Source organism: Phacochoerus africanus, chromosome 10 (genome assembly GCF_016906955.1).
Source record: "Phacochoerus africanus isolate WHEZ1 chromosome 10, ROS_Pafr_v1, whole genome shotgun sequence".
Classification (NCBI taxonomy): Eukaryota; Metazoa; Chordata; class Mammalia; order Artiodactyla; family Suidae; genus Phacochoerus; species Phacochoerus africanus.
This window is the reverse complement of record NC_062553.1, coordinates 32,973,418-34,077,653: the sequence shown is the minus strand read 5'-3', so window position 1 is coordinate 34,077,653 and position 1,104,236 is coordinate 32,973,418. Positions and strand designations below refer to the sequence as shown.

General features: G+C 40.7%; 5 protein-coding genes, 1 long non-coding RNA gene, 1 other non-coding gene and 1 pseudogene across 15 annotated transcripts; 5 read left to right on the top strand and 3 right to left on the bottom strand.

Moving 5' to 3' along the window:
• Positions 1-188,101: 188,101 nt before the first annotated feature.
• GRXCR1 (glutaredoxin and cysteine rich domain containing 1) lies at positions 188,102-505,208 on the bottom strand. Of its 2 annotated transcripts, none has more exons than XM_047798806.1 (4): positions 306,308-306,709; positions 240,295-240,537; positions 196,391-196,456; positions 188,102-188,399 (listed from the first exon to the last, which is right to left on the bottom strand). In XM_047798806.1, the coding sequence occupies exons 1-4, from the start codon at positions 306,707-306,709 to the stop codon at positions 188,220-188,222; spliced, it is 891 nt and encodes a 296-aa protein (XP_047654762.1). In that variant the 3' UTR covers positions 188,102-188,219. The 2 variants fall into 2 exon arrangements, 1 of the variants encoding a protein (XP_047654762.1); XR_007137502.1 differs by lacking the exons at positions 188,102-188,399; positions 196,391-196,456; positions 306,308-306,709 and adding exons at positions 400,938-401,092; positions 503,790-503,860; positions 504,656-505,208 and having other exon boundaries at positions 240,491-240,537.
• A 173-nt stretch (positions 505,209-505,381) lies between these two features.
• Positions 505,382-757,822, top strand: ATP8A1 (ATPase phospholipid transporting 8A1). Of its 8 annotated transcripts, none has more exons than XM_047798800.1 (36): positions 505,385-505,689; positions 538,487-538,601; positions 539,878-539,977; positions 541,069-541,167; positions 547,330-547,375; positions 564,049-564,089; positions 573,153-573,226; positions 575,816-575,885; positions 578,622-578,749; positions 583,496-583,607; positions 584,941-585,106; positions 586,301-586,428; positions 589,289-589,366; positions 590,291-590,379; positions 608,061-608,133; positions 610,264-610,369; positions 613,663-613,745; positions 617,079-617,128; positions 622,387-622,456; positions 629,705-629,789; positions 633,205-633,344; positions 650,375-650,513; positions 653,994-654,058; positions 675,287-675,459; positions 697,188-697,371; positions 697,466-697,576; positions 705,100-705,174; positions 705,279-705,401; positions 709,230-709,308; positions 715,607-715,668; positions 718,421-718,477; positions 719,376-719,483; positions 742,008-742,096; positions 742,911-743,003; positions 751,752-751,843; positions 753,043-757,822. In XM_047798800.1, the coding sequence occupies exons 1-36, from the start codon at positions 505,641-505,643 to the stop codon at positions 753,138-753,140; spliced, it is 3,450 nt and encodes a 1,149-aa protein (XP_047654756.1). In that variant the 5' UTR covers positions 505,385-505,640; the 3' UTR covers positions 753,141-757,822. The 8 variants fall into 8 exon arrangements, 7 of the variants coding, with proteins under 7 accessions (XP_047654761.1, XP_047654756.1, XP_047654755.1 ...); XM_047798799.1 differs by lacking the exon at positions 573,153-573,226 and adding an exon at positions 569,585-569,658; XM_047798802.1 differs by lacking the exon at positions 573,153-573,226 and adding an exon at positions 569,585-569,658 and having other exon boundaries at positions 505,387-505,689; positions 538,464-538,601.
• A 6,227-nt stretch (positions 757,823-764,049) lies between these two features.
• On the bottom strand, positions 764,050-768,821 carry SHISA3 (shisa family member 3). The gene is made up of 2 exons (XM_047799341.1): positions 767,865-768,821; positions 764,050-765,120 (listed from the first exon to the last, which is right to left on the bottom strand). Exons 1-2 carry the CDS (start codon positions 768,139-768,141, stop codon positions 764,681-764,683), a joined length of 717 nt encoding a protein of 238 aa, XP_047655297.1. The 5' UTR covers positions 768,142-768,821; the 3' UTR covers positions 764,050-764,680.
• A 106,936-nt stretch (positions 768,822-875,757) lies between these two features.
• On the top strand, positions 875,758-875,861 carry LOC125110471 (U6 spliceosomal RNA). Its single transcript, XR_007130644.1, has one exon. It is a non-coding gene; the product is annotated as a U6 spliceosomal RNA (small nuclear RNA).
• Positions 875,862-965,097: 89,236 nt separating this feature from the next.
• BEND4 (BEN domain containing 4) lies at positions 965,098-999,905 on the top strand. The gene is made up of 5 exons (XM_047799512.1): positions 965,098-965,584; positions 973,465-974,031; positions 988,621-988,712; positions 995,363-995,603; positions 999,055-999,905. Exons 1-5 carry the CDS (start codon positions 965,098-965,100, stop codon positions 999,270-999,272), a joined length of 1,605 nt encoding a protein of 534 aa, XP_047655468.1. The 3' UTR covers positions 999,273-999,905.
• A 30,343-nt stretch (positions 999,906-1,030,248) lies between these two features.
• Positions 1,030,249-1,084,440, bottom strand: SLC30A9 (solute carrier family 30 member 9). Its single transcript, XM_047798703.1, is given in 19 exon segments — positions 1,030,249-1,031,706; positions 1,032,875-1,032,988; positions 1,035,651-1,035,780; positions 1,040,821-1,040,986; positions 1,043,961-1,044,068; positions 1,044,535-1,044,606; positions 1,047,190-1,047,229; positions 1,048,859-1,048,994; positions 1,050,304-1,050,359; positions 1,053,902-1,054,004; positions 1,057,089-1,057,156; positions 1,060,462-1,060,520; positions 1,067,198-1,067,264; positions 1,067,266-1,067,281; positions 1,067,638-1,067,730; positions 1,070,613-1,070,712; positions 1,071,869-1,071,931; positions 1,080,624-1,080,776; positions 1,084,178-1,084,440. Coding segments are annotated over 19 exon segments (1,701 nt in total). The 5' UTR covers positions 1,084,290-1,084,440; the 3' UTR covers positions 1,030,249-1,031,661.
• Positions 1,084,348-1,093,357, top strand: LOC125137715 (uncharacterized). The gene is made up of 2 exons (XR_007137490.1): positions 1,084,348-1,084,607; positions 1,093,098-1,093,357. It is a non-coding gene; the product is annotated as an uncharacterized LOC125137715 (long non-coding RNA).
• Positions 1,093,358-1,098,485: 5,128 nt separating this feature from the next.
• Positions 1,098,486-1,099,014, top strand: LOC125138062 (60S ribosomal protein L35a-like; annotated as a pseudogene).
• The last annotated feature ends 5,222 nt before the right edge of the window (positions 1,099,015-1,104,236 follow it).

Genomic DNA, 1,104,236 nt, shown 5'->3' with positions numbered 1-1,104,236 from the left:
AAAGATAAAAAAAAAATTGAATCACTCAACTGGAGTTAAAATTTTGGTCCAGCTACTCATTAACTGCTTCAGCACTGGCCACCAACTTCGCCTCTCTTAGAATGTCAAGCATGTAGAATAGGAGTTTGTAATCTTTCTCTAAAAGGCTAGTCCCAAGGACATTTTGTAAACTATTTATTTATTTATTTGTTTGTTTGTTTATTTATTTATTTATGTAGGGCCACACCTGAGGCATATGGAAGTTCCCAGGCTATGAGTCTTAGGGGTTGCATCAGAGTGGCAGCTGCCAGCCACAGCCACAGCAACACAGGATCCAAGCCACAGCTGCAAACCTACACTACAGCTCATGACAATGCAGGATCATTAATCCCCTGAACAAGGGCAAGGATCAAACCCACATCCTCATGGACACCAGCCGGGTTCATTACCACTGAACCACATTGGGAATTCCTTCTTTAAACACTTATTTTTAATAACTCAATGTATTTTATTATATTTATAGTTCTACAACCATCATCACAACCTAATTCTAGAACATTTCCATCCCAAACCCAAACATTCATTTTAAAAAAGAAAGGGGGAAAAAAAATCACAAGTATTTTATTAATACTATTTAGGGACTCCAAAATCCAAATATTTGCCACAAAATATTATTCTCCTTTAGATTTTTTTTTCAGCAATTTAAAAATCATTCAATTTTTTTTCTTCTTTTTATAGCCACACGTGTGGCATATGGAAGTTCCAGGCTACAGGTGGGTTCAGAGCTGCAGCTGTAGGCCTACACCACAGCCACAACAATGCCGGATCCAAGCCCAAACTGTGACCTGTGCCATGGTTTACAGCAATGCCAGATCCATAACCCACTGAGTGAGGCCAGGGATTGAACCCAAATCCCCATAGAAACAATGTCGGGTCCTTAATTGTGTCCCTAAGCCACAATGGGAACTTCAAAAATCATTCTTATCTCATGGGCTGTAAAAAACAGCTGGTGCACTGGATTTGGCACATGTATTATAGTTGGCCAATCTCTCACTTAGAGCATATCCCAACTCATGAAAAAGTATAAGCAAATGCTACTAATTACTGTTATTATTATTTGTTATTAAAATTGAGTAGTAAAAGATTACTATTATACAGATGTTCCCCTGATCTGTCAAGTCATGGGGAGCAGCACACATATTCGTTTGGATACTACCACCAAAACTCTGAACCAAACACACAAATATATAAGGAGTGATGCATTTTAGTATATTTAAAACAACTTGGAATTTATTTCTTTCACAATCACTCCTTAAATCCAAGTGTGCATCAAATGTCATATACACAGATACAACCATTAATAAGTCCATGTCCTTGGTTTGGGGATTAATTACAGATCAGTAATAGCAGATGGGTATATAAAGATACAGGATAATTGAATGTGACAGTAGCACTTGCCCAAATCGAGGTTTAAAAACAAGCATTGTGGGAGTTCCTCCTGTGGTGCAGTGGGTTCAGAATCCAACTGCAGCAGATTGGGTCTCTGTGGAGACACAGAGTTTAACCCCTGGTGTTGCCAAAAGTCACAGCTGTGATACACAGATTCAGTCCCTGACCCAGGATATGTCATGGGTGTGGCCATAGAAAGAGAGAAAGAGAGAAAGAGAGAGAGCACTGCAGATACATGAGTCACAAAGAATTTAGAATTTCTTCTCCTAGATGAATATATGATTTTTTTTTTCAGACCGAAACTTGAAGTTAAGACCAATCAAGTTCCATTAATGGAATTTTAGATTTGAGACAGATAATTTGAAAAATGGGATTTAATAAACCTCTTCTAATCCTTCTAATCCTCAAAGCTTATTAAAGCAATAAGAGAATTCAGGCAGAGGATTAGCCATGGAGGATAGAGAGTCTTCCTCAGTCACAGAAAGGAAAGGGAAGATAGGTAAAGAAAGAACCCGTTGTAAGGCTACAAATTGGGAAGTCAAGGTTATTGGGGTTGGACTGTTCTCTGGAGACAGTAATAGGTGAGATTAAAAAAGGTTAGGTTAGACACGTCTGGTGTATGCACTAGCCAAGAAAAGAAAGACACATCTCACTGTTGATAGCAATGCATGGGCTGGAGAGCCGCAGAGTCATTGAAACCATGTGTAGAGATGAATAACTTTACCCATATCAGATGATAGAGACTGGGGTACGGGAAAGCAGAGAGGAAACCAGGAAAAAAGCAAAGAATGAAGGGGCTCCAGGTTTGGAGGACTGCTGATGTCAACATGGCTAATCAGGTTTCCTGTCTTCAGAGGGAGGCAAGTGAAAGCAAGACATGGCCAATGAACTTGAACAGGGACCCAGTGGAAATGCCTTCTGGGTCAAGGACATGAAATAAATGAGCATTAGGAATGAATATGAAGCAGTAACAGACTCACCGACTTTGAAAACAAACATATAGTTACCAAAGGGGACAGGTGGTGGGGAGGAATGGACTGAGGGCTTGGGATTGACAAATGCACACTGAGGTACATGAAATGACAGGCCAATGGGGACCTGCTGTATAGCGCAGGGAACTCTACCCAATATTCTGTGATAATCTATGTGGGGAAAGAATCTGAAAAAGAAGGGATGCGTGTTCATGAATAACTGAATCACTTTGCTGTACAGCAGAAATTATCACCATCTGGTAAATCAACGATGCTGCAATAAAACTTTAAAAAAAATGAAAAAGAAAAGAAACAGTGGCAGACAGGGACAGTGGCAACTAGAGGAAGTAGGCTCTGGCTAAATGAGAAGGGAAAGAAAGGAGGGAGAAAGAAATAATGAAGGGAGGGAGAGAGGGAAGGAGGGAGGGAAGGAAGAGAAGGAGAAAAGGAAGGAAGGAGCTAGGGAAGGAAGGAGAGAGACAAGGGTGGAGGGAAGATAAATAGACCCTTCTACTAAATAAAACACACAGATTTTGTCCTGACAGAGTTTTTGATCCATGGACTGGAAAATTAGGCAAAAGTTAAGGGACTGGAGTTTATCCAGAAAGTAAGCAGTATGTTTATTAAAAGGACATGGACTGAAAGTCTGGAAGGACAAGATGTATTCAGAAAATAAATAAATAAACACGCACACACACACACACATAAATATATAGTTGTTTATCTGAAAGGACAAGATGTATTCAGAAAATAAATCAACAATATATACATATATATATACACACACACATATATACAGACACATAAATATATAGTTTTTATCTGAAATTTAACTGAGCATTCAATACTTTTTCTGGCAACCTAGTTATATAACAAAGCTAAAAGGATTTTGAAAATACAATTAGGGCTTCTAATCAGTTGACTTTGAGCACTCAAAGAGACTTTACCCTGAGTGGGCCTCACCTAATCAGGTGAGAACTAGAAAGAAGGTGAAGTAGGAGATTCTCCAGAGAGAAGCAAACAACCACATGCTCAGCTTCTTATGGGCAGCCTCTAGGATCCGAGGAGGTCAGTTATAGTTCGATGAGGAACTGATTTCTACCAACAACACATGAACTTGAAAGAGAACTCGAGCTTCGTTCGCTTCGGATGAAACTGCAGGCCTGACCAACACCTTAATTTTATCCTTGTGAGACCTGGAGGAGAGGAATCAACTAAGTGAGACCCAGACTCCTGACCCCTGGAAATTGTGAGATATTAAATAGATAGTGTTTTAAGCCACGAATCTTGTAGTGATTCACTACATGACAATAGAAAAGTAACATAGAGTGTTATCTCAGATTTCTTCGTGAATTGAAAAATCAAGAACTTGGGTTTTGAGTCTGCGATTGACCTTGCCATTCTTCTAGGTTAATTGGGCTAAAAGGATGCTACTAGTTTACAAGATTGGGACCTAACATCAATCCAAGTTCCTCTCTTTCTGGAGGATGGGGACTACATGCCACAAATTCTAAAGACAGTGAAAACGAAAGCAAATACCACCATTCTTTAGCTATTCTTATAACCTGCTCATCAGTATTTCCATAATTTGCAGGAGAAATTCCTCCTTGTTCCCTACCTTCCCTGTTTTCTTTAGAGAAGGAAGATTGTAGCTGTCAACAAAACTTGATTACACAGGAAATAATAGCACTTGCTAAATTCTTAGAGTCCCCACAGTGACTCTGCCAGCCTGAGATTATCATCCACATTTTACTAGTGAGAAAATGGGGCTCAGAAGAATTAAATGACTTGCCTAAAGTCACATAATAGTGAGTCATAGAGGTGGGATTAGAAACCAGTACCATCTCTCATTAAAATCTATGTTCTCATATGATATCACTTGTATGTAGAATCTAAAATAGGACACAGATGAACCTATCTACAAAACAAAAACAGACTCACAGACAAAAAGAACAGACTTGTGGTTGCCAAGGGGAAGTGGGAGGGAGTGGGATGGACTTGGAGTTTCGAACTGGTTAATGCAAACTATTATATTTAGAATGGACAGTCAGCAAGGTCGTACTATTTAGGAACAGTATCCAATCTCCTGGGATAGACCATGATGGAAAAATTTTATTAAAAAAGAATGTGTATATATGTATGACTGAGGCACTTTGCTGTACAGCAGAAACTGGCACAATGCCGTAAATCAACTATAATTTTTAAAAATGAAAAAAGATAGAACAACAAAAATCTATACTCTCCCTATTGTGAAATAAGGTTTCTCCGTAAAACATAGACCTCTCTCCATCTCAAGCTCCCATCCATGAGCCACCCACATACCATTCAGTGATTCAGAGCTGGACCCACCATCAACATTAATCCTGTAATCCAGGTCACCAATGAATTTTACCTCTGAGGTAGTTTTCTCACAAGGAGCCGAGGTATCCCCCACAGGTACTCTGCATAATAAACAAGTGGAGGCCCAGTGGTGGCAAATTTCATGACCTAGAAATAGGTTTCTGCTGAATGTCTCCTGCTAACCTAATTCCATAAAGCTTTGGCTTTCTGGATATAAAGAGAAATTATACAAGCTTTGCAGAGAAAAATTACAAAAGGCTTCTGCAGCCAAGGATAACGGCTAACACATGCCCAGGGCATAATTATCCTCAGTGTATCATGACTATATTCATAATTCTAAAAAAAAAAGATTCTGTTTCAATATTCTATATTTTCTATTTATAGATTTATAATTCTCTAGGAAAAATGAATAGTGTTTCACAACATTTGCTCTGGTAGGCAAAGAGCTTACGGCAATTTATGAGAAAACAGGATTTGAATGCATGAGTCATTCAGAAAGACTGCATCACATCTAATCAGATGCCAGAAGCAAGGGTGCTATTGATTTTTTCAGATAATCTTTCACTAAGTATAATCTTTTAAATAAATATTAACTAGCAGTAGAAACACGTTTAAAAGTGTATAAATATCTTGATAATACTTTTTATTCTGCACAGTATTTTTATTAATGTAAAATATGTATTCTTTTTAAGGGTTTATATAATGATTAAAAGGCTGCTGTAGCCTTAAAATAAATATATAGCCATACATATATAAAATAATAAATGCACACATTCATATATCTTTATCTATACACATCTGTATGTATTGTGTGTGAGTGTGTGTGTGTGTGTGTGTGTGTGTGATGTTAAACTCCCATGATTTCCCCCAGTATGGTCTGATATGACTGTCAAGTGCCCTTCTGTTCGTCTGAAAGGCATTTGATCAAGGGTACAAATTTACCTTGTCTTATTCTCCATCTTGGTCCAGTTTAAGGCAAAGTGAAAGTTCCATTGGGCAAAGATTTTTGACTGTTTTATCTGACCACAAGTATTGAAGAAATGCCTGGGACACAGTAAATATATGCAGAATAAATGTAATAAATAATTGCCTACATTTTGACTATTTCTCCATACATGCAAACTGAGAACAGGAAGAAAATATGTTAGGAGTTAGCAACACATCTAGACTTAATATTAAAAAGCATTTAAATTTGTGGGCTTTTTCCTCCTAGGAAAGGGTTTAGCCCACTTATTTTATTTCAATTAGAAAGATTATGAGGTAGGAAGATAGCAGAGTCCATCTTTCTTAGTGGTGAAATGGAATCTTTTTCAGTATCATAAGTATCTTTTAAATATCAGCAGCTTGATAGATAATTGATATCCTTTTTCATTTTTCTCATTTTGCTTTAAATTTTAAAATTGAGTCTACCATTAATCTATTTGAGTTCTTCTGCATATCTTAGAGCTTCATATAGTAAAATTGTACATTTTTTAGTGAAGACAATTGCATCCTTGTAAGCATTTGTTTCTCTCTTAATGTAGAAGCTGCACTGATATAATTAAGCAATTGCAAGCATAGTGCTTAAGTAAAAAGGATTGAAAAATAAGAATATATTCATCTTCCCTTAAGGCATACACTTTCTTTTATCTCCAGAAAAATATTGACAACATTCCATTACGAATCTTTTATTAGTATGTCAGATATGATGCTAAAACCATCGTAGTACCTATGTGCAATGGCAGAAACAATAGTATTTAATTATATCTTTAAACTGAAAATCATAAATATTAAATAGAAAGTTTCCATAATGCCTTAATATTCAATGTGGCAAATTATTTTGTAGAATTCCTTTCAAATACATTTGTGGTGAATGCAGTAAGGCAGAGTAGTTCATTGGTGGGAACACAAGAGAGTCATTTCAAAAATCAGAAATTTCATCTAGCACTAATTGGAAAGTTAACCTCATAAAATTGTTTTAACGGTCAATATCCTGCCATTCTGCCTAATTTACCCAAAGGGAACAGTATGGGGCTGATGAGTCAGAGGAGTGAGTCAGAAACCGCAGGACCAAATGTGGTGGTGGAATCCTGCAAACAATTATTTCATTTCTAGACACCACTTAGATAAATAATGCATAGCATTATAACCCAGCATGAGACTCAATATTTTGACTTAGGAACAGCTTTGTTCTTTCTTGTAGGACAATTAATACCTGGTTAGATGTCACTGTGAATGATAAATTGTTTCTTAAAATGTTGTTTGATTTCTTTTTACCTCTTCACTTTGGTGCTAGGTTGCACATAATTTTTTTATGAGCCCTTGAGTGCCTGGATAGCAGTATAAGTGCATTCAAGTACCATGGAAATGGCCTTGAGGCATAAGCCTAAGACCAGACTTTCTGCATCACAGAATCAAATCATATCTCTTGCAAGAAAGGAGACGCCAAAAAACAAAACAAAACAAAACAAAAAAACAGCTTCCAGTGTTAACACTAAGATTCATGTGGAGGTATTTTTGACTATGGTGAAGTTTTCCTTACCCAGTTCCCTCTGACTTTTCTACAGCTTGTGTGGCACTTTTACATACACCCTTGCTTATTGCTTAGGCTTCAAGTTCATGTGTCTGCAGACCCATGTGAAAAATGCATTATCTGCCTTTGCATGAGCTGGGGAAAAATCTGTGCAGGCAAATCTATCTTATGCTATAAAAAGAAATACAGTGGCTTGAGTTCCAGGGCAGCTCCCAATAAATCATAGACACTTAGCTCATATGTCCACAAACTTCTTTCTACTGATAAGGCATGTTGCATCCTTTCTCTGTTGTCGCTCCCCAGTTGCTGAGATGAAGGCCACACAGAGAACTCCAAGAAGTGGTGTTTGCCTTGAACAGCTCAAAATAAGGGGCCAGAAATATCCACAGGTCTAACTATCTCAGGATCAGCAGCAAATATCCACAGAATTGGTTCATTAAAGGGAAGAGGTTACAGATTTTATCAAGATCTCTTTAACAGTGGCTACTTAAACAAACAAAAAGGTATTCAGAATTTATGCTTCTGAATAATGTGTTATAAATTACAGACCTTTCATATGAACCCCAAATCTGACTTCTGCTGTTTGGCTTTTTCCGAAAGTATTCGTTCAGTTACCAACAGTAAAATAAGATAGTTTGATCTCTTTGGATAACTTCCTTAGCATTGGCCCCAGTGTTGAAATACTGAAACCAAAAGGCAAATTCAGGGAAATAGAAAATAAGCTGTTTCCAGTTGACTGGAAGTGAATCAAAAGGAATCATGGGTCCCAGAGCAATACCACACACTTCACAAACAAAGCCTTGGGTGTGGGATTGGGGTTCAAAGTAAAAGGAATCATATTTCTTATATTTTCCTTTGTTTCCATATGTCTTCCTGTTTCATCTACTCTAACAGAATGCCATAGACTGGGTGGCTTATAAATAACAAACATTTATTTCTCATGCTTCTAGTCTGGGAAAGTCCAAGATCAAGGAGCAGGCAGATTCAGTATCTCCTGAAGACCCTTCTTCCTGGTTCTTGCTGTGTCCTCACAAGGCAGAAGACCCAGGGGAGCTTTCTGGAGTCTCTTTCATAAAGGGCACTAATCTCATTCATGAGGTTCCACCCTCATGATCTAACCAAGAGCCCCCACCTCATAATAACATCACATAAAGGGCTAACATTTCAATATATGAATTTGGGGGTGGGGGCATGTACACATTTAATCCATTGCACCATTGAAAAGCAGAGAGCAATTAGAAGGAAAAGGAAGAAAGACATTTTAAAAAGTATCTAGAGAAATCAAGGGAGAGTCCAAGCAGAGCTGTCAGTGAAACCATAATTTCTCAACTTTCAGCCCATGATTTTTTTCACTGTTTTATTATTTCAGGTCTAAATACTCTGTCAGGGATGAACTATTCTTCATTCATCTGTAGGCTCTTTCTTGCTCTACCTCTTCATATTGAATTTGAAGGTATTTTAGATTTGAAAAGAATTCTTCAAAATGTTTTTAGAGAGACATGAGTTTTTCCATAGAGATTAGTAAATAGATAAAGCATGCACACACTTATATTGCTTATTTTCCTGAAGAAGAACTGGTTTTGTGATTTCCCATCCCAGAACAGACAGATATCACTATATACATCTATCTGCTAAAGCATGGCCACATTAATTCCAGAAAGAATTCTTACTGAAAATGGAATTGCTAGTGGACAAAAAGAGAAGCTACAGCCTCTTCCACTAACCTTCTTATAGGTGGGAGAAATAACTGCTGAATCACTGATGGCATGTTTGCCTTCAAGCGATCTTTCAGGGGAAAAAAAAAAAAAAGACTACTCAAGAAAAAATGTATTCTGAAAGTTGCTGAATCTTTCCTGTTGGCATAACTTATTACTGCATGTAATGGCTTTCCTACAGTTGCTGTTTTATCCTTTCTATGAAACTGTAATGAACCAGAGCTCACCAGGGTTTATTATTGTTGGAGGCTATTACTGGTTTGAATGAAGTACAGGTACTTCAAACCCTCCAGCAATGAAGAAGCCAGTTTTAAATGGGGTCATGCCCTACATACTAAGGAGTGTGTGACAAGTTCCACCCTTAGCAAATATGCATTTAAAAGAACATGGGAAAGTGAGAGGGGATCTTCTAACACCTGTTTACTGCTCACTGCATGTCAAACTTAACCTTATATAAACCAGCTGGGGTTTTTTGGTTTACTTGACCTGACAATTTCCAGTTAAGTATTGAGTCCCAGTTCTGGAGTCAAACTGCTTGTAAGAAATTAAGTTTTACATATTTTTACCTGCATAACTCTAGGCCAACTCTTCTACCTTAGTATATCTTGATTCAATTACAGTATCCATAACATGAGGATTATCACAGTCCTTAATCTTTAGGATTTTTATGTATAGTCATCCAAAGAAAGGGATGAAAATCAAAGGCAATAACTTAAAGGAATCTGAAACCCAATAGAAAATTTTTGAAGCTGTTGAAAATAATAGCACATGTACAAAATTCGGTTTATGCATTTCTCAGTTCTGAAATAGATTAACATCCTCATTAATCTCTGGAGTTCAGAAGAAAACGTACTGTTTCCTGTCCATGAATTTTGCACTGCTGGCTCAAGTGTCCTCTAGTTTGAATAAGATTTTCGCTACAGTTGTGGTTATTCACTGAGCTGTATACAACTTTTATTGTGGTAACTAATGGCATATAATTTTCCAAACAGTGACCAAGTATAGGATAGGTCTTAACAGGTGCATGGCAGACATAAGAGTAAACTGCTCAATAAAATCATGACACCGTAGCTTCTTTCTAATATACGTTTTTGCATGTTTTTTCTTAGAGATGGAGCCGGTACATCTTTGTATGTTAATATCATCATAAAATGTTAACTATTCAAAGCACTTTCAAAGCAAGGGTATGTAACTTTTTGCTGTCTGAATGTTTATATTCTTTATTTTCAAAAAAAAAAAATAGTCTTGCTAAAGAACTAGACCATACACCTTTGTGTGATTTGCTTCAATTTCTAAGGAATCCCGCCATTTCTTGGTCCTTCTTCCTGTGGAGCTCAAGCCAGCAGCTTAAAATACCAGATAAGGAGATTTGCCATGGAGAACAGACAACATCAGTTGGCCATAAATAGGCCAATGATAGTTCTTGTCCTGGACATAACATTTGTTTTGCTTAATGCCAGTCATTAGATGAAAACCCCAAATTTATTTGCTTGTGATGGAAGGACTCTCTTCATTTGCCACATCCCTACCTCAATCCTTACTAAGATAAGGTAAAGAGACTTGGAGAAATGCAAGGAAAAATAAGGGACAAAGGGATACAAACTTTTACTTGATTTGCAGGGGAGGATATTAAAGCTAGTGGGCAGTTCCCATCATGGCTCAGTGGAAAATGAATCTGACTAGCATCCATGAGGATGCAGGTTCAATCCCTGGCCTCGCTCAGTAGTAGGTTAAGGATCTGGCATTGCCATGAGCTGTGGTGTAGGTTGTAGATGCGGCTTGGATCCTGCATTGTTGTGGCTGTGGTGTAGGCCAATGGCTACAGCTCCCATTCAAGCCCTAGCCTGGGAACTTCCATATGCTGTGGGTGCAACCCTAAAAAGACCAAAAAAAAATTGTCAAATACAAAACTCTACTTAAAAGAGACACGTGCACCCGCATGGTCATTGCAGCACTATTCACAATAGCCAGGACATGGAAACAACCCAAATGTCCATCAACAGATGATTGGATTTGGAAGATGTGGTACATATACACAGTGGAATACTACTCAGCCATAAAAAGAATGACATAATGCCATTTGCAGCAACATGGATGGAGCTAGAGAATCTCATACTGAGTGAAATGAGCCAGAAAGACAAAGACAAATACCATATGATATCACTTATAACTGGAATCTAATATCCAGCACAAACGAACATCTCCTCAGAAAAGAAAATCATGGACTTGGAGAAGAGACTTGTGGCTGCCTGATGGGAGGGGGAGGGAGTGGGAGGGATCGGGAGCTTGGGCTTATCAGACACAACTTAGAATAGATTTACAAGGAGATCCTGCTGAATAGCATTGAGAACTTTGTCTAGATACTCACGTTGCAACAGAAGAAAGGCTGGGGGAAAAATGTAATTGTAATGTATACATGTAAGGATAACTTGACCCCCTTGCTGTACAGTGGGAAAATTAAAAAAAAAAAAATTAAAAAAAAATTGTCAAATAAAGATAAAGGGTCCACTAATAGGCTTTGGAGAACAGATTTCCCCCTTCTCTCTTTCCCTTGCAGATTGAAAGCTTATCATCTCCTCTCCTTCCACATCTCCAAGCAAGGCTTTCGAAAAGTTAAGACTAGGTGGAAATGAACGGTAGACCATTGTATGTGGCCCAAGAGGGGAAGGTGAGGCAGCTCCTTGCTGGGAGGAGCAGGGGGAAATGTGATGAGGGAAAGGGGAGGAGATGGCAAAGGGTAGCGAATTGCCAATGTGGAGAGGAAAGATGAAAAGCTAGAATGTGGAGTTCCCATCGTGGCGCAGTGGAAACAAATCCGATTAGGAACTACGAGGTTGCCGGTTCGATCCCTGGCCTCCATCAGTGGGTTAATGCTGTGGCATTGCTATAAGCTGTGGTGTACGTAGTTCGCGGATGTGGCTCGGATCTTGTGTTGCTGTGGCTTTGGCATAAGCTGGCAGTGGTAGTTCCGAATCAACCCTTAGCCTGGGAACCTCCATATGCTACGGGTGCAGCCCTAAAAAAAAAAAAAAGACAAAAGACAAAAAAAAAAAGAAAGAAAGAAAGAAAAGAAAAGCTAGAATGTGGGGAACACTTGAAGAAAGTGCCAGTATGGGGTAGTCTGGGATGGAACAAACCGCTCACAGCCAAGGATGAGCTGAACAGAGAGAGAACAGTACACTAAAATGCTATCACTTCCACTCTATTCAACTTAGAATTAAGACTCAATCCAAAGTCAAAGATCATTTTCTACATTCCTGTGTCCCTTCCAAATTTATATGTTGAAGTGCTGGCCTCCAGTACTTCTGAATGTAACTATATGTGGAGATAAGATATTTAAATAAGTAATAAAAGAGTTCCTGTTGTGGCTCAGTGGAAACAAACCTGACTAGTATCCATGAGGATGTGAGTTTGATCCCTGGCCTCACTCAGTGGGTTAAGAATCCGGGGTTGCCATGATCTGTGGTATAGGTTGCAGACAAGGCTCAGATCTGGCATTGCTGTAGCTGTGGGGTAGGCTAGCAGCTGCAGCTTCAATTCAAGCCCTAGCTTGAAAACCTCCATGGGCCGCACCTGCACCACTAAAAAGCAAAAAAGTAAAATTAAATTAAGTCAAATGAAAATGAGGTCTTTAGGGTAGACCCTAATCCAATATGACTAGAAATTTGGACTCAGACACAGGTATATACAGAGGAGGGGCTAAATGAAGAGAGGAAGAGGGGATGGACAGCCATTTACAAGCCAAGGGAAGGGCCTTCAGAACAAAAGAACCCTGCCAACACCTTGATCTTGGATTTCTAGCCTCCAGAACTCTAAGGAACTCAATTGTCGCGAGACATGTTTCTACAATATTTTCTTAGCCTCTTTGCTAAAAACTCCATCTTGTCCTGCTTTACTTTACCCCATCTTCCTGCTTAAAAAACGGTCGCAGTGCTGGCAAATGACTTCAGCTTAAGAACAAAGACCTAAAGGCCTAAGTTATTCATAGGGTCAGCTGAATGTGGACTTAAGGCGTTGGTCTAGGCACCAAGACCTGTGCAGATTGGCATGCTGTTTGCACAGCATGAAATGTCCTCTTAAGAATAAGAGAAAGAGGAGCCTCATGGCCCCAAGGGGTTTATGAGGGGTCATTAGCAGGATATGCATTAGCAAGGAGAACCAAGGTGCAAACCTAGGCATGCCAGGTTGCTGCAGATAGGCAAACCATCTGCAGAAGCACAATGGTGAGTCTCTAGATGCTATGCATAGATAGCTGATGCCAAGATTCCTCAAATGCTAATGATTGTTAAATGCCTAAAGGTCAGAGTAAAAGCTTGATCAGCAACCGGCTATGTGACTTTTAAAATAACTTAAAAACAAAACCTATATCCTGCACCTATAACCCCCTCCTCACTTGATGTAATCCTCGAGAGCACAATAAAAGCAGTGTGGTTTCTTGAGGCGTCGATCTTGGTCCCCGAGACCTTGAGTCCCCTGGTTCCCACCTTTACTTAAGATAAATGTCTCTCTGTCTTGTTTTATGTTAACTTTTTTTCCTTAAGTTTCACAGCACCCGTTCTTCAGCCCCAACCCGCTGAGCTGGTCTGGGCACTCAATCACTCTTTAAGCCATCCCCACTGTGGCACTTTGTTATGGAAAACCTAGGAACAAATGCTTCTGGTCTCTCTGTAAGCTTTTTACTAAATGACAGTAATATCATTTATTGATGAACATTCCACTTCATTGTCCAGCTTTTAATGCCTGATCCTAGAATTCAACAGATATAAAGCGTTGCTGGAGTTCCCATCATGGCGCAGTAGAGACAACCCGACTAGGAACCATGAGGTTGCGGATTCTATTCCTGACCTCATTCAGTGGGTTAAGGATCTGGCGTTGCTGTGAGCTATGGTGTAGATTGCAGTCGCAGCTCGGATCTGGCCTCTCTGTAGCTGTGGTGCAGGCCGGCAGCAATAGCTCCGAGCTCCGATTAGACCCCTAGCCTGGGAACCTCCATATGCCACAGGTGTGGCCCTAAAAGGACAAAAGACCAAAAAAAAAAAAAAACAGCATTTCTAAGTTTCAGGCTTTATGACAGGTGCAAAGTTTGCAAGGATGAACGTGACATTTCCTGTGCTCTCATGCTGCCTACATTCTCACTGGGGAGACCTAAGTGTGGAAACATAAATGTGGGTGGAGCCTGGTCAGGACCTTGTGTGTAGAGAGTGTAGGAGGGCCAAGGAGGGAACGACAGTCCAGCTTTGAAGTTGGGGAGGACCCTGTGACACAGCCTGGTAGAGAAACCCTCTGGTTAAAGTGCCATCAAAGGGTAGACTGAAAGATCATTTTTCTGGCATCCTATGTAAAGATTTCATATATAATAAAATCTCTAAAGCCTAGAGATTTTAAGGCCCATTGCCCCTTGATGAAGCAATTCTTTAATGTTTAGTACATCAATAGCATGCTATTTTTCTCATCTCTTAGGGCAATTATTAACTCCTGTGTATTAGGAAAGACTCTAATTGGCAAAGGGAAGACACTGGATTCACAATTCTTTAAGAAATATGGACCATATTGACGCATGCCTGTTAAAATCCCAGATACATGTTTGCTCAAAGCACAGCCACATCTGGAACCTCAACTGATGCCATAAGGACTATCATTCTCTCTCATTCTCTCCTCCATCTCCTCACACTATTTTGCAGTTGGCTTCCTTTTCATTTAAACCATATATCTATTGTCCTTCCTGGCACCTCTATATTTACATCATAATTAAAACTGGGGATACCTGCAGACCTAGAACTTCTCCAGTAAAATAGACCAGCAATATTGTTAGTATATTTTCTCATTAGAAACACACTGTTGGGAGTTCCCATTGTGGTGCAGCAGAAATGGAACTTTCTAGTATCCATGCGGATGCGGGTTTGATCCCTGGCCTCACTCAGTGGGTTAAGGATCCATGTTGCCGTAAGCTGTGATGTAGGTTGCTGACACAGCTCAGGTCATGTGTTGCTGTGGCCATGGTGTGGGCCCACAGCTGTAACTCTGATTCAACCCCTAGCCTGGGAACTTCCACATGCTGCAATTGCAGCCCTAAAAACCAAAAAAAAAAATTCCATCAGAAAACTAAATATAGAATTGTCATATGATCCAGCAATCCCATTCCTGGGCATATATCCAGACAAAATTTATTCAAAAAGATACATGCACTCCTATGTTCATAGCAGCACTATTCACAGTAGCTGAGACGTGGAAACAACTTAATATCCATCCACAGATAAATGGATAAAGAAAATATGGTACATATACACAATGGAATACTACTCAGCCATAAAAAGAACAAAACAATGCCATTAGCAGCAACATAAATGCAACTAGAGATTCTCATACTAAGTGAAGTTAAATCAGAAAGAGAAAGACAAATACCATATGATATCATCTGTGGACTCTAAAATGTGGCACTTATAAACCTATAAACAAAATAGAAAGGACTCACAGACATAGGGAAGAGGCCTATGGTGGCCAAGGGAGAGGCAGGAGAGAGTGGGATGGACTGGGAGTTTGGGGTTGATAATGCAAACTATTACATTTAGAATTGATAAACAATGAGGTCCTGCTATATAGCACAGGGAACCATATCCATTCTCTTGGGATAGACCATGATGCAAGACTGTATGAGAAAAATAATGTCTATATATATATATGACTGGGTCACTATGCTGTACAGCAGAAATACTGTATATCAACTGTACTCTAAAAAAAAAGAAACACATTATTTCATATGTTCATCCTGAGTGAAGTGCAATGGCTAGTGGAATAGAATATGCTTTCTGGTCAGACCTAGAGAAGTGCCCACCTTAGACATCGAGGGCATAGACTGGATAAAAGGCTAAATCCTACTTGGGCCACATGCACTGCGGTAAAATTGAAATTATGTTCAGATAAAGTGTAATGGATGAAGCACAGACACAAAACAGTGGTTATATACATCCTACTTAAGACAGAATTATTTCTATTTCACATGTGTACATATGTCCTCTCTCCTACTTTGACCCCTAAATAAGCATTTCTTCCATTTGTTCTGTATTAAAAAGAGCAAAGATGCATATAGTACATAATGTGTGTCAAGCACTGTTCTTTACATGTATTAACTCATTAAAAAAATAAAGTAAATGTTTAAGGTATCACTATTGTCCCCACTTTAGAGCTAAGGAACCTAAGCCACCTTATGTTCTCAAGGTCACATAACACTTGGGGTTAGGGCCAGAATCCAAACACAGAGGGTCTCCGGATGCATCATCTTTTCTACTGTGTTATTTTACTGCTTCCAGTAGGTAGTGTTCGGTTAGTGTGCACTGAAAGTGTACTGATGAGAATGTTCAATTAGAGTGACTAGAGGCATGAGAGATACAGCTTCAGCCTCATAGCAATGAATTGAATCCAGAATTCCTGATTACCACCATAAGATTTTATTCATAAGACCACATTGCCTCTGGAATGATTCACTTCGGTGTTCCTCTGATTTAATTTTTAAAATGCTCTGAATTAGAGTATCGTTTCATTGGTATGCCTTCCATTCCTACTTCTGAATGAGAAGAGATTTTCTTTTAACCAGTGTTCTATGTATTTATTTTATCTCATTTAGCTCAAAATACTCTCCTAAAAGCTCCCAGAGTCTAGGGAGTTGTAAATCAGGATGCTAATCTGTAAGATTCATCTTATCAAATGTTAACAATCCTGTCAAAATATTAAAGATGTGATTTAATACCCCCCTTAGAAGCATGTTTACAAGTGGGAAATGTTCACGATACTAAGGTTTCTGTCTGTAAGACGATGGTAAATGTGGGCATGTGTGCATCCTGCTTTCTGAATAAATATAGTCATGGTTTCCGTACCAGTTCAAAAGGACAATTTTCCATATTGAATCAACTTTATTTTCCTCTACAGAGTAATGCATTATAAACTGAACCTGATTAACTTTAGTCTTAGAACTAGGCATTAATGGATATTTATTCTGCGCACACACACACACACACACACTCCCTATCTTCTACCTTATGAACACCCCCGCTGGTTCAGTGGTCACACCAAATCCTTGCTTAATTGGCTCAGACATATGAAAAGCTCAGAAGAGATGGCACTTAAAGTTCTTGTGAGTTAAAAATGAAGTCTGGGAGTTCCCGTTGTGGCTCAGCAGTAACGAACCTAACTAGTATCTGTGAAGATGCAGGTTCAATCTCTAACCTCGTTCAGTGGGTTAAGGATCTGGCATTGCTGTGAGTGGTACAGAGTGCAGATGCAGCTCAGATCTGGCATTGCTGTGGCTGTAGCTCCAATTCGACCCCTAACTGGGAACTTCTATGTGTGGCAAGTGTGGCCCTGAATAGCAAAAAAAAAAAAAAAAAACCAGAGAGAGAGAGGGTCTGGCCTAAAATCATTAATCTGGATACTAGATAGAAGTTTGGCCTAAATAGAAGTAAGTTAAAGTCTCCCTTCAAACCAAGAGAGTCTCCATGGAGGAAGACCAAGCTTAGGGTTCCCTGGAGCTGCCTGTGCTCTCCAGCACCCAAATGGCAGAAAAGTTGGTCTTCCCTTAGCCACAATGGGGTAACAACGGTCCCAGGCTCTGTTCAATAATTTAACCCCTATCATCAGAGAATTATTGGCTATGGATTTCTTTGTTTCTATTTTTAACAAATTTACTAATTTACCAGGAAACAGCCAATGTGTACCTAAAAGATGAATGGTAATGGATGCATTTAACAAATTTATCCTGAGTTTTATTTTGTAAGGAAAAGTAGTAAAGTTTCAATTTGCTAAAAGTCTTTAAGGTAGATCCAAACTCAATGCATTTTACTAAATTTCAATAATCATAAAAACAACAATATCAATATGGGAAAGAAAACACTGTGATTCTATTTGAAATCAAGGAAAAAATATAATCTGTAGGGAGAGCATATCCCAAGGGGGGGAAAAAAAGAAAGAATTATAAATTAGTAAAATTAAAAATGTAGTCAGACTTTCGTAATATAGTAAATGTTATAGATGTTCAATTAAGTTCAATTAAGCTTTTGAATTAAGTTCATGTAAATTTTATAAATATGCATAAAACATATACATAATATAATATATACATGCATAAATGCTATATTAGATAGATAATATATATACATGTATTAGATATAGTTTATATTATTTTATATTTCAAAATCATGAGTCAAGACTACCTAAAATTCAAGTCTAGAGATAAATCATAGAAAATTAACTCCATAGGACAGTGAAAACAGCTAAATGACATCACAAATTTCATTTTTTTTTTAACTTTTAAAAAACCATCAAGGACTTCCCACTATGGTCCAATGGATTGACAGCATTTCTTTTTTTTTTTTTAAGAGTGAATACAGTTTTTTTTGAATTAGTGTTTTTATATTCTTTTTTTTTATTTTATTATTTATTTATTTATTGTCTTTTTGCTATTTCTTGGGCCGCTCCCGCGGCATATGGAGGTTCCCAGGCTAGGGGTCAAATCGGAGCTGTAGCCACTGGCCCACGCCAGAGCCACAGCAACGTGGGATCCGAGCCGTGTCTGCAACCTACACCACAGCTCACCGCAACGCCGGATCGTTAACCCACTGAGCAAGGGCAGGGACCAAACCCGCAACCTCATGGTTCCTAGTCAGATTCGTTAACCACTGCGCCACGATGGGAACTCCATGGATTGACAGCATTTCTGTAGCACCAGGACACAGGTTTGATCCCAGACTGTCACAGTGGGTTAAAGGATCCAGTGTTGGAGTTCCCATTGAGGCTCAGTGGTTAACGAATCCGACTAGGAACCATGAGGTTGCGGGTTCGATCCCTGGCCTTGCTCAGTGGGTTAAGGATCCAGCATTGCCGTGAGGTGTGGTGTAGGTGGCAGACACGGCTTGGATCCCGCATTGCTGTGGCTCTGGTGTAGGCCGGTGGCTACAGCTCCAATTACACCCCTAGCCTGGGAACCTCCATATGCCGCGGGAGTGGCCCAAGAAATGGCAAAAAAAAGACCAAAAAAAAAAAAAAAAAAGGATCCAGTGTTGCCACTGCTGTGGCATAGGTCATAACTGCAGATGAATATTCTACCATAAATATTCTCTTAATAATTCCTGTCAGTTCTGACCCCATTTTACTCCTTTTTCTTTTATAGCCACAAGTCAAGAAGCTATTTATATAGTTTTCTCAGATGTTAAAAGTTCCCTCAATTGACATTAATGTGCCAAGAGGAACATTTAGAATCCAGTTATCAGCTTTTTCGTCATTTAGATTGACAGTTCCATTCATCTTCCCATGAGCAAGTCAGTACGAAATAATATAGAGTGATCAAAGAAAAAGGAACCTCTGGAGCTTCTCACTATTTTCAAGTCCATCCACAGTAATTATTAGTTCATTCTGTACACAGACTTTTGGCATACAGAATTTGGAAACATTAAGTATGATTATTACTAAGAAAAATGTTGACTTTTCAGAGGATATGATCATTTGGAAAATTGGATGAGTATCAGTGAATATTAAAAAATGGTGATAAGTTCTAATTTTAGACGCGGAAAAAATGGGCAATTATTATCCTTAGGACTTTTGTTTGAAAAAAATAAAATAAAATTAATATGCATTTAACATGATTGGCAAAGTCCCATCAAAAGATAATGCCCAGGAAATCTGTGGCATTGAAAATCCTTAACAAAGTCCCTAAATAAAGGTCTGAAATAAATCACCACAATGAATATACTGAAACACGTATAATGAAATCACATAACACACAATCTTTTAAAATTAAATGGACAACTGTATATTGGCTGAAGGGAAAACAAACATATACAGTCCTTGAAAGGCACATAAGGAAAGAAGCTGGCTGTGCTCTCAGTACTAAGCTTAAATCCCTGATTAAAATGCACAGGCTTCCAGCTAACTTGCAGTGCAACCTGAAAACGTGACTTGTCTTCCCTGGAAGCCATGGTCCACATGCAACCTTGAGCCCGGTCACGTCACCCAGAACCCTTGAACTCTAGTGAGAAGCACAACAGTTAAGCAAAAGTTCCCATTGAATGGAAACACATAGAGAAAACAGCAGCAGCATATCTAGAAATATCTAGAGTCAGGTGGGTGATTAGAAATACTCTCAAACCATGAAAAAAGACAGAGAAGACCCAGAGAAAGATAAATCAAATCTTAAAAGAAAATCACCAAATACTTGAAAGAATAACACTTTTAGCAGTGTTGATATGTCAGTTATTGTGCTAAATGCTTCCACTTGTTGTATAATTTAGTCCTAGACACAATTTGTGTGACACATTCAGTATGATTTCTGCTACATGGTAGGGCTCTGTTAGGAAGCAGCATCTATTATTATCATTATTATTATTATTATTAATCGTGCTCATTGCTATTAAATTTTCATTGAGATGTAATGATATACAATAAAGTAGAAAAGTGTGTGTCTGGGGTAACACTTACATTTACTTATCTTTTATTTTTTAATTTTTTTTGTCTTTTGTCTTTTTAGGGCCACACCCGCGGCAACACTTACATTTACTTATCTTTTATTTTTTAATTTTTTTTGTCTTTTGTCTTTTTAGGGCCACACCCGCGGCACATGGAGGTTCCCAGGCTAGGGGTCAAATTGGAGCTGTTGCTGCCAGCCTACACCACAGCCACAGCAACACAGGACCCAAGCCTCGTCTGTGACCTACACCACAGCTCATAGCAATGCTAGATCCTTAACCCACTGAGCAAGTTCAGGGATCGAACCTGCATCCTCATGATTACTAGTTGGGTTCGATAACCACTTCACCACAACAGAAACTCCGAGACTTATATTTATTAAGTGCTCACAATGTGCAAGATTTTTACTTGATAAGTATGCAGCAATTTAACTCTGGGAAGTAATGTTATTATCCTCAATTTATAGATGAAAATGCTGAAATTTTCTCTTTCCTCTTAAGCATTTCTTTTCTTTCCCTACTCTCCTCCTTATTTTTGCTCTTTTCTTCCCTCCTGCTTTCCTTCCTCCATTTACTTATTTATCTGCTTTCTCTCAGGGAGCCAGAGAAGAGTTGGTTAGGTTTGTTATAGAAACATACAATTCCAACTAAAATAACTGTGTGTGTATATATATAAGCACATTTGTGTCTGTGCACCTTAATGAAGGGAAATTGATAGTGTAGCATACTGAAAATAAGATTTCGATTAATAGACCCAGGCATGAAATATTCAACTCCAGGAGAATCGCCATAAGAAAGCTCTGGACTATAAGAAATAGGAACAGTCTTATGGGAGGCATCGTGTAAGTAGAATAAAAACAACGATCATTAAAATACTTTTATTTTTTCCTGATACTTAACCAAAGAGAGGACAGAGTAAAATGATTCTACTCCCTTCCTCTCTCCAAACCACCCCACCAGAGAAGAATCAGAGAAAGGTAAAAACCGTCTTCAAGGAAACGAGGTACATTTGTAACCCCAAAACACAATATGGTAGAGGAAGGGTAAATAGCTTAGCAGAGATCAAGTCAAAGCTAAGCAGAAAGAAAAAGGAACAAGTCCGTTGTCATGGCCAAACGCCAGAAAGACTTGGGAATCGCAGGCACAAGTTACATTTAAAGGCAGAGCAATAGAGGATGAAATAGGAGAATTGTTCAAAAATCTGCTTCACAGCAATCAGATATGAACATAGCCCTCATGTCCCTGCCATTTACGGAATCAGGTGACTATTCTTCCCTGCCCTTGAAGGAGAAGGAAGTATAGCCTATGGGGAAATTGAGACAGAGAGAACCCTTGCCTTGGGAACAGAGGATGATGCGGTTGTGGGAGAAACAGGAGACGAGGGTGCCTTAGTGAGTGCAGGGCTACAAGGTAGAGTCTCCCTCGCCTGAACTGGCTCAAAACCCCACAAATCAGGCATTTGTTCACAGGCACAAGAAAGAAGGACCCTGTTTTGGAAAACTGAACCAATCCAGAAAAGAGTTCCATAGACACTGACAGGGGAAAAATATTCAGTTCATGACATCACACTGTTCTACAAGCTACCTCCATGCAAGCAAGTTTTTGGTGCCTCCACACGTAAACATGATTACTGCCCTTTTGAGTATGAAAGCTAAAGTTTGATAAATAAAAACTAAAACATTTAACTCAGAACAGAGACAATATAGCTTAAAATAGGAATATTTTCCAGAGTTCCCGTCGTGGCTCAGTGGTTAACAAATCCGACTAGGAACCATGAGATTGCAGGTTCAATCCCTGGCCTTGCTCAGTGGGTTAAGGATCTGGCATTGCCGTGAGCTGTGGTGTAGGTGTAGGTGTAGGTCGAAGACTTGGCTCGGATCCCGCATTGCTGTGGCTCTGGTATGGGCCAGCGGCCCTAGAAAAGGCAAAAAGACAAAAAAATGGGAATATTTTCCATCTATACATGTGTGTATATATATATATGTATAATTTACATATAATACATGATATATACAGTATTTGAAAAAGAATTAAAAAGGATAATTTATCCTTAAAAAGAGTAAAATCTGAGTTACCTCATGGCTCAGTAGGTCAAGGAGCCAGTCTTGTCACTGCTGTACTGCTGTGTCTCTGGTTACAGCTATGGTGAGTTTTTTTGTTTGTTTTTTTTAGGGCCACACACTCAGCATATGGAGGTTCCCAGGCTAGGGGTTAAATCAGAGCTGTGGGATCTGAGCTTCCTCTGTGACCTACACTACAGCTCACAGCAACACCAGATCCTTAACCCACTGAGTCAGGCCAGGGATGGAACCTGCATCCTCATGGATGCTAGTCAGGTTCGTTTCCGCTGAGCCACCATGGGAACTCCTATGGTGAGGTTTTGATCCCTGGCCCTAGGAACTTCCACATGCCTTGGACTCAGCCAAAAAGAAAAAAGAATAAAAAGAACCAAAAAATATCCTCTAGATATTAAAAAATTTCAAAAATAGCAGTCTCAATAAAATGAACAAAAGAGTTTGGGAAAAGCTAACAATTTATTGTTTTAATATTTATAGATAAAATAGAAGAGGAAATATAATTTGAAGAGAAATCCATGAGGTGCGACAGCCCAGTTTCAGAAAGGAAAAAACAGAAAATACTTGCAAGAAAGAAAAACCGTTTCTCCAATCTCGATGGACATGACTTCCTAGAATGTAACCCACTGAATCAAAATTTCCACACTGCGGCAAGGACAAAGAAAACATTATAAAAACTCAAAACAGCAAGGACAAAGAAAACATTATAAAAACTTTCGGAGCAAATAAATGTCACATACAAGGATGGGGTACCAAAATTGCAAGATGCTTTTCAAAGCCAACTCTTGAAGCAAGAAAACAAAAAAAGAAATTATTTCAGGAAACCAACTTTCTTCTAAAGTTTTATATATACACACACACATCATTAATCAAAGGTGTGGGTAAAATTATGATGTATTCAAATTTTCAGTTTCTTAAAAGGCCCTTCCCCCATATGTATGTTTTTTTAGGCAGTTGCTAGAGGATACTTTCCTGCAAAAATGAGCTAAGTAAACTAAAATAGGAGAGATTCTTTAAAGCAGAGGGTTAGTGGGAATTCCTGAGCAAAGTGTTCCATAGAGTAAAACACCAGAGTGAACAGGAAGTTGGAGAGTTCCCAGAAAGGTTTTTTTTAGAAATAAGAAATAATTAGGAGACAGGTTTGACCATATGGGAAATGATAAGGACTGATATTTTATAGACTCACTGGTGAGCATGCTATGTCTTTGAAGCAAACATCCTAATATGACTTTACTCAATCGCACCCTGAACACTTAATTTACACTTTAAAAATTATCAGTTGCATATTGAAAATCAAGTTCTTCCTCTCCTTTCTTAAACGTCTCATCAGCACAGAATGTGAGGTGGAAAACATCACTTCTCCCCATTTATTTTCATGATGAAAGACAGCTTCTTTCTACAGAAAGCAAAATTTACAAAGTTGTACAATGGGATGGGTGGAAAAGTTTTATTTAACTATTTTATATAACGAAAGATTTTTTTTTTTCCTAACTGAACAGCGTGTATTCAGACACTTCTCCATTTAAGACTTGCATTTGTCACTTTCCATAAATGCTAACAGAAAGCAAACTGCTTAGGGCTCTTTCAGGAAACAGCTTGTGACTTTTTTCAAAGTGTTTTTAAACCGTTTCCATGAGCCCGGTATCTCGTGATAGATTTGTTTTGAGCTCTCAGCAGCCTGTAGCTATCTGGGTCACTGCTGCACTCTGGACACTGTACCTCTTAGCCATATGCTTTGAGAATATCTCACACAAGGTCTGCACAGGAGGAAACACTTTTGAGTTGGCTGATGCTGTTGAATTGATGGTGCAGATCAAGAGAGAAATCATACAGGGGCCCCTAACATTTTGCAATTGCACTAGAACCTATTGCCATTAAGGTAGTGAAATGTGGTCTTAACTACAATCCAAAGAAAAATTTGAATTCATCTTAGTAATTGCTTTTCAGTGTCTAGGTCCGGTTTATACCCTACATCTTCATGTTCTTTTAAATAATTGAATGTATCATTGGGGATTTTTAAATGAGATTGATTTTAAACATATGGAAATCAAAGATATGAAAGAAAAAGTAAGTTAAGATATCACAGTTTTAAACACTTTTTGGAGACATTCCCAAATGAATTATTGTATCACCTCCAAGAAGGCCTCTGGGATCATCTGACTTTATACCAAATGGTCCACAGGCCTTGCGTGAATGACATTTAAGCTGTATTTAAGTCACTTTGTAGGCTGGGCTGAAATTTGACTTCAAAAATGCAAAATTCTTATGGTTCATATTTGGGTCTCACAAAAATAGTATAAGAAAAAAATTGAGATTTTTTACTTCTAATTTAAGAAATGTCTCAAGAAATCTCTGCAGAAAGAAACAAAGAAAATTAGAACTTGCTACATCTATGCAACTTGGTATTTGTTAAGCATATCCTGATATTGAACTCTTTTCTGCACCTTCCTATTTTCGGGAGAATCAGTCAGTAGGTAGGAAGAATCTCTAAGCAGCCCAACAAAAGACAGCAGAGTCTAATGTAACCTACTTGCCATTGGTGAGATGCTCAAGCTTGTGATACGTATACTCTGAAGCACACTTTGGAGAATTTAAGAAACTCAACAGTTGCGCAATTTCCCTGGTTCAAATGAAATGCTGAAATCAATGTCAACTTTAGGCAACATCAGTCAATGTCTACATTTATTTTGAAACATGCGTGAAAACCTACAATATTTCCCCTGAAGGCAGACAAAAATTTTCATGGTTATTAAAACCTTTCGAACATTTTTAAGGTACATTTTCTCTTACGATGAATTTTTCCACCTCATGGAATCAGATGACTTAATCTTTATTTATTTTATTTATTCTTTAAGACTCTTTATAATTTTTTTGACCTTAGCATAGGCTAACATTTAGCAAACCCCCCCCAAAGAAAAATAAGATTTCATTATTTTCCTAAGGATCATTCTTTTCAAAACACATTACCACCAAAAGAAAAAAGAAAGAAAGAAAAAAAAGGCCATAAAGAAATTCTGTTGTATAGGAAGACATGTCATTTTATTTTGTGGAAATGTAGAGTTTCCGATCATATTTCAGATGGCAGGTGGGCAAAGCAATATTGCTGGACAGTCAAAATTCATTTTTGTCTCTTTTGGTCCATGTTCACTAAGAGTTAAGACGACTTTTGTACTCTGGGATTATCTTTAAAATATTTGTCTGTGACAAAGGCTTTACGGCGGACAGACTACATTATTCACTAAAGGTCTAGTTTTGACATATGGTTCTCTGCATGAGTTCAACTGCTGGCTGACTCCCAATCTGTGAGCTTTACTGCCAGCTAGAATCAATATCATTTTGTAATAGGGGCACAGCCATTATTCTTTTGTAGAAACAGACATTTGTCTCCTGCTTCCGAAGTCATCCGTGGCCAGTGCCACACATTTAGATCCTTAATCAAGATATGGCATCTTCTCTTCTGTTTCCTGTTTGTGTATTTGGTCTCTCAAAGGAATTCACTAGGGTAGGAACTATGTTTTACATATTTTTGAATTTATCTTAGTTTACAATACCTAGATGCATTGGTAGGTGCTTATGAACTAGTGAATTGAAACTTTATATAGATGCTAACCACTAAATGCATTTTACATTTTATTTCTGTAATTTAATTGGAAAGCCCATTATAGACTATGAATATTTATGGGTTGCACAACCTTACTTTCTTCAAGGTGTTAAGTCTTTGAGAAGCCTAAGCAGAAAGTCATAAGAGCTTAGCCATGTCACAAGTTAGAGTATGTATATCCCAGAGAAAAGTGCATGCAAAACATTGTCAATGTTTTTACCATCGGAGGTAGGAGGTGGGAGATAAACATAGAAACCCAGGCCATCTCTCTCTCTCTTTTTTGTAATTTAATAGGAGAGTCATTGTGAATGGAAGTTTCCTATAAGGAAATTGAACTTGACAGCTAAGAGTGCAGAATGTAAATAACTCACCGCCCTGATGAAGCAGAGAAAACCATGGCAGAATTGATTATCTAAATGTCGTCTATGCAGTTCTCAGAAAAGAAAAAAAAAAAAAACGAAAAACAAGGTAGGGCAAGAGAGAAAGTTATTGTTTTGTTTTGTTTTGTTTTGTTTTGTTTTGTTTTAGGGCCGCACCTGTGGCATATGGAAGTTCCCAGTCTAGGGGCTGAATCCGAGCTGCAGCTGCCAGCCTACATCACACCTATGGCAACAACTCGTGGCAATGCCAGATCCTTAACTCACTGAGCAAAGACAGGGATTGAACCCGCATCCTCACAGAGACAACGTTAGGTCCTTAGCCTGCAGAGCCACAGCAGGAACTCCCAGAAAACTTATTCTTGACTAAGAATAAATTGTATTTTCACAATTGTATATGTCTACATTTAACTATATAGTAAACAGTAAAGTCTCACTTTGTAGAGTAAAATCTATGATTTGGGAGAATTTTTATGGAATTCCAATGAAAATGTACCCTCTAGATATTTGTAGATAGAGCACAGGACTGAGGGGACACTTTCAACTACCATAGTCAAGATTCCATTGCCAGGGTAGGGAAAAGATGGGCCATGCACTGTGGGTGACTTCTGGGCACTCTGTTCACCACCAGCCTGGGAATTCCTTTCACCTCTGTTCTATGCCTACTGCTGTTTTAATGTTCTCCTCAATTTTACTGGAGAGTACACTCCTGTGGCTTCCTAAGGAAAAAAATATATATATATATTTTTATGTATTTGTTTTTTCTTTTGAGATTTAAAATTTTTCTCCTTAACCATCTTCTCTGACATTTCACAACGATATTACTTCTGGTGTGTGTTGAGCCCCCATCATGAAATCAAAGATCAGTGAATCTTTTCAACCTGAATTTTCATAGCTTCCTTCAGTCTTGAGGAATCTTTTGAACTATTTCTTTGATGGTTTTTTTCCCTTTCATTGTATCTCATCCTTCTTTCTCAAACCTCTCTTAATTTCCTCTTAGAGCTCCTCTCTCTCTTCGTTTCCTTTTCCTTTTTGTTTTTCTTCCTGAATGGTTTTCTCAACATTATTTTCTAAGCCCTCTATTAAATTCTCATTTCTGAAATCATAATTACTTTTACCCTTCCAACATCTTTTTCTTTCTCCCTAATTCTTTATTATAATCTCCTTTTCTGGTTTCATTTTTTAAAAATATCTTCTTTTGTTTTTCTAAGGGTATTTCTGTTTCTTTTTTGCCTTCCATGGTCTCTGTTTTTCCCCTGTTATCTCTATTTCACTCTGGTCTTTGTATTTCATGGTAAAGATTTTCTTGGATGATCCATGGATTTGTGTTCCTATTTCAGAGTAAAGCAGGAAAAAGCTCTCTGGTAGTTTTGTATGCATGGAGAAGGACGTCAGAGCACTGATTATTAGGCTCCATTAAAAACCATACGTCAGAGTTCTCACTGTGGCCCAGCAGGTTAAGGACCCAACATAGTCTCCAGAGGATGCAGGTTTCATTCCCTGGCCTCACTCAGTGGGTTAAGGATCTGGCATTACCAAAAGCTTAGGTCACAGATGCCGTTCAGATCTAGCATTGCTGTGGCTGTAGTGTAGACCAGTGGCTGCAGCTTCAACTCCACCCCTAGCCTGGGAACTTCCATATGCTGCAGGTGCAGCTGTAAAAAGAAAAGAAAAAAACAAAACAAAACAAAAAAAAACTCAGTGCTCAGTGCTATTATCTGTATGCAGTCTTTCCTCCCATTTCTCCAGAACAGAATCTCCTCTCGGAACTGATGCCGGAATTCTCTGAACCATAAGAGCAAAGGGGCAGACCCCTTGTTATTCAGAATTCAGAATTTTACATAACCCTGCAGTCTTCACTGTGGCACCTCAGCCCTGCTTTCACCTCTGCTTGGGACTTGGAACCCAGAGATGATCAGATTTTACTCTTCAGAGAGTAACATTCCCCTCTGCATCAGAGTGAGGAGGGGAGCTCTGCAGACAGATTTCTGAGCATCTTACTGCTCTGGTACAATTGATGTCACACAAGCAAGACCCAAGAGAGAATCAAAGCAAAGTCCATTTATTTGTTTCTTTGTTTAGTCGCTTCCCTTTTCACTTATTTAGTTAGTTATTTGATCTGTCACTGCCACTTTTAATTTTATTCCATGATTCTTCTCCTGCCCTGAGATGAAAATTTCCAGCTGACCTGCATACACATTAGGATTGCTTTCTGGCTTGCAGTCCCCTTTAACTCCTGAACACAGACTCAGTCTGTAATTAGTATGCTCAATCCTAAGCGGTCTTCAAGACCTGTATTTAATTGAGCCAACAATCTCTCCTCCAACCTGAGATCTTCAGCAAACAGACACTTCTAGTCCAGTCAGTTCTCCTTTTATCCATGGCTACCTTTTCTTCTCTCTCCAGCTTGCTTAAATATCTGTCTTCTGAGACTAAATATTGAAGAAAAGGCACATTTTCATAAAGGATACCATTACTGTCTGAATTGGGGTGCTCTAGATTACAAAGATTTAAGATTCACCTTCTTCTGGACACCTTTGTGGAATTCTGGGAAATTCCCATATATTAGAAATTCTTTGACATTGGTAATGTGTGTTTTCCTTTAAATGCATAGGCATCACCTCTCAAACTCTGGATTCCCAGAGTTTCTACCCCTCAGGGACATTACTCTTGAGATCCTCTTGCCCATAAACAGAAGACCTCTTGGGATAGAATTAAACATCCCCCAGGGAGCTCTCTCCTTCTGCCCTGACAAAATCATGAAGTGCACAGTAATTTCTATTCTGCTGCCTTGGGTCATCTTATCTTCCTCAAGAAAGTTTGTTCCCCAGATAGAGGGAACACACTTCAGTATCTCTAAGTGGTCCAGGGAACCTCTCTTGCTTAAGCTTGGAGGAAAGGAAGAGAATAATAACATGCAAAAACTCCTTCTGAAGAAACTGATTGATAAAACTTTTATTCCCCAATCTCTGAATAATTGTATATCCTACAAATAAGCGATGAGATCAGGAGACAAATTCCTCCCCATTTATTTTATAAATAATGCCCTTTGTAATCCTGGGCCTCACCATGGAGTTTCACATTTGCCATACCATTGTGTCTTATTAGAAGTTTAGATGTTATACAAATTCATCAAACCCCACCATCAAGGGACTTGATGCTTCTCCTGCTAGAGCACATCTGTATTCTGATGCATTTATCACCTTCTTTTTTGAGTCCTCGCTTAGCCTGGTAGACAATTAGATAAGGAATGGAAAAAAATAATAAGTGAATTGATGAATGGATGGTTGAATAGACTAGAGTGGATAATATTGATCAAAGTCATTACTGGAAATCGGCTGACACCCTTCAACCTAGTCCTTTGTCATATCACAGCGACTGAGCTGTATCTGCCAGTTCAGTGCCCTAAAAAATCCTGAGGGACCAATTTCCCTTCTCTCCCTTCAAACTTTATCTCTCTCAGCCCATAAAAGTTCAAATAACAGAACAAAACCCTCAGTCACTTGCTTACTGATATAATATTTTTTTTTGTCTTTTTGCCATTTTTTGGGCCACTCCCACATATGGAGGGTCCCAGGCTAGGGGCCTAATGGGAGCTGTAGCCACTGGCCTACGCCAGAGCCACAGCAACACCATATCCAAGCCACGTCTGTGACCTACACCGCAGCTCACTGCAATGCCAGATCCTTAATCCACTGAGCAAGGTCAGGGATCGAACCCGCAACCTCATGGTTCCTAGCCGGATTCGTTAACCACTGAGCCACGACGAGAACTCCATGATATAATATTTTTAAGGCCATTAAGAAAAAAAAATATTGAATGCTGAAATTTTTTCAGGCTCTCGATAATAGGAAAAAATGAAGATATTTGGCCAGAGGCTTTGGGGCACCCCAAGGTGCCTCCCTTCTTCTTTCTCTCTGGTTCCACTGGAGCCAAGATTAATGAGGAGGCTTTATATCTTGAGAACTCAAGTTACCTAAGTTTTCCTAGCATCATTCACAGTTCTGGAAAAAAAGTACATTTTATAGATTGATCTTGAAGGATCTTTTATTAAATATTTATCACATGAGAGATACTGTTCTAGACTTTGGGATACAAAGATGAGAGACACAACATAATTCAGGAAATGCCTTAATACTGGCATGGAAAGAGTGAGGTGGGACCCCCAAAGCAAACAAACAAATAAATAACTCTCTCTCTCTTCCTAAAAGAAACAGGACAGACTTCAGAGAAGAGGTGACATTTTAACTAAAATTTAGAAGAACAGGCATTCAAACAGGGGTTTGGAGAAAGGAAAAAAAAAAAAGGAGGATGAGTGTTACAGGCAAGAAGATAGCATGAGCAAAACCATGGACATGTGAAATAAAATTTAGGAACTTGAGAAGAATGGTACAGCTAACGAAGAGAGTTTATTGGGGGACAGCTGTTTGCAGTTACGTTACAAGGTAGTTTGGGGTAAGCTTGTAAATGTCCTTTTATGCTGTGTGAAGGCATTTATCTGTCTCCTTGAAGTGGTCCAGAGACAATAGAGGTTCTAAGGGAGAAAAAAACACAATGAAAAATGTCATTCTGAAAATTAACTCTGAAAACAATGGGTATATGGAAGGCCAGGAGTAAAAAAATGCCTAGAACAATTTATTCGACCCTCAAATGCTTATTCATAACTTCATTTATGAAATCCTTATGGAGTACCATTATAAGCCAGGCCCCAGGCCAGGAGCTAGAGATAAAGGGAGAAAGCAGACCTGAAGAATGCTCTGCGGGAGATAAACAAAGTGCTATAATAAAGGTAACTTCAGCAGGAGTGGGTGGGAGGAAGTGGACCTTAGATGAGTTAATCAAGGAAAATGTTTCTCAGGATATGATCCCTGAACAGCCAGCAGCAGAATCACAGGCAAACCTCCTTACAATGCAAACTCCCAGATCCCTGGCCCATATATTCAATGAATTAGAATTTCTAGAGGTGATATCTTGCATTCTACGTATTTCAGCATGTACTTCAAGATAATCTTTTTTTTTTTTTTTGTCTTTTTTGTCTTTTCTAGGGTCACACCCACGGCATACAGAGGTTCCCAGGCTAGGGGTCGAATCGGAGCTACTGCCGCCAGCCTACACCACAGCCACAGCAACGCAGGATCCGAGCCACATCTGCGACCTACACCAGAGCTCATGGAAACACTGGATCCTTAACCCGCTGAGCAAGGCCAGGGATCAAACCCACAATCCCATGATTCCTAGTCGAATTTGTTAAGCACTGATCCACGACGGGAACTCCCAAGATAATTCTTAACTCTGCTAAAGTTTGAAAACATTGGACTTCAGACTAGGAGCCTTGTTAGGAGGATTTTGCACAGGAGAAAGAATATATGCTCATAAAGCTGGAAATATTCAGAGAAATCTGAAAGATCTTTAGGGTATAGGATCTAAAAGATGGCAAAATGATCCAGCTATTGCCCCTAGGATAATAGTCGATGGCAAATAATTTAATGCGCATAATGAATCAATTCACACCAAGGTTTTAATGATTTTTAGGGTCTTGATATATTTCTCTCCTTCATTTGCAAAAAAAATAAATAAATAAATTGCATGCTAACTTAAGATTCCTGAGGAATAAATCTGCAAATGTAGAAATGTAGGCTCCCTGACAGGTGGAGAAAAAGATATTTTAGGTTGGCACAAATGATTATGATGAGAGTGAAGCATAATGCAGAAGTACCCAGATGACAGAGCAGGCAGACAATTTAATTCTGGGGGGAAAAAATTGCAACTGCCATACTTCAGTTTGAATTCTGCTCTAACAGCATGGGTAATTTTTTTACACTAAATATTTGAGTTCTTCTAGGAATTGGTATAATTTCAAATGTTGAAGAAAAATTTATGGTCAACACAGGCCCCTAGCAGAGCCTTCATTCATTCCAATATTCAGTTTTCAAATTCTAAGCCACAGAGTCTGAATATACGAACTTATGGTGATCATATCCAATTTTTTTGCTGTGGTTATGGAAGATGTCCTTTGAAAGACAATACCTAAAATGTTTGCTGTTTACATACCCAGAAAGTGGTACATCAGCATCTGCTAACAAAAAGCAGTTTCTGGAGTTTCCATCATGGCTCAGTGGTTAACGAATCCGACTAGGAACCATGAAGTTGTGGGTTCAATCCCTAGCCTCGCTCAGTGGGGTAAGGATCTGGCGTTGCCATGAGCTGTGGTGTAGGTCACAGACGCGGCTCGGATCCCGCGTTACTATGGCTCTGGTGTAGGCCGTTGGCTACAGCTCCGATTAGACCCCTAGCCTGGGAACCTCCATATGCTGCGGGAGCGGCCCTAGAAAAAAGGCAAAAAGACAAAAAAAAAAAAAAAGGCAGTTTCTTCTCAGAGTTCCTGTTGTGGATCAGTGGGTTCAGAACCCCACAGAGTCTCCATAAGGATGTGGGTTCAATCCCTGGCCTCGCTCAGTGGGTTAAGGATCTGGTATTGCTGTGGTAGCTGTAGCTCCGATCCAATCCCTAGCCCTGGAACTTCCCTATGCTACAGGGGCCGCTGTAAAAAGGGGAAAAAAAAAAGCAGTTTCTTTTCTCTGCCTGAGTGGCTTATGAGCCTGGTCTCCCAGACTATCTATGCGAAGAAGATGCTCAGGTTGATTGTGATGATACCGCATTCTTTTATGGCATTTTAGGGTTTATAGCTGTTTCACACACATGATCTTAATGAATTTTAATGTAAGTCCATGTGTCGTTTACTATGCCATTTTAGGCACAGGAAAACTGAGGCTCTGAGATTTTCATGACTAGCCCAAGAACACAGACTTAGGAAGTAACATGGCCAGACACCAGCCCAGTCATTTTGATAAAATGTCTAGTGAACTTTCTGTACTAAGTCCCTTATTTTAGATTACATGAAGGACAGGATGGAGTTCCCGTGGTGGCATAGCAGAAACGAATCTGACTAGGAACCATGAGGTTGCGGGTTTGATTCCTGGCCTCGCTCAGTGGGTTAAGGATGTGGTGTTATCATGAGCTGTGGTGTGGGTTTCAGATGGGGCTCAGATCCCGTGTTGCTGTGACTGTGGTGTAGGCCAGAGGCTATAGCTCCAATTCAACCGCTAGCCTGGGAACCTCCATATGCCATGGGAGTGCAGCCTTAAAAAGCGAAAAATAAAAAAATGAAATAAATAAAGAGAGGAGTTTTGCCTTGGGGTCCCTTTCCCCTTTGTTATAGCTTAGTCTGTCTCTCCCCTCCCCTACCTGCCTCCATCTCCTTCCTGAGAAGTGCACCTTCCCAGGTGCCCACTAAACCAATGCTAGGGTTATCCTGAATGCTGTCAGTGAGAAACTGCTCAGGTTTCCCTTCTTTGGTAGTATTCTGGCCTCTGAATTTCTTCCTTGGCTTTCATAGTTTAATGGTACCATCGACTCACTCCTGGAAGGCTCAGTTCTCAGCAGGCTGAAGTAGCACTGTCAGCGACCTGAAAGATTCACACCCATCAAGATGCCATGGCCTGATGTTAGCTCAGGTCTTTTCCATAGTTTCTAGATGTTAAGTTCAGATAAGGCTACAGAGAGACTCAGCCTTGGCCGTGAATGGACCATAAATGTCCTGGCATCCTGTCTGACACCTTCTCTTACTCCCACCTTTTCCCTCTCCATTCATTCTCCTCTTAATCAAAGATTCCAAATAGAACATCAAGGGTTAAGCTCTGCATCAGCCTCCTCCTCCTCCTCCTCCTCTTCCTCCTCCTCTTCCTCCTCCTCTTCCCCCTCCTCTTCCCCTCTCCCTCCCCCTCCCCTCCCCTCCCTCCCCTCCCTCCCCCTCCTCCCTCCCACTCCTCCCTTTCCCTCCCCTCCCTCCCCCTCCTCCCTCCCTCTCCTCCCTCCTCCCTTTCCCCTCCCCTCCCTCCCCCTCCTCCCTCCTCCCTTTCCCCTCCCTCCTCTACCTCCTCCCTCCCCTCCCTCCTCCTCTTTCCTCTACCCTTCCCCTTCCCACTCCCCCTCCTCTTCCTTCTTCCCCTTGTTCTCCTCTTACCCCTCTCCCTCCCCTTCCCCCATCCTCCTCCCCCATCACCCTCCCCCTCCTCCTGGGGGCCTTGTAGTCTGCAGTTTGCCCTCTCTCTCACCCCACTCCATCCACTTAGCTTAGCCCAACTTCACTTACCTATTTGAACTTTCTGGCTTCGGACAACGTTTGGGTTCCTGACTCCCAGTCTAGCTCATTAGTATTCACTTCACTTCCTGTAGTCATTCCCCCTCTCTTCTTTACCTCACGTTGACGTTTGGTCTCCCTAGAAATGTCATCATCCAACTTAATTTGCTCAACTTTACCTCTTTGATCCTTCGCTTGCTGCACTTTCTTAGCTATAAATCCATATTCAACTTCGATTTTGTAATATATAATTTGTTTCATTTTGAAAAGCTCAAATATGACAACCTATTGATGATTATCAATTCCAACAGTAGTAGGGGACATTCGTTTTAATAGTTTATGCATTTAATGTGTCTGAAAACATTTCCCAAATAAAAACAAACCAAAAATTTTGATAATTCTTACTTCACCAAATCACATATAATTTAGTCCTTGAATGCAACCACTTATGGAGAGCCCTCTCAGCTATGCCTTCTTTTTCAACCCATGCGTGTGCAGTTTTAGATATAATTTTCTCTCCCCAGTGGAGTAAATTATAGCCTAAGATATTTCTGTCTGAAACACAGTATTTTAATATCGTTTCGGTGAACATTGCCTTGATGCAAAGGAATAAAGTTTAGGGCTGGCATTTCAGACATCTACTCTAGTTCAGCGTTTCCAAACTGGTCATGTGCAGAAAATTCATATCTGAGTGATCACATCTTTTCAGGATCAAGGATAAGAAGCACAGGTGGCTCTTTGCTGTTCTATGGCTCTATGATTTTCTTTCTCTCCTCTGGATTTTAACATTTGAGAGCTGCCTTTCTGAGCCTCTTGCATGGCCAGAATGGTTTTCTCCTTACATCCTACTCACTTACCTCTGGCTCAGTCATCACGAACCTGCTTAAAACTCACTGTCTCAGGCAGACCTGACACGAAATCCCTGATCAAGTTGGGTTCCTTCCGTTTTATGTGCCTTTTGTAACTATAATTACTGGTTAAGTGTCTGTCTTCCCATCAGGCAGGATGCTACATGGAAACAGGGCCAGATCCACTTTAGCCATTGCTCCATTATGGCGCCTTGCCCATTGCCAAGCATGTGATATGTGTTAAACAAGTATTTGTTTAATGAAGATGGGAAGGAGGCAATAAGGGGATGGGAAGCCAAAATCATCACTGTTTTCCAGAATGTCTATGGACCAGCCAACAGCTTTGAGCTTTTGGCTTCCTCTTTCCTACCACTCTGCACATTGAATTTCCTCACCTTTTGCCTGTGCTGAGATTGTAAATGACAGTGTCAGGGGAAATATTCACAAGTGGATGATTGTGTCTTTTGCAATAATTAATAAACTGAGGACTTTTGTGGCAGAAGTCTCTGTGCCCCTCCTGTAGGTGAAGCCGGAGAAGAAAACACTTAATTCTCAGTAATGTCTGCCTAATAAACCAGGCTTTGACAAAGTTAATTAACCAGAAACACATGACTTAGAAAATGCTATTGAACCTCCTTGATGAAATGCTGATGAGAGCCTGCACCAATACCCATGCTGAATCTCTGACTTTGCTGTCAATCTTGTGGAACAGGAAACGGTGGCTGCTGGTAGAAGCATCTGGTTATAGTGATAAAGAACATGTTAAAGCCGCTTCTCAGACAAATGGGTTATGCACACAAGCAGAGTTTTATTTCAAACATGCCTTAAGGGAAAAAGCTCTTAGGAAGACTGTCTCAGAGACTTCTCTTCAGTAGCAATATTTTACAGAAGAATGTATATAAAAAAGACTAGGAGAATTTCTGATTAAGAGTAATTAGGAAAAGAGATTAAAAGTTGTCTTAGTTTGAGTTGCCATGACAAAGTACCATAAGACTGGGTAACTTATGAACAACAGAAATTTGTTTCTCACTCTTTGGAGGTTGAGAAGTCGAATACAAATGCACCAGCAAATTTCATGCCTCATGAAGACCTGCTTCTGGGTTCATAAATAGCCATCTTCTCCCTGTGTCCTCACATGGATGGAAGCGAGAGAGAGGAAATCCTCATTCTATCTCTTGCAAGGGCACTAATCCCATCCATGAAGGAGACCTCCATGACCTATAATTACCTCCTAAAGGCCTCACCTCCTAATGCTTGTCACACTGAGGGTCAGGATGTCAATATACGAATTGGGGAGACAAAGACATTCAGTCTCTATCACCCTACCCCTGACCCCTCAAAGTCTATGTCTTTATCATTGGTAAAACATTATTCTATCCCCATAATTCCACATGCCTTTCCTCATTCCATCATCAACTCTGAAGTCTAAAATCCAAAGTCCCATCCAAATATCATTTAAATCAGGCATGGCTGAAACTTGAGAGTCTATTCACCTGGAGGTAAGACTTCTTACCAGCTGTGAATCAGTGAAACCAAACAATTGTATTTCTTCAAAATACACTGGTGAGACAGGCATTGGATAGATATTCCCATTCAAAAATAACAATGCCATTTGCAGCAACATAAATGCAACTAGAGATTCTCATGCTAAGTGAAGTAAGTCAGAAAGAGAAAGACAAATACTGTATGATATCACTTATATGTGGAATCTCAAATATGACGCACATGAACCTATCTACAAAACAGAAGCAAATTCACACAATAGGGAACAGACTTGTGGTTGCTGGGGGAGTGGGATGGATGGGGAGTTTGGGGTTGGTAGATGCAAACTATTACATGTTGAATGGATAAGCAATGATGGTCTATTGTACAGTACAAGGAACCATACCCAATCCTTTGGGATAGAACATGATGGGAGATAGTATGAGAAAAAAAGGCGTATATATGTATGAATGGGTTAATATGCTGTACAGCAGAAATTGGCACAACACTGTAAATCAACCATAATCTGATAAAAACAAAATAAAATGAAATATAAAAAGAGGGATGTTTCTGTTGTGGCTCAGTGGTAATGAACCTGACTAGCATCCATGAGGTTTGGGGTTTGATCCCTGGCCTTGCTCAGTGGGTTAAGGATTCGACATTGCCGTGAGCTGTAGAGTAGTTCACAGACATGGCTCGGATCCCACGTTGCTGTGACTGTGGTGTAGACCAGCTGACGCAGCTCCGATTCAACCCCTAGCCTGTGAACTTCCATAGGCTGCGGGGGCCAGCAATCAAAAGCAAAAAACCAAAAAGCAATATATATAAAGAAGGGAAGATGGTGGTCTCAAGCAAGTCCAAAATCTAATAAAGTAAAAGGCATGAGTTCGTATAGGAACAACGCTTTGTGCCTTCTTGATCGTCACTCAAGGCTCACTGGGTCCAATAGTCCCACATTCCCCACCAGGCAGCAGTCTAGCCCCACAGCTCTGCTTGGCAGGGGTCATGCCCCAGGGCTCTGGGAAGACTTGTTTATTTTTCTTTGGATAGAGACCACCTGAACTGCTGAAAGCAAGGTGATGGCCCCCTCCCTTCTGAAACCCTAGAGGCAGCCCCAAAATCTTTCAGTCACCTTTGGAGTCATTCTCTCATGCCATGATAAATAGCTCCTAGCTTCTGTTGGGATGGCTGATTAAATCAGTGGCTCCTATCCATACTAATCTTATGGAGTGGTAGCTTGGCCACACACTAAGTATTCTCCTCCAAACAAAATTTCTCTTCCCCCCCCCCCTCCCCATATGGATAGGCTGAACATTTTCCAAATCTTGAGGTTCTTATTCCTTTTTGCTTAGCAATTCCTTCAATTTATTTCTCTCTTCTCGCATTGTGCTATCAGCAGCCAGGAGGCACCTAGACACTCTTTCCAATGTTGCTTCGCCATCTCCTCAGCTAAGTATCCAATTTCATTGCTTACCAGTTCTACCTTCCACAGAACACTCGTGCATGAATGCAGTGCAGCCAGTGTCTTTGCCATTTTATAACAGCAATCACCTTTCCTCCAGTTTCCAAATGCATGTTTCTTTTTTTCCATCTCAGACCTCAGCAGAATGTCCTTTACTGTCCCTGCATATTTCTATCAACACTCTGGTCATGATTAGGTATTCTAAGAAGACAGAGGCTTTCTTACATTTTCCCTCTTTCCTTTCTGAGCTCTCAGCAGAATTGCTTTTAAAAGGTCCTACACATCAATTTTGGTTCCTAGCCCACACCTCAAAAACTCATCTAACCTTTACCCATGACCCGGTTCTAAAGCTCCTCCCATGTTTTTAGGTATTTGTAATAGCAGCAACTCCTTTCTCAGTACCAATTTCTGTCTTAGCTTGGGTTGCTACAACAAAAGCACTTTTTCCTATCTTCTCCCAATCTTCCCTCCAGAGAACAACAGCAATTATTGTTGGGAAAGACCAAGAGGGGCACTGGGTCTTGGATTTATTTCTCCATTCTTCCTAAGACTGGTGATGCCTTTCTTTCCTTTCCAGGATAAAAGTATCCTGTGAGCTAGATTCTATGGGGAATGCAGAGAAAACTGGCACAGACAGACTTAAAACTTGGCCCAATATTACAAGGCCATTTTTTAGATTGATTTTGAAACCCAGATGTTCATCCTTTTCCCACACACGACAATTTTATTAAACAGGAAAACTATGGCAGATGATCCAGGGCATAGAGAGTATAAAATACAAGAGAGAACTGGAACAGGAAACAATTTTCTGAAAAGCACAGATGTGTTGATCAATTTCACTGTCAGAGTCGTTTTATAGAACAAGACTGAAAACACTATATCGGGTATTTAATAGGTACCAGGCACTGTGATAATGCTTCACTGGGATTCTTTCTTTCAATTCTCTAACTCCATTGAGAGATAGAAACTATAAATTTCCCCATTGTACAGGTGAGGAACAGAAGCTAAACCTGGCTGCACGCTAGAATAGCCTGGGGAAAGAAGGGTTAAAAATACTGACATATGAGTCTTACAGAGAATTTTTTATTTAAAGGATATGGGGTAGGGCTTACGCAGCAGGGATTTTTTACTCTTCCCAGGCGATTCTAATATACAGCACAATTTGACAGCCACCAGGTTAAATTATGAGCCCACATAGAGCCAATACTACAACCTACGCAGCAGGACACCTGCTTCTTAACGCTATACGATTCTACCTCTACTTTGTCTGCATCTTATGGCATTTGTAAATGCTAGTAAAGTAAGCAGAGTTATCTCATAGTTATTTTACAGATAAAGCCCCTGATGTATAAAGTTGACTAACTTATCAAGAGACATGGCAAATCCGTTGCAGAGGCTGGATTTGCACCAGAGATTTCTAGTGTCAAGACAATGGACAGTTGCTCATTGTCACTTCTCTGTGAACATCTGGAGTATAATGTCCCTAGAGTAGCTTCTTCACTGTCACCGTGTACAGCAGAGAGGTAGAAACAGCAGAAGAATAAGAACTTGCTCATGCTGAGAAGCTGGTACTTTTATCCCACTCTGCTGTGACACAGGAAGAAAGAAGCTCCTGCTGTTGCAATGAATTTTCACAGACACACCCAGAGTGGTGCATAATATTGAGGCAGAATTAAAAGAATACTCTTATAAAACTTCATGAACGTGATGCTTAAATGAATTTCCTCAGACTGACCTGATGATCTGGGTACCATTTACAACAATATTTCTATGGGAAAATAATAAACTCACAAATGAACTTCTGGGTGACAACTGCAAGACGGGGGATTATCTGCACTATATAAACACCAGATGTTAGTATTATAACTGTTAATTTGTGTATAGAGAGATGTTAAATGTAAATAAAAGCAGAATTCACCTATTTAGACATATCAGATGATTATATCCATTTTTTATCTTCAGAGACTAAGATGGCTTTTAAATTTATATTAGTGTTAAATTTGAATCCATAGAGCACCTTAAATCTCTATAGCATTAAAAAAAATATTTCTTTGAGTTACATCTCCCTCCTCCAAGCAGCTGGCATCTGTCAAAGAAGCCACATATGGTGGCTTGGTTAGTGAAGTGCTAAAGAATTATGGTGGGAAGTAACCCCCTGATTCAATTAGCCATCAATCATTGAAAACACATCAAGCTTTGTTTTGACTGCCAGGGACTTTGTTCTAACTAGATAAACAACTAGTGTTCCTTGCTCAGCCTCATACAATGAAGAGCATTCTTGATCTTTTCTCTTAACTGCATAATCTCTCCCCGTCTAGCAAGCCTGCCCTGTCACCTCAGTCTAATCAGATTTCCCAGAAGCCATTTTTCCCTCTTGTGCCTATAAAGTCCTCTTGCCCTATCCCATATCCTATGATATCCTTTCTTTCTTTGGGTGGAGCACCAGCTTAAACATCAGGTCTTCCAGGAAGGCTTTCCAAAGGCTGCCATGTGGGATTTCATTTTCAAGTCCCCTGCATCCCTCTGGCAGAACAGGTTATGTTGGTGTCATCCTGCTCACCAGGGGCCACCTTGCATTCCCTCCACAATTGCAGAAATGCTACAGTGTTAGCAGGCACTGGGCATATAGAGGCGTAATCCCAGATAGTCCTGGTCTGGCAAGGGAGATATAAATTCATAGGGAAATTTATTATAATAGAGTTGGATCCAAATTTTTGTAAGCATTTATTTTAAAATAGATAATATATATAATATATTATATATTATATATTATATATATAAAGTTATATAAAGTTATAAAAATACAAAAGAGTGAAAATTTTGCATTCCCTCTTTTTTCCTAGTTATTCAACTGTCCTCTCCAGAAGTAATCAGTGCTAACAGTTGTTACAAACCCTTCCATGGATAGTCAATGAGTATGTAAATAAGCATATATTCATCCTTATATATGCATACATATATACATAGGCACTCATACACACGTAAATTTTTTAAAAAATTTACACCAGTATTATAAAAACACAGTTTTGAAGCTTGTTTTTTCACTTAATTCTGATACACAGTGGTTGATCAGCACATAAAGAATTTTCTCATTCACTTTAAAATTTGGATATGTACTATTCTATCATACAGATACAGCATAATTTATCTATCCAAAGCTCAATTGAAGAGTATTTTGGTGGTTCTGGATTTTTTGCCTTTATATACAACTTTAGAGCAAGTAATAACCTTGCGCTCAATGTGTGTGTGTGTGTGTGTGTATGTGTGTGTGTGTTTGTGTGATTGTTCTCATCTGAACTGCCTTGGAAACTATAAGGATGCCTCTTTTCTCACACCCTACCCACATGTCACTGAGATTTTGATCTTTTCCAATTTTACATCTTAAGTGGGAAAAAATATCCCAGTATCTCAGTTGAGTTTTCATTTCTTTATGAGTAAGACTAAGTCTATTTTCATGTTTAAAAAACATTTTAATTTTCTTTTCCCAGAGTTTTCTGTATATATCCATTCCCAACACTGCTATCAGGTTGTTGGTTCTTCGTGATTTGAAGCAGGAAGCATTATAAAATCAAGGGCATTAACCTTATGTGAAGTGAGTTGCCTATGTTTTACCCTCTGTTAATAATTTGTCTTTTGAATTTGTTTTGTAGAAAAGGAGGGCTTTATAAAAGTAAATGCATCAATTTAAGAATGGATGAGAACTTTCAGATTGTGACACAAAACACAGAAGTCTTTGCTTTTTAGGGCCATACTCATGGCATGTGGAAGTTCCCAGGCCAGGAGTTAAATCCGAGCTGTAGCTGCCAGCCTACACTACAACCACAGCAATACCAGATCCAAGCTGTGACTGTGACCTACACCACAGCTCACGGCAACACCGGAACCTTAACCCACCAAGGAAGGCCAGGGATTAAACATACATCCTCATGGATCCTAGTCGGGTTCATTACCGCTGAGCCACAAAGGAAACTCTGAAACACAGAAATCTTAACTCAACATTTCAACATATACCTGGCTTTCCAGTAAGAGAGGAGAAGAGAAATTATGGCTTGTTTTTTGTTTGTTTCATTTCTATATTTGCATTACATATAACACAGGAATGTATGCTGAGACTAACTTTGCTACTTTTATTATTTTTTATTATTTTTAAATTTTTTTTTATCTTTTATTTATGTGCATATTTTTTTCTAGGCTACTTTACGAAGCAGCCAACTAAAACTTGCTGTTCTAGTTCCTAAGGTTGCAAAACAAATTATCCCCAAACACTCTGCATAAAACAACCATTTATTATGCTCATGGGTTCTGTGAGTCAGGAATTCAGACACAACGTAGCGGAAGGGATTATCTCTGCTCAAGGATGTCTGAGGTCCACTGCAGCCTCAGAACTGGAGGCCGGAATAATATTACAAAGGCTCAAACACATTAGCTGGGGTTGCTGCCAGCAAATCTCTCTATTTGACACCCTCATGTTGCTTAGCTTCCTCACTATTTGAGGTCTGGGTCCCAAGAGTAAATGTCATGGAAAGAGAGAGCCAGACCAAAGCTGTCTCCTAAGACAGGAAGCATCACTTCTGCTGTACTCTGTGGATCAGGGCAGTCACCTGCCTGACCAGGTAGAATGGGAGAGAAAATAAACTCTACCTCTTGATGGATGGCGGTTCTGGAAGGCATGGAATACTGCTTTGACCTTTTCTGAAAAACACAGTCTGTCCTACCTGTTCAGGAATCTGTCCTGCAGATCTTCAGACCAAAGGGGACAAGAGTTGCAATCAATAGGCCAGACTCACCTCTGGAACCCACTGGATCAGAGGATCACATCTGGACTTCCTGTTTCAAAAGCTAAAGAACTAGCTCTGCAAGGGCAGGTTCCTGTGCCGCTTCTAGTGAGTGAGGCTAGGTAATGAGGTTTCTATCTCCTTCATCAATTACCTCGGGTAACACTTGTAGAAAGACAAGCATTCAATTCTTACTTCTCTATGCATGATTCTTTTCTTTCCCCCACCTTCTGTTGGTGAATTTTGTACAATGCTTTTTTACCAAATAATGAGGAAGACAAAATGAGAAAAATTCCATCAACTCATTTGATTATGCACTAGTCACTCTGGCATGGTTGGTGCTCAGGAAAAAATATAAATAAATAAATAAAGATGCTATTTACCAAAGGCAGAGTGTGTGGCTTATCTCTGGGTTTTAATTATCCATACTTGATTGTTCTCTCTCTCTCTCTCTTCTTTGTTTTTTTGGAACTAATTAGGCATCATCGACTAATCCCATTTTAAAAAAATAATGTTATATAAAGACTCAATTATTTCATTTGGTATATATCCTGCTCAATTAAACCAGTCAATAAATGCAACATTTTCTTTGGCTGAATTCAACCGGGGTAGTTTCATTAGAAAACAAACAAAAACAAGGCTGTTGATTTATCACTAAAGCTTTGCACTCAACAATTCTAAAATGCACCTTGAATATGAAAACAGAAATCACATGTCCTAAATTGAGTAGCTAAGACATAAGGTCTATTTGGTATTTGAGTGGACCAAATGGGGATGTTGGCTTGAAGACAAAGAATGACCAAAGGCAATTGTCTTGATTCCAAAAGGGGGCATCTAGATAGAGTAAAAGAAGTACTCAGGGGACACCAAGGGTCTATAAATTTGTTTTTAGAAATTGACAGAGATGTTCATTTGTGCTGGATATTAGATTCCAGTTATAAGTTTAGATACACATATTGCAACAGAACAAAGGGTGGGGGAAAAATGTATACATGTAAGGATAACTTGATCCCCTTGCTGTACAGTGGGAAAAAAAATAAATTAATAAAAAAAAAGAAATTGACAGAGGTAGTCAGTGGATGGGATCAGGAAGCCGTGAGTTTGGATTATAGAATTGTGAGGATTGTTATCGACAGAATCTGTAATGCAGCAAGCACCAAAACACTAAGCCACAATGGCAAGACCTCATGTCTTAAAGGGTGACCAGCAGCTGTCAGCCATGTGCACACAGGTCTCGGTAAAAAATACTGGGTGCATTTTATCACTTAGTGAAGCTGGTACATTTATATTAGGAGAAGCAGCAAGCCTAAAATAACAAGTCTAGAAGAAAGTCAGATTACACTAAGTGAGGAAGTGAGTCCTTGAGGTCAGACATTGAATTTAGGAAGTCCGGGTTAGACACATAAAGTAGGAGATTTAGCACATAAACCCAGTAACCCAAGAGCAGGTACTGGACCATAAGCATCTAGATATGAGCATATATTTAATTCCAAGTCCTCATCCTTTTTTTTTTTTTTTTTTTTGCCACGACCATGGCATGCAGAAGTTCCCCAGCTGGGGATCGAACTGGAGCCACAGTAGTAGCTTGAGTCACAGCAATGACAATGCCAAGTCCTTAACCATTAGGCCATCAGGGAACTTTCTCTTCCATTACTTACAAAAGATTATTTTTATAATGATTTCCGCTCCGCTCTTTTGAAGACTGGCTGAAAAACTTGGAAAGATTTGTATTTGTGTAGACTAGAGAAAGGATTCAAGAGAAGCAATGAAAAGACAGATTCCAAGAAAATGAGGTTGAGGCAGATAGCAAGATTTGAAAGACCTCGTATCACAAAGAATGGTCCTGACATCTAATGCACCCATTGTTTCCTTTCCAATATATTCTCGCATCAAGTCTTCCCAAAAGATTCAACTCTTCTTGATGTTCACTATTTCAGTGTCCGCTGGAAGAGTAAGTAGGATATGACTCTGACAGGTCTGTCACTTTAGACTTTGCCGCAGCCTCCTTGTAATGGGTGAGGATAAGTGGATGCCATCGTCCCAACCACCAGGACATCTGACTTTACATTGTGTGCCCTTTACATAACAAAAGAGATCATTACAAAATTTTCATGCTGCCCTGGGCATGTTTTAAATCTGTTGGAAAATTTAACTGAATTACAGCTTTTTATATGGATTCTGTGCCCCATATAATCCAAATCAATCCATGTTTCAGTTTTATTTTAAGATTCATACTTAGCTCTGATCTTCAGAATCATTTCATTCTCCCTCTCGCACAGCATTTCCCCCCAGTTGCAAAACTGTCCCAACAGTTAAAATGTTTTCTTATATAAATGAGCACGTAGGAAAAGTACGTATATATATTTGATACATTATTTGAACAGTATATAGTATATATATTTGATACATTATTTGAACAGTATATGGTACTTTGCTGGACCCAACATCATCCTAGCCTTCATATTATATTTTACAGAGCAGAGACATATGTAAATTAACCATGATAGTGTACATCTATTGAGGATTTATTACACACCATTGTTTAAGATTTTTCATATATAATATATTTAAATACCTCATTTTATATGTATATCTCACATAGGTGTCTAAACTATTACTGACTTATGTATAATATCTCATTTAAGTCTTACAACCACCTCACAACACTTAAAGCTCACAATAGGTACCATTAAAAAAAAAATCCCATTTTACAGATGAAGATATAGAGCTTCAAAGAGATGACATCACAGCTGGCAACTTACGCAGCTTTTATCTTTTTTTTTTTTTGTCTTTTTGCCATTTCTTGGGCCGCTTCTGTGGCATATGGAGGTTCCCGGGCTAGGGGTCAAATCGGAGCTGTAGCCACCAGCCTACACCACAGCCACAGCAACACGGGATGCAAGCCGCGTCTGCAACCTACACCACAGCTCACGGCAGTGCCGGATCCTTAACCCACTGAACAAGGCCAGGGATCGAACCTGCAACCTCATGGTTCTTAGTCGGATTCGCTAACCACTGAGCCACGACGGGAACTCCAGGCAGCTTTTAATCTTACCACTGAGACGAACTGCTTACAATGGAAAGAAAGCCATCTTGAGGGTCATGAAGGACCACTCCCCAGGGACAGACAGAATTTAATCAAGGGCCGGGCAGTACGTGCTGGCTGGACTTCAGAACCACTCTAGGTGCTAACTGCTAGCTGTGGTGGACCAAGGGGAGGGCAGAAAGATCTGCTTCAATTGCCAGGTGTGTTAATTCCTGACACTGTATCCAGCCACCTGAGCGCAGTGACATAGAGTGCTGAGAATTAAGCAGCTGTATTTCTGTTTTTAAATTCTTACCCCCACCCCAAAAAACCAACTCTCCTTCAATAAAATTTTGAAAATAAATAAATAAATTCTTACAGGCAACATACTCCCCCACCAGATAGACAGCCCCATCTCCCCACCTGTCTGCACTGCTCCTTGCTCCCCTCCTCACTCCCAAATGATGGAGCTACTGCGTTTCGTGGCTTCCATCACGGTATATTGGGTGAGTGTGAGGGGATAGCGGTCCCATGGTTTGCCTGGTGTTCACCTTCAGAAGACCTGGCCTGGAGAAGCTGTGCCCCAGCAGACATTTTCCAGGAGCCTTGTCCATGACGTGACCTGATTGAGACCCAGGTATGGGACTGGAGCTGAGTCCGGTACCATAAAGGAATTGGGCCCTTAGGAGGTCTGCAAGGGGTGAGTGTATCTTTTATGAGGGAGATATGTGCCTTTTTAATAGCAAAAAATCATGGTTTGTGGAGGGATGCTCTGTTAGAGGCTCTGATGTTCTGTTTCTTCCTTACTCCCTTCTGCTTGCATCTCGTCAGAGCCTCTCTTTATTCATTCAAGTGGGCAGGAAGCCACTATGCCAGTTCCATTCCTTTGTTTTGAGAAGGCCAGGTCGATTGTTTTGTATTCTTGGGATCCCCTGAGTTACTAGATAAGAAGTCCATCTATCACAAGAAAGAAATTAATGCAGAGGTGAGAGAAAGCAATCCTAAGATCATAGAGAGAGGGAAAGAGAAAGAGGGACAGAAGGAGAGGGAGAAAAAGAGGGAGAGAGAAAGAGAGGCTACCCCTCCAAAACTTTTCAGTTCCAGGGTCAGTTTGTTCCCATATTCTTGAGGTCAGGTCTCAGAATTGTGGCTGCTTATATCATGTCTACAGTCTGGTAATCATAGAGTCAACTTCTTCCACTCGATGGGGGTTTCAGTATCTATAAGACAGCCCATAGGGTATGGCTCAGAATATTATCCATAGCCCTTGAGAAGGAGCTAAAGGTCCTTGGCTTTGCTTAATGACTAAATTATTATTACTTGGTCTCATTTGACTGTTTTCCTTTCCTTCTGTATCTTCTCCCTTCTCCAAATAAGTTTATTCCTTGACTAATTTTTTTCTGTAGATAAAAGGCATGCAGAGGACATGGGGGGGGGAAGGACCATAGGGTCTTGCTCCATTTCACTATCAGTTCCTTATGATAGTGAAATGGAGTGAACTGAGTTCCTAAGAACCACTCAGTTCTTGAACACTGAGTATCTGATCAAAAAAAGAAAAAAAAGTGACAATATAATCTGAAGTTATAGTAGACTAGTAATCTTATCCATCCTGAGATTTTTGGTTTCAAGCCTGGAACATTATCATAAAACAACACAATAGATCCTAATGTCAGCAATTTTTAACAACCTTCCATTACACAATGTTCACTTGATCATCTAAAAGGAGGAGAATCAATTTTTCCCCAACCATGGGAGTTGAATCAGCAAAATCATCCAAAAGGAGTGGCATTATTGATATAAGAAGGTTTTCTTTTGTTGTTGGAAATATGCTTTTTGAATGTTTCAACCTGAAATACCTCAAGGTACAGTTAGTTCTTCTAGTGCAGTGGTTTACTGTAGTTAGTGTTTGGCTTTGTTTTTCTCCTTGTTTTACTAAGAGATTTTAAAGTGTCCCAAAAAATCATCCTACAGTTGATTTTTTTGGCAAAATTAATACTTCAGTAAACCTGGGATCTGAGATAAAATAGATAAAACTTTATGTAGATGAAATTAAAAGTCTAAGTATTTGTGATTAATTTTAGGAGATTGGCAGACCCTTTTCTTTAACTTTGTAATGTTTTGAAAGATACTTCAGATTTTCAGTCTTTATTTTACGCATAAATGGAAGTGTCTTGAATTACAGTAAGTCGTAAATTTTATACAAAACTTTTTTCGAAGTGGTCAAACATTTAATGGATCACTTATTTTTGCATAAGAATTTATTATACAAATTTACCAAATAAAATATCGACAAATCAAAAATAGATGGCTAAATACAATATAAACCCACTTTTTATTGTGTGTGGCACAAAAGAGCTACAGAAGAGGAAGTTGACAATGATAGTATTATTATAGATTTTTTATTTTCCTATTGATATTTTCTCTTCCTAGTAGGATCATCTTGTCTACTTCATTTACTTAATCAGATTGTTCTAAAAACAACGATTATCTAAAAAAAAAATAGGCATATAGGCTTATACTTCAAACCTTTAATATACTATACTAATTATATACTAATTAAATTGAATATGAGAATTGTCTCACAGTAATTCCTTTCTAATATGGCATTTGCACATTGAGGACATATACTTTCTGACAAAATGACTTTTTTTAAGTCAACTACAAGGTAATTTCTCAAAAACGTTAATAAGGAGCCCTACATCACTTTACAATTCAGAAATTTCTAACAGCACTGCATTTTCCACTTTACAACAAAATTAAATCTATAGGAAAGCAAATCTTTTATTTATTCAAGTATTTATTGATGAATTTCTATATGGTGATTAACTATCAGATTTATAGGTGTCCTTTGTGTTTGCGTTTTTAAAGATAAAATATAGAATCAAAATAATTATTCAGAAGAAAAAGAAGAGGTGAGATGATTGTGAAATAATCTTGAAGTAAGAGGATTAGACATGAATTATTTAAGTAGACTAGAAAAATGGGTTAAAATAATCCATTAACTCATCTGAGAGTTTTACTCCACCCATTTAAATACTCATCACAAGTCACTGTAGTAGAGACAGAGAAGTGCCACTCAGTTTCCCTTTTAATGAAGGACTCATTGTCCAGCTGCAGGAAATGTGGTCCGCAGATAGCCTCCAGCTCTCAGCTCCCTCAGGGTCTACCTCAGGTGAGGAAACCCACCTCGCTACAAAACACACCATGCTGGGGCAGCCCACACCCAGCCCACTTCACAAAAGGGGGAGTCAAAGCTTGAGCCATTTGGAAAAGGACAACTGATGAACACTGCATATGCCAGAGGTCCCTGATGGGTTAGTGGAAGCTCCATCCCGCTAGACCTGTGTCCCAGCTCAACCTCTTCCCATTCAATCTGCTTCTTCACCTGTTTCAGAGGCATTGATCACTACAAAATCCCTTGTATCCCAAACACCATCTCAGCATCTGCTCCCAGACAGCCCAAGGTGTGACATCTCCTTTAAAGCATAAGGAAAAAGAGACAGACTTAGTCAAATCTAGTATATCTCAGATGGTATTAGAAAACGTGGAGTTCCCGTCGTGGCGCAGTGGTTAACGAATCCGACTAGGAACCATGAGGTTGCGGGTTCAGTCCCTGCCCTTGCTCAGTGGGTTAACGATCCGGCGTTGCCGTGAGCTGTGGTGTAGGTTGCAGACGCGGCTCGGATCCCGCGTTGCTGTGGCTCTGGCCTGGGCCGTTGGCTACAGCTCCGATTGGACCCCTAGCCTGGGAACCTCCATATGCCGTGGGAGCAGCCCAAGAAATAGCAAAAAGACAAAAAAAAAAAAAAAGAAAAACTTGGCCAAAAGAACACCGGATTGGAAATGGAAATTGAGAGGCCTGGGCATAAGGTAGGTCCTTATTACTACCTTAGATTGCAGGGTCTCCCAAATCCTGGGGGACTGGCTTTTTCAATTGACATGTTATAAATTGGCTGATGATTTCACCTCCCTTTCCAGAACCCATGGCACTACAAGCTAACCTAGTAGTTGGCAAGTGCTTTTCCGTGGGCTCAGACCATTCATTATAATGTTTTCAGCAAGCTGCATAAAAAAAAATGAGAAAGAGAGGGTAAAGCAGTGAATTTTTCAGAGTTAAAAAGACTCAATTTGTTTCATTTTTTAATCAATTCCTTTCTCCTCTAAATGTTTTGGCTTTAAAATGTCTTTTCTTTTGGAAATTGTAAAGGCAGTAGGTAATAGTTCCTTCTCTCTCTTTTTGTTTGTTTTTGTGTTGTTTGCAATGTTTTACAGACAAACTCAGAGTTGGTAGCAGTTACCCAGGCCATCTTGACACTATTATTTCAAAATGCTACTGAATGGCAATACTCATTGTGAACCACTGATCTCAGCCCTCCACCACAAATATATGTATTTATTGATACTGACAGAGATTGATTTAATTGATTGATACACAGAAATGAATTAGGGAGAATAATTCATGGATTCATGTTCTATGAGTTATGTTTTGTGTAAATTTATGTAGCGTTCTGGTCAGCTCTTGAATCCTAGAGAGGGTGGTACTTGGACATGTATTCCCATTACTGAAACTCTACTCTCAATAATTGCCATCATTTTTTTTTCAAAAGTCTAGGTTTATTCACTTAAGGAAAAAAAAAAATCTTGGGATAAGTAGTCCAAAGATTTCCATGTCTCATCTTTCTTGAGTCGACCTCTTCAAAATTACTAAAAGCACACAGAAAGGATCCTTTTCCCAGACTTCCTTCATTTGTCTCAAAAATTGCCTTGTTAGCAGCAACAATTCATCTACCCAAATCTAATGCCTTCCTCCTTCTTAATAGGCAATTTAACATAGTGTACAAAAACATTAGTAGGCTGAGAGTCAAGATTTATGAGAGTGCCAAGTGATATTGTGACTACTGTTGAGATAATGCTTTAATAAACCAGCCCATTCATAGTGTAAATCAATCCTCAGATGATGTGTTCTCCTGCTTTGGTGACCAGTGTTATTCCTACTTCCTTTCTCTTCCAACTGGTGACCTCCTCCTGCCCACTCATTTTCTTTTCCACAGAAGCAAGTCTTCCTTCCCTACCCTTCTCCAGCTTTCTGTGGCTTCCTGCAGTGGGCCTCCTCTACTCTCCAGTTCAGAGCTCCCTTCTGTCCTGGGTTCGGTTGTTAGGCTTCGTTCTTCCTTAGGAAAAGCATCATAACCGCTCCTAATTCTTTACATCCCTCTGCCTTTCTGCTGTGTTCCCTTCAGCTGCAATTTCCCCTGCATTCACATCCTACAGTTTTGTAAGCGTATTACTAAACGAAACTTTACTCTCCTTTTCCTGCTTGTGTTGCTTCTCGTTGAAAAAGTTTAGCTTCTGGCTTTCACCAAGGAACTAAGAAGGACCAAACCTATTGTTTCATGTCCTCCATTCCAACGGTGGCAAAAATGGACAAGACCTTTAGCACTGCACCATTCCTAATGATTTCACTGAAAAGACGGTAATTTTGTTGTTGTTGTTTTGTTTTGTTTTTTTTCCTTTGAAAGAGTCAGTGACTGTGTATGTCATTCATTGTAAACATCAATATCTGGAGCTTCAACCTGATGAAGGCTCATGTAAATTTCTCTTTTCTCCAGAAAGACTCATTCTGGCAATTTTCTTCATCTAAAGTGATCGGAACAAATTTTTTTTTTTGCATTTATCTCAAGAAAATGCATAAGTAAATACAGTAGTCTGTTTACTTCTGACCTCCTTAAGTATGTCTTCTCTTCATTGATGAGCTATAGACCAATAATTTTACTTATCCCAACCCTACGTCAGAGCTGGGAACCAGAGGCTTACCTAGAGGTTTTTGAGGTTTTGGAAGAGTGATACCAAAGTATGTCATGACCCAAACACTGAATTCAGGCTTCTTTCCAAGCTACAATTTTATAGGTGAGAGGACCATACCAATTATACACACACATTTTTGTGTGATGCTATTTGTGCTGCAGGAGCTGGGAGAAAGGTAGGTATGATATTGTCTTCTTGACATTCTAAAAGATTAAATATTTTAGTTCCTAAAAAACAATCTAAGATGATACAAAATGCCCTTCTTTTAAAGTGCAACATTAGAAGCCTAGACAAGCACACAATTGTTCTAAAGACCGTATACTAAATAAATAAGCATAATTTGTAACTTTTAAACACTAAAAACAATAAAAGGCAATGATGGTAGAATTGAATTTAAATCTAAACGTAAATCTAATAAAAGCGTGCCTTACTAAAAACAGTAGTAATTATTCTGGTTTTTTTTATTTCACAAAATGTAAACCAATAAGGTTTCTGATGTCTCAATATTTACTAATAACTTACTTTATTAGTGTTTATATCAAACTGACTTCCAGGCGTTCCTGTCATGGCACAGTGGAAACAAATCCAACGAGGGACCATGAAGTTGCGGGTTCGATCTCTGGCCTCACTCAAAGGGTTTAGGATCTGGCATTGCCGTGAGCTGTGGTGTGGATCTCAGATGTGGCTTGGATCTAGCTTTGCTATGGCTGTGGCTGTGGTCGGCAGCTGAAGCTCCAATTCAGGAACCTCCATATGCCGCAAGTGAGGCCCTAAAAAGCAAAAAAAAAAAAAAAAAAACTCCAAAAAGATTTAAAGAGCTATTAAAAAAAAGGTGAGAAAAAAAATTAAATGATTATAAAACCAAAAAGATTTAAGAGAGACATGCAATCCTAGGATTAGAGCATTACTGCATGGAATTTGACTCTATCTTAAAATCTGGGATTGGCACATAAGATGAAGAGACAGGTGCTGAGGAAGTATAAATGGCATAAAAATAGTATTCTCATCTTCCAGGAGTTTAAACCAATGAGGGAAAAATATACAAAGAAACAGTAAAATGATTCCATAAAACCAAGCGCAGAGGTAAGAGCTTGCTTCTGGAGAAAGGAGGCATCTTCCTGTAAACTTGAAGGGAAGATGACTGGTAAATCTCCAGACACATTGTAAGAGTGTGCAAAGAGTTTGGAGATAATGCATTTCTGAAGACTTTTGTCTTCTTACAGATGTTGTAAGTGAAGTCATCTGCTGCTTCAGAAGTGGGCTTATTGTTTCAGGGTCAGTAGAAAAAGTGTGCAATGGCCACTGGGGAGAACACAACGCAAACAGATTTTGATTATACCTGTCACTGACAGTAGCCTGTCAATATATAAAAAATATGGACAGCTGATTTTTCTCTCAAAATATTACCAGACACTCTCCAGCGATTTCCTTTTAGGTCAGAGAATATTTGGTAGGCCAAGCAATTTCTATTAGCAATTCTATGTAGACGGTTTTATTTATTAAATATACATTAGAGGAAATGATACTTCTCCCTTTGGGTCTAGACTTAAGGCACCGTAGGCTGATTCCTGTAAATATATGGAAACTAGCTATGTTTATTTTATGACTAAGAAAATCTCATAAATCTCAAGAGCTATGATCCAATTCACATTTCTAAAATTTAATTTTATAAATTAGAATAAACAGGTACTCTCTATTTCTTTGCAAACCATAGGCTATTTATCCAGACCAAAGAAAGATATTTGAAGAGGTTAATTTCAGTGGAGTTTTAAAATACTGGACTGGGCTACACACATAGGGTCTGATCAGGACACTGTTCTCCATTTTAACCTTTCCAGTTCACTCTCTTTTTCAATACCTGCTTTTGAGGAATATGATTCGCAATTAGACTTAAAATCTATAGATACACCATTTTCCCCCTACGGATCCAAAAGCAGAGTCTGAAGGGTTATCTGGGGCTTGGAGAGAAGTACTGTGGTTAAAGGACTCCGGGCTCCCTTGGGTTTGATCTCTGTAGAAAGTGAAGTTGTGATGAGTGGGAGAGATACGCACATTGCTGGCAGATCATTTTTACTGGGTTATCATTATTTGGGTACACCATTTTTCTTAAGGGTATATAATATTTAATTAAAGACAAAAATTGGAATGATACCAAATGTGTGTCAATTTTTTTTTTTTTTAATTCTTAATGGCTGCACCTGTGACTTATGGAAGTTTCCCAGCTAGGGGTTGAATCAGAGCTGCAGCTGCCGGCCTACACCCAGCCACAGCAAGACCAGATCCGAGCTGCCTTGGTGGCTGTAGCTTGTGAGTTTGTGGCAGCAATGGATCCTTAACCCACTGTGCAAGGGCAGGGATTGAACCCGCATCCTCACAGAGACAATGTCAGGTTCTTAAATCACTGAGCCACAAAGGGAACTCCTCCTGTCAATTTTTAAAGGTAGTTCAATACTACAGAACAGTATATCCATGCAGACACTACAACTATGAAAGCTTTGTATACACTAACATGGAAATGATCACAAAATATTAAGTTAAAAAACAAGCTTCAGTAAAGGACATAGAGTAAAATCTTGTTTTTATAAACAAGTGAAAATTGAGTATATGCATACATGTTTAAAGAGGGAACAAAAAATATTTTGGAGGGTACACTAAAAACAACAGTGGTTACTTTTGGAAATAGAATGGGGACCAAAAAAACTCACTTTTTATTATATAGATATTATAATTATTATATATATTATACAAGTATTTTGCACAGATATCTACATTGTTTGAATTTTTGCATAAATATTTGTTATTAAGTAAAAACATTATAAAATTTTAATAAGAAGAACGTTTATTGAAGATAAGAATATTCTATTTTCATACTTTGGTGATTTCCGTATAAAAATAGTAAATATTTATTTGGTTATAATTATTGACTAAAGTATAATTCTCCTCTCTACTCTTGTCATTTAGGTGTGTCCAATATAGAATGTACAATTCCTTGCAGTTCTGCTTTTGTTTTTTGTTGCAATTTCAAACACACTACTTGGAAAGACTTAAGAGTAGACAACCTGGGAGTTCCCGTCGTGGCTCAGTGGTTAACGAATCTGACTAGGAACCATGAGGTTGTGGGTTCCATCCCTGGTCTTGCTCAATGGGTTAAGGATCCAGCATTACGGTGAGCTGTGGTGTAGGTCGCAGACACGGCTTGGATCTGGCGTTGCTGTGGCTGTGGTGTAGGCCGGCAGCTACAGCTCCGATTAGACCCCTAGCCTGGGAACCTCCATGTGCTGCAGAAGCGGCCCTAGAAAAGGCAAAAAAGACAAAAAAAAAAAAAAGAGTAGATAACCTGATTGTATCTAGGTCTTGCAGCTCCAAGTTCTTGTTCATAAGAGCAGCAGAGCAGTAGAATCTGTGAGTTTGATACAAACGTAATATCTCATGCCCACCCCAGATCTCCTAAATCAAAATCTGCATTTTAAAAAGATTCCTGAGGTTCACGGTCACATTAAAAATTAAAAAGCGGTGCTCCAGAGGACTCATCTTTAGCTTCTGATTTTGTAACACGTGTCTTGTTTTTTTTTTCCCAGTCATAGGTTTATGGAGAGTCTTGGCAGAGAAGACTTCATAGAAATGAGAAGGGCTAGAGCATTTGATTCCTTGCCATATTACCTTTCTAGAGTTCATAACTTCAGTCATTTCTTTTATCTGAAATCACCTCAACACAAGTAAGACCATAGAAGATCACAGATCTGAGTATATAAATCTACTCAGAGTCAGACAGAAAAGAGCATGATCCTTTATGGGTTTTGACCCCTGAATTGAAAGTGGTTTATTAAAAGATATGCCACACAAGAAATATGCTTTTTGTATAAACATTTATTTATTTACATTTAAAAGGTCAGAAAATAAAAGGCAGGGTGAAATGAAATGTGGTCAGAGTGAAATAAGGATTATCAGGCTACGAATTGGAAGAAGGAAAAAAAAAAAGGCACATACCAGGAGTGCTATTTTCTGAGTGTATTCCAAGTACAAAATACATTGGAATAAAATAAAAAACAAGAACGCCTTTGCAATAGCGACTGGCACTGCCATTTCATTCATTTATTCTTTTTCTATTGATTTATGCTTCTCTGTATTTAAAAAATGTAAAATAACATTTGCTGTCAAATTGAAGACAGTAAAGCTTTTGAAATAAATGCAAACCTCTTTTGTATATGGAAACTTCCATTTCCTGTAATATTACAGATCAAATATTCTGAAAACCCATCTCCGAAAAGCAAATAGAAATGCTGAGTAAAATATAACATATGTATTTTGAAATTCAAAGCTGTATCAGCAAAATTTAAATGAAATCCCCAGGATCCTAAAGCAAAGAGGTCATTGAAAACCAGAATGGTCAACACAAGAACGACACTCTGCAGCCTTGTTGATATGAATAACCTAGAGTGCTGGGTTTTAACTCCCCTGGGATAGTGACACCTTTGCAAAATGAAGCCTTGGAACTGATATCTCACCCAAAGTCAGGACATGCAAAAGACTGCATCCTCAGTGAAAGGATCAGCTTTAAAAAACAGGAGCATGAGCACAAGGAGGAAATGATGAAGCTCCTAGGCACCTGGGTTCTGAGTAGAAAATGGCTCTCCTTTGAGAATTTTCAAGTCACATGTTACCAGAGTTCAGTTTCAATTACTTACATTGTCTGAGAGACTAGAAATTAAAGTGTTCTTAGGGTAATGATTTCTGGCCAAAGCAAGCTAAAATCCTCTCTTGATGAATTCTCTCTCGACACAGGTCATATAACACTCTCATGAGAGTCAGCAAACAAAAAAAGCAGAAATACCCAATAATACAACTCCTGGGTATAAAGGATAAAATAAGTATGTTTAAAATAATGAGAGAGAAATTTAAAAAAAAGGAAATAAGTCACAATGAAAAAGAATAAGTAGGTAAGAAAAATAATTAAATAGAATGTCTAAAAATGAAAAATATAGTTTGTAATATATAAAACAGAAGCTTCATTGGATGAATTAAATATTGGATTAACCACATCCAACAAGAGAATTAATAATTAATTAATTGATACTTTAGTTTTTTACATCAGTTTTAGGTCCACAGTAAAATTAAGAAGGAAGTACCAAGTTCCCCTATATCCTCCTCCCACCATCCTTCTCTACCATGAACATCCCCCACCAAAGTGGTACATTTGCTAAAACTGATGAACCTGCATTGATACATCACTATCATCCAAAATCCATGGTTCCCATTAGGTTTCAGTCTTGCTAATGGACGTTCTACAGGTTTGGACAAACACCTAAAGACACATGCCACCAATGTAGTATCAGATAGAATAGTTTCACTGCCCTAAAAATCCTATGCTCTGCCTATGCACCTCTCCTCTCCCCCAACACCTGGCAAGTATGCATAGTCTTACCATCACAGTTTAGCCTTTACCAGAATTTCGTGCTGTTGGAATCCAAAGGCATCTAGCCTTCTTTAGATTGGCTTTTTTTTTTAATTTTAGTAATATGCATTTTATTCTACTCCATGTCTTTCAGCAATTTCTTTTTAGCACTGAGTAATATTTCATTGTCTGGATATACTATATTTATCCTTTCACTTGCTAAAGGACATCTTAGTTGCTTTCAAGTTCTGGCAGTTATGAATAAAGCTGCTATAAAAATCCATGTACGAGATTTGGTGTAAACATAAAAGTTCAACTCTTTGGGTAAATACCAAAGAGCAGGATTGCTGGACTGAATTGGTAAGACTGTTTTCATTTTGTAACAAACTGTCAATCTCTATTCCCAAGTGGCTATCCCATTTTGTATTCCCATCAACAAGGAATAAGAGTTCCTTTATCTGCACATCTTGAATTTGATGTTGTCTGTGTTTCAGATTTTGGCTGTTCTAATAAGAATGTAGTGGTATATAATTGATGTTTTAATTTGCAGTTTCCTAATGACATGTAATGTTGTGCCTCTTTTCATATGCTTATTTGCCATCTGTATATCTTCTTTGATAAGGTATATGTTCGGTCTCTTGCCCAATTTTTAACTGAGTTGTTTGTTTTCTTGTTGAGTTTTAAGAACTACTTATTTTGGATAAGATTTCTTTATCAAAGATGTCTTTTAAAAATATTTTTGTCCCCATCTTGGCTTGTCTTCTGATTCTCTTGATCCTTATTTCTCTTTGAAGATCTATGTTTCTCTCTGCTGATTAATATGACCAGATATTTAATCATCACTTCAAAATTTGACATTCTCATCTATTTATCAGATGTTAAAGTCTGTGTTATTTCCTTGTACCATCAAAATATTTGCCATAATTCTTATTACTTGATTGGTTACTATAGAACCCATCATAATTTTTTTAAATAATGATAGCTAATCTGGTTATCAGTCTTAAACATGTTTTAAGCAAATATTAAAATTACTCTTAAAAGTCTCCAAACTATAAGATAAACAGTTATTCCTGGCCTGAGTTTTAACTTATAATTTCCAATGCATACAAAGCCAATAGCTACCTGAGGAAAATGTCTTCAAAATCAACTAAAACCAAAGGGGAAAAAGAGGAAAGTAAGGATGTTCCAGAGCCATTTTCCTCCCTTGACTCAAAAACAAAAATCATGCATGAAGAGCATGTCAAGACTAAAAAGAATTAGAACTCATTGTCACATTGTTAAACCAAAAGATTCAATAGTTCTTTAGAAATTCTCTACAGAAGTGGTTATTCCACTCCAGGGGAGCATTGGGAAGCTTCAAGCTTCATTATCTTTTGTGAAAGTACAAATATGTGTATGAAGACCCCTCCACTGACTTTGATGACAGGAGTACACTTGATGAAAATTTCTAGGTTTTTTTTTTTCATCCTTATTATTTTATCTTGTACCATTTATTATGGTTTTGCTTTTCTCACATTATAAATAAATATTTGCCCACTCCTCTGGGTAGATTTTTATTCTAAGGCAATAACCATTCAAAATTTCCTTTTAAATCGGGGTAAAAAATGCTTAGGACTTAACACAACCCTCACTTAAATTTTGGTGCTAGTAAACTGGCCCTAATTATTAACATTTTTGTAGAGAAAAATGTCTTTCAAATATATAACAGAAACAGGTAGTTATTATAACTTTTCAGCCATATTTGTTTCTTCTTAGACATTGGCCTTCCTTTGGACCTATCTTATTCGGACATGACATAGTGTCATTTGAAGAACTTTATGCAATGGTTGAATTTTTTTCCAAACCAGCTTCATTTCCTTTATTAATGGTTATTTTATACATATATGTATCCATTCACTTGTCAACCTTTATCCGAATAACCATTATGAGACAGATGCTATGCTAACAGGTCCACGATGGTTGAATTTTAATGAACAAATGAAATTTCAAGCAAGGGAAAATAATTTTAACCCAATTTATTTACCTTAAAAGTAATTGGAAATGGAATTACCCTTGAAACAAGTGAGAACCCTCACACTTACATGCAGAAATAGAAATCCATCATGTAACTGTTGCACAAAGAAATATTAGAGTAACACGCAACCCAGTTTCATGCCGTGCAATTTGAAGGCACTGTAAGTAGTTAAAATTAGTGCAATTGAAACTGTCTCTGCACCGTGGTTCAATTAGGTCAGTTGAATGTTACACTAGAAACATATAAAATAATGTGTAAGAAAAACAGAGGCGGTAATGACTACATTTCATCTAATTCAGGTACCACCTGAGATCCTGCAGAGAGTTTGTGACGCACACTAACCTCTGCTTCGGGCTGTTCCTGCTTCAGAAAGTAACATGAGCTTTCCTTCTGAGAGAAACTTTCCTAACCACCATCCCCTCCCATCCAAGACATGTTTAGGTGCCTTGATACAGGTTTCTTGGGTCTGATGTACAGTGTGAATAAATGCTTGCAGCTCTTAGACTTTTATTCTTTTTTTTTTTTTGATCAATGAAGCACTTTATCATTTTTTTTTATCAGTGAAGCACATTATCAGTGTATGAAAACATATCATATGGGAGTTCCCGTTGTGGCGCAGTGGAAACAAATCCTACTGGGAACCATGAGATTTCGGTTTCGATCCCTGGCCTCACTCAGTGGGTTAAGGATCTGGTGTTGCCATGAACTGTGGTGTAGGTTCAGACTGTGGCTCGGATCCCACGTTGCTGTGGCTGTGCTGTAGGCTGGCAGCTGTAGCTCCAATTAGACCCCTAGCCTGGGAACCTCCATATGCCACAGGTGCAGCCCTCAAAGGACAAAAGACAAAAAAAAAAAAATCATATATTTTCTTTTTATGTAAAGGAGAAACCGTAACTCTATGTAACTGTACATGTAAACTTTTCTCCTTAAGAGGACTCAGTGTTCCCATAATTTTCATTTTTTTGGTCAAAGCAAAAAGTAAATACTTTAGAACTATTAAATATATAAACTGTTAATAAAGTTGAAAAAAATGTGCTTTTAATGTGATCTGTGCTGTTCCTTTGTAGTATTTTTATGATGCAACTCTTTGTGTAAGTACTTATGATTACATACATAATCTCACTTTAGGGAATGAACCACTACTGTCATTTCAGTACCCAATGCCAAAAATTACACTTGGCATAGACTAGATATTAAGAAAATACTAAACATAGGTTAGTATGGTGAATAGATAGGAGGTTAGATAGGAGATAGGTAGATGAAAAAAGTAGGTGGGTAGCTAAATAGATAAATAGATTCTTCACATTAAAGGAAAATAAAGGTAATTGTGGTCTAGTATCACACTGATATAAAGTGAAATGAAATAAAATAAAATGAATGAAATGACATGAAACACAGTCACCAAGCACTGGGCATACAGTGCTCCAAAAGGAGCATATGCTCCTTTGTGCTCCTACAGAAGCAGACCTTGAGACAGGGACTTGCTTCTGGATAATTTATTTGGAAACAAATGAAGAAGTTGGGCAAGTGAGACAGGAGAGCGAAGCCAATGAAACGTTCCTTAGGGAAGGGTCGATTGCTTTGGGAAGCCTGTATCCAGTCCCACTAAGGACTTTCCGAAAAGCCTTGCAAAATATGGCTCAGCACTGCCCCACACCAGGATGTGAAGTCTGGACATTTATTTACCATCTTCAACCCTCTACTGGTTGAGACTTGAAGGGCGTTAACTCCTATTCCCACACCTACTTCTGAGTAGCAAATGCATGGGGTAGCACAAGCTCTCTTATTTTCCATGGAAAAGGCAGAGTGATGACTGAACACCAAGCCTGAGTTGTGTGGCTCCTTTGATACCAGAAATTGTAGGCAACTATTTTTCCTGGAAGCTAAGCCTAAAAGTATTAGAATGTCACTTAAGAGAAGATTCCTTGGAATTAGAGTCAGCATTTGCAGGGGCTAACAACACTAATAACTGGAAGACAATAGTGGGAAGTCCAACATGAGCTCAAGCTGTGTTTACCCTCAGACTGAGAAATGTCTAGGAAAGCCTGAAGGAATTGGGTCACCTGGGCTCTATTTGTATAAATAGCTCACTCTTCCTCTAGGGTGGTATTCAAGGGGTCAAGATACCTAATAATGGGAGTTCCCATTGTGGCTCAGCGGAAACGAATCTGACTAGCATCCATGAGGATGCAAGTTCAATCCCTGGCCTTGCTCAGTGAGTTAAGGATCCTGCCTTGCCATGAGCTGTGGTGTAGGTCCCAGATGAGGCTCGGATCTGGCATTGCTGTGGCTCTGGCATAGGCTGCCAGCTGTAGCTTCCATTAGACCCCTTGCCTGGGAACCTCCGTATGCATCAGGAGCGGCCCTAAAAAGCAAAAAAATAAAAAAATAATGTTTAATTCTTAGTGCAATCAAATGTCTGTCAATCAGATTATCTGCTGGTTCAGCTTCCATAGGCGTTCTTCTGAACCCTAGTAAAAGGAATCTACAGAAAAGGAAAGGGTAAAACTGAAAAGAACAAATAGCCTAAACTCCTGAACAGACTTTGACTACAGAAAAAGGTTGAAATGTCTAGTTTGGTTCCAGTGGTACGCGTTACTTCAGACAACAGCAACTTTGGCAGTGACAGGAGTCAGTAAGGGTGAATGTGTGATGGACTAACACATAAACTTGGGTGTCCAGAGCTGCTTTGCTAGAGCCATTGGAAGCATGCCCTACTTCACATCAGAACTGCTTCCAGAAATGAGAAAAGCAGAGGAAGAAGATGTGAACTATCACTGGATAAAACAGAGCCTTACTATGGAGGAGACTCAAGGCAAGCCATTCGCAAATTATAAAACAGTGTGGAGGTCTATCTGAGAGTAATTTCAGTGCCATTCATGCAATTTGAGGAAAGGGAAAGACAAATAATTTTTTTCTTCAACTGTTGTGTGACCCTCAGTTGGTGTGGCCTGGAGAAATCCGCTTTGCAATTAGAATTTAGAAGAGCCTTGCTGGTATTTGCAGACATTTTAAAGTACAGCAATATTAGAGTTAGGAATCACTAACATAATTGGACTTGAAAAGAAACAACCAGCCCACGTATTTTTTAAAGTGCCTACAAAAAGTAATGGGAGTTACATATAATGCCATGGTCATTTTAAACCGCAAACTACGTTAGAATCATTAGCACCCTAGGAATATAAATTATTTCATGAATAATGCATCTAGAAACAGGTGAGCTTAGTTTTGTTGGCCCTGCTGTCTTCTTTTGTTCCACATCAACTCTGAGCATTTTGTTGTTATGCTTTTTATTAATGCTGCACAATTTTGTTATAACATATAATCATGGAAGGAGTTTGGGTGAAGATCCCTATGTAGGAAATAATTCCAACAATCAGAAGTTGGTTTTTCTGTTTTTTTGGTTTTTTTTTTTTTTTTTGGTCTTTTTAGGGCCGCACTCACAGCATATGGAGGTTCCCAGGCTAAGGGACGAATTGGAGCTACAGCCGCTGGCCTATACCACAGCCACAGCAACGCCAGATCTGAGCTGCGTCTGCAAACTACACCACAGCTCATGGCAACACCAGATCCTTAACCCACTGAGTAAGGCCAGGGATTGAACCTAATCCTCATAGATGCTAGTCAGATTCGTTTCTGCTGAGCCATGACGGGAACTCCCTCAGAAGTTTTTAGCGAGTGGGATATTCATAGTATTAATCTGTAGAAAATACAAAACAAACTAAGCTTCATTTGTTTGTTTGTTTGTTTGTTTTTGGCTGTGCTGACAGCATGTGGAAGTTCCACGACCAGGGATTGAACCCAAGCTACAGCAGAAACCCAAGCAACAGCAGTGACAATGCTGAATCCTTAAGCCAGTGAGCCACCAGGGAGCTCTGTAACAAACTATCCTTGATGGCTATAAAGAAGAAAATATTTCTTCGTGTGTGGAGTTTTCCTTAAAAAATACCAATGTCTTCGGTGGGCGCTATATCAATCCACTTCTTTTTTTTTCTTTTTACAGCCACACCTATGGCATATGGAAGTTCCAAGGCTATGGGTCAAACTGGAGCTGCAGTGAAGACCTACATCAGAGCCACAGCAACACCAGATCCCTATCGCACAGCTTACGGGAATGCTGGATCCTTAACCCACTGATAGAGGCCAGGGATCAAACTCTCAAACTCACGGTGACTATGTCTAGTCCTTAACCGACCAAGCCACAATGGGAACTCCTCAATCCACTTCTTTAAAAGCACAATAAATACTATGGAGAGGGTTTGGAAGGATGCAAAAGATGCTTAAAGAATTGAAAAAGAGTAACAATGTAGAAAGGCTTACAGAACTGGAATTTCAATTTGGACGTGAGACAAATATAAAAGGATTTTTTTTTTTTTCAAAACAAGAAGGGATGTGATGAGCTGAATGATAACCAGTTGTTTCCCGTCTCCACTTAGAACAAGATAAAAGAAGCTGCTGACAGGAGACAGTAGGGAAGTTAGGCTACCTGTTAGCAAGGATTTACTGTTAGCAAGCGATGGTAACCCTGGACCACATTGTTGACAGACGTTGTCTAACAGATGATGGTGTGTATTTCATGTAAATAATGGACTGCAACTTTTAAAATTCAAAAAGTCACCTAGAGATTTCTCAAGGTCCCTATGTTTGTCTTCAAACAGGGAATATGAAAAATGGTATTTCTACCTCATGGTTCCTTTGGTTTTATAGCACGTCATTATTACCAAGTTGTTACTAACTGATGCTTCTTCATAGGAATTTGTTTCATTGAATTCAACTTAGGCATGATTTTATAGTTTCTCAGTGTGCTTGTTAGACGTAGGAAGGAAATGCCTGATGGATATAGAAAGTGGGAGATAAATAAATACGGCTAGTGATTTTAAAAATATTTTGTGTGGCAGATTCCTCGCTTCTGATGTATTTTGTGATGGGCCGATATAGATACTCTGGTTACCTGGGGGTGAGAGAAGATGAAGGGGCAGAGGAGAAGGCAGAATCCTGTGGACCCCCGTGACCCCGACTGCCTTTCCAACAACCCACCCCCTCCCACCCAGACACCCTGAAGGAACCCCTATGGCTTTTTGAGCGTAGTTTAAAAATTACCGACCCAGATAAGAATGACATATTTTACTCTTGGGAGGCTTTATAGCTCACAAAATGATTTAAAGCATATCATCTGTGTCCTTCCTGTCTAAATGTTCAGCTTATACTTAAGAAAATCATTTAAAAGCATCTGGGAATGACTTTTGCAGAGTAATCATAAGTCTAGTTAAATTAAGTATAACAAGGAAAGAAAAAAATAATTTAGAATAGATTTTTTTCTTTATAAAAATTACAGCGAGCATTTCTGATTCCATCATTTTGGAATAACATGTGAGATAAAAAGGGCTCTACTGAATAAAAGGACAATAGAAAATGCTACTGTAACAGAGATTGCTATTGAACAAGGGCTGATTTCTCCATTAGGCAAAGAAGACACAGGGCCCACAGTACTTTTCTGGGCTCATGAAAATGTTTTATTCATTTTAAAATCAGAATTGAGAAAACGAACTAGGTCCAAGAAAATGGTTTAATCCATGAGAGTAACATGTTGTTTTGATTGTCCTCCTATTCATCACATTGGCAAAGGAGGGATTCCTGACCTGGGATTGTGGCAACGGCCAAAGAGACCCTGACACAGGACAGACGAGAGAGATAGTGGTCCCTCAGTCACTTCCACTCCAAGCCTAAAGGAGGCGTTCTCTGCCCCCCACACACAAGGCCACACAGAGGTTCTGCTCAGAACAGACTGAACAATGAGGGGCTGTGAGGGCCAGTCCTATAGAAACAAAAGGATGAAGCGTCCCCTGATTGGCTGGTTTATTTAATTTCACAGCCTGGCTGGGAACTGAAATCCACAAGCAGGACTTGTGTCTGGTCCCTTCGATATTTAAAAAAGGATTGTTTGGCTAACAGAACTCAACATGGGAGCAGAGTGGAGGAAGCACTTAGGGTAGGTAAGCCACTCAAGGCTCTGTGGGATCTACCAGAAATCAAGGCAACACACACTGTTAAACTTTTTATGTCTTAATACCACATATATTCACTTCCATACCAGCACAGTCAGGAAATACATTTTAAAAATATTTTTAATGGAGGAAGGGACTTAAGAAGGCAAAAGTACCCAGAATCCATGAAAGTCATATGTACTCCTTTGGAAAACCAATAAGTTTGCTCCCTGTCGGTCTCAGAGGAAAACAAGTCCTTGAATTAACTTCAAGATCCTTCACAATCTTGCTCTGTTCTTAATCTCCAAATTTGAAAACGATGGGGTTCCGACATCAAAAGTTACGGCATGAAAGACACGAAGGAGAACTGTTTAGAGTCAGAAGATGTTATTGATGTGGTTTTCTTTCCTGAAGACACTGTATGTAATCTTATGCAAATTCCTCCATCGAGATGAACTATAAATTTCTTATATTTGAAGATGATGAGGATTTAATCAATGAAATAGAGGACAGCACCTCTCACAGTAACCAAGCTGGTGTTCGCTGGATGTAACAAGTTTGCAATCAAGTTTGTCTGGGCGCGATTTTTTCTGAATATGCTTTATAGATTCACCCGGCATTAGTAGACACAAAATTTATTAAATAAATGGATGGGTAGAGAAAAATAAATGCACTTCTACACAAAATGTCAGTTTTCATTCATACCTTAGAATGTCCTCCCTAAGCTCCTTTTCTTAGCTAAGTTCTGCCCTTCTATAGATCACTTTCATTTCAGTATTTTTGTTTATTTGTTTGTTTGTTTTTCTTTTTATAGCCACACCTGAGGCACGTGGAAGTTCCCAGGCTAGGAGTCAAATCAGAGCTGGAGCTGGAGCTGCCAGTCTACACCACAGCCACAGCAACACGGGATCTAAGCCACATCGGCAACCTATGCCTACTCAAAGCTACACTGGATCCTTAAACCACCGAACGAGGCTAGGGATCAAACCCATATCCTCATGGACACTATGTTGGGTTCTTAATTTGCTGAACCGCAACAGGAACTCCCTCTTTAAGTGTTGTAACAATCTAGTTCTCTTGGATATCCTCTCTGAACTTCTGGGGAATTTATTTTCTAAGGCACGCATTTTGAACTGGACCTACAATGCCTTGCCAATTAGTTAATTCTTTAGATTAGCTAAAGAATGCTCGCTGGGAGTTCCAGTTGTGGCTCAGTGGGTTACAAACCCAACTAGTATCCATGAAGATGCGGGTTCAATCCCTGGCCTCATTCACTAGGTTAAGGATCCGGCATTGCTGTGGCTGTGGTGCAGGCTGGCAGCTACAGCTTTACCTCGACCCCTAGCCTGGGAACTTCCATATGCCACAAGTGCAGCTCTAAAAAGCAAGAAAAAAAAAAAAAAGAATGCACCCTAGACTATAGCATGTTAAATGTTAAGGGATAAGTCTTATACTTTTTTTAAGCCCCTGTATTATTTCCTGCTCACAGTAGGAACTTCGTCAAAGATAAATCCTTTCCACTCAAGAAGAGAAGAAGAAGCACTCAAGAGAAGCAAGAGTAAACTTGAATATGAACCAGTGGCACATAATTTTCTGCTTTCATACTGGATACTCCTGACATCTAATAGTTTCAGGTGTACAACATTCAACATGTATATATGTCACAAGTTGATCCTCATGATAAGTCCAGTAATCATCTGTCACTATACAAAGTTATTACAATATTATGCATTGTCGGGAGTTCCCCTCTTGGCTCAGAGGAAGTGAATCTGACGAGCGTCCATGAGGAATGCAGGTTCGGTCCCTGGTCTCGCTCAGTGGGTTAAGGATCCGGCATTGCTGTGGCTGTGGCATAGGCTGGCATCTGTAGCTCCAATTGGACCCCTAGCCTGGGAACCTCCATATGCCTCAGGTGCGGCCCTAAACAGACAAAAACAACAACAAAAACAATATTATGCATTGTCATCCCTCTAGCCATTTCGACTCAATGCTTCAGGGTTTCCACAGATAAATACCAATTCTTGGGGACCCTGGAGTGAGTATGATCCTTATCTAGCCGAAGGATTGATTGTCTGAGAGCACAGACTTAGACGTGGGGGGAGAAGGTTCACCAGCCTAGGACACCAAATCCAGGGCATGCTCCCTGCTGAGCCAGGGTTTCACATCCACCTTCATGTTTCCTCAGACCCTTTCGCCCTCCCACTGCCCCTCAATCACTGTTCTGCCTCTGAAATGTTTCCTGTATGGGCCCCAGTCCTGTGTTCTCTTGCATGGCCAAGTCAGGCCCTCATCAATTCTCTTCCAAATTATGGAAATAGCCTCCAAATGGGTCTCTCTGCCTCCAGGTCATATCTTCTTTAATTTGTCCTATCTTTTACCACCTGAATCACCTTTATAAATAGTTATTTTTTTAACCCCAAAAGATAATCTCTTGATCTAAATATCCAGTTGCTTCTTCAATATCCAGTTGCTTCCAGCAGGAAGCCTATGCCCAAATCTTTTGCCTGGAATTGCAGATCCCCTACAGTTGTTCAACAACTTTTTTGTCCCTGTCTTAATCATGTATCATAACACATCATTAAACATTATGCCAGCTGGATTCATAACACTCTGAAAGACAAACACTATTCCCTGTCTCTCTGATCATACTCAAGCTCTTTTTATTCAAAGTGTCTGTCCATGAACCAGCCTCTTAAGTTATATCGCCATCATTCCAAATTCAGCTCAAATCTCAAATCTCTTAAGCTTTCCTGTAGCCCCTTCCAGGAAGTCTGTATTTCCTGTTCCTTATGCGTTCCAAAATTCTAAACATTTTTCGATTCCTCATTTCTTGCATCATCAGTATTTATGTTAGAGTAATAAATGTGTATGTGATTTTCTGAAGGATGGTGAAATTCTGTTTGACAAAAATTAATGTCATTATTTTTCCATCCTTAATAGCACTTAGAACTATGCCTTGCCCAAAGTGATTAATCAATAAATGCTACTGAATTGAATGTTTCCTGAACTGAAAGAGGAAAAACCTCTAGGACCTTAGTGTCAGAAAAAAAAAAAAAATTCCAATTAGTTATGTCCACCTGAAATGGAACTAAAAGTCAATAAATGTTGTTCTATGCATTACCTCATTAGTCACCTTAATTTCCTCCTTCAAACTTGAGTGTAGACATTGCCTAGCTTCATACAAGGAATTTTGTGATTAATAGAAGAAGCAACAAGTAGCAAACTAATTTTCCTTAGAGCTACATTTTTCAAATATTTTCTTAAAAAAATTTTCACAAATAAAGAGTTCCATGGATATAGGAGTTTTTGAAATAGCAAGTTAAACAAGGTTGAACCAATCTCTTCACCACAGGATTCCAATACATATTTAATGCACTGTGAATATCAGACAGAGATATAGTAAAAAGAATTCCCTAAGTACGTTGTTGTACAAAAACACTTATCCCAAAGCGTATTGCCTACCTGATGGCGGTGCTTAGTGGAGTATTTGGGAAACACTATTTACGAGAATAGATCTATTTTAAACTGAGAGTAAATCTACTATAAAGATTATATCATTTTTGCAAGAGGTAGAATCCATGAGGACCTGGGTTAGATCCCTGGCTTTTCTCAGTGGGTTGAGGATCTGGTGTTGCCATGAGCTATGGTGTAGGTTGCAGATGGAGCATGGATCTGGTGTTGCTGTGGTGGTGGTGTAGGCCAGCAGCTGCAGCTCTGATTTGATCCCTAGCCTGGGAACCTCCATATGCCTCGGATGTGGCCCTAAAAAGACAAAAGACAAAAAAAGAACAAAGAAAAGGTAAGGATCCAATCAAAATAGTATTTATAATGTAAGCCATGTTAACCAGTCATTACCATATTAATGAAACTATAACTATATGGGTCGAAATCATTAAATACTTGATTAAAATAGTACACATGCATTTTTTCAAAACAAAACAACTAAACAATTTCTATAAACCTATGAGTTTTGTGCATGCTGTTTAATTAATTAATTAATCCTTTTTTTTTTTTTAGGGCCTCTCCTGAGGCATATAGAAGTTTCCAGGCTAGGGGGATAGAATCGGAGCTCCAACTGCTAGCCTATACCGCAGCCACAGCAATGCCAGGTTTGAGCTACATCTCAGACCTACACTGCAGCTGGGATCCTTAACCTACTGAACAAGGCCAGGGATCAAACTCATGTCCTTAGAGACACTGTGTTGGGTTCTTAACCTGATGAGCCACAAGGGGAACTCCCTGAGCATGCTACTTTGACTTCAGGTACCTAGCATTTAGGGACTGAGAAAGTTGTTGAGAAATGTGGAGTCACTTAACTTTTTTTTTTCTTTTTATGAATGCATGAAGCATATGGAAGCTCCCAGGCTAGAGATTGAATCGGACCTGTAGCTGAGGCCACAGCCACGGCCACAGAGGCCACACCAGATCCAAGCTGTATCTTTGATCTACGCCACCCCTTGCAGCAACACCTGGATGCCTAGCCCACATCCTCTTGGAGACTACATTGGGTCATTAGCCTGCTGAACTACAATGGGAACTCCAGAATTCATTTAATTTTTAAGATTTTAATTTTTATCCGATAATAAATTCCCTTGCTTTACATAGATATCAAGTATGTTTATTTATATATGTATTGATGGAGTTTGTGAATCAGCTAGACCCTAAAGAGTCACGTGACAAAACTTGAGATTCCTGAGCAAGGATTAGAGATTAAAGAGATAGCTGATCATCACTAGTCCAAATATTTATTAAAAAAAAAAAACCTAAAATTGTTTGATGTCATCATAATAGTGATTTAAACATTGTCTTTGTATTGTTCTACTGTAAACTGATGTGCTCTTATGAATATGCAATGCATAGTACACACTGGGGAAAAGTTATATTAGTCTGGAGTACTTTAAAAGGTTTTACTCATTGGAGACACAAGAACATGTGTCTCTTATGATTATTCAAATTAATCTCTAAAAGTATGCCTTTAGTTTGGTTATTGCTTAGGCATCATAAAGACAAAAAAGTAATTAATTGAGACTAAAAGCAGCTTATGGAATAAAAATAACATGTAATGAACATTTTTACTGTGTTTTCCTATCCCAGGAGCCATCATTTGTGGGAGTCAGAGTTGAGTACCATTTGTAAGCTGATTCAACCTTAAGATATGTCATCCAAGCTGAGCTAGTCCTACTCTTTTTTTTATAATTATTTTAATTTTTTTCATTATAGTTGATTACAGTGTTTTGTAAAATTCTACTGTACAGCAAAGAGACCCAGTCATACATACATATATATATATATATATATATATATATATATATATATATACACACACACACACATTATTTTTCTCATATTATCCTCCATCATGTTCCAACATAAGTGAGTGATTGGGTATAGTTCCCTGTGCTATAGAGCAGGATCTCATTGCTTATCCACTCCAAATGCAATAGCTTGCATCCACTAACCCCAGACTCCCAGTCCATCCTACTCCCTCATCCTTGGCAACCACAAGTCTGTTCTCCAAGGCCATGAGTTTCTTTTCTGTTGCAAGGTTCATTTGTGCTGTATATTAGATTCCAGATATAAGTGATATCATATGGTATTCATTAAGTCACTGTGTAGCATGCAAAACCTGGAATCAGACTTGTGTGTAACCAACGCGTAATATGTACTTTTTTTAACAGCTAAAGGAGGTCATACTACTTCAGAGAAAGCTATTCTGCAGAGAAAAGGAAATAGTGAAGTGAGGGAAAATACTCAAAGAGAAATATGAAAGAGATGAAAAATAGAGTGAATACTTCCTAAGTTTCTGATGACTTCAAAGCTCTCTTTGCAGGTGTTTCTTCAGTCCCATCTACATTTTGGTTTTTGCATATTTTGAGCCACTCATGTATGGCATTTTTTTTTGTCTTTTTGCCTTTTCTAGGGCCGCACCCGCGGCATATGGAGGTTCCCAGGCTAGGGGTCTAATCTGAGTTGTAGCCACCGGCCTACGCCAGAGCCAGAGCAACGCGGGATCCAAGCCACCTCTGCGACCTACACCACAGCTCACGGCAATGCCGGATTCTCAACCCACTGAACAAGGCCAGGGATGGAACCCACAACCTCGTGGTTCCTAGTCAGCTTTGTTAACCACTGAGCCACGACAGGAACTCCTATTCCAATTTTTTTTTAATTTTTCATTTCACTTAAGCTGGTTCAAGTAAGTTTATATGATTTGCCATAGCAAATTTTTGCATAGTGTATTCCTAAAAATTAACTTCAGCAAAATCATCTCTACAGCAAGCTACTGCCAATTCCTTCTAGTCAAAGATTGACTAGGAATACACCTGTGGTTGAGTAAGTTGGATTTAATTGTATATAGCAGCAAAAGAGAACACTCACAGGAGACTGTGGAGCATAGAGGATGCTAGAACAGACTCATTATAGGGTTTGGACATATGATTTGGAAGGAGGCTTTAAGGAAGTTGGGTGTTGCTCTGGGTTTGGCTGCTGTCAGGAAATATGGGTAATTCTGTGATTGGATATCTTCTTAAATCTTACCTAGAAGGCAGGAAGACTAGATGAAGACTAAAGATGAGACTAAAGATGTAACTGGTAGAGAAGCAGCTTCCTCATCTTAGCCAGTTTCAGTTGCACCATTGTGGTGTGGACAATGCTTATGATCTTAACAGGTTCACACATGATCACTTAGCGGTTTTCATTCTGATCCATCACAATCATAGAGTAGCCTTATCTGATATCGATATTCTATAAATCATGTTCAACAGGAGAATACCAAAACCTGGCTCATGATGTCAAGTGATGTTTTCTCTTTCTCATGATAAGGAATAAAAAGGATCTGACATCCTCAATCCCTCCTCCTTACTAGATTGGTGACACTGTATCTGCCCTAGTTCACCTAGTTTATCTTCTGCTGTCATCGGGACTCTGTGTTTGCAGCTGATCTTCTCTGTAACCCATTCTTACTTTGTCCCATGCCGTCAGTGCAACAGTGGGCATTTTTCTGTGCTGAAGAATGTAATTCTAGTAACAAAAGTGTCAGTCTCTAAACTGTGCTTAAACTCAAACATCATGTGCAGCATGTTCATCCACTGTATTTCTAAATTTCTAAAGCGTGTTCTTATTTGCACAGCTCTTTGCAATGTTGAAATACCTCGCATTTGCTCTACCGTAATTGCCAGCTGGAGTCTATCTACCCACTCATTTCTCTCTCCTTCTCTCCGTGTTAAGCGTAACATCTGGCAGAGCTTCTCCGTGGTGGGGAAAAAAATGGGCTTCATATCCCCTGATTTTTGTTAGGAAAAAAATGTGCCTTCTGGTTAGAAAACAACTTCCAGGTTTCAGAAACTACCAGGGATAGCTACCCTAATGGAATTGCAATGATTAAGTTTCCATGATATTCTCTAGGTATCTCTGTCAAATACCATCCTTGGCTGTAGGAACTTAAGGCTTTCTTGTTTAATTGCTTAATAAATTTTTATTTTACTTTCTTTTATTTTTTATTCTCATGAAGATGCTTTAAGCACAGTTTGAATGTCAAAGAGAAAACTAAAGAGCAGTGCTCACTTACCTAAGTCAACTAGGCATACTACCCAAGGACCCAAACTAGCTCTGCTACAGATGACATATTTCTGTAAATTCTAGTATCAGTATTACAAATAGGCATTTTCGAGTTAAGCAAACTGAATTTAAACTTTGTCTTCCACTTTACAAGCTGTGTGACTGGTTGGGTTAATTAATCTCTCTGTGCCATAGTTGCTTTATCTATGAAATGGAGAAAAGAATAGCATTTTCTCATAGGGTTACTGTGTATAAAGAACTTATCAGAGCTCCTGGGACATAATACATCATCAGTGATATGCATACAAAACAAGATATACACACTACACACACTCACTGTTCTAACATAAAACAAACTGCATAACAGAGAATTGTATAACTTTTACTGAAAATATATATAAAGACACTAAATAAAATATTCGCTTTTATACTCAGCTTATGATTAATTCTCAGAGGAAGACAGTAAGGAATTGTTATATAATTGCAATTGTTGTACAATTGTTATACAATTACTCTTTAGAGTGACTAAGGGTTGAGATTCTATCTCACAAACTGAAACTGAGAAAGTAAAGGAGGGTAGCTAACCTAGATGACATCATGTGGCTTCTCCAATGTCATTTTAATTAGAATGGTTCAATCATTTACAGTGAGTTTAACATCATTTATTGTGCTTAATTCATAGGTGTGTAAAAATGAAACAAAAACACAAATAATGAAAAAGTGCTATTTTATTAAAGATCAGATTAATGAGGGTTTTAAAAAATAAAATAATTCGCTTATCTTATATGATAACCAAGAAGAGTCACAAATTTCCCCCGATTTACAAACACAGACATTCTCTTATCTATTCATTTCCTAAACTCATAATCCATGTTAGAACTCTGGAATACAAAGATAAAAGCACCTATCTTAATATTAAGAAGTCACTTCACCCAAGAGCAAGAATTCACAGACTTAGTTTTACTACACAGGTTTACACTCCTGCTTAAAATTAAGCATTTAAAACGGCAGATGGTAAAGAAAAGTAATATCACAACCTGCCTGGAGTCATTTGAGAAGTAGACATATTTTTTATAAACTCCATTTTTTCTGCCCTAGTCTGAAAACAGGTCTTTCATGATTAAGAATGAATATATGCTACTCTAGATCCCAAGAGCCATGAAAAAGTAGACTTGTCTAAAAATAGCGGCTACAATCACTCAATCGGTATTTTTTCTTCCAGAAAGTTGCTTCCACAAACTGGGGGGTGGGGGGAGGGAACTACCAAAATCCATCATCCAGGTAAAATATTGAAATACATGAAATTCTAAAAAAGAGCAATACTAGATGTTGCACTTTCCAAAATATATTACCACTTCTATCTTTATTTTGATTTTTTAAAAAGATTTCTCTTTTATCATTCAAAGTACCATGAGTATTGGTTTGCCTTCAGCAGAAATAATAAACACCAGGTAGATACATGAAAAATGAGATAAAAATTAAAAAGGAAGACTACTCTTCACTATGACTATGCATGCAGTTTTAAATAATTCATTAAAAATTCTACAAATTTTTTGTGCTTTTCTTTTAAAAAGTAGTTCTCAAAAACTTATCTTACAATGTCTACATGTAAATAGTCCAATGGAAAAAAAAATGCAAAGTCCTGTAGATACTATTACCTAACAGATCAGTTATTAAAATTTTTAAATAAAGGGACTATTTTTAAAGGTCTCTGTTATCATTTATATCTGATGACATACATTGAAAATGCCTCTTGGTTACATTTAGATTGCACAACTGAATTATAAGATCTGAGCAGTACCCTAATAAATTTTTCAAGAACTCTCAATATAACCAGGGACAACTTTCCTGATGAAGTTAAATCTCTTATAGCAAGCATTTATTAAGTACTTGTCATGTGTCAAGTACCTTTCTAAGTACTTTATATAGATCATGTGATTTTACTCAAGAAAAAACCCTATGAAATATATATATCATAATTCACAATTGAGGAACCAAGTCTCAGAAAGCCAATTTACTTGTGCAAGATCACTGCTTAGTAGGTGGTAGATTTATTGCTCCTGACCTCTAGGCTATATTGCCTCCCGGGAGCTTTGTGTTGAGGATTTAGGATATGCCCTCCATTATCTTATTTACCTATACAACTACTATGCAGGGGTAGATACCTACCCATTCTAAAGATGAGAAAACAGAGCTCAAGATCACAGTGTTAGTAAATTCACGGTGTTCATTGCAAAACCAGGATCTAAATTTAGGTTTGTCTAAATCTAGCACCAGGTTTGTAATCTGCAAGTCATCCTGTTAAATTATCATACCTGCTGGAAAAAAAAATCATTGTTTTATTCTATGTATATCCTCATTCAGACTAGCATTGTGCTAATTATTGGTAATATATTTTGGAAGCTGTAGGTATAAGTACTACTACCATTATTATATATCTTTCCATTCCACCTGAGAAGGAATCTTTTGCAAGCATTTGGAGAGTTCTTTGAAAAAGCGTTAAGGATGTTGAATGATATCTTGGGAAACAGATTTGAATATTTGAATTCAGCCTTAACAAATACAGTTAGAAAGTGAAGTGGGAAATTTTAAAACTGGAAAAATTAAGATTACATATTTCTGACCCCAGTGTGGATACTTTATCACATTCCTAGATCAAGTGAGAAAGTAACACAGAAAAAAATACTGCCATCTCTAACAGTTTACATTGTCTCTGAATTTAGCTGTCAATAATGGGAATGCATTAAAAATTGTTGAAAAGGGAGTTCCCGTCGTGGCACAGTGGTTAACGAATCCGACTAGGAACCATGAGGTTGTGGGTTCGGTCCCTGCCCTTGCTCAGTGGGTTAACGATCCAGCGTTGCCTTGAGCTGTGGTGAAGGTTGCAGACGTGGCTCGGATCCTGCGTTGCTGTGGCTCTGGCGTAGGCCGGTGGCTACAGCTCCGATTCGACCCCTAGCCTGGGAACCTCCATATGCCGCGGGAGCGGCCCAAGAAATAGCAAAAAGACAAAAAAAAATTGTTGAAAAAAAAAACTGAACGTTTACTAACTTAATGGAAAGCTTGTATGTTGATTGTTGCTTATACTTTAATTGTGAACTTACATAATCACAAGGCTTCCGTTAATTAAGCTGCCTGTGATTTTTTTTAGACTTAGAGGACAAAAATATCTTTATCCACACACATTGTAATTTATAAGCACAATTTAAGGTGAATTTTGTGACAAGAAGAAAACCCATGAATTAATAAAAACATCACCCCTGCATCTTTTTCCCAGATGGCCCTGCCTTATACACCATCTTGCTTCCTTGCCCACAGGGGGTGGGCATATGCAGTCAAATATCAGCAGTAGTGTGTACCAGAAAGGAGAGGCAAGGCATTGGGTCAGGCTTATCTCAGGTCAGCATATATGTAGTGTTCAAAGTATGAAAGATGCTGAAATGAGGAGCATTTAGAAGGAAAGAAACCCTAAAGATATGAGCTAGGAGGCCATACTGAAGAGGGTATGAAAGTCATTTAAGCTCTGAAGACTTAGGTCTCCCTGGGGGAAGAAATATGTAAGAATATTAACTTAATGTAATGCCAATATGTTTATTGTTGCTCTTACTGTGTTTGCTTCCTATTTATATAGTCACAGGTGCTCCCACGAAGCTGTTGTTTTAACTTTGCAGAACTAAATGCCCCTGCAGAGAGTTTTATTTAATAGGCATACTTTATTTGTGAGCTTTTCTTTAAATGTTACAGATGTTGCATTTAGGAATAGACTGAATTCTCTCTCCTCTATTCTCAATTCCAAATCACCAAAATGAGACTCTAATTAACCCCAGACTGAAAGTTCCAAAATAACCAGAAGTGGCCAGGGGTCTGGGTCTACAGTACAGATTGTCAGAAGTCTTTTCTATGGCCATTTGAATGGAGAGTTAATTCTCACCAAAAAAAAAAAAAAAAAAATCCAAGAAAACATACTGGATGTCCTTCACACATGCTCAGAGCAAGATTTCAATTCAACTCTTTTTCCAAGGCACAGTTTGAGAAATAAAATCTGTTAGATGCCTCTTAAGGAATCTTCCAAGATTTTATCTTTTCCTCATTTTGTAATAGGGAAGAACAAATCTGACTCTATATTAAATCTGTTTCTTTTACCTTAAGGGTTGTGTTGCTTTCACTTCAATTTAAGAATGTTGCCTATAGCCTGAATATACAGGATAGCCCATTCTCAAAGCTCTGACCTTTTCCACTGGTAAAGAGATGAGAAAAAAGTTGCAGAACAGGGAATAACATTTGCCTTTTTGGAGGTTTACAAGAACATTGTGACCTGACCTACTTACAGTTGCAAGAACAAAGGATTCCAATACCAAGAGGTTTGCAACAACCAACAATGTCTCCCTTCTCTTTTAGTATTCTGACTAGGGTAACCTGGTTCTCTAGGATATTGGTCTGCTGTCTTCTTGGTCTGCTGGCTTTCCAAATAAAGTCCTTATTCCTTATCCCCCAATACCTGTCTCCCAATTTATTGGCCTGCATGTGGTGAGCAGAAAAGTTTTGGACTTGTTACTACAGTCAAGAACTCTGTGTGAGCCACTGTTCCCTTTAAGCAGGTATAACCTGACCATATCTTTCTTTGTGCTAGTGCTGTATGCTCCTGTGTCCTATCTTGGCACTGCCTTGTTGAGAGTTTAGCATGCTCTGGACACCTATAAATGAAAAAAAGGAAGGGGAATGTAAATTTCACAAAGTGTACCTTTGGTGAAGGGAAACTAAGAGTTTGTGGATAAATTCTTGTCCCTTTCACCTTCTCAGGGGACTGTCCTGAGACACGAGTATATGGCTTCTTATTAAATAATCCAGTAATACAGTCAGGCTCTCACAGTGGCAGTGAATTCAATAGCACATCCTCACATTCTCAAATTGACTCTCTCCAAATCTCCTTAACTCCCCTTGCCCCTTGCTTCTGCTTCTTGGGATTGGACTCTCTGATGAGGTGAAAATCATAAACCTTGCCTCGGGCTCACTTAGTCTGGGGAAATTGGGCTAAATCAGAAGTTTCTTTAATTCATTGATTTATTCATCAAGCAAATTATAGAGGCTGAGAACAATGAAAGCTTGCAAATGCTTCATATACTGCTTCAAAAGCACTTATTGGGTGATTATTAAATGTCAAAAACTATACATGCTGCTGTGGATACAGTAGCACATAAGAAGACACTACTTCTGCCCTCCAGAAGCTAACAGTCCTTTTGGAGATACATATAACATAAGCCAACAAAGTTTTTCGATGTTGTTTTAAGTCCCAAGAAAGAAACAAACCAGCATCTTGAAAGAAATAGCTAAAGCCCTTAGATAGGACTGCATTTGGGGATGTTTAACAGAATTGTTTGTAAGCAACAGAAACAGACTCTAGCTGGTTATCAGAAAATATTATATCAGGTAGCTTACAACATTGCTGGGAGGGATGGAGAACCAGGCTCTGAGACAAAGCATTCCAGGACAAAATGCAAAATCACACAATAGAACTGGCCTGATGAAGAAATAGCTGTTTCTGCATGATTGCTATAAATCATTTCTGCTGCTCACCAGTGTCACTTTAGCATGAAGAACTTGACTTTCTAGCTACTGGAAAACCACCACAATGTCCACCATGGAAGACAACTCCATTGCCTTCAGTGACAACAACAACAACAAAAAAAAAGAAGCACTATTCCAAGCTTTGGTGAGTTTATTAAGAATGTGTCACCTTGGTTGGTCTTGATCATCTATCTGCTTCCTAATGCAAAGGAGCCAGGATTTTGAGTTATAATGTTTATGCTGGGCAGGTGAAATTCATGATATAGGGTTTCCCATAAAAGCATAGAGGCAGCCATAAAAGGACAGAGGCCATTAGGAGTATACAAAGGCTTTGGGGAAGTTACTTCAGCAAGTTGTTGCATAAAGAACTAGAAAAGGTTGTACTCGGATCTCAACAGGGATATAATAGGACTATGTCAAAGAGATGCTATATCTGGCTCATAGAGGGTAGAAGTGACACAGGACGATATTGGAAAGGACCACATCATATAGGACATCACCACATGTTGTCCTTTAAACATCAATCCTGTCTAGTTAGCCTCTATTCTGTCAGTGCAGAGATAATTTGGAATGTATATAAAGCACAACTGTGAAATTAAAAACTCATTTTCTCTGCATTTCAAAGAGTTCAGGCACCCAATAAACACTCATGTGTAATGAATGGATGGTAAAAAGGATGAATTTTCATATAAAAGCTTCAGTCTTAAAATTGAATTTTTAATAAGAACTGAATATGTTCATTTGGATGCTAATATTTTGAAAATTGTGAGTATATAACTAATAATCATGTTTTTCCAGGTACATGTGATATTTTGAAAAACACAACTATAAAATATTTTATTGCATTCTCTTTCTAGGTAAACCATAACCATATGCATATTTTCCTAAATCACAATATAAATCCACAAATAATTATTTACAGAACTGATAAATCTGTTACCGAGTTTCTATATGCAGTCATTTTTCCATCACTAGAAATTAGATTTTAAAGACTCCCTTTAAAGGTACAACCTTAGGCAATATTTAAAGACAAATAGTATGTCACCTTAAGGTTTTGAAGGTATTAATAAATATAGTTTGAAAAAGCTTTATGATGTCACCTCATAGAGCTATTTCACACAACATGTACTTACACCCCCAATCTTTTATTCTCTGTCTCAAATGATACATGATACAGAAGCATGTAAATATTTTACATTGGAGAGAAACCTGGGGGTGGTGAAATTGTAACAAAGAATAAACTTAGTGGGAGATACATGGCTTCCTGCTACACATATTCTGAGTTTGTAGCCAGAGATTATAATAATTATTTGTAACTATTTGCTGAGAAATACCATATACCAGTATGGTCACATGACATATCACATTTACTCCTCACCTGAAGAAAGCAATTATTATTCCTATTTTACAAATAGAATGATGGTTTATGGACCTTTCAAATATTGTCGAGCTAACGTAACAAAGATAATCACATAGCTGCATGGAATACATGAAGTTGGGGATTCTGCCCCCCTCCCTTGATCAGTGAGTCTGATAGTTTTAATCTTCCACACCATCGTCAGATTCCAAACATTCTTCAATACACATCTCTGCTAGTTTAAACATATATGTATAGTTTAAATAAATATGTGTGTAGTATATATATAGTATATATATGGCTACTTTATACTCTAACTATTCATAACAACAGGGTGACTTTGAAAACAGTTGCAACAAATCTAAATGGAGATCTTTGTTCCATTTCCCTTCACATCTGATGGGGAAATAGCCACACAGAGGAAAAGAAATGATTTTTTTCTCTCTTTTAGGGCCTTACATGCGGCATATCGAAGTTTCCAAGCTAGGGGTCGAATCTGAGCTACAGCTGCTGGCCTACACCACAGCCACAGCAATGCCAGATCCTTAACCTACTGAGCGAGTCCAGGGATCAAACCCACATCCTCGTGGATATGAGTCAGATCCATTTCCACTGTACCACAAAGGTAACTCTAGAAAATGATTTCTATTCTTGTCCTTTCCCAGGTGAAAAGAGCAGTCAAGAGTCAAGACATCTCTAAAACAGAGTTTCTTCATAACTCCTCTTGGGAAATTGCCAGAAGACAGAGCATTTGCCCAAAAAGGCATCTCAGATATTGAACATGCCACTCAGTGTCCTACATTGTCAGACATCACACACTGTCATTTGATATGCTTTATTATGCTGCTGATTCTAATATATTTCACAGTGTTTCTTTTCCAAAGTAATGAGAAAAGCACAACTCCAAAGCATAATCCTCACTGAATACAGATTCTTCAGGTAGAAGCCAGGACAATGACTTCCAAGAGAAAAGACTAGTATTGATGGAGCAATACCATATGCCAGTACGGTTATGAGACCTCACATTTATCACTCACCTTGGATGATGTGGCAAGATCTCCTTTTCCAGAGTAAGATACAAGGGGAGAAATGTTCAGAGAAGCTGTACATATGAGAGCTGTATGGGGAAATCTACTCAATATTCTGTAGTACCCCAAATGGGAAAAAAGAATGGATACAGTTATAGGTATAACTGATTCATTTGATATACACTGGAAATGAATACAACATTGTAAGTCGACTATATTCCAAAGAAATTTTTTTTTCCTGCTTTTTAGGGCCATACCTGAGGCATTTGGAGGTTCCCAGGCTAGGGGTCTGATCAGAGTTGTAGCCTCCAGCCTACGCCACAGCCACAGCCACATCAACACCAGATCCAAGCCACAACTGCGCCCTGTACCACAGCTCAGGGCAACGCCAGATCCTTAACCCACTGAGCAAGGCCAGGGATCGAACTTGCAACCTCATGGTTCCTAGTCGGATTCTTTTCCACTGCACCACCGTGGCAACTCCGAAAACAAACAAATGTATTTTTAAAGAAGAGAGCAGTGTGATTTTCTGAATGGAGACAGTAAGGCCAGCCTAATATTAGCTAACAATAACCTGATTCCGATGGCTTTGTACATTTTTCTGGTATCTAAACCTCAATTGTCTACATCAGGACTTAGTTCTGGAAGCCCCCAAAAGGTATCTCATGTGCATTCACAGATATATTTTTCAGCAGCTGTTAAAATAGCAATGAGGTTTTTTTGTAGCTCTTAATGTGCTAAAACCACAAATGTGCTAAAACCATAAATAGCACTTGAGACAATCTGTTTTTATCAAAGAGTAACCTCTTGAGAATTTCTCAAGAATACATTGCCACAATTGAGAAGCATCTGGATTCACATCTGAATTAGGAGTTATATTTTCTCATTGTCTTTTAGTTCTCTTTCATTTTCTGAATACCCTAGCTTCCTGATACTTTAAATTTCTATTAGCTTTTCTTGAGCATTATGTAAAGGCATTACTCACACCTTTCTTCCAGATGTCACCAAGGGAAGCTATTCCGGGCCAATTCTCAATTTCGCAGATCTGCAAATCTGATTTAGTTAGTTCACTCAGAGGACAGATTCATGCCAACAAAATTTTAAAATACTCATTTCTAAATCAGATGCCAACTTATTAATTTATACGAAGAATATTTATTAGCTAGGGACATAAATATTCATGTTTGTAAGTGGACTATGATTGGAAATTTTCAGTCATTTTGATTTATGATTACGCATTTATCAATATGTCTCTTTTCCCAGTAATAGGAGTGTTCAGAAAAGTTGGCTCTCCCTGCTTTATTAGAAAGAAGACTTAAACGCAAATATGCCTACCAACAACATTTAAGTCGTGAACAAAAGAAAACTGCCAACAACTATTTGATGCTTGGTCTACAGATGCCAATTTTTCAGATGTTTCCATCTCATTGAAATGATAGACATGGACTAGAAAAATTGGGTAGAGAGACATAAATCATTCTTCTCATTTGTGATCTTCCAGCAATTATACTACAGAATCAATTTAGATGTTTAGGCAACTGTACTACATCTGTCACTCAAAAGTCCTCCAATGAAAAGTTGATGTAGCTTCTTCCTTGACTAGTATTCAAAGTGAATTATTAATAATATTATTTTTAATAAACTCAGGTCATACTTTAAATAAGGGAGGGAAAAAAGGAAAAAAATAAAAATAAAAAATAAAAATTTAAAGAAGTGGATTTTTTTGTGATTTTTGAAATTGCACCCTATCTTTTAGCCCCTACACAATTTTCTACTTCCAAAATAATTATCTCCTCTTTCACCCAATCATGTAATTATTGCTGATGTACCAGCTCACATTTGATGCCAATTTTAATGTCCTTATGATGGTAAAATGTTATAAAAGCAAGCATAATGGCATGCCTTAAACTTAACTCACAATATTATGGCTAAGGTCTCCATACAAAGGCATTAATAATCAAAGGCAAAGATAAGAGTTATTCAAAACAAAAAAGGCCTATTTAATCAACTTTAGATATAACTTCCACAGTTTTTCTCGTTGTTGTTTTTTTTTTCTTGGCCACTTGGAGGCACATGGAGCTCCCAGGCCAGGGATCAGATCCAAGCTGCAGCCATGAACTAAGCCGCAGCAATACAGATCCACTGTGCTGGGCTGGGGAGTGAACCCACATCCCAGCGCTCGCAAGCCGCTGCAGATCCCATTGCACTGCAGCGGGAGTTCCTGTCCTATTCTTTTTAAGGTGCTTTTTATCTGCCATTCGTTAGCTGAATAATAAGATAGATGTTGAGACAAAATGGTAGATAGGAGATAAGTCAGTTTTTTATAACATACACATAAGTGATAGAGACTTGAATGTGACAACAACTTGGATATAACTGATGGAAAAAAACATTCAAATAAAAATGTGATCTAAGAGAAACTCCAATGAGGTGTATCATTATCTCATAATAACTCACTATGTATATAAGCAGTCCTTTTATCACTTAAATATTGTTTTCAGTGGCAAATCTTGTCCTCTTCTGAAAGTGGTTTCAACTACAGCTATAATTACTTCTTTTTCTATTTTAAGAAATATACCTGCTAGTGTTGATTTAGTTGAATGTCTGTAAGATCTGAAGCAGCATATTGAGCACACAGAGAGTTATAGCTGTGTCTTAAAGTAAGATTGATATGTCATTAACCGAACAAATTCTCTCATAAAGTGGACCTGAAAACTAAAGAATCAGCTCTTTTGTGTAGGAGACTGGAGACTTCACATTAACATTTTTCCTTAATCACCTTAAGTCTACGCAACCCTTGTGCCAAGCATAGGAGGTGAGCTTATAGCATCTAAAGAAGGCTGGACAAAGCTACATGCTCCATGACACCCCTTCCGGACTCTTTTGCTATATTCCCTCCAAATGAATCCTATCTTAAAATAGGTAAGGAAACCCCTTTCCATAGGGGGAAAAAAATCACCAAAATAATCATGCAAGCCATCTTATTTTAGAAGATAACTAGTTCAGTTTAACTATCATGTTGTGTTTTAATTCTCCCCTGACTCACATGTTTGTTGAAAAATAATTGATGTGTACATTTATGACTGTGTTGTCTATATCTATCTATATCTGCTACATCCTGAAGCTCCATGGCCCAGTTTTCCTCCTGCTCTTGCCACCACATATTCAACAATTTTCTCCAACTCCCTATCTTCCTAAAGGCTTAACTGCATATTAAGTCCCAGAGAGAAGGTGCAGTATCATAGGGGTCTTCTACTGCATTCTAAGGATGATATTTAAATTGTTCCAATGCTGCAAAGTCCAATCCAATAGTAGGGCCAACAGTCACTCCCTGAACCCCACAACCCTCAACCCTGAGTTCAGAGTGTTGGGTTTTTGGGGAACAGACTCCTTTAGTTCTCCAGCTGTGTAATATTTTGCAACTAATTCCCAGACTTGACACTCCCAGGAGAAGACAGAGCCTATGGTCTGAGCAGAGATTTCCTGGCGGGGTTAATTTATGTGGAAATAGTGATGAGGAATCTCTCTAGATAAATAGATATTTGCATTTGGGGCTTTGAGCTTTAGGAATAAGTTACTCTCACAGGTCTTCTGTCTGGCTCCCCATCTCAACATTCCTGCCTGAATTGAATTGAATTTTTTTTTTTTTTGTCTTTTTAGGGCTGCACCAAGGACTAGGGGTTCCCAGGCTAGGGGTCAGATTAGAGCTGTAGCTGTAGCCTCCAGCCTACACCACAGCCAAAGCAATGTGGGATTTGAGCAGTGTCTGCAACGTACACCACAGCTCACAGCAACGCTAGATCCTTAACTCACTGAGTTAGGCCAGGGATTGAACCTGTGTCCTCATGGATACTAGTCAAATTCGTTTCCACTGAGTCACGATGGGAATTCCTGAATTGAACTGAATTTTAACTATCCTGTATTATAGGCATTTATTTTATATGTTCTTTATAAAATGTGTTTGGCTTTCTTAAGAGTTTAGCTTTTTCTGTAACTGATCTTGGATGGTTTGCTCAATAAGACTGACTCCTATATTTACATCAGCATATGACTGGTGTGGGAATTTATTTATTTATTTATTTTATTTTTTTATTTTTTGGTCTTTTTGCCATTTCTTGGGCTGCTCCCACGGCATATGGAGGTTCCCAGGCTGGGGGTCTAATCAGAGCTATAGCCACCGGCCTACACCAGAGCCACAGCAACGCGGGATCCGAGCTGCGTCTGCAACCTACACCACAGCTCATGGCAACGCCGGATCATTAACCCACTGAGCAAGGGCAGGGACCGAACCCGCAACCTCATGGTTCCTAGTCGGATTCGTTAATCACTGCGCCACGATGGGAACTCCTGGTGTGGGAATTTAAATTTATCTTATAATAAAATATCCTTTTGAGGATGGATATATTAGAAATTCTTTGGCCCTACACTTGGGATTAATGGCATTAAGTGACAAGGACAGCAAAAGAAAAAGATATTTCTGGACAATCTTGTGGTGCTAGGAGGTAAGAAAATAATTGTATATATATATATATATATCCAAAGGATATAGGAGTCAGTTTGAATGGGCTTTCAATGGCCAAATCTGGGACAATTTTAGGAACAAAATAAAATAATGATAGCAATAAATTTTAAGCCAGGAGTTCCTGATGTGTCTCAGCGGTAATGAACCCGACTAGTATCCATAAGGATGCGTGTTTGATCCCTGGCCTCGCTCGGTGGGTTAGGGATCCCACATTGCCATGACCTGTGGTGTAGGTTGCAGACATAGCTCAGTTCTGGCGTTGCTGTGACTGTGGCGTGGACCAGCAGCTGCCGCTCGGATTCAACCCCTAGCCTGAGAACTTCCATATGCTGAGGGTGTGGCCCTAAAAAAAAGCAAAAAAAAAAAAAAAACCAAAATTAATCCATAGAATAAACCAAGCATCCATAAATTTTTACTGGTATAAATAGATAATTGAGTAAAAAATAAATGAAGGAAAAAAGAGAAAGCTGTTCTTCACCATTCAATTCAATTAGTACTCTTAAGAGAAGTGATGAAAAAAGAAATTTCACCATTAACAAATACCACATTAATAATTGCTTAGGCAAGATTTACCAACATATGCTAGAATTACTGGGCAAAACTATGATGAGACACAGTACTTACATAGTCTCCAATTATATCCCCTTCAGATAATTATTAATTACAAAAAGAGCACCAGTAACTCTACAGTGGAGAAGCCCAGCAGACCTCATCTTACTCAAGCGATCAGAGTTAACGTTACCAGTAATGGGAAGATTGACTCCATGCACCTCCTGAAATATTGCTCCAGCAAGGGCACAAGAGCACTTCTGTGTCTTTTTGCCAAAACTATACAAAATGAATTTAATCAAGAGGAAGTATGAGACAATCTCGAATTGAGGGACTTTCTATGAAATAACTAGCCATGACTCTTCAAAATTGTCAAGGTCATGAGAGACAAAGAAAGCTAAGAAACTATTCCAGATTAAAAGAATTGAAGATGACAATGCATGACCCTAGGCCTGACAGAGGACATTCATGAGACAGATGACCGGATTTGGATAAGATACTCAGATTAGTATTGTACCAAATAATATCAACATACTTTGCTGTGATTGGGATTCCCATTTGGCTTAGAGCATCATGGCTGAAGAGTCACAGGGGGAAATCTACTCATACAAAGAAGGAATCATACAATTTAATTTACAAGTGCCTATTTCCTTATTCTTGGCAGTATGGAGTTAGCTTCTAGATGGAAGAATGGCAAAGCAACAATGGCTCCAGTTCTCTTACAAGTTTCCCTCCAGCTTGGTGTCCAGCAAAACTGGTTTTAAATCCTGTATTTGGAGTTCCCGTCGTGGCTCAGTGGAAATGAATCTGACTAGTATCCATTAGGATGCAGGTTCAATCCCTGGCCTCCCTCATTGGGTTAAGGATCTGGCATTGCCCTGAGGAGTGGTGTAGGTTGCAGACACAGCTAGGGTCTGGCTTTGCTCTGTCTGTGGTGTAGGCTGGCAGCTACAGCTCCAATTCGACCCCTAGCCTGGGAACATCCCTATATGCCTTGGGTGCAGTCCTAAAAAGAAAAAAAAAAAAAAATCCTGTATTTGTTGACCTACAAAGTTCATAGATTTGAAAACAAATCACTTTTGTATGAACCCTAGTTTTTTCAGCTGCAGTAGAGTGGCTAAAATTACTTAGCCTGGAAGATTTCCTAAAGATCCCAAGTGATCCTGTGTGCACAGTTAGTGCTTGGAGGTCCATATATATCCTATGTACACCTCTCTGTGCCCGTTTCCTTCCCTTAAAAGTTTTACATTTCTAAAAAATCTGCTTCAAGAGATACTCTCTATGGCAGAGAAAAGGATTTTTTAAAAGTTACTCTGACAAGGGGCATTTATACTTAAGATTACCTTTTGTTTCAAGCATCACATGCAGCCTTTAATATTCTCTGGCCAGAGGAAGAAGCACTTTCAGTTTATAAACCACACTTTCAGTTTATAAGCCATTGCTCAGGGTTTCCCTGTATTATCAGATAAGATGTGTTTACTGGGATTATGATGGTTCTACTTCCTGGAATAGGAAGAGCCAAAATAAGACATATGTAAAAAGGAGTACAGGGCAGAAAGCTGTGATAGCTGGGCCAGAAGGAAAGAAGCCGTGCATCTCCACCCCTAAAATTTCACCTTTTGTGCTGACAAGAGGCAAGAATATTCAACTTCAAAGTCTCCATTGGCCTCAAAGTATCTACTTAAAATGAGATAAAAATAAAAATCATTATAAAATAAAAAAATAACAAAGGGAAAGAAATCACACAAAAAATAATGAGTGAGAGGGAATAGAAGTCTTAAATGAGTTGAGAATTAGGCGGAATGAATTGTGCACCTTACCCACCTCCCTGCTTATAATTCATATGTTGAAGCGTCAACCCCCAAATGTGACTATATTTGGAGATAGGGCCTTTAAGAGGTAATTAAGAGTAAATGAGGTTTTAAGGGTGGGGCCCTGATCCTATAGAATGAGCATTCTTATAAGAAGAGACACCAGAGAGCTTGCTCACTCTCTCACTGCCCTACAACAAGGACACAGAAAGAAGGTGCAAGCCAGGAAGAGTCCTCGCCAGAAACTGACCCTACCAAACTTTTATCTAGAACTTCTAGCCTCCACAACTGTGAGAAAATAAATTTCTGTTGTTGAAGCCATCAGTCTGTGACATTTTGATATGTCAGCCCTAACTAATACAATGAGGGAAGTATTTGACTTGATTTTCATCCCCAAAAGTTCAACAGGAGCACTTTAGGGGAAAAAAAAATTGATGAAGTTTAAAACAAATAATTGAATATTCTATCTTAATAACAAGATAAGTAATTTAGTGAACACACAGTCAAGTACCCATGCATTAATAAGTTTATTATCAAAAGGCCTAACCCCTGAACCGCTGGCTATGGAATATTCCAAGCCCCTTGCATCTTGGTTCCAGAGAGTGTGCTTTTTGCTTTGGCTAGATGTGAGACAATGAAAGTAAATCCCCCCTGGTCTAATTAAAGGTATAGTTAATTTATCCCCTGTTTCTGCCACACAAATAATGAAGTTCTGATTAATCAGCTCTAGAGCAAAAGTAAACACCCTGCTTCACTTAATTAAAAAAATTAAATTTCTCCAGAGAGTGGATTACAGCAGGGAGTCAGGACATGCCTCCATTGTGCTTGCAGGACAATGCCAGAGACAGACCCTGGGGACATGTGCATCAGTATAAACAAGAATATGCTCAGACATTCAATTAGGTATCTCCACATTTTCATTCTCAACAAGGAATGGGTGGAGGGGGAGAGGCCAAGGGGACTTTCAAGAATTTTAAAATTATTGGGGCCTAAGGTTCCAGTTCCAATCATTATCCAGAAGACAGATATTCAGGTAATCCCCACTAAAAGAAAACCTAGCTAAGTTACTATGTACATAAAAATAGCATGTCCACCATACATTTCCAATTTAACTGATAGGTAAAGGTAACATCCTAATTTCCTAAAAGTATAATAATCCAGACATTGCAAAATTACCTTAATATCACTGTGTCTAACTAAATATAACTGTTCCATCAAGAGAACACTTCAGGAGTTCCCATTGTGGCTCAGCAGAAATGAACCTGACTAGTGTCCATGAGGATGCAAGTTTGATCCCTGGCCGCACTCAGTGGGTTAAGGATCTGGCATTGCCCATGAGCTGTGGTGTAGATTGCAGACATGGCTCAGATCCCGTGTTGCTGTGGCTGTGGTGTAGGATGGCATCTACGGCTCCAATTAGAACACTAGCCTGGGAACCTCCATATGTTGCACCTGGAGCCCGAAAAAAAAGTTTTTTAAAAAAAGAGAACATTTCATTTTCCAGTCGCATGCCCTTGTATAACTCTTGGCTACTTATTTCCAAAGAAGAGACATGATCTCAGGTTGGGAACTGCTGAAGATTGAATCCTGAAGGTAGAAGATAAAATGGGTGTAGGGTCCAGGCAGATGCTATAAAGGAAAAAACATTTTTGATATAAACAATTGAAGAGGATGGAGATGCATATACTAGAGAAGATTGATCCTCTGGTTTATGACAAGTGGAGGTATTGGAGAATTTCTCAGTGTCATGCTGTCACCACCACACACGTGGGAAGGAACACCGGTCCAGTGTAGCCTGATTTTCAAGGGAAAATGGATATCTTCATTTTAATCTAAAATATCCTTTTAAGTGTTTAATGATTGTAAAACTATGTTTAAACAAAGCACCTTTGCATATCTTATTCCACCAGCGTACCACTGCTTGTGATTTCTACTTGAAAATAAAAAAATGAACATATATAAACATGTTTATTTATAGTATATATTTTATAAATACTATATTTTTTATATAGTAGAAAGAACTCTAGAGACCCCAATTTCCTTGTTGGCATTGCCATTGACTAGCAAACCACCTGTTAGTTCCTAGACATAGGACCATGAACCTTAGGGTTTCTGTCTAAACACTTGGTAGATTAGAGGATGTGTACTCTCATTTGCCTTTCAAAAGCTTCAATATGTAAAGCATTGCAGCAAGATCAGGAAAAAAAAAAAGTTAAAGATCACATTATCCAACTCCTCCCCTAAATAATACTTTAAATATGTCCATACGTCTCCAGGGAAAGCCTTACGATCACACAACCTGTGTAGTCCACAGGGCCCTACTCTTGCAAGGGTCCCATGTGTGTCTGAATGTTCTGCTGTTATTGATTTGGAATTTTTTTTTTTTTGTCTTTTTGCTATTTCTTTGGGCCGCTCCCGCGGCATATGGAGGTTCCCAGGCTAGGGGTCGAATCGGAGCTGTAGCTGCCAAGCCTACGCCAGAGCCACAGCAATGCAGGATCCGAGCCGCGTCTGCAACCTCCACCACAGCTCACGGCAACGCCGGATCGTTAACCCACTGAGCAAGGGCAGGGACCGAACCTGCAACCTCATGGTTCCTAGTCGGATTCGTTAACCACTGCGCCACGACGGGAACTCCTTTTTTTTTTTTTTTTTTTTGATTTGTAATTTTTAATCATTTACCAAGAGGCTCCACATGTTCACTTTATACTGGGCCCCACACATTATGCACATTATGCATTCAGTTTCTATTCTGTGATCTTTATTCTATTCCACCCCATCTTTATTTTATAATTGGAGCATTGTTTTATTGTTCTTTACTCCTTTTTAAATTTTTTTATTAAAGTATAGTTGATTTACACTAGTCCTTCAATTTCTGTTGTACAGCAAAGTGACCCAGTCATACATATATGTACATTCTTTTTTTTTATACCATCTTCCATCGAGTTCTAACCCAAGAGACTGGACATGGTTCCCTGTGCTGTACAGTAGGACCCCATTGTTCTTTACTCCTATCACCAGCTGTTCTACTCATTCACACCAAGAAATTTATTTTTTCAGCTTTAGTATGAATATAATAATAAGATCAAGCAAAACATTTTGTAAGACAATACTGAGCTAGTACATATCTTGGCATATAGTAGGAATTAAAGAAATTTTCTTCTAACTCTCCTTCTGCTAAATTAACAATGTTTTAATAAAACATCCAGAAGCATGATCCTGAGTTAAATTATTATTTGAAATTTGAAGGAAATGTTGCTTGTAGTTTTTGCTATATTTACCAAAATGGCACAAGTAGCTGAATTTATGAAAATGTCAAGGAATAAGATATCTAATAATTGGAGCTTAGGAGTTTACTTACTTATATATAGTTAAGATAAAATTTATACCTATATCTCACCTAAATAATGAATAGACTTTATAGAAATATGCATATTGTTGGAACCACAATTTGTTATTTTTTTCTGAAGCAGTTTTTGTCCTGCAAAATTATTAACTATCATGTATAACTTCAATAAACATCACTGTGTCCCAGCATCAATATATAAAATCTCTCATTCCTCAGACCCACTAGAATGCACTAAAATAGCAATAATCTGTATTCTCATTTATGGAAAATTTACCTTTTAATGTTTTCATGCTATGATAGTTTGCTTCCTAACAGAGCATAACTAAGTCCATTGAATATCTCAATGAAGCCAGTTCTTGTAGAAATTGTGACATAAGGCTCTCTCTGGAGAGTCAAAGACATAATGGGCATTCCACTAAACAATGATGTTTTATACTTAACAAAGCCTTCTTCAGTTTGCAAAGTGATTTCATGCATTAAATTGTATCCTCAGTACTATATTAAGAGATATTTATGGTGCAAATTATTATGTCCATAATGCAGATTAACAAACACAAGCTCAGAAAGTCTTTGGTCATCTAGACAGGGATGTCCACTATTTAGAGGAACTTTCTGCAGTGATCGAAATGTTTCATCATCAGAACTATCCAATACGGTAGCCTCTGAGAACCTATGGCTGTTGAAATGTGGCTAGAGAGACTGAGGAGCTAATTTTTATATTATTTAATTTTAATTAATTAAAATTTAAGTTGCAACAGCCTCCAAGATGATCTTCATCACTCATGTTCATTTCCAACTCATCAATTTTTTAAAGAAAGAAATAATACCTCTAAATGTTATCTATGGTCACAATAATGTTGCATAACCAATATGATAAAATATTCACAGATTTAAAAGTCAAGCATTCAATTATTTAGTGTACAAGTTTGCAAATGATCTGAAGAGTTGGGTGACCTAAATCAAGTTGAGATGCGTGGTTTACTGGTCTCAAATGGACTCATACATGAGTTTTTGGGCAGCTAGGAGATGCTGATCTGAGCTTGGCTCAGCTGGGGGTGGCTCTGTTCCACTTGTATTTCATCTTCCTCTTGGAACCAGGGAGTTTGCAAAGGCATGTTCTTCCAATGGTGACAGCCAAAGTGAAATAGAGCAAATAGAAATAGAAAGATCTTTCGGTGCCGAGGCTTAGAACTGGAACACTATCATGCTACCTCATTCTATTGGGCAAAAGAAATCATAAAAAAAGACAAAATCAGGAAGCAGAGAGAAAAACACTGCCCCACAGTGTCTGGCATTACGACCATCCATAACAAAGGGGTAGTTTCAAGGTGGTGTGAAAAATGGGACCAATAACGCCATATCCACAATACTTGTTTATATTTTTCCCTGGACACCTTATTGTGTAAAAATAGTATCATAATAAAAACATTTCAAAATAAAAATATCACCTGGAGACAGCAAGTCAGTATACACAGTCATAACAGTACTATTTAGGTCCTTTATTTTTGCATGAGTAACATATTGTAAAGAGCTATAAAAAAATTCTCAAGAATTCAGAGTTCATTCATCCATTTTCACAGTGTATAGTAATATCTATGTAATTCTGCCACCCCCAAAATTGATCCCTTTATAAAACTTGTTCTACAAGTTCCACTGCCACACAATGGGGTTGGCAGTTTCTCTGGAGCCCTGGAATGCAGATTCAATTCCCAGCCTGGCACAGTGTGTTAAGGATCTGGCAATGCCACAGCTGCTATATAGGTCAGGTCACAGCTGTGTCTCAGATCTGATCCCTAGCCTGGGAACTGCATATCTCCGTTCCCCATGAGGTGGCAAAACCCAATACCAATAGCAAAACTTATTCTAACACCACCACCAACAAAACTTATTCTAATACAACCTACATTTATTTTTTAGGAATATGAACTCACATATTCTTTGAATGTAAAGAGGGTTCAAATTAATCTCATCCTCTTAGTAAAACTGATTTCCTCTTTCTTGAAAATATTAAACAGCTATATCATGTATTACTTAGAAATAAATTTATTTGGAGTTCCCATCGTGGTGCAGCTGAAATGAATCCGACTAGGAGCCATGAGGTTGCAGGTACGATCCCTGGCCTCATTCAGTGGGTTAAGGATCCAGCATTGCCGTGAGCTGTGGTGTAGGTCGCAGATGTGGCTCGGATCCTGCATTGCTGTGGCTGTGGCATAGGCCCACAGCTACAGGTCCAATTAGACCCCTAGCCTGGAATCCTCCATATGCCATGGGTGCAGCTCTAAAAAGACAAAAGACAAAAGACAAAAAAAAATTACTTGAGGACAATTTTAAACTCTTGAAAATATAAATTAGAAAAATAAAATGTATGAACAAGTCTATCAATAAATTTAAAATCTGTTTTTATTCCTTTTTCTCTTAAGATTATTCATACCTATAGCTAGAATTTCCAAATGAAAATTCTTTTGCCTATTTTTTCTTTTGAGTAGTGTTTTTAGGTGTCTTATTGAATATGTGTTTATATATCATCCTTCCTATTTGGGCATATTCTCTGATTGTGAAGGAAAAACTTATGTAGCTATTATCAATAAGCAACTCAAATTTGAAGAATGTTTTAAAATTAGTTTCCTTCTTAATCATGAATGAACCATATTTTGTACATGTTAAAAATAATTAACATCCTTAAAGAGAATTTTAATGTGTCTTTAGGAAAGTTTCATGAAAACTCAAAGGTTTGATTGATAGATAGCTGTCACCACATAAACCTAAGGAAAAAGGATAGATGAGAAAAATTCCCCAAAGACTTATTCAGTAACAGGTCTTGGAAATAGGGTGTTTTATGAAAAGTATTTACTGGCTAATTATATTTTCAGTAGAAAACTTGTTTAACCCTTGATGAAAATGTTGGAAAATGGTATTTGCCTGAGTTCTCCAAAGTAAGTGCAGAAAAATTATTCTTTGGCTTAGTAACCAGGGCCCTCTTTTGTACATTCATTATTGTTGTAGAGTAGAATGCAATAGAAAATAAAATTATGCTGAAAGAATATTGACATCAGGAAATCTTTGGAGAAATGCTTCCTTTAAAAATAAACCATTGAAAAAAGATGGGTTCGTGGTCATCATCTTCTCAAAAGGAAAGGGAAAATAATTTAATTTATTAACAAACTGGGTTCTCTTCATTGAAATTTTACACTGATGTGATTGAACATAAACCAGTAACTTCAATCAGAATCAATAGGGAAAAAAAATGACAATATTATTTTCTTTTACAACATTTCAGAAGACTCCCGCAGAGCGTCGTCATTAGCTCCCAGTTTCAAAGACATATGAAGTATATTAGACCTTCTAGCCTGAGAGTTTATACTGTGTTCCGTATGTGATTCAGACAGAATTGGATATATCTGGAAAAACCATGAGAAGGGTATAGCCCAACTGTGTTTTTGTGTATGAGTCTTTAAGGAAAAAAAAGAAGATTGGGTGAAGTGGGAGTAGTAGAATGGATGGAATCCTGAATTAAAGTTGAACTCCCATGGGAATCGGTGTCTATTTGACGGAATAATGTTTTTCTTTTTATTCTTCTTTTGTTTTTTATAAATGATATTTAATTCATATGGTTTAATTAGTGAAGAAACACTATAGTGTTATAGAAATAAAAGAGCAGGAAATTCATCAGCACCAACCCCACCACTGGTTGTAGAACTGTGTTTACGTTTTCTAACCTCTTTGAAGTTCAACATCCTTATCCATAACCTATTTTGAAAGGATTACATGTAACATATATTAATTACCTCAGACCATACCTAACAGATACTAGATGCTAAGTAAATACTGATTTTCTTTTTTCACTATATTTTCCAAAGGTCAAATTCATTCTGTATTATTATTTCTGACGTAAGAAATTGCTCAAATCTTAGCCTCTGAAATAAGGAATTTCTGAGTTTGACTTTCTGAATATTTAGCCAGTGATACCATTGCAATATGGCAGAGTCACTAAGGCAGGAAGTGATTTATGATAAAACTGAGCACAAAAGTATCATAAGATCTTACACAGTAAGAAGTTGAAAAAGTATCAACAGCATGAAATTGTTTTAAATCAAACTAGACAAAACCCTAGATAGATTTCTGCTGTGTCATATAACAAGGAAAGTAGACATTCAAAAAGCTATACCCTGTATATAAAACCAGTATGTTTCTTACAAATGGTAGTAGCAACTTGACTTTCATGAGACGCCTTCTTTGAGTGACCATATTTTGCCCTGTTCAAAACTACAATAGCAATAAACTCTGTTTAAAACATGCATCCAACATAGGAAGCCGAGAAAATATATCAAAATGACATTTTTAATAAAAGTTCTCCAAGTTAAGAGTAAAAACAGTGTAATTGTGGACAATACCCCCAAAAAATACAAAAAACATTAAGAAGAAAAAAAACAAATGCCAATTGTCATATCAGGCAAAAACAATCACTAAATCTGGTAGACATTTCTAACCAGTCCTTATTATAATATAATTACTAAAATATAATTATTCTATGTATTTTCTTTTTTCCTTCCTTTGCTCTTTACCTTTTGCCTTACTTATTTCTTTCTCTTCTTCTCCTCCACTTCTTCCTTCTCCTCTTTTAATTTCCTTTTCTTCCACTACATGGTAATTGAGAATTTTTCCAATTAAAATATATTGTTGAGGAGTTCCTGTTGTGGCTCAGCGGGTTATGAATCTGACTACTATCCATAAGGATGCAGGTCCGAACCCTGGCCTAACTCAGTGGGTTAAGGATCCAGCGTTGCTGTGAGCTGTGGGGTATGTCAAAGATGCTGCTTGGATCTGGTGTTGCTGTGGCTGTGGTGTAGACCTGCACCTATAGCTCCGATTTGACCCCTAGCACGGGAACTTCCATACGCTGCAGGTACAGCCCTAAAAAGCAAAAATAAATAAGTAAATAAATAAATAAAATATATTGTACCTATGTTTTTTTTTTATTATTATTATTTTTGACTGCACCCATGGCATATGGAAGTTCCTGGGCCAAGAATCAAATCCAAGCCACAGCTGCAACCTATGCCAAAGCTGCAGCAAAGCTGGATCCTTTTACCCATTGAGTTAGGCTGGAGATCGAACCTGAAACTCAGCCGCAACTCAAGCTGCTGCAGAGGCAATTCCAGATCCTTAACCCACTGAGCCACAGTAGGAACTCCTTGTTGTACCTATATTTTAAAATCAGAGACCCTATCTCTCTAAGGCGTACTTGAAATCATGTTAGCAAGTCCAAGCTCACTTAATGAAATGCAAATAAATTGAGAAAGGGGGCAGGGAATAGTAACTTTATTTGGAAAAGCAGCAAACCAAGAAGATGGTGGCATAATGTCCCAGAGAACTATCTTTTTGCTGGCTTCTTTTATCCTAAAGGGGAGGGGGCAGCTAGTTATTACAAATTTCCTAGTGCCAGTCAGAACCAAGAGGGAATGTAAAAATCCTTTGTTCTTGCAGAATCCATGTAGGTCTGGTCAGGATGTTCCTGTAAACCTCCAGCAAGACAAATATTATTCTCCCTGTTTTGCAATGTTTAATCTCTATATAAAAGAAAAGTGTTACACTTTTATAGGTCAAGCCTAGAAGGCAGAGCCTTGAGAATGGGCATCTTGTATATTTCAAGCTATAAGCAACTGTTAATTTACAAAGTTGCAGAGCCAGCATGACTAAGAACAAGCAACAGAGCACAAAGGTTTGGGCTAAAGGAATAGATCCAGTATGGATTCAGGTGTGTTTTTCTTCGCAGTCACAATTAGAGAAGCTCATTCCAGCCAAATGGTAATTTAAAAGGAAGGCAATTATTTCTTTCATGTCTTGAAGAATGTTCCAACCAAGTTTCTTGGAAGACCTGCCACTTCTAAGTCTGTTGCTGTTGGGCCTGTCTCACATTAATTAAACCTAAAATTCTTGCAAAACTCCAGCCCCCATTGCTTTCTCTCATCCTACAACCTGTCACTTGTTTATCTGTTTCAAATTAGTCACCCCACTTAAGTTGTGACCTTTCCCTCTGAAACTCAGATAGTATCATATTGTGATTCTGAATCATATATACACAAAACTGAAGGAAAGATAAGAAAGGAAGGAGGGAAGGAGGGAAGGAAAGAAGGAACAAACGAACCAGCTTGGGAAGTCTCTCCTTTCCCGAGAAGAAGTGGGAGCTAAGCTGGACTACCCTGTTGTGTTAGTAAACCTTTCCTTGTCATAATTATAATAAGCATGTTTCTATTGTATGAAAAACTATTCGTGAACATGTTTGAGTGGACAGGAAACATGAATGTAGCATAATTTCCTGAATCTGTTTCCTACTATTGGACATTAAAGGTGTTGCCAGTCTTATTATTATAAATAATAGTACAATCATATTTTGCTTTAAAAGCAAATCATTCTAAAGCAAGTCTGGTCAATCGACTTCTCTGTTGAAAATAGTCATTGGTTTCCTGCTACCTGTATCTTATGACATAAATTTAGCAAAAAAAAAAAAAGCATTTATGAGAAAGTGTTTGGCTATCTCTCTACTTTTGTGACCTGTATGTTCCATACTCCAAGATACCAATTCACATGTGATTACATGTGCCTGTAAACTTTCTGCCCATTTTGCTTAGGCTGCCTTTCAAAATTGCATCTATATAGGAAACATCGAATACTAAATACCCACTTCTCTGAGAGTAATCCACTTCTATTTAGTATTTCTGTGCAGGGCATTATGAAATTAAAACTCTACTGACCGTGTCTAGTGACTGTGTCTATTAGTTTATATTTCTACTCCTTTTATTTATTTCATAAAACAGTAGAACATAGACCACAGAGTAATGTTCAACAAATGTTTTTCGAACTGCGCTGAAATCTCATCAATTCCTACAAATCTGAAGCAGAAGATGTTTCTTTATGATGCTATAAAGTCTAGTTGTCAAGTCAAATCAATGAAAGTTATAATTCAAGTTGATTAAAGGGCAACCAAAGCCATCGGTTCACACTGAGTATCTTCAACTATTCAGCTGATGTCATGATAAAAACATGATTTCATATTAGTTGAAAAAAGGGGATGATTTCAGAGGAGAAATTCACATCCTCTTGATTGTTTGACATTTTCTGGTTATCTTGGTGTAGTTATACCTTAAATGTCATGGTTTACCTTACTTTCTTTTCCCTGCAACAAAGAAACACTGAATAACTGGCATACCTTATCATTTAATGTTTCAAGGTAATTACTTAAGACCTGTAACTGTCATTGTAATACTGAACATCCTGTGTTTACCCAGAAACAGCACAATGACATTCATCACCATGTTGCTAGGTAATGTTAGCGTAAATGTGTCATGTTTAAACTTTTAAATGTGTAATGTTTAAATTACCTTAGTTTGCTTTAGAAATATTTTATACTTAATCCTTTATCTTCAATTTAGACAACTAATTGCATTTGAAAAATTACACTAATCAATTTCATATTTCACTATATGGTAAATGCTGATGAGTAATCCTCATTTATCAAAGGGATTCTGCTCTACATGAATTATTTTGAAGACATAATGCTTTGGGTAACAGTTGTCTTTGGCGATGCTCAAATTAGGCATAGACTAAACTGTACAATGAAGTGGAGTAAAAGTACAAAAACAGAATTCAATGAGAATAAAAAAATAATATATCTAGTATATCACATAAAAATTGCCATTGGAAGTTCCCGTCGTGGCGCAGTGGTTAACGAATCCGACTAGAAACCATGAGGTTACGGGTTCGATCCCTGCCCTTGCTCAGTGGGTTAAGGTTCCAGCATTGCCGTGAGCTGTGGTGTAGGTCGCAGGCGCGGCTCGGATTCCACGTTGCTGTGGCTCTGGTGTGGGCCGGCGGCTGCAGCTCCGATTCAACCCCTAGCCTGGGAACCTCCATATGCCGCGAGAGCGGCCCAAGAAATGGCAAAAAGACAACAACAACAAAAAAAAAATTGCCATTGGAGGAGTTCTGGTCATGGCTTGGCGGTAATGAACTTGATTAGTATCCATGAGGATGCAGGATAACCTCAGTAGTGTCCATGAGGATCCTTGGCTTTGCTCAGTGGGTTAAAGGATCCATCGTTGCCATGAGCTATGGTGTAGGTCATAAGCTTGGATCCCACATAGCTGAGGCTGTGGCAGAGGCCAGCAGCTGCAGCTCAGATTCAAACCCTAGTCTGGTAATGGCCGTATGCCGTGGATGTAGCCCTAAAAAGCCAAAAAAATATAAAAATAATGCCATTGGAATTCCCTAGTGTTTAAAGATTTAGGATTTTCTCTGCTGAGGCTCAGGCTACAGCTGTGGCATGGGTTTGATCCCTGGGCTGGGAATTTCGATATGCTTCAGGTTTAGCCAAAAAAAAAAAAAAAAAAAGCCATTAATCTTTATAAGGAAATGAGTGTTTCACAGGTAAATAATACGAGTAATCCTTACTTGAATCACTAAAATGTATCAGTCTTTTTCTTAAATGATTATATTGATATTTTACTTCTTTTTCAAGCTAATACTCCACTTTCAATATTTATTATTTTTAAATGCAGTCTAACTCTCTGAACCAATTTTTGGCCTGTATGAAAAATGAAAGAGGAACGATGCTGGGCCAAAGAAAACATTTGTAAAGAGATTGGAAGCCTTACCTGATGGTGTGTTAAGTGACTTTGCTTTTTTTTTTTTTAAGGCTTAGCTTATTTTATGCCTGAACCATTACAGTCTGCTTCTCTAATTTCTTAGCACTAGACTTCCAAAGCCAGTGCAGAACTGGGTATCCCTATAGTAGAGATCTAAAACCCAAACGTTATTACATCCTTCTTGTTGAAAAATCTTTGACGATTTTCTGTTGCCGAGAGAACAAAATTGAAATCCCTTACCATGGATCTAAGGATCTTCAAATACATCTCCAATTTACCTTTCAAACCTAATCCCTATTCCTTTTCATTCCCTAATAATAATGCTAATTCTCCCACTCATTGAATTTTCTTAGTCTTTTTCAATGATAGTACATACTTATAAAGGTTATTTCTTTAGCCTCATCTCCTTCTCCATAGGGAAAATTCCTCTTCTTTCCTCTAGACGCATCTCTAATAGTGGCTTCTTTGTGACGCTTTTAGCAACATTTCCAGGCAGATCAGTAGCACCTTCCTATATTCCCGCATGACATGCATCAACTACTAAGGCATTATCTTCTTCTGTTCAAATTATGAGTTGTTTTATCTTTAGATTGTGGGCCTCTCGAAGGCAGAAATCATACCTCTTTCTGCACTCATAATGTCAAACAGATGGAAGACATGCAGAAAGCATTTTGTTTGTGTAAATACATGAATGAATGAACGAACAAATGGTTTATTCCCTGTGTGAGTGTGTATGTGTATTTTCCAGGAGGAAATGCAGCTCATGCAAAATATAATAATCCAACAGGAGTTTATTAACAAAGGGAACATTGACTGACCAGGATGTTGTTGGGGAACAACCACGGGACACACTAAATAATCCTAGATAGCAACCAAGTTCTTACCAAAACCTAGACCGAACAGACCAGGAGAGAGAACAGTTACAGGAAACAAGGTTAAATGCCTTGAGAGGAGCAGAAACTTTTCAATCAAAGAACACATCAAGGAGTTAAGTATGGAATACCTACTTTAATATATTCTCTCTCTTCCCTTTAGACTCAGCCAGGACCCCTTCCTGGCAGACTTCAACTGGAAGCCTAGAGCCCTTGGAGCCTTTGATGTAACCATGTATATGAGTGCTCCAGTGATGCTCCACATGGGAAAGGACGGGGAGCAGGTCCAAAGGGAAGAGGGAGACATCCAACATTACATATATATTAACCTTCTGTGCTATGCATATTACCTTGAGGGACAGCCCAATAAGTAACTATATTATCCTCTTCCTTGCCCAGGTTCTGAGTAAACTGAAAACTAAAACTATTGTAGTTAAGAAAATTGGGAACTCAGACGATCCCTTTTCTTGCTGAGAGAGGCTAGGTTGAGGCATGTTTCTTTAAGTCTGTTTTCCAAGTAGCCTTTCAAATACTGAGTCTTAAATCTGGAAGATTTTTTTTTTTTTTTTTTTTACTCATCTCTTCATGACAGTTTAAATTGGGATGATCTTATACAGGGCACGTAGCAGGAGCCATGCTCTCTTCAGGCAAATTGGCCCTGCAAGAAAAACGGACAGCTCTGAGGAAGAACATCCAGTTATTCTTCTCAAATTTACAAATCAGGGATAGCAAAATTGCTGCAATATACACTTTACAGTAATGTGTATTCGTGCACAACATGTACCGTGACTGCCTTTTCTCCTGATTCCTGATTCCCAATTATCAAAACTCTTGAATCTCAGAATGCCAAAGGAAGTTGTAGAGGGAAAGGTGAGGCAAAGCAATGAAATAAATGGTAGCTAACCTCTCTCAGGAAGCTGGGAGGTGGGTGGTGCCCTCTCTGTCATCAGCATTGATTCTCCTGACCAAATCTGCCTGTTTCCATGCTGAAATGTGCACCAACAAACGAGAGTGTTTGGAATTTTTGACTCTATTTTAGTCGCCGCCAATCTTAGGATTCAGAATGATCCCTATCAATATTTAGCTTTGATCAATAGCAATCTAGAGGTGGTGTCAACATAGTCAGAGTTTGGATTGATTTGGGTTTATTTATTTATTTTTTGTCTTTTAGGGCTGCACCCACAGCATATGGAGCTTCCTAGGCTAGGGGTCAAATCAGAGCTGTACCCACGGGCTTGTGCCACAGCCATAGAAACGCCAGATCCGAGCGATTCTGCGACCTACACCACAGCTCACAGCAACACCAGATCCTTAACCAACTGAGTGAGGCCAGGGATCGAACCTGCATCCTCATGGATGCTAGTCGGCTTTGTTACCCACTGCGCCACAACGGGAACTCCTTTTAATTTATTTTTGTTTTTGTTTTTTTGGTTTGGATTGGATTGATTTGAAATGTGAAATCAGACCTTCAGCCGGCCGTCCTGATCATCACTAACTTCACGACACACCTCATATTTAACATAACTAAAATTTTAGACCTTGTTTATGATATTATAGAGATGTAGGAAATAAAGGATAAAAGGCAGGTACTTAGATAAAAGCCCTCTTCATTGAATCAAGAGAAGGGGGAAAAATGTGCATTGCCTCTAATAATATGCTTATCTAGATAATAATAAAGTATTATTTTATTTAGTTATATTACATATTTAGAGGGATATAATCTAATTTATAAACACTGAATGTGTTGTATCACCGATATTTTAAAATTAGTTTTTGCTTACCTGTTTTTTGATTCAATTTACATTGAAAATATATTATGTGTGTTTGGGGGGGTTCAGGTTCCAATTCCAATGGGTGAAGGTAAAACAGGGAAGAACAAATCTGACTACATATTAGATCTGTTCCTTTTCCTTTAGCCTTTGTATTCTGTTGCTTTTGCTCTGGCTTAAGAATGATGCCTTTAGACTGAAATATACAGAATACTCTGATGTTTTGGTAGAATACTCTGATGTATTGGTATTGTTTGGCCTCACTACATGTTGAACACATGAACTTGCATCCAGTAACAGGGGGAGAAGGGTTTTCCCCAACACCACCAACCAAGCAATGCTCCAGACAATAGCGGGGTGTCCTACAATTCAACCCAATTCTGTCACTCTGGACCTGGAGCTAGCATCAGATCCCACAGGCTGAAAAAATTTTTTTAAAGTGTTGATTTGGGGGTTTGGAGAAATAGATGCAGGTAACCCTGAAAGAAAGAGTGTTAGAACAAAGAGAGATAGCTGGGGGCTTATAAAGACAAAGGGCCACCAGACTGTTAAAAGTTACCTGATGAGAATTGTGATTGACTCTGAGGCAAGTCAGAAAATATTTGTCCTTAGGGATTCACAAGTTGTTTCAGCATAGGGGTCTGTAAACATCTAGATTGTCATGAGTTATTTTAGGGAGAGAGTCCTATAAGTATCTTTAGTTACTGGCAGGAGTTCTAGATCACTTCATCAAGTCAAAAGGTCAGATTCCATCCCAGCTGAAACATGCATAAGTCATATTCCCTTAACGGCCTCATGGCTCCATTTTAAAGGGCTTTCTGGGCAAGCTCAACTCCATTTTGATTTCCCTTTCACGATCCTCAGAAAATTATTTTTTTCCTGGGAAAACCTTTTAATTGGTCAGTTTGGTTAAACACCAAGCAAAGGTTCTTGCCAGAAATGGAATTACTTGAGATAATTTCATTCTAACACTGTGTCATGTTCTTTAATGAGAAGCAAGATCTGACTATTCATTGATCATTTCCCTTTTGTAATGCATGCTTCTTTATTGCAGATGGTTTGAATTCTCTATACCTACTGAATAGCACATGTTCTTGCAGAATTAGATATTATCTGTTTAAAGAGTTGCTTGAGATAGATGGAGCAAAGTGATGGAGAGGGTGCCATGGGGAAGTGTGTGTCATTCCTTCCCTTTCACTGCAGGAGACTGTGCTAACCATGGTGGGCCTGTTGGCACAGCATGACGGAGTCTGGACTTTGAATAACTCACTCCCATCCCATACTGTATTGAGAAAGAGTGCATCAACCAGGCATTAAGAGCATACTATGGGAGTTCCCATCCTGGCGCAGTGGTTAACAAAGCCGACTAGGAACCACGAGGTTGCGGGTTCGTTCCCTGGCCTTGCTCAGTGGGTTAATGATCCGGTGTTGCCATGAGCTGTGGTGTAGGTTGCAGACGCAGCTCGGATCCCACGTTGCTGTGGCTCTGGCGTAGGCTGGTGGCTACGGCTCCGATTCAACCCCTAGCCTGGGAACCTCCATATGCCACGGAGCGGCTCAAGAAAAGGAAAAAGACAAAATAAATAAATAAAATAAAAGAGCATACTATGTTCAGGAGTTCCTGTTGTGGTACAGCAGAAACAAATCCGACTAGTTTCCATAAGGACCTGGGTTTGATCCCTGGCCTCACTCAGTGGTTCCAGGATCCAGCATTGCCATGGGCTGTGGTGTAGGTTGCAGATGCAGCTCAGATCCCATGTTGCTGTGGCTGTGGTGTAGGCCAGCCGCTGTAGCTCCAATTCAACACCTAGTCTGGGAATTTCCATATACCGTGAGTGTGGTCCTAGAAAGCAAAAATAAAATAAAAAATTTTAAAAAAGAGCATACTATGTTTAATCTAAAAATTATGGGAGCCCCAGAGAACAAAACCAAATATTAGCAGTTGGAGCGAGGTTCCCTTGAGAAAGGAGTGTGCTGATAATCTCTCAGTGTAGCAACATATAGTGGTAGAGATTGTAAAGTTTATATCATATCTATGATTCTGAACATTCAGTGAGGTCAAATTAAAAGTTAGTGCTTGGACTTCATGTTTCTGGTAGAATTCCAAATCCATTTCTCTGTGCTTTCTGAATAGTTGCCAAAAAAGGAGAGCTGGGTCCCTTTCTTAAGGTGGTAATGGTTGTGATTCGGAAAGGACCTCCAAGCCCAGAGTGGTGATACACAGCAGCCATCATGGGTGGAGCCAGCATCGTGGCAGCATGTCTGGGGGCTGAAGCAGAACAATGTGGGAGACTTATTTCTGAGCATCCATGTGACAGCTATCTGTGGAACTCTTCGAAATAGCTAGAGGACATGTTCAGAGATTCTAAATTCTATCACTCAAGCACACAGGAATGATGCCTTGGAAACTTGGATATTTAGAGTTATGATGATGTGAGATAGTCAAAAGTTGGTCAAGCCAGAGAACATTTCATTTACATAAGCCTCATTTATTATGCAACACAAGCTACAAGATCTTCTCTGTCATTTTTATAACCCAATATAAAGAGACAAAAATTCTATTCTAGCCATTTTTTCCCCCCAAGGGGGTCTCTCTGTTTTGGAAGAGATTTTTGAAACTGCCATTTAACAAGAAGATCTTCTTTCTCAAAGTTCCTTTGTTCCCTAAATAAATTAGTTTAATATGTATAGAGCCAATTCTTATTTTACAAACAGAATCTCAGCTGGTGGGTGAGCCAGTCAATTCAATAAAATGAATCAATTCAACACTGAATAAAAGAAGAAATTGTCAGTCAGAAAGTAAATTGATGTTTCTTCTTGAAAGTCTACAGCTGGATTATATCTGCTGATGCTGCAAACAGAAAAATAAGATACCCTGGTTCCATATATTCTATTATTTAATCTGTTGGTGTAATCACCCAAAGATGACAAAGCCCTTTGGGGAGAGTGGAATAGAGAGGAGGAATCAGAGTGAAAAATAGAATAAATTGAAAATATATTCATTAGAGAGTTTATGCTAGAAACGAAGGTTAAATAAATTCAAGGCACATGCTATAGCTGAGACCAAGTCACCAAGATGTCCTGGTAGCTGCTGTCATGAGTTTTCCTGTTAGTAGCCTCTCGATTAAAATAAGGTGGGTTTTTTAATTCAATAAAAAAAAAAAGTCACAGTGGCTGTGCATATGCACAATATTCACAAGCTCAAATATGCACTCTTTTTTTTTTCAATCTCTGCATAGAAATGTGGCCTGAGTCAAATTCATCATTTAAAAGAAACATCAAAACAACATAGAATTTAAAGCCATGTTCTCCTTTATCCTGGTGTGAGAGGAAATTCATATTTTATGGCAAGACAAGAAAAATTTAGACAGAAATTCTTCTCTGCTCTTTGACCTCCCTTCTTCCCCCACTATGCACTGTGTATCTGTACTATGCATCCACCAGACCGCCCCATAAGCAGGAAGACCTGCTCAACCATAAAGAGCAATATTCTCCTAGCACAATAGGACAACTCCTTAAAGATAACATTTCTTCTTGATCTTGTAAGAGTTGTCATGCACCACCAGAATGACGCTCAAATCTGAATTATGTAAACTGTCAATAATACATCACTTGATGTCCAACAACTCAAGAAACCTTGTAGAAACTGTGTCTCAACTTCTAAGACTTGGAACAGTGCTCAGAGCTTTCTGAGATGCTCTCCCTGGTTGATAATCCTTAAATTTAGCTCAAATAAAATTTCCTAATTCTTTCTTAGATCTACTGATCAATTTTTCTTCCACACTGGAGAAAATATATTCAACATAATTTCAGTACTGTTAAAAAGACATAACAAGTCCTGTTTGGCACCATTTGCCCCCAGAACAGCAAACCAAGAATTAATTTGTTTCAACCCCTCCCAGGAATGTGACCTTTCAAAGAACCAATCTGAAGTTTTCTGATCAAGTCTATGAGGCAATTTGCATGATAAAGACCCATGCTGCTCCCCTTTTCCCAAAGAAGATAACCTGGCTTGCAATGGTATTTTCCTTTTTCTTGTTAGTAACCCTTGCTCCAAGCTCCTTCCTGTAAAAATGTTCCATTTTCTGCAGTCCCTTCCAAGAGCCTTTCTAGTTGCTGGATGGGATGCTCCCTGAATCATGAAGTATTGAATAACGCCATTTAGATCTTCAGACTTACTTGGTTGAAGACTTACTTACTTTGCTTTTAACAGACAACATTGTCCAACATATTGTTCAAATAAAGATGGAGGAAGGTTTTTAAGGATGCCAAGCATCTAAAAAATATTCATTAATATTCTAAGTTAGAAATAAAGGAAAAATGGGAAAGAAAGGAAAAGGGAGCAAGGGAGGGAGGGAAGGAAAAAATGAAGGGAAGGAAGGAGGAAGGAAGGGTGAGCTGAAGTTTGGCACTTGCCATCAGCATCTACATGGAGTAAAACATGAGCCAAAGCAGCTGTGCACCTGCAGCACCCCCCAGCGGAACTCAGGGTGGAGACCAGGAGTGAGACACTCTGAGCTCTGGGAAAACTAGAGAAATAAGTCTTCAGATAGTTAGATATGTTTAGGAGAAGATTTTATGATCCCAAGTCTTGCATCTCCTCATATCTAGAAAAACACTAAAATCCATTAATGATGATGGCTGTCTGTGACTAGTAGCAACCTTCAGGAGGCCAGCAGCAAGCTTCTGTAAAATGCATGATGCTGCATGTACCTCCCCCTTCATGTTAGTGACATATCTTGATATTCCCCCTTTCCTCTGGAGGAAATACTGCTACCTTGAAATACTGCCTCCCAGGCTGTAGATAAGTGGACAAAATAAAAGATGTCAAGGTCATCTGTGCCAGTGAGCCCTGAGGGAACTCAGAAAAGAAACAAAGCAGACTGGCCTGCAGCTAAGGTGCATAACAAAGGAGAGATTCCAGTAAGCTGAGACCTTTACAACTTCCCACAGAAACTGGTTTTCTGTAAATCTTTTTCTGCACATCTGACTATCTGTAAATCCTTTGTTCCTACTTTCTTCCCTTTGTTGCAAAAACTCACTTATTCTAGCTCCCCCCCTCACTTCTTCAGTGGTTTTTCAGGGCTACCTGAGAAGCTGTCCCCCCAGGCTTAACTCTGAATTCGCCCCAAATAAAACTTAACTATCAACTTTCAGGTTGTGTATTTTTTTTTTAAGTCGACAGAAGGCAAGAAGAAATAAAGGAAAGTAGGGAGGGTAAGAGAGAAGGAAAACAGAAAAGTAGGAGGGAAAGGAGGACAACAGTGTGAGAGTGAGAAAAATCAAGCCTGGCTGGAGCTCTCCTCCCAAGGCTGCAGTTACCCTGTCTGTGCTGGGGAAGACTGGGGCCAGATGGTCCCTTGGTCCACATTATCTCAGAACACCACAAATTCGTTGAAAGGTGGGATTCCAGCTGTTACTTCCACACACTGACTTGGTTCTATAAGGTGCAGCACTGCACAGCTATTACCATCTTCTTGTACATTCTCCACCCCATTGTCCCGCCAACTGTGCCTTCTGGAACAACAGCTCCTTAGGAAACTCACGCCCTCCAGTCACAGGCTTAGGTCTTCACAGATATTCCAGCCACCTTCTTTCCCCAACGAAATTTTCCTTCCTGAAGGCTCCACTTCCTCAAAACTCTTTCCAAAACAAATCTTTTATGGCACAATTTTGGGGGGCAGTGTCAGAATGTTCGAGATTCCCAATTCCATTTCAAAGTCAAAACATTTTCATCCTCTGGCCAAATTCCATCTTTTGAGGTTAGATCACTGGCCTCTTCACAGCAAATCCGTAAGATCTTCTCCCTTCTTCCCTCCGCTCCAACATTTCTTCACCCTTTGCCAATTTCTTCCCCCCACTGGGTCCCGCCCCACACACTGTAAGCAGGCTCAATCCTCCCCCTACTCAGAAAATTCTCCCTTGATCTTATTACCCCATTGGCTCTTTCCATTCTCATTTTCTCAACCGAACGTTTCTTGAACAAGTTGAGTATAGTGTCTTTTTACTTTCATCCACTCCTTATTCCTACAACCTGTCTGCCCCCGCCCCCACCAGGTTGGCAGAGTCTCCACCCACCCGCCAACTGGCAAATGCAAACAGCCCCTGTAGTTGTTTATGTTACTTAGCTTCACTGTAATGTTTGACACTATTATTTCTCTAAGCTCTCTCCTTCTTTGCTTCCACAACACCTGCTTTCATGCTTCCCCCTCTCAGTCATCACTAGATCTCAGTCTCCTGCTAGACCCTAGATCTTTAGTGTTTGCCAGGGTTATTTATGTATTTCTTTTCCTTTCACCATTTCCATCTCTGTAGTCAGGCATATCCACTTTTAACCATTTAAATTTTATCTGTAACTATAGCAGGGAATTTTGCTTAAGTGTGGAATACCTACTACATAAAATTATTACGAAGACTACATGTAAATAGGCACATAAAATGCTTAATTATGATGCTCAGCATAGGAAAGACTCAACAAATTGTGGTCATGATTTCATCTCAGAGAATTTTCAATTCTCTGTGTTGGGTTATTTGGTAACTGCCAAATATGACTCCATCATAGAACTCCTTAATGAATGTTAGCTTAAATGTACGACTATGCACCGCACCTATATATCTAATGAAGACCTCCAAGATATATTCAAAATTAAACTCTCATTCCCTTTCTGAGTTTCTTGCCTCTCTTCCCCACTCGCTTCCACAAAAGGTCTATTGCTCTCGTTCGATATTACCAATTTGGGGTTGAAGGCAACTTGTCTCGAAAATCTGAAACATAAGTCATTTGAATTCCTTCCTCTTCTGGATCACACCCACTCTGCATTGACTCCACTTTTCCCCATGTGGTGGAGTCTACTTACTCAGCTGTCATCTATTCCTGAACTACAACGGCCTGCTGTTAGCCTCTTAGTCTTCATCTAACTAACCTAGAGTCTACACTGCCCAAAAAAAAAAAAAAAGCAAGGCACATTTAGGCAAAATACACTATGTCTTTGCCACTGCAGGAAATAAATGCTTTATCAGCCTCCAAGTTCCCACAGTAAAATAATGAGCACAGCATATAGGGCTTTTTAATTTCCTGCCCCCTGACTACCTTCACAGACTCACCTAATGCCAGTCTCCCTTCTGAACTCAGACCCGGCAATGCTAACTTCCTATCTCAGAAAAACACTATGCTATCTCATGTCCTTATGAACATCCATCTCCTTCCCTGGATCATGTTTATACTTCTTCTCCACCTGTAAACCATCTATTTGTCTTTTAAATTCCAAGTTATTAGTTGTCCCTGCTATGGGGTCTAATTTCCATCACTCCAGAAAAAATAATCCCTGTTAGAGTCAAACACCATGAAAATATAAGATTCAAATCTGGGCTTAGTGTCTTTGTAACCATATTTCTTGAGTAAGTCACTTAGCTTCTCTGCCTCATTTTGTCCGCCTGCAAAACGGGGACAGTAGCTATGTGGCTTAGCAGATATGAATGTCTGAGGAAATAATAAATGCTCAATAAAATTTACTTAGTTTATACCTGTGCAGAATTATGTAGATCTTATTAGGCAGTAAATTAGCATTTTTGATGTACTAGGCTGTTTTCATCACTGGATTATGTGAACTTTTAAGAAAGGTTTTACTGCTATGATTAACTTCTATTTCTCCAAAACTTAATGTGTATCATTTAGTAGCTCTTCAATAAATATTTGTTGAATAAATGCATAACATGATGAATATTTGCTATTGTTATAGAGATATTAATGAGTGGGAAATAATGAGAATTCAGCAGCTCCCTCACAACCAAGAATCCTGTACTAAAAGCCTTTGGCTGGTCTCCAGTTGCAAAAACAGCACATTTGTAAGTCAATATTCTTGGATGCCACAAAATAACTTTCTGAAGGTTAGGGAGTGGGAATTAGTGTAGACGAGAATATTTATAAGTCTGTGATCTAACATTCGAAGGTCCCGAAGTTTCCAGGTTTGCACCTCCTGACTCTTCTCACATCAGAACACCTCTCTCTACCCACACATAGCAGGCTTGCCTCCAGGACAAATGACTGGTTCTAGTGTTTTATGATTAGATACATCAGCACAGACTTTCTTTCTTTCTTTCTTTCTTCTTTCTTTCTTCTTGCTCTGGGCATTAACATCTTCTGGTTCCCTGCTTCTATTACCAGTCTAAGATGAGCTACTGCTGACTATATTCTTGTTTCAAGCTCTTACAGATTATTATTCTTGAAGGTGTATTACATAGACTTGCATTAAAGTACTGTTTTTAGATTACAGAGCTATTGGCTATTACCTTAGGTGAAAAAAAGGGAAAAAAGAAATAACAGGAACTAACAGAAGTTAGGAACCCATGATGTACCAGTCACTATGCTGGGCAATTTAGACACACCGCCATGGTTAATTCTCACAAAACAGGTAATTAGTGTATCCCCCATTTGCCTATGAGGCCGCTGATGCCCCTGGAGATTAATTAGCTTGTTACGGAAGTAGTAATGAATAAAGCAAATTTAAATAATTAAAGGTGATCATTTTGCCTCTTAAAAAATTTTGCTTCTTTTTAACCTTGAAATCTAACCATGGACCCAAAAAAGTGTTAAATAATTATGCATGATTATAATATACTTTGGGTTAGAATCGAGTGGGGTGGTTGGTAAAACTGAATTCATCACCAAACATAAAGATAGTAAAAGTAATTTCCCATTTCAGTAAAGAGAGAGCCCAGTTAAGAATCCAACAGTGCTAGATTCAAACAATGAACTCATGAAGTTCTTGTCTTTACATATTTTTATGAAAAATACATGGAGAACACCTGAAGATTTCTTTTAAAGTATATTTTAACAAAGAAGCCATTTGCATCCTTGAGTCTTTTTTGCTAAGTCCTTCTCCTTATCAGACCCTCAGTAGCCCTTACTTCGCTTAGCTTCTCACTTTGACCTTGAGATGAAAACAAAGAATTGATTCATTCCATGATAACTTCAGAGAAAAAAAAATGTTTGCCCTTAAACCCAATAACGATCAAGTTCAGACTTGGCTCCTTAGTGGAATAATGAGAGCACCGTGTTATTTTTCATTGTCTAGGTGTTTCTAAAATTGAATGTAGTCAAGCTAATTTAAGGAGCAAATGGAAATAACACCCATTTAATGTGGACTGACAAAAGTTGATCACAAAATATCATTATACCCTCTAATAATGAATAAATATCCATTCATTTCTTGGGTTATTGCCTAATGAGTGAAACATGTATCAGACACTAAGGAACGTTGATTAGACAGAAATGAAACTGGTCATTTTGCTGAGGATCATTGCAATCGTCTCTCTCTCATTTCCTGCAGAGCACACTGGACAGATTCTAGAATGTAAATGCCCTCTGATTACTTACATGTGATTGCATTATCCATATTTCCAGGGAAGAAGAAGACAAGTCTAGAGTCGATACCCTCTGTGGAAATATTTTCAGGAATCACTCTCCTGTTTTCCTCTAAAACAAAAGTAATATAATAAATCTTACTGCTCTAGGAAACAATATTTGATGTGATTCAAGTGAAACTGCTAATGTGGGAAAACATATCTTTACTGATTATAATGGCAACACCAAAGGCACATTCATCATTGTACAGCCCTCAGAATCGAGTTGACTTCTTTCTTTACCCACAATCTACTTATTTATTTATTTATTTATTTATTTATTTATTGGTTTTTGGGGGACCACACCTGTGGCATATGGAAGTTCCCAGGCTAGGGGTCAAAACAGAGCTGCAGCTGCCAGCCTACACCACAGCCAGAGCAACAGAGGATCAGAACCACATCTGTGACCTACACCACAGCTCATGGCAATACTGGGTCCTTAACCCATTGAGCAAGGCCAGGGGTCAAACCCATATCCTCATGGATACTAGTTGGGTTCATTACCGCTGAGCCACAACAGGAGCTCCTTATTTTTTATATAGTTTAGTAATATTTCACCATGCCATCTTTATATGCTAAATTAAATTAGAAATTTAATTTTAATCCTAAATAAGATTTTTGCAGAATTCTACAATCTTTACGTTAGGGTATAATATACCCACTGAAATAAGTGTAATTGGACAACTGGAGGAAAGAGAAAACAGGAATATTTTCTTCACAACTTCTCTGCTTAGAAACCACATTTCTTTCCTTCATTCCCCCCCACCTTTTTTAAAGGACACACCTGCAGCTTATGGAAGTACCCAGTGTAGGAGTCAAATCAGACCTGCAGCTGCGAACTTATGCCACAGCCACAGAAATACCAAAGCTGCATCCGCAAACTTTGCCATGGCTTGCCGCAACACCAGATCCTTAACCCATTGAGTGAGGCCAGGAATCAAACTCACACCCTCACAGATACTATGTCAGGTTCCTAACCCACTGAACCACAATGGGAACTCCTAGACCCCACACTTCTAGAAGTATTAGTATCCCTCTAGGATTAAAGTTCCTGCCAAGAAGCCCTCCTCTAAGGTTCCAAGTTTTACCGAGCTCGATTTTACTGTTTCTTTCTCTTCTACCTTCATGCTTAAAAGCCATAACGGTTTCCCACTATTGTTAATCTGAGTGCCTAACCCCCCCTTACTGATTCCATTAATCTTGCCTATAACTCTATAAGATGTCTCTCTGCTAAAATTTCTTTGCCAGACCAATCTGAGTGGAATTCTCTTTTCTGCTGGGTCTTTGCTACAGTGTGGTAACATGCAAAGTACATGAAGGAAATAGGAGGGACCCCATTAAGGTCCTGTGTCTAATGTGAATATCTAGAAGAGAAAGAAGAAAGAAGAAAAGAAAGAAGGAATGAAAGAAAGAAAGGGAGAGAGAGAAAAGAGAGAGAGAGAGAGAAGGAAGGAAGGAAGAAGGAAATAAAGACCCATAAAATTTAACCCAGTGATTTCCATTGAGACATTCCAATCAACGAGTTGCTCAATTCAACATTTCAAAAAAAAAAAAAAAATACTGAAGCCAGTCTGAGGCTAAAATGATGACAATTCAGGAGACACTACTCATTATCTTAGGGTAATCAGAAAATCTAATTAACGATTTTATGCATTTGAATAATAACTATGTGACAGCTAATTATTTACACCTAACAAGTACAATGAGGTAAAAATAAAAATAGAAATTTTCATTCTACTGAAGAAAAGCAGTAAAAAGGGGTTTAGGGGTTTGAAAGCTTGAATAAATAGCTTTTTTTTTTTTTTTTTTAAGGGCCTCACCTGTGGCATATGGAGATTCCCAGGCTGGGAGTTGAAAGATGAATTGAAGTGACAACCACCAGCTTACACCACAGCCACAGCAATTCTGTGTCTGTGACCTACACCACAGCTCCCGGCAATGCAGGATCCTTAACCCATTGAGTGAGGCCACGGAACCACGAAACGAACCTGCATCCTTCTGGCTCCGAGTCAGATTCGTTACCGCTGAGCCACATCGGGAACGCGGAATGACCAGCTTAATAGTGTGACATCAGTAAAGGAGGCTCTCCTTAACTTGGGGACCTCTCCCTGCTGACCCCGCCTCACCCCAAGGAAACTTTGCCCTGCAGAGAAGCCCCCACCCATGAATATTTAGTCTTCAGAGGCCCTAAGAAATCAGCCATGATCGTCTTCCATTCTGAACATAAACCATTGTTAGCTTCAATTCCATTAATTAAAGACATCTATCGGAAGACAAATTTGGAAAAAACGTGCTATTTGTCAGCTATAAATTTGAGAATCAAGTTCAGAGACCAGGCCTAAGCTCCACTGCCTGGTAACCTCAATTATCTAAATATAATTCTCTGTTTTTCTCACCTCACATCAGCATCCCACCACCCACAACTGAATGTAACTATTCTGTGAAGGTACTCCGCTTCATGCTGAGGTTGTGGAATTGGGTTCGGCCCCTTAAAAATCCTCATTTTATGTAACCAGTCTTTATGGGTGACCCCTGTGCTTCATTTAGTTGTGTCCAGAGTGTTGGAACAGACCCATATGGGGGCCAAAACATGCCATTGTCTGTGTCAGTAAAGGATAATTTTCTGCAAAGTTCTATTTTATTCTTATCACCCTTTTTCCAAGGCTATTTTCTCTGAGGGTCATATCTTGGGTGTTTTGGGTACAACTAGCAACGTCTACCTTATCTTGATGCCAGGCATAAGTTTAATTTTAGGCCTTGGGTAAGTATCTGCAATTTTATATGGTTAACAGCTATTTCTTTTTCTATCTCTATGTTCATCCCTATCTCTATATGTAGAGGTAAAAACGCATGCACTAATAGATAACAAAAATTCATTTTGATAGAGCATTCTTAAATATTGTACATATTCTTATTTTTCCCCCTTTTTCTTTTTCATCTGTACTTGCAGTATGTGGAATTTCCTGGGTCAGGGATCAAATCCAAGCTGCACCTGCAAACTATGCCACAGCTATAGCAACACCAGATCCTTAACCCCCTGTGCCACAGTGGGAACTCCACGTGGTACATATTCTTCATGCCTTTTCCTCAGAGAAAAGGACTTCCTTTTCTTTTGTTTATAGTGCTGCATCAGAAAATAATTGCCGAATTTTAAAAACCCACTAGGCTCTCTGAAAATACTAATTTGCAAAAAGACACCAAGTGAAAAAGTCTGGGTCTTAGGGGGGCAGATATAGGTTCTGATGGTGGCCTATCACATGCCCTGTGACCTCAGCCAGTCCTTCCATCCATCAGGACCCCAGTTTTCTCATCTTTAAAGTGAAGAGACAGCATCCTTCTCTGACCACTCTGTCTCTACCTCCAGTTCACCATCTGTGCCAACAGGCTGCTCCTCCCAGGGATGGCACGTCTCCTTTTTATAATTTTCACAACTTGTAATTACTCCATTGAGCAGATGAATACACCTACTCAGAGCTGAACTCAACATCCCTGTATAGCACTTACACAGACCTCATTGTTTGGTTTAAAGACTCTCCCTGGTGTTGAAAAGAGTCCTTGATGAATCATAATGAGGGCCTGGGCTTGAAATCCTTCTCTGCTGCTTATAAATTGTGTGGCTTGGAAAAAGAACTGAACTAACGTTGGAAATCTAATTCTTCATTGTGGGAATCTAATGACATTTACCTACTTTATGGAATTGCTATGAATTTTACTGAAGTTAGCTCCACCAAAGCCTACAGCGCATGTGAAATCCAATAACTGTGTTTAAACCTGAATATTTCAAGTCACCTTTAGGAAAATTTAACTTGTCATGTTCCTTAAGGTCAAGGTGAAAAATGCCAAAAATGGGTACTGCTTTTGTAAGAAAAATTGCAGAAGTTATTTGTAATGACAATTATCCAAAATATTAAAAATATTTACAGAAATGACCTGAGTGTTAGAGTAATTAATCAGTTAATATGACTTCATGTTAAGAGAGGATAAAATTTTTGCCAAAGTTTAAAAGGGTACCCATAAGAAAAATATGATTTTTAAAAAAGGCTGAAATAATAAAGCTGTAGTAAATAGCTCATTTGTTGAAAGTTAAATTCTGACTATGGATGTGGTCCAGAGTAACTACGGTCTCAAAATTCAGAAATAAACTAGAACACATTCCTCCAATTCAGCAATGATAACTGCTAATTAACAATCATGTCATATACTTTAATGTGCATATGCCAATCCCCAACCCCTAGATCATCCTCTCCCACCTGTCCCCTTTGATATCCATAAGTTTGTTTTCAATGTCTGTGAGTCTGTTTCTGTTCTGCAAATAAATTCATTTGTATCCATTTTTTTAGATTCCACATATAGGTGAAATCATATGATGTTTGTCTTTTACTGTCTAACTTCATTTTGTATGATAATTTCTAGGTCCATCCATGTTGCTGCAAATAACATTATTTCATTATTTGTTGTGGCTGTATAATATTCCATTTTATATATGTATCATATCTGCTATATCCATTCTGATGTTGATGGACATTTTGACTGGCCAATGAGGACCTGCAATATCGCAAAGAGAACTCTACCAGATATTCTGTGATAATCTATGTGAGAAAAGAATCAGAGAGAGAATGGGTGTGTGTATATGTATAACTGAATCACTGTTGTACATCAGAAATTATCACAACATTGCAAACCAACTACACTCTAATAAAACTTTAAAAAATGAAAAAAAAATAGTGGCAAAATGCAATAATAGCAGCCAACATGCACTGATGACTTCTCGTATCTTAACTGTGTTCCCATGTAGTATGGCGCATTGAATTTCCTCTAAAACTCTACATTTTATAGATGAGGAAACTGAGGCTTAGAGAAGTTGAGTAACTTGTCCAAACACCAGTAACTAAAAATTGGAGCTGGAAAAAGACCTCAGGCAATGAGATTCCAAAATTACCACTAAGAAAAGAGAAAATAAGACTTGACTGACTGAATGGTTAGATACATACTTCTGGATAAGCCTGCTTCATCTTACCTGCCAATCTGATAAGCCTTTTATTGCAACTACTCAGCTGCTGAATATTCAAGCATTAATTACAAAGGTAACAAATGCCCGAACACATAAAACTGCTGTTAGTAGGTGTCCTCCTGCTGAGACACATATGGACAAGCAGTATACATCAGGGAAATTTTCCTCAGGTAAACAGGAAACCAGGTATCAAACTAGTAGGAAGACTTGATTTAAGGAGCAGGACTTGTGTGAGCCCAGGCTGGCTCCACCTCCCTGACACCACAGGCACCAACTAAACTGTCTTTAGGATCTCAATATTCCTATGGCGATTAATTTATTACCATAATCACAGTTTTAAATGAGTAACAGTTGTTGTCTCATTTCTTCTTTGGGTATCATTTAAAAACACAATTATGTAATTAAATTACCTGGAGCTATTTTTTTTCCTTCTTTTTTCCTGTGAACTATTTCAACCAGTTTTTAGATTTGCTGTCAATGCTTTCGTTGTAGATGCCTTTCATTACAGATGCCTTTCATTGCACTCATTCTGTATTTTAATGCTCTCTTTGGTTACATATCAATCCAGACAATGAAAATCTGAATTAAATGAACTTTTCACATTTACCCAATGATTTCATTTGCATGTGTCAAGCATTATCTGAAACTTTCAAGTCAGTGTGCTCAACTTATTGTCCGAATACATGCAAACTATAAGTGAACAATATCTGAATAAGATAATCAGGATGTTATAGGATTTTGAGATAGTTGCTACAAACAAACCAAGACAGAAGAGGTATTACTTTACTTTTCTGTTTGTTTTGTTATTAGAGAATCAAAGTGGTGAAATGACCTTACCAAGGTCATGTATCTGGTTAAAGATGACCAGGACTAGATATAAGTCTCATATGTGGTTCCCTCGACAGCCTTGCTAGTCAATCGTAGTATGATGACCCACAGTATCGGAGAGCTTGCTAGGAATGCAGGAGCTCAGGCCCCACACATATACACTGAATCAATATCCACATTTTTTTAAATCCTCAAGGAATGTGCATCATATTAAAGTTTAAGGATCTCTCTCTGTGGCACACTGCCAATTTCCCTAATTTCCTACCTACAAAATATGGTCACCCTTGGCAGACAAATTAGTCTAAAACTTAAAAGAAATTTAGAAAAATGGGGTCTAGAAAATTTTTTTTAATTTATGTGGAGTAATTTCAAATGCATGTTTCAAATGCATATTAGACACTTTTTAAAAGAAATAACTCACAATCATGTCTGTAATTACAAGCACAAATTGCTACCTGTATGTATATGTGTATTTAATATATATACACTAAAAGAATTATGTATCCCAGGTTTTTATTGGACTTCACATTTCTTCATCCCTAGCCATCCTACACAGGAGAGCCCTATGTCTGCATAGCCCATCAAACCATCTTCGCAACAGCACGTAGCTTACCTATTAGAAGCACACTATCGCCACCTGCTGACAGCTCCGTAGAAAAGCCTGCGAAGTGTTCAACACTTTCTTCTAAGATAATGTCATTATAATTTTACTGTTTAGCATTCACATTTTTTTCTTAATCTGATTTTTCTCCAACTCTATAACCGCTTCTCCAGCATCTTTTCCCTACGAAGCCCTAAGAACTTAGATAAACTTCAGGTCACTACAATCATACAATAAGATTTTAAGTCCAACTTCAGCATATACAGACAGCAATTCACCTTCCTGTTCCCTTTGCACAGATTTATGATTCCAGAACAAGTGCCTCAGTTTATGATTCAAAAAGTAAAATCAATGTACCGGCTGCAGCCTAGTGACTAATGAAGTGGGTGTCACACCTTGTTGATGAACAAGTATTTAAGACCCATTAGATATGGAGTTCCTGACGTGGTTCAGTGGTAAATGAGCCTGACTAGTATCCATGAGGATGCGAGTTCAATCCTTGGCCTTGCTCGATGGGTTAAGAATGCAGTGTTGCTGTGAGCTGTGGTGTAGGTCAAAGACGTGGCTCAGATCCTGAGTTGCTGTGGCTGTGACTTAGGCCAGCCTGTGCAACTCTGATTTGACCCCTAGCCTGGGAACTTCCATATGCTGCAGGTGCAGCCCTGAAAAGAAAAAGAGAGAGAGAGAGCTCAGAGAGGTAATAAGTATGAGAAATTCCTCTCTTCAGGCTCCCTTATTCTTTGTCAGTATATGTTTCTATAAAAGGGGTATTTTTTTTCTCAGTATTTAGTCTAAAATAAGTTAATATTGCCATACTTGGATGTCTTTCTATCTTGTAAAGTCACATTTTCTTTAACCTCTATTTTATTTCTCTCCTCAGCTCTGATTAATTGACACCCAGAAAAATCTCTGTTCTCCTCCCCACATTATAAAAAACCTGACCTCAAAAAGGCACCTATTTACTCCATTCTAGTAACATTTTAAAGCCAGCTCCAAATGACTAATCATAATTAATATAATCAACACCTTAAACTAATATAACTTGCTAAGTTCAACTTCAATAAAATGTATTTTTTAGTTAATAAAATCAGTATAAAGAACCTCGAGAAACTCAAAATTTTCTCTAAGAAGCCTCATAAAGTTCCATTGGTTAACAAAAATAATTCTTATCACTGTTGTTTTGTTGTTATTAATGAAATGATAGATTACAGCATCTTTAAAAGAGATTTCATTAAGGGAACAATAACTGCCTACCCCAAATATTTCATCCCTGAATAGCATGTGGTATCCCATTAAAAAGAACACAAAATATTCTTCATGTCAGAGTTACTGAAAGAAAATACCTGCATTTCTCTTTTAAACATTATAAGCCTCTGTGGAGAGAAAAATGTTATTTCAATGTTGGTAAAATTTAAGGGGATGAATCAAAGGAGAAAAAAGTTAATCTTCAAGTCTTAAATCCTAATTCAGTGTGTTAAGACTAAACATAAAACTCTCAGAAGGAATAAAAGCAAAAGGAAATTGACTTTTAAGAGCTTTTCAGCTTAGAATTTATGTGAACTCACTTCCATTTTTCCTCTCTGTATTGGGTTTGGTTGCAATAGTAATTTTTCAAAGGTATACATGCTGAGTTTGATTTGTTTGAGAAAATCAGTTCAGGTTGTTTTGCATCACCAAAGAAAATTTGCATCAGGCAGAGTTAAACAAGCAAGGAAGATTTTACTCAAGACTATTGCAACAGGAGAGAGAATTTGAACTCACCTCCCCTGGAACACCTGGCAGGAGGGTTTTTAAGTGAGGAGTGAGCTAGTGGGAAAATAGTGGAGGACTTCAGGATGGAGACTGGTCAAGGGGATTAGGCCATCTGTATTTACTAACTGGTGCTTATCTAAGTTAGGCTCCTACTCTCCCATGGAGACTGAACCATGGGGGTGCCATCTTTCTTGATAATTACATTCAAAAGGATGGTTCTCAGGTCTTTAAGAAAGACATTCCTGGGTCGTGAAACTGACAAGAGGCTGAAAAATTTACATGCTAAGGGGCAAAGAAAGCATTTGCAATTGCAAATTTTCTGAAGTAAATGTTCTAAGAACAGGGAGGTTGGGGGTTTACAGCAAGGAAGAAATCTGCCTAAAGTTTAATCAAGCTGAAGGGGTTAAAGCTGTCCGGGTGAGCATCCAATTGTATCTGAAGTGTATTCATGAGCTTGAAAAAATAAAATTGTTTTCTGCATTCCCAAGACATGAGTATGAAGTAAATAACCTATATTTTCTTTTCTGATTCATGAACTGGCTCTGAAAGTAATTTAGAGAAATTCTTAACCTATAGCAAAGTTATTAAAATAATTGAATAATCTCACAATAAAAAGGCTCTGAGGGCCACATTCATTTTAACATGTTAGTTTTTGCAAGCTTGTTTAAAAAGTCTGTTCACACAACATTATAGGTGACTCTATCCATTGTCATTGGGTAATTCTCTCTTTTTTTTTTCTTAAATTGCAGAGACAATTTTCTCCCTTTATTAAAAAAATCTGCCTTGAAATTGTGTTATTACCATAAAAATCATTGCCATGAAATCATTGCAAACAATGACACTTCAATGACATACAATAAATGTTTATATTTCTCATGCTTTTGCAGGTTCAACCATTCTATGCACGGCCAGCTGGAGTGATTTAAAATTTGTCCACATTCTTTTCCTGGGATTAGCATGTAACCCCAGGCATATCCTTTTCAGGAGGATGGTAGAAACACCAGAGCATTTCTCTCCTTGGTTGGCCCAATTTCAGCAATCGCACTTAAGCAAATGACTCCCAAAGCTGAACTTCCAATCATAACCAATCTCCATATATTGAATCTCTGTTTGCAACTGGTTTCTGAATATCTGCAATGGAAATCCTGGAAATATTTCAAAGATGGTATTTCTAACTGAGTCCCCCCCCCAACTCCAACATGTTTTGTCTTTTGTATTCCTCATCTCAGTGATCAGCACCTCCAGGTCCCCTGGGTGACTTCCTAACTTCATCTTTCTGCCTCACTTGGCCACGTCTAACCTTTCAAGTCACACCAACGCTGCCTCATTAACATGATGTTACTCTTCCTCCTTCTTTCCATTTCCACACTGATGAGTTTTACCTGCAGTATTACAGTGTCCTCCGAACTCGCTTCACATCTCCTATTCCTTCAATGCCAGAATGACCTATCGAAACTGAATTACTTGATGGAGCTCCCATTGTGGCTTAGCAAGTTAAAAACCCAACCTAGTCTCCATGAGGATGCAGGTTCAACCCCTGGTCTCACTCCGTGGGTTCAGGATCTGGCATTTCCCTAAGCTCCAGTGTAGGTCACAGATGTGGCTTGGATCTGGTATTGCTGTGGCTGTGGCCTAGGCCTCAGCTGCAGCTCCAATTTGACCCCTAGCCTGGGCACTTCCATATGCGACAGGTGCAGCCATAAAAAAGAAAAAAAAAAAACCCCAAATGAATTATTTGATCCTATGCTGCCTCTGTTCAAAAAATTTAAAGTCCTCTTCGATGGTCAGAATTCTCATATTTAATCCTGTATTTGTTTCTTAAGTTGAGCTGAGTCCCCAGTTTGCATCAGGCCTTGTTCAGGCAGTAGAGATACAGCAGCGAACATTGCTGGCAAGACTTCTGCTCTCACAGAACTGACATTCGGGATTGGGGGGGGTGCAAAAATAAGAAAACATGCAGAGAAAAAGTACATATCATGATATATTTTAATAAGAGAATGACAGGTACTACAAAGGATGCCATGAAGGAGAGCGGGTAATGGACAAGGTGTGACGTGTCTATTTTGGAGTCCAGTTAGGAAAATCATGCTGATAGGGAAAATGGTGACTTAGATTTAGGCTGGGAGCAGTGAAGTGGCGATGAATGATATACCGAGATCCAAGGTTCATTGTGAAAATTTGAGGTAAAGCTGACAGGTCTAAATTATGGGTTGGGTGTGAGAGATGAAGGAAAGAAGAGTCAAGGATAGTTTCTGTTTGGACAGAACAACAGGGTGAATGGTGGTGCCACTGGCTGAGATGGAGAAATCCCAGGGACATAGCCGTTGAGCGTGGAGGAGTCATGGTTTCTAGTTTTGCCATGTTTCATTTGAGATGCCCATCATAAACATGAAATAACGGCTTTATACTGGAGAAATTAAATAAATTAACTGATTAATGAACTATGAACATTTTAAAAGTACATATTTTAAGGAATTCCCATCGTGGCTCTGTGGTAACAAACCGACGAGTATCCATGAGGATGTGGGTTGAATCCCTGGCCTCGATCAGTGGGTTAAGGATCCAGCGTTGCCGTGAGCTGTGGTGTGGCTCAGATCAGGCTTGGCTGAGGCTGTGGTGTAGGCCAGCAGCTACAGCAGTGATGCAACCCCTAGGCTGGAACTTCCATATGCCATGCGTGCAGCCCTAAAAATACAAAACAAAAGCACATATTTTAAAAGTGTTTTCCTCTTTACCTTTCCATATGTGTAGCCTATTTGCTAGTCAGCAAAATCTCTCTTTCCTGATGAGGTAGATGGTGGAGTGGATGAAGGGTCACTGTTAGAGCCCATTGTTATTGAAATGTCCTTCAAATTTTGACTAACAATGTAGGATTGTTTAATTAAACACTAGTCTTGAGAGCTGTTTTTTTAATTAACTTATTTTTTGGCCACCCCCAACACATGTGAAAGTTTCCTGGCCAGGGATGGAACTCACGCCACAGCAGCAACCCAAGCCACATCGGTGACAACTACACCGCAAGAGAACTCCTTGAGAGCTATTGTAATAGTGTATCTGTAATTAGCATGAAGAATCAGATTCTGCCAATCACTTCAACATGTAGGTGAGAGCACCTTTTCACGGATTCAATCATTCAACAAATATGTAATTTGCCCCCTTTAGCCCAGCTCTGTTTAATTAGGTAACAGCTAGGCTGTGAGTCTTCCTGCCCAAAGATGAAAGAAGAGAGGAGGTCATGCAGTGGAAGGAACACTAGACCAACTTCCTTGATCCCAGATATTGTGGAAAAGGAGGGATAGAAATGCTCAGATCCCCAGGCGCCCTTCTTGTTCTACCCCTTCACCCCTCACTTCAGGCTGTCTCTTTTTGTATTTTTTTATTGCAGTTGATTTACAATGTTCTGTCCATTTCTTCCATATAGCAAAGTGACCCAGTTTTATACACACACACACACACACACACACATATACAATTCCTTTTCTCACATTATCCTCCATCATGTTCCACCACAAGTGACTAGATAGAGTTGCCTGTGCTATACAGCAGGATCCCATTGCTTATCCACTCCAAATGCAATCATTTGAATCTACTAACCCCAAGCTCCCAGTCCATCCCACTTCCTCCCCCTTGGCAGCCAAAGCCTGTTCTCCACCTCCATGAGTTTGTTTCTTTTCTGTAGATGGGTTCATTTGTACGCAGGCTCTCTTGAGAAGGCTATTTTAACATCCAGATATATCTGAGGCTGCCAAGAAAGTCAGGGCTAGAGCCCTGTTTGCTAGGATGCAGTGAAAGGAGAAAAGTGCAGGCCATTAGCAGAGACCCAGCCTGGGCTCAGCACCACATCCGATGGGGGCATGAGAGTGAATGGAGGACATAGCAGCAGGAGGCAGATGGAGAGGTGAGTCTGTGCTGCAGGCCAGGTTCTTCACCATCTGCACTTGGAGTGCCTGGCGAGAGTACGCTTGGACCAGGAGAGTCTTGGTTCAGAGCAGGGACTGCCTCAGGACTCCAAACTCGGGGCCAAATGCCAAGACTACAGAGCCCAGTGGTGAGTCTTGTACATCATGGCTCTTCAGATTAAGATATGTGTAACTTTCCAAGGGTTAGGTAGGCATAGAGAGTTTTAAGGAGATTATTTCCCAGATCCTCAGCTTTCATAATGTTTTCCTAAAAACTGATCTTACTGGGAATGCGCTTGCATTTTCCAGTTTTACAAGAAAGGAACATCCCTCAATCTTCCCAAATCTTGGTAAGGTATACTGCCCTGCAGGGTAAAATGTCAAACAAATGTATAGTTTAAATCATTCATTTCAGGGGTCCTTTTTTTCATAATAAATCATAACACCTTAAACACAGAGAACTCCTCATTTTGTCTTATTTGTACATATTTCTCTTAAAGTGGGTTCACGATGTTGGTAATGGAGCATTTTGGCTAGAGTTTCAACTTTCTGAAGCCAAATACTGTGTATGGATAGGCAAAGTGGGTAATGATATTCTTCTGTTTGACAAATTTGCCTCTTCCATTCCAGACTGATAACAAAGAAGGCTTAGACTTTGCAGCAGAGTCCCATAGAGCAAAGAGAGCACTGAAAATAAACGTGAACACTAAAGATGGCTTTTTTCAACAATTTGCTTTATGTATTCTCAAAGGTCATTTGTAGAATTCGTCATTGACTAGTTTAAAGAAGAAAAACACCTTGACTAGTTCAAAGCAGCCGAAGCAGTAAAAGCTTGTGACATTGTTTCTTTAAATGTAACAAGTGTTTTCAAGGACTACCTTTCCGGTGACTTTCCTGATAACATTGGCTAAAACCCACAAGTAAAACTTTCATGTAATTACTGGCAGAGTTAATATTTTGAACTCAATATGCTAGTTAAAACCTGTTGTATCAAGTGAAATCACGAAATAGTTGCTCATTTTATTTTGTCTTACAGAATATTTATCAGTTTCCTATTACTATAAAAAAGTAACATATGCTAGCTTCAAGCATGTTAATTTTAGTAACATTATCTTTTGTAGAAATCATATGGAAAATTAGATTCTATTATCTAACAAATTTGATAGGATTCCTTGGATTTTAATCCTTCTCATTTTGTTATTTTCAAGCTCAAACAACAGAATTAGGTGATGTGCTTATTTATTAAAGGAGAACCATGCCTGCTATAAGCTGAATTTTGTCTCCCTAAAAAGATGTGAAATGCTAATGCCCAGTAACTGTGACTATGACCTTAGTTGGAAATAGAGTTTGACCATATGATCACGTTAAGGTGAGGTCATTAGGACAGGTCTAATCTAACATGATGGCTGTTCTTATAAAAAGGAGAAATTCAGACACAAAGACACATACAGAGGGAAGATGATATAAAGACACAGGAAGTATGTATGTACAAGCCACGAGAAACTAGGACAGAGGCATAGAGTCAATTCTTCCTCAAAACCCCTCGAAAGAATCAACCCTACTGAAACCTTGACATCAGGCTTCTAGCCTCCAGAACGGGAGGAAAAACTTCTCCTGTTAAAGCCACCCAGTTTGTGGTCCCTTGTCATGACAGTTCCCAGAAATGAATATAATGCTTTTATCAAATGACATTGCATAAATAATATAATTTCCAGAACATAGTACATTTAAACATTACTTGTAATATGAAAAAGCATATTGATTTATCTTGCATTATATTATAAAATAAATGAGTTAATTATATTTACTGCACTTCAATCTTATTTAGATAGCTTTTAATATTTTATTATGAGTTATGTCCAGTAATCTATTTCTCAGGGTTTTAAATAATATTCCCTCAAGCACATATTGATAAGTTTATTTTAATTGAAAATGAAATCAGACTTCCCCTGACGAAACTGTTTTGAAATGACTGGTATGATAGTGAGGCTAGCTTTGCCTAATAGCTTTATAATAAATATTCCCCATACCTTGGATAAGTAAGTTCTGTAGTTCCAAGAGTTTGGTGAAACACATTGTAAGATAAAAGTATCTTGCCAAAAAAATATTGTATTGGAAAATGCATAATAAAGTTAACTATGTATTAATTTTCTCAGCCCTCTCTGATTATATTTGGTCAGAGGTGCCTCTAAGTGAAAGAATAACAGGAATTGTTATTTTATAGTTTGGTAAGCCTTCTTAATATATTAATCAGAAATTGAGAATGTGAAAGACTAATGACCACGTAACTAATATTTTTGTAAGTCAGTAAGTTTCTAAATGTTTACTCTTAACAATATTGAAGCAACACCTACTTGAATAAATTATTTGGTTTTTAATAATAGATGACTATATGGTTTTTGCTATATTACTCAAAAAGAAGGCAAAGTAATATGTAGCACTGTTATAACAAAACTCCTTTCAAGCCCATTATACATTTCCAAATGACAATAATGTCATTTCTTCCCCAGGTCCATGCCCCAACCATCTAACTTTGGGACTCTGCTATTTCTGACTCTGGGCTTGGGATTTGCTTAGGACAATGGGACATTAGCAAATGTAACTGCAGCAAAGACTTCAAAATTGCTTGTGCATTGCAATTTTCTTCCCCACTGCTCTTAAAATGCCAGTGTTAACTGAACAAGCCAGAGTTAGCTTACTAGAGGATATGTGGCCTCCATCACTCTAGCTCATAGTTAGCCAGTCACTAGACATGTAAGTGAGGCCATCTGAAATCAGGCAACAGCCAGCTAACCTGCCAATTTCTTGGAGATTCATAAATGAGTCCAGGCCAGCTAATATCAGAAAAGCCCAGCTCAGACCAGAACAACTGCCCACCTGAGTCCAGTCCAATCACTGACCTGAAGAATCACAAGCTATATAATTTTGTTTTTCATTTTTATTTTTTTCTGGATGCAATACATGCATATCTTTAAAATTTGCTCATGTTCTCTTTATATCTCAAATCCTTTTAATACTAGAATTAAGTTCCATGTGGTCAGAAGACACCACCAGTGTCATTCAGAGCTACATCTGGATCACCCACCATAGGTCCGGGGACATAAGAGAGACTCAATAAATACATTTGAAAGAATAAATGTTTTCATATTATTTTAATCTTATCTATCCTTGAGTTCCAATGCATGTCCTAGCTGTTCCATGAAGACCAGCACCCTCCTGCCTTTTTTTATAGCAATGATCAGAACTTCTGGCTGGAAGAAAGAGAATGAAAATTAAGTGTACAGATTTTGGAGCCAGACTACCGGGTTCAAGTCCTAAATCTACCACCTACCTGATATGGGTGACTATGTTTCCTCATACTTAAAAAGGTATAATAATCATTGCTAACTCTAGGCTTGTTTTGGAACTTACATTAGAATTTATGTGTAGGAGTTCCCATCATGGTGCAATGGAAACAAATCCGACTAGGAACCATGAAGTTGCGGGCTCAATCCCTGGCCTTGCTCAGTGGGTTAAGGATCCGGTGTTGCAGTGAGCTGTGGTATAGGTTGCAGACGCAGCTTGGATCTGGCATTGCTGTGGCTTAGGTGTAGGCCGGCAGCAATAGCTCTGATTAGATCCCCAGCCTGGGAACCTCCATATACCGCAGGTGCAGCTCTAAAAAGACAAAAAAAAAGAATTTTGTGTAAAACACTAAAAATAGAAATTCTGTTGTGGCACAGCAGGTTAAGGATCCAGTGTTGTCACTGAAGCAACTTGGGTCACTGCTGTGGTGCAGTTTTGATCCCTGGCCTGGGAAGTTCCACATGCCATGGGCACAGCCAAAAAAAAAAAAAAAAAAAATTAGAAACGGTACCTGGTATATTTTAAACACCATGTATGCATTACCAAATATTGAGCAATAGTGTTATTACCTATAGTATTAGTTTGGTACCTATTAATAGATATCTTTCATACATTCTGCCTTGTTTCTCTAATATGTGAGCTCTGCTACCTTTGTGAGAACAGAGGCGTTTCTTCACTGTCTCTGTGACTAAAGACTGTATTTGGCACATTCAGATTTCTAAATTAAAAGATGTCAGTTTATTCAGTAGGATATGTTTAGTATTGCATGAAATACTATTATAATTCATTAAAGATAATTTCTATTATATACAATTGATTTTAACAAGTGGAGTATTTTATTAAATCTGAGCCTAAATTGAATAATCTTTTTATAGCAAATGCCAACACAGTATATTTGTTTATCTATAATTAAAAATTCAATAATCTATGGCTGTGCAACTGCAATTAATTTTGTAATCCATCTTATTGTTGCAGGAATTCTTCACAGATCCTGTTTAAAGTATTTCACCACTAACCCTACTTCATAATAGCCACAGAGTTCTGCGCACATCCAACTTCCTTAGGAAAAAGAGCAGGACCCTATGTCCTCCACCTGACTTTTGTCTGTAGAAAATTTTAGTCCAAAGATAAATTTAATCAGAAAAATGAGAAAATTCAAAGCAAGGAAATCAGTCAAACATAATCGAATAATAATAGTTTAGTCATCAAGCAAAGTCAAGGACTTTTAATTCCTTCTCGAGGGCTATAGCTTATATCCTGGGCCATATCCTGCGAGGTGTCTTATAAGTACAAAACCCCCACCATGGGGAAGAAGTTAACTACATGATGACCAGACTGTACCCATGACATAAGCTGCCACAATTCTGAGAGCTGACTGCAAAGGAATTGGAACAAGCCCACCCTGAAGATTAACTGTGCTTCATCAAGATGATGCTGATTAGACCTTTGCATGACCAATTTCAAGATGAGTATCAGAGCTGTCTGTGCTGGGTTTGCTTGTAGCCCCCTCCTTCCACCTATCAAAGCTCTTGCCCACTGATCACCAGTTGGGGGATTTGGCCTTTGGACAGGAGTCTGCCTTTCCTTCCCACTGTCCCCCTCCTACACCCAGCAGCTGGCATCTGACATAAAGCAAACTTGCCTTTCCACCAACCTTGACTTTTTATTGGCTTTAGAGCATCAGGCAGCCAGACCACTCTTTCAGTATCACTTATGCATGCTGGCAAGGAAGGATGGCTAAAACATGCAAACAATGAAAAAAAAAGTTATGGAGACTTTCTTCTGTGGCTCATAGTCCAATGACTTATGAATAAATCAGTTCATCTGCAATTACATAATTTCCAGGAAAAATTGATGAGGCATCATGAAGAAACAGCTGCTTCAAGAAGTACAAATTCTTCTATGGCTATCTGAGGTTTGGAGGGAAGTGAAGGCAAATGGATTTGTGGTCATGGTTCTTGAGCCAAATGAAGTTAAAGAAGCACTAAGATCCATTGAGATGAAATATGAATCAAGAGTAGACCATGGAAAAACAAGATTTGAGGGATTCCATCAAACAGGTGATAGAAATATTACTCAAGGACACCAGGAGTGAAATCTGCTTCTTTCTTCTCCTTGAAAAGGAGTGGCCTCTCCAGTGCAAACTTTGATGCAAAAATCAAAGGAGCCTAAAATTGGCAGCTATTTTTTCTAAAAAGCATTAAAGATTAATATGTTTTATATTAATAACATATAATAGCCTAAACAATATAGCATACACAAATAGTATATGCAGCTGATATATATAGTATGTTTTATATTAATAGTATATATAAATATAGTTAATATAAAATTAACATGTTTATATTAATAGTGAATATGATATCATAAATAATAGAACATATGATATATATGTATGCATATCAATTATCTGGATTGGTTAGGTATGCCAACTGATGGTGTGCTGGTAAATGGTCAACAACCATCTTTCCAACAGAGGAGATATGCACAAGTGGGTGTGGTATGTATGTGTATGGGTGTGTTCATTTGTCTGTTTATAAATATATGTATATTTGTTTTTATAAATGCCACTGATGTAAAAGTTGTGTAGCTCACTATTTACAAAAATTATAATAAAATATACATTTCTTTTATTATAAATTCTTTATAACACATAGACAGTCACAGATTTTTTTTAATTAATTTTTGTCAAACTCTTGTATCTATAGTTAATTTATGGTTGCAGCTGATGAACGGGTACAGTTCTAACATGAATGTTAGTTAACATTTTTGTTTTTTGTAATAAGATAAATGTAAACAATGGGGATCAATATTGGAATTTTATTCATCCATCAATAATGTGACACCTTTCCTAAATCAGACAATAGTTTTGAATAATGGAAGGATGCTCCCTCGATTTTTGTGTATATATGCTATTCGTAATATAACAAGTAACAAGTGACACAATTTTAAATTTAATGTACTTTATTAACATTTTATTTATCACTTCTGAAGACAAGATAATGAACAAACCAATAAACCAAATCTTAAATCATAGTTTGCCAATTTCTGCAGCATAAAATATCCCACCATGGGTGCTTTCATATTAAAATCACAGCAGCACATTATCATAGAGTATTTCTGCCACATAGATACAATCTAAATAATTTACTTACGAGCATAGATAATAGAAATATAAAGTAGTATAATTAGCAAGTGATGAGTTTTGAGTACAATTTTTTCCGTTTATGTTTTTTTTTTAATTTAATTTAATTGGAGTATTAAGCAGACAAAAATATTCTTAAAATATGTGGTGATGTTTTAATGAAAGATGTTCAAGAGATAGCAACCATGGGGGAACCTAAATGTTCTCAAGAGAAGACCCAATGTGTGGCGAAAGATGAAACAGATGCCATGAAAATGGAAACTGATATTAAGAGAAACAAAAAGACTCTTTTAGACCAGCATGGACAGTACCCCATATGGATGAAACGGAGGCAAAGAAAAAGGCTAAAGGCAAAGCGAGAGAAAAAGAAGGGGAAAAGCAAAGCAAAAGCCTTGAAGGCAGCGAAGGGTTTGGCCTGGTAGACTTAAAAACATGTATTAGTTGTATTAGTTTTAGGTGTACAGCAAAGTGAAACATTCATACATATAAATGTAATCATTCTTTTTTCCCAAAGAAGTTTTCACAAACTATTGAGTAGATTTTCCTGTGCTATACAATAGGTTCTCATTAATAATTTATTTTATAGCATAGTATATATCCTTTCTTCTTTTTAAATATATCTTGCCACTCCCTTCTGGCCTGCAAAAAAGTTTCTGCCAAAAAGTCAGCTTATAGTCCAATGGGAGCATCCTTACATGGAACTCTTTGCTTTTCTCTTGCTGCTTTTAAGATTCTCTCTAAATCTTTAATTTTTGTCTTTATTTATAATGTGTCCTGGTATAGATTTATTTTCTTTGATCTTATCTCATTTGGGACTCTTTGTGCTTCCTGGACCTGGACATCTTTGTCCTTCTCCAGGTTAAAGAATTTTTTCAGGGAGTTCCTGTCATGGCTCAGGTGTTAACTAGTATCCATGAGGATGCAGGTTTGATCTCTGGCCTTGCTCAGTGGGTTAAGGATCCCGCGTTGCCATGAGCAGTGGGTGTAGTTCGCAGACGTGGCTGGGATCCTGTGTTGCTGTGGCTGTAGAGTAGGCAGGCAGCTGCAGCTCTGATTCAACTTCTAGCCTGGGAACCTCCTTATGCCATGGGTTTGGTGCTAAAAAAAAAAAAAAAAGGGGGGGGGGAGAATTTTTCAGTTATAATTTCTTCAAATAATTCCTCTGCCCCTTTCTCTCTCTCTTCTCTTTCTGTGACCACTCTAGTGTGAATGTTAGTATACTTGATGCTGTCCCAGAAGTCTTTAAATCTATTCTTATTTTTTAACCTTTTTTCCTTTTTTATGTTCAGAGCGGATGATTTCCACTACTCTTTCAGATCTCTTGTCTGTTTCTCTGTATCATCTAATCAATGGGTTTCTTCTAGTGTATTTTTATTTTGGTTATCGTATTTTTAAACTATATTTGGTTCTTCTTTATATTTCATAATCCTTTGTTAAATTTCTCACTGTCTTTATTCATTCTTCTCCTGAGTTCTGTGAATGTATTTTGATCATTACCTTGGAATCTTTAATGGGTAGATAGCTTATCTCAATTTTGTTTGGTTCTTTTTCTGAGGTATTGTCTTATTCTTTCCTTTGGAACATATTCCTCAGTCTCCTCATTTTGCCCAATTCTCTTATGTGTTAGGCAGGTCAGTTATGTTTCCTGATCTTGGAGAAATGGTCTTATATAGGAGAGTCCTAAGGAGCCCAGCAGCATGCTTCCCTCTGTTTATCAAAGCTATATGCTCTAGATGTGCCCTTACTTGGGCTGAGTCCATCCTGCTATTGTAGTGAGGCTGACTATTATGGGTGTACTGGTAGGGAAGACTGGCCTCCAGAAGAGTTAGCTGCAAGAACATGCCTTGTGCAGTGGCTGTAGGTCTTCTGGAGAGTAGGGCCAGTTCCCTGCTTGGGTTTGGGGGTTTTTTTGTTTGTTTGTTTTTGATGCATTGTAGTGTTGTTTCTGAAAGTAAATATACTTACTGATGAATGCTCAAAGAAGCATTGCCTTTAAAAATAGGCATGGAATATTGGTCTTCTAGGACTGTTATAACAAAATAACACAGATAGTTTGGCTTAAACAATAAAAATTAATTTTCTCAAAATTTTGGAGCCTAAATCTCCATGAACAGAGGTTGGCAAATTGGTTTCGGATGAAAGCTCTCTTTCTAGCTTGTAGACAGCATCTTTCTCACAGTGGCCTCTCGTGGTCTTTGCTCTGTGCTCACAAGGATTGAGAGACAGAGAGAGGAAGAGCTATCTAGTGTCTTTTCCTTCATATAAAGATAACAGTGCTGCTGGATTAGGGCCCCACTCTCATAACCTCATTTAATCTTAACCTTCCTATCTCCAAGTACAGCTATGATGAGGATTATGGCTTCGACATATGAATTTGAGAGTGGCACAGGTCAGTCCATTGCATATGACAGTTTAAGAACACATACAAACAACTACAGGCGTTAAGGCTACGGCAAAGCAGATTAAGGATCTGGCATCATCTCTGCCATGGTGCGGGTTTGATCCCCGGCCCAGTACAGTGGATTAAGGATATAGTGTTTCTGCAGCTGTGGCTCCTTGGAATCCATCCCTGGCCCAGGAAGTACCATATGCCATGGGTGTGGCAAAAAAAAAAAAAAAGCCTACAAACACTTATGCAACATTTATGATGTGCCAAATACTATTTGAAGAGCTTAGTGTTTACTTATGTATTTATGCCTCACTACAACTCTTTGGGCTAGGTACTATCACTATTTAACTGTTAAAATAACATAGTCACTAAAAAGTTAACTTGCCCCATGATAACTTAGTCACTAAAAGGTTAATGTGCCCCATGCCTGTCCTGCTTCTGAGACAGAATCCAGGTAACAGAGCCAAGATTCAAATATATTCAGGTTCCAGAGACCACACTGAACGAATCTACTAAAATCATCAGTCACGTTAAGGATGGGGCACTGAATGCCCAACTTGCTTCTCATCTTTATGAAGAAAAGGACCTCAGTATAAACTATTTCATATGGAGGCTCATTGGCTTTTATGCAGCAGCACTTTCATTCATCTGTTTGAATTGTAAGAAGAATATTAAGTCTTTCTGGGGAAAACTGTCAGCTACAAGGTGCTTTGCTTGTGTATATGCAGTGCAGATATATTTGCCCATTTGATCAACTTACAGTTATTCTCACAAGAGAGGCTAACATCAGCAGTTCATGAGCAAGAACAAGTAAGTGGAATAATTGAGAAACTGAGCTATAGAGTACACCGCTTTATTGAGCTGGCTCAGCTCTTGATGTCTAAATGGCTTATTAATGAACTCATCTGAATAATTCACTAAATATATTATGAACACTATGCAGAGGCATTTGGGAGATGTTTTAAATGGTCTGTATTAGTATTTTCCAAACCAGATGACAGTAATTCATGAATAAGGAAAAATTTGCCATTGCACTCATGTATTTTCCAAAACTGGACCTACTCAGAAATTAAACAGACAAGAGTTACTTCAGTTCTCGTCATGGCTCAGTGGTTAACGAATCCAACTAGGAACCATGAGGTTGTGGGTTCGATCCCTGGCCTTGCTCAGTGGGTTAAGGATCCAGCATTGCTGTGAACTGTGGTGTAGGTTGCAGACGCAACTCAGATCCTGCGTTGCTGTGGCTCTGGCGTAGTCTGGCGGCTACAGTTCCAATTAGACTCCTAGCCTGGGAACATCCATATGCCATGGGAGTGGCCCTAGACAAGACAAAAAGACACACACACACACACACACACACACAAAAGAGAGAGAGAGAGTTACTTCAGATGACTTCATCAACAAAATTTACTTTGGGAAGTCATTCGCATCATTGCCTTTGGAAACTAATTTCAAGCATTAAACCTTAACAGAGAAGACAGTTAGATATTTTCAATTCTTTCCAATTATCGGTACCATTAGGTTACAATTTCATCAAAACCAACACAAATTGTTTTTTGGTTTAAAATATTATCTTCATCTCAAACTCATCAACTTGACCATCCATTCATTATAAACCTAACATAAAAAGCACTTGCTGCACAATATTTTCAAGGGAAAATTTTGGTAAAATTTATCAAGCCCAGTATTAATTGTACATCATAGCTATTTTAATTTTAAAAAGATTATTTTTGTTTATATTTTAACCACTATATTCTACTTTTAATAATTAGTTTCACTCAACATTGGTATAATAAAATCTCGTTCTCAAACATGTATTTTTGAATGAAAAATAATTTGATTTTAAAAATCAGTGTTTAATAAATAAGAATAGGTACACAAGCCTACAGCAGAAACCATGGCATTGGTTTCAAATAACCCAGAACTATGAAATAGCACTTCACAACATGCTTTAAAAATCTAATATTATTTTTATTGCTCAACCAAATCAAAAAGTTATTTGCAGTATTTGAAAATGAAAGCCACACCCAGTAAAGACGAAAATTGTATCAGCAAGGTTAAAAGTTAAGAGCATACATATTTACAACTTATTACAATTGGTAGGAAAAGAGATCCAAATCCAGTGTCATATTTTTTGTGCTTTTTACACCACGGTCCACCAAAGGGCAACAAGATACCACCCTTAAAAGGTTAAACACCAGTTAAGAATGTGTTCAGTAGTACCTAACAGAAAAATCTGACACACAGTGGACTTAAATAATGAGGACATTTTTTTTTCTCAAATCACAATTATTCATTTATTTATTAAGCCAAGCTATGTAGAACAGTGTCCTTATGATTCATTAGGTTTTGCCCCCATGGTCAAAGATGGCACGATAGCCTCAGGTGTAGCACTTGTAACTCAAGAACAAAAGTAAAGAAGGCATGATGTATATTATTCAACACTGCCTGTACTCACCCCCCAGGAGAATTATGCTTGGGTTTCAGTCTCACATAGGTCACCCCAAGCTATAAAGCAAACTGAGAAAACTGAGGGAAGTGATTTTCATGGTTGGTTTACAGAAATAAACACCTAGGACTTAGGGCCTGCTGTAGTGCCCACCCCCACCAAGCAAATCAGAGGACTTTTAGCCAAGAAGTGGTAGAAGATAAACATTTGGTGGGTAACTCCCAGTGAGTTACAGTCACTGATTTTTCATTAGTCTGGACTTACAATCTATACGAGGAAGAAATATACTGCTCATAAATTCTGAAGAAACTATGATGCTGAATATGATTTCAGTCCTTATTCAGAGTCCTCTGCACCAAATCCTTGACTAATACTAGACCCCAAATGGCAGGATGATCAGATTTCCCTAATTCATCCACAGGCAAATCAATAAGTATCCACATGCTTCATATTTGTTTAGAAAATCCTCAGGTCTTCACTTTTTAAAACTCATAATGACACAGGACAGCACTAAAACTCAGTGACAGTGGAAAAAAAATCAAGAATTCTGATATAAGAGCAGCACACCTCAGCATGAATATGGTGCAGAAAGTTCTAATTTTTCCTCTATAACCTGAAGGGTATTTCACAATGGAAAAAAAAAATAGTTTAAAAGCTGGAAGTTGGGGCAGGGAGGACTCAAAAAGAGAGTTGATACACTCCTGCTATTAAAATAAAATTTACCGTGGACTTTTGAAAGTGTGAGATAAGATGGTTGGACTATTTTCTGATCCACAGGGCACTGTTTTATAATTTTGTAAGAAAAATTAAAATGGAAAAGAACTTACAATGAAGTTTCATCCCACCAGAAATACCAGAGTGTGTTAATGGAGAACAGTGGTATATGCTTTTCTACCCTGCCCTGGTCCCCTTTTGAGTGTTGGCTGCTAATAGTTCATTAGTGCACCCTTCTCTAGAGCTTTTTGCTCTGCCAGTAGAAGCAATTTGCCAAAGAGACTGAGCATCCTTCCTCACTGCTCCCTCCTACACCACCAGCAGCCTGCAGCCAGTGATCCCGCAAAGTAAAAGACAACCCCTTCTTCAAAGGAGCTGGATCAGCTCTGTCATTGTACTCCAGAGCTCCCCATGGGATCAGGCAGGAGCCAGCTTGCTGCAAACACCACATCTTTCCTAGGCTATGTGCCCTGCTCCATCCTGTGGCCTCATTCCTTCCTCAGTAAGATATCCACTTGGAAACTGACTCTGTCTCTGTGGCTTGGGAACTCTATGGTGCATGAAAGTGGGACACCCCATTCTATCTGTGGAAATATTACAAACTTGTTGGCTAGAGAGGACCAGGGAGGCCACTTTCCGTAGAAAAACGTCCTATCTGAATTTCCTCACAGTCTCTCTCTTTTTTAGGGCTGCACCCAAGGCATATAGAGGTTCCCAGGCTAAGTGTCCAATTGGAGCTGAAGCCACCAGCCTACTCCAAAGCCAGAGCAATGCAGGATCCGAGCCGCATCGGTGACCTGCACCACAGCTCATGGCAATGCTGGATCCCCGACCCACTGAGCAAGACCAGGGATCTAACCCACATCCTCATGGATATTAGTCTGGTTCGTTGACTGCTGAGGGATGATGGAAACTCCCAGTCTCTCTCTTTTTTTTTAATCTTATTATTTTTTCAAAATTAAAATATAGTTGATTGACAATGTTGTGCCAATTTCTGCTGCACAGCAAAGTGACCCAGTCATACATATGTATACATTCCCTTTCTTATAGTATCTTCCATCATGGTCTATACCAAGAGACTGGATAGAGTCCCCTGTGCTGTGCGGTAGAATCTCATTGCTTATCCAGTCTAAGTATAATAGTTTGCATCTATTAACCCCAAACTCCCCATCCATCCCTCTTCCTTCCCCCTCCCCCTTGGCAACCACAAGTCTGTTCTCCATGTCTGTGAGTCTGTTTCTGTTTTGCAGACAGGTTCATTTGCTTTACAGTCTCTTGATTGTAGCATAAACTGGTAGTGGCAGCTTCTGATGCTCTGGTTGTGTCTTTTCTCCCTTGGGTCTCAGTGGGTCACAGCTATTCATACAAGCAATCATTCTCTCTCTCAACATCTGTTCTTCAACTGCTCTCTGCTTTCTTTTAGTCCACATAGTGCTTTGACCCCCCTTAGGTTCCTCTAATGCAGGCCTTGAGCTTCCTAGATATAACTCTTCAGAGAGGAAATAGTTTGAAGATTCTGAAACTGGAAGCAAGAAACATAAGTGGTAGGGAAACCTGTTTGGTTTTTGATTTTTTTGTTTGTTTGCTTGTTTGTTTTGTTTTGTTTCATTTGCTTTTTAGGGCTGAACCTGCAGCATATGGAAGTTCCCAGGCTAGGGTCAAATTGGAGCTGCAGCTGCCAGCCTACACCACAGCCATAGCAGCACAGGATCCAAGTCATGTCTGTGACCTACACCACAGCTCATGGCAACACTGGATCCTTAACCCACTGAGTGAGGTCAGGAACCAAACCCACAGCCTCATGGATACCAGTCAGGTCTGTTACCGCTGAGCCACAATGGGAACCCTGGGAAACCTGTTATTTACCTCACTCCTACATTTTCATCTCTGAGTAAGAGAGTCATGGCATATTCCAGCTTGACTAGTTTTTCCTCTCACCCAGTCCTGATACAGGTAACTGAATGTTGGCATAAGTTCTAGATCCTTCTTGCTATGTCCCAGCAGCAGTTCTGGCAGCTTCCCCTCTCAGATAAACATACAAACCATGTTTGTGTGTGTGTGTGTGTGGTTTATATACACATGTACATACACACATATGGGTGTGTGTATACATATATTATATATATGTATGTATACACACATGCAAATATACATATTCATTCTGTAAAATTTTTTATATAAATGTCATAGTCCCCATTAAAATGTTAATTTACTTACTCTCTGGGGAAGTAGGAGGATGTATTACTTTTAATTTTATAGTAGACCACATGTAAAACATAACTTCAATATTTCTTGAATCATTTTAAAAGGCTAAAAACAATAAATCTAGTCCCTTTTATTCTCTTCTTATATCCACAATTTCATCACTTTGTTAACTTTGAAAATCTGCTAGACTTTTATTATTAAATTCAACTCCTTAATGCTACAATGCAATCCAAGAAAAGCACTTTAGAAGAATTACTACAATTTCTGGTGGTTAAAATCACTCAGTTTGTGCTGCCCTTTTCATCCCTAAGGTTCCTTAAGAAGCTGAAATGTTTATTGTGACACAAGAACCACGTTCTATAATGTCTTCCTTCACAGCAGAGTTGACTAAAAGCTTTCATTTTCCCACATGGAGGTTTCAAGGCAATAACTTTGCATAGGAAAGAAAGTTGCCATAATGTCATTTTAAGGAAAGTCAAACACACACACTGATAAAGCTGTTGACAGAAATATAAGTGAATTATGGCTTGGCAAAGCATGAAGCCATTAAAGGAAAAATGTCCTCCAAGTCATCCCCAAGGATCAGCAGATTTTATACTTGACAGCTTTTCTTTGCTTAATGGAGTTTCGATGGGAATTATAGTAGCACAGTTTGCATTAGATGATTCTTTATTTAATGTGGTGAAATATGGCTCCTAGTTAGAGAAAGCTCCAGAGAGAGACAGAGAATACGAACCACAGAGAGTCTTGCCTAGAAATGGGAATGAAATTTCACTCAAACCCCAAGAATAACACTTGCAAGTGATATTTTAGGAAGAAATACTTCCCTAAATGAAAGATTGGGTAGTTCGATGAGTTCCTACCAGTTCTAAGTTGGCGGAGTTTGGTTTTTGATTTTGCAGTTTTTCAGTAAACTATTAAGTCTATTGACTTGACACAATTTGTTGTCATAATTGGGATGTTATTTTGCTTTGTATCCAAGACACTTACATAATATCACTGACTTTAAAAGAATGAGAATTTCAAAAGACTAAATCAAAAAAGGCAACAAAATAATAACATTTACTGTATGCCTTGTTTGGCCATATGTTGTATTAAAGATTTTATTGCACAATTAATCTATTAAATAGCCCTAAGTGGCAACTGGTGCTTTTTTTTTTCCTTGGCATGAGAAACAAGCTATCTTTTAAAAAAATTATGGGAAGTCTGTAAAAGCCATTATTTTGTGTCCTAGAATGAATATGGTGGGTACTTACAGTATTCTAGTTTTATTCAGAAATGCATACCTGAGCTTATTTCAACACCTTTCCTTCCAGTAAAGTAGTTCAGAAAATCTCTGTGGTCCTGGCTTAATTTATTCAATCAAACAAAGAACAGAAAATGCTGTTTGAGTGGGACCATTGATTGAGCATACATAAAACTTTCCCATGTGCTGGGTTCAATTATACATGGTTTCATTTAAGAATGTGTCAGTGTGTGTACTTTGGGTTATAAGCACCTCGTTAAAGGTCAGCTAGTTGATGATTTTGCCACGAGCTCCAAGTTCATTGTAATGCTTTAGGCCTGAGCATCATGTGCAATACACAGACCTGCAGTCTAAAGCATCTTTGTCTTTCTGAGGCTATAAGCCATCAAGGAGGAAGCATGGATTCCTGGGTAAAAGATATCAACCAGTTTGGCTAAATTCACATGGATGGAATCCCTATGTGAGGTATGAGAAAAAAATAAAATCAACGTATCTGGAAAATGAAAATTGAACATTTGAGAGAGCCTAGAGAGATTCAGTACCGGCAGGAACGTATGCTTAACTGTAAATTAGGGCATCTGAGTGTTAGAGGATTAGAAGTCCAATCTTGGCTCTGCCACTACCTGGCTTTGTGTCTTTCAGCATTTGCTGGGTCTCAGCCTTACCTCTATAATGGCCTTGTGGAACTAGAAATTTTTATATCTTCAATTACCCCTTTTTTCCTCCCATTTTTAATTTCTTTCAAAGTTAAAAAAATGTGCTAAATTGAACACTTGGCAACATGTATGTTTCTGTGACCCAGTTTTTCAACTGAAGCTGATCATGGCACAATTTATTCCATGGCAGAGATCACTGGGGAGGTAAAAATTACAGCTGGGGTCAATTTCACTTATTAGCATAGTTAATACATGGACATGCTTGCCATTTGTGAGCTGCTTTATTCTTTCTTCTGAGCACCTGCCACACAACGTATGTACCAGTTGTATGTAATTTAGCAAGTACAATTGACCTTGAACAATGCAGGGGTTTTCGAGCCCTAATGCCCCATGCAGTCAAAAATCTATGTATAACTTTTGAATCCCCCCCAAATTAACTGATAGCTTACCTTACCTGTAACATAAGCAGTAACACATAACTTGCATATTCTGTATGGTATATGTATTATATATTGTATTCTTAGGATAAAGCCAGCTAGAGAAAAGAAAATCTTAAGAAAATCATAGGAAGAGAAAATACATTGACAGTACTGTGCTGTATTTATTGTTTCCTTAGTTGACATCATCTGTTAGTACCGACATCAATATTGTCTTATATGATTAAAAAAAATACTGTAGCTGTTATACATATTAATACCACACATTAAAAATGAAAAGATAGGAATTCCTGTTGTGGCTTCTATGCAAGCATATGATACATTCTATATATGGTATTATGTGTATAGTATAACATATGATTGCCTGGTATGGTCTATAAGCATTTGTGTGTGTAAGTTTTGGTAAATGTTAACTTTTTATAATAGATTTATGATTTTTTTTTGTCTTTTTGCCATTTATTGGGCTGCTCTCGTGGCATATGGAGTTCCCAGGCTAGGGGTCTAATCAGAGCTGTAGCCGCCGGCCTACGCCAGAGCCACAGCAACGCAGGATCCGAGCCGCATCTGCAACCTACACCACAGCTCACGGCAATGCTGGATCTTTAACCCACTGAGCAAGGCCAGGGATTGAACCCGCAACCTCATGGTTCCTAGTTGGATTCGTTAACCACTGTGCCACGACGGGAACTCCTATGAATATTTTTATAGTAGTAAATGATGAAATAGATTACTATCTACATATATTTTATGCAGTCATTACACACCTAAGTTTTTCTTCAAAAAAAAAAAAGATATATTTGCTATGAGGTTTGTCTGCAAGTTTTTCCAAATGCCTAAAAATTTCCAAAAATTTTTCCAGTGTAGTTGTTGAAAAAATTCTGCTTGTAGGTGGACATAAGCAGTTCAAGCTCTTATTGCTCAAGAGTCAACTGCACATTGTATTGTCCTGTTTTATGCTCACAGAGACTTTAATTCTCACTGCCTGGATCAACTCTCTAGTGTCCTGGATTATAATTTGGCTGTACGTTTTATTCATAACTTTGTAAATAATAAGTACTGAAATAAAGGTTTGCAACTGCTTTATGGGTAGTAAGTGCTAGGATAAATGTCAAGTATTGCCTCATTTTTTAGTGATGAATGTGCATATTAAGTCAAGTACATCCACTCCTAAGAAATTAAATATCTATGAAATTCATAAATGCTGGAATTGATAAGATCAGTTCTTCCCTGTGCCCCGCATCATCTTGAGTGCTTTACAGGTGTAATCTCATCATTCCCACAACAACCTGGTGAGGTCAGTGCCATCCCGACCCTCATTTCTCAGGGAGCTTCAGTAACTTGCCAAAATCCATACCGCTGGAAAATGGCAGAGCTGGCAATCAAACCAAAGCGATCTAAAACCAGAGCTCACTGTATAATCCTGAGAATGAGAACTATTTGGCTGACTCTAAGTTAACCAGTGAAAAACAGAAGAAACGATGTTTTGATAGACATTTTTCCAGAGCAAGGTCCACTACAGCGTGTGGTCCAATTCCATCCCCCCATCATTTTTGAAATAAAGCCATACTCATCGGTGTTTACCTTGTATTGGATGATTCTGCACCACAGTGTCACAGGGGGGCAGAAGAGTCTATGGTCCCTAAAGGCCCGAAAGAGTCACTATCTGACCCTTTACAGAAAAATTTGCAGATCTTGGTCAAGAGAAATCTTAGGCTCTTCTGGAATAATCAACCCTCTTTTTTCCCCTCTTCCTGTGATTTCATAATAAAAAGATGTCACAAATAATATGTATCCAAACCCATTCTGTGCATCTTGGGAATCAAGGCACATGACATCATTTTTGCCTTTTTTTTTTAATCTTCCAAGCCATTTTATTACCTATTTCCTTTTTCCTCAATCATTTTTTAAAAATTAACTTTGTTCACATTTATTCTATTTTTATCTCTATGATTAATATTACAGCCTCTATTTTACTTTATTATTAAAACCGTTTTCATATTTTATTGTTAACATATATCGGTAAGTAAGTGGCCTTCCTTTTTTTCTGTTTCTTTTTTTTTTTTTTTTTAGGGCCGCACCCATGGCATATGGAGGTTCCCAGGCTGGGGTTGAATCGGAGCTGTAGCTGCTGGCCTATACCATAGCCACAGCATCTTTTTAACTCTCTCTCTTTTTTTAAATTTGTTTTTCTTTTTCCTCTTTTTTTTTTTTTAGGGCCAGCGGCCCTTGTGGCATATGGAGATTCCCTGGGTTAGGGGTCAAATCGGAGCTGCAGCTGCCCGCTTACACCACAGCCACAGCAACATCAAATCTGAGCTACGTTTGTGACCTACACTGCAGCTCACAGCAACAACGGATCCTTTAACCCACTGAGTGAGGCCAGGGATCAAATCCACATCCTCATGGATACTAGTCAGATTCTTAACCCACTGAGCCACAATGGGAACTCCTAAGCAGCCCTGTGTTTATCTTCTTGTGCTGATCCTGAATCAGCATGCTCTCAGATCCATTCCTCCTCCTTTTGCCTTTGCTCCTGTCGCAGAGGATCTGATCTCTGTAGGATGTATTTCACAGGCTCCTCCAACCCTGGCATCCAGAAGGTTTAGCTGATGGGTAGCCTCTGGGAGAAGGGGAGATACAGAAAAGCCAGGGTGTTTCTCCCACTCCTTGTATCTCCTTCATGGTCTCTTGTGGTTCCAGCTTCCTGGTTGGTAGGGAGGGTGGAGAGAATGGGTCTACAGCACTAGGGTTCAAATAACACCCTTTCCCCCTCTTAAGAAGTTCCAGGCCTCCTTCATGGCTAATTTCTGGTCTGCCTCATCACTCCATTTGGCCTTGTCACCCTTCCATCTCTTGTGCAACCATCTCCCTGCATTTGATTCATTACACCTTTACTCATAAGGCTTTTTTTTGGGGGGGGGGGCTTGACATTAATCTATATCATTCTGCTTTGTATAATCTTAAGACATAGACTAAACTCAACATTTTGTTAATACTATCATGATTGTCAAACATGACCTTACTGAAGAAAGCCTGTAAGAATGAATTATTCAAATCCTTTACATGTGACATATGTTCCAAAAAAGATACTGCCAGAGCAGTCCTGCAAAGTGAGCTTTCATGGAACAATAACAAAAAAATGACAAATCTTTACTAACTTTGAACTCTGTTTATATGCAGTGGATTGCCAAATGACACAGCAAGATATGAACTCAATCTCACATTAGGTACGGTACATTTCAAGTTAGCAGAAAATATTTCAAAATTTTTGTCTTGCAATGTAAATTATTACTGGAAAGTTCACAATGAAATGTGGTGCATGGGATTAAAGAAAAAAATTTCTCTGCCATTTCCTCATGCTTAAGCTAAAGGCTTAGTAAGCACTCAGCACAAAGACAGTAAGAAGATCTCTCTTAAGCCCCTGCTCTCCCACGGCTGGAAATCAGACATGGCTTGAAATGTGATACAACGTGAAAACAAATGATGGCCACTAGACCTTTCCAGGTTTAGAGGCAGAATCCATTCTTCTGTCTAAACTTATATCACATTTAGTAGGTGACACAGTTTTTTACATGCTTGATAAAAGGTGGTGTTTTTTCATTTTTTTTTTAATTTCAAAAATGTTGAGATATACATCATAGGACATGGAAACCTCCCTGAAAGAATGCTTATATGAATTTATGGCACCTTTTTATATTAGAAAGAGCGACTAGTGTTAGAAAAAAAATTTTAGGGAGTTCCCGTTGTGGCTCAGTGGAAACAAATCTGACTAGTAACCATGAAGATGCAGGTTTGATCCCTGGCCTCGCTCATTGGGTTGCACCAGTGAGCTGTGGTATAGGTTGCAGACGTGGCTTGGATCTGGCATTGATGTGGCTGTGGTGTAGGCTGGTGGCTACAGCTCTGATTTGACTCCTAGCCTGGAAATCTCTTTCTGAAAAAAGAAAGAAAGAAAAAAAGTTTTGATTTCTCTCCATGCCCAAATTAGCAGAATGGCAATAATGTTTTGGGTGGGCTGAAGAGTCTCTAAATTTCTTTTCTTCTCTCTTTTTTTTTTCTTTTCGTCTTTTTAGGGACACACCCTCGGCATGTGGAGCTTCCCAGGCCAGGGGTTGAATCAGAGCTACAGCTACAGGCCTACACCACAGCCACAGCAATGCCAGATCTGAGTCGAGTCTGCAACATACGCCACAGCTCACGGCAACATGGGATCCTTAACCCACTGAGCGAGACCAGGAGATTGAGCCCATGTCCTCATGGATATCAGTCGGGTTCATTATTGCTAAGCCACAATGCAAACTCCTAAATTTCTTATTCTTTTCTTCCTCTACTCTGAATTGTGCAAATTCTCTTTAATCTCATTCCAAGTATGTTTTGGAATACCATGGCAAAGGTATGGGTTTTGGAATCAGGGACCTCCAGAGCCAGGTCCCAGATTTCCCACCTCCGACCTAGGAACATTGCTTTCTTCTGAGTCTCCATTTGCTCACATGTGAAGTCTGGAATACTCTCTCTTCCACATGATTTTGTTAGGACAAAACAACTTTAATAAAAATATGTGAAGTTCCTCCAAATTATGGGATCTCATCATATCTTAGCTCCCTCCACTTTCCTCCTAACTGTTTCCTCCTGGCCAACTGCAGTACTTTACATAAGAGCCAAGAAATATCATAGATACGATTATCTTCATTCACTTTCCCTCATTTAGGCTTGGATTGCCTCTTTCTAAATTCATCCACCTGAAGAATGAGAGAAAAATACAAAGCAATAGGCAAATTTGCATTTCTGTCTGATGTAAGTTTATTCTAGGAGTAACTCAGTGTCTCTCTCCAGCTGATGCGACCTTATTTACTGTAATTCAGAAGGGCTATGGAACTCTCCCTCATTTCTTTTTCTCTCCTCCAGTCCATGGGAGCCTCTCTTTACCCCTGTGACCCCAAGACCACACAGCACAGGAGGGAAGGCATGACCAGATGTGGAGAGAAAAAGAAAGAGATGTTGGCAGGAAATGTGTAAACATGGCTTCTGAGCATCCTGATAGTTTCTGCTCCTGAAGACCTCTAGGATGGTCCCTTGTCCAGGAAGGCCATTTAACCAGAGCAAGTAACTAGGTCGTCACAGGTGCTGCTCCCGTGATTCCATCAGAATAAGACACATATTGTCAATGATAAGACAGCTCCCTCTTGGAGATACCAAAGCCTCAAATCAAAAGGCAAATCGAGAACTTTCAGCTGTCAAGAGAAGGTATAGCTTTCCTCAGGAGGAAGAGTCGATATTTAGAAGACATATTCATTTCCCTGCATTTTTTCAGTTGTGACAGTAATATCCTACTCCAGATTGGTTATTCATGGAAGTCCCTAAACTTCAGGGAAGCACAGGCAGGACCCTTTCCAACACGCTTGTGCTGCCCCAGGGTTGTAAGTTTACAAGTCAGCTCTGGGGAGGAAGGGTGAGGGTTTTCTCCTGGTACACTTGCCACACATCTCTTATTTTTGTGGGCAGAGGTGTCATGGAGAGTCCCACTTTTCTACCACTTAGATGTAGTAGTGTCTTTTTCAACCAACATGTTAAATTTTCTACTGTATTCTTTAATGGGCTGTCGAATCAAGCACTTTTTAAACTCTATGTTTTTAATGTTAAGGCAAGAAAGAGCAGGACCAGAGAAAAGGGGAAGGGGTTGGGGGGAAGTGTTAGGGAAAGTGTTCTGTGTTCTTACTTCCAGGGAGGGTAACAGGCCTTGAGGTTTTTATAACAGAGACTTTCCCTGGTAGGACATTCAACTTTGTGGCTTAAAGAAAAAATAAAGTTGGTAACAGTACTAGAAAATATAGAATACATCAGAAGGATTCAGGAAATTGAAAACAAATTTTCTAACCCCCTGGCATAAAACTGACCCACTTCCTACACCCCTAGGACTGGGAAGGTCTTAACATCTGCTAGTTTCACTATAGGTGAGTACCTGAATCTACTCCAAAATCAATGCCTCTGAGGGGTGAGGATTAGAGGAAAAGAGGGATGGAGCTTCCTGCCAGGACACACTTCAGAACTGCAGCCCCTGGGCCAAGGCCAGAAAATCCAGAGGGAACACTGATTTATGACCTCTCTCTCTTTGGACATGGAATCCAGGAAGGAGTCTTTGCTACATCCTGGAGCCCTGGTGATGGACAGACTGGGAATGTCTGATTAGCTGGTCTTGGGGCACCTAATCAAGGATAGCAATGGCAGAGAGGGATGGAAGAACATCAAGGCTTTTTCCTGCCGGAGAGAGAAATCACACGAAACTTCCTTTTGGGTTATATAGGCCCCTCGAGTTCCTCAGCATTCCAGAATGGGAAAACAAGTAAAGTGTATTATAGTTTAATGTGAAAATATACAGGGCCATAACTCGTACCCTGGCCATTGTGGAATATTGACTAAGTATATTAATCAATCTCATTGGCCATTAGTAAGTTTTGTCCAGCTTTCACCAGAAAAGTAAATTAAAAGCTCTTTTCATCCATAACATCACTCACTCGTGCTGTCAGACTACATAGTTACTTGGAAGGGATGGTGAACTTGAATTACTCCCCAAAAGACTCTTTCCAAATTATGCCACTTTTTCTCTGTATTGGATAGCTCAACTCTCTTTCCACCCCATTTACGAAACTCTGCATAACTGTTTCAGGTTTGCAACCAAACTGCCACATCATATCACAGAAATATCATTTGTTTTAATTGTGGCTATACAATTTGCAATTATGTTTTAATTTGACTTGATGCGTTCCCATTTGATTGTTGTATGGCCGTGTCATGCATGTGGCTCAGTAGTTTTTCTTGGCAGACCCATCAGAGGTAAAGGCCAAATGAGTATTTTTTTTTTCTGCTGAGTCTTATGTAGATTTCCATTTTTTAAATTATGTAAGCAATGCAGTGAAAAAGCAAGATACTCAGAATCCATTCAGAGAACAATGACATTCTTTTTATTTTGTTTTATTTTATTTTATTTTTTGCTTTTTAGGGCCGTACCTACAGCATATGGAAGCTCCGAGGCTAGGGGTTGAATTGGAGCTGCAGCTGCCCACCACAGCCACAGCCATAGCAACCCATGATCCAAGCCGTGTCTGCAACCTATGCTGCAGCTTGCAGCAACACCAGATCCTTAACCCACTGAGCAAGGCCAGGGATTGAACCTACAACCTCATAGATACTAGTCAGGTTCATTACCACTGAGCCACAATAGGAACTCCTCAAAAAGCAATGATATTCTGGAGTTCCCGTTGTGGCGCAGTGGTTAACGAATCCGACTAGGAACCATGAGGTTGTGGGTTCGATCCCTGGCCTTGCTCAGTGGGTTAAGGATCTGGCGTTGCCGTGAGCTGTGGTGTAGGTTGCAGATGCAGCTTGGATCCCACGTTGCTGTGGCTCTGGCGTAGGCCAGCCGCTGCAGCTCTGATTAGACCCCTAGGCTGGGAACCTCCATGTGCTGTGGGAGCGGCCCCAGAGCAGGCAAAAAGACAAAAACAAAAAACAAAAAAAAAGAAACAAAAAAAACCAATGATATTCTTTTTCTGTAGTAGTCCATTCAAACTTGACAGGTTCTTCTGAATCTGGAAGAAATCTCAGTCAGATTCCACACAATCGTTCAAACAGCTTTACTGAAGAATGATTGACATAGAATAAACTGCATACATTTAAAGTAATCAATTTTATTAGTTACAGTGCAGAAGATACAAGAAGGCACTCTCAAACTCATTCTCACAAGCAAGTTTAGTGAATCACTTCCAAAAGTTGCATCATGCCCTATTTTATTCCTTCCTAATTCTTCGTTCTACCCTTAACTCTTTATCTACAAGCAACTACAGATCTGCTTATGTTTTTAAATTAGTTTTAATTTTATATAGTATTCTATAAATGGACTCATGTAGCATGTAATCTTTCAAGTCTTGTGTCTTTCACTCAGCATAATTATTTTGAGATTCATTCATGTTGTAACATGTTTCAATAATTCATTCTTTTTTATGGCTGAGTAGTATTTAATTGTATGGATAAAGCACGTTTGCAAATCCAGTCACATGTTGAGGGGCATTAGTGCTGTTTTTAGTTTTTCACTATTACCAATAAAGCTATTATGAACATTCATGTACAAGACTTTGAACGCATGTATCTTTTGTTGCTTTGTGTTAAGCAAAGATTTCTTTTTTCTTTTTTTTTGTCTTTTTTTTTTTGCTATTTCTTTGGGCCGCTCCCGCGGCATATGGAGGTTCCCAGGCTAGGGGTTGAATCGGAGCCGTAGCCACCGGCCTATGCCAGAGCCACAGCAACGCGGGATCCAAGCCGCGTTTGCAACCTACACCACAGCTCACGGTAACGCCAGATCGTTAACCCACTGAGCAAGGGCAGGGACCGAACCCGCAACCTCATGGTTCCTAGTCGGATTCGTTAACCACTGCGCCATGATGGGAACTCCAAAGATTTCTTATATACAAAATTAAATGCATAATCCATAAAAGAATGATTCTTAAACATCTACTCTTGCAAATTACCGTAAAGAGAATGTAAAAACAAGCCAACAATGAGAAGAAAATATTTGTAATTCATACATAGGATGAAGGACCAATACAAAGAATATATATTTTTTAGATATCAAAACTCAATAATAAGAAAACAATCAAAATAAAAATTGGACAAATATGTAAACAGATACTTCACCAAGGTTGACATATGGATAACAAATAAGCATATGAAAAGATGCTTAACATTATTTGTTATTAAGGATGCTTAAATTAAAACCACAAAAAGATACTAGTACACACATATTTCAATAACTAAAATTAAAAAGGCTGACCATACCAAGTATTTCAGAGATTGTAGAAGAATGGAAACTTTCACACACCACTGGAAAAAATTTAACATGGTTATAACTACTTTGGAAAATAGGTTAGCACTTTCTTAAAATGTTGAACATATACTTCCCATATGGTTACCATAATTCCACTCTTGGTATTTGCTTGTGAGCAATGAAAGTATACCCATAATATTTTTCATCACTCTCAGGTAATAAAAGTTCCTCTAGCCATATATAGTCACCAAAAATAGTAATTTTAATAAGTGATATTTCCACTTTCAGGTAGTAATCAGAACTCCAAACTATAGTTGAAGTTCAAGTTTCCTCTTTCCCTGAGCTCAGGCTTATCTGATGTTGGTGCTTGAAGAGACAAAGGGTTAAGAGACTGAATTCTAATTCTTCTAATCAAACCTTTCATCCCAGCACTACTAACTGAGATTTCTGTCTCATCCAGGGTCTTGGCTGGCCAGGGAGAAGAAAAACAGATTAGGATCTTAATGTGATAGTGTCAAGGTAATCTGATTTTTCTGGATGTTTTAAGGGTTCAGAATTGACATTTTCCCTTTTAAGAGTCTTTGTGGGTATTCTGAAGAAATCACTTACCTATTGCCTCCATCTGCTGAAATGTCTTCTGGCAGATTCTTGACAAGGGTGTTGCCCTTTCTTCCTGGACACCTGTGATCCCAACAGTTTTGGGAACACAGCTATCAGGCCCCTATAGACAAGTCTCCTGGGCAGGATGTTAAATGGCTGTAAAGCAGCTTTCTCTACACATTGCTCATAGTTTAACCGTGAAATATGCTTATATGTGGTTTACTTTAAGTGACTCTGTAAGTCCTAGTTATCATGAAATGGCCATCTTTGCTCAGAACTAGTTGTCGTCTCACCAAAGAATGGATCAAACATAAATTTTCTGTGAGTTCCTGTTGTGACTCAGCAGCTTAAGAACCCAACTAGTATCCGTGGGGATGCAGTTTCCATTCCTGGCCTCACTCAGTAGGTTAAGGATCCAGCATTGCAATGAGCTGTGGCATTGAGATGCAGCTCAGATCCCACATTGCTGTAGCTGTGGTGTAGGCTCATAGCTATAGCTCCGATTCAACTCCTGGACTGGGAAATTCCAAATGCTGTGGGTGGGACCTTAAAAAGACAAAAAAAAAAAAAAAGTTTTCTGTAGCCCTTGAACTCCCTAGACACAATTCAAGTTCTCCAAGGGCTTCAGGTGAAAGGAATGTGCCATTAATCTTTCCTCTATAGCGACTGAGACCAGGACTCTTCATACCTTTTTTAAATATACAGACATTGGAGTATGAAGAAACACTCTTTCAGATTTCCAAACAACCAGAACCTCAGCAACTTCAAGTCTTTTACACATAGAAAATGCATGAAGAGCTAGACGTCACAAGACTAATTTGGAAGACATGTCTTTACAACCCTGCTTCACTAAGTTCATGTCATGCCTTGGGAGGCAAGTGCATCCTAGAGAAAAGAAACCCTCTCCAGACCAGAAACAGAGATGAAGTTCCAGAATAAGGAAGCCAACTGATGGCACAGCTCTCAAAAGAAGTGATTTCCATGAATCTGGAGCTGACCCTGCACTAAACCAGTGTGAAATCTTTTTTTTAAAAAAGAAAAATCCCAAGCAATTGAGAACCTCAAAATGTCTGAGAAAATCCAACACCATGGGTCATTAATGAAAAATATAATGTACAATGTCTAATGTACAAATAAGAAACAGAGATTTTAGAATGATCTGAAAAGGACTTTCAAATAAATAATCTATATCTTCAGAGAAAGACAGGAGCAAATTCATCTACCACAAGTAACAAGAATGCACACTGACAAAGGAGGAATTAAATAGAAAAGGAAGATGTAACTATTAAAACATTTCATTAAATACGCAGATAAATATTAGTTGAACATGACTAAAGAACAAATTAATAACTCATAAAGAGTAATTTTCTCACATTATATTTTAAAAGGATGAGTAGGAAAAGTGAATAGATAAGAGGCAAATAGAAGAGACTAAGAATATTTGATACCCATACAAGAAGGAAATAAGGAGTATTAGAAATAATGGATAAGATAAATGTGTGAAAAGTAAATGGGTGTAAAATAAGATCAGATCACTTTAACCTGAGTGAGTACTCTGAGTAGTAAAGTATGTTTGCAACATGTGAACTTCAGAGCTATTTTAGGTGCAAAAGCTGAATAGACAGAAAGAAGAAATGCAGTGGCTACACTATGGGGGAAAATGTTCTTAAGCAAAATGCCTACTGCTCTGCCACAGAGATGCTGGGTCTCACTAATTAGAATGAATTAGTATTGGTAGGGCTCCCATGAAATGGATTGAAGACTGGCTGACATGTAATCAACAAAGAGAAATGATAAATGGTGGTGTGCTGAGTTGAATTGAGGTGATTAATAGAATCTATGGAAGTCTAGGCGGGCTTTTGTTTGGGTTAATATTTTCCTGAATGGATTCAAGAAGGAGATTTTTTTAAAGCACATCAATCTAAATAACTAGGAAATAGTGGAGGTGACAGATGTTTTAAACCCCTGAGAAGTCAAGCAGAAGATAATATTGCTTCCTTAAGCCCTTACAGGGCTAATTGTTTACAGAGGGCTCTCCCATTCTTTCATTTAACCCTCTTATTGACATAATGAATTAAGCAAAACTGGCATTAACCCCCATTATATAGTTGAAGAACCAAAATTCAGGAAGTTTAGATCTTTTGTCCAAGGACATATGGCTTGTATATTTCAGAGTTGGGTCTCTAGTGAGCATCTACTATATTTTTGTCTGTCCAGCATCTCTCTCTCTCTCTCTCTTTTTTTTTTTGGCTTTTTTTTTTTTTTTCTTTTTAGGGCTGCACCAGTGGCATGTGGAGGTTCCCAGGCCAGGGGTCTAATGAGAGCTACAGCTGCCGGCCTACACCACAGCCACAGCAATGCCAGATCTGAGCCACATCTGCAACCTACACTATAGTTCACGGCAGTGCTGGATCCTTAACCCACTGAGCAAGGCCAGTGATTGAACCTGCAACCTCATGGTTCCTAGTCGGATTTGTTTTCGCTGCGCCACAATAGGAACTCCTGTTCGGAATCTCTTAACTACTCTAAAAATAATACCTTTTTTTTTTTTGCTTGGGGGAAATCACCACTTTCCCTCTCTTCCCTCATGTAGACTCAGCATAACTAACACCCCACACAGGTTAAGAGTGTGTTTCTTTGTTTTGTTTTTGTTTTCGTTTTTTGTCTTTTTTCCATTTCTTGGGCCACTCCCGTGGCATATGGAGGTTCCCAGGCTAGGGGTCCAGTCGGAGCTGTAGCTGCCAGCCTACGCCAGAGCCACAGCAACACGGGATCCGAGCCTCGTCTGCAACCTACACCACAGCTCACGGCAACACCGGATCCTTAACCCCCTGAGCGAGGCCAGGAATCGAACCTGCAACCTCATGGTTCCTAGTCGGATTCGCTAACCACTGAGCTACGACAGGAACTCCAAGAGTGTGTTTTTAAACTCCTATTAGATTTGTCAAGGAAAGCGTGATCTCTTTTTATCCTGGGTCTATATAAGTTGCTTAGCTGGAAACACGGATCTACCAAAGGTCACCACATGCCAAATGGAAAATGTTTGCCTAATAATTAACCCCCAGTTAAAGGAGAGCAATGGCCAGAAAAGGAGAGACAGAGAATAAGATTGAGAGGAGGAGACTTCTGGGGTCATCATTTGAACTCCTGGATGTAGCATCTAGCTGCACCCAAAACCAGACTTACTCTTGAAATTTAAAAATTATATGTCGATAAATCCCTTCTTTATCCTGCTTAGTATAGTCTGATTTTTGTTTTCTGTCACTTTTCCCTGACTAATATAGACAGGAATTCAGGTCTTTGGATCCATATTCCAGTGTTCTTCACTGCACCAGAATTCCTCCCTCGTTAATAATAAATAACTATAAAATTATGATAGCTCATATTCATTACATGCTTTGTATATGCCACCCTCTTCTAGATGCTTGACATATATTAACTCTCTTACTCCTTACAACATCCCTGAGAATTTAAATGTGAAACAATCCACCTTTTATTGATGAATAAACGGAGGCACAGAGCAATTAAATAACCTCACCTGTCATACATACCTAGTAAATGGAAGGGCTAGGATTTGGACCCACTCTGTTTGACCACCGAGTCAGTGCCTTTTATTGTGAGGCTATACTTACTTTTTAATGAATTATTCCCTGAGCCATATGAGGCCAGTGGTTGGGTAAATGCTAGTTTCCAGTAAGCAGGGACTAGGACACATGGAAGGAGAAAGAGCAGCCTCAGTCCCCTATCAATGGGTGGCCCAACTTCAGTTAGGACAAAATCTCAGTTGGAATAAAAACGTATCTCCTTACCTGCTTTGCTTTTTCACTAATCTTCTAACTCCCCACTGACAGATGAGCCATGGAAGCTTGGATAAACTGGGAATCCAATTGCACCAAGTCCATTGTATTGCAAATCTTTTAAACTGCCTATTTTCTTGATATCTCAACATCCCCACCAACAGGCTGTGGACACCCTGTCCAGGTGGCCAGGTGCACCAGTCTTATAAGGCTGGTCCTTGTCTTAAGTTCTCTTTCTTGCCCTCCCATGATGGTGATCTTCTGCTGTTCAAACACACAAACAAAGCCCCCTCACACTTTTTGCTTGCCTTCTCTACCATGATCCCCAATAAAGACACTTGCCCTTAGGCCTCCTTCTCCTTCAGCCCCCCCCCCCCTTGTGTAGTGAGCCCTCTCCCTCAGAGCTTCTCCCATATGGCCCCTCTTCTAGGACACGTTAAGTGTAATAAACCTACTCTACTTTCACGTGCGTTGCTGTGGTGTTGTTCCTTGTCTGCACCAGACTGATCATCAGAAAACCCTTTGTAGGAGTCCCTGGTGAAGCAGCAGGGTAAGGACCGGATGTTGTCACTGCAGTGGCTCTGATTCGATCCCTGGCCCTGGAACATCTGCATGCCATTAAGTGTGGCAAAAAAAAAAAAAAAAAAAAAAACTCTTTTAAAATAATGTAATTATTCTTTACAACACAAGTATACATCTCAACGTTTATTTTCTGTGCTCCACGCCCTGAATTCTGTCCCACTGACTGCCAAGTTGTGCCTGGCTTTACCGAGCTGATTTGGAGTCAGAAGAGTTATAGCGTCAAATAACCCCTTTGAAATAAATTTACATATTGCCGAATGTAGTTCCATACATATTTTCACTTGCTCCCCCCAACAGAGCTTTGTGGCAAGCCAGGTAATAAAACCCCCCTCTGTGAAGGTAAAAAATCTGACACTCCGATAAGGCATGGCTTTGTCTAGGATCACCCCCCTGTGGAGTAAGGAGATGAACCAGGTTCCCCAACCCTATACCATTCTGCTTTTTACTGTTTTCTTGGGCGGTTTCTATATGCTTCTTCAATCTAATCTATAAAATATGATCGATTTCCACCTCCTAAGATATGTCCCAATCCAAGTTCACAATCTTCATCTCTAATCCATTACCTGGTATCCTCACTGACATTTTTATTATTTCCACTCAAGTGCAATGGCCTTTGGTGCCATTGACCTTCATCTCTACTTTTCATTGACTACTCTGTGGATGGACTAGAGCATCTCAGAGCCATGGTGCACTTTGGCCATCATTTACTGAGTAACCACCCCCAGTCTTCTTCCTACACCCAGTCATTGGAGACACACTCCACCTCCCCTAAAAGCTTCAGTCTCTCACTGCCACCCTCCCCAAACCTCCCACCTTGTACCTGCAGCACAGTAACCTGGTCACAGACAGACAGTAAGGACTCCCATCCTGCCATTTTTAGTAATCAATCTTCTTTCCAACCCACCATAAAAAACAGGGCTTGCATGTGCTTCTATGTGTTCAGGATATGGAATAAAGGAGACGCTTATACATCCATCTTCCTCATATTCTACCTTGGTGCTAGACTCAACATCAAACAATTTTTACTCCCCAGCAGAGTATCCTCATGAGGTATTCCAAAGTTGAAAAGCATCATAGATCTAAAAGGAGTCTGATCGATGAAGTAACTGAGAAATAAGGAAGACCTCTCCTAGTCAAAGTAGGCTACTTATGTCACCTACAGCACCACAATTACAGCGGCTTAGGTACTCTTATATTACACCGCTGCTCTAGTTCTCACTCAAATTATAGTCCAATTTAGGATGGCAGATGCATCCATCAGAGGCCAAAGTCTTTCCATCTGGGTCCTTGGATTTCTCTTTTTGTAGCTGGTAGATGGAGACAGAACAGCACACAGAGAGCTCAGTGGGAGGTTTTAAAGGGCTAGCACTGGACCAGGTGTACATCGGGTCAGTTCACATTTCATTGACCAACACTCAGTCACACGGACACAAGCAACAGCCAGGGAAGCTGAGAAACATGTTGAAGCTTTAAAAAACAAAACACTGGAGTTCCCGTCGTGGCGCAGTGGTTAACGAATCCAACTAGGAACCATGAGGTTGCGGGTTCGGTCCCTGCCCTTGCTCAGTGGGTTAACGATCCGGCGTTGCCGTGAGCTGTGGTGTAGGTTGCAGACGCGGCTCGGATCTCGCGTTGCTGTGGCTGAGGCGTAGGCTGGTGGCTACAGCTCTGATTCAACCCCTAGCCTGGGAACCTCCATATGCCGCGGGAGAAATAGCAACAACAACAACAACAAAAGACAAAAGACAAAAAAAAAAAAAACACTGAAGAGAGAACACCTACATTTATCAAGGTGATCATTCTGAAATGTAAAGAAATATGGACTATGTTGAATACCAGGAATTAACACAGCATTGTAGGTCAATCATACTACAAAAGCAAAAAAGTAAACTCATAGAAAAAGGACTGGATCTACAGTTACCCAAGGTGGGGGTGGGGGTGAAGGGATTAGATGAAGACAGTCAAAAAGTACAGATTCCAGGAGTTCCTGTCATGGCTCAGTGGAAATGAATCCGACTAGGAACCATGAGGTTTCAGGTTCCATCCCTGGCCTACGCTCAGTGGGTTAAGATCTGGCATTGCCATGAGCTGTGGTGTAGGTCACAGATGCAGCTGAAATGTAGCGTTGTTGTGGCTGTGGTGTAGGCTGGCAGCTACAGCTCTAATTTGACCCCTAGCCTGGGAACCTCCATATGCCAAGGGTGTGGCCCTAAAAAAAAGAAAAAAGACAAAAAAGTTGTTAAGAGACTAAATCCTGGGTTCTCATCACAAGGAAAAATATTTTTCTTTTACTTCTTTAATGTTGTAGTTATGTGAGATGATGTTGGATGTCCATTAAACTTACTGTGATTATCATTTCATGACGCAGATAAGTCAAGTCAGTATGCTGTCTGTACATCTTAAACTTACAGTGTCATATGTCAATTTTGTCTCAATAAAACCAGAAGAAAAAAACATATTGTGAGTACTATCTGATACACCAGTTGCCTTAAATATTTACTTTAAAAAGCTATTTATGGGGAGTTCCCGTTGTGGCGCAGTGGTTAACGAATCCAACTAGGAACCATGAGGTCGCGGGTTCGGTCCCTGCCCTTGCTCAATGGGTTAACGATCCAGCATTGCCGTGAGCTGTGGTGTAGGTTGCAGACGTGGCTCGGAACCCATGTTGCTGTGGCTCTGGCGTAGGCCGGCGGCTACAGCTCCGATTCGACCCCTAGCCTGGGAACCTCCATATGCCGCGGGAGCGGCCCAAGAAATAGCAACAACAACAACAACAACAACAAAAGACAAAAAAAAAAAAAAAGCTATTTATAAACATAAAGTAAATAAACCAAGTCATACAGTATTCGAATAAAAATATCTATTGCTTTACAACCCAATGATTCCCCCCTTCTATTCAACCATCACTTTAAACAATATCCACTACCTCTCTGAAAAGATCCATGTCACTTCATGTAAGCTTCTTCATCTCTCATTGTTCTTATTTTATTGAATTTGGCTCTTAAAACTGTCCTCTTATATAAAGTCTATTGCAATATTCCATCTCTTCCCACTTCCTCTGGGACTTTATTGCAATATCAATCCTGTTTTTCTCTGTATTCATGGGCCCCAGCTAAGAGCAGACCCTAAGGTATTTTAAACATTAACTAAAATCAAAGCCATAGTATGAAAGTTGTCTTTTTCTAGTTGCCAAAGTAAAACATTTTAACTCCTCTTTTATGTGGCCAATTTTTCCCCAAGGAAAACTACTCTAAGCAGGGTATTCAATTACACAGTTATTAAGCCAGAAGTTAAATTGTGATGTAAACATTAATTTAAATACACATGGTTTACACTGATGACTTTATATATCACTAAACAATTATATTTCAGACTTTTTTGGTTTGCTATTTGTATGTTTGGTTATCATATTAGCTGTATTTTTTTTCTCTTGAACAACTTATTACAAACATAGTGACAACATAATTTTATCATTATTCAGTTCGACAGTTTAAAAGTCTGACACTGGTCCCTCCAGGCCAAAATCAAGGTGCTGATAAGGCTGCATTTCTTTCTGGAGGCTCCAGGGGTGGATTTATTTCCTTGTCTTTTCCACCCACATTCCTTGGTTGCAGCTTTTTTCAACCATCCTCAAACGCAAAAACATCGCATCTCCAAGCATTCTTTTTTTTTTTTTTAATGTGTGTGGGTTTTTATTATTATTATTATTATTGGTTTTTTCCTTTTTAGGGCTGCTCCCTCGGCATATGGAGGTTCCCAGGCTAGGGGTCCAATCGGAGCTGTAGCCACCGGCCTATGCCAGAGCCACAGCAACACCAGATTCGAGCCACGTCTGCCACCTACACTACAGCTCATGGCAACGCCAGATCCTTAACCCACTGATCGAGGCCTGGGATCGAACCCGCAACCTCATGGTTCCTAGTCAGATTCATTTCCACTGTGCCACGACGGGAACTTCTCTCCAAGCATTCTTACACTGTCACATCTCCCTCTGACCCTCTTCTTCCACATCCTTCTTCCAGTTGTAAGGATCTTTATGATTATATTGGGTCCAATGGGTAAAGCAGGATAATAGCTCTATTTTCAGATCATCTGATGAGTAACTTTAATTTCCCTTTATTGTATAAGGAAACATATTTCCAGGTCCCAGGGATTAAAACATGGACATTTCAGAGACCATTATTCTGCCTTCAACAAGTACTGTTTTAGGAGAGGTTTTAAAATGGGGAAATGTATTTTGGCTGTGTATGAATTAAGACTTGTAGGCACTGGCCCATTTTACTTGTGTTCTTGGAAAGGCGGGATGGAGAAGGATGGAGTTGGCAGTAAAATGCTAGCATTTGTGGACAAGAAGGGTCAGAAGGGATAAGCCAAAAAGCTGTCTTTATAAAAGGCTTTGTAAATCTCCAGGCACAAGGAGTGTTGCTCAGGCACAACTTTGGAGATTTGAAAGACACTTCTCTTTGGTTGGGTTCTGGTGATAAACCACAACCTCTATAAGATGATAACTTTGAGCTTTAAACAGAAGTGGTGCAGAGGCTCCTGTCCACCCACCCCAGTGAAGGAACCATGGTGTCCTGAGGCTGCAGATGGCAGCAAGAAGGGGTAAAATGACTGAGGAAATGCACTTATCTCTACAGGCCTGGCGATGGAAGAACCTCTTGCTCCGAGGTGGGTAAGTTGCCTATTTATTGTTCTATCATTAAAGTGTTCATAACAGTAAGGTTGGCTGATTCTGAGAAATAACAGCAAGGAAGAGAAAGAACTATCTAGAGTATTTTTGGACTTAAATTATTCAGAAATAAGGGGTCTAATGCTTTCTTTCTTGTCATCATTGAAGCTGAATGCTGCTCACTGAAAAGAGAGACTCTGGGTCCAGGTCCATTATATTTCAGGGTCACTCTGACCATTTGTTTATTTATTTATTCATTTATTTATTGATTTATTTTTGTCTTTTTAGGGCTGCACCTGCAGCATATGGAGGTTCCCAGGCTAGGGGTTGAATTGGAGCTGCAGCTGCCATCCTACACCACAGCCACAGCAACACCAGATCCAAGCCGTGTCTGTGACCCACACCACAGCTCACAGAAACACCAGATCCTTAACTTACTGAGTGGGGCCAGGGATCAAACCCACATCTTCATGAATATTAGTTGGGTTCATTTCCACTGAGCCACGACGGGAACTCCCAATCCAACTTTACGATTGAGAATAAATAAAAAGTTTTCTTCTTTTCAGAGGCTGTTGAGGTTCTTGTAGGTAAAAAGGAGGAAAGTTTTGGAGAGAAACATAGAGAAGATGTGTGACAAAGCAGTAATAATAACAAAAAAAAAATGCTACTATATGCTAAGTCGTCTTATGAGTCTTTTACATGAATTATCTCATTTAACTGATGACGATGTTACCAAGAAATTACAAATTAAAAACAAGAAGACTTTAAGTTCATCCCTTTATGAGTAACATCAAATTATTGTTACTATGCCAACCTTATTATTTTATAAACATTGACATTGTAAATTAGTAAATATTTCAATAATACTCCACAGCAATGAAATAAGTATGAATTTTATTGCACATAAGTATGAATTTATTGCACATAAGACTGTTAACACATTGATATCCTTGGATTTTTATTTAAATATTTAGAAACATTAAATAAAGGAACAAGGGCATGAATAGATAATGCTCAAAATCCAAAAGAATAAGACCCATTTTTAAAAAAATTTATTCTGGTAGAAAATATTTAAATACAATACTCTTTCTTTTCTGGTTAATTATTCTCAGTGACATTTTGAGATCAGAATCAGCATATAATTATTCTTTTTCTAAAACTCCTGAAATTAAAGTTGAGCTGACAGAAGAATATTTAAATCTTTAAGAACTTTTGAAAAATTACCTCTAAGTGAGTCAGCTCGAACTAACTTCATTTTATTAAGATTTAATTTTTTTTAAATCTTAGATTCCTCAAGGTGAACTTATTCTGAGCCCTCTTAAGGGCTCTGAGAGTCAAAAAAAAAAAACCTTACAAGATGTACAGGGAAAACCTGTTGCTGAAAAAATGAAATTAAGGTTTTTCTGGAATGTTGAGAATTAAAGGAAACTGGTCTCCACTGGCCTTCTCGCAGTTCCTTAAATGCGCAAAGATTTTTGCTATTTTGGTCAATCCATAAACTCCTACTTCTCCCTAGAATTCGTTCCCCACCCCCCAGGCTGCCCCCCAGTTCTTTAACTGCATATATTCTACTTATTCTTCAAGTCACTTCCTCAGACAAGCCTTCTAGACCTCTCAAGAAATCTTACGCCTCTTTGGTAAATGTTGATGTAACTACACAGTTCAACTGTTTATGAGTATATCTTTAATTACACAAATTTTTGATTGTCATCCTTACAGAATTCTAAAATCTATTCCATGAAGAAAAGAACTGTATTTCCCCTGTTCCCTGCTGTATTCCCAACATTAAGACGTCTGGAATCTATTGTATGTATTTGATGGAAAAAGGATGAGATAACCGAAATCTTGTGAGAAAAAATAAAAGAAAATATTATCATCAGTAATATAATCATACAAAACTATTTCTATATCCCATAATTAACCAAACTTGATCCACTTGCCCTCACATGGTAAAGCCAATCTACTGACATCAGATTGTAGTGAAGGAAAATGCAGGATTTATTGCAGGGCACCAAGCAAAGAGGAAAGGCAGCTAATGCTCAAAAGACCTAAACTCCCCAGTGGATTTCAGGAATGTCTTTTGTTTGTTTATTTGTTTAATTTTATGGCCACACACACAGCATATGGAAGTTCCCAGACGAAGGACTGAATCTGAGACACAGCCATGACCTACACCACAACTGCAGCAATGCCTGTTCTTTTGACCAATTGCTCTGGGCTGAGTATCAAACCTGTACCTTCACAGTGATCAGACTGCTGCAGTCAGATACTTAACCCACTGTACCACAGTAATAACTCCACAGGAAGGGTTTTTAAAGACAAGATGAGGGGGTGTTCCCGTTGTGACACAGCAGAAACAAATCCAACTAGTATCCATGAAGATGGGGTTCAATCCCTGGCCTCGCTCAATGGATTAAGGATCCGACATTGCCGTGAGCTGTGGTGTAGGTTGAAGACACAGCTCAGATCTGGCAAGGCTGTGGCTGTGGCAGAGGCCGGCAGCTGTAGTTCCAATTCCACCCTGACCCTGGGAACTTCCATATGCTGCATTTGCAGCCCTAAAAAGCAGAAGGAAAGAAATACAGAAAGACAAGGAATGGAGGGAAGGAAGGAAGGGAAACAGGATAAGGAAAAGGGTCACAGGGTGCTTGATCAGCTCATGGTCATTCTTCTGGTTGCTCAGTGGTGAGGTAATCAGGAGTCAACATCATCAACCTTCTGGTTTCAATTGGTCTGGAGCCTACATGCTTGGGGTCAGCATGCACTTAACTCTCAGCATCTGAAAAACAGCTCAAGGATATGACTCAGGGTATTAATTTCAGACATTCATTGCAATGCTATAAATGATCCCAAAACATAGTGGCTAAAACAATTCAGTGTTTTTATATGCCATAATTCAAAACATGTTGTTATTTGTATATCTTGTAATTCTGTGGATCAGCAATTTGAACAGAGCACAGATAGAATGGCTCATCCCTACTCCATGATGCCTCAGACCTCTGATGGAATAATTAAAATTGCTGGGGACTATATGGCGAGAGGCTGGCCAAACACTTCTGTTTCTCTCTCTGTCTTTCTCCACCCCGTGGAGGGAGCTTGGGCTTCCTCACAATATGGCAACAGCAATAAGATTTCTCATGTGGAAGTCAGTGCTTTAAGAGGGAGTGTTCCAAGACACAAGCATTAGACACTACAAGTCTCTGAGGACCCCGTTCTTTGGTCCAAGTGGGACTGGATGAGATGAATATGTTAAATTCTATCACATATCCTGAAAGGTATTGGTGTCAAACATTATGTGACCATCTTCAAGCCAACAGTAGCATCTAACTCAGGTTTGTGGAGGGCAGGAAAGCTCTGCTAAAACCTAAAAGGAGTTCCTGCTATGGCGCAGTAGGTGAAGAATATAGCTGCAACAGCTTGTATCACTATGGAGGTGCAGGTTTGATCCTCTGTGCAGGTTTCATCCCCAGCCTGGCACAATGGGTTAAAGGATCCAGCATGGCTGCAGTTGTGGCATAGTTTGCAGCTATGGCTCATGTTCGATCTCTGGCCTGGGAGTTCCATATGCTGCGGATGCAGCCATAATAAATTAAAACCTAAAAGAAGTATAATTTGGGATAAAGAAGTGGAGGGTTGAGTAGGGGAGAAATTTCAAATTTCAGAGGTCAGCATAAGAAAAGTCTTCAGAGCCACGCTGCTTATAATTTGGGCAGAAGGTAGACAGAGATGACATTGGGAAGGAAAGGATAGGGCAGTGGTACTGACTACAGAAAGAGTGATTCAGGAGTTCCCGTTGTGGCTCAGCAGAAATGAATCTGACTAGCATCCATGAGGACACAGGTCTGATCCCTGGCCTCACTCAAGGGGTTAAGGATCCAGCATCGCCATGAGCTGTGGTATAGATTGCAGCTCAGATCTGACATTGCTGTGGATGTGGCGTAGGCCAGCAGCTACAGCTCCAATTCAACCCCTGGTCTGGGAACATCCATTTGCCATAGGCACAGCCCTAAAAAGATAAATGGAAAAAAAAAAAGGTAGGGGATATTTAGAAGGACAAGATGTCATATCCAGACGGACACTCTCTGTACATCCAATTTTGGGCAATTTTCTTGACTCCCTGACTTAACTTAGGACAATTTCTATAAGATGAATCATTTCTCTGCATAATGGTACATCACATTAGCTATTTTCATAGCTAATGTTTATTGAATATGCAAGGCATTTACTAAAGGCATTATGTGCATCATCTTACCAACCTATGAGATAGGTAATTTCATCCCATTTCCTAAGAGAGGAAACCAGCACAGATAGGAAAATTATTTTCCTGGGGTTTCCAGAGTTGCAGTAGATCATGAAACCAGGCAGTCAGATCCTAGAGAAAATGTCCTTCTTAACAGATTCTCGATGCTTCTGTGAAGACAAAATAAGATGTACCTTCTAGATGTCTGCTTCAGAATCTAGCAACCACTATAGGTGTTCAAAACATGATGAGTATGATGAGTATTATCATTTGAGTATGGTACCTAACTCTTAATAGCTAACATATCTGGAAGTTTCTTGGGAACCATCTAATACAAACCAATCTGTGTTGATAGCAAATGTATTACTATGCAAACTCAGAAACTCATTCAAATATCATTGAATGCCAGTTCTGTGCAAGTCTGCCAAGCTACAATGTGAAATGAATGGATAGAGCAGTCAGAATCTCTGTTCTCAGTTCACTGCAGCATGAATGGGCCAGGAGTTCCCTGGGAAGGATGCCCTGAGACTAGGGTTTAAACAGAAGAGTTCATTCAGGAAGCAATCCCAGGAAACCCCCAGGAGGAGTGAGAAGCAAACTGGGGAAGTGAAGGAAGCCAAAAAAGTTCATTATTGAGCAATTTACTTTGGGGCAAGAAGTCCTTACCCCTCTTGTTAAGCAGACACATAAGAACTTCAGAGGTATCTGCATCAATGGGCACTGGAGTATCCATTCCTCAACTTCCCATCCATCATTTGTTTAGGTTGCTTCTGGGGGCATTAAATATATAGCACTGAGCTCACCTTGCTCTGCAGCCCAAGGCACAGGATCAGCCCAAGAGCCCTCAGATCAAGAGTCAGGGATGTTCAGTCACGCTGCCCTGACTTCTTCCTCTTCCTCTGCCGCCAGCTCAGCCCGCTGCTCAAGGCCTTTGCGCAGGCTGCCACCTTCCTCCGCCAGGGACAGCTGCCGGACACTGAGTCTGGCTATGTGGAGCAGTTGTTCCAGTTCTTACAGGCCACTGCCCAGGAGGAAGGGTTCTTTGAGTGTGCAGACCCTAATCTCGCCATCAATGCTGTCTGGACCTTCAGAGACTTGGGGGTGCTGCAACAGATGCCCAGCCCTGCCGGCCCCATGCCGTGACTCTAAGCGTGGAGATCAGACTGGGCCCAGAGAGGGCTATAGTAGGAGCACTGGCCGCATCTGCAATGATATGTTAAAAAGGAAAACCATATGAATTAGAAAGCGATACAGGCTCAGATACTGTAAGGACAAATGAAACACTAAATTTTTCCCCGATGAAAATAAGGGACAAAATTTCCTTCTCCTTTTTCTTAGGGCATTTAATTTAGAAAACTGGTTGTCATACCTCCCCATCATTACAGATTTGAAAGTATGTTATACATTTAAAGACTTTTATTTTGATGATCACCTCTGTCCGCTACATATAATTCTGCAGATGGAAAAGCTCAACAGTATGTAATATAGAAACTAAGCCCTGTCTCTCCCACATCTGTGCCCAGAGTACATGTCATCACAGGCCATGGTACATCACGAGCCTACCTTGAAGCACTGGGAATCTTCAAGGATCAGGAAAACATTTGTGGTTGCCAATAAGGAGCAATACACAGATGAGCAAATCTGTGCCGCATCAGCTCCAACACTGTCAAAGACCAAAAGAGACGATTTATAGGTGAAGGATGAAAACCTGAGACCATTTATTCACACTTAGGAAACTATGAAGGACAGCTAACATGCTCGAGAGAGATCTTGTGATGAGAACTAAAATCTCAAAAGGACAGTTAGATCAAGTAAGGGAAAACGATAAGGATGCAAATTGTGAGACAGACATTATCTTGCCACTGCAATCTCTTTCAAATATTTTCTATTGTATTGTGATATATTGTGGGGATGGGAGGTTGGGTTGTGTACCCTCAGAGTGGAAAACAGTCTAGTGCAATCAGCAGTGGAAGCAAATAATTTATTGTTCAGCAATAGCTACTGGTGAAGGGTTAAGCATTTCTGATTTTAAAATGACAGTCATACTAGGTTTAGGTGTAGGGTTCATAAGTCATGCTAATAAGAAGCCAAATACCTGAATGGGAGTCTCCTATAATTTGTTGCCTGTCTCTGGGAAAATGCACCATAGACCCTTGGTTTCAATTACTTCATCTCTCACATTTGGGGTATTTCTCACATAGTACTTTTCAAAGGCATCATTATTAATTCAACTTTTATATGTCTGTGGAACAAATATTTACTGAACTCATGATCAGAGCTATGCCTGATGCTTAACTGTGAGGATTCAATATCAAAAAGGCAGGGACCTATCCTCAATGCGGCAAATAATGAAAAAGAATAATTAAAATAGACAAGCCATCACAATGTCGTGCAATAAGAACTTCAATACAGAGTGATTACTGATCCAACTCAGCAAACATTTAGTAAGCACCTCTGTGTGCTAAGCACTATAGTTAGATGCTGATAAGGAAACAAAACACACCAGCATAAAATCTAGTGCCAATAGGCGGCCCTCTTTATTCGTAATTCAAAGTGTCTCTGTGTCACATTTTGGTCATGCTTGCAATAGTTCACACTTTTTCATTATTATTATATGTGTTACGCTGAGCTGTGATCTTGATCTTTGATATTGCCATGATAACTGGGGGCACCATGAACCACATCCATATGCAGTGAATTTCATTGGTAAATGCACGCATTCTGATTGCTCAGTAGACCACCCAGTCCCTGTCTCTCTCCCTCTCCTTTGGTCTCCCTATCCTCTGAGACACAACACTATTGAAATTAGGCCCATTTGCGACCCTACAGTGGCCCCTAAGTGTCCAGATGAAAGGAAGAACCGCATGTCTCTCCCTTTAAGTCACAAGCTAGAATGATTGAGCCAAGACAGGCCAAAAGCTAGGCTTCTTGCACCAAACAGCTAGATTGCAAATGCAAAGGAAAAGTCCTTAAAGGAAATTAAAAGCACTACTCCAGTGAACACACGAATGACAAGAAAGCAAAACAACTTTATTGCTGATAGAGAAAGTTTAGTGGTCTGGACCAAAGACAAACCAGCAGTAACATTCCCTTAAGCCAAAGCCTCATCCAGAGCAAGGCCCTTTCTTCAATTCTATGAGGGCTGAGAAATGAGGAAGTTGCAGAAGCAAAATCTGAAGCTAGTAGATGTTTGTTCGTGAGGTTTAAGGCGAGAAGCCATCTCCATAATGTAAAAGTAGAAGAGACAGTAGCAGTGCTGACATAGGAGCTGTAACAAATTATCCAGAAGGGCTAGCTAAGAAAATGAAGGTGGCTACTACACTAACCAAATGAATTTTTTTTGTTTTTTTTTTTTTGCTTTTTGTCTTTTTAGGGCCACACCCCTGGCATATGGAGGTTCCCAGGTTAGGGGTCAAATAGGACTGCAGCTGCCTTCCTATACCACAGCCACAGCAACAGAGGATCTGAGCCACGTCTTCGACCTACACCACAGCTCACGGCAACGATGGATCCTTAACCCACTGAGCAAAGCTAGGGGCCACACCCGCATCCTCATGGATCCTACCTAGTCAGGTTCGTTAACTGCTAAGCCACGAAGGGAACTCCAAAAGATTTTCAATATAGACCAAACATCTTCCTATTGGAAGACAGCACCATTTGGGGTTTGCATAGCTAGAGATAAGTCAATGCCTGGCTTCAAAGCTTCAAAAGAAAGACTGACTCTCTTGTTAGGGGCTAATGCAGCTGGTGACTTTAAGTGGAACCCAGTGCTCGCTTATAAGTCCAAAAATTCTACAGCCCTTAAAAATTATGCTAAATCTACTCTACCTGTACTCTATCGATAAGACAGCAAAGCCTGGAGGACAGCACATCTGTTTACAACATGGTTTTTCTGAAATCTTAGGCCCAATGTTAAGAGCTACTGCTCCCTCAAAAAGATTTCTTTCAAAATATTACCTGCTCGCTGACAATGCGCCTGGTCCTCCAAGAGCTCTGATGGAGATGTACATAGGATTACTGTTATTTTCATACCTGCTAATACAACTTCCATTCTACAGCTCCTGGGTCAAAGTGTAATTTCAATTTCCAGGTTTTATTATTTAAGAAATACGTTTTGTGAGGCTACAGCTGCCAGAGGTAGTGATTCCTTTGATGAATCTTGGCAAGTAAATTGAAGTTTTTCTGGAAAGGATTTTCCATTCTCTATACCATTAAGAACATTCGTGATTCATGAGACTAGGTCAAAATATCAACATTAACATGAGTTTGAAAGAAATCAATTCCACCCTTCATGAATGACTTCCAGGGATTTAAGACTTCAGTGGAGGAAGTAACTGCCGATGTGGTAGAAATAGCAAGAGAACCAGTATTCAAAGTGGAGCCTGAAGTTGTGACTCAATGTCTGCAATCTCATGATAAAACTTTAGAGGATGAAGAGTTGCTTCCTATGGATGAGCAAAGAAAGTGGTTTCTTGAGATGGAAACTATTCCTGGTGAAGATGCTGTGAAGATTGTTGAAATGACAACAAAGGATTGAGAGCATTATATAAACTTAGTTGATAAAGTAGCAGCAGGGTTTGAGAGCATGGACTCCAATTTTGAAAGTTCTACTGTGGGTAAAATGCTCTCAAACAACATTCGTGTTACAGAGGAAACTGTTCGTGAAAGGAAGAGTCAGTGGACTATCTGGTCACATTTAAAACAATTTGAATAACAAAATAAATGATGCCTGTAATAGATTAAGAGCCATTTAAAAAAAATAGGAATCCAGGAGTTGTGGTGCAGCAGAAACAAATCCAATTAGGTAGGAACCATGAGGACTGGGGTTCCATCCCTGGCCTCGCTCAGTGGGTTAAGGATCTAGCATTGTCGTGAGCTGTGGTGTAGGCTGGCAGCTGCAGCTCCGATTTGACCCTTAGCTTGGGAAATTCCATATCCCATGGGTACAACCTTAAAAAGCCAAAAAAAAGGAATCCATGAACCCATACTGATACAATAAGTGAGTAAATAGGCACTGATAAAGCAATTTCTTTTGGCATAATTTCAACAAGTAAATTTAAAGTGACTGATGGAATTAGGAAATTACAATTTGGCATAGTAATATTAATTTACCCAAGATACAAAAGTGGATGCTAAAATGTGTAGATTAAAGTTTGATGAGCAATGAATATTTACACAGTCTCAAAATACCTCTCTACAAAATACTCATTAAACACAAAGGGGCACATGAGTAATTTTATGTGGAGAAACATAGCAGATGTCACCTTAATCAAATGATCGAAGGTAACATCACCAATAAGCAGACAAATTAAAATTGTTTGCCACCTAATCAGATACAATGATAAGAACACAGCAACTTTTCTCTGATATTCTTGCCCAAACATGCATAACTTGAATCGAGTCATAAGAAAATATCAGGTAAAATCCAAACTGAGGAATATTTTATAAGGTAACTGACCTTCATCTTTAAAATTTTTTAAGTTCAGAAAAGGCAAGGACAGACTGAGGAACTACTTTTGACTGAAAAGCATTAAAGAGATTATAACTTGCAGTTTGGGTTGAAACTCTTGGGAAAACTGGTGAAATTTAAGCAGGGTCTATAAATTCCCTGGTGATAATATGAATATTAATTTTGACAGTTGTATTGTGATGATGCAGGGTAATGTCCTTGTTTGTAGGAATCATAAACCAAAGTATGGGGTGACGGAACATTAGATCACTAACTAATTTTCAAGTGACAAGAGGAAAACTAAATTCTTTGTGTTATTCTTGTACACTATAAGTTTGAAATTATTTCAGGATTTAAATTACTTTAGTAAATCACTTAAAATTTAACATTACAAAAGCCAAAAGCTGGAGACAACCGAAATGTCCGTCAAAACGTGAATAGTTAAAAATCTATCCCATCAGAAACTCAAGTGATTTTCCATTTTATTTTATGAAGTCTGGAAATACCTCTTCAATATTTATTGGGATGAGATAAAACATGCATTTATTATTTAAAAGAAAAAGGTAAATGGATAAACACTTAGTGGATACATACTGTATAATACTGCTAGGTAAGTAGATACAATGAACAGGGATGCAAGAGCAGGGCTGAGTCTCACAGCATTTTTTTAATGATCAACACCCTACAGTTTATTTTTAATTTTTTTTAGTTTTTTGCTTTTTAGGGCTACACCTGTGGCATATGTAGTTTCCCAGGCTAGGGGTCCATTTGGTGCTGCATCTGCTGGCCTACACCACAGCCACAGCAACACCAGATCCTTAACCCACTGAGCAAGTCCAGGGATCGAATCTGCATCCTCTTGGATACTAGTCAGGTTTGTCACTGCTGAGCCACAACAGAAACTCTTTAAAGTTTTTTTTTTTTTTAAAGGAAACAAATATTTTATTTAAAAAAATTTTAAACATAATATATATCAATTTTGTTGAATCTCGCAGCATTATGCTAAGTGAGGTTAGGGAGACACAAAAGAATAGAGTATGATTTTATGAATAAGAAATTCTAGAACATAAAAATTATCTATAGTGATGAAATTCAAGTCTTCCTGATTGTGGATGATGGATAATCAGAAGGAAATGGTAGCATATGTGCACACAAGAACTTTCTGAAAGGATGGAAATGTGCTATGTTCATTGGAATGGTAGACACATGGTTGTTTTCAAAATCATAGACCGGAATTTTATTGTATGCAATTACACCCAATTAAAGTTGATTTTAAAATAAAATATTGCCAATAATAAAATAATATAGCGACAAAAGAAAAACAAGTAAAATGTCAATGAAAATACTCCATTTTAAAAATCCATTTGCAACTGTTCCCTTTGGAAGCTTTTTTTGGCTGCATCCACCGCATGCAGAAGCTCCCCGGCCAGGGAGAGAACTGCACTATAGTAGCAAGCAGAGCTGCTGGGGAGACAATGCTGGATCCTTAAACTGTTGGGCCACCAGGGAATTCCTTTGGAATCATTTTTAATAAACAGTTATGAAAAAGTAAAGTACATGTTTATTTACTTAAATTTAATCAGCTAGCAAATATAAGCTTGCAAGTATTTAATTTGCTTATCTCTCTTACTTTTAATGTTACGTATTTAAGAAAATCCTATTATAAAAACACACTTCCTAAACCAAACCACTTCCTTATGTAAGTTTATTGAAAGTTTTCCTTATCCTAATAGTTTAACTTTATTTTAATTATGCTTTGTTTAAACAATGTTGTGTCTTAACAAAAGCAAATGGTTTGGTTGGCTTGGTCCAGGAAGGGAACACTGTAACTTCATTATCTACATCTCCTATAAAGTATTTGAAATGTTTTGTACCAAAACGTTTATCATGCCTCTCAACACACCTTATTCTTTTCTAAAACTGAAAGCATTTTTAATTGCTACAGGACTAATGTTCTTTATTTTATTTTATTCTTTTACGATTTTTATTCTTTTATTATAGTTGGTTTACAGTGTTCTGTCAATTTCTACTGTACAGCAAAGTGACCCAGTCACACACATATATACATTCTTTTTCTCACATTATCCTCCATCATGTTTCATCACAAGTGACTAAATATAGTTCCCAGTGCTATACAGCAGGATCTCATTGCTTATCCACCCCAAATGCAATAGTTTGCCTCTATTAACCCCAGACTCCCAGTCCATCCCTCTGCCTCCCCCTCCCCCTTGGCAACCACAAGTCTGTTCTCTAAGTCCATGAGTTTCTTTTTCTTTTCTATGGAAAGGTTCATTTGTGCCATATATTTGATTCCATATATGAGTGATATCTCATGCTATTTGTCTTTCTCTTTCTGACTTACTCCACTTAGTATGAGTCTGTAGTTCCATCCATTTTGCAGCAAATGGCATTATTTTGTTCTTTTTTATGGCTGAGTAGTATTCCATTGTGTATATATACCATAGCTTCTTAATCCAGTCATCTGTCAATGGGTATTTAAGTTTTTTCCCTGTCTTGGCTGTTGCGAATAGTGCTGCAATGAACATACAGATGCAGGTATCTTTTTCAAGGAAATACTCATTCGGATATATCAATATCCAAGAGTGGGATTGCTGGGTCACATAGTAGTTCTATATTTAGTTTGCTGAGGAGCAATATACTAAACATTCAAGGGGACTGTGATTCTTCTTTATAAAAGAAACATGTAGTGTGAAATATAGAGAAAAGAGGAAATGATTTGTGTGAAATGAGTCTTGCAGGAGATACATAACCAGGCTTTATACTAGCTGGGTCTTATATTGGGCTATAATCTTCCAGCTCTTTGCAAAATATTCAAAAGAGTGCTAACAAGTTGCCAAGAGCTGGTATTTTGAGAGTCTACTCATAACCTGTTCCTTTTAAAACAATTATTTTCAGATTGATTATGTTGGAATAAAAGATTTAAATATCAAAAATTATGTGCCATAATTTTTCTCCCCAATTCATGGACAAATTATTCAATGCCTTTAAGTACAACCCCTAAATTATTTAAAGGAAACTAAGTAATCTAAATTCTTCTTTCTGCTGCTTGAATTATTTAGGGCATAAATGTTTCCTGTTGAATGCTTTTGTGGTCACATCTTGTGTCTTGGACTAAGTGAATAAAATGAGCTTTAGTGCAATAATACAAAAGCAATGGTTAGAAATAATACATGAAGTAATTGTTATTGTTTTTTCTTATGAAAATGATAAAGTAGATATTGGAAATAATATGCATTTCTTACTTCATTTTTAGTAAAGCCTTGTGCCAACAAGAAATTGCTTCTTCTCTTTCTCTCTTTTACCTTATATGAAAGCCAATTGCAATAAATCTTCCTCTGCCAAATTTTTAACTCACTTCTAAATCTGCCATTGCCAGTTCAGGTTTCCTATTACCTATTACAAAATTTTATATTAGCAATAATATGTTTTCCAACACGGCCAATTACCTTGCTGAAGAGAAGTTGCCGATCTGTCATTTGATGTGAAAACTAGTGTATTCTCTCTGGGGCTAGAGTTTAACTTTGATTATATTGCTAAGAGATAAAATTGTGTCCCACAGGCTAAGGAACAGACTACCTTGAAGCCTAACTAGAGCATCGTTTTTGTTATTAAATTTAACTGTCTCTCATTTTCTGACACTTTTAGCAAGTCTAAAAGCACATGGTTTGAGCTGCAGATTTGATTTCTCTTCTCACCTTCTTATCACTTAGGGGGATGTGAGGAAGGAGGGGAAAGGTCAGTTAAAAGTTCCAGAATCACGGGACCGTAGGAAAAATAAGACTGTGGAAGTGACTAAATGAATCAAAAAGGGAATATGAAGGCAATAATGGCATTATTATGCTCATTAGAGACTCTCTTGAATTAAATTGATATATTCCTAAATTGAATAGTATTTTAAATGTAATAAACTTCCTTTTTTGGTGGCTTATTGTGACAAGTAATAGAAGCCAACTCAAGACACTTTAAGGAAAAAGAACAATATAACTTAGACAGATTGAGGAGATAGGATTTCCTAGTTGTACCCAGGGATATTTCATAGAATCCAAGGGAGCAACTCCAGGTCTCTAAGAGCCTGCAACAGGGATTGGAAAGTTGTAGAGCCTTCACTATACCCCTTGACTTGCTCCACTCTGAACTTGCCCTTTGTTTATTTCTCATTGTAGATCGGTTTCCAAGTTCACATGGCATGCAGATCATGGCTAAGCCAGAGTTCCAAGGTTAGATCAGGTATGCTCAGGAAAAGCCCAGGTCCCCTAAGATTCCTCAGAGGAAGAATCTTATCAGCCTTGTTGAGCCTTCCCATGATCAAAGCAAATTGTGATCAAGGATTTCATTAAGTGGCTTTGGGGACTAGGGTTGCCACAAAGTTTCTTAGCAAAGGAGAGTTTATTAGTCCATAAACTGGTTAGATACTCAATATATGTCCACCATAGGAGGCTTAGATAAATCATTTTAAAGCAAATTGTCCTTTTAGGTCATGTCTTTTAAGAACTGGCATCCTTATTTATTTATTTATTTATTTATTTATTTATTTATTTATTGTGTTTGGGGGCCACACCTGCAGTATATGGCAGTTCCCAGGCCAGGGGCCAAATCAGAGCTGCAGCTGCCAGCCACTGCCACAGCAACACAGGATCCAAGTGGCATCCATGACCTATACCACAGCTCACAACAACGCCAGATCCTTAACCCACTGAGCAAGTCCAGGGGTCAAAACCTCATCCTCATAGATACTAGTAGGGTTTGTAAGCCACTGAGCCACAACAGGAACTCCCAAGAACTGGCATCTTTAAAGTAATATAACAAACACTAAGAAGTTAGATTTTCAGAATTCTGTATTTTGCCCACTATTCTATATCTTAGCTATTTCAAGATATTTTGCAAGTTGGGTCTTTAATTTTCTCCCTCCAGTGTCTATTGCCAGTATTTTTCATATTTTTATATCTGAAATACCATTTCCTGTACTTCCCTGAAACTGCCTTCAAAAAGTGGGCTGGAGAGTTCACCATCAATTAATCATGACCTCTAGTCCTTTCTTAGGCCAACTCCAGGTAAGGGCTATAAAAGTAAGGATTATTTTCTATAATTCCCACAATCCTCTTTTATGCATGGTTCTGGTTTAGGACTTGCTTATAAGAAGCATTTGCATGAGATTTCTGTGAAGCCATTATTTTCCAGAAGCAGTTGCCGTCAGATCTGTGGAAAAACATGTGACCCAGAGTCTTCCTAGGGAACCCCAGCCTCACCACAGAAAACTGAGCATGTGGTCAGGAGCTTCCTGGAGATGCTTAAGAATTGCATGGGCTTCCAGATGAGGACTTGACGACCATGTATTTGAGGTTTCAGGCTAAGATCTTCAATGGCATCTGCCTTGACCCCAACTCTTTCATCAGTGTGTATCTCCTTTATTCCTCTTTTTTTTTTTTTTTTTTTTTTGCTGTTTATGGCTGCATCCATGGCAGATGGAGATTCCCAGGCTAGGGGTCCAACTGGAGCTACAACTGCCAGCCTACACCACAGCCACAGCAACACAGGATACAAGCTGCTTCTGCCACCTACACCACAGCTCACAGAAATGCCAGATCCTTCACCCACTGAGCGAGGCCAGAGATAGAACCCGAAACCTCATGGTTCCTAGTCGGTTTCGTTTCCACTGTGCCATGATGGGACCTCTCCTCCTTTATTTCTATACTATGTATTTTATACCTAGAATACAGGAGTGGTCTCTGTGTTCTGAATCGCACCTGATCTAATAAAAAGACTGTTGAAATCTGTCGCCAGCTCTAACAGTTTTCCACAAGCCACAAAATGCACAGTTCTCCGGAGCCCATGCTCTTAGCCACTCTAAGATTAAATTCAAGGCCCCCATTTACAGCAAGTTCATCTTAAATAATACTTCTGCTGGTGTGACCCCCAAGCCTACTCACTTTCACTCAGGGTGACCAAACTTTCCAAAAGTTTTCAAACTCAGAAGTCCCACAGAACATTAGTTGTACTTCCTTTTAAAACAGCGCAATATCATTATTTTAAAAAATAGCATTTCCCCTTAACATATCCAAAGGCCTGTGGGAATGAAGCTTGGAAACAGTTATGTCAGTCCTAGAGACTGACAGTTTGTCATCATCAAAAAGTTGCCTTCAAAACGTCTACCTTTCTCTTTTATGTACTACTTTGGATGTGACTGCCAAGCCAATGGTGTCCCCTAAAAGTTTTCAGAGGCAAAGGATCTTTATTTTTGAAACACATTTGCTCCTTCTTTGGACCCCTTCTTGCTCCCTACTATCGGATCCCTAGCATATACCATATGACTCATCTTTCCATACATTCCCGGTATTTGCTTTTATTAAATCTAGTTGTGGCTCCTGGATTTGCCTTGGATATAGAATTTGTATTAAGTTCACACCAGAGCACTGGGAGAAATAAGCACTGTATAAATAAATCAAATGCAATGAATAAAGCATTAGGTGGGCTGTGCAACGGGGCAGAAGTGTCTGTATGTTTGCAGGAAATTCAATACAAGATGAATGGTTTTGGAAAACATGTGCACAGCTAGAAAAGGGCTCCAAATGAGCAAGCCAAAGGCAATAAGTCTTTCATTCACACCTCAGTGGCCCATCCAACTCGAATTTGCATGGTCTTTGAAACTCAGCTGTTGAAACCCCTCTTTTTTCACTTTGCAACCAAAGGCACTGAATTCTACTATGAATTTCACAAAATAAAATAAACGTGTCTGTGGATAGTTGATTATTCTCTTGGCTAGAATTTGTGAAAGTAATGAGATAAAGTTTAGAGTTAATTAAAAGGTGTTGGTAGGGATAGATTCATAATGATCAAGCCTTTCTGAAAGTTTTTCAGTAGGATTTGACACCCAGCAGTTGGCTGTGTTCTTCTGTCACAGCCCTACTTACAGCTGTAAGAGCAAATTTGTTTTTCAGAAAGCAGTAATTTCCTTAATTTGTTTTCTTATTATAGAGCAATGTCTACATTAAAACAAAACAGGCTTCTAGGATGAGGTATGTCAAACAGTGAAAAGTAGCACGTATTTCATCAGCATCCATAGCCCTCTTTCAGACCATAAAAAGGTGTCACTGCATTTCACCCAGATCTGCAGTTGTGGCAGAGTTTGAAAAATGTCTGTAAAACTAAAAAATGAAAACTGACCGTTTTATTTTACCTTTAATGTTCATGTGTTGATTAACTTCTCTGTTCACCATGAAGAAAAAAAAATATGAACTTGATTACATGCTTTAATTTTGAGTCAAATTTTCCTCTTTGTTGAGCAGCTATACCTCAAATCCTAAAGCATCTTCACCTAGGGAAAACCCAGATTTTGACTTTTTAGAGGCTTTGCTTTTCAAACTACGAGGGCAATGTTTAATGCATTTCCTAAATATCATTTAGCAACACATTTTTAGTGAAAACTCTAGTTCATCACTTGGCATTTCTCAAGACAGCTCTGTGAGGAGAGAGAAAACATGAAAGAAAATGAAAGGTTTCTATGCCCACGCGCTGAACTAATCTTCAAAGGAGAGGAAAGAGCTGAAAAAAAGAGCAATGGAAGGTGATGGCAGGAAGTTGTCATCTGCTCAGAGAAAGTTAAATAAAACTTCCTTTAGAGAAGAGTTAGAGCATCAGCCCCTTCAAGCTATACCCAAGCTCTAAACATAAGAGGCAACAAGAATGTCAAAAGAAAGCCCATGTCTACAATAGATCTCAGAAGACATTGTGTTAAAACTTAACCATCAGTTTCCTTGTCCAAATCATTTAATCATGTGAGTTCTTTTCAGATCTCAGAATGCCAAATCGTCCATTCTATGTTTGAGCTCATGATCTATGCTGCCCACCGCCCCACCACCAAACACACACAATCTAGAAATACTAGTAGCCTTTGTGTTAAGACTCCCTGTGCAAGGAAGAATTGATAGAATTTTTTTTTTTTTTTTTGAGCAATACAGTACAAATGCAGTAAGGGAAATTATATTTGGGAAATCACATTTATACATGTCAGGAATTTTTGGTTCATATTTGTTTACTGGATCATTATCTTAGCCCATAAAAATCACTGAATAATTCAATTTAAAACCTCTTTTAAAGTTGTCGGATGGAATGTCAGCACAACTAATATCTAAATCATGTGTTACTTTTCTTTAATAAGTACAACTAGATGTGAGAAGAAGCACAAAGTAATGCCATCCCAGTTCTTTATTTTTAGGATTTGTGTATTTTATGTGAAAAAATGATGAATATATTTCATAGTGTCTCTCTGGGTTTCAGATTAAATGATAACTGTATAAGACAAGCATCAAAGCACACTTTAAACCAGGGAGAAAAATATTAGCATACTTATGTAACAGTAAACTCCAAAGATAGTCAGACAGTCCAGGATTCAGCTTAACATTTGTTATATTTATGGCATACCAATTTTGAGCAAGTCAGCAGGTAAGACTTCTACTGAAAAGTGCCAAAATTTCTAGCACCCAGAGAGAAAACTGGAGGAGCTAGGAGATTGGAGAATATGCTTTAGCATGAAGAAATTAACTTAGAGCATCTAAAAATGCAAACTACACTGGTCACATTTGTACTTCTGGAGCCACTTAAAACATATACACCAAGATTTGGGAGGTAGTTTGTTTCCTTTGCTTTGTCATCTAAAGGTCTCTAATTCTGTCCTAATATTTTTTCAATCATCTTCCAAAATGAGTATTCCAACAAGTTTCGTTATTTGCTACATTTTAGCATCTCCTTAGCACTTAGAATGCACATTGCATTTTTTCCACACAAGATATCAGGGGTGAGTTGACCAAAAACAGGGAGAATTAACTCTCTCTGAGGAACAAAAGAAAAGTTTACATGTAGACTGATACTCATGTGTGGGAAATTCTAACTAGTGTCAGAAAAACTTTAGCTTATAATCTGAATTGTGGTTGTCTACCTCTCCATCTAGAAAAGTAATACTTTTTGCAATCATAAAGGAAGATTTAAAAGTGATTCACTATATTTATATGTATACTTACACACACACACAAACACACACACACATGAAATTGAACCACAGTATATATATACACACACAAAAACACTCAAAACTTACAAAGTTCTTACAAACATAGGTAAAAAGTTCTGAAGGAAACAACATCAAAGTTTGTGCTGGATTTTTTTCCTCTATTTTTTCTTTATTTTACAAAACCTGCAATGATCATGTATAAATGTAATATTCAGAAATAGGTAATTCGTATTAGAAGTAAGTAATTCAGGATTCGGAAGATGTGGTATATATACACAATGGAATACTACTCAGCCACAAAAAAGAACAAAATAATGCCATTTGCAGCAACATGGATGGAACTAGAGAATCTCATACTGAGTGAAGTGAGCCAGAAAGACAAAGACAAATAGCATATGATATCTCTTATAACTGGCATCTAATATCCAGCACAAATGAACATCTCCACAGAAAAGAAAATCATGGACTTGGAAAAGAGACTTGTGGCTGCCTGATGGGAGAGGGAGGGAGTGGGAGGGATCGGGAACTTGGGCTTATCAGACACAATTTAGAATAGATTTACAAGGAGATCCTGCTGAGTAGCATTGAGAACTTTGTCTAGATACTCATGTTACAACAGAACAAAGGGTGGGGGAAAAACATGTAATTGTAATGTATACATGTAAGGATAACCTGACCCCCTTGCTGTACAGTGGGAAAATAAAAACAAAAACAAAAATACAAACAAACAAAAACAAAACTTTTATGACCAAAAAAAAAAAAAAAAGTAAGTAATTCAAAAGAAGTAAGTAACTCAGCGGCTAATGAACCTGACTAGGATCCATGAGGAGGCTGGGCTCGATCCCTAGCCTTGCTCAGTAGGTTAAGGATCTGGCATTGCCCTGAGCTGTGATGTAGGCTGAAGACGCAGCTAGGATCCCAGGTTGCTGTGGCTGTGGTGTAGGCTGGCAGCTGTGGCTCCAGTTCAACCCCTAGCCTGGGAACCTCCATATGCTGTGGGTATGGTTCTAAAAAGCAAAAAAAAAAAAAAAAAAAAGGTAAGTAATTGTATACGTCAAAAATCACTCCTACTACTCAGATATGCAAAAGAAAATGTGCTGGCATAAACTACTGTAATATTACTTTTATTTTTCCAAAAATTACCCAGATCAACCTCTTCCTTATTGTCAGAGAGTTAGGGAGCAAATATCTCTCATGTGAGAGTTTTCTAAGCTCTTGGATTTGCCAAGACTCTTGGAGGAGCCTGCTTCATTATGTATTAGCCGATCCCTTAAGTCTTTAATTCGTTTTGATTATCTGATTATTCCACCAGTGGCATGATTTTCATAGTCATAGGTCACTGTCAAAGACACATCCTACGGAGTTTGATGACCTGTGCTCACCACTTCTTACTGGGATATATTGACTATTCCAGATTTCCATCCAAGCCACACTTTTAGTTCACACTCTCATTCCCAGGCACTGTTCTCCAAAGCGCCACGATAAACTAGCCTAATGCTAAACAAACAAACAAACAAAAACATCCTTTCTCATCAGCTCCAGGATATGCTGAAAATCTCCCCAATCCCCCATCAAGAACCTGTAACTCTTTGGTTCTAACCAGGTTATCTGTAGCCATCTTACTGAAGTGGAGAAACCAGGGCTGAGGACTGACCCAGTTGATAAAGTTAATCACCAACTTCATACTCCAAAAAATAGTGAGGGAAGGTAAGAGGGAAAAAGTACAGGGCTTAACTGACCCATGTGAAGAAAGCGTGTGGAGGGAATGGAGACATTTATAAATGTGGATCACTATTCTCATCCATGTTTTTACCACTGGTCATGAAACTTGGTTTGTATTTACAAATTTCTACCTCATCTTCTTTCATGTTAAGTCTCCCTCAGCCAAAACCTCAGCGGACTAGGTTCTTTTCCTAGTAGGGTAATCCAAATTTTTTTTTTCTTTTTACAGTCACACCTGGGGCATATGGAAATTCCCAGGCCAGGGGTGGAATCAGAGCTGCAGCTGCAGGCCTATGGCGCAGCCATGGCAACACTGGATCTGAGCCATATCTGCTGCAACTTGTGGCAATGCCAGATCCTTCACCCACTGAGCAAGGCCAGGGTTTGAACCCACATCCACACAGAGACCTTAACCTCTGGGTCCTTAACCTGCTGAGCCACAATGGAAATGGCTGATCTAAATCTTTTTTCTCCAGGTTTCCTCACCTTATGATAGCCCTGCTTTTATTGGGAGACTCTAACCCTCCATTAACCTCTCTCACTGGCTGCAGCAGTAGTAGGGGTCAGAGAAACTGCCTGGGGTTCAGATGGCTCCCCAGTATAGCACCAATACTATTTTCCATTGACAAACAGGATCAATCAGCCAAACAGTAACCTTTATTTTCTGTAGGTCTGGTGTCATCAGAAGCTAAAAATGACCTATGATGTCTCAACTTTCATTTCAATCCATTGTTGTTTTGGCTCCTGATGGAAGCATTGCTTTGAGTACTAAGATACCAATACCCTAACACCGTGGGAATAAGAAACAAAAATATTTTGAGCCAAAATACAAGAATAATATTTAGAGGATTCATTCTTGGTTCCCAGATTCATATTCTGATTATGCCAAAAAAAAAAAAAAAGAAGAATCAGGACTTCCTATTGTGGCTCAGCGGAAACGAATCCGACTAGGATCCATGAGGAAGCAGGTTTGATCCATGGCCTCCCTCAGTGGGTTAAGGATCTGGCATTGCCAGGAGCTGCGGTGTAGGCCACAGTCATGGCTTGGATCTGGTGTTGCTGTAGCTGTGGTGTAGGCCAGTGGCTTCAACCCCTAGTGTGGGAACCTCCATGTGCCTCGGGTGTGGCCCTAAAAAAAAAGAATCATATATTGTCATTGGTAAAGAGTATATACTGTACTGTAAACTCTTAAGTTTTTATTTCCCAACTCCCTCACTTCTTTTAACATGTAAGTACTTTCTTTTATCAAACTAATCTTTCATGGAAAAGATAACTTGAACAAAAAGTCATTAATTGCTTACAGGATGAATACAAAGTCCCATTCTTTCAATGATTTTACAATCTATTCCTGAACTCTCTCTAATAGAGTCCAGCAAGTACTGAAATACACAGGTACTTTATGTGTATTTGTTTTTTATTTTTAATTAAAGTATAGTTGATTTACAGTGTTGTGTCAATTTCTGCTATACAGCAAAGTGAACCAGTCAAACATACACATATGTCATATATACGTGTATGTGTGTGCGTGTATGTGTGTGTGTGTGTGTGTGTATCTTCTTTTTCTCATGCTATCTTCCATCATGTTCTATCCCAAGAGACTGGATTTAGTTCCCTGTGCTATACAGTAGGACTTCATTGCTTATCCAGTCTAAATGTAATAGTTTGCATCTACCAACCTCAAACTCACACGCCCTCCTCCATCCCCCTTGGCAGCCACAAGTCTGTTCTCTATGTCTGTAAGTCTGTTTCTGTCTTGTAGGTAGGTTCATTTGTGCCATATTTTAGAATTCCACATGTAAGTGAGATCATATGGTATTTATCTTTCTCTTTCTGACTTACTTCATGTAGTATGAAACTCTCTAGTTGCAACCACGTGTATTAATTTAATACTCAACAAGTTAGGTGTTTCAGGTATTACTCTTACTTCCACTTTACAAATAAGAAAATTGAGGCGCATAAAGTGTAAGAAACTTGTCTATAGACGCACAACTGGTAAATGGCAGAACTGGGATTCAAAACCAAATAGTCTGAATCCGCAGCCTGTGCCCCCAACCATAGCAACACATTGCCTATCATCATCAACTCTGGGATCATTTGGAACATGTAGTGGTTGTTTGACATCTGCCAGGCATTGTGCTAAGCACCTTGTTTCCCACCTGCTTGAATTCAGGACTGAGCCATGACTTTCAACCATATCCTTGCCTACAGAAAAACCTAGGTATTTTCAAAGGCACTGCTTCAAGCTAAGTGCCAAAAGAAGGCTCCCATATTCATATATTCTGCCCTTTTGAGCATCCCATACCATTTAATGTCTTTACAGATATCTGATAACCAGTAATCTACATGACAGTGCTTGTGTTCTGTTCAACCCGCGTGACCTGTTCTATCTCGTCCATCATGGTAGGACAACGTCACATTACATTCATTGTAGCCCTTGCAACGCCTGATACAGTTCTTGATTCAGGGTCCCATGCTTAGTTTTGATTAGGGAAACTCAGGGAGTTTTCTGCAATTACTTATGACAATAACATTATTCACAAGCTTAAATATCTTAGGTATTTCTTTATAAACAGGCTCAAAGGTCTTCCCCAATTCCTATTTATGCAAACACAGAAGGAGAACTTTGGACCATGACATGTTTAGTGAGAGCAACACACTACTGTAGCTTTTCACATATTTAAAACAGCAAAGGATTCATAGCAACTACTGAAAAAAAAATAGAGTACAGTACCTTAGGGAAGAATGTTCTAAAAAAAAAGATATATTTCTCTTTCCTAAGAATAAAGCATGCTATAATATTTCCTAGCCAGAAAACAAAATGTGACAGAAAATATATTGACAATTCCATCTTCAGGCAAAAGCTACATCAGACAGGAAACCACTCAAAACAGACCTCTAAAGGTCAAGTAAATATGTAAACTTCAGAGCAAAGAGTGGCAGCTGGTCTTCCAGGAAACAGCTCCTTAGATTTGGTACCTGTTCTTCTCCTGCGGGATTTTGGGCTTCACAATGTCTTCATTTGTCAAATGCAAGGCAATACACAAAAATAGGCAATAAGCAAAACATGGACTATAGCAACTAGCAATTTATAAGGAAAAAAACATTTAAAAGATCACAATTTTCCATCAGTCTCAACATTTTTCTTTTATTGTCTAAAATCAGAGTTGCATCTAGCACCATATTCTAGACAATGAATACTCTTTTAGGGGCCCAGATAACATTTATATTGATATTCCTCTAACAAGAGGTTGGGGAGAAGCGGTTAAGATCACAGAAAACAGAGAGGAAAAAAGTAACTACTTAAGAGCACAGAGTGCCAAATGAGGCATGTACAGTACAGATAATCAATATGGATTTTCTAGATATTGATTAATATAAGAGTAGGCTTCAGTTTTCCTATAAATAAGCAAAGCTTTTAGGATATCTTATATTCTCAGGTAATCTATATTCCCTTTAAAGTCACCTTGCTACTGAATCATGCAATTTGAGTTTTCCAGTGTGTTCTGGGATAAATATAACGAAAAAATACAAAAGGTTCAGAATTGGGCCAGAACAAAAAGTTTCCATCAGAATGAGTGTTCTTTCTTTTCTTAGAGAAATTATGCTTTCAAATGTGGATACTCCCCCACGGTTGAAAAAAATTTTTTTCCAATCAAAGAATTCCCAATTTTTCTCTAAAGAAGAGTGCTTCTTCATAGGAATCCCTGCAATGGGCTCCAGTAAAGCAAAAAAGTATCAGTATGTTAAGTGAGACTTTTTTAAAAAAATACTTAAATTTAATTTTTAATATAAATTAAATGTTTTTGAGGTATATGATTTATAGACATGTACCTGGTGAAACAGTTACTATAGTCAAGCTAATTAACATTATATTATTACTGTGTGTGCACGTGAGAGCACCAACGTGTGTGTGTGTGTGTGTGTGTGTGTGTGTGTGGTGACAGTACCTGAAATCTACTCTTAGCAAATCTCCAGTATTTTTTTTTTGGTCTTTTTTGCCATTTCTTGGGCCGCTCCTGCGGCACATGGAGCTTCCCAGGCTAGGGGCTGAATCGGAGCTGTAGCCACCGGCCTACGCCAGAGCCACAGCAACGCAGGATCCGAGCCGCGTCTGCAACCGTGTACACCACAGCGCATGGCAATGCCGGATCGTTAACCCTCTGAGCAAGGCCATGGATCGAACCCGCAACCTCATGGTTCCTAGTCAGATTTGCTAACCATTGAGCCATGATGGGAACTCCAAATCTCCAGTATTTAATACAAGAGTATTAGCTATAGTCATCATGCTGTACATTAGAGCTGTAAAATTTACTGATCTAATAGAACTACAACTTTGCACCCACTGTCAAACATCACCCTATTTTCCCTAACCCCTCACCTTTGGTAACCACTATTCTACTCTCTGCAATTGTTTAGATTCCACATATAAGTGAGATCGTGCAGTGGACACTGTGCTAAGTGAAAGAAGCCAGACACAGAGAGAAGCTGCCTCCTTCTAAGGAAGGCAGGTGTGGAAGTGTTTCACCCTTGCAGAGAAAAACAGAACTTTCAAAGTCCTTGACCCTCCAGTCAAACACTGCAAGTCAACAGGCTGCATTTAGAAATGCTGGTAGTTAAGCAGCACCAGCTGCTGATGAACTTGGAGGGTGTGGAGGGAGGTGAGCACGACTTTGAGCATGTTATCAAATGCCCCATTACTGTTGCGGACACATCAGCAAGCTGAGGCTTTCTTAGTCCACTTCCACTTTGCAGACTTTCACGGTCGGCAGATGCTCCCCATTCCCTCTGGAACAGATTCCTTCCCCTGGATGCCTCCTGCCTGCTGAATGCTTGTAACCAGGAGAAATAGTCTTTTCTGCCTGCATATTTCAGCTATCAGCAAGTAAATCTATCTCCAAGGATCAGTTTCGTTTCTTCCCAAATCTGTTAGCCTTATAATTGTGTTTACGTGTATAATAATTATATAGTTAAATAACATATTGATTTTAATTAAGTGTGACCATTTATTATAACAAAATCTCACACAGACTGGCTTAATAGGAGAGCAAAGAGAAATAGGTTTCTTCTATGGAAATCTATTTCAGTGTCTTAGAAATAACTGCATGAGGTCAAGTACAAACAAAAAAATTACTATCAAATTGTTAGAGGTGAGGGAACTACAAAAGATCAGGAGAAAAATTTCCCAAATCTAAAAGGATATTATATTCAGACTGCTTGCCGAAAGAGTCTTTAAATTTTTCGCTCTGCTTTGAAGAAACAGAGACTAGCTTCTCTACCATGTCTGAGGTTTGTTCGTGAAAGACCAGACAAAACTCTAATCAATATACCAATAATTCATCTTTAAGAAAAATCCTGGGGATGACAAGAAGATTAAAAACTAACTCTGTATTTATCTTATTAGGTATGTTATCATCTTTGATGTCCCCCTCTTTTAAAAAAATTTATTCACAGCCTGATTGCATTACTCTGTGTGCTTTGCCAACAACTAGCATTTCCTGGCTTTTGAAATAAAGGAAGAGTTGCAGAGGGGATGCTGGAAGAGCACAGAAGCACAGACCAGACTTTCTCTTTTACTTGTTTCTCTTTGGGCAACTTTGTCGTTTGCTCAATTGGTTTCCCACTTTATACCAGAAATAAAGGCAGCTCACATGGACCACTTAAGATACAACCAATTACGGTACATGTCAAGACTTTAGAAAAATTAATTAACATTCTGAATCAGTTTCTTCAGTATTGTAAAGAATAAATGAGATACTTTCTAAAAACCCAAGCATCAGAAGGTATCCAATAAATGTTAGTTCATTTCCTTCTTTCTTTTTTTGTCTTTTTGCCTTTTCCAGGGCTGCACCCTCCGCATATGCAGGTTCCCAGGCTAGGGTTCTAATTGGAGCTGTAGCAGCCAGCTTATGCCAGAGCCACAGCAACGCCAGATCTGAGCCACGTCTGCGACCTACATCACAGCTCACGGCAACCCCAGATCCTTAACCCACTGAGCAAGGCCAGGGATCGAACACGTAACCTCATCGTTTCTCGTCAGATTCGTTAACCACTGAGCCAAGACAGGAACGCCAAGTTCATTTCTTCTCTGGTCAATAAAAGGGTATATTGCTGATGCATAATTTTCATGGTAATTAGGAAATTATTCTATGCCTCTGTATAGTGCTCTTTTTAAAGTACTTTCCTATATATTCTAATTAATCCCACACGACATTGCGAATACATGTAGCAGGTTTAATTACCTCCCATTTACATTTTATAAAACTGAAACAGATAGATGTGAAGTGTCTAAGCCTGGTTCTCTCAGAACGTTAACACAAATTTATGTTTAAGTAAGCCTATTATGAGATTATTATCTGAGCCTGTTACTCTCATTAACTTCCACAGTTCTATAAGTCTGAGATTTGTTTAAAAATTTTCCTTACTCTTCCATAATGTACTTCTTTAAAGCCTTACACATAAACAGCAGAAAAATTCCAAATTCCAATTTTAATTATTTTATTCACACTGGTAAATTTGTACTTTGTTTTGTTTTGTTGTTTTTTAGGGCCGAAGCTGCAGCATATGGAGGTTCCCAGGCTAGGAATCCAATTGGAGCTGCAGCTGCTGGTCTACACCACAGCCACAGCCACAGCAACGTGGGATCCAAGCCGCATGTGTGACCTACACCAGAGCTCACGGCAATCCTTAACCCACTGAGTGAGGCCAGGGATTGAACCCTCATCCTCATGGATACTAGCTGGGTTTGTTACCACTGAGTCACGACGGGAACTCCAATTTGTACTTTCTTTATGAGCTATATTCTGTGCAAACTGGAAGTGTTCTGAGAGGGTGTGCTGGATAAATATAGGATTTATTTTGTTTGTTCCCCTTCCTCAGGTGATTGAATTTCTTCCAGTTCCTTTCTGGTTTTAGTTGCTTTCCAGTGTCTTCAATGGTTGTTTATTTTTCCTTATTTGATTTTGAGTAAATGTATTAATAGCAAAAGGCTTAATCTGCCAAAAGCTGCTCCACTATTGCCAGACCATAACTACCCACATTGGATGTCTTACAGTTTCTCAAACAACTTTTCTCTGATCGCAAATGGGCTACCTATGCCCAAATATGCTATTCCTCTACCTAAAGTATTATGTCCCTTGCTCTTTGAATAACTGGTTTCCAACTACCTTCACCTCTCTGATTAAATATCAGCTACTAAGGATTTCCCACTGTGGCTCAGCAGGTTACAAACCAAACTAGTATCCATGAGGTTGCAGACTGGATCCCTGACCTCGCTCAATGGGTTAAAGATACAGCACTGCTGTGAGCTGTGGTGTAGGTCACAGCTGTGGCTCAGACCCTGCATTGCTGTGGCTATAGTGTGGGGCCTCAGCTAAGCTGTGATTCAACCCCTAGCCTGGGAACTTCCACATACTGCATGTGCGCCACCGCCCCAAAAAAATCAGCTGCTCAGCAAAGTCTCTTCTTACCATTTGTTAACTCATCTAGTTGGTCCTCCTGCTACACATTCCCAGAACATGCCATACCATTTGCGCAGTGTTTATAAGACCCATCCTGCTTATGGTTACTGCTTCCTTCTTCCTTAGAAGATAAACTCCATGAAAACAGAAATCATGCCTTGTACCATGTCTGGCTGGTTAAAAAGTATTTGGTGGAGTTCCCGTCATGGCTCACTGGTTAACGAATCCGACTAGGAACTGTGAGGTTGCGGGTTTGATCCCTCGCCTTGCTCAGTGAGTTAAGGATCCAGCATTGCTGTGAGCTGTGGTGTAGATTGCAGATGTGGCTTGGACCCCAAATTGCTTTGGCTGTGGTGTAGGCCAGTGGCTATAGCTCCAATTCGCCCCCTAGCCTGGGAACCTCCATATGCCATGGGAGAGACCCAAGAAATGGCAAAAAGACGAAAAGAAAAAAAAGAAAAAAAAAAGAAAGTAATTGGTAAATATTTATAGCTTTTTGTAAAACTAAGATGTAAAATATTTTTATTACCTTACCACACATAGTGTAAAGGAGATTTATTAAAATCATTTGTAAGGGAACCCATCAGAGTACAAACATATGTACAGGTAGGCATCAGCTAATATTTATAGCAAAATTTCCTTTTGTCCTCTTTGTTAATATCGTCTACTATGTGTTCAAACTATGTATTATTTTGCATCCAGCTCCAGAGAACCATATCAGCACCTTGTTGGAGGATTTACAGTGACAACTGCACAAAGCAGATGTTTAAATAAATAAATCTGGAAATGTCTTCCAGCAGTTTTTGCATCATCACCAAGAAATTCATCAGATAACATTAATGATTTACCATTAATATCATCAGCTCCAAGACTTTTTACAGCTTTAAAAATAATTTATTGCCTAAGTATAAGATCACGTTATTTTCCACCTTCCAGAGCTCTCTTCTTCCCTACAGCTGAGGCTCACATAGAAATGTATTATGCGTCTAGAATTGAGTTAACTCATTCTAGACACTAGGGCGTCATTGCATAGACACCACTGGATGAACTTTATATTTTCCTTTGAAACCCCAAGACATTTAGGGACTCAGATTTGGAGACCTTGGAATGGTATCAGATCCTCCATTAACTCCAATTAGAAACCAGGGTTTAGCGTAGGGCTTGGCACATAGTAGCTGTTGAGTAAACATCAATTTAAAACATCCCTGAAAGTGGTCACAGCAAAAATTCCAAACAAAGGAAATTATAATAAACAAAGTTTATTGATTAATCCAGAAACATAGCCAGCCATTAAAAAAAAAAAGTATAAACCCAATGATTGCCTTCAGTGAAGGAAAGCAGGTGTTCTGGGGGTGGAAGTGCTAACCAGCGCAGCTCTGACAGCGCTGAAGACCATTCTCGTTGCAAGCTGTGCACTTCAGGGCCTTGAAAGAGTCTGTAAAGCAGTTTCGAAACACTGACATCTTGCTCCCATGGCAGACGGAGCAGGGAAGAAAGCCGAAGCCTCCGCAGGAGGGGCACTCGTGTGGATGCTGCACTCTCTAGGCAGGTGGCCAGGGGACAAGAGAGGACAGAAAACGTGTTAGCATGACAACTCCATCGGCCCTCCTGTCTTTCTGTACTGTGGTCATAAACAATAAAGTATAATACACTGAGGACCTGAAACCACCTACCGTTAATATACTATAGATGCAAGAGAAATGCTCTCGGAAGCTTCCTCCATTATGTCATTGACGGCCATCAATAGCACAAGCCTGGTATGTCAAGGCTGGTACATTTTAGGTTAAAGGGCACATATGTCAAGAAATCCAGGGAGGGGAAGGATAAATTCAGCGGTTTGGGATTAACATCTACATACTACTATATATAAAACAGATAACCAACTAGCACCTCCTGTATAGCACAGGGACCTATAACCAATATTTTGTAATCATAGATATGTATATAGAGAAATAGATACATATAACTGAAGCCCTTTGCTATACTGCAGAAATTAACACAACAGTGTAAATCAACTGCACTTCAATAAAAAAAGAAATCCATATGAAAATATACATTTACAAATCCAACAATTTAGTCGACGGTAATTTGCATTAAAGGCAAATAGCCTAACTTTCCCTTTGGTATCACTTCACAGTCTTATATCTTTGTTTATAGAATAGCAGCACTAATAGTGAGTCTGGGAAATCAGAAAACTAAAAGCTCGAGTGTGGAGGAGCCGCTGTCAACTAAAGATTCATCATCACACAGTACCTGTGAATAACGCCTTGTTTTTAAAAAGCACTTTCAAATGCATTGCTATAAGGAATCTTCCCTTCCCCACCCTCCACCTACACCAACACCTTCCATGAGGCAATGATTCAAGCATCATTATTCTCTATTTAAATTTAAAGAAACAGGCATAGGACATCTATCCAAGTCTGTGAAACTTCCCACAGTTGCTATCGGTCTTTCTACCTTCAGTAAAATAAAGTACCCTTCTAGAAGAATGACAATAACTCAGCAGTACATTAAGGATAATATTTTGAAAATTATTCATATGCATTTCTATTTGCTTTTTTGAGCGTGTAACCTTGGCTGGAGTCCAACTCATCCATCCACTGGGGAGAAAGATAGGAGCCATTACAGAATAAATACAAAGAGAACAGAGAAAGTGAATTAACACCAAGGCTTTGACTTAGAAAATAATAATTTGCAGCAATGGTTGAAACCCCACCTTTGCGACAAGAATAATTGCTAAAATGAGTTTGGGAAATGTGCACACACACACACACACATACCCAGGCATCCACAAGCACATTCAAACAAACATACCTTACATACTTACACATATATACAGCTTTTCTCTGAAGGTTCACAATTGTACTTGTTAACATTGGAGACCCAACTGAAAAGGACACTGATTAACTGGGTTTAACTGACCATGTTCCCAGCAAGAAATCTTTCCCCAGCAAATAATTATAATTTTCTATAATCAGTACCCTGTGGAAATACACTTTGGGAAACAAACATGATTGTTCGCAACATGACTGCCTTCATATACCACTTTTCAGATATGCATATTCTGTATGTAGCAAGATTCACTTGCAATTACAATTTGACTTAGCTATTACATCAAGATAACAAAACCCATGTCATATCTCATTTTCAGTGACACAAAATTACTTTGATGGAAAGTTGCAGTTGCTAGTCTGAATCACAAACAATGAGATTCAAAGCTCTTCCAAAAAAGTTAAATCATATGGAGCAATTTAGTTTCTTTTGTAGGTGGGTTTTATCATGTCTTTATGCAAGAATTGACCAAAAAATAATGTACTAGGCTTATAATTTTTCATGATATTAAAATATCTTTAAAAAAACTGAGTAAAAACAAAAACACTGATGAAAAAATAGTGCAGTCTGAAATATAAGGGAATTTGGAGTTCCCATCATGGCTCAGTGGTTAACAAACCTGACTAACATCCATGAGGACGTGGGTTCGATTTCTGGCCTCGCTCAGTGGGTTAAGGATCCAGCATTGAGGTGAGCTGTGCTGTAGGTCACAGATGCAGCTCAGATTCCGTGTTGTTTTGGCTGTGGTGGAAGCCAGCAGCTACAGCTCCAATTTGACCCCCTAGCCTGGGAAGCTCCATATGCTATGGGTACAGCCCTAAAAAGACAAAAGACAAAAAAAAAATTATTCATCATTTACCTGAGGTTTCAATATAAATGGGCATCCTTTATTTTATCTGTCAACCATATAGGGGAATTACTGACAGAGAAGAGGAGAGATGCTTGGGGATCAAATCACAGGGCAAAGCTATTTACCAACCAGTATAAATTATTTCCATATCTTAACAACCAGTATGAACACACTGCAATATTTTCAAGTTCTTGAATAACATATGGTTTTCCCATAAAATATACTTGGGATGGTGAGCAAAGAACAATGAAGCCAGAATGCATGCGAATGCTAGGAAGCTTCCTCAGTTCATTTTCCAGCTTTGTCACTCACTGGGATCTTAACACTGAGAATTTAAAATGATAATGCAATGAAAATAGAAATTATTGAAAATGAGCAGGACCCTGCAGGACTTTCCTGGGGACAGACATACCCTCCTTACCCTCTGTCCCCCCACCTCTTGTCTGCAGAAAAGCTTTAGCCTCCTAGGCCTTCCCTGAGTTCCAAAGAGCAAATTTAATCAGAGAAGTGAGAAAATGCAGAAACAAAGGAAAATAGGCAAGACAAAATAATTATAGTTCTCAAGGGCTAAAGATAATTTCCTGGGTAATGTTCTTGAGTTGTTCTGCAGATGCTAAGACCCACCCCTCCCCCAAGTGGAAGAAGTTAACTGTATGCTGACCACAAGTACTGCCACCCCAGACTGGGGGTTGGAACAGAAGGTTGATGATATTGATGAAATATCACCAAACAGAGGATGTCCATGAGCTGATTAGGCACCCTGTGACACTCTCTCTCACCTTGTCTCTAAAATACCTTCTCTGAAAGCTACTGGGGACTCCAGATCTTTTGAGCATGGGCTGCTCCTACTCCTTGCTTGGCCCCACGTTGGTCATCTTACAAAAAACACTGTACTTTCCTTCACCACAACCCAGTGTCAGAAGATTGGCTTTTCTGCCTAAGCAAGTGGACCCAGGTTGGGCTTGGTAACATTACCTATATCGTGGGCCTGGAAATGACTTAGAAATATTAATTTCGAAGAGCCAAAATATCAATGGTTAAATGTATAAGTCTGCTGTTTCATAGTAGTTTCTCCACGAGTCAGAACAAGTCAATTGCCTAAAAGGAAGTGAATATATAAATACTAAAAGCCACATTACCCTTTATAAAGGGAATCACGACTAGACCAAGATCATCCTAAAATACTGTCTTCAGAATCTATGCAATATTATGGTGAGATCTGTCTTTACTGGAAGGGTTGCTGAGACAATTTAATGAGTGAATTCATGGAAAGTGAGTAGCATATTGCCTGGCACGTAGTAGCTTATAAATAAGGTCAGTAATTATTAGTTTCACTGATAAATCCTTATTTGAAGAGATTTTTATTAACTGCTGCCTCAGGCTAAATTGCTTGTGGTCACATGATGCAACCAATTTCTATTATTCATAATAGTCATTTTATTTAAATACCTCTTCTTTTTTGCTTTTTAGGGCCACACCCATAGCATATGGAGGTTCGCAGGCTAGGGGTCTAATCGGAGCTACAGTTGCTGGCATATGCCACTGCCACAGCAACACCAGATCCTAGCCACATCTGTGACCTATACCATAGCTCATGACAATGCCAGATCCTTAACCCACTGATCAAGCCCAGAGATCGAACCCACATCCTTAGGAGTATCTAGTCGGATTCTTAACCTGATGAGCTACAACAGGAACTCCTCTAGTCTGTTCCCTGGATGAAAATACTCCACCTACTTCCCAGTAATCTTCTCACCTGGGTCTATGATCAGCTTTCCCAGATACCTACATGCCACTTAATTTGAGAGTAATGGCAGCATAGATTCATAGGTAAGAGCATGGAGTCAGGCTAATTAGAATCATGAATCAAACACTATCTGTAAGGTCCTGAGCAAGTGATTTAAGCCTCTGTGCCTCCATTCCCTTATCTGCAAAACAGAGATAATAATAGAATCTGCCTTGTAGAATTACTGTGATTTTTCAATAACTTCAACCACATAATGCTAAGCAGGTTATTTGTTATTTAGTAAGGACTCCAGTGTTTTCTATTTCAGGAATATTTAACTCCTGTTTCATTGCCAAAAGCCATCCAGAAGAATGGAAATGGTTTGGGTATGAATTTTGTCTTTTATCCACTCTTCTTGGTTCTTCCAACTGCTTCTCTCAGGCCAATCTCTTTGCCTAAGTTAGTTTGTCTTAAACACCAGCTCCCTCACAGGCAGAGTTTAGGGCTTTCTTGGATGGCTACAAATTCTTTACAGTTTTGCTACAAGGGCAAAGCAGCCCAACAGAGTTATAGCACCTTACAACTCCTATTAATGGTCGAAGTCAGTACCATACCATTGTATTTCAACATTAAGAAGAGTCTTAAATGTTTGTGGCTTATTTATGTCAGCTGTAGAAGTGAGACAGACTTAATGAAAAGAATAAAATCTTTCCAAAATTCTTTGAGCTGAAAGAGAGATTAATATATAGCATGGTGGTATTTATCAAGCTCCAGAATTAAGAAATTATGGACGCAAAGGAGTGAAGTCCATGAATAGCTAAGTTAATCGTCAATCGTTAAAGAGTAATGAGGGACATTGACTCTCTAAGACTCTAAAAGGTGCTATTAGGAGTTCCTGTGTGGCTCAGTGGGTTAAGGATCTGGCATCACTATAGCAGCTTGGGTTACTGCTATGGCGTGAGTTCAATCCATGGCCCAGGACCTTCTGCATGCTATGGGTACAGCAAAAGTAAAGTAAAATAAAATAAATAAAATAAAATAAATACAGTATGATATTGGTACAACAGGAACAAGTAGATCAATGGAACTAATTAGAAAGTTCAGATAAAGACCCGAGACTAGTGGGATTTATTATAAGGTAAAATTGGCACAACAAAGCAAAAAAGACATAATAGATTAAATAGAGTATGTTGGGAAGCTAATTTACCACATGTAAGAAAGTAGAAGTGGATTCCATATAAACAGAAGACATAGATGAAAAAAATTATTATAAAGTTAATAGAAGAAAACGGAGGACAATATCTTTGTGAGCTTAAGATAGAAGGACACTTCATGAATAAAGGTTCAAAGTCACAAACAAAATGATGGATTTGATTATATCAGAGGATTTCTTTAGGATGAAGGACACCATGAAAAAGCTTAAAATATTGAAAATGACTAAAACCAACAAAAAGTTCATATCATATCATTTCTAATTCATATCTGGAATTTGAAGCACTTTTGAAAATCAACAACCACCACCACAAAGACAATTCCAAGACTTTTAATGGGCAAGGATAGGAATACACAACTTAGAGAAGAAATGTTAAAATTTTACAAACATACAATGAAATGCCCAAGCTCAATGGTTCTCAGAAAAACACTAACTAAAACTATAGGGCACTAAATCTCTCTATCTACAACCCTGGCAAAAACTAGAAAAGAGAGAATTAGAAAACAATGTAAAACCTTTCTGGGAAGGTGGGAACATAGGAAAATTTTCTCAACCAGTGGGGAGGTTGAATGGCCCACCCATAATGGACAGCCACCTGGCAGTACCCGAAAACCTCAGGCTATGTCTAAGCTGTTATCCAGCAATTCCTGCTCGCAGAGAAGCTCACAAGGGAACATGTTCAGAATTGCCCCTTGCAGCATGGTTTGTTTGAGGGAGGAGCTGGAGGAACCCTGGGTGTTCATCAATGGAAAAGTGAGTAGATTAAGAATAATGGGTGAGGAGTTCCCATCATGGCTCAGTGGTTAATGAACCCAACTAGGATCCATGAGGATGTGGGTTCAGTCCCTGGTCTCGTTCAGTGGGTTAAGGATCCAGCATTGCCCTGAGCTGTGGTGTAGGTGGCAGACATGGCTCGGATCCCGAGTTGCCATGGCTGTGGTGTAGGCCAGTAGCTACAGCTCCAATTCGACCCCTAACCTGGGAAACTCCATATGCTGCGGGTGCAGCCCTCGAAAGACAAAAGACTAAAAAAAGAAAAAGAAAAGAAAAGAATAGTGGGGCTCCATACAGCTGCACTGTCCAAAATGGGAGTCATCAGCCAGACATGATTGCTTGAACTTTAATTTAAAAGTAAAATTAAATAAAATTAAAAATTCAGTTTTTAGTCACACTAGCTACATTCTAAGTGCTCAACAGCCACACGCAGCCAGTGACTACTACTTTGGGTAGTAAAGATAAAAAACATTTCCATCATCCAATAAAGTTTTATTCTACAGTACTACCAGGGAGAAGCATGCAGAAGTTGGAAGAAATGAATTAAATGCTCATATAGGTGGTTCTTAAAAGCATTGTGCCTGGAGAAAATAGTTTGAAATATAATTAGGTGTATTACATAACATCATTTGTATAAATAAAAGATGTGCAGAGAAAAAAATAACACCCATTATTATTAACCAAGTTAAGTCACTTAAAAGATACACATTGGAGTTCATTGTGGCTCAGTGGTAACAAACCCGACTAGTATCCATGAGGTTGTGGGTTCGATCCCTGGCCTCACTCAGTGGGTTAAGGATCTGGCATTGCGGTGAGCTGTGGTGTAGGTCACAGATGCCACATGGCTGTGTAGTGTAGGCTGGCACCTGCACCTCCAACTCAGCCCCTAGCCTGGGAACTTCCACATGCCTTGGTTGTGGCCCTAAAAAAAAAAAAAAAAAAAGATACACAGTAACCCCAATTGATGATTTCATGGAATTGGAGTAGATTAAAGGGACAGAAGGAAAGAAATGAATCCATGCACACAGATTTTATTGCTGAGAGGAGTTTGGGATTATCAAGTACGCATCCTCATCCTTTGAGGCAAGATTTCAATGTGAATAAATCAGGATACCTAAAACCAAGGAGCATATGGGTCACTGGGGACAGGAATCAAATACCCAAAGAAAAGGAATACAAATCAAGAGACATAGATAAGTACCCAACAAGAAGAGGGATACAGGCACGTGCAGGTGGCAGAGATCAGGAATGATGCGAGGAAGAAGTGATACTTCAGAGTGGCCATGAGATGGTGGAAGGAAATGAGAAATCAGAATGATAGCAGGCTGGGCAGACAGAGCAGTGAGCACAAAGGAATGGCAGTCACAAACCATGACGTGAGAATCAGAAACGAGGTCGGCAAAGGAGACTGGACCAAATAGAGCTGGTTGTGGCACATGGATATTCATAACCATGTTTGCAAAGTTCACCTGGGAAAGTCTTAGTTCATATTCACTGTCCCAGAATACTTATTAATGCACTCTTTTCACTCTCAAGCTGTCCCCATTTGGACAATTACAGATATATATTTTTATCGATTTTATATATTTACGTATATATCAGAAATACGCTGATAAAATAGTTGAGCAGAGAAGTATTAAGAGCTTTCTCTTTGCATATTGATGTGATACATCCTACATCTGAATAAATATTTCTCAGATGTTGTAATTATCAGCACAGGAACCAAATTAAACGGGGCACTGTTGAAGAAATACCTTTTTTCTGTAATCTTAGAATTGATGAGCTAGCCCGTGGGAAACATTAACTAATTTCAATAAAAAAATGTTATATGTGCTTCAAGACAATGGCCTGTCTTGAAACACCTCATCAACATCGCTATTACGGAGAATTAGGCTCTAAATAAAGCCGACTGGCATTTTCACCTCATACCTCCAGGTTGTTAGACACTTAACACTGAAGTCACTCTAGCTGGAGCAAACCTAACGGCAGGTGGTAGCCAATTAAAACTGCCATATGTATCCTGTTGCATATTTGTAAGAAGATGTGTGGGGGGGGATTCAATTAGGGAAACTCAATTACAATCAGAATGTGTTGAACATTTTCATTACTAAAAATAAGTTGCTAAAAGCACAATTACCTCAATTTTGGTTAAGAGGTCTTGCAGTTCTCCTGATTCATTCATTGACAAAATTTTCTCAGCACCCTATTAACAAGAGAGGGTAGGAGAGAAAGAAAATCCATGTGGTTAGTATTTGAGAAAATGAAGTTCTAGCCAGGAAAGTTTAACCCACAAAATATGGAAGAGGATTTTTCCTTTCAGTTCTTTTTTTAAATATACATATATAAAATGATTTCTATTTTTTGCTGTTATAGCTGGTTTACCGTGTTCTGTCAATTTTCCACTGTACAACATGGTGACCCAGTTACACATACATGTATACATTCTTTTTTCTCACATTATTATGCTCCATCATAAGTGACCAGACATAGTTCCCAGTGCTACACAGCACGATCTCATTGCTAATCCGTTCCAAAGGCAATAGTCTGCATCTATTAACCCCAAGCACCCTATCCATCCCTCTCCCTCCCCCTCCCCCTTGGATATCACAAGTCTATATACACAATGGAATACTACTCAGCCATTAAAAAGAACAAAATAATGCCATTTGCAGCAACATGGATGAAACTAGAGATTCTCATACTGAGCAAAATAAGTCAGAAAGAGAAAGGCAAATACCATATGATATCACTTATATCTGGAATCTAATATATGGCACAAATGAACCCTACCACAGAAAAGAAAATCATGGATTTGGAGAACAGACATGTGGTTCCTTTCAGTTCTAAGTAAGCTTAGAACAAAGAAGCTAAAGAGAAGCAACTTCTCTTTCCTTTCACATATTCCGCCATCTAGTAAGGCTAATTGTGGGTGAAAAGAGGGCTGCCAGCAGAGGTGGGTGCTAGGAAGCCTACCTCTGTGAGATCGAGGTGGAAGGCTCTGCCACACCCCTCGAAGTTGTTCGGGGGGCTTAAGCCAGCTACCTGGGAAAGGAATCCCTGAGCAAATTCCGAGCCTGGGCTGCCTATGCACTAATCCAAACAGTCCTGGACATGGCCTCTTTAGAGTCATGCATGAATAATAATAATAAAATTGATAACTGCCTGTAGTAATCAAGCACATATTGTGAGCTAGGCACCCAACATCATCCAATTTGATGCGGTGGGTTCTCTTCATGGTAGAAATTGAGCCTCAGTGAGATTAAAATAATAATCCCAAGGTCACCCAGAGAGAAAGCAGAGTGGGAATGTGAACACAGGCAGGGACTTACTGCAGAGCCAGTGTTTTTAACTTTTAAAACTTTACTGTGAAAGCAAGAACAGGGGCAATGTATGTACTTTGCAACACTCATCTTGTTTCTTCAAACGACCCCATTTTTCCTTCCTAGCCTCTTCTTACATTCGCCCTTTCTACTTCCCAACATGCACCCACAGAAGAGGAAGAAGGAAAAAATCATTTCTAATCAAAGGCAGAGACTATCTCTGCCTTTCACATCATATGCCTGGCACATCCCTTTGAGGGCTGGTGTATGGGTTTAATCCATTTTTGATTAATCAATAAGAAAACAAACATCATTACACACACACACACACACACACACACACAAAATCCTTCATGGATTTCTCTCTGTGCTGAGGCAGGTGGAAAACACAAGGACTCATTTAAAAAAAGAAAGGCACTAGTGTTAGGAGGTTATGATATACTCTTATGTAAACACACGACCTAGTAACCCACAACGTAGAATGGGAAATGACAATGGGAGTGAGCGATGCAGAAAGAGGAAGAGCCAGGACATCACAGCAGGGAGGAGAAAAGATCAGCTTAGGACAGAGAAGACTTTCTATGATTAGTGGCATTTGATCTGGACCTTGAAGATGAGGTGACGTTTCTAAGACAGGGTAGGCAATTCTGGCAGGGAGCCTTTAGTTCTGGGTTTCATTTACTTCAGTTTATTGTATCTAAATCATATTATCTTAATCACCATCAGGCAAGTCAACTTGATCTAGCAAAAAGCACAATGAGGGAGTTCCCATTGTGACTCAGCAGCAACACACCCGACTAGGATCCATGAGGATGTGGGTTCGATCCCTGGCCCCGCTCAGTGGGTTAAGGATCCAGAGTTGATGTGAGCTGTGGTGTAGGTCGCAGACATGGCTTGGAACCCACATTGCTGTGACTGTGGTGTAGGCCGGCAGCTGCAGCTCTGATTCGACCCTTAGCTTGGGAACCTCCATATGCCACACCTGCAGCCCTAGGACAAAGCAAAACAAAACATAAAAAGCACAGAGAATGAATGTGCAGGGCTGCAGAGGACACATGTAGTCCTGTAAGGTAGGTTCTAGTCTTCTGTTTGTCCGAGGTTTGGCCAGGAATACAGACGTGACACACTCAAAGTGAGGACAAAATAAGGAAAGCACCAAAAGAAAACATTAAAGCCTAAAAGGTGGTAGTAACTGGTGATATTTTACTTTTGCTACATTCTATTTCTTTTATGAGTTAGGGAAGCTAAAATGGGAAAAGCCTCTGGGGAATTTCATATGTGAACTAAGCCATAAGGCGAATATGGGACACATTTTTCTTCAGTGAAAGAAAATGTACCCCAGTGACTGCACAGAATACGAACATACCAAAGCAGCTATGGCACATCTGCTTCCCCGCCCCGTTCCTATCTCAGCAAGGTGGCTTAGTCTGCTTTTACAGTACCATGTACAGCCAGAAAAGGGCTGTCTCGATGCCCTTAGAAATTTGCTCTGGAGTTCCTGTCATGGCGCAGTGGTTAACAAATCCGACTAGGAACCATGAGGTTGTGGGTTCAATCCCTGGCCTTGCTCAGTGGGTTAAGGATCCGGTGTTCCCATGAGCTGTGGTGTAGGTTGCAGACGCGGCTCAGATCCCATGTTGCTGTGGCTGTGGTGTAGGCCAGCGGCTACAGCTCCAATTCGACCCCTAGCCTGGGAACCTCCATATGCCACAGGAGTGGCCCTAGAAAAGGCAAAAAGACCAAAAAAAAAAAAAAAAAGAAAAAAGAAAAGAAATTTGCTCTGTCACAGCCGATCATTCCAGCCCTTTCCCTACCACAGGAGCAGATTCCAAGTTGCAAGAGAACCTCAGGTTCTGCTCACATCCAGCAATGGACCTAAAGGCGTGAGAGATGCTGCTCTTAGAGACAGCCGGGTGTCTGGCACACAGTGGGTGTACCAAGTGCTTAGGGTGGGGAACACTCAGTTCTGTAACAGGGACCTGGGCACCGAGTACCTTTATCCCTCTCCCTGTGCCTACTCAGTGTGGCCTCTGCTCACAGCTTTACCTGGCCAGCCCCCAGCTGGTTTCCTGCGGAGGAGTCCTCTGGTCCCTGTGGCACATGCTGGGACCACAGGGATTCACATCTCCTTGACATTGGCCTTGCTGAACCTAAGTGCAGGGAGGACAAGGAAATCTGATGGTATCCTCTCTGCTCTTCAGCACCAGCAGCAGGATGGGCATTTCAGCCTAGTTTTAGGGAAAAATTGGATTCCTCCCATCCTAAGACTTGGGACATTTTCCAGGGTAACTCTCAATGGGACCAGTCTGCACGGCATCTACATATTCTAAAGCTCTCATGCCCTACAGTTTTCTATCAAGAGCTTTCCAATTATTACTTGGCCTATAATGAAACCCTTGTGTCTACAAAAGAGAGGGTATTTCCTTAATTAGCAATGTTCTTAGGAAATAATCCTTTCCTGACTGATATCTGGCTAAGAATGTCCTGGGTGAGTTTGTTACTTTTTATACATAACTCCATATTCTATCCCATACAAGTAGAAATTAATTTATCATTCTCTGATTTGCATAGTTTATCAAGACTGCCAAGATACCTATGGAAATATTTCTAGCATATTTTTTTCAATGAATTTAGAATCATTTTGTTCTGAAAATTAATACCTTCTTGAAAATAATGACAATAATGATGTGTGAAGGAATTTACAGACATTGGTGGTTTTAATCATCAGTGCAATGTAAGCATTTTTATTGCAAGTTTCTAAATGAAGAAACCAAAGTTTGAAGAGAGTAAAGGAAGATACCACCCCAGGGCTTTCAGTTACTCAATACAAGGCCTGGACTGGTCTTGAATTCAGGTCACACTGACTCCATAACCTACATTCTTTCCATTGCACCAGCATGCTGCCTTCTCACTGATAAATATAACTGCATTAATGGGAAAATAGTACAGATAACTCCTAGACTGGGGAACATGACAGTCTGCGGGTAGGGCTCTCTGTTGACTTGGTGCCCAATAGGGTCAAGGGATGGAGAGCTTTCACTGCAATGATTCCAAACAGAGATAAGCTACAGAACAGCCCAGTCCTTTATTTTATATTTATTTTTTTTAATTTCTTTATCTCAGCACCATGCCTTATTCAGTTATTTCAATATGCCAAGAAAGGACCTCATTCATTAACCTTCACTGTACGAAATTAGCTCTATTCTCAGCCAACATGTCCCACCTTAACATTCTGAGCAGTGAGCTATGACATGTGAACCAGCCACTTTATTTTACATGTGACAAGCTTCTCAAAGATAAGACAGTCTACATAACCTTTCCTCATATACGTATTACCAAAGAAGAGACTCAAACCTTTGGAGGAGACAGATGTTGAGCAAAAGATCACACAAATAAATGTCAACTCCTCTGCCATAAATACTTCAAAAGAGACATTGGTACATGATGCTATGGAAGCAAATAATAAGGTAAATGTAACCTATTTGAGAAGGTAAGGGAAATTTCTTCCCATAAAGTAATGATGACGCTGTCTTTAATGGCTGTTAACTGAGCACAGAGATAGAACGAGGGAAGATTAATGAGTACAATAAGGTTACCAAATATTACATGTACATGTCCCGTTGGGGGTCCCCATTTTTTTGAGAAAAGCTATGCTCAATGACACTTTCTATGAGATTCTGCATCAGATTTTGATTTGGTGCCCTGGAGGGAATAGAGGTAAAGATACCAGGCCTCAGAACAAAGCAAACTATCTTAACAAGTTGCATAAAACAATGGGGTTGGAATAAACACGCTTGGGTTTATCACACTTTTCTAGATCCCCGGAAAAAGAGTTGCTAGGTTAAGAGTTTCCAAACATCATCATCAAAAATCAAAATAAATATAAATATTTAAGTATTTTTCAAATACAAAATTATTTAAAATCACACACACAGATATTAACTATCTCCATGCTGGTATTCAGGCTCTGGAATTTTACATGGAAACTAATGTGTGAAAGCAGAGCTCCACTGTTGAGGAGCCTAGAAGAACTAAAAAAAAAAAAAACAAGTCCTTAACCAAAACCAAACACACATGTGTATATACATTATATATATGGAGTGTGTGTATATACAGATACATTATCTATATTATTATGTTTTCTTTTTATTTAAATTCAGCCATGGACCACTTTGCCTTACTAAAAAATCAGTTTGCAATAAAAGGTCCATACTATGACATAATACAATAAACACTGACTAGGAAGAAATGTCCTAGGTAAATCTCAAAATGATAGCTATGATTGAGCCTCATATTTGATTCTAAGCCAACTCCTCTGTTAAAACAATTTTTTTCTTAGCACAGTAGACTAAATAATGCAAAGCCTTACATAAGATTTTAGATGAACTGGCTGATATAATCAACAATCCTTGCTTTTTCATTAACTGTAAAAATATAGTCTCCAGGTAAGCATCATCAAGAAAAGGCTCTTGAATCAAGCAGTACAAGTTTTCTTCTCTCCTGCTGGCTTGAACCAAGTTCCTCTTCCCTGCCACTTAGAGGCCTCCCTGCATTTATTTATCTCCATATTTTATTGTATCTTTGAGTGTCTGGGATGAAACCTTAGCACAGTTTACAAAGGCTTTCACTATCTTTTTGCACCAAGCTTTCCAGCCCTGTCCTGTAATACCAAAACTCCCAATGCTCTGAATTTCTCCCCTTCTCTTGGATATAGTAGGTCCTTGCATGAGGTAGTATGCCTTTCCAAATGCTTTATTCTTTTACCCAAAGCTTCTTCATCTTCCCCACCCTCTCCTGGAAAACTCCTATACATCCTTCCAAACCCTATTGAAATGCTACATTCTGAATGAAATCTCTCCAATGTTCCAAGACAAAAGTCAGTCGTTCCCACCTCTGTGCTCTTGGACCACACTTTGCCCCACTGCACAGCGAGCCCATTAGTGATTATAGGGGCTGTGACTTCTTTAAGGGCCAGCACTTCGTGAGGTGCACTATACACACTCAGTAGTATTTGCCGTATGTATGCCTTTCACCTTTTTATAGTAAATACATTATTAAATTCCAGATGACAATTTCGTGTAATGACTGTCAATTTGGAAAGGAAAACAAGTAAGGTCATGAGTCAAAATGACCTTAGCGGAGGTAATCCTGCAAGGGACCAAGCTGCTGTGCTTTGATGATAGAATGCCAGGTACCTAAAGGAGCAAGCAGGATGAAGAGTGTGTAAATGACAGCCCCTAACCATCACTTCTCTCAGCCGAGCACTTGATGGGAAATGAAGAGCAAACCACTGGAAGCTGAATTCTGATGAGGACTGAGAGGCTAGGACTGCCTAGTGCTGGCTGCTAAAGGATCCTTCTGCTGTGTAATCAGGAGAGCAGATGGTAGAGCTGGCATTTAAGGAGTAGAACCAGCACCTAGCAGGATGCCTGCCAAAGGGTGTGCTCAGGAAATGTACATTGCTGTGTTTGCCACGCAACCCAGAAATGGAAGGTGACATGAACTCTGGAGGTGGGTCACCACCTGAGCCCAGCTGACAAAGTCAGGATTGACCTCAGGAATCAACTCTGGATCTTCCACACATAAACAAACCCCACTGAAGGCCCAGAATTCTACACCAAACACTGAGGCCTGGAAAATGTTCAAAGCAGCTGCAGCAATGTCCCACCAGTGTCTTAAACAGCACAATAAAGCCTCCCATGGATAATCTCATTCTAAAGAACACAGTTTTCCTGTGTCCCTGGCAGGAAGAATTAAGTGTAAAATTAACTAAACCAGTTGATTTGTTTTGTGCAGTTATATAATACAGGCTTTGGGTGCTAGAAATGCCTGCCAAAGACAAGGATTTTAGTTTTACGTAGTTAATTTTTTTAGTGTAGTTGTAAAGAACAACCTCCTGTGGAGGCCAATCTTGATTTTTTTTTAATTATAGAGCCTTATCATCAAAATAGATGATCATGGGAATATATACCCTTTTCTTCCTGTGCCAGAAGGCCATCTCTCCTAATCATTTAAAATTACTGTCAAATCATCTAAAAGTGCTCTCAAGTCACCAGGCTAAAAAAATGATAGTATTGAGGGTTGACATAGAATAAACCAGATTACTATAGTATTTAATAGATTTAAGATTGTTGTCTACTGGGTCACAAAGCTTTCTCAGCATAAATTGATTCCTAGAATGCAGTAATTAAGCTCACTGAGGTTTTTTTCATTGAGATGTAATTGACATATATAACACTTTACTAGTTTCAGATGTACAACAATGTATATTGTGAAATGATCACAAGAAGTCTAGTTAACATCCATCACCATACACAGACACAATTTTTTTGTGCGATGAAGACTTTTAAGATCTACCCTCTTGGCAACTTTCAAATACACAGTACAGTATTATTAACTATAGTCCCAGTGCCTTATATTATATCCTGTGACTATTTATTTTATAACTGGAAATTTACACCTTTGGACCCTCTTCATCCATTTTGCTCCCTCCTACCACCTCTGGCAACATCAGTCTATTTAAGTTTGGGGGGATTTTTTTGGTTACATATCATGGTTTGCATTTCTTTTTGTTTTTTAGATACAACATGTAGGTGAGATCATACTGTATTTGTCTTCCTCTGTTTGACTTATTTCACTTAGCATAAGGCCATAAAGGACCATCTGTGTTGTCACAAATGGCAAGATTTCCTTTTTGATGGCTATACACACACACACACACACACACACACACACACACATACATACAGCTATAAATATATCACATTTTCTCTATCCATTCATCCATCAATGGACACTGAGATTGTTCTATATCTTGGCTATTGTAAACAATGCTGAAATAAACAATAGGAGTGCATATATCTTTTTGGGTTAGTGTTTTTGGTTTCTTCAGATAAATACCCAGAAGTAGAACTGATGAATTGTATTATAGTTCTATTTTTAGTTTTTGAGGAACGTCCATACTATTTTCCATAGTGGTAGCACCAATGTACATGCCCACCAACAGTACACCAGGGTTCCTTTTTCTCCACATGCCCTGGCCCTCCTACACAGGGCAAAAGCATCTGTGTGGCACAGTCTGTAAAGTTTCCCATTCTGTGGCCCAGAGCAGGCCAGAGAAGGGGCAAGAACAAAGGAAAACAGAAAATAAGGAGCCCAACCAGCAGGGAATCAGATGACCCCTTTCATTCCATTAGGGTTGAATCCTGTTTGAGTGCATTTACTCTAAGTCTTTAGAACAAGACAACAAGGATGTTGATAATCTTCCTTTAATCCTAAGGGGAAGGAAATCATATGAGTAACAAGATATGTTGGGAAGGCCGTGCACTGGGGTTTAAATTGTGGGCTCAGCCACACAATGAGTCCTGTCTATGCTACTTATTTGGCGGGTGAGCTTGGGCAGTTAACCCCTCAAAACCTCAGTTTTCTTGGCTATAAAATTAAGAGAAAAATATCTCTGTTATATAGGGTTGTAAGAAATAAATGAGATAATGTCTGTTACATGCTCAGCATTAGGCCAGGCACATATAGGACCTTGCAAAAGAGAATATTTGTTTATTCTTGTTTTAGCAGACTAGTAGAAGTAATAGATTTTCCATTTAGCTTAATTCCAAAGACCCACTTGGAAAGACTCATTGCCAATCGCTTTCTTTTTTTAAATTAACTGCAGAAACCTTCTCATAGTGGGTCTCCTGTCCTTCTATTTGTAGTGTGGAAAGAGAATTTCTTGTCGTGGCTCAGCGGAAATGAATCTGACTGGCATCCATGACGACGCAGGTTTGATCCCTTGCCTCGATTAGTGGGTTAAGGATCTGGCATTGCCATAAGCTGTGGTGTAGGTTACAGATGCGGCTTGGATCTGGCATTGCTATGGCTGTGGTGTAGGCCAGTGGCTATAGCTCTGATTCGACCCCTAGCCTGGGAACCTCCATATATCGCAGGTATGGCCTTAAAAAGACAAAAAAAAAACAAAAAACAAAAAACACAAAATTCTGTGGAGATAACACGGATTACCTCTGCTCCGCTGTCACTGCCCGTGCTCCTCTTCTTTTTAGTTCAGAATTCCTCTGAGATTTCCTTGGGCAGAGTATATAGTGAAAAAGTCTATTGTTCTCAGCCTCTGTGTGGTTAAATATATGACTTGCCATATGACTACATCCTTACCAATGAATGTGATTGGAAGTAACACATCCAGCTTCCAAGCCATACTCTTAAAAGCAAGTAGATCATCCTATATTTACGCTTTTTACCTTTTAATAAGCTGGGAAAAAATGTAAAGGAGTTGAGCTTATTTAACCATGAAGTGGGGACTCACCCCGAGGGGAGGTGCAATAACTTAGAAGAATCACTCATGGTGAAAAGACAATCTGTACCCCTGCACCACCTCCAACTCAGGTTTATCTGAGAGACAAATAAATATCTTGCTTGTTTAAACCAATAAGGTATGCACGAAGAGTTCCTGCCATGGCTCAGTGGGTTAAGAATCCAACTCAGCGGCTCAAGTTGGTGCAGAGGTATGGGTTCAATCCCTGGCCTGGTAGAGGAGTAAAAGGATCTGGCAATGCCACAGCTGAGGTGTAGGTTGAAACAGTGGCTTGGATTCAGTTCCTGCCAGGGAAACTCCACATGCTGCATGTGTGGCCATAAAATCAAATAAAACAATAATAATAAAATAATTATGCACGATTCATAGAAATGATAGAAAAACACACATAGACTGATATAAATGTATAGATATATGTATGTATAGATATATATGTGCATAGATATATATAGAGAGAGAGGTAGATTTATGTAGAGATGAGAGAGAGAAAGAGATGGAGAGAGAGATAGGATGATGAAATTAAAGAGAGGGAGTAGGAAGCTAGCACAACTTCTTGGGTACCACCCAAAATTTAAGATTTCTTTTTTTAGCTACAAGACTTAGGGGGAGAAAATAAACAGAGTGACAACAAAAACCTTGTCCAGAGAGATGTCTTGTAGATATTTTTAGACTCTTTCCTTCATTTGGTCAGGGACTCTTCTTGCCAGAACTATCTCCTGTTCCAGAAAAAAGTAAATTAAAGAACTAATTTCATAGGCAGGATTTTGTAGGAAGGATGAATAAACGCAGGTCTCTAAATCTGGATTGAGAACAAAGCTTGGTACTCCTTTGCCATCTTTTTTTTTTTTTTCCTGTCCTCTTTTTGCCTCCAAAGAAAGCAAGCTTGGGATTTTCTCAGAGTACAAGATTTCCATGATTCATCTCTCAAGGACCTTGGCTGTTTCAGTGGGTAGGACAATGCCAGGGGCCCGTTCTCAAGGAGTATGGGAGGAAGGCACTGGAGCAATGACACCATAGCAGACCCTAGGATAAGCCTCTTCTCTAAGGAGAAGTTTAATGAGGACCTACAGTTAACCATGGGCTCTGTAACCATCATTCATTTAATCTTCACTACTTACCTAGTAGTGGTCTTTTAACACCCTTAGTTTTTAAAAAAGGCAAAATAGAACTCAAAGAAATTGTGAAACTATTATAAGAGTACGAGCTCAAGATCATCACACAGCTTACAGTTGGCAAGGTCATGATTCTAACCTAAGTTTACCTGGCTCCAAAGTCTGGGCTTTTCTTCATTGAACTTCACTTTTTCCTTCACTTACGAATATGTATATATCTATTTTTAAATAATAATCTACCTTTAAGAGATACTATAAGAATAAAGCATGATTCTAAAACATATTAAGCCACAATTTATATAGAACATAGTAAGTGCTTAATAATGTATGTTAATACTAATAATATACTTACAATTACTATTATCATTATAATAAAACATTATGGTAGTAATATATTACACATTTTGTCTATGCTAAATGATAGGAAATAAAGAACATAGATTTTAAACCTTGGCATTTCTTTTTTTTTTGTCTTTTTGCCGTTTCTTGGGCCGCTCCCACGGCATATGGAAGTTCCCAGGCTAGGGGTCTAATCGGAGCTGAAGCCACTGGCCTACACCAGGGCCACAGCAACGCTGGATCCGAGCCGCGTCTGCAACCTACACCACAGCTCACAGCAACGCTGGATCGTTAACCTGCTGAGCAAGGGCAGGGATCGAACCCGCAACCTCATGGTTCCTAGTCGGATTCGTTAACCACTGCGCCACGACAGGAACTCCAAACCTTGGCATTTCTTATGCCTCACAGACTGCTCCAACATTACAGCATTTCATTTATGCCTTCAGTGTAGGCAAACTTATGCTGTAAAGTTCTGACCTGTGTATCTCTACTTTCCTTCTCATGAAGCATAGAAGCAAATAGATGGAAATTGATGACATTTATTAAAGGACATAGGCAGGTCTGTTCAGGGACACCAGAGAGTAAATATATAGTCCCTTGTTTAAAGGATGGGCTAATCCATGAAATGACCATTTATCTTGTATCCATCTAATAAGGCAAAGTACAATCACAGATAGAAGATAACATACTAAATACTAAAAAGATGAAATAAACTGAGAGAAACGAAAGCATACATAAAGCAGTAAAAAGAAAATATAAAGGTAGATTCCAAGAATGAAAAGAAGTTTAAGATAATCAATGAAAACTAGATAAAACTAAGCAAATAGAAACTAGGAAAAAATACCAGTGAAATGAACTATTATAACCTGGAGTTCCCATCATGGCTCAACAGAAATGAATCTGACTAGCATTCGTGAGGACTCAGGTTCGATCCCTGGCCTTGCTCAGTGGGTTAAGGATCCGGCATTGCCATGAGCTATGGTATAGCTGGCAGACGCAGCTTGGATCCCTCATTGCTGTGGCTGTGGTGTAGGCCAGCAGCTACAGTTCCGATTTGACCCCTAGCCTAGGAACCTCCATATCCCATGGGTGTGGCCCTAAAAAGACAAATAATAATAATGAAATAAAATAAGATATTATAACCAAAGCCACAGCAGACTAAAAAAATTAAGACAGAGTCCCAGAAATATTTTAGAAATAAAACAAAAAAAATTTGAAAATATAAAATAAACCAGTTAAGACATTATAAATTGTGAAGATAAAAGCCAATAAATTGTATTAGAATATATAAATGAGGCTGCCCTTAAGACCCAAAGCATAAACCTCATATGGAAACTATACAATCTTTTAAGACCAAACTGCTTAGTCAGTAAACTATAAATAACACCATTAAGTAGCCAGTCACTCAAATCAACATTCTACCAGTTGACCTTGACTCCTCATTCATCACACCACATCCAGTCAGTAAGTCCTGTTGATTCACCTGCAATGTTTATTTTGAATCCATCCATTTCTCAACACTTCTTTTACTAATACCCTGTTTCAAGCATCTACTATTTCCCAGGTTTTATTCTTGCTCGCTGCCAATCTCTAGTCAGTGGTGAGACCAGAATAATTTTTTTACAAAGTCAAAATGGTCACCTCCTTTGCCATTCCCCTGATTAAAAAACATTGAACCCCTTTGCCTTTCATTTATACCAGAAGCCCGACCTCTTGCCATGATCTATAGGATTCTACGCAGCATGACCCAGTCTAACTCTCCAACCGACTTCACAGCCTCACATCTCTCTCAAGCTCATGAACTTCCCATTGGGCTTTCTTTCCATTTTCTTAGAGTACCTAAAATGTGCCAGCTCTTTCTAGCCTTAGAGCATCAGCCCATGCTTGAATATACAAAAGCTCTACAATCAGAAGGCACAGCTCCCAGGATCTCTTTATGGTAGCCTCATGGTAATGTTCCAAGTCTTAGCTTCAAGTCTCAGATGCTAAAACAGGCCTTCTCTGATGACCCAAATTAACCTATTTTCCTAAATATTCTCCATCTCAGATCCTGTTAACTTCGTAGCAAATTTTTGATCAATAATTTAGTATGTGTTTATCTGTGCATCTCCCTCAGCAGAATGTAAGCTCCATGAGAGCAGAGACAACGGCTATTTAACATAACGTTGTATGTATTTGGCACCTAGCATGGAGCCAGACTCATGAGTTTCTCTTAAATATGTGCTGAATGAAAGCCCACGCTGTGGGCTTCTTTTTCAAAGCTTTGGCCTCCTTAATGGGCAAAACCCCTCAAGATCAGAAGCAAGGAACTGAGAGCAATATGATTGGTCTCCATGACCTTCACCCATGTCTGGCATCTCACACCCCATGTGTACGGCCTCCCTAAGATATTACTGTTAGGATAACTCCATAAAGCAAAAGGAAATGCTATGACCTGATCTCATAATGCCTATACTTTGCAATCTGCTCACAGTCTCCCTTCTTACAGTGGCTCTTTGTTCTTGAATAAAGTAAGGTCAAGCGAGGTGGCATTGCCATCAGTGTCACTTATTATGGTTCAATGTAACAAATACACGTGTCCATAAAAAATGGAGTGTAGAATTAAAGCTTAAGAATGTGCTATAGGAGTTCTGCCATGGCTCAATGGTTAACAAATCCAACAAGATCCCGTGTTGCTGTGGCTCTGGCGCAGGCCGGTGGCTACAGATCCGATTAGACCCCTAGCCTGGGAACCTCCATATGCTGCGGGTGCGGCCCTAGAAAAGACAAAGACAAAAAAAAAGAATGTGCTACGAATAATAAAATGCACCCAACGAGTCTCTCAAAGGTTACTGCAGCAGATGAGTATATATTAAAGATTTGAATTAAGATTAAATTTTAAAATTTAATTTAATTAAAGAAAACACCTCAGAAACTAAACTCTCATTCAATACAGATCTTGTCAGAGTTCCCATCATGGCTCGGCAGAAACGAATCTGACTAGTATCCATGAAGACACAGGTTCAATCCCTGGCCTTGCTCAAGTGGGATAAGGATCCTGTGTTGCCATGAGCTGTGGCAAATATATACACTACATTCTAAAGAAAACAAATAAATAGATTTCTCCTACAGAAAAACTCCACATAAATCCAGATGCCTTTCCTCACAGCGCAGAATAAATTACCACTGATTCTTGACTGCAATATTTTAAACTGGATACTTTCCAAGAGTCAAAAACTTAATTAAGAGAGCAAGCTGGTCACTTTGCAAAGTCTAGCATCAATCCCCAAGTCCTATTACTCACTAGTCGTGATAGGCCTTAGCCCTTGCTCGAGGTGAATTCAAAGTCTAAATAAAGACAACGGTATTTGGGACAAGCAAAAGAAACCAAGTAGAGACTCACTGCAAATGTAGTTGGTTGATGACCAAGGAAGGAAACATTTTTTTTTTTATATTTAAGTTTTACTGAAGTATAGCTCACTTACAATGTTGTGATATTATCTGCTGTGTAACAAAGTGATTCAGTTATCCATAAATACACATCCATTCTTTTTCACATTCTTTTCCCATACAGATTGTCACAAAATATTGAGTAGAGTTCCCTGTGCTATACAGCAGCTCCCTGCTGGCCAGTCATTTCATATACCACAGTGTGAATATGCTAATTCTAAACCCCAGTCCATCCCTCCCCACCATCTGCCCCCTTTGGTAACCATAAGTTTATTTTCAAAGTCTGTGAATCTGTTCCTGTTCTGCAGATAAGTTCATTTGTATCATTTTCCTAAGATTCTACATATAAGTGATATTATATGATATTTGTCTTTCATTGTCTAACTTCACTTATATGATAATCTCTAGGTCTATTCATTTTGCTGAAATTAATACAACATTGTAAATCAACTATACTTCAATGCAATACATTTTTATAAAAGAATGCAAGCCACTCTTCATCCCCTCTTGACTTCAAGCTTTCATGAAAATCTTGGTGAAGATTTTGGACATGCACCAGAAATACAGTCTTGCAGCCCAGTTTTATGTCCCATGTGATTAGGGACCCTGGGTGTCAACTGCACTGTGCTTCTGCTAAGCTCATTCTAAATTGTATGCTGATTTTTAAATACTCTCTGACAGCCAGAAGCACCTAATGTAGTACAGATATAAAGTCAACAGCACATGTTATATTTCATTGCTGGGAAAGCCAAATCCACTAATCAGCATTAAGGCAGTTCTCAAAATTTGTGACATAATTGAACCAATGACTACAGCCGAGAATGATCAAAAAGGTGAAAAATATTTCTTCTGTTTAAATTTCCATTTTCAAAGGTGATTATTCCTTGAAACAAGACCCTCAGCCTTAATGAAAAACTCAGGACACATGATTGTTTAGAACAAATGATTTCCTGTTGCACAATGCCATAGATAGAAGATTCAGGTTTGCCTGCCCTAACATAGATCCTGTTGTATTTTCCTTGTTTCTTTTTAAAAGTATAAACAGATTCTTTTTTTTCCCTATAAAACCTGGCTACTCTGATGATTTTTTTATTCAGTCATTTAGATTTGTACAGCTTTATCAGCTTATAGTTCTGTGATATCATCGTCATAATTGTAACATTCATATTTTCCATTTTCAGGACATGTTGAAGCAGTCTTTGTGCTCTATTTTGTTACATGTACTTGGAGCATATTGATTATTTATGTATTATGATTTTTATTTTTTTCATTATAGTTGGTTTACAGTGTTCTGTCAATTTCTACTGTACAGCAAAGTGACCCAGTCACACACACATATATACATTCTTTTTCTCACATTATCCTCCATCATGTTTCATCACAAGTGACTAGATACAGTTCTCTATGCTATACAGTAGGATCTCATTGCTTATTCACTCCAAATGCAATCGTTTGCACCCAATAATCCCACACTCCCAGTCCATCCCACTTCCTCCCCCTCCCCCTTGGCAACCACAAGTCTGTTCTCCAAGTCCATGAGTTTCTTTTCTGTGGAAAGGTTCATTTGTGCCTTATATTAGATTCTAGATATAAGTGATATCATACGGTATTTGTCTTTCTCTTTCTAACTTACTTCACTTAGTATGAGAGGCTCTACTTCCATTCATGTTGCTGCAAATGGCATTAGTTTGTTCTTTTTATGGCTGAGTTGTATTCCATTCTGTATGTATTCCACATCTTAATCCAGTCATCTGTCAATGGACATTTAGGTTGTTTCCATGTCTTGGCTATTGTGAATAGTGCTGCAATGAACATATAGGTGCATGTATCTTTTTCAAGGAAAGATTTTTCTGGATATATGCACAAGAGTGGGATTGTTGGGTCATATGGTAGTTCTATATTTAGTTTACTGAGGTACCTCCATACTGTTTTCCAGAGTGTTTGTACTAACTTACATTCCCACCAACAGTGTAGGAAGGTTCCCTCTTCTCCACACCCTCTCCAGTATTTGTTATCTGTTGACTTGTTAATGGTGGCCATTGTGACAGGAGTGAATGGTACCTCATAGTAGTTTTGATTTGCATTTGCATTTCTCTAGTAATTAGTGATTTTGAGCATTTTTTCATGTGCATGTTGGCCATCTGTATATCTTCTTTGGAGAAATGTCTATTCAGGTCTTTTGCCCACTTTTCAATTGAGTTGTTGGTTATTTTTTGCTGTTGAGTTGGATAAGTTGTTTGTATATTTTAGAGATCAAGCCCTTGTCAATTAAAATGTGGAACTCCCTATTTATGGGGGTGAAGTTTCAGTATATATTCCTTTCAAGTTGACTTCTATATTAATAAAAGAAAGGAATCCTCCACTCAATTAAAGTGTGAATGGAAACAAAGGGAAGGAATTTGGTAATTTTTTAGACAAAAAGACAGGAAGCAAAGACTTTGCTCCACCACTTCTACTGTGGAACTTAGGGTAAATTTCTTAATCTCTCACAATCTCAGTCCTTTTATTTTTAAAAGAGAGGGTAATAATGTCATCTACCTCATAAAGCTAGGAGGATTTAGTGAGATCCTGTCACAAAGCACTCAATAAATGTAAGTTTTTTTTAAGTATTAAATTATTTGGTAAAGTGTGTGGGTTTTGTTTTGTTTGCTTTTTTGTTTTTTATGGCCACAACCATGGCAAATGGAACTTCCTGGGCCAGAGACTGAAACCAAGCCACAGCTGTGACCTATAGCACAGCTGCAGCAATGCCAGATACTTTAACCCACTGTGCCAGGCCAGGGATTGAACCCACACCCCCATGTTGACAGCAGCTGCTACAGTTGGATTTTTAACCCACCATGCCATAAGAAGGACTCTGCTTGTGGGTTTTATATTCAGTTATGGTGAAGCCAAAAGAGGAGAAGGCACTGCCATTGAAAATTAGCTGTTAATTATAGCTGTTGCAAAGTGCATGCTCCAGGCCATACACAGGCCAAACAGGGAAGACCAGTTTTGGCCAAAGAACATAGGCAAGAGTCTTACTTGTAGTTTCCAAGGCAAGAAAAGGCAAGGCAGAGTGAGCAAGTTTTGAGTTGGCTAATTTGAATACTTTTAGTGGGCTCTAGAGAAATGGGGCTGTCTCTAGTGGCCTGATACCTAGCCCTTGGATGACTGGGGCAGAGGGACAGTAACCCAGAGTGTGATAGAGGAGATGGCTGGGGTGTGGCCTCTGATCCCTTGGTTTGCTCCAAGGCAAATCAGTTTGCTCTCTCTAGGAATTAGCTATCGCTGGGAATGGCACTCCCTCCAGTGTCAGCAAATCCTCAGTTGTCAAAGCTTTAGAAAATATAGAAAATAAAAGACAGTTTTCATACATCTTCAGCTACACATGCATATGATACTCTTCGGCCATACATTTTAGTCGAAGTTTGAATATTTGCCAAGACACAGCCTATATAAATAGAAACACGATGTTTCTGCTCATTAAAATTGCAATCTACTCTGTGATCAATAATAACCATCACCATAAATGTATCAAGATAACATCTTAAATTTACAAAATGTTACATGTCAAATATATTTCAACTTTTTATTTTAAAAAATGAATAAGTATGATATATTTAATGATAACAATAAAATAAAATAAAATAAATGAAAAGGAAAAAATAGCAAATAGGTAATCCAAATTCCAAATTTCAGTGATCGATGTTAAGATACAATATGCCGGAGTTCCTGTCGTGGCGCAGTGGTTAACGAATCCGACTAGGAACCATGAGGTTGCGGGTTCGGTCCCTGCCCTTGCTCAGTGGGTTAATGATCCGGTGTTGCCGTGAGCTGTGGTGTAGGTTGCAGACACTGCTCGGATCCCACGTTGCTGTGGCTCTGGCGTAGGCCAGTAGCTACAGCTCCGATTCGACCCCTAGCCTGGGAACCTCCATATGCCGCGGGAGCAGCCCAAAGAAATAGCAAGAAGACAAAAAAAAAAAAAAAGATGCAATATGCCCCCAACGTACCATACCTATGGCTGATAATACCCTACTAATACAGAATATTTGTCTAAGTGTATCTATTAAAATATCCATAAATGGCATAGGGAGACGTTTGTATGTCATTCTTTCACTTAACAAATTGTCAAAATGGCTCTAGACCAAGTAGCATAAGAGACTGAGGGATGTAGTCAGATTTAAGAGAAAGGAACAGAAGTAAACAACGTTCAGGAAGCAGAATCCAGCCTACTTGGTGGCCAAAGGGCTATAACTAGGGGTGGCCACCCCATCATTAGGAAAGAGAGAGAGGAACATACATGCATATTTTAAGATACTCATATTTTATTGATATCTGTTTTGTGCATATAAGATATTAACTGACAAAATTTATATTATTTACTAGAACTTATTTTTTATAGAGTCAGTATGTTATTTTACCATCTTTTATCGCTGCAATTTTGAGGATACATTACAGAGTCATCTTCAAACACTAATCAAGGTGACAGCACTCCACAGTAGATCTAAATGTGTAGGATTTATGGCCTTGCTATATAAATTCTCCACAAAGTGAATACTTAAAAATTTTTAAAGAGAAAAAAAAAAACTTGGCCACAGGCAAATCTTTTATTTTACTAGAATTACAAAACTATACCTTCCAAATACATAGATTACTAGTTAAGATTTCTTCATGGTGCAAACCTACAGGTTCACATATCAAAAAGCACAAGTTGGAAAAACTAAGACAATTTATTCTCCAAGTAACTTTAGGTCAAAGTTAAAGATGACTTATTAGGGTTATAAAAGAGCACTGGATGTAGTAAATTTATGTCTTTGCTTTGTTCCCTGTCATTGTGTAACCAAGCTATTTCTACTCTGCCATGATGTGTATTTTTAATCAGACAGTATTAGCCACAGCAGAGCAAACCACAAGTCACAAGGACAGATGACTCTAACTCTGTTTATGTTAGAGAGAGATTTCTGTGACATTGCATATAAAGTAGGATTTATAAATCGAATTAAATTTCTACTTCATTTTCATAATAATTTAGCTTCAAATGAAATCATTTTGATCCTAAACTTCATCTTTAAAAACATACTTTAAAAAATACACAAATTTTTCTGCAGGTTTTTAAAGTAACATCAATAGTCTGAAAAAATACCATCTACTTTTTATTGATTAAATGCTGCCTATGATAAAGTAGCATAATGAAGAAATCTGAAAGCTTCAGGATGTTTATATTTGAGTTCTCCAGTAAGATTAAATATTGCTAATATTTAATATTTACCTTCTAGGTAAAGCCTAGCATTGTCTGACGATCAGTTCTGAGCAAATATACCATAGTTTTGCTTTTAACAACTTCTAAGCTCTCAGACTCAAGGACACCTTATCCTGTGCTGGTTTAGTGGACTCTCCAATTTTTCAAAGATAAAATTGTTTACTTTGCATATCACCTTAGAAGAGAAGACTCACTAAAAATTTAAAATATCATTCCCTAATTAACCAATTCATTTTATTTTGACCTAAAGTGTGGCATGTATATGCTTCAAGTTGTTGCTTTTTGTTTGTTTGTTTGATTGTTCTGCAGGTTTTTAAAGTAACACCAGGAGTCTGAAAATTACCATCCACTTTTTATTTTTATTTTTTCAAGGCAGTATGCGTTGACATTTTAGTAAGATTTGCACCATATGTGGCTTTCCTCAATACCATTCAATTCAGTTATGTACAGAAGATTGTATCTAGACTCTTTACAATGACGATGTGATAAACTACTGACTCCTAGTGGTTGGTACTTAATTGTGCAAAATGTATTTCCAGCAAAGTCAAAAAGAAGGGGAAGAGTAATATATATTGCTTCACTCCCTGCCAAAAAAATATTATTACCATCAGAAATAGTTTTAAATGGATCATTTCTACACATATTAATAAAGTACATGTGTAAATAAAAACTCTAAAACTCTTTATAATAAAAAGCATGTTGTAAAGTATCCAAAGAAGGACAGCTAGAATTATTGATGAATACTGCTAAACTACAGCTCAGTACTCCTGCCTTTGAGATTTTGTTTTAAAAATATAATTCAGGAGTTCCTGTCATGGCACAGTGGAAACGAATCCGATTAGGGACCATGAGGTTGCAGGTTCCATCCCTGGCCTCGCTCAGTGGGTTAAGGATCTGGCGTTGCTGTGGCTGTGGTGTAGGCTGGCGGCTGTAGCTCCGATTAGACCCCTAGCCTGGGAACCTCCATATGCCGCAGGTTCGGCCCTAAAGATATATATATTTTAAAATTTTAATATATATTTAATATACATATAACGCAACAAGAACAAAAGTCTATATCCAGCATTATCTAAAAAGAAAACCTCAAAACTAGAAACCTTCATTTCCAAGAGAGAAATGTTTTAACAAATTCAAATATGCCACCATTATGATTTATAATGAACTCATTCTCAAGTTTAATAATAAGTATTAAGGAAAAATTTTTTAAAATGTTCTTAAAAGATTATGCTTAGGAGCACTGCAAAAATGGTCCATTTATTATGAATGTCTCCATAAAAATACATGTGTGCATGTATATACAAACTGGAAGGCAATATGGAAACATGAACATCATTGTATTAAGGTAGCAATATTATATTTTTCTTTTGTTAAAGATAGTTTTTTCTAGAGCAGTTTTACATTTATAGCAAACTTGAAGGGAAAGTACGGACATTTCCCATATATTCTCTACCACTTCACAGGCATAGCCTACCCTGTTATCAACATCCTGCACCAGAGTGATACATTTGTTGCAACTGATGAACCTATATTGATGGGCCATCATCATGCCAAGTCCATAGTTTACATGAAGGTTTACTTTTGATGTTGCACATTGTCTGAGTTTAGGTAACTGTATAATGATTTGTATCCATTATGGTATCAGACAGAATATTTTCCCTAAAAATCTTTGTTGTTCTTAAGTATTTTAAAGCTTAAAAATAGTTCACCTTCCCAATAAAAATGTTAAAGAACCTATCTATATTGTAAATTTACTTCAGAGTAACATGAGCTACAATTAACTTTCCAAACTCAAAGGTTTTTCCATCTTCTACTCATCTCCTCCTTCTCAAGAAAGTCTTCCCTAACCCCCTAGGTTGGGTAAAAACACCTTTCTAGGGGCTCTCAAAAAATCTATTCCTTTCCTTCAGAACATCTCTCTCACTTTGTGACTATACACTCATTAGGGTGATAGCTAGTTTGTGTCTTCTACTAGATTATGCAAGAAAGACTGTATATGTAGGAAGCACTCAATAAAATTTATGGAATATCTGGAACAGCAGCACATCCTCACTGAGATATTTAACTTGCACAACCTCCCATCCCCACTCCAGTAGGAGCTGGACCAGGATAAGGCATGGTGTGGTCCTCCATTCCTTTGACAATTTTCACCAATCCACATAAGACTTTTACTGACCTTAGAATGACCTAATACTCCCTGATAAAGTTAATAGGATGCTCCATATGTTCATTTCCTCTTGTTTACCAACCCCTCATATTATCTGGAATAAGACATGAGCATTTCTCCCTTGCCCCTCCCCCGACCCCGTCCGTGTCTCCTGTCCATATTCTCATACACAGAACTTCAGCCCCTAACTAGTTCTCTCTGTCTTTTTTTGATACAATCAAAATTGACCAACAGTTGTTGCTAATCTACAAGAACAATACACCCCTTTTAAGAACCATCTTTCGCCAATTATTCCTTAGACTTGGTGAATTTACACTGACCTACTCTTGCTAGTGCCTTATAAAACCTTTTGCCCTCCTTTTCCAAGTAAGAGAGCTCCTTTAAGCCTTCTTGTGGTCAGCATTACCAAATAAAGCCTTGTGCTCACAGAGCTCTAGTTGATTTCCTTCCACACTTGCTTATTTATAAAAGAGGTAGACAAGCATCAACATGTCTGTTCTATTCCTCAGAATATACACAACATCCATCCCAATCATTGACACCTGCTTGGAGCCTAGAAGTGTTTCTCAGTTGAAAATAAGTAATTGAAAACTAGAGCTTATGGTTCAGAAGTTGATACAATAAGCTAAGGTGAAAGTCTATACCCTCACTCTATGCTCCCAGTTTTTCAGCTCAAGCAGAGAGGTATCAAATAATTAATAACCCAGAATCTAGGAAAAGCAAGAAGGAAGCAGATATCAAAGGAGATGAACAGAGTGCTTTTGAGATGGTACAGAAGAAAATTGCTCCTATCTGGCCAGGAGCACATTTTTAGCTGTTCCTTTAATTTCATATACATTTTGCCTACAAAAGAGAAAACACTCTAGGAGGGAAGGAAGGAAAGAAGGAAGGGGGGAGAAAATGAAGGAGGGAAGGTGGGAGATAGGGAGGGAGAAAAAGAGGGAGGAAATCTCACCATTGATTAAAGCAGAATTTGCCATTTTCAACTCTGAAATAAAGTACAGTATAGGTGAAGTTTGCTAAGGAAATAAAGGAGAAAGAAAGAACTTTTAAGAAAAAAATACATTTTTCTCTCCAAATTGAGAGTGTAACAAAGAAGTGTAAGAAACTTTAAAAATAGATAAGCCAAAAGAAATTCAAAAATTTAAACATCTTTATAAAATATTTTAAAATCTTTTTAAGAAACTCATTTTAATTATGTTTTATACTCAAGTAATTATACTAAAACGTGAATTTTACCACCACCCACAATCACCTTACTTTAATATTCTTTTTTTTTTGGGGGGGGGCCTATTTTTTTAAGGGCTGCACCCAAGGCATATGGAGGTTCCCAGGCTAGTGGTCTAATTGGAGCTACAGCTTCTGGCCTACACCACAGTCACAGCAACTCGGGATCCGAGCCGTGTCTGCGACCTACACTACAGCTCGTGGCAATGCTGGATCCTTAACCCACTGAGCGAGGCCAGGGATCGAACCTGCAACCTCATGGCTCCTAGTCGGATTCATTTCCACTGCACCACGATGGAAACGACACACACTTTAACATCCTTGAACGTACTGATAGTGCTATATGATACAATCATTTTCTCAGCACGTCATCTGCCCAGTTCAAGATACTAAACATTATCATCTTCTGACTCCCAATATAAAAACAAAAACAAAGGTTTTGAGGTTACTGAAGCATGATGTGCTATGAATGGACTGAATGTAATGTAAACAAACCTGGCTTTCAACTCTTTTCCATACTAACAGTGGAATTCTAAGCAGGGAAATTGCGACAAGAGAAAAAAACTGAAAATTATGAACTTGGATAACAAAGAGCAGGAAATTCTCAAAGGTAGAAGAAATAGGAGGCAGCATAACATAACTTACATTATAACGTAAAGTACAAAATCGCCTTTAGTTAGTCATCTGTGTTGTAATTAATTTGAAGAGTGACTTCCGGTATACAGAGAAATTGACATTCCAATAAAATGATCATCCTAGCCTTGGCATGTAGCACTCCCCTTTCTCCTGACTATTAATTATCAGTGGCAGTAAATTATTTAGCTCTCTGAAGAACATTTTGTTCAGTTTCATTTTAATGCCAAGCATACAGTTGTATCCCAGAACTTTCTTAGGAAACAGCCATATTGGTTTCTGGGTAAGATGGCGACGTAGTCCCATGAGCCTAACTCCTCTATTTCCCACTAACAAATTCACCCTGAAAAGAAAAAGGAAGTTGGGGAAGTGATTTGATTTCTTTTTCCCCCCCACAATCACAGCATATGGAAGTTCTCAGACCAGGGACAGAATCCAAGCCACACCAACAACCTATACCACAGCTACGGCAACACCAGATGCTTAACCCACTGCACAGGGCCAGGGATCAAAACCATGCATCAGCAGTGACCCAAGGTGCCACAGAGACAAAGCCAAACAACCCACTGTGCCACAGACAAAACTGAACAACCCATTGTGCCACAGCAGGGATTCCCAGGAATTTGACTTAGTGATAAAACCTAGGACAGGGTAATATCCACATGTCAGGTGCTTAAAGGAAATGGTGCAAAAGGAAGGGAAGGCAGGATGACAGGACTGAATGTTTCACAGGCGCTGGCATAAAAATGAGTTGCATGCCTGACGGAAAAGCGGGAAACGCCTTCAAATACATGACCAGCCCTTTCCCATTTAGAGGTGAGTGGCAGTCATGGGAACTTCCTGTACCACTTTTTTTCTCAATAATACTGTCTCCAAGGGGGTGAAAATGGATTCTCAGGAGTGAGAAAGATTAAAGTCTTACTCTTTTTATACATAAACCACAGATGTACATATAGTACCTAAGCAGATGAGGGCAGTGATGAAAAAGTCAAAAAGCGAGAAACATTTGTAGAGCATTAGTGACACAGAGAAGGGCCTCTGACACAAGAACACTGAGCAGTGATGGTGGCATATACACTAGGCTCACACTGCTCTAAGTGTGAGCTGACACAGAATTAAGGCATCTAGCTCCCTCACTGAACAAGGCAATGTATTGTTGCAGATTCTCTTGTGCAATCTCCCTCCTTGTTTTCCTAAAACTGAAAAGAAAGCATAATACATTTTTAAAGGACAGAGATTTTTTTTTAAGAAAATAGAAAAAAAGTACACAAAATATAAAATAAAATGACAAAACTAAGAGGGAAAAAAATTATAGTGAGCACAATAAATGTAAATGGGTTAAATTCCCTTACTGAAACATAAAGATTCACTGATTATGTTAAATAAATCCAATTATGTTTTTGTTTACAAAAAAAAAGATACCTAAAACAAAATTACTAAGCAAAGACATATAGGCAAACTAAAACAAAGCACATAAATAAAACACAGGAGATGCAGAAGTGAATTACATAAATAGTAATGTAAAATGAGGAACAGTTCAAGCTAAAAAGCATTAATTTTTCAAAGATGATTACTATAAAAGTCATGAATATGTATCTACATATTGGAATATAGCAAGCCAATAATAAAAAACTAAAATACAATAGTTCACCATAAATATTTGATGAAAAAAGGAGACTAAGAATGAGAGTATTTGAATGAATTATAATGATATAATTAAAACATGGTGTGATATTTATATAGACATATGTGCATATACACATGTATATATTAAAATAAAGATTACATAATTTCAAAAAATACATACTTACTTATAAAAGTTTATTTTATATTAGACTACAAATAGAACATCAATAAACTCCAAATAGTGAATATATATCATAGGTCATATCATATGACTATAATGCAATAAAATTAGAAATGAAAAGTTTCATGTAAAACCAAAAAGAAAAAATTTCTTGGAGTGAATAAATTCTCTAAAAGACAATTAGGTCAAAGTGAAAAATTCTGAAATTACCAACTACTTTAACTATAAAAAAAATCAAAATGTTACAAATTAAATGTACATATACAATAAAAATAGTTTCAAAAGCTAAATTCACATGCATGAGTTTTTAATTCCTTAAAAAAATAAAAATAAACATAATGGAGTTCCCGTCGTGGCACAGTGGAAACGAATCCAACTAGGAACCATGAGGCTGCAGGTTCGATCCTTGGCCTCACTCAGTGGGTTAAGGATCCAGCACTGCCATGAGCTGTGGTGTAGGTCGCAGATGAAGCTCAGATCTGGTGTTGCTGTGGCTGTGGTGTAGGCCGGCAGCAAAATAGCTATGTTTAGACCCCCAGCATGGGAACCTCCATATATTGCAGGTGAAGCCCTAAAAAAGGACAAAAGACAAAAGACAAAGAAATAAAAAATTGATTTTTTATCAACAGAAATTGATTCATTCAAAGGCAGAAGTATCCAAAACCTCATGGTTCCTAGTCAGATTCATTTCCAAGCCACACGTAGGCTGGCAGCTATTGCTCTGATTAGACCCCTGGCCTGGGAACCTCCATATGCCATGGGTGTGGCCCTAAAAAGACAACAACAACAAAAAAGGGCAGAAGTATCTTAGAACTGCTATATGTTATGCTCAACTTGAAGTCAGTGAAGTTTTTCAAGCAATATTTTCTCCAATTATTAAATAAAATCTTTGCAGCATCTTAAAAACAAAAACTTACATACATAAACAGATGGCAAACCTGGCACTAGGGCTTCTTTTAGGAAATAAACTTAAAAAAAATTAAACTTTTTTTGAAAGTGCTTTTCCCGTTTTTTGTTTTTTTTTTTTTTTTAACTAACTCAGAGGCTAAAAATGCAAGACCCAGAGTCTAAGCATGTAGCACCGAGAATCCTGTTGCAGTAGGTAGTTTAGTAAGAAAAATAATTGACGATACTTGCAGATAGAAGATAAAACCCACAGACCTAGGTATATGATGAACTCTTCTAAAAGACAAGAGGAAAAACTTGCTTATTGCTCTAGAAAGGGTGGGGAGAAGATAAAGGCAGAGTTACATCTTCAAGAAGAAATAAAGTTATGTTGCATAGAAACTTTTCTGTTTTAATACAATCCTGAAATGACTAGATATAATGGACTTAGAGTGGAAGGCACTCTAGTTCTCTATCTAGAATATCATAAGATGAAACAGTGATAACCCACGTAAGCCTAACAGAATAGAGGCAAAAGTCAATTCATGAAAATAATATGGAGGAGTTTGCCTTATTATAAGACATATAAAGTTGTACATTTAGAATCAAGTTTACCCAGATAACCAAGATGGTAGCCCAAGAACAGCAATAGCTTAAGTCCTGATTATACTAGTCATGCTCTTTACTCTAAATCTGAGTCTTATTAAAATCTTCATGGCCTTGGCTTTAATCATCTGATTTCTGAAAACTTCCCTAGGAAGATAATCTAACCATATAAAAATTACATTCACAAAGATGTTTATTTCAGCATTTTCCACAACCGTGAGCCTAAATTCTCAATGGCAGGGGGAAGACTAGGGGGAAAAAAATGTGGCATGTAACAAAATATATAAAAATGAATTTAAAAATTACTATTATGGGGACTCTAAAACCTGTTTAGGGCAACTCACAATATGAGTGGAAAATATTGGGCATCTTTGCTGATATCTTCTACCACCATAATCCAATTCTGGAAGCCCAGAAGTGATGCCAATTAGCTCCATATAACAGAGCCCAACTGATGAATTACTCCATTAACTGGTTCCAACAACCTCTCCAACCTCATTCCCCCCAGCTCCTTTCACACACCTGTGATAGATTTTTTCAATGACGGCCACCATCACTTTGAGACTATGTCACTCCACCCTTCAAGAAGTGGAGGCTATCCCCTCAACCTTAAATCTGGGCTTGCCTGTGACTTGTTTTGACCAATGGAAAGTGGGGGAAGTGTTGTTCAGGAACTTCTGAGCACAGATGTTAAGAAGTCTAGCATTTTCTGATTCTTCCCTTTGGGAAGACAGATGTCATAGAAAAAGTCTGACTACATGTAGATCATTATGTTGTGAAGAAACCCAAGATAGCTACGTAAAGGGGCCACGCAGAGCAGCACCAAGGTACCAGACATTTAAGTGAAGGGTTCCTGTACCTTCCAGCCCAGCCCAGCTGGCATCTCAATGCAGCTGAATGAGTGCCACATGGAACAGAAGAATCACCTAGCTGAGGGTAGTCAACCCATGAAACTGTGAGAAGTGACAAATTATTGTTTTAAATTACTAAATACAGGGATGACTAATTGCAAAGGATTTGATAACTATAACATAGTTGATACTGTACTTATGCTAAACTACTCAGAGGTGTCTATCCCTGCAAGTTTGCACACTCTACTTGTTGTCCTTGTTACTGCCCTCACCCACTTTATAAACTTCTAGTCAACTTGCAAGATGCAGCAAAGTATTTCTTCTTCTGTGAAACCTTCCCTGAGTAACTCAGGCAAAGGGATTCTTGAGGACCTCTGATGCCATAATACACTGACTTGGTACATACTTCTCTTACTGTGCTTTCACCCTGGGGGACACTTACTCATTTCCATGTCTGCCTTCACACTGACTGTGAGTTCCTTGTGGACACAGATTGTAATGTTATCATTTATCTATTTCCACTGCTGAAAACAATACCTAAAATACAATCTTACGAAGCAGATACAACTGTTCCTCTTTTATACCCATGAAAACTGACATACAGAGTGCTAAATTAATGTCTTCAAGGTCACTCTGTCAGAAAGTTGAGTTCAATGTATAGAGAAATGGGTTATGAAAGAATAGAATTCTATGAGCTCAAAAAGTCTTTCCTGATATCTCTACCTTACATTAATTATTTTCTCCTCTGATATTCTATAGTACTCATAATCTGAAAAAAACTATATATAAACATATATATATAAACACACACATATAAATCCCATATATATTCTTGTCTTCACAGTCTTAGTACAAATTTCTGGCATGCAAACATCACAGCTTATATTGCTATTAAATCCTCCAAAAGGCCCAGCACAGCACATAATAGATTTTCATTCAATTATTAATTGGTCATTTCAAAAGTATTAACTAGTCAATGACGAGGAGAAATTCAGGAAAAGATATCAAGTCTTTTCTACAAAATAAAAATAACTTAACATTCAATTTTCTATTTTCAACCCCAATATTCTAATAATTGATTATATGCTATGAATTGTAATGCATTTTTAAACATACTTTTTTTGAAACTAGAAGAAAAATGACATTGAAAGAATATTTATTGTGAATAATCTCCCTTTAACCTGAGTTTTACATTACCCAAAGTGAAAGGGTAGACTGAATTTAGCAGTCTTCAAAGAAGAAACATATTATTATTTTTTCTGTTCCCTTTGCCTGAGAAAGGACTGAGATTTGGTGTCATTCTGCATCAGTGCTCTCAGTCAACAACAGAACGGGACTGATTTATTTCTCATTTTGACTTGTTAAAACCTAAAAATGTAGATCTTCCCCCTTTTTCCCCAGGGACAAAACCCAGTAGATAGAGTGGAACCAGCATTCTCAGCGAGCATCCCCACTGCTGAGGCGGCATCCAGTCCTTCAAAAGCCCTTCTACCACACTTTACTGCATATTTAAACTCTCCTGAATCACTCAAGAGAAAAACCAAAAGACTGAAGCTAGACAAAGGTCATTTCAAGCTCCAGAGCACAGCACACTCTGAAAAATGTGTGACATCTGAGGACCCCAATGAGAAGAACAAGGAGGAACTTGCCTGCCCTTGGTGGACCCCAGTGCCTTTGAGGCTTTCTATCTGGTAGCCATAATGAAAGGCAGATCACAAGGAAACTGGATACAATTGGTATGGAACAAAGCCGTATGTCAGAGAAGGCTCATAACTTTTTCTTTAGGTAAGAGAGATCTAAGGCGATTGGTTATTTCTTCAAGGAAAACCCAATGAGTCCCTAGTGTTCTTTTGCTCTGCATTTCATGCACCTACATCTTCCCCAGATGAATCACTTCATTAGAAGGAATCAAAGATGTTCACAAGTTAGGCGTAGAATTAGATTTCCCTCTAGAAATCTCTTATGCTAAGAACACGTGTTGCATGGAATTAGGGGTATATTGCCCTGCTTTGCGTTGAAATCCTACTCATTTTGCAATGCATAGCTCATACGCTGCCTTCTTAGAAGCTTCCCTCATTAGCCCTGACGGAAATGTGTCTCTCTTCTCCTCCTTCTAAATAAATGCTGTTCACCATTAACTTAGCACTTGGCACAACTAGCTTAGAGTGATATGTTATGTGTCTATACTTACCCCCAATACATACCCCTTAAATTGTGAGCCTAGAAGGAAAGGACTGTGTTTAAAATCTCTGATCCCTAAATAATGCACCATGCTCTGTACACAAGGGGTGCTCAAATTTGCTTAATATCTGTTCCATTATTCCTTCTAGGCTTTTCAGGGTAATGCCTTTGACTGTAACCTGGATGCTGTTCAGAGACATATCCAAACTTGTCCTGTCTGATTATAGGTCACCATCCCTGCCCTTTGTTTAGCGACATAGCCCCAAGTTTCAGAAAAATTCAAATGGTATAAAACTGCTGAAAAAATTGTTAGACACTGGTTTCTTCATTTTCCCCCAAGTCCTTCAACTGAACTTTGTATTTCAAATCTTTCAAGGGAAACCACTGGAGGAACACAATACTGTGCGTGGATCTGAGGGTTCAGTTTGGCATTCGGAGGTGAGGTTAAAATCCCTCCCACTCATACCACCCACCAAGTGCCCCCTAAAGTAAGGTCAAAGGAATGTCTAGGACATCACAGGGAACAATCTGATAACCATCAATTCTGATGCAGCCCGCTCAGTCCCTCAGACAGGCTATATGTGTCTAAGAAGGGGTGCTGAAATTCACAACAAATGGATGAGCCCTGCCCCTTGGGCCTATCAAACCCTATTGATTTTCTGCAAAGTTGACCTTGATTACAACCCAGAGAGGAAGCCCAGGATGAGCCCCTGGCTTCCATATTTTAGGATTCATTGCTGGATGGGTGGCTGGCTTCATTATTCATTCTACTTATTCTTTGACTCTAATCCAGAGAATAAACACCATCAGGACCAAGCATATGATCAGGTATTTAGCTTAAGTTTTGTTTTTGGAGACAGAGGCATCTCTGGCAGAGCTCAGCCAAACTGAGAGTGATTAAAAACAAAACAAAACCACAACACAATGTATCATAATCCCACCTGAGCAAAGGGAAGCCTTCCACTTGGCACAGGAGCTATTTACTTTGTCGAATCCCTATGTGAGATGTTTGTTCAGTGGAAGTCATGTATAATATCAAAGTAACAAAGTAGATGTTTATAGAAAAATAGGTCCTAAGGGTAGAAACTCTTAGAGAAAACATGCACACTTTCCTTTATTTTTTCCAGTGAAAATATAAATGAATACTATAAATGTTTGATTCAGGATTAAACCTGCAAATACTATCTTTTTATTATATTTTTAGGTTTTTGAATTGTCAATTTAAAACTGTTCCTCTTAATTTTTCCTTTTCCTAAAAGGAAATCTGGATTAGAAGTTTTGTTTCTAACCCTTACTTTTAAGACATTTAAGTTTAATTGAACACTTTAAAAAAAAAGGTACATCACAAATAATTTCTTCTATCTTTGCTTATTTTCTTAGATATTTAATATACTTTCTTATATTGTGAGAGCCCTCTGGTGGTTGAAAAGCTACGAAATCTCTAGTGCATAAGGAACAGTTCATTACCAACTAAAATGTTCCTTACCGAGACATGGATTTCAAATTCCATTAGAAATGGATGCTTACTAAAATTTCTATTAATTTTCACCTACTCATAAAATGGAACATTAATTTATTTTTATTTCCTAGAATCTAAAAAATCTTACATTCTTACATTATGTCTTTAAATCCCAATAAAAAACCATTGATTAGGCACAAATACACTTCATTTTCAATCCACTTCAGAATCATTAGCAATTCAGATCTAAATTGAGATGTAAGTAAATTGGCTCCTGGAGCCCTTTATTAGGTGGCATGTTCTATGTCCTCTTTTAATTTGTGGCCAAGTCACACAGAGACACAACTATTTCATGCTTTTACAGTGCCATGGTCCAAAGGACCAAATTTAGGACTCAGGTTCAGACATATGCAAATAATTAAATAATGGACTACCAGACAATTTATAGGTATCCTACCACACAAAGAATTACAGCAGGAAAAACTAAAAGTGGCAAGTCTTAGGCAAATGTGACAATGGATTTAAAAGCTATAACTGAGCAGAATGCTATGGGGCTTTCGCAGGACAGACCTCCTGTGTCTTCCGCCTGCCTCTTGTTTGTAGAAAAACTTCCTCATTAGGCCTTCCCTTCATTCCAAAGGGCAAATTTAACCAGAGAAATAAGAAAATAAAGAAACAGAGGAAAACAGTCAAGCAAGACAAAATAATAATAGTTTAGCCATAATACAAGTCAGGGACATTTAGTTCCTCCTCGAGGAGTACAGAAAATATTCTGAGATACGTCCTTGAGCTGTTTTGCAAATATTGAAACCTCTAACCTTCTAGGCAGAAGAGGTTAACTACCTCTGGACTACAAGCACATACAAGACCAGTTGGAACCAGAAGATCAATGATGTTTATTCCAGAAATACAACCCAGTTATCTCACCACCAACCAATAGAAGAACGCCTACAAGCTCATCAGGCACCCTGTGACCCTCTTCCTCACTGTGTCTTGAAAAACCCTTCCTTGAAAGCATAGGGGAGAGCAGGTCTTCTCAGAACTAGCCACCCACACTCCTGGTTTGACATTGCTATAAATGCTGCACTTTATTTCACCATAACCTGCTGTCAATAGATTGCCTTTACTGCACATAGGCTAGAGGACCCAAGTTTGGTTCAGTGACAAAGCCAGGATACATATCAACGGAAGACTGTGTGGATGAAAGTGTTCCATGGGCCTGTAATGTAGGAATACTTAGTGCTAGCATGCCTCAAAAGTTCCCTCTCTTTAATTGACTCTAAGTGTGGAAGTGAAAGTTGAATTGTGTATAAACAGGTTTCAAGGTACGTACTACTACGTGACTTTATGGTATGGGATTAACCTCGGCACCCAAAAATGTGAGATGAAGAAATTGTAATCATAGCACTTCTGTACTTTTTTTCGGTGAGAACAAGTGACAGACAAATTTGTGAGGTGAAAGGCAAAGATTTGGTCAATGGCAAGGACATCACAAGATGTTACTGATGAGGCTGCAGGAGTACTAAAGGAACAAGATGATGGTGTGTAACTCTGGAAATTTGAGGAAAATGTGTTATCTTGATTCAGTTCCATATAGCTGTGTGAGTGCCAAACTGTTCTACAAATATTTTGTGGGCACACAGAGTACTAAAGGTTAATTAACTGGCTTTAGTAAGTCAAAAGTATGCAACCCTCGAACACAAAAACATCAATGAGCACACATGACTCAGGCAAAAAGCCAGGTTTAGATAATGTCAAAGTTTTGAACTGGTTTGTTCATGCCTCATTCTGTGCACATCCTTTACAACATGATGTGGGTGGTCTTCCCATCAACAGGTGCTGTCTATTCTCTCCATCTTGAATCTGGACCTCACCATGTCACCTGCTCTAGTCAACAGGACAAAAATAAACATGACTTAAGCTGAGGCTTGAAATGTGCTTGAGAATAAGGGCTTGCCTTCTTTCATTGCTAGACATCCCATTGCCACCATTTAACTTGCCACAGCTTGTCTAATTGGGAAGAGGAAATCTGAGAAGCCAATTTCCAGATGTGTAACTGAAGTCATCCTAGACCACCCAGCTCTAGCCAAGCCATCAATAAATCCACCAAGGGCAGCCAAGCCCAGCCAACAGTGCAACTTGCAAAATAATTGCTTTAAAGCCACTAAATTTTGGAGTTGTTATATAGCAAAAGCTAACTGATATATATAGCTACTTCTATCCTAGAGCCCAAACTTGGACTATGGTTTGTTCCAGTTCATATTTCTCTGGAGAGTGAAGTTTGAGACATTTGTTACCTTCTTTGTTTCCTCATCTAAGGAATGACACCAGTACCAGAATGAACTGCTTACGGAAAGAGAGTGACAGTCATCAAAAATCATGGGCTATATTTCCCAAAAAAAGTTTCCTTTTTGTGGTCTTAATTATTACCTAGTAACCACATGTCCATGGAAAAGGGGTCTTTGGATCTAGTAAAATGTCTCAAAAACATAAGAGTATTAGGAGTTAATCTTGAGAAATAGTTCACATGAAATTTACATGAGTCGTTTAACTGGTCTCAGACTCCATATGATCAATTTTATAGTGTAGATGCTTAAAGTAAATCTAGGCTCCATTATTAGAGGGTAGAGATCCTATTCAGGGAAGTAATTATAAGATTGGCTCTAGTTTGGGGTGCTGCACTTAAAGACTGGACTATATCCTAAGGAGAATAATTATGATGTTGAAGCACAGAAGATCATGAGATAAGAGTAAATGTTAAAGAAACCATGGAGCAAACTTGCCAACCATTTTTGTACAGGAAGACTTAGTTTTGAGGATAAGAGAACAGTTTTAATTTGCATTACTCTAGGTAGAAGAACTAAGACTAATGGGTAAAGGATGTTAGAGGCAGGTTTGTTTTCAACATGGGGAGGAACTTTTTAGTATTTACAGGATTACAACAAGAAAATCGGTTGGCTTGAACAGTAATGAGGTTGTTGTTGCTGGATGTGTCCAAAGGTGGTTCATCTTTTCACGGGGGTATGGTAGAAAGGATTTTGCACTGAGAGGAACATTAGAAAAGATGACATTTCTGGTTCCTTCCACATGCAGGATTTTATGTTTCTGTTTGAAACAGCTATACGCACCTATACACCACATTCGTCTTTAAGAAACCAAATAATTAAGCAGATCTTCTGCAACCTCATCTTAATATTTGTCCCACCAGTCTCCCAACTTGGTCTTGATCCAAGAGGACATGGGAGAGGGGAGATGCTAACAGAGGAATGTAAAAAACTAACTCCTTCACCCTCTGCACTTCCTACTTGGGCACACATGTTAAATGTATTAGCTTTGTTCTAGAAGTAAAGAGAAAGTAAGATGTCACCAATTCACATTTTAATATAATGAAATTCATTCCGAGTTGAACAGAGGTAAAATAAGATTTATTATAAAAAAGAGAGAGGGGGAAAAAATCAAAGTTTCACATTGTAAGGAAAAAATGATAATGATAAAATGTCATATGTAAGTCTTCTGTTTCATTTTAAGAGGAAATAGGTATATTGTTAATAATTTTAAATATCACATATTATAAACACATTACTATGTTTAAAATAGCATTGTTAATTAAAATATTGGTTATTTACCAAAAATATAACACTATTTAAAAAATAATGTTTAATACTCTTGGAAAAGTATCATGCATGGTGATGGACCATCTTTTAGCCCATGTATCAGCTCACATGGAAATGGTATGTGAAACATGGCCTTGACACTTGCTTCATATTAAAAACACTACCCCATCCAGAAGTTCAAATGCTGTGCAGCATCCTCTCCCCACAGATCAAACTACTGGACAATAATGTGTGAGGGTAGACTTAAAATAATACTCTGTAATTTTTCTCCTCTTGTGACTTACTAACCCAACCCTATCTTAATTCTCTTTATTCTCATCATCTCTTTCCACTTATAGACATTAAATGTAAGATTTCTCTAAAGCTCTTGCCTTAATGATATTAGCAAAGAATTACTTAGTGTGTACCACGTTCCGGGCATTGTGAATGTTTATACTTCATCTCATTTAATTCTCAAAATACCCAGTTATCAGTATTTTATTATCTTCATCTTGGAGAGATTAAATAACTTGACAAACATTCATACCAGTAAGACAAAAACCTTACTCTTGCATCCAGATGTCTGCTTCCACTTTGCTTTGCTATTGCTTTCCAGGAGGAACTCCCAAAAGGTGAAAATTGAAATCCCATAGGGTACAACATAAATCTTGGCAAGTGACTAGATATGAGGAAGGGAAAGATGGTGGATCAAAGAAAACTAAGATTTGGAGACTGAGTGACTGGGAGAATTGTGGGGTCATTTATCAAAACAAGAGAATTGGAATAAGAAAATAATAATGAAGAATTTTTTGGTGGTATCCTTCAATGCTGAAGTAAAATGTCTGTAAAATAATTAATATATGCTACAAGATTATAGCTATAAATAGACTTGAAGACTGGAAAAAGTAAAAGATAATGATAGATGTGAAAAAAAAAACAAAACGGTTTTTATGTGGACCACAAGAGAAAACCAACAAGATATTAGGAATATTAGATAATGGACCTAAATAAGTCTGATAATACAACTTTGTTGTAGACTTCTTTGCTATTATTTTGAGATTTCTGTGCTAGAATAAGAGAAGAAAAACAGAGGAAGTTGCACAGGACGGGGAACTGACAAACATGGAAAGAGAGCTTGTCCAGCAAGTGACAACAGACTGGATATTATGATATTCTTGAATACAGTAAGATAGGGAAACAAGTGAAACCAAAATTATGCCCATAAACTGAGAGAAATGGAAAGGGAGAAATGATAAACAATACCAACTATGACAGAGCAAGTTCAACAGCAAGACAAATGGAAGAGATGGAAGGACAGGAAATTATGGTCACAGCAGGACATCTCTAAATTCAAGATCTTGAATGTGGAGTGTTTTGAAGTGGTGAAGTAATTCAGGATGTAAATATGCCACTAAAGAGTGGAGTTGAAAGCTATTGGAGATAAGGGTTAAGGAACTTTATGGTTTAATTTTAAAGAGTTTGCCCTCTAGAGTCAGACACTCTTAAACTTGAATCCTGGCTTGTAATCTGAAGATATTTAATGTCTTTTAACTTCTCTAAGTGTCTTAACTTCTCTAACAAACTTTAAGGTGAGAAAGATGAAAGGGATACTATTTAAATTTTTATTTTAAAGAAATAATGCATGTAAAAAGCTTAGCAGAGAATATCCCTCAAGTTAGCTTTTGCTATCATTGTCATTGTTGCTATTAAAAACTATTCTTGGTTATTCAGGAAAAAAAAAAAAACAAGGAAGCAATCACATGACAGATTATTGCTTAATTTAAATACCAAGCTTAAATTTCAAACTTCCCCATCCTGTACTTTCTGAAGTAGAGTGAACAGGCCAGGAACAAATACTTCATGTCTTTGAATAAGGAGGCTTGAAGATTGAACATTTACTGTGTCTGTTACCAAATAAGATCTAACAAAAAGGGGTAGACTTGAATACTCAGGGAATTCTTCTCTCATCCAGACCTCTGAGGAAATTGTTCATGACCAAGGAAATGACTAAAAAGAGGACTTCCAAAGAAAAAGGAAGAGAAGATAAAGATCTAAAATTTATCTATTCTGCAATTCAGTGCTAAAAAATCAAAATTAGACATGATGGTAATTATTTGTAATGAAGCGGGTCCCTTAGTAGATAAAATACTCAAAGACAACTAAGAAGTCGGGGACACTTCAGTGGGCACCAGCTCCAAAGCACAATTTCTTTTCTTTTCTTTTTGTCTTTTTTAGGCATATGGAAGTTCCCAGGCTAGGGTCCCAATCAGAGCTGAGGCTGCTGGCCTTCACCACAGCCACAGCAACTTGGTATCCAAGCCACGTCTTTGACCTACACCACAGCTCACGGCAACACGATATCCTTAACCCACTGAGCAAGGCCAGGGATCGAATCCATGTCCTCATGGATGCTAGTCAGACTGCTGAGCCATGACGGGAACTCCCAAAAAACTATCCTCAGTTATTCAGGAAAAAAGGACAATGAAAAGTTAATTATCTAGGGATAAGTTTCTAGAAAGCTCTGATATTAGAAAGACGATTGTGTACATGCACAGTGAGGACATCTATAGTTTCCAACAGCTTTTCAAGAAAGCATATGTTTCCCACATTTAATAACCAATTCTCAGAAGAATACGATAAATGTTTTTAGGAGGTTTAGAGCAGAACAATTTCAAGAACCAACAAAGCACTTAACTTTACATTGACGGTTTATGACAATGTTATTCTTGTCTATAACACATTCCCATAAACACCAAAGAGTCCCTCCCACTGGTTCTCCCATCCTCTGCAGATCTCATTAACAGAGTGAGTGTCAGGGAGCAGCCTGGTTCAAAGAAACAATTAGTTTAAGACACATAGCTTGAAAGAACTGATTCGAGTCAACTACTCAAAAAGAGCTTTACTTAGTGTGGCAACTAACTTCCTACCCAATATCCATGATTCCTCTTCTATCCTAAGAAACCCCTGTGTGGGTGAGTTTTTTCCCTCTCGATTTATCAATGTGTCCTTCTGGAAGATCTCAATTTACAATCTACTTTGCAACAAAAAGTGAACAATAAAATGCAAAGTTGGGTGAGATTTCTCGAAGAAGTCTTTAAAAGGATGCACTGTTCTTTTTTCTTTTCTTTCTCATTCCCATCCTGCCTAGGAAGCAGCCATGGTGTCAAGACTTTCTGCAACTACCGTGAACCATTAGGAGACCTTAAAGATAGGAGACATGTACTAAGAACTATGAAATAGAAAGCGGCCCTAGGTGACATCATGGAACTTTACACACTCCCAGGAGCATCTTCCTGTACATTTTTTATATGAGAAACAAAATAAAACTGCTAATTTTTAAGGCTTCAGGGGTTTCTCTTGCTTATTTAGGGATTTTTTTGTAGAAAAGAATCATGTTACTCAGAAGAAAATGTAATGCATAAATTCCATAGACATCTAGCCTGAAAATTTCACTTTACTTTGTTATATTGCCTAAAAGTGGACCCATTGATGATTCATTTTTATAAACAGTCATGATTTTTAGTGGATTGTCTGCATGTTATTGAACATTAGGCAACAAAGAACTATGATTTCTCAGAGGCAGGAAGGAAACGAGGTGAGTTCTATGGTTCCCTGGGGCTTACTATCATGATAGCTTTTTCCAAGCTTGAAAAGGGGAATTGAAGCAGCATGTGTTAGACTGAATTGAGGAAACAGACCTGGGAGCCCAGGAAACCAGAATGGCTAGAGCTCACAGGACAGAGAGTAAAGTGCTTTATAGAGAACTCTAGAGATGGGCAGAGGGCCCAAATTGTGTTCAGCAGAGCAGTGATCAGTACATGTTTGTGAGGAAACTCCTTAAGGGAGCAAAAGAACCTCCTGAATAAAAGGGACAGTACCTGGGGACGGGGCTGGTAACCCCAGTCTACCTGTTCGCACTAGGTAGACTGGAAAAACCTTATAATTCTTGGGGCATTGGGTAAAATTATCACAAGATCATGTCTTCATACTGGGGAATAATTAGCTTTGGATGCAACAGTAATCTGGTCCTGCCTAGAAAATCTTACAACAAACCTAATATAGCAAATTATTTCTAAGTGATTGAACTGCATTCCAGCAAAAAGCTCAAGAATGTTTGTAGGAATGTAAAAATGTCCCAACAAGGAATACTTTTTTTCCAACCAGGTAGATGGAATCCAATCAAAAATTACCAGAAAGGCAAAGAAGTGGAAAATCCCACTCACCATGAGGAGGAAAATCAATTAATTGAAATCAACTCAAAACTGACACAGATAATGAAATTGTCAGACAGGAGATTCAAACAGTTATTATATGATGAAAAAGCTAGACAAAATATTGAACATATTAAATAGAGACATGAAAAATATATTTTTAAAGAAATCAAAGGTCTAAAAATAAAAATTATAGTATCTGAGATAAAAAAATACACTGGATGGGACTGACAGAAGATTAGACATTATACAAGAAAAGATTAGGGATCCAGGAGCCTTAGCAATAAAACCTATCCAAAATGAAATGAAGTGAGAGATGGAACTACTCCAGGCAGCCTGATATGCACGGGATACTCTACACCAAGGATTAAACAGAACTAGAAATTAAAATCACAGAGTAGAGGACTTCCAAACCCACTTGATGGGGTCATCCCTCCCCTGGCAAAAATCAGACAAAGATATTAGAAGAATAGAAAATTATACTGATAGAAAGATCAGAGTTTGCCAGGGCACTGAGGTTGGAGGAAGGGACTGACAACTAAGTGGCATAAGGAATATTTGGGGGCTCAGGGAAACACTCGATATTTTGGATGTATTGGGAGACCCATGGATGTACACATCTGCCCAAACGCATCAAATAGTATAATTTAAATGTGTAGAGTTTATTATGTAAATTATAGTTCAATAAAGCTGGTTAAAACAAAACCAAACAAAAGTGAAAAGACCACATCAGGCAGACACTATGGTTTGTCTCCCTCGGTAACCAATCCAGTCTGTTTTTAGAATGCGTTCCTGCTCGCATGTAGCTCAGTCCATAAAGGCTACATACCTAAAAAGCACATTTTCCCATCTTCTGTCCCTGCTTTCATAGATGAGTCATTTAGTAACCACAAATAGATACACTCCCTCAAGATTCTACTTCGGAAAAGAATTTTGTAGCAAGAAGGACAGAAAACAAATGATCCATTTTTCTGAGGTGGACAGCAGGAGTTACTGGAGCTGACCACTTCCAGACTGGGGCAGAGGCTTCCTTGATGGTCCATTTCTGCAGAGAAGTTTGGCGACTAGTCTCTAGAAATATGCCTAGGGTCTGTATTTCTAGTGTGTATGCTAACTTTGCTTAATGATAATCCCCTCGATCTTAAATTGAATAAAACTGTACTTTAAACAGAGAATCATCAATCTGTCACAACTCAATATCAGCTAGTTTAACAGACCCCTTTAGGTCAACAGCCATCATTCTTCTTCCTGGTAAGGGAGTCACTGTTTAGATTCATTCTGTATGTTTTCTAGCTCAGTACCAATGTGGATTTTTGTGGACTCCTACTGCAGAGTTTTGTGGCTGATCCAGAATCAAGACACTATTCATCTAACTCATTTCCTTTTGGAATATCTAAGATTATTTATGTCCAATCGGTTGACATACACATCTTTTTGTGTAAAGAAGATTTCCTGATGCTGAACGTGCACCTACTCCTGCCTCCTCGCCCCCACCACTGAGCATCCCAGGGCAATGCAGATTTGTTTTCTAAAGTAATTTCTTTCCCTTAGCTGTTTCATTGCTTCTATCCCCAGTTTTTAGTTTGGGGAATTCAGCGTTGGAGTTCCCACTGTGGCACAGGGAGTTAAGAATCCAACTGGAGTGGCTCAGGTTGCTGCAGAGGCACTGGTTCGTTTCCTGGCCTGGGAATTTCCATATGCTAGAGGTGCAGCCATGGGAAGGGGACAGAGAAAAAGAGAGAGAGATAGAGTTCAGCATCCTTGTCAAATTTTTTGTTCTTGCCCATGGATGGAGTCCTGTTAGCATCCCTTCAGTGAAAAGAACAGAATTCCTTTGGTACCAGCCTCCCTGGGTCTGATGGCAGGTAAAATAAAGGAGCTGTGAAATGCCCTCATCCTCTCCCCATCCCATCTCCCAGCCTCTACCTGCCCATGCCTTTGTTTGTGTCTCTTGTCTACCCCATTCTCCGGCCCTCTCTGTCTATTTCTCTCTCTCCAGCCTTAGAGACGGCTGTATGTGTGCAGATGATTCACGCGATGTGATTTTTCTCACTCATTTAAATTTAAACTAAATCAAATGGCTTCATGAGGCTGTTTAAAGCATCACAGATGTTAAGGAAACTACCAACATCAGCTTCTTTTCCTCCCCCAGAATGATGCTTCGCCACGTGCCAAAACCCAGCAGAGGGCACCCTTCCATTTCAGATGCGCAAATACTGCAGGGACAAGGCTCTATAATCCCAGCTGTGCTCTGGAATCTAAACAAACAGGCTCCTGTAGTAGGAGGGGAATTTGTTATCTAAGTTGTTAGGGAGTGCTTATCTCCATCTTGAAATATAGATTTAGAAGTAATTCTCCTTTCATAAGAATAAAAACAAAATCTCTGACTCTGGCCTCTCTCCAGCTTTGGGGCATTTGCTTCAAATTTCAGAAGCAACAAGGTAGCACATGTGTGATCCTTCTGCCGGGTAGGCTACTGTGTGTATAAATAAAGTGAGCACAGAGATAAAACAATTGTGAAGACCTCTGCTCCCTACCTCCTTTGTCTGTTGTCCTTTGTCTATCCCTGAAACTGAAAGATAAGTAGCAGAAGGGGCACTGTGGCCTGTTAGATGATCTGAAGAGGAAGAAGAAGATGAGCTCGATCAAGAGCAGAGTAGCAGGTGCGACCAACCTTATACCTGTGTAAGGAGTTGCTAACTAAGATTAACGGTGCAGTTTCACAGAATTTAAAATTCCACAGTGAGAATTGTTAGAAGAATTTTCCTCAGATTAAAATCCAAATACCCACCACCCTTATCAGTGATTTTCTCTCTGGGGTGGATGAGATTAAGAATTGTTTTTTGTTTTTTTCTTCCAGAAGAATGTCTTAGAGAGATGGAAAGAATATGAGGCAACAATACAGCCTCATTCCTGTATCCATTCAATATATGTTTTTGAGCACTTTGTGCCAAACTCTGTTCTAGGTGCTAAGAACATATCAGCTAATAAACTAGCAAAGACAACTTTCCTTGAGGTGATGTGTCAAAAGGCAAGGGTTGGAGGAGCAGACAGACCAAACTTTGAGTCCTGGCCCCACCAATTATCCAGCTATGTAATTGGAGCAAAGAAGTTAATGTTCTCTTTTTTAAAATAGGGATAGCAATTGCTACTATTTATTGGAAACATATTTTGTTCCAAGAAGAGGAACTGATACATACACTATACAGATCATAAGATCCTCATGAACAGCCTAAGAAAAGTTTTATTATCATTCTTATTTTACAAATGAGAAAACAAATGAGGCACCAAAAGATTGCTAAATTGCCCAGAATCACAAGCATCAGAGCAGGAATTTGAAAAAAAGCTGCCTGGCTCTTGTCTTGCCTCTTGATCAGTGTGCCAGAGAGCTGATTTCTAAGGCTAGCCTGAGGATTAGGTAGGATCACCCACATACTGTTTTATACTCAGCTAAGAGTATAGAATAGTATTTTTTAAATTTGTTTATTAATTTATTCATTTGTCATTATTATCACTGCCATTGTTGTGGGTTCCTGGGGCCTCAGAGTATATGTTGAAATATAAGACCCTCAATACTTCAATCCAAATTCTTCTAGGTCAGAATCAGTCTGTGTCCAGCTCTGGTTAAAAGTAAGATTACGTAACGTCATAGCTACTGAACCACGCTTTCCTGCATTCCTCTTTCCCTAAGATGACAGGCTGCCTCTAACTAGCCCTGGCTCTACATAGGATGTCAAAACACCAGCTCCCTGTAACAAACATGGGCAGTTCCTGCTCTGGATTTGTCTAACCTCCCCTGAAAGCCGAAAGTTAAGACCAGATGCAAAACAAAACCAAGATCCAAATATTCATCTGTGGGTGACAGTGACAGCTATGTTTTATTCTCTGATAAAGGGTCTTGTAGTCAATCCCACCCCCTCCACTGCTGGTATCCCTTGGCTCATTGTTCTTATTCTTTGCCAAGTGCATTCTCCAGAGCCCCCTTCTCAGGCTTCTTACCTACCCATTAAGCTTGTTCATGGATCTATGGGGTTAATTATGCTAACAGAGTTATTCAAAGAGAAAGGAAGCAGTCTTGTTTTCTTGCTGTTCTGGGAGTTCTCTGCTCACCTTAAGCCTGAATTTTTGTCTCACACTCCCACATTACCAAAATTAAGAATCATTTTAAACAACAAGCAGATAAAATTCTGGCTCCAGGTCCCATTTCTTATTGATTTCCTTTCAGGACTGTCATCTTAGTTTCGTGAGGTAGGAAACTGAGTGCTCCATAATGAGGTATAAGAGAATTCACAAATGCAAATCTCATGTATTCCAATTTTCCTGCCTGCACCAAAATAATAATAATAATAATTTTTATCCCACCTGTCAAGCTTGACAATGCAAAATTCAAGTCAACTAAACATTTTTAAAATGCATTCCTATTCAAAAGGCAATTTCGTGCTGATTGTATCTCACCATGCCTCTGCAGGGATGAATACTAGAGCACCACATCATTTGGAAGAGAACTAAGGGCTTGAAACACTTTGGATTGAACTCCAAAAAATAGCAAGTGTGCTGGCAGTTAGGAGGCAAGTTACCTTGTCATAGGCTTACAGGTTTCTATCCACACTGGTTGGGTTCAGTAAAAAAGAAGATGTTCCTTAGCGGAATCCTTACCCCAAGATAATGGCCATCAATGAACACGACAGGGAGGGAAGGTGCTTCGGAAACCCGACGGCATCGTTCGTCCAACTCTTTTCCATAGTCACCATTCAGAGCTATGTTTTTCTCTTCAAATTTTACTCGGTGGTTTTGGAAGATTTTCCTAACCAGTTCACACCTTTCAAAGGTTGTCCGTACCACACGCAGGCAAGTGGTATATATCACGACGCGGTCAAACTCTAGGTCAGTGGATGGTTGCTGAAAGAAAACACTGCAGTGTAAATATGGTGGCATTTACTTTCTTACATCTTATTAAGGCAATTAACATTTCAGCAAACATCTTACACATTAGAGGCATGCAATAAAAGTTGAATAAGCCCCATATTTGTCAATTCTAAGACACATATTTATACTTTAGAACATCTGTAATTGCAATTAGGATGACAATCAACATAATTCAAACGACATAACTTAATTGACAGTCTTTTTTCTGTTCTCAGTGGCAGATCAGATAATGGCACATCTTAAAATTGATGATGTCTCACACAGCCCGCCATGTGGTGAAATAAGAAACGGTTGAATTATTTTCCTTGTATTTTGTAGACATCGTTCAATGACCATAGCTGCCTCTCATACCCAAAGGAAAACATGGGAAAGCATAGTCAAGGTTTTTAGCAGTTAGCCATTTGACAATTCTTCCACTTTTCAATTTTACCACATTTTAAAATCTTTTGAGCCACACTTTCCTGGGAATAACAAGACCTACATCACAGGAGTGTTCTGAGGTTTTCCTAGCATGACGTGTGTCCATGAGCTCGGTTGAGTGACAGGATCCCATACGCAGTGAGAAGGCTCTACCACGAGGAAGAGAAGATTGAATGGCTCAGGGGGCACAGAGAAAGCAACACCAAGGAGGGAAGTGGGTCCAAGTCAGGAGTGAAAAGGAAACAAGCAAACAGTACACTACAATGGAGGCAAGCAACTCTCCAAACCAAGATGAAGACTCCTAAGGAGAGAATCCTTTTTTCTTTTTTTTTTTTTTTTGTTCCTATGTTTCCTGCTATATTAGAAATCAGTGACTGCACTTCTGGGAAACCCTGCCAACACTGCTAGGGCCACCTCAGCTAGGTCCTGACAACACTAGGATGACATCATCCTTCTCCTCCTTATCATAATCCTATTGAAGGAAAATGAACAGAATAAACCACCTACAATGAGATCAAGAGAGAAGGGAGGGAGTTCCCGTCGTGGCCCAGTGGTTAACGAATCCGACTAGGAACCATGAGGTTGCGGGTTCGATCCCTGCCCTTGCTCAGTGGGTTAACGATCTGGCGTTGCCGTGAGCTGTGGTGTAGGTTGCAGACGCGGCTCGGATCCCGCGTTGCTGTGGCTCTGGCGTAGGCTGGTGGCTACAGCTCCGATTCAACCCCTAGCCTGGGAACCTCCGTAGGCCATGGGAGCAGCCCAAGAAATAGCAACAACAACAACAACAAAAGACAAAAAAAAAAAAAAAAGAGAGAGAAGGGAGTCTTCACGGGGCTACAGGTGTTGAAACACAACCACCCAACTTGGAAGCCCCTGTGAAGTAAAACCTTTGATTGGAAACAACATTTGGTAGCTAAATACTAGAACCAGAAGGTAGGATTCTAGGGTCCCTCACCTTGTATCTAGAGAAATTGGACTACTTTGCCAGATAAAAACACACAGATAGTCCTAGGAAGGTCTGAAGTCATGAAGATGGCAACGCAGTGGTCTCCACTTCTAAGAGAGAGAGGACATTTTTTTTTCTGATGATAAAATGTATTAAAGGTATAAGAATCACTTCTTTCCTCAAGAGAGTTTAGAGGCTAAGTTGCAACCAGGAGACCAGGAAGGACCCAAGCAGATGTCACAAATGCTGGAGCAGGCCAGGAGCAAATGAGATGTTAGTGAAAGGCAGGAAGAGTGTCACTTGAAAGAGAAAAACCTAGCTCAGCTGCAGGCAAGCTTTAGGCATGTAGGCATGTCACTCAGTGCTGTCAGATAAGATTACTGTAAGAATAAGCTTGAAATCTGTATTTTTACAGGAAATTTTCTGCCTTCTAAATGGTGGCACCTCATTAAAAATATATTTAGACCATTGAACCAATATATCTGGAGGTTGAATTTGACTTATTAATGAGGGGACAGAGAGAGCCCCAGTGAGGGACAGCATATATACCTGGACTATACCACTGGCTATCTCTGTGTCTTTGGGAAGCTAATGAACAATTAAGCCTGTTTTCCCATCTGTACGTTGTGATAACAGTAACCTAATGGGTTTGCTGAGAAGACTGAGAATAAGAAAACAACTAGTGTAGGGCTTGAAATGTAGTACTGTGCCGGGTTATTCAGTGCAAAAATATTACACACCACATTGCTGAATTCTTAAGATTAAAAACACAAGCAAAAATAAATCAATGGAAAAAATCAGTGTAATTAATGACAAAAAAAGGGGATTATTACTATGTTTTAGATTAAGAAGTATTAGTCTTCAAATGCCCAAGAATCTCTGGTTCCTCTTCATGTTCACAACTACAGACAATCTGGGCCTTAAAACAAACAAACAAAAAAGCCACCATAAATTTTGCAGCTTCTGGAAAAGCAACAAAGTTCCAAAGTTCTCCTTTTCCTGATGATATTATTGAGTAATTCCTCACTGTTCCTCTGCCTGTAAAGTCTGCTACAACTGCATTTGTTCCTCTTTTTTCAACAGCATACTTTCTTTTGAAATATTTGATAAGAAATACATTGGCCCCCAGGTGAAGACGTAGAAAAGTTTAAGACTGGACCATTCTGCTGCCATGGAGGATTCTCTCTGCTCATACAACAAATATTTGGTACCACTTTCGGTGTGTCTCTTAAGAAACATTCGCTTTTAAAAAAAAATAATATGATGAACCCTTATCAGGTGGCCACGTTAGATGCTGTCCAATGCAAAGGGTGACAAAAATATCCCTACACCTACTGTTGAGGATGAGCTTTGCCCAGAATCAGTGGATGTCCAAGAGTATGGGGTCTTAAAATAAATTAGGGAACTTTAAAATTTTCCCAAAGTCCAGGTCAAGCACAAACCAATTAAATCAGAATCTTCAGGGTGGAACCTGATGGTGATTCCCATGTTCAACCAAGCTCTAGAACTTGGAAGTTCTAGAATTATAAGCTTGCAGTTGGAAGTGCAGAATCATGCACCTCACCCCAGATCTACCAAGTCAGAATCTGCACTTTTAGAAGTTCTCCAGGAAATCCACACACACATTATATTTTGAGGGGCCTTGGTGAAGTCACATAGGCAGCTTGACTTGACAGAGAAACTGGATTTATGTCCCTTTAAAATAACTGTTAGTCATTCATAGTCATTAGAAAAATGTGTCTGCCAAACATAATACCAGGCACTAGGTGTATAACGTTGAGCAAACAATGCAATTCCCTAACAACATGGAGCTCATAGATTAAAGTAGTAAACCCCCAAATGTTACATAAATAAATACAGAATTACAAACTGTTAGGTGATGCAAAGGAAATGCACAAGTTGCTAGAATAGGCTATTGCAGAGGGCCTTTTTTTTGTTATAGAGGTTGAGAAAGCATTTTCTGACACTTGAGTTCTGAAAGGATAAGAAGGGGTTACAGAAATTAACTAGGTAGAGAGCATGGGAGAAAATATGTAGGGTCGATATCATGTTGTATTTAATAGTCACTTTAAAGATCTATAGACTTTAACTTCAGGAAATTCCTGAAGGATTTTAAAGAGGATGGGAGGAGTTCCCATATTTTCAAAATCAATGAAGTGAAGCAGGGCCAGTGCATATAGTTGCACAGGATGTGCACTGTACAAATCTAGGGAGTGTCATTAATAGCATGGTCTAGAGGAATGATGCCCCCCAGGCTTGTGTAGTCCACAACTTGAGCAGTCGTATTTAATTTCATTCCCAACTCCCTTGGTCTGGGAACTGAGATTCATTATGGTGTAAATTCAACGTAGGATATATGGTTATCTAGTAGAATAGGCTATTAAATAAAATTTTCTAAAAAGGATCTTCTTTTTGGTAAGATTTGAAAGTAGATATTTCTAGGTATAGAAATAGATCAAAACATTTCTCAAGGTTGTTTCCAGTTTTAAAATATGAATATTAAATGATATTGTCTTTGATGAAAAAAAAAAAAGAAAGAATGAAAAGAAATTCTCTTCTATATTTGCCTCATTTTCTTTCCCTCAACAGATTTATCAAAGCATCTGGCCAGAAATCTAAAATAGCCTCTCAGGGGTTAGCTGTACCTCTTCCCGCCTCCTAAGGGTTACCATGGGGATGGCATAATGAAGGATGGACCCATCTGAGACAGCACTGAGAAGCCCTTGGGATTTGTAGCTTGCTTGTACCGAGAGAGCCAACCTAGATGTTAATAAAGGCAAGTCATGTCTTCCTTTCCATTGATTAAAACAGTGAATCTTAGGGGGGCCCCAAAGCCTCACAACAACCTGCAGCAAACGTAGATGTGTTGGCAAGGGATAAAAATTGCTAAGAACAAGACTAAGGAGTTACTATACAGCTGTGTGTCCTCAGCAGGCACCTTGTCCGGCAAAGGCCACTATGAAACAGTAAGTACTGTAGTCACCTAGTCATCTGGGCACAATTCTAGAGCCTCCACATCCACTGGTACTGCGACTGGAATTCAGGCGAACAATTCGACCCAGGTCTCCAGACTGGAGGAGATCTGGTGAGTTATTTCCTTTTGCTTTTTTTTAGGTCCACACCCATGGCATATGGAGGTTCCCAGGCTAGGGGTGGAATCAGAGCTACAGCTGCCGGCCTATACCACAGCCACAGCAACAAGGGATCCAAGCCACATCTGCAACCTCCACCATAGCTCATGGCAACATCAGATCCTTAACCCACTGAGCGAGGCCAGGGATGGAACCTGCATCCTCATGGATAGTAGTAAGTTTCGAAACTCTGAGCCAAAACGGAAACTCCTTTTGCTTTTGTTTTCTCTTTCTTTTTTTTCTTTCTTCTTTTTTTTTTTTTTTTTTTTTTAGGGTATTTCCTCTTGACCCTTGGACAGTCCATCCTGGCACTGGTTTGACAAGATCTCCTGAAATCAGATTGGTTTGAATCTGCCTCTTAGTAACTGAATAATCTTGGACCAGTGATGCCATCTCTTTAAGCTACAGTTTTCTTATCTGTAAAACAGACATCAGTGCTTATTTCATGGGAATTTGTGAGGATTAAATGATTTAATGAACAGAAAAACTATTGACATGAAGCCTAATGCATAATAAACATTCAACAAGTGTATTTATTATTAACATCATTATTATAAAATGCTTTGGACACACACCAGCACCAGCCTTATCACTGCTATTATTATAACCAACAAGTGTACATTCAACATTTGTCATCCACCTCGTAAGTGTGAACAGCAAAGTTTAATTTCATAATTACACGAGGATCAAAAATCATCTCTTTTTCAGAGTTCCCGTCATGGCACAGCGGAAACGAATCCAACTAGGAGCCTAGAGGTTTTGGGTTCGATCCCTGGCCTTGCTCAGTGGGTTAAGGATCTGGTGTTGCTGTGGCTGTGGTGTAAGGCCGGCAGCTGTAGCTCTGATTGAACCCCTCCCTTGCCTGGGAACCTCCATATGCCATTGGTACGGCGCTAAAAAACAAACAAACAAATCATATCTCTTTAATGAGTTAAATTACCCTGTACATGCGTTTGAATGTGCCATCAATTCCAAGAGTGAAAACGATAGAGCATACATAGGAGATGTCATAAAAATCCCTCTTGCTCTGAGTTCAGGTGCCCTTTTGGGGGCATGAGAGAAACACAACAGCATAATCTCTGCACTCAAAAATTTCTGTAGAAAGTATTCTGGTCTCACGATGTTCCAAGATCACATAAATAAATGAATTTCATTTCATTCCATTCTTTAGGAATTATCTATTTGTCCAAATCAATCACTGAGTTGGCCTCGACATTAATTGAAAAGTCAATAAACCTAATGAATCCTCCAGACCAAAGAAATATATTTTTCCAGAAAGTTAAACTGAAACCATATTGATTTTACAGCACATCAGAGTTAATGGAAATGAAGGCGCCGCCCCCCCACCCCCCCCCCACCCGCCTTTACCCCCATGAAGACCTTAGAAAGGGGTTAGAGTTCTGTCAGTTCAGCATTAATCAAGCACAGGGAGGTTTCGCTTGAACATCTAGGTTATCTGTCTTCTCTTTAACAAGCAGGAAAGTTAACAGCTCTGGTTTGGGCACATTCCTCTGCAAAAACAATATGTGGAGCTTGACAGCAACCCCTCCCTTTAAGTGGCACATGTCTTCGTTGTCACACTTAATACCATTCTTTTATACCTAGACAATTTCTTTCATTAGCACTGTCTGCATCACCCCTTTATTTTATTTTTTTTTAATTTTTTGTCTTTTGTCTCTCTTTATTTTAGGGCCGCACCTGCGGCATATGGAGGTTTCCAGGCTAGGGGTAGAATTGGAGTTGCACATGCCCACCTACACCGCTGCCACAGTAACTTGGAATCTGAGCCATATCACATGATACCACAGCTCATGGCAATGCCAGATCCTTAACCCACTGAGCGAGGCCAGGGATCAAACCTGTGTCCTCATGGATGCTAGTCAGGTTCCTTTCCATTGAGTCACAACAGGAACTCACCCATTTAGATCTGAGTTTATAATGTCATATCTAGTCCACATGCACACTTTATATGGGAGAAAATTGAGATTATAGCTTAATTATTTGAATCAAACTTTTTTAGGAAGCAACATGTTATAGTGGAAAGAAAACCCATCTGGAGATTTTGCTTTAGCACTGAGGAGCTGCATGACCTTGGGGAAACCAGTTTACTTTTCTGGCAATACATTTTCTCTTCTTTAATATGGGTGTAGTTATAATCTGCCCATAGGGAGTTGTGGGATCATAGGTAAAATGAACCTGAAAACACTGTAAGTCATAAAACTTTACACACCTGCCAGCCACCATCATCACCCAAAGTCCCAGAGCTGGGAGAAGAGACCCTAGGATCTCATGGAAACCACCTTTCTACCAAACAAAAATCTCTCTTCCAATATGAATACATTGGTTTCTATAGAAACTGTCAAAATATAATTTATTGGCATTTGCAATTCTATTCCTCGCTGCAGATACAACCAATATTGAGGTGAATGCCAAAATCATTATTTCCAGAGCACCTAATCCCATAGTGATGTGCTTACCACAGTGAAAAGCCAGGCAGCAAATGAATCAGAAACATGCTACAAATGGAGATATTCAAAACATATATTTTCACTCTCTTCTTGTGAAAGATTCAATTTGCAGAACCAGAAGAAACGGGACTAAAATGTTGAACAATAGCATCATCAGAGTAGTAAGAGCTTCGCCCTGCCTTGACCATTTTCACAACACTTTCCATCTTTACTTTCTAAAAACTCTGGTGCTTTCTTAAAAAGAAATGTGCCCTTTTTCTTCCACTCCCCCAAAATATACATATCATGAATAAAAATCAAACCATAAAAAATTAAAACCTTCTTGGATTTTCTACATCAAAGAAAATGCCTGAATAATCAACTAAATGCAGTCAATCCCTTTTCATGGTGACAAGAGGTTGAAAAACCTGCATCTCATTTCAGCCTGATGCTTTCACAAATTCCAGTGTTACAGAGAGGCGATCGCAATCTCTGTGGAATTCCCAGAATAGACCGTGAGTGTTTCAAAGCCGGTGGAAAGTCAGAACTTGAAAAAATTGAACCCAGCCTCAAGCAAACCCCTTCCCCTCAGACTTCCAGATTTAACTCTTCTGTCCCTCTGCCTATGCTGAATGAATATCATGGTCCCAGCCTCACCTAAATAAGCTCTTCTCCAGATGGGAAACGCTGTATTCAGGGGAAGAAATGCTGGAGAGTCTTGATGGGAAGCTTCGCAATTGACACGTGAAGCTGATACGTGCACTTTATGAACACTGAGTCCTTTAATTCTGTCAGGAAAGTAGGTACGACCATTATCTTAACTTTTCAGATAAGGAAATGGAGAGGTGTGTGACAAGCCGAGAGTCAGACAACTAGCAAATGATGGAACCCGAGTAAATCATAGAACATGAATCTTTATACAACCCTACCGGTCATGTCCTGACTCGGTCTATACCCCATCTCATTTGGCAGAGTAAGTCATCAGAGGGATTTATGAATCCTAAAGTTTCATAGACATGTACATATTTTAGATAAATAATGTATTAGTTTTCTAGGGTTGCTAAAACAAATCACCACAAACATAGGGGCTTAAAACAACAGAAATGTATTATCTTGCAATTCTGGAGGCCAGAAGTTGCAACAGAATCTCACCAGGTGGAAATCAAGATGTTGGCAGGGCTACACTCCCTTCAGAGGCTCTAAGGGAGAATCCATCATCTTGCCTGCATTCTAAGGGTCACCTGCATTCTTGGACCTTGATGCCTTCCTCCATTATCAAAGTACAGTTGATACTTGAACAGCAAGGGTTTAAACTGCACTTAGACCGTTTAAAGGTCCACTTAGACACAGATTTCTTTCAACAGTAAGCACTACAATACTACACAATCTGATTAGGGGTTGGTCGAATTTCCAGATGCCGAACCACAGGTACAGGGGAAACATGGGTAGGGAGGTCCGAGTAGAAATTACACATGATCTTTGACTGTGCAGAAAGCTGGTCTCCCTTACCCCCATAGTGTTCTAGGGTCAACTGTAGACTGTCACAAACTCTGCTTCCACAGTCGCAGCTCCTCTCTAACTGACCTTCATGCCTCCTTTTTACAGGGACCCTTGTGATTGCACTGGTCCCATCCAAAAATTTAAGAAAAATCTTTCCATCTCAAGATACCTAGCTAATTACAAATATAAAGTCCTTTCTGCCCTATGGTAACATATTCACAGGTCGCAGGAATTCAAATAAGAACAGCTTTGGCGGTGGGGGAGCCTCCATTTTTGAGTCTACTATAGACATATGATAGATAGGTAGACAGAGAGAGAGAGAGATGATAGAGAGATGATACCTAGATGTTAGAGACAGGCTGATTAATTTTAAGGTCATGGATCATAGGTTTAGGAATAAAAGGACTTCAAGTTACACAATCTCAAAACGGGGAGCAAACTTGGAGATCATCCAACTTGAGTGAATGTATGATAGTGTCAAGGATACCCTCAAACCTCTGGTAACTGGAATAAATCTTCCTCCCTGCGCTTACGGGTTTGCTTTATAAACACAACATGAGAGTAATTCTAGTAAGACAGGCATGAAATACATTGTTCTTTCAAGACCTTGATACAATCACTTGTGCATAGGACTGTTCAGCTATTGAAGAAATTTCTATTGAAGAAATGGAAAGAAGCAAGGGCATTAAAGAAAGATGTGCCTGATATTTATCAATCTAGTGTGTCTCATCTCTCTTTTATACTCTTTCCTACCTCTTTCCTTGCAATGTGCTTTGCCTACAATTGTCAAAGAAGCCTTAGAAATTGTTCTGAAAACCAGATGCTAAGTGTGACCAAATGAGGGAGGTACTCTGTGTTACATGAAAAGGAAAACATAAATGAAAATGTTTGAAATTTCTGCACAAAGCCAGTGGTTGAATTTGTCTGAGTGCTCCACAAAGAAATCTAGCTAAGTTTTTCAGTTCAACTTCAAAGCGAACAAATAACCATAATATTTCAAAAGGAAGAAAATATTGCCTTCCCATCTCTCCTTAGATTTCCCCAAACTAGGTTGCTTTAATAAAAGGAACCAAATTGTTTGGTACATAAAGCCTACAGAAGCAGATGTGAAGAATAACGCTCACAACCTTAAAAGTCATAGTTTTTCAAGTATATATTGTACTGTTTGGGAAGTTTAACCCTTGATATTGACTCTATATTCACATTAGAAATAAACACAGGGTTTTATAATTTTATTGAAGTAGAGTTGATTTACAATGTTATGTTAATTTCTTCCACACATCAAAGTGATTCAGATATATATATATATATATATGTGTGTATATATACTTACATGTATCTACATTCTTATTCATATTATTTTCCATTTTGGTTTGGCACAGGGTACTGAGTACAGTTCCCTGTGGTATATAGGAGGATCTTGTTGATAATGCAGGCGTTTTTAAGTAAGATCGATCACAGTATTATCAGAAGGAAGAAAATTAAAATATTTCTGGAAATGTTTGTCACCAGATACTGCTTGATTTGATACCAGAACTCCTTACTGATGATGATTATTACATTTAGGAAATTCAGCCATTAGGAGAGAGATCTGGCAAAATTACTGAAGGAAATAATAAGTCTCATGAGGTGGAAGATTTTATTATCAACAATTTAATTCATGATCCAATCAACACTGGAAGCAGAAAACGTATTCATTGATGATTATGCTACAGGCATTACATCAGATAAATGGATTTATTGTTACTATAATCCTCACAACATACAAGGCAATAGATATTATCATCATTCCATTTTCACTGACAAAGAAAACAAGTCACAGGGAGATTGTAAACTTGCTCAAAGCATGAGATCATAAAAATCTTTTCCCATTGGCATATATGACATTCTTCTTGTCTAGATTTCCTCTTACACATGTGGCTAATCCTTTTGTTGTTGTTGTTCTTTTAAGAGTCACATCTGTGGGATATGGAAGTTCCCAGGCTAGGGGTGGAGTCAGAGCTACAGCTCTTGCCTACACCACAGTCACAGCAACCCTAGATCTAATGCTGGATCCTTAACCCACTGAGGGGGGCCAGGGATCGAACCCACATCCTCATAGATACTGGTTGGGTTCATTACTGCTGAGCCACGATGCAGGAACTCCATATGTGGCTAGTCGTTCTGGATGTTCAGCTGGAGTCAGTCTTACTCTTAAGTATTTAGTGCCCAGGGGCTCTCAGCTCCGTCTACCTCCTTTTCCCTGGATGACCTCATCTAAAATTTTAATAGCTAATTGAAGGCTGATGAAATCCCAAGGGCACATCCTCAGCTCAGACTGAGGTCCAGCATTTCAGGTTGGATGCCCAGCTATGTCTGTAACATCTCCACCCACAGAGGGACATATCTTGCATTCAGGATGCCTGAAAGCTAACCTCATCACTTGCCGCTAAACTTATTCAACCAGCTGCTTAAAATCTGAGAATGGTCCTGACTCCTCCAAAGCTTTCCCCTCACCACCCCCATGTTCTCTAAACCAAGTTTCAATTCTTTCTTTATCTGCTTTAAGCTCATCTCCTTCCTTCTAACTCCAACAATTTTACCTTAGGTTGCCGCTATTCCTCACCTGGATTACAACAGCCTCCTAACTGGTCTCCATGCCTCTAAAGTAAATCCTTTCCATCCATTCTGTGGAGTGCTGTACAAGTCTGGCCATGTCATCTGCTGACATAATACTAAACAATTGTTTCCCATAGCTTTTATAGTGAAGGTCAAAATAGTCATGTATAAAGCCCTCTACGATGTGGCTCTTACTTTCCCCCAGCCATGCACTGCTTATTTTAACTAATATTATAAGTTCCAATTATGTGCCAAATTCTCCATCGCACCATATCCCTTAGTACTCGATGTTCTCTTATGCAGTTCTTGTGCCCAGAACACACTTTCTTCCATTGTTTACTTTTCCTTCTCAATCGACAAAGTCAGGTCAAGCATCATCACTCTAGGGAGCCTCTCCCACTCCTCCCTATAAGGGGGTGGATGCAGCCCCCCTTCTGCACCCCTAGCACGCAATCTGTACCACTCTCTGCTCCTTTGCCATGAGACGATGAACTTACCGAGATCAAAGTGTCTGTATTATTTAATTTTGCATTCTTTACACATAACAGAATGTCTGGAGCATGACATCAGAGGCACCAACTACACGTTTGTTGAATGAAGAACAAACCAAAATGTGAAACCAAGGCCATCAGATCCTAAAGTTTATGCACTTCCCATTATAATATAATAACACAATAAAGCATAATACAGGGGAAAATCAAGAAAATAGGAAAACTGGAAAGTAGCCTTTTTTTATCCAAAATAGGCAAACCAACAAAGCCTCACCAGGATATCATCAAACTGATAGAAACTTAAGGAAACATTTACAGTATATAATTTTTTCCATTTTGTTAGAAAATTTTTGACATAATGCTACCAATTTTCTCATAGCAAAATGCCCAAGGTGAAAGTGCAGGTTGTTGTCATTGTTGTCGTTGCTGGACCATTCAGTAAGTGTAGTAAGTCTGGGTAGAATGACTTAATAATGTTGTCTCTGATTAAATTGAAACCACCTCACCAGGCCAAAATCTCCAACCTGAGAGCCACACGGCACCCAATAGGATGCATTCAAACAAATCACCAAAGGACTCTTTCACTTGTCCTCATTTTATTGTTTTGTTTTTTTTTTTGTCTTTTTGTTGTTGTTGTTGTTGTTGTTGCTATTTCTTGGGCCGCTCCCGCGGCATATGGAGGTTCCCAGGCTAGGGGTTGAATCGGAGCTGTAGCCACCCGCCTATGCCAGAGCCACAGTCAACATTTGTTGACTTGTAATAAATCATGGCCATTTCAGGGATGGAGATGGAAAGAAGAGTGGAAATACTGTCAAGAACCTTTCTTTGATTCCTGCTTCTTTCTTCCTTTCTTTTGGTTGCAGGATCCAAGCCGCGTCTGCAACCTACACCACAGCTCAGGGCAACGCCGGATCGTTAACCCACTGAGCAAGCGCAGGGACCGAACCCGCAACCTCATGGTTCCTAGTCAGATTCCTTAACCACTGCGCCACGACGGGAACTCCTCATTTTATTGTTTTTAATAACATATGGAGAAGAAAAATACCAAAAGGCTAGTATTTACAATTAAAGTGAAATAATGTCGTTTTAGTCAAGCTGGTGATCCTGTGAAGCAGGAGGTAGAAGGTGGGATGAAAACCAACTAACCACCTTGAAAATATAATAGAGAGCATCCTTCTTCTCCATTATTCTCCAGTAAGATGTGGTTAAATGCCTGTGCAGATGTTAGTCGTGTCTAACTAACTGGCCATTGGCCTTTTCACCATCATCTACTATTGGTTTGGTAGCATCTACTGAAATACTAGTTCAAGAAACAACCATCCTCTGAAGAGGTCAGTTCACAATCCCAAACCTACATGCCACAGTCACATTCTCAGCCATCCCTGAAAGAGAAAAAGCATCTTTCTCTCTTGCTCCCAAGTCATGAGAATCTAATAGTGGATGCCAGTCATGGTTCCCATTGCCCCCAAATGTGGTGGAAAAAAGAAAGGAAGAAAGAAGCAGGAATCAAAGAAAGGTTCTTGACTCTTCTTTCCATCTCCATCCCTGAAATGGCCATGATTTATTACAAGTCAACAAATAAATTCCTCTTTCTGTGTGTTGTTTTTTTTTTTTTCATTTGCTTGCTTGAGTTGGAAATATTTCTGTTGTGATCAATCAAAGATATGGTTACAGTATCCAGGAGTTCAGCAGATTCCGTAAAACTTAGTGATCACATTCTTGCTCTCTATAAATACAAACCTTTCCAGAAACAACCTTTTTTTTTTTTTTTTTAGAGGACATCAGCCTTCTTAGCAGTTTTCACAGGCATGAGACATAGCCCATTTCTATGCTCATGTATCATCTTGGTTTGAACAGAGTTAGGGACTGAAGACCTTAGGAATACCTGGCTGGTCCCCTTCCTCTTGACTTCATGGTTTCCAGGAATCCTGCATTGGGAGGTAAGAAACTACATTGTGACTCCCATCTCTGCTGGTCCGTAGTAAACGACCTATAACAAATTGAGTCCTGCATTCATAAAATAGGTAAAAGCCTCCTGCATTGACATCATCCAGCTCTTAGGAGGAGCAAATAAAATACATGGTATTACTGTACTTTGTACAACCATACTGTACTTTGTACCTGCTATTAATTACTGATATTTCCTAGAGCCAAGTCTTCAAACCTTTGATATCTTTCCTATAAACCCCTTCCCTTGAAGGACTAATCTATTTAATTGCCTTCACTACCACCTTTCTGCTCCTAGCTCCCAAGTCAATACTTTTTTTTCCTTTCAACTCATCTGAGCTAGACTAATAAACATTTCCTTTTAAAACTCCTAATATGAACTGGAGTGTGGCACTTGCCATCTGCTTATCCATGGATTAAATCATGAGCCACTGCAGCTGCTGACCCTCAACACTCCCTGAAAGGAGCTTGGGGTGGAGATCAGGAGAGAGGTGCTCTGTGCTCTGGGAAAACTTGCAGAACAGGTCTTCAGATAGCTCAGTATTTTCAGGAGATTTTATGAGCCCAATTCTTGCATCTCCTCATATCTAAAGAAGCACTCAAATCCTTCATGGTGATGTCTGCTCCTCATGACTAGCGGCAAACTTCATGAGACCAATAGCAAACTTCTGTAAGATGTGTGCACGGCTGCATGTACCTCCCCCTTCACCCAAGTCATATATACTGACATTTCCCTCTGCCTCTTTGGAGAGGTATTTCAGAGCTATCTGAAATGCTGCCTCCCAGGCTGCAGTCCTCATTTTGCCCCCAAATAAAACTTAACTCTCAACTTTTAGGGTTGCGCTTTTTTTTTTTTTTAATTGACACTGATGTAAACTCAAACTCAGCAAGGCTAAAAATCAGACTTTTCCCCCAATTCATGATCTCTCTGATCTTCATTTTCCAGCTTTTGTCTGTCTGTCTTCTACTGAAGTCTCCATCCATCCCTCTCTATAGATCAGATCCAAACACAAACCAGCTTCAGTGTCCTCCTGAGTCTCCTCTCATTATCTGTACTGCTCGCTTCTTGCTACCCCGAGGCGACACTAAACTCTCATCACCTTTTGCCTAGATTACAAGAGCTGAATTCACCTAATTCTGTTTCCTCCCCACAGCGACATCTCCTCTCTACTAATGTCAGAATAATCTTCAAAACTTCCACCCTCCTAGTAATTTACAGATTAAGTGTATATAATTACATACATGCACACACACACATTGCAACTCTGCAATGTAAATGTTTTTACTTTTTAGAAAGATGTGGAAGCTTAGACTCAAACATATAAAATGGCTTGCCCTAGACGCTAGAGTTATGATGTGGAAAAGGAGAATTGAACCCTCATATCTCTATCTCCCAAACTGATACAGCAATGCATTCCACTAATTGGTCACATCTCTTCCATCATAGGCTGTGTGGCCTCCTCTTGCTCTTTAAGCATCTTCCTATTCTCTCCTTATGCTTAATCTACGCTTTCTTATGCCGTTTATTAGAGGTATTATGTCTACCAAGTAGATTGTGTCTCAGAGGCAAGGTTGAGATCCTTACGTCCTCCACAATTGTCTGCTACTAAACTAGAGCTGAGAATTAAGAAAGAGTAAAAAGGGGGAGAGAGAAAGAGAAAGAAGGAGAAAATGATGGAAAGAGAGGAAAAAAGAGAAAGCAAGGGAGAGATAGAAGGAAAGAAGGAGACTTTGAAAACAAACTTATGGTTACCATAGGGAACAGGCGAGGGGTGGGAGGGATGGACTGGGGGCTTGGGATAAGCATGTACACACTGAGGTCTATGGAATGAGTGGCCAACAGGAACCTGCTGTATAGCACAGAGAACTCTACCCAATATTCTGTGATAATCTATGTGAGAAAAGAATCTGAAAGATAATGAATGAGTACACATATATTAAGTGAATCGCTTTGTTGTACAGCAGAAATTATGACTACATTGTAAATCAATTATGCTTCAATAAAACTTTTAAAAAATGAAAAACATAAAACTATCTTGAACAAGGAAAAAAGAAGACACTAATATAGCCACTAGTAAAGCACTAAAGCACTAAAAGAAAAAAAAAGGGGGAAGAAAAGAGAGAGGACGGTGAAATCTTTTAAAAAATTTTATAGGAGGAATTCCCTTTGTGGCTCAGTGGTTAATGAACCCAACTAGGGTCCATGAGGATGCAGATTCGATCCCTTGCCTCAATCAGTGAGTTAAGGATCTGGTGTTGCCGAGAGCTGAGGTGTAGGTCGCAGACATGGCTTGGATCCCACATTGCTGTGGCTGTGGTAGGCCAGTGGCTGCAGCTCGGATTCAACCTCTAGCCTGGAAACCTCCATATGCCACAGGTATGGCCCTAAAAAGCAAAAAAAAAAAAAAAAAAATTAAAGGATACAAGATGCATTACCACCATTTCTAAAAGTATAGTCCAGAGATTACCTGTATCAATCCTCCTAGGATGCAGCTACAGTCCCCACCCACCACAGATTCCAGTGCCACAGCTCTGTCACTGCAAAGGTAACCCAGATTTATACACAGACTGCAGATTGCAAACCACTGAAACCTGAAATCTCTCCATGCTCTCGCCATAAGACAGATTTTTAAACAGCATATTCTATTTGTGCCCATTGAGAGTAAACAAACATTCTACAGGAAATTGGCTTAATTCTTATGACTGTCAACTGATGAGATGTGTCCCTTTTTCTCATTTTCTCATTCCTATTGAAAGACGCTTCAGGTACTTACACTGTCTTAAATCCTTTTTTGCTTTTGTGAAGGAAACATGACAGGAAATAGAATGAATTCGTACACACACACACAAAAATGCAATTTATTGTCAAAGCACTTATCTCCTTTTAAATAAACCTCAACTTTCCTAATTTTTCTGTTTGTATATGCTGCACATTGCATCCAATTTACCAGATTTAGAGTGTTCAAAATTAATGATATCATTTTTTTCCTCCTCTTATATTTTATAGAAATGATTTCATTGTTGTTACCATGCCCACAGTCAGAAGAGCTTCCTATTATGATGCTCTCCTCCCACACAAATAATTTTAGCTTGACTCCCTCTTTTTACAGACAGCACAAGAACAGGCTGTGAATTGAAAACCTCGTGAGCAGATTTTGAAATGATGCCCTCAAGCTGCTGTTTTAGTTTAGGAGCTATGCCAAGTTCCTAAGGACAAAAAGAAAAGTCTCTTGATATTTTCCTAACTTGACCCATTTATATCATTTTAGAAAGGAGAGAGGGGTATTGCTACACACCTTAGGTATGTTTGTTTTGTTTTTGTTTTGTTATTCAACTATGAGTGTAACTTTGTTCTTAAGAATTTACACATTCTGAACAACTATACGGCAACAAGTTTGATAATCTGGAAGAAATGGACAATTTTCTAGAATCTTACAGCCTGCCAAAACTGAATCAAGAAGAAACAGACCAACTGAACAGACCCATCACTAGAAATGAAATTGAAGAGGTCATAAAATCACTCCCTACAAATAAAAGTCCAGGACCAGATAGCTTCACAGGTGAATTCTATCAAACATATAAAGAGGAATTGGTGCCCATCCTCCTTAAACTCTTTCAAAAGGTTGAAGAAGAAGGAATACTCCCAAAGACTTTCTATGATGCCACCATCACCTTCATTCCAAAACCAGACAAAGATACCACCAAAAAAGAAAACTATCAGTCAATATCATTGATGAATATAGATGCAAAAATTCTCAACAAAATCTTAGCCAACTGAATCCAACAACATATCAAAAAAAATATACACCATGACCAGGTTGGGTTCATCCCAGGTTCACAAGGATGGTTCAAATCAATCAGCATCATACACCACATTAACAAAAGAAAAATCAGGGGAGTTCCCGTCGTGGCGCAGTGGTTAACGAATCCGACTAGGAACCATGAGGTTGCAGGTTCGGTCCCTGCCCTTGCTCAGTGGGTTAAGGAGCCGGCATTGCCGTGAGCTGTGGTGTAGGTTGCAGATGTGGCTCGGATCTGGCGTTGCTGCGGCTCTGGCGTAGGCCGGTGGCTACAGCTCCGATTCAACCCCTAGCCTGGGAACCTCCATATGCCGCAGGAGCAGCCCAAAGAAATAGCAAAAAGACAAAAAAAAAAAAAAAAGTCAAAAATCATATGAACATCTCAATAGACGCAGAAAAAGCATTTGACAAAGTCCAACATCCATTCATGATCAAGACCCTCACCAAAGTGGGTATAGAGGGAACATTCCTGAATATAATCAAAGCCATTTATGAGAAACCCACAGCAAATACAATACTCTATGGGGAAAAACTGAAAGCCTTCTCACTCAAATCGGGAACAAGACAGGGATGCCCACTCTCACCACTGCTCTTCAACATACTTTTGCAATTAGGCAAACAAAAGAAATAAAAGGCATCCATATAGGAAGAGAAGAGATCAAACTGTCACTGTATGCAGATGACATGATACTATACATAGAAAACCCGAAGGACTCAACCCAAAAACTACTGGAACTGATTCATAAATTCAGCAAAGTAGCAGGATATAAGATGAACATTCAGAAGTCAGTTGCATTTCTGTATACCAGCAATGAAATATTAGAAAAGGAATACAAAAATACGACACCTTTTAAAATTGCACCTCACAAAATCAAATACCTCGGAATACACCTGACCAAGGAGGTAAAGGACCTATATGCCGAGAACTATAAAAATTTAATCAAGGAAATCAAAGAAGATGTAAAGAAATGGAAAGATATTCCATGCTCCTGGATTGGGAAAATCAATATTGTAAAAAATGGCCATACTACCCAAAGCAATCTACAGATTCAATGCAATCCCTATCCAATTACCCATGACATTTTTCACAGAACTAGAACAAACAATCCAAACTTTTATATGGAACCACAAAAGACCCAGAATCGCCAAAGCAATCCTGAGAAACAAAAACCAAGCAGGAGGCATAACTCTCCCAGACTTCAAGAAATACTACAAAGCCACAGTCATCAAAACAGTCTGGTACTGGTATCAACACAGACAGACACACCAATGGAACAGAAGAGAGAACCTGGAAATAATCCCTGACACCTATGGTCAATTAATCTTTGACAAGGGAGGCAAGAACATCAAATGGGAAAAAGAAAGTCTATCCAGCAAGCAGTGCTGGGAAACCTGGACAGCTGCATGCAAAGCAATGAAACTAGAACACACCCTCACACCATGCACAAAAATACACTCCAAATGGCTGAAAGACTTAAATATACGACAGGACACCATCAAACTCCTAGAAGAAAACATAGGCAAAACATTCTATGACACCAACATCATGAATATTTCCTCAGGGCAGTCTCCCAAAGCAATAGAAATTAGAGCAAAAATAAACCCATGGGACCTCATAAACTGAAAAGCTTTTGCACAGCAAAGGAAACCCAAAAGAAAACAAAAAGACAACTTGTAGAATGGGAGAAAATAGTTTCAAATGATGCAACCAACAAGGGCTTAATCTCTAGAATATAGAAACAACTTATACAACCCAACAGCAAAAAAGCCAATCAACCAATGGAAAAATGGGCAAAAGACCTGAATAGGCATTTCTCCAAGGAAGATATACAGATGGCCAGCAAACACATGAAAAAATGCTCAACATCGCTGGTTATAAGAGAAATGCAAATCAAAACTACCATGAGATACCACCTCACATCAGTCAGAATGGCCATCATTAATAAATCCACAAATAACAAGTGCTGGAGGGGGTGTGGAGAAAAGGGAACCCTCCTGCACTGTTGGTGGGAATGTCAACTGGTACAGCCACTATGGAGAACACTTTGCAGATACCTTAGAAATCTATCCATAGAACTTCCATATGACCCCGCAATCCCACTCTTGGGCATCTATCCGGACAAAACTCTACTTAAAAGAGACACATGCACCCGCATGTTCATTGCAGCACTATTCACAAGAGCCAGGACATGGAAACAACCCAAATGTCCATCGACAGATGATTGGATTCGGAAGAGGTGGTATATATACACAATGGAATACTACTCAGCCATAAAAAAGAACAAAATAATGCCATTTGCAGCAACATGGATGGAGCTAGAGAATCTCATACTGAGTGAAATGAGCCAGAAAGACAAAGACAAATACCATATGATATCACTTATAACTGGAATCTAATATCCAGCACAAATGAACATCTCCTCAGAAAAGAAAATCATGGACTTGGAGAAAAGACTTGTGGCTGCCTGATGGGAGGGGGAGGGAGTGGGAGGGATCAGGAGCTTGGGCTTATCAGACACAACTTAGAATAGATTTACAAGGAGGTCCTGCTGAATAGCATTGAGAACTTTGTCTAGATACTCATGTTGCAATGGAACCAAGGGTGGGGGAAAAAATGTAATTATAATGTATACATGTACGGATAACCTGACCCCCTTGCTATACAGTGGGAAAATAAAAAAAATTTAAAAATAAATAAATAAAAGAATTTACGCATTCTCTCCACAGACATGTGTTAAAAGATGATAGGTCAACTTTAGGCCCTTGAGTCTATTGTCATTCAAGAGAGAGTGGATCTAAAGCAGTTCAAACTAAAACACGCAGCTTGGTGTAATGGGGATAACACATGCTTAGGAATCAGAAGTCCTAGGTGTTGGAATTCCCGTTGTGGCTCAGCGGTTAATTAACCTGACTGGTCTCCATGAGGACATGAGTTTGATCCCTGGCCTCCCCCAGTAGGTTAATGATCTGGTATTGCCATAAGCTGTGGTGTAGGTCGCAGATGCGGGTCGGATCTGGCCTTGCTGTGGCTGTGGTGTAGGCCTGAAGCTACAGCTCCCATTTGACCCCTAGCCTGGGAACCTCCATATGCCACAGGTGTGGCCCTAAAGAAGCTATAGATCTTATTTCCAATATGATCACAACTGGGGGGCTTTTATATATCCCTCTGAAATTCATTTGCTTCTCTATTAAATGAGAGGAATGAACTAGACCAAGGGCTACATATTCAAAGGTATTTCAGGAGCCAAGCAGCTAAAGCAAAGATGGGAAGCAGAATGATAACAGAAGACAATGGGGAGTAGTAGGGATTATGAAAAACTGGATTTTTATGCTCTCTCAAAAAGTACTTAAGGAGTTCCTGTCATGGCACAGCGGAAACAAATCTGACTAGGAACCATGAGGTTTCGGGTTCAATCCCTGGCCTCACTCAGTGGGTTGAGGATCCAGCATTGCTGTGAGCTGTGGTGTAGGCAGGCAGCGGTAGCTCCAATTAGACCCCTAGCCTGGGAACCTCCATATGCCATGGATGGGGTCCTAAAAAAAAACAAGACCAAAGACAAAAAAAAAAAGGATTTAAATTCAAAATAATTTTAAAACACTGTTTTAACCAAACCTCAGAAAATCAAATCCAGCTCATAGCCTACTTATGATCCCTGAACTAGACAGTTTTGCAAGTATCTTCCAGTTTTAATCATATGTGATTCTAAAATAGCAATTAACGATCATTGAAACCACCCTAAAACTAAGATAATGATAATTTTTAACCTTTATCTGGTGCTTACTTTATTTATAGTAATGCACTTTAATCCTAATTCCTCAATAAGGTAGGTATATTGTTGTAATCCCTCTTGTCCAGAGGGAAAAATTGAGGTTTAGGAAGTTCAAATAACTTGCCTAAGTGAATCTACTGAAATTTGTGGATATGTAAGAATTATGATAGCACCAAACCAAGTTTAATCAATTTCCTAATTAACTAAATGTTTAAGTTATAAACCTAATCAAGATACCCAATGAAGGATAAAAGTAATATCTGAAAGTTAGGAAATATTTTATATGCAACATTATTTAATGTTCTACTCCATTAAAAGTATTAAATAATAAAAATTATGTTAATGTCTCAATATTACTGGAATAGCTTTGTGTACTTAGAGAACTAATTGTTATTAAAAGCAAAAGAGTAAGAATGGGGATAATTTTTTATAAAAAGTCAATTGTCTAAAATGTTGATAATTTTTATAATTGAAGAAAAAGTGTTTTATCAATGTCATTTAAAAGTTAAACAGTCATGAAATCAGAATAATAAAATTAGAAAAGCTTTCTAGAAGTCAGAGAGTACTATTCCTAGATTCACTTATTAGACTATATTGCAGTTGCAATATGATCATAGGAATTAATCATTTATTTTAATCCAAAACACCAAATGAGATTGATAATGCTTACAACTTAATAATTTGGATTTCTGGTTTTCTGCTCCAACATGTAAAGAGTTTGAAAGTTGTTATAACAAGAAAAAGTTGAACAAAACTAAAATCAGTGACTTTTCTTGGATTCATCATAGAACTAAAGTAAAAGAGCAAACTGCCACCCTAAAACCTGGAGAGACAGATGCATTCAGAGACAGAGCTGAGCTGGGCTTACCTGGAGCCAAAGTCCTTGGACACTTACCTTGTAATTTTGATAAACTGCTAGAGTTTGAATGTGGACTAGCATGACAATGTGACAATCCAAAAGGACTGCTATTTTAGGGGAGCCTCCTGACTTTTATGACTTTTATCTCTAGGAACTCCAACAGATTCTTACCATGAAGAACCAAGAGCGATACCCCAGGCAGAAGGAAAGGGAAAAGTAACCCCTGTGAAATGCCCTCAGAGCTAATTCCCCTCCTGGCTCCTTAAGTGTGGGTTGCACACAGTGACCTCCTCCCAAACATTATGATATGTAAAGTAGAGGGAAAGGGTGACTGTACAGTGGGGAATCCTGATAGCACCGTCTCAGCCAGGTGATCAAGTTTAACTTCAGCTGCGATAAGCCAGGTTGACAGCATGGACCCTGAAGACCACGTGATGAAAACGGCGCTCTACCTCTGTGATCTCCCACCCTCAAATACCTAGGTCCCATCTAAACACGAGAAAAACCTCAAATTCCAACTGGAGGATAGTCTTCAAAAAACCGAGCAATACTTCCTAAAACTACCAAGGTCATTAAAACCAAGGAAAGTCTGAGAAACTAAGTGTAATATGTTGGCTTACATGGGTTCCCAGAGTAGAAAAAAGGACATGAGGTTGACACTGAGGAAATCTGAATAAACTATGAATCCTAATCATCAGAAGTCTACAAGTAACAAATGTTGGAGAGGATGTGGAGGAAAGGGAACTCCTGTACACTGTTGGTGGGAATGTAAATTGGTACAGCCATTGGGTAAAAAAGTATGGAGTTTCCTCAAAAAACTAAAATTAGAGCTACCATATAACCCAGTAATTCCACTTCTGGGTATAGATTCAGAAAAAAACAAAAACTCTAAGAAAGGTATATGCAGAGTTCCTGTTGTGGCTCAGCAGTAACAAATCTGACTAATATCCATGAGGATGTGTGTTCCATCCCTGGCTCTGCTCAGTGGGTTAAGGATCCTGCGTTGCCATGAGCTGTGGTAAAGGTTGCAGACACAGCTTGGATCTGACGTTGCTATGGCTGTGGTGTAGGATGGTAGCTGCAGCTCTGATTCCACCCCTAGCCTGGGAACTTCTATATGCCCCAGGTGCAGCCCTAAAAAGCAAAAAAAAAAAAAAAAAAAAAAAAGAAGAAGAAAGAAAGGAAGGAAGGTATGCATGCTCCAATATTCACAGCAACACTATTTATAATTATCAAGAAATGGAAGCAACCCAAGTACCCATAAAGAAGATGTGGTTACTTATATATGAATATGTAATGGAATATTAGCCATAAAAAGAGCGAAATCCTGCCATTTGCAGCAACATGGATGGACCTAGAGAATATTATTCTTAGTGAAATGAGTCAGAGTAAGACAAATAGTGTATATCACTTCTACATGGAATGTACAAAATAAGACAAATGAATGCAAACACAAAGCAGAAACTGACGCAGAGATATGGAAAGCAGACCTATGGTTACCAAGGAGGAGAGAGAAGGGGAAAGGGACGGGCTATGGGATTAGGAGATAGAAACTGCTCCATATAAAACAGGCAACAAGGGAATTATAGCCATTATCTTGTAATAACCTTTCGTGGAGCATAATCTGTAAAAATACTGAATAACTATGCTGCACATCTGAAATTAATATAATATTGTAAATCAACTATACCTCAATAAACATATAATAATGCATCTACATTGGCTTATTAATTGTAACAAATACAGCTGCTAATTCTAAGATGTTACTAATAAGGGAAATTGAGTGTCGGGTATTTGGGAACTCTCTGTTATCCTCACTATGTTTCCATAAATCAAAACCATTCTAAAATAAAACATTTAATTTTTAACAAAGGCTGATAAACATGAAAAAATCTAACACTAGTAATGAAAAGCTTACACATGAATGTAAAAATATTACTTGTTACCCTAACTTAGATCATTATTAGTGAAAATTGGAGAACTGGATGTTGTTCCCTTATTAAAGACCAATTTTCAGCTTAGCAGGTGGTCTCAAATATCAGCAAATTCTGGTCTACTGCAATTTTTATTGAAAAGATATTAGAAACTAAAATGGCAATCCTATTTTCTGAAATGTTTATCATGTGGCAAAGTACAGTCACTCCCAAGAAGGCTACTTCTCACCCTGCCCCTCCCCCTCACCCAGATTAACATAGACCAGAACTGCAAATCCCAAGAGAAGAGCAGGTAAGCACCTGGTAGAAGGTTTTCCAAATTGAATTTCATAAAATGACAAATTTTTCTTATAGAAAAAAAAAACAAACCTAGGATGGGAGGTCTTTCATGAAATATGACATACATGAAATATACATGAATATGAAAGACATGATCTCCTATTGAGAAACCATAGTATATTTTAACATGAACGACCAGGAAGTCTTGGAGTTCCCACTGTAGCACAGTGGGTTAAGAATCTGACGGCAGGAGTTCCTATTGTGGCGCAGCAGAAATCCGACTAGGAACCATGAGGTTGTGGGTTCAATCCCTGGCCTCGCTCAGTGGGTTAAGGATCCGGCATTGCTGTGAGCTGAGGGGTAGGTTGCAGATGTGGCTCAGATCTGGCATTGCTGTGGCTCTGGTGTAGGCCAGCTGCAATAGCTCTGATTAGACCCCTAGCCTGGGAACCTACATATGCTGCCAGTGTGGCCCTAAAAAGACAAAAGACAAAAAAAAAAGGAATCTGACTCCAGTGGCTCAGGCCACTGTGGAGGTGCAAGTTCGATCCCTGACCTAGTGCAGTGATTTAAAGGGTCTGGCGTTGCCACAGCTGTGGCGTATGTTGCAGCTGCAGCTCGGATTCAATCTCAGGCCCGGGAATGTTCATATGCCTTGAGTATGGCCATTAAAAAAAAAGTCTTAAGAGTAAAGAAACATAAAAGAAACATGTTATCCCACTTAGTATGACTATTGTATAATTTTTCACAGAGCACATATTAACATCTAAAAGGAACATACAAATCAGACAGTGTATTCAGTTCATCCAGGAAGAGGAAATTTCATTTAAATAATTTTGAATGCCCTCCTTTTTTTCTGTGACAATATAGTATTTTATTAGAAAATATATTTTGATGAATATGACCATTTCATGAGAATGAGCAAAAGTAAATTAGATTAGCATGTCCTCTGACAAGCGCGATGCATCTATTCACCACTTGATTTAACTTCGCTGCTTAGAACACAACAAAATATAAACTCTTTGCCATCAGCCGGATGATAACGTAGACTTTCCTTTCTTCAAATAAGGCTCTTAAGATGCTTGATTCTGAACTGGTACCCAGCTCACCTAATGTACCAAGCACAAAAAATTTATTTTATACAAGGGAGCCAACAAACTGCCCTTTGAGACACTTGAATAGAATGACATAAATCATAGGGAAAATAGCATGGAAGAAAATTCTGTAATAGGTTGCATTTGGAAAGGCCACATAAAATAGCTTTTTAAATCATGCCAGATGCTTTTGCCTGGGACTCATGCCCCTCTACCATACAGTCTATTCATCCTTGACTGCACATCCAGCCGGCAGCTCAGACGCCTTCACCATGAACCTCTGCTTTCACAAAGCTCTTCTCTCTTCACCTAGAGATGAGTTTCATTTCCGAGACGTGCTTAAGACCGTGCCTATCTGACTATCCAAAACGCCTTCTTCCTTCTCGCCGCTCCAAATGCTACCCCTCCTTCAAAAGCTGGCTTGAGTCTCACTATTGCACAAAGTGCTCCCTGATCTCCCCTGGCCCTAACCATCCCTTTCTTCTTTCTTCCTCAAGCTGCTACGATTTAGGATGCTGACTTTGCCAATTACTGCACGATATCCTATTAGGTCTCTCAGCTCCTCTCCAAATGTGTTCCATGGACCACCTAGTGCTTACTGGGCTTTGTTTCCCTACCATCTCTTAGTACTAGAAATCCATCTACCGCAGCGGAGAAAATGCTAACTTTGCCATGGTTGGTGTGTCTCTGAGTGCATGTGTGTCTTTTTTTCTCTACGTAATTCTTTGACAGCAGAAGAGAAGTCCGTCATTTGATGGTGATCCATCATTTGATGGCAATGTTTAACGAATGGAGTATAATAAATACTTATCATTTTGATGTGTCCCTGAGCAGTCAGGGTTTCCAAAATAATCTGTATCTCCAAGGAACTTGTTTAAGAAGTTTCCTCTCCTCCCCAGAAACTGAGAGTATGGAATGCCCATTGCAATCTCCAACCAGAATCCTAATCCAGGACTCAGATCCTGGGGAAGAAACAGTTTAGGGAAATGCATTCAATCTCAGAGAAGAGTGTCATGAGCCATGAGAATATCTTTTCCCAGGCTCCTGAGCTTTCTCTGAACTCATTCACGGGGCTTTGCCGTCAACAATCAGCTCTTATGCAAGTCTCTGTACAAGGCACTAGCTTTAGCTGTTATATATGTGACTCTTATTCTTGCAAAGTTCATTCACACAAAGGGTCTAATACAAACAGACAAGTGAAGACAGTTTTTTGAAAAACAAAATAGAAGTAAAAAAAAACAAACACTTCTTGAGTGATAGAGCTAGCGACTAGGAAAATGTGTAGAATCTGTTAGCTAAGATAGAGAATGTGTTCCTTTTCAGGCAAACTCAAAATCCTTGCTACAGGAGATTAGCATTCTGAAGAAATTACATGAATTTTTATGAAACGAATTGCTAAACCATGTGTTCAGACATTAAAAAACAGACTCTAGATATGTGTAGGAGGGGATGTGAATGTGTGTGTGTGTGCGCGCGCTCACGCGCATGTAGGGGTGTGGGTGTAGGGGGTGTGCTTGGGTGGGTGTGGGTGCGTGGTACAGAGGCAAAGTGTTAAATCAAATTACCATCTGTCTCATTACAAAATTGTTCAATGCATCTCTTCTGCTGTTTTTCATCGCTTGTTTTCTCCCACATTAAAATATCACTTAGGATATGCTAAAGCGTGTGGATCATTTTGTATATCTATGATGTCATACTGTACACACATAACAGGTATATTTCTGAGCATCAGTTCAGCCTAAAACTGCTTTAGTTTTTCAGTTAACTGCCCCTACCTGTGCTTTAGCAAATCCCACTAAGAAGAAGCCTCCCTAAAGATTCCATAACTTATCTGCTCCTCTCTGATTTAGAACTGCTTCCTTTGGATATTTAAAATAATGCTATTAATTTTTTTTTATTTTATTGGAGTAGAGTTGACTTACAATGCTGGGTTGGCTTCAGGTGTACAGCAAAGCGATTTGGTTATTAATTTTTATTTTAAATTTTTTTTTTTTGTCTTTTTGCCATTTCTTGGGCCGCTCCCGCTGCATATGGAGGTTCCCAGGCTAGGGGTCAAATCAGAGCTGTAGCCGCCAGCCTGCGCCAGAGCCACAGCAACACGGGATCCGAGCTGCATCTGCAACCTACACCACAGCTCACAGCAACACCAGATCCTTAACCCACTGAGCAAGGGCAGGGATTGAACCCGCAACCTCATGGTTCCTAGTCGGATGCGTTAACCACTGAGCCATGACGGGAACTCCCACCTGTTATTAATTTTTAAACTTCACTCTCAAACCTGAAGCAGAGCTCTCCTCTCCACATCTCTCCTTGCTCCTGGCTCCCTTGGGAAAAGGAGGTGGGGCCCTGTGGTCTACTCTTTATTTCCCCAATTTGCTCTTTAGACCACTGGCTCCTCGTTCTTGAAGGTGAGGAGAAGGAGGCAGGAAAACAGCAACATGTCCCTTCACTGAGCTTGCAAGCTGTCTTCCCCATGATGGGCCATGGCAGCTCATCCAAGCTTTGTGACTGTGGATGGATGGGCATGGTGCTGACTCTAACAGGCTGTGCAGCATCCCTGGGACTTTGGAAGTCCCTTAGAAGATGTGACGATCCTTCCAGCTGATCCCCAGCTCAAGGATTAGGCAACATCCCTGTGACTCAGGTGTCTCTTGCCCCCTCATAAAGCACTGGTTTCAAAAAGACCATAGTCCAATATCATGACTCTCAATAGCCAGGCATCGGGGGGGAGGGTTGATCTTCCAAACCTATTTAAACTGAGAAGTAGACATGGGATGTGTTCTGACGTCCTCTCTGCTTAGTAATTTCTCACCATGCCATCTCTCACTGATTCTCTTTCCCTTGCTCTCCTGTGCACTTTGGCAGGTTATAAGGCTCTCATGAAGCCCACTCCCATGGTTGAGTAAAGTGGTTGTCACTCCCTCTTTGAGGCTCGCTAGATGCATAGACGATTCTTGCATCACTGGCCCACCGACCTTCCTTAGCTTAATAAAGAGGAAACACAGCCCTCCTTTTCTCTCTCTGCCTTAAGGGGTGGGATGGTGTTCAATGGAGAAGTAAGTTCCCCTAGCAAAACTTCAGGAAGGTAGGCATCCCCAAATACTGTCAACTCTCTAAAACTTAGTAATGCTTAACTCCTTTTTATTTATTTATTTATTTATTTATTTATTTTTGTCTTTTTGCCTTTTCTTGAGCAGCTCCCACGGCATATGGAGGTTCCCAGACTAAGGGTCCAATCGGAGCTGTAGCCATCGGCCTACACCAGAGCCACAGCAACGCGGGACCCGAGCCGCGTCTGCAACCTACACCACAGTTCATGGCAACGCTGGATCCTTAACCCACTGAGCAAGGCCAGGGACCGAACCCGCAACCTCATGGTTCCTAGTCGGATTCGTTAACCACTGCACCACGACGGGAACTCCAATGTTCGGCCTTGGTCTTGGTGGTAACTCCAGGGCAAAAGGAATTGCAACAAATACACTGTACACAGCTATAAGAATAGAGATGCTTCACTTTTTTCAAGGCTCTGTACACAGCACAGTTCTCTGTACTGCTACTCAGAAAAAAAAAAAAGTATGTATTTATTCTAGAGCCACTTGTGGTTGGTCCTTAACAATATGACACAGTCCTTGTATCCTGAGGAGGTTCACCTGGTGGCAATGATGCTTTATGATCCTGAGACACATCTTGAGCCATATTTAAATTTGCCTTTGTGAATTCTGAGATGTTCTTAGCTACACTTGAAGCTTCTTTAGGTGATACTGAGTCAGGAAGGACATTGGTCACCACCTCTTTGGTGCTGCCCTTCCAAAAAGGAGGGGAAAGTTAAAGGAATGAATTATAAATCCTGTCTGGTTATCACAACAGAGCTGTGTCTCTGTCTTCTAGACTTTCTACCTCAGAGCAGGGACTAGGTCAATTTTAGCTGATAGGCTGATAGAGTAGATGGATAAGAAACTATTCATTCAATGCAATAATACACGTAAAAGGTTTCCTGACCTGTACCTTTGGGTACCCAAGATGGCTCTTCTCTTGCTCTCTGTCCATCCCGTGCTCAACCAGTATCTGCCTCACCTATACTCTCTTGACTGACCTTCCCTTTTAACCACAGATCCTAACCAGTAAATGCCTACAATCTTGCCCCCAGCCCCAGCTAGTCTTTAGATCAAAACTATCTCCACTACGATAGTTTATCAAAGGGGTGGAGAGGTGAGGGCTTCTCTGCTGGTTTCCCTGGGAACCGATAAGCCAACATGACATCACTTCCCTTGTAACTGGTAACCTCCCTCTTGCCCTGGTAGTGAGAGCTGCCGCTCTGTCCTGCCCCATCTGCCACACATGGTGGGGTACCACTGCAGGACTTTATTTAAGACATTTAAGCTCCTCCATCCATTAAACAACTAATGTCTTTGTCACCCACTCTGACTCTTTCTTTGGTCTTGAGCCTGGGCAAGCACAGGGTTTGGGGGAGGGGGGGCGGTGCAGCCCCACATGACTGCTGTCTCGTCATTTGACATGTGACAGAACACGGAGATGGGACTCTTCCTGTCATGGTGTTGACGGTTGACTGTGATCTAAAAGACAAAATAAATACATAGATGCCAGAGATGCCAGAGAACCCCCGAATCCTAAAAGGATACTGTTCAGAATGAATAGTGTGATGCATGAACCAGTCATGACAGTTCTCATGGCAGCTTGGTGGAAATACAGAATCTCAGGCTGCAACACAGACCCACTGAGCCAATCAGATCCTAAGTGTGAACAGCATCCCAGGGTGATCCACGTGTGCCACGAGGGCAAAAGGGATAAGGTCAGCTTATCACGTTCCTCATTAACCTGAAGTGTATGAAAAGGTTGAAGCCGAAAAGGAAGAGAAAGGGTGTTTCCTCCAAATGTGTTGGAGGGTTGGTGCAATTCTTGGTCCTTTAGCTAGCTGGAGGTAGGGGGGAGCTTTAAAAAAATACTCAGAGGGGCTTTAGACTGACCCATCTCTTGGAATTTATGAAAAAGTCTGCAAGCAAGAACATGGCTGCAGAGTTCCCATCATGGCGCAGTGGTTAAGGAATCCGACTAGGAACCATGAGGTTGCGGGTTTGATCCCTGGCCTTGCTCAGTGGGTTAAGGATCTGGTGTCGTGAGCTGTGGTGTAGGTTGCAGACGCGGCTCGGATCCCTCATTGCTGTGGCTCTGGCATAGGCCGGTGGCTACATCTCTGACTAGACCCCTAGCCTGGGAATCTCCATATGCCGTGGGAGCAGCTCTAGAAAAGGCAAAAAGACAAAAAAAAAAAAAAAAGAATATGGCTGAGAGGCTGTGGCTGCATAATAAGGAAGTGACACTGGAGAGAAGACTGCACTTAAACCAGATCTGAAGGGTTGGTGTGTTTTCTCCTGGGGATTAAAGGTGGGCTGCAAGAGGAGAAGCCACTGAAGCTATTACGGACCCTGCCCAAGAACACTGCCATGGAGAGACCCATTCTAAGAGAGGAAACATAAAGAGCTGTATGCCAGAAGCTGAGGAAGGAATCGGTACCCAGCCTGGCAGAACTGGGATCTCATGCATCAAGAGGACAGCAGCTGAAAGGACGAACCAGCAAAAGTGTCCCATGAGAGGCAGAGTCAGCCTTGGAAAGGTGAAATTTCAGAAGGGACCATCGCAAAGTTACATTTTAGGAGTTCCTATTGTGTCTCTGCAGGTTAATAACCTGACGTAGTCTCTGTGAGGATGCCAGTTCGATCCCTGGCCTCGCTCAGTGGGTTAAGGATCCAGTGTTGCTCCAAGCGCGGCATGGTCACAAACATGGCTTGGCTCCACGTTGGTGCAGCTCCAATTTGACCCCGAGCCCAGGAACTTCCATAAGCTGCAGGTGCAGCCGCTGAAAAAAAATTAAATTTATATCAGCCACTTGAGAGTTGTTATCCCCACAACAAAAACAAAACAACCCTAAATAAGTCATTAGTCCAGTGAGGGGGTGGGGACAGCAAGGTGAGGACATAGAGAAGAAGTGTTCCCACCCCAACCCCACAGTAGACCTACCAGGTGGGAGAGACCCCAACTGAAAGAGTGAAGAAATTAACACTGAAGTTCAAAGTTTTGATTGTTGGACTAGACTGGACATTTTACCCATTGAAATGCCCTGAAATTGGTCCAGAAGATCCTTTCCTTTTAAGAAAGATACAACTATGCCACTTGCCTGAAAATGTTCCAAAGTTTCAGGAAGAAATAATCCATAAGTTTGAAAGGATCAGGTACAAGGATTAAAAGGAGTATAGAAGTTTGGGGCTCATATTATAACAAATGCTGCCCATTTGATGCACTTGTTACACACAGGAGGAAAGATCTAGAAAGAGGAAATCAGAAATCATCTTATTTTAAGCTTTGCTGAGCTATTATCTGCAGGACAACTTTGCCTAGAGCCTGCAGAGCAGGATAAATTAGTAGACTGAGGCCCTCCTGTTGTCTACTCTGCCTCTAGAGTAGCCCAGGTCGTTGTGGACAGAGTAACCTAAACATGGAGTACACTTCCAAGCTACCTGAAACATGCCTGCTCATTGGCGGCAGTGTTAAATACAGCCACCAAAAGCACAGTGACATATCTTCCTTAAGACCTCTATTTATACCCCTTTTTCACTTGTGTTCTAACGTCTCTTTAATTGATTCTGAAAGAGCTGGCAATGCTGGGAGAAAATCAGGTCAGGAAGTTTCCCAACCTAGAAAACCAACCTCACACAGTCTCTTTTGAGTACTTTCACATAATTCAAAAAGGATTAGTAAGAGCACTGAGATTCAGGTCCTATTTGTGAGGAAAAAAAAAAAAAAGCTTCTGTTGGTTTTTCAGGAAGCTTGGGTTAAGCCTGTGATACTATCCTCATATATACTCCTGGTCATCACTCAGATATAACACTTGTCACTGCTCCTGCTGGCTGTTTGCTCTAGCATTTACACCTGTTGGAAATCATGACTTAGACTATATTAGGTCATAGATACAGCGCAGATCTGGCGTTGCTGTGGCTGTGGCATAGGCCGATGGTAAGGCTCTGATTGGACCCCTAGCCTGGGAACCTCCATATGCCATGAGTGTGGCCCTAAAAAGATGGAAAAAAAAATAAAAAGAAAAGAAAGGGAAGGATGGAGGGAAGAAATGAACATTACTGAGTGCTTTTCTATGAGCTAGGCTCTTCCATATACATCATCTGATTACTATGCCCATTGTAGCCCTGGGGAATCTCAGGCTCAGAGAGGAGAACAGCAAATAAACAGAGGAGATAAAATTCTCACCCAGACCTCAATAATTCCACAATACTCCAGTCTGAAAAAAAATATACTGTAAAAAACATGAATCTCTATTTCAGCCACCAGTCTCAATATTTAATCAGTGAGACAATATCAGCACTATGATCTGGATGCCAGAGGCTAAGGAACTACAGAGAGGGATGAAAGAAGAGGAGAAGCAGAACACGAATAACCTAAGGAATATCTCAAAATGCACACATACAGAACAAACTTCAGGATATGCAAAGACAGACCCACTGCTTGGTTTAGAAAAGACATTAGAAGCTAATCTGCACCCCCCCCCCTACAGAGCCAACCTCCAATTTTCCCTCCAAACAAGGGTTTTTTTGTTTGTTTTTTGGGGGTTTTGTTTGTTTGTTTGTTTTTAGGGCCCCATTCATGGCATATGGACGTTCTCAGGCTAGGGGTCGAATAGGAGCCACATCTGCCAGCCTACACCTCAGTCATAAGCAATGCCAGATCTGAGCTGTCTGTGACCTATACCACAGCTCACAGCAATGACAGATCCCCAACCCACTGAGGGAGGACAGGGATTGAATCTAAATCCTCATGGATACTAGTCGGATTCATTTCCATTGAGCCACAACAGAAACTCCTCCCTCTAAAGAAGTTTATAAGAGTTTATAAGGGAACTCCCATATGCTAATGAGTATGACTCCCCCAGTACCCACACTGAACCTGCCACAATTCTTCTCTCCTGCTCCATCTGTCTCTCTCATCCACTGACAAGGTTTCTGGTGAAAAGGCTCCATGAAATCACTGTTGCTCAGACTCCCTACTGTCCACTGACAATGCTTGCCTGCTGGAGTGAATCCTTCCAAGGCCTTGCCATTAAGACATAAAGGTTGGCTCTTGCTCCCAGACAGGTCACCATTTTCAAAGTAACTGCATGCACATGATAGGTGGCTGCTATTATGCAACCTATGGACAATATGGTCTAAGATGGTGCTGATGGCACATTAAGATATTATACCCAGAACCCAGGTGTTAAATCTAAGTGAGCAATTTCTGCAACCAGATAAGGTAGCGTCTGGAGTTCTAGAGTGTAATTTTTTCTTTTCCGTAAATTATAATGTTCGGGCATCTTAAAAACAAACCTTCTGGCTAGGGAGAGACAGCCCCTTCTGTTGTACGCCAGTGTTTAGAGATAGCAAAGGATCCAGCCAGAAGCAGGTCTTTGATATGCAAATTAACCAATCAAGAGCCCTACCTACCTCTTCTATCTGGTCCATGCACCCCAAGAAGCAATATTCTTCTGCCTTAATCATCCCAAAGCCCGACACCAAACAAGTAGGAACCAGTCCCCTAGTTTACAGCCTGCCAAAATTATTCAAACTAGCCAGATCTAAACCGTTCAACCTGCCCTGCTTTATCTTTCCCATGAAAACCCTAATAAAGTTTGTGGCCCAAGCTCTCCCTCATTCCTGTCTTCTGTCTTAAGTCCCTCTTGGTGATTTTCCCTTGTGGCTCTAAAGGGCTCATCATGCCTCCTGTCTCTGGGATCTGTGATTATAATAAATGTGGGTTGTTTTTTTTTCTGATCCTTTATCTTCTCTTGTGGCCACACCTCGGTGACCACCTCATGAGAATCTGAAATATGGTAATGCAGTTATTGGTACAGAAGCTGTGGTAAGCCTCTACCCCACAAGAACTCACTCTAGGAGGCAGAAGAACACTGTGGCTATTATAAACACATGTCTTAGGAGAAAATGGAGAGACTTAAGAAATCCAGCTTCTCCAATATCCCAGGCCCAATATCTTCTGGTGCCATTTGCCAAATATGTATCTTCCATATTTATTGCAGCAAATTCAAACCTCTGATAGACTTAAGCACTAGAATGCTTTTAACGCCCAGTCTGAAAGCCTCTTTAGGACTACTTCTGTTTACATGCACCAAGAGTAGGAGCCCCACCTATATCCCCAGGATGCATAGGTCCACTGGTCCTATGATACACACTTGTGCCTCTCTGTTGGCTTTCGATTTGGAGGGAAGTCCCAAGGCATTCACCATCCTCCTTGGTACAGCCCTCAACCAGTGATTAATGGGAGTTAGAAGATGGATATCCCAGATTTCTTGCCCCTCTGAAGTGTGTTCAATATTGTCAGAATGAGCTCTAGTTGTCTACAGCGATAACTCCTCAATGACACCCTGTGTTCGCTTCTTTCCTTTTCTGTCTCAATTTCTACTCTTACTGGGGTTTCCTGATATCACTTCCCAAATACATTACATATACTCAAATCTTTGCCTGGGGAACCCAATCTCAAACAAATATTTACCCTTGATGGGAAAATTCCCTTGCCCCCTAAACACATTTCTACTCTATTTTTATCTCTTGGATTTCAAAGTGAGGTTATCTTAGGTCTCCAAGCTTTCCAAAGAGCCTAGTAAAATGGTTCTTTTTCTGTTTACCCCTAGTTCTTTCTACCTTGAATTCAGGCACTTAAACCATCATTTGTTATGACTATTGTTTCACTTATATTTATCTGTCACTTTCAAGTAAAGGTAAAGAACTTGACAAAAGAAATTGAATATTGAATATCTTCCTATTTCCCACAAATGCCTACAGGGATCAGTTTTGCACACAGCAAATTAGCTGTACTGAGATAAGCATGAGTTGAATTAATGAATAGAGAAGAAGTAACTCCAGGAGAAATGGAGAGAAGAAAATCATTGGAAATATATATGTTATTTGGAGATTGGTTTATGTTATTTGGAGATTGGGTTTTCTGATGGATAACTACAAATGTATCTCAAAATAGGAAAGATCATATATGACAAAAACCACAACCTACACCATACTCAATCATGCAAAACTGAAACCTTTTCCTCTTACATCAGGAAAAAGACAAGGATGCCCACTCTTACCACTTCTATTCAAGATAGCACCAGAAGCCCCAGCCAGAGTAACTTGGTAAGAGAAAAAGAAATACAGGACATTTGAATCCAAAAGGACATAGCAAAATTGTCTCTGTTTGCAGATGACACAGTCTTATATATAGAAAACCCAAAGACCCCCCCAAAATTGTTAGAACTGATTAACAAATTCAGTAAAGCTGCAGGATACAAAATAAACATACTAAAGTCTGTTCTACACATTGACAACTAACTATCCACAAAAGAAATTAAGAAAAATCCCATTGATAATAGCATCAAAAAGAATAAAATACTTAAGAATAAATTTAATCAAGGCAAAGATCAGTACACAGAAAATTATAAAAAATAGATGAATGAAATGTAAAAATACACAAAAAATGGAATGATGTCCCATGTTCACAGATTGGAAGAATTAATATTGTTAAAATATTCATACTACCCAAAGTGATCTACAGAGTCAGTATAATCCTTATCAAAATTTCAATACCATTTTTCATAGACATAGAAAAAACAATCCAAAAGTTTGTAGAGAACCAGAGAAGATCTCAAATAGTTAAAGTAATCTTGAGCAAGGAGAGCAAACCCGGAGGCATCACACATGTGCAATTCAAACCATATCACAAAGCTATGGTAATCTAAACAGTATGGTATTGGCAATAAAAACAGACACATAGATCAACAGAACAGAAGAGAGAGCCCCAGATAAACCCATGCATGTATGGTCAACTAATTTTCAACAGATCTACAAAAACACAAAGGGAAAAGGACAGCCATTTCAATAAATGGTGCTGGGAAAACACCATATTCAGACCATATGTCTGAATATATACATGCAAAAGAATGAAACTGGACTCATCTTACAGAATACACAAAAATCAACTCAAAATGGATTAAAGATTTAATCCTAAAGCCGGAAATCATAAAATTTCTAGAGGAAAACATAAAAGTTCCTTAACATTGGTCTTGGCAGTAAATTTTTGGATCTGACACCAAAAGCATAGGCAACAAAAGCAAAAATAAGGGAGTTCCTGTTGTGGCACAGTGGTTAACAAATCCAACTAGGAACCATGAGGTTTCGGGTTCAATCCCTGCCCTTGCTCAGTGGGTTAAGGATCTGGTGTTGCCGTGAGATGTGGTGTAGATTGCAGACGTGGCTCAGATCTCCATGTTGCTGTGGCTCCCGCGTAGGCCAGTGGCTACAGCTCTGATTTGACCCCTAGCCTGGGAACCTCCATATGCAGCAGGAGCAGCCCAAGAAATGGCAAAAAGACAAAAAAAAAAGCAAAAATAAGTACATGGGACTACATCACACCAAAAAGTTTCTGCACAGCAAAGGAAATATTCATCAAACTGAAAGGCAACCTATAGAATGGGGGAAAATATTTGCAAACCATATGTCTGATAAGAGGTTAATGTGCAAAATATTTAAAGAATTCTTACAACTCAATAACAGAAAATAAATAATCCAACATTAAAATGGGCAGAGAATCTGAAGAGACATTTTTCCTAACATTGGCCAGTTAATACACAAAAAGATGCTCAACATCACTAATCATCAATAAATACAAATCAAAACCACTATGAGATATTACCACATGTCTGTTAGGATGTCAATGACTGAAGAGACAAATGATAACAAGTGTTGGCAAGCAAGTGGAGAAAAGGGAACCCTCGTATAATGTTTCCAACCATACTTGTTAGTGAGAATGTAATTGATGCAGCGACTCTGGAAAACAGTACGGAGTTTCCTCAAAAAAAAAAAGACAAAAGATAAAATTAGCACTACCATATGATCCAGCAATCCTACTTCTAGGTACACATTCGAAAGAAGTAAAATCACTATCTCAAAGAGATATACGTGGATATACACAGTCCCATGTTCATTGTAGCATTATTCACAATAGCTGAATTATGGAAACAATGTACATATCATTGACAGATGCAGAAAGATAATGTGAGATATACATATATATAATTTATATATATATATAATTATATATATATAATATATATATTATATATATTATATATAATATAATATATATAATTATATATATATATAATTCAATTTATATATATATAATATATATATATTATATATATATAATTCACCCATAAAAAAAGAAGGAAACTATGCTAATTGTGATAACATGGGTGAAACTGAAAGGCATTAAGCTAAGTGAAATAAGTCAAATGGAGAAAGACAAATACTGTATGAAATCACTTATACATGGAATCTTAAAAAAAAAAAAACTAATAGAAACAGAAAGTCAAATGATAGTTGTGAGGTGCTGGGAGATGAGGGAAATGGGGTGATATTGGTCAAAGAGTACAGATTTTCAGTTACAAGATGAATAAGTTCTGAGGCTCTAATGTACAACCTGGTGACTATGGCTAATAATACTGCATGGTATACTTGAAATTTGCTAAGAGAGTAGGTCTTAGGCATTCTCAACAACAACAAAAGTAACTATGTGAGGTGCTAGGTGTGTTAATAAACGGGATTGTGGTAATGTCTTCCAAATGTATATAAATATCAAATCATCACATTTTACACTTTAAATATATACAGCTTCATTTCTTAATTATAGTTCAATAAAGTTGGGGAAAAAAATCTTCAAGCTTAGCTATAAACCCCAATTAAAGAACAACTGGCTCGAGGTTTCAATGTCAAAAATGAAATTCAGCTCACAAAGCATAAGGAAATATTTGTAATTTTATAAAACAACCCAAATCAAGTATGTGTAACACTGATTCTGAATATTAAAATTGCACAGCACAATACACTGAGGCATTAGGATCTCACAAAAAAAAAATTGTATTATCTCTTAGTCAAGGGATTTTTTTCCCCCCAAAGCTAAATAAAAACAAAAACAAACAAACATAACAGAATCACAAAATCTGGGACTGGTGACTTTCAAAAGCATAAATTAGGTGATACTAGCTCAATTGCTCACTTACTTAAAGATATTTACTGGGTATCTGCTATATTCCAGGCACTGTTCTATGAACTAGTGATACAGCAGTGAATAAGACAGACTGAAAAATAATTTCTGCCCCTGTGGCGATGTCAACTGAAAAAATGCACAACTTAGAAACTGAGAATTATGTTTTATCTGAGAGACAAACTGAGGACTTAAGCTCAGGATGCAGCCTTTCAGATAGCTCTGAGAGATCACTCAGAAGAAGCAAGGGAGGAGCCAAAATCTAGACGAGTTTTTGCAACAAAGACCAGGTAGTTGGAACTTCAAAAGTTAATTAAAGAAAAGCAGATATCTCCATTTAATGAATTTAGCAATTTTCTATGCATGGGAAGATGCAAGATTCTAGGAGCGATGAAATCATTCCTTTGATATGCACCTCAGCTATCTGGGGCCAGCATCCTGTGCTTTCTCATCCTGCAGCCCCAGGATGCATCCTAGAGGGTGGCTGCAGTGACTGAGGGCTCAATGGCTGGCATCCTTTTTCCATCCTGAGTTACCTCAGGATTCACCATGGGAGCGGCCATAATGTGATGGCTTGATGGCTACAACAGCCTTTGTTGACTGACTCGGCAGGCACCATTTTTTTCACTCACAGAGCTAATATTCTCATGGATACTTGGAGCATTTTTACCCACATGCACCCAAAGCTGGCCTCAAAGAAACACAGAACGAGGGGGACATCAAAATTAGCTTAACTCTCTTCTAGAACCACTTGCACTTTTTCAGAACTTGGGAATACCTAGAATAGAGTGCTGCCATACTGAATCACTCTTCCTTCATGAACAACAGTGTGGCAGCTAGAATGAAGGCATATCAAGAATGCATCTGGAACGACACAGTTAGAAATAGATACAGTTAGAAAGAGAGTTAGAAGTTAGAACCCATTTGAAAGAAACCTTTTCTCTCCAGATTTGAAATGTTAGAGGAAAGTAGTTTATCCCATGGCAGCATTTAATGAAGCAGTTAATGGGTCAGAGCTATCTGAACTTCTCCCAGTCAGAAGCATTCTTGGAGTTCTCGTTGTGGCGCAGTGGTTAACGAATCCAACTAGGAACCATGAGGTTGCGGGTTCGGTCCCTGGCCTCGCTCAGTGGGTTAAGGATCCGGCATTGCCCTGAGCCGTGGTGTAGGTTGCAGACGCGGCTCGGATCCCGTGTTGCTGTGGCTCTGGTGTAGGCCGGTGGCTACATCTCCGATTCGCCCCCTAGCCTGGGAACCTCCATATGCCACGGGAGCGGCCCAAAGAAATAGCAAAAAGACAAAAAAATAAAAAATAAAAAAAGAAGCATTCTTTACTGAAGTTTTTGTTCATTTACTTTCAGAAGTGCCTAACTCAGCTTCAGCATCTGATCTTTGGAGGTGATGAAAATGTTTGAGGGGATCAAATGAATAGGCTGTCTTTCAGTACAGCTCCTCCTCCTCCACTTTTTGCCTCTATCAAAGCAAACACTTTCTCTTCTCTCATCTCGCCCTTCTTCTCCACCTCATTAAATCCCCTACAAAGATGGTGGAAGGGCACCAGTCCAAATGACGCCATTTCATATATAAATGTGAAGAAGGAAATTGACTGTAAATGTTTTATATGCACGGATTCAGCATATTTTTTGAAGACAGTTGTATTTGAGTATGCCATTCTGAGAAGGTTATTAAGGAAATTGCTGAAATAAATTACAATGATAAGCAAACAGCTGGAAAAAAAAATCGGTGACTGGAATTAGCCAAATTTGGTTAATTGTTCTTTCGAGATTTATTCTTCAAATGAACCTCTAATCAGAGCCCTGATGCACTTTGTAAAATGACTCACTTTCTATTTGCTTCGAGAATTGAATTATTCCAAGGTTTATATCTTTTGAGTGAAAAAGGTGAGGCTTCATTTATGGATCTACGGTTTTTACATTCTGCTTCCACTAGCAATTTGCCCTTCCTAAAACCCTCCCAAATTCCTCACTGACCCTCCCACTTCCATCTATCTTTCTCCTTCCAAAACATGTAATATCGGTCCTAGTTAAAGGGGCATCCAGCAACACAGGTTCTATACATGGTTGCCATATAAAAACTTACAAGTGTTTTTAAATACAGCATCTCCCCATGCTTTTAGAAAGAGCTCACAAACTTTTCTCTTTTACTGGGGACCCTCAGAGCAGATGCAGATAATACTACATAACAAACCGTGGCCTGCAAACAGATTGCAGAACACACCTAAGGGTTTCTGCTAACAAACGCATATTGTTCACAGGGCCACAGGGAACTTAGGTCATTCAATAAAGTAGCCAGTGCCCTGTGAAGCCTGTCAATTGTTAGACTTCTCTGACCTCCACATCTGGAAAAGCCTCCTACATCCTACCCCTGCCCTCATCTGTTACCCCACTCCTCATTCTCAACATTCTCAATCTCTACCTCCTGGAGATTTCTTTCACAGCATTTATCACGACCTGAAGGTGCATTGTGTACCTATTTAGTTATCTATTTGCTTGATTATAACCTGCCTTTCCAAATAGATTGTAAGTTCTAGAAAAGCAGGAACTTTGGATTGTCCCTGCTGTATACTCAGCATCTAGAAATGTACCTGGCACATAATAGATGCTCCATTTATTTCTGGGAAGTAAAGGAAAGAATTAAAGAAGAAAGGGACTGAAGGAAATAGTGGCTGGGAAGATTGGGTCTGGAATCAGAAGGTCCTGAATTTCAATCCAGCTTCATTGCTTCTTTTGTGGCTGTTGTTTTTGTTGTCTTTTTATTCCAGCCTTATGGAGGTATAATTGACAAAAACAAAACTAAGATATTTAAAGTGTAACATGTGAAGGTTCGATCTATGTATACATTGTGAACGAATTCTCCTTATCGAGTTAATTAACACACCCCGTGACCTCACAGAGTTACCTTTTTTTTGGTGAGAATATTTAAGATTTTGCATTATCGATCCATCCTTTGGTAGATGCTTAGGGTGTTTCCATATCGTGGGTATTGAGAATAATGCTGCAATGAACATGGGGGTACAGATATCTCTTTGAGATAATAATGTTGTTTCCATTGGGTAAGTACTCAAAAGTGGAATTGCTGGATCATATGGTAGCTCTGTTTTTTTTTTTTTTTTTTTGTCGTTGTTGTTGTTGCTATTTCTTGGGCTGCACCCGCGGCATACGGAGGTTCCCAGGCCAGGGGTCGAATTGGAGCTGTAGCCACCGGCCTACGCCAGAGCCACAGCAACGTGGGCATCCGAGCCACATCTGCAACCTACACCACAGCTCACGGCAACGCCGGATCGTTAACCCACTGAGCAAGGGCAGGGACCGAACCCGCAACCTCATGGTTCCTAGTCGGATTCGTTAACCACTGCGCCACAACGGGAACTCCTAGCTCTGTTTTTAAATTTGTACTTTTCCATAGTGCCTGTGCCAGTTCATTGATCCCTACATGTATGAACTTGAACAGATTATGTATGTTCTCTGAGCATCTGTTTCCTTACATATAAAAACAGAATTAAAACTGACCCTATCTCTCCCACAGAGTTGTTTTAAGAATGAAATGTGATAATACCGGTAAAATCATCAATCCATCATTATTATTCCTGGTCCATTACATGCATGCACACACACATATACACATTTAATATATAATTTTTACCTTGTTTCACATAAATACTTCTAACGGCATGACAACTATGTAGAAGCACGTCAGTGGCTAATGAGTGCTTGATGAATGTGAAAGTGAATTGTGGGACCTGGCCCATGTATCTAGGACCTTGCATAACTTCCTCTCAGGAATCAGATCCTCTCTCTTTGTTTCAATATCCTACACTTGACTGCTTTTGTATTTTAGATCATCTAAGGAATTGCTTGTCAACTTCATTTTTTTAATTTGCTTATTATAGTTGACTCAACAATGTTCTTTCAATTTCTGCCATACAGAAAAGTGAGCCAGTTATAGAAATGCATACATCCTTTTTCTCACATTATCCTCCATCGTGTTCTCTCACAAGTGACTGGATATAGTTCCCTGTGCCATACAGCAGGATCTCACGGCTTATCCACTCCAAATGCAATAGTTTGCATCTACTAACCCCAAACTCCCAGTTCATCTCACTGCTTTCCCCTCCCCCTTGGCAGCCACAAGTCTGTTCTCCATGTCCATGAGTTTGTTTCTTTTCGGTAGACACATTCATTTGTGCCATATGTTAGTATTACAATCAGTTGGGCAACTTGTGGCAGGTAATTTATTCCTGATAATAGCAGTGTTATTTATAAGTAACTTACCTCTTAATATAGAATAGAGTTATCCCCATAGTAGCTTCGTGCTCACATACTAGCTTTCTGAACACTCCCCTGAGTCCCGAGAGAATGGAGTGAAGGTGCCATAGCAGAGGCTGTACATCACCTTCCACGTTGCACATGGAACAATGTTTGGTAAGTAAATGAAATCTATTATTTATGCCTCAAAAGAAAAAAAAAAGTATTGAAGCGTCTTTGGATATGTTTAAGGAATCGGTGCTTGTGAGAATCCTGTGTGTGTGCATCGCCTAGCCTGGTGACAGACGGAGGTGTAGAAGCATGGGGCGAAGCTAAGACAGAGACAGGATTAAATTGGTAATTTGCATGTTGCCCAGACACATTTTTGTAAGCCAAACTACAATTATGCTATTTGTAAAACTGTGAAGTAAAAGAAAATTTCCATATACAAAAAGCAAAGATCAAGGTAAATATTTCACCAAAGAGTCCTCTTTCTTTTTAATTGGCAAAGTTACCTACCCTAATGCGAAAGATATTTTGTTTGCATGCATATTGGGATATTGAGAGATTTTCTTATTGGCTCTGGAATGGGCAATACAGACTGTAAGCTGAGAACACAAGAGCATAAATTACCTAATAATGGGAGACCAACAGTCCCTCCAGTGCTTATTAAGAGACAAGATTTGCTATCCTGCAACAACCTCCCCCTCCACTTCCACAGCCCCATCTTACATCAGCAGAAGGCAAAAGGGAGCAGCAGCTCATTAGAGGAGGTGGTTGTTAGCTTGCTCTCCAGAGGACCCCATTCTTGCCCTCCTACAGCCATGTGCATCCCTACAAGGTAAGGGACAAAGGAACCTGCCTGTCTGAAGCCTGTACCCTCTTCTAGATGGTGCTTTGAGTACTCCAGAGGTCTCTCTCCAAAATGGTCCTATGCCGGCTTCCGGGACCTACCCAGACTTCTTCCCAGACCCATTCTCCTGAGAAGCACAAGCCCTTTGCAAGAAGTAGCTGTAGGGTGAGGGTGGCTGTTTGCGGCAGATGATGGAGGTAAAACAGAGCTTGAACTTGTCGGCTGCAGTGCCTACACGCAGGCCACTATTAGTACGAGATCCAGGAAAGACAGTGATAAGTCTTAAGCCATGGATGGTGGGAGGAGGGCAGGGACAGTTCATCCTATGCTGTGATGGTAATTTACAAAATTACAAGGACTCTAAATTCCAAGCTGGGTTTAAAGGTCATTATGAATATACAACTCTCAAGATAAGTGCATGGAATATATTTATCCAATATATTTTTAGCTTGATATATATAGCTTCTTATTATTTTGAAATAGGATATCCGGGCTTCTATTAATACTCATGCCCCAAGCCCCAAAGATGTTAGGGACACCGGGCAACAAAGAGTCACCTGGGGCAGCCCAACCAATGTCAGCCAAGAGATAAGTGAGAAACACGTGTGACCTTCAAGGATTTTCTCCATCATGCAACAGAGGCATGAGGACCTGGGAAAGAAAGGAAGACAGGGAGAGGAAGGCAGGGGGTACCTTCTAGGAGCAGACCACACCCCTCATCTCTCCAGGTCCTCCCCAGCCCTAAGTCGTCTCAGTGATAGTGGAAAGAAAACCCTAGAACAGATAAGAGAGGGGATGTTTTAGGACTAGAAAACTTTGGAATCATTACAAGATTTCTCTGAGATGGTGACAAAATTTTAAAAACGAGACTGGATGAAACACGTTTAGGATGGTGATTTGGAAAGAACGTAAAAGCCTATGTTGTTTGAATTTCATCAAATGCAGACCATTCAACGAAATGTCTGAAGAGGAACTGAGCATGCCTCTGTGTGTGCACCTCCAGGATTCTCTGGGTACCATCTTGACCCTGTCCCAAATTCTCAGGGGAAAATGACCCACCGCCCTACACTACAGCATTTCCGGTGTGGGTCTTCAGAAACCAGAAGCACCATGCAGTTCTGCATTTCCAAATTTAGAAGATCCTTAGAAACAATTCAGGGAAAATGTGGAAATGAGTAAAAATAGGGATGTGGATACAAATGAGTCTTGTGTTGAAAGCATTCATTTTCTGGGCTAAAGACATAAAAAGAAATTCTTGCAAGCCTGAATAATAACCCCCATAGTGAAATGAAAGAGGCATAATTTATCGGTCTCTGCTTACTAAGGAAGATTGATGGAGAAAAAGCAGAGAGGAGAACTATCAGGGCCACTGTAATAAGGATTTCATCAGGATGAGTGTAAGAGCTTAGTGTGGGAAATGAGAGAAGAGTGATGGGTGTTTGATTTTCTGAAAATTATTTTCAAGAATTTTTCTAAGAAATAAAGGGTAAAAAAGAAGGAAAAAAGAGACAGAGGGAGGGAGCAAGGAAGCGAGGGAAGCTTAAGCTCTGCAGGATTTATCCAGTTTGACAGAGAGGATCCCCTCCCATGCACAGCCCATGGCTGGGAGCTGAAACAGAACCTCTGTGCCCTTTTAATGGGGGCTCTGCGCACACCGTGAAACGTGCTCTAGGCTTCCAGCTCCTCGCAGCATGTTCACCACACATTAACTGCTAGTTGCTATTTCTGTGTGACACCCTGTCCCAACATATATTTCATAATTTCATAATGGGCTTTGAAAGCCATTGTTCCTGATGTGTGCATTAAGTGCAGACGGCAAGGGGAGGCGAATTAGCTCTCACAGTAATTCATCAAAAGCTGTGATGAATAGAAGCCACCTTAGCCGAATGAGCAAGCACAGGATTAGACATACCAAAGAGTTCTCTTTCATGGAAGTAATTGCCAATGAATACACTCACCGTCTGTGCTCCGAGATTTTTTTTTTTTTTTTGGTCTTTTTGCCTTTTCTAGGGCCACACCCACGGCACATGGAGGCTCCCAGGCTAGGGGTCCAATCGGAGCTGAAGCCACAGGCTACAACCTACACCACATCTCTCGGCAATGCTGGATCCCCAACCTACTGGGCAAGGTCAGGGATCGAACCCGCAACCTCATGGTTCCTAGTCGGATTCGTTAACCACTGAGCCACGATGGGAACTCCCTGTGCTCTGTCTTTTTGCCTCAACCTCTCTCTTCGTCTTTTCAACATTGCTGACTCCACATAAGGCAGCCGGTTCCTGAAGGAGTTTGTCAGTGTGTCCGTTGAGTTGAGTTACAATAAACTCTCTCTGGCAGCGACGCAGAAGCAGCACACTGTGAAAAAGCTCTGCTAAAGGATGCTCAGCCAGGCAAACTCCCTGTCTGCTCCTCAGACATGGACCAGAATTGTTATTCACCTTGCTGAGGTCTAGGGTCCTCCCCCTTGTGCCATGAAGGCCATAGCACTTTGCAGAGGGCTGGCATGCCACAGGCATGCTGGGGACATACATAATTCTACACAGTCCATATTTCCCAATGCAAACTTCATAGTAGGATGTATCATACTCCTTGACAGATGCAGAAGTCAGCTGATAGATTTCAAATCAGTGATGTAAATGAAGAAGAACCCGTCTAAAAATTTACATCTTTAGAAATTAAAATTTTAAGCTCCAGATAGAAAATAAATAAATGAGTTTGGGGTGGTTTTTTTGTTTTTTGTTTTTTTTTTCTTTACCCTGCAGGTGACATATTCTTGAAAATGGCCTTGTACCCACTGGTACCATGTATTCTCAATGGTCTAGTGAGAACAATCAAGAAACCATGGCTTAGTGAGCTTCTTGAATATCCAAATGTATTCCTTCCACATTCTGTTGAGCTCTTAATTCTGAAGGCACTGATCCGCGAGGTCCAAAGCTTTCTATAATTGGAATCACAGATTTATGTTCTATGTTTGGAATGAAGATTTACCCTGGGAAGGAATTAAAATTGTATAGTGCACCTTTATAAAATGGAAAAGAAAAGCAAATGGCACCCTTTAAAAATACCATGTCCAGAGTTCCTGTTGTGGCTCAGCAGTAATGAATCCCACTCATATCTATGAGGATTCAGGTTCGATCCCTGGCCTTGCTCAGTGAGTTAAGGATCCAGCGTTGCTGTGAGCTGTGGTGTAAGTTGGAGACATGACTCAAATCTGGCATTGCTGTGGCTGTGCTGTAGGCCAGCAGCTGCAGCTCTGATTTGACTACTAGCCTGGGAACCTCCATATGCTTCAGGTATGCCCCCCCTCCACCAAAAAAAAGGCAAAAAAAATTTACCATGTCTGGAGTTCCTGTTGTGGCTCAGTGGTAACACATCTGACTAGTATCTATGAGGATATGAATTTGATCCCTGGCCTCGCTCGATGGGTAAGGATCCGGCATTGCTGTGAGCTGTGGTATAGGGCGCAGACGCAGCTCAGATGCTGGGGCTGTGGCATAGGCCAGCAGCTGCAGCTCTGAATCAACCCTTAGCCTGGGAACTTCCATATGCTGTGGGTATGTCACTAAAAACCAAAAAAAAAAAAAATTAAATTAAAATAAAAAAACAATAGTGTGTCCAAGAAGGTAGACGAAGAAGCTGGCCCATGGCCTCAAATGCAAATGCCCACAGGAGATAAGCAGGCAATGTAAACATGAGGGACTTGGGCCAGGCATGAGAAAACAACAGAGCAAAGAATCTGAAAAAGAATGGATGTGTCTACATATATAACTGAATCATTTGGTTGTACAGCAGAAATTATCACAACATTGTAAATCAGCTATAATTCAATAAAACTTTTAAAAATGCAAAAAAGAGAAAACAACAGAGCAGATATGAGAATAAATACCAAGGGGCCCTGGAGTTGGGGTTACAGATGTAATAAAAAGGATTAAGGGCAGTGGCATATTGGAAGATGTAACCCTATTTGACAGGGCAGCTGCTACACAGCTCTAGCCGATATCACAGGGGTGATGCAGGCCTAAGAGATGCTACCAATACAGATTTATGTAAAATCTCCTGATTTTAAAATAATAGAAGCTAATATAGGTTTTTTTTTTTAATCCAGAGTATTGTTAAATCAGCATGAGAGATCATATTAAAATGAGAGCCAGTGGAGTTCCAAGCTTGAGCCTGAGAGATTCACTGTAGAATTTGGTATGTAGACCAAAGGGGAGCATCATCTAGCACTTTATTCAGGTGAGTAAACTGAGGCACCTGTTGGAAAAGAACTCATGTATCAGAAGAGAGATGGTCAAAGCACAAGAACTAGTAACAGACCCAATGGAGGCAGCAGAGATGGGCACAAGCAGCCTTTGGGTTGTCATCCAGCCCCTCAACACAAACCACGTGGGTACCAATCCCATGGGCACCTGCAGGGGCAGAAGCAGGGGGTGTTCAGGAGCCTCAGCAACAGCAGGAGGCAGAAATGGAACTGGAAGGTGGAGGAGAGAATGGAGGGACATCATAAAGTCAATGGCAAGGTCTCGTCCTGGACATCTTGCTAAAATGCAATTCTGATTCAGTAGGTCATGGATGGGGGGTGGTTCCTCTGTTTCTAACAAACTTCCAGGTGATGCTGATGCTGCTGGTTCTTAGGTGACATGCTGGGAAGCAAGGAGGCCCTTGACTTTCTGGGAATTTTAGTGCCCTGGGGGAAAAATAAACCTTTGGGAGAACCAGAGTTGCTCAAGAAATAGGATTGTGATTCTACTTTCACTCCTTCATGAAGGTGAGGCTGGTGTGGCCAGGGAGACCCCCACCAGAGGAGTTTTGAGATATATTTTATGCTTATAAAACTGGTTCCAGGGAATTCCTGTTATGGCTCAGTAGTTACAAACCCAACTAGGACCCATGAGGTTTCGTGTTTGATCCCTGGCCTCACTCAGTGGGTTAAGGATCCAGCATTGCCCTGAGCTGGGTGTAGGTTACACACACAGCTTGGATCTGGTGTGGCTGTGGCTGTGATGTAGGCCAGCAGCTGCAGGTCCAATTCAACCCCGAGCCTGGGAACTTCCATGTACCTTGGGTCTGGCCCTTAAAAAAAAGAGACCAAAAAAAAAAATCTGATTCCAGGAGTCCCCTGGTGTTTCAGTGGGTTAAGAGTTCTGCATTGTCCCTGCTGTGGCTTGGATTTAATCCCTGGCCTGGGAACTTCCCCATGCTATGAATGGGGGCAAAAAGAGAAAAACTGATTCCAAGCCAAGAGTCTACTCAGATATAAATGTTGGCTGTGTTGGAATCTTCATTTACCAGTTAGGTTCTGTGTTGTCTCATAATATTGAAAAACTAAAGATTAAGATGACTAATTCGTGGATTTCCTTTCTTCTTATCATTTTGTCTAATTCTTATCTTGTTTCCCTATTAGAGGACTAGGGTTTGTACTTCATAAGCCCAGTGGATCCTGTACTACCCAGAAATGCTAAGGTAGCTTTTCTGCTCAGGACAGCTTCTTTCACAGTGAAATTCACTTGGCCTAAGAAGCTCTTATCTAAAAAGCCCCCTTGACCTCCTTCTTCCTAACTGGCCACCTGTTTCAGAGACTATTTAATTAAAGTGAGTGTCAGTGGCTCCATTTGTCACTCCCTATGTAAGTGAGAGGAATCATAAAGCCAGGAGGTGCTGCCAGCGAAACCTGCGCTGGTGAGTCCCAGCTGAGCTGCAGACACACGGCCCTTTCATTGGCAGTGGCTCCAACCTTTCATTTGGGATTAATTACTCTGTAGGAGCAGTCTGCCTAGGACAACAAAACAATTTTCATTCATCAGCTGTGAGTGTGAGATTAACAAAAGCCACAGGTTCACTGGAATGAAACACTAAACTCTCATTTGCTATCAGCACTGGAGGAAAGGGGGCACTTTTTTTCCTTCTCCGTATAGTTCTGCTTTCAGCAGTAAAATCAGATTAAACTTTTACACATGCCAGAGATTACATGTCTAGCAAACTTATCTATTCAGTACAAGTTACATGGCTATGTATATTATATATAATACATAAGAAAACTTGGCAAATGTACCAACAGCCTCTGAAAGCAAATGCATAAAAGCAAATTACAAAAGCCACCTTTCCATCAGCATTCATTTTAAGAACAGAATTCTTGGCTTCGTTTCCTCCCAAGTGCCTTCTTTGACCCTAAAGCAACCATACACTATTAAAGTGAAAGACTGTTGGGACACAGAGCAGAAATTTCTATTCTCAAAGTTTTCACCAGCACATACATCAATTCATTGAAAATCTTTAATTAAATTTTAATTACCCTGGAGACTGAGAGTGCCCTAGATATGGGAAACACCAAAAGACCTTGAATCTCAGAGGTTCTGGTCAACGCTCAGATTTCAGTGGTTTCCTGCATACAAACCACTCCACACATCCTCCCCACCAAAAATAAGATCAAAGGAGCAAAAGTAAAACCACACAGGTCCCGTGCCTACAACATCAGTAGGAGGGAGAGACCAGCACAAGCTTCAAATAAATGCCAAATGACAACAGTGCTCTCTCCCTCTATCATTGACATTAGCTCTGAAAGGACAGATGGAGACACACCAGTAGCAGTGAGCAAACCTGCCACCCAGATTTGGTTTCCTAATACCATCCCGCACCAAAAGGTACCAAAGCTCTTTGGAGGAATGGTGGATTCCTGGGATACGCAGAAAAAAAAATCTATGGGAAGCCTGGGACAGCTTGTGCCAACAAAGTAAGGAAATGCTCAAAAAATTGATGGAAGCATGACAAAAGGACACCTGCACCAGTTGTAAGCGGCTCCCACCAGCCAAACCTGGAATATTTAAATTATTAAAATAAAACAAAAATAGTGATGGATTATAACTTAGTGGAGTTATACTAAGTAATAACATAAGTAAATAGTATCAGTAATCTTAGCAGTTCCCGTCGTGGCTCAGGGGGTAATGAATCTGATTAGGAACCGTGAGGTTGTGGGTTCGATCCCTGGCCTTGCTCAGTGGGTTAAGGATCCGGCATTGCCATGAGTTGTGGTGTAGATCACAGACCCAGCTCGATCCCATAATGCTGTGGGTCTGGTGTAGGCCAGCGGCTACAGCTCTGATTGGACCCCTAGCCTGGGAACCTCCATATGCCACAGGTGCGGCCCTAGAAAAGGCAAAAAAAATAAATAAATGAAACAAATAATAGTATAAGTTAATCTTTCTTTACTGTTCTCCCAAGTTGGATCCAGTGTTTCCTAAATTCCAAATCCTCTCATCTCTTGGTTTGTATCTTTCTTTTCTCTTTTTCTTTTTCTTTCTTTCCCTTTTCACAAAATTACATGCTTAACTTACTGTATTTTTTTTTTCAATGATGTGAGCAAGGCAAACTCTCTAGAACCTTTGCACATAAGGAAACACTTCTTCCAAGAGATGTCTACTTAAGATGGGATTGTGAGTTTAGGTTTAGATGTGCCCCAATTTGATGTTCCAAATAGTATAAGGATTAAAACCAAAAAAGCAGATTTAAAAAACATAAAAAGATATTCAGGTAAAGGATCAGAAATTGAGCAGAAACAATGTAGTAGGCAGGGATGAAGTTACAGACCTCCGACAGCAGTAGACTGAAGCCAACTCGCTACCTGAAATGAGGCTAGGCTAGGACTCCCATCTCACAACAAGTACATGGGAAAAAAATAGTAACTTCTTTGACTGCCTGGACATATAGCTTATATGAAACATGGCAAGAAACAAACAGAGGCTTGCAAACAAAACCTGAGCCCAGTGTCCCCCTTAGTTTTGAAACTGGATCCAAGACATACCCAGTATCCCCAGAGAACAGACTGTAAGGACGCGTCTGTCAAAACACATCCATGTTTCAACCACTTTGGAATGGCTTTAGATTAGATTTTCTTTTTTGGTAAAAGCAATCCATTACAAAGTCAAAATGCTCTCCTTCTTTTAGTCCACAAGGATTTACAGAACCTATGCAGAAGGCTGGGTGGTAAACAGATTGCTGTGTGAGAGTTCGTATGTGTGGTAGTAAGGGTTATACTAAGGATGTCTCAGGAGCTACAGTGACACTTAACACTAACTGGAGGGGGAAGCCCTGGAAGCTTCCAGGAAAGTGTCACATCTGAGGCGAGTTCAGAAGATTACATTAACTGAGAGGAGAAAGGAGTAGCCTTTCAAGAAGAGAAACCCAAGAAAATCAGCCTCTATAAAATGGCCAAGGGCAGCTAGGGTACATGCATTGGTATGCGCAGGCTCTAAGGAGAGTGTGCCCAGGGAGAAGAAAACGGAAAAATCACGGAGAGCTTTATATGCTATGTGTGTCAGCTGCTTTTTTTGTTCCGCCCCACAACCAGGGCTTCAAGAAATGGTTCCACGTGAATTTCAAGTCATTTGTGTACGGATAGAACCTCGCTGTAAGTTTGTGCCAAGCATCTTTTGCCTTCTGCCCTGGGCTCTCTCCAAAGCCTCGGGGTTGGGTGCTAGAGGAAGATCGCCCAGCTCTTAGGCGTGAGAGCCCAGAAGCATGTGTGTGGATGGGGGTGAGAGAAATACAGATCTCTTGGGGCAACCCTTACCAAGAGGAAAGTGTTCATAAATGCTTATCCTTGTCACTGGGGCGGGCTCTGAAAGGCATCCTAGACAACACTAAAGAGGCTCCAGCAGGAATCCAGGATGGAGAGACCCTAAGTCGCCCATGACAGGGATGAATGCATGTCTGTATTGGCTTTATCCCCTTCTCTCCTCATTCCTCCATCTCTCCCCTTCCTGCCCTGAGATTAGCTTACCAATAAACCACCTGCATACAAAGCCTTATTTTACACTCAGATTTTGAGAGGAACCCAGGCTCACATGCCAGAATAAGAAGTTTGATTTTGCTATGTAAATGCTACAGAGATCAATCAGTTGGCTTTTCGCAGGGGAGTAACATGATTCAATCTCAGTTGTCTGAGGAAAGCATCAGCCAAAGGCAAGCCTAGAGGCTGGAGACAGGAGCGCTTCTTCATGTCTACAGCAACATAAGCTTACTGAGCAATCCCCAGAAGTAAATGGGTTTTTTTAATGAGAAAATAACAGTAATGACCTTAAAAAAAAAAAAGACTAACCAGATGGCACTTTCTGATTGCATTTTAGGAAAAGGCAAACGTGCAGGGACTAGCTCTGGCTTCAGGAAAAATTATTAATTAGTTAAAGTTGGGTTTTTGGCTCTCTTGCTCTTCACTTTCTCCTGTTTTGCTGTTCATTTCAGAAACTTTTCAGTGGTGATGGTCTGCTGGTAAACCACTTCCAGGGGAGGAAAAAAGCCTGAATTTGTAGTATTTGCTGATCTCCATGCTAGGAATACTCCCACCGCAGCCAATTTCAGACTGCCAAGGGTTTAACAACTGGCTTGCCGAGTTGATGAATATTTAGCAGTCTCTCCTCACCGCGCCACTGCCACTTCCCACAGGAAAGGTCCCTGGCCACTCAGAACTCTCATAGCTAATTTCCTTTCTCTCTGTCCAAATGGAATTGCCTTTCAATGCTTTTCAATGCAACGCTTCAGTGAGAGATCCCAGTATCCTGAATTTTGATCCCTTCCCGACTCAGCACCACTCCTCCCCTGTCTCTACATAACATCATTTTATGTTATAGGATGTAGCGGATGCTGTGATGTAGCCCCTTCCCATTCCCTTCCCTTTGCCAAGCTGGTACCCTCTCTCAGCTGACATGAGTGGCAGCTGCTAACTGTTCTCTACTGCCTCTTTCTCTAGACAGAGAATCACTCGCTCAGATGAAGCAGAACCACTTCATCCAGGAGACTGGATGGGGGGAGGGCAACTACTGACACTACAAAAACCCACATACCAGTCCACCCATATGAATACCTCATCTTAATAAGACCTGATGAGCAAGGAATACTAAGTACCTGGCTGTAAGACATGTCCGCTCTAGAATGTGGGAGGAAGAACCCCACAAAGATCCAAGAATGTGTAAGTCCTAGTAAATTATTTGGGAGTCCAGTGGTCTGGGGCATGCTGCAATGTCCCCTCAAAAGGAAAAGACAAGTTATTGTATTTTGCACCTTTTATCTTTAAATAAGAAGCATGGTGCTGGACTGACCTCTTCAGGTGTTAGAGGACATGCATCCCTTCATTAAGTGGCACAGAAGGATGCCACTCTTAGAGCAGGGCTCACAAAAAGAAGGGCTTTGCAATGGCTGAAGGCCAAGGTACAAGTAGCCCTAAAGTGTGATTCATACAACCCAGTAGATCCCCTGTTACTGGGATTATCTGTAGTGGAGAAGGATCCTACACTGAATCTGTGGCCAGCCTCAACTGGAAAGACATAGCAGCAACCCCTAAGGTTCTAGATCAAGACCATGCCTATGCAGGACAGACTACACCAGCATTTGAAAAGCAGTTTCTGGCACGGCCTGGGCACTAGTAGAAACTGAGCACTTACCCTTCCAGGCCATCAGAACTACTCTGGATATATACTGTCACATTCATGAGGTCGTAAGGTCAAGGAGGTCTAGCAGCAAGTCGTCAGAAAATGAAAGTAGTTCACCTAAGATCAGGTACAAGGGAGTTCTCTTCATGGTTCAGCAGTAATGAACCCGACTAGGATCCAAGAGGATGCAGGTTCGATTCCTGGCCTCACTCAGTGTGTTGGGAATCCGGTGTTGCTGTGAGCTGTGGTGTAGGTCACAGACATGGCTTGGATCCTGCATTGCTATGGCTGTTGTGTAAGCCAGCGGCTATAGCTCTGATTCAACCCCTAGCCTGGGAACTTCCATATGCTGCAAGTGCGGCCCTAAAAAGCAAAAAAAAAAAAAAAGATAACATTCAAGCAGGCTCAGAGGGCTCACAGAAGCCACTTGAATAAGGAGGCTTGGCCCTACCTACCACATCCTCTGGAATCTGTCACCTGACAAAGCTTCAGAGAGGCACTTTGAAGGCATAGGTGGTGCATCAGCTTGAAGATGACACCTTATGGGAAAGGGTGTCATTCTTCAAGATGCCAATCATACCTTAAACCTACGGTCATTACAAGGTGCCCTAATGCCAATATCTGTAACTCTTGGGTCCAGGAACCAGTGGGAAGATGTAAGAATGATCCCATTCACCATCACTCACAGTGAGCCACCTGGGGAATTAAGTTTTCCATTCCTGCAACTTAGGTATCATTAGTCTAATTCCTTGGCTCAAGAAGGGAATATTTTTCACTAAGCAACACACGTCGATGCCCATCAAACTTCAAGCTACAGTTGACAGGTGGTCGCCTTGGGCTCATCATGGTAATAATCTAGCTGGCATAAAAAGGAGTTGCCACACTGGCAGGGGAAATTGATCCTGGTTCTGTCAAGGAGGTATTAGGGGCAAATAAAAATGCCTCTCTCGGTACTGACTTGGTTTTATTTATTATTTATTTATTTATTTATTTATTTATTTGTCTTTTTGCCGTTTCTTGGGCCACTCCCGTGGCATATGGAGGTTCCCAGGCTAGGGGTCAAATCGGAGCTGTAGCTGCCGGCCTGCACCACAGCCACAGCAACACCAGATCCGAGCCATGTCTGAGACCTACACCACAGCTCAGGACAATGCCGGCTCCTTAACCCACTGAGCAAGGGCAGGGATTGAACCCCAAACCTCATGGTTCTTAGTTGGATTCGTTAACCACTGCGCCACAACAGGAATTCCCTGACTTGGTTTTAAATGTAAATGGGCAAGTACAGCCTCATAAGAGCCTAGTGCCCAGAGGCTCCAAATCCACAGGGACGGACAATATAGGTCACTTAATCATGCAAGCCTCCTTGACAAGCAGAAGTGCCAGCTAGGAAGAAGGGGTCTAAAATGGAAAGTAAGAGAGGGCTAAAACAAGTATCAGTTCTCACTCTGATTCCGACCACAGGGTGGGGGCTATAATTTATCTCCTTAACTGGGGCATGGCTGTGCCTGGTTAGAGTAACTTTATGGGAGAAGCAAGTAAATCAAAACAGAGCAGAAGGTGAACAGCAGTGGATGTTCCAGACCCCGTCTGTAATGCTGGTTGATCTACCCTGCCCCCACCCCAACAATGGGGATACTGCTGCTAAAAACTCATAGCTTCCTCCTTCTCTGGATAATATGAATGTCTCAGCAGGATGGATGATGCCTTGTTACACACACACACACACACACACACACACACACACACACACAGCCAATGGCCAATCACAGACTACCCCAGGCATGAAAAATGCCAGTCCCTTCCTGCAAGAAGGGAACAGAGCCATGGTACAATCCGTATTCTGAGCATCCAGGCAGAAGCTGGTCTCTACCAAGATCACCGCTCTGCTTTAGCTTTCTTTCCACCCTTCCACTCCCTTTCCTCTGAGAGTGCTTCCTCCCCAAATCACTTGTCACAAGGATTCAGTCTCAGGTTCTGCTTCTAGGGAACTCGACGTAAGATAAAGGAGATCTTTGGAGTAGGAAAGTAGGAAAAATAAAGGAAAAAACAATTCAAACGGCAGAAAAAAAAAAACCGAGACCAATTTATTGGGGAACAAATGTGCTTTCACTGTCCTCTAATCGTCTCGGGATGTTGTCAGCTTGTATTATGTAAAATAAATTCCTATCTGCCTTGCAAGTTTCCTGCGAGGACTGAAGAAAGGTACCTAAGATCATTTCATTCAAACGGGATGCTCTTATTACTACCACTAAAAATATTCCTTGAACTATTTCTTTAAAGCTTGTTTATGACTAGAGGCATCAGGAAAACTGGGCAGCATTGCTGAGAGGCTTGTTGAGCTAGTCCGCCCTGCTCTGCACACAGAGAGCTGTCCTGTCATTGTTTCCTCACATGGGAAATGAGTTCCACGTCACTGACCACAGGGCCCCGAGGTGACTGTCTTCTGAGGCAGGCATGGAGGAAGGAGCTGTGGAAATGATTATGATGACCATTGTGACTCTGTGGTCATCGTGTTTCGTATTTTATTCTGTTTTTGATGTAATGTAGGCAAGCAGGAGGGAAAAAAATAAAGCAATATTGCACTGTTTGGGGAGAAGCTCTTTTCTGCTTTAGATTGCTCAGGGTTAGGTCAAGTGCGGCACACTTTTTTTTTTTGCTTCATTTATTTATTTTATATATATCATGTTTTTTATTTTTTCTCATTATAGCTAGTTTACAGGGTTCTATCAATTTTCTACTGTACAGCATGGTGACCCTGCTACACACACGTATAGACTCTTTTTTCTCGTCCCTTAATGAGATAATGTGAGCATACGTTTTTTTTAATTACACAGTTAGACCCTCCTCGAGGTATACTAGATAACTGATATACTTACACATTTACTGTTATTAGTTCATAATAAATTGTCTTCCACCCAATGTCATCTGAGGCTTCTGAAATTCTGGTATTAGAATAATGAAAGCTCTCAGGTAAAAAGTTCTAGACTTCAGAAAATATGGACAGCAGTCAGAAATCAAGAAGAATGAATAGTAAAAAAAAAAAAAATTAAGAAGAAATGAACCTGGAAAGACAGGAAAGAACAAAGACAGACAAAATCAATGTACACGCTTAATGCAATAAGCTCCCTGATACAGTACTTTTGTACAGTACAATGTGAGTCAAATTGCATAAACTAAAAATTAAGTGGGTATCAAAGTTCTTGGGTAATGGCCTGGCAGGCACAGCTCCTCCCTTACCCAACAGCTGTTTACAAACCCATGCTCCACGCCCTCCTCTGCCACAAAATCAACACCATATACTCACGTTCCCAGCCTCCAATTAGAGCAAGCAGTGGCCATAAGACCCAATTCAGGCCATTACACACAAGCAATGGGAAGTTTCTGGACTTTTCTTTTCCTTTCTGATAGGAGAGGCACACCTAAGGAGAAGGTCCTCTCTTGCGGCCCTCCTGCCCCTTTCTGTTTTTGACTCTGGCCTCGCAGCCTTCTTGCATCCATGAGGGACCTTCCCAAACACACCAAGGATGATAGAGCAGAGCAGCGAGAACTGGGTTATTTATCACGGAACACCACCAACTGTTCCATGGCAGTCCATCACAGCCTCACGCCCCCTAACAACCTCAGCAACAGCCTTTTCGGAACGTCTTCGGAGGGGGTAATAATACATGTCTGTATTTTCAGCCAGGTCTACTAGTTTGCTCTGGTTTACAGCAGATCGCATCCCACAGAGATACAGATAATTGCCTGGATTCCTGCTGAAAGGCATAACAAATCAATCTTGGCTATGACTAAATTCGAGGAGTCCACCTCCACACGGAGGAAGGAGCGGGCCCGGCGTTCAGGATGACAGGTGCGGCCGAGGAATGCTCAGACACAAGGCAAGTGGGCGGCTGGCAGAGCTCACAGGTATGGAGCCAAGTGCAGCCGAGCCAGGCGGGTAGACACAGAGCCTCGCAGCCACAGGAGGTTAAAACTGGAAAATCTAAGACAAAGGCCCGTGGAGGCGCCAGAGCCAAGACAGGATCTGAAACTGAGGAACTGGCCTCAGGAAAACAGGTTTTTGCAGCAGAGGCCAAGCCAAGTATAGAGGCAGCAGCTGAGATTTTTCGAAGGGAATTGAGGGCAGCCACGCTTGCTGTACCACCCGCCGCTGCCTTTTAGGGAGTGGCCTACGAAGTTCCAAGCAGCCCCAGTTTTTGTTCTTTCTAGGGCCGCTTCCCGCGCCATATGGAGATTCCCAGGCTAGGGGTCGAATCAGAGCTGTAGCCGCCGGCCTACGCCAGAGCCACAGCAACGTGGGATCCGAGCGCTGCGTCTGCAACCTACACTACAGCTCACAGCAAGGCCAGATCCCTAACCCACCGAGCAAGGCCAGGGATCGAACCCTCAACCTCATGGTTCCTAGTCGGATTCGTTAACCACTGCGCCATGACGGGAACTCCGAGCAGCCCCCGTTTTAAAGACATTATATGAGGGAAACAGGATGTTTCTAAGATGTGCAGAATTGGATCAGATGACCTGCTTCTGTCCCCTCCTAAGCTCCTGAGTACTCACCATGTTTTAAGGTAACTCTGAGTTTGTTTCATCAGGAGAAGGAATTTAGTTCTTCTGAGGATAGAAATTATGTTTTAGTCATCTCTGTGCCCTCCCTGCCTAGCGGAGTATGTAGTAATGACTGACTCCCAGTTTGCAGGATGGATAACAAAAATTATACAAGTTTTATTGAACTCCTCCAATGCGCCAGGCATTGTATACAATGCTTTATACACCATCGTTCCCGTATTTCACAGGAAATGGTCACTATCGTTATTCCCACTTTACTGCTGAGGAAACAAGTTTACAAAAATTCAGTAAGGTTCCCTAGAATACCCACCTAGGATATTCAGATGCTGCATCAGAGCCAGGCCATCTCCCTCCAGAGTGTTCTTACCCATTAATGGAGGGAAAGAGAACACAAATATCATTTAAGACAATACTAGGGTTTATGACATGTTCTTTCTCTTACAAAGAAAATGGGGGCTTTGTTTCTTAGAAACCTGCCTCTTGTCTTGCCCCTGGGAATAACTGATGGAGTCCTATTTTTAAGAGCCTGGACATAAAAACGATAGACTGGGGGAGTTCCCTTTTTGGCTCAGTAGTTAACAAACCTGACTAGGATCCCTGAGGATGCGGGTTCAATTCCTGGCCTCACTCAGTGGGTTAAGGATCCGGTGTTGCCGTGAGCTGTGGTGTAGGTGGCAGACTGGGCTTGGATCCCTTGTTGCTGTGGCTGTGGCATAGGCTGGCAGCTGTAGCTCCAATTCGACCCCTAGCCTGGGAACATCCGTAGGCCACGGGTCTATTAACCATGTGGGAGAGTTACATGGACAAAATGTACATCGATTTCTTTGCTCCTAATGAAAGGTTCTAAGATGTAAATAATTTGCCAGCAATTAAGTGAGATAGTGAATTATGAGAAAAATTAAATTAAGCAAAGAGATCCAAAATCTTAGTTAAATGGATGTGTGCACATAAATAAAATTCCCTTAACCAAAAACTTCTGCATGATATTTTATTCTGTGTATAATTTTAAAAAGCCTTTCCAGGAAATAATGATTGAGGGAGGGACATATTTATATAGTGTGTCAATATATAGACTATTTGATGTTTATATTGCTTTTGTACAAAATTCAAAATACTGGGTTTCAGAGAAAATATCAGAAATTTTGCAAGCATGAGTAGGCCACTCGGAGGATGTTTGCCTAGTCCTACTGTTATACTGCTTTTATAAAGTTTGGAAACATTAGGTGCTAATTCCCTAATTATGTGGTAACCATGGGCTGCCAGAAAGAGTTCATTAAGCAGTTTCAAGTCATCTTGTGGAATCTGTGGGTTTGCTCAGCATGTTGTTCTAAAGTCAGGATTCAGACAGATGCATGGGATTAATCGTCAAGCAATTATAACCAAGTTTCCACAAATTAAAATGCCATGATGATACAAGGATTCTGATAAATAGAGGAGAATGAGAGATATTCCAATTTAGACAGTCATTGAACTAAAGAGAGAAAATTTTAATAGGCTTCACAGGACTTAGAGAAGTCAGTGCTCATGGTCAGAGTCACCATTTCTGACTTCTGAAGAATTCCAGGATCAAGATAAGAGTCATTAATTATACAGACCACCTTCAGATCTTGAGTCTAGATCAAAACGAAATTAGAAAGAAAATCAGAGGCGCTGAAGAACGGAATCTAATAAAATGATGTTCTAACATGAGAAAGACTAAAACTGAGAAATATATAAGCATTTGAGAAATGAAGAATGGGTGGCAGAGGCTAACAAGAAAACAGAGGGTGGGAATCCTCCGGAGATGGGAGCAAAATCAAGGGTTGTATTTGAATTCTTCCAGCAATCACTTTACCCAGCCATTCACAATACACTACTGGACACTCCATGAAGGGAGGAATTGGGTTTTATTCCTCATCTTCTCTAGCAGCATGCCTGCCCCATAATAGATATGCACTAAACAGTTATTAAATAAATGACCGAATGAATTTTAAAGGGAACTCACAGCAGAAGGAATTGGTTACAGCAAGCTACCAACATTTCACCATGCTACTTCTATTCTCTACCCAATGTAAGAAATCTTCAAATGCAAAAGAGATGGAAAAGATGAAAATAACTACTAAAAGAATGTCACTTAATTCATTAACTCCAAGTGAGACTTTATTGCGGTCCTAATTAGTATCGGTGTCAAATGCTGTGATAAAAAGTAGTAAAGAGGTGGCACGTGGAAGGTAGTCTCTGTACTCTACAGTTTACAACAACTCTTTAATTGTACACAAATAATATATCAGTAGCACCAATTCATTTGTGGTGCTTCATTTTTCTGCTTCTTGGTTGACATCAACTAATTTCTTAAGGTAGTTTCCTGCATCACTTGAAATTGTATTAAAAAATCCTAGAGTTTATTGCCTACTGATATCTGAAAAGGCAATATTTCCATTAGAAGATGCTTATTTGATAGAATATTATGTAAGAATTTTCCAGGATAAATGAGATTTTAAATCCTACAATTTAAAGTTTCATATATAGAAAAGAAGCTCAAATGGTAATTAATTGATTAATAATGATACTATGTTATAGAGCTGCAATGATGAATAAATACGTCAAAGCACATAAATATTAAGAAGTGTCTGACATTCCATAAGCATTTAATATTTACTATTATTATTGTTGTTTTTCTAGGGTGGTCCAAATAAACCACTGGGACTAAAGAGTCATCAAGAGTATCTCTTTTTTTCTGGAATGTTACTCTATTATCAAAGCTAGATTCAATGAACTAGGGATGGATAACAATTATGGCCAGAAATTTCTATTAATACAGTTTAATGGTTAAGGTCAGTGAGCAAAGCTGAGCAGCTGTCTTCCTTGACGGAACCAAGTCATCCCCCTGTAAGTCTCAACTCCTCCAATCTCATGACACTTCAATCAAATGATGTTACAGCAATGTGTTTTGAGAAATTTTAAAAGTACAATTTAAAACTGAGAAGCTATTTAACGCTGTGGAAAACCCTTCCCAAGGTAAAGCTCGAACAATCAATAGGTGATAAATTTTAAAATTTGCTGATCAAATGTTGAGGTTTCAGAAGACCAGATGATATCATAACATGATATATTTAGTCTTATAAATCTTCATATTTGTCATTACAACATTTCAAAAGGTAAAGTTGAAAATTTTTCTGTAAAGCATTACACTTTTAAAAACTAACAAAACCAAAGAGGCAAAAGATAAAATTTTGAGACAGACAATTGATTTCTCTGACATTCAGTTACTTTAAAACAGGCATCATTATCATAACAATGTCCTGTTTATTTCACAAACTTTTGAAAACATGAAGCAAAATAATGTCTGTAAAACCCTTTGCATAGTGTAAATTGTTCTGCAAGTGCATTATTATTTTTACTTTATTTTGTCTTGACTGAATGTTAGAATGCCCATAAATACATACGCATTAACCAGAGATATGCATACATACATAGAGGGAGGTTATACATTTAATATGAGTTCTTAGAACGAAACCACCAAATTATAGTACATTTGTAACTTCTTTCTCTCTTTTCATCTATATTTCACTAATTCAGTAATTTTAAACTTGCAGAAAGAGAGGGAACTAAAAGGATGGAAATAACAGTCAACGATTCTAACAGAGTATGCTTGCAAACTTTGACGATAAGGTCAAGAAAAGATTACTATCTGTGGTTTAATCACATAAGAATAAATTAGAAAAAATTAATGATCTTAATTATCTGCATCATTGGCCCACCCTAAGAAACTTTGGAAATAATGTTGCTGCTAAGAGCAATGGATCTCAAATTCAATCATGCACATTTGATGCAGAGCTATGAGCTGAACAGTTGTTTTGTAATTTGTCTTGCTTGAGATAACAATGAGTAATTTAAAAATAAAAATAAAAACAAATTTTTCTAAAATTTTCAAAGAATGAGTAAAGTTATTTATCTAGATAGAAATATCCCCACAGCAGAATGTTTTAAAGAGAACTTAAGCAGAACACTTATATCAGAATGTACTAGTTACGATTTCTGGGCCTGTTTCTAAATCCACTGGTAATTGACAAATTAGGTCTATCAGTATATTTTTACTTATCTTTGGCTCAGGAAAGACTCTGCTGGTGATTTAATCTGATCAGAATAAAAAAACACAGATCAATACACATCATCTTCATTTTCCTCATTAAACACTGAAGCCATAAAAAACACTAAGCAACAGTTTTATTAGAATTTCCATTTACACCTAGGTCAATAATTCTCAAATTTCACTGTATGTAAGAACAACATAAACAGCTTCTAATACATGCCTATTTCCAGGCCATGACTAGATTCTAGGTTTTCAGACTTCCAAATTGGCCTCTCTTAAGGATTACATACTTGTCATCTGTGGGAGAGATGAAAAAGTCAGGCACTTGCATCTGAAGAGCCATAATTTAGACCAGCTCCAGGCTGTTGAATGATTCACCAACAAACTATCAGCTACAAGGCCCAGCTGATCATCCAGGTGACCTTGTCTCTCCTGGTCTACCAATACCCCTGACAACCTTGACTAAGGTTGATTAATGTGATACCGCACATCCCCAATTACCCAGAGTTCTATAGGGTGAATTAATTGACAAATGAAATGAAAACTTGCTCTAATATTCCTTTTGTAGACAATTTTCTAAATGAGTGCTGCTAAGAAGTACAAACATTTGAAGCAAATAATTTCACTGATTGTTCTGTGCACAGTTGAAATTTTTGCAAGGCACATGCCAATGTTTGAGGAGACATTAAAAAAATAATGGAAAACTAATGGAGAGGAAGCACAGTGATTTACAGGGTCTTTGAAAGATTTTATTTATATTTAGGATTTCCTCTCAAGTTTCAGATTATGTGCTTTAAGATGTTATAACCTAAAACAGGAATAAAAATCTGACTGTTTCTTCAGTCACACTTCTTCTCTTCTATAAGATTGGTCGTGCATTGGAACCGTCATCAAATATCCAAGATATGACTCCTCACTTTTTCCTCCCTGAAAGAAAAGGCTACGTCACAGTTACATCTTACCAAGTGTGCTGCTTACTTTCCAGGGATTTGTAAAATCTACAAAGATCCAGGGAAAATCACATCAGGCCCCATACTCTTGTATAGGAGTAACTGAATGGTTATTTCTGCTCTTCCTTATACCCCGGGGCTTCTCTGCATTGGGGCTGCCTCTGGGCATGACCTACTCGGTCATCCTCAGACATATGCCTGGGACATTTTTCACCTCTTATGACATACAAATCTCTTAGCAAGCAGCAAGCATCCATATCAGCTGTCATCATAATGCTGTGTAGATTGAACTGCACAACTCCAAGGGGACAGACAGTGATGTGAATGACGCCCCATGGACAGTGCAGCTGGCAGGGCTGCTCCAAGGTAGGAGCTCCTTAAACTTATGTTTGTCCTGGAGAGATCAGACAATATCCCATGATGATGATAGCAATGATGACGAAACGAATGATGGTCAAAATTTGTGAATACCTAACTGTGCTTTTTACTTTACAATGATTTTTTAAAAAGGAGGAAAAAAAAAAAAGAGGGACCAGCTGGGGGAAAAAAAAAAAAAAACGATTAAATATCAGACTTTGAAGGACCTCTGTGAGTAAGCATTCCTGTCTCCTTAAAGAATGGGGTACATGGCTTAAATTACCCCATATATATAAACTTAAATTATAAGAAAGTGACCATTTTATTGGATTTTTCTCCAAAAAAGAGTGACCAAATTAAGCATTAAAAATATATGTAAATATTGTAACTTAATCCAGTACTAAAATTTTGACTTTGGAATTTCCTCTATTTCCTATTTGTGAATTGATAGCACTATCAGGATAAAGCCCTAGGGAGGAAAAGCTTTTCTCTTGTAGGTCTTGAAGATTTAAGGTATTTACCCATAAATTATAGGTTTGGGGGGGAAGATTTGAACAAACCAATTCAAATCGAAGTACTAAGATTGGTACAGCGGTTTTGTAAATAACCCTCTAAATCATAGAGCAATTCAAATCATGACAAGGTAAATTAATCACAAGAAGGCAAACATTTAAAAACTTAACTGTAACAGAGTCGTGGTTTACACTTTGGCAATAACAATCTCTGCATTGGGTGAAAACCAGCAGCCACGCTTATAAACCCAACCTAATGAGTAGAAATCTACACAGGATTGTTTCCAACCTAGTAAAACACAGCCATAAGCTTCTGATTTTTGGTTCAGGACCCCTACTGCTAATCTGTGAAATCTTTCACAGGTAAATTGTATCTATGAAAACTAACCTTCAATTTTAACTGTTTTTACCTTTTAATTTCTTTTCTAAATCCTCATGGGGTGACCTTTCCAAATACTTTCTTTACATGAAAAATAAGTGTCTTTGGTTAAAATCCTTTCTCCCTACCACTCCTGTGGCCTTCCATAATTTTGAGGCATTGAATAATTCATCACAAGAGATCATTTCACTTAAACATTGAGAATAATAGAAAACAGTATTACAATGAGAAATATTGTCTTGGTACCTTAATGGTAGTGATTAGGAATTCCATTCCTGAAATAATGATGCCTGTTTTTCACAGAAAATCATTTCACCAATGCTTCCAGGCAATTTCAGAAACTTGTCTTGACATAAGATTATTGCCAAAGGCCCCAGGACCTGAATAATGCATTCCTACATTACTGTGAAGAATGTATGTATTTTAAGGGTGAATTTTTTACCATAAAATATGAATCTCAGTCTGTACATTTATAGAAGAATAACTTTTTTCCAGCACTGCTCTACAGTTCTTAAGAGCAAATAAATGGAGAAATGCGTCTTCAGATGAAATCTGCATCCTCTCCAGGAATGGGAGGAAGTCAAATTAGCCTTTATGGCATTCCAACGGAAACCAACTCCACTGAGGGCAAAACTCAATCTTTTATGGTTTAAATATCTATACAAGTGATGATAAAAGTTTACTGGTGTCTTAAGAATGATTACCTGGAAATTCACTTCTAAACTTTGCTCAAATGCTTTGAACACTATGATCTTTCTTTGTCCCCACCCCCTTGGCAAAAAAAATAGATGTAGTCATTACACACTGGGAAGAAGACTACCTAAAAGAGTCTTACATACACTGGCTTTAAGAAGTCAATCTAGTTGGCTAAGCATAATGACCTTATTTTCAATCCATGGCTGCTGAGACAATATCTTAGATGTGAGCGTGACTCATGAAGTATGCAGCAGTCATGAAGGAGAGACACTTGCTTTAAACTGGAGAACAGAGAGGGTTGAGATGGAGTTAGAAACGCAGATCAGGAAGGAAATGTACAAGGACTTACCTGTAATACTTTGGTCAAGTTGTTAAACAGAGCTTGTCCGGCACTGACTTTATACTTAACACCTCTGACTGTGCCATTTTTGCTTACAATGTTGACTCTTCTTGTACTAAACCCCTTCTCGCTGGCAGCCCGTGCTAAGACCAGCAAGTTATCCTGGTCATTCTCCTGCTCGTCACCTTCCGATCCTATGTGGCCATTTTGCTGTCCATCAGACTCACTGAGTCCATCTATGCCACAGATACTGGCACATTCAGAATCCAGAGAGCCTGCTGGTCGCCCATCGTCATATACCTCCTTCAGAACTCGCCCGCTGTGAGATGACGCGATCCGAAACCGGACTTTGCGTGGTCTGTCAGTTTCTGGCTTTATATCCCTTTTTAGCATGGTTCCATCGACCCACATAATAAGCAGTTCATATAATTCTTGGCCCCTTGTTACTGCATGAGCCCACGTGCCACATGGCAATATCAGAGCTTAATTCTGGTGACAGCAGCATTCATATGACACTAACACTGAAAGGAAAGAAGATTCCCAAGAACTTACAGTGCATCTCTGCTATTAATAATGAATGTGTGTGTGTGTCCTATGGTTACCTTTAAACTAAAACCTGCAAAGTGATCCCAGCCTTTAAATATTAAATAGCAATGGTGGACTTTTTAACAAGTGCAAGAAAGACGCATACAATGAAACAGAAAATAAGTAGGGGACAAGGAAATGAAAGATTTGAACTTTGAAGCCAGTGCTGAGTGTTGAAAAGAATCCACAGAAATACTCCTATAGTTCAGAGCAGAGACTAGAGATAAAATATGCAATCAGATGTGTAGGATGGAAGGGTCATAGTCTCCTCACAGTGCTTATTCCTTCTTTCAGACTCTTTTAAAAAAAAAATGAACCTGCATGCCTGCATAGAGCGTTTGATATTAGTTCTTATTAAATCATCAACTAGACTTTATCCACACTCTATATGATGAATTTCCAATCTACACCTTCATCTTCATGTGCAAGTAGTTTTGCTAAAGAATAGCTTTTCAACAGTCTATAACAAGAGAGAACTTTTCTTTTTTGGCTTTTCCTCTTCTGCTAACAGAAAATGCTCGTCTCTTTGACAGAGGGAAAGGTTTTAGAAAGGAAACCTATGGAAGAGAGAAGGAAGAATGGAAAATCCTCTAAGCCAGCCAGATCAGCCAAAGCAATCCAGGTGATCAGCACTGATAAATATTGTATCCAAATCACCCATGCATAGAGAAGGGTCCTCCTTTACACTGTGCTCAGTGGATTTGCTGTCACTTGGCGAGCTCTGAAGAACCTCCTAAGATATGAGAACATATTGAAACTTATACCATAGTGGATGCCCCAACGTGTCAGAACCTGCAGCGGGAGTATACTTAGCTGGCTTCATACCATGTTCCAAGGTTTGTTTTGTTTTGTTTTATTTGCTTTTGTGTGTGTGTGTGTCTTTTTAGAGCCATACCTGAGGCATATGGAAGTTCCCAGGCTAGGGGTCAAATCAGAGCTGCAGCTGCCAGCCTACACCACAGCCACAGCAATGCCAGATCCGAGCCACGTCTGCAACGTATACCACAGCTCATGGCAATGCTGGATCCTTAACCCACTGAGTGAGGCAGGGATTGAACCCACATCCTTATGGATAATAGTTGGGTTCATTACTGCGGAGCTACAACAGGAATGCCCCAAGGTTTTTGTTTGTTTGTTTGTTGTTTTTTGTGTGTGTTGATGGGTTTTTACCTGATTATAAATTTAATTTATACTTATCTTAGAAAATTTAGAAAATAAATGCTTTGAATACTGTCACAGAGATGTTAATAATTTTGTGAATTTTCTTCCAACATGTATGAAGATGAGATGCTCTGATGTACACATAACTACATTGTCCAACCTCTTGGCATTTAAAGAGAAAAAATGCCAAGTTTATGTCACAGGGATGTGAGCAAGAGTGACATGTCATTTGTGGACCAAAGCAGTTGATAGACAGCATCCCATCCACACTATTTCTCTTCCTCCCCCATCTGCTAGCTGGACAACCGAGCAGTCTTGAAGCCATATACTGAGTTGTCAGAGTCACCAAGAAACTCACAACCGAAGCCACCGCACTGGACTATAAGTATAAGAAAGGATCTGGTATTATAAGAACATAGGTGCTCTATTGTGTAATATGCCTAAAATGATTATAATTCACACACTTGTCTTAAGCTAAAATAAAAACTAAGTTGTTCTTTTCAATGGATAAACCTTTGTAATTCTTTTTTTCTTTCAGGCAATGAAGATTCCATAAGCACCTATTAAGTGCCACCCAAGGATAAGACCTAGCAAGAGACTTCAGTAAATATAAAGATACATAAAAATTATGGCTCATACCTTCTATTGGTAACATCATGCTTAAACAAAATAGCAATAGTTCAACATGGTATATTTTAAGCACAAATAGAATTCCTCTTTTTTTTTTTTTTTCCCCACTGTACAGCAAGGGGGTCAGGTTATCCTTACATGTATACATTACAATTACATTTTTCCCCCAGAATTCCTCTTTTTTGAAATGGTCAAATTTCTAGTCATCTCTAGTAAAAGACAACAATGCTATTCTCAACACTCTTCGTCCTCATGCTGTTTATAATCTGTTCCCAGGTGCTCCATATGAATATCGCACTTTCTAACTACTCCATCTGCCACCTTTTCCCCATATCAGTTTATTATTCCCTACATTCTAATCACTTTGCCAGCTCAGCATCCACCCTTCAACAAGGATTTCCTTCTTTCCTTCAGAGGAATTCTTTCAATCATCATTTCTTTAACAGTAGTTATTGAGCACCTACTAAGTGTCAAAGAGTTGCTGGATCTGTACAGGTGAACATAATAGGCACAATCCCTGCCTTGAGAAGTAGACATAACATTCAATAAACAAAGATAGAAGGAAAACGTGACAAGCTTTACTAAGGAAAAAAAAAAGTAGATATAACCAAAAATTATAAAAGAAGAGTGCCAGGGTTCCCATCATGGTAGCAAAGAAGTGAATCTGAGTATGATCCATGAGAACACAGGTTCAATTCCTGGCCTCACCTCGTGGGTTAAGGATCCAGCATTGCCCTGAGCTGTGGTGTAGGTCACAGATGCGGCTCAGATCTGTTGTTGCTGTGTCTGAGGTGTAGGCCGGTGGCCACAGCCTCTCTGAAGAGAAGACATTAGACTAGGGTCTACAAAAATTAGAAGAGATTGACGTAGGTGGGCAGGAGTAGTCAGAGCTAGTTTCTCAGCTGCAGTGGAAAGTGAAAAGGCCCTGAGGCAGAAAACTGTAAGTTTGTTCAAAGAACTAAAAAAAAGGCAGGCTGGCCTGAAGACAAGTATAACTCCCATTCTACAAAGCTCTTCTCAAAAAAAGAGTAAGACAAGCAAGATCTTTGATTCCTAACCTAATCCTTCATTCATGGAACACCTCAAAATATGAATGAAAGCCTTATTAACATGATAAACCATATTATCAATACAGAAATATTCCAAGCCTGACACCAATGGGCATCTATTTATTTAAAATAGTAAGTTATAGATAGGGACTCCCTTCATGGCTCAGTGGTTAACGAACCCAACTAGCATCCACAAGGATGCAGGTTTGATCCCTGGCCTCGCTCAGTGGGTCAAGGATCCAGCATTGCTGTGAGCTATGGTGTAGGCCAGCGGGTATAGCTCCAATTCAACTCCTAGTCTGGGAATTTCCATATGCCATGGGTGCAGCCCTAAAAAAAAAAAAAAAAAATGTAAAATAGTAAGTTACGGAGTTCCCACGGGGGCTCAGCAGGTTAGGGACACAACATAGTTTCCATGAGGATGCAGGTTCCATCCATGGCCTTGCTCAGTGGGTAAAGTATCCAGCATTGCCACAAGCTTTTTCATAGGTCGCAGATGAGTCTCGAATCTGACGTTGCTGTGGTTGTGGGGTAGGCTCAGCTGAAGCTGCAATTTGACCCCTAGCCTGGAAACTTCCATATGCCACAGGTATAGCCTTAAAAAGAAAAAAAGAAAAAAAAGAGAAATTCCAGAAGGTATGCAGAGGGTTGAATGTTGCATTAACACAACTAGAACTACTTTGGAAATAACCATTAACAAGAAATCAAAGGAAAAAAAATACCCTTTGTTCAGTTCCCTGTAGAAACAGTAACACAGCAGCTAAGATAGGCCTAGATATTTCTTGCCAGTGTTAGTTTTTTAATCCAAATATCTAATTATTTCCTTATTTGCACAGAAAGTATGACGTAAATATATAATTATTCTTTGACTCATCCTGTCTCCAAATATTGTCCCCCATACTACTTTGTGTGTGATTATCATTACATGGTGAGAAGTAATTTTAACCATATTCCTGGTATTTGGAGCATGTTTTTTTAATCCCTTGGATCACAGTAAATACATGCAAAAAGCCTCTATTTGCTGCTACTTTACAGCTATCATATTCACTATTTTATTTTTCGGTCTTGCAAAAATTTTTCCAGTCATTGGCAAGGTAATCATCTTTTCTCCAGTAACATTTGTCCCTAGAGATGCAATAAATCATGGCTCACTGCTCAAGTCCTGTTCTTAGAACTTCTGTTCGGATGGAAAGAACCTATCAATTTTTATTTTCTGACTACATTTCTGATTGGGGGAGGGGGGAAGATTTACCAGCCATCAGCAGGACAGGGAAAATAAACTGTCCCTTTTCAGCTTACAGAATATTGAAATTTTCATAATTTGCAAGTCAAAACTCAGAGCTCAATTATTAATTTGAAGTGCAGAGAACCTCTAATCAGAAAATAAACCGCATTAAAGACAACATTCTTTGAAAACAGGGGTATTGTTTTATTGCATAATAAGAAAAATGGGTGATCTTAGTTTACAGATTAGTGGTTAAGAATGGGGGGGTGTGTGAGCATACACAATGTTGGGTTTAAACCTTGGATATTCCATCCCCTAAGTAACCCTGAGCCTCAATTTCCCCCATCTGACAAATAGTAATTTTTATTGCCTGGAATGTTTAGAAAGATGGAATAGAATGATGTATATGAAGTGCTTAGAATGCTGCTCAACAGATGATAGTCAAAAATTCTTATCAGTTACTTGAAATAGCTAACTATCATGTAGTCATCCCTAGGAATCCTGGGGGATTGGTTCCAGGAAACCGCACCCCCCCACACACACACTAAAGTCCATGGAGGCTCAGGTCCTTTATCTAAAATAGAAGAGCATTTGCATATAACTTACGCATATCCTCCCATAAACTTTAAACCATCTCCAGATTACTTATACTACCTGATACACTGTAAATGCTACTTAAAGAGTTGCCAGCATGTGCCAAGTTTAAGCTTTTATTTTTTTGGAACTTCCTGGAAGTTTTTCCATCCATGGTTGTTTGAAACCATAGATGTGGATCCCCATGGATACAGACAACTGACTGTATTATTTGGAGGACAGGGAGAAGAATGGAGCCTGGTGAGCATAATTAACTGTCAGGGACTCAAGGCAATCTGTTTCAAGTCTGATTCTAGGGCATCGAGGCTGAAACAGCCTGTTATCGCTTAGATCCTAGGAAAAGGGCTCCAGTTTGCAGGAGCTTGTTCACTCTATACAACTCTGGACTGTTAACTATATATTAAGTGCTTTGCTAAGAGCAGTGGGTTTCAGCGCTGAGTAATACCTGTTACTATGTATTCTGTGTGGGCATGGTTGTCTCAGACTTCAAGGACTGCTCATCTGTGGATTCAACATACACCCAGCATTTCCATTACATAATTATCTAAAGTCTCTAAAATTAATACAGCCACAGTGAAAGGAGGATCCGCAAAGAGCCCCCAGAGCAACTACTTCCCAGAATAGACTTTTACAGTTCAATTTTCATTTTTGATTTCCCCACTGTATCTTGTAGTGTTTTACATATAAATAGTGCTAAATTAGCTAAATTAGATTTTAATGTCAGAACAAACTGATCTCACATTTAGAAGAGAGGCAAATAACTACTAACATGATTATTTCCATCTCTTTCTATCCTGCTTCTGGTTTATACACAAGATGGGAAATAATGTCTATTAACTTTCCAGGCAAAATATCTGAGTCACAGAGTGCTATTGGTGTCACTAAAGGTACCATCTATACTACATTAGAAAGTGTCAAATGCTAGAGGTAAATAGCATAAGAGCATACGCTGCCTATAGAATAAGAGTCCCAGAAGAAATCAAAGAGCAATAAATCAAGTTTACCTATTTAGGTACTGAAACCTTGACCTGGCTGCCTTCAACTTACATAAGCCAAGTGGATTCAAATATCCAGTCCAATTAGCACCATGTAGCTATAAGCTCAAGCTTCATTCTCAAGCATGAAACACAGATTTTGCTATTTTCTCTTAAAGAAAGAGTTTTTTATTACTTGTGTGGTGAAAATCCTTTAAAATAGAAGAAAAAGGAAAGATGACTTTTATGTCCTTCATTCAGATTGTCACAATGTAGAATACTGATAAATATGTCTTATGGTAAAAAGATTTTTTAACTGCTTCCATTATTACTTCAGGATATTGGTGTATGGATCTGACATCTCTCAATTTCTAATAAAGAGAAAATCAATGAGCGAAACCAAGCACACGTTTATCCTATATACAGAATATTTGCCTCTCAAAATTCTGCTTGGAACCATAACGAAAACAAATCCAACTGCCACAGGATGGAGGCAGATAGGATGAATGAATATGGCACTCAAGAATAAACACTTGCAAATAAAGTACCAAAAATCAGATGAAACAGGGCAAGATGGCAGAGCTGAAAGATCCTGAGCTCACCTCCTGTCATGAGCACATAAAAATCACAATGACCTGTATAACATCAATGAAAAAGACTGGAACATATCATAAAAGGTCTTATACAGCTAAAGACATAAAGAAGGAACCACAACAATATGGTGGAAGGGTGGACTCATGAAATAATCAAATCCCATACCCCACGGGTGGGCAACCCACAAACTGGAGAATAATTACATTGCAGAGGCTCTCCCACAGAGGCGAGAGTTCTGAGCCCCATGTCAGGTTCCCAGATCTGGGGGTCAAGCACTAGGAAGATGAGCCTAGAGAGCATTTGGCTTTGAGAGCCAGCAAGATTTGAGTGCAGGAGCCCTACAGGACTGGTAGAAATAAGAGACTTTGATCTTAAAGGGCACATACAAAATTCCATGTCCACTAGGACCCAGGGCAAAACAGTAATTTGATAGGAGCCAGGGCAACACCTCCTTCCTGAAGAGATAGGCAGAAGCTCAGGCTCACCCTGGGGACACAGACACTAGAGGCAGAAATCCTGGAAAACATTCAAGCACATGAATGCAATCTTAGCTCATTAGCATCAAGACTTAGCCCCACCAAACAGCTTGTAGATGACAGTGCTGGGGTGCCTCAGGCCAAACAACTAACTGTGTGGGGACACAGCCCTACCCACAAGCAGAGAGACTGCCTAAAGGCTTCATGAACCCATAAACTCCCACAGACACACTGCTAGGCATAGTCTTACCCACCGGAGGGCCAATAACCAGAACCACCCACCACTGATCAGGTACTGGCCCCTCCCACCAGGAAGTCTACAATAGCCATTAGACTAGCTTCATTCACCAGGAGATAGACACCAGAAGCAAGAAAACTATGATCCCACAGCCTGCAGTCCAAGCCTACCAACAGCAAGCCAGACCCTACTCTGGAGCCAGCTGGGTCCTGGTCCTGCCTACTATAAGGTCAACACAAACTTCAGGACCTCCTGGACTCCATACCCAACCATGTCAGGAACCACACCCAATAGCCACACTTACACTAATGATCTAAAATGAGCTCTGGGAGCCCCTGGGCCCTATAGCCAGACTCCAGAAATAAGCACTGCCTGCCAGTACTCTGATACTAACCCTATGATCTGGCTTCATCTGCCAGTGGGTGGGCAACAACCCTAGAGTCTTTGGGGCCCTGACCACACCCACCAGAGAGCCAGCACTAGCCCTGGGTTCCACTAGGGTTCTTCAGTCAGCTATCTCATGAAGAGGGTCTATTAAAAAGCAGCCTGTAGCATCCACACAAGGCAGAGCCTGGCAACCAACCAAACCAGAGGTCAACCAAGCCTATCAGACTATCTATGTAGTCAGTCCACCAAAACAGAAGGATCCATGCAGCCTTCTTTGAGAGAACCTCTAGAGCATACAGCTTGGGTGACAGGAGAAAAGTGCACTGATAGAATGCATAGACTATTTCCTACAGAAGGCCACTTCTCCAAGATGGAGAAATGCAATTAACCCACTACATACGTAAAAATACAAATAGCAACTTAGACAAAAAGATCCAACAGAGGAATATTTTTCAGATGAAGGAATAAGATAAAACCCCAGAAGAACTAAGTTAAGTAGAGATAAGAAATCTACCCAGAAAAGAGTTCACAGTAATAATCATAAAGATAGTCAAATAACTCAGGAGAAGAATGGATGCACAGAGCGAGAAGTTAGAAGTTTTTAACAGGGGATTAGAAAATAAAAAGAACAAACTGATATGAATAATACTATAACCAAAATAAAAAATACACTTGTAGGACTCAACAATAGACTAAATGATATGGAATAATGGATCAGTGAGCTGGAAGACAGAGTAGTGAAAATCACTGCCACTGAACAGAAAAAAAAAAATGAAAAGAAATAAGGACAGTTTACGTGCCCTCTGGGACAACATCAAGGGCACTAATGTTCACCTTATAGGAGTTCTAGAAGGAGAAGAGATTGAGAAAGGGCCAGAGAAAATATTTGAAGAGACAATAGCTAAAATCTCCCCTAACCTTAGAAATAAAACAGTCAGCCAAGTCCAGGAAGCACATAGAGTCCCATACAGGGTTAACCCAAATAAGTACACACCAAAACACACTGTAATCAAAATGACAAAATTAAATATAGAGAATATTAAAAACAGCAAGAGAAAAGCAACAAATAACATAAGAGAACATCTATAATGCTATCAGCTGATTTTCCAGCAGAAACTCCGCAGGCCAGAAGGAAGTATTGCAATATATTTAAAGTCATGAAAGGTAAAAGCTTACAATCAAGAATACTCTACTCAGCAAGGCACTCATTCAGACTTGATGGATAAATCAAAAGCTTTACAAATAAGCAAATCCTAAAAAAATTAAGTACCCCAAACAGCTTTACAACAAATACTAAAGGAACTCCTCTAGACAAAAAAAGAAGAGGCCACAGCTGGAAACAAGAAAATTAGGAAATGAAAAACTTCACCAGTAAAGGCAAACATACAATAAAAGTAGGAAATTATCCACACACAAAGCTAGTAGACAAAAGTGGAGGAGTTCCCATCGTGGCGCAATGGAAATGAATCCAAATAGAAACCATGAGGTTGTGGGTTCGATCTCTGGCCTCACTCAGTGGGTTAAGGATCTGGCATTGCCATAAGCTGTGGTGTAGGGTACAGATGAGGCTTGGATCCTGCATTGCTATGGCTGTGGCAGAGGCCAGCAGCTGCAGCTCTGATTCAGCCCCTAGCCTGGGAATCTCCATATGCTTCGAGTGCAGCCCTAAAAAAAAAGAAAAACAAAACGACAAAAGTGGTAAAATCACCTATATCCACAATAAGGAGTTAAGGGATACACAAAACAATTAGATATAAAATATAATGTCAAAAACAGCAATCATGAGGGAAGGAGAGTACAAATGCAGAATTTTTTAAATGCATTTGAAATTTAGACATCACTATGAACAACTATATGGCAACAAGTTTGATAATCTGGAAGAAATGGACAATTTTCTAGAATCTTACAGCCTGCCAAAACTGAATCAAGAAGAAACAGACCAACTGAACAGACCCATCACTAAAAATGAAATTGAAGATGTCATAAAAACACTCCCTACAAATAAAAGTCCAGGACCAGATGGCTTCACAGGTGAATTCTATCAAACATATAAAGAGGAATCGGTGCCCATCCTCCTTAAACTCTTTCAAAAGGTTGAAGAAGAAGGAATACTCCCAAAGACATTCTAGGATGCCACCATCACCCTCATTCCAAAACCAGACAAAGATACCACCAAAAAAGAAAACTATCACCCAATATCATTGATGAATACAGATGCAAAAATTCTCAACAAAATCTTAGCCAACCAAATCCAACAACATATCAAAAAAATTATACACCATGACCAGGTAGGGTTCATCCCAGGTTCACAAGGATGGTTCAACATACGCAAATCAATCAACATCATACACCACATTAACAAAAGAAAAATCAAAAATCATATGAACATCTCAATAGACGCAGAAAAAGCATTTAACAAAGTCCAACATCCATTCATGATCAAGACCCTCACCAAAGTGGGTATAGAGGGAACATTCCTGAATATAATCAAAGCCATTTATGAGAAACCCACAGCAAATACAATACTCTATGGGGAAAAACTGAAAGCCTTCTCACTCAAATCGGGAACAAGACAGGGATGGCCACTCTCACCACTGCTCTTCAACATACTTTTGCAATTAGGCAAACAAAAGAAATAAAAGGCATCCATATAGGAAGAGAAGAGATCAAACTGTCACTGTATGCAGATGACATGATACTATACATAGAAAACCCTAAGGACTCAACCCCAAAGCTACTTGAACTGATTAATAAATTCAGCAAAGTAGCAGGATATAAGATGAACATTCAGAAGTCAGTTGCATTTCTGTATACCAGCAATGAAATATTAGAAAAGGAATACAAAAATACGACACCTTTTAAAATTGCACCTCACAAAATCAAATACCTCGGAATACACCTGACCAAGGAGGTAAAGGACCTATATGCCGAGAACTATAAAAATTTAATCAAGGAAATCAAAGAAGATGTAAAGAAATGGAAAGATATTCCATGCCCCTGGATTGGGAAAATCAATATTGTAAAAATGGCCATACTACCCAAAGCAATCTACAGATTCAATGCAATCCCTAGAACTAGAACAAACAATCCAAACATTTATATGGAACCACAAAAGACCCAGAATCGCCAAAGCAATCCTGAGAAACAAAAACCAAGCAGGAGGCATCACTCTCCCAGACTTCAAGAAATACTACAAAGCCACAGTCATCAAAACAGTCTGGTACTGGTATCAACACAGACAGACACACCAATGGAACAGAAGAGAGAACCTGGAAATAATCCCTGACACCTATGGTCAATTAATCTTTGACAAGGGTGGCAAGAACATCAAATGGGAAAAAGAAAGTCTATTCAGCAAGCATTGCTGGGAAACCTGAACAGCTGCATGCAAAGCAATGAAACTAGAACACACCCTCACACCATGCACAAAAATACACTCCAAATGGCTGAAAGACTTAAATATACGACAGGACACCATCAAACTCCTAGAAGAAAACATAGGCAAAACACTCTCGGACATCAACATCATGAATATTTTCTCAGGTCAGGCTCCCAAAGCAATCGAAATTAGAGCAAAAATAAACCCATGGGACCTCATCAAACTGAAAAGCTTTTGCACAGCAAAGGAAACCCAAAAGAAAACAAAAAGACAACTTACAGAATGGGAGAAAATAGTTTCAAATGATGCAACCGACAAGGGCTTAATCTCTAGAATATAGAAACAACTTATACAACCCAACAGCAAAAAAGCCAATCAATCAATGGAAAAATGGGCAAAAGACCTGAATAGACTGTTCTCCAAAGAAGATATACAGATGGCCAGCAAACACATGAAAAAATGCTCAACATCGCTGGTTATAAGAGACATGCAAATCAAAACTACCATGAGATACCACCTCACACCAGTCAGAATGGCCATCATTCATAAATCCACAAATAGCAAGTGCTGGAGGGGCTGTGGAGAAAAGGGAACCCTCCTGCACTGCTGGTGGGAATGTCAACTGGTACAGCCACTATGGAGAACAGTTTGGAGATACCTTAGAAATCTATACATAGAACTTCCATATGACCCCACAATCCCACTCTTGGGCATCTATCCGGACAAAACTCTACTTAAAAGAGACACATGCACCTGCATGTTCATTGCAGCACTATTCACAAGAGCCAGGACATGGAAACAACCCAAATGTCCATCGACAGATGATTGGATTCGGAAGAGGTGGTATATATACACAATGGAATACTACTCAGCCATAAAAAAGAACAAAATAATGCCATTTGCAGCAACATGGATGGAACTAGAGAATCTCATACTGAGTGAAAATGAGCCAGAAAGACAAAGACAAATACCATATGATATCACTTATAACTGGAATCTAATATCCAGCACAAATGAACATCTCCTCAGAAAAGAAAATCATGGACTTGGAGAAAAGACTTGTGGCTGCCTGATGGGAGGGGGAGGGAGTGGGAGGGATCGGGAGCTTGGGCTTATCAGACACAACTTAGAATAGATTTAAAAGGAGGTCCTGCTGAATAGCATTGAGAACTTTGTCTAGATACTCATGTTGTAACAGAACAAAGGGTGGGGAAAAAAATGTAATTGTAATGTATACATGTAAGGATAACTTGATCCCCTTGCTGTACAGTGGGAAAAAAAATTTAGACATCAGCAACTTGAAACAATCACATGTATATATTTATAAACTGGTATATAAAAACCTTATGGTAATAGAAAACCAAAAATCTACAATAGATACACACAGTGAAAATCCAAACATAAAACTAAAGTAGTTATCACATGACAATGGCAGAGAACAAAAGAAGGGGGGGAAAGACCTACCAAAAAAAAAAATCCCAAACAATGAACAAAATGGCAGTGAGAACTTATATATTAATAATTACCTTAAATGTAAATGAATTAAATGCTACAACCAAAAGACATAAAGTAACTGAACAGATACAGAGGCAAGACCCATATACATACTGCCCACAAGAGACTCCTACTTCAGAGGCAGAGAACATAAAGACTGAAAGTAAGGGGATAGAAAAAAGTGTTCTATGTAAATGGAAATCAAAAGAAAGCTAGAGTAATATTACTCATATCAGATTAAATAGACTTTAAAATAAAGAAAGTTACTAGAGACAAAGGACACTATTATAATGATCAAGGGATCAATCCAAGAAGATATAACTATTGTTAACTTATATGCACCCAATATAGGAGTACTTCAATAATATAGGCAAATATTAACACACATAAAAGGAGAAATTAACAGTAACAGAATAATAGTGGGGAACTTTAACACTTCACTTTATCAATGGACAGGTTATCCACACAGAAAATCAAAGAGGAAACACAGGCCTTAAATAACACATTGGACCAAATGGACATAATTGATACATACAGAATATCCCATCTGAAAGCAACATAATACACATTCAAGTGCACAAGAAACATTCTATAGAATGGATCATATGCTGGGCTACAAAACAAGCCTTGGTAGATTTTTGAAAATTGAAATCATATCAAGCATCTTTTCTGGCCACAACACTATGAAATTAGAAATAAACTGCAAGAAAAAAACTGCAAAAACATAAACACGTGGAAGCTAAACAATATGCTACTAAGCAACCAATGGATCACTGAAGAAATAAAATAGGAAATAAAAAAATACCTAGAGATAAATGAAAGTGAAAACACAACAATCCAAATCCTATAGGACATAGCAAGAACAGTTCTATGGGGGAAGTTTATAGCAATACAAGCTTACCTAAGGAAACAAGAAATATCTCAAATTGAAAACCTAATCTTATACCTAAAGCAACTAGAAAAAGAAGAAAAAAGCAAAACCCAAAGTAAGCAGAAGGGAAGAAATCATAAAGATCATAGGAAAAATAAATGAAATAGAGATGAAGAAAACAATAGAAAAGATCAATGAAACTAAAGTCCGGTTCTTTGAAAAGATCAACAAAACTGAAAAACCTTAGACAGACTCATCAAGGGAAAAAAAAAAAAAGAGAGATGGCCCAAATCCATATAATCAGAAGTAAAAACAGAAAAGTTACAATCAACAGAAATACAAAGGATAATAAGGGACTACGCAAGCAACTGTACACAAAATGGACAAACCAGAAGAAATGGACAAATTTTTAGAAAGGTACAACCTGCCAAGCCAAACCAGGAAGAAAGAGAAAATATAAACAGACCAATTACCAGTAATGAGATTGAATCAGTAAATTAAAAACTCTCAACAAGCAAAATTCCAGGACCAAGGAAACTATATACAATCACTTGTGATGGAACATGATGGAAGATAATGTGAGAAAAAGAATGTATATATATAACTGGGTCACTTTGGTGTACAGCAGAAATTGACAATACGATAAATCAACTATAACCAAAAAAAAAAAAAAAAAATTCCAGGACCAGATGGCTTCCCAGTTGAATTCTACAAAACATTTAGAGAAGAGTTAACATCTATCCTTCAGAAACTATTCCAAAAAATTGTAAAGGAAGGAACATTTCTAAACTCATTCTACAAGACCACCATCACCCTGATATCAAAACCAAAGATATCACACACAAAAAAGAAAATTACAGGCCAATATCATTGATGAACATAAACTAAAAAATCATCAAGAAAATACTGGTAAACCAAACACAACAGTTTGGTACACCATAATCAAGTGGGATTTATCACAGGGATGCAAGGATTTTTCAATATCCATGAATCAATCAGTGTTATACACCACATTAACAAACTGAAGAATGAAAACCATATGACCATCTTAAAAGATGCAGAAAAAGCTTTTGATAAATTCAACATCCAGGGAGTTTCCATTGTGGCACAATGGAAATGAATCCAACAAGTATCCATAAGGATGTGGGTTTGATCCCTGGCCTCGCTCAGTGGGTTGGGGACCTGGCGTTGCCATGAGCTGTGGTGTGGGTCACAGACATGGCTTGGATTCCTCATTGCTGTGGCTGGGTGTAGGCCAGCAGCTGTAGCTCTGATTCTACCCCTAGCCCAGGAACTTCTGCATGCTGCATCTGTGGCCCCCCCCCAAAAAAAAATTAAATATCCATTTATGATAAATACTCTCTACTAAGTGGGCATAGAGGGAACCTATCCCAACATAATAAAGCTATATGTGACAAATGTACAACTAACATCATTCTCAATTGTGAAAAGCTGAAAATTCCAGCTAAGATCAGGAACAATACAAGGATTCCTCTCTTGACACTTTTATTCAACATAGTTTTGGAAGTCCTAGCCATGAAATCAGACAAGCAAAAGAAATGAAAAGAATTCAAATTGGAAAGGAAGAAGTAACACTGTCACTCTTTTCAGAGGACATACAGTACATAGCAAATCCTAAAGATGCTACCAGGAAACTGTTACACCTTATCAATGAATTCATTAAAATTGCTGGATACAAAATTCACATACAGAAATATGCTGCATTCCTATACACTAACAATGAAATATCAGAAAGAAAAATTAAGGAAACAATTGCATTTACCATTGCATCAAAAAGAATAAAATACCAAAGAATAAACCTACTTATGGAAGAAAAAGGCTTATATTCTGAAAACTATAAGATGCTGATAAAAGAAATTGAAGACAACACAAACAGATGGAAATATATAACATGTTCTTGAACTGAAAGAGCCAATATTGTTAAAATGACCATACTACCCCAGGCAATCTACAGATTCAATGCAATCCCTATCAAATTTCTGATGGCATTTTTCACAAAACTAGAACAAATTCTTTTTAATTTGGATAAAAACTTAAAAGACCCTGAATAGCCAAAACGATCTTGAGAAAGAAGAATGGAGCTACAGGAATCATGCTCCTGACTTCAGACTATATTTCAAAAGCCACACAAATCAAAACAGTATGGTACTGGCACAAAAAAAAAAAAAAACCCAACATATAGATCAATGGAACAAGATAGAAAGCCAAGAAATAAAACCATAATCTTTTGGTCAATTAATCTACAACAAAGGAAGCAAGGATATACAATAGAGAAAAGACAGTCTTTTCAATAAGTAGTGCTAGGAAAACTAGACATCTACATGTAATAGGATGAAATTAGAATATTCTCTAACACAATATACAAAGAAATAAACTCAATGGATTAAAGATCTAAATGTAAGACCATATACTATAAAATTCCTAGAGGAAAACACTGATAGAATACTGATTAAAAACTATAGCAGTATTTTTTTTAATCTGTCTCCTAAGTAATGGAAATAAAAGCAAAAATAAACAAATGGAGCCTAATTAAACGTAAGAGCTAAGAAACCATCAAAAAAAATGAAAAGACAACCTAAGGAATGGGAGAAATTATTTAAAAATAATGTAACCAACAAGGGATTAATTTCCAAAATATTCAAATAGCTCATACAGCCCAATGTCAAAAAACCAAACAATCCAATCAAAAAAAGGGGCAGAAGACCTAAATAGACATTTCCTCAAAGAAAATACACAGATGGCCAGCAGGCACAGGAAAGGATGCTCAACATCACTAATTATTAGAGAAATGCAAATCAAAACTGCAATGAGGTGTCACTTCCTATCAATCAGAATGACCATCCACAAAAAGTCTACAAATTATATAGATAGATAGATAGATAGATAGATAGATAGATAGATAGATAGATAGATAGATATACACACACACATATATATATGAATCACTTTGCTATATACCTGAAACTAACACAACATTGTAAATCAACTATGTGTTAGTAAATAAAAAATACTGGTTCAGACCCAGAGATACCCAAGGTATTCCTGATATCATAAAGACCAAGGCTTATGCATGATGTTTTCCAGAATCAGGACAAAAACAAGAGAACAGGGAAGCAGAGTCTCAGCATTAGAAACATCAGCTTAGGAAACTGATGTGGAAAAGCAGTTGTCCAAATCAGCTGCAAATTTCAAAAGAATGTCAGTGTTGAATGTGGTACTTGGAAGTGTAAATCCCTAGAGTGTTAATTTATTTTTCTATAGTAAGAATGTGCTTGTAGAAAGTATAAAGAGCCTCAAGAATTTTCAAATTTATTCACATAATGTGGCAACACTCAAAGATTTTTCATATAATGTGGCAACACTCAAAGACTACCCTGCTGATAAATTTTTTCTTAGTCATTATTTTTAAATATCGCAAAAAGTAAAATGTCAAAAGAAACATGCAAAGGTGACTGGAAAAAAATATACATTAAAGAAATCCTTATCCTGAGACAAACTCCTGTCTTATTCTTGTGGTTGAATTATTTTGAAATCATTGGAAGTTCAACATGCATTGTCTTTCATCAACAAATGGCATGTACTTAAAATGAATGGATACTGCCACTTTAAAGCACCATAAATTATATTTCGTAATTGTATTGTCTTTTTCTTCCAAGAGCATGATGCTAGAATGAAGCACTTGGACATTCTAATTCTATTATCCTATCACTGTTGCCAAGGTAACCGGGGACTGTTGATTCTACTGTCTGAGATGAAGGTTAAAACTGGCAAGGAGAGGAAAAACAGTGAGCCAGCCAGCAAGACAGAAAAAAAAAAAATCTGTGTTCATGTAGAGATGTGTAGATGTTTTTGCATTTCTGGTTAAACTGTAATTTTGAGTCCAAAAGTAAACTAGAAAGTTTTAAAGAGCATATAATTGGTGCCCAGAAAAGGCCAAGAAAGTTTCCCTGAAGAGAAGGCACAATGGGATATGGCTGAAAAATCACATCACTTAGAAAGCACAGTTCAGACAACTCTCCCGAAGTCCCATTTATGCATTCAATGTGTTTACAGACATATATTTGCTGCATCTTTTGCAAAATGAGTAAATGCAGTTTCCAAAGCTTTCGAGCTCTTGAATATATAACCTTGAAACTCTAAGATAATCCAACTAACTTGGCTTTGATCTGCTTAGTTTCCAAATAGAATCTTTTTCCAGTATGAATATATGTCCTATTAGAAATTAAATAAAAAGAATCATTTATATTGACTGCCCACCATTAGAAGATATTTACAAAGGATATTTGAGATAACCCTTGTTCTCAAGGAGTTTATCATCTTCTTGAGTGGAACAAACTATGATTAAAGTTAAATTCATCAAAAGGGAGTTCCCTTGTGCTACGGCAGGTTATGGATCCTGCATTGTCAGAGTATCGAACTTGGGTCACTGGTGCAGCACAGGTTTGATCCTTGGCCCGGGAACTTCCACATGCCACAGGCGTGGCCAAAACAATTAAATTCATTTCAAAGAGGAGGATATGTGTGTAAAAACTGAGTAAAAATATCATTCCTACTGAGCTAAAACTAGCTTCGTGGAATAAGGATCATCATACCTCTTCTGCCTCTTCATTTTGCACAAATTGCAATGCACAAGTATCACTTCTGATTTGTGGCTAAAAGAAGTATGGGCAGGTGATAATACTTGCTGTATTTTCTCAGGGGAAAGGAAGCCAAGAAGAGTACAGATGAGGGATGCAAGGGAATAATGGAAATGATATCTTGGTACCTGTCTCCCATTTTGGAACCTTAGAATCGTTTGAAGCTCTAATATTGCATGAATGACAGCCAGAAACTGGGAGTCTCTTGAAACATTCAATGAATCTAGGGATAAGTCTTGCTCCTTTGGGACCCAAGGACTAAAATGAGATGAGGAGTTAAGGAAAAGACCATTTTCCCACCATGCATAAAAACTCCTTCATCTCTGACATTCTGGAGATTAAAATCACCAGGAGCATTAGAAGACAGCACATTTAAGCATGGATGCTGCGGCTTTACAAGGGGCAGGAGCAGAAGCTGACATCATAAGATATATTTGGGCAGCTTCAGGTGTGGTGGGTATTGATCAGCATGAGCAAAAGGGAGAAAATATGCCACCTAGCATAGTTTTTCATGTGAGAACCTCCCTTTTCTGAAATAATTCTGGAGGCTTTGGAGTTGGGGACCTTGAGGTCCCGCCATCCATCCACTGACAGCTAGAACCACTGTGTCTTAGGAATCATTTGCTCCCTCAGGCTGTGGAAGCTACAACACATATTCGCCAGTGCATTAAATGTGAAAGAGGGAATCTGAGGGTCCTAGGACATTTGAGTATTTCATCCATTCTAAGACATGCATTTTTTTATGTGTTAACATCTCTGAAATTTCTGTGCACCTAACCGTGGGACCACTCCGCAATAGTCATAACACAGCCATCACTGCCTGCGCGTTAATCTCACAGACTAGTGTCTAGAAGAAAACCTGAGACAATAGCAAAACACACTATTGAGAAACACTGCATCATCAATGCTCTTGATTGCAGGAAGGACCAACTGCCCTGGGTGAAAAAGCACACACATCCATGACTGAGTGCAAAAATTATTCTGTAGTATCGAAAAATGCATATGAATGCATTTAGGAATATCCTAATAAATCTACGTTAAATTTACTTGCCTTCATATGTATGCTCAAGAGTGACATATATATGCAATCTATGCATAAATACATCTTGAAAAGCTTTGTTCATATGTTGAAATTAAAAATTTCAAGTGACAAATATTGTTCCATGGTTAAATTAGCAGGTCTTTTTTCCCTTTCCTAGTGGCTCATAAAATAGGGATGCATCTTCCAGCTGATGGCATCTTAGATTCAGTGAAATGTGAGCATATGCCACAACATTCATATACATATAACTTTTATTTAACATCCAGAGGAACAGGCAACAAAGAACTTCATTACCAGCAAATATGTATTTCCCCTAGAGGTGTGTCAGGAACAAACTGGGATGCAGAAATGCATCATACATTCATTTCTTGGAATGGATCTATTCATTTATTTGCTACCTCCATAGGGTCACCTTTCTACCCAGTAAAGTCAGCATCAGAGGGGCATCTAAACTTTCTTTCTCCCCATTGCCACCTCCTCCCTACCTTCTTCCTCCTCTGCCTCTCTGCATTCCTTCCAGGACCCCAGCTCCATTTGATTGTCACTCTGTGTGGTCTAAGCCACTGACTCTGGCTCCTTTCACCCCTCTAAGGGGACATGCTTGGCACTTTCAGATATTTCAGAATGGAGCCTCTCTCAAACCACCGAGATTTCTCTTGCCCATACTGATCACATCTTATGGAATAAATACAATGTGTTATTGCTGGTGGGGAAGTTCCCAACAGCAGGATGAGGATGGGAAGGACTGAACCAAGTTAAACAGACAGAGAGCACTGCCTGTTACTTTGTTTCATCCCATAACATTCCTGAGAGCAGCAGATTATGAAACACCCATTTTACAGACGGAACTAAGGAGTAAGTCAGGCATTAATTCAAACATGGACCAACAGAACCTGAAATAAAAACAGCCCATTAGAGGTAAGTGACATAGAGGAAAAAATAATCTTCTATTTTACTTTAAATAGTAATAAGCAGCGTGTTCCCTTAATAATGACCCATCACATATGTTTGCAAATGCTTGCTTATGAAGAATTTTTGAAGGCCTACTTATCAGGGATCTAATCTGATTTTAAGCAAAACAGCTATCATTATTTCAATTTACATTTACCCAATTCTTATAGAGAAAGAAGGCTACAGAAAGGCATAAAATATAGCAACATAAAATAAATTTAAAACAATTCAGGGGAGTTCCTGTCGTGGCGCAGTGGTTAGCGAATCCAACTAGGAACCATGGAGTTGTGGGTTCGATCCCTGGCCTCGCTCAGTGGGTTAGGGATCTGGCCGTGAGCTGTGGTGTAGGTTGCAGACGCAGCTTGGATCCCAAGTTGCTGTGGCTCTGGCGTAGGCCGGTGGCCACAGTTCCCATTGGACCCCTAGCCTGAGAACTTCCATGTGCTGCAGGTGCTGCCCTAGAAAAGGCAAAAAAAAAAAAAAAAATTCAGGATAGGGAAGTGTAGGAAAAATAAAGATAGGATGTAAATATTAATATCTACTTTCCTGACTGAAGGAAGTAAGTCACAAGGAGACAAAATTATTCCTAGTTCACTCTTTATCCCACAATTTATGTCCTAGGTAAATGAAACACTTGAATTGAAGCTGAATGCCAGTAACCTTTCAGAAAGTCAACCCCCACATTTATATTTTCTTTTTTCCCTTATACACCCAATTAATTAATTTCCCAACCCATTAATTTAGTTTTCAAATACTTTTTGGCATGTTTCATGTACCTGGCATTGGCTTTGGCCCTGCCCATGCAAATATGAACAAGGCTAATCCTCACCCACCCAGAAAGTGACCTGCTCTACGTCTTCCACTTCAAGTCATCATCCACTTTAAATACCAACGCAGAACAATTTGAATATGAGTACGTTAACCTCCAAAAGTTCCCAAGGTATCTGCAATTATTTGTGTTTAAAATCACAGTACTCTAAAAATAGTGTTCTTCACAGAAAATAATTCTCTTTCTTCCAAGAAAAAAGTCCACAAGAAAAAAAGTGAGACATTTCCTAGTATATGGTCTGCTTTGAGCGCTCTCAAGGGATATATTTGTCCTTCATAAATAAAACATGCTGTCCTGATATTAAGCACAGTGCATAGTGAATAATATCCTATCATCAGAAAAGAATATTTTCATGCAAGGTTATTTCACTTTTTTCAGAAGTTTTCCTCACCCCCTACATAAAAAGCCTAACTAAATCTCAAGACAGATGCAGAATGTTACATTTTAGAAAAGAGTCACAATCAGCACTCATCTTTCTTTTTCCTATACTAGGGTTTCTGAAATTCCTTTTACCCATATCAGAATAACTGGTGGGTGAATGCACTGATGCAAATGTCTGAGATCTAGGAAACCTACTCACAGGTGTATAACCCTCATGGCCTTACACCTCCATAAGAGGACTGGATAAAGAGTTTTATTTAATATTGAGTGGGGTTGTGGGACACTGGAAACAATAGCCTTGTAAATAAATGCCATGCAGAAATTGGGATCAATGGGGAGTTCCCTGGTGGCCCAGCAGGTTAAGGACCCAGCATTGTCACTGCTGTGGCTCTGGTTACAGCTGTGGTGCAGGTTCAATCCCTGGCCCAGAAACTTCCCATGCCTCAGGCACAGCCAAAATAGAAATAAAAAATAATTTTTTAAAAAGAAATTGAGATCAATAAGCTAAGGTTATACATAATCTTGATATATCTTTAATATGTAGTATTGAGTAAAATAATTCAGACATAGAAAGCATTCTACAGACCATAACATACCATGTACAGGGAATAAAAATAAATGCATGCACAAACAACACTACGTATTTTATAAAGGTGATATAAATTGAAGTATATTCCATAAGCACACAGAAGATAGAGGAGGGAAATGGATGTGGGAGTAGGGGCTGAAGGGGGAATGCGAGGCATTGTGTGGACAGTGGTGGTGGAGCACTTTGAATAGCAAGATATTATTCATTCCTCTGTCACCAGAAAATAGATATGTGATTACTTCATAGTTGAAATATTACCATTAGTATTTGTGTTGTGTGTGTATTTGCTTTTTGGTATTTTCAGATGAGCATACTTCATACTTAATAAAAAAAAGCATAGTTATTACACAGATTTTTTAAGTTATATTTATATAGACTTAATTTACATACAAAAAATTTCACCCCTTTAATGTTACAGATTGAGGAGTCTTCACAACATATCAGGGCTCCTTGTATTTTTTTATTTTTATTTTTTATTTTTGTCTTTTCGTCTTTTGAGGGCTGCACCTGCAAGGTTAGGGGTCTAATCGGAGCTACAGCTGCCAGCCTACCCCACAGCCACAGCATCGCAGGATCCTTAACCCACTGAGCGAGGCCAGGGATCAAACCTGCAACCTCATGGTTACTAGCTGGGTTCGTTAACCACTGAGCCACAACGGGAACTCCCTTGTATTTAAAATTTTTATTTTTTTATTTTTTTGCTTTTTAGAGCCAAACCCACAGCATATGGAAGTTCCCAGGCTAGGGGTCTAATGGGAGCTGCACCTGCTGGCCTACCCCATAGCTCTCGGCAATGCCGGATCCTTAACTCACTGAGTGGGGCCAAGGATTGAACCCACATCTTCATGGATCCCAGTCAGGTTCCTTAACTGCTGAGCCATGAAGGAAACTCCCAGGGTTCCTTGTATTTTTAAGTGACTTGCTTGAACAAGATCTTCTGTACCCAAATCCAGCACTCTCTCCACTATATCAAAATACTTTCAAAAATTGACCAGAGGTTCTATTGTGGTTCAGCAGTAACAAATCTGACTAGTATCCATGAGGATGTGGGTTCAATCCCAGGCCCTGCTCAGTGGGTTAAGGATCTGGCATTGCTGCAAGCTGCAGTATATGTCGCAGATGCGGCTTGGATCCCATGTTGCTGTGGCTGTGGCATAGGCTGGCAGCTGTATCTCAGAGTCAACCCCAACCCCTGGGAATTTCCATATGCTATGAGTGAAGCCCTAAAAAAAAAATTACCCAAAAACGTTTACTCATTTCCATTTGCACTTCATAATGCATCATACCAATTTTTTTTGCCTTGAAAAATTAATTACTATAATCAACGCCTCCACAGAACTGCCCGTGGGAGGACAAGATCAGACAGTCCCTTTGTTTTGTGAAACAATGGGATTGAAAGAAAATAATTTGGGGTAGTGAGAAAGCAGAGACCAGACATAAAGTCAGGACACCATAAGCCTGAATTTTGCTTTAGTGAATTTTAATGACGAGCCTTTTGGTCTGTATGACACTTGAGCCATTTTAAAAGTACAGGAAGCTAAAATTTCATATATTTAAAATCATGCTATTACAGAAGGAGTGATGATTTCCCAGTCACTCCTGGTTTCCTCTTGTCCACCTGCCACGGATCATTTTGGGGCTCCACCAGAGTGCTGGGAGAAATAAGAGGCAAAGACAAGCAGCCAGATAGGCATGTTTAACAAGAATAACACTGAAGAGGAAGAAAAACAAGCTGCTGGCCTCCAACTGACACAGCATGGTGAGTCTGGACACAGGACATATATGGTATGCAGTCAGCCACCCAGACCACAGATGATACTCCTAGGCTGTCCCCAACCAGACTGGCAACAGCTGGTAGTCTGGCTCAGAAATCAGAGCTCCCTCACCCCAAATAAATTAATCAGCAGCCACCCCTCTGAACTAAATAGCCCTGTCTGTCTGCCCAGCTTCTGTCAGTGTTCTTTCTTGCCTGTGCCTTCCCTGAGCTTTCCAACTGTCCCCAGAGCTGCCAAGCAGGCAGTTCCTGCGCTTCAGTTCAGTTTTATCATGTTGGAAAATTGCAATCAAGCCTTCATAACACTCTCCAGACTGGGAGACATCAGCCATCCCTAAAGCCCTGCTAACTTTTTGGTACAGACATCTGTTCAAGAGAGATCAAAGTCTGCCCAGGCTCAGCCTGCACTGCACACAGACTCCGAAGGACTACTAGCAATGAGGGGGCAAAGAAAATGGCCTGGGACTTCTTGGTTTATTCCTTCTCAGGTTTCTTATTCCCATCAGAAATACACAAAGATCATCAAGCGGTGATCTATAATCTAAAAGATGACCAAAGACAAAATACAAAAATAAATAAATAAAAGATGAACAAAGACCTCTTGAAAGGTATTTTCTTCTAAGCTGTCCAGGTGGCACTCAACCCATCATAAAGCTATGAGAAAAGAATTTTGCCTTCCTTTCTTTGGTGCTTTAGTTTCCAAAGCCTCTCACATGCTCTGTCTTATATATCAGGTCAAAGAAATGGGATCCAAGAAGTTGATTTTGCAAAATGATCACCCAAATAGCTTCTTAGGGAAATTTTTAATTTTCAATTAGGTGACGGCATTGGCAACCACGGTGATGTTGGTGAAATATTCCATCAGTAATTCTTTGCAAACTCAGACATCTATTGCCTGAAGCACAGTGTGTTCTATATGCATAGCAGAGCAAATGAGAGCTTTAAAAATTAACGCAAGCACCCAAGTTTAAAATGTGATACTTAAAAGACAGGTCTGTGTTTCAGGAAAATATATAAAGACACCAGTTTCTCTTTTGTTCTCAGTGCTTTGGGAAACTGTAAGCAAAGCCTACCTGTACATTTTCCAATCACCAAATGAGACCTCAAAACTCTTCTGTAATTCTAGAGGGGCATACTCCCAAATAAGACTCCAATTGAAGATTTGTCTACCCAAGAGGTGGGTTCTTGTCGGGAGCCATAAGGCTGCTCCAGTAAAGAGAGCAAAGCCATAGTTGGCACCTGCGTGAGGCTTGTCTGGTTAGCAGAGCTACAGACAAGCTGAAGAAAAAAGAAGAATTGCGGATGCGTGAGGCTTGTCTGGTTAGCAGAGCTACAGACAAGCTGAAGAAAGAAGAAGGATTGCAGAGCAATCCCTTGAAAGACATCGGCTCCAGAAAAATAAAAATGATATCCCCTAAAAAATATGTTAATCTATTTTTCTGTGTTTATTCTTCCTTTTCTATTTCTATTCACAGCTTTCTTACTGCTAAAGATTTGCCCTGGGTACATAAAATACTTGAACCAAAACAGAGTGAAGTTATTTAAACAATGTAATGGAAAAAGCCTTTGTTTTGGAGTAATAATTTATGGCACCTATTTTGTGAGATTATACAGGGGGAACGTGATTTCAGTCCCTTTACTTAAAAAGAAGTTTGGGGCTGGGAAAATGTTTTTTGGCCTATAAATTACTATTTTCTATAATAGATATATTTTTTATCAAATAGCAGTGTCACCTGTAACTTTTATCCTTTATGGAGGCATTTGTTAATTTTTGGGCATAATACTTCTTTCTATTGAAATTGGTGGTTTGGAATTTACGTAAATCAGCACAATGGGTTATACGCTTAGCTTGCTGGCGCCAAATAAATCGTGGTTTTAAGAATGCCATGAGCCCAAGGCTTTCATGCGTTCTGTTAACCACATACAACTTTAGTTAAAGAATGTTAGGTGTTATAGTTTGTTACTTATTAAAGCTTTGTTTTCTTTATATAGAATAGAATAAGATATTGTTGTTGACCTTTTAAGAAAAGTACAGTATGAAACTTTAAGTTTGTAATCTTGTAGGAAAATCTGAAGTTGAAAGGAATATGTTTTAATTAACTTTTCTTTTTTGTATCTTGGGTGGAGGGAACAAAAGGGCTTTAAATCAAATGTTAATGTCAAATCTTACACGAAACCTGATTGTGATAGGGTATAAAAACTGATGCTTTTCATTTAATAAATTGGGTCATCTGCAGCATGCAGCTGAGGAGTTGGCTCCAATTCTTTCCGCGCCGATTGTAGCCCCTCCTCTCCTTCGGCACTCCCTGGCTGCTGGGGCTGGACCTCGGCAGGTTCTGAGCAATAGGTTTTATGATTTATAATCTTTCTAGTCCACGTGTGGTCCTTGGAGCATTATAATCAAGTGGCTTGAGAGCTTGTAAGAAATGTAGACCCTCAGCCCCCACCCAGAGCTATTCAATCAAAATCTGCCTCTTAACAAGATCCCTAAGGGATTGCTATGTACCTCCAAGATCCAAGTTTGAGAAATGCTGGTTTAGAACAAGTAAAACAGAAGAGTTTTTATATTTACATGGACTATCTCTTACACCTACACATTATGGAGTCAATCCACACCTGCCAAACTTGGATGCTGATTGAACCTCAGTTCAAAGAAAGATGCAAGTGTTTAGCTAATGCAGATTTACAGGGATAAAAGGTGCAGATTAACCCAATCGCTTCATGAGGCGGAGAAGGAAAGTAGGCTCCTTGACCCTAACAACCACTCTAGAGAGGTAAACAGAAATTCGTTGGACTTTCAGGGTGACAAGTAGTCCCCGTGTGCCTGAAAGAAAGAGGGGTTTCCTGGGCCAGGAACTTTCATTCTAAAACAGGGACAGTCCTAGACTAAAAGAGATGGCCAACTTGACGGTCTTGCTACAAATGTTTATTTTCTTACAAATCTTAAGGAATTATTCTTTATATGTTCATAACCTTTAAAAATTTTTTTTACAGATTATAGCCACTCCTTCTCACATTACCTAAGAGCAGAAGAGATCTTGTTCTAGAACCGACACCCTTATTTATTGGACTTTTTTTTTTTTACAGCATATTTTCAAAGGAACCCCAGCACGGAAACAGGTCATCACAGCCTCCTTAGCAAGGGAGAGCTTGGGACCAGGGAAGGCAGATTGCAATACTGGGGTGAGCTGTGAAGATCCCTGAATGAGCACAGACACAACAGAAAAGGAAAAAAGCATAAAACAGACTTAGCTAGCGTCTCAATTTGGCTTAATGCCAACTATGACACACCTGTCAATTTGCATATTGTACCTTGTCCCCTCCTTAGAGAGTGTACATGAAACGTGCCTCTGGCTTCGGGGGAACTCTGACCCAAGCCTGATCAACAGGCTTCTCTCTCTGCAGAACATCTAACTAGATATAGTGTTTTTCACCAGTGTTTGTGGCCACCGGAATCTAGGGGCATTCTTGGGGTGCTCATTCTGCACCCCATGCATGGAGAAACGAGAAAGCTCTTTGTAAAGATAGGGAAAGAGGAGATACAGACAGCCAGAGGAAAACAAAAGCAGAGTTCTGGGGTCAGGGGTGGCAGCAGGACCGAAAGACAGAGAAATAGTCTTTGGTTCCTGGTCTCATTCCTATTTCTGCTTCTGGTTGCACTGCAGGAGAACGCAGTTCCCCAGCCTGTTTGCCTCCAGACATCTCGCAAAGCACTTGGTATTTGAGGAACCCCCATTGGGAAACGGCGCTGGCGTCTGCCTTCTGGCTTCCCGCAGCTCCTCTTTCACATCCGGACCACAGCAATAGTCTTAGCTGGTCCATTCATCCAGACCCCCCTCTGAGCTGATGCTCTGGCCTACTTCCCCTTTCAGTTTCTAGCCTCACAATGCCTTCTCAGTGTTCAAGAGCCCAGGTCCTAGGATCTCACCTCATACCACATGTCCCGGCACCAGGTCAGGGCTCTGCAGGATGAGGGGACTTTGCAAGCTCTGCAAGTCCCTCTGCAGCTTGGCTGGCCCAGTCACATTACTTGGAATTAGAACACAGCAGTTCTAGGAGCTTCTAGCAAAGACGAAGATGGAGAAAGGAGCCCCCTTGACTCCAGGGGATTTCCAGCTCTTGCCTCCTGATGAGACCTAATGTCCTGCTCTGTATAACTTTAGTTAAGTCACCTGTGCACTTAACCTGGTTTGATTAGGTTTATGTTGCTTACAATCAACAAGCACAAGTCACTGAGGAAACTCACCAGAATCATGCCTTTTTTTTTTTTTTTGTCTTTTTGCTATTTCTTTGGGCCGCTTCCACGGCATATGGAGGTTCCCAGGCTAGGGGTCGAATCAGAGCTGTAGCCGAACAGCAACGTGGGATCCGAGCCGCATCTGCAACCTACACCACAGCTCACGGCAACGCCAGATCGTTAACCCACTGAGCAAGGGCAGGGATCGAACCCGCAACCTCATGGTTCCTAGTCGGATTCGTTAACCACTGCGCCATGACAGGAACTCCCAATGCCTTCTTATTACTACATAGCACCATCCAGGCAAAACCTCCCAGGGGGTCACTTCCCTGGAACTCAAAATTCCAAATGCAAAAACCTTTAACTCTCTGGAGCTGAGGTGTATACAGACTGGCTTTAGGAACATGGAGCATTTGAATGAAAATATATTGATGGTTCAAAGCTACTCAATGACTTTGTTTCTACATGCCCCCCAGGCATTTTCAACAAGATGTGATTCTGTTACTTCAGTGGGAACTATCTAAAACAGAACTTCATTATTCCTCATCTTCCTCTTTCTAATCATCTCCACTTCTACCAGTAGAACTCCTTTTTAAAAATAGATTTCTACTCTTCTCAATCCATCCCTCTTCCCTTTGGCTCTCTCTGTATAGGCTCCAAACCCTCAGGCCCTGCCCATCTCCCTTCCAAACACCCTTTCTCCTCATTTTCAAGAGTCTTCGCTTAAACCCAAGTTCGAGTGTGAAAAGAAAACTGTACTCAGAATTGACAGGTCTGAGTTTCTTCCCAACTTTTCTACTAACTGGATTTGGACCCTGTGTTTTTAAAAATAAGAGCCAAATAATGCAAATGGATGAATCCTTGCCCCCAACCTAGCCAAAACAATTACGTGGATTAAGGATCATTTCTTATCCAATAAATTCGCTCTGTTTAATAAAATCTGCACTTTACCCCATCAAAGTGTTTCCCTGCAGCTATTTTTTTCTTTCCTTTCTACCTTTCCATTTATTTTCATTTACCGCTTTCCCTCTTCTCATTTCCTATTTCTATTTTTGAAATACCTTATTTCAGCTCTCTCCACGTTTGATTTTTATGCCCTGGCACCTGGTGAGCACATGAATAAGTTCCAATTTGAGAAGGCACAGCTGTGCTTTTATGGGAAATGGAAAAGGACAAAACCTCTTTTTAACAACCTGAAGAGATCATCTGGCCTTTTTGACGGTTGCTTTATGTTTCACTTTTCAGAGGAGTAAATGACATTCTCATATCAACAAAGCGCCAGTGGCCTGGGTATAATCCCTTGTTGTAAAAGCAGATAAAGATAAATAACCTAGCTTGTACATTTCAATATTTTATGAATGGACTCTAGCCTCAGGGAACTATTTCAGAATCGAGTCTAGGTCATAACTCAGTCAACAATTCACTGCATATGGTTATTTAGAAGTCTGGGTTTCTTCAACTCCATCAATGATACCTAACTACATCACACCTCAACTCTTCTGTTGTACCAAATATGTCAATACCCCTTTTAGTATCCTGGAATGAAATGCACAGGCACTGTAATCCATCTACACAGAAATAACACAGTCACTCCACAGTTTCATCTACAAATTCTAAAACCCAACAGGGAGTTCCCATTGTGGCTCAATGGTTAACGAACCCTACTAGCATCCATGAGGATGCAGGTTCGATTCCCTAACCTTGCTCAGTGGTTTAAGGATCTGGCATTGCTGTGAGCTGTGGTGTGGGTCACAGATGAGCTCGGATCCTGATTTGCTGTGGCTCTGGCGTAGCTCCGATTGGACTCCTAGCCTGGGAACCTCCATAGGCCATGGGTGGGGCCCTAAAAAGACAAAAATAAATAAATAATAAATAAATAAATAAATAAAAAATAAAACCCAACAAGCTCTGAAATGTGAAACCGTTGACCAAATTTTGGCACCTAACGTCACCTGGCTATGTCCCCTGACCTGAACTGATGAGCGTAATTTATCTTATTTATCCTAGATATTATAAGTACTTGCTAGAACAAAATCAATGCGTTTGGTTACAGGGGCTTTCTCATAGTCTACCAAGTGTTATATGACATCAGGTGGTTGTACTTCACTGGTTTCATAAAACACGAAAAAACCTGAAAACACCTCCGGCTAAGAGATTCAGAAAATGGCTTTTGGAACTAGGTAACCTACCTTAACCCCAAAACTCAATATAACACTTAGGTCTAGCATGAAGAAGAAATAAAAGGATATTAACTGATAAGAAACCACACACACTTCATTACGTAAGCCCTTGGACCTCACACGGTAGAAGATGAATTGAAGTTGTCTGACCCCGGCAGCAGGACATAGGAGCATCCATCACTAGCATGACAGACACACATGCAAATGGGAGGGGGTCTTGTCAACCACTCATATGCACAGCCAACACAGTGACATAATTTTCTGAAATGATGAATAACCTTTGAGAAATTTCCAAACAAAGCAAAATACCGTAACCCTCTCAATTGATATACACGCGTTGCATTTCCTGGAAATTACACTGTATATTAAAACTGCATAAAAAGCACCTGTATTCACATGGAGTTCATTTCTAGGCTAAGATAACATGAAATGTGTCCAGGAAATGTATACATTTGTGGCGCGGAGCTTTCCCACACATGGCAACTAGAATCCCTGGATCCAACTTTATTAAATGACAGTGGAGACCCCCTCCCCCAATATTTCACAACCCCAAAACACTCCCATACAATGTCAAGAATGCCCCCCAGAGGGTAGTACTTCCTTTCCTAACAGCTGAACTAATTTATCTTCAGTTCCTCCCAAGCGACACTAGCATTAAGGGGATTTGGAAAATCCATGAAATAGGGACTGGATCCTCACCCAGGCCCTTCCAATACTCTAGAGTGCCCAGACACCACCCTTTCCAGCAAGTTCTCTCTAAATAGAAACCCTAATCTAGTGGATGTTAAGAACATTCTGTCTATTGGCCTGCATATCGCCCTTGCTCCTTCCCAAGACACCTGTGCCATTTATGTTTCAACTGTTTCTTTCAGCCCATGTGATTGAGCACGTGGCATGTCAAACCACAGAGATTCAAAACTCGTTAAATTCCTTTCCCCCCAGAACTTCCAGTACAGTCTGACAAGAAGTATGAGAAGAAAAACATGAAGTTCAAAGGAATATGGAAGTAAAAGGAGGGATGCTGAGGCTCCAATATAGAAGGTCAGAGAGAGCTTCTGCAAAAGTTAATAATGAGACTATTGTTCCAATTCCCAAGAATGTTGAAGAAAAGCCCTTATGCCGTAAAGTCAAATAGAAATAGAAATATTGCTTGTACATGTAAAGAAAAAAAAATTCACTCATTTGTTGGTTTCATCCTCAGCGGAAAGAAAACTGGAGAGCAGTCCATTCATTCAAAAATGTGTTTTTTAGGAGTTTCTGTTGTGGCTCAGCAGTAATGAACCTCACTAGTAGCCATGAGGACACAGGTTTGATCCCTGGCCTCGTTCAGTGGGTTAAGGATCTGGAGTTGCTGTGAGCTCCAGCGTAGTTCGCAGATCTGGCTCAGATCCAGTGTTGCTGTGGCTGTGGTGCAGGGCAGCAGCCTTAGCTCCAGTTAGACCCCTAGCCTGGGAACCTCATATGCCTCGGGTGCAACCTCAAAAAGCGAAAAGGAAAAAAAAATAGTTTTTAGAACACCTGAAAATACAGTTTTATTGGGTACCTATAAAAATCATATAATTCTGTCATTATTTTTATTATTTTTTCCCAAATTAGGCTTTAGATTAGAAAATCTACCCAAATATTTCCTTTCCAAGAGTTCTTAATGATCCACAGATGCTAGCTGGGTTTTCCATATTTTCTCTATAAAAAGGATATAGATTCATTCTAGCTACAGATATATCTATCTCTGTTTTCCCCAACCCTAGTGCTATCCATCCCTGGTTTCTTCTCTTTTCACTCCTCTCTCTCTCCTCCTCTCAACTGGAAATGTAGATACCATTAGCTACAGGTCAGAGCTTGGGTACTCAAAAGCACTATTTATCCAAGGCATGTTTTTACCACTTCTTTTGACTATCTGCTTAATTCACAAATAAAACAAAGTGAGAGAGCAAACAAAAAGATCAGTGGTAATTCACTGTTCAAAAAATAGAATTAGTTCTTTAAATAGAAATGTTCCTGCAAATTTTTTTTTTTTGCTGTTTTGCAAATAATATCATAACTGGAACATGAAACTGAGAAATTTCTTGTTATACTTGAAAGATAAAAAGATAGTCCATTTTCATGGCCTATTTAGTTGTTTTGGAATGTTTACTGCTTTGAATGTCAAAATATTCTTTTTTCATTTGTGAACTATGTTTTCCTTAATTTCTCAAAAACCAAATTTTGTCATTTTAAATTGTGAAGTCTACCTGAAGATAAGAACTCAGATACTTAGAAATGTAATTTGGTTTTTTGTTTTTGGGGTTTTTTTTTTTTTGTCTTTTTGCCTTTTCTAGGGCCGTTCCCACAGCATATGGAGGTTTCCAGGCTAGGGGTCTAATCGGAGCTGTAGCCACCAGCCTACACCACAGCCACAGCAACGCCAGATCTGAGCTGCATATGCAACCTACACCACAGCTCAGGGCAACGACGGATCCTCAACCCACTGAGCGAGGCCAGGCATTGAACCCACAACCTCATGGTTCTTAGTCAAATTCATTAACCACTGAGCCATGACAGGAACTCCTAGAAAGTGTAATTTGAAGTGAGAAACTCATCTTAGCCTATAATGGTGTACTTCCTACTGGTTATTCTGCATTTGGGATGCTTCATAAACAATAAATAACAATGATAAAAGTAGCATTTATAAAGTATTTCCTAGTATCTCCTAAGTGCCTCAAAACATTCCATATGTCTTTGTCCTTAAATAAGCCTATGAATTATGTAATATTGTGCCCATTTTACTGAGAAAACTGAGGTTCTGAGACCCTAAATATCTTACTGATTAAGGCAGTTGTATTCAAATGTAAATCTGGTTGAATCTTGCATTCCAGACTGTAGATGTCCCAACATCACAACTGAAAGACCAATTCACTAATGTTCCTTTCTCTCACACTTCTGGCTGAAATTGGGTTCCTGATTCCACGTCCAGAAAATGCCAAAGGCTTCTGATCCTTAAAGTCTCGTTATTCTATGACCTGTACTCTCCACAGCCTCTGCAAAGTGGAAAGGTTTTGCTCAAATATCTCTTAAGAACCTTTTAGAAGCATCAGGTGGGGACAAAAGGGCCCACAGAGGGTAGCTGGCAGTACAACCTCACTTAAACAGTGGTAGAGGTTTCTTTCATAAGCTGGATGTCTTATGTGATTTTTCATAAAACCGAAAATTAAATATTGCACAACAACGACACATGTCTTACAACTGATGTAGATGGTTTCATAGGCCGTCACCTCCCAACCATTGCAATTTTCCTTCTGTTTCTGGGATGTGGGTACCCCTTTAAAGAACCTGAAAACAGCGGTTGGCGGAAACCATCATGTACGGTTGTGAAAATGGGCCGTGGGCAAGGCTCACGGAATGTCTGAACTGGAAAGAAACTTAGAGATAAAATTTAATGTCATCACATTCGTCCATCCTCAAAGGCAAGCATCAGGGTGGTCACATCATTCAAATTAAGACTGGCGTCCAGTGGAGACAGTGATCCATTACCACCGTTTCATGCTACCAGGTCTTAATAATGCCCACAAGATCATATTCCCACTCTTGGGTTGCGTTTTAAGTTCACTTTCTTCATTGCTGTGAGCTGTACATTGTTAAATCTTCAGCCACCCGAGGCTGTAAGTATTGTTTGGGATCCTCCTTCCTATTAGTTTCTCCTGATAAGAGCTGATCACCTGCTTCTTCAGTATTTTCCCTGCTATTTCGCACCTGTTGGGCACCACAGCCTGTGGCTTTACACATTTTCCTTGGTGTTGATCTTCTGCCCCTCTCAAATGTCAATGCCACGCTTTTTCTGTGCTTTTCTTTGGGACAAGCAGAATGAAAGTGAAGCTTGATAGAGGCCAAGAAAAAGGCTAAAGCCAAAGAAGAGTGTCATAACTCAAGCAGGCTCGAACAAGGGATCGGTTGAAGAGAGGACAGATAGAGAGGGGAGTGAAAAGAGAAGAAAGCTTGGAGTTCCCATTGTGGATCAGCAGGTTATGAACACAACGAGTATCCATGAGGACGCGGGATTGATCCCTGGCCTCACTCAGTGGGTTAAGGATCCGGCATTGCGGTGAGCTGTGGTGTAGGTCGCAGACACAGCTCGGATCTGGCATTGCTACGACTGTGGCATAGGCTGGCAGCTGCAGCTCCAATTTGACCCCTATGGAGCTTCCATATGCCAGGGGTGTGACCCTAAAAATAAATAAATAAATAAATAAAAGAGAGAAGAAACCAGGAACAGACACACTTCAGTTGGGGGAAAAACAACAACAACAACAACAAAAAAAAAAAAACAAGTGGATCAAGAGGAGTTGTATGCAGAAGAGTGTGGCAACCTCATCTTCCACTCTGATGAGTGCCCGCATTTCATGAGGGGCAGGGGAGCTGGGGCACAGCCACAGATGAGTCCAGGTAGGGGTCATGTTCAATGCGAGGCTAAGGTGAGGTGGGAGGGGGGACTGGATCAGGGCTCTCAGTCATCCTTCTCTGGGAAGAGATCACTTGCCCAAGTAATTGCGAGACAGTTTTCAGCTGTGGATGGGAAAGGTGGCGCTAGCAAAGGAGCCAGGCCAGAGCTGGGCAGGTGGTCAGACTGGAGAATGTAAGGACTCAGGACCAAGAGCCAGAACCCGCAGAACCTGATTCAATGACACAGAGATCGGTAGAAACCTGGCTGTGTGGGAGGAATCGACAATGCAAATACTAAGGTAAGGCTGCAACTCAGTTGCTAGTGGGGGCCAGCACAGGTTTCCTGGCTTTCAGCAGCGAAACGTGTCTTCTCCTGCTTGACAGACTCTCCAACTTAAGCCTCTGCTGTGTTAGGAAATGGGTGAGACCTCAGTTCCCAAGGATGAGCTGGAGAAAACTGAGGCTGACCTAGGCCATGCAGAAAGACATCAGAGGAGACAAAGAAATTGATGGTAAAGGGAAGCATGAGAGCTGAACCAATATTGCAGTACTAACTGCGGAAGCAGACTTGCTCTCTACAAAAAAGGGGGGGGGGATGGGAAAAAAAAAGAAAAGAAAAAAGCTTTGAACCTGTGGCAAAGCCTGAGCCAGGCAGCATCCTGCTCCACGGAACAGGCACCTAAGTCTAGCTTCCTGGACTCTGACCAGGTCAGGACCCCCACACTCCAAGGCTATAAAATGCAACTCCCTGTGGTTCACTTTAGAATTATTCCCTACAGGACCCAGCAGAGCCTGACTTCCTGAGAGGAATATTCCCATGCAGTTCACTTTGTAATTACTTTTTCTGCCTCTATAAATCTAAGTCCTTAATCTTAAACACCCTACAATGCATGGCTACCTTGGGGAGCAGCGGGCATCTTCGTACATATGCTGCAATTCACAGGCAAAGCCAACTTTTAAGTAGTAAAAGCCACTTTCTGCCAGGATCATCTTCACTACACTTTCTCATATTAAAAAGATTATAACTTTCCTAAGGAAAAGACATTCAATTAAAAATAAAGTGTATTTTTAAACCTCTCTCCCTTTTCATCGAATGGCACAAAGACAAAAGGCAGTTTGCTGTAGGGATGGAAAAAAGATACCACTAAGGAACCACATGCATTTTTTAAGAACTTGAAATAACAAATTCTGCAATGCTGTACTTATTCAAATGTAGCACAGTTTTCTACACATGCACAAAGGTTATATTTATAGTTTCTTAGCGAAGAGAAACATTTTAGGATGCTGGTTTTACAAACAGTTGATAATAAACATCATAAGCCATGCAACTAAAAAAAGATCAACATGCAATCTGTTTTTTTTTTTTTTTAATCTTTCCTGGCCATTTTTGTGTGGGCCTTGCCTGGGAGAGTTATCAGTAAGATTCTGGTCAGGAAAACAGAAACTATTCTAGGTTTTTCAAAGAGAGGCAACTTAATTGAGGGGATTGGTTACCCAGATGTTAGATGAGGTAAGAGAGAAAACCACACAGGGGTGATGAGGCAACTCAGAAGTGAGTAGTTTTGGAGTTTCCGCCGTGGCGCAACAGGGTCAGCAGCATTTTGGGAGGGCTGGGATGCAGGTTCGATTCCTGGCCCAGCCCAGTGGGTTAAGGATCCAGCATTGCCAAAGTCACAGCCTACGTGGCAACTGAGGCTTAGATCTGATCCCTGGCACAGGAACTCCATAAGCCACGGGGCCACCCCCCCCCAAAAAAAAATGAGTAATTGAGTGTTCCATTTCTCTATTTTTGCATATCAAAGAACCTCAAATTTCAATGGCTCAAAACATTCATTTTCTTATCCTTATCTTTTGCAGTTCTGGGTCCTGGTTAGGTGGCATAATAACCAAATGCAATGTGTGGTCTTGACTTAGGCAAATCAACTATAAAGGACATTTTTTAGCCAACTGGGGAAATGTGAATATGATCTGGGTATTAGATGAGATAAAAATTTACTGAGCCGGAAAGATGAGGATCATTTTCTATGAAAAGCAGCTTACAAAACAGGATGTACAATATTAATATGTACTAAGGTATTAGTGGTGATGAGCCTTAAGGGAGTAGCTATGCAGTGTTTTGTTTTTTAATTTTGCTTGTTTTGTGTTCTAATTTTCTATTATGCATGTGCATTATTTCTGTAACTACAAAAAGTGATTCTCCTAAAAACCCTTTTAAAATATTATACAGGTGGACTCACAATCACATAGAGCCTCTCGGATTTACAATTTCAGAAATGCAATGTCAGGCTGAGAAACAAATTTATTTTCATGAACCCTGACTCCAGACAGAAGCCAGAGACAAAGATAAGACCTCCTTTGGGGACCAGCATACTTTCTCATGGATTTAAATAGATATTAGTAATTCTGAACAAAGCACCAAAGAAAAGGAAATTACAGAGTCTCCCTCTAAACTGATTTCCTCTCTCATCTCAGCACATGAAAATACCCAAGTCTATCCATCTTAAACTAAACATGAAGCTCCCCATAGTTCCATTCCTGATATTTTCTCTTCATTGTTCTTTTTTCACTTATTCTTTTTAAACATTACTTTTTTTTTTCCCCTGTGCCCACAGCATGCAGAAATTCCCAGGCTGGGGATCAAACCTGCGCCACAGCAGTGACTCAAGCTACTGCAGTGACAATGCTGGATCCTTAACCCACCAGACCACCAGGGAACTCCCTGCTTTTATTCTATGTATTCCTACAAAACAGACCATCAACTACACTGATGAGTCCTAAATACATGTCTTCACTCCTAATAATGCCCTAAGAGTAGAAATGATTGCCTACTAAACATTTACTTTGGAACTCTCATGGGACCCTAGAATTCAACATATCCAACATTAAACTTAATCATATTTCTTCTTGCAAGACATAATATTAATTCTACATTTCTAATCCTTATTAATGATAATGATACCAAGTCAGAAACATGATGACCACCCCAAATTCCTTCTATAATCCCACCACTCATACACAGACCTAGTCATTCACAGAAGTCCTGACAACCTATCTGTGCAGCAAATCTGTGTAGCTACTAAGACTAATAAGTGAGTTTACAAGGTTTCGGGATAAAAGATCAGTATTCAAAAATCAACTTTATTCCTACTAGCAACCATTGGAAATTGTAATTAAAATATATTTTTATGATAACATAAAAATATGAACGACAAGATAAATCTGCTAAAATATGGACACTGAAAGCTACAAAATACCGAGGAGAAATTTAAGAAGAATGAACTAAATGGAGAAATATGTCATGTCTGTGGATCAGAAACTCAATTTAGTTAGGGTGGTATTCTTGCAAAATGAATGTATAGATTCAAATCAATTGCAAAAACATTCTAGCAGCTTTTTTGCAGAAGTTGACACAATTCTAAAACTCTTTTGGAAATGCAAAGGAACTAAAATAGCCAAAACAACTTTGGAAAAGAAGGACAAATTTCTGCCACCTTAAAAATTTAACATAAAATTATAGTAATCTAGATACAAGTATTAGCTCCAAGATATTCAGATTGATCTCTGGAATAGAACAGAGAGTATAGAAATAGATCAACACGTATGTAGTTAACTGATTTTCCACAAAGCTGCAAACACAATTCCATCTTTTAAATAAACAGATATTCATATAAGAATAGACATTCTGTATAAAGTAAACTTCAATCAATACTTTGCACCATATACAAATATTAACTCGGAAATGGATTTCAGATACAGATGTAAAAGAAAACACTCCACATTTCCAAAGAAAACCATAAGAGAAAGTCTCCATGCCTGATGTTAGGCCAAGATTTCTTAGATATCAAAAGCACAATTTGTAAGACAAAATATTAATAAATTGGACTTCATCAAAAGAACTTCTGCTCTCCAAAAGATACCCATTAAAAGAATAAGAAAGAGCAAACCACAGCCTGAAAGAAAATATGTGAAAAATCTGATACCTAATCAAGTACTTTTACCCAAATACAAAGAGAGCCATTAGTCCATAATAAGAAAAAAAAATTCATTCTAGACACTCTTCTAAAGTTAATTTATCTTCTTTATTATGATACCACAGGGGACATTTTAGGTCAGAAATCAAGCAACATGCCCACATACAGTTTTGGAAATGCACTAACCTTCCACCTCTGATGCATTTTTCTTTACTGCTTCATGTTCTTTGGTAAAGATGGCTTCCAAATGTTTCATTTCTAATCAAAATGTTTCCTACAACTCCTAAGGGCCTAAATATCTTTTTTAAATTCACTCATTTCTAACAGCATAGAATTTTCTTTCAGCTGGTTTAGTCATATTGAAATTTGTGGCCCAAATTTCCACCCTCTGGAAAGGTGCTAATTGGTCCCTGAGTGTCTGCACAGTATTCATATCATTATGCCCGTTTTTCTCAACTTTTTTTTTTTTTTTTTTTTTTGCCATTTCTTGGGCTGCTCCTGCAGCATATGGAGGTTCCCAGGCTAGGGGTCGAATTGGAGCTGTAGCCACCGGCCTACGCCAGAGCCACAGCAACGCAGGATCCAAGCCACGTCTGCAACCTACACCACAGCCCATGGCGATGCCAGATCCTTGACCCACTGAGCAAGGCCAGGGATTGAACCCGCAACCTCATGGTTCCTAGTCAGATTCATTAAACCACTGCGCCACGATGGGAACTCCCCATTTTTCTCAACTTTTACTTTAGCAATTCAATATCCTTTATATGTTTTTTAAGATGCTTATAATTTGTATTTGTTTGCTAAGGCTGCCATAACAAAGCACTACATACCAGGTGGCACAAACAACAGAAATATTTTGTCTCCTAGTTCTGGAGTCTAGAAGTCTGAGATCAAGGCATCAGCAGAGTTGATTCTTTCCAGGGGCTGTGAAGGAGCATCTGTTCCATGCTTCTCCTCTAGCTTCCGGTGGTCTGCAGCAATCTTTGGCATTCCTTGACTTGTAGAAGCACCACTCTGATCTCTGCCTTCATTGCCCATGGCATCCTCCATGTGTGTACCTGTGCCCATACTTCCCCTTTGTGTCAGGACACCAGTCATGTCAGGTTAGGGCCCACCCCAATGACCTCGGCTCAACTAATTACATCTGCAATCACCCCATTTCCAAATAAGGTCATGTTCTCAGCTACTGGGGGTTAGGACCCAGGAAATTTGGATATGAATTTGGTGGACACACAATTCAACGCCTAGCAGACATATGTATATACCTAGGCTATATAGGAAAGCTTTTGTGGGGTTTTGCTGTGGTGGTGGCTGTTTTAATGGCTGCACCCGTGACATATGGAAGTTCCCCAGCCAGGGATAGAATTTGAGCCAGAACTGTGCCCTATGCTGCAGCTGCAGCAACGCTGGATCCTTGACCCACTGGGCTGGGCCAGGGATGGACCCAGTGACTCTGCAGAGACCTGAGTCACTGCAGTTCTATTCTTAACCCACTGCACCACAGCAGGAACTCCTATATGGGAAAGTTTTTAGCATTTCATTAGTAAACTTACATTTGCTTTCTCCATGCCTTTTTTTGTAAGAGGAAAAAAAGTTTCTTAAGATCATCAACAATATGGAACAATATAATAGAACAAAGGTTAAATCACTTCAACTAATGGTTCCACCGTAGACCCTCCGGTTTATGCTCAACCTCCCTTACCTAACATCTTTGTCTTTTGCTTGCTGTTTCCTAACTATAGACATACATAGATAGCTACAGCCTCCTGATATATTTTATGAATATGAAATAACATGTATGTCTTCTAGCTTTGTGTGCAGTCCACTGGTTTTATTTTTATTTTATTTTATTTTATTGCTTTTCTTGGGCCACACCCATGGCATATGGAGGTTTCCAGGCTAGGGGTCCAATCGGAGCTACAGCTGCTGGCCTACACCACAGCCACAGCAATGCAGGATCCAAGCCACATCTGAGACCTACACCACAGCTCACCGCAATTCTGGATCCTTAACCCACTAAGCAAGGCCAGGGATCGAACCTGCAACCTTATGGTTCCTAGTTGGATTCTTTTCTGCTGCACGACAGGAACTCCAGTCCACTGGTTTTAAACAATGACATCTCTGTGACACTGCAGCAAGTAGGACTATTTAAGCTTGTTTCACAGGTATTGAAAGGCAGAGTAGAAAATAGGTTTCATTTCTTTATACCAACACTAGTCAGTGGATAAACTGAATTACTAATGAGCTTAACTGAAGATTTAATGCCCAAGAAATAGCAGGTCATGGTAGATTCTTAATAATTGCTATTAGTTGGGATATAGGAGGGGGGTTAGTCATTACAAGATCCATCAATCTGGCTCGAAGTCACCCTAAATTAATCCAAGTCCCCAAAGACAACTGTAACCTAGATTGAGGCATCCTGATTATTCTGTTCCTCAGATCCTGCTTCCCCCGATTTCTTGTTTATGAGTTATCTTCCTACCACCATAGTATCTAATGTATTCCTAATCCTAACCAGCTCTCTACTCCCACTTCATTGGCCCTTGAAAATCAGCCCTGTGCTTCATTCTCTGGTTTGCCTCTCTTGACTTTTGCACCAGGTAGTTTCTAGGTGCTATAGTCTGGAAGCGAATTACGTTCTGTAAGTCAGAGAGGCCTCTTCCTAAGCCTCCAATGGCAGAAAAACAGTGAGCACATATTCCTGAGGCCTTTTTTTTAATTTAATGATTTTTATTTTTTTCCATTATAGCTGGTTCACAGTGCTCTGTCGATTGTCTACTGTACAGCAAGGTGACCCAGTCACACATACATGTACACATTCCTTTTTCTCATATTATCACGCTCCATCATAAATGACTAGACATAGTTCCCAGTGCTATACAGCAGGATCTCATGGCTTATCCATTCCAAAGGCAATAGTTTGCATCTGTTCACCCCAAATTCCCAGTCCATCCCCCTCCCCCTTGGCCTCTTCACTGTGGCTGTTGTCAAGAAAGTCATGGAAATATAACAGCTTCCTATACTAGCATTTCAGGGACCATTCTCCAGTGCCATGGAATGAGAGGCAGATTTGGTGAGAGTGGAGGCTTCCTGCTTGCAGCACAGCTGCATTAGAGGCCTCAGACACAATGGCTCACCAATGGGAGAATGAGGCAGTCTTCCTAAAAACATTCTGCAGACCCAACCTGGATCCTGCCTTTAGCCTCTCCAATTATTTTCGAAGCACCTATTTTGAGGGCAGTAAGCCTCTTTCTGCTTCAAATACATAGTGGTATTCATAATGACAGTAAATTAAATGAATATGAGGGAGGGCAGAGCCATGAAGATTATGGCACAGAAACACAATGTCAACTAGAAAACTAGACATTAGACATTCGACATCTTTCTTATTCTCTTTGGATCAATTCCTTGCGGGGAGGGTTTCATTGGATAACTTATACCACATCAAATCCCAACTACATGCAATCTCACCCCTCCCTTCTAGATTGTTTCTGACTTGCCAAATTCTCCCTAATGGAAGAGAAGTTCATTCTCCTCATTTCCCAACCCAAACCTACTTCTCAGACCCATTTTGTATATCCCAACCCACTAGCATGCAGAACAGTTCAAAATTATTCACACAGCAGAAGCCACTCTCTTGTATATGGCAGTAGTGCTTATTACACACAACAAGTTTTTCATTCATTAGATAATAATTGTTGATGTGGAAGCCCATGGAACAAGGCCTGGCATGTCACATGAAAAGTTGAAGGTATGAGCATAATGGTGCCATCAGAAATATCAAGGTTCCTCTATCACACGACAAAAGCATTAAGTACTTCCAAAGGGTACCACTGGGTGCAGAAGGAAAAACCAAGCCGGTATCCACCAGCCTGTTGCTCCGCCTCCCTCTCATCTCCAACCCTCAACTATGAAAATCCGAGTCTTTTTTGTCAATCCAGTGTTGTATTTCTCAATTGTTGTTTTGATTGTTATGTTTCCTTCTAGCTGCTTATTTTTCCCTCTTCTTAGAATTTTTTTTTTTTTTTGGTCTTTTCAGGGCCGCACCTGCAGCATATGGAGGTTCCCAGCCACAGCAATGCCAGATCCAAGCCGCTTCTGAGACCTACATCACAGCTCACGGCAACACCGGATCCCCAACCCACTGAGTGAGGCCAGAGATCAAACCTGTGTCCTCATGGTTGCCAGTCAGATTCATTTCTGCTGAGCCACAGTGGGAACTCCCCTTTTTAGAATTTCTATTCTCCACATTTTAGAACTCCCAGTGCTGCCTCCAAATCTCATAGTTTTTTCTCATGTTTTCACACTCTTTGCATTTTTGCTGTGTTTTAAAACATGTCTTCTATTCGCCCCTCCAGGATGATCTCTGGAGTGGCTAACCTCTCCTCCATTCATCTGCTCAGTTTTCTTTTTTAGTTCCTTGTTAGTTTAGTTCCTTTAGTTCCATGTTAGTTCCTTGGCCAGGGATCAAAGAGGCACCACAGCGGTGACAATATCAGATCCTTAACTGCTAGGCCATCAGGGAACCCCAATCTGCTTAGATTTTAAATTTAAAAATTATTAAAATTTTAGGTTTCAGAAAGTCTTTGTAAAGCTATAATAGAATCTCCTTGAGTCTTCTTTTAAAATATTTTGTTGTGGTTATTCTCATAGTCATTTGTCTCCACTAGTAGTTTTATTTGATGATTACTACAGTAGAATCTTTCCTAGTTTTTTAATCCATTCCTCCTCCTTTCCCTTTTTCTCTCTCTCTCTCTCCCTCTCTCTCCCCCTCCTCCCACCCTCCCTCTCTCCACCTCTTCCTTTCTCTCTCCTTGTTTTATCTCAAAGACACTGCTGCTGAGTCTTCTTAGGTTATGCTAATTTCCTGTGCATACCTGTGGTATGTATTTATTTACATACCAAGCTAATATGGTACCTGGGAGTGACAGACACCCACAGTAGTTTGAGAACTACTAATCACATACTGACATAAAAAAAAGTGTACCTATTAATATGCAGGTGGTACAAAGTACTACTCCTTACAGTCTGGGATACGATACGAGAAACACTTCAGTTCTTCTACAAACACAGGAAGGAGTTTGATTGCTGATCTCCAATAGAAGGAGGATCACAACACTTTGTGAGCCTTGACAACCAGCAGGTCCTCCTGGAAGGACACGAATGGAATGACAAGGCTCTTCCTCTGGGATCCACAGACCTCAGAGGTACGATTTCTCTTCAGGAACTGAAAGGTTCAGATTTTCCTGCCAGGACAACCACTGGGTCCAGAATTGAGAATCATCCCAAAACTCCAGCCCCTGGAAAGGTCAGCGTATTCACGCACACCCTGCATTCTCAGCACCTTTTTCTCTAGGGAGACAGTCGGTGGTTGGGCTGGCACTGAGAGTGGATGTGTCAGGCCACCATCCCATCAGAATTTCTGATCACTCTGAGGCAGGTGCAAGAGATAAAAACAAAGGAGCCAGGCAAGATGGATTGAAACAGCCGATATTACCTGGTTTATGCCTTATCACTTTCCATGAAGATTTAATATGACTTACAGCAGAGTACATGCAATAAAACAGCAAAATGTAAACAGAGATTAAAAATAAGAACTAAGCAAAATATAATTTAAAAGAGGAGAGCTAGACAAGGAAAAATGAAATAAGTAACTTTCCCCTTGAGCTGGATTAATGGGCAGCGGACCAGGAGGCTGCCTGAGACCCTGATGTCCAAAGGATAATAAAACATCACTGGGACAAGTTCACGCTCGCACTCCCATTAAAGTGGACAGAATAAAGTCAAAATTCAACATACCCCTTACTGTACTACTTTATGCCCTTTTTCTTCCAGTGTTACTGAGATATAATGGACATACAGCACTGTATAAGTTTAAAGTGTACAGCATAATAATTTGATTTACATACATCATGGAATGATTTCCACAATAAGTTTAGTGAACATCCATCATCTCATATAGACACAAAATAAAAGGAAAATTCTTTTTCTTGTGAAGAGAACTCCTGGGATTTACTCTCCTAACTTTTGTATGTAACATACAGCAAAGTTAATTATACCCATCATCCGTATGTTGCATCCGTAGCACTTATATATCTTAAAACCGGAAGTCTGTACCTTCTGACTGCCGGCCTCCAATCCCCCGTCTCTTGCCTCTCACCCCTGGTAAGCACAAATATGACCTCTTTACAACTTTATCTTTTAAAAAATTTTCCCCTACCCATATATAATTTTAGTGAGTGAAAGGTCAGCAAAGTGCACTGAGATTCTAAAAACAAAGTCAGACAAAGGTCCACTTATGGGGATGAGTAATGCAGCTTACTAAATCTAGAACCTGTACTTCTAAGAAGGTGTCTTTTTTTTTTTTTTTTTTTGTCTTTTTGCCATTTCTTGGGCCGCTCCCGCAGCATATGGAGATTCCCAGGCTAGGGGTCCAACGGAGCTGTAGCCATTGGCCTATGCCAGAGCCACAGCAATGCAGGATCCGAGCCATGACTGCAACCCACACCACAGCTCACGGCAATGCCAGATCCTTAACCCAATGAGCAAGGCCAGGGATCGAACCCGCAACCTCATGATTCCTAATCGGATTCGTTAACCCCTGCGCCACGACGGGAACTCCCTAAGAAGTTGTCTTTGAACTCGACAACTCTGTCACATCTACAAGTTTAAAAAATGATAACAGAAAAATGTAAAGATAAGAACTAGATAGAGAAGAGCTGGACAAATATTTTGGATAGTATTAATGCCCACCTCCTTTCATTGTGCTTTGCAGATAGTGCAGTTTTTGCAAATTGAAGGTTTGTGTCAACCCAGCATTTTCAGATGATGGTAAGCATCTTTTAGGAATAAGGTATTTTTTTAATTAAGGTATATATGTTGGGTTTTTAAAAATATAATGCTATTATACATGTAGGCTATAGTATAGCATAAACATAACTTTTATATGTACTGGGAAGCAAGGAAAAATAATCTCATGTGACTGGCTTTATTGCAATACTGACTTTATTGCAGTGGTCTTGAACCCAACAAGCAATATCTCTAAGGTGTGCCTTCATGTGATTCTGTCTGACATAACTTAGAAAAAAAAGTTTCTCCTTACTTCCACTATGTAAAAGTTTAAAATGTTTAAAAATTTCTGTCTGAAAAAGTTCAAGTTATTTAACTTGCCTATCAAGTTGTACATTTCATGGGCTCTCACATGTGGCCCATGCACAAATAAACCTTGTTAAAACAGTTCTTCTAACACGGTTCTGCCTTTTCCAGAAACCAGAATCTTGACTACAATAGTCCCATTTGATCTACGTATGTCAAGTATCTATCTATGAAAATATCCTGAATTATTATTATTATTATTATTTGTCTTTTCTAGGGCCGCTTCCTGCAGCATATGGAGGTTCCCAGGCTAGGGGTCTAATCAGAGCTGCAGCTGCCAGCCTACGCCAGAGCCACCGCAACGCGGGATCCCAGCCGCGTCTGCAACCTACACCAAAGCTCATGGCAACACCGGATCCTTAACCCACTGAGCGAGGCCAGGGATCGAACCTGCAACCTCATGGTTCCAAGTCGGATTCGTTAACCACTGAGCCACGATGGGAACTCCTCCTGAATTATTTTTAACTTGTATCATTTGAAAGAAAAATGGTTTGAGAACTACTAGTCACATACTTTGAAATGCAAAACTGTACATATCAATATAATATACAATTACCTCAAACATTAACACATACACAACTTTCTCTAAATGATTCTACAATTTTATTCTGATATTAACCAAAAGTTCCTTCTCAATAAGGAACTAATTTTCGTTACCCAGCCTGGGCAAGAGAATAGACTCTGTGTTGGTCCTATCTGGATTTCTCATCTTCCAAATTTTGCTAGTAACCTAGAAATCTGAGCTTATAATACGTTTAACATATTTTTCTGAGACCCTGCAAAAGTACAAGGTTCATGGAAATGACCCTTTAATAATTGCTTTTGGTGGATGATGACTTTTTCCAATATGCTGTATATTAAAGGTCATTTCTTTGCACAAACTCAGCTGGAAGCTCTTTGTTTCTTTTTACCGTCATGATTATTCTTCTACACCTCTGTTCTCTGTTCTGGGTGGAGTCAAGGACTCTTATGGTAAAAAGAAACATATCCCTACTGCGGTCCCAGCAGAAAACAACTATCTCCATGGGCACAGAAAACCCTCAAAGTCACTCCTTTGCCAACATATCTAAGGAGCTCCATTTACTACAATATCTCAGAGCTGTTACTGTTAAATGATTTAATACCCCAAATCACAAGGGCTGCAGACAGAGCTGCAGACCATAAACACTATTTCATATTTATTAATATTAAAGTTCTTTCTCACAGCCTCCCTAATTTGATGGCTGACACAATTCTGGGAAGCAGGTAAATAAGACATAATTTCCCCACTTTATAGCTGAGGAAACTGTGAGTCTTTTTTTGTTTTGTTTTGTTTGTTTGTTTGTCTTTTGTCTTTTTAGGACTGCACCCACAGCATACGGAGGTTCCCAGGCTAGGGGTCGAATCGGAGCTATAGTCGCCAGCCTACGCCACAGCCACAGCAATGCCAGATCTGAGCCACATCTGTGACCTCACAGCAACACCGGATCCTTAACCCACTGAGCAAGGCCAGGGATCGAACCCACAACCTCATGGTTCCTAGTCGGATTCATTTCTTCTGCGCCACAACGGGAACTCTGGAATCTGTGAGTCTTAAATCTGTAAGTCATGGCAAAATCACAGCCCATGAAGTCAGATAGGTAGGTAGAGGTTCTAATTCCAGTGCATTCACTTGATGTGGGTTCTTCATGCATCCATCTTAGCTTCTTCCAATCTCTTAAACCAGTGGTGAGGATTAAATGAGATTGTGGAGGAAAAGCACTGGTATGCTTCTAGCATGTTACTACTGGATGTCCAATAAATAGCATGTCTCTTCTTTTTCCTGCCCTCAGGGATCTGCGTCCGGCCACTCAGCCAATAAATGGCAGAGTTCAGAAAAGAACTCAGATTTCTGACTCCTAAGTAAGTAGAAAAATATCAGCTCAAAGCCCACAATTCCCTCTTACACGTACGTATACTTTGACTGGCCCATAGTGTAAAAATTTCTCCCCTCAGAGATAGAGAGAGAGGCAAATCGGTGTTTTGTGCAGGCTGACGCTTAATTTGGAAGCTCTTTAACAAGAGAATACAAAGTTGAGAATATCAGATTAGGCATAAAAGTGATATTTACTAAGAAGAAAAAAAGAAGTCACAACAGATTATAAGTTTTCAAAAGCCTGCTAAGAATGAAAACTTTGGAGATCCCATGTGGCTCAGTGGGTTAAGGATCTGGCATTGTCACTGCAGTGGTTAAGGTCACCACTGTGCCTTGGGTTCAAGCTCCAGCCCTGGAATTTCCGCATGCCACCAGTGTGGCCAAAAAAAAAGAAAAAAAAATTAAAACATTATAAAAAACAAAAAATAATGTAACATATTAATCAACCATCAGAAACACCTCTATCATACCTTTTTCCTCCATTTTTTGGCTGCATGCTCTTCGACCACCTTGTCCTAGAATCATTTTGAAACATTTTCCAATACAGAGACTAGCAGAATAAGTCACTGTTTTCCTGTAGCACAGTTGATTATATCACTTTACTGCAGACAATTTTCCCTGCCATTTGGTCTGGAACTGCTAACTTCATTAAGTTAAGATAGATCAGATATCCTATGGTGCCATCGGATGCTCTAGGATGCATAAAATATGTAACTTCACCACTTGGTCTTACTGCTATAGATTTGTGTCCTACAAACACAGGAATTCTAATAAATTTCATTTCATATATAGCCCCCCCCCAAAAAAGATGAAGTGTTTCTGACTAGAAAGAACTTCTGATTTAATTGAGTATCAACTGAATCCTCCACTTAAAATTGTACATGCCCGACAGTTGAGAGACTTTCCCATGGACTAGTTTCTGGCTCCATACATTCCAAGCTTCATTTCACCCCTTTTCCTACCAACATACTTTTGGACCTAGGTGATATCATGCTGCTCTTGCTTTAGGTGAAGATGCCAGAGGAGCATATAGAGAACAGAAGAGGTTCCCTGTAAGGTATATGAACACTAGTATACCAAGCAGTAACTTGGGTCTATACTGAAGTGACTGCAGACCACACAAATTAGCTCATAATTCCCTCAGCCAGGTCCACAAACACATACATCCCTCCAAGATCACCCATTACGAAAGGAAGAATGTCAGAGGAAAATGTGGAGCGGAGAAAGTCGTCTTAACTGATCGCTATTAAAATACTGCATACTTTTTTCAAGTTTTACAAAACCTATGACCATTTGAACTCTTGCCAGGGGCCCTCCTTGCATGGCCTGAGACGGGGCCAGTGCCAGCAAGGAGCCCCCTGGCTTCAGGTTCATGGGAAATCCACATCTCCCAAGGTGATGCCGGAGAGCCCACTTAATCAATGCCTCCATACTTGTTTATAAAAGGGAAAATATGGAGTTCCCGTCATGGCGCAGTGGTTAACGAATCCGACTAGGAACCATGAGGTTGCGGGTTCGGTCCCTGGCCTTGCTCAGTGGGTTAACGATCCGGCGTTGCCATGAGCTGTGGTGTAGGTTGCAGACGCTGCTCGGATCCCGCGTTGCTGTGGCTCTGGTGTAGGCTGGTGGCTACAGCTCCAATTAGACCCCTAGCCTGGGAACCTCCATATGCTGCGAGAGCGGCCCTAGAAAAAGCTAAAAGACCAAAAAAAAAATGGGGGGGGGAATACTTCCAGGATTCTTGAGCCATTCAAAAGGATAAATTAACTCCTTACAAAGACTACCTTTATGTCCCCTTTAATTTACTGATTTTCTTGGACCTGTCTCATTGCCTTGAAAAACTTCAGGAGCATCTAGGCAAAGAAAAGCGAAAAGATTTATAGCCGGGAAGAAAACACATCTAAGTGTTGGCAGTTCCCCCATGACATTTTGACACCCGAGAACATTTTAGCACATTTTAGGTCTCAGCCCAGCTTTGATTTGCCCATGTTGTAATTACCATTTTGGATTCACGTTAACCCTGAAAACACCAAGCTGAAAAGATTCTGTAGCACCCAGGCAGAGGCGGTTTCTATTCTGACTTGTTTTCATTTCACCTGGGACCTCTAAGGCATCACTGAGATAATTCAATTTTCAAGCCCATTAATCTGGAAATTCAAATCAAAGGCGAGGTGATGCAGCGCCCTGATGGGTTGGCCGGGCAGAAGCAACTGTGGCAGCAACATCTTAAAACTCCTGATGCCGTCTACAGGTGAGTGTGCGTGCCATTTCTCTGAGCCCCTAACCTACGTGCAGATGGCTCTTTAAATGCCAGGGGAAAGGCAGGGAGGCAGGAGGCTACTGCTTGTCTCTTTCTTCTTATTTGGCCTTAATCCTAACAAGTCTAGATCTCAAGCCTTGTAAAATGGACTGTGCTTGTTTGAGGAATCCCCATGTCTTCCACTCCCGGCTCTCCCGTTTGGCCATCAATTTCCCTTAGAATCCACAGTTCTCTTTTCAGTCCTTCTCCCTTCTAGAAACCTGTTTTGCAGGAAGATATCTGATCAAAAAGAAAAGAAGAACAAAGTGCTCACACTCAGCTCTCTCAGGTGCAAATGAATACATTTTAGTGTTTCACTAACAGTGTTTACAGACGCCGGTGGTGCATTAAAATAACCCAGGGACTTTTTAAGCAATTCCAATATCTGGGCCCTCATCCAGACTAATGCAAGCAGGTGCTCTGAGGGTCGGGCCCAAGCATGGGGACTGTTCTAATATCTCCCTAGGTGAATCTATTTTGTCATTTTATTTTCATGGGGAAAGGAAACTGAAAGGAAAATCTGGAGCTCCATTTGCAATGTCAGGCACCAGAAAGCAAGGAAGGTATTTTAGGAAACAGATGGCAGAGGGCTTTTCTGGCAGCTTTAAAATCCCTTAATTCGTCGATTTACTTCTCCCATTCATAGATAGAGCCTGCTATAAAAATGCTTCGCCTATAGCAACCACCTTAGAATGAAAGAGACCCATCGAAGTGCTATTAAGCTGCTTTGATAGTTCACTTATGGATTTTGTCGACTGTATTTTGTGCATGTCATGAATAATGACAGCAGATGTCATTATAGGACAGAAATTTTTATTCTCTGTTGATGCTGTCTATCAACAAGCACCAGGTAAGCACCCCCTGTGGAGGCCTGCACTGGGAGCTATTAGGAGATTAGGAAATAATGGCCGCCATAATCCCTCTTTAGCTATAAAATCCTATAATTTTGTAGCAAATCCCTTCTATGAATGTTGAATACTTTAGAAAGACCTCCTATGAGATGGAATTCTGAAGGCATCAAAGATAAAATTATTCCTCCAAATTGTCTTCCTTCTGATCTGCCTGAAGTTCTTATTTCTTCTAGATGCATCAATGTAAGTTTCATGGACTTAACTTGGAAGACGCAACCTTACCCTGTGGTACCTATTGATCCTTTGGCATATGTTGGTCACCAGATCACCTAGAACAAATTCCTCAAGGTTTCAGAACTCTAAGCAGGAAAGTTCTGTACATGAAGAATGGACCAGAACAGTGTAAGCCTCAGTAAGGCAGTGTGAACACTGTAGGCCTGGAAAGGACATAGATGCCCCAAAGAAAAGAGCTTAAAGAGGATGGTCCAGAGAGGAGAGAAGACCAGGCCAGAAGAGTATGGATATCACTGTCTTTGCCTTCTTCCCAAGTGTCATCTTGGCAGGTCCAGGCTCTGTTTTCAGGACAACCTGTTGCTGGTTTGAACCCTTTTTGGCTCTATGGCCTTTGTGTTACTTGACCATTCTCCATCAATTTTCACCTGGCCTCTTGCAACTAGGCTCTCCCTGATGCCTGCTCCTAGTTTCTCTTGACTCTACCTTTGACCAGCTGCCCCCACCACCGACTGACCCCAGATAGAAGGTAGAGTGATGTCCTTTTAAAATAAAGTTGAAAAATGAATGGTGGGTCATTGGGAAGCAGAGGAAACGTAAGATACATGGTGGTCATAGTAACAGAAATGGTATTACCAAGACACTGCATGGTTTTTAATGAACAGTAATGTCAGCAATGATCAGGTAATGCTCCCATTTCTGGGAATGTGTTCCTCCCTTTCCCTCTTCTTCACAATGAGATATTCTTCTACTATTCTCTGTAGAAAGAGAGTGTTCTGAGCACATGTGAAGAACTCACATAACCTCCAGTCTAAATGGAAAAGATTTGGGTATGAGCTTCCTGCTATACACCGAGTGAGACCTGAATCTAAAAGAATGCTATTGGTATTTTTATGTAGAAGCTCCAAGCTTAATGTAATTTGTAGAATTTTGGGATACACACATATAGAAGATATTTTTATGAGGTTGTTTTTACATGCTACCTCCTTTAAGAAAAATTAGCATTTGTTAAACCAACTGTCTTTATATCTTAAGACATCATTAGAATCACACATTAAGAAAACGAATTTATGTTCTGAAATATTCTCTAACCCAAAAGCATTAAATCGTGCTTGCTTTTCATTCACTACATGTAGCTTATATCAAATAAAGTTACTTTGAATGCATTGCAGAGTAGGCCAGGATTAGCGAAACAAGTCAAATTCAGAAGCTCCCGGTCCATGGTAAATGACAGTGAGAGACGTTTTAAGTGAAGAACTGAACAATATGCCGCAGATATTATGAAGACTTTGTCAATGAAAAAAGAAAATAAGTTCGTAGTCAATCTAAGAAAGAAATAGAAAATTTTATCCAAGCTAAACTGAGGATTATAACCCAGGAGACAGTCTTTCAGGAAGCACTGAGGACTATTTCCCCATTAGAGGAATGGCTCATTTCCCCATTAGAAGTCACAGCCAGTACTTTTTTTGAGACAGAGGGTTATACATCAAAATAACATATTGACAGTTTCCATAGTTCAACAAGGTGAGTAGTAGGTCATCATAACCCCTTACAGAATTGAGAAGGAATGTTACCTCCTAAGGAGTTACCTTGCAGGTGCCAGGAGGAAACTGGTGTTTGTTTGTTTGTTTGTTTGTTTGTTTGTTTGTTTTTTGGTGAGCAGGCATTCTTGCACCTTCTATGGGGATCAGTTAATGTATGATGCAGATGCACAAAGCACCCTAAAGGGGAGGAGGAGTGGCTCAAACAGCAGAGAAAATTGTATGCTAATTTTTTCTTGTCCTTCCTTAAATATAATTTTATTGTGTCAGCTTAAATAAATAGATCTCAAATCAATCAGACTCAAAATATTGGTTCTAAATATTCAAATTTAATTATAAATACAAATGATTTTGTAACAATCTAATTAAGATGCAAGGTTGCTCTAGCTTTAAAAAGTTGCACCAGGAGTTCCCGTCGTGGCACAGTGGTTAAGGAATCCGACTAGGAACCATGAGGTTGCGGGTTCGGTCCCTGCCCTTGCTCAGCGGGTTAACGACCCAGCGTTGCCGTGAGCTGTGGTGTAGGTTGCAGACGCGGCTCGGATCCCACGTTGCTGTGGCTCTGGCGTAGGCCGGTGGCTACAGCTCCGATTCAACCCCTAGCCTGGGAACCTCCATATGCCGCGGGAGCGGCCCAAGAAATAGCAACAACAACAACAACAACAAAAAAGACCAAAAAAAAAAAAAAAGTTGCACCATATAAAATCTTAGCTTTGTTTCCACCAACAGCTTGCTAAAATACAACAATAGTAATTAAATGAAAAGGGGTAAGATTTCAAGGGGAAGAGCGGTGTGAAATTTCTTTTCAATGGTTATTTGAATTAGTCATGGAAGACATTGAAACAATATGAATTTACAGGCAGGCAGTAAGGATAATGCAAACATATTGAAAAATAATTCTTGGAGTGTCATCCTAATAAATATAGAACAACAAACACCAATACTGAATATTTTAGTGGGTGGTCTACTTACATTGACTTTCCATAAGTATATTAATTTAAGACCAAAGTTATTCTATCATTTTTGTTTAAATATGAGGAAACTCAATAAAATTGTAAGCCCATAAGGAGTCCCTATGGTGCCCTGTATGATGGGATTTGGAAAAAAGGAAGGAATGAAAGAAAAAGAAGGAGAAAGAAGGAAAGAAAGAAAGAAAGAAAGAGAGAGAGAGAGAGAGAGAAAGGAAGGAAGGAGGGAGGGAGGAAGGAAGGAAGGAAGGAAGGAAGGGGAAAAGAAAAGAGAAAAGAAAAGAAAAGAAAGGATTTGTAGTACAGCTCAAAGTCAGAGAGGTTGATTCTTCCATCTCTATTCCTCTTTCTCAGGATTGTTTTGGTAATCTGGAGTCTTTTGTGTTTCAACACAAATTTTAAAATTATTTTTTCTAGTTCAGTACCAAAATGTCATTGGTATTTCGATAGAGATTGCATTGAGTCTGTAAATTGCCTTGAATCTGTAAATTGCCTTAGGTAAGATGATCACTTTACCAACAATAATTCTTCCAATCCACGAACACAGTACAACATTCCGTCTGTTTGTGTAAACTTAAATTTCTTTCATCAGCATCTTATAGTTTTTTAAGTACAGGGCTTTTACCTCCTTAGGGAGGTTTATTCCTAGGTATTTTATTCTTTTTGATATCATGGTAAATGGGATTATTCCCTTCTTTTCTCATTCTGATATTTTGTTGTTAGAGTATAGAAATTCAACAGAATTTGGTATATTAATTTTGTACTTTGCAAGTTTACCAAATTCATTGATGAGCTCTAGTAGTTTCCTAGTGGAATCTTCGGGATTCTCTATGTAGAGTATCATACATCTGCAAACAGGCACAGTGTTATTCCTCCCTTTCCAATTTGAATTGCTTTTATTTCTTTTTCTTGTCTAATTTCTTTGGCTAGAACTTCCATTACTGTGTTGAATTAAAGTGGTAAGAGTGGGCATCTTTGCCAAAAGTAACTCACCCTACCCACAGTAGTTCTATTGCACTTTCTCAGAAAAATGTATAATCAGTGAAGTGACATATATACTCTGAACAAATAAATAAAAGTCTTCATAATGTAATTTTTTTAAATGATCTTAGGGGAAATGCTTTCAGCTTTTCACCATTAAGTATGATGTTAGCTCTGGGTTTGACATGTTTGGCCTTTATTATATTGAGGTATGCTCCCTCCATCCCACTTTCTGAAGAGTTCTTATCTTAAATGGATGTTGAATTGTATCAAGAGCTTTTTCTCCATCTATTGAGATGATCATATGATTTTATTCTTCATTTTGTTAATATGGTGTATCACATTGATTGATTTGTGGATATTGAAAAATCCTTGCATCCCTAGGATAAATCCCACTTGATTATGGTGTATGATCCTTTTAGTATATTGTTGGATTCTGTTAGATAATATTTTTGAGGATTTTTGCATCTATGTTCATTAGTGATATTGGCCTGTAATGTTCTTTTTTTGTGATATGTTTGTCTGGTTTTGGTATAAAAGTGATGCTGGCTTCATAGAATATTCTCCAATATCATATACAAAAATAAACTCAAAATGAATTAAAGACTTAAATATAAGACCAGAAACCATAAATGTAGAAAAAATGTAGGCAGAACACCCTTTGACATAAATCACAGCAGTATTTTCTTTGGATCTGTCTCTTACAGCAAAGGACATAAAAGCAAAAGTAAGCAAATGGGAACTAATCAAACATAAAAGCTTTTGCACAACAAAGGAAACCATCAATAAAACAAAAAGACAACTTGCTGAATGGGAGAAGATATTTGCAAATGATATGACTGATAAGGGATTAATGTTCAAAACATATAAACAGCTCATATGACTCAACATCAAAAAAATAAACAACCCAATTAAAAAATGGGCAAAAGGTCTGAATAGACATTTTTCCAAAGAGGAAATGCAGATGGCCAGCAGGCACACGAAAAGATGCTTGACATTGCTAACCATCAGGGAAATGCAAATCAAAATCAAAACCACAATGAGGTATCACCTTACACCTGCCAGAATGGCCACCATCAAAAAAACACAAATAACAAATGTTGGCAAGGACATGGAGAAAAGGAAAACTTCATACACTGTACGAATGTAAATTGGTACAGTCACTGTAGAAAACACTATGGAAATTTCTCAAAAAACTAAAACCGGAATTACCACATGACTCAGCAATTCCACTCCTGGCTATATATCCAGAAAAAGTAAAAACATTAACTCAAAAAGATACATGCACCCCTATGTTCACAGCAGCATTATTTACAATTGCCAAGAAATGGAAGCAATCTAAGTATCTATCAACAGATAAATCAATAAAGAAGATGTGGTATGTATATACAATAAAATATTATTAAGCCATAAAAATAATGACATTTTGCCATTTGCAACAACATGAGTGGAATTGGAGGGCAGCATGCTAAGTGAAATAAGTCAGACAGAGAAAGACAAATACTATATATTATTTGCACGTGAAATCTAAAAAATACAAACAAACTTGTCAATATAATAAAAAAAAACAGACTCACAGATATAAAGAACAAACTAATGGTTACCAATGGAGATGGGGAGGGGGAGGGGCCATATAGGAACAGGGGTTAAGAGGTATAGGCTATTATGTATAAAATAAACTAAAGGATATATTGTACAACATAGAGAATATAGTCAATATTTTATAATAACTTTAAGTGGATTATAACCTTTCAAAATTGTGAATCACTATAATATACACCTGTAACTTACAAAACATTGTACATCAAGTATAACACAATAAAAAATTTTTAAGTTAAAAATAATGCTATATATACAATGAAATACTATTCAACCTTCAAAAAAGAAGAAAATTCTGCAATATGCAACATGTTAAATGATTAAAGATAATATAGGTGATACAAACAAGTTTTAACATTTTTTTTCTTTTTATGGCCACACCTAGGGCATGTGGAAGTTCCCAGGCTATGGGCAGAATTGGAGCTACAGCTGAGGCCACAGCAATCCTGGATTCAAGAGGCAACACTGGATCCTTAACCCACTATAGTGAATCCAGGGATTGAACCCACCTCCTCATGGAGACAACACTGGGTCCTTAACCTACTGAGCCACAAGGGGAACTCCTATTTAAGACTTCTTGAAGTAGGCAGTCTCCATCCTCAAGAGTTCCCAGAGCAGAAGTCACATGCACCTGTAGGGTCATGTGACTGTAGGGTGAGCTGTAGGTTCACCTCACTGTATTCTATTGGTCAAACAGTCACAAGCCCACCCATTTCAAGGAAAGGGGACACAAATGCAACCTGTTGATGATAGGTAAGTCATAGAATTGGGGGCCCAGCTTTAAAGCCACTGCAGGTAGTATCCCAACTCTAAAAAGGAGGTAAGCTTGGGTTTACAGAAGGATTGAAAACTGGCCATATCATGCAGCAAGGCAACCATATTGACACTTGAACGGGGTGTCTGCCAATCACAGTCCAAAGTAGGGGGCCCTTAAGGTACCTGCATTACTTATTTAACTAAGACACTGTATGTTGAAATCTTTAATGTTCTTTGAAGAACTCCCAGTGTTTAAGGAGAGGGCTGCTTCCTATAGCCCACGTACTCCTTAGACAGATACTCCCACAAGTCAGAGCACAGAGTTTACAGTAGAGGGAAGACTTAGCACTTTGCCAGAGCTAGCATATGGTCATGACACATTTATAGGAGGAATTGAAATGATTTGGGAGGATGTATCTAAGTCGTGTCACATCACCAGAGCTCATGAGGCATTCTGAAAGAAGACTGATTTAGAGGCAATATGGCTAATGTGGTTGTGGTTGAAACTTGCTTTGTATTTGTGTATGTGTGCCTTGAAAAGCAAAATGCTACTAGTCTGACTTTTCCATAAACTGGTTAATTAACAAGTCAAATATTAGCTCATTTAATATATGCCTCTATGGCTAAAGTGTGTGTGTGTGTCTGTATGTCTGTATGTATGTGAGTCTGTTTCATGGGAGGTAAGAGGCTGTTAGAGGCAGTTACTTTGAAGACATTACTTTGCACAAAAATGATCCTATCAGCGCAAGATTCTGATGTGGGAAGTGACTTCGAGGGAGAGTAACAACATGGTAGCAGCACAACAATGCAAAAGATGGGGGCACAGGGACTTATGTTCTTGATGAGAAATCCATGGAAGAATCGAGGGGCATCACGGTGAGGCTGGGTGATGTAGTAATGAGGCAACAGAACATCCAACAGGCCAAGGCTGGAGTCCAAGATCAGACGCTTCACAGCTGCCTGAAATGTGAACCAATCGCCAAATGTACCTGAGCCCCGGTTTCCTTATATGCAAAGTGGAGGTGATAATAACAGCAAAGTAAAGCACTGCTGCAGAAATGACAGAGACTGCACTTTCTAGGTACTCAATAAATGCTGTTTGACGCTGATTAGGAAGCTGTAATTCTCAGTCTCCTCTGATCAACTGTAAGTTCCATGAATGGGAGAAACAAGCATCGCATTCTCTGCTATACTAAGGGCACCTAGCACAGGGCAGCGCACATGATGAGACCCTCAGAGCTGTCTGACACAGAATGCATGACCGAAACAATAATTGGGACAGAAGGAGACAACAGCAGAAACTAATGGGGTGACGCTGTGGCAGATCCCCAGGTGGACAAGAACATGGGCTCTGAAGAGGGACCTGGCTTTGCAAGCCAGCGGTGCCTCTTAGGAGTTGCGGGCAGCTGTGAGGCTCATAACCCCCCACTAACGGGTTGTGAGGATGAAATGAAAAGCTGTGTGTAAAGGATCCTGCACTGGGCACACTCAGAGGACACACTCCATCACTGACTGCTGTTGTCAGTGTTGTTAACACACCCCTTCCCATTCCTTGGCTTTCCTCCTCACTGTGAATCTGCTGTACCTGTTCACATGCCCAGTGAGAACAGCAGTTTGGTGAGTCTGTTAGCTTTCGTGAGCATTCTACAGACTCCAAATCTGTGCTTTTTTTTTTTTTTTCTCTTGTGTTAAGTATTCTGGCTCTTAGGTTCCTGCTAATTCTATTGATGGCTTTAATGTCACAGCTGATGTTTTTTAACTTACTGAGGATGCTTCGTACCACGGGGGAATGGGTATAAAGCCCCACACTACAATCATCAAAGCATGCTCTTTTAATCTGAAATATAAGGATTCGTATTTTATTCTACCTGCCCCCCACAGTTGACATGTACACTTATTTGATTTAATTTATTTATTTATTTTTTTTGTTCTCTGTAAGGGTTTGCCTCCATTAATTACACACGAAGCTCATTTTTCCCCAAACTAGCTGCAACATTTTGATGTTCTCATCAGAAAATGTCAAACTCACAATTGATTCTGTAATTCAAAGATATGGTTGCATAGTCCTCTGAGCTCTGTAATGAAACATGTTTGTTGTCTTTCTTATTACACCAAAACTTGGCTTTTTCCATTATCTTTCTTTTCAAATTACAAAAGCAGTACTTGCTCTGGTCTACACATCGATTGCTAAAGCGAAAGAAGGTGCCCTCTCTCAGTATTGTATTTCTTAAATGCACTCTATAGATTTTAAGAGTTTCATCCAAATGCTATGTCTGATGCAATCAATATCCAGTCCCTCTCCTTCCTGAATAAAGAAAAACTACTGCAACACTATCTTTTTTTTTTTTTTCCTTTTTAGGGCCACAGTCGCGGCATATGGAAGTTCCCAGGCTAGGGTTCGAATAGGAGCCTATGCCACAGCCACAGCAACTGAGGATCAGAGCTGTGTCTGGGACCTATACCACAGTTCACCGCAACACCGGATTCCCCACCCACTGAGTGAGGCCAAGGATCGAACCCACATCCTCATGGATACTAGTCAGATTCGTTTCCGCTGAGCCAAAACAACAAGTCCCTGCAATACTGTCTTAAAGGAATATTGTAGGGAGTCTTTTGCCTATGAATTTTCTGAAAATAAGGGCATGAATAGGATATTTGCAAGAGAAAAACTCCAGTGGCCAAAAAACACAAAAAATGTTCACCTTGACTATGGTAGGGAAGGAGGGATTCCTTTTCCTACTAGCCTACTAGGTTCTCCAGCTGAGGCTCTGTACTTAGGCAGACAAAAGAGAGGTTAATAGGAGAAAAGCATACAGATTTATTTAATATAGATTTTACATGACATGGAAGCCTCCATAAGGAAATGAAGATCCAAGGATATGGTTAAACCTGAGCCATTTTAATACCAGGTCTGATAAGCAAGTCGTGGAAAAATATGATAGGACAAAGGCGCGTGAGCCAAAGTAATAAACTGAGAGAAATTCAGCGAGGCTGCTTGTTCAGATTCCTATCAGGGTCGGTGTCTATCATCTTTGGAGCTCCGGGTAGTTCATTTCCTCCAGCACAGGGAGGGCACCTCTCACAAGAGAATTTTATGACCTGCTCAAGGGAGAAGGGGGAGGTCTGAGAGTTCTTCCGGCATCTGCAGTTTTCTCATATTTTTTCTGGTTAAAATACTCAGTATACCATATTTTGGGGTAGTGTGTTCTAAACCCCATCACTACCAAATAAATACTAACATACCAGCATCCATCTAGCACTGTTCTAGAAGCCTTCCATATAGTGATCCATTTAATTCTCACAACCATCCTATAAATAGATACTTCTGGGATTCAAGCCCAGATAAGCCATAGCCCTTGCTACTATGCACAGAAAACATGCAAATATGCAATATGAAATATTAAATTTCACTTATCAGATAGACCAAAGATTTTTGCTTATACTACTCAATGATGATAAAGGCATAGTAAAACAAGCTTCCCCTAACGTGAGGTGAAAATACAGAATGATAACCCTTTCTATAAACTAATTAAGAGTTTGAGTAAGTTCATTGCCCTTTGGTTTATTCATTATATTTCTAGAAAATCTATCCCTAAGAAAATATTAAGGAGTTCCCGTTGTGGCTCAGTGAAAACAAATCCAACTAGTATCAATGCAGATGCAGGTTCGATCCCTGGCCTTGCTCAGTGGGTTAAAGATCCGTCGTTGCCGTGAGCTGTGGTTAGGTCGCAGAGAGAGCTCAGGTTTAGTCTTGCTGAAAAAAAAAAAAAAAAGGAAGAAAAAGAAAAAAAAAAGGAAGTATTAAGAGATGACATGGCAATCTCATGGTGATTCCGGAGATCTTGGGATCAAGATTGCTTAGACTGGATTCAGGCTCTACCAGTTGCCCGGGTATGGTCTTAGAAACTTAGCTAGCTTCTCTGTGCCTTGGTTTCCCCAACTTTAAAATGAACATCATAATATACCCACATCTAAGTCCTGCTGGAAGGAGTCATATCCTTAATACATAGAAAGTCGTGAGAAAGGTACCTAGCACACAGCATAAATGTGCCAGAACATGAGCCAAGGTGTATACTGTAGAATTGTTTATAACCAAAAAAAAAAGACTGTGGATATTTAAATGCCCTAAAATTTATAAATAGTTAAATATGCTGACCACTTAAAAATATTTCCAAATATCTATTGATAAAATAAAGAAAATGTTTATACAATAATATTACATAGAGCGAAAAGAAAACAAAATTTTATAGAGAAATAATTCCCAATTACATACACAGACATATTTGTGTGCTTACATGCATAAAAATCTTTGAAAGAAAATGTACCCCAAATTTTAAATATTGGAAATTTTGTTGTTGGTACAACATAGACATATGCCTTTTTCTCTTTTCTTCTATAGATTCATCAGTATTTCTGATACTATAGAACTTGTGTATATAATCAAGAATTCATTTCTCTACCTACAAGCTGTAAAGTGAATTTACATAACTATTTGACCCTTTCCCCTACACATACTATCATACTACCAGCTTTGTAGGATAATATGCAAGCATCTCCCTTCTTCCTTAAAGGGACAAAGAACCAGGTCATTACCTTGCAGGGAGGCAGGCTTATCAGGCACTTCAGACAGAGCCATCTTTCTGATTTTTCTGTTTACCATGTCACCTTGAGAATGGTTTAGACATAAAATCGGAGCAAGAAAGAGAAAGGATAGCTTTCTTCCTCAGGTGGTTCAGAGAGCCATTGTCGTTTGTACTACAAACTGAAAGAGGCGGGGAAAGCAGTTGCAATGACCCGAACTGGCAATGCATTGATACAGGAAAATACGGGACAGTAGTGCTTGAATTTAACTTTTTAAAAATGTATGTTTGTCAACTTGAAACATATGCACAACCTAAAAGTTGAGAGGTAAGTTTTATTTGGGGCAAAATGAGGACTGCAGCCTGCGAGACAGCATTTCATATAGCTCTGAAATACCTCTCCAAAAGGGTAGGGGGAAATGTCAGTATATATGTGATTTTGGTGAAGGGGGAAGTCCATGCAACCAAGCACGCATTTTGCAGAAGGTTGATGCTAGTCTTCTGAAGGTTACTACTAGTCACGAGGAGCACACATCACCATGAAGGATTTTAGTGCTTTTCTAGATATGAGGCAATACAAGAATTGGGCTCATAAAGTCTTCTGAAAATATCTAACTATCTGAAGACCTGTTCTGCCAGTTTTCCCAGAGCACAGAGTGCCTCGCTCCTGGTCTCCACCCTGAGCTCCTTTCAGGGGGTGTTGAGGGTCAGCAGCTGCGGTGGCTCATGGTTCAATATGTAGAGGCAGATGGTAAGTGCCTATCTCCCGTTCACACATGCTTAAAGATGTAACAAAGCAGAGTCAATTTGAAGGACAGATGGCAGTGATGGACCGTGTCGTTCATTAAATAGCCACGTTATAACTCAGATTTCAGGACATATCATGAAACTTTAATGTCTTCTTATAACACAATCACTTGAATTTGACAGTATTTCAGTGCTCATCATAAGAAGGGTTGTCATTTCCTGGCTGAAATACTTATTAAGTTATAAAATTTTCTCCTCATTCTTTGGCAGAGTAATTTTAATTCCAACCTGGCCACCTGTATTTTACAATATTACTCACAATATTATTATTCTGTAAATATCACTCAAAGTTTTATATGAAGGTGGCAGAATGCAAATTATAAATAGTACATAAACCTGCAAAATATAACTAGGCTGTCATGGAAAAAAATTAGTTGGCAACCTATACAGGAAATTCCTTTCGCAATCAACCTGGGTCTTATCAAGGTTCTGTTTGCTATCCAATATTGATGGAGTAGAAACCTAAGAGGTGATTGGGATTATTTACTAAGTAATCACCTACTGTTCTGTGGTTGAGTATGTGGCATTAGCTAGAGTTAATAGGAAACAAACTCCAACAACTCAATAAGTAAGCATCTTTTATCTACGGATGATAAAAAATGAAAATACTGCTTTCACTTATTTAACGTACCAATCAATTCAACACAAAATAAATAGTTGGGCAATCGGTTTCTGTTTGTCTTTAGAAATTCTTTAAGAGCAAAGAGTCAAGGACATGAAAAATCTGATTACTCAGTCTTCCCCAGATGGAAAGAAGACATCCGTGCTTTACAGGAAGACGTCTGAAAGAGTTTGATGAACAGAAAGAAGAGTGGAGTGAATGTCTCTTCATTTTCTGCCGTGGAAGTTTGAATAGAAAACAAAACCAATTGGCCAGGTGGTTGGTGACAATGCAGTCCCCCATTACCATGGTAAATCCACCTCTGTCCAGCATCTAGTTACCAGATCCGTAAACTAAAAATCCTGATTTTTTTTTTTTTTTTTTTGGTCTTTTTGCCATTTCTTGGGCCACTCCCGCGGCATATGGAGGTTCCCAGGCCAGGGGTCCAATCGGAACTGTAGCCACTGGCCTACGCCAGAGCCACAGCAATGCGGGATCCGAGCCGCGTCTGCAACCTACACCACAGCTCACGGCAATGCCAGATCCTTAACCCACTGAGCAAGGCCAGGGATCGAACCCGCACCTCATGGTTCCTAGTCGGATTCGTTAACCACTAAGCCATGACGGGAACTCTGTAAAAATCCTGATTTTTTTTTTTTAAATCTCTTATAAGGTTTTCTTTTAACAACAGTGATCTACCAAAGAGGATAAAAATTAACTGTAATTCCCAATACAGAGAAAAACTACTGTTGATCTTATCTGCTTCCTCCCAGGCTTTTTCTTCTCACAGATCTTTTAGAGACAATCTGCTACCTCAGTGTACTAAGGAGCCTCCAGATTTATGTCATAATTTTAGTTAAAATTTAATGAATGGATTTGATTGTTAAGAACATGGCCTTTGGAATGAGACAACCCTGGGTTAAAATCCAGTAATTTGGAACAATATACTTTAAAACTTTCCATGGTTTACTTCTCTCAAACATAAGATGCAGAATTTTCTTACAGCTCAAGACTCATAGAAGATCTGGTGGAATGACGTACATAGAACACTTCATACAAGACAGATCATATTTTATGCCCTAAATTAGGAGTAGTTGTTTTTATCTTATATATGTTTTAAAATTAGAAATGTAAACAACTTGGCTGCGAATTTTTGCCAAGTTACTCTTTGAAAATTTGGATTTCAGTACCTCCAGGCGAGAAAAGTCACTCAATGTACACACTGGCCAAGGACTGTAGATACACACTTCCCCAGCATTTCCAGGTCCATTGGCTGACAAAAGGAGAAATTTAATCCCAAAGCAGTTGTCACTCTTGGAAAATAATCTAAAAACGAATCATTATTTTTAAATAGAGAAGCCAAATAAACATGTCTCGCTTTGCAGATGTTCTATTTACTGTGACCTACAGAGATGCAGAATTCCCACGGCAGCTAGAGGACCCAGGTTTGAATCCCCACTCTGTATCCTACTAGCTATATGCCTCTTGGCCAATCACTTCATTTGGTCTCAATTTACTCCTCTGTAAAATGGTAAGTAAAGCTTAGAACAATGTCTGGCACTAGGTTATTTATGATAAAATCAGCATCAGACAGAGCTTTGTGGAAGTCCCATCCTGAGAAGCACTGATTTAAAGACTGAGTATCTCCATGAGAACAAGATCTAGGTCTACAAAGATGGCTTTCCTTATTTCGACGCTGCCCTCCACAGCCTGCCTTGTCTCAGTTGCTATGCAGATGGCAGCAGCAACTCCAGATAACCCGAAAAGTTGTAATTCAGAAGAGCAGAGGCATTTCTTCCCATGAATAAATATCCTTTTATAGCAAAGAAAACCTTTGCCAGAGCCTTCTTCAATGTGCCCCCAGATCTCACTGGCCAGGATTGAGGTGCATACTCAACTAGAGGACTGAGACCACCAAGAGTGACCTAGACGAATGACGGCTCATCCCTAGGTATAGGGGAGAGTGGAAAACTTGAACAAATTAAAGTAGGGGATATCTGCCAGAAAAATGAAGTAAGGGATCAGGGAAGGGGGAGGAGAATGGCTTCCATGGGCAACCCACGGGATCTTCCACCAACTTATAATTTCTCAATAACATCTATCATATGTTAAGCACACACTGTATGCCAGATGCTTACTTTGTGTGGATTATAATTTGCATCACAATCCACTCCAGTTTGGCTTTTGTCCCTAACACTCCTATGCAAGTACACTTGTACTGAGACACTGTGAACAAATCTAAAATCTGGGTCTGTATCCTCATTTACCTCTCAGCAGCGACAGATGCAATTAACCCCTTCCTAGGCATATAACATTTTCTTGTGTTTTTCCATCTGCAAGACTACTCCTTTTCAAACTCTTCAGCTGATTCCTTCTTTTGAACTTGGCATCTAAATGTCGAAGTGCCCCCAGCCTCCTGATTTCTGTTCATTCTTTCTCCCTGAGTCATCTCTTCCAGGCCTGTAGCTTTAAATATCAGCCGGGGTAACGATTCCCAATTTCTATCTCCAGCCCAGAGCTCTGCCCTGAGCTCTAGTTTGCATAATCTCCTTTTTATTCTTAGAGACCTATTTGATATATCTACTTGGATCCTAAAATACAATGTAAACTTAACACATCCAAAAAGGAACTCTTAGCTTCTTTGGCCAAACCAATTTCTTCCCAAGTCTTGCTCCATTTGATTAGTTCTTCCCATCAAATCCAAACCCCGAGATTTATCCCAGACTTCTCCCTTTCTTAAACCCCTCACATTCAATCCATCAGCAAGTTCCGTCATTTCTACCTCTAAAATGCGTCCCAAATCCATCTATTTATCTCTATGTCCATTATAACTACACCAGTCCTGGCCACCATCATCTCTTGCCCACATTACAAGAATGGCTTCCTCACTCTTCTTCCTCTTATCATTCTTAACATCTACCCTACAGCCCTTTTTCTACACAGCAGTCAACTTTGTAAAATACAAATCAAACCATGTCATTACATTTCTTAAAAGTCTCTAATAATTTCCATTGCACTTAGAGAAGATCCAAATCCTTACTATGGCTGAAACATACTACATGATCTGGCCCCTGCCTTCTGCTAAGCCAGTCTTCTATCTGTTTTTGAAACATTACACATTCTGGAGTTCCCGTCGTGGCGCAGTGGTTAACGAATCCGACTAGGAACCATGAGGTTGCGGGTTCGGTCCCTGCCCTTGCTCAGTGGGTTAAGGATCCGGCGTTGCCGTGAGCTGTGGTGTAGGTTGCAGACGCGGCTCAGATCCCGCGTTGCTGTGGCTCTGGCATAGGCCGGTGGCTACAGCTCCGATTCGACCCCTAGCCTGGGAACCTCCATGTGCCGTGGGAGCGGCCCAAGAAGTAGCAACAACAACAACAACAAAAAAGACAAAAGACAAAAAATAAATAAATAAATAAAACATTACACATTCTGTCCTACTTTAAAGCCAATTACTAGTATTGAAGTGGAATCAGTATATAAAAAACTCCCAACAATCAAAAGTCCAGGACAAGATGGCTTCACAGGTGAATTCTACCAAACATTTAGAGAAGAGTTAACGCCTGCCCTTCTGAAACTCTTCCAGAAAATTGCAGAGGACTGAACACTTCCAAACTCGTTCTACGAGGCCACCACCACCCTGATACCAAAGCCAGACAAGGAGATGAAGAAAAGGGAAATATCACTGATGAACATAGATGCAAAAATCCTCAACAAAACACTAGCAAACCAACTCCAACAAAACTGTAAGAGGATCATACACCACGAGCAAGAGGGATTTATCCCAGGAATGCACAGATTCTTCAAGAGCCGCAAATCAATCAGTGTGATACTTCACATTAGCGGGTTGAAGAAAAAAAAAAAAACATGATCATCTCAACAGATGCAGAAAACACTTTAGATAAAATTCAACAGCCATTTGTGACAAAAACTCTTCAGAAAGGAGCTGAGGGGACACACCTCAGCATAACAAAGGCCTTTGCCTTTCTACTCCCTGTGCATAGAATGCACTTGCCCTGACCCCTCACAAGGCTAGTGTCACTTTGTCATACAGGTCACCTTCAATGTCACATCCTCAGAGGAGATTTCCCTAATCACTGTGCATGACATGGGGCTGCCCCTCTCAGCCAGGGTATTCTTACCACAAGATCCTGATGTATGTCCTGCATAACACTTGGGGCTCTCTGAACTATGTCCTTATCTACTGGTTGTCTTCCCCAGCTAGAAGGCAAGCTTCATGAGGAGAGGGACTTTGGGAATCTTCTTCAACATCATATCTCAACACTTACAACAGGGCCAAAGTCACTACGCAAGGATTCTAGTGAATAAATATACTACAAGGCTAATATGTTGATCCCCAATGCACAGATGTTGAAATTGAGAATCGAAGAGGTTTAAAAATTTTTGTCCGAGCTCCCCTCGCTTGCTGCAGGCAAATCCACGTCTTAACATTTAAGTGCCACCAAAACTTAGCCAATGTTCCTTCTGGTTCTCCACTGAGACTTTACCTAACTTGTTTAGAACCAACATTAACATTCTTTTATGACTGACGACTCTGTCGTCTTCTTCGTGTGATCAAAGTCTGTGGCTAAATGCGTAGTAGCAAAAGTTACATACAGGAGCCACTGCGAGTTAGGACCTGGGATGCTGAGGTTAATAAACCTGCTGAAACAAGAATTCCAGGAATTCAGTCAAATGTTATCACCAAGTAAATAGAGATTAAGTGGGAATATATTGTATGTTGAGGATCCTGTGAAACTTTACAAAAACATTACCAAAGCACTAGGAAATTTAAGATGTTTTTAACCAGAAGTCCCAGCTTGAGCCCAAATGATTGGAATGTTTTCTTTTTCCGTAAATCATATTTTGATTTTATAAAACATATTCTTTATCTCCTTGTGTCTGGAAGGCTTCCTTATATTCCTTCCAAAACTGGGGGAGGGGAGGTAGTTTACAAAAGTCTAGTCCACCAAAATGTACATGTACTGAGCACATGTGTCGCAGCTGAGGGCTATGACTGCTCTGAGACCAAAAAGCCTGTTGTAATTTATAACCCCTTAAAGTCTTAAAAAGAAATATTGGTTGAACTCAGTGCAAATCTAAGAGTCTGGAAGCTCATCCAGTGCTGCCTCCAAGATCAGAAAGAACCTTGGGGAAAACTAAAATTCACTAGCAGCGCTAACATATCAGAAGGAAGCTATTAATGTAGGGGCGCCCTGCTAGTCAACAATCCTCTGGGTTTCCTGAAGTCATTCCCCAAAATATTGCTGTCGGTCACTTGGCTGGGCTTTAGAGAACCCCATGAATGAACTGGCTCTGCTCCCAGTGACTGATTTAAACGTGGATCTCATGGATGGCAAAATGCTTAGCATGGTGTGATGCTCTCCTTCCCAAAGAAAAGAAGGTCAGCATTTGATCTGCCACAACGCCTCACTCATTGTCCCTTGGGTGTCTCCAAACATCTGACGGGGCAGCGCTGAGTTTTCGAAACATCCTGTTTGATAAACATTGTAGACCTCCTTTTGTGTGTCATCAGGTTTTAATACTCAAACGAGAAATGCTTTCTCCTGGGACGTGAAGGCGTGCCCTGAGTGGCTGGTGTGCAGTTTGCAGGGTTGTAGCTGCAGTACGCAGAAACTGCCACGTGGGGGACAAGTAGCTCGGTCACCTGGGCCCTGCGACAGCTTCTGAAAGCAAAGCCCTCTAATCAGATCAGTCCCTTTTAGCGTTAAAAACCAAATGTAGAAATGGAACCACAGAGACTCAGGGGTGTGTGTATACAACATATATACACATGTATACGGAGAAGCCTATCAGCAAACAAGACTCGAGAAACTCCCAATTCCACCTAAGCTATGCTCATTCTTTCTTCTGATCTAGTAACCCTAGTTTCTTCCAGGGAGCTCAGATCAAAGGAAAGGACTCTTCCCGCTGGAAGAAGGCAGCTATATTTACACATGAACACAGTCTGCGTTAGGTCAAAAGCTCAGTTCCTTAAGGAGATTGGGTCAGAAAAGGAGTTAGTGCAAAGCACTTCTGCACACCTAATATTTGAGTCTCACGATTATTGTTTTTTCACATTCACATTAAAGCAATGGTGGTGTTGTTTTATTTTTCTCAGTCTTTCTGTTTTGTTGTTGTTAACATTAAAGGGGAAGTGTCAAGGAGGTCCAGATAAACTGCACAGAGCAGCTCCCACTTCTCCACGCCTCTCTGGGCCCCTGCCTCCCTCTTCATCCACCTTGACACAAGAACCTTCATTCTTGCCCAAAGAGGCAGCTGTGGGGGAAACGCTGATCTGTGTGTCATCAATCTGAAAATTCAAAAAGAAACCAAATTGTCGGAGGACCACTGTCAGATACAAAGGAACCACTATAAATGTACCTGTCCAGATAAAACTCTGAGGTACTGTTTTTCACTCTGAGCTACTTCTCTTCACTCCTTGTCAAAAAAATGGCCAAAGGTTATGGCTTGTGATAATAGGTATCAGATGACTGAAAGGCACTCAAGTTATGATCACTGCCACCCAACACACACACACACACACACACACACACACACACACACACGTCATTCATTCAATCTTAAGAAGAAAACCAGGAGTTCCCGTTGTGGCGCAGTGGTTAACAAATCCGACTAGGAACCACGAGGTTACGGGTTCGATCCCTGACCTTGCTCAGTGGGTTAAGGATCCGGCGTTTCCGTGAGCTGTGGTGTAGGTTGCAGACGCGGCTCGGATCCCGCGTTGCTGTGGCTCTGGCGTAGGCTGGCAGCTACAGCTCCGATTAGACCCCTAGCCTGGGAACCTCCATATGCTGCGGGAGTGGCCCAAGCAATGGCAAAAAGACAAAAAAAAAGAAGAAAACCAAATAAGCAACAAGGATTTACTGCATAATACAGGGAACAATATTCAATATCTTGTAATAACCTAGAATGGAAAATAATCTGAAATATATATATATATTACAAGATCTCTCTCTATATATATGTGTGTGTATATATATATGTATATATATATATTTATATATACAGATGAATCGCTTTACTGCACAGCTGAAACTAATGCAATTTACTATTGTAAATCAACTATAGCTCAGGCCCTGATGGGTACCATGGTCAAATATCAGTGTTGTAGTTAGAACAGAATCGTCAAAACAAAAAGAGTGAGGTCCAGCAAGGCAATGGCAGTTTCTTCTAACACAATCACCAACCAATCACGGGGATGCTGTGACCAACCTCCATGCGGCTGTAACAAGCGTGCACAGCTGGTCTGGCAAGCAGAGCTGAGAGCCTAGAGCAGAAAACACAACTGTTCTTGATCCAAAAAAAGAGAAGGAGAGAAGGCAGCTCAAGAACCTAACAGCTCTTTCCACACCAAGGTCATTCTAAGCCAAGACAGCTCCCATATTAGTCTACGGAGATTTCCCTAAAATATACCAATTTAATAAATAAATAAGAAAAGATGAGACAAAAGCAATCACTGCTTCAGGATGGGGTCAAGTTTAGGGAACCCTGGACTATTTTCTTCCTGAGAGGTAACCTTCATTCAAGTCAAGTTGGGCCTAAAACTTTACAGTCATAGCCAAGAGCTCACTGATTTAAACAATTCTTAGGGCATCCCACACATGACCCCCTCTGGCTTTCTTCCTCCCATGATCTCCTAAGTAGTTTCTCTCCTCCTTCACTCCGGCCCCCACCTCCTCATTCTCTTCTCCACACAGAGTAATCTTAACAAAACGTACTTCTGCTCCTATTGAAGCCCTACAACCACCATAACAGCCTCCAGTGATTTCTCCACTGCACCTAGAATAACAGCCCAACTTCTCATCAAGTCCTGGGTCCCTGCCCACCTTTCCAACCAAGCACATCATTCACCCGCCACTCAATCTATCTGAAGAAAACCATGCTTCTTTCTCTACCTAACACACCAGGCCCTCTGCTTCCTCAGGGCCTTTGCCTAGACTTATCTCTCTCCCACTCTTTGGCTGTCCAAGCCCTACTCAATGTTCCCTGCTCATTTAAACATCACTTTACATTTAGCCTCTCCTCTAAAGCTCCATGGTTCTCTGAGATCACCCTTTCATTCCCTTCATGATGCTTGGGACAATTTATAATTATGTTTTTGTGTATTTATTATTTAGTGTCTGTCTCTCCAAACAGACTACAAGTGATTTAAGGTCAATGAGCAAGAGACTGAGACGAAATGTAAAAACTCTGGGATCCTGGGAGATGTGGTCTGAACAGTTAGCAATTCAAGGATGGAGAAATGAAAGCAATCTTATTTCCTTCACTGTTTTGTTTGGTCTCATGCTATTTTCTTTTCTTTTTTCTTTTTAGAGCTGCACCTGTGGTATATGGAAGTTTCCAGGCTAGGGGTCCAACTGGAACTGTAGCTGCCGACCCACACCACAGCCACAGCAACCCAGGATCCAAGCCGCATCTGTGAGCTACACCACAGCTCAAGGCAATGCCAGATCCTTAACCCACTGAGTGAGTCCTGGGATCGAACCCACATCCTCATGGATGCTAGTCGAGCTCATTACTGCTGAGCCACGACAGGAACTCCCAGTCTCTATTTTCAATGATGCTATTTTCCTAAGTGTCATCATGGGAGAATAGCACATTTCCCAGTGACTTCTGATGGTGGAAGTTCATATGGAGTATATCTAACCTTATCCATATCTTTCCACCTTTAATTGAAGTATCCTCAGCTCCACTCTCTCACCACAATGACAGGCACCTTTAAAGCAGTAGCATGATGGCTTGCACAAACACACAAAAACAGTTCTATTGCTTTCCCTTTGCAATAATTTATCATGAAATATTAATTTTTATACTTTTAAGAAAGTACATTGGAGTTTTTGCCTTTTTTATGTATTAAAGTTTTATCGAAGTACAGTTGATTTACGATGTCATAATTTCTGCTGTACAACAAAGTGATCCAGTTATACATGGACACACATCCATTCTCTTTCAGATTCTTTTCCCATGTAAATTAGTACAGAATACTGGATAGAGTTCTCTGTGCCATATAGCAGGGCCCCATTAGCCAATCATTCCACATACCTTAGTGTGCATATACCAATCCCAAACCCCCAGTCCTTCCCTCCCACCACCTGTCCCCTTTGGAAAGCATAAGTTTTCCAAAGTCTGTGAGCCTGTTTCCATTCTGCAAATAAGTTCATTATATATAAGAAAGTATACTGTTTGTGAATCTTTGTGGAGATGGTGAGAGGAATTCTTACAACCTTGAGAAGAGTTAGAACTGTTAAAACAGGAAGGCAAAGTGAAAGAAATAGTGTTTAGGGGTTTAGGTTTTTGTTTTTGGAGTTTTTTAATATTCAAAAAATAGACTCTTGAAGTCCTCATCTGAAGCAGTAGTTTTAAAAGGCAAAGTTACTGATTTGAAAGAGTTTTATTTTGTTAAGACAAAAAAGTCTCTTGCACTTCAAAAGGGAAGGTCCTGGGGGAAAAGTATGTGGTTGATGCCATAATGATACACCAGAATAGAACAGGACTGGAAATCACCCAGCCTCTAGGAAGATAGAAGAGGTTCATCCAAACTAAGAAAGGACTGTGAAATGGAACAGAACAAGGTGTTAGGCTGGCAGAGGCCAGTAGGTCCTTAAACCTGACCAGATCTGTAGAACCATGTAGAGGAAAACTGTCCCTTTTGAGAGCGTTCTGGACCCAACCTGTCTCCCACACCAGAAAGCTGTGCGGCAACAGAAACACGTCATCCAAAATGGCGGCCTCCAAGCACATGTGGCTATTTAAACTCAAGTCAATTAAAATAAAATAGAATGAAGAGTTCCTTTCCTCGTCTCACTAATTACATTTCAAGTGCTCAACAGCCACATGCACCTAGGGGCTCCTGTACTGTACGGCACAGAGGCTCCTCCACGATGGCACAAAGTTGTACTGGACGACATTCTCACTGAGTTGTGGTCATGTTCACATCTCCCACAAACAGTAGAGACTGTGGCAAAAGGAGGTACCTACCACTTGTCTAAATGTTTATTATAGGTCAAGGTAACAAGTTGTTAAATAAAGTTATGTTCTACCCCCCTACTCTGACAAATGTACTCATAAGGACCTGGGAGTCCAAGTGCTAGAATTCTCAGGCACCTCTGAGTCCAACTCCGACAGAAACATGACAGCACAAAGAAAGCCAGGCCCTGGCCTTCAGCCCACATCCCAGATCCTTCTCATCTCACTCACTGCTGCACTGGACACTATGGGGAGGCTTCCACACACACATGGACATCCCAGCCTATACCTTCAAGTTCCATCACACCCTGCACATGGGGGCCTAGGAGTGTAAGCACAATTGTTGCACAGCCCACCCTAGGGGTGAAGAACTCAGAAAAGAGTTCCCATGTGGGTGCCTGGGAATAGGATCGGGGTCTTGTAAATCCCAGGATCCCAAATATACAGAACATAATCTACACAGGGGAAAGGAAAGTACAGGCTCCTGGTGGCCATGTCCCCTCAAGTTTATAGACTCTTTATTCCATAAAGGGTAAGAGCCAGAAAGCTTCAGAACTGGGTCCTCTAAAGGCTGGAACCGAAGTCAGGTGGCCCATCCAGTTCTAGGCATGCTGGTTGGTTCCACTTGAGTCAATACCACAGATCTTAAATGGTCATTCAACACTGCCTGATAAACCTATTGCATTCTCTTACTTCATTCACTGCATCACTTTCCAAAATGGTTATCTCACACCTCTCCTCTCCTCCAATCTCTAACACATTCTCCCCCTCCTTATTCTCAGCTGGCTTCCTATTTCACTGAGAATGAAGAGACCACCAGAAGGAAATTCCATTCACTTTCCACCAAATCTTCTTGCTACCCACCTACCCTGCCTTCTTTTTATTACAGTGAACAAACTCTTCCTGCCAGTGGCAGGCCAACTCTTCTTCATTGCTGGATTGCTGTTTGCCTCCCCAAAGATTCTGTTCCTTTAGCCACAACCTCTTTCTGGATAATTCTCAAATATGCCCTGCTATTCCCTTCCTTTAAAAGGAACACACACACACACACACACACACACACACATGAAACCCTCACCTAAACATATGTTCCATTTACAGCAAACTCCTCATGAGCTTTCACTATGGTTCCTAACTCTATTTCTCACCTTTCATTCCCTCCTCCACTTACTCTTATCAAAGTCAATAATGTTTTCTATCTTACCAAACCCAATGGTCACTTCTGGGTCATCACTTGTATGAATTCTCAGGAGTATTTGGCATGGTCAACTATTCTCTAATTCTTAAAGCAACTTTCTCTATTAGAGTCTGGATCATAACACTCTTCTGGTTTTCTTTTACTTCTCTGAATGTGCCTTGTCAGTCTTCTGCAAGAAGCTCCTCTTCCGCTCAACTCTTGAATACTGGAGTTCCCCAGGGCTTGGTCCCCAGGCTGTCTTCTCTAGCCCATCTACAGTCTCTCCCTAAGTTATACCATAATTCAGACAGCTTTAAATACCACATATATGCTCTTAACTTAATGGGGTCCAGACTTGGAGATCCAACTGCTTTCTTGCCATCACCATCAGAATATTTATTGTATCTCAGAACAAAACTCTTGCTCTCCCCACCCCAAGTCTGTTCCTCCTCCAGTCTTCCCAACCCAGCAAATTGTTTCACCATTCACCTAACCAATAATTTCAAAACCTAGAAGCTACCTTTTATTCCTTTCTTTCACTCATGTCCCATATCCAATTCAAGAGCACCTTTGTCAAACTACCTCTTCAAAATATACCCCAGATGTGTTCATTTTTTACCACCTGTATCACCGACACCTTAGTCCAAGCCAATGCTATTTTCCCACCTGGATCATAACATCATCTCCTAACAATTCTATACTTGCCTCTCTACAATCCATTCTGCACATGGCAGAGTTCTGATTTTTTTTTTTTTTAGTTGAATTTAATCCTGCATTCTGCCGCTTAAAAGAAGTGAAAAAGTTGGTGTCATGGTGAGCAGTGGTCATATTTAGAGTATATTTTAAAGGCACAGGTGAAAGGACTTCTATTGGATTGTTGAAGTGCTTCCCATTACCCTTAGGATACCATCCAAGCTCTTGATTAGGATCCATGAGCCCTGAATGAACCAGCTCCTATTCACCTCTTCAGTTTTATTGCATACTGCTCTCTCCCTCCATCACCCGGTTCAGTCCACACTGACCTTGTTCTCTTTAAGAAAACACAAGTTCTGAGCCTCTGTACATGCTCCTCTTTTGACCTGGAATGCTCTGTCTCCAAATCTTTGCATATCACTCTGGTGTCAGCTCAGATGTCCTTTCACACAAGCCTTTTTACTCACTATCCCAAGCTAAAGCAGCTCCCCATCCTGTCAGTAGGTTTATACAACGTATTGCTCCTTCCTACTTTGTTCATTCTTGTCTACTTATTAATAATGGTCAAATAACTTGATTTAACTTGTTCCCTGTGGTATCTTCCTTGCACATAGAAAAGTGCCTGGTACACAGAAGATGCTCATACACATTCGTTGTGCTCTTAAGTTAGTAAGTTTAAGAAATTTTAATGCCACCTTCATTGAGCATCTAAGTTAGCTGTTCTTGTCTTCCGCTGTGAGTGTTCACTGGTGAGACTAAGCCACTTGATGGCTGAATTTCACATTTAACAACTGCAGGCAGATGAGGTCCGTTTGCAGCTGAGACTTTGCTAAACCTAATCTCAACTGCCTCAGATGGACACATTCCCCTTTGCAATGATGAAGAGAACCAAATAGCACCCAGAAGAGGGGATGGAGTCCTTGACATCAAAATAATGGAGAATATATGAAAGAAAAACTCTAATATCTGTACTTGAGAGAGGTAAGGTCAATGTGAAAGGCAACCGCATTATACCACTTGCTTTTCACATCCATATACACCACAACACAAGGTCTAAATACCCTCCGAGAAACAATGTATTTGTTTCTTTGATAACTGCTGGTGCCTATGATGACCAATATTTTATACACACCTATCATAAAGTACAACATAACGAGAGACATTTGCAAGGATGTTTTAATTTAATTTCATGACTAATTAGAGTCTACTTCTGTAGCTAATATAATTAACGGTAGCTTCGTGGCTCCATTTGAGCCGAGTGAAGACTTTAGAAAGCTGTTCTCTAGGATTGGCAATAAATGTAAAATGTCAGCTTTTCTTTTGCTGAAATACAAAGAGGGAGCCATGAACAATCCAAAGTACTTTGTGTTCTCTGTCAAGAGAAAGGACAAGTATATGCAGTTTCCTGTAGCACAATTTCTCAAATGCCAGCGTGAAAAATATCCTTTTCTTTTAAAATTTCATTTGAGGGTGGTTAATAACAAGGCCTGCAGTCAAAGCTCAGCAGAGCACTCAGCTGTGACTGTGTCCTTTATCACAGCTGTGAGACCATGCCAAAGGTGGAAAGCTCTTCTCTGAGTCTAAAGGCTCCCAGGACATGTCAGGACTACTAAGTCAGATGGGCACATGACGAAAGTGAAAACACAGTCATGGTCTCCTAGTTCTGGAAGAGACGGCAAAATAGCACAGGCTACTGGGTTCCTCTACCCAATCTGAGAGCAATAGAGAAGCAAGGGGTGACAGGCACTAAGGCACACACAAAACACAGAGGTGCATGAAACTCTGGAGACCAAATGCCTTTCTATCTGGAGGGGATGTGAGAGGTAGGACCCTGAAGCCAACGAGAGCCAAACTGAGTTCTAAGAGAAGAAAACCTTACAGGTCAGCTCTTGCTTCTCTCCACATTAATTTAGGATGAGCACGGCCTGGCCTTACTACAGAAATCAGCAACGTGAGTTCAGTTCAAGCCACCCTGGTGAAGGCATTGCAAGATCTCTGCTAGGGTGAAAAGTAGATGAAATTACATGAGCTACCTAGGTAAACTGGGAAACTTACTCCTTCAACCCCTCTTCCTTCAAAACCCTAAACTGCTAGCTTCCAACCTGAAAAGATACCATGTTCTTCCAAAGCTACTTCTCTTTGTTATTATTTTATAATTTTTATTGCAGTTATTTTATTTTTTGAGATCTAATATTTTTACTGAAATATAGTTGACATATAACATTGTATAAATTTAAGGTGTATGGCACGATAATTTGACACACTACATACTGTAATGTGATTGCCATTAAAGTGGTACTTAGCACTTCTATCACAGGACATAATTATCATTTCTTTTTAGTGGTTGGAATAATTAAGATCTAGTCTGTTAATAAGTTTGATGATGATAATACATCATTGGTTATATTCACTATACTGTGAATTAGATCTCTGGGACTTTTTACTTGTAAGTTTGTACCCTTAAACCACATCTGTCCTTACCTCTTATCCTCATCTCCTGGTAACCACCACCTTACTTATCTCATTTAGCATAATGTCTATTTATTAATTTAGGGATGACACTCTTGAGTTGCTTGGTGAAGTGACAGCTAACGGGAGTGACATCAGCAGTCATTTTTCGGACCTGAAGATTACATCCTCCCCTCCTTAAGCTCACCAAGATGATCATGGATCATGGCCTAGTCTTTGACCCTTCCCTGTACACATTACAAAACCCAAAGTTAGAAAATTCCCATTGTGTCTCAGCAGTAACGAGCCCAAATAGTATCCATGAGGATGCATGTTCGATATGCCACATGTTCGATATGCCACAGGTGACCCAAGAAAGAGAGGGAGGGAGGGAGGAAGGAAGGAAGAAAGCAAAAAAAAAAAAAATACAATGTTAGTAGAAGGAAAGAAATCCTAAAGATCAGAACAGAAATAAATCAAATAAAGACTAAGAAAATATCAATGAAACTAAAAGTTGATTCTTTGAAAAGATAAATAAAATTGGTAAACTTTTAGCCAGACACACTGAGTGAAAAAGGGAGAGGGCCCAAACCAATAAAATCAGAAAGGAAAAAGGAGAAGTTACAATTGACACCATCAAAATACAAAGGGTCATAAGAGTTTACCATAAGCAATTGTACGTAAAAAAAAGGGACAACTTGGAAGAAATGAACAAATTCCTAGAAAGGTACAACCTCCCAAGACTGAATCACAAAGAAACAAAATATTAACAGACCAATAAATCAATACTGAAATGGAATCAGTAATTTAAAAACTCCCAACAAGCAAAAGTCCAGGACAAGATCGCTTCACGGGTGAATTCTACCAAACATTTAGAGAAGAGTTAACACCAGCCCTTCTGAAACTCTTCCAAAAAATTGCCAAGGAAAGAATACTTCCAATCTCATTCTATAAGGCCACCATCACCCTGATACCAAAACCAGACAAAAACATCACGCACACAAAAGAAAGTTACAGGCCAATATCACTGATGAATATAGATGCAAAAACCCTCAACAAAATACTAGCAAACTGACTCCAACAATGCAGTAAGAGGATCATACAATATGATCAGATAGGATTTATCCCAGGAATGCAAGGATTTTTCAGTATCTGCTAATCAATCAGTGTGATACACCACATTAACAAACTGAAGAATAAAAACCACATGATTATCCCTGAAGATGCAGAAAAAAGCTTTTGATAAAATTCAACATCTATTGATGATTAAAAACTTTTCAGAAAGTAGCACTGAGGGAACATACCTCAATATAATAAAGGTCATATGTGACAAACCCACAGCTAACATCATACTCAATGGTTATTACTGTCTTTTATAAAAAGAGGAGGAAAAACCCTTTAGTACCAAAAAGGTTAAGTAAGCACTCTGTTTACTTAAATGTGCAAAGGTGCCCAACTCATGTGGGGAGTTAGAACCACTTTGCTATCAAAATCAGAGAGTACAAAAGAAAAGAAAATTAGAAGCACATTTAACTTATGGCAAAAAAAAGTACACTATTCTTGTAAACCTTTACATAGGTTTTATCTAAGGCCTAAACATATGTAAGTCAAGACAATTCTGACTATTATCTCCATTTTACTGATAAGGAATTTAGGCACAGAAGAACCCCGTGGCTTACCCTGGGTTATACAGCTGGCTAACTAAAAGTAAATGTTCATTTGAAAACAAAAAGTTCACATCATGCTCAAGTGAGGTTAATCTCAGAAGTGCAAGATTAGTGATGCTTCATGAAACTTATCAATGCAATTTATTCTATTAATAGAGGGGGAAAAAATCATATCATTATTTAAATGATGCAAAGAGACTTTAATAAAGTTCAGAACCTATTTATTTTTTCAAAAATCTTAGCAAACTACGACTAGAAGAGAACTTTCTCTCACTGGTAAACATTATATTCCAAAAGCTGATAGCAAACACTGCAGTAAGTGGGGAACATAGTTAGCATACCCTCCAAATTATGGAACAATATCCAAGAAACCACAACTGATTGATACAGTATTAGCTGTCCTACCAATATAAAAGGAAAGAAAATAATTACAAAAGAGAGAAAAATGATCACTCTTTGCACTTGGTGTTATCAGTGCCTAATAAAACCACAGAATTATCACCAAAAAAAGCAATTAGAAATAAGAAAATTCAGGAGTTCCCGTCGTGGCGCAGTGGTTAACGAATCCGACTAGGAACCATGAGGTTGTGGGTTCGGTCCCTGCCCTTGCTCAGTGGGTTAAGGATCCGGCATTGCTGTGAGCTGTGGTGTAGGTTGCAGACGCAGCTCGGATCCCGCGTTGCTGTGGCTCTGGCGTAGGCCGGTGGCTACAGCTCCGATTCAACCCCTAGCCTGGGAACCTCCATATGCCACGGGAGCGGCCCAAGAAATAGCAACAACAACAAAAAAGACAAAAAGACAAAAAAAAAAAGAAATAAGAAAATTCAGAAATTCAGCGGATATAACAACTAAAAAGTCAATAACACATTAACTTACCCAATAATACACACTCTATGGAGAAAACATTAACAAAGGTCATATAGATGATTTACAAAATTAAACACACACTCCATTCTTTAGATAAGATGACTTATCATTACAGAGATATTCACTCTTCCTAAGTATTCTATAAATATTCAATGTAACGTCAATCACATTTCCAGCTGGATTTTTAAAGAATTAAATAAATTTATCCTATTATTCAACAGGAAGCCAAACTTTAAGAAGATGAAAAAGAGAGGCATGTTGCCACATATGAATACATACTTTTAAATCATAATAATAACAAGATATTGTAACAAGAATAATCATATTTACAAATGAAACACAATATACAGCACAAGGATAAACCAGACCTCTTTATACAAGATAAGGATAGCATCACAAATTCATGTGAAAACAATGAATTATTTAGTAAAATAATTTGGGAAGAGTGAATCCCTATTTAACCTTACACAGCAAAATAGACTACAAAGGAATACATATCTAAAGGTAAAGGATCAAACTAGGAAGTTGGTAGAATAGGAGTTCCAGATGTGGCTTAGCGGAAATAAATCTGACTAGTATCCATGAGGACTCAGGTTCGATCGCTGGCTTCACTCAGTGGGTGAAGGATCTGGCATTGCTGTGGCTGTGGTGTAGGCTGGCAGCTACAGCTCCAATTCAACCCCTAGCCTGAGAACTCCATGTGCCACGAGTGCGGCCCTGAAAAGAAAGAAAGCAAGCTGGTAGAATAAAAGGTGGAGTAGCTATAGATCTAAGGCGGAGGAGGGAGAAGATTGTTTAAATAAAACTCCGAAAGCACAGAGAAAAAAAAAGTGATTGTTTACATCAAAATGAAGACTTCTTGGTCAGTAAAAGATAATATGGATCAAGTGAATACGGAGCTGACAAAATGGAAGAAATTATTTGCAAAGTATAAAACCAGTGAGGGATTAATATTTTAGAATATACAAGAAACACTTACAAATCTATAAGTAAAAACAACCCAAATAGAAATACAAGTCAGAAATATGGATATTCAATATGTAGAGGAAATCCAAGATGCTGACAAATAGATGACAAATCAAGACAACTGGTAATTACAGAAATCAGATTAAGTTATTATAGGCTGGTGAATTTGGAAAGATAATAATGGTACCTATTGGCAGAGATATTAGTAGATATAGACGTACAAACTCTCTGAAGAGCAATTTGGCACTTGTTAAAATAAATATATGTCTCATATGACACAAAAATACTGCACCTGGGTGTATATCCCAAAGAAATTCTCACAAGGTCCCTGCAGACATGACAGAGTTGTTCATCACAGCCTGGCAATGACACCAATTTCCCATAGGTTGCGTGACCAGCAGAGAAGGCAGTGGGCTTGAGCCATCTCAGCAGGACCCCCACTCAAGAGCTCAGTTCATCTGTGACAGAACTCCACCACTAAGAGTCTAAAAGTTGGCTTATTTTGGCCAGAGTCAAGGGGGATTGGAAAAAGAAGGGCCAGACTGGACCTCACACAGCTATGAAAAGTGCAGTAGCATGTCCCCCAAAACCTGCCCCCAGACCTATACAAGAGTCTCATAAGGAACTGGTATTTGGTCCCCCACCATGGAAAAAGCATTGACTGTAAATTACCATTAGAAAAGCAGCAGAAGAAGGGCATCACTGCTGACCAATTAAAGTAAGGGATTAATTCTCTCTTTTTCCTCTTCTTCCTCCTACTGTAATGAAATAGAGAAACTGGATGTTAAAGAGACTTTGAAGAGGAGGTATCTCAGAGTAACATGAAACCCATCATCCTCGTGTAGCATCACTATGTAGAGGGTATCAACCAGAGTTGACCTGTCCAATAATGTGTCCCATTGTAGCTGCTTCCAAAAGATGGGAATGAAAGCGTTTTATCAGACCACAACACACTAGTTGGCCTCCTATCACAGCTGGACCACAGAGCTCCAAAAGGACTAGGAGGAAGAGGAGAATGACAAGCCAGGCTATACGGTCCCCAAATATCTTCCACTTGCAGGTCCTGGAGGAGACAGTTATTGATCTCCAGAGCTTGAAATGGAAACTGACTGACAGTTTTTTAATTTTATAAGGAAGTTAAAATAAGAGAAAAACCTTATAAAAAGAAGCAATTAAATAATGGGATATGGTTGTTTTCATCATCTACATCTGTGTGCTCAAAGACAACATGAGTTGTGACCAAAGAGGGGGGGTCTTATTTCTTCAGAATAGCCTTCACATTTCACAAAGGTAATGAGCTAGTGTTTTCAAGTCTCAAAAAATCCTTTTAACAACTAGATTGCAACAAAATTGAGCATCACATATATGTTTTAACCCAAATTTCTCCTTGGTTATATAAACCAGCTATGGGTTGCCAAACTGCTTGGTTTGAGGAACAATATCAAAATATCACTCCCTATTACCTTGATTGTGTGCCAGAAATCCAAGCATTAGGTGGCCTTGGGAGTTGGTTATTAGTGTAGCTATTATTAGTGAATGAAAAAGAATATCCTAATATCTTCAAATACTAAGTTGTCCCCTAAAATGAGCATATGCAAATATGATGATCTGCATCTGAGAAATTAAACAAGTAAATAAAGTAAGGGAAAGATGTCCACAGATATGAGCAGTTAATAGTTAATGAAGGTACCACCTCACACTGGTCAGAATGGCCATCATAAACAAATCAACACATAACAAATGTTAGAGGGTGTGGAGAAAAGGAACCCCCTTCACTGTTGGTAGGAATGTAAATTGGTACCATCAATATGGAATACAGTATGGAGGTTCCTCAGAAAACTCCTGGGCATATATCTAGTTAAAACTACAGTTCAAAAATATAGATGCACCCTTATGTTCATAGCAGCACTATTCTCAATAGTTAAGACATGGAAACATTCATCGACAGATAAATGGATTAAGAAGCTGTGGTACATACACACAATGGAATATTATTCAGCCATAAAAAAGAACAAAACAATGCCATCTGCAGCAACATGGATGCAACTAGAGATTCTCATACTAAGTACAGTAACTCAGAAATAGAAAGACAAGTACCGTATGATGTCACTTATTTGTGGAATCTAAAATATGGGATAGATGAATCTGTCTACAAAACAGAAATAGACTCACAGACATGGAGAACAGACCTGTGGTTGCCAGTGGGGAGGAAGTGGGATGGATGGGGAGTTTGGGGTTAGTAGATGCAAACTATTACATTTAGAATGGATAAGCAATGAGGTTCTACTGTAGAGCAAAAGGAACTATATCAAATCTCTTGGAGCAGAACATGATGGGAGATAGAATGAGAAAAAAAAATGTATATATGTGTATGCTACTCAGCAGAAATTGACAGAAAATTCTATATCAACTATACTTTAATAAAAAATTTTAATGGGAGTTCCCATCATGGCGCAGTGGTTAACGAATCCGACTAGGAACCATGAGGTTGCGGGTTCAGTCCCTGCCCTTGCTCAGTGGGTTAACGATCCGGCGTTGCCGTGAGCTGTGGTGTAGGTTGCAGACGCGGCTCGGATCCTGCGTTGCTGTGGCTCTGGCGTAGGCCGGTGGCTACAGCTCCGATTCGACCCCTAGCCTGGGAACCTCCATATGCCGCGGGAGCAGCCCAAGAAATAGCAAAAAGACAAAAAAAAAAAAATTTAATGAGTCCTTGTTGTGGTTCAGTGGGTTAAGAACCCAATTAGTGTCCGTGAGGACACAGGTTCAATCCCTGGCCTTGCTCAGTGGGTTAAGGAGCCAGTGTTGCTGCAAGCTGTGGCATAGGTCACAAATGCGGATTGGATCTGGTGTTGCTGTGGCTGAGCATAGGCTAGCAACTGTATCTCTGCTTCGACCCCTAGCCTAGGAACTTCTATATGCCACAGGTGCAGCCCTGAAAAGAGAAAAAATATTTCAAAAAAGAATATATATAAAACTGGGTCACTATGCTGTACAGCAGAAACTGACACAACACTGTAATTCAACATATTATACTCTAACATTAAATAAATAAACAAATAAATAAATAAGTATACAAAATAAAATAGTTAATGAACTTGGCATATAGCTGCTTCTCCTATAAATAATTAAGATTTGACAATATAACAATAAATACCAGGTCAGTTCATTCCTTTTGCCCTCAGTAGAATCCCCACATCATGAAAGAACATTTTCTTGTTTAAGCTAAAGTTCTCAAAAGCAGGTCTAGGTATAAAGTATCTTCCACGTCTTAGTATTGCTAATGAAGTTGCTTGTCATTTTATTTATTATACATGCTCAGTTTTATATTAGGAAAAGAAAATGACATTTAAGAAATTAATTGAGTTCAGGGCAAAAGATATCTTACATTTGATGTTTTTGAAGGTCTACATATAAATAAAAATATCTGACAAGCATGTTTCTGAATTTTTATAAGGCTATAATCATACACATATTTAATAACCCCATTAGGCAAGATGCTTTAGAAAACTTTGAAGACTTAGATTATTATGATTAGCATAATAATTAGGTTGTTCATCAGGAAAAACTATGAATAATTCATTCTAATTAAGTAACTGATGTAACAGTAAATCCACCATCAGTGCCAAAGCCTAGCAAGTTATGGACTGCAGTAAATTACCACTAAAACTAACTTCTGCATATAAGATAATAGATCAAAATGTTACTAAATATGTGTTCCATTACTAAAAAGAATCACCAAAAATTTTTTCTTGAACTTTGCATGTCAGTCAGTGAGTAGATTTTCCCTAGGTGTGTGAAACACTTTGCAGCTACGTAATTTGAAAAACAGAAAGAAGTATTAGATTTTAGAGATACGAGAGAAAAATGTGCCTCTTTTGTGTGGAATTAATATGGCCATTGTTTTGCTTTCCTTCTGGCTATGCTAGGTGACTAACTTTTAGAATTAAGTTCAGGAATATGTATTATACAGGAAAGATGCAGCTCATGGAGAAGACAGGTAGTTGCAACCAACTACTCCAGTCCATAAGTGCTGGTGTAAATGATTCTGAAAAAGAACAAGGATTCTTTCCCCACATCTGTTTCCCTCACAGGGAAAGTAGAGCCAGTTTATAAAGCCTGCTGAGATCCTAAGACTCAGAACAATTATTAAATATTCTGCTGCTGCTTCTGGTTTAGCCAAAAGGAAAACAGCCCAAAAGTTTTAATCATTTTTTCACAAGAGCGATAAAGATCAAATTTAAGATTTTAATAAATTATGAATATTAATTTTAATTTTAGGATGAATTACCTTTTAATTCTAAGTGCGTTCTATTTTTTTTTTCTGATCATCTGTAAGATTATATAGATGGTCAAGTGGGATCTAGAATTTGGAAAGACCAAATAAAGCCTTATTTTAATGTCAGAATAACTAAAAACAAAGCATTAGGGAATATGAAGAAGTGCAATTGAACATAGGAGCTCAGGAATTTTTTCTGTGCTAAGCAGAGGACATGCTGGATGAAGAAGCATTCGGCTCCAATATAAACTACCTGACCCACCCTTCAATTAGCTCTGGCCATAGCGCTGACCTCAGAAATGCCACTGCTGCAATACTGAATGGGTTTCAGAGTGGCAATGATCTGACAAGTGATCCAGTAGTTTGCACATCAGGCAAGAAAAACTGCAGTCGGGCATGTGCAAAACCACCATTCTTTAAGAACCATGGTTCCATTTGCAAAGATATTTCCACACTGTCCAAGGCCACGGTTGTCATTGGCCCGGCTCTCATTCATGCACTAATCATCTCTTAGCTGCTTAATAAAATAGTTTCCTCTTGGCTTTTGTACCCTCCTAAATGCCTCGCTCCAACACAAACCTGAACCCAGCAACCTATGACTTAAAACACTTCATTATTCCTAATTTCTTTCCTTACATTTGGTGACCGCTACCTTTTCCATACCTGCCTTTCAGAACCTCTAGCTGACTATGATTCCTGCAGATCTTAGAACATGTCCTACTCTCATCTCAGAGTCTACACACGTATATTCTGGGTTCACCCAAAATGAAGCTTTCTTCCCTATAGCTACTACTTCAAGGCTGGATAGCATTTGATTGTAAATTCATACTTAAACAGAAATCCTGAGATACCACGGTACCAGATCTGGTCCTGTTTACCCTTTCTCCTAGTTTCCCATTAGCTACAGTGCTAGCTGTGAACAACACTGAATTGTGCACCTCTGCATAAAGGTGGGGGTGGGGTCTTCATCCATCCAGACAGTCTAGAACCCAAGCCAGCATAGGATGAGATGACTGAACACTGAGAACAGACCAGAAAAGGGGGAGCTCCCATCGTGGCTCAGTGGAAACAAATCTGACTAGCATCCATGAGGATGGAGGTTCAATCCCTGGCCTCGCTCAGTGGGTTAAAGGATCCGGCATTGCCATGAGCTATGGTGTAGCCTCTGATTCGACCCCTAGCCTGGGAACCTCTATGTGCTGCAGGTGTGGCCCAAAAAAGACAAAAAAAAAAAAAAAAAAGACCAGAAAAAATTTTCTGAAATCAGCAGCTGGCCTCTCTAAAATTAACTAGACCATTGTGCCAAAGAAAATGTCAATACTTTCTATTACTTCACTCAGGAACAAAATTAAGTTCCCATAGTGACTTCCATTCCTTACATTTTCATAATTTCTTGAGGCAACGGAGACAGATTTTTCCCTATCCCATTACCCACAAATACACATGAAGAGGAAGCTAGCAGAATTTTCCTTAAGAAATGGAACATTCAACAACTGACCTCAAATACCAAGAAACTCATTTTCTGTGCTAGAGCGACTTGTGATCAGTTTCCCAGAAGGAATCTAGCAACACTGGCCCGGCTGGTTCAAAAGGAAGCATCGCTATTAAGAATTCACCTTAATTTGTGTGTGTGATAAAAGTATGATAGTATTAATCAAAGAGTCTTTATGCATTAAAGATAACAAATGTTTACAGATGAAACTATATATGCCTGGGGTTTGCTTAAAATAAGGCAGGGAGGGAAGGGGTGAACATAAATGAAACAAGATTGGCCATGAGCTTGATGATGTTTAAGCTCAGTGATTAATACATGGGAGTTAATTAAAAAGTTCTCTCTTCTTCTGCATAAGTTTTTAAAATTCTATAACGAAATCTTTTTTGAAAACAAAGAAAAAATCTTGAAAGCCTGTTGAGCCCATTTGTTCCTATAAAACAAGGAAACCACTATAATGAATGCCCAGGTTCAGGGCTCTTCTGGGAGATTTTTAGGATTTCCTTTCACTATTTGAAATCCTCACGCCTCCCACCTCCCACCCTCCCTAATTCCTATTTATTCTTCAAGACTTAGTTTAGTCATGCCCCTCTAGGGAATCCTTATCTTAATGTTTTCCTCCTTCTCAAATTGGGATAAAGTGTCCCTATTGTATGATAATAGCACCTCAGGATTCTTTTATTGGGGCTCTTACTACACTAAATTGTAATATTTGCTTACTTGTCTGTCTCTGCCACTAGAACCTACAAAAGAATCCCGGCTTTTTGAAGATAGGAAACACATTTTATCTTAAGGAGAGATCTTAAAACACACACTATTTGCTTTATCATTACACCATTATTTTCTCACTGTGCCTGGATTTAATCTCTTGCTTAAGGATCTTTCTTACTTTGAGAATCTTTCATCACATGGAGAGGCCAGGAATGAAAAATTTTATTTCAAATGCAGCAGGTCCTTAATCTTTTATGTGTCCTCTAAATTATGCCTGAAAACTAAACTGTTTCTTTTTTAACACATCTCTCTCTCTACTTGTATTATACAACAGGCAATGAGAATGAAAGGTAGCATCGTCAATGTTCTGCCTGGAAATCTAAGCTAGATCATTGGGTTCATCAATTATAGTTGCTATTTTCCATATTACTGCAGGGCACAGTACTGATAAACTTTCTTCCATTATACAACCAGGGTCTCTTTTCTTCCAGCTTCCAATAACATCTTCTCTCTCCTCTAATCTCTGAACAATAGGCTGACACTCTTTCAGCAACGGCTAACACGGTCCTCATGGCCCTTAAGATTTTATTAACATTTCCCTGAGTCTACCCCTACCATCAAGTCCATCCGTTTCAGTTTTTTATGGCAGTGCCCCATCTCCAAATACCAAAATCTGTTCTTCTTATCTATCACTTCGTAACAACTCACCTTAAGGGTGGCTTAAGCGACAATCATTTTCTAGCACCTCATGGTTTCTTTGAATTAGGAGTTTGAAAAAGGCTTCGCTGAGCAGTTCTGGTTCAGTATCTCTTGAGTGGTTGTAGTCAGATGATGGCTGGAGCTAAAATAGCAAGAGGATAGAGCATCTGGGAATGGTCCAGACATCTCTCTCCATTCATGCAGTCTCGGAGCCCCTCCATGGGGTCTCCACGCGTGGATACGTTGGCCTTCCTTGCATCCTGATGGTTTCAGAGCAATCAGACTGTTCACGTGGTGGCTCAGGGCTCTTAAGAGCAAGTATTCCAGTAGAAAAGGTGAAGGTTGTGTGACCTCTTCTGACCTACCTCAGAGGTCATATGAGTTGTGTTCCTTTCTTGTATTCCATTGATTAAAACAGCCACAAAAGGCCACCCAGTTTAAAGGAGAGGAGAGCCCTTAAAAGTCCATCTTTTAAGGCAAAGAGTATCATGGTCATATTGTAAAAAAACAACATGGGATAGGAAATAGGCGCTGACCATCTTTGGAAAATACAACTGCCATACTTGGTTCTTTATATGCAAATGTACTCCATGGAGTTGCTGTGATGATTAAATAAACGAACATAATAAGCTTCATTTGCTTCACAGTGAATCCACCATAGGTCCCTTGTATCCATGGTCCAATCTGAGACCTCCCTTGGGTTCCATTGATCTATTGGTCCCTTTTTCTTTCTTTCTTTTTTTTCTTTTTGTCTTTTTGTCCTTTTAGGGCTGCACCCATGGCATATGGAGGTTCCCAGGCTAGGGGTCGAATCGGAGCTATAGCTGCCAGCCTACATCAGAGCTACAGCAACGCAGGATCTCAGCCGCATCTGCAACCTACACTACACCTCATGGCAACTCTGGATCCTTAACCCACTGAGCAAGGCCAGGGAAAGACCCGCAACCTCATGGTTCCTAGTCGGATTCATTAACCACTGAGCAGGACAGGAACTCAGATTGGTCCGTTTTTCCACCAAACTAGGACAACACTAGGTTTACTACCATGTCTTTATAATTGCTTGAGTTTTATCAATACACATGCATTTATATGTCTTTAAATATCACTGATAATTAGTTTAATTCTTACCATAAATCATTTCTTTTATCAAGAATCGAGAGTACATGGAAGATGCTTAGGTACTTTCTTAGTTTATCTTACGATGTAAAGTTAATGATAATATGCCTTTTTCTGATATTCATTGCCGTAAATTTCTTGCCACTGCAATGCATCAGTGGTGGCCTCTGTAAAAACAAAGACTTTATGTCTGTCCCCATTTCCATAGGTCCGCTCACCACTCTACACAGTTACAGCCACGTACATCTAAGTTACAAAGGTCCATGCAACATGTTCAGTACTCTTTTTAATGCCCTCAATAAATGCATTGCTGACTTATATACTATCTTATTGGACTATAATTCTTTCCCACTGTGTTCATGCCTCTTTTCCTCACTACATTATGAAGAAACATAACTTCACAAACCATTCTCCTGTTGAGGAAGATCAACATAGTCTAATGCAAAAGAGCAAATACTTTCTCAATAAGGTTGAAAGTGAGTGCATTTTTCTTTTAAACCATTGGTGGTGGTGCTGATGGTGGGGGGGGGGGTGTTGGGAGGGATGGTGATTGCGGTGGTTCTCCTAATGTAGAATTCATGACATCACTTATTTATAGATAAATATAAGCATGTCAAGCTTGGCAGATTCTTTCCAGAGACTAGCTTATCTCTCCAGCCTTATCGTCTGCCTCTCCTGATGCCTTAATTTGCATCTTGGCAAAGTTCCCAAAACAGAACATGCTGTTTCATGCATCAGCATTTTCAGTTTCTCAGTGACTTCTAACTAGAACGTGTTTGCAGCATTCATTTCTCACTTACCTCCAACTGCTAAATGAAAACACGGTCCCAGGGGAAATGACTCTTCTCCAATCACATAACACCCCTCCCCAGAGATCCACAGCGCCCCGAGTATCCTGGTATCATAACACTTAAATTAGTCCTTTTTGGGGGGCTGCGCCCATGGCATGCAGAAGTTCCTGGGCCAGGGATCGAATCCATGCCACAGAAGTGATGATGCCAGATCCTGAATCCACTGAGTCACCAGGAAACTTCTAAATCGGTCTTTTCAGGGGGGTGGGGGGATTTATTTCAGGAATGCAAAGTTTGTTTTAACATTTCATTTTATTGGAGTATAGTAGACTTACAATGTTGTTAGTTTCAGGTGTACAGAAAAGTGAACCAGTCGTACATATATATAGCATATATACCTACACACACACACATCCATTATTTTTTCTCATATAGGTTATTACAAACTATTAGGTAGATTTCCCTGTGCTATACAGTAGGTTCTTGTTAATTATCTATTTTATATCATAGTATATTTACTTATGTAATTCCCATCCTCCTAATTCCCCCCTCCCCTGCATGATTTCCCCAATGGTAACCATAGGATTGGTTTTTGAAATCTGTGAGTTTGTTTCTGTTTTATAAATAACTACTATTGTTTTTTCTTTTCTTTTCTTTTCTTTTCTTTTTTTTTTTTTTTTTTTGTCTTTCTGTCTTCTAGGGCCGCACCCATGGCATATGGAGGTTCCCAGGCTAGGGGTCTAATCGGAGCTGTAGCCACCGGCCTACGCCACAGCCACAGAAATGCGGGATCCGAGCCTCGTCTGCCACCTACACCACAGATCGCGGCAATGCCGGATTGTTAACCCACTGAGCGAGGCCAGGGATAGAACCCACAACCTCATGGTTCCTAATCAGATTTATTAACCACTGAGCCATTACGGGCATGCCTAATTTTTTATTATATTCCACATATAAGTGCTATCAATGATATTTGTCTTTGTCTGAATTATTTCACTTAATATGATAATCTCTAGGTCAGTCCATGTTGCTGCAAATGGCATTGTTTCATTCTTTTTATGGCTGAGTAAAATTCCATTATATCTATGTACCACACCTTCTTTATCCATTCTTCTGTCTTGGACATTTAGGTTGTTTCCATGTCTTGCCTATTGTAAACAGTGCTGCAAGGAACACTGGAGTACATGTATCTTTTCAAATTATGGTTTTTTCTGGTTAGATGCCCAGGAGTAGGATTGCTAGATCATAGGGTAGTTCTATTTTTGGCTTTTTAAGAACCCCCATTGAAATGATCTATTTCCATGCCTGTCCAGCCCACCAGTTCCTCGAGAGCCCAAACTGTATCATTCTCCCCTTTAGATACCCAGCCAACCACTGCAGTCCTTGCCACAGAGCATGCAATCAATAAATATCGAACAAAGCTCAACTCAACTAAAATAACTTCTGGGAACAGAACTTTGAGCTTATGCAATCATAATTACCCCCAGAATGAACCCCATAGGTAAATAAGATAGCCAACTTTTGACATGAGAAACTTGAAGAGCATAGAGCGGACTACGTCAAACTTCAGTTTAAGTGCCTCCTTATACTGCAATTAAATATCGCTAAATGTCAATCAGTACACTGAGCATGGAGCACAGTAATAATCATTAATGCATTCCTTGATTATACAGTACTATAATGCATGGCTTTAGCAACGTGGTTTTTAAACTTTGCTTTTTGAGTGGGGTGGGATCATTTCATGTTTATTTTTTGGTGCATATTTTAATTTTTTAAAACTTTTTATTATTCTTTTTTTCTGCTTTTCAGGGCCAAGAGTGTGGCATATGGAAATTCCCAGGCTAGGGGTCCAATTAGCAACACCAGATCCTTAACCCACTGAGGGAGGCCAGGGATCAAACTCATATCCTCGTGGATACTAGGCTGGTTTCTAACCCACTAAGCCACAGTGGGTACTCCTTTGGTGCATAAGTTTAAGCTGTGATTTTTTTTTTTTCTCTAAGAAAAGCATGGGCAGAAAAATGGATAAATGAAACACAAACCTGAATGAGCTAGGCGAGGATGGATGGAGTGATGAGGGAAAGTGAGACACCTTATGACACCTCCTCCCTCCCTGAAGTTCATGGGACAATCATCTGTCGGCACCACTCTGGGTCCTTGGGTGGAGCACAAAGAACTAAGTTTGATGAGCAGTGCCTCTCTTCCTTCATCCCTCCTCCCTGCATAATGACTCAATTTTTTTTTTGTCTTTTTGCCATTTTTTGGGCCACTGCTGTGGCACATGGAGGTTCCCAGGCTAGGGGTCTAATCAGAGCCATATCCACTGGCCTATGCCAGAGCCACAGCGACGTGGGATCCAAGCCGCGTCTGCAACCTACACCACAGCTCAAGGCAACGCCAGATCCTCAACCCAATGAGCAAGGCCAGGGATCAAACCCACAACCTCATGGTTCCTAGTCAGATTCGTTAACCACTGAGCCACGACAGAAACTCCATAATAACTCATTTTAATTCTCTTTTTCTTTTCTTTTTATTTTCTGAGTTGGGCAAGTAATTATGAAACTACCAACTTCATCTGTATTTAGAAGGATCAAATTTCCATCACTTCTAGGATTCTGAGATGACTGAAGAATGTTGAAGAGATGGCAAGACAAAACTGGGTAGACGGCATTCTATCAGTGACATACAATTACCTGCCTCACATGCTTTATTAGGCTTTATTATCTTTATTACTACTTAACATGTATTGCATGAAAAGTGCTACTGAGCAGAGCACCATTGCTCAGCTTTTCATGTGCATAGCAAGCACCTGGGATCTTGTTAAGATGAAGGTTCTGACTCAGTCAGGACCAAGATTAAATATTCTAAAAAGTTCCCAGGTGATGCTGATGCTGCTGGCCCACAGGTGGGAGAGGCACTAAAAGATGCCAGAAAAAAAAAAAAAAAAAAAGGATGAGAAATAGTCTCTAAATGTCATGGAATTCAGTCTCACAGGGGTACAGACCTTAACTCTAAGAACTCAGAGAGGAGGCAGCAGAGGGTGGGTGTGGAACCTCAAGGCTTCTCCAAGGAGATAAAACTCCAAAAGCCTCCAGCCTTGCCAGACTCTTATCATCCCACCTGTTTCACTGTAATTGTTACAAAGTTCCTAAGGACCTCCTCACCCCAGCAATTTGGCCTATTCCTTCCTGCCCCCCACTAGAAAAGGTCTGTGGACAACTCCTTACCACACCCCTCGAGGGGCAACATATGCCCCCAACCAATCAGCAAGTGTATCCAAAGACCCCATTCTTCCCCAACCAATCAGCAGTTCAACAGGTGTAAGGCAAGACCACACCTCACACTCCTTTGTCTTTGGGCTGTATTTATTTATTTATTTATTTTGTCTTTTTGTTATTTCTTTGGGCCGCTCCCTCGGCATATGGAGGTTCCCAGGCTAGGGGTCGAATCGAAGCTGTAGCCACCAGCCTATGCCAGAGCCACAGCAACGCAGGATCCGATCCGCGTCTGCAACCTACACCACAGCTCACAGCAATGCCGGATCGTTGATCCGCTGAGCAAGGGCAGGGACCGAACCCGCAACCTCATGGTTCCTAGTCAGATTCGTTAACCACTGCGCCACGACGGGAACTCCTGTCTCTGGGCTATAAAAACAGACATGATGGTGCACCCAGAGTCAAGTGTCCCTGATTATAAGGAAGTCGGCCCACTGGGTCAACAGTGTCTCAATAAACTTGTCTTTTCTACACCTTGCTTTAAATCCGGAAAATTCTTTTTCCACCCACGTGGGGAGATCACAACTGTGAGGACTGAGAGGATGCTGAATACAAGGCAGCCCTGAGATCTAAGCAGAAAAGGGGCACATGGGCTGTTCTCAGAACTCAGATCAAGTGCTTTGAGAAAGTCGCATAAAAGAAATCAGGAGGACTCACAAGAAATCAGTCTACGGGTCACAAAAAAGTAAATATGTTTTCTATTTTCTGGTCCCTCTCATGCTCATTTTCTTAGCATAGGGGGAGGATGCTGGCTTTGTTTACTACCAACTACTTCTGCTTTCTTGTAGCAGAGAGAGCAGGAAAGATGGACCCCACGCGTTCCCGTCGTGGCCCAGAGGTTAACGAACCCGACTAAGATCCATGAGGACACTGGTTTGATCCCTGGCCTCACTCAGTGGGTAAAGGATCCGGCGTTGACCTGAGCTGTGGTGTAGGTCGCAGACACGACTGGGATCCCACGTTGCTGTGGTTCTGGGGTAGGCCGGCAGCTGCAGCTCCGACTGGATCCCTAGCCTGGGAACCTCCGTATGCTGTGGGTTCGACACTAAAAAGACCAAAAAAATTAAAAAATAAAAAAGATGGACCCCAGAGAATGCCAGCATCCTTGAGGTTTCTAAAAACCAACTCCTAGACTAAGTAAGCATTCATCCTATCTGAGGGGTCAGCTTGCAGAGACAAAAACTGCATTTGTTATCAAACAGCTTGGCCCATTCTTGGTGTGGGTGTCCAGATGTCAAGCTGAAAGGGAAGACAAATGCAGATCTGCCCCCTGCACTCAGCCGAGAACTGCTTTGGAAAATTCCATGCTGTATGACAGGTTGCTTTCTATACTCCCCACATTTTCACAGGTTAACAGTATCAAAGCCATCCTTTCAAAACACAGTTTTACAAACTCGAGTATCTCTACAATGAGATCACAAGATCACAGGGCTGAACTGCAACACAGATCCCGTTCTGCGAGTGTGCCATCCGGCTTTCACTCTCAGACATCGCCTTCTAGGAAACAGACACAATACCCGACTCACCTGCAGGCAAGCGGTGAACACACAGTCCTCCTGCTGAAGGAGTCTGCTGAATTTTGCCGAGCTCTATTTCTCAGGAAGGACATTCTGTCTCAGCATTTTTCTCTCATCTTTTTTTCCCAAACTGATAATACTGCAAGGACCGGCTGCTGTGCTCTCTAGAAAGAAACACACGGGATTTGGAAGAACATCAGGCTTTAAGCTTTAGGCAATGCTCCTAAGCCTAGGTTTCTCATCCATCAAACAATGATAATAAAATCTATTACAATTACCTAACAACAGAGTGTGAGAATTTCAAGAAACAAAGGTATGTGAAAGAACCGCAGAAACTACAAAATAATAAAGGTAATGGCTTATAATATTTATTGAGTGGATACTATGTACCTGGAATTTTCCATAGTGAAATAAGAGTTTTAACTAAGGAACAACCCCCCTTGGCTAAAAAGGTAGCTACAAGCCTTTCCAGCTATACCACCCTTCTTGTAATAATGTAGCAACTGTGTGCCCTATGTCCAAGCCAGAAGCCCTGCTACTCATGTACCCAGCATTGCTTATCAGTTCCACTTCTGTAACCTTGCTTGCTCAGTTTCTTAGGGAAGAACACTGTCTGCCTGGGGAAGGGGGGAGGTCTGAGATGTTTACATGGGAAAATCAAGACCTCATAATGCATAAAAGTTGCTGAGAACAAAGACCTGGTGCTCACTCTTGAGAATGACTCTTCTGAGCCCACGCCAGTGCTGAATAAACCTTGCTTTTTCCACATCTCTGAGTGCTGTTTGTCTCCTGCTGCTGCCACAGTTTTTGTGGTTTCCGCAGCAATAGATTACCTCATTTAATCCTCACAGTAATTCAAAAGGTAAGAATCATTGCCATGATTTTACAGATTAAAAAACAAACAAAAAAACTGAGTTTAGAGAGGTTAAGTAACTTGTCAATGCCACATTGTTAATAAGTAGCCAATGCACTTTTGTTATCTCTTGGCCTCCAGCATCCATTGTCTCCTGTGCACAGGACTCCAATTTCCTTTGGGGAATCAGATCTCATTAACAATTGTCTTAAAAGGTAGTAAAATAGTTCCTTACTGTTATAAAAGTTGAACGACCAGATCTTTCTTTCTAGACTGGAATTAGAATGAGACTAGAGACTGGAACTGGAAGGGGGACCGAAGTTAGCCAAACACTTTTTTCTGGGACTTCTACCCTTGAAGAATTGGTGCAAGGCTTTAAAAAATGGTGAGGTCCCCATTCGTTTAGAAGCAGCATTCTGCTCTGTCAGTATCGATCCTGAGAAATTTCTCTTGGTTCTTGCTTCTTTGCCACCCCCCATAATACTGGTTTCTTCCTATTTCAAGATGTGGTTCTCCAGTCTTTCAGTCTGCCAATAAATTTCCATTTGTGTCTTTTTTTTTTTTTTTTTTTTTTGCTTTTGCTTAGGCTGGCAAAGATTTGTTTCTTTGCAATCAAAAAAAAAAAAAAAAAAAAGCTAACTGATATACCAAGCCAGGATCTCAACCCAGGGCAGCCCAGAAATCCAAAGCCCACACACTAACTAAACCAATGAATTACACTGTGTCTTTTAGGTCACTTTAAGTATTAAAATGTACAGTGCTTGTCTTCTCCAACCTGCAGCTGTATTAATCTATGAAACACTTTTAGTTTATATAGCAATTTATGCCTTCTAAAACAGATGTGAAAATTATTTCTTAAGTGATAATTCAGAAATTCTCTTAAGTGCCATGGATTTAAGGTGAATCCCTGGGTCATTTGGGAAATTAAATTGTAGAGCGGATAGGAACCTCTGAGATCATTTTCACCTCACTTTGTATTGGAGACAAGTCTCACCAAAAACAGATTAAACATGGGCTACAAAGACAAAATTTATCTCTCTCAGCTTTATCTGTTTCAAATTTAAGAAATATCCAGGCTCTGCTAAGTATGCAAGCATATTATGCCAGTGGCCCTGATAGGGATGGAGCAGGCACAGGTAGCTGTAGAAGCCCCAGGAAGGGACCACAGATAGAGAGGGAAACCTAGGGGACGCTGGGAGATCACTGTAAGTTAATTGTTGAAGAAAGCTATCAAAACAAGGTGGGCTTGCTTGACTAGTGGAGGAGAGAGATAGGCCTCAGATCACTGGGTGGGGAGTGAGCTAAGGCCTGCATTCAGATTCAGACCAATGGCAGGAGTTTGAAGACGACCCTTCTGCTGATTTGAATACACACCTTACTAGATACTAAGGAGGAGCTACTGCTCAAAGAAAGAGGAAGGGGCTGTCTTTTCTGACCCCCATTCCCCTTGGATAATAAAACTGTAGCTCACCAGATCCTGGGGGCAGAGCCTCCTTGCCTGCCTGCTTGCATCTCTCCCAAGCATCCTACCTTAGTAAACCTATTTCTTGCCTATCACTTGGTCTCTTGCTGAATTCCTTCTGCACGGAGACATGAAAAACATGAACCTCAATGAGTCCAGACACTGGGTGAATAATTCTAATTTAAAACCATGGGTTTAAGTCCCAATCTAGGTCTAGGTTAGGTTTGAGTCCCAGCACATGGGTTCAAATCCCAGTCTGGGTTTAGGCTGGGTTCGAGTCCTGGCACATGGGTTCAAGACCCATTCTGGGTTCTGGCTGGGTTCAGATCATTAGTCCTGTCAGTTTCAGCCCGTGAAGCAGTCTAAACACTCATTACAGACATCAAACAACAGGAGGGTTTTTTTTTTTTTTTTTTTTGATCACTTTGAAGGGACGATGTTAAGCATGCACTGAGTTCAAATTAATACCTCACTCACTGTGAAGTTCTGAGCTAGAGGACCATCTTACATATAAAACAAAATGGGTGCTTCTAACAATGCTGCAAACCCAGTCCTGCTGAATGTGCCCAAGTGGAAACCAGAACACTGAATTCCATTAAACAGAAGATGCTATCAGAAAGTAGGCTTTAGAAGTTCCCATAGTGGCTCAGTGGTGAACGAATCTGATTAGGAACCACGAGGTTTTGGGTTCAATCCCTGGCCTTGCTCAGTGGGTTAAGGATCCAACATTGCCGTTAGCTGTGATGTAGGTTGCAGACACAGCTCAGCTCAGATCCAGCGTTGCTGTGGCCCTGGTGTAGGCCGGCGGCTACAGCTCCGATTGGAACCCCTAGCCTGGAAACCTCCATATGCCGCAGGTGCGGCCCTAAAAGGCAAATAAGAAGAAGAAGAAGATAATGAATTCTGTCCAATTAGAAGTTTTGGAAAACCATATCCTAAAAAAATTAGAAGAATGAAAAATACGAGTTAGAATCTCTTCAGTAATCTCCAATGGAATTTGTGATAGATCTGTAACGCCAATGGAGAAATTTCCATTCACTTCTTTAAAGATCTTGAGAGAGAAGGTTAGAAATCGTGGGGTAATGGAAAAGGAGACGTCAATGAAGACACTGCAAAAAGGAGTATCTGTAATGGCATGGCCCAAAAATGTCACCTTTATCCTAAGAGTCGCTGCTTTTAATATTTTCATTTGCAATTCACTCCAAAAGTTGGTCTAATACATTTACTGCATGAACGAATCTTCATTAAAATGGCCTTTCTGCAGAATAAATGTCTCTTCAGTTTGCAAAGACTATATTTTATTCTTAAGCAAGTAGTTCGGGTTCCATATTTGTAGGACCATTAAATAGAATTGAAGAGGTAAATTTTTCTTTTTACATTTTTTTTGTTGTAATCTTACTATTTCAAAACTTTTGTGGTTGCCAAAGGGAAAAAAATAAGAAACAAAATCAGTGTTTGTATTTAAACTTGGAAAATATGATGAGAAGGTATGGTATGTGAGGATCTGTTCCTGTGCTTTTGTTTGTTTTGCCTACTTTCTCGGATGTAAGCTTATGATAACACATTTACAGATAGCTCCTTCTCCTCCTATTACAGAGATTAACAATCCTTTTCTCTCAATAAACATAGACGCTATAATTTATTGAGCAGTTATTATGTGCCCAGTACCCAGTCTAAGTTCTTTAGAATCATACAAGAATTCTATGATGAAAGTCAGGTTAAAACTGTGAAAAACTTTACATTATTCATTCAAGAAGCATTTATTGAGCTACTACTATAAAACATTATTCTGGGCTTCTAAGATATGAGTAAACAAAAACCACACATAAACCACCCATAAAAATAACAAAAATAGAGAGAAATTAAAGCATCTATAGATGAAAGAATATCTTATATAAAGTATGATAATCTGATTGAAAACAAATCAGCAGTTACAATGGAAGTCAGAAAATGCTGCAAAAATATTTTTAAAAAATACTTTCAAAAATTAATCTAGAATTGTATGTCCAACAAAAATTATCATCTGAGAATGAGGGCAAAACATGTAGATCATTAGATGAAAACTAACTTTTCCATTACGAGAGTCTAAATAAGCACACTTAAAATATACTTCTGGAAGAGAAAAAATTATCCCTGAAAAGAGGTCAGAAAAGCATACAAGAAGGGTGAAGAGGCGTTCCCGTCGTGGCTCAGTGGTTAGTGAATCCGACTTGGAACCATGAGGTTGCGGGTTCAATCCCTGGCCTTGCTCAGTGGGTTAAGGATCCAGCGTCACCGTGAGCTGTGGTATAGGTCGCAGACTCAGGCTCGGATCCCAAGTTGCTGTGGCTGTGGTGTAGGCTGCTGGCTACAGCTCTGATTAGACCTCTAGCCTGGGAACCTCCATATGCTGCAGGACTGGCCCTAGAAAAGGCAAAAAAAAAAAAAAAGGTGAACAAATAGATTCCACAAAATACTAACAACAATGGGGATGCCACCTTATTGTTTGTGTATGGATACGATTATATGCACCCTAAAAACAATACATATAAACGTCAACATTGTGTACATTACTGCCGGAGGCCAGCTCTGGCGGCCAGGGAGTTTACATCCCAATGGGAGACGGACAGCGTCGGCAAAAGAACGGAGACAGCTGCTTTGGCCCTTCTTTCAGGGCGCTGGACTGCTCAAATTTTATTGGCATAAGTGGTTAATTATATAGTTTTACACTACAGATTACATCACAGTGTTAAAAGTACATTGGTTAACTATTAGGCTTTGTTTTTTCATCACATGGTACAGTAGCAATACGTCATGTTTTAAAATCTTTAGTCTAACTAAATTTAGTGAGTACAACTCAAGGACAAACAGACACAGCATATCATGTGGGAAAGAGGAGATCCAGCACAAACCATCTCATGGCCAGCCAGTTCCCACAAGCTGAAGAAGTTACAAACACAAAAAATCCTGTCTTCAGACTAGTGTCTATCTTCAAAGCATCCTTGGCAGGGAGACAGTGTGAGAACACACAAATCAACTTAGCTAGCTATCGCTAAAAGTTTCTAAACTCAAGGACAAAACTCACAGCTGGGTTTCTTTTGATCAAGAATAATATATGTCTAACTTCTATAGACCTCATTAAAACCCTAACTCTAAAGTTTACTGTATAACTGGTTAGAAGATAAACACTATGTTTTTAATTAAGTTGGATTTAAATAGGGGAAAGTCCCTTCGAATGAAATTCTTATTATATTATTGTAATTTTGTTAAATCACAAAACACCACAGGAAAATAAGAATGGAAAATAAGAATAATAAGTAAATAATCAGGACAGACTGAGGAAACCTGAATAACAAATAAAACAACAGGAAAGACTAGGTCACCCGAGAAACAATCCATGTTCTCTGGCACAAACATGGAAATTGTTTTCCCAGGTAAAGCCCCAATTCTTCCCCATCAACATCAACATGAGAGCAGTGTAACCTTAGGCCTGCCCTTGGCTTGTACCATGCAGGCAGGCTTTCATCCTGACCAGAGGCCCACCTTCGACATGCACCGTTCAGGCAGGCTTTTTATCCTGACCAGAAGCCCACCTTCAGCATGTACTGCTCAGGTGAGCTCCCTTCCTTGGTTAGGAACCTGCCTTCAGGTGTTTTCTGCCATCAGGCAAGGTCCTTTTTTTGAGTCCTAGCATCGCCTTGGCTCCTCGCATATTACTACTATGTTATATATTATTATATATTATGTACCTATTATTAGAGGAAATTTCCTCTAAAAACTAATCTGATAATAGAACCCTTTATATGAAAATAAAGTCCCATTCGATTTTAAGCATAATTATGAATAATGGCTTCTTCTAGGCTCTGCTGTTTTAATCAATTGCAACGTTTATTACCTTTTTTATGCTCAGATTGTCACGGTTTAGCCAACGGGAGCTCTTTTTAAGTTGGCTTCTGAGTCCTGTCAACACTGTATCAGAACATTTCAAAGTGTGCTTGCTTGCTGGCAACAAAAATTTCTAGCCTAATCTTGAAATAACTCTTCCCCAAGGCACAGAATTAGCTCCTTCTAAAAGCATTGATATTTTTAGTTGAGTTTTACCATTTTTCTATGATATTCCTAGTTGAAATTTTAACTCCTCACAAAATTATAATAAACCTCTTTTATAATATGATAAATACTTTTTGCTATTTTTATTAATATTTACACGATCAACAGATTTTTTAAAAAATCTGATGACAAAAATTTTCTAAAAGTGCTAATATTTTGAGTGATTTGTAATATTTGTATTCTGCTCTGATTTTATGCATCCAAATCCCATTTCAGCCCAATGTTTCTAATTATTTGCAGGAAGTTTCGTAATTTTTCTAATTTTTATAGCACTGTATTTCTAAAGCTATCATTGTCTTAACTTTTGTAATTACTTTTCATTTAATTAGGAGAGAAAAATTTTAAATTAACTACTTGACAAAAGCTAAGAAATACACTTTATCCATCTATACACAGATACAAAAAAATAAGAAAAACCTTGGTAGTTTATTTTTTTAATTCAAATAAGAAAAGCCTTATATCTATAAACAGTAAGGCAAATTAAAACTGGAAAACACCTTTCAGTTTTTTCTTGGAGAGAAAGTGAGATTCTGACACATGCAGAAAGACATAATTCATCATGGAAGTTCAACTCTAAGCCCTCACAGAAAAAGCATCTTCGGATCTCTTCGATGATACTTATATGGGTAAATGGTTGCTCTGGAGCAAGAGTGATTGAAACTGACAGTTTCAACTTTATGCTGAAATTGGGAAAATGTCCCTTAAGGATAGAGTAGCAATAGTCAATTAAAGATGCCTGATTGTTAGAGAAAATGATACTGATTACCTTGTCTCTAAACCTCAAATTAATTATGCAAGGTAATTCTCTACGGTTTAAGACTGATTCTATTATGTGATTTATTAGAACTATTTTGAACCTCCTGGCCACTTAATATATGGCTTTTCAAAAGTAATTGAGAAGTGTGTTTCTTTTTCTACCTGGAATTTATTGAAAGGTTTTAAGGACAATAACCTGAAATATAGCATCTAGACACATTAATGCTTATAATCAAGGTTTATCTTTGCCAAAAAAAAAACTGCAATTAAAATCCAAGTTTTCGCTTAATCATTCAGTTTTTTTACAGTTTAGAAATCAAAAGCAATTTTGGCTGAATCTGAAATGATAAATAATTTGTCCAAAATTATTGTCTTAAGGTCCTATATTCATTACCATGGAAAAGGAAAGGAAAGAGATTGAATCTATATTAAAAGACAGGCTTTTCCAAGGTTATTTCTATGCTAGTATCATCAGTCAATACATAATTAAATATTGTGAGAGTACAAAATGTGATTTTTATTTCCTGAGACAAGACAGAAATACCAATTAAGTTGTGTTGCATGCGCCAATTCCAATTATCTGATACTGAGTAACTCCAGGACTCTGTTGAGAAGGATTCTGAGGAAAGATCTATGGCTTCATGAAAAAGGGTCAGAGTCCAATATTAGCTGGGAGTGGAAGATTGGATATATGTTTTTGGCCATCCTGACTCCAAAAGAACTAACTGGAAAGAATTCCTTAGGGCATTACCTCCACCCTTTCAAAAGATTAAAGAATATTCTTTTTCACTTTTGAATTAACGTAAAACATCTAACACATTTTGATTTCTATGAATATGTTTGAAACTAAATTTTTATTATATCCAACCACATGCAATGTAATTTAATTTTTCACTGAGAGTCTACCAAAAGCCCATATGCCTGGAACTGAGGCTAAAAAGAGTGAAAAAAAGAGATACTTTTTGTCCTTATTGGGCTCTCAAATTAGCAAGAAGTTAATAATTTTGATAATAATGATCTAAGTGTGCAAAAATCCTCAACAAGATATTAGCAAACCAAATCAAACAACATATAATGTGGATCACACATCATGATCAATTTGGATTCATTCCAGGGTCATAAGGATGATTCAAAATACACAAATAAATCAATGTGACACACCACATGAATAAAAGAAAAGATAAAAACCACATGATCATCTCAATAGATGCAGAAAAAGTATTTGACAAAATCCAACATTCATTCATGATAAAAATCTCATCAGAGTAGGTATAGAGGGAGTATATCTCAACATAATAAAGCCATTTATGACAAACCCACGGTAAACATAATACTCAAAGGTGAAAAAGCTGAAAAACTTCCTCCTAAATTCAGGAACAAACAGATGTCCATTATCAACATGTCTATTTAACATAGTATTAGAAGTCCTAGCTACAGGAATCAGACAAAAGGAAGGAAGGAAGGAAGGAAGGAAGGAAGGAAGGAAGGAAGGAAGGAAGGAAGGAAGAAATAAAGAAAGAAAAGGGCATCCAAATTTCACTATTTGCTGATAACATGCTACTCTAGATAGAGAACCCTAAATTCTCCACACAAAAACTATTAGAATTAATAAATGATTTCAGCAAAGTAGCAGGATACAAGATTAACATATAGAAATCTATTTCACTTCTACACACTAATAAGGAAACATCAGAAAGAGACAGTAAGAAAAACACTGTGTAAAATTGTATCCAAAAAAAAAAAATACCTAGGTAAGTTCCCATCATGGCACAATGGAACACGAATCTGACTATGAACCATGAGATTGTGGGTTCGATCCTTGGCTTTGCTCAGTGGGTTAAGGATCCATCCTTGTTGTGAGCTGTGGTGTGGGTCGCAGACACGGTTTGGATCTAGCATTGCTGTGGCTGTGGTATAGGCCGGTGGCAAGAGCTCCAATTAGACCCCTGGCCTGGGAATCTCCATATGCCATGGGTGTGGTCCTGAAAAGACAAAAAAAGAAAAAAAAAAACAAAACCTAGGAATAAACTTAACCAAGTAGGTGAAAGACCTATATGCTGAAAACAATACAACGTTGATAAAGGAAACTGAAGATGCTTCAAAGAAATCGAAAGATACCCCAAGCTCTTGGATTGGAAGAATTAAAAGTTAAAATGGCCATAATACCCAAAGCAAACTACAGATTTAATGCAATCCCTATCAAATTGCCCATGACAAGTATAGAATGCCCATGACAAGTATCCAAAATTTACATAGAAACACAAAAGACTCTACTGTCAAAGAAATCCTGAGAAAAAAAAGAGAAAAGATGTAATTATAACCCTTCTAGACCTCCAACCATACTAAAAACTTCAATAATAAAAACTGCATAGTCTTGGCAAAAAAAAAACAGACACATAGATCAATGGAATAGGATAGAAAGCCCAGAAATAAAACCATGCACCTAAGGTCAATTAACCTATGACAGAGGTGGTAAAAATATAATGAAGAAAATACAGTCTCTTCAGTAATTGGTGCTGGGAAGGCTAGATATAAAACAATGAAATTAGAACACCCCTAACACTATGTACAAAATGAACTAAAAATGGTTTAAAGACCTAAGGGCAAGACAAGACACCATAAAGTTCCTGGAACACAAACAAAACATTCTTTGACATTAAATCATAGTAAAGTTTCCTTAGATCAGCCACCCAGGGAAAAAGAAATAAAAGTGAAAATAAACAAATGGGACCTAGCCAATCTTACAAGATTTTGAACAGCAAAGGAAACCATCAACAAAACAAAAAGACAACCTATGGAAAGGAAAAAAATATTTGCAAATGATGCAACTGACAAGGGGTTAATATCCCAAATATACATACAACTCAATATCAAAAAAAAAAAAAAAAAACAACCCAATCAAAACATCCGCAGAAAACCTAAATAGACATTTTTCCAAAGAAGACATACACATGGCCAACTGGCACATGAAAACGTGCTGAGCATCACTAATTATTAGAGAAATGAAAATCAAAACTATAATGACACCTCACATCAGTCAGAATGGCTATCATCAAAAAGTATACAAATAATAAACAATGGACAGAATGTGGAGAAAAGAGGACACTTGTACCCTATTGTTGGGAATGTAAATTGGTACAGCCACTATGGAAAATAGTATGGAATTTCCTTTAAAAACTGAAAGTATGATTCAGCAATTCCACTCTTGGGCATATATCTGGAAAAAAAGAAAACCTTAATTTGAAAAGATACATGCAACCCAATGTTCATAGCAGAACAGTTTATAATACCCAAGACATGGAAGCAACATAAGTGCCCATCGACAGATGATTGGATAAGATGTTGTTTATATACACAATGGAATATTACTCAGCCATAAAAAATAATGAAATACAGACCCCAGTAGCAACATGGATGGACCTAGAGAATATTATGCTTAGTGAAATAAGTCAGAGAAACTACTATACATAAAACAGATAAGAAACAGGGATTTACTATATAACAGGGAATTATACCCAATATTTTGTAATAATCTGAAATGGAATATAATCTCCAAAAGAAGGAATCACTATGCTGTATACCTGAAACTAACAAACATTCCAATTCAACTGAACTTCAATAAAAAACAATAATCTGAATGAAAGAATATATCATGTTCAGCAATGTTTTTTGTTTTGGTTTGGGTTTTTTGTCTTTTTAGGGCCAAACCCACAGCAGATGGAAGCCCCAGCCTAGGGGTCAAATTGGAGCTGCAGCTGCCGGCCTACCCCATAGCCACAGCAATGCGGGATCTGAGCCACTTCTGTGACCTACACCACAGCTCACAGCAACACAGGGTCCTTAACCCACTGAGAAAGGCCAGAGGTCAAACCCACATCATCATCATGGCTACTAGTTGGGTTTGTTACCACTGAACCACAACAGAAACTCCTGGTAATGTATTTTTAAACCTTAACCTTCCTTGAATTCCTTGGAAAAGCCCAATTGTCCATGATTTGTTTGTTTGTTTGTTTGTTTGTTTGTTATGGTTTTTTTGTTTGTTTTTTAGGGCTGCACCCACAGCATATGGAAGTTCCCAGGCTAGGGATCCAACTGGAGCTGTAGCCGCTGGTTTATACCATAGCCACAGAAACACCAGATCCAAGCCACATCTGCGACCTACACCACAGCTCAGGGCAAAGCTGGATCCTTAAACTACTGAGCAAGGCCAGGGATGGAACCTGCATTTCCACTGAGACATGATGGGAACTCCCATAATGTAATTTTTCAACACATCGTGAGATTTGTTTTGGTAATATTTTGTGGAATTTTGCACCTATTTTCACAAAGGAGAATAACTTTTAATCACCAACCATTTAAAAAAATTCTTATTTTATATTGGCATCATAATAATTTGGCCTCATTAAATTATTTGTAAGATGTCACTTGTTTTATTTTGTTCTACTTTCTGGAAGGATTATTCAGTTTTGGAATTATTTGTTTCTTAATAATGTGTTATAACTTGCCTTTTAATTGGTCTAAATCTGTTTTATTTCTTCTGTTTTGATATTCATTCTGGCTCTTTTTGTACAGAAAGGAATATTTTCAAATACTGATCCAATTTCATTACAGGTTACAGGTCTGTTAAGATTTTCTGTTTTTATGTATACCTAATTCAGTATTGCTAAGTAATTTTCTGTGTGAAATTGTCCCTTACAAGTAAGATTTCTACATAAGATTGTTCATTATTCATGTATGCGTAATTTTATTCTGTATCTATAGATGTCTTTTTCTCTCCCTTTTCCTTGATAAATGTAACCAGAATGTGTATCAATTGTCACTTGATTACCTTTTTCTTTAAACAACTTAAATCAATTTGGCCAATTATTTTGGCGTCATACAAAAAGGCATAAAATTGCCAATAAATGGCAAGTCTTTTCCTAGTCATCCATTCTTTTTAATATTAAGCTTCTTAGCTATTAAAGTATACTTGTAATTATTCTGTGTTCAGGACCTATGAAAACTAATCATTCTTTTGTTTTTATGCAATAAATTTTCATCTCTTCTTTATGGCCAATAATAGATGTTTCCTTTTTAGAGCCTTTCTTCTTAAATCTTTATTCACAGATCCTACATTTCTCTTTGAATTGCTCCTTTGAATTCTTTCTAAGCTCTCTCCATAGCTGTTAAATTGCAAAACACAGAACTTAATATTAAAGATCTATCTGACCAGTGGCATATAAAATAAAAGAATGATCTTGGGAACCCGAATACTTAATACATTGTCTTTTCGTTTTTTTCTAAGGCCACAGCTACAACATATGAAGTTTCCAGGGCAGGGATTAAATCCAAGCCACAGCTGCCACCTATCCCTCAGCTGTGGCAACCCTAGATCTTTTAATCCACCGCGCAAGGCCAGGGATCAAACCCACATGGGCCTCCACAGTGACCTGAGCTGCTGTAGTCAGGTTCTTAACCCACTGCACCACAGTGGGAACGCCTACATTGTCTTTCTGTAATATTACTTTAGAAACCTTGAATGAGGAGACTCTGCAAAGCAGGTGAGTGGAGCCACGGCTTCCTGCACAGAGGATCTCTTGGCCCAAATGAGCTTCCTCATTTTCTCTTTTCTTATTAAGACCTCAGTTTTCTTGTCTGCTACCACATACTCCTTCCAATCAGAGTTTTCCACAATCCTAAACAACTCAGAGCTGTCTCACAGTTTTTGCAGATTTTCGATGGGTTTGTATTGCAAAAACAAGGAAACTTACTAAGAACTTTAATCATAGGGATTTTATACTTATAATGTCACTGAGTGAGATGATGCAACATCCCTAAGGCCTGGGAAGAAAACTATGCCTTCAGCCCTTTGGCTCCCTCTCTTTATTCTCTCTTTGCTTCTGGTGATTCTGCACCACAGAGGGCATGAGATGAATACAATGGGTTCCTAGGCTTGGCGATTCTGAAAAGGATGACAAACATTAACAATCTCTTAATTACCTACATCTCTCTTTTGGGGAGGGGGTGGGATAAAGGAACACATAGTTCTTTGAACATGGCGGTTTCTGAATTAACATCTATTGAATGAATGAACTCATAACGAACAAGTTAACGATGGCATTGGATCCTTGGAATCACAAGGTCTGAGGTAAATTTCCTCTACATTGTATGAATTATGCACAGACTTTTATGTTTCTTGGTTTTTCCTTCAATGTCATGCAAGTAAATTAAAATGACCTTAGTCATAATTCCCAGGCAGGGGATGAAAGTATGCTCATCTTCTCTTATAAAGACTCAGGAAGGAGTTCCCGTCGTGGCTCAGTGGTTAACGCATCTGACTAGGAACCATGAGGTTGCGGGTTCGATCCCTGGCCTTGCTCAGTGGGTTAAGGATCCGGCGTTGCCGTGGGCTGTGGTGTGGATTGCAGACGCAGCTCCGATCCCGCATTGCTGCGGCTCTGGCGTAGGCCAGTGGCTACAGCTCCGATTAGACCCTGGCCTGGGAACCTCCATATGCCGCGAGTGCAGCCCCAGAAAGGCAAAAAAAGAGACAAAAAAAAAAAAGACTCTGGAAAACACAGGTTTGTAAAGCAAATTATATATTCTTTTTCCATATTCTCTGGACAAATAAAATTCAAATTTAATATCCCTGGTGATATGATATATAATGCATATAAACTAGTACATATATGATCAGTATATATATTGGTATATATAAACTAGATATACATAAATATTTATACTAATGCATATGATGGTTAGTGTATATATAGATATAAACTAGTATATATACTTATATAACCTAATACACATTATGACATATGTAATATGTATTAGCTTAAATATATTAATCTACATATATAGACTAGTATATATGATGATTAATACATATAAACTAGTATATATAAAACTATATATAAATATTTATATATAAACTATTTAGGTGTATATATAGATGTGAACTAGTATATACATATAAGCACATATTAATATATATAGTTATATATATACACTATGTTTTTATCAAATTTCTTATTACATTAGGAATGTTGGAGTTCCCATCATGGTGCAGTGGAAGCGAATCCAACTAGGAGCCATGAGGTTGAGGGTCGATCCCTGGCTCCCTCTCAGTGGATTGAGGATCCAGCATTGCCTGAGCTGTGGTTTAGGTCACAGACACGGCTTGGATCTGGTGTTGCTGTGGCTGTGGTGTTGGCTGGCAGCTACAGCACCAATTAGATCCCTAGCCTGGGAACCTCCATATGCTGCGGGTACGGCCTTAAAAAAAACAAAAAGACAAAAGAAAAAAATGTGTTGCACAAGTTCCCGTTGTGGCTCACTGGATTAAGAACCTGACATTGCATCCGTGAGGATGTGGGTTCAATCTCTGGCCTCACTCAGTGGGCTAAGGATCCATCGTTGCCTCGAGCTGTGGTGTAGATTGCAGATGCAGCTCAGATCACAATACTGACCTAGACAACTCATTATTTTAATTTCCTATTCAGAAAAAAAGGAGCATTTTTATCAGCATTTCTCACCATTTCTTGGGAGCAAAAAAACTACTTTAAAATATAAAACAATCAGGTCTAAGATTTAACCTGATTTATAAACTAATAAATTAATCTGTTGTTCTTTCCTGGATGCTGGCAGAAGAGACAAAACTCCTGAGTCAGAGACAAAGGCTTTTACTACTCATGGCACAGCAAGCAGCTGGAGCATCAGCATATTCACAATGGTTCTTTTTCCCCCAGATCTCATGAGGAGATGGGAAGGGGCCCAGGTGGATGCTACATATGCAGAGCGTTTACATCCCAGCCGAGAAACACTGAGCCTAGGGAATCTACTACTTTTATAGAGAGGAATAAACAAGCATGCTCTTTGTCTGGGGGGGGGGGGTAGAAAAAGATGTTACCGCATCTCTCAAGATTACCAACTGCATAAACAGCCCTGAAAAATGGCCCCAGTAAACAGCAATTAGGGCTTTACAATCTCAGCACACTCAGCAAGACATAAAGGGCAGCAAGTGGCCTACAAATGACTATCTCTCCCAATAAAGCAGAAATAAACCATCAACCAAAACTCGCAAATCTCTACTTATTCTACAGAGAATACTTTTATGCATTTCAATGCTGGGATTCCACCTGGCTTTTACAACCCCACCTACTATGACAGGAACAAAGAGATGGTGAACGAAATTACAAGAAATGAGGCTGCAGGAGAAGGCAAGGGCAGAACATTAAGGGTTTTGTACACCATAAAAACACTGGACTTATCCAAAGAAAACAAGAGTTATTTGAAAGTTCAAAGTGAGTGAGATTCAATTTCCATTTTGAATAAATGGCATGGAAGAGGCAAAAACAGAGGCAGAGGCAGGAGGGCTACTCTGGAGGCAGTTGAATGATTGTAGCCTGACCCAAAAAGTAGACTTTAGGGTGCAGATAAGAATACACTTGAGAAATATTTAAAAGGTAGAATTGTCCCAATTTAGAGTTTACCTGTATACAAGAGGTGAAGGAGAAGAAGCAAAAAAAAAAAAATGGTCGCAGTTTCCACCACATCATGGTTCTAGTTCCGGCACAAGTCGCTAATGTGGGGAGCCTAGAGCATACAGCAAAAAGGAAAGTAAAAGCATTTAGTTCTTTTGAAACTATAGGGAGTCTGCGATATACCAGGAGATACAAGATGTCAAGTAGGAGCTGGACATGGAGATTTGGTGCTTTGGAGATAAAAGCAGGAGTGTGCCATGGAACTAAGTGATAACTGAAGTCATGAAAGAGAATGGGATCATGTGGACATGTATGAAGAACAAGAAGAAAAGAAGGCTCAGGCAAAAACCCTGACGTACCACCACTCAAAAGATACAGAATTACAACCAGAAAGAAGGAAGAAAATCAAGTATGCAGGATATCATGGAAGCTAAAAGAACAGTTCAAGAAAATAGACATAAGAGTCAAAGCTATGACCTTCAAGTGCCTATTAGCTTGAATAAAGAGGTCTTTATCTACACTGATATGAGCAGTTTCACTGAAATCATGGAGAAAGAAATCATGTAATAGAGAAGTAGAAGTGAAATGAAGAAATGACAAATGTGTGTGTGTGTAGGCTACTCTTCCAAGAGATGAAAAGAATACATGGAAACAGAGGAGACTTTATGAATGTGTTTTGTTTGTTTTATAATGATAGGTCAGGTTTGAAAATGCTTAAAATGAACAAAGGAAGGAAGCAATAAATAAGGACATATGGAAGATGTGGGGGGTAAGACGGGAGAAATAGTCAAAAGAGAAGCCAAAGTAGAATTTTCAAAAAGATAAAATCATGACTCTCATGCAAATACAAATTGAACACATATAAAAAAATGTCCTTCAAGGAACTCGCTTGTTTCTCAGTGGGTTAAGAATCTGGTGTTGTCATTTGGGGTTTGGGTCGTTGCTGTGGCTTGGGTTCAGTCCCTGGCCTGGGAACTTCTGCATGCCCTGATTAAAAAAAAAAAAAAAAAAATGTCCTTCAATTCGAGGTAACTGGTAAGATATTAAGACCAGCTCAAAGTGATTTGAATAGCTGATATATTTATAAGTAATTAAATAAATAAATATAAGAATAAGTTCACTCGGTACAAACTGATGAATATCCTGGAAAGCAAAAAACTGAATCCTTTGGAGTTATCATCTTTTTATGGAAGAGGAAATTCAGACGGATCTTATTTACCTCACTATACAGCAAAATACACAAATTAACTGTGCATGTCACTTCAATAAACCTGGGACTTCCAATCCATAATATACTGTGAGCTGAACAAAGTACCTTCCTCTAGATAGATAACCCTTAGGTAAACCTGTAAAACAATGACCCCCTAAGACAATAAAAGGACATACTGTTTACTTTTTGGCCTTATTTCCAAGTTGTGAATAATTTTTCCTGACAGGTATTTGCTAAAGAAGAAGGAAAGGAATTGTATCCTCGAGGTCTTGGCAAGTAGTAGAGACACTCAAAAAAGAAGTGAGTGAAGAGAGTTACGGAACACTCCATTTATGAAATCAGGACCAGGACTAAGAAACCAAAGACAGTGAGGCGGCCCTTGGATCAGCAACAGGGAGCTCCACTGGGTCTGGAGCCAATGGTTACTATCACCCTTTGAGACCTACAGCTGTAGAAGCCAACTTCCCAAGGTAAGTGCTGTGGACCTTAACAGAGGAACACAACCACTGCCAGTCCCTCATAGAATAAAAAGGAAAGAATATCCTAGCTGCATCATTCTCCTGGCTCTCTGGTCTTTAGCGACTTCCATTGGCTAAATCCAACCAATGCCAGGGGACAAAGGAGCCTTTCTGTAGGTCCTATAGATTCACTCTCCTGGAATATAAGTGGGGTAGAAAATGGTGGTAAGTGGACACTGAAGAGCAGATGAAAAAAATCCTGCACAGGGAGAGATCTAGAGCTTAGAGGGAAGAGATGCCTTTCAAACATAGCTAGAGGATAGAAGGGTGATGGGTGTAGTAATAAGGTTGTTTATATGTTGAAGATATTTAAGGGTCTTCTCACTTAAGGAATTGATTTTCTTTATTATATTTAAAGTCCCTATAAGTCATGTGTGAGGGTGGAGTTGATAGCAACAAGGTTGACGGGGCTAGAGTTTTGAGAAAAGAGGACAAGTTTGGAATAACAAACCTGTAGGGAAGTATAGAGGGAACTGACCACATAAATCACAGTAAGACTTTGGGACAGGGAGTTGGAGGGAGGGATAGAAGGGGGAGTCAAGTGTCCAGAGCATGAATTCATAGGAATATATATCTTCAGATTTGTTTGATTTTTCTCCAAAATTCAGCTACAGGCTTATTTCCTTGGTGACAACTATGATCTCTTCAGTACAAGTATAAAGGGAACAATGACTGATTAATTGCTACTATACCAAAAGGATCCTCTTGATAGATTCTAACATTCATGGATGTAGTGTCTCATCACATTCTGATTACAAATTAGCATATTCTTTTATTGCTTCTCAGGAAAGGAAGCAGATGGCCAATGGTTAAGACTAGAATGAATACATTTTGTAGGCTGTGATGGCCAAGATTATTTCAGGCCAATGTGAAGTCAATAAACTTTGTATTACTAACTGTATTATTTGTAATGTTTTTCATAAATTAACCAAATTTGCAAAACATGCTCAGTGTATCAAAATGTTGTCATTAGTTCTAAAAAAGGAAATATGGCACCCAACAATATTGCATGACACAAACTACTGGGAGTAGTCATAAAATATTGACTGGATTATAACATAATGAGCTAACAAAATGAATTTCCTTTATTATGTTACAACTGTAGCTGTTACATCCTTTATAAGGCTTTTATTTTTTTTAACAGAAATCCAGAATGATGTAAAAGGAAAGGCAACAGTTATTTCAAAAGAAAGATGTTGAAATGCAGGGTATATTCAAACAAACTGGATAGCAATGTCGGTTGATTTGTTCTGTGCCAAAGCATAATTACACAGCTCCATGAGGCACAAGTTTTGAGCCTCTGTAACTAGCTGCTTCCACCACTTCCAGATCTCTTTGGCAATTATTGTACACTGCTGTAACATCTGCAATGACAGCATCTTTCAACAGCAAGTAGCTCCTACTTGAATCCTTTCTACTTTCTATATTTAAGTAAGTCTTTTCCTAGATCATTTCAACAAAGAATTTCACTCCAACAACAAAGAAGTTGTTGAAATACCAGGGTAGGCAAAGAATTGTACTCTGAGCTCACTGACACTCTGTCTGAGTCTCAATAAATGACATTTTCACTTTGTACCATTACTTTATGGATTTGTACACACCCTCTCTTCTCTATCAGAATATAAATTCCTTATGCACAAGTTCTCTGTTATTTACCACTATGTACCTTGCAGACGTAGCGCCTATGGGCACCCATAAGTACTGGGTAAATATTTGATGAAGAAAAGTATGGGTGACTAAATGAATACAAAAGAAAATTAAATGGTCTGTTAATTAACAAATAGTTAAAGTGTTCTCAACTATTTATCAACTCAAAGAGGAAGCAGTATATGCTATTGATAATTTACAAGGAATATCAGCTGAAAATGCATCTAGATTTGTATCCTTCAGTGTTTATGTCTAAAACGAAGATTTCTTCAAATGTGGAATCATAAAGCATAAACTCTTAGTTTTGTTTTACAAATGAGGTCATGGAAAGATTAAGTGGTTTACAAAAGCTTTTACATAAATGCTAATAGCAGAATTACCCATAATAGCTAAAAAGAAGGAAAAGCTCAAATATCCATCCACTGCCAAATGGATAAACACTATTTGGCATATCCATAGAATGGAATATTACTTGGCAATGAAAAGGAATGAAGTACTGATACACATTAGAGCATGGATGAAACTCAAAAAACATTAAGCGAAATTATATGAAATGCCCAGAAGAGACAAATATAGAGACAGAAAGTAGTTTAGTGGTTGACAGGTTTGGGAGCAGAGTGAATTACAGAATGATTGTTAATCGGTATTAGGTTTCTTTCAGGGTAAGGAGATTGTCACAACTGTATGATTCTGTGAATATACTATAAAGCTTTGAATTGTATACTTTAAATGGGTAAACGGTACAGGATGTAAATAATATTTTAATAAAGCTACTTTTAAAAAGTAAAGATTAGTTGGCTTGCTCTAAATTACATGAATAATTAGTGAAGTCAGAACTGTGATCAACATTTCCCCAACCAGTATGATTCTTTTTTATTTATTTTGCTGTTGCCTTGTGTGTAAAACAGTTGGTTTTTTTTACTCCCTTATTTTCAGAATATCTTTATTTCTTTTTACCATTTTGGACTTGGCTCTCTTTCTTTCCTCCCATTTTTTCCTCAAGAGCTCTCACACTGTCCTTTCCAGCTGTTCAATGACTTCCATTTTAATGATCAGGACTCAGCTTTATTTCTTATTTGGCTGCACATCAGGGTGACTTCTAATATTATTAATCTATTTCTTCCATTAAAGTCACATTTGGGACCAAGCATATGAAACTGAATGGGCAAGACTTTGGAGAAGAAGATGAGTTTGACAGGATGTGAGCAGCAGGTGGGAAACCACTGAACAAAAGAATGATTCTGTGGCTGGAATCCTATTACATTCATGGAAATGAGAGACCTGCAAGGGTTGTTTAACTTGATACTCTTACCCCGGAGATTGACTTACAGCTGGTGTGTGCGAAATGCCATTTTCCAGATGACTTCCTCTCCTGTTACAAAGTCTGGCCCCTGCAAAGTGCTGGATCTTTTCCATGTTTGGGTGTTTGAGACACTTATCTTGTCTTTCCCCATGTGCTGGCTTTTTCCACTCATCTTTTTTTAATTTTAAGTGTTCTCCTGTAGGAAGATTAATTCTTCTCCATTGAGTTCCATGTCTTTTTGAATATACGTGTAGCCACATGATAATCCCAAACTGATTCCGAGAGAAGCCACAAGGTAAATGGTGGCTCACACTACTAAAGAAAGCCACAAGGTAATACATTTTCTCTCTCTGCAGGACATGACTGGGTAGCTTCCTCAAATTTAAGACACGAAAATGGATTTCTCTTCATCCATTACTTTCGATCTCTAAGAACGTGATTAAACATGATTAGCAGGTGACTTGTTTTCTTTTTTCCCAAATGAAAATGTTCCATATAAATCTTCCACTGGTTTAAGCTGTGAGTTAGATTTTTTCCCACTTTTTAAAACATTCTCTGGTGGCCTCAACTAGATTTTATTCACTTACTGTCATAGTTATTATTCATTTTCTACTAATCCCAAATTATTTGGGGTATTGTGAAACTTTTGTGGGAAAATGTTAGTATTGTTAAGTTCATATCATTCAGCCTAACATATAGCAGTACATATATATAGTAAATTTGTCATAAACTGTGGAATGAAGAGGAGAGAAAGACAAAGAATGTTGCTCTGGATACAGATACAGTAGAAGTAACACCCCAAAGTGGGAACTTCATGTGACACTGTCATATTTTACAAAGTTAAACAGGAAGGATTGCAGGAAGCAGACAATGTCAGTTTCCTGCCAAGAGCCATTTTCGCTCTTCTTTCTTGCTAACATAAGCTCACCTGAGTTTGGCTTGACGATGTGCAAGCCCCAAGGCCTGCATCAGGGTTAGTCTTACCAATCATGACTTTAATGTCGCCTTTTGATTTCTTCCTATTTGGGATGATGGCGCATCATAATGATGCTTAGAACTTCAGCAGCCATCATGCCACCAGGATTCAATAAAGGAGGACAAAACGCAAATGTGCTTAATAAGAGAAAGGTGCAAAAAAATTGGGTCTTTGATGAGATCACAGCGCTAATGAACTGGATGGACTGCCTCCCCAGACTCTGTGTAACATTAAAGAATAAAATGTCTCATCTACTCAGTGGGCTGTTTATTCATTGCAGACTGACAAATCCTAATTGAAACCGTGTCAGAGCATTTTGATGCCATCGAGAACATATATGATGCTCCAGATTATTTTATTTTATTATTATTTTTTGTCTTTTTGCCTTTTTCTAGGGCCGCTCCCGCAGCATATGGAGGTTCCCAGGCTAGGGGTCGAATCGGAGCTGTAGCTGCCAGCCTACACCAGAGTCGCAGCAACGCGGGATCTGAGCCAAGTCTGCGAGCTACACCACAGCTCATGGCAACGCCAGATCCTTAACCCACTGAGCAAGGCCAGGGATCGAACCCTCAACCTCATGGTTCCTAGTTGGATTCGTTAACCACTGCGCCACTATGGGAACTCCTCCAAATTATTTAAAAAAAAAAAAAAAATTGAAGCTTCTGATCCAGCTCAGATACTATATGTCTCTCATCAAGCTCAAATGCCCTCTCTGGGTGGGCAAGGGAGTTTCTTTTCCCTGATACGCCCCTCTGGGCAGCATAACTGAAGTAAAAGGCATGTTATGGATAAACAATGGACACCGTTCTGGGTCCTCTCCGAATCTTGAGGTGTAATTCATAACAAGGACCATCATTTAAGAAAATAATGGGTGACAATCCAGATTTTAGGAATTTTCCTCAAGAAGACAAGCTGTTTGATCAGATGATCTTACTTGATAATCTTTTTTTAAAATTTATATTCCTGGTTATTACTACATAGCATAAAAGACAAACCTAAGTACCTAAAAAGAGAGAGCACATTTCATATTTACAAAAAAAAATCCTGGTTGCAGAGCAGAGCTGGAGCCTAGGAATGTGTAGCCATGTTACTTACCCCCTTTGTCCATCCCCCAGTCATACCCTCAGCTACAAACTTTAATAATAAAAAATAGTATAAAAAGTGTTAAGACAGATGTTCCCGTCAGGGCACAGTGATTAACGAATCCAACTTGGAACCATGAGGTTGTGGGTTCGATCCCTGCCCTTGCTCAGTGGGTTAACGATCCGGCGTTGCCATGAGCTGTGGTGTAGGTCTCAGACAAGGCTCAGATCCCGCGTTGCTGTGGCTCTGGTGTAGGCCGGCGGCTACAGCTCCGATTCAACCCCTAGCCTGGGAACCTCCATATGCCGCGGGAGCGGCACAAGAAAAGGCAAAAAGACCAAAAAAAAAAGGTGTTGAGACATTAAACATAGTTTTTATACAGCTGTCTTTATTTCCTGAGTAGGGAGTTTTTATAAAAGAAAATAATGACTATGGCCACATTATGGCCAAAGTGTTTTTCTATTAACACTTTGATTTGCAGGGTTCTTAGGAACAGAAGATGGTCCATCAGAATCATTAACTGGATAGTGTTAAGGTTATAGTCATGCTTTTAGTAGTTTCTGAGCATCTATAATGTATCAAGGGTTGTATTAAGTACTGAAACAGTGAGGTGGAAGGTGTGATTACCACCATCAGTTTTCTCCCAAATGAGAATAAAATCTAGTTATGTATCCTCCCCCCCCCCCAAATTGCATCACATTGTGGTAGAATGCTATAAGAAAGCTTTGGAGATGAAGAAAAATTCAAGACTCAGATGGGTGTGTCTGGGAAGGCTTGGGGTGAACTTCAACTTAATCTTGAAAGACTAAGTGGAACTTCCTAGACAAGGAGAGAAGGATATTTACCAGTAGGTGGAACTGCATTGCAGAAGATTGCAGGACAATAGAGATGCAAGCAGTCAGTTACAGCAGGCGCAGTGAGGGGTTCATGGGAGGGTGAAGCAGCAGATGGAAAGGGAGGGGCTTTGGGACTATATGGAAAGTTTAACTCCAAAGGAGTCAGGAAGATCACGGGAGACTTTAGGCAAGGAAGTAAAAGATCATTCTGGCAGCTTAGGATAGAATGAATTAAAATGAAGAGAGTCAGGAGGTAGAAAGAAAATAATTCCAGCCAAAAAAATTACAACAGTGGCACTGGGTATGCATCAAGAAATTTCAGGAGATCGTCTGAAGGATTTGGTGATCAATTGAGTGTAAGGTAACAGCCCCTCAGAGGGTTTGAGGATAACCTGCATATTCCTGACAAACTACTGGGATGGATAGTTATGACATCTTTTATGATATATAATAAAACTGAGTTGGCTTTGTGTCTTAGAGGGAGAAGGAGGAAACAAATATGCTTTTCACGGTGTCGAGTTTGAGATGCTCGTGGTTTATTCAAGTAAAACTGCCCAATAGATCAGAGGTTCCTAAGCTTTCAGATTTCATATACCAGCGAAATTTCCAAATAAACATGAGGAACCAGTTTAAAACTGTTATTTTTCATTTTGTTAACTCAAGATATGTTTTAAAAACTATCATCCGCTAATATCCATATTTCATATTTATAAAATGATATTTCAACACCAAAAAATTAGGAAGTGAATCTTAATATAAAAGGCAGTTTACTACATGAAGTAAACTTGACTTCATTTTAAAACACCATAAATTATCCTTATTTTTAAACAGCTCCTCCTGTACCAATGTAATTCTCATCACTGACTTACAACAGGGCACCACTGAAATCTATTGTACATATAGAAGTTTGGGGATCAATAGAGAAGGGTGAGCTGAAGAGCTAGAATCATAAGCATATCATCTGAAATTGACAAAATGGATAATTATAAGCATTAGTTATTCACCACCTTCTATGTGCCAAGCACTGTGGTAAGAGCTTCACATAATTTCCCGTTTCAAAATCTCAACAATTCTGAAAGGTAAGAGAGGGAAGGTCATTTTTATGGATGAGGAAATTGAGACAGAAGAGAGTAAGTTGCCCCAGATCATAAAGCAGAAAGTGGCAGAGCTAATATCCAAGGTTTCTCTAACCGGAAGATCTATTTTTTTAAGTGTGATGTTATGCAGCCACCCTGGAAAAAAGATATAAATAAATAAGACAAGGAAACAAGGATGAAACTCTAAGGAGTACTGACACTTAAGACGATGTTCCAGAAAAAAAGAACCTAGAAAATATATATATGTGGTCCTATAAAATAAAGGAAAGGAGAATTTCCAAAGGAAATGTATTATCAAAAATTCCACACATTATGGAGAAGGGAAATATGAATTAAACATGCATAAAAATCTACATTTATACAAACTAAAGCCAAAAAAAGTATAGCTTGCACTTTTTTCTTCTAAATAAAATCTATTAGTAACACTCATTAGTCTTGCTGACCCTTCTACACGCTCAGCGGTCATTCTTGGGTCATGCTCATATTTGGGACAGGAGCTTATGCTAGAACCCATGTCTCTAAACCCTTTTGCAAGTCTGGAAGCAACCTGGGTCACCTTTTGGTTACTGGCTCATTGTAAGCAGCTTAAGCTGGATCACCTGAGCAGTTGGATGAACTGGTACATGAACTCCTGACCCTGGTACTTAAGTCTTTCAGGATTAAATCAAACCACATTCAAATGTATACAATATCTGTTGTGCAGGATAAGTACCTCTAACTAGAAATAGCTTTTTAAAATATAACTTGCAATTTAGGAACTCTGGATGTAGAGTAATGGTTGCTATAATCTTATAGCCTGTTATAAAATTCTATTATCAAAACTGCTTCTAACAGGCACAAGGATTTGAAACGCTCTATCACCAGGAGGCACTAATACAATGATATCAGGGTTTGAATAATTCAGCCAATGCTTTGTGTAGGTTTAAGACAATTACTTTTATCATGTCCTGCTATAGATTTCCAATCATGAATTCCTTAGCCCTCACATGCCAGTCATAAATTATTGCCTCTCGGGTCCAAATTCTTTTTGCCTGCTCTGTGAAGATGGGTCTGGGCCCTTTAAATATTTTCCACTGTCAGCTGTACAATGTCAAACTTGGTCAGTAGGGATTGCTGAAGGGACACTCAGAGGAAAGGGTTTTGCCCCCTTACTTGGCAGACTTCAGCAGTACATGCCCAGTGTCCAGTTCCTACAGCTCAGGCAGCTTCCAGCACCAGGCTCCTGCCCTGTGCCCAGCTTCCCCAGAGCTGGGCTCCTGCCGAGTGGCCAGCGGCACAAATGTCTGTCACCACTTTCGGGCAGTTTTGTAGCATCACTTACTTCAGCCTGAACTATCTCCTTGTGAACAGTTTTTGCTGGAGCCTTAGAGAAAGGCAAGTTGCTGACAGCAGCTTTCTGGCAAACTCCCCAAGGTAGCACCATGGTGACTTGTCTGACATCCAGAGAGAGTTGTGCCTTCTGCAATCACTTCCAGATCTCAATCCCAGAGTGTGGAGACCTTGGGGGTGTGGGGGAAGGGACAGGGGAGCTTCCTAGGGTACTCTTCTCAGCCCTATGGGTTATGATACTATATTCTCTAGAGTTCTCTTTACTTCTTACCAGTGAAAGAAGTATTGCTGCAATCTCCTATTATAGGTAGTGATTCTTGATATTAAACCTTCCCTGTTCAAGTTACCATGTAATTTTTCTATCCTGATAGCAACTCATAGTGATAATCTCCATTTACATTTACCTTTATTAAAATAATGAAAGTAATTAAAATAATAGTAACTCTATAAATTTCAAAGATGATTAGGGTAACATCACAACTTTGAATGAAAGAAATAATTCAGAAGTTCCTGTCGTGGTGCAGCAGAAACAAATCCGACTAGGAACCATGAGGTTGCCGGTTTGATCCCTGGCATCGCTCAGTGGGTGAAGGATCCGGCATTGCTGTGGCTGTGGTGCAGGCCGGCAGCTGTAACTCCGATTCACCCCTGGCCTGGGAACCTCCATATGCCGTGGGTGTAGCCCTAAAAAGACAAAAAGACAAAAAAAAAAGAAAGAAAGAAAGAAAAAAGAAATAATTCAAGTATACTTTTCCCACTAAATACTAACTTGGCCAGTTCACCATGTTTCCCAAGGGGAAGGAAAACACCCTTTCTGGTAAGTTTTCTTTAACCCTTAAATTTTCCCAGCATTAAAAAAGGATCTTTCCTCTTGGAAGACAACTGAAAGAATCTTACTGAGAACCCATCACAGGCTAGAAGTCTATATATCTCATCCATCTTAATCCCACAGTGATCCAAAGAGGTAAGTATAATTATTCCAATTTATCTATGAAAGAACCAAGACAAAGAGAGGTTAAATAACTGACCAAAGATCATGCACCTAGTAAGTGGCAGAGATAGGAGTCAAAGCCAGCTATGGCTGACTCCAAACTCCTTACACTTCACCACAGATGACTGTGTAGCTGGCTTTCTTCTCTCTGACTCAGACCCAGGAGGCTGCTCCCTGGGACTGAACTGTTAGTTCATGTTTTTATGCTCCTTGCCCTCAGTACAGGTGCTTCTTTTCTCTGTATGCTGCAGAAGAAAAAGAAAGCAAGAAGCAACTTCCTAGAAAGCAAGCAAAAAAAAAAAAAAAAAACAACTTTCGTGTATATTCCCCTGCATCATCAGAAAGAGGTATTTCTTACAATACAAGAGTGAAATGGTACCCCGCCTTTTTTTTTAATCAAATAGGCTATTTAGGTGGCAATCGTATAATTAAACTTTAGCTACTTTAGCCCTAGAAGCATTGGTTTATATTACATTATATTATATTATTATATTTAGCACATTTTTCAAGTGTTGAAAGGAAAAAAAATAATAGCCCTAAATTCTATACTTCACAAAAAATATTCTTCAGGCATGAGGGGAAAAAATATTCTCAAATGAAGGAAAACTAAGAGAACCTGTTCCCAGCAGACCTACTCGTAAAGAATGCCTTAAAGAAATTCTTCAAACAGACAGGAAGTTCCTTTGGAAAGGAAGAAACTTCATTGCAATAGGGTTTTTTAAAATTAAAAAAAAAGCAGGAAGGGGATATATATAATAAATTATTCTTCTTCTCATGGGTTTTTAATCATGTTTGATGGTTGGAGCAACAACTACACCACTTGATGCTCAATGTGTGCAGAGGAAATAAATTTTCAATGGGAAGAGTTAAGGGACTTACACAGAAATAAGATTCCTATATTCCCACTGAAGTGGTAAAATGTTTCCAATCGATTGTTATTACAGTTACACATGTTCATTTTCTTTTTACCTGTGGCATATGGAAGTTGCCAGGGTAGGGGTCAAATCGGAGCTGCAGCTGCCAGCCCACACCACAGCCACAGCAACCCTGGATCTGAACTGTATCTGCCACTATGCCACAGCATGTGATAATGCTGGATCCTTAATTCACTGAGTAAGGCCAGGGATCGAACCCCCATCCTCAGGGACACTATGTTAGGTTCTTAACCCATTGAGCCACAATGGGAACTCCGTCGTATGTATTTTCATATTACTTGAGTTAGGAAATCAGAGTTTATGGTAAATGTAATAGAATTATTCAAAAGAGGCAACAAGCTTTCTATTTCTGCTTTGATGACGTCTTTACAAAATCAACACTCTAAAGACAAGAAACATGCAATCACAGAGAGCCTATCTTTCACATTAGTTGTTTTGTACAAGCCAATAAAACTGAAACAGAGGGCACTCACAACTGGAAGAAATGACTTTTGACATAATTTTCACTCTGCTATAAAATCTACTCTGCTTGGAGTTCCCATCATGGCTCAGTGGTTAACGAATCTGACTAGGAGCCATGAGGTTGCAGGTTCAATCCCTGGCCTTGCTCAGCGGGTTAAAGATCCGGTGTTGCCGTGAGCTGTGGTGTAGGTTGCAGAGCGGCTCAGATCCCTCATTGCTGTGGCTGTGGTGTAGGCCGGCGGCCACAGCTCCGATTCAACCCCTAGCCTGGGAATCTCCATATGCCACGGGAGCAGCCCAAGAAATGACAAAAAAGACAAAAAAAAAATTTTTATTCCGCTTGTAATTATCATTCAGGCGATTTTCCAGAAAAGTCCAATTTAAATATATATGTTGCAAAGCAAAGTCACAAATCAGCATTTTACTGTAAAGTATTTCTAGAAATGACATGTAATGTCATAGACTAAAAAAAATATTAAATTGAGAAAAAATAAAAATAAAAACATCACAGAGAATTTAAACCTTTTGTTTGTTTGCTTTGTTTTGTTTTTGTTTTGCTTTATAGGGCCGCACCCGCAGCACACGGAGGTTCCCAGGCTATGAGTGGAATCGGAGCTTCAGCTGCCGGCCTGCACCACAGCCGCAGCAACATGGGACCAAGCTTTGTCTGCGGCCTCGGCCACAGCTCACCGCAAAGCTGGGTCCTTAACCCACAGAGCGAGGCCAGGGATCAAACCCGCGTCGTCATGGATCCTAGTCAGGTTCGTTAACCACTGAGCCACAGAGGGAACACCAGAATTTAAATCTTAATTGGTATTCATAACACTAGGAAGCCTGGTGGGTTCAACCTTTCTCTAGAGGACATAGAGCAAGTGTAGTATCTTCTAACCCTGGTTCTCCTGGGGCTTTAAGATTAGAAACTTATAGTCTAGGTGACCAAAATTAGAGTATTTTAAAAAGTACTTCTATCACCATTAAGAAAAGAATGTCATCAAAATTCATTGTTCAACTTCTATAGATCTAATTAATGTTTTTTGGCCACACCCACATGGCATGTGAAAGTACAAGGATCAAATCTGTGCCACGGCAGCAATCTGAGCTGCTACTGCGGTGACAACACTGGATCCTTGACCTGCTGTGCCACGAGGGAATTCCAAAACTCATCTTCCATCAAAGGGAGCTTCTAATATTTTGACAAGCCATGGTGGTTAGCACTTAAATTACACTAAATATTATCACACACTGCATTTGACTGTGTTTCTTAAATCCCTTAAGATTTTTCCATCACTACCTTTCTCCTTTTGAAATTTTTTTTTTTAAATCATGTCATTTGTCCAATAAAGTTTTTCACACTCTGGATTTTAATGACTGCTTCCCCATGGTATCACTTAGCATGTTCACCTGTCCCATGTAGTTCTAAAAGCTGCTAGTTAAATCTAGAGGCTTGATCTTTTTCAAGGTAAAAATTTAGCAAGAATACTTTAGAGGTGGTGGTATATATTTCTATTGAGAAGAATACAGGAGTTCCTGTTGTGGCTCACAGGTTAGCAAATCTGACTAGCATCCATGAGGATGCAGGTTTGATCCCTGGTCTTGATCAGTGGGTTAAGGATCCGGTGTTGCTGTGAGCTGTGGTGTAGATTGCAGACAAGACTTGGATCTGGCATCATTGTGGCTGTGGTGTAGGCCAGCAGCTATAGCTCTGGTTGGAATCTTAGCCTGGGAACTTCCATATGCTGTGAGTGTGCCCTAAAAACAGTAGTTTCTCTTTTTGAGGTAGTAACAACTATAAAAGATAATTTCCTAGATCAACTACATCATTAAGGGTTCACAAAAAGGTGAGAGTCACATCCTATCCTTCCTTCTTTCTTGATTGACTATTATAATTTTATATAGAGAAACGTGCCTTCATGAACTATTTAACTACTCTGAGCTATAGTTCATATAGGAAAAGGTGATTAAATGCTTGATTCTTTCAATGCAAAAAAATGTTTTTGACGATGATTTCTCAGGTGAGAGCTCTGTTAATAAATTGCCACTAATGGAAAGGTTTGGTATGCCCATTCTCACCTGGAAGCTAGTTAGAAGAGCTTCACTGGTCCTATAGTACTAATACGCACATGGTATGGGAAACCCAACAGACTGAAATCTGACTCCCACGAATATAAACAGCAGAGGCTAGAGTTCTTGAATAAACCCAAGGACTGTGAGGTCTACCTCCATTCCACGGCTTATCAGGTCAAAGGGTACATCAAGGATTCCAGTGCATCAGCTATGGGTCATGTACAAAAGAAAGACCCTGTGAAAGTTTACATTACATCCTTTCCAACAGAGCCCACTGGGAAGGGCCATCTGGTCTGTTGGATTCCTAGCAACTGAAGAGAGACTGAGAGGAGAGTGCATCACTTACCCTAAGAGAACTACAGGTGGGAAGTTCTTGAACGTGTGATGGGGGGTGGATTCTGAAAATCTCATGGGAGAAAAACTCATCATTAAACATCTGCTGAACCCAGAAAGTTCAAAACCATACTAAGTCATTTTAAGTCTTTGGTTAACAAAACAGATTGGTAATACATTATGGTTACAGATTTTTTTTTTCCTCTTCCACAGAATATATATTTGGCTATATTCCAAAGTGTTAACTGTAATTGTGGCTGAGAACTAGGATCTTTTTCCTACTGAAACAGTATTATCTTTTTCCCAGAAGTTCTACTTTTTTTATATAACAGCAAAAATTAAGTTATAGGGATTTATTGTTTAGGAAATGAATGAGTAAACTTGTCCAGGCAACTAATGATCTATGTCTTGGCTTATAGACATTTTTGTATTGATTTTCCTAGTTTTCAACCCACTCTGCCCTAAGCTATTTGAAAAGCTGCAGCTAAAACTCATCCTCTCCTTTGACTATTTTCTGCTCAGTCATTTTATGCTTCAGCAAAATTCTTGCTGCTTCCTTAATGGCCTTCTGGGGATGGAAGAATAACTTCAATAAAAGTACAGTGAATTAAGTGATGGGACCAAGCCATAAGCCAAACTCTAAGCTTGTCCTGGATCCTAGAACGTATTACATTAGTACAGCCCCTTGGCTTTTAACATATTTCTATGTGCATTATTTAATTTATCTAACAAACAGGTGTTTACATTTATCAAATGCTTTTCTAGCAGCAATTTAAATAGTCATATTTTTTTTCTTTTCTGTCTGTTAATATGGTAAATTCTCTAGATACACTTTCTTAGGTTGAGACAGGGGATTACTGGGATAAACTTGATCTGAATAATGTATTATTGTTTAATAACCAAATGTTTGATTAGCTAATATTTAATTTAGAATGTTGAAAGGTGCATTAACAAGGAAACTGGCTTATGATTTTCCTTTATTGCCTTTATCTGATATTGGGATCAAGACTGCACTAATCTCATTAAATAAATGGATAGTATTTCATTTCTAGAATAAAATTTCTAAGTTTTTCCTTGAAAATTTAGTAGAAATTCCCTCTGAAACAGACTGGGGTCTACAAAGTTTCGGTGGGTTTGCCACCATTTAATGTCTCTACTGCTTACTGACCTATTGATTTTTTCTAATTTGGGAACTTCATATTTTTTCCAAATAGTTAATGACTTCTTATAAGTTACCAAGTAAATTCATATGTAGTTGTTCATATGGCTTTTTATTTATAAGATATCATATCTGTTTTTTCCAAATAGTTAATGACTTCGTATAAGCTACCAAGTAAATTCATATGTAGTTGTTCATATGGCTTTTTATTTATAAGATATCATATCTGTAGTTATTTTTCTTTTTCATTGCATCTTTCTGTTCTCATTTTTTTTCTTTTTCTTGCTCAGACTTAACCTTTGTTGGTATTTTATTGTTTTGAATTCTTTATGAATTTCTCTTTTATTGTTATCAATTCCTCCCTCCTTGTTTCTTTCAGTTTATTTCTTTGGATTTTCTCTGTTACATATTCAACTTCTTGAATGTTTAGCTCATTCATTTTCAAACAATCTGTGTCCTGGTAAATTTATGTGACACTACACATTTCCATCAAAGAACTGTGTTAGCCATGCCTTACAAATATGACATATGAGGCTTTATTGTTGTTTGAGTCCTAAAATGTCATAATTCCCTTCATGACATCCTTTTTAGCCCAAGGATTATTTATTACTATAAAACCTGACATTTAAGATTATGGAAACTATACTTCTTTTCTTTGTTAAAATTTCTAGCATTAATAAATTATGGTCAGAGAACGTAGCCCACATGATATTGATTCCTGGGAATTTGTTGAGGCTTCCTTTATGGTCCAGTAAATTTTCCACGCAGGAGACCGTTTTGTAAATCATCTGTGTGATCATTTGTATTCTCAGTTGCCTCAGTGCTCAGTTGTGTTTTGTGCATGTGTCTGTCTGTGTATGTGTATATCTTTTGGAAGACACAATTCAACTCAGCACACATGGCAAAAGACACAATTCAACTCAGCACACATGGCAAATGTGATTAACTTAAAAATCTTGACATGATTGTCCTAGATTATTCAGGTGCTCAATGTAATCGCAAACGTATAGACAACCACACACATAAAAACATACATATATCCACATATATAATGTAGTTCAAACTTTTTATTACATTACTCAGTTCTCCCTTATCTCTATTTAGTGTTTTTTTTTTTCTGATTTGTCAATTTATGATGAGAGCATGTTAGAATCTCTCTATATACCCATTTCTCCCTACAATTATGCTACTTTTACTCTGTATATTTTGAGGCTATATTGTTAAAGCAGCTATATAAATGCTGACTATACTTCCTTGCTCTGTTATTTTCTATAACATGCTCCCTTTATATGACCCTAAGCAGCATCTGAGCAGGGAGGGAAAAGCCATTACTTGTGATTGTACAGGCAATCAGAGACAGTCTGGCTCTCTAATGGTCACAGTCCACACCCTGACCTTTACCAAATAACCAGATAGTCCCTCTTGCTCCAGCACTGATCCCCTCCAGGATGAGGGTCCCATTGTCGGGAAGGGAAACAGCACATACTTCAAAGGGCCCCGAGCCAGCTCAGGCCAACCCTCAGAACGTCTACTCCAGCAACATGGGAGTTGACCCTGTCACTGACAGAGCAGTGACAGCCACTGACCAAGGGGAAGACCCACCTTGTACTGGTTCTGGTCTTGGCAACTCCTTCTCCAGCCCCACCTCCTACCAAGGTGATGGCTGCCAGCACACCCGGAGGAAAGAAGATGCTTCTGTTCACATCAAATCCAGCTCTACCACCCAAGCCACTGGGCACATACAGATTATATAAGGATGCTCCCACATAAGGACACTTCTTTAAGACTGCTATAGGTGACTGATTCACCTAATTTCATTGAGACAGAGAAAGGTAAGCAAAATGAGAAGACAGAGGAATGTGTCTCCATTGAAAAATCAAGAGAAAACCCCTGGAAAAAAAAAACAACTAATGAATAATCAGAAGTGAACAATTTATCAGATAAAGAATTCAAGTCATTGGTGATAAGAATGCTAACTGAATTAGGGAAAAGAACAGATGAACACAAGTAAGAATTTTAACTAGGCACTAGAGATATAAAAAAGAACCGATCAGAACTGAAGACTACAAAAAGGGAAATGAAAAAAGCACTACAGAAAAATAAATAGTAGACTAAGTGATACAGAAGAACAGGTAAATGATCTGAAAGATAGGATAATGGAAACCACCCAATCAGAGAGCAAAAAGGAAGACAAATTTTTTAAAATGAAAATAGTTTAAGGGACCTTTAGGATAACATCAAGTGTACCAACATTCACATTACAGGCGTCCCAAGAGGAGAGGAGAGAAAGGGAGTTGAAAATGTACTTCCTGAAACTGAGCTACATGTCACACTTGTTACTTAAAAGCGCCTTTTCCTTTGACTCTCCTGTTTGTATTCTGTGCGTACTAGTCTATCCAAATCACTTTAGGGATTCAACTTACCCATAGGAGCAGCAAACATGAAAAACTCCTTCTGAAAGAAGAGTTCTGAGAAGAAAAGCAATTTGAATTGATGTCTACCAAGCTTTTCTTCAGACAATTTAAAGTAGTGCATGATTCCTATATAATTAAAGAGGAATGGTGAAGAATCATTTTTCTTTTCCTTTAAATGTATTACTTACAGGAGTTCCCATCTTGGTGCAGTGGTTAACGAATCCGACTAGGAACCATGAGGTTGCAGGTTCAGTGCCTGGCCTTGCTCAGTGGGTTAAGGGTCCGGCGTTGCCGTGAGCTGTGGTGCAGGTTGCAGACGCAGCTCAGCTCAGATCCTGCATTGCTGTGGCTCTGGCATAGGCCGGTGGCTATAGTTCCAATTTGACCCCTAGCCTGGGAACCTCCATATGCCTTGGGAGCGGCTCAAGAAAAGGCAAAAAGACCAAAAAAAAAAAATGTATTACTTACAGTTTGGTAGCATATTTATTACTCCAGCTCTACAAAATTAACAGGCATAGTTATACACACACTCATTCAGAAGCCTAAATGATGAGACCTATAAGAGTTACTAAAGAAAGTCAATGAGGAGTTCCTGTTGTGGTTCAGTGGGTTAAAAACACAGCACAGTGTCTGTGAGGCCGCGGGTTTGATCCCTGGCCTCGCTCAGTGGGTTAAGGATCCAGCGTTGCTGCAAGCTGCAGTGTAGGTCAGATGAAGCTCACATCTGGCCTTGCCATGGCTGTGGCACAGGCCAGCAGCTACAGCTCTAATTTGACCCCTAGCCTGGGAACTTCCATATGCTGCAGGTATGGCCATAAAAATAAAAATTAACAATTAAAAATAAAATATAAAAAATAAAAGAAAGACAGTGAGCCAGAGTTCCCTATATGGCATGGGATACAGCACTGTCTCTGTGGTGGCTTGGGTTGCTGCTGAGGTGCAGGTTTGATCCCTGGCCTGGTACAATGGGTCAAGGATCTAATACGGCCACAACTGTGGAGTAGGTCATGGCTACAACTCATATTCCATCCCTGGCCAGGGAACTTCTGTATGCAGCAGGTGAGGCTGGAAAGGGAAGGAAGGAAGAAGGAAGGGAAGACAATGAGCCAAACAATACATACACATGAATTAGAACATATATAAGAGCTAGAACTATTGGAACAATTGGGTCCTGAATATAAAAGAAGCATAATATCCTCAATAAGATAAAGGAGAAAAAATATTATCTATATAAATAATCTAAGACTTCTCTCATGTATTCCCACTTCTATCTCTTACCACCAAACATAATTTCTGTTATAAGTATTTGCCATACACATACTGGCTCAATACTCTTGTTTAAAAACCACTTTCTTGAAATATTATTGACCTACAAAAAGCTGAATATAATTAATGTATAGAATTTGATGAGTTTGGAGATACGTAAATACCCATGAAACCATCACCATAATCAATGCCATAAATATATCCATCACCTTCAAAAGTTTCCTCCGTCTTTCTTTCACTCTTTCTAAGATTATAACATAAGATCTGCCTTCTTAGAAAAATTTTAAGTATGCCATATATCATTTTACAAAGCTACAGTAACTAAAACAGTGTGGTACTGGCATAAAAACAGATATAGACTAAAGGAACAGAATAGAGAGCCCAGAAATAAACCCATACATATAAAGTAAACCAATCTTCAACAAAAGTGTCAAGAATATTCAATGGGAAAAGGATAGTCTCTTTAGTAAATATTGCTGAGAAAACTGGATAGCCACATGCAGAAGAATAAAACTGGACATTTTCTTACACTATACACAAAAAGCAACTGAAAATGGATTAAAGACTTAAATGTAAGACCTGAATTCACAAACTTCCTCAAAAAAAATATAGGGAATAAGCCTCCTGACATTGACCTTGGCAATGATTTCTTGGGTCTGACACCAAAAGCACAGACAACAAAAGAAAAAACAGACAAATGGGATTACATCAAACTAAAAAGCTTCTGCACAGCAAAGAAAACAATCAACAAGGCCAAAAAGGCAACTTACGGAATGGGAGAAAATATGTGCAAACCATATGTCTGATAAAGGATTAATATCCAAAACAGACATTAGAACTCCTTCTTAAAACTCAATAGCAAAAAAACATATAACCTGATTAAAAAATAGGCAAAGGACCTTAGCAAAAATTTTCCTACAGAAGACACACAAATGGCCAACAGGTATAGGAAAAATGCTCAGCATCGCTAATCATCAGGGAAATATAAATTAAAACTACAATGAGAAATCAAGGTAATATTCTTATTAATGTATTTTAATGCAAGGCTATAGCTTTGTCACCTGTGCATATGATAACCACATCCAATTCTCTCTCGATAGGCAAGATCATAAAAGAAAAAGATGTTATTCCCATAAAAGGGAGTGGAAAGGTCAATATACATATACCTGTTTTTGCAAAGGAAACCCAAGAGGGGTAAACTGTCACTCCTGAGCTTGATTACCTGCAGTGGTGGGACCGGGGCAGAGGAGCTGGAGGGAAGGCATCCGAGCACGCCTGTTTGAATAGTTCTGACTTTTAGGATCATGTCAAGAGGGCATGTGGCATGTTCCTGCTGTGGCACTGTGGGTTAAGAACATGACTGCAGTGGCTCATTGCAGAGGCGCATTGGATCCTGAGCATTACTGCACCTGTGGCATAAGTTGCAGCTGTGGCTCGGATTCAACTCCTAGCCCAGAAACTTCCATATTCTGCTGGTATAGGCCATTAAAAAAAAAAAAAAAAGTGCATGCATTTAGACTTTTTTTTTTTTAAATCAAGATGGATGGAAAGAAGCCCCAAATGGAATACAACCAGTGATCAGTGAAATTAAGAGTTCTACAAATGAATTACATATCTACACAGAGAGAGGGAAGGGAAAACTCCTTAAGAGGCTCTGGGAAATGATATTTTTATTATATCCTCTGAGGCTACACATTAAAGCCCTGTTTACATCTATTAAAAAAAAAAACAAAAAAACAAAGATGTTATTCCCTAATAGGAGGGCAGCAGAAAGGAAGACCATTGCGGATTCTGGGATTATTTTCCTTAGGTTTTCTCAAGACACACATTTTACCTTTCTGTGTGTTGATGATGACCAATTCTGAGCGCACTCTGAGCGTTTCATAACCATGAAATTATTCCTTCCGCTCCAAACAGAAGGGTATGATCTCTATGCTTCATTTGTGAGGCAGCTTTGAAAGAGCATGGACTAGGTAGGAATCAGGAAACCAAGTTGCAACTATTCCGGCTCTGCCATGGAACTTCAGACCAGAGATTTAACTTCTCTGTATGTTTATGTGATCTAGATGGATCTTTAAAATAACACTTCTCTGGATCCATCTAGATCACATAAACACTCAGAGAACCTAAAGTCAATCAAGGAATCTTGTGTAGTTCGAGAAATATAATGCTTGGTATAAAGTGGAAAATGTACCAATTGTTAAATGATGAATAAATGTTAGGATATCATTTTTTTTCAGACACCTAACAAAATAATGAGTCTAAGCAATGCTCATCAATGCCTACTAATAACACACACACAAAAAAAGAGACAGACATTATTTATCACGTATTCCTGAAAAAAAAAAAAAAAAAGGCCTAATTCAGACTGAACCATCAAGCCAAGTCTCTTGATCTTATGGCCAGTTTTTAAGAAATACAGGAGACAAACATACACGTTAAATGACACCACAAGGAAGCAATCATCGAAATTCAAAATTAAAGAAACTCTACAAGAGAAATTGGGTTTTTTTCTTCAATGATTTGCTAGGAGAGAAAAGAGATAAGGAGAATTCATAGATTAAAAGAAATTTAAGAATCATATGAGACCCAAATGAATGTGTGACCACTGTTTAGGAATTGATTCAAACAAACCAAGATTAAAAAATCATTTTGGAGGAGTTCCTATTGTGGTTCGGCAGAAATCAACCTGACTAGTATCTATGAGGATGCGGGTTTGATCCCTGGCCCTGCTCAGTGGGTTAAGGATCTGGAGGTGCTGTGAGCTGCAGTGTAGTCGCAGACTCTGATCTGGCATTGCTGTGGCTGTGGCAAAGGCTGGCGCTACAGCTCCAATTCCACCCCTAGCCTGGAAACTTCCATATGCCCTACCTGCAGCCCTAATTTTTAAAAAAGGGGGAAAAAATCATTTTGGAGACAATCAGGGAAATCTGAATAACAACTGGATATTTGTTGATATTAAAGAACTGTCGCATTTTTAGGTGTTATAATGGTATTGTGCTTATGTTTTTTTGTTAATTCTTTATCTTTCAGAGAGACAAACAAATACTCATGGATGAAACTGTCTAGTATCCGCAAAATTACCACAGGGTGCAGGTGGTGGGGGCTACAGATAGGAGGGGGTGGACAGACATGAACCTCCTGGTAAAAAGACCCAGACAATGAATTAAAATCAGGAATGATAATCATAATACATAAAGTACACAGTTAAAAGTCTGCTCTTAGGAAATCTTGAATGCCATGCTCCCTATGGAGTGAATAAATATTCAGCCATCCAAGCATAATTTACACTATCATAAGTTCTAACAAGTGCTCAGGAGTCATAATCACAAAAATGGAAACATTATTATTTTTAACACTAAATTTTGAAGTTTCAAACATGCATCAACAAGAAGAATGTCTGTTATTGCAGACTAAATGGTTTCAGGAATACCAAAGCCTTTTAATCTGTATGTGTTTTGATTTTTTTATAAGTATAATTGAAAAGGTGGGCTTTATCCTTTCAATCATGAAGGAAATCTTGGAAACTTTTATGCTCACTATCCATAACTCTTAAAAACAGTGATCTCATGGGTTTTGGGAGGGGGGATGGTTTGGCTGCCCCGGGACATACGGAGTTCCTGGGTCAGATCCCAGCCACAATTTCGACCTAAGCTGCAGGTGCAGCAATGCTGGATTGTTAACCCACAGTGCTGGGCCAGAGATCAAACCTGGGTCCCAACACTCCCAAGAGGCTGCTGATCCTATTGCACCACAGCAGGAACTTTCTCAGGATGTTTTTAAAAACTGATTTGTGGTGTTCTATTTGCTCTTCAGACTCCGAGACCCTTGACCATACATGCTATAAATGCATTTCAGCTAGAAATTATTTGCACTATTAAGCTTTAGAATCTGTAAAAACTTTCATGCTGATAAAAAAATTGAAATGCTAGATTTCCAGGAAGAAAAATAAAGGCAAATTACCAGCCAACATTTCTATTTTTAGCAGATGAAATAATCATAACATAATTACTAGAGACTTCAAAGCATCCTGCCTTTATAAAACATACTTCATATATACATACAACACCAGAAAAATTTGGATTAACATGGAAAATAACAATGTATCTTTAAAACATGGAACCTCAAAGTTCTCAATAACACACAGTCCTCCTAGGTATGTAGACCAACTTTGGCTTCAAGTGTTAAAACCTAGAGCACTTGAGAAGTAAGTCTGTAATTCGATGATGTCCCAGACAACATGAAGAGAAAAATCACTGAGTCATTCCCTCTCAGCCCCATGAATCTCTCCCTCTTTCATTAAAGAATGGGAATTATATGTCTCCTAGAGCTGTAGAAACAAAATACTACAAACCAAGTAGTCTAAACAAAAACGTGTTGTGTTGCAATTCTGGGGTCTCAATGCCCAACATCAAGGTGTCAGCAGGGTGGTTTCTTTCTCTTGGCTTGGAAGAATCTGTCCCAGGCCTCCCCACTTGCTTCTGGTGGTTTGCTGGCTATCTGTGGCATGGGATGGCTTGTAGAAGCATCCCCTCCATCTCTGCCTTTGTCTTCATTTGGCTTTTCTTTGTATATGTGACTGTGTCAAATTTCCCTTGTCTATAAGGATACCCACCAGTCATACTGGTTCAGGGCCCCCCCGAAGCCCTCCTCCAATATGACCTCATCTTAACTAATTACATCTGCAACTAGCCCTGTCCTAAATAGGGTCACATTCTGTGGTCTGCAGCTAAGACTGCAACATATGGGAAGTTCTCGTGGTGACACAGCAGTTATGAACCCGACTAGTATCCATGAGGATCCAGGTTCAATCCCTGACCTTGCTCAGTGGGTTAAGGATCTGGCATTGCCATAAACTGTGGTGTAGGTTGCAGACCCAGCATGGATCTGTTGTTGCTATGGCTGTGGTATAGGCTATCAGCTGTAGCTCCAATTAGACCCCTACCCGGAGAACTTCCCCATATGCTGTGGGTGCAGCCCTAAAAAGAAAAGAAAAGAAAAGACTTTAACATATGAATTTTGGGGATAATCCCTCAATGTATAAAAGGGATTAAGATAGTTTCTTTGCTCAGATGGTATACAAACTCAATCATCCAAGGCATACACAAGGCAGAACATTAAATGGGACCTCTACATATCAAAGTTGTATAGATCTACTTCATTTCAATAATTCATTTATGCACGCATTCAAGAAAACTTATTGAATAATACCAATGATGTAAAGACATAGTTGGGGATAAAGAAGCTCATATGCCATTAGGGAAAACCTGACACATATGCCCTGCACGAACAAATAATTTTTTAAATACTTATTCAACATTTATTTAGTGGCAGTGGAGAGAAACCGATATCCTAGTAATTAAAAGTAGATACTTTCTTTATTCCAAAATCATGCATTAAAACCATAATTAACATTTGCTTTTATTTGGGGAATTCTTCCTGTTCACAGCTTTTAGTCATTCACAATTAAATAATGTTAATACTTCATACTCATTAAGGAACAAGGTAGGTTACATGACTCCAGTTATAGCTAACTGTTAACAAATATTTGAAAGGCTTGTTCCTTCCACTCTCATGTCGGCAAAATAGTTTCTACTTTTTTGTAGTTCTTGACCTATTTTCACTTTTCTTTCGCAATTTTCCAGCTAGACGAAATCTGAGGAGACATACTGAAAGGTTCAAATTCTAGATAGTAAAATAAAGCACTCAATTTCATCATATAGCACTGCCCTATCCAGAATTTCAGAGTGCCAACCTCAGTGGATGGCAGCACATCCCAATATATTCATGTATCCCTAACATTGAAATGTGCATGTATGGAAATAAATGTAATATGCATGGATGGAGATAAATGTAAAATGTATGGATAGAGATAAATGTAATATATGTTTGGAGATAATTTGTATGGCGATAAAGAACACCTAAGAGGAACTTCTTTTATTGGTTCTGTGTCAGAGGTAAAAATCAGGAACAATTTGCATTTTTCTGGTTGTGAAAGGAATTAATTACGCAACTGTGACTTGATGAACACCATATTTCCCTTTCATTCCAGTGAGTTTTTTGGTTTTTTGGGGGGGGCGGTTTATGGCTGCACTCACAGCATATGGAAGTTTCCGGGCCAAGGATTGAATCCAAGCTGCAGCTGTGACCTATGCTGCAGCTGCAGCAATATCAGATCTCTTAATCCACTGCCCCAAGCCGGGGATCAAACCCACACCTCTGCAGCACTCTGGGCTGCTGCAGCCAGATACTTAACCCACTCCACCACAGAGGGAACTCCATTCAATGAGATTTTAATATTTCCTTATGAATTGGAGCCCCGGGAAGCTCTTTGATGTGCCCCTTAATTAGTTTTGCAAACTAGTAGAGGATATGACGACATAAATCAGGGAATCTGGAAGTTGGAAACGTCTCGTAGGCAAAGGCAAAACTCAGAACATCCCAGTGGTCTGTCTTTTCACAGCTTTATGCACCAGGGAAATCAATTGAGTGCGGCACAGACTCTGGAATCGATGTCTGGGTACAAATCCCACTTCTGGCATTTATTAACTATGTCACTTTGGTCAAATCATTTGACTTTTCTATATCTCATCTGCCCCTTGTACAAGATGACAATTACACTGGTGTCTGGTTCATGGAGTCTTGCACAGATCAAATATATTAATACCTGTAGACTGGTCAGAACAATGCCTGGCACATACCAAGTGCAAATGCTAGCTATTATTAAGAATTTGTCATTGAAAAGGGAACCATTCTGTTGTGATGTTTCACGTTCATTTGAACTTCAAACAAGTGTGCTTCTTCATTGGCATGGAGTGGTCAGTGAAGCGGCGGGGCATAAATTCTACTCAACAAGCTTCCTGAAAGGGAAACGCTGCTTACTCTCTTTCCAGGGTAGCTCTGTCCCTAGGAAGATGCCTACTGACCATGCTGATCGTGTACCACAGGCTTCAGAAAGCACTTTGCTAGACAGAAGACAGCCACCCAGCATCCTAGGACACACTCAGCTTCCTAAGCCAGCCCTCTTACTTTTTCTCAATTAGCATGCACAGACTTCCACCAGACATCTACTCGGGACTTGCCCTCTATTCTCTTCTTATCAAGGGAAGATGAGAATCAATCTCATGGTAGTGTTATTGCTATTTAATCTCAAAGCATGTGCGTATAGGAGCTCTTGTTGTGTCTCTGTGGGTTAAGAGCCTGACATAGTGTCCATGAGGATGCGGGTTCCATCCCTGGCCTCACTCAGTGGGTTAAGGATCTGGTATTTCCACAAGCTGCGGCTGAGGTTGCCGATGCGGCTCAGATCTGGTGTTGCTGTGGCTGTGGTGTAGGCCAGCAGCTGCAGCTCTGATTCAGCCCCTAGCCTGGGAACTTCCATATGCCACAGATATGGCCATAAAAAGAAAAAAAAAACTCAAAAAATAAAATAAAATAAAAAGCATGTATATATGGGTTTCTTGACCTTAGATACAACCAAAAGTTACAAGAACCTGAAACATATGTGCAACCACGTCTGAAACCTCATAGCCCTCAGGTACCCTAAGATAGACCTCAACCCAGCCCTCCATCAACAGATCCTTTATCAGGAGCTATAAAACAGGAAAATGACTTTGGAAAATCATAATAAAGAGTCACAAATTCCGTAAGATAAACCAAGGTTCATGGGAGAGCAGGGAAGGGATTACTATGTGATTCCTGGAGGGAGGAGACCAGGAAAGGAAAGAGACTAAGGTTTAGGAAGATTCAGTGATGGGAGCATCTGAACTGGGTCTTGAGGTGTGTGTAACAACGATTGGCAACTTCTTTTCTGCCCTAAGAAAGGTGAGGAACACATCCACTTCCAACATGAAACGCAGCTCACTATCACAATGACTGTAATAGAACCAGGTTTACTAGGAAGACAGGGGCACTGATGGCTTAAAAACAAACTCGGCCACTTGCTCACTCAGTAATCCCTACCCACACTCATCTTCTACAGAATCGCTAGACTGTGAAAAGGGCCCAGATACACGTTTATCTCACTGGACATGAGCCCAGAACCACAAATCGCATGGTTAGGACTAAAAGATGAAAATTCATATTGTGAAAATGAAGGACATATTGTCAAACGTAGGACAGCCTGAGCTTTCCCAACAAAGTCTTGGTAATTTTCCTCTGCTGCAAGAGATGTGTACAATTCCTGAACTGGGTGGGTCTGGCAGAAAAAGAAGGGGGATGGAACAGGAGGGATTTTTTTTTTCTCTTCTTATTTTTGAGTTACTTTCAGCATACATTATAGGAATTACTCCCTCAAGACAAGATCCAGCCACAATCCAAGGGCAAATTTACATGGCTTTGGGTTTATATGGTATTTGTTCTTATCCACCTCCCCATTCATGGAAACAGGCAAGTCTGCCTAAAGGGAAACCAAATCAAACCAAACCAAATAAAATTCTCCATATTCTTAGAAGGTATCAGTAACTCTTTTTTTGAAAAGTCTAAACTTCCTGAGCTTGGCTTTTAAACCCATCCAATAATCTGACCGGACCCTTATCTTTGGCTTCTTTATTACTGTCTTTATTCTACGATTTGTAGAGACAACTCATCTGGCCTTTCCTCAATTGTATTCTCTCTGATGGCATTTTTTTTTTCCTTTTTTATCTAAATAATACCCTTTCTTCGAGTTCCAATGCATGCCCCTTCTCCAATGACAAGATCAGCTGCTGTTCTGCTGGTTATGTGGAAAGACAGGGTCTAGCCGAGGGCAGGTTGGTTCCCCAAAGAGTGAAAGGGTTGAGAGGAGCTTTCATTTTGTGAACAGCGGAGGCCTGGGCCCATTTCCCACGTTTCACCAATGTCCCAGGGGGTGGCAGGGCCTCTCAGAATTGGACACAGAGCAAAAGGCCTGATGGCTGAGATTGGAATAGAGCAGAAGAGACCTGGGGACTGAGAGTAATGAGTCCCCTGACCTTCAAGGGGCCATAGAGCAGATCATCAATGACCACAAAGAACTAAGATCAGAAGCAGTCTTCCCAGGCTTCTTATCTTAGAGAACATGGCTTAAAATGATTAAACATCATTTTCCCCCACAAATCCCACTGGGTGGGGGGCTAAACCACTTAAAGCTGACTTTAAAAAATAAAGAAATATGACATTTGTCACAACTGAGGGCAATAGAGCAAATTCCTGCCCTTGTTCTATGTGGTTTCTCCTATTCTTTTAAAGTAGATTCCCTCTCTTCATCTTGAATATGAAATGTTTCCCATTTCTCTGATACAGTCTGTGTTGTGTAGACAGCCATGGAGCCAAATTAGATAGCAAGGCAAAAACTACTGGGAATGTCATTAGGCTGAAGATTCTATTACTCAAAGGTAAATGAGAAGCACTTACAGGCTCAGTCGAAAGAAAGTAGCATGAATGAAATTGGTAGGAATCTCTCTGTTCCTTCCTCTGATGTCATCCTGTACATCTTTATGGTTAGTTAGTTCTCTTTGTTTCTGTCAAATTGGTGCTTTTTTCTTTATTGTACTTTTTTAGATTCCATATATAAATGATACCATACAGTATTTGTCTTTCTCTAGCTGGCTTATTTCACTTTGCATAATAACCTCCAATTTCATCAAAGTTGTCACAAACGTCAGGATTTATATAAGGATACTACATTTTCTTTATCCATTCATCTGTCCAAGGAGACTTAGGTTTTTTTCATTTCTTGGCTATTGTGAATGATGATGCAATGAACATGGAAATGTAGATATCCTGTTTTAATTTCTTTTGGATATATACCCAGAAATGGGACTGCTAGATGATATGGTAGTTCTTTTTTTAACTTTTCTGGGAATGTCTACACTGTTTTCCATAATGACTATCATTCTGAGATTTTGAGAATGATATTTGAAATGTTAACTGCTATGGACTAAATGATGGTGTCTCCCTCCACCCCCAAATTATATGTGGAAGCCCTAACCCCCAATGTGATGGCATTTGGGGGGGGGGGGCTTTGGGAGGTAATTAGGCTTAGATTTGGGAGGTCATGAGGGTGGAGCCTCAATGATGGGATTAGTGCACATATAAAAAGAAGAGGAGTTCCCGTTGTGGCTCAGTGGAAACAAATCTGACTAGCATCCATGAGGACACAGGTTCGATCTCCGGCCTCCATCAGTGGGTGAAGGATCCCACATTGCTGTGAGTTTTGGTGTAGGTCACAGACTTGGCTCAGATCATAAGTTGCTGTGGCTGTGGTTAGGCCAGTGGCTATAGCTTCGATTCAACCCCTAGCCTGGGAACCTCCATATGCCACAAGTGTGACCCTAAAAAGCAAAAAAAAAAAAAAAAGAGAGAGAGAGAGAGAGAGAGAAGAGATCAGAGTCCTCTTTCCCTCTGCCACCTGAGGATGCTTGAAGAAAGCAAGCCTCTGCAAACCAGGAAGAGGGCTCTCATCAGAGAGCAAATCTGCAGACACCTTGATCTTGGACCTTCCAGCCTCCAGAGCTATTTAAGCCACCCAGTCTATGTATTTGGATACAAGAGCCTAAACACTGTTTATCCTGAAATAATTTAAAATAACAGGCTATAAATATTAGGGTGTTTTCTGTGTATTCTTTGCCAATAATTGTTAATATATACAAAATTGATAAGTTTTAACCAGGATAAATACCTTTTTCTTTCTTTTCTTTTCTTTTTTTCTTTTTTTGGCTTTTTAGGATCGTACCCTTGGCATATGGAAATTCCCAGGCTAGGGGTTAGATTGGCGCTGCAGCTGCCAGCCTATGCCATAGCCACAGCAACAATGGATCCTAAACCCACTGAGCAAGGCCAGGAATCAAACCCACGTCCTCATGAATACTAGCCAGGTTTGAGTCACATGAGCCAAAATGGGAATGCCAGTATCTATTTTAAAGATGAGAAACTGAAGCAATTTGATAGGGATTGCATTGAATCTGTAGATTGCTTTGGGTAGTATGGCCATTTTTACAATATTAATTTTTCCACCCAGGACCATGGAATATCTTTCCACTTCTTTACATCTTCTTTAATTTCTTTGATTAACATTTTATAGTTCTCAGCATATAAGTCTTTCACCTCCTTGGTCAGGTGTATACCCAGGTATTCAACTTTTTGGGGGTGCAAATTTAAAAGGTATTATATTTTTGTATTCCTTTTCTAACATTTCACTGTTAGTATACAGAAATGCAACTGATTTCTGAATGTTAATCTTATATCCTGCTTCTTTGCTGAATGTGTTGATCAGTTCAAGTAGTTTTTGGGTTGAGTCCTTAGGGTTTTCTATATATAGCATCATGTTATCTGCATACAGTGACAGTTTTATCTCTTCTCTTCCCATTTGGATGCCTTTTATTTCTTTCGTTTGTCTGATTGCTGTGGCCAGGACTTCCAATACTATGTTGAATAAGAGTGGTGAGAGTGGGCATTCCTGTCTTGTTCCACAGAACTAGAAAAAACAATACAAAAATTTATATGGAACCACAAAAGATCCAGAATTCTGAAGAACAAAAACCAAGCAGGAGGCATAACTCTCCCAGACTTCAGGCAATATTACAAGGCCACAGTCATCAATACAGTGTGGTACTGGTACCAAAACAGACAGACAGACCAATGAAACAAAATAGAGAATGCCAAATAAACCCAGACACCTATGGTCAATTAATCTTTGAGAAAGGAGGCAAGAACATAAAATGGGAAAAAGACAGTCTTTTCAGCAAACATTGCTGGGAAGCCTAGACAGCTGTATGCAAATCAACGAATCTAGAACACACCCTCATACCATGCAGAAAAATAAACTCAAAATGGCTGAAAGATTTAAATATTAGACAAGACGCCATCAAACTCCTGGAAGAAAACATATGCAAAACATTCTCTGATATCAACCTTATGAATATTTTCTCAGGTCAGTCTCCCAAAGCAACAGAAATAAAAGCAAAAATAAACCAGTGGGACCTAATCAAACTGACAAGTTTTGCACAGCAAAAGAAACCAAAAAGAAAGCAAAAAGACAACTTACAGAATGGGAGAAAATAGTTTCAAATGATGCAACTGACAAGGGCGTAATCTCTAAAATATACAAGCAACTTCTACAACTCAACAGCAAAAAAGCCAACAACCCAATGGAAAAATGGGCAAAAGACCTGAATAGACAATTCTCCAAGGAAGATATACTGATGGCCAACAAGCACATAAAAAAAAAATGCTCAACATCCCTGATTATTAGAGAAATGCAAACCAAAACTACCATGAGATTCCACCTCACACCAGTCAGAATGGCCATCATCAGTAAGTCCACAAATAACAATTGCTGGAGGGGGTGTGGAGAAAAGGGAACACTCCTGCACTGTTGGTGGGAATGCAAGCTGGTATAACCACTGTGGAGAACAGTACGGAAGTACCTCAGAAAACTATACATAGAACTAACATATGACCCAGCAACCCCACTCTTGGGCATATATCCAGACAAAACGTTCCTTAAAAAAGACACATGCACCTGCATGTTCACTGCAGCACTATTCACAATAGCCAAGACATGGAAGCAACACAAATGTCCATCAACAGAAGATTGGATGAGAAAGAAGTGGTATATATACACAATGGAATACTACTCAGCCATCAAAAAGAACAAAATAATGCCATTTGCAACGACATGGACGGAACTAGACTCTCATACTGAGTGAGGCGAGTCAGAAAGAGAAAGACAAATACCATAGGATATCACTTCTATCTGGAATCTAATATATGGCACAAATGAACCTTTCCACAGAAAAGAAAATCATGGACTTGGAGAATAGACTTGTGGTTGCCTAGGGGGAGCGGGAGGGAGTGGGATGGATTGGGAACTTGGGGTTAATGGCTGCAAACTATTGCTTTTGGAATGGATTAGCAATAAGATCCTGCTGTGTAGCACTGAGAACTATGTCTAATCACTTATGACGGAGCACAATAATGGGAGAAAAAAGAATGTATACATGTATGTGTAACTGGGTCACTATGCTGTACGGCTGAAAAAAAAATGTATTGGGGAAATAACAATAAAATAAATAAATAAGTAAATAAATAAATAAATAAAAATAGGAGTTCCCATCGTGGCACAGTGGTTAGGGAATCCGACTAGGAACCATGAGGTTGCGGGTTCGGTCCCTGCCCTTGCTCAGTGGGTTGACGATCCGGCGTTGCCGTGAGCTGTGGTGTAGGTTGCAGACGAGGCTCGGATCCCGCGTTGCTGTGGCTCTGGCGTAGGCCGGTGGCTACGGCTCCGATTCAATCCCTAGCCTGGGAACCTCCATGTGCCGCGGGAGTGGCCCAAGAAATAGCAACAACAACAACAATAACAACAACAAAAGACAAAAACAAAAAAAAAACAAAAAACAAAAATAAATAAATAAATAAAAATAAAATAAAGGTGAGAAACTGAAGCACAAAAATCTATTTACTGATTTTGTCATAATTCTTAGTCATAGATTTTTTTATTTATAATATGGTCCTTGTGATAAATACATATGACAATGGATGTAAATTTCTTTTCTCCATACCAGGTATTCAGAAAGCATTCAATGAGTTACAATTTCAACATTCTTAATGAAACATAAATAAATTGAAGAATTTTTGAGCTCTCACTATAATATCCAAGAGTATTGCCTCTAGGCAATAATAGAAGTTTACTCTTCTACAACTTTTGGAAATAATTTAAGACCCATTCCTCTTAACAAAGAAGCTTTAAGAAGTTTTTACGTGCCCGAGTTAGCAAAGAAAAATCTTACAGTGGCTAAAGCTAGAAAAGGGACTCATACTGGCAGATAAAACAGAACTAGCATATTTATGAATTAAATCCTCTCTGTGTTTTATTTAGCATAATTGTATTCAATGTAACACATCCCAAGAACGGTGTTTCTTAGAAGCCATCCCAAGCAATCTTATTATATCAGCTTGTTCATTGCTTTCTGGCTATTTGCATTACCCTCCTTTTGGTATTCTGTCAAGAGATAAATGACATCATTCTAGAGGGTTGCCTTGTGGCTATATTTCTGGCTTTAGTCCACCACTTTCAGTCCTGGCCTAATGCCAGGTTAGTTTTATACTGATTCACCAGTTGGCAAGAAACCAGTGTTTCTAGCCTTGGGAGCTACAAAGACAAAATGAAATGGAGGTGGCAGTATAGAAACCCAAAGTCAAAATCTCCCTTCCAACTCTTGGCCCAAGACTCAGTTTAGGAGGAATGTGTACAACAATGCCAGTAGCCATTGGGAATTTTACAGAGTATGCTGAGTAATTTTTGGCCTTTCCAAAATTTCTGGCATGAACAAGGTATTAAAAGAATCATCACTGATTTTTTTTCTCATTTCTAAAATTCTAAAATCCAAACTCGTTTCCTTCAAGTTTTAGATTCAAAAAGGATATTAGAGGTTTTAATTCAGTCTCCCAAACAACATCAACATTTATAACTCTCCCCTCAGGGGGCAGCCAGCTACAACACTTGACAGATCCAGTTATGAGAAAGTCCTTAGTTTCATGCAGGGAAATCTGCCTTCCTGTAACTTTCAGGTTGCTGGCTAGGCAGCAAATCAATCCTAAGACCACAGCATCTCAAAGTTGGCAAGACTCTCAAGACTGTTCTGCTCTCTAGAATGTCCACGATCAGATTAAATCTCCTTATCACATTAGACCCCATATGAGTTAGCTTTTGCTGGAAAATGATCATTTCAAACATCCTATACAATAGCATCTATTACCTCTCATCTGAGTTATTCTTCCACTGGCTGGCTCACCTGAGGCTGCGTGATCAATGAACAAGGCAATACAGGCAGCTGGAAAAGGCAAAAAAATGGATTCTGCCCTAGAACCTCCAGAAAGGATCATAGCCTTGCTAACTCCTTGATTTTAGCCCAGCAAGCCCCATTTTAGACCCCAGATCTCCAGAATTTAAGGTAATAAGCTTGTATTGTCACTAAGTTTATGGTAATTTGTTACAGCAGCAACAGGAGACTAATATATAATGTCCCCCATGTTTTAAATGATGAGAAGGCATTGTTTTAACAATCAGAAATAAATAAAATTTGAAGATTTTGTATAGACATGTAAACTGGAAATGTGGCCAGAGCACTAAATGACATTTCCTTAATGTAGACATGAGATGATACACATCATTAGCTTGTGATTGTTCAGAGACAAGGCCCTAAGGCACGAAGGCAATCAAGGCACAAAGGGGCCAAGTGTGTGTAACCACATGCCTGGTATTGATATTTTTCACTCTACGCATTTCCTAGTTCTTCATCTACTGCTCCACAGGCAGCATGCAGGCTGTGTCTATCTAGTCTTCAACACAAGTGCAGATTTTACCAAAAGTAGGAAAACCAAACTATAAAAGGAAAAGACATATTGAAAAGACTGCTGATACAACATCATTATTTGAACAGCAGGAAATGTTCTGCGACACCAGATAGAAATCTGTTTCTAATGTGATATACCTAGTTTTTCAAAGAACAGAAAATTGCCTGTTATAAATGCATTGTCATGATGACAATTGGAAAAAGAACAAAATTGCACCAAATTCGTTTTTCATTGTACCTTTGGAAACTAGAGACCTAAAAAAGCTTTACCCTATAGTAGCTTTATGTTTCTTAAAGATGAAAAAAAAAGTAGTTGGGAAATCTTCTCTAAAGAATAGAGATAAGCAGTTCTTATAAGAAAGGTGTTGTGGTTTTGTTTTTGTTTGTTTGTTTGTTTTTTCCTTTTCACACAGCCACACCTACAGCATATGGAAGTTTTTGGACGAGGGGTTGAATCAGAGCTGCAGCTGCAGGACTATGCCACAGCCACAGCCACAGCCACACTGAATCTGAGTCACATCTGTGACCTTCAGCAATGCCAGATCCTTGCAGCAATGCCAGATCCTTGTAGCAATGCCAGATCCTTAACCCACTGAGCAAGGCCTGGGATCAAACACACATCCTCACAGACACTATGTTGGGTTCTTAACCTGCTGAGCCACAATGGAAACTCCTGAACGTTTTCTAAAATTGTTTATGTCCTTCCTGATTATGAACATAATATATACTCATGGCAGAAAATTTACAGAATACAGAAAAATACTCAGAAGAAAATACTAATCGTTTATATTCAGAGTAAATCATTGATAAAATCTCTACATATGGAATACATAACTTTTATTTTTTGCTAACATTAAAACAATAGCCTTTAATTAGGAATACAAAATTGTGGGACCACCATAATTTTTATATTGCATAATTTTTATATTTTCTTCCACTGTGTAGATGTACCAAAATATATTTATACTTTCCTTCGAGCTGAAATAACTAGGTTGCTTGTAACTGTTCATGTTGACAAATAATGCTGCAACCAAAAGCTTTATATGTAGATTTTTCTCCAAAAAGAATTATTTCTTTAGGATCACTAGGAGTGGAATAAAATAAGAGCTGGAATAGCTAAGCTAAAATGTAAGAATATTTTTGAGAATTTAATACAGATTGCTAAAATTCGACTTGTACATCCTCTTTTGTAAATTTTCTAGTCATATCATTTGTCAATTTGTTTTTTAAGGTTAACTTACTTATTAGAGTTCGCAGCAGTAGGACAGAGATACTGAGCAAATGACAAAGACAATGGGGTTAGTTTCAGCTCAGATCCACCCAGGCAGCATCCTCTCTGACAACAAGAAATGGCAACAATATAAATGCAGTCAAGACCCCACTCTCAAATGTAAATTGGTACAACTACTATGGAAAACAGTATGGAGGTGCCTCAGAAAACTAAATGTAGAACTACCATATGATCCAGCAATACCACTCTTGGGCATATATCCAGACAAAACTTTCCTCAAAAAAGATATATGTACCCGTAGGTTCATTACAACTATTCACAATAGCCAAGACATGGAAACAACCTAACTGTCCATCGACAGATGAATGGATTAAGAAGATGTGGTATATATACACAATGGAGTACTACTCAGCCATAAAAAAGAACAAAATAATGCCATTTGCAGCAACATGGATGGAACTAGAGACTCTCATACTAAGTGAAGTAAGTCAGAAAGAGGAAGACAAATACCATATGATATCACATATCTGCAATCTAATATATGGCAGAAATGAACCTTTCCACAGAAAAGAAAATCGTGGACTTGGAGAATAGATTTGTGGTTGCCAAAGGGGATGGAGAGGGAGTGGGATAGACTGGGAGTCTGGGGTTAGCAGATGCAAACTATTGCACTTGGAGAGAATGAGCAATGAGGTTCTGCTGTATAGTCACTTGTGATGGAACATGATGGAGGATAATGTGAGAAAAAGAATGTGTGTGTGTGTGTGTGTGTGTGTGTGTGTGTGTGTGTGTGTGGCTGGGTCACTTTGCTGTACAGTAGAAATTAACAGAACACTGTAAACCAACTATAATGGAAAGAATAAAGACCATTTTAAAAATAATTAAAAAATTAAAATCTGAAAGAAAAAAAAAAAACATACCCCAGTCTCTACATCCAGGGAAGCCCGTCCAAACATGGCCCCAACACTGGATGTACGCATTCATAAAAAACACCTTGTGAATGGCAAGAAATGAATTACGTGTCTGCACTTCCCTAAAAATTCTCATCTTCAAGATCAAGTCGGTAGTTCTGAGGAAGTCCAGACATACCTTATCTAGGAGATATCTAATAGAAGGGAATGGTAGTAGGCAGAGCAGGGCCCAGAGCACACGATAGGAATGAGAAGGTTCCCCAGTTTCTTGTTATGTCCATGGGGAAAAGTCCCCTTAAAAAAAAAAAAAAAAAAAAAGGACAGAGGGTCCCTTAGAGCTACTACCATGGGATTCAATCAATACCACCATGGGATTTGACTGATATAGAAGTTCCCAGGCTAGAGGCTGATACCACTGATTCAACCCCTGGCCTGGGAACTTCCATATGCTGTGGTTGTGTCTCTACAAAGACAAAAAACAAAACAAAAAACAAACAATGGCTAGACTCCAATTGGAATCTCTAAGATGTTTGGAGCTATTTTCATAGAATTGCCATGACTCTAAATATCATGTACTCAAACAACAACATCCAATAAAACATTTGATCAAGAACGAAAATATTTCCCAGAAGCCCAAGCAGAATTCATCTTAAAATGGATTGGTCAGAACTGGTCACAAACCCCAAGCTCAACCATTAGCAAAGGGGAACAAGATTATTAAAATTGTCTTAAACCAATCATGATTTGCCCCTGGGCTGGGCTTAATCCCCAACACCTAGACAAAATCTGGGCTCTGTAGGTAAGGAAAGAGTGGAAGAATGGTAGCAACAAAAAGTCTACTACATCACTTCTTATTCACTCTATATTTCCCTAGAACCTAGTGAAATACAAAGCAAATATCTGTAGCTAAGTTAATAAATGAAAGCAAATGGGAATACCTTTAGAAAAGGTCACAAGCACATTGCTTGTACCAACATGATTCAAGAACTATGAAATATTAACCTATTTTAGTAGAATTCTAAAAGGTAAAACTCAAGAAAATACATTTACAATTATTTCCCTGAAGGAAGAAATACTCTCGATTTGAAAGCATCGGAATTCTTTGAAATTAAAACAAATAAATAAACACAACTAAACTACACTCGTTTGACAAATTTGGGGAGATTAAATTGGAGGAAACATTTAGAAGGAAATATTCAAAATTGTGCCCTATGATCTTTACCAATTACCTTTAAAATGGCACCATTATTTTTTCATTTATAGAAGCTTTGTTTATGTATTTATTTATTTGTAATTGTATAGGATTATTGTTGACTTACCATCTTGTATTAGTTTCAGGTGTAGAGCAAAGTGCATCAGTCATACATATAAATACATCCATTCTTTTTTTCCCATATAGGTTATTACAAACCATTGAGTGGATTCTCCTGTGCTATACACTAGGTTCTAGTTAATCATCTATTTTATACAGTAGTGTGTATGTTATTCCATTGATGCTGTTTTTTATTTTCATATAATTAGGCTGCCTAAATAGCATCTAATTAAGGAAGAAAAGATTGTGAGGTTCACTACCTATTCAGCTGGTTCCCTTCTCTATGTCTCCACTGTCATAATAATTGTCTTGGACCATTTATCACATTAAACATAATATATCCTACAAATCAGCCTCCTTCCTTCCTTTTGGGGGGCGGAGATGGGTCATATTCAGGTCTGTACTCAAAGGAGCATGGAGTAGATACTCTGCAAAGTATTTGCCCAAGAACCAGTTACCAATATCTAACTAGCCTGTTCTGTGTTTCACGACATCTATATCCCAGGTATGAAATAACTGCTTCTTAGGTCCAAACCCACCCTTCCTTCTACCCTGCTTTGCCACCTGGATTTGGATCTGCCGAGAGGGACACTAGAGGGGGACAGAAAGGCAGGAGGAGGAAGAAGAGACAGTACTTTCCTCTGCTTCTCGTACCTGGGACTATCACCGAGGTGTTTCCTCACCTGAGGGCAGTTCTTTCTTGTAGTAGGTAGCAGCCGAACCCAGGCATTTTACCAACATGAAGAGCCAGCTTTATCACGTCCCATCGCACCCCGAAACTCCAGGGGCAGCCAGCAGCACCCATCCTCAGGCCCCTCCTCCAACCTCAGAACCAATGTTGCTGCAACCCCTTCTCAGAGGTCCAAGTTTCAGCTCTACAGGGCATGTCCTAGAGGACTCCAACTTTTAGTAATTCCAGCCTCTTCCCTTTGTTCCCTGAGTCCTAGCTGCTTCCTGCAATTGCTAGCTCTGGAATACGTTCACTCTCTTGTGGCCCTTTCCGTTACCTAGTTAATAACTTCATACCTAGTTAGCAATTTTGTATATGGAATTTCCCTGTTCAAATTCCTTGGTCCTTGGCTGATTTACATTTAACTAATCCATGCAAATCCACGTAAATGTAAATCCATTTACATTTAACTAATCCATACATTTAACTAATCCATTTACGTTTTACTAATCCATGGATTTACACACATACACCAAGGGAGCTAATATATTAGTGCCCCACTCTCAGTAAATATAGTTTGATATGAATCTTAGAGGAACTCAAGCTTAATGGCACTGGGCTGGAGGGAGGGGGAGTAAAGGAGAATGGCCAGCATGAGCACTCTCAGCCTCTATACTGTTGCTTTAAGTTGGCCCAAAGTTGCATCAACAAAGCGAAATCTCTATAGTCAAGCCTCTTCCAGAGGAGGTGATATAGCAACTGCCTACCATTAGATGAACATGCCCCTTGGGCTTTTCTTCTCTTCCTACCCCAGTGCCTACTGAGGCACCCCTTCCATTGAAATACAACAGCCCCTCTAAAGGAATTCCCGTCTTCAAGTTTCTCTCCCTCCTGCTACAGTTCCAGTGAAATTCTACCATCCTGGAAAGCTTGGTGCCCTAGGCAGCTGCTCAGTTTCTCTGCTCCCTGATGCAGCTCTAAAGACAAGCATATGAGGAGTTCCCCATTGTGACCCAGAGGGTTAAGAAGCAGACCTTGTCTCCGTGAGGATGAGGGTTCGATCCCTGGCCTTGCTCAGTGGGTTAAGGAATCGGAATTACTGCAAACTGTTATGTAGGTCGTAGATGTGGCTCAGATCTGGTGTTGCTGGAGCTGTGGCATAGGCTGGCAGCTACAGCTTCAATTTGACCCCCAGCCCCGGGACTTTCATATGCCACAGGTGCAGCCATGTATTTATTTTTTTTTAAAGGCATATGAAATATATTGTCTTCCAGAAAGTAGGAAGTCAATCTTTTACATATTTGAGAATTTTACCTAAAAATGAACTTCAAAAAACAACATACTGAATCATAATAACTAACCCTGAGCCCTAAGCAGTGATGCAAGCAATAAACAGAGGTTACTCATATGATACGGTAATAGGGAAGGTACTGTTTTCAGCCCCACTTTCCACGTAAAAAATCAAGGCTTGTAGTGGGTATGTCAATTGCTCATCTTTTTTACATCAGGATCTAATCCCAGGCTTTCTGACTCTTCGTCCCTCTACTATAGACTGATGCTCGTATCAGACCTTGAGAGTGGGCAGCTCTGAGCTGAAGAAGTCCTCAGGTCTTTGAAGAACAAATGCAATTCAAGGCTTCCATTTCTTTCATTGTTTTGGTTCAAAAAAATTCAGAAATGGCCTGTAAGTACTAAATAAGTCTGAAAATGAACTGCGTTCAAAGAACCCTTTGTTCGTCCATCGCAGTAACAGTGCACTTTTAAACTAGATGAACACAATTCGCCTTTAACCAGCTAGCTGCTTGGGGAGTTTATGACAGACTTTTACAACACAGTGCCAATTCTTAAGGAGACTGACACAGAGGAAAAGACAAACCCATAATTGCACGAGCCCAAAACAGAAAAAAAAAAAGTGTAATACATCAGTGAGGCTTCCCAGTAAGGGCTATGGTGCATGAAGACTTCATGGAGGAGCCAAGCCTGATGCAGAGGAAGAGAAGAGGTGGAGTACCCACATTTGTTCAACTGGCATCAGGTTGCACCCGAGTATATAATTTTACCTGATCTGTCTTTAAAAGGACCACAAACAATAAACAATTTAGGCAATAATCTGACACTATCAGGGAGGAGTCTAGAAGTTTCTTACCTAGGAATACTGCAGACGGAGTTCCCATCATGGCTCAGCAGAAACCAATCTGACTACCATCCATGAGGTTGCAGGTTCGATCCCTGGCCTCACTCAGTGGGTTAAGGATCCAGCGTTGCCATGAGCTGTGATGTAGGTCACAGACACAGCTTGGATCTGGCATTGCTGTGGTGTAGGCCAGCAGCTACAGCTCAGATTTGACCCCCAGCCTGAGAACCTCCATATGCTTTGGGTGTGGCCCTAAAACAAAAGACAAAAAAAAAAGGAATACTGTAGTTGATGTTCACCAGAAGTTTGAGGACTTAAAGCCAAATCATATATTGATTTTCAACTTTCTTCAATTGACTTTCACAGATAGTATTTCTAAGTAACATCAAAATCATACCATCTGAAAGAATATTTTGATCTACATACTCCAAAGGGTTCAAAAGCAAATCAGTACGACATAGAAGGGGGTTAGTGGTGAAAGAGCTCATGCGTGCATGCGCTGTGGCAGTCCTGGCCCCTTTTGCCATTTGCCCGCGGTCTATTACCTTCCTTCTCCTCTCAGCTTTATACAGCAGTGGGGGAGTTCCCGTCATGGTGCAGTGGTTAACAAGTCCAACTAGGAACCATGAGGTTGCGGGTTCGATCCCTGGCCTTGCTCAGTGGGTTAAGGCTCTGGCGTTGCCGTGAGCTGTGGTGTAGGTGGCAGACGCGGCTCGGATCCCGCATTTCTGTGGCTCTGGCGTAGGCCGATTGGACCCCTAGCCTGGGAACCTCCATATGCCACAGGTGTGGCCCAAGAAATGGCAAAAAGACAAATAAATTAATTAATTAATTAATTAAACTAAATAATATACAGCAGTGGGGCCAGCCCCTGAAGGTTCTGAGGTTATGTTTCCCAGGCTCCATGCTCAGCTGGGTGCCTGTAGACAGATGGGAGGGCCGAGGAAGGAGAGGTCAGGGCCCAGTTAGCAGCGCCCCTTTGTTGAAAGTCCGAAGTCTTTCTGCTGTTACAAACTTCTGAGCTGTCTCACCATCCCCAACTGAGTCTCTCAACTCCTTCGTGGCCTGAGTAACCAAATTAAATGTCCTCTGTTAGAAACACCAAAAGAGAAGGCTTTTCCTTTTTCTATTATTTCCTACCATGTGGAAGGAGCTCCAGTGATGGAATAATCCTGGCATCTCTCTGCCACCAGCCCGCAGGCCCACTGAAAAGGAGGAAGTTCATCTGACTGATGGAAGTGAAGTGTGGAAGCAGAAGTTAGGCAAGTAGAGCCCGATCTTTTCCCTTCCCCTTTGCCTGGAAGTCTGTGCACCCTCAGTCAATGTGTGCTCTGTTCTATGCTCAGCCATATGGTAAAAGGGTCTGGCCCTAAAGAGGATGCTTGCAGAGATCCCAGGCTGTCAATGGCTGGGTAAGTCTGCCAGTGGATTAGGAAGCCCACTGGCTTACAGACATAAGCACATCGTGCTTATCAGCATTATCAGCATTAAAGGAAGTGTTTTGATTCCTCCATCTCTACTACTCTTGTTTCCTATACCTCAAATAGTTCAGAACTCAAACAAGGAAGAGGGCCCTTATTGGTACCCCCTCAGAAATCCACCATATGTAATATTCATATATATCATGTTCTAATTCATCATATTCCCAAGTCACTAGACCAATTAAAAATAAGAGCTAATTCTATAATATACAGTGTGCTAGGAATTATTCTAAATGCTTTACATATAAATAACTTAATCCTCAAATCAATACCATATGTATTATTAAAATTCCTGCTTTAGAGCCAAGAAAACTGAAACACAGTGACATTATATAATGTGCCCAAAGTCACACAGATAATAAGCTGTAGAATCTACAATCAAAATTCCAAAACTTGGGCTATAAAATCTGTATCCTAAATTGCAATGCTATACTACATTTTAGATTTTAACAAATCTAAATCATTTTAACAAATGATTCTATTCTTCGTCCAATGGGATTTAATTTTCAGTTTTGGATACATTGTTTTCAAATATCTCATGTAACCCAGCAAGCAGTAATTCTGCCTTATTTTCCTCTCCAAGGAGAATCCATTCCTACCAAAGACATTATGAAGTAATGTCAATTTTACCAAAGATTTCATATAAGAAAGGGAAAAGGGATTTGAATCAAATTCCCCATGGTAAACTATGGTGTATTTTGCGATGGACATATTCCTGAAGACTCCAATTATTTTCCTCTGCCAATTTCAAAGATAAGTATCCCACAGAAGTAAAAGTAAAACCTTGCCTCCAATCCCCCGTCGTTCTAGCACCCACCCACATCACACACGAAAGCTTCCATCCTTTATTACACTCTGCAATTTGCTTCTGCTTCTTCCTCCAGATCTGATTACCCCCCACAAAGTTCAATAAAGATCCCCCAGCCACAGGGGTCTTCCCTTCTTAGAAAAAAGGAAGAATTGGCTAGAAATAAGATGAGTGTTGTATTATGTTGGAGCCACTTTATACAGCTTGCAAGAGTCAATTGCTAAATTTTCGGGAATTCTGCAAGCAATTCTTCAACACAGTCCTTGTGAAAGACTAAATTGCATACATTTACAATGAACAAATGTAAAACAAAGACAATAAACACTCAAAACTGACCACTTCTTAGTTCTTTTACTATATTTTGCATTTATCTACGCTCTTAAAGTTATTCACATTTATTGTATCTGTACAGTGAAAATACTATATGAAAGTGTCCTGTGTATCACTCCTCAGCTCTGTATTCAATGGTGTCATATCGGTAGTTTAAAAATGAGCTGTGATGGGAACATGTATGCCATGGAGAAGGGCAAAAGTTAGAAATTAGAGCTTTTTTTTTTTTCCCTGGAGAGCCTAGAGTTAAACTTTTACTAACATACCCATAAAGAGTTAACAGATGATTGATAGCTAGATAGATGTATATATGCATATGTACTTCCATACACACAGGATAGGTAGATAGATTAACACTACTTTCCTTAGAAAAATACCTCCGTATTTTCTTTCTTTTTTTTTTTTCTTTGCTTTTTAGGGCCGCACTTGGGGCATATGGAAATTCCCGGGCTAGGGGTTGAATCAGAGCTGCAGCTGCTGGCCTATGCCACAGCCACAGCAACTCAGGATCCGAGCCATGTCTGCAACCTATACCACAGCTCACAGCAACACCATATCCTTAACCCACTGAGTGAGGCCAGGAATCAAACCCGAGTCCTTATGGATACTAGTCAGGTTTGTCTCCACTGTGCCACAATGGGAACTCCCCCTCTGTATTTTCCCTCTGTATTTTCTTTAACAAAAATTCTTTGAAGGTTCAGCTCAATGGCTGCATACTATGTGCATTTCCCATAAGAGCACAGAGCACATAAAGGGCATGACAATGAAAACTCAGGCAATCCACTGACTCTCCTTTCACATAAACAGGCAATAGTAGGGAAACAGAACTAACAATATAAACCATGTAGAACTGAAATACAGTCTTGTGGAATTGCTGGGGGCGGGGGTGGCAGTGGGGAATACTGAGCCAGCAGAAGTCCCTGGGAGCAGAGTTATACATCCTAAATTATAGGCGGTCAGCATAAACATTCTCCAATGGTAAGGTGCACTTAGAAACCCTCCTTTAAACAAGAAAAATGACATTTTAAATTGCAATGGAAGCTAACCAATTTCTTCATAAGAGAACAAGACCAAGCCAATTTGCAACACTTGTCAACTAGAGAATTTGGAACTGACTTTGTGGGGTAATCTTCTCCAGTGCCAATCTAAGTAGACAAACTAGTTTTTGTTTTTTTTTTAATGTAATGACACCATATCTCTCTGAGTCCTGTTATAATGCTTAACAACATTATACTGCCCTAGTAACTGAATTTACTACAGTAACATTTACTTCAATAGTAACTGTAGCTTGAGATCCCAGAAAGCAGAGGCAGGAGTTCCTATAGTGGCTCAGCAGAAACAAATCCACCTAGGAACCGTGAGGTTGCAGGTTCAATCCCTAGCCTCGTTCAGTGGATTAAGAATCTGGCATTGCCGTGAGCTATGGTGTAGGTCATAGACGCAGCTCAGATCTGGTGTTGCTGTGGCTGTGGAGTAGGCTGGCAGCTGTAGCTCTGATTCGACCCTAGCCTGGGAAGCTCCATATGCCACAGGTGCGGCCCTAAAAACCAAACCAAACCAAACCAAACCAAAAAACCCAAACAAACAGCAGAGGCAGCACTGCTTCATGTTTTACTCCAGTCAGCCCCTATCTCCTACAAGAATATTTATAAATGCAAAATATGTTTTATAACAAAACATTAAAATGTTGAACATTTTAGGAGTTCCCATTGTGACTCAGTGGCAATGAACCCGACTAGTATCCATGAGGACTTGGGTTCAATCCCTGGCCTTGCTCAGTGGATTAAGGATCCAGAGTTGCCATGAGCTGTGGCGTAGGCTGGCACTTGCAGCTCCAATTTGACCCCTAGCCTGGGAACGTCCATATACTGCAGGAATACCAAAAAAAAAAAAAAATTGCACATTTTATGCTTGTAGTTATAAACATTAAAATAAACATAGGGTAGAAACAGTTCAATTCAAATACTTGCAATGTCCAAATCACAGTTCTCATCACCACAGAGATAAAAAGATTATTCCACAAGGGCCCCATTTTGCAGATATTTACTGTGTGATTACACAACCCAGTGTAATCTGGATAACCTGCCTGGCTAGCCTGCAGGACGAATATGGTCACATGGTTAATAATCCATTTGCCCCTTGCCTGCATTATCTAAGCTCTTTCTCCAGCAGAAATGGGGGCATAGGTTCTTACTCAGTTCAAAGAGGACCATATGAAGTCCACAAGACAAAACTAGAGCGTTTGATCAGGGCACTATGAGCCTCCGTTTATAATTTTCATTACTTTGGTTGCTACCACCTGATATCACCATGGAAGAGAAGTCCTTGACTTTGGCTGCTAAGTCATCCTTGCTGGGTCCGATCTCCACAAAGGCTGCAGTGATACTCTGTGCTTTGGTCTTCTAAATTTTATCTCCTTTTCGTTTATATTCACAAGCCCATCATGCCCAACTAAGAAAATCTGCTCCATATTCTGTGCCTACAAAGACAGATGGCCACTTTGGTCCCCTTAAAATGGATCGTCTCAGATATACTGGACCTTAAATAATTTATATAAAGTAATCTGGGCTAGGATAAATGAGTATACGAATTCAGTAGGAACACAGCGTACAAGGCAATTAAGTTTGACGGAATAGATAAAGAGAGCTTTCCAGAGCCAAAGATATTTGACCTTAAAGTGTGGGTGATGAAACCAGAGAGAGAAAGGTGTTTCTGGGCAAAACAGCCCAAGGGAAAAGAATGCTTAAATATTCAAAAGTAAAGGTGACAGAAACACAGGGTATGTGAGTGGCCAGGAATGAAGGGAGATGAAGAAGAAAGTTAGATGAAGACCCATCTTTTGTTCAGCTTTGAGTTAATGAGTTTGAATCCTATTCTCAAGACAATGTGAAGCTACCCAAAGATTAAGAGCAGAAGAAGTAATGTGTTTGGATCTGTAATTTAGAGAGCGATCTGGTACCTATGCTGAGGGTGGACAGGCTGGAGGCAAGAATTGGAAGCTGATCTCAAGGTCCACAGAGAGATGATGGCACAGCCCTAAGAGCAGAGGCAGAGATCATCGAAGGGAAAGAACTGTTTCCAGTCGTATTTCAGGAAGAAAACACTAGGGAATAGCTATATGCAGAGTGAAATGAGAGGGAAAAGTCAGAAATGATGCTGAGGGCTGTAGCTAGGGAGACTGGATGAAAGCTATGCCATTAACTGCACTATGAAACATTAGAAGGGGAACGTTGTAATGGGGCTACAGATAATGGGTTTCTTTTGGAAATATTATGTTTGACGTGCCTGCAGGATATTCATGTGGAAAAGTACTTTCTAAATTCACATTGTAAAAAGAAAGGAAATGCTTTTATTTGTCTCCTGGCTCAAAATGGTAATAACTGTGCTATAAAGACATCAAAACACTCTCTATAACAAAACTTCTCATCACACACAAATATTCTGCAACAAAAACATTGCTGGCACCAATACGATAGAATAGATAGGTTAAAAATACATATTATTTCTTGGTTGGTGTATTTAGAGAATGAATGAGATGCTACAAATTGATGCAAATGTAAAAGATCATTTAATAAAGAGCAGGGATTCACAGTTGGCTATTTGGAAAAAATATATGGATTTAGAGCCTTACCTCATATCATCCACCAAACTAAATTAAAGAAAAAATAAAACAGAAGATAATGAAGTGGAATATTTCTGTAATCTCTGGATCTCAGGATGAGAAATATCTTGTATACTAAAAACAATGGAAACATCTCTCAACATTTATAATTAATAAATTTGATTATGTAAGCATTTTATCTCTCTCTCCTTCAAAAAGAAATATAAACTGAATTTAAATGACTTGTAACATACTGAAATTTATAAGTAACAAATAGAACAGAAAAAACTATTATTTATATATAAATATAAAGTAAGATTGCTTAAGGAAAAAAGAAAAGGGGAAAAGCTTCAGATAAACCATATTTACCTCACTTAGAATGAAGACTTTTTTTTTTTTGGTCTTTTTAGGGCCGCACCCGCAGCATATGGAGGTTCCCAGGCTAGGAGTCTAATCAGAGCTGTAGCCTCCGGCCTATGCCACAGACACAGCAATGCCAGATCCAAGCTATGTCTTCGACCTATACCACAGCTCAGAGCAATGCAGGATCCTTAACCCACTGAGCGAGGTCAGGGATCGAACCCGCAACCTCATGGTTCCTAGTCAGATTTGTTTCTGCTGCACCATGACGGGAACTCCCTAGAATGAAGAAATTTTATATATTTTTAAAAATTATATGAGAAAATCAAACACTAGTAAATTTGCAATAAACAGACAATCTCAAATATAGATGATGAGAGCCTTGTTTTAATTTTTTAAAAAGCAGAGTGCCCATCGTGGCTCAGCAGAAATGAATCTAACTAGCATCCGTGAGGATGCAGCCTCGCTCAGTGGGTTAGGGATCTGGCGTTGCCTTGAGCTGTGCTGTAGGTCACAGATGCAGCTCAGATCCCCAAGTTGCTGTGGCTATGGAGTAGGCCAGCTGCTACAGCTCTGATTCAACTCCTAGCCTGGGAACCTCCATATGCTGCGGGGCAGCCCTAAAAAGACAAATAATAAATAAATAAATAAATAAATAAATAAATAAATAAAATAAAATAAAAGCAAACTGGCAATATTTAACAAATTTATGCATGTCCCAAGTCTGATACCATAAAGAAATCGTTAAAAATGTAGACAATAATTTACACTGTTACACATTTAAATACTTATCTTTAAATACATTTAAAGGAGTTTCCATCATGGTGAAGCAGAAACGAATCCAACTAGGAACCATGAGGTTTTGGGTTTGATCCCTGACCTGGATCAGTGCTTATGGATCCAGCGTAGCCATGAGCTGTGGTGTAGGTCGCAGAAGCAACTCAGATCCCTCACTGCTGTGGCTCTGGCGTAGGCCGGTGGCTACAGCTCCGATTAAACCCCTAGCTGGGAACCTCCATATGCCACAGAAGCAGCCATAGAAATGGCAAAAAGACAAAAAAAAAAGTGGACAACTTGACAATTGCCTGCAGAAACTAGTGATAAATAAAGCCCAAACTATTAAAAAAATTATGACAGAGATTTCTAATTATGCCCCAATATTCATCTTTCCCTACTTTTTTAGTAATAGAGCCACCATTAGTAATTCCTACCAATTTTTAGCTGGGAATAAGGTTGCCCAGAATAAAATTTACCTTTCACCATCTTCCTTATAGTTAGACATGGCCATGTGACTAGATTCTTGGCCAATAGGATATAAGGAGCAGAGGAAAGTGCAAATTCCAGGAAGCACTCTTTTTTAAAAGGAGGGGTGCACTCTTCCTCTTGCATGCTGGCTGAGGGCAAATATGAGGTTTTCATCCAGAGTAGCCGTGTTGGCTCTTCCGCTGGATGCTCCGGTTAAGATAGCAGAGGGACCTGTTGGAAGAAGCCTGAGTCTCTCATGCCTGCAGAATCTCCTTATTAGTAACAGATTGCTTACTTCTTCTTTCTGATTCTGATTCTGATTCTGATTCTGATTCTGATTCTGATTCTGAGTAAGAGAATGAGATCCCTGCCTTCTTTAAGTCACTTTTACTTTGGGCCTCCTGTCAACCTTAAATGTTATGAAGATCAAAACCATATGTTCTATGTTCCCCAAAGTATCACAAGGGAATATAGGAAATATAAAATCTACTGCGATGGAAAAATAAATGCATAATTAAAAAACTGCAACAAGGGAGTCAGTATCACAGATCAGCAACATTCCCAGTGCCCCCAAAAGATCAGTTAGTTTGTTCTTTCTCTCCTCTTGCAGATCTCCAAACTGTAAATCCTGAGATCTATGAAAGTACCTCAGTCCTGGGCTCTCTGCTGACTCATCAAATCACTGCTTTGTTGTTTTATTGTGCACTTTGGAGAATTAATTTTGCCTCTTATGTTATAAGGGAAAATTTTCAAATATAGCTACTTTGAAAAATCAATTAATAAATATTCACAGTTCCCTAACAAAGCTGGCAGTTGGTCCAGATTGAAATGTATTGAATATTTTGTTGTCACCAGGAAAACATGTCCCATTTGGACAATGTGAGAACAGAAGGAGCTGCTATATGTACATTTCCTAGACTCTCTCTGCTTGAGCTCTAGAGAGACATTCCATGTTGAAAACTAATTTCAAAAAGGTTACTGTGAGTTACTTCAACACCTGCCTCAGCTGTATGACCCACTGAAAACTACAAACAATGGTAGAATTTAGGCATGTCTCCAGGGTAGCATGTTAGGATAGGAGTCAAAGAGAAAAGCCATCTGGCCCATCTGGTGTGGTGAGGAGATGTTTGGTGAGGGTGAAGGTAGAAGTGAAACACTCTGGAGAGAAGCTACTGGAGAGAACTTTTAAAAGTACATACAATATTAGCATATGTAAGTATACATAAGAATAGGTCTAAAAGATAATAATTTATTTTACATTTTTTTCTAAAACACATTTCATGACATTTTTACCTAAAACCTTACTTTTTAAATCATGGTTTGAGTATATTTAGTTTAATGAATGTAACTTAACTACCTTTAATAACAATTCATCTACTATATCACAAATCAAAATTTATTTTCTCACAATGCATCAGGCATTTATTTTACATGCACTCGAAAAGTTGTTTCCTACCATTGTGATCTATTTAGTAACTTTTATTCAAGAAACAAAACAGATTTTCTGAATTTTAGTCATTTCTTTTCTCCTTTGTCAATATTAATATTAAAATATTTCATATTAAATATTTCTCTCATATTACCAGAGAAAATGTGAAGACCCTCTTTCAACAAAAATTAAATGTGTGTATATATGAAGCATATTAGCATAAAATATGTCATATTCACTTGTATTAAATATACTTCTAGAAGACCACTGAACTCACAGAGCTGTACAAATCCACCAGACATCAAGTCTATGACCTAAATGAAAAGCAGATTTATCTTAAAAGGAGGGTATAATTAAAGGAATTTGAAAAAAAGTAAAATCAAATAGTCAGATCAAAAAGCCATCCTTCCTCCACTCTGCCCAAAATACATCAAAGAAGTCCTAAGGAGTGAAAAAATCTAGAACAGTAAAGGGCTAAACCATCCCATTTAATACACAAGTCATCTAATCTCTTTTCTACTTTTTCTAAGTCCAGTGACCATATATTCAGCATCATTCATCAAAAATTATGATGTATTTCTGCTTCAAAAATATTAGATTTATGCTTATAATATACATATTTTTATAATAGATAATAACCTGAAATGTGAAATTAAATATTACTAAGAAAATGTAATCAAAGTAAAGAGTAATAACACATAAATACACAATACATAGTACATAAGAAAAAAAGGGAGGAAAAAGGGGAAAATGGTGGAGGAGAGGACTCTTCTTTCTAGAAGAATGCCAGCTAACAGATGGAGAAATGATAGAATTTAAAAATCACCATTTTGCAACTCCCTGTGTGATATTTGATGCAGACAAGGATCTTAGGGATGCTGACACCATGGAGTGAGAAGTTTCTTTTTTATTATTATTTTTATTTTATTTTATTTTCCCACTGTACAGCAAGGGGATCAAGTTATCCTTACATGTACACATTACATTTACATTTTTTCCCCCACCCTTTGTTCTGTTACAACATGAGTATCTAGACAAAGTTCTCAATGCTACTCAGCAGTATCTCCTTGTAAATCTATTCTAAGTTGTGTCTGATAAGCCCAAGCTCCCGATCCCTCCCACTCCCTCCACCTCCCATCAGGCAGCCACAAGTCTTTTCTCCAAGTCCATGATTTTCTTTTCTGAGGAGAAATTCATTTGCACTGGATATTAAATTCCAGTTATAAGTGATATCATACGGTATTTGTCTTTGTCTTTCTGACTCATTTCACTCAGTATGAGATTCTCTAGCTCCATCCATGTTGCTGCAAATGGCATTAGGTCATTCTTTTTTATGGCTGAGTAGTATTCCATTGTGTATATATAGCACATCTTCCGAATCCAATCATCTGTTGATGGACATTTGGGTTGTTTCCATGTCCTGGCTATTGTGAATAGTGCTGCAATGAACATGCGGGTGCATGTGTCTCTTTTAAGGAGAGTTTTGTCCGGATAGATGCCCAAGAGTGGGATTGTGGGGTCATATGGAAGTTCTATGTATAGATTTCTAAGGTATTTCCAAACTGTTCTCCATAGTGGCTGTATCAGTTTACATTTCTGAAAAACAGGATAATCCATCCTATTATCTCAAAGTATCATCCCACATACCACTTTTGATTTACAAATTCAAAAAGGAAGTGGTACTTTTATGTTGCAGAAATCTAACAAACATTACCTAATAACCCAACACTTCATCATCAAGACTGTACAAATAGACATCATATGCTTCCTAATGTGATGCAACACAAGGTACACCAGTGGCAAGTGAGAAGTTTTTCTAGACAACTAGCACACACTCCAAAAATGTCAACAGGATACAAGCAAACAACAACAACAACAAAAACAGAGGTGCTGCTCTAGAGAAACAAGATGAAAAAGACATGGCAGCAAAATGCACTGCATGACTTTTGCTGAATCTCGAATTTTATAAAGTGGGGCCTTTTCTTTAATAATTGGAGAAATTTGAACATGGATCACATATTTGATTATATTACTTAGCAAATGTTAAACTTATTTGGTGTCTAGTAGTATTGTGGTATGTAAGAGAAAGTTCCTGATCTAGGAGATACACGTTAAATTATTTAGAGGTGAACTGTTATAACTGACATCTGCAACTTTAATTCTAATAATTCAGGAAAGTATGTGTGATACATATTATACATACATAGAAAGCATAAGTGGCAAGATATTAACTGGTAATTCTAAATAAAGAATATAGTGTTGTTTATTGGACTATTCTCAACTTTCATAGCATTGAAATATTTCAAAATAAATTGCAGATTTGCTGACTATCTTTAGTGTTGTATTTGGTTTGTTTTTCTTTTTGGTGACTGTCTTTATTGCAGTTTTTTGGTTTGTGGTTCCCATTAGATTTTGATATAGCAATCTATACATGTACAGAATATTTTTGGTGGTTGGTCTCTTAATTTCAAGTGCATTTTCAATGTTCTGCATTTCTCCTCACTTCTCACGCTTGCTAGTTTTAATATCGTATTTGCCAATGGGTAATTTCATACATTTAGATTATCTTTGCCCTTACCAGTGAACTTTCTCATTCAAAATTTTCTTGTTTCTAATTGTGGCTGTTTCTTTTCTGTCTAGAAACCTTCCTTTAGTAATTGACATAGAGCTGATTTGGAGATGCCGAATTCTCTTAACTTGTGCTTGTCTGAAAAGCTTTTGCTCTCTCCTTCAAAACTGAATGAGAACCTTGCAGGGTAGAGTATTCTTAGTTTCAGTTTCCTCCCCTTCATCACCTTCAATATATCTTGCCACTCCCTTCTAGCTTGCAGAGCTTATACTGAAAAACCTGCTCTTATCCTTACTGGGGTTCCCTTGTATGTTATTTGTTGCATTTCACTTGTGGCTTTTAATATTTTTTCTTTGTATTTAATTTTTGTTAGTTTGCTTAGTCTGTATTTCAGGTGTTTCTCCTTGGGCTTTTCCTGTATGGGATTCTCTGTGCTTCCTCAACTTGGGTAAGTGTTTTTCCTTTACCATATTTGGGAAGTTTGGGCTATAATCTTAAATATTTTCTCAGGCCATTTCTCTCTCTCTTCTCCTTCTGGAACCCCTCTGATGTGAATGTTGGTACATTAAACGTTGTCCCAGAGGTATCTAAGACTTTCCTCAATTCTTTTCATTCTTTTTCTTTATTCTTTTCCGTGGCAGTGATTTCCAAAACTCTGTCTTCTACCTCACTTGTTCATTCTTCTGCCTCCATTATCCTGCTATTGATTCCTTCTAGTGTATTTTTAATTTCAGATATTGTACTACTCATCTTACTTTTCTTGTTCTTTAAAGCTTCTAGCTCTTTGTTAAACATTTCTTGTAACTTCTCAATCTGTGCCTTCGCTCTATTTCTGATACCTTGGGTCAGTCTTCTGACCTTGAAGTAGAATCATAATTGACATATAGGTTTGTCAACTTCACAATTCAATTCATGAAAATCTTGACAGACACCGAGGGCCTGGCCACAAGAACTACATCCTAATTTTGATGAATAAAAAAGCAGAATAATAAAACATTTTATTCTGTTTCTGAATTAAAAGAAAATAGAAGAAAATAATGCTGCATTCAAGTGAAGATTTATGGAAAGGTAGCCTGAAATCCCATAGATATACATTTATTGTATTGATAGTTCTGTAGCTCCATTTATGCCCTAAAGAATGAAAATAGGTGCTTTTAACCTTTAAAAAAGCTATAATCAGGTAACAAAACAGGTTTCACAATATGATTTGATTTTTAAAGAACATATATAGAATTATGCACACCAAGGTAATAGTGGTGTCTTTCACTCAATGATAGGTATAGATTTTGTAAACTTTAATCTTTCACCAGTATTTTCTAATCTTCTATCGTGTGCATGTATTTCTTTTCAATAAAAGACAAAACACAACATTATAAGTCCTGCTTCTCTATTTCACAGACTTTATCAGTTTCTCTGCCTGGAAAATAATTCAAAGTACTATACTTCTGAATTTTTTAGGGATAAAAAAGAGGAAAAACCACTCATGGTTCCCTAGCATGTCTTCCAAGCAGAACAATTTTTCCATCAAATTCTATCCCATCCTTAAGAACTCCCTTAGTGAGGGATCCCTAAATTAATGCCCTATATTATTTATCATAAAGAAGCAAAAATTTATCAGCCTGCCATTAAAAAAAAAAAAAGGTTGTAGTTTCAGAGCTCAGATTCATCTGCTTTTCCTAAAATCAGTTACATTTTCACCCTGAGATCCCTTAATAACCTGAAGGAGGCAGAAAAGCAGAAAGTCACCTGCATGGATTTGAATCCTACTTTAGGTTGAATCATGATTCTGCTATTCTCAAGTTATGTGACCTTGAGCCCCAATTCCTCACTTTCTCATAATAAAATGAGTATATAATGCTACTAGGATTGCATGAGGTCCAACTGGTAAAAGGCACAATTCAGTGCATGGAAAATAGTACTTTTTGGAGCATCTGATGACTCAATAAATTAAATTATAATTAATTCTAAAATAAAACTTAAGCCTCTTCACAAATAATTTCAGAAACTTGGGTTTTTTGGTCCAGGACAAAATACCATCCCATCCTCATCAGCTTTCTCCTATTTCTGAGAGAAAGAAATATACTTAAAGAATATTTTAGGTGACTTTTCTACTTTGATTTTATTATATCCAAATTCTACCTACATGATTTATCAATTTTCAAAAATTTTATTGGAGTAGAGTTGACTTACAATGTTGTGTTAGCTTCAGGTGTACAGCAAAGTGAATCAGTTACACATACACTCATATCCATTCTTTTTTCAGAGTCTTCTCACACACGTCATCACAGAGTATTGGCTACACTCCCCTGTCATATGCAGCAGCTCCGTTTCTTATTAATTTTGTATATAGTAGTGTGTATATGTTAATCCCAACCTTCCAATATACCCCTTCCCACAACATTTCCCCCTTGGTAACCATGTTTGGTTTCTAAATCTTTGAGTCGGTTTCTGTTTTGTGAGTAAGTTCTTTTATAACATGTTTTATTAGATTTCACATATTAGTGATCTCTTATATTTGTCTTTCTCTGCCTGACTTACTTCACTTGGTATGATAATTTCTAGGTGCTCAAATGAGAAATTTCTTTTCTTAATAAAAGATTATTATTTCTCAGAAGTAGAATTAGTATCTAATCACTCTAACTATACACACAGAATTTTTTGAGCTGGAAAGAAATTTAGAAGTAGCAATATCTTTTCTATTCAGACACATGAAGGTTAATGTAGACCTAGTCAAACATAGTCAAAAAATATTTTGAATATTTATATATTCATATTCACTAGTTTTTAAGTTTAACACCAAAACAAAAAGAAACTCTGTTAAATGTTATATTCAAAAGGAATGGGACAGTGTCTGTTGGTACATAAGCTTAGTCTTTCTTAAATTAATTATGAACCTATTTTGGTAGCAACTCAGTGGGGCAGTCTACCATAACATGAGAGCAGAGGGATGGTGAAAGGACTAACTCCACTACCTTTATGTTTCATAGGCTTACTTATTAGTTAGTTGCTCTTGTAAATGAACATGGTGTCTAATCTTGCTGGCAATGCACAAGTTCTACTATGTGAATAGGGAAATTACTTAGCCCCATCTATAAAAGTGCTTTATAATAACACTACTTCATAGAGACTTTGTGAGGATTCAATGAGAAAAATGTACAAAACATTTAGCAGAATCCAAATATAAGTGCTTATTAAATTTTATGCAATATTATTATTTATTACTGAGAAAATATAAGCAATGGAGAAGTTAACTTCTCAAGGTTTCTTTCTTTCTTTCTTTCTTTTTTTTTGGCTTTTTGAGACCACACCTGCAGCATATGGAAGTTCCCAGGCTAAGGGTTGAATAGGAGCTGTAGCTGCCAGCCTACACCACAGCCACAGCAACACCAGATCCGAGACACATCTGCAACCTATACCACAGCTCCCGGCAACAGTGGATCCTTAGCCTACTGAGTGAGGCCGTGGATTGAACCCGCATCGTCATGAATATGAGTAGAGTTCATTACTGCTAAGCCACAATAGGAACTTCTCTCAAAGTTTCTTTAAAGAAGACTGTAGGAGAAGAGATTAAGTTCTTGTGAGAAGAGTAATTTATCCTGGTTTATTTTCAAAGTTCATGTCTTGACAAAGTAATTCCTTTTGCTACTCTTCAGGGCCAGTTTGCGAGAAAACCTCTTCAATCCCCTACTTTGGTGATTTTACCCATATGAGAATTACATTCACCTGGTTGAACTCAGTTCTTCACAATCAGTAATTAGGATTTTTTAAATTATGAAACCATTTAAACATCTGAGAGCTCAAAAGACAATGTGACAGACACTTGTGCATGTGACAATGTTAAAATACCAAAATCAAGTCTATGCTAACATTTTGCTTTCGTTAATTCTCTCACCTTGTTCTCTAAAAACTGAAATGTCACACCTACATTTCTACCTTCAACCTGCCATCTTCCTCCCCAGCAGTAACCACTATTCTAACACTGGCGTGTATTATGTTCATGATGTTTTTCCTCTTTATTACGTATGCAGCATCCATAAAGAGTACTACTTTTTAGTTCTGCACAAATGAATTATACTTTAAGGAAAAACTGCAACTTTTTAAATCCAGCATTGCTTTTGAAATTCATCATATTTGCTCTTATAGATCTGGAACATTCATTAAAAACCTTTGCATAGTTATTGTTTGAATAAACAATGGTTTATACATTTATGCACTCTGAAATGGATTATTTCCCTTGTTACAAACTTGTTCAAGGCCTCTCCCTGTGCACAAAGACCTGGGGAGTTTTCTAGGGTAAAGATTTAGAAGAGAAGGATGGTAAGGCAGGTGCAAATTCACTTCCACAAGATAGTCCCAAATCGCTCTCCAAAGTCGTCAAACCAATTTATACTCTGAAGAACACGTACAGGGTCATCTTCCCCCACATTCTCATGAATGCTGGGTATTGTTATGTACATTGAATTTTTCAGATTTGTCCCTGATACTATTTTCATTTCTGCCTTAATTACTTGCCAATCCAAACATTTGTCAGGAACCTCATACTGTCATTCTCTGGGAAAAGTCTTTGTAATATCAGGAGACAGAACAAACGTTTGCACGAGTCTAACCATTCAATCTTTCATGAAGAATGTTTTCTTAATTAAAAATAAAAAGACAATCAATGAAGGGGATGCAGCAACATCTGGAAATATAAATATGAACCAGAAATCAGGTTCTCCTTACGAGGTAGCTGGAGGTAAGCCAATAAAAGAAATCTTAAAATCTACTCCTGCTCTGAAGTTTAAGGTCAACTTGATTGTATTCATTCCTTAATAAACCATAAAAGCTGCAATCACCTCTTCATATCTTTCAGAAGCTGGATAACAATCTATAAAGCCCTCATAGAAATGAGTAAACATTGCCTGTTGAGATCTCATATTCCACTTAGCTGGCAAATCAAGATTAGTTCAATAATTTATACATCAACTGAGGATAAATTAATGAGCTCTGCATAGGAGGTTGCTTTTATGTAACCAGAATTGAATCCAAATCTTTCATGTTGCAACTGTCTACTGGGTCTTTATAAACATAAAGGCCACAGTGGTCCTATGAATATGAATACAAATACTGTTTTATACTAAGGGATGTTAAACACAATACCAATGTTGTACTCATTTCCAGATAAAATTAAGAAGAATATGCCTTACCTTGATATATGTAATGTTTAAGATTTAAAAAAAATTTTTAGCTTTTGCTTCTGTCATTTTTTCTTTGCTTTTGTTATTTTATTCTCGTTAATACCTCCTACCATTGAAAAATGATAATACTCAGGGTGTAAACTGTCTTCTTTTTTTAATGGTTGCACCCACGGCATATGGAAGTTCCTGGGTCCAGGGATCAAATCCGAGCCACAGCAGTGAACTACGCTGCAGCTGGGGCAACACCAGATCCTTTAACTCACTGCACCAAAAAGATTGAACATTGAGTCTCCTCAGTAACCCAAGCCGTTTCAGTTGCATTCTTAACCCACTGCACCACAGCAGCAACTCCTAAACTGTCTTCATTGTGATGTATTCTGGATAACCTCACTACAAAAAACATTCAAACATTTAGAAATACTGCACAGATACATAGGAAAATAAAGTTGATGCTTGGTGCTGGCATGTTATATTCTAAGGCAGTCATAAAGTTACTTTGATCTGGATCTCAATAAAACTCTCTGCGAAATATTAAAGCTAGTTTCTCAGAGATTTATAAATTTTATATTATATAAAAATATACTGCATGCCCTTTCATTTTCATAACATTGCTAAGAGGGAGTAAGAAAAAGACTGCTTCAATTTAAGGGCCTTTTGAAATCGACAATGCTTGATCGTTGGGGGTTCAATAGAGGCAATGATTCAAATAAATTTACATTTGCAAATGTAATAAGTTACTAAGAAATGATTTTTAACAAGCCAAAATATGCGTATTTTTTTTGGCCGCTCACAGCATATGAAAGTTCTGGGCCAGGGATCAAACCTGTACCATAGTTGCAACCTGTACCACAGCCGCAGCAATGCCAGATTCTTAACACACTGTATCACATGGAAACTTCCTATTTGCATGTTATTAAAAAAGCAATTCAGTGATTTTTAGGTATTCATTTTAAAAACAATTTTGTAGTTATATTTCTCTTACAAATATTATTTATGAAAACATTCACCCCAAATTGCTATAAGATTGTCTTAGAGGAAACTGCATAACTAGTAAAAGAAAATAGAATCAACAGCATAGATAATATTCCTGGGTGTGTGCAGCTCACATAATAACTAAACAGTATGGTGCATTTCATAGCACTATTTAGCTTAGTCTGTGTTTAAGGAAAGAAAACAAGTGAACACAAAAATGTTCAAGTTCCCTGGCTTAGGGGTTAAGGACTTGGCATTGTCATTGCTGTGGCTCAGGTTAGATACCTGGCCCAGGCATTTCTGCATGCCACAGGCACGGCCAAAAAAACTTTTATCCACAGTTGTATATTTTAGTCAATGCCCACATCTTTTTAAAAATAAAACCATTCATTGGACTTCTAAACAGTTTATTGCCTCCCTAGAATAAACTCCACCAGATCATGGAGTGTAATTCTTTTCATATACTGAAGAATTCTATTTATCAATACTTTGTTAAGGAGTTCTGCAGCTGTATTCATGAGAAATATTGTGTATGGTTTTCTTCTTGCATATTGTCTTTATTTTGCTTTTTGTTTTTCTTTCTTTTTTTTGTCTTTTGTCTTTTTGTTGTTGTTGTTGTTGTTGCTATTCTTGGGCCACTCCTGCGGCATATGGAGGTTCCCAGGCTAGGGGTTGAATCGGAGCTGTAGCCACCGGCCTACGCCAGAGCCACAGCAACGCGGGATCCGAGGTGCATCTGCAACCTACACCACAGCTCACGGCAACGCCGGATCGTCAACCCACTGAGCAAGGGCAGGGACCGAACCCGCAACCTCATGGTTCCTAGTCGGATTCGTTAACCACTGCGCCACGACGGGAACTCCTGTTTTTCTTTTTATTCCAAAAAATAAATGCACCTGCAGCATACGGAAGTTCCCAGGCTAGGGGTTGAATTGGAGCTGCAACTGCCGGCCGACACCATAGCTGCAGCAACACCGGATCTGAGCCACACCTGCAATCTACACCCCAGTTTATAGCATGGCCTGATCCTTAACCCACTGAATGAGGCCAGGGATTGAATCTGAATCTTTGTGGACACTACGTTGGGTTCTTAAACTGCTGAGCCAAAACAGAAACTCCACAGTTGTCTGGCTTTGGTATAGGGTAATACCAGCTTCATAAATAAATTGAGAAATATTCCCTCTCTTCTGTTTTCTGGAGATGGTGAATAATTGGTATTAATTCACTAATTCATGTTTAAATGGTTAGAAATTTTCCCCAGTGAAACCATCTGGGCTCAGAGATTTCTTTTGAGAGAGTTTTTGTTTTTGTTTTTGTTTTCATTACAAACTCAATATATTTAATAATCATAGGGCTATTCAAATTATTTATTTCATATTGGGTGAGATATGGTAGTTTTTGGTTTTTGAGAATTGGTTCATTTCATCTAAGTTGTCGAATTTCTGTGCATAGAACTGTTTGCAGTATTCCCTTATCATCATTTTGAGGTCTGCATTGGTTTTGGAGATACCTCCTTTTCTTCCTTGTATTGGTTATGTATGCCCTTTCTCTTTTTTCCTTTGACAGTCCTCCGAGAGGGTTGCCAATTTTATTGACCTTTTAAAAGATCCGGCTCTTCGTTTCATTGATTTTCTTTATTGTCTATTTTCAATTTCATTGACTCGTGCTTTCATTTTTATGATCTTCTTCCTTCTGTTTGGTTTGGGTTTATTTTGCTCTTCTTTTTCTAGGTTCTTAAAGTGAGAGCTTAGTCTATTGATTTGAGACTTTTCCTATTTTCCAATAATATGAGTTTAGTGCTGTAAACTTCCAAGTGCTTTAGCTTTGTCCCATAAATTTTAATATGGTACATTTTCATTCAGTTCAGTGCATTTTTTTTCCTTTCCTTTGAGACTTCCTCTATGAATATTTAGAATGTGGTATTTATTTATAGTGTGTTATTTTGTTTCCAAATGATTTGAGATTTTCCTGTGCAAATTTCCTCTTCTTATAAGGATACCCAGTCATATTGAGTTTAAGGCTCACTCTAAGATAGTACAATCTTGTCCTGGAGTTCCCGTCGTGGCTCAGTGGTTAATGAATCTGACTAGGAACCATGGGATTGCGGGTTCGATCCCTGGCCTTGCTCAGTGGGTTAAGGATCCGGCGTTGCCGTGAGCTGTGGTGTAGGTTGCAGACGCGGCTCGAATCCCACGTTGCTGTGGCTCTGGCATAGGCTGGTGGCTGCAGCTCCAACTCGACCCCTAGCCTGGTAACCTCCATATGCTGTGGGAGCAGCCCAAGAAATGGCAAAAAGACAAAAAAAAAAAAAAAGAGAGAGAGAGAGAGAAAGAAAGAAAGAAAAATTCCAGATAACACAATTATAATTAGTTTTCTTTTATAGCAAGATCCAATTTTGTAATGATATATTTATCTGAGTAATTACTATTTATTTATGTCTTTTAGGGCTGCACCTGCAGCATACAGAGGTTACCAGGCTAGGGGTCTAATGGGAGCTACAGCTGACAGCCTACAACACAGCCCCAGCAACCCAGCAACGCCACATCCTTAAACCCACTGCGCAAGGCCAGGGATCAAACCTGCATCGCCATGGATACCAGTCAGATTCATTTCCACTGAGCCACAATGGGAACTCGGTAATTACTATTTTAAAGAATGCCCTTCTCACTAGAGATTAACCCCTGTGAGAGCAGGGATTATGTCCTGTGCTGCTGAATCCTCAGTATTTAGCCTCATGCCCCATACAGACTAAATATTCAGTAAATATGTGTTCAACACATTGAATAAATGAGAGTATATAATGTAATGATAGCATCTGCATTAATGCCTCTTATAAGACCAATGATGAAATTCTGAACCAAGAATGGCTATGGCAATGCTCTCATCTTGGTCCTAGTCCACACCCTCTGTCTAATTTTCTAAGTGCCCACTTCTATGGTGGACACTCAAGTTCACGGTAGTCTAGCATTTTCTGATATAAATGCAGATATGAAATGTGTAGGGTACTCCAAATCTTTTTGTATAAAACTCCCCCAAAATTCAGTCCAAAATAGAGGGAAAATTTCTTTACCAATTGCCTTTATTTTCTGGTATCTTTTATTTCTTATAGTTTTCATTTTGAGAACTTTGGAAAACACAAAAATATAATGACTGAGATACCCAACATCCCTATTCCAGCTGTCCATAACTGACTCCAGCCTTTTAAAAAAGGAATCAAATCTAATTATAACTGGAGTCTACTTTAACTCTCCTATCCCAACTCTATTTCCCCATTATAATGACTTTGGGCTGGATATTTTCAGTCCTTTCTAAATATATGTTTACACTGAGATCTTCTACCCTCCTTATTCTTTTTTTACACAGTTTGAGAAGAGAACTATTTTAATTTTTAAATGCGGATAGTTATTGTCCCTACAGTGTTTATCCTTCACTCACTAATTTGCAATGTTACTTTATTTTTTAAATAATAGATTCCATGTATGCTGGTGTCTCCTAAATATTCTCTTTTCTACTCCATTGGCCTTTTAGTTTACCTCTAGTTAACAGAACACTATTTTAATTATACTTTTAGGGGTACAAGATAAGTAATATTATTAGCTCTCATTTTAGGGGTTTTTTGGGGGGGGCCCACACAGGGCATATGGAAGCTCCCAGGCTAGGGGTCAAATCGGAACTGCAGATGCTGGCCTACACCACAGCCATGGCAATGCAGGATCCGAGCCGCCATCTGCGACCCACGTCACAGCTCATGGCAACTCCTGATCCTTAACCCACTGATGGAGGCCAGGGGTCAACTTGTGTCCTCATGGCTACTAGTCAGGTTCGTTACCACTGACCATGATGGGAACTCCTAATTATAGTTTTATAATGAGAATTGATACCTATAGAGCCATTCCCCAATTTCTTTTGTCTTGGTTATTCTTGGATCTTTACTCTTACATATAAATGTTTGATCAACTTATCAAATTTCATGGCAAAAAAGAAAAAACCTAATTAGCATTTTGCCTGGAAATGAACTTATTTATCATTTAATGTAGAGGATTTTACATCATTATGATTTGGGATTCCTTAAATCTATGAACATGGCATTTTCAGGTTTTATATTTAACATATATGAAACAATTAATATAAAATATTTTTTGAATGTTTTATAATCTTCTTCATAAAGATATTTAACAAATTGCCATCTTTTGCCAAGACTGAAAATTATTTTATTTTTAATAGTTCCTATTTCTAATATTAGAAGATTAGCTAACACTTATGGTGTGCTTATTAAGCCAGATATTGTTCTAAAGGACATTACCTAAATTTACTAATTTAATCCTCATAACAACTCTAAAAGATAAGTAATATTATTAGCTCTCATTTTATAGGTGAGGAAACTGAGGCACAGAGAGACTAAGTATCTCACCCCAAGTCACACTTCTAGTGGTAGACCTGGAATTTGAGTCCAGGATTCATATAGATTATAGTATATGTGTTAGGATTAGAAGAAAATAGGCTGCCAGGAAGCATAATGCCTGGTGGAAAGTCATAAGGAGAAATGGACATTTTTTTTTTTTAATAGCTGCACCTGCAGCATATGGAAGTTCTCAGGCTATGGGACAAATCAGAGCTGCAGCTGCTGGCCTACACCACAGTCACAGCAACGCTAGATCCGAGCCATGTCTGCAACCTATGCCAAAGTTCATGGCAACACCAGATCCTTAACACACTGAGTGAGGCCAGGAATCGAACCCATGTCCTCATGGATATTAATTGCGTTTGTCTCCACTGAGCTACAGTGGGAACCCTGAGAAATGGACATTTAGAATAAATGTGGCTATAACAGGGGCAAGTAAGTGGTCCATTTCTTGTCCAAACACATGTGACAAAATCACATTTGTTTTTTTCAGCATTATTGCTTAAATTTCAAGTTCATATTAACATTTGTTAAATAAACTCATAAAATGTGACGTACTAAATGGGAAAATACTCTTTTCAGAGTTGTGTTGGTCTAGAATCTGAAGTCATTTTGCAGCTACCTGGCCCTATAACAAGAACTGAGGAATAAGAAAATGATTTCTGAGGGCTACCCTGTTGTGGTGCAGTGGAAACAAATCCAAATAGTATCTTTGAGGGTGCAGGTTCGATACCTGGCCTCGCTCAGTGGGTCAGGGATCCAGCATTGCCATGAGCTGTGGTGTAGGTCACAGATGTGTTGGATCCCGCATTTCTGTGGCTATGGCACAGGCTGGCAGTTACAGCTCTGATTCGACCCTTAGCCTGGGAATCTCCATATGCCACAGATGCAGTCCTAAAAGCAAAAAAAAAAAAAAAAAAAGTAAAGTGGAAATTGATCTTCTGTATGGACTCTTTTGTAGCATATCTTTAATAGTTAATTTTTAAACAAAATACCTCCTCTAATTGTAGTTTTATCTCTCTTAGCTGGGAGTTCATCATCCTGCACAATTCTATAAGCTTATATGATAACATTCATTTCCCAATGGCATTAACTTGTCCAAATAAAAACTAGCTTTTGTTCCCTTATGTCACATTACCAGAATATTCCATATCTCTCTAAGGATCACCCCTAAGTGGTCCATGAATCCATAAAAGTGACTCAGGCCAAAGAGGTCAGTCATATTTCAGTGAGAGTCAGTTGCTACCCAAGCAACTGTACTTCTTCCTCCTAATTGAATTTTGAGTTTTATTAGTTGTCCTCCCTGTAGCCATTTTTTTCAGGGAAGACAGAATCCATTTCCCCCCAGCCCCCATCCCGCCCTGCCATGGCTGTTTTATCCCTCCAGGCAGAGGTTCAGTCTGGCATGGGCATGTGACCCAATCTGTCCAATGAGACATGTGGAAGTCTGCTACATCTTTGGAGGAATATTTTCCTTCTCTTAAAAGGAGACCTGATACACAACGATATCTTTTTTTTCCTTCCTCTTGACATACTATGAAAGGACATGATGTGTGGTATTGCTGCAGTTATGAAGCAACCATGAGGCAACCTGACATCACCCAGGGAACGGGAAAGTAGAAAAATGGCAAGAGCTGTGGTTTCTGATGACTTGTTGAGCCACTGAAGTTAACTAACTAACCCTAGAAGAGTCCTACCTTACAGAATTCTGATAAGAGAGTCAGCTGAGAAATGTATTCAGTTAAAAGTAACAGGAAACCCCCAATACAGGGGTTTAAAAGAAAAAATTTTTATTTATTTTTTCTTTCAACATGAAGTCTTGAGGTAGGTACAGAATGTGGTTGGAAGATGACTGCTATAGGGTAATGCTGAAGAGGCCCATGTTTAAAGTATTAAGCAACATGGAAATAAAAAGATGGGTGTATAATAAGAAACTGAGAGAGAATGTGAATTAGCCAGACCACAAAGTTTGGCCTAGAATGATGACTTGAGCCATGTTTAAAGTTTTGTTTTTTTTTTTACTTCAATTTACCACCGAACAGTCAAAAAAGCAAAGCAGGGATTTCCCTTCATGGCTCAGTGGTTAACAAATCTGACTAGTATCTATGAGGATGTTGGTTCAATCTTTAATCCCTGGCCTCGCTCAGTGGGTTAAGGATCCAGCATTGCCATGAGCTGTGGTGTAGGTTGCAGATATGGCTTGGATCTAGTGTTGCTGTGGCTGTGGTGTGGGCCAGCTGCTGTAGCTCCGATTTGACCCCTAGCCTGGGAACTTCCACATGCTACAGGTGCAGCTCTAATAAGCAAAAAAAAAAAAAAAAGCAAAGCAAAACATAAATATGAGATCAAGCGAACAACTGAGTCAACATAGCTCCCTATAATGACGTAGGTCCTTAAAGTAGTACACTCAAGTCATCCATGCTTTGATAGAGTGAGGAATCACACTGGAGGAACCAGAAGTGTGAGCTGTCTCTTATACTGTTAAGCTAAGGAGGAACAGCTCCAGAATCAAGGATCTACATATTCTGCTTTCATAAGAGAAAAAAAAAGTTTTGCTATGAACAAAAAGTCTTCTTAGCCCTAATTCTGTGATGATTCCATAGCTTACACAGGATTTGAGATCTACATAAAGATAGGACTAGATATGGAGAAACACAAAAAACCAAGTTCTTGGAATGCGATTTATTTAAAGAGGCTTTAAAGCCAAGTCAGAGCATGATTTTGCTATGTTCTATTATGGAATAATTTCTGATGGTGTAAAACCCTCAACATTGAGAAGGAGAGAAAGTGGCCTATGGTGGAGATTTTAAATCCATTAAGCTTAGTCACTCAACACTTTTCCTACATTAAAATATGAAGAAGCAACATGCAAGGAAATAATTCAAGCCCCTAGGAGAGTTAAAGAATCAAATGCACCAGGGAACTGAGAAGCAAGTGAAAGAAACCTCCAAAGAGCAGCTGCTGTCATAAAATCCATAAAATCTACAGATTCAGACCATAGGTGGTAGGCTACAGAGGGTTTTAAAACAGCTGAATGTGTGTGTAACAGTAGTTGAAAACAAAAGAACACAGTGATAGCTACAAAGGGCAACTAAAAGTTACAAGACAATAAAAGCAATGTTTTCTTACGTCTGCCTCCCAAGGCAAAAGAAATAAAAGCAAAAATAAACAAATGGGACCTAATCAAATTTATAAGCTTTTGCACAGCAAAGGAAACCATAAACAAAATGAAAAGGCAACCTATGGAATGGGAGAAAATATTTGCAAATGATGACAGTGACAAGGGCTTAATTTCCAATACATACAAACAGCTCATATAGCTCAATATCAAAAAAATGAACAACCCAATCAAAAACTGGGCAGAAGACCTAAAGAGAAATTTCTCCAAAGAGAACACACAGATAGCCAACAGGTACAAGAAAAGATGCTCAACATCACTAATTATTAGAGAAATGCAAATCAAAACTACCGTGAAGTGTCACTTCACATCAATCAGAATGGCCATCATCAAAAAGTCTATAGTAATTGATGCTGGAGAGGGTGTAGAGAAAGGGAACCCTCCTACACTGGTGGGAATGTAAATTGGTGCAGCTGCCATGGGGAACAGCACGAAGGTTCCTTTAAAAAATAAACATAAAGTCAGAGTTCCCGTCATGGCGCAGTGGTTAACGAATCCGACTAGGAACCATGAGGTTGCGGGTTCGGTCCCTGCCCTTGCTCAGTGGGTTAAGGATCCGGCGTTGCCGTGAGCTGTGGTGTAGGTTGCAGACGCGGCTCGGATCCCGCGTTGCTGTGGCTCTGGCGTAGGCCGGTGGCTACGGCTCCGATTCAACCCCTGGCCTGGGAACCTCCATATGCCTTGGGAGCGGCCCAAGAAATAGCAACAACAACAACAACAACAAAAAAGACAAAAGACAAAAGACAAAAAAAAAAAAATAAAATAAAGTTACCATATGATCCAGTAATCCCACGCCTGAGCATTTATCCAGAGACCACTCTAACTTGAAAAGATATGTGCACCCCAATGTTCACAGCAGCACTATTTACAATAGACACGGTGTGAAAGCAACCTAAGTGTCCATCAACAGATGAATGGATAAAGAAGATCAAGAATATATAGAATCAATGGAATATTATCAGCTACTAAAAAAAGAAATAATGCCTTTGCAGCAATATGGATGGACCTTATCATACGAAGTGAAGTAAGTCAGAGAGAGAAAAACAAATATCATATGATATCACTTATAGGTGGAATCTTAAAAAATGACACAAATGAATTTATTAAAAAAAAAAAACAGAAACAAACTCACAGACATAGAAAACAAACTTACGGTTACCAAAGGGGTTACCAAAGGGGAAGGATAAATTAGGTGTTTGGGATTAGCAGATACACACTACTATACATAAAATAGATAAGCAACAAGGGCCTGCTATATAGCACAGAGAACTAATTTCAATATCTTCTAATCTAATAGAAAAGAACCTGAAAAAGAATGTGAGTGTGTGTGTGTGTATATATATATATATATACATATATACACAAAACTGAATCTCTCTGCTTATACACCAGAAACTAATACAACATTGTAAATCAACTATACTTCAATAAAAATTTTTAAAAAGACAATAAAAAGCATAATTGGTATTAAAGATAGCCTCGGCATTCCTGTCATGGCGCAGTGGAAACAAATCCGACTGAGAACCATGAGGTTGCCAGTTCAATCCATGGCCTCACTCAGTAGGTTAAGGAGCTGGTGTTGCCATGAGCTGTGGTGTAGGTTACAGACACTGCTCAGATCCCGTGTTGCTGCAGTTGTGGTGTAGGCTGGTAGCTGTAGCTCCGATTAGACCCCTAGCCTGGGAAATCTCCATATTCTGTGGGTGTGGTCCTAAAAAGCAAAAAATTAAAAAATAAAAATAAATTTAAAAAATAAAAATAGCCTGGAGTCATTCAGTGTAGGACAGCAGTTCTCAGAGTGTGATTGATCTCTGGACCAGCAGCATCAATATCACCTAGGAACGTAAGACACAATTTCTGCCCGCGGAGGTAGACGTCAGTAATCTAGCCAGTGGTCTATCAGGCCTCAAGGTAATTCTTATGCACAGTCAAGTCTGAGAAACACCAGTGCAGGGACAAGGAGTCCTAACCACCAGACAGTGTGGTGAAGCGACCAAGAGCACCAAACCTGAAGTCACAGTGCCCTTGAGCTTGCATCTCAAATTGTCTGCTTCCAGCTACATGAAGTTCAGCAAGTAAGTACTTATTTCTAAATATACCTATCTTAGAGATTCATGGTATAGATTACCAATACATTCATAAAACCCGCTCAATAAACAATATTAACTATTATTTCAGCATCAACACCTTCGCAGCACTGTCTGAAGGCTTGACCATGTTTCTTTGTCAGTGCACAAAGGCACTGAGTACTCAGTATTCAACATATTCTGTAAAATAAAACAATATGATGGTATCATTTTGTAGCAAGATTTGTATAGGAATGGTTGAATGAAAAATAACTCTTCTAAGAAGACTCAACATATTTGGCATTATTCTAAGTGTTTTACATATATTAATAAATCCTAGTTAATTCTCGCAACTCCATAATGCAGAGTCTATTATTACCCCCACTTTACAGATGAGGAAACTGAAGGAAGAAAGGTCAAGTTCAAGTGCCCGAAGTTACAAAGGTAGAAAGTCATAGAGGTAGCATTTAAATACAGACAATCTGTCCCCAAATTTGTGCGCTTCACCACTATGCTCTGCCCCTTTCCCAAGTTAGAAACAAATTTTGATGTCTAGGGCAGGAGTTTTAGCTGTCTAGAAAAATACACTTACATGAAATAGCTCATTCTCCAAGGGATCCAAAAAGTGAAACTTCTTATCCTTATTCTGTAAGTGTCCCTTCTAGATGCATTAAGTCACCCAACTGATTCTATAGACAAGCTGGTAGCCTGAAAAGCGGGATCACTATTCCCTCTAAAATGAGTTAGAAATAGAGGTAGGAAGAGCTCACAAGAAATGCACATCATGGGAAAATTCATCGAGTTCCCCAGCTTCTCATGTTCTCAGGACAAGGGCATTCCAGGACAACAGAACAAACTATTACCCTCCAGGAGCAACAGTATCTCTGCTATGTCTGAGTCAGATGCTCAGATGGTTGACTGTACTAAGAGGAATAAGGGAACAGAGCTCAGGGAGGGCAGGCTGCGTTGCTCTGAGCTGCTCTGTGTATGCCTGAGCAAGCCGCTTGGATGCCTACATGTGGATGGGAGAAAGCAGGTTCCTTGATCTTGCATGATAGACTATATCAGGTATTTGTCAGGGTTTTCAAAACTTCTCAGGGTTCTAAACCAGAGAAGTCAAACTCCAAAGCTGCAACAAAAGGAGGCAGTCCTTTGGAGAGGAAGCTGCGAGACAGATCAATTTTACCCTTAATTCTTTCGATCTCTGGCTTTTGAATGCCTGACAAATTCTTTAGGCTTCTTCAAGGTGACCAATCCAAATAATTCACTCGCTGTTTCAAGGTTCTCAGTTGTCGGTTGTTCCGAGACATAATGCGTTTTAAAAAGTAAAAGCAAAACTCCCTACTTATTTCTCAATGCTGGAACACAAGCTGCAGTGAAATTGAGACAATGTGAGATGAGCTTTTCCTCTTATTTAAGATGAAATATGCATTGGAGCAGGTTTTTGGCAGAATGGAAATATCAATAGGTGTGCTATTCCTCCTCCCGTTACCTCTCAATGAAAGTGGCATCTCATTTCTCACACACATTCCCCGAACATCTTATCTGATACATTATGGAAACAAACATTGGAAGGAAATGCCTATGGTTTACTCTGTAAAATTTTCCACTGTCTAACCCACAAAGAAAAACTAGAAGCAATAAGATTTCTTACAGGTTGAGTGAAATATTTCCTTTCACTGACTGTGAATGTGTGCTAACATGGAGAGTTTTTCTGTAATGAGAACACTTCCTCTAATTTTCCATTCAACTTCTCTGCAAAGAATTGCTACAAGTTGAAGGACATTCTTTTCAGCTATTGCCAGGTGTGAAATAATATTAGGAAATTAGTGTTAAATGTAAGGTGTGACAATAGTATGTTTTAAGTTGAGTGGCTTTGAGCTCATGTAAGAACTAAGCTTCCTACATAAGAGAAGGGAAGGAATCTTTCAGGTCCACAAAACAAACTGTCGATGTCTTTTGTAAGAAAGGTATTAGGTCAATTGCTTAGCAAAAAAGACTTTCTTTTTTTTTTTTTTTGCTGTTTTATTGAAGTATAGATGATTTTCAATGTGTGACAATTTCTCCTGTACAACAAAGAGATTCAGTTATAGATGTACACACACCCCTTCCCTTTCAGATTCTTTTCCTATATAGATTATCAAAGAATATTGGGTAGAGGTCTCTGTTCTCTACAGCAGGTCCCCATTGACCAGTCATTCCATATACCACAGTGGGCATATGCCAATCCCAAACCCCCAGTCCATTCCTCCCCACCACCTGTTCCCTTTGGTAAGCATAAATTTGTTTTCAAAGTCTGTGAGTCTGTTTCTTTTCTGCAAATAAGTTTATTTGTATCCTTTTTATAGTCCACCTATGAGTGACAGCATATGGTATTTGTCTTTTGCTGTCTAACTTCACTTAGTATGATAATCTCTAGGTCCATTCATTTTGCTGCAAATGGCATTATTTCATTCTTTTTTATGGCTGAGTAATATTCATTGTATATATCCACCACATCTTTTTTTATCCATTCCTCTGTTGATGGATGTTTACCCTAAATGTCATAAATTTTAAAAGAAACATCCTCTTACTTTCCATTTTACATAATCCCTTTCATTAACCCCTGAAACTCTCATGAGTACTTTTCATGTCGTTTTGACAGCTGTGTTCTGAGAACTGAAGAGATGAGAAAGCATTGGGTACTGCAGGCTTCCCCTCACCTCTAAGGTCTTTATTCAGTGTTTCCTTTTCTAGGAATCCATCACCAACCTTAACAGCTACTCTCTATTCTCCCCTCAGGACACCTCTCCATCTCCCTTTGTTTCCATTCCAATTCACCATCCTCATTCAGGGTCCCTTGACTGTAAGCTTAGACTTTAAAACTAAAAGGAACCCATTAGAAAAAGCCTTGGAGGATAAACAAAATCCATTCTAACACCATTAAGAGAACTTAGGCACGACGGCTAACAGAGTAGAAAAATATGAAAAGAATATAATGCAGAATAACACATTAAGATGTTAATTGAAAACAAGCAAATGGACCATCTATGTGTGGACTTCTGTATATGGAGAGAAGTATTAGGTAACGGATGACTTGAATCTAGGGGATGAATTCCATTGATAGCCATAGATGTAAGAAAACTTTCAAGGTTACCTGTAGTTCTAACACTCAGGTGTCCTACATGGCATCTCTGGTTAATTCTCAACCTCAGCCAATTGAGAGAGCAACCTCCAAAAGTGCTTAGAATGCTGACCCTAAAATTGTTTGGATGACACAATTGTTTCCAAGAGAATTATTAGCCCCCAAGTTGAGGAATTAAGTATATATATGATTAAGGAAATTAATCCTATAATACTAATATTTTAAGTGACATTAAGAAATAATCAATGTATTTAAGATAATTTCACCTCCTGCAAAAATATTTCACCCTTGTCATTCCAGATTAAATTGACAGGTCTAGATAATTGATTTAATCAAAGATTTTATGTTGAAATACATCCAAATTAGAAAATTTAAGAAAGCCTAAGACTTATTTTTATAAGTTAAATTTATCCTATCATAACGGTTACTTAAGTACTTAGAAGGCTCCTCCTTAAGTAAAGGACAGAAAAAGAAAATAAAATTTCATAAATGTAGTTTAAAATGTTTAAAGGAGTTTTAGTTCATGAACAGAATCAAATATTAACACCTCCTTAAAAGCAATTCTTAAAATTTGCTAGATTTTTAAGTAGAATGAAATGCTTAAGTTGAATTTCAAAGCTTAAGAAAGAACTATGTTTTTAACATAAATTTAACACATTGTATATTAAGTTTTAAAAGTAAAGCTTGCTTTGGGTAAACTTTTCAAGAGCCAAAAGCCATCCTCAGGGAGGTCCCATCGTGGCACAGCAGAAATGAATCCGACTAGGAACCATGAGGTTGCGGGTTTGATCCCTGGCCTCTGTCAGTGGGTTAAGGATCTAGCGTTGCCATGAGCTGTGGTGTAGGTTGAAGACACGGCTCAGATCCTGCATTGCTGTGGCTGTGGCATAGGCCTGCAGCTGTAGCTCCAATTTGACCCCTAGCCTGGGAAACTCCATATGCCGTGGATGTGGCCCTAAAAAGCAAACAATAAAAAATAATAAAATAAAATAAACAAATGCCATCCTCAAAATACAGAAAATGCCCATCAACAAAATGGCCAAAGTACCTTTGTAACATGGGATGGGCTTTTTCCCTCATAGGGCAGTCTGTACACAACTCAGAGACCGATGTTTCCAACAGGTAATTATTAAGTAACATAAGATCTCTCTTCAGAAATCTCTAATTCTTTGATTTTTTTCTGTTTTCTGACTTAAACGAAAAAAAAATGAAATAGAAGATCTTTTTATATATTTATTTCATCCATTGCTTGTGAATCTCTTTCTTACCTCGGATTCTGGGTTTAAAAAAAAAATTTATTCAATTTATTTAAACTAAAAAAAAAAAAGTTTATCAATTTCTCTCATCCCCCAAGATCCCCTATCTCTTGCACCTACAAGTCTGATCTCTGTATCTGTGAGCTTGGTTGTTTTTCTTTTTTGTGTGTCTGTTTTTAGATTCCCCTTACATACAGAAGAGAGATCTATGATATTTGTCTTTCTCTGACTTATCTCACTTAGCATAATGCCCTGGGAATCCATTTGTGTTGTCACAAATAGCAAGATTTCATTCTTTTTATGGCTAAATCATATCCCATCATATATAAATGCAATTTCTTTTTCGGTTCATCCATTGGTGGACACAGGTTTTTTCCCATAACTTAGCTATTGTTAATAATGCTGCAAAGACCATAGGGGCACACATGTCTCTTCTAATTAGTGGGGGATTTTTTTCAGATAAACAACCACAAGAAGAATTACTAGATCATATGGAAGTTCTATTTTTAATTTTTTGAGAAACCTCCATATTGTTTCCCACAGTGGCTGTACCAAATTATATTTTCACCAATGGTGTTTGAGGGTACCCCTTTCTCCACATCCTTGCCAAATGTGTTATTTCTTGTCTTGTTTATAATAGATAACAGCTATTATAAAATTTTATAATATTCTAACAGCTATGAGGTGATATCTCAATGCGGTTTTTCCAGATTAATGATGTTGAGCATCTTTTCATATATTTGCTGTATTTTTCTGGGAAAAAATTATCTATTCAGATCCACTGCCTATGTTTTAATTGGGTTGTTTGTTTTCTAGCTATTGAGTTGCAGGTGTTCTTTTAATATTTTGGATATTAAGATATATGATTTGCAATTATTTTTTCCATTCAATAGATTGCCTTTTCATTTTGTTGATAGTTTGCTTCTCTGTGCAGAAGCTTTTTAGTTTGATGTAGTCCTGTTTATTTTTGTTGCTTTTGCTTTTGGTGTCATATTTAAAAAATCATCACCAAGACCTTTGTCAAGGATGTTACTGCTTATGTTTTCTTCTACAAGTTTGATAAATTCAGGTCTTAAACTCAAGTCTTTAATTCATTATGAGTTGTTTTGTGTATGATTCAGATAGTGATCCAGTTTCATTCTTTTAAAGGTGGTTGTCCAATTTTCCCAATACAATTTATTGAAGGGATTGCCCTTTCCCCACTGTATATTCTTGGCTCCTTTGTCATAAATTAACTGATCACATATATATGGGTTTATTTCTGGGTTCTCAATTCTGTTCCATTGATCTATGTGTCTGTTTGTATGCCAAAGTCATACTGTTTTAATTACTATGGTTTAGTTTGAAATCAGGGAATATGATGATACTTCCAGTTTTGTTATTCTTTCTCAAGATTGGTTTGGCTAATCTGGGTCTTTTGTCAGGCTAGTTTGTTCTATTTGTGTGAAAAATACTTTTGGAATTTTGAGAGACATTGTATTGAATATGTATTTTTCTTTGGGTAGTATGGACAATCTAACAATAATAATTCTTCCAATCCATGAACACGGAATGCCCTCCAGTTTATTTTTGTCTTTTTTAATTTCCTTCATTAATGTCTTGTAATTTTCAAAATACAGGGCTTTCACATCCTTGGTGAAATGTATTCCTAGATATTTTATTGTTTTTGATGCAATTGTATACAGGATTGTTTTATTCACTTCTCTGATAGACTGTTAGTGAAAGAAAATGCAACAGATTTTTGTGTATTTATTGTGTATCCCATAACTTTACTAAATTCATTTATTACTTCTAATATTTTTTGATGGACTCTTCAGGGTTTTCTATATATAATATCATCTCATCTGCAAATGTTGATAATTTTACTTCTTCCTTTCCAATTTGGACACCTTTTATTTCTTTTTCTTGCCTAATTGTACTGGCTAAGACTTCCAATACCATCTTGAACAAAAGCGATTGAGTCAACAGCCATGTGTTGTTCCAGATCTTAGAGGAAAAGCTTTCAGCTTTTCACTGTTGAGTATGATGTTAGCTGTGGGTCTGTCATATACGGCCTTCATTATGTCAAGGTGTGTTTCCTCTATACTCACTTTGTTGAGAGTTTTCATCCTAAATGAATGTTAAATTTTGTCAAATGCTTTTTCTGTTAAGATGATCATATGCTTGGTATCTTTTTCTATTAAGATGAATATATGCTTTTTATCTTTCATTTTGTTAATACAGTATATTATGTTGATTGATTTGCAGATACTGAACTATTTCATATCTATGGAATAAATTCTATTTCATCATGATGTATGATTCTTTTAAAGTACTGTTGAATTCAGTACGCTAATACCTTATGTTCATCAAGGATACTGGCCTATTTTCTTTTCTTGTGGCATCCTTGTCTAGTTTTGGTATCAGGGTAAATTTGGCCTCAAAAATTGTATGTGGAAGAGTTTTCCCCTCCTTTATTTTTTGGAAGAGTTTGGTATCAATTCTCCTTTGAATGTTTGATAGAACTCACAAGTGAAGCAGTTTGGTCCTGAATTTTTGTTTGTTGGGAGGTTTTTGATCACTGATTCAAACACCTTGCTAGTAATCAGTTGGTTCAGATTTTCTGATGATTCAGTCTTAATAAGTTGTATGTTTCTAGGAATTTATTCATTTATCCTAGGTTGTCCAATATGCTGGCATATAATTGTTCAAATTTTGTTTTAAAACAATAACTTAATAACTAAGTTACTACTTTATCAGATTAATTTACCCCTCTATTTTCTATGGTATCAATTCAATATTATATTCAATTAGCATTTAATAAATTATTTGCTAAAGCCCCAGAAATTTAAAACCTGTTTCATCAAGCCTGACTAAAATGAAGTAAATTACTTTTCTTTTTTCTTATAACTATTTTAAAAACACAACTTGAACAAAACAGTTTCATTATTATATCCATGAAGAACTTCAGGATTTTAATAATGCAACCTCAAGAATGTTTTCTGAGATTTATGGGAAAGTCAGAGAATGCTGGCTGCTTACCCGCAAATGTACCCTCTCCTTCCTCATAGGTATCAGAATCTCAAATTTTATCTAGGTACATTGCCTGATGAATAAAGAAGTAAATTTACTTGTCTCCCTTTTAGCTGGGTTTGGCCACATGATTAAGTTCTAGCCAATAAGATATAATCATAACTTTTACGGAGACTTCAGGAGTGGATGCTTAAAAAGATGTGTCACAGCATGCTGGGGTCTCTTTTTATCCATATTCCTTTTCCTATCTTCCAATGTGGATGTTCTAGCTGGCACACCAGAAGCAAGCCAGGACCATGAGGTGACCTGGAGAATGGAAGCCATACGTTAGTATGGCTGAGCAGAAAGGAAATAACCCTGGATTTTGATGCCAGTATGGAGCTTACTTCAGCCTTCTTGTATATGACGGAGAAAAAATAACTTCTACTTTGTATAAATCACTGTTATTTGGGGTTTTCTATTATATACAGTTGACCCTTATTCTACATGACATAAGAAGGCATGACATAAAATTTGTTTTAACATTTTAATAGATATTACTAATGAGCATTTTTGCAATAAGGTTCTTGAAACCAATAAACAAAATCCTGCATGAAAATTACATATTCAAAATTCCTTCCACTTGTCATACAAATAACAAACTTACATCACTGACTCTATAAAGAAAGATATTATTGAGGGAAAAGCCACTGAAACCTAATCATTTAATTTTATGACACTCAGAGTATAAAAACATGCAAATGATATTACTAAATGATAACAGCTGAAAGTTTATGGTACACTGTACTATATTATCTTATGTATGTCTCAAAACATTCCAACAAAATAGAATTATTCCCCATTTTATAGATGAGGAAACCGAGATAGAGAGATTAGGTAACTATGCCAAAGTAATACTACTTACTGATAAGTTAGTAGAACCTGTATATGAATCTAGCTGTTTGTTGTAAAGCCTGCATGTGAACCACTAGACTAATCAGAGGTTCTAAAAGGCTTTTTAATGACATTCTCAATATTCAACCACTGAAAAGAACCAGAATTGAGGTGAAAACTAGGTCTTTTGATTCCAGTTCTTTTCATAAAATTGAGTGAAAAGGATTGAGACCACTGAAGTTTTTAGATTAGTCAGACTTTTTTTCCAGACTACTGAAAGCTATTAGCATTAAAAGATAAAATACTGCCATTGATTAAGCATATGCTTAAATATAACACACACTCAGCATCTTCCAAAGTAGCAAGGGTAATCTCCCTTTCCTGAATGTGAGACTTTATGGCTCAATAAGAAACTGACCCAAAAAGAAATTGACCCATATCAATAACAACAGATATATTCAGACACAGCCATATCTATATCTATACTTACATCTGTAACTACAGAGAAGGTTACCTGTTTTTTTTTCACATAAACAGACTATTGTCCTTTATTCTCCATAGCCCCATAAATATTACTCAAATGCCTCATAATCGACTCAAGCTTAAATTTTTAATCACCATTTCTTCTTTTAATTGAACTTGATCTAATTCCTGCTCTGTATGCAGTTACACCACAAAAATCTTTTTAAAGCACAATTTCTTTTTTTTATTTATTTTTATTTCCAACACACTTTTTTTTTCCCACTGTACACCATGGGGACCCAGTTACACATACATGTATACATTTTTTTTCCTCCCATTATCGTGCTGTGTTGTAAGTATCTAGACATAGTTCTCAGTGCTACACAGCAGGATCTCATTGCTTCTCTAGTCCAAAGGCAATAGTTTGCATCCATTAACCCCAAACTCTACTCCCTCCCTCCCCCTTGGCAACCACAAGTCTATTCTCCAAGTCCATGATTTTCTTTTCTGTGGAAAGTCTCATTTGTGCCATATATTAGATTCCAGATAGAAGTGATATCCTATGGTATTTGTCTTTCTCTTTCTGACATACTTCACTCACTATGAGAGGCTCTAGTTCCATCCATGTTGCTGCAAATGGCATTATTTTGTTCTTTTTGATGGCTGAGTAGTATTCCATGTGTATATATACCACTTCTTCCTAATCCAGTCATCTGTCAATGGACATTTGGGTTGTTTCCATGTCTCAGCTAGTGTCAATAGAGCTTCAATGAACATGCGGGTGCATGCGTCTTTTTAAAAGATATATGCCCAAGAGTGGGATTGCTGGGTCATATGGTAGTTCTATATATAAATTTCTAAGGTCCCTCCATTCTGTTCTCCATAGTGGTTATACCAGTTTACATTCTCACCACCAGTGCAGGAGGGTTCCCTTTTCTCCACACCCCCTCCAGCATTTGTTATTTGTGGACTTATTGATGTTGGCCATTCTGACTGGTGCGAGGTGGTATCTCATGGTAGTTTTGATTTGCATTTCTCTAATAATCAGGGATGCTGAGTATTTTTTCATGTGCTTGTTGGCCATCTGTATATCTTTCTTGGAAAAAGCACAATTTCTTCCTGTGTCCTACAGCTTGCTGTAACTCCCCTTCACCTTGTGCATAAATTCCATCTCTTTTGCTGATGTGCATGGTGCTTCATAATTTGGTTCCCGTGTACTTATTCCAACTTATTTTTCAATATTCCCCAACCTACAGGCCTCCCTTTTCCTCCTGAATTGTCATTTTAAATCAAGAGCAACTCAAGAGAAGCCAGCAGGGGCCTGAACTAGGGAAAGAATGAAACCAAGTGTCACTGGAAACTTTATGGGGCTTAAACAGGCAACAGATTGCAGCCACTTCTATTAGTGGGTATGCGGCAGGTGAGAGCCTGGGAGGCAGTCAGAACAGCATGAATTCAGGGACAGGAGGAAAGAGGTTCCAATTCAACAGGCAAAGGTCAGTTTTTAAGAGTCAGACCAAATGCAAAATAGACAAGGGAACACAGACAAGAGGAAGAGAAGCTGCCATTTCAGGTCTGGAATAGGCAAGCAGATCTGTCCAAAAGGTCCAAGGCACTGCCCTCATACCTGCCACTAGATCTCTTTGCCCTAACCTCCAATTTGTTCAGCTTCCACAAGCCGTCAATCTACAGTCGGTTTACCATCTTTCTACCTTTTTGTTACAGTGGTTCCCTGCCCCCCCCCCAACCCCAGCTTTTTTCTTTGGGGCAAATACTAAAATGTAATCTTCGATTAAGTATTGATTCTCTTTCTCCACTTGGTAGATTTCCTCAGAGTTCAATGCTGGTGAGAATCTACAGTGATAAATGATTCCTCTTTCCAGCAGATGTTGTTTCTGAGAATATGGAGGGGATCAGAGGGAAAAAAAAAAACAACACCATTGTGATTTTCCAATAAATCTACTAAACACTGCAGTGAATTATGACCCTAAGCAGAGGATAGATCATCCAAGAGGCTCATATACAATTGGCAAATATCCCATATTTGAAAGCAATGGTTTATTGAAATTAATCAGGAAATCAGCCTGGCATTCTTTCCAAATTAAAAGTCATGGAATTACAAAACTCTGTTTGATAATCCTACCTATCTATCTCATTTACTGCTATACTCAACTTTTCATAAAAATTGCTCTCTTTCAATAATTTTACCTCATTACTGACATTTTTCCTCCTTTGAAATAATACCTAATACGACAGGGCAAGAAAAAAAAAAGGATAAATCTTCTTAGGAGGATTTTTGGTTTTTTTTTTTTTTTCTTGGTTTTCATCTCCCATGTTGGCTTTCTGGTCAACATCAAAGAAATAAAATAAAAATTCCTGTCTTCACTGGTTATCCTTTCCATATAAGAAACATAGCACTGTTTTCAAGATGAAGTCCACGACATCCAGTAGAAACAAAATGTTACTGTGCATTTTCAGATATTACCACGGTACATACAAACATTTTTGAAGAGATCAAGATACAAGTGTGAAAGCCCAGAAGCACTTTCAAGTACAACCAACATATACAGATGTAGGCTATCTTCCCAGCAGAGTACGATACACAGTTGTGATTTTATATTTACTTATATAATTATTTGCTTAGTGTCATAATTTTTACAAGTCTAAAATCTATTGGTTTACCTGATCATTCAGTCTCGAATACCCAGCTCAGTATTTAGAACATGGGAAGATAAACTGCACTGAATGCATGAAGAAGAAGCATCTCTAGTTATACATAAGAACCATACCAAGGGGCAAAAGGAAATTTCTGAAAATGATCAATATGTTTATTATCTTGAATATGGTGATAGCTTCATAGGTGTGCATATACATATATATATGTCCAAACTTGTCAAATTCTACCATTTAAACATATGAAGTTTATTGTGTGTTAATTATACCACAATAAAGCCACTTTTTTTTTTTTTTTTGCTTTTTAGGGCTGCACCCAAGGCATATGGAGGTTCACAGGGTAGGGGTCTAATTGGAACTACACCTGCTGACCTATGCCACAGCCACAGCAACACCAGATCCGAGCCTCGTCTGTGACCTACACCACAGTTCACGGCAATGCCAGATCCTTAATCCACTGAGCAAGGCCAGGGTCGAACCCGCAACCTCACGGTTCCTATTGGATTCGTTTCCACTGCACCACAACAGGAACTCCATAGCAACTTTTTAAAATTTCAAAATTTATGACAATACTGCACTGAATGTATTATGCATGAACTTCATGAAGTATTTTACAATATTTTAGAGGATCAGCATTATCGGAATGTTGTTTGTTAACTTTTGGAAAAGAAACAGCTCTTCTAATTAAGTATTTATTTTCACGTCCTGGCTCTGGTAGGAAGGGAAATTTTAAAATAAAAATCATGCCATTTAATCCATCTCTTATGAGTTTGAAATAATAAGTCTGAATTCAAGATCTCAACACTAGGATTTTTTGCCTTGAATACTCTTTTACTTTTTGAGTAAAAAATTCAGTAAACAGGAGCTCCTGTTGTGCTCAGAGGTAATTAACCTGACTAGTATCCATGAGAACACGGATTCAATCCCCGGTTTCACTCAGTGGGTTAAGGACCCGGTCATGCCATGAGCTGTGGTGTAGGTCACAGACCTGGCTTAGATCTGGCCATTGCTGTGGCTGTGGAGTAGGCCAGCAGCTGCAGCTCCGATCTGAACCCTAGCCTGAGAACTTCCTTATGCTGTGAGTGCTGCCCTAAAAAGAGAAAAAAAAAAATTAGTAAATTTTTTTCTAAAAATTTGTGTGTGAATTGAACACTACCTTAAATGCATGAAGGATATTTTTATATTTTTTTCTAGTCAGTCTTTTTACATATAAAAAATCCACAATTTAAATCTCTTTTCATTTAAATGGGAGCGATTTTCTTTCTTTTTTTCTTTTTTACCATGTCTGTGGCTTGCAGAAGTTCCCAGGCCAGGAATGGAACCTGCACCACAGCAAAGACCCAAGACATGAAGTGACAATGCTAGATTCTTTAACCACTAAGCCACTAGGGAACTCCAACATTTTCAATTATAGTGAAGAAAGAAATTATTGTACTGTTTTTGTTGGAAATTTCCAGTATATGAGGAAAATAATAATGTTTAAGACATAATTTGACTTAAAACCTTGCTAAGATACTTGAAAAGAGCATGGTACTAGAGTTATGAGAAATGAATCACAGGCATGAAAGAAAAGTTTTTTTTGTTTTTTTTTTTGCCTTTTTAGGGCCTCACCACGACATATGGAAGTTCCCAGGCTAGGGTTAGAATCACAGAAATGCAGGATCTGAGCCACGTCTGTGACCCACACCACAGTTCATGGCAACACCGGATCCTTAACCCACTGAGCAAGGCCAGGGATCGAACCTACATCCTTGTGGATCCTAGTAGAGTTCATTACTGCTGAGCCACAAGGGAACTCCATGAAAGAAAATTATTGATTTTATCATTATGAGTAAGAACAAGTGCCTGGATTATTCCATGACAATAGATTTAGAGACTTGGGTTGAAATCAGTTTTTGTTATGTTTTGTTCTGTCTTTTCATCTGGTATTCTTTAATATAGTTAAAGTCTCATGAATATTTTGATGGCTTTTTAAAAACATGCATAGGAGCTCCCGTCGTGGCGCAGTGGTTAACGAATCCGACTAGGAACCATGAGGTTGCGGGTTCGGTCCCTGCCCTTGCTCAGTGGGTTAACGATCCGGCGTTGCCGTGAGCTGTGGTGTAGGTTGCAGACTTGGCTCGGATCCCGCGTTGCTGTGGCTCTGGCGTAGGCCGGTGGCTACAGCTCCGATTCAACCCCTAGCCTGGGAACCTCCATATGCCGCGGGAGCGGCCCAAGAAATAGCAACAACAACAACAACAACAACAACAACAACAAATAAAAGACAAAAAAAAATGCATACTTTAAAAACATGACGCCTATTAATAAAAAAGAGAAAAATCCAAATAACCCCTATTGACACTTTGAAAAAAATACTTACATAAAGGTAGAAAATGCAAACACTGCAGAAAAATCTAATAGAGAAAATAAGGATCTTCCTCCTCCTTATGCTTAGAAAAGGCTTTTCTATCCTGAGAGAAAAAATAGTATGTGCATATATATATATTCATTTACTTACCAAAATGGATCATAGTATGCACACTTTTGTTGCAGGCACTTTTTGCTTAATATACCTTAATACTATTTCTGTATCAGCACATGCTGATGACCACATTCTTTTTGCTCTTGTAAACAACGCTTCAGGGAACATCTTTGCTCACACAGTGAATACCTATCTGCACACACTCATCTTAATGTCATGTGTGTTTTGTTAAAATCAGTGCGGCAAGGACAAGCTGCTCTATTGTTTTAAAAATTTCATCACTGGATTTTAACAAAAACTAATATGGCATTCGGAAGACTTTCCTGATATCAAGTACGTCACAGCAAATATGTTCTAAATTATTTCAAGATAAAGTCAAATATTCCAGTATATTTGCTTAGGAAGGGTACATCTTATTATCTACTCAAATAAAATGCTACCTATTCTTTGACTTATTTGCAGTCTCTAAACTTAGGGAACCAGATCATTCACAGGACACACATTTTTCAGTTCATTCATTCATTCACAAATATTTATTGATTCTGTGCCATGGGACAGACACTGACAAATCATACCAGCAAGATCTATTTAACATCAACAAGTAAACAAATAATAAAACGTCAAGGATAAGTGCTATGAGAAAAACAGAATAAGCAACTGACAAGGATTTAATCTCTAAAATATACAAGCAACTTCTACAACTCAACAGCAAAAAAGCCAACAACCCAATGGAAAAATGGGCAAAAGACCTGAATAGACATTCCTCCCAAGGAAGATATACAGATGGCCAACAAGCACATGAAAAAATACTCAGCATCCCTGATTATTAGAGAAATGCAAATCAAAACTACCATGAGATACCACCTCACACCTGTCAGAATGGCCAACATCAATAAGTCCACAAATAACAAATGCTGGAGGGGGTGTGGAGAAAAGGGAACCCTCCTGCACTGGTGGTGAGAATGTAAACTGGTATAACCACTATGGAGAACAGAATGGAGGGACCTTAGAAATTTATATATAGAACTACCATATGACCCAGCAATCCCACTCTTGGGCATATATCTGGACAAAACTTTCTTTTAAAAAGACACATGCACCCGCATGTTCATTGAAGCTCTATTGACACTAGCTGAGACATGGAAACAACCCAAATGTCCATCGACAGATGACTGGATTAGGAAGAAGTGGTATATATACACATGGAATACTACTCAGCCATCAAAAAGAACAAAATAATGCCATTTGCAGCAACATGGATGGAACTAGAGCCTCTCAGTGAGTGAAGTATGTCAGAAAGAGAAAGACAAATACCATAGGATATCACTTCTATCTGGAATCTAATATATGGCACAAATGAGACTTTCCACAGAAAAGAAAATCATGGACTTGGAGAATAGACTTGTGGTTGCCAAGGGGGAGGGAGGGAGTAGAGTTTGGGGTTAATGGATGCAAACTATTGCCTTTGGACTAGAGAAGCAATGAGATCCTGCTGTGTAGCACTGAGAACTATGTCTAGATACTTACAACACAGCACGATAATGGGAGAAAAAAAAATGTATACGTGTATGTGTAACTGGGTCCCCATGGTGTACAGTGGGAAAAAAAAAGTGTGTTGGGGAAATAACAATCAAAAAAAAAAAAGAAAGAAAAACGGAATAAGGCAATGTGTTGGTAGCTAGCATTGGAGGGAGTGGGGCAAGATCAGCTGGGGTGGGCTAAAATCATCAGAACCCACAGACCAAAGGAGGGGTATAAGGAGATGAGCCTGAGAGGCAGGCTACGACAAGATCAGAAAGGGTTTGGGTTTTATTCTGGGAAAAAAAAAAAAAAAAAAGCCACTACATTCTTAAGAAATGGCATAAACCAATTTGTGTTTTAAAATAAAACTCACTTTTTTTTCTTTTCTGGCCACACCCATGGCATATGTAAGTTCCTGGGCCAGGGACCTAATCCTCACCACAGCTGCAACCTATGCCAGAACTGCGGCAACACCAGATCCTTAATTCACTGCCCTGGGCTGGGGATTGAATCCAAGCCACCTCAGAGTCAAGGCTAGATCCTTAAACTGTGTGACAGTGGGAACTCCTTATTTGTGTTTTAAAATAATAATGAGAACTATAAATGAAAAACCAAAGTAAAAGCAGGGAGATCCGTTAGGAGGCTATTGCAGGCAAATGATGGTGGCCTGTACAAGACGGGTAGTGTAGAGATGAAGTGTGGCTAGAGACAAGATATGTATCTCTGAAACTGAGCCTAAAGAGCTTGCTGGTGCATTGCTGGGGGTGGGAGGTGCATGTAAGGAATGGTGATGGAAAAAGAGCAATCAAGATGGGAAGACTTGGGGAAAATGCCTTACAAGTCCAATAATATAGTAATATCTTAGCCATACACCACCCATTGAATCAATATACGAACTATGCACTAAAAGTAATATAAGCTTCTTTTCTTACAATAATTAGGTTAGCTTTGCAACTAGACAGAATTTTGTTATACCTCAACCTCAGTTTTAAACTAAAAGATGTAATTATCTTAACTTTAAAATTAATTTACCCAATTAGTTTACGCTTTTGCAAAAAAGTTTAGAGTAGCCAGCACTGCCCAGCATCTGTATTCTACAGTAGTATATACAACATTCAACTTTGCATCCTGCCTTCTCAATCAGAGGCAGGGTCTCAGGCACACCTCCAACCTTCAAACCATACGTTCCCAAAGCTCTTCTAGGTGTATTATAAACTAGTAAATTACTGAGCATACCTCTCTCACCTAGTTAACTATGAATTCCTCCCAAGAAGGGCCAATTCTTAATTCTTGGTGTCCCCAACAACAACCAACTCAGGCAACATCAGGTAATTAATAACTCAAAACCCCATGAGATAGAAATATGCCCTGACATCTCTTTTTGACTTTCTGGACTTGGTTTTTGTGGCCCACACCCCTAAAGACTCTTTTTTTTTTTTTAAATTAAAGTATAGTTTATTTACAATGTTGTGCCAATTTCTGCTGTATAGTAAAGTGCCTGGGTCACTTTACCATAGAGCAGAAATTGTATACACATATACCTTCCTTATATTATCTCTCATAATGGTCCATCCCCAGAGACTGGATATAGTTCCTTGTGCTCTACAGTAGGACCTCATTGCTTATCTATTCTAAATGTAATAGTTTGCATCTACTAACCCCAAACTCCCAACCCATCTCCCTCCCTTCCCCTCTCCCTTGACAACCACAAGTCTGTTCTTTGTTGGAGACAATTTTTTAAACAGTTTTATTAAGATATAATTCATACAACGTACAATTCACCCACTGAAGTGTTCAGATTCCCAGCAAGATCCCCATAGACAAACTGGTGTCTTGGTTTCCCCTGAACATATATGCTTTTTTATCATTCCATTTCCTTGACCATTCATTCAACAGTCATTATTGAGTACTAACTATATGCCAAGCATTCCTACCTGGAACAATGTTTCCTTTTCATTTCTATAGACTTAACCCCTATGTTAAAACCTAGCTCAACTATGTGGATGACCTCAGCTCTTGGACCTCCCCTTCCCCTTCCCTCAATGTTTATAGTCCTTGCTGCTTGTCTATTTGTCTATGGCATTAAGTATCAGCCATCTTGTTACACTGCAGGTTACTTTCACCAATACATTTAGTGTCTTTGTAACCTAGCACTCTGGCTCAGCACCTCACTCATATTAGGCTTTCAATGGATACTTTGTGCAAGATAATAAAACCTGGTCCTTGGAAAAGCTGTCCTTGAATAACCTTCTTTCTCTAAGTTCATCAGCAGTGTAGTCACAGGACCTGAAAGTTTTTAAGTGATCTTGCTGACATCTGAATTATATTATAGATTCTGTGACAAGGTCATGTTGCTGGAACCAGAATTCCCTGCCAGGGGCTGGCACACTGTGCTTCTCACAACAATGGAAGATGAGAAGACCTGAGAGGACTTGGAAATCAAGCACATTCATTTTAGTGCAACACTCAACTTCAACCAGGGCTCTGAACCAATAAAAATGTGCAATTCCCTAGCAATCAGGAATGAATGTTTTTTTAGAAATGAGTTAGGTAGGATTCTCTTGCCATTATGAATAAAGTGATAACATAGCCTGGATGAGGACACACAGTGAGCTATAGACTCTATCACACAATGTTCTTCTCTGTATGGAAGACTGTTGTCATTTCCTATATGAATGACATATGTTGTCACTTTGCTGATGGGCTATTGATGGGAAACACACATATACACAGACATACATAAAACAGATTGTTCTACAGAAAACACAGGTAATCTGGGGAACTCCATTCAGTTGCTATTTGTGAATAAGCAGAACTGAACTTCATTTGAGGGCCCATAGAAATTACAAAGGTGACTGCTCATAAATCAAATACTGTCATGCTACTGTGCACTGATTTTGAATAAAAACTGGTTCTAGCTTTAAATAAAATTACACCTAAATAAAATTAACTGTAAAAGCACTGCATTTTCTCTGGTTTCTGTTCACTAACTTTCAACACTGATTTCTTTTCTTTTTTCTTATCCTTGTACTTACCCTTTTAATTTTTTTCAGACTCATGTTCATCAAGCCAGAGGGAGTCTGCTTTATACAAGGAGATGCTGGACCTGGAAGGAATAAAAAGGGCCAGTGATGATTATCCTAAAAAGTCTGTGTGCTCATTTCTTAGATAACCATACTCATAAATCAAGACCATCACTGAAATAAACACATGTATCTTGAATCCTGATTTACTCTGCAATGTTTCATGAACACAAGAAACACATTTTCTTTGTTCTAATCCTGGCCTCTGAATCAGGGCCAAGTAGAGTGGGTTCTTCATAAATATGCATTGACGGCCTGACTCAGTATTAATGTAGGGCAGGGCTCTGATTAGCAAATGTTACCTGCAGGAGGCAGAGGACATACCAGAAATGGAGATAAGATGCTATTAGCAGGTTTTATTTTATTTTGTTTTTCTTTTCTTGAGGCTTGGGGATAATCACTTATCTCTCTATTCAAACTTTTCCCAATCTCTCCCTTCAGGACCTGAAGGCAGTTCACATTAAAGACCTTTTCCACTGGGTGCTGGAGGAAAAGCACAAGATGAGAGAAGCAAATTGCTTCAACTCAACTTACTCCTTTCCTGCCATTTCCACTGCTAACCAGAACCTATATAAAACCTTATATTCTAACTTAAAGATGAAATTAGCAATAAGTAAAAAACACTGTGCTTGTTTTGAAAACATGCTAGATCTCTGTATACAAAATAAAAGGTAAAGAGGTTACAAATATCTCTAGGATATGGGGTAAATTAAAATGTAATATATTTATGGGATTTTATAGTAGGACCTCTCCTCTTTTCAGGTAAAACTACTGCTCCCAACTTCCTGCAATGTTTGACTAAAAGCAAAAACACAAACCACAAAAGTCTTCTTCGAACCACCTGGCCTAATAGTTGATTTTAATGCAAGTCCAGAGCGTTGTCAGGCTGCGGACCACGCACTAGCGAGACGCAGGAGGCCACTTGGAGGCCGGCCCTAGACGCACAGGGGCCCCGCGGGCAGGAGGAGCACCAGCGCCGAGAGACCCGGGCTTCAACGCCTGTTGCGCGTGTACCAGGCGAGGAAACAAGTGCGACTCAGGCTGCAAGGGCTGCTGGAGGTGCAGAAAGGCTAGAATTTCACGCAGGCGGCGCACACGCGGTCCCTTTTCCACTGCTCGGGCAGGAACTTAACCCTTGGCTGCCCAGCCCCTTTCGCCCCTCTCCTGCCCTCTCACACCCAGCCCCACTTTCCAGACCAAGGGCGACTCCATTGTTAATTGAAGGGAGGGGATTGCGAGAATGCGGGAGCTGGAGCACCCCTTCCTCCCTGGCCAAGACTTGCAAGAATCAGAAAGGTGTTGAGAAAGGACCCGGAGAACCGAACCCGCGGGGTGGAGCGAGGGCGCCTGGGGTGGAGGAGGCCCGCACCGTCCCCATCCCCACCGCAGCAGTGGTACGACCCAAGGAGGGGCGGGGCGGAGGGCCTCTCCAGGGTCTCTCCCCGCCCCGTCCCGCCTTCCAGGTCGCGCTGCCGCGGGAGCAAGTGAGAGCGCGCCCCGAGGAACCCTCCCCCGAAGATCCCTCCCCCGGCGCTGGCGCCGGAGCTCCGCCTCTCGCTGAGCCTCCCTCTCCGAGGGTGCAGGCAGAGCTCGCTCGGCTCTGCGGACGCCGCCGCCTTCGTTGCCTTTATCTTCCCCTGCAGGTTTGCGAGGGCCGCGCCCCGCAGCGGCGCTGCCCTGGGCGGGCGGCTGGGCCCGCGCGGCTTTTGAGTGCTCGGAGCTGCTCAGCCAGGTCCCCCTCCCGCGGGGCGCCGTGACAGGTGCAGAGTCCGGTCTGAAGACCCACCTGCGGCGATCGCCGCGATGCCCACCATGCGGAGGACTGTGTCGGAGATCCGCTCCCGCGCAGAGGGTGAGTGGCCGCCGCAGTGCCGGGCTGCTTGCAGAGCGCACGGGAGCGGCTCGGGGCCAGCCTGAGGTCGGGCGGGTGTGTGTGTGTCTGTGTGTAACTGTGTGTGTGTCGGGCAAGAGATGCCCCGTCCCAGCTCTTTACCCCAGGAAAGTCTGGCTGTTGTGCCTGGTCCCTGGTGAACCCTTCTCCCTGCGCCGCCTCCAGTGCCCTCGCAGACCCCTTCCCTGCTGCAGAGCCCCGAAATTGGTGTCCTCGGCGGGATCCCCAGGGCTCGCTTTACACCGCAGCGTGACTCTTCCGTCTCTGTCACCCAGCGCTCTCGCCCAGCCCACCTCCCTCCTCACTAGCGCACAAATCTCTCCGTCTCCACTCTGCTTCTCCATTCCAGGGAACAGATCCCCAGTCGGCCGCCCACCTTTTTGCAGCCTCCACATCACGGCTCCCAGGAAAGCAGATTTGCCTTTCCCAGGCGGCAGGATCTTTTGATCCACAGCCCCTCGCCTCTCTAAGCGGGAGGAGCCTTATTTGGGGTTGGGTGCTCAGCGAGAACCGTGCATCACATTCTGCAGTTCTGCCTCCTGCAGCAACGGAGTCTTACCCAGTTCCCCTCAGGTGTCTGAGGTTTTGGTTTTCCCTTCGCGTGATACCTGCACTTTGGCCAGCTGAGCTGACTTTTTAGTAGGTGGAAGCTGTTTTCTTTGCTCCACCCAGGGCCAGCTGTTGAATGGCTGCACTTGTCAGCAGCGAGCAACAGATGCCCGAGGGTAAAGGCAAGTAAGCTTTTGAAGGACTGAGACTTTCTTCATCCTCTCTGAGGAGCCCTCAGCATTCTGTCTGGCACATGACAGTCACTGGGTAAATATTTTTTTCATTTTGCTTATGGCAAAACCAAGATTGTACAGATCTTGAGTTTTGTTTTCTTTTGTTTTTCTCTCCCCGAAGCCCATCCTTGAACCCTACAAAGGTTGGCATAGCATTGCTATCATCACTGATGTCCATCCTTCACCCCCAACCCCCTCTCCATTCTTTAATGTTTGGCAGGTGGTTTTAGGAAAAGATATAGAAGTTAGGAAAATTGGATTGCAGGGGTTTGAGATCGGCCATTTTATTATTTTTCCTCCTCGGAGACCCCGTGTTAAAAATGGGGGCTCTGGGCTCTGAAAGCTGTGATTTTCTGATTACAGTACTTAGGAAATAGTGAAACTGCTCTGGGGAGAAGGTCACACAAGTATCAAAACTAAGCTGTGTCCTACTTAGAAATTTAGTACATACTTATTATCATTTGTAACATAATGAAAATAGTGCACCTTTTAGATGCACATTGAACAAATGATAGTGCTACTTTAAAATGTACACAGTAAAAAAGTGTCCATTCTTTTTTTACACTTCTGAGTGAAATCAGTTTTCTTTTTTTCTTCCAGTTTTCTTGAGATATGCTTGAAATATGGCACATATAAATTTACGTATATGACATCATGATTTGACTTACATACATCATGAAACGATTACCACAGTGAGTTTCCATCCATCCGCTTATATAGATACAAAATTAAATAGAAAAAAATTTTTTTTCCTTGTGATGAGAACTCTTGGGATTTACTCTCTTAACAAATTCCATGTAGAACATACATTCATATATAAATATATTTACCATATTGTATAGAAACATAACATCCCTAGTTTTTTTTTTTATAACTGAAAGTTTGTACCTTTTGACTGCCTTCATCTGATTTCCCCTCCCTGCACCTCCCACCTCTGATAACCACAAATCTGATCTCTTTGTCTATGCGTTTGTTTGTTTTTTAAGTATAATCGACCTACAATACTATAGTAGTTTCTGTTGCACAACATAGGGCTTCACTATCTCTATATACTTCTGTACATTTCAAAATGATCACCACATTGTCTGTCACCATACAAAGATATTACGTAGTTATTGACTGTATTCCCCACGCTATAATTTCATACCTATGACTCATATATTTTGCAACTGAAAGTGTGTACCTTTTAATCTTCCTCACCTGTTTCTCCCCCTCCACATCCCCAACTACCTGTTTGTTCTGTGTATTTATGATGCTGCTTCTGTTTTGTTGTTTGTTTATTTGTTTTAGAGAGTCCACACATAACTGGAATCTTGCAGCATTTGTCTTTCTCTGTCTGACTTATTTCATGTAGCATAATGCCTTCTAGACCATTCCTGTGGTCACAAATGGCAAAATTTCACTCTTTTTATGGCTGAGTAATATTCTGTATACGTATACACATGCACATATTGCATCTTCTTTATTCTTTCATCTGTGGGTAAGCATGATTGCTTCCATATCTTGACTATTATAAACAATGCTGCAGTGAACATGGTGATACATATATATTTTCTAACTAGTGTTTTTGTTTTCTTTGGATAAAAATCCAGGGGTGAAATTGCTGGATCGTATTGTCATTCTATTTTTAATCTTTTGAGGAACCTGCATCCTGTTTTCCATAGTGGCGGCACCAATTTACATTTCCACGAACAATGCACAGGGGTTCAGTTTTTTCTACATTCTCAGGAACGCTTGTTATTTGTTGTCTTTTTGATAATAATGAGTTGTCTTAACCATCATTGGAGTGAGCCATATGGGTAATGAAAATATAGTGGTAATAGGTGGGATTGCTCTTCCAAATAATAGCATTCGATGGATTCTGTATCATGGGACATGGCCAAAGAGAAAGGACCAGAAAACAATGTAAAACCTGTGCCCCATGAGAGGGTTTTGTTAAGTGTTGAGAGGCTACAGTATTGGTTTTGATTGGCATGTGCTGTTTTCAAAGCATCTTTAGAAAGATTACCTTTCCTACCTTAGTAATCTTTCGTAAAGGATCTTACAGCACTCCTGGAGGCTAGTGATAGATGTTCCCATCTGATAGTTGAGTAAACTGTGGCCCAGGTGGTTTAGGTACTTGTCCAAGGTCAAGTAGCAAGTTCAGTGACACATTTGTATTAAGAGCTCTGGGAAAACCATGCCTATTTCTTATTTAAACTTTGCATTCCCTGTGCATCCAGCACAGTGTCAGGGGCACAGTGGCACTTGGTAAATGACCCCACCCGCATAACAATTGGTTTCAGTTTATTATGTGCTCAGCATTTTCCCCAGGATTGTGGTGAGGACAACATAAATAATGACTCTGTGGGCTGGCAATGTGGCTCATTGCCTGCTCTGCCTACACATTTCTTTCCTAAGAAATATTCTCTTTTGACAGCTCCTGCTGCCTAAAGGGGCCTGTTCAGAGCTGCATCCTCCTTGGCTTTCGTTAGGCTCCTGAGCCAAGAGCAGACAATCCATAGGTGGCCCAGACACTTGAAACTTGAGGGGTCTGGCTCAAAAAGATGCTTTGCGGTGATCCTCTCTCTCATGGGAAGAGTTACGCTTAGAGACTCAGAGTGAAGATGAAGCAGAAAGGACAGAGGAGAAATAGGCTGGTAGAGGAGAGAAAGGCTGGCATAGGTCATGCAAGTGCTGCTGAGAGGAAGAGGCAGAAACAGTGTGAACAGAGAAAGACTAAAGAGAAGATGGTTTGGATGGAGAGAATGAGGCAGAGACACACAGATGCTGCGAGTGGGTGGCCAGTCCCTGGAGCACCTCCTGCCTCAACTCCTTTTTTGTTGTTGTTGTTGTTTTTAACATTTAATGGAAGTGTAGTTGATTTACAAAGTTGTGGTCATTTCCGCTGTACAGCATAGTGATTCAGTTATACATATATACACATTCATTCTTTTTCAGATTCTTTTCCCACATAGTCAGCCAACATTAGGTAGAGTTCCCTGTGCTATACAGCCAATCCCCATTGGCCAGTCATTCCATATATCTCAGTGTGCATATGCCAGTCCCAAACACCCCATCCATCCCTTCCCCCCACCACCTGTCCCCTTTGGTGACCATACGTTGGTTTTCAAAGTCTGTGAATCTATTTCTGTTCTGCAAGTAAGTTCATTTGTATCCTTTTTTAGATTCCACATATAAGTGATATCATATGATATGTATCTTTCACTGTCTGACTGTATTTCATTCTTTTTTATGTCTGACTCTTATAGGCTCAGCTCCCAAGTAGCATTAGAATAGGCTCTTTTTTTTTTTTTTTCTTGAAGTGATTTGATTAGCTTTCTGTTCCCTGCATCCAGATTGGCCAGATGCATGGCTGTTCTGTGCACAAGTTATTTACAACTAAATGGAAGAGAAAAGGACTTCCATGAAATAAGAAATACGTAATCTAAAAGGGGATGTTATTAATTAAACATATGTTTGTTATAGGTCACAAAGAGCTGAGATCAGGACATAAGAACACCAGGACTGTAGAGCAAACATTCGATGGAGGAATGATTTGCAGTGAGTGCACATGCAGTGCTTCATCTGCATCACCTGGTGTATTCGTGTTAGATTCAGCTTCTAAATCGGTAGGGCTGAAGCGGCATTGCTGACAAGCTCATAGGGAATGCTGGACGACGCTGGCCTGCAGGGCACAGACTGCGTGCCCAGGTTCTAAGTTATTGCCACCTATTTCCATAGTCAGGAGGGTTGAAGGTAGAGAGTAGCCAATTGAAAGAGCGCTGAACATGAACATGGCTTATTTGAGAGTTCTTAAGGAAATTGGCCAGGAGCAGAGGGAAACTTGGAAAGAATAGGTTGCAAATTTGGATAAGTAAATACTTCTAGATTCAGACCATTTTAAATGTCAACATGAGTCACTTGGATATTGAACTGAGCCTTTGAAAAGAATCTCAGAGTTCGTCTAATCTAATTTCTCATTCAGGCGTAAGGCCAATGTATAATATCTCTAACAGGGCCAGTTAGGAGCCAAGTCAATATAGGGGAGTGACGTCCCCAAAGAAGTGTCTTAGAAGGATAAGTCTTGAAATGTGTTCGGCGTTTTGGAGGTAGATAGACTCTATCGTTTAAAAAAAAATAAAATCGGAGTTCCCACTGTGGCTCAGAGGTAATGAACTGGACTAATATCCATAAGGATGCAGGTTCGATCCCTGGCCTCACTCAGTGGATTAAGGATCCTGCATTGCTGTGGCTGTGGTGTAGGCCGACAGCTGCGGTTCTGATTTCACCCCTACCCTGGCAACTTCCTTCCGCTGTGGGTGCAGTGCTAAAAAAAAAAAAAAGAAAAGAAAAGAAAGAAAAGAAAAAAAGCCTTAAAATAAAAACTCCAGGATTAGTATTGGGGTGGAGCAATGAGACTGAGAAGGAAGAAATTAGAGATATTTCTCAGTAAATCATTAACTTCTTCAGATATCTATTGACCTCACACAGGTACCATTCCAGGTTTTTGGGATACATCAGTGAACAAACAGAATAGAAAAAGCCCTGCCCTGGAGGTGCTAACATTCTAGTGAGGCAAGAGACAAAGCAAATACAACAATTAGCAAACTATAGAATGTGTATAGTGAGTGCAATGGGAAAACATAAAGAGAAAGTAAGATGTATAATGTTGGTGGATGAAATGCAATTTTAAATAACTTGGTTAGGCTAGCCTTTATTGAAAAGTGGACGTAGAGGAAGTGAAGGAGTTAGCTTGGTGGGAATCTGGGGGAAGAACGTTCCAGACAGGAGAGTCTGGAGTGTTCAAGGAATACGGAAGGGGGATAGCAGGAAATGAGGTCACAAAGGTTGCATCATAGGAAATAGTGGCATAGTGAATATCCTGCAGGAGACAGATTCAAATAAAAGGAGATTCTCCAGCAGTAATTTCAAGTTCTAAAGTTTACGGGAGGCTGGGTATCTCATTAAAACTGCAGTTTCCTGGGCTGCCTCATGAAGATGCTCTTCAGTAGATCTGCTGTGGGACCACACTGTTAATGACCTGCCCAGAATATTCTGGTGCAGGTGAAACACAATGTAAAGAACTCCACTTTACAGTCTTGAACCTGATTGACTGAGAAAATTTATTAAAAGATAAGGAAATTGAAAAAGAGAGTCAATACAACAAGAGAAGATAGATTCAATTTGAAGTAATTTGGGGACATTCAAATGGGTAGGTTTTGAGGATGCCTAGAAATTTGGAGGTTAGATGTGGAGAAAATCAAATAGGAATCTTGAGTTCATAGATAAAAGTTGAAACCCCAATCGTTGATAAATTTGCTAGAAAGCAAGCCTAGATCAAGCAGAAGGCTAAGAATTGTTGGTCTCTTCTTTTCCACTCCAGCTAAATCAACTAGTTCTCAGACTACAGCCTTACGAATGCGAGAAACAGGGACTGAAATAATAGTGGTTTACACAAAATAGAGTCTTTCTCGCTCTTGTAAGACTAATGTAGGTAGGCAGTCCAAGTCAGCTATGCCCACGACATAAAGTTATAAGGGACATGGGCTCGTTATGCTTTTCTGCTGCTTCTTGAGTGTGTAATTTCTGTAAAGTCATAAGCTGGTTGCTGGGGTTCCAGCCATTGTGTAGGAATTCCAAGTAGGAAAAGAAGGGAAGGGTGTGAGACCAAAAGGTTTCCTTGGAAGTACCACACAAAGACTAATGTTTATTTTGCACTGGCTCCCATCTGCAAGTGAAGTGAGGAAGTAGAGTTTTCTACCTTGCACATGACTCCGTGTTTTATGATTAAAAGAAAAAGGAAAATGATCATTGAGTAGGCACTGACAGGCAGAGTCACCATTAGATCATGACCACTTCCTTTATTCTTGCTTGAATAAAAGAAGTGTTCTAGAGCTCATAACTTGCAACATAATGGGAGTTCCCCTGGTGGCTCAGTGGTAACGAACCCGACTAGTTTCCATGAGGACACAGGTTCCATCCCTGGCCCTGCTCAGGGGGTTAAGGAACCAGCATTACGTGGCCAGCAGCTGCAGCTCTGATTCGACCCCTAGCCTGGGAACTTCCATATGCTGCAGATGAGGCCCATAAGAAAAAAATAATAGATATTAAAAAAATTACAACATATAATGACCATTAAGTTATTCAAAACTGAAAGAAATGCACACAAAACCCCACATACTTATCTGATGGTTTGTTTTTTCTTCCACAGAACATTATGATTCTAAAATGTAAGACATTCATTTGATTATCCAAAACACGTGCTAAGTGATAAATGTAGTCGTCCCAGGGATTGTTTCCCTGAACTGGTTCATGTAAATTCCACCTTTAAAATGTTTGTAATTATAAAGAATACTGTATTTCATTTGCTTAAAAGATAATAAAAGAAGCATTATCGTTTCTGTAAGAATTGTTAAAAGGAAAATTTCAGGAGACTATTTCATTTGTCCAGGTAAAAGATGACTAAGATCCTTTGTTCCTCTAACAAGCATGTATTCTGCACCTCTGTGTGCCAGCTAATTGGGTGGTAGGACAGAAAGATGTACCGAATGAAGGATGCCCCCAGAGGACCCCTCAGAGTGAGTTGCAGACTATACCTGACATGCACTATTTCACAGAGAGGGCGTGTAAGCATAGTGATAATTCATGTCATCAGGTTTTAAGACTTCCCAATACATGTCACTTTGCTTAGAGTAATCAAGTGCAGATATTAAGTGTGGCAGAGTTATTTTAGGTTTTCCAGTCTATAGCACGTAATTCTTTTTGTTGTTGTTGTTGTTCATATTTCAACAACAAATGAGAACTGAATCATGTGCCTACCTTACAGCCATAGGAAAGTTTGCACAGATTGGAGTACACCTTTGAAGTTCCTGAAATCTTTGCTGCCTGGGTCTCTATGCACATAATTTCTCATTGGAATGTGAATGCTGTATAAGCAACAATTTCATTCTTTACTCCTCATGGGAACTCATATATTTCAATGCTCTTATCCTCTAGGTAGTAAGGTCCCTAAAGGCAGGGATTTGTTTTGTTTTGTTTTGTTTTGTTTACCAATATACTGAGGGTATTGCCTGGGGCATGGTAGGAGTTCAGACTTTGAATTAAAGGAATCTTATGACCTTGAGATTAGATGACCTAGAGATGCCTTATAATCAGACTTACATAATACCCTTCTACTAGAAACGGAGCACCACAAAGAGAACAATTTGTGTGTGTGTGTAATCTGTTCACTGCTGTGCTATGCTCTGCACGTACAATGTTGCCTATCATATAGTCTCCCTCTATGTCAGATGAATGAAAAACTGCGCTCTGTTTTTAATAGAAGAGCTTAATTTTGTTCTCTTGATTGCAGAAGTAACACCTGCTCGTTGGAAAAAACTCACACTGCAAAAAGGTGTTAAGAGGACAATAAAAATCACCCCAAACTATGCCATCCAACTATAACCATTTAATATACATGTTAACTTTTGATATATATCCATTATGGCTGTTTTCCGGGAGAATTTTTTGTTAAGAAAAATCAGATAGTACTCTATATTATTTTCTTCCCTGCTTAGTATTTCATGGACATCCTTGCCTATCAAATACAGTTTATGTAAACTCCATGAAGGATAAGGTTTTTAATTTTTTTTTAGTGTTATTGGGATATAATTGATCCATAATTGCATTAGTTTAAAGTGTATGACATGATCTGATATTTGTATATACATTATTGCAAAATGATTACCAATGTTTAGTTAATATTTATCACCTCATATAGTTAACAGATGTTTTTCCTAGTGATAAGAATCTTTAAAATCTACTCCTAATGACCTCAAATAATACAATACAGTCTTGTTAACCATAGTCACCATGCTGCACATTACATCTTCAGAACTATTTATCTTATAACTGGAAGTTTGTACCTTTGACCACCTTCCCCCATGGGAAGGGATTTTTATCTACTGTCACTGCTTGTGTCCTCAGTGTCTAGAGTGCTACCTGGCACTTAGTATAGGGCCCCAGTAGATATTTGTTGAATCCCTAGACCATGAATTTTATGGCCGCTTAGCCTTGTACCTGTTATTGTATAATCATTTACTAAGGAATCCTCTGTAGCCAGGCATATAGGTCATTTCAGGTGTTTGTTTTTTTAAACAAATCACTCTTGAATAAATATCTTTATACATCTTTGTACACTTTTCTGATTATTTCTCTGTAAAAAAAAAAAAAAATCTTCGAGAAAGGAGACTTCTGGGGAAAAAGTGTATACTTGTTTATGACTGCAAAAATGCCAGAAAGATTATACCAATTTATATCCCCACTGAAAATGAGCAAAAGTACCTTCTCCAGAACTGTGTAGTCTTTATCCTTGTGAATATGCAGTACAAAAAAAAAAAAAAAAAACCTCTACGTTTACATGGCTGTACTTATAAGCCTGGATGCGTTTTGATTAGTAATTATTTCTGTTTTTTTTTTTTTTTCTGAATTGTTGAATGAACAATTGTATGAATTGTATGTTCCTTTATAAAGACTGTCTTATATTGAATTTTAAGAGCTTATCATATGTTAAAGACATTAAGTCTTTTTTCTATTCATGGTTAATCTTTTAGCTTTTCTTTGGTGTTTTCTCATGTATATAGTCAATTTTTATAAAGTATAATCTTTCAGTTTTTCCTTAAAATTTCTGCTTTAATGTGTCATTTCTTATGTCAAGACAATAATTTTCTCTTAGATTCTTCTAGTGCTTTTAGGTTTCACTTTAAACACTTACATGTATAATCCCTGTGAGATTTATTTTGATGTGAGATGTGAGATATGGGTCTAATTTTATTTTTCCTCAAATTGTTATCCATCTGACATGATAACCATATATTTAATAGTCTATGCTTCCCACACTGGTTTGAGGTGCTTCTTTATATACTAAATTTACATACATAATTAAGTCGTGTCTGGAGTCAGTCCCTCTTTCCCTCTTCTCTTCCTCTCTCTGTATTTTGGTCTATCTGTCTGGACCCTAGTATCAAATTCCTTTATTGCAATTAATAAAGAATATCCTTGCCAGAGGAAGCCCAGAAGGACTGCCCCCATACAAGTAATTTAAAAGACCTTCACAGCATGGAGTTCCCATAGTGGCTCAGCAGAAACAAATCTCACTAGCATCTATGAGGACACAGGTTCAATCCCTGGCCTTGCTCAGCGGGTTATGGATCTGGTGTTGCTGTGACCTGTGGTGTAGGTCGCAGATGCAGCTTGGATCTGGTGTTGCTGTGGCTGTGGTGTAGGCCAGTGACTACAGCTCTGATTCAACCCCTAGCCTGGGAACCTCCATATGCCGTGGATGCGGCCCCCCCCCAAAAAAAATAAAATAAATAAAAGACCTCCAAAGCACATGTTGCTCTCTTTCTCTCTTGTTCTTTCTCTCTCCCTTTCCACCACCCAGCCTGCCTGTGCCTCTGTGCCTTTGTTTTCTCCAGACCTATCTTCTCTCTCTTCTCTCTTTGAATGAACATTTAACTGCCTCACTAAAAAATAAATACATACATACATACATACATACATACATATCCTTATAGCTGTCCTATCACTACTATTTTCTCTCCAATTTTTTTTCTGACTATTTTCATGTTTATTTTTCACTTAAACCAATGAATGCATCACTGAATCAAGTTAATGTGTTGGGATATTGATCAGGATTTCATCAAGTTTATAAGTTTATATTGAGAGAATTGACATCACTTGTATACTGAGTTACTTTAGTTTTTCTCTCCATTGGTTTTTCTTTTGCTTACTGGGGAGAGTTTTATTAAATAAATCATACCTATTTAATGATTTGTTTCTAGACATTTATATTTTATGAAGATATTTTATGGGATCCTTTCTAAAATATATATGTTCTTGCTTGGGACTGTTAGCACATGTAAGGTGGAAGCTGTTGATTTTGAAACTGTCAGTCTGAATTCTTTCATTTTATATAGTTTTTCGGTTAATTTCCATCTTCATAAGTTTTAAAATTATATATCATAAAGCAAAGAATTTTTAAATAAGGCTTTCCAGTAATTAAACTTGACCAGGTATGTTTCGGTTATTTTGTTTTTCAGCAAGATTTGTTCATTTTTATCTGCTGAAGCTTTGTGGACTCCGGTTCCAGCTTACTACTTCTAAAGTTTCACATGGTCTTTACATGATAGCCAACAGATTGCTCCTTTTTATCCTGTCTGCTGGGGCTAGAGGTCACAATTTAGACCAGCTGGGATTTAACTAATGTTCCCTTGGAATCTACTTTTATCAGATTCATATCTTAGATCAGCACCAAGAGAAATTAAATGTGAGCCAAAATGCTAGACCTATAGGTACTTTTAAATATTCTAGTAGCTGTATTGCATTAAAAAAAGAAATAGTAAAGCTCCTTTTAGTGATATATTTTCTTTAGCCTAATATATCCAACATACTTTTTCATCATGTTATTGATGCAAAAGTAATAGTGAAATACTTTGCATTTTTCTTTTAAATTTTCTTAATCTGCTATATGTCTCGTATTTAGAGTACATCTCAATTTAAACTAGTCCTGTTCTGCGTGCCCAGTTGTCACATGTGGCTAGTGGCTGCTGTGCTGGATGGCATTGCAATAGATTATGCTTCTAGCTTGGGCTTGCATGGAAGGACCTAGTAAAGTTTTTCCAGAATGAACATTTTATAAAGGAAATAATGGCTCAAAGTAAGTTTATTAAAAGTACATGTGGAGATATACGTCTCTCCTAAGTAGAGATTGAAGCCTTTTTACTTCCTTCCTTACAACAGAAGGTCTTCTTGAATGCTCTCAGTAAAACCTCACACAGTGTGTTTGTGCTTAGATAATACTGTTTTGACACGGCCCTGCCCTCGTGGCAATTTCGAGCTTTTATATAACTAAGTTCATCATGGCATGTTTTGAAACCTGTATTTTTGGTGCCATTAAAAACAATTTTTTTTTTTTCCTGTTCTCTGTCAAGCATTAGAAGAATGAATTGGACCAATACAACCAGCGTGATTTTTTGATGTACCCAGTGTTTTCATCGATATTTTTCTTTGGGCTTTTCTTTCTCTCTTAGTTTCTTTCTTATGATAACCATTAAAATAAATGGCTCAGCCTAATCTTCTCGCTGTAAAGCTAGATTTTGGTGTCATCATCATAAAAAGGAAACGAAAAGGTAGTATCACTAATTAGCACCATATTTATTCTGCTATCATTATCCACAGCCTTTTGTTTCTATCCATTCAATTCTTCTTTGTCTTTTAAGCATGGGAAATCACAAATAAAATATTTGAACATAACCCACCAAAAAACTGTTTTTAAATAGATTGGATAAAACCATTCTGCCGTATCTTCCTATTTGTTTTCGTTTAAATGTTAACATGAAGTGTGTGTACATAGGATAGTAACTTTGGGTAGCATGCTTTTATATCACTTTTGTTAATCTAAGCAGACTAGAGAACTTGGTTTCATGGTCCATTTACACATCGAATAAGCTTCTCCATTGTTTTGCTTAAGCCATCTTTGAAGGTGAATTGTCTTGATCCATTTGGGATTGTACTTTACAGGACCAAATTATTAGTCAGGTGACAATTTAGGAGGAGACTCTTGCTGAGAAGGCCAAAGCCAGTCTAGGCTCTGGAGCAGGAAACCACTTTAATGAGCCAGACTTATTTAGAATACAAGACTGACCTTTGTGAGCGAAGCCAGCAAACTGGTTTGCAAGGGTAAATCAGAGATGGTTTGTTCTGACACTAGTTTAAAATAGCTGAGCTTCCGTAATCGGCTTAGGTCCCTGTGGCTAACTCTGGTCTTAAAGTACAGCCAACTGTGCCTAACAGAAATCTCCTCCCAGCATCTGCGGCCCCCTTTTTCCCCTCACCCCTGTGTCATTTAGCCCTGCCCCAGCCCTGAAACCCTTAGCAGGAGGAGACGTTTAAGGAGCTCCGACTTAGCACTTTAAGGTTGTGTCATGAACCTCCTTGTCGCTGTTTCCTTGACCCTGAGTCCTTGTCACAGCAACTCATAGAGTTCCAGAGTTGGGAGCTCTGCCTTGCTCTGAGAGCAGAGACCCTGGTCCCTGACGCCAGCTTGTTAGGTGTTCCAGTGCCAAACCCGGCAGCTCTGGCTGCCAAGAGCTCTGAGTATCACTTGCTTTCACTTTCTCCACTGTTGCTCTTGGCCAGCTCATCCAAACTCATTGCCCCATGCTGGAGTTCTGAGTGCACCTGTGACCCGTGACCGTTTTTCCCAGGTCCCTTGCTTTGCCACCATATTGTCATCCTAAAGGGCTGTGGCTAGTTGAGCCTTTCCAATCCTCCTCTAGTCTGTGTCACTCTACTTTTATTTTTAAACCTGGGCTATGTCCTCTCTGTAACCTAAGAAATGAAGCATTTCTCTCTATATAGATTTTACCCAAATTTGATGTGCTGCTTTATACCTTACGTTTCAGTTGGTTCAGTCCACCATTGATGCAGGAATGGTTGTGATGAATGTGCTGTGCTCAGGGGGACTCACTCAACTCTCATAACTTTTTCTTTCACAGCTGTGAGTAGGGTTAGAGAAATAACATGCAGCAGAATGACTTCGCCCTCTTTAATGCAAAGGGTGTCCAGTGAGGTCAGGGCAGGGGAGGGCTTATGTGGTGTAGACAGTTTTACACTCATGCCATGGGCCTCAGTGGTACACAACCCTGGCTACATGGTAAACCAAATGGGGATTGTTTAAACGGTACTGATGCCTGGACCCATCCCAGGCCAGTGGAATCCATCTGGTCCCTTAGGCCTGCGGACCAAGCACTGATGCTGTATCTTCCAGGTAGTTCTGATACAAAGCGGTGTTGAAAGGCACTGTGTAGATCCTTGAATTTCCTTGCTTGCATAGAGGAGGGAGAATAAACTGTGTAAAGTCATGTAGATTACCAGCCAAGAAACCAGGAACATATGGATATTTTTGGGGGTAAATTTTTGTCTGCTGCCCACTTACTTAATGGGTCTAATTACATTTCTCTAAATTTCTCCTTTCAGAAATGATAACGTTTGTATGGTGATACTCAGTTATTTGATTTTGAAGACTGTCTTTAAAATTCTGAATTAATGATTCAGTTCAGTACAACCAAATGAACAGTAGTAAACACAGTCAGTTTATTTTTAGCTAGTGCTGTACCTACACTGGGAATTTGATGAACATGCTCCTTTGCAGTGTCATTTCTAGTTTTGGCTAACCTCCTTCCTTTTAGTATGTTGTCGTAATTAATCTCTTTACTCATCCTATATTTGTATCTTACATATGTACAGTTATTTGCACCTGGAAGAAATACCTTAACTTGGTAAGAGTCTCTGGAATGTCTGTGGTTACTTTATTTTCAAGGGGTTTATTTTCTTTAGTTTTCAGCGTCAATAGGTCTTTTACAGGCTAATGGACAGAAAATGAAAAATTAACTGCAAGTCCCAATTTACCTGCCTTCCCTGGTTGCTGAGATGAAGCTCATTTTGAAACTCTTAATTTAGCCAGTGTTAGGCTCTTGGTTTTTGTCTTTTGCTTTGTTTGTTTGTTTTCGTCTTTTTGCCTTTTCTAGGGCCACTCCTGTGGCATATGAAGGTTCCCAGGCTAGGGGGTCTAATCAGAGCTACAGCTGCCGGCCTACGCCAGAGCCACAGCAATGCCAGATCTGAGTCACGTCTGCAACCTACGCCACAGCTCACAACAACGCCAGATCCCTAACCACTGAGCAAGGCCAGGGATCGAACCCGCAACCTCATGGTTCCTAGTCGGATTCGTTAACCACTGCGCCACGACGGGAACTCCTATTTTTTTGTTTTTGTTTTTGTCTGTGTCCATGGCTTACAGAAGTTCCTGGGCCAGGAATTGAACTCATGGCAGTGAAAGCATCAAATTCTAAGCACAGGGCCACCTGGGAACTCCTGTGCTAATGTGACTTCTCCATGGCCTCATGAATGAGTGCTGGAGTCTGGCTTTAGGACATGATGATGGTTATTTCAAACTTTGAGAATTAGAGAATAAGCTCCACGATACCTTCGATCAAGTAAATTGTGTCCAACCTTTGCGAGATGGTTTTTTATTTTATATTCTCTTCTGTCCTATTGTTTCTGTATTTAGACTTTGCTTTTTTAGGTGATAATGTTACTTGTACTCTGCAGATGGAAATCTTTTCTAAAAAGCCAGAATCGCTGGCTCAGTTTAACCCCAGATGGCTACTTATTCATGTCTTTTTGTTTAAAGTCCAATGAAAGAATCATTACATGAGTTGGCCTTTTATTGACTTCCAAGTGAATATAATTAGCAAAGCAGAAAGAAGGTCCTCCTAATTTCCCCAGGTACTCAGTTGAATCTCCCTTGATCTTATTTAGCGACTTCCCCTGTGGAATTTATCCTTATAGCTGATGAGTGAACTACTCCCTTAGGTTTTAATTTTAACTAAGTCTGAAGTTGAGTCTGACTTGATAGTTTTCTAAGTCAGACATTTTCCCATATATTCAGCCAGTATTGTCTTTAAAAAAAAAAAATCTATTGACACAAGCTAACAGAATCACCATTTTACTCTTTATACTTCATGTGTCTTTAGTCTATTTGGTACCCGACAATTTGACATAGTAACCACTTAAAAAGTACAGTGTATTTGTTGTATGACCCAGTAACAGAACTTGAGACTATGAGTTAGTGCTATCCCACTTTCCTCAACATCTTAAACTACTTCCGTATAAATAATCAACTTGAGAGAAAATGAAATAAAGTACGTGGGGCTCCCAATAGGCCTGGAGTGATATCTGACTTTGGGGTCTTCCAAGCTGTGTGGCCTTGGGCAAGTCATATAACCTCTCTGAGACTCCTCTTTTCCTTTTGCAAAGTGGTAGTAATACCTACCAGTACATCATCTGTCTGTTGGCTAGAGAGTAGACGAAGCCCGGCTGCACATTAGAATCTCCTAAGGAGCTGTAAACTAGCTGATGCTTGAGTTCTGCCTGTAGAGATTCTGATTTCATCTTGGAGGTAGAAGTTGGAACAAAGTAAGATGATAGTGGCTTGGACTACCAGGTATCAGGGGCAGATGATGAGATGTGATCAGATTCAGGATATAGTTTGAAGGTAGATCTAACAAATTTACTGATGGATAGGATGTGGAGTGTTAAAGAGAGGACATTGAGAAGGACTAAAGTTTTGCACCTTGAGCCCCAAATTTTGGTACCACTTGCTAAGATAGAAAACACTGGGGAGTTCTCTGGTGGCTCGGTGGATTAGGGATCCGACATTGTCACGGCTGTGGCTTGGGTCACTGCTGCAGTGCAGGTTCAGTCACCTGCCTAGGAACTTCCACATGTCATGGGTGTGGCCAAAAAAGATTAGTAATTCAGTTGAAAAAGAATCTATATGTATATATATGACTGGGCTGCTATGCTCTACAGCAGAAATTGACACAACACTGTAAATCGACTATACTCTAAAAAAGAGAAAACACTGGGGTAAAGGACTGAAAACTTCCTTGCATCTTAGAGAAGAGTGAGAAGATCTATATGTGCCAAAATATGTATGTGTGTGTGTATTTTTTTGGAAAGAATATTGCATTTGTTCTAAATTCCACCTGTTTCCTCCATCTTCTTTTCTCTTAATATTATTTAAACCTCAGTAGTCATAACTGTTAGTATCTTACCTGTCCGTCATTGCTATGGATTTGAGACATCTAGACTGTATGGATTTAATCTGGGGTTGATAATTCTATTGCCAGGATTTTCCACTCCATAATCTGAGTCGATGGGAACGGTTTGATGTCATCATTATGTTCTGTTGGCTCTTGAGGTGCTCCAACTGCAGGGACATCTTCCAGAGTGGAAAATTAAAGAACCTGCTATAAAGTAGATGCTAAGCAAATGTTATTTGGATCTGCATCTGGTGAATGACTGGGATAAGATCAAGCTGTTCAGATTTGGGGAGCAGTGTTTTTAACACGCTGGAGTGGTTTTGAATCCACACGGGGTTCTCTTATCATGTACGGGCCCATTGCACTTGGCTCAACAATGGCCACAGATAACCCAGCAGATCTAAGGGGCTGATTTCCTGTTGATAATTAATGGTGGCAGCATGTGGAGGCACAAGGGTTGCCTTATGAGGCTCGTTCTGCACTGGATGATTTTTTTATTTATAGTGTCTGAAGATACTTGAAGCATCTGTGCAATGCATCCTCTCCTGGTTCTTGTTCTGCCTGTGAATTGGGGAGGGCTGATGGCAATCTCCCACATGTGTAGGTGTCACTGCTTTAATGTCAACCAGCACAGTGCTGGGTCTTTGAAGTCTTTGCAGCCCACCTGCTGTCATTCACACATCCTCGAGTGATCTGCTTGGTTGAGGTTTCTGTCTCCTTTTTTGAGCCACATCCTGACGAACTGAAGGCAGCTGTGCTGTCCTTTCTTTTGCGCAGGTGACTCCTGTATCTTTGAGTCAGTCTTGCCTAACCAGTCCTGGTGGCTCCTTTAATACTGCCCCACAGTGTTTAGGGCAGACGAGCCATCCCAGAGCCACACCTGCTCGCAGAGTCATGTTAGGACGTGGTGGAATTCTCCACTGTTCCTTTAAGGATGTCTTATTTTTCTAGTGGGGATATTTCACAGGCCAGATCGTGACCCTGCTCATCATCAATAGGCAGAGGAAAGTGTCACTCCTTTCCTGATCCTGGATAAGGTCCAGTTCTAAAGAGTAAAAAGTTCTTGCTCACGGGTGATTCGTGTTCCTGTGTGTGCTGTGCTGACGTCTTCAAAACCACAGATTAGCAGGTCGGCTTTAGTTTCTTCACTGGGTGTTTTTGACACTCGAGACAGTGTTAAAAAAAAAATAAAGGTGAATTGTTTTTTTCTCTCTTGCAAAATCACAATAAAGATAAGCAGGTGCCCATCAAACTGTCTCATTCTGAGAGCAGTACAGCAACAAAATGATGTTATTTAGGTGTTTCTCCTGCTTTTGGTAAAATGAGAACTAGTCTTGGAACCAGTATCCATCTGTTATTAAGTTATAAAATGCATCAGTAGTTCTAAAAATAAGAAGTTGTAAGATAACTTCATGGTTGTTCATTGTTATTTTTTCAGTATGTTTTAAGGACTGGCTCATTCAGAACTACAATTCAGTTATGTATTCCTGTGAATGCATTTCTGCTGACGTCAGTGAGGTTACCTAATCCTATAAGCATTTTTATCAAGTAATTCAATAATTCTTTTTTCCCTATACAGAGTGATTAAAACTTGCCTGTGCACTGGCCCTATATTAGTGGTTCTGTGATGACCTCATACATGTCTTTTTAAAAAATCTTTTTAGGAGTTCCCATTGTGGCTCAGCGGTAACAAAACCAGCTAGTATCCATGAGGAGAGGGTTTGACCCCTGGCCTCACTCAGTGGGTTAAGGATCTGGCATTGCTGTGAGGTGGTGTAGACTGCAGATGTGGCTCGGAGCTGGTGTTGCTGTGGCTGTGGTGTAGGCCAGCAAGCTGTAGCTCCGATTGGACCCCTAACCTGGAAACTTCCATATGCTATGGTGAGACCCTAAAAAGACAAAAAAAAAAACCTAACCGCCCACAAAAAACACAAAACCAAACCAAGCCCTTTTTAAAAAGATGGTATCATGGAATTTTAGAGTTGGAGGGAACTGTGCAGAGTCCCTGATAGAGCCCTCCAGCAACTGGTTATCCAGTTCCTGCTTGAACACCTTGCTGTGACAGGATCACTCCCTCTAGTAAAACAGTCCTTTCCATTCCATTCTCAGACAGTTCTAATGCTTAGCAAGTTCTTTCTTGCTAAGAAAGCAGTGAAAACAATAAAAACCATTTGCTGGGCCAAATATCCCCCCTATTATATCTGCGCAGTTGATTCTTATAGGCCTTAGTACAAGAGCTTCGATTTATTCAACCTCTCAACACCTTTCTGAGTTCTGATTCATTCATTACCCAAGAATGAATAGTTGTTAATTGTGCCATGTATGTCCTTATCCTGTCATTGGAGCCCAGGCAGTCTGGCTTCAGGTCCCTCGGAAAGTTATGTATGTCCTTTATCGAGGGGTCCCCTTGGATCATGGCAGAGCTGCCTGGGATGCAGCCTTTGGGTCTCTCCCTCTGCCCACCCTTGCCCTGGTTTGTTCTCTGTGCATCCACTCTATTCTCTTCTTCATACCTTCACCATACATGTGGCTTTGTGGGGGGCTGGGGGTGTGTGTGACCCCTCCTCCCGCCTGACTCTCTGTGATGGTCCCTGCTCAGTGCCCAGTCTGCCCACCTGTGTCTATGGCCCACAGGTCCACGTTCCCAGAAGGAAGTCCAACTGGCCCTGCTGGTCAAGTGCCCCTTGATGACTCTGATATCCTGGACTAGGGAAGTAGGTCGGGGGCAGAGAGGAGGGGCGGGAACCGAGGATGAGCCAAGGGAAGCAAGCACCTTCCGGAGCACTTGCAGGCAGGAGGGAACTCAAGGATGTTTGTCAACCGGTTGTGAGTCCATGTTGTTACATAATCACGGGATCATGTGTCTCGCTTTTATAAGAAGGGGTTCTAGTGGGAAGCCTTATGGATGTACAAAGTGCTAAGAATTTGGCCGATCACACTATTACTCAGACTTTGGCAACGTAAAGGACCTTTTTAAAGGGGAAGATTTCCTTTTAATCTCTGTATTTGGGGTATGAGAAACAGCACTTTCAAAACAGTGAATGCTACTCAGTGTTAACTGAATTCTCAAGGCAAAAGGGAAGTTTTCCTTCCAACTTTGAATAAAATATTTTTAGAAATTTACCATAAACCTTTAGAAGCTGTAGATCCCATTATGTTCATCTGTGAACTCTGAAAACAGGTCCGTAGATTGCCATTTTCATGAGCAGTAGTTTTTTTGGTTTTTTTATGGCTGTACCTGTGGCGTATGGAAGTTCCCAGGCCAGGGATTGAATCCGAGCCACAGCTGTGACCTACACTGGGTCCTTTAACCCACTGTGCCAGGCTGGGGGGATTGAATCCATGCCTCCACAGCAACCTGAGCCGCTGCAGTTGGATTCTCAACCCACTGAGCCATGAAGGGATCTCCCTATGAGCAGTAGTTTATAATGTACAGGATCCACTACTTTCCTTTTTAAACCACTGGGACCTTTCTCATTCACCATGGTTCTTCTATGACTAGCGACAGTTCACTTAACTATTCTGCAAGTTCTCACAGCTCTGTAGGTTTAAAAATGATGTATGTATGTATACATGTGTACACATTTGTGTGTGTATGCGCGCCTTGTCTTTTTTTTTTTTCTTTTAAATAATTCCCTACATTCTCTTTTGCTTTAGTTCCTCCAACCACTGTTTATTCTCACCTTCCTAGTTTTAGGATGATTATCCTTGATGGAGAATGAAGTGAAGCAGGGGAAGTGGGAGTTGAGGCATTCCTTTTTTTTTTTTTTTTTTTGTCTTTTTGCCTTTTATCGAGCCACTCCCAGGGCATGTGGAGGTTCCCAGGCTAGGGGTCTAATCGGAGCTGTAGCCACCGGCCTACGCCACAGCCACAGCAACGCAGGATCCGAGCCATGTCTGCGACCTACACCACAGCTCACGGCAACACCAGATCCTTAACCCACTGAGCGAGGCCAGGGATCAAACCCGCAACCTCATCGTTCCTAGTCGGATTTGTTAACCACTGCGCCACGATGGGAACTCCAAGGAGTTCCCATTTTTATCATCCATGAACATTACACCATCTATTGCAGGGAGTGACCCTATCCCATCAATTCCTTATATTCCGAATGGAAGGAAGAAGACACTTTGGTAGTCTCTAACATTTTGTAAAACACCTTCCCTCCATTCTCACATGTCTATGCATCTGTTACGCTTCGCTCTTGAACATGGGAGGCTATTTCCGATCTTTCCCATGCTCTTTTTATCTGCTTTTCCTTGTTCGGGTCCTCTTGTGCTACAACAGTGGTCTTTTTGACCTCACTTCTCTTTCTGCCTTAGACAGGACCTTTCGCAATTAGTCAGCATGTTGCTTTAGCCAGCCTTCTGAATTTCTGCGCCTTTGCGGGCTCTAGGCTAACTTGAGCTACATCCTCCGGGAATCCAGAACACATGCCTGACTTGGCCAGGTATTCCCCTCTTTGCCTACCAAAAGCTCTTTGGTGCAGTGTGGTTTTCTATGAGTATCATTGTTACTTTATCTCTTCTTCATTGATTAGAATCCAGTCCATAGTAGCAATTCCTCATCCTGTCTTCTCCTCCTTCTTAGGGATGAATTTGCTGCCAAGACCATCAGAGATGCTTTTTAGCTAATTAAGACGTCTAGGAGATGCCTGATAGATAGATGTCTGGTGGTTGAAACCCCTCATTGCTAGTATAATCTGTTTCGGTGCCAATGTTTAATCTATATTGGGAACACAACATTTATTTCTTCTCTCTGACCAAGTGATCAATGGGATATCCCCACGGAGGTATCATTAACTTCCTTTCATCTTTCATTGTTCTTCTTCCTTTTCCTGTTAAGCACGATTTGGCATTAATAAGTGTTTTCATTATTATTTGCAGTAACTCAGAATGCCCACAATGATTATTTTTCTAGGTTAGTATCCAGGGCTGGCAGCCAAAGAAATTGGGTGCTTACTAGGTGTGAAGCCCAAGACTAGGCGTGACTAGGTTTTCATGTAATAATGCGTAAGGCTAGCCTTTCCTCTGAATACCAAGAATACTTTTTTTTTTTCAGTGTCTACCACTTAGAATTTTTAGTGCTACTTTTGGAGCTTGTGGCGGTTCAGCATGAGTGCAGGAAGTGTTAAGCCATTATTTTTTTCCTGTTTGAGACACACAAAAAAATAATGTCAGTGTGTTTTCACACTTATTTTTAGATCAGTTCTTACAAAGACACTTCAAGAAAAATACCACTTACCATGTATGGTAATGGCAGGTCCTGACAGGAAGATCTATTAGTGGGTATCCGAAGAGGGACAAGACTAAAGTCTTGGGAATATGGGAGTGCCTGATAATACACAGAAAACTTAGTGAACATTTGTTCCATGCAAGGGACTTTCCTGAAGTGTTATGTTACTTCCTCATTTTAGAGTAACACACCGGTAGATACTCACATGTGCCCTTGTGCGTGTCCTATCCTCAGTGCCTATGTCAGGTACATCTGCAACATATAGTAGTAGTAATATTCTCAGTTACTATATACGTAAGTATATAGGTCAAATGATGGATATTGGAGTGGTCAAAGGACCACTGTATACTCAACATTTTGTAGATGATGCTTCAAGGAAGAATGACCCGGGAGACTGCTGTGACATCTAACAGCAGATGCAAGGCTGTGGATACAAGGCCATGAGGTAGGAGAGGGTCATGGCTGGAAAAACTGTGTTGAGGTGGAATGGGGCCAGTAGAGGAGAAATGGGGCAGCGGAAGAGGTCAGGTCAAGCTTAACTGTTGTGTGAATAAATCTTCAGTGTTAAAGCTTTAGAACTGAGTTGGACTTTTATCAGTTTCAAAATGTTATCCTGACTCTGGTACTCCGTGGCTCTCTGACCATCAGCAGTTATCCATATAGGAAGGCAAGTTTCCTCATCTTCATCATTTTGAGAAGAATTCTTTGGGGGTGGGGAGTGAACTCTTTTGTAAGATGAAACAGGAGTTCCCATAGTGGCTCAGTAGAAGTGAATATGATTAGATCCATGAGGACACAGGTTCGATCCCTGGCCTCGCTCAGTAGGTTAAGGATCCCACATTGTCATGAGCTGTGGTTTATGTTGCAGACGCGGCTCAGATCTGGCATTGCTGTGGCTGTGGTGTAGACCAGCAACTACAGCTCTAAGTCGACCCCTAGTATCGGAACCTCCATATGCCACGGGTACAGCCCTAAAAAAAAAATTTAAAAAATTAAAAAAAAAAGTTTTTTGAAGGAGAAAACCATGTTTTATATCATCAGGGTAAGTGGAATTTTCTTTGTTGCATTTTGGTTTAACTTAAATGGGCTTATGGGTAATGAGCCAGCATCAGGGTTGCATGAAAAAGAGGCTAAAGGAGATGAAGCCAGGGGTATGGAAAACTTTTTGGCTGTTGTGTAAATTCCTTAGGTCGGAAACCCCTTGTTGTCCCAGAATATGCTGGACCAAGGGCTTGGATAGGGCAGCTGTTAATATCAGAGGAGATCTGATCTAGCAAGTAGGGCCTCCTGGGGAAGTTTCCAGGCAGCCTCATGATTCAGGCGGCAGGGTGGTTGTATGTGGTTCTGGGTCATTATTCCAGAAAAGCCAGCTAGTGACTTGAGGATAGAGAAGAGGATTCAGCTCCTTTGAAGAAGAAGCCTGGTCAGGTGCAGGCCCAGGGCCAGTCAGAACCCACCTTAATTAGGTAGGCATTGGGGCAGGACCTGGCTTCCAGCCGAAGACTGAAATACCTCTGCTTAAATCCCATACTATGGAAGCTGAGCCTATTCTTTCAGTAGGTAGAGTAGATCTCAGCATCAAGTGAAAAGCTTTTTAGGAAGATCAAGAAGCATGCAAGGCAGCTGGACTAATGGACACAGATGCCACATAATCCATCTTCTCTGTGCTTCTTAGCCTTTTCATACATCTAGACTGCAAATTGCCTGTGATTAGCTTAGCATGGGTCATGTGCCCACCTTTAAGTCAAAGAGTGGAATGATATTTTTGATGGACTGGCCCCTCAAGACTGCCTGCAGTTGGGGGAGGGGAGTCCTCCAAAGAAAACCAAAGGACTGGTTTCAGGAGAAGCAGACGCCGAGCTGGAATGAACAGCAGATGTTCACTGCATAGAGCCTGACTCAATATTCCATACAGGGAAGGGATATTGATGCAATTGAAAATTTGATTTTCTCTTTGCCTTTTGCAGTCATGGTCGAGAAATTTGAGATGCTTTGCTGAATAGTTTCTATTTCATTTCCCTGCTATTAGAGGTGTTTGATTTCTTCAGTGCCATATTTAAACTGTAGTTTGTGAGTCTTAACCTTTAAAGCACCCCGTTCATTGTTTCCAGAGTGGTCATTCCATCCTTTTGTTCCCTGTCTGTCTGAACAGCTGCCGTCAGGCTCACAACTGAACATTTGAAATGACTGTTCCACTCCAACAATGCAGAACATGGGATTTCAAATCTCTTTTGTAGCTCTAGTAACTGCTTCTGTATGTCTGCTTAAATAAACAATATATATGGTAACCACTAAAGCTAAAATAAATAAAATACAAACATCTTAGTTATTCACCAAAGACTGTTTTGCTCCAGACACTTAAGTTCCCCCCAAAAATTATTAGATGAGGGCTTTTAATTTATTATTACCATTTCTCAGTGAACAAAATAAAAACATATTCAACCTTGGAAAGGACTGTAGGTAATGGTCATAATTTCCTACTAAGTAGCACCTTATTGTAATCACACCTAAATTCTGCAGTTGTGCCTCTGAAGTATCAGGCTAGTTTTCCAGTTAATTTTTTTTTTTATTAGACTGTTGTCTAAAGACTTCATTCCAGCTCAAGAATTTCAAGCAATTAATATGGCTTCCTGAATATCTAATATTAGGAGCCACTGAGTAAAGGCATATGTAATGGGACTCTCCTGAATATGTTTAGGAGATGATATAGATATTCTGATTCCAATTACAGCCTTATTTGTAATTGTAATAAAGTTGAGTCTGCAAAAAATGTAATGGTTCAAAACCACACTACTAGGCAACAGAATGATTTTCTATCTTGTTCTCTTCTCCCTCCTACTTACCCACCCCTGCTTCTATTGCATAACCTGATACAGATGACAATTTGGAGAAAACATGTACTTATTTAATGTTAATTTATAAAATCGTAGGGTAGAATTTGCTATTTCACTATCTAGATATATTCACTGGTCACAACTTTAATTAAATATTATCCATAAATTTTTTGAATGTTAGTACCTACCTTAATATGTCCCTAAGACTTTTGGTTTTCCCACGTCAAGTATATTTTTGAATGTATATATTTTTTATTAAAGTATAGTTGCTTTACAATGTCGTGCCAGTTTCTGCTGTACAACAAAGTGACTCATCAGTGTATGCGTACATACCTATACATTCTTTTTTTTAATATTATTTTCCATGATGGTCTATCCCAAGAGATTAGATATAGTTCCCTGCGTTGTATAGGAGGACCTCATTGCTTATGCATTCTAAGTGTAATATTTTGCATCTGCCAACACCAAACTTGCAGTCCATCCCACTCCCTTCCCCCTCCCTCCTCCCACTTGGCAACCACGAGTCTATTCTCTACGTCTGTGGGTCTGTTCATTTGTGCCATACGTTAGATTCCACATATACGTGATATCACATGGTATTTGTCTTTCTCTTTCTGACTGACTTCACCTAATATGATAATTTCTAGTTGCATCCTTGTGGCTGAAAATGGCATTATTTTGTTTTTGTGACTGAGTAGTTTTCGATTTTGTGTATGTATCACATCTTCTTAAGCCATTCGTCTGTCGATGGATGTTTCCATGTCTTGGCTATTGTGAACGATGGGTCTTACTGTTTGGGTCATGGTTTATATGATGAGAAATGGCAAATTCAGAGATGATATTTCCACTGTAACTGTATGAGAGGGTGCAAAGCCTCTCACCTTAACTGCTGAGCATTTTTCTTCTCCACTCCACTATATTGTACGCATTTAAGCACCTGACCATGAACCTGGGCAGAGGAAGAAAGGAAAACTAGGTGTCAACATACTTGGTAGCCTAGTTGACACTGCTCAGCGGGTGGGTGCCAGGTGGTTGCTGACCACGAATGATTGTCGCTACTTATCTTTTCAAATATGGAGGTTCGGGCATGAGCACAAAGCACCAATGACTTTGTGCCTGTGTTCTGGCAGCCAATTATGTAAGGCAGCTGTTACTCTGAAACATCTGGTTTAAGTAGGGATTTTTTTTTTTTTAACTTCCCTATTCTTCTGAACAGCTGATGTATTGACCTTTTTCTTCCTATGCCTAGCAGATACTGATTTCACAGCATTTTAGAGCTGAAAGAGAATTTCAGATTATTAGCCTCCCTTCCTCATTAGCAAGGGAAAAGGAGCGCCCCCAGGGATTCTGTGCCCAGGCTCGTGTAAGTCAAGAGCGGAAGAACCCGAGCTCTCCCCACAACCACCAAGTGGGTGTTAAAACAGTCCTGTGCTCTTAGGGGAGGACGAACCACATGTTCACTTCAGGGCCACGATTGAGGTGCTGTTGCATCAGCATCTTATGTGTTCTCGATAATGAAAATTATTGTTCGAAGCTGAAATGCTCAGCAGCGGGATGTTGCTTCTATATCCCTCCTCTGTTAATACAAAGTATTCCCTCCTTGTAGCACATTCAGTAGCTACAAGTGATATGTGGCCCTGTTTTCCCTGCACTGAAATTACTGATCCTTCAGAAGTAGTATTTGGTCCTTTTATAACCAAGAAGGCAAAATTTGGTCAGGTAAAATCCCTGGTTTGGTGTGTGCTTTGGAAATATTAAGTAATTTTATTATTAATGAAGGTAAACTATAATTCAGAAAACAACTGCTTTTCTGCGGGGGAGGGGGGACAGTCAAGTGGGCTGTCACAAACATGAGGTATGGCATTTTCAGTGTACCCGGAATTTTGAATTACTGAATTATTATCTATGCTCTTTGGCCTTTTCCTTACTCATTTTAATAAGAACTAGTCCAGAGTAGCTTATTTTGGAAGTCTGCTTTGATTCTGGCTGGTGTTAACACATCATACATTTTAGCGAGTATAATAGTGAATGAAGCCATTGTTGAGCCCTGGTTCATTTCTAATCCTTTTAAAGTGATGGATGTGTGAAGGTGGCTGCAGAGGTTTGCTCTGTAGCACTTTTAGTGTCAGAAGAGTAATGATGCTTCTGTGGATGCCAGATGCCTGGCTGAGCACTGGGGACGCTGGGGTGAATGCCTGAGTGGTTCCTCTGAAGAATCCACACTGTGGCGAAGGAGTGTGTCTCTGGTGTCATTATCAGCCCTGGTTCATGTGGCTGTTCCTGGGGCCATATTGAGATGCCCCCAAGCACTTGAAAAGGAGGGAAGTGAGCTTGCCTTCTTACTTCTGTGTAAGATTAGCACATGCTAGGAGGGCAGTCACCTGCGTGAGGGGCAGATTTGTTCCTCTGCCTGCAGCTTTTGATGGGCGTCCCATTGGCAGGTTAGGTATCAACTTGAATTTGGAGATGGAAATGGTTTGGAAAAGGCTGTGTCAGGGAGGTAAACATTGGCAGCACTCTTCTCAGTTCAGGGGACAAGCCGTGCTGGCCAACGGATCTGAGGTGTCCTGGCCCCATTGCCATGGTGTTTCAACAGACTTTGGATTTGGGGGTCCTACGGTGCATCGACCTCTGTTGTGGGTTGGGTGCATCAGGCTGTGCTGGCCCATTGCCATTCAAATCATGTCATCTCACTACCAATGGGTTGCTTTGGTGCACACCAGGCACCACCACTTGATCACTGGACTTTCTGCAGAGGCTTCAGGGGAGACGTCAGTTGACTGTGGAACTTCAATTACTCTGTCTAGTTCCTATGGTGATTGTTTCTCATCAGAAACTTACTATTTGTCATTTGGGATTTATGCATCAAACTTACTGGATATCCTACATCTGCTTTTAAAGGAGGGGTCTGTTCTTGATGTATTGCCAAATGTGTTTTGGATCATTTGTTAATTCATCAGAACTTGAGTGCTTGCTGTGAGCCAGAGGTATACTCTTCAGATAATTCTCAGTGTAGCAGGGGGAGCAGATGAATTAACAATTACAAGGCAAGGAATTGCCATGCTGGAGATTGCTTGGGAGGCAGGGTGCCAGCCTCCCATTTCTATCAGGTTCAACATATGGACTTATCATTATTTACTCCTACTAACTCTTTTAGTAGATAGGTAAGTATCTTAGATTCTTAGGTACTTAATGAATATGAGGCATTTTGTTAAGAACTTTGCATAAACTCTTCCATATAAAATTTCTTTAAAGTTTTATAGACTGGGAAACTGAAGCTTAATAACATTAAGTGACTACTTAAAGTCACGTTTTATTCTTGGCTTTGCCGTTTCCCTGGTCCTGTTCGTTTGACTCTGCTTGATATGGGGATTGAACGTGTTCCAAGGTGGGCTTCAGAGCTCATTCTGAACCATCTCAGTAATAACCCAGTGAGGAAGGGTCACCGAGGGGATCCCAGAAGCAACCATCCAAACCCCCTGGAGATCCAATAAATCTGCACATATCATGTGCTTCTTTGTGCAGCTCTTGTGTTAAGAGTGGGTCTCCGGGTCACAGCCAAGCTTGCTGGCGCTCTGAGGAGACAGGCCAGCAGTGACCACCAGCTCCCACTGGCTGAGTGTCTTCCTCCCTGCTTCGGTATCACACTTGCTCAGGGCATCCCACTGCCTGAGCCCCAAGGGTTCAGCTCCATGCGCACTCCTTCCAAGGCATTTCCAAAGTGCTGAATCTTCTACTGTCTTGCCTACAGTATCAGCAATATCCTGTGCCTAAAACCAGCCCTTTAATGCCCAACTCTTTTTTTAATGCTTTAAAGTCACGTTTTTATTGAAATGTAGTTGATTTACAATATTATATGTTACAGATGTACGGTATACTGATTCATAATTTTATTATTATTATTTTGCTTTTTAGAGTCACAACTGTGGCCTATGGAAGGTCTTAGGCTAGGGGTCGAATCTGCACTGTGGCTGCTGGCCTATACCACAGCCACAGCAACACCAGCTCCAAGCCCCATATTCAACCAACACCACAGCTCACAGCAATGCTGGATCCTTAACCCACTGAGCAAGGCCAGGGATCGAACCTGCATCCTCACAGATACTAGTCAGGTTTGTCACCCCTGCACCATGACGGGAACTCCAGTGATTCATGATTTTAAAGGTTATACTCCATTTATAATTATTATAGAATATTGGCTATATTCCCTACAATATATCCTTTTAGCTTGTCTTATACCTGGTAATTTGTACTTCTTAATCCTCCATCCCTATATTGCCCCTCCCGGCTTTGCTCTCCCAACTAGTAACCATTAGTCTGTTCTCTATATCTGTGAGTCTGTTTCTTTTTGTTTATTCATTTGTTTAATAGTTTGTTGTATTTTTTATGTTTCACATGTAAGTGATACCATATAGTATTTGCCTTTTTCTGACTTATTTCACTTAGCATAATACTCTCCAAGTCCATCCGTGTTGTTGCCAATGGCGTTTTTCCATTCTTTTTAATGGCTGAGTAGTATTCCATCATATATATATGTGTGTGTGTGTGTGTGTGTGTGTGTGTGTATTCCACATTTTCTTTATCCATTCATCCTTTGATGGACACTTAAGTTACTTCCATGTCTTGGCAGTTGTAAATAATGCTTCTATGAGCCTTGGGGTGCATGTATGCCTTCAAATTAGTGGTTTGGGTTTTTTCAGATATATACCCAGGGGTAGAATTCCTGGGTGATATGGTAGCTCTATTTTAAGTTTGTTGAGAAACCCTCATAATATTTTCTACGGTGGCTGCACAAACATTCCCATCAACGATGCATTAGGGTTCACTTTTCTCCGCATCCTCACCGGTACTTATGTTCCTTTTGATGATAGCCATTCTGACACGTGTGAGGTGATATATCATGGTGGTTTTATTGGCATTTCCCTGATGATTAGTAATCCTGAGCATCCTTTCCTATGCCTGTTGATGGCCCTGCTCTTGAGAACAGATCAGCAGTATAGCTCTTCCCTCTAATTTTGGTGAGTTTTTTTTTTTTTTAGGGGTCCCTTATTATCACACCTCGGTTGGGGCCCTACCAAGTCCCTTAGAATTGTTTTCATTACCCTGGCTCCCATTTAAGGGAAGAGGTGATTCCAATGCCTTAGTCCTAGGAGTGTCCTTTGCCCCCTAGAAATTCTTTTTTTTTTTTCTTTTTTGTCTTTTTGCTATTTCTTTGGGCTGCTCCCGCGGCATATGGAGGTTCCCCGGCTAGGGGTCAAATCGGAGCTGTAGCCACCAGCCTACGCCAGAGCCACAGCAACGCGGGATCCGAGCCGCGTCTGCAACCTACACCACAGCTCACGGCAACGCCGGATCCTTAACCCACTGTGCAAGGCCAGGGATTGAACCCGCAACCTCATGGTTCCTAGTCGGATTCGTTAACCACCGCGCCACGACGGGAACTCCACCCCCTCGAAATTCTTGAATACAAATTAATATGTGAGGAGAAGATGTGATTTCCATCTATACTTGGCAGCACTTCAAACCCCACAGTAAAAGGAACAGGGTGGGGAAAGAGTGACCCTGACTCCTCCACTGAGAACATCCAAGGGCCAGGCCCTCAAAAGGCCAGTTGCTTAAAGCAAGTGCCACTTGAGGGCCTCAGTTCAGAGCAGAGTGGAGGGAGAGCCGGTTTTCCTGAGGCTTTGTGTCTACTCAGACTGCCATAAACAATGCATTGTGGTCTCTGCACTGTCATGAGGGAACAGGTTATAAAAGATTTTTTAAAATATTGATATGCCTTTATTTGATAATCCATGACTTAGTTGGTTCGGGCTGCTATAACAAAGCCCCATGTACCGGGTGGCTTATGAATAACAGAAATGTACATCTCACAATTCCGGAGGCTGGGAAGGCCAAGATCAAGGCACTGGCAGGTTTAGAATCTGGAGAGGGCTCGTTTCCTCATCATAGATGGCATCTTCTTCCTGTGTCCTCACATGGTGCCAGGGAGCCAGGGGTTTCTCTGGAGCTTCTTCTAAAAGGGTCACCAGCCATAAGAAAGAGTGAAATCATGCCATTTGCAGCAATATGGATGGACCTAGAGTTTATCATCCTAAGTGAAGTCAGAGAAAAACACATATCATATAATATCACTTATATTTGGAATCTAAGGAAAAAAAATGAACTTATTCCCCAAGCAGAAATAGACTCACAGACACAGAAGACACCCTTATGGTTACCAAAGTGGAACCAGTGGGGTAAATTAGGAGTTTGAGATTTCCCTGTACACATTCATGTATATAAAAGATAACCAACAAGGACCTTTTGTTGAGAACAGAACAATACTCAGTCTTTGCAGCCCTGTGACCTCGAGAATGAGGAGGATAAAATGTGCCTGTCACTCTGTGCCTCCCCACTTGGAAAGCTGTCAGCGGCTCACTGCCAAGCAAAGGATGCCATCCAGACTTCTTCACAAGCATGAGAGATCCTCTGAAACCTGGCCTGTGTGCTTTGGCAGCAGTGTATCTCACCTATCTTGGCTTTGCCTTTCGTGTCTTCTGCAGCAGCATTGGCCCTGTTTGCATCACACTGATGCTCACCCTCCTGCTCCCTATGCTCATGTCTCCCCCCCTTGGTGGAAGCCCTTCTGGTTTCATGGAGTAACAAAATCCCAGAGACAAGCTTTCATTGTGCAATTTATTACCAGCACTTGGCTGTCATTGTGTCATTGTTGGTGGAGAAGCATTTGTTTGCCCTCAAAAAAAAAAAAAAGAAAGAAAGAAAGAAAGAAAAAGCCACATAATCACTCCTTTGTCACCTGGTTTTTATTTATTCAGCAAACATTCATTGAGTACCTGCTGTTTGTTGGTACTGGTGGTAGAAGATAAGTAATATGGCAGCTCTGGCCCAGGGAGTTCCCGTTCTGGCTGGGGACTGACTCAAGGGATGGGGGGGAGGGGTGGGTACAGAGGCCTTTGGGAGCAGAGGGAAGGTTCACTGATGTTAGCCCTGGAGACTGCTTCAGAAGCGGCCCCTGTTGGCAGGTCTTTGGGAGGAGTTGGCACGGGCTGGGCAGAAAAGAGGAGTGGGTATTTGTGATTAAGTGGTGTCCGTGATTCTTTCTAGCAAAGGGGTAAGGGACCGATTTAATCCAGTCTCAGTTCTTACTAGATGGTAAAAGAAGCAGATTCATTTTTGTCTGTTCTTCTAGAACCTGTGTGTATTTTTAAATGTGTTGTCAACATGACAGCATGGTGTTACCCCGTTGAAATTGCAAATAGAATTGTGTCTGTTGGCATTGTTTCTGTGATTGTGAGGTAACTTGAAATGATCTTAAGAAACATAAAATTCACTTGTGAACGTAAGTCCTAATCACTAGGAATATGAAGATGATCCTGGTGAGTTAGATCATTGTGGTGATTGTCTATTTAAACCTTAATGTTTATCTTTTTCTGTCTTTATCAAAAAAAAAAGAAAAGCATTAAATGGTATGCTTAATATTTCGGAATATATTGTAATCACCTCTGTCTTGTTAGCCTTGTCTAAAACTGTAATGTAAACCATTTAAAATTTTTGTGTGACTTATGGACATATTTTCATGTAACAGAAGAAAAGAAGTTGAATATTTATGGGGAAAAGATTACAAATTAAAAATGAATGTCACTGTTTTTGAAAGGGGTCAGTTTTTACATGACTCTTAAAGGCTGCCTTTTTTTAAAATGATTTTTTTCCATTGTAGTTGGTTTACAGTGTTCTGTCAATTTCCTACTGTACAGCAAAGTGACCCAGTCACACATACATATATACATTCTTTGTCTCACATTATAAAAGGCTGCCTTTCAAATTTATCTTTTTTTTTTTGCATTTTTTTCTAGGGCCACACCCGTGGCATATGGAGCTTCCCAGGCTAGGGGTCTAATTGGAGCCATAGCCACCAGCCTACACCAGAGCCACAGCAACGCAGGATCCAAGCCACATCTGCGACCTACACCGCAGCTCACGGCAATGCCAGATCCTTAACCCACTGAGCAAGGCCAGGGATTGAACCCGCAACCTCATGGTTCCTAGTCGGATTCATTAACCACTGCGCCATGACGGGAACTCCTGCCTTTCAAATTTAGTAGACATGTTAGATGTGGGGATTTTTTCTTTTTGTTAGAACAGACACAACAGCAGTAAGAGGGAAGCATATAGCTTGGAACAGATGTTAGGTGCTGGAATAGTTAGGACATGTGGTTTTGGTCTGGATGATTAACATGAAGCATTTCTTCTCAAGTAAGGAGACTGTATCTCTCTAAGGTTATGAGAAGACAGATGATGTGTCGGAGAAGACTTCCCTGGCTGACCAGGAAGAAGTGAGGACCATATTCATCAACCAGCCGCAGCTGACAAAATTCTGCAATAACCATGTCAGGTAGGAACGACCAAAGAATGCGTTGGGACCAGCGGTCAAGGCAGAACTCGGTAGGGCGTCTCCTCTGCCCAGCCCAAATGAAAATGCTTGCAAGGAGATTGCAGTTAAATCAGTTGACTAGGTGAGAGCTCACTGCAGGCAGTGTGAACCAGCTGTTTATCCATCTTCTAGCCCCAAAGGAGATGTTAAGAAGAATCTAGAAGCAGGAAGATGTAGAAAGGCTAAGCACCCAGGCTCTACCAATTCTGTGCATAGTTATCTGAATAACGAAAGCTGGTCGTGGCTAAGTGCCTTTGTCTTAAACTCGTTAATAGAACCACGAACTCTTGTTTTTGATGCATAAGTTTTAATATTTGGAAAGAGGTCTTTGCAGTTCTTCACTTAGAACTCCCTTGTGTTAATTAAACAGTCTTTCATGATTGGCTTTTGCTGCTTGCAGAATTGAGTATGGTGTTGAGGAATGGGGGGCTGTCAGAATTATTTCACTGTCATGTTTTCATTCCAACCATAACGTAAAAGTAGCGCTGTTATAAGCGCTCGCCACGAAGTGGTCTCTAGAACCAAGTCAACCACCTCTTGCCCCCACCCCGGGTCAGCCCGGGGATTTTCCAGAGACAAAATTCCTAGATTTGTGAAAGGACCATTTAAAAGTAATATTTAGACCTTCAAATGCTAGAGTAACTTTTCTGAGCTTGGGAGTGTGGCATGTGTCCCTTTGGTCTCCTTTCTATTTCATTAACAAGGGGGAGACTGGATGTTTTCTGAGACCTAAATGGTGTTATCCTCCTGGTGGTGGACACATCTGGTATGTTTAGTGCGGAGTCCTGGTTAAGTTTCTGATGGCGCCATGAAAAAAAATTCAAGCAAAATGCCAGAAAACATCTCCATTTCTCTGAAGTTATCCAGGGAAGCCGTCTCTCTGTCATGCTTCTGGCCCAGTCAAATTGCCAATTGTTTGGCAAGATTTTATTTTCTATTAACATAGTATACATCATCTTAACTAGAGTTGCTCTTCTTTGCTAATAATGATAACAAGATGATTGGCCAAAGAGAACAAAAGTGTTATGCAGAAAAGTAAACTTTACCATTGAGATGGTTCCTTTCACTCTTTTTCGCTGAGATTGATGACCATTTGCATTATTCCCCCTGTTGGAAGCAGAGGGCAGTTGTTCATCATCTAATTCTTTTTTTATGTAGTGATGACGGGATTCTGTAAATGTGGGTGCTGCTTATGGGGTAATTAAGTTTTATGCTACTTTCCATTTTTGTTTTCTAGCACTGCAAAATACAACATAATCACATTCCTTCCAAGATTTCTCTACTCTCAGTTCAGAAGAGCTGCTAATTCGTTTTTTCTCTTTATTGCACTGCTTCAGGTAAAGTCACACTGTAAAACCTTAGCTCAAAGTCATGTGTCCAGATATTAATCAATGTGTTTGTTAAGCCCATGTCCAGTCTTCTGACGCTTATCTAAACACAGCTGAGCTGGTTTGGGCAGGCCTTTCTGGCGCCTGCTATAAGCCATGTCTGAATACCGCTACCTCCTCAAGCCTTGGGATTCGTTTTTATCTGCTTATTTTTAAGCATTCTGTCAATTTGATATGGCAAGGACTGTTCACTTTGGGTGGTGAAGGGGGATGGGACTTTTAAAAATATTAACATATTTCAGTAACAGTGATATTGTCAATTCTGAAGCTTAGAATATGAGAGTTGCCACTTTAAAACTTTTTTGTTTTGTATTTGGGTTAGTTGTAATCAGAAAAAAAATTATATTTTATTAAAAAGTAGGAGTTCCTGTTGTGGCTCAACAGTAAAAGGACCTGACATTGTCTCTGTGAGGATATGGGTTCATTCCCTGGCCTGGCTCATCTGGTTAAGGCTGTGGCATTGGTCACAGATGCAACTCAGATCCAGTGTTGCTGTGGCTGTGGTGTAGGCCTGCAGCTGCAGCTCTCATTCAGTCCCTAGCCTGGGAATTTCCATATGCCTCAGGTGTGGCCCTAAAAAAGAAAAAAATTGGGTGTGTATCCTTCTGGTCTTTTTCTTTTATCCCAAGCATTGTCAATGGACCTAGTTTACAAAAAAGAGGATGTGGAGTATCCATGTCTTATCACCGGCTTTATACATATAACAACATGTGGATTTTTTCCCATGTGATTCATTGTGCTTCTAAAATATCACTCTTAATGGTTGTGTAAAATTTTATTATATGGACACACTGTAATTTAGTTAACCAGTCCCCTTTGTAGGTGTTAGTTGTATGTACAACCACTTGCCATGAAGCTAATAACCTATTCTTTCAGCAGCTTATTAGCTACAAACAAATGGCCTCACCCAGTGTTAACCTGCCAAGGTGGTACAATCAATGATGCCTATTTAGAAGCACCAAGACTGTGTTGTTTTTAAATGTATTATAAACTTTCTAGTTCTTACCGAATTTCTCCTTTTTTTTTCCCCCTTCAAACAGCAAATACCTGATGTATCACCAACAGGTCGATACACAACACTGGTTCCTCTCTTATTTATTTTAGCTGTGGCAGCTATCAAAGAGATCATAGAAGATATTGTAAGTATTTTTTTCATACATAAATGTTACTCTTATTATATATTCGTATTTTTAAAATATCAGTCCCTTCTTAAGTTGTTTAATTCTTGACACTGGCTATTTAAAACACCCATTCAGGATTTACAAGGAGATCCTGCTGAGTAGCATCGAGAACTATGTCTAGATACTTATATTGCAACAGAACAAAGGGTGGGAAAAAAAAATGTATACATGTAAGAGTAACTTGGTCCCCATGCTGTACAGCGGAAAAAAATTAAATTAATAAAGCAAGAAAAAAAATTTTTTAAAAGTAAAACACCCATTCAACTTAAAAGTATGTAAAATATGCTCCCATCCCTGGAGTTAATTCCTCTTGATTCCTAAAAGACTGGTATTACAGAATGCTTGTTGGAGTGTCCACTTGCATTTGTAGCTTTGTAATAAAATAAATTTAATGAAATAAATTATTGACTGTAGTCATTAGCTTGGGGAAAAAAACCATAATTTGAACATTATTTTTAATTATACTCAATTTTCAATTTGAAGATTATTTGAAGTTACCTAAATGTTAAGAGTATTTGGTATTTTTTATTTTTTAATTTATATGCCCTAATTTTCACCTTATAAAATACCTTTGATGCCTTTTCATCTTATTTTAGTAGTTCTAAGTTTCCTTTTATATTGGTAAGAGAAAGTAACAGCCTTTTGCTATTTTTGTTATTCTGTAGTAGCAGAGAAAAGGGGAAGTCAGTTTGTCCTTTATAAAGCCAGTTGCCCAAAATAAATTCAGGCTTTTCTTTCGCCTTTGTTTTACCATTACTTTAACTACTTTAGTTGAAAAGCTTATATATATATTTTTTCTATACCCTTTAAATACAATGTCTGTCTGAAATGAGCTTCTGGCAAGCCTTAGGCAGGTCAGATGGGAAGATGAGGAAAGGCTGAGGCATTCTTTAGAAAGCTCCAATTTGAAGTTGCACAAACATTGATGCTATTCTTATAAAGAGTCAAGTTGGCATCTCATGAAGATCACATGAGCTGTAGCATCGCTGGGCCTGTTAGGAAATGGGTCTGCTGACCATGTAGACCATCAGTCTCAAAAACATCCAAGTAAAGACAGGGGTACAAATAGGTATGTGTGTGCATGTGTGTAAAACATCATAGTCCTTTCGAGAAATGGCATACTTGCCAGGGACCACTAGCTGAAAACTCAGGGGACTCTCTTTTCACCTGTATCACTGCACACAGACTTAGCATCCTTTAAATTCTACTTGCACTTGGCAGTCCTTAAGGAGTAGCCTTTACTACAGTTGTGTCTCTTTAACCTAATTTTCATTGAGCATCTCTTATTTGCTAGGCATTGTGCTATTGTTTTGGCAATTTTTGTTGCCGCTTAAGCCCTTCAGTAACTTCAAAAGTTAGATTTTGGCCCCATTTTAAAGATGAGAAAGCTGAGGCTTCAAGAGGCCTTTTAACACGGGTAAGAAATCGATGGAATCAGAATTCCATCCCACCCAGTGCTCTTCCTCTGTATCATTATGATGCGTCACCAACAATATTAATGACATTTATTGAGCTTCTGGGTTCTATCTATTTGCTCTCTGCCGTTCTCATTTATTAAATCTTATAAAAACTCTTTAAAGGGTTATTGATATTATCCCTATTTTACAGATGAGGGAGAGGAAGCCAAGGGGGTAAGGCAACTTGCCCAAAGTCACAGAGCCAATAACTGGGGCTGTCAGAACTCAAACGAGGCGGTTTAGCTCCAGAGCCCTGCCTTATAATCACTGTTCTAAGCTGCCTTTCCTTTTTCTTTTCTTTTCCCCAGCAAAACTACAAGCTCTCTAGCTATAGTTTCTAGTATCTCTCTCTATGAAAATACATGGTAAATAAAAAGGTATCCAAGAAATTTGTTTTTTATAGAACTCTTTTTGGCATGGTGTAATAATTAGGAACTATTATAAAGCAGCAGCTAATCAGGCAGTTCCTGAAGGATGTAGTAAGAGTATTGTGGCTAATAAGAGTATCATGGAAAGTAATTTTCCAATAAAATCAGGGTGAAGATATTGACTAAAAATATTCTGTAAGAATGACTTCCCCAGACACTTATATCAACATATAAAGTGATAGAAAATTTAAAGTGTTACTCCCTAAAAAAAGGAAAAAATCAAATAGTTTAGGTAGTTGGACAAAGAATATCTTTATCAGTAATTATAATTAATCTATATAATTGTTCATTCATTCAACAAAGATGTATGAAGCAGTACTTAGGTACCAGACATTCGTTAGGATATGTGTTATGATACTTTAAACTTTTACTGCAGTAATAATCATGTCCCAAGTGTTAGTGGCTTAAATGTAAGTTTATTTTTCACGTATGCAGACACTGCAGGGGAAGGAAGGGCAGGAGGCACCATTATTCCTATAGTCACTTATGGGTGGCTCTGCTTAGTGGAATATCGATTGTCGCCATGACGGAGGAAGAGAAGGAATGGAGGTCTCACTTCTTCTGCACTTTGGCCCAGAGATTGTACATATCACATCTGCTTATAGATGTATTAGAACCAGTGACATGACAAGAGGGAGGTATGATCTCAGTGTCCATGGATATAGAGGAGAACTAGATTTAGGAGAATATAAGTAATGTCTACTACTCTTGCAACCATGAATGAAACAGAGTTTACATTCTAGTAAACCTTCCTTTATACTCTGTTCAACAACCTTTTTAAAAATTTTATAATAAAATACTAAGAATTATCTCCAGTTGAGATACCTAGGACCTACACATCCCAGTATGTTTTAACTCTTGATGCCTTGGACTTCTTCTTAACATAATATGAATTCCTATTTTTGTGTGTAACAAATGACATACATGCGTACCTGAAAACACAGAATTGTTAGAGAAATCTTAGGTTTTTTTTTTTTTTTTTTTTAAAAAAGCTGCATTGGAGTTCCCATCATGGTGCAACGGAAACAAATCCGACTAGGAACCATGAGGTTGTGGGTTTGATCCCTGGCCTCACTCAGTGGGTTAAGAATCCGGCGTTGCTGTGAGCTGTGATGTAGGTTGCAGACGTGGCTCGGATCCCGCGTTGCTGTGGCTCTGGCGTAGGCCGGTGGCTACAGCTCAGATTCGACCCCTAGCCTGGGAACCTCCATATGCCGCGGGAGCGGCCCAAGAAATAGCAAAAAGACAAAAAAAAAAAAAAGAAATATGGAAAAATGAATTCAACATATACTTAGGAGTGAAATTGACAAGATTTACCACCATCTGACGTGCTACATACCCTACTTATTAATGTTTTATCTCCCACCTCTAGAATGTAAGTTCCATGGGAGCAGGAGTTTCTGTCTCTTTTCCTTGCTGTGTTAGCAACAGGAACAGCCTGACTGTAGAGTAGTGTTTTGTAAACATTTATTGAATGAAGAAATGGATTGGATGGGAGTGAAAGGGAGAGAAGATGCTAATGACTCTCAAGCTCCTGGTTTGTGCAGGTGGTGGTATATAGTTCCATGTCTGAGACAATTACCATGTCTTGGGAGATAAAGCCATGAATGCCTTTTGGACATAGTTTGAGATGCCTTTGAGACCCCCAGAGGGAACTGTCAAGGAGGCTGTAACTGTTTGCAGCTCAGATGAGAGTCTTTGCTGATATGTATATATAGGTGATGGTTTTCATGGAAATGGCAGCTAGAAATGAGCTAAGAGAGTATAGTGTGAGACATTGAGAGGGCAGGGAGTAAGTCTTGAGGGACTCCATCACTGAGAGATAGAAGAGGGGCCAAGGTGCCGATAAACACCTGGGCAATGAGGTCTTAAAATATACCTGGGGAGGGAGGGGTTCCCAGAAGGAGGGGATGGTCAGCACCACATACTTAAGTACCATCAAGTTCAAGGCACTGTTTATACAGTAGAGTTTATTGGAGTACTGTCAATCAAATATTGATAATATTAAATAATTTACTAGATTTTATTGATATTAAATAAATTCTGATTGTAGGACAGTAGAGGCATTTGAACTCAGAGCAGAGCCATATAATTTTTTTTCTGAACTATTAGTTTTAGAAGAAATAACAACCTCTTTCAGATACAAAGATACTTTCTTTTTGAATGATAAGATTAGGATCTACCTGAGTCTGATCCTTAGGTATGTTCAACACAGTCATTTCTTGACAAGTAACCTAATTTATTCTGTGGTGGGCAGGTTGAGGAAGGATAAGAAGCTCTTGTATAAGAATTCTGTGCTGATGGAAAGTAATGCTTAGGATCTTCTGAAGTTTCACTAAGATTAAATTTTCAGTTTAAGTGGAATGTTTCATTCATTAGTTTTTATTTGTCTCCTTCCATCGGAAATCTAACCATTGTCTGTCCTAGATGTGTGTTGCTTTAGAAATATTTGCAACACCTTCAAATATCTAAATTTGCCTGGGACTTTTATTTTGGACCAAAATTTGTTTGGGTTACTTCCTAATTTTCTTAAGATCTTTACTAACCAAAAGAAGAGTAAGTATTTTAGAGTTTTATCCATCGTAAAATATTCTCTACTGATGCTACAAATTTAACAGAACTTAAAAAAATTTTTTTAAAGAACATTGGCTGGCAAGGAGGTCCCATGTGGCACAGCAGAAACGAATCTGACTAAGAGCCATGAGGTTGCAGGTTCTATCCGTGACTTGAGTGGGTTAAGGATCGGGTGTTGCCATGAGCTATGGTGTAGGTCGCAGACTCGGCTTGGATCCCGAGTTGCTGCATAAGCAGCCATAGCTCCAACTAGACCCCTAGCCTGGGAACCTCCATATGTTGCAGGTATAGCCCTAAAAAGCAAAAGCAAAAAAAAAAAAAAGGAACATTTGCTGGCAAATCATGTGTTTACTTTTGGAAGCAATCATTTGCCTATTGAATGTCTGCATGATTAGACTTTTATTAGTGTTTTATTATGAGAAAGAATTTTTGTGTGTTCCTGCATGTGGCAAGAAGCATTTCCAACAAGCCTTCTGCAGAGGCGTTCTGAATGCCCTATTTACATTTTGTGCAGTTCAGTGGCTGATTGTTCAGATGAACTGAGTTCACAGTGCCAGCTATTATGCCAGTCTTCATGAGCGCCACTGTGTCTTGGGGTGCTAATCTACAAGCCCAGGCTTTTCTCTGGAAAAGTGTTTTGATTTGTGCCCTGTGATTCTAAAAGCCATGTTTCTTCTCCCACGGGGAACTTAGGAACTCATTTGTTACATTCGCGCCAACCCACCTTACAGTCAGGTATGTGCAGCTCAGTCTGACCCCAGACATTATGTGATAGCAGCTTTGAGCTCAGAGTTATTTACACTCAACACTTTTCTGCAAGGTCAGCAGAGGCTGATGTTTATACTCAATGCCCTAAGTTTAGAAGGAAGCCATGGAAAACCTCTAGTTGAGCTGGAGAGCAGATAGCATCTCCAGGCTCAGCTTTCCACTCATCTTCCCTTTCTCTTTCTGACTGCTATAAAATCTTGTCTTACTGCTATAAAATCTTCAAACTTACTCACCTGGACTTAGACTCACTTCTTTACCTTTTAATTTTGTGTGTGTTTTGGGAGGAAGGGGAGTGAGATTGCATGATTTACGATGGTGAGGGAGTGGGCTGTTGGGGAGCAGTGGGTAGAAGCGACTCGATGCAGTTGGTAGATGTATTTGGTTTGAGTCATTGACAGACATCAGCATGTCATTAAATTATAGATGATGTACTCAGCTTAATGAGAGAATGAATTTCATAAGAAATTGAAAATACTTCAGTACATTATTAAATGGTGGTTATTATAGATAATCCTCTGGGGCCATCTTCTTTTTCAAGTAAGTTATTTAAGCAAAAGACTAAATCAGCCTTTCGGTTCCATCTTTTCTAGTCCATTAAAATTTTAGTTTTACCTGTATGATAAATGTAAGATCTTTCTGAAGATAGCACACCTGTATGCTCAGAAGAGGAAACAGCATCAGAAATCGTATGGATGGCACTTTCAGTTTTCAGATTCCTGCATACCCTCTGATTGTTCCCATCACCACACCCCGGGCATACATATAAAATTAATATGGCGGTGAAAGGTTAAAAGCTTTGAGAAACATAAGTTAAAAGAAATCTTTCTTTTGTTATAGGTGCTATTTTGTTTTATTAATCTCATCCACTTTTTGTTTTTGCTTTTAAACTTTAGAAACGACATAAAGCTGATAATGCCGTGAACAAGAAACAGACACAAGGTAGGAATGTTATGTTTTGTTTCTGGTATCTGTCAAGTACACTCATAGGAATATATTCAAATCACTTCAATTAAATATAATTCAATTAAGAAAACTGTGTCTTTTAAGTCTTTGTTCCAGAGTAGTAGATTCTTGATTTGTAGCATTAAAATGACACTTAAATTCTTATTAGAGTGATTTATAGGAGTAACACCTTTGAAAGTAACATTTTTAAGACATTTAAGTGCCTCATAGCAATGTGCTCACAAGTACTCTCTGTAAAATCTGCAGTTATTTTGACAGTGTTGAATGCTACAAAATGTCTTTATTTGTATGTATGTGATCTGTACACACATGTTAGATCTAGATAAGATGTTACTCTATCTAGATGTTACTCTGTATAAGACTTATAGAAAATAATCAGATGTGATATTACTCAGGGAAAAGGCATATTGGAAGCACTTTGAGTTGCCCCATACTTACAAATGATATATGCTCCAGAAATGAATAAAACAATTAAAGCCAGGCCAGCTTCTGGGAAGCATATGGCATGTTGACATGGTACTTTTGTTGTGGGTTTCATTTTGATGGAGTTGAAACCAAAATGACCTTTAGCACAAGCAAATAGCATCATATTCTCAATTTAAAAAAAAAAAACACAAAAACCCAAGAACATATGAAACAAACATCTTACCCCACACTTAAGCTCCCCTCCTTTGAGAATCTCATCACTCTCTCTGAAGTTCCCTGATGTGAGGAGGATCAGCCATGTCTGCCAAAATTAGCTGGTAACTGAAAACAGTATTTTTATACATGATTTTTATGGGACCCTGTCAAAGTGCCCTGCTTCTATTATCACCCTCTTCCACCAAAGGAATTATCTGCGGATCTTTGGTGCATTTGAGGAAGGCACATTTATTAAAATATCACCTAATAAATTAACTAAATATTTACTGAGATTATTATGGGATGTATGAAAAGGTATATGATGGGAACTGTATATAAAAGATACAGAAATGATCTTATGTGGCAAATGAAGGGTTTGGATTATATGATCTCACCGTCTCTCACTCTGTGTGGCAAATAATGGTCCTTGTGTCAAATGCTATATGGATTCAAAAGAAGGAGAGAAAATTAGAGGGTAATGTGAACTAGATCTTGAGTTTGGGGAAAAGTTTGGATGTGCCAAGGCACCTGGGGAAGACATTACCTGTGTGTTGAGTGAAGAAGGAGAAAGAGATTTTCCTGAGCAGAGATGAAGGAGGCTGTTTGATTGCTCTATGGAACCAGTACCAGAGTGCCAGAGTGCCAGATGGAGAAAAGAGACTGATAGCAAAAGGAAGTAAAGGCATGATTAGAAAGGTAGGCTATGATCAAACTTTATAGGGCTTCAAATGACAATCCAGGAGGTACCAACTTTTCTTATCTGTGCTGAGTAGCTGTTGAAGGTTTCCAAGCCAAAAAGACACCAGATGAACATGCAGATTAAAATGGATAGCAAAATGAAATGGAATCAGGGCTGTTAGAAGCCTGAGGACTTAGCTAATCTAGAAGTTTAGGTGGGAAGGGACAGCCATAGATATTGAAAGGGAAAAAATCCAAATGTTTCAGGTGCTGGTATTTTGGGCAATGTGCATTTTTTGCATTTGTTGCCATATTTCTTGGGTTATTCAGTAACAGCTTTTGAACCAAAAAATATGTAAGTATTTTTCTAATACATAATGTATCAGAGGGTACCTGTCCTCCAGGAAACAGTTATTTCTTTTTGAGTCTCGACCCAAGAAGTCAACATTGTACAGTTGAAGGGTAGCTGTCATAGCTGTCACGACTTTAGGCTACCATACCCTGTACTGATAAGTTCTCTGGTTTTCCAGGTGCTTCCCTACTCCCTCTTGTCTACTATTCAGAGGAAGTATTCTTTCTTGGTTACCATTTTTCACTCACCAATTCATTCTGGGAGAACAGGATTAGCTCTATGGTTAAAAATTAAGAATAGGCAAATGAGAGGAAAGGCTTGTATAGTATGTAAAACTTAGGTCAAAAATAAAATGTTTGGGCTTATGTATAAAAACCACTTACAGTCAGCAGAATATTTGAAAATCTCATATCCAAGGAATAATGGCCTTTAGTTTAATATTTGAAATTGTTTTCTAAGAGAGTAGTATCTTTTTTTTTCTTTCTCTGGTTTGAATTTTGAGCTTTTTTTTTTTTGGTTTTGCAGTTGATAGGAGATAACATAAATGTTTGAGTAGGATACTGTTTGATGTCAGCTATCTCAAATTACTTTATATGAAATCCATCTGTAGTCATTAGACCAGAATGAAATTAAATTTGCTTTCCTGTATTGAGGCAAGAATGGGTGTAGGAGTGAAAAGAGGGTCATTTTTGACAGATAATTAATTTTTGACAGACATTTGAAGTATCTAACTTAAAATTTAATTTTCCAAATGTTTTCCAAGACCATGCAACATATAAGAGGACACTTTCCCCCAGATGCAAATACTATTCCTTCTGTATTCTTAGCAAAATGAATATTTTCCCTCCTTATTTTGTATTGAGGCACTAGAGGATGACTTCTTTCTTGGTCATTTCCTGGTGACTTCAGAAATATAAATCCATAATTTCACTTACAACATTCCAGCCATTTTATGTGGACTGGTACTTGCCTGATGCCTAGTTTCACCAATTAACTCATTCAGGAATGAAATTATGGATTCTGCGGAGGGTAGATCTACCCTCTTCCTCATCTTTGTGTTCCCCACAGCTCTGGCCCATGGGCCCATACTTAGCAGGTGCTCTATATGAGTGAATGAACCACTCTCTGTATAGATAGTTGAGTAGAAGTAAGGAAGCTTGGAAAAAAAAAAAGAATTAAAGGAGTCTCCTTGAAAATTCATTATCTAGGTAATGAGCAGCAGGATGGGAACTCAGCCTCACCCCATCAGCAGACAGGCTGCCTAAAGTCCTGAGTTCACAGCCACCTCTAAACACCCCTTTACATGGCCCTGCCTGCCAGAGGGACAAGATGCAGTTCTTTCCACCAGTGAGCAGGCTTCAGTCCCTTCTACCAGGAAGGCTGCACAAACCCCCAGACCAACTTCATCTACCAGGGGAAGACACTAGAAGAAAGAGGAACTATGATCCTGTAGCCTATTGAAAGGGAACCACAGACACAGAAGTTAGACAGAAAGAGATGGCAGCAAATATGTTCCAGATGAGGGAACAAAGTAAAAACCCAGAAGAACAACTAAGTGAAATGAAGGTAGACAATCTACCTAAAAAAAGAATTTAGAGTAATGATAGTAAAGATCCAAGATCTCAGAAAAAGAATGAAGACACAGACCAAGAAGATACAAGAAATGTGTAACAAAGAGCTAGAAGATTTAAAGAACAAACAGATGAATAATGTAATGACTGAAGTGAAAAATACACTAGAAGGAATCAATAGCAGAATAACTAAGGCAGAAGAACAAATAAGTGAGCTGAAAGATAAAGTAGTGGAATCACTGCCAAGTAACAGAATAAAGAAAAAGAATGAAAAGAAATGAGGACAGTCTCAGAGACCTCTGGGACAACATCAAATGAGCTAATGTTAACATATAGGGCTCCCAGAAGGAGAAGAGAGAGGAGGCCTGAAAAAATATTTGAAGAGATTATAGCCAAAAACTTCCTAACGTTGGAAAAGAAACAGTCACTTCCTGGGAAGCCCAGAGAGTCCCACACAGGATAAACACACTGAGGAACACACCAAGATACATATGAATCACACTGACCAAATTAGAGACAAAGAGAAAATTTTAAAAGCATCAAATAACATACAGGGAATCCCCATAAGGTTATCAGCTAATTTTTCAGCAGAAACTCTGCAGGCTAGACGGGAGTAGAAAAATATATGTTAAGTGATAAAAGGGAAATACCTACAGCCAAGAATACTCTACTGAGAAAGGTTCTCATTCAGACTTGATAGAGAAATCAAAAGCTTTATGGACAAGCAAAAGCTGTGAGAATTCAGCACCACCAAACCAACTTTACAACAAACACTGAAGAAACTTCTCTAAGTGGAAAAGAAAAGGCCACAACTAGAAACAAGAAAATTATGAATGGGAAAGCTTACTGGTAAAGGCAAACATACAGTAAAAGTAGGAAACCATCCACACACAAATATAATATCTAAACCAGCAGTTATGAGAAGAGGCTAATATAAATGCAGGATATTGGAAATGCATTTGAAATTAAGAGACCAGCAATTTAAAACAATCTTTGTGTGTGTGTGTGTGTGTGTGTGTGTGTGTGTGTGTGTGTGTATAGACTCCTACGTCATGGAAAATGTAAAACCAAAATTCTGCAGTAGATACACACACACACACAAAGCAAGTTGAACACAACACTTAAGATAGAATGTGAGCAAGATGAAAAGTGAAAAGTGGTATTTTCAAAACACTGTGTCCCAGACTGTTTTATAGGCACTGATGGGGAAAAAAAAAATGATTAACATGGTGGAAGTTCTTGCCACCTCTTTGCTTTCTCTGTTGAAGTCATCATAGCATCATTTTACTCTGCTCTGCCTCCTGTAAAGACAATACTATGTCCATTTATCACATCCATTACCCAAAGCCCCAGAGCACTGCTCTATTGAGGATACTCTGCTTTCCCTGGCCTTTAAACTTACCTTCATTTTCTCTTGATTCTTCCTCAGTATTTGAACTCCCAGTATTTAGTATACCCTCCTCCGTGTGTCTGCATACACACTGCCAATCCCCATATACATTTGTTTTGGTGGTTGAGCTAGTTCTCTTATTAAATTGTATAGAGGCACTTTTTTCTTTTAATCGAAATGCTGTTATGGCTAGCATGCCAGTATTTCGAGTGGAATCATAGTTTCACATAAAATCACAATGTAGAGGCCTGGGGAACGTGGGTTCAGATGCAGACTTAAGAAATATATTCAGAATCTAAAAAAATTAAAATTAAAAATAACTCTTAATGAGGTAAATTTTATTTTTTAAAATCCCAGGTTTAGATATATTCCCTGAAGGATGGTGTGTATACCTTCCGCAGGTGAGGATATCTGTGAGACACCTGTGACATCTAGCAGCTCATCAGTTACCTGATTAGATGCTGTAGTTGAATGAGGGCCACCATTACTAGAATTAGATTGTTTCATACCTTGTTTTATTATATAGTAGGTATTAGATTAGAGTAAGTCTTTAATAAAATAGTTTTGCTGTTTGAATTTAATTTAGAAAAGGACAGTATGAAATCCTTTGTAACCAGACACATAGCTAAAAGCAACAGATCTCATCTCCACCTGTTACCTTCTTCCTGAAGCTACATCAGCCTTTTCAGATGTAGAGTCGAATTGGTGGCCGCTGATATATTATACCACAACATGGTTGCTTATGTCCAACTGGAAGCTATTTCACCTCTAAAGTCCTTTATGAAAAAGATGTTGAGTTTGTATGGGTTGAATATGTTTTAGCTTGTCAAGCTGAAATGACCTACTAACAGAACTGAATCCATCTGGTTGTGTTCATTGCATGTGAAAGGACTTAAAATAGCTCCACTTCCCTGGCTTATTGAAAAAGTCAGTGTGCAATCTTTTTGTCTCCCTGGAGGTACATCTACATCTGATCCATCCATAGGCCTGAAGCTATATTCTGCTGCATGTACATCATTTACCTATAAATAGTTCTTGAAAAGTATTGTTTCCGTGAGCTTAAAAAATTGAGCACATATGTGGCCTAAAGAATGTTTTCAGATACCTCTAATGTCTTCAAATTCAAATTTAAAAATCTTAGGATTTCTTAAAAATTGAACTTGTTAGATATTTTCATCAATAGCTCTGAATGAAGAGGAGGTATTTATTTGTGGGGAATTACAACCTCAGATTGTCTTTCATTTGTCCTATAAATAAAAGTTGCACCCAGAGGAGCAAAACCCTCTGAAGAAATTGAGAGCCATAGTTAAAGTGAAAGGAGGAAAACAGGTGTGACTCTAAGTTAGAACTTTTATTTCACTTCAATAAATCTTATTGAATATCTACCTTTGTATAACCTGGTGCAGAAAATGCAAAGAAACCAAGCCACATTCTTGCCCTACAGGACATTAGAATCTGGTTAAGGAAGATAAGATTCTCACTGATACTATGATACAAGATAGAAAAATAATAAAAGCCAAATGAGAGAGGTGGGGGATTTAGAAGTGTCATGTGAGAGGTTTGAAAAGATGTGTGAACTTGCAGTAAGCAGAGCTGTCAGAGTGGTTGCAGCGGGTGACCCAGGAGGCACTGGGAAGGCATGAGATATGTTCAGGGATTAGCAAATACTGTCATCCCTCCATATCCATGGGGGATGGGTTCCAGGACTCTCCCGATACCAAAATCCGAGGATGCTCAAGTCCTTTGTATAAATTGGTGTAGCAAGTGGTAGGTGTGGAACCCGTGGTCTATTTTGGCTAACATGGCAGGAGGCAGGGATGGGCAGGCAAGTTAGGATCATAATTTGGAAGCCTTTTGAAAACAGGGTGAAGAATTTGGGAGAGAATTATTCAGGGTATGGCTAGGTTCCCAGCCGTACTTGTAAATAAAGAATGTGACAGCTGTATGGGGAGGGATGGGGTGAGTGAGGCCCAAGGTCAGACTGATGTTTGATTAATTAGGGAAGGGGAATAGGGCAGTGATGATGAGAAGACGAAGGAAAATACACGATAGAGCCAACTGGGCTTGGCAAAGGAGGGGAAACCCCGTCAAACACCTAAAGCTGCTGAATTCAGAGAGGACCAGAACTGCGAACCCCACTAAATCCAGCATTTACAAAGTCATAAAATAGATAAGCAAAAAGGATTTCCTGTATAGCACAGGGAATTATATTCAACATCTCATAATAACCTATAGTGGACTATAATCTGCAAAGAAAATCTGAATCGCTATACTGTACACCTGAAACTAATGCAATATTGTAAATCAAATAGATTTCAATTAAAAAAAAAAAAGTCATAGTTCTCAACTGGAGTTCCAATTCTAAACGGGAGAGCCATTGTGAAGCTGTGAGATCTGAAGCCTGGTTGAAGGGAAGGGTGGAGAGACTGGTGGGGCAATGGAGAGAGATTTTTTTCTTTCAAGGAATTTCTCAATTACATAAAGAAAAAAGCAAATGATTCATGATTCTCAGGAGGACTGAGGGAAAATATTCTGAGAAAAGGAAAATTCTGGCCCTTGCACTCTGATCACATCTCACCTCTTCTTTTTTTTTTTTTTTTTAATAAGTCACTGATTCTCAGCTTGCTGAGATGCACCCCTAAAGTCTCTGTAAGCCTCACAGGGGACCCAGAATTCCATTCTTAGGAAATTCTCAGAGTTCCCATCGTGGCTCAGTGGAACAAATCTTGGCTAGCTTCCATGAGGACCCAGGTTCAACCACTGGCTTTGCTCAGTGGCTTAAGGATCTGGTGTTGCAGTGAGCTGTGGTGTAGGTCACAGACGTGGCTCAGATCCCGAGTTGCTGTGACTGTGGTGTAAACTATCAGCTACAGTTCTGATTCAACCCCTAGCCGGGGAACCTCCCTATGCCACAAGTGTGGCCCTTAAAGAGACCAAAAAAAAAAAAAAGAAAGAAAGAAAGAAATTCTCAGTGATGCCGATGCTCCTGGTGAGGAGGACCACTGTTACACGTTTTTTAAGTGAGCTGATAGAAGTAGTATCGACTCATTCTCTGTAGTGAAGATAGACGAGCGTGGACCTTGAGAAGATCCATATGTCATTGTGGCCACAGACCCCATGCAGGTGGTTGCTTCATGTGACCATTATAGGCAAGTTCACACAGAAGACTTTTGTGCGATGTCAGTTTGAGTCACAAGAAGTTTTTGCCTTCACCTTGTCTTTGTAAAGGTCTGCATGGTAAATGAATTGATGCTTTAATATGGCTGCATTGGTCTTCCTTCTCTGCCCAGTTCTAAACCATAGTCTCATCTGTACCCCCCTCCTTCTGGATGCACGAAAGCTCCTCTGGTGCTTGCCCCTATTAGGAATGCAGCATCCTGCCTTTGCTGCCATTTCTCTATCTTCTGGGACAATGGTGGTGCCCCTTGTCCTTTAGGATGACTTGCCTTTTGTTACCCACTTCAAGTAGTGGCTTGATTGCCCAGGAACGGACCCCATGGTACCCCAGTGACTCTTTCTGTATCTGTAATGGCCCCAGTCAGAGACTAGTTAGATCACAGAGGTGAGGGCTTCTCAGAGAAGCCACTGTGAGACCTTAGTCCAGCACCTGTACCTGTACAGCATTTTTTTTTTTGTCTTTTTGCCATTTCTTTGGCCGCTCCTGCAGCATATGGAGGTTTCCAGGCTAGGGGTCGAAGCAGAGCTGTAGCCACAAGCCTACTCCAGAGCCACAGCAATGCGGGATCCGAGCCGCGTCTGCAACCTACACCACAGCTCACGGCAACGCCGGATCCTTAACCCACTGAGCAAGGCCAGGGATCGAACCCCGAAACCTCATGGTTCCTAGTCGGATTCGTTAACACCGAGCCACGACAGGAAGTCCCCTGTACAGCATTTGATGGAGTTCTGAGAGGCAGTTTCTCCAGGCCCTTTCATTAGGGAATTCCCAAGGGACTCTACCAGAAAGTTTTCATTTCCAGAAAGAAAAGCCATTACAACAAAGCTGTGAAGTAGCATCATGCTGAGTAAAAACAGGTTATGTTTGAGGTATTTGTTTAAAATCCGAGCTCTCCCATGCATATTGTCTGACTAATTAGCCCGTGTGGAAATTACAGCAGGTGTGTTTGGAGGAACTGCAAAGCATTGGAGGAGTTTTGCACTTAAATGCATGAGCTGTTAGAGCATCATAAGGCAGGCCATTGTCATAATTCTGTCCTCGCTTCCTCTTAGTCCCCTTTCACCAGGCATCAGTAATCATCTCCTCCATGGCCCACCTTCTTGACCTTTAGACTCTCAAGTTGTAACATAGGTGTGCTCTTGGCCCAAGAAAGTAAAAGCTGAGCGAAGAACTTAGCATCATTTCTTGCTTCCTCTAAACCTGGTTAGAGCTGGGTCAGAGGAGATCAGTGATTAAAAATAACTAGGTTTCTATTTCAGTCTTTAGCGTAATACATGTGATATGGTTTATTTTAATTGTTCTATGGTTGGATGTTCAGGAACCAGTTGAGAAGCAAAGACAACAATGAATTGTGACTGATTTTTATCCCTGGCCAATAGTCAAGCCTTGCCTTGGACAGACACCTTTTATAGGTTACATGCTGATTTTTAACTTCACCAGAATTCTCTCTTCTCTACATTCTAACATGGGTCTAGCTTCAAGTTTGAAGAAGCCATGCACTTCCAGCCTTCATTTCTGTGTTCAGGTTTTATAGTTCAGAACAAACAAAATTGGGAGTGGGGTGGAAGGTGCGGAAACATAGCCTCAGGTTAACAAGCCTCCAGGTGGTGCTGATGCCGAAGGTCTCTGGACCACCAGTTGGGTAGCAAGGTCCTATATTACATCCAAAGGTGTGTTACTGTGCTCAGAATTCCAACTCAGTGTAGAGACATAAAAGTCACTTACACTTGGATTAATCCAGGCCACTGTAGCTTTCAGAATAAATACCCAATACCCATCAGGTTGACACATTTCAAATGACTGATAACAGTTGTGCTTGTCTAAGTTTATAGTCATTGTAACTACATATATTGCTAGAGACAGTGCAGATGGCAGCAGGGAAGGAATCTAGCTTTTTCCGATAAAGGTACAAATGGAAATACCCGAGAGCCTTTTGGAATCCTCTCCTGTAGAATACAGTCATGTAAATATATTTCAGTGTTGTTTGAGGTGGTAGAAAGAAAAATAGGAGAATTTTCACCAAGAGGGGGGTAGTTGAATACATTATGATGCAGTTATTGTGAAAAACAAGAGTTTCCCAGAGTTGTTTCCAGCTGGACTGAAATAGCTCTGTGCTAATTTCAGAACACCTGGAGGTGTGATGCTGAACCTTGGCCAAGAGAAGGACAAGATGGACTAGCTGGGGAGTTCATGTGCTGTGTAGGGTTTAAAAACTCCCCTGGAGCACCCAAAGCTAGCTCCTCTGCTTAGTGAAGATGTATATAGATTGATAGGTTACCTGGTTTGACCTGTTGCATGATCCGGCTTGTCTAATTGGCTAGGGGTTATAAAGACTCCTGGAAACTTTCTCTTGGGCTTCCCTGAAATTTAGATTTTTCATACATATCATGGAGTTTCAAAATCCATATCCTAGGTGATGAGAAGGGACCCTGGGGGGATGTGCTTAGAAGTTTCTCAGGCTTCTGATGCTTGCCTGGGCTTTTATTTTCTTGCTGTACCATATTCTCTACTTTGATTAAAGCTCTTCATGAATATACTGTGTAGAATGTTCTAGTAGAATGTTCTAGTCTGTTCAGTTAGCCAACTCATTATAATGGATGCATCCATACAAGGGATTTTTTTTAAAATTTTTAAATTTTTATTTTTTTACATTTTAGTTTTTTGCTTTTGGGGGCTGTACCTCTGGCATATGGAGGTTCCCTGGCTAGGGGTTGAATTGGATGCCTGCCTACACCACAGCCACAGCAACTCGGGATCTGAGCCTCATCTGTGACCTACATCACAGCTCACAGCAACACCAGATCCCTGACCCACTGAGCAAGGCCAGGGATTGAACCTGCAACCTTATGGTTACTAGTCAGACTTGATTCTGCTGTGCCAAGATGGGAACTCCTTTTTTTTTTTTTTTTTTTAATATAGGTAGATTGTCTCTATGCTTTGTCCTAAAGTATATGTGAAGTGGACAACCAAGTGGCAGAGAAGTGTTTTTAAAAAGAAATGTGCATATATGCATGTTTACCTAGAGAATAGTACATGAGGATGTGTCAGTGTATATCTTCAGTGATGAATGGAGAGGGAACCTTTGGACAGAGAGTAGGAGGATGAGCTGGCTGGGTGGAAGCAGGCATCTGCTAGGAGATGATAGGAGGACAGTCTACTTAATCGAGGGAGGGCAGTGCAGAGGGTCAGGTGGGAGAAGGATGTAGCTAAGTTCAAATGTTCATGGAGAAACCATCCAAGCAAGGTTGCAGGGACTGAGCAGGTGCAGACGATGAAGAAGTGAAGCAGATTTGGAACGTTTTCCAGATTTCCATGAAAGTGGCCGGGCTTCCACCCTCCCTAGTGGAGCAAAGACTCCCTGCCATGTCTAGTCTGCTGAGTGTGGGAAGCCTGCTGTGACAGTTCCGCCCTGTAAGGGGAACCCAGTAGACTGGTCCAGGGCTATTTTTAGATGTGAACTGACAAACATCTTCCAAGTGGCAGCATTTCAGGGAGGGCTAGTTTAGATTACAGGGCTGGAAGCAGTGGCCCAGGGCTGATGTCAGAGGACATTCATGTCCCAAATACAGAGAACATTAGTGCATCTAAGGGTTGCATAACCATTTCCAGCTGGTCTCACTAGAATCATTTTAGGAACTTATGAAGCTGAGAAGGCTATTTTAAGCGAATGTTTAAATAGTTCATTGGCATCATTTTATGTAGCTGTTGTTTATTGGGTTATAATTCACATACCATAAAATTCGTTATTTTCAAAGTATGCAGTTCAGTAACTTTTAGTATATTCACAGCATCATGCACTCATCACCGCTATCTGATTCCAGAATTATCACCCCAAAGAAACCCCAGACATAGAAGCAGTCAATCCCATTGCCCCCTTCCTTCAGCCCCTGACAACCACTAATCCATATTCTATCTCTATGGATTTGACTCTTCTGGGCATTTTATATCAATGGGATCATACAATATGTAGCCTTTTGTGTCTGGTTTATCTTCAAGATCCATCCACGTTGTAGCAGGTATCTGCATTTCATTCCTTTTTATGACTGAATAATATTCCATTGTATCTTTCCCTTTTGTTTAATCATTCATTGGTTGATGCATATTTCAGTTATTTCCACTTCCTGCCAATTAGGAATAATAATCGAGTGAACTTTTGAGTACAAATATTTTCAGTAGTACAAGTGTGCAGATGTATGTTTTCAGTTCTCTTGGATATACATTTATGTGTGGAATTTCTGTATCTCGTGATAGCTCTGTGCTTAACTTTTTGAGGAAATGCCAAAATGTTTTCCTAGATAGCTGTTTTTTTAAAACATTATGTATATGTTGTCTTTGACATGAGACCTTCCAGGAAGTAGGTATCTTTAGTAAATCTGTACAACTGTTACTATGGCTTCATATGGCACATCCATGGAACAAACATATAGGAGCATCATCCATGGATCCAGCTTTCCACCCAACAAGCATTGACTTTTGTGTTGCTGCATGGAAACACTTGGGAATACAGTGATGAACAGAATAAGGATAGTCTGGAGGAGGGGAAAGCTTACATAAATCCTCTCTCAACTTCATGTATCGTACAATTGTCATAACTGAAGAAGTGCAGGAAGCGCCTTTAGACTTGAGAGTAGTGGTAAAGGAGTAGCTGTCCAAACGTGTCCCCTGAGATAGTGGTGTTAGAGCTGAGGTCTGGGGGACGTGTGGAAGTTACCTAGGTGAGGGTGCAGGGGACGTGTGTTCCAGTCATGGAAACAAATACGAAGGATTTGAGGCAGGAAAGAGCATGCTGCTTTCACCACGGTAGGTGTAGGGAGGGGGCAGAGGGCGTGGTCAGAGGTGGTGATCACGTGGTCAGAGAGTAGATGGGCACTGCCTCATCCCAGGCCTCCTAGCTGCTTGGACTTACTTTGTGAGCCAAAGGGAATCAGCTGAAGAGTTTTGAGCAAGGGGCGACCTAATCTTATATATGTCTGTATGTGTGTAAGGATGTATGAATTGATACATAAAAATCCATAATTACACATATATCATTGTATTCAGTCGTTTTAGCTGTACCATAGAAACTAAATGTGAAAAACATCAAGAGTGAATTCAGGGAGTTCCTGTTGTGGCCCAGGGGTAAAGAACCAGATTAATATCCATGATGATGCCAGTTCAATCCCCAGCCTCCCTCAGTGGGTTAAGGATCTGGCGTTGCCATGAGCTGTGGTGTAGGTCACAGATGAGGCTTGGATCCTGTGCTGCTGTGGCTGTGGCATAGGCCGGCAGCTACAGCTCTGATTAGACCCCTAGCCTGGGAACCTCCATGTGCGACAGGTGCGGCCCTATAAAGGGGAAAGAAAACAGAGCAAATGCAAAAAACCAGTGACTAGTGGTGAGGCTAATTCAAGCCTCCAATTCAGAGATGATGATTGCTTGAAGTAGGGGTGCCAGTGTTGGTGCTGGTGGAGGAGATGAAACTTGGGCAGAATTTGAGATGCTTAGAGCACAGAATCAACAAGATATTTTTATTAGAAAATTTTTATTAGATATTTTTATTAGACTTTTGCATAAGAGCAGAAGTGTTTAAAAGTAGAGAGATGAACAGTGAGGCATATGAGCATCATAAAACTGCCAAAAATCATAATCAGCCTTGTTAACACACAGAAATCAAGTTTCTTAGAAAGTATTGCTGCAAAAACAAAACAAAAACCCCTCTCAGAACTAAGTGAATTTAACAGAATTACATGATGACAGGTCAGTGTACAAAAGTTTTAATACATTTCTATATACTACCAGTGAGCAGTACAGTGGAGTAAAAAATACAACTTACAATATAAGAAAAAAAAGTCATCAAATATCAAGAAATAGATCAAATGAAAGACCAGTCAATACACTATAAACTACAAAAACATATCACAGGAAATTAATGAAGACATAAATAAATGGAGAGGTATAGCCTGTCCATGAATTAAAAAACTCATGCCCCAAATCAGAGTCCCAAGAGAGTTCGTGTTTTGTTTTGTCTTGGGTTTTTTTGCAATTAGCAATTTGATTCTGAAATTTACATGGAAACGCCAAGACCTCAAAATAAACAAAACATATGGAAAAAGAACAATGTGGGAAGTCTACAGTTTCAAGACTTTACCATAAATTTACAATGATCAAGGTGGTATGCATTGGTGTAAAAATGTGTCACTTGATCAGTGGAATAAATACAGAAACCAGAAATCAGTCCACTGTAGTACCATGTCAATTTAATGGGAGAAAGAAACATCTTTTAAACAGAATTTCAGATATGTTGATTGAAAGCTCAATACAGAAATACTGTGTGATTTCAGTACATATGAAATACAAAACTAATCTATGGTGAATAATTTATATTTGCCTCTGGGGGTTGGGGTACCCGAGGAATCTTTCTGGGATTCTATATCTTGTTCTGAGTGATGGATTCACAGGAGTTTACAGTTTTTAAAACTCGTGGAACAGAACACCTAAGGTTTATACGTTTCATTTTAAGTTATATCTTGATTAATAAAAAAAAAAAAAAAAAAAGCCTTTCAGGCGCACGAGCCAGGCAGGTGTCCTCAATAAGGGAAGTAGGCCGCAAGTGTAAAGCAACAGGAAACCACAAACACAATGATGGGGTAGGAAGTCCCATTAAAAGAGGTGGCCACTGCTTGGTCCTGATGTCTTGTCACAGTGAGAGAATTGACCGAGCATCCACATAAGCCTGAAGGTGTCATTTCCATGCCAAACCTCTTGATTTTAGGAATATTCGATGCTGATTTTTAAAAACCTGAGTATTGCACTGGGGGAATGTTTGTCAATATGAGATGGGATTAGAAGAAAATACATGGCAATGAGGAGCTCTAGATTCTGGGGAACAGGATTTTTTTTTCTAACTTAAATTTATGTAATTTTTAGCCCCATCATTCGGTGTCAGGTAATACTGGTTATGCAGATTTGAACAGCATTTCGCCAGCACCCCTTGTTGAGTACTTAATGTGGTAGCCACTTGGTTACGTGATTAAAGGGCATAATGCTTTCATTTGTTCTTTATTCTTTGCAATAACTGATTTGCATGGAGACAGCATCTAAACCCAGGGCTTTTTTTTTCACTCTTAAATCTCAGGCCCTGAACACCTTATACTCTGGGAACAACATCAAGCAGCAAACTATTGCCTTTGGAGTGGATTAGCAATGAGATCCTGCTGTGTAGCATTGGGAACTATGTCTAGTCACATCACATCTTATTATGATGGAGCATGATAATGTGCAAAAATAGAATGTGTACATGTATGCCTAACTGGGTCACCATGCTATACAGTAGGAAAAAAAAAATTGTATTGGGAAAATAACTATTAAAAAATAATAATAACAAAAAATTTTAAAAATTAAAAAAAAAAAAATCAAGGAGCAGTGTTTCTTCCTGTCATCAGTTTGGGTGAACCCTGCAGGCATTAGAGTTTCATGTATTAGAATATTTGTATTAGAATATAAATTTTAGATGCCTGGGACTCAGATCCTACATCCCTAACTTTATGAATACTAAAAAACTGGAAATTTAACTTATATAGTTACAAGTATTGCACTGCAAGTACTTTAGTGTTCGCTCTTCCATTTGAAATTCTTCTTCTTTTTAAATTAATGAAGCTGATTCACCAAAACTCACTACAAAATATTCCTGGTGGTGTCTATTCATCTCTTTAACAAGCACTAGAGTCCTGCCACGTGCTAGCTGTAAAGAAATGAGCAAGACACGGCCCCAGGGTTCAGGGAATTTGGGAACACAAAGAGATTATATTTAGATTAAAATAATTTGTACTGAAAGAAAACACTGATTTCCAGACCTGATGGTATAAAATTGGTGTTAGATTTGCTATTGCACATTTTAGGGATTATGACATTGGGACTTACTTCAGAGGGATCAGCCTTCATGTCTTCGAACATCAAAGGAAAATGAATCTTGTGTTTTTGTACCTTTAAATGATTCATCTTGCAGATATTTACTCAGTAGCTACTTTGTGCCAGGTACTGTGCTGTTTCCAGGGGCTATTGCGTTAAACAAATATTAGCTCTGCCCTCATGGAATGTACTATCAGGATAATTTGTTGACTGACCTTGACTTTTCCTTTTCTTGAGTATTTCATGCTGTGCTCGCTACTTCATATCCTTCTCTTTTCTGTTTTGTGGTATCCATGTATCTGTTGGCATCTATTGGCATATTCAGTATTATGCCACAGACACATGGCAGGAATAAAAGAAAGGTATACTGAGTAACTTTACTGCTGCAAAGCAGTCATAAAACACTGAGAAATAGCAACCCCCTCAATCATAATTTAATCGTTTCCTCTTCTTTCATTTCTTCTCAGTAAACAAATGTAGAATCATTTGCTATTTTGCATAATTTTAAAGCAAAAGCTACAGATTTTTTCATCTGTTGGTTTATGTGTTACATTTTTGCTAACCAATTTGACATCCATTCCTTCTATCTTGTATATCTTTTTTTTTTTTCTTTTTTGACATTGCTACTGTTATGGCTTCTGAAACGTATTTTTTTTGGCTTGTCACTTCCTTTTCAAGTCATTTTTGTGGCTTTCTCCTCCAGCCAAACCCTCGAATTCCTCCATGTGCTAAAGAAAGCCCTTAGCGACACCAATGAGATTACTGTTAGTAATGTTTCATCGTGGGATCTGAAATGTATGTTGGTTCTTTATTTGTGTAGTTTTACATACCCTCACGCTCATATTTAGTTTTTAAGCCTGTAAAAACTGCTAATGGTTATTTGAAGCTGTTCATTGAAATTGATCCTCTGAGGTAGGCTTTTGATACGTAGTAAGAATGTTCTTAAAACTCTGTCACCTTTTCTCTTTCCAGTTTTGAGAAATGGTGCTTGGGAAATTGTGCACTGGGAAAAGGTATGCATTGATTTTTATTTTGTTACAGGAGAAGGAATGCATAGAGGTGTACTCTCGTAGATGTAATTTGTGTGTGTATAATAGAGGTAAACATCAAGGTTTCCACTGCTATTAAAGCTGTTTAGTCACTAATGTAGTAAACACACATGGACTCTTCAGTCACTTCATTTAATAATTTAATAAGCCCATTTAATAATTCTGCAATGTTACAAAGACCGTTACCTCAAAGTCAATTAGAACTTTTTGGTTTCTTTCATAGTCTATTTTGAGTACTATGTGCATAGATTTCATTTAACCGTGGACTGTTTTGTGTCCTACTTATTTTGCTTCAATCATCTACTGTCCAAGTAAAATAGAAATTAGATTCTGATAGTTGACATTTGTATATGTTCCTTCAGACTCATATGTTGTGACTAATCACATTTACACACTGCTAATTCATTTTTGTGAAATAAAATCTTACTAAACATCATTTTCCAGTAATCTGGAAATCAGTCCCATAACTTCAAGAGGTTAATTTACTCACAGGCCCTCTAACATGGCAGGTAGCGAGTTGAGTCATAATTTCATAGGTGTTTTCCAAGTGTTTGTGTGCTTTTCAGATCTCGGTTTCAGAAGGTAAGCGATGATTGTTAGTTCTCCCTTAGTTCTGGAAGGCCCTTTAACCGCTAGTCATCCGAAGCGAATAACCTTCATCATTTGGTAAGAGACTTTTGGAAGTGAGGCCATTCTACTCAGGGGACCTGGGGATCTGAGATTGCTAGGACAACAGAGGAGTAACCCACACTCAGTTTACTTGCACTCTGGTATTTCCCAGTTAAAGGCTGTGCCCTTGATTCTACCTTGTGATGTTCAGAGTCCCCTGAATTAGTTGCATTTTTGTGGATTTTAAATCAGTGTCTAGAACAGAGACGGACATCTCCTTTTCTGGATTTCCAGAAACTCACTCCGCTCTCCCTTTGGTCTTTGACATAAACGTAACAAAGAGAAAGATATTTTAATTACACTTTCCTTATTTCTGTGATAGTCACCTCTCTCAGAGGAGCAAGATAAAAAAACCAAAAATCTCAATTTACTGTTTGAAAAGAAGTTTCTGTATACTCTTGTATGGTACTTGTGGATTTAAATACTTCAGAGAGAAGACAAGTAGAATATCATCAAGTATGATAAATTGAATTTGACTATAAATATATTTCATTGACTAGGTTAACAATAGTGCATATCCTAATAAACGGATATATCAGTTTCTTCTTAGCTAGAGTGGCTGCTTAGAAAATGAACAGTTGTAAACAGATAACATCTCCTACTTCACCAAAAAATTAACCTGTTAAAAGGGTCTTATTTTCCTAATAGACAGTCATTATTCCAAGACTGACTGAATTATTTGAACTTTTCCAATTTTTCACAGACCAGAAAAAAAAAATTACCAGCCCATGATTACCCACAGTGATAGCATCCTCAATTGTCTTAGAGACAAATGCCACACCTTAATCCCACTTTGAGATGCAGAGAGGTAGAATTTAAAGTGTTGCCGAATCATCCAGCCCAAATGAGCTGATGTTACTTGATGACTAGAAGTAGATACTTAATCAGAATTAATAAAAGTTGGTTCAGTGATGAGTTCAAGATAAATATTCATAAATTGATATTACTCTTTTTTCAGTAATAGCAATTTTGAAGAATACAATGAAAAAGATATTTCAGGAGTTTCCGTGGTGGCTCAGTGGGTTAAGAACCCGACTAGTGTCCCTGAGGATGCTGGTTCCATCCCTGGCCTCACTCAGTGGGTTAAGGATCCAGCATTGCCACAAACTGTGGTATGGGTCACTGATGCGACTCGGATCCTTTGTTACTGTGGCTGTGGTGTGGGCTGGCAGCTGCAGCTCCGATTCAGCCCCTGGCCTGGAAACTTCCATATGCCACAGGTATATTCCTAAGGAAAAAAAAAAAAAAAGATAGCTCATTCTTGGTGGCATGTAGGATTCTCACATTTAAACTTGAAATATGTAGACGACCTTTGTAAAGAAAACATCAAAACTTTAGCTGTTAAGATCTCATATAAATGAACAAATATGCCCTATTCCTAGAAAAGCAAAGCACCACTTATTCAAAAGTAATGATGTACTATAACCCCAGGAATTATATTTTTTTCCTCAAGAATTGACTAAGTTATTCAATGTAATTTTTTAAATAAACAGTTGAAAAAATAGAAGAATATTTGGGAAAATTCAGAACAGTATACAAAGACTAAACATAAGTAAAATGGAAAGTAAAAGTTATTAAAATAGTGTAGATCTGCTGCATAAATAGAATTGATGAATAGCATAAAATAGAAGTGAATAGGATGCCCTAAATGAGGCAAATATCACTGATAAAAAAAGTTATTTAATAAATTGTGTTGGGATCACAGAAATAATAATACAGTTTATATATTAAGTCACAGCCTATGCTAAAATAAATGGAAGAAAATGGCTGGAAGAAAATGTTAAAACATTGTTTTTGAAAAACATACAAATAGAATAAAGACAAATATTTGGAGAAGAGCAAGATCATAAGGATCAGTGGAATTTGATTATATAAAATTTAGAATGAATTATACAGCACACAAATAAGCAGAAAGAATATGGAGATAGTCACACCAAATATGACAAAAGATTGAAATTGTTGCTATCTAGATAGGAAGTAAAAGTTGTCAATAAGGATAAGAAATGTAATAAGCGACCAGACTCAGTATAATTTTCAACCTAATAATAAAAGTTACAAATTTAAACAGTATTAAGGTCTCATTTGCTATCTAGTCCAAAAAAAAAAAACTCATTTAGAATTTTTATGAAGTATTTTATTCATATTACTATTGTGGATCAGCAGTTTAGGTCTTCATATAGAGAACCACACACACACACACACACACACACACAGAAAAGGATTCTGGGACTTTATCCCAAGAAAATAATCATGAAGTAGGGAGATACCTGTATGTGTATAAAAGTTATCATCATAACATTATTTATAACAGTGAAAAGTTAGACTACATGGATGTCCAACAAAGAGAAAGAATTTTATAAATAATGACATTCTACATTCTGGTCTATTTTGTGACAAGTAAAAGCTGTAATTTCAAATACTGTGACAACACAAAAAATTTATACTATCACTCAGCAAATGCTTATGGAGTGTTTATGCCATGTGGTGAGCTCTTAAGAGCAAAGAAGATGTAGGAGACTTCCTATGTCATGAAATAATCAGAGGTGTGAAGAAAGGGACCTTGTCCACTATGCTGGCTATGTAGAAATGATTTATTATTTAGTGGACAGGTATGAAAGCAGGCTGGCTTGTTGTGTTAGCCAGATTCTAAGGGAAGTCTTTTCTTTCACTTATGTAATATTTTGTGCAATTAAAAATAAAATCAATAAGCCAAAACCAAGAGTCTGATCCGTATTTCAACATAATATGATAAACCTTAGTGCAAATGGGCTTTAGTTGAAGGTTCTTTGTTTCTTGGCTTTTCTAAAATATGTGGCTACTGTGGTTGCTTTTTAATGTTTCTCAAAGGATCTACAAATTGGCACAGTATATACACTCAGTCATTTACAGATGGGCAGACTTCAGCTCTCAGATACTAAGAGTTCATCCCTCTGGCTATCGCTCTGAAACCTTTTCTCTATTGGACAGTTAAGTTGCTAGTGTCTGGTTTTCTTAAAAAGAGTTATAATTACTAAGCCCTATGCAAGGCCTTGCATCCCCTCTTTTGAAAGTAAACTGCTATCTTCATTACTCTTACCACAAAGATCAGTTCTTCAAGTTGAGATGCAGCTGAGATGGTTCACGTGTTTTCAGAATAGTTGCAGGTAGAGAATTTAGGTGAATAATCAGCGTATTTTTCTGGCTTTGCAGAGAAGCATGGAGTAATGAGCTGTATGCATGTATAAAACTCACTGTCTAAAGCTGCTTTCATGCATGAGGTTTCCACCATGAAATATATTTATTTGGATTAAGAATTCATATCTCCAAAACTCCTTAGTAAACATAAATATACTGGAGCCTGTAGTTGGGTAAATCAGATTTTCCGTCAGTCTCTTACAGTTTGATAAGCTTACCCTTTTTCATAATCCTCAATTATAATGATTAATATCAGTGACTTGAGGAGGTTCAGGGTAGTGGCCTGAAGCTCTAAATATTTTTTTACCTTCAGTATTTGGGATGTCATGATGTTCCTCCAGTTAGAATATGTGGTCACAGAATTTTTGTCATTTTGACTTTCTCTTCTGTCTATTCTTATGTACCCAATAGCTGGAAAGGGAACTGAGTGACATGCTAGGATCTCAGAAACCGCCCCCCCCCACCCGCCAAAAAAAAGAGCTGCCTGGATGTGTTTGAGAAAAGTGATCTAAAACATAGACATCAAAAGGAGGGAGGATGTTCCCTGTTTTTTCCCAAAGCCTTGAAGGCTTTAGCATTGAGTGAGCCCTTGGTTTTCACAAGCCACATTAGACTACATATGATGCTAATATTTTCTTTTAGTCTTCATTTAATAACTGTAAGCCTTTCTTTTGGTTTACAATGAATAAAGATGTTGGAACACAGAGCAATTAGAGTCTAACAGGCTTAGGAAAATCCCTAACACACCATACTGTAGACAAACATCCTGATCTTACGAAGCATATAGTCTGATTGGAGCACAAGCGTTAACCCACAGGAGGGGATTAAGGAGCACTTACATGGTAACCTGGGTAGCATTCTGTCTATGGGCCCAGGCTGCAGAGAACTTTGTTTTTTTTATCTTGCTTTCAGAGTGGGTGCTGTCAGAGTACTAGTACCACACAGCAGGTTAAGGGCCAGTTTATACCTATCCTTGCTGGTTTTTATTTTCCCAGTTTGCCCTTTTTTGAAAAAGGAGGTGTTCGATTCCAAGGTCCCTGACATTAAAATACAAGGTCTCTAACATTAAAATGCAACGGTCATTTCACTATATTTGCTTATGCGAAATTGGGCTATGCAGTCAGATGTGGGTTTGAGTCTAAGCTCTTCCTCTGTGATCTTAGAAAATAACTTAGAATCCAAGACTCATTTTCCTCCTCTCTAAATTATGAATCATAACTCAGGTTATCCAAGGAGTAAAGCTGTATGTATGATAGTTTTCTCAGTTGTACTGAGATTTCCTTAAACAGCTAAAGATTTCATGTAGAAGATTCCCCCTTTTTATTTCCATGTCATAGGGAGAGGATAATGAGAAGGTGAGATGTCAAATTAAGTGGACAGAATGGATAAAATTAATTTTTGTCAAGCTAAGTTACAGAGGATACGGTGTTTGTTTTTTAAAGGAGTACCCCATCCTTGGCCTCACTCCTAGGTAATTTTATGCCATTTTGTGAAAATAAGTGGTTTTTATTTGCCAATAACCGTTTTTTACTGTATTCTATGCTTAAATACAATGGGTTGTATATTTGTAACTATTTTCAATGCAGATAATTAACCGATTCCCAGTTTTCTTTCAGGTAAATGTTGGAGATATAGTTATAATAAAAGGCAAAGAGTATATACCTGCTGACACTGTACTTCTCTCATCCAGGTAGAGAATACCTACTGATGCTCAAACAGTGTAGAGAATGGTTTCTCTACCCTGCATTGACCTTGTGATTTCTCCAAGGAAATAAGGAATAAACGAAGAATTTCAAACCTCTCTAATGATTTTGAATGAAGCGTTAAAAAAAAATTGATTGGGCTTAAAGGACTCTTTCATGTTTGCCATATAGAATAAGTGATAGGTAGTATACTTTATAATTCAGAAATTACATTTACAATTAAGAGTCTACTCTTCCTCTGGGTATGTCCAGGTCTATTTGTGGAGACTACTAACTCTTGTCAAATTTCCTATCACTTATTTTATACAATACATGGATTGGGTTCTGTTGATTTTATCTTGCTGTCTTTCTTCATGATAAATTCCTTTATGATGCATTCATATATCCCTCCAAAGTTTCTTGATCTTTATGGTGCATTGGTACAAGAAAATGGATAAATGATTTTTTTGGTCATCATGTCTTTTGAAATGTAATACTCTTCCAACAACAACAACAGCAAAAATAAAGTATTTTGCTTTCTTTATTTTTTTTCCATGACTGAATTGAGATAATTTTTGTTTTGCTCATATTTGCGATAGTCATGAATTAGTATTCAGAACATATGGCACTGTTACCCTTTGAAGAACGTGGCTTTCAAATGGGCTTAGGTTTAAAAACTGTGAAACTCGTCCTAATATAAATTAAGAAAAAATGTTTTTAATATTTTAGAGGTTGTTTATCATCATTTCCTTGGACAGTTTTATTTGTAAAATCCATATATAAATATGGACAGTGTCCTTTTTTCAAAATCTGTTTAATCAGGTCATTATTTAAACTAACTGAATTTATGACAAGTTAGTGAAACCTAATTGAACATGTCAGTGTTACCCAGATAGCCATGGAAGTAAGTCTACAGGTAGTTGAAGTAACTATAGGTAGTTATATTTCCATATTTTCTAGTTGAGAGCCTTTTATACCACTTACTTGTAGAGGTTTTTTTTTTTTTTTTCCAGGATGATTAAAATTAATAGGGTTTTAAGTCAACCTTTCTGTTATTAGCTCCCTTTGCTTCTAGCTTTCTCAGAGTGAAGGGTGAAGGTCATGGTCTATGTGAGAATGAGTCAACAGTGAACTTACTGTCACTTGTCTCAGGTAGTAGTGAGCTCTGCTTAGGAGGTTCTGATCCTCATGTGGTGATTTTCAACAAAACACTCTCAGGCCTTGACTTCACATCTTTTAAAATGAGGAAGATGATTAAATGATCAAATTCTACTCTTCCCCGATTTTCCTTTTTGTTTAAATTGATAATCTTTCACTTAAGTTTTAAGATTGACTAACCACAGGATGATGTACGCTCGGTGGTACTAAGTAAAGTTTTGATAAATGTACTGGACAATGGACCATCTGGATGTCATAAGACAAAGTTCAAGGATGGGAAAGCATTCCAGCAATTTAAGAAAGTATTAAAGTTTTCCTGATTAAAGTTAACATAGAGATATAACTTGTCATAGAGACCACTATATGCTGAACCATTAATTAAAATTTTTGGTTTTTGGTATGTTCAAAAATAGGAAGATAATTGACTATACTGTCTTGACTTATATTTAAATTTAAGTTGAAAGTTTTCAAAATATTTTTCATCTGCCTCTGTATAATCCAAAATCCCAATAAGGTCTATGCTTGTATTTCTTAAAGTTGGGAACATGTTTATAGTATACATTTTCTCAGCATTAAAAACATATTCTGGGAGTTCCTGTTGTGGCTCCACATAAATGAATCTGACTGCTATCCATGAGGATTCAGGTTCAATCCCTGGCCTAGCTCAGTGGGTTAAGGATCAGGTGTTGCCGTGAGTTGTGGTGTAGGTCAAAAATGAGGCTCGGACCTGGTGATGCTGTGTCTGTGGTGTAGGCTGGTGGCTACAGCTCCAATTTGAGCCCTAGCCTGGGAACCTCCATATGCCTCAGGTGCTACCCTAAAAAAAAAAATATATATATATATATATACATATATATATATATATACACACACATACACACATGTATGTATATATAGTGATTATAAGTATTGGTAGATCAAAATCGTTTCTATATCTTAATATAGCATCCACCATGATTAACTTCCTCTTAAGATGATTATTTTCTGAAAGATTTTCTGATTTGTTGGTTTTTGTTACTTAATAGAATCAAAGTAAAGAATAAACCTTATGCTGTTAAATATTTCTACCCAAGTGGCAAAATACCAACTTTCAGGGTTTTTTTTGGGGGGGGGGTGTTGTTTCTGAGTTTTTCTTCCCAAAGAGTTTTTGCATTGATTGGTTTTTTTTTTTTTAACATATATTAGTCTTAAGAAGTAGGTAGAAGCTTTACCCAGGATTTAACAGAAAGAAGAATTTTGACTTTAAGTCTTATTTTTAATCATCTAACTTTAGCCAAAGTCTAGATCAAGGTTAGAATACCTTCCAGGGTTGGAATTATCTTCATTATCAAAATAAGGACAATGTGATTTTCACTGGCAGATGAGCACCATTTAGCAAAAAGCATAAACAACAATTTATAATATTTTAATTTCTGAATTTTTTAAGTTAATAATAGTGCCTCTCTTGAGTTAGTTTGAAATTGAAGCATGAGCATTGTTGAAAGTTACTATATTTTATTGATTTTCATTTTCAAATGAAGAAACTAAAATTTTAGCATATAACAAAAATAAATATGTGGGTTTAGAAAGTATAAAATACAGTAAAACAACTCAAGCTATTAATTCCAAAGAGATTTTTGGCATATCTATTTCAAATTTTTCATATCTTCTCTGAAAAATTTCTCCTGGATTCAAAGGTTTACCCTTCCAAAACAATGCATCACCAAGACTTTATTAATTATTCAATAAATCAAAAAGCTGCAGTCATGACTTCTAACTTCCAAAGATCCGTGTCTTTGTAGGTTTACATTAAAGTCAATAAGAAATGGATAAATTAACTTTGAAAATGTTTTGGAATCAGAAAATGATAAGGTTTTTTTTAAAAAAACATATATTTGCAGGGGAAGAAATAGTATATACTTTGTTTTTCAAAAGCCTGATAAGTAGTTTCCACTATTATTTCTTTTCCTCTTGGGGAGGAGTGGAGACAATAGATGGCATAAGAGTGAGGAATTGGAAAGAGGAAAAATCTATAAGATAAAGTAGCTCTCGATATAAAAATATGTTTTTCATTTGCTAAGATATGCTTATGAGTGAAATTTTAGAAATCAAAAGATTCTGCATCACAGATTAAAAATTGGGCTTAAAAGCCAGTAAGTGACCCTTCATATTCCGTTTTCTTGTACCTTTAGACCTGATCAAAATAAGTTTTGAAAAAATTGGCATTAGACATTTTTATTAACATGTATTATTTTCTATAATAATTTCAAACTTTCTGTCTCTTTTGTCCATTGTTTGTTTTCTTTTCCCCCCTCTGTTATTCATTTTTTTTTCCGTTTTAATTATTTTAAACTGGGACCTGTAGGTGGCAGTAGGGGAAATAGTGAAAGTGACCAATGGGGAACATCTCCCAGCAGATCTCATCAGCCTGTCCTCAAGGTTAGAACCACTGAGTTGTACAGGATGCGTGTACGTGGATCCTCACCCTACACCAGAGAACAGTTTGCGCCCAAAGATGGTTGAGTTCTGTTATCTCTTCCTTTAAAACACAAACGCTTTATACCTCTTGGTGATGGATGTTTCATAGAGGTTTTAAAGGCCTTTTATGAACATGCTCTTGAATGATGATTGTCCCTTAAGTGGGCAAATTCAGCTCCTATTTTTTCAATAGGAGTCAGAGTCCATGAGGCCCACCAGTAAAGGGAGACTTTAATTTCCTATACACCATTCATATATATTCATCTTTAACACCTGGCCTAAATACTAAGGCTGACTTTATTCTCTCTCTAGGATATTATTTTGAACAATATTAAGATTTACATGAAAGACTGTTACTGAGAAATTTTTACAATGTTAAACATATGTTTTGTATTTGAAATTTTCTCTAAGTTCCATAGACTCCCTTCAGCAGTTATGACTATAATTTGGGCTTGTATAGGGTTTACAGAGGACCCCCTGCACAAAGCTGGATGTTGTATATTTGGTACTGCATGCTTTGGGATCCGTTTTTATCCCACTTGTACTGGTGACAAAGTGCACGTTACTGTGATAAATTTCAGCTGTCTCTCCTAGTGTCTGTATTGTGATATGCATCTTGTTTCATTTTTCCACTTACTAATCAAAAAGCCTGCTTTGTCCTTCTATAGTTTGTGTTTTCGATGTCATCATTATTTGCTGAAATGTTTATTATCTGGCATGATTCCTTCCCTATCTGAGACTTCTTGCTGCCTTCTTAGTAGCATTGTTAAGAATTGCTTTAGTAACAGTTGTCTTAGGGATTAAGAATATTCTGAATTTGGATGTATATTTACCCCATTTCAAATAGACGCCAGCCATTTAACTTTCTAACTCCATATGCATTTAAAGCTCTAGAAAAGTTGTTCTAGGAGAAAAAAAATAGAATTAGAACATTATTCTCATTTTGATATGCACGTGGCTTTGGTTATATTGACCAGGAGAAATTTAATGCATTTTACAGTCAAAGTATGGCATTGGCATTGTTTGTTTAGCATTTGTTTGTCATCATGCTTCTGTATTTTCAGAAGATGTGTTTTATAATTTTATAAACCATTTTTGTTTCAAATGTATACGTAAGTAAATTACAAAGAAGGAGCAAGTGCCAAAACCAAATTACTGTTATGACAGTAATAAAAAATAAAACCTTACTTCACTGATAGAGTGAAAATATAAATAATGAAAAACTTATCTGGTCGGGGAAAATTATCAGTCTTTATGGAAGAAAAAAAAAAAAAAGCCCGAAGAGAAAAATTGAAGAACTTGCAAAGTTACTTTAAAGTGAATCTATAAAATATTTTATTAATAATTATATATTTTCATACTTTTCACAAATCTTCAGGCCATTAAATTAAGCTGTATGCTCATTTCTGAAACTCAAAATAGTCTGCTTTACACATGTAAAATTGGAAGTTGATCAGAAAATTCCAGGTGTTTGTGACTTAGAAATTTCTTTCTTAGAGTACACATGCTTATCAGAAATTACATTCATAGTTACTGATATAATTAATTGAGCTTTATATATAAGTGCTTATATGAAAATAATAATTGATTTCACTTCAGGATGCTTTTCCTTATAGTTGATGATCAGATTATACAGTTGGGCTGCAAACTCACCTGTCTATACTTCTGAGCAAATGTGAAGGGGCAGGTTATAAGACAGTCAAGTGTGTTTACCTGTGAAAAAACTGGAGCACACGGGCCCCTTAGACCAGCCACTGCACACCAAACTTGACCAAAACCCTTCTGCGGGGACCCATAGACTGAATCTTCTAGGCTCATGTCAAAGAGCGATATAGCCAAGTTGGCTCATTTTAGTTTTAGCTTTTGCTGCCACACGAATCTCTGAAGCAACTTTAATGCCACAGAAAAAATAGGGGGAAGAGAGTGTCTACCCACTTTCATTGTAAAATCATGTTTATCTTCACATCATATAAATCTTCCGCCTGTTATTCAGTTTTTTTTAAGTAGCCATAAAAATTAAACATATGGTTCATATGATCCTATCCATCTTTTCTAAAGATGCAATACAATACAATCTAAAGATGTCAATGCAAGTTTATAGAAGCAACAATCTGGAATTTTCTAATCAACCACTTAGTCAATTTACATGTGGGCTATGAGCTTGAAATCTCACTTGATATTTCTGAGCTAAAAATATATCTGGACACAAAACTGCCTTACATTTCAGATATAGTCTGTCTTGTGTCTATATGATGAACAATTTAAGTATAATGTGACAAATCTAATTCTTTACATTATCTTGAAGATCAGTACTGGATGTCGGGAAGTTGCTTTGGGGTCCTTCTGGCTGAACAGCTGGTCCAGGATTTGTCATGCATGGGTTCTGCCTCACAGCATTTTGTGGTTAGAATGAAAGACATCCAGAAACTAGGCAACTAAAGCTTTGTTTAGAATGAAAGGCTTCAGTGAGTCTGATAATTTAAATAAGCTATGATTGTTATGCTTTCCTTACCCCACTAAGTCTTTGTGCTTTTCTATTTTAAACAACAGTGAGCCTCAGGCCATGTGTTACATTGAAACATCCAACTTAGATGGTGAAACAAACCTGAAAATTAGACAGGTAAGATCTAATATAGGTTTATATAATTATTGGACTTGTATTACACGGAATTGAGAGCTTTGTTGAGGAGGAAGAAAACTTTCCTCTGACCTTCTAGGTTCTTCCATCTGATCTAAGAATTAAATTGACATGAGACCAATTAACTGGAGAAAATCAAATTTAATTTCATATATATAGGGAATCCCACATACATGAGATAAAATGAGGTATATGGAGTTCCTGTTGTGACTCAGTCATAATGATCCCGACTAGTAACCATGAGGATTCGGGGTCGATCCCTGGCCTCACTCAGTGGGTTAAGGATCCAGCTTTGCCATGAGCTATGGTGCAGGTGGAAGATGAGGCTTGGATCCCATGTTGCTGTGGCTGTGGTATAGGCTGGCACCTGCAGCTTTGATTCGACCCCTAGCCTGGGAACTTCCATATGCCGCACCTGTGGCCCTAAAAAAAAAAAAAAAAAAAAAAAAAAAAGGCAAAAAATTAAAAAATTAAGTAACTAAGGTGTACATACCATCCTGAGCTGGGACTTCCAAGGACAGGAGGGTAATTCACAGGATCCTAAGAAGAAGGGGAGATATTTGGTCGTTAGATGCTTGCCCTTCCCGATGGATGGAGCTGCTTAAGCCTTTATCCTATTTATAAATATAAGTATAAATGTATCCCTTTTCTAGGAAAAATCCCCAATTTAAATCCTTCTAGGTAGTTTAGGTCGGGGAAGTAGTTTCTCTTAAATCCACAGGGTCCCCATTGCCTTGAGCTCAGAGTATCCCTCATGCTCAAGTGGCACATTTGGGGGAGGTTTGTTCTCAACCCCTATAGCTTTATTTCTTAGTGTTGTTGTCTTGAACTGAAGCATTTTTGCCCACTTGCAAATACTTTCTCATTGAGCTACTATGAAGTGGTTTTATAAACTAGTATAGATAAAAATTATGTAAAACTCAGTTTTACTTGCCTAAATAAATATGAGCCATCATATAGATACTATTTTGTAACATTTTTAATATTTTATGTAATAGCCAACACTAATGATAATATCAGTAGTTCTAAGTGTTTTCACATGTGTTAGCTTTTTTTTCCTGTTCACTTGGCCCAAATTATTTGGCTTTGCCGTATTGAAAAGCCATAGATTCCATTGCTGTTCTTAAAGTCATATTTCAGGGAATTGGTTAGATTTCTTCTTCTTCTTCCTCTTCTTCTTCCTCTTCCTCCTCTTCTTCCTCTTCTTCCTCTTCCTTTTCTTCTTCTTCTTCTTGTTTTTTCAGGGCCGCAGCTGCAGCATTTGGAGGTTCCCAGGCTAGAGGTAGAATCAGAGCTGCAGCTGCCTACGTCACATCCACAGCAATGTGGGAACCGAGCTGCATCTGCAACCTACACCACAGCTCATGGCAGTGCCAAATCCTTAACCCACTGAGGGAGGCCAGGGATCGAACCCAATCCTAATGGATACTAGTCAGGTTCAGAACCTGCTGAGCCACAACAGGAACTCCCAGTTAGATTTCTGTATTTATCTCTCATACCATTCCTAACAGAAAGCAGCTATAAGGTTTTTGTTTTTAAAGTTTCAAAAGGGACTTAAAATGTATTTTCTTAGGGGAGTTCCCATTGTGGCTTAGCAGGTTAAGGACCTGACGTTGTCTCTGTGAGGCTACATGTTCGATCCCTGGCCCCACTCAGTGGGTTAAGGATCTGATGTTGCCACAGCTGTGGCATAGGTCACAGATGTGGCTCAGATCTGGCATGACTGGCTGTAGGCCCCAGCTGCAGCTCCTATTCAACCCTAGCCCAGGGAACTTCTATATGCCACAGGAGCCATAAAAAGAAAGAAAAAAAAAAAAGATGTATTCTCTTGGGTTCTAGACAAAATGGTGAAAATGACATGTGGGGAGGTGAGGTTGTGGTGGAAGCAGGTCGTGATCGCAGTACCTGAACTTAACCTGCAGCGGGAAAGGAGAGCCACTCAGTTCCAGCCAGTTCTCACTGGCCAGAGGGACCAATTGTTTTGGAATATTCCTTCTCAGTGGACTAAAAGAACAAAAACATAACTACTCTCTTTGGGCAGAGATTCTGTTTCTTTTGCATTCCCTTTTCTGAGATTCAGCAGACAGATTTACATGGACTAATATTAAATAATATTAATTTTATTTTTGGAAGCAAACCGTTCTTTGAGGATGTATTTCAAAACATCTTTACAGACTCATTTATAGTCTCTTTAAGATACTTTAGAACTTTTGCAAAAGCTGCCATATCCTTGTACTAAAATTCTCTGTTCAAGTGAGAGGAAGGTACTCCTAGTTAGCGGTTCATAAAGAGAGTGTTTTATAAGAGGGCGATAATTGCAGAGTTCCTATTGTGGTGCAGTGGCTAACGAATCTGACTAGGAACCATGAGGTTGCAGCTTCGGTCCCTAGCCTTGCTCAGTGGGTTAAGGATCTGGCGTTGCCGTGAGCTGTGGTGTAGGTTGCAGACGCAACTCGGGTCTTGCATTGCTGTGGCTCTGGCGTAGGCCGGCAGCTGTAGCTCTGATTAGACCCCTATCCTGGGAACCTCCATATGCAGTAGGAAGAGGCCCTAGAAAAGGCAAAAAGACAAAAAAAAAAAAAAGAGGGGGATAATCGCTTGCAAAACAGTGGGATCCCTTAGATCTTATGGTATGGATGAATTCAGAATTCCCTGCTTCCTCCCACCCTCAAGTTATTTATTAATATACTATTTGCTTATTTAATAATTTCCCAACAGGGCTTACCAGCAACATCAGATATAAAAGACATTGACAGTTTGATGAGACTTTCTGGCAGAATTGAGTGTGAAAGTCCAAACAGACATCTCTATGATTTCGTTGGAAACATAAGGCTGGATGGACACAGGTATGTAAAATCAGTCTTTCTTAAAACATGGAAGTCACTGTGCTGCCAGGTTTTGCTGACCTTGGTACTTACATTCTTGTATTCTGAGTTTGATCACTCAAACCCTTTTTCTGAAGCATATCCGTATTATTTCTGCCCAGAGGTCTTTTGTGAAAATGCCCTTAACCCTATACACACTGTATAGCTAAAGACTTCCTCAGGGTTTCTGCCAGGCTGGGAGTTGGATATTTTCAGGGATATGCCAAGCTTCTGGCACATTGTTCAGTGGCTTCTTCTTGGCCAGAGTACTAATCAAATAGGCTCACCTGTTGGTCTCGATGGCCTGGTCCTTTCCTGTGATCTCTAGATGCCATAAGGACTTCAGACTGTACCCACAAGGGGTTCACTGTGCTGGATAATTTCTTGTCTTCTTTGTGTAATTGCATATGCTCTTTTCCTTTTTTTTTTTAATGATTTCTTTTCTACCATAGTTGGTTTACAGCATTATGTCAGTTTTCTACTATACAGCAAAGTGACCCAGTCACACACACACATATATATATATATATACATTCTTTTTCTCACAATATCTTCCATCATGCTCCATAAGTGACTAGATATTGTTCCCTGTGCTATACAGCAGGATCTCATTGCTTATCCACTCCAAAGGCAATAGTTTTCATCTATTAACCCCAGATTCCCAGTCCATCCCACTTGCACATGCACTTTTCGGGGCTATGTGAGCTATAGTCATTTTTTTAACAACTGCTTCCTGCCCTTCCCCCTTCCCTCCCCTCCCCTCCTATTTCCTGCCTCTTCCCTCATCTATTCACCCCCAACCAGCAGGCCAGGCCAGTTGCAGATGTTAAGGAGACAGCAATGGACAGAGCAGACAAATATGCCTGACCTTGAGAGCTAACTCTCTTGCAGTAAGTGGAGGGCAGAAAGACAAAATAAAATGACACATGAGAAAGTTTTATACCATTTTAGAAAGTGACAAAAATTGGAAAAAAAAAAAAAAACACGAGTAAGAGAGATCAGGAAGGAATCACTTTGAGTTAATGTGGTAGCAGAAGTAAGTGTTGCTCCATTGAGAAGCTAATATCTAAGCAGAGGTGAGGAGGTGGTGAGGAAGTCAGCCATTTGAATACCTGGAGGGAGAGGATTCCAGACAGAAGGAGGAGCTGGTGCAAATTATTAGCTGTATGCTTCCATCATCCGAAAATGGGAAAGTGCCTGGAGTAATTCTGGCATGTCAGGGAGGCCAGCAGGTTTGGAATGGAAGGACCAAGGAACAGAGTCACACAAGAAGGGTTGAGATGTAATAGTGGCCATACCAGGAAGGCTTGGTGGGCCATTGTCAGGGTGTTATTCTGAGTGGAATGGTGATCCATTAGTGTGTTTTGAGGTACAGTGATCAGCAGTTCAGTTTTGGACTTAGTAAGTTTAGGGTGTCCAAACAGAGGTGTCAAAGAGTCAGTAAAATATATAAGCCTAGAGTTTGGGGTAGAAGTCAGGTTCATGAGATATATTTGGGAGGAGGTGGCACAGATGTTTAAGCCCATGAGTGGAACCCGAGAGAATGAAGAAACCGCACCAAGGCCAAGGGAGGCACAAGAGTGGGTCACATGTTGCTCATCGCCAAGTACAATGAAGTCAAGTACAGTGAGTCTGAGCATTAACACTTGGATTTGGCAAGTGGAGATCCTTGAACTCTATTAGGACAGGCAGAGCCTGATGAGAGCAAGTTTGAGATATATTGGAAGAAGAGGAAGTGAAAAATAGACAGGAGTTCCCATAGTGGCACCGGAGAAATGGATCCAACCAGGAACCATGAGGTAGCGGGTTCGATCCATCACCTCGCTCAATGGGCTAAGGACCTGGTGTTGCCGTGGTTGTGGCGTAGGCCAGCAGCTGTAGCTCTGATTAGACCCCTAGCCTGGGAACCTCCATATGCTGTGGGCGTGGCCCTAAAAGACCAAAAAAAAAAAAAACAGTAATTATATATTGTTCTAAATGTTTCACAGAGTGCTCTTTCCATGAACATACAGTTATAGACTAATCATAGATTTGGCCATTTATACAAGTAATGTTTCTCGAGTCTGACATTCCTAACTGGCCAGGTTCCATTTCTTATCAGTCCCCCATCAAATCGATGCCAAGCAAATCCACAGCATGAAGGAGAAGCTTTGTGTGAGGGTGCCAAGATTTGGGATACAGATAGGATTTATATCATAGGCTTCAATATGTGTGAAAGGTGGCAACAGGTATTCGGTATCTTTGTGCTTGTAGCACATTTGACTTTTACCGTAATTACCCAGTATTCTTAGAGCCCCTTAGTTTGGAATGAATGTACTTGGATTCCACTGAGGTTGAGAGTCATTGACTACTGCCAGAAATTTTGGAATTCCAGCTCCAGTGGAAACGAATAACTAATTCTTATTGGGTCCTTGTCTTTGAAAAGTAGTATTTTTTGCTTTTGAAGAGTTTGTACCTAATTCCCATCAATCCACACTGCAAATGCTGAGATGACAGTTACCGTGTTATACCTCACTGGATATATGAGAGGTGGTTGGGGCCCGTGTGCCCCAGAACCTAATCCAGCAGCTTCTCAAGAGCTCTTTTTTTTGGTCACACCTGTGATGTGCAGAAGTTCCCGGGCCAAGGATCGAAGCTGTGCCACAGCAGTGACAACACCAGTGAACCCCAAATCTTGAGACATATACTTGAGGGGTTCCCTTCTAGATGGGTCTGAAAAGCATGTTGTTGTGCATGAAGAATGCGAGTTATGGTCGCTGTGTTCTTCTAAATTGGAATATATTGGAATACACCAATTCCTAAGGATTTACTCAGTTCATTGGAAGGTTTTTTGGGGTTTTTTTTTTTTTGTTTTTTTTAGGGCCACACTTGCAACATTTGGAGGTTCCCAGGGTAAGGGTCAAATTGGAGCAATAGCTGCTGGCCTACACCACAGCCATAGCAACGCAGGATCTGAGCCATATCTGCGACCTACACCACAGCTCACGGCAATGATGGATCCTTAACGCACTGAGCAAAGCCAGGGATTGAACCCACAACCTCATGGTTACTGTGGGATGCATTTCTGCTGTGTCACAATAGGAACGCCTCTCCATTGGAAGGTTTTAGGTGTTGTTATTATGCACCTGTCTGGATTGATTTCACCTGAGCCAGTGACATTTGTGTAGGTCTTAGAAGAAGGTTTCAGGCCCAAGCTACTACTGGCCTTAGACACCTGTTAGATTATAAAAGCCCATCAGAGATGAAAGCTTCTGTCTCGCTTCACCTCCTCTGACACATAAATTCTGTGTTTCTGGAGATCTTTCTTGGTGGAGTCGCTTCCTGCTTTTTCTGGAAGTTTTCTTTCTTTTTTTTTTTTTTTTAGTTTTTCTCTATATTTGACTTTTTTGCTTGTTTTATCAGTAAAATGAAGAATTAGTACTAGGACTCTTTGAGCCATTAAATTGAATGAGGTAGATTTCCATCATAAGTCCCACAATCTTTGTGACAGTTCACACTCTTCTGGAAGGTCTATGAGAGAAGAACTGGCTTTTTTTTTTCATGAAAAATGTGGTTAAAATGATATGGAATGGAGAGTCTTAGTTTGCTGTCATTTCAGAGGGACATTTAAGACTTTTCAAAGATTACCACTTGTTGGAAATATATTCACAGTTCTTGGAAAACTAATCTTCAATACAATAAAACACAAGTCCTGGAGATTTTAATACAGTCTTAATCTCTGGAGGGTAGGGACGGCAATGCAAGTATATGATGAGATCTGTGTATGTATCTTATCTTGTGATTTTTTGAACCTTTATTGTTATTTTTTTATTTTATTTTTTATTATTTTTTATTTTTTTGTCTTTTTGCTTTTTCTACGGCCACTTCCCGCGGCATATGGAGGTTCCCAGGCTAGGGGTTTAATCGGAGCTGTAGCCGCTGGCCTATGCCAGAGTCACAGCAATGAGGAATCTGAGCCAAGTCTGCGATCTACACCACAGCTCACGGCAACACCGGATCCTTAACCCACTGAGTGAGGCCAGGGATTGAACCCGCAACCTCATGTTTCCTAGTCAGATTCGTTAACCACTGTGCCACAACAGAAACTCCTTTTGAACCTTTATTGTGTACAAAGCTATTTTTAATTTAAAGGAAGGTGGAGGAAGGGGAACAGATCCCCTAATGTCACCACGTCCAAATATCTCAGAAACATATGTGGACTTACTAAGTTAGAAGACATCTTCACAGGTTTGAGAATTAGCCTGTGAATTCCATACTGTTGCCTACCGAGTGGGACAATGAAGTTTTAGGAAGTTACTGGTTTGGTGGTAAGGGGAAGCAATGGAAACGCTTCCCTCCAACTGTCCTTGTATATGAAAATTATTCTTCTTGGTAGGAAAATAACGACTCTTCTAAAAATAAAGCAGGACTTCCCGATCGATGCAGGTTCGATCCCTGGCCCCTAGTGAGTTAAGGACCTGGTGTTGCCATGAGCTGTGGTGTAGGTCACAGATGCGGCTCAGATCCCGAGTTGCTGTGGCTGTGGCCTAGGCCAGCAGATGCAATTAGACCCCTAGCCTGGGAACCTCCGTATGCAGCAGGTATGACCCCAAAAAGGCAAAAATAAATAAAGTAAATGTGAGAAGGGTTATCTTCACAACAGAACCTTTCTTGGAACTATATGGTGACTATAGAGTTCTGAAGCACTTGGGAAAGTGTCGTTTCTAATGTCCGTGTGATCTGTCATAGCACTGTCCCCCTGGGAGCAGATCAGATTCTTCTTCGAGGCGCTCAATTGAGAAACACACAGTGGGTTCACGGAATAGTTGTCTACACTGGACACGACACCAAGCTGATGCAGGTGGGATTTTTATCTGTGAAAACCTTTTGGATCTACGTCTTTGAAAAATGTACTCTTTGTAGCTCTCAGTGCTATAGTCGCAAACATAACAGGCCGTCTGTCACAGATCCTTGAGCGCCACACGCTACATCCAGAATCTCATTCTTTGGTGAATGGGGCTATGAAATGGCTCACTCCAAGCAGGAACACTAGAAAGTTCCACTTGACATCACCAACATGAACACCCAGTGATTTTGTACAGTGGTCCATTGGCAGCATTTGCTGACTATTGCAATAATTGGTACAAATTGTTTGTGTAACAGTGAGTGAGTGCTCTGCATTAAAGTATTTGAATTATATTTAATACAGTAGTCACATTTTAGAACTTCTCTTTATTTTTCTATAAAATTAAAAGAACTCGTGAGTCAAATGTTGACTACTTTACACAGCAGTTTTTGTGCTAAGCTGTTTTTAAATCAGCTTTAATCCTAGCACTTGTAATGTTTACATATGCCTGTGGATGCCCCTTCTCTCCATTATAATATCATGAGTGTTCAGTGGTTGGATGGGTGTGGGAAATTCAGTGTTAAGATGTTAAATGAAAATCTGCTCTAAGGACCGATAACTTTTTACATTGTAAAGGCACAAAGATGTCATCAGTAGGCAAGCAGGACTGCTGTTAATGATTCTACCCCTAGCTGTTCTATAAATGCTATGTCATCATTTTGTATTGATTTTGACATTTACGTTTCTGTTCTATGGATGCTTTGGTTAGCAAAGATCTAGCATCATCATTTTTTAATCATTAAGTTTAGCTAAAAAACCTGCCTCTGTTATTCATGATAGCCAGCACTACTTTGACTGCTGCTGTGTTTAATAAAACATCTACTAAATGCCACCAGAAATCTGGAAGCCAGAGATCCTTTAAAGGTTGCCTTCACAGTTTGGAATGTCCAGTTCTCTGCTGTGGGTGCCCAGGCCACCTTCTCTGCCTCTTTTCCAGAGCTGAGATGCTAGATGCTCTAGTCTACCCTGTTTACTTACGTAGTCAAACAAGGCATCGTTCGTCTTTCCTGCCACAAGGCAAAAGCTGTGTCTACAAAAATGTCCTTCTCTTCTTTCCTATTGTTTTACATCCGAGAAAAAGGATGGTGTGAGACAGTATAGAGAAGAGGTGGTTAACCTTTGACAGCTTATTGCATCTATAAAACTATTTGCCACATAATTTTCATGTGTTGACCCATGTCTAGATTTTGAGTGGCGACTTCTTTGTCAACCTGACCCCCGTACTGGATACATATTACTAAATCCTTGGTACACATTTCTTATTACACATTTTTCATTTCTTTTGCAGAATTCAACAAGTCCACCCCTTAAACTCTCAAATGTAGAACGGATTACAAATGTACAAATTTTGATTTTGTTTTGTATCTTGATTGCCATGTCTCTTGTCTGTTCGGTGGGCGCAGCCATTTGGAATCGAAGACATTCTGGAAAGGACTGGTATCTCAATCTAAACTGTGAGCATTCAAGTGCTTATTGGACTTATTTTTTTTCTGTCTGTAAAATATGTATTTTGCAAATGACCTTGGCGTTTCCCATTTCTGAAAAGAAAGCCTTGTTGCCAGGATAACTGGGCATTTAATCTTTAGTTTCCCATGTAGTTTCCAGCAAAAGTGAGTGAAATGCTAGCATCTCTAAAATTTCAACATCCTTAAAAATATAGGGAGCACTCCAAAGTAGTGTAAATAGTTGTTTTATTTCATGTTATTTTAATTTTATTAATGTATTCTTTTAAAATATTTTAACAGAAATAGTGGTGTGGCTATGTAAAGAAAGCTTACTTAGAGCACCAAAAAGTATTTTGCATGTTTTTTAAATGTACGAAGTGACTTTCATTCAGATTTATGAATGCATTGAAGTGGGGGTTGATGATCATCTTGTTAGGGAAAGTGTTTAAGCAGTTTCCTTTTGGAGCATTTATCTTTTTACCGAATATTTCTGGGAAGTAAGTTTACATTTCCTTCTGATGAGCACCAAACCAGTAAGTAATTTCCAAGTGTGTGAAAACAAATTCTAGTCAAATTTTATATCAAAACTGATTTTTTTCAGCTGTTTTTTATATATTGATTTAGCTTTGCATCCAAGGTGCTTTTTTTTTTTTTTAACTGTCATTGGTTTGCTATGTCAACATGAGAACTATTATTACATTAATGAAGAGAAAGAATGTAATTTACCTAGGGCAGAATTTGCCTAGGGTTCAGCACTATATTGTTTTTGCCATTTGGGTTGGTTTTGCTGCTATTGCTTTGTTTCTCTGCTTAAGACAGACTTCAAACTGGAAATGTTTTTCAAAATTTTATGTAGAAGTGATTCTGTTCTACCCAAGTGAGAGTTTACATTTATAAACCCTCAGTCCTCCTGCTCATGTTTCTAAACATCGTGTTTGGAATGGATTTGAAATACTTGGTGGTACTTTCTCTTTTTAGTGCCATAATGCAGCTCTTAATAGGATAAACAAGGTGTGGGACACCAATAGGGCTGTTCCATCTTAAAGAATGTATTTGAGAATAAGGATGTGTTATCAGCACAGTATTCCTCCCAAACTTTCCAGATATACTGTATAATAGGGAAAATTCTTGTGACACTAATGTTTGGTCAGTGCAAGTAAAACATACAACTGTAAATGACTTTCTTCTTACCTCCCCCAACAGATGGTGGTGCCAATAATTTTGGACTGAATTTCTTGACCTTCATCATCCTTTTCAATAATCTCATTCCCATCAGCTTGTTGGTTACATTAGAAGTGGTGAAATTTACCCAGGCATACTTCATAAATTGGGTAAATATGACTTATTCCTTATTATTATGACTTTTCCATTACACTACGCATACATTTTGTCTTCTTTCCTTGATAGGGTCTTTTGATTTTGAGAAAAAAAAAATCTTAATTCCGTCTTGCTTTTTGTTGACTATAAAACAACATTTCAAAATATTTGTGTGCCTAATATAATACATGTGACATGTGAAGATCATAAGAAAGTCTCTCATCTCAGGATCACACGCATTTGCAGACCAGACGTGCTAAAGAAAATAGGTCTGTAATTTGAGGAAACCTAGTTTTGGTTCTGTAGGGGTCTTGGGGAAAAAGAGATCTATTTAGAGTTTATAGAGTTAAGATACCCGATTTTAGTTCTAATTCTGTAATTTCCTCGCTGTGTGAACTTTGCCGAGCCACTTGACTTCTTTGAGACGTATTTTCTTGGACAATCACGTGGGAGTAATAGAACATGCGTTACCCGCATCTCCACGTGGTTATATGGATCAAAGGACTCTCGAGACAGAGCAGAGAGCTTCAAAATAATTGAGCCCTGTAGAAATAATACCATATTCGAGACTTGTAACAACCAGGCTCTCATGTTTTATACACCCATGTAGTTTATTTTTCAACACTGTAAACAATTAAGGCTGTGCTTGAATTTTTATTCTTAATTTTTTTAAACTTGGAAGAGTATGCTGGACATCTGTTTCCTAAATGTCCCACTTCTAAAATATATTATTCTTCTTCAATTAAATTTCAGTTATTTTTACCAAAGTTAAAATGAATGAATTTATGTAAATTAAGTCTTTAAGCCAAATTTCTCAGTAAGTTTAATTTTCTTTTTTATTCTGAGAAATTCTGGTCTTTTGATTTTAAAAAAAATTGTTATGATTGATTTATAATGTTCCGTCAATTTCTGCTGTACAGCAAAATCAGTCATACATATATATATATATATATATAGACACTCTTCTCACATTATCTTCCATCATGTTCTATTACAAGTGATTGGATATAGTTCCCTGTGCTGTACAGTAGGACCTCATTGCTTATCTATTCTAAATGTAGTAGTTTGTATCTACTAACCCCAAATTCCCAGTCCATCCCACTCCCTCCCCTTCCTCCTTGGCAACCGCAAGTCTGTTCTCCATCTCTGTGAGTCTGTTTCTGTTTTGTCGATAGGCTCATCTGTGCCATATTTTAGATTCCACATATAAGTGATAGCATACGATATTTGAAAATCTTTCAATGCACACAACACTAGGATTTTTTTAAATATGCTACTTTTGCAACTCTTTGTTTTCTTTCCATGGTAAATGATCCATTTCAACCATCAATCTAAATTCATAAAATAAGATGATAATCTCTCAATACGGTTAAAATTTATGGAAGGTTTTCCACTTATAGAAATAATAAGGTAACTCACTATGAATATTAAAAAACTAGTCAGTCACTTTATTTTTTACTTAGATTTTTCAGAAGTAATATTTGCTTCAAATAATAATATAATTTTAGTGTTGGATGAACCCAGGAGGCTTTGTTTTTCAACTGCCTTTCTAACATCCAGAGATTTTCTAGCATTCCCTGACACATCTTCCCTTACCAGGCAGCTTCTTTCTGTGTGAAAATGAGATTAGTAACTGCCTCTCTTTGATTCTGGTTCTTCCCAGTAGATCTTTTATGAAAATGTCTAATCTTGTTTGCAAATGACAGCCTTGCAAAATATTCGAACTTAGCTATCATGCCTCTTCTTCTCTCGTGTCCCTGGCCCCAAGTAGATAGAACTAAATATCGTCCATCTGTCTCTTTATGTTTTTCATTTGATGTGATTTCCAAGTTAATCCTCATTAATCCACATTGCCCATTTGTTTACTATTCCTCTTAAAACAAGGCACCTACAACTCAACAGCCTTTTCTAGGTAATTTTTCCAGAGGTTTAAAGTCTTAGTTATTGGAGCACTGTTGAGTTGCTGTTATCTTAGCTCACACGAAGCATTGTGTCAGACACTGCAGGAAGCACTTCATATACATTATCTTATTTAATCCTTATAATAATAGGTCACTGACGAGGCCTGCTTGTCAACCCAGGTCCCGAGGTCAGTGGTGCTGCAGAAATAAGAAAGAGACAAAGAAATAGAGTGGGGATCAGGGGCTACCGCCTTCAAGAGGCCATAGCAACCCTCTGAGCCAATTCATGGTTTTTACTTACTATTTTCTACTTCCTTGTATGTGCAGGGGATATATCAGTATTTTACTTCAAACAGATTGGAAGCAAGATAGGCTAGGACAGGCATTCCTAAGCACATAAAGTAATCATAAATGCTTTAGCCCTCCCAGGCCGTAATTTGTTGTTTGCTTCAAGTCATCTTTGGCCTCTCCCGAAAATCCCCTAAGGCTCCAGTCCTGAGAATATCAGAGCAGATGGTTTTCCATCAGCAACATCAGTGCTTCAGCAGTCTTGTTTTCAAGATGCCATTCTTTGATGTTGTTCTCAGTCCTTTTGCCTCAAGGGTCATGAGAGAGTCACAAGACTTTGTAAAGTATAGACTGACCTCTACAGCCACTCTGTGGCGCCAGTCTTTTCTTTCCATTCTTTGTCATTCCATAGTCATGCCTCCAACAGGTCACCTGTCTAGAAACAGTGGAGTGATAGTAAACCAGGATTGCCTGATTCCAGAGACAGGCTCTAACTACCACGTTGTTCTGCCCTTGCTGTAAAATACGATATTCTGTATGGAGTACTTTTTAGGAAATCAACTGAAGTGGTCTGGGGGTGGCGAGAGGTGAGAGTGTTACATACATAACTCACCAATTAAATAAAATTGTATTCAATCTCTCATTACCAACTATAGTCAATGATTTCTTTTTTTTTTTTTTAAAGGATCTTGACATGCACTATGAACCCACAGATACTGCTGCTATGGCTCGAACATCTAATCTGAATGAGGAACTTGGCCAGGTAAACTACATTTCTTATTGAGAGGTTGAATTGGAAGTCAAGATGTGGTATAAATTCTGCCATATGTGGCAACTTCAGATAAATTGACAGCTCCTAATTTTCCATTTTTTGATTAATTGGCCTAAATACATGTTAGTACCTAACTATCAATTTTCGTTTTTAGTGAATGAACATTATTTAAAGCATATTTTGTTCTCAGGATATCACACAGAAGGATGTCCTTCAGTATATAATCTGACTAGTATGTAAAGTATTGACTGCTATTGAGTTACAAACTCCTGGTATTAAAATTGTTCATAGCTTTTGTCCAAAAAGGAAGGAGAAAGTAAAGTGTATCAGTGAATTGTATAAGTTAAACAGGAATTTCAGATTTATAGTTCATACCATATTGACAGGTGTGTATATATTTATAATTCATTCACACATACTAGCTGAGAAAGAATTCTTTTTTGCACCATTGCCATTTGCTTTAAGTAGCATTTAAGCCAGAATTATCTTTTTCGTACCAATTCAGATGTTATGTGAAGTTAATTTTAATTCCATGCTATAGCAAATTCCTATGTTTGTTATGTTGAGAAATGTTTATAGACGATTATGCTCCGTATATAAGTAGCTTTAGTCGCACTTTCTAGTGGAAATTCAGACCATATGAAGACAGATTTCTATATGAGTGTAGTTTTTCTGATACCTTGAGAGACTTTAATTTTCATATGTGATTCATTGCTAAAATGTTAAGAGAAATGAATGAAATTATTCTTTAATGATGTGCAGAAAGTAGTCAGTTAATAGCATTCTTTGTGCCCCTACGATGTAACAAAATTGATGAAAAGAATAATGTAAGGTTTTTTTTTTCCCCTTTCTATAAAAGACTGGCTTTAAAAGACTTCTAAAATTTTAATGAGAAATGTTAAACTTTTTTTTTAGGTAAAATACATATTTTCTGACAAAACTGGTACTTTGACATGCAATGTAATGCAGTTCAAGAAGTGCACCATAGCTGGAGTTGCTTATGGGTGAGTTTTTTTCCTTATAGTTGGGGTATGATATACACATTTAATTAGTGCTAACAGTTTGGTATGATTTGAGGAGTTCTTATTTGGGGAAGTTTTTATTTCTTTTAACCTAGAAGCTACTTGTATTTTAACATACATGTACATTTGTGTTTTATAGCTTGGTATTGCTTTTCATTTGGAATTACCTATGAGACAGGGGCTCTTCCCAGTAATATTTCAGTGCTTAGAGTTTTTCAGCATCTCTATCTGGCTCTGGTAATGAGGTACACATACACTTCCTCTCCGTTGCCATAAAGTTGGAGTACAGCCTGCATGTGGTAATGAAACTGACAGCGTTAATGGCCTGAACGTAGCCAGAACACAGAGTGGAACTTGAACTCATGTGCTGGAAATTGAATCCAGCCAAAACCCAGATTGGGACTTGAACCCATGGTTCAAGTGTCTGGACTCACTGAGGTTTAGGTTCTTCCTGTGTCCCAGAAGAAGGGATTCAGCGAGAGACAAAGAGATAGGCAAGAAATAGATTTACTTTTAAGAGATGAAGCAGGCCGGCACGGAAGCTCTACCCCGAGGATCCAGTGGGCTGCAGTTTTATCATCCAAGGGGAGTGGGGGTCAGAAAAGATCACCTCTTCCTCTTTCTTTGAGCAGTAGCTCCTGTTTAGTATCTCTTAAGGTGTGTATTCAAATCAGAAGAAGGGCAGTCCTCAAACTCCTGCCCTTGGTCTAACTCCAAAGGCAGACCTCAGCCCATCCCCCACCCAATGTCTCCTGCCTCCACTAGGTGAGCAAGCCTGCCTCATTCTGATGGCTTGTTCGAGCAATTTATTAACTTACAGTGATCTCCCAATATCCCCCCTAGATTTCCCTCTCTATCTAAGATCCTTTACTGGGACTTCTGCAACTACCTGTGCCTACTCCATCCCTATCAGTAAGACAACGGTGTGTCCTTGGGCAGTTTTCAAGTTAAAATGTTGTTTCTCTGATAGGTATCCCTTTGACTTCTTGTTATCAGCTCTCCTCTTTGGAGAGCAATCTCCATTTCCGATGACAGAAGGAGGTGGTGGGACAGGAAACTGTCGCCTAAAAAAATACAACCCGAAAGTTGAGAATTAAGCTTTGTGTGGGGTGAAATTAGGATTTAAGCCCAGGAGACAGCATCTCAGGTAGCTTCGAGAACCCGATCCGAGGAGGCTGCGAGGGGGGGAGCTAGAATGTGTGAGTTTTGCAACCACGGGAAGGTAGTAGGAACAAAAGATGTACAGATAACCAGATTGACAGGAGACCCTTTCTGTGGGAAGACAGAAAGATCTGGGCTTAACTGGAATCACTCCTTTGATGTGCTTTCCTGAGTTCCCTCAGGGCTCCTTGGCTCACCCTGGGGAGTGGCTCTTCTCACAGGTGACCCTGACATCTTTTGTTTTGCCCACTAACTACAGCCCAGGAGGCATTATTTCAGATAGTTCTGAAATACAGCCCCAAAGGGGAGAGGGGAACTATCAAGATATAAGTCATAAATAAAAGTGAAGGGGGGTGGTGCCTGCAGCCATGCACACATCTTAGAGACGATTTCTGCTGGTCTCCTGAAGATATGAGTCATCGTTGACGGATTTTAGTGTTTTTCTAGGCATGAGGAGGTGCAAGATTGGGTTCATAAAATCTTCTCTCTGAAGGTCCATTCGTTCAGTTTTCCCAGAGCACAGAGTGCCTCCCTCCTGGTCTCCACCCTGAGCACCACATGGGGGGTGCAGTGGCTCCTGTTTTACTCCATGTAGAGGCTGATGGCAGATGCCATGCTTCACTTCACAAAACTCTGGGGGCTAACTGATGCCCAAAAGATGTTACTGGAATCTGGGTTCTCATTCACGCAAAGAATGAACTCCGTGAACACACAGGCAGCAAACAACCAAAGCCTTTATTACAGGAAAGCAAATAGCTCCCAGGGCTGCTGAGAGGAGGGAGAAGAGCCCCCGCTCCCTATTGTCTTACAGGGGCTTTTACATCTTAAAGATGGAGGGGGTACCAACGTGGGGTCCAGAAAGATGTTTTTTCCCATTAGCCCTGCCCAGTTACCTAGATCAGTCCTTGTCCAATAGGGGTCGTAGGGGTGGAAGTGTCCTGTAAGTTTTTTGATGGTTTCTTTGCCCTTTCTTCCCATAAACCAAGTCACAGGGGATTAGGGATTAATGTCCACCTGGGTGTAGGTACACTTCCAATAGTAAACAAGTCCTGTGGGGATGTTACTCCCAGGAGCCCTTAAGCCACAAATGTTAACCAATGGCCATATCAAAGGATGCCTCGAAGCTCAGGCTCCTGCACTGACTACCTGAGTTATTATTCTGCCTCATAACAAATATCCTCAATTATTTTTATTAGGCTCTTCATATCCTTTAGAATGTGCTTATTGAACACCCCTTTTTTCCCCTTACTTCCAGGTATGCTTGCCTAAACTGTTCAAAAGCCTTCTTTTTTAAATCCTTTCTAGGGTAATGTGAGAAAATTAATTTTTACGTTTCCTAAAAAGGCATGTCAGAAGGTGAAACATACTCCTGGTTGATTGACCTTGGCCTATTATCAAGTGTTCCAATGATCTTGATCTGCAAGTGAAACTGGTAAATCTTGGTGTTTTAACCATGTAAGCAAGGGACTTGCTTTTAGGTTTTTTGGCTTGTACCCTCCCCTTTCCCCACTCATACTGTTGCCGAAGCTCCGGCCTCTGTCTGCCATTGCTGAATAGAAAGGTGGAGGCAGAATTTTGGGTGAAAGTGAAAAAGATAGCTTTATTGCTTTGCCAAGCAAAGGGGGCCATAGCAGGCTAATGCCTTAAAGACTGTGCCTCCCCTTGGGAGAGATTAGGGGGAGTTTCAGCGTGGGCAGTGGAAAAATAGGACTGTAGGTAAGGATCTGGGTAGAGGCAAGCTTGTATTGTCTTTCAAAGCTGGTAGCTGGTGTTTAGTGGCCCCCGGGGCTGGTTTCTGGTGGTCCTTCTCCCTGGAATGAAGGTTGCTTCATCAAGTAATTCTTCCATTTGTTGGGGGTTTTAGTTCTGCTAAAAGTCTTAAAGATGATTTTTTTTTTTTTTGCTTTTTAGGGCCGTACTCACGGCATGAGGAGTTTCCCAGGCTAGGGGTCTAATTGGAGCTGCAGCCGCCAGCTTATACCACAGCCACAGCAAGGCAGGATCCGAGCCATATCTGTGACCTACACCACAGTTCACGGAAACACGGATCCTTGACCCACTAAGCGAGGCCAGGGATTGAACCCGAAACCTCATGGTTCCTAGTCGGATTTGTTTCCACTGCGCCAAGATGGGAACTCCTTAAAGATGTTGTTACGCATATTCCTTGAGGAAAAACCAGGATCCTGCCCCAAAGTTGCATTATTGTCTCTTGACTGCTCCTCCCTGTTCTCTGCATCCCCTCCTTTCCCTGATTAGCCACTGGCCTTTGGAATTCAGGGAAGGTCCTGGAGGCTGAAGCTTATTCCCTAAAAACAAGAAATGGAGGACCCAGGAAGGCTTGTGTGCCCAGGAGCTGTACAGGGCCCTGCTTGGTTCACATACTGTTTCTAAGCAGTCAGTATAAAAATAGGGTGCTCTATTATGAAAATGCCTTTAGTTAAAATTGTAATAACCACTTGGTAAAATTTCTAAAAGCATGTGGTTATTCTCGTACATGAGGTCTACCAAGAGAATAGATGGAGGCAGAAATTCCTATTCTTTGGGTGAGCAGCGAGTGTAGTGAAAAGTGACTTCCAACTATCTGTGTAAATGAAGCTAAAAAAGACATTTGACTGAATGGCTTTTTTTTTTACACTGTAGGGACAGGCTGCTAATTTAAGAAACATGCTTCCTATTTCCAGGGCTGGATGTCACTTTGCATCTTCCCTCTTTATGTGAAGATCTCTTGATTCCCTTGGACCACAGAGGCCTTCCTCTCTCCCACCCCCAGTTGTGACAGGCCACTTCTTTGTTATGCCGCTGGTGTAGGAGGGGTGTGGCCACACTCTTAGACATTTTCCACTTGTATATTCAACCCACAGTTATCCCAGATGAAAGAACAAAAAGCCTGTTGATTCTAGAGTTTATTGCATTATACTTGATCACAGATTTATGGTAACGTTTGATTTCTATACAAATTTTGCATTCATTCACAAATGGTTTTTTAGAGGGATCTATTTGGTAAACTGACATCCTTTTTACTTTGTCCAATGTCCAGTTGAATAAGCAGGTTCTTCAGGTTAGCAATTATTGATTGTGAATTTATCAGAACAGAAAACTAGAATGATTTCACAATGTTCTTTTCTCTTGCATTCTGTAAGGTTTTTTCTTATTCCTGGAACATGTCCTTAAACACTTATAGGAGTAGTTCTAAAGAACAGTGTTCTTCCTGGGTCAGTTGGTGATATTGTCATTAACAATTAGCTATTATAAGAGAGTGAGTGGGTTTGAGACTGGTAAATATTAAAGTAGTATTAGAAGTTAAGTATTTCATCATTAAGATTAGGTTTCCAGTGAAACAAATTTCCTCCTGGGAAAATCACATCTTTTAACAGTGAGGTGCAGTTGTTAAGACATGAGTTCTGGTCCTCGCTTTGTCAATAATTTACCATGTGATCCTGTGGTGACTATTCCACACTCTTTAAAATGAGACCCGATGATCTCCAGGAGTCTTCTGCAGATATAAAATTCTAACAGGTTTAGAAATTTAAAAATAGGAAGTCTTTCTTTGTCTTTTTTTTTTGTCTTTTTGCCTTTTCTTGGGCCGCTCCCGTGGCATATGGAGGTTCCCAGGCTAGGGGTCGAATCGGAGCTGTAGCTCCCAGCCTACGCCAGAGCCACAGCAACGCGGGATCCGAGCTGCGTCTGCAACCTACACCACAGCTCACAGCAACGCCGGATCCTTAACCCACTGAGCAAGGCCAAGGATCGAACCCGCAACCTCACGGTTCCCAGTCAGATTGGTTAACCATTGCGCCACAACGGGAACGCCTCTTTGTCATTTTTAACAGTGAAAACAGAAATAGGTTTCTTCTTTTGATAATGTGTCATGTGTTTTCAAGAACACCAACAGCCATGTTGAGTGAAACTAGTTGCTTAACCACTTCTAGGGCGCTGTCCTTTTAGGATCCTTAACCCTGACTGCATTTTTATCAACATCCCCTCCCTGAAACACTCCTGATGGGCAGTTGGAATGTCCGCGTTGTGGAGAATTGTTGGTAATATGTAGAAATCACGAGACTTCAGGCTGCTCAGGTGGTTACCGTAGAAGAGATACATGGCTGTTGTTTAATTCTGCCGAGCTCTACCAGAAAAAGTAATTCCTGAAAACTACCCTTCCTTGGAAATTTCCTCGAGGCACCCTTGGGTTATAGGAACTCAGAGACGGGGACAGAAATGGTTACACTGTCCTGTGTGCCTCGTAACAGGGTTTAACACGTGTTTAACATGAGGAACTGTTACTATGTGCACTGCCAGCTCCAGCAGAGGAAAGCATGGTGGTTATCTCCTCAGAATGTGGCAAAATAGGAGTTCCTGTCATGGCGCAATGGTTACAAATCCCACTGGGAACCATGAGGTTGCGGGTTCGATCCCTGGCCTTGCTCAGTGGGTTAAAAGATCCGGTGTTGCCGTGAGCTGTGGTGTAGGTTGCAGACGTGGCTCGGATCCCGAGTTACTGTGGCTCTGGCATAGGCTGGTGGCTACAGCTCCAAATCGACCCCTATCCTGGGAACCTCAAGAAAAGGCAAAAAGACAAAAAAAAAAAAAGAATGTGGCAGAATAAAGGAAGAAACTCAAATGTTCATATACGAACCAATGCCTTCGAGGTGTCAATTTCAGACCTGATTTTCCTTAAGCATCTTGAAGGAAATAAAGCCTCCTTTTACCCTAGATAGAATCAAAGGTGAACTCTGTTGGCTTTGATCAGTTTGAAGGACAAAACTTGGAAGTCTCTTGATAGCACCATATTTGCCTGGTTCTGTGTATTCCATAGGGTCGTAGGAAGAAACTATTTAACACTTAAAACACTGCTCCAAAAATTTCGTCTTAGTAAGTTTTTTTCTCATTTCATATAACCTTGGCCCCAAATTGGATTTATGATGGGCACTAAAGTAAAATGATTTGTACACACTTAGCAACCATGGTTATTTTATAGAGATTGACTTTGTCAGAAATGCTGCTATGCTTAAATCTGTTAGTTGTTTCACTAGATTTTTTTTGTTGTTCAATGTAAATAGTGATGTCATAGTTGTAAATTTCACTTTTTTACAAACTAGAAATTCTACCGTTAACTATTTATTAAAGTATCATTTCAGAAAATTTCTTCTTGTGGGGAATAATTCAGTTTTTTCATGGTTACTTGAAAATACCAGGAATAAGTAAGGGGGCTTTTATGTTCAGTGACTAGAATTCTGAATACAGTGAATATTCTGGACTACAATCCTAAGTACCAGCTTTGTTGATAATTTAGATCTTCCTATTAGAACAAGCTGATGAATCCGGCACCATCTCTAAAGTTAACAAAAGATTCTTATTCTAATTAAGCAAACAAAACAATATTTTTTCCATGGGCAAGTCATTTGAATCAGTATTAAAAACATTTCATTGACAGTTTCCCTTTAAGTAAAAACCAAAATGCTCCTAAAAGCAATTTTTATTTATGTATGAAAATGGTATGTAAGTAGTTTAACTTGACAGTATTTTGTTTAGCAATATGTTTGCTGGAAAGATCAGCAGTGTCAACACTAAGAGATTCACCATGAGAAACCTCATGATTATCCAATAGTTAGCCCCAAGGTCTAGATTATAACCAACAAACGTATCTTACTGCTCACCGTGACCAGCGAGTAAAGCTGAGTAAACACCCTTCCTTTATTTATTCACATGCCTGACAAATGTTCTTGTCTTGCTATTATGTAGCATTTTGTGAGATGATGGGGACCCAATGATGAGCAGAAGTTCACATGGTTTCTGCCCTCCTAAGGTTTATAGTCTAATTGGAGGTTAAGGGATGTAATTAAATGATCGTACAGACAAATATAAAATCAGAGCACAGTACATAGGACAAAGGTCTATGTGGGCTTGTGACTGGGGACAGGGAGGGGTTGCTCTAATCAAGGAGATCAAGGACTATTCCCTGAGAAAGTGATGCCGAAGAGTGAGTTTAAATGAAGAACTTGCCAAGCAGATAGAACAGCACTGACACACAAAGGCAGATAGCGAGGCAGAGCATACCCACCAGAGCTGCTGGAGCAGTGGTCGTGGGGAATCTCACGCAGGCGGGATAAGTAACCGGTATGTGGGTCACGTGCTGCTCACCACATTCTGAAGAGTGCTCAGCATCTGCCAGGCCCGGACCACACCCAGGAGAGGGACCCTGAGCCTTGAGCTCTGAGGCTTTTAAGCCAGAGGAGTTGGGAAGCACCAGCCTCTCTCCTGATGTGAGATCCAAGGCTGCTCTACAACACCAGTGTGACTTAACAGAACCGTGCCGTGGTGTTTTTTCCTTGGGAAGCACCAGGCCTTCCCCTGGTACCATTGGAGAGCTAGTCTAAGCCTTGAGGTTAATGAGAAGTGATTTTCCAGAGCATGGGCTGCAGCCAGTTTCCATAGAGTTGCCAGGAGGCCATCACCTTTTCCGGAACTCCGGTCCAGCAGGGGCTTGCTCAGCCCTTCCTCTCAAGCATCTAAAAACATCCTTTGGTAGAAGAGAGAATCCTAGGAGGACTGCCTTCATTGTGACTGGAGCAGAGAGTACTGGAAACTACACTGGAGATGGGATGATGCTTTGGAGGTGTCTCAGAATATGAGGCCCATGTCAGGGCTGGTTTGGTGAAAGAGTAAAGAGAATAGAGGACACTTAGGGAGTGAAAGGATCCTACCAGTTTTCAGTGAAGATTATTTTGTATTTGTCAAAAACAAGGACTTTATACTTGTACTCAATACCGAACTCTGCATTTTTAAAACTCTACCTATATCTAATACATTTAATTTGAAGGAAAACTTGGAATGGTCACGTATAATGAAATAAATGGGACATAAAATCTCTTCATGCTGCTGAGAGAGCAGATCTTAAATGTTCTCACCATAAAAAAAAAAATGATAATTGGGTGATGGATGGGAGCGTTAGCTAAAGCAATTTAGATGGGAAACAAATCATCATGTTTTATTTACATCTTAAATTTGTACAGTGTTATATGTCAATTATGCCTCGGTAAAGCTAGAAAATTTTTGAACTCTAAAAAGAAATTGTTAATGAATACATATATAAATAAATAAAAGAGAATCTGCTCTATCATCTATTATAGGCCAATTCTGACTGAATTCATGACTCACTGATTGAAATAGAAATTATATATGGATCAAACTTTCCTTGTGCTCAAATGAGCTAATGGACAAAATTCAAGTTTTGGGTTTTTTTTTTTTTTTTTAATCTTTTCTGTGCTACACACCTGGGACATATGGAAGTTCCCAGACTAGGGGTCAAATTGGAACCGCAGCTTCCAGCCTATGCCACTGCCACAGCAATGTGGGATCCGAGTCGTGTCTGCAGCCTACACCACGGCTCATGGCAACACCAGTTCTTTAACTCACTGATCGAGGCCAAGGATCAAACCCGTGTCCTCATGGATTCTAGTCAGGTTTGTTATCGCTGAGCCACAGTAGGAACTCTGAAAGTAAAGTATTGATGAATGTGTTTTCTGTGTGAGATAACAAATTGTTTAGTCACTGAATTATGGCTTGAGTGAAAATTTTTGAATATCTTTTAAAATGTGGCTCCCATTAGTTATAGCAATGTAATTAACTTTGACTTTAATATACCTGTTTAAAGAACCTTATGGTAGTCAAATTTACTTCTAAAATGTACCTGGCAAGTTTTATCAGTGTGATAGTTTGTTCTTAGGTATTAGAATGTTTATTTCATTAAGACACTTTATTCGGATTATACACTATATGATCAATTTTCCATTGGCTTTAGCATATTTTTAAACTACTAAGTTCAATATTTCCTACTGAATCCTGAATTCTCTGCATAAAATCAGGAAATGTCATGGTGAAGAGGCCATTTGGCTATCCAGTTAGTTCCCATAAATCATACTTAGTATACTAACTGCCATTCTTTCCAAATCAACTAAAATTTATTTCCTTAACGTTGTCAAGATCCACCTCTCGGTACTTCCCGTTTGCATGCTTTTCTGTTTCCAGCCTTTCTGTGATTATTTTCTCCTCTTTCTGTCCCTCCTTTTGCTCTCTGAAGCCATGTCCCTGAACCTGAGGATTATGGCTGCTCTCCTGATGAATGGTAAGCTGCATGGACCCTTCTGTCTCATTGATCCCTTTAAAAGGTTTACATCATATTGTTCTGTTAGACACATTTACTACTTTTGAAAAAATATGACTGATCAGGTAGGATGACAATGCTGTGAAATAGGTATTTCTTGAAATCTGTTGAAGATCCCTGATTTCCTACTGCATAACCTTTAGCCATGTTATAAATGTTTAGTTCAAAGTTTATGTACAGCTGTGTATCTGTAATAAAGTCTGTAATGACCAACTCAGTCCCTAGACTGTGGACGACCTAAGATTTCAGCACCTGCTCCAGAAATTTTCTTGGATTTTTTTTTTTTTTTTTTTAGCTCAGCACTGCCACCTTCTGCCACTACATACATTTTCTGCAGATTTGCAGAGAGATGCTACTAAAATACCCACGCAGCTGAAAGTTCCTTTACATTTCTTTTTGTTAATTTCCTAAATCTGTTTGGAGGCTCAAAAATACACATTTTTATTGAAATATCTAGGACAAATGTTGGAAAGCTATACTACTAAGGACTAGAGTTAACCGGAATTAATTTTAGAATTATTATTTTTGGCATTTTATAGCCTTAATTTCAATATTTATTGGGGTTTTTTTGTTTGTCTTACCTTTAAAATCCCCCCATGGATATACATTTTCATTTAGAATAATATAAGTTTATTTTGATAATTTCATCATGATTTGGTGGCAGATGAAATTTCAGAGAACAGATTCCTTTAATGCTGGTAATATAGAAGACATTGCAACTTTATATGTGGTTACATTTCTATTTCCAGATTTACATGTATTTTATGATTAAGCCACAGTTCCGGTATACATAGAGTTCCAATAACATCCATTCAGTATTTTCAACTTGGAATATATTTCAATAAAGTGGCATTTGGAAACAATTTGCAGTAAACCTTATAATACGTAGGGTCAATGACAGAGGCAACTATGTGGTTCATGTGATAACTAATGAGTCATTACATTTAAGCTCCTTGCTACCGCACCTGAACAATTCTTAGGGTTTGTTGTTTTGTTTTGTTTTGTTTTTGGCCTCACCTGGGGTATGTGGGAATCCCCAGACCAGGGATTGAACCCCTGCCCCACAGCAGCAACCTGAGCCATGGCAGTGCAATTCCGGATCCTTAACCACTGCACCACAAGAGAACTCCTCATAATATATATTTTTTTAATGTACCAAAGCATTTTACTCTTGGCAGATATTTCAAGTTTGATGATACAGATATTCCCTTAATCTTTTGAGACTGTCGTTAAAATTTTGACTATATCTTTTTACTTGTTGCTTTCCTGTAGATTAGCGTAAGTCTGTTAAACACTACTGTTAGTGTAGAATTAATACACATTTATGTAAAAGTAAGTTCACAGTGAGTGTTAGCTCATTCTTAAAAGAAGGAAATTACCTTCATTATATTTTTATGAATATTGGATGGAAATGTCAAAAATTGTTGTTTGCGCAGGCCATTCAAAATATCCTACTTCAGCAGAGGTTGTTTCATGACTTTTATCGTTGGAAAAAAATAAAAAGAGAGAGTGTTATTTTATCTGTTTAATAAGTTCTTTTTGCAAAATACCTTTTTGAAAAATTTGATGTTCTAAACTAGGGAACTCAAATAAATGCCAACTTTTCCATAAATTGTACAATTCCACTTGCGGTTATGTATAAACTAAGATATGGTAGTTTTAAAAATAAACACGAGGGAAGAATTTTGCCACCTTTTTAATAATGGGAGCTTTATTTTCAATAAATACTTAGATTCCCCATCTATCAAGTAGTTACCAGTAGGCAGCAAAGATGCAGGAATGGATATTACTTTAACTTTTGTTGTGTCCTGGGTCCTGTGCAGTTGTCAAGGATGCAGACTGGATTCTTACCACCCAAGTTCACATCCTGATCCTTCTGGTGCACTTGAACCAGTTCCCTAATCTCTCTACTGCCGATCCTTGTCTGGTAGAATGTAGACACCATCAGGAGGTTGTGAAGATTAAATGATCTGTTTGTAAAGTGCTTAGTGTCTGGACAAAGTAAGCTCACAGTGAGTGTTAGCTCTGACGTCACTCACTTAATCTTCAAGACATTATTTGAGGAGTTGTAACTGATATGACCATTCTAAAGTTGGTGAAATACAGGCAAAGAAGCTAAAAAGTAACCTGCCCCAAAATATACAACCAAGAAACATGGCAGACAGAGTTAAAACCTCACTCAGCCTAGTTATAACGTAGGCGCTGGTAATATTACATCCTATAGACTTTAAGGAGCTTCAAAAATATCTGCTTTTAGAGCAACAGATCCCCTTATTCTTTCAGTTATTTTATTTGTTTCTTTCTGTCTGTGTTAAGCTAGCAAGAGCAAGTAAAATTTAACCAACTGACCTGAGAAAAATTAGCATGAGGGGGACACAGTCTTGCACAATCCTACACGGGGCCTCTGCCCAAACTGATCCCCTTGGTTTCATGTTGCCAGTGAAACCAAGATTGAAAGTGTGATTCTGGTTGAATCATATGCACCAGGCACCTGGCTATATCTTCATGCTGCTGGTCTTCATGGGTGAACTGGAGACTGCAGATGACTCTATAAATCCCCAAACTGGAAGTTTATTCTTGTCTGTCAGCAGCTTCACCTTTCAAAGTGAAGTTCATTGAATTCCACATATAAAACCTATGGCCTTTACTGTATTTTTTACTAACCTACTTGAGCCATATCTGCTACAAAAATACTAAGTTAAAAAACACAATATTTGATACTTAAGTATATGTAACATATTTACATTTAAGTCAAATGTGAAGGCAAACCTATAACGTAGTAACACTTTCAAAAATACTCTCTTGATGTTAAAAGTAACTGGATGATGGCTGTAACTCTTCTTGTTTAAATCTATTAATATAAATAGTTTACAGAGATGAAATCATCTCTGAACTAGTAGCCACTTACTCCAGAATTGGTATGATTTTTTTGTTATTGCCAAGTACCATCACCTAACATGTAACTTTACAAGTTAATTCATTTCTGTTAAAAATCTGCTATTCTCAGGAGTTCCCTGATGGCTCAGTGGGTTAAGAATCAGCATTGCCACTGCTGTGGCGTGGGTTCAGAATTTGACATGCCACAGGAGAGGCCCCCCAAGAAGGAGATTTTTTTTTTTTTAATCTACCATTCTTGGAGTTCCTGTCATGGCTCAGCAGTTAATGAACCCGACTAGCATCCATGAGGACGCAAGTTCCATCCCTGGCCTCGCTCAGTGGGTTGCGTTACGGCATTGCTGGATCTGTGGTGTAGGTCACAGACACCGCTCGGATCCCTCCTTGCTCTGGCTGTAGTGTAGACCGGGGTTACATCTCCAATTGGATCCCTGGCCTGAGAACCGCCATATGCTACGGGTATGGCCCTAAAAAGACAAAAAAAAAAAAAAGAAAAGAAAAAAACTCTACCATTCTCTAAACAGTATCGCTATTTGAGGAATTACACACACACATAAAAATCTGCTTATTTTCAGCATCTCCATGGCCCTAAGATATGTTTATTTTCCAAAACTATATATTTCACTACATTTCAAAAATTTTTCTAATGTCATCTGGTGGAAATTTTCAAGCATAAACAAAAGTAGACAGATGTACTCTCATTCACTTCAATAATATGTACTCAAAGCTAATTTCAATTCATCTGTCTTCCACCACTGTTACTTTGAGGCAAATCCCAAATAACATATTATTTCACTTTTTCTTAGTGTTTAATATATTTCCACATTATTCTTTCTGATAGTTGTTTTTTCTTAAGTAAATGCTAGTGAGGGTAATTCTTAGCATTTACTTTAAATGCTAAAAAGGATACCTTAAAGTGTTCTGTGCTTAGTCATTTCACTTGGTTTTTACTATCATCCCAATATTAGTGGATAGTACCATTTTCTGGTCTTATTTTTTCATTTCATTTTGGTCCATAATTATATATGGTAATTATAGTGGTGTTTGTTTATTCTGTTGCCACAGTGAGGCTCACTAAAACATTCTTCCAGGTGTGACTGTATTATCATCAGATCTAACACATCCAAATTAGTGTTAGTCTTCAAAGTAGTCGTTTTGACAGGTGATTTATTTATTCCAATGAAGCAACCATTTCAGAGAATCTTTTTGGGACTCCTCTTTTGTAGCTGCTCTCAGAAGCACTTTGACCCACATAGAAAAGCAGATCTCATTACTTTGGTCAAAACCGCTGTCTAAAAAAAAAAACATTATTGTTGAATTCAATCACTTGTTTATATTCTTGGTCTTGACTGGACCTGATGCTGAATAACAAATTCATTTCTGAAAATTAAATCTCCCCTTAAGGAATTTGGATTTGGAACCAGTCACACCATCCAAAAGCAGAAAGTACAGATCCTTTCAAAAAACAGGGCATTGTAGTCACCCTGCCTTTGTCTCCCCGTGTATACACGTGTGTAACATGTATGTGTAGATAAGGTATACATTTAGTTTGTTGTAGGATGTGAATATATTTCAGCTGACATGACTGGATTTTGTTCTGACATGGATTTTGTGCTGGTTTTTAATTTTTAATTTAAATTTGATTTTTTTTAAATTTTCCTAGTGCATTAACATGTTACAAATTCAAAGAATGTAAAGAGGGAAGAGTTTTCCTGCCCTTAGTCCTCCATTGCCCCTCCTGAAGGCAGCCAATGTAACCAATTGCAGGTGTATTCCTCCAGATCTATTCTACTTATATACATGCACGTGTTTTTCCTCTCATAGTTTTGCAGAAAGTGAAGCATACTATATGCACTGTTTTGTATCAGCTTTTCATTGGACAATGCATCTTTGAGGTTCATTTGTCTTCCATATAGAGCTCCCCATTTTTTGTTTAGTATTCTGTTACGTGAATCTACCACAGTGTTTTTAAGCAACAGCCCTGATAAAACTTTGAGTGTATTTCTAATATTTTGCTATTAAAATTGTGCTGCAGAAAATGAATTTGTACATATAGCATTTTGCACTAGGTGGTACAAATTACTAGAACTAGAATTTCTGGAATAAAGGGTTACATGTGTTTTAAAGTTTGATAGAAATTGCCAATATCCCTTTTTAGAAGTTATACCAATTTTCATTCTCTTCAGTGATAGATGATTTAACTTTTTCTACAGTCATAGCAGCACAGGGTTGTCAAACTTTGTGTCTGCCAAAACAATAAATTTAAATCTCATTTCTCTCATTGTTTTGTGAGATTCATTGTATATCTAAAGCCACTTATATTTCCTTTGTGGACTGTGTGTTTATATCCTTTGCTCATTGTTCTACTGCATTGTTGATCTTTTTCTTTTTTTTTTTTTTTTGTCTTTTTGCCATTTCTTGGGCTGCTGCGGCATATGGAGGTTCCCAGGCTGAGGGTCTAATTGGAGCTGTAGTTGCCGGCCTACACCACGGCCATAGCAACACAGGAGAGCTGCGTCTACAACCTACACCACAGCTCAAGGCAATGCCGGAACCTTAACCCACTGAGCAAGCCCAGGGGTCAAACCCGCAACCTCATGGTTCCTAGTCAGATTCATTAACCACTGGGCCACAACGGGAACTCCTGATCTTTTTCGTATTGGTTTTTATGAGTCCTTTTTATTTTAAGTTAACCTTCATTATATGTGTTGGAAATATTCTTTCCCAGTTTGACATTTGGCTTTTGACTTTGTTTGCAACAGTTTTTGCTGTGCAGAAATATTTTAGCTGTATGCAGTCGAAGTTTTCTATTTGTTTTCTGAATTAGGTATGATACTTAGACCTTTTTTCTGCCTAAGTTATTCTTAAATTTTCCTATCTCTTTAGTACTTTTATTAAATCATTCATCCATTGGTTTAAAGTAAAAAGTATGAACTGAAGTTTTTTCCTTTTTTTTTTTTTTTTGGCTCTTGTTAACATGATTTCATAGTCCATACTGTTATGTATGAAATTCACTAATACCGAGTGGGCCATATTTATTCTAATTTATATTTATTCATAAAATTCTGAATCTTCCCACTTTTTATCACTATAGGGATTGTTCATTTTTGGATGGTCAGAAAATAATTATTTACAGTGTATCTTTTAAATTTATTTACAGTGTATCTTTTACATCGAGAGGATGCAAATTACATGACACTGTGGGTTAACCGCTCATTTTTCCACTTACTTTAATGTCTACCCCCACCTTATTACTTTTTGCAAAACACCATAATTTCTTTGTTTCCTTGTGAGGCAAAGTGTCACTTGAAATTTCTCTGGAAATTTTGAACAAAATGTAGGTGTTGGTTTGCACTTTTATTTGTGGGTAGTTTGCAAATTTATATAGCTTTGTCAACTAACAGTTTAGACTATTGTGCATTTAATGAAGTTGGTTCTTATTTTGAAATGACTTGAACTTTCTAATTTTATCAAACACTTTTACTAAAAATGAACCTTTTGTGAGATTTCAGAAAGGGATGGTGAGAGCTCGGTGCTTGAATTACCCAGTGCAGACTATAATTAGTAGCTGAGTTGTTTACAGTTTTTATGATCTTGAAAAGGAAGTTACTTTTCGGGAGAAGGGTTATTTAGGATTATCCATGTTAGAAGTCTTCATTGATGCGGGCAGGATGTGTCCTATAAATATTTCAATTGTGTATCTTGTGTCATTTATTATAAATACATTTGAAAGTTATATCAATTGTGGTAACTGGGATTTATGAAATGAAAGAATTACTGATGCAATTAATAAGACTTATCTTCAGATTTATAAAGGCTTTTAGTCTGGAATTCTTTAGAAGGAAAATAGACCTCCACATGCAAGAAGTTGCTGTGAATATTCCTTGACATTTCAATTTATCTAACAAATATGTGGGAAAGTATAACTAAGAACCACTAATGAATACATTTTAATAATAGGGACATTTTATAGAACCCTGAATAATAAACTACTTTGAAGAAATGATAGGAGTTCCCTAGTGGCTCAGTGGGTTAAGAATCTGGAATTGTTACTACTGTGGCTCAGGTCATTGCTGTGGCACAGGTTCAGTCCCTGGCCCAGGAACTTTTGTATGCCATGGGCACAGACAAAAAAATAAAAGAAAAGAAATGATAATATTTGGAGAAGATGATGCTAATTTTTCTCTATCTACTCATTGATAAGTCATTTAAAAGTTCTTGGATTTTCCCCTTCATCTTTAAAACTAGAGAAAGAGGAGGAGAAATAATAATAATAGTAATAATAATAATTTATTTAGCTCTCATAATTATTGAGAATTAATAAGCCAAAATATCACACAAATAAATATATGTTTTACCATAAATATTCTAACTTCCTAAATTGGTTTGTAGGAAAAATGCATGTATTGACAATACAGTTTATGTTCAATTATTTCAGATTCTTTTTTTTCCCAATGATTTCTCCTTCCTTTCAAGCAGCTAGCTTTAAAATACAAAAATGTTTTAAATATGATGTGACACACTGACATTGATAATACTCTTTGTAACCTGCAAAAATTGTGATTAAAATCTTTCTGGATTACAGTTATTTAGTATTGGGCACATTTTTTTTCCTCAGTGAATTCTGAAATTTCCTTCTGAGCACAAAAGCTTTAAACTTATGTGTTTTCACTGAATATTGAAAAGTATACCCTTGGGGTTTGACATGTCCACTTAAATGTTCCTTGTCTTTTCTTTGAATCTCAACATTTTGATATTAAATTGCATGGTTATGAGATTAGTAATATCTAGATTATAGAGGCAATTCTGATTTGATTTGTTTCATAAGAAGTTCAAGTTTGCTGATCTGAACACAGCCACAACACACAATCCCATACACTTTTATGGCTTATTCTCCTTATGTACACATACAGAATAAATGTGCTATGTAACTAAATGTATCAAATATTTGTTAGTGATAGATATTGATGAAATTGTAATTATTATTTTTGTTTCATATGATAATCATATAGTATTAGTCACTTTAAAGATTTCTCATGGCTAAAGTTAAAGAATATTACTTTTTAGGAACTCCATTAATTCTTAAAATTTTTAAAACTTGGAAAAATTGTAGAAGTAAAAATTCAATTGCAGGTATTTTGTTACATTTTTAAAATTAATATTTTTAAACTTCATGTGACTACAACATAAATTTATTCCAGGAAAATGAACTGTAAAATACTATTTTTCATTACACTCTTGAAGGCTTTCACATTTTAGAATGTTTGAAAATATTTTGTAATTGAGTCATGAAATCTGTGGTGTCTTATTTAGAAATGCAGAGTAAATTATATTTAATCTATTAAAGGTTTACAGGCATAACGATTTTGTTTAACAGTAACTTACAAACAGATCAGTGGGCTTGTATAAACAAACCAAGTTTCCTCCAATTTTTTTCCCCTTTTAGGCAGAGCTCGCAGTTCGGAGATGAAAAAACATTTAGCGATTTATCACTTCTGGAAAACCTCCAAAATAATCATGTAAGCAACGTATCACCATTATCTTTTCATTGGTAAATGAAAACTAATGAGTGTTTCTCTGAATTATCTTCCATGTTTATATATTCCTTTTTTGCTTTCATAATCATTTTAATAATTATCAAAACTTCTTATTTCTAAATTATTTTTACTTGACCAACATGAATTCATAGTTGCTCAAAGTTAGTTTTTAACATTATCAGTAATCAGTATTCTAGTTTTCTAAACATTGTGTATTAATTCTAGAGCCTTATTTGTGTGAAACAACACGTTAACAATTTTAAAATAGCTATAAAAGTGAATTACCTGCTCAAAATTATAGACCAGTGCCAAATCTATGCAATAAGAAATTCGGACATCTGCCACCAGTTTGAACATGCCATGTATGAAGTTATCAATACTTACTAAAATGCCACCTGATCAAATGATAGGGTCTTCCAAGTTTACACCCCAGAACTTTTTCTCACAGTGGCTTCAGGCTCAATATGTCCAAACTTGAACTCATGATCATCACCCCAAAACCTGGTCCCTTCCTAGCACTGGTAGACGTACCACGTGTGCCCCAGGGCAGGGCTCTAGCAATGTATTCATGTGGGTATTTTTGCCTCAACAAAACATGGGCTTCAAGATCCACAAAACCTAGACCTAAACCCCTCCTCTTCCCTGTGTTCTCAGGGTCAGTAAATTGCACCATCACCTGTCTTATTACTTCTTCGAGGGACTTGGGGTTGCTTTTGATACCTCCTTCGCCTCCAACTCTAGGTCTATAATGAGTCACTAAGCCCTTGTCAGTATAACTTCTAGAATACTTCCAGAATGTCTTTGTCACTTCATTCTCACTTTCTCTACCCAGTCCAGACTACCGGTTCCCTCCAGGGGAATTACTGTTAAGAGGCTCCTACCCACCCATTCTCCTAGTTTCTATTTGTATCCCCCTCCAAGTCTTGTTGCACACAGCAACTGGACTGATACAGATGGAAATCAGGCCCCATCATCCTCTGTTTAAAAACCATGCCCTGGCTTCCCTCTCAGTTTGCAGAGTTATACGATCCAGCCCCTACCTAAGTCACCGACCTCACTTCAACCTCTTTTTTCATTTGCTCAGAATGCTTCATTCTTTCCTCTTTTAGGACCTTTGCAGTCACGTGTGCTTCCTGCTTGGTGGAAAACTCTTTTTTTAGTTCTTCATGAGGCTAAAACCCCATCAGCTTAAATATCACATGGTCTCAAGGACAGCCTCAGACTGGCCCAAATCACATTACATGATATTTGTACATTTTATCCTTTTAGCCCTTTTCACACTGTAAATAAATAAATAATACTTGTGTACTATTTTATCTACTATGTGTCTATTTTTCCCACAGGTCAAAGCTTCACACAGCAGGGACCTTGTCTGTTTTGTCTGCCATTCTACCCTGAACAGTTTTTTTCAAACAAAGTTCTGGTTTACCTTTCTAATCACTTTTTTGTCTAAGAGCATAGAGGAATAGTTTTCCTTTATTAATTCAAATGATATTTTTCTTCATCAGGAGCCAGACAGAAAGATGGTCAGTGTTTAAAATCTGGCTGTTGTTCTATAAACTCTAAGCTCCTTGCAGAAAGAATCCCATCTTCCTCAGGCCCTAAGAGTCCATTGTATGTAGGACTTGCTCAGTCAATCCTTTTTAATTTAATAAAATGTATATCAGATTAAGGTTGCCATTTTGGACAGAGGACAAAACATGACAGAGAAATCCCCTGCCGTCATCACCAAAACCCAAATAGTGGATCCACAGTGAGATTAGATGCCTAAAGTTTAGATCCAATCAGAAATTAGAACCAGGTAAAAGAACCCTTGAGGATTTCTCTCCTCTGATGACAGGATTCAACCATAACTGTCTTTTTTGCTATACTGTTTCTATTTAACAAGACAAAGTGGTTTTATATAAATGTTAAAAAAAGGAATGCAAGGGTGCAAGAATGATTGATTTTAGTTAAAAATACTTGTTGTTCTCATAGATGTTGGCTTCTTGGCTCCCATACCCTTAATATTTAACAGCTGCAGTCTTAATAGATACACATGAAGTAGTAGTACTATCATTAGTGTCAAAATGTTTCCAGGAAAGGGCTAAATTATGTGTTTATTTCTTACAGCCAACTGCACCTATAATATGTGAATTTCTTACGATGATGGCAGTTTGTCACACAGCAGTACCAGAGCGGGAAGGCGATAAGATTATTTACCAAGCAGCATCTCCAGGTAAAACGGAGCAATTGCGATGCATTTTTTTGCTGGGAAATGGTTCTGAAATTTGAGATGGTTCAGAAACAAAATCAATGTAATTTGAAGAAGTAGAATAACCAAGTTACGTTTTTTAGATCAAAAAGTTTAACACAACATTGTAAATCAACTATTTCAATGAAATAAATAATAATAAATAAAAACAAAAATTTACATACTAATTAGAAAAGTTACTTTGGCTTTCAAAATTAAACATATTTTAAAATATATAACTTTATATGTGTAATTTTTGTTTTATGACATAAATTATGTGGATATTTGAATAACAAAATCACAGAAGTTAAAAAAATGATACTTTTTTATATACACATAGTAAGCTCTTCCTTCTTTGTAAAAAACTAAGAATAGACTGTTAGTCATAACTGTTTTTGCATGTAAGCAGACAAGAAAAGGAAGATCTGTTTGCCTAGACAGTGTGTATTTTATTTTATTTTATTTTATTTTGGTTTTTAGGTCCACACGTGCAGCACATGGAAGTGCCCAGGCTAAGGGTTGAATCGGAGCTGTAGCTGCCCATGCCAGCCTATACCACAGCCACAGCAACTCGGGATCCGAGCTGCATCTGTGACCTACATCACAGCTCATAGCAACGCCAGATCCTCAACCCACTGAGCAAAGCCAGGGATTGAACCCACATCCTCACAACTGCTAGTCGGGTTTGTTTCCCCTGAGCCACAACAGGAACTCCCAGTGTGCATATTTTAGAACACCAACCTTGCCCTCTTCTTTTGGAAATGGTAACCAAGGAGCTCCCTGTGTATTTATTTAGATGAGGAAGGTTTTACACTTTTGAAGGGATTCCATGAGGTATGTATTAGCACAGTTATAAGTATTTCATATTTAAGCTTATTTTCAATGTAAAATTGGGTAAATAATCAATTTGATGATTGTAAGACTTCAGGATAGAAGGAACACACTTGGGGAGGTTTGTTATGTGTTTTAAACTATATTCTAAACCAGCACTGGCAACCTCGTAAAATGTACCAAATTCCTTAAAAGCATAAGAAATGTTGCCTCTAACATGGATGGACCTAGAAACTATCATGCTAAGTGAAGTCAGCCATACAGTGAGGCACCAACATCAAATGCTTTCACTGACATGTGGAATCTGAAAAAAGGAGAGACCGAACTTTGCAGAACACATGCTGACTCACAGACACTGAAAAACTTAGGGTCTCCGGAGGAGACAGTTTTGGGGGGGTGGGGGGGATGTGCTTGGGCTGTGGGATGGAAATCCTGTGAAATTAGATTGTGATGATCATTATACAACTACAGATGTGATAAATTCATTTGAGTAATTTTTTAAAAAAAAGTATTAAAAAAAGTTTTGAATATATTTCTTTCTTTCAACAATGATCTGAAGATGGGCTTCTATCATTCAAGAAAAAGAAATGTCTATTTTGTTTCCAAAAAAAAGAGAAATGTTGCCTCTTACATTGGGATAGAGACTATGTGAATGTTTTCTTATCCTGCATTTTATCCTCAGAAACAAGAAGGTCTGATATAATAAAATAGTCAATTCATTTATATCCATTTAATTTGACCCTTAAATATTGGTAGTGTTAGTTTTTCTTTTTTCTTTTAAATGATTTTTATTTTTTCCAGTATGGTTGGTTTACAGTGTTCTGTCAATTTTCTACTGTCCAGCAAAGTGACCCAGTCACACATACATCTATACATTCTTTTTCTTACATTATCATGCTCCATCATGCTCTATCACAAGTGATTATATATAGTTCCCAGTGCTATACAGCAGGATCTCATTGCTTATCCATTCCAAAGGCAATAGTTTGCATCTGTTAACCCCAAGCTCCCCATCCATCCCACTCCCTCCCACTCCCCCTCCACAACCACAAGTCTGTTCTCTAAGTCCATGAGTTGATTTTTTATGGAAAGGTGCATTTGTGCCATATATTAGATTCCAGATATGTGATATCATATGGTATTTGTCTTTCTCTTTCTGACTTACTTCACTTAGTATGAGAGTCTCTAGTTCCATCCATGTTGCTGCAAGTGGCATTATTTCATTCTTTTTTATGGCTGAGTAGTATTCCATTGTGTATATATACAACATCTTCTTAATCCATTCATCTGTTGATGGACATTTAGGTTGTTTCTGTGTCTTGGCTATTGTGAATACTGCTGCAGTGAACATGCGGGAGCATGTGTGTTTTTCAAGGAGTTTTGTTTAGATATATGCCCAAGAGTGGGATTGCTAGGTCATATGGTACTTCTATATTTACTTTTCTGAGGTATCTCCATACTGTTTTCCATAGTGGTTGTAAGTATTAGTTTTTCTACATTTTTAGGAGGAAAAAGATCAAACTTAAGAAGGCAATGTGTCATTCATTTTTTCCCAGTTTTATTAAGAAATAATTGACATACATCAGTGTATCCCTAGTACTTATTTTTTTTATAAACTGGAAAATTGTATTTTTTGATCACCTCTATCCAATTCCCCCTTCCTCCACCCTCCATCTCTGATAAACACATCTGATCTCTTTTTCTATGAATTTGGGATTTTTTTACCTTTTTTTTTTTTACGATTCCTCATATAAGTGATATCATTCACTGTTTGTCTTTCTCTGTCTGACTTATTTCACTTAGCATCATGCTTTAATGACTTACCCATGTTGTTGCACATGTAAGATTTCCTCATTTTTTATGCATCGCTACTTTTGAGAAAAGTTTTCTAGGAGTGCCCATTGTAGCATGGCAGAAACGAATCCAACTAGGAACCATGAGGTTGTGGGTTCAATTCCTGGCCTTGCTCAGTGGGTTAAGAATCTGGCATTGCCGTTAGCTGTGGTGTTGGTTGCACACACAGCTCGGATCTGGCATTGCTGCGGCTGTAGTGTAGGCCAGCCACTAAACCTCCAATTCCATCCCTAGCCTGGGAACCTCCATGAGCTGCAGGTGCAGCCCTAAAAAAAAAAAGAAAAAATTTTCTAGAGAATATGCTGGACCAAGGGGTACGTTTAAATTATCTTTTTTAGGTGTGTTTGGCTAGCAGACTTAATCTTCAGAAATATGACTCTGGGTCTATTCATGTCTCAGATGCTTATAATTATTCTACTCATTCCTTTGGCATAGCTGTGGAATTTAAAAGAAATGGATTTTAATAAAAGGAGCAAGAATTTTAATTCTTTTTAAAATTAAGCAGAAAATTGTATTGCAGTAATGTATTTCTCTTCTGTTTGGGATAACTTTTTTTCACCATGTATTTGCTTTCGCTTCTTTTCCTAAAACAGATGAGGGAGCCCTGGTCAGAGCAGCCAAGCAACTGAATTTTGTTTTCACTGGAAGAACACCTGACTCAGTGATCATAGATTCAGTAAGTTATTTATTTTTAAGTCTCTCTTAACGCATATGTGGGATTTCAAAGCTAAAATAATACCCAAAAGCTCATAATAAAATGGAGATTCCCTCCTCTGGTGCCATTCTGCAGAAGCAACCACTTTCTATTCTTTTAGCTATTTCTTTAAGCATTTATACATCTTGAATATATATGTATGTATGTGTATGTATATGTGTGTGTGTGTGTGTGTATGTGTATATATATTCTCTTTTTTTGGCTGCCCTCAGCATATGGAGTTCCTGGGCCAGGGATCAGATCCGAGCTTCAATTGCACCCTATGCCACAACAGCAACTCCAGATCCTTAACCCACTGTGCCAGGCTGCGGATCACATTCGTCCTGGTGCTGCATATGTGCTGTTGATCCTGTTGTACCACAGCGGGAATTCTACATCTGATAGTTTTTTTTTATTTTATTTTCCCGCTGTACAGCAAGGGGATCAAGTTACCCTTACATGTATACATTTTTTTCCCCACCCTTTGTTCTGTTGCAACATGAGTATCTAGACATAGTTCTCAATGCTACTCAGCAGGATCTCCTTGTAAATCTACTCTAAGTTGTATCTGATAACCCCAAGCTCCCAATCCCTCCCACTCCCTCCAAAAAAAATGTGTGATGAATGATATATGTTTTGATTCTTAAATTTAAAACACATCTACTGACTTTCTCTTGCTTTATTTGAAATGAAGAGTTTTTTCCCTTGACTCACCATCCCTTCACAATGGTATTCTAATTATATTACAGTGTTTGGTTAAGTAGGTATTCAGAATCAGATTTTTTAATGGCCAAAAGGCTTCATCAAACATTTCACAGAGGAAGATATGCAAATGGCCAATGAAAAACATCATTAGTCATCAGGGAAATGCAATTAAAGTCTCAATGATATACCACTACTCACCCACCCAAAATTAAAAACATCGGCAGCCCTGAATGTTAATGCGAATATAAAGCAGGTGGATCACCTATACATTGCTAGTGGATGTATAAGATGGTCCAATCCATTTGGAAAACCTTTTAGAGTTTTCCAGTATAGATAAACATGTGCTTGACCCAGCAAGTGTACTCTTATTTACCCAGGAGAAATGAAAGCATATGTCCACAGAGAGATGTCTCATGGGATGTTCATAGCAACTTTATTCATAGTAGCTAAAAACTAGAAACAAACCAAATGTCCATCAGTAGGAGAATGGATAAACTCATACAGTGTAATATCTAAACAATAAAAAAGAATAAAACATTGATTGCTCAACAGCATCGAATATGTGTATATGTATAACTGAATCGTGTTGCTGTACACGTGACTAACACAACATTGTAAAGCAACTATAAAATATAATAAAATAAAATAAAAATGAACAAGAGGAAAAGAACACATTGGTAGATCTCAGAAACATTATGTTGGGCAAAAAAATTTTTTAAAGCCAGACACAGCTTATTTTCAGGTCTACGCAGCTTAAGATCAGGAAAAAGTGATTTGTGGTGATTCAGAACGGTGGTTGCCTCAGCATCAGGGTGAAGATTCAGAAGGGCACAAAGGAATTTATGGGATGATGGAAATGTTCCATGTCTGAACTGGGGTCGTGGTTACCCCAAGTTACCTTTGTCAAACTGTATAGTTTTCCCTGAACCTCGTATTTAGGATCTCTGTACTCGATTGTATATAAATTGTATCTCATTAAGAAGTGTTATTTAGTGTTTATGTTGTTAGGCCTGTACTAATATTCCTGGGAGAACATTGTCGTAGTCAGTATTTAGGGTTTTTTTATTATTGTGTTTCCAGATACAAAATTATCTCCTGAAAGTAAATTTTTTCTCTTTATTTCCTAAAGATAAATCTCTTATCTTTTTTCCAATTGCCTAATTTTCTTTCTACCTGTTACTGATGGTTCCAGGCCTTCTCAGGGCCGCACCGGTGGCACATGGAAGTTCCCAGGCTAGGGGTCGAATCGGAGCCACAGCTTCAGGCCTACACCACAGCCACAGCAACACCAGATCCCCAATCCACTGAATGAGGCCAAGGATCGAACCCACATCCTCATGGATGCTAGTCGGATTCATCTCCACTGAGCCGCAACAGGAACTCCCCCTGTGCATTTTTATCAGTGACGTTACACCAGACATCTGCCTGTGAGCAGTTCCTTCCTTGAGACGTCCTTTGGTTTTTTTCATGGGTAAGAGTGAAGCTGGTGTGGCAGGTCTGAGCTTAAGAGGGTACTTGTCAGCCCTGGGCTTCACTGTGGGATGGTCCAGTGGGATAAGTTTGGGAAGCTGTGGTTGTCTGTACCTTTAGGATTTCTCTCCAGTTTGTGGACTCCCCAGAGGGCAGTCTTCTGATTTCTGCCTGGAAGATCTGGCTGCCAGAATGGAGGGGGTTAGGGGCACTGAGCCTAGCATTTAGCACTGATATGATGCTTACGACTATGTCAGCTAACAGCAAGTCAGAAGCGCCTCTATTCCACCTTTTATAGTGCAAAGCCTCTGGTCTCCTCACTTCACTGGAAGAGCCAGTGCCAAGAACTGCTTTTCCAGGATCTCTTTTCTGGTTCTCCTATTGGAGGCCCCTCCTTTACCTCACAATTCTCGAGCTGCCTGGTTTTCCACTTCCTTGCATCTTTTAGGGATCCTGTGGTACAGATCAGGTGAGTTCTCAGCTTTTCCCACAGCTACTGCAGCCTTTAAAACTTCTTGTATCTACTAAGGATGCATTTATCACTGATCTGTTTTCTTGCTTCCAAATTTTTAGTGCTGTTTTCTCTTTTCTTGCTTTCCTACCATTACGTGTTTCCTTATTTTTAAGTGTTTTTTTGTAGTTTTAGTGGAACTTTGAGAAGAATGAAAATTAAATGTGTTGGGAGTTCTCATCATGGCTCGGTGGAAACATATCTGACTAGGATCCATGAGGACACAGGTTCAATCCCTGACCTCACTCAGTGCGTTAACGATCCAGTGTTGCCATGAGCTGTGGTGGAGGTCGAAGGTGTGGCTTGGATCTTAGGTAGCTTTGTCTGTGGTGTAGGCTGGTGGCTACAGCTCTAATTCAGCCCCCAGCCTGGGAACCTCCATATGCCGCAGGTGTGGCCCTAAAAAGACAAAAAAAGAAAAAGAAAAAGAAAATTAATGTGTTATGTTCGGTCTTAACCATCTTAACCTGAAAATTAAGTAAGTTCAATTAAAGATGTTATATTTCAGAAGGGACAGTTTACTTGTAGTGGCATTTTTTTTAACACTCAAATTTCAGGACCAGGGTTTATTTCCAAGAAACCAAAGATACCTGCAACTCTCTGTAATCACGTTTTCCTTTTCTTCGTAGCTGGGGCAGGAAGAAAGATATGAATTGCTCAATGTCTTGGAGTTCACCAGGTAAAACATCTGCTCTTTGATTTGTATGTGTGATACAGATTTTTCTCTCCATTTTGATTTTTGCCCTTTGGAGTAACTGGAAAGTATGTGTTATTTTTATTTTAACTAAATTCATTTAGATAAAATATTAAAATCTTCAGTAAAATTTTTAATTGTCGTATCTGTAAGGAAATCATCAATAGTGCTCATCAGAGTCTTGTAAGGCATGACTCCTGGAGGCAGTGAAAAAGTATCTTTGAACATCACTGTCTGCATCACAGCTATAAGGTAAAGACCAAGATAGTGATCTAGAAACATTGTTATACTTAGAGGCTCCAAGATGTATGTAGAATGAAGGTGAATCAGTGTTAGGAACCCACCATTCTAATTACGTGCTCATTGTATATCTAGCTGTCTTCAGGCTTTCAGAAACCATATCCAGCTCTCTGTTAGATAGAAGACCAATTTCCATCTAGTAGGAAATAGCAGAAGCAACAAGATCATCCTACTTACTTTATGTCTTTACGTCATAGAAGAGAGGCCTTCTATTATAATCAATGATATCTCTGTGAGTTTGGGGCTCTTTATTTCCATAAAACTGACTGTGTAGTTTCTCAGCTAACTTACATTCTTTTTTTTTTTTAACTATTTATTTATTTATTTATTTACAATGATTCTTATTTTTTTCCGTTATAGCTGGTTTACAGTGTTCTGTCAATTTTTTACTGTACAGCATGGTGACCCAATTACACATACATATATATATTGTTTTTTCTCACATTATCATGCTCCGTCATAAGTGACCAGACATAGTTCCCAGTGCTACACAGCAGGATCTCATGGCTAATCCATTCCAAAGGCAATAGTCTGCATCCATTAACCCCAAGCTCCCCATCCATCCCACTCCCTCCCCCTCCCCCTTGGCAACCACAAGTTTATTCTCCAAGTCCATGAGTTTCTTTTCTATGGAAAGGTTCATTTGTGTCATATATTAGATTCCAGATATAAGTGATATCATATGGTATTTGTCTTTCTCTTGCTGACGTACTTCAGTCAGTATGAGAGTCTAGTTCCATCCATGTTGCTGCAAATGGCATTATTTTGTTCTTTTTGATGGCTGAGTAGTATTCCATTGTGTATATATACCACATCTTCCTAATCTAGTCGTCTGTCAGTGGACATTTGGGTTGTTTCATGTCTTGGCTATCATGAATAGAGCTGCAATGAGCATGCAGGTGTATGTGTCTTTTTCAAGGAAAGTTTTGTCCGGATATATGCCCAAGAGTAGGATTGCTGGGTCATATGGTAGTTCTATGTATAGTTTTCTAAGGTACCTCTGTACTGTTCTCCATGGTGGTTATACCAGCTTACATTCCCACCAGCAGGAGGGTTCTCTTTTCTCTACAACCCCTCTAGCATTTGCTATTTTTTAACCTACTTTCTGGAAACAGATTGGCCTGAGCTATAAATAGGAGGGTCTTTAAAGATTGCATCATCATTTAGAGGACCCTTAAGAATAATTTTAAGGCCATAGCCAGCCAGTATTGCTGCTGTTCAAGGAAGAAAGTGGCCACCTTGTTTCTTGAACTTTCTCCTGCATAAGGCAAGCTTGTACACTGATGAGAAGAGGCATTTCCTTTTCTGCACCAGCTTTGGTTGCTGTCTTGGTTGAGTGTGACCACGTGCCAGTGGTTAATATCAGAAATAATGGGGGTCTATCTAATTTATTATTTAAACACTGTGTTCTTTACTTGTATGCACAGAAAAGCTCAAGGGAAAATTCATAAGAGGTTGGATGATTGACTGTAATAGAGTATTGCCAAAGTATATCCCTCATTTTTTTTTCCACATCAAAGTGACTGTTTTTCCTAAGCCTACTTCTATCATGTCTGTAATGTATTATAAATAGTGTATCAGTTAGCATTTGGATATGTTTGTATATAAACACACGCTTAGAAGCACTATGTAAATGATAAGTGTCCTGAAGAAAAGTAAAGCAAAATTTAGGAGTTCCCTGATGGCACAGAGGGTTAAGAATCCAGCGTTGTCATTGCTGTGCTTCAGATTGCAGCTGTGGCATGGGTTCTGTCCCTGCCCTAGGGACTTCTGCATGCCATGAGTGCAGCCAAAAAGAAAGCAAAGTTAGCGGCTCTTTCAAGATGCTGTGAAAGTGAGAAAAATGAATATGGTGGTATTAAAATAGTCTGTGTGAAAGGCATTAGTGGTTTAGACTAGCCCGGTAGGGAAAGAAAGTGAGGTTGACAGGACCCAGATACCCTTTGGAGGGATGTCGGGAGGATATTGGAGTGGACGGATGTTGCAGGAGAAAGAAGGGAGGGGTTCGTGTTTCTGGCGTGAGAGACTGGGTGGATAGAGGTACTGTTTACACAGATGGTGGATACGGGGCAGATGCCAAGGAGGAGGTGTCTGAATACTAAGGTTTAGATGCGGGTGAGATAGACAGATGGAGGCATCAAGTAGGCAGCTGAGTATAGGGAGCCTGACACAGGAAAGAGAAGCCTCGGGCCAAAATACAAGTTTGGTAGTCATTGGCCTGTAAGTGATACTATTTGTTTGTTTGTTTGTTTGTTTGTTTATTTATTTTTGTCTTTTTGCCTTTTCTAAGGCCGCTCCCGCGGCATATGGAGGTTCCCAGACTAGGGGTCTAATCGGAGCTGTAGCCCTACTCGGGATCCAAGCCGCATCTGTGACCTACACCACAGCTTATGGCAGTACTGGATCCTTAACCCACTGAGCAAGGCCAGGGATGGAACCCACAACCTCATGGTTCCTAGTCGGATTCGTTAACCACTGTGCCACGACGGGAACTCCTGTAAGTGATATTTAAAGCCATGACAGTGATTTAGATCTCCTGGAAGTAAAATATTGAGTAAGGGAAATGAGAAAGGCTGACGGTTGAACAGTGAGTAACTCCGGCTTCTAAGGGTTGATTAGAAAAAGGGGAATTAGCAGAAGAGACTGCTTTGTGGTTAGAGAAAGAGAGGACAGGAACACAAAGCCAAGAGAAAAGGGTGAGTTTTGGGAGCGAGTGCTCACCTTTGTTAGGGACTGTTGCAAGCTCAGATAAGATGAAGCTGAACGTACCTGTGGGATTTAGAGGTTCAGCAACTGGTGAGAAGAGAAGAAAGATGGAGATGACTGGGGGGGAGGCAGAGACAACCAGAGGTGTTTCTGTGATTGTTCTGAGAAATTGAGCCATGCAGGGGAGTAGAGTGTTATAAAAGCATTCATGTAGCTCAGAGGGCTGGGTTGATTGGGGTGAGTTTCTTAGGAGAGAGATTAGACCATGCCGAAGTGCTAAGAAGGTTCTAGGAGGAGGAGATGCAGGTTCCGGGGAGAGCAGCGTGACTTAGGAATGAGGTGACCAGGTAAGTGGGGTAAGTGAAATGCACAGCACGGATTGTGGTAAAAGGAAGGTTTCTGATAGGAAAAGTATTTTCTCTCCACGTCATCAAGAAAAGAGAGAGTGGATGGGCTACAGTGGATAAATGTGCAGGGCTGTTTTTTTTTTTAGGGCCACACCTGCAGCACATGGACGTTCCCAGGTTAGGCGTCAAATCGGAGCTGCAGCTGCCAGCCTACACCACAGCCACAGCAACACGGGATCCAAGCCACATGTGTGACCTACACCACAGCTCACGGCAACACCGAATCCTTAACCCACTGAGCAAAACCGGAGACCAAACCCACATCCTCACGGACACTATATTGGGTTCTTAACCTGCTGAGCCACAGCAGAAGCTCCACGTGTGCAGCATTGTTTTGGCAGAAAGAATAGAGATGGCTTGTGGAGTCTTCTGAGGGTCTGGAGTGACAAGGACACATTGGAGACTTGGAGAATGGAGAGGTGCTCATAGTCCTGCAAGGGAGGTGGAGGGAGAGCTTACTAGAGAAAGTAGGTGACAAGGCAGTACAGAACACCCAGTGATGTTGAGACTATGTGTTTACTCATCTCTGTGGCTGGGGGACTTTTCTCCCACAATGTCTATTTATTCTGATGGACCACAGAGAGAGTTTCTGTTCACCCAAGTTTGGGGAGTTTTGCCAGGAGATGAAAAGAGCCAGGAAGTTGATGAGTCTGGGACCATGCCATCCAAGTTGGATGAAGAGAGACATGAATCAAGAAGGGCTGACTGAGACAGGGGGTTCCCTCGTGGCCTTGTGGGTAAGGATTTGGTGTTGCCAGTGCTGTGGCTCAGAATCGATCCCTGGACTGGGAATGTGCTGGGAGCATGACCAAAAAAAAAAAAAAAAATAGGCTGACATAGAAGACACAAGTGTCACTACAGAGGGGCCCCGATTAAATGTAGGCCTAATGCACAGGGATGGAGATCAGAGGTATTCATACAATGGGGATTATAGATGGAGAAAGAGAGGACTAGATGTTCCTAGATATTGCTATAGGAAATTCTTGGCTGTGTGCTGTGACACCGTATCTAACTGCTACTGTACACTGGCCTCATCTCCGTTTTCTTAGCAACAGAACTAAAGGTAACATTTAGTTATAAGGTAACACAAACAGACACAGACACTTGAGAAGTCTTTTTTCTGGAGAGAGTGCTTCCAGAAAAGCACACTCTGTTCCAAGTGAGGCTTATCCAGTGGAATGCCATGGTAGTTTGTTCTGTTCAATGTTACTTAGTCTGTTGGCTAATGCATTGAAAGATGTTGTATGTTTGATTAACAATTTTTATCCATCTGCCCATATTGCCAACACAGTGTTAAAATGTCTGTACTCGTTAACTAGGGTTTGTAATATAAATTAGGCTTTTTACATGACAGCAGTGGTTTGCTAGTAATTATTAAAAAAAATGATAGTGTGAAGACATAAGTGGGTTAAGTGCTAGTGTTTGCCTTTATGTGAGATTGGGTTTGTACTTTAAACTGATTATTCTCTTTTTTCATAAAAGCTGTAATAACATAGAGTTCATTGTAAAAGATACAGGCTTAAGGATTTTTTTTTTTTTAATCTGAAAACATTGACCCAGAACTTTCCTCTACCCTGGTGGGTATTAACTCTTGCAGGTTTCTAGGGAGCTGTTTTGTAAATTATTCCTGTAGGGCAGCAAATGGTACCCTGGTGCCGGGAAAAAAAACACAATCTAACTTTCAAAGGCACTGGATGCCCAGGGGATGACCTCATAATTTGGTCAAATTTACTTTTTCACTGTGAGTATTAAAATATGTGAAGCATGACAAACAGAAAGATGCATATTCTCAGTATGATGACACAAGGTGGAAAACCTCTTTCTTTTCAGCGCAAGAAAAAGAATGTCCGTGATTGTTCGCACTCCATCCGGGAAGTTACGGCTTTACTGCAAAGGAGCCGTAAGTTTTTATTTTGGTCTTTTACAGTTTTGATTTATGATGGTTTATAATGTATATGTTAAGTGTTCTGCTATGGAAATGTAACACAGATGTTTAGCCTGAAATTGCTGACATCCACTTTTGGTGGTGTTTTATTGTAATAGTGTTCAGCCTCTTGTGAAATATGGAATTCCTTCTGGTTAAATTTGGTGCTTTGAAAAAGTCTGGTTAAATTTGGTGCTTTGAAAAAGTTCAATTTTTGATACATAATACTTGAGGTTTTTATTTTATAAACAGGTTATTAGACAATTAAATAAAGAATTTTTTTTGTTTTTTTTTTTGTTTTTTGGGGTTTTTTTTGTTTGTTTTTTAGGGCCATACCCTCAGCATATGGAGGGTCCCAGGCTAGGGGTTTAATCAGAGCTGCAGCTGCCAGCCTACCCCACAGTCACAGCAACATGGGATCTGAGCCACATCTGTGACCTACACCACAGCTCACAGCAACACTGCATCCCCAACCCACTGAGTGAGGCCAGGGATCAAACTCGCATCCTCATGGATACTAGTCAGATTCATTTCTGCTGTGCCATGACGGGAACTCCCAGAAAATATTTTTAAGTTATATTAGAAACGTAGGAGTTCCCATAGTGGCGCAGTGGTTAATGAATCTGACTAGGAACTATGAGGTTGCAGATTCGATCCCTGGCCTCACTCAGTGGGTTAAGGATCCAGCATTGCCATAAGCTGTGGTGTAGGTTGAAGACACAGCTCGAATCTGGCATTGCTGTGGCTCTGGCATAGGCTGGTGGCTACAGCTCCAATTAGACCCCTAGCCTGGGAACCTCCATATGCCGTGGGTGTGACCTCAAAAGACAAAAAAAAAAAAAAAAGACAAAAAGACCAAAAAAAAGAAGTGTATTGACCTATACCAGTTTGAATCTAATTTTTTGAAGACCATAGAAATGGAAAAAAAATTGAATCACAATGACTTCTCTAATTTGTTCATGTGGTGATTATTATTTGTCTTACATTGTTTTAATTTTAACAGCATTTCTAACTATTGGTTGGCTTTAGTAAATTAGCATTTATATTGACAGATAGTAATATGTCATTCTGAGTTTTCCTAGTTGAAATATGTTTACATCAGGGAAAAATAAGAAATATGCTGACTAGAGCCTTTTGTTTCTTTGTTGTTGTTAAAGTTAGTATTTAAAAAATTAGTATTTGCCTTATGAATTATCCTTTCCATGTATCTAGTCTACTTGGACCATTCAGGTAATTTATCCACTTGGAACTTTCTAATTTCAAATATAATCAACAACCTTGCTTTATTACATGGAACTTGGAGACAGGACTTATTGGAAACCTAAGCTTATTATTTAAGTTCCCGTTGAGAATGTTTTTCAGTGCCTTGATTTTAAAGCAATGAAATGCAATTTTTGAATGCCTTGGTTTTAAAGCATTTTGGTATAATTATTTCATGATGTCTCATGAATTTAGCTTTAGAATTCCTTTGGTTGTTGATTCAAACATCTAACATTTATTTGCTGTGCTCATTTTATCTACTAGACTTTGAACTGGATTTAGGGGTTAGGAAGATATGACCCACGACTGGCCAGGAGCTTAAAAATAGGGAAATGTATACAAAGAAAAGATTAAGATACAATATTCATGTATATTATAAAGGTCTCCTGCATCCCAGTGATAACAGTCACTGATAAGGTAATAAAAAGACCCCTTAATGGAGTTCCCATCGTGGCACAGCGGAAACGAATCCGACTAGGAACCATGAGGTTGCAGGTTCGATCCCTGGCCTCACTCAGTAGGTTAAGTATCTGGTGTTGCTGTGAGCTGTGGTGTAGGCTGCAGACGTGGCTCAGATCTGATGTGGCTGTGGCGTAGGCCAGCAGCTGTAGCTCCCATTCAACCCCTAGCCTGGGAATCTCCATACATTGCAGGTGTAGCCCTAAAAAGCAAAAAAAAAGAAAAAAGAAAAAGAAAGGAAGAAAGAATGAAGGAAAGAAAGCCCTTAAGCCCTCCCACTTTAAATGGTTTTTATGTGTCCAGATTAACCATCCCCAATCTATGTTTTTCTAAGTTTTAAGTAATCTAGCTAGAAACTTTGGGGAATTAAAGCATTGAATAAAAAGTAAAAATATTGAACTTCCTTTTTGAATAATTACAGAGAGAGTTTGCATATATTAACTTGCCTATTATATTATTCCCCTCCACTCCCCAGTTGACTATGAAATGTGATTGAACACTGAGAAGGCATAAACGTAAAACAGTAAGGTCCATTTGAGAACTGCATGTAGTGTGATAGGGAACAGCAGAATGGGAGGCTGGAAAAGTGGCAGTTATGCTCAAGACCTTCACCCTTTTTCCTGGATCATTCTGATGCCATTTAGGAGATGATTTAAAGCAGCAAAGAGATGCATCAAGGGTTACCAGTTGAAGCTGTTGACTATAGTCCAGATCAAAGTTGATAAGGATTTAAACCTTATCAATGAAGACAACTGGAGAGAGGATTAAGAGGACAGAAATGTAGGACTTATCGTTTATGTGTAGGTGAAGAGAGCAAAGATGATCTAGGATTATCAACAGCGTTCGGCTAACTGAATAGACTAAGTGATACCACATACTAAGATAAAGGATTGGGAGCTATGTCTGGGCCATAAAGCAGAGTTACCTGAATTTCACAGTGGAAGATACGTGGGTGCTGATGCAGATTTAGGAGTTGGAAGTATAGCTGGAAATTAAAAACAAGGAAATGATTAGATCTCATATGAATAAAATATTTCATGAAAAGAGAAGGAGGGTCCTCTCTTTTCAGTATGAAAAGTAGAGGGTTCAGGAAGGAAGTTGAAATTTGGAGGAAAGCCTGAGGAGACTTGATTCCTAGGTAGAGTGAATAACCAACAGTGACAAGTGCAACAGAATACTTTCGTAATGAAAGTTAGCTAAGAAGTCATCAAGAATACTTTCCAGTCAAGGTAGCATAGCCTGTTCATACTTTTTATGTAGCTCTTCAATTCCAAAATCATGGCTGTGACGGATATAGTATAAAGAAGAAACAGAAAGATGTAGACAAAAATAGGAATAGAAGATCAAGTGGTACACTGAACTGAAGTCTTAAGCTCAGACAGGTAGGAGTCCCAGACCCTGAGTTTGGAATCAGGGAGCAAGGTCTGGAGTTTGATTTCTGTAGAACCATGGGCACAAATAGTACTTTCTGTAAAATGCAGATGGGAGCCAGCCTCCCCTCTTTAAAACCTAAGATAGTGATGAGCTTCCTCATCAAGAGAAGGGCTGAGGAAAGCCTCCTGCAAGCCCCTGTAGGGGGAAGGGGGGAACATAAAACCACTAGATCAGAACGCATGCAGAGGGATAGAGCAAGAGCAAAACTTAGAGACAGATGAGGAAATCTCTTGCCAGAGACCGAGCATATAAGCCACTGGAGAATGAATTCACCCCAAATGAAATCACCTGTGTAAACGCTTTGGACAAAGACATGATAAAGAAATTACAGTTATTTTTAATCAAAAAGAAATTTGGGGGGTAGGAATGGGGTATATGTAAGATAAAATAGAGATCATAAATAAACTTAAGAAAAAAACATCAAGTGAAAGAAGCTCTAGACGGGCAGAATTGATGGAGTGAGAGAAGGAAGATGGTACTGAAGAGTTCATCTAGAGTATCTCACAACGAGATGATGGCTCTATATGTCTGTGTGTGTGTGTGTCTTTGTGGACAACTTATTTTTCTTTTTTCCAGATTTTTGGCAATGTCTTGCTTTGTTAGTTTTTAAGTGGGGAAAAAAAAGGGAAGTATACAATACACAGTTTATGTAGACCATAGTAGCCATTTTAGGAAAAGTTACATTTACATGCATAAAAATTTATTCAAGAAAGTAAAAATCCTACTCCAATACTCATATACCAGAGGAGAAATTAGAAACTTGACTAATATGCTTAATCCTTTAGGGACCTTAAATTGACTGAAAATGTCATTGAATACCTTCTAAATAAAAATGTGTCATATGCAAAAAAGACCACATCTGAGATTAGTTATTTCTAACAGTTCATCTCACCACCACTTGAGAGGCAAAGTACAGATAATTCTGAAGGGCATATGTGAACACAGAAAATGTTTGTCGAAATTGAGCTATAGATGTGTCTAATGTCTTTAGCAGACATTGCAGCCCCAGCTTCATGCAGCAGGTCAGTCTCAACTTGGTGTTTAACCTGACAACAAGGTCAGGTTCCTTGATGGTAATTTACTAATTTATAGCAGGATTATCTACATGACATCAGAATAAATGCCAGTGCTTAGATAAGTCATTATGTAAGACCTTTTTTTTTTTCCTACTTGGTACCTCATTATTGTTGATTCTTGCATTTCATTGCATACCTCTTCTTCAATTGATGAGATTATATAATGCAGTATTCCAGACAAGTGAAATGGGGGGATAACTGAGAATTACACCAAGTGTCTTATCCATTACACACGTATTTGGAGAACACTTGCCATGTACAAAGCACTGTAGGTGAGGACAGAGCAGCACTGGATCCGAAAAGATGACAAGAAAACAGTGCTTTGAATGAAAATTTACCAAAGATAAGTTCATAATCAGGAAATTCTTCTCAAAATGTGAAGCCCTTCACATAAAGGACTATAATCTGATGGCCATGCCTCTCCAACACTATCACCCCACCGTGCCGATTTTTCACTTTTGCCTTGACAAGGATTGAGACACTAGATAAATAAACCCCCTTTGGATTTTCTGTAAAAGTAAGCTTTGTCGATTCTACCTCTGATCCTAGGGGATACACACGCCTTCCTGTGAAGAAACTTTTTTTGCTTCCTAACCATGTGTCAAACATGTATTGTAGCCATCTGAACAAATGAAAGATAGTTTGGGTGAAAAGTATATGTATTTATTGTTCACTTGTAGGCATGGCCAATTGTGACTGTGATTTAAAACATACTCAACAATTCATGCAGAAAGCCACATTCGGTTCCCTGCTTTCCTTGATACTATTAAAAACGGTAGAAAATTCCCCTAGTCAGTTACTTCCCACTAGAATGCTTAAGGGCAATGCAGAATTTAATCTCCCTAGCTTTATTACTTATCACCTAACTTTTGTTTTCATGATTTTAACGTCTTTAAACTTTGTTCTTAGTTTTAAAATGGCCTGTTTTAATTTCATTGAAAATTTCAATAGCCTCTGGGAAAAAATAGAGGTTGTAAGTTACACCTTTCATTCTCAGAAAGGAGCCACAAAGGGAAATTATCATTTCCTTTTGCTAGGCGGCCCCTTCCCCTTCCACCACTGAAAAATGAAAAGAAATTCATAATTGGAGTCTGGACTATTCCATCTGTTCTGAGGTCACTAAGTTCTGTTTCTCTCAAGGGTTCTAAATCATACTCCATTAGTCTGCTTCCAAACCTCAGCCCTGGGACTGGAGACCCCCAAAATGGGTAATACCACTGAGAAAGTAATTGCAGGTAAATGATTTATTTTTTCCTGGTCTAATAAAACCATGAAGGCCAAGTACAAAAACTCTTAAAACATTAAACCCAAGCCAAAGAAATCACTAAAAGAACAATAGGCAATTTATAAAGGGGCAAAAATTGAGAAACATACTGATGCATAAAGTTAAAGCTGAAAGGGACTTTCAAGATAATCTGATAATTTAATTTTATAGACTAAGTACAGTGAGTCTTAAAGCTAAAGTGACACAATCAGAAATATTCAGTGTAAGGTAATAGGTTTGTGCAGAATTCTCCCTGCTATCCCCACCTGCCCACTTCAAGGATTTAGACCTGTGTTTCTCAAAGTTTGTTCTTGTGTGAGCCCCAGCACCATAAAGATGCCCTAAGCCCTGAAAGGTTCGGTAGTGGGTGACTTTGGGGCATATACCATACCACCCCCTCAGAACCACTGTGCACATTAGCATTTTAAAGGCTCTCAGATATACTGCAGCAGGGCAAGCTCTTTTTTTTTTTTATTGTTATTTCCCCAATACAATTTTTTTTTCTACTGTACAGCATGGTGACCAGTTACACATACACATATACATTCTTTTTTCTCCCGTTATCATGCTCTGTCATAAGTAACTAGATATAGTTCTCAGTGTTACACAGCAGGATCTCATTGCTAATCCACTCTAAAAGCAATAGTTTGCAAGCTCTTTAGCTCTGTTCAGTCCAGCATTTCCCAAACTTTTTGTTTGTTTTTTGTTTTGTTTTGTTTTTTGCTTTTCAGGGCCGCCCCTGTGGCATACCGAAGTTTCCAGGCTAGGGGTCGAATTGGAGCTGCAGCTGCCAGCCTATGTCACAGCCACAGCAACACCTGCTCCAAGCCATGTCTGCAACCTACAGCACAGCTCACAGCAACGCTGGATCCTTAACTCACTGAGCAAGGTTAGGGATTGAACCTGCATCCTCATGGACACTAGTCAGGTTCGTAACCTGCCCGAGCCACAATGGGAACTCCTCCCAAACTTTTTGAGTGCTGGCCCATGCTCCTTTAAAGAATACCACGGAGTTCAGCAAAATCTTCAGGGGTTGGAGGAGATATTGCAGCACATCAGATGTGAGTAAAATATTGATAGAATGTGAGTTTTTTTTGTTTTGTCTTTTTAGGGCTGCACCTATGTTATATGGAAGTTCCCAGGCTAGAGGTCGAATCAGAGCTTTAGCTGCCGGCCTACACCACAGCCACAGCATTGCAGGATCCAAGCCACATCTGCGACCTACACCACAGCTCGCAGTTATGCCAGATCCTTGACCCACTGAGCAAGGCCAGGAATTGAACCCACATCCTCATGGACCCTAGTCGGGTTTGTTAACCACTGAGCCATAAAGGGAACTCCGAGACCTTTTTTTTTCTGTCTATCCCTGAGGCATGCAGAAATTCCCAAGCCGGGGATCAAACCCGCACCACAGTGGTAAGAACACAGATCCTTAAGTGCTAGGCCACTAGGGAACTCCTAGAATATGGGATTTTGAATATTGGCATAACTATGGATTTATTCAAAAGGGAGAAAGATGAGAATATAGGACTAGAACCTTAATTCTTAGCGTCGTAAGGGAAACAGTATTATTAGGGAAAAATATTTTGTGCTTCAACACTAATGCTAAAAGTGATTGATATTGATTTTATTTAATACTTATTTGCTGCTAATAGTGTTGGCATCATTAACTTTATCACCAACTCAGAATGCTTAGTTTAAGTGTATGTATACCTTCTGTTTGTTTTCCAGGACACTGTAATTTATGACCGGCTGGCAGAGACTTCAAAATACAAAGAAATTACCCTAAAGCATTTAGAGCAGTTTGCTACAGAAGGTGAGTGTGATATAGAAGGTGAGTATGATATAGCAATAAAGCATGATTAAGAAAAAAAGAAATCAGGAGTTCCCATCGTGGCGCAGTGGTTAACGAATCCGACTAGGAACCATGAGGTTGCGGGTTCGGTCCCTGCCCTTGCTCAGTGGGTTAACGATCCGGCGTTGCCATGAGCTGTGGTGTAGGTTGCAGACGTGGCTCGGATCCTGCGTTGCTGTGGCTCTGGCGTAGGCCGGCGGCTACAGCTCCGATTCAACCCCTAGCCTGGGAACCTCCATATGCCGCGGGAGCAGCCCAAGAAATAGCAACAACAACAACAACAACAAAAAAAAGACGAAAAAAAGAAATCATATACTACTAATATCTTATAGGGTCATTGCTATTATTTTATAGATGAGTATAATATGGCAATAAAGCATTAAAATAAAAGAAATCATGCATTTGGAGTGGATAAGCAATGAGATCCTGCTGTATAGCACAAGGAACTATATCTAGTAACATGATGGAACATGATGAAGGATAATGTGAGAAAAAGGATGCGTATATATGTGTGACTTTGCTATACAGTAGAAATTGACAGAACACTATAAACTGACTATAATGGAAAAAATAAAAATCATTAAAAAATAAAAAATAATAAAATGAAAGAAATCATATACTACTAATACCTTATAGGGTCATTGTTATTATTTTACTAAGACATTCTTAAAATAAAATAACAATACATATTGATAATTTCAGTTCTGCTCTTTGCTGTTTCCAACCATTATTTTTATTTTGCTTTCCTGTATTTATTAAAATTTTTGGAAGCATCATCTCTACCTTTTAGGGGGTGTGGAGGCTGTAAGTCTGTTTTGCTTTTTTTTTTTTTTTTTTTAAATTTCTTTTTATGGCTTCATCCACTGCATGTGTAAGTTCCCGGGCCAGAGACTGAATCTAAGCCACAACTGTGATCTGTGAACACTGGATCCTTTAACCCACTGCGCTGGGCCAGTGATCAAACCCACACCTCTGCAGCAGTCTGAGCCACTGCAGTGGGATTCTTAACTCACTGCTCCACCGCAGGAACTCCAGTTTTCTCTTTAGAATGGATACCGTTTAAGTCTAAATACTTTAAATCTCAAGTAATGCAGCAGGAAAGAAACAAGAGTCATAGAAATGGATGTTCTAACCTAAGAAAAAGATGAAATAAACAAACCTCTGTAACTATGAAAATTATTTTCAACCCAGGACTTTTTATGAAGCCCCAGCCGCATGCTAATAAGCTCTGCATACAACGTCAGAATCCATGGTAACTCTTAGATCATCCTGGAATATAGTATAGGGAGATGATCTAGATGAGATGAAAGGAAGTGAGAGTTGTTCAGCCTTAGGGTTGGACAAGAACTTAGAGAATCCTATCTCTACACTTGACAAAAGTGGCCAGTGCTGTATCTGAATCTCCCATCTAAGCTTTCACTCTTGTCTGCTTCTGACGGAACTGTTGCCAGTGGCACCAGGCCTGACCTCAGATCAAATCCTTTCCCTCTTAATCCAAGCTGCAAAAAGATAGGAACTTTTTTTTAAAAGCACCAGACTTTGAAAAGCAGGGACATCAAGAACGTTCCCCCATTTCTTCCCCCCAGAATGGAAGAGCATGGAGTCCCAGGGGTTTCCTGGAGTTCGGGTTCCGTGAGGTGCAACTTCTGGGGGGCTTGGCAGGTACAACCTACCTGGCACCCAGCTTGGGTTCCTTTTGGAGGCGGAGGGGAATTAGGGGCACCTCCTCCTCCTCTCTAATTGTGGTGGTGAAGATATTCCAGCTCCTGGACAGATTCCATTGCTGGGCGTCCACCTCTACCCTGGTCTCTTGGCCCTAGGTGGGTCCAGGCTGGTACTCCTCAGCTACCCCAGAGTAAGTCTCCAGCCAAGTTTCCGGAAAAGAAAAACATGTCCTAATAAGGCCCCAAAGATATAAGTTGTAGGGATCTGGCAGCAGACAACCCTACTCCTTTCTGGGGAGATGGAGGCCTCTGGGCACTCGATGTCCTGTGTTCTTTGCTTCTTTTTCCGACATGGTCTTGGCCATATTTTATTTGACTTCAGATCACTAGCACCTAATTATTCTGAGAGCTTAATGACCTTGCACGAGAACATTGTCTTCTTGGGAACCTCGTTAACTGCATTTATCGTGGCTGGCCAGTGTTTTCACCTCTTCCTTCTTACAGCCCATCACATTTTTTCTGGCTGAGGGTAGCCTCCAAGGGAGTTACAAAATTGACAGGCACCAAGCACTGGAAGTAGGTCACTTCAAACGTCAGCTTGGATTGTCTTCCTAGGGCGTTTCTGGTGGATTTTTTTTTTTTTTTTTTGTCGTTATCCCTCAATTTTTTAAACTCTTAATCCTACAAATTCAGTGGTAAGAGAGCAGTAATAAATCCCAGTGAGAGGAAGGGGCCCTCCCAATGGACCCCATTAGGGCCCCTTCCTTCTTTTCTCCCTAAGCATCTGTGAAGCTGCTATGATGAGCCAGCAGCCACTGTGCTCAGCACTGGAGTGGCAGGTATGAAGAACTCTGGGACCCTGCCCACCGGGAGCCTCAAGCTAATTTAGGAGATCACAAGAAAAACAATATGACACACTGTCATTCACATCATTGGAGTGTTGGGGGTTTCTGCCTGTAGAGTCTCCATGAGAGGAGAATGCTTCAAAGAGGTGATTTGAAGAACAGAGTCCTAGAGTAAATGCAAGGCAGGCAGCAGAGGGGGAACAGAAGAGAATGGAATAGAAAAGTGTTCCGTTTGTGCAAAGATCCTACTAGGGAAAGTGAGTGACAAAGAATGAGGTAGAAGACAATTGATGTGTAGTGACTGAGCCAGGTTTTGGAGACACCTCCCCCCCCTTTTTAGGGCCACACCTGCCAGCATATGGAAGTTCCTGGCTAGGAATCGAATTGGAGCTGCAGCTGCAATGCCAGATCTGACCTGCATTTGGGACTTATTCAGCAGCTTGCAGCAACGGCAGATCATTAACCCACAGAGCGAAGCCAGGGATCAGACCTGCATCCTCACAGACACTATATTAGGTTCTTAACCTGCTGAGCCACAGTGGGAACTCCAAGGTTTGGGATTTCATGCTAGGAAATGATGAAAAGATTTCAAGCAAAGGAATAACCTGATAAGATTAGGATTTTAGAAAAGTTACTCCAGGCGTGGAGGATGGGTTGAAAGAGCTGGGGAATTGGAAGCCAGGTGCCAGTTTTAAAGGCTAGGGGAGTATCTGACACTACGGCTCCATTTAAATGTGAATCAAACTTTAACATATTGTTTAAACTGAATCAGAGTGTTTGAAAGGAGACTTTGTGAAATAAAAACGGAAGTGTTGGACTTCTGAACAAAATTTCATTTGATGCCGGGCATGTGCTGCCTTTCTGCAGGGTTAAGAACTTTATGTTTTGCTGTGGCTGAGATTTCTGAGAGTGACTTCCAGGAGTGGCGAGCCGTCTATCAGCGCGCATCCACGTCTGTGCAGAACAGGCTGCTCAAACTGGAAGAGAGCTACGAGTTAATTGAAAAGGTACGTGGAAGACTGTTTTGCTCATCCAGAAAGACTGGTTTCCAGAAAACTTCAGTCTTGATTCAAGAGGCCAGTAAAAATAACAGATCTTGGAGTTCCTGTTGTGGTGCAGCAGAAATGAATCTGACTAGGAACCATAAGGTTGCAGGTTCGATCCCTGGCCTCGCTCAGTGGGTTAAGGATCCAGCGTTGCCGAAAGCTGTGGTATATAGGTTGCAGACTCAGCTCGGTGTTGCTGTGACTATACTGTAGGCCAGCAGCTGCAGCTCCAGTTGGACCCCTTGCCTGGGAACCTCCATATGCCATGGGTATGGCCCTAAAAAGCAAAAAAAAAAAAAAAAAAAGGCAAAAAAAAAGAAAGAGAGAGAGAGAAATGTCTTGACACAACACTAACTGTTGAATCTCCTCTGGTCTAAGCCCTGGCAGCACTTCATGTTTTTGCTGAAAAGTCTCTGGAGTTACTTTGAATGGGTCTTCAATCTTTTCACAATTTTAGGTCAAATGTAGGCTCATCTAGCAATCTCCTTGCCCAGGTTTCCATTGCATCTGCATCACTGAAGATATGCCCCCTCCCCAGACACACAGGTGCACACACATGCATGTGTACATACAGGTGGCAAAGGCATATAATGTGTAATAGCAAATAACATAATAAATACACAGCTTGTGTGACGCCATATGAATAGTAAAAAATGTATACGTGAACCGTGCAGTGCTTAGACCTGGCCGTTGTTCACTTACGTACCTTCGTCATCTCTGCCACGACTGTAAATATCCTCATTTTACTGATAGAGAAACCAAGGCTGTTCAGCCAAAAAGTGATGGATACACTATGGCTGATAGTACATAAATAGCAAGAGGTCTTGCCTCCTGCATGAAGACTAGCAAACATTTTTACGTTGTCCTTCGCTGCCGAGGGCTGTTTGTAGCACCCGAGTCTATTAACCTATTTAATCTCCACAGCATCCCTTTGAGGGAGGTGCTGTTAATTACCGAGCTGTGCAGATGAAGAAATCAAGGCACCAGAGAGGTTATGTAACGTGGCTGAGGTTACTCAGCTCCCAGAGGGTGAGCCCGAATTCTCCCTCTGGCTCCAGAGTTCATGCTCTCAGCCCCTCAAGTATCTTCATTCTAATCTTTACCTTCGCATTAAATAACTTCCTAGTTATATAATTCCTTCAACGGCACTCATGGGTCTAAGGTGTAGAATCCAGCTTGTCTGCTCACTACAGTTTACTGGGTCTTGCTGTCAGGTGAAAAAGGCTGACATGGTTTTCCTTCTGCTTTCTCAAACAACGTACTTCCTGGTACTACCTGTCTTGAATGATAGCCAGCATCACGGATGCCTCCCTGGTCTTTTTCCTCCTTCCTCTCCCCACATGCCCTCCCTTTTGGATACTGTGGGAGTGGGGTGCTCCAGCTGTGGGCACTTTTCTCTGTTATGAAGTTGTCCTATGTGACTGCAGACACTGTCCCCTGTCCCCTCAGTAGATTGCAATCCCATTAGAAGCTGGTTTGGGACTTCCTGTCATGACGCAGTGGAAACGAATCGAACTAGGAACCATGAGGTTGCGAGTTCGATCCCTGGCCTTGCTCAGTGGGTTAAGGATCTGGCGTTGCCATGAGCTGTGGTGTAGGTCACAGACATGGCTCAGATCTGGTGTTGCTGTGGCTCTGGTGTAGGCCAGCAGCTACAGCTCTGACTGGACCCCTGGCCTGGGAACCTCCACATGCCGCCGGTGTGGTCCTAAAAAGCCCAAAAGACAAAAAAAAAAGGAGAAGAAGCTGGTTTGTTTCTTCTCTCTCCCTTACATTTGAACTTACTTTGTGTCCTCCTTATTTCCCAGAAGGCTCATGATAGCACGTTTGATACTTTCCAACTTGATAAACCCCACCACCTCCACCATCACCAATTTAAGATGTGCCCACACCGCAGGGACCTGTTATCAATCCACTTACTGACTTCCTCTCCCTCTCCCTTTCTTTTCTAACATGCTTATATGTGATCACATCTTTGGGATATTATGTAGTTAAATAAAATAATATTTTGTTTATGAGGCCCTGACCATAATCTGTTTCAGTATCTCCAGCCAAAGTCATGTATTATTTTGAAATAGCATTAACGGTATTGATTTTTAATCTTTGGCTTTTCTTACTCTTTTGTGACTGACATTAAAAAAAAATTAATCTGTTTGGAAATGATTCTTTTTCTCCTATCTTCTTTCCTACACAGCCTGAATATAATCTAGCCTGTTTCCCCTGTGGCAATGCTGGAACTAATGTATAATAACTGACTATAAAAATATTTTAGGAGTTCCCGTTGTGGCTCAGTGGTTAACGAATCCGACTAGGAACCATGAGGTTGTGGGTTCGATCCCTGGCCTTGCTCAGTGGGTTAAGGATCCATCGTTGCTGTGAGCTGTGGTGTAGGTCGCAGACGCGGCTCGGATCCCGTGTTGCTGTGGCTCTGGCGTAGGCCAGCAGCAACAGCTCCGATTGGACCCCTAGCCTGGGAACCTCCGTATGCCGCAGGTGTGGCCCTAGAATGACCAAAAAAAAAAAAAAAAATTAAATGAATTCTAACCATTAAATTTTGTTCCTTACTTGAAGCATGCTGTAGCAAATTCTGGAGTTGAATGTTTAATGTGCTTAAAATTTTTTCTGTGAACATCCTAAAGTTTATAGATTTGATTTTATAGGTTTAACGGTTGTGTGTGTTTGTGTGTTTCATATCTGTTACTAAATTTTGACTTCCGTCACTAAGGTAGATGTTCAGCCTTTCTCCCAGCAGATGGCGATCGTGAGTCACATTGAAATTTAAGTTGCCTGGGGAAACCCATTATGTGTATGTGTATATTTTTAGTTTACAGATACAGAAGCTTCCTTTATGACTACCTCTTTCCTAAAATAAATGAAAAAGAGAATTTATAGCTAATTCCTCTTTACTTTGTGATGAGCCATGCTAATTTTTATTGAAAAATCAGGTGAAGAAATTAGTTCCCTTGTCCAACCAGCATGTTCCATATAAGGACTGATTTTCTACATCCATCCCTACCCCTGAAAACATAGTTTATTTCAGTTATTAGCTTAGTTACATTTCATTAAGTGGTTAATAGATGCTAGGTATCAGGGATGCACAGCTAAGGAAGTGGTCATGGTCAGAACGAATTCCTCCAGGAAATCTAGGAGTGACCCACAGACTTGGACCAAAGGAAGCTTTCAGAGAGGTGGTAACTTTTGAAATGAGCCTCCAAGATTATCTTACCAGTTAAAGGCGAGCTGAGGTGTCTTTAAAAGAAAAATAATAGGCACAATGACACTGAGGGGATCTCTGCAACTAAAATCTGTTTTTCTGAGTAATAATCTTCCCAGCTCTGATCATTTGAGGGCTGTGGGGTTGTTCATAGATCTAGAGCCAGGGCGAGAGCACATCTGGTTCCTTGGTCTGAGCATCTATTCTTTGTTCAAATCAGCTGGGGCTAGTGTTCCTCGGGGTTAGGGGGGTGCTATGACCATACATCCTAGTCAGGTGGGTTTCAAGGTGTCAGCACAGTGTCTGCCTGCCTGTCATCTCAATTCTCAATTCAGTTGTCATAGTCCTAGGCCCATCCATTTTGGCTTCCTTCTCGGCTGCTTTAAATGAGTCTTGTCTATTATGTAGTCTATTTTTTACGTAATTGGGATCTATTTTCTGTATAAACCACAATATTAGATTTAGCATGTAAGAGAGTGACTTTTAAACTGAGTGGTTTTCAAGTCTCTTTTTTTTAGAGCAGAACCCATTTTCCAAATGAAATATTGTCTGAATATACATACATATATTTTGTATATTATGTTATTATATAATTTTGTATATAATTGTGCATAATTATCACAAAATTACTATATATAATATATAATAAGTACATATATTATGTGTGTGATATATATTATACAATATTACATGATATAACATATTACATATGTATATGTAATATACAAAAGCAGAGCTGCTCTGCTTAGCAAATGAAGGAGTAGAGAGAAACCCCTAATTGGTCCTCCACTCAGACCCTTGCCCTCATCATGATCCATTTCAGGACTCTGGGGCCCCATGGAGCACAGTTTGGAAACAAGATAAAATTCTATCTGTGTGTGAAACTTTTAGAAAAGGTGCTTCTCCAAATTACTGCAGGCATTTTCCCACACTTTTCAACAAAACATCAGACCATCCTGTGGTCATATACAAGATGTTTCTGGACATACTCGAATTACTGATGCAAAATGCCACTGACCCCTTAATGGCATTACATTAAAGACTATTCAAAATGTGAAAGATTTGGAGAGCTTTTCCTGAAAACAGGGATGCATTTTTAATATGTCACAAAATAAGTGAAATGTTATGATTAAGAGTGTCCTTTTAAACCCTACTCTCTGTGCTATCCCTCCAGTGTTTGCTCAGACAAGTAATTCAGCTTTCAGAATTTAGTTAGAGCCTTTTTCCCTCAGAGACTGTAATTCCTAGCCTAGGCTGAAAACATATCCAAATAGGCCAGGAAGGTCCAAGCAGCTAATGACATCTGTCCCTTGGCACAGTGCTTTGTTACTCTTGTACCCAGCACGTCTGAGCTCTTGAATGCCCCCTTCACTTCTTGGGTAAATGACAGGAGAGAGGAGGTGGAAGATTTGAAAAAGTGCCCCAGATAGGGCTCTCCCCCAGGACAGTCACATTTAGAGAATTTAGGACTTTTACCTTCATCCATAAAATAGCATCAACATCTCTGCCACAAGGTTGTACAGTTTGGGCTCCAACACTTGCATTCAGATGGTAAACGCTTCAGGATTCAAAAAAAAAAAAAAAATCAGTTCTAATACTATGCGTTGTTTCAAGATGTTTCTTTTTTTTTTTTTAAACTAAATGGCGATCCCTTTATTTTATTTTATTTATTTATTTATTTATTTATTTATTTATTTTGTCTTTTTGCCATTTCTTGGACCACTCCCGTGGCATATGGAAGTTCCCAGGCTAGGGGTCTAATTGGAGCTGTAGCTGCCAGCCTACGCCAGAGCCACAGCAACACAGGATCCAAGCCACATCTGCGACCTACACCACAGCTCACGGCAACGCCGGATCGTTAACCCACTGAGCAAGGCCAGGAATCAAACCTGCAACCTCATGGTTCCTAGTCGGATTCGTTAACCACTGCGCCACAACGGGAACTCCTCAAGATGTTTCTGAAACATCTCTTTTCTATTACTAAATAAAGGTCAAGAAGGTGACATTTATTCTCAGGAAGCCCAAATCGTTCAGGACCAAGAAGACTCACCTAGTTAAAATGCAACAGGGATTATCAGAATCACATCAGATACTTGCGTTGTCTCGACCCAGTTTGAGGAAGAGAATTGTAGCATCACTTGAGTTCTGTGGACACAGACACCTCTTTGTCTCTCTTCGTCACCACTTGTGAGAATTTGCACTTGTCTCATTCTGTCAGTCAGTGCACTTGACCTGTTTTACCTTCGTTAGCCTCTTTCTTTTCAAAGACAATGTATTTGGACTTGTAATTTTAGTTTTTTTTTTTTTTTTTTGCTATTTCTTTGGGCCGCTCCCACGGCTAATTTTAGATTTTAAAACCACTTATCTTGTTGGTCTATATTTTTAAATATCAGATGATTTTTAAAATTAAGAATTCATTTATTTGCATTTGGTCAGGGAAAAAATTGCAAGTAAGCAACAATAATTAAGAAGCTTTATGCTGTATTAACACTTGCTTCTCTGAAATTTCTCCTCTTCTTTGATCTGCCACTTCACATTTATTTCTAAGACATAAATTTTTTGCCTCATATTCATACGCTGCTGCTGGGTTCCTTTGAAAATTAGTAGAACAGAGGACTCTGATCTTACCTTATGGGGGGAGATGTTTATAATTAAACCATTGGTTGAAATATGAAGGTATGCCTTCAGAAGGTAAATAGAGTCTTTGAAAAAATTTTATATTTATTTGCTTCAATAGGAAAATGCAATTATATCTTAGCATTGCATAAATTACCTTCACATCACTTCTGATGTTTATGAAAGCAGAATATCTTAAGCATTACAGAAAACAGAGTAGATGCAGTACCTGTCTGGATTGGGCAGTGATTAAAACAGTATTCCCCTGGTGATGAAACTGTTTCTTCTTCTCTTCTTATGAGGCATAGATTGCAAAATATGCTTTTTTTTTAAAAAATGAAAACTTACCCAATACTTTTATCTGCTAAAGTTTTTTTTTAAATTAATTTGGGTCAGAGAAGATGATTTTTTAACTTAGGAGTAATCAGAAAGCTATAATTCTGGCGGCATCTAGCCCCCTTTTGAGTCAGATAGCAACACTGTGTCTTAAATACACAGATTTTGTAATTCACAATTCATATATATGTTCCACTAGGTTGAAGCCTCATGAGAAGAGGGACCATTTTTATCAAATTCATCTCTGTATCTCCATGACCTGCCTCTCTGGCCTGTATTAATCACTGAATAATTATTTGATGAGTAAATAAATGATTCAGTTAAATAATGAAGTCGAAGGCTAAACTGACTTAGTAATTGCTTGCTTAATGAAAGCCTGCCTTCTCTTACCCACATAGTCCATGTTTTCTGCACTTCAAGGATGCTGATTTCAAATGTATTGTCACTAAGGACTACTAAGGACTGCTTTAGGGATGTGCAGAGAAGGCAGCCAGTGGTTTTAACGAATGCATTTGTTGGAAACTTTCAGTCCTTTGAAAAACCCATCTTCCAAGTTATTTAACGTGTGAATGGGGGAGGTTGGAAAGATTCAACAGCAAATGCCTCTGCAGTTGTCAGATGTCAGGCCCTGCTGAGGGGGTGAGGGTGTCCGTGCAGCAGGGGAAAAGGATGAGAAGACCCCTGTCTTCCTTCCAGTGCTGGGAGAGGGGCAGTGAACTTGAACCCTGGAAGATGCCATTCCAGACTGGCCTGAGCACCCTGGGCCCTGCCATAGGCACTGAGACAGGGCAGTGAATTAGTGATCTCTTTTACATTATTTCCTTGATTCCGCCCCCAACTGTGGTTGACATTTCTGGGATTTTTTTTTTTTTTTTGGTCTTTTTGCCATTTCTTGGGCCAGTCCCGAGGCATATGGAGGTTCCCAGGATAGGGGTCCAATCGGAGATGTTGCCGCCGGCCTACACCACAGCCACAGCAATGCCAGGTCAGAGCCACGTCTGCTACCTACACCATAGCTCACAGCAACGCCGGATCCTTAACCCACTGAGCAAGGCCAGGGATCAAACCCGCAACCTCATGATTCCTAGTCAGATTCGTTAACCACTGCGCCACGATGGGAACTCCCTCTGGGATTTTTTTTTTAAAGACTGCCTTCATGCGACGTAATGTAGATCAACCCTCACAGCCAGTGTGACTAACAGCAGTCCAGCACCCTTCCCAACATGTGGCTTAAAGGATTCCTAGAGAAATATAAAACTTAATGAAAAACAGAACTTTTCATGAACATTTATGGCTGCCAAATTCATAGTAACTTCTGTATTCCAATTGAATGCTCTTTCAGAGAAAGCACCCCTTTCTATTCTTAGTAGCTACCAATATCACTTTTGTTTATACTAAAAACTGAAATGTACTAGATGAAAATTTACATGATGTACTGGTGATTTTGTGGTCTCAAATTCCAGTAGTTTCCTGTTTTACTGTTTGCTTAAGAACATATGCAGTCTGCCAGCTTATCTCCTGAGAAGACCTGACAATTTTGGAGCCCTTTCTCAGCTCCAGGTCCTCTGCTCTGTGCCTTGATTGTTTAATTCCAGGGCCTCTAAAATGGGGGTGGGTACAAGGTGAACGGTTGGGGTGAGCAAAAAAACAAATGTTACAACTTCTCTTTCTACTTATATTTCTTTTTCTTTTTTTCTTTTTTCTTTTTTCTTTTTTTTTTCTTTTTTTTTGGCTGCGCCAGAGGTGTACAAAAATTCCTGGATCAGGGATCCAACCCATACCAAAGCAGTGACAATGTCAGATCCTTAACTGCTTGGCCCCCAGGGAACTCCTCTACTTGTATTTTATCTCATCTTTTTTACAATTTATTTTTGCATTCTGCAGTATATATAATTTATTAGTATTAACAAAGTAAATGTTTAAAAAAATTGGCATACCTAGGTCTTAAATAACATTTTTTCCTATCTTAACACTCAAAAAAAAAAAAGTTGGAGAAAAGAGATCTACCTTTATCCTCCAAACAGCTCTGTTACATCTGTATTATTAGCCTTATCAGGCTGACGTAGGAATTCTTAGGTAAGTTTTTTGTTGAAGGACACATACTCAGTAGTTGGCAGAACAGGGATTCTAATCCCAGTTCTGTCTTAATTCCAAACCCCATGTTAATAACCCATATGTTATTCTGCCAGCATGGTTTAGGAGAAACCAGGCATGTATGTAAAACATTGGCAGCTTGAAAAATAAAATGTAACCACGTGTGTAGTCGAGTGATCATGAGATCTCACTTGGGGTTGGGAGGCATCGCTTGTTCAGGACGAGCATCAGTGCAGATGGGACTCTGTTTTTCCTGATTTTTCTCTTAACGCATCAGTAGAGTCGTCTCATTGAAAGTACTTAATGTTCCCCTCGGAGTTCCCGTCGTGGCTCCATGGTTAACGAATCTGACTAGGAACCATGAGGTTGCAGGTTCCATCCCTGGCCTTGCTTAGTGGCTTAGGGATCCGGTGTTGCCGTGAGCTGTGGTGTAGGTCGCAGACACAGCTTGGATCTTGTGTTGCTGTGGCTCTGGTGTAGGCTGGCGGCTCCATCTCCGATTGGACCCCAGCCTGGGAACCTCCATATGCTGCGGGAGCGGCCCTAGAAAAGGCAAAAAAAGACAAAAAAAAAAGTACTTAATGTTCCCTTAGATGTCTAATCACACGCTTCTCCTTTCTGGCTGATAGATTCCTTATTATGAATGCTTTGCCGTAGACTTTCCGCGCTGGGTTTTGCTGTCTTCTCACTCAGTTAAGATGAATGTGTTGTTTTTGCGGCTACACCCCATTGCCTCTCAAACCCTGATTCTCTTCAGCGGGGTGTGTGAATTCTGACCTTATTTGGGAAGCCCTTGGCTGTGTGAGAATTCAAATAGGAGCTCTGTGGTTCAGGGAGAACCGAGTTAAAACCGACGTCTTGGCCTTGGTTGCATGATTTCTCCAGAAACAGGCCAGTGAGCCCTGCCAATGATCTCATGCCCTTACACTCCATGGGCTTTAGCCCCGCTTAAACTCAAAGGACAGAGGTAGGCGATTCTCTGCTGTTACATGAGACCCTTTTGTCCTGTGCATAGAGCTGTTGAGGAGAGAAGCACAGGCATGGATGCAGAACAGAGAAGAGACAGCAGTCCCCGAGAGCCCGCCTGGTAGCATGGCTCTGAGCACTCCATGTCACCAGGGCCTCTGTATTCCAGATGTAGCATATTTTACAGCCAAAGAGCGTGATGACTGCCATGGCCCCTGACCTGGTCTTGCACCCTCCATTCTTCCCAGTCCAGCTCCAGCGAACCCCCGGTGAACTTTCTGAATCATAAATATGACTATCCCTCCCCTTCAAAAATTCCTCCCCAGGTGCCCCTCGCCTTTGGAATCTCCAGCCTAAAACACAGCCCTTCAATTTCCATTCCCTGCCAGCTTTTCCAGGCTCATCCTTTTCTTAGCTTACTCCTCAAAGTTTGACATGACTGATGCCATTTTATCCTCAGAACAGCCCCATCAAATGGGTATTGTTTAAATCACCACACCCTTTGCTTCGTTTATCGGTTCCATATTGACTAAATGGCGGCTTCTCAAGCACAATATGCTTTTGCATACCTCTGTCTTTGCACAAGTGCTTTCTTCTGTTTGGGATTCCTTCCTCCATCTCTCCCCACCTCTCCAGAGTGCTTGTCTCACTCTTAATTCTTCGTTTAGGATTTAAGGTCAAATGTTAACTTGTGTTGGATGAGTCTTTTGAGCCACCCCAGACTAAGAAAATACTTATTTCCTGTGTTTATCTTTTGTCCTCACAGAAAATTGTGTGTTTGCTTTTAAGATAGTGTATAGCATATAGTTGTGTGATTATTTGGCAAGAGCCTTGTTTCTCTCTGATGGTAATTGTATATCACAGTTGAAAGGCTTTGTCTGGAGGTTGGGATTGCAAGGAGAGGGGAGAACACTGGGGCCAGAGGATCTGAGGCCAGGCTAAGAAAGAAGGGTCAGAGTTGACCAAGGAACTATCGAGAGCAATCAGTCAGGGGGCCCTGTGCAGAAATGGGCTGCTCATCAGTATTCTACATCAAGACTCTGCAAACTGCACCAGGAGGGCCACATTCACCACTGATTTTTAGAAATAAAGTTTAGCTGGAGCATAGCTCCACCCATTTATTTATAGATTGTCTTTGGCTACTTTCATGCTACAATGACAGAATTAAGTAATCGCAGCACAGGATACATGACGCTCGCTGTAAAATAGTCACCAAAAAAGTGTGTCAACCTTGCTCAAGATAAGCAATTAAATCCTCAAACCAGCAGCATTGTCATCACTGCATAATTCCTTGTAATAAGCCCTTCAGGTACATCTGAAGACCAGTGCTCTCCATTCCTGGTCCTGGGGCTTGATGACAGCCGGGCAGCAGAGTCCAGGAGAAACAGACACCAATAAAAGGCAAGAGGGTACAGTCAGGAAACAAGGCAGGGAGGAATCCCAAGAATGGATTCTAAATAGGTCTTCCAAGAAGGAAGGGGCTAAGGTTGTGCCCCACCCTTTGCCCAGGACTACCCACTCAGTGTGTATTTGTGAGTGAATGAACACAGGCAGGCATGTGTGTTAGGAAGGGAGCCAGTCCCAAAGTGGGAGTCTGGGGCCTGCAGGTGGAAACAGGAAGCAGGTGCACCTGGCAGGAGCACCCCAGGACTGAGGCTGAAACGTATTCATAGGAAGAGAGTATTACTAAAAACCGAACAGAGACAAATGTTTAAAAATCGGATGACTTAACAAAAAAATTCTAACTTTCATTTAACCTCAGTTTTACTTCCCATTCACTGCCTTGGGGTGTGTATTGATTCTTGGTGTTTTGTTCTCACCATCCTAGCTCAGCGGTTCCCCAGTGTGACCTTACATAATCAACTGAGCCTCCTTGAAGCTATTACCTGAATGAATCCATGTATAGCACTTAGCAGTATCAAATGTTTCTCTGCTAAGGAAATATTTCTTCATCTTCCTGCTCACAATCTTAGTTCATATTGAGGTAGTTTACCAAATGTTACTGGTACTTATCCTTATTTACTCCAGTGATACAACTTTGTTTACCAGTATTATTTATTTATTTTGCTTTTAAAGAAACTTCTGCCAAACTTCTGTAATCAGAAGCCCAAGTTGATGATTATGCTTTTTCTCATTTAGGGATGCATCACAAGCTTTTTTAGAATGTGAATTAATTTAAGCCATGACATGATATTTGCTCATGTGGAAACAGGTCATTTTGAGGTTCTGTTATTTAGCAAAATATACATGTATTGGGGAAAAATGCAGTTTCTAAATCTGTCCTAATGTTTTACCATACAGTTTTTAAATGCCCTGCATGAAGCTTTTTATCTTCTCAAGGAGAGAAATTTTACATTTGTACCCCTTTTTAGAACCTCTACATACATTATGAACTTCTAAAAGAGAAAATAAGATTATTGAAGGCTTTCCTAGGTAAATAAATATTATTTCATAATTTTTTTCAGTGATAACTAAATCTATATTATGTCAAAGAGGCATCCACTGAAACCTTTATAACTCTTGGCACAGTGACATTTTGAAAGTAAAATTGCTGTTCAGAGGGTTTTTTTTTTTTTTAATTCCATAAACGCTATGGGAATTTTATCACGTTTCAACACTTGCTGAATATGTAATTCCCATAGTGACCATTAGTGGCCATCTGTGTAAGGTAATACATGTTTGGGATGAAATTGATTACGGCCTAACCACTCTTGTGTTATGATCAAGAAAAGCACGTAAAGTTCAAATCTTTTTTCCTAGTGATTGTTATGTAGCTGAAGATATTAATTTCCAGAGGCAGAACAGCATGTCATTCAAGATCTAATCTCACAATAAATGACACCAGGACCAAAGGAAGGAAGGCTGCAGAGCTTTCCACTGAAATTTCTTAGTTAAATGCTCTAAGAAATTAGTAAGAGGTGCTCTTAGGATAAAGGGAAAATAAACAGGCTTTCAAACACGGGTTTTCTTTTGCAGGCATCAACGTAGACCCACTGCAGTTTTCCTGAACATTCAGAAAGATTTCATTCTCATTTTTAGAAATTCTTGTTATCATAGCCACCAACACACCCCAAGGAAACCTGCTTCTAGCTTTTCTCGGCATATACATTGCTGGCCTTAATATCTTTGGTATTTTATATAATGTTCGCCTGGTTTGGAAAGTGTTACCTTTTTACCTGTGCAAAACCAGCTGCTTTCCTTTTTTCAAAATATGCTTTCAATGCGATCTCCCCAGCGAGTCATTTTATTTTTATGAGATGTGTCCAGAGCAGTGCATACCCGCTTACTTCCTGAGCTCATTTACCCCTTAGCATAGAACTACAAGATGCCGCGAGTGCAGCTCTAAAAAGCAAAAAAAAAAAAAAAAGTCTAGAAGATAGATAAGTATACTTGTTTATATATTTCTAATTAATATATCCATACCTTGGCTTTCACATTAGCTAGTTACCTCAGTATTTTTGTGAAACATGTTACCAAAAAATAGTTTTGGGTTTAAAAATGTTGAGAGCCTGTATTACTCAACTATGGTCATGATCACCTACAGTCTGTATGTCTGTGACATATCTAGCATTTGGACACAACCATATCCTGAGCTTCCCTGGGATGGGGGCCAGAATGATTTAGCTATGAATGTCCTCAAAGTAGCTAAAAGAATTGCTGGAATCATTGTCTCAGTGTTGAAATACAGCAGTTGTGATGCTGGCATCGTTGATGCCGAACTGTTCTTCCTTTTCATTCCTGAACTTCTTGATGATGATTATTCATCAGGTTTTGATAGACTTCCAATCTGCTTCCCATTAAAGATAATAAAATAAGCGTATCTTTCTAAAGAAGGAAATTTGCCTTCCTGTCTTATGTATTCTATACTGAGAAGTCATGCATCAAGTGTATCTAACAGCTGCATAAGTTATTGAGAATACGTTGAAGGCAGAATGGTCTAGATTGCAGCAATACTGTATGACATTTGGATTTGGGTTTTTGGTTTTTTTTATTTCATTCACTCAGCAAATACATCAAACGCTGACTATCAGCATTCTGGAGATGCGGTATAAAGGTGAACAATACACGGTCCCTACTTTTCTTTTGTCAACTTAAAATTCCACTTTGTTTGTAGGTAGCCAGGGACCAAAGACTCCGCGGAGTCCTTCAGCATCAGGATCTGGACACAACCATATCCTGAGCTTCCCTGGGATTGGGGCCAGAAGGATGTACCTGGGCTCACAGGATCTTCCCTGGGTTAGCACTTAGCGCTCAGGCCAGCATTCTTATGGGCAATACGCCCAGGTTAGGGGGCCCTTCACTCCCTCATGCCAGATGGAGACCTCAGCCTACATCCAGAGCAGAAGCTGCATTTGTTCCTTTGTCTTCCTACTTGATATTACTGAGGTAGGGAAGTCAACACTAGCCCGTAACACACTAATTTACTCCAGTCAGCATTTAGGGGGCAGAGACTAGGAGCTGACCATTGTATGGGGCACTGTTGTGGACCCAAAGGGATCCAGAGACCTTAGTTCAAGCCCTGCCCTTGCATCATCTATCAAGTTTTATCACTGTGAACTAAAATACCAGAGCCATATATTAAATAGCTAATCTCAATATGATATGTTAAGATGTGTAGGAGTTCCCCGTGGGACTCGGTTAAGGACCCAACGTTGTCTCTCTGAGGATGCAGGTTTGATCCCTGGTCTGGCTCAGTGGATTAAGAATCTAATGTTGCTGTAAGCTGCAGCATAGGCTGCAGATGCAGCTCAGATCTGGCGTTGCTGTGGCTGTGACGTAGGCCTGCAGCTGCAGCCCTACTTCAGCCACTGGCCTGGGGACTTCCATATGCTGCAGGTCTGGATATTTAAAAAAAAAAAGAAAAGAAAAGAAGGATGTGTAAAGTTGAGCAAAGCTCTATTTGAACACAGCAGAGGAGAATTTTTTTTTGTCTTTTGTCTTTTTTTTTTTTTTTTTTTTTTAGGGCCACACCTATGGCATTTGGAGGTTCCCAGGCTAGGGGTCGAATTGGAGCTGTAGCCACCAGCTACCCACAGCCACAGCAACACGGGATCCAAACCACATCTGCGACCTACACCACATCTCACGGCAATGCTGGATCCTTAACCCACTGAGCGAGGCCAGGGATCGAACCCGCATCCTCATGGATGCTAGTTGGGTTCATTAACCACTGAGCCATGACGGGAACTCCCAGAGGGTAAGTTTTGCTTTAAGAAGTAAAGGAAAATGTCAAAGAAGCAGTAGCTTTTTAAAAGAAAATTTTTTAATTAGAGTATAGTTGATTTCCAGTGGTGTGCCCATTTCTGCTATATAGAAAAGTGACACACACACACACACACACACACACACACACACACACACACACATATATATTTCCTTTCTTATATTATCTACCATCACGGTCTATCCCAAGAGACTGGATATCGTTCCCTGTGCTATACAGTAGGACCTCATTGCTTATCCATTTCTAAAGGTAATAGGTTCAAAGAAGCAATAGCTTTTGAGTTTGGACTCACAGGATGAGCCAAGTTTCACTAGGCAGGGCAGTGGGGAATGTGTGTGAATCTATACACATACCTACGCATGTAAACACGTAACAGACATGTATATACAAACACTAAGGCCTATGCATGCCCATCTCTCTTTAAGCATTGTGGCAGAGACTGAAGGCTGGCTAATTTAACACCTATTTCCAGCCACCTCTGCATTGCCACCGCCACCAAGGAGCCTGGAAAAGTGAAACACTAATAGTTAGGGACGGCCAGGTTGTACCATCTGGCCATTTCACTATATTTGGAAATATGCTGAGGACTCTTAGAAACCTTTTTGCTTTTCATAGAAGATGTGGATTCAGTTGGTTTTACCACCTTATTCTTGTCTTCAGGTGGCTGTTATAATTCAAGCTGTGACACTCCCCTGAGACATGGAGAGAGATCTTGCGAGTGAGTGGAAATATGGTCAAGCCAACAGTATTATACCCACAACTACCCACTTCAACATTAATGACGTACAAAATGCAGAATCTTTATTTAAGCCACTTGAGTTAGGTTTTTCTATTATTTATAGCCAAAAACATTCCTAAGTAACACTCATCTGTTATACACACACTCATTCTTACGTGTTTATGTAGATATTTAACTTTATTTTCCATGCCTACCAGGACATGGGGCTATTTTTAGACTTGTGTTTCAGTGAAAAATAAATAGGGCTTAATGTTAGAGAAAAAAATAGAAAGCAGAACGCCTTCTTTGCTCTTACCAACTCAGACGTTGTCCTTTGCAATAATTTCCCTTGTATCCATTCTGTCCATATATATATATATATATATCAGATGAAGCTATATATAAAATATATAATATATATTTATGTACTTATAAATGTATAGATATTTTACTGTAGGCAAGAAGGGAGAAGGTGGTTGAGAAGAAGGATAAACACCGAAGCAGATCATGAGGAACGCGGTTAAGACCGAGAGGTTAGGTTATGGGGAAGAGGAGGTTACATTATGGGGAAAGCAGATACGAGGTTAGGTTAGGTTATGGGGAGGTTAGGTTATGGGGAAAGCGGCTAAGACGGAGAGTCAGTTGGTTGTGGCTTGCAGAACACTGCTGGGAAGGATACCCAACTAGTGACAGTGCCTGGTCACGTGGTGGAGAGAAAGATTGGAATCTTAGGCCATCACCGCACATTCCCGTGTGTTCAGGACCAAGAACACCATCACCTGTTTCCATCTGGGGGTAAAGCCAGGTTTTCCTCATAGCCAAGAGATTGTTGTCTTTTTTCCCCTTCCATTGAGGATGATGAGAAAGGCTTCTTCGTTGTGAGAGATGAGAACAGCTTTCCACCCAACATTTTGGCTGTGTTTGGTCTTGTGTGAAAGATAAGCAAGAGATCTTTAATGAACTCTGACCTTCCTCTACACAAACATGCAAGCACGTGCAGAACACTGCACCTGCTCTTTCTGCAGCCACTAACGCCATCACTTTGTTTACTGCTTCTTTCTTCATCCTTTCTCAATTGTACATCGCCATTTCCAGACACTGCATCAAATGACCATTTAATAGTGTCAACATATAACGTTACCCTTTTTCAAACAGGTCCATTCTGTGGCTACGTCATTAGAATGAACGTCCATAGTTTTTGTCTTTATTTTTTTCTTCATAGCTGCCTGCTCCTTTTTAACTGTTTTTGATTTCCCTCTTCTATGTGTGTGTGTGTGTTTTAGACTCAGTTCCTTACCTTAGGAAGAGTCAGGGAAGACTGAAAGCCTCAGAGAGCCTCAGTCTCCTGCCAGAAGTACTGGTTGAAAGTTAGGGACCCTCAAAAGAGAAAACTCAACAACATAGTTGGAATTTATACCAAATCCATGAATTATCAGTTAGTCTCTGATTTGTTTTGATTTGATTTGATTTATTTTTGCTTTTTAGGGCCGCCCCTGTGGCTTATGGAGGCTCCCAGGCTATGGGTAGGATCAGTGCTGCAGCTGCCAGCCTATACCACAGCCACAGCACTGCGGCATCGGAGCCACATCTGTGACCTACACCACAGCTCATGGTAATGCTGGATCCTTCACCCACTGAGCAAGGCCAGGGATTGAACCCACATCCTTATGGATACAATTCAGGTTCATTACCACTGAGCCACAACGGGAATTCCAAGTCTCTGATTTTAAAATGTGTATACACTTCAACATTTTGTTCTTAAAGAATCTAAACTGGTGTTTGTTTGTTTGTTTGTTTTTAATTTTGCCACTCTTTTTCCTCAGAATCTTCAGCTACTGGGAGCTACAGCCATTGAGGACAAATTACAAGATCAAGTGCCTGAAACCATAGAAACTCTAATGAAAGCAGACATAAAAATCTGGATCCTTACAGGAGACAAGCAAGAAACTGCCATTAACATTGGTAATTCACCTAAGTCAAACTTTGCATTTCAACATGTTGATATATTTTAGAAGACAGATTTGAAAGATTTGAGAGATTTGGTATTTTGAGCTGTCCCTATTTTAATCTCTTTGAGTTTATCTATTCACTAATGTCCCCAACATGCCCCTTTAAAGTTGCTGTGATTACACACACACACACAAACGCACACAAACACACACACACACACACACAGAGCCAAACTTTAGCTCTTGCAACCACATAATGCCCTCTCTCACCTTGGTATCTCTGCCTACCTCCATGCTCCATCCATCATGGACACCTGCAGGTAACCTTTCTGCAGTTGTCTGCAAAAGTCTGGAGACTGGGATTATGGCAGGCTTGTATACTGACATATGTTTATGAGTCCAAAGGTTATTTCTGAGACAGGAAGTTAAGATTTTTGCCAGTTTTCACTCATCCTGCAGTTAATTCCAATTTTACAGAAAGAGGTTGTGTTCGCCAGCTCAGACTACCATAATAGAATGCCACAGGTTAGAGAACTTCAGCAGCAGAAATTTAGTTTCTCACCATCCTGGAGATGGGAAATTCAAATCAAGATGTCAGCAGGTTGCTTACCTCTCCTGAAGCCTCCTTTCCAGGCTTACAGGTGACCGCTTTCTGTGTGTCCTCGGCTGGCCTTTGCTCTGTGGATTCTCACAAAGTGCCTAGGGTTTCATCTTCTTCTTATAAGGACACTCCTCCTGTTGGATTAGCACTCACCCTTATAACCTCATTCGTTAACTCCTTAAAGAAGACCCTGTTTCCTTTTTTTTTTTTTTTTTTGTCTTTTTGTCTCTGTGAGGGCCGCTCCCGTGGCATATGGAGTTTCCCAGGCTAGGGGTCTAATCAGAGCTGTAGCTGCTGGCCTACGCCAGAGCCACAGCAACGCAGGATCCGAGCCGTGTCTGCAACCTACACCACAGCTCACGGCAACGCCAGATCCTTAACCCACTGAGCAAGGCCAGGGATCGAACCCGCAACCTCATGGTTCCTAGTCGGATTCGTTTCTGCTGCACCATGATGGGAACTCCCAAGAAGACCCTGTTTCCTAATACAGTCACATTGGTGGTTGGGGCTTCAACATATAAATGGGGAGGTGGGGACACAATTCAGTCCATAACAGAAGAGAAAGATAATATTTGCTGCTAGAGGCCTATGGTGCCAATAACATGCAAGAAAAAATAGCACTTTTTCCCCTCAAAATTCAGTGATCGTATGTTGTCTGAGCACCCTGAACCCTGACATCAATTCAGCCTCTGGGTGGTATAACGATATAAATTATGTCCAAAGCTCTCCCAAAATGGAAGAAACCATGTTCAGAGGTATTCACCCCATGAAACCCCATTTTTAGAAAGTCACTAAATATCATCTAGCTAAAAATTTTTTTTAGCAAAACAAACCAAAAAAAACCCAAAAAAACTAGCTAGAAGAAATTTAAACCTATAGGGCCACACAAGTTGTTCATTTTGATTATGAAAATGCTCACTGGTTTTAAAGACAAAGTGGAAAGGAAACCTACGAGAATACAGAATTCTTTACAATCAGAAGACCTGGAAAGTGCAACTATGATAAAGCAACATGACTGTGATAGAAAGAGAATGTGTGAAGGTCAAGGGCAATGCGTGAGGACAGCACACAGTTCTCAAGGTGATCCAGGGTATGTAGCCATCATGAAAGTTCCCGTGGAAAGGAGAGTATGGCAGTGGTTTCTGGCAACATTTAACTTTTAGAATCTTAGGTCATAATTGTTCCTAGAAGAAGAAAGGTGAGGTTCATTCATTCAGAAAGTGATTATGGTGCCAGCCATCAGTTAAGAACAGGGAACAAAACACATCAGAATCTGTCCTCGGGGAGCTCAGATCCTAGTCTGGGAAGCAGACAATGAAGTAAATGAGAAAAACACATACTACTATCAGTGGCAATAATTGCTCCAAAGAAAAACAAAGCAGGAAAGGGAGACTAGGGCATTACACAGAGGGATTCAGCTTTAAATTGGAGGGTGAGGAAGACCTGTTGAGAAGGTGACATCTCAGGAACGACCAGAGAGAGGAAAGGGAGCTTGTCACTTGGGTGACTGGGGAGAACTGTCCTCTGTTCTAGAGAAAGAGCAGAAATGCAGCAGGTGAAGGTAGGAGAAGAGTTCAGCCAAGGAACAGAGCGCAGGTGGGATGGGGCCTCCAGTCCAGACTTGGCCTTGACTCTGAGTGAGATGGGAAACCACTGGACGGTATATTTGATCTGACATTCCTGATTGAAAAATATAGGTAGGTAGGTATAGGAATAGGTAGGTAGGTAGGTAGGTAGGTAGGTAGATAGATGGATGGAATCAGTCTGGCTCCTAGACTGAGAGTGGACTCAAAGGAAGCAAACACTGAAGGAGGCAGGCCAGTGGCTATTCTATTCATCCAGGTGAGACATGGTGGTGGCTTGAATTCGGGTGCTAAACAGTAGAGGTGGTGAGAAATGGTTGGGTTCTGTATTTATTTTGAAGGTAGTGCCAACAGGATTGATTGATGGATTGATTGATTGGTTAGATGTAGGATATTAGAGAAAAAAGGAAGCAGGGGTGACTTCCAAGTTCTTTTAGCCTTAGCAACTGAAGGATGGAGTTGCCAGTAACCAGAATGAGGAAGACCAAAGGAGGAGCATGTTTTCTGGGGGCAGATCAGGAGTCTACATTTGGGTATGTTACGTTTATGAGACGCCTGCTTTATACCTAAGCATCTCCTGTTAAGTAGGCCCTGGCGTGTGAGAGTCTAGGGTTCAGGACAGAGGTCTGAATGGGAGATAGGCGTTCCAGGGTGGTCCGCCTTTAGGTGGGATTTAACACCTTGAGGAAGAATGAGATCACAAAGGAAGCGAGCGTAGATGGTACTGGTTTAAGTCTGAGACCAGCCAGCAGGGTTGCCTGTTTTTCTCCAGCCACACGCTGCTGTAGGCTGAATGATTTTGCCCTGGAACAAGCACCACAGAGCAAGAGAGGGCAGGAGAGCAGAGAGGGTGTGATAACAATCCAAGGGCAGGGAGAGAGTCGTGGGATCGAGGGTCCAAGAGAGCCAGACAGCCCTCCCACTCCCTTCTCTCATAACAGCCACTGGCCCATCTTCTGCTCTTCATGTTGGTCGTCACGAAGGACATTCCACATGCATTTACCAGTTCACAGGACATTGCGAATCCTTACTGTAATCTCTTTTCACACTTGTTCATCAGGATTCTTGCCTCTCTCACAGCAAGCAAGAGCAAGTTCTGGTTTGTAGCAAGAACATTTCTTCCTGCAAAACTGGACAGGAGCTGACTGCCGTGACTCCTAATAAAATAGCTAAAATTCTAATTTTATCAAATACAATCGGTTAAAAAATAAGTAAAATTTAGAATTTTTGTTCTGTCGTTTTTCACATCTTTACGTCTTCTCTCTAGAGAAATTAATTATATCAATCAGTTTATTCTGTTTGGACCTAGGACACTCCTGCAAACTTCTGAGGAAGAATATGGGAATGATTGTTATCAATGAAGGCTCGCTCGATGTAAGTAAGAGTATCTTAAAAAAAAAAAAAAACTCTTTAATAACTTAATTGTTGTGTAGTGTTTTATTTGATATTCAGATAGCTGTGGAAATGTTTTGTTTTCCTGAGATTAAAAGATACCTTATTACTTTTGTTCTGCTGGATATAATGTACACTGTTTGGAACCACTGGTGTAGATAGATTCTGGCTGTGGGTCTATGCTAGCTTTGTATCTGTGACAGCTGAAGGAAATTGTTAAATGATTTGCTTAGTGTTGTGAGACAAAAACGCTGCTTTGTAAAATCATGATGTTGGGATTGCTGAGTGTCTGCACCTTATTTATATCCACCTGGGTATTTTGTATATTAAGCATTTAATATCCACGTTAGCTCTCAGGGTTAATATTTTACTTCTTTTAAAAAGTCAAAACTGGAGTTCTTATCATGGCACAGCAGAAACTACTGGGAACCATGAGGTTGCGGGTTCGATCCCTGGCCTCGCTCAGTGGGTTAAGGATCCAGTGTTGCCCTGAGCTGTGGTGTAGGTTGCAGATGCAGCTCAGATCCTGCATTGCTGCAGCTGTGGTGTAGGCCCCCAGCTGTAGCTCCGATTTGACACCTAATCTAGGCACCTCCATATGCTGAGGGTGCGGCCCTAAAAAGGAAAAAAAAAAAAAGTAAAAGCTGGAGTCCCTGTTGTGGCTCAGCAGAAATGAATGTGACTAGTATCCACGAGGATGTGGGTTGGATCCCTGGCCCCACTCAGTGGGTTAAGGATCTGACGTTGCCATGAGCTGTGGTTGTGGTGTAGGTCACAGACACAGTTTGGATGCTGTGTTGCTGTGGCTGTGGCATAGGCCAGCAGGTGTAGCTCCAGTTTGACCCCTAGCCTGGAAACTTCCATATGTGGTGGATGTGGCCCTAAAAAAAAAGCAAAACAGTAAAAAGTAAAAGCTATTGACCAACACCAATAACTGATAGTAAAGATTTTTTTTTTAATGTCCTAACTTCAGAGCTGAAATAAAAATGAAGTTATATTTGGGAAAGTGGGAAGGACTTGTTAGAAGTATAGTGTAAAATAAAAGTTAACAAAAAAAAAATGTAAGTCAAATGACCTATAATAATGTAAGTATTTGAAAGGGAAGTTGACTTTTTTTAATTTAAGGTGGAAGACAGAACAGGAGAGGTGATTATACAACTGCTTGAAATAGTCTGCAAAGAGCAGACCAGAGAAAACCTGATAATTAGAGATGTTGGAGAAGTCCAGAGGCCAGCTCTGCAGAGGGGACGATGAAGAGGCAGATGTTTAGAAGTTGGATATAGGAGTTCCCACGTGGCACAGGGGGTTAAGACTCTGACTGCAGTGGCTTGGGTCGCTGTGGAAGTGTGGGTTTGATCCCCAGCCCAACACAGTGCGTTAAAGGGATCCAGCATTGCCACAGTTCTGGTGCAGGTCACAGCTGTGCTCAGATTCAGTCCCTGGCCCTGGAACTACCATATGCCACAGGTACAGCCTTTAAAAAAAAAAAAAAGAAAGAAAGAAAAGTTGGGTATAAAATGGAAATCACGTGTAAGAAGTATTTGGCTTCTGATTTTCAACTTGGAATGATGATCTCTTCATCATTTGTCCTGAAAATAGTCCTTGCGATACTGTTTCCTTTCTTGGGAAATCTTTGAGTCCTTTGTAGCCTGAAGAATAATATATTATTTTGCAATCGTGAGAGTTCTTTATGCCTTTAATCATAAAGTGTTTTTTTGTGAACCAAGCGTTAATCCTAAAAGCACAAACAAAACAACAACGAAGCTTACCAATAAAATAATAAGGGAAGTAAAATGCATACAGTAAACAGGAAAAAACAGTAGCTTGCTATGAAAATATAAAGTTTAAGTAACAAAGTAAGTGATAATTTAGTTACATAGAGGTGAGCACTGAATAAGGGGAGAAGAAGCAGAAAATTATTGCAAGTAAGTTCAAGCAACATCTGGGGCATGAAAGAGGAACATTAAACTTGAACATGAGCTTATTTTTTTAAGTATGTTTTGTTTGAATAAATACAGGCACAAAATATATAATTTAAAAGTTACAAAAAGGGAAAATCTAGACGGTAAGAAGTGAATCTGCCACCATTATACCCAGGCTACTAGTTTACCTCCGTAGGGATGGCTACTAGTTTACCTCCCTAGGGATGGCTACTAGTTTACCTCCCTAGGGATGGCCACTAGTTCCAGTCTCATGTGTCTGTCCAGGGGTGTTCTGCCGTGTCCAAGGCTGTATGTGCATGTCTATAGACACATTCTTTGTTGGTGAACACAGATTGCAGCGTGCCATCCACACTGCTTTATATTGCACTTTGCTTTTCTCAGTGTATCTTAGCAGTTGTTTTGTAATGGTATATAGGCAGCTACGTAATTTATCCTAATGGTGGTAGAGTTTTTATCAGGTACCCATAAAGAAATGACAGTGGGAGTTCAAACTGGAAAGCTAGTCTCAGGACAGCCGTGGAAAGCTGGGCCAGGTTTGAGAATTTGCCTTCAGAAGCAAAGGGAGCAATTTGATCAGCCTCTTTAAAAAGGTGTGAGGAGTTCCCTGGTACCCTAGCAGTTAAGAATCCAGCGTTGTCACTGCTGTGGCTCTGGCCGCTGCTGGAGCACAGGTTTGATCCCTGGCCCAGAAAATTCTGCATACTGTGGGCATGGCCCAAAAGAAAGAGATATGATGTGTAGAAGCAGTTGTACCTAGGCAAGTTAGAAGGGGTGGGGAGGTGTGGGGTGCAGGCAGGGAACCAGGATAAGAGATGAGGATGAGGAGGAAATGGGAGGGGCGCCAAAGCCAGCGACATGCTGTGACATTTAGGGAACTTACTGCTGGGGGTCCCTGGAGGAGGAGCCATCAAAGGTGGTTCCAGAACTGGGCTGCAGTTGTTCACAAATTGCAAAAACCTCGTGTAAACATTCCCATAACCCCCATAGATGGTTAGTCCTTTGTCAGCATCATGGGTTACATGTGGTGCACAGGTTTTCTGACACTTGAAGGAAATCAGAAGTGGCAAGGGCGACGTTGCAGCAAAAGCATGGCAAGCCATGCTTGCTTTGACATGTGGTCCTTTTTGTCTGCATTTAGGCTTCCACCTTATGTAGAGTGTCCTAGCAATGCTTCTTTTGTTTTCATCTTTTTCGTTTTTGTCCGACTCTTGGACAAACACATTCTTGAAGTGTTTTAAGTATCAAGTATAAACAGCACTCTCAAGAAGAAAAGAGAAAACTGGAATACCAAAAATGGTCAATGTACTGAATCGTGTATTGTTAAGACCACGGCATTTATTTTGATTTTCAAGTTTCCAAGATGGGAACTCAAATAATAAACAGGAGTTTCCTGGTGGCTCAGCAAGTTAAGGATCCAGCACTGTCACTGCTGTGGCATGGTTTCAATCTCTGGCCCTGGAACTTTGAGTGCCATGGGCGTGGCCAAAAAAAGTATGTATTGCACTACCTCTTCCTACAGGAACAAACATAGGGTCTCAAGAGAATACTCAATTTCAGTGAAAGCAAGGACCCCCAACAGTGGTTAGTCATTCTGTCTCGTTCCCCAGCAAATTGCCTAGCATGTAGTTAGCACTCCATAAATATTCGAGAAGTGAATCAGTTGAATAATGTTTAATTAAGGACTTCCTTTAAAAAAAAAGTTGCATATCTATTTTAAACTTGGTAGTAATCAATCATATTTGATATTTAAAAAGCAAAGTGATGGAGTTCCCATCATGGCGCAGTGGATACAAATCCAACTAGGAACCATGAGGTTTCGGGTTCGATCCCTGGCCTCGTTCAGTGGGTTAAGGATCCAGCGTTGCCCTGAGCTGTGGTGTAGGTCATAGACACGGCTCCGATCCTGTGTTGCTGTGGCCGTGGTATAGGCCGGCAGCTACAGCTCCGATTCAACCCCTAGCCTGGGAACCTCCATATGCCATGGGTGTGGCCCTAAAAAGACAAAATAAAATAAAATAAAATGTGATTAGAAATGTCCTTAGCAATTCAAGTGCCAGTTTTGGCCATGGGTGTGGCCCTAAAAAGACAAAATTAAAATAAAATAAAATAAAATAAAATAAAATAAAATAAAATAAAAAGTGATTAGAAATGTCCTTAGCAATTCAAGTGCCAGTTGGGTGTGGAAGCTCACAGGCTGACAGGACTGCCAGATGGGTTAACACTGATTCCTCCAGCTCCGGGCTGTCCGGCGATCTCACACTGCTGTCTGGAGAAGGTTTTTCTCCCAGGGAGTTAAGTGGTGACTTTACAAATCTGGCTGTTTGGGGTCAGACCTGCTGTGGTGAACTCATTTGTTTCTCAGCAGGAAAGGAAACATCACTTTGCACCGTAGCTCCTTCAGATCTGGCCATACAGCCCAGGGCTGAGATTTCAGGCAAATTAGAATGATTGTATGTAAATCATTATTTATTCTTTCATCCCCATGGAAAAGAAAAGCGTGTGTTCACATTATACTGATAATAATAAAACATGGGATTACCATGGCACCAGCACAAAGAATAATTAACATTTGGGTAATAAACTTAGGAACATACCCTTATCTCCTAAAATAATATAATAGGGAATAACTTGTGGGTGTATGAAGTTTTTTCAAGCGACAGTTTTAATGAATGTACTCAAATCATTCTGTGCAATAACACGGTGGTTGAGAACACAGTGTGGCCCCACCTGAGTGAGGGACCCTGTGCAGACTGAAATTAGATAACTTCTTGGAGCCAGTTTTGCTGCTTATAAGGTGAGGATAGCGTTCCTTTGGCAGAGGATTGGTATGATTCGCAAAGGGCATGGCACATATGAAAAGGAGATGTTCTCTTGTGGCTCAGCGGGTCAAGGATTGGGTGTCGTCACTGCAGTGGCGCAGGTTGCTGCTGTGGTGCAGGTTCAATCCTGTGTGGGTCCAATCCTTGCCCAGGAACTTCTAGATGCTTTGGTCACAGCCAAAGAGAAATGAGATGTTATAAAATTTTGTAGAGAAATAATCTATGTAGAAATCTTGCTCTATGTATCTCATTTGGAAATCTGATGGGCTTTTCTGCCTCTGCCCATTCCCAGCTTCTTTCACAGCAAGAGCAGCACCCCCTGCTGGCATGATGCCTGAGCGCAAAGCTGGGTGTTCTCACCCAGGTACCTCCCAAGCTATTGCCAAACGTTCATAGCATCAGTGAAAGTTTCTTAAAAAGCTTAGTCGTGTTTTGTTTTTGTTTTTGTTTTTTTAATTTAGAAAGTAAGAATTCCATGGATGAGCATCTTTAAGAATCATCTAGGGGAGTTCCTGTCGTGGCGCAGTGGTTAACGAATGCGACTAGGAACCATGAGGTTGAGGGTTCAGTCCCCGCCCTTGCTCGGTGGGTTAAGGATCCAGCGTTGCCCGTGAGCTGTGGTGTAGGTTGCAGACGCGGCTCGGATCCCGAGTTGCTGTGGCTCTGGTGTAGGCCGGTGGCTACAGCTCCGATTCGACCCCTAGCCTGGGAACCTCCATATGCCGCGGGAGCGGCCCAAGAAATAGCGAAAAGACAAAAATAAAAAATAAAAAATAAAAAATTAAAAAAAAAAAAGAATCATCTAGGAAGTTCCTTTGGGGTGCAGTAGGTTAAGGATCTGGCACTGCTACAGCTGTGGTGCAAGTCGCAACTGCAGTGCAGGTTGGATCCCTGGCCCACAAACCTCCAAGTATGTGTGGGAGTGTACCCCCGCCCAAAAAAAAGCATCTGAAGTTGATTAGAATCTATTAACTATTTTAGATATTTGTAATAAATAGATAATTTAAGTAATTTGTATAATTTTTTTTTGTCTTTTTGTTGTTGTTATTGTTGTTGTTGTTGTTGTTGCTATTTCTTGGGCCGCTCGCGCGGCATATGGAGGTTCCCAGGCTAGGGGTCCAATCAGAGCTGTAGCCACCGGCCTACGCCAGAGCCACAGCAACGCGGGATCCGAGCCGCGTCTGCAACCTACACCACAGCTCACGGCAACGCCGGATCGTTAACCCACTGAGCAAGGGCGGGGACTGAACCCTCAACCTCATGGTTCCTAGTCGGATTCGTTAACCACTGCGCCACGACGGGAACTCCGTAATTTGTATAATTTTTATCAACGCTACTTAGAACCACTTTGTTAGGGGTTCTGATTATGTTCTTATTATGATTATGTTCTGACTATGCTCTTTATTAGGGGTTCTGATTACGTTCTTGGTATAAAACATTTCCTCGAGGTCTGCAAAGGCAGGAGTATTTAATTACTGGATTGAAAGATATTTTTACTTCTTCCCTAACTCCATAAATGCCTAAGAAGTGTCCCATAAAATTCTCAGAAACCACTTCTGCTTAATAACCTAGATCCAGATTCTTCTAGCATCCCTTTTATATCTTTCATTTGCTGCGAAGTAATTTGTTCAAAATCTGTCTGTTAAAAATGGGAACATCTGAAAATGTGAGCTAATAAAAATGTGAGCTACAAACTAGGGAATCTCGTGTGTGACCTATCTTTAGCTCCCAGAGTCTAATTTAATGTCTTTCAAAATGTAGTAAAACAATTCTGGAAGGATTATGTTTACGTTATATTTAAGGAGTGTGATTGTTACATTATTCAAATCCCCATAGCATCCCAACTCTGTGAATCCCTGGAAATACTTCGAGGTGACCAAGAATTTTTTTTTAGTGTGTGTGGTCTAACTTTCTTCTAAAAGGTAGGAAGTTCTCCGGCTAGGGGTCAAATAGGAGCTGCAGCCAGTGTAGTCAGCCAGAGCAACATGGAATCTGAGCCGTGTCTGCGACCAACACCACAGCTCACAGCAATGCTGAATCCTTAACCCACTGAGCAAGGCCAAGGATCGAATCTGAATCCTTCTGGATACTAGTTGGGCTTTACCAGTGAGCCACAAGGGGAACTGTCCATAATTTCTTAAGCCATTAACTCTGTAGGTGCCAAAATGATCTTTCTTGAGTCTCACATGACATACCCTTAACCTCGGCCTGTCCTGCTCCTAGCATCTCTTTTATGTGGTGAGTTGTGGGATCTATCCTGGGAAATAGAGCTGAGTCTTAAATTTACTCTTATTTTTTCTCCTTTTCTACTGTCTGGCTTTCCTAGGAAACAAGCAAAAGAGCAGAGAGGAAGATGGCTTACTAAATATTTATTGAATCAACAGGAATGATGGTTACATATATATGTGAGGAACTTGGAGAAATAAATTTCCTCCCCTCAGAGTCAAAACGCTTCCCGTGTTCCCACGTTTAACTCCTGAGAAGCCTTGCTTACCTTCCTTTGATCGTCTGGGCACAGTTTTGTCAGTTTCTATTTCCACTGACATTCCCGTTTAGCCCGATTAGGAGTCAGCACCTGATATGTGGGAAGCAGAGTTTGGATCCCGGTGGAAAATGAAGTTTTCAGACTGTCTGTGAAAAGGGAACTCTGCTACCACTGCAGGTTTCCATGCATGGCTGTTATAGTCATAAGCAAAACACTAGCTTACATTTATGAAGTGCTTACTTTTTAAACTAAGTGTTGGACCAAGGATTTTACAGGGACAATCACATTTACACCTGAGAACATTGGCAGGCAGGTGCTCTCCTGCCCACTCTTGAAAGGTGAACTTCACTTCTAATGCTAAGGGGGCCCAGAGGATGTCTCTTAAGTCATTGGATCCCAGAGTCTAAGCAAATAGATTTTTCTGGGCCTCAGCTGCCAGCGACTCTCATAAAACAAGAGGAATAATAATCTCCATCCCTAGGGTGTTGTCGTGAGGATTAAACAAAACAATGCATTTAGCAAGCACTTCAGAAATATGAACCATTCTTATCATGATCATCATTATTATTCTTTCTTTTAGTATTTTTATTCCTAAGGGTAGGAGGGAGTTCCTCATTGCCAGATGCTGTAAGAGGTGATTTTAAACAGCCATGCTTCTCACTACTTCAATTTCTCTGCTTAATTTGAGAATATGAACCTACGCCAGCCTAGGATTGATTATGGACACCAGTGTTTTCCCTCACTCATCTATTTTATAGAAAGTGTATTGTTAACCACATTTGATATTAACAAGCATAAGAATATATATATATATATATATTTTTTTTTTTCTCCCAACACCATGGTAAAAGAAAGCCCTTTATGGGATTGCTCTTTTTTTTTTTTTTTTTTGCCTAGCTGAATTTGATTTTCTAACACCACGAAAGCTTCAGCTATAACTTACAGGCATTCATAACACAAATGGTGCAGCTGTCATCTGTACTCTTTTAAGCTCAGCTTATACGTATTATGCAGGCAAACCTCACCGTTTGGGGAACCAGCCACTGTTGAATGGCTGCTGAAAGAAATCCAGAATAAGCAAGTTACTGACTTGACTCCAGAAAAGGAGGGGAAAAAGGAGAAGTGAGGCTACTTCAGGTTTTGTTTTGATAGGTCCCATGAGTCTAATACAATACATTTTGTATTGCTTTGAAACATAGTTCAGGCAGGTTTTAAACCACACCGAGCTTTCCTCCACTGCCAGCTTTGGAACTATAGTATCACGAATTCTCTTCTCCCATTAGCGAAGCTCTTTCAGCTTTTTGGCCTGAAAGTATTTTAAGATCTCAGGTTAACTCAAGGTGTTAACATTTCCCTATCAAAGGCAAAGATAGGTTTTTATAACGTCCCATGGCAGGAAGATTGTTCAAATGCTGTCTGGCACACAGCTCACTTCGAGTAGCTCTCAGTCAAGAAAGCCAACTTTGTTGCATTTGAGAGCAATGGGTTAGCAAAAAATGTAAACATTACAAAAAAATGAAAATAACGTATGAACAAGTAATCTGTGCTCTTTTCCTCTGATTTAAGACGGGGTCTGCTGCAAGCCAAAGTATGCGGTTGAAAAAGTTCCATCAAACCCATTGTTTGGTCTCATAAAAACTAAATGTGTCCCCTTTTCTTAAATAAAATTCAGTAATCTTGGCTTGTGTGCAGAACCCCTAAGTGAAGTTGTTCATGGATTCGTATGTGTTTCTGTTTTGAGAAATTCTTCCTCTCCCCAAGCCGGAATTTTCCTTATGTCTTTTTTTGGCTAAACATCTGAGCTCTTCTAAGAGCTCTCTGAGACCCAGAATCACAGATAAATGCTTTCTAACCCGTCTGCCCTTTTGCCATCTCTCCGCAGCTTAATGGCATTTTTGAGGGGAGCAGGCCACGCCTTGTGACTTTTTTGCATCTTTGACGCCCGCATCTTTGGATGAGTCATCACAGTCATAAACTTGAAATTTATAGGAAACCTGTGTGTCCGATGTATCTGCATGCATTAGCCTTTGCTCCAGTATGGACAATGGTGTTTATCTCAATTACAGATGGCGACTTGGAGTTCCCAGAGCTAGCGAATGCAGGGTCCTGAATCATGACCTAGATTGCTCTAAGCCAAAAACCATTTTTGTTTCTAAATAACCCTTCCTTCTCCAGAGGTGACAGGGATATCATCACAGACAAAAATATATATATATATATCGCAGGAGGCATCCCCCACTTTTTCCCAACTTGTCCCTACATCCTTTCCCTGTCAGCACCAGGACTACAGAGCAGCTAAGGGAAAGATACTCGTCTGGGAAGTGCTGGTGTTTGGAACATCTTGTGTTTATGAAATTCAAGAAAAACCCGTATTTCATTTTACTATGACAGTTGTACGTAGATTGACTCAGATGGACTTAGGAAATAATGGAAACGGTGTGCCCTGGGGATCTTCAGTGAGAAAGCGCAGCAGATAATGATTCCTCTGTATTCCTACGTTAATTAATTCAAATCATTAGGAAAATGGGACCAACATTAGCTTGCTTTGTGGTTCTGGGTAAGAATTTCTCACAGGCCCCGGTTGTTCCTGTCTCCAAACCATTGATTTGGTAATTTGCTCATTTTCAAAAAACCAGTTGTATATTCTGAGCAGCCTCTTCCTGGCTGAATTGAAGGCGACACGAGAGACTGGATGTCTGCCCACCCAGTTCCTCGAGGAGGATGCTTCCTCCTGCGTTTGAGTCCCTGCCGCCGCTGGAGAATATGTAATACCGAGCTCCACATCAGTGTTTAGGAGGCTTTCAATGGTGGTTTCACATCATTACCATGAGGGGCTTTGGTAAAAACCTTTGTCCACAGAACTGTTTAAATGGTATAATTACATCCCCCACCGCACTCTTCCTGCCTTTCCTGGGGTTTGTCTCTCTTTGATCCATGCCTCCACCCCAGCCCTGAAAGAGAGACTTATACCCAGATTGAACACTTCTCTGCCTCTCTCTCTAAGGCATCCTCCACAATGCTAGCTACCTCCCAAGGAGTTATTTGCCTGATGGAATGTATCAGAATCCCAAATCCCAAACCTCTACCCAGCGGCCAAGAGCAGTTTACCCAGCGCGGCAGCTTCCTCTTCTCACCTCCTTCCCTTTTAGTACCTTTGACCTTTGTCGGATGGCATGACCCTACTGGGAGACTGGGCCATTTCCTCAATTACAGTGTTTTATATCTATGCCCTCCCTGGAAAGCCCATATCTACATATCAGCAAAGCATGGACATTTTTTTTTTTGTCTGTTTCCCTGTCCATTATATTTAGCAAGAAGTATTGATTAAATGCATTTGCTTGGCTGCCTTCCACTAAGCTATTTTAGAAGACCTCTTTGACCATGTGTTTTTAATGATTTCACCTTCTCTCTGCCTTTACCCATTTTGGAAATATTACTTTGTGTTGGTTTGGTTCTAGACAAACAGATGGGTAAAGGTTGCATTCTAATCTAACCTAGGAGTTTAGAAATACCAGGGCTTTTTAGGTAAGAAGTGTCCAAGAGAGCTAGTGCCCCTGACATGGATGAATGCTAAATAGACGGATTGTATATAAAGGTAGTTTCTCTTTAGTCGCAGGCATACGTTCTTTACAACGTAGTACCGCCTGCAGTAGCCAAAGGAGTCGTTGATATATGTGTCACAGAGGGGTATATGGAATGTCCAGGGTTCCACTGAATCAGTAACACGTTGTCAGAAAAGAATACCCAGTGGTTTATCCGTGTAGCTATTATGGGAGTCCTAACTCACTCTTTTAAGAGTGTGCTAACATTGTCCATACTTGACATGGTCTTAATGCATTATTAAGAATGGCCTTGGGATGTTCTGTTAATTTGTAATTTTAGAGTGTGAACATTTGGAGAGTGTGAAAAGAGAGAAAGAATGAAACATTATTTGGCCATAAATTTGTAAATACCTCATGTCCTAAATGATGATGATGAGGTGGGGCCACACGCCACCCAAACAGCTAATAACGTATAATGTTAGTTTAGGATTCTTATATATATCCTCTTATTTGACATTTTAAGTTAACTGATAGTAGGCTTTAAAACTAAGTAGGTAAACGAAGGGTTTTTTTACACACCCTCCCAGGGAATATTTATCTGTTTTTAAAAATAGAAGTTGAGTTGATGGTGTTATAGCTGAAGAACATGCCAGCAGGATAAGTCCTTTGCGTTTTTTTTTTTTTTGTCATTAGTTATTTTCAACCTACTATTTATGAAGCACACATTTACATATAATGCTATTTTATGTAACTCTTCAATGTAATTTTATATCCTTTGTGGGAGCTTAGAGTCTAACATATATTGATATAGTCATCTCTGCAAAAAACATAGTAAGAGAGAAATGCCAAATCAGTTTGTAACTTTTAAGTTATTTTCTGCTCAGGAGTTGTATCAGGTTGGAAGCAGAAATTAAGAGATAAATAAAAACAGTCTAGGTTAATTACAGAAGTATTTGTCCTCCTATCCTCTATCAAGGGCTATATGCCACATGGGAAGAAATAATGCTATCTTTTCTCTTGTTGAGAAAAGACAGATTCCCAGATACTTTTTGTTTGTCTCTCTTTTTGTCTTTTTAGGGCTGCACGAGTGGCATGTGGAGGTTCCCGGGCTAGGGGTCCAGTCAGAGCTTTAGCCACTGGACTACACCACAGCTCATGACAATGCCGGATCCTTAATCCACTGAGCAAGGCCAGGGATCAAACCCGTGTCCTCATGGATGCTAGTCAGGTTCGTTAACCACTGAACCACAATGGGAACTCCCAGGTTCCCAGATACTTTTCATATAGAAGTAGTAGCTTATAGACTTGAGTGTTAACAAGCAAAAAGTAAATTGAAGTAGAATTGCCATTGGGAGGTTTCAAAAGGAAACCGAAAACCATCTCAATAATATACCGCTTGGTTACCACTGGTGTTGTGCAGTGATTGACAGGTTGCAGAGCATTCTTCTTGTGTTGACACCTGTGTTAGACCTGATGTCAGGAAAAGAACTCGTCTTTCTTGGATGTCACCTCTGAGCTAAGCATTGAATGGGACACTCGAGTTAGCACATCTTGTCCCTACAGCAACCCTACAAAAGAGTTATTAACCCTTGGAGTTCCCATCGTGGCGCAGTGGTTAACGAATCCAACTAGGAACCATGAGGTTGCGGGTTCGGTCCCTGCCCTTGCTCAGTGGGTTAATGATCCGGCGTTGCCGTGAGCTGTGGTGTAGGTCGCAGACGCAGCTCGGATCCCGTGTTGCTGTGGCTCTGGCATAGGCCGGTGGCTACAGCTCCGATTGGACCCCTAGCCTGGGAACCTCCATATGCCGCGAGAGCGGCCCAAGAAATAGCAAAAAAGACCAAAAAAAAAAAAAAAAGAGTTATTAACCCAATCTTATGAATGAGGAAAGTTTGACTCAGAAAAGTTAACCTGCTTAAAGAAAGACAGCCATAGGTGGGAGAACAACAGTTCAACCCAAACCATCCTGATACCATATTATTGTAGAGTTCGTCAAACTTCTAGAATTGGTCAAATGAAAAAATAAATCATGAGGTGGTAGATTGGAATACATAATGCTTCTGGCAAAAGATTTATCAATAGGACATGTAACCTGTGAATACCTTTTCATATAATGTAGGACATAATCCTTTCTAGAACACTGAGCCTATGTAGCCACCTGATCCAAAAGGATTTTGGAGTTTTTGGTATCTTTTCTTAAGTTAGTGGTTGAAACGATTCCTTATTCTCATTTGATTTTTTCCTTTCATCCCATTAAGGAATCTTAAAAAAATAAACATTTAATACTTCCCTTCTAAGGAGGGTGAAAAGTGTTTGACTAGCTTGTTTTCACCTTCTATTCTACCACCACCTAAAGTCGAAGTACACCTTGAGTTCGGAGCCATGGGCTGTGTTTCAGCTTCTGGTACTTCAGTTATTTACAACATGGCCTCATCATTTTCCTTCAGATGTTATCAGTGCCCAGAAGCATCACGTGAACCCTTATGGGCAGCCTTTCCCTTCTAACTAAAAATGCTCCACTATTTTATGGTTGCACATTCGTTTTATGTTGATGGCTGCTTTCTCTACTCTGATTGGTAGCTTGTGCATGTCAGCTGGTGCATTTATAAAGGGTTAGTCTACAGTAACTGAACCTCTAGCAAGTTGGCTAGTTTCATCAGAGTCCCCATCTTGACTCAACAAGATTCCTGTACATGTTCTGTAACCTTGTGTTGCATTTTGCCCTTTTGGTAGAAAGGAAGTGAAAAACAAGAGGCCTGTGATGCTGAAGTCAGAAGTATGGGCTTTGTGAAGTTCAGTCCATCTGACAGGGGTGAACGTTGTCTCTTCCAAAAGTGATTCATTATTAGCCCAAAGTGTATGCTTGACTGGTGGTGACCTCATGAAGGAGAAGAACACATCCAAAAACAATGGAACACATTGTTAAATAGTGTGCCTGAAAGTCAAAGTGTAATTCAGAATTTTGATACTTTTTTTTCCTTTCTGGGAATAGAATCCTCCTTATGACATAAGTTTATCATTTGACCAGCACACATTTAACAGATTCTCAGGAATAAATACAAATGCTACATGTTTATTTGCATTCAGACCCAAACACCAACATAGAGTTAGAACTAATTATGTGTGTATATGTATACTTTTTTCCTTTAACTTTTGCTCTTTGGCTTAGCCTTGCTGTTGACACCCTCCGGATGGAGGTGAGTGATCACACATTTTCTCCAGTCATTCTGAGACCTGCAACCCTGGAGGAGGGTGTGGAAGCCCCACCCTCTAGGTGTTACATCTTAGACTATCTGTAATCTTCGCCTGTCTCTGCTGGTTACACTGGATGAGACTCGTCTTCTAGTCAAAGGCAGGAGGCTTTTTATTTTCCTCTCCTTAGGGACATTCCTACATTTTCGACTAGGGTGTTCCCTGGATATGTTCCTAAGTAAGACAGTCTGTTCCTGTAAACCCCTGAAAGGAACCAGGAAGAAAAACCAAAGGCCAGAAGCTCAAAAGGGCCATTTTTATGCAGGTGCTTTCTGCAGATTACATTTGGGGCCATCAAAAACATAGTTCTTAGGTGGCCTAACATGTTCTTTCCACATCTGGCCTCTGGGTTCCTTAGACTGTTCCAAGCAGGGTTTTTGCCAAAAGGAAAATGACATCTTTCATGCAAGGATACTTTCCAAACATCTCAAGGCTTTCAGTTTAGTTCACTACAAAACTGGGTCAGATATCATTGTCTAGGGTGCCCTCTGTGACTTATCAAGGGTTGACTTGGCAGAGGTCATGTAAAAGTAATGAAAAAGGTTTCCATAAAGCTGCCAGTCTCTGATGTCTTAAAAATTGTTAATTTCATTGGAGGGTATGTTGGGGCTCGAGGCAAGCCACCCCAAAATATGCCAGACTGGCATACTGACTTTTTTGCATTAAAGTTGCTTAAGAATCAGCCAGTACAAGAACATTCTGACCCTCCTTTGTCTTTAGAAACCAAGAAAGAAATCTCTCCTTTGAAAGGTACCCTCCCTGTGCCAGGAGGTAGAGAGACATCCTTATCACTAGAGATACACGGGCTTCAGAGCCAAGAACCTATTTCAACAAAGCTTGTTACTTCCTCACTTATCTACCCCACCCCCCAAGCTTAGACTTCTTTTCTTTACCTTGTCAATTCTTTACAAATTTGTTTCTTTGTTAAAAAAAATATATATGTATATATATATATATATATGTATATGTATATAAACACTTCCTGCTTTGGCCACTTCCTTTGTTCCCATTTCTATAAGACTGCCATATGTACGAATTAAATTGGGGGGAGGGTTCATGTTACTCTGTCTTCTGCCAATTAATTATTAGACAAGCAAAGAATTCAAGAAGAGGAGGGTGGGAAAGTTCCCCCTCTTCGATAGGTACTACATGAATATATTACCTGTTTTGCCAGGAGCCTCCCTGAAGATTCAAGTAGTAGAGGGATGGATTGGAAGTTCAGGCTTAGCAGATGCAAACTATTATATATAGGATGGATCAACAACAGGGTGCTACTGTATAGCACAGGGGAACTAGATTCAATATCCCGCGATAAACAATAAAGGAAAAGAATAGGAAAAAATATATATATGCATACAGACCTGAATCACTTTGTACAGCAGACATTAACACAACCCTGCAAAACAACTACCCTTCAGTAAAATAATTTTAAAAAAAAAGGATTCAAACAGAACTTTCCTAAGACCCACTGGTCAGACTTATCTTTGTGAGGAATTCTACTTGACCTAATTATCTGCCACCCATCTTTCTTTCCTTTTTTTTTTTTTTCTTCTCCTCCAGGCATGGTTCTTATAAACCGAATACATATTGTTTTCTTCTCCTTATTCCACTGTTATATAACCTGACTTGATCTCTAAGGAGCTAGACTGAGTGTTGATTCTACTGTAGTCTTTAGACAATTTTGAGATGGAAGGAGATGTTGGATCGTAACCACTGCTTTGTTCTCCATTTCCTCTATAATACAATGAGCACACAAACATTTAATTTATTGCTGTAATTAAGAGTACCTAAGATTACACAACAGTTTTACAGGCCGCAAAAAACAATCCTCAGACTGGTCTCACAAGAAAACCATTGTAACTTCCCGTAAGGTAGTCTCCAGTCACTAATAATGTGGTTCTTTCATTACCAAGCTTGTATTGATTTTGTCTCTTTATCAAGGGCTTCAATCCTGAAGGGAAATAGAGTTAGAAACAGATAAGCAGTTAATTATACCGAATGCTACACCGTGTAAGGATAAACAAGTATTTAGAGAATCCAAAAGATGGAGCTTTTCATGTCATCTGGAGGACTCAGGAAAAAGAGGGTCGGGGGGACATTTCTCGGTTCATTTATTTGTTCATTGCTTTAGCGTGTAGTCTTAAAGGAAAAGCACAGCGACAATGGAGGAGAATAAAGATGCCAGGGAGAAGTGGGAGGAACAGAGGTGAGAAAAGAAGACAGGTCTTCCCCTGACTCAGGAATTAGGGAGGATTAGGAAAAGGGAAGTTTTGAGGTCAGAGAGGAACGTTCAAGTTCTTTCTGAAAACGAATGTTCTCAGTAAAGCAGGTCGATGTTTGCAGCAGGAAGGGGGCCAAATTTGGACTCTCAGGTGGAGGAGCAAAGGTCTGGAGGAGCGTCTTGAAACAGTGCAATTGCCGAGGGGTGGGTAAGAGACTAGATCAGCAGCAGTGAGCACCCGTGTGCAAGAGGAGAGCTGGAGTGGAGCCTGTCCTGGGGCAGGTGAGGTCCTTCCCTTCTTGTGGCAGCAGGATGAGGAACGTGTTGGCTGTGGGCTGAATTGTGACTTGGCAAAGCCAGGAAGCGTGGGGCAGCTCATAAGCACCCCTGACGAGCCCTTGGCTGTGGGAGGCCTCGGGTGGGGAGCAGAGAAATGAATGCTGGACCACCAGTGTCCACGTGGGATGCAGGCTGTGGGAGGCTCAGGCAAAGCCCGATTCACTTCCCTGCGGCTCCCTCCCGTGCCGGGGGCCCCCCTGATAAGGCGCCTGAGCCCCAGCCTTCCCCCCCCACACCCCCTTGCTTGTCTGTCTCCCCAAACTGCCTTTACTTCGGACTCTCCCTGATTGTAGCAACAGATGCTCCTTTTCTTTCAGCTCACAAGACTTTGTAGCACACGGAGATAGAGAGCTTTTATTTTGTTGTACTCTGTGGTCTTTTACCCTTTTTCTGAGTTAGCTTCACATTTATATATTTTCACTTTCACATATCACTAAGTTTAAATGTTTAAACATTTCCCCCTTCAGTAGCCAAAAAAGAAAACAAAGCAACAGCTAATGTAGTAATAAATTTATTTCTAGCTACAGGAGATAAGCTTCAATGCAACATGGCCATAAAGTATGGCTCCCAGGCTTGGGGGAGAAGCCATAAACTTTCATAAATGAAAGAATTTTAAAATACTCCTGGCAGTATAAATAAGGGTAAAATATAACGTGTAACTGGCAACACACAGCCGACAACAGAGCTGCTTACAAAAGAAAATTGTAAACTAAAATAGGAAAAGGTTTTCAGCTTTTCTGTTGTTGCTACCTTGCACCCTAGGTGAGCTGACTGGAGAATTCACTGGGGGAAGATTTGACCTCACCTTCTGAAATGTGATATCTGTTACATCTCCTGGCACCTTTTGATTTGCTGAAGATCTGTGATAATCACCCAGGAAACCCAGGGGTCCTGATGCCATGAATAAGTTCTCAAAACACCTAAGGTGTTAGAAAACACCCTCAGAAGGAGGCAGAGTGGCATACACAGGACTGGGTGCCACAGGCTGGTTAATAAGGAGGCTTGCACAGCTCAGGGGTTCGAGTGCAGCTGATCTATAAAGAAATGTGACGTTCTCCTGACGTGCATCTCATGTTTCATTTGTTTTCAGATCAGGAGTGACTTGGGCACAAGCTCAAAAAAACAGATGGATGGGTGGATGGATGGATGGATGGATGGAAGGAAGGAAGGAAGGAAGGAAGCTTGGATAGATGGATTTATGGATGGATGGTTAGGTGGTTGGATGGATGTTTGGGAAGATAGGTAAGTAGATGGCAGGTAGGCAAGAAGGCAAATAGATACACAGATACACACACGCATTTTAGTGGGCAATGCTGTAGTTTGAAAGACTGTTGAGTTAATAGGGGTTATTCTCTAGAAAATTAAGGAGCATGAAACAGAACACCGACTCCTCTCTTTGGCAGCCTCTCTCCCTCTCTCTCTCTCTCTCTCTGTTTCGTCAGAAGTGATAATGTGAGGGAAATCAGAATTTATCAGTGCTTTCATTCCATTAGCATGTCTTTCCCAGGTATGTGTAATTGCAGGCTCTGTATTTGTGGACCCGATTCAACATTGTCTTTCTCCTTCACGTAACTCTTGCTAGCATGGAGTGAGTCTGGGAGGGCTTAGGAAGGTAAGACTGGTTTAAAAGATAGTGGAGTATCCTCAGACAGAAAGGGCAGTCTCAAGAGAGGGGATAAAGAAGCCAAGATTTTGAAGGGAAGGAGAGTTCCTGTTGTGGCGCAGAGGTAACAAATCTGACTAGCATCCATGAGGATGTGGGTTCGATCCCTGACCTCGCTCAGTGGGTTAAGGATCCAGCATTGCCGTGAGTTGTGGTGTGGGTCACAGACGTGGCTCAGATCCCATGTGGCTGTGGCTGTGGTATAGACCAGCAGCTACAGCTCTGATTCGACCCCTAGCCTGGGAACCCCCATGTGCTGCAGGTGCAGCCCTAAAAAGACGAAAAAAAAAAAAAAAAAAAGAAAGATTTTGAAGGGAAATGTGAACAAAAGTTAGTTGGGCTCAGATTTTGGATTTTATTATGTAAGCTGTAGGAAGCCACTGAAAGAAATTTTAGAGCAAGAAGAGACTTGATTTGTGTTTCAAATTTGTTTTGTAAAGAGAAGTCTGTGTTGGCGGTAAAGATGAGATGAAAGACAGATGACGAGGGCTCCAGGGAGACAGAAGAGGGAATGGTGTGGGGATTCCACTATAATTTGCTATGCCTGGTGCTCTTGGTTTTGTTTTTGCTGGGCTATGTAGCGAAAGGCAAGCTAGCACAGAAATTTAATTCTGAGTTTGGTGTCACTACTCAGGAGCCATGTGTTTGTAGGCAAAGAATTTAAACGCTCATGCTTATCATCTGCAGAATGGGGACAAGAGTTGTGCCTCCTCCTCAGGGTTGTTCGTGTTAAGAAGTGTGTTAACCATCTGTGTGTGTCGCTCTTAGAACCACAACTGGTGTGTGGCACATGCTAAATATTGTTTTATTTTTATTTTTTTTATCAGTGCATAACTCGCTCATTTGCTCATTTCATTTATGGGAATTTAGTTTTAAGACAATCCAGGGCAACCTACTACAGATAGCCATTGTTAAATTGTGCTTCAGAATTTTACTGACATTTTTCACTTCTTCTTAAAGTCCTCTTGGGCCAAAAATGTTCAGCAGGAAATAAGAGGGTGACGCCTGTAAATTAAAACAGCTCTTTCCCCCCCCGATGTAACGTGTGAACAGAAAATACTGCAAAGAATGCTGCTATGTGGTGGTCCCTTTGTGTCACTGTGTGTAACAAGGAACAGGGGAAGTGTTACATGAAGTTCCAGTGTTGGGAAGGCTGGGCAGTCTTACTTTACGGTACAACATGGTTCTGTTGTTTTGATAAACAGATTCTGAAATTTCAGAACATACTGTGTCCCACATTTGAAATATGAATACAGAAACACCTTCAAAAGTCCCCAGTATAAAATCTTAATTACTTCTGCTTTTGCTTCTGTCTTTCTGAAGATAGGTCAAATAACTGTGCCACTTTCTTAAATTAGAACAATAATCATATCTCCCTTGACTATAACAAAAGTTAGTATGTATTGTTTTATTATAGGTATATTTTATTATATAACTATAGCCTTGTATTCATTATATAAATAGCTGCAGGCTCAGATCCTAGCACTCAGAACAGAACTCTAATAGCAGGGCAGTTGTTTCTTATATTTCCCTGTACAGAGCCCATGTTCTGTTTCTTCACACTGCTAGGGCTCTGTTGAAATAAAAAGCTGGACCCCTTTGGTTATAGGGAGAGGCTATAGGATTTGAGGAGAAAAATTAAATATCTTGAAATGTTTTTTCTCTTTGAAGAACTGGGAAGGTAGTTCTTGACAGAGGGAAACAAATACAACCCTTCTGTATAGTTGAAGTGAACAAAGCTTTCCTTGACACTAAAGGTTTTTACTGTGCCTGAAAGTGAACTCTTCATTGATGGGAGAGGTTCTTTTATTCAGTCCATCAAGATTGCTAGGCCTCTTGTCACCATCCCCAGCTGAAATGCAACATCATGAAATCATGATTAAAAATACAGATGTCGGAGTTTCCGTCCATGGCTCAGTGGTTAAGGAATCCGACTAGGAACCATGAGGTTGCGGGTTCGATCCCTGGCCTTGCTCAGTGGGTTAAGGATCCGGCGTTGCCATGAGCTGCGGCTCGGATCTTGTGTTGCTGTGGCTCTGGTGTAGGCCGGCATCTACAGCTCCGATTAGACCCCTAGCCTGGGAACCTCCATATGCCATGGGTGCTGTCCTAAAAGGACAAAGGACAAAAAAAAAAAATTAATTACAAATAAAAATACAGATGTCAATTCGTGAAATAGCAAGTAACCCTCCTTTGGGTTACTGGGAATTAAGTTTCAATCTCATTGAATACTTCTGAAAGAATACCCATAAATTATTTAAATTGTATTTCCCAATTTTTCCCCTTGATTGATAGCTAAGCAATTTTGACTAGTTCAGTGTTGTTATGCTTTAACAAGATAATATACTGAAAAAAAATTTTTTTTTCTTTTTGCCTTTTCTAGGGCCGCTCCTGTGGCATATGGAGATTCCCAGGCTAGGGGTCTAATCAGAGGCGCAGCCTCTGGTCTACGCCAGAGCCACAGCAATGCGGGATCCGAGCCGCATCTGCAACCTACACCACAGCCCATGGCAACGCCCGATCCTTAACCCACTGAGCAAGGCCAGGGATCGAACCCGCAACCTCATGATTCCTAGTCAGATTCGTTAACCACTGAGCCACGACGGGAACTCCGATAATATACTGAAAATATTTTTGCAAGATTGTGATTGTGTGGTTGGAATAATGAACAAAGGTGGCAGGGCAACAAGTGATGTATAATCTAGTTGCAACCCTCCTGGGAAGAGAGATAGGACTTTAAGGGGGTTGCTTACTTTTTTTTTGATAACATTTGTCCAGTCTTCTTTGAGAGGCTTTTGTGAGACTCAAATGAGTGAAGGTGTGTGAAAGCAATCTGAAACATAAAAAGCGCTGAAAATAACTAAAAGTAGTTGCTGCACATCCTTAAGGCATCTTAGTAGAACAAATGGGAGTAAATGTTGAGGGCATTTTTGTTTAATTTTACAGGGAACAAGGGAAACTCTCAGTCGTCACTGTACTACCCTTGGTGATGCCCTTCGGAAGGAGAATGACTTTGCTCTTATCATTGATGGGAAAACCCTCAAGTATGCCTTAACTTTTGGAGTACGACAGTATTTCCTGGACTTAGCCTTGTCGTGCAAAGCTGTAATTTGCTGCAGGTAAGTTCTCCATAATATTGTCAGATTTTAGTACAGAACAGCTTGATCCTCAGCTCTGGATTTTTAAAGTTCCTTGAAGTTATTTTATCCAAAATTTGTAAATGTCAAGTTTATTTGTTCATTCATTCATTCAAGACTCAGGGTTTACAAACTGGGATTGAATTTACTAGCAGAGTTTTGAAAGTGAGTCCTAACAATCAGTAATGTTTATTGTTCATGATTTGAATAAGTAGTTTCTTGCCTTTTTCTGTGTTTGAAATTTTTTACCTGCATTTCTATCGAGGGGTTCTTCGGTAAAGGTTTTGTTTTCTGTAATTCAGTCTTTGATTCTGTTGCTTCAACTTCTTTTGGGGGAACGCGTGATGGGGGACACTAAGAGAATCATTTTCCAAATAGCTGAACATTTTTCTGAAGGTTGTTTATTGGGCGTCCAGTCTTCTGCCCTCGAATTTGTAATATTGCCTGGATCCTAAATTAAAATCTGTTTTGCATTATCAAGGCCTACTCCACAGAATTGCATTTTTGTGAACCATTTAGCTCTAATTCTGGCTGTACTTCTTGTCAAAGAATCTTACCCATGTCTTTGTCTAAATTGTTTTAACCATGTCTTCCTCAAATTTAAAGTATATTTATGACTATGCCCAGTCTCTTCCCTTTGGTCACCATGAAACACAAGGATTTTCCTCTTTGCCACCCACTTACTGAATCTTCCTAGCTGGTCAGACTAGGTCTAGGGTAGCAGTTCCTCAAATTGCTTTCAGTTCATGGGAAATGAAATGTTAGCCGGGTTTCTGAGGGTTTCTCAGAATCTGTGCTTATAACATTATCTTTGAAACTGTACTATTCGCTTTTTTTTTTCTTTTTTTGTCTTTTTGGGGCCACATCCTCAGCATACAGAGGTCCCCAGGCTAGGGGTCTAATCGGAGCTGTAGCCGCCAGCCTACGCCACAGCCACAGCAATTCGGGATCCGAGCTATGTCTGCAGCCTACACCACAGCTCACAGCAACGCAAGATCCTTAACCCACTGAGTAAGGCCAGAGATCAAGCCTGCGTCCTCATGGATGCTAGTCAGACTCATTTCCACTGAGCCATGATGGGAACTCCACTATTTGCTTTTATTTTGTTCTTTTAACGTATTTTTTTAATAGAAGAATCTCATTTTTCTCTTCAGATACATTTCTTTTTTCTTTTTTTCTTATTTTTGTCTTTTTGCCATTGCTTGGGCCGCTCCCGCGGCATATGGAGGTTCCCAGGCTAGGGGTCGAATGGGAGCTGTAGCCACCGGCCTACGCCAGAGCCACAGCAACACGGGATCCGAGCCTCGTCTGCAACCTACACCACAGCTCACGCAACGCCAGATTGTTAACCCACTGAGCAAGGCCAGGAATCAAACCCGCAACCTCATGGTTCTTAGTCAGATTCGTTAACCACTGCGCCATGACGGGAACTCCCAGATACATTTCTTAATAAAAGAATCTTCATAAAAATTTTTTTGGTTCAGGCTTCACTTGCTTAAAAATCCTGTAAATGATATTATCTCCAAACCTTTAAGTCATGCCTTATAGATATTTCCTAAATTTCAGTTGAAATATACTTTGTGAAATATAACTTAAACCATTCTTAATAAGTATCCTTGATAAGTATCATTTCAGCCTATAAAACTATAATACACTCAGAGCATTAAGAGTTGCTTATTATTCCTAAGAATCTAATTATTTCAGTCATTTAATTTTTCTTCTCTGCAGCATGTATTAATAAATACTATTAGTATAAAGCTTTTAGGCAGTATGTTGCACAGATACTAAATATTAGTAATAATCAGACTCTGCTAGACCATGAAGAAAAAATTGGAAATTATTTTATCTTGACTGTCTCCTTTTAAAAGCAAGAGGATACTCCTGTTTTTTGTTGTTCTTTTTTTTAAATCATTTTTTACCAAGACTTTATTGATACAGAAATGCTCATGATATAAAAAGAAAAACCAGACAGGCATGATATGAATAAGATGATTCCAAATTTATTTTTAAAAAGAAAAGGAAAGAAGACTATATACATAAACACGTAGCAAACAATGAAGTGCTGTACAGCAGAAAAAAATATTTATATAAATAAATGATTTTAAAAAGAAATAAACTAAATAAACTATAATATAAAGAAATACAAGAAAATAAAAACGACTTGTAATTCTGTTACCCAGAGATAAACTGCTGTTAAGATTTAGTATATTTTATTTATTTATTTATTTTTTTAAATCTTCTTTTCCAGTGACTTTTCTTGGTTCTTTGCTAATCTCTTGGTCAAGTCTTAGTAGCATTTATCTCTGACACTCTCCCTTGGGGAAAGTCTTGTGCCAGCCTTGGTTGTTTAATCCCTTTCATTAATGGGATCACAGGATCAACCCGAGATTGCTCAAAAGCACATTAACTGATATGACTGTGGCCTCCTATTTGGAAACAGAACACAGAGCAGTTTAGATAAAATGGCCAGTGTTCCTAGAGCTGGCATCTGTTCTGTGCCTACTGTGTGCTGGGCAGCGACGCTGCAGCACGAAGATGAGTAAGACGTCCTGCCTGCTCTCCTTCGTGTTTCTTCTGCCTTTTGTTCTAAGCACAAGCACGGTTGGTTTGAAAGATGTGGGAGGCCGATTTTTCTCGCAGCTGAGCTTCATTCTTAGAGCATTGCTTAACGCGGTACCTCCCACCATTCTTCAAAAAGTTGAACCACAAAATTAAACAATAGCAGAGGGAGAGAGAAACTAGAAAGCAGAGTCAAGGGAGGAAAAAAACAAAATATGCTCTGCGCTTGTGAAATTGCCTCCTGAGATCCTCGTTCTGGATGCTCACAAGTCACATGGCCCTCAGGGCTCCGCCGGGTCCCAGGCCCATGGGAGGGACTCACACTCCGCCTGCACGTGCAGCTCAGCCCTGACACTGAGCTTATAAAGATGTGTGTGGCCCTTTCCTCCCTGCGACCTGTTTTATGCATGTTTGAGGACCAGGAAGGTCCCTGTGCAGACACTGCATTTTATTTAGAGCTTTAGGGTGTTTTTTTAAGCAAAATAGCTTTCCTCTGCTTTTTTCTTCTAATTACCTTCGTAGTCTCTCTTTTCCCTTAAGGACTGTGGTTGAACTTCCGGTCTGGCTTTGAGAATTCATCTAAGCCCATAATTACATCAGGGCCACTGCCCGATTTATGTCTGTGCACCTTCTTGGACTGATGCCTCTTGGCATTTAAACCATCGGCACCGACCATCTTCTTGTCATTTAGCTTTCTGGCCTCAGAGCATAATTGCCATGATAATGCTTCTATCACTGGTGAGGGATAAGGTGGACGATTCCGTAGATCCTTCTTTACAGTTAAATGCAAGCGGTCATCACTCTTGGTTTTTCAGATGATTGCAATCTCCTAGCCTCAGGAAATTCTCTATTTTACTCCATTATGAGAAACAGTGCAGATAAATACTGAATATTATTTCCAAATACAGTAGGGCACTGTTTCCCAACTTCGTTTATGTTCATGCGGGCTTTCTGGGTTGTCCCCCCTCAAACTACTTTACAATTTAGTTCTTGTCAGTCCACACGAGAAGATAATTCAGAGTCTGCTCTTCCTCTGCAGTCTTCCCTCCGCTAGGGCGGAAATAGGGGGAGAGCCTCCTCTTAAAGGATGATAATGACACTCTGGACATTAGTCCCATCTTCAGGATGACATCAGCCACTTTCTTCCCTGACATTATCAGAGTGCAGGGCAGGAGGCAGTTTTTAGTGTGTGCCTAATTGACACACAGTGAGGAAGTTGAGCGTTTTCCCTGGAGTCTGCAGTCGCACTGAAAGAAACAGTTGTTCCCTGTCACTTGGCATTACATCTCTTATTCAGCCATCATTTTCTGAAGGGAATACTCAGAGACAGAAATAATCCCGGCCCCCAAATTATTCGGGGCTTCGGAGTCCTGGTTTTGGTTTACAAAGTGAAGGTTGCGTGTTAGACCTCAAATAATTTGTCCAAGGACGTAAAACCCAAGAAGTAAAGTGAAAGCTGTTTTGATCAGTCTATCAAGTACTGCGTTTTCGTAGATACTGGGCAGGTTTGTTTTGACCACTGTAGGAATTTACTTGTATAACCTGAGTCGTTTAATAGGAAACTTGCGTCACATCTTAAGGGCGTTTCTGATGTTTTTCTGGTGAGAAACATAAACTAACCCTTTTGTGGTCCTTCTATTCCCTTCTTTAAGTACAGGGATTCTTACCGTTTGGTGGGATCATGGATACTTTTGAAGAACAAATGAAAGCTGTTGGACCAGTTTTACACAAACATGTGAAATTGGATATACAACTTTAGGGATTTCACAGACTCCCTCTAACTCCTTATAGGCAGAGCAGGGGAGAGTTTTGCTCCAGGACTCAAGGAGATTTGTGTACACAGCTCAAATCAAGAACTATTCTGCAAACTGACGGTGCCAGATAAATAACTTCTTATCTCAGTTGCCAATATTTTATGCCTTATGGCCCTACGGCTTGTATAATGGATATAATGGTGCTCTAGCTGGAGATTCGTGAAATCCTTATTCTAACTTTATCCTTTTGGATAAACTTTGGCACTTTGGATACCTAATGGAATCTCTCTGGCCTTGGTGTTGTGACCTGTAAAATGAAGAACTAGGTGCATAGCAGTGATTCAAATCCTCCAGGGAGCCTGGATGACTATGGCAGTTAAGATAGGAGTTTCAGGGGGTTCCCGTCATGGCTCAGCAATAACAAACCCAGCTCATATCCATGAGGATGTGAGTTCGATCTGTGGCCTTCCTCAGTGGGTTAAGGATCTGGCATTGCCGTGAGCTGTGGTCTAGGTCGCAGATGTGGCTTGGATCCCACATTGCTGTGGCTGAGGTATAGGCCAGCCACTGCAGCTCTGATTTGACCCCTAGCCTGGGAACCTCCATATGCCATGGAGAAAAAGACAAAAGACCAAAAAAAAAAAAAAAAGATTGGAGCATCTCTGGCATAGAAAGGTGGGAAATCCATGCACACATGCACCCTTGCTAGGTCAGCTCCTTCCAGCTTGGAGGCTCCAGGGCCAGGGGACCTCTCCTTGCCTTTTCAGCTTTGGGATGAACCCTCCTTCTGTTGGCCACTCTGTGCTGGGAAGAGTCTGTCCACTTGTTGGATCAGCTTAATTCAGGGAAGCATATGTTCTACCTCTCACAATATTCCCTCCAGAAGAGAGTGGGAATGGTGCAGTGGAGTATGGCTGTGTGTTAAGAGAGTGTGGTTTCCGAGCTCCTCGGCATTCACATAACCCAGCCTTTCAAAGAAGTTTCCATTTTTTCTGTAGTTGTCAGTTTAGTTTAAACATATTTTGAAACTTATGTTCTATGACAGTTGGTTGAAAATTGGCCTCGAGCCTCCAAGCTTTTAGACTGTCTAGTAATCACCGTTCTTCTGCATAATTTATGGACTCATGTCTTCAGAAAAGCAGAAGTTCAATTGAAGTAAGCATTTTTTCCCTACTTGCAACATCTCTAATCAAAGTTGAACCCTCTTTTAGGCCATTTCCCCCCCAAAGTGCATAAAAAAACACTTGACTCCAGTGAGTGTTGTCACTCGGGAGTGGCATTCCAGGCAGAACCTTTCACCTTCGTCTGATCGAGGGGCCGTCCAAGAAGGGGTCTAAAGGGACACCTCGAATACCTTCTGTCATAGCATGAGGATGTTAAGTAAAGGGTCAAGTCAGTTCTGCTTCTTGAGTCTTTGGGGAGTATCTTAAACCTGAAGGATTTCGCTAAATAAATGTTCTACTTAGAGGGTAGTCATAAAGCACAAATGAAGCTGATACATGCTCCGCAGACATTCCTTTCAAGAAAAAAAGTTGCGGAACACCGTTGGATGCCAAGCAGATGTTTGGCTTTAAGACTTACAAACGCTTAATGAATGTCAACCCTATATTTGCTTCCAAGAAAATATGAATAAATGTTGGAAATGTTGAGAGACTATTTCTTTCATACATATATGGCTAAAAGAGGACGCACTGAATCAGTTTTACAGCTTCATAAAATGCCCATATTTTGCTTTGCTATAATAGTAAGTTGCTCAGCCTTGTCCATCGCATTTGCTCTTCTACCTCTACGGAGGAGTGTTAAAAGAGCAACGTGGCCATGTCACAGCCTCATAGCCAAGTATGATGTCATCATCGAGGGAGTCCATACTGGGCAATAAAATACCCAAAAATATATGAGAAATCTAAATGCTCTAGAAGGCTGCTGTCATTCAACGTTATATAGCTTTAGATGTGACTCCGTTTACCTAAACCACCATCATACACACACACACACACACACAAATTAGAACTGCAGATTATGTAATTCTGATAAAAGAGAGTTCGACTGTACTGGAAAGTACATCAAGCAGACGTGTAAAGCTCGGTGTGTTTTCACCAAGGAAACATGCTCCCTTATCCAGCACCCAAACGTGACCATCATCTCAGAAGCCCCATCATGCTTTGTTTATTTTATTATCCTCCCAAGGTTAACGGCTATCTTGGTTCTGTCACCGTCCCTCTTAAGTCATATCTTCTTCATTTCAGTCTTTTTCTGTTTTGTATCTTGCTCACCTGGAATAAGCATATGTCTTCCATAACTACAATCAGACTCTTTTGCACTTGTAGCAAAAAGCAAGGCCTTTAGTGGAAGAGCTCTGCAGCCTTCCACTAAAGGCCTCCTTAGAGCTTTACATAAATCACTAGATCCACATTCTAATATGTTCTTCCATCAAATACAGATCCATCTAGTAGATGGCTTATAGTCTCCTTCAGTTCTTCAGCGATAGCATGAAAGGACTTCATTTGCTGATTTGCCAAGGACATGACCTTTGGAACCTATGGCATTTCTCTGATCTGTCAGACTTGGGACCTGGTTGGGGGGAAAGGGGAACAGATTTAGTTTGGTGTAACTGGTTCTCCTTGAGCCCTTGATGGTTTCTAGTGATTACTTTCTTATTAACAAACCTATCTGAGAGATTCCTACTTAGGGCAAATCAAAGGTTTGGTGTCTTGAGCCAGGCTAGAGTGCCCGGAGTTGAAATGAGGTAGAATAGTAGGTCATGGCTGTCTAGAAGCTGTAGGGCATGGAGTGAAGTGGAAAGAGAGACACTATCCTCGGGGAAAGATGGTCTTGGAAAACAAAGGCTTTTTGCCAAGAGAGCGGTGAGAGAAATGAACGTAAAATGATGGACTTTATATTGAGGCATGAAAGAAGTGGTTGTTCCAGATAGCCTGTTTCCAAGAGGGAGCATGTTATAGTGTGCAGGGGTGGGCACACTTTTTCTGTAAAGTGCCAGGTCGTAAATAGTTCAGGTTTTGCGGGCCATACAGTCTCTGTCACAACTACTTAACTCTGACAGTGTAGCTTGAAAGCAGCTCCAGACAGTGTGTAAAAGAACGGGTGTGGCTATGAACACACAAGATTTTATGAAAAATAGGATGCTGCTGGGATTTGGCCCTGGGACCATCATCGGCCAGTCGCTATTGTGGAGTGTCTGTGGCTCATGAATGAGCAATAGAGGGAATCAGTTTCTGACAGACCTTCTCCCAGAATATTGATGGAGTTCACTCTAGACTCCCTGCTCTGTACTATGCAGATTCTTTCCTTTCTTTTCTTGAAAACTAAGGTATTTGTCCATCTCTTCCTCACCTGGCATGTTACCCTACCTCCATGATTCCTCAAAAATGACTGGTGTTCTTTCTGTGGGGACAGCTACACAGTCTGGGGTCTCCATTAAGTGCGTCTGTGCGCTTGGATCTAAGAAAATCCTTTAAAACATGGATATTTCCTGAAGTCAATTTGTTTTCTTTTTTTTAATTACTTAATGAATTTTTTTACATGTATAGTTGTACAACAATCATCACAACCAGATTTTTACAGCATTTCCATCCCAAACCCTCAGTGCATCCCCCCACCCCTCACCCTGTCTCATTTGGAAACCATAAGTTTTTCAAAGTCTATGAGTCAGTGTCTGTTCTGCAAAGACGTTCAGTGTGTCCTTTTTTTAGATGCCACGTGATAGCATTTGATGTTGGTGCCTCATTGTCAGACTGACTTCATTTAGCATGGTAATTTCTAGGTCCATCCATGTTGCTGCAAATGCCGTTGTTTCTTTCCTTTTGATGGCTGAGTAGTATTCCATTATGTATATGTACCACATCTTCTTTATCCACTCCTCTGTCAATGGATGTTTACATTGTTTCCATGTTTTGATTATTGTGTATAGTGCTGCCGTGAACATTGGAGTACATGTGTCTTTTCAAGTCATGGTTTTCTCTGGATAGATGATCCAAGAGTGGGATTGCTGGATCAAATAGTAGTTCTATGTTTAGTGTTCTGAGGAATCTCCATACTGTTTTCCACAGTGGTTGCACCAATTTGCTTTCCCACCAACAGTGTCATAGGGTTCCTTTTTCTCCACACCCTCTCTAGCACTTATTGTTTGTAGACTTTTTGATGATGGCCATTCTGGCTGGTGTAAGGTGGTACCTCAGAGTGGTTTTGATTTGTATTTCCCTAATAATGAGTGATGTTGAACATCTTTTCATGTGTTTTTTGGCCATCTGTATGTCTTCTTTAGAGAACTGTCTGTTTAGATCTTCTGCCCATTTTTTTTTTTTTTTTGATGGTGTTGTTTGTTTTTTTACGAGGTCTCAATAGCAAGAGATAAATGAGCAACCCAGGACTGCAAAGGCGGATCCTGCTCTGCCCCCTCCTCCCGACCTGGTACCTTCCCCCTGTTCTAGGAGGATATGCCAGCAAGTTGCTGAAGGACAAGGGCAGCAAAGCAGTCAGGCTGGAAGATGTACACTAGCCTTCTCTCTGAGCTGGAAGCATCATAGCATCTGGAAGTAAAGGAAGTTCTATGTGGATTTTTATGAATTATTTTTGTGTTTGCCCTTCATCTCCAGTCACTGTTCATTCCTCTTAAGGCAAACATTCTCAAGTATTTAATATGTTCCCATCCATCCACCATACTTTATTTGTATATTCATGTAACTATGAAAAATATATAGCATTGTTATATATTTGAATCGAGAAGTAAATACATATTTATAATGACATTCCAGGGGAGTTTTTTTGCCTTGGTTTTCCAACATGTTTTGAGACCTTTTCATGTTTCCACAGGTAGAACAAGTTTATTTCTTCTCACCACTGCTTACTATTGTACTAATGCATATATGCTTTTTTAATTATCTATTCTCATAGTGACAACAACATAGGCTACCCCAAATCTTTGCTACCATGAAAAGTGTTGGAATGAATATCCTGTCTTTGCACCTATGCAAGTGTTTTTCTAGGATATATACTTAGAAATAGGAATTCTTGGAGTTCCCATCATGACTCAGCAGAAACAAATCTGACTAGCATCTGTGAGGACACAGGTTCGATCCCTGGCCTCACTCAGTGGGTTAAGGATCAGGTGTTGCCGTGAGCTGTGGTGTAGGTTGCAGACACAGCTCAGATCTGGTGTTGCTGTGGCTGTGGCATAGGCCGGCAGCTACAGCTCCGATTAGACCCCTAACCTGGGAACCTCCCTATGCTGCAGGTGCGGCCCTAAAAAAAAAAAAAAAAAAAAAGGGAATTCTTGTCTGTGGGCTATATATATTTCAGTTCAATCAGAATCATCTCATTGCTCCAAAAGAGCTGCACTAGTGTGTACTCCCAGATCCATGAAGGAAGGTTGCTTTTTCTCTATCCTTACACCAGCACTTGGCATTCCTTATTTTATAACTTTGCCAATTTCATGTTTGAAAAGTGGCACCTTGTTTTGATTTTCACTTCTGGGATTACTAGGGAGAATGAATAGCCTTTTTTTTTTTTTTTTTTTTAATGGCCACACCCACGGCGTATGGAAGTTCCCAGGCCAGGGACTGAATCCGAGCTGCAGCCATAGCAACACCAGATCCTTTAACCACTGCATCAGACCAGGGATTGTCCCCGCACTTCGGCAGTGGACCTTAGCCACTGCACTTGGATTCTTGCCCACTGAGCCATAGCAGGAACTCCTGAATAGCTTTTTTTTTTTTTTGTCCTTTGTCTTTTCAGAGTCGCACACAGGGTATATGGAGGTTCCCAGGCTAGGGGTCTAATCGGAGCTGTAGCTGCTGGCCTACACCACAACCACAGCAACACCAGATCCAAGCCACATCTGTGACCCACACCACAGCTCACGGCATTGCCAGATCCTTAACCCACTGAGCGAGGTCAGGGATCGAACCCTCAACCTCATGGTTCCTAGTCAGATTCGTTTCCGCTGCACCACGACAAGAACTCCCTGGATAGCTGTTTATTTAACTATTTACCTCTCTGGATTTCTGTTTTTGAGGTGTAGTTCATTCATTCTTTTTTTTTTCCTCTCATTCATTAATTCAAGGAAATGTTTTTCAAGCACCCATTATGTGCCAGGCGTCTTAATATGTGGTATAAACAGAGCAGTGAACAATAGGAAAAAATACTCCCCACCTTCACATTGTGGCTATTATTCAATAAAATAAATACGCATAGGCATATTCTTAATAAGGTCTGTGTTTCTGTGAATGGTCACAATTGATTTATTACCTATCAGACAGACACATAAAGGCATATGACACTTGCTTGGAAGAAAAGTAGCACTGTGAAGGATAGGGACATAGAACTTTCTGTTGAGATGCGTGTATTTCTTCCTGCTTATGTACAAGAATTCTTCGTGTGTTCTGAATATTGTTGTTTATTGAATCTAGACATGGCAGATATCTTCTAATCTGGCTCCCTTCTTAATTCTGCCTGTGGTGTTATTCCTTGAATGGAAACCATTGACCCTGAGATAGTCAATAGTCAAATTCCATTAATTTTTCCCTTTATGGTGTGTGCTTTTTGGGTAGTAAGAACTTCCCACTCACAAAGGTATTTTCCTACATTTCCTTCTGTTAACTTTATAGCTTTATGTTTTTTGGATAGGTCTTTAAGCTTTTTTTAATGTTTTTGGTATGTGGTATGAAGAAGGGATACAGTGTTATTCATTTCTACAGAGTGAGAAAGTTCTCCCAATACCACTTACTAAACAATCCACCCTTTTTTCTTCTGTTTGTAATGCCATATGATCCAGAACTCAAGCTCTGGGACCAGACTTTCCAGAGTCGAAGTCCAGGGCTCCACCTCTTCTTAGCTGAGAAATGTGTTGCTTAATTTCTGCAGCTTCAGTTTTCTTCATCTTTGAAACGGAGATAAAAATAATTATTCTAACACATTCTCTTGTGGCGCAGCGGGTTAAGTATCCAGTGTTGTCACTGCAGCGGCTCGGGTCACTGCTGTGACATGGGTTTGATCCTTGGCCTGGGAATAGTCACATGCCACAGGCACAGCCAGTACTAATAATAATTGATCTCATGTATTTGTGAGGAATAAATAAGTTAATATATACACTCAGTGCATTGGTGACTATTGTTTAAAGTTATGTTTCTCTTAGAAATGTTATCAGATTTTCTTTTATGTAGCTAATCAAACATTTCTGATCATAGGACTGCTATAAAGAATTCTCTCTGACCATAATGGCCTTTTCTGTGTCCTAGATTCTATTTTTTGTCTGGTGTTAAAATTACTAACTTGGCTTTCCATTGTTTCATAGGGGCCTTGTCTTTTTGTCCCCCCTCTAAACCCTTGTGTTCAATCCTTCTGTAGAATGTGGTGGCCAAGACTGCTGCACTATCTCTACATCCACACTCCAGAATTCATAGTGTTGAATTCTGGCTTCGCTGCTTACTTGCTGTTTTACCTTAAGTTATATAATCTTTCTGTGCCTCAGTGTCCTCATTTGTAAAATTACAATAATTGTAACCTATCTCAAATAGGGTTCTTCTGAGAATTGAATGAATTAAAACAGGTAAAGAGCTGAGAACACAGCAAATGTCATATTAGCTGTTTTTGTGAGGTGTGTCTCTTTTAGGCACCATATTGCTGCATCTTTGTTTTAATCTAATGTGAAAATCTCTGTTTTTTAAGTCAAAATTAATTTTATTTATGTTTATTATATTTGCATTTATTATATTCATTGCCATATTAGACCTCATTTCTTCAATCTTTTTTTTTTTTTTTGTCTTTTGTCCTTTTAGGGCCGCACCCATGGCATATGGAGGTTCCCAGGCTAGGGGTCCAATTGGAGATGCAGCCACCAGCTACAGCCACAGCCACAGCAATGCCAGATCCAAGCCACATCTGTGACCTATACTGTAGCTCACAGCAACACCGGATCCCCAACCCACTGAGCGAGGCCAGGATCGAACCCAAAACTTAGTCGGATTCATTTCTCCTGCACCACGATGGGAACTCCTCATTTCTTCAGTCTTATTTTGTGTTTTCCATTTATTATGCTTTTTGTTTCTTTTTTCTCCCCCTCTCTCCACCTTCCACTATCTAAATCACGTTTTCTTTAGCTGGTTTGAAAGCTTACATTCTATATCTGTGCTCTGTCTGATTATTTCTGATGTTTTGATAACCATATTTGTGTTTATGGTTTATTAATGTCTTTCCTTCCCACCCACTGCCATGTAAAGAGACAAGAACTGAAGCTATTCAAGTAATTTTGTGATGCATCCAGGTTCAGTCAGATTACCTGCTTTCTCTCAAGAAGCTTTTAGAAATTTTTCTTTTTTTTTCTTTTTCTTTTCTTTTCTTTTTTTTCTTTTTAGGGCCACACCTGCAGCATATGGAGGTTCCCAGGCTAGGGGTCAAATCTGAGCTGCAGCTGCCAGCCTGTGCCACAGACACAGCAAAGCTAGATCTGAGCTGCGTCTGTGACCTACACCACAGCTCACAGCAATGCCTGATCCTTAACCTACTGAGCAAGACCAGGGATTGAACCTGCATGCTCATGGATGCTAGTCAGATTCATTTCCACTGAGCCACCATGGGAGCTCACAGAAATTTTTCTTAATCCTAGTTTAACCATAATGTGTCTAGGGTTATGTACCTTTTTCTTATAAATTCTTTTTGGTGCTATGTGAACCCTTTAATTTCCTGATATCTCCTTGGAAATTTTTTTATTTACACTTTCAGCTTCTATTGTATTAGTTACTCGATATACTATGGGCTTCTTTATTTTAGCGGCTATCCATTTATATAATTTTTTTGATTGGTTCTTCATTATAACTGTTTGTTCCAGTTTCATGTTTCCAGTGTCTTCCCATATTTTCCAAGGTGTTTTTTTAACATACTTGTTTTAAATTTTTGTCATATCTGGTTTTCCAAGTTCTCCTTCGTCTAAATTAGTGTATTTCTTTTGTGCTCATGACCTTCTCCTGTCTTCCAAGTATTCCCTGTGAGACCGTTTTTCCCCATTTGCCCTCGCAGGCAGTGATGTTCCTTTTGGGGGAAAGGTAAAAGCTGGGTCCTAACTTGAGACACATCTGAAGATGGGATTCAGTCTAAGCTTAGCGAGTCCCTGTTTTCCCAAGTTCCTTTACCCAAGCCCTGCTCTTGTTCAAGGCAGCCGCATTCTGATGGAATTACCCGAGTGAGATAACATTCAAGGGTTCAGCTTTCGTCTTCTAAGGCGTGAGGTAAGAATTTTCCTGACATTTTCGCTTTAGAACATTGGGGCTAATCCTGGAAAAGGCATGCTTTTTCAAACACACTGTTCTGTGGACTTTGAGTTTCCATAGATTGCAAGCACAAGCCAAAGTTGCAGTGAGAGAGGAGGAGCCCCTCAGCTCCATCCAACCCAGCCTCAGCCCCCTCACACTGATCAGCCTGGCTTGCGCAGGGCACCACGGACAGGGAATAGCAAAGCTGGAAAGCTTTCCCCACCTGATTGTTCACCTGTGGCCTCCAACACACCACTCTTTCTCTCTAAGCCATGTACCTTCTAAGTATCAGCCAGTACTTCCTGTTTCCCCCAAAGTTTCCCGTTTCCACAAAGGATTCTGTGTTAACTGGTAATTGGGACCCTGAGATCTGGTGAACTCCTTTTTATCTCATGGCATCTTTAGGGTTTTATTCCAATTTCTGCCAGTAGCCTGTGCTACCACTTTTTCCATCTTCCCCTCGATATTCGAGGGTTGTTTCCCATCCACATAGGAGAGAATTCAAAACGGGGGATGGGGAAGAAGAAGGGAAGAAAGAAGAGCGAGCCGATGTTCTTTAAGCCTACGGAAGCTCCAGCCTTTCCTAACCTACCCAGAGTCATGGGAAAAGGGAAGGGCATCAGTGCCCATGTGGGCTCCCAACGGATGTGGTGAATGGGAAGAGATGGAGGCCATAGGTCTTACCACCCTGAGAGCTCGAAGTGGGAGACACTCGGCCTTCTTGAATAGATGTGCTTCCCCGTTGGAAGCCCACCAATCCTATCAGGTGAGGGTCCCTAGACAGAAAGAGGTGGCTGAGCCTTGTCCCACGTTGGAGAAATCTCTATCTCTTTCTACTTCTGTCTCCTGTTTGAGAGTCCAAGAGAAACCACTATCATATAGGCTCTTAATATGTAACTCCTGGGCTAGCAGATCAATAAAAGTCTTGACGTTAGTAACTCTTAGGGGCAGAAGGGAAGGGTTCTGAGATCTTCTACTTTCTTTCATCACACGGTAAAGGATCACTAAGGACTTGCTGAGCAGGTGATACCTGAATGTACATCCCAGCTCCACTTTCTTTTCCCAGCTCAGCTCTGTTTCCATCAGCTTGCTTGATGATTCCACCAGGACCTCCCACTGCCGTCCAAACTTCTGAGTGTCTAGAACATCCTGATCATTTTCTCTGTAAATTGTCTTGCTTTTTCTATTTGTGTTTAATCCATCATTTGCCCAAGAACCCAACTTTGAAACCCCAGAATCATCTCTGATTCCACCTTCATTTGAAACCCACCACCACCTAAATGTCCTTTCCTTTTTTTCATTTTCATTGTCCTCATCGTAGGTGAGATTCAGATCCATAGAAAGATACCCCTACCTACCTTATATACAGACATACTTCATCTCATTTTATTGTACGTCACCTTTTATTGTGTTTCACAACTATTGCCTTTTTTTTTTCAACAAATTGAAGGTTTATGGCAACCCTGAATTGTCAGATGATGGTTAGCATTTTGTTAGCAATAAAGTATTTTTAATTAAGGTATGTATCTTTTGAGCAATCTGTATTAATTTTTTTTTTGTCTTTTTATCTCTTCTAAGGCCGCTTCTGAGGCACATGGAGGTTCCAAGGCTAGGGGTTGAATTGGAGCTGTAGCCACTGGCCTATGTCAGAGCCACAGCAACGCCAGATCCGAGCCAAGTCTGCAACCTACACCACAGCTCAAGGCAACACTGGATCCTCAACCCACTGAGCAAGGCCAGGAATCGAACCCACAACCTCATGGTTCCTAGTCGGATTCATTAACCACTGAGCCACAGCAGGAACTCCTGTATTAATATTTTTACACCTGTCTTCCTCACCTGTGTGAGAAAGCCTGAAGCATCCAGTATCTTTTACGTGGTTCCTCAATGCTCTAGATACACAGCAAATTAAACAGACTCTGCCTCCTGACAGTGAACCACCAAAAATGAAAAAGAATTGTAATCTTAGCATCATGGCCTGAATTTCTCTTTCTTGCAAAATTTCTGTTTATTCAGTTCCACTACCATTTTTACATCTGCTATGTGCTAAGTACAGTGCTAGATCTCAGACAATGAGAAAGAGAAAGAAGGAGGGAGGGTGATTTTCTTTTATGGACAAACTATTCTATGATGTATTTTCATAAAGATTTCTACTAGGAGGGGCTTTCTTTTTAGTGCCTTTTATAAGGTATATTTGCCAGTTTGGGGTGCCTTTGCGTGCGCACGCGCACACACACACACACACACACACACACAGACACACACACACAAACACATGCATATTCAAACATATGACCAGTTTTTATTATCTGAACCATTGGAACGGAAGTTTACCTATAACAACATAAATTCCACAAGGAGAAGTTTTGCAATAAAATATATCACAAAAGGAAACCTTTCAAGTTACTTTCCTTTTTTTGTCCTGTAGCAAGTCTATCTGTGTTTTATTTCTGTAGATTCAACTCCTAAATTATTACAAGTTCCCCTTGAGGCCTCCCAATTCACAGTATATCAACAGATGTTGCTTTTGAAGGCTAGACAAGCCTTCACTCCTCAGTCATTTGAATAACACCACCTAGTAGCACATAAATGTTTTGTTATGGACCGTATGCTAGGAATCATTTCTAGAATTTGCTGTATAAGTGGTTGTTTTCATCCCAGTAATAAATTGATGGTGACTTTCTGGAAGTGTTATAGTAGTTATGTTATTTTGTTACCTGTAACATAGATTTTTTTTTTTTGCCGTATTTTAACACTTCCTCAAATTCAAAACTTCTTAAATGAGCCTAGCAAATTTTAGTTCAAAGAAGATTCAAGTGGCCGTTCCCCTTGTGGCTCAGCAGGTTATGAATCTGACCAGTATCCATGAGGATGTAGGTTCGATCCCTGGCCTCGATCAGGGGGTTAAGGATCTGGCATTGCCGTGAGCTGTGGTGTAGGTTGCAGATGCAACTTGGATCCCGAGTTGCTGTGGCTGTGGTGTAGACCAGCAGCTGCAACTCCAATTTGACCCCTAGCCCAGGAACTTCCATATGCAGCAAGTGTGGCCCTAAAAAGCTAAAAGGAAGGAAGGAAAGAAGGAAAGAGAGGGAGGAAAGGAGAAAAACAAAAACAAGCAAGGAAGAGTCAAGGGAGATCTCAAATTTTTCTCTCAGATTTTTCTCTCTTTTTGTAATTTCTATATTAGTCAGAAGAATGTGACTCAATGGGGAATAGACTGATATTCACATAGAGAAAACTTAGGAAGTTTGTTGCAAAGGAAAGTAGAGCAGATCCCCCTCTAATAATCCTGACCTCTGAATAGTCACCAGGAGCAGCCCTCCAGCTTAGTAAATACAGAGCCTCCATAAATACAGTCATTATATAAAACACTTCCGAATAATTGAGAAATACCATATTCCTCCATCTTCTTAATTTTTTTTCTAGATTTACTTTCCAAAAGCAACTTTATAGTACCTTTTAAGTTTACAATATAAGTTTTTAAGTTAATGCATTATCGGCCTAATTTTTAGTGTATGTATGAATTTTTCTAGGTTATTAACTGAAAAACACAATACAGCATGATAAATTATTGTACTCCTTTTAGCTACTTATAAAAAGTCCCTTAAAATATTCTTTACTGTGTGACTGTGTAAATACATGCACATATAATCCTTATCCATATTCCATTCAAAAAGGTGATTCATTTAGCTAATCCCATTAAAAGGGTGCAAAATGAGGCTCATATAAGGTGGGCCACCCTATATACTTTCCAGCTTAAATGGTAAAAATTTCCAGTTCTCCGACCTAATGTTCACAGGGCAGTGGGAGTTACTGCATAGCAAATAAGAAAAATAATGAATAACACGTGCAGCAACTGCAGCCAAGATAATATCTGAAAAACATATTGCACTCAGTGCACTGCTAGGTTGTATCAAAAAGGACCACCCTCTGTTTGTGGAGCCACAGGAAAGAAAACTGGACTTTCCAGCATATGCTGGCTATGTAGTCCTTTTCCACAGAGGCTCTGACTTCTCCTAAAAAAGAAAAAGCAACAGCGGAAAAGATGAGAACTATGAATAAGTCTTGATGCAGACTCACAGGTGGTTAATATATATATATATATATGTATGTATATATATATATGTGTGTGTGTGTGTGTATGTATGTGTATATATATATGTATGTGTATATATATATATGTATGTGTATATATATATATATATATAGTAAAAAACAGAGCACTTTTGGAGTTTCCCTTGTGGCTCAGTGGTTAACGAACCTGACTAGCATGCATGAGGATGTGGGTTTGATCCCCGGCCTCGCTCAGTGGGTTAACGATGCTAATAATTTGGTGTTGCTGTGAGCTGTGGTATAGGCCTACAGCTGCAGCTGTGATTTGACCCCTCCTCTGGGAACCTCCTTAGACCACAAGTTTGGCCCTCAAAAAGACCAACACACACACACAACACAGTGCTTTTTCTTGGTTATGTATGCTTTGGATCACTATTGCTATTAAAACTTAGGTTTTAGATCCTCTCAACCGTGGATTTGTGGTTCTTGGTAGACATTTAGAAGAACTCACTAGTGTGCTAAGTTGTCCTAGACTGTTTTGGAGATGATACAGATATAGAAGCAAGTGTACAAAAGTTAAGAAATGTAACTCTAATGAGGGAAGTGGGTCCTCATTTATGAGGTGGAAACACAGCAGGAGAAAGGAATATATCCTGGAGAATTTTTAACAGGATGTTAAAGAGATTTAATATATGCCATTCTTTTACCTGATGTGAGCTCTCCTCTCCTGGTCAAGGCGGCCACGTCACATTCTGACTCATCTAGGACGGCTCCTGAAGCCCATGCTGGTTTCTGCATCCTCTGAAATCATACGTACTGTCTTATAATTTGGTTTTGCCATCTTGTCATTCCCTTGTGTCCAAGAAGAAGTTTTTTTTAATGGATGCTATAAAAACAATAGAAGATCTGTTTCACTGACTTCAGCTTGACTTAACCTGAGTCCCATTAAACCCCATTCCCTCCCTAGGACATGCTGATGGAGGCCCAAAGCACATCCTGCCCAGAGCGGGAAGGACAGTCTCTAGCACATGCCTGCACTTACGCTCCCATGAGTCGACTTGGTGCTTACTGGGCATCTATGGGTGCTTTTTTCTTAATCAGTTTATTCCTGTTGTACTTTGTAAAGTAATCATTACTTAATATCTCATTAAGCCATCAAAAAATAATCTAGCCAAAACTGTTGCTAGGAAAACCAGGTATAATGTTCTAGAAAGATTTTTGAGTTGCTGAAAAAAAAATTGCTATTGAATCTGGGGGTCAGGTAACACTAAACCTGGGTGGAGGGCTTCATTACATTGTAGTTTTCACTTAGTGAAACAAACCATGGGTTATGCCTTGTGGGGGAGGGCTCTGTAAGAAAAATATGCAGAATTTCAACCACAAACCCCTTTGCAAAGTATATTTCTTCACCCTACATCACAAGCTTGTCCATTTGTATTTTGAGTTAAATGTTTAGAGTACATATATTTTATTTTATGAATTCCCACGTAAATCTAACATCTTTGTTGAGCAACGAACTGCTATTTCAAATCCATCATATGCCAGGGATTCCATTGTTTTCTGAATCTTCTTCCAAGCCAGTTGTCTCCTTTTTATCTTGGTAATGGAAGCAGATCCCCTTACTGGTGGCAGCTGCAATGTAATTTTGGGAATGTCTCTCACTATATCATTGTCTTAAAAAAAAAAAATAAAAAAAAAAACAGAAACAAAGAAACACAGGCGTTGTTCTTACCAAGTGAATTCTTACTCAGTTTTTAACACCTGAGTTTAGCCACATCCACAGAGTTGGTAAAAACCCTCAGCCAGTTTTAATTTGGGGGCAGTGAAAATTGTGGTGTCACACTGTAAACCAACTACAATGGGAAAACTAATCATTTTTTTAAAAAAAAGAAAATTGTGGTGTCAAGCAGAGAAAGCAGTGGTTGGTTGTAATAGCCATGAAAAAAGGAAAGAACGTTTAATCCAGCTCTTTTCTGATGCTTCTTTAAATCATTAACATTAGCTCACCATGCAGAGGCTTCTCCTTTGTTACACATTCAGCTCATGGGAAAAAAGAAAAATACCAGTGTTTCCTAGCTCCATTGATCCCATGGTATAATTTCACAATGTATTTACACTGTGAGCCTGTTAAGTTGTAAAGGGAATTTGATAAATGTTTTCAAATGCTTCTCTCTTTTCATGCCCACTTCCCATTTGCTTTTTAGATCATTTCTTGGTGAGCATTCTTTTTTGACATGTACTAAATGTCAGCTGCAGTCCATATTTAAAACATTGGCCTAGAGCCAGTGAGTGGCTCACCAATTTATATTAGCCTGTTAAGAAAAATTAAATAAAATGTGAAAATGAAATAAAAATTGCTCCGAAGAAAAATGAAGGCTAATAGTGGAAAAGCCCATTAATGGCCTGATAGTCATCCATTCCTTTGCTGTATTCACAGTTGTGTCATTCTGTACTATTGCCAGACTCTGAAAGGAAATCCAAAGAAAGAATTAAAAATAATTCTTTCAAATAGCAACCATTTATCAAGGACCTATTCTAGATCAGCGCTAGGAGTACAAAGATGAGAAGACTGGTTCACTCTGCAAGCAACTTAGAGTCTAAGGCAATGATTCTCAAAGTTGAAATAACAACTGGATCTGTTCTTGGCTAAAGCCTTTGAGAAGGGCATCTGGGCCTCCTGAAAGGCACATATTTGTGCAGCATATCCACTGCTAGGAAGTTTTCCTAAGGAAATAATCAAGAAAATGTGCTAGGATACATTGAGTCTTTCAGTGAAAATCTTCATTTCTAAGTAGAATAATAAATGATTAACCAGATGTTCCAGCCAATATTTACTGCCCTTAACCTTGATGAAGAATTTAGCTCTGAATTATTTCTCTTGTCCACTAACATTGTGTGTATCATTTGTTTCTCAGTAGTTCATTACGATCTTAATGGTTTACTCGTCACTGTTCTGTTTTCCTTTCTTTCTCTTTAATTGCCAGGACAATTGTGGACAGTATATTAAATTAATCCTGCTGATGCATATTCTGTCATTTAACTTTATTGTGATTATCATGGGGTTTATTTCTTAAATGGCTTTTTAAAAGTCTGTGATGAGTTGCTCCAAAGTTAATACCAAGGATGATTTTAGTGGTTACTGGCGTTCTCTTTTCCTGATCCACCTTTGTTTAAAGGCTGCTTGGGGAGTTCTCTTTGTGGCTTAGCAGGTTACAAACCCACTAGTGTCTATGAGGATGAGAGTTCAATCCCTGGCCTCACTCACTGGGTTAAGGATCCGGTGTTGCTGCAAGATGGGGCATTAAGTTGCAGAGGCAGCTCAGATCTGGCGTTGCTGTGGCTGTGGTGTAGGCTGGCAGTTGCAGCTCCAATTCGACCCCTAGCCTGAGAACTTGCATATGCCGTAGGTGTGGCCCTAAAAAAAGCAAAATATAAAAAATAAAAGGTTGCTTGATTCCGCTTGGCCATTGTCCCTAGATGTGGACGACAATTGAGACACAGGAGCTATGTAATCAAGCACTTGGTATTTACTTTGGTTGATTCATCAGAATGTCTGAGGTCAGGTCGAGAAGTTAGACAGTTCCCTATAGTTAAAGTTGTTTTAAATGTACCGCACATCATCTAAGATCAGCTTGCAGATGCTCAAGACTTTATTTTCCGGATATAGTAGAATTTAGTTAGTGTTTGGACTACCATTCAACTGCCTTTCTGGCTTTCTTTTTCATTCAAAAGTGAATAATTCAATATTCTGATATAATCTGTTGGGAAGTAATGGAATTTCTGAACTCAGATGTCATTTTCTTTAACAAATGTATGCACCCATCTGGGCAGACTAGTACTTAATAAGACGTAGCTTCTAACTGCCACCTAGAGGTTTGCTTCCAAGACTTTATTTTTCCCTTAAAGTGGCAAATCAGGCTAAGAGAGAACTAAACATTTGCAAACCTAAGACTTTTCCATGATGATTCTTCAGAGACCTGTGCATTCGGCTCTTCTGCTGCTTTTATCCTTAAGACAATGACATCTTAAAGTTCCCTTTTTTCAAAAAACAGAAGTGATTGATAATTCGCTCTAATTTAAGGGTTTCTCCGCTTCAAAAATCTGAAGTCGTTGAGATGGTGAAGAAGCAAGTTAAAGTCGTAACACTTGCGATTGGTGATGGAGCCAATGACGTCAGCATGATACAGACGGCACACGTCGGTGTTGGGATAAGTGGCAACGAGGGCCTTCAGGCAGCTAATTCTTCTGACTACTCCATAGCCCAGGTAAAACCTCATTTCTGAAAAACACACCACTCCGTTTCCACCAGCTGACGTGATGAAGAGAAAAATACTAAAGTTTTTTCCACTTCTATTTTAGTTCAAGTATTTGAAGAATTTATTGATGGTTCATGGTGCCTGGAACTATAACAGAGTCTCCAAATGCATTTTATACTGCTTCTACAAGAATATAGTCCTCTATATCATCGAGGTAATAGCAGATTATGTTTAAAATCTTTGTCATTTGCATAAATATGTGAAAATTTTCTTCGCGAAGATATTGCCTCGTCGTTTGAATTAACCCTTCATTTGCCCACTTAATTTTTTTTTTTTCTTTTTGGTCCATACCCACAGCTTGTGGAGGTTCCCTGGGTCAGCGATTGAACCTGTGCCACAGTGGTGATGACCACTAGATCCTTAACCCACTGAGCTACCAGGGAACTCCCCCACGCTTTATAGCATCTCAGTAGGTTAAAATACAACGTTTGTCAGCCGTGGAGAGTAATGTTTAAATTCTGTCTGAAAACCTGATACAGCTTTGGCAGGAAATGTTGAATGAGAATTGCTAATGAAGTAATGAATTCAGCATTAAAAAGACTACAGACTAGAGAGCATTTTTTAAAATAAAGCTCAAAACCATAGAGAAAACGATACACTGTTTAGGGATGCACGCAAGAAAAACATTGTTTTAAAAGAAAAGGAAGGAGAAGTTCCCGTCATGGCTCAGCAGGTTAAGAACGCTGTTAGTATCCATGAGGATGTGGGTTCCATCCCTGGCCTAGCTCAGTAGGTTAAGTGAGCTGTGGTGTAGATTGCAGATGTGATTCAAATCCCTAGTTGCTGTGGCTGCGGCATAGGCCAATGGCTACAGCTCTGATTCAACCTAAAAAATAGAAAGACAGAAAGGAAGGAAGGAAGGAAGAAAGAAAAAAAGGCCAAAGAAAAAGGCAAAAGAATAGTGAACATAAACTTGAGGATATTCTACTAAGAGGTCTCCATCAGGAAGGATCCACAGGTAGTTTTGCTAGTGTCAATTATCTCGTCATTCTTATGCTTCAGACTTAGATAATTCTATACAAGAATTCCTTGCTGTTCAGCTCTGCTTTTGGTTTCTGAGCTTGATTGGTACCAAGAATCCAGATACTGAGGAATTTATCTAAAAATTGTGAGAATATTCAGTTCCTGGGTCTACATGGCAAGGAATTTCTATATTCCTTTTCATGTCATAAATATAACATCATTTTCAAAATGAAACCCTAACCTGGGTCCGAAACATCACTTCTAAAAGGCTGCGTTTTGTTCTGCAAACATTTTTGCAGTACCTGCTGGCTGCCAGGCCCAGGCTTAGTTCAGTAACTGCCAAGTCAATGGAGCAAGATTTCCCTCCTCCAGCAGTTTGCCTGCAGAAATATAAAACAGGAGTTCCCATCGTGGTGCAGTGGTTAAGGAATCCGACTAGGAACCATGAGGCTGCAGGTTCGATCCCTGCCCTGGCTCAGTAGGTTAACGATCCCGCGATGCTGTGGCTCTGGCGTAGGCCGGTGGCTACAGTTCCGATTCGCCCCCTAGCCTGGAAACCTCCACATGCCACAGGAGCGGCCCAAGAAATAGCAAAAAGACAAAAAAAAAAGAAATATAAAACAATCCGCATGTGTGATTTTACATTTTCTAGGAGTCACGTTAGTAACAAGTAAAAATTAAAGCCCACATTAATTTTAAATTGTATGTCATTTAACTCGATAGAGTCAATATTACCATTTCAACATGTAATCACTGTAAAAATGACTAGTGCAATATTTCACACTCTTCATACTAAGTGTTCACAATCCAGTGTGTATTTTACACTTACAGAATATCTCAGTTTCGACTAATCACATTTCTTTTTTTTTTTGCTTTTGAGGGCCACACCCATGGCATATGGAGGTTCCCAGGCTAGGGGTCCAATCAGTGCTGTTGCCGCCGGCCTACGCCAGAGCCATAGCAATGCCAGACCTGAGCCGCATCTGTGACCTACCCCACAGCTCATGGCAACGCTGGATCCTTAACCCACTGAGCGAGGCCAGGGATCGAATCTGCAATCTCATGGTTCCTAATCAGACTCGTTTCCGCTGCACCATGATGGGAACTCCACTAATCACATTTCAAGTGTTCAGCGCCACATGGCCAGTGGCCACCACACTGGATAGCACAGCACTGGTAGATGAATAAGGAACCTGAATGGTTACTTAGGATGTGAGCAATAAGTTCTTTACTTTTTTTTTTTTAATATATAACCATTTTTATCATCGGAAGCTATATTTGTAATACTTAAACTCTAGGTGCAAACAGTTCCTTGCTCCTCTTGCAGCTTCACAAAACATGACAGTGAGCCCTGCCTAGCTTGTTAAGCAAGCCGTCCATCTCCCACTCCTGTCAGAGGACCTGCCTGCACCCTCATAAATCTGCCCTGGGCTCCCTTACAGATGTTTGTTTATGCCACCTTGCCCTGTGCTCTGTTGACTGCGTCTGAGCATCTATCAGAAAAGACAGAACCAAACCATACGCCATGTGGAAAAAATATCCCTTACCTTAGACCACAGAAGACAACAAAACAAAATCAGTAGATTCCACGTGCCCCCACTGATGCATTGGTTGGGAACTGCTGTATGCTGGCTTCAGCTCTTCTCTATGCCTCTGTCAGAATGTTTACCTCCTTAGCAAAAAGTCAGCTAAGCATAGTTCTTATTATGAATCAGACCAATACAATTAAAACTTAATTTTGAAGTGTGCAAGCAGTTTTATTTATTGGTCACTAAAAAATCTATAATTAGGTTGCCTAATGACTTAATGACCCATTAGGTAAAAAAAAAAAAAAATCAAATTCTTTAATAAAATTCTTAGAAATATAAACAGGATATCTGTGAATTTACTTACGGTACATTGCCATTGAATTTGGTCTGAATAGTCTGTGTTTTGAGGCAAAATGCACTTTGGAAATAGCTTTTGAGGGCAAGCAAAATATTCTTTTTGTTTATATAGATTTGTGATTCTTTTCTAAAATAATTATTTTTGATTCCCAGTTCCCTCTATAGTTCTAATTTTTCTAGCTGTATTTTTTTTCTTCTCATCGTAAAACACTGACATTCAAAAGAACATCAGTTTATACAGTTTATTTACATATGCTTTTTACGTATACAGGAGTTTAAAGCCACTGGCAGCAATAAATCTACTTAGAAAAATTTAATTTTATAAGATGAAATAAGAGTACTCAACTTGCCACTTTTTAAATCTAGATTATTTGACAATCCATAATGAAGTGGTCAAAATTATGTGCTATTGGGAGAAATAAAATACATTAAACTCAAATGAAAAACTAAATCTGTACGCTCTGTTTCAAATCCAGAGTTATGTGATTTGTGGTTGATTAGCCCTAAATTTCATTTGGCTTTGAAAGTAAAGACTCTTCAAGAAATGTTTAACACCGATCAAATTCTTTATGTGTTGAAAAGGAAGTTTAAAGTCCTAAACTTTACTGGAAATCTCATTCTTAAGTTATTTTTCTTTGAGCAGTTTATGGAAATGTATTTTGAATATAATTCAGCTATCTTGGAAACGAATTGACCTTTTAAATCAATTCCCAGATACCCAACTTCTGCCAGCTAAAACAAGTTCTGCAGATGTTAATGGCTCATGTCAATACTGTGAATGAATAGACAGAAAACACCTCATTGAATGTCTCCAGTGAGGACAACTGCCAGTCTCGAATCTCCCCTTTCAGGTTTTTGTGCTGATCAGGCGTGGGAGCAGAGGACTCATTGACTGTTTGTAAGCTGCTGTTTAATATGCAGAAATGCTCCATCAGGGAACTGTCTGTGAAGCTTTAACTGCCACGCCTCTCCTGGGACGTGGAAGTTAGAACATAATGCCAGGAGACGCAGGTCTGAAGTTTCTTTGCTAATAAGGCAATAGTATGGAACACTGTGAGTTTTATAGATTGTCTACAAAAACTTGCTTTTCCCATTGCTGGACTGCCGGGAATTCACTATCTAATGACTCCATTGCCATCAATTACAGCCAAACAAATAAACACAGATTTGGCAGGTGGCAGTAGAAAGCATTTACTTAACGGTGGCGCCCAGCAGCAACTCTAGGTGTTCATTGAAATTACTAGCATTCTCTAGAGAGATTTTTTTTTTTTAATTTCTCTGAAACATCTGACTCCTTCCTAGCAAAATAAGGCCTTTTCTTTCAGACAATTAGTCACCTCCAGGTTTTCCAGTAAGATCCCAAAGCAATGTAGCGTTTCTCATTTCCAGAAGCTTTGATTAAAGTCAATGAAGTGATACTTTCTCAGCAAATTCTGCTGGGATATGGATTTCCTGGGAATTTAAATAATTTAGATACCTCCCTAGAGGGACTGATGTTTTCTTTCTGCATCCATGGTTTTGTTGAGTCACAGGAGGGACTTTCATGTGTTTATAGTAATTTAGGGGTTGTTTGATTCAGTACGGGATGCATTTCTAATATACCTTTTAATACAAATCTCAGAATAACTTGAAATTGCCTTCTGGTAGGCTTCTTCACTGTTAAAAATTTCTTTTCGTCTAAAATATTTAAACTTAAATGCCAAAATATTTCTATGAAGATATGAATCCTGTGAAATCAGACTGTTATGATCATTATACAACTACAGATGTGATAAATTCATTTGAGTAATTAAAAAAATGGAAAAAAATAAATTAATTAAAAAAAATCCAGCTCATCTGGAAAAAAAAAAAAAAGATATGAGGTGCTGTCTCGGAAGGATCAGTTCCTATCTGGTGATTTCTCCCTTTTAAAAAACAGTAAAATTAGAATGTCAGCTTTTTAAAGTATGGGAAGAAAATTTCTAAATTTCCCTTTCAGTAGGAAGAATGTGTTGATAGCTTGCCACTTAAAAATGTCTGCATTTCTCTCATAAAGCAGTTAACTGATACATTTTAAAATAAACTTTGACTGCAAGTGTGTTGGTTTATTTGCAAGTTATTTTACAGTGGAAACCTAATGTAAACATCCATTGACTTGAGGGCGATTCCTAAATTTCAAGTTCATGGTGGTGTCTTATTTAGCCCTGAAAGTTATTACAAAAAAGCTAGGAGACCATTCACATTTGCAAACACTTACACACAAATTTATTAACATAAATTTCTCATTGTATACAGTATTGATGATTGCAAATGCATTTATAACTATAACCTTTGAGCCAAGTCATGTCCATTAGACAAATTTGGTATGCATGCAGCTTCATCTTTCTTCAGACCAAGGAAGATTGGGCTGTATCTTCCTAGACTACTAAGGCCATAACTGTAAGTTCGTGTTTAAAAGTTCCTTCTATTACCTGCATACCCTAAGAAATCTGCAAGAGCTTCTTGGTATGTAATGCCACAGTAGATTGCAATTACCTTTGGGGAGAATATTGCTATCACCCAGAGTATCACAAATATGTACTTACATAATCCATATCTCCAAAAGGCCAAAAGTGCAAATGCAATAGATAGCATTGAAGTCTGCCTCGTTAATTTGTATCTATTGCATGCTTTTAAAAAAAGAAAAAGTTTAAAGTCAGCAGCACCACCCCAAGGAATAAATTTAACTTTGCGAGATGATGCTATGTTCTTTTGAAGTTTGCATGTAGCAGTGAATGATCTGGCCCCAGCCAAGGGCACACATTCACATTTTTCCTGTAAATATACAAAGCGACTAAGAATTTCTGGTTTGCCTCCGATCTCTGTGCTCTTGTTTTTATCATTGTTAATGTGTGTTACAACCCTAATACAATTTGGACTTATTTTTCATGTGCTATTGCTGCTTTGTTTTCTTTTCCATCTCATGAAGCAGGCATTCATTTTTATATATGCTCACTCATTCCTTTCCACTCTAAAAAGGAAACAGATCAATGTGAGTAGAGAAACTGTTCATAGAGAGGCCAGCCTGGGTACATATTGATAAATGGTGAATTTGTAGCAATTCATGCTTCCATAATGAGGTTAAATGAAACGTGAAGTGTAGCAAAGTCCCCGCAACTTCAATTCAAAAATTCACTTGACTGGCAGGTCCAGGCTGCTGTCCCCTAACAGGTTTGTTGTTGTTGTTGTTGTTGTTTGTTATGTTTGGCTTTGTGTCTGTGTTGATGTCATCTCATTGTTGGGCCAGACATTTTACTCTTTCAGATCAACTTGATTTTTAATTACATTTTAGGTCTGCTTTTAAAGAAATTAATGCAGGAATTATTGATTGATTCATATTCACTTTAATTTTCCATTTACCTTAAACATGTTGGAGAACGTTTCTCTGTATTGCCCCTTAATTTTGTACCAAGGCTAAGCTTTGTGTTGCAAAATATGTAAGAACACGTTGCTCTGTTAGTGAATGATTTGTTTTTAATCAAAGCATAAATTTAGGTTACAAATTATTTTTAATGTAGAAATTCAGACTTTGTATTCTGATAATTATCAAGAACCATAAAAAGGTCATGTACTTTGACCCATTAGTTCTCCTTCTAAGAATTCATCCTAAAAGAAAAAAAAAAGAAGAAAGGGACACAAAATTTTTGGAGGTACTAGATATGTCGGTTACATTAATATTAATTAGGTAACAGTTTCATGCGTGTAAGCACCTGTCCAAACTCACCAAATAGTGTACATTAAGTGTGTGTCATTTTTGTATATCAGTTGTAACTAAATAAAGCTAATTTTTATTTAAAAAAAAATAGCTCACCCTAAGGAAATAGAAATGTGTAGGATTTCTGCACAAGAATATTCAGCTGACCGAGTTCCTGTCATGGCTCAGTGGAAATGAATCTGACTAGTGTCCTTGAGGACGCAGGTTCGATCCCTGGCCTCCCTCAGTGGGTTAAGGATCCAGCATTGCCGTGAGCTGTGGTATAGGTCAAAGATGCAACTGGGATCCAGCATGGCTATGGCTGTGGTGTAGGCTGGCAGCTGCAGTTCTGATTCAACCCCTAGCCTGGGAACCTCCATATGCCACGGGTGCGGCCCTAAAAAGATGAAAAAAAAAAATTAAAAGAATATTCAGCTCAGAATTATGCATAATAGCAACCAGAAGCAAGTTCAATATCCAAAAGTAGTCATAGCCATATTGTAGGGGATATACGTCCATTAACATCATTTTAAAGGATATGTAACAACTTAAGAAAATATTTATTATGTAATGCTGACAAGGAGAGGAACAGGTCATGACTCTCCATACAGGTTTCCAGTAAGATAAATTTATAAATGTATATAAATGAACTACATGAATATAAACAGCACAGACAAAAGTAAATGATGATGGTATTATTATAGGAAATTATTTTATTTTCTAAATAAATGAATTTTATAAGGAAAATAATAACCTTTAGCTATCAGAAGAGAGATATTTTAAAAGAGAAGTAAAGCTCTAAAATTTTAAATGAATAACATGTATTCTCTAAAGTCCTTTTTAGGAAACAAGGTTATGTCTAAATTTTTTTTTTAATCTGTGATTGCTTATTGATAGGGTTCTTTTTTGATCTGGTAAATGGAACCCAATCTGACTTCAATAGCAAAGATCTTATGAAAGCATCCCTTCAAATGAAAAAGGAAAGCAAAGATATGCCATTTTCAAGAGAGCCAGTGAGGCTGTTATGCGGTGGTTGAGCATACTGCAGATTCTAAGCAATGCGTTTATGGTTTTTTGTGTTCTAATTTGAAGGGGTTGGGGTTGTTTTCTTCCTAGATCTGGTTTGCCTTCGTTAATGGCTTTTCCGGACAAATCCTTTTTGAGAGATGGTGCATAGGTCTTTATAACGTGGTAAGTTTAGCACTTGGGATTATTCCTGCTCTCTTGAATACTTTACGATAAAAATTCACCTTGCGTTTGGTTGCCTGGTGTGATGACCAGTTTGTGCACGTTAGATGTTTACAGCAATGCCGCCCTTAACCCTGGGAATCTTTGAGAGATCATGCAGAAAAGAGAATATGTTGAAGTATCCTGAATTATACAAAACATCTCAGAATGCCCTGGACTTCAACACCAAGGTAGGACGCAGGGCCCTGGTGGGACTTGCTTTTCACTGCTCCAATTGTGGGGGCATCTGGTCTTCCAAAGCCAAGGAAGCAACTCCAGGGTCCTAACTATGGCAGGTCAGATTTTACTTAAGCCTCTGATGTGGACTGAGAAGGTGTTTTACTTTGTTTTGTTTTGCTGTAAATTTCAAATGGAACCACAATTCATTGGAGTTTGCCAAGCAGCAGTCAAGTGGGTCTGGCGGGTGGCGGGGGGGGGGAGGGTGGCGGGAATGTCCCTTGGCCTCTGACTTTCTGTCCTTGCAGTGTTGTGGGGAAAATCTCGGTCCTCACAGGGGATCGTCATCTAGGGCTGACAAGGACTGTCTTAACACATATAATGCAGCGAGGGGTGATAGATCATTCTTTACTAATGCTCTGTTTCGTCAAATAACTTTTTCCTCATTGGAACATGAGATTGTTTGTAATGGACGTTAAAAATATAATCTCTGGTGGGATGGACTGAGAGTTTGGGGTTCGTAGATGCAAAGTGTCACATTTAGAATGGACAAGCAATGAGGTCCTGCTTACTACAGCACAAGGAAGTATATCCACTCTCTCGGGAGAGACCATGATGGAAGATAATTTAAGAAAAGGAATATATATATGTGTGACTGGATCACTTGGCTGTACAGCAGAGATGGGTGCAACATTGTAAATCAACTATGATTTTTTTCAAGTGTCAACAAATAAAGTTCTCCTGATGAAGAATAAGATTGTTTCCACAATTATGCAGAATACACAAAAAAGAAAATTAGGCCCCTTTTCCCTTACGGACATGGATAGGTATAGACATGATGCAGGCAGTCCTTCCTTTGCATAATACCATGTTAACCAATAGGAGAATTTTGCATATTCCTCTGAAAGTTAAGATTTGAGATACGTGGAATACAAGGACTACCTCCATGTGATTGAAATGGTAAAAAGAGAATGCAAAGTAGATAAAATATTTTTAGATAACTCATTTAACCATAATGTTTATATATCCAAGATGTAAACTTTCATACAAGATAAAATATCCAACAATTTGTCTAAAATCATGTTCCAGGCTTGTATCATACCTAACAAGCCATGGGCTATTGTCATCTTTGTGATCTGTAGTATTTATTCATCCCAGCAACAAAAATACCTAATTGCCTGAAGAATTTACTTTCCTGCCGTTATTTATTCCCAAGTGTTTCCACTAGTATCTGTTAGTAATTCAGGTTTCTATCCAGTGAAACCAAAGCAAAAAATTGTTTTAATTTCCTAACAGTCAAGGTAGATGCTGTTTTTTAAACTATAATAAGAGCATCGAAAACACCCTGGTGGATTTTTTTCCCATTTAATACAGTGCGTGTTTATTATGTTATTTATGCATGTTACATTACTAATAATTACATGTAACATAAATTCAGTGTTTTGAATTTAGGAAATTAGTGTAGGATATTTTAAATATTTATTATTTCATGAAACTCTCCAATGACATTTGTGCTCATTATACCCAGAGAGCAGAGGGGAACAGGTGTGTCAGTGCCTCTGACTTCACACAGTAAATGATGGTGTTAAGTTTATCACCTAGATGTTATTTATCTTCTGAGACCCGGTCTTCAGGACTGTACTGTGCATGTGTGTCCAGGTGTGCATTGCATACAACTTGAGGGCATGGTTTTAAATAACTGAATTTGGTCAAAGATAAAACCCAAAAAGACACACACACAAAAAAAACCTGAAAGGTTTTTTTTGACTTACACCATTGGTTCCAAAAGTATTTTTAGTGGTCTCTTAAAACTCTTGCCATTTATACTATGCAGCGGCTGTGCTTTTATTTTTAAATGTTTTATTTTTGGATTTTTTTTCAAATTTACTTGGCATGTCCAATTTGTTTTACCTTCTACTGTCTTGCTGTAATGTTTTTCATTACCTATGGTGAGTGGGTCCAAGTGACAGATACAGTTGGGGCAGATACACGGGGCCATGTGTTCGTTTCTTTGAAAATGTCATCTGAGAACTTGGAAGGTTCCAGGCCCACTGGCATATTCACAGTATTCCTCACCAATTCAGTTGCAATCGGCCTCAGCCTCGCTTCTCCATCTCTCGAGAGTTAACATCCCAGCCCAACTTGACCATGGTACTCTTACTAAACAGAAATTGGTCCTCACAGGATTAACCCAAAACCATCACTGCAAAGTCACATCCTTTCCATGCCCTTTGCACTGGCCATGTGGAAACAGTTTTGTGACCAGTGAAAAGGCATAGCAGGTAGTATATAATTTTAATCTACGAGCGTGATTTTTTGTATTTTTTTTTTTACCGTTCTTTGTCGTTTTAATCTAGGAACATGATTCTTTGTAATTTTTTTTTTACTGTTCCTTCACTCTATACAAAGTATTTCATTATCTGCAAAGCACATGCATGTAGAAAAGTCACTAGATCAACCCAAACAAATTATACGACTCCTGTGTCTATTTAAATATTTATAGATACACAAGACGCCAACAATTTGTATAGAGTTTGGGGATTTTTCTAATGATTTCCATGAAAATTCTTTGAATAAATGCCCTATAAACGTTTTAAAATTCAGAGACAAATAGTTACAAAATGCATAGTTGTATACACAGCAGTCGCCTCGGGTCCCCAGTGTAGAAGCATTGTTGCCCTGAATGATGATGATTACGTTTGTTATGGTAAAAAGGGTCGGAGGTGCTGAGGTCGTGACAGGGGTTAAAGGATTAACATGTGACAATAAGTATCGGTCAGGAAAATGGAAAAGTAGAACTAATTTTTCTTGCACCCACCTGTGCTTTCTGTCAAATAAAAACTTGCGGTAATGACATAGTGAGGAGAAGAGACAAAGGTTAATGAGTAACACAAGTTCAAATGTGTAATGTATTGGAGCGTAAATCGGATCATACAATCCTCTGTGGCTGTGTGAACTAACAAAGGAGGTTGAGATCACAGTGGAAAATTTTGGGAGGCAGGCAACTTCATTTCTGTTGTTTGAACAGCTTAAAACTATTAATACATGCCAATTTTATTTAGCATAAGTTTCGTTTGCGAGAAGCACTTCTAAATGCCAAAACTGCAACCGTTCAGAGGGCGGTAAGCATTCTAAACAGTCCTTCTATAACTTAATCTTTCACACCCATGTTACAAAGAAAGGACCAGGGATACTCGCTTTCTTGTTCTTAAAATACGATCAAGGGATAACTATTAATGTTATAATTGTATGAAGTTTGAGGTCGGCAGGTGTTTAAAACTTATGAAAGTCTTCTATAACTCCGTGCCTAGTGAAAATGCTTTGCCTTAAGGAAGTATATCATTTAAATGTTATACTTACTATTTTTAGTGTATCGTGGGCATGAGAGGAAGAAAGCAAGAATGCATTTTATCCTTACCATTAAAAAGTTTACACTTTTCTTGTACGTGGAAAAGCGAAGGTAGAGATTTCAGCAAATCGCCGTCTTTTCAAAAGTCTCTTCTTCTGGAATTATGAAAGCAGTCCTACTTAAAGGATTTCAGGATCTGCAGTTATTTTAAATTTTCTTTTATCAGGCAGAGATTTAAACTTTTAATACTTGGTTTCTTAAAAGGAGAAAAAAAATTCCAGTGAAGCTGAAAAAACATTTTGAGAAACATAAAAATAAATAAATGACCCATGAAGGTCTAAGAGGCAGAAAGTGTCTGTCAGTTCTATTAATTCACAGTGGTGGGCCGACAGAAACACGTTTTGTGAATCTAGCTCACAGATAAAAAGAAAGGTCAGAGTTCACAGAGCTAGTTTATCGCAAATGGTTCTCATGGATTTTTGTTTTCCCTCAGGTTTTCTGGGTTCATTGTTTAAATGGCCTCTTCCACTCAGTTATTCTGTTTTGGTTTCCACTAAAAGCCCTTCAGTATGGTAAGTAGAAAGGATATGAATGCTAAGAGATGACTTTGTACTTTTTTTAGAAAAATAATTCATTGTCAATATATATTAAAAATTATAGCAGTGTTTCATTTTATGGTATTTTCCTTAACCTAAAATACATGCATCTAAAAGTTGTGTACACGTTAAGGATTTTTACTATGCCTGTGGGAGCAAAGTGATTTAATATATGCAAAGCCTTTCTTCTCTCCTTCTCATGTTTTCCAAACTTGCAGAGAGTTAAATTTTAGGACTCTTTTTTTTTTTTTTTTCCCCTCTCTTGATATATAGTTTGAAGACAATAGTGCTAATATTTTATGTAGTCTATTTATTATACCTGTGAGGCTTGTACCAACTCTTTATACTCAACCTAATCAGACATGCTAGTATTTTCAAGTACTTGAGCCGGAGTTTTGAATGAGCTTTTTAATGTTTTTATGTTCACCTTGGAGTGCAAGCTTTTTGTCTGCCGATTTTGAGGGAGCGATGTTATTCTGTCAGTTTTGAGAGATAGGATCATGGTGAATTTCCTTTACACATAAAAATGATTTAGTAGCTACTTTAGAAAAGAGAACTCCAGGATGCCTAAGCCCAGGCTGCTGTGTCTGGAGCAGACCTTGCCTTGAGCCCCTGAGGAAGACAGCTGACCCTTCTGCTCCCAAACTCTGGGACTTAAAAAGCAACACATACGCCACCCACAGATCCATGCATTCTTTACAGGTAGTGGCAGTCCTCACTGGCCCATAGTGTGGAATGTCATCTTTCTATCCCACCTACAATCTCTTCTCTCCAGGCAGCTGGAGGGATCTTTGTAAAGCATTAATCAGACCAGGTACCTCCTTCCTCAAAACTCCACAGACTCTATCACATGTAGAATGAAATCCCCAGCCCCCATCTCATTCCCCCTCCTCCCCATCACTGCCTCCCCAGCTGGCTTTACCCTCACCGTGCTCCAGCCCACAGATCGTCATGCTTCTCCTCACCCTCACCGCTGTTCCCTCCCACCTCTGGGCTGTGCTCCGGGAGGTCCTCCTGGACCCCCCTGCCCCAAAGAACCACCAGCACCACCCCGCCCCCGATCCCATCCTGCTGTGTCCTCTTCATGGTGCTTGCCTATCAGAGTGTGATAGATGTTTTTATTTGTTTGTTTGTTTTTGTTTTACTGTCATTCTCCTCTGTTAAAACCAAAGCTCCATAAGTTCAGGGAACTGTTTGCTTAGTTCACTGTGTTTTCATAGGGCCTAGAACAGTGCCTGGCTCACTGCGGGCACACCCAGCCCATTGCAGATGAGTTCATGGGTACGTGTGGCAAAGAGTCAGGGACTAAGTGGTCCAGACAAGGTGGTAGCTTCATGTCCTAGTAAGAGGTTTTATCTCATCCCTTTAGTCACTGCTCTACCAGTACAACAATCTCACTTTTCAGGCCATGGAAATAAATGTAGTAAGAAAACCTAATTAAATATGAAACAGTGACCCAGTAGGCCAAGAGAATCACAATGGGACTTTTTTTTTTTTTTTGGGAGGTAAAATTTATGTACCATAAAATTCACCCTTTTTTTGAAAAATTCACCATTTTAAATTATACAATCCACTGGTTTCTAGTATAGTAACAGAATTGTACAAACATCCCTGCTCACAAAGCTAGAATATTTTTATTGCCCCATACCCGTTAGCAGTGACTCCTCATTTCCCCTCCCCCTCCCCCAGCCCTCAGAAACCACTGGTTTTTGTGTCTGTGGATTTACCTATCCTGGACATTTCATATAAATGGAATCATGATATGTGACCTTTGTTCATCCTTATTGCAGCACAAATCAGTACTTTGTTCCTTTTTATGGGTGAATAGTATTTCGTTGTATAGGTAGACCACATTTTGTTCATCCATTCATCAGCTGATGGACCTTTTTCCCTTTGGGAAGAAATGGGGTGTTGAAATCCAGAGTACACTGTAGGACCTTAGACAAGTTCTCCAGGTAGTTTATTTCCATAATGCAGTATTACTGTAGGAATGAAAGACGAGGAGTGTCCATCTAGGAAACTGCTATTTTAGTATTCTAAACTAGAAAAAAGAAAAAATGTCAAAAGTAGCTCAAACCAGGAGTTCCTGTTATGGCTGAGCGGTTAACGAACCGACAAGTATCCATGAGGACCTGGGTATTATTCCTGGTCCTGCTCAGTGGGTTAAGGATCTGTTGTTGCCAAGAGCTGTGGTGTAGGTCACAGACACAGCTCAGATCTCACATTCCTCTGGCCGTGGTGTAGGCCAGCAGCTGTAGCTCTGATTCGACTCCTGCCCTGGGAACTTCCATGTGCCCTGGGTGCAGCCCTAAAAAGACCAAAAAAAAAAAAAAAAGTAGCTAAAACCAAACAGCATCCAAAAGGCTTAGCCATCCAAGACACTTTGGCAATGACAGGGTTTGAAAGGAATTCCCAAGTAATTCCAGTGCCTGGAGAGCAGATCCTGGGTCTCCCTTTGCATTTGTCTGGGAAACTGCCAACGCCAAGCAGCTTCAGCAGAAACAGTTCTCAAGGGGAGCTGCCTGGGAAACCCAAATCTAGCCAAGTCCAGAGAACTTTCTCTTCTTAAAAGGCATAGGACATAGCGCATAAATTGTTTTAACACCCTGATGTTTTTTGCATTGTTTTTATTTTTAAATAAGGAGTATGTGTTTGTATTTTAACTTTTGAAAAGAAATAGCTCTGTAATGTATAGCTAAATATTCATTCATTCACTGCTTCAGCGTTCCTCAAAGTTATAGTCTACAGACACCTGGGAATACCCAAGACCTTTGGGGATGGGAGAGGCATGAATGAATGAGATCAAAATTTCATAGTTTCAAAATGTTTGTATTATCAAGACATTATTTGTTTTTTTCACTGACGATGCAAAGCAATAGTGAATAAAATTGCTGGTACCTTGAAACAAACAGTGGTAGGATTGCACTAATAGTTATATATTTTTCCCTGCCATGCACCCACCTGAAAAAAAAAAAAAAAAAAGCCGTTTTAATTAAGAAAGCTCTTGAAGATGCTGTAAACCTAATACTTTCATTAAATTCTGACTCCTGATGCACATCCAAATAATTAATATTCTGTGTGACAATATGGGAAGCATGCAGAAAGCACTTCAGCTGCACACCAACATCCAGCAGTTGTATCAAGGTAGAGCGTCTTGGAGACTGAGTTGTGAGATGAACCAGCTACTTTCATGACGTTGCAGAGTCAAGGATAAGTAAAAGATCCCTTCAAAATACAAAGTGAACCCATCCTTTTTTAATATTTACTGTATTTTTTATTATAACATTGGTTTATAGCATTATATAAGTTTTGTGTATCCAACAGTGTATTTCTATTTCTGTATATGCTACAGTGCGCTCATTACCAAAACAGTTTCTGATTCCACACCGCAGCTAACCTTTAGGGAATTATCTCTACCTCTGTAAGAGACTCCTTGTTGAATTCTGATATGGTATCAAAGAATAGCCACAATTATTACAAAAGATTATCAAAATACCCCCTCCTTTATTACTCTGTCTCTCTGTGAAGTTAGATTGCCCTCGTATACATCAACCAAAACAATATGAGAATCCAGCTCTATTAATCTAGAGATTAAAGATTTTGTAAAAATGTAAAAGTGTTGTTTGCTCACTAATTTTTTTGTTTGGGAGAATAACTATTTTATAAAATCTATTTATATTGCATATTGGCTTTATTGCTGTTGGGTTTAGATACATAAAGACATATCTTTAAAATTTCTGTCTTAATTTCTAATTTGGGTAAATATCAATAGATATAAACCCCGTAAGCAAAAGCTTTGGAGAATTCTTTATAATTTTTTTTTTTTGTCTTTTTGCTATTTCTTGGGCCGCTCCTGCAGCATATGGAGGTTCCCAGGCTAGGGGTCGAATCGGAGCTGTAGCCACCGGCCTATGCCAGAGCCACAGCAACGCGGGATCCGAGCTGCATCTGCAACCTACACCACAGCTCACGGCAACGCCGGATCATTAACCCACTGAGCAAGGCCAGGGATCGAACCCACAACCTCATGGTTCCTAGTCGGATTCGTTAACCACTGCGCCACGACAGGAACTCCATCTTTATAATTTTTAAGAGCGTAAAGGGATTCCAGAGACCGGAAAGTGTTAGCACCAATAATTTACCTATATCATCCAGATACCAAATCCAACAAGCCCAGAAAAAGGCTTTTAACTTTGTTTTTCAATTCGATTTTACAGTGAATCTGCCACTTCCTTATGACAGACCAGTGATAGGGTTGATTTGGACCCAACTATGATTCTTTTTGATAACTTAATTATATCGATTCAGGGACCTAACCAGTGAGCCACAGAGCAGAAGCATGGAAGTCCAAAAGAAATCGCAAGATACTATCAGTTATTTGTCAATTTAAGCTTGTTACTTTGGTACCGTGGGCATTCGCAGATTGATTGCACACGTTTCTGTTGGTCCACAACAAACCTATGAGGCATGTTGCACATCGGCCCCAAAGTCCTTCATCGTGGAATATCCCATAGAGGAAGGTGGTCTCCAGGGATTGTGGCCTGACCCTTAAGCAGCCCTTCCTGGTCACATGGTGGAGCATGGCTGGGTGCTTTAGATATTGAACTCTTTTTTTTTTTTTTTTTGCTTTTTTGGGGCCACACTGGCAGCATGTGGAGGTTCCCAGGCTAGGGGTCGAATTAGAGCTGTAGCTGCTTGCCTATACCAGAGCCACAGCGATGCAGGACCCTTAACCCACTGAGTAAGGCCAGGGATCGAACCTGCATCCTCATGGATGTTTGTCTGATTCATTAACCGCTGAACCACGACAGGAACTCCTATTTAACTCATTTTAACTTCAAAATCCCTCCTTGGTCATTACTGATTATAAAAAACCCAAGATGACACAACTTGTAGTAGAACCCAGCCCTGTTTGTATCTTCAAAGCCTGGCTCATCTTTTTTTCTTCATCCCAGCATCACTTCCCCTGCCTCCTCTCGTAGTTTGTTCTAACATGGTTTTGTCTTTACCTATTAAGCTTTGAATCAATATTATCGAATAGGTGCATAAGTAAAATACTGTATGACACATAGCATGGCTTTTCAATTTTTCAGTGGTACCGGCAATTAAATTATTGTTATTGTTCCTTTTCATTTGAATGTTTTAATCAGGAACAGGGACTTTTGTCTGTTAGTGCCACTCTCTTCGACAAAAGCCATGTTTGTTAATCATTGTTGGCATAACAAAATACCTTTAGATATGCCCCTAAATTCAGCCAGATCCTCAAAGAGCCATATGCCTGGAATTAGATTGGTGCTTCGCCAGCCCTCTGTGAGGTGCTTTTTTGAATCCCTTTTGGTTCAGTGCCAACAACTTTATTGAGAGACAGTGAGAAGGCTCCCTATGACCCGCCTCTGTATTGTTAACAGAGTGACTTCTTAAGGGTTCGATATGCCTTCTTCTATCTTACCACCCTAGCACTAAGCCCTACCTGAAGAATTTGGTGTTTCTTTTTTAATCTCATGAACCCTGAGAATTGGTTAGGTCCAGTTTCCTTCTTCACGTTGGCTATTAGAAACTTAATTTTCATTTGCAACCCATATTAAACAACTTTATGAGACTTCATACAGCATTTTATTAAATTAGCCTCATTGGAGTTCCCGTCGTGGCACAGTGGTTAACAAATCTGACTAGGAACCATGAGGTTGCAGGTTTGATCCCTGGCCTTGCTCAGTGGGTTAAGGATCCAGCATTGCCGTGAGCTGTGGTGTAGGTCACAGAGGGGGCTCCGATCCCGTGTTGCTGTGGCTCTGGTGGAGGCCAGTGGCTACAGCTCCGATTGGACCCCTAGCCTGGGAACCTCCATATGCCACGGAAAGCGGCCCTAGAAAAGGCAAAAAGACAATAAAAAAAATTAAAAAATTAAAATAAACTAGTCTCATTTCTGGCTCCATTGTGTGGCCCTTGGTTCCCCTTCTTTTGCTCCACACTCCTAAATTGATTTATCTTTAAAAGGATTTCAAGAAGTTCCCGTCATGGCCCAGCAGAAACGAATCTGACTGGGAACCATGAGGTTGTGGGTTTGATCCCTGGCCTTGCTCAGTGGGTTACGGATCTGGTGTTGCCATGAGCTGTGGTGTAGGTCGCAGACACGGCTGGCATCTGGTGTTGCTGTGGCTGTGACGTAGGCCAGCAGCTCCAGCTCCGATTCGACCCCTAACCTGGGAACCTTCGTATGTTCTAAAAGGACCTCATTTATTTTCATTTCTAACAAGCCTCTCTTCTTTTCACGCAGGTACTGTATTTGGAAACGGGAAAACCTCCGATTACTTGCTGTTGGGCAACTTTGTTTACACTGTGAGTGCAGGGCCTTTTCTTCGTTTGCACATAGAATCAAATTCTTTCATTTGTGTTCTCTTTATTTTCAAATTTAAATGTGGGCATTTCTAGATTGAAGGGTTGTTTGTACTTCCCTTTAAAAATGAAATAAAGAACTCCCTGGTGGTTCAGCAGGTTAAGGATCTGGCATTGCGCTGCTGTGGCTCTGGTCACTGCTCTGGCACGGGTTTGATCCCTGGCCTGGGAACTTCCACCTGCTATGAGCACAGCCAAAAAAAAGAAAGAAAGAAACGAGATGTTTTGACTGTCGCGAGATTATTTTATATTAGGTTATAAAAATGTCCTTTAGCTTCCCTGACTTCATAGGCCTTCGGTTGCTCTTATTTTCCATCCTCCTCTTTGCTGTTATTGCCACACTTTCCCTCTGCCTCTTGCTTGTTCTTTTTCCCTTTACTGCCCTGGTTCCTATTTTCTTGCTTTCCTAAATGCATGCAAGATACCACCTGACCACTTGGGGGTTTAACTAGTCATTATTCTAGAGTCTTATGAAAACTACAGTGGGAGCGACAGCTCCACTCTTTGGGGATGTTTAACCCTCACCAGGCGTGGACCCCACTGTACTAGTCACTATGTCAAATGCTTGTGGAGGATGCACAGAGGCTAGTGAGCCCATCTCTGCCATTCAAGAGCCAAAAAAAGGTTTCAAAACCATTTTTCCCTCTAACTTCAAAAGCTCCACTTGGATGCCAATGCCCAAGGTCACACAGTCAGTCTTCAGTAAAAGTTTATTCCACCCTTCCACTCTGATTTCTCTGGCCTGTGTCCTTTTCTCTCTGTGCGTGTCCCTTTCTTGGACCCCCGAAAAGGGGCCAGTGTGCTGCTGTCCTAAATACTCAGTGGCCATCGACACAGCTGACTCAGTTGGTGGAGAAACTACAATATGATGCTTAAATAACTGAACAATAGGAAGTTAAGAGGAAGATCATTAAGTAAGTAAGGGACTAAGGCTTTGGCAAATCCAGGCCCTCCTTCCCATTGATATCAACCCGTTTTGGGGGGGCTACTGGCTTGTTCGAAGACAACGTGCATGCAAAGCATAAATAAATGTTTGATAGACAAAGTTTAGAAGTAAATCAGAGAAGATGTCATAGATGTCTCTGAGGGGCCCTTTAAAGTGTCCAAGTCTTAAAAGGGAGTATTTCTTTAATTTTAAGTGACACGCTGTCTTTATTTAGAGTTTTTAGTTGAGTCAGTGTATTCAGGCCTCCTAGAAATCCACAGGGAATTCGGAGACATCCAACATTAACAGCCTTCCTGATAGAGAGCATTCCATGAGTAGGTGGGAGTTGGCTAGGTATATCTGTGAAAAATCAGAAAATAAAAGTGCATTGTGATTCAAAAAAAAAAGAATTTTTATATAACTCAGGGTAAATAATAGGTACATTTGAATAAGAATTTGATATCTATAGTTATTAATCCAAAATTACTATTCGATATCCTGCTGAGAAATCCCAAATGCTTCCCTTTATCCCGACTTTTGAAGCCCACTGGGAAGCATCTAATACTGTATACAAATCTTTACATTGCCCAGAAGTAGGACTCAAGCTCACCAATCACCAGTGCTGGGCAAGCATCACACTCCCATCCCAGAAAACTACTGAAAGTGCCCCAAAGTCCCTGACTACTAATGGTATTTAAAATGCCATTATTGAAGTTCCCATCATGGCGCAGTGGTTAACGAACCTGACTAGGAACCATGAGGTTGCAGGTTCGATCCCTGGCCTTGCTCAGTGGGTGAAGGATCCGGTCCAGCATTGCCGTGAGCTGTGGTGTAGGTCACAGACGCAGCTCTGCATTGCTGCATTGCTGTGGCTGTGGCATATAGGCCAGCAGCTACAGCTCCAATTAAACCCCTAGCCTGGGAACCTCCATGTGCCATGGGTGCAGCCCTAGAAAAGACAAAAAGACAAAAAAAAAAATGCCATTATTGATAATACATAGATAATAACAGATAATGCTGCAGTGCTAAGCACTGTTCTTGGTGTTTTATACTGAAACCCCTATAAAGTAGGCAAGCTTTATCAGTGCCAGTTTATAGATGGAACTGAGGCAAAGAGAGGCCAATAACTTGCCTCGTTCCTTAGTGGAACTGCCAATAAATGATGGGGTCTTGAGCACAAATAGCCTGACTTCATTTAACCATTATGCCATCCCATGGAAAACACAGGGCAGTCCCCTCCTTTAGAATTAGTAGCACAGGCACCACTGACCATGAGGGCATACATCACAGAGATGTAACAGGCTCTTCCATTCTCCTCTGCAAGGTTTCAAGGAAATTAAATTACAGAATCAGTGTTTAGGTTTCTAAATATCCGGTCGGATTACTTCTACAGTTCATCTTTAATACTTAGAAAATGGAAGCTTTACATATTACAAATGATATAAAACTAAAGCAAGCTTGGAAACCCAAGATTACTGCAGACAGTTCTCTGTCACTCTTCATGAATTGTGCAAGAAGTAGCAGATCCATGCTCAGAAGCCTTATGGCTGGACTGCAAGGCAGTGAGGGAGAGGAGGAGGCTGGAAGGGAGTCGGAATGTGATGCTGTAAGTGGCAGTTCTGACGGGTCGTGGTCGTAATGTCCAGCCACCTGCCAACTCACTGTGTCTTTGCTTGTTGGACGTACAAGTCAAGTAGTGAATAATGTACCAGTCCCATCTGATGAACTATCATATTTGTGAAGTAAAACGACATTTCCCTTCTGTTTTAGTTTGTGGTGATAACTGTGTGTTTGAAAGCTGGATTGGAGACATCGTATTGGACCTGGGTAAGAATGTCTCTTGTCACAACCAAGAAATAATCACATTTACTCACGCATTACTCATGCATTGTTGTTGGGTTTTATTCTTGCTTTATGTGTCCCTTTACCCTAGTTCCACAGGTTGTTAATTACAGGGTCAGGATGGATGGAGGAGAACTGAGGATTCTAGTTTGGAAACAGGAAGTAAGACAAACTTAAATGTGTTTATTTGCAAGACTTCTCAGAGCCTTTACTGTATGTTGTACATTGTAAATATCCCTGGAAGATGGGAACCTTCAAACACATTGGCTAAGAGTCCTTTCTTAGGAGAGGTTGTCACAAGGCTAGAAACTCACTGGAAAACGATTCTGAAGACCAATAATATTTGCAAAAGTTTGGTCCTCAGACATGGGCATATATCCAGTCTAAACAAGAAAAAAGTCCATTTAGATACTTTAGTGTTGATGTGTAGTCACATCCAGATAGAGAGACGCAGTAAACAAGAAGAAAGGTAGGTGCTCAGGGGAAAGATGGTGCAAGAAATCTGGGTTTGACAGTCATCAGCACAAAGATGAGCATTGGTGTCTAGGCATCCTTCAGTGAGAGCGTACAGAGCCCAAACCAAAGAGGCTTCAAGATGGTAGCAGATAAAAAAGCAAAGAGCCAAAGGTGAGGGCCACCAAAGGAGGTAGAAAAGGAAGGATTCAAAATGCCAGTACCCCCAGCATTATAACTCTTGTGGAAGAGATTGGCGTTTAGTGAAAGATCCAGTTACCGCACACCGTTATTTAGATAATTCCCATAGATGGTATTTTATGGATGTGATTTAAAAAAAATTAGTAAGGAAATTTGTGAAAGCTTTATCAGTGTCTGGGTTCCTCCAGCTACCTGAAAGTCCTTTGACTCAAATTCTGTTCCTTCACAGTTCAGCCACATAGCAATCTGGGGCAGCATCGCACTCTGGGTGGTGTTTTTTGGAATCTACTCGTGTCTGTGGCCTGCTGTTCCGATGGCCCCTGATATGTCCGGAGAGGTAACGTATCCTAATATCTCATGAGCCTGCAAACCCTAAAAATTGATATTCGTTAATGAGCCTTTATAGCTTGGCTTGGGTTTATGTGAAAATCGTGTTGGTCAATTTAAAAAGCTGTTTTTAAATTCCACTGGTTGTGAGTGATAAAAACTGGACAGAATGTTTTAAACGTGAGCATTTTCCTTAAGTCTGACTTACCCTTTCAGAGGCATAGCTGGGATAATAAACTATGGTGATCAGGAGCTTGAGTCATGTTAAGAATATCCATCTAGAAAATGCCATTTTAAAATCAGACCATACATTCTGAATAAGAGATGTGGGGAAATGGTGAGCTTATGTCTTGGCATGACTGTCTTTCCCCTCTGTTATCTCGTATTCTACAGAAAAGGCTACTGTCCCTAAATTAGCTGCACTTTTAGAGTTGTCGTACTGGCATCCGTGTGTTTTTCATTTTGAAGGAGTTCAGATAGCTGACATTTCAGCCTTATCATGGTCCGCTTTCCATCCCGTCTTTCCCTTTCTGGTTACACTGGTAGGAATTGAGTTATTAGGTGTTCGGTGGGGGGGACTGTCACAAGATCCCCTTTCGCTCAGAAGAGATTCCAGCAGTAGGAGGGTTTATGATTTCAATTGCAGGAAATTTGACATAAAATGTATAAAAGAAAATGTGGAAAACATTTCAGGATTTCCTGTGACCTCACAGTAACTTGCAAATCAAGGTAATGTGAGCTCCGTTACAGTCCATTGTTTTCCCGCAGTCACAGGAAACCTTTCCAGGGCTTTCCATTATTTGTTGCCCTAAGTACAGCCTGAGTACCTTTCACTTTTGACAGTCTGGTTTATAGATCATTTTCATGAAATTTTATCTGACAGCATCCTGCTTTTTATAAATTAGCAGAATGCAGACATGTTAAAAAAATTTTTTTTGCGGTTAAATTTATTAGAGAGAGGCCTTATATACCATTACAGCAAAACCAGACATATCAAGGAACATGTACTTCCTTCCACCCAAAGCGAAGGCTTCTTTTGAAACACATACGGTGAACTTGAGAAAATTTACAGCATGTATTTTATTTATTTATTTATTTATTTATTTATTTATTTGTCTTTTTGCCATTTCTTGGGCCGCACCCACAGCATATGGAGGTTCCCAGGCTAGGGGTCAAATCAGAGCTTTAGCTGCCAGCCTACACCACAGCCACAGCAACGCAGGATCCGAGCTGCATCTGCAACCTACACCACAGCTCATGGCAACACCGGATCCTTAACCCACTGAGTGAGGCCGGGGATCAAACCCATAACCTCATGGTTCCTAGTCGAATTTGTTAACCACTGTGCCACGACGGGAACTCCTATATCATGTATTTTGAGGAGACCAGAGAGAAAGTTGTGACTGCCTCTCCTCCTTGCCATTGTTTGAGTCCTTTTTTTTATCTGAAGAAATAAAAGCAAAGAGGGTATGTATATATCTGCCGATGCCACTTGGAGATTCCAGTCCTGTTCTTTGTCCGCTATCCGATTGGACCTGCTTTTCTCCAAGGTCACGTCTCACTGAATATCTTTTTCATTGGGCCTCATTTTACCTCATGTCTGGATGGTTTATCTTCAAAATGAATGACACGAAAGATTTTGAAATCGAGATAGTTTGAGCAGCTGTAGCCAATCGCTTTGAAGACAAGAACAGAGCTTTAGACCACCTACTTTTTAGGACAAGTGTGAAGTTTGATTGGCTTTTAGCCAACCAAGTATAATCCTACCCTTGCCTGTAGAATTCCTGGTATGACCCAAACACAAAACTTAATATCATCTCTCGAGATTTGCGGTGATACAATGTTTAATGCAAAGTGAAGTGAATGTCACTACCCCATCACGTGTCTGCTCACTTCACAGACAGTGGGAAGTGCTAACAGCATTTCTTGTTCTTGTTGTTTTATTGCTACTGATACTTTGAATATAATGTTTAAGTAGCTGGTGCGGCATTGAAAAAAAGGGGGGAATGGATACATTCAGCTGTAGGCTTGACTAGCTTGTCCAAAACGTAAAGCCGTTAAATATATTTAAAGAGAAGAGTAAAACTTGAAATGTATGTGGTGCTTAGGGCTTGCAGAGCATCTTGGTATGCACGTGTGTGTAAGGGAGGGTGACAAGACCGCCACGCAAATTCTCCGGGAGAGAATCTACGTTTCCTGAGCACTGGGGTTACAGGTTCCCAAAAATGTTGTGGCAATACTCAATCTTTGAACACTTTTATTGCACATAGTCACTAGTTCTAGTACAATCCAGTTAATTTCAGAAAGAAGTAACTACCCTTAGATATACAGTTTTTAATCTTAAAATCTGTATGTTTTTTTTTTCATTTTTTTGAGTTTTATTGAGATATAGTTGATCTACAATGTTGGGGTAATTTCTGCTGTGCAACAAAATGATTCAGTTATACGTATTTCAATCAAGAATGTAGCCAAATAGGAGTTCCCGTCGTGGCTCAGTGGTTAACAAATCCGACTAGGAACCATGAGGTTGTGGGTTCGATCCCTCGCCTTGTTCACTGGGTTAAGGATCCGGCGTTGCCGTGAGCTGAGCTGTGGTGTAGGTTGCAGATGTGGCTTGGATCCCTGCGTTGTTGTGCCTCTGGCGTAGGCCGGTGGCTACAGCTCCAATTGGACCCCTAGCCTGGGAACCTCCATATGCTGCGGGAACGGCCCCAAAAAATGGCAAAAAGACAAAAAAAAAAAAAAAGAATATTAGCCAAATAGGAGTTCCCGCTGTAGCTCAGAGGTAACAAACCCAACTAGTATGCATGAGGATGCGGGTTCAATCCCTGGCCTCACTCAGTGGGTTAAGGATCTGGTGTTGCTGCAAGCTGTGGTATAGTTTGAAGACAGCTTGGATCCTACATTGCTGTGACTGTGGTGTAGGCCGGCAGCTGCTGCTCTGATTGTACCCCTTAGCCTGGGAAATTCCTTATGCCATGGGTGCAGCCCTAAAAAGACAAAAAAGGAAAAAAGAATATGGCCAAATATATAAATGTGAAAATTTTATTTGTGTGCCAATAGTTATATCTCTGTGTGTGTGTATAATTGGCCAGTCATCTTGTATAAAACTTATTTGTTCATCTGTTAACTTTCATAGTAATACAGTGTTGTAAATATCAGGATAAGTACAAATATTAGCATTTCCTGGCTTGCATGCTTTACATAATCCATGTAATGAAACACATCCCAAGGCATCCTCCAGAATATAACACTCTTTGAAGGATTCCTGGTATGGTAGGAAGGTAACTTTCTGTTGCCACCACCAATAGGGTTCTAGGTGTGTCACTCGAAGACTAGACTTCAGTTCTTTCTTGTATTGATTTGGCAACAGTTCCCTCCAAAACTAGATAATTAAAGATGTATGTTTGGGTGGTCCAGAGGCATATGAAGGGCCTCTGGCATGATACAGCATTAATGAAGATGGAGCAGGCAGACTGGACATAGCAGTCCCATTCCCCCTTCCAGATTGAGGTGACATTCTGAAGGATGAGGCACTATGTGGTTTTAAAAGGCGTTGACACAATAGAGAAGTTCTTCAAAAAGACAACCAAGATCTGGAAGAATAACACCAGAACTACCTGAGGTGTATTGAACACTTCAAGTATCTTATATGCATTCATTCCACTGAATCAACAAGTCTTTGTTGAGGTGCTTCTGTGGGTCGAGCATGGTTCTAGGCACTGTGGATTCATTAGCGAATAACATAAACAAAACTCCCTGCCCTTCTCAGCTTTTCTGCTGGAAGGAGACACACGAAGTAATTGTGAAGGATATGGACAGATACACGTGTTACAGAGAAGAACACAGCAGGCAAAGGAAGCTGAGAACCATGATTTCCATAGTTTCTCGTAGAGCCTTGTAGCTTTCACTCGTGGTCAGATAGCGAGCCTTTGGAGGGCCCGAGAGAGGAGTGTGATGATCTGACTTACATTTTTGTAGCAGGACTATGATTTCTGAGTTAGGAAGTACTTCAGAGATTATTGCAATAACCCAGGCCAGAGGCAATGGTGGCTTGGGCCGGGGCGGGGGGCGCCAGCGGTAATAATGGTCTGAGTCTGAATCTAGTTTGAAGGTAGAGCTGATAGGATTTGCTGACACTGAGGAGTGAGAGGAAAAGAGGTCAAGGAGGATGCCACCGGGTGGGCCATAACCCTCAGGAGCTGCATGTCCTCAACTCACCAGGTCCTCCCAGCAGACATGTTACCATACCCATTTTACAGATGAGGAAGCAGAGGCACAGAGAAGTTAAGTACCCCATCTGGTACCTCACCGATGCTAAGTGACAGAGGTACGATTGGACCTAGCTACCTGGTCCAGGGTCAGCTGCCTTAAGCACTCCCTGGTGCTGCTCCTCTGATCGTAGTTATTCAGAGGACTCTGTTGTGTATAATCTGGAAATTAGAAATCTGAAGGGACCCCTTGCTTGTATTTCAAGGATTAGATGGGTGAGCCCTGTGTTCTCTTTTCCAGACAGCACTGCCCTCTCCATGCTTCTTTCCTCTGGGGGCATTTTGGTGGTCCTAGTCTTCCTTCATCCATCCTCCGCACCCAAGCCACCCCGCCGAGTTACTCGTACTCCACCGCCCCTTCATTTCTGTACTGATTTGCTCTGACATACAGTGTCAGGCCCCTAGTACCCCATCAGTGTTAGCTGAGGGATCATTGAGGAAATATTTTGTCCTTGCTTGTTTGTTTTGAGCAAACACCTGAAAAATGGTAGAGTAGAGCTGACAGAAAAGCTATTTCAGCTAAAGTAAGGACTTGCTGGGAGTTCCCTTCGTGGCTTAGTGGTTAATGAATCCGACTAGGAACCATGAGGTTGTGGGTTCGATCCCTGGCCTTGCTCAGTGGGTTAAGGATCCGGCGTTGCCATGAGCTGTGCTATAGGTCGCAGACGCGGCTCAGATCCCGAGTTGCTATGGCTGTGGTGTAGGCCTGCGGCTACAGTTCCGATTCGACCCTTAGCCTGGGAACCTCCAATACGCCATGAGAGCAGCCCAAGAAATGGCAAAAAGACAAAAAAAAAAAGAGAAAGAACTTGCTGACGTCTGGAGATCTCCACAGTGTAGCAAGTTCCCCCAGCTCGTTTAACCAACCCTAGTGCCAGCCACTAGGGTACTTAGCAGAGCCTCACTCGTCTGCACCTGCAAAGCTGCTTCCAGCTCCTGAGATTCACATTGTCCATGGACTTCTTTTCACTGTGCTCTCGCCAGAGGAACATCTTAAATGTTGAAGGGCACAGATTGTCTGCCCTAGTGAGGTTTTTTTTTTGTTTTTTTTTTACATTTTAGGGCCACACCTGCAGTGCATGGAAGTTCCCAGGCTAGGGGTCGAATCAGAGCTGCAGTTGCTGGCCTACACCACAGCCACAGCCACACCGGATCTGAGCTGCATCTGGGACCTACACCACAGCTCAAGGCAATGCCCGATTCTTAACCCACTGAGCAAGGCCAGGGATCAAACCCACATCCTCATGGATACTAGTCAGATTCCTAACACGCTGAGCCACAGCAGGAACTCCTTCCCTAGTGAATATCAATTGGAACTCGAGATACAAATTACACATGAGTTAGGCATCTTATAAGTATGGGTCTCATGCGTCTATAATCAGCTTGGACGCATACTCATATACAGATCAAGATGGTATAGTCATTTTCAGTTTGCATCCTTGATTCATCTTTGCAGCCCCTATCTGAAGACAGAGTCAGTCTCTCAATGTGTTGAAAGAAAATCCTTGTTCACAAAGAGGGTGAGAGAAGGGAACTAATGTTTGCTGTGCACCCTCTGTCTTCTCCAGGCACCGGGTTGAATCCCAGGCATTCCTTGTTTCATTTACATCCGTATCGCAGACCTTTGTGGTAAGCAGAGCACTAGCAAGGGACCCAGAGAATTCATCCCAGGTTTTCTTCTCTTATCCCATTGGTTGCTCTAACATCCTGAGGAACCAAATAACTTCTCATTAAGACCCATTCCTGTTCCTTACTCCCAGATGGGAACTCTTCTCATTGCAGCCACTTTCCCTGCCTTCCCTTGAGTTTGTTGATGTCTCTGCCCTATGCTGGCCAGATATAAAAGTGTTCCCATCTCTTTTTAAAAGTTCCTAGTTGTTTAATTCTCCCTTTTCAACACTTGCCTAATTCCTTCCACGTATTTATAGAAATGCTATTTCCTTTTGTATCCTAGCCTCTCATGTCTTCTTAACAGCAGGATCAGCATATATATAATACCCAGCTCATTAAATATATATATGTGAAATTGAAAACCCAATCATCCCACATCATCAGAGAATGTAGAATTGCCACTCTGGTGACAATAGGGCCTCATTGACTGAGAATCAGTCACTGTCATAAGCACTTTTCATGTCTTCACTCACTTAACATTGTGAGCATTTTACCACAACACTGGGAAGTCGTTCCTATTACACATTTCACTGACACAGAGTGGTTAAGTAATTTTCTCCAGGTCACACAGCTTGTAAGTATCTGAGCTGCAGCTGAAACCCAGCCCATCTTTCCCCTGAGCCACCGTACGCACTGTTCCCTCTTCCTTTACATTTCTTCTCTTACTGTTTCCTTCCTCTGCATTTTTCTCCCAGCCTTATCAACTTTATTAAAGGTATAAATTCCTTTTAGTGTCAGTGCCCCAATCAGAGTACTTCCATCTGGTTGGTAAACTAAGCCGTCCCTTATGTGCATATAATGTTTCCATCTTCAGCTGTGCTCAGCTGCCTGTACTACTGATCCGGAGTGCTTTTCACAGCATTTCGTCCTTCCTTTCCCCTGCCTTCAGCACATTCTGCCTGCCTAAAGTTACTAGGAATCCACCCCCCACCCCACCCCCTGCCCCAATATCAGAGCCTTCAGGGCAGACTTCAATTACTCCAGCCGCAGCCGGAGGGGGCTATTCTAAGTTGGTGGGTAGGGTATTGCCTTTTGGGAAACTACCTTCCTATAGTCTTGTTTCCATTACAGTAATCCTGCCTCTCTGCCCTTAAGAATGATTCAAATGATAATGATTAGCAAGTATCCCAGGAGTTCCCAGAATCTCTGGAGCACTGGGATGCAGGTTCAGTCCCCAGCCCAGCACAGTGATTTAAGGATCCACAGCTGCAGCTGTGGCTTAGGTAGTAACTGTGGCTCAGATCTGATCCCTGGCGCGGGAACTCCCTATGCCATGGGCAGCCAAAAAAGACAAAGAAATAAAATTGTAAAAAAAGGAAAAAAAAAACACACAACTATCCCAGTACCACAAATGATTGAAAGAGCTCACTATTAAAAAGGAATGACAGAGCTCCCATCATGGCTCTGCAGAAACAAATCTGACTAGTATCCATGAGGATGCAGGTTTGATCCATGGCCTCTCCCAGCGGATCAAGGATCCAGCGTTGCCATGAGCTGTGGTGTAGGTCAAAGATGAGGCTCAGATCCCAAGTTGCTGTGGCTGTGGCTGTGGTGTAGGCTGACAGCTGTAGCTCCAATTCAACTCCTAGCCTGGGAACCTCCATAAGCTGTGGGTTTGGCCCTAAAAGGACAAAAAAAAAAAAAAAAGGAATGACCACATCAGAGTAAAAGGAGAGTGGATTCTACAAAGGTGGAAATGCAACAACAAGACATTATTCAGGAAAGGAAAATTAAGCGAAAGTAGCATGACAGGCTTGGCTGTGACTTTAAATATGTCGCTGTCTTCCTCTCCTCTCACAAATATGGTTGTGATTTAAGAGGAGGACTTTTTTTTTTTTTCAGACCTGACTTGTATTTTTTCACACCAGTACAACAATTTATGGGGCAAGGTAGGCCCTGGGGAGAAGTGCTATGTTATATAAACATATGCTGGCCTGCTTTTCCAACTTGAATAGATGATGTTCCTGGGTATTTTTTTTTTTTTTTTGAGTTTCCAGGAGAAGATATTTTAACCACTATGATTAGTGCAGCAGATTACAAATTTAAAAGCAAGCTACATCAAGGATCATTTTGTGTCACGATTAATGCCAGAAGCGTAGTATCGGCAAAGCTTTTCGGGGAATGTATGGCAGCCCTGTAGACACACGCTGTAAAGTCTTCCCAAGCGCCATCTGGTTCTGCTCTCCCTGGCCTGAGGGATCTATAAAACTACTGAAGGAAATTGAAGTTAAGGAACGAGCATGTGTTTTACAGAATTTCAGATCTCTTGATTGAGGTTTGTAAAGTCTCTCTGAAAAAACAATAAAAATCTTTGTTGAACCCTTTAGTGTCACCCCGGTAGGAAAGGTATTAATAAACTGCATTCGTGATATGATTTTCCTAAATTGTGCTCTTGCCCATTTTGCCACCATAATGAATTACTTTACATATGAGGAATTTCCTGGTTTTAAATACAGCCTTATTCATCGCTCAGCTTTTAATTACCTAGATAGCATGTAATAATTTATTGGTCACAAGGCCAGCCCTTGCAGATAGGGTGGGGCAGTGTTATGATATGAAGGAGGTTCATCCAAGATTACTGTGTTTAGCCAAGTAGCCTGGGGGAACAACTACCCTAAATTCCGTCAGATGTTCTTCAATGAGTCAATGGTTGGGATCCCATCCAGTGAAACATGCCATTGGTCCCCGTCCTCATGACCCTGACGGTGAATGAGACTGGCTGCCTAGCCCCTTCCAAGCCCGTTTTGTAAAGAGAAGCACTGTAGTGATGCTGAGGTGCAAAGAGAGACATGGATAGGACAAATGTCGTGGCACATCAGGATGGTGTGAGTCAGAGCTCTCTTGAGAGTCATTATGAGAGCCCCACGGCTTTTTGTAGGCACAGCACCTTTTCCTATACCACAGAGCAAATATATATTGAGTGTCTAAGGTCTGTGTGTTTCAGGCTCTGTGTTAGGCAGGAGAGGGTACAGAGAGGAGGAGAATTGGTCGTTGGCCTTGAGGATCTTGTTTTTTAATGTTGAGGTGTCGGTGTCATAAATAGGAGGGAGGATGTGGTGCACCCCAAGTGCCCTGTTGGTGAGCCAGGCATGGAAAGCTGAACAAAGCTGCTCTTAGTACAGCAGAGATTTGGCTTTTTTCTAGGGTCAATTCATTCTCCCGTTCATTCATTCCATAAGTATGTGTTGAGTGCTTCGTCAGTTCTAGGCACTGTGTCTAACCCTAGGTAATAGGTTAATTAGTCAAGATCCCCATTAACGTTTAGGTTGAGGGAACCAGGGTGGAAGGGTTCCAGGGAGGAAGACCCAGTCCCTAAATCAGTTAACAAATGACTAAATAGCAAATGACTGAAGCAAATGTCACAAAGTGATGGTAGGAAAACAGGGTGATATGATAAGAGATAGGACTTCAATGGCTGCTCCAGGAAGGTCTTTTTGAAGAAAGGACACTTAGGCTGAAACTCAAATGTTGCAGAGATGCTTTCATGAGAAGAAGAGCATTTCCGGGCTCAAGGAACAGCCTGTGCCCAAGTTTTAAGGCAGGAATGAGCCTGATGGGTTCAGAGACTAAAATGTCAGTGTCTTTGGAGCAGAGAGAGTGGGAAAGAGTGCTATAGTTAGAGATGGGCAGAAGGAAGATCAATCCTCCAAGCTCAGTACTCTAGCTCATAAGACCAATACAGCTCATTTTTGAGTTACATGCCAGGGAATAATCAGAAATGCTCATAAAAGAAACTGTGAATGTCACCGTGCAGTCTGCTTCAATAAAGCTCATAATTGGACCCAATTCTTGCATTCCATGATACAGTAAGAAAAAGAGATCTTCAATGAGGTCAAAAGCTACTTGGATCCAAGTTATCACTTAGGCTCCCTAGCATGTATCATGCAAAGCTAGTTATTTTATGGCATTTTTGGATGTTAAAAAAAAAAAAACGAAAACTGACTGTGGACTAAACAAGTAACTGTGACTAACCATTTCTCTCTCAAATGAAAAAAGTCCAGTGGAAGCAGGTAGTTCAGGACCAGTGTGGTAGCTGCACAATCAAGGACCAAATTTCTTCCACCTTGCTGCACTGCCAACCTTAGTATACTTCCTCATAGCCCAAAAGGGCTGCTTAAGCTCTAGCCATTTTACCAACATTCCAGCCATCCAGAAAAGAAAGAATTAACCTTTTCCCTTTGAATTTCTTCCCTAGACATTGCCCACCACATTTCCACTTAGCTCTCTTTAGCCAAAAGCTATTCATATGGCCATACCTGCAATAATAGACCCAGAGGAATATAGTCAGAACTAGAGGACAGAATGTCCAGCCAAGGTTCAAGTGGTTGCATGTAAAAAAGGGAAAGGAAATTTATTGGGGGGCAACTAGAAGTCTCTGCCGTGGAAGTCAATAGTTCTTTTACACAAGCTATCTGTGAGCTTTTCTATGTCTTTTCATAGGTAAAGTCTTTTTGAGATTTTGAGTTTTTAAAATATAGTTTCCTAAAGCAGATGGTAATTAGGTGACATAATGGAAGTGTTACTTAATGTTACAGTGGTAATTTGTAATCTATAAATGTATCAAATCAACACATTGCACACCTTAAACTTACATAATATTATAATGTCAACTATATCTCAATAAAGGTGTAAACATTTTTAAAGAAAAAAATTACTACAATCTGAACTACAGGTCATTATGTTTCACAGATTGAATTACTAGTATCAAACAGTAATCAAACAATTGATGCTTTATAAGATGGTTAAGAAGATAAAACACGGAACCACCACTAAATTACAAAAACCTGTAAGAATAATATAACAAACATATTGAGCATTGAGGTCAGGTGCAACTTCTCCAGTATCATCAGAACACTTTAAAATTATATTTTTCATAATAAAAAGAATATTTTGTTTATAATTTTGTCCTCATCTTTCTGGTACTTTAAAGTTTTTTAAATAGCACAGTAAAGAACGTTAAAATAGAAGTTCCCGTCATGGCACAGTGGTTACCGAATCCAACTAGCAACCATGAGGTTGCGGGTTTGATCCCTGGCCTTATTCAGTGGGTTAAGGTTCCGGCATTGCCATGAGCTGTGGTGTAGATAGCAGACGTGGCTTGGATCCTGCGTTGCTGTGGCTCTGGCGTAGACCGGTGGCTGCAGCTCCAATTCGACCCCTAGTCTGGGAACCTCCACATGCCTCAGGAAGCGGCCCTAGAAAAGGCAAAAAGACCAAAAAAAAAAAAAAACCATTAAAATAAAACAAAGCAAAACAAATTCTGTTCTTAATTACTTTTACTGTTGTGGGAATTATATGCCTAGAAAATAAAGTTTCAGAACCATCAGTTTCTAGTACTCTTGATTCCTTTTTAAAAAGACTTAAAATTTTGCATATTCAGTTCTCAGCATATATTGATACACAGTCAAATGTTACTTAAAAAAAGTTAACTTCTGGAGTTCCCATTGCGGTGCAGCGGAAATGAATCTGACTAGGAACCATGAGGTCGTGGGTTCGATCCCTGTCCTCGCTCAGTGGGTTAAGGAAATGGTGTTGCCGTGAGCTGTGGTGTAGATCGCAGACGTGGCTCAGATCTGGCGTGGCTGTGGCTGTGGCTGAGGCTGGCAGCTGCAGCTCCAATTCAACCCCTAGCCTGGGAACCTCCATATGCCATGGGTACGGCCCTTAAAAAAAAAAAAGTTAACTTCTGCTTGATCCAGGTCCCAACTAGCTCTTCTCCATTTCCTTTGAACATCTTTTGAAATCATTTATTTTCTCATTACTCCATTTGCCACAGGGTGGAGGGTGCAGATGCAAAAGTTGTTTCTTGCATCGTACAGCTAGATTGAATTGGTTTGGAATCTCCCAGGACAGTCACTCGTTCCTCACCACCACCTAGAAATGTCCAAGGGGAAAAAAGAAAGCACATAAACACTGTGAACTGGCATCTATCAAATTTGCATATTTTCTAAGATTTTCTTTTGTTTGGAACAATTTGCATAATTTCTGAGATTTTTGTTTGTTTGGGATAATCCAAGCCAAGGGTTTTCTTTGTCTCTGAGTAATCAAGAGCTTCTGGTAATAATTGCAAACATATTGGGGTTTATCCGAAACACCCTCCTCCTTAGTTGTTTTCTGGGTGTTCTGCCTTGTCTATTTTTATGGAGAAAGTCATAATTCATCCTGTATAAGAGCCCAATTCAGCTGAATTCAACTGAGATTTATAGAGTGTCTGTGCTTCAGGACCTATACTGGATGTTAGTGGATCAAAAGTTTAAAAAAAGAGAGAGAGTCCTTTTGAGGAGCTTGAGTTGTGAGTAAACCAACAGGTCAACATATCATTAAAATGTAAGATGCTAGTTATTATGATCAGAATGCACAGGGGCCAGCAGAGAAGGCGGCACTCAACCCCCAGGCTATAGTTTGGAGAGTTTACAAAGGTTTCTTGGTACTGCTCTTCCCCACACTGTTCAGGAAGGCAAAGGAAAGAAGGGCTTTCCACGTTGAGAGCAGCCCTTGGGTAGAAGGAGTTTGGGTTTGCTAAGAGAGGGGATGGTTGGGGCTCAAATTGAAAAACTTAGCAAAGACAAGGTCTCAGAAAGTCACCTAAATGTCTTTAACATCATTACTTTAAGCCATGGAAGATTGCTTTTCACTATGAAATACACAGTGTTCCAGAAAGTACCTGAGGCCATAGAATACAAATTTGGGTCAGAGGACGTGATACATAAATGCTAGTAATAAACTAGTAGTGATGAAAAACATTTTTTATGTTTTGGCATGCATAAATATCACATAATGTAATTGAAAATTTGTAAGAATTCTTTTGAGCTAAAATAAGACATTGAAAACCTTTCTCAATGATAAGCACCAGAATAGGGAACTGGGCATGTGCATTCCTCTGTCTTTGGGTTTTATCAGAGGGAAGTTTGGAGCCTCACTACCCAAGATGTGCAGCCATTGAAGACTTTCAGGTGAAGCTCACCTCCTCAAGCCAAGTTCCTGTCAGCTTGAAATTTGTCTCTGGCTAAATCGCAAAGTGATGAATTCACTACCGAGTGTTGAATGATGCTTAGGTACCTCTGAGTTCAAGCCCATGCCCGGGTACCATAACAAATTCACAGAAAGAGTTAAGACTCTAAGAGAGGCTCCCATAACTTAGCTGTCACACCATGGTGTTTCCCAGAGCTTGGACACAGAGACGCTTTAAAGAAACCTTTGCAAGTTTAAAGTCAAATAACACAGTATTCAATTATTTGAAAGCAGAGTTATTTGGATGAACTGATGTCAAGTTTCCATACATCAGGGGAAGTGTTGCCAGAAGACACAATTTTGATACAGTTAAAAACATTCTACTTACATAACATTGGTATCTTGTCATAAATATGTAAATGTTATCCTTGTGGATTTCAGCTTTCAAGATACTAAAGACTAACATTGTATCTCAGGGTGGGTGAATCAGCTCCTCCCGCCCCCTGAGAAAGGGGGCTCCAGCAGGAAATACCCTATGGGTCACTGAGGTTGGAAGAGGTGGGACTGAAAGTGAAATATAGCAACAGAGAACCTACCTTTTCCAAAGAACCATTCCGCTGATACAGCAGAAACAAAGCATTGTGGAGCAGTAGGGAGGGAAGAGCCACAACTTGGTGGGAAAGATCCAAAAACTTTGCCTGAAAAGAAACAATACCTGCAAACCCGACGTCGAGCACTGATTTATTTTTTTCTCTTGGTGAAAATGATTTCCTGAAGAAGATGCTTCCAGAGGAGACCAGAAGGGCTCACTGGAACATCAGAGGAGGCCGACGTCAAATGATCGCATAACTTGGTAGATGGCACGGAACAAAGATAAGTGGGAGCCGTGCGGCTCGAGAGTCACAAAACCACATCACAGTACAGACCATCTCTGAAAAGTTGCTCTGCTGAGATGTTTCAAAGAAGCCATAGCCAGAAAGAACAATTAAGTCCTTGGCCGACACCACATCCGACCAAATCCCAAGAAGCACATAATAGAATATATAAACTCTATGTCATAGAAGCTTTTGGAGTTTTTCTCCAAAACTTGCTAACTCCCTTGGAAAAGCCATAAATCTTCAAAGATGAAGAACCCTCCTACACAAAGAAAATTGGACCTTCTCATCCACAACGAGAGACTTAGACTATATGTGTATGGTTAACTGGGAGAAAACTAGAAATTGTGACCAAACTGAGAGAAGTAATTTAAAATTGAGTTGTCTGTATAAACGTACCATGTCTCTGAATAAGAGGACCATTCTTGAAGCATCACTTCTTCCCAATCAGAGAGAAAAGAAAATACATTTAGGGGAAAAGAAAATACATCTTCTCCTTGTGAATATCATCTAGCCTAGGAAAATAATACTAAATGCAAAGAAAAAGAGGTTCTGGTGTGACCTTAGTGATACCATTTAGCCAGGTACCACTCAGTGTCTGTTCCCTCAAATGCCTTACGACTCCAGCATGCCCATGGTGACAAACACGTGTCAGCCCGCAGTTTTTCCCTATGTTCTTACACAGTCTTCACTTTCTGATTCATCTGTTGAACTGGGAGTAGGAAGTTGGCCATAAACAAAGTGCCCTCCTGGAATCACATCCACCCCCTGGCCAGCTGTAGTCTCAGCCTGTTTCTCTGAATGCCTCTCATGTCAGTAAAAATTGATCTTTCTGCTTTTTTAAATAAAATTCATCATAAAAAGTTTTCAATTAAATGATTAGGTTACAGTCATTAAACTTTGCAAAAAAGAAAAGTAGAGAAAACAACAGCTTCACGATCAAAAGGTATCATATTAGTCTTTTTCTACCCTGAATTTGTGTAGTTATCTTTTTTTTTTCCTAGGGCCACACCCACAACACATGGAGGTTCCCAGGCTAGGGGTCAAATCGGAGCTATAGCCACCGGCCTACACCACAGCCACAGCAACACAGGACCCAAGCTGGGTCTGCGACCTATACCATGGCTCCTGGCAACACCAGACCTTAACCCACTGAGCGAGGCCAGGGATTGAATCTGCATCCTCAAGGATGCTAGTAGGGTTCGCTAACTGCTGAGCCACGACGGGAACTCCTGTGTACTTATCTTTGACTAGGTCATTTATTCTTTTAACAAATGTGTATCAAAGGATGATTCTGGTTTCTGGAGATACAGCAGTGAACACAAGAGAAATGGCCTGCCCGCAGGAGCTTCCATCCTTGAAAGGAGAGAAAAGCAAAGACAAGGATATCCTAGAGCACATGGTTGGGGAGACCTGTGGTGCAGGAAGAAGGGTGGGGTGTCCTGCCTTGGGTGTGGAGCGCTGTTTTCAGGTAGCGTGGCAAAAGATGCCTTTTGAGAAGTGGGGTGCACAGGACCTGTGGCTGCCTGGAGGAAGAGAATTGCAGACAGCAGAGGTGGACAAGTGCAGAGACACGGAGGAGGCAGTGTCTGAAAGCAGAGCAAGGGAGGGAGAGAGCGAGCAGTAACAGGATGGGATAGGTGGGGGCTTTTGAGCAAATCCTGCAGCGCCAGGAGGCAGTTGTAAAGACTCACTTAGACTCTTAGAGTCTGGGGGTGGGGGGATGGAGCAGAGAGGTCAGCCTGGCTTTCATTTTTTTTTTTTCCCCCTCTTTCAGCTGCACCCACAGCATATGAAAGTTTCCAGGCCAGGGATCAAATCCAAGCTGCAGGTGCAACCTATGCCACACCTGTGGCAATGCCAGATCCTTAACCCCCTGCACCACAGCGGGAACTCCCCAGCCTGGCTTTTTAAGTGATTGCTCTGGGTGCTCTGTTAATAGTACGCTGTGGGAACAGGGAGAAGAGAGAGGGGCTTGTGATAAGGCTGATGGGATCCAGACAAGAGACAGCAGGAGCCAGGGTGAAGGGGCTGTGAAGTAGAGTCTGGATTTAAGGAGAACAGAGTTTTGTCTTAGAATCATCTTAATTTTAAAATTGATTTTGGAATTCCCGTCGTGGCTCAGTGGTTAACGAATCCAACTAGGAACTATGAGGTTACAGGTTCGATCCCTGCCCTTGCTCAGTGGGTTAAGGATCCAGTGTTGGCGTGAGCTGTGGTGTAGGTCACAGATGCGGCTCAGATCCTGCATTGCTGTGGCTGTGGGGTAGGCCAGCGGCTACAGCCCCGATTTGACCCCTAGCCTGGGAACCTCCATATGCTGCAGGAGCGGCCCTAGAAAAGGCAAAAAGAAAAAAAAATTGATTTTATTTGATAAAATAGATCTAACTTACTAATTATCATTTTAACTATTTTTAAATGTGGGGTTCAGTGGTATTAAGTGCATTCACAATGTTGTGCAACGGTCACCACCATCCACCTCCAGAACTTTCTCATTTTCCCCAACTGGTGCTCTGGACCCATTAAGCAATAACTCCCCTATACCTCTTCCCCCCAGCCCCTGGCAACCACTGTTCTACTTTGTGTCTCTGAATGTGACTATGCTTGGTACCTCTTGTAAGTGGAATCACATAGTATTTGTCCTTTAGTATCAGGCTTATTTTAGCCTAATGTCTAATGCTAAGTATTTAGCATCATGTCCTCAGGGCTCATCTGTGTTGTAGCATGCATCAGAATATCATTCCTGGAGTTCCCATCATGGCTCAGTGGTTAACGAATCCGACTAGGAACCATGAGGTTGCGGGTTCGATCCCTGCCCTTGCTCAGTGGGTTAAGGATCCAGTGTTGGCGTGAGCTGTGGTGTAGGTTGCAGACGCGGCTCGGATCCCACGTTGCTGTGGCTGTGGGGTAGGCCAGCGGCTATAGCTCCAATTAGACCCCTAGCCTGGGAACCTCCATGTGCCAAGAAATGACAAAAAGACAAAAAAAAAAAAAGCTTATATAAAAAAATTTTTAAAAAGAATATCATTCCTTTTTAAGGCTGAATGATATGTATAAGCTGTATTTTGCTTATCCATTCATCTGCTGGTGTTTTTCCACCTTTTGGTTATGAATAATACTGCTGTGAACATTGATATGTGGATTTTCTTTTTTTTTTTTTAAGTAGAGCAGATCAGATTTCCCAATGGATGGGAAGTGCAGTCTGAGAGCAAAGGCGAAAAAGATTGACTTCTAAGGTTTTTGGCCAGAGCCAAGCTAGAAGGATAAAGTTCGTCCTTACTGAGACCAGGAGACTGGGATTTTTATATTCTTCTTATTTCACACAGCAAAATATCCATGTTGTATAATTAAGAAAAGTCATCATCAATGCGGGTATGAGACCATCCTTCTCTTCATGCTCATTCTACATCCTTCTCCACCCCCCCCCCCCAAAATTGTTACTTCCAGTTATCATACTTTTCCTGGATTCACCAAAATATTTCTGTGGGTTCAAAAGGGGGAAGGGCAAGGTAATTAACATACTTAGGTTTTAATACATGTCACTCACCTTTTGTAACAGAAAAGATGACCTCCATTGGAAAAGGATGGTTAGGGAGTTGGATCAAGCCCTCCTCCCTGCTCCCAGGAGAATTCCATGCCAGAACACAAGAAAGCCAAGCAGCATCTCAGGAGCACAGCGTCAAGACTCTAGTGTTTTTTAATTTTAATCTCTCTAAACATGGTCTGTAAGACCTTATTCAGTCAACAGTCATTTATGGAACACCTGCTTGGTGGTTAAGCACTTGCATTGGGAGAATTCATCAAGATAAGACTTCTTCCTCTTACAGGGATTATGACCTATAGCTGGCACATGGGTAGTAGTTACCAGCCAATGGAAGAACAAAGTAGGCTCAGCTAACCCAACTCAAAGGAAGGAAGTGACATCTGATGTGAAAATTGAAGCACAAACGAGAGTCACAGGTACAGGGGCCCAAGGACTTCCTTTATTCAGTGCCTTTATTCAGTCAGCTTCCTAATAGTTACCTCCTGTGAACAGCATCTTTAGTAGCCCGGACAATATTCTTTCCTGGAGACACACGTGTACTTAACCAGCCACATGGATTCCATCAGTTTACACCACTGTCTGACTCTTTTTGTTTGTTTGTCTTTTTAGGGCCATAGCCAAAGCATGTGGAATTTCCCAGGCTAGGGGTCAAATCAGAGCTACTGCTGCTGACCTACACCACAGCTCATGGCTGGATCTTTAATCCACTGAGCAAGGCCAGGGATCAAACCCATGTCCCCGTGGATACGGGTCTGGTTCATTACCACTGAGCCACAATGGAAACGCTTTCCTGTTTAAAACAAAAAAACAAAAAACTGCAATGAATATTTGCCTTCCCCAAAATGAGTTCCATGGGCTGTTAGTAAGCAGTATATGGGAAAAGTGTTCCATGGCCAGGAAATACATTTTGGAAGCTTTGGTTTTAAAAACTGGGGTTCTTTATTGTGCTTTCTCATAGCCTTAAATAGGCTGCTCTGGGCTGTGACTCTCCAGGACCGGGGGAGGCTCTGGTTGGTTTATACCTTTCCTAAGCCTTTGGGCCATGACGGACTGTTACAGGAAGGGCTTTCAGAATGAGTGACCACAGAACAGTTTGTGGGATACTAACCTATAGGCAAAAGCTGTATGGAATTTCAACACCTAATTCTAGAAATTGAAATGTCAAATTAAGGGGAATGAATGTTTGTGTTCTTAATGCCTGTCAATTACCCTTCCCAAAGGCAAGTGCACTGCAGATGGGTTTAGAAATGACCCGTTTCACCGTACCCCGTACTCCGCCCTTCCCCCCACGATGATCAAGTGTTTAAATCTGATCTAACTGGGTAATGTTTCTGTGACCACAGAGAGACTCAGCACTTTCCCGGGTTCTTGATTCCTTGCTGCTTCTTTTGTGAATACCTTCCTGGGTCTTTTGCCAACCTCTTGGAGTCTTAGCTATTCTTATGAACCTAAGGGGTCTATTTTTATAGTGAGGTGTTAATGCTGAATTTCATATACTTATTGCAGCTGTTTTCCTGGGTTTTCATTTATCACTTACTTTTTTATGTTCTTTTTGAATATGTGGAACTTGTACATTTTCATAGATCAGTTCTTCAAAGCATTTACTTTTATAGTGGGTTTTTTTTTTTTCACTGTTTTTAAGCTTAGAAAGTCCTTATATAAAGTTTTATCTAGATACTTAATAACCGCTTCTTGGATTTTTGTTGTTATTAACGTTACCTCTTAACCCCTCTGGTATTAATAGTAATTATCTTACTGTCCTCCCCCGACCCTGAAAAAGAATTAACCATGTTTTCTGAATAATTTTTACAGCACTGTTTTCTGGATAATTTCCCTTCCATATTAATACATTGAGCCCACACAGCCTTTAATAATTTTAGGGAAAAAAATCATTTATCTCCATTTCCTAAATTAGCGAATTGAGATGAATGGCATTTTATTAGGGTTCAGTTACTTGGCCAGGTTCAGTCTTGCGAGGAGCATATATTGTGATGTTGATGTGATGAAAACCATGACATTTATAAACTTACACTTAATTTGATGTTGTGATAAAAAATTTCCTTCCTTGAAGCTCCTGGGAGAGATCACTAAAAAAGAACACAAGACTAGAGTGTTTAAAGGAATTTGAAAATTAAAATGAAGAAAGAAATGTTAGCCATCAGCATTAGTAATAAAAGCAGCCACTTTATAAACACTATTGCTTTAATTCTTACAATCCACTTTCCAGCTGAGGAAGCAGAGACTCAGAAGTGACTTTCCCCCCAACTCTGAGAGCAAGGACAGGCAGACCCAGGACTGTTTCCAGAGCTGTTTATCACCAGCCCTGCATCAACTGGGGTTCATGTTTTAGAACTCCCCAAAGGGTCTTCTTATTGAGATAGCGGCTGTCTTTGAGCTAGGAAGCTGCCTCCTAGCGCTCCACTCCCAAGTTTATACGGGAAAAGGATGGGCAGGTTTAAGAAGCGCATGGCTGGAGTTTTGCAGGCAGGTAGCACATCGAAATCCTCTCTCCTCCAAGACTGAACTTCACCTGGAAGACCCTGCAGGTGAAGAAGTAAGAGTCCCTCTCTCTGTGGGAACGTGGGTGCCAGGGGGTCACCCCACTGTGGGTCAGAAGGTAAGCTCGCTTATCTGGCCAAGCCCCAGGCTCGCTAATGGCACCTGGGCTAGGATTTTCTCAAATGTTCTCTTTCTGCCGGTTCGCAGGGACATCGCAAGACTCGCCCTCATTCCTCGGCCGCCGCTTTGCCTTTTCAGGCAGCGGCGGTTCATTTGGGAAGCCCGCGCGGCCTGATGCTCAGGCAGCATCGCCCTGCAGACAAGCAATTGTTTGTTCCCAGAGCAGGGCCTGTGCCCTCCTCTTTACTGGCTTTGCAGCTTCCCTCGGCTGATCTTTTCTCAAGTCCCCCGGGAGCCACTTTTGTGGCAGATTCCTTTGGGTTTCACAGGGCCTCGAGGAGGGGCGGCGGGGCCGCTTGGCACGGCCCCCCAATCTCCCACGTTAGGAGCGGTTTGCAAAAGGCGCGCGGAGGGAGCCAGAGGCCGGTCCGGAACAGGCTGCTCCTGTTACCGCATTGTCTGCGGGGTCCGCGTCCTTTCCCAGCCGACCTGCCTGCGAGCGGAGAGATGTGAAAAGTTAGAGACAAAAATGGTCCCTGCAGAGTGAGGGGGAGCTTTCTTGCACAGAAAGGAAGGAAATACCTCTGTGGGATTTTATTTTTTCCCCCCCTCTTCATCCAAAAAATACAAAGAGACTCTCTGTCTTTAATGCGAATGTCGGCTTTAAATCTTTTAGGTTTGGATTAACTCGGCAAGAGAAAAAAAAAAAAATCTGACAGGCTTTCAGATATGACGCAGAAAAACTTTTTTCCCCTCAATTCAGGGCGTTCATTTGCAAAAGCCAAAGGCCGGTGGACTGAATAGTGGGCGCCAGTGTCTCGTCATCGTTAACATCACAATGGTCAGAATTAGCGGCTCTTTCCCCCAGCAGACTTTTAATACAAGGTGGCAAAGGCAAGACTGAATCTTTCTTCTCTCCACCGCCTGCACCCCCCCCCCCCCCATTAAAAGAGATTAAAATTAAACCGGGTAAACGTCTGATTTTCAGTTGCATGACCTAGAATCTTATCTTACCTTTCCCCCCTCCCCCCGGTGTAAAAAAAGAAACGTGGCATTTCGCAGTCATTGCCTTCCTCAACAGCTTCCTTCCAACCAGACAAAACCCACCGACTTGATGGACATTTCCTATTACACCGTTATTGTTGGTTTTCGCTATTGAGGATGTCAGCTACCATGTCCAAGATCATGTTTGGCTTATAAAATAAAATGACTTTTATGTGAATATCTTTCGTCCTGGTGGTGTCTAGAAAGTAGGTGCTGTTCCATTGAATCCACGTGGCAACATTATGTTCTGAAATTTGGGGCAATAGCGTGTTTTTATTTTAAATGTGTTCAGAGTTCTTTCTTCCTGGATAGGGAAAAAACGGAGTATCCTTGCACTGGGAGTCTCTGCCACTAAGCTGGTGTTAATGTAGAAAAAGAAAGTTTTTTAATTGCAGCTCCTAGTCTTCTGTTGAGAGTCAAGAGAACAGGTAATTGGAAACATAACTTAAAATGTGTCATCTTTATATTTGATAAGGATGGATTGATGAGAACTAATTGTGAAACTGCCCATTCGGATTAAACTCTAGATCATTTTTAATTCCTGACCCAAAATCTGGTTTAAAAAAAGAATGTCTTGTGTGATTCTTAGCTGGATGTAAATGTGCGTGCATTAGTTGGCTACTTTTTACTGGATTAAAATAGTTATTACCAATTTACTCTTGATAAACAGACTTTTAAGCGAAACAAAATAGTCCTCTTGATTTTCTGATAAGACGCTATTCCATTTAAGCTCTGGGTAATCAAATTACATTTTAAAGGGATTTTTTTATAACAGTTGCAAGTAATTAATATAATTTATTAATTTCTAAATTATAGAATCATTTTTTTTTACAACCCAAAAGACTCTGATATAGTATTTGGGGATTTAATGCAAAAGAGTGAGTGAAGTTATTTTAATACACTTTTATTTGTATTTTGCATGCCAGATATTTTGTTTGACTTTAGCAATAACAGGATACACCCAAACCAGTGATGTAAATCTTTGAACAAACATTAATATTATGCCTACTTAGATCAAATTTATTTTTCATAAATACCTTAATTTGTTTATACTATATTCATGATTTATGTGGATGATCTTTTAATGTTGCATAATATTTTAGAAAAGGTAATTTTTGTCTACCAGAAATAGTTAATTCATTTTCTAATTAGCATTGATTTTACATGATGTATTTTAAGAGAATTTAATCCAGAGTGTGTTGGAAGTTTGCTCAAAAAGATTGGTTTTTATATCCTAAGTTATAAAAGAAGGCCAGAGTTTATTACTCTATGTATTGCTCACCATAATAAAAATTTTACATACAAATAGGACAATGTATGGCACCTGATAAAACTTTGCTGTATAGCTACTTGAGAGAAAAAAAGAAATGTAGCAAATGCATTTTTTTTAATTTGGCTTTTAATTCTAAATATTTCCCAAGTTTGAATTCAGAGTTATTGTATGCCCTTATTCAGAGTGAGATTCTTCAAATGATTCTTCTTCAGATCATATAAACACTAAACATGAATGATGTATTTCTTGGTTTTTAAAGTAATACTGTTTCTGGTGCTTTACTCAGGCAGCCATGCTGTTCAGTTCCGGGGTCTTTTGGATGGGCCTGCTATTTATCCCGGTGGCATCTTTGCTTCTTGATGTGGTGTACAAGGTGTAAGTATAATACTCTCAGATTTCTCTAGCGGTAATATCAACTCCAGTGCAGAGCTTACAGAACAGGAAATAGCAATAGTCATTAATTCTGCATAAAATAAAGAAGAAGGGAACAATTGAGGAACTGGAAAACTAAATTAGTTTGAAAGATTCAGCAGAAGTTAAACAGGTAACTTGAGTGAACATTTTTATTAATCAGTCTAAAAAAACCTACCCAAGGTGGGAGAAAATATTCTATTATCTCCAGACACATAAACATAGTGTGTTATCTTCAAACACATAAACGTGTGTGTGTGCGCGCGCGTGTGTGTATGTGTATTTAGCAAACGTTGGTGAAAGGAAATTTTTTGCTTGCCGGATTCTAAATATGTATAAATACAGAATAGAAGAAATTCTAATGTTACTAATCTTTCTCAAGGTTTGTAAGTTTTAAAATGTTATCTCTTCTCACAAAAAAATATATATATGTCATTAAAGTTATATGATGCTTATTTGGTAACTATGAACGTTTTAATATGATAAACTTAAACCATTTATTTTATGACCATCGTTTCTATAATTATATGAATACCCCAAATTACTATAATTTTTAAATTTTTTTATTTTTTAAAGTTTTACTGACGTATAGTTGATTTACAATATAGGGACAATTTCTGCTGTACCGCAGAGTGATTTGGCTGTACATGTCACACATCCTATGGAAAAACTGCTGCTTGTACTCTGGTTACTATTGTACTTATCAGCAGATGACGAAAACTGGTTTCATAAAGTCTTAAATTTTCACACAAATACTTTTTTTTTTTTTTTTAAACAGTGTCAAGAGGACTGCTTTTAAAACATTAGTAGATGAAGTTCAGGAGCTGGAGGCAAAATCTCAAGACCCAGGAGCAGTTGTGCTTGGAAAAAGGTAAAATACCTAGTGAACTTTAAATTTTCCTAGTGAACTTTAAATTTTTCTTTCGATAGTGGTTAGAGATAGCCGTCCAGCTTGTAGTTCTCAGTTAACGTGGAGCTAGCGGTGTCACTGACAGATTTTTGAAATCAGGGAGATGCAGATTCAAATCAAATCTCTCTTCACTAAGATGTGTGTGACCTTAGCCAAGTTGCTGGGTGCTACCAAGCCTCAATTTCCTCATCTACAAAATGGGTGTGATAATCCCTCCTTCACGACTAGTTGTGAGAATTGAGTAAAATACTGTCAACAGAGCAAGTAGCGTGCCATCTAGTGCTTAATGAGCACTAAAGAAATGGTAGTTAAAAATAGTATTGTCTTGGAGTTCCCATTGTGGCTCAGCGGTAATGAACCCTCTAATATCCAAGAGGACACGGGTTTGATCCCTGGCCTTGCTCAGTGGGTTAAAGATCCGTGTTGCTGTGAGCTGTGGTGTAGCTCTGAGACGTGGTTCAAATCCTGCGTTGCTGTGGCTGTGACATAGGCTGGTAGCTGCAGCTCAAATTCAACTCCTCGCCTGGAAACTTCCATATGCCACAGGTACGGCTCTAAAAAATAGCAAAAAAAACAAAACAAAACAAAACAAAAATAGTGTTTCTTATTAAACTGAAAAAAAAAAAAGACTTTTAGCTTGAATTAGTATCCATAATGCAATAGACTATAATCAAAACCATAGCTTGACATAAAGTAAACTCTCCCACAATTACTTTTGGGGCTCGGTACCTTGTTAGGAACTGACCTGGGCATATGTCTGTCACATATGAAGTGAGTTCTGACCTCCAAGTCCTCTTCCTCACCACTACTCACTTCCCCTCAAGAAAGCAAAGTTAAGAACCCTAATCAAACTTAGGTAATTCAAAAGGCATGATAAAATGAAATTAAGATTATTTGAAAGCACTCTATAATGAAACACAATTATAAAGATACCAGGAGTTTCTTCTTTCTCTCTCTCATCACACTCAAGTGAGCTCAAGTTTTGTCTCCGCCCTCGGAAATGTTTTGCCCTGGTCTGTGTCACCTTCTCCGGACTCGCTTTTGTTACTGCCTCAGTTTGGCACAGTGGGGGAAGTGTCAGACTGGGAACTCGGGCTGAGACCTTGACTTCCAGCCCCCTCTCATGCTCATTAGGCTGAAGGGGCACGTCACACATCAGCCTGTGCCTCTCTTCTAGAAACAGCAGCACTGACACCACATGCCAGATGCTACACGTTACCACTCGCTAGATCCTATCGCATTGGACCCCTGTAACAACCTGTGCAAATCCATCATCCCCCTTTTCTCCAGATGAGGAAACTGGGGCTTAGAGAGTCCAAGTTTTCAAGGTCAAAAGTGACCACCCTGGGCCTTGGGCCCATGTCAATCGATCCAGGAGCCCCTGCTGCTAGCCACACACTCTTCGATCTCCTTTTGCTGCGTTTCAAGAACGTGGGAGATCACTGCCACTAACGTGACAGTTCGTAACCTCTCCGAGCCGGCGTCCCTGTGTTGTGACGGGCTGAAAACAGGCACCTTCAGGCTTACAGGTGTAGCTCCTCCTCCCCCACCGTCCCCGCATCTCCCGGTCTGTACATTGATTCCATCGCCTCAGTAAATGTTTTTTCTCTTTTTCACTCTAGCTGTAAAAAAGGATGTGGTAAGCGTTCTAGCTCACAAAATTGTGAATAAAACCACTTATTCACAATTATTAGGGAAAGTCCATGATAGTACTATTACTACCCTTAGTGAATGTCTCCTATGTGTATGTTAATCAAACTTAAGCCCCTCCATGGGCTATTGGTTTCCTTCGTTTATAGGTGACTTCAACAATTCATAAGTCAGGCTGAGGGGGGTCGATGTGATGACCTCTGACCTCGGGGTCCTAAAGATTCAATGAATCTGTGATATGTGCAAATCTTTCCATTGGATAAGTCAGAGAGCCTAAAAGAGAAGACGTGAACTCTGTCATAAATGACCACCAGCTTCTCCATAGAAAATGCATCAGATAAATTTCTTGCTGTTGCTCCCCCCATTTGCCTGAAATAGCCATTCAGCTTAAGAACTCAGGACTGTGTTAGTTGTTAGCTAAATACCACAAACAAAAAGCTCTAGTGTGGTACGTGCCCCCCGTTACTTCCCATCGGGATCAGAAGGATGGTGATGGTTAGGAGGGCCCTGGTATCTTTCTGCTAAATGATAGTTAGAGGATGGAGGAAAAAAAAGATCTGTGAGAGGAGAAAAGTAGCAACTAGTTGGAAACGTCTTCACACTAAACTACATTCTAAGGCAGTGTAGAAATTGTCAGACTGGAGTTCCGTCGTGGCTCAGTGGTTAACGAATCTGACTAGGAACCATGAGGTTGCAGGTTCGATCCCTGGCCCTGCTCGGTGGGTTAAGGATCCGGCATTGCTGTGAGCTGTGGTGTAGGTTGCAGACTCGGCTCAGATCCCTCATTGCTGTGGCTGTGGTGTAGGCCGGTGGCTACAGCTCTGATTTGACCCCTAGCCTGGGAACCTCCATGTGCTGCGGGAGCAGCCCAAGAAAATGGCAAAAAGACAAAAAAAAAGGAAGAAAGAAAGAAAGAAAGAAAAAGAAAAAGAAGAAGAAATTGTTAGACTGATTTTATTCACAGAATTATTTCAGAAACCTGTGTCAAGTTTCAACATATTAGCTGATTTCTTCCACATTGTTCCAAGAGGGAGAAATGATTTCTGTGACTTCCAGTGACACCAGATTTCCTTAGTGCCAAAACGCCATGTGATTTTATGCCTCCCAGTCTGCAGACGCTATTTATTCCCTTGTGGAGAAGCTGATACCCTCTTAGTACAGACTGGGTAACCCAATTCCCAAAACCCAGTCCAATCAACTTTTTACAGATAAAATCACTTCTTACCCTGCTATCTCAGTATTTTGTTCATTCTTCTGTTTTTACATTTGTTGCATTGTATTAGAGTGTATTTGTTTGAGCACCTTGTAGGGGAGCGGAGGGCCCTCTTAGTCGTAACTGCAGCCCAACACCAACTACAGAGCCAGGAACATAGTAGCACTTAGTAACTATTTGTTGAATGGATGAATGAATGGTCAAGAGAATGAATGAAAGGGTGGTTGGAAAGGATAGTTTAGTAGTGGGTTGATCTGTGGGTAAATTAAAATATGCTGTGTAAGGACAGAGTATTGTATAGGTTACACTTCCCAAACAGGTAGCATCCAATGTAATGATTGCTTAGTTTTTGTCACAGAACGATGCAGTTCTTAAAAAAGATCTTGTGAGTTGATGATCCCCGGTTTTTTTTATAGTTGATTTACAGTGGTGTATTCATTTCTGTATAGCCAAGTGGTTCAGTTATATTTGTATGTACACATTCTTTTTTATATTCTTTTTCGTTATGATTTATCTCAGGATATTTAATACAATGCCCTGTGCTATCCAATAAGATGTTGTTTATCCCCTCCATGTGCACTGATCTGCATCTGCTAACCTCAAACTCCCAGTCCGTGCCTCCCCGACCCCTTCTTCCCCTTGGCAAGCGCAAGTCTGTTCTCTATGTCTGTGAGTCTGTTTCTGTTTTGTAAATAGGTTCATTCGTGTCGTATTTTATTTAGTTAGTTATTTATTTGTCTTTTTGCCATTTCTTGGGCCACTCCCGCGGCATATGGAGGTTCCCAGGCTAGGGGTCTAATCAGAGCTGTAGCCACTGGCCTACGCCACAGCCACAGCAACGCAGGATCCGAGCTGCATCTGCGACCTACACCACAGCTCATGGCAATGCCAGATTCTTAACCCACTGAGCAAGAGCAGGGATCGAACCTGCAACCTCACGGTTCCTAGTCGGATTCGTTAACCACTTCGCCACGACGGGAACTCCCGTGTCATATTTTAGATACCCCATTTAAGTAATGTGTCCTTCTCTCTCTGGCTTACTTCACTTAGTATGATAATCTTGAGTTCCATCCATATTGCCTCCAGTGGCATTATTTCGTTCTTTTTTAAGGCTGAGGAGTATTCCACAGTATATATATATGTACCATATCTTCTTTATCAGTTCATCTGTTGATGGACATTTACGTTTTTAGTCGTGTCTTGGATATTGTGAATAGTGCTATTGTGAACATAGTGGTGCATATGTCTGTTTGAATTATAGTTTTGCCTAGCTATATGCCCAGCATGGGATGGCCGGGTCCTATGGTAATTCTGTCTTTAGTTTTTTGAGGAACCTCCATACTGTTTCCCATATTGTGGCTGCACCAATCCCAGGTGTGGCCAAAAATAAAAGAAAATAAAATTAAAAAATGAAGAGGAGCCTAGGGACGTATGGCTGTCAGATAATTCGGTCACATGGATGGTGGTGGTGGTCTCTCCCAGCTTGTCTCTGTCTTGTTTGTCTTCATGAAAAGCAATTTTAACATTGTCCCAGAACGAAAAGAAAAGAAACTGTAGATTTTTTTCAGTGTTCACACTGGCTTTTCTATCAAGAGTGCATAAATTTCTTGAGGTGGGGGGCCAGGATCAGAGGACATCCCAACTGTTCTCCCCCAGCCTACATTCATCCCTGTGATACCAGTTGCATCTAACATTTGTAAAGAAAAGTGACACAACAGAGAAATATCTCCACCAGTGCAGAGACTGGGCTCGTTCTCATTGTTTATCTCCCCACCACCACGACCTAGAACAGCACAAATGTCATAATGTCTGCACTAACCTTCCATGACTGAATGGTGTTATAGTCTGGAAATCTGTTTTAACCAGTCAGCACAATAGCTTGGCAACCCAATGTAAAAACAAATACAAATTTACCACTCTTGGAGTTCCCATCATGGGCAGTGGACACGAATCTGACTAGGAACCATGAGGTTGCGGGTTCCATCCCTGGCCTGGCTCAGTGGGTTAAGGATCCGGCATTGCCATGAGCTGTGGTGTAGGTCACAGAAGGGGCTAGGATCCCGCGCTGCTGAGGCTCTGGCGTAGGCTGGCAGCTGTAGCTCTGCTTAGACCCCTAGCCTGGGAACCTCCATATGCCATGGGTGCAGGCCTAAAAAAAAAAGACCAAAAAAAAAAAATTTACCACTCTTCAAAGATAACTGAAAATACCTAAAGACAGCATGCTCCAGGACAGTAAATAGGTTTTTACCTTTTTTTTTTGTCTTTTTGTCTTGTTGTTGTTGTTGCTATTTCTTGGGCCGCTCCCGCGGCATATGGAGGTTCCCAGGCTAGGGGTCTAATCGGAGCTGTAGCCACCGGCCTACGCCAGAGCCACAGCAACGCGGGATCCGAGCCGCGTCTGCAACCTACACCACAGCTCACAGCAACACCGGATCGTTAACCCACTGAGCAAGGGCAGGGATCGAACCCGCAACCTCATGGTTCCTAGTCGGATTCGTTCACCACTGCGCCACGACGGGAACTCCCTATTTCTTTTCTTTTTATGGCTGCACCTGGAACATGAAAGTTCCTGGGTCAGGGGTCTAATCAGACCTACAGCTGCGGCCTATTCAGCTGCTTACAGCAATACCAGATCCTTAACCCACTGAGTGAGGCCAAGAATTGAACTCACATCCTCACAGAGACAATGTTGGGTCCTTAACCCACTGAACCACAATGAAAACTTCATGAAATTTTATTTTAAAACATTTCCCTCCGCCAAATATCTAAGTTGCAACATTTTGGTGGGCTTTGAAATAACATACCATGTAAGTAGTAGTTGTGTGACTGGATTAAATGAATCCAAATTTTACATAGCTTAGTGTGTGAATGAAAGACCCTACAAATTGAGTAAAACTACTGACCAAGAGTTGTGAATAAGATGTAGTTTTAGGAGTTCCCGTCGTGGTGCATCGGAAATGAGTCCGACTAGGAACCATGAGGCTTCATGTTCGATCCCCGGCCTCACTCAGTGGGTTAAGGATCTGGCGTTGCCGTGAGCTGTGGTGTAGGTCACAGATGCAGCTTGGATCTAGCATTGCTGTGGCTGTGGTGTAGGCTGGCAGCTACAGTTCTGATTGGACCCCTAGGCTGGGAACCTCCGTAGGCCACAAGTGCGGCCCTAAAAACAAAAACACCAACAACAAAAAAAAGTGTAGTGTCGGTTAGAAAGAATCCTAGAGTTTTTTTTTTTTTTTCTTCTCACACTGTGTTAAGCTGTTCAATAAAAACTAAACTTTTAATGTCTCTATTAATGTTACCATGTTGCCATTATATTTCATAATGAGGCTTGATATTGCTATCAGTACCCATAAGTTCTGATGGCGCAGAACTGCGTAATTTTGAAATGATGATTTGTTCCCTAAGGTAGGATAAGACTAGAGAAATACGAATCATCATCAGTTATTATTTCTTAATCACCCTCCCACACACAGCATTGGTATTCTCTAGGAGGGTCTCTGCTCTATCCAGGGGTTCGATGTACCTAAGACAAAAAACCCAACACAACAAAAACCTAGTCGTTTTCCTATTAAGGAAGTGGAGTGCGGGATATTATAAATTAAAACTCCCGTTCAGCCACAGACTTCTCTTGCGGCGGCAATGTTGAATATAAACCAAGGCATCAGAAATGACCCTCATGAACTATCTTTTGTTCTGTGATGATCTCTGTTCTAGCTGATTTTTCTAATAGTAGATTCCTTGGGACCAGGGAGGTGGAAGGGGTGGGAAGAACCAGCCTGTGCTATGTGCTTCCTGCAAGTGCTGGTACCTACGCTGGAAGCTGTACAACATCCTGACTCCTCAGTCAGCCCGGGGTTCAGGGTTGTCCTCCCGTTCCACGTGAGATGTCCAGAAAGGTTGCCTCAGGTGACCCAGCTAATAAGTAACAGACTCTGAATTAGACCAAAGTTAAGTCTGCAAAGCCCAGGCTCTTTCCACAGTAGCGTGTTTCTTTCCCCGGGAAAGAGACTCTTACCGCTTTTTTTTTTTTTTTTTTTTTTAAAGCTAGACATGAGCTTGCTATAATAGCCTGAGTGAAAGTAGAGCCTTCTATGAACCATTAAAAACAAAATGACATTATCTCACATATTGAGGTTGCTGTGATATGAAAGGTGCAATTCTCCCATCTGCCCTCTTATCACTTCGGTGTTGTGATATTGAAGCATCATGCATTTAGGAAGGCCAGCCTGGAACCTGGCAAGTATGTGGGGAAGAAAAAGCTCCGTAATGATACATTGCCATGCTCCAGTCTTCTGCAGTCATTTCAGCTTAAACACAGGAGACTTCCCAGCACCCCATCCTCAGAGCTCTGCTCACAAAATCAGACCACCTGCTGCTCAAGCTGCCGACTTGCTCAAAGCAGTTACACATTTTAGTGTCCCTCAGAGTCCTGGGCTCTGTAATGTTAGATCATTTTAAGAGTAGCGTAAAAGTCCCTCTCTAAAAATGGCCTTTTCGCATTCCCCATAGCTGTTTATTTCACTGGCAAAAATGTTTTACAAGTTTCTGCAAAACTACTGGAGTTTTAGATGAATTAGCTATCTAGCCTTAATTCCCAGTGACAATAAAGTATGTCTAATAAGTACCAGTTGACACCCCTAGACTTTTAAAAATATGTGTGAAAGATTATTACAAATGTCAACATTTCTAAATATTTCATTTCAGCAAAAGCTGAAATATTTGTATAATTACAAGTTCATTTTGCAGATGAGCGCTTTTTTTTATATGATATTGTTCCATTTCAGGGTCTAAAAAATTGGCAAAGTACAGAGCTACCATAACTTACAGCAGTTTAACTAAAGCTTTTAGAGTGGGGAACCTAAAAGATGGAAATTTGTCCACTGAGTGATTAAAACAAAATTGCATAAACATTTGTTGCAATGCATGTGGATTACATATTAGCTCTTCACGCTTCTGATGTGGTTTGATATCAAAGCAAAGTTTTATAAATCAACTAATGGAGAAATGCCATGATGGGGAGGATTGATGATGTTTAAAAAGTGCATTTTAGAATTATTACTCAAATGCATTTATTCCACAAATCTTTGACTTCCTACGGTGTGAGACACTGTTCTGTGTGCAGTGGAGGAAAACAGATGCATTATTTCTTATGCTCTGCTTTTAGAAGTTACGTAATTACATGGATTTGTTTCTGCAGAGAAGATTATTCTAAATGTTTATTGAAAAATAAATGTTTTTTCTTGTCACTTTACCTAGTAAATCATTTTCTGAAAATAGCTTTTTTATTTTCAAATGAATTTGAGGAACGCATTTCATACCATATTAGAGTGGTAATGGAATTTTTCTAATTAAAAGTCTATAAAGTTTCTTCTTTGCATAATCTTAAGGATTTCCTACTTTGCACATTATGTGCAAAGTAGGAAAAAAGATATAGAAGTAGTTAATTTTCTTAATTCTAAAAGGCCATACTTACTCTGTGTAGTCAGTCAAGACTTTAGAAGCCACTCACGCTCCTGATGGATTTTATATATTTTATTCATTGTATTATGCAAGTTCTGTATCTCCGTTTGACTTAACTATAACGGGGGGGGGGGAATCTTTTGACTGGACTATTGGGAGCAAAACTTTGCTTAGCTGGGGCAGCGGGGGGTGGGGGGAGTGGCCTCCCAAGTATCTAAAGACTTGAAATCTCATTTTCTGTCTGAGAAAATGGGGTAAAGAATCACTAGATGACAGATTTCTCAAGCAATCTTTTGTTGAAATCGGACTCTCTGGTGGTCCTGTGGGCACTTGGGGATCTCTGCCGAGTTGATAATGCATTTCACACGTTTGCACCTGCTCTGCAGCCTCACAGAGAGGGCGCAACTGCTCAAGAACGTCTTTAAGAAGAACCACGTGAACTTGTACCACTCAGAATCACTGCAGCAAAACCTGCTCCGTAAGTATTTGGGTTCGGATTTTGAAACACATTGTCCACCGTCACCTCATGGCATTTATGAGAGCAGTATGTTGACTTTAGGGATAGTTCACTCTTTGCAATTAACACCTAAAACAAGTGTTTGCAACTTTGCAACATGGGATGTAAATACCAACTGTGGAGAAAACCCTCTGAGCGCAGCCATCTCACTTTTAGCAGAAGAGAGAGAGCATTTGAAAATCTTACTGCTTTCACTTAAAGAAAAATATGGCCGCATGCCCCTTGCTTCCTTAAATCTTAAAGAACCAGTAAAATAAATCTTAACTCTTAAAGGCTCCCTCTGTGTTATCTTTTCTACTTGAATAACTTCACCAGAGCCTTTTCAGCTTTCATACACAATGAAATGTGCATGAAACATTGCCCAATGAAACATATATTTTCCCCTTCAAAAATATTTATGAATATTTAGAGTTGTAAGAAGTTATTAGGTATCACGCCCTCCTAACCTTTCAAGGATCTAAAAAGAATATAATATATAAAGCCCTGTAGTAAATGCAATTGTGTTAGTAATATATCTTTTGTTTCATGTTGTTTCCATATATAATTTATTTTTATCTGTATAGACTCACATTAATGCTTTTGCTCTCGATACTTCAAGAGGCCTTTTCTGAAGATGTGATCCCTTGGGGGTCATATCTTATCCCCAAGGCTCCTCTGAGCAGGCTTGGGGCAGGCGTGAGTTTCTTTGTAGACGCTGAGAGTCAAGAAGAATGTCGCCTGAGGAAAGGAGACCCCTTTTCCGCTGTTTGAAGTTGTGTGTGTTTCTCTCCTCCTCTTCCTCACCTTCCTTCTGCCTCCCCTCTCCTCCGCCTGCTCTGTACGGAGTCCCTGCGCCCACTTGACTCCCCCAGCCCCCTGCTAGTCAGCAAGCAAACATTCCATGGACGGGACTTGAGATGCTGGAGGGAGAATTGAGGGGAGCTGAGAGTGTCTGTTCCTCTAGGGAGCAGAGCTCGAATCTAAGCTACCATCCTCTCCCTGTTTATTTTGCAGCAGAGTCGGGACCTTTTCCAGACAGTAAAAATTAATGTCTTCATGCTCTTAAGGGTGGGAGGTGATACATTCGTTCCCCAGGTTAGAAAAGGAGCCCTCGAACGCAGAACAATAGAGATTTCCAGCCCCTTCAAGATGACCATTCCTCTTTTATCTTTCACTTGCAGACGGGTATGCTTTCTCTCAAGATGAAAACGGAATCGTCTCACAGTCTGAAGTGATCAGAGCATATGATACCACGAAGCAGAGACCAGAGGAGTGGTGACGGGGAGGGGCTGCCAGGCCGGCTCTGCTGCATCTCTAAGGGGAGCTCCCGGGTCTTCAGGGGACTCTGCTGACCAATTCCAGTCTGGTCCAAGGAAGCGAAATGGATCTGAACTCATTTCATTGATTGACATTCAGATTCATGTATATTATCGACATAAGCACTGTGCAGCTCTACTGTAACACCATCTCGTTCAGATTTTCTGAAGTATCTGTTAAGTCTTTGTAAACAGAAACTGAAAATGACCTTGTGTCTTGCCAGAGTGTTTTCTGAAACTAAGAATAGGTCAGTATTATGCTGGGACTCTGGGACTCTAACTACCTACCAGTGTATTGGCTCTACCACAAGGCAACCAACCTATTCAGAAGCTCTAAAATGGTAGTAAGTCAAACAGATTCTTGACATCCAGATTTAGATTTCAGAATATGCTGGGGGAAAAAAAAAAACAGCATGTTTAAGGAACTGACTTACTGAGCAAAATTTCTAAACAAGACATCAATAAGTGTTTGTGTCAAAAATTGTCTTGATAAATGTTTGCCAAAGAAGTCCAATTAATGTATTTCTCATTCAGTAGTCATTTGCCCAGAAAAATTGCAAGAGAAAGTTTACCTCCAGTTCTGCTGTAAGATCTGCATGCTTGACTTTTCAAATCTCAGAGTGATTTGCAAAAAAAACGAATATTTCAAGGCATTTGCTACTAAAATCTGTGATGTTGCACCTTTGGCCTTACAAATGCTTCTTCCTCGTTTGTCTCGTCCGTTTGTTCAAGTTGAAGTATACGTGTGGTATGTGACTCTGTCCTTAGGACACTGATTTTTTAAAACTGTGTTTATGTCTCAGTCCTTTCTGATGAGGTTTTGTCATCATTTAGATTTTTCTAATAACCTGGCTTCTGCTGTAGGTTGAGTGATGTCATTTTTGTCTTCAGGGTTTCTCTTTTAAGAAAAATATGCTTATGTATTTATGTGAGATTTCCCATGCCTCTGTCGAGGTGTTTGGATCACCATGTCGGATAAATGCATGGGCTTTTGTACAGTCCGTAGGCTCAGCTTTTGTCCCGTGTTCCGCTTTTCCGTGTTCGCGCCCACTCCCCATGGCATGGTGACCGCCCCGTTCTTAAGACCAAGAAGGACTTCACAATTCACTTGTCAAGCAGCTCCCCAAATTAGCCCCACACTGCTGATTGGTACAAATAAGTAGTACATGTCCCCCCATTTTCAAAACAACCTATTTTACTCAAGCCTGTCACTTTACAAAGTGTTCACCGTGAGTAGATTTCCTTCATGTGCGTTTAAATGTAGGTTCAGTTTAATTGTTTTCAGCATTTCCAAGCTATCTCCTGAAAATGCCTATTTTGCTACTTAACCATGCATGGTGAAGGGGCTGTGTAAAAACCACAACCAGTTTTCTACTCTGTTTTTAAAATAATGCTTTCATACAGAAAGAAATAAAAGGGAAATCTAGCTTTCGGATACACTTCAGAGATCGAAGCAAACTTTCTGCCTTGTACTCCAAAGCCTGTTTGCCTTTAAGTGGACTTACCAGCAAAATAGGTAGAACCTCCTCTTAAAAAAAAAAAAAAAAAGTCACCTAGAGTTGAGAAGAGAGGTGATTTTCAGGTCACCCCTTGAGTTTTGTCATCTCACATCTTTTTTGCCCTTTTTATCAATCCGGCTTTAGGATTAGATTATACATTATTTCCTTCTCTGTATTTTTGGCTATTTAGTTCCATGTATGCCTCCCCCATTTTCTACACATACATGGTTATAATGTGCATCATTAGAACCTCACAGGGGCAAGGAGTTGACATGCTTCACTCCCCAGACCCTTCCCCATCTGGGGTTCAGATTAAGAAAATCACGAATGCAAACATCTAGCAAGACCACAGGTGTCAGGATCTAAGATCGCCTTCGGCATTCAGATGTCACCGTCTTTGTGTGGCTTTGTCCACATGGCTCTTCAGAGCGGCTTCTCTGGGCGCCCAGGGTGAGAGTCAAGGTCGAGCCACGACCACTGAAAAGCAGAAATGAGGATCCCTCCGGAGAAACCCTCCATGGCAGTGACAGAGAAGGGCTGCTTCCATCTCCCCTCACGTCGGCGGTGACATCCGCCTCCAGAGGGGTAACCTCCACATGGGACACGTGTACTAGGACTCAGGTTTCTGACTGAAGAAAACAAAAAGCTTTATTTTTATCCTGACACACGGATTGTTTCTGTGGCGCTCTTGGACCCGAGTGGAAGACTCGAGGTTGATGCTGTGGGAGATCTTGATCTGGAACATGACTCATTTATGTCTTTTCAGCCCATGGACCTGTTTTTGAATTGTCCACCTTAAGTCGACCTCTTAGCTTCTCGGGTGGGCGTCGGGGTAGGCAGCGCAGAGTGGCCTCCGCGGTAAAACTTAAAATACAGCATTGCACTTGCAATGACTTTGCAGTGTTCATTAGGAAAAAAACCCTCTGATTTTTTTAACCTGCCCGAGGAGGGGTGTGGGAGGGGGGGTAACAGTGTTACCGGGATTCAAATAGACGATTGAAGGGACTTTTAACACGTACTTTCTGAAATGAGGGACACTCTTCACTTACAAAGTCCCTCATAGGGACTCTGGCAAAGGCTAACACCGTTGCTTTACAAAATGTTTACAATGCAGAAAATACGACTTACAGCAGGAAATCTTTGTTTCGCATTGAAAAGCTGGAAGTTGCTTCTCTCATGTTGGCTAATGCACAGTGATATTGAGCATGAACTTTCTAAATGTTTTCTATAGAACAGATAAAAATATATTGGTGTCTCACACCCAGAAAGATGCTATATATATGGTAGAACTTATTAGCAGGAAAATGGTATTTCTCAGGAATGTAGTAAACTTTATGTGAAATATGTGCTGCCCGCCTCCCCACGCCCCACTCTGTGTCTGATGTGAGCCTGCTTCAGCGATGCGGCAAAGTTCACGGAAAATTTCTTTGCTGGTCAAGTCAGGTGAACGTGTCTTCTAGTCAATAATATTAGCCATTTACCTAAATCGCGTGGTCATTGAATGGAATCAGTGATTCCTCTTCATTTCCAGGGGCGGGAGGTGGGGGAGAGTGAATTCAAGAAATCAATATTTATTCTAGTCCTTTCATTTTATATTTTAACTTTTGTAATTCTACATAATCAGCATGAAAGTCACGTGATAAATTGTTCAGCATTGGGTGCACTGTAAACCACTTATAATCTGTCATTGAGAACATTCTTGCAGGAGATGAATGCAAAAGTACGAGGTTGCGTGCTCACAGTTTTTTTTATTTCCAGCGTCATCATTATGACAAAGCTAAATAATCATCATTGTTTATTTTTGTGCCGCTTGCCCTTTGATAGTTCCTGGTCCTAAAACTTATCGAATAAATCTATAATCATTTATAAAGTTTATCAGGAAAATTCCCACCCCCTTCACATCATTTGGGCCAGGCCTATGGAATGCTAATAAATCTATAATCATTTATTAAGTTTATCAAGAAAATGCCGACCCAGTTCACATCATATGGACCAGGCCTGTGGAATTCTTTTTGTAAATTACTTACTATGACCCCATGCAGTTCGGTGCCTAATAAATGCTTTTTAATGATGAACATTTCTATGATGCCTCCTAAAGAGACCATAGTCTGATTTTTCTCACATTAAAATAACTGAAGTCACTTGTGAAACTGTTATACTTTGCTGCATTTTAATTAACCTTTGACAACTATTAAAATGGAATGTAAGTTAAATTTTGAAGGAAAGGAAATAAATGTTTTCCATTTTTCGCCTTGATTTACTTTCTGTATGAGAGCAGCTGTGTTTTTGATAGGTTTATGGTTTGCATGAATTAATATTTAAAGTGGTCTAGGCCAATGCATGGCTATTGCTATAAATCTTGATGTTTATTTCTGCCTTATAAAATTCTATCATGGCCTACCTGGAATTTAATATTCAGTGGACAAATTTATTAGTCCTCTGCACAACTTTTTTTCAGTAAGTAAATTATTTTACAAACAAATTTGAACTAATTTAATTGAAACTTTTGTTTAGCTTGCCTCAAAGAACTTTTCTTATTAAAGCTCACAAAAATTCTCAGCAAATAAATCTCCCTTAAGTAGGAAAAAAGCTAGATTTCATACTTGCCTACTTTGAATTAACAGCAACTTTCCATAGGTAAATCTGCTCTTGCAAGGATGTGAGCAGAATATTAAAATATATATTTTTTTATGTTTCATGGTTCTAGACTAGAAGCCATAAATGAAGTTAATAATGTTTGTTGTTTGTTTTACTACTTCAAGCTTCATTTTTCACATTTTCAAGTTTATTAGGTTAAAAAAAAGCAGCCTTGGAAGGCAGCTACTATGGAAAATTGCAGTTTGCATTAAAGATAAAATAGTATTTTCAGCTCCATGAAAAACCATTCCTGCTGAAACTGCTGTAGAAATTGTGAAGCTGCATGAGTGGAGAGTGTTAAATCTGTGATTATAGTAGTTCTCTCAGGTTTGTTAATCTTGATGTTCAATGCACTGTGTTTTATAAATAGTTATTAAAGTCGAGTAATATTCAATTCTATGCAGTGTTGTGTGTCATTGGCCTTTTGTGAATGTGCATGTTTTAAACTGCAAATTTTAAATATTTTGTTCTCCGATTGTTATTACAAATGAAATAAACTTTACTGTTACATAAAGAAAATTGTTCAAGTTTTAATTGCTAGTTTTAGAAACAATTTTTTTTTCTTTTGTTTTTGAGGGCTGCACCTGCGGCATATGGAGGTTCCCAGGCTAGGGGTCTAATCGGAGCTGTTGCTGCCGGCCTACGCCAGAGCCACAGCAACACAGGATCCAAGCCAAGTCTGTGACCTACACCGCAGCTCAGGGCAACGCTGGATCCTTAACCCACTGAGCGAGGCCAGGGATCGAACCCACAGCCTCATGGTTCCTGGTCAGATTTGTTTCCACTGCGCCACGACGGGAACTCCTTAGAAACAATATTGCTTTATAAAACCTTTGAATCTGCCATAGCTATAGTCTGAGAAGGTGTATCTGTTTAAAAGCAATATTAGCATTTTGTTTACAACCCCAGAGATGTACAAAAATACACCTGCATTTTAATCCCATTAAACACAATGTAAATGAAGTATATTAACTCTAATTTTGTAAGAGCTGGTAGTATCAAAGAACAATTTTTAAAATAAAGTTACAGGAGTTCCCATCGTGGCGCAGTGGAAACAAATCCTACTAGGAATCATGAGGTTGTGGGTTCGATCCCTGGCCTCGCTCAGTGGGTTAAGGATCTGGCGTTGCAGTGAGCTGAGCTGTAGTGTAGGTCGAAGATGAGGCTCACATCTGGCGTTGCTGTGGCTCTGGCATAGGCCGGCAGCTGTAGCTATGATTCAACCCTCTAGCCTGGGAACCTTCATATGCCTTGGGCACAGCCCTTAAAAGAGAAATAAATAAAGTTATGATATTTTGATTCTTCAGTTGAAAAGCCTCCCAGCATTGTACAGATTTAAATCAGCCTGTAACTCAACAGCTAATTCATGGCTCCTTCCTTTCACATAGGATGAATTTCTTAAGTTTTCTAAACCCACTGCAATTGCTTAAGTGTATGAGAAAGTGGCCACATTTCGCCAATAAAATTTGAAGAAAGTAACCAGAAAATACAAAAATTGCCATGTGAGACAAAAATCCAGGAAACTTTGGGAATGAGGACAAGAGCTTAATCAAAAATAGGCATTTTTTGTAAAAGAAACAACTGAAGCTGCAATTTGGAAAACTTCTACAACAGGCTTAGATCTCAGAGAAGCCCTGGGGAAGCAATTTGAGGAGTCCCTGGTTTCATAAAAGTGAGGGGCAGTATGTGCGTTGCTGTCTGGGGCCACCCCTCCCTGCCCCTCATTCTTTCCCACAGTTTTCCCAGGGGCCTTGATTGGGTGTGGGTCCCCCATGCAAATGCATAGCAAAACAATGTACAGAAAAGTTACCTGTGAACCATGCCAGATGTTTTCACATTCAAGTCCATTCCCCTTAAAAAAAAAGGATCGTGTTTATACTGACCCAGTAGTTTAAGAAGCTGTCTAGTACCACCACAAGGAAACGGCAAGCCTGAAATACATTCCCATAAATTCAAAGACGTCATCCCCATTCACAGTTTGTTTTTGCATGCTTATGGCATCTCAAATCTAAAGCTTCCATTTCGGTCATACAGAGCCACTCATTTTATTGAGGAAAGAGCTTCCTCGCCTGGATCATTTCACTAGTAGGCTAATAAAAACGGTTGGAAAATGAAATACTTTTTACCATTCAGTTTTTATGTCAAGTACAAACTATGTCCCCCGCAATTCAAACAAGAATTCTCTGCCAGCAGAATTTCATTAATAACTCTTTAATTGCAATTTTGAAGTCGTTTTGTACACATAAAAATATGTAACAATTTGCTCCCTTAGTAATTTCATGTGCCCGTAAATCCCTATTCTTCCTGAACATATACTAAATAAACTTTACAGGTTATGCAAAGATAAACTGATCCGGACCCATGAAATGTATCAAATTCCTAACTGTGATTGAATACATTTTCAGGAAAGTTTTTGGTTATCTCATTGGTTTTTTGATATTGTTCTTGGCCACACCTGCAGGATGCAGAAGTTCCTGGCCCTGGGATCGAACCCACCCACAGCAGCAACATGAGACACAGCAGTGACAATGCTCGATCCTTAACCCACTGAGCCCTTAGGGAACTCCTGGTTATCTCCTTTTAGACAGAAAATTTCCTATACAGTCAATCTGGACAATTCTTCACCATAAGGAATAGCTAAGAATAATACCAATGAAGAATAAACCAGTGGGAAAATAAAAGGGAAAAAATCTATGCATTTAGACAATTAAAATCGCAATCTGTTGGCTTTGGAGTGAATAACCTTTTTTTTTTTTCTTTTTCTTTTTAGGGCCACACCTGTAGGATATAGAGGTTCCCAGGATAGGGGCCTATGCTACAGCAAGAGCAATACCAGCTCTGAGCCGCGTCTGCTACCTACACCACAGCTCACAGCAACAACAGATCCTTAACCCACCGAGCAAGGCCAGGGATCAAACCAGCATCCTCACGGACACTATGTTGGGTTCTTAACCAACTGAGCCACAATGGGAATTCCATGAATAACCATTTTAAAGCAAAGTTATTAAGTACGTTTTTCTAAAACAAAGCCTAAACTAAATTCACAAGCCATGAGTACAGGGCGGGAGGGTACTCTGTCTTAGGCAATGAGAAGTCAGCCAGCTATCAGAGAAAGCCATGGATTATAAGGGACTAACTCTGCCAGACCATTGGGCCATTTTCTCTGATCCGTGCATTCCAGTCAGAGCTACACCTGCCCTCCACTGTGTTCAGCCTTTCATTTCTCCGCCAGAACATTTCATCTGCTTCCTGTTATTTATCGTAGATGTGTTACACAGCTCCCTCCCCACTAGGATGCAAGTGATTTGAGACAGTGATGCTAACTTCTGATTCCTCAAGACAACCCTCAGCAATATGGTACCATCAGCATCTTCATTTTATAAACGAGAAAAGTGAGGCAGTGATGGCAAGCAAGTAGCCCTTGTGGGTAACAGAGCCAGAAAATGAACCCAGTCACTGTGACCCCAAAATCCATCTAAATTACCCTCTGGTCCCTCAGGCTTCTCAAGGGTAAAGGAGAGATATTTGTCCTCTAGTGTCTCTGTATATGCTCTGCATTATGCTGTGTTCTCATGATGTAGCACCAGTCCCACTGACGATTCCAATCGCCTCTCTCTACAGGAGATGTGCCATATTACACTGTCAATCACTTTTCCCCAAAGAGATTTTCTGAAAAATAGGTTGGATATTTTTTCTTAAGATAATGGGGGCTTCTAGATACACATCATAGAGAATATACAGTTTCAAAGCAGACTGCCTGGGTTCAAATCCTGACTCTATTATTGTTGGCCTTGGGCGCAGTGTTCAACTTTGAATTCTTGATCTTCGAAACAGGCATGGTAATGGTCCCGAAATCAGGGTTGTGAAGATTCAATGATATGTGTCACACAGCACACACACGGTGCTTAATAAAGGCTGTCCATCATTTGCATAACTACCCTTCAAAATATGCAACTTCTGTTCTTCAGAGATCCCACGACTTATGGGACAGTCCACCCAACCACCCAACAAAGACTTGACGTCTACGGGCAGGACGTTGGGTCCCACCATTTCTTTCAGTGGAAAAGCCTAATCCATTTTACCCATACAGTATTTTCCACACTGCCTTAATATACACTGAATTTTCCAGATATATTAACTACTGTGCAAATCAAAAGAAGATCAAACTTTGCTTTGTTTGGGAAAAAAAAATCACATTAACAGAAAGGCAACTCTGGCGTGTGAGTTGCCAGGTCCAGCAAGTTTGCGGCGGTGTGGATCTTGCAGTGGTGTGGATCTGGCGCTGTCACGTCTTGGTGACTCTCCTGTGAATAGGTTCTCGTGAGTCCTTTGTTAAATCTGCTGAAGCCATTTCATCATGAAATCAATTACTCTCCTTTTCTCTCTCCTTTCTGTTTACCACGAAAACACTGTATTGATTTTTTAAAATTCTGTGTGTAGTGACTACTATTATCTCAGCGTTTCATTCTAGGATAAAGGGATGGCACAAGATACTTGTTCTAAGGAGACTTCAATGGGTCCAACAGAGTTGACAAGCACTGCCTTAGAGGGAGACGCTCAACCTCAGTTTAACTTGCCAGTGGATTCTAAGCACAGAGGTGACGAAACCTCAAAGCAGGTGTTCCCTCACTGTTGGCACCTGGTTGTGCCCCCAGCTGCAGTATTGACCAGCTTTGGGGCTTTGGGCAAGTGACTTAACTCCTCCATACCTTGGTTCCCAAATCTATAAAATGGGAATGATAATACCTCCCTATTACAGTGTTTGCAGATAAAAATGGGTTCTAAGGCCCCAGTAAAGATGAACCTTAAACTATCAAAGGAGCAGTATGTACAAACATGGGTAAAGCCAGCCTGGTGACACAGGAGTGGGTCACAGAGCTTCTCACCCATGTTTATCCTTTGACATTCAGCCCTGTATCCCTTCCTCTTTCCTTCCTTCCCTTCCTAGTTTCCTTCCTTCCTCACTCCCTCCCTCTTCCCCTTCCTTTTTCCTCCTTTCCATCCTCCCTCCCTCCCTCCCTTCTAGTCCTTAATTATTTGGACTAATTAGGGATACCTGAAAGTCAGGCAGCTGCGAGTTACAGGCAAAAGCAGGAGACTAGAGGTCAGAATGCCTCTGCCATGAAACGGAGCGAAAGCACAGTATTTTTTTTTCTTTTCTTCTTTTTCTTTCTTTCTTTCTTCTTTTTTTTTTTTTTTTTTTTTTTTTTTGGCTTTTTAGGATCACACTCGAGGCATATGGAGGTTCCTAGGCTAGGGGTCGAATCAGAGCTGCAGCTACTGGCCACAGCCACAGCCACACAGGATCTGAGCCACATCTGCGACCTACACCACAGCTCACGGCAACACCAGATCCTTAACCCACTGAGCGAGGCCAGGAATCAAACCCTCAACACCATGGTTCTTAGTCAGAATCGTTTCCGCTGTGCCACGACAGGAACTCCAGCACATCATTTTTCAACTTGTTTTCTCAATTAGAAGACAAACAGGCAAGGCCAAAGGACTCTCTTGGGTCAGAATTCCACCTCTCAGTAGCTGCATTTGACATGAACTATGGAGGCTGACATGATAGAAAGAATTCATATAAACTTGGGTTTAAAAACAACATGCAGGAAGCATGCAAAACTGAGGGAGATGGGTCGGGATGGGGAGACCAGGCAGGAAGCTGGCAAAAGACAAGTGTCCTGTCTGAAAAGAACCTCCTGACCCGCTGGCAGAACAATATCCTTCGTACCACATCTTCTTAGTGCCATGAGAATCCAGAAATCCAGATTCTTCTGAGACCTGTCCCAATTTTTAAATCTATGCAAGGGACATAGCGGAGGTCTGCAGCCCACAGGCTGATGATATCAGCTATAAAAATTCACTTCCTTGGTTGCTTTCAGGAGTCCCAGGGCAGAAAATAGCTTTTCAATAGCATTCAAAATCAAGGTAGGATTTTTTTTTTTTTCATTTCAAATGATGAAGTGTTAAGTAAAGACATTTCCTTTTATTGGACAGCCAAGAGTATCATTAAGGAGAGAAAATGAAGCACTTTGATCTAAAATTTCAAAGAGATTTCACAAAAACTTAAAGCATTTTATTTATTCTAACCCAGCAGGATATATGCCCAGATATTTAGTCATCAGACACGGAATTCAGTGGCGCTTACACGTAATATTAGATGATTACAGCCAAAGCTGGACTTCAAACTCCACAGTTATTATTAACATGAAAAATTACAGTGTGACTACTAAATAATTAGTACCGTCAATGTGGTAAGTACATTAAATTACAAATCTTTACATCTGTACATAACTCATTTTACAAATAAATGTTTTAAGACCCGACTGTCCAACGTTCATTTAAACACTAAATGCTGCTGAACAAAAAGTCTGCAATAAATATTCCCTTGAGTGGGTGGGATAATGCTTTTACATGAGATCTCTGTCCCAATGAATATCTGAGTCAACATTTAAAATGCTAAACCCCGGAGTTCCCGTCGTGGTACAGTGGTTAACGAATCCGACTAGGAACCATGAAGTTGTGGGTTCAGTCCCTGCCCTCGCTCAGTGGGTTAACAATCTGGCATTGCCGTGAGCTGTGGTGTAGGTCGCAGACGCGGCTCGGATCCCGCCTTGCTGTGGCTCTGGTGTAGGCCGGTGGCTACAGCTCCGATTTGACCCCTAGCCTGGGAACCTCCATATGCTGCAGGAGCGGCCCAAGAAATAGCTAAAAAAAAAAAAAAAAGCAAAAAGACAAAAAAATAAAATAAAATGCTAAACCCCTCGTGTGGTCATTGAAATCTCCTATTCTGAAAAAGCTCTTATATTTTACACAAAATTTAGTTATTAATTTAAAAAGTAACTGTTCTCATGATGCTAATATTATTCACGGTTAAATTGCTCCCCGAATCGTAAACAGGTTGTTCCTGTCCCCTCCGTTTACTTAGCTGTTAACTATTTTAGTGACCCTTCGATAATTACAATCTTTGCTTATTTATGTATACATTTGTGTTATCGCTCACTAAACCACTTATAATGAAAAAAAGAACATGTCATCCTTTGCTAAGTTGAGTTGTCCAATAAAACACCTTCAGCCAAATCTGTAACTTGAAAGTCGGACTGCTGCACATTGTGAATAAAAGTAGCATAAATTGAAATATAATAGTCACCATGTCTTCAAAGCCAGAAAGCAATTCTCTAGCACAGCCCTCCTGTGACCGGAGCCGGGACCCTCCAGACCAGAAGGCGCGGTAGCTTCCTTACACTTTCCTTCATGATGTTGCTGGGTTCAAGAGAACATTCCTCAGAAACCCTGGTGGCAGTGGCAGTAGTGATCCACCGGTCAGCCGTTGCACTACGTGGTGGATTTGTGACCATGGTCTGTCAGCTGGAACTGAAGTCTGGACAGCTCTTCCCGGGCAGTGGGGGCTCCTGCTGGAGCGGATAAGCAAAGTACTGGGGTGACACCAGGAAACCGGATGGCTGGGTCAGGTGGATCGGGTGGCCTGTGGTATAAGGCGGGGGCGGGGAGGGCACCAGGCAGCCTGGCTCGGCCCTGGCGAAGGAGAACCTTCGGATGGAGCCCCCTGTGGAGCTGGAGCTGGTGGCTGTGCTGGACTGCCTGGAAGGTGCCCTGAGGCTCGTGGAGGTCAAGATCATGGGCAGGGTCTCCGTCTGATAGCTTCGCAGAGAGAAGCGGATGGGCTGCTGCGAGGGCTCCTTGGGTCTCAGGCAGGTGCAGCAGTAAATAGCCACTAAAGAGCCCAGGATGATGAAGGCAATGAAGATGGAGCCAACGATCAGAAAGGGAACGTAGACAGGCTCTAAAACGCAAAAAAAAAAAAAAAAGATGCTGGGACAAGAGTCTTCCTGAATCCGGGCGGCTTAGGCGTGGGAGATGGGAGGTCCATATTACCACGCCATCAGCCCAGTTTCTCAGCGCTTGCTACTGGTAACCTCTGAAGCGCAAACTGTGAGGATGGGATATTCTTGCTCCTAGCAGGGAGGAAGCAAACCGATACTGCAGAGTCTGTTAGCAATTAGCCATCGCACTACACATGTCGAAGTCAGAAGGAACAGAATCTATCCTCCTGTTCGTGCCCAGGAGGTAGGGGAAAGGAGAGTTTGGGGGCTTACTAGAACACTGACTTTTAATCTAGATTTTGGTAGTCTTATCACAGTGAGGCGCTTAGGGTTCTCTCATGTCCAAGAATCTCCAATCTAAGCAAAGAGAACCAGGCCTGTTAAACGAGACCCCCCAGAATATACAACCACAGAGAGAACAGTGTAAAGATACCCACAGTGAGCCCCAATTAACTGTGCCTCCTACTGCATCACAAACTCTTATCTCTGGATGCTCTCATCTCTGGATGCTTCCTTCCAGAAACCATTTGGGATGCCTCCTCCAGCTGCCAGGCCTCTGCCTCTCGATTCCCACCCAAACTCTGGCAAGGTCAGGCTGAACCTTAAATAGATCACGATGCAGTTCTTGGTGTTGGTGGCCCAGACTTTGTGAGAGCACCCTTCAGAGCAAACCCCAGTCTCCTTCTCTCTCTACAAGACAGACACAGTTTCCCACCCAGACGCACACCTGGGCCGCCCTCCCCATGTGTCCCCTGTCTGAGAGAGCCACACCTCGATGCTTAAAGGCAGAAGAAAGCAAGCGTACATTGACTAAGCCCCTACCGTGTGCCTGGCTCTTTTGTACTTATCAGATTCAAGGAGACCCTGCGAGTTGGGCATGATACGCTCTATTTTCCAGATGTGGGAGCATGCTGGAGAGTTACTGACTCTCCCAAAGACACACAGGCCGCAAAGGACAAGTAATTATCCACCCCAAGATCTGGGGCTCCTAGGTGTAAGCTGTGCAGCCCACCACCCATTCTGTCCAGTGTAGGTGCAGCAGCACCCTGCAGAAGGCAGATCTAAAGTGACTACTGACTCAGCACCTTGCTAAATACTCATTTAATCCACAGCCTAACTTCTCTGAGGGCAATAAACCCAATTTAGAGATGAGAAGAGGCCCAGAGCAGCTAAATAACTTGCCCAAGGTTACAAGCTGGTAGGGCAGAGGGCCAGGGGTCATAAGCCTGCCAGATCCCAGCCTCGGTGATGTGGATACTGCCCCTTCTCTGCTGCAGAGCACCAAGAGGAGGCCAGAAGGCAGTTCCCTCCTGTGGACCCCGCACTTCCACTTACTGTGCACAGTAACCAGGTCCCCCCAGGGGGAGTGGAGTAAAGCCAAAAACAGACTTGGTATTTTCCTAACAGCCTAGAGTTCCCTACTTTCCACTGATCATCTTTTTCTCCAGAAACCATTTTTCCAATCCTCTAGATTGGTATTTTGCCCTCCAACAAATGTCTAATGGAAAAGGAACGCTCCCTTTTGCTCTGGGTTGTCAGTCTCAGCGAGGACTGGGGCGCTGGCACCATTAGTTTTCTCTCCAGCCTCACCCCGCCTTTCCCGGGACCGGCTCTCGCTGGCTTCAGACCTCAGCTCTGAAGTTCTGGCGGCGTCGCGGCTCTTAGCTCCGCCCGCTCCTCAGGTTTCCCAGCTGTAACACCAACGCTTTGAGCTCTAAAGTGTGTTTCCCTGATGTTCCGATTCAGGTGAAAAGCCTTTTTTTTTTTTTTTAAGGTGTAAAGTTCCTCCGCTGGGGTCGTGATTTATTCCGCTCTGAAGTGAGCGGAAATTTGACCCGTGTTTTCCGACGTGAGAATAGGGGGCGGGGAAGCCCCTGCGACCCTGGTTTCTAACTCTCCAGCTCGAGGACCTGGGCATTTCTGAAAAGCGTGACAATAGGGGGTGGGCCAGAGAGGGTAATTCGATGCAGAGAAATGAAAGGAAGTCGGGAGAATGGGGCAGCGATTTAGAAACGCTACCAAAAGGCCACCAGAAAGAAAAAGAAAGAAAAGAAAGAAAGAAAGAAAGAAAGAAAGAAAGAAAGAAAGAAAGAAAGAAAGAAAGAAAGAAAGAAAGAAAGAAAGAAAGAAAGAAAGAAAGAAAGAAAGAAAGAAAGAAAAGAAAGAAAAGAAAGAAAAGAAAAGAAAAGAAAAGAAAAGAAAAGAAAAGAAAGAAAAGCTTAAGTTCTTTACCCTAATGGGGCTACAGATGAGCGCACCCCAAGATCCGCGTTGCCTGCGTCACTGGCACTTCCCAAAGCCTTCGCGCGCTCAGGGCGCGCAATGGGGTGTCCTCATCGCCCCCAGAAAACCCATGTCCAGCCTGGCGCCGCCCCCACAGACGTTCTCTGCAAGGTCCCCAGCGCCCGGCGCTCCCGGTGCCTTCCCCAGGGTCACCTGGTGCAAGTCCCGCGGTCCTCTCTGTCCCTCGCAAACTTTTGGGTAAACCCGCGGAGACCGCGTGTGACAGGAATCGGGACTGCAAAGGAATCGGGCCCCGGACCTGAAACGTGACCACCCACTGCTCCTTTGATACCGCCATCTCTAGCATCCCCTTTGCTCAGACCCGGGAAGGCCTGGGGCGCCAGTCCGCGCGCACACCGGCAGGCACAAACGGCAGCCCGGGCGGCCGGGAGAAGTCTGCCCCCCGAGGGCTCGCACTCACGCGCTGTGATGCCGGGGTGCTCCAGCTCGCCGCGGTCATTGGTGCAGCCGCCCTGCTCCAGCCTGGCGTCGGCCGCCGCGCAGCAGTAGCGCAGCGCGCAGGAGCCGCAGCAGATGGTGGCGTCCAGCGTGTCGAAGTCCTCCGGGCACTGGAAGCCCTCGTGATAGTTGCCCTGCACGTCCACCCAGCCGTGGCAGTACTCTCCGGACTGTTGGGCGCCCACCGGGCCCCCGCGCAGCCAGCCCAGGAGGAGGCAGAGCGCCAGCAGCGCCCCCATCGCCGTAGGCGCCCTGGGCGGCCAGGAGGTTGACGCGGCTGGAGGGCTAAGGGCTGAGCCAAGGCTCCCGGCGCTCCGCGGTTCCGCCTCCCCCGAGGCGCGGCCTGGGCTGCTGTCCCGGCGGCCGAGGCCACTCCCGCGAGGGTTAGCGGGGGCCAAGGAGCCGGCAAGGGCTGCGCTGTGAGCTCCGCAGGCCGGGGGTCGGCATGGCGCGCGGGGGCAAGTTGGCGAGCGCCCGCGGAAGGCGCCGGCAGAGGCTGCGGCTGGGGCTGCTGGTGCCGCCCTCTGCCCGACTCATAACGCTCGGGTCGCGAGGGGAGTGCTCAGCCTTCGGCCACCTCCCCCCCCACTCCTCACGGGAGCCATCGCGCCCGGAGCTGGCAACTCTCCGGTCGCGCAGCGCTTGGTCCTGCGTCGTTCGCCGCGTCCGCCGCGGAGCGGGAAGACAGGAGAATGTGAGATGCCCACGTGCGGGTCCCCGGCACGGGCGGCCCCTCAGCCCCCGCCCTTGTCTGTCAGGGGAGCAGGAGTCAGCCTGACCGCGGCCAAGTACAAACGGCTTCCTGGTTGCTGACAGTTCTGCCTCCACCGCGTCCTTTAAAAAGGAAGAGGGAGGGGGAGACAGAGGGGGTTAAGGGAGAGTCCGCCTCCCCACTCGCGCCGCGAGAGCTAATCACAGCGGGCGCGGTGCGGCCGCGGGTCCTGTACGCCCTCTGGTTAGTGCGCACTTCGCCGCCTTTCCCTGGCTACCCCCGCCCACCGCACCCCCGCCCCCAGGACCTGACCCTAAACCTGAGGGATCGGGCCCTGCCCCCAACACACACCCCAGCTCTCGCACAGCCCAGCAAACTCCGCGAAGTGAGGGCGAGAGCCTGGGGGTATCTGCGTCTGTTTACGCGCGTTGGCGCGCGGGTCGATACCCGGGTTTTGCTTTCAAGGGATGTAATAAAAAACAAGCACGGGGACTGAGGTTGATCTAATCTTCTGTCACCTGCGGCGCAGGTCTGGACTCGTTCTTGGGACACCTGTACTAAGGCTTCAGGACAGATAACTTGGTTTTTAGGGCTCGCCAACATTAGAGCCGAGTTGTCCACTTAAGTTTCTTTTCTAGAAGGGGTGGCACATTTTCACCAATGCACGCAGACTCGCACCCTTTCCCCCACCCCTCTAACCTGCGCGCCGCCAGATGAAGAATCGCCGGTCACCTCCACCTACGGCTCTCGCAAAATCTCAAAGAGCACGACTGTTCCACTCGTGCCCACAAAGGAAATAAAGGAACAAAATTAATGATAATTGAGCAGATCTGAACTTCTGTTCGAGCAAAGAAACACATTTATTTAAATGATGTGTCCCCTGTGTGCTATTTTCAGGGGGCACTGCTCCTTTAGCAGCCTAAGTGCCTTATGAAACTGGCGTGATCTGAAACCTGGGCTAAACTCAAGAATTTATTTTTACAGCATCCTGAACTTCCTCTCATCGTTTATTGGATGTGTGAATATGTTCTGCGTATCTCCACCTATTTGTCAACACGCTGAATGCCCATGTCACTGATTTAGATGTTAGCAAGTTGAGTGAAACAAAAGCCAAAGTTTGCTGCGCACCAGCCATGAAAGTGTGTGGTCAAAAGCATTCACCGCGCCCGAGGTCTCCCGAGGGTCCGAGCTGGCTCACAGAAGTGTTTTTTGTTTTTGACTCTGAATAAAACGTTTTTTGTTTTAAAATGTAAGTGAAAGTATATTCCCAGTGAAGAATCACTTCTGATTTCTGATTTTAAATATTGGGATTAGCATTTAGCTATGGGATTAGCATTTAGCTATGTAGATGTAAAAAAATAATGCCCAGCGTTTCAGATGTTAAGTAGGACTGTGTAAATATTTAACGTTATTGCTCTCTTAGATATTTCTTGAGACAATAATATGCTATTAAGTAAAACCAAATTAGGTTCAGACTTTTATCCATACACAATGAGACAGTTTTTCTTGAATTTAAAGAACTTAAGCATATGGGAAATTGTTTTTACAGAAATTTCCTAGGTACTATGTTTTTACTTGCCAAAAAAAAAGTCCTTGCCAGACTTAAGGGGCTTTTTTTTTTTTTTTAAGTGTGCGTGTGTTTTTTTAAGGAGTGTTGTTTGGATTATATAAATCCTGAGCAATTAAGAGGAAAAGTCATGTACAGCTACAGCCACAGTGAGATATAATGACCCTAATAAGATGATAAAACTACAAAGACATGTTTACTGCTAATAACTTTCCCAGAACCACACCTCTTGTATTATTTTTGTTAAATTTAGAGGAATTCCATGACATCACAACTGCATAAAGTTCTGCAGCAGCAACAGCAACCTCTGCTGGTCCCCCAAGGGTCAAGTTTCTCTCATTATCCAGCTGTTCTTTGATAGCATTAATATTTTAGAGAATGATTTGTTGGCACTTACCTCCCATTAATTACATGCTCCATGCCACAGTGGGATTCTTTTCCTTAGGACACCAGCTATCATTAATTCTCTCATTCAGAGCCCCTGTCTATTTGACTTATTTAGAAGACAGTGTACTCAAATTTAGTTGGATATTTACTCATGGAAAATAACCAAAGCTCCAAATTACCTATTCCTTTGATCTGATCTATGTGAACATGAAAGCAACTGTGCACCACGCTTTCTTATCTAGGTCCTGCCGAAGCGCCTTTACACCAACACAACAGTCAGCTTCGGAGGGTTTGCACAGGCAGAAAATATGTTTGGTTCCTTGTCATAGACAATCCCCTCGGATTTTACACTGCCAAAGAGATGCTCTCTGAATTCTCTTTGCAACAGCAAGAGATTATTCACTTCTTTTTTAGGTTTGTCAGCATCCAAAGGTGCAGTTATTCTGTTACTACTTTAATAGTAAAAGAAGATTACAACGTTCTCACAGACCCCCCTCGAAGACTCTAGGGAGAGGACACAGACATGGAAACTAAAGTCTGCACCAGCTGGGGTGTTACGTAGAGGTTTCAGAAATTTTATATTTTCCCCTTATCTCAGTAACACAAATTCCATATTTTGGTAAAGAACACAATCCTAAGAGATCATTTCCTCCGCTTACATTCTCCTGTGGCCCTCCCTGCCTCCAGGAAATGCTGTAGGAAATGAGTTAAATGATATGATGTCTGGGATTTGCTTTAATAAATGCCAGCAGAAGAAGGGGGAGGGGAGGGGGAGAGAAAGAAGGAGGAGGAGCAGGGGGAAAGAGGAGAGAGAGAGGATGGAAGGAAGGAGAGAGGGAGGGAGGGGAGAAATGAAGATACGAAGATGGGCAAGCTGAAGCAGTTGGCAGTATGTCGATAAATGTAACGGGGTGAAGGCTCCTTGCAAAATCGAAATGCAATTCTATTTTTATGTATGAATAAAAGCTACAGACTTAAATTGTTTTATTTGAATAGATAGGAATCGGGAGCAGCATGAAACTGGCAGCAGGTCATATTTTTCTTCTTTTTTTTTTGTTATTTCACAAATCCCTTTAATGAACAGTATCTCATCCTTAAGACAACAGTTCTGTAACCACTAGCAAGATTGCCTTCAAGGTATTTTAAGGCACTGAAATAGATGCACACATATTTTCAACACAAGTATAATGAAAAGTATCCCGAATAAGTATGTAAAATAAGATCACTTGTATAACCTCGATAATGTGTAATGTAACCAATAAATTGGAATCTGTAAAATCAGATAGGTACTTCGATATATCAGCCTTCACAATGATTTTAAACTGACTGCAGTGCCAGTTTTGAAACAACTACTTAGGTCAAATTGTGTTCCACATCTAACGTGCTAGCTTATTTTCAAGTTTGCCTTCCCTTACTAAATTCACTTTGTTTTCTAAAGTCAACATGTTTGGGGTATTCTACGTGTTTAATTAACACACTTCAAGCTTTATCAGATGGCTCTCACTTTAGAAAACCTTTAAGAATCACTGACATTAATTAAAGTTTTCAGTTACAAAAAAAGAGGGTTATTGTGGATGACAGGTCTTTCCAGGGACTTCTCACTGGGGTGTATTCTAAAGGTACACACAAGAAACCCTCTAATGTGTCTCCTAGCTAATAGTTACTGTAAGCTGGAAACTCCATAAAGGAGGCTTTTCTATGTATACATAAGAAAAATATTTCCATTTTTAAATTGTTGTATTTTCATAGATAGGTATCGGCAGAGCATGAAACCGGCAGCAGACCATAATTTTCCAACCTTGTCCCATTCACTTCTCTTTGTTTTACGTTCTTTGGAACAGAGTGAAAGATTTAAGAGAGGCAAATGCAGAGAACCGAAGAGAAACAGGGCAAAATGGATGCATCGGAAAGGGTAGGGAATTCAAATGCACTAAGGGAAAGGGGAGAAAAGGCCAAAGGAATGCAGAAGTGAAAAAAATAAATAAATAAAAAAGGACAACCCACTGTAGCTATGGAAATCCCCTCCAGCTCCTGTGCATTGGATCCAGAAATAAAATAGAAAACACAGTTTCTCAACCCTCCCTCAAAATTCTTCCTGGAGTGATGTGTGATCACAACCGTCCTTCAATTTACTCAGCCCAGGACTTGATGGAATTCTCTTCCTTGGATCGTTCACGACAAATCTCTTAATCCAGGACCCTGTCAATCTGAGTTACTGAAAAGGTATTTTTTTCTCAAATTTGCTTTGGCACATATTCACCCCTAGAGAATGCAAGGTGCCCAGGAGTGTACGCCCAGCCCCAAGCTGGGCCCCTCCCCCGTCTGGTTCTTCAGCCCCAGACTCTCTTTTGTAAAGAGGGGATTAGACATAGGGCCCTTGGCATGGCGTTTCCCAAAACATAACGTGCATACGAATCACCTGGGATGTTAAGATGCAGATTTTGATCCCCAGGGTCTGTGGAGGGGCCTGAGATTCTGCATTTCCAACAAGCTCCCAGCTAATGCAGAGGCCGAGGATCTGAGGACCAGCCTCTGCCCCCGCCCCCGACTCACAGGGGAAGGAATGAATAGAGCCAGAGGGATATGCCCACCCAAAGCCCGTTTCTTCCCTTTCTGTACCCCTCTCTGGGCCTTGAGACTGCAGCACTTCCTGCTCAAACAGACCCAAGCTGGCTGCTAGGGTCCTAAGTGGTTCTAGGGGGAGATGGTTTAACTCGTAAATGTAGGGTAGGGTGGCCACACGTGGCCATGAGGGGCCCCCTCAGTGCAGGATGGAGTCAGAGAGGGGAAGAAGGAGGGGGCAGACAGATCCAGGCCAGTGGCCTCCACCAGTGCCCAGGCTCACACATGGTAGAGTGGACCTGTTGCCAGCACATCCCTGGAACTCAGTAGTCATAGAGGGAGTAAGGAAGTGATTGAATAAGCGACAAAAAGAAGGTTTTCCATCAGTGATTCCAAACGCTTACCATCTCTCATGGTAATTTTGTGATGGGCATCTATCTTCCCTGTCTGTTTGACATCCTTTTTCGTGACTGTATTTGGGATCTAGCAGAACACCTGGTACGTAGCGAGTGCTAGGTAAATGTTGAGTAAATAAGTGGCTATAAACAGTAGATAACTGAAGTTCCTGTTGTGGCGCAATGGAAGCAAATCCAACTCGTATCCATGAGGACGTGGGTTAAGGGTCCAGTGTTGCTGTGAGCTGTGGTATAAGATACAGATGCAACTCAGATCCTGTGTTCTGCAGCTATGGTGTAGGCCCGCAGCTGAAGCTCCAATTCAACCCCTAGCCTGGGAATCTCCATATGCTGCAATTGTGGCCCTGAAAAGCAAAAAAAAAAAAAAAAAAAAAAAGAAAGAAAGAACAAAACCAAAAAACAGTAGATGACTGGCTGAGGACCTGTGACAACTGAGTGACACTTGTCTCACTACCCTACAAAGCTGCAGCAAGTGAGTATCTGTGAACTGCACCAGTGGAGAGCAGGGTGAATTTCTGGGGCAGGGGATATTTGTAGGGTCAATTGCTGGTGCTTTAATCTTCAGTGTAGCTCATCAGGAACTGTCCGGTATGTCAGCACCACTAGAAAAAGGCCTGTCCCCTGTGGAGACAGTGGCGACGCTTGTCCCACAGAGTGCAACTATGATGCAGAGAAAAATCAGCCAGTGGAGTAGAAAGAATATTCTCATTGTGAGTCAGACAAATCTGGGCTGGAGTGTGCCTCTTTCTGATCACGTGACCTTGAGCAAGGTCATTTCCAATTACTGAACCACAGCTTCCCTGTCTCTAAAATGAGGAGAGTTAAGCGGAAATGCCTGGAAGGATTGTTGTAGGGATTCAAAATAAAACATATAGCAAGTGTGGCTCAGAGTAGGGCCTTCAGAACCAATAGGTATTACCCACCAGCAGCTGGTTTGAATCTGTAGTGAAATAATCGTGGCCAGTTTCCTTCTCAGCAGTATAGGCTTATGCCCTGATTAATTTGAGTGGATTATTTACAGTTTTCCATCTTTCATTCCCTTATTCATCCAATGTGCCCCTTCATAACGACTGGCAATTGCATATTGATTATTCATTTTTAGACGGGTTCTCCTGAGACATGCCCCAAAGCTAGGAGCAGAGGGGAATAAGGGTGGGTGCCAGATGATCACAGAGTAGGGACAGGCCCTGCTGGACAGACCCTATTTCAGCTGGATTTCTACAAGGTGTAGCCCCAAGCACAGGTGGGCATTAATAAGTATCCGATTAGTCTGCGATTCCATATTATGTCACTAGAGATGTAATTTATTAACCAGGGCTCCTGGCATCCTTCCAGTGCATGTATAATAGAATGATATTTTTCCATGCAGAAGTATAAATTAAATTAATTGGCATCCGTATTTAATTGAAACTTCGCTGACAGTAGATGGATTCTCCCCTCCAGCCCCCCTCAGCGCCACCCCTTTCTCGGCAAGGGGCATTTCCTTCTGAGTGCTTGCAGACCGAAGAGAGGCCAGTGCCAATTCCTGGGGCTCCCCAAGGAGCTGGCTTTCAGCAGGGTTTAGAGCAGCATGGAAAGCGAACTGACCCTGGAAAAATGGTAAGTTGCTGCTCGGCAGCCATGTGTTCTTTTGGTGGAGGAACGTTTACAGAGGAGAAAGAAAACACAGAGGGGTGCTTATTTCTGTCTTCTTACCCCCGTTCTCACTGTTATGAGCCACACAAAATGTTTTGAATAATTTTGTCACCCCTAAATTTTGTAAATCACATGGAATTCTTTTGAAAGCTGCTTTACAACTGCTGTCAAAGTATCTTTTATGTTTTCTCTCTTTTCAAATAGCCCATATGTTGTTAGCCCTGTTGGTAGCATAAGAGGCCAATGAGACAAAGGTCCTTATTTCCACCCCTTGTGGGTCAATGAAGTTTCCTCTGTCTCTGGAACACAGAATGCACACTTGACCTTGGCTTGCAAACACCTGCTGTGAGTTATTTGAGGGCATCAGCTGGAGAGCTCGGATGTAACAGACACAATCAAATATGCAGCATGGAAAATGAGTTCAGTGTTAGAGACACTCCTACAGCACGTGTAGTGTCACCATCAGTGTCATCTTCATAATGTCCTCTTCATCCTATCCTCGGCATTGTGCTTTGAAACTCTTTCTTTTCTTCTTTCTTTCCTTTCTTTCTTTCTTTCTTTCTTTTTCTTTCTCTTTCTTTCTTTCTTTCTTTCTTTCTTTCTTTCTTTCTTTCAGCCATGCCCGCAGCCTGCAGATGTCCCTTGGCCAGGGATTAAACCAGTGCCACAGCAGTGACAGCACAGAATCCTTAACTGCTAGGCCACCAGGGAACTCCAGGATTCTTTCTGCTTTGTCTGCTCCACCACATGATTTTATGCAACCACCCATTCTGTACAATCACTCTACTTTATACTTCCTTAACATTTTTTTTTTAATAATTAAGGACAAGAAGAAAACTCATCCTTGGTATCTTTTCCTGGTTTCTCCACTTGAATTGGGCTTGAAGTAGAGATGACATTTGAGGCTGTCTGCATGGCTATTCCAATTTAATATATTTAAAAACTTAGATTCAGAGTTCCTGTTGTGGCTCAGTGGAAACGAATCTGACTAGCACCCATGAGGATGCAGGTTTGATCCCTGGGCTTGCTCGGTGGGTTAAGGATCCAGTATTGCTGTGAGCTGTGGTGTAGGTCTCAGATGTGGCTCGGATCTGGCATTGCTGTGGCTGTGGCTGTGGCTGTGGCTGGCAGCTGTGCTCCAGTTCAACCCCTAGCCTGGGAACTTCCATATGCTGTAAATTTGGCCCTTAAAAGCCAAAAAAAAAAAAAAAAAGGCATCGCAACACTGAATAAAGCAGAAGGATCAAAATACTCAGCACATGACTATTCCTGTGTTCTAACAAAAAGTAGACCATAAGTGGACATGACCTTGCCAGGTGTGCATGTGGGGAGGGATGGGTGGGAGTCAGGCATGGAGTTAAAGTGGTTAGTTAAAACCATAAGGCTTTTCTAGCTGAAGACAGCTTCCTTTGAGTCACTGATTCGGTTGCCATCATCTCTTTTGCAGGGGTCTCCTGGCCCTGGCCCCTGGGACTCCCCCAGCTGTAAGGAGTGGAGGAGAGAAACAGCTTACCGCAGCTCGTGGCAGGAGAGAGGGTCTGGGAGGCACATGCTGTTCCCCAGATCTCCACGGTTACCTTTGCCGGGATGCCGGGCCACTGACGAAGTCTGCGGTTGGCGAGCACGTGATGTATTCTCCCTTTCCTGCCCCCCGCCCCCTTGGCTCTCACGGGTGCCGGGGAACATGCTTCCCTTCCCCCATGCCACCCTCCCCTCAGGTCTAGCTTGTCTTGGGCAGCGGATCCTCGGTCCACCCCTCAACCAGCCATCCTGCCAGCCAGCATCATCAGCTCTTCTCCGTGTTTCCCCACACAGCATGCGGGACTTCGGATCCCTCCACAATGCCAGGGGCCAAGAGAGGTTCCAGAACTCTAACCCAGTCTCTCTCTTTGCCTGTTCACCTTTTAACTGGCTGCCTCACACTGGAGCAAGACCACACATCACGGTTGTCTCCCCAAGAGTCCCACATAGAGAAAGGGGCAACCCTCCCACTCGGCTCTTGACTTAGTTCTAAGTTTTCTTTCTTTTCTTTTTTCTTGTTAGGGCCACCTGCAGCATATGGAGGTTCCCAGGCTAGGGGTGGAATCAGAGCTGCATTTGCCAGCCTACACCAGAGCCACAGCAACGCCAGATCTGAGCCGTGTCTGCCACCTACACCACAGCTCACAGCAATGCCGCATCTCCAACCTACTGAGCGAGGCCAGGGATCGAACCTGCATCCTCATGGATAGTAGTCAGATTCGTTTCCACTGAGCCATGACGGGAACTCCTCTAAGTTTTCGGACACCCCCATCTCCCTGTCTTCTCTGGGACGTGGGCTGGGAGAGGAGCAACCAGGACACACTTGCCTAACCAACTGCTTCTCAAATGTGTATCCTGCTGTTACCCACAATGCACTGGGGCCCAAGGGACATGCTTTTCCTTCTCCCCGTGAGTCAGTCTCTTAGATCCTTTACTGAGTTATTTCTACCAGTGACTTACCATAAGCCTGAAGTCACACAGGCATAGCTCTTAGTAAGTAAAGGAGAGTTTAAGGAATTTAGAAAATCCTCAGGAATTTCCAGACCATTGTCTCTCTATGGGCTTAAAAAAGAAAAATCTTTTCTAAGATTCTAGACTACTGGTAGTCTAAACCTGGCCATTGACCTTCTTTCTCTCTTTTTTTCCTGTTTTGAGAAATTCTGAACACCCCGAGGTAAATGGCAGCCCTTGGTTGGCTAGGGGAAAGGTTACCAAAATTGTATATGTTGTTTAAATTACTGACATAATTTAATAAATATTATCCTTTTATGAGAACAATTTATGTTCATAATTATCATCACATGTGGTGGTCGGCTTGAAATACACTTAGGTATTTTAGATACTTCGTTTCTGTACACAGAAACATACACATACGTTCTTGGAATTTCCACCATGAGAATTTGGGATCATTCTTCTCTATTATTTATAAGAGTGGGTAGGCTTTTATAAATTTGGAAGGAGCTCTACTTCTCTGTCCAAAAAAAGAAATTTCTAGGCAGAAGACAAAGAAAATTTATTCTTCTATTCCAGTGGTCATCAAACTTTTTCTGTAAAAAATGCCAGATAGTAAATATTTTAGATTTTGAGGGCCATATGGTCTCTGTCATAACTACTCAACTCTGATACCGTAGCACAAAAACAGCCATAGATGAACATAAATGAATGAACATGGCTGTGTTCCAATAAAACTTTATTTATGGGCACTGGAATTAGAATTTCATGCGATTTTCCATTGTTATGAAATATCCTTTTGATTTTTTTTCAGCCATTAAAAACATGAAAATCATTCTTAATCGTGGGCTATATGAAACAAGCAATGTGCTGAACTTGGTCTCTAAGTCTTAGTTGCCAAACCCTGCCCTAGATCCCCTTTGAAAATTTAGATATTTTAATTTCATCTCTCCTCCCACTTATGATGCAAGTTAACGTAGCCATGGCAGCAACCAAGGCCAGTTTTAACTTATTGACTTGACCATCCCCTCCCTCCTTGTCAGCAGGTAGCAGAGAAACACGGCTACACCACTGCACCAACAATGAATTTGTGGGAGTTCCCACTGTGGCTCAGTGGGTTAAGTACTCCACTCGTATCCATGAGGATGCAGGTTCAATCCCTGGCCTCGCTCAGTGGGTCAAGGGTCCAGCATTGCCACAAGCTTTGGTGTAGGTTGCAGAAGCAGCTTGGATCTGATGTTACTGTGGCTGTGACATAAGCCTGCAGCTGCAGCTCTGATATGATCCCTAGCCTGGGAACATCTATGTGCTGCAGATGCGGCCCTAAAAAGAAAGACAAAAAAAAGTGAAATTTGTGACCTAGACATTTTGAGTGACATCCTGCTGGATTTGCAAAATACGGTCAAATGACCCACAGAAACTGCTGAAAATGAGGGCCAGTCCTCACTAGTCCCCAGAGATCCTTTCCTGGGTGCACACTGAGTAACAGAGGCCAGCGTGGAGGACTCTGCATAAACAGCAAGAGGAGAAGGTGGTGCAAGATTAGTGTGCTGAGGGAGTTTCCATCGTGGCTCATTGGTTAACGAATCCAACTAGGAACCATGAGGTTGCGGGTTTGATCCCTGGCCTTGCTCAGCGGGTTAGGGATCCAGCGTTGCTGTGAGCCGTGGTGTAGGTTGCAGATGCAGCCCTGATCCCACGTTGCTGGGGCTGTGGTGTAGGCTGGTGGCTACAGCTCTGATTGGACCCCTAGCCTGGGAACCTCCATATGCCGCAGGAGTAGCCCAAGACATGGCAAAAAGACCAAAACAAAACAAAACAAAACAAAAAAAGGTTAGTGTGCTGAGACCTTCATCTTTGCTGATCTGGAGGGTACCTCTGCCAAAACAGTGTCCTGTGGCAGGTCACTGGCATTCTTATGTTGTGCTTTTGGCCAATTCAGAAGAAGAAGAGTGAATCTGAAAGTAACATGGAGGGGATCATTCAAATACCAAGATCTGGGTTTGATTCTTTAACATTCAGGTCACAATGAGTCATTGAGAAAAGTCGGCATCATAATCCTTATGTCATCTGTTTAAGAAAAAAATAAGTATATGACCCAATTAGAAAACGTTCCAATCCAAATAGTTGCAACGTTCACTGTTTTGTTATTTTAAATTAGCTACCTGGAACATTCAGCTATCCAAAATAACTCATCTTGAGCAGTCTGGGATAGCCCTGTTTTACTGGAAAACTGCCTTCTGGGAGATTCATCACTGTCACTTGGAGTGTAGGATTTGCCAGAGTCATTTATGGCAGTATGTGTGAGGTTAGATACAACTGATTTTTATATAACACTATTTTTATTACCCAAAGAAAATTCTAACTAAATAAGCCAAAGTGTGAAATATAAGTTCTCACCAGAATTACACTGCCCATCAGCCTCTTGGCCATCATTTATTTTCACATTACATAATTTTAAGTTAATTGAATGAAAATATTCGAACATCTTGATGGCATAGCTAGACCTTTCATTATAAGATGGAAAAGTAAGTTATTCACACAAGAAACACTCTGTTGAGGAGAACTTGATGTAAAATTGATGATAATCAGTGAATAGTGGGAGGGTGATTCATTAAGGATAACTTTGTAATCACTTTTTCGTAAATGAAACATTAGCCTATTTGCATTGAATTAAGTTGTTGCTATAGCTTAAAAAAAAAAATTCCCCTGAATAGAAAGGTCACAAAATAACAGCTGATGTTATAACGCTTTCTCTGATCTGAAGTGTCCTTCTAAATGATGCTTAAGTTTCTACTTTGTGTTAGGTAATATGGTACCTGTTTGCCATGTGTTACCCCGTTTAATGGCTACGTCGACCCTGTGAGGAGACAGGAGATTTAAGTAACTTACCCAATGAGCCAAATTCTCATGACTCCAGAGTCTAAATTCATATTCCAGGCAATCTACTCATAATGAGTCTGCTGCACAGTGAGAATAAGGAAATATTTAATTAATCAATTGGCTGTTTATTTATGTGATACAAAAATTCAGGCTGATTCCTTTTTTTCAGTAAATAGATAATCTTTCTTCTTTTTACTCAATTCACCCAATATAGTTTGAGATTTAATATATTGATTAGCTTCTACTTGGGGAGCCTAGGCCCTCACACCGTTCTTAAGTCACTTGGCACATTTGCAGAAAGTTAAAAAATTAGACTCCTCAAACAGCTCCTTCACTCTGCACATTATGCACACCTTAGCCCAGCTGACAGTCTAAATGTGTTGGTGTTGGAGGAAGTGTCGTTGCAAAGTTTCATTTTTTTAATTAAAAAGCTCAGATTTCAAGGATCACAACTGAATTAAGCTTTCATCCTTGGATATTTCTTTCTGCAATTAAAAACAATTTTTTTCAGTAATAGATTGGTTATAGAGTATATTAAAGTTGACTTTGGGGGATTTCTTCTTTCATTCACACTTGTGTAATACTCAACTCTCACTAAATGTGGCTTGAAAAATGATTGGCCTCTGGAGCAGAGTTGTTATGTAGGAAGAAGAATAAATAGACTTCGAAGTAAAAGGCTCTGATAACTTATATCTGCCTGGAAATTAGTTTTCCCTGAAAGAGGGCAGAGAACCCTCTGTGGGAAGCTCATGAGGTTGGTAATGCAAGAGCAAGGGCTAAAAGAGCACCGGAGAAGCTGGAGAAGAGAGAGAGATGGAAATCTGTGTCCCAGGTTAAGGGATTTTAATTTTATTCAGAACATGTTGGGAAGCCATTAAATGATGTTTATCACTGAAAAGGCATCAATGAGATTAATGTTTTCATTTTAGACAAGGTACCAAGTCTAGTGCTACAGACTTGGGATAGAGTAGCAGGTACAGAATTGTAGAAATAGAGACTGAGTGGAGATTCTGAATAATCCAAGAGAAATTATTCAGGCCAGTCCTGGAAAAGCTGAGGGAGAGACGTTTGAAAGCATATCTAAGATAACAGCCAGGTCTAGTTTAGTGGTGTTTCCACTAAAAAGCAAATAAAATCCATGTCTGAATTGGTGTGGTAAAGGCTCTGCAAGGTCCTCCACTCTGAAACAAATAGGTCATGCACGAAACATTATTTTCCACGCATTCCTGGGATCTCAAGATGAAGGAGATTTTTCAGGAAAAGAAGAGAAAGACGACTTTCACAGTGACTACATACAAAATCTGCCATCAAGTCCTGTCTTGGACTACTTGCAAGATGAGAGACCCAAACTGCAAGCTCTCACATTAGACTGGAAAAAAATTAGAAGGAAGCTAAAGTTGCCATAGGTATTTTAAATACCCTGGTACCTAGAAGAAGCAAATGCATATGTTCTCAGAAAAAAAAGTGCCTTCAAGTAAATATGAACTCACCATAAAGACAAACAGACACACTTAGGGGGAAAACAAATGCCATAAATATGTGTCAGCAGATACAACAAAATATAGATTTAGGCTCCCTAAGACTTCAAATTTTGGAATTATCTGACACAGAGTATTTTTTAAATTTATATACTGGATTTAAAAAAAAAGAAAGATGGAATTAAAAATAAGCAATCAAGAAGAGACAAGCCTATTAAAAATTACCAGGTAAATTTAATATATAATCGAATATAGCTCTTTAAAGTAAAATTTATTATAATATAAAAGAACAATAGATGAGTGAAACAGTAGATTAGACATAGGTAAACAGAGAGAGAGAACTGGTATACTGGAAGATATATTTTTAACTGTTTTCCAGAATTCATCACAAGAGAGACATGAAATAATACCAACAGATATTTTAAGGGATATTAAAAATAGAACAAGAGGTCTTGCATGCACCTATTTTGAGTTCCAGAATAAAAAACTAGAAATAATGAAGAGGCAAGATTTAAAGATTTAAAGGATGAGAGTCTTCCAGAAAGATGATGAAAGACACAAGTCCACATATATACAAAGCACAACGTTTATTAAGCAGAATAAATAAAAAGAAATTCAAATCTACCCACATGGTAATGTGCTGAAGAACACCAAAGGCAAAGAGAAGAGCTTAAAAGGAGGCAGTGAGAAAAGACAGATTACCTTCAAAGAAATGACAGTTAGACTTACAGCCAACTTAAAAGTGATAACAAGAACTTAAGAAGCAATAACAGAAACCAAAGACAGTAAAATAAAACACCAAAGATACTGTGAGAAACAACTCTCAGTCTAGAGTTGTGTATAGCCAACAAAGTATATTTCAAGAATGGGGAAAAAATAAGACATGTCCAGAAAAAGAAAAATTGGATGACAAATTAAAATGTTCTAAAGTGAATTTTTGTTCAAGGCAGGAGGTAGGGGTCTGAGACATGAACTGAATTATTCACACTTGTTAAATGAGAATAATTATATTTCAAATGTAATGATCAAAGAATAGAAATAACATCCATATTTTCAATCCAGTAGGTGGAAAAAAAAATGAAATAAGAAACAATGTTAGAATTTCCCATCATGGTTCAGCAGTAACAAACCTGGCTAGTATCCAAGGGGACTGAGGTTCTGTCCCTGGCCTTGCTCAGTGGGCTAAGGATCCAGCATTGTCATGAGCTATGGTGTAGGTTGCAGATGTGGCTCGGATCCTGCGTTGCTGTGGCTGTGGCGTAGGCCCTCAGCTGCAGCTCTGATTCCGCCCCTAGACTGGGAACCACCATAAGCCGCAGGTATGGCCCTAAAAAGCAAAAGAAAAAAAGAAAAAATGTTAAACACAAATACAATCAACTTTTAAAAGAAAAGGAGAAAAAATTAATGGTAAAAACAAGTTGATATATATCCATAATCACAATAAATGTAAATTGACTAAAACAACTGAAGACTTTTTTGACCAGAAAAAAAAGACAAAAAAAAACTAATTACAATCTCTTTATAAGAGACACACTTAAAACTTAAGGACTTAGAAATGTTGAAAATACAAAGATTTTTTTTAAAGGCCAAGCCAATATTAACCATATAGAGCTGGTGACGATATAATAACATTAGACAAAGTAAACTTAGAGGCAAAGGTATTATTAGACAATGGGATGGTCACTATATTATGACAAATTCACCATGGGGATACGATAATTCTAAACTTGTATGCACTCAATAATGAAAACTTCATGACATAGAAAAAAAATCAATAGAACCACAGAAAAATACTGACATATAACATACTGGGAGATTTCAGCATACCTATCTCAAATATTCATAAGTCAAGAATATAACAAATCTTGGGGAAAATTTGCAAAGTGAAAGCTTGAAAAATACACAATCAGGTTAATTTACTAGGCAGTTAAAAAACCTATCATTAAGGAGTTCCTTTCACGGCGCAGCACAAACGAGCCTGACTAGTATCCACGAGGATGCAGGTTTGATCCCTGGCCTCAATCAGTGGGATCTGGCTTTGTAGTGAGCTGTGGTGTAGGTCACAGACAAGGCTTGAATCCCACCTTGCTGTGGCTGTGGTGTAGGCCCGCAGCTGTAGCTCGGATTTAACCCCGAAACTGGGAACTTCCATATGCCTTGGGTGTGGCCCTAAAAATTAGCAAACAGCAACTATCTTTACAGGTAAGGGATATACAATCTTCCAAAAATTACATGATCTTCCTCAACACACGTAGAATATTTCAAAATTTGACCACAGACTAATTCATAAATCATCTCCAAATATGATGTTTTTCAAACACTCCATATTATATAGATTACAGTCTATAAATTTTTTTTCATGAAATTCACAAAAAGGCAAAATAAAATAAAATAAAATAAAAAGGATGGAGTTCCCATCGTGGCTCAGTGGTTAACGAACCCAACTAGCATCCATGAAGACGAGGGTTCGATCCCTGGCCTGGCTCAGTGGGTTAAGGACCCAGCTGTGAGCTGTGGTGTAGGTCGGCGGCTACAACTCTGACTGGACCCCTAGCCCGGGAACCTCCATATGCCGTGGGTGTGGCCCTAAAAAGACAATAAATAAATAAATAAATAAATAAATGTTACTGGGACAACTAGTTATCCATATATAAAAAAATATACAACAACCTCACACCACACATATTCATCAAAGATGCCGAGAAATAAATGGTTAAGCAGCAGGTCTGGAATCCATTCTCTCCAGTTGGGGAATGAGGCACAATGACTCTAGGAAAGAAAAAAACAGGGTCTAATCTTGTAAATATACTCATAACAGATACATTGGCAAATGAATTAAAGGAATTTGTGAATGGAAAGGTCCTTATCCATGGGATGCGTTTAGAAGGATGTATCTGGTCATCCAGAACTGTCGCGGTAAACGAACTTGAGATCTATGAGTCAATGGCATATAGACAGAGGCATTTTATTTTCAAATGACCTCCTTCTGTATAAGTGATGTGAATCTCACTCACTTGCTTAGAGACTCCCTTTATTATTCTGGGTCCAGAGAGCATCCAGTGTGGCAAGAAAGGATCTGAAGAGCGTTGTTAATGGTCTCAGACTTCCTGCTTCTTCACTGAAGCCTCAAAATTACCTGGATCCTTTAAATTATTAGTAGAACTTAACAGTGGATGAGATTTCTGATTCACGTGAGTCTGATTTGAGAATCTGATCCTTTGTGTTATCTCGGACACTATAAAAAAAGGAGAGACAGGGATTTGAAGATGTTATCCTGTTCGTTCTGAAGATGCCAGAAGGGGCAACAAGCCAAGGAAGGTAGGCAGCCTCTGAAAGGTGGGAAAGGGAAGGGAACAGCTTTCTCCCTGGAGCCCCCAGAAGAAATGCAGCCCCGCTGACCCATTTTACACTTCTGATCTCCACAACTGTGAGATAACAGTCTTAACGTTGTTTCAAACTGCTAAATTTGTGGTAATTTGTTACAGAAGCAGCAATAGGAAATGAATACACTATAAAGAGGAGTCAAGAGGTTGGGACAGTGAAGTCCTAGGCAGATGTAACAATATTGCTTAATGTGCTATTTCTCAAGCCTTTGTAAATATCAATTTTATAATTATGCTTCATAACTTATATAACTCATGTTTTTTTTCTATTTTTTATTTTTTTATTTTTTTATTTTTCCCCCCACCCAGCCACCCACCCACAGCATATGGAGTTCCCAGGCCAGGGATCAGATCTGAGACACAGCTGCGGCAACATCAGATCCTTTACCCACTGTCCGGGGCCAGGGATTGAATCTCCATCCCAGGGCTCCAGAGACACCGCCCGTCCCGTTGTGCCATAGCAGGAACTCCTCATGTTCTTTTTTGAAAGTATCAAGTATTACACTGAAAAACTTTGAAATACACACATATACACACAGAGGTGAACGTGGAAGGGCAGTAGTTTGGGGAAGAGAATAATGAGATTTTTTTTTTTCCTTCTCCCACATGTTGCATTTGAGATTCTGATGGGACATTCAAGGGAGAGAAGTTCAGAAGGTGGAGAGATGAGTCAGGAACTCAAGAGAGGCCTAGAATTTTCGTCCTGTGGGTGGTAATTGAGTCAGTGAGTGGGTTACGGAGCTCCAGGATGAGTCTCCATTAAAGAAGGATGGAAGAAACCCACAAGGGCAACTGAAGAGGATGCTCACGTGGAAGGAAACACAGGGAGCATAAATGTGCATTACTTAAATGTCATTAGTGTGTGTACATTTTTAAGTTCACAGTGGTGTTAGTTTCTAGAAACTCAGGGATAACCCTCCTGGCAAAGTGTTGGCCATTTCAGATACACCAGAACCTGGGTGGATCTTGCTGAACTTCTGGAAGGCCCAGACTAGTCCTGCTTGACCCCTCCTGAAATCTCAGCCTCCAGGCTCACAGCAGGAGGGGGCAGGTGGAGCAGGCACTGTAGGCATTGCTGACCTGCCCCACTTGCAGCAGGACCCTGTCACTTGGAAAGTACCCACTTTCTGAATGAGGATGAGGATAATTGGATAACTCCAAATTTTTGCCTTTTTTTTTTCCAGCTAAGTTGCTAAATAATAAAGATCTTAGACACCGCACCCCCCCCCCCCAAAAAAAAAAAACCCGCTTCCCTACCTGTGACCAATTGCATTTATCTGCAGGGACTTATCCACATCTGAGATAGAGTTCTTGATGACACCAAAGCACGACTGTGGCAGTGGCTGCTCTTCTCCAATTTTAGGTACAATTTTAGACTTACCGCGAAGACTGTTCATGTCGCTGCTGGCCCATTTGTCTTGCGTGCGACTAGGATTCCACGCCATGCTCACAGGAGTTGCCAGACTTGGCTTTTCATAACACTCTTCTCGGGACGCATCTATGCACTTCTCAGATCTGCAGGCAAAATAATGGGCATAGAACATGATGAAAAATTAAAATATGGCACAAATGAACCTCTCTACAAAATGGAACAGACTTACAGATAAAGAGAACAGACTTGGGTTTGCCAGTGGTTGGGGGGGGGCAGTGGGACGGACTGGACTAGGAGTTTGGGGTTAGTAGATGCAAACTATTTGATTTAAAATGAATAAGCAATGAGCTCCTACTGTACAGCACAGGGAACTGTAGCCAGTCTCTTGAAAGTACATCATGATGATGGACGATATGAGAAAAAGAATGTATATGACTGGGTCACTTTGCTGTACAGCAGGAATTGGCACAACACTGTAAATCAACTATACTTCGATAATAAAAAAATAAAATGAAATGATACATTAAAAAAGAATATTACAAAAATTACAAGCAATTCTACAGAAAATCGAAGTAAACGGGATTCATGGTGGGAGCGCTGTTTACATGCGGCGCTCAAACGAATATTTTACACTTTGGGTGTGCAGACCATATGGGGTTAGAAGTTGTTTGGTTTTGTTTTGAAAGCACACTGTGTGTTTAGTCCTTCTCACTTTCAGTCTGAACACTCTGAAACTGCAAAATGCAACATCTGCTCTCTAAAGCATTATGCCAGGCAGCAAAACATCCTGGATTTGACTGCCATTGGATATTACTCATCTCTGAGGGGGAATGAATTAGCAACCCAACTTCTTCTTATTCACAACAGTGATAACCCGTGGGCATTTTCTTTCTCCCGTCTACAAGTCAATCTCATTTCCTTTTCTTTCAAGGTCTGACCCAAGGCAAGGGCCTAAGTGAGAGGAGGAACATAGACATTTGTAATAAATAAATATATATGGACATGCTTTAATAACCCAGTTTTAAAATTCGAAGGAGCAGAATATATTCCTGGGGATTCCATTTTTCCCCTAACCAGCACTTGAAATTAAGAACTGAATGATGTCATATTAACATTGTCCATACGTAAACTCATAAAGGAAACAGCATGGCGCCATCTGTTGGTGAATTCTTGGGTATTGCTAGTTCCTTTAGTATTTCAGGATGTTGAGATTATCTTTACTCATGCATTCAGTTATACTAACACTTATTATGCGCCAGAACCTACACTAAGTACTATGGAAATGAAGACGCGATGACGAAATTTTCATGAAAGTTTGGTACTTGTGTTCTATTCCAAAGTTCTAGAATTCCACACACTTCTGCAACACAGATAGTGTCCGTTTTCTAGTTTAGGGATCAGTGTGTTAGTCCACTGTGTTAGTCATTTTAATAACATTAAACACAGAGTTGATAATCCTAGACTTTTTTGCTCACAATAATTCTCTGGGCCCAGTAAAACACAGGTACCGATTTAAAATTCTTAGCATTCCTCAACTCAGATTAAACAATTAAATTAGAAGCATCCTGCTAGCTAATAGATATTTATGAGATGATGTATTTAGGTCCGAAGCTCAACAGAGAATAAAAAAACAAGTAGTTATTATAAAATATATTTCCCGCTAAGTGGAATAATCCTTCCTCGAGCCCCCATCCTCCAATACCTCCATCATTTTGCTTCTCTGCAAAATTTCTTGACGGAGTAGGCTATGGTTGTTTTTTTAATAATCTACCCCAGTCAGCCTTTTGTGCTCCCCTGCACACCACACACACACACACACACACACACTGAAAGCATCAAGGTCTCTAACAGTCTCCATGTTGCAAAATGCAATCCCCAATTCTCAGTCTCTGTTGTGTCTGACCTTTCAGCAGCCTCTTACACAGTGGCTTCCTCTCCCTTCCTGACACATTTTTTCACGTGGTTTGTCGAATGCCTCACTCTCCTGGTTGGTCTCCCTTTGAGGCTGCTGCTTTTTGAGGCTTTTTCAAAGGATTATCCCCCTCTTGAAAACCTCTAGTTCTCAAAGTACCCCAAGGGTTTAGTCCCAGATATTTCTTTTTTAGGACACTCTCTCCCATTCAATAGAAAGGTAATGGAAGCTATACATGTAACCTTTAGTCTTCTAATAGCCACATTATTAAAAGAGCAAAAAGATGGAGGTGAAATTCATTTTTGTGACATATTTATTATGTCAGTATATCCAATGTATTTTCACTTCAGCATATAATCGATATGAAAACTATTGAGTTATTTTTCATTTTTTTGTACCAAGTCTTTGCAATATGGCATGTATTTTACATTTATAGTACATCTTAATTCGGATGCCACACTTTCATAAAAAATTGGTTTCCCTTTCAGAGGAAATGCCTGATTTTGGAACACGTACAGTTAAAAACTACACCTAAGTTTTTCCAAACATACTCAAAAATTTTCCAATCACTGAATCAAGTGCTTATTTTACCTTTAAATTGAAATTAATTAACTTTAAATAAAATTCAGCTCCTTTGTTCCTCTAGCTACATTTTAAGTGCTCAATAGCCACATGTGGATACTAGGACCTACCATATTGGAAAGCGCTGCTCTAGATATAATGTTTGTTTTATGGATTTAAGCCACGTCTGTGTGCCCCAAACTAGATCTCCAGCATGGAACTCTCTCCTGATGGATAGGTCCAAAAGTTTAGTCAGCACCTTACTTAGATGCCTAATAGGCAAACTGAATTTAATGCTTGATTTTGTTTTGTCATCCCTTCCCATTTGCACCTACCCATGATGGGGGAAATCTTTAAGTTCTCTTTTTCTCTCACACTGCCACAGCCAGTCCATCAACTCTACTTCTTCTTTTTTTTCTTTTCTTTTGTCTTTTTTAGGGCCGCACTGGAGGCACATGGAGGTTCCCGGGCCAGGGGTCAAATTGGAGCTATAGCTGCCGGTCTACACCACAGCCATAGCAACGCCAGATCCAAGCCATGTCTGTGACCTACAGTACAGCTCATGGCACTGCCAGATCCTTAAACTATGAGCAAGGCCAGGGATCAAACCTGCATCCTCCTGGATACTAGTCAGGTTCATTAACTGCTGAGCCACAACAGGAACTCCAAATCTACTTCTAAATTACATTTAGAATCTGACCATTTTTCACTCCTTCCACTGGGCCCTAGTGGAGCCAAGTCCCTTCTCTCCCAGACCCAGCTATGGTTCCTCATGTTTCCCAGCTTCTTCTGCCTTTGTCCACCTACAAGCCACCCTCCACATGGCCCTGTAACAAAGGTATAAAATGAAAATCAAATCATCTCCCTTCCTGATTCAAAATCCATCACTGTCTTCTTATCCCTCTTATAACAGTATGTTCAGGTCCTGGGTGATCTAGCTGCTGTCCCCCTCTCCAGTCTCGCCTCTGGTCACTCTGCTGTTGCTTTCCAGTCACACTGGCTTTCTCGATCACATCAAGCTCCTGAGGTTCCAACAGCCTGGAACTCTCTGCCTCTGGTGTTTGTGTGGCCTGATCCTTCTCTCCAGGCTCTGCTCACATGTCCCCTGGCCCTTCTATCCCAATAGCCACTCCTTCCATCCCCCCACCCCTCAACCCATTGGTTCTCTTCCCACCACTTTATTTTTCTTCCTAACAGCCATCACTACCTGAGAGTCTAGCCTAGGTTTGTTTGGCTTTTGTCTGGCTTCCCATCCAGGGGGTAAGCTCCTTGAGGACAGAACTTGAAATGTTTCTTTTCATCCTCTGGAGACTCTCAGTTCCTCAAGTAAAGAGCTTAGAAGTTGCTATTCTGTCGTAACAACAACTAATAAAGCTGAACAGACCAAAAGTCAACAATTCCTCTTGGACACATAAGAGAGGGGAGGTCACAGGGCAAAACACTGTCCCCAAGACTGGAAAGACTGACAGGTGGATAGAGGGAGTCCCAGCTTATTGGAGCAGAAACTCAGGAGCAGAAACACCTGTGGGAACCAGGACTGGGGTAGGAGAACTGGAAATCGATGCATTTCTGGAGGCTAGATGCAGACAAGTCTGGAAGCTTAAAAACTCCAGTGGGGGGGGGTGGTTACTGGACGTGGGGGAGGGGCACGATACCACCCGGTGTCCAACTGGATTCCACCGTAAACACGAGAGAAAATCCCCTCAAGTGTCCAGCAGAAGAGGGGAGAATAAAACCATTTTGACATGGGCCAGGGCTCTCTGTCCTTCTCAACAAGGCCCGCTTTCAAAGGGAGACCAGTTAGCCAGAGGCTAACCTGCTGGGTATTATCGGAGCCTAGCTGACTGACCTGGGGAGGGGAAATACCCAACTCCAGCCACGTTAACCATCCTGTCCCACCTAAGGGGGGGAAAAAACAACTGAGAAACACTTGTGACGTTCCCAGCTCAGGGAAAGAGAAAGGCTCACTAAAAGATCCAGACCTAATCATAGGACTATAGAACACCTCCTCTCCCCCCCGCACCCCACTATGGCATTAGTAAAGGCCCATTTAGCTAATCCATCACATCCAGCTATCAAGAAAAAAATGTACTAGGCATACTAAAAGGCAAAAAAATGCAATTTGAAGAGACAGAACAGGAGTTCCCGGCATGGCTCAGTGGTTAACAAATCCAACTAGGAACCATGAGGTTGCAGGTTCAATCCCTGGTTGCCGTGAGCTGTGGTGTAGGTTGCAGATGCATAAGCCAATAATTAGATCTCCGATTAGACCCCTAGCCTGGGAACCTCCATATGCCATCGGTGTGGCCCTAGAAAAGACAAAAAAAAAAAAAAGCCCCCCCCCTCAAATGAAGAGACAGAACAAGCAACAGAACCAGGCATGGCAGGGATGTTTGAATGATCTGACCAGGAATTTAAAACAACTATGATTACTATGCTAAGGGCTTTATGGATAAAATAGACAGCATGCAAGAACAGATGGGCAATGTATGCACAGAGTTGGAAAGCCTAAGAAAACCAAAAAGAGATACTAGAGATTTTTGTTCATCTGTTTATTTAATGTGACTTCCCCAGACAGAGAACCATGCCATGGCTGAATGGATAATCATTCATGAATAACATTTAAACAACACGTATAATAATAACAACATGAATAACATGTCATTCCTATTTTGAAGCATTTTATTGCCATTAAATAATATTTGGTTTTACCATTGATGGGGAGGAAGTTTCTTTCTGAGTCTTCTGCATCTTAAAAATAATGAGCCTAAGTTAACCCTCGTGCTAAAGAGACACAATTGGGGGTGGCAAATTTTGCTCCCCTAAATTGTCCATTTCTCTAGTTTAAAGAATGCTCCTCTTAACTTCAGTCAATAGCTGTTGCGAGAGAGAGAGAGAGAGAGAGAGAGAGAGAGAGAGAGAGAGAGAGAGAGAGAGAGAGAGAGAGAGAGAAGCAGGAATGCCCACTCCTCAACAGATGCCAGGGGAGTACTTCTGGAAAGCGCTGGAGGGCTGGTTGGCTGCACAACAGCTTGAGGTGCTAATCTATAAAGGGTGCTCAAGTATGAGAGAAAAAAAAAAAAAATCAAAGATAAGTTGCCAAAGAACTCAGATTCCCAAACGGGACTTCAGCAAGTTAACGCTAAGTCAAAACTTGAGTCTAGCTCTTCTGAGTCCCAGGTCAGAGCTTTTCCCATCTTCCTCCTTCATGAAAAAGGTGGGACTGGAGATGGATTAGAAGAACAAGTAGGGAGTTCCCGTCGTGGCGCAGTGGTTAACGAATCCGACTAGGAACCATGAGGTTGCGGGGTCGGTCCCTGCCCTTGCTCAGTGGGTTAATGATCCGGCATTGCCGTGAGCTGTGGTGTAGGTTGCAGACGTGACTCAGATCCCGCGTTGCTGTGGCTCTGGCGCAGGCCAGTGGCTACAGCTCCAAGCAGGCAGGATAATGGCCACCCGAAGATAGCAGGTCCTAATCCCTGGGACTTATAAAAGTTATGCGTGGAATGGAATAAAGGAAACCTCATTTAAAATGGAGCTGGGAGTCCAGAATGGGGAGCTCTCACGACTCGGTGTCAATGACAGAGCCCAACACCAAGGGAGGCAGTTGTCATTCCCAGCAGGAAGGTTACTGCTTTACTATCCCTGCAGGAGGAAGATTTTTTTTTCTGCCAACCCAACAACAGCCTAGCCAATGAGAGATTATTACAACTCAGCCAATGAAAAGCCACTATACTTTGAATGCCCAGGTTCCTCCAATGGACTCTGTTTATAACAGCCCCTCCCAGCTTCCCCTTTCCCTCTATAAAAGAATGGTTCCTCGCCTTTATTTTTCCAGAGTCGCCTATAATTTTTGCTATGGCATACTTATCCCAAACTACAATTCTCTGCTGTTTCCAAATAAATCTATTTTGTTGGTAAAAATAACTGGTAATAAAACTGGCTTTTTTTTTTCTTTTCTTTAAGGTCAACATAAGAGAAAAGGGTCTTTGCAAATGTGATTAAATTACAGATCTTATCTCAGAGTGGTTTTCCCAGATTATCCAGGTGGGGCCCAAATGCATTCAGGAGGATCCTTCTAAGAGAGAGGCAGAAGGAGATGAAATACACAGAAGAGAGGAAATAAGATCATGGGGCAGAGAGTGGACCCGTGTGGCCACAAGTCAAGAATGCATCCAGAAGCTGAAAAAGCAAGGAATGAATTTTCCCCTCGAATCTCCAAAGGGAGCATGGCCATGGCCGAGCTGACACCTTGAGTCAACCTCAGGAAACTGGCTTCAGGTTTCTGGCCTCCAGAACTTTGAGAGAATACATTTTTGTTGTTTTAGGCTACCGAGTTTATGGCCATTTGTTACAGCGGCATCAGGACACCAATTTGGGGGAGATTTGACAAGACCCCAGGAAGCACATTGTGAGATGGGAATGGGATCTGAAGAGACAACGAGCGAAGGAAGGATGGTGGGAACAACTGTCTTCAGGAAACACCGAAAAGACAAGCTATCAGCTAAAACTGCTGCCTGTGGAAGACAGTCCGCCTGGAGTGTCTCAGAATTCCTCAGCATTTGTAAAGGTTCACAAATGCAGGGCACTTAATGTTAAAACTATCAGAGCGTGTGACACACTATGCTGGTTTCTATTGCTTTCTTATATTTGCTTTCTGTGAAACATAAACAAACCACGCAAACTAAATATGCAGAACATAACAAGTTGGAATCCTATGTATACATTTCTTCTCGAGTGAAAGGCAATTTACATAAAATGCAAACATAAACAACATCTGTGTGTATCTCCAGTAATGTATTAAGTGACAATGACGTTCTCTTTAACCAAAAATGTACTTAGGCATTCAAAACTACCACTTACATAGAATTTAGGGGAAAGAGACATTTTTCCCATGGAAATTACCCTAACGTGTCTTCAAATGTGTAAACATAACCTAGATATTTCAGAGTGGTATTTGTGAAATATCACACATGTTCAGAGCTTAGCCAAGTCATTATGTTTTATAGCTTTTTAAAATGGCATGCATCTCTGAACACACACGCATACACACACAACACACACACACAGACACACACACACAAATACACATGCACAGGGAGTTGAGAGTTCAGATTTGAAGATAACGTTTTTGTGGTTCCTTCTTTGGACAATTAAGACACTGAGCATTTTAATCAGCTTTTCCAGGAATAAAACTTGCATTTTCGATGGTGGAAAAGTGCAGGTTTTATCACACATCATCTGAATCCCAGGGACTAAATAGTTTACTCATTCAGGTGCCTGACACCTGTCCACAAGGCTAGAAGCAGTGTGTTCCGACCAGCAGTCCCACCCTTGACAAAGACCCCTTCATGGAATGAAAATCTTCAGCGATAGACGGTATCAAAACTCAAGGGTGAGAGTTTTTCTTACCTTTACTGTCTCCTCTTGCTTAAAATCTGTTTTCTCCATTCTCCTCCATCCCCTCCTCTCTTACCCAACCCCTATGACTCACCAATTCTATGCATTGTCCAAAGACTGTCTTGGTAGAGTCAGGGTGATGCAATGGTTAAGCGCCTGGGCTCTGAAGCCACATGGGCCTATGCTTATTCCCTGGCCTCCACACTTATTAGCAGTCTGACCTTTGCAGGATTACTCACCATGTTGGAGCCTCAGTTTTCCCATCTGTGAAATGGGGAGGGTACACTAGTGCCAACTTTCCTGTGTTGTTATGAGACATGAATGAGTTCTGAGCACAATATCAGTATATGGTGTGTGGGAAGGATCCAGGTACAGCCTGTCACCTCCCCTGTGTTCCCAGGAAGAACCTGTGCTCCACACAGGATGATCGGGCAAGCTCACACATCTCATTGATGCAAAGTTCTCAGGGCACAGCCTGCAGACGCCTGTTCCCACTGTACTAGCCACAGACAAAACTTTCTAGGGACTGCTTAGCTCTGCATGCATCCACGGCTCCCAGCCAGCTCTCTGTATTTCAGACCTTGCCCGGCAAGGGACCAGGTTCTCCTCTGGAGCACCCAGTGGTGTTAAGTGAAGCCACATCACTCATGTGACCTACATCGTATCTAAATGGCATTAACTGTAAGAACTGGCATTGTTTGGTACCAATAAGCAAGTAAAAATGCCTCCAATTAACTTTTGTGTGTGTGTGCTTTTAGGGCTGCACCCACTGCATACAGAGGTTCCCAGGCTAGAGGTCTAATTGGACCTGTAGCCGCCAGCCTACGCCACAGCCACAGCAACACGGGACCCAAGCCAGGTCTGCGACCTACACCACAGCTCACGGCAACACCGGATCCTTAACCCACTGAGCGGGGCCAGGGATCAAACCCGCATCCTCATGGATGCTAGTCAGGTCCGTTAACCATTGAGCCACAACAGAAACTCCATCTCCAATTAACTCTTAACATGTCATGATTGTGAGATATATTCTGACTTCAGAGATATTAGATGTAAAAAAAATGTTAGCCTGGAATCCATGAAATATGAAATTATTATAAGGAAAATGGATGTATGCATTAAAAGGTCTTTGTGCCTTCTCTGATTAGATAGGGAAATGCTTTTTTATCGATGCAGAAATGAGTTTAAATATCAGTATGCATGAGCTTATAAATGACATCCAGTGCTTAACCCCCCTCTAAATTATCCCTGCATAGTCGCTTCCCATCACATACTGTCATTTTCCCATTTTTCCATTTGGTATCTGACTTGTGGTGTCATCAGCATTTAATTTCCCTTCAGACACCTTTTATTTAAGTCAGCTCCATTATTGTTCCTGTGCTCTCTACCTGTATCTTCCTCCTCTTTCAATGGTAGTTCAAGACCAGTCTCATTTAAAAAAAAAAAAATCCTTGCAGCAAAGATGAGTTATCAGATGCTTAGTTTGCCTTTTAATGCTGGAATTCGTTATACATGACTATTAATTACAAGCCTTAGTTTGAGCCCCAAAGCAAGTGAACAAGGTCCCCTATCTTTTCCTCTCTTTCCCTGGCTGGGGGGTGGGGTGGGGGTGTCTCTGCCAGCTTCTTTGGGGGCTGCTTCTTCTCAAAGGCGCCCCTTCATTAATAGGGGCTTTTCTGGGCAGTGGTTCTGCCTGTGATTAATCATCATGAACCCAAGTTGGCCCTTTGGCTTTCTGGCTCTTAGCTGAGTAGCCAAGACATTTCTCTAGACTGAGATAGTTGGCTTCAGTTCTAATTAATGATCAGTTGTTATCAGCTTAGTTTAGACTTTTTGCTCTCTGACTTTTTGGCTGGGTAGCCTAAACACTTCCCAGATCCAAAGAGCTGGCTGAAATTTATGTTCCTTTTTTTTTTTTTTTTTTTTTTTTTGGCACTGTCTTGATCATTCTGATGCTTTCCCGGATCTGGAAAAAGATTTTAATTGTTTACAGTCTTGATTAATGGGTTTGCTGTTGCTTTCATAGTCCATCATTTATAACGATAAGAAACCCAAAAACAAATGGGCATGTTATATTGCTCTTCTGGGATATTTCGGTCAATCCTTTTTAAGGAGTTACTGTTTTCTTTCCTTCTCTATTACTATTAACTTACTAATAATTTCTTTATAATTGAACTTTAAACGATCACTACTTCTAACTCCTTTTTCCCTATGGTATTTATTAGGCTGTAGAATTTCTTACTGTTGTTTCAACAGAGTCCTTTCTCAGAGTCTCCGAGCTGTCTATCTGAAGTCAGCCGCTCACAAAACCGTTTGGTATCAGTTTGCTTGCAAATGTTGGACATTCTTATCGCTTCTTTCGCATCTATTGCAAAGCTCAGTGAAATTAGCTTATCTTCTATCAAATAAGTGGATCTTGTAGACCCCATCATTGCCCTTGGTTAATTACCACATTCGGACAAGCAAATAATCCCCTTTTAAAGTGGAACCCCATGTGCATTTTCACTAACGAGTTTTATACTGCCCTTTCAACTTGCCATCTCAGTTCACAGGAGAGGCACCCCTTGACATTCAGTTATTATTTATGAAGCCTGTTGCTGTTGTGAATGAAATCATTGTTAGCGGAGCCTAGCTGTCCTCTGCTTTCCAAATGCTTGGCTAAGATGGAAATATATGTTTTCTCTGCAGGAATTCTCTCTAGCTGCTTTCCTTGTTTCCAAAGGGAAAAGAATGAAAAAAGAAAAAGTACAGAGCCGTTGTGGGAGGTGAAAGGACCCGATTCTTTCTATTTTTTAAAATGATTTTTGCCCATTCAGTTTCCTATGACATCCTCTTGACAACGATCTCAGAAGCCAAAGTTACTCTCTGTTATGTGAGGTGCCTTCAAGCTACAGACTCCTGCCTCTACCATTTATTACTGCCTATAGGGTTAAAACGATCTTTATATATTTTCTGTTGGATGGCAATCAAAATTTTACACAGGGTAGACACACCTCTAAGTTCACCAGATGATTTCCTTTTGAGAGGAATTCTAGGTTTCTTCCCCAGTCTTGTTCCTTTTGACCTCTCTCCTGAGATGGATACTAGTGAGCCTTGAAATCCTTCCCTCCTTTGGTCTGAGTGACCCTGGGCAGCCCTCTCCCTCCTCCTCCCTCGTTAATCATTCTTGCTCTCTCTCCCTCACCGACCCCCACTGAATCCTCCCCTCCCCAAACACTAGACCCCCAGGAGCCTGTCCTTAGCCATTTGCACTCTGTCCCCACACTGCTCCCTCGGGAACACACATCCTCGTGCAGCTTCGCCATCACCTCTCTCCGAAGTGATTCGCTATCGCTAAATTCAGTTCTCTCACTTGAGTTGGGATGTGCACTTCTGTTTAGAGAATTCCCTCTTGGCTATCCTGTTATCACACACATTGCACTTATTCACTTATTGAACCACAATGAATGTGTGTCTAGGATGTGCCAAGTATGGTGCTAGGCCCTGAAGTGCAATGATGACCCACGTACCCCTTCTGCTCTCCAAGACCCAAGAGTTCGGTAGAACTTAAGGACAGCATCGATGACTCATAAAACAAAGCAAAAATCATGCTGCTCGTCTTGTCCCCGAGATCTGCTCTGTTTCTCCTTTCCGAGTGGGTATTTACAATCAGCCCCACATTTTCCCTCTTATCCCAGCTGTAATTCTTGGCCCTGTTCTTTGTACATTAGTCCGATCTCTTCTGTAATAATCTATGGAACGAATATCCTCAGATTTCTGCAGCTTCTAAGCATTTATTTCCTAATTACAGGTCTGCCGATGAGTTGTGGCTCAGCCCCATCTCTTCTGGGTTTCGCTGGGTTGGGCTGGACTTTGGGTTTAGGTCTGCCCCCTAGATCTTCTCTCTTGGCCCAGAGCCAAGGAGTAACAGCTACCTGGGGCATGCTCTTCTCGTGGCAGAGGATGGAAGTTTCAGGAGTGTGGGTAGAAACTTGCCAAACCTCTTCTTCCCCCATTTATATTGAGATATAGTTGCCACAGAACCCTGTGTGAGTTCTAGGTGTACAACCTGTTGATTTGGTACAATTACATATTGTTTTTTGGTTTGGGTTTTTTTTTTTTTTTTGTCTTTTCAGGGCTGCACCTGCGGCATATGTAGGTTCCCAGGCTAGGAGTTGAATCGGAGCCACAGCTGCTGGCCTACACCACAGCCACAGCAAGGCCAGATCCAAGCTGCGTCTCTGACCTACACCACGGCTCACGGCAACACTGGCTCCTTAACCTACTGAGTGAGGCCAGGGATGGAACCTGCGTCCTCATGTATGAGAGTCAGATTCATTTCCTCCAAGCCATGACGGGAACTCCTTTTTTTTGAGGGGGGGGTACTATTACAGATCGTGCAAGGATTACCACTGTAGTAGTTGTTCACACCTCCATCTCCTCACAAAATTACCATTTCTTTTTGTGGAGAGAACACGTAAGACCTACTGTCTTGGCAACTTTGAGGAACCTAACACAGTATCCTCAACTGTAACGATGGCCCCGTACAATGCTGTCCTCACTGCAGTCAGTGGACTTTGGGAGCTACTGCTGCTGGACGACCCAAGGCAGGTCAATGAGAGTGACCTGGGGATTATAAAATGGATAATTACAAGAGTAACGTTTCCTCCCCCTGGAGCTTCTGGGCTAAAAGGAGGCTAGGAAGGAGGAAAGATGAAGGCCAGCACATAGAAGGAAGCAATGAACTGTCCCAAAGATAGACCCAGCCACCTGCCTCTAGGGGTGGGCTTGACCCAGCGTCACCCTCAGGGATATAAGGCTGGGAGATCTAGTCCATTAGCAATAGAAAACCATCCTGTGAGATACTTAGGCTAAACACTGCATCCAGAAGATGGTGGAAGAGTTCCCACCTCTCCCGCTTGAGTCTCACCTGGTTTCTCCTCTCTGGTTTCCCTCTGGCCTCCTTTCCCATGATCCCTTCGGTCTTCCTGGCTCTCTGCCTGCATCCCTTGCCTTGCTGCTGCTGCCGCTCCACTTCTTACTCTGGCTTCCTTTCGGGTTTCCCCCTGAGGGAGCTGGAGCAGGGAGGGACATGGCCTGTGCCTCTGAGGAAAGAATGGTGGCGAAACCCCCTCCTGGTCAGGCTTCAGAGTGAACAAACCATCGACAGACAGACCTAATGAGACAGATATAAATTTCACTCAACAGCACATTATTTTAATAAATCAAATTAGATCTGACTCCTGGACTGCATGCTCTAAGGTGGTGAGAAATTTAATTAGATCAGTTTAATTAAAAGAGTGGAAGACAATATAGTCTAAGTTGGCAGCTTTTTGAGGATTTGGCTTGATTCGAGGGCATCTAGAAAGTGCCAAGGTGGTCCTGAAATATATCAGCTGACTGGATGCTGATGACAAGCCAGACTCTGGTTCGTGGCTGGTGAAAAGGTAGGTAAAGGCAGGACCTGGGGAAGCCCAGATTCTCGCCCTGCTCACTCTGCTCCTTCCTGAGCCCCACCATCTAACGTCTGTCTAATGTCTGTCTGCACCCACAGTGGAAAATGACAGTGGAAACGGACAGCTTGCCATCTCCCTCCTATTATGCAGCGAGTTGGTGAGCAGCGGGTAGAGGATTCAGTGGGAGAAGAAAGCCCCGATACTCCTTCCCTCCTGACCACTGGTGAAATCCTCCCCTCCCCTGCTTGGGCCTCCCATCCGCCCTGGCAAGCTGAGCTCACCCGATTACAATCCCCAGAGAAGACTCTGCTGTTTGTTTACAGATTCAACATATCACATGATTGACATCCTGCCCCGGTCAGAGTAAAGAGATACCCTTTGCCTGAGAGCTCTTCTTTTCTTCTACTGTTGTCATTAATTTGAAGACTCTTCTCTAAACTCACGGCCATCGGAAGGCATGGACGGCCCCACACATTAAAACGCCTCAGGACTGTCTGAAGGGACATGATGTGAAAAGACCCCTCCTCCCAGCCTCCATTCCATGGAAAGCAACTTCATTACTAGGATTTCCATGGAAGTTGACAAGAAATGTAATTCTGTATGTGAAGGGAAGGAAAACCAAATCTAAGCAGGTTAAGAGCTCATAATTGGGATTTACTTTGGCTTTTTAATTTGAATATGTTAATTGTTTCATTTACAAACTGAGCTTTAAGAAAATAAAATAATAAAGATTTATAACTTTGACTCTCCCTCCAAAAGGCTGTGCTTTGTGATTTCATTTAAGACAGAGAAGCCATATGCCCCTTTGCTTCCAATTTTCTTTCTTGACTTCTTTCCTCATCCATTTTCTTTTCATCCTTTATCTCCCCTTTTTTTTTTAAATTAAAAATCATTAAAGGACCCCAAGTTGCAATTCTCTGCTCACCCCCAATAGACCCATCTATGCTGGAGAAATTGCTGGTGTCTATTTCTTTTCTGAACATATAAAGTCCAGAGGGTGGTGAGAAACCGTCTTTTCATTTATGAAGTCAACTTCTGGTTCATGAAGAGGGCATCTTAAGTGGGCAGCTGAGAATGACCTTTCTCTGGTCTCACCTTCCTTATGCCCTCACTGTCCTTTCCATCTTTTCTCCTCCTCATCCCTTCCATCACAGTCCATGCTTCACCTTGGAGAATGAGACCCATCTTTACATATGTTGTTGGAGAAGGCTTTTAGCCCTAGGTATTTTTCAGGGTAGTAATACCAAAGTAATTCCAAATACAGTTGACCCTTGGGTCCACTTCATGTAGGTTTTTTGTTTTGTTTTGTTTTTCAATAAATAGGTACTACAGTACTACACAATCTGAGGTTGGTTGAATCTGCAGATGAGGAACCCCAAAGAAGGAGGGCCAACTGTAAAATTATATGTGGATTTTTAGTTACTGAGTGTCAGCACCTCTAAATCTCTACATGGTCCAAAAGTCAACTGTAAGTCTAAAGAAGATGAAAGAAGGAAGTCCAGGGCTAGTAATGGTAGCACCTCGTTATCAGGAGTCAATGCTCCTTCAACCTGCTCCACTTTCCTTAGGTTGTCACGTCCATCTTCAAGGTTGCCTCATGGTCCAAGACGGCTGCTGGACTTCTAGTTCAGGCAGAAAGTAAAAGAAAGGGGGCAAAAATAAGAAGGGCATTTTCTGATAGTGGAGGCTGCCCTACTGCCTTAATGAAGCTTCCCAGAATCCCCACCCAATGACTTCTGCTTGCATCACACAGGTCAATTCTACCGTCAGATATGATAAAGAATGTTACCTTTTAGCTGAACATACTGCTGACCTGATTGTTCTGTTATTATGGGGGAAAAAAGAAGAGAATGGATATTATATAACCCTGTAGCTCAGAGCAAGTGTCTGAATCATCTGGAGGGCTTATTAAAATACAGACAATTGTAGCTCCAGAGTTTCTGATTTAGAAGGCCTGAGAAGGATCCTGAGAATCTGCTTTTCTAACATGCTCCCAGTGATGCTAAAGCTGCTGGTTTGGGGACCACTTTTGGAGAGTTTTAAGAACCACTAGCATTTTCTTCTAAGAAAGATGAACTTTTTTCCCCACCTAGTATTGAGCATCTATTTATTTAAACCTCAAGACATTATTTTTATTAACCAAGTCCCAGACTCTTTACTCTACCAAAGACACCCTTCCCATTAAAGATAGGTAAGAGGAAAAGGAAGTCAAGTCTTGCCATAAGGATCACGGCTGGAAATCAGCGCTCTCCCACCATTTGCAAACTAGAACATCTAAACATTGTGTGAGGAGTTCCTTTTGTGGCTCAGCAGAAATGAATCCAACTAGTAAGCATGAGGATGCGGGTTTGATCCCTGGCCTCGCTCATTGGGTTAAGGATCTGGCATTGCTGTGAGCTTGTGATGTCGGCTGCAGACACAGCTCGGATCCTGTGTTGCTGTGGCTGTGCTGTAGGCTGGCAGCTGCAGCTCCAATTCCACCCCTAGCCTGGTAACTTCCATATGCCACGGGTGTAGCCCTAAAAAGCAAACAAAACAAAACAAAACAAGCCTGTTGCATGGAGCTCAAAAATAAATAGTAAGGGATGGTGCTTTAATGGCATCCTTTATGGATACTCAGCCAATGAAACAAGAGCTCTAAATAGATGATAAAATACAATTTAGTGTAAGGCCCCTGAGGACGAGGGGATTTCCTAAAGGTCACATAACTGGTCTCCCTTTGCTATTGATGGTTCAGGGTTATTAAGTGGATTCATCTTAAGCAGGGAGATGGTGTCATAGACCAGCAGCTGCTGAGAGCAGAGAGAAAAGGGTCATGGGTCTATGGCCCTGTCAACAGTGCCCATCAGCCTGGGGTCATGATTTAATCCTCTTGGGATCAGAGGCCTGTACTCTGAATACTTGGCCCAGAGGTACTTCCTTCCTCTGCCCTCCCTTCTCTCTCTTCATTTCTCTTAGCTGTTTGTTTTTTTTTTTTTAACATGCTGAATGAAGGAGGGGAAAAAGAATTTTTGTGCCTGAGCCCAAAGAAATAAAGATCTACAAATCCTTGGAGACTGGTAGGAAGAGTGGAAGAAAAAGTTAAAGAAACCCAAGGGAACAGGGAAAACTTGGGCCAAGAAAGTCAGAGGCCACTTGCACAGAGAAGTACTTGTCCCTTCTGGGGCTGTTTACCATTCAGGCTCTTTTTTCCTTAACAGTTGGGGTATTTTTTGTGTTTTATTTTGTGGTGTAATTCCCACACAAACCATTTTTCCTGGTGGGGTCTGATGTGAACATGATGCTCTATGGTTCTAAGCTAGTGGTTTTGTGTGTGTGTGTGTGCGCGTGCGCGCATTTCTTTAAATTTTTTCATTGTCTGGAGTTCCCTTATGGCAAAACAGATTAAGGATCTGGTGTTGTCACAGCAGCAGCTTAGGTTGCTACTGTGGCTTGGGTTTAATCCCTGGCCCAGGAATTTCCACATGCCTCGGACGTAGCCAATAAAATAAAATAAAATAAAATTCTTCATTTTCAAAAGGAAAGTGATGTAGTTTCCTATGTCTTTGTAACCTCTTAAGGTTTGGGCCCCCAGAAAGCAATGGCAAGCACCTTTAAATTCTATATATTTGGAAAAGCTCTACATGGAAAACAGGAATTCAGAATTCATTTTAAACTCATTTTAATTGAGTTGCATAATTTTTTTTTTGTCTTTTGTCTTTTGTCTTTTTAGGGCTGCACCCATGGCATATGGAGATTGCCAGGCTAGGGGTCTAATCGGAACTGTAGTTGCCAGCCTACACCACAGCTCACGGCAACACCGGATCCTTAACCCACTGATCCCACTGAGCAAGGCCAGGGATCGAATTTGCAACCTCATGGTTCCTAGTCAGGTTCATTTCCACTGCACCAGGACGGAACTCTGAGGTGCAGTATAACTTAAACTTTGAATTTCTTCAGCCAGACACACAACAAAGGAGGCACTTCAAAGACAGGAATCCTGCAGATCTCACCAAGGGCTATGGGGGTGTAAAATGTTCGCCATAGAACAGACCTTTGCTGGGTCAACACTTTGGGGGACAAAGAAACTGAGGTCTGGAGCAGGGCAGTGACTTGGCCGAAGGTCACCAACAGTGACTTTCCACTGTCCGCACTTGGCTCTTCCCAAATTTGTAGCCATTCTTTTTCTACTCATACTTCACTAACCAGTATTTTGCGAGTCTTCACAAAGTTCTGAAACTTCATAAATATTTGAGTAGCTGGAGTTGTTGGTTTTAATTAAATAAATCAACTCTGACTGGAGTTCCTGTCGTGGTTCAGAGGTAATGAACCCAACTAGTATCCACAAGGATGAGGGTTCGATCCCTGGCCTCGCTCAGTGGGTTAAGGATCCGGTGTTGCCATGAGCTGTGGTGTAGGGTGCAGACACGGCTTGGATCCCGTGTTGCTGTGGCTGTGGTGTAGGCCGGCAGCTGTAGCTCCAGTTGGACTCCTAGCCTGGGAACCTCCAAATGCCATGGGTGCAGCCCTATAAAGCAAAAAAAACAAAAAAAAACCCAAAAAACCCCTTTGACTTTGTGTTAGGTTAGAGGGACAATAAATACAGACACCACTTTCCCTGTCTACAGAGAGCTCTCAGTCTAGCCTGAGAGATGAAACGTACCCACTGGGCAGCATCCAGTGTAGACAGAGCCCGGGCTGTACAAATGCAGAGAGAAATAGATGGGGGATTCTGAGGAGAATGGCTTCCAAACGGGAAGGTGTGTTTGTGGAGGAGGTGGCTCTGGCCTCCATGGGGAGCAGCTAGAGATGTGACCGTGAACTAGAACGATGCAGCCAGGGGCCCACCAAGTGGTTGGAAAGAGGCCAGCTGTGACTGGCTGAAGGACAATGAGAAGACGATTATGAAGGGAAGTAACATGAGAGATACACCCTTCAGGCAGCATGGAAAAGCAAATTTGTTAAAATTAGGCCCATATAGGTATCTGTTGCTGCCACATCAAAATACCACAAACCGAGTGGCTGATACAGAAATTCCTTTCCTCACAGTTCTGGAGGCTGCAAGTCAGGGGTTAAGGTGTGGGAGGGTTTGGTTTCTCCCCGCAGGTCTCTTGCTCTTGCAGACGGCCAGCCGCCTTCTTCCTGAGCCCTCACGTGCTCTTTTCTCTGTGCACAGGTGCCCTGGTGCCTCTTCCTCTCCTGATAAAAACACCAACTGTATTGGATTAGGACCCCACTCTTATATGCCCTCACTTAACTTTAATCACCTCTTTAAAGGCCCTGCCTCCATGTAACAGCCACATTGTGGGGTACAAGGGGTTAGGACTTTGACACAATTCAGCCCCTACCAACCCCTGCTTGTATAATTACATTACTTCAAGAAGGGTTAAGAGGCATTAAGCAAGTTACCCTTTTACTCTCTCATACGTTTCCTATGAATCTTTGCTTCAAGTATAAAATTTAAAAGCAGAACGTCTATACTACATAAAAACTTAAAAAAAAAAAACCCAAAAAACACAGCCCTGCATTTCTACTGCTAGGAATTTACCCAAGAGATACAAAAAAAAATACATCTATGAATTTTCATAGCAACATTACTCATCATAACTAAAATGTGAGAACAACCCAAATATCCATCAACTGCCGGCCACATAAACAAAATGGGGCAAACCCATAGAAAGGAATATTATTTAGCCATTAAAAGGAAGGAAGCCCTGCTACACACCCCAACACAGATGAATCCTTGACAACATTAGGGTAAGTTAAACAACCCAGATGGAAAAGACTACATACTGTATTTACATGAAATGTCTCGAAAAGGCAAATTTATAGAGACGGAAAGCCTATCCCTGGTTGCTTGGGGCTGGAGAGGGGAGTGGAGACTGATGTAAGTGGGCACAAAGGAACTTTTTAAGGTGAAGGAGAAGTTCTAAACCTGGATTTCGATGGTGGCAGAATTCTATACATTTACTAAAAAGCAATCAATTCTACACTCACAGTGGGTGAGTTTCACAGCGTAGAGCGTAAACATCAGAAAAGCTGGAAAATATTAAGGGAAAAAGACATGGGAGAAATTGAAAAAATTACAAGAAAATAAAATAAACTTTAAAAATGTCCTGTAATTAGGCAGGAAATCCACCTCTCGTCTGCAGAAGGAAGCTTACCGCCCCCACGCCCTCCCCTCACTCTCCCAAGTGAGTGCTCAGTTCTGCACTGTGTGGGGTAGAGGGAGGGAGAGAATTTTGCAGCTCAGGGGCCTTGTATACTGTTTCTCATCCACTGACTCATTCCTGGTGAGGTCCGGCAAGTGATAAAATCCTGGAACAGTCACCCTGGGAGGGCCCTTAAGGACCATCACGCAAACGTCTTGTTTAATTGAAGCCGGAGTGGAGGCTCAGAGGCCTTTGTGTAACTGACTTGCTCAAGACACCACATGTGGTGAATGGCCAGGTCAGACTCCATCCCAGGTGCCTGATTCCTAATCCAGAGGCCTCCACTGGGCTCCTCACATCTCCTAGCCTCTCTCAGCCCCAGTTAGCTCACCTGCAAATGAGGACAGTAACATCTGCCCTGCCTGCTTCACAGCGCCGTGTAAAGAGCTAATGAGATCAATGACGTGAAATACATGCTTTCAAAACGCAGAAAGCAACGTGCTGTTGGGGTAGTAGTAGCAGGTCAACTGTGGGTCCATCTAGTTCCAAACCCAGACGGATGACCTACAAGAATACACTTCCAGGACATGTATTCATCTGCCCTGATGTGAGCATGAATCGCAGGTTAAACCTGCTCCCCACAGTCGCGTTGGTGGTATCGTGATGAGCACAGCTGCCTTCCAAAGCTGCTCCCCAGCAGTATGGGCATCATTCCTTTAATTTTCCAGAACACTCTCTCATCCCAGAACTTCATTATCTTTCTGGTGTCCATCCATGACACTTGAGTGAATTAGATGACAATGAAATTTGGTCTGCGTGCATTCAACTATGATTCCTCAAGTAACAAAAATGACAATGAAGATTTGGTTTTGGTATCTGTAACCTAAACCTTATTTATTTTACCTCCCTCCTTTGAAAACTTATCCATGCCTGTGAGGACACCATAAAGGGCTCTCTGTGTCTAAGAACACCTGGAAATCCCCAGGATTGTATTTTGGAGGGTATTAATCTCTGCTAAAGGATCCCCTCAATTCAGCCTCCTCCTCCCCAGCCTCTTACCGCCCACACAGGGGTGGATCTCACCAAGGGCCCTCAGCAAAATGAGAGCCCAGCAAACCAGTCACTGCCGCTGGCCTGGCCGGGTTGCGGCGGGGGTGGGGGGACACCAGGTGCAGAGCCCAGCACAGAATGTGATCTAGGAAAACACTTATAAATCAGAAAGGTTCCAGGGAGTGAAAGTCCAAGTTAGCAAAAAATAACAACAAAGTGGACATGACATGTTAAATCAGAACAACCCAATAGCCAGCTGATTACTGCGGCTGCTATAGAAAACCCAGGATGAAGACTGAACAATAAGCCAGGGAAAACCTTGAGAAGCAGTCTCGCCTCCATGTCCAGTTACTTTTTCATGGTATTAGGAAGATATGTGTTGCCAGTGCTTTCTCCTAGATGTTTTAGGACTTTGTCATGATTTTTTTATTTCCCATGCAAATATATTTTATTTTTATCTATATTTTATTATTAGTCTTTTGTTGCATCCGGATTTTGACTAGAAAGCACCTCTTCACACCTAAATTACAGAGAAAATCACCCACAATGTCTCCTAACACTGGTGGTGATCATTCTTGCTTCATCCTTTTTTTTTTTTTTTTTTTTTTGCTTTTTAGGGCCGCACCCACAGCATGTGCAAGTTCCCAGGCTAGGGGTTAAATCAGAGCCACAGCTGCCAGCCTACACCGCAGCTCACAGCAACTCCGGATCCTTAACCCACTGAGTGAAGCCAGGACGGAACCTGCAGCTTCACGGTTCCTAGTCGGATCATTTCCACTGCGCCGACGGGAACTCCCAAGATACCGTCTTTATCATGCAATACATGCCTAGGTCTTGACTTTCATCCTACTCCATTGGTAGGATTAACTAAGTGTTAGTATCACACTCTCTTAATTATAGAGGCTTTATAGAATTTTTTTTTTTTTTTTTGTCTTTTTAGGGCCACATCTGCAGCATATGGAAGTTCCCAGGATAGGGGCTGAATCAGAGCTGTAGCTGTCGGCCTACACCACAGCCACAGTAACTCAGAATCCAAGCCGAGTCTGCGACCTACACTACAGCTCATGGCAACACTGGATCCTTAACCCACTGAGTGAAGTCAGGGATCAAACCCGAATCCTCATGGATACTAGGAAGGTTCTTCATCTGCTGAGCCACAATGGGAACTCCTTTATAGAACATTCTAGTATCAGGCAGACAGCTCTTTTCCCCCCCAGGATTTTTCTCAACTATTCTTGAGTGTCTTGTTTTCTTTTTCTGCATGAACTTTAGTATCAACTTGTTTAGCTCCAGGAAAAAAAAAAAAAAAAAAAAAAAAGCTCATTGATAGCTTGTTGGGAATCACACAAACTTGAGAATGTATCTCTATGATACCTCTGATATGGAACCATCCTATCCAAGAACAGGACTTTCTTTCCACTTGTCCGCATCTACTTTTCTGGCTCTCAAGAGTGTTCACGTTTTCTTCACATTCATTTTTAAGTTTACTCCCATTGTATTTTTTTGTTGCTACATCCCACTATTTTTTGAAGCCGAGCTGATGCAGGCACTGGATCTTGGGTTCGAAATAAGGAATAACATATTCTTTCCACCTCATTTTGTTTCCCCTTTCCCTAGTCCCTTTGGCATGACTCGGGGGTCTCTCTATTGACCATGTTGGAAGAACAAGAAACAACTGTCAGTCTAGGGTTTAAGACACAACGACATAAGACAGGTCTTCAGGTCTTAGCAAGCAAGAATTCACATCTGTCCAGGGGCAAGATCAGAAGTTGCAGGACTCTCACATATTTAAAAATCTTAAATTGGATTAAACTGGTCTGCTTTTCTCAGTCAAGTAAACTCTATCAATCTTTGTGATGTCTTAGACAATCTTCTAAATCCTCTTTCCTCTTCTTGGTCTGATATAATACAGTATACTTATGAGTAATTGTACTGAGTTGATAAATCCCTTCTATAAATTCTCCTTTCTTCATATTTCCCTAATACTTTCATAATCCAAACTCCATGGGGCCACAGGCATCTCTGATAGATAGTTGTCTCCAAGGCTATCTGAAAAAACAGGTTAGAGCCGGGCCCAGGAACTGTGGTTCACATCTCAGACTGTATGTTTCTGTCACATTTCAGACTCAGGGGTCCCTCGCTGTGTTCTCAGGTACTTGGTACATAGTCCTGCTGTGACCAAGATCAGTGGTTGGATTTTACGATTTTACTCCAGGCCAGCCAGCTCTCCCTTCTCCCAGTGCCTCTCTTCCAAAGGTACTTTAATCCCTGAGACCCAAAGAGCACTAAGTGAGAAATCAAGACAGGTCACAAGAAATGCACTGTTGAAAAAGCAATTGGAGACTCTAAGCCTTTGGCAGGATTGAGAAGAAAGACCCCTGCTGGGCCCTTTGCCGGTAACACCTCTTTCCCCATCAGATTTGCTGTTGAACTCCTAAACACCCTTCAAGGTCAAGCTTAACCATTACCTTTGGTACATAATTTTTCATGACACCCCTCCACCTCTCAAAGAGGTATTTGCTCCCTCATCTGTTTGCCCAATAATTTTTTTTTTTTGTCTTTTTGCCTTTTCTAGGGCCGCTTCCCATGGCATATGGAGATTCCCAGGCTAGGGGTTGAACCGGAGCTGTAGCCACCGGCCTTTACCACAGCCACAGAAACTCAGAATTCGAGCCTCGCCTGCGACCTACACCACAGTTCATGGCAACGCTGGATCCTTAACGTACTGAGCAAGGCCAGGGACCGAACCCACAACCTCATGGTTCCTAGTCAGATTCGTTAACCACTGCGCCACGACGGGAACTCCTGTTTGCCCAATAAGTTTTAAGCATGCTTCTTATCATTTTAATCACATTGTATTAGAATTTTCTCATTATTTGTTTATGTTTCTGTCTAGCAACTAGGCTTCAGGATCCTGGAGGGTAGAACTGTGTCTCACTCATCTCAGTAGCCTCAAGACCCAGCAATTGAATTGAGTTCAGTGGATCAGAGGAAGAGATCTGAACTTATTTTCTCTGTTCATCTTTTGGGATCTATTCATTAAAGCCTCAAGAGGAAGCAGTGCTGTGCACATTACCCAGCACATTTATGTCATGAGACCCAAGACAGAGCTCTTTGGTCAAAGTATACATTGTGTTCCAAAGCCTGGCTCCCATCAGCTTCTTGGTGAATTCTTAGTTGGTAAATGTGAATTGTTATGCAAATTAAATAAGATAATAGATCTAAGACACAGAGAAATATTCATTAAAATATGAGTAATTTTATCCTCCTGATCGAAAGAAAAAAAGCAGATGACAAAGAGCAGAGCTAACCAAGTCAAAGGAATTCCCATAATAAACTGTTAATGTGACCCAATGATTCCGCCCCCCCTTTTTTCTATCCCTACATCTATGACGGGTGACATCCCACGTGGGACTTATTCTCAGGGTCAACCTATGGACCAGCTAAGGATGCATACAGATGACAGGCAATTTCAGGTGCATCTGCACTGCTATCTCCTTTCCCTCTGTCTCCAGAAAGCATACTGGAATGTCATAAAAGTGGTATAGTGATGAATATAAGATGTCGACTATTTTTTTTTAAGGTCAAACCTGAAGCATATGGAAATTCCCAGGCTAGGGGTCGAATCAGAGCTACAGCTGCTGGCCTACACCATAGCCACAGCAACTCAGGATCCAGGCCATGTCTGCAACCTACCTCACAGCTCACATCAACACGGGATCCCAGACCCGCTGATCAAGGCTGGGGATCGAACCTGCATTCTCATGGATACTAGTCAGACTCATTTCTGCTGTGCCACAATGGGAACTCCCAGATGTCAACGCTTATTATTTACTTTTTAAGGCACAAAACTCAATTTTTCATTATTACTAACACATTACTCCAGCATACCTCTGGTTTTGACACACCAGAGTTTTCTGAAACACAACTGTCAAGATTCATTATTATAGATCCCGAGGACGTAAGGCTGACCACTGCCACACTGTGAGATGTTTGCAAACTTTTCTACAAAACACAGTGATTATGAAAAGTGGGCTCTGGCCAAGTGTCACTGGAATATTCTCATGGGAGTTCCTATTGTGGTTCAGCAGGTTAAGAATCTAACACAGTGTCCCCTAAGATATGGGTGCGATCCCTGGCCTCACTCAGTGGGTTAAAGATCTGGTATTGCTGCAAGCTGTCACATAGATTGCAGAGGCATCTCAGATCTGGCATTGCTGTGACTGTGGCATAGGCCAGCAGCTGCAGCTCTAATTTCCAGATGCCACAAGTGCAGCCTTAAAAAAAAAAGAACCTCGGGAGTTCCCTTCATGGCTCAGCGGTTGATGAACCCGACTAAGATCCATAAGGATGCAGTTTGGATCCCTGGATAGCACCAACAGGAAGCTAATACTGTTTACTTCTTGAAGGAGTGAGCAAGAATCAGCCCCTGGAAACCAGAAAAAGCTGTAGCTATCGGAAGAGGCAGCCTGGAAGATACAGCTGCTGACAAGCCCTGCCCAGCAGGCAGTGAGCCAGGGCATAAGTACCAAAATCTTTCCTTTTGCCTTGCCTCTGACTCCCATTGGCCAAACTCAAGCAGAATTCAGAGGGCACAGACCAGAGATGCAGTCCTTAAAGACAGTCCTCTCAGACAGAGAGTGGATGGCAGAATGTGATGAATATCTTAAGGGACAAATAGCTGAGGAAGCCAACTAGTTTTTTTCTTCTTGATTCCGCATTGTGATTTGGAGCCTATTTTTTAAATGTCCTGGACAAGATGTGTCATTTTCTTCTTGGCCTAAAGGAGAAGCCCCCTTTTTATAAGCAAAACTAGAAACAACTAGAGTCACAAGTGTGCAAGCAAACCCTGGACATTCACGACCCCTTCTCAAACCTAAATAAAAAGAAGTCCCAGGAGTTCCCCTTGTGGCACAGCAGAAACAAATCTGATTAGGGACCATGAGGTTGTGGATTTGACCCCTGGCCTCGCTCAGTCTTTACATTGTATTAAAAATTATAAAATTATTTATTTATACATTTATTTATTTATTTATCTATCTTTTTAGGGCCGCACCCAAAGCATATGGAGGTTCCCAGGCTAGGGCCTGAATCGGAGCCACAGCTGCCAGCCTACACCAGAGCCACAGCAATGCCAGATCTGAGCTGTGTCTGTGACCCATGCCACAGCTCAAAGAAAAAAAAAAAGGAAAAAAAAGAAAAGCAGGGGTGATCTATACTGGTACGGCTGGATTCTGGGGAAGGCCTTCATTCTGGCTTAAAGATTGTTGTCTTCTTGTATCTTTGCAGGATGGCAAGAGCCAACCCTCTTCCTCTCTTTGTGAGGGTACTAATATCATGGGGGGGTCCCACCCTCATGGCCTAATTATCTCCCCTCCCCCCCATACATCCTACTGGGGGTCAGTGTTCCAACACACTAATGGGGAGACAGGAACATGCAGTTCATTACAGGTCCTCATACCCCAACATATTTCATTGTTCTCCTATTATCGAACAGCCAGGTGTTCCAATTTTCCTCGTTATGAATGTGATTGCAGTGAACACCTCTATTCATTATTCATAAGAAATCGATGAAAAATTTCTTAGAACAGATTTCTTGAAGCATGTTGCAAAGTTTAACTTTGATTTTACATCTTGCCAAAAAGCAATCCAAAAAGATTGTGCTAATTGACAGCCTCAACCTCAGGGTATAAAAGTGCCCCCTTTTTTTAAAATTGGAATTGATGTTTATCTCTGTCAATGGCATTTTTTGGTTGTTGTTTTAACTGACATTTCTTTGCTCAGTGAGGTTGGACATTTTTCTCACTGGCCGTAAGCCATTTAACTCCCTTCTTTGTAAATTGTCTATTCCTGCAGTTTGGCAGCTAAACTTACTTCCAAATTTTTGTCCCTCTCTGGAGGATCACAAAACTTTGTACAACTTTATTCCAATTCATGGAGTGTTTTCAGATGGTTGGTTGCTTTTAACAGAATGAGTTGATTCCAAATATGTCATTTCAGTTTGGTTTTTGACAGAGAAAGGCTATACGTTCCATTAAAGGCTGCCGGGACTGTTCTCCAAAACCATAACTAAAGTTATCTTAATTGTCTCTCTGAATATATTAAAATACACAGTAGCCTACAGTTTTCAGTTCATAAATCCAAAGCTCTTGGAAACACATTTCTTTTGTGGGCCTCTCTAGGCCTAATTAGGACTATATGATCCTTTTTAGGTACTGGAAAAGAGTGAGAAAAAACAGTTTGGTCAAGCATAGGTCTTGGATGTGAATTCTCAACTTGATGTGAAGCCCAGAAATGTTACCACAAATGCACTCTTGAGAGCCTGGACGCTTCCCTACCATTTCTATGGTAGGTGATGATGAGATTACGCCTGTGCTCAGGCACATCTGTCAGTGGCTACTAGAAGTTAATGATCCCAGAGAAGCGACCAAGAAAACCCACGGGAGTTAAGTGCATAGAGTCATTTTCCATTGCCAGCTGAGCAGTGTATTTGCTCAGGGCTGTTGGTGACATAGCGCTTTCTCTTACACAGTCTTATCTGATACTCACAACCCGCACATGGGATGTTTGATACCATCATCCTCATTTTGCAGGGATAAATGACTTAAAGTCACACTCTAACAAGTAGCTGTCTGTGTGCAAACTCCTTGTTTCTATCTGTAGACGTGATTCCAACTCTGATCTCCTCCCACGTTGCTCCTCTGTTCACTGAGAATCCTATAGAAATGTTAGAGGACCGCAGAACAAGAAAAGAAAAAAGAACACCACCGACCAAAGAAACCAAACACACAGAAGGTACAGCCACGGTCACCATCTTACTCAGTGGTCTGGAGAGAAGAAATAAGAGCGATGTGTGTAATCTTTTCAATGAGCAGTTACATTCTAGGTCTTTGCCTGTGCCTCTCATTGCATGATTATCACGAGACTTACCCACTCTGTGTCCTGTTGAAGAGTCTGGCATTTCTTTCTTTGCTCTGTCAATCCAGCTTGAGATTTTGCAACTCTACAGTCATTGCTGACTCTACAAAACGCTGTAGGATTTGCTTAAGCCAGCGCCTGTGGATAGACAGCTGGGTGAGAAAACTAGGGTGGCCACATTGCAGTGAAATGTGCCCATTCACTTGAAAGCATCTACTTCCCTCTACATCAGCATCACATCTACCAGATTAGAGGAATTTCTCAGGCCGAAAACAAATGTAAGAGAATATTTTTACTGGACCTTGGGCCAATGGTGGCCCCAGTGGTGGATTTGGGAATTACCTCTGACAACTTCACCCTTTTCACTGGGGACTTGGATATCTGAGGGTGACTGAAGATGAGAGACATTTTTCTCTTCACATACATGTGTGTGCTTACCTGGATTTCCTAAGCATGGTTGAGTTTTCTGGGAGAAAAGGAATTTTGACTCTAAATCCTTGTCCTCATTACCAGCAAGGTGCAAAGGAAGAGACCGGTCTCAGCCCTACTAAGACGAGACTACTGAAATATATAGTGTGGTTTCTATTCAGAAAGCATCACTCAGAATGTCAGAGTCCCCACCAAAGTCTAAGTGACCTCTGATTAGCTGATACTGAAATCCACCACGGCCACCTGGTAATGGGTACTTGCCCAGGAGTGATTATCTGTGAGTGTGTAATTATTGACAGAATGTTAAGACTTTCAATAATGGCAGCTTTCCCCTGATCACTACTTGGATAAATATAATATAAGGGGAGAGAGTCTTGTTACTACCACTCTTTTCTTTGGGGGACGGTGTTATTGTTGCTTTTTCAGGGCCCCACCCGCAGCATATGGAAGTTTCCAGGCTAGGAGTCAAATCAGAGCTGTTGCTGCTAGCCTGTACTATAGCCACAGCAACACCAGATCTTTAATCCACTGAGTAAGGCCAAGGATCGAACCCGAGGCCAAGGATGAACCCGAATCCTCACAAATCCTGGTCGGGGTGGTTACCTCTGAGCCATGACGGGAACTCCATTACTACCACTCTTAACAAGACTGCTGAATGACTTCAGGGCTGTGATGATCAAGGAAGCACAACTGGCCCTCCAGCAGAGATGAGATGGAAATTCAGGCAGCTCTGTTGTGTGCATGCAGAATTGCATGATTCCCTCTTTCTCCTTCTCCTATACCTTCTGCCCCAGTGAATGGCATCACCATCTTCCTGAAAAGCCTCTGAGATGATGGAAGGATGGCGATTAGAAGCCAGACTATTGTTTCCACTCCAGTGTTCTTTCCACAGCATCCCACTGTCTCCCACTAACTAGTAAAGGTTTTCTCAGCCCTGAGCAAAATATTTACAAACTGGAGTCTGTCGCATTTTGGAAGTCTCATGAGTCAAAAAAAAAGAAAATTATTTTTTACTTGAGAAAGGCATGTCCTCCTTCTCAAGTGACAAGATCTACTTATTAACCCATACCTCCCCATCATTTAATCTATAGCATGGAAGTGGGGTGTTGTTCCAGCATGTAGGAACATGCATATAAAACTTATCAACTGACAAAAAATGCACAATGTGAGAGTTGTGAGTTAAGTTTTATTTGGGGCAAAATGAGGCCCGTAGCCCAGGAGGCAGCATCTCAGAGAGCTCTGAGAAATGGCTCCAAACGGTAGGGGGAGGCCAGTATATACAGTGAAGGGGGAAGCACATGCAACTAAGCATATATTTTGCAGAAGATAGCTGCTAGTCTCATGAAAGTTACTGCTCGTCATGAGCAGACGTCACCAGGAAGGATTTTAGTGCTTTTCTAGATATGAGAAGATGTAAGAATTGAGCTCATAAAATCTTCTGAAAATACCTATCTGAAGACCTGTTCATCCAGTGGTTTAATCACTGTCAAGTGATTGGCAAGCTCCAGTCTCCAGTTGGCAAACTTGTATCATATTAGTGGGACATTAAGGTAAGACAGAAAGAAGAGGAATTCTCCTACCTATAGGTAATCAACATGCCAGCAATATGCCTTCAAAGAACTGTACAACTCAAATGAAATCCCATCAAACCCGGCCATTTTCAGGCACATGATGAAGGTCAAATACTACCTGGGGATATGCTGGATATTTTATTTAGATGTGCTAAAGCTATTTAGTTATCTTTGCACCCATTTTCCATTCTTCCTAACATTTAAAGATAAAATTACCTTTGTGAGCAAATTAAATATAAAAATGCCTCTCTACACATTCAAAGGCCACCAACACATTTATGGTAATAAAAAAAATTACGTGACATTGACCATCTATCTTTTTTTTGTCTTTTTTTTTTAGGACCACGCCTGCAACAGATGGAAGTTCCCAGGCTAGGGGTCCAATCGGAGCTGCAATTCCTGACCTATACCACAGCCACAGCATGGCCAGATCCAAGCTGTGTCTGTGACCTACACCAAAGCTCATGGCAATGCCAGATCCTTAACCCACTGCGAGGGGCCAGAGATTGAACCCGCATCCTCATAGCTACTAGTTGGGGTCATAACCGTGAGCCACAGCAGGAACTCTGACAGTCTATCTTTAAGCTGCTATTATTCCACAGACATTGGGTGGTTTCAAACTCCTGCAATCCAAAGATAATCTTTAAAGGACTATGAAATTTAGATTTACATTCACACCACATTTTTATTAGCAACAGGTGAGACCAGTTATTTTGGAGGTCCATACATCTATCTTTACTGAATAAAAGAGGTTACACTGGGCTTTTCAATTAGGTGACCTGATTAATCCACTCTCTCCCCCCACTTCTTAAGTCAGTTTGACTTAAGCATCTGAGACTTGCATGATGTTAAGATCTGATGAATACGGTATCTCCAAAAATGTATCGATCAAGAAAATTAGAAAATCATCTCTTGACTATCCATCAGGGAACTTTCATAACAAATCAATGTGGAGTTCCCCTTGTGACTCAGTGGGTTAAGAATCCCACTAGTATCCATGAGGACACAGGTTTGATCCCTGGCCTTGCTCAGTGGGTTAAGGATCTGGCGCTGCTGTGGCTGTGGTGTAGGCCGGCAGCTGTAACTCCAATTAGACCCCCAGACTGAGAACCTCCATATGCCCTGGTGCGGCCCTAAAAAGACAAAAAAAAAAAAACTAGAATAAATAGTGATAACAACTATGATGACAGTGATGACAAAGACTTTTGAGTTCTAGGCCCCTCTGAACCCAAGGTAAAGGAAGACCTAAGAAGTTTCTTGTTCCAAGGATATGTATGCATTTGTTGAGCAAATGCATGGTACCTGTGTTAGTTTCCTAGAGCTGTTGTCACAACAGGGGGTGGCTTAAACAACAACAATGTATTGTTTCAGAGTTCTGGAGGCTGGAAATCCAAAATTGAGGTGTCAGCTGCGTTGCTTCTTCTGAGGGTTGTGAAGGAGAATCTGTTTCATGTCTCAGTCCTAGCTTCTGGTTTCTCAAGTGTTCCTTGGCTTGTACACGCCCTGTGTCTTCGTCTCACGTCTTTCTGTTCCCTTTTTACAAAGACATTGGATTAGGGTCTAACCTAATGACCTTATCTTAACTTGACATTTGCAAAGACCCAATTTCCAAATAAGGTCACATTCACAGGAAATGCAGATTAGGAATTCAATATCGCGTGTGTGTGTGTGTGTGTGTGTGTGTGTGTGTGTGTGCTTTTTAGGGCTGCAGGTGTGACATATGGAGGTTCCCAGGCTAGGGGTCTAATCGGACCTGTAACCACCAGCCTACACCACAGCCACAGCAAGATCAGATCCAGCCACATCTGTGACCTGCACCACAGCTCACGGCAACCAGATCCTTAACCCACTAAGTAAGGCCAGGGATCAAACCTGTGGCCTCATGGATACTAGTCGGATTCGTTACCGCTGAGCCACAACGGGAACTCCAGAAATTCGGATATCTTTTTTAAGGTACACGATTCAACCCATAACAGTGAGTAAGTGAAAAACTTCACTGAGCACCTGCCAGGAAATGTTACGACACGCTTTACAAAGGAAGGGGAGAGGGAGTCAGTCTCTTTAGGTCCATGGAGGGGAAACAGGGGCCCCAGTGTCACCACTGCTATCAGCGGCGGTAAGCAGAAGCTCTGGGAATTATCCATGTGCAGTGTTGGGAAACTCAAGAATGGCCTTGCTTCTCAAAGCTAAGGCAAATCATCCAGCATTTCACCCAAATATTTTATCCAAATGTAAGCCTTACACTTCTTTTTTCTTCAGCGTTTCCCTTGTTTCAGATAATTAAACTGCCTCCTTTCCTGAACCACATAAAACCCGTTATTCTTTCTGCCCGTTAAGGTCCTGAACGGATCATTGTATTATTCAATTCCTAGAAACGGTTTTGCCATACCTGGGGTTTCATCAATTTCTCCAGAATCCTCAAAGTGAAATGAATTTTATATCCAGTGAATCGTTTAAAACAAGCACAAGCCTCACGGCACTTTCAGAGGGTGAGGTAATTTGTGAACTCTAACAAATGACATTAGGATGTCCCAGCTCTCTGTGAGTTGGGAATCTTGGTACTCATAGCACGCCTGACCTCTGGAAGGAAAACCAACTCCCCCTGGTGACTAATTTACAACCAGGACGTAATTTCTCCCCCGGGAGCCTGTGGAGCAACAAAGTTCATTCTTGGTGTTCTCCCTGGGCTGCAGTGAACCAGGCAGGGGGTGACCGGGTGCACCCCTCCTGCAGGCAGAACACCCCCCCCCCCCGCCCCAGGCTCCAGCAGGGGGTCTGGGGAAGGGGATTCTTCTCTAAAACTGCTCAATTACTCAGGATAATGCTTTCAGTCTCCAAACATCACAACTGGCTAGTTTTTAAGGCATATTTTAAGTGAGACAAAAATTCAGGCTTCTAACAATCCAGTGGATAAAGAAGCCATAAACGGAGGTCCTGTTGTGGCTCACCGGGTTAAGACCTTGACTAGTATTGATGAGGATGCAGGTTCGATCCCTGGCCTCATTCAGTGGGTTAAGGATCCTGCATTGCTGCAAGCTGCGTGTCGGTGGCAGATGCGGCGTGGATCTGGTATGGCCGTGGCTGTGGTGAAGGCCGACAGCTGCACCTCAAATTTGACCCATAACCTGGCCTGGGAACTCCCACATGCCACAGGTGCAAGCCTAACAGAAGAGGAGAAGCCATGAGTGATCATTATCCAGCAGTACTAAGATGAGGAAAGGGCCCTGGCTGGCTCATGTCTCCCCTCTGGCCCAGCTGGCCTGCTCTTGGGCTTCAGGGTCAGCTGCGATGTCTTGAGACCGAGACCCTTCCCTGGACCATCCGCATCTTCATTATTCTTTATTACTTCACCCTCATTGGTTCCTTCACAGTCCTGCTGTCTCTCCATCACGATGTGGTTAACTTGATCCACCTTCTCCATACCAATACTAGCTTCCAAAGACGTAAAGCCTGGGAGTTCCCATCGTGGTGCAGCGGAAACGAATCCAACTGGGAACGATGAGGTTGCAGGTTCGATCCCTGGCCTTGCTCAGTGGGTTAACGATCCAGCGCTGCCGTGAGCTGTGGTGTTGGTTGCAGACAAGGCTCGTATCTCATGTTGCGTGGCTGTGGCATAGGCCGACATCTGTAGCTCCAACTCGACCCCTAGCCTGGGAACCTCCATATGCCTAGAGTGTGGGAGAAGGAGAAGGAGGAGGAGGAGGAGGAAGTAGGAGGAGGAGGAAGGAGGAGGAGGAAGGAGGAGGAGGAGGGAGGAGGAGGAGGAGGGAGGAGAGAGGAGGGAAGAGGAGGAGGAGGGAGGAGAGAGGAGGAGGAGGAGGAGGAGAAGGAGGAGGAGAAGGAGGAGGAGAAGGAGGAGAAGAAGCAGCAGAAGAAGAAGCAGAAGAAGAAGCAGAAGAAGAAGCGGAAGCAGAAGAAGAAGCAGAAGAAGAAGCAGAAGCAGAAGAAGCAGAAGCAGAAGCAGCAGCAGAAGAAGAAGCAGAAGCAGAAGCAGAAGCAGCAGAAGCAGAAGCAGAAGCAGACGAAGACGAAGACGAAGATGAAGAAGAAAAGATATATATATTAAAAAAGAAGAAGAAGAAGACCTAAAGCCTGCCCGCCCTCATCTCTGCCTCGGCTCCTGTGTCTGATACCATGCCTGGCCCCCAAGTAGATGTTCAATAAATACGTGGTGAATGATTCATGTTCTCAGTGACAAGCAGGTGAACCTCTACCCTCAGAGCCCCTGTCGACCGGTGTTCAAGGTGTACTACAGATTGTAGGCTGGATCAAGCAATAAAATACTGACCTGCAAAATATTACTTCCCTGAATATTCACTCTGGCCTAAATAAACAAAAGGAGCCCAGAGGAATTATCCTGCAAGGCTGATTTAGTAGCATCATTGGCACTTGTGTAAAATTTTGGAGAGTAATGTCCTAAGCACAGATGCTATTTTTAAGAACTTAACACCAGGAAAAACCCTCCGGGGCTAACTCTGTGGGAAGGAGGCCCTTTTTGTGTCATGGGTGATGTATGAACTGATGGCTCATGAAAGGTGAAGCTCAGACTAAGTTATCAGACTTTTTCCTTCTGAGTTATAGCTCAGCAAGCAGACTTGACCGATAACAGTCACTGACAAAGGCTGAGCAGTCTGTGGGCTTGTTTATATTACCACAGAAAAGTGACAATATGGCCCAATTTAGTGCCTACAACCCGGAATAACTAAACAAATTCTCTTTCCAGTCCAAGCAGAGGTTCACCTAAGCTAGCCTGGATTTATGGGAAATAAAAGCCAAAGAGAGCCAATCAGTCCATAGCAATTGTTTGGGGCCAACTTGCTTTTAAAAAGCCACAAACGCGGACACTCTAGCAGCTGAATTAGAAGAAATCTCTTTAAAACGATGCAGCTAACTTTCTGGTGTCTGGAGCCCACGCGTGTTGGGGAGGCTGGCTGCAGTAGCCAGGAAAGTTCACAGGGTCACCCAGAGCCACCTAACCAGTAAGCGTCTCACAGAGGCAGAAAGACTCAATAACTCAGAGTCCAGGACGGCTTCTGCTCAACTGTAGACTTTTAATGACAACATTCATCACTGAGTTAAGGGTTTCAAGGACAAAGATCTTCTAGAAAAGGCAAGTTTACCTGGTCTGCGGGCAGGTCCCTAGATGGGGGTCCATGGGGCCAAAGGCACAGGACTTCCTCCCCTGAGAGCAAAAATAAATACTTGGGGGGGGGGGTAAGAAACTGCAAAAAAGAGCTAGATCTTTTTTTTTTTTTTTTTAAACTGCTACAACTTCTGTGTTTAAGAGAGTGGGAAAAGTTCCAATAAAATCTGCCTCCCATCCTTCTGCAGAAATAAATTGTGTTTAGGTCCCAAATGGGGTAGCATTTCTGCATCCATCTTCCCTTGGATCAGTGTTTCCTCTCCTTTGTGGGGGGCGGGGGGCTGAGGAGCCTCATGAATGCTGTGGATCCTCCAACTGAAGAAATATAAAGCAGTTTCAGGGGTCTGTGCACCCCATTTAAAGCCTGCTCATGGACCCACTAGAGATCCTTGTATTATTGGAACAGAAGTGCCCTACTTTGGAGGATGGGAGTTCCCATTTTGGCGTAGCAGAAACAAATCCGACTTCTATCCATGAGGATGCATGTTTGATCCCTGGCCTCACTCAGTGGGTTAAAGATCCAGCGTTGCCATGAACTGCGGTGTATGTCACAGATGTAGCTCTGATCTTGCATTGCTCTGATGTGGTGTAGGCTGGCAGCTGTAGCTCCAATTTGACCCCTAGCCTGGAAACTTACATAAAAAGAGGGGAAAAAAAAAAGAAAGAAACTGGAGGATGTTGTCAAGAAGTTATTTTATAGAGGGAAAGATAGGAGAGAAGGAAAGAGAGCATTCTTAGCTCTGCCCTCCCCCAAACCTAAGTCTCCAGGTCCCATGTGCAAAGGTTAAGCATGTGCCAATAACACACAGGATGACCTTAGCAAGGGAAAATGGCAAAACTTCCCTATTGTTTGGCTACGGATGAAGTCCAGTCTCCGTGTGTGAATCCCCTCCCTCCTTCTGCAATTTTAAGTGATTCGGCAAGGTGTATGGTTAAAAATAGTAGCCAGGATAGGCAGAGGGACCTCTGAGATAGGTGCTTTTCTGCCATAAACATTCAGAGATGGGTGTTATTACTGCTGTTTTACAGATGAAGGGATAGACTATAGGGTTGGAGAAAATTAATGTATTTAAAACCCCCTACAATATATTATTTCATAAAAATTCATTTTATTTTATTGCTTTTTTTTTTTTTTTCAGGGCCACACCTGCAGCATGTGGACATTCTCAGGCTACGGAATGGATGGCAGCTGCAACTGCCAGCCTACACCACAGCCGGAGCCAACACCAGATCCAAGCCGTGTCTGCAAGCTACACCATGGAAGTGCTGGCTCCTTAACCCACTGAGCGAGGTCAGGGATTGAACCCGAGTCCTCATGGATACTAGTCGGGTTTGTTACTGCTGAGCCACAACGGGCACTCGTATTTCATAAAAACGTGACTGCCCCAAGAGATGTGTATTCACATGCCCATTGTATTAGTGAGAAAACTGGATTTAGAACGTTTAGATATTTTTCCAAGGTCACACAGTTTGCAAGAGACTGAGCAAGGAGTTGAACATGGAAGTAGCTGCCTCCTAAGTCGCTCACCTCTCACTTAGCTGCACCACCAGCTCAGGAACTCATCTTCTGCTCTAAAGGGAATGGTCCCATGCCAGGGCGCACTCCAGATTCCCAGTCTTCTTAAGACTCTCCCTCTGGGAACCCTCACCTCTCCCGGTTGACTATCAGATCATCAGAGAACCCATATATGACCTTGTTCAGCGTGTCACATGCCCTAGAAGAAGGTACTACTGGCTCTACTCATAACAAAAAAAGTAGACTTAAAGAAAGAGGGTAACTGATTCAAGATCACAGAGCTGGGGCTCTATCTCCAAAACCTTGTTCTTCTTATCACATCATTCACCTGGCTCCTGCAGGAAACAGGAATCCCTTTGAGCCATCAGTCTCTTAAATGAACAGTAATCCTGCATTTGCCCCCGCCCCCTGGGGGGGGGGGGTTGGTGGGTCAGGCTTGTGCTAGCTTCCAGACCATTCTCCCCCCCACCCCACAGCTCCAAGATGCTTAGCTCCTCCAAAGGCCAACCAAAACAGAATGCATGGGCTCCATTTTTCTCAGAAGAAGGGCTTAGGGCATGTTGAGTCTCGGAAAAACGAGCCTTCAATGCTAAAGCTGTGGCTGCTTTTGTAAAGTCTAGTGGACATGTCAGAGGGCACCAAAAGTTGCAGCTCTTAAAGACAGACACAGAGTAGGCCTTTTGCTGGACTTTACGAGGCTTCCCTCTGTCTTACAGCTAGTAGTCCAGTAGGAAGGGCAGTCGAGCATGGTGGGAAGGGAAATACATTTGGCTTTTTTTTTTTTTTTTTTAGGCCAGCACTTGTGGCATATGGAGGTTCCCAGGATGGGGGTTGAATGGGAGCTGCAGCTGCCAGCCTACGCCAAAGCCACACCAATGCCAAATACAAGCCTCATCTGTGACCTACATCACAGCTCACGGCAACGCCAGATTCTTAACCCACTGAGCAAGGCCGGGGATCGAACCTGAGTCCTCATGGATATGAGACAGATTCATTATCTTTGAGCCACAACGGGAACTCCAGGGGAAAAATTTGACACCAGATTACCTGGCGACACTTCCTACAAGCTGGATCACCTTCAACAAAATACTTAACCTCTCTGGGCCTCTGCTTCCTCATCTGTACAACAGGACATACATCATAGGGTTGTTAGGATTATAAAAGTTAACATTTGTGCAGCACTGGGGGGTGCTGGGGAAGCGCTGGTTAAATAAAAAATGCATCACCTTGGGGTAAGCTGCTGGGTCAGTGTGAGTATCTGGGAGTATGTCATTCTGTTGGCAAGAACGCTCTGCAGTCCTACAGAGTCGTAAAGGGCAAAGTCTAGACCTTGGCATCCACAGAGACAAAGGGTGGATACCGACTTTCTCGGGCCTCCTGAAATGCAGCCCAAGTGAAGCCTGCCTTTTCTGTGAGCCAAGCAGTTGATGCAAACTTCAGTTCTTCTAGGATCTTCCAAGGGGTGGGCATATCTCAAGCACCCCTTCACGCGAAGCCCCACAAAGCGCATCTTATCTTGAGGCAAAACTGAGGAGACGCAAACCTCTGTGGCCTGTGAAGCAGCAGTTTCAGGGCCCATCTGGGAGCTGTGGTAGGTTCTGGGCCCCCTGTGTGCAGCCCCGGGAAGGCTGAGCGAGGGCACGATCTTTCCCAGAAGCCTGGCCCCCTCCCTCAGCACATCTGCTGTTCTCTCACTGACAGACCTTATCCCAAGCGGGGTCCTGACAACCTGGGGAAGGACTCTGCTTCCACACTTGGGTAGCGAATGAGCATTTCCACACCCAGCAGGGAAAGGTCACTGCCTTGGATTAACAGCGCCTCATTCCCCTCCCACCCCAGCCCTCTCGACACCACTGTGGAGGGTGGCGTTCACAGATCTGAAACTGACAATATTGATGGCCTGAACCTAACCAAGACCCAGACTGGGACTTGAACCCACGGTTTTAAATTAGAATCACTCACCCTGTGTCTGGACTCACTGAGGGTCTCACTGTCTCCGCACAGAAGGAATTCAGCGAGAGACAAAGTGATAGGCAAGAAATAGATTTATTAAGATAGGATGCTTGGGGAAGATGCAAGCAGGCAGGCATGGAAGCTCTGCCCCCAGGATCCGGTGGGCTACAGTTTTATCCTCCAAGGGGAGAGGGGGTCGGAAAAGACCACCTCTTCCTTTTTGGGAGTAGCAGCTCCTCCTTGGTATCTGGTAAGGTGTGTATTCAAATCCGAGAAAGCTGGTCCTCAAACTCTTGCCCTTGGTCTGACTCTGAATGCAGGCCTCCGCCCATCCTCCATCCAACGACCCGAGGCAATTCTCACACCTCCACTAATGAAGTGAGTCTGCCTTGTGCTGCTGGTTTTCTTGAGCAATTTATTAATTTAGAGTGATCTCCCAATGTCTCCTAAATTTCCCTCTTTAAATATGGTCCCGTATTGGGACTTCTACAACTACCTGCGCTACCCCATCCCTATCAGATCCTGAACCAGTTCCAACTGCACTGAAATCTGGAGACCAGAGACCACACTTGCCTGTGCGGGAGCCCAGATCCTAAGGCAAAGAAGTTCTTCAAGTCGAGCTTGACACCAGCCACACCAACCACGAGGGTTCGATGAACCGAACCTTCTCAGGCATGACCCCAGGTTCGTGCCTGCCCTCTGAACACAGGGCAAGTGTAACTGAGCAGGGCTGTGTGGGGCTCCTGAGCACACAAAACTTTCTTGTTTTTAGGGAATAAGCTTCAGCCTCCAAGACCTTTCCCCAGTTCCAAAGGGCAGTTGCTAATCAGGGAAGGGAGGGGATGCAGACACCAGGGAGGAGCAGTCAAGAGACAAGAGTGGAGCCTTGGGGCAGGGTCCCGCTTCCTCCTCAAGGAATATACATAACAATATCTTTGAGCCTTTCTGCAGAGCTAAAACCCCCAACAAATGGAGGAACTACTTGATGAAGCTTTCTTCATTTTGGAAGAAGGAGGACCACCAGAAGCAGTCCTGGGGCCATGAAACACCATCTTTGAGAACCAATGCCAGTTTGCTTCTACTCCGATCCTTATCTGCAAACCCCATTTTCCACTCCCCAAACTATAAAACCATTAGACTTCTGTAACCCTCCTTTGCCTGGCAAAGGGTTATGGATCCAGCATTGCCATGGCTATGGCCTAGGCTGGCAGCTTCAGCTCTGATTCCACCCCTAGCCTGGGAACCTCCATGTGCCACACGTGCAGCTGTAAATTAAATTTTTTTTTAAGTATAAATAAATCCAGGCATTCTCTCGTGGCACAGTGGTTTAAGGATCTGGCTTTGTCACTGCTGTGGTTCGGCTTACAGCTATGGCACAGGTTCAATTCCTGGCCCAGGAACTCCCACAAGCTACAAAAAAAAAAAAACCAAACAAATCCAAGAAATGTTATTCTGTCTTCCAATACCATAAACCACTAGAATATAAGCTCCAGGCAGGTGGAACGGGTTTTGCCTGTTTTGTTTGATTTTTTTTTTTCCTGTCTTGTTTGTCACTTTCAGAACCTGGAGTAGCCAGCCTGACATACAGCAGGCAATAAATAAAAGTGTGTCAAATAAACAAACCCTAAGTATCAGAATCCTAGGTTCCTTGAATGTTTTTCCTAATCCGGAAGTCACATGACAATGCGAAGCATTGATAAAGACATCTTTGGAACCCTATCCTGTGCTCTTGAACACCTGAAAACTTTACACAAAACAGAACATCTTGTGCAATTTTAAAATAAGGTGGTTTTTTTTTTCTTTTTTGTTTTTTAGGGCTGCACCTGTAACATATGGAAGTGAGGCAGGATAGTAACTCAGGTGGTCAGTGTAGGGGTAGGGGCTTCGATGCAATCTTTGATATGGCCATTGACGAGCATTTGTGGCTTAAGGGCTCCAGGGACTATGGCCCCCACAGGCCTTGTTTTCTATGGGGAGTGTACCTGTTTTATGTCCAGGTGGATGTTAATTTCTAACCCGCTCCTGAACTGATAGAAAAAGAATGAGAGGAATGGTGGCTCTCAGTCTAACGAAGGGAAGAGCAAAGAAACCGTAAGACTTATGGTACATTTCCACCTCTAAGACCATTGGACAAGGACTGATACAGGTACCTGGACAAGGCCAATGGGAGAAAACTACATCTTTCTGGACTCCATGTTGGTACCCCCCACCTTTGAGGGATAAAAACTCCTATAGGACAATAAAGAGGGGGACTCTTCTTTCCCCTCCCAGTCTGTCCTGGGAGCTGTTTGCTTTCCTGTAATAGACTTTGCTTGCTTGCTGCCTGTATGTTCGAGAAGTTCATTCTTTGGCTCCATGAACAAGAACCTGGATTCTGGCAACATCGTTCTGGCACCAGAAGTTCCCAGGTTAGGGGTCCAGTTGGAGCTACAGATGCTAGCCTACACCACAGCCACAGCCACGCCAGATCCAAGCTGCATCAGTAACCTACACCACAGCTCATGGCAATGCCAGATCCTCAACCCACCTATCGAGGCCAGGGATTGAACCTGCATCCTCATAGATACTAGTCGGGTTTGTTACTGCTGAGCCACAATGGGAACTCCAGGTTGTTTTATTTAACAGAGATTTAATCTTGTTACATTACATAGCCAATCAACACCTACCACGTACAGGAAGGAGTTCAAGAGAATACAAGCACTGATTCCTATTGATAAGGAAATTTAACCTGAAGTGAGAGGCAAGAATAAAGCCACGGAATAATGAAGACCATACAAGGTGGCAAATTCTGCCTGAGAAGTTTGAGGAAGGAGAAGACAGAGCCTTTGAATGAGTCTGTTTTTTTAAAGCTACGCACTGAGCAGTTTTTACGCTCTATATGATGTGTGTTTAACATCTAAAACAAGCCTCTGTGCTTTTCCTTCATGAGTGATAAAAATGGAGCTCAGAGAGGTGAAATAACTTCCCTCAAGTAACACAGCTAGTAAATGCCAGCAGAGCTGGCATCTGAGCCCACATCAGGATCATCCCGCCTGTGCGCTTACGCTGTTTCCCCATGTGAAGGCTGGGTGGGGTGAGTTCTGTTGAACCTGGGAAGAAAGACCGGGCAGGGCAGGAGAAAAGCATGATACCCAACCAAAGGAAAGGGCTTGCACTGAAAAGCAGAGAAGTCTTAGGCTGTCCAGACAAGAGGGAGTCGTCCGATTTGCATGGATCTTAGAGTCAGGTGGAATTGAAGTACTTCTCTCTCCTTTCAGCCCCATGCACGGCCGTGTGTTTGTAACAATACAGTTCTGAAGGAGAGGAGCAGAGAAGAGTGAAGGGGAGAAATACTGCTGCTGTTACTGGCAGCGACAGCCAGGCTGTGAGCACAGATGGAAGGATGGTGTGGACAGGTCCCGCAGACACCACACCGTCCCACGTGGCTCACCGGGACTGTTATGCAGCCTGCCAACAAGATTTCACAAGGAGCTCTTACTACACCCCCTCCCGACTGATCCGTGGCTCGGGTTACAAAACACAAGCAGTGACAGGCTGGGGACCCCGGGACAGCTACTTAGAACTCCCTCACTCATCCTTTCTGAAAGAAGTTTGAGGAAAAGGGAGAAAGTAGCATGAAAACCCACACAGGTATTTCATCAGCTCTTCTCTTTCAACAATTTCCCTTTGGTTCCATTTTTTTCCTTTTATTACTCTTTTTTTCAGTTTATGGTGTCTTCCAAATGCTAAGCATCACTCTGCTTCTGTGAAGTTCAAACCCAAAGGTAAGCTTTTATTTTCCTAAGAAGACATATCAGTGAAAATCTTGAGGGTTTAAATTAAACGTCTAGACAACTCCAAAACAGAACTTAATCCCTAGTCTCTGTAGCTCTGACTTGGCGAGCTGCCCTTTAAGAAAGCACTCGTTCCTGTATTTAATCATTGGCTTGATCCACAGGTATTTACTGAGCATCTACTATGTGCCAGGCACTGTCTGGGCTCTGGTGGCACCATAGTGACATGACCCTTGCTCTTCTGCAATTCAGTCTAATTGGTGAAAGAAAAAAACAAACAAACAAAAAAATGACACAGATGCTCTGGAAGGATAATTTTAAAGGTTTTTGGCAACACATAGAAGAGATTCCTTTTTTTTTTTTCTTTTTTCTTTTTAAGGCCGCACCCTCAGCATATGGAGGTTCCCAGGCTAGGGGTGAAATCAGAACTGTAGCCACTGGCCAACACCATAGCCACAGCAACGTGGGATTCAAACTGTGTCTGCGACCTACATCACAGCTCAGGGCAAATCTGGATCCTCAACCCACTGAGTGAGGCCAGGGATTGAACCCACAACCTCATGGTTCCTAGTTAGATTCGTTTCCACTATGCCATAAGGGGAACTCCCTCCACTTGCCTTCTTGCACATCTACCATGTTGATGAGAAGAATGAGGTCCAGGGGCTCAACCGCTGGTCCAAGAAAGATGTGAGACATGGGAGCAGAACCTATCAGCTGAATCACAATCAACCCATGGACTTCTGAGCAAGAATCAACATTTATTGTTTTAAGTGCTAAGTTTGGGAGTGGTTTGTTATGCAGTGATATCAAGCCCTTGCAGAAATTGGTGCCTCAGTCAAATCCTAAAATATATGGTATTAGCTTTGGGCTTAGAAGACAGATAGAAGCTGAAAAAAAAAAAAAAAGCAAGGAAACTTATGAAGGCTAGGGAAGTGTGACCTGTATTATGCAATGATAAAACATCTGGTAAAATTGTAACCTAAGTTAACTTGGGACATAGAAAATGTATCTAATGAACTTGAGAGTTGGGCAAGAAGAGTGGCAGGCAGAGGATGACAACCAGTAGCTGGTTGCTTTCAGCTGTATATGAAATGGAACCGCTCAGAGACGAACTGGTGAGATTGCAGGCAGAATGTAGAGGGCTCATAGAGAGCTCAGAACTAGCTGGGGTAGAAAATAAAGCTATTTTTCATTGCCAGGCTTTCCAGCCAGTTGAAGATGCTCAAACAAAATTCAGCCTGAAGGCAAAGATCAATCAAGGGGATGGCCAGCAAGACGCACCTTGGAAACAAAGACCAATCCTAGGCACTGCCAGTTAAGCCAAGTCCCCAGGGTCAAAGAAGTAAAACTGTAAAAGAAGTCAGGCACCCTTAGATGGTATAGTGCTCTCAAACTTGAGCATGCTCCATAGTCACCTAGAAGGCTTGTTCATAGACACCCGGGCAGGCCTCCCAAAGGTTCTGAGTCAATAGATCCAGGGAGGAGCTTAAGAACTTGTATTTTGAACAGGCTCCAGAAGTTGCTGCATCTTTGAGCAGTCCTGGTCTAAAAGGAGATGATTTGGCTGGATACCAGGTTTCTAAGAAACTTAAGAGCCTTGCCCCACAAGCAGCCTGATATGCCCAAAGTAAGAGCAACTATGGAAGGAGTTATTATTGCAGAAATGAACCCAACTAGTATCTATGAGGATGCACGTTTGATCCCTGGCCTTGCTCAGTGGGTTAAGGATCTGGCATTGCTGTGAGCTGTGGTGTAGGTTGTAGATGTGGTTCAGATCTGGTGTTACTGTGGCTATGGCAAAGGCCAGCAGCTGTAACTCTGATTCCACCCCTAGCCTGGGAACTTTATATGCTACAGGTTTGCCCCTAAAAAGCCAAAAAAAAAAAAAAAGCAACAATGGAAAGAGACAGATACAGAGAGGCATGTTCCAAATGAATACTGACGCATTAATGGACTAGAATAAAATACATTTTTAAAACCCATAAACGTCGGTAGCTTTTTTTTGTTTTTTTGTTTTTGGTTTTTTAGGGCCATATCCGTAGTATACGGAGGTTCCCAGACTAGGGGTCAAATCAGAACTGTGACTACCATCCTACACCACAGCTCACAGCAACCCTGGATCCTTAACCCCCTGATCGAGGCCAGGGATCAAACCCCCGTCCTCATGGATACTAATTGAGTTCGTTAACCGCTGAGCCATGATGGGAACTCCTACAAAGGTTTTTTTTTCCCTTCATTTTCTTTTCTTTTTTTTTTTTTTTTTTTTTTGTTGTTGTTGCTATTTCTTGGGCCGCTCCCGCGGCATATGGAGGTTCCCAGGCTAGGGGTCGAATCGGAGCTGCAGCCACCAGCCTACGCCAGAGCCACAGCAACGCAGGATCCGAGCCGCGTCTGCAACCTACACCACAGCTCACGGCAAGGCTGGATCGTTAACCCACTGAGCAAGGGCAGGGACCGAACCCGCAACCTCATGGTTCCTAGTCGGATTCGTTAACCACTGTGCCACAACGGGAACTCCCCATTTTATTTTCTTGTTTGTTTATAACAGATATGTGTGCTGAGAAGTGGTACCCTTAAATGCAGGTTAATGGGAATGGAAGGGATTTGGTTAGAGCCATGACATTCAATTCTTCGAACTTCTGAAGTAAGTGCGGAGATCACAGAGTTACCATTTATCGAGGCTAAATTTGGAAGGTCTATCAATTGAAAACCCATTTAAACTTTACTGTAATTTTCTTAAACGCAAAGAATTAGAAGCCATCAGATTTGCATAAAGATTATACCCAGACATTAGCCATTTACTTTCTCAGTGGTTGTGACATCTTCCAAAAAGACTTTCTTAGGACTTAATGTTAACCACTAATTACACAAATTATACTAATTATACAAGTGTTTTTGTGGAAGGACACCTTGTTTAATTGGACATACTAGAAAGATCTGGGGAAATGAAAATATCCATTTCAATACACTATTACCAAGATCATATTTGTTATAAATTATTTGATTAAATATATAGTTTGGTCCAAATCTTGAATTATTTAAATCCCTTAAAACTACGCATCAGAAAAAATACATGGAATAAGATTTTAGTTGGTCTTCTTGACCATATCTTCCACAGTCTTCCTTTACTTACTTAGTCATTTAAGAAATTTCATCCTTTTATCTCAGCTTTCAACAACAAAAATGTGCTTCCTTGTCATTTTGGGGGGGTTTCGTTCCTGTTTATTTGTAAAACTCAGGAAAAAATTGAGAGAATTATCGGCAAAATCATTTTTAGCCTTGACTAAAAAAGGCATGACTGAAATGTTAAAAAACGTTTAAGCCCCCAAATTTTCCCAAGCTGAAGCGTTCTGAGAAATTTGCTCAGATGCCAAAAAGGTCCTATTTTCTTAAAGCCCTTCCAGAAGTGGCCAAAGCAGATGATAGAAATGAAGGAGACCGGAGTTCCCACCGTGGTGCGGTGGAAACAAATCCGAATAGGAACCATGAGGTTGAGGGTTTGATCCCTGGCCTCAATCAGTGGGTTAAGGATCCAGCGTTGCCGTGAGCTGGTGTAGGTCGCAGATATGGCTTGGATCCTGCATCGCTGTGGCTGTGGCTGTGGCTGGCAGCTGTAGCTCCAATTAGACCCCAAGCCTGGGAACCTTCATATGCCACAGGTGTGGCCCTAAAAAGCACACACACACACAGACACACACAAAGGAAAGAAAGAAAGAAAAAAGAAAAAGAAATGAAGGACGACCATTCTTCCATTTCCATCTTCACTGGGATATTTTTGTCCCCAATTCTTTCTGCCTCCCTTGCCATGGCTTCATCCTGGGTGCCCTTTGACTTCGAGCTTGGCCATGTGACCTGCTATGTCCTAGGTCATATGAATAGAAATAGGAGTGTGTCAAATGGAATTATTTATTTCAGTTATTTTCTTCCTGTTCCATCTCTGTGTGTTGGGTATACAAGGTACAAATAACTTATCATTTGGGCTTATATGTCTCTAAGTCAAGAGAAGGTATATCTGGATCAGCTATAGATCATGACATCCTGGTGTTGAGCCAATGCCATGATTGGAGGGCACTCTTTGGACAGGGGTAAGGATACCTGCATGTTGGAGGGCAGTGAACTATTGTGACCAAAGGGTGGATATTGTTAGATTTACTTTTTGGCCCCAGTTCCTTACTCTTCCTTCTGTGCATCCACACCCTTTCTAGGGCCTCATCCTGCCTTTTGACTTTGGGCCTGGCCATGCGATTTTAGACTTTGGCTACTGCAAACATGGAAGCCTAGGCTCTAAGAAATTTCACATGTTTCCACTCATCATCTTGTGCCTCTCTCTTTGCTATGAAAACCTACACTGGCTACACCATTGGTCCAAAGAAGGTGTGAAACTTGGGGATAGATTTCACCCTAGCAGACCCAGAAGCCTACAGTGAGAAGCAGAACAGCCCAGCCACTGCAGCCTGAAACATAACCACCCAGCCCCAACCAGCTGAACTCCACACAGAGGACTATCATTTGGGCTTTTTTGTTTTTGCTTTGTCTTTTTAGGGTCATACCTGCAGTATATGGAGGTTCCCAGGCTAGAGGTCCAATCAGAGCCATAGCTACTGGCCTACACCACAGCCACAGCCACACAGGATCCAAGCCACGTCTGCAACCCACACTACTACAGCTCACGGCAATACCGGATCCTTAACCCACCGAGCGAGGCCAGGGATCAAACCCAAACCCTCATGGATAGTAATCGGGTTTGTTAACCACTGAGCCATGATGGGAACTCACTTTTAAGTGCTTCTTCTTTTTTTTTTTCTTTTGTCTTTTAAGGACCACACCCACAGCATATGGAAGTTCCCAGGCTAGGGGATGAATCAGAGGTGCAGCTGCCAGCCTATACCACAGCCACAGCAATGTGGGATTTGAGCTGTGTCTGCAACCTACGCCACAGCTCATGCCAATGCCAGATCCTTAACCCACTGAGAGAGGCCAGGGATCGAACCTGCATCCTCATGGATACTCGTCAGGTTCTTAACCCGCTGAGCCACAACAGATTTACTTTACACTGCTGGATTCTGTAGTGGTTTGTTACAGAGCAAACAATATCTGATATAAAGGAGGAGAAGGACCTTCCTGCAGCAAGTATCAACTAAGCTGATAGTTCAAACCAGAGCAGAAATGGCAAACAAACATATGAAAATATGCTCGACGTCATAGGTCATTAAGGAAATACAAATTAAAACAATAATGAGATACCACTACATACCTATTAAAATGACTAAAAGCGAAAGCAATGACAGCACCAAATGCTGGTAAGGATGTGGGGTAACAGGAATTCTTATTCAGTGTGGTTGGTGATGCAAAATGGTATTGCTACTTTGGAAGAGTTTGGCAGTTTCTTACAAATCTAAACACAGTTTTACCATACATCTAGCAATTGTGCTCCTTGGTGTTTATCCAAATAAGTTGAAAACTTACATCCACACAAAAACTTTCATGCAGATGTTTATAGTAGCTTTGTCCATAACTGCCCAAACTTGGAAGGAACCAGTATGTGAGTGGATAAACAAATGGTACATCCATACAATGGAATGTTATCAGCCATAAAGAGAAATGAGCCAGCAAGCCATGAAACAACATGAAGGAAGCTTAAATGCAGATACCGAAGTATAGAAGCCAATCTGGAAAGGCTGGATACTGCATGATTCCAACTATACGACATTCTGGGAAAGGCAAAACATTGGAGACAGGAAAAAGGTCAGTGGCTGCCAGAGGTCAGAGGAAGAGAAGAAGGGATAAAAATGTAAACCATAGGAGATTTTTAGGGCAGTGATTTTACTCTGTGTGATACCGTAATGGTAGATCCATGACATATTGCATTTACCAAAACACAGAACTATACAACAATGAAATGAAGACTAAGATAGGCTTTAATTAATAAAATGTATCATTATTTTAATTTATCATTATTTAACAGATAGAAGATGTTACTAACAGGTGAAACTGTGGAAGGCAAACCCATATGTAAGAATTCTCTGTACTTCTGCCTCAATCGTTCTGCAGAACTAAAACTTATTTGAAAAGTAAAGTCAAATAACAAAATAATGCCATTTGCAGCAACATGGATGAAACTAGAGACTCTCATACTAAGTGACATAAGTCAGAAAGAGAAAGACAAAAATACCATTTGATATCACTTGTATCTGCAATCTAATATACGGCACCAATGAACCTTTCCACAGAAAAGAAACTCATGGACTTGGAGAACAGACTTGTGGCTGCCAAGGGGGAGGGGGAAGGAGGGGGATGGACTGGGAGTCTGGGGTTAATAGATGCAAACTATTGCATTTGGAGTGGATAAGCAATGAGGTCCTGCTGTGTAGCACTGGGAACTATATCTAGTCACTTGTGATGGACCATGATGGAGGATAATGTGAAAAAAAGAATATATGTATATGTGTGTGTGTGTGACTAGGTCACTTTGCTATATAGTAGAAATTGACAGAACACTATAAGTCAACAATAATGGAAAAAATAAAAACCACATTCAGAATTTTTTTAAAAAGTCTACAAGAAACTTCCAAAAAATGTAGAGAAGAACCCTAAATAATATTTTTTTAAAAGTCATGGAGAGTAGGGCATAGGGAATCAAAAGTGTGTCGCAGACAGAGGACAGTGTGGACGAAGGCTGGTGTGAGAGAGCAGTTCACGGTCTCAGAACTGCATTGAGTGCAAGGGGTTAGGGGAGCAGGGAGAATTGTGGTTCACCAGATCCTGTGCACTGTGTGTCTTAGGCAGCTCCAGCTGCTGTAACAACACAGACCAGGGGGCTCATGAACAACAGGAATTTATTTCTCACAGTCCTGAAGGCTGGGAAGACCAAGATCAAGGAGCCTGAGGTTTCCAAGTCTGGGGTGAGCCAGCTTCTTAGTTCATAGATGGCCACCATCTCCCTGTGTCCTCACCTAGCAGAGAGGCTGGGGGACCCACTGGGTCTCTTTATAGCAGCACTAATCCCATGTACAAGGGCTTCACCCTCACAACCTAATCACCTTCCAGAGAACCCCCTCCTCCAAATACCATCACACAGCGGATTAGGGTTCAATCTACGAACTGGGGGGTGGGGGGGCACAAATGTTCAGGCCATGGCACCATATTGAGGAGTTTTAGTTTTATCCTGAAGGCAATGAGGAGTCAGTGGTTCAAGGGCTGTATGGGGGAACGGGGTGTGATTTGATGACCTCTGCTTTGGACAGAGCATTCTGGTCACATGGAGAATGAGGGAGCAGGAGGAAGAGAGGCTGTGGCAGCAGTGTAGGAACGGCTGCTGGCTGCTGTGCTCATTATCCTTCATTTGCGCCTCCGGATTTACACTCTGCCTGCTCTGTGCTCAAGGAGGCCGACCCTGAGGACTGCATCGCGGGGGCTCCCTTGCCACTGGTTTCTGTTGGGTTTGGCCAGGAGGAGGCAGGACAACAGGAGGAGAAGGATGGGACTGTTGTGTGCCTCCCCGGCTTTGGTGCCGCCCCCGCCACAGCTCCCTGCCACATCTCCAGCTGGACCACAGCTCTGGGGCTCCTCCTCCGCTCTCACTGGGCTTTGGGAACACGTGTCCTCCCAGGGCCCCTCGGCCTAGGAGGTTAACATTCCAACAGTCCTGCTCTCAAGGGCGTTGCTCTCCCATGTGCATTCCCCTAGCCCTGACCACACCCCCAACATCGTCTCTGCCTAAACGTCTTTATTTGAACCATCTAGGGGGAATTTATTTTCCTATCAGGCCCAACGGAGCCGCTGCCTTAACTCAGGAAGTGGTGATGGGAAGAGACAGAAGGAAATCCCTGGAAAGATAGCAGATGACCTTGACAGCAGAACTTGGACACAGCAGGGGCAGGGAGAGACGGGCAGGTAGGAACGAGTTGTGGATGATGGCTAGATTCTTAGCCTAGACCTCTGGGTGAATGGTGATGCCATTTCCCATCATTATCTTGGTGCTGCTCCTGATGCTGGTGGATTTAAGACAAACCAAAATTAGAGTGACCATAACCTGAACATTTGTAAAAATTGCCTTTTGGTGGCATGTGACAACCCCTTTGAAAACATACAGTTCGATGATTTGCTTTGCTTAAGAGTCAGGAACTCTCCAGGCCTATTTAAAAGGTTTCTGAAAACATCTGTCCTCGATTAAATACCAGATACCATTTACAGACCATGTCTGTTTTCAAGGGTTTCAGAGCAGTAATTAATCAGGGACATGAAAAAGCACAGACCTCATCTTTTTATCCAATTAGAGAAACCTCTGTACATCTAGGACACCAAACTGTTTGGTTTTGTTGAAATGCATTGTGATGAGTGACTGGTTTTATATCTTAGAAAATATCAATATTTACTTTAAACTTACAGCCAAATTAAAGAAAAACAGAGTTTATTAGTTAGCTGTCCCATAATATATGGAGACTGTTATTGGGTGGCTACCTCAGGGCACCATGAATGAGAAGAGAGACTCCCAAGCCTTGTGCTTCCCTCCAGCTGGGAACAGTTCAGCTTCCCTCCCTCGGGTTCTGCCTTTCTGTCTCCCATCCATCATCCACATGTGATGGGCTTGCTGCCACCTCTACGCCTTTACCCGCAAGTACCAGGCAGCTCTCCTTCCTCCAGATCTGGCACTGCCCCTCAACTACTGTAAAGATATGGCTCCAAATATTGACTCCAGGAAGCCCGGCCAGAGTGCCACCATGGGCGTTTGCTTCCTTTACTCGGCTGGAGGAAGAGCTATACTCATACTTAATTTGAACTACTACATGGCCAGATAATTAAATCGCTAGAGTCTAACAAAGTCAGCTGCAGATTAACAGTGGCCCTATTTCCCCATGGACTCCCATAACGCAGGAACAAGTCACTAAAATTTAGTCCTGGAAGGAGCAGCAGACGACTTGCGCACTTATGGTTGGTGGCATCAGAACTAGAACTCGCAGCGTTCACCTCGTGGCTCAGGGGTAATGAACCCGACCAGTATCCGTGCAGACGCTCATTCAATCCCTGCCCTTGCTCAGTGCGTTAACCATCCTGCGTTGCTGTGAGCTGCGGTGTAGATCACAGGTGTGGCCTGGATCTGGCATTGCTGTGGATGTCGTGTGGGCTGGCAGCTGCAGTTCCAATTCAGCGCCTCGCCTGGGAACTTCCATATGCCGCAGATGCAGCCCTAAAAAGTAAAAAAAAGAGAAAGAACTAGAACTCACCCTTGAGATTCCCAGTCCAAAGCTCTTTCATTCAACTCTCAGATGGGAAGTTGGGTGGGGTCTGTACTTTTGGTCTCTAATCTACCTCCGTCTCAGCTGGACAAATCTGTCCTGGTGGAATTCCTGGGAATGAACGAAGTACAAACAAAAAATATCATTAACTACTTGAAATAAAATTTGTCTGCATTAGAGAGAATAAAACTCAACTGAAGGAGACAAGTAATCTCTGAATAAAAAACTTAAAAAAACCCCATACAGGAGTTCCTTCGTGGCTCAGTGGTTAATGAATCTGATTAGGAACCATGAGGTTGTGGGTTTGACCCCTGGCCTCGCTCAGTGGGTTAAGGATCTGGTGTTGCTGTGAGCTGCGGTGCAGGTCACAGATGTGGCTCAAATCCTGCGTTGCTGTGGCTCTGGCGTAGGCTGGCAGCTACAGCTCCGATTAGACCCCTGGCCTGGGAACCTGCATGTTCCGTGAGAGAGGCCCTAGAAAAGCAAAAAGACAAAAAAAAAAAAAAAGAAACAAAACCACCCACACATACAAACAAATACCACTTGCTTCACATTATAAAAGCACAACATGCTTACTGAGGGTAGAAAAGAAAATTAAAATAACCCATAATTGTATCACCCACAGACTTGTTAGCATTTTCCTATTATTTCCTGCAAAATTTTAAATCCATGCATGAAAAAAATATTTTAACATCATATGTAAAGGAGAAAAGTAATTTCATTTTGCAAATCCCAAATATATTTAAGATAATACTGTATATACTCCAAAGTTATACAACAGAATAAGGAAAAAGAGAGATAGCATCTCAGTGTCAGGGACGTGGGTAAATTGGTTTTCTCTGAAGAAAGGTATAGAAGGTACTTGCTAAATTGTGGTTATTCATGAGATTCTATAAAACTGTTCTTTAAGCCTCAAGATGGTCATTCTGGGCCAGGTCCTGGGCAGATGGACTGTAAATCCAAAAGCACAGAGGGTCCCCAAGCTGAGGAAAGAGACAGGGTCATACTAACACAGATGCCCAGATTTCCGGGAGTTTTCTGATTCCTGGCTCACGCAGGAATTTAGTCTTCTTCACATGTAGCAGGGGGGATGCTCACCTGTGCTCAGGAAGCGTGCAGGTTTCCCTGATGAGAAGGTGGTCTGGGGTAAAGGCTAAGCACAGTGGTTCTGGCAACAGCCTGGATTCAGACAAGCTCCCCGCCTCTCCGAAAGCAGAGCGTTCCTAGGAATCCTTTCTTAAGCCGAAACGGTGTGACTCAAAGAAGCAATAGCTTTAGGACACATCCTGCTAACGGATGCACAGCATCAGTTGGGATAAAGCGCAGATGCTCAAAGACACAGTCCAAAACTGCAGTGGCTTGATGTCAAGATTCGAGCTTAGTTTCCGGGGAAGGAGGCGGGTGGTACCACTCTCTGCTGGGGGCGCGCTACCTCTGTAACTGCTCAATGCAAAACAAACACTGAACACTCTCTTCACTTTTTGGATCTTTTCTTTAAATGAAAATCCTCTTCAGATTTCTTTTGGGTTATCGAAAAAGGGCACCAATGGAGGTTTTTCATAAAAGTGAAGTGGCATAAAGCACACCTGTACCGGCTCTGCCAGATGCTCTCCGTCTCAATGGAGGAAGTTATTTAATCCTTCTTTGTCTCTGTTTGCCATCGTTAAAATAGGGATGATAAAAGCACCAGCAGCTGGGAGTTCCTGTTGTGGCTCAGTGGATTAAGAACCCGACTAGTATCCATGAGGATGCAGGTTCGATCCCTGGCCTCACTCAGTGCGTTAAAGATCCGGTGTTGCTGTGAGCTGTGGTGTAGGTTGCAGACCTGCTCGGATCCTGCATTGCTGTGGCTGTTGGTGTAGGCTGGCAGCTGTAGCTACAATTGGACCCCTAGCCTGGGAACTTCCATATGCCTTGGGTGCAGCCCTAAAAAGACAAAAAAATAAAATAAAAAAATAAAAAGTACCAGCGATTTTTGTTACAGGTCACATTAGTTGACCATTAAAAGTGATCGTTGATGCAAAGTGTAGGCTGAGTAAGGGAGCCTACGATTTCCAGCTCTTAGGGTATTTATAGGGCACCCCCTCCACCCCATATACACACTCACTCCATGCCCCCCCAGCCCCCCCCCGCCCCCACCATGTCTCTGAACTTTCTGAGATGCTCATCTCCCAGGCACGGCCCTCTTCCATGGGGACCCTGGGAACCAGGGCAAAATGCCTCAGTGGGGACATGGGACAAGGGATCTCCTCCTGGCCTCTGAAACAGCCATTTTTGTGTCTGGAGTTACACAGTCTTTCCCTTTATCAGGTCCTTCAGCTGTCAGCTTGCTCCTTCTACTGGAACTCAAGCTGGTGGGCACAGGCCCTGTCTCATATGGGCATCAGGACACCCCCTCCCAGAAGCCAGCAGCTCTGTGTCTGTGTCTGGCATGGATTTCCACACCACCTGCCCCTTTAGCCAGGCCCTCTTTACAGCAAACACCTGTACCTTACGGCCTGAAGGGCAGGATGGTGTCCACACCATGCCAGCCCCTTCATTCTTCTCCTTCCCTTCCCTTCTCCTCCCTCACCACCACCCTACCCTGAACTATCCTGAGCCCCTCCTGAAACAACATCAGCACCAAAGCCCATATTGCATGTCAGCTCATGCAAACAGAGACTGGCTGGGAGCAGGGACTATCGCTTCCATATTGGAATTATCTAGAATGTCAGTTTGGGCCCAGCCACTTTACCCGATTAATACATATTGTCTCACTTAATCCACCTGGCACCCTGTGAGTAAATTTTATTATTACCTCCACTTCACAGATGAGGCCAGAGAGGTTAAGTGAACTAATCAATGTCACACAGTGGTGATCAGTGGGAAATATCACACCCGGGCATGTTTTCCTGCAAAATCTATGCTCGAAGTTGCTAGTTAGGTGTATCATAGCTAATATGATCCAACTTCCTAATGGTTAAAATAAGAGCTCCTCGAAGCAATCAAATATTAAGATGTAATCAGATATTATCAAAGCATAGTTATACAAAGAATCCTGTGAAGTAAATAAAATATGAATCGATATATTTATCAAAAGTGATCAAAGTGTAATTAGGATGGGTAATCAAATCAATCATGTATTAATATGCATTAGCATTTTCAACATCTAATCATAGAGCGTATAATCAAAATATAAAGGCAAAAAACGAAATAAGTCACTCTTCAAAGTTTCTCATCTAAAAATCCAACTTTCTTACCCAACTAGAGCCAGATCCAAACTCTAATGAATCTAGTGGGTACTGCTTGGGATCATGCCTGATCCCACAAAGATCCCTCTAATCAGGGTGCCCTATAATTCATACTTTCCATTTAGTTCAACTGGTCCCAAGTTTTAAAAAATAATTAGTAAGCACCCCCTTTTTTGCAGAACCAATGCTAGATATTAAAAATACAATAGCCCACAAAACAGCGTTTCTGGTCTCATATTTTCTACTAGGAAAGACAAGTGGAAATTAAGCTACAGTAGGGACAAAATAGAATGCTATGGAAGCACAGGTAAGAATTGTTGCAGTTATTCTACTGCTACATAACAAACCACCCCAAAATGGAGTGGCTGAAAACAACCACTGATTTTTATTATAGCTTATGATTTTGTGGGTCACAAATGCACTCGGCTGGGAGATTCTATTAATCATGGAGCTCACACACTGGTATACATTTGGTGGGTGGGCTGGTCTGGTGGGCACAAGACAGCCCAACCGCATGTCTGGCACCTGAGCAAAGATGGCTAGAAGGCTGGGTCCAGCTGAGACTGTCCACCGAAGCAGCCACACGTGGCCTCTCCAACATGGTGGCCTTGGATTTTTCTCATGGCAGCTCAGGGCTCCAAAAGTGTCCCAGCAAATAAAGTGGATGTTACATGGGCTCCTATGACCTAGCTTTAGAAGTCACTTCCACCCTACTCTATTGGTTGAAGAAGTCACCAGTTCACTCAGACTCCTTTCCTGTGCAGCAAGTGACAAAGAATTTGCAGCCTTCTTTTATTTAAAAAATTTTTTTAATTTATTTTTTAATTGTTATTTCCCCAATACAATTTTTTTTTTATACTGTACAGCATGGTGACCCAGTTACACACACATGTATACATTTTTTTTCTCCCATTCTCATGCTCCATCATACATTTTTTTTTCTCCCATTCTCATACTACATCAAGTGACTGGATGTAGTTCCCAGTGCTACACAGCAGGATCTCATTGCTAATCCATTCCAAAGGCAATAGTTTGCATCTAATAACCCTAAGCTCCCAATCCACCCCCTCCCTCCCCCTTCCCCTTGGCAATCACAAGTCTATTCTCCAAGTCCATGATTCTCTTTTCTGTGGAAAGGTTCATTTATGCCATATATTAGATTCCAGATATAAGTCATATCATGTGGTATTTGTCTTTCTCTTTCTGACTTACTTCAGTCAGTATGAGAGTCTCTAGTTCCATCCATGTTGCTGCAAATGGCATTATTTTGTTCTTTTTTATGGCTGAGTAGTATTCCATTGTGTATGTATACCACATCTTCTTAATCCAATCATCTGTCATGGAAATTTAGGTTGTTTCCAGGTCTTGGCTATTGTGAATAGTTGCAGCCTTCTTTTAAAATCGCTTCAAGAACCAAAGCCAGTCTTTGGGGACAGGGAAGGGATTTTTTAGGTGAAGGATGAGTAGCTCAAAGAGAGAGGAGAGCGGGATGAGGGAAGTTCTCCAAAGGCCCCCTAAGATGAGAGATTGTGGATTGCTGAGAGAAGGGGAAGTGGCAGAGTAGGAAGTGAAGGAGGGAAGGGAGAAGGAACTTGCCCTGACGGAGCTGCACACTGCACAGTGACAGTGAGTTCAGAACCTGGAACAGAGTAAACGGGAATGAATGAACCGGTGAACAAAAGAACAAACAAACTCATCACAGACTAGGAAGAGTGGTAGGCTGGTCTGGTGCAGTGTTTTCAGACTTCAAACAGACACCTCAGGAAGATATACGTTCGGTATCACAATCTAATACACACAAGCATATAGTTGTGTGTGTGTGTGTGTGTGTGTGTGTGTACACAACTGAAATGAAAGTTTCATGAAACAATATTTACCCTTATTATAGGTAACAAACTCCAAAATCTTCTAATCTATTCTGTTCCATCCTAATCTATTATTATTATTACTATTATTATTATTATTATTATTATTGTCTTTTTAGGGCCGCACTTGAGGCACATGGAGGTTCCCAGGCTAGGGGTGGAATCGGAGCCACGGCTGCTGGCCTACACCACAGCTCACGGCAACACAGGATCTTTAATCCACTGAGTGGGGCCAGAGGTCGAACCTGTGTCCTTACAGATGCTAGTCAGATTCATTTCTGCTGAGCCACCATGGGACCTCCCTAATCCAGTATTTTTTAAATGCTGGCCATAAGGCACTGAATTGTTTTAACCTTACCAACCTGTAAAGCCCCACAGACACTTGCCCAAAGCAAAGAGAAGAATTTAGAGCCAGAGGGTCCAATCAAGGCCTGATTTCAGTAAATATGATTTGAGCAAGACACTCTTATCTCCTTCACTTCTGTAATACGTATTTCACAGAATTGTTGTGAGATAACCAAAGGCGCCAAAAAAAAAAAAAAATCACTGAGTGCTATAAAGCATGGACAATTAAGGCATCCTCCATTTCTTTCTTCCTTTCCCCCCACTTCCTGCAAATCTGACTTTCTGTGATTTTCGAGCTGGGACTGGGGGTCTCCAGGAACTGGACAGGCAGAGGGTGTGGGCTGTTCTCTGCCTGTCAGACCCACTTTCCACCCCACCCCACCCCTCTTCCATGGGCCCCTGGGGACTGACATGACCGGACACATCACCCAAGCCTCCCTGGTGTCAGGATTCCCCTTTGGTTCCACCAGAGGATGTAAAGAAAAAGAAATGGGGGGCTTAGCCCTCCGCTTCCGCCCGCCCAGCTGCATTTTTGGCAGGGGCTGCATTCTGTGACAGCCCCCGCTCCCGTCTCGTGGGTTCAGTAACACCCAACCCCAGCATCATCAGGTCTGGGGACAATAATGGGTCCCCCTGTTGCCAGTTCTGGGGATTCACCCTCCCTGTGGTTTCCTTTAAGTAATCTCAGTAAACAGCCCCTTCATGAAACTCTCCACAGCCGGACCTTCTGGTGGGCCACATGTCCCTGGGTGAGCCTCACTGAAGAAGTTTTGTGCAAATGGGCCCAGGGCCCCCTGTGTGTGTGGCCACAGAAACCAAGGGAGAGGATCTTAGAGCTGGGGTGACACCACTGCTGGGCCTCCCAGAGCTACCAAAGCACAGTCCCCCTGCAGGTCACAACACGGACTCTGACTTCAGAGCCAACGGTGAAGTCCACTCCTCCCCAAAGCCACACTCTCCCCCAGCTCTCAGCTATTCCTGAAGTTACTTAACCAAAGAGAGCATTGGATCAGGTGATCAGGGATTAAACACTTAAACATAGAGGAAACCCACTGAAATGAACATGATTTGGTTTCCGGTAGCGTCAGACTTGGAGGGTCAGCTCTCCTGCACCCAGAATGAGTGTGACCTTGAGAAGGACAGGCGTGTGTGTGTGTGTGTGTGTGTGTGTGTGTGTGTGTGTGTGTGTGTGAGTGACAGAACGTGCTACAGAGCGGGGACATCTTCACCTCTTAGGATGAAAGAGAGAGCAAAGCCGAGCTGCCCAAGGGGAAGACCAGCAGGTAATGACCCAACTCTATCCCCTGCCCAGGTGACCTTCTCCTCCATGAGGGATGACCTCCACCTCTTCCTGGCCACCTGGTTCCGCTAAACACCCAGAACTCTGAGCACATCTCACCAGCCCCCAGTCCGGCAGCAGGGACCTGAAACTCCCCCAGGCCGTGAGGCCTCCACCGAGGACCCTTGTTCTCTCCCATTTTTTCCCTCTCTCCTCTCTTTCTGACTCTTCTTCCTTCCAAGTTCTTATCCCGACTGTTAGCTTCCAGGCACACGACCCTGAATATGCTCTACTAAGCTAAAAGCAAGTACATTTTCCAGCAGCTATTTGTTGAACCCTTAGTGGCAGGTGCAACGCTGGGATGAATCTCAAATATCAGGCGTGTGCCCACCATGTGACGAATTCCCCCATGTCTGAACCACCACTATTTTTTTCCTTTAAATCAACTAATTTTTTCCTTTTTGCCTTTTCTAGGGCCACACCTGCGGCACATGGAGGTTCCCAGGCTAGGGGTCTAATCAGAGCTGTAGCCACCAACCTACACCAGAGCCACAGCAACGCAGAATCAGAGCCGCATTTGCAACCTACACCACAGCTCAAGGCAACGCCGGATCTTTTAACCCACCGAGCAAGGCCAGGGATCGAACCCGCAACCTCATGGTTCCTAGTCAGATCTGTTAACCACTGGGCCACAACGGGAACTCCTCAATCAACTAATTCTTTAACTTCAGCTTTGGTTTAGCCTCATGCTAAGCAGACACATCAGTGACATCGCGGATTCGGTCTGTCAGCGGTATTGTCTTCTTCCTATTAGACATTCAAATAAAAATATTGACAAAACTTCTAATACCATAAAATAAAGCTATTAAAAGAAAAAGATCTGTTACATCCTCCTTAAACTTGCTATACATGCACCAAACCGGGAGACATCCTGCTGAAAGAGAGACTTCTTTAGAAGAGCAAGACACAGTCCCTGCAGTCACAAAGCTTTACATCTGGTGAGAGATAAAAGGAGAAGAAGAGCTCACAGGAAATGGACAGACAGTGAGCTAGGCAGACTGTAATTAAATCCCAAAGCGTGCAGCCGAGTCAGGGAAGAAAATGAGAGGTCAGAGAAACAGAGGAGCCAGTGGGGGAGAGGGGCTGCCTGGCGAGGGAGCATTAAGCCACACTGAATATACTGATTTGCAGGTGATACTTAAAATCCTCCAAAGCCCCCCGCCCCCAAAGCTGCAGGACACATGGTGAACTTCTCAACACCCACCCCATCGCCAACAGCCTCTGTCCATCCTGTGGTCTAGCACCGCAGAATTCTCCTGGAGAGTTTCTTTAACAACTGTTTGTTGTTCCTCCAATACTTGGCCATCCATCCCTCCCCAGTAGGTTGCACTCACTAGTCCCTCTGCCTGGAACTCTCCTGCACTTGTCTTCCGCCCACTGTTTTGTTTGTTTGTTTGTTTGTTGTTTCTTGGGGTTTTTTTTTGGGGGGGGGCTTTTTAGGGCCACACCCGTGGCATATGGAGGTTCCCAGGCTAGGGGTCGAATAGCAGCTGCAGCTGCCGTCCTACACAACAGCCACAGCAAGGCAGGATCTGAGCCTCATCTGCGACCTACACCACAGCTCACAGCAATGCCATATCCTTAACCCACTGAAGCAAAGCCAGGGATGGAACCCACATCCTCATGGATCCTGGTCAGATGGGTTAACCACTGAGCCACGAAGGGAACTCCCTTCTACTCAATTTCTATCCAATTTTTTAATCAGTTCAAATGTCCTCTCTTCTCTCTTGATTGCGTGGAAATCATGATTGTGCAAATTGGAAGGTGTCACTTCCGCTGGGTAGAAGCAATCCAGTGGCTGGAGGACCACAGTACTCGGCGAGCAAATGGCACCTTGTATGTATAAAACGCAGCTTTTCCATGGGTGGATTCAGCCCTGTGCTGAGGTCTTCAGGCTGGATTTCTGTCCCCCTAGCTTGGCACCCTTGTGCAGTGCACATCCTGCACAATATCAACGACAGACCTGCCTTCTCCCCATCATACAACTCAGGCAGAATCAGCTGTATTCCCATCTCCGGGTTTATTGATTTGTTCAGGTTCCCCAATAGACAATCAACAGCTGAAGGCACAAAGACCCTCGTTTATCTCTGTATCTCTGGTGAATGAGTGCCCATAAATTGCAGCAGAAGAGAGGTCTACTGGGCAAATAATGATCAATCAACAAATACATGTTGGAATGAATTTGAAATTGGAGTTTTAGCTCAGCGCCTTCCCATATGGCCCAACAGATAACTTGTTCTGCCTTCTTATAAACCGTGGGCAGAAATACCTCCAAGTGGCCACAGTGTGCAATGCGTGACAATGACAAACCTTCACCGGGGCAGAACTCACTGTGCTTTCTTAAGGGGTAAGGGCCCAACCCTCCAGATGACAGAGGTTTGCCAAAAACTGGCTTCCCAACCATTACTAACACAACCTGTTTAGAAGACAGAGCTGCGTTTATTGCTTCCACATGAAGGGAGAGTATCAGCCTGCCAGGATTTGGAAGTATTTCTGAGGGAACAAGGCGCAGTAAGCTAAGAATTGGTCTTCCAAAGAACAGGTCTTCCAAAGCCAGGAGTTTGTTAGGATTGGGTAAGGACCATGGCAGAACTGATGGAAATAGCAAAGTGAGAATTTCAAGGGAAGGAATTCCAAGACTCTTAGGGTACAAGCTGTCTGTTGACGTTTTCCATTGCTGAGCTGGGAGGACCCTTTGAGAATGGTCCTGTGATGAGCAATCAATCCACTTGCCTGAACCAGAGACTCCTGGGAAAATAAAGTCATGCTAAGAGAGGCAGAGGAGTAGCACAAAGTCATGTTCATGGAGATAGGAAAGTGTGGGTCCAGTTCTCAGTTGACTGTGGAGGCTGAGTTTCGGATCTGAGGTAGATAAGAAGACTGCCTGAGCTTTGCTCTAGATGCACTTGAATATTCAGAGAGCACTACTAGGCATTCTCATGGGAGCCTTTCCAGTGTCTGAGGGCAAACCCCAGGTCCCCAAGATTAAGGATAGAACAGAATGCAAGGATAACATAGGCAGGGGCATCCAACTTGGTCTTTGAGTCAGTAAGACTTCTTAGAGGAAGAAGCACCCACGTTGAGACCTAAAGCATGAAAAACACCAGGCAGGCAAAGAACAATGCATGCTGGTGTCTGGGGTACATTCCACGTGGAAGGGACAGCACGGACCGGGCAGTGAGAGAGGTAACAGTGCACTGGAGAGCAGGGCTGAGGTTCCGGATCATGAAGAGTCTTGTCAATTGCATGTGCTAAGGAGTTAGGGCTTTTTCTTGAAGGCAATAGGGAGCCACTGAAGACTTTTAGGTGGAAAAGAAAAACATGATCCATGTACATTTTTAAAGGATCATTCTGGTTGCTGGAGAATGGTTGTGGGAAGGGCATGCCTAGAGGCAGGGAAAACAATCACACCATTTGCAATGTTGAAGTCACACTGACTTATTTTTATGTTTCTCCTCACTTTGAACCTGCAAATTCATGGCGTCATAGATCTTGAGGGTTGAAAAGAACCCTTAAAAATCATCCAGACCAGTTCTTCTCTTGCAAATTAGACTGCGGATCCACAACCACTCACCCCTTTCGCTGACCCTAGGCTTGGAGGGAAGGGGGCAGAGCGGGTGAAGGGGCTGAGAGGCATCTGTCACTGGGGAGGCTGAGAGGCAGGGCAGATCTTGGAAACAACATTTGGTCCATCCACCCAGCCAAGCAGTGACTGACTTCCCTCTACGCTCATCTGATCCAAGTAAAACACACGCCTTTCAAAACATGGAGAAATGTGTACCCAGAATGTGCTTCAATAACTCAAAAGCCAATTATGGTCCATCTAATCTAACCAAAGCTGATTTCCTCCAGTGGCCAAGTGAGAGGTCGAAGGGCCATTCCTGAGGATTTCCACAGAGCTCCGCCAGGACATGAAGTTCCCGGTGTGTCCCCAGGGCCGACAGCTCAACTGCTGAAGAGTTAAGCAGTTGAATCTTTTCATTTCCCTCCTTCTCCTGATAATTATAAATATGACACAGCAGTGAACTTCAGCAAACTCCCTGAGAGGTGAGGATTCAGGATTTGTTCACAAAGGAAACAAAATAAATTGTCCATATTTTACATTCCCACATGTGCATGATTTTCACTGGTGCCGATCTGAAAAAGACAAAGGGGTACTATTTGCTAATGAAAAAAAAAATCTGCACATCCACATTCACCTATTTACATAAATCCCGTTTTGCAGTCTGTGCTCTTTCTGCAAAACTGCGATTTGGCCAGCTTGCCCTCGATTCATGGAGAAGCTGTGAGTGCCCTCTAGAGGAATTTTGTCTCCATTGCAGCTACACACAGATCCATCAGAGGTGCTCTTGGCCAGGATGAATTCTGGAGAGCATCAGTTTCCCAGGATGTGTGTGCAAAGCTTAGTCCCAATTTCGGCTTCTCTTTTATGCATGTGTTTTGTAATTCAGAGCTGAAGCTGGTGCTTCTGATCATAGTAAGAGATGGGCCGGATGACGTTTACTGAGCATTAACCATTGTGGAGATGCTTCTGTCTCTGCTGAAGACGACCCCAGAGCAGAAGACAGCTAGGCCTCCGCCAAGGAATTCAACCAGGAAAAAGCCTTGCAAGTTCACAGTGTGGACTGTCCTCACTTCCGTGCTGGCATGAGCTATTACTGCCCCAAAAGTGAATCTCTGCAACCCCTACAAGACCAGCTCACCCCCCTTACTCTGATGTTGCACAAACCACGACACAGGACCAATCAATGCCATTTAGTAGCAATGCCACCAGTAACCCAAAGGACCCTGGGCAACTTAGGTAATTTCTTAAAGGCTGAGGATAATCCTGGAAATAACACCAACAGCTTCAGGGTTAGAAAGGCTTAAGCCAATAAAATCTTGCTATGTATGCTTTTTAAACTTTCTCCTGCTTGAATATGATGCTGAATTTTGAGAACAACTGAATGACACCAAAGTGGGAAAATTCAAATACATGAAAAGTTCTTAATGTATGCTGTGATTGGGAACTATGTGTTATGTGGAAGTAATTCATGTCTTCATGGGGGAGATGAAACTATTTTTTTACTTAGAGCGCCTCTTGCTTGCACAGTATACTACAAATATTTTGAGAGAGAGTCCTGGTGATTTGTCCTAATAAAATACTGAGTAAAATTTATTAAACTGAATGGAAATCATATGAGGAAAATGAATCTTGTATTGACTTTGTTCAAATTGTGGAATATTTAAAAATAATGTTAGGTATCTAGATAATTCAGAGGTACCAGCGGCTTCCAACTATGTCAAGTCCTGGATCTGTCAGTGCTGCTTCTTGATGTGAAATGAGCAGTTTTTGGAGCCAGAAAACCCTGGATTCAGTGCTGCTTGAGGGTACAGATCTCAGGGCACAAACAGGAAGCAAACTTGCTCTAATTTAGCTTAATTTCTGTAATGAGCTTCCGATCCACCAGGGGGCAGAAACGTGATCTGAGTCCATCACAGTCTCTCCACGTTGGCACCTGATGAGGGAGGAGAGGGGATGGGGTGACATCCCAGAATGGGAGGCTGGCGGCTGGTCATCATTACCCTTGCCCTCTGGCACAGCCACTGAGCCTTCCCCTTCCCCTCCAGTGTTCAAGAGCATCGCTACACTGTCACTGTGTTAAGTAGGATAAGATAGGGACTCAAACCCCAGTGGTTCAAAACAGGCCATTTACCGTTACTGAAACAGGAGGCCTGCGATAAAACAATGAGGACACACACAGAAACCAGGGGCATGCTCTTCGGAACTTTCCTGTACAAATGAGGCATGTTTGTCAGAATACTTCCCTATAACCTATTTCCTATGCGAATAAGCCACCCCCACTTAGAACCAATCAGAGGATCAAAACACATCTCCATACAGAGATCAAACACCACTCAGCCCTTATGCATGGCGGGGGGCAGGGGGCAGGAAAAATTAGTAGGCCTGGGGCATAAACGGAGTCCCCAAACATGTCCACTGTATGAGGATATAAGGAAAGACCCAGTTGCAGCCAGGGCCAGTCTCTACCCCCAGAATGGCCTGTCCTCTCCAAGGGTGTAAATAAAATCTGCTGTACACAGCTACAAACTTGACTTCTGATTGTGATCTAGAGGCAACCGGCAGTGGGAGCATCTTTTGCTCACTAGGGGAGACCAACTGGGAATGGCCCATTAAGTAGCTTTCCAACCAAGGTGCAGCTGTGTCCAGAGCCACTGCCAAACCAATTCCTAGAATAAATATCTTTCTCTATACCCATACCTATGTCTATCTGTCTGTCTGTCTGTCTCTCTCCCTCTCTCTCTCTCTACATATATATCTATATCTTATTGGTTTTGTTTCTCTGGAGAGAATCTCTAAACGAATACACCCAGAGAATCTCCACCTAGCCAGGGAGGACTGAGCCCTTTTCATGCTCCTGCCTAGAGAGACTGGCTGCCTCCACCCTGTGCAGCGAGACAGCTGGCTCCATCCTGGTGCCTCCACCCGGAACAGCCTCCCACCAGACTGCCTGCATCTCCAAATCCTCGTTGTGTGTGGGCAAGAATCGAGAGAAATGATAGCGCAGAGAGACCTGACAACTGCAGACATCCTCCGTATTCCTGGAAACGCCCTCCTTCGGGTCAGGTCCACACCGGCCAGACCTGTGCTTCCCCTCAGCACGAGAGATCCCTCTGCTGCCGGGGAATTCAGTGAGGCTGCCCCAGTCCCAGCTGCCCAGGCACACCAGGGCCGTGCTCCTGGGGGTCTCATCCTCCTTTGGGAAGGGGATCACAGGTCTCTCTGCATTTGGACCCTGCCCCCCAAAACTAGAAGGACTCTTATTGCCTCCTGATCCTCGCCCTCACCCCACCAGAAAGATAAGGCATGAAGTCCTTTCTTTCTCAGGCACCTACAGTGTCTGATCACTTTCGCTCCTTCTCCAGCTCTCCCCAGCCCCACTGTGATGGTTGATTTTATGGGTCAACTTGACTGGACTAGGGGATGCCCAGACAGTGAGGTAAGCAGGGTTTCTGGGTGTGTCTGGGAGCGCCTCCCAAGGAGATCAGCATCTGACTCGAGACTGAGTCAAGAAGATCATCCTGGAGTTCCCATCGTGGCTCAGTGGTTAATGAATCCGACTAGGAACCATGAGGTTGCGGGTTCGATCCCTGGCCTTGCTCAGCAGGTTAAGGATCCAGCGTTGCCGTGAACTGTGGTGTAGGTTGCAGACACAGCTCGGATCCTGCGTTGCTGTGGTTCTGGTGTAGGCTGGCAGTTACAGCTCCGACTGGACCCCTAGCCTGGGAACCTCCATGTGCCACGGGATCGGCCCTAGAAAAGGCAAAAACATACACACACACACACACACACACACACAAAAGGATCATCCTCACCAGTATGGGTGGCGCCCCCAGTCCCTGGAGGCCTGAAGAGAATAAAGAGGCAGAGGTGGGGGGAGGGCACCACTCTGCTGGAGCTGAGACATCCACCTTCTCTGGGACATCAACACTCTTGGTTCTTGGACCTTCACCCTCAGATTGAGACTCACACAACTGGCTTTCCCCGTGTTCAGGTCTTTGCACTTGAACTAGAATTATACACTGGCTTTCTCGGCCCTCCAGCTTGCAGACTGCTTGCAGGTCATGGGACTTCTCAGCCCTCATAATCACTGAACCAATTCCTAGAATAAATATCTTTCTCTATACCCATACCTATATCTATCTATCACCTACCTACCTATCTATCTGTCTGTCTGTCTATCTCTATATCCTATTGGTTTTGTTTCTCTGGAGAACCTTAACTAATACACCCAGAGAATCTCCACCTAGCCAGGCAGGACTGGGCCCTGAGGCATCAAGGTTGTTTATGCCCTGAGACCCCTGACCAGTTCCTGCAAAACCCTTTCCTGAAGTCAAGAATGTGCATGATGGCAGGGAATCTAGGTGCTGCAGAAACGGATGGAAGGATCAAGAGACACCGAGGGGGAGTTCCCGTCGTGGCTCAGCGGAAACGAATCTGACTAGCATCCAGGAGGATGCAGGTTCGATCCCTGGCCTTGCTCAGTGGGTTAAGGATCTGGTGTTGCCGTGAGCCGTGGTGTATACTGCAGATGTGGCTCAGATCTGGTGTTGCTGTGGCTGTGGTGTAGGCCAGCGGCTATGGCTCCACTTCGACCTGGGAACCTCCATATGCCGCAGGTGTGGCCCTAAAAAGACAAAAAGGAAAAAAAAGAAAAAGAAAAAGAAACACTGAGGGGGGGAAAAAGAATATGTGAGACTCTGAAACTTACTGTGAACCACAGGTGAGCCCCTTATTGCCTCTGAGCCTCAGTTTCCTCATTAGTGAGAAGGGAAAGTGGTATCCAGCCTACAGGGCTGTGAGAGGGCTGACAGGAAACTCCTAGCTCAGCACCATCCACACTGTGTGCCCAGCCTCTGCTCCTCCTGACAGCGCCCTTGGATGGCAAAGAGGGTGCAGGTCAGTGTGTCTGGAGCAACCGCTCTCCAATAAAGAGAAGAGGCTAGAGTACGGCGACATGCCTAGGGGACCACATGCTGGCAGAGGATGAATCTTGGGACATGGAACAGTGGGAGAAAGAGGAGCACACATGGGAAAAGGTGAGAACAAAGGTGCAGAATGACCAGGCCCCCAAAGAGTGATTTCAGCTACACATGACATTCACTATCTCGGGAAGATGGTTCCAGAGTCTACCCCCCCCTGGTTAGTGCATCTGAAGCCTCAGCGACAAGGTTTAGAAGATAGATCATGGCCCCACAGAACCCACTCTGGCTCCTAAAGTGTCACTTTTTTTTTTTTCTTTTTCAGGCCACACTCGCAGCATATGGAAGTTCCCAGGCTGGGGAGCAAATCAGAGCTACAGCTGCCAGCCTACACCACAGCCACAGCAACACTGGATCCGAGCCACATCTATGACTTGCACCACAGCTTGTGGCAACGCTCCTTAACCCACTGAGCGAGGTCAGGGATCGAACCTGCATCCTCACAGACACTATGTCAGGTTCGCCTCTGAGCCACAATGGGAACGCCTCAGATCTCACTTCTGCCACTTGCTGGGTGAAGACCTAAAACGGGGCTTCTCTGATTTTCTAATCTGGTCCAGTTGTCCACCTTCAGGAAACTCTGCCATCTATTTCACCATTTCCTTACCCAAGGATGTTTTACTTTAAAATGAGACTTCTTTGATTTCATATATCTTTAGCAGCACTATCTCATCCAGCCAATTAGATAGTAATTAAAGAATTTCCCCAAACTGTGGTTCCTTGATGTCAGAAAGCCATTTGCTTTTCTCCGATGCATCCATCAGCCTATTATTTCCCTCTAGCCTATTTGTACACAGCACTCTGCTTCTCTAGACTTTCAAATTACTGATTTTTATGCTTTTTCCTTAGCACTTAATGCAGTTCATAAATTTTACTCTAAAAGTTTAGGCATAAATCACGCTAAAAGCCCAAGTTGCTGAGGAAAAGTAGCAGCAAATCAAGCTTGGAATATCAAGCCACCAGCATCAATTATCAATTCTATATTCTCACACTTCAAATTAAGGGTTTTTTCCCCTGTTGTTTAAATATAATTTAAAGTTTTCTTACAACTTTCCCTGACTTTATATCAAGCCCCAACCTAAAAAAGAAAAACAAACAAAACTCACTTGGTTTTTGTTACTTCAGTACTGGACTTTCTGAGGTACATGCATAAAAATCACCTCAGAATAGACACAATCCAATGAAAAAAGATGCCCCTGAGGAGAGATTATTCACTCCTGGCTGAGGTAAAAGCTTGTGAGTTCAAAGTGTTCTGGAAGAAAACACACACACACACACACACACACACACACACACACACACACCTCTGAGACCCTGTATATGATTTAGGTTGAGGTCAGTAGCATTTGAGGTGACATGTGACTGACAAAAGGCAAAGCATTGGTGCCTCTGGGTCACATGGCAAACCCCTTGTGAGATCTGCCTAGGCAGTCTTAACCAAGTGGCCCTGATTACATTCCATGGTGGCAGTTTGGTCACGTCTTTCAAAAGCAGATGAACAAGCTCCAGGGGGCTACTCAACGTGTACATATATTTTTTTTTTCTATTGGTAAATAAATATTCCACCTGTGAGATGCAGAGCATTCAAATGAAATGACAGTGACCCTTCCACGGTTCCCTTTAAAAGCCAGATGATTTCTCTTAGACAACATAATAATAATAATAATAATCGGCACTTTTCATCCTCCAAGCAATTTTTGCACATTAACTAATCAATCTGTCCAACATTTGTGTGAGGTGGATGAAGAGGGATCATTATTTCCACAGAGAGAGAGAAATGACGAAAAAAGTTGCATGGCAGAGGCTCAGCCGAGGTCAGGAAAATCCTGGGCTGAACATCAGGGGATCCCACTCGAAGAGCAGAGTGGCTTTGGGACGAGAAGCCAGGAGAAGAGAGGCTGCAGGACCAATTTGGAGGACACTGCAATATTTCAATGAGACTTGTGTCTTCCATGTGATGGGGAGGGTGGTAAAAATTAAAAAGAGAACCCGGGAGTTTCCATCAGGGCGCGTGGTTAACAAATCCGACTAGGAACCATGATGTTGCAGGTTCGATCCCTGGCCTCGCTCAGTGGGTTAAGGATCTGGCATTGCCGTGAGCTGTGGTGTGGGTCACAGACGAGGCTCAGATCCTGCATTGCTGTGGCTCTGGCATAGGATGGCAGTTCTAGCTCTGATTAGACCCCTAGCCTGGGAACCTCCATATGCCGTGGCTGCGGCCCTAGAAAGGACAAAAAGACAAAAAAACCAAAAAAAAAAGAGAGAGAGAGAGAGAACCCAGATGCTATGGAAGACCAACAGACCCTAGCAAGAAAGTAGACTTTCATTTATTAACTCAGAGATGCATTATTTGAATCAGTTCCTTAGTGCCTCCCTCATGATGTGTTGGCTAAACCGTGGAATTTATCCAATTACCATGTATTGGGTATCTGCCAGGAACAACTGTGTTAGGTTTCATTTGGGGAGAGACTAAATGAAAAAGACACAGCCTTGATCTTAACTTCTTAATCTCTGACACTGAGATAAAAAGAGCTGCCCTCTCCATCGCAGAGATGGCTAACCCCTCCTAACCCCATCTCTCCGTCTCCCCGCAGTGGTCCCATCCTCTTTATCATCATCTCTGCGATTGCCCTTGCTCTGATCCCTGTCACCTCTGGCTACAGATCTCTGTCCTCAGATCCTGTTTCTGTTTGGTTGCCAGAGTATTTTTCGAGGCTTCAGATGGGATGCTAACGCTCTCTTGCTTAAAGGTGTTCCGTTATGGTCTCCTGTCTTCCAGAATAAAGTCCTAACAAAGCTTTTCCTGCTCAGACTTGTGCCACTTTCTCCGGCCTCATTTTCCTGGTTCCTCACACTTCAGCAATAGGGACATATTTTCAGATCCTTGAACACAGTATGCTGGATTGGTTTTGTTTGGTTTGGGGGTGTTTATGTGTTTTTGCTTCCCTCACTTCGTACCTGTTTTTCTCTCTGCCTAAAATGCCCTCCACTAGACTCTCCACCTGGCCTGTGCCGCACTGTCATCCTATAGCTCTTCCTTTTTTTTTTTTTTTTTGTATTTTTGCCATTTCTTGGGCCGCTCCTGCGGCATATGGAGGTTCCCAGGCTAGGGGTCCAATAGGAGCTGTAGCCGCCGGCCTACACCACAGCCACAGCAACTCAGGATCTGAGCCGAGTCTGCAACCTACACCACAGCTCACAGCAGTGCCGGATCCTTAACCCACTGAGCAAGGGCAGGGATGGAACCTGCAACCTCATAGTTCCTAGTCGGATTTGTTAACCACTGTGCCACTACGGGAACTCCCCTATAGCTCTTCCTTGATCCTCTTCCCTTTGGAGCAGAGTTCCCTGACCTTCCCAGGCAGAGTTCATCACACTCTTCTGTGGGACCATATTGACTAATACCCACCCATCTTGAGAGGACATCAGTCCTTACTATCTGAGGACTCATGAACTTTTTTTTTTTTTTTTTTGCTTTTTAGGGCCGCACCTGCAGCCCATGGATGTTCCTAGGCTAGGAGTTGAATTGGAGCTACAGCTGCTGGCCTACACCACAGCCACAGCAATGCAGGATCTGAGCCATATCTGCAACCTATACTACAGCTCACAGCAACACCAGATCATTAACCCACTGAGCAAGGCCAGGGATCGAACTTGCATCCTCATGGATCCTAGTTGAGTTTGTTAACCGCTGAGGCATTGAAAGGAACTCCCATATGAACATTTGCTGTAAGGATGTGCAAAAATGTTCACCCATAAGTCTCTATCTAAATCAGGAACCCGGGAGTTCCCGTCGCAGCTCAGCGGTTGACGAATCTGACTAGCATCCATGAGGACGCAGGTTTGATCCCTGGCCTTGCTCAGGGGGTTGGGGATCTGGTGTTGCTGTGAGCTGTGGTACAGGTTGCAGATATGGCTCAGATCCTGCATTGCTGTGGCTGTGGTGTAGGCCAGCAGCTGTAGCTCTGATTGGACCCCTAGCCTGCGAACCTCCATATGCTGTGGCTGGGGCCCTAAAAAGCAAATAAATAAACAAACAAACAAAATAATGGCTCACCTTACAACTGATAAAATAAATAAATAAATGAATTAGGAACCCATCATAATAAATCTGCATATTTAGGCTGCACGGAAATGCAGGCAAGAGGGAGTGGAGTGCCCTGTGGTCATACATCAACTGTTCTCTCTCAGGAGGTATTCCTCTGTCTCCTCCTTTTGCTTCTCTGTATTTGTTTCGATATATTAGGTATATGCGCAATGTCTTCTGGTCTTGAAAAAATGACCCTACATAGAAGGTATCCTCTGGGGTTCAAGGGGGCAATCCCTTTGGCCTCCAGAGCCAGGTGCTCTGGGGGTGTCCCCTGTGTGGGCTTTGTGTGCCCTCCTGTTGTGGTTGGGCTGCGACTGCTGCAGGAGTGCTGATATGCAGGACCGGCCCCTGGCATGACTAACTGCCAGGCTCAGCCACAACTGTTGTGGCGTGCCAGTATGTGGGGCTGGACAAGTACAGAGGCCACTTTGTAGGGACACCATTGTCAGCCAGAGCTGCCTGCCATGTGGCATGAGGCAGGAGGTGTTCATAGGGGCCAGCTGGGGTGGGCAGGTTGGACAGGATGGCTCCTCGGGGAACACTGGGACAAAGCACACAGTGTTATCAAGGCTGATGGAGAGCGACAGAAAGGGCATCTGCCAGCACAAGGCCAGCTAGGTGGAAGGAGAGTAAAAGGAAAATGCAGGAGTTCTCGTTGTGGCTCAGCGGTAACAAACCCAACTAGTATCCATGAGGACGTGGGTTCAATCCCTGGCCATATGCCATGGGTGGGGCCCTAAAAAGACCAAAAAGAGAGAGAGAGAAAGAAAAAAAGAGGGAGGGAGGAAAGAAAGAAAATGTTCTTGCTAGCACGTCCATCTCCGGCGAAAGTTCCACTAGATACCTGCCCCTCCAGTACATGCCCTAAAATTAACTAATGAATGTCTTCTTTGTATGACGCAGGTACCTTTCAAGCTGCTGCCTCTGGAAAGGGATGGGACTTGGGGTGAGTGAGTGTGTGTGTGAGCCCTTCAAGAGCAGAATCTGTTTCGCACAGCCCTCCAGCTCTCCCAGCTCTAATTCCTACTGATTTTCAAAGCCAGATGTTATAGGGCTTCATCTCTCCAGGGCAGATCCCCCAGGGGGGGATCTTGATGTAGAGCTCAGACCCCTCGATCTTCAGGGGGAAACCGCAAGGCTGTAATCCCCCTCCTGCTTATGGCCACAGTACCGGGGGTGTGGGTTCTGACTAGACTGGGACTCTGCCCTAGACTCCTTCTCATCTCAATGTGGGTTTTGTTGTTGTTGTTGTTGTTGTTTGTTTTTGCTTTTTAGGGCCACACCCGTGGCATACAGAAGTTCCCAGGCTAGAGGTCAAGTCAGAGCTACAGCTTTTGGCCTACACCACAGCCACAGCAAGACGGGAGCCGAGCCACGTCTGCGACCTACACCACAGCTCACGGCAATGCCGGATCCCCAACCCACTGAGCGAGGCCAGGGATCGAACCCACATTCTCATGGATACTAGTCGGATGAGTTTCTGCTGCACCACAGTGGGAACTCCTGGCCTTTTCTTTATATCCTTGGCTGTAGAAAATCTGTCCTGCTCGTCTCAGGTTGCTCTCAGAGATGGCTGTTCTATATACGTAGTTGTAATGTTGGTGTCTCCATGACTGAAAGTGAGCGCAGGATATTCCTGCTCCCACCCTCTTCATTCCAACCGATGCAGAAACATTTTGAAAATGTTATTGGTTCTGGAATGCTTCACTGGGTATGGCATGATATCTTTCAAATTTAGAGAAAGACCACATATGGTGGACTGATGGCCAAAATTTGAATGGGAAGCACTAAGTCCTTTGCAACAGAAGTAAAACATGATTCCTACCCCGTGTTTGTCCATATCACTGTACACTGCACAGAACCACAAGGAGTTCATCAAGTGCTAAAAAAATTAGATGACTGGTGCTTAAGATGCTTTGTACATAAACCAGAAATCTTTACTGGATAGCTGTGCATGTATTTGCAGGTGTTCTGAGACATTTCTGGAGAAACTGATTGGGGGTTTTGGGTGGGATGGGGACACAAGTTAAAACAATAGAGAATACTGAAATATACCTTATCTGAATATATGCAATCCAACACTCTGAAGATTAAGTTCGGATGATGAGGCTGTCTACATTTGCTTGCACAGCAGTCTTCCCTTTTTCCCTCCAAGACTGTGAGCTCCTGAGCCAGGGACTTGCGTTTTATTTATCTTTGTATCTGCTACTCAGTAAATGTATAAAGGATGAAACACAATGCCTGCTACTCAGTAAATGTATAAAGGATGAAAAGATGGATGGATGGATAGACAGATGAATGGATCTTTCAATTGCAATATTACTATCCATTCCCCTGGAATCCACCAATGGACTCTGAGCCTCATTCTGCTCTCAGACTGCCAAGCATGTAACTTCTCTGTCTCCCTCATGGCATGACGGTGATGGAAAAAGAGAAGCACGACCTTAGAAGGATATTTTGAGACATTAAATAAATATAAGTGACTTAAAAACTGTGGATCATTGAAAAGAAATAGAAACAGAATCCCAGGTCTATCACAATCACCCTTGATCCTAGTTTTTGCACTTGATCCATTTTAGAGGGAGGCAGATGCTTCTAAGAAGAATCCCCCTGCTTCAGGAAGAAAAAGTCAACAGGGCTCCTTTCCAATAGACATCCCCATTAGAAGAATTCCTCTTTGCATTATCCACTTTCCAAAAGGGAATCATGTCTGCTCTCTGCTCAGGATTATCTCTGTGGTCCCCTGTAGATTTTAAAGCTCTGTTAGTTAAGCCTGTAAATCAATAACCATGAAGCCACAGGCCACACTGCATTCTCCATCAACTGAGTATTTATAAACGAAAATAAAAAGATTCCCTAAGGAGAGTTTATTGTTTTTTTTTTTTTTTAAGTGATCTGTAGCCTTATTTATAAGTAACCCTTACCACCTATGATATGAGCTAAAGAATCCCAGGCACCAGCGACCAGGAATCAATACACACTCAAATTGATCGATCAATATGCACGATCATTTATTCCCTTCAAGGTTATCTTGGCTCCGTCAGGGCAGACGCTCATCTTCCCCATTACAGCCACGCGGTTTAGGTTGGGTGAGACCAGTGGAAGGAAGAAGCCTCGCATCCAAGGACATCGGTTTGTGCATTTGCAGCCCTGCGCATCAGGCCACCCTCACCAGTACAAGTGGCAGAAACATGCGGCCAGTATCCCCACTGGATTTTCTTGTTTATCCAGGGAATCTGTCTTCCCAAACACAGCCTCTCCAGGATTTCCCCAGACAGACATCAAGGTCACCAACCACACAGGTAAAGTAAGAGCATCACCATCGTAACCTACTTTGTATCAGAGAGCTTGGCACTTATGCACATAATAAAGTTTCACTGCATGAATGAAAGTGTTACGTGGAGACAGCCTAGGTTGAAATGAACCTGGGCTACTTACTAAATGCATGTTACTTAATTTCTTGCAAAAGTCTCTGTTTGCGGGTTCCTGCTCTGGTCAGATGTGATTCTCCAAATCTGCCTACCTATCTCTCGAGTTTTGGGGATAATGGCTTGCCCTGTGACCTCACTTCTCTGACAGAACTAAGAAGAGTTGTTAATTTCCAGTTTGTTTAGTTTTTGACTTGTTATCAGGATGGAGTGGTGACTTCTAAGCTCCTACAGGTCAAACTGGAAACTGGAAGTTGGAAGCCTAATTTTTACATCATAAATTTGAACAGGCAAGAAACATCCCATTACTTTATTTTTATCATATATAATGGTTACTGCATGCCAGGCACTTTTTTAAATGCCTCAGAATCATAAGCTCATTTTCTTTTCAAAACAACCCCAAAGAATTTTCAAAGGCACACTTTTTAATCATCCTCATTTTATAGGTATAGGTGGAGAAGCTGAGGTTGAAAACATTAACCAAGAGGACACAGGATTCTGGCTCCAGACACTATGCAAGCAGCCCTTTTATACTTAATTTAATTCGATCTAAGCCCTCATCTTTCTAAACGGGAGGTTCTCATTCCTGCTTGGGTTGTAGGGAGTCATATTCTGAGAAGCTGGTGGGATGGGCTGAGGGAGAGACACACCAGCGCCATGTCTGCAGATGAGCTCCGAGTCTAATTTTCGGAGGACGAGCATCTCTGCTCACGTACGTCCCTGGGTGGGCCAGGAGTTTGTGAAGGACTCTCAGTGGTGGTGTAAATATGAAACCATTTCATTTCTTCCCATCATTCCTTCCAACTGTGCTGGTACAGCAAATCCCATTCCTTCTTCTTCAGTGACATCTTGGGCAGACTTTATCATCTACAATCCTTTTTTTTTTTTTTTTTAATTTCTTTGCCTTTTCTAGAGCTGCTCCCGCGGCATATGGAGGTTCCCAGGCTAGGGGTCTAATCAGAGCTATAGCTGCCAAGCCTATGCCAGAGCCACAACAACATGGGATCTGAGCCGCGTCTGCAACCCACACCACAGCTCACGGCAACGCCAGATCCTTAACCCACTGAGCAAGGCCAGGGATCGAACCCGCAACCTCATGGTTCCTAGTCGGATTCATTAACCACTGCGCCATGACAGGAACTCCTCTACAATCCTTTTTGATCACTCAAAGTCCAGCTCAGTTTCAGGCTTATCTCAAGGGTGTTTTACAACCCACCCCTTGCCCATTCTTCCAGCACGGGTGCAGGATGAGGATTTTTCTGGTACGTTTCCACTCCCTCCTCCGCAAAGCTGGCTTCTCCAGTGGGCAAGGCAGGGTGCCATCACAGAGAGGCTCTCAGACCTCATTCTAATCTGGTCTGGTTTTATATGGTAATTTCCTGTCTAGACGATGGAAGTGGCTTTCTTGGGGTGCTGTTCAGCTTCACCCCAGCCCCTCTGTCTCTAGAACTCTCAAAAGCCAGTTGTGACTCCTGTTCCCACCAAGAATCCATGCCTTCAGCCAGTGCTCTGAGTAAGACATGACCTGGCTGGACCCAGAAGCCCCTGGGGGCCCCTCCTCTAACTTCTGCCTCTTCCTGGGATCTGCAGGGAACACGTCGTGGTCCTGCTCCAGGGGGCCTCGGTGTGCGAGTGGGTTTGCCTTCCTCCTTCCCTCCCAGGTTTACGCATGACACTTCCTACTTTGCCAAGAGAGCAGCACTCATTTCCAGGTTCGAATTCAACCCTCACCTTCAGGTTCCCCAAAGACCCCTTCAACACACCCTGTTCCGCCCCAGCAACAGCTCCAGGGTGGCAGTGACAGCTCAACCAGGCAGTGAGATGCCCCTCTTAACTTGGTGCAGACCCTGCCAGTCTCTACAAGAGTCTCTCGAAACCCCCTGCCCCCTAGGTTGGCTTGGGGGTGGGTGAGGGTCCCCTTCCTTCGCCCACAGAGAAGAGCAGAAATTTCATCACCAGTGCCACATTCTACAGACTGAAAATTCTGGCCACCCTTTCTCTCACCCTCCCACCCGGCCCTGTGCTGTCCTCCAGGGCTGCGGCTGGTGGCTGACTGTGTCAGGGCTGATGTGCCGAGGCCACTTGCAAGTGGAGGGCCCCTGGGCTGTTGGGACCTGTTCTTGGTTCCTCTAGTTTTCAGCTCTCAGTCCTGATCAGGGGACACAAGGAAAAGTCCCTGCAGACCTCCACTGGGGAGTCAGGACTGCAGCTTCTCTCGGCCTGCTCCCTGCATGCCTGTCAGAGTGGTTCTGCTCCTCTGGCGCTATTACCCCCTCACCCCATGGATGGCGCTTCCCTCCCCCAAGGGAGGAGCAGAGAGAGAGGCACACAGGGCGTCTTTCCTCCCGCACAAGGCTTGAGGCAAAGAGCAAGAAAGGAAGTGGGAATTGAGTTTTCTAGCACCACTTCTACATGCTTTTCCACGTTGACTCTTCCCAATAATTCTACTCATACTGGGTACAGGAAAAGCTGCTGAAGCCAGTAACTTGCTCCTGTTTCCAAACACCAGCCTGGGTCTGAGACCTCTGGCTTGCTAGCACGATGTGGCCTGCTGTGAGGATGAACCTTGAAAGCCAGGGAAGGTGAACCCCAAAAGACAGAGAAAGCTACGAGAGGGATGGTGCTTAGTCACAGGATGTTTCTTATATTATTACTTCCTGTTGCTTTTCATCCTCAGTGTTAACGTGAAACATGTTATAACCGTGGATTTTATCTCCCAAACTATACCACAATTTTTCTGAAATCGGGAACACATTGATTTTTTTTTCCTTCCATGGCATATAGAGCAGTGCCTTCTGAATTTATTTGAAAGTTTTAGAATGTTTGTTGAATTAAAAAATGAAGGAAGAGAAAACAAAAAATACTGTAAACAAATATCCAGACTCCGTAACCTTATCTTAATTAATGGTTGTATTGTGTAGCAAGTATTCAGAAAATTCTGTGGAACTGAATAGGTTCCATAGAGTCTTCTGTGTATGCTAAGTTTATGTCACCAATGACAGTCTCCAAGGACACAGGTATAGATTTCACTAAAAGAACTTGAAGATTAGGACCTAAGAACACCCCAAGTAAAGCCAGGATAGAAATGAAATTAACTCCAGTTTGTAAATCTCCAGGCCAGCCTGATTCTTCCCAACATTTTCTATTGAAACTATTCGTCTTATACTAAGCAAAGTTATGATTCTCGAAGCATGTGTTCAAATCTGAATGCAACTCAATCATTTCAAATTTTCTTAGTCACTTAACGAAGGATGATTATAAAATAATGAGACTGATATTTATGTGTGGCTTATAGATTCAGTTTTGTTCTTTTACAGCTGCATATCATATTTTCAAAAGATCTTTCTTTAAAACTTGAAGCAATGGCAAGGGATTGATATTCAATCAGTTTCTGCAGAATATGGTGATGACTTTGAGATCACTGGGGTCTCAAATGGTTTGATGCCCTAAAAGTGAATAAATCCCATTCATTCATTCAACAAACATTTCCTGCATATTTACAGGGCACCAGGCATTGGAATATAACGATAAAAGATGTCATTCCTCTCTTCAAGATGCTACAGAGTTTCGGGGAACTCAGATGTGTGGGCAGCCAGCCTAGAAAGGCAGAGGGTGAAGTGTCACAGCAGAGGCAGGCAGGGCTGTCACAGGAGCATGTAGGCTGGGACCTAATCCAGACTTTGGAGCTGTCGGAAGAGGCTTTCTTGAAGAGATGATAGATGAGGAGTGTTTTGAAAGACGAAGGACTGGCCAGATGAAGAAGGGGACAAAGTGTACCCCAGGCAGAGGAGAAGGACACGTGAGAGAAGGCTAGTATGCAGCTGGAGGACACACCTGTTCCCTGGAATCCAGGTGGAGTGATGGGGAAAGTCTTGAGAAAGTGGCACCAGTTGCTTCTTGTCAGGCACTGAAGCATGAATCTGAGAGTCTCAGCACTTTTTTTCAAGTAGTGTGTATGTATAACAGATGTATTCAAAAGTCCAGTTTTGAACTGTGAGTAAGACAGGTACGCAGATCACGTGTAATCACAGGAACCACAAAAACAGGAGTTCTGGATATCCCCAGAGTTTTCTGCTGCTGTCACTCCCACCAGAACCTCTTGGGGACCAGGAGGGTACTGCCAGTACCATCACAGCTCCCAGGGGACATTGCTTCCATGGCTCTGGGCCCAGCCTCAGTTCCCGGCCCCTGGGCAGTGGCTCCTCTCTAGCCTCAGTACCCCCATGCCGTGCATGTGCTTGTACTTGTCCATACAGACATCAGGAAGGTAAAGCCTCAGTCCAAGTGCTCTGTGTCATCTTCCTGAGGCCCCAGCCTCAGGGTTGGGTGTGAGAAGCATTCCCAGGGGATCTGCCAGGAAGCCCACGGCAACCCACCCAATCTTTTTTTTTTTTTTTTTTTGTCTTTTTAGGGCCACACTCACAGCATATGGAGGTTTCCAGGCTAGGGATCTAATCGGAGCCAGCCAGGATCTGAGCTGCGTCTGTGACCTATACCACAGCCCACAACAACGCCAAATCCTTAGCCCAGTGAGCGAGGCCAGGGATAGAACCCACGTCCTCATGGATGCTATCCTGGTTTGTTAACCGCTGAGCCACGGCGGGAACTCCAACCCACCCAATCTTGACACCAGAGATTATGCAACCTCGACAGTGCCCAGCAAGAAAGACAAGGGAGGCAAGCTCAGTCATGCTTTTCACAGGAAAGGGAACAGGCACCGTTTGATCTCAGTGTCCAGGAGGGCAGGGAACTCAGGCTCATCTGTTCTGGATGGAGCTGGAGGTTGGGGTGAGTGAGCCAGTAGAGTCTCTGGGTGGTTTAGATAACTGGGTGACAGTTTTCTAACGTCCAGGCTGTGCATTCAGGATGGAACAGGACCCCAGTCAGGGACTGGAAAAATGGATGGTAGGATCCATCTCTGATAAGGAGAGAACTGGCAGGTCTGGGCCAAAGGTTTGGGGGCATGACAGTAGTGCCAGGGTGGGGGTGATTCAGGATGACAGCCCTTCTAACAGCTTCCTTCTCTTGTATGAGTCTTTGTCAAGGTTATGGGTACAATCTTTGCAGACAGGCTGCCTCCATTTCCAAGGTGCTACAAGCTCTGATTTCCCTTTACTGATAAACCACAAACCAAAAGGCCTTGAAGGATGCCTATTACTGTGCTATTGTGCAAATTGGAGTCCACATTAGGTGTGGACCTGCTGGTAAAGTTCTCTTGGCTGATCAGCAGGTCTGGGGAAGGGAGCTAGTCCTACAGCAGTTGGTGCCACTCACAGGCAGCCAGCCGAATGCTACGAAACTCAAACATTGGCCCCAAGTCTAGAGACAGATGAATAAACTATGTTTATTAGAACTCCACTTGACCCCTTTGCATCTGCACTCTCACTGAGCTGGCTCACCTAGGGTCAGGATATGAAAGGCCAGGGTCAGGGGTAGAATTGCAATATGAACCTGTCCTATAGCATCCAGAGCAGGTAGACTGCGTTAACGTTAATGGCAGAAAAACAAGATTTAAAATATAGCCAATGTGGAAAGTTCATCTAATTGTCAGACATGTGTACTGTGAGTGTGGGATTCAGCTCACAGCAATTCCTAGTCAGAACACGAGTTCCATTCTGTTAGACATATGCTCATAGATGCAGTATATATAATTATAAACACAACGTAGATTAGTTCTATTTTTGGATGGGAATTGTGTTCAACAGAACTTAATAGAATTCCTGGGTTTGTAGGGTACAAGCTTATAGTGTTATAACATGTAGTGAGGACACGTGTGTGAGGTCACTTGTCTTAAGGATCCCAGGGTGTATGGGATCAGCCTTACTGCATCTGATACATCTTGTCCCGATGAAGTCTGGCAGCTCCAGATGAAATGGCATGCAAATCTGCCACCAACACAGCAAAATGGCCTGCAGAACAAGTGTTCCGATGACAAAATTCGTAAATTACTACATGTAATATGAATAATCGGATCTCACAATTATGTAGCTCAATACAACACAGCAGCCTTCTTAAAAAATGTGTTCCTCTCTAGGATGCCTGCATTTCAGATTCATTTTTTATATTTTTGTAGATTATTGATTAAATATACTGAAATAAAACATTTTGGTGGAAGGCAAAATAAAAAGCTTGTTGTAATTGTTGTAATTTTAAGTATTATAATTTATAGTGATTTATTTTCTCATTCTAAATATTCACTCTCATGCCTAATTTTATGTGTGATTTCGTATTCTATCTTTTAAAGAGGGACCCCTGAACTGTACTACCTTCAGATTTCATAAAACTGGACCTGACCCTACTACCTAATTATTGTAATGCTAACTTCTCATACCCAATTTATTTGTTTTTGTCTCTAAATATTAAATGAGTTCTTATATGCCACGTACTGTATGAAATACTTGGAAATTTGTATTTGCTTTTCAGGACCAGTCTTTTACAGAAAACTATCAGAATGTTTTCCTGGTGCATCTGAGAAATAATGCAAACATCTAAAATTCAGTACATTAGAAATCTCTTTATTTATTTTTAATTTTTTTTTTGTCTTTTTAGGGTCACACCCCAGGCATATGGAGGTTCCTAGGCTAGGGGTCGAATTGGAGCTGCAGCCACCACCCTACACCACAGCCACAGCAACAGGAGATCTGAGCCGTGTCTGCAACCTACACCACAGCTCGTGGCAACACCATATCCTTAACCCACTGAGCGAGGCCAGGGATCAAACCCGCATCCTCATGGATGCTAGTTGGGTTCGTTAACTACTGAGCCACGAAAGGAACTCCAGAAATCTTTTTAAAATGTGTGGAGTCTTTGGGAACACTTAACTATAAGAAAGTACAAAGCGGAACTGTATGGAGTTTGTGTTTTCTTCAAAGTTGGAACTTTTCTAGGTTATATACTAAATCTGCTTTTTTGCAAATCAGTTTTAATCTGGTTAATCAGTAAAACAGCCTAAAATTCTCTTAAAAAATTAAATGAACATGGAGTTCTCAGGTGGCACATAGGGTTAAGGATCTGTCACTGCAGTGGTTCAGGTCACTGCTGTTGTGTGGATTTATTTGATCCCTGACCCCTGAACTTCCTCATGCCATGGGCACAACCAAAAACCAAACAAAAAATGTAGATGAACAGAATTCTGGGATTGTGTAAGAGTTAAATGTTACATTTTTAAAAAGAAGCACATGCAATTCCCTGGCATAACCTGTGTCACTCAGTCAAATATAGCTTCTATGCAAAAGTGATTTTAATCAGAACTTTGACCTGTATTTACATGACCTCCAGTAGGACTTAAAAGTGGCAATACCTACAGTTCAAAAAGCTTATATTTCTTTTTTACAGAGTCAATCCAGCTTTCCCACAATAATATTTGTATCTCACTTTCTGGGGCTTTGCTGGACTCTCAGCCCTATGATTCATCGTTTTCACTAGTGCGTGCCTCATTCCTGGAACGGTGCCTGGCACATAGCACACACTCAATAAATATTTGTTGGACAAATGAATGAACCATTTCATAACTTTCTATTCAGGAAATAGGAGTGTTTTCCACCCTCCCAGCCAGAAACCCTTGCTTGTTCCAAAACACTAACCACCAGATCTTTTAGACTATTTGTTTCTTTTCTTCATGCCTAATGTCAAATTTACAAGCATTATCCCAACACAGGATGCCTAGATAATGCACGTGCATTACGATTTTTTTTTTACTCTCTGTCAATTCGGAAATGACAGCCTTACAGTTTTGCAAGCATCCAGCCAATTTGTCCCTCCAAATCTGTGAGTTTCAGCAGGCCTCATAATGCAGAATGATCTGTTCTGACTGAAATTCCAGCCATACAAATAATGATGGAAGCGATCAATTGCTTTAACAATGCCTAATAGCTCTTTTCCTGGTGCTCAGTAGTTTCTAGCTGAAGTATTTAGAGTTTTGTTATAGTAAGTGTTTATTACCTTATCAGGAATCATCTTATGTCTGCTACATTTTTCTTCTAGACAGAAAAAAGGGCCCGTTAATCCTCAAATCCCCCACACTTCATTTTTCTTGCATTTCCATCCACTGTGACTCCTCCTTGGCTTCATTCTTTCCCGTTCAGAACATTCACGGTGACCATATTTACAACAAGCCCCAAGTCGGAATTCATGTTCTGACAACTCATGCTTTTTGTTTGTGAATTTATTCTTAAAAAGGCTCAACAATTAGAAAAGTTCAATTGTGTAAGTTATACATTTAACCAATCACCTTTTATTGACAAGAATAAACGTACACAGGAATGACTACAAAATTCTGCAAAAAATTACAGGTAGGTTAATACAATCTTTGTCATTTTCATCATCCCTGTTGAAGCTGATGACAAGATTCTCCACTGTTATATTCATTTGTAGATTTCAACTGGTGAAGTTAGAATTTATTCTTTATCTTTTCAAATATATCTGGAAAAGTCTGAGTAATTCATGTGGATTATCAAGAGACTTTATATCCATTACTTTAGTAATTCCCAAAAGTTGTTAACAAAAATGATCTGATGAACAGCAGCCATACCAGGTGGTGTGAACTCTTGTAATGTTAATATATTTTTCTATGCACGTGTTTCTGGAGCATTTTGTTTTCGTCTACTCAGCAAACAAGTATCCAAGTAATAATTTAAAATAAGCATCTCATTTTGAAAAGTCTTCATAGTAACAGAAAACAAAAAAATATCCTAGAAACTATTCCATACTTTCTTCAGATTATTCTTTTCGGGGCTTTTTAACAAGTTTTTGTTGTTTTCTCCAAATTACGCAAAAAAAAAAAAAGGTTTTTCAATATATCCCCTCTAAAGGTAGGTAATTTAATTCCTATTCCCTTATCAGTTTCACTAAATCCATATCACAATGACTGTTCAACATTATTAGCAATTTTCTTATGAAATTCTTTTATTTTTAGAATTAAAGCCTTCATACCTTATCTTTCTCTTCAATTCTGATTAAAATGCAAAAAATCACATGGAGAAATATTCTGCCCCTCCATTTTGAAAAAGTGTCATGGAAAATTGCAATGGCATTGTTTTGATTTAGAGTCTTTGGAAAACGTCTTGACAATGGAACTCTTTCAACTGATAAAAACCAAGGCTGTGATGGCTGAAACATTATTAGTATTCTTCTGAGGACAGGCATCTGTATCAGAAATCTTATGTTTGAATAGGACCAAATTTGTCTTTGATAAAATCACACGATTATTTCAGTGTCTTCACTCGTATTATAGAAATGTAGCAAATTTTGAATAATTTTACAATAACAATTTCTACATCAATTGAAAAAATCTGATGAATTATTAATACACTTGTGGCAAATGTGCACCACGCAACTGATCCTCACTGAGATTCTGATATTGGCATTATTGGAAAAGAATCTCAAAGCTGGCGCTAGAAATATTGGATGACATGGTGACAAGCTAATCAGCAGACCTGCTGGGGTTTACACTAGAGCGAAGATAGTCATTTAATTGGCCACTTCAATCACCTGGCAGGATGTCACCTTCAAGAACTTTCACCCTCATTTCAGTATTTTCATTAAAGAATCTATTAATTATTTGTATATTGTGAATGACATCGGCACATTCCAGAAACATTTTAAAATTATTATTGTATGCTGGAAACGTAGCATAGGATAGTGGTTGAGAGAACAGACTCAGGAATGAAATCACTGGGGTTCAAATCCCAGTTCAGCCACTTACTAGTCAGGAGATATTGGTCAAGTTACAACTTAGCTATACTCTCTGCCTCTGTTTCCTTATCAATAATAATACTGTCTTCAAAGGGTTGGTATGAGGATTAAATACATTAATATTTGCATCAGCTTGGAACAGGGCTTATTAGCACATAGGAAGCACCTTATAAACACTCGTTAAGTACCTTCGTGGCTAGACCAGGATATCACGATTCTAACATCTCATGTTTCACATAACACTATTAGCATTCTCTCGAGCTTCTGGCACGAGAATGATTTTCACAATTGTTAAGCTTTTTGTTACTGCAGACAAAAATTGGGGTGTGAACAATAACGAAAGACATAGCCTAGAGGTACAATCCAGATATCTGAAACTACAATTCTGTCTTGTCATGTGAACGGCAATGATCGTTTCCTATGTCACTTCAGCAGAATTCCACTTCAGTGACACTAAAGAGGGCGATGATCTTTGACTGACTATGTGAAGGTGTAGCAGCCCCAGAGAGGATTCAACCGGGAGCTTGAAGAAGAAAATAAGCTAAGCACTTGAACACAAAAATGCCAAGAAGCTACAGTTTGCATGAATAAGCACAAAGGAGACCCACCACAAAGCAACTGGGAGATGTGGGGCTGCGGGGTGTTTGGTGAGTCCAGCTTCTCAGTTTCCCCGTGTCCTCAGACGGGACACACACTTAGGGCAGTGGCTCTGGTCCTTGGTCTGTTCAGGCTTTGTGCCTGCCAAGGCACAGGAGGAAGCTCAGGGAAAGGGGGTCTAGTGCCTTATACCCCCAGCAGGTCACCCTGAAACTCCAGCACTGCTCCCACATGTTGCAAAGCCATGCCCTCTGGATCCAGCACCTGGTTCTAGGAACTATGTCTTACTGAGCTACCGGGGTTTTCTTGCTCCATTTTACAGATTATATCAGGGGTTGGCAAACTATTGCCCACAGGCCCTACCCAGCCAGTTTCTTGCTTCTGAGTTTTTGTTTTATCCCAGCCCACAGAAATGTTTTTTAAGGGTTGAAAAAAAATAATCTAAAAATTATTTTTGTGACAGATGAAAAAAGTCCTGATATTTGTCCATTTGTTGTTTTATTTGAACACAGATGTGGGAGACCGAATTCTATGATGGCCCCCAATGTTCCCACCCCTTAGCATATACATGCTCTGTGAAATCTCTCCTCCCCTCAAGGTGGATGGCATCTGTATTACTCCTATGGTTACGTGACCTTAGGTAGCAAAGGTGAAGGGATTTTACAGATGTAATTAAGGCCTTTAGTCAGCTGATTTTTGAGGTAACCAAGAAAAGACTACCCTGGTGGGCCTGTCCTCATCAGGTGAGCCCTTAAAAGATGGCCTAGGCCTTTCCTGACGCCCCTGCTGAGATGAGTTCGATGAGACAGAAAACTCGTCTATCATCAGTAAGCTGCCATGAGTCACACAGCTGCAAGGAAATGAACTCTGCCAGCAAACACTTGAACTTGGAAGAGGATTCCCAAGCCTCTGATGACACCGCAGCCCTTACTGATGCCTTGACTATAGTCTTATGAGACCCTGAGCAGAGGACCCAGCTAAGCTGACTCCTGACCTATGGAGACTGCAAATAATAAATGTTTACTATTTTAAGCCACTAAGTTTGTGGTTAAGTTATTACACAGCCATCAAAGTAATACAACAGCCACACTCATTTTTGAAGTAGTGTCCATGGCTGGTTTGGGGTTACAGCAGGGGAGTTGCATTGTTATAACAGAGACCGTATAGCCCACAAAAGATGAACTATTCATAAATAAAGTTTGCAAACCCTGGATTATATAACTATGGCCCCGCATCACACATCCTAACCACACTGCAACTGTATAGAAGAGGTTGAGCTGTGGATACACCCAGTTGGATGAAGGCTGAAACAATACAAGATGTCTTGCTATAAGCAGTTTATCTTACCAGGGTAGGCACAAAAACTTATATGTGGATTCTGCTGCTTCCTCAGGGAGTTATATTCTTTCACATAGTCTCACGAAACGGCTCCTTTTTTTTTTTTTCCCCCCTAGTCCCTGTACTCCTTTGGAAACAAACCAGAATTTTATAATTAAGTGATCTTGAACTTCAAACAACTTTAAACTACAGACAAAATAACTATGCCTGACGATACAAGAAATGCTCAATATCGTTATCACCTCGTAACGCAGTCAGCTTTGCCTGGCGGCGACAATTACATGGGTTTTTACATTAATGCTGTTTGGGTGAGTTCTCCTTCACGAGGCACAGAGCACCCACGCGGCTCCCACACACACGGCCAGACAGGCGGAGCCAGCCTGGGCAGAGTCTCCCAAGTCATTACACTGTTCTTTCAGCCTGCGTCCCCTCCTGCCATCCATCATATGGTCTGATCGATGCATTTGTTCTGGAAACATTATGGAATGTCCCCTCTGCCAGCTGGGGATTCGGCAGTAAACAGGACAGAGGGGGCCGTGGCTACAGCCTTACAATCTAGTGAGGAAGACAAGCATCAAATAAGACATTAAAAGTGGAAGAAGTGGGAGTTCCCTCTGTGGCTCAGTGGGATAAGGATCTGACATTCTCTGTGAGGATGTAGGTTCAATCCCGGGCTTCACTCTGTGGGTTAAGGAACCAGTGTTACCACAAGCTAGGGCGCAGGTCGCAGATGTGGCTCAAGTCCACTGTTGCCATGGCTCTGGTGCAGGCTGGCAGCTGCAATTCGACTCCTAGCCTGGGAACTTGCATATGCTCCAGGTGCAGTCCTAAAAAGAAAAAAAGGAAAAAAAAAAAACGTGGAAGAAGTGAATAAATACGTACAGTGCTATAGGACTATACATGCAGGATCCTAACTTAATGGGTGTCCTGAAAGTCATCTCTAAGAAGCGCTGGCTAAGCTGTGACCTAGGAATCTACAGGAAGCCTGTTCCTAATCCAGTGAAAACCTCAGCAGCCTCAGTCACGCATGAGAATCATCTGGGAGAGCTATTTTAAAATCCTGATGCCCAGGCTGCACGGCGCACCAACTAAAACACAATCTCAGGGCTGTGGCAGGACAATAGTACATATTTTTGAGCTTCTTAGGTGATTCCAGTGAACACCCAAAGTTGACAACTGATCTACAGACATCTTTTCCTGAAGGTGGAAAGCTAAAGCAAATCCTTCCTAAGCGTCTTTCACATTCCATCCCCTCCCCATTTCCCTGAAAATCTAGTGATGATCTCCTGTCTCCTTTTTTTTTTTTTTTTTTTAGGGCCGCACTCACAGTGTATGGAGGTTCCCAGGCTAGGGGTCGAATCGGAGCTAGAGCTACTGGCCTGCACCAACACAGGATCTGAGCCATGTCAGTGAACTACATCACAGCTCACGGCCACGCCAGATCCTTAACCCACTGAGCAAGGCCTGGGATCGAACCCAAAATCTCATGGTTCTTAGTTGGATTCGTTTCTAGTGTGCCACGACGGGAATTCTGGTATTTGTCTTTCTCTTTCTAACTTACTTTTGCTTAGTATGATAATCTCTAGGTCCATTCATGTTGCTGCAAATGGCATTATTTCATTCTTTTTAATGGTTAAGTAATATTCTTGTGTGTGTGTGTGTGTGTACCACATCTTCTTTAGCCATTCATCTATCCATAGACATTTAGGTTGTTTCTATGTCTTGGCTATTGTAAACAGTACAACTATGAGCATAGGGGTGCATTTATCTTTTCAAATAATAATTTTGTCTGGGTATATACCCAGGAGTAGGATTGCTGGGTCCTGTGGAAACTCTATTTTTAATTTTCTGAGAAACTTCCATACAGTTCTCCATAGTGGCTGCACCAATTTACATTCCCATCAACAGTGTAGGAAGAAGGTTCCCTTTTCTCCACAACCTCTCCAGGATTTATTATTTGTAGGCTTGTTAATGATGGCCATTATGACTGGTGTGAGGTGGCATCTCACTGTAGTTTTGATTTGCATTTCTCCAATAATTAGTAATGATGAGCATTTTTCATGTCCCTGTAGGTGATGGACATTCTTTTCTTTTTTTTTTTTCTTGCCTTTTAGGGACGCACCTGCGCACATGGAAGTTCCCAGGATAGGGGTTGAATCAGAGTTGCAGCCACCAGCCTATGCCACAGCCACAGCAACGTGGGATCAGAGCCACTTCTGTGACCTATGCTGCAGCTCACAGCAACACCACATCCTTAACTCACTGAGTGAGGCCAAGGATTGAACCCTCATCCTCATGGATACTAGTCGGGTTCTTTAACCACTGAGCCATGACAGGAACTCCGGTGATAGGCATTCTTAATGTTCACTAATGTCTAGCTGCCCTCCTTCCTGGGCACACGGAAAACAACACCTCACAGCCCTCTTTGCAGTTAGGAGAAGTCACGGGACTGGCTCTGCACAATGGACTGTGAACAGAAGTGAATGTCACTTCTGGGTTAAGGCGGCGAGCTCTGCTCTCTTTTCCACTGCCCTGGCAATCTAGAAGTCCCCTGGAAATCTGGACGTTGTGGGGCAACCACAGAGCCACAAGATGAAAGTGACCAGCTTTCATGTGCTGCTTGGAAGGGAGCTGCTCTGGAGAGTTGTCAGATACACAGCAGACATTGCGTAAGAACTAAAACTTTGTTGGGGTAAGTCTCTGAGATTTTGTGGTTCATTTATTATAGAAGCATAACTCAGCTCATCCAAAACAGAAGTGATCTACTCTCTCTGCCTCATCCCATTTCCAATCTGCCCCTCTTCCTAGCGTTCTCTCTCCATTCAACTGACGAGGGGGCAAACCTAATGTCAGCATTGAGTAGATCTGCTCATCTCGTTTTCATGTTTCCTTGGGAGCAGTCATGCACAGCACACTCCAGGAGAGAGCAGTGCTGGAGAATGCTTTGGCTCAGTTTCCCCACCATCCCTAGGAGGTGGAGGGGAAGAATGAGTTACTTATTAGTGAGATCCACTGAACCACCTTTATTGTCACTTATTTTACATGTCCTGACACTGTACTTTAATCCTAATCTAGTTCTCAGGTCTGAGTTCAGGTGACATAGTGAAATGGAGCAGGACCCTATGGTCCTTCTTCCCCATGTCTTCTGTCCGCCTTTCATCTGCAGAAAAACTGTAGTCGAAGAATAATTAACCAGAGAAGTGAGAAAATGCAGAAGCAAAGGAAAACAGTCAAACAGGGCAAAATAATGACCCTTTAGTTGTGGAGCAAAGTCAAGCACTTTTAGTTCCTTCTCAAGGGCTATAGCTAATATTCTGAGCCATGTCCTGTGAGCTGTCTTATAGATACTGAAACCCCCACCAGGTGGAAAATGTACATGATGCCCATGTGGACTGCAGCTATGACATAAACTGCTGCAATTCCAAGAACTGGCCTCAAAGAAAAGGGAACAAACTAACTCTGGGGCTGAAGATTAACTGTACTTAAAACAGGTGCTCACTCTGGCGGTACATTTACTAAAATTGGAATGATGCAAAGATTAGCATGGCCCCTGTGCAAGGATGATGTGCAAACTCATGAAGCGTTCCATATTTTTGTATAAATTAAATATACATATAACTGGTTCACTTTGCTGCACCCCCGAAACTAATACAACATTGTAAGTCAACTATACTCCAATAAAATTGTTTAAAAAACAATCAAGATGATGCTGATTGGACCACTTCAGGACCAATGTCAAGCTGACTGTCAGAGCTGACCGTGCTGATTCTGCATATAGTCCCCTCCCTGTGCCTATAAAGGCTCTTGCCCACTGATTGAAGAATTGGTCTTTGGACACGAGGTTGGCCTCCCCGACTTCCTTCCCTCCCAGTTGCTGGCCTCTGAAATAAATCGAACTTTCCTTTCTACCTTCGCTCTCTAGCACTGGCTTTAGAGCAGAAAGCAGTTGGACCCACTTCCAGAAACAACAGGGCTTAGAGGGAAGAAAGAAAGAAATGATGGCATCCCTAAATCTAAAATGCAGAGACCGCAGTTGTTTTTCTCCATATTCCTAGCACATAGCATACGGAAGTCAAATATTTGTTGATTCATCAACCATCAACCAACTTCATTTAATTGCTATTTACTGAGATGCTAGAATTCCCATAATAGTTAAAATGTTTACAAGAAAATAGTATAGGACTAACATATAAAAGCTGGGTCATGGGAGTTCCCGCTGTGGCACGGCAGGATAGGCTTTGTCTCTGCAGTGGCTTGGGCTGCCGCCGGGACCCAGGTTGGGTAAGGAACTCCCATGTCCCAGTTTCAGATCACAACTTCAGATTCAGTCCCTGGCTGAATGTCCATATGCCAAGGGGCTGGCAAAAAAAAAGAAAGAAAGAAAGAAAGGGAAAAAAATGGGTCATATAGGCTCCATGCTTCCTTTACAACCAATGCTTCTTCATGATCAATTAAAACTTAATTTTTCATGATTTTTCAGGCACAAGAGAAGTAGAAAGAACATGGCTCACAATATGCCTTCCTGTTCCCCCCCCCCATTTTATTTATTTATTTATTTATTTATTTATTTATTTATTTATTTATTTGCTTTTTAGGGCCATACCCACATCACATGGAGGTTCCCAGGCTAGGGGTCTAATCGGAGCTACAGCTGCTGGCCTACACCACAGCCACAGCAATGCTGGATCCTTAATCCACTGAGTGAGGCCAGGGATTGAACCTGCATCCTCATAGATGCTAGTCATATTCCTTTCTGCTGAGCCACAATGGGAATACCTCCTTTTTTTTACTTTTTAAGACTGGTTTTCCATGCTTGGGGTGGTTAAGAGCACAGTCCTCTCCTATCTTTGTCTTATGTCAGTCTGAATGTTAGTATGTCCATGTTTGCGAAGTTCTTGAATTTTATTACATGGTGCATTATTCTATCCTAGAATCCCTCTGTTCTTACCCCTTTAAGAATTTAAATTAAACTAAAAGCTGACCTTGCGGCATTTTCTTCCTTGTTTTAAATTCTCTTCATTCTGTTTTTTGTAGGGTCTTATAGAGCAATCGTTGCAAATTTACTTATTTCACTTATTTGTTTAGGACTATTTCATGAGGGTCCACAAGGTGCCAGGCACTGGGCTAGGGGTCGGGGACAAAATGATGAACAAAAACAAATGCGGTGCCTGCCCTGAAAGAATTTACAACCTAGCTGGGACAGTGGACAGGTTAATTAATTAACTATGCTAATGAAAGCAAAATTACAGAGATAAGAGCTTTGGGGGGAAAAAAAAAACACACGATCCTATGACAGCATTTTAACAAAGTCATTTGACAGAAACTAGCAGCCAGCAGACAAGGCTTCCTGAGGAAAATGTGAAGGAGGGAGGAGGTACAAACAGGGGCGCAGAGGACATACCAATGAGGGTGCAAGAAGGAAAAGCATCATGTCCAAGGGCTCCTCCGCACATAACTGGACAGTCCGGGGACAGAGCAAAGGTCGTGGCTGAAGCACAGAGAGGCAGGAACATGGTACAGGGAAGGCTCGGGGTCACGGAGCCAGGAAATGATCAGATACATATTTCGAATGGATTTCTGGGATTTCAGTATGAAGAAGAGATGGCCACGGCTGTGGCTAGCGAATATGGAAAGCCCCAGTTAGGAGGCCGATCCATCTCTTCTGGCAAAGATGGTGATAAATTGGTTTAAGGCAGGTCAGTGGAGAAGGAGAGAAGTGATCAGTTTGGAAGGTGAAATAATGATAACCTTTGAAAACACGTCCTATGTGCCCGACACTGCTACGAGTGCTCTGCAGCGGCCCGGTCTCTTGCGGTGCCCACCCGCCTCGAGTGGCTATTAAGTGCACAGAGTGATGCTGGTCCAAACTGAGATGCGCTGTAGGTGTGAAATCCATGCCAGGTTCCAAAGACTCAGAACAAAAAATAATGAATGCGAAATATGTCATGAATAATTTTATATTAATTTCACACGGAAATGATAACCTTTTGGATAACTGATAGGATATCCCATTGGGTTAAGTAAAATTATTATTGCAATTAATCTCACTTGCTCCCTTCCCCCTCCCCTTTCTTTTTTCTTTTTTTCTTTTTAGGGCATATGGAAGTTCTCAGGCTAGGGGTCGAATGAGAACTGCAGCTGCCAGCCTATACCACAACCACAGCCACAGCCACAGCGACATCGGATCTGAGCCGCATCTGTGACCTATGCCGCAGCCACAGAAACACCGGATCCTTAACCCACTAAGCGAGGCCAGGGATTGAACCCACATCCCCATAGAGAGTATGCCATATTCTTAACCCACTGAGACACAACTCCTTTTCCGCCCTTTTCAATGAGGCTGCTAACAAATATAAAATTATATAGATGTCTTACATGCTACTGCTGCTATGTGACAGTGCTGCTCTAGACAGACCAGCTCTTAACTCTGCCAAAAGCCTTTTAGGCTAAATACCACTTACTGAAAGCTGAGGCACAGGGACCCCAGCTGTAAATGGCCACCCAGCTAGGAAAAGGACAGCTAAGATTTGAACTCATATCATCTGGTTTTAGAATCTGTGCTCTTAACCACTATACTCACACTGCCATTTGGGAGAATATGATGCTAAACAAATTTCTAGATTTTAAGACAGTGACCTAAAAACATTTTTGTAATTGGCACACACAGAATGCTAATTACAAAGATTAGCTCAATATTTTTTTTTTTTGGTCTTTTTGTTTTTTTCTAGGGCCGCACCTGAGGCATATGGAGGTTCCCAGGCTAGGGGTCTAATTGGAGCTGTAGGTACTGACCTACGCCAGTGCTACAGCAACGTGGGATCAGAGCCACATCTACGACCCACACCACAGCTCATGGCAACACCAGATCCCCGACCCACTGAGCAAGGCCAGGGGTCAAACCCACAACCTCATGGTTCCTAGTTGGATTCACTAACCACTGAGCCACGATGGGAACTCCTCAATATCTTTTTAATGTATTTGCTACAAACACATTCTCTTGGTCCAAGTACAGATCATCTCACCATGCTGCTGTTTTCTTATCTATAACATGCTAATAATAAAAGAACTTAGCTCACAGCATTGCTGCAAGGGTTAAATGAGATGATACATGTCAATTTAAAACAGTGCTTGACACATAGTAAGCCATTATCATTATTATTATTTTGTCTTTTTAGGACTGCACCTGCAGCATATGGAGGTTCCCAGGCTAGGGGTTGAATCCAAGCTGCAGCCACTGGCCTACACCACAGCCACAGCAATGTCAGATCCTTAGCCCACTGATCGAGGCCAGGGATGGAACTTGCGTCCTCATGGATGCTAGTCAGATTCATTTCCGCTGAGCCATGACGGGAACGCCTCATTATTGTTAAAGGGAGTTATGTTTGTACTAAATATTTTGCTTCATACCTTAAATTTGTTCATTCTTTATTTACCTCTTGCCTCTTATTTTAGTTCTTAGCTTGTGCTCTTTAAGTTTAAAGTAAGTGTAGTTTGGCTATAAATAAAGAATTAGAATGCTTATCTACAGTCATTGTAAGGAGGGAGTTCCCCTTGTGGCACAGTAGAAATTAATCTGACTAGTATCCATGAAGATGCAGGTTTGAAATCTGGCCTCACTCAGTGGGTTGGGGATCCAGGAGTTGTTGTGGGGTGTGGTGTAGGTTGCAGGTGCAGCTCAGATCCCGTGTTGCTGTGGTTTGGGCATTGGCCAGCAGCTCCGATTCGACCCCTAGATTGGGAACTTCCATATGCCATGGGTGCAGCCCTAAAAAGCACACAAAAAATTTTTTTTAATAAAATCAGCTAAGTAAATAAAGTCTATGTAAGGAGTGCCCATTGTGGCTCAGCAGTAATGAACCTGAGTAGTATCCATGAAGACATGGGTTTGAACCCTGACCTTGCTCAACGGGTTAAGGATCTGGCATTGGCATGACAGACACGGCTCAGATCCCAAGTTGCTGTGGCTGTGGTATAGGCCAGCAGCTGCAGCTCCAATTCGACCCCTAGCCTGGGAACTTCCATACGCCATGGATAGGGCCCTTAAAAAAAAAAAAAAAAAAAGACACACACACAAAATAAAGTCCATACAAAAATACACTGAAACTTTCCTTATTGTTCTAGAATTGGAGCTAAGGCTCAATACACCAGATGGTGAGTATGCCATTTTTTAGGGATGGTCTCTTTTCTCCAGGATTTACAAGAATTGCCAAGAAGTTTCTTTGGACTGGCTCTACCACCAACTGCCTCCTGTCATACTGTCCCAATCAATATAAAGGGGGGACTTCAAGAGTGAGGTGGTGGCATTAATTAGGAGAAATGAAGTGTTTTGAGACTGTTCCCTCCACTCACTCTAAGATGAGGGGGCTTCAGGAGGCTCCCTGGTGAAAATAAAAAGGTTCCTGAAGGAAGAGAAGACCAGTCGTTCATGTCCCAGTTAAGATAACTGCTGAGCTAGGAGACTTGTGGTTTGACCCCAGTGCTTGTGACCATGAGAAAGAGAATCACGGAAATGCAACATGGCAGGGTGGGAGAGGCAGGCGTGAGATTGCCGGGGCGGGGAGGGGGGACACCCCCTCGCATTCCTGGAGGAGAAGGGATGGATGGTAGAGCTTGCACTGCTGAATAGTTAACTCCGGTACAGAGGTTGAGGATTGTCACAGCATGAAGGACAACGCGACGCACACATCAGGGAAATGCAGTGGAATGCCACCGGCCCTGGTCTGCTATAAGATGCAGCCGTATCCTGGAAAGATCTGCCAATGCATAGGGAATTGCTTGCGAGTGAGCCCTTGGTCAGCGGATAATGACAAGTGACCACCATCCATACCACCCTACGTGGACACTGAGCAAGAAGAGCACCTTCAGCCAAACAAGGCGGGGATGAAACCTGCCCACGATGGCAGGGAGATGTCTGTCCTTTGCTCTGCCCCCAGCACCTTGGAGAAGTGACTTCTTAGGAGGAGGAGGAGAGGTCCAAAAGCAAGACCAACCTCCCTCCATAAATACACACACGCCACTGTGCACAGCCACACACACTTATCAACCCATACACACACCTTTACACACTCACACACGTGTACATGCTTACAGTTTTACCCACTTGAGCACATGTACACCCTTACCCACACTCCAAGTCTCTAGCCATAGCCCTAGGCGATGCTGGAGAGAGGAGAGGGTACAAGATCTGGGGCACACGTGAGATTGCATTTTTTAAACAAAAAGCCTTGAGTCTTCAATAATACAACAGGAACTATTCTAGTAATCAAAAATGATTACTGACAAGTTATTGAATCAGGCTGAGAAGTCCTAAGAGAGACACTACTGAACAGGACAAGGAGGTTCCAAATATACAGTGTAGAGTATCCAATGAGCCAGGTTTAGAGAGAACTGAATAACTGAACTAATACCACTGACTCCATGGGCACCACAGCTGTGTGGGAACAGAAAGGCTCATCCTTTGGAAGACTAGGAGCCAACAGTTCAACCACCCAACAGATTTCCCCCACACACACCTGCAGCACATGGAAGTTCTGGGGTCAGGGACTGAATCTGAGCCTTAGCTGCAACCTATGCCACAGCGGCAGCAATGCTGGGTCTTAACCCACTGCACCTGGCTGGGGATCAAACCCGTGTGGCCACGGAGACAACGCCAGATCCTTAACCTGTGGGAACTCCCCAACAGATGTTTATGAAGCACCTGCTATTGCAGTGCATGGTTCTCTGTCGATGTAGAAAGGATTTGGATCTGGTTTCCATCTTCAAGGAGCCCAGTGTTGGACCCTCACTCTCCAACTGTCTCATCACCTTGAATGGTCCCAGAATTCTAAGATCACCTCCTGCTCTAAATTATTCGATGTTACAAAGACTTCAGTAACAACAGTTAGTCAAGAGCTTCTCCAGCTACACTCTCTGCATTATGAATTGCAACTTCTTTGCAGCCTGGCAAAGTTTTCAAGGACAGTCTGGCTCCCTTTCTTTTCTGCTGCCTCTGCTTCTCTTTCTGCGATCTGTCTGCTGGAGACTAAGGGGGCAGGCATCAGGATGGCAGAAAAGAAGAGAAGAATGTATCCAGACCTACATTTTAAGTTCCACTTAAAAAAACCTGGGCTCAGAGCCCCATATTACCTGCTGGTGGTTTGAAATTATTCATGTAAACATGCTAATGATTTTCTAGTGGAACTGGCCCAAGGGAAATCCAAAAGAATCTAAGTAAAGGCCAATTTTCAGTAAACCAATGACTTTTCATACTATCAAATTTCAACCATTTTAACCTCACACAGCCAAAAGGCATCATAACCCACATCCATAACCACTGAAGGTAATTTCATGATCCTCACTGGAATCTTGATAAATTAGCACCTCTATTCTAAAACTTGGGCTCCTCTGTGATAAGTGACTTTTTTAATGGTATGCCCCACAGACAGTGCATGTCAGTATAGACATAACAGTTTTACTTTGAAGAGAATGCATAGTAAAGCTATAAAAGTACTTAGTGCTTTTCTAGCTATAAAGCCTCCGAACCCAGAGTCTGCCCACTGAAGCAAAGAAGTTGGCTGACAAGAATCTAAGATGCTACTAAGAGAGGATATGGAACTATATGTGGGTTTAAATGGCAAAATGTCACCCAAGGAGGGAAGAAAATTAATCTATATTGCTTCTGTAAATTAACTTAAATAAAAGAGATGCCTGGCATCAAGTACAAGTTTATCGATGTTAGATGTTACCGATTTCTCCTTTTTTTTGTCTTGTTATGATTTTTTTTCTAAACCAAATAATGGAAAACAGAGGGAAATGTTATCCACTATTTTAAACCAAAGTCCTTTGGGACCAGCTGTAAATGTGACATTTGCAGTAGTCACATTATCCAAAGGTTAAATGTGAGCCTGAGGTTTTAAAAGGAAGAGAACAGACAACCAAAATATTTTATTTTAGTCCTCTGTGGAGACTGTTTAATAACCACCAGGAGGGGTCAAAGGAGGTGGCTTTATCTGCTGCAACAAGAATTCAGGTCAGCACACAGGGAGGGGTACCCTGAAGTGAGTGACAGTTCACCCCACCTGGATTCAAAACCAGCCCTAACTCCCTACTCATATGGCTTGAGAAGGTCCAAGCCTCAGTGCTCCTATCTGTAAAATGGACAGTCCAGTCATTGAGAGGATTCAAGGAGGTAATAAAAGCAAATAAAAAGCACAATGCTTCATGCACAGCAGGTGCTCAATAAATGTTAGCTGTTACTGTTATTTTAAAGGTCATTGAGCAAATGATCCCCAAAGGCCACCTGTCCCACCTGTGCCTTTCTCTACTGATAAAGCAATGTTGCAGTGATTCACTTTTCTAAACCAAATGGAAATCAAAGAATTCTAAACTTCTAAAAAACAAAGTTGTTTGGAGTTCCCTGGTGGCTCAATAAGTTAAGGATCTGGCATTGTCACTTCTGTGGCTCTGGTTACAGCTGTGGCACAGGTTCAATCTCTGGCCCGGGAACTTAGTCTGTGGGCACAGCAGAATAAATAAATAAATAGATAGATAGATAGATAGATAGATAGATAGATAGATAGATAGATAGATAGATAAATGTAAAAAATAAAAACAAAATTGTTTGAAACATAAACTCCTTCGTGGTTAAAAAAAAAAAAGGGAGTTCCCGTTGTGGCGCAATGGTTAACGAATCCGACTAGGAACCATGAGGTTGCGGGTTCGATCCCTGCCCTTGCTCAGTGGGTTAACTATCCAGCGTTGCCGTGAGCTGTGGTGTAGGTTGCAGACGTGGCTCGGATCCTGCGTTGCTGTGGCTCTGGCGTAGGCCGGTGGCTACAGCTCCAATTCGACCCCTGGCCTGGGAACCTCCATATGCCGCGAGTGCGGCCCAAGAAATAGCAACAACAACAACAACAACAACAACAACAAAGTCTTCAAGAAGCAGCTTATCATTCAAAGGAGGCTTGGAGCTCTCCCAGACGCCACTCTGGAAGCCACTCTGTACCGCAGCTCCTCTGTGATGCACTGCGAGGGCCACAGTCAGGCCTGCTCCCACTCCCCAGGTAGTGGATGTAAGTGGAAAATGCCTAGACCAGCCCAGAATCCAGACACCAGGCCTGGGAAATGGGCTTGCTGAGTGGCAGGAGTATAGTCTCAGGAAGCAGCATAAGTTGTTTCCAGGAATAAAAAGCAACAAGCCCACAGGTCTTTATCCTCTGAGTGACCTGGGTTCATCTTCCTCCACACAGGCTGCCAAGGCCACCAAACTGAAAGGGTGCTCTCTGAGAAAAACAAGGGAGGCAGAGAGAAGCCATTTCCTCCCGCTTAGACCCTGTCCAAGAGTAAAGCCTTTAGACTGCTCTTTAATAGCTTTGGTTACAACTCAGAATAAAATCAACCTTGAACTAAGTGTGAATCGTTCTTTTCAGCCACCATCATGCCAGGTCAGCCCTGGACCACACTTCACTACCCCTCCTCCTCCCTCTCCTGGGGCAGACATTGCTAACGGATCACAGCACTCTTTCCAACCAAGTACGAATGCACCACCATCATTCTTCTCAGCACTACTTCAGGCAGCGACAGCCGTCCGTCCAGAGTCAGCAAGGAAGTTAGACCCAGCTTGCCGACCCTGACCAAGACTGAATTTTATTCAAGAAGACAGAAATTCTAATAACTCCAAGTTAAAGAAATTAGGAAACCAAAATCAGTTTGTGTTGCCACTACTTTTTAAATCAGAGAGGTCATACAATAAAGAATTGGCTATCTTGTTTTAGATTTTTATTGTTTTCATGGCTTTCCAATCTCATCTATTTTAAAGTCGCCTCTCCATTTCTAAGGTATTTCTGACTCATTTCATACTCATCTCCTCTTAAACGTGGTGGCCATTCAGGGGCTAGATCTGGCCTCTCCATCTGAGAAGCATTTCTCCATTTAAGACCTTTCAACACTTAATACCCTCTCAGTGTCACTATCAATAGAGCCATGAGTGAGCGCAACCTTTCCCTGGAAGTGGTGATTTAAAGTGTGAATTATATGGTTATTAGGATGGGTGTCAGAGAAACAGTGTAATATATGTAATGTAGAGGCTGATGGGGCTTGAGGAGCTGAAATAGTCTGGATGATTTCTGGCGCTTCTTCTAATGCTATGTCAATTATTCTTACAACCGATCATTCAAAGCTGTCTATTACCTTCTAATAATAATAATAATATTTTTCACTTAACGTTGCACCTTTCACCAGTGGATTTCAAAGAGCTTTGCAAATATTCATTAACACTTTATAAAGTGGGCAGGTAATATATAAATACCAGGTCACATGTCCCTGAAGAGGAGCTATTAATAGTTCCCTTGACACCACATTCAGGGTAGGGCAGAAACAAAAAAAAAGAATGTATAAATGAAAAGCCAAGTATCATCATTATTGGCATTTACTGGGCTTCCACAGACCCTTAGCGGAGATGAGCCTCATTTTCCCATCTCTCTCTTTTCTTAATCATTTATTTATATATATTTTTTCTACTGTACATCATGGTGACCCAGTTACACATACATGTATACATTCTATTTTCGCACATTATCATCCTCCATCATAAGTGACTAGACAGAGTTCCCAGTGCTACACAGCAGGATCCCATTGCTAATCCATCCCGAAGGCTACATTCTGCATCTATTAACCCCAAGCTCCCAGTCCCTCTCACTCCCTCTCCCTCCCCCTTGGCAACCACAAGTCTATTCTCTAAGTCCATGATTTTCTTTTCTGTGGAAAGGTTCCTTTGTGCCATATATTAGATTCCAGATATAAGTGATATCATATGGTATTTGTCTTTCTCTTTCTGACTTACTTCACTCAGGATGAGTCTCTAGTTCCATCCATGTTGCTGCAAATGGCATTATTTTGTTCTTTTTATGGTCACGTAGTATTCCGTTGTGTATATATACCACATCTTCCTAATGCAATCATCTATCAGTGGACATTTGGGTTGATTCCATGTCTTGGCTATTGTGAATAGTACTGCAATGAACATGCGGGTGCATGTGTCTTTTTTAAGTAGTTTTGTCCAGATATACGCCCAAGAGTGGGATTGCTGGCTCATATGGTATTTCTATGTATAGTTTTCTAAGGTACCTCCATACTGTTCTCCACAGTGGTTGTACCAGCTTACATTCCCACCAACTAGTGCAGGAGGGTTCCCTTTTCTCCACACCCCCTCCAGCAATTGTTATTTGTGGACTTATTAATGATGGCCATTCTGACTGGTGTGAGGTGGTATCTCATGGTAGTTTTGATTTGCATTTCTCTAATAATCTCTCAGTGTGGCCGGAAAGGCGGTCATTCCCTTGCTCTTGCCATCTCTCCTCATCCACACAAACACCTCTTCCTGAGACACAGAACAAACTAATGTACAGACAACCCAGACACTGGATTCTTTCAGCCTCATAACTCTTATAATCCCTGCAAAGAAGCAACATCTCCAGGGGGTAAAATTCTGACTGTCCTAAAGATGACCCTTACACAAGAGTCCTACATACCTTTAGCCTTATACTCAGGGCAAAATGGAATGACTAAAATGCACACCAGAAGCGAGGAAGGAGGAGCTGCCAGACTCTGCATAAGGGGAGTTAGAACAAAGAGTTTGGGTGCAAGCAATGATTACTTGAGAAGCAAGTACAGGAGACAGCCCTAAGAGCCAAGGTTATAGGTACCCCAGCTAAGTAGTTGAGGCAAAAGGCAGAGGGGAGAACTCACCCCCAAACCTCCACCCTCTACACCATTTGTCTGAATCAGAAGATATAGTTAGACATAGAACCTACAGTGTATTTTATACATTCTTGACTTCTCTGTGTGTGTGTGTATGTTAGTCAGGATAGGCTAGGTTCAGCTATGCTAATAAGCTTCACCCAAAATCTCTAGGTGTTGACACAACAGAAGTTTACTTTTGGTCTACACTAAACCCAATGCAGGACCAGATGCTCTCCAGGACATCTGGCCTCCATTCACCCTTCCAGGCTTCCATCTTGGGTGCCTCCATCTCAACATGGTGCTTCCTGGTCCACCATGCTTGGAGAAGGAAAATGGAAAATAACATACCAGCATTGAAATGCTTTTCCCAGAAGGGACACATGTCATTTCTATTCCTAGCCTACTGGCTAGAACTAGTCACACTGTCCTACCCAACTAATGGGGTGGAAGGATGGGGAGAAACTGGAAATATCAGTAGGCATTAGTGAAGTCAACTAATAAGTACACAGCACTATTTTAGCTTGGTATGAGGAATCTTCCTTAGACCTCAAAGACCTCAAAATGTGATCAACCATGGGACAAGAGTGTTATTATACGTAGGCTGGCTTGCTTTGCCGTATACCCTTTGGACATGTCTGAAGGTAAAATATCTTAAGCATGATATAGTCCAGAGAGAGCTAGGGGTGACTCCATGTTTCTTTATGCAAAAACTTTCTGTCAACAATTATTCCTCTCACGCTCTCTTTCTTATTTTTACCCAGTAATAAAAAAAAAATATCTTGGGTTAGTATATTCTCCTCCTTCCCCAACCCCAAATTTCCTTTACATAGAGGGTGTCCTCTGGCTGCAAAAACAGCACGCAGTGGAGAGAAGCCTTTCCACCGATATTTCCATCTTCTCTAAGTTCTAGCCTCTCTCCTTGAAATTCGAGAAATGATGATCATTACGCTGACTTATGCAATGTTCACTCTTGATTACCCACCAGTGCATTATCCATATTGCTTCCTAATTGCTGTTGACACTATTTGGTTAGAAAGATATTTTTCACACTAACTCATTCTCTATTCTTTAAGAGACTTTTCTTAAGGAAGATTTTTCTTAAACTAGAAGAGATTTTGTGTTCTCTGTATAAGCATATGAAATACACATGAACCAACTCCTTTCCTCCCACCCCTTTTGGGCTCAGGGCCCCATCAATCCTTCACTCTCACGTGGAAGTTTATTCAGAGCAGAATCTAAACACCAAGACAAAGAGGAAGAAAAGAAGACAGCTCCCCCCCACCACCAATGTCACAAGTGAGTTCCCAGCAACCTTCCATTCTAACTCTCTAGTGGTGGAAAGAACGGACTTAAGAGGTACAAGACAAAAGAGTGTTCCCCTGACTGCCCAGCTATGTGACTTTGGACGATTTACTTAATTTCCTGGTTAATCTGTTTACTTCTCTATAGAAAAAAAAACAATGATACTGCTGACATCATAAGACTGTCCTAAGGAATAAATAAGATTGTATACATGAAATGTCACAAAGAAGACATTAAAATTTATCCCCCCTTCCTCAAAAGGCTATTCCACAACAGAGGGAATATAGGCAATATTTTATAACCACTGTAACCTTTAAAAATTGTAAATCATAGACTGTACACCTGTAACTTACATAATGCTGTACATCAAGTATACTCCAATTTTTTAAAAAGGCTGTTCCATCTACCACTCCTCTCCTTTTCCCAAACGCTCTCTTCCTCTCAACCTCTTCCCTCCACCCCCCAACCTTTCTCTGTGCAAAAACTGAGAGGCCCACAGTGAGTGTTTCTTTCCCCAAAGCCTTATCCCATTAGACCTCCACCATGACAAAGCTCCATTAGATGCTGGCCAGGTAAAATCTCATTAGATTATAGACAAAGGAATAAGTCTCTCACTAATTATACTAAGAAGCATCACAGAAGTGGAAAATTTCTAACCACAAATCTGCACATATCATTTATTGTTCCTGAATACAAGCACATATACAGTGATCCTTGGCTTCTCTTCCTTAAGCAAAACAGTTTTAGGAGTTCCCTTCATGGCTCAGTGGTTAACAAACTCGATTAGGATCCGTGAGGATGGAAGTTCAATCCCTGGCCTAGCTCAGTGGGTTAAGGATCTGGCGTTGCCGTGAGCTGTGGTGTAGGTCACAAATGCAGCTCAGATATTGCACTGCTGTGTCTGTGGCTGTGGGGTAAGCCAGCAGCTATAGCTACAATTCAACCTCTAGCCTGGGAACCTCCATATGCCACAGTGGAGGCCCTGAAAAGCAAAAAAAAAAAAAAAAGAAAAACAGTTTTAATATTGATACTCTCTCTTCTAACTTGAAGCAAGAAGCACTGCATAAAAGGCAGCAACAGGGCTTCAGATGTGCCCTCCAGAGGGTAACATGGTAAGTCCCTCCAGGGGAAGCCCTACCTTCAGGTTTGCACATTCCTATTAAAGTACCTCCTGGTGCTTCCTCACCACAAATCTCTACCCATATGCTGGGCAACCTCAGCCCCTCTTCTTGGAAACTGGCCTCAATCCCTAATCAATCCCCTCCCACACATAGATCCAAGGTATATCTCTTCAAATCTAAGAAGCTAAGTGCACAGCAGCACCTTGACTGGGGCTTCAACAGGAGCACTGGAAGAGACAGACTCCCAGCTGCCCAGAACTGCCCAACATTGGGAGGGCACAGACCTGCCAAAGTGAGTCCTTTCATGACCTCTCGTCCCATCAGTGTGAACTGAGGCACATGTACTTATTCACCAATATTAGAGCTAATCATCATTGAGCGACACAGGCACATCCCCCAAAGACGAAGGATTCCCATTCATTTATTCGTTCATGCATCCTACAAATATTTAATGGGCACCTATTGTGCCAGAAACACTCCTAGACTTTGGGGAATGACTGCTCCTCTCATGACGCTTGCATTCTAATAGAGGCATGTTCTGGATATCAGATTTCTTCTACTTGCCCCGCCAGATCCTCGCTCCACTCTTTGCAAGCCTACTGTGTCACGGAGACCAAACTTTAGGGATAAAATCAATAATAGTAAGTCCTGGCACTTGGCTTCTGGGTGGGGGAGGCCAATGAGGACCCTAGCAGAAGACTGAGTGGAAGCGGCAGAGTGAAGTCTGAATGTCTATTCCCCATGACATCCTCTCTGTTGGGCCACAGTCCTGCCAGATGACATCTCCTGTAAACTATGGCAATTCTTGCCAGTTTCCCTGCCCCTCCCCCATTCGGGTCTAGGGATGGTTCCAGTCCCCTGCTACTGCTACAAGGATCACCACCATAGCTGGTTGATTTCCTTTACCCACCTACATCTTTGGGAATGATCCCTTTACTAATTTCCCTTCCACTATTTCACTTGAGTGAGATGTTTTCTTCTGGGACCTCCCTGAGGCAGGGAAATCATCAAAATGATTTCAGATACTGCTTCTAAAACCTAGATGACTGCTCTTGGGGTGAAAAGGGATCATACAGGAAGGGCTCTTTGAGTAGGTCAGCTGACTAATGCTCCACGGCAGAGCCTCCCAGACAAGGGGAAAAGCAAGGGCAGGAGGCCTAAAGCAGGAAATAAGCTCCAAGTATTCAAAGAGGGGAAAAGAGGGGAACCGTGTGACCCTTGATGAGATGGAGAAGCAGGCAAGAGCCAGAGCAGGTGGAGCCCTGGCCACGGTGAGCAGTTGAGATTTCCCTGGAAAGGTATTAAAGGGGCTTAAGCATGATTGGATTGATGTTTTTGAAAGACCGACCTGTGAGAATAGATTCTTGGGGACAGGGAGGCAGAAGGAGGGTCAGTTGGAGTCCCGGGCAGCAATCCATAGGGGCATGATGGTGACCTGGACTAGGGCGATGGCGATGGAGATGGACGGTGAATAGTGTTGGGATATAACATATTTTGGAGGAAGAACTCACAGGACTTGCAGTCATTAAGATGTGAGGAGGGAGGGAAAGGGAAGAATCGAGGATGTCTGGGAGGTTTGGGACTTGAGCCGTCACACATGTGGTGGTGCCAGTGCCATTTACAGAGGTGGTGAAGACGGTGGGAGGGGGTGCGCAATTTAGACAAGACATGCAAGGGGGGATGTCAGGCTTGGAGACAGAAATGCGGGCATCACCAGCACCAAGAAAGGGATGTAATGCAGAAGGCTGGACAAACTCGACTGAGGGGTGGAATGCAGTTCACCACCACCACCTGAACTTGGATGGATGAAGGGAAACCATCTTCTAACTGCTCAGAAAGTTCCAGGTGCTGCCCTCTCGGCAGAGCCAGCGTGTCACATTAACATGCAGAACAATATTTCCTTCCTTTCCTTCATTTTCCACTTCTAAATCATGTATCTTCAGACCAAGGAAAATAAGAATGAGGCCCGGCTCTTTCTTTTAATAGCTGTTCCCTTAGAAATGCAAAAAGAAGTCTTGAGCTCATAGGAGTGAACTGATTACTTTTTTTTTTTTCCCATGGACCCCTCTGTCTCCTCAATTTCTGTCTGGTGGAAAGGGAAGGATGGCTTTATTCATTCAGGTTTCAACAACATTTACTTATTACCTAACATGGGCTGGTGTCCAGGTGCTGGGGCTACACCAGTCAAGAAAACAGACAGAGGCCTCTGCCCTTACAAAACTTCCTTCTAGTGAAGGCAGACAGAAAATAAGCACCAAACATCGCTTAAAAATTAGATGATGTGGAGTTCCCGCTGTGGCACAATGGGATCAGTGGCATCTTGGGAGCGCTGGGATGCAGATCCAATCCCCGGCCTGGCACAGTGGGTTAAGAATCCAGCATGGCCACAGCTGCGGCTTGGATCTGGTCCCTGGCCGGGGAACTCCATATGCCACGTGGTGGCCAAAAAAGAAAAAATGTAGATGATACAGTGTCTTAAAAAAACACTAAGAGTTATGGAAAAACTAGAGCAGAATAGGGGGTAAATTGGTGAGTGCAAGTGGATTCTGATTTTAAATGGGAAGGTCAGTGCAGGTCTCACTGGAGAGGTGGCATTAGAGCAGGAACTTGGAGCTGAGGAATTACCTAGGAAGATTAGGGGATAATGTTCCAGGCAGAGGAAGGAGCCTGGTGTGGGGGCGGAACAGCAGGAGGCCTGTAAGTGGCCGTGGCTGTGATGCTCCCCTTCACAGCACCCACAGAGCACCTCTCATCCTTCAAAGCCCAGATCACACCTCCTGCATCAAGTTCTCCCCAGACTCCGGAGTTCACACTCATCTTCTCCTCTCTGGACAATCTCAGTACCCACAATCGAAGTTGCACAGGTTAGAAGTTGTTTTCAAATGGCTTTATTAATTTTGCCTCCTCAACTAAACTCTACAGCTTTCCAAATTCAAGGGGCCATTCTTTGTAACTCTTTGTGCCATGCATGGAATAAGATAAGTTAATAATAAATGTGATTGGTTTATTAACCAAATGAGCAATTCTTTTAAAAAATTTTAATTAAAGTGTAGTTGATTTACAATGTTGTGCCAATTTCTGCTGTATGGCAAAGTGACACAATCATTTTATATATACACTTATATTATCTTCCATCATGTTCTATCATAAATATGCATCTACATATGCCTAGAATTCTGCCCCTAGAATCTACATGTGCCTAGAATCTGGCCCCTGTCAGATCCAGTACTGACCTTCTCCAAGACCTGGCTTTAATATCAAAAGACTAGGTTCTGCTTTGGAGAGGAAAGTAAAGGCTTTGCCACATCCTCCAGCTTTACTAGTAAAAAAGCTGATCAGGATGGAAGGGTAAGGAAGCTTCAAATGATTATGACTCATTCATATGCTGGAGCCACAGACACTTGAAAACAGATTTTTAAAACGGTACAGGGCAAGAAACAGATAAGCCTAGTGCTTCAGGGAAGAGAGTGGACAGCAGAGGGGCTGGGAAGGAGATTTTTGTAGGTTTTGTAACTTTAAAACTTTTCACCACGTGAATGTCTTATTTGTTTAAGGAAAGGGAAAAACTGTTCAAGACAGACCGTTTTAGTCGTGATCTAACCAGGTCGGCAAAGCTGACAAACATCTCTCTCGTCTGTGGGTTTTCCGAAGCTGAGAAGGACAGCTGACATCCTGGCAACCTGCAGCATCCGTCAGAAAGAGGCGACTTCACCTTGCAAGGAGCCTTCACATTTTCCATCTCGTCTGACACAACCCAAGAAATAACTCTGGGCAATGTTACAAGAACACTTTTCCTTCCATCCCCACGTTCCCACCCTAAACCACAGACAAGACTTCACTTCTGGTCCCCTGGGCAGCTCTGGGGAGAACACTTGCAGTTTCCCTCCTCTGCTAGGGGCTCCTAGGATGGAATGGGCCGCCGCGCTGTCTAGAGCAGGGCCATTCTCAGGAGTGGGGACCAGCTTTGGCCCACCATTCTCATTTTGCACTTGTCCGCTTAGATCTGCATGTGCTCAACAAGATAGACAGGTGTCTCCTCTCCCAACGAGCAAGCAGGCAAACAGAGCCTGCTTCTGACAGGCTTGGCCAAGTCTCAACCTTTCCAATGACGGCTGAGGTCAGGACGGGGATAGTACGGCAGGTTCTGCTTCGGGGAGGGAAGGTAAAGGCTTTGCTCCATTCATCCTCCAGCTGTACTAATAAAAAAAGCTGATCAGCATTTTCCTCCTTGTGTTAGGAACCGGTAGAAGGGGAAGGGTGATTAATTAGTACCCTCGGACTTCCAACACAATTGAATTCTCCTGATAACAAGGCATCTTGGTGAAATCCCTAAGATATTTAAACATTCGAATACATCAGCACTATTTCTAGTGATAAAGGCTAGAATGATGAATCTATAACCATTTTTCCAAGAAATGGTGGCAAGTCTTATGGCTCTAATGTCTCATGTAGTAAGATTTTCAAGGAGATTTTTCCAACTAAGCAATACTCCAGAGCCTTCATTTCAATGGATAAGAAGTGAAACTATTAAAAATATATGTTAATGCTGATGAAAATTTTCAAACCGACTTTGCATATCCCCCATGACGAGGCACTGACAAGGACACAGCACCCCTTCAGTGGAATTCCTGACAAAAATGGAACAGATCATAAAGAAACAATCAGACAAACCCCCACTGGGGGACATTTTACAAAATGAGAGGCAAGGATTCATCAAAACTGTCAATGTCACACACATACACACACACACATAAAAAAACGAAGAAAGTGCAAGGAAGGTTGCATATTAAAAGAGGCTAAAAAACATAACACCTAAATGCAATGTGTGACTCTGGAGTGGAGAAAACAGTGGCTAGAAAGGACACTTTTAGCACACTGGCAAACTTTGACTATGGACCGTATAATAGATAACAGCCTTGGATCAATGTGAAATCCCCCAGATTTGATGAGTTTATGACATCGATGCGCCTAATGTTCTTAGGAAACATTTGCTGCCACCATCCCATCAAGACCTCTGCAGTTGACTCTCGAAGGGTCCCACAAACAGATAAATTAAATATATTGCATATCATAGATCACATACATGGACACAGATAGAGCAAATGTGGGAAAATAATAACAACAGGCTGACCCAGGTGAAGATATATGGCAGTTCATTGCCTCACCCAGCAACTCTGCAGCAGAGGAAAGTTCTCAAATTAAAAGGTGAAGTTTTTTGATAAAGATACTCCCAACAAGATACCATAATTCTTACGTATTCTTCAAACTCTGAGAGGGAATTAAGGAAGGCTTGAGGATGCTATCAGAGATAGAGGATAATTCTGTAACAAATCCCCCGTGTCTCTATGAACCGAGACATAATAATCCCCTGTACTTCAGGTCACCTCGCATGGGGATCCAACCGTTGGAGCCACCACGCTCTCCAACTGCATGTCAAACACAGACCGACCCGACAGCGGAGCAGAAAGTGGTGCCCCATGAAAACAGAGGCTGGCTCTGAATGGTTCCACCTGGGGGCCATGCCAGCCCTCCCCTCCTCCCATCCCTCCCTGGGCTTGCCTTCCTGCCTCCTCTTCACCCCCATTTCTGTCTTTCACTATATATATAGATACACATACACACATATAGTCTTTTGTCCTTTTAGGGCCTCACCCATGGCATATGGAGGTTCCCAGGCTAGGGGTCAAATCAGAGCTGTAACTGCCAACCTACGCCACAGCCACAGCCACAGCAACGCCAGATCCTTAACCCACTGAGCGAGGCCAGGGATCGAACCCGCAACCTCATGGTTCCTAGTCAGATTCATTTCTGCTGTGCCACAAAGGAAACTCAAGTCTTTCACTATATTGAAAACAGAGCTTCACCATCATGAGGGCATTTGAAAAAAAATCAAAAAATTATGCAACACTCAGACTTAACTATATCACAGACTGTTGTATTCATTTATTTATCTATTTATTGCTTTTTTTTAGGGCCACATCCACAGCATATGGAAGTTCCCAGGCTAGGGGTTGGAGCTGTAGCCACTGGTCTATGCCACAGCTACAGCAAAGCAGGGTCCACGCCACATCTTCAACCCACACCACAACTCACAGCAACGCCGCTTCGCCAATGCACTGAGCGAGGCCAGGGATCGAACCCACATTCTCATGAATACTAGCTGGATTCGTTTTCACTGTGCCACAGCAGGAACTCCCAGACTGTGTTTTTAAAATATATTCACACTACCCTCAGGCCTTTGCCACAGAAATAGACATGCATTAATCCACTGTATGACAGGCTTTTTTGTAATACTAGGTTTTTAAAATTTCCTTGAAAAGGGTCCAAGACAGATGAATGCCCTATGCCAAATAATGTTAAGGTGAGGTTTCAATGTAGAATTATGACCATTTCATATCACTCATTTCTGTCATAAATACCAGGTAATTTGCAAATTCTAGTTTGATTGCACAGCCACAAAAGCTCATCTCTTCATCGAAACATCCATAAGATGACCCTCACATTGTGTCAGGCCCTGTGCTCTATAAACACTATCTTGTGGGGTACTCTCATTATGAGAAGATGATATTATCTCTGTTTCATAGAGAAGAAAATTGAGGCTCACATGATTAAGTCATTTGCCTGAGGACACACAACTTTTTTTTTTTTTTAAGGGCCACACCTGCAGCATACGGAAGTTCCCGGGCCAGGGGTTGAATCAGAGCTGCAGTTGTCAGACAAGCCACAGCAACACAGGATCTGAGCCGAGTCTACTATCTACACCACAGCTCACAGCAACTCTGGATCCTTAACCCACCGAGAAAGGCCAGGGATCGAACCCGCATCCTCATGGATGCCAGGCGGGTTCCTCACCATTGAGCCACACAGAAACTCCCACACAACTTGTTAATAGCAGAGCCAGAACCTAAGTCCAGATCTGCCTGACTTTAAGGTCCAGATCCTACATTCCTACATGCCCAACTCCCATGCTCTGCAAAGCACAATCTTGGCTTCCAGAAGACCCACATAAGGCCATGCAGAGACCCCAAAATATGTAGACACTCATGAACACATCAAATAGGAAAGCAAGGACTTTCCTATCACAGAAGAATGAAAGAGTTCCATTAACCCTCCTTTTTTTTTTTTTTTGCCTGAATTGCTTGAACTTCATATGCATATGGGAAAAAAAGCCAATATAGTTTAATGCCATTTGTTCTTTTCCTGAGATCTTCCCAGACAATTTAGGATGATCTTTTGAACCTGAATCAAGTTCTTCCGCCACCCAACCAAAACTTCCAAATGCCTTGTTTTAGACAGACTGCACCAAAAGCTCAGGATATAACTCACACGTAAAAAGTACAATACTGAATATGAAAATCTGAAATACACACTGCATAAGTAATGGCAGTAAAAAGCCAATGATATTTTAAAGATATTTTAAAGATTTAGTATTTATCATTGTAATACAGCTTTTATGTTTGATGTTATACGAAGCTATGGGCTTACTTCTGAATCAATGCTGGTTTATTGCTGGCTGTTATATTTATGGAACGTTTCTGTGAACAAAGCAGAGCAGGCCAAGTCTATTCCCCACATAACCTATAAATAATGTAAGTAAATAAACTAAGCAAATCTTCATGAAGCAATGCATTATTTACTATTCCTTGTTGCTGAAATCTGAGTTTAAATTTTGGTTACATATTAATGTAAGAGCTTCGTCATTTCTAGGTCCCCCTAAGGAGTCAAATCCTAAAGCTTAACTCAGAAATCACCTTGCAGGCCTTCCCAACTCACTAACAAAAAGCCACACTCCTCACCAGAGTCAGGAACCGGAAGCCAGACTTTAGATGGAACATTTCCCTCATAGGCCAAAGATCCACAATTATTCCAAGAAATTCTATGTCAGCATCATAGTGCAACTAACCTACATGGGTGTCCTACAGTCTTCAGGGAGTTGGATATTGCAGGACAAAATCATCAAGACTCTATCTCACTGATTGAGACCATTTTAAAGAGTGACTCAAACTTTCTTCAAGTTTTAGAGCGTTTTTAGTGATTCACTTATTCATCCCCAAAATATTAGTTAATAAAGTCCTACCATGGTACCAAGCCCTTAGCAAAGTGAAAGAGAAAGGTCTCTTTACAGAAATCACAGTCGTGGGGAAGCAGCAAATTAGATAGAAAACAGGCAAACAAATGAACAAGGTAATTTCAGTAGGAATGAAGAAAACAGAAGAGACTAATCTGATACAAAATGAAGGAGTCACTTTAGAAAGGGAGGTTAGAGACTCTTTCTGTAAGAAAGTAACGTTTGACCCAAAGCATCCTAAAGACAAACACCTTTTATCAGGTTCTCCTTCTTCCTCCCCTCCCCCTCCTCCTTCTTCTTTTTGTCTGTTCAGTGCCAGCTCAGGGCCACTGATAGATGAGGAAGGGACAGTACAGGCCCCGATGAAGAAATATCCCAAGGGGAGCTGGGCTGGAGTCCTCTTGGAGAAAGGAGATAAGCACGATGGCAAGGGACACCAGTAGGTGGCCATCCCTCACAGAGAGAGACCACTCAGAGGGATGCCTGGGGACATAATTCAGTGGTGAGAGATGGATTCATGCAGAGAGTAGGGACCAGGAGAACTCAGTAGAAGTAGGGGTTAAATGATCAATTACAGATGTGATAAATTCATTTGAGTAATAAAAAAGAATAAAAAAATAAATAAAAAATAAAATAAAATAAAGTAGGGGTTAAATAAGATTTGCAAACAAACCCAAGGTGTGTGGCCTTGGGCAGCTTGGGTGGATTCAGGAGGAAGGGGCTAAGGTAGGGGTTGAAGAGACACTGCTGAGCTGAAGGCGAGATGTCCTGACCTAGCGGTTAACCGGATTTCATCACCACCTTCATTCACTCCTGTGTGATCGCTGCTTGGGACTGCTCGGGACTGCTCACAGCAGAAGTGGTCTCACTCGCAGCCCCTGTGCTGAGGGTCTTACTTCTATGAGAGGGTTAGCCTCATCTCCTAGCCTGCTTGAAAGATTCCAGAGCTTTACCATTCATGATTTTTGCCCCGATAGACTTAATTATCTGAAATAAATAGCCGAAAAGATCTCCAGAGGACTCCCCGTCAATGCTCTGCCTCTAGAGAGAATGAATGAACAAACTACCCAGAATAAAGATTAAAAGCTTGGTTAGGTGACCAAACCCTAGGCAAATCTGTGAACAGGCTGAGAGGTGCCTTTCTACCTACAATTACAGCACCCTTCACTGTGCAAGGCTAATGCACCTTTTTTGCCTCATGCTTAACATTTATTTCAAGCTGTTTGCACCTGTTCCATTAGGCTGCCCTGTCCCCAGTAAAATATCAGGTGGAAAGACTATAATAAATGAACTCGTTCCAAGGAGTCGAGGACTCCAAACGGTTTATAGTCGTCCCTCAGTATCCATGGGGATTGGTCCCAGAACCCTCTGCAGACAACAAAATCCAAGGATGCTCAAGTGCTTTCTATTAAAAGGTGTAGTATTTGTCAATAACCTGCTCACATCCCGAGTACTTGAAATCATTTCTAGATTACTCATAATTCCTAATACAATGTAAATGCTATGTAAATAGCTGTACATACAATGTAAATGCTGTGTAAATGGTTGCTGGTATGTGACAAATTCAAATTTTGCTTTTTGGAACTTGCTCGATTTTTTTTTCCAAATATTTTTAATGCAAGGTTGGCTGAATCCGCAGATGTGGAGGACACAGAGAGGCAACTGTAATATTAGTCAATTGAAGCCCTTATTAAGGACGTGCCCATAGGATGAGGATGCCATGGAGAAAGAACATTTGCCATCTACTAAGGACACGAAGTAGGCCAACTAAAGGAAAGCAAGGTAGGAAAGTCACAAAAAATGGATTTTTCTTTTTGCTTGTAAGAAACGCACACTTATCATAAGCGTACAGGTTGAGGAAATTTTCAGAAAGTGCACACCCTCCGTGCTCAGCACCTAGATCAAGGAACTGTGACCAGCACCTCTCCCCACCCTTTCCTGTCATTCCTCCCCCAAGGACAACCACGTTCCCAACTTCTGACACCATGTTGAGGGGTGCCTGTTTTTGAATGTTATGTAATTACAACCCCAGAGTGTCCTCTTTCCCGTCTGGCTTCTTGTGGCTAACTTTATGTTTGTGTGATTTATTCATAATGAGGCATGCGGTTGGGGTGAGGGGGGCCTGGAACCAGTCCCTGTGGGTACAGAGGGATGACTGTACTCAATTCATCCCCAATGCTGTAAAATACAAGACGTCCTCTTGCAAATGCCAATATCTGACCCCCAGGACCGAATTAGAAGCGTGCTTAAAGAGGAAACCTAGGGAGTTCCCATCGTGGCTCAGCAGTTACAAACTGGACTAGGATCCATGAGGACACGGGTTTGATCCCTGGCCTCACTCAGTGGGTTAAGGATCCAGTATTGCCATGAGCTGTGGCGTAGGTCGCCGACGTGGCTTGGATTTGACCCCTAGCCTGGGAACTTTCATATGTCGCTGGCGTGGCCCTAAAAAGACAAAAAATAAAAATAAAAAAAGAGGAAAGCTAGAAACTCATCCCCAGAATAAAATTAAGTCCCCTGGCTGAAATCTTTTCTATTTTGTTCATTGAGCACTGAGCTCATAATGCATTCTCTCAGACTTTCTTATTTAATTAGAAATTTACATCTGAGCTACTCTTAACATCAGGATACAGGTCTCAGCCCTTTCCCACTACTAAAGGAATGAAGCCAAGCTGTTGTCTTGCTCCAATTTTATTTATTCTCTCACAAGTGACTATGCTTGAAGGTACACCAAGAACAGCTGCCAGCGACCCATCCTCTGGGACACTCATCCAGCTCAGCCAGTCAGTCAATTGTTGGCATCTGTTCACAGGTTCTAACATCAGGAAGTGCTTGGGATCATTACTGAGGCAATCTTGAGCCTTGCATGCTTGCGCGCGCGCGCGCACACACACACACACGCAGCCTGGGCTACGGTGCTCCCTAATTCCCAAGCATGTGCTCCATCCATTCCAGCAGCTTGCCGCTTCCAACTCAAGTGGCCCTTGTCAGACACCTAGAGAACCATGGCGCTGGACCAAGGGGCTCCCGATTCTCACCAGACTGCAAACGATCTCTAACTTTTGTTGGGACGGCAGCAGAATGGACGAGACAGGCAGAAGCTGGTGTCTGTTTGATGGCAGGTGTCCTGCCAGGTCTGGCAGGAAATGGGCAGGGCCAGCCTAGGAAAGTTTCTGTTTACTCAGTGTCTAGAAAATCAGAGTTTAAAACAGCAGACCATTTTCAGAGCTTTATGATACATATGGTTCAGAAACAAGAGCCTGTAAATGAGCAAAGGTCTTCTACTTTGGTGGGGAAAAAAAAAATCCCATTTGGAGTAGGCTTGGTGCCCTTTGCCCAGATTGAGAAGCAATGTGGGGCCGTGGAAGAAACACCCTACTCTAAAGACAGGCCTGAGAGTGGAGCCTAGCGTCCTTTCAGAACTTCGCAGGCCACACGCCACATCCGTTGGGAGGCTGACCCCACATCATTTCCAAACCAAAGGGCTTTGTGAGTATTTATAATTTGGTCTTTTTGTCCAGTGTATTTTTTTTTAACAGCAGTAATTTGAATCTGAAGGGAAGTCATTGGAATTTGAGGATCTGAGATTTTAGGACTCTTTGGGAAGGCTCACTTCCTGGAGTGTTATTTGGAAAAATATTATCCAATTAGAGGCGAATTAGCCTATTCTCAATAAGCTAATTTTCTATTCTTGAGCAAAAAAATAAAAATCAGACAGAGGCAAGAAATAATGCCAGTCAGACAGGGCACCTCACATCCATTATCTCATTTAGTCATTTTAACATTTTTTTTAGGGTCACACCCAGGGCATGTGGAAATTCCCAGGCTAGGGGTCGAATCAGAGCTGTAGCCACGGGCCTACGCCACAGCCACGGAAACACCAGACCTGAGCTGCATCTGTGGCTTAACACTGCACTTCATGGCAACGCTGGGTCCTTAACCCAGTGAGAAAGGCCAGGGTTTGAACCTGTGTCCTCATGGATACTAGTTCGATTCATTTCTGCTGAGCCATGACAAGAACTCCGGTATTTTTAACATTTTTAATAATTTCATTTTAATTTTGAAATAAGCATGTGTTCGCCGCAAAAAAGCGACACAATCTAACAACGCATCAAGAAAAAATTATGCACCTCCCTCTTCATTTCCCTCTGTTCTCACCCTCTTCCCAGAAAAAACCAATATTAATAGCCAGCTGCACACTTTCAAACCTTTATCTATGTAATATATAAATAAAAAATTGGATCATACCATTTACATAATTTTGCAGCTTGCTTTTCTCCCTTTAATTACATTTAGGACATCCCTCCAAGCCAACAAACAGAGGTGGAACTCATTCTTTTCAATGACTGCATAAAATTCCAATGTATGGATCTTCTTATTCAATAGCTTTGTTGATGGAAAGTCAGGTTGTTTCCAGCTTTTTGTTTGTTTGCCAATAAAAGTACTGCTGTAATAAATATTAGTACACATGTCCTTACATACTGGTGCTTTAATTCTATTGGCCAGAATCCTACTCACTCTGCAAGGTCAGAGCTTAGGCACATTACTCATTTTAATAGATATCGACATACTACTTTCTCTAATCCATTTGGACTTTATTTTTTGTATGAGGAAGTAGGGATTATAAATTTTGCTTTCTGTCACATGTGTAGCCAATTTTGCCAGCATCATTTATTAAATAAAATACCTTTTTCATAGGGTGCAATGCCACTGTGACGTGTGGGAAATTCTCATAAACACCTGGATCTTTTTTGGAGTTTCTATTCTGTTTCACTATTTATTTGGTTTGATGCCAATAACAAACATTTTCATTACAGTGGGTCTAAAGTTAGGGGATGTGGGGCGGCGGGGGGCATGCCCTGGCATGTGGAAGTTCCAGGGCCAAGGATCAAACCTGCATCACGGGAGTGGCCCAAGCTACTGCAGTGACAACGCTGGATTCTTAGCCCACTGTACCACAGGGGAACTCTGAAAATTACTTTCAATATCTAGTAAGGTAAGTATGTCCTATTAGTCTTCTTTTGCATTTTGTATTTTAAGATATCTATTCTTCAGTTTGAACTTTATTTTATTCCAAAAAAACCCCATTAAGATTCTGGAATTGAAACTATGTGTTTATTGATTTTGAAAGAACTGAAAATTGTACAGTTTTAAGATTTCCATACAGATGATTGCACATCGCTCCATTTATTCAATAAGTTGTCTTAGGTGGGGTTTTTTGTTGTTTTTAGTGCCACACCCAGGGCATATGGAGGTTCCCAGGCTAGGGGTCGATCAGAGATAAAGCTGCCAGCCTATGCCACAGCCACAGCAATGCAGGATCTGAGCCGCATCTGTGACCTACACCACAGCTCATGGCAACACCAGATCCTTAACCCACTGAGCGAAGCCAGGGATCGAACCCACAACCTCATGGTTCCTAGTTGGATTTGTTTCCTCTGCGCCACGGTGGGAACTCCCTGTTTCAGGTTTTTTAAATGGAGAGCTAAATCTCGTAAAACTATTCCTATGTACTTTAAAATTTCGTTGCTCCTACAAATGAGATTTTTTTCAAAGTCTATTTCCAGCTGACTGACAGGAAAATTACAGATTTTGTATATTTATTAAATATCCAAACACCTTATCAAAAGATCTTAACAAATCTAGCACTTTTTTTAGTCTTGTGGGTTTGGTAAGTAACCAGTCATATCATTCCCAAATACGACAATTTTATCTCTCCGAATATTTATATCTATCATTTACTTTTCTCATCTTATTACATTGGCTAGTCCCTCCAAATTCATATAAAAAATATCTTGTTCCTGATTTTAAACAGGAACATTGGACTGCTTATTTTACTTGCTAAAAGGATTTGATATTCTTTTTTTTTTTTTTTTTGTCTTTTGTTGTTGTTGTTGCTATTTCTTGGGCTGCTCCCGCGGCATATGGAGGTTCCCAGGCTAGGGGTCCAATCGGAGCTGTAGCCACCGGCCTACGCCAGAGCCATAGCAACGCGGGATCCGAGCCGCGTCTGCAACCTACACCACAGCTCACGGCAATGCCAGATCGTTAACCCACTGAGCAAGGGCAGGGACCGAACCTGCAACCTCATGGTTCCTAGTCGGATTCGTTAACCACTGTGCCACGACGGGAACTCCTGATATTCTTTTCAAAGTAAATATCCCTATATTCCTGTTTTGCTTATGGTTTTGTCAAGAAGGGCTATTTAATTTTATAAAGTTATAGTATCTAATGATTTAATTTCATGATTTTTTTCATCCTTTAGTTTGTTGATTTAAAGAACTTTTGGAGTCCCTTGGTGGCTCAGTTGGTTAAGGATCCAGTGTTGTCACTGCTGTGGCACAGGTTCAATCCCTGGCCTGGGAATTTCCACATGCCATGAGTGCAGCCAAAAATAAAGAACATCCATGTCTATTTTCTAATATTAAAACACCTTCACATTACAGAAATAAACCCTACTGAGTCATAATGTGTTACTCATTTCATACAGACCTAGATTTGATCAACAACCAATGTTTAGATTTTCTGCATCCACATTTATAAGTGAGATAAATACAAAATTATTGTATTACCTTAGGTTTATAAAATGAAGTTAAGAATGTCCATTTCTTCCTATGGCCTGAAATTATTTAAGTAACATAGGGATTTTCATTTTACTTCATAACTTAGAAAAATATTGTTAGATATTACCATAGAGAGTGTTATTATTATGCAACTTTTAAACATGACAAGGAGTAGATGTTCAGAAAAATATATAAGTTGATTAAAGTCAAGCAACTATTAAGAACCAGGTAGGAATGAAACACCTGGCTTCTGATTCCAGGTCTGGCCCTTGGTCTACCATGCACTACTTCATCCCTCCAGGGGTGAAACTGAAATCCTGACCTAAACAAAGGTAAGCAGAAATCCTACAGCAGGATCAACAAAAGAAAGTCACCTTTTGGAGAACACCCAACAGAGCAGTCACAAACCTTATAAAGAAGAGTTATGAAATGCTGGGAAGCCATTACCACAGAATAATCTCCTCGGTATTTGGTCCTTTGAAGTGGGATCACCCAGATGGAGCAAATGGACCACGCACAGTGATTCAAGATGGCAGATTCATAAGGGGCAACCACGTAGGGTTGTATACAACTATGTAATGATTCATTACATATCCTCTTTTATAATTGTAAATCATTTGTCTAAGATCATACTCTATATCTTAAAGGTGATGGGCCATTCCACATTCCTCAAATCATGCTCTTTGTGTGTTTGCTCCATGGCATTTATCACTCTTCTTGCAATTATTTTATTTGTGCTACTTGCTCTTTGTCTACCCACTCCCCTCCCCATTACAACAGAGGCAACAGAAGAAAAGAGGCCGTATTGTGTTATTATTTTATCCACAGGCCTGAGTGCAGTGAAAAGACATTCAAAATATATTTGTTATGTAATTGAAAAAATAAATACCATACACCGTTTATACCTAAAGGGATCCCTGCTTGAATCCTACAGAGAAAGAACACCAGCCTTCCCTCTAGAAATGGTGGTCCCAAGTGCACACAGCTAGGAATAATACTGTTTGCCGCTGCCTTTCTAAATATAAAATGTGCTATACATCCAAGTCAGAGCTCTCCATATCAATCTTATACAATCACTTTATTTGACAGTGACATTCTTTTTAAAGGCAAATCAGTGTGAACTCTCAATATCCCAAATTAGATCAAGCACACAAGTTCAAATGAGTTGGCCATTAATTACTCACCACCCCTGGCCTAAGTTTGAAACCACCAGATCTCATTTTTCATTGGGCTGACATCCTGAAAGGCACCATTTGTCAGGAGGCCTCCCTTGTATTTTTTTTCTTCTCCTTCCATTGTTTCACTGAATTAACCAAAGCAATATTAAATAAGTTGCTAAATACAGATATTAGCTCATTTGTAGCTAATTATTATAGGTAAATGGTGCAGTAAATGAAGCACCCTTCACCCTCCCCCGACCTTTTTTTTTTTTTTTGAAGCTTTTGTGATGTTCTCCAGGTAAATCCCATGCATAATGTAAGAGTGGCAATGTTGTTTGCATAATAAGCTATTTTCTACCACAGAAGCAGAAACATTTTATCGCTATAGAGAAAGCTCAAATTATGAATACATTTTCATATAAGTTGATTTATGTGAAAATTACAAATAAATGCAGAGCCGAGCTGCAAGTGAATTGTTTGTTCCCAGTTCAAGGAGTGGTGTTATTTGAAATTAAAAAAGAAAACAACCCACCACATCCTGCTCAGAGAAATGTTTTTAATGTTATTCCGACTGAAGCGCATATCATATGACCCAAGAAGAAAAGCATCACCTGGTCTGGAAGTAGGGCCTGAGATTGCAAAAGCCAAGATAAATTTGTCCGCTGATTTGTGAAGCCATCTTATCATGGATAATATAAATGTCATATATGTGGTATCCATGATATATGCATTTTTACTCGCACTTGGGCTGCAGAGATTCTTAGCAAACTCTATAACTACTTCTTTCAGTAGTCAAAAGAAGTTGAAAGAATAAATGGAGGCCCATTATCACCTCTGCACAAGTAAGAGCTAAATGTGTGTTGAAGACATGAAAATGGTTTTGCGTAAGACCAGAAGCTTCTCAGACAACTGCAGGGCTCTCAAGTGGGATGTGCATTTCTAATTCCAGGCAGAACTGCTGTGGATAGAGAACTTAACTTGTTAGACTGCCCCTCTCCATTACACTAGTACACTGTTTGGCATCCAGGTGGTTGAGCCACAATGAGGGTATAAGGCTTTGGCTTTTTTTTTGACCTTTAGGCAAAGCTTTGGCTAAGGTCTCAGATATGGAGGAGGCAAGTTTTAGGGAAAGAAGACAGTGACATGGCACCTTGGACACATCTACTGGTAAAACGAATGCAGCCTCTTGAGCAATTTGGGCAATATGTGCCTGTACCTTTCCTAGCCTTTTAAACCTGCCTGGATACCCTCATCATGGCCTCTGAGCAGAGAACACACCCTATCCTGGACATTGCCCCAGACATCAGCACACTTATGCTTCAACTGTTGCTTAATGAACCCTTACCTTTCAAGTTCTTGGTTCTGATCATGGTCTCTGACCCAATTCGCATTTTGCAACCATTCAGACCTCCTAAAATGGTTTACTTGACTTGGTGCCTTTTTCAGCTCTTTGCTCTGTGTCTCCCCAGAATCTCATGACATTCAAAGCTGCAAAGGAGACTCCTATTTCCAGCCGCACCCTATGGAGCTGTGCTACCACCAACCTCTCCCTCTCCCCTCCTCCTCCCCGGACCACGGAGAGGCCAATGTGAGTAGTACAGACAGCTAACCTAAACATGGGTCTCCAAAGTCTCACCTCTACTGTTGTCAACTGACTGGCCAGTCAAGAGATGTTGCAAATGTAGATCTCACTTTTTAGGAGCCCCTTCTGCCATCTCCAAACTATCAAGATTTTGGGGAGTAAGTACATTCCAATCAAAGCGTAAAGAGGAATCATGTAATCTGCTCAGCCTTGTTAGATCAAAGAGACCAGATCTCTTCACAGTGCCCCAGATTCAGGCATTACACAGCTGCCCAAGAATCTCGGGAACGTTCTGCTTTTTATTGCTTATTTGCATTTCCTAGGTTGATTCTGTGCTTTCCCTCCAACGCTATGCTGGGAGTTTGATGTGAAAGTAAATAATGTTGGGGAAAACACTGTTTTAATTACATTGCCTTGGATTTTTACATTCAATAGGTCAACAGTTGGGGCGGACATATTTGGCCCATTCTCGTACCACTTGAATTTTATGCTTATACTTGAGGCTTAAAAGCCAGGAGCCTGAAGAGACTCTTCCTTTCTATTATTCTCTGATTTTATCAATATAAACAGGTCAAGAATAAGCGTATCCCTCTCCAAGTTAGATGGAAAACGACTCACTGGAACAAACACTACCATGTAGTTTGTGTCCCTTGCTAATTCAGAAAGATTAAAATGTCTTTAAAGAACATTACTCTTAGTCCATTTGCATGAGGTACCTCGAGTACCTCACATTTGTAGAGACAGAAAGCACAACGGTTCCTTGCCAGGAACCAGGAGGAGGAGAAAACGGGGAGTTAGTGTTTAACAAGCACAGAGATTCCGTTTTGCAAGGTAAGAGTTCTGCGGATGGAGGGATGCGGTGGTAGCACAACACTGTGCATGTACTTAATGCCACTGCACTGTACGCATCACATCGGCAAGATGGTAAATTTTATGTTATGTGTGTTTTACCACAAAAAAATAATAAAGGATAATTGTTGAGCCACATTTTTAAGTAAAAAAACTTAAAAATATCACACTTCTACCTATTGTATCTCTATACACTAAGAACGAAATGTTAGAAAAGGAATATAAAAAACAACACATTTTAAATATCATACCCCCAAAAATAAAATACCTAGGAATAAACCTGACCAAGGAGGTCAAAGACTTATATGCTGAGAACTATAAGATGTTAATAAAGGAAATTAAAGAGAATTCAAATAAATAGAGATCCCATGCTCCTGGATTGAAAGAATTAATATTGTTAAAATGGCCACACTACCCAAAGCAACCTACAGATTTAATGTGATCACTATCAAATTTTTCACAAATCTAGAACAAATAATCCAAAAGCTTTTACGGAACCACAAAAGACCAAGAATTGCCAAAGCAATTCTGGGGTGGGGAGTTGGGGGACAAGAAGGCATAACTCTCCCAGACGTCAGACAATATCACAAAGCTACAGTAAAATGTGTTGTAAGTGAACCTATCTACAAAATAGAAACAGACATAGAGAACAGACTAGTGATTGCTGGGGGAGGTGGAGAGAGAGAGACTGGAAGTTTCAGGTTAGTAGATGCAAAGTGTTGCAGTTAGAATGCATAGTCTGCAAGGTCCTACTATGCAACACAGGGAACTATACCCAATCTCTTGGGATAGAATATGATAGAAAATAATATTTTTTAAAAAAGAATGCAAAAATAGGGGAGTTCCCGTCGTGGCGCAGTGGTTAACGAATCCGACTAGGAACCATGAGGTTTCGGGTTTGGTCCCTGCCCTTGCTCAGTGGGTTAATGATCCGGCGTTGCCATGAGCTGTGGTGTAGGTTGCAGACGTGGCTCGGATCCTGCGTTGCTGTGGCTCTGGCGTAGGCCGGTGGCTACAGCTCCGATTCAACCCCTAGCCTGGGAACCTCCATATGCCGCGGGAGCGGCCCAAGAAATAGCAACAACAACAACAACAACAACAACAACAACAAAAGACATAAAAAAAAGAATGCAAAAATAAAACTCTTGAAATTACCACAAGTTTGCAAATTAGCTATACTTCAATAAAAACCTTAAAAACATAGAAGTCTTTCTTTTGGTGGTAGAAAAAATACCACATTTCTCAATGCTACTAGAACAACTATTGAGTCATTGATTTAACACCTACTCCATGCCTTGTACTCTGCTAGATCCTGGGGATACAGTATCTAGGGAGAGACGCATGCTCCCTGCTCATGGAGCTGAGAGCTAGTGTGAAGAGATGAATACTTTAAAAATTACAACTTGATGAGGACTTGGGAGGCAAAGTGAACGCTATGCAGGACCACTGAGCAGACACCATCGTCTTGACCTGGCCAGCAAGATGAGAAAAGCCTTTCCTGAAGAAGAGGTGTTCAGTGAAAGCTGAGGAATGAGGAGAGTCCATGAGGACAAAAGCATCTGAGGGATACCTGGTCACTGCACACTTTCCTCCATGAAGGACCCTTGGGCTCTGGATTTCTGCAATACTGGTCACCCAGCAGTTTTCTGGAGACCACAGTCACACCAAAAACAAGTATCTTCCTCTTAGTTCAATCTCAGCTAAGGAAAGAGGGGGACCTAGACCCTTGGCCAAGGTCAGCAACAACAGAAATGGCCTTTTAATGTCCTCCTTCACCTTTCCTTTCCAAAGCTCTCGTCATCGTGCACAGAATAACGGAATTCTCTAAGGGCCCTTCTTTATGAGGTTGCAATAAATTCTAATAAGGTAAAACGTTTGGCTTAAAGTTGGTCATTAATAGCTCAATAATATGTTATATGTTTATTTTATGTTCTGTACTCAACTGACCATCCAGTTGGCCTTAGATTTAGAGCAATGTGCCAACATCCTTGACTTCTGCATTATCCCAACAAATGGTACAAAATTGGAAGCAACAGCCACTCCCTTCCACACACATACACCCCACACACCCATATTCTCATTTCTGCTATAAATGTCACAAAGGCAGGCCCCAGGTCTGCTTTATTCTCTAAAAAATACTCTTGGTAGTTCCTACACCATAGGTGTTCAATACATATTTCTTACCCTTCTTGGCCCAAGCTCCTGAAATTCCGTCCTCACGTGGCTGTAACAGAGCCCCATCACACTAGCTATGAAACAGCTCTCTTGGAAGTGGGACAGAAGCTAGGTTAAATCCCAGCTCTGCCATTTACTAAAATTTAATGTAATTTAGGCCAATTACATTAACACTCCAAATATTAGCATCCACATCTATGAAATGGGGAGAATGATATATGTCTCCATAATGTCAAAGGATGCTAGTAGCTGATGGACATGTGTGGCACGTAAGAACACTGTGAGGCGGCACCAGCTGCAGGTTCCTCTTTACAGAAGAAGACAGTATGGCCCCACTGGGGTGAAACAACTTCCCCAAGGATGTAGCTTTCCATGCTTGATTTTAAGGAAAGTAAAAGGGGCACCTAGCGGAATTACTGAGACTGGGCTTAACCCTGGTTAATTAGGTCAAGCCAGTGTCTTCTACCGCTGAGAAGGGTCTAAACAATCAAGTCACACAGTATAATCTGAAATAAACCCAGCAGTGCTTCTCAAACCTTAGCATCCACATGAATCACTGGGGGATTTATTTTTGTTAAAATGCAGATTCAGATTCACTGGGGGGCTGAGATTCTACATTTCTCACAAGCTCCCAGATGCTCCCCTGCTATCAAACCATATTTCGAGGAGCCAGGTTTTGAAACTCTACACAAAATCTTGGGCATTATTATCAAGGGCCATGCCATTATAATGATGGCATAGAACCATCTTATTTTTGCAATGATTTCCCCAAGTACTGTGATTTTCTTTCATTGTCTTTTAATGCCATAAAATCATACTTTGACCCTGACAATGATCACGATAAACACATCTGAATAAAGACACCCCCCCCAGCTCCTGCTAAGCAGTATCTTCAAGCTTAGCACCGTATTGTTTGTAGCTGCCTTAGCTTTTCACCTCTTTAATCTGCCGTCGCGTCAGAGAATCAGACCCACATCAAAGTCAATTTGAATTCATTTTGTACAATTTCAACAGATACTATTTCAAAGGGCTCTGCTAACTTCAAAAATAATATTCATTACCTGGTCGTTGAAGGAAACTGCTCTCAGGATATTGTACACCGCCATCCTCTAATTTAGTAATTCTATCAGGAAAAGCAATTAAGTTTGTCTGACATGACTTGTTTTTATAAATCCATGATGCTTACTGCTCTTAATTTAATTCTCCTCTTACCACTTATAATTTCATCCTCATCTGACAGTTCATATTTTCTCTCTGAGTGATTTTTCCCCCCTTTATACTACTAATCACAGAAAACTCGGTGAATAACATCAGCCTTTGAGTAGGAATGAGACTGGAAAATGATGGGCCATGCACAGGATCCCCTCAGAGAGGGCAGGAATTCTGTTCCTTATGAATCCTCCAGTCCCTAGAGCAGTCTTTGGCATACAGATGGTGCTCCAGAAATACTTTTATCAGATGCCATGCCAGGTACTGCAAAGGCAAAGAAGTTTCTGACCCAGGCCTTTCCCCACATTTCGCATTAGTCAGGAGACAGACATTCTAAGAAATAATTACAAAGCAATCTGGGGGAAAAATGGTACTGTGACAGGACTGCCAGTGAAGACTGGACCTTACAATTTTATGTTATTTTCAATGTTGGAAAAAAGTCCATCAAAAATGCTGTTGGCAGTTTCTGTCTTACTGACTGGAGACCTGAATTGCCTGTGATAATGTGCACAGTAGCACAAACGAGGGGGTGGTCAACTGTCCTGGAAAACCTGAGGTCAGAGAAGACAAGAGGGAGAAGTCACTGGTGAGTCTCAAAGGCTGAGCTGTGGTCAGAAGACAAGGGGTAAGAATACATTTTATACATGGAACAGTGTATACAGAGCCACAAACTCGGGCACCTGGGCGGGTACGTTTGGGGGTCTGAAGGCATTTGCTCAGGAACATGGGGCTTAGTAGGGAAGCAGCCAAAGAGGAATTCAATTGAGCCAGGAGCCAGATCTTGGAGGACCTTGTGTGCTGAGCTTAGAAACATGACCACTGGGCAATAGGGAGCCACTAAAGGTGTTTTGAGTAGAGCAGTGAAATGATAAGACTGTGCTATGAGAAAAATTAATACTGATTGAAAGAACTTAAGGGATGAATCTGATGGGGATAAGACGGGGTGCAGGACAACAAGAGACAATGGCCACAGTCTATGTACATGGTAACACAATTCCTAGGAACAGAAACAGCAACCACATTGACATGCTACAGTGTACCAAGCACAGAGCCAACACATTGCAACATCATCTTACTGAATTCAGAGACAGAGGGCAAGACCAGAACGGGGAGCTGGAAGACATACAGGAGGCAAGATCAATTGTTATCTACTGGACGTGGGGAGGTGAGGGAGAAAAAGTAATGTACGGTAATGCCCCTGTTTTGTGACTTTGGATGGCAGTGTCTTTCGTCAGCTTAGGGAAGGCTTAAGAAGGAGTATCACTGGAGTGGGGGGAATATCATGAGTTCAACTGTAGACATGTTGAGTTTAAGGTGCCTATGGAACCTCCAAGTAGAAATGGACAGCTGGGTAAATGAGCCTGGAGCTCAGAGGTTTAAGCAGGAGACAGGTTTGAGAATTTCCCATGTATAAATGGAGGTTAATTTGGTGGGTGTGGGAGAAAAACAATGCAGATGGAAAGAGCACCAAAGTGCAAATGAGAAACACCACTTGTAATGGATGAACAAAGAATGAGGAAAGAAGGACACTTAGAAGGAATGTCAGAGAAGTAGGATGAAAACCAGAGAGAATGGTGTCAGGACAGCCAAGGGAGGAGAAAGGTTCAAAAAGAACAGAACAGTCAACATCATCAATGGCTGCTGGAGATACAGTCATTAAATTTCTTTTGGGAAGGCGTCACATATTCATTCAACACATGGGGTCTAATTTACTTTAATGAGGTGTACTGTAATCACTATGAAAAGCCTTCTTGCTCATGCAACTATAGCAACAAGATGGATGAAAAGCACCCTCTGAAACTGAAGATAAAAAAAGATGAACATCTAGTATTTGAGATTGGCCATCTATCACATCTCACCCTAAGATGGTCCAGAAATGCGCTGACTAGGCAGATTATTGAAGTATCATGAAAATATAAAGGAAACTATTGCTATATTATGTTGTATTATGACTTGCCTAGCATGAATTTATGAAATGTTAGAGCTGAGTGGGAACATGTGGTTTTCATAAATAATACAAAATGGGTATTGAAGAACAAATGGCCAATAAGCATATGAAATGACGCTCAATGTCACCAGCCATTAGGGAAATTGAAGTCAAAACTACAGTAAGATACCATTTCATACCCAACAGGATGGCTATTATTTAAAAACAATCACAAAAACAAAACAACAGAAACTAAAAAGGGTTATTGGCAAGGGTGCGGAGAAATCGGTAACCCTTATGCACTACTGGTGGGATTATAAAAGGGCACGGCTGCTGTGGAAAACAGTGTCTGGTTCTCAAAAAATTTAACACAGAATTAAGGTACAATTCAGGAACTCCTCTTTGGGGTATATACCAAAATAACTGAAAGGAGGGACTTGAACAGATATTTCTACACTCATGTTCTTGGCAGCATTATTTACAACAGTCAAAAGGTGAGAGCAACCCATCGGTGGATGAATGTGTGAACACATGTAGTATATACATGCTACGGAAAACTATTCACCCTCAAAAAGGAAGAAATTCTGATGCATGTTATATCATAAATGGACCTTGAAGGCATTATACTAGTAAGTCAGTCACAGAAAGACAAATACTGTATGATTTCAATTATATAAGATACAATCATCAAATTCATAAAAACAGAAAGCAAAATGGTGGCTGCCAGGATCCAGGAGTGAAGGAGGCTGGGGAGTTATTGTCTAGTAGGTACAGAGTTTCTGTTTGGAAAGATGGTAAATGCTGTGGAGATGGATGGTGGTGATGATTCCAATGTGTTTAAGGCCAGGGAACTGTAGACTTAAAAATGATTAAAATGCTATATTTTACATTACATATATTGTAGTATAATGTTAAGAAAATAAGCATTGGAGAAAAAGGAGTTTGTTTTCTTTCAAGATTGCCCAAGAGAGAAAAGATTCTGATTGTGGAGGGCAAGAGATGAACAGTTTTTCAAAAAAGAAATATTTCTAGAAAGAGAAGATACTTTGTGGTGCCACAGCTAATAATATCACAGGTAGTAATAGTACTATTAGTGCCATTTATTATTTACTCTTTTTTAGACAAGATACACATTTTTCGTTTTTAAAAAATGTTGTAAAAGTAAAAATTACTATCCCTAATTTACAGATGAGGAAACCAGGACTCTGAGAGGTTATGTAACCTGTCAGAATTGCAAGGGATAAGAGGCAGAGCAAGGCTTCAAATCCATAGCCTCTGTCTCCAAGCCCTCACTCTCAACCACTCCACCACGGATTAGGATTCTGCACCCAAGAACCATGAAAGGCTTCCATCAGAAGCATGTATGGACTTATCCAGAGAACCATTTATATAGGAAACCACCCTGTTACTTAATAATCCCCATGGGAAACTAATCAACAGGTATTTCTTTTCTATGCATTTCTTAGTAGAAACAGTATAGAGCAATGGTTATAATATAGGCTCTGCAGCCAGGCTGCCTTGATTCCCATTCTGGTATTACCCCTCTAGTTGGTTAATGTTAGATAAGTTACTCAGCCTTAATCGCCTCACCTGAAAATGGAGATGATGACACCTTATAAGATTGCTATTAAGATTAGATGAATTACTAAATGTTAAACACACAGAAAAACTAAATTAGCATTAACTGTATATTTTTCATTAGGTTGATTTGCTTGGTGCTTCTGGATGTTGACAAAATCCATCAACTGGTTCATCGACACTGAGGAACAAATTTGGGATATCTGTAGATGCTTTAGAAGTTTTGATGTAGTGTCAAGGCCAATCCCAGCTTCCTCTCTTCAGATCTCCCATGGTAACCCCGAGGAAAGAACTCAGGCAGGGAATCCACCATGCACAAAGCACTGTGCTTGGAACTGAGAAAAGGCAGGAGATTTTTATCTCCATCCTTGAAGAGACCCCATCTGGCCCAAGGGATGGACATAAATAAATAACCAAGACACAGAGTGTGAAAAAGCTGTGCTTAAATTATCATAAGACAGAGATCTAGAAATAATAATTTAACTGGGTTCTTACTCCTTCCCTTAAAATATCTCATGGCTTCATAGTTTCTCAGACTAGGAAGGCAGCTCCAATGTCCCCAACTGTGTCCAACCTTTCCTTCACGGAAGCCCACAGACTTTCCCTTAAGAAACACTCCGTGACTCAGAATTAGTGTTGAGTCTTGTTTTCTTCTCTTAAATGGCTCTGGACTTCACATTTGGAATTAACAGAAAGAAAAGCACCTTCCAAAATAGAAATTCAAGGTTGATGTTTCACAGAGGACAACTTCAGGCTATATATCAGGAAGAGTATCTGTGTCGCTGGTTTGAAAATGAATTTCCACTACTTGCCTTTGTGCCCAAGTTCTCCTCCAGGGCGGATCCATTCTAAGGGGCAAAAAAAGCATGAAAGTCCCTTAAAGTCATAAACATGGGCCACTGACATGCACCCAAATGCTTTAATAGCAATGTTCATGAGAACCAAGCCAACAATGGAAACAACCCAGATGTCCACAGGACAGAATGATAACTGAAATGTGGTGTATTCACCTGAATGAAATACTAGAGGGTAACGCAAAAGAAGAAACTATGGCCACACTCAACAATATAGATCAATGTCACAGATATAATTCTAAAAATAGAAGCTAGACACAAAAAATATATATTGCATGATTCCATTTATAAAACCTATGACAGGCAAAACTAACCTATTCATTAGAAGTCAGAAGTGTGGTTTACCTCTGGACAGGGAGGAGGAGGATGTGGTTGGGAAGAGGAAGTAAGAAATCTTCTCAATCCTTGGCAATGCTCTATTTATTGACTGGGTTCCTGTTGTAATAATTCATTGAGGTGTACTTTTATGATTGGTGCACTTTTCTTTATACATACTTCAATATAAATGGCTTATTTAGAAAGAAGAGAATTTGCAAGAAAGAACCCTAACTCAAAGCAAAGTGCAAGTGCACAACTGAACTATGTCTCTGACCTTTTCTACCACTTGCAAGGGCCCCTGTGGCCCATAGAATCAAGTTTAAGCTGCTTAGCATGGAATATCAGAAGGTTCTTTAAGTTCACAAAGAGGAACAGCCCTCTTTAACCAGCATTTGTACTCACTGTCCTCCACCAAGGCAAGGTAACAGACGCTACCATCCCTGTGGAAGAATTTTATCATCTCAGAGGCAACAGGTCTCCCTGTCTTCAACCATGGTTTCTGCCTTGGACTCCCATAATAGTCACTAGCCTAGTCGTTTGTCGCCACTTGCTTGCAAACAAGTTAAGCCACTTAAAGGCTAAAATATATAACAAGCTTCATATGAGACAGTGGCATGATACAGGCACCAGAAATGCTGTCTTGGAAGTATAGTATCTGTCTCTAGAGAGTGAAGGTCCCCAGGGGTCTCCCTTGCTGATGCGACTGCACCTGGAGTTCAGGTGTGGGCATCATGATAGAAGTCAACCAAACAAGACCATCAGAGAGACCAGGATGATGAAAGAACTTGAATCCACATCACGGAAGCAATGGCTGAAAGCACATCCTCCCAATCCATGTGCCTTGGCATCCTAGCGTGTTCTGAATCACTTAAAGCCATGCCTGGAGATGAACTGTCCAGTCCTTGGGCAGGACGTGGGACAGCTGAAGACCCAGTGCCAGTCAGCTGTGGCCAGGACAGCACTAATAGGGGCTCTACATTGTCCAAGCACAGGGGACCTGAGGATGACTTTCCCATCCCCAGGGGAAAGCACACAAAGTGACTCTTGGCACTGACTCAGCCTAGATATTGAGCACAGGAAAGAAGGTACTGTACCACCTGAGACATCTACCTTGGCAACCAGAGCACAGTACTGCATCCTCAAAGCGGGGCCGAGGAGCTAGGGCTGAAGCAGTTCATGTTCCAGATGCCCAGAGAGCACAGACTGTCAGCCTAGGTGCAGCAAGGGGAGGTCAGGATCGGGGGAAGGAAGCCGGCAGGTGCTCCAGTGGATGTGGCCCTGGTGCTGTCCAGAGCCTTTCTTCACATATCACTCCTACTTCCTCCTGTGTGGCTTACCTCCTGGGCACCTGCAGGAGGCATCCATATCACCGGGTGGGTGCCTTAGCCGTGCACATACATCCTGCAGAATAGAGCTTCGGCGTGTTTTGAAATACTTAATATGAAAAAGTTCAGTTGGATTAGAAGCCGTTTCTCACTGACATTAGAAATTTCAACATTACATCTGTCAATGAAAGTAAAGAAGGAGCTATGAGAGTCTTTAACTATTCAACTATTATTTTTGAAGGCTGTAAAAAGCAGTATTAAAATTTTAGTCACAGCTTCTTGTCCATCATGACTACCAAGAATTTAAAGAAAGTGTCATTAACAAGTCTTGATCAGGAATTACATGTAGCCGTTTCAAATGTAAAACCTAATATTAAACATTATATTCGTGGACTCAAGCTGAGTTTCACTGTCAGCCTTCAAAAAGATTTTATTTGGAAGCTTTATACAATTCAATATTTAATGTCCTCCTAATATTTTATATTTTATTTTATCATCATAATTATATACTACTATAAAGAAAAATGTAATGAATGTTTCACCACTCCCCAGCAGACATCCCCAATTCGCTTTGGGTTCACCCCAGGGTGCCATGCAAGTATCATTTTCGATATCTGCCTAGGACTTCAAACGCCTGGAAAACACTGGCAGAAAAAAATCGTTCATGTAGGAGAAACACCACAGAAAACCAAATTGGAAGAACAGCTGCATCCTTTTCCCATTTAGCTTGAGAGTTTTTCAGTGCCTCCAGGTCCTTCAGTACTCTCTCTCGGTACCCTGTTCCTCCACCTGCCTTTTGCAGTCTAGCCTTCCTACTAAAGTTTGATCTGTCTGTGTCCTGCACTGAGTCTGACATGCAAGGTACATTTATTTGGTAAATGCTGAAATAAATGGAACTTTTGCCCATGAGGGCCCCAAATGCAGTTGTTCAGAGTGTCCCCTGTGGGTGGACTTGACCTCAAGGAAGATGGATTTCAGTCAAATCTCAAGAGGCAGCTCTGCCCAGAGAGAGGGGCCACGTATGCCCCAGCAGAGCCTGGCTGACCACTTAGCAGAACAGCAGAGATGGAGAGTCAAACTTCAGAGCGTGCCTAGCCTGGGGAACCTGGAAAACCTCTTCTGCCCTCTCGTTTCTATGATTCTGTACCAGCCATTTCAGAAAGCCTTCCAGCCTCTCCCTCCTTGACAGTTCTTAAATCCTCTGTATGGAAAGACAAGCAGTCATCAAGGAATGTAAACAAAAAGCCACTGGCATGCCACGTCTGGGAGAAAGATGTCGAAACGAGATTGATAGGATGCATACAGAAGCATCTCTATGTTGTCCTTGAGAAAGACATGTGGGGAGACAGACACGGAGCGTGGCTCGAGGTTCTAGATTTTACCAAACCTCCCCCTAACCACTAGATACTGGGAAAGCCCATCCTCTTCTATTTCATTTTCTTATCCATACAAACAGTGAAGATGAGGTGGGGAGGCCTCGCTGATTGCTAAGGGTCTTCCCAGCTGTAAAATTTTTACCCAAGATTGCAGATACAACTTCTCTTGGTTTAATTGTTCCTAAATGTACAATGACCACAGAAGGGCCTCTCTCTCCCAGGGTAGAAGTTCCATTCATTTTCATTTACTCAATAAACATACACTGTGCTGGACACAAATAGATCAAACTTTAATAGAAAGGAGAGACTACAAAAAGGCAGTTTAAAGGAGAGTGTACCCAGAGACTTCTGAAGGATCTACAGGCACTGAAATCCCTCCCAAGCTAGATAGGAAAGAGATGTGGAAAAACAAAACCAAACGGTGACTGGAGCTCCCATTTTGATGAGGTGAAAACAAATCTGACTAGTATCCATGAGGACGTGGGGTCAATCTCTGACCTCACTCAGTGGTCACTCACATTGCCGTGAGCTGTGGTGTAGGTCACAGATGTGGCTCGGATCTGGAGTTGCTGTGGATGTGGTGTAGGCTGGCAGCTGTGGCTCCAATTTGACCCTTAGCCTGGGAACCTCCACATTCCAAAAAAAAAAAAAAAACTAACAAAAAAATCCAAATGGTGACCATCGGGAAATGAAATGAATTCTCCCACCCAATCCTGTCCCCTATAGCAACACAGCAACCACAATGTGTGCCTTGAAGAAGCATGCTGGACAGGCGACAGCTATTTCACGATGCAGGGCTTCCCTTCCCTAGAGGGACAGAAAATAAAAGACTGGAGGCTGAGCGGCAAATAGGCAGAAGTGGCACCAAGAGGAGAGGTACCATCTGGTTCACCGGAGACAAAACTGACAAGAAGGCCTGAACTCTTACCGATGGAGTTCTAGGTGCCAGGAGGTTGAATGAGGAAGCACATGGTTTGCCAAGACCTTGTTTGCTCATGAAAGGACATACAGTGACAGTGGCCGTGGACGAGTTTTGCAGAACAAGGTCATCCAAGAATTCTGTGTGCAAGTTCAATCCACCCGTCTTAATGTGACATGGTATTTTCTGTTCATTTATCAACTTAATCATATAAGACAATTTTGCCATAACAATATCTGTTCTACATGCCAGATAATCTCAAAAATGCTGGGAAAGAGAAATTTTCCACCTGGCCGTGTTCTCTGCAACAACTACCTAGGAGATGAAGTAACAATTAAATGGAAAGACGGGAAGTTCCAGCATTCCCCTTATGGCTCAGCAGGTTAAAAACTCTACTAGTATCCATGAGGATGCGGGTTTGATCCCTGGCCTCGCTCAGTGGGTTCAGGATTCAGCATTGCTGCAAGTTGCTGAGAAGGTTGCAGATGCAGCTTGGATACCATGTTGCTATGGCTATGGCATAGACCTATAGCTGCAGCTTCGATTCAGCCCCTACCCTGGGAACTTCCATGTACTACAGCTGTGGCCCTAGAAAGAAAAAAAAAAAAAAAGGAGCTCCATAATATGAGTAAGACCCAGCTCCTGCAGTCATGGAATGCAAGCATTAACTGGGTTCACAGACATGGATTCAACTATTGATGTGAAAATATTCTGAGGATTAAACAGGATAACAATTGTCAAGGGTGCAGTAAACACTAAGTCACAATACATACCACATATAAGGTGTATTGGTAGTAGAAGCAGCAGTAATAGTATGATCACAGAGAAATTCCTGATTTAGACTAAATTCCCTATAATGAGGGGGCATACACTCTCACCCCAGTCGTTTGAGTAGCATCTAAACAGTGTCAGGTTCTCAAAATCATTATCCTAGGCAAGGCTATGTTTGTCCCTCAGCTGTGCTGTGTCCTTCTAACTAAGACTTCTAACACCACTTCAGTCCATTCTATAATCCCCAGTTCTCCCCATTTTGAATGTCTCTTTGTTGTTTATTGCTCTGCTCTCACGCAGGACTTGTCTGAAAGGTCTGGGTGGCTTCAGTCAGGCCTTATCAGAGATCGGGGTTATTGGAACTCTCTGTATTTTACAGCTTCCATCTCATTAATGCCAGCACTAATTTGTGGTCCCATCCAATACCACCCCCATAAGATCTGCATGAATACACACTGGATTTCAATCTGCCATTCAACAAGCATGAAGTCCTTTATGTTCATTATTAGCCAATCACACAGCCCCAGTTTCTCTTCCCCGCATTTTTTTCCATAGTGAAATCATTTTGTTATTCCAAAGCAGTGGCTTGGTAGGAAATATTAGAAGAAAAAAAAAAAACCAATCACAATAACAGACTTGCCTTCTCTTCCTTTTCTCCAGCAAACGCAACTGTTTTAACCTGCAAACTCCAGTTCAAATTGAGTTGCCAATTTGTGAAAATGCTCCTCCCTTCAAACAGCTCCTACCCAGAGACAGCTTGCACTATGTTACAAAATGGGCCTGTTTTTCACTCTCAAAGGAGGAGAAGGACTGTTGAGATAAAAACTGACTCATGCTCTGGCAGAGAATCAAACCAAGGTGCCCAACGCAACCATCACTGGACTGATGGAGCCAATGCCACGTGTGTCAGGGTGACCTTCTTCTGATGCCCACCGTTTTCTTTTCCTGAAAACTGAGGCCTGAGGTCATCATCACAGAATTCTCCTTTGTTCAGCTGACGTGGTTACGTGATTTCTCTTTTTCATCATTTCAACCCCATGCATCATTACCAAAAGCACTTCAGTCTGCTCTAATGTTCTGTGTTTCCTGTTCCAACAAATGCTTTGTCCTTTGAGTTCCTCAAGTAATTTTCTCTTCTGCAACAAATTTCAGTGGCGAAATTATAACCGAGCAGGGCCCCGTAGGGCTCCTGGGCACAAAAACCTTTCTGTGTCCCCCATTGCTTGTTCTTGGCCTCATTCAGCCTCTCTAGCCTTCCCTGAGTTCCAAGTGACAGATTCAGACAGTGGCTGATCAGGGAAGGAAGGGGATGCAAAGACAAGGGAGGAACAGTCGAGGAAAGAAACAAGAGACCAGCCTTGGGGCAGGATCCTCTCAAGGCGAATACATAAGGATGTAGGCATCTTATACACCTAACGGAAAAGTTATATTCCTGATGCTCCTTTTAGACATGAATACTTGCAAACTGAACAGCTTAGGAGTTCCCATAATGGCTCAGCCGAAATGAATCTGACTAGTATCCATGAGGACGCAGGTTCAATCCCTGGCCTCACTCAGTGGGTTAAGGATCCGGTGTGGCTATGAGCTGTGGTGTAGGTCACAGGCGAGGCTAGGATCTTGTGTTGCTGTGGCTGTGGTGTAGGCCAGTGGCTACAGCTCTGATTCGACCCCTAGCCTGAGAACATCCACGTGCCGCAGGTGAGACCCTAAAAAGACAAAAATAAATAAATAAATAAATAAATACAAGTGAATAGCTTAGAGTCCTTCCTTGTCCTTCTCCCTGGCTTAATTGCACCCTAAACACAATCACCTAAAAGCTAAAGATGAGGTACCCTGAGCACAATTGCCTGTGGGTTAAAGATTATTAGCCTATGATGTTTTCCAGGAACTTTCCTAGTTGGTTCTAAGCTCTGATCAACATGCCCTTCTAGCAAGTACTATTACTCTAGGCAATACCCCAGAAAACCACCATCATGGTCACACCGAGATCCCCTGACTCCAGTTTGAAGACTAAGAGTCTCCCAAAGGAAGAAGAACGCATGTTTGCCCCAATCCTGATTTTATCTTCAAACCTGTTTTTCTCCTTTTTACTATAAAACTCCCCGCAGTTCTTCCCAATGAAGGGCACAGTCTTTAAGGCATTGGCCTGCCATAGCCTCCTTTGCCTGGCAAAGCAATAAAAGCTATCTTTCTCCTTCACCCAAAATTCTGTCTCCACGTTTCTATCTGGCACCAATGGACAGAGGCCGAGTTTCGGCAACAAAATGGGTTCAAAAGTAGGTTTGGCTATTCATATTTTGAGATCAATTAAAACTAATTGTGAACTGAAGCTCCTGTTGTGGCTCAATAGTAACAAACCCAACTAGTTTCCCTGAGGATGAGGATTTGATCCCTGGCCTCACTCAGTGGGTTAAGGATCGGGTGTTGCTGTGAGCTGTGGTGTAGGTCGCAGACATGGCTGGGATCTGGTGCTGCAATAGCTGTGACGTCGGCCAGCAGCTGCAGCTCAGATTTGACCCCTAGCCTGTGAACTTCCATATGCCACTAGTGCAGCCCTAAAAACCAACAAACCAACAAACCAACCATTTGTGAATGCTGGTAAATGAAAGGAAACAACAAACAACAGAGGGTATAATTCAGCAAAAAAAAAAAAAAAAAAAACCTGGTAAATTTCAAGAGGGGGGTCACTGTTTTTAATGAACAAAGATAGGAAGTCTCAGTAGTAGGTATTTTCTTGTACAATAAGGACCTGAACACTCTTCTTTTCCACCCCCCACTGAGGACTGGTTCTGCTGTTGTCCTGTTCCCAGGAAGCAGATTCTGAGAGGATGACTTAGGTGTGGAGACATAGTGGGGATCCCCTTGTTCACCTGTGGAAGGAAGGAAGAGAAGCGGGACTGGGCAGCGGAAGAACCTGGGTTACACTGCAGGCCCAGCGAGGTCTCAGCCGGCCCCCCAGGAAGTCAAGAGCAGGACTGGCCCTTCAGAGTTGTCCTAGTCAGGGGGAAGGGCAGGGCTTTTACATCCGCATCACGGGAGGCAGGCTACCCCCAAAGTGAGGCGAATGAGGCTCTCTCCCCATTTGATGGTAATTCCCAGAGATATCAGCCAACAACCTTACCAGTAGCTAAGGGGCTAGGCCCTCTAATCCTGAAGGGGAGACCTGGGTGATGCAGCTAACATCCAAAGCCCCCCCCCCCCCCCCGCCCACACACACACATTCTTTTTCTCACATTATCCTCCATATAAAATGAAATACCTGATTGACCATCCTAAGTGGAATCAGGCTCCATGAGATGTTTTGCCAAAGCTCTTTTTTTTTTCTTTTTTTTTTCGCCTTTTTGTCTTTTCTAGTGCCACTTAGAAGGAGGTTCCTAGGCTAGGGGTCTAATCGGAGCTGTAGCCGCCAGCCTACACAAGAGCCACAGCAATGCCAGGTCCGAGCCACGTCTGTGACCTACACCACAGCTCACGGCAACGCCAGATCCTTAAGCCACTGAGCAAGGCCAGGGATTGAACCCAACCCAAAAACCTCATGGTTCCTAGTCGGATTCGTTAACCACTGCGCCACGACGGGAATTCCTTGCCAAAGCTCTTTTAATTTTTTTTTATTATAGTTGATTTACAATGTTCTGTCAATTTCTGCTGTATAGCAAAGTGACCAGCCATACACACACACACACACACACCCACACACACACACACATTCTTTTTCTCACACTATCCTCCATCATGCTCCATCACAAGTGACTACCTATAGTTCCCTGGATAAGCAGGATGTCATTGCTTATCCACTCCAAATACAACAGTTTGCATCTACCAACCCCAAACGCTCAGTCCATCCCACTCCCAAATCCTACTTTGACTACTGACACCATTGGCTGCTAAATGTTTTACTCTTTATGGGTTCAAAAATATATATTCTCCCCTATTTCCATAAAGTGCGAGAAGAAAGTGAAGAATTGGGTTTATATCTCAGGTCAGCAACATCTGAGCTTTAAGCAGCCCTTGAACATTCCAAGACTCTGCTTCTTCACCAACAAAACAAGGATAACCCTGTTTACTACACCTCCCTCATCAGACTACTACAAGAAGCAATGAACGTGAGAGAACTTGATAAACAAGAAAAGGCTATACAGCAGGAGCTTCTCATATTTGGCACAGAGCAAGTGCTCAAAAATACATGTGCTGAATGGTAAAGGAGCAGGATTCTACTTTCCCCGGCTCCACCAAGAGCCCGGCTTCCTTCCAGCTCTCTGCCACTCTGGTCTCTCAGTCCTGCAGCTTGTGTAGGAACAGGGAGGACTTGGGGTGACACGGAGACACACCCTCTGCTATGACAGACAACCCGGCACAGAGACAAGCATCCTCTCTACCCTGAGGTCCTGGAAACCAGGACAGATCTACTGAAGCAACTCAGACCAGTGTCCAGTTGAGTCTTTAAAATAGCCCTTTACAATTATGCCTCAACAAAAATTACTTTTTCCTGATACACGTGCTCCAGTGTTCAAGAGGAAAATATTAAACAAGCTCACCCAGCAAGCCAACTTGTCTTGGAGGATGGGATCTTGAAAACATTACCACGTGGCATGGGTCTGCAACTCCTTATCCACAATTCCCAAATCCGAAAAGCTCTGAAAACCAGGTTTTTCCCAGACTCATTTGGTGTCAAAAACTGACCTGAACTAAGAGGAGGCTGTTTATGATCATTATTTACTCCTCTTAGTGCATTTCACTGCAGAAATGTGACCATATCAGACTATCAGGGGCTCCCCAAGTCCTTGCTGGCAGTGTTATGCAACACGCCGCATGCACTCTGTAGGCTTCAGATGTGGGACTACAGAGGACCCGAAGTCATAGCCAAAACTTACTAAGACAATGCTACATAGCAGAACCTATTCTAAATACTCTGTATCTATGATCTCAGTTAATTCTCACAAAACCTTGCGATGTACATCCAAACATCTGTCCCATTTTACAGATGAGAAAACTGAGGTATGGGGAGGGTAAATAAGCTGTCAAGTCACACAGCAAGTAAGAGGTGGAGCTGGGGATTGAAACCACGCAGTCTGATGCTGGAGTCTGCCTCTTCCCTTTGCAGCAAGTTCATCTCGGCAGATCCTATAGGAGTCGGGGCAGCAGGCAAAATTAACTGCCCCTGAGGAAACATATTGAAAATCTGTGGTGACTGAGGTATTCAGTAGTCACCACTTGAATTAGTTAGGGTGTGTGTGTGTGAGAAAGAGAGAGAGATTTAGAAACTGACTCAAGCAATTGTGGGCGCTGGAAAATCCTAAGTCTTAAAAATCTTCAGAGTAGGCCAGAAGCTGGGGGTCTAGGGGAGGGATGATATTGCAGCTTGAGTCTGAAGACTGTCTGGAGACAGAATTCCCTCATCCCCAAGAGACCTCAGTCTTTTTTCTCTCAGAGCATTCAAGTGATTGGATCAGGCCCACCCATATTAAAGATGATAATCTGCTTTACGCAGAGACTAATGATTTAAATATTAATCACATTTTTAAAATACCTTCACAGAAACATCCATATTGGTATTTGACCAAATATTTGGGTATCATGGCCTAAGTTGACACATAAAATTAACCATCAAGCTACTCTTAGAATTATCCAGTCTAAACTGGGTCTGTTCAGTTTCTTCAGCAAGTGGTGCTGGGAAAAACTAGAGAGCTTCGTGTAAATCAATGAAACTAGAATACGTCCTCACGCTATGCACAAAAACAAACTCAAAATGGCTTGAAGGCTTAAACATAAAACTCCTAGAAGAGAACATAGGCAAAACATTCTCTGACATGAACCATACAGCTGTTTTATTAGGTCAGTCTCTCAAAGCCATAGAAATAAAAACAAAAATAAACCAGTAGGACTTAATTGAACTTACAAGCTATTGCACAGCAAAGGAAACCAAAAAAAAAAAAACAAAACAAAAAGACAACTTATGGAATGGTTGAAAATAGCTGCAAACGATGCAACCAACAAGGGCTTATTCTCCAAAATACACAAACTACTCACACAACTCAACAACAACACGAAGTTCCCATTGTGGCTCAGTGGAAATGAATCTGACTATTATCCATGCAGGTTCGATTCTTGCCCTCGCTTAGCGGGTTAAAGATCCGATGTTGCCATGAGCTGTGGTGCAGGTTGGATCTGGCGTTGCTGCGGCTATGGCTCCGATTCGACCCCTAGCCTGGGAATCTCCATATGCCACAGGTGTGGCCTAAAAAGACAAAATAAAATTATACCAAAAAAAACCCTCAACAACAACAAAAAACAAACAGCCCAATCAAAAACAGGCAGAAGACCTAAATAGACATTTCTCCAAAGAAGACAGATGGATGGCCAGTAAGCACATGAAAAAATGCTCAACATCACTAATTATTAGAGAACTGCAAATCAAAACTACAGTGAGGTACCGCCTCACACCAGTCAGAATGGCCATCATTAAACAGTCTACAAATAACAAATGCTGGAGAGGGTGTGGAGAAAAGGGAACCCTTCTACGCTGTTTGTGGGAATCTAAGTTGGTACACCCACTATGGAAAACAGTATGGAGGTTCCCCAGAAAACTAAACATTGAACTACCATATTATCCAGCAATCCCACTCCTGGGCATATATCTGGACAAAATTACAATTCAAAAAGATACATGCAACCCTATATTCATTGCAGCACTATTCACAATAGCCAAGACATGGAAACAACCTATCTATCAACAGATGACTGGATTAAGATGTGGTACACAGATAAAAGGAATACTACTCAGCCATAATAAAGAACAAAATAATGCCATTCAAAGCAACATGGATGCAACTAGAGATTCTCACAAAAGTGAGGTAAGACAGAAAGAGAAAAACAAATACCATGTGATATCACTTATATGTGAAATCTAAAATACGGCACAAATGAACTATCTACAAAACAGAAACGGACTTGCAGATATAGAGAACAGACTTGTGGTTGCCAAGGGGGAGGAGGAGAATGGACTGGGAGTTTGGGGTTAGTAGGTGCAAACTATTGCATCTAGAATGGATAAACAATGAAACCCTGCTGTACAGCACAGGGAATTATATCTGGTCTCCTGGGATGGACCATGATGGAAGATAACACAAGAAAAGTACTGTGTGTATATATACATGACTAGGTCACTTTGTTGTACTCAGAAATTGACACGACACTATAAATCAGCTATACTTAAATTTTAAAAATGTAATAAATTTGATTAATGCTTAACATTACAGTTTTATGGGACTGCAAACTGAGTATTTAAGCAGATAACCCAACATCACCCCTGTGAAAAGAGATGCTCCTGGTCATTGGCTCCCTATGACCCACCTCTGAGCAAAAATGGCAGGGACTTAATAAGACACAAGTTGGGCCCCTCTTTTTTTTTTTAGCAGAAGGCTGTCTCCTGCTCTATGGCATTACATTTGTTAGTACTGTTTAGTTCACAAGTGACAGAAATCCAATTTGAAGCAGATTAAGCAAAAAAGGAGTTTATTATGAGGATGCTGGAACCAACGAAGATAGACAGACCTTCCCCTCTGGATGCATGAGGTCGAACAATTAGCAGAAATTTCACCAATATCAACCAAACAAGAGGAGGGCAGCTAAGCAATGAAGCAGAAGTTTCCAGTCTAGCACAGCTCCCAAATATGACCTTTGGTTCCACCCCCTCCAGCCATGCCACCAGCCACCCCTGGCCCACCAGATGCAGTAACAGGGAATCACAAAAATCCTGAACTACAATTCCTTTATTTTCAATCAGGAGAGATGTGAATTGAGGGGCTACCTCTATATTTTCCCTCTTCTCACTGGGAGGGAATAGAAATGGCTCCCAATAGAAATGCAAGCAAATAGAATACAGCAGAATGAATGAAGAAGGAGGAGACACCCAGGGCCCATGTTCTCTGCCTGAAATGAAGGCTTCAGGACCCTTCAGTGACTCTAAGGCTTGGGGGGTGAGTAATCTGGAGCCCAGGGACCCCAGCCCACGGGAACGTGATCCACTCCAACCGGCCGGCCAGGGGGATTCTCATCAAGTACAATGGACAAAGTTAGAACACACAACACGCGTGTGTTTTCTGATGGCGACTTCCCACAGCTTCAGCCCCTTCTTCCCTCTTTTTTGTCCATTCACAAGGACTTTTTTATTTTTATTTTATTTATTTTATTTTATTTGTCTTTTTAGGGCTGCACCTGTGGCGTATGGAGGTTCCCAGGCTAGGGGTGGAATCAAGCTATAGCCGCCAGCATACACCACAGCCACAGCAACACCGGATCCAAGCCATGTCTGCAACCCACACCACAGCTCATGGCAACACCAGATCCTTAACCTACTGAGTGGGGTCATGGATCGAACCCGTAACCTCATGGTTCCTAGTTGGATTTATTTCTGCTGCGCCACAACGGGAACTCCCACAAGGACTTTTTTAAAAGGTGGGAAGAACACAAAATTCCAGCCTTCAAACGACACAGAGTGGGAAATGATGAGGTCTGAGACTCGGTGGAAGGGAGGGTCAAGGGGAATTCATCCACAGGATGTGAGAGCAGATACCTCTTGGAAAAGCTTCTGGGAGTGAGCACATGAAAAGCGATGACAAGAAACCACCCCCACACACCCTACCGCAAAGGAGGAGGAGGAGGAAATGCGAGGGAGGAAGGAGGAAAGGAGGAAGAAAAAGGGGAGAGAGAGAGAAAGGAGGAATGGATGGTCCAGACAGGGGAGGGCGGTGCATCCTAACCAGATGCTCACAATTGGGACCTCGGCTGAGTTTTCTCATTGCTCCATCCCCCTTCGTTCCCACCCAGCTTCTGGGCAGGAGTCCCCAGCCTTCCCACCTGTGAGTCACCCAACATCCTTCTGATCAATTCCTTTTCCGCTTAAATTAACCACAGTTGGTCCTTGTTGTTTGAAACGGAGAACCTAAATTGATACAGATGATGAGCAATTAATCCATTTAAATAGAAAGCTAAGATTAACGGAGGGAATTCGGGGCACAAAACAGGTGTAAATGTTATAAATTTGCCAATATATAATAAAATACTATAACAAAAACAAGAGGTGGAGGCGAAAAGTGGAAAGAAGTGGGAGTGCTAATTTCCTCACCTTTCCTAGCAGGGAATTAATAGGTACTAATTAAAATGGAAACGTCATTTTAAAAACATAAGGACTCCTAATGTTTCTCATAATCATTTTATAAATCTTAGAGAGTTACACTTTAGGGAATGCAAGTCAGGAAGCTTGAGCTAAGAAATGATAACTGACTTAACCAAAATCTAACAGCTGGTTCATTCAAAAATTCAACAAATGTGCCTCTTAGGTGCTAAGCGTTATGCTAAGTGTTGGGCTCAGTGTGGAGGCTCCTGCCTTCATGGGGCTGACAGTCTAGTGGGAGAGCCAGATAGCAAAAAAAGAATAAAGACATAAACATGAAATTGCCACTGTGATCAATGCTCTGAAGGCCAAATAAACAGCTGGCTATAGGAGAAACAAGACCCTCTTGTTCACAAGAGGATGGACCTTCAAAAGGAGACCTCAAAGTTGGGAAGGAACCAGCCTTACAAGATTCAAAGGGAAGATAATTCCAGACAGAGAACAGCATGTACCAAATCCCCAGGTGTCTTGGTCTGTTTCGGCTACTAGAACAGAACTCCAGGGACTGAGTGGCTTATAAGCAACAGAAATTTTTTTCTCAAAGTTCCCATTGTGGCTCAGCGGGTTACAGACACAGTGCAGTGTCGGCGAGGATGCAGGTTTGATCCCTGGCCTCGCTCAGTGGGTTAAGGATCCTAGAGCTGCGGTCTAGGTCATGGCTGGGGTCTGGCATTGCTGTGGCTGTGGTGTAGACTGGCAGCTACAGCTTCAATTCGACCCCTAGCCTGGGAACCTCCATATCCTGTGGGTGTGGCCGTAAAAAGAAAAAGGAAAGAAAAAAAGATTTTTTTTTTGTCTTCTGTCTTTTTTAGGGCCATACCTGCAGCATATGAAGGGTCCCACACTAGGGGTTGAATCAGAGTTGTAGCCACTGGCCTACACCACAGCCTCAGCAATGTGGAATCCGAGCTGCGTCTGTGACCTACACCACAGCTCACGGCAAGGCCAGATCCTTAACCCACTGAGCGAGGCCAGGGACTGAACCCACATCCTCATGGATACCAGTCGGGTCTGTTAACCACTGAGCCATGATGAAAACTCCGAAAAAAGACATTTCCTTCTCACGGTGCTGGAGGCTGGAAATCCGAGACGACAAAGGTTCTGCTCAGAGCCCACTTCCCGGCTCGTGGATGACTGTCTTCCCCATGTGTCCTCACGTGGCAGAAGGGGTGAGGCAGCTCTCCAGGGGCTATTTTTTACCTCATGACTTAACTAGTCACCTCCCAAAGGCCCATCTTCTAGCAGCATCACAGTGGGGGTTAGGGTTTCAACCTATGAATTGGAGGGACACAAATATTCGGACTCTAGTGGTTCACCCTGGCCTCCCAAAATCCATGTCCTGCTCACATGAAAAATACACTCATTACCTCTCAACAGCCCCCAAAGTCTTAACTCATTCCAGCAACAACTCTAAAGTCTAAAGTTCAATGTCTCACCTAAATATCACTTAAATCAGAGATGGGTGAGATTTAAGGTATGATTCAGCCTGAGGCTATTCAGCTGCCAACCTGTGAAACCGAATAAGTTGTGTGCTTCCAACATGCAATGGTGGGACAGGCAGAAGACAGACATTTCCATTCGAAAAGGGAGAAATAGGGAAGAAGAGAGGGGTCATGGGGCCTAAATAAATCCAAACCAGAAGGCAAACTCCATGAGATCTTAAAGCTCAAGAATAATTCTCTTTGGCTCAATGCTCTGTGCTCCCGGCCCATGGGCACAGAAGCCCTGCCTTTCATCTCACTGGGGCAGGAGTCCCACCTTCTGGACCCACTGGGCAGTGATCCAGCCCCTGAAACTCTGCCAGGCACAGGGTGGGCCTCCGAGGCTCTGGATGGCCTGCCCCCATGGCTTTGGACAAAGGCCATCTGGCCTGTTGAAAGCAGGGCGGTGGTTCCCCCTTTCGAAACCAAGGCAGCAGTCCTAATGATCTCTGAGTCACCTTTGGGGTCATTTTTGCCTCCTCTTGAAGAATAACACCCAACTTCTACTGAGAGGGCAGATTAGGTCCAAGATCCAACCCTTACTAATCACCTATCCAATGATCTCGTGGCCACACCCTTAGTGTCCTTTTCTGAACATGCTTTCTCACTTTTTGGAATGTGGTTAGGCTGAGAATTTCCCAAATCTGTAAGTCTAGTTCATTTTTGCCTAACAATTCCATCTTCCACTCAGTTCTCTCTTCTGGCATTTTCCTTAAGCAGTCAGGAGGGGTCAAGCCACAGTTCCAACACCTTGCTTAGAAATCACTTCAGCTCAGTATCCACATTTCACAAAACACTAGAACAGAAACACAGTTCAGCCCATGTCTTTGCCTCTCAAGGATCACTTTTCCTCCAGTTTCCAGTCTGAGGTCTCAGCAGAATGGCCTTTACTGCCAATATTTCTACCAACTTCCGCTTCATGACTACTTAAGTGTTCTCCAAGAAGCCTGATGCTTTCTCTACAGCTCTCCTCTTTTCTTTCTGCGTCCTCGTCAGAATTAGACATGGGTCAAGCATGCACCTCCAAACTCTCCCAGCCTCTTTCCATCACCCAGTTCCCAAGCTGCTTACACACGGTTAGGTATCTGCAACAACAATCTCACTCTCAGTACCAATTTCAGACTTTGTCTATTGAGGCTGCTCTAACAGGATGCCACAGTGGCTTACAAACAACAGAAACACATAAACAGAGTGGCTTATAAACAACAGAAATTTCTCTCCCATGGTTCTGGAGGCCGGACACTCTAAGATCAAGGCACTGGCAGATTCAGTGTCTGCAGGTGCGAGCCTGCTTCCTGATCCAGAGAGAAAGGACTTGGCATGTTGGAGAAAAGTGAAAGTTGATGCAAGAGAGTGAGGGGAACGAGGACATGAAATGAGGGTGATAAATATGGCAGGAGGTATGGCATTCCCGTTGTGGCGCAGCAGAAATGAATCCGACTAGTATCCATGGGGACATACGTTCAATCCCTGGCCTCACGCAGTGGGTTAAGGATCTGGCATTGCCGAGAGCTGGGGTGTAGGTCGCAGACGTGGCTCAGATCCCACATTGCTCTGGCTGTGATGTAGGCCCTGATTTAGCCCCTGGCCTGGGAACTTACATATGCTGCAGGTGCGGCCCTAAAAAGAAAAAGGGGTGGAGGGCAGGAGCTAAACCATCAGGGTAGGCTTGTGTGGATGTGGAAGAGTGCTCAGCTTTTATTCTAAGAACAATGGAAATTCTCCAAATAGCCTTCATCAGAGGAATGGAGGGGTGAAATTCACATTGTATAACATCCTCCGTGGTGCTGGGTAGAAAGTGGTGGAGAGGGCTGTAGGAATATAACCGGGAAAACAGATTTGGAGCAGGAGTCCAGAAGAGAGGTCACGTTGGTTGCACTTGTTTGATGGCTGTAGAAACAGAATGATGTAGACTAACAGGAAAGATGTTTCAGAAGTAAATTCCAAAATCTTAGTGATGGATTAGATACGGAAGGTAAGAGAGAAGGAAAAATCAAGAAAGACTCCCATGATTCTGGGCTGGGCTGCTAGGTGATACCATTTACAGAAACTTTGAGATAAACATTTTGAGGAGTGACTATTTTGGACATTTCATGGCTAAGATAGATGCAAAATATCCAAGTGGCGATGTCAGATCTTCAAATACTGTCAATGGTGACAAGAATAGGGATGACTAGAAAGACTATTGGACAAAAGTCTTCAAGGAGTGAGCAGGAATGGTGCAACTAAGATTAAAGGGCACCGTCTTTAGTAGCTGGTACCTGGGGTAGCATCAGTTCCTCTTCACCAACTGTTTCCTTGTTTAGCTCCTGCTCCCTAGAGCTCATCTGCCTTTTCCTCTTGAGGCGCTCCCTTGGAGTTCCTCAGAGTTTGATTTCCTCACGCTCACAGATCAGCTTGAGGAGATGAGGGACAAAGAGAACTATTAGAGTAGGAATGTCAGCCCTGATTCTGGGTATGTGTGGGGCCAGAAAAATCAGGTTCCTGGTGGGGAACACTCTTGAGAGTTTTTGCTCCCCACAGGATGAAAAGGATCCCCTTTCAGGATGGAGATCACTTAGGTGAGGCTGCAAGATCTACCAATGGGAGTGCCCTGCTGGGATGAAGAAAAAAGGACCAAGATATGAGACAGAAGGACAAAGAGGAAGGGTATGTTAAATCAGCTCCTAGCATGTGCCAGACTTGTGTGAGGCTCCCGAGTTGCACTCTGCACAAAACCACCCGATTCGAAGTATAGATACCACAGATTTGCATATTTATCCTGACAATTGTCTGGCAGACAGTAGTGTTATGGCGTCAACAGTGTCCCCTGCAAATGCATATGTTGAACCTCTAGCCCTCAGTGTAACTGTACTTGGAGATACAGCCTTTAAGGAGTTAATCAAAGTTAAGCACGTCACAAGCACGGAACCCTAATCTGATAGGACTGGTGTCCTTGTAAGAAGAGGACGAGACAGCCATGCGAGGACAGAGCAAGGCGGCCAAATGCAATCCAACGAGAGGGGCTTCAGGGGAGACCAAGCCCGTCGGTGCTATAATCGTGACCATCCAGACTCCGGGACTGCGAGAAATAACCTCTGCTGTTTATGCCACCCAGCTTGTGACATTCTGCCGTGGCTCTAGAAAATTAGCGTAAGCAGTAAAGTGTCTTGTTCTAAGTATCAGTACGTTAAGGAGATGTGCTAATAGGCAGAAGTCAAATCACTTGAGAAAATGGTTGATTTTTTTAATTTTTTTTATTTTTTTATTTTTGCAATTCACATAAAGTTGTCATGGAGACCAGCAGTGACCCTGAGGGTCACTAGACTAGACCAGATACCTTTTTTTTGTTGTTGTTGTTGTTGTTGTTGCTATTTCTTGGGCCGCTCCCGCGGCACATGGAGGTTCCCAGGCTAGGGGTCGAATCGGAGCTGCAGCCACCAGCCTACGCCAGAGCCACAGCAACACGGGATCCGAGCCGCGTCTGCAACCTACACCACAGCTCACGGCAACGCCGGATCGTTAACCCACTGAGCAAGGGCAGGGACCGACCCCGCAACCTCATGGTTCCTAGTCGGATTCGTTAACCACTGCGCCACGACGGGAACTCCCAGATGCCTTCTTTTACGTTGTCTCATTTCATCAGTATGCAGCTCCTCGATAAAAGTAGTAAGATGAAGAAAAAGAAACTCAGAGAAGCTCAGTGACTTGATTAGAGTCAACCAGACACTGGTAAAAAGCTGAGCTAAAATTTGTATCTCTAAAAACAAAACAAAACAAAAACCCACTGGGAACTCTAGTGGTTCCTAAAAACACTTAGGATGGAGCATGATAATGTGACAAAAAAGAATGTATATGTGTATGTGTGACTGGGCCACCTTGCTATACAGTAGAAAATTGACAGAACTTTGTAAACCAGCTATAATGGAAAAAAATAAAAATCATTTTAAAAATAAATAAATAAATAAATAAAATTTGTATCTCAATCAGGCTACTCCAAAACTCACCTCTTTCCCACCCTACCACACTGTCTCCCATTGCCAATTCTAGCATAAAAGAGATGCTGCTAACATCAACTGCATGTTTACTCAGCCTCAGACATTCTGCCAGACGCGCTCCCATATAATGATGAAGTAGGTATTATTAACTCTGCCAGAGATAAGGAAACGGAGTCCCAGAGAAGTTAAGCAACTTGCCCAAGGCCACACAGCTTAGCAAATTGTAACCTGCCTGTTACAGCTCCCCTTCTCCCCCTCTTCACCTCACACTCCACTATTGAACGTGCCCTCTTCTCATATGCAATTCATAAACAGAAAAGAGCCTTTCTCTATTCGACATAGCATTTACTTCCTTTTAACACAAACAACATTATCGAAAGTCATTTACAAAGTAAATACGATAGCAATTGTCTGAAAATGCATTTGCTCCCTAAAAGTAAATAAATGAAGATCAAGTTGGAGTTAAACAACTGCTGCATTTCATTGAATTTTTATCTAGGTCTTTCTTTTGATGTATATAGTTTTTACTTGGTTGAATTATTAATTTCACTCTAAAGATTAATTTGGCCCTCTAAAAGAGCATAAAAATTAATATTCAGCCAAGATATGAATCTTTTTTCATTTTAATTTTAGTGGAAATCAATTTGTTAAAATATTGTTGAGTGCCATTTGTTACTTACTCACTCCCACTTTTCTGCTCAAGTTGAAGTATTTGGAAATATCTACATAAACACTTTTTGTCAATATTACCAAGATTTATGTTGCCAAGTTCCTGTAACTGCTACCTCTAAGAGCACTATGAATTATGCTATGTGACGTTAGGTTTTATTGAACTGATATAACAAAGAAATGATCAATTAGAAAAAAACTCACAATGATTTTTGTCTCCAGAAGGCAGTATGTAGAAATGACTTCGAGGTCATTTGAAAAGATACAACCAAAACACTGGCTGTAGCCCTTTTCAGGTCACCTGGTTGGTTAGGAGGCAATTCCGTGCATTTCTGAACACATTCGCTTTGGTGGTCACTACGCAAAATGGGGCTCCAACAAAACCCCCTAGCCAGAGTCAGAGTTAGGATTTATTCAGGTCTCCTCTCCCACACCCGCCCCCTCCTCTTCTTCCTCTCCTTCTTCTTCCCCGACCACCAATTCCAGGGGTTCCCATGACAAAGTACCACCATCGGAGTTCCCATTGCAGTTCAGTGCTTAACGAACCCCACTAGTAACCATGAGGTGGTCAGTTTGCTCCCTGGCCTCACTCAGTGGGCTAAGGATCCAGCGTTGCCATGAGCTGTGGTGTAGGTCGCAGATGCAGCTCGGATCCTGCATCACTATGGCTGTGGCAAAGGCTGCCAGCTACAGCTCCAGTCCGACCCCACTCTGATTCGACCCTAGCCTGGGAACCCTAGCCCTAAAAAGACCAAAAAAAAAAAAAAAATACCACCACCAGAGTAACGTAAATCACAGAAATGTGTCATCTCACGGGTTTCAGGGGCTAGAAGTTGGAACTCAGATTGTTGCCAGGGCCAGGGCCCCCAAGAGTGCAAGAGGAAGACCTGGTCCAGACCTCTCCCCCCAGCTTCTGGGGCTTTTCTGACAATCTTTGGCATTCCCGGGTCTGTGGACACGTCACAACGAAAGCTCTGCCTTCCTGTCCACCTGGCATTCTCCTTGCTGGCATATCTGTGTCTGAGTTTTCCTTTTACATAAGGACACCAGTCATACTAGATTAGGGGCCCACCCTATCCTGCTATAACCTCATATGAACTCTACAGAGACCCTATTTCCAAATAAGCCCTAAGGTACTAGAGGTTAGGGCTTCACCAGAGGAGGCTGGGGTAACACAATTCAACCCCTAATGTTCTCCTACCCCCGCATGCAAGCATGCGCTACTACCACCTTTCTTATAAAGAAAGCCAAGAATAATCACAAGCCCTGCTATGACCTTAACTCCTTCCCTTTCACAACCTGCTTCTCAAAAGTCTTCTACTTCTCCATCTATTTATTCCTAGCCCCATTTTATTCTACTTTTTTTCTTTTTATGGCCACACCTACGGCATATTGGAAGTTCCCAGGCTAGGGGTAGATTCGAAGCTGCAGTTGAAGCCTACCCGCAGTCACAGCAACACCAGATCCAAGCCACATATTCCAACTACACTGCAGTTTGCAGTAACACCAGATCCTTAACCCACTGAGTGAGGCCAGGGATTGAACCCACATCCTCACAGACACTTTGTCTGGTTCTTAACCCGATGAGCCACCTCAGGATCTTCCCTAATCTGGCCTTGGCACCATGTTCTCAGCAAGGCCACCAGTGACTGCTTACCCTCTAAACATCTTCCTTTTTAATCCTGATCTTGCTAAACCTCTATATGGCTTTTAAACCTGTGAACACGTCCTCCTCTGGGAACTGCATCCTTTCTCCGTATCATCAGAGCTTTTCCTCTTTCTTGCTCCCAGATGCCCTCCGTCAAACCCTTTGGAAGCACTCTAGGAATTCCATTCTTAGGTCACCTCTCTTCTCCCAGTCTCAGTCACTCACCTGTGCTTCTGTCAGCACCGACCTCCTTCCTGTCCCTTGGACTCAAGCCCATGAGTCTAGCACAGCCCTAGCCTGGGAACCTCCACATGCCACGGGTACAGGACATCCCAAGGACTTTAGTTTCCACTTCCCTCTTGGATCCCAAGTCACCTAAAAGTCAACAAATTTAAATAGAAATCTTCCTTCTCCCGTGACCCTTACAATGAAGAATGGCGCCACCACGGAGTCAGGTGTCCTGGTCCCCAGTCTGGGAGTCACCTTGCCTCCTCTGTTAACTCGCACCCCTAACCAGAAATTCACAGAGAAGTCTAGCACACCTACCCCTAAATGGCCTTGGAAACAGAACACACAATTCACAATAGGGCTTAGAAAGTACTGCCTGAGAGCCTGAAATGGGTATTGTTGTCACAAGGACAAAGAATGAAATGGAAATGCTCAAGGCCACTTCGTGGAGCAGATGGCGTTGTTTCACCTTGTGCTTTAGGGTTCTTCGTGTGGCTCGGCCCATCCCCACCTGGGCCCAGGGCTGAATCCTCCATTAGGCCCAGTGAGCACAGAACCCAGGGCCATGCTCCCCTCAGGAACCCACACAATTACTTTAATTTCTTTTAAGATCAGATGGGTAGGAGTTCCCGCTGTGGCTCAGTGGGTTAAGAATCCGACTACTATCCATGAGGATTCAGGTTCGTTCCCTGGCCTCACTCAGTGGGTTAAAGGATCCAACGCTGCTGGGAGCTGTGGTGTAGGTCACAGACGCAGCTCAGACCCCAAGTTGCTGTGGCTGTGGAGGAGGTCGGCAGCTGCAGCTCTGATTCTACCCGTAGCCTGGGAACTTCCATTTGCCGCAGGTGTGGACCTGAAAAGACAAAATAAAATAAGATAAAATCCGAAGGAAAAAAATGGAGTTCCCACTGTGGTGCAATGGGATCAGCAGTGTCTCTGCAGCACCAGGACACTGGCTCCGTCCCCGGCCTACCACAAGGTCCATTGTTGCTGCAGCTGTGGTGTCTGTTGCAAGTGCAACTAGGATCTGATCCCTGGCCCAGGAATGTTATATTCTATGGGAGGGGAGCAAAAAAGAAAATAATTAATTAATTAAAATCAGAGGGAAAATGAATTTTTTTACTTAAAAAATTCTCCCATGGATTATATTCCTCTCCATATCAGCACAGTTTTTAAATAAGATTTTTGATTTTTTTTTTTTTTTTACGGAAGAAGGGGCCCACAAAAGCAAAAGCACTTACCGGGTAAAGCAGCCTACCCGATCTGCCTTCCCTCTCTGACTACCTTGCCAAAGGCAGCACCAAAGATTGATAATTTAACTGAGTAGCCATCCAAGGAGGATTTGCTCAAAGTCTTGTCTGAAGCCAAAGAGAAGGAACTTTTTTTTAACATCGAATCCTTTTTCCTTTAAGTATAGAGGAAAAACATGAGTATGGCAGACATTTCGGAGAACTCACAAACGTTTAAATATGGAAATAAAAATCACCTACAACGCCAGAGATCATCACTGTTAACAACTCGATGTATTTTTTTCCAGCATCCTTGTGTGTGTGTATATACATACATACATATACATAGTTATGTGTGTGTGTGTGTATACATCTGTTCTTAATCAAACTGGGATCATTTTTTTTACATATAATTTTGTCATGAGCAACTTCTTACAACATTCAGTATTTATGATCTTTAATGCCATAATAAATAGTTTTGTACAAATTTTTTGTCCACATTTCTAATTCTTTCCTTAGGATAAATACTTTGAATGAAATCACTGGGTCAAAAGCTATACACATTAGCATATAAAAGTTTCTGATGCACATTGCCCAACAGATTATGTTCTGTTTTTACCAGAAACATAATCCTCTCATCCGTGATGTCAATCTTCCTACACCCCAACAGGACTAAATATTATGCTTCGTCTGATAAGAAAAAAAAAGGAAAAAAATTATTCATTTCAATATGCATCTATTTGATTATTTATGATATTAAAAGCATTTTATTAAACACTAAACAATTGTTTCTTCAGTGAAATTTCCGTTCATTATGTTCCTGATTCTGCTAAATTATGATATTGGGGTGATGATCTTTTCTCCTTATTAGGCTTCCCTGTAACAGAAAGATACCACCTTTTACACAAGCGCATATTTTGGCCCAAGTTTATATGCCTTCAACTGGGTTATATATATATATATATTTTTTTTTTGGTCTTTTTGCCATTTCTTGGACTACTCCTGTGGCATATGGAGGTTCCCAGGGTAGGGGTTGAATCGGAGCTGCAGCTGCTGGCCTACACCACAGCCACAGCAATGCCGGATCCTCAACCCACTGAGCAAGGGCAGGGACCGAACCCGCAACCTCATGGTTCCTAGTCGGATTCGTTAACCACTGCACCACGACGGGAACTCCTGGGTAATATATTTTTAATCATATAGAAGTTCTTAACCTAAAATTTAATAAAATGGATCAACTGCTCCTATTTTTACTTTACAGTTATGCTTTAAAACCCTTTGCGCCATCCTAAGATATTTACTATCTTTCTAACAGTTTATGGAGCTTTGTTTTTACATTAAAATCTCCTCCAAATGGTATTTATTTTAATGCAGGCAATGAGAAAATACCTTGTCATTCTTTTTTCCTAGGGAATTAGAAAATGATAGAAAAAAATGTATTTTTTGTCTTTTTAGGGTTGCACCTGTGGCATATGGAAGTTCCCAGGCTAGGGGTCGAATCGGAGCTGCAGCTGCCAGCCTACATCACAGCTCATGGCAAGGCCGGATTCTTAACCCACAGAGCAATGCCAGGGATTGAACCTATGTCTTCATGTATACCATTTGGGTTCATAATCTGCTCCCACTGTGGCTGAGAGGGTTACAAACCTAATATCCATGAGGATGTGGGTTCAATCCCTGGCCTTGCTCAGTGGGTTAAGGATCTGGTGTTGCCATGAGCTGTGGTGTAGGTCACGGCTCGAATCCCATGTTGCTGTGGCTATGGTGTAGGCTGGCAGCTACAGTTCCGATTGGACCCCTAGCCTGGGAACTTCCATATGTCGCAGGTGAGGCCCTAAAAAGCATATATATATATATTATATATATATATATTGGGGGGGGATTCCATCCAGTCACTTCCTGATTGATTGTTTCCCTTCACCAACCTGAAAGTGAATCTGTTTCTTGCCCTTCTAATTTGATTTATTATCTGCTGCCTAATTCCTGGCCAAGCACTGTTTCAATATTTGTAACCTTACAAGATATTTTCAAGTTACTGGGCTAAGTCCTCACTTTTTACGCTCCTTTTTTGTAATTTTGTTGGCTACCCTAGTACTTTCTTTCAGATGAAGGCAGGACAACAGAGAGCGAGTGAGAGGGACAGACAAAGAGACAGAGACAGCGGGACAGAAAGAGAAGGCAGAGAGAGAGGACACTGAAGACAAACTGACCCGTGGCTATTTTAGTCCCTCCTCAGCCTGATTCCTCAGTGGAAGAACTTCAGACTCCAACAAGCGATGAACGCATTGTGACCTAGTGCATTCATACAAATTACGTCAGCTTCTTCCCCTTCGGTGTTAATATCCAACTTTTCATACACTTCCATGTTTTTACACATTAAAATCCAAAGAATATAGACTAGGCTTTTATGTTCTCAGGATTATGGAATAAATTTATTTGAGCAAAGAACATCCTGAGGATTGATATTCCTAGGTGTCTTGATTTTCTGAGAAGAAAGACTTTGACAAATGTATCTCAATATCAGGGACACACCCGGAAACACTTTGGTGGCAAGGACCATTAGTATTATTTTGTGGCTATCAAAGATTGAAGGTCTCACAGCAAAGGAAACCCTAAACAAAATGAAAAGACAACCCACAGAATGAGAGAAAACCTTTGCAAGTGAATCCACTGACAAGGGATTGATCTCCAAAATTTATAAACACCTTCTGCAGCTCCATACCAAAAAAAACACAAACAACCCCATCAAAAAAAAATGGGCGGAAGATCTAAACAGACAATTCTCCAAAGAAGACGTACAGATGGCCAAAAAACACATGAAAAGATGTTCAACATCACTCATTATTAGAGAGATGCAAATCAAAACCACTATGAGGTACCACCTTACACCAGCCAGAATGGCCATCATCAAAAAGTCTACAAACAGTAAGTGCTAGAGAGGGTGTGGAGAAAAAGGAACCCTAGTACACAGTTGGTGGGGTTGTAAATTGGTGCAACCACTGTGGAAAACAGTATGGAGATTCCTCAGAAAACTAAAAATAGCACTACCATTTGATCCAGCAATCCCACTCCTGGGCATCTATCCAGAGAAAACCATGACTCGCAAAGACACATGTACTCCGATGTTCATTGCAGCACTATCTGCAATAGCCAAGACATGGAAACAACCTCAATGTCCATCGACAGAGGCGTGGATCAAGAAGATGTAGTACATATACACAATGGAATATTACTCAGCCATTAAAATGAACAAAATACCAGCATTTTTAGCAACATGGATGGACCTAGAAAATATCATGCTAAGTGAAGTCAGCCATACAATGAGACACCAACATCAAATGCTTTCACTGACATGTGGAATCTGAAAAAAGGATAGACTGAACTTCTTTGCAGAACAGATGCTGACTCACAGACACTGAAAAACTTATGGTCTCCGGAGGAGACAGTTTGGGGGGATGTGCTTGGGTTATGGGATGGAAATCCTGTGAAACTGGATTGTTATGATCATTATACAACTACAGATGTAATACATTCATTTGAGTAATAAAAAAATAAAATAAAATAAAAATGAAATAAAAAAACCAAAGGAAAAAAAAAAACAAAGTTTGAAGGTCTTATTATATAATTTTTTTAAAATCTATTTCATGGAGTACCCACTGTGGCGCAGCGGAAATGAATCCAACTAGGAACCATGAGGTTGCAAGTTCGATTCCTGGCCTCGCTCAGTGGGTTAACGATCTGGCGTTGCCGAGAGCTGTGGTGTAGGTTGCAGACTTGGCTCGGATAGGGCCTTGCTGTGGCTGTGGCGTAGGCCTGCAGCTGTTGCTCCGATTAGACCCCCAGCCTGGGAACCTCCATAGGCCACAGGTGTGGCCCTAAAAAAAAGAAAAAAAAATCTATTTCAAATAGTAAATATCCATCTCCAAAAGGATTGCAAAATGATGATATGTCAAAGTACCAAAAGAGTCAGAGGATTAGGACCAGTTTTTATGTGCTCACCAGGTGATGGGCTCAAGTAAAGATACGTTTTCACCAAGGCACAGATGATGTGAAATTTCTCTCTGCCACCTAGCTCTAGACCCCATCCAGAGTACTGCAGAAAAACCACCTTTCCCTTTCTGGGAGAATGGCTCCTTGCAGCAGCAAAAGGGCAGGCCATGAGGTGGGCAGGCGGCAAGGCTGACAGATCCAGCTCCCAAGCTCAGCTCTCCTACCCCTTTGCTTCCTGAGATGGGGTCAAGCACTTTACTTTTCTGTGGAAGAGGTAAAATAATACCAGGTTCCGCGTGGTTGTGGGGATTAAAACATTTAATGCATGTGAAATGTTCAATACAGAGCTTAACAGGGAGCAGGCTTCCTATAAATAATGACATACTTTTACTGAGGTTTTGAGTTTTAAAGAATTTATGTTTTTTTTAAATCAATCACACTAAAAGCACAGGCCCTAGCACACAGCTGTCACTTAATAAATATCAAGCAAAAATTTAATAATACCTCTCTGGGATAATGAAAAATTATTTTGGGCCACACTTGCAGCATATGGAAATTACTGAGCCAGGGATTAAACCTATGCCACGGCAGTGAAGCTGAATCGTAGCAATGATAAGGCTGGATCCTTAACCCACTGAGCCACCAGGGAACTCCTGAATTTTAAAATTCAAGAAAACGTTTTACAATATGATTTTTTTTAAATTCAAACATTAAATTTTTTTTTCAACTCACCAATGTAATGTAAAGGGAAAGAGGCAAAAATGACAAGTTCTATTTTAAATGCTGTAAATTCACAGCATATGCTTTTAAATCTCAGTTTTTCACTGTCCTGGGAATCCTTGTCTTGACTCCATGTGATCTTAAAGAAAAATGTGAACAATCCACTCGTTTTGAACAGGCTTCTATTTTCACCCAGCTGAAAAATATTATAAAGTCCCTACATAATCCTCGTCTTTAATTTTGCTCTTCTCCTTTGTAGTTAACACAAAGGAACAGTTCAACTGATTTAAATGCAGATGGTCTGGCTGAGGTTCAGATCAACGACCTCTGCCTTCATAGTAGTTGTCATATTGGTCTCCACGGGGTAAAATTGATGAGATACTCATTTTCTATCACTTTAATTTTTCTTTTTTTTGTCTTTTTTTTTGTCTTTTGTCCTTTTTTAGGGCCATACCTGCAGCATATGGAGGTTCCCAGGCTAGGGATCTAATCAGAGCGACAGCTGCCAGCTTACGCCACAGCCACAGCCACAGCAACATGGGATCTGAGCTGCCAGACCTGGAGCATCTGCGACCTACACCACAGCTCACGGCAACACCGGATCCTTAACCCACTGAGCGAGGCCAGGGATAGAACCCACAACCTTATGGTTTCATGCTTCCTAGTTGGATTTGTTTCCCCTGCGCCATGATGGGAACTTCCCCTTCTTTTTTTTTTCATCCTGGAGAGCTCTTGAATAAAGCCTAGGATGGATCACGTCTGACCTTTTGCTTGCGACCCTCCAACAGCTGCCCAGCACACAGAGGTTAAAACCTGAGGTCCGGGAGCTCCTGTTGTGGCTCAAGGGGTTAAGAACCCGACAAAAGTGTCCGTGAGGATGCAGACTTGATCGCTGGCCTTGCTCAGTAGGTTAAGGACCTGGTCTTGCCACAAGCTGTGGCATACGTCACAAATGTGGCTCGGATCTGGCGTGGCTGTAGCTATGGTGTAGGCCGGCAGCTGCAGCTCAGATTCAACCCCTAGCCTGGAAACTTCCACATGCCACAGATGTGGCCATAAAAAGGAAAAAAAGAAAAGAAAAGAAAAAAAACCCTGAGGTCCACACTCTGTCCAACTTGTCTAGACCTCTGACTAGGTCTCAGACTTTTACATCCTAACACATTTTCCTTCCCAACCACCACCATCTGGATGCCCTACTCCACGCTCGCCACTGTCCTTACTAGTCCTTGAACAAGCCAAACATATTCACTCCTCGGCTCCTTTGCATTTGCTGTTCCCTCTGTGCAAAATGCTCTTCCCTCACAAAACCATGTGGTACTTTCCCCTGTTTCTTTCAGGTCTCTGCTAAAATATCATTTCTGCAGAGAAGTTTTCTTGGCTCCCTGTACCAAGCTTTTTGCACTCCCACCTACCATCACTCTCTAGCCCCATCATTTTCTTCTTCTTGGTTCTTGTATCAGAACTCTTTATGAATATACTTATTCGTATTCCTCTCTTTATGAATATACTTATTCACTGCCAGTGTCTCTTGATTAAATGGGAGCTCAGTAGGATAGGAAATTTTGTTTTGTTCATCACCAGCTCATAAAACAGCACCTGACACACAGTAGGTGCTCAATAAATAAGTACTGATTGAATCAATGGATGAGACATCTATGCATGGTTCAGAGGCGGTTTTAAACTGCGATGTGTAAGTCATACTATTCTATATACACAAATATGGGAACTCGGTCAAAACTGGCAACAAAAAGGGACACTGAAGGTATCACATACACAGTACCCAAAAATACAAGTTGCTTGGACACCCAAATTTTGTCTCTCAGGCTTAGATTCAGAGGAAACAGAGATAGGTTTGTGAATAGTGGAAACAAATCTCATAAAGGCAGACTATTTTTACTCACAAGCTTCAGGAACTATTAAAACGGAAAAGAGAGGAGTTCCCACTGTGGCTCAGCAGAAATAAACCCAGCTAGTATCCTTGAGGATGTGAATTCAATCCTCGGCCTTCAATTCCTCGGTTAAGAATCTGGTGTTGCCTTGAGCTGTGGTGTAGGTCGAAGACACGGCTTGGATCTGATGTTGCTGTGGCTACGGCGTAGGCCAGCAGCTACAGCTCCAATTCAGCCCCAAGCCTGGGAATTTCCATATGCCATGGGTGCAACCCTAAAAAGCCAAAAAAAAAAAAAGTTATGAGAATAAATAAGAATGACAGAAGCAAAAGCTGCTGCTGTGATGCTTCTTCCTAGCATCCACAGAGGTTGTGGTCCATGGTTCATGAAAAACCCACCAGCTGCAAAAGAATCCACAAAGGGGAAGCCCTGGCTTCTTGCTTCTACCTCGCCTTGTTCTAGAAAGGTCATGTCAGTTCCCTGAAACAGTTTACACCCATGTACACAGCACTGAATGTGCTTATCACCAAGCTGCATCATCACGGCCGGAAGTCCAAGGTCTCTATACTGAGATTCTTGCTGCATCTTTCTTACGCAATGTCGTTTTTTCCTTCACTTGTGCCTCAGGACCCAGAGGTTCCCTTACCTGTACCCTTTAAGGCTTTCTGTGGGCTGATCCAGGCTACCAGATCACGAAGCAGAAGACCCCTCTGAAAAACATACCGCTAAATGCCATGGCTTAAGCGAAGGAGTAGATTCTGGAAATGATTTAAATAAACAAACACCACCCCAAAAACTGCTCAATCAAAGAGTCCTGGCATTCTCATTAATATTCACTTAACACAGGTTTTGCCAGAGCGAGAAGCAGGTGCAAAGAAGATGTGCCCCGAGTCACTGGGAATAAGATGGGTTATTCTGGACAGGACTACACCCCATGTTTAAACTGAAGTTACCATGCTGCAGTCAGCCATTTGCCTGGTGATGAGTTAATGTTTTGTGTCTCTTACAGATCCCTGAAACCCTGATCTTAAGAAATTTCAGGGTTTTTCCCTCTGCCTGAGACACTGTTTGCCTCTTTACTCCTATGTAACTCCCGCCCATGTTTCGCGGGTCTTGGCTTCCCTCTCTGTCAGTTCCTCAGGGGGGGGGTGTCCTTGAACCCTTTTCCTACAAGCCGGGAGGCTGTCCCTGCACCCTCCCCATACAATCTCAGCACGCATGGACTTTTCCTTTAACCGTCTTAACTCCTCTATAATCAATGTGCACTGATTAACCTGTGTAATATCTGTCTCCCTTACCAGATGACAGGTGAACTCCAGGTGGGCAGGAGCCAAGTTTGTACCACTCACTCAGTGTTGCCTCCCCAACGTGTAGCATGCAGTAGGTGCTCAAGTGGACCTGGTGGATAAAGGGAGGGATGGAACACAGTGTGAACCAGGTGCTAACACTACGATGGATGTCTGCAATAGTCACCTTCCTCGGGGTAACAGGTTCTCCTGCAGCAGAAAAACACAGCAATCCTAAGAGTGAGATGTGGACTATTTTCTGAAGGCTCCCAGTCCCAAATCTCCTCAATGGGACAATTCAAATCCTTGCGAGCACCTACAGCATCGAGAAGCTCATGGAATCTTGGGCTCAAGTTCTGGTTAAAACTCAGACTTTTGGGAGTTCTCACTACAGTGCAGTAGTTTAAGGATCCAACTACAGTGGCTCAGGTCTCTGCAGAGGTGCAGGTTCAATCCCAGCACAGCGCAGTGGGCTAAATGATTGGGTGTTGCTGTAGCTGCAGCATAAGTCACAGCTGCAGCTCAGCTTCATCCATGGCCTGGGGAATCTCCATATTCGACCAGTGTTGCCAAAAAAATAAAAAATAAAAAAAACTCAGAAACATTAGTAGGAATGGTAGAAGTCAAGTCAACCATGACTCCAAAGCTTCAGGCAGACAGTAAACAAACAGCCTCCAAAAAGAAAAACCCAAGCAGAGCTTCTCAATGCCCAGAGGACCAAATACAGCAATATCCTTGGCCCTGGATCATTCCTCCACTTCTCAGAGGTGAGACCCCCAGAGGACTGACTGCAGCCCCCAGTGCACACCACCTGCACTGAGGATGGTGATAAGAAGACTCCAGGAGATGTGCTTGGCCCTGGATGTCAAGAAAGAAGAGCCAAAGCAAGGGAAAAAGAATACAGTGAACACCAAATGGTGTCTATAGCTGACATTCAAATTGTGGGGCTCTCCTTTGAGGTCTCCAAGAAATATCTGTGAGATGAGGTGTTTTCAGGGCAAGAGAGTCTGCACTGCCAAGTGAGGGTAAGAACAGGAAATCTAGGAGTTCCCATTGTGGCACAATGGAAACAAATCCAACTAGGAACCATGAGGTTGTGGGTTCAATCCCTGGCCTCACTCAGTGAGTTAAAGATCCGGCGTTGCCGTGAGCTGTGGTGTAGGTTGCAGTTGTGGCTCAGGTCTCACGTTGCTGTGGCTGTGGTGTAGGCCAGCAGCTGTAGCTCCCATTCGACCCCTGGCCTGGGAACCTCCATATGCCATGGGTGTGGCCCTAAAAAAAAAGAACAGAAAATCTAAATTGATGCTGTTGTTCCTTTGCACTCGTAAGACGGTGTGCTTGCTAACCTTGGACAACAGCATTGTACATGAGGCTGCAGGAGAAGGAAAGGAAAGCTCAGAACATTATATAACATGGAGAGAGAAGATCCCAACTTTTCTTTTAAATCCCCTCCTTGGAGAGAGAGAGGCAGCATTAGAATTTCCAGGATGGGCCATAAGTGTTACAAAGCAGCAGGACTTGATAGATGAATGCCAAGGCGGCAAGCAAACACAGCATGACAACGATGCCCAGAATGTCACAGGCTGGGAAGTTTTCCTAATCCTTGTTTAATCTCCTGGGAGATTTGTTTTCTTTTCATAGAAGGGCATCTTTCATTTCATAATGAAAATCAAGAAGCAAACAGATTTGATTTTATAGCCAACTTCACAAATCGATGTCTATTCCATTAATGAGTGGACATCTGTATTTATTTAAAAAAAAAAAAAAAAGAAGAAGGGAGGTTTCTTGGGGATGAAGATTTAGTCTCTAAGGAACCTGCCTTCAATTCATTCATTCAACAAATATTTAGGGAGCCAGGCGTGTTCTGGGTGCTGGGCATACTGCAGTGACTAGCGCTCCATCTTTCAGGAGTTTCCAGTCTACTGAGGGGAGGCAGAGAGCAAAGGAAGGAAGCAGGCAGAGAGAAGTCGCTGCAAAGTCTGGAGAGGAAAAAGGCAGAGCTCGGGGAGGCAGGGCTGGCCTCGCTGAGAAGTGAGGTCTTGCTCTCTCACTCAGGGGCTGCTTACTCACAGAGTCCTGACCAAAGACGGAAAGAAGCAAGTTGTGGGGATGTGATGGGAAAAGAGTCCGGGCAGAGGGAACAGCCAGCGCTGAACTGACAGCTCCTCAAGGGCTCCAGAAACAGCGATGCTGGTGTGGATGGAGTGGAGTGAGCAGGGGAGGACGAGAAAGCGGGGAGCAGGGGCGGGGGGGGACCAAGAGGAGCGGCTAATAAGGGCCGCTTGTGTGGGTGTCGGCCTGAGTGAGAGGGGAAGGCGCTGGAAGGGAGCTAAGCAGTGGCATGACCGACTTCCCTTTTAAAAGCATCCCTCTGGTGGCAGCAGTACAGGTGCAGTGCTGGATATATTTGACCTGAAGCTCCCAACAAAGATGAAGACAAACATCCAAAGAGTTCCTACCAACTCCACTTCAATATTCCCACTGCGATTTTCACAACCAGGTTGAGAGGTCATTTTGCAAAAATGCAGAAAACAGCTACGCTGTCATTTTAAACATACTGTGGAGGAGCACGGGGAGTAGGGAAGGCATAGGGAGTTGCTGCCTCTCCCCTGGAAGTCAGGTTCTACATGGCTCGAGCCTACAGCTCCGGGACCATGCTCAGAACTCAGTTTTGGTCCAGGCAGATGTCTGAGGGTACAGGGGCCAAGGGGAACCTGCAGTGAGAAGAAAGGAAAAAACCAAAACAACTGCATCTGACCCAATCCTAAAACTCAGAGTTCCCATCGTGGCGCAGCAGAAACGAATCCGACCAGGAACCATGAGGTTGGGGGTTTGACCCCTGGCCTCGCTCAGTGGGTTAAGGATCCAGTGTTGCCGTGAGCTGTGGTGTAGGTCACAGACATGGCTCGGATCTGGCGCTGCTGTGGCTGTCGTGTAGGCTGGCAGCAACAGCCCTGGTTAGACCCCTAGCATGGGAACATCCATGTATTGCCGGTGCGGCCCTAAAAAGCAAAAAAAAAAAAAAAAAAATCCTACAACTCGGTCTTTTTTTTTTTTTTTTGGTCTTTTTGCCATTTCTTGGGCTACTCCTGCAGCATATGGAGGTTCCCAGGGCAGGGGTCAAATCAGAGCTGTAGACACTGGCCTACACCACAGCCACAGCAACACGGGGATCTGAGCCGCGTCCGCAACCTACACCACAGCTCATGGCAACAACGGCTCCCTAACCCACTGAGCAGGGGCAGGGATCGAACCCACAACCTCATGGTTCCTAGTCGGATTCGTTAACCACTGCGCCACGATGGGAATTCCCTAAAACTCAGTCTTGATGAAAGGACCAGGGATTTCTCCCCCAGCGTGAAGCACACCCTACCTATGAGGAACTAAGCACTTACTCTGGTGCTTGATGGTGACCTTTGGTCTAGAAATGCTAGGACAGTCTTGGTTTCACAGACTGTATCCCACTGGCCCCGTAAATCATTAAAATGGCCCTGATGAACTTTCCACAAAGCTGCCAACAGGATGCCTGAAGGGTCTCTGTCACAGAAAGAAGAAAGAGAAGGGGAGGCTGGAGGAAGAGAGAGTCTTCCCAGGAGATCTAACTCTCAGGAGCGCGGAAGGAGGTCCAGGCAGGACAGGGATTGAGTCCGGGGACCACTCTTCATTCCTATATTCCTGGGTTCACAGTCCTGACGAAAGGAGACAATGCGCATATACCAGGCACTTTAAAAGACCCAATCTCTTCCCCTTCCCCCAAGTCATCTTATCATCTCTTAGGAAGGCAGAATGAAAAAAACGGGCTTTAGACAAGTTGCATGAAACGATTCCCCTGTTGTTACACATACAGACAAACACACACACACACACACACGCCAACAAAGAACATCCGGAAGAACGTCAGCCAAGTGTTTCTCTGGGTAGTGGTATCACGGGTAACATCTTTGCTGTTCGTCTGTAATTTTTCCTTTTCCACAATGAACACAGATTGCTCGTATTTTTTAAGAGGCAGAGAAGTATGTATTCTACGGTAGAAAGGCTCCAGTACGTAGGGTTCACATGAAAAAGAAGGTCCCTGAAAAACTACTGTTTTGTCATCTAAATCCTGAATCACTGGTCAAGGAGTTCGGTTTGGGTTTGGGAATAGATGACCAGCACATGGTCCAGCCCATAGGCATACTGGTTTGCAGATGACAGGGACGTTGGGGGTCAGCGTACGACTTCCGCATCTTCTAAAGTGAATATGTCATGCCCATCCTGCTGTTCCATCGTAAGCTCTGGTAAAACCACTTCAGTTCAAATGACTGGATTTTCGGGGGAGGGGGGGCATTCACTGCTGGGGAAAGAAGTGCTTGCTAATCCCAGACTATGGAGCAGAGTACGGAAAAGGCTAAGGACCAGTGATTGCTGCGTTTTGCTTTCCATTTTCCCTTTTTTCTAACTAGGAGTTTTTCCTGCCTTCATCTTTTTGTAACTCCATTGTCATGCACTGGGTATTCTGGAGATGGTTCAGTCACAGGTTGCCAGCCCATCAAGAGCCATGCTTGAACTTGACCTAGAGGAAAAGGCATTGCCCAGACATGCTACCCTTGGCATTAGTTGGAATAACTGGATGTGACTTCAGGTTGTTTCTCTCAGAGGGAGTGTGTGAGTGTGTTTGGGTCGAGCATGGGACAGTTGTAAGTGACTGCGTTCTTGAGACTGTATGCTATGCATGTCTGACAGCCAGGGGTGGACTGTCCTGGGCTCCAGTGACAACTGCTGCACCGCTCTTCTCTGGGGAACACGCTCTCTGCTCTAACTACAGCAGTAAGCATCACAGACAGGTCAACCAGTCGTGATACCCGTCCACAGAGACTGACTGGCCCAAGGGGTGGGCACAGGCTCCAGAGCAAAGCGACTGTGCTTCCTTGTCTGAGATTTACATACAAGCGCTGGACCAAAGGAGCTCTTCTTGCCTGGGTGCTACGCTGAGGCTGAGGGTGGCTGTGTGCTCTGATGTGCGGAGAGATGATAAGGAGGCAGTAAGGACGACTCACAAAGATGCCGAGACAAGCAGGGAGGAGGTGTGGACAAGGAGGGGGCGTCCAGCCAGCGCCAACCCCTGGGTGCCATCCCTGCAGCCTCGAGTGCCGTAGCCAATCTGTTACCCCTGTAACCTTCCCAGCTCCGTCAGTGACACAGCCCTGTGCCCCTTCAGCCGATCTGAGCTGACTTGACACTTCAAGCCAAGGACTCAGCTACAGTAAAGGGTGGACGGTAAAGGATCAAAGAGGCACTGAATCCAAACCCACGTTTCTTTGCCATGAAAGAAACCTAACTGGTTTGTTTTTCATTCAAGTCCACGCTCATCTTCCAGAGTTTCCTGTTCTTAGGTTACCTTCCATTGGTGTTTAAAAGGCCTCCGGATTCCAGTGCGACATCTCATAAAGAATGTAAACATTTTGTCACCCGGACACCCATTGCCACATGTCCCACGGCAACAACTGCGGTCAAGATAGACCTACATTTCCGCTCTGGAATTCCCTGGCAACTGAGCATAAATAAAGAAATCAACCCTGGGAGGGGCCCTGGGCATCACGGGGTGATGGAGGGAAGGCTGGAGCCCAGGGCTCCGATGAGAACAGTGTTTCCTGCGCTGCCTCAAAGACCCAGCGCCTGGCAGGGGTGCAACCTTGACAAATATGCAGAGTGTCGTCTCTCACCATAGGAATTACCAAAGAAGCTAAAAACGGAAACATGCACTGCATAATCGCTAACCTCAGGGGACAACACAAACAGAGAATTGCTGTGTCAATCTCATTTCCTTGTTAGGCGTATTATCCTAAGTGCGGGGCCTCTCATTCCGAGCGCCACACTCCACTGACATTTTCCCGGCTCCAACTTCTGAAATATTGGATTCCATAGTCATTTTATTTTTTGCTTTTGATCTTTACTGTTTTGCTCATTTATCCATAAACATGAGCTACTGAACTGAGTTTAAATTAAATAGCTGAGCTTAAAACCTGAGGCCATCCAGACAGGACTAAACCAGTAGCCCAAAGAAGGACCTCCCTGTTGAAGTGAACAATAATGAATTTAAAAAGATTTCCCAGGCCTTGTTCAGTGGGTTAGGGATTTGGTGTTGCCACAAGCTGAGGTGTGGATCACAGGTCCAGCTCGGATCCCACGCTGCTGTGGCTGTGGTGTGGGCTGGCAGCTGAGGCTCCAATTTGACCCCTGGCCTGAGAACTTACATATGCCGCAGGTGCAGTCATAAAAAAAAGAAAAAAAAAACAAAACAAAAAACAATCAAATTTCTATCTTTGGGTCCTCCACGCAGATGATTTCATGACAATCCACGTCTTGATTGATCACGACACTGGGGTGAGAGAAGGGAAGAGGTTTCCATGACACCAGTTTTCCAGGGTGTGGATGGTAAGAGGCACTCTCATCAAATGAACTTTGTAAATCCTCCCCTTTTGTCAAAGCACTTTCTTAGAGGACGGTCCAGTGCAGGGAAATTGCTAGAACCCCTCTGCAATGCAATACTTCGTGTCACTTGACGAATTTTTAAAGTAGCTCACTTAACCAATTGGCAACTGAACGACCTCCTCAAATCCAGAACTGTCAAAACTTGAAAGCAAGACAGAGACAAAGTGGAAGAGTTAGAAACAGGTCCCAGAGCCCTGCAGGGTGTTTTCTATTTACTGAAACACTATCCATGTGGGAACAGTAAGAACGGTGTGCATCTGAGCCGCTGGCCCCCCCCCTGCAGCTGACCTGAGGCCTGGGGCAGCCAGCAAACGCCCGTGCCCCTCCCTGACCCGCCAGCAGGGGTTAAGGGCCTCACCTGCCCACCGCCACAAGAAGTAGTGGAGTCTAGAATTGGATCCAGGGCAGCTGGTTCCAAGATCCGTGCTCTTCACACAGCCAGTAGAGAAGCCCAGGTTTCACAGATCCCTCTCTGGGGCGGTCGATCCTTGCAGACTGAATATACCGAAAACACCACACTTGACTCTATGATGAGGAAGACAATGACAAGAGCTCATGCTTACCAAGTGTTTTCTGTGTGCCAGGTTCTGTTTATGTGCCACGTGTTCATTCCTTTCATCCTCTGCCCAACGCTGCCAAGTAGGCACTGCTCTTATGCCCATTTTACAGGAGTGCAAACCAAGGCACTGAGGGTTAAGGAACGGGTGTGCAAGAACACATAGCTGGTAAGTGGAAGAGCCAACATCCAACCCAAGCCACTGGCTCCAGAATGCCTAGCTCGCGTGCTCTCTGCTTGTCGGACACCAGGATAATGGATGGTTGGCACAGCCCGTGGGTCATCATTCTACACCGGGCCACTCAGATCTTTACTCCGAACAGCACTCATGCTGCCCCTTCTACTGACAAAAGGGACGCACCTGGCACACAGAGCAGCTTACAAGTTTCTTTTCTTTTCTTTTCCGTCTTTTGTCTTTTGAGGGCTGCACCCATGGCACATGGAGGCTCCCAGGCTAGGGGTCCAATCGGAGCTGTAGCTGCTGCCCTACACCACGGCCACAGCACCGCCAGATCCGAGCAGCGTCTGCAACCTACACCACAGCTCACGGCAACACCAGATCCTTAACCCACTGAGCAAGGCCAGGGATTGGACCCGCATCCTCATGGTTCCTAGTCGGGTTCGTTAACCACTGAGCCACAACGGGAACTCTGAGACCACAACGGGAACTCCCGCTTACAAGTTTCTAAGGAAAAAAAAAAAAAAGGATCTCTTTCAACTTTACTCCACAGAAAAACAAATTTATATACTTGAAATCATACCTGTGTTCTCCGAAATCTGAAACAACTATGAGAATGTCAACAGGCTGTAAAAAAAACACACGCCCTCCCCCACCCCCAGATTCAAGACAGAGGCTCCCCAAGGTGGGGGTCACACCCAGGGGTCTGTCCTTCTCTTCTGAATGCATGGATGACCTTTCGTGGGAAGCCTGGAGTCCCACTGGGGGAGAAAAACAAAACCAAACCACTAGGCTTTTTTGTTAAAGGGAAAGTAACCTACGTAGGCGCTGTTGCCACGCATGTCACAGAAAATGCATTACCGGCTTTACAGAGCAGAGTGTGCCTAGAGCAGGCCAAGTCCCTGTTTGTGCAGGCGTATCTGTCGGTGAACAAACAAGTCCAGATCAAGCCTCCTAAATTTTACCAACTAGGAAAGAGACAGAGCTAAGCAGAAAACCATTGGACTCTCACTTTTGACATTCAGGATTGTCTTCCTTTGTCATTTCCTTTTTCCCTTACATTTCCAAAGAAGCTTTTTCTTTGATGTAGGGAGCATTGCTATCCCACAGAAATGGCTCTTGGTAAAGGTTGAAAGAGGAGCATGAATTCACTCTCAGAGAAGCAGCAGAGAGCAGTTGCCTTTGTCTAGCCAGCATCCCTTCCTCCAATACCAGGCCTCGCCCATAGCAGAACCCCCTCTCCCAAGCAGTGAAGATGGGCCCAAGGATGGCGCACAAGAGCCGTCTCTCTTCCGTGGATTTTAAGCTGGAAAGATGACACTTTGTGCTCACTAGAGGCCAGCTATCATGTGACATGGAGAGATGAGAGTTAGATGGAGAAAGAGAAAATTCTAGAATCAGTGAGCCCCTTTTTCTAATCCTGAAGACTCTAATTCCTGCAGTCCTCCCACCCTTCCAGGGAGCTATCTCAGCGTCCTTCTGACTCGCGTGAGCCAGCACATTTCCCTTTGTGCTTCATCTACCTTGAGTTGGATTTTTGTCTCCGGCAACCAAAGGAGTCATACCATAAAAGACTACAAGTTTAAACTGCTGCCTTAACCTCTCACAGAAGGTGCCTGTCTGAGCCGCATGTGTTTTTCCCTCTTACAAAGGACTGGGTTTCTTTAATACCCAATAAACCTGGCATCTTGCTAGTCTCAGACCTCCTCTGCATTCAATCCCTCTCTCTTTTTTTTTTTTTTTCCTGCTTAGCCTGGACTCCAGGCCGATGTGCTTGCCCTCTAACTGTACTAATTTTGTCTTTGGGGAGACAAGGAGCTACCCTGCTTGCTCATTAACAGCAAAATGGTCAGGCATCCCAAAGGCTACTAGGCTTCCACATGGTTACCTTGATACCACAACGTGTTTTTTTTGACAGACACTGCTTCAATCAAAAGGGACCTGCATATTCAAGTCATCTGAAGAGATTCTTAAACCACCAATGCCAAGGTCCCACTCCAGAGATTCTGTTTCAATTGGTCTAGGGAAGGATCTGGGCAACAGTATTTTTCAAAATTCTCCCAGCCAAGGTTACGTCAGCAAGATTACGCATTTATACATGCTTTTAATAATTTCTGTGTTTGGTTCGACTTGTTCTCTGACCACGCTTTTGCGGGGAGGAACTGGGGAAGGCATGGAGGTGTTAACCCTGTATGACCCTCCTTCAGCATTTCCTAGGATGGGCTTGAAATTATTAAACGAACACGAGGGGCACAGAGCTCCCTGGTGGTTCACTGGGTTAAGGACCTTGCATTGTCACTGCAGCAGCTCGGGTCACTACTGTGGCCAGGGTTCAGCCTCTGGCCCATGAACTTCCACATACCACAGGCCAAAATAAATAAGCAAACAAGCAAAAAAATTCAGGGGGCCTCATGGAAGCGATCAAATGCCCCTGTTCTTCACGTTACTTACACATGGCCCTATGGTCTGTAGCCTCCAAGGGAAGCCAATATTTGTGCCCAAGTGTGTATATCTGTTGTAGGCAAATAAATCTTCTGTCAACATACGTTAAATCATACGAGTTCGGGTAGACTTGTTTGTAAAAAGTCCAACTTCGGACATTTCTGCCACAACACAACATGTATTTCTTACTGGAGATTATCATACAATCTCCCTATATGGTATATGTATGAGTTTGCCAGGGCTGCAATAAGAAAGTGCTACAAACAGACATTTGTTCACAGAGACAGGCACCCAGGAAGAGTGGCATGGGAAGATGAAGGCAAAGACAGGGGTGGTGGTCCTACCAGCCAAGGAACACCAGAGACTGCCAGCAGGCCAACCCCTGGAAGTTAGGGGACAGTACGGAACAGATTCCTCCTCACAGCCCTCAGAAGGAAGCCAATCCCACTGGTACCCTCATCTCAGACTTCGAGCCTCCAGAACCATAAGACAATTAACTTCTGTGGTTTAAGCCACCTAGTCTGTGCAACTTGACTATGAGAGAGTCCTAGGAAGCTAACATTGTCCCTTACAGAAAAACGAAGTCTGTGATTTTTGCAATCATTCACCTTTGAAGCTGTCTGGGCAGTGCAGGTGGGGGGAGCTAGAAGTCTAACCTGAAAACAGTAAGTTAAAGGGTTATTGATCCTCATGCAACAGCTGAAGTAGATCAGCTGCTTTTTGAAGATAAAAGAAGAGGGGTGGAATATAAAACTTTCCTGTTTCCTAGCCTAGAAAATAGATACGAAAAGCCCAGCTGCCTGGACATTATAGAAGTCAGCCAGAAAATTATCACCACTTTTGCAGCAAATATATACCTCCATTGGTTTTCAAAAATGAGTACTTAAAGAAGCTTTTTTAGCACACCACGAAATTCTCCAGGAAACCAGGACAACAGACACATCCAGTTGCCTTCTTGGTTGGAGACATATGGCATGGATTAATTTGTAAAAATTCCGGTAAAACGTATAATGTGCGATGTTACAAAACTTCAATATTTAACCGCCAATATTTAAGAATGTATTTCATTACCTCATTTCAGAACCTGCTCCATGGAAGTGGGTCCTCCTGTGGCACAAGGGAATAAAACTCTGGCTTAAATACCAATTAACATCAAGAACTGATCATTCCTCGTCGCAAAATAATATTTACATAAAGAAAGTCAAAGAGAGCAGAATGGAAACTGATGTTGCTGGTGGAGACGGCAAAAGCTTTTGGGAAACTGAATCACCACGGTTGGACTTGCTGTTACTACATCTCCTCCACTTTCTCTTAATGACTTGCTCCTGCTTTTTCCTTCCTGACTTGATAATACAACTTGCTTCTAGCATATTTCTCAAGCTCATACTTCTGTCCAGGGTGCTTTCAGCCCTTTGGGAGGAATGTTCTTTCAGAAATTGGAGACAAGTGGAGAACAGAGAATAACAGATTAAATTTACTTAGCTTGCCAAGTTATATCTGCTACTTTGCTTAAACAGAAGAATCTTGACTTGAGTTAAACTCTTCAGTGATCTGCTTTGTGACTTTAGGGAAATTTCTTCACTTCCTTGTTCTCTATTTCTCTTCACCTTATGGAAAATAGTCCCCACATCACAACATTGAAGCATCAACAAACAAATAAAGTAATCCATCATCAAGACCCAATTAGACAATGGCGGTCAATTCTTATTTTCCTGCAGCCAATGGGAAAGAGGGGCTCTCTTCTCACACAGGTGATGACAGCTACTGGCGGCCAGATGAATACAACAAAGGAAGAACCCGCATCAACACAAAGAAAAGCACAGGCCAGAAACGGTGAGAGACAGACTCCTAATGACACCAAATGAACATCTACGCCCACTCCACACGAGAGACACCTCTAGTCGTCAAGGTCTTGTGAGCCATCAGCCTGTCCATGCTTAATCCACTTGTGCTGGGTTTCTGTCACTTGCTGGTGAACGGGTCCTGATGAACGTGGAATTTTATGAGTGAGAAAAACAGTAATTAGATCAAAGGTGCCTGTCCTTTCCTACTGTTTAAAAGGATGGAGCCATTTCCAAAAGGTCCTAAAAATCCTTACAGGAAGGAAAGAGGAAAGGTTGTAGATTTCATTCTGAAGACAGTGTTAGAGGATTAAACTTCCTCTGAGCAGCCCCACTGGCCAACAGTTGGAAGAAGCAAAGAAACAAATTTGAGCTGGACACGAGGATAAACCGTCCACAGTTCAAAGCTGTATAAAATGGAAAAGACTGCCTCTTGAACATGTTCTGCATTTGCCTACTTCCTTCCATCAAAACTACTGCAAAGCTGGTCCAAGCAGTCTGAGCTCTCATTTGCATGACTGCCAAAGCTCCTAAAGTCATTCATTCATCCAACAAATGTTTACTGAGCCTCTACTCAGTGCTAGGTGCTATTCTATCTGATCTGTTCTGTTCCGACAGACTCAAGGAACAGAACAGACGAATATCCCTGCCTTCAAGGAGTTTGCATTCTAGGCACCAGAAATAAAAAATAAATGAGTCATTCCTCAGTATTAGTTCTGGGACCACCTGCAGTTACCAAGATCCTCAGATGCTCAAGTTCCCTACACAAAGTGGCTGCCAAGTCCCTCATGCAAAATGGCCGCTCAAGTCCCCTACACAAAATGGCTGCTCAAGTTCCCTACACAAAATGGCCGCTCAAGTTCCCTACACAAAATGGCCGCTCAAGTTCCCTACACAAAGTGGCTGCCACGTCCCTCATGCAAAATGGCCGCTCAAGTCCCCTACACAAAATGGCTGCTCAAGTCCCCTACATAAAATGGCCGCTTTAGCCCTGAGCACAGAATGGCATGGCATAGTCATCCCTGGGCATCAGCAGATTAACATCCACATCTGCTTGAAACCACAGACGCAGAGCCCAAGGATAAGGAGAGCTGCCTGTACGGTGTACAATCTATAGCATGACAGACAGTGATAGGTGCTGGATGGGAAGGGAGATGGGGAGGGTGGGGAGGGGGGCTGGGTTGCAATCGTAAATAGGGTGATTAGTGAGGACCTCACTGAAAGGGACATACTGGAGCAAAGTCTGGAAGGAGGTAAGGTAGGGAGTTGGCAGACACCTGGGGAAAGAACATTTTAAGCAGAAGGAACATTGAGAAGAGGAATCCTGAGGCAGGACCTCTGGGGCCTGTTCCAGACCAGTGAGGCTGAGAGGGAGGGAGAGGACAGAAGGAATGAGGTTGGAAGGCAGGGGTGGTTGTAGGTCCTGATGGGCCTTAAGCAGGCAATGGGTTTTGCATTTTCCTCTATGGAAGACGGAGAGCAGTAGAGAGACAGGATTATATTTTGAAAGGGTTACTGTTTGGAAGATAGTTTCCCTGCTGCCAGTCTGATCCTCTACAGTCCATTGTCCACAAAGCAGAATCAATCTTTTAAAATTCTGTAGAAAGGGAGTTCCCGTCGTGGCGCAGTGGTTAACGAATCCGACTAGGAACCATGAGGTTGCGGGTTCGGTCCCTGCCCTTGCTCAGTGGGTTAACGATCCGGCGTTGCCGTGAGCTGTGCTGTAGGTTGCAGACGCAGCTTGGATCCCGCGTTGCTGTGGCTCTGGCGTAGACTGGTGGCTACAGCTCTGATTCAACCCCTAGCCTGGGAACCTCCATATGCCGCGGGAGCGGCCCAAGAAATAGCAACAACAACAACAAAAAAAGACAAAAAGACAAAAAAAAAATTCTGTAGAAAGACCCAGGAATCCACTCCTGGACATTTACTCCCAGAGAAATAAAACTTACATTCACACAAAAACCTGTACCCGACTATTCAGAGCAGCTTTATTTGCAAGAGTCCCAAACTGTAAACAAGTAAAATGTCCTTTGAATAGTTAAACGAAGTGGGGTGTCCACCGTGGAATATTACTCAGCAACGAAAAAAAAAATCAAACTATTGCTATGACAACGTGGATGGAAGTCAAGGGCATCTCAAGCGAAAAATCTCAAAAGATCACATGCTGACTGCATGATTCCGCTTACATAACTATAGTAACATAAAAGGTACCCATTGGAGGAAATGGATCTATCTTTGCAATGTCCTGTGACTCTGTAATTAGTTCAAAACAATAAATTTAGAATCTGTAATTATTTCAAAATAGAAAGTTCTTTTTTTGAAGCTCTGTAGGAAAGAAATTGTGTTTCATTGGAAAAGTGCATTGTCTACATACAGCACACCCTGCCCAGTTATCTGATTCTACTCTTTCATTGTCTTTGAACTACTTGTACAGCTTTGAAAGTACAGATAACTGATAGGCATGCAAACCATCCTGCCTGGTAGAGGTTCCCTTCCAGCCCTCACCCACACCCCTCATGGGAAAACCAGCTGACACACAAAAACACCATTTACACACTCAATTCAACATTCCTTTATTCCACACCTAATTCTTCTTTGAATACTAGAAGAGCATTAAGCAAGTTAATTAAAATCTTTTTTCTTCTGGCCTTGCCAAGACATTGTGGAAGTTCCAGGGCCAGCGATCAAATCTACACCACAGTAGCAACTCCAGCCACGGCAGTGAAAACACCAGATCCTTAAGCCACTGAGCCGCTGGGGAACTCCAAAATCTTTAACATCTGTTCATTTTATGTATGAGAGTCATGATTTTACCTTTTCTGAAAATTATCTTTTACGAACGTAAATCTGGTCCTGTCACTCACCAGCTTAACTGCCTCCAACTTTCCCATTGCATTTTGAATGAATCCCAGATGTTTCCCTGATAGACAAGGCCCTGCCCAGCCAGAGTCCTGGCTGCCTCTCGGGCCTCATCTCTCCACTCTGCTGCTTACCAGCACACTCCCACCACTGGCCCTTCTTTCAGTTCCTTGAGAACATCAAGCTTGTTCCCCCTTATGGCTCCTTCACCCATTGTCCCTGGGTCTGAGCTGCTCTTCTCACGGATGGCTCTTTTCCATGAGTAAACTCTCAGCTCATTTATTCCACCTCACAGAGGTCTGCTCAACCACTTTATCAAAGGTAACATCCTCAACCTATTTCTTTCATTACAACTATTTCTAACTGAAATAATAATGATAACAGTATTATTATATATTATATTCATCTAACATTTTAAATATCACAATGTATTTATTATATTTATTATATACTTTGTAAATATGTATATCATATAAATATATTAATATTGTTCAGTTAGTTACTGAGTTATTTATTATCTGCCCACCCCAATTCTATAACAGTAGGATCTTGAAATCTGGCTCCACTATAGCCTCCAGTGCTTAGAAAGGTCCCCAGCACATAGTAGGCACTGAGTAAATATTTGTTGAATAAATTTCTGGGTGAGGAGTTCCTGTTGTGGCTTAGCGGAAATGAATCTGACTAGCATCCATGAGGTTTCGTGTTTGATCCCCGGCCTCACTCAGTGGGTTAAGGATCCAGTGTTGCCACGAGCTGTGGTGTAGGTCGCAGACGTGGCTCGGATCCCGCATTGTTGTGGCTGTGGTGTAGGCCAACAGCTACAGCTCTGACTTGACCTCTAGCCTGGGAACTTCCATATGCCGTGGATGTGGCCCTAAAATGACCAAAAAAAAAAAAAAAAATCTCTGGGTGAATGATGCACCCTGAAGTAGCAGAGTCCCCATTACTGGAGGTATTTAAGCATACATAGTTTGTACAACCACTTGAAAAAGTCATAGAAAAGCCATGAGCATAGGCTCAATCACAAGAATCAAAGACTGTCCCGGTCCCTTCTGGTACCATGAGCTTAGGATTCCATGGCCACCGTGTCCTTTCTGCTATGCAAATGGGAAAAGCAAAGGAGTGAGGCTGCCTCACTCATTTTCCACCGAATGATAGTATGCACACCCCTGTTCCTGATGCAATATCATCTCAGCATTAAAATGTTGAAGCTAATCAGACATTTAATTTCAAAGTGGAAGGTCATTATCTTGTCACAAAATTTTATTCCAATTACTTTTTTTTTCTATTATACGAAATGAATTAAAAGTAGCACAAAACATTGGGAGATCAAACAGTCAATCAGAAGCTCATTAAATATCATTGAAATTGGTGCAATAAAAAGCATTCCCCATGGCTGACTTATTATTTAAAAGCTATATTCTGGATGGCTCAAGGAATTGACATGCTGCCAATCAAAAAATCACCCTGTCCATAAATAGCCACTTGGCTTTAAAAAGTTCACTATCTTTTTTTTTCTAAGATAAGAGTAAATATCTAAAAAAAAAATTGAAGCATGGATGTAATTACCATCCTGTCAGCCCCTATGAGACCCTAAAGAGAAGATATCAGCAAAGTCACCATCTGATAATTTGGACTATCATTTACAGCAAGATGCTTACAAAGTGCTACCCATGATTTTATAAATACTCTAATACATGACATTTATGTACAATACTCAGCTAAGTACAACACCAGGCAGGGAATAGTGGTCAGGTACAATTTTAAAACAGAGTTCAACTCCATGCTTGGAGTAAATGCCCATTTTATTTTATAAAGAGTGATTACTAAGCACTTCACTTTTCTACGGACCCAGACATAGGTGATGCTAGCATGAGGCTCTCAACACTGGTCATTTAAAAAATTCTAATGTTTTATTTTTTTAGTTAAACCACTGATTTTACCATGCAGTTTTATAGAAACGCCCACTTCTGACATGGAGGATGGCAGGTCCTTTTCATTGATAAAAGATAACAGAGGTAGTGTTCCCAGTCTCTTAAGGTGTTTAAGTGGCAAGGATGATACCAATTGAAAATATATAAGCAGAAGAGAAAGCTCAAGCTCCAGGTATAGGAAATTACTTCTTCATTAGAAGGATTGATGAATTTTTCCCTCCACCTTCCAAACACACCACACACACACACACACACACACTCTGCCACCACCCAATTTCTTTTCAAAAGCCAGGACTTATTGGCAAATTATCTGGGAGTAAAGTGGGAGGGAGACATTTCAATGCAAAATTCAGAACTGCTTTATAGAAAGAAAACTGTGGGAGGTTTGTTATCATTTATTTCCTCCAGTATATCATTCAATTTCAGCTGTCTCAAGTCTCAGAAGAAGCTCCCCCATTTCTCACTTATGTGCCTGAGAAACATCTCCTTGGCATTCTCTCTCTCCCTGTCTTTCACCAGCATTTCATTATTTCTTAACTGTCCCTCTCATGCTTGTCTCCCTTTTTCTTAGCGATCCACGTGTCCTCATTTAGCAGTTTTCAGAAGCCAGGGAGAAACGTTGCAAATAATGTTAAATATGATTAATATCTTGAATTCCTTGAAATATGACATGCATGAGTTACAATGAAACCTCTTTATTTCCCCATGAAATGCTTTTGCATAATGAGAAAGAAAATGTCCTCTATGCCCTAATCAGCCCTGACAGTTCCTGGACTCCCAAATACTTTTATTTATGGCATTATTATTTCATCTCTAATAAATGGAGGGGGGGAACCACAATAAGATCTGAGGAGGCTGCAGGGAGAGAGGGAGTCTATCTAGGCTGGAGAAACACAGAAGCTGATCCAGCTGAGACAGAGAAGGCATCCAAAGGAAGGGAGATCTGGCAAATGAGAAGCCAAGACCCTGAACCTCAGAAGAAAATAGGTCACTTTCCCAAGACTACAAGGAAAGCTCTGAAAAGAAACCTAACTTCAGAGTAGAGAGATACGGTCATACATCAAGGAGGCGATGCACTGGGAATTCGAACCCAGAGAACGAAGATTGAAGGCTGGAACCCAAACCAGGGAGGGAGGATGCTGGTATTGCAGTGGACCTAGTGGAGGGGTGATCTGCTCCCCAAAGTGGCAGGGAGGAGCCAGGACAATCGTCTGGATATGACAAGATCTCTGGCCTATGGGATCCTCCTCCAAACCTCAAGGGCTCTTCCCTCATTCAAACAACTACTGAAACTGTGTCCTCCAGAAGCCCTGGCCTGGTGGTCCCAGATGCACTCAGGAGCTGCCTGAGCAACGCAGGATGGAGCGCTTTCAGGCCATCTTAGCCCTACAAGCACAGATACATAAATACATATATGTGTGTATATACCAAATTACATTGCTGAGCGTGTCTAATCACCATCCCCAAAGGAGGTATCAGGTCATATTTCTACCCTCAACTGTACAGAGTAGTGAGAAATGGAGTATCTGGGTACAACTGCACAGGTCAGCCACACACTCTTAAGTATCTGACTTTCGGCAACTTCCTCAAAGGGCCTTGGTTTTCTCATCTGTAGAATGGAGAAGCTGATTCCGTGATGCCCTCTCAGGGCCCCTACAGGGAACGAATGAAATAATGTGAACGTCCTATGCTTTGTGTGTTCTTAGGGCAGCATGAGGTCAGAAGGCCACGAGCTGGGTACAGGCAGAAACCCCTGAGCACGCAAACAACACGCAGTGACCTGAGTCAAGACCTTCAAGATGTTCTTTTCTGCAGAACAGGCTGTAATAGCTTCCCAAAGCACACTAGCACTCTAGCTACCCTGCCCCGCCCCAACTACTACCAGCCCCCTCAGTGCAACCTCGAGAGTTTTGGGGTCACGCAGGCGGCGCCTAGAGCTCCTTTCTAAAACTGGACCCCGCCCACAGCAGCAGGAGCCTCTCGTGCACGTCTGGGGCTCCGGAGTCTCGTCCCGGCCGGAACCTCGCGCTGTTTCCAGGAAGCCCTCCAGGTCTCGGCTCATCCCTTCCCTCCCGCGTCGGAGGCGCACACCCGGCTGGGCGACCACGCGAGCAGCAGCGGCGGCGCCAGGCCCCGCCCCCGCCCCCATTATCATTAGCAGATATTACCCTAAACACTTGCTCTTTACCTCCTTTCTCCCTCCAGGCATTGGCGAGGCAGCCTGTCAATCAGCGCTCGGGCGGCAGCCCCCCGCGCAGGGGCTCGGCGATGCCAGCCTTCGCGACAGGCGGCAGTGGCGGCGGCGACGGCGGCCACGGTACAGACACCCACCCTCCCACACGCGTGCACCCGGGCAGAGCCGGCGGGCGGGCGGCGGAGGCATCCTCGGATCCCGGCGCGCGGCGCGGAGGGGGCGTGCAACCGGGGACCAGCCCCGAGGCGCAGGATGGAGGAGGAGATGCAGCCGGCGGAGGAGGGGCCCAGCGTCCCCAAAATCTACAAGCAGCGCGGCCCCTACAGCGTCCTCAAGACGTTCCCCAGCAAGAGACCGGCGCTGGCCAAGCGCTACGAGCGACCCACCCTAGTGGAGCTCCCGCACGTGCGGCCGCCCCCGCCGCCCTTCGCGCCGCACGCCGCCGGCTCCATCAGCAGCAGCGAGCCGCCGCCGCCACCGCCGCAGCAGTTCCAGGCGCAGAGCTCTTACCCCCCCGGGCCGGGCCGGGCCGCCGCTGCCGCCTCGTCGTCGTCTCCGTCTTGCACGCCCGCCGCGTCCCAGGGCCACCTGAGGACTTCAGCGCCGCCGCCGCCGGCGGCCCCCGCCGCCTCATCTTCCTCTTCTTTCGCCGCCGTCGTCAGGTACGGCTCGGGCCCGGCGGCCGCCGCGGGCAGCAGCAGCGCGGGCGGCGACGGCGCCAGCCTGGAGCTCAGCGCAGGTACCAACTCTTGGGCTCAACTTTCCGTCCCGCCACGGCTGGGGGGAGGAGTGGGACCCGGGAAGGAGAAGCCGGGGACTGCGGACACCCTCCGGCGCGCTGGGCCCAAAGGGAAGGGCGCGAGGAAAAGTGGGGGGCGCGCGCCCGCGGCCGAGGGAGAATCCGGGAGTCTGAGCGCACCCCCAGGTCTGCACGGGCCGGCTGCAACTTCTGGAAGGTTCCCCGCCGCCTCCGCCGCCGCGTCCCGGGCTTCCGACGGCGTGCGCGCCTCTTAACAGGTGTCTCCGCAGCTCTCGCCTCCTGCTTGGCGCTCAGGAATCGCGGCGGCCGGTGGCCGGGATATATAGCCTGGCGCGGGATCCGCGGGCCGGGAGTGGGGACGGGACACCCTGGAGTGACAGCGGCAGCTACTCTGGCGGCTCGCGGGGACGCCCTCCCTTTCCCTTCTGCTGCTTCACTTTTTCCTTTTACTTCTTCCTTTATAGCTTTTTCTCCTCCATTTGTTTTTCCTCCTCCTTTGCCCTCTGGTCCTTTTTCTCCCTCCCTCTGTCGCGGTCCCCTCGACAAAAGGCTGTTTCTCTTCTTTTTCTGTGCGCTGTGTTTCTCGTGCGCGCGGAGTCTCTGCCTCGCCCTCTGCCCCTCTCTCCCCTCCCACCCTGGAGTCCTAGCCCGTGGGCGTAAGACGCGGGGCTCCTGGACGCCTGCCACGCGGGTGGAACTGGCGCTCGCCCTGGAGGCCAAGACCGAGACCTCCCGCCCCTCCCCCCAGCCCGGGGAGCTCTGGTGCCCACCCGCCGGCGCCCCCCACGCCCCACGCCGGGCGGGCTCAGATGCACCGCGGGGTTCCGAGCCTCCAGAGCATCCCGGGCCCGGCCCCACAGAAATGCTTTTCGGGGAGCATCCACCCCAGGGTAGGAGACTCTTGGGGAAAGCCGGCTCTCATGCCCGGCTGCGGGGAGGGAGGCCGGCAGTTGGAGAGGCCCGCAGTCCAGGGCCTGAACCCAAGGGTGCTTGCTCTCTGCTCCCTGAGGACGCGCAGTCTTGTTTATCCCGATCCCCAGAACTAAAAGTTCCAGCTCAGGCCTTTTATGGCACTTGGAGCAACCCCCGCCCCCCCAAATCCTGCAAAATCAGTGAGTCCAAGGCTTTTTTTTTTTCTAATGAAAATATGAGCATTGTCTTGAAATGAGTTATAGATGCTTAAGCTCATGTTCTGTTGTTTGTCAATATTTTGACACATGAAGGATTGGTTTTGAGAAAGAAAATCTAATTACAGGTTATAGTGAAGACTTGTTCTGTCACATCCCTCACTGGTTTGGGGATGTTGGAGGGCTTTGAGCAGGGTTCTTGTGTGGATGTTCCTATCGTTGTGGGGTGTGGTTTTTTTTTTCTGTTTTTAAATTCTGCTGTGTTTTTACATTCATTGTTAGGCTAGCCTATGTCCAGTTTCCTCATTTTTCTTCTGTTCTCCCTCCCCCCCTTACTGAGATTTGTGTTCTTTCTGGGTTTGGATTCTACTTTGATGTACTGCTTCTTGTTTGTTCCTTGTTAATTTTGCAGCTCAGCTTTATCTCCCCTTATTCTTACCTTGTTCCGAAGTTTGAGTCCTTTTCCCATATTCCATCCTTCGCTTTACTCCTTTGCACGACCTCAGTGTCACCATGTTATTGGGTTTTCCCCCACTTTTTATTAAGTTCCTCCTTTAATCTTGCCTTGCTTTCTCCTTTCAATCTTTGTGGACTGTCTTTCAGTCTTTTACTTTTTTAAAATACAGTGTAAATCTACCCCCTCTCATTTTCATTTTCACCCATACTTTTTAACTTTGCTTTTTCCTGCTCTTTTTCGTGTACTTTTTTTTCTGCACCAGTCACATGCTGTCCTTTCCATGGTCCCTTGTACGCTGGCAGTTCCCCTGCTCTTTCATCCATAAGGAGTTTTTGTTGTTTTTTTCCTTCTTATCTTGTTTTGAATGTTCTCTTTCTGTGTTTCTTCTAATGTCCTGTTGGGTTTTTATCTCTGTCCCCAGGTAGAAATCAAATTACTGAATCTTAAAGAGTGAAAAGGAGTTTGCTGATGCCCCTCAAGCTCTCTGTATTTCTTACTTCCTTTTATTTTCAGTGCTGCTGCTGCTTTTTATTTTAAAGAGAGGTCATAGGGAGGTAAACTTGATGGCACCAAAGACAGGATGCCACATGCTTGTTGGAAAGACGGGAATTGAATGATAGGTTTCTTCTTGGCAGTGAGGAAAATGGTCAGGGGCAAAAAAAAAAAAAAAAAAAGACCATAGCACTAGACATCATGAGTTGTGATCATAATATTAATCATTAGGGGCAAAGCCATCTCTTAACAGACACAGTAATGTGAGTGGCCATCAGAGGGACAGTCACCTGAAGAGCTGATTGGCTCTTTGAGGAGCTAGTGGTTCCACTTTGAACCAATAAGCATGTGTGCACAGATAACCATTTCAGCGTCATGGGTGGGGTGGGGGTGGTGATTTGCTTGTTTGCACCCGCACAACACTGTTACTGCAACATCTCAGGCCCACCTGGTAAACTGAAAATAGTCAAACATTGGATGTGATGAAATGAATCAAGGATGGAAGAGAGATAACTGAGGGTCCCAGAGTAAATGCAGGGAAAAGATGAAAGGGTTGAAGTGAATCTTATTTGCCATTAAGGGCCATAATAAACTATTGAGAGGAGAAATACATGATTTAAAAATATGATTTTTTTTTCAAGATTCTTATAAAATCTCCTGAAGAGTATAATTTTCCTTAAAAGGGGTAATATACTATGGTTCTAAAAGCATATTTTTCCTCTGTGGGAGGCTTAGAGTTAAAACCCACGTAGATCTTGATATGCAGCCTAAATTTGGCATCAGGAAATGGGAAATTGCATCTTTAAGCAGAGTACAATCAAAAATGAATTACAATAAATCCTATATAATTGCATAGGTCATTCTCTTTAATGAGATTTTATTAACCTGACTGTCAAGCTTTTGAGTCAGGCAGATATTTTATCTCTTCAAACTGATAAAAGTGTCAGCTATAAACCACCATATAAATATTCATAATCTACACATCTGTGGCAGCCTATCAGCATCATTCTTTTGGACATTAAAAGCATTCTAATTACTTTCTGTCTAGCAGAGCTGAAATGCTGCCTGTTATAGTATGTGCTTGGCAGGCATGATTGCTTTTGTTTGCCATCACAAATAGCAGCATCCTATTTTATATACCGATGGTCCAGAAAATATTCAGGGATTGACTGAGCAGGATGAATATTAGGAAGCACCATCTGGTTTTGATAGCACCGAGTATATTAACTCATCTGTTAATTTTTGACACATCATTGATTATTTATTTAGAAAAATTGCATCCTGTTTTGCTGTGTTGATGTTTGCCATTAGGAAAAAAAATTGGATGGCTTTTTTTTTTTTAAAGTCAGACAGTAGTCATTGATTTAAGGCAGGGGTGATGGCTTCCAAAGAGGCTTTCATTTTTTAACTTCTATTTTCTATGCCGCGAAGTCCTCTCGTAAAAAGAAGTTGTATTAATGCTTTAAGGAAATTATCTATTTTGAACTAGTTGGAAATCCTTTTGGTAGATATAATATATGGATACATGATAGCGCGGGTCACAAAAATATTTTTATGCTTCTACATTTTTAATATTAATATATTTCGCCCTTCACTGGGCTAAAATCAAAAGGTTACCACTAATCTTGGCTACTATGATCTCCTTCATAGAAACAGAATACTCTTGGGGATATGCTGTGATGGGCAAATTCCATGCAAGGCTTTACCTACAAAAAAGGATGTTAAAGTAGGGAGCCTGTGTTTCATCGCTGAGTTCCCAATTCCTCTTTGCTTATCAGATTTAGAATGGATTAAACCACTTAAATTCTGAAGAATTTGTAGAAGTGAATTTTTTAATTAAAAAAATGTTTTTAGAAAAAAGGGGTTCTCATTGTGGCTCAGTGGAAACAAATCTGACTAGGAACCATGCATGAGGTTTCGGGTTTGATTCTTGGCCTTGCTCAGTGGGTTAAGGATCCGCGTTGCTGTGAGCTCTGGTGTAGGTTGCAGGCGCAGCTCAGATCTGGCTTTGCTGTGGCTGTGGCACTACAGCTCCGATTGGACCCCTAGCCTGGGAACCTCCATATGCCCTGGGTACGGCCCTAAAAAGCAAATAATAATAATAATAATGCCTTCAGATTCAGGAATCAGACTAAGCACAGTTTGCAACCTGATATTATCTCCTGACAGATCACACAATAAAGCACAATAAATTAGAGAGATGTCATTTTAGGGTGTTTTGGGATTGTGATTTATTAACATTTTATGGTGTTTAGTTTTAGACAAGTTACAGATAAAGGAAGCTATTTTAAAGCCTCTTGGTAAACTGTTGACTTTCTACTTCCCTGCATCATTGGAGTGGAGCATTCTGTAACTAGGAGGAAAAAGTTTTAAAAAAATGCAAAATACATATTCACACTTTGCCAGTTAAGAATCTTGGATCAGTGGCCATTCAGTTGTGTTCATATGAAAACAGAACTTTTCTCCATTTCTTAGCGATAATGGGCATTGCACAGTCCTTGCATTTCTAATTATAATCTGTCTGGAACGCTGAAGTATTGCTGGCTGCAGTATATATTAAATGGAACAAATTTGCTGTTTTCCACCAAGTATAATAGTCATATTTTTCATCACACCCTTCAACGTATCAATGTAAAATACTATTCACATATTTTAAGATACTGAAAGGAAGAGAATTCAACTTTAAGGGTTACATTGCTATTTTTTACAGATACCAATTCTGAGAACAAATTCAGAATGAAGCATTTGAAAAACAGCATGCAGGAACTGTTTATGATTGTAGTAACTATTCTCTGATATTCTGAGTGTACTTGAATACATTATCTTCATAATGTGGTGTATTACATAATGATTTTTTTTCTCGGCACATTACAAGTTTATCCTTCACTTAAGAAAATAAATCATGCTTGTCCCTAAGTCAGATTTTTTTTCCCCTTAAAATCTATACCCTAATATGATTTATCAAAATAATCAAAACAGCTGAGCGCCTTTGGACATGAGACAGCTATATCGAGCAGTTTTTTCTAGGCTAATTTATTTTGGTTTTTCCTTTCATATTTTCTTCCTTCCATCAAGGTTATGTTAAAGATGTATGGGCCGTTCAGTTGGGACTATGCTGATTAAAATGCAAACAGTAACTACAACTTCAGGTCTAGAATGGGATTATAGGATTAAATGAATGAAAACTGCTACTGAGCTGGAATTGAGAATTCCCAATCAATACTGTCCTTTAATTTTACTATTAAGAGAACAAAAACACAGACGAAATGAGAAGGCAACATCTTAAACCTCCTCACTTGCATGGCTCAACTGTTCATTTGGTTTTGGTCATTGTAAAATATAATACCCAACTATTTGTTGTTGTTGTTTGTTTGTTTGTGTGTTTGTTGTTTTTTTTTTAGGGCCGCACCCAAGGCATATAGAGGTTCCCACGCTAGGGGTCCAGTCGGAACCACAGCTGCCAGCCTACACCACAGTTCACGGCAACGCCGGAACCTTAACCCACTGAGTATGGCCAGGGATCGAATCCACAACCTCATGGTTCCTAGTCAGATTCGTTTCCGCTGCACCACGACGGGAACTCCTCCATAATACCCAACTATTTGAAGTCTTTCTCCATTAAGTTTTGGGTTAAACCATGAGGTCAGTTCTTCTGTTCCACCTGGCTGGGGGCAGACATTGTCACTGGCAGTGTTCCGTCTGTGGAGGATACTGCCCATCCGCACACCCCTTTTTCTCCAAGGTAGCAAGTCGACTTTATCTTGGCTGTTACTTCAGCCAAGTTCCCAGCCCTTCAGTCAGCTCTAGCCTCAAACTATCCCTGGCATCTGGTTCTTTCTTCACCAGGCAGAATCATCCTGTAAAAAACAGGTTTGAGTGTAGTATTTGTGGGACTCAGGATAAGAGTATAAAAGCTATAAGCGAAGATGCTCTATTTATGCACAAGAGTCCCCGTGTGTATTCAGTGAAAATTTCTTGCGATGCTGTCTTGGTCCTCAAACCCCAGGCCACCCATGGAATACAGAGTCTATAACCCTCTCCTGAACTGAAGAGAACTGCCCTCCGGGTACTAACTTGTCATTTTTTCTGAGGGATTTAGGAATGGTGGGATTTAGGAATGGTAGCATTTAATGGATTTGGGAGACGTAAGGGGTGCTTCCTTTATGCTCTGGGCTTTATTTAAATTCTTATTAAAAAGTTCAAAAAAGAGAGAGACCTGTACCTCCTTCCCCTGACATCTTAAGTTACTTCAGGAAGAATAGAAAGAAAAACACACAATAGAGCGTGAGGTACTGCATGGAGGTTGCTGAAGGGTTGGTTTTGTTGGTCATCATCCTGGGTTTTCTAGAAAAATCGATTTCTTTTCTTTTTTTCTTTCTTTCTTTTTTTGGCCACCCTGAGATATATGGAATTCCCAGGACAAGGATCAGATCTGCAGCTTCAGCAATGCTGGATCCTTAACCCACTGCGCCGGGGATCAAACCTGCGTCCCAGCGCTCCCAAGACACCACCAATCCCGTTGCGCCACAGCGGGAACTCTGAGAAATTGACTGCTTAATCAAGACTGTTCTGGTTTGTTGTCCTCATAAAAGGCCTTGAAGATCCCACCATTTTCATTTCTAAAGTTTTATTTTTTTCCCTTCAAAAAATACAACTAGTTGACATTTCCAGAGACTGCAAGTGGCTAGCTGCATTTCTCTCCTGAACGACAGACATTGGCATCTAAAATCTACAGTATTTTGTTTGTTGTCATTGTTCTCTTTGGGGGGAGAGGAAATGGGACGCACCCTCACACCTCTGTGTAAGCCCTGAAGTATCTCCTCCTGGGAATTCATAAAAAACCCGATCTGGGTGGTGGTCCAGAAAGGAGAGAATGTTCGCCTACATTTAGGGTGAATTTTCAAGGCCCTTAGACTGACAGCATTAAACCACATTTTCACAATATTAGGGTTTTCTTTCTTTCTTTCTGAAGTGCACTGATTGTTTTCTCCGGGCTGATTGACAGCCACTGTGCTTTAGAATACATTTGTGGGGACCTAACTGGCGCTCTCTGGCACGTGCCATTTAGGAGACTTGGTGATTTGATGGGAGAAGCTCTCAGAAGCACCACTGCTTTTCAGTGATGCTCATACAGATGAGGCTCAACACTGGCCTTGACGAGAAATCTGAGTGAGCAGGTAAAGTAAAAGAATCGTGAACACAGATATCCGATGGCACGGTTTTTCTTTGGAGCGGGTCATTTGCCTCTTGCCCATCCCCCGCCCCCCGGTTTACCTGAGATGTTTAAGTGAGCTCTTCAGAAAGACCCCTCGTTCTTCTCCGGGGTGCGTCTGGGAGCAGCGTCCTCTCAGCAGGGATTGTCTCAGCTGATGAACAGCAAGGGCACGAGGGCGCTCCAGAAATAGAAGTAATGATTGCCGTAAGCCCTCCTGTCAATGAGGAATTGAGTCTGCAGGGCTGGCGCGATTCATTAGAGTCGAGGATATTAATGAAGCCAGAGGTGACGTTCAGACCCCTGCAGGCCAGTGGGGGCCACAAAGAGGGAGACTCTCTGGGGTGTCCGCTGGAGTCGGGTCGGGGTGGCTCATCAGGCACCCCATTCATCGCAGAGCAGCAGGGAGCCATGTATCCTATGCAGGTGGATTCGCTGTGTCACCTTGGTGTGTGCCAGACAGTGGAAATCTGTGTTTCCAACATTTTTGAAAGTGGAACTCCAGATGGGAGACCGTACGTATCCCTGGACTTCGCTGTCAGCCTCTGATGTGTGTTCTTGTGTGTTTCAGAGAGTCGTATGATCTTGGACGCCTTTGCTCAGCAGTGCAGCCGAGTCCTTAGCCTCTTAAATTGTGGAGGAAAACTTCTGGACTCCAGCCACGCTCAATCCATGATTTCTTGCGTAAAGCAGGAAGGCTCAAGTTACACCGAAAGACAGGAGCAGTGTCCCGTTGGCAAAGCGGTCCACAGTCAGACCTCAGACAGTGTAGACATAGAGATGCAATATATGCAAAGGAAACAACAAACTTCTGCCTTCTTGAGGGTGTTCACTGACTCCCTACAAAACTACCTGCTCTCAGGGAGCTTTGCGACCCCAAACACCTCCTCGGTCAGTGAGTACGGCCACCTGGCGGATGTGGATCCTCTGTCAACGTCGCCCGTGCACACACTAGGTGGCTGGACCTCCCCAGCGACGTCCGAATCGCACGGTCACCCGTCCTCTTCCACGCTGCCTGAGGAGGAAGAGGAGGAGGAAGAAGAGGGCTACTGTCCTCGATGCCAGGAGCTGGAGCAGGAAGTGATTTCACTGCAGCAAGAAAATGAAGAGCTCAGAAGAAAGTTAGAGAGCATCCCAGGTACCCTGCCCTGTGACTCGTAAGACACCTGAAACTCATTCCTCTCGTTGTCCTATCTGCACGTACATATGCATGCCTGTAGGACTTTTTGTTGTTTGTTTTGGCCGGTGATGTAGGAAAGTTGGGAAGACGGGCGTACACAGTCTTAGCCTGCCAGTAATCCCAAACACATTTTAGCATGAGCAACTAGCCTGTTCAATGTTTAAGCCAGGCTGCTTGGTGTAGGTCTGAAGGCTGTAGTCCTGTTAAAGATGAAGAGTTCCTGGAGTTCCCGTTGCGGCTCAGTGGTTAACGAACCCGACTAGTATCCATGAGGATGCAGGTTCGATACCTGGCCTCGCTCAGTGGGTTAAGGATCTGGTGTTGCTGTGAGCTGTAGTGTACATCGCAGAGGCGACTCAGATCCTGCGTTCCTGTACTGTGGTGTAGGCCGGCAGCTGTAGCCCTGATTTGACCCTTAGCCTGAGAACCACCATATGCCACAGATGTGGCCCTAATAATACAAAAAAAAAAAATGAGGAGGTCCCATTGTGGATTAAGGTTGCCCCATCTGTGGCATAGGTCATAGCTGCAGCTCAGATTCATCCCTGGCCCAGGGACTTCCATATGCTGCTAGTGTGGCTTTAATTTTTTTTAACTTTTTTTTTTTCTTTTTTGCTTATTAGGGCCATACCCACGGCACATGGAGGTTCCCAGGCTAGGGGTCCAATCAGAACTACAGCTGCTGACCTACACCACGGCCACAGCAATGCAGGATCTGAGCTGCATCCACGACCCACACCACAGCTCACAGCAACTCCAGATCCTTAACCCACTGAGCGAAGCCAGGGATCAAACCTGGTTCCTAGTCGGATTTGCTTCTGCTGAGCCACGACGGGAAATCGTGGTGTGGCTTTAAAAAAAAAAAAAAATAAACCTATTGATATGAAAGTGATTCCTAGATGTAGTGTAATGAGATTGAAATAGACCAGATGCTATAAGCTTGAGTTTTCTTTAAAAAGTGACTTTAGTCCTTTAAAATAACTTTTGTATTTGTAGAGACTTTGATACATGTGTTTTGCTGGTCTGCGATAGAAATGAAAGTGAAATGATACCTAGAGAGGCAGGGCCCACATAGTGCTGAACAAATAGTTTCTTCTATCTGGTTAACTTCCCACCTTTCTTATTTTCAATAGGCATCATCTCTTCTTAGCATGCAAACTCCCCCTTAAAGTTGATAAGCAACTGTAAACTAAAAAGGAATAGCTCAGAGACAGACCAGTTGTTAAGCGGGTACCAAACTATTTGTGCTCCTGGCTAAACATGAGGCATTTATTGCTTCTCAAGGACACTAGATCGGCCAAGTAGGAAAGTCATCTTTATGACAAGGTGGTCTCTGGTTTGCAAAGCCATTTCTTCCTTCTTGGGAAAGATCCTGATTTTACCTATATCTTTGAGTTCATTCCCACATGTCTTGCCTTATAAAAGACGTTAAGACCTTTTTATTCATGCAGCCCATCGATAAAAAATTTTGAGCATGTATTCGCCAGTGTACACATTCATTACCGTCTAATGTGTTATGTCCAAAATAAAACATACATAATCCCTTTAAATTTTTTTTTACTTAACATAATTGTTTAATTATATTTACTGAGATTATTGAAAGCCAAGGTAAAAGGGACTTGTGATTTATATAGGTCTGGTATCAACATTTAAAATTCTTAAGGCTGATTCATAAATAGAAATAGAAGTTATGTTCTTTTCCTAACTAGGTATCTTTGCACCACCCAGTTTGGCAGCTCATGTAAAAAGGAAATGTTAAAGAAAGTCAGTTGCTTGTTTGTTAGAATTGCCAGATCAGAAATTTATTTTCCTTCTGTCCTTTCATTTCAAAGAATTCCCTAGAGTTCCCCTTGTGGCTCAACAGGTACAGAACACGACTAGTATCCGTGAGGATGCGGGTTTGATCCCTGGCCTCACTCAGTGGGTTAAGGATCCAGTGTTGCCGCAAGCTGCAGTGTAGGCCATAGATGTGGCTGGGATCCTGCATTGCTGTGGCTGTGGCTTAGGCCTCAGATGCAGCTCCGATTCGACCCAGGAACTTCCATATGCCCATATGCTGTGGGTACAACCCCAAGAGAATTGAATGGATGGATAGATAGATAGATGAATGAATAAATAAATGATAAAAAAAATTTAAATAAAAGGATTCCCCAAATAGAGCTGAGGTTTGGCTCAGGATATTTTGGAATTAGACTGAGTGCCATTGTCTTACGGGAGAGAGGCAAGAGGCGAAGGAAGTCCATTCCCCATTGTTGCGTTTGAGCTGTGGGGCCAGATGCAGAGTCTTGGCGTGTTCCCTGCCACGTGGGCTCTGTCTGCAGGAGAGACTGGGCAGGACCCAGGAACACCAGAGCACTGCTGGTGTCTCCAAGCCAGAGAGATATGGGTGTGGCTGACACCCTGGGATTCCACCACGTTCACAGTGGAAATGATGGTCAATTAACAATGAGTTTTACCCCTAAGAGAGTATGTTGCATCTTACGCCCCACTCCTCCTCTTTCAGTAGGGGAGAGCAGCCAACCTCAGACCCTTACAGCAGCCCTTCAGGACGGTGGGTAAGAGTTTCAGAGAGCAAGGATAAGGGCCACAGATGTCTAGAGTGTTATTGCCTAATGCCTAATCCTACGTGTTTGGTGAGCTGTCTGTCCTTGGCAAACCTACCAAGCAAATTTGAGGTTCACTCCACCTCCTGTTTCCTGAGCCTGTACCGGTGAAATGTCTGTGTCAGAGAGAACTTACTGCTACCCTGCCACTAATCATTGTCCTTCTCTGCTTCCCAGAAAGACAGAAGGGCTGCCATTTCTTGAGTCCTCTTGATGGTCAGACCTTGAGTGACACTCGTTGAAATTAGGCTAATGGTCATCACTGTGACAGCACACAGTCCCCTCTGTTATGCTGAGCCCATCGCCATTCTGTGTGGAGAGCCGCGGCTGCTTTAAATCACGTATACTGAAACTCAGCTATATAGAGGAGAATCAGGTTTTCAATTATAAATAGAAAAAAATAGTGCGAAATGCAGGCAAGGGTTAGCTGTTTGTGATTACTATTAACTCATTACCTAGAGACACCCTCGTATTGGATGTCAGGTTGAAAGAGCTACTCAAGATGAAACCTTGAATCACCGCCCTCCCGCCTTAACCTCCTAATCTGCATCTTGGGCCAAACACCAAATCAGACTGTGCGTGATCACCTAGGAATCCATTTTGACACCCTATGAGCTATGCCTTTGGTCGGGGTTGGGGGGGGGTCTGTTATTTTTAGGTACTCATATGAAGAAGAGTACAGCAAATACTGTGGTTTTGCACGTAATGAGCCTTTTGCAAGCAGTAACTTGGCCGTGAGATTTGGGGTCGATCCGTGTCCGTCTTCCTAATGATCCCAGCGGGGCCTCTGTTACTCTAGAGGCCAGTGCACTTCCATGCGAAGACCTAGGGCTTTCTCTTAGCCCTTCTGTTAGAGGATCACTTTATAGCCAAGCAGGAAGGACGAGTTCAAAGGGGAGAGTAGCACGCAGCAGTCAGCAGAGGGAGGAAGGGTACCAAGATGACGAGGGCACCTGCCGTGGCCTGGAGCCGAGACAGTGTTCTTGTCACCTCCCTCTCTCCAGTCACACCGTTGAGCAACTCTCAGATTCCTGTTTCTTTTTTTCCTTGAAAGAAAGCATTCATACCTGGGAGCAGTTCTTCTACTGAGAGTTCAAAAGAATTGAGCCTCGTAGTTTACAGGAAAAAAATATTTTCATTTGGATAGCTATAAAAGGGGGAGCGGAAGGTGACAGACCTTCCTGAAAGGAAAGCGAATGGGGAGGGGGGAGGGCCTTTGTTTATTGTATTACTTGTGAAACATTCAACAAGTTGTATTGATTGTCAACTGCAGGCAAGCAAAGAGCTTCTAGAAAGTACTCGCTAACTTCCTTTCCAGAGTTACTTGCAGATGTAGGCGATTAAATATGTCATCCCAAGGAAATGGCATTAGCACATTTTCTTTTGCATTAGATGATAACCCTAGAAATTTGCAAGTCTGTTGAAAAGTTTAAATTTTTTTTAAAGTGAAAACAGGTTAAAAGAAAAAAGTCGCAAAAGGGAGATATTTGGATGAGGAATGCAGAGAGCTGAGGGGTTGTTAAAAGAAGGAAAATGATTGGCAGAGTTCTCAATGGAGAAGGTGTCAGGCTAGAGTAGTCGCATTTATTTAGAAAGCTTACATTTAGCACTAGCTGAAGAGAACTCGGGGGAGGGATATAAAAATACCGTATTTCATCTAATCTAAGCCCCCATTGAATGTAAGACACACCAATTTTTTATGTTCCACCAAGAAGAGAAACACTGCAAATCATAGTTGCACATAATTACCTTTAAACACCAAGTTCAGAGATTTTAAAATACGATTAAAATGTGGGTTGTAGAGACAAATGTAATTTAAAAAAAAAAAACTTCCAAAGTAAAAAATTAGGACCCATGAAGAATATCTTGAAATTTTCAAAGTGGCAAATACAGGGAAAATCACTCACTGTTGATATTGTGAAAGGCTTTTCTACTTTTTAAAAAGTATATTTATGATCATCTCAGTGTATCTTCATATACATTCATAACTCCAAACAAAAGTTAATATCCCCATATCCAGAAAAAACCTGGGCAGGGGAAGTCTGTGGCAGACCTTGGATTAGAATCCAAGCCCGGAGTTCCCGTCGTGGCGCAGTGGTTAACGAATCCGACTAGGAACCATGAGGTTGCGGGGTCGGTCCCTGCCCTTGCTCAGTGGGTTAACGATCCGGCGTTGCCGTGAGCTGTGGTGTAGGTTGCAGACGTGGCTCGGATCCCGAGTTGCTGTGGCTCTGGCGTAGGCCGGTGGCTACAGCTCCGATTCGACCCCTAGCCTGGGAACCTCCATATGCAGCGGGAGCAGCCCAAGAAATAGCAACAACAACAACAACAAAAAAAAAACAAACAAAAAGAATCCAAGCCCCTTGACTCCAAAACTAGTTTACTACCCCCTTCCACCTTCAAAATACAGGCAGTCCTCGTTATTAGCTGTGGTTCTGTTCTGTAAAATCACGCTGAACGCTGACTCAGCAAGGCATTCCTCTGAGGGAGAAATGCAGAGCTCTGTTCCCAGGAGCCTCTGGTCACAACATTGTCATCAACCAGTCAATGTATAGTCTCATTTTGAGTATGTTTCTGTTTAAAGAGGCCTTATTTAATATACAGTGTTGTTTGGATAACATTGAATTCACGGGGAGTTCCTGTCATGGCTCAGCAGAAATGAATCGTGACTGGTATCCATGAGAACACAGGTTTGATCCCTGGCCTCGCTCCGTGGGCTAAGGATCCAGTGTTGCCATGAGCTGTGGTATAGGTAGGTATAGGTTGCAGATGCAGCTCAGATGTGGTATAGGTTGCAGATGCAGCTCAGATGCATGGCTGTGGCTGTGGCGTAGGCTGGTGGCTACAGCTCTGATTCGACCCCTAGCCTGGGAACCTCCATATGCTGGGGGTGTGGTACTAAAAAGAAAAGAAAAGAAAAACAGTGAAGTTATGGCCAGCAGCACTGTGACTCACGCCTGAACAAAGCTTATCTAACAGGCATTTTCCCGTGAAGCACATGACAGCCTTCCTGCACTCAGGAACAGTAGACAGCACTTTAGCTCTACGTTTGGGGTCCCTTTTAAACAGTGAAATCACCAAGCAAAAAAAGCACAAAAATGCAAAAACCGTGGCACTAAATAGACCATGAAGAGAACACATTATCATATGAGGGCTGAAACAGGCAGGCAGAGTGTTTCCTTGTTCAACCTCAGCTGGGAATGTGTGATTCCAGAAACTCAGATTTCTCAATGACCTGTCCAGGTCTGCCAGGGACCACAAGAGCACCCTGAATACAGATTTGACCGGTAGAAAACATTTTAATTTTAGCAAGTAGGCAAATTTGGAGGTACAGAATCTGCAAATAATGAAGATCCACTGTACTTACTCAGGAGGCTACAGACTGGGGAACCGACCTTGAATGACACAGATCTGATCTCATCCGTCTACCATTGTCATGTTCTAAGGAAGAAGATTTTTAGAAGATAAATCAGTGTCAGTGTTTGGATAACTAGTTCTACACGAACAAAAAGCCCTTGGAGTGACTGCAGTGAGGCTGTGCTAGTGTCCTCTTAGGCTCACCACCCGCTCCACACTCACACCTGCCCAGAGGTGCCTGTGGAGAAAGGCTCGGGTCTACTGATATACCCACTGGTCACATTAACATGGGGCTTCTGGAGTTCCCGTCGTGGCTCAGCGGAGACAAATCTGACCAGTGTCCATGACGACGCAGGTTCGATCCCTGGCCTCGTTCAGTGGGTTAAGGATCCGGCATTGCCATGATCTGTGGTGTGGGTCACAGATGCAGCTCGGATCCCATGCTGCTGTGGCTCTGGCGTGGGCCGATGGCTTCAGCTCCGATTCAACCCCTAGCCTGGAAGCCTCCACGTGCCGCAGTGCGGCCCTGAAAAGCCAAAAATGGGGGTGGTTCTGAGGAGAATGGAGAGGTAAATAAGTGATGAGTAAAAAAAAGAGCAAGTGATAGGAACAGGGGAATAAAAGGTTGAGTTACTTTACTGAGAATTTGGCAAAAGTCATCCCAGCTCTTGCTGTAGCTGTGAGACTGAGGGAGCCAGTACAATGTGAGCTGAAGAAAATGGCTTTGGAGTTAAACCTGGTTTGAATTTCGGCTCCTGCTACTTGCTAGCTCTGGTTTTTGGCAATCACCGAATCCTTCTGAAGCTCCTTCAGAAGGGTGCCCCTTTCTGTAAAGTGAGGTTAATAACATACAATGTTGGAAATGCTAAGCACATTAAGTAGCAACTGGGTGCTTGTTAGGTCTCCCGGGAAGCACCAATAAAGAGTACCTGTAGGAGTTCTCATTGTGGCTCACCAGTAATGAATCTGACTAGTATCCATGAGGATGCAGGTTCGATCCCTGGCCTCACTCAGTGTGTTAAGGATCTGGCATTGCCATGAGCCATGGTGTAGGTGGCAGATGCGGCTCGGATCCCGAGTTGCTGTGGTGTAGGCCAGCAGCTACAGCTCCGATTCGACCCGTAGCCTGGGAACCTCCATATGCCACAGGGGTGGCCCTAAAAAGGTAGATAAATAAATAAAGAGCACCTTTAAGAAACATGAGAGGAACACGGTCCTGTGCCTGGTAACTCAAACATCGTAAGTGGTTCTCTAGGTCATTGGTGGTAGTCTTACCTTGTACAGAGGTCGGCATTCATCAGTTACCCAGCTTGGGAACCTGAGATCCATCCACCACGCATCTCTGTCCATGCTTCAGGTCTGTCTCCTCTCCTCTGAAGCCCACTTCGTCCAAACTCAGCAGTGTGGGGTCCCCCTCTCTTTCCCCAAGGTTTTCACCAAGGCCTGTCTCACAATATGGACTCTTGCAGTAGCCAGTCAGCCCCTCCCATTCAACTCCAGGCTCCCCCACCTGAAAAGCCCTGCGTCACCCACTGCTGAAAAACCTCTGCTGGTGTCACATGGTCCACGGAGTAAATTCCAGCACCCTCGGTGTGGTCTGTGACCTCCTTCACTTCCTGTTTGTTTTTGGAGACTTGCCCCCCAGTTCCCACCTAGACCTGGTATTCCAGCCCCATTGGATAATTTGTGATTCCTGACCTGCCAAGCACTTGCTTCTGGTCTTAATTCCTGCTGTTCTTCAAATCTAGGACACACCTTCGTTTTCTCCACTCAAGAAACTCCTACTCATCCTTGCGTACCCGGGTCAGGTGACACCCTCCTCTGTAACAAACACCCTCCCCCAGATTCAGGCAGAATTATCCGCTTTCTATAGTACATCATGCATACTCGGTTGAAGTCAGTATTGGGGCAAGTTCTTACTCTGTGTGTGTGTGTCTCTCTCCTGGTGCCCTGATACAAGGAGAGGCAGGCCATGTCAGGTGCTTGAGGGCAGAGACAGGTCAGGGTCATTCTTGTATCCCCGATTCCCAGCCCAGTGGCAGGCGTGTTCTGTTGTAACACGGAGATAGGACGTCGTCTTTATCGAGAGGATAACTATGCACCTGTAGGCTAAGGGAGTCTTAAAGCTCATTGTTTAATTCTAGGCATTTACAATCCAGGAGCTTATACTTTACAGAGATGATGCGAACAGGACACTTAAAGGTGATATAAACACACAGATGGGAGGGCGGTCAGAGACAGTAAATAATTTCAAGCCCTATAAAATCGTATGTGATATGTTTTGAATCTTGAAAAACAATTTTATGGCAAGGTAGATGAAATCATGCTTGAGGAGCAAGAAGAGAAACTGATCAAGATGTTAAGGCAGTGATCTGCTGGGAAAATTAAGTACTTGAGACCCAAGCACCCTTAATATGGGCAAAAACGGAAGCAGAGCAATTTTCCTTGGAAGAGCCTTACCTAACAGTGTCTCAGACAACACACAGCCAGCTCTGCAGAGTCAGTTAATAGGCCTCTGTGAGAAATTGACCACATTCCTAGTTCTAAGATAACACAAGGCAGTGTTTACAGAGGTGCCTTCTGCTTTACATGTTTTGGGGTTGTTTTTGTTTTTTTTTTTGTTTTTGTTTTTGTTTTTGCTTTTTAGGGCCACACCTGTAGCATATGGAAGTTTCCAGGCTAGGGGTCAAATCAGGGCTACCGCCACAGCCACAGCAATGCCAGATCCGAGCCACATCTGCTACCTATACCACAGCCCACAGCTTATGCTAGATCCTTGACTCACTGAGTGAGGCCAGGGATCGAACCCGCATTCTCATGGATGCTAGTCAGGTTCATTTCCGCTGCACCACAGTGAGAACTCCCTGCATGTATTATTGCACTTAATCCTCATAGTAACTGTATGAGGTGGGTCATTATCCCTGCATTACAGATAATAGAGGGTAAGAGAGGTTAAGCAACTTTCCAGCATCGCAGTCTTCCTAAGTGCCACTCAGTACATTAAGAAAGAAAAGAATACGCAAGAATTACCTCAGGACCATTTCCCACGCCTTTTTGTCAGTTAACCGTTACAGACCTGGGTTACCGTAGAACATGTTAAAGAAGTTGTCTGTGTGGATTCAACTAACAGATCCCGACCGTGATGAAACAAGCCCTCGGAGTTCCCTTCGTGGCTCAGTGGCTAACGAGTCCGACTAGGAACCATGAGGTTGCGGGTTTGATCTCTGGCCTCGCTCAGTGGGTTAAGGATCCAGCATTGCCGTGAGCTGTGGTGCGGGTCGCAGATGCCAGATGCCACTCGGATCTTGAGTTGGTGTGGCTGTGGTGTAGGCCGGCGGCTACACCTCTGATTCGACCCCTAGCCTGGGAACCCCCATGTGCTGCAGGTGCGGCCCGACAAAAAGACCCCCCCCCCCCAAAAAAAAGTCCTCTAGGCAGGGGGGAGTCTTTGTTTTGAGATCTCATTCATCTAGGTGTCTTAGATACTCGATGGGATATTTGTAACCCATTGCAGGATTGTCTGATGAACATTTTAAAGTGCTGTTACGGGAGTTCCCGTCGTGGCTCAGTGGAAGCAAACCCGACTGCTATCTCTGGCCTTGCTTAGGAGGTCAGGGATCCGGCGTTGCCGTGGCTGTGGTATAGGTCATATGCGGCTCGGATCCTACGTTGCCGTGGCTGTGGTATACATAGGCCAGCAGCTATAGCTCAGATTCGACCCTTAGCCTGGGAACTTCCATATGCTGTGGGTGTAGCTCTAAAATGCAAAAAATAGGAGTTCCCGTTGTGGCTCAGTGGTTAACGAACCCGGCTAGCATCCATGAGGGCATGGGTTCCTTCCCTGGCCTTGCTCAGTGGGTTAAGGATCTGGTGTTGGCATGAGCTGTGGTGTAGGTCACAGACGAGGCTCAGATTCCGCGTTGCTGTGGCTGTTGTGTAGCCCGTCAGCTACAGCTCCTATTGGACCACTAGCCTGGGAACCAACATATGCCGCTGGTGCGGCCCTAAAAAAAAAAGACAAAAAGACAAAAGTAAATAAATGAAATGCAAAAAATAAAGGAAATAAAATGCTATTACATAGAGGAAAAGTTACAAATATCAGGGTCAGGGTAGGTACTAGGACATGTTGGGTAGCTTTTTGTCCCCTCTTCCTTTTCATAGAAGTTTCTGTAGTTGTTGATTCCTCATTTATTTTCTCGTGAAACCTACCAGGAGCACCTGATTTTCCTCTGCAGAATGCTTACCTGAATAAAGGAAACCTGCCCAGGGTTCTGAGGCGGTAGCTTTTCCATCAGCAAAAAGGACTTGCTTAAAATTCAGAACATGTAGGAGGAGATCGATGGGAAGGCCTCTGGAGCATCTGAGCTCCCTGTGATCCTGCCCCGACCTCACTTCTTACCTTGGAGGTTGAAAGAACAAAGTCTGACCTGGGCTGCAGACCCTCACCTGAAGCCCTGGCCCTTGATTTCCTACCAGTGAGGGTCCTGCATGCATGCTCACTGAGAAGTGCCACAGTGTAGGAGCTTCCGTTGTAGGTAAGGAACCCAACTAGTATCCGTGAGGACCAGGGTTTGGTCCCCAGCCTCACTCAGTGGGTTAAGGATCCACCATTGCCGTGAGCTGCAGTGTAGGTCGCAGACGTGGCTTGGATCCTGTGTTGCTGTGGGTGTGGAGTGGGCTGGCAGCTGTAGCTCCGATTGGACCCCTAGCCTGGGAACCTCCATGTGCTGTGGGTGCAGCCCTAAAAAAAAAAAAAAAAAAAAAGATGCAGTGTGTCCACAGAACTGTAGGTTAACAGAACAGAAGGACAGGAGGTACCCCTGCTCCTCCTGGGCAGGCAGCCCAGTGTAGCTGTGGGGCAGGAATGTTTTCTACCCCTTTCATCAGCCGGCTCCACTTTCCTGACTGTTTGTGGGTTTGTTTGGGTTTTTTTTTTCCGCTAAAAATATTTCACTTGATTCTACAACTTCCCTGTGTAAATCCAGGCAACTCACCCGAGAGCCCCAGCTAGGAGTGAGGTTCCACATCCATAACAGCAGGGGCACGCCCTGGGCCTGGAGGTCTCTGCCTTGAAAGGATTGGGGCTGGAGTTCAGCAGGGAGGGACTGCAGGGAGGGGGGTGCTCGGAGAGCCTAGGGCATTGGCTATTACAGTTTTAACTGGATAATATGAGCCCTGTCTCGATCCTGCCTGGCTTTCAGCCTGGGTGCCCCAGTATCAGCCCACGGGCCCCACTTGCCTTCAGTAAATGCACGGGAAATGCCATTTCTTCCAGTGTGTTTGAATCAGCTGGCCTTGCTCAGAGCTGATAGCACTGCTGCCTAAATACTGGGTATAAAGATGGGAGAGTCGGCCTCCGAGCCCATCCAGGCAAGATCATATATAGCAAAGGAAGGGGAGAGAATGGTCATATAGACACTCTTCAAACAGCTTTTAAGTTATTACAATGCATGCCTGCTGTAGAAATGTTTTAAAACGGGATTTACAAGGATAATAAAAAATAGAAATAATAATTCCCCTAATCCTGTGACCAGAATATAATGACTGGTAATTATTAACACTTTGGTTTATTTCTTTCCAGTCCCTTCTCTACGCACGTAATTATTTTTATCATGGTTGAGGTCACGTTGAATATTCAGTTTTGTAAACATGTTTGTGCTTCACTTAAACATTTTTTCCCTAAGCATATGTAAAATATGAGTTACAGTATCAAGAGAAGTTTCATTCAAATCCTAATCAGTCAGTGAGTATTTATAAATGTTATTAAAACTTCCAAACTAAATCCAGAATAACACCTCGCACGTGTCACTTGGCAAAGCAGTGACATATTATATACAGTTGCATTGGGATCCTTAGACTCAGCAATGAGGAGAAGAGACTTAGACACAGAAGTTAAATGGAGAGTTCTCTTCGTGGCTCAGTGGTAACGAATCCGACTGGTGATCCATGAGGACACAGGTTTGATCCCTGGCCTCGCCCAATGTGTTAAGGATCCAGCGTTGCCGTGAGCTGTGGTGTAGGCTGGCAGCTACAGCTCGGATTTGACCCCTAGCCTGGGAACTAACATGATGCAGGTGCGGTTCTAAAAAAACAACAAAAAAAAGTTAAGTGGAGTTCCAAGGCCACACAGTTGGTGAAAAGCCAGAACTCCTGTGCAGTCCTGTTTCTTGTCGCCATTAGCTTCTCAAGTCTCCTAATTTCTTCCTGTAATCGGTACCCATAGCCGGAAGATTCAGTCTCACTCACTATGGCATCGTAAGTGAGTTAGACTTTTTGTTTGTTTACAGAACCCTAGTAATGTGGGAAATTGTTGGTTGTCATTCAGTTAACTTGCTCAGACTTTTCGAGCATTGCATACCCTAGCAGAAATGATGTGGTTTAGAAAAGGGATTTTTCTGGCTCTCAGTGATTCAGACTCTACTCAGCCACATCCAGGGTTAAAGTGCCTGTGGGGACATAGAACTCCTCTCCAGCAATCGGGTCCCTTAAAAGGAATTTGAGGGAGTTCCCTGGTGGCTCAGCAGGTTAAGGATCCAACATTGCCACAGCTTTGGCTCTGGTTACTGCTGTGGTGCAGATTCATCCCTGGCCCAGATAAGGCAAAAAAAAAAAAAAAAAAAAGGAATTTGAGCAAGGTGTGGCAGAATTGTAAATAAAACACAGGGTTTAGTTTCATCAGGATGGGCTCTAAAGTGAGTTAGACTTTTTATAGGATGGTGAAATGAGAGGTACTTAACAAGTTTTATTAAATTTTGGTTTAATGAGTCCAACTTCAAACTGATATACATATGCCTTCCTTCTGTTGACTTTTATGGTTGTCCCAAAAATGCTTCTTCAATTTGAAAAATATATTCAAATGACTATACAGCAGTGGCCTATGACACAGGTCCATAAGGATGTTATTTGAGAAAGTATTTTTTGGCAAGAAGAAAAACATCCAAACCTACTTCTACTTCTTACCATTCAAATTCTTCAAAGGATATTAATGTAGTTTTTGATTTGTTATGTTGCAATGTGATACCACCTAAAAAACCCAGAGCTATGAGCAGTGGATAAAGATAATAACTTCCGTTTGCTTAAAAAAAAAAAAAAGTGGTGAGAGAAACAAAGTGTAGAAGGCCCAGTGGTGATACTTTAAGGTTTAGGTTCCATATTTATTATTTTCTTTGATGTGACAGAAACATCTTAAAACACATAGCCAAGACACGTGTGGGCAAAAATTCTATCAGGTTATTGACTAAGCTACCAAGACCTTTAAAAGCAATTCGTTAATGCTCCTGAAAGGGCTCTGATATAAATCTTAAGACTTAAGATTTAAGCAATGGTATAAAAAAAAGTCAGGCTCTCTGTTGGGTTACGTATTTCAGTATTATTGTAGTTATTCAGTGATTCCGTAAGACTACACCTCACCAAAAAAACAGCAAAACAGTTAATGAGATACATAATAGCCAAATCTGGATTGGACCAGGTCAGTTGAGTTTCTGGAGGAGGGGAGGAGTGGGGCACTCGCTGAAAGGACTGTGTGGCCAGGGGTGTCCCTGTCGGGAAGCAGGTCTAAATTGCATGGCTTGCTTCTTTCCTGAAGAACTAGGAATGAATGGCACTAAAAATGAGCATCAATTTTTTTTTTTTTTAGTTGCTTAAAATCATTAAAAAATTTTTAAAGTACAGCTGGGAGTTCCACTGTGGCACAACGGAATCAGTGGCGGGTCTGGCGCGCCAGGATGCAGCTTCGGTCCCTGGCCTGGCGCAGTCGGTTAAGGATCTGTCGTTGCCACAGTGTGACATAGGTTGCAACTGTGGCTCAGATCTGATCCCTGATCTGTGAACTCTATATGCCATGGGGCGGCCCCAAAAGAAAAAAAGTATCGTTGATTTACAATGTAGTGCCAATTTCTGCTGTACACAGAATGATTCAGATATATGTATATATCTTTTAAGGCTGCACCTGAAGCATATGGAAATTCCCAGGTTAGGGGGTCCTGTCCGAGCTGCAGCTGCCAGCCTACACCACATCCGCAGCAACATGGGATCCAAGCCATGTCTGCGACCTACACCACAGCTCACGGCAACACCGGATCCTTAGCCCACTGAGCAGGGCCAGGGATTGAACCCGAAACCTCGTGGATACTAGTCAGGTTCATCACCACTGAGCCACAACGGGAACTCCCCATGTACACTCTTTCTCTCTTGTGTTATTGATTCAAAACCAGTAAAACATTAGTTTTCAGTACTTCCGTTTTTTAAAGTGCCAGTGTTACAACTTGGGTCAAAGAAGACCCAAGTTGAGTTCTTCAGTGTGATAGCATTATTCTTGACCCAAATTCATCTTAGAGTAAAACTGACTTAAAAGTTTTCAGTGAATTGTGCTGAGCCTAAGAATTCTCCCCAAACTGTAGCATCTGCTCCATATTTACAAACTGAAATAACTACGGATGTCAAGTGAAAGAAGATTCTGTTTCCTTTAGAAAATGTCTTTTTTTTTTTTTTTAGAAGTTCACATCAAAAATCTTTTTAAACCTTAAAGCTTTTTATTTTCTCGGCACAGGGTAGCTAATGTGTAACCGTTGCAATTTCTTCCGCCCAGTGCCCTGCCAGACCGTTTTAGATTACCTGAAGACGGTGCTGCAGCATCACAATCAGCTTATGATCCCACAGCCAGCTGACCAGCCGACTGAGGTAGGTCTTTGGTGAAAAGGTAAATGTTATTCCAATTGAAATTTCCTTAAGGTGAATCGTCTTGATGGTTTACCGTGTATATACCAAAACAGATTGGCTAGCAAAATACAATTTTTTTTTGACTCGGAGGCTTATGGGTGAGTATATATCCTTTGGAGAAAGATCATGTATCGTTAAGATTTAACTCTGTGCTCTGAGAGGGAAAAAGAAATAGTTTTTGTGTGTGTGTGTCTTTTTAGGGTGGCACCCCAGCACATGGAGGTTCCCAGGCCTAAGGGTCGAATTGGAGCTGCAGCCGCTGGCCTACACCACAGCCACAGCCACGCCAGATCCACGCCGCATCTGCGACCTACACCACAGCTCACGGCAGCATGGATCCTTAACCCACTGAGCGAGGCCAGGGATTGAACCCGCATCCTCGTGGATGCTAGTCAGTTTCGTTTCCACTGAGACACAGCGAGAACTCCAGAAAAAGAAACAGTTTTAAATAACCTGGCACGTCTCCCACCATCCTTTTGGCACAGAGCAGCCTGAAATGGGAGAGCCCACCTGTCCTTCCCTCGGGCAGAGGCAGGGTTTGTTCCAGAACACCCTTTGACCCAGGCACCTCCCACCCTGAGCGAGACTCAATTGTTTGGATAGACAGTGGGTTTTCTTCGTCTAGACCTTGGTGAAAGAAACCACAGGCTCCTGGTGTGTAGGACGAAATGGTCAGTTCAGCTGGTAGTCCATGGTCCATTTTTACAAGATTCTCGAAGCTTTGTTCTGGGGATATGTTATTTTCATCTTCTGGACTTCAGAACCTAAATCCAGTGGAAGAGGCAGCTGCAGTGTCGCTCCCTGGGGTTATACCATGTCTTGGATTGATAATGGTAGGTAACACCCTACTTGGGTAGGTCTGTTGTCCTCACTTGGCAAGGCCCGTTCATGCTGGTAGTGGGAGGTGCGGACCCTCTCATCTCGTGGTCCCACATCGGTGGACATTCCCTGTGTCTTTACAGTTCCATCCTCCTGCCAACCATTTAGTAGCTCCAGCTGCTCCCTGTTGTTCCCACCCTGACCCCACCCCTCTGCTGAAGAAGTAGGACACCCTGCTCTCCAAGTGTTCTGCAAGAGACCAGAGGATCAAAAAGAATGGAATGGAAACTCTCGGCTCTGGGTGTGGTGGTTGCCCCCTTCCCTGTCCTTTGAGGAGTGGTGTAAAGATCTGCACCTGTCCTCTAGCCCCCAGCTTCTCCCTACTCCCACCACCCTCCATGTCCTTCTCTCTCTCTCTCTCTCTCTCTCTCTCTCTCTCTCTTTTTTTTTTTTTTTTCTTTTTAGGGCATATGGAAGTTCCCAGGCTAGGGGTTGAATCAGAGCTGTAGCCACTGGTCTGTGCCACAGCCACAGCAACGCCAGATCTGAGCTACCTCTGGGACCGCACCACAGCTCATGGCAACGCCGGATCCTTAACCCACTGAGTGAGGCCACGGATCGAACCTGCATCCTCATGGATACCAGTCAGGTTGGTTACTGCTGAGCTGCAATGGGAACGCCACCCTCCCCTTCTTCAATTCAGCAAAGAATAAAGAGCTAGCACACACCACACTGAACTCAATCTAACAAATTCTGCCAGGGCCTCCAGTCCACGTCCCTTCTCTCACGCGGCACTGCTCTCCCATTTCTAGGACTCTGTGCCGTCAGTTATGCCTCGTCTCGTGCACTGATTTCTCCCCCGATGTTGGGTCATTTCCCTGAGTATCAAACACACTCAAGACTTCCCACCCTGGAGTTCCCATCGTGGCTCAGCGGTTAATGAACCTGACTAGGAACCATGAGGATGCGGGTTCGATCCCTGGCCTCACTCAGTGGGATAAGGATCCAGCGTTGCCATGAGCTGTGCTGTAGGTCACAGACGTGGCTCAGATCTGCGGTTGCTGTGGCTGTGGTGTAGGCCGGCGGCTACAACTCCAATTGGACCCCTAGCCTGGGACCCTCCATATGCCACGGAAGCGGCCCTAAAAAGAAAAAAGAAAAAAAAAAAAAGACTTCTCACCCTGAAAATCAGCTCTCCTTTGATTCTTTTTCCCTCCCTCAATGACCGTCTCTTCTCTCTCCTTCCTTTGTCCAAAGCATCCTTGGTCGGGACCGTCCTGCTGCATCATGATACGTCCAGCTCCCCGAAAGTCAGGCCCAGGCCTCGCCCCCATCGGGGTCCCCAGTGCCTGTCATTGAAGGCACTTGCTGAATGGTGACCTTATTCTTCTCAGTGGTTAAACCTCTGAAAGATTGGTCTGTGTTTATTTCTCTAATCTCTTCGTTTCCGTTTGCGCTTCCCCCCCACCCCCACCCCCAATAATCCAGCTCCATCTCCACTCCTTATCAGAATACTGGCAAGGGGCCTGTTTTCCAGCTCCTCATCCCCAGGGCCTCAGCCCTGCCCTCCACGCCCTCTTCCTCTGGGCCTTAGAGTTAGGACCTTCTTCTGGTTCCCTCCTTTTCTTGTTATGCTTTAAGTTTTCCAACCCCTGTTCTCCGGAGCTGCATCTTTCATCTCCTCTCCACCGCCCTTCTTCCCTCAGTTACGTTCTCTCTTGAGCATCAGCCTCATGGGGGTTGAGTCCCGCATCTAGATCTAGACCCCAGTCTCCAGGGTTCAACTCTCGACCAGCGTGTCCAACTACCTGACCCACAGCGGAAAGCCCGTGCACTCTCGAACCCACGACACCTCTCTGAATAGCTGTCCTTACTCCTGTTGCCTCTTCAACAGGCAGCGCCAGCCCCAGGCAGAAACGTTTGAGGCATCGCGGGCTCTTCTGCTTCCACATTCCTGCCATCCACTTGTTTTACAGCTGCGTCGAACAGACCCTTCTTTCTGGTTCACTCTCATCATGTCCCACCTGGGCTGCTGGACGAGATCTTCCATCTCCACACTTGAACGTGGTTCAGGAAAAATACAGATCCAGAATAAATGTCGCATGCTTAAAATCTTGTGATTGCTCCCTAGGGTCCACGTTTCTTAGCTTGAGGTTTCTATTATACAGAAAGCGCATCCGAAAGCCCACTTCCTCCGAGAAGGTCTCCCTGATTGCCACACTCCTCTGCGCTCACAGAGCATTGTTTGCGAGACTGAACTTACACCTGCATTTTCCATCTAGTTAGGACTCTGTGAAGAGATTAAATAAGTGCTCTTCAAATTGGTTTTTTCAAAATGACTTGGCAATAGCCAAGTCGCTGCAGTGACTGCAGCCTCCTGCCTACATCAGCCACAGCAGCTCGGTCAGAGTTTAATGACCTTTTGGAGGCGAACTGGAGAGACTGTACACTCAAAACTGTATAAGGAGTTCCCATCAATGCTCAGCAGTATGGAACCCGACTAGTATCCATGAGGACACGGGTTCGAGCCCTGGCCTCACTCAATGGGTTAAGAATCTGGCTGTGCTGCAGGTTGCAGGCACAGCTTGGATCTGGCATGGCTGTGGTGTAGGCCTACAGCTGCAGCTCCAATTCAACCCTAGCCTGGGAACTTCCATATCCCTCAAGTGCAGCCCTAAAAAGAAAAGAAAAAAAAACCACAAAAATAGAAGTATCTACATTTTCTCTAGATAAGACTACTTTAACTTTTATTACCCATCATCATCATTATTTCTGTACTGATTTTGTCATTTCAGGCAAGTAAGCATCTTCTCATTAGTATTATTTATCACATTTGATTTCTATTAGCTGTGCTGAAGCAGTTTGAGAAATCTCTTCCACAGCACAGAGGACAGTCTGAGTTGTTTGGAACTATAAATTAATTTGTCTTTTCTTTTCTTTTATTTCTTTGACCTCCAAATGCTATTTCTACATCTTGGAAGAGCGATTGAGCTCTTCTGTAGGAAAGCTGTTTTTAAAATTTGCACAGCATTAAATAAATAAAAGGTTTGAAAACTAGCTGCACGGTCCCCTTTTTACAGCTGAGGGAGTTCCCATTGTGGTGCAGCAGTTATGATCCATGAGGACGTGCGTTCAATCCCTGGCCTCCCTCAGTGGGTTAAGGATCCAGCCTTGCCCTGAGCTGTGGTGTAGGTCACAGATTGGACTCGGATCTGGTGTTGCTATGGCTGTGGTAAAGGCCAGTGGCTGCAGCTATGATTAGACCCCTAGCCTAGGAACTTCCACATGCCGTGGGTACGGCCCTAAAAAGACAAAAATAATAAAGCTGACAAGTGTGCTTAAATGACCAAGAGAATGATTTTGAGTTAAGGATGGTGGAAGGTCTCCATCCTCCGTAGCCCTTTTTTTTTTTTTTTTCCTTTTGTCTTTTTTTTTGTTGTTGTTGTTGTTGCTATTTCTTGGGCCGCTCCCGCGGCATATGGAGGTTCCCAGGCTAGGGGTCGAATCGGAGCTGTAGCCACCAGCCTACGCCAGAGCCACAGCAACGCGGGATCCGAGCCGCGTCTGCAACCTACACCACAGCTCACGGCAACGCCGGATCCTTAACCCACTGAGCAAGGGCAGGGACCGACCCCGCAACCTCATGGTTCCTAGTCGGATTCGTTAACCACTGCGCCACGACGGGAACTCCCGTAGCCCTTTTTAATAGCCCCTCGTGTTCATTGCTTTCCTTAATGTTCTTTAACTTTGACAGTTTATATCCAGAAGAAGTTCTTCTAATGTCCCAGTGCCACAACTGTTTTAAAAACAGACAACCAACCAAAAAAGAACTCTTCATTGTAACCACTAGTATTGCGTGTCCGCTTGGTGCCAGCTGCGGTGGTGTTTACCGTGTCAGTCACTTAACAGAGGTTCATTGCACCTACTGTGTGTCAGGCACCTACTGTTCTTCCTTGCTCTGCCTCCTCCCTCACCCAGCCATAACCCCCTATCCCTTACCTTTGTAAAAGACACCCCATTGGTTTCACATCTTTCATCCTTGCTTCTCCATCTGCACTGCCACACGCTCCACTCATTCCTCCATCTCTTCGCTCCTGCCATGAAACAGCAGCCTGGATGAAGGACCCTTTGGAACCTCTGGGCTCCTGCATTCTTCTCACTCTCTCTTTTTTTTTTTTTTTTTTTTTTCTCTTTAGGGCTGCACCCGCAGCATATGGAGGTTCCTAGGCTAGGGGTCAAATTAGAGCTACAGCTACTGGCCTATGCCACAGTCACAGCAACACGGCATCCGAGCCCTGTCTAGAACCTACACCACAGCTCACAGCAACGCCAGATCCTTAACCCACTGAGCGAGGCCAGGGATGGAACTCGCATCCTCATGGACACTAGTCGGATTCGTTTCCACTGCGCCACAGCAGGAACTCCTCCTGCCTATCTCTTGATCATACATAGTGCACAGAGCCAAGGGATGCTTTATGCTCCTAAATACTCCTGTTTTAAACCCATAATAATTTAGTTCTTCCCATGGGAAACTTTGGTCCAACAAGTCGAAGTAACTTGCTGAAGCAACAAAACAAAACGCAGAACCAAGATTCAGTTCAGACCCAGGCTGACTCCAAATTCAGACCACAAACCATGTCCCTCAGCTGCTTCCCTTAAAAAGGAAACGAAGTCACGCTCCTGCTACTCCACGGGCGTAGCGGTGCTGCAGTGGTGAATTTCCATGGGTAATTCAGTGACAGTTTCATAGCCGAATCTGCTGCCTCTTCCTTTCCTGTGGGCTTCTGTACCATTTGCCCTTCTCAAGCCTTGCCTGAACAGAACACTTTTTAAGTAAAAACCGATCAGACCCAAACAGTGCCAAATTTATAACCTCTAGTAAATTTGCAGAGTTGTAAAACTGAATGGGTTTCCCTTCTTTATTTTGTACACCTTAATTACCGGGGAAAGAGTACATTAAAACCGAGATCACGGGTTAATTAATTTGTCCTGGACTGTAGAGTTTTATGGATAACCAGCACCAAAGTAATGGTTGTGTAGGTGCAATTGACTAAACATGGCTTATAAATGTTAACAGAAATTCCTGTAATTAGTCCCACTGCAGCTGTTTAGCCTGGGAATTTTATAGCAGACATAAATTATGAAGGTGAAAAGTACGAAAAATTTTGAGTTGATATACTGACATTTGCAGAAGCGATAATTCGAGGAAACTTGTTTTGCATCATTATTAGTGATTTTCTCTTTCTGTTTCCGCACTTCCCCCTTTTTTAAAATTCACTTTTTACTGTTGTTTCCACTGAAATGCAGTGGCTATCAGATATATTAAGCACATTAACCATGAAAAAATACCTCTTGGAAATAGCCCACCGGCATCATTTCCAGAAATACTTAACCGCCAACCAAAGGATGAAGAGACCTGTTTGATCACACTCTTCAAAGTCATTTTTGCATATTTTAATAGATTGAAAAGGAAAGTTACAGGTTATATTTAAATAGTGTTCCCTGTCATTGGATCTTGACACATTTTAACCTACCTGTTAAAATGCAAGTTATAAATAGCTCCTCTCTCAGAGGTGTTCATTATACCTCATTGGTTCTTGTTATAGAAAATGCAAATGTAATTTGAAAAGTGCCCCGTTCTGAGTGTGAGCAATTACTTGTGCTCTTCAATACCTGGTTCATTGTCAGCATAGCCACTAGGTTAAAAGGCGTGTTTGCCTTTGATATGGAGATCGCCTGGGCTGCTGGCCGGCTGGCTACGCAGGTAATGAGAAAATATCTCGCTTTTCCAGGGAAGCAAGCAGCTGTTGAACAACTATCCTGTCTACATAACGAGCAAACAGTGGGACGAGGCTGTAAATTCTTCAAAGAAAGACGGGCGGCGGCTCCTCCGATACCTCATCAGATTTGTTTTCACAACCGATGAGCTTAAGTACTCATGCGGCCTTGGGAAAAGGAAAAGGTCAGTGCAGTCAGGAGAGACAGGTCCTGAAAGACGCCCTCTGGATCCAGTTAAAGTAACATGCCTCCGAGGTACTGCATCCTTCCGCTCAGTGTCCATCTGTGATCTCATTTCACCGCATTGGCTGTGGCTCCCCCGTGCAAGTGTATTTTGGTTTCTTTCCTGCTGAGACCTTCCTTATAGGCTTCTTGTGGCCCATCTCCTTGGTACCGAGAAGTTCTTTACAAAGTCTTCGTTTGCTTTAGCACTTAATGGCACATAGCACTGCATAGCACCTCATGTTTCACGCTTCAAACTCAGATTTTCTTTGCTCCCCGAGAAGGCCACCTCCAGCAAAACTGGAGCACTGGGGAAGGCACAGAGGAAAAGAAGACGAGGCATTTTAAAAATTATCCCATTTCTATTGGCAGCCTATGAGGCCTTCCCCCACGCTAGCTACCTTCTGGAGAATCCCTGCCCCAGCCCTTTACGTGTATTTAAGGGTCACTTGCCTTAGGCCTACAGAATTTCTTGCCCAGTCAGACTTAACTCTGTTAGTTGTTTTTTTGTTTTTTTTTTTTTAAGTTTCTGTATTAAAAAATACTGCTTAAGTAACAGCATTTCATCAGCATTCCCCACCAATGACCTTGTAGCTGATGGGCTCTGTGGATAGGCCAGGCAGAGGGGGAAAGGGGAGCATGCAGAGGTGAACAGCTGATTCAGTGGATGCAGACAAACACAGACTTAGACGGAGGGACTGTTATAGTGCCAGCAAAGGCACATTCACACCTAAAAATCCGCATCACCGAGCTCAAACATTAACCTGTGTAGTTCAGTAGTGACTCCCTTGGTTGGAAAGACTGAATGATTTACTATGGACAGAGATCCAACTATTTTCTGGTGAAGAAGGCCTAGTAAAAAACATGACTGCTGAGGCCTTAGTCATCAAAAAGGACACTCACTCCTACGTCCCTCTTGGGCGCCCTTGGTGATGGTCAGCCAGCCTAAGAGGCCTGTGTAGCATTTGTTCCAAGCGGAGATTCCCAGACCCAGCATGAACTTGTGATTCAGCAGGGCCGGGGCCGGGACAGGCACACATTGCTACGTGTCACAACCACCCCACGTGACTGACGCAGGCGGCCCGCCCTTGAGAAACCACCCAGAGTGAAAACACCAGCGTTAGCTCGGCCCTGGAGCACCCCCTGTCGGCCAGTCTGGAAATCCCACTTACTCAGGGAGACTGGGTAATGGAAATGTCCAGTGTCTGTCCTAGCAAACTAGCCACAGTGTCCCTTATTCCCCAACATCGTCAGCTCAGGTGGAGGCGCCAGAGGCAGTGGTGAGCTTAGGGCCTCTCCTGAGAGCACGCTGTGTATACTCAGAAAGTTGCCCTAAAGGTTGTAAGGGAATCGGACCTCACGAAAGTACCCCTTTCCAGAAATCCTTATTAAACATGTTACGTCTTAACGAGCAAGTCAGTGAAACTAAAGAGGCCAAGCAGTGTCCCTCCCCTGGGCATGCTGCCATACCGCTGTGACACGGCTGCAGCCCAGGCTGCCTGCCCAAAATGCAGGGGAGAGTTGGGCATGACCTACAGGCTTCCGCAGCCCGTGAGTGAAGAATACACAGGCAGGCACTGGAGACTGAGTCAGGGCAGCTGGTTAGAGCATGCATGTGTCTGTCCCCAAGGCTGAAATCCTGGGGCCTTCCTGTGACCTGGATGGCATTCCCTTCCCAGGCGTAGGCTTGTTGACTCCTAGGGTGGACATGCCGGCAGAAAGCCAGGTGCAAGGTTAGAATGGCCAGGGGAGCCTCAGGTGGTTGGACACTGGAAGGGTGGAAAGGGGGTGAAATCAGGGAGTGAAGTCAAATTCTAGGCTGGCCTGTTCCCCGGGGTGGTCTGACCGCAGAAGGAAGAAGCATTAGTGGTAGGAGGAGACGCCTTATGTGTGTGACAGGGTGAGCCTCTACATTAGCTGGGAATAGGCTGGCACAGCAGCAGGCAAAGTCCCGTCACAGCCGTGGGTGCTAGGAGAGGGTGGAGGGGGGAGGCGTCACGGAGCAGCAGCACCTTCTCAGAGTGGCAGGGCTGCGGCATCTTATCTTCAGGCGTTAGCCTTAACTTCCTCTCCTTGATATTTTGAGTCTTTGATTTCTCTGTGATCCCGTGAGAGTGAGGGAGCTGGACAGAGACAGAGAAACGACTTAAACAATTACTGAATACTTACTGAACACTCGAGGTAGGAATGTGAGAAAGAAAGAGAAGTATAGAAATAAAGAATTCCTGACTTCTGGAGCTGAAAGAACGGCTGGAGATGATTTGAGGGCAATTGTGAACAGGTGTGAACACAAGGAAAATACTAGAGAGAGGACAAAATATTTGAGCTCTGGTGGTCCCAGGGTACCTCCTTTCTTTCTGCTCAGCCTTAAAATGACCAGGACCTAGGTCTGAGAATCATCCTTCAGTGTTTCAGAGGCCTGGGTCCCAGGATAAGCATTGCCGTGATTTCTGGCAATTTCACAGGGCGAGGAGCTGGATAAGCACAGCTCGTTCCCCAGGGAAGGCCCCCAGGGCTGGGACTTAGCCAAGTGAATGGGTCCCTCGTCTCAGGCACAGATGGGCCTCTCGGCTAAGATGGGCACAGTTTTGTTCATAAGATTTCCCTTGTCCTCATACTTGAAAGCTCCTAAGGGCACATAAGGTTAGGGTGTCACAAATAAATAGCAGACAAATCCGGTCCTCAACATGGTCTTGTAGAGGAAACAGTGCTGGAAAAGAAATGATGTGTGTATAGCACTCACCTTGAACGTTCAGTCAGCTGTGCAAAGAAAGCATAGTTTACAGATGTCCACATTAAAATAGCTACAAAGGGATTATATGAGTGCCCAGAGCCCCTGAGAAAACAGAGGAAGGGTTAAGCTGAGCTCAGTCCAAGGGAGGCCAAGTGTGTTTCATTGGAATCTCAGCTACTTTTTATATATTCACTCTTCCAGGCATGCTGGTGAAATTAAATATTTAGAGGAAATCTCATCTAAAAACTCTTTGTTAGTACACGGATAGCTATCACGATTAGAGAAATGAAGTATAGGCTTCCACGTAACATTTTAAGAATGTGGAAACCTCTTCTGAACTAGACTTAAGCAAGTTCTTACTTGTAAAGGGTACCGTATGAATGGTGCTTGCTGAGCTTCTGGAGATAGCTAACCTTCTAAAGATGTGAGCATGTCACAACAGGATTTGGAAGTGTCCTCTGTTACCAAGCATGGTACATACCGCATCTTACCAAATTTTCCTTCCATAGCAAACCCGCTTTAGAAGGATCCCTCAACTTACATGATTTTTTTACTTTTGCCCATGAGTAGAAAATGTATTTGGCATAAATGGGGTCTAATGAGTGGCATCATCATGGCATTACATTGGGTGTCCCATAAAGCTTTTCTTACAGAGCTTCTGTTAAAGTTTAAGCAGCCTTCCTATCATCGTCTGCAAAAACCAGCTGTTTTTCTCTCTCTCTCTTTTTACTGTTGTGTATATTCCCACAGAATTCATTAGGATGCACTGTACCTCCAACCCCGACTGGTGGATGCCCTCGGAGGAACAGATAAACAAAGTGTTCAGCGACGCTGTGGGGCACGCCCGGCAGGGGCGGGCAGTGGGGACCTTCCTGCACAACGGTGGCTCCTTTTATGAAGGGATCGATCACCAGGCTTCCCAGGATGAAGTCTTCAATAAAAACTCCCAGGATGGTTCTGGTGATTAGTGGACAGAATCTTTCCACCCTAGCAGCGGGTCCTCTCAGCGGTTCCAGTTGTGAATGTCTTGTTCCCATCACGTTAGACTCCAAAGCATGTCATTCCGTCATGCACTATACATCCTAAACCTTCACTCTCTTGACCCACTGCCACAGTTCCCAGTACAAATCCATTTTAGGCTGGTTCGGGGAGTCTGCGGAGCCTGCAAACGTTTTCAGACTATATCATAAAAAGAAAAAAACTGGCGTTGTTTTTAAAGGATTACTAGTTAGACTGTCTAGTGAGGGAGAAAAAAGATAGATTAGCTTCTTGTCACTGGTCTGAAATTTTCAAGTAAGCTCTGCTTCCTGAGCAGAGCCGGTCCCCATGGAGATTGGGTTTAGAGTTCCTGCCCGTGGGAGAAGGTGGAGGCCTGGAACAAGCATTCTCTCATTTTAATTCAAGTCGGTTGTCTTTATGTTTTCCGAAGACTTGAATTTATACCTCTCAGCAAAGACGTAGGCTAGGCGACATTGTGTCATGTCTACGTTGACAGAGCCTGTTTCATTGAAAAGAAGCCAGAGAACAGAGGCCACCTCTAGACCATGATTAGTTGGAAGTCAGCTGTTTTTCCCAGTTACATTTACCAAAAAAAAAAAAAAAAAAAAGGCACTCTATGGAGCTGACAACAGTGGTAGTTTTCACTGTGTCAGTCAAGAAACATCCAGAGATCCAAAGGTAATTTCAAATGCTTGATTTTGTAGATTCATAGATCCGTAGGCTTAAGTCAGGCTCTGTTGACACGATGCCAGGGGTGATGGGTTGAACAGTGAGAACTTCCGTCAGTTAGTGGTTTGGTTCACTGAGGATCAAACAAGTGGTGTGACTGCTGGTATTCCCTGAGCTGACCAGATGGTTTGGAGTTGTATACGCCCAGCCTCGAGGCCATGCTCACAGCTCTGCTGCAGCTCGTCTGTCATTTCTCTGATACTTGAGGGTCTTTTTTGTGCCGAGTTGATCTTTAGAATTTGCATACATCTTGTTTCTCCTTGTTGCCAGTGGAAATGTTTTATCCCAGTGGTTGTGTGCTCCTTCCGGCCAGGATGCCCCCAAACTTTCTCCTCTGGCGGCGTCAGCACCTACCACTCCCAGCCACCCTCCCAGTTCATGTGAAGTCAGTAGTAATGTCTTTGGGACCATTCCTTACCAACGAATGCTCTAGAGACACTAGGCTCTTTCTGAGGGCCTCAGGTCGGGTGGGAGGGGAGGCGTCCTCTCCCCCCCAACCCAGATATTGCAGCTTCACAGAGCAGAGGGCCACATGGGCAACATCTAGTGAAGGCTACTGATGTCATCTAAAAACAGGATGAAGGGTTTTGAATTTGGGTTAGAAATTCCTCTAAATTTTATCCGCATCCATCCATAAAGAGGTGTATTTTCATTTTTTGCCTGCTTTTCACAAAGTAAAATACATTACCCGTCATATGCGATAATTAGCACCATCTCTGCACACGACCCTGGGGACAGGTCCTTCTCTAGCTTTTGTTATCATTATTAATTTCACCCACTGAAAAGTCTGTTTATAGAGATGGCCATTTGTCAGATCTGATGTGGGAGAACTCATATTTCAATCCTGCTTTGGGGCAAGTTAGGTAAAATTTGCAAGTAACAGACATGATAAGGGCAGGTGAGATGGTGCATATGGGATCCATGAGACTAATGTACTTTGGCTATCCAAGGAAGAAAGATACTCCCTGAGGAGTTTTCAAGGACTAGGAAGTCAGTATCTTAGAAGAATCTGATGATGTGAAATCTCGACCAGAAAAAAATATATCACCATATCCCCCTCCACCCTTCCATCTCACTTTTTCTTTCTTTGCATCAGAATTTAGTCGTCCTTACTGCTGAGTACGATGTCCTTTTTTTTTTTTTTTTTTTTTTTCTGTAGCAGCAGTATTGGATCGCTGCCTTAAAAAAAATAACTTCCAATTCTTGCCATCTCTTCAAGCTTGAGGATTCCGCACATCTTACGTGTCTTCACTTCTACCAGCCGTGGTGGGGCCAATGCCAGCCTTGACTGAGGGTGGTGATGGCAGCATTTCTGCCCTCACTCTGTGTAACCATGCAGGCTAGGGTGCTTACAGGTGAAGTGCTTTCACCACTCTTGTTGTCATCTCCTGACAAGGCTCCTGAGTAGGGAGGCTCTCTCAAACCTATGGGAATTATTTCTCTACCAGCTGTTTTCCAGTGCTTCACCAATTCTAAGGCATCAGAGCTGCACACTGGTCTTCTCTTAGGCACATGAGCCATCAAGGTCCAGAAGGATGACTGCGTCCGAAGCCTTGCACAGCCAGTTCTGACACCTCTCCCGGGTCTGGGCCCTCTGATTCCCCTGCCCCCAAGCAGACGTCCCATCACACTCTCCATCGTTGGTGTCGCTGCCGTGTTCCTTAGCCCAGCCCGTTGCCTGACCTGGGCACTAACAGCCACAGCATCTGCTTGGCTCCTTCGCTGTCTCTCTGCTCCTTACTCCCTGTCTCATGCTGCCATTTACCTGGTTCATGGTGATTGCCTGCTGAGTCACCTCGTTTTTAAATCAGGACTTGCAGAGGTTGTTTACTTCTTATTTTTGGTGAAACCATTGCGGCTTCTGTAGCAGGGTTAATACTCACCACTGAGAGCGTTGTCTCTTGTCACTGCTCTGTCCGCCTTCTGGCTGATGGCTTTGGAGACCTGAAGAGGTTGTATATTTTCTCGATCAGATTTTCCTGCGTCTTTGGCAGCTGGACAAATGGCTCTTATGACGAGACTCTGGCACACATGTCAGCTTTTACATCTTCCTTGAGTGGCTTCGGCACGGGTGTGAGATTGACCTGAGGTAGCTTGGGATGCAGCTATGCTCCATCTCATCAGTGAGAGAACAGGGCATAGTGCTGGCCTGACACCACTGCCCAGATCTGGTATCTTTGTCCGAAACGAGGGGTGGCCCATAAACCCAGCCATCACACGAGAGTCCCTCCCTACCCACTGTGACAGTGTCTTGCTGTGTCCTGAGTTTTCACACAGTAACATCACGTCGCCAGGGGGGTGCCCACTTCCCCGGAGAGCTGCCTGCAGTCCTGAGTGCAGTTCTGCTGGGCCCAGGATGACCTCTTGGATCTGTTGGGAGGTCGTGGCCAGGCACCTGTGGAGGGGGTCATATTCGGCCAGCCCTTACTAGGGGCACATGGCTCCCAGTTTCATTTGAAGGTCCACCTTCACAGTCTCATGGGTTAACCTCAGTGTTAAATGCTCTGGAGAAAAACCATTCCTGGAAAATATCCAGCCCTTGAACCCAGGCATCATCCTCTTGGTGTTTCCGTTCCCGCCACAGTGTTCAGCTTCCTGTCACCCTTTGTGTTTCATGAAGCTTCTTTAGGAATGGAGAGGATGATATTAGAGCATTTGCAGGAAATCATCCCTTTGGTAGGGCACTGAGAGATACACTGTACATGTGACTACTTGTCAGCTGTGGAACAAGTGGGTGATTTTATATTCTGGATCTTTCATAGCCCTTCATCAGTCATAAACACATTGACCTGAGAGATCCCTTCCTCAAGATTATAGGGGATATAAATTACTTGATACATTGTTTGATCCAACTCCTCCATGTGTCAGATATTGATAGACTGCTTTGCTGAGTTCTGTGAATTATTCTTGCAGGATCAGATGTTATCCCAAAGTCTAGATAAAAGTACAAACTCGGGAGTGTAAGGTTCATGATTTCTGCATCTTCCTGCCCCTGTAAAGCCTTTGTCCTCCGTTTTGGGGCTGTCACAAAATGGATGGAGTGCACCCAGTAGGGTGAAGCATGCACACTTTGCAGAAGAGCAAGCCTATGCTGATTGCTCTCATTGGAGTCCTGTCATCCCATATGTGCTCTAGAACCTAAACCTCACACCCATTGACTGCCTCCTCATTTTTCAATCATTTTAAAAAGTCTTATTCTCAGCTACCTTCGTTTTTTAGAAAAGATTTAAACATAGAACTTTCCTCATTCAGTGCTGTGTCATTTCACAGTGCAGACGCTTGTAATTTTTGACAGCTCTTATATACCAGTTTTTAGAAATGTGCTCGAGAGTGATTTTGCACATATGGTGCAAGTCTTGCCGGTGTGTGTTTAATGTGGTGACACTTGCCAAAACTGCTTGGCTAAACATGTCAAATAGGATGCTTGAGTCAGAACTCTCGTGTAAATGTGTCTAAACAGCAGTATGTATCATTATGAGATATTTTTGTAAACATAGTGATGGCTTCTTTCAGTCGTGTAAGTACTGGATAAAAATAACTACTTCGCTTGGAATAGTGTAGGAAAATGTCACCCAGTCGATGGCTCTCTGCGGTTACTTGCATTATCAGCCTTGGTTCTTCTAGTTGTGTTGTTTTAGAGGAGAGTGTTGACATCAGACGACACGGAGTGCAAAGAGAGTAACCCACCGATACTTGCTTCCTAATAAAAATTCAAAACCATAGCAGATATAATTTACACATCAGAGTCTGCTTTTACCCTCCACGGTATATGCAGTTGCAAGAAATATGGAGCGGTCTGGACGTCACTTGTCTAGTGACCAGCTCAGTCCGTTTGGCTACTGCAAGCACTTAATTCCCAAATCTTTGTGGTTAATTGATCTTCCTCGTGACCATCCATAGCTGGCTAATAGAAGGGCTAGGTTTTCCTTGAGTCACAGTTGCCCATGTTACAATGAAAATGCATCTTCTGAGATGACTTACTCAGAAGGCTGTCCATTCTCAGAATAATTGCCCCCACACCAGTTGCCCAGTGGGTCCTGGCCGCATTGGAAAATACTTCGGCTCATTTGAAACCAATAACAATAACAGTAGCTAGAGCTTATGTTCATCAGGCCCTTCGGTGCCGGGTACGTTGCTAAGCACTTTAATGCATCCTCTCATTTGAATCGTCATAGCCACTCTCTAGGCTGTTGTTAAGCTCCCCATTTCATAAGGACCCTGCCCAAGGTCCTTAGCTGATAAGAGGGACTCTTTGGGTTTAGTAAGTTCACTTTCCCCCAGTAGTCAGAGTTCTCAAGACCCATCCACACTTGGCAATGGGTTTGTTTTAATTAAAGTAGTGAGTAAGTTAAAATGACTAATTTGTTCACATTTATTTCATAGGTTCCCAGTACAAAAATGCAGGGAGGGATAAAAAGGCAAAACTTGGAACTCAGTGAAGTGATGAGGTTCTTTGGGGACAGATCAGATAGATGTTAGAAGTGGCTCTGGGTGTCATTTAGCCAATGTCCATTTACTTTTTCACATTTGTTGTTATCGTAGCCTTAGAATTGATGACCTGGTTAGGAAGAGAGGGTTTTATTTAATCCATGATGTCCCTGTGAGAACTGTCGTGAAGATTTTGTAGGAAAATACAGTAATCTGTTGATTCTTTCCTGTTAAAGTCGTGGCTTTAACATCTCTGACTGTGTTTTAAGTTCAAGAGCTTGCCGTGTTTCTATGGAACGGGTCATGCCCAGACCATGAGAGGGTTTCTGAAACCCTCAAGGTCACTGGTCCAGTCCAAACCTGCCCCATTTAAGCATCGCCTTTGTGTGTCTCTCCTCTCTGGAACTTCATGTAGCAGCCTAACACTGGGGCCAACTTGCCTTTACTCTGTTTTCTATGATGAATACTTGTGGAGAAACTGTGACAAACCCATTGATCCTAATATTTTTATTGTTGAAGTCTTGTTGATCCTCTATGAATAATTTCTATTTGATTGTACTGTGTAGCATTAACACCCACTAGGGATATGTTAATAAAAACTATAAAAGCATAGTGTAATATAGGATAGCAAGATTTTTGTGAACAATTTATATAGAAGAGTAAGTTGTTTTTTAAGTGTTAGGCACATTTCTTTTAGGAACTTACAATGTTACAAGAGTTTTTTAAACATTCAATATTTTTAATTATAAGAAACATTTGTTACTAGAGCCAATTATTTCAGGTGTTCTAATTGGAGTATTGATTTTATTACCTCATATACCTCTAGAATGACACATGTTCTGTTGGAGATAAAATTGCACAATAAATGTCAAGTCTCTGTTAAGTGTTTTAACTTGCTTTTTGCATCTTTCTCCAGTTTATTTAAGAGGCTTTTCTATTTCTGTTAAAAACAACAACAAAAAACAAAAAAAACAAAAACCACAGGAGAGTTCCCGTCGTGGTGCAATGGAAACGAATCCGACTAGGAACCATGAGGTTGTGGGTTCAATCCCTTTCCTCGCTCAGTGGGTTAAGGATCCAGTGAGCTTCCGTGAGCTGTGGTGTAGGTTGCCGACTGGGCTCAGATCTGGTGTTGCTGTAGCTGTGGTGTAGGCCGGAAGCTGTAGCTCCCATTAGACCTCTAACCTGGGAACCTCCATATGCCACGAGTGCAGCCCCAAAAAGACAAAACAAAAAACAGAACTTTTCCCCCCTAACACTTAGGCTCTCCTGCCTGTCTCTGGATGCCAAGAAAATATTATATGCTTAATATCCAAATATAAAACACTCAGTTATGTCAGGGAACTGACCAAAATTCATCCAAAAAATTCGTTTGATCTAGTGAGTGAAAGGTAACCACAGAATTTCTGTCCAGTATTTTGTACATTCACACTTTAAACATACATGCTTCCTACTCGGTTCTATCAGGGAGAGAAAGAACCCTCCAGCCACTACTCTTGACCTTGGAAATCGAGGTCTGTTAAAGTGAAGAGCAGTAGTAACAGCAAAGTAGCAATGGCTAAATAACGTGGCATGGTTGTGGCTTCCCACTTTTAGTTACTGCATAAAATATAAATCTGATATATCAACCAGTATTGAACAACAAAATTGAAGTAATGTCATTCATAAGTCAGACCAAGTAAAAACTAAGACAAAACACATTTTTTCATTTTATGCTAGAGGATGCAGTTTTCTAATCAGTAGTTTGGTGGATGACAAAGCAGTAATTTAGTCCAAGTAATTTGGGTTCAAATTGGGGTATCAATTAAAATGAAATTAAAATTGTATTATTATTCTAAAGCATTAAAAGAGGATTTGTAAGTAACTTGGAGTTTATTAATATTTTGTAGCAGGACACACAGGGTAAAAGCTACTGATCAAAAAGTATTAGTTATCGGATGCGAGCTATTGCTCTTGGAATGGATTTACAATGAGATCCTGCTGAGTAGCATTGAGAACTATGTCTAGATACTTATATGGCAGCAGAACAAAGGGTGGGGAAAAAAATGTATACATGTAAGTATAACTTGGTCCCCATGCTGTACAGCGGAAAAAAAAAAATAGAAATAAATAAAAAAGTATTAGTAACAAATTCAGCAAGGTTGCAGGATACAAGAGCAATATATACAAAAATCAATTGTATTTTCTATACACTACCAATAAACACTGAAATTAAAAAAAAATTTCAGTAACATCAGGAAGAATACAACACTTTGGAATAAACTTGAAAAACAAATGCCAGGGGAGTTTCTGGTGGCCTAGTTGTTAATTTCTGTGACACTGGTGTGGCTCAGATTGAGTCTCTGGCCTGGAAACTTCTGTATGCCGAAGGCACAGCAAAAAAAGAAAAGAAAGGAAGTGCCAGACTTGTACTCTACAAATTGCAACACATTATTGGAAGACATTTTAAAAGCTCTAAAAGATGGGAAGACAGTCCATGATAATGGACTGGAAGAATCGGTAATGCTAAGATGGCAGTATTCCTCAAATTCATCTACAGGTCCATTGCAATTCCTAGCCACATCTGCAGCAGAAATCGACAGACTGATCCTAGTCTTATGGAAAGAACCCAGACGGCCCACAAAAATCCTTACATTTTGTGGTCACATGTTTGATTTTTAGCAAAGGTGCCAAGACAATTCAATGGGGGAGAGAATAATCTTTTCAAAGAATGATCCTGGGACAACAGGGTAGCCGCATCCAAAAGAATGAAGTTGGACCCCTACCTTTATAGTGTATGCAAAAAATAATTCAAAATAGATCATAGACCTAAATGGAAGAGTTAAAATCTAAAACGTAACAAGAAAACATAGGAGTAGATCGTCATGATTTGGGGCTGGGCAATGGCTTTTTCAATATGACACTCAACAGAGTGACAGAGAAAAAAGATAAATTGTATTCCATCAAAATGAAAAAGCTTCCAAGAACAACAAGAACAAAAAGATAACCCATAGAACGAGAGAAAATATCTGCGAATTACGTATCTGATAAGATACTTTTAGCCAGAATATGTGGATCTCTTACAACTCAACAATAAACACAAAGAGCCTAATTAAAAGAGGGCAAGGGCTATGAATATACATTCTCCAAGGAAGGTACACAAATGGCCAATAAACACCGGAAAAGCTCCAAATCACTAGTTATTAGGGAAACATAAATTAAATCGCAGTGAAATACCAATAAAAAATACAGTAGTTTATCAGCTAGGATATGGAGAGATTGAAACCTTCACACACTGCTGGTAGGAATGTAAAATGGTGCAGTCACTTCGAAAAACAGTTCGCAGTTCCTTAAAACATTACATGAGGGAGTTCCCGTTGTGGTGCAATGGAAACCTATCCAACTAGTAACCTTGAGGTTGCGGGTTCGATCCCTGGCCTCAGTGAGTTAAGGATCCAGCGTTGCCATGAACTGTGGTGTAGGTCGCAGACATGGCTCAGATCCTGAGTTGCTGTGGCTGTGGTGTAGGCCAGCAGCTACAGCTCCAATTCGACTCCTAGCCTGGGAACTTCCATATGCCGTGGGTGTGGCCCTAAAAAGCAAAAAAAAATTTAAAAAACCATAAAAACTAAAAAAAAAAGTTACACCGTAGAGTTGTTTTATCTCGCAATTCTGCACATGGGTATATTCCCAAGAGCATTGAAAGCATATGTCTACACAAAAACTTGTACACAAATGTTCATAGGAGCTTTATATATGATACCAAAAATTGGAATCAATCCAGACATCCATTAGTTGATGAATGAAAAAACAAAATGTGGTATATCCACCTAATGGAGTATTGTTCAGCCATAAACAGTGAATGAAATACTAATACATGGATAAACCTTGGAAACTTTTTACGCCAAATGAAAGAAGCCAGACAAGAAAAGTTAAATGCATATTTCATGATTCCGTTTATATGAAATATCCAAATAGTCACTAGGTAGGCAACTGTTACAGAATGCTGCTCAAAATACGGTTTATATAATTAAGGAACCGAGTATATTATGATATAATCACTTTAAAGTTAATTAAGCATTCATGCTAGGTATTTACTGAGAACCTGATGTACCTGGCATCGTTTCGGGCACGGTGTTCAAAGAACCGAAGCAATGCAGCCACTGGCTAAGTTACTATTTGGAGAAAAATGACTAAGACCTATTAAGAGTTATGAGAAAATCCCAAGTTCCACTGAGCAACCTGTAAAACTATTTAAAAAGCTGAATCAGGGAGTTCCTGTTGTGGCTCAGTGGAAACAAATCTGACTAGCATCCATGAGGATGCAGGTTCAATCCTTGGCCTTGCTCAGTGGGTTAAGGAGCCAGCATTGCTGTGAGCTGCGGTGTAGGTTGCAGACACAGCTCTGGATCTGGTGTTGCTGTGGCTCTGGTGTAGGCCGGTGGCTAAAGCTCTGATTCGACCCCTAGCCTGGGAATCTCAATATGCCACGGGTGCAGCCCTAAAAAAAAAAAAAAGAAAAAAGGAAAAAGCTGAGTCAGGCATAAAAATTACAGAAAATAAATGCCTCTGCATCTGTCTCTATCATACTAAGACCATTCAATTTGACTAGCTCAAAGTACATGCCAGTTCAGGAGAAGAATTATTCAGATATGATTCTGTGTGCTCTCAAATCCTGGTTGAATCATTCCCTTTTATCTTTTCTTTTTGTCCCCCCCTCCTCTTTTTTTTTTTTAATGATTTTTATTTTTTCCATTATAATTGGTTTACAGTGTTCTGTCATGTTTCTGCTGTGGAGCAAAGTGAACACACACACACATACACACACATATATTCTTTTTCTCACATTATCCTCCATGTTCCATCACAAGTGACTAGATGTAGCACAGGACATAGACAGCAGGATCTCATTGCTTATCCACTCCAAATGCAATAGTTTGCATCTATTAACCTCAGACTCCCAGTTCATCCCATTCCCCTGACTTCCTTCCCCCTCCTCTTAAAGCTGTTGTTCAGTCCTCACATAGACACCATCTTAGTGATACACACCTGCTCTTTCAACCAGTCTGTCAGCAAACAGATGGCACAGTCGAAAAAAAAAAAAAAGCACTTGGTACAAAGGTGTGAGCAGGGTAGGCCGCACCACCAAGGTGGAGTGTGATATCCAGACTTGGCCCTGGCAGGGCGCCGTCATCGACCCGAAGTGGTGAGGTGTCTCTGGAATTCGAGGGGGTGGTACTAGAATTTGAGGGGGCTCCCTGCTGGGAAATGCGATGTCCGTGTGAGGAAACCTGCTTAGACTTTGCAGAGCCTGCAGGGAGGAAGCCAGAAGAACCAGGACCCGTCTGATGCTTGCCTCGAGCTGAAAGCAACAGGAAGCCAGAGGGCAGGAGAGCCCGCTGATGTCCATATGGGTCAGCGCCCTGGGACCCAGAGCAAGGGGCTGGAGGAAAGGTAGGCACAACTCATTATGGGGATGAGTTGGATCTCTTTGGTTTCACGTCACTGAAATCCTGAAAGATGGCTTCTTTCCATAAATGACCTCTTTTTTTTTTTTTTTTTTTGGTCTTTTTGTTGTTGTTGTTGCTGTTGCTATTTCTTGGGCTGCTCCCGCGGCATATGGAGGTTCCCAGGCTAGGGGTTGAATCGGAGCTGTAGCCACCGGCCTACGCCAGAGCCACAGCAACGCGGGATCCGAGCCGCGTCTGCAACCTACACCACAGCTCACAGCAACGCCGGATCGTTAACCCACTGAGCAAGGGCAGGAACCGAACCCGCAACCTCATGGTTCCTAGTCGGATTCGTTAACCACTGCGCCACGACGGGAACTCGGACCTCTTTTTTGTTGTTGTTGTTGTCTTTTTGCTATTTCTGGGGCCGCTCCCGCGGCATATGGAGGTTCCCAGGCTAGGGGTCGAATCGGAACTGTAGCCACCGGCCTACACCAGAGCCACAGCAACGCGGGATCCGAGCCACGTCTGCCACCTACATACACCACAGCTCACAGCAACGCCAGATCCTTAACCCACTGAGCAAGGGCAGGGACTGAACCCGCACCTCATGGTTCCTAGTCGGATTCGTTAACCACTGCGCCACGACGGGAACTCCCATAAATGACCTCTTAATGCTTAATCATTTGGATAGCTAACATTTATTAAGGCAGTAGTTTCATGCCTCACTGTCATTATCACAATGAATCTTCTTACAGCCTGTAAGGTAAATGCTATTATTATTCCCGCTCTACTGATGAGTAAACTGATGCTTAGAGACATGTGCCTGAGGTCACAGAGCTCGTGGTGATGAGGTGGTGACAGCAAGATGCCAATCCAGGCAGCTCCGGGAGAGAAGCCCACATTTCACCCAGTCCAAGAAAATTGACTCTGAAGGCTTCTAAGACTGAGAAAAAGTTGCAACAATGAGGCTAACAAAACAAGAATTACTTCTTAAGTCTGCTCAGCTCTGGCTGCTCACGTTATCATTCATGTCTCAATTTGGCCTGAGAAGACTGCTGCTTAATATCCTGAAAAATACCCAGATGAATCCTGATACAATTCCTGGGTCCCAAGTGGGTCTTGGTTCTGTGATCCAAGAGACACAGTCTCAATGCCTTTGTTAACTGTCCTCTATATTCATTGATCTTGATGTTTAAAAAGCATGCTTGCTTCTGTAAATGAATGAATGAATAGGTAGAGCTATAGATTAATAAATAAGGTAGGATGAGATACAGCAAAATAGAATATATTCGGGCTTGTACTTATCAATTGTCAATTTTTTTTTTCTTTTTTTTTTAGGGCCACACCCGAGGCATGTGGAAGTTCCCAGGCTAGGGGTTGAACTGGAGCTGCAGCTGCCTGCCTGCACCACAGCCACCGAAACATAGGATCTGAGCCACATCTGCAACCTACATCACTGCTCATGGCAACACTGGATTCTTAACCCACTCAGAGATGCCAGGGATCAAACCCACCTCCGTGTGGTTACCAGTCAGATTCATTTCCACTGCGTCACAACGGAAATTCCTGGATTGTCAAATTTTAATAAACTAGGGTCAACCATGATTTTGAAATACAGCTGTAAGATAAACATTCTCATCTAACAGAAATGTTATGGACCAGATTAATCCCGATACTTTTTAACTTCTTTACTATTAAAAATCAAAATTCATCTAGGCACAAGAATATTTAATATCTCTAATGAGGAGTTCCTGTGGTGGCTCAGCATTAACGAACTTGACAAGTATCCATGAGGGATTCATTCTCTGACCTCTCAGTGGGTTAAGGATCTGGGGTTGCCACAAGCTGCCGGATAGATCGCAGATGCGGCTCGGATCCCGTGTTTCTGTGGTGTAGGCCGGCAGCTGCAGCTCTAATTCAACCCCCAGTGCCTGGGAACTTCCATATGCCGCAGGTGCAGGCCTGAAAAACAAGCAAAAAATAAAAAGAACATACAAAGAATACCACTAATGAAAATGAAATATAATGAACAGTTAGCTGTGTGGCTGCATAGAAGCTGAGGGACCAGAAAGCATAACTAAAAATAGAGACAGTTTTCAAAAGCTAAGGTCCACTTCCCAGCAATAAGTGGGATTTAAAACACTCTCTTACAGATTCTAGAAAGAAATTCAGGCCCTGTTGAGATGTGAGGAACAGGGGTTGGAAATGTCTTCTAGTCTGTCTCTTTTTCTGTACCAATAACAATGATTCTTTCTCCTTCCTGGCAACATAGAAGCATTTTTCTTTTCTTTTTTTTTTAACTTTTTTTTTTGAGGGAGCCACACCTTCGGCATATGGAGGTTCCTGGGCTAGGGGTCGAATCCGAGCTATAGCTGCTGGCCTACACCACAGTCATAGCAACTCCAGATCCGAGCTGCATCTGCCACCTACACCACAGCTCACAGCAAAGCTGGATCTTTAACCCACTGAGCGAGGCCAGGGATCGAACCTGCGACCTCATGGTTCCTAGTCGAATTCGTTAACCACCAAGCCACGCATTTTCCAAGCATTTTCGATTCTTCTTAAAAAAACTTAATAATTGTGTTTGATTGTGGCCTGTGTTGTGTTTTCTATTAACGTTTTTTACCAAAGTTGTTACTGCTGCATACAAGTCTACCTTGACTCATAGTCTTTCATTTCTGGCATATTTTTGGATATACTGCTTTTTTCTGTGTCAGCAGACTGTCAAAGCCAAAACTAGGCACATGCAATGTGAAATACATACTAGCTTTAATTTTAGTAAAGATGGAGTTCCTGTTGTGGCTCAGAGGTAACGAACCCTGCTGGTATCCTTGAGGATTCGGGTTCGATCCCTGGCCTCTCTCAGTGGATTAAGGATCTGGGGTTGCTGCAAGCTGCGGTGTAGATCATGGATGCAGCTCGAAGCTGCATTGCTGTGGCTGTGGTATAGGCCAGCAGCTGCAGCTCTGATTCAACCCCTAGCCTGGGAACTTCCATATACTGTGAGTGCAGCCCTAAAAAGAAAAGAAAAATGTTTTTTAATAAAATTAGTAAAGATTAGGAAATTCTGTCATTTCTCTTTAAAGATGCTTAATGCGGAAAATCCCACGAATCTACAGGGAAACATAAACATGCGTTTAATGAAGAATTGTAAAGCCTGATGAAAAGTATAAAGGAAGGCATTTCTTTGAAGTGTAATTAATAATTAAGAAGAAAAAGGAATTTAGAGATGGCTAGAAGGAATGGATAGAAGGAATTTAGAGATCATCTAATTCAGCAGGCAATTATTATCACTTACGGGATAGTAAAGCCCAGAACACACTAGTAGCTTGCTCAAGTTCATGCAGCTATTTACTAGCAGTGCCTACATGAAACAAATATATATTATATTTGATTACATACATATCAAAACAATATAGTCCTCTAGAACCATAAGATTTTTACAATTTGTCCAAATTTCTTATTGGTGTTTCCCTTTTCTCCTTGGCTGCCAGGAAGCCCAATGTTAAGTTATATCTCAATGACAGTTTCCCTTAGCTCAGCTTCTCTAGTCTGTGTATTCTCTACCACCATCAACCACCTTTTTCTGTTCTCGTTTTTGCATTTGCCTTTGAAAATTTATTGTAACACTGCTTTATTATCATGAGCTACTTTGACCTGGAAGTAGACGACGTATGGACAATAAATATATTAGAATGTTTCTTAGAATATAAATTGTAGTGTTCGAACGCTAACCTGAGAAATAAGAAATCTCCTTCACCCCTCTGTGCCACCTACTCCACCCACCCCTCCCCAACACTAACAAAAACGTTTTGAACTATTTGTTCCAACTCTTCAATCTGGAATCTCTTTTCTCATCCTTTCAGTCACTTGCCTACCAGGGTTCTGTCCCCTCTTTGACTGCAGCGAAGACAAGAATCTGATGGATCAAGAAAAGTGAGGAACTTGTCCAGAGGTAAAGCCATGTGATGGGCTGGGGGCTGATCCCTCTCTCTCTGGGGCCTTAGTTAGGAACCTCGGAGCAGAATTAGCTCTGAGCAAATATCTGCTGTCTGACGAGTTGGAAGGCTAAGTAGTTTAGGGAGTGAGAAGCAACTGCATTTTTAAGCTGCCACAGTTTCAAAGTTGTTACTGCAGCATACAAGTCTACCTTGACTCATACACTGCAAGATTCTAACTTGTGATGGTCACGACCACTCTGAAACTCCTATGGAAAGCTAGAGACTCTCTCCTTTGATAAACATACACACAGCACTTTCCAGGAAATTCCCAAGGTTCCTGAATTGCCTAAAGCATATCCATGGTCTGCATGTTAAGAACTCCTAATCTAGAAGTTCCTGCCGTGGCTCAGGGAAAACGAATCTGACTGGCATCCATGAGGATGCAGGTTCAATCCCTGGCCTCACTCAGCAGGTTAAGGATCCCGCATTGCCATGAGCTGTAATGTAGCTCCCAGATGCGGCTTGGATCTGGCATTGCTGTGGCTGTGGTGTAGGCCGGCAACTGCATCTCCAATTCGACCCCTAGCCTGGGAACCTCCATATGCCAGGGGTGCGGTCCTAAAAAGACAAAAAAAAAAAAAAAGTTTGTAAAAGAAGAAATGGCTGTTTCCACTGATGACCTGCAGATAGGTCATCCTTTTACTTATCGTGGTATCCTGTTGTCTTCATGGCACTTATGACAATATTATATATATTCGTGTGATTCTTCATATAAAGTTTATGTCTTATGAGACATTTACCTGTATAGTACTGGGGGGGACATAATTTTTTTTGTCTTTTTAGGGCCACACCTGCAGCATATGGAGGTTCCCAGGCTAGGGGTCCAATCGGAGCTGTAGCCACCGGCCTGCACCACAGCCACAACAATTCAGCATCCGAGCCCCGTCTGCAACCTCCACCACAGCTCACAGCAATGCCTGATCCTTAACCCAGTGAGCGAGGCCAGGGATCAAACCTGCATCCTCATGAATACCAGTTAGATTCATTTCTGCTGAGCCACAACGGGAACTCCCTGGGGGGGGGGGGCATAATTAATTTTTCACCTTTTCATATCTTTTGCCCACCACAGAACCCGGCATATTGTATGGAGTGCCAAAATATTTTTTAATGTGTTACTGTACTGTGCTCATATACATGTGTATATGTATATGAGGAACACACTGAAAGGCTTTTAAAGATTTGAAGAGATTTGCGGGAAATGACTTAGGGAAATGTCCTCATTATGGTCAGTGAGGCAGGGCGAGACAGCACCACCCACCGCCGCAATTGTGAAAAATCTAGGCATCCTGACATGTGATTGGGGAGTTCTCGTCGTGGCTCAGTGGTTAATGAATCTGACTAGGAACCATGAGGTTGCAGGTTTGATCCCTGGCCTCGCTCAGTGGGTTAGGGATTCAGCATTGCCGTGAGCTGTGGTGTGTGGGTTGCAGATGTGGCTGTGGTGTAGGCTGGCCACCGCATCTCTGATTGGACCCCTAGCCTGGGAGCCTCCATATGCCACGGGGGTGGCCCTAGGGAAAAAAAAAAAAATGACATGTGATTGAGTGAAGGCAGATGGAAAAACAGGACAGTTCTGTATAGCTTCATTGTAATTTGAAAAGTGAGAATACATTTTAGTTATACAGGTATGCAGAAATTTAAATGTCAATCATAAACACAACAGTTGGAAGACAGGTTTGGTTCTCCATATGTCTACACACAGGTAGCTAACATGCATATGTACATATTCTATTGTCATACCTTTGCATCAATAAAGTACAGAGACCTACAGGGGACCTGAATTGAAATCCAGCCCCAGTGTGCACTGGCTGTGTCATTTCGGGCAAGTTATTTATAGCTGAGTCTCAGTTTGCTTATATCTGCCTCTTTGAGTTAGCAAAAGAATTGAAGCTAACATCTTGCTATTTGTTTTTTATTTGTCTCATCTTTTCTTTGTTCTTTGTTCATTGCTTTGTTTTGGATTTATTATGATTCCTTTTTTTTTTTTTTTGGTCTTTTTAGGGCCGTACCCGCGGCACATGGAGATTCCCAGGCCAGGGGTCGAATCAGAGCTGTAGCTGCTGGCCTACACCACAGCTCACAGCAACGGTGGATCCTTCACCCACTAATCGAGGCCAGAGATTGAACCTTCGTCCTCGTGGATGCTGGTCAGATTCGTTTCTGCTGAGCCATGGTGGGAACTCCCATGATTCCAGTTTATCTCCACTGTTGGCTTATTAGCTGTACCTCTTTGTATGTGTGCATGTGTGTGTGTTTAGTGGTTGCTCTATGATTCACTATGTATCTAACTTATCACAGTTTGCCTTGAAATAAAGGCATAAACAGTTCATTAGTAGTGTTAGAATCTTACAGTGCACCTCTGTTTCTCCACTCCTGCCTTTTTTTTCTTTTTTTTTTTCCTTGCTGTTTAGGCCGTATTTGCAGCATACGGAGGTTCCCAGGCTAGGGGTGGAGTCGAAGCTACAGCTGCCGGCCTGCACCACAGGCACAGCAATGCGGGATCTGAGCCCCGTCTGCGACCTACACCACAGCTCACAGCAACACCAGATCCTTAACCCACTGATCGAGGCCAGGGATCGAACACGAAACCTCATGGTCCTAGTCGGATTCGTTTCCACTGCTCCACGACGGGAAGTCCTCTGTTCCTGTCCTTTGTGCTATTGCTGCCATATATATTTTAATTCTGCATTTTATGGTTTTTTGAACTTGATTCCATTTTGGTCAAAGAACATACTTTGTATGATTGAAATGCTTTTAACTTTATTGACACATGCTTTATAGGGAACCATAAAAGCATGGTCTTTATTGGTAAATATTTCTAGTGCCCTTAAAAGAATGCATTTCTGTTTGGGAATGTTTGTTCTTTGTTCATTGCTTTGTTTTGGATTTATTATGATTCCTTTTTTTTTTTTTTTGTCTTTTTAGGGCCGTACCCACAGCACATGGAGGTTCCCAGGCCAGGGGTCAAATCAGAGCTGTAGCTGCTGACATGTCTGTGACATACACAGCTCATGGCAACGCTGGATCCTATAAATGTCAACTAGGTCAGGTTAGTTGATAATGTTGTTCTCATTTTCTACATGCTGATTTCTCCGTCTGCTTCTATTGATTATTGTGAGAAGGGCATTGTATAGATTTATCTATTTCTCTTTTAGTTCTATAAGTTTTGCCTCATGTTTTGAAGCCTTTTGATAATGAGACTGATTTCTTTCACCAAGAAACCAGAATATATGTCTTCAGGTAAGCATTATTCCTCAAATTAGTAATTACCTTGAAAGGACGTGAACTTATAACAATGTTCATATCATTTTTAGGGCTCCTTCTACAAAATGAAATAATGAGTGGCAAACACAAAAGAGCTTTCACTACAGTGTTCTGTATTTTTAACCCCAAATAATAATAACCAGCTTATGCAACCATTGTACTCATCAGTCTTGGATCCAGCCAGTTTTGACTGCTTCCCCTAAAAGTCAACTTAGTGGCATTCTCATTGTGGCTCATCGGGTTAAGAAACTGACTAGTATCCCTGAGAATACAGGTTTGATCCCCGGAGCTCAGGGAGTTAGGATCTGGGGTTGCCAAAAGCTGCAGCGCAGGTAGCCAATGCCACTTATATCCCGCATTGCTGTGGCTGTGGTGTAGGCCGGCAGCTGCAGCTCCACGTCAACCACCCGTAGCCCAGGAACTTCCATATGCCTTAAAAAAAAAAAAAAAAAAGTCAGCTTATCCTCAAAAGATGAAGATATCCATCATTTCATCAAGCCTATTTTTACAAATGGGTCACAACTACTCTAGTTAACAACTCCCAAGCAGGTGTACCACACATATCCTAAAGATGGCAGCATTGTTAGAATAAGAGGATAGCCTTACAAGGGATTCTTTTTAAAGAAACACACTGATTTTTTAATGATTACTAAAACTACTATTGATATTTTTATGGTCATACTTTGGATAAAATTCCAAATTTACTCCCAGTAATTAACTATGTATAAATGCATGGGTTTCCCCCCCTTTTTTTCGCTGCACCCATGGCATGTGGAAGTTCCCGGGCCAGGGATCACACCCGTGCCATAGCAGTGACCTCAGGCATAACACCAGATCCTTAATCCACTGAGCCACCAGGGAACTCCAGGAATGCATTCTTTATTAGAATTCAGTGATTTTTTTTTTTTTTTTGTCTTTTTGACATTTTCTTGGGCTGTTCTCACGGCACGTGGAGGTTCCCAGGCTAGGGGTCCAATCAGAGCTGTAGTCACCGGCCTATGCCAGAGCCACAGCAACGCCAGATCCTAGCCATGTCTGCGACCTACACCACAGCTCACGGCAACGCCGGATCATTAACCCACTGAGCAAGGCCAAGGATCGAACCCGCAACCTCATGGTTTCTAGTTGGATTCGCTAACCACTTCGCCACGACAGGAACTCCTAGAATTCAGTAATTTTTAAAAGGTCTTTCAATTTTACAAGCACGATACCTACCAAATGTCTTTAGAGATACATTTATTGTAAAAGATGAGGTTTTGGGGTTTTTTGTCTTTCTAGAGCCTCACTCATGGCATATGGAAGTTCCCAGGCTGGGGTCAAATCGGAGCTATAGCTGCCGGCCTACGCCACAGCCATAGCAACGCCAGATCAGAGCATGTCTGCGACCTGCACCACAGCTTAAGGCAATGCCAGATCCTTAGCCTACTGAGCAAGGCCAGGGATTGAATCCAAATACTCGTGGATACTAGTTGGATTCTTAACCCACTGAGCCACAACAGAAACTCCTAAGACATGAGATATTCCTGTGCCCATAAGCTGCATGTGCAACATCAGAAAATAATCTAAGCCTTTGATAGTCAAAGTGTGATCCACAGGCCAGCAGTTTCAGAATTAATTACCTATGAGCTTATTAAAAAAGCAGAATCTCAGCCTCACTCCAGACCTACTGAATCAAAAAAGCTGCCCTTTAACAAGATTCCCAGGTAATAACGTGTATGCAGGTTTAAATTTGAGAAACACAGCTCTAGCTGATCCTATGAAGAGATAGCAAAATTTACAATGCCAATGAAACAACTAATGAAGATAAGGAAATTCTTTTCTGAAAGAAGAGTCAGCGATGACTCTTTATTAAGGAGAAAGTTAATTCTGCAGTTAAGTTTTAGCAATGTAAATCTTCAAGAGGAATTCAGCTGAATTGAGACCAGAGATGAGTTTCAAAAAACTAAGTAAACCATAAAACTCCTAGAAGAAAACTTAGGTAGTTGTAGGAAAAAAACCATAGGTAGTAAGCTCTTTGACCTTGGTCTTGGTGATGACTTTTTTGGATTTGACACAAAAAGTGAAGACAAGAAAAGTAAAAACAAAAAAGTGACACCACATCAAAAGAAAAGGCTTTTGCGTAACAAAGAAAACCATCAACAAAATGAAAGGAAACTGAGTTCCCTTCATGGCTCAGCCGTTAAGGAACCCAACTAGGATCCATGAGGATGCGGGTTTGATCCTTGGCCTCACTCAGTGGGTTAAAGATCCGGCGCTGCCGTGAACTATGGTGGAGGTCTCACACGTGGCTTGGATCCCACGTTGCTGTGGCTGTGGCGTAGGCCAGCAGCTGTAGCTCAGATTTGACCCCTAACCTGGGAACTTCCATATGCCACAGGTGTGGCCCTAAAAAAGCAGAAAAACAAAAACAAAAAAAAAGAAACGGAGTTCCCGTCGTGGCACAGTGGTTAACGAATCCGACTAGGAACCATGAGGTTGCGGGTTTGATCCCTGGCCTTGCTCAGTGGGTTAAGGATCTGGCGTTGCCGTGAGCTGTGGTGTAGGTTGCAGATTCAGCTCAGATCCTGTGTGCTGTGGTTCTGGTGTAGGCCAGCGGCTACAGCTCTGATTGGACCCCTAGCCTGGGAACCTCCATATGCCGCAGAAGCGGCCCTAGAAAAGGCAAAAAGACAAAAAAGACAAAAAAAAAAGAAACCTACTAAGTGGACAAAATATTTGCAAATCACATATCTGATAAAGGGTTAATGTCCAGGATATATATAAAGAACACATACAACTCAAGAACAACAACAAAAAAAGAGATTACAAAAGGAGCACTTTAAAAAGAATGAAATAATGCCATTTGCAGCAAAATGGATGGACCTGGAGAATATAAGCAAGTGAAGTCGGTCAGAAAGAGAAAGACAAATATCATTATATCAACTATATGTAGAATCTAAAATATGGCACACATTAATATATCTACCAAAAAAAAAAAAATAGACTCAGAGAGAACAGACTTCCAGTTGCCAAGGGAGAGGGGAGGTAGGGCAGGGAAAGACTGGGAGTTTGGGATTAGCAGAAGCAAACTATTATAGATAGAATGGATAAACAGCAAGGTCTTACTGTATAGCACAGGGAACTCTACTCAATGTCCTATGATAAACCACAGTGGAAAATAACATGAAAAAGAATGTACACATATGCCACCGAGTCATTTTGCTGTACAGCAGAAGTTAACACATGGGAATTCTCTGGTGGATTAGTGGGTTAAGGCTCTGGCGTTTTTACTACGGTGGCTTCGGTCACTGCTCTGGTGCAGGTTTGATCTCTGGCCCGGGAATTTCCATGGGTGTGGCAAAAAAGAAAAAAGGGGAAGAAAAAGAGAGAACCTGAAATAAATGTTGCAACTTTCATTTTTTTAAAAAGGGAGGGGAGTTCCTATTGTGATTCAGCAGGTTAAGAACCCAACCAGTATCCATGAGGATGCGGGTTTGATCCCTGGTCTTGCTCAGTGTGTTAAGGATCCAGCATTGCTGCAAGCTGCAGTGTAGTTCACACATGTGGCTCGGATCCCACATCCCTAGCTCTGTCTGTGGCGTAGGCTAGTGTAGGCTGGCAGCTCTGATTCAGCCCCTAGCACAGGAACGTCCAGATGCTGCAGGTGCAGCCCTAAAAATTAAAAAAATATAAAATTTAAATGAAAAGTAAAAAAAGAAGAAATTTCACAACATTGTTAAGTCAACTGTGTTTCAATAAATAAATATATATATACCTCTACATTGGAATATTATTCAGCCATAAAAAGGAAATCTTGCTATTTGCAGCAACATGGATGGAGCTTGAGGGCTATTATGCTAAATGAAATAAGTTAGAGAAAGACAAATATTATATGATCTCACTTACACGTGGACTATAAAAAAAAAAAATCTCCAAACTTACAGAAACAGAGTTGCTAGAGGCAGGGGTGGGGAAATGGTGAAATGGGTAAAGACATCACAAGCTACAGACCTTCCAGTTATAAAATAAATAAGCTATGGGGATATAACACACAGCATGGTGACCATAGTTAACAATACTGGGAGTTCCCGCAGTGGTGCAGGGGGTTAAGAATCCAATTGCAATGGCTCAGGTTACCACAAAGGTGCAGGTTCGATCCGGAGGCCCAGTGCACTGGGTTCAAGAATCCGGCGTTGCAGATTCGATCCCTGGCCCAGGAACTTCCATAGGCCAAGAGTGTGGCCATAAAAAAAAAATAAAATAAAGGTCAAAAAAAAATCAATACTGCATTGCGTATTTGAAAAGTGATAATAGAATAATTCTCTCTCTCTCTCTCTCTCTTTTTTTTTTTTTTTTAGGGCCGCACTCATGGCATGTGGAAGTTCCCAGGCTAGGGGTTGAATCAGAGCTACAGCTGCTGGGCTACATCACAGCCACAGCAACACTAGATCTGAGCCACGTCTACGACCTACACCACAGCTCACGGCATCGCCAGATCCTTAACCCACTGAGCGAGGCCAGGGATCGAACCTACATTCTCTTGGATACTAGACGGATTCATTTCTTTAGAGTTCTCGTCACGAGAAAAAAAAAAACTATAACTCTGTTCGGTAATGGATGTTAACTGCACTTGAGATCATTTCACAGTGTATATAAGTAGTGAATCATTATGCTGTACACTCAAAATTTATATAACGTTATATGTCAAATACACCTCAATAAAATTGAGTAGCTTATACGAAAGTTGAAGCCTTCTCACCTGAAAACACTGCCAGGCTTTGAGGGGTGGTCCTATTGCAACAACCAGTCCATCTTTAGGACACAGCAAGGCCTTGGGCTCAAAGAAGTGAAGGTAGTTAAGAGATGCCAGGAAGAATCTGGCTGGGCTGGGACAGAAAAGAAGCCCCAGCAACAAATGAGGTGGAAACAGTTGTGACATCTATTTCCTTCTGGAGGTCCAAACATTTCCCCTTTCAAATAAACTGAAGGGAGTTCCCATCGTGTCTCAGCAGTTAACAAATCTGACTAGCATCCATGAAGACGCAGGTTCGATCCCTGGCCTCGCTCAGTGGGTTAAGAATCTGGCGTTGCCATGAGCTGTGGTGTAGGTCACAGACTCGGCTCGGATCCTACGTTGCTGTGGCTGTGGCGGAGGCCAGCAGCTGTAGCTCTGATTCAACCCCTAGCCTGGGAACCTCCATGTGCCCTAAAAAGCAAAATAAATAAATACAAATTAAAAAAAATAAACTGAGAAATTCTATATCAAATACAACTGCCGGTAAAATTTTAAATTGATTCCGTCTGAGTTTAACAGCCACCTCTCCTCTCATCTCTTACTAAATCATCTTAAAGCTACATCTAGAATTCAATAAGAAAAATTACAATAAAAATGGGTTTTAGAGTTTTCCCAGATTTATTTACTATTTCTACCGGGAACAGATAAATCACAGTTCAGAACTCCAGCAAGAAACAATATCTCGAAGCTACACTGAGGAGGAGACAAGTTAAATATACTGAACCACCAGAGACACTGTAGACACCATTTCAAAATAGGCATGAGACTCTGATCCATTATGACTCTCCAGATCCAGCAGGGATGTAGCAAAGTGGAATTCGCTCAGTATTGACGACGAGAATCAATCTGTCTTAACACTTAGGTTCTCAGGAATGGAAATGCAGTCTGATATTCCTGTTAGAATGAGACTGTATTAGCCTAATAGGGTACAGCTACCAGGGATCAATACCATATTTCTGTCCACATCCCTTCCCTCCTTCCTGGAACAGCACCCCGCCACTGCGCTCTCCGTGCCTGACCTGAAAGGGCACTTCCTCACGGAAGCTTTCTTACCCCCACTGCCTAGGCAGTCGTGAGGTAGTACTGTGCTTAGTGACACAGGGCAGTCAAAGTTGAGAGTGAGGGTGTTGGTGAATGCAATAATCGAAGCTCAGTTTTTAAAATTTCTTTTTCGGAGTTTCCCGTTGTGGCTCAGTGGTTAACAAATCCGACTAGAAACCATGAGGTTGCGGGTTCAGTCCCTGCCCTTGCTCAGTGGGTTAAGGATCTGGCGTTGCCATGAGCTGTGGTGTATGTCACAGACTTGGCTCGGATCCCACGTTGCTGTGGCTCTGGTGTAGGCCGGTGGCTACAGCTCTGATTAGACCCCTAGCCTGGGAACCTCCACATGCCACTGGAGCAGCCCTAGAAAAGGCAAAAAGACAAAAAATAATAACAAAATTTCTTTTTTAATTTTCCGACGTCATAAGAGAAGCACTAGTCTTCTGTGACAAATGTATAACCTATCGCATCAACCAAATGGAGGTGTCAAGAAGGCAACTGAACTTGTGAGCCTGGAGTTGAAGGAAGAGAATCCAGGGCTAAATAGTGGTTTTTTGGTTTTTGTTTTTTTTTTTACTTTTGTCTTTTTTTGAGGCCGCACCCGCAGCATATGGAGGTTCCCAGGCTAGGGGTCAAATCGGAGCTGTAACCTCCAGCCTACGCCAGAGCCACAGCAATACAGGATCTGAGCCGCATCCTCAACCCACACCACAGCCCACGGCAACACCAAATCCTTAACCCACCGAGCAAGGCCAGGGATCGGAACCTGCAACCTCATGGTTCCTAGTCCGATTTGTTTCTGCTGCGCCACGATGGGAACTCCAAATAGTGGTTTTTTAAGTCATGGGATTGACTCACTCAGTGAATAAATGTAGACAGAGAAGAGACATAGCCCTGGGACACGCCACTTCTTGGAGGTAAGGGAAATGAGGAACCACTTGCAAAGGAGACTGAAAAAGAATGGCTGTTGAGGTAGGTGGGGATCTCAGAGAGTGGGGTTCTGGAAGCCAAAGATTCAGGGTCAAAAGCGACTGATAGATCACGTAAAATCAACATATAAGATCAAGCCTTGTTATTGAGTATGGTGGTCAAGGACAAGTTTAGTGGCGAGAGAGTGACAAAAGCCTGATTGGGGGAGTTCCCATTGTGGCGCAGCAGGTTAGGAACCCAACATAGCATCCATGAGGACATGAGTTCGATCTCTGCCCTTGCTCAGTGAGTTAAGGATCCGGCATTGCTGCAAGATGCGTCATAGGTCACAGATGCAGCTCAGAGCCAGTGTTGCTGAGGTGTGGGCCAGGCAGCTGCTGCTCGATTTGACCCCCAGCCTGGGAACTTCTATATGCTGCAGGTGTGGCCATTAAAAAAAAAAAAAAAAAAAAAAGCCTGATTGGAGTGGGCTGCTGAGAAAATGGGAAGAGTAGTGAGTTATAAACAACCAAGTTAAGGAGTTCCCGTCGTGGCGCAGTGGTTAACGAATCCGACTAGGAACCATGAGGTTGCGGGTTCGGTCCCTGCCCTTGCTCAGTGGGTTAACGATCCGGCGTTGCCGTGAGCTGTGGTGTAGGTTGCAGACGCGGCTCGGATCCCGCGTTGCTGTGGCTCTGGCGTAGGCCGGTGGCTACAGACCCGATTCAACCCCTAGCTTGGGAACCTCCATATGCCGCGGGAGCAGCCCAAGAAATAGCAAAAAGACAAAAAAACAAAACAAAAAAAACAACCAAGTTAAGTCTCTTGCTGTAAAGGGAAACAGAAATGGAAAAGTAGTCGAAGGGTTTTTTGGTTTTGAGGTGTTCGTGTGAGAGAGAGAGAGATTTATGTTTATTTTAGTCTATTTTTCGAAGATGGGAGCAATAAGAGCACATTTGTAAAAATCCAGAAATTTTGTGAACATCTTATATGTTGCCAAACTTAGGAAGCTTAAGTGAACCTGAACCTGCAAAACCAAACATGCATGAATTCTTTATGGACATTGTTCAGAATATCTTCCATTAAATGGACTCAAAAAAGGATCTCAACATCTTCTATACTTGAAATAGCCTCTTATCACTGGCTCATGTTTACCAATTGCTTGGTTCTGGTCCAGACGGTTCTTAGTGATCCCAAAAAGGACCGAAGCCATAGCCATGAGTAATTCCTCTGTTCTTGTCCTGGGAGGAGAGAATGATCCAGATGAGACATCCACTACCCTTGACCATCAGGACTGATTCAGCTTATCTGATTGACAACACTCTCATATCTTCCTTCTTCTAGAAGGGTCCCTCGGGCATCTAATATAGCATATGTGTATCACAGTATATAGTACATTCATTTACTATTCAAAAATCCTGGAGTCCTTAAGAATTAGGCTCAGTCTACTCTGCCAGAGCTCTATAAATGGAACAACAAAGCCCTAAATGACACCACATCTGTTTCCAACAAGGTCTCCTGAATATTTTTAGCCAAGTTTTGAGACCTACTGCTAGAGAGACAGGGGAGGGAGTAATAGTCCTTTCAAAATATTACTGCTTATTGGCAATGCACCTGACCCGAGAGTTGTAATGGAGATGTGCCATGAGATTAATACTTTCATGGCTGCTAATACAACATCCACTCTGCAGCCCATAGATCAAGGAGTAATTTCAACTTTCAAATCTTATTTTAAAAATACATTTTATAAAGCCATAGATAGTGATTCCTCTGATCAATCTGGGCAAAGTCAATTGAAAACCTCTGGAAAGAAATCACCATTCTAGATACTATTAAGGGCATTAGCGTTTCATGGGAAGAGGACAAAATATTAACAGGAGTTTGGAAGAAGTTGATTCTAAACTGCACAGGTGACTTTGAGGGGTTCAAGACTTAAGTGGAGGAAGTAACCACAGATGTGGTAGAAATAGCAGGAGAACTATAATTAGAAGTTGAGCCTAAAGATGTGACTTTATTGCTGCAATCTCATGTTAAAAATTTAGCAGATGAGAAGTTGCTAAAAAAGAGCAAAGAAAGTGCTTTCTTGAGATGGAATCAATTTCTGGTGAAGATGCTGTGATTATTCAAATAACAACAAAAGACTGGAACTATTATGTAAACTTAGTTGATAAAGGAGTGGCAGGGTTTGATTGATTCCAATTTTGAAAGCTCTACTATGGGTACAATGTTATCAAACAGCATTGCATGCTACAGAGAAATCGTTTCACAAGGGGGAATCAAATGATGCAGTAAACTTCATCGTCATCGTATTTTAAGAAACTGTCACAGCCACCCTTAGCTTCAGCAGCCATCAACATAAAGGCAAGACGCTCCACCAGCAAAAAGCCTCCCTAGAGGCTCATGATTAGCATTTTTTAGCAATAATTATTTTGTGGGGGCTGAGCTCACAGCATGTGAAAATTCTTGAGCCAGGGACTGAACCTGAGCCACAGTAGGCAATGCTGGATCCTTAACCTGATAAGGTACCCAGGTACTCCAACAATAAAGTTTTTAAAATTAAGGTATGTATGGGAGTTCCTTCGTGGCTCAGCGGCTAAGCATCCAGTGTATGGCTTGGATTGCTGCTGTGGTGAGGGTCCTGGCCCAGGAGCTTCTACATGAAACAGGTGCAGCCAAAAAAAAAAAAAATATATATATATATATATATATATATATATATATATATACATACATACATACATATATATAAAGGTATGTACAATGTGTGTTTTGTTGTTGTTGTGTTTTTGTTTTTGGTCTTTTTGCCTTTTCTAGGGCTGCTCCCGCGGCATATGGAGGTTCCCAGGCTAGGGGTCCAATCGGAGCTGGAGCCGCCGGCCTACACCACAGCCACAGCAACGCAGGATCCGAGCTGCATCTGCGACCTACACCACAGCTCATGGCAATGCCGGATCCTTAACCCACTGAGCAAGGCCAGGGATCAAACCTGCAACCTCTTGGTTCCTAGTTGGATCTGTTAACCACTGAGCCATGACAGGAACTCCTGTACGATGTGTTTTTAAACGTAATGCTATTGCATACTTAACAGACTATAATGTAAACATAATTTTAATGTGCACTGGGAGACAAAAAATTGTGTGACTTGCTTTATTTTGATAATTTGCTTTACTGCAGTTGTCTGGGAACGAACCCACAGTATCTCTGAGGAATGCTTATGTGTGTGTGTGTATATATATATGTATATACATATATGTATATGTGTGTGTGTATATATATGGTACCTGGCATAAACAGCTCAAAGAATCCTGTTGATAGCTATTATACATAACAGATATGTTTTCACTTTAAATCTATTTTAAAAACTCTATAAGCCCTTAAAGACGCAGATACAATTTGTATTTTGCTACACAAATTCTAAACTGTAGTGCTTCTATTTTCAATATATCTTGATTTGGGGGAGGGAATAATGCCCTCTCAAAATAACAAATTATTTTGAATCATTACTTTGGTTTAGTTTCTTGTGAAAAAGAAAACAGTTGGAATGCCTATAGGATTAATATAGAATTTAGCCTGGATCCCATTGCAGGCTGGCCCTAGATTCTAGCTTTTTGTTTTTGTTTTCGTTTTTTAAGGCTGCACCTGTGGCATATGGAAATTCCCAGGTAAGGGGTCAAATCAGAGCTGCAGCTGCCTGCTTATACCACAGCCACAGCAATGTAGGATCCGAGCCGCATCTGCGACCTACACCACAGGTCACAGGAATGCCAGATCTTTAACCCACTGATCGAGGCCAGGGATTGAACCTGCATCCTCATGGATACTAGTTGGGTTTGTAACCTGTTGAGCCACAACAAAAATTCTGCTTTTGGTGTTCTTAATTTACAAAAATTTTTTTTCACCTAAATATACTATATAGACACATCATAATAGAAATAACACAATTAACATGTTTAAATAATCTTATTTTGTCAAAATGTAATGATACTATGTATCACTGAGGGTTATAACTTTTTAGATTTGTACTTTACCGAGCACATGATATCCTAACAGTATATTAGTAAGAGTTCTCTTTATAGTGAAAACGAATTATAAAATGATTAAGAGCTGTTCTATCTTGATTTTGTAAAATGAGGACAGCCACAGATAAGTGTACTCAAGGCAAAATGAATTCTGTTCAAAACAAAGTCATGATTTTTAAGGTTTGCACATAAGGTAAGGAAGTATCTATTTAACAAGCACTTATTTATGGGGCGGGGGGAACCCCAGACTAAGAAGGGAGCTGCTCTTATTTACACACATTTATTAAGGGACCAGGAAAATCTTAACCTGCTTCACAGACAGATGAAATACAATAGAAACAAAATTTTTCTCTTTTCCGTAAAACTAAGTCTAAGGATACTTAAATGCAAATATAAAGGCTGCCAGAGTAATGTTTTATATAAATGCCTTCCAAAGTTTCATTTCAGAGACAGAGATGAGGGATTTAGGGGAGACAATCTTTGAATCAACATTTTACCTTCAATTCTTTGCTTCACTGACTTCTGACAGTTTGGCAAATTGGGGGTCATCACATTTAAGAGAAATGCCAAAGCTTGACAAATACAATCTAAGAAAGATAGTATAAATTCCAAATGCCTGTGCAATTTTCTGCAGTTTCCAGCATTCTACCTCAAAAAGTTATCAGATTTAAAACTTAAGCCATTTCCTTTAGGTGGTATAATTTTAGCAAAAAGCATTATCTAAAATATGGGATAATTAAGGTAATACTAAAATCATATGCCCCAAATTCAAGTCTAATGCCATTTTGTTCTAGGTTATTTGGCGTGTGCGTGTGCGTGTGCGTGTGTAGGAGGATGCATGCAGATATGAACTTTAATTTTGGAAAAAACTTGAAAATTTTCCAATTTGATTCTTACAGTGTCCTCAGTATTATTATGTTCAGGTATCTCCCTCCTTGGAACTGAATACTTAGCCAACATGGTCCACTTAAAAACAAGTCTCCATCCTTCACGCTCCTTCTGCCATGGTCTAGAAAAATGTGCCACCTCCCAGTTTGGGACCAGCTACAGAGAGTCAGAACTAAAAAACAAGTATACTCACTCACCTTTGATAGTTTCCAGATTTCAGCTTAGTACAAACAGGAATCGTGGCCTTGACTGATCTCTAAATTACTTTTGCAATTATTCTACTAGAGAAGCTATTTTTCTTTAAAATATTAAAATTTATATGCTTAAATATTCAAACATTATGTATAAGGGCAACACTTAAAATAAGAAGTATTAATTTGGAAAAAAAACACAAATAAGAAAACTGAACAACTAGATATCATCTTTAAAGAAAGGGGGCCAAATTCTCTGGTTTCAAAATTCAAATTTGATACTAATTTAGAAGGAAAAAAAAAAGGACCAGTGATGTCTGTCATACACTTCCTGATTCCAAAAGATACTCAAATTCCTAGACAGGCTGTACTTCTTTCTGTCGAATTTCACTTAAACTTCAAAGTATCAGTAAAGAACAGAACTGGAAAGGACAGAAACATAAACCTTCAATTATTATTTAAGAATCGGGATGACTTCAATCAAACTCCAATTAGAAAACTCAAAGAAATAGCAGGAATTGGTCTATTTTAGGGAGTCCTTTAAAAAAACCTATCATTTGGAATAACTTCTGCACAAGAACGTTGAGTTTTTTTTTTTAATGAGTTAATATTCTTGTCTAGCTATGTAAATTTTTTCAGAGTAATTTTACTAAGAGGACATTGGTTACCATTTGGTACCTTCCCACATGGCCTGGACACAGAATAACAAAACGGCGGGTGGGAAAGGGAGGGAGGAAGACACAGAGGGTAGAGAGTGAATTATACCGCGTAAAAATGTTTTTTAAAAAGTAGTGTGAAGAATTTGAAACCGTAAGAACAGAGAATCAGATTGTGTTTGTGTGTATCTGTACAAAACAATTTTATATCACAAAAAATAAAACTGGGGAGTTCCCGTCGTGGCGCAGTGGTTAATGAATCCGACTAGGAACCATGAGGTTGCGGGTTCGATCCCTGCCCTTGCTCAGTGGGTTAACGATCCGGCATTGCCGTAAGCTGTGGTGTAGGACGCAGACGCGGCTTGGATCCTGCGTTGCTGTGGCTCTGACGTAGGCCGGTGGCTACAGCTCCGATTCGGCCCCTAGCCTGGGAACCTCCACATGCCACGGGAGCGGCCCAAAGAAATAGCAAAAAAAAAAAAAAACTGGAATGTTATTTCACTTAAAATGAACAGCATGCAAATGCTTTATAATGGCAAGAAACGTACAGCAATGTAAATTTTCACAATTTTCCAGGAAATGACATTTCTGAATCAAAAAAATTACCATTACAAACCCTTTAATCAAATGTTTATTTTGTTTCCAGCATTACAACTTGCTATAATTCATTAACTTCAATCCAAGTAGGTCATTAAGACACTGACGTAGGTCCTTAAGCACACCATTATGCAGCCAAGAGATTATCCACCCGGCCACCACTCCTGCATGGACAGTGCTCTCGGGCACTTGAACAATTTAAAGTGCATATGAATTGTTTTGATGAATGGAGACACAGCTGTAGTTCTGCACTAAACTTTCAATTACTGAATTGCATGTTTTTTCACCTTGATACCTTATGATCATTAGAAAGCTACTTACATAATGTTATGATCATACATTATGCTAAATGCCCATTTGTAACTGGAAGAAACTCACGCTACAGACACACTATTGACTATGATAGTATACAAAGTCATGGCCACAAGTTTCTGCATGAGTTTTACTTCTCTACCTTTCTCTTAAAGCAAGAAAGATTCCATAGTTCAAATTTACATAAGTAGTGCCTCTTTTAAATAAATTAAAAATAAAATGCTGTCCTGTCTGTAAATTATAAATATTTCTAGTTCATTTTACAGAATGTTAAAATGCTTATAAATGTAAATACACATTACGGCACTGAAGCCAGTTAAAAGACAAAACCAAAAAAAAAAAAAACCAACACCAGTCATCATACTGGTCCATGGAAATATCTAGGCTTATTTTCTATTTCCTATTATTGGAAAAATTAAACTGAATAAGGAAGAAAAGCAAAGGAGAGAAAAGACATTTTACAAAATGGCCAATACTGATGACTTCGAAGAGTGTACTGAAATGTCCTCCTTCAGTTCGGTAACAGCCCCTTCTGGAATGAACGGTTATGGATAAACTAGGTTAGGAGAGTGCTCCTCCTAGTGCTCCGGGCAAAATTACGAGGTTTGTAAAAATCACCTCCACATTCTGGAAGGAAAGACAGACTTCGAAACGGAGTGAATGTTTTAAAAACCACAAACTACGATTTAGCCAGAATGTTCAAGATTGACAGGTTTGATGGAGTGAAATCTTCAGCGGGAACCAAATTAAAAGGCATAATCTATGGACACCCTTATTTTTACCAGTGTGAAGAAAGGAAACATGATTGCAAGGTACGATACACACTGACAGCTAAAATGAGAAACTATGAACAATTTAAATAACTAAATTATTTCCTGGTGGAACATAAAAACATGATTTCCAAACTGATTCAACTTGAAATATATCTCATAGAAGTAAGAAGTTATTTTAGTTGTGTGGCCTGATGAATTGTCCTTTATATAAATATTTCCTCCATTTAAAAAAAAACCAAAAAACAAAAACCAGCTTCTGAATGGCGTTGACTCCTTCAGTGTGGGATAGTAGTCTCAGCAAACTTGTTTCCAAGCTCCCTCAAAGGTGATTCATTCCATCAAGGCTATAGTATTTCCAAATCTACATGTCGAACTTCAGGATTTCGTTTCTGGAAGGAAAAATCACCGCCATATTAGTAATAGCAAAAGAGAACCTTCTGTTTCCTTTTATTTTTTCTAGATCTCTAGAGCCAAAGAAGGGAGTTCCCATTGTGGCTCATCAGGTTAAGAACCCAACTAGGCCCATGAGGATGCGGGTTTGATCCCTGGACTTGCCCAGTGGGTTAAGGATCCAGGGTTGCCACAAGCTATGGCGTAGGTTGCAGATGTGGCTCAGATCCAGTGTGGCTGTGGCATAGGCTGGCAGCTGCAGCTCCAATTTGACCCCTAGCCTGGGAACTTCCATATGCTGTGGGTACAGCCCTTAAAAAAAAAAAAAAAAAAAGACTAAATAAATAAAGTCAATGAGAACATTTGACCAAACTTTTCACTGTAGCATACTAGCAAGAGAAATATTTCATAGGAAAAAAAACATAAAATCAGTAGATGAACAGACCAATCGCACATTATAAATATTACAGTAAGTAGTCCAACCTCTTTGAATCTGTTCCTATATGTTCATTAATACAATAATGGATTAAGAATCTAGCATATGCCAAGGATTGCAGAGCTATGGAAATATGTTCATTTGTGGTGAAAATCACTGTAAAACAATAACAATCAGAAAGACTAAATTGAGGAATTTCTGTTATGGCTCAGAGGTAACAAACTCAACTAGTATATGTGAGGATGTAGGTTCGAACTCTGGCCTCGGTCAGTGCATTCAGGATCCAGCGTTGCTGTGAGCTGTGGTGTAGGTCACAGACTTGGCTTGGATCGGCACTGCTGTGGCTGTGGTGTAGGCCTGCAGCTATAGCTCCAATTCCCTAGCCAGGGAACCTCCATATGCCGAGGGTGTGGCCCTAAAAAGACAAAAAAAGGACAAACAAAAAACCTTTGATTATTTTAGAAACTAAGCAAGCAGCAGCGAATGGTGGCTAAGAGTAGGAAATCTGGAATTGAACAACAAAGGTTCAAATTCCAAGTTGCCTCCTTCCTTGAATATATTATCCAACTTCTCCAACCCAATCATTTTCTCACCCATTAAGACTATATATCATGGGGTTACTGAGAAGATAAAAGTACACAAGTGATGGAATTAGCACAGTGCCTGACACAGATAAGTACTCTAAAAGTAGTTAACATTGTTATCATATTATTTTTATGAAAATATCTTACTTTCAGTTCCTTCTCAAGTCTGTCTACTTCAGCTCCTAAAGTATCAATAATATTTTCTCCATGTTTAAGCATAAAGGTCTCTAGTTCTTCAGGAGTTTTCACTTCTTGAATTTCCTATAAAGAAAATAATAGCAGAAAAACAAAAAAAAATTCTTAAAAAAAATGATAACAGTACCTAAATAATTTCTTTTAAAAACTGTAACAAATACCATTAAGTTTAATGAAAAATGAAAAACTTTCAAGCCATAGGCAATGCACTACCTATTTCCAAAAAAAAAAAAAAAATCTCAATTCGAGAAAAAAACTGAGTACAATTTTCCACGGAGGGAGCATTACATAACCAGTGGGAAAACAGACTATTCAATAAATAGTGCTGGGGAAATTATTTTTCTATAGGAAAAAAATACTAAATCCCTACCTCAAACCATTAAACAAACAAATAATTCTAAGTCAATTGAAAACCAACCATAGCATTTTTAAAAGGAAAAAATATTTTTATGATAATGGGATAATCATTTCTCAAGCAAGATAATAAAAAAGAGAAAAAAAACTGTAAATTTGACAAAATTAAAAACCACATTAAAACTGTACAACAAAGTGGGACAGTAACTTAGAAAATTATCTGCATATACACAACAAAGAAGTAGTATCCAGCTTATTTAATAAAAATAAACATTTACAAATCTGTCAGAATAATATAAATTACATCAAGAAAGAAGCAAGTTGAGGGACTCCCTATAGTCAGTAAATTTCTATGCTTATTAACCTCACTACTACCAGGGAAACATAAATTAAATCAACAGGACACTATTTCCTATCCTTTCATGGTGGTAAAAAATTTCAAAACTCTGTCAATATAGGAGTTCCCGTCGTGGCTCAGTGGTTAACGAACCCGACTAGTATCCATGAGGACACGGGTTCAATCCCTGGCCTTATTCAGTGGGTTAAGGATGTGGCGTTGCCATGAGATGTGGTGTAGGTCGCAGATTTGGCTTGGATCTGCCATTGCTGTGGCTGTGGAACAGGCTGGCAGCTACAGCTCTGATTCAGCCCCTAGCCTGGGAACCTCCATATGCTGTGGGTATGGCCCTAAATAGTCAAAAGACAAAACAAAACAAAACCTCTGTCAATACAATCTAATAAGAAGGTGAAGAAATGGAAACTTTGATACATTGATGGTGGAAGTTAAATTGATACACTTTGGAGAAGAATTTACCAATATCTAAGTTGAAGACAGGTTTACCCAATGGCTCACCTATTTTAAATCTAGCCATGTGCTACCCTAAAGAAATTCTTATACATGTGAACATGTACGAGAATTCCATTGCAGTATTGTGTCCAACAGTTTAAACCTGGAAACAATATAACTGTCCATCAAGTGGGGACTGAATAAATAAACTGCAAAATATTCATAAATGGAATATTATATAGCAATTAAATTAACTAGAGCTATATATATATTAATGTGGAGGAATCTCAAAACCATACTATTAAGCAAATTGGAGAGGAAGTCATGATATGAGCAAACTGTAGAGGAAATCATATGATATGACACCATTTATATCAGTTTTTAAACATTTAAAGTATTAAAAATAAACTAAAATATTATTTTGTATATATATGTGTGTGTATATATTATATATATATATATATATTTTTTTTTTTTTGGTCTTTTGTCTTTATAGGGCCACACCCGTGGCATATGGAAGTTCCCAGGCTAGGGGTCTAATCAAGATGTTGCTGCTGGCCTACACCACAGCCATAGCAATGCTGGATCCAAGCCACATCTGCAACCTACACCACAGCGCACAGCAACAATGGATCCTTAACCCACTGATCGAGGCCAGGGATCAAACCCGCAACCTCATGGTTTCCTAGTTGGATTCGTTTCCCCTGTGCCACAATGGGAACTCTAAAAATATTATTATATATTATGCTAAGAAAAATATATTGAAAAGCATAAAAATCAGAATGGAAATGACAGGTACTAAATTCAGGATAACTGCTAGTTCAGGGGATAGAGAAAAGAAGATGGGATCTAAAAGGAGAAACATGAGCTGTAACTATTTTTGTAATCATTTCTTTCTTTTTTTAAGGTTTTAAGCAAATAGAGTAAAATGTTAATAACTGACAAAAGCAAATGGTAACCTCTGCTCTGAAAATATAATAATTATCCCTGTAAATTTTCTTTTAAAGTACTCTTAAAAAATCATGGGTTCTGGAGTCACAGAGATCTAAATTCTTATGATTCTATATTATGGCTCTGTAATTTTAGGCAAGGTACTTAATCTTTCTGTGTCTGAATTTGCCTATATATAAAAACAAAATATTATGTGAAAAAAAGAATATATATGTATGACTGGATCACTTCGCAGTATAGTAGAAACTGACAGAACACTGTAAATCAAGTATAAAATAAATAAATAAATAAAAATCTTAAAATAAAAAAATACAAAAAAGAAAATATTACTTCTTTATCTCACTGGTTATTGAGAGTAAATGAGGTAAACACATAAAATGCCTGGCATATAACAAGCAACTTAATAGTAAGTTAGCTCTTCTGAACTATACTTTATAATAAAGAAAAGGGTCTTTGTCAAATTTCGGAACCCTAAGAAGTTGAAAGCTAAAGTGACTTTAAGACCTATAAAAGAAATGGTTTTATTTATTTAGTAATTTCTCAAAAAAACAGAAACAAAACAAAACAAAACAAAAAAGAAGTAATTTTTCTAACCCTTGGCTATAGAAGAAGAAATCAACAGAAATATAAACTTACTTGTAGCATTTGGTCAAAATCTTGTTTTTCCAAATAGGATCTTGTAACAACTCGTCCGTCAAAATCTACTTCTGCCTTAAATCTGACTTTCCCTAATCCCAGATCTGTGGCTTTAACATCATGAATTGCCCTGCAATCAATAACAATGCATACAAATTTACATATACACACACAGTGTAATGACACAAAGCCCAGAATTCCTGTTTTTTTCCAGTGATGAAAATGGTTTTCAGTGTTCACCATTAAGTGCCACCTATCATTTTCCAAACAAATTTAGCTTTTTTTGCATAATGCCATTCAAAGGTGCAAACAATAAATACCATTTTATGGTAATTTATATATGTATATGTGAATTACATAGTTTGTGGATTAAAAATCAACTCTAAATTGCTCTTCTACAATGTTGTCATTTTATCTTATAATCCTTTTTTCAATAGCTTTTTGAGTCTTCACACAACTCTGTGATGTACTCTACTAGAATGAGGTTAATAATACCTACCTATTGGGACTGATGTGGGGAATATGAACCAACATACATAAAAATTTAATATAGTACCAATTACAAAGCAGGCATTGATCAGAGACATTCATAAAGTAGACTAAGATGCCATCTTTACAGGTAAAACAGGCCCAGAGGGGCATAAGGGACTTGCCTAAGCTAATTCATCTAGCCAACCACAGAAGACTCACATCCAGATCTTCAGATACCCAAATCTAGCAGTCTCTCCATTACACCATTCTGCCTTCCAGAAAAGGAAGCAACTGCTCAAGCATAACGGCTTTTCAACCCTCCTGCGCTTATGCTCAAGAATTGATCTTCCCTAGAAAACTGTTGAGGACATGGATTTCCCGCCAGGTAAGCAAGCCTAAAAGAGACTCCAAGTACTCTTAAAACATCTCACCCTAATTTCTGAGTGATCTTAAGCAAGTTACTAAATACTGAGTCTAAAATTCTTTATCCAAGGAGTTCCCATCACGGCTCAGTGGTTTAACAAATCCGTCTAGGAACCATGAGGTTGCAGGATCGATCCCTGGCCTCGCTCAATGGGTTAAGGATCTGGCATTGCCGTGAACTCTGGTGTAGATCACAGACACAGCTCAGATCCTGCATTGCTGTGGCTCTGGTGTGGGCCGGCAGCTACAGCTCTGATTGGACCCCTAGCCTGGGAACCTCCATATGCCACAGATGTGGCAAAGACAAAAAAAAAAAAAATTCTTTATCCATATGAATACAGAAGTGTAGATGAAAGTAAGAATTTATGATTTAATATTTACAAAGTTATGTGCACCCAAATTAAAAGAGAACTTGCCCAGATTGCTAAGCAGTTATATAATTTATTCACTCAAAGAAAGCATATGGGGGGTTCCCGCGGTGGCTCAGCCGGTTAAGGACCTGATGTTGTCTCTGTGAGGATGTAGGTTTGATCCTTGGCCTCACTCAGTGGGTTAAGGATCCAGCATTGCCACAAGCTGTGGCGAATGCTGCGGATGCGGCTTGGATTTGGTGTTACCATGGCTGTGGCATAGGTCCCAGCTGCAGCTCTGATTCAACTGCTAGCCTGAGAAATGCCATATGCCACAGGTCCGTCCATAAAAAGATAAAAAAGCAGTCTTAACAAATTATTTAAAAATCTCCTTATCTGATTAACACTTAAATGGCAGTTAATGAAAACATTCTGATATACTTTTTCCTTTTGTTTTTATACATAACTAACTACAGATAGAAACTGATAGAAAACAGCTTCTGTTACGGCTCCCAATGATCCCTCCCCCTCCTGTGTTCAAGCCTTTGTGCAATCTTCTCTCCTTCAGTGTGGGCTGGACCTAGTGATCTGCTCGTAAGCAAGAGAATATGGCAAAATGATGAGATGTTATTTCCAAGATTAGATGACTAATCTGTGACTTTTATCTTGTTCACATTCAATAACCACTGCCTTTTCAGTCTGTATAGTTTGATTAAGCAAGCTGTCATGCTGGAGAGTCTCATGTGGCGAGGAACAAAATCCTGTCAGTAATTACTAAGCCCAGAGGCAGATCTTCCCTGGGAGATGACTCTAGTCCCAGCCAAAACCTTGACTGCAGTCTGTGAGAAAGCCTGAAGGAGAGACCCAGGTAGACCATGCCCAGGCGCCTGACCCACAGAAGCTGTGAGGTAATAAATGCTGAGTTTTCAGGGTAATTTGTCAGAGAGCAATATAGATAACTAATCCGCTGCTTAAAAAGCTGTATGAACTTTCTGGATTACTAACATCTATTTTTTCCAACAACTTGTTCTACATATCTTCACTCTTCCAGATAATTACAAATTTGCCACAGTGAGTCTTTCCATTTATACTTCTTTTTTTAGACTTTAATTATTTATATGCAAAATTATAACTACACATATATCTAACAGGTACCAAAATACATGAAGCAAAACCTCACAGAAATCAAAGGATAAACAGGCAATTCAACAATGATAGATGGAGACATCAATGTTCTACTTTCAATAATGGATAAAACAACTGGGCAAGAAGATCAACAGGGAAATAGAAAACATGAACCAACTATAAATCAACTAAATCTAACAGACATCTATACAACACTCCATATTAATAGCAGAATATACATTCTTCTCAAGTATACATGGAACATTACCCAAGACAGATCATATGCTAGGCTGTAAAACAAACCTCAGTAAATTTAAAAGGACAGAAATAATATAAAGAATGTTCAGCGACCACAATGGAATGAAATAAGAAGTAATAAAGACATCTGAGAAACTCACAAATATGTAGAAATTAAGCAACACATTCCTAATTAACTAATGGCCAAAGAAGAAATCTAAAGTAAAATTAAATATGTGTGTGTGTGTATACATATGTGTATATATATACATATATATATATTTTTTTTTTCTTTTTATGGCTGCACCTGCAGCACATGGAAGTTCTCAGGCTACGGGTCAAATCAGAACTGCAGCTGAAGCCTACACCAGAGCCACAGCAACACCAGATCTGAGCCACATCTCTGACCTACACCATGGCTGCAGCAACGCCGGATCCTTAACTCTGAGCAAGGCCAGGGGTCAAACCTGCATCCTCACAGAAACTATGTTAGGTCCTTACCCCGCTGAGCCACAATGGGAACTCCTAAAAATATTGTGAAGTAAATGACACAACATACTGAATTTTATAGGATGCAGTGAAAGCAGTGCTTGGAAGAAAATCTATAACTATAAAAGCCTTTATTAAAAAAGAAAATGGATAGCAAATAAAAAACTTAACATATCATCTTAAGACACTGGAAGAAGAACAAACTAAATCTGAAGCAAGTAGAAGGAAGGAAATAATATAGAGTAAAGCAAAAACTCATGAACTAGAGAAGGGAAAAAAACAGAAAATTAATTAGACCAAAAGCTAGTTCTCTAAAAAGATCAACAAAAATTGACAAATCTTTAGCTGGACTGACCAAGAAAAAAAAAGGATCAGATTCTGGTAATTTGAGTGGTAGTAATCAATCTTAAAGAAATAAAAAAAATTATAAAGAAATACTAGAAAGATTATAAAGAATTGTACATCATCAAATTAGACAATTTAGAAGTAATGGACAAATTGTTAGAAAGATACAAACTACTGAAACTGACGCAAAAAGAAATCTACAATCTGAATAAACTTATTACAAGAGAAGTAATAAAGACATCTGAGAAACTCACAAAAAACTAAACACGTAGAAAAGCCCATGTGCAGATGGCATCACTGCTGAATTCTACCAAACTTAAATGAAGAGATAATTCCAATTCTTCACAAACTTCTAAAAAGACAGAAGAGGAGGAAACATTTCCCAACCCATCCTACAAGGTCAGTATTGCCTTGATATCAAAATCAGAGACATCAGAAGGAAAGTATATTAATATGGAATATCTCACATTAAGTTACTAAGCCTAATAATGATTCTAAGAATGCTTGACATCTTATCTTGACTCAGCTATATAACTACTTCTTAAGATAAACGTATAAGGCTTAGAATACAAACTAGTAATTACTTACTCATTTGTCGTATTCATTCATATATACGGGTCATTCTTAAAAGATTTAACTTAAAGATTTTAATTACAACACAAGAAAAACACATTTTTATTTTAAATTTAATATATACACATGTATAAGTAGATAGTAGAAAATTAGGATTTTCAAAGATTATTCCTTCCCCTTCACTCTGAAACTATACTGCTGGTGAAGTTCACTAAAAAGTTCTATTAGAACACTGTATCTCTTCTGATTATCTCCTAAATTTTCAGCTCTTTATTTTTATATCATTTAAAAATAAAGATTTTTCTTTTCTTTTTATGGCTGCACCTGCGGCAATAGGTAAGTTCCCAGGTTAGGCATCAAATTGGAGCTACAGCTGCTAACCTATGCCATAGCCACGCCAGATCTGAGCTGCACCTGTGACCTACGCCACAGCTTGCAGCAATGCTGGATCCTTAACCCACCAACCAAGGGCAGGGATTAAACCTGCATCATCATGGACACTATGTAGGATTCTTAACCCACTGAGCCGCAATGGGAACTCCCAAAGATTATAAGAAAAAACTTCCTTTTTCTTTTTGGCCACACCAGTGGCATGTGGAAATTCCCTGGGCCAGGAATCAAACCTATGCCACAGCAGCAACCGGAGCTGCTGCAGGGACAGTGCCAGGTCCTTAACCCAGTGAGCCACAGAGGAACTCCAGGAAAAACTTTTCAAATAAGCTAAATCAAGAAATCTATTTTCCAAAAAAGTATAAATTATACTCAATTTGGCAAGCATACCCCCACAAATAAAAATTTTAAGTTTCATATATTCAATTTGTAAGTATAATACAAATAGAAGGCAAATATAAATATGAAGGTTCCATATAAGTGGTTCCACACTAAAGAGGCAAATACTTTGCAAATTTCTGTTCCTATCATATCATCTAACTGTTCCTTGTTCTAAAAATTAAAGGTATACAGAAGGAAACTTAAGGAGTTTCTTAAATGCTTTCACTTGCTTTCTTGTTAAGGTTGCAGTTCTGCAAAGTTAACGGATTAAAAAGTTCTAAAGGCTTAGGGATTCAAAACCTCTTTTGCAAGGATTGACAAAAGAAGCATTTCCATTTCTTAATACATTTTTGTAAACCTTAATAGCATCACTAGAATAAGCTGACCTTACTGACGGGTCGTTCTCCAGAAGTTCAGTAAGCCGCTGTACTTGGTCTGGCTGGATGGATCGCCCTAAGAGGGCTTCTGTGTTAGTGTAGATGAGGAATGCTGAGACCACGCCTAATAAGGTGCCCACACCCAAAGAACCTAGGCTGTCATACAGTGGGTTGCCTAAATAAAGCACATAAGAAGTCAGTAAACGAACGTTTTCTATTATTTCAATGAACTTTAGTGAGCAAAGAACCAGAATTAGCAAATCAAGGGACTTGAAATTCACTCCTCTTTCCTTTAATGACTTTCTTTTAATAGTTTTACTATACTACAAAGTAAGGATGCTACAACCTGCTTCATTATCTGTTTCTTGCACCTGGCCACATGGGTGAGGGTTCAGAGCATTTTCAGATTACAGACATGAAATAAAGAGTCCATTTCTTTTCATATATCAATAGCACTCTTCCTATTCCAGGTGACAAAATAATCATAAGATCAAAAGCTGAAAGAAATAAGCATTTGGTTGTCTTATTCTTACAAAGGTTCTATGAAAGAATTAAGCCATACAAAAATGAGTCACTCTTACCTCATCCAACCAAGAATGATACATAGCTAGTATGATTTTAGATACCAAAAAAAAGGAAGTTGATTCATTGCATCTAATGGCTACCTTAGAGCAGTGGTTCTCAAAGAGCAGTGCCTTGACCAGCAGCATCGGCATCACTTGAGAACTTGGTAGTAATGTAAAATCTCAGGCCTCGCTCGAGACCTACTGAATCAGAAATTTGGAGGTAGGGGTCTAGCATTCTGTAGCTTCCCAGTCCTTCCAAGGGTTCTGGTTCTAAAGCTTGCCTTGGTTGCTAGGGCTTTATTCTCTTCCAAAACCAATGGGAAGAGGTCATTTATCATCTATAACTATAAAGGTTAATGTTTACTTAAATAACAGACATCAATAAATAATAAATTTTTAATCTTTAAAACAAATTTTACACACAAGGCTTTTATAATTATAAGTCTTCTTTCAAAGATCAAATGTCAATGTTAAACTTAACTCTTTTTTGTCAAGCCTGCTGCATGTGGAAGTTCCCGGGCCAGGGACGGAACCTGTGCCACAGCAGTAACCAAAGCCACTGCAGTGACAATACCAGATCTTTAACTTGCTGAGCCACAAGAGAACTCCCCAAATTTAACTCTCTTAATGCTGATAAAATATACGTTTGTGGAGTTCCTGTTGTGGCACAGTGGAAACAAATCCAACTAGGAACCATGAGGTTGAGGGTTTGATCCCTGGCCTCGCTCAGGGGGTTTAAAGGATCCATTGTTGCCATGAGCTGTGGTGTAGGTCGCAGATGTGGCTCAGATCTGGTGTTGCTGTGGCTGTGGCTGGCAGCTATAGCTCCAACTGGACCCCTAGCCTGGGAACCTCCATATGCCATGAGTGCAGCCCTAAAAAGCAAAAAAAAAAAAAAAAAAATTTGTTTTACTAAATAATCTCAATTTACATTAGTTTTATTAACATTTAGTCAAAATATAACAATAAAAAGTGAACGACTTTGTACTACTGAAGTGTTAAAGTGATCCACTTGTAATCCACTATGGAGTTTGTAATTATAGGGTTCAAAATCAAATATTGCTCTTTAGAAATCAAAATTTACCTAATTATTTCTATTTAAAAATATACATCTATTAATAATTCTACAGAAATCACAGACTTACCAGCTGGAAAATACTTTATTTTTTGGCATGTTATTTAATTTAAATGAACTAATTTAACTAATTAAGTAGAAATAGGGGAGTTCCCGTCGTGGCGCAGTGGTTAACGAATCCAACTAGGAACCATGAGGTTGCGGGTTCGGTCCCTGCCCTTGCTCAGTGGGTTAACGATCCGGCGTTGCCGTGAGCTGTGGTGTAGGTTGCAGACACGGCTTGGATCCCACGTTGCTGTGGCTGTGGCATAGGCCGGTGGCTACAGCTCCGATTCGACCCCTAGCCTGGGAACCTCCATATGCTGTGGGAGCGGCCCAAAGAAAATAGCAAAAGACAAAAAAAAAAAAAAAAAAAGTAGAAATAGGAAAAAAATTTTTTTTGCTGCTCTCATGACACATGGAAGCTTCTGGGCCAGGGACCAAGCCTACACCTGAGAACCACAGCAGTAACAATGCCAGGTCCTTAAACCGCTAAAGCCTTGAAGGAACTCCTAATGTGAAACTCTTAAAGCAAAAAATTTTATAAGTTTGATTAGACTTTCTCAGTTTGGTTTACATTACTGTATAAAAAAAAATCTATTAAAAGTCAACTTATCAAGTTACACTTTCCTTAAGCATAAATTTTGCTTAGCAATAATTTAGGTCTACAAAATGTCTAAAACGTTAAGGTCACCCAGAAAGAGAATCAAATATTTGGATCAAAGTGAAACACTGGAGAATGCTGCTTTAGTCTTAAAATGTACATTCAAAATGAAAAAGACTTATTCATATTTCAGGCTAAATTTTAAAGAAATACTGCAGAACTGTGGGAGTTTATTACCTAAAATTGTTTTTAGTATGCCAGGACAAACAGGTAAGAATGAAAAAAGTGCCATTCCATGAGAATTCCTGAACCATTTCCATACTAAATGGTTCTTTTGTTTTAGAAAATAAAACTAAAACACCTTATCCACCTGTGCTGTACTGGCCTTCAAAACATTTAGCTAGCTACCAAAATGAGAATAAAAGCAACTAAAGAATCAAGGAAACAAGAAAGCAACAGCAGTTATTATTGGCGCTAATAGTGGAAAAAGCCAAATGGACATGAGCCACAATATATATATATAAAGTTTCCTCTCACATATTATGTTAAACCTGTAAGGTCATTAGGACAAATATCAATATCTTTATAGGTAAAGAACTTAAAGCTCTAGTTTTATAAGCTAGAAAGGTTTAGGGCATTACAAAAATACTCTATTAACAGCCTTCTTTATTTCGAATGAAGAGAAATTTCTAACTCAGAAATCTGAACGCTTCTACCGTCTAATACAAACAAATGGTTAATGGGAAATACACATTTAACACTCTACTGGTTTAAAATTATTCAATGATAAATAGGAAAATTCCCTTACATTAGAGAATTACTTAAGTAGCAAAAGTAAATCACCTATCATTTAAGAAATATTTACCTGTTACAGAAGTAAGGCCCATACAAGTGGCTGCTATTATCACTCCCAACACTGCTGCAGTATCCTCCAATAATATAACATTCGTACTAGGATCACGACTTTCCATTACTTAATTATTGGGGTAGAGACAAGAAAAGAAATTTTGAAATCTTAATTTGATTGTGAAATCTTAATTTGATACTATCAGATAATAATTTTAATAATTACCCATTAAATTGATTTAATTAAAATTAAGATTAAAAATACATGAGAAACCAATTAAAAGCTCTGTTCAATATAAATATAATTTCTTGGTTTAAATGTTAAAAATATTAATATTTAAAGTCAAATTACTTTCTCAAGGTATATGAGCATACACAAAATAACGCAGTTCACATAAGTTAAACCCAAATTTAAGTACCCCTGTTCAAATTAGACTACATTTATCTTTTTAAAAGAGCTGATATATAAGTAAGAATTGCACAGGGAAGACACTGAGATACCTTATGTACCCGTCGATATGGAACAAAGCAATACCACTAGGCAATTATAAGCAAATAAAGTTAAAATAATATAAAGCTTCTAAAACACATACCATACTTGTAAAATGACATTCCTTTGGCCCGAGCACTCCTACGAAGCTCATTTATAGCAACAAGAAGTGTTGCTGAAAGAAAAAGCATTTACATCAGCAAGGAAGAAAACTCATGCCTCCAACTTTAGAGATGGCATCTCAAAAGATAAATAAATAGCCACAACACTTTAATGCTAAGGAAAATAAGGAAAGGAATAAGGAAAAGTTCTATATTAAATGAGTTATTATTGGACCCCGATTAATCATTATAATATAATGAATACTTGAGTTCCCATTGTGGCTCAGTGGAAACAACCCAACTAGTATGCATGAAGATGTGGATTTGATCCCTGGCCTTGCTCAGTAGGTAGAGGATCCAGCATTGCCGTGAGCTGTGGTGTAGGTCACAGATGCAGCTTGGATCTGGTATTGCTGTTGCTGTGGCATAGATTGGCTGCCATAGCTCCGATTCGACCCCTAGCCTGAGAACTTACATATGCCATACCTGCGGCCCTAAAAATTTATGTATTTAGGAAAATTTAGACTATATACTATAGCATATATTTCTAAAAATATATACTATATACTATATTCTATAGTACATATTTCTAAAAATCTATACTATATTTCTAAACCACAATAATTTTTTTTATGGCAGCACCCACGGCATATGGAAGTTCCCAAGTCAGGGACTGAATCTGAGCTGCAGTTGCTGCAACACGGTATCCTTTAACCCACTGCGCCAGGCTGGGGATTGAACCTGTGTCTCCAGAGCAACCCAAGCTACTGCAGCTGGAGCCTTAACCCACTGTTCCACAGTGGGAACTCCCCAAACCACAATAATTTAATTATCGTTACCACCATACAGCCTTAGTTTACTGGACAATTACTAGTTGGCAGGCACTATACCAAGCACAATCACTTTTGACACTCTCAACCTTTGAAGCAGGTGTTATTATCACCATTTTACAAGCCTATCAAAGATGAATGGAGGATGCATAAAAAAATGACATTTCAGAAGTAAACATAACTATGAGTAAAGCAGTGAATTAGGCAGTTTCATACACGACATTAGCATGTTTCTGTCATAATACTGCTATAACTGAAACTTTAAGGAACTTTAAAATATTTGCACATGGAGTTCCCGTCACAGCTCAGTGGTTAACGAACCCTTCTAGTAGCATCCATGAGGGCACAGGTTCAATCCCTGGCCTCGCTCAGTGGGTTAAGATCTGGCATTGCCTTGAGCTGTGGTGTAGGTTGCAGACGCAGCTCAGATCCTGAGTTGCTGTGGCTCTGGCGTAGGCCAGCGGCTACAGCTCCATAATGGACCCCTAGCCTGGCAACCTCTATATGCCACAGATGAGGTCCTAAAAGACATAAATAAATTAATTAAATAAAATATTTGTACATTGTAAATCAACTATAATTCAATAAAACTTTTAAAAATGGAAAAAAAGTTATACTGTAAAAAAAGATAGTCTTCTCTGATTAATATCACTAAAACTTTTTTTTAAATTTTATTTTATGGCCTCACACGTGGCATACGGAAGTTCCCAGGGCCAGGGACTGACTCTGAGTTGTAGCTGGAACTACAGCTTAATCCCTAAGCTGATGGATCCTTAATCCATCATGCTGGGTCAGGAATCAAACCAGGGATCGACCCAAGATGCTTCAATTGGATTCTTAACCCAGTGTGCCACAGTGGGAACTCCTAAAACATTATTTAAAAAAAAAATTCAATATATATTATGTTTTTATACTCCATTTCGAATGTTCTGAGCATTATGATATGATACTCAAGAAAAAAAAAAAAAAGTAGGAGTTCCTGTTGTGGCACAGTGGTAACAGACCCAACTAGTATCCATGAGGACAAGGGTTCAATCCCCAACCCCACTCAGTGGGTTAAGGATCTGGTGTGGCCTTGAGCTGTGGGTAGGTCGCTGCTGCAGCTCGGATCTGGCACTGCTGTGGCCGCGGCATAAGCCAGCAGCTGCAGCTGATTCAACCCCTAGCCTGGGAACTTCCACAGGCTGCAAGTGTGGCCCTAAAAAGGAAAAAAAAAAATAGCTTTTCCAAACTTGCCCTGTCCATTACGAACAACCATAGTACATTACATTCAGAGCTTTCTCCCTTAAAGGAGGTAAAACTTATATTGTTATTTCCAGTTTTCTTTTCTTTTCTTTTTTTTTGGCCCTACCTGCAGCAAGAGGAAGTTCCTAGACCCAAAACCAAACCTGCACCACAGCAGTGACAACACTAGATCTTTAACCCACTGAACCACACAGGAACTCCTCCACAATTTTCTTTAATCAGTAGAACTTAGCAGCAATTTAAAAAACAGACTGTTGAATATATATTAATTAAGAATAAAGAGAGGAGTTCCCATCATAGCTCAGTGGTTAACAAACCCAACTAGTATCCATGAGGGTGAGGGTTCGATCCCTGTCCTCGCTCAGTGGGTTGAGGATCCAGTATTGCTGTGAGCTGTGGTGTAGGTCACAGATGCGGCTCAGATCCAGCGTTACTGTGGCTATGGCGTAGGCCGGCAGTTGTAGCTCTTTCAACCCCTAGCCTGGGAAACTCCATATGCTGAGTGTGCGGCCCTAAATACACAAAAGACAAATAAACAAATAAATAAATAAATAAATAAAGAGATAGTGTGACAGGTCATACCTCCTTCAGATACCAATGATCCCGCTAAAATACAATATGCCTAGAAAATATTAAAATAAAGCTTAAGTTAATATTTCACTGAAGAATTACAACAGTTCATGCATGAAGTCTTTATGCTTAAAATTGAAACATAATTCAAATCCTAGTCATATAAAGATTTTGATGAGAAACAGCTAAAATGAAGACAATGAAATAGATAGTATCTTCATAAGAAGAGACAAAAGTTAAAAATCTGATGGCCATCTCATTTTTTTCATACTTGGAAGAGTAATACACACACACACACAGACACACACACACACAGAATGTTATACCATGACCTAAGTTAAATTTATGGTATAAAAGAATAATTAATTATTAAAAAAATATTCTTTGAACTTCGAAATGAACACAAGTACTTGAAATCTAGGGTTGTGGACCCCAGATGCAATAAGATCCACAACCATACCCAGTAACTTCCAGATTTTGTTTGTATGCCCAGTACCAAGAGAATCCTTTATCAGCCCTGATTCAGAAAGATAAGCACTCATAAACAGTAATAAGTTGGGGGAGGATGATAACATCACTTTCCTTACACCCTTGAATAAAACAAAGATACCAAGAATAGCTTTAATCCAATATATACAGAAAGAATTAATGTAATTTTCTAAAAAATTTTAAACGAAGTTCAAACATCTATAGAATTTTCAACATTACCATTTTAGAGCTCTAGGCTTCCCTGAAATAGAGGTTTAAATTTTTTAAACTCAGTCTAACACTCTTCTAACCCTGTTGAGGAAACTAAGATTGCCCAAGGCTATGTGAGTTGCCTGAGCAGACAGAAATGATATCAGAGTAAGAACTACAATACAGGCTTTCCTATCTCAACTGTAGGCCTTTCCACTGAATCTTTCTGGCAATACCAGCAGAAATAGTCTGGAACTACACCATGAGATACAGAAGCTGACAGGGGTGCCACACGACCAATCTGCCCTTGTCAAGGGAGCTACAGTCAGCTGCCAAGCAGGGTCATCTCCAGGAAGTTCCCATGAGAGAAAAAAAGACAGCTTTAAGTATTGCAGAGGCAGAGGAAACCAATGCAAGATGGCAGTGGTGCCAGTGAAGCAGTACTTTCTGTCCCTCATCTCTACCATCAATGCTGTCAATGCTCCTATGACCTAGGGAGTAGGAGAGAAGAACAGAAGCCCTTAGGTGAAAAAATATAATAGAGGCACCAAGCTCGTATTCCTGCAGTGTAGGCTTCCTACCACAATGAGGGAAAGGAGAAGCTTTAACTTTAAATGCTATTCTCACATAGGACTATTACAAGGGAACAGATATTTTAACCATTGATGGGAGATTATTCTTGGGACTAAAAGTGAACAGAGGTCGTCTTGCTTTTCAAGAGTAACTACAGAAATTAACAAAACTGCCCAAGATTTTAACCAAGGAAGTAGTGCTTAATGATTGTATCTACAGAGATGCTCTTGCTCAACGTCACTGAAACATATGGATTTAGAGGTCATGTCCAATTACATGCTAAAAAACACAACTACAGATACATAACCCTGTATGACAGTCAAGAAGATATATTTAGTCCCATTCTTTAACATCAATATGACAAAGACATTCTACTATACTTAATCACAATTTCTTATGACTTCAAAACCGAGTGGAGGAGGGAGATTACCCATAGAAGAGATTCTATTGGTTGAGGATTAAGCAATCCCATGATTCCATGGTACCAAGATAATCCTGCACCCATCATGAAAATACCAACACCACTAATTAGTGAAGCAATATAGCGCATATTCGAAAATCCATACCTGAAAAATAAAAAGATAACATAGTTTACAAAAAATACAAATTTCCTTCAAAATACAAGTTTAAAAGGTCAATGAAAAAGAAAACAAAAACCTTATTACATCAACATCCTGGAAATATCTTAAGAAATCTGCATGACCTAAAATGTTTTAATTTTACCCTGTTTTTAAATTATTAGTATATAAAAGTGACCAAGAAAAAATTTTTCTTGACAAAGTAAAATGCTGTAATGATGTGTAATTCGCAAGCTAGGAAGCTAGCTGTTCTCTATACGAGCTTATTGATAGTTACAGGATATTCAAAATATTATATTTATAAAAAAAAGGAGTGTCTGGTTTTCAAGTAAAGAATGGCATTTATATAAAGCACAGAGGCAGACTCCTTTACAGAAATAAAAGCACATTTTTTTGCCTTATGATTTGATTGCTCAAATTCTGTTACTAAAGCTTGTTTAAAAAACACGTAGAATTCAAAAATTTCACCTGAGTATGACAGTACAAGCAACAGAAAAAAAACTTGTAACAAATAACTAGTATGACTCCAAATAATATATTCTAAAGAGTATACTCATTTTACAAGTAATTTTGAAATATTAACAGAATACTATTTCCATATCACAACGGGGGGTTAAAATACATTAAACATGGATTTAACCGAAATTTTAGATTTTAAATTGACTGACCTATTAGTCCAAATGTGGAATATATACATTTCCTTTGACCAAATAAAACAGAACCCTGGAGTTCTCATCATGGCCCAGTGGAAACAAATCCGACTAGGAACCATGAGGTTGCGGGTTCGATCCGTGGCCTCACTCAGCGGGTTAAGGATCCGGCGTTGCCATGAGCTGTGGTGTAGGTCGCAGACATGGCTTGGATCTGGTGTTGCTGTGGCTGTGGCATAGGCCAGTGGCTACAGCTCCGATTCGACCCCTAGCCTGGGAACCTCCATATGCTGTGGGTGCGGGCCTAAAATGACAAAAGACAAAAAAATAAAATGAAACAACAACAACAAAAATTTAAAAAAAACCCAGAACCCTAAGATTAATATATTTGCTTTGTTATTAAGTATCAAACACGAAGAGGACAAGATCTCTACGCTATGTTGCAAAGCATGAAGTAATTTGAACTCCATTTTCAAGTTATATCTTGAATTTACTTTGACATAGCAGTGAGTCCTACATTTTAGAGGCTGCAGTGGAAGAAATGACCAAATCTTCAACACAAAACTGCAGGTGTATAAACTGAGATTTCAATAATTCAATGATTTGCTGCCAAAATAAAGAAAACAAAATAAAGACAATGTCCTTACGGATGAGTAGGATCTGGTGTTTGAACAGACTTACTGATGCCCAATGCTAGTAAGCCCTATGGAGAAAAAAAAAGTAAATAATCATTAGCAAGATGGGGAGCATAATGAGGTAAAGCCAACCTGGAGGGCACAATCTGACAAGGACAAAGAAATACTCTTTTTTTTTTGTCTTTTTGGCCTTTTACGGCCACACCACTGCACATGGCGGTTCCCAGGATAGGGGTCCAATCAGAGCTACAGCTGCCGGCCTACACCACAGCTCACGGCAACGCCAGATCCTTAACCCATTGAGCGAGGCCAGGGATCGAACCCACGACCTCATGGTTCCTAGTCGGATTCGTTTCCGCTGCGCCAGGAACAGGAATGCCACAAAGAAATAGTTAACATGTACATGTCTAATAGCTCGGCAATTCCCATTTCCACTACTTAGCACAGAGAAAGAAAGATGAACTGAAAGGGGTTCAAAGCAACATTGCTTATAAAGATGAAATATGGGGAAGCAACCTAAAACTCTTCAATGAGGAGTGCCAAAATAAATGATGGTATAACCAAACCATAAATTACTTGTACGATATTAAAAAATGGAGCTGAGATAGAACTCTGTACTATCATGCTATAAATGACATATAATGTAGAGCACAGGAAAAGGTCTGAAAGAAATCACATTTAACTATTTTTATACTTCTGAGGGAAAGAAGTAGGGTAAGGGTGGTCTGTAATACCTGATTTCTACAGGAAAAATAACTTGTATAACTGTACGTTTTAAAGAATACAAGTTGTGGAGTTCCTGTGTTGGCTCAGTGGGCTAAGAACCTGACTAGTGTCCATGAGGCTGCAGGTTCGATCCATGGCCTTGCTCAGTGGGTTAAGGATCCAGCAATGCCACAAGCTGTTGAGTAGGTCACAGACATGGCTCAGATATGGCACTGCTATGGCTGTGGTGTAGGCTGGCAGCTGCACCTCCAATTTGATTCCTAGCCTGGGAAATTCCATATGCCACAGGTGAGGTCCTAAAAAAAAAATATTACAGAGTACAAGTTGTGTATAGATACACTTAATTTCTAGTGAAACTGGAAAACCATGCACAAGAAGTATACACAGCAGTGACTATGTGGGTGTGGAAGGAGGGAATAAAGATGGATGACTTCTTGGTTGTCTAATAATTTTTGTATATTGCTTGATTCAATTTGATTATATCTGAAAAATTTTTGCATCTATGCCCATGAGAGACACTGGTCTGAATATTTTTTCTTGTAATATCTTTAAAGTTTTGGTATCAGAGTTATACCAGCCTTATTGTAGGAGTTGAAAGTGTTTCCTTCTCTACATCTGGAAGTCTGTATACTACTGGTATTATTTCTTCCTTAAATGTTTGATAGAATTCTTTTGATAATGTCCCACAGGTGATTAAGGCTCCCTTCATTTTTTTTAGGTTTTGTTTTTTTTCACTCTAGTTTGAGTATGGATGTTTTCTACTGCCATATATTTGAGTTCACTGATCATTTTTTCTGTAATGTCTAATCTATTAATTCGATATAGTACATTTCTAATATCAGATATATTTTTCAGCTCTAAAAGTTCCACTTGGTTCTTTTTTGTATCTTCCATTTCTCTTCTCATTAGGTTCCCACTTTCCTTTCAATACAGGAACATAGTTGTTAACAGCCATTTGATATCTTTAACATCCTTGTCTGCTAATTCTATCCTACGACAACTGAGTTTGTTTCTACTGATGAATTTTTCTCCTGGCTGTTAGTCAAATTTTCTGCTTCTTGGTTGTCTGATAATTTTTTTTTAAATGCCTGCACTGGAGTTCCTGTTGTGGCCAAGTGGTTAATGAATCCAGCTAGGAACCATGAGGTTGCGGGTTTGATCCCTGGCCTCGCTCAGTGGATTAAGGATCCGGTGTTGCCATGAGCTATGTGTAGGTCACAGACTCAGTTTGGATCCTGCATTGCTGTAGCTGTAGTGTAGGCTGGCAGCTGCAGCTCCAACTGGATTCCTAGCCTGGGAACTTCCATATGCCACAGGTGTGGCTCTAAAAAGCAAAAAAAAAAAAATTGTCTTCAATGTTTTAAATACCAACTAGTACTAAAATTAATAATATGTACATATTTCCTTGCCCATATGTACAGATATTTTTGCGTTTCAATTTTCTTATGTTCATATAAGCTTTCAACAAAATAGGTATATATCTCCCACTTCCCCTCTCCTTCAACATGACTGACTAGCAAAATATCATACAGAGTAGTTAATAAATATTTACTGAATATAAAAATTGAATTCAAGAGAATGACAGTTAGTACTAATAGCAAATGCCTGTATTCTTTCCTTCTTTTCACAACAGGTTTTAATACATCTGACAGCGAGTTACATGAGTTCTCAGGTTTAATTGTTACTTAAGATTGCTCTCCCTGCTCCTTACCATTTCATTTTTTTTTTTTTTGTCTTTTTGCTATTTCTTGGGCCACTCCTGTGGCATATGGGAGGTTCCCAGGCTAGGGGTCGAATCAGAGCTGTAGCCACCGGCCTATGCCAGAGCCACAGCAACGCGGGATCTGAGCTGTGTCTGCGACCTACACCACAGCTCACGGAAACGCCGGATCGTTAACCCACTGAGCAAGGGCAGGGATCGAACCCGCAACCTCATGGTTCCTAGTCGGATTCATTAACCACTGTGCCACGAAGGGAACTCCCCTCATTATTACTTTTGTCTTAAATATTCTTATTGTATCTGTGCCTTTTACTACAAGTTCTCCCAAATCTGTTCTTATATAACACTATAAAAAATACTTGAGATTTTCTCTTAATAGACCACATTCTTCAGTATGTTAAATAATATACAAGTAGAGATTTTGTGTTCTTAAAAATGGCTTAGACTTGCAGTATTCAAAATTTGGATTAAAGGGAGGTTTAAGAAGATATTTTAATTTTATAAAAGTCGCTTTTCAATTTTCAAATCCAAGGAAAAAATCAAAATACCAGTCTAGTGTGAAAATCATTTTAATTCATCAATTGCATGTGACTATTTTATATCTTTATTCAAAACACTTAAATCTACTGGCTCTTGGAGTTCCTGTCATGGCTCAGGGGAAACGAATCTGACTAGTACCCATGGGGATGTGGGTTCGATCCCTGGCCTCGCTCAGTGGGTTAAGGATCAGGTGTTGCTGTAGGCTGTGGTGTAGGCCAGCAGCTATAGCTCCGATTGGACCTCTAGCCTGGGAACCTCTATATGCCAAGAGTATGGCCCTAAAAAGACAAAAAAAAAAATCTACTGGCTCTTACAGTTATAAAAACTCATATTCACAGACCAAACCTCTACCTAATATAAGAATCTCTTCTGCAAAAACTTCTGCCCAAACACCTAGTGACTGATCTCATATTTCATTGCTAAAAATTTTTAAGCATAACAACCTCCTTTCAAATACTATGATCATATGTCTATGTACATCATCATTCAAAAGTAAAACAACTTTCATTTTCTTCTACAACCCAACTACAGGAATCATTTAGTTTTTAAATATGTCAACTTTTAGACTAAAGCCTCAAAAAAACACTATGTTAAATTAATAAGAAAGAAGATTTTACCCCTCACCTGATTACAAGTATCAGATAAAGAATGTATAGCTTCTGAGAACATACTTGCTGAACCTGTATAAATCCAGGCAAGAAATTTGAAGAAGCAGTTTAATCCATTGCTAGGAGAGAAAGAGAATATAATTCAGCATGGGTTTAGATAACAATTTCTACCAAAAGCTTATTTAATTGATACCACACAGACACACACACACACACACAAACATACACATACCACACACTAGATTCTGTTCAAAGTAAATTAAAAGAATCTCTAACCTTTAATACTTAGTATATTTCAGACAACAAGAATACAAATTTGAATAATACAGATTATGGTTTCATTAAATATTTCAATGAAGAAGCATGATATGTGCAAGAAAATTACTCTAGTACATTTTGAGAACTGATGAGAAAAAAGGGTGTTCTACATTTGGACAAAATGGAATTATAAAGGCAATTATGTGTAATTAATCTTAAGTAAGTAAAGGAGTATCTGCACTTGACACTGTTCAGTAGGCCAGTGTCGAAAGCAAGACACTGATGAAGGTTGGTTTATTTAAGTAGGCAGATGACAGAGGTGAAGACAAAGCTAGACCAAGTAATCTGTATCATATCAGAAGACCATGCCATGCTAAATTAAACATGCGGTCGTGCTCAAATTCCATAGTAATGACTAGTACACTTATCCCCGGCACTATACCATGTTTTATTATACCTCTATTACACAAATATTAACATCCTCATTTTGTAAATGAGGAAACTGTACATCCCCTTCCAGCTACCCTATTCTCCTCTCGTCCACGTCAGATAATTTCTGGAAAGAATTACGTCTGCTCTTGCTGTTTTCCTCACTTTGCACTCATTCAGTTTTCAATCCGCTAAACAATGGCTTCTGCCTCTAACACCTTATTAGACTGTTCTTATCAATACCACCAACTGCTTCTTACCATTAAAAGGCTGAAAACATTTTACTATTTTCCTTAATCTCATAGAAGCATTTGCCAGTATTTTCTTAAAACGCTGTGTTCCTTAATTTCCATGACAGTTAGTTTTCTTCCTACTTTTGTCTTTACAGTCTCCGCTAAGTCACGATGGGAACTCCTTCCACTCGTTTCTTAAATGTTAGTATCCTTCGAGGATTTTCTAGAGAGCTTTACCTTTCTCATACACTATATATACATTCTCCAGGTGATCCTAACTACTTCTATGGCTTTAATTATCATCTATATACTAATAACACTTGACTAATCCAGATCACCCTCCAGAGATTCAGACCAATATATGTTAACGATAATAATTATTAAGTACATATTATGTACCAGGCACTAGGCTAAGCATTTTTATATATTACATAAATCCCTTTGATGAAAAAAGCTTTCATTGCTAATCCAGTTTTACTGATGAAAAGAAGTAACTCTGTTGACCTACCCCACTTGGGTGCCCAATAAATAACTCACCCACACTATCCACTTGACCTTCCAATGTTCCTTCTCCCAATGATGGTGCAGTATCTATACAATTGTCCTAACCAGAAACCTAGCACCATCACTGGTCATACTTCTTAAACACTTTTTGAACCTAACCATGTCTCTTCAATCCTTAGATAAAAATTATGTATTAAACCTTTGTCTTTGCAGATTATGTCAAAATTCTTGAAACAGGTAATATGTGTATTTTAGAAATAAAAGAACTAATGAATTATTGAATTAATGCTCTTAAACATCCTAAAATAGATTACTCAGTACAATAGATAAAAGTTAAGCAAAATGATAGGAATCAATTTGACAGAAGAGAAAAGAAAGAGCAAAAGCATCAATTATGTTCTACCAAAGTTAAGTGGGAGAAAAACAGGAGTGCAGATACTCTTCAGTAGTTATAACTGGGGTTTAGTCACTCTAAAAATAGCTTTGGCCAATTCACCTTTTTTTTTGTTTTGTTTAGGGCTGCACTTGAGGCGCATGGAGGTTCCCAGGCTAGGGGTCAAATCAAAGCTGTAGCCGCTGGCTACACCACAGCCACAGCAATGCCAGATCTGAGCCAAGTCAGCAACCTACACCACAGCTCACGGCAACGCCGGATCCTTAACCCACTAAGCAAGGCCAGGAATTGAACCTGCTTCCTCATGGATGCTAGTCATACTCGTTAACCACTGAGGCATGATGGGAACTCCCGCCAATTCAACATTTAAAAAAATACTTCTAGAAGTTCCTATCATGGCTCAGTGGTTAATGAAACCGACTAGCATCCATGAGGTCATGGGTTCGATTCCCTGGCCTCGTTCAGTGGGTTAAGGATTCGGTATTGCTATGAGATGTGGTGTAGGTCACAGGTGCGGCCTGGATCACGTGTTGCTGTTGCTGTTGCTGTGGCTGTGGTATAGGGTGGAGGCTACAGCTCTGATTGGACCCCTAGACTGGGAACCTCCATGTGCCATGGATGCAGCCCTAAAAAAAAAAAGATAAAAAATATTTCTATAAACATCAATGAAACAAGAATTTTTCAGATAGCAACTATTCCTAGATCTTAACCTCATAAACAAAAGTGACACACACAGCACAAGCATGGTCATCTATGTGGACTCTTTCCCTATCACTTTAAAGTATAACTCCCCTATCACTTTATTTTTTATTAAAAATTTTTTTTTTTTTTTTTTGCTTCTTAGGGCGATACTTGCTGCATATGGAAGTTCCCAAGCTAGGGGTCAAATCAGAGCTACAGCTGTCAGCCTATACCACAGCCACAGCAACGCAGGATCCAAGCCACATCTGTGACCTACACCACAGCTCATGGCAACACTAGATCCTTAATCCACTGAGCGAGGCCAGGGATCGAACCTGCAACCTCATGGATACTAGTCGGATTCGTTTCTGCCATGTCACAATGGGAACTCCTCCCCTATCACTTTAAAATAATAAAGACTTATTTGGAGTTCCTGCTGTGGTACAGTGGGTTAAGGAGCTGGTGTTGTTGCAACTGTGGTGTAGGTCACAGCTGCAGCTAGGATTCAAATCCTGGCCTGGGAACTTTCATATGCTGCCAGTGTGCACATTAAAAAAAAAAAAAAAAAAACTTATTTAACTTCCTCCAAAAACAATATAAACTTCTAACTATCTAGATGCCAAATAATAAATTTATACATGCAAGGATATACACATTACAAATAATGTACTTCCATTTTAAAAGGCTTATTTTTCAGTACTTACATGCAAATGGCAACAATCACCACTTTTCCTGGCCCCTTAAAAAAAACTGATGTCGCTCGAGAGCGTGGCTGTAAAAAACAAACAAACAGAAAAATCTGTAACATTTCCCAGAGAAGCATTATGATGCTTATAAGTAATTCTAAAACACCAGGAAATATCTCCTCTATCAATACTTCTAAACTAGATTCATCTAATTCTTTTTCTCTAGAATTTTCTCTTTAAAATGAAATTGAAAGAACATGTAGGTCATTTTCTAGAACCTTGTTTTATTTCCCTTTAATTCATTTCCTGCCTACTTCTGAAAAAATTCTGAGTTGGTTACACAAAAACCAGAAATAACGTAATTAATATGTAATGAACTGAAATCAATATACTCTAAACTGTTTCCATTTCTTGAGCAATTCTTTGCTTTTATTAAACAGGGAACAGCCAAGTGGTAACAATGTGTTTAATTCCAAAACAGACCAAAACAAACAGAAATCAAACAAATAGAGAAACATATCCAGGAAAAATATTTTTCTTCAGTTAAACGTTCTTTTGCCACTCCTTGAATTTATACTTTCTGTGTTGCTTCTCCTGCTCCTTCCTCTCCCTGGAGTGCCATCATCTTCCACTGCAACCTGCCCAAGCTTTACTATCTTTTTCCATATCTGGCCAAGTGTTACCCTTCTATATAAAGCTTTCCTTGGTTCCCCCCAGAGAATAAATGCTCACTCTGTTACACATTTATTATCACACTCTTCTATTAAAACACATCCTATATTCTGTCTTATGCCATTTATTCAAGAAATGGTTATTATGGCCCAGTTCTAGATGTGGGGGCACAAGAGTGAACAAGCGTTCCTGCCTTCACAGATCTCACTGTTTACTACAGGAAGATAGAGAATAAATCCATAGCATTTAGTAGTGATAAATATAATAAAGAAACTAAAACAGAACTGCAAGAACAGTGGGGAGTGGGGTATATGGTGGAAAGGGTTATTTTAGTTAGAATAGTGAGGGAAAGAAGCTCAATGAAGAGAAGGAGACAACCATGAAAAAACTGGAAGGTTTCAGGCAGAGCATACAGCACACTCAGAGATTCTGAAACAGAAATAAGTTTCATATGTAGAAAGGACAAAAATAAGGCCAATGTGGCTAACACACAGATAGCAGGGAAATGATAGGAGTTGAGGCCACAGGAGGAGGCAGAGGCCATATCCCAACAGGACTTTGTACACTATGGTAAGAAGGGTGAATCTTTATTTTTTTTTAATTAAATTATGGTTGATTTACAGTGTTGTACCAATTTTTGTTGTACAACAAAGTACCCAGTTATATATGCATTCCTCTTCTAATATTATCTTCCATCACAGTCTATTCCAGGAGATTAGAAATAGTTCCCTGTGCTGTACAGTAGGACCTCATTGCTTATCTATTCTAAATGTAATAGTTTGCATCTACTAACCCCAAACTCCCAGTCCATCCTACACTGTCTCCCCTCCCACTTGGCAACCACAAGACCGTTCTCTATGTCTTTGAGTCTGTTTCTGTTTTGTAGATAGGTTCATTTGTGCCATATTTTAGATTCCACATATAAGTGATGTCATATGGTATTTAGCTTTCTCTTTCTGACTTATTTCTCTTAGTATAAGAAACTCTAGGAGTTCCCGTTGTGGCCCAGCAGAAATGAATCCGACTAGGAACCATGAGGCTTCGGGTTCGATCCCTGGCCTTGCTCAGTGGGTTAAAGATCTGGTGTTGCCGTGAGCTGTGGTATAGGTCCCAGATGCAGCTCGAATCTGGCGTTGCTGTGGCTCTGGCATAGGCTGGCTGCAACAACTCCGATTAGACCCCTAGCCTGGGAACCACCATGTGCCACGGGGTGCAGCCCTAAAAAGACAAAAAACAAAAAAAGAAAAAAACAAAAAAGAAACTCTAGTTGCATCTATGTTGCTAGAATCTTACTCTAATCGCAAAACGGCACCACTGGATGATTTTAAACAGATGCTTAATACGGTCTGATTTATGTTTTTAAAAGATATAGTTTATGATGCAGAGAATAAATTATGGGGGCAAAAGCAAAACAAGAGAGATCAATTTGGAGGATAAGAGATGGTGATGGTTTAGAGTAAGGTTAAAATAAAGGCCATGATGAGAAACAGTCATACTTGGTATCTATTTTGGAGAAAATGCCAATGGATCCTGCTAACAGATTTAAATATAGAAGAACCTATAATGAATGTCTGACAATTAAAGGCCGGGTTAAAAAAGCAGGATCTTTTGCGAAAGAGAAAGAAGAGGAGACAGAATCAATGAAGAGGAAAGCCAGGAGAAAGGGTGTCTTGGCTTCTAGAGAGTAAGGAATTCCAAGGAACATGAATACTTGTGGGCACGGCAGCACTTCATCCTCACTTCTCTAACCTCCACAAAGAGGGAATTTTCCCCCAAAATTGTCGGCCTCTTGCACATAACCCTCCCCCCACTCCCTACCAGTGCCCTGGAGGATGACTAAGTTTATTGAGGGAACAAAACTGGTAAACTGGGGAGAGAATGTGGGCATGCTTAGCTCCCTCCTTTATTCTAGAATTTGGTGCACATTCCCTTCTATTCTTCCATGGCTCTGTATCTGGGAAAGAAGGGGTAGAGCTGGCTACAACTATCTAAATAAGGACAGTCTTTAAAGGAGTTCTGTAGTGGTGAAGTGCAAACAAATCCAACTAGTATCCATGAAGATGCAGGTTTTTGATCCGTGGCTTTGCTCAGTGGGTCAGGGATCTGGTGTTTGCTGTGAGCTATGGTGTAGGTCACAGACACGGCTCAGATCCCACGTTGCTGTGAATGTGGTATAGGCCAGCAGCTACAGCTCTGATTAGACTCCTAGCCTGGGAACCTCCATATGCCACGGGTGTGGCCCTAGAAAAGAAAAAGAAAAAAAAAAAGAATATTTTGGATGGCACAAATGAACCTTTCTACAGAAAAGAAAATCATGGACTTGGAGAATAGACTTGTGGTTGCCGAGGGGGAGGGGGAGGGAGTGGGATGGATGGGGACCTTGGGGTTAATAGATACAGACTATTGCCTTTGGAATGGATTAGCCATGAGATCCTGCTGTGTAGCACTGCGAACTATGTCTGGTCACTTATGACGGAGCATGATAATGTGAGAAAAAACAATATATATATGTATGTGTAATTGGGTCACCATTCTGTACAGTAGAAAATCGACAGAACACTGTAAACCAGCTATAATGGAAAAAAAAATCATTATTAAAAAAAAAGAATATCTTGGAATCAGATTATAGACATGCTGGACACTGACAATGGACTGATACTAGGATTTTGCTCCACAACACATACATACATACATAACATTAACAGAAAGATATTCTTACCTTAGTATTTCCCAGAAAGTCTCTGTATTCTCTCAATATTTTTTGGTTTTGAAATAACCCTAGAAGAAAAGAATTACACAACACATTTAGTGCATACATATTCTTATCAGTCACATTTCAGATTAATAGAATTATTCTAAGACCATGTTAAATAGTCTTCTACTAGTTACCAATACAAATATTAGGTTATTTATTATAAGAAAGCTAAATTTGTAACCTGATTAAAGAAATAGGCAGGGAGTTCCCTGGAGGCCCAGTGATTAAGGACTTGGCATTGTCACTGCCATTGCTCAGTTTAATCGCTGGCCTGGGAACTTCTGCATGGTGCAGGTGCAGCCAAAAATAAAATAAAATAAAACAAAAATAGGCAAAGGACTTGAATTAGAATTTTCTCCAAAGATGATATACAAATGGCCAACAAGCATACAAAAGGAAGCTCATACCACTAATCATTAGAGAAATGCAAATCAAAACCACAATGAGGTATCACTTCACACCCATCAGAGTGTCTACTATTGGAGTTCATGTTGTGGTGCAGCAGAAAGGAATCTGACTAGTATGCATGAGGGATGTGGGTTTGATCCCTGGCCTCACTCAGTGGGTCAGGGATCCAGCGTTGGTGTGAGCTGTGGTATAGGTTGCAGATGCAAACTGTGAGCTGTGGTGTAGACAAGCAGCTGTAGCTCTGATTCAACCCCTAGCCTGGGAACTTACATATGCCACGAGTGTGGCCCTAAAAAGCAAAAAACAAAAAACAAAAAAGGAAAGAGTGGCTACTCTCCAAAAAAAATCCCCAGGTTCCTGTGGTATTCATAGGATGTGGGATCGATCCCTGGCCCCACTAAGTGGGTTAAGAATCCAGCACTGCCGTGAGCTGTGGTGTAGGTCACAGATATAGCTTAAATCTGGCATTGCTGTGGCTATCACGTAGGCTGGCTCTTGCAGCTCCAATTCGACCCCTAACCTGGGAACTTTCATGTGCTGAGGTTTGGCCCCTAAAAAGAAAAAAAAAAAAATCAGAAACTAGTAAGTGTAGGCAAAGATGCAGAGAAACTGGAATCCTGAGTATGTTGGTAGGATTATAAAATATTGGAACTGCCATGGAAAACAATATGGAGGTCCCTCAAGAAATTAAAAATGATCATACAATCTAGCAATTCCACTCCTGGATATAGCCAAAAACAAAAAAAAAATGAAAGTAGGATCTCAAAGAGATATTTTTACACTCAAAACCATAGGTAGCACTATCCACAATGGGCAAGAAGTGAAAGCAACCAAAATACCCATGGATAAATAAATGGATAAAAAACTTGTGCTCTACATACAATGGAATATTATTCAGACTTAAGAGGAAGAAAATCCTATCACATGGTTGAACCTTGAGGACATTATGCTAAGGGAATAACTTAGTCAAAAAGACAAATACTGTATGATTCTATTTACATGAGGTATCTACAGCAGTCAAATTCATAGAAACAGAAAAAAAAACAGTAGTTATCAGGGGCCAGAGGGAGGGGTTAAAGAGAATTAACATGTATAGTTTCAGTCTTGCAAGACAAAAGAGTTCTAGAAAATATTTTCTGGAGCTGTTTCATAACAATGTGAATATACTTAACACTCCTGAATTATACACTTTAAAAAGTTAAAATGATAAATTTTATATTGCATTTTGCAGTGAGATAAAGGCAGTTTGCTAAGATTCTCTTCTCAGTATTAACTAAAAAATATGAGTTTTTTAAGCCTGATACAAGAACCAATTCTCCATTTTTAGCTTAAGTTTTAAAAATATAGGGGAGGGGAGTTCCCGTTGTGGCTCAGTGGTTAACCAATCAGACTAGGACCCATGAAGTTGCAGGTTCAATCCCTGAGCCTAGCTCAGTGGGTTAAGGATCCAGCATTGCCATGAGCTGTGGTGTAGGTCACAAACATGGCTCAGATCCGTGGCTGTGGCATAGGCTGGCGGCTACAGCTGTGATTAGACCTCTAGCCTGGGAACCTCTACACGCCACAGTTGTGGCCCTAGAAAGACAAAATAAAAATAAAAATAAAAATATAGGGGAGCTCCCCTGGTAGCTCAGCAGGTTAAGGATCTGGTATTGTTACTGCTATGGCACAGGTTTGATCCCTGCCTGAGAACGGCTCCCTTCCCACCCACCCACCGCCCGAAAAAAATTTTTTTCTATTAATGAGCTTTCTCAAATTTTGTACTTTCAATATTTCCTTTAGTATATGTACAAGGCTAGTCATGGTATCATTATTTTAGTAGTAGAAGACCAGGAATGACCTATTAGAGAATAACTGAATAAACTATGGTGTATCATTATTTTAGTAGTAGAAGACCAGGAATGACCTATTAGAGAATAACTGAATAAACTATGATAATAGACATGAAGAAATGTCTCTATTTCCTGCTATGGACTGTTCCCCAGAACATATTATCAAGTAAAAAAGGACATAAAGTATGTATAGTTTATGCCTTATTTATGAAAAGGGAGGTATTAATTACCAGTATGCATGCTATTTTATTATATTTTTTAATGGAAAAAATAACCTCCAAACTAATTTTTCAGTTACCTATGGGAAAGGGAAGGAGTAAGGGTAGAGAAGACAGGTGGAAGCTAAACTTCTCTGAAGTAGTTTGTCTGGTAGATGTGATTTTGGAATCATATAACTGTTCTACAAAAAATAAACTACATTTCTAAAAATCAAATGCAAACTGAAACAAATAAACCTAATTTGTATCTATGATATGGTTTAATCCATACAGTGAGAAATTACAAGCGACTTTAAAGCATAGACAACTGACTATATATCCCTAGTGCAACATATATTAAAGACAAAAGGAAAAATAGAAATCTTAAATCACCTTGATACCAATAATACTGATAATGTATCAAAATGAAACTATACTGTATTCTCTCCATGTGTGCATATATACATATAAGAACAAACCAAAAATATAATTATGTTAATGAATTAAGAAATAAGATTTTTCAGTGTAAAAAATACAAAAAAAAAGTTTATCAGAATAACCCATGTATTTTCACTTAAAAAAACAAGTATTTCCTAGTTCTAACCACTAAAAAGACCTAAAAAATATATCAATGTATAAAAATGAGTAATTCTAATGTCTACAGGTCTCTCAATTTATTTCCTGTTAAAAGGAAAAGGGGGAGTTCCCGTCGTGGCTCAACAGAAATGAATCTGACTAGCATCCATTAGGATGGAGGTTCAATCCCTGGCCTTGCTCAGTGGGTTAAAGATCCAGTGTTGCCATGAGCTGTGGTATAGGCTGCAGATGTGGCTCAGATCTGATGTTGCTGTGGCATAGGCCAGTGGCTACAGCTCCAATTCAACCCCTAGCCTGGAACCTCCATATGCTGCAAGTACAGCTATAAAAAGACCCCCCCTTCCCCCCAAAAAAGGAAAAAGGGGCTCCTATTAGAAACAGCAGATTCTCAATCTGGGGCAGGAAATACATAAACTAAACCGGAAACATCTTACTGTATCTAAAAGCAAGGACCAGAGTTATGACAAAAGGACTTAGGAGCCAATCTGAGATGTTTCCACTGGGCAGCAGTAGAATTTGGGCAGCATGGTTTTGCCTATTTTATTCTTTCCTTCCTTGTATATCTTCTCCTTGTTCTCCCCCATCTCCCTAATCCCCTTCCCATCCCACTGCCCTTCTACCTGACTCTGAACACCTATACTCTCAAGAAACCCTCTCCATCCCTTTTCTTCCTGTACTACTGATCATAACTATCTCAGAATTTAAGCCTTGGTCCTGGGCAGAACTTAAATAGTTAAAGAATTCAGAATCCTCCGAAATAAAGCCTGACAAGAAAAAATATACATACATATATTTTTTGCAGGTACTAGCACCTCCATCTCTACTTTAATCCTGCCACATTACTGTTCAGTTGTTTGGAGTACCAGAACTATAACTGTTGTACCAGTATCTAATTATCTAATTCCCCCAATATATTATGCCCTACTGGAATAACACCTGATCATATCCTATTTTAGCACCTGTATTACCTATAAAGAAGCCCAATGGAAGCCATTTACTGAGTAAGTGATACCAAATTCTGTGGCTCCCTGACCCCCAGTATGTATTTCTTTCATTGCAAGTAAACATTTCTGCTGCAGATTCAATGCATCCCTATCAAAACCCCAAGGACATTTTTCACAGAAACAGAACAAAAAACCCTAAAATTTATATGAAATCACAAAAGACCTCAAATAGCTCCTATTAGAAACAGCAGATTCTCTCAGAGCAACACTGAGAAAAGAATAAAGCTCTAAGGTTTCATGCTTCCTGATTTCAAACTACATTACAAAGCCATAGGAATCAAAATAGCATAGGATTGGCAGAAAAAACAGAGAGAGAGAGATCAATGCAACAGAATTGAGAGCCCAGAAATAAACCCATGCATATATGAACAATTAATTTATGACAAAGGAGCAAATAACATACAATGGAGAAAGGATAGTCTCTTCAATTAATGCTACTGGGAAAACCAAACAACTACATACCAAAAAAAAAAAAAAAAAGAAGAAGAAGAAAAGAAACTAGACCATTATCTCACATCATACACAAAAATCAACTCAAAGTGGATTAAAGATTTGAATATAAGACCTGAAACCATAAAAAAATCCTGGAAGAAAACACAGGCAATACATCCTTTGACATCGATCTTCACAGTATTTTTCTAGACCTATCTCCTCAGGCAATGGAAACAAAAGCAAAAACAAACAAATGGGACTATATCAAACTAAAAAGCTCCTGCGCAGCAAAGGAAATCATTAACAAAAAGAAAAGACAACCTACTGAACAGGAGAAGATATCGGCAAATGAAATATCTGATCAGGGGTTAATAGCCAAAAAATATAAAGAACTCATACACTTCAACAACAAAAAAATCCACACAATCCAATTAAAAAATGGGCAGAAGAGCTGAAAAGAAAATTTTCCGAAGTTTTTTCCATACAGAGGGCCAACAGGGACATGAAAAGATGTTCAATATCACTAATTATTAAGGAAATGCAAATCAAACCCACAATGAGACATCTGTCAGAATGGCTACCATCAAAAAGGCAAAAAAAAACAAGCGTTGATGAGGACATGGAGAAAAGGGAGCCCTTGTGCACTGCTGATGGGAATACAAATTAGTACAGCCACTAAGGAAAACAGTATAGAGTTTCCTCAAAAAATTAAAAAATTATATGATCCAGCTACCCCATTTCTGGGTATTTTTCCAAAGAATGTGAAACACTAATTAGAAAAGATATGTGCACCTTATGTTCCTTGCAGAATCATTTACAATAGCCAAAATATGAAAACAACGTTAAGTGCCCAACAACAGATGAATGGATAAAGATACAGTATTTTTACTCAATGAAATACTACTCAGCCATTAAAAAAAGATGAAATCTTGCCATCTGATAAGTGAGGACAAGTCAGAGGGAGAAAGATAATACCATATGACTTCTTTCATATATGGAATATAAAAACAAACAAACATACAAACAAAATGAACAATCCAAACCAAACCACACATACAGATACAGAGAACACAGTAGTGGTTACTAGAGAGGAAGGGACAGAGGATGGTGAAAATGGGTAAAATGGATCAACTGTACAGTAACAGAAACTAAATTTTTGGTGGAAAACACACAAAATTAGAAATATAACCTTGGAGTTCCTGTTGTGGTTCAGCGGTTAACAAACCCGACTAGCATCCATGAGGATACAGGCTCGATCCCTGGCCTTGCTCACTGGGTTAAGATCCAGTGTTGCCGTGATTCTGTGCTGTAGGTTCACATGTGACTCAGATCCCGCATTGCTGTAGCTGTGGTATAGGCCAGCGGCTACAGCTCCAATTCAACTTCCAGCCTGGGAACCTCCATATGCCATGAATGTGGCCCTAAAAAAGACAAGAGACAAAAAAGGAAAAAGAAATATAACCTTGTATACATGAAACACATAATGTTATAAATTAAGGTTATCTCAATTAAAAATAAATTTAAAAAAAGAAAAGCAAATGTTTCATTCCTGTGGATTTAAGTACAGCTCTCTTTGTATATCTGTGAATATAAAGATACTCAACAGTTGTTTACTTCTGAGAAGCCAAAACCTCGTAGAAACTAGGATTCACTTTTAGAACATCGTACCTGTTCTTCAAGTCAGACCCTAAGTTTTCATATTCATGTTTTATAGAAACCACAAACTAGCTGTGTTTGCTCTCATGATCTTTAAAAAGCCATAGAGGAGAAAACAAATAGGTATTTTTATAAAACAGTGAAATCTCAAAAATGAAAATTGATGTTTGCTGCAACCAACAAAACCAAAGCCAAGAGGTGGAAAACCACTAGGGAAAATACAGTTATTACAGGTTACTTACAAGTTGCTTTTCAATTAATTCAGCTTTAAATTGAATGTACATGGAGTTCCCATTGTGGCGCAGTGGAAACGAATCCGACTAGCAACCATGAGGTTGCGGGTTCCATCACTGGCCTCGCTCAGTGGGTTAAGGATCCAGCATTGCTGTGAGCTGTGGTGTAGGTCGAAGATGTGGTTTGGATCTGGCGTTGCTGTGGCTCTGGCGTAGGCCGGCAGCAACAGCTCCGATTAGACCCCTAGCCTGGGAACCTCCATATGCTGCAGGTGTGACCCTCAAAAGACAAAAGACAAAAAATAAATAGACTAGACTAGACTAGACTAGAATATACTTACTTTCTCTATATTCTATTTCTGCTTCTTTACGAAGTTTTTTCTCTCTGGCAAGAGCTTCAGGGCTTCCCCCAAACTTCCAAAGATCTATGTACACACAGGCCACCAACAATGACAATTTAATGACTTTTATAAATCTAGGTAACTATAATTAAAAGAGAATTTAACAACAAAGCATAATAAAGTCTTTCAGAAAAAATATAAAGCACTTAAGAAACTTCTCTAAATTAACTCTAAACAGTAAGAGTAAATTCCAAAGCAAATTTTCTTATACATTTTTTTTTAGCTAAAGAGTACCTACTAGTAACTCTCAGATAAACAAATCTGCAAATAGAAAAATACTCTGCTTTTATAATATGTCATTTAAAAAATTCTGAATCTGTCTAAAATGCGTTTTTATTAATTCAGCTTGTATTTTTACTCTAAAAGAACTAGGTTCTTACTTTGCCTCCACATCTGATCTCAAGTATACAGTAAAGGACTCAGTATCTTCATGAGGACTTCGTCGTCTGATTTTTCGAAGCTGTTCTAGATCGCTGAAGAAGAAACATGTTGAATTTATTCAGACAAAGTTCATATAGTTCATGTACTTAAAAGGATTATTAAGAGCAGATAAAAGCCACTACACTGATCCTCATCTTATTTATTTTTTCCCAGGCCACACCAGCAGCATGTAGAAGTTCCTGGGCCAGGGACTGAACCCTCGCCACAGTAGCCACCTGAGCTACAGCAGTGACAGTGCCACTGCACCACCAGGGAATTTCCTGATCCTCATTTTATTTATTTTATTTATTTATCTATTTATTTATTTAGGGCTGCACCCACAGCATATGCAAGTTCCCAAGCTAGAACCACAGCTGCTCTAGCCTACACCACAGCCACGTCTGCAACCTACACCACAGCTCATGAGCAATGCAGGATCCTTAACCCACTGAGCAGGGCCAGGGAACGAACCCACATCCCCATGGATACTAGTTGGGTTCGTAACCCACCGAATCACAATGGAACCCCCTCCCTTGATCCTTATCTTAAAAGCTAAATCTGTATAGCCTGTAAAAATCAAGTTAAAGGTGATATTTTGTACACAAAAAGTGGTTTAGAGATTAAAAACCTTATTGTTCAATAAAGATTCTGTAACATAATATACAGAAAGTCAATTCCTTTAATGGTACTTGTATTTTATCTGCTATGGACACATATTGCAACGTCCGATATATAAAGAAAAAAAGTGAAAAGTGGAAAAAACATGGATTAGGGTATCATTCCTCTACTGAAGAATTTAAATTTAATATTTACAGTCATTTGTTTATATCCAGACTAATACTAAATGGTAGTATTATTCATAGGTATCAAGTAAAGAGTATATATCAATCTATATGGGAAAAGAATCTGAAAAAGAATGGATGTGTGTATATGTATAACTGAATCACTTTGTTGTACAGCAGAAATGATCGCAGCATTGTAAAGCAAGTATACTTCAATAAAACTTAAAGAGCATATGTCAATTTCATGCTATTTAATCATTTTCCTTTCTCTTAAATCCTGAAAGGTTTATACATTCATCAAGTCACTGCTAAAGAGTCATTCTAAATTTGATCATTAGTCTTCCTTGGGAAATTTTGTAATAGTAATGAAAAGACCTATCAACAAAAATCTGGTGACTACAGAATGAATTAAGTTATAGAAGTTAAGGAGTTCCCATCATGGCATAGCGGAAACGAATCCAACTAGGAACCATGAGGTTGCAGGTTCAATCCCTGTCCTTGCTTAGTGGGTTGAGGATCTGGGGTTGCTGTGGTGCAAGCCAGCAGCTGTAGCTCCGGCTGGACTCCTAGCCTGGGAACCTCCATATGCCAAGCGTGTGGCCCTAACCCCCCCCCCCCCACCAAAAAAGTTACAGAAGTTAAACCTGGAGTTTAAAATAATCAGAATTCCTCTGTGGCTCAATGAGTTAAGGACGTGGTACTGTCACTGCTATGGCTAGAGTTCGATCCCTGACCCAGGAATTGCTGTATGCTGTGGGTGTGGCCAAAACGGAAAAAAAGGGAGAGAGAGAGAAAAGTCAACAATCAGCTATCACACATAAGTAAAAAAAAAAAAAAAGTCTGGACCAGGTAACAAGATGTATATTCTGATTCCCGCTCTGCCACTGACTCAATAAATGAGCTAGGTCACCACTAACATCTTTATTATGTTCTCTGGCCTATAATGTGGAGTCAGCAATACCTAACCTACTTAATTCATAAATTTTTGTATGTGAAACAGAATATAGTTTTACATCATTAATATAACTGATTGTTCTTTCATTAGTTGTACAAGCTATAAAACTGATTATAGGAATCCTTATTTCTTGATATTATACCACAGAACATATAACCATGGGGGAAAGGAGGGAGAAGTCTAGATCATCTCATGTCTAAACTGCCAAGAATTCTTCCACATAAATATGGCTTCTCTAGGGAGACATACAAAGAGGCTAATTAATAACAAGATACCAGAAAAAAGCAAAATAAGTTATACTCAACAAAAACCACAGTTGGAAGAGTGTGAATATAAAGATTATTAAATTAAGTACTCAACTCTGCTAGACAAAAAAACCCCCAAATTTTAAAGTCATACAAATATGCAAATAATCCTGGAGTTCCTGTCGTGGCTCAGTAGAAACGAATCTGACACAGGTTCGATCCCTGGCCTCACTCAGTGGGTTAAAGGATCCAGTGTTTCCATGATCTGTGGTGTAGGTCACAGGCAAACTTTGGATCTGGTGTTGCTGTGGCTGCGGTGGTAGGCCAGAGGCTACAGCTCAAGATTCGACCCGTAGCTGGGAACTTCCATATGCCTCTAGTGAGGCCCTAAAAAGACAAAAAAAAAAAAAAAAGGAAATAATCTTATAGATAATTCTGCTAGATATTAACAATAAAACTCCTAAGGTTCTGGAGTTCCTGCTATGGTACAACAGGATCAGTGGCATCTCTGCAGAGCCAAGACACAGGTTCAATCCCCAGCCCAGCACAGTGAGTTAAAGGACCTAGCGTTGCCACAGCTGTGGTGTAGAGCACAACTGTCGCTTGGATCTGATCCTTGGCCCAGGAACTTCACATGCCGTGAGGCAGCCCAAAAAGGGGAAAACAAAAACAAAAACTCCTAAGGCTCTTGTATGATACAGAGATTTTAAAGAACCTGGCTTTTTGAGTTAAAGGAGCCAAGAAAGACTGGAATTACTCACACTGAAGCAGAATTCAGTTTAGTAAGTTAATAATTTTCATATTTAACTGATGAATAAAAAAATATTCTTCAACTTAGGAAGGAGCCATGGTAAAGTTTTCACATGAATGGTAGCAAGTAACAAATTCTAAGAAATAACAGGTTGTTTAGATTAGATATAGCAAATTACCACATTAAAAAAAAAATACTGTACCTGGATTTGAGGCAGAACTCATTCATTGCTCTGACTCCAGTGATGAAATTATTCTGAGTGTATTTTGGTCCATATTCCCTCTTTTTAAGGACTGCTTTGACTAAAACCAAAAATATAGGAAAACATACTAAATATAAATTGGAAGTCACATTTAAAGATGAACATATGCTGATTTTTAAGTGAGCTTTCTAATGAACTCTAGAAAAACTGTTGTTTTTCCTGATGCACTGGAAGAAAATTCTCCAAGTATGGAATAAGACAGATGATACACTTGTAACCAGCCAGATTTTATCTCTATGATTCATCTGTAACTGATGCCAAAATGTCAAGCCTCTGTTTAATGGTCACCTTGCATAGACATTACTGGTCTGTTTAAACTGTACTAATACAATTTAAATTGCATAGGATCTAAATGAAAATGAACTGACATTTCAATTAGAAATTACATGCTAGTTCAGTGTTTTATGTACACTGGTGAAACCAGCATTTTATAAAAAAAATCAAAAGAAAATAATCAAAGAGTACTGCATACAACAAATAAGCATTTTTTGTGAAAACTTTTGTTTCAGTTACATATAATAATTTATATATATATATATACTAGACCATTAGAATTTTTCATATGGGTTGCAGTCAAAAAAAGTCTGAAAGTCACTGTGTTATTTCACATAATGTTACAAAGGTGAAGTAAATATAAGGAACATTTTTATCAGTTAGAAATTATAGGGAGGAGTTCCAATGGTGGCTCAGCAGACTAAGAACCTGACTAGTATCCATGAGGACGTGGGTTCAATTCCCGTCCTTGCTTAGTGGGTTAAGGATTGGACATTGCCATGAGCAGCCTGGATCCAGCATTGCTGTGGCTGTGGTGTAGGCCAAAAGTTAAAGCTCCTATTTGAACCCTAGCCTGGGAACTTCCATATGTCTCAGATGCAGCCCTAAAAAGCAAAAAGCAAAATAAATAAATAAATAAATAAATATGATAAAGCAATTGATAATTTTATTTGCCATTATTCCTTTTTGGGCTTTAGGAAAGAAAACAATTACCACGTAATTTATGACCAAAATGTAAAGAAAATTTCAATAGAAAATTAGCTTATAAACAGAATAAACCCTTATGGTCAATGTATTTAAATAAAAGTAAAACCGAATATACCCTTAGAAGTAATGTAACTATAAAGAGCTCTATATAAACCAATTTAAAATATTTAATTCAAAACACCATTATAATAAAAAATAGAATAAAACATACTTACCTCTTACTTGGAGAGGTTCTTGCTTAAGGAGTGGAGCTTTCAGTTCTGCACCAATATTTTCTGCTGTAAAGTTTATTTTTAAAAAATTAAAATAAGCAGTTTTCATACAAACCTATAAACTTAATATTAGCTAATAATCTGGGAATAATAAAAAGATAATCTATAAAGTAAGAAATACGACATAATAAATAAAAAAGATATGTCATGTATCAAGTGGGATTTATCCTAGAAATGAAAGAGTAGTTAAACACTAGAAAAGCTACTAATTCCTCTCATCAGCAGACAGAAGAAGAAAAACTAGAATCATTTCCGGAGCTAAACAAAAAGTATTTAATACAATTTAATAAAATTCACCACCTGTGGAAGTTTCGAACCTTTTTAAGAAAATTAGGTCAAAAAGGAATTTCCTTAAGGATAAAACAAACCTGTAACAAACATTGTATTCAACAGTGAAAATTTAGGTTCATTCTTTTAAAACTAGGAACAAAACAACATGTGTATTTTTTTAATTGCAATATAACTGACATATATCATTTTGTAAGTTTAATGTGTACAGCATGTTGATTTGATACATTTATACATTACAGTATGATCTTCCATGTACTTAAAAATTTGGAATTTGCAATTGTATTCTGATAGGATATACCCTTTCACTCTCCTCCTCATGCTCTAGTGCTCAGAACTCAATCTGGCCTTTCTGTCCTGAACCAGATCTCACGCTGCCAGCCTGAAACTCCTACCCTTCAGTCCATTCTCCAAGCCAGCAAACAGGAGATTCCATTTCCTGTTCTTCCTTTTGCCTTCCTACCTGCCAGCCTCAGACAAGACACAGCCTTAGGTAACAAATGGAAGAGGCTAGCTTGAGCCTCCTGACTGAGAGGGGTGGGTAAGTTCATGCAGTGAATCTGGCTCCAATGCCTGTCTGTGCACGTAGCACTGTTAGACCTATCACCCCAAAAGAGCCAAACTCCTGGCTGCCAGTGCCTGTTTACAGACCCAGGACCAGGCACCTTCTGTTCTACTTCTTAGATTATAGCATGTCTTTTGAGTCCAACTGCTTCTTCAGTTTTCTCTTTGTATCTTTTGTTTATCATTCCAATAAGTGAGAAGTAGAACAGACATCTCAGAGCATTTGTTCAACAGTGCTACTGCTATTTTGATCAGAATTTCTGCATATCCACTGATTTACCTTTTAATGCTCTTATGTATAAATTAAATGACAACAGAATAGGCACTTTTTTTTTCTTTTTCTTTTTTTGCCTTTTTGCCTTTTCTAGAGCCACTCCCATGGCATATGGAGGTTCCTAGGCTAGGGGTCGAATCAGAGCTGTAGCCACTGGCTTATGCCAGAGCCACAGCAACGCCAGATCTGAGCCGCATCTGCAACCTACACCACAGCTCACGGCAATGCCAGATCCTTAACCCACTGAGCAAGGCCAGGGATCGAACCCGCAACCTCATCGTTCTTAGTCGGATTCGTTAACCACTGTGCCATGACGGGAACTCCCAGAATAGGCACTAATAAAAGCAAAACTCTCCTTGAAACAAAAACAAAAAATCTTACATGGAATTTTTAGTATATTTCTTTATTTTTTAGTGAAAGCCACTAGGGAAATGACTTATATAGGTATATATAGGTATATTATGTCCTAATAACTAAAATACATACAGAAAATCCAAAAAGATTTTATTCATCAAATCTTAAGTAGGTTATGATAGCATTATTGGTAAATTAAAGAGGTTTAAAAACACTTTTATTTAATTAATAATTACACTTTGTAACACTTGACATTAATCAGTTCTTATTTTTTGTTGTTGTTAAGCTACACAGCAAACCACTTCTAAACCATTTTTACCTGTAGAGTCTATATATCATTTACTTAAAGTTTTGTTTTGGGGAATAGAGCACAGGGCAAAGAAGAGTGAAGGGACAGGGTGGTAGAGTAACAAGCTTTCAACAGTCACCCTAGTGCCCGAACAACTGAAATCTAACATTTCATAGACAGCCCTCCTTTCTACAATGATCAAAGTCATTCAAACAAATCATATAAAATGAGATGCTCTAAAACTGGTATTTCTGAATATTCTTCTTATTGCAAACTGTCTAGATCTTACTAAATTATATAGTGTTAAGAACCACAAACAAGAAATGCTAGTAAATGGCTCAACACACGTGTGAATACTTATTTTGCACACCACTGTCTTACTAAACTTACACTGTATCAGTATCACTGGAGTAGAGTCTTTATGATTTCAATAAGTAACCAGACAGTCTATCCATGAATATCTCTAGACATTTTGTTTTAAGCTCAAGCGCTGGCTGTTTGCCACACATCTGCTGTCATTAGCAAAATTAAAACTGATTTTACTAAAATTTAAAACATCTGAATGCTCCTTAAAAACTTAAGGATTCCTTAGCAAGTCTCTGCCTCTTAATGAGCTCTTTCTGACTTTATCGTGTGATCTGAATTATTCAAAAGTCAATCTCAAACTCTTAAATATACAAATTATCCTTCAATCAAGCAATTACTTGCTGTCTATCTGATGGCTAACAAGGTCTAATTTGGCAGAGGCAAATTCTGAAAAATCGAGCCCAGGATAAAGCCATCAATAAACAATGTAGTCCTAATATAGTAAAATAATATTTTTATTTCAAGACAGCAGAGAAAAAAGAAACCTAGTCAGATTTCAATTTTAGGCATTCTGTATAACAGACTCAACATTAAGTATTTGGTTTATTTTACCTCAGAAGAAGATTATAACATGTTTTACCTTTAATTACATTATTTCATCACCTGTTCCTTCTCTCATTTCTTTTTTCTATTGTCTTTTCAGGGCCACACCCACAGCACATGGAAGTTCCCAGGCTAGAGGTCGAATCAGAGCTACAGCTTCCAGCCACAGCCACAGCAGATCTGAGCTACCTCTGTGACTTACACCATAGCTCACAGAAACGATGGATCCTTAACCCACTGGGTGAGGCCAGGGATTGAACCTGCATCCTCATGGATACTAGTTGAGTTCGTTACCACTGAGCCACAATGGCAACTCCCCCTTCTCCCATTTCAATATTCTAACAAATATGCTATTTCTAGAACTTGGGAACTCATTACACTTCCATTTCCTCATCCTCTAATATCAAACTCTCAACCAATATCTACCCCAGCAATTTTCCATCACTACAAGAAAAAGAGAAATTGGCTAAAACTGCACAGAAGTCCAAAGAAAGGATGGGACTTAGGGGAGAAGATGAAAAATACACATCATCAACATAAACACAGGTTTCTCAAGAAATCTGTAAAATCTTCTCCTGTGAAAGACATCCAACTAAAGGAAACATAGTCATGAAATGTTTATTATTCTTCAAATACTCTCTTCTCCTAACCATACTCTCCTTGGTTTATCTCCTACTTCTCCAGGTATTCCTTGCAAGCTCCTCCTTGAAGATCTTATCTCCCCAATCTAAAATCTCTCCCTGTACTGTCTCAAACCCACTCATAATTTCAGTTACCATCTGGATATAGCTAATAACTCCTAAATCTCTATCCTCAAGGACAACTCTCTGTATTCACTCATTTACAAAATTTATTAAACCTCTACTATGTGCAAATCACTGCTCTAGGCACTGGAGTTCCTGCTATCATAAGGCTTGGAAACAAGGGGGAAAAAAGAACTACAACAGATGCTGAAAATATCAGTCAGTAAAAAGTGCTATCTATACAAAGAATTAAAATTAGAGTAATATTAGGGAGTTCCCGTCGTGGCTCGGTGGTTAACGAATCCGACTAGGAACCATGAGGTTGCGGGTTCGGTCCCTGCCCTTGCTCAGTGGGTTGACGATCTGGCGTTGCCGTGAGCTGTGGTGTAGGTTGCAGATGCGGCTCAGATCCCGCGTTGCTGTAGCTCCGGCGTAGGCCAGTGGTTACAGCTCCGATTCTACCCCTAGCCTGGGAACCTCCATATGCCACGGGAGCGGCCCAAAGAAACAGCAAAAAGACAAAAAAATAAAATAAAATAAAAAATAAAATTAGGGTAATATTAAAGACTGACCAGTGCGCGCACAGAGGTGACATTTCACTTAATATTTCACTAAATAATTTGTAAACGACCAAAAGGAGTTAGCCACATGAAGAAGAGCCTCTTGGAAAGAGAAAGCAACTAGAGCAAACACCCTTATAACAAGGATAAGTTTGGTATTTTCTAAGAACCAGAAGGAGGCTGGTTTGGCTGAAACATAACTGGAAAGTGAGAGTGGAAGCAAAGAGCCCAGAGAGAGGCTACTGCAGTAACGTAGCCAAGAGACAATAATGTCTCACTGCAGAAAAGCAATATACTCAACTGGCTACCCGTCATCTGCTAAGATGCCCAAGACTGAATCCTCATCTTTTCATTAAAATATACTCCAGCTTTGGTATTCCTAATTTTTTTTTTTTTTTTTGCTTTTTAGGGCAGCACTCATGGCACATGGAAGTTCGCAGGCTAGGGATTGAACTGGAGCTACAGCTGCTGGCCTGCAGCACAGCCACAGAAACACAGGATCTGAGACATGTTTGCAACCTACACCACAACTCATGGCAATGTCAGATCCTTGACCCACTGAGTGAGTCCAGGGACTGAACCCGAATCCTCATGGATACTAGTCGGGTTCTTAACCCGCTGAGCCACAATGAGAACTCCAGTATTCCTAATTTTAGAAGACAATGAAATCACCTGCACCATCATCCAATCCATTCTGGTAACCAGGCATGTCCTTTCCTTGGCCCGCTCTTTCAGTCTCCCAAATTCAACCACCTAATCTTCATTATTCAGCTCCTAAATTTCTTGCATTCATCCACTCCCTTAAAAAAGTCATTGGCATTAACCTAGTCTAGAGCCTCATTTGTATTACTATTTTTAGTCTCCCTCCTTTGCAATCTGTTTTCCAGTCTGCATCTTGTTCTTTCTAAAATCTTAAATCTGATTAAGTACTTCTCTTTAAAATACTCTAATAGCGTCTCACTGCCTACAAAACAGTCCAAACTCCCAAATAAACCCTGATATGACTACTTTTTACCTCTTGAATTTCATCCCTTGTAAACTCCACCACCAAGTCCTCTACTCACCAGTCCAGTCGCACCAAATTCCTTGCAGTGTTACCTTTTTTTTCTCCTCCACTCATCACACTAATATGTACTTTTCTTTCAGGACATTAATTCATTTCTTTATGGAAACTTTTCTCAACCACATTAAGACTCGGTGTCCCTCCAGCACACAGTATTTCTTCTACCACAGTACTTACTACACTTTTTTTGTTAATTTTCTATTTTAGTAATAAAGAGAATATGTACTCAGAGAGTCACTCATTTGCTGCCACAAAAAGGGGCTCAATAAATACTTCTTAATTAATGAATATGAATAAGGACTTCTTTTTAATGCTGCACAGCAGACTAGATATCCCCCCCAAAATCTTTTTTTCAACAGCATTGCTAAAGCTAGCAAAATGATCCAAGAGATCAAAAATGAAGGGAAAGCAGGACTTTAATAGAATAAGAGAGCACATCCAAGCCAATTTTTCCTCCCTGATGATTTCTTTTGAAACTCACACTCTTTGAGCTTCTACTTCCACAGCTACAAGGGGCATGGGAGGACAAAGAATCAAACTAGGTTCTGCTAAAGATGCAGAGTCTAACAGGAAATACCCAGAAAAAAAAGCTGGACACTTGATATAACTATGACCTAGAGAAAACACACACAGAAGGAAACTGCAAAGAAGCAAGCCTGCCTCTACTTCAGAGTTAAGTAGTGAAGAAGGGGGAAAACAAACAAACAAACAAACCTGAAATACTAGGGATAAGGCAGCTTACACAAGTTTGTAGTCTGAATTCATGCTATCAATGTGGTCTAAAAAATCTTAAGCTGACAATTTAACATGGTCCCCAGTTGTGCCCCCAGCAGCTAATGGAGACAAGTGCAGGAACACATCCTCAATTGGAGGCATCATTCCAAGACATAAAATGACATGGAAAATGAACAATTCTCAGTTTAAAAACACAGATCATCATGTGTTGATGATCATGCATGAGAGCAAGAAACAGAAGGAAAAGATAATATAGTAAGATGGAGTTCCCTTGGGGTGCAGCAGGATAAGGATCCAGCATTGTCAGTGCAGTGGCTCAGATTGCTAATATGGCATGGGTTTGATCCCTGGCCTGGGAACTTCTGCACACTATGGGGGTAGTCAAAAGAGAAAAAAAAAAAAAAAAGATAATATAGTAAGAACCAAAAGATTTCAGATAGCAAAATTTTCAGTCACAGAATACAAAATAGCTACGGCTATTAAAGTTTTGAAAACATAAGCAAGGAACAAGAGACCAACCAAGCAAGGTGAAAAAAAAAAAATTCTAGAAATGAAAAATATAATCACTAAAATTAAAAACCTAACATATGTAACAGCCAGCAGATTAGAGGCAACTAAAGAGGGAATTAGTGAACTAGGTACACCTAAGGAAATAATCCAGGATCCAGACCAGAAAGATAAAGAAATACAAAGTATGTCAGAGAGTTTTAGAGACATGAAAAATAAAGCAAGGATATCTAAAATATTTCTAACTAGAATTTCAAAAACAGATAAAAGAGAAAGAGAGGTGGTAACATATATTTCAAGGAATAGTAAGAGAGAATTGTAGAATTTCAGAACTGTAGAAAAATGCCAATTCTCAGATCCAGGAAGCCCAACAAATCTTAAGCAGGATAAATACAAAGAAATACACACCAAGTCACTTCATAGTAACACTGCAGTTAACACCAAAGGAAAAGACTTTCAAAGTAAAGTTAATCAAATTAAAAAGAAATCAAACAGAAAAGATATGAAAACAAAAGCATGATATCTGACTCATCAACAGCAATAGCAGAAGACAATGAAATAAGATATTAAATGTGCCTTTATCATAAAAGACCCTCACCTAAAGGAATTTCTATTGGATGTACATCAGACAGACCAGAGAAATAAGATGGTTAACAAGGATTTTAGATAAATTTAAACAAATAAAAATATGTATTTTATAGAAGAAAAAGAGAGCAGAATAGACACAAAATACAAATCCAACAAATAAAATGTTAAGTTCAGAGGGAATGTCCAGAGTTAAAAGTGTTCTAAGGTCTTTGCATTTTTCAAAATGAAAGTAAACTTCTAAGTTACTGTAGCTTTAGACAGGCATAAAGTATACAGCTCTCCAACAAGTATGTGCATGAGGGAGAGGGGATAATGGAGTGAGAAGAAAAATTTTTTTTTGTCTTTTTAGGGCTGCACCCACAGTACATGGAAGTTCTCAGGCTAGGGGTTGAATCAGAGCTACAGCTGCCAGCCTACTCCAAAGCCACAGCAACGCCAGATCCAAGCCGAGTCTGCAACCTACACCACAGTTCAGAGCAACGCCAGATCCTTAACACACTGAGGATGGCCAGGGATGGAACCGAGCCCTCACAGATACGAGTCAGGTTTGTTACCACTGAGCCACAATGGGAACTCCAATAAAAATTTTTTTTAATGCAAAAAAAAAAGCAAAAGGAAGTACATGATACAATGGTAGAAATATGTCAAAACATACAAATGATTATAATAAATGTAAACAGGCTAAACTTTCCGTTAAAAGACAAAAAATATCAAATTAGGACAAAAAAAGTTAAAGTCAAAGGAAAAATTATACCAGGCAAATACCAATGAATTCTGGTGGAGATGTCACTAAAAAAAGAGTTGTAATATACCAATAAAAGGTATACTTTATCAGTGTTATATAACAATTCTAAATGTGTATACATCTGATAACATAGCTTTAAAATAGCCAAAGGAGGAGTTCCTGTCGTGGCGCAGTGGTTAACGAATCTGACTAGGAACCATGAGGTTGCAGGTTCGGTCCCTGCCCTTGCTCAGTGGGTTAACGATCCGGCGTTGCCGTGAGCTGTGGTGTAGGTTGCAGACGAGGCTCGGATCCCGTGTTGCTGTGGCTGTGGTGTAGGCCGGTGGCTACAGCTCCGATTCTACCCCTAGCCTGGGAACCTCCATATGCAGCGGGAGCGGCCCAAGAAATAGCAACAACAACAACAACAAGACAAAAGACAAAAAGACAAAAAAAAAATAGCCAAAGGAAAATTTTAGGGAGAATAATAAGGAGAGAATATCAAATTCACCATCAGAATTATCATGGCTTAAATTCCTACTTTAGAAAAGAAGAAATGTTCAAAATTAATGAGTAAAATAGCTAACTGAGAGTTAAAAAATCAAGAGTAAATAAATACAGAGGAAGTAGAAATAATATAATTAAGATAAAAGTAGAAATTAATGAAATAGGAAACAAATATTCAATATAAAGGTTCAAAGCAAAAAAATTATTACTTGGAAAAATAATAAAATGGACAAAGTTCTGGCAAGATTAATCAAGAAATAAGACAAACACAAGGAAAAAATATAAGGAATTTAAAAAAGGGTGTAACTATATACGCTACTAAGAGTATACAGAGAGTATCATGAACTTTGTCAATTAATTAAACATTTAGTTGAAGTGGATAAATTCCTAGAAAAAATATATAACTGACCAAGAGTAAAACAGAAACAGAAAAATTAAAAGAAAGTAATTTAGCAGTTTAAAGGTTCCTCACAAAGAAAATACTAGTCCAGATGGTTTTACATGTAAGTTCTATCAAACATTCAAAAACCAATAATCTTAGGCAAACTATACCAGGATACAGAAAAAAATTGTTTTAAAAGATTTATACGTACCAGTTTCATCAAATGATGGTACTTTTTCCATTTTGAGAGTTTGTGATCCCTGTCCTTCTTTCTGAACATTTGTGGAGTACAACTTTACTTGATTCAGCGTGCAACAGGGAACAATGTTTGAAAAGCTTCCAAATGGCACTAAATTCTGCCATTCTAAAAGAAAAGAAAAATTTACTTTTAAACTAACAATAAGGATTTTTATACCTAATAAAACATACCTATGATTAGAAAGAAAATAATTTTACAGAATAACTGTGAAACTTTCACTCTGCTATATACCCAAATGCACAATGCTAAGCAACCCCTTCCATGTAAGTATTTAATTGACCCTTAGGTGTACAGGGTCTATTTTTTTGTAAAGGCAAAGTTAAGATAATATTTCTTTTTTTCCCTAATTTGTAAATTTATTTATATGGAAACTTTTAAATCATATAGTCAAATAAAACATTCATATTATTCAGCTACTCTGAAAGGTCTCTGGCTTATAAAAGAAACTCTTGATTTTGTATGCTGGTTGCTTGCTAAAAAAATGTTGGCATAATGTAATTTTCATAATAAAAACTTCTGAGGGGGTAAGATCAGGAAGGCTTCCTACCCCAAATTACCCTGTCTTCCTCCTGCTAGCTAGAGATTTAGTCCTCTTTCATTTCATAATCAATAAGTGAATTATATTAATCAGTTATTCATACTGTCACTGATTTCTTAAAATCAGATAATTAGATCAACATTTGGTGATATTCCTCAGTACATGCGAATTCTAATTGAGGGAAAAATAGAAGACTATTTACAAAGCACTTCAGCTGCTGCATCGGGTTGGCTGTGGAGGGCTGAAACATAGAAGGAAAATATATTCTACATTTGCATCAAAGTGGTAGAAAAATAAATCTATTTGTCTCTGCTTTCATGTAAGCCTTTGTTTATTTATTTATTCATTCATTCATTCATTCATTTATTTTTCTGACCACGCCCACAGCACTTGGAGGTTTCCAGGCTAGGGGTCAGACAGAAGCTGTAACTGCTGGCCTATGCCACAACCACAGCAACACGGGATCTGAGTCACATCGGCAACCTATATCACAGCTCACCACAACGCCAGATCCTTAACCCACTGAGCAAGGCCAGAGATCAAACCCACGTTCTCCTGGATACTAGTCGGATTCATTAACCACTGAGCCACGACGGGAATTCCTATTTATTTATTTATTTAGTCTGTGCCCATAGCATGTGGAAGTTCCCAGGACAGGGATTGAACCCGGGCCAAAACTGCAACCCAAGCCTCTGCAGTGACAATGTTGGATTCTTAATCTGCTGGGTCACATGAGAACTTCCACCCCTCTGTTTTTCACTCTTTTAAGCTTTTAAAATTTAAAAACTGTCTAAATATAATTTATACATTTTCTAAAGGTTTAGGTGAAATGATGACATTATATCATTAGAGATAGTCAAGTTTCTCCAAGAATGGAAGGTTAAGCATTTAAGAGTTGAAATTTTTCTTTATTTTATTGGCACACGGAAGTTTCAGGCTAGAGGTCAAATTGGAGCTGCAGCTGCCCGCCTATACCACAGCCACAGCCACACTGGATCTGAGGTGCACCTGCGACCTACACTGAAGCTTGTGGCAATGCCTCCACTAAACAAGGCAGGGATCAAACCTGCATCCCTATGGATACTTGTCAGATTCTTTTCCACTGACCCACGACGGGAGCTCCCCTTTTTGCTTTTAAATGTTTTCAGTTTGACCTACAGGTATTTATCATTTTTAAGTATGCAAATAGAGCAACTGTTTCCTTCAAAGTTTCCTCCTCTACCTTACAAGTTTTTCCCATCCATACAGAAACTTTAGAAGTATATAATTTACTTAACAAAGAAAAACACCTGTTTTTAGAATTTTTCCTCCAAAGTTCTTCAAATATTTGCTTCTTACATGCATCCAACTTAATTAGTACTTTTTTCTAAATAATTATTGTTTTACCATAATTGTAGTTGCCCTTTTAAAAACCATTTCAGCATTATTGAAACTAAATTTTCACAAACAAGGTTGCTTTAAAAATCTATTCAGTGTTTTTAAGCCTGAAAACACATTTTAATTTTTCAATAATAAACACTGCAAACAACTTTGCAATCCTTCTGACTGATGAGATAGGTGATTATTTTCTGCAGTTTAAGGAGGATGCAAAAAGGGCACATAATTTTTGACATGGCAGCCACAGACAGTAATAAATTACAAATTACACTATTTCAACTTTTAACCAACACTTAAAGGCGGTTTAGATTAAACTCAACAGCCACTCTACCTAATTTTAAGTGTAAAAAGCCAAAACTGCTTGATCAGTAGAAGCGATTATGCTAGAAAGTCTAATTGGGGATTTTGGAGTACAGTATAATCATATAATTCATTTCATTCACAAGAGAATCAGCTATATTTCCAATACAGGAAAACTCAACAGTTAAATCACTACCCAAAAGCCCCAAGAACAGTGCTGTTAAAATTAAACCTTCTGAGATTTTAAGAGCCAGTTTTTACATTCACTGTAAAAATAAGATAGGAATATGATCCTATCTTATCATAGCATAGGCATTATTATACTTTATTTTACTTATAAACTTGAATGACTAGAACTTCCAACTTCTACTGCAAAGTCACGAAACATGCTACCAGTTTTTTCAAACAAATTTTTGCGAAATGTTTCTGTAAATAATCTTCATCCCCAGGAATCTGGAAGATCCTATTAGGAGTAGAAATAGTTCTCGCTCTTCCTCATTGCTCCTATTGGTTAGCAAGTATCAAACAATCTACGGTATGGCAATTACGGCAAAAACGGATGTAAGCCTATTTAAAACCTGCAAGTTCAATGTTATTTCGGAAATTATTGGACAATTAAAATTTGAGTCAGAAAAAAAAAGTCGAAAGAGAAGGATAAAAACTCTTGACAACCACTTTTGTTCTAGCATACGGCTCCAGCACACACGTTTTCACCAAAAAGATTGTTCAACTTAACTACTCATTCAGTAACTGTGGAATGGTCATGCCCTCATATTTAGGGATGATTCGTAAATGAGCAACCCCCAACTCCCTCCTTAGAAAATTTAATACAACGAGTTGGGAGTACAAGAACATGAGCAGGGTAAGAATATCTGCTCAGCCAAAAGTGATCAATGAAGCTAAGGCAATGAGCTCCAAAGACTCTCGAACTTTGTGGAGTCAGCAATTTCCCGCTGCCTGGAGGAAGAGGCGGGGCGGTCACCGCCGGACGGTGAGATGCTCACGTAACTTATTTGCAACAAACTGGTGGGTTTCATGGATTTCTCCTGGCTCGCGAACTGCCCCCCAAGATTCTGCGGGGGGCTATGCCAGGACCATAGGTGACATCAGGATCGAGGCCTGTAGGGGTCCCTGCTGGTTGGGCCTGAAAGGAAGGTGCTGGGGTGGGAGGTAGGGCAAGGCAGCGACCGGCCGGAGGCGAGCAGCCCAGCGCCGAGTGGCCCAGCGTGGAGCTCGGCCTTGTCCTCCAGGCTGGCTTCCGCGGAGTCAGCGGCCGGCGCGGCACACTCACCCTGGCGGTCGCTGGAGCCGCGGGCCGCCGCCCTGCAGCGCAGACGGAGCCGGCACAGGGAGGACCAGCTGCATCTGTGGGCCGCAGCGGCGGCGGCCAAGCCCGGTAACATCCTGGCGGGGCGAAGGCCCCCTGTTGGACACCGCCTTCTGCCTCCGCGCCGCCACCAACACCAACTGACTCCATAGACTGGACACTAGCTAATATCAACGCCTGCGCCGCTGCAGGCGGCCTCCACGAACCCGGAAATGGTAATATTATTAGGCGACCGGCCGCGGAGACAGCGGAAGTGACGTGCATGCGGCGCGCGAACCCTGAAAGGTTGCTGGGTGGAGCTGGATCAGCTGGTGAAGGCGTGGCTATGCAGGAAGTTTGGCATCGGTTTTCTCCTCCGCGCCTCTAGTTTTGGTCCTTGCCTGGAGATCTATAGGTAAATTGTTTGCTTCCTAGCAGCCAGGAAATCCTTGGCGCAGTGTCAGCCTTTGGAGGATCTGCCTACTTTTCTTTTCTCTGGGCTCTAGATCCTAGGTCGTTATGTTGGAAATGAGGGAGGTTAGGTTAGGTGAGAAGGAAGGACAGTGGCCTTCTGAGCCCCTCTCTTTGGATCCTTCTTGGAGAAGCCAGAGCTTAAGGTTTCCTCAGCAGTCTGTGAACCTGTACCACAGTACATTGCAACACCGTTGTTTAGCCAGTAATGTGAAAGCAAATACCCTTAGAGTCATTTATTTGCCCTACTAACCATTGAACCTCAGATTCCTGTCTGTAATAGTGAAATAAGACTTAGACTTTCATGGTTTTTCTGGGTAAAGGAGATGTGCAGACGTGTAAATAGCAGTCAGTGTGGTCTCAGGGAGAGAGAGACCAGAACAGTATTCGCCAAGCATTAACTGTTTTTTCTCTGATGTGTTCATTCAGGTGTCAGCTCAAACTGGAGAGACACTAAGCAGGGCCCTGTGGGGCCCCTGGTTATAAGGCTTTCTGTGTCCCCCATTTCTTGTTTTTGGGACTAAGCTTCAGTTTTCATGACCTTCCTTGAGTTCCAAAGGGCAAGTTCAAACAGTTGCTAATCAAGGAAGGGAGTGGATGCTGGGACTAGGGAGGAGCAGTCAAGAAACTATAGTGCAAGAGTTCCTGTGGTGGCTCAGCGGTAATGAACCTGACTAGTATCCATGAGGACACATGATTGATCCCTGGCCTCACTCAGTGAATTAAGGATCCGGCATTGCCATGAGGTGTGTTATAATCCACAGACGCAGCTTGGATCTGGCATTGAGCTGTGACTGTGGCATAGGCCGGCAGCTACAGTTCCGAATAACAATACTTTTGAGTTCTGCAAAACCATAACCCCCAACAGATGGAAACCAAAGAGGAAGAACTCCCCCCCCTCCCCGCCCAAACCCAGTCCTGGGGCCATTAAACACCACATTCAGAGAAGAATTTAGCTTGCCATCTACCCTGATCCTTATCTGTGGCCCTATTTTCTTCTCCCAAACTATAAAACCACTTCCTAATCTCTCCGAAGGGAGGGCACAGTCTTTAGGAGGCCTGCTGTGGCCTCTTTTGCCCGGCAAAGCTATAAAGCTGTTTTTTTCTCCTTCACTCAAAGCTCTGTCTGTGAATTTCTATTCAGCACCAGTGGACAGAGTTTTGGCAATAAAAGGGCTGCCTTGACCACTCTAGCCATTGTAGGGAAGCAAAATTTGGCACCCTAGAATGGGTTTCTTTGGCACAAGAATTAATTTAGGCTGGTTTTTAAGTACCAAAAGACTCATCAGCTTTGACCTTTCTCTTAACTACCTAATAGAATGTAGATTGAGGGCCTCTTCCTAGAAGGGAGTTATCGCCATAGATAAGCATATTAAGAACTAGGTGAGCATCCCTGCGAAGTCTTTGTTAAAATTCCTCCCGGTCCTATTGTCTCTGCAGACCCAGCAAACATTTGTTTCCTGAATATTCTCTTTTTTTTGTCTCCTTTTCAGTTGCCTTCCTCCCCTTTAAAGTCTCAGGCTACCACCCCCAACGTTGTCTTTTGTCTTTAGCTGAAGTCGGTATTCCAGGTGAGAGTTTCTGGACATTTTAGAGAATTGCTCAGTTTTCTTGGGTCTCACCCAAGAAATAATATACACATTATTAAACTTTTGTTTGATTATCTGTTAGTCTTCTCATGTTGATTTAATTCTTAGACCAGCCAGGAGGACTTGAAACTGAAACACCTCTGACTTGAACCCAGCCTAAACCCAGATCAGGACTTGAACCCATGTTTTTTTAATTAGAAGCACTTACCAGGTGTTTGGACTTAGTGAGGCTTAGATTCTTTGTGTCTCAGTGAAGGAAGTCAGCTAGAGACAAAGTAATAGACAAGAAATAGATTTATTAAGATAGGACACTTGTGAGGGATACAGGCAGGCAGGCTCGGCTCTGAGGATGATGTGGGCTACATTTTTATAATCTAAGGAAAGGGGGGAGGGGGGAAAGACCACCTTCCTCATCCTGCAAGTAGACGTCAGGCGTACATCCTTAGCTCCTCTTTCATATTGGGTAAGAGAGTATTTGACCCTATGAGGTCAAACTAGGACCGTCAGGGTGCTTAACTCAGATCAGCAGAAGGATGGTAACATGTGCTATAAAGTATGTTGAATTATCTCAGGTTTCCATATAGTGAGAGTTTCCTACTTTGGAATGTCACCATTCCATTAAATTCCTGTCCTCAGTCCTAAGGATCATTATCTTCCTGAACTTGAATGCAGGCCTCATTTTATCTTTTACTTTAATGAGCTGCGATATGCCTCTGGTCATCTTTTCTTTATGGTTTTATAGGTAAGCAAGACTCCTTCTTTCCAAGATATTCTGAGGGCTTTCTTGAGCCATTATTAACTTACAGTGGTCTCCCCAAAGTCCCAAGGTTTCCCTCTATCTGTGGTCCCCTACTGGGATTTCTGCAACTACTTGTTAACTATCTACTGTATCCCTACCAGACTTAGAAAGATAGCGGAAGATGTCTTTCTCCCCCATGCTATAACAGGCCTGTTTATTTTCTACCCTGTTGCCCTGTATACTTTTTTTCAAAATGCCTATAGAAATTTGAAATGATCTGTCTATATATATTTTCTGGCTCTCAGAATAAAAAATAAGCATCATGATGCTGGAATCTTGTGTCTGCACATTGCTGTTTCCCAGGGACCAAAACTGCCTAACACAAATACATTAATTGAATGGAAAGCATGGTGGTTTTAGGACTACTGTTAGCTATAGCACTGCTGTTGTCAAACCCAAGTTCCTGTGCCTGATGCACAAGTGAGGCCAAACAAACCAAAATGTCGGAGTTTGGAGCAGAGAAAGTCTTATTGCTGGGCCAAGCAAGGAGAACGAGCAGCTCATGCTCAAAAAGCCAGAACTCCTAGGTTTTCAGAAGGAGTTTTTATGGGCAGAATTTAGGGGAAAGTCGGCAAGGGGTATGACCTTTCTTTTGTCAGTGGTAAGGTAACTGGGTGATGTTCCATGAATCTCAGTCATGAACCCTCTGGTTCCAACCAGTCTCTGGTCCACAAGCTTCTGCTCATGCTATCCTCCACCTGGATGGGGGCTTTAGTTCACCTAGAAGAACTCAGAGATGTCATTGCTATGTATATCCATTGGCCAGGAGCCAGGACCCTGCTTTAGTGCTGCACTATTGTTTATTGACTGCTCCTCCTATGTTTCTGCATTCTCTCCCTTCCCTAATTAGTAACTGAATCTGCCCTTTGGAATTCTGGCAAAGTCTGGGAGGCTGAAGCCTTTTTCCTACAAATAAGAAACAGGGGGACACGAAAAGGCCCTGCAGGGTCCTGCTCGGTTTCACTGCAAAATAACTGATCCACAGGGAAATCAATTAGTATATCTCCAATTTTAAGAGAATCAGCACATTTTTTTTTTTTTAGGGCTGCACCTCCGGCACATGGAGGTTCCCAGGCTAGGGATCCAGTCCGAGCTACAGCTACCGGCCTACACCACAGCCAAGCCACAGCAACGCCAGATCCTTAACCCACTGAGCTAGGCCAGGGATCGAACCCACAACCACATGGTTCCTAGTGGGATTAGTTTCCACTGTGCCACTACTAGCTCTGAGATGAGTGGTCTTTTACACTGCTTGAGAAAGTACATCCAGATTAGTGAGGTCATTGCGATTAAATTATCATCAGAATAGTAGGCAGATTTAACTTCCAATAACATATTAAAACATTAAGTGGTTAGGAGTTCCTGCTGTCTAACCTAAATACTTTGGATTCTTAAGGTCCGCCCCTGGTTTCAACTGTCATTTTAGCTGATCAAAACCTCAAAGAGTTTGCTTGTTTGTTTTGTTTTATGTACAATAGGATTTTTTTTTTTTTTTTTTTGGCTACACCCAAGGCATGAGGAAGTTTACAGGCCAGGGATTGAGTCTGTACCCCTGCAGTGACCCAAGCCACAGCAGTGGCAACACCAGGTCCTTAACTGCTAGGCTAACAGGGAACTCCTGTACAATAGGATTTTAATTTTCTTTTTGTTTATATGTATTTTCTAATAATATTCATTCCTTTTGTGATAAGAAACATTTTGAAATATGCTTTTTTCAGGGTTGTTAAAATAATTTTAATAACACAGTTGTATGATGTGGAGAACAATGCTGGTACATAGCATGATTTCGTGTGTTAGTTTTTCTCTACCCTCCTTTCCCCTAGTATAGCTGGACAATGAGCCATGATAACATAGCATGGTATAACTTGACTTAAACACTATTAATTTTAATAAACTTCCAGAAGCCTTGACTTGCCAAAAAGTTCGAAGAATAAAGTGGATCATGCTGTGTTATCTTGTTTAACCCTCACAATGCTGGATGGCATCTTAAAATACTTCTGCACTTGTCTTGGTGTTTATACCTATATTGCCATCATATATTTGTCCTGACGAATAGGCTTCAGAATTTTCCCAAGTGCTGAAATTGAGGCAATGTTATAAGCAGATTGGGTAGGGGGAAGAGAGAAAGAAAACAGAGTGGCTTTCTTGACCTAAGAAAAGGCATTTTAGGCCTAAGCCATTTCGTGATCTAAGCCTGGCCACAAGGCTTGCCCTTGAATAGGTCTTAGTAATTAATGATCTTGAGGGAAGTGAAGGAATGCAGGAACAAAAGAAAAGCAGTCAAAGAACAATAGTTGAGGGGTGAGGGAACGCATGGCAGTTGGGGGTTAGCAGATGCAAAGTATTATAGGTAGAATGGATAAACAACAAAGTCATACTGTGCAGCACAAGGAACTATATTCAATATCCTGGGATAAACCATAATGGAAAAGAATATAAAAAATAATGTATATATATGTATGACTGAATTACTTTACTGTACAGCTGAAATTAACACATTGTAAGTCAACTATACTTTGTTTGGTTGTTGTTGACTATACTTTAAATAGTCTTTCATTGTTTTCTGAAATGTAGGTTAAGAGAGAGCCTGTCTCCAGATTTTATACCCCGTTTTTTTTGTGTGAGCAACATAATATTATCTGTTTCATGAGAATTTACAAAATCAATAGATGCCTAAATATAGGGAATATTAAGTCAGATGGGTGGAAATAGAAGTAGAAAAGAGATAAAGTGTCATTTGATTGTTACCATTAACCACAACTCCGGGGTTCCCATTGTGGCTCAGCAAGTTAAGGACTCTATGTCTCTGTGAGAATGGGGGTTTGACCCCTGGCTCCACTTATTGGGATAAGGATCTGGTGTTGCCACAAGCTGTGGCGTAGTGGCACGTGTGACTTGGAGCCAGTGTCACTGTGGCTGTAGTGTAGGCTGGCAGCTGCAGCTCTGATTTGACCTTTAGCCTGGGAACTTCCATATGCTACAGGTGTGGCTCTAAAAAGAGAAAACAAACACAACTCCTGCAATGTTTTCCATTAACTCTGAGTAAGTTCCAACTCGTTGCAGAAATTTGCTTCAGTTGTTGAGCTGACTGTTCCTTGGTTTCCTCCTGTCCACTGCTTTGGGGAAGTAATGATTCTGGTCATGAGACAAACTTGGCTGTTTGTCTGGAAGACTAACTTAGGTAATCCATTTGGCGAGGGGTGGGGGTGTTGAATCGGAGCTTCAACTCCAGATCCTTAACCCACGGGGGTCGGAGCCTCAACGCCAAATCCTTAACCCACTGTGTGAGGCCAGGGATTGAATCTGCTTCCTCATGGATATTAGTCGAATTCATTTCTGATGAGCCATGGCAGGAACTCCCAGATACATGCATCTTAATACTGACAGTTTTTCCCATCCTCTAGCCCTGTCCTCATCTGAAGCCACTTCCTGCTGCAGCCTCACTGTTGGGAATCAGGGAGAGAGGAATAGGGTATAATTCACTATCTTGTCTTACATATCCATGCCAGTGTCTCAAAGAGACACAGGACTAGATGCTTGCTCTATTTTATTCTCAGCCTCTTTTGAACCCATCTTCCAAATGTCTCAGCAGCATGGACAAACTTCATTACAGTTTCTTTGTTCCACCAACTTTATACTCCACCATCACCCTGAACACCTCCAACACATGTTTTTCTGTCCTTGAGCAGCTTTCTGGAAATACTTTTGTGTGACATCAGTCTATATATATTTGTGTGAAAGATTTGTGTGAAAGATTGTGTGAAATTTTACACTGATTATTTGCTCTTTCTAAAAATATCCAGGCTTTAAAAAAAAAAGGTTGGTATTAATTTTGGTTACGCCATAGTCACTTCTGGACACAGCAGCTTTAGAGAAACTGAAGTGACAGTAAAATAATCCTGTCCCTGCCCTGTTTCCTGATTAAGAAAGAGCCAAGTTTGGAGACGGGAGGCCAAAGCATGGTCTGCAACAAGCTGAAGATATGCCCTTGAATGCTGAGGCCAAAACTATGCCTGTGAAATGGTAAATAAGCTTGACCTTGGCTTTGGCTTTTTTTACCATAAGGAAAAAATTGAAGAATCTCACATTCCTCTTTACACTTAAACAGAAGTAGACCATAAAGAGCCACGAGGCTTTCCAAAGAATCGGTACCGATGGAAGGAATGAACTGAACGAACAAAAGGAAATTTAAAAGACAGCAGCAAAAATGTTTTTAGAAAGCTAAAAACATTTCAGAAAGTGTCAAAAGAATAATTACTAAACCGACATGATGAATGAATTGCAATCAAAGGCCATAGTACAAAAAATAGTTATTCAAATTATTTATTAACTTGCACTGTAGCATCTGCTACATGTTATTGTCAGCAACTGAATTGGGCAGTAATGACAATGAATTCTAAACTTACGTATCTAATAATTTAGCAAATTCATTCCCATTCCATACTTGGAGAAAAAAAAAGGGAAAGAAAGAAAAATTAAAGATTATAAAAAGTGGTTAAATAGTGCCAAGACTGCTCATAGCATCTAAACACCATTTGGGAGTTCCCATCATGGTGCACTGGAAACAAGTCCAACTTGGAACCATGAGGTTTCGGGTTGGATACCTGGCCTCGATCAGTGGGTTAAAGATCTGGCGTGGCTGTGGCTGTGGCTGTGGCTGGCAGCTACAGCTCCCATTAGACCCCTAGCATGGGGACCTCTATATGCTGCATGTGCAGCCCTAAAAAGACAAAAGACAAAAAAAACCCACCATACTTCCAATACTTAGAGAATCTCCTACCTTGTGGGTTTACCTCCCCAAGGTAGAAGGCTGGCACTTACTCTCCTAGGCCTCTTTCCAGCTTAGCCCACTGATGTGACAGAGGCTCTAACCAACCATCAGAAATCTGTGAGAGGCCTCAGTTTGCAAGAAAATAACGGGGAGAGCAGGGCATGTCATGGAACATATTTTGACAAGGGAAGAGTTGTGAGGCAAAGATACACAAATTGAGAGGCCGTAGGGACAGCAGTCCAGGAGAGTGTCCCAGCAGCAGTGATGTCAGCAGAGGCTCATGTTGTTTCCGGTTATAGAGCTCCCAAGTCTGAGTCTCTCCTTTTAATATAAACAAAAAATAAAGCAAAAGCTATTGGTTAAGTTTTTTTTTTTTTTTTTTTAATTTCGTGGTTTCAACTGGAAAATTGTTTAGCCAAGGAGTACGATCAAGGAGTAGATGCTTTTTTTTTTTGTCGTTTTAGGGCCACACCTGTAGCATACGGAAGTTCCCAGGCTAGGGGGTAGGGGGTCGAATTGGAGCTGCAGCTGCCAGCCTGAGCCATAGCCACAGACAGCAACGCAGGATCTGAGCTACATCTGTGATCTACACCACAGCTCACAGCAATGCCGAATCCTTAACCCACAGGGCAAGGCCAAGGATTGAAACCCTTATCCTCATGGATACTAGTCAGGTTTGTTACCGCTGAGCCAGGATAGGAGCTCCTCTTTTTTTTCTTTAAATTGAAGTATAGTTGATTTACAATGGTGTATTAGTTTGGTGTAAAACAAAGTAATTCTGTTATATATATGTGTGTATATATATATACACTTTTCAGATTTTTTTTCCATTATAGGTTATTCTAAGATATTGAATATAATTCCCTGTGCCAAACAGTAGGACCTTGCTGTTTATCTGTTTTATATTAGTAGCATGTATGTGTTCACCTTAAGCTCCTCATCTATCCTTCCTCCACCCCTTTTCCTTTGGGTTACCAGAAATATGTTTCCTATGTCTGTGAGTCTGTTTCTGTTTTGTTAATTCATATTAAGATTCCACATATAAATAATATTGTATGATATTTATCTTTCTCTCTGATCCTCATTAAATTCTTATGATATTTATCTTTCTCTCTGATCCTCATTAAATTCTTATGTTAAAGTCCTAACAGTCAATGTGACTTAGTTGGAGATGGGACCTTTAGGTGGTAGTTAAGGTTAAATGAGGTCATAAGGGCAGGGTTCTAAGGCAGCAGGTGGCTTTATAAGAGGTGAGTGATGTCTTTCTCTGTCCAGGTACACATGTCAAGGAAAGTGAACATACAGTGAGATGGTGGCTACCTACAAGCCAGGAGGCCTCAGAATGAAACCTACTTTGCTGGCACCTTGACCTTGGACTCAAAACCTCCAGAACTGTGAGAAAAAAAACTTCTGTAGTTTAAGTCATCCAGTCTGTGGTATTTTGTCATGGCAGCCTGAGTAGACTAATACACCATGTTATCGAAGAGAAATATGGTTACTCTGTAATAAAGCAGTCTTAATGTTGGCCAATTTAATATACACACAAAATCCCGAAGAATGTTCAACCATGCCTTCATTTTCAAGTCATGTAATCCAAACCGCACAAAGTCCACAAGTCCACAAGCCAGTGGAGTGTTCTAATCTATTTAGCTTGCACCTGAGTTCCTTTCACAGCCATGGAGTTTTAAATAATGACATAGCAAGGTCACCAGAGAATCTCTGACAATCTCCTATATACCTTCTATATCTGTGTTGTATGTACGATACATTAGCCACTAGTCATATGTGGAGAGTAAGCATTTGATATAGGGCTAGTCTGAATTGAGATGTGCCATAAGAATAAAATAAATATCATAGGCTTATGATGAAAAGAGTAAATTTTTAAAATTTTGTCTTTTTAGGGCACATTCAAGGTATATGGAAGTTCCCAGGCTAGGGGTTGAATCGGAGCTGTAGATGCCAGCCTACACCACATCTCACAGCAATGCCAGATCCTTAACCCACTGAGCAAGGCCAGGGATCAAACTCAAGTCCTCATGGATATTAGTCGGGTTACTGCTGAGCCATGACAGGAACTCCGGAAAGTATAAATTATTAATCATTAATAACCATTGAAATGATAATGTTTTAAAATATAGTGGATTAAATAAAAACATTACAAAATTATTTCACCTTTTACTGTTTTTATTTTTTATTTTTTGGCCACACCTGTGGCACATGGAAGTTCCCTGACCAGGAATCAAATCCACTTGGCAGTTACAGCCTGCACCATGGCTGTGGCAATGCCAGATCCTTAACCTGCTTCTCTTTTTACTGTTTTTAATATACTACTGAAACATTTTAAATTACATATACACCTTGCATTTGTGTCCTGCATTCAATTCATGTTGGACAGTGCTGCTCTATACACACACCCAATCTCTTAGTCCTAGTGATACATTCACTCTTTCCTTAAAGTCTCAGCTCCAGTTCTTCTTGGGTCTTACAATATCATATAATCTCCAATATTTAAACTTCCTTTGAAAATTCACAATTTTACAGTACTGGGTAGGGGAGAAAATGGGAGGTGGTCATTGTTACAAACATCAATTATTACTAAACAGTACTTATTTGCTGACTGTCTGGTATATGAATCAGTGGGAAATTATGTTAACTACTCAATTTATTCAATAAAGCACTCCACAGAATTGTTCTAAATTATAGATGATGGCAGCCAAAAAAATCTTTTGAGCCCTTTATGTGAAGCATTATGCTAAACACTCTGTGCTTGAACTCATTTTATCATTTCACAATGTATAGAGTATTATTATCCACATTTACAGGAGAAACAGAGATTACATTTCCAGGAAGTGACTGAAGCCAGGTCTGTTGACTTCAGAGGCCTAGGGCTTGGCCATGCTCTACTGCCTTCCAGTGATCTTATTTCTGCTACTTCCTAGTATCCCAGATACACCCAGTTTCTGCCAGACTCCCTAAGGAAGATAGAATTGTAATTCTGGGCATCATCCTCAGCACATTACAGATAAATTCAGTTTTGAGCATTTCTTAGATTATTTTTTGCATCCTTCTTATGAATTCATTTGGGATAGTTTAGAAAGAGCATGTTTTGGAGAAGACTTTTAATCATTTACTGATTTTGAAGATGTACTTCTGGAGAGAGCTCTTACAATTACAGAAGCTGATCTGATTTTGCCAAGTAGTAGCACTTTGCTTTCTGTCCCTTGCGTAAGCCTTTATGTCCCTGGAATTGTGAGGGTTTAAAAAAAACCAAAAACCTGTCAACACAAGGTTTTGTACTTTAATAAGGGAAAAAGGAAAACATTCCCTTAAGAGGTCCAAAGTTCCTCTTTTTGCCCAGAAAGGTGTTGACTTAAAATATGGTAATATAGGAGTTCTCCTGTGGCACAGTGGGTTAAAGATTTGGCATTCTCACTATAGCAGCTTGTGTTGCTACTGTGGCATGGGTTTGATACCTGGCCTAGGAACTTCTGCATGCCACAGGTGTGGCCAAAGCAAAAGAAAACAAAAACATGGTAATGTAGGTTTTAACCAACAATGACTCATCAAGTAGGATGTTGAAGGAAGTTTTTTAAATTCCAGGAGTCCAAGAATCTAATGTAAAATGAGAAGTGTAATATAATATAAAATGTAGCCAAAGCCATCCTGAGAAAGCAAAATGGAGTGGGAGGAATTAGGCTCCCTGATTTCAGACTATACTACAAAGTTACAGTCATCAAAACCGTATGGTACTGGCATGAAAACAGAAATATAGATCAGTGGAACAGGATAGAGAACCCAGAATTAAACCTACATACCCTCAATCAACTAACCTAAGACAAAGGAGACAAGTATATACAATGGAGAAAAGACAGTCCCTTCAATAAGTAGTGCTGGGAAAACTGGATGGCTACATGTAAAAGAATGAAATTAGAACACTTTCTAATACTATACACAAAAATAAACTCAAAATGGATTAAAGACCTAAATAGAAGACTGGATACTCTAAAACTCTTAGAGGAAAACATAGGTTGAACACTCTTTGACATAAACCACAGCAATATCTTCTCAGATCCACCTCCTAGAGTAATAACAATAAAAACAAAAATAAACAAATGGGACCTAATTAAAGTAAAAAGTTTTTTCACAGCAAAGGAAACCCTATAAACATAATGACAAGACAACCCACAGAATGGGAGAAAATATTTGCGAATGAAGTGACTGACAAGGGATTAATCTCCAAATTTTATAAACACCTCCTGCAGCTCAATACCAAAAAACAAACAACCCCATCAAAAAATGGGCCAAACATCTAAACAGACAATTCTCCAAAGAAGACATACACATGGCCAAAAAAACATGAAAAGATGTTCAACATCACTAATTATCAGAGAAATGCAAATCAAAACTGCTATGAGGCACCACCTTAGACCAGCTGGAATGGCTATCATCAAAAAGTCTACAAACAATAATGCTGGAGAGGATGTGGAGAAAAGGAACCCCTCTTGCACTGTTGCTGGGAATGTACATTGGTGCAGCCACTATGGAAGACAGTATGGAGATTCCTCAAAAAACTAAAAATAGAATTACCATTTAATCCAGCAATCCCACTCCTGTGCATCTATCCAGAGAAAACCATGACTGGAAAAGATACATGTACCCCAGTGTTCATTGCAGCACTGTATACAATAGCAAGACATGACAGCAACCTAAATGTCCCTCGATAGAGGAGTAGATAAAGAAGATGTGGTACATATATACAATGGAATATTAATCCCCCACAAAAAGGAAGAAATAATGGCATTTGCAGCAACATGGATGGACCTAGAAGTTATCACACTAAGTCAAGTCAGACAGTGAGACACCAACGTCATACACTATCACTTATATGTGGAATCTAAAAAAGGGATACAATGAACTTTACAGAGCAGATACTGACTCACAGACTTTGAAAAACTTAATCATTTCCAAATGAGACAGGTTGGGGGGTGGGGAATAGGCTGGGGGTTTGGGACAGAAATGCTATAAAATTGGGTTGTGATGATCACTGTACAACCATAAATGTAAGAAAATTCACTGAGTTTAAAAGGAAAATACCCCCCCACCCCAAGTTCAGGAGATCCATGCTACAATTGCCAATTTGCCTCACTGAGCTTTAAGACATGATGTGCTTCTCCCTACTGTTTGGGCAGAGAGTGGCCGGCTTTTCTCTTTGCTTCCATGTGAACTGTATAACTACTGAACAAGAAGATGAGCAAATCTGACAGCTGCTCCAATGCTGAGTGTTTGAACTGCAGTAATGAACACCAGGAGGGCATAATACTCTGAGCCCAGGAATGGAGTGGAAGTGAGGACCCAAGACCAGTGAGTCAATTTTTTATTCAAATGCTGGACAGCGCAGCTTGCTGATTAGAATAAAGACCCAAAAAAAAACTTGTCCAAGAAAACTTAAATAAATAAAATATGACGCACAACCACAAAATGAAAATGTAGCTATCTGTATAAATCTTCATGGTGTGCAAACATGTTCACCTCAAGCAATCCTCAAAAGAATTCTCCACTGGCCACATTGTACAAATGAGGAAACTGAGGCCCAAGGAAATTAAAAGAATGTCTAAAGACTGGAACCACCGTTTGTGGACTTTGTGACACTTACTTCTGATGTTATAATTTGTAATTCCTTGGTCATGTTTTAACATTTGAGCTAATAAGTTGAATCCATCACCAGAAAGAAAACCAGAGACATCCTGAATTTAAAAAAAAAAAAAAAAGAGCCCAGAGGATATGGCAAAACATTTATTTACTCTTCCCCAGGAGTCTCTTATCCAATCATATCACAGATTCCACCTCAGACAGTAGGCACTTTTCTCTCTTGGCTGCAAGCCTCTCCACCATCTCCTTCCCTCTATACATCTGTTCTCCCAAATCTTTCCCTACCCCATGCCTCCTCTTATCTGGACTGCCAATAAAAGATCATTCAGTTCCCACCACCAAACAAACCTTTCTCTTGTGAATGCTGACTAGTTCTCAAATCTCAAAGCCTAACTTTGGACTGATTTTGTTTCTAATAGTACGGCCAACCAGACATTCCAATCTTTCAGCTAAGATCAACCTGAAAATATCAATTACATAAGAAAAAAAAACACATTAAAAGCAACCCTAAGGTGGCAAAATATAAATAATTTTCAGAATGAATGAATACACATGGGTAATCTATTCTAGCTCCTGGTAAACTTGGGTTAAGGGGTGGGAGCCACAACAGGACACTGAAGGCAAGAGATAAAGAAGAGGCCCCACCCAAGGAGGGGAATCTTACAGGAGACCTTTGCACAGCAAACAATTGCATCAAAAGTCTAAAGAGACTTCTAGGAAAGTTGCTTTTTTTTTTTTTTTTTAAATCTTGGTGCCAGATAGAAGAAAAATCTCCCCTAGTAATTCATAACCACAAGCTAGTATTTATAACATTTGTGCCCCAAATTTATAATTCCTCTGGGGAAAAAAAACAAAACAAACAAACAAAAAAACCTAGAGCTAAGAATTGAATGTAGGAGTTCCCTGGTGGCTCAGCAGGTTAAGGACCTTGCATTGTCACTGCTAAGGCTCTCATTGCTGCAGTATGGGTTCTTCTCTGGCCTGAGAACTTGCACATGCTGTGGGTGTGGCCGAAAAATAATATAACTGGGGAAAAAAAAAGAGTTTAAAGTGGTTCCAGAGCCATCTTGGAGCCTGTGGAGGCCTGCTGGGAACAGGACATCTAAAACAACAAATATGTTGGGGAGGTTGTGGTCCAAGGCCATTTTTGATGGTTATAAGTGGGATCTCCAGAACCAGAGGGAGCACATAGCTCTTCTTAAAACTGAAGGTGTTTATGCTTGAGATGAAGCTGAATTTTATCTAGGAAAGAGATGTGCTTTCTTACAAAGAATAACACAGTGACTCCTGGTGGAAAATCTAATAAAACCAGAATGATGTGGGGAAAGGTACCTCGTGTTCATGGCAACAGGGGCATGGTTCATGCCAAGTTCCAAAGCAACCTTCCTGCTAAGGCCATTGGACACAGAATCAGTGTGATGCTGTACCCTTCAAGGATTTAAACTTATTGAAAAGTAAATAAAAGTGGATTTATTCTCCTGTATTTTTGTTAAAAATAAATAAATAAAGTGCTCCCAGTTTGGTAGTGGCCCAAGGCACATGACAGAAGCATGTTTAAATTCTTTTACCTCAAAACTTGAAGTATACATGTTCAAATTTCTAAAGTTTAATGGGAAAAAAAGTACCAGGTATGTATCATTCCAAAATGGTAGAGGGGAAAAGTGAGTAGGGAAAAAAAAGGGAGGAAAATACAAACACAAAAGACAAGCAAGAAAGGAGGGGAAAAGAAACAAAGTTGGGACAAATAGCACAAAATAAGACACTAGAAATAAACCCATATATAACAACAGTGACAGTAATTATAAGAGGACTAAACTCTTCAGTTGAAATCTTTGGCTACCCCTTAGCACATGGAGTTCCCAGGCCAGGGATCAGATCCAAGCTATAGTTTGCCGCAGCTTCGGTAATGCTGGATCCTTGACGCACTGTGTGGGGCTGGGTATCAAACCTGTGTCTCAGTGATCCTGTTATGCCATAGTGGAAACTCCTCAAACTGTGTGTGTGTGTGTGTGTGTGTGTATTTTTTTTTTTTGTCTTTTTGCCTTTTCTAGAGCCGCTCCTGCGGCATATGGAGGTTCCCAGGCTGGGGGTCCAATCGGAGCTGTAGCTGCCGGCCTACACCACAGCCACAGCAACTCGGGATCCGAGCCGAGTCTGCAACCTCCACCACAGCTCAAGGCAACGCCGGATCTTTAACCCACTGAGCAAGGCCAGGGATTGAACCCGCAACCTCATGGTTCCTAGTCGGATTCGTTAACCACTGCACCACGATGGGAACTCCATCAAACTATATATTTTTAAATGTAGCTACACAGTATTGCTAGTCAGGGTTCAGTCAGGGAAGCAGAACTGCTGAGTTATGGGACAAGGGATTTATATTAAAAGTAGGCCTGATACAGCTGTGGGAGGAGGTAGAGACCTGAGTATCCAGAAAGGGGAAATAGAAAATAAAAATAATGACTCCTGCTCATAAGTCATTTTTCATGACTGTTGGAGAAAATTATAGAGGGGAGTTCCCTTCCTGGCTTAGCAGTTAACCATCCCAACTAGGATCCATGAGGACCCAGGTTTTATCCCTGGCCTTGCTCAGAGAGTTAAGGATCCGGTGTTGCCGTGAGCTGTGGTGTATGGCACAGACACAGCTGGGGTCCCCTAGTTGCTGTGGTGTGGGCCATGGCTGCGGCTCCTAGCCTGGAAACCTCCGTGTGCTGCAGGTGCGGCCCTAGAAAGATGAACGAAAAGGAAAGAGAGGAAGGAAGGAAGGAAGAAAAATTGTAGGGGAAAAAATGAGAAAGTATATCCCATTCATCAGCAAAGTGGGGACACAACAGGAATTTGTGGAGTGTCCTATGGGAAGTCATTGCTCCTGTGCGGCTACCAACTCTGTGAGTCCACAGCCAAGCAGCAGAGGCCTGCCTGGAGCAGCATTCAGGAGGAAGAGCTGGAAGAACCACAGAAAGCACACAGGTTGGACTCTGCTGGGCATCAGCTGCAGTTATTTGTCACCCTATTTACAAATTCGAAGTAAAGGCCACTCCTTCACATCTACCTGCCAATCCTGACCTAGAAAGGCAAACTGGGAAAACAGTTCCCAGCCTGGCTGAACTGACATCAAAACAATCTAGAATAGCTGTTTATAAGAAACACACCTGAAGCATAAAGGACAAGAACAAGAAAAGACACACGAGGCAAAAACTAAGCTGAAGAATCTTGGCGTATTGATATTAAAATGCAACAAAATAGACTCTGTTTTTTGTTTTTGTCTTTTTAGGTCTCTTTAGGGCCACACATGAGGCACATGGAAATTCTCAGGCTAGGGGTTGAATCAGAGCTACAGCTGTCAGCCTACACCACACAGCTTACGGCAATGCCAGATCCTTAACCCACTGAGCGAGGCCAGGGATCGAACTCACATCCTCATGGATACTAGTCAGTTTCCTTAACCACTGAGCCATGAAGGGAACAACCTTAACTTAAAATTTGAATGTCATTAGAGGAACCATGTACTTTTTGACTCAGTTCAGTCTTCCCACTTCTCCTGACACTCCAGTCATTGGCCAGTTCACCCATTCTTGTTAGAAAACCTAAGTACATTGGTGTTCATGGCATTATCCTTTCAGTTTATTTTTCTTGGGTAAGAGCAAATACTGAGTTGAAAACTTGGGATCCTGGCCATCAGTTTCATTTTAAGAGCCTTGATCAACATCAATAGCAACAATAAAACCCCAAAACAAAAAAATCCTCAAAAAATCCTATGTGATTTTGTGCTGTGATTTACAACCAGATTTACTAAGTGGTTAATTACAACCCAAATTAATTTTGTATTTTTCAAAGGGCTTTTGATATATTCCATTTAATAGTAATAATAAAGTGAAAATATAGGGGATGGTCTAAATAAACAGTCTGTAAATAAAGGACTATACAAATGTTATAATAAATAATTAAGCAGGTCTTGATTATTAAGTTCTACTGATATCTGTGGGTGAGAATGTATTATCTACTTCAAGGTTAAAAAAAAACCTGAGTAAATGGTACTACACAAAATTTGGTATAAATGGTAAGTAATAGTTTTTTGTTTTGTTTTGGGTTTTTTTTGGCATGGTAGTTATCCATTTACGAGAGAATCCTACAACAAAATGTTCATTTGCAGGAGAGTACCTACTTTCTCCTTGTTCAAAACTCTGAAGATAGGAGTTCCTTGTGGCAAAGTGGGTTAGGGATCCAGCACTGTCACTACAACAGCATGGGTTGCTGCTGCAGCACAGGCTCAATCCCTGTGAACTTCTGCATGCTGCAGACTTGGCCCAAAAATCCCCCAAAAAAACAAAACCTCTGAAGACACATTGTCTAAAATGACCTTCTAAGGTTGGACAAACAGCAAATGAATGGAGGTATCTAAGTATTGAATAATTTATTTTACAAATTTAAAAAAAGAAAGAACTAATCTTATGAATACCCAAATTATGATGGGATACCAAAGAACATCCATGGGCTGCTGCCCGGACTCCTACTTAGACTATAAAAATGTGTGCTAAGCGGACATGGTCTGAATGAGGTTGGACTCTAATGATTTCCTTCACAAATGCTCAGGCAGGAATTCCTGCTGATCTGTCTATGGAATTTGGATTTCTGTTTTAAAATAGAGATAAAAAGTCTACGGGGAGAGTTCCCATTGTGGCTCAGTGGAAACGAATCTGACTAGTAACCATGAGGTTGCAGGTTGGATCCCTGGCCTCACTTAGTGGGTTAAGGATCCAGCATTGTCATGAGCAGTGGTGTAGGCCGGCGGCTACAGCTCCAATTTGACCCCTAGACTGGGAACCTCCATATGCTGTGGGTGTGGCCCTAAAAAGACCAAAAAAAAAAAAAAAAACCCACTACTTGTTTCATAAATATAATGAAAAAATTCACTGGCTCACTTAGGCACCTTGAAAATTAATAGTGATTATCAGCCAATTAAAATGGTCTAAAAACTCTGTAACATTAAAATGTTGAAATCATTAAGAAGCCCTTTATATCCTTGACTGAGTGTTTAATGTAAAAACCAACTGGAGAAGTTCCCTCTGTGGTGCAAAAGGATCTGTGTCATCTCTGCTGGTACCAGGAGGCAGGTTTGACCCCTGGCCCAGCACAGGGGGTTAAAGGATCTAGCAGTGCCATTGCCATAGCTGTGGCCTAAGTTGCAACTTTGCCTTGGATCTGATCCCTGGCCTGGAAACTCCATATGCCACAGGGCAGCCAAAAAATAAATAAAAAAATAAAATGAAACCAATTGGAAATCGAATCAAATCAAGCTATGTTCCTCTTTCCAGCCCCCTCGCATGACTCTTTATCATAGGAAAAATGAGAGCCAATAGAATTATTTTTCCAAAAATATGCCACCAAGGAGCAACTTGCCTGTACCATAGTTAATATAAGATTCTAACATTTTACTATTTTTTTTATTATTTATTGTCTTTTTTTTTTTTTGAGGGCTGCACCTGAGGCATATGGAGGTTTCCAGGCTAGGGGTCTAATCGGAGCTGTACCCACTGGCCTATGCCACAGCCAAAGCCACGCCAGATCCAAGCTGTGTCTGCAAACCACACCACAGCTCACGGCAACCTGGATCCTCAACCTGCCAAGTGAGGCCAGGGATCAAACCTACAAAATATGTCTAGTCGGATTTGTTTCCACTGTGCCACGAAGGGAACTCCAAGATTCTAATATTTTAAAATTTGAGAATCTGAGAACTACCAGTATATAGAAAATAGACTAGGAATGATTTTATAAACCACCTTAAAAGTTGCTTGTGCGGAGTTCCCGTCGTGGCGCAGTGGTTAACGAATCCGACTAGGAACCATGAGGTTGCGGGTTCGGTCCCTGCCCTTGCTCAGTGGGTTAACGATCCGGCGTTGCTGTGAGCTGTGGTGTAGGTTGCAGACACGGCTTGGATCCCGCGTTGCTGTGGCCCTGGTGCAGGCCGGTGGCTACAGCTCCGATTCGACCCCTAGCCTGGGAACCTCCATATGCCGCGGGAGCGGCCCAAGAAATAGCAACAACAACAACAACAACAAAAAAAGACAAAAAAGACAAAAAAAAGTTGCTTGTGCATTCTATTATCAAAGGTTTAAGAGATACTTATGTTTTTCTAAGTGTATTAGTACTATATAAATGTGTAATTAGAGCTGTCACAAAACCACTGTAGAGCAACTATAATGAACATAGAAACCCAAGTGGATAAGTTCCTGACTTTACCACAATATAAACATAAAGAAAAAAAGCCTTCTGCTAGTTGCAATTATAAGGGTAATTTTTTTTTCTCCTTTTTGGTCATGCCCACAATATGTGGAAGTTCCTGGGCCAGGGAGATAAACTGCAACACAGCAGCGACCTGAGCCACTGCAGTGACAACACTGGGTCCTTAACCTGGTGAGCCACAGAGGAGTTACCTACTTTGAAAAAAACATTTAGTTGCCAGCAATATAACCATATAACTAAAAATATCAAAGACCTCAAAACATTTTTCTAAAAACTGTTCTTTTTGTAAGAAATATTCTGCTTTTGAGATTGAGGACTGTCTTCAGGAAAGGCAAATATAAAGTTTATATAAAAAACATCAGTTCTGAATTCTCTTGTGGCTCAGCAGGTTAAGGGTCCTGCGTTGTTTTGGGTTGTTGCTATGGCTCAGATTCGATCCCTGGCCCAAGAACTTCCACATGCCACAGGCAAGGCCAATAAACAAACATCAGTTCAAAATATGCCCAATAATACAGTAAGCCCTAA

Bases quoted from the DNA above. Each gene is read 5' to 3' on its own strand.
- GRXCR1 (XM_047798806.1), bottom strand. From the start codon at position 306,709: ATGTGGGTCGATGGAACCATGCTAAAAAGGGATATAAAGCCAGAAACT. The intron at 240,538-306,307 runs GTAAGTCCTTGT...GTTTTCTTTCAG, and splicing joins ACTTGACCAAAGTATTACAG to CAACCATCCACTGACCTAGA. The intron at 196,457-240,294 runs GTAAGGATTCCG...TCTTGTTAATAG, and splicing joins TTGATGGCCATTATCTTGGG to GGTGCTGAGAAAATTTTGTC.
- ATP8A1 (XM_047798800.1), top strand. From the start codon at position 505,641: ATGCCCACCATGCGGAGGACTGTGTCGGAGATCCGCTCCCGCGCAGAG. The intron at 743,004-751,751 runs GTAAAATACCTA...CCTGCTCTGCAG, and splicing joins GCAGTTGTGCTTGGAAAAAG to CCTCACAGAGAGGGCGCAAC. The intron at 751,844-753,042 runs GTAAGTATTTGG...TTTCACTTGCAG, and splicing joins ACTGCAGCAAAACCTGCTCC to ACGGGTATGCTTTCTCTCAA.
- BEND4 (XM_047799512.1), top strand. From the start codon at position 965,098: ATGGAGGAGGAGATGCAGCCGGCGGAGGAGGGGCCCAGCGTCCCCAAA. The intron at 974,032-988,620 runs GTACCCTGCCCT...TCTTCCGCCCAG, and splicing joins AAAGTTAGAGAGCATCCCAG to TGCCCTGCCAGACCGTTTTA. The intron at 995,604-999,054 runs GTACTGCATCCT...ATATTCCCACAG, and splicing joins TAAAGTAACATGCCTCCGAG to AATTCATTAGGATGCACTGT.
- SHISA3 (XM_047799341.1), bottom strand. From the start codon at position 768,141: ATGGGGGCGCTGCTGGCGCTCTGCCTCCTCCTGGGCTGGCTGCGCGGG. The intron at 765,121-767,864 runs GTGAGTGCGAGC...TTTGCGTTTTAG, and splicing joins GCACCCCGGCATCACAGCGC to AGCCTGTCTACGTTCCCTTT.